The 1153433-nt window shown below is 37.2% G+C and overlaps 5 protein-coding genes and 6 pseudogenes across 11 annotated transcripts; 7 read left to right on the plus strand and 4 right to left on the minus strand.

Moving 5' to 3' along the window:
* Positions 1 to 273183: 273183 nt before the first annotated feature.
* Positions 273184 to 741013, plus strand: HMCN1 (hemicentin 1). The gene is made up of 107 exons (XM_028121561.2): positions 273184 to 273451; positions 381720 to 381790; positions 400637 to 400795; positions 402305 to 402427; positions 451478 to 451649; positions 453991 to 454097; positions 465982 to 466102; positions 467009 to 467272; positions 468511 to 468655; positions 472199 to 472320; positions 477764 to 478039; positions 499354 to 499495; positions 500880 to 501007; positions 503230 to 503343; positions 508375 to 508533; positions 515435 to 515629; positions 518209 to 518304; positions 519468 to 519595; positions 520909 to 521053; positions 524169 to 524281; positions 526218 to 526377; positions 526980 to 527148; positions 529913 to 530040; positions 531561 to 531833; positions 532397 to 532492; positions 535028 to 535222; positions 536276 to 536406; positions 536572 to 536719; positions 538683 to 538809; positions 541632 to 541786; positions 550799 to 551077; positions 551578 to 551859; positions 552805 to 552913; positions 553891 to 554060; positions 555251 to 555405; positions 563936 to 564059; positions 584823 to 584924; positions 585745 to 585921; positions 586625 to 586776; positions 587942 to 588065; positions 592336 to 592511; positions 601088 to 601184; positions 602902 to 603024; positions 604187 to 604348; positions 605766 to 606047; positions 609167 to 609334; positions 615660 to 615773; positions 616353 to 616439; positions 622204 to 622395; positions 623979 to 624152; positions 625429 to 625542; positions 626452 to 626597; positions 630878 to 631028; positions 632395 to 632589; positions 634303 to 634416; positions 639472 to 639659; positions 641587 to 641683; positions 647368 to 647529; positions 648231 to 648344; positions 648464 to 648666; positions 648965 to 649046; positions 649154 to 649285; positions 649826 to 649975; positions 652709 to 652868; positions 655732 to 655856; positions 656083 to 656266; positions 656876 to 656973; positions 658112 to 658390; positions 662719 to 662915; positions 666112 to 666193; positions 667568 to 667704; positions 672238 to 672379; positions 673411 to 673555; positions 673948 to 674075; positions 674376 to 674532; positions 675999 to 676120; positions 676315 to 676479; positions 678087 to 678194; positions 678607 to 678744; positions 678876 to 679010; positions 682539 to 682808; positions 685413 to 685603; positions 689627 to 689840; positions 691857 to 691991; positions 692390 to 692580; positions 694327 to 694408; positions 698576 to 698845; positions 699553 to 699723; positions 699857 to 700027; positions 705194 to 705364; positions 705522 to 705692; positions 706550 to 706720; positions 706892 to 707062; positions 710127 to 710276; positions 710569 to 710706; positions 711871 to 711992; positions 712976 to 713213; positions 718153 to 718215; positions 719259 to 719378; positions 721348 to 721482; positions 724105 to 724218; positions 724750 to 724875; positions 726729 to 726857; positions 728796 to 729146; positions 732751 to 732870; positions 738620 to 738746; positions 740463 to 741013. Exons 1-107 carry the CDS (start codon positions 273184 to 273186, stop codon positions 740827 to 740829), a joined length of 16908 nt encoding a protein of 5635 aa, XP_027977362.2. The 3' UTR covers positions 740830 to 741013.
* Positions 337160 to 337688, plus strand: LOC114222889 (histone H3.3A-like; annotated as a pseudogene).
* LOC148162803 (1-acyl-sn-glycerol-3-phosphate acyltransferase beta pseudogene) lies at positions 498020 to 498628 on the plus strand (annotated as a pseudogene).
* Positions 741014 to 847949: 106936 nt separating the features above from the next.
* On the plus strand, positions 847950 to 864150 carry PRG4 (proteoglycan 4). 3 transcript variants are annotated; one of them, XM_028121479.2, is made up of 13 exons: positions 847950 to 848257; positions 848850 to 848948; positions 851425 to 851547; positions 852757 to 852876; positions 855312 to 855461; positions 856018 to 856137; positions 857589 to 859751; positions 860405 to 860482; positions 861360 to 861496; positions 861772 to 861928; positions 862388 to 862585; positions 863063 to 863188; positions 863958 to 864150. In XM_028121479.2, exons 2-13 carry the CDS (start codon positions 848876 to 848878, stop codon positions 864053 to 864055), a joined length of 3543 nt encoding a protein of 1180 aa, XP_027977280.2. In that variant the 5' UTR covers positions 847950 to 848257; positions 848850 to 848875; the 3' UTR covers positions 864056 to 864150. The 3 variants fall into 3 exon arrangements, with proteins under 3 accessions (XP_027977280.2, XP_087872993.1, XP_087872994.1); XM_088016867.1 differs by lacking the exon at positions 851425 to 851547; XM_088016868.1 differs by lacking the exons at positions 855312 to 855461; positions 856018 to 856137.
* Positions 864151 to 864156: 6 nt separating this feature from the next.
* TPR (translocated promoter region, nuclear basket protein) lies at positions 864157 to 931795 on the minus strand. 3 transcript variants are annotated; one of them, XM_028121478.2, is made up of 51 exons: positions 931433 to 931795; positions 930035 to 930139; positions 927520 to 927593; positions 925739 to 925835; positions 924469 to 924572; positions 923961 to 924125; positions 923206 to 923298; positions 922723 to 922803; positions 922556 to 922643; positions 921619 to 921759; positions 921113 to 921204; positions 920654 to 920851; positions 917912 to 918019; positions 916722 to 916948; positions 915921 to 916084; positions 915137 to 915270; positions 914901 to 915049; positions 913510 to 913672; positions 912097 to 912231; positions 911244 to 911384; positions 910429 to 910594; positions 909053 to 909219; positions 907918 to 908070; positions 907421 to 907537; positions 901250 to 901453; positions 900962 to 901146; positions 900391 to 900538; positions 896753 to 896890; positions 896530 to 896661; positions 895386 to 895516; positions 893403 to 893613; positions 892261 to 892404; positions 891728 to 891926; positions 890396 to 890601; positions 890129 to 890190; positions 886096 to 886304; positions 885054 to 885326; positions 884168 to 884316; positions 883267 to 883350; positions 879703 to 879903; positions 878752 to 878883; positions 878445 to 878535; positions 874613 to 874797; positions 873373 to 873441; positions 873168 to 873262; positions 870486 to 870592; positions 869411 to 869506; positions 869129 to 869285; positions 867310 to 867428; positions 864916 to 865011; positions 864157 to 864303 (listed from the first exon to the last, which is right to left on the minus strand). In XM_028121478.2, the coding sequence occupies exons 1-51, from the start codon at positions 931581 to 931583 to the stop codon at positions 864248 to 864250; spliced, it is 7092 nt and encodes a 2363-aa protein (XP_027977279.1). In that variant the 5' UTR covers positions 931584 to 931795; the 3' UTR covers positions 864157 to 864247. The 3 variants fall into 3 exon arrangements, with proteins under 3 accessions (XP_027977279.1, XP_027977278.1, XP_027977276.1); XM_028121477.2 differs by having other exon boundaries at positions 869411 to 869518; XM_028121475.1 differs by having other exon boundaries at positions 869411 to 869518; positions 873168 to 873259; positions 931433 to 931666.
* LOC148162804 (protein SEC13 homolog pseudogene) lies at positions 876409 to 877353 on the plus strand (annotated as a pseudogene).
* Positions 887826 to 889186, plus strand: LOC114222821 (heterogeneous nuclear ribonucleoprotein A1-like; annotated as a pseudogene).
* A 516-nt stretch (positions 931796 to 932311) lies between the features above and the next one.
* On the plus strand, positions 932312 to 970134 carry ODR4 (odr-4 GPCR localization factor homolog). Of its 3 annotated transcripts, XM_088016870.1 has the most exons (14): positions 932312 to 932512; positions 935150 to 935270; positions 937870 to 938007; positions 941166 to 941261; positions 943422 to 943528; positions 944583 to 944619; positions 945367 to 945507; positions 946462 to 946557; positions 947401 to 947469; positions 952208 to 952336; positions 953049 to 953137; positions 957828 to 958015; positions 966045 to 966155; positions 967543 to 970134. In XM_088016870.1, exons 2-14 carry the CDS (start codon positions 935172 to 935174, stop codon positions 967608 to 967610), a joined length of 1368 nt encoding a protein of 455 aa, XP_087872996.1. In that variant the 5' UTR covers positions 932312 to 932512; positions 935150 to 935171; the 3' UTR covers positions 967611 to 970134. The 3 variants fall into 3 exon arrangements, with proteins under 3 accessions (XP_087872996.1, XP_087872997.1, XP_087872998.1); XM_088016871.1 differs by lacking the exon at positions 945367 to 945507; XM_088016872.1 differs by lacking the exon at positions 935150 to 935270.
* Positions 950593 to 950997, minus strand: LOC114222897 (mitochondrial import inner membrane translocase subunit Tim9 pseudogene; annotated as a pseudogene).
* A 29945-nt stretch (positions 970135 to 1000079) lies between the features above and the next one.
* On the minus strand, positions 1000080 to 1006776 carry PDC (phosducin). Its single transcript, XM_028121557.2, has 3 exons — positions 1006716 to 1006776; positions 1003638 to 1003789; positions 1000080 to 1000604 (listed from the first exon to the last, which is right to left on the minus strand). The coding sequence occupies exons 1-3, from the start codon at positions 1006774 to 1006776 to the stop codon at positions 1000080 to 1000082; spliced, it is 738 nt and encodes a 245-aa protein (XP_027977358.1).
* A 127009-nt stretch (positions 1006777 to 1133785) lies between these two features.
* On the minus strand, positions 1133786 to 1135549 carry LOC114222869 (optineurin pseudogene; annotated as a pseudogene).
* Between the last annotated feature and the right edge of the window lie 17884 nt (positions 1135550 to 1153433).

A 1153433-nucleotide genomic window follows, 5' to 3' on the forward strand; every position in this document is an offset into this window, starting at 1 on the left:
AGTACTTGCCACTAGACACATATGGCTAATGTGAATCAAATACATTCACGGAATGCAAGAGTAGAAGAAAGAAAGACTTCTAAATCAAAAGTTGTTTTATATAATGTTATTTTAAATATGTATGCTTGATTAATCAATTAAACATTTGAAATTAGATACATAACTGTCTCATTGATGTCCCTCCTCAAAGGCTTACATTCAAACTGGTCAAAACCATTAAAAAATTTTTTTTCTCTTTGGGAAAGTGACCTGATGTTAGGGTCACTTTCTATTCCTGTATACTTTTATAATAAGAGCAAAATCAAAAGCACAGAAGTTGTTATCCCTTCCAGGGACGCTTAAAATTTAATAGACATTTATGCTTTTATGTAAGTAATTAAACTTTAATGGCATCAGCCAGTGGATGGGGGAAGTACTTAGGGAGGCAGCTAGGTCTTTGTACCCTTAGAGGGCATCATCTTAAACCTGAGTGAGGCTGGCTTTTCAGGGCAAGTTATCATCGGGGAAAATTTCTTGGAGGAGTGACTTTGAAGTTCAGTCTACAAGAAGGTGGTAGACATATTAGGAAAAAAGGAATAAAAAAGCATGTGTTAGCATATCTACTGCTGCATTACAAACCACCCAAAACTTAAGGGGTTAAGATGTCACTTGTTTGTCACTGTTCTTTGGCTTGGCAATTTGGGCAGCGCTCAGCTAGGATGGCTCATTTCACTCTGCATTTGTTTGCAGTTGTTGGTGGGTCAACTGGCCAACTTTGCTCATAGTCTGGAGCCTCAGTAAAGGGTTCTGTAATGGCTGGACTGCTGGGCCTCTCCTTGTGGTCTCTCTCATCCTCACAGATGGGCTTGTTCTCATGACCGCAGTGTTCAAAGAGGGTGAAAGCAGAGGGTTCGGGGCTTCTGGAAGCCAAGGCTTGGAAATTGTAGGATGTCACTTCTGCCACATCCTGTTGGTCAAAGCAAGTGACAAAGTCAGCCCAGATTCAAGGCAGTAGGGAAATAGCTTCCACCTTTTTATGGGAATTGCTGTAAAAAAATCTGTGGCCATATTTAACTTCTTCCATGGTATTTCAGATAGGGAGGACAGCTTCTGGAAGGGAAGAGAGAAAAGAAAATGTAAACTCCATAGGAGGAATTTTAAAGAGTTCAACCTGATTAAAATAGAGAAGGCCTGTTGGTGAGCAACTGGAAATCAACCAGGGGGGCTGCCCGAGAGGCCCAAGGGTTGAAAGCCTAGAACCAGCACTTTGATGTGAGGGTTAGTAAACCTCGTGCATGTACCCTGGCCACCGCCTCAAAAAGTTCACTTTCATTCATTTTCATTATAATTTCTACTTTTTTAAAGGTGGTTTTGTTTTGTTTTTGAGAAAGAGAAAGGAAGAGAGACAGAGCACAAGCAGGAGGAGGGGCAGAGAGAAAATCTCAAGCAGACTTCCCCGCTGCGCATGGAGCCAGTCACAGGGCTCGATCTCATGACCTCGAGACCAGGACCTGAGCTGAAATCAAGAGTCAGGGGCTTAACCGACTGAACCACCCAGGCATCTCTCGTTTCTACTTGTTAAAGAGTTTTTCCTTTAAGGTCTTAGAAGACCCGGTATCATGAAACTGCCGATTCCAGAAATGGACGTTACCAAAGACCTTTGTGACTCTCAGAAGACAAGAAAGCACAGAGACAGTGAAGGACAGTGGTTAAGCACCTAAATTCTGGAGCCAGACAGACCTTAGTTTAAATCCTGTCTTCATCATTTGAAGCCATGTGACATCTGATCAGTCACTTAGCCTCTCTGGGCCTCAGTTTCCTCCAGTATCATATGGGGCTAAATTTGTACCTTCCTCACAAAATCAGGGTGAGGATTGGGTTATACACTTATAGATTTACCTTAGGGTCTTAAGCATTAAATACATAATGTCAATTAATATCAGTTATAATTATAGTCTTTGGATTTTAATTCTTCATCTGTAAAATGAAGTACTGCTGCTGAAATTCCAGCGTCTCATTTTTAAAATAGCTTATTTTTAAAATGGAGCATCAGGAAATTTGCAAATGAAAGGCCTACTCCCATTCCCAAGGATAGAATTCTGTCTTGTGATTTGTATCCAAGAAGGTCTTCTTCAAAGCTAATGGCTTCTCTTCTCTGAAAGGAAACTGACCCCTTGGCAAGCATATCTTACAAGCAGTTGATGCTTTGAAGAATAAATGCATTTATTCTCTATTTGAATGTATTATATAAGATAAGTCAGGGTGCTGAAAACTGTTCACTTTTAAACACATATTTTTTAGCTATTTAACACATACTGTGAATCTACTGTGTTAATAGATTCTATGCTAGGTATTGGAGACATAATGATGAGTGAAATCAACATTGTGACTCTCAACAGCTTCTTTTAATAGTCTGCACTAAATAAGGCCTAAGTAAAAATATCCATATTTTTTTTCCCAGGGAATGTTGACAAATAGATTGCCTAATTTTTTGTCCTTAGTCTCAGGCCATTATTCATATTAACTTAATAGAAATAATTTTATCTGTTTGGAAAAAAAAGTTATTTTGATAGATAATTCTAGAGCCAACCCTAAGTCAGATGGTTTATCTCTGGCAAGTAGAGTGAAAACCACATTGACTAATAGTGTAGGGCTTCCCTGAACCCCTCATCCAGAGAAAGAGGTTTTCCCAAGGCTGGTTGGACCCCTTTATTGAACTACATCAAGTAAAGGAAACCTTTAAACACAGTACATTCTTTTTTTTTTAAGATTTTATTCATTTATTTATTTGAGAGAGCGAGAATGAGAGAGAGAGAGAGAGAGCACATGAGAGGGAGGAGGGTCAGAGGGAGAAGCAGACTCTCCACCGAGCAGGGAGCCCGATGCGGGACTCGATCCCGGAACTCCAGGATCATGACCTGAGCCAAAGGCAGTTGCTCAACCAACTGAGCCACCCAGGCGCCCTAAACACAGTACACTCTAAAAAAAAAATTAATATGTTCTAATGTGGGGAGAATTAGTGCCTGCCAGACTATATTATTTTGGATTTCTACTTCGTTGTATTCACATTTTTCAGATCTCTACAAATGAATAACTCTTTTGACTCAGGAAATAGAATGCATCATTGTCATCTGTAAGGTGGCCCACTTTAGGTCTTAAGAGACTTCAGATTCAGGCTAAATGTAAATAAAACATAAACCATTTGATAGATTACGGAAGTAGGTTCAGCAGGAAAACATGCCATGTTCTGGCTTCATTTCTGTTCCAGGAAGTAGGAGATATGTAAGTGTAGGATGCATCTTGGCCCCACACAGGAGGTCACACCCAGAGAAAAGTGCCCCACATCTTTTAAATTATTCCATTCAGAGCATCCACTTGAGGCACAAGAAGGGTTCTGGCCTTCCCACTGTGTCCCACTCTTGTGTAACTTTCTAAGACCCTGTTTGGAAGAATAGATTTTCCACTCTGCATCTCTTTTTCCCACTCCTGATTCATACCTGTAATTTTCCCTTCAGCCATTTCCAGGAAATAGTTGAATCAGTCACATTGTCTTATATCATATGCTTTAATTACAATCCAAAAAGCAGGTAATGGAAAGTATTGGCACACAACTAATTATCAGACAAAAAAAAAAGCAATGTTTCTTCAAATGTGGTGAATAAAGTAGCATGTAACCTACTGTCAATTAACTATGAATGTGCCCGTCCCAGCACTTTTAAAGAGAATCCCTCAAGAAAACTGAGAAATACATTTTTAATGGAGCCACCTGTGCCTTCAGGCCTTGAGAACTTTAACAAGGATCAGTCCATGAAAAGAGTTGCTGTAAGCCTGTATAATAAATTAAACATGAATTTTAAATTATTCATTGAGTCTTCCTAAGAGATTGAGATGCTGTAGGGATAATGAAAATGCAATTTAATAAGCAATCCATAGTGATTTTAAAAGGGAGGTAAAAAAGAAGGGTCCATTAAAATTTCACCTTTGCTGAAGAATGAGCTAAAAGGGTAAGTTTAAATTAGTAGTACTAATTAATGTGAACTTGCAATGCAAGACGTTATTTTTAATTTTATTCTATTTTATTTTTTATTTTTATTTTTTTTAAAGATTTTATTTATTTGACAGAGAGAGACAAAGCAAGAGAAGGAGCACAAGCAGGGGAGTGGGAGAGGGAGAAGCAGGCTCCCTGCTGAGCAGGGAGCCCGATGCGGGGCTCCATCCCAGGACCCTAGGATCATGACCCGAGCCGAAGGCAGATGCTTAACGACTGAGCCACCCAGGCGCCTGAACTATTATTTTACTTTTAATTAAAATATATTTGCCATATAACATTGTATAAGGTTAAGGTCTACGACATGTTGATTTGATACATTTACATATTGCAGTATGATTGACACAGCTGACATTAGCTAATGCCTCTATTATGTCACACAGTTATTTCTTTCTTTGTGGTGGGAAAAATTAAGATCTCGTTTCTTAGCAAGTTTGATGGTAATAATACAATATTATTGTTTATAATCACTATACTGTGCATTAGATCTCTAGGACTTATTTATCTACTAATTGCAAGTTGTACCTTTTGACAATATCTTTCCTATTCCCCTACTTCCAGCCCCTGGAAACCCCCACTTACTACTTTATTTTGTATTTTAATGCCATTTTATCGGTTTATAGTATTACCAATTTAATCACAGAATAGAGCTGGGGGAGACAATAATAATTGTAATAATAAAAATGACGGATACTCTTTATGAGTTACTTCGATTGGACTTTTTCATAAGTTATTCCCAGGTCGTATAGGAGGTAACTGAGTATAGAGAAATTAGATAACTTGCCCATGGTCACAGAACTAGGATTTGAACACTGCCTTTTGTGAGGTTAACACCTGTATTACTCCACTATACTGTTCTAGTCAAACTGTATTTCTTCATGAAGATGGATCAATGAAGAGAAGTAGCTAAGAGCTCTGGAGTCAGAGCTCAGGTTCAAACACCAACTGTTCCTCTTACAAGCTGTGGCACCTTGAATAATTAATCTAACTCCTCTGTGCTTCAGTATCTTCTCATTAATAGTCCTCTTAATGGTTTTTCCCTTAATAGTTTCTTCTTATTAATGGAGATAATAATGTGAGAATTAAATGGGAAAATGTATAAAAAGCAATTAACCCAATGCCGGCTCTGCAGCAAAAGTTCAATACGTGGTATCGTTATTGCTAGTATTGTTGCTGTTACTGAAAGTAAAGAAAAGAAAAAAGAATGGTGTGGTTGTGTTAGATGACAAACAGCCCTAAGTAGTGCCATATGTTCTTGCTGGGTCAGATTACTCTTTCAAGTCATCAAACCTGGGTGATCCCAGTTGGTCTCATTCATGGTCTGCTGTCCAGAGCATCTAATGCAACCAGCTCAGTGGTGCTCCCCATCCTGTACCACCTGTTGATGACATAGGAGACCCCTCAGCTTCTTTTGGGTACTGTCATGGCAGGTTCATGGTCAAGTCGGTTTCTTTCCTTTGTGTATGTCCTCCTTGAGCTAACCTCAACAGGGAAATCTCTGACAGGTTTCTCCATTTTGAAACATGTCTTCCACACTTCAGATGCTAGGACCTTTTCTCTTCAAAGAAAACCTGATTTAACTTTTCTAGCTAAATCACAAAACAACAGTTTTACCCTTCTGTAGCTTTTGAAATTCCTTTCTGAAGATGGGAGGATAGTGTGATGGGTTGAATTGTGTCCTTCCAAAATGCATATGTTGAAGCCCTGACCCCTGGCACCTCAGGATGTCACTGTACTTAGATATAAGCCTTTAAGTAGATAATTAAGTTAAAATGAGGTCATATGAGTGAGCCCTAATGCAATATGACTGGTGTCCTTATAAGAAGAGGAGATTAGGACATAGGACCATGTGAGGACACAGTGAGAAGGCAGTCATCCCCTAAAAGGAGAGAGGCCTCAGAAGAAAACAAACCTGCCAAGACATTGATCTAGCCTCCAGAACAGTAGGACATTTCTGTTGTTTAAGCCACCCAGTCTGTACTGTTTGGTAATGGCAGCCCTAGCCAGCTACTGCAGGTAAAGTGGTCTTCAGGTGGTCTTGAAACAGAAGATACTGCACTCAAGACACTCTCTAGTTAAGCCTGGGTCAGAGGAAGAGCCCTCACTGACAGGTCCTGGGGGTTTCAGGTTTGTGAGGGTCAGTGGAAGGACAAAAGCTCTGGGTACTTTGAAGGCACCCTCTTGAACAGGTCTTCCATCTTAAATATCTTTCTCCACAGATCAGAAATCATATCATTAGCAATTTATAGGGAAGTATTGAAGCCTTTTTTTTTTTTTTAGTGTTGTCAACCTTTAAAAGAAAAAGGTAAGAGATTCAGCTGGGAAAATCGAGTTTATTTAGGAAGAGCAGAGGAACGTCTGGGATAAGCACACAATGGTGAACCACGGGTGAGTCCAGAGAACCATGGAGGAAAGGGGGTAGTTGGGAGGGGTTGTTTTGAGCAAAAGTTAATTGGAAGAAAATGAGTTTGAAGTGGTTGCGGCTTCTCTTGAGCTGCAGGCGAGGGAAGCTTGCTGTTGCTGGGTGGAGAAAGAATCTCCCTTCTTCATGCTAGACCGTGCAAGCTGTGTTGAGCAGGCATGTGAGAGCTCTCCCTTCATGGCTTTCCAACTCCAATTCTGAGTGAGGTTTCCTTAGCACATTTCCCCAGTGTTCAACATCTCATGGTAAAGTGAGACTGTAATAGGTCATGGAGATGCTGTTGGTAGACTGTGAGTGTGGGATGTGGGTTTTGAGAGATTCCAGGAAAGGGGCAGTGAAGGAGAGGATGGAAAGGCACAGATCATCAGATCCTTTCCCTCCCGGGTCTGCTCAACACTAGCCTGGAAAGAGCCTCTGACTGGTTTGCGGGAAGAAGGGTGGAGTGTTGTTTCTTCCTTGGTGGTGCCTCCTTCCCAGAATGGGAGCCTCTCTGGGCTTTGGGGGCATAGGGCTGTGGCGATTACTTCATGGTTCAATGGTTGAGATGGCTGTTCTTTGAGGCCCTTCTTTTGGCCTTTTAGGTGCTGCAACATTCTGATCAGAAATTTCTGCTTTAAGCGTAAGGGATGTGGTGCAATTGGGGAAGGAAGTTTGGAGAACAATTGAAACAAAACACCCTGGCCAGAGTTCAGTAAAACAGAACCCATTCCTGCCTCCTGCCCTCCACCGAAGTGTTTAACTTTTCCTGTTTTTCTTACTTCTGACTCCAGTGTGGTGTAGTTTACAACTTTCGTATTTTTATTTGTCATCATTTTATTTTAAACATGAACACAAAGGAGTCTTCAACAGCAGTAGAAAAACTGTGTAGCTTGTATAAATGCTTTTGTATTTGAAGTCAGATGCAATCTGTCCTCCAGTAAGATTTCTGCTCCTGCCTACCCTCTCTCTCTCCTTCCTTCCCTGGGCTCCTTCCCCCAAAACTGCAACCCGTCCCCACACCCTCAAGATGTGAGTAGTTTTAGGGAACAGGATTTACTCTCTTTTTTTGGTGAGATTGTTGAAGACTGAAAAGAAGCCTTTAAGATTCCCCAAAATGAATTTTCTAAGGATATAATTTCTGAGCAGTGGGGGGAGATTTTGTGAGGCAGAAGACCCTCTCAAAGTTTTTAGTAGGTTAGTCTCTATAATCAGTGAGGGTTCTGTGTATGAATGAAATAGAGAATGCTGGGAGGGAGGATCATGGTAATAGCATATGGATGAGTGGAACTAGATAAGAAACCTGCATCCCACTTTTTTCTGGGTCAAATAGAATGTTACATATTATAGGAAAGAAATTATCTAGGTAATTATTTTTTTCCATTTTACTTAAAGTTTCATTTGATTGGAATGATAATCATTTCTTTTTTTCTTCTTCTTCTTATTTCTAGACATGGGAGTGGAATGTATGTCAATGTATGGCCCCTAGATGGGGAGTGGTCACATAGAAGGGTGTGAAAAATGCCCATCTCAGCCTCAGTGTCTGTACTCATGGGTGGGAGAGAAATAGCCATTAATGATGTGGAAGAAAACAAATACCTTAACTAAATTGCATGTCATTTCTTCTGATGTTGCAATTCTCTTTAAATACATAACCTCAACACTTCCCCAAAGAAACTGAATGTATATCTGTGAAGGGTAATTAAGACTGTGGATCAAATACAAAAATAACACTTTGAAAGAAAATCTTTTTAGAATCTGCACAGTATTCTTTTTAGTCTCTGGCCCAAATGACAAAGATGAACTTTGTAAATGCATTTGTGTGGGCCTATGTATTGGCCATCAACTTGTTGGAGAGGCCACCTAAACTAGGTACAGTAAAAGAATTGCAAATAATCCCCTCATACAGGAGTATAAAGGAGAGTCTATAGGGAGCTCTGGTTAAGAAAAGTCCATTGCATATTTTTATTTGGATAGTTTCCTCTGTAGCACATTTTAGACACTATAATAAAGTAGATCAACAAGGAGTAGATTGTATTTTCTCTATAGAAACAAGATTAGAATTAAACTTTGAAACAAATAAGCCACTGATATGGTCAATAGTATGTTATAAAAGCAAACACATAGTATTCAAATAAGTAAGTGTATTTTTAAAATCCTAATAAAACAGATGTAAGTGTAGCATATATATTGATTACAGAAGGGGATATGATATAAAGATATACTTTTACTGTATCAAAAATTTATTTGGTAACTAGAATTAAACATTAAGGGCTGAATTGGTTATCTGGAAATTTACAAAGTCCCTTTTGGATTCCTTGAATCTTTTGAAAAATAACTTTAAGCAATTTTCTGCAGAAGATGACTTCTCCCACCTGCTTATTATACTCTCCATAGCAATCAAAATCATTCCACTGACGTTAGCATTACTCTTCAATGATACTGAAAACATGCCTGTTGTCAGGAAGGTTAGCGATGTTTTGTCTACCAAAGGTTTTTATTTTAAAGGTATATTACAAAACTAATACATATTCATAGAATGCAATTTAAAATAAGCAATAAGCAGAAAAAAGAAAAGTAATGCCTCATAATTTTACATGTCAGAGATAATCACTGTTTCCTAACGTGTATGTTCACAATCTTATAGCAACCAATCTTTTCATCTAAAAAAATATCTTATTGAATATTCATAGCATCATTTAAAATGGATGCATATTATTTCATTCTATATACCTTGCTTTATTTAACCAACCCCCATTTCTGGGCATTTCAGTTGCTTTCATTGGTTTTGCCATTATGCTTGTAGGACCCACACCAGTGGTTTCATGGGGGTGTTGGCTTCATTCAGGCAAAGGGGAAAAGCTTGAATGTGGTTTACAGATGGCTCTGCTGTCACCCATTGGACATGAACTGCCGAGGTGCCAGCAGAGCCATCTGCTCTGGAGGTTGGAAGGGGAGGGAAATCCTCCCAATGGGCAGCATTTTAAACAATCCACCTTGTGTTCCATTTTGCCTGGAAGGAGAGAAGACTTGAAGACTGATGGCAAGGAAGTTTGGGAAGAGTCCAGTAGGTGATTCTCTTGCACTGGGCGCTAGGATATGTCTTGTAAGAGTACTGGTCAAAGAGCATCTACTCCAGAGGTGACTCTCCACAAAAGGGTGTGCATGGTGAGCTGTTCTTTGGCTGTCACTCAGCCTCCTCCCCAGCAATGCTTGTGCTTGTCCAATGTTTTGTGAACAAAGGAAGAGTCAGGGCTGGAGGCTGTGTGTGCATTCAATAACAAAATTTTCCCTTACAAAGACTGGCTTGGCCATTAGCGTTTTTGAATGCCAAGTTTTCTAGGCAATGCCCAATCCTGGACATTTCATATGGCAACATACGCCAAGTGAGGTGTGGAGGGATGAGCCACTTGTTTGGACCTCTTCTGACCCAGCAGCACCAATTGTGGAATACTGAACTACCAGGATCTGTATCACTTTTTGGAAACAACAACGGGACTCAGTGAATGCGGTGAATTGTCTTTCTAGGAGAAGTTACCTGTTGCCCTGATTGATTCTGCTCCAAAGAAGCATTCACAAAGCACCTAGAGCACTTTGAAGAATCCATGGTGGGTTCCAATATCATTCTCTAGGTCTTCTGCACTAAGTGAACCTTGGTTAGTAAGTCTAAGAGATGAGTGTTCACCATCATCTCCTCTGGGTTTTTATTTACTCTTGTCCAGGTCCACCTGTTTGGGAGCAACCATGTGCTGCTATAGAGCATGGGTGACTAATTGTAGAGATGTCTTAGGCTATGCATATGCTTTTCTTCAAAGAATAGGCTTGGAGAGCAGATAACTAGTTGGTTTCTATGGAAGGCTTTGTTCTTTTCTAATATGCCATATACAGTGCTGGTTCCATTGCACAGTAATGACTTCTTAATCCAGGAGATGGTTACATATTCTGTGGCTTAAAATTGTTTTTTGTAGTAATATATATAAAACAAAAAATTATATTTTAACAATTTTTTAAGTGTACAGTTTTATGGTATTAAGTCTGTGGTTTTTGCCTCTAAACTTGAGCCCACCTTTATTTTCCACGGAAGCTCCATTTTTTTCTAATGCCATGACTGTATTTCCTTCAGGCCAAGATGCCATTAATTATAAAATAAACTACTATATTAATAGCAACATTTTATTTAAAAGGCTATTCCTGACAGATTTCCTTGGATGTCATTTATAAACCACATTCCTATTTCAGAAGTATTAATATGTAGAAAATGTGCGTCATAGAATTGAGGAAATATGTAGCTTCTCTGTGTCCTGTGGCAATGGCAGGAATTAAAATGTTCCTTTTTTAAAAAAATATTTTATTTTATTTATTTTTTAAAGTAGGCTCCATGCTCAATATGGGGCTCAAACTCACAACCCTGACATTAAGAGTCACATTCTCTACCAACTGAGCCAGCCAAGCCCCCATGAAATTGAGTTTCTGAAGGGAGAGTCACTTTCTGTGTGGTATCCACGATGACGAACATATAAACCCATACCTCATTGGACAGTCACAAAAGCTCATGACACTATCTGCGCAGGAGACTTCTGAAATAAATTGTATATATTTAGGAGAATAATGGTGTCATGACAATTTCAGAAAAAAATTTTGTTGAGGATTAAACAACTTCTGCCACAAGAAAGGTTTTAATATTTTTGAGCATCTACTATCTGCAGAGAACTTTATATACATTCTCACTTTAACCTCAGTACAGTCTTGGGAGGTAGGTTTGATCCACATTTTGCAGAGGAAGATAAGCAGGCTCAGAGTGTTGAAGTAATTGCCCAGATCTGATGCCTGGCAAGTAGCGGAATTGGGGTGTGATACTTGGTCTGTATGACTCCAATGTCTGCGTCCCTCTCCATCATACCAGTTACTCACTATGCTTTAGCCACACCATAACATGATAGAAACAACTGAATTCCCTAGTCTCCTAGCCTTGCTGTTTTAATCCGATTTCCTTCTCCTTAAATCTCAATGGTGGCCTTTGTCGATAGAATCATGTGTTGTCTACCCATGTACTACATTGTGATGGGTTTCTATTTTTACCCAATATTTAAAACTTTGTCATTCAATATTTTACATACTTATGTTCTTTCTCCTTAGTAGATTATAAGCCCTGAGAGGGTACTGACTTTGACTGCCTTATCTTTCACAGAAATTCATGGATCACTGATGTTCAATTACTACCTATTGATTTGATTTTAATGAGTGTTAGGGAGACATTTTCTGATAGAATTCATCTGAAATAGTCAAGATCATTTTAAAACATTAAGTACAGTTCATGGGACTTGACAATTCTTATACCCACCATGTCAGAAATTGAGGAAGTCTGATGAAGGAATAAATAGAATTTTAAAATTTGAGAACAGATTATTCACTAAGGATTTCTATAAAATATTTTTACTACTTTAAATATTTTCTGTTAAAATCCCTTTAGATTTCCATCATATTTCTCATTATGTTTATGTTTTGTCCTCAGAAAAACTTACCTTACCACACAAACTTATTGTTTATTCCTCTGAGCTTTATCTGTTTAAATATTTCAGACTAAAACTGAAAATTTTTTCATGCAGAAATATCCATCAACATCAAAAGGGGGCAGGAAAACAAAAGCTGATTTCATTCAGAAGATTCTCCTTTCTCCTGGCCATAGTGGTGGTTTCCTGCTCGAGTCACTTCCCCTGAGAGGGTAACACTGGACAGCAGCCTCAAGAGCCAGTGAGAATTGTCTCAATGAACAACAGAAGATATAAACATTGGGTTATATCTTTGCATTGGAAAGTATGTATAATTCAAACTACTATAATTCCATTTTTATGCCAAATGTAATCCTGGAGGAGGCTATTGCTGGCATGAGGTCTGGAGTTTGTACTGCATCAAAGCTAGTAGCTTGTTTTTCCATCTGTGCTAGGCACAGAGTTTGCAAGCTTTTTTTCTGAGTTACTCATTCTCTGGTAAATTCCAGTCCTAGGCTACTGTAGAACATATTCAAGGCTTTGCCCCAAGAGTTGGAAATGTAATATGGCCCTTGTTTGAAAGTGTTTTGCTACTGGAAGTACAACTAGTTCTACTGAGGTTTGTGTTGGCCACCTCAGGCTTGTGGGTTCAGTTCAAATTTTTTATTTAGTTCTACAGGTTTTATGGCTTGGCTACCTGAGAGACTGGCCCTCACACTATTCCTTCCTCTCAGCTGGGAATATCTCCTGGAGCACTTGGCTAAAGAATTCCAGATTTTACTTTGGAATAGTCATAATGATGGCTCAAGTGTTCTTGGAGGGTGTTCATATTTGGAACTTCCGTATCTGGTCTGACATGGCTCCGGTTGTTGGCTTTTCCTGATGGGGCAGTGTTGCAGGACTTGGTTTTAAGAATGTACTGAGTATTTGTTGTGCTGAATTGATTTATATAGGTTTTAAGTTTGGAGACTGTATTCGTTTTCTGTTGCTGTCACAACAAATCCCACAAATGTAAAACAAAGCAAATTTATTTTCCTGTATTCTGGAAATCAGAAGTCCAAAGGAAGTCTTAAGAGACTAACATCTAGGTGTCAACAGGGCTGGTTCTTTCTGGAGATTAGAGGGGAGAATCTGTTCCTTACCTCTTCCACTTCCAGAGTACCCCAGCAGTCCTTGGATGCATCACTCTGATCTCTGCTTTCTCCTCTACTGGAGTCAAAAGTTTTCTTCTTCCCTCCTACAAGGACTCTGTGATTAGATGTAGGGCCACCCAGATAATCCAGAATAATCTCCCTATCTCAAGATCCTTAATCACATCTGGTAAATCGATTTTGCCATATAAGGTAATATCCACAGGTTCTGGTGATGTGGTTATGGACATCTTGGGGGATCATTAGTCAGCATACCACAGAGCCTGAGGCATCTGAATTTGAATCCTGGCTCTAACATTGTTTTATACTTTCTAAGCCTTAGATTGCTCGTGTCTAAATGTTGATAATAATGCTTATCTCTCACTAGGTTGATGTAAGATTTTGATGAATAAAGTATGTAAAGCATCAAGGACCCCACAGGAGTTCAGTTAATGTTAGTTTTTCCCCCCTGCCTTCTCTTATAATATCTGACAAGTTAAAGATTTCAGTTTGAAAGCAAGTGAGCCTTTGAACTTTATAAATATTGTATTACAAATACAAAATACGAAAAACATTTCTGCTGAAGTGATTATCACACAGACAAAATACTGGTTAAGATCCAGTTAGGGATCAGTCAGTATGTAATGCAACAAAGATGTAATGTAATGCAAGAAAGAATGCATTATTGTGTTTAGAGATACAAGTATTGTAATATGAATGGAATTAGAGACTTTCCAAATTAAATATGATATTGAGGATTATCTGCTTTCATTATCTACTCTGATTTGTTTCAATAAATCAGGTCACTGTGTGTTTGGGGGAAAGCTTCCTGAGAGAGGAAGACATATCATTCTTCAAGTACCAGTATGGTTTTTATTTAAGCAGGGAATACATTAAAGCAATGACAATTTACAAATTAACAAATATTAGTTGAGCTTCTCTGACACATCAGATTGTGCCCAATATGTTGATAACATAAGGATAAAATGTCATGGTTCTTACCTTTAAATGGTTTATAATCTAATGGAGAGACAGAAAATAAGCAGATAATTACCAGAAATTAGGATAAGAATTATAATGTGTATAATGGACGCACAGGGGAATAAGTACTTAAGTCTTCAGGGAGAATTGGGTAAGATTGTGTGGAGAAGAGGTGGTCATTCTTGAGCCAACTTTTGAGGGAGGGGAAGTCATGTGGGGATAGGGTAATCCAGGAAGAGAAAGCTGTATCTGCAAATGTTTGAAGGACCACAATATTGTATGCTCACAGAACCATGACTTGCTTAATATGGAGGTGGCAGACAGACATAGAAATTTATCTTGAGAAACAAACATACCTGAGATTGAATTCAGGTTCATTTTGTATAAGGAACCCTGAATAACATAATCCCCCATTCATTTAAGCAACAAACACTTCTGGGACAGTTTTTACGTGCAGGAGAGAGTGCAAGGTTCTGGGCATACAAAGTTCAGAAGAGTCAGTTCTTGCCTTCCAAGTCCTTAGAGCCTAATACAAGAGCTTATTATCAATATGTTCAAACTCTAGAAATCTGAAGAGTTTGCAGTTAAATACAAGTGGATATTTCTTGTGCTGAACCTTTATGAAAGTTGAGGGCCATGAAAATTGGAGTTAAAACAGTACTTAAATCCCATTTATTTTATCCAATGCCATTATCCAATGGCAGTAGCACTGATGGGCTCTTCACCAAAGATTTGCACTTCTCTTCCATAGTGAGGAGTAGTTACTGGGCAGTGGCTTCTTGGCAGTGGCCAACGACTGCATTTCCCAATTCCCCTTATCTTTCAGTGGGGGTATATGACTAGCTTTCACTTTTGGAACCTGGCACACATAACTTGTTGCCTGAGGTGGTTAAGAAGCATCTTCTCATTATTATCTCATTTCTGGCTGGATTAAACAAACAAACAAACCTCCATGTTTCTGAGGATGGCGGAGGCACAAGGTAGAAGGAAACTGGGTCTTTGAATCACCACATGCAGGAAAGCTACCAGTCAAATAGAAACATCCTCATTGATTAATACAAGAGTGTGACATAATATTATATTGTTTAAAGCTACCAAAACTTTGGTATTTATTTCAGCAGCTTGTGCTACCTGAGTTATTACATAATGAGGATTCCACTATGCAGCATACATACCATGCTTCCTGGGATGTGTCTTCATTATACCATGAAGCACCAGTGCTTTTATTCACATGTCTAATTATTAGAACTATCTCCTTTTTAACAAGCCAAAATATGAAAAAATCCTATCAGTTTTAGCCATTGATCTCTGGAGCAAGAAAATGCTTGTTTGTGGTATGGAGGGGCTTCCTTATTATGGCATTGTAGAGAGAAGAAGGAAGTGTTTGAGGCCAGCTCAGTCTGGTTGGCATGTTACCTGGAAAGGAACTTAAGAAAATATCATGCTGAAGATAGTGTGGTTAGAGGCAGAGATGGTCTTGGGAGGGGTTATCTAGAAGTTCTAGGTGAGCCTACAAAGACCAAGAAGACTCTTGTGTGGTAACGACCATGGGGACGGGGAGTTCAACATCATTCCAATAATAGGCATGAGAGGCTAGATGTATCTTTCCATGAGTGGTGGTGGGAAGCTTGTTCCCTAGAGGAACCAGAGTAGATGAGACAGGAATAAGAGAAAATAATTTACCCCTCTCTTTGTGTCCTTCATGAATTTTATCTTCTCCAACCTAAATCAACCTTTCTTTTTCTTGTTTTTCTTAGTTCATAGACTTTATAGAATTCTTTTCACTTTCCTCTGGATTCATTTTAAATTGTGTAGAATTAAATACAGTGCTTCATATATGGCCAGTTTATTGCAGAGTTTGGTGAGGTGATTATTCTAATATCTGAAGGTTATACATAGAGTGTTAGGAGGTTGGGCTTTGAAATAAAGTAGATTGAGTTTGATTTTCTAGTTTGACTTACAAATCTACAAAATAGATTGAGTTTGATTTCCCAGTTTGATTTGGGGTACAAACTTTCAGTTATAAGATGAATAAATTCTGAGGATCTAATGTACGGTATGGTGACTATAGGTAATACTGTATTGTATATTTAAGAATTGGTAAGAGAGTAGATCTTAAATGTTCTCACCGATACACACACACATACACACACACACACAAATATGTGAGGTGATGGATATGTTAACTAACCTTTTTGTGCTAATCATTTCATAATGTATATGTAAATAAAATCATGTTATATACCTTAAACTTACACACTGTTATATGTCAAATATATTTCAATAAAGCTAGAAAAAAATAAAAAGTCGCTCAAATTTCCATTATCTAGAGTAAACTACTATTAATATATTGGTGTTTTCTCCTTCCTTCCTTTTTCCTTCCTTCCTCCTGTCTTCCCTTCTTTCTTTTCTTCCTTCCTTTTTTCCTCCCTCCCTCCTTTCCTTCCTTCTTTCCTCCCCTCCTTCCTTCCTTCCATCCCTCCATGCTTTCCTTCCTTAATGGAATGCTACCCATACTGTTTCATAGCTTTCTTTTTTACATCATCAATTCTTAAGGTGTTTTCATGTTATTAAATAACCTTCTGAAAAATAAATTGAATATTATTCTTCAACATCATTTTTGATGGTTGCATACAACTTTGTTGTATGAGTGTAACCTAATTTAATTTGCAATTCTCTATTTTGGGGCCCGAGTCAGAAATACCATTGTTTTGACTAGTGTGGCGTTTACCATGTACTTATCAGTGAAGCCAGAGGAACATTTTGATAGAATTTGTGTTTGCTCTAATCTCATCTTATTTTCTCCTGCATTTTCAACATCATTGTTTGGTTTTGTTTTTCAGTTGAGATAACCACTTCCTTCTCTTTGCTCTGAACCATATACTTTAGTGAACTCAGTGGTTATTACAAACTGACTAAATTTAGTTTTAAAAAAATCTAGCTGGGCCCACAGGTATTATTTTCTTTCATAACGGCCTTCATATCTTTATTATTTTAACTCAATAGCATTTGTAAGTGACGAGTTCTATCCATGAACTGGGTCATTGGATAGAAGTCATCAGATGGTTTTATATTGAACTCCAAAGCCCTAAAAATCTTTTTGTCTCTAGAGGCAGCATATAGGCAAATACTCTAGGAATACCTAAGCAAATCAGTTAGCAATTATGATATGATGGAGTCAGCCATTGATTTTCAATGTAAAATTTTTCAAGGGAAAGAAACTAACATTTACTGAGAACCAGATACTGTACCTACATTTATATCATTAAATCCAAACTACAGTTTTGTTAAGGTTACATGTTAGCACTCTGATATTTAGGAGATTTGAAGCTAAGGGATAAATCAATTTGCCTAAAGTCACATAGCTGGTACAAGGTAGAGCTGAGATTGAAATACAGGTCTGCCTGGCCCCAAAATGTTTAGGCCACTCAGAATCATTCCTGCCCTATTAATAATTCACTAATCAGTTGAACTCTTGGTTCAAAAATATACCTTAAATGCCAAGATGAAGTAACAAATGAATGTGCTATTAGATAATCTCTGAGCTATTAAATAATCTCTGAGCATTAAGGTAACCAACGTTGGAATACAGTTGCTTTGTGTTTCCTTCCTATGTACCAAGATTAATGATGGTCAGTAAGGCTCAGGAATCTGACTGCTTCAGTAATTCTTCTTATGGAGTGTCAAAATTTCTGATAAAAATAAATTAATACTTGCTAGCCATAGATTTATAGTCCTAGAAACACTGGTCTGAACAGGACACCTAATAATCCTACTGTTAATTTTTAACACACATGCCACACTAATGGGGAAAAATAGACCTTACCAGAATTCATTGCAAGACATAGTTCTTAGATGAGACAGTAATGAGGCAATGTCTGGTTCTTATTAAAGGTCATAAATAAATGATTCATAACCCAAACAAAAGTATAGACTTGGTCATAAACATCATTATTAACCAATGCATTGTCAGTGGAATATGCTTTGAGAAACATATCTTTCTTTATATCTTACTTTGCTTTAGTTGTCACTTGACTCTTTCCTGACAGTTTGCAATCCAACCAGTTTTAAAAATCTAGAGAAGGAGATACATTACTCACACTGGAAAGAGTTGCAGAAGAAATTTATCCAAGGATCACACCAGGAAGAGACCAAAGTATTGTTTTTTTAAGTAGATATATATGGTTTTGTCTCCATAGAAATTTGAATTTCATGCTCAAGATTAAAAGTAGTAAAGTGCCAGCAAACATTAGTGTCTTTGGAAAAACTATGTAAGATTTCAAATCTAGGGGCGCCTGCGTGGCTCAGTCGTTAAATGTCTGCCTTCGGCTCAGGTCATGATCCCAGGGTCCTGGGATCAAGCCTCGCATCGGGCTCCCTGCTCCGCAGAGAGCCTGCTTCTCCCTCTCCCACTCCCCCTGCTGTGTTCCCTCTCTCACTGTGTCTCTGTCAAATAAATAAATAAAACCTTAAAAAAAATTTCAAATCTAAACCTTGTGAACGTTACTCCTTTCTTCATTGTTTGACTTAATCTGTTTTCCTTTCCTATGGAAACTAGCTTTTGTTTTGAAATATGACATAGTAAATAGTTGCAAAGGAAAACAACAGAAAATATGTTATTTTTGATGTTTTTTATATGCATGAGTATAAAGTGTTTTTTTATTTTTAAGCTAAGCTTTTTGTCTTACTTGTTTGGAAAAATAAACTCTGTGCCACAGTGAATTGCCTGCTAGTATTTTATGGAGCCATATATATGGATGCTCAATTATTTTGGGGAGGTGGTGGCATGGATGAAGGATAACAATCTCATGCAAAAAATGTATACAGGGTAGCATAAAATGAAACTTCATTTTACTTGCCTATAACTAAGGAACTGAGGGGCAGCCTGACATGGTGGAAAAAATCCTGGGTGCAAAGTCAGAGGATCAGGGTAAATGAGAGATGGTTGTGTGGATTCATTCTGGAATATTCTGTGACAGGAAGTGGACTCAGGAGAGGAACAAGAGGAACTTCAGGAGCTTCAAAGCAAGACAGTGGAGGTAAAACAGAAAGGGTTTTTCTAGATAAGCCTAGATGCTCTCTCCTGGGGAAAGACTACCACCTGGGGAGAAGTGAGTATGTGACTGAACCTCAGGCTGTGACCTTGGAACCCTGTCTGGTTTTGGTGGGGAGTACACTTGGGTAAGTGCAACCTAATTTCTGTCTGGAATCATCCTTGCTTTTCTCTTTAAAGCCCGCGAAGCCTAGTCAGGGGCCTATACTCTGCTGCTGGTAGCAACTGGAACCCAAGCCTCAGGTGAGATCACCTGGGAAATAAATGTAGGTAGAGAAAAGGAGAGAATTCTAGACCACTTCAAAGTTCAGACTGGGTAGAAAAAGAGGAGCTTAAAAGTGAGGAGAAAAAAAAAAAAAAAAAGATAAAAGGGCCAGTGAGGTAAGAAGAAAACTAGGAGAGTAGATGACACTAAGGCCAAGAGAGGAAAGTGTTTCAGAAAGTAGGATGTTGCTAACTGGTTCAGTAGGATGAAGGCACATACGTTTCCATGGGATTAGGCAATATTAGGTTATTAGGGATCCTGACAAGAAAATGGAAGAATCAGAAGCTTGATTGGAGTGGTTGAGATGAGGTCACAGATGAGGTTGAAAGGATGGACATGGAACTGTGGGATCCAGACTGGAGGGAGACAGATGGATGAGTGATAGGGTCTGAGAGTTCAGAGAGTGGTTGACTAGAAAGGGAAACATGTATGAGAGGTTAGTCTTGATGGCCTCTTACAAGGTAAGAACAGTGGGATATAGTTACTCTTTTGAGGTTTTTGCTATACAAAGAGGAAAGAAATGGGTTGAAAACCACAGGCTACCGTGGGTAAAAGTGGGGAGGTGATTTTTATGGTCAAATATACTAGATCAGATGAGACCAATTCAGAAGAGTGGGAGAAATAGATGAGGTAGGAGAGAAGGGGCACAACTGCAAGGTAATAAGAGAACATGGATCAGGACATCCCAGTGGAGCAGGTGGGCCTTTTTAGAAGAAGGGACACAACTCCTTAGTATCTGTAGGAAAGAAGATAGAATTAATAGGTACAGAAGAAAGTAAATTTATAGAAAGATAAGGGCACTCCCTTTAAACTGCTTCTAATTTCTCAGGAAAATATAAGGTAAGGTCAAGGGCTGAGGTGAGACAGGGATGTTTGAGGGGAGAACAGAAAGTGTGGGATGGTTATCTAAGAGAGTGAGACAGCAAATGTTCTGGGGACATGTAAGTAGTTATCAGGAAATGTCAGACATCCATTTGTGACTCTGAGTTATGAATTTATTGTGGATCTAGTTAGGAGTATTAAATGGTTTTATCAAACTTCAGTTACTGGAATATGGCTAGAATTGAGTTTAATCTGGTTTGGAGATTTTCCAGGTAAGTAGGAAGGAGGGAGAGAGAAGGAAAGTAATTAAAGGAGTTTGCACATGAGTGATTTTCTGGGCATAGGAGGTAGTGAGGACATGAAGGGTGATAGGCTGAGAAAAAAGTCATCAGGAGGTTGACTTATGTGATTTATAAGCAGGTGGAAGTGAGTGAATTGTAGTCTGATGGTATGGGCTTCAAATACGCTGCATATTTTAAAGAAGGGAAGGCAAATAAAAGCCTTGAAAATCACACTGGAAGATAGGGGGACAATAATCAGGCTCTCAAGTTCATGAGCTATAAAGAAAAAAGCAACCTTTTCTTGTGTCCTTAGGAAGAACAAGGTGTCAGTTAGAGAAAGGGGGTTAAGGAATCATTCAGAGAAGGGTCAGACTGGAAGTTCTGTATGGCCCAGTAAGGAAGAGCGTGGGGAAGGATGAAAAGGATGGATGTAGGATTATGGGATTCAGACTGGAGGGAGACAGATGGACAAATGAAAGGGGGTTAATGGATGAATGAATGAGAGCAGTGGAGTAGAAGGGGATATAAGGCATGATAGCCTCGATGGCCTGTACATGAAAGGTCCAACAGTTCAGATCTCCATCTTGTAAAACAACTAGAAGGAATGGGGAACTGCAGACAGAAGGTGCTGGATGGGCTTCCTTGAGGTTTCTGGACTCTCTTCAGGTTCTTCTTGTCACTGATTAGCTGCATGTCCTTGGGCAAATTCTTGTCTGGCTCTCTCTTTCCTCATGTATAAAATAATTCACTTCCAGTGCTCATGTGCTGTTTTGGTTTTCTGAAATCCCTTGTCGGCCTGTTGAAATCCTAGTCATTCTTTAAGAATCTTCTCAGAAGCCATCTCTTAGGCTTTTCTTATTTCATCACCCAACCCAAGCAAGGGTGACCTTTTTTTTTTCTCAGAATCGCTGTAGCACTGAATCACCCTGGTGGCCATTATCAGTCTTCCAAGTGATACAGTTACTTGTGTTTATCTCTCATCTTTCTTAAAAAATCCATGAGAACAGGAAATGTGATACATCTTTTTGCTCAAGTAGATGCTCAGGAAGTGACTTGAATGAACAAGTAAATCATACTTCTGGAAGACAAAGTAGTAATGAAAGAATAGATAATATTAGAAAGAAAAGATGAAAAATGCCTTGTATTATATTTCAAATTTGCATGGGACATTTAGGTAAGTGGAAAATGTGATTTTATCAGGTCTAAGCATTGTTTGTATGGCTCTTGGTACAAACTTGAAGCAGTTACAGATGTAATAAAGGTATTAGTAGAAGCTTGATTGCTCCAAGGAAATAACTTTATGGAGTTTAAGAAATCCTGCTATCATGGGGCGCCTGGGTGGCTCAGTCGTTAAGCATCTGCCTTCGGCTCAGGTCATGGTCCCAGGGTCCTGGGATCGAGCCCCGCATCGGGCTCCCTGCTGAGCGGGAAGCCTGCTTCTCCCTCTGCCACTCCCCCTGCTTGTGTTCCCTCTCTCGCTGTGTCTCTCTCTGTCAAATAAATAAGTAAAATCTTAAAAAAAAAAAAGAAATCCTGCCATCTTGAATGGAAAATAGCAGAGGAAGAAGGGAAGATGTGAAAATGAATGTATCTGAATGAATATTGAAAATATAAGGAAAGCAAACTGAAAGAAATAATATAATTTCTAGGTTTTAAAAAATGCAAACAGAATTTGTCCTAACTATTCAAGGGGTAAAGAATTTATCTAAGCTAATAGTTGACTAAAAATGTATCTCTACTGGAAAGTGTATTCGTTATTGGGCTGTGGAAATTGCATGCCATGATTTGGAATGTGATGTTGCTTTGTCTGAAGTGGAGTATTTTAGTGGTTGTATTTTTTGAATCAAGCATTGAATGACATGATCTGACAAGAAAGAATGTGTTCGTTGTGATCAATAGGACAGAATATTGGAAGAGTATTGGAAAATTCCAGAAGTTTATGTTATGTAACAATACCAACACCACCATCACTGACAGAAAATATAGTAACAAAGACTTTCTGAGCCCTTACTCTGTGTCAGTCTCTAATCCACAGCTTTATAGATCATATCAGTTAGTGTTCAATCAGAGACACAGAACCAGTAGGAGATATATATCAAGAGGTTGATTGCAAGGAACTGGCATATGCAGTTGTGGGGCTCCAGAGGCTAGGTGGTTAAGAAGGACAAACTGGAGCTCTTGGCCATGAACTGAAGCTTTACTCTTAAGGCCTTTCAACTAACTGAATCAGGCCCATCCAGATTATTGAGAATAATTTCTCTGAAAATCAGTTGATTATGGACTTTAATGATATATATAAAATGCTTCCAAAGCAGCGCTTAGATTAATATTTGCTTAAATAGCTAAGAACCAAAACCTAGCCAAATTGACACATAAAACATGTATTATCTTGGGGCATCTGGGTGACATGCAGTCAGCTGAGTGTCCAACTCTTGGTTTTGGCTCAGGCCGTGATCTCAGGGTCCTGAGATCAAGCCCTGCATTGGGCTCTGTGCTCAGTGTGGAGTCTGCTTAGAACTCTCTCTCCCTCTCCCTCAGTCCCTTCCCCACTCTCTCTCTCTCAAATAAATAAAAATAAATCTTTAGAAAAAAAAAAAGAAAAAACATGTATTATCTCATTTAACTCTCAAAACAATCCCTGGGAAGCAATTCACACAAATGATAAATTTTGGAGCAGGGGTTTTAACAGAGGTGGTCTGAGGCTGGACCCAGGGATTGTGCACCATGCTGCAGAGCATTGTAGGAGAGAAATGAAAGCCATGCATAATTTCTCCTCTGAAACATCTCCTGGGATAGGCCTCTTGTATATCCTAGAGAAAAACCGGTCCTTTACAACCAGGATTGATGACTTCTCTCAGACTGTCACATGGAAGATACTATCTGGCACCCATGTTATGGTGATAAAAAAAAAAAAAACCTTAAAGTCATTAGGTTCCTAGAAAATTGCTAGTTTCCTTAGTTTCATTCAAAAGGAATAAGACAACAAAGCAGTTTGTTTTTGTCGTTCTGTTCACCCCTTCCCTCACCCCTCAGCACATTTTTTTAAAACCACAAATGGAATAATTGGTATTGAGGCACGTGTTAAGCTTAAGTTAAAACTTAGGTGATGACTACATTAATAAAAGAAAGGATAAGAACAATGATCCTTTTAATAGATGCAGAAAACACATTTGACGAAGTACAACATCCATTCATGATAAAAACCTTCAACAAGGGCACGTGGGTGGCTCAGTTGATTGGGCGACTGCCTTCGGCTCGGGTCGTGGTCCTGGAGTCCCGGGATCGAGTCCCGCATCGGGCTCCCTGCTCCGTGGGGAGTCTGCTTCTCCCTCTGACCCTCCCCCTCTCATGTGCGTGCACGCTCTCTCTCTCTCGGATAAATAAATAAAATCTTTAAAAAAAAAAAACCTTCAACAAAGTAGGGTCAGAGAGAACATCCCTCAATATAATAAGGACCATATACAAAAAACCCACAGCTAATATCATTCTCAATGGGAAAACACTGAGAACTTTTCCTCTATGATCAGGAACAAGACAAGGATGTCCACTCTCACCACTGTTATTTAACATAGTACTAGAAGTCCTAGCCACAGCAATTAGACAACATAAAGAAATAAAAGGCTTCCAAATCAGCAAGGAAGAAGTCAAACTTTCACTATCTGCAGATGACATGATACTCTATAGAGAAAACCTGAAAGACTCCACCAAAAAATTGCTAGAACTAATGCACGAATTCAGTAAAGTCACAGGATACAAAATCAATGTACAGAAATCTGTTGCATTTCTATACACCAATAATAAAGCAGCAGAAAGAGAAATCAAGGAATTGATCCCACTTACAATTGCACCAAAAACCATACGAGACTTAGGAATAAACCTAACAGGTAAAAGATCTGTACTCTGAGAACTATACAACACTAATGAAAGAAATGGAAGATAACACAAAGAAATGGAAAGACATTCCATGCTCATGGATTGGAAGAACAAATATTGTTAAAATGTCTATATTTATTACCCAAAGCAATCTGCATATTTAATGCAATACCTATCAAAATATCAATAGTATTTTTCACAGAGCTAGGACAAACAATCCTAAGATTTGTATAGAACCACAAAAGACCCCAAATAGCCAAAGCAATCTTGAAAAAGAAAAGCAAAGCTGGAGGCATCACAATTCCGGACTTCAAGTTCTATTACAAAGCTATAGTGATCTTTTTTTCTTTACCCATTAATCTGGGTTGAAGGGCATCTCGGTTCTTTCCACAATTTGGCTATTGTGGACATTGCTGCTACGAACATTGGGGTGCATATGGCCCTTCTTTTTTAAGATGTGGTCCATATATACAATGGAATATTACTCAGCCATCAGAAAGGATGAATACCCAAATTTTTCATCAACATGGATGGAACTGGAGGAGATTATGCTAAGTGAAATAAGCAGAGAAAGTCAATTATCATACGGTTTCACTTATTTGTGGAACATAAGGAATAACATGGAGAACATTAGGAGAAGGAAGGGAAAAATGAAGGGGGGGGATCGGAGGGGGAGATGAACCATGAGAGACTATGGACTCTGAGAAACAAACTGAGGATTTTGGAGGGGAGGGGTGGGGGGATGATTTAGCCCGGTGATGGGTATTAAGGAGGGCACGTATTGCATGGAGCACTGGGTATTATACACAAACAATGAATCATGGAGCACTATATCAAAAACTAATGATGTACTGTATGGTGACTAACATAACATAATAAAAAAAAAGAAAAAGAAAAGATAAATCTATTCCCAAAAAACAAACAAACAAACAAACAAAAACAAAGCTATAGTGATCAAGAGAGTATGGTACTGGCACAAAAATAGACAAATAAATCAGTAGAACAGAATAGAAAACCCAGAAATGAACCCACAACTCTATGGTTAATTAATCTTCGACAAAGCAGGAAGGAATATGCAATGGGAAAAAGGCAGTCTCTTCAACAAATAAACTGGACGGCTACATGCAGAAGAATGAGACTGGCCTACTTTCTTACACCATACACAAAAATAAATTCAAAATAGATTAATGACCTAAATGTGAGGCAGGAAACCATTAAAGTCATAGAGGAGAACACAGACAGTAACCTCTTTGACATCAGCTGTAGTGACTTCTCACTAAATATGTCTCCTGAAGCAAGAGAAACGAAAGCAAAAATAAATTATTGGGACTACATCAAAATAAAAAGCTTCTTCACAGTGAAGGAAACAATCAACAAAACTAAAAGGCAACCTACAGAATGGGAGAAGATATTTGAAAATGACATATCTGATAAGGAGTTAATATCCAAAATATATAAAGAACTTATAAAATTCAACACCCAAAAACCAAATAATCCAGTTAAAAGATGGGCAGAAGACATAAATAGACATTTCTCCAAAGAAGAAATATAGATGGCCAATAGACACATGAAAAGATGCTCAACATCACTCATCATCAGGGAAATTCAAATCAAAACTACAATGAGATATCACCTCACACTGTCAGAATGGCTAAAATTAACAACACAGGAAACAGCAGATATTGGTGAGAATGCAGAGAAAGGGGAACCCTTTTACACTGTTGGTGGGAAAGCAAAGTGATGCAGTCACTCTGGAAAACAGTATGGAGATTCCTCAAAAAGTTAAAAATAGAACTACCCTAAGATCCAGCAATTGCACTATTAGGTATTTACCCCCGAAATACAAAAACACTAATTCAAAGGTGTACATGCACCCTTATGTTCATAGCAGCATTATCAACAATAGTCAAATTATGGAAGGAGCCCAAATGTTCATCAACTGATGAATGGATAAAGAAGAGGTGCTGTGTATATGTACAATGGAATATTACTCAGCCATAAAAACAAATGAAATCTTGCCATTTGCAACAATGTGTATGGAGCTAGAGAGTATTATGCTAAGCAAAATAAGTCAGTCAGAGAAAGACAAATATCATATGATTTCACTCATATGTAGAATTTAAGAAACAAAACAAATGAACATAGGGGGGAAAAAAACCAGGAAACAGACTCTTAACTACAGAGAACAAACTAAGGGTTACCAAAGGGGAGGTGGGTGGGGGGATGGGTAAAATAAGTGATGGGGATGAAGGAGCGCACTTGCTATGATGAGCACCGGGTGTTGTATCTAATTGTTGAATCACTAAATTCTACACCTGAAACTAACATTAGACTGTATGTTAATAACTGGAATTTAAATAAAAACTTGGAAAAAAACCCTTAGGTGATGACTATAGAGGGTTTATTTTAATCTAAATCCTTCTGAGCTATAAGAGGAAAGAGTAGACCATCTGGTGGAAAGAGTAGAATGAGACAGACATGCAGAGTTGTGAAAGAAAGGGCATTCCAGTAACTAGAACTGGATGGGGACAGGGGAGTGTGTGGAGGTGTGTGACTGTCTCTGCTGGACCTTCTGACATGTGAGAGTCCTGGGGGTCCTGGTGGGAGGCTAAGATCTAACAAAAGCCATAAGTAGGCAAAAATAGTGTTAGCTCCTAGCCCAGTGTCCTGCTGAGCCTGGGTCCTGCCATCCCTGGGCTTCCTTTGCTGACCACACTGTTTCTCTCTTCCAGATCCCCTGCTGTTTGTATTTTACCTCAGTAAGTGCATTCTCCACCAGGATCTCAGGTACTCTGATGAACAAGGGCGAAAAAACCACACAGTCTTCACTCTTGTCCCATGACAGACTCTGTATCCCTTTGATCACAAGCTTTCTTGAACACGGCTGTCCAGAAAAGGGAAGATCCTCAGGGGTAAGCTGGACATTGGCCACCAAAGATATCAGATTCAGTCTCTGGAACCTGTGAATGTTACCATATATGGAAAAAGGGTCTTTGCAGATGTGATTAAGTAAAAGATTTGAAATGGGAGATTATGCTGGATTTTCTGGTTGCACCCCAAGAGAGAGGCTAAGGGAGATCTGACACAGACAGAAAAGGAGAAGGCCATGTGAACACAGAGACAGATTGGAATGATGTGGTCGCAAGCCAAAGAATGAATGCCAGCAGCCATCAGAAGCTGGAAGAGAGTAGAACTGATTCTCCTCTGGAACCTCTGGGGGCTCTCTATGGCAGATTTTTGCTCAGTGATACTGATTTTGGACTTCTGGCTTCCAGAACTGTGAGACAATAAATGCCTGTTGTTTTAACCTGCCAAGTCTGTGGGACTTTGTTACAGCAGCGACTGGAAACTAATACAGCCTCCCAACTGTTCCTTCAGATGACTCCTAATATCTTACCTCTATTAAGTACTCTGAGAATAAAGAGAGTTCCTAATAGCGTTTCCCCATATCATCCACTGCTCTATTTACTTGATCATCAGGACAAAACCCAAATGTTTATTGGTTTTCTGTATTACAGTTGCTTTTGGTTTGTTATAGGCTAAAAAGTAGAAGGGAATTGTTCAATTCACTCTGTGAAATACCCAACCTAATGCACTATAGATGCTGTTTGAATGGCAAAGAATATGGAAGACTTTAAAGGAGAAAGAATTATGAGAATAACAATTTCCACAAAGATCTCTCGTCTTTCATTAAGTATGAACTTGAGATTAGGATGCCTTCCTTTTTAATGTAAGTCAAAGTCGCAAATGGAAAGTAAGCAAGTTTATGTTTTTAATACAGGAAGGAGAAGAGAGAGATAATGTATTCTATCAATTCTGGTTCTATGACATTCAGAGTTTTTGATTATCAATACAATCTTTCTTGCAGATAAATGTACTTTATCATTTTATTATATTTAGGGTTTACTTAGATCCTTCTAATTATCAAGTTAGTCTTAAATTCTTGTCTACACTTTGGGATGCAGATCTTTGAAACAGCTGATTTGTATCCCGAAGATTTGGTTAGTCTTAATTCTTAGAGAAGATAGATGCATTTTCATTTCTAATTTAGGATATAATTTCATCTTAAAAAAACACTTTAATTGGTAAAATTGTAATAATTTGGCTTTTTTTGTACCCCTAAATCAATTTAGGAGAAAAGGGAAAGTCAAAGAATATGTATTCAAAATACAAGACAACTTTAAAGAAATCAGTTCATTTTAACAGCAACATTGAGAATTCATAGGATCAGCAAATGAGACGTGTTCTTTTTCTCAAATCCAGGTTTGATAAATGGCTTGACCACATCCATTACTCTGGGTGAACTCCTCCCAGCATGAATTCTAACTCTTACAGGAAGGGAGCCGTTGGTTTATTGTACATTTAGAGTGGCCTTACCACATATACAAGAAGTCTTGCATAAAAGAATGTTAACTTCGAGTGCTAGGAAACAGCCTGAGTGCCTATTAATAGGAACTGGTTAAATATATTATAAATTCATAAAATGGAACATTTCACATCCGTTAAATATTCAGTATCTATGCTTATGTAGAATGATCCTCAAGACATATTTTTGAGAAATGGAAGATGGAGAATGGTACATAAAGAATACTACCATTTGTGTTTTTAAATTAAAAAATTTTACTGTTAAAAAAAGATAGTAGGAAGGGAGAAATAAAGGGGGGGGAATCGGAGGGGGAGATGAACCATGAGAGACTATAGACTCTGAGAAACAAACTGAGGGTTTTAGAGGGGAGGGGGTTGGGGGGATGGGTTAGCCCCATGATGGGTATTAAGGAGGGCACGTATTGCATGGAGCATGGGGTGTTATAAGCAAACAATGAATCATGGAACACTACATCAAAAACTAATGATGTAATGCATGGTGACTAACATAATAAAATCAAATTAATAAAAAAATACAAAAAACATTTACTTTTCAGTTTGAAATAATTTATACTTACAAACAGTTGCAAAAATGGTACAAAAAAGTCCTGTTTACCTCCATTCAGTTCCTCCAAAAGTTAACACTTTACATAACTAGAGTATAATGATCAAAAGTAGGAAATTAACATCAATGCAATTCTACTAATTAATCTACATACTGTCTTCAAATTCTTTTTCAATTGTCCCACTAATGTCCTTGAACATACTTTAATCTGGGGCAGCTCCTCCAATTCGTTAGTCTTTGCCTTTTATGACCTTGACACTTTGAAGAGTATTCACTAGATATTTTATAGAATGTCCCTCAGCTGGGTCTTTCTAATGTTTCTTCATGATTAGATTCAGATTATATTTTTTTTTGGCAAGAATATCACAGAAATGCTGTTGTGCACTTCACAGTACATATCACGAGATACATGATGTCAATATGTCTCACTCCTGGAGACGTCAACTAAATCATGTGGTTAAGGTGGTGTCTGGGTTCTCTGTGGTCCTTATTATCTTTTCCTTTGATAATTAATAAGTATCTTGTGGGGAGTTAATTTGAGACTATATAAATATCTTGTTGACATCATGCTTTCTTGTCTACTAATTTGAGCATCCATTGATGATTTTTGCCTGAACTGTTATTACTGTGGTGTTTTCATTTGTGTCTCAAAAAGTGATACAGACACCTATGATGTCACTGTGTAGAATATCTTGGGGATGGTTTATCAGAAACTGGAAAAAGTGATTAGCTCTGGGGAAGGAAATCAGGGAAGGCAGCTGGACAGCCAAGCCAGGGAGATGTTTCACTATGTAAGCTTTTATGCAGTATAAATTTACCTGGTTCATATCTTATGATTTAGTGAGGGACAGTGGTGGGGTGAAATCTGTTGACTTAAAAAATAAAATAATCTTTTCAAATGACACAAGAAAAAATTTTCCCAAAAGAAATAAATTGATGATAAAAAAATATTGGGAGAGGAGAGAAGCTAACTTATACTGGACAAAAAGGATTTTGCTGTTTCTTTAAATACACATCAGGGACTATTTCATTATATTATCTGAAAGCACAACTACTTGGGTTTGTGATCCAGAACTGTAGCTAGCTGGTTCATTTTATCTTTAAAATATAATAAGTATTAAAGTTTTACTTGTAATTTATGATAGCTTTTCAAGCAAGGTCTGCATTTTATAATGTGTCTTTTGGCATAAACATTAAATTCTAAAGAAACATCAGGTCAGCAAGAGAGTATGGAACTCTTACTATTGAAAGAAACCATGTCAATCAAGTGTAGTAGAATTTTATTTGGAAACATTACATTACTTTTCACAACTAAGAAAAAATAGTTTCTTTAAAAATTTCAGGTCATACATGACTATGACTTCTGATCACAAGCATTATTCTAAGAGATGTTTTAGAACCATTCAGAATGTTTTCAAAGCACCGACTCTCCCTGAGCTGCACTTGTCAAACACAACATGTCTGTGCTACTCGTAGAGCGGATAGGATGCCATTCTTCCCAGCTTGTGAGCACAGTGGGTCCCATTTATATTTGTAACATGAAGGTCTATCCCTTTTGTTGTCAGAGGTTCCTTCCTTTAACATGGGAAAGTAAGTAGGAAGCTTAATCTTACACATCTCTGGAGTATCCACACGGACGTTTCTTCAGCGTCTTGTGGGATTTCCCACTGCTCCAAGTTTCTCCCTGAACCCCAGTGGTGATACTGTTGACCCTTGTTCTATTTCTCTGCTACCATCCATGGATGAGCTGATGCTCCCCTCATGAGAACCACTGGAGAGAAGGTGAGGGGGAAGTGTGTGTGTGTGTGTGTGTGTGTGTGTGTGTATGTGTGTGTAGCTTTAAAGTAGTTTCTTTAATTTTCGTGGGACTTGTGTAGGTTAAAATTGCTCTCAAATAGAACTTTCTGCAGTGAAGGAAGTGTTCTCTAGTTGGCACTATCCAGAAACACTAGCAGTCACTAGCTATCAGTGGCTATTGAACCTTTGAAATACGGCCAGTGCAACTGAGAAACTGCATTTTTAACATTATTGAATTTTAATAAAAATTTAAGTGGTCACATGTGGCGAGTGTTTACTGTATTGGACAGCACAGGTGGAAAGCATGGTTTTTGGAATCTGATTCTTGCCAGCTGTGTGATCTTGAGTAAGTCCCTTCATTGCACTGGGCCTAATTTTCTTCATCTGTGGGATGGAGATGATGATGTACCTACTTCATAGGCTTGGTGTGAGGAGGAGATGATGAACAGTAGTCCTCCCCTCAGCCACAATTCCAGTTCCCATTTCACTTTCTTTGTTTCAGTTACTAGCCATCAACTGTGGTGGGAAGCGGACATTCTCCTTCTGATGAATCCTCAGAAGGTCAATAGCAGCCTAATGCAGTGTTCCAAGGCTGGGTCATTCACCTCACTTCATTTCATCACATAGGCATTTCATCACCTCACATCATCACAAGAAGGCTGAGGACAGTACAATAAGAGATTTTGAGAGAGAGAGAAAGAGAATAACTTTTACTTTTTACTACAGTGTATTGTTAGAGTTCTATTTTATTAGTTATTATTGTTAATCTCTTACTGTGTCTAGTTCATAAATTAAACTTTTTATCATAGGTATGTGTGGGAAAAAACAGTACCTATAGGGTTTGGTACTATTTCAGGTATGCATTGGGGGTCTTGGAATGTATACCCCATGGATAAGGGGAAGACTACTATATATAGAATACAATGCTTATGAACCGTTTATTAGAAAGGCTGGGTGTTATACGCAAACAGTGAATCATGGAACACTACATCCAAAACTAATGATGTATGGTGATTAACATAACATAATAATAAAAAAATAAAAAAGAAAGGCTCAGTAACTCCTAGCTGCTATTTAGTATACAAATACATGGCTCCAATCCACTTTATTGGCAGGAAGGTCTTTTTTTTTTTTTTTTTTTTGAGACTACTGCTCTAAGTATTCTAAGGTTTCTTTTGATGCACATGGTGGCCATGAGTTAATGCTTTTTTTAAAGAAAGGTTTTTGTTTAAATTCCAGTTAACATACAGTGTAATATTAGTTTCAGGTGTATAATATAGTGATCCAGCACTATTATGTATTTACCCAAAGAATTAAAAAATACTCATCCCTGAATAACTTAGAACAAAATGGATGAGTGGGAAGAAGGTAGTATCTGAGGCCCAAATGCAAATGGCTGTATTGGGAAAAGATGGAGAGGCTTAGACTCCTCATATCCTCTAACACTTGACTTCTCCTAACTCTGGAAATCTTAGCCCCATTCTTTTGTGATGTGTTCCAGAAGCAATGAACTTTCCTAAACCAAATATGAAGGTATTGACCTCACAGTAAATTCTTCTTGATTTAAGGGTTTATTGATTCTAGAGAGAATATTTGTTCTAAAGGACAGTTGTGAAATATTGAGTATGAACCCACTATGTTAGTTCAGTGGCTGCCTATTCAGAAGAGAGAGGTGTACATGTTTAAACAATTTTTTTAAAAAGATTTTATTTATTTATTTGACAGAGAGAGACACAACAGAGAGAGAGAACACAAGCAAGGGGAGTGGTAGAGGGAGAAGCAAGCTTCCTGCTGAGCAGGGAGCCCAATGTGGGGATCCATCCCAGGACCTTGGGATCATGACCTGAGCCAAAGGCAGACGCTTAACAACTGAGCCACCCAGGCGCCCCTAAACAATTTTTTTAAAAAGTGATGTTTTGTGAGTTTCCACCAAATGTTTTCTGAGGCTTTTCCCTCCAAGTGCTTATTTGAACAAAGAAGTAATTAAGAGCTCTTACTTTGTATAGGAGGATAAGAAATTCAGTCCTTTCTGATACGTGATAGGGAGAAGCATTCTGAAACTGCACAGTATTGTCAATGCAATGAATATCTACTAAGAATGAATCACTGAATTAAAATCACATGAATTTAAACCTATGGGATATGTGTATATGCTTTAAACACTGCTTCAAGGGGCGCCTGGATGGCACAGTCGGTTGGGCATCCAACTCTTGGTTGCAGCTCAGGTCATGATCTCAGGGTTGTGGGATCCAGCCCTGTGGGGCTCCACGCTCAGTGCTCAGTCTGCTTGAGATTCTCTCTCCTTCTCCCTCTGCCCCTTCTGCTTGTGCTCTCTCTCTCTCTCTCAAATAATTAAGTCTTTAAAACAAAAAAACAAAACACCACTTCAACAATAAAATAAGAAATCAAAAAAAATTCTGCTTGCAGGGGCACCTGGGTGGCTCAGTCGTTAAGCGTCTGCCTTCGGCTCAGGTCATGATCCCAGGGTCCTGGAATCGAGCCCACATTGGGCTCCCTGCTCGGCGAAGAGCCTGCTTCTCCCTCTCCCACTTCCCCTGCTTGTGTTCCTTCTCTCACTGTGTCTCTCTCTGTCAAATAAATAAATAAAATCTTTAAAAAAAAAATTCTGCTTGCGAAATACCCCTAATACAAAAGTGAACTATACTGAAGGAACATTAATGATTCCTTAATTTTTGGCTTGACATTCTTTGGAAATTTTCTTTATGTATTTTGATGTTTTGATTTCATATGTAGTATTCACAATTCTTGAGTGTATGAGGAGGAAGATTTTATGAATATAAGTTAATATTGCTGTTTCAAGTGAGAAGAATCATTATTAAACTTTAAAAATATTGCTTAACCCAAAGTACCTTTAATTATAGAGGAATATATGGTCGAAGCTAGAATATGGATGGTAGAATATTTCCCATTATAAACCTGCTGATACCTGGTGATTATTAATTAATGGTGATTAGTTGACATAATGTTCAGAAAGTCATAGCCCGATATGTGACAACACTTGTATCACGAATACACTTGTCTTCATTGCCCTAGTGATAATCTGACTCAAAAGCAAAATTAGCAATATTAATTTTGTCTATTATTTTAATAAAATATATTGTTCCATGTGAGTGAATTTTCTAGATAAGAGAAGTTCACCACTTCAAGCACTGATACTGTCTTCAATAAGACTCTAAGTTTCATGAGGACAGGGACTAAGAGTTATTTACTATATTTAAAGTATACTTCCTAGTACAAGTACTATTAGGCACGGGCACTTAAAATACATCTTTTGACTTTTAAATAGTTTATTTTTCACAGCCTCATAAAAGCAGCAGGGTTGGATGGAAGAGGTCCCATATGCATACTCTGGTACAATGATTTGTTTATATGTTTTCATGCTTTTGTAGACACTTAACTTCTGTTTGGTTCACCTCTGCATCCTTGGCAACCATTGTGGCACCAGCTCAGTGGCTCTCACTAAATGTCAAATGGCTTGACCTGAATTGCTTTAGAGTTAGAATTTCTGGGTGTGTGTTTTCACTTTGCCAATTACTAGCTGGGTGACTTTTTGTCAGTTATTCTCCTTGAGTCTCAAATTCCTCATCTGTAATGCTGGGAAACTAATACAAAGTTGTTATGAGACTTGTATAAGGTGATTCATATGTGTGCACATAACCCAGTTTCTGGCATAAAATAGGCACCCAAGACAGGTCTCCTTCTTCCCTCATTTCTTTGCAGACCAGGTATTCTTGTTCCTTATTTTATAGATGAGGTAACTGAGGTATAGAAAAGTTACATGACTTACCAAAGTTCACTTTTACATTTTATTAAAAGCACCAGAATTAGACTCGTATTTCCTGACTTTTTTTTTTTTACCCATGCTTCTGCTATTAGATCATGCTGTCTCCTGTGTATTTATCAAAGTCCGTAGATAATTATTGGATTAGGGGGCTCAAGCCCAAATGAAGAAAGAGATAAGAGAATAAAATTCAGACTAAAAGGCAATGAGAAATTTATTAATTTATACAATAAATGTAAAAAGCACTGTTCTGTCTTATGTGAGGTTCAAAAACCTTATTTGAAGTTGTATGTGGTAAAGTCATTGCCTTAAAGAATCTGCCACTGGTAGAAATCAAAAGACATGAATCCAAAGGATGATAATCCAGTGCATTACATAATAAGAGCCTCATGAGTGGTATAAAGTGCTAAGGGAATTCTGAGAGGTGGGAGGGATTACATTTGAAGGTAGCATGTTTGGAGAGGTGTAACAATCCCTCCTCTACCATAGTGGTGTAGGGTTTAAGGGGACTTGAGTAGTGCTTATTCTCAGTTCTTCTGCCAATGTTACTTATTCCTTGTTTTAGGTACTGCCATCATAGGAAAACACCTAAATTTAGATTCAAAGACAAAGGTCCTTGTAAAACCAGTTGTGCAAGCATTTCTGCTGCATTGTCTCTATCTATAATAGCTGTTCTGGAAAGTATTGCACTTGCTTTCCACATTTAATTAGTCACTAATGACCAATATGGCCTATAAACCATTTCTTTGCTTATTGTTGATGATTCAGGTCAAATATGGCAGATGGTTCCTAATGCTGGATTCTCCAACATGCATTTATTATAAGATGGATGCATCAAGTTTAATAGAACAGCCCAGGGCAAACAGTTTGCAAATGGCCAGGTTCCTAGCACGGGAATATTTCACCACAGGATTCTTTATCACAAAGTTCAGAGTCTCTTTAGAAGCAGACCTTCCTGTCTCCTCTCTTCTAATTCCTTCCCTCCTCCCTGTCGCCTTCCTTCTTTTTTTTTTTCCTTTCCTTTTTATTTCTTGTGTTCCTACCCAAGGGGAGTATACAAAAGAAATAGAAAGTACAACTTCCTCCCAGGTGAAATTGACAATAAATTTTAGGAGATAAACCTGAAAACATAAAATGATATGTGGATATAGATAAGTGTAGGGTGTGACAGCTCAGCCTGTGTATTTAAGGGTGTAGAGAACTTACAGTAAGTGATCTGTTCAAGGTAGGGTTTGTCAGGAACATTTTTGGAGGCCAGTTTGCTTTTCTCTTCTGCTTGCACCAAAGCAAGTTTCTTCAGGTTCTAGTCCTTTGATTCCATATGGATGCTGTTCTTTATTTGCATTATCAGCACAGCTACTTTTTGAAAATCATCCAATCCAAGCTAACTGATGCCCAGGTTTCTGATCTCACTTCCCAATGTTTATATAGCATCCAAACTTAAGGCCAGTTTGTAATGAGCATGGCCTTTTTACCCTCCAAATACCCTTACGTTAATGTGACCACAGCTTCCAGTGGGATTGCAATAGTGATGTACAAGTAATGGTAATAATAAGAGAGTTTGTTTTGATCACAACTTAGTTCCATGCTCCAAATTAAAACTTCCCATTAGCCAAACATTGCCAGGGAAATCCTTGGGAGTATAAAGGAACAGAGTTAATATTTACTGAGCGCATGCTATGCTGGAGACTGTGCTACATATTTTGGACAAAGCCACTCAGTTGTTGCCCACAGTAACTTAGGTTACAAAATGAGGGAACTGAGGTTCATAGGGTTAAGTCCACTTGCTTAAAATCATATAACTGGTATATGGTGAAGCTAGGATTCAAACCTAGGTCTCTCACTCCCAAATCCATACCTGTTCCACCCTGCTAAAGAGCTTGCTTAATACAGGATTTGTAAAGGATTTCCAGATCTGGGAATGCAACAGAATCCCAGACATGCCACAGCCACCAAAACCACTGTCCCACATGGGAAGAACTGGAGTCAAGGGCCCCTGATGCTCTAGGAACTATTGTGGAAACCTGGTGATGTGTGTAAGGAGGGGGCTAGGGAAAAGGGGAAGGTGAATGTGTAAAAGATGTTCCTCTGTCATCAGTTTTGTGTTCAGCTGTGGACACTGCACTAGAGAAGGTCTGTGTTCCCAAAGTTACAGCTCAGTAGTAATATTGGTCTCTTAGCTTGCCTGCTTGTTCACAGCCACTTTGGGGAGAGTGCCAGTGCTGCTTCTATGGAGCCTAGTGGTGTCATTCACCTTGTGGATTCAGAACCGATAACCCCTCTGACCATCTTAGGGCAGGGACCAGCCATCTGGTGCAGTCTTACTTAAGTGTTAAGTTGTCTTTTCCCTTCAGGAATCTCACTGCCTTTTTGTCATCCAAGCTTGGACAAGGCCAGTTCAGTACATTCCATCAACTCTCACAACTTTAAATATTGGGGGAACTACATAGTAATCCTGGTTCCTTTCCCCGAGAAGGCTTTGGGCTCTATGGAAATTGCATGCTCATTTCCAGAAACCTTCCTACTTACTTCTCAGTGGTATGAGAGAGAGGGGACTTGCCCTCATCTGCTAAATCCTGGAGCCCAGTCTCTAAGTCACTCAAAAAGTGACCTCTGTCTAATCTCAGAACCAGAGTAACCAAATGCATTCCCCTTTCTAAACAAGATGGCAGTACTCTCTGGGCCTGGATACTGCTCGAGCTCAACCCTAATTTTGCATTTCCTAATTTGCCCATCTTGTTACCGTGCATGAACCAGAACCAACCAGCGGACAGTAGGCAATAGCAGGACATTTAGAACAAAATACAGACAAACAGGAGCTGAAAGAGGGGGTGCATGAAGAGGGATGGAAATGAAGGAGTGAATTTCCATTACCGAAGGGTTGATTTAAGGCAGCTTTTGCTTGTGCCAGGGGCAGAAAGACTAGTTGAAGTTAATGAAGCTTGAGCTTCAGTCTCCTCAATTGAATGGGACCCTTCTAAGGCCCTGGGAGAGACTACAAATTTTTATCTATAATTTTACACACTTTTTCTTAAAGGGGATTCTCCACCTGCAAATTGTATGAACTTCAGGCTCCACAAAACCGGAATCCATTATAGCCCTTTAAAAATGGTTCTTGCTAACACAGAGACCAATACTAGCTTGGCCAGTCAAGAATTAAGACTGAATTGGTAATTGGAAACCCCTGGCTGAAGGGGCTATTTATTGGAGAGAGGTAAGCAGTAACTTCTGGCAGCCGACTTTGTTTGGGCCAGGGATGCTAACTGATGTCAATCTCAATTACAGTCATGGTAGTGGCTGTGTTGAGAAGGATTCTGAAGCCAGGCCCAGGTTCACAAGAATCCAGAATCAGTGATGGCTGCCATGGATACCTACCCAATACTAGCCCTGATTTGGGTTTGGACTCCATGTTTCTGGCCTGACTGGGAAGCTGCAGTTCTACAGATGTAGACAGAAAACGTAAAGAGCAAAGGGATGACTTTTACTTTGGTAAATTTTCTTTCAGAAAACACAAAGCAATTCTTTTTTATCTGGCTTCATGAATTATGCAACAAGTTGGGACATATGACAAAGAAAGATTCTTCATAACATACTGAGCCTGGCTAACGGCTGTCCCCTGAATGCAGAGCTGTATGCTGAACAGAAACTGGGCAAGACTCCATTGCCTCTGAGCACTCTCTGCCTCTGCCATGGGTCTGATGGATCACACAAAGACCTACTGGTCATTCTCTACATGGGCAGTGAATAGTCAAATGCTATATTCTTAGCACATTCTCGGTGTTCAAAGAATCAAAAATCACGGTTCATTAAATAGTTAATAGGTGACGACAGATTTAAACTGTGTACTTTTCCTAAGTAGTGTATGTTATGGGCTGAATTGTGCCCCCAAAAACTTATTCAGTACCTCAGATTGTGACTATATTTGGTGATATGGTCTTTAAAGAGATAAATAAATTAAAATGAAGTCATTATGTAATTCAGTATGACTTGTGTCCTTATAAGAAGAGGAGATTAGACACAGACATTCATAGAGGGAGAATGGCATGTGAACATGAAGATGGCCTTCTACAAACCAGAAAGGGAGGCCTCAGAAGAAACCAAACCAGCTGACACCTCGATCTTTTATTTCTAGCTTCCTGAACTGTCAGAAATAAATTTCTGTTGTTTCAGCCACCCGGTCTGTGGCACTTTGTTATGGCAGCCCTAGAAAACTAATATAGTGGGTATGCAATACTCCTTTGGAATTTTGTTCTTATCCATATCTTGTGACATTTCACATATTTTCTGGTTTCTGTTTTATTCATAGTTATTGAAAAGTTCTCTCCTCATCTTTCCATTTTCCCCCTTTTACCATGTATGCTCTCGGCAGAACATTTAACAGTGGTGATTTTTGCCACAAGCCCATCTGTCTTGATGATATTTCTATTTAAACTGCCAGGAAGATTTATTGAGAAGCTGGTAAGAAAGGAGGACAGCTCAAATTAATTTCCCTGAAATGTACTGGAGGATGTAAATAACCCATGGCTTGAAAATCTGATTAACAGTGCTGTCAGTCCAGAAAAATGTTGCTGGAGAAAGGATAACAGGGAAGGCTATAAAAGTACAGGCTTATCATGGAAGAGGGTATTTTGAACTATATTTCAAATAATATGGTTGAGGTTAGTAATATGTTTATTTCAGGAACAAGATGATGAATTTCAGTAATTATTTGGTGTGTATCATAATCTGCTGTAGAGTCATCAAATGATGTGCTCTATAGCCCTCAAAGGCTGGGATCACAGGAAACCACGTCTTGATTAGCCATAATTCATTAGCCAGAGTTCATCTGCAATCTTCTCTTGGGAGAAAAAAGTGTGATAACAAAACACAAACACACAAGGCATTTGAAAAAATAATCAAATTTCTTAAGTGTACCCTGAATTCAGTATAAATTCAGGCCAATCTCATGTATCATTTACATCTATATCCAAATGTCCACTTAATATGAATTATTGGCAAGAATGAGGATACTGAACTAATGCAAATCTTCGATCATCAAAACATAAGTTAATTTTGTTCACTGTATAACATCTACTAAGTCAAGGACATGATCTGATTATATTAAGAAAGTATTTTCCATAGCAAGAGTAGAAACAAATGAGAATTCTTATTTGTCATCTAAGCAGAAACTCCGGTGAATAAACCTCAGCCCTTAAAAAGAGATATGGTCGTGGTTTGAGTTTCATTGGCAATAGCTCTTCATACCACTCTCCATGTGTAAATGTTGACTTACTGGCTTCCAAAACTTTCTGATACTTTTATTAAAGATAAATGAATATTTTAAAAAAAGTTCATATGACTGCCAACCCCTGATCCCCAGGCCAGAAATTGCTGGATGGGCAGCCATCTGCAGGGGGTCTTTTTTTTTTTTTTTTTTTACCATGGATGCCACAACCCCCTGACCTGAGCCTCCATCCTGTCTTGCCTGAAACACTGTAGTAGCTTCCAATAGAGGCTACTGGTTTCTCCCCTCGATCCTCTGTAGTCTGTGCTCAATGCAACAGCCAACACGAGAATTTAAAATACATCTGTCATTTCATGGTTCTCCGTAGTTCAAACCTCTCATGACTTCCTGTCTGTCTCAGAGTGAAAAACAAAATACTAACAATGGCTTCCAAGGCCTGAATGATCTGCCCTGCACCTCTGTCCCTTCTGTCATGGGCTTGACTCATCCCCCTATTCTGGCTGCGCTGGTCTTTGCTATTTCTCAGTGCTGCCCAGCCTGTTCCCTCTGTCTGGAATCCTCTTTCCTACAGTGGTTTGTATGACTCCTTCTCTGACACGTTGTACGTTTTGGTTCAAATGTCATTCTCTCATGGAGACCTTTCTTTCTTTGAAACTGCCACCCCACCTCAGCAGTCCTTCCTTTTCCCTTTCCCTGATTCGTTTTTCTTTATCACCCTTCCCACTATTTGACATAGTCTCTACTTACTTGTTTTATTATCCACTAGGATTGTAAACTCCACAATGGTAGGAATTTTAGTCTGTTTTTTTCACTGTTTTGAATCCTGTTTGGCCCATCAGAGAGCCAATTAATATTAGTTTAATGAATGAATGGCTGATGGGGACTTTTTCCAGTAACTTATTTACTTATTTGCAAAACAGCCAGCAAGAGAACTCAGAAGTAAATGAAATTCTAACAATGGGTTAGGGCTCTGAAAACAGAATGGAACCCAGGGAAATAGCCAAGCGTTCTAATGCCATCTTGCTTTCTGTGAGATTTGACAATAACACACAAAAGTCAAAAGAGATAGACTGATATTTCCATAGTAATGTCTCTTTCTATATATTTATGCCACAAAAGAAACAGCGAGGCAATATCAAGGTAATGATATTTCTTTCTTTCTTCATTTTCATTTTTTGTTTGTTTGCCTAATCATATACACTGTAAAAATGACAATCCATTTAGAGATAGGCCATTTTCTAGATGTTTGATGAGTAAAAATTTACAGATTCTCTTTTTGTTGTTGCTGTTGAACAGACTTTTTAAAAGATTTCCCTTGTTTATTTGAGAGAGAGAGTGGGGGAGGGGCAGAGGGAGAGGGAGAGAGGGAATCTCAAGCAGACTCCACACTGAGCATGGAGCCCGATGCAGAGCTCAATCTCACCACCCTGAGATCATGACCTGAATTGAAATCAAGAGTCAGCTGCTTAACTGACTGAGCCACCCAGGCACCCCTGTTGAACAGATTTTTAAATGAAGTTGTTTAATCACTTGAGTTGTCATTACAAGCATGTGCTGATTACAGCTATTCCTAGGAAGTAGATTAGAATATACATTTTTTCTCTTTCTCCTCAAATCAAAACGTGACATAAAAATAGCCATTGCTAATTTGAAGATGGTGATTTCAGCATTTCACTATTTTTGACTCCCAATTATTTAGACTTTCACCAAAGAGGACTTGTTTGTTCATTTAACCAGTGTAAAATGGTGGGGTAGAATCTACATCTGCTTTCAAAGGAGTAACCTATATTTTGGGTGAGGATGACGTTCATAATACTTGTTTATTTTGAAAATATATGATTCCTCCTTCAGATAGTGATATAGAATGCCTGAATTTCCTCACAGTGTATATTCTTTCTTTCCCCCTCTGTCAGCTGTAATGCCTTTCAAAATCCTGGCTCAGATAAGTAATATTTAAAGACAGGAAGGAGAAGGCAGTGAGTATTTGTGCATTAATAACTTTTTTCCCTAACACAGAGCACACTTTCTTACAAATTGTGTTTCCCTTTTTTGCTATGGCTGCCAGGAAGCTTCAAATCATGTTTATTAATAATTGTAGTAACCAAATTAGCACTTGAGGCTAGCATATTTGCTTCTTCTAGATATTCATGGCTTTACTCTTTTCCATTTCCATTTTGATTATTGTGTATTAACATTATTGTGTATGTCTATGGTGAACACCTTAACATCCTTTTGTAAAAGATATGGATTACAAAAAGATTAGAAACTTATTTCAGCCCTCATAGCTTCTTTATCCCCTTTTCTCCTTTTTTCCTATCCCAATTCCAGCAGCTTGATAAAATATGACATAAAATGAAAAATTGCAAAATTGCTTCGTTTGCAGTGCATTATGATGTAGGCCTATGTAACTAAGAGTTCTGACAATATTTAGAGGCCTTTTATTAACTGGATTATTGTATTGAATTACTGAATCATGAAGACAATTGAAACAACCAAATTGAAGTTTTTTCATTCTGGAGGGAATCACTACAGAAATAAAACATATCAGAAATTACACATCAGAAACTACAGAAATAAAGCAATATCAGCCAGTTGCAGTGTGACTATCATACTGTGTTCTCATGTTCATGAATCAGAAAATCAGATGCAGGGTGTGGGAGGGATGGGGTGGCTCGGTGACAGACATTGGGGAGGGTATGTGCTATGGTGAGTGCTGTGAATTGTGCAAGACTGATGAATCACAGATCTGTACCTCTGAAACAAATAATGCAATATATGTTAAGAAAAAAAAAAAGAAGAAGAAGATAGCAGGAGGGGAAGAATGAAGGGGAGTAAATTGGAGGGGGAGACGAACCATGAGAGACTATGGACTCTGAAAAACAAACTGAGGGTTCTAGTGGGGAAGGGGTGGGGGGATGGGTTAGCCTGGTGATGGGTATTAAAGAGGGCACGTTCTGCGTGGAGCACTGGGTGTTATGCACAAACAATGAATCATGGAACACTACATCCAAAACTAATGATGTAATGTATGGTGATTAACATAACAATAAAAAATTTAAAAAATTAAAAAAAAAAAGAAAATCAGATGCAGGAATGTGAGCTCAATGAGCTTGTTAAAGGGGTTCCTCTGTTTTGGTCAGTTTGTCCCCAGTGTCTGAAATATAGAGTAGTGTCAAGGCATATTTGTTGATGACTATTGATAAATGTAAATTACTATAGGTGGTGAGTATATAAATTGTCCATTTGGAATTAAGCCTTGTTCAGTTGTATTTCTCAGTGGGACATGGACTGAGTGGTGAGGGCAAGGAGGAAAAAATGGAGAAGTTTCTCTCTCGACCCCACATAGTTACCACTTTTGGTACTCTCATTCCTTTGATAGATCTAGATTTCCATTTGGTATTATTTTTCTTCTGCCTGAAGGATTTCCCTTAACATTTCTTACAGAGAAGGTTTGCTATTAATAAATTATTTCAGCTTTTGTATGCCTGAAAATGTCTTTCTTTCACCTTCATTTTTAAAAATTTTTTATTGTTATGTTAATCACCATACATTACATCACTAGTTTTGGATGTAGTGTTCCATGATTCATAACACCCAGTGCTCCACGCAGAACGTGCCCTCTTTAATACCCATCACCAGGCTAACCCATCCCCCCAGCCCCCTCCCCTCTAGAAACCTCAGTTTGTTTTTCAGAGTCCATCGTCTCTCATGGTTCGTCTCCCCCTCCGATTTCCCCCCCTTCATTCTTCCCCTCCTGCTATCATCTTCTTTTTTTTTTCTTAACATATATTGCATTATTTGTTTCAGAGGTACAGAACTGTGATTCAACAGTCTTGCACAATTCACAGCACTCGCCATAGCACATACCCTCCCCAATGTCTATCACCCAGCCACCCCATCCCTCCCACCCCCCCACCACTCCAGCAACCCTCAGTTTGTTCCCTGAGATTAAGAATTCCTCATATCAGTGAGGTCATATGATACATGTCTTTCTCTGATTGACTTATTTCACTCAGCATAACACCCTCCAGTTCCATCCATGTCGTTGCAAATGGCAAGATCTCATTCCTTTTGATGGCTGCATAATATTCCATTGTGTATATATACCACTTCTTCTTTATCCATTCATCTGTCGACAGACATCTTGGCTCTTTCCACAGTTTGGCTATTGTGGACACTGCTGCTATAAACATTGGGGTGCACGTACCCCTTCGGATCCCTACATTTATATCTTTGTGGTAAATACCCAGTAGTGCAATTGCTGGATCGTATGGTAACTTTATTTTCAACTGTTTGAGGAACCTCCATACTGTTTTCCAGAGTGGTTGCACCAACTTGCATTCCCACCAACAGCGTAGGAGGGTTCCCCTTTCTCCGCATCCCCGCCAACATCTGTCGTTTCCTGACTTGTTAATCTTAGCCATTCTGACTGGTGTGAAGTGGTATCTCATTGAGGTTTTGATTTGGATTTCCCTGATGCCGAGCGATGTTGAGCACTTTTTCATGTGTCTGTTGGCCATTTGGATGTCTTCTTTGGAAAAATGTCTGTTCATGTCTTCTGCCCATTTATTGATTGGATTATTTCTTCTTTGGGTGTTGAGTTGGATAAGTTCTTTACAGATTTTGGAGACTAGCCCTTTATCTGATATGTCATTTGCAAATATTTTCTCCCATTCTGTCGGTTGTCTTTTGTTTTGTGGACTGTTTCTTTTGCTGTGCAAAAGTTTTTTATCTTGATGAAATCCCAATAGTTCATTTTTGCCCTTGCTTCCCTTGCCTTTGGCGATGTTTCTAGGAAGACGTTGCTGCAGCTGAGGTCGAAGAGGTTGCTGCCTGTGTTCTCCTTTAGGATTTTGATGGACTCCTGTCTTACGTTTAGGTCTTTCAACCATTTGGAGTCTATTTTTGTGTGTGGTGTAAGGGAATGGTCCAGTTTCATTCTTCTGCATGTGGCTGTCCAATTTTCCCAACATCATTTGTTGGAGAGACTGTCTTTTTTCCACTGGACATTCTTTCCTGTTTTGTCAAAGATGAGTTGACCATCGAGTTGAGGGTCCATTTCTGGGCTCTCTATTCTGTTCCATTGATCTATGTGTCTGTTTTTGTGCCAGTACCATACTGTCTTGATGATGACAGCTTTGTAATAGAGCTGGAAGTCCGGAATTGTGATGCCGCCAGCTTTGCTTTTCTTTTTCAACATTCCTCTGGCTATTCGGGGTCTCTTCTGGTTCCATACAAATTTTAGGATTATTTGTTCCATTTCTTTGAAAAAAGTGGATGGTATTTTGATGGGGATTGCATTGAATGTGTAGATTGCTCTAAGTAGCATTGACATCTTCACAATGTTTGTTCTTCCAATCCATGAGCATGGAACGTTTTTCCATTTCTTTGTGTCTTCCTCAATTTCTTTCAGGAGTATTTTATAGTTTTCTGAGTACAGGTCCTTTGCCTCTTTGGTTAGATTTATTCCTAGGTATCTTATGGTTTTGGGTGCAATTGTAAATGGGATCGACTCCTTAATTAGTCTCTCTTCTGTCTTGTTGTTGGTGTATAGGAATGCCACTGATTTCTGTGCATTGGTTTTATATCCTGCCACTCTACCGAATTCCTGTATGAGTTGTAGCAGTTTTGGGGTGGAGTCTTTTGGGTTTTCCACATAAAGTATCATATCATCTGCAAAGAGTGAGAGTTTGACTTCCTCTTTGCCGATTTGGATGCCTTTGATTTCTTTTTGTTGTCTGATTGCTGTGGTTAGGACTTCTAATACTATGTTGAATAGCAGTGGTGATAGTGGACATCCCTGCCGCGTTCCTGAACTTAGGGGGAAAACTCTCAGCTTTTCCCTATTGAGAACGAAATTCACTGTGGGTTTTTCATAGATGGCTTTTATGATATTGAGGTATGTACTGTTTATCCCTATACTCTGAAGAGTTTTGATCAAGAAAGGATGCTGTACTTTGTCAAATGCTTTTTCTGCATCTATTGAGAGGATCATACGATGCTTTTTCTTTCTTTTGTTAATGTATTGTATCATGTTGATTGATTTGTGGATGTTGAACCAACCTTGCAGCCAGGGATAAATCCCACTTGGTTGTGGTGAATAATCCTTTTAATGTACTGTGGGATCCTATTGGCTAGTATTTTGGTGAGAATTTTTGCATCCATATTCATCAAGGATATTGGTCTGTAATTCTCCTTTTTGATGGGGTCTTTGTCTGGTTTGGGGATCAAGGTAATGGTGGCCTCATAAAACGAGTTTGGAAGTTTTCCTTCCATTTCTATTTTTTGGAAGAGTTTGAGGAGAATAGGTATTAATTCTTCTTGAAATGTTTGGTAGAATTCCCCTGGGAAGCCATCTGGCCCTGGGCTTTTGTTTCTTGGGAGATTTTTGATGACTGCTTCAATTTCCTTAGTGGCAATAGGTCTGTTCAGGTTTTCTATTTCTTCCTGGTTCAATTTTGGTAGTTGATACATCTCTAGGAATGCACCCATTTCTTCCAGGTTATCTAATTTGCTCATATATAGAGTTGCTCATAATATGTTCTTATAATTGTTTGTATTTCTTTGGTGTTGGTTGTGGTCTCTCCTCTTTCATTCATGATTTTGTTGATTTGGGTCATTTCTCTTTTCTTTTTGATAAGTCTGGCCAGGAATTTATCAATCTTGTTAATTCTTTCAAAGAACCAGCTCCTAGTTTCGTTGATCTGTTCTACTGTTCTTTTGGTTTCTAGTTCATTGATTTCTGCTCTGAACCTTATTATTTCTCTTCTCCTGCTGGGTTTAGGCTTTATTTGCTGTTTTTTCTCCAGCTCCTTTAGGTGTAGGGTTAGGTTGTGTATTTGAGACCTTTCTTGTTTCTTGAGAAAGGCTTGTATTGCTATAGACTTTCCTCTCAGGACTGCCTTTGCTGTATCCCAAAGATTTTGAACAGTTGTATTTTCATTTTCATTGATTTCCATGAACTTTTTAAATTCTTCTTTAATTTCCTGGTTGATCCATTCATTCTTTAGTAGGATGCCCTTTAGCCTCCAAGTATTTGCGTTCTTTCCTACTTTCTTCTTGTGACTGAGTCCTAGTTTCAAAGCATTGTGGTCTGAAAATATGCAGGGAATAATCCCAATCTTTTGGTACTGTTTGAGACCTGATTTGTGACCTAGGATGGGATCTATTCTGGAGAATGTTCCATGGGCACTAGAGAAGAATGTGTATTCCGTTGCTTTGGGATGGAATGTTCTGAATATGTCTGTGAAGTCCATTTGGTCCAATGTGTCATTTAAAATCTTTATTTCCTTGTTGATCTTTTGCTTAGATGATCTGTCCATTTCAGTGAGGGAGGTGTTAAAGTCCCCCACTATTATTGTATTGTTGTCAATGTGTTTCTTCGCTTTTGTTATTAATTGCCTTATATAATTGGCTGCTCCCATGTTAGGGGCATAGATATTTACAATTGTTAGATCTTCTTGTTGGATAGACCCTTTAAGTAGGATATAGTGTCCTTCCTCATCTCTTATTACAGTCTTTGTTTTAAAATCTAATTTGTCTGACATAAGGATTGCCACCCCAGCTTTCTTTTGTTGTCCATTAGCATGGTAAATGGTTTTCCACCCCCTCACTTTCAATCCGGGGGTGTCTTTGGGTCTAAAATGAGTCTCTTGCAGAGAGCATATCGATGGGTCTTGTTTTTTAATCCATTCTGTTAGCCTGTGTCTTTTGATTGGGGCATTTAGCCCATTTACATTCAGGGTAACTATTGAAAGATAGGAATTTAGTGCCATTGTATTGCCTGTAAGGTGACTGTGACTGTATATTGTCTGTGTTCCTTTCTGGTCTATGTTGCTTTTAGGCTCTCTCTTTGCTTAGAGGACCCCTTTCAATATTTCTTGGAGGGCTGGTTTCGTGTTTGCAAATTCCTTTAGTTTTTGTTTGTCCTGGAAGATTTTTATCTCTCCTTCTATTTTCAATGACAGCCTAGCTGGATATAGTATTCTTGGCTGCATATTTTTCTCGTTTAGTGCTCTGAAGATATCACGCCAGTCCTTTCTGGCCTGCCAGATCTTTGTGGATAAGTTTGTTGCCAATCTAATGTTTCTACCATTGTAGGTTACATATCTCTTCTCCTGAGCTGCTTTCAAGATTTTCTCTTTGTCTCTGAGACTCGTAAGTTTTACTATTAGATGTTGGGGTGTTGACCTATTTTTATTGATTTTGAGACGGGTTCTCTGTGCCTCCTGGATTTTGATGCCTGTTTCCTTCCCCACATTAGGGAAGTTCTCTGCTATAATTTGCTCCAATATACCTTCTGCCTCTCTCTCTCTTTCTTCTTCTTCTGGGATCCCAATGATTCTAATGTTGTTTCGTCTTATCGTATCACTTATCTCTCGAATTCTGCCCTCGTGATCCAGTAGTTGTTTATCTCTCTTTTTCTCAGCTTCTTTATTTTCCATCATTTGGTCTTCTATATCGCTGATTCTCTCTTCTGCCTCATTTATCCTAGCAGTTAGTGCCCCCATTTTTGATTGCACTTCATTAATAGCCTTTTTGATTTTGATCTGGTTAGATTTTAGTTCTTTTATTTCTCCAGGAAGGGTTTCTCTAATAACTTCCATGCTTTTTTCAAGCCCAGCTAGTATCTTTAAAATCATGATTCTGAACTCTAGATCCGACATCGTACTAATGTCCATATTGAGTAGGTCCCTGGCAGACGGTACTACCTCTTGTTCTTTTTGCTGAGGTGATTTTTTTCGTCTTGTCATTTTGTCCAGAGGAGAATAGATGAGTGAGAGAACAAAATGCTAACAGGTTAACAATGTCCCCAGCAAATATACTCTAGACAAATCAGAAAAGACCTGAAACCAGGGGAAAAGAAAGGGAAAGAAAGAAAAAAGAGAGGAAAAAAAAGAAAAAGATAAAAACAAACAAAAACAGAATATGATCAAATATGATCAGGCTAGTGCATAGATCAGTGCCACACACTAGATTTTGAGTGTATTTTGGTCTGTTAGAAGAAAGTGCCTCCTAAAATTTTAAAGAAAGACTTATATATGTACAAAATAAGGGTTGATACAATGAAGGGATGGAAGATGACTGTAAAGATGAAAATTATAAAAGATTTTATAAAAGGAATTGATAAGATAAGAAGTTGTTTGAAAAAAGAAAGAAGAAGATTTAAAAAAAAAAAAGAGAGAAAAAAAGGGAGAGAATGTGATCAGGCAGGAGACTAGAACAAAGCCATCCACTAGTGATTTAGGGTATATTTTGATCTGTTAGAAGAAACTGTATCTCAAAATTTTAAAGAGAGAACAACTTATAAATATATGCCAAAAATAAGTGTATCTACTATGAAAGGATAGAATATGACTCTAAAAATGAAAATAAAAAAACTTTTTTTCCAAAAAGGGATTGATAAGATGTTGGTTGAAAAAGGGAAAAAGAAAAATTAAAAAAAAAAACAGTTAAAAAAATTAACTTCGAAAAACTAATGAATCATGGTAAAAAAGCCATGAATTCTATGTGCGGTATTCCCCTAGCGCTGGAGTTCTCCCGTTGTCCTTGATCGGTAAACTTGGTCTTGGCTGGGTGTTCATGCTGATCTTCTGGGGGAGGGGCCTGTTGCCGTGGTTCCCAAATGTCTTTGCCGGAGGCAGAATTGCCCTGCCCTTGTTGGTCTGGGCTAAGCAATCTTCTCGGGTTTGCTCTCAAGAGCTTTTGTTTCCTGGAAACTCTCCGTACAGCTTTGGAGGACGAGAGTGAAAATGGTGGCCTCCCAATCTGCCTGGAGGAGCTGAGAACTTGGGGCCCCACTCCTCAGTGTGCCCCCAGAGAAAAGCAGTCAATCACTCCCGTCTCCCCAGTCTCCGGCCGCACTCTGTGCTCACCCGGCCTATGACTAAGCGTTTCTATCTCTGGCACCCGACTCGGTGTGGAGTCTCCAAACCCAGCAGATCCCTGCAGTGTGCTCCCGCGCTGCTCCTCCTGGGGGAGGAAGGGGAGTCTCCCCGGATCTGCCGCTTGTTGGGTCCCTGCTGGAGGAGCAGTGGCCCGACTGGGCCGCGGATCACAGTTTATGGCAACCTGGAGCTGAGAGCCCGCGCCTCGGCTCCGTCTCTGCAGCCGGCTTCCCCGCTCCGATACCTGGGAGCTCTGCCACGCTCAGGCACCCCCGGTCTTTCTGTGACCCCCAAGTGTCCTGAGACCACACTGTCCCGTGAGGGTTCCACCCCCCGCTTAGCCATTGGAGCGACGTCCCTCAGCGGAGCTGACTTCTCAAAGTTCTGATTTTGTGCTCCGCAGCTCTATCACTTGCCAGAAGCGGCCGCCGGAGGCCCCCTCCCCCGCCGTCTATCCTCCCAAATATCAACTCGGATTCGCTTCTCCGCACGTCCTACCTTCCAGAAAGTGGTTGCTTTTCTGTTCAGAGAGTTGTTGCTATTCTTCTCTTCAATCTCCTGTTGAGTTCATAGGTGTTCAGAATGGTTTGATCCCTATTCAGTTGAATTCCTGACACCAGACGAAATCCAGGTCTCCTACTCCTCCGCCATCTTGCTCCTGCACCTTTCACCTTCATTTTTGAAAGCTATTTTCACTGAGTTTAGAATTCAAGGTTGATGTCTGGAATTGTGATGCCACCAGCTTTGCTTTTCTTTTTCAACATTCTTCTGGCTATTCGGGTCTTTTCTGGTTCCATACAAATTTTAGGATTATTTGCTCCATTTCTTTGAAAAAAGTGGATGGTATTTTGATGGGGATTGCATTGAATGTGCAGATTGCTCTAGGTAGCATTGACATCTTCACAATATTCGTTCTTCCAATCCATGAGCATGGAACGTTTTTCCATTTCTTTCATGAGTATTTTATAGTTTTCTAAGTACAGATTCTTTGCCTCTTTGGTTAGATTTATTCCTAGGTATCTTATGGTTTGGGGTGCAATTATAAATGTGATCGACTCCTTAATTTCTCTCTCTTCTGTCTTGTTGTCGGTGTCTAAGAATGTCACTGATTTCTATGCATTGATTTTATAACCTGCCACTTTATTGAATTCCTGTATGAGTTGTAGCAGTTTTGGGGTGGAGTCTTTTGGGTTTTCCACATAAAGTATCATATCATCTGCAAAGAGTGAGAGTTTGACTTCTTCTTTGCTGATTTGGATGCCTTTGATTTCTTTTTGTTGTCTGATTGCTGTGGCTAAGACTTCTAATACTATGTTGAATAGCAGTGGTGATAGTGGACATCCCTGCCGCGTTCCTGAACTTAGGGGGAAAGCTCTCAGTTTTTCCCCATTGAGAATGATATTCGCTGTGGGTTTTTCGTAGATGGCTTTTATGATATTGAGGTATGTACCCTCTATCCATACACTGTGAAGAGTTTTAATCAAGTAAGGTTGCCGTACTTTGTCAAATGCTTTTTCTGCATCTATTGAGAAGATTATATGTTTCTTGTTCTTTCTTTTATTAATGTATTGTATCTCATTAATTGATTTGTGGATGTTGAACCAACCTTGCAGCCCAGGAATAAATCCCACTTGGTCGTGGTGAATAATCCTTTTAATGTACTGTGGGATCCTATTGGCTAGTATTTTGGTGAGAATTTTTGCATCCATGTTCATCAGGGATATAGATGTGTAATTCTCTTTTTTGATGGAGTCTTTGTCTGGTTTTGGGATCAAGGTAATGGTAGCCTCATAAAACGAGTTTGGAAGTTTTCCTTCCATTTCTATTTTTTGGAACAGTTTCAGAAGAATAGGTATTAATTCTTCTTGAAATGTTTGGTAGAATTCCCCTGGAAGCCATCTGGCCCTGGGCTCTTGTTTGTTGGGAGATTTTTGATTCCTGCTTCAATTTCCTTAGTGGTTATAGGTCTGTTCAGGTTTTCTATTTCTTCCTGGTTCAGTTTTGACAAGCTCTATTACAAAGCTGTAATCATCAAGACCGTATGGTACTGGCACAAAAACAGACACATAGATCAATGGAACAGAATAGAGAGCTCAGAAATGGACCCTCAACTCTATGGTCAACTCATCTTTGACAAAGCAGGAAAGAATGTCCAATGGAAAAAAGACAGTCTCTACAACAAATGGTGTTGGGAACATTGGACAGCCATATGCAGAAGAATGAAACTGGACCATTTCCTTACACCACACACAAAAATAGACTCCAAATGGTTGAAAGACCTAAACGTGAGACAGGAGTCCATCAAAATCCTAAGGGATAACACAGGCAGCAATCTCTTCGACCTCAGCTGCAGCAACTTCTTCCTAGAAACATCGCCAAAAGCAAGGGAAGCAAGGGCAAAAATGAAGTATCAGGACTTCATCAAGCTAAAAAGCTTTTGCACAGCAAAAGAAACAGTCCACAAAACCAAAAGACAATCGACAGAATGGGAGAAGATATTTGCAATTACATATCATATAAAGGGCTAATATCCAAAATCTGTAAAGAACTTACCAACTCAACACCCAAGGAACAAATAATCCAATCAAGAAATGGGCAGAAGACATGAACAGACATTTTTCCAAAGAAGACATCCAAATGGCCAACAGACACATGAAAAGTGCTCAACATCACTCGGCATCAGGTATCAATGAGATACCACTTCACACCAGTCAGAATGGTTAAATTAACAAGTCAGGAAATGACAGATGTTGGCAGGGATGCCGAGAAAGGGGAACCCTCCTACACTGTTCGTGGGAATGCAAGCTGGTGCAGCCACTCTGGAAAGCAGTATGGAGGTTCCTCAAACAGTTGAAAAAAAGAGCTACCTTATGACCCAGCAATTGCACTATGGGTATTTACCCCAAAGATACAAATGTAGTGATCTAAAGGGGTACGTTCACCCTGATGTTTATAGCAACAATGTCCACAGTAGCCAAACTATGGAAAGAGCCAAGATGTCCATCAACAGATGAATGGATAAAGAAGAAGTGGTATATATATACAATGGAATATTATGCAGCCATAAAAAGAATGAAATCTTGCCATTTGCAACGACATGGATGGAACTGGAGGGTGTTATGCTGAGTGAAATAAGTCAATCAGAGAAAGACATGTATCATATTATCTCACTGGTATGAGGAATTCTTAATCTCAGGAAACAAACTGAGGGTTGCTGGAGTGGTGGGGGGGTGGGAGGGATGGTGTGGCTGAGTGATAGACATTGGGGAGGGTATGTGCTATGGTGAGTGCTGTGAATTGTGTAAGGCTGATGAATCACAGACCTGTACCTCTGAAACAAATAATACATTATATGTTAAAAAAAAGAAGAAGATAGTAGGAAGGGTAAAATGAAGGGGGGAAATCTGAGGGGGAGACGAACCATGAGAGACTATGGACTCTGAGAAACAAACTGAGGGTTCTAGAGGGAACGGGGGGTGGGGGCATGGGTTAGCCTGGTGATGGGTATTAAAGAGGGCACATATTGAATGGAGCACTGGGTGTAATACACAAACAATGAATCATGGAACACTACATCAGAAAGTAATGATGAAATGTATGGTGATTAACATAACATAATAAAATTTTAAAAAAGAATTCAAGGTTGACATATTTTTTCTTTTCATAATTTAAAGATGTTGCTCCATTGTCTCTTGATTTTGTTCTTTGTGACAGGAAGTTTGCTATCATTCTTATCTTTGGTCTCTGTACTTCATGTGCCTTTTTTTCCACTGGCTTCTTTTTAAGAAGTTCTCTTTATCATTGGTCTCAAGCAGTTTGAAAACAACATGGCTCGCTGTAGTTTTATTCATGTTCCTCATACTTGGAGTTTGTGGAACTTCTTGGCTCTGTAGTTTTAGTTTTCATTATCTTTGGAAAATTGTAGCTATTATTTCCTCAAATAATTTTTCAGTTCCCTCACCCTTCCTTTGACACTCTATTTACCTAGATATAAGCTTCTTGAAGTCATCTCATAGCTCACTGATGTTCTGCTCATTTTCCCTCAGTCTTTTTCCTCTGAGTTTCATTTCTGATAACTTCTATTGCTATGTTTTCAAGTTTACTAATTATTACTGCAGTGTTTAATCTGTTATTATTTTTCATATCAGACACTATGTTTTTATATCTCTAGAAGTTTCACTTGAGTCCTTTTATGTCTTCCAAGTCTCTGTGAAACATCAATCATACCACTTTCCTCTAACATCTTGCTTGGACAAGTGGGATACAGTTTTAATAACTGTTCTAGGGTCTTTGTCAAGTTCTAATTCTTTTTAATTTATATTTTTGTTTTTGTTTTTGTGTTTTTAATTAATTTATTTTTTATTATTTATTTTTTTATTAGGTTCGGTTAGCCAACATATAGTACATCATTAGTTTTTGATGTGGTCAAATTCTAATTCTATGATCCACGTCATTTCAGTCGATTGATTTTTCACAACATGGGCCATATTTTCCTGTGTATTTGCATGCTTGGTGTAATGGGTTGAATTGTGTTCCTCTAGAAACTCATATGTTGAAGTCTTAATCTGTTGTATCTCAGAATGAACCTTATTTAGAGACAGGGCTAATACAGAGTTGATCAAGTTAAAATGAGTTCATTAAGAGAAACCCTAATCCAATGACTAGTGTCCTTATGAAAAAGAAAAATTTAGAGACAGACACACACACAGAATTTAGCCATGTGAAATGACACAAGGCCACCTACAAGCCAAGGAGGAAGGCCTGGAACAGACCCTTCCCTCACATCTCTCTATTCCTTGAAGGAACTAACCCTGCCACCATCTTGATCTCAGACTTCTACTCTCCAGAACTGTGATGCAACCAGTTTCTTTTAGGTCATGCAGTTTGTGGTATTTTGTTATAGCAGCCCTAGCAAACTTAATTACTTGGTAGGTTTTGATCGGATGCAGAAATGGTGAATTTTACCTTGTTGTGAACTAGATATTTTGTGTTTCTAGAAGTATTCTTGATATTGGTCCTGGGATCCAATTAAGTTACTTGGAAGCTGTTTGATCCTTTCAGTCTTGCCTTTATTGCTTGGTGGGAGCAGAGCAGTATTTTGTCTAGGGCAGACTTTGCCCCACTGCACAGGCCAAGCCCTTTTGCTCAGTCTGATGCCTTTTTATTACTTTTTCCACTCCAGCTGGTGGGAACAGGAACTATTCTAGCTTTTTGCGAGCTCTGAGAATTATTTTTTCTAATCCTTTTGAGTGGTTGTTTCTTAGACCATGGATGGTTTCCTCACACATGTGTGCTCTTACTTAGCTGAAGACTCAAGGGGGGCCCACTGCAGATCTCTAGAGCTCTTTGTTCTCTGGTATTTTTTCCTTGAAAATTCTAGCTGTTTTAGCCTTCCTGAATTCCCAGCTCCATCTTCTTAGCTCAGGGGAACAGCCAGTCCCCTGCTGGAAAGTTTTGACTTTCCTCCATGTATCTCCTACATTCACCCATCAGGCTAACCTGGGCATATTCTCATGGTTATGGCAAAGGGGCATGATTGGAAAGAAAGCAAGTTCATTGGTCAAAGAATATTACATGGATGAGCCCAGAAGGACTATTTCTGTGATTAATTTCCACAACCAGTTTTATGATCCTTGTTATATATTGTCAAATTATTCTTTAGAAAACATAAACAGTATTACCATAAATATGCTTATTTTTTTACATTATCTAGCCAGCTTTGGGTTTTACATCTTTTGTTTGTATTTTCAGTGCTTGGTTTTATACTTAGTTTTTCTTCTTGAGGAAATTGGTTCTGAGCCATCTGTAACATATTACTCTTCTCTGACTCTTGTTTCTGAATATATAGAGTATAATTTCTTTATTGATTATTTTCACGAATAATCATCTAGACTCCAGAAGTATTGATTACCGTATATTTTTTTCTCTCTCAATGAAATTATATTAATGAGTTAGGAGATATAAGCAGTACTAACCTTTATTTTAAAGATTTATTTTTTCATTTGAGAGAGAGAGCGCGTGTGAGTGGAGGGAGGGGCAGAGGGAAAGAATCCCAAGCAGGCTCCCTGTGGAGCCCTAATGGGGCTCAATTTCAGGACTCTGAGATCATGACCTGAGCTGAAATCAAGAGTTGGACGCTCAACTGACTGAGCCACTCAGGCGCCCCGAGTACTAGGCTTTTTTTTTTGACAGAGAGAGAGTTAGCGAGAGCAGGAACACAAGCAGGGGGAGTGGGAGAGGGAGAAGCAGGCTTCCTGCTGAGCAGGGAGCCCTATGCGGGGTACCCTGGGATCATGACCTGAGCTGAAGGCAGACGTTTAACAACTGAGCCACCCAGGTGCCCCGAAGTACCAGCCTTTATTTTAATAGGACATTTCCCAAAGTCAATTTCCTTAGAAACAAATGAGATTGAGAAAGAATATGGAGGTTAGAAGTGGACTTAAACGTAAAGACAGAACTACAAAGAAGTAAAGATAATCTGGTACAATGTGCTCTTTAAAGATATCTACAAATAAGAACACTAGGGCATAGAGCAAGTTAGTTACTTGGTAAAGTGAAAAACCTATCAGTGATGCAGAGTCTGGTATATAATAGGTATCTAGTAAGCATTCTTTGAATGAATAAATAAACATAGGACTGGAATTTAGGTCTCCTGATTGTGTTTGCCACTCTCAAAGGTATCAAATGTTTGTACGGAGGTATACTATTTCTAGGATTGAAAATAAGCTAAACTATAGGACAGAAACAAGCAAATTAGATCAATTTAAGGAAACACAAATTTGGGGGGTATTAAAAAATTCTTTAATAAGATGGCTTTCTGAAAACATACAAGTAGAAGAGATTATACCATTCTCCAGAGGTATGCAGATTAATAAGTGAAGATGGGAAGGAGGGAGAATATCACACCCTAATGTTAGTAAGGGTGATACGTTTCCTAAAGCCTTGGGGATGTGGAAACTTAGACTGGGTTAGGGGAAAATAGTCTAAGACAAGGGTGCAGTTCAGGCCCGATGAATTCATCTATGTAAATAATAAATTGAATGTAAAGAAAGTATATCCATTCCCACTGTGAGGATATAATTATCACTAATATGGAAAATGGTCTATTTTAAACTTTATCATGCTTTTTAAACCCAGGACATAGGCTTATCAGGAATGTCTAGCAAATCCTAGGACATAGGCTAGGAATGTCTAGTAAAGCTTTTTGTAAATTATCTCTTTATCAAGTTAAGTCTTAGAATTTTTACTAAATGACTTATCTGGTATGAGTTACCAGCCTGAGGTCTTAGGAGTATTTCAACATAAAGTGGTGAGAAAGATACTCCTCAGTTGTTAACGACTGGTGTCCCATAGGTTGAGAAAGTTATCACTTGACATAGCTATCAGGCTCCTGGGGACAGGATGAGATGGGGTGAGGAATTGGGCAAGATGGTGGTTATGCAGGAATGAATGGCCCAGCTCCCCAGGAACTGGACTAAATCTCCTGCAGCCTTATTCAGTAAGAATTTTATGGCTGACTGACTTGCAAAATCTGTTTTCTGTGGTCTGTTGGTGTTAATCATCAACAGGTATTACTAGGCAGCTGGCCCTGATAAGAGGGTTCAGAGAGAACCAAGACACAGTAGTCCTGGGAATTTGGCAACTGTGATGTTAAGAGGGATAGAAACTCATTTATGGATGTGATGTGCATTCTTTAGTCCACAACAATTTAAGGTTGACAGGATTTATGTATAAAGTTTATAAAGTCATGAAGAAGTACACAAAATGGTGAGCTGTTTAAGGGAAGGGGTTCCTTCATTTTTTTCCCACCTGAAGACTTTGCATTTTTATTTCCTCTTCCTGGAATGTGCATGCTTGCTTCAGGTCTTAGCTAAATGTTACCTCCTCAGAGAGGCCTTCCTTGATAACTCAATTTAAACTAATTTCCCCTATACCCACTTCACTCTTTCTCTCACATCATCCTGTCTGATTTTCTTCATGGCACTCATCACCGTCTGTAGTCAAGTGTTTGCTTATTGCCTATGTCCCATGCTGGCAGGAAGCACCCCCGAGAGAAAAAATGTCACCTACCTTGCTCACTGTGGTATTCCAGAGCTCAATAAATGCTTGTTGAATGATTGAATGGAGTAAACATGGCAGATTTGGTGAATCATAGAATAGAGTCAGAAGTACAGGAGACATCTTGACACTAAAAGTGAGTTTTCATGTTCATTAGAGGTATTATTAAAAATCTATAAGCCTTCTACCTTAAGAGCATTACTTGGTTCACAAGGGCATGAATGATCTATTAAAGTTTATTAAAAGGCAGTAAGGATTGTGGTTTGCAGTTGTCGATGTCTTTTACAAAATAACTTGTTTTTTTCCTGTCAGAAGGCAAAATGCTGCACAGAGTTGTTTGCAGTCTGATCCAGAGTAGTGTTTTGTTTTGGTCTTCTGTTTTCTGTATCACATCTTCATTGTTGACCTCAGAGAGAGGGCATGTCTCTCAGCTAGAGATGGGATAAGGCAGGAAGAGACTTTGGGATATGACATGGAGGCATCTACCCAGCCATGGGGACATCTTGGGGCTCTGATTTTATAAAAGCAACATTTATTTGACATCAGAAAGTGTAGAGAAGAAGAAAGAGGAGGAGAAAGTAGAGGAGAGGAGGGAGGAGGGGGACGGGGAGGGAAAAGGGGGACAAGGTGAGGGAGAAGGAAACAGGCAGTGATTTTGGAAGGATTTATTTCACCTGAACATAGACCTTTTATTATTATTATTATTTTTTTTTTTTTTTAAAGATTTTATTTATTTATTTGACAGAGAGAGACACAGCGAGAAAGGGAACACAAGCAGGGGGAGTGGGAGAGGGAGAAGCAGGCTTCCCGCCGAGCAGGGAGCCCGATGCGGGGCTCGATCCCAGGACCCTGGGACCATGACCTCAGCCGAAGGCAGACGCTTAATGACTGAGCCACCCAGGCACCCCTTATTATTATTTTTAAAGGTTTAATTAATTAATTTGAGAGAGAGAGTGTGAGGGGAGAAACAGAGGGAAAGGGACAAGCAGACTCTGCAATGAGCATGGAGCCTGATATGGGGCTTGATCTCATGACCCTGAGATCAAGACCTGAGCCTAAACCAAGGGTTGGATGCTCAACCGACTGAGCCACCCAGGCGCCCCCCACCTGAATATACTACTTGTATGAAACCAAAAATAGATGCCATGTATCCTGAGGTTTCAGTTTGAACAAGGAATTGTGGAAATTTAGTAAGTGTTGGCTGCTAGAACCACACACTGCTCAAGTTTGCATCCTGGCTCTACCACTTATAACCTTCTGAGCCTCAGTTTCCCCACCTGTAAAATGGGGATAGTAATAGGAGCTACCTCCTAATTTTGTTGTGAATGTTAAATGCGTTAATATATTTGAAGTGCTGAGGCTGGGATGGGGCCTGGCATATAAATGTTAGTTTTTGGTTTTTAAAGTGAGGTAGCCAAGGATATAGTAACTGGAGGTGGAGGAGTCAAGAGTTCAGTGCCTTAGAAAAGGGTATTAGGGAAGAGTTAAGGAGAAGGCAGAATAGGACTAATCTTACTGATCATGAAGCCCAAAGGAGGCTAACAGAGGAGGCTGACAAAAGGTCTGTTTCAGACTGTGAAACTACAGCCTTGGTTTGGGGGGTTCAGAAGACTTCGGGCATGAGGTTCTCATGGACCCAGGAAAGCCACATGGACCCGAGTCCTGGGAAGTGGGATTGTAGAATGCCTATTTAGCACTACACAGTGGTTTATGAGAGTTTATTTATCTAAAGAGCTTTTCCTCTCAAGCAGCTGTGTGCTTCCCTGTTTAGGAGACCATGTTGGAACTTGAGACTCGGGGAGTTAACAGCCCTGAGCCATGAGATCAGATAGGCATCGAACACTTGGATGCAGATAAAACATACCTTCTGGCAGTATGTAGATTATTTGCCTCAAAGCCAGATGAATTTATAAGCAGCTTTATAAATTACAGGGCAGGAAACTCTTTAGAAGTTTTCTAATGAGCATGGAATACTAAATGGAAAATACTACTACAGTAATCATAATTGCTCTTTTAAGAGGTTTAATGTCATCGATACTGTTTTCATTTAGCAAGCCAGGTTACGGTTTCATTCTATGAATTCAAAACAGGTCAGGTGGAATGCTGCCCTCAGTTTCCTAATCCTGCTTTCCCCATAATGTCTTAAGTTTCCTAACTGCAGATTTTCTTCCCCTTGAGGCTTTCAGAGACTGGGGAAGCACTGCTGTGTTATTATAGAGATGGATCCTAAGTGCGTAAGCTGAGAGCTTCTCGGCAGACATTTCAGTTGGGTTTTAAGAAAGGAAAGCATGTATTGTATACTAACTGGCTGCTTGACACCTAAGCATACCAGGAACTTTATACATATCTCAGTTTTTCCCTCACAAGAACACTAAATAGTGGGAATTATTTTCATTTTATAGGAGAAACAGGAGGTCATAGATACTAAGTGACTTAATAAGGTGATATCGTCAGGGTTTGAGTCAGAGATGTTGATTTCCAGAATCCTTGTTCTTCCTTCTACACCATCTTCTTTCAAATATTACTCTAACCGATGGGTATAATGAGAAGGGTGAGTGGAGAATTATGGTGCAAGAGGAAGAAAGGGGAGACCTAGAAACAGCATCTGACATAGAAGGAACAACTTGATAAAATAAAGAAGTAATAAAACTCATCCATTCACAAATCCAAGTGAGCTCTTATATACAACACTATATAAAAGTTGACTTTTATAGTCAACTATATACAAGTTGACTTGTGAGTTAGATACCAGTTGAGGAATGTTGAGTCTCTGGCTGGAGGATGACCCATGAAAGAATGGGAGATTAGGTAACTCTGGCCTGGAAAGGTAGGTGAGAAGGTCAACTTTGAGGGCTTTGGGAGTGCTGAGAACTCTAGCTGTGTCCTAGGTTGCTTTTGCGATTGATTTGGTCTTCTCTTGCTTTTCTGATCTTTTCTGGGGTAGTTTCAGGGAGTTTGAAACTTCTACACTCAAACTGAAGTTTACCTGGAGAGGTAGGTGGATTACCTGGAGATGGTGAGGTTTGTACTTCTCTCTCTCTTTTTAAATTTTTGGGTGTTATGACCGCTGAATGAGCCAATCATTATGTTTCCTGATAGAAAAATAAGTGTTTTTAAAATGTGTTTTTCAAGTAAGCAATTAAAGAATGTTTGCAGTGACCTCACTTTGTTGTTAGCACTGCTGATGCCTCTTCTAGCTGTCTACCATTCGCCGGAATGAATAGTATTCTTCGGTACTTTTCTTGAGCCCACTATTTTGTCCTCTCATGTTTATTATAGCCATCACCACTCTTTAGCAAAATTATCTGTTTTACAAGCTTATCTCCACCACTTCATTGTTAGTCCTGGATGGCAAGGGGAGTTTAGTCACCCCTGCCTCAACTCGATGCTGGGAACATAGGAGGTGCTTAATAAGTGTTCAGTGAGTTAATAATTTTTTTAACTCTCAGAGGCAGTGTATTAATAATAGTGAGTAGGGCAGGACCGTCTAAGCTTCCACTATACCTAAGTCTGCTTTAAGTCCTAAGTGGCAAAATCTGTACCTGGTTACATCAGGCAGGTGCTAATTACTACCTGCTGCCCTTGACCCTGCTAGATAATCCTCAGCTGTGGAAGTGCATCTGTGGCTTATCACTTCATCACTACTAGTATGCTGATATGGTAGAACCCTTGTTACGTTTAGTGGAATTTTCCATTTAATGAAAAGACACCTATGAGCCTTGGAGTGGATATTTTCACTACTGGGCAGGGCATCTCACATCGGGAACCGGAGCCTGTTTTGAGCTATATGTATCCACAACTTTGTAAACCAGTGAACTGACTAAATGCACAAAGTCCTTTGATGTTGGTTCTAGGAAAGTAATCTCTTTTTTAAAAAAAGATTTTATTTATTTATTAGAGTGAGCGAGAGGACAAGAGCGGGTTGAGGAGCAGAGAGAGAAGCAGACTCCCCACCTGGCAGGGAGCCCGATGCCGGGCTCGATCCTGGGACTCCAGGATCATGACCTTAGCGGAGGGCAGCCACCCAACTGACTGAACCACCCAGGCACCCCTCTAGGAGAATAATCTTCCTCAAAGTTCGAACTCGATTTATTTGTTTGTTTGGGTTTTATTTATTTATTTACTTATTTGGTCTCAAAAATCTTATTTAAGTTAGATGTATCCTTTTATTATGACTAGACATTTTGCTTCCAGTTTCTGGCCACCAGTCTTTCGGAAATTCACTGCCACAGGCCTCAAGTATGTCTCTTTTTTCAAGTGGTAATTGAAGAGACTCTTCTTATTCTCTGTAGAAATTTCAGAGATCCTGGAGATTGAGGTGTCAGCAGCATCTCAGCCAAGAGGATGAATATCCGACTGAAAGCCTGAATTATTCTTGACATAAAAATGGTTTTAATATCATGCTGACCTGACTGTTTGAACCCCTAAGTCCAAATTATTCATGTTTATTGAACAGAAAACACCTAGGTGATTTTTCATCAGAATAGATCCCTACAGGGGCACCTGGGTGGCTCAGTTGTTAAGTGTCTGCCTTCAGATCAGGTCACGATCCCAGGGTCCTGTGTCTCTCCTTGTCAAATAAATAATATCTTTTTTTTTTTTATTTGAGAGAGAGAATGAGATAGAGCATGAGAGGGGGTAGGGTCAGAGGGAGAAGCAGACTCCCCGCCGAGCAGGGAGCCCGATGCGGGACCCGATCCCAGGACTCCAGGATCATGACCTGAGCTGAAGGCAGTCGCTTAACCAACTGAGCCACCCAGGTGCCCCAAATAAATAAAATCTTAAAAAAAAAAATCCCTACATAGATCCACTGAAAGTGACACCAAGAAAATCTAGTGTTTTCCATTTCTCCCTTGGCAAGAGTCAGGAACCTTGATAACTAGGTAGTTTTGTTCTTTTTTGCTCACTTAAACCATGTAACTAAACAATTAATAAATAGCAAGCATTTGCTCTGGTAAAGTACTGTACTAGAAAGAAAGACACAGACACTTGGATGATCTTTTTTTTTTTTTTAAGATTTTATTTATTTATTTGACAGAGAGACAGCAAGAGAGGGAACAAAGCAGGGGGAGTGGGAGAGGGAGAAGCAGGCTTCCCGCAGAGCAGGGAGCCCGATGTAGGGATCGATCCCAGGACCCTAGGATCATGATCTGAGCCAAAAGCAGACACTTAACCAACTGAGCCACCCAGGAGCCCCTTGGATGCTCTTCTTAAGCAACTACTTACAATCTAGTTGAGGAGAAAGGACATTTGAAATGGTACAGATATCACAAGCATTGACAAGGGACATATGTGACAACTATTTGAAAGATGAAAAGATCCCATATAAATGTCAGATTTTGAGGCAAGTTGCGCCTTGAAAGAAGTGTAGGACAAAGGGCAAGTTGAGAAGGGTATTCCCATGTGGCCTCTGGTGAGGAGACAGAAAAGCACAATGTGACTGTTTAGAAAATGTTCAGTTTGCCTGATTTATATAAAGCAAAGGTCCTATCCAGAAAGATATCCTCTGAATTTTAACGCATCAGCTCAGGGCCTTCACACAGATAGTTACCTCTAATTTTGAACCATGTCCTTACCTATTCCCTACTTTTCCATCTGACCAACTCTTGCTCAGGTTCATATTCCATCTTAGACCTTCCTTTCTCTCACCAGCAGTCTTCTAACCACTTAAATTAAGCAGTTTTCTTGAACTCTTAACCAACATGAACTTCCTTTAAATTTCTTATGTCCTTTCTCCTCAATTGGATTAAGCTCTAATGGTAGGCCATATGTCTCCAGAGCCCCAAATATGTCTCTTTGTATTGGAATTGGCTGTTTCCTCATTTCTATTCCTGCAAAGACTCTAAATAGCCTGAAGATGGGACCAAGTATGTCTTCTTGATTTTTTTTTTCTTTTGCGTTTAGACTAAGCGCAGTGTCTGACACCTAGTGAGCTCAATAACTTGCTGTTGCGTGAATTAAGTGATGAATGAATAGCAGAACAGACTTGGTGGACTGAAGGTGTAAACATCACTAGGATAAAGAGAGTGGAGGCCCTTTGCCTCTCTGGAAACTGTAGCAAACATTTTAGGGGCCAGGGATTAGGGAAGCATGGGATGGAAGAATAGGGAGAGAAAAGATTAGAGGGTGAGAATGTGAGGAAAAGGAAAGAGGAAGGCTATTGCATCACACCCAGTTCCTAGTCGCTTACCTTCTTTTTTAATTTTTTTAATTTTTTTTATTCATTCATGAGAGTTAGAGAGAGAGAGAGAGAGAGAGAGGCAGAGGTAGAGGGAGAAGCAGGCTCCCCGCCTAGCAGGGAGCCTGATGCGGGGCTCGATCCCAGGACCCTGGGATCATGACCTGAGCCGAAGGCAGACGCTTAACCATCTGAGCCACCCAGGCGCCCCCCTACTTGCTTACCTTCTTAACAGTTTCACTGAGACCACAGCTGATTTTATGCCAGTCATCTCCTGAGGATCAGTTATTTGGATGCTGATTTTGAATTAAATTGTATTTAATGTCTAATACTCAAAGCATATTCATACCTTGCTAATTCTTGCAGTAGGATTCCCTTCCCTCTCTTCCTTTCACCCATGGATTCTCCTTCACTGGTTAACACATTTAATGAATATTTGAGGACCTATTGTATGCAAAGTTCATAAAAACTCTAGTAACAGTGTATGTCTTGTGAAACATCCTATTGGTTTTCCTAGCCAGGCATAAGGATTTAGATGGAAAGTCTTAGCTGTTGTGAATAGTTTAGCTATGGTAATTTGAGGAAGGCCCCTTAAATTTTTATTCATTTTTTTAATTTTTTTATTTTTTTTAAAGTTTTTATTTATTTATTTGACAGAGAGAGGGAACACAAGCAGGGGGACTGGGAGAGGGAGAAGCAGGCTCCCCACTGAGCAGGGAGCCCGATGTAGGGCTCGGTCCCAGGACCCTGGGATCATGACCTGAGCCGAAGGCAGACACTTAATGACTGAGCCACCCAGGTGCTCTGCCCTTTAAATTTTTATACTAGGTTACAGGGTGATTAAAAAAAAAATCTTGGTCAGATTCTCCCTTACCCCCACCTCCTTTACCTATTACCAGGAAGTAAATGGCTGAGAATTTAGAGTACCAAAGATTGTTTTCACATTGCACTAAACTCTAACAATGAAAAAAAAAAGATTTTATTTTTTTATTTGAGAGAGAGAGAATGGCAGAGAGAGAAAGAGAGAGCGAACATGAGCAGGGGGAGGGGCAGAGGGAGAAGGAGAAGCAGAATTTCTGCTGAGCACTGAGCAGGGAGCCCAAAGCGGGACTGATCCCAGGACTCTGGGATCATGACCTGAGTGCAAGGCAGATGCTTAACCAACTGAGCCACCCAAGTGCCCCATAATCTCTAACAATTTTTAAACAGGAAGAGGAAAGGCAAGGTGGAAAAAGGAACTTTCCTCCCCCTCATCATTTTCCAGTTCTATATTAGAGACAAACAAAGTGTTACTCTTACATTTAAGCCATTTCAGGTGCTCTCCTAGGCATTAAATGATGCTCAGTGAGTGCATGGATGCTGCGCAAAAGCCCGCTGTGGTCTGCTCAGGTGCTCCTGCGCTGTATGAGGTGGATCGTCCGGACCCAAATAAGCAGCTGGGGTGACGTCAGAGTTTGCTCTTTCCTCATTCACTGCTACACCTCAGTAACTGATGCTACCTGATATAATAGCAACGGACGTTGTTCTAGTAACGGTGGTATTATCTGGGACTCAGGAAGTCACTAGGAAGTCCAGTTAATGACTACTGAATGATGGCCAGTGTTTCAGATTATCAGACAAATCAAGTTGGCATCATTCAAAATAGTGGGTTACCTGTTAAGTATGAGTACACTGATGGAAAGATACCTTGGAAGAGATTTTAAAATGATTCTGAGGGGCACGTGGGTGGCTCAGTTGTTAAGCGTCTGCCTTCGGCTCAGGTCATGATCCCAGGGTCCTGGGATGGAGCCCTGCATGGGGCTCCCTGCTCAGCAGGGAGCCTGCTTCTTCCCCTCCCACTCCCCCTGCTTGTGTTCCCTCTCTCACTGTGTGTCTCTCTGTCAAATAAATAAATAAAAAATCTTTTAAAAAAATGATTCTGACATGCTTAAGATACTTCCCATGGTCATTCCTGATCTGGCCCTGGAGCACTCTCCCTCGTTCTCTTTTGGCACATTCTGCTATCACTAGGTCTTAGATAAACAAATTCTGCTGAGACATCTTTCCTGACTCTCTGCTGCTTCTTCTGCTTCCATCTATTGTAATTCATTTTTTTTGAGTGTCAATATCTTTATTGTATTTCAATACTTGAACAAATTTGTGAGACAATGATATTAGGATTATATTCTTTGGAGCTTTCAATCTTCCCATCATTGATGAAAATATGCATTTCAGTATTTGCTCTATTATAATTCTAATTTCATTGCATTGTTCTCTCCAGACTTCTCCCCTTTCCTCCCTTCCTTTCGTTCTCCTAGCTCCTTTTTTCATAAGTCAATAAAGCATAGATATACTATATCTTTAGATATAATATGAATGTATGTTAATCTAGTTTTCTTCTTTTCATTCCTTTTGGAACTAACCATCTAATGGCCAGGTAAAATGGCCTCTTTATATTTTCATCCTATTTGATCACTTGGTGGGAGTCCCTTGGTCTCAAGTTGGCCTTCCTATCTAATCTGCTTCCGTGGTTCTTTTATTAACTCGAAAAACACCTTTTTTGTTTTATTTGTTTACTTCATTGCCCCTCTTCTTTTTTTTTTTTTTCTTAAAGATGTTATTTATTTATTCATGAGAGACAGAGAGAGAGGCAGAGACAGAGGGAGCCTGCTTACCTCCCTGCTTAGCAGGGAGCCTGATGCGAGACTCGATCCCGGGACCCTGGGATCATGACCTGAGCTAAAGGCAGAGGCTTAACCAGCTGAGCCACTCAGGTGCCCCGCCCCTCTTTTGTCCACCCTTTGAATGCTCTATCAGCTAGAATTGTTTGTGGCTGTACATATAGAAAGCCTTATAATAGTGCTTAATGGATGGGGATTTATTCACATCAAGTTGACAAGAAGCCCTGTTGCAGTTCTTTTCCACCTAGCAAGGACATGCCTTAATTTTTTAACCCCTTCCCTCCCCCCAATATAATATATGTAAAGAAACACCCACAAAATACAAACATGCAGGTTATTGAATTATAAAATGAATACCTGTGTAATCATCATCCAAGTCAAGAAATAAAGTCTTGTCAATATCCCCCAGAGATATCCCATGTTACCCATTTCAATCCCTAAGCCCTTTCTTGATCCCAAAGATTAATACTCTCCCAATTTTTATGGTAATTGCTTCATTACATTTTCTTAAGTTTCTACCACCTCTGTCTTCTTTGAATTATACTAACTCTATTGAGTATACCAACTATAGTTGAGTTTTGCCCGTTTCTGACCCTTTTATATATAAATGTGAAGGTGTGTTTTGTGGGTTTAGTTTCTTTTGTTCAACGTTTATTTGTAAAATTCGTTTATATTATGTATGGTGTTCATTGCTATATGAATTCGATTGTATGAATATACCAAAATTTATTAATCTATTCTACTTTGGATGAACATTGGGGAGTTTCCAATTTTTGGATATTATGAATAAAACTGATAGGAACATTCTCATCTGTCTCCTGAAGTACATGTGCATACATTTCTGTGAATATGTACATAGGAGTGGAATTGTTAGGCTTCATGTTTTTATTTGGAAATTGTTGGGCTTCATATTTTTATTTGGGCTTCTCCAGTGGTGGCCAGAACCAGGAGGAGCACACCCAGCGCAACCCATAGAATCACATTCCAAAACTGATTCCATCTTGGAGCAGGAGAGCAAAAGTGAGGTTGACTTGCATGTGTGGAGGGGGTTGCAGTGGTCTGGCTCATTTGGCTATTGAGAAAAGTATCTGATCAGAGAGTGAGTTGGGGGGGTCAGTTAGATGCTAGTAGAGAAAGTCATCTATCTCTTGGGGATGCAAGGGATGGAAGGAGAGGTTTGGGCATGGCTCTATTTGGAGATCTCTTAGTCGTTTACCCATGACTAAATAGCATCAGTGGTCTTTTAGAATTAGAAATTTGGGCAGATTGTCATGGAAAACTTCTCTCAGAGGGTGACATTTGAAGAGAAACCTGAATCTTGAGAAAGAGTCCATCATTTTGGGGAAGAACATTCCAGTGAGGGAAGAGCATGTACAAATGAAGGTACATTTGGAGACATTAAGAAACCACAAAATGGCCAGTGAGGCTGCAGTGCTGTGGGCAGGAGGGAAGTGGGACATGATGCAAGGTGGGGAAGGTGGATTGGAGGCAGGGAGCGTTAGGGCTGGTGGCTCATGGTAGGGAGTCAGTGGACCTTAGTATAATGGAAGGAATGTTAAGTTAGGTAGTAAACTGATTTGGCTCATGTTTGAAAGGGATTGCTCTGACTGGATTGTGGTCGTAGCAAGAGTGGCAGCAGGGAGACCAGTGGAGGCTGTGCCTCTGGGGGAGATGACAGTGGCTGAATCATGGTGGAGAGATGATGGGACTGAATGTAGAAGAGAAGTTGACTACGTTATTGTGGCTCGAACAATCAAGTGGATGGCAGTATCATTAACTGAGACAGGAAAGGCAAGGGTAGAAATAATTTGGGGTAAAGGGAAGAGAAGGCAGCTGTGGAAAAAAGTTCTGGTTTGTCCATGTCAAGTTTGAGAAGCCTATTAGATATTTCAAGGAAGCATTCAGATATATGAATTTGGAACTGACAAGAGTGTTCTTTATAGACTGTGAGCAAATCTTTATATCTCTGGGCCCTATCACATGGCTTGGCACATAGAAAGTACTCAATACCTATCTGATGAATGAATTTATTCAACAAATATTTATTGAGGTCTTTTTTTTAGATGATGGTGTTTATTTTTTTTATTTTTAATTAAATTCAACTTAGTTAACATATACTGTATTATTAGTTTCAGGGGTAAAATTTAGCGATTCATCAGTTGCATATAACACCCAGTGCTCATTATATCAAGTGCCCTTCTTAATGCCCATCACCCAGTTACCTCATCCCCCCACCCACTGCCCTTCCAACAACCCTCAGTTTGTTTCCTATAGTTAAGAGTCTCTTATGGTTTGCCTCTGTCTCTGTTTTTATCTTATTTTAATTTTCCTTCTCTGGAGGTCTTACTCTATGCCAGGTACTGTTCTCGGAGCTGGGGATACAGCTATGAACAAAACAGATAAAAATTCCTGTTTTCCTAGAATTTAAAATGTAAGCATGCATGCATGAATGAAATGTGTATCCAGAACTAGATATTTAATAAAGGATTCCTTATTTTATTTTTTCTTCTATGTCTTTAAAAATCTTTGAAAATATTAATTAAAAATGGAACTCTCCAATGGGATTAATTATAAGAATAGTGTCTAATGAGACTTCATTATAATAACCCATTTTTCTTTTACTTGATTTTCATTATATTTATGTATAGCCTGAGACCTTTGTGTCAGTTGGTGGTACAGTAATTATGGTAGATGGGTGTTGTTTACAGGTGCTTTGAAGTTGATTTCTAATTTTCTCTTGAAAAATGTTATTTACAGGCACACTGTTTTCGCTAGCAGGTGTGAAATGGCTGTATGCCACATGGAGGAGGAGCGAAATGTCACTTCCGAGGTTTGTGACAAAATTTCCTGATAGATTTCTCAGGTGGAGTGAGAGGCCCTTCTTGGCACTGTAACACTCTGTGTTGCCAAGGCTGAGAAGCCGAAGGGAAAATCCGTGTGCTTTAGTGGGGAGTGCCTGTGGTCTCACCACTGTGCTAAATATAGTTCCGAGAAGTTTTGTGTTAGTTAATATTCTGTAAATGTAATTAGTGTCTTCTGAGATTTCAGGGAGTTTGTAACTTGGAACAACCTGCAGTGATTCTGTTTTGCCCAGAGAGTTACCTATTAAATAATACAAAAAACTAGTTTCACTGAATCATTCTTAGGCATTTAGATCCTTATGTATTAAATATCAATATTAATACCCAGAACCGATTATTCACTTTCTACACTGAGCCCTACTAGTCATGATGCTAAAAGATCTATTTTCTAGGGCACCGGGTGGCTCAGTTGGTATAAGTGTCCGACGCTTGATTTCAGCTCAGGGCATGATCTCAGGGTTGGGAGATTGAGCCCAATGTCAGGCTCTGTGCTTGAGCCCGAAGAGACTCTTCTGTGACACTTCCTTTTTTATCCAAAGGGTAACAAAGGCAATGTGTTTCAAGAACTTGACCGTGCTCCCCTAGCAGGTGAAACTGCCCTCATCTCCTGGTGGTGCCTTCACGGGCTCCCTGGGGAGGGTCTTAGGGGGCTTGGCCTGGTGCCTAAAGGTTTTGAATCTCTCCCAGGGTCAGCTGGCTCTTTTCTTGGGATGGAAAAGAAATGGAATTTTTGGTATATGAAATTCTTAAGCATGTCCATATCACTAGAGATTTGTCTTTTTATTTTAGGATTAAGTCTAATTTCAGTGTGAGTTTGTTGGGGGGCAGATGATATTTGAAAGTCAGATTTCTTCTCTAATTGATGCTTCAGGTAGGAAGGAAATTGGGTTGGGAATCTAGACAGCTAAGTTTTAAATGTACTCCATTACTAATTTAAATAAAAATTAAATAAAATTTTATAGCACATAATTTTATACTCATTTTTGCAGCTGATTTTATTTTAATAAAATAAATGTTTATATTTTAAAGTAAAATATTTATTTTATTATCAAATAATTCTTTGATTTCTCTTTTGATTTTAATATAGAGACCTATCTCAGAAAAATCTTCCCATCAAACTATCCACGTCCATCTATTTTTTTTCTCCCCACAATGTCCCTAGCTTGAATGTCTTCAAGCTTTTTTTGACCACCCTTTCTTAAAAATGGCTTGAGATTTCACCTCATACACTGAAAGAACTCTAGAGCTGTCTCACATCTCGGAGGGGCTAGTAGACTGGCAGTCTACATTGATGATTTAATGTAGGCTGCTACCAACAGATGTTAGAGCCAGGTCACCTGGGATTGAATCCTGATTCTGACACTTCTTGTGTGATCGTGGTCAAGTTACTTCTCTGTTCCATCTTAAAAATAGAATAGAATAGAATGTTATTGTTTGTGCCTTATAAACTTGTTTCGAAGATTAAATGAGTCAATAACTTAAAGGCTCATTAGGAGGATGGAGTAAATTAATATACATGAAATCCTTAGCACCGTGCCTGGCATTCAGTGAACATTATATAGATGTTCATTCTTTTTTCACAGCTCATTTTTCCATGATTCACTGGCTCCTACCCCCTACAGGCTAGCCTGCTGTTCCTACCATGCCCTGTTCTATACAGTTCTGCCTTGTGCCACACACCAGCCTTCTTTCTTTATTCTCCTGAAGGCATTGCACATATAAGGCTGTTGTGAGTGATAATAACCCTTCATAATAATAGCTAACATCTCCTGAGTGCTAACCCTGTGCCAGCACTCTTGTAAGTACTTAGTATCTATGAACTCGCTTAATTCTCGTAGCGGCTCTATGAGAGAAATATGATCAGCATCCTCATTTTACAGATGGAGAAACTGAGGCACAGATAGGTTAAATAACTCATCCAAGGTTACCCAGTTAATAAAGAGTGAAGCTAGGTTTTCAAGCATCGTGTACTTACCATTCCCCTGGTCCTTGGTTGTATAAGGGAGCATCTTTTTTTTTTCTTCCCGTGAATGATATCCTCCTATTATTCTTCTCATTTGGGACGTCAAATTCCTTATCACTGCTATTACTGCTAAAGGGGGTGGGGCACAGAAGGAGGGAGAAGGATTCTTAGTATGTAAGGAGAAGCCTAAGGAGATGTCTGGAGTAGACTGAGCCCCACTGGGTGCCGGCATTGTGTGAGGCCCTCCACGTATATTCTCTCTGGACTTCTCACACCCACACTTAATTACTATTATTGTCATTTTATAAGAGAAGAGGCCAAGTGTCAGGGAGGTAAGTACTTGACCTCAGGTTACACTGCCCATGAGATGTGAAGAAACAGTTTGCGACCAGGTCCATCTGGCCCCAGAATATTCTAGAGCATGCTCTTTTCACAATACCAGCTTGGCTTCCTCAGAGTCAAGCCTGACCCTTTATGCCCTCAGGCACTCCATGCTGTGAATTAGTTCAACCAGTGACTTTTCTTTTGGTCGTCCCCTTCTCCTTTTTAACCTCTCTGACTTAGCTTTTCTTTTAAACTGCTTCACATATATGAACAAATATTTGAGTGTCTATAATGTTAACGTTAGGTAGGAGTAGCTAATGGATTAAGGATTCTTACTGAAATATTTAACCTTATCATCCCAAGGGGCCATAAATGTGATGCCAGTATGTATCATTAAACTTTGTTCATCCCAAAACATCTTATAGTATTATTAGATGTTAAAGCATAGCCTTTAACACCTCGGTTTCGGAGGAGTGTGTGTGTGTGTGTGTGTGTGTGTGTGTGTGTGTGTGTGTGTGTGTTGCATGTAGGTCCCATTTCTCATGAAGTTCTCCATGAAGTAGGACTATGAGGACCCTGTCTAAGTCAACTCAAAGCAGCTACACTGTCGAGCTGCTGTACCTGCTCTCCCAGATTATTCTGGCAATGTATTTTAAGGGTTTGTATCCAGTAAGGATTTGTATCATACAATGAAGATAGTCTCTAAGCTTGAATTTTTTTTTTCACGGCTTATCAGCTTAATTGTAAGGCAGTTATTAGATTCACGTTCACATCGTTGGTGATGGGATGTTACTGGAGAACTCTGGACTGTCTGCCTTTAAGCCAAACACTTACCCGTTGGGTTTCCAGAACTCACTGGTTGGCAATGGTCAGCTTCCAGAAACTGATGGATTGTAGTCATTACTTTTACGTTAATATGCTCTAAAGGTGACTTTCTTTAAGCTTTTTGATTTCTATGTGGAAAAGAAAGTTTTGAGGCAAATGGCTGTGCACAAATTATCACAGATTTCATGGCTTAAAACAACCCCCATTCATTATCTCGCAATTCTGTAGTTAGGAGTCTGAGCACGCTTGACTGGATTCTGTGCTCAGGGTCTCACAAGGCGTGCTCGCTTCGGCAGCACATATACTAAAAATCAGGGTCTCAAAAGGCTAATAAAATCAAGGTTTCCTGAGAGATTGTACATGGGAAATATTTTCACCTCTCTAAGCTAGAGATTATATGACCATTTTAAGGACAATCCAAGATCACTTGATCTTCATATCGAAAAATGTAGCTACAGGGATTTGAGAGGATGAGCATTTTGATATTCCATTTAATTTAATTTAATACTATTGAGTTTCAGTATTTATTCACATGACATAATTTCTTCTTGTTGTCAGCCAGCAGGCTATCTTTTCCCAGACTAAAGTGCTGTACTGAGAGTGTACCTGAATTGGGTTTTCAGTTCTGCCACTTGAACAAATGATTTTTCCTTTTCTCCATTTCTCCTTCTAAAGATGATACTGATGCTACTTTTTTTTACTCTTTATGTATATTTCATTTTGCAAAACGCATGCTCAGCAGAGGCCCAGTGGATGGTATAGAGCTTTTGATCTCACTTTCTTTCTTCTGAAGCCAGTGTTCATATCAGATTTTCACACTAGAGAAATAAGCTCTTTGCAAGGTGCCTGTGCATTGCCTCATCTCTTCCTTCCATCAGTCCTTTGGATACCTGTAACATGTGACACGTGACATTTGCATTGCACGTTACAGTTTACAAAGGGAACATGACCCATTCAGTATCTGTAATGGACTGAAAGTTTATGCCCCCCCACCCCCACCCAATTTATGTGTTGAAATCCTAACCCCCCAAGTGATGCATTAGGAGGAGGGGGCCTTTGGAAAGTGATTAGGTTATGAGGGAGAGCGTTCATAAATGGAATTACCGTCTTTATAAAAGAGACCCGAGAGAGATCTCTTGCCCCTTCTGCTACGTATGGTTACCTTGGGGAGATGGCCGCCAATGAGGAAGCCGGTTCTCGCCAGACGTGAATCTGCCTGAGCCGTGATCTTGGACTTCCCAGCCTCCAGAACTGTGAGAAATAAATTTCTGTGGTTTATAAGCCACCCAGTCTCTGGGATTCTCTTATGGAATCCCAAGTAGATTAAGACAGTACCCTATTTGATTCTTTCTAAAATTCAGTGGGGTAGGGAGGTGCCTGGGTGGCTCAGTTGGTTAAGCGCCTGACTCTTGATCTTGACTCAGGTTTTGATCTCGGGGTCGTGAGTTCAAGCCCCATGCTGAGCTATACGCTGGGCGTGGAGCCTACTTAAAAAGGAAAGAAAAAAGAAAATTCTGTGAGGTGGATGTTGTTATTATTTCTCTTTTACTGATATGATGAGTAAGATTCAGGAATTAAATGATTTGTTCAATTTCACCTAAGAAACAGAGCCAGGACTGGCACTGAAGTTTCTGACTTCAAATGCAGTGCTAGTTCTACTTCATCTCAGCTAAGCAATGAGAGGACACAGAAGCATAGAAAGACCCCTCTGGAACGTAAAAACAATTTCAGACTATGAGGAATGGCTTCAGTTTGGGGTCATTGTCCTTCTTGTGCTGCTTGAGCTCTAAATTTTGGCCCTTTTGATTTTTCTTCTCACACGTGTTTTTCCAGAATCCAAATCAGCATGCTGGCATTGTCCTGCATGATTGTCAATATCTAGCCTGGGGCACAGCCATGCCTGGTGTGGAAGAAAGTGACTGATGCCAAGGGGCTATCTATAATGCTGCCTCCTTGCCAAAAGGCAGTTGTGCTATTTTCATATTGGCCTCACATGTTTATAATTCACATGTTTCAACTGAAGTGTGAAAAAGGAGGGGACAGGTCTACGGAGTTCTCTAAGATTTGTATCTTTGAGACTCTGTGGATCCCCTTACAGAATGATTAATGTAAGAGCTTACGCACAAAATTTTCTAAATAAATCCAGGAATGTACTCATCCTTAGCATTGTCTCCTAATCCCATACCTAATACTATTATTCATGTATCCATACATTCCAGAAATAGTAAATTGAGTAACACTGTAGAATAGTGGATAGGAGGTGGGACTCTGAATCCAGGCTGGCAGAGTTGAAATCCAGACCCTGCCACTTATTAGCTGGGTGACCTTGGCAAATAACTTAATTTCTCAGTACCTCATCTATAAAATGGGGATGATAATAGAGCCAACTTCTTAGGGTTGCTGTGAAGATTGATGAATTATTAAATGTAAAACCCTTGGAACAGTGTCTGTGGCCACTTCTCAAGTGGCCCTCAGAGATGTCCTGCCCTAATCCCCAGAACCTGTGGCTATGATGAGACATCACTCCCATGATCATGTTATGTAAGCATAGTTGACTTTAGATAAGGACGTTATCCAGTGGCCCTAAACTAATCACGCAGTTCCCTTCAAAAGCAGAGAGCTTTCTCCAGCTGATGGTGGAAAAGGAAGTCGGAGAGATTCCAAGTGTGAGAAAGACGTGATGTGCCATTGGTAGCTTTGACAATGGAGCAGGCCAGGTGAGAAGGAACATATTCAGCTTTAAGGAGCTAATAGAGACCCCTGGCTGACGGCCAGCAAGGAAACGGGGACCTCAGGCCTACAGCTGCAGGGATGAATTCGGCCAACAACGTGAAAGAGCTTAGAAGCCGATTCTTCCCAGAGCCTTCCAATAAGCTCATATGACTGATAGGACTTCAGCCTCATGAGACCCTGTGCAGAGAACTCAGTCAAGCAAGCCTAGACTTGTGAACTACAGAACTGTGAGACGATGGATGGGTGTTGTTTTTAGCCACTAAATTTGTGGCAATTGGTTATGCAGCAAGAGGAAACTAATACCGTTACCAAAGTGCATAATAAATATTAGCTCTCATTATTACATTTGGTTTTTTACCATGTTCAGTGAATGATGTACTGCATGCAGCACTGGGGAAACACTGCTGAATGAAATATGGGGCTGGCTCTCAAGGATTTAGAGTCAGGAAGATAAGCCATTTCGTATTTTTTCTGATGTCCAGGCTTTATAAATAACCGTTATTATCTTATATACATTTCTTCTTTTCTTCTTCAGGAGCTCTGGCTCCTGTCTTTTATTATAAATATTCATTTTTTTCATTTCTCTTATTTGTAGCCCGTGGCTAGATGATGTTTAGCCACCAACAGCAACTGTTTGCCAGGAGAGAGTTGGGACCAGGATTTATTGGTTGTCTCCTGTGCAGAACCGTTAGGAGCTGTGGGAATCTCCTAGCATTTGTGCTCGGATGTTGTAAGGCATACAATGGGGACGTCTGTTTCTAACAAAGGATCTGTATAATCCTTTATCTCTAGGATTCACCACCTGGTGTTCTCAACAGCCCTGGGCACAGAACAATTCCCAGTTTAATCAAACTGGAATATAAAAGGAGCAATGGGGGCTGCCGTGTGTGATCCCCTTGAAGTTGTTCCAAGGGAAAGGGACCCTTTGTTACAGAGACAGCTCATTTTAGAGTTCAGTGACCTGTGACGCTTCCCCAGCTGGCAACTCAGCGGGGACCTTCTGATACTTCCCTACACTCAAAAGCCATTTTTGGTGGGCAGAACAGTGAAACGGTCATTACGGGCTGTTTCGGTGGGAGGGTTGGGGGTGGGGGGAGGAGGACAACAATAAGTGAGCAGTGGTTTGAGTGAATGTGCCTGCAGTGATTTTATGATTTTTATTCAAATATGAGCTGTCTTCATTTTCCGAGCCTTTGCTTTAGGATGAGGTTGGGGGTGTTTGTATATATTTGCTAAGGACTGGGGTGATAATGTCACTGGATTTTTGTTTACATTCATTTTCAAGGCCCTTGGATTGGAGCTGGGGTGGGAAGGGGGAAGGAACCTAATCTGTTCATTGCCCATAATAATTTGGAAGCATCCAGTTCCCTTCCTGAACTAGAAACTAGTTTCTTCCTACTGAGATTTTTCAGAGGTAAGACATGAAAAATTCCAAAAGCCATTCGCCATTCCAATATCAAAATACATTTTATAGAAACCTAGAGTTATAAAGCTACAAAGCATCTCGGAGGCATCTGGTCTCACTCCACCAAACTGCCCATGTGGGCAGGAGTCTCATCCCCACACCCCCAGGGGAGATCGTCCAGCATTTGAACAGCGAGGCCCTTTAAAGAGCAGGAGCCTGGGGACAGACAGAGTTGTTTTTAGATCGTTATTCTATTACTTTCTGGCTATGTGATCTTGAGCAAATTATTTGTCTTCCCTAAGTCTCAGTTTCCGTACTGGATAATGGGGATAATGACATCTAACCTTTAGTCTAATTGTGAGGATTAAAACAAACAACCAATGTAAAGTGATGCCTAGCGATTTCCATCCGGTAATATTTTTTAAATTTCCTGAGGTATAAATTATTACAAGAAATGACTTGGGCGACTGTAGGTCTAGTCTGGAAAGGCTGGAGGATGGGGAAGAAGGAGGGGTGGCCAACTAAGTCCCTGAACTTCACACTCTATGTCCAACTGGTTACTTGGTATCCCTTCTCAGGTGTATGACAGGCATTTCAGACTTTACATATTCAAAACCAAGATCCTATTTTTTTTTCTTTATAAAGCAGCACCTAAGCTTTCCATGTCAGTTAATGACCATTCCATCCCTTCTTCCCATTGCAATGAGCAAAACTTTGATGTCATCCTTGACTCCTCTTTTTCTCTCACCCATTCAGCCTGTCAGGAAATTCTGTTTGCTCTATCTTCAGATTAAGTCTAGAGTCCAACCACTTTACACCATGGCTGCTATTTCTGACTTTGGTTCAAGTCATCAGCATTTTTCAATGCAAGAGTCGAGAGTAATCCTGTTCAAATATCTCAGGGCAGATAACTCTTTGGCTTAGAACTCTTTACTGGGCTCTCCATGTCCCTAACTAAAAGCCAGAGACCTTACAGCGGCTTACAGCAATGCTACTGAAGTATGGGACATAGACCTGAGTCTGTCTGCAAACTGTTTGTCACTAGTTCTTGGGGACATTAGGAGCTTGTGTCATAATGTAAATCAATGATGTCACGAAACATAGTGCATAATTTGCCTGTCATTTTGTTCTTACAAGACTTTCTCAATGAAGGAAGCAGGGCCCTGATTGACATTCTGGTGCAAACTCTTCACCTGCCCCTAGTGTTCTTTCTTTGACCTCATCTCCCAATCTCGAGACCCCCTTGTGTTTCTCTTCTTAGTCAGGCTGGCCTGCTTGTTGTTCTTTAAATACACCGCTGCACTCCTGCCTCTGCACAAGCCACTTTCTCTGCCTGAAATGCTTTTCCTCCCAGATGCCCAAGGCTTCTTCCCTGGTCACCTTCAGGTCTTTAGTCAAATGTCACTGCTTCAGTGAAGTCTTCCCGGATTACCCTGACATTCCCTCTCTCACCTTGCTGCTTTGTTTTTCTCCAAAACCCTTATCTCCTTTCAAATTGCTAATGTAATCTACTTATTCATTAGAAAATTTATCATCCTAGTTCTACTGCAACGTAGACTCCATGAAATGAGAGACTTTTTGAAACATCTTGGTTCCGTTTACCTCTGGCATCAAGAAAAATGCTGGTAAATAGTAAACACCTGGAAAATATTTAGGGGATTAATGAATGAATTTGAAAGTAAATAATGAAATGGCTTGACAGAAGCTACATTTTGGTTTGTTTTATGGGACCATATTTTTAAAGCTTTAAAAAAATTGTCCAAAGGTGGTAGGGTTTGAGCCAGGAGCATGTCCTGTCAGACTGGGATGGAACTTTAGATGTCCAGGAAGGCAATTAAAAGACTTATACAAATCAGGGGTGCCTGGCTGGCTCAGTTGGAAGGGCTTGCAACCCTTGATCTCAGGGTTGTGAGTTCGAGCCGCATGTTGGGTGTAGAGATTACTTTAAAAAAAAAAATCTTAAAAAAGAAAGACTTATGCAAATCAAAGACTTGGTCAAATAGGTAGTATTGACAGTGAAATTTATGAGTACTGTTTATTTTTTTTCTGGGTGCTCATTATTTGGTGCTATTTTGCTAACGGTTAGGCAAAATGATATTAGCTTATTGTTTTAATTTTTGCTAATGGTTAGGCCAAGTGATATTATCTTATTGTTTAAGTTGAATTTAATTAATTTTCTTTAATCACAAATAAGGAGTATTCGTTCCATATTTTTGTTCTTCTTAAAATCTTGTTTTGTGGAGTGTCAGCATTCATTTTTCTTTTATTTAATGATTGGTCTTCTAATATTTTAACAGTCTGTGTCAACTTATATAGAAGTTTCTCTCTCTAAAGATATTAAACAACCTAGGCTTTTGTATTTGTTCATATTTTTCTGTCAGACATTTGCTTTTTTATCTCTAAGGTTTGCACCATCAAAGTTTTGAAATTTTACTTAGTTAAATATGTTGATCTTTTACATTTTTAACATCTTCTCTATCACTTTTGGGTTTAGAATTCAGCCCTCCTCCAGACTTTTAATTTCCAATTTTTATGCTTTTATTTTGAAATGCTTTTTGATTTACACAAAAGTTTTAAATATAGCATAGAGAGTTCCTGTATACTCTTCATCCCGCTTCTCCAAATGTTAACATCCTGCCCAACTATAGCACAATTGTCAAAACTAAAGCATTAACATTGGTGAAATGCTGTTAATTCAATTTTTGACTCTATTTGCATTTCACCATTTTCTGGTAGTCTTCTGTTTCTGTTCCAGAATCGAATTTGGGATCCCACATTTCATCTCATTTAGCTGTCATGTCTCCTTAGCTGTTAACATTGTTCCTCAGTCTTTCCTTGTCTTTCATGATGTTGACACTTTTGAAGACCACTGGTCTGACTTTTATCATTCAGTTGGCTATTACGGACATTGCTGCTATGAACATTGGGGTGAACACTCATGAAAGAAATTGAAGAAGACACAAAAAGATGGAAAAATATTCCATGCCCATGGTCGAAAGAATAAACATTGTTAAAATGTCTATGCTACCCAGAGCAATCTATACTTTCAACACCATCCTGATCAAAATTCCAATGACATTTTTCAAAGTGCTGGAACAAACAATCCTAAAACTTGTATGGAATCAGAAAAGACCCCGAATCACCAAGGAAATGTTGAAAAAGAAAAACAAAGCTGGGAGCATCACGTTGCCCAATTTCAAGCTATATTACAAAGCTGTGATCAACAAGACAGCATGGTACTGGCACAAAAACAGACATATAGACCAATGGAACAGAATAGAGAACCCAGATATGGACCCTCAACTCAATGGTCAAATAATCTTTGACAAAGCAGGAAAACACATGCAATGGAAAAAAGACAGTTTCTTCAATAAATGGTGCTGGGAAAATTGGACAGCCACATGCGGAAGAATGAAACTCAACCATTCTCTAACACCATACACAAAGATAAACTCAAAATGGATGAAAGACCTCAATGTGAGACAAGAATCCATCAAAATCCTGGAGGAGAACATAGGCAGTAACCTCTTTGACATCGGCCACAGCAACTTCTTTCAATATACATCTCCAAAAGCTAGTGAAACAAAAGCAAAAATGAACTTTTGGGACTTCATCAAGATAAAAAGCTTCTGCACAGCAAAGCAAACAGTCAACAAAACAAAGAGGCAACCCACAGAATGGGAGAAGATATTTGCAAATGACACTACAGATAAAGGGTTGGTATCCAAGATCTATAAAGAACTTCTCAAACTCAACACCCAAAAAACAAATAAGTCAAAAAATGGGCAGAAGGCATGAAAGGCACTTCTCTGAAGAAGACATACAAATGGCTAACAGACGCATGAAAAAATGTTCATCATCATTAGCCATCAGGGAAATTCAAATCAAAACCACATTGAGATACCACCTTACACCAGCTAGAATGGCAAAAATGGACAGAGAAAGAAACAAATGTTGGAGAGGTTGTGGAGAAAGGGGAACCCTCTTACACTGTTGGTGGGAATGCAAGTTGGTACGGCCACTTTGGAAAACGGTGTGGAGGTTCCTCAAAAAATTAAAAATAGAGCTACCCTATGACCCAGCAATTGCACTCCTGAGTATTTACCCAAAGACACGGATGTAGTGAAAAGAAGGGCCATATGCACCCCAATGTCTTATTACTACTTATTACTATTGACGTTAACCGTGATCATTTGGTTAAGGTGGTATCTGCTGCATGTCTCTTCTGCAAAGTTACTATTTTCCTCTTTGTAATTAATAAATATCTTGGTGGGGGAGGATATTTTGAGACCTTGCAAATATCTTATTTCTCCTCAAACTTCTGCCCACTAATTTTAGGATCCATCTGTGGATCTTGCCTGTAATGATTATTACAGTGGTGTTCTAGGTGATTTTCTACTTCCCTTGTTTCTTCTACTTTCATTAAATGGAATTCTTCTGTAAGAAAGAGCTATCTCTTTGCCTGAATGTATGTATGTATGTATGTATGTATGTATGTATTTACTTATTCATTCATTCATTCATTCATGACAGTGTGGACTCATGGATATTTACTTGGTTCTTCTGAGTCATAATTCAATACTATTACTATTTGTTTTGTTGCTCAAACTGTTCTAGCTTAGTACCACTGGCTCATTTCTACATGTCTCCATCCTTTTTTTAAAAAAAAAATTATTTGAGTTCTTTTCCTTCCTGTAGTTTTACTTTAAAAGTATATCTGTTTTGGGGGCACCTGGATGGCTCAGTTGGTTAAGTGTGTGACTTTTGATTTTGGCTCAGGTCATGATCTCATGGTCATGAGTTTGAGCCCTGCATCCATGCTGGGCATGGAGCCTGCTTGAGATTCTCTGTCTCCCTTTCCCTCTGCCCCTCCCCTCCACTCTCTCTCTATCTGAAAAAAATAAATCAATTAATTAAAAAAAATATCGGTTTTTATTGGGGATATGAGGAGAAGTGGATGTAAGTTTGTAAGGTCTCATGGAGACTCAAGTGTCCTGTTGGGTCTTGTGGCTTTCCAAGACTCCCTTAGAGTAGAAGGATCCTTGGATAGAGGGAAGCTGAGTGCCCAGAGTCATACGGTTGTTGCTGTTTAAATCATTTGCTGTGAGTATGGTCTCAAATGTAGCCTTGATTCCACCTGTGGACAAGAGGCCTGACACCTGTCATCATAATGATTCTGAAATTAATACATGATAGCAGAGATAGAAATCCCAACTTCTTATTTCCAGCCCAGTATTATTTCTGTGTTCTTAAGAAAGCTTAAGGCTGACTCTGCCACTTCTGAGGATATGCCATCTGGTTGTCTCAGCTCTGTGGATTTTGAAACATGAGGAAAGATGAAGAGAGTGGTAGCTTCCGGGGCGTGTGTAAACTTTATTAAACTGATAATTTTCATTCCTATTTTCATGGGAGAAGGCAGTGATACTGCCAAGTTATGAGTGCTTGATGCCTCAGATAAAAATGGATGTTCACGTTAAGTAAGAATGTTGGTGTTGGATTGCCTTCTTGGCATCCTAGCACTCAGCTGCTTTCTTCTAGTGGTCACCTGATACATCTGGCTGAACAGTGTCTAATCCCTGTGCTCTTGTCCGTGACTGACCAGCGCTTCTCTTGCTGGATTAGTCTCTAGGGATCACAGGACAGCTTGGCTTCTTCCTTCCTGGAGCAATGTGCTGTTAATGCCAACTGTGGGGAACTGGGTGTAATGTAATACAGATACTTGGAATCGCTGAGTCACTTCACAGTGATGGTCATGCCCATGAATGTGAGTGAGTAGCATGGAAGTAAAACAGTCTTTAAAGACATTACTAAACTTTTCAGACACTCTCTTCTTTCCCACATTTGTGTTAAACGTTTGGCCATCTAATGAATTCAGGTTAAGTCAAGAAGAATTTTCTGACACTAAGGATTGAGATAAGTGAAAGAGATTACCCCTGAGATCATATTTGTGGAAGTGGCTTAGATCAAATGAATAGCTCTTTAATCCTTTATTGCCATATAGATTTTTTTCTTTATTATTTTCTGTTTTGGCAGCCTGTTCATAATTTGAAAACTACATCTACTTGTTCACCAGTTGTAGATTGATAAGCTATCAGTTTGAACCAGTGATAAACTGTCTCAGTTTGACAGTTTTGACCCTATCTCATAACTATAATATGTAAGGTCGAGAGACGCTCTGGTACGCATGGCATGTAGAAAACATGGGGGACTGGAGAGGTGAGCTGCTAAACTCCCTTATCTCAAGTTCTTTATCTTTGGTTCCTCTTTTTCTGCAAAGAAGAATCCTAGGCTTAAATCCCAATTGTCTAGAAAAACTTATTTTTTCAAACTGTATTCACTAAACTAGTTACTGTGTACCAGCCACTGTGCTAATATAGCTGGGAATACACTCATAAACAAGATGGCCTTGACCTCATGCACCTTAAGGTCTACAGCAGTGCTGCCCAATAGAAATACAACATGCATACATGTGACTTAAAATTTTCTGGTAGCTACATAAAAAAAAAGCAAACGGAAGCAGGTAAAATCAATTTTTAAAATATATTTCACCTAACATAATTAAAATATTATATATACTTAAAATATAAATATATAACCAATATAAAAATAATTAGTGAGATAGTTTACATTCTTTTTACTGCATTCAGTCTTCAAACTTTGGTATTTTACACTTCTAACACTTTTGATCTGCTGACTTTCCTTTCCCTTCTTATTTCTGCTTCCCACTCCATTCCGCCTCTCCCACCTTCCACCCCTGTGATTTAATCCTCCATTCCTTTTCTTCTTGGCCCCAAGACGTCATCACTATAGCAGTGCACATCTCAATTTGGATGAGCCACATGTTAAGTGCTCAACAGCCTTAGATGCCAGTGGCTACTGGACTGGGCGATGCAGGTTTGACTGACACCCTATACATAATCACACAAGTAAAAATATTCAGATTATAATGGTAATAAGTGTCATAGTGAGAGAGGAAATTCTGCTTACTCAGCATCTGGGAAGAGTCTGGGGTACTACGGGTGAGACCTGAAGGATGAGCTGGAGGGGACCAGGTGTGAAGGAAGGTATAAGAGTACTCCAGGCAGGGGCGCCTGGGTGGCTCAGTTGGTTAAGCGTCTGCCTTTGGCTCAGGTCATGATCCCAGGGTCCTGGGATCGAGCCCCGCATTGGGCTCCCTGCTCAGCAGAGAGCCTGCTTCTCCCTCTCTCTGCCTGCCGCTCTGCCCACCTGTGCACTCTCTCTATCTCTCTGTCAAGTAAATAAATACAATCTCAAAAAAAAAAAAAAAAAAGGTAAGAGTACTCCAGGCAAAGGGAACGGTGGCATGTGATGTCTTTGAGTTGAAAAAGGAGTAAAAAAAGGAAGCCAGTATGTGGAAATTTGTGATTGAGGGGGAAAATGATGGTACTAAGAACAGGAAAAGAGAAATCATCCAGACCAGAAGAAATCTAGAAGAAGGATACGTTTGATTTTAAAATGTTGACTTTCAGGAGCAAAAAAGCAGAGGTGTGGAACAGGCAACTGGGAGAATGGCAGGACTGGAGATTTAGCCAAAGGTCATGGTGGGGAGATTGAAGTGATGAAGTCTTGGGGCCAAGAGGAAAAGGAATGGAAGATTCAATCACAGGGGTGGAAGCTGGGAGAGGGGGAATGGAGTGGGAGGCAGAAATAAGAAGTGAAAGGAAAGTCAGCAGGTCAAAAATGTTTGGTGATTCTTTAGTTGGCTGCCTGTGGCATGGTGGATGGTGGGCGAGCCAGGTTTAAGGTGAAGGTGAAGGGATAACTATCATGTTACTAATATTTCTACAAACTGGTGGTTTCAGAGGAAATGACCCAGAGACTGAAGAGAGGCCCTGGAAAATGGGCTAATCCCTTTAAGAGGCAAAATACGATTGTAAGCCTGGACAGAAAGCTTCCTTGCTTGGGCACTGTGGGAAGCCTGCTCTGACTATTGCCTCCTATGCTCTTATAATCTGGCAAGTGAAGTGTCTGCTGTTCTCAGCAAATCTTAACGAGATGGTGGTGATGGAAAGTGGTATTTGTCTTTCAGATGGAGAGGTCTCTCCTCCACCCATCGCCAGGAGCTGGCAGGGCATTCCTAGATCACTAGGTCCCTGGTCAACCACCACTAACGTGAAAGCTTCAACTTCATGGTAAGTCACTTGGAGCTTGCTGTGTCCATGCAGAGATCACATGAAAAAGCTTGATTCCTAAGCTCCCAGAGTTTGTGTTGCAAACTTGCAACTGCAAACCGACTCTTGCACCTGGAGTACTGAATCAGCAGTGTTCTCTTGGCAGCTGTGAGAGAGAGAGAAGGTACCTGTTGGTAAGATGGGCAATGAGCCTGTGTGAAGACCCAGTTGTGAGCTGGGCACCGACTGCAAGGGCTGTCACTAAAAAAACAAACCAAACCATTTTGCAGACCAAGTCCCTTTCGGCAGGGAAAAAAGCTGTGCTGTGTTAGAATAAGGTGATGATGTTCTGCTGTGGTTTTCAAGGGCAGACGTTTTGCTCAATGATGTTTGTGGAAATGTTAATGTCTACTCTCTAGGTCTTAATTCTGACAATACCCTCCCCTCATAATCATAGACAGTTAAGAATGACAGGTGCATGAATAATAAGGGGTAACAATGTATGGGATAGAGTAATCATAAACCAAGAATGGAAGAGTAATTTTTAATCTAGGCTTGTCAAAATAACTGTGTGTCTACATTTATTGATGATGTTGCTTAAACAGTGATTAAGAGCTATGTTAAATTATTCTGGAACAGTGGAGACTTAAAAAGAATTTAGTAAATTAAGAAAATAGGATTAGGTCTTTACTATAAGCCAACCTCTTGGATGACAGTTCTTTCAGGGCTTTTGTGAATGGGAAGGGAGAGAGAAAAGGGAGATGGTAGAGGAGTTTGGAAGCTATAAAGGACCAGATTGTTCAGGGTTCGGAGGTCATCACAAGGAGTTTGCATTTTATTCTAGGAGTAATAAGAAGCTGGGGAAGTGTTTTACAGAGAGGAGTGTTCATAAGATCTGATTTGTGTTTTTAGAAGCTTACTCTGTCTGCCTTGGGGTCCAGCCATATTGGATCTAGAAGTTCCCATTCTAATTCTGGTCATGTGGCTGGTCAAAGGCCTGATTCCCAAGTGACAGTGGAAAGAAGCAGAAACAATGCACAGAGACAAGAAAGGAGTAGGGCAGATGGCACTGTAGCGGGAGGCTCCCACTGCCCACATTCCTTACCGGCTTGCCCATGCAGCCAGTGTCAAGGGAAATCCAGCATATAAAAGACATCTTTAAAGTTTTGTTTGACGAGAAGCCATGCTTAGGAACATGTTTGAAAAACTTGAAAACAGGATGATAAATGTCTAGTTGGCTATGCTCACGGGGGCTGGCCCACATCAGGTGTGCTGAACAGACTGCCCAGAGCAGGCCTCGCACAGAAGCTCCCCGGTGGGGTTGCTCAGTCCTGCTTCTCCCTGGATACTCACACCCTACAGAGGAGTCGGACAGAATTTGCCGCCAGAAAGACCATCTGAGATTTGAAGTCCACCTCCTTCACTCCCTATCGTGACAGACTTCTTCCACCTCTGGCCATTTGCCCTTCATCCCAGTGGACCAGCATCTGTTCTCCCCGTAGTGAGGCCCCTGTGAGGCCTGGGTGCACCCTGCCCTCTCACGGTTTACTGTGCCCAGGGGAGACAGAAAGCTCATCTCTGTCAGCTAATTTTAGTGCAAACGTTTCTTAATTAGTAAGAGGAAATTTCAGGGCATGGGTTGCAAGCAATCCTCTTTGCTTGGAGGCAGTTAACGATGAAGAAGTCCCTAATTTTGCCCCTCTGCCTTAGCTGAAGGAAGTCAGGGCACATTCTAGTAACCGCTCTGCATAAGGCTGCATACCTGAACCCTTCCTTTCTGTTCAGTCCTGTCTCCCAAACCTTCCAGAGCAGGATTGGACTGGTTCAGCTGACCTCTCTCTCTCTCTCAATCTCTCTGCCTTTGAGGTTTCTGGAGAGGCAAAGTCCATTTAGGTGTGGACTCAGACTTACCTCTTCAGCTGCAGGCTGGGGTGGTTTCTCTTGAAGCCGCACAAACCCCCAGGCGTTTAGCAGTCTCTGGATTTTGCCCTTGGACCTTGCCGGGCTTGGGCTCACTTTTTCTTTGCCATAGCCTTCGGCCCCCTGTCCTGCTCTGCTTGGTTGAGACCTCTGTGTCTGTCTGCAAAGCCTCGGCTTTCTGGTCTGCCTTTCTCTGTCGAACCTCATCTCTCTTGACAAGCCTTCACTACCTGCCCTTCCAGACATAGCCTAGGCCAGCCCCTCCTGTCATCTTTTCATGTGAAGCCAGCTCGCTCTCGTGTAAAATCCCAGGGCCCCTATGCTGGACATTTTAAAACTTTAATAGATTTTGAGAATGAAGCTAAGTCATTTTGTAAAGGTCATATCTGTGGAGTTTTATTAATCAGATTTCTTTTTCGAGGTTTTTCTAAAAGTTATTGGTTTTATTTAAAAATTTTTACACTCTATATACATTTTCTAAGTGTCTGAACCCCTGGATGTATTAGTATCTCTCTTTAAAGATCTACTGGTTTTGCTAAAGAATATTGTGGGCTCTCTCTCTCTCTTTCTCCATCTCTCTCTCTATATATATGTATATAAGGTTAAATGATTTTTATAAAAATCACTCAGAATAATTTTGAATGTACATTTTGAACTTTAAATTGAGATGTGTCAGGTCTTCTTATTTAAGTAATTACAGCTGAAAGTAGTTTTAGCTCTAATTTTTACAAGAGGTAAATTCTAATAATTATGTCCCTGTGTGCATTAGTAAAGATGGATATTTCTGTTATTATAAAACAAAGGTTCATTAGAATTGCCTTGTGCCAGGTTCTGGCTTCATTGCAGGTGCATGGAGGATTAAGGTAATGAGTAGGGAAGCGTCCATATGCTACGTGTTTCACAGGTGCAGGCTTAAGGGGCTGGGTAGGGGAGAAAACAGTATTTGCCTTCAATCTTGCTTGAATCAAACTTTGGGAACTATACTGACTTTTTAGAACTTAGGGAGGACACCCCACTGACCATTCTTGGATCTTTTTTTTTCCCCAGTTATAAATTCCCTTGAGGCTTAATTATATATGAAAATGTAAACATAGAAGGGTTATTAAGCAGCCTATAACAAGGCCAAAGTGCCTGTAGATTCTCCACCTGCCTTTTGTTGGATTACCAATTAGTGTTTCCTGGTAATGTACAATGAACTAGGCATTCAGAACCTTTCAGGACTCAAACAGAAAAGCGTTTGCAAAGAATTCAATATGATTGGCTTTGAAGTGGGCCCATATGGACATCTCCCGCCCCCCTTTTCTTCTCTGACTCCTGACTTAGGAAGGCAGGTGCCTCTACAGTGATTTTTGTCTTTGCCAGATTCCATGTCTGCACTCTTTGCTTCACCTTGATCGATGGCTTTTAACAAGTTATGCATCAGGGGGAGCCTGTTATGGCAGTCTTTTCTTTTTAAAAAATCAGGAACAAAGGGAATAGTTTAGAGATCATTTTTTTCCTTCTTTCTATTCATATGCCTCCCACTTGTCACTGTTTCCATCAAGATGATTTTAAAAAAGATTTATACAAGCACTCCACGTGCATTGTGGAAAAGTTAGAAAATATAGAATAGCTAAAGAAAAAAAAAGTGGCCCCCAAATTTCACCACACAGAGGCAACCAGTTTGGTTTATAACAATCTTCTCAGTGGGATCCACTGGCACATCAGTTTCTAAGAACTCTTCATGGGGCTCCTGTCTACTGTGGGTCTGTGTATAAAATTTACAGTTACTAGAACCACGGAGAGACAAACTCTTCCTGAAACTAAGTATAGCAGGATAATTAGAAAGCCGTACCCCCAGAGTGTAATGTACAATTTGCCCAGGGAAGATGGCACCAATTGCATGTTTGCCTTCCTGTGGAACCACTTGGCTTTATGACAACAGAGGAGGTCCCTGTCTGAGCAGTGAACAGTTTGGCTCACACAGACTGAACTGCAGCATGACAAACCAAACAGTGTGGGATGACTGTGGGCTCGCTTAGGGCTTTCTTCTTCTTCTTCTTCTTCTTCTTCTTCTTCTTCTTCTTCTTCTTCTTTCTTCTCCTTCTTCTTCTTCTTCTTCTTCTTCTTCTTCTTCTTCTTCTTCTTCTTCTTCTTCTTCTTCTTCTTCTTCTTCTTCTTCTTCTTCTTCTTCTTCTTCTTCTTCTTCTTCTTCTTCTTCTTCTTCTTCTTCTTCTTCTTTCTTCTTCTTCTTCTTCTTCTTCTTCTTCTTCTTCTTCTTCTTCTTCTTTCTTCTTCTTCTTCCTTCTTTCTTCTTCTTCTTCTTCTTCTTCTTCTTCTTCTTCTTCTTCTTCTTCTTCTTCTTCTTCTTCTTCTTCTTTTTTTTTCTTCTCCTTCTTCTTCTTCTTCAAAAAGTCTTTGAATTCTTTTCAGTGCCCGGCCTAACTTAAAATTAAAGAAATATTCATGAAAACACCTCTGAGCTCTACTATTACTTATTAAATTAATCAAAAGATGAGTCACAGTGGCAACATCCCAATGCTAGTAGAGGTGTGGGAGAATAGATACGTTCATTTGTTGTTGGTGACTTTCAAATTGCTCCAGTAATTCTGGAATGCATTTTGTCCAATTATAGTAAGAGCCATAAAACTGATTTTGTGCCCTTTTCCTCAGTTATCACTCACATTATGGGATATAGCTTGAGGAAATAATCCAAAAAAAGAAAGCGATTTATATAAAGATGGTTATAATTTAAATTATGGGTAATCAGGAAAGCTGTCATCAAGAGATTCCCCTTCTATTTTACCATCCTCAGAAATGTGTTTTATCCACTTAGGAGAGCTTTTCTAAGTAATGAAGACTTTGAATGTGACTGACACTGCAGACAAGAGAAGCCTCTCTTGTTGAAGTGGAAGGATTCAGTGGGTGAGTTTCCTTCCTCTCTTTCTCTTTTTTCCTTCTTTCTTTCTCTCGCTCTCTCTTTCTTTCTTTCTTTCAAGATTTTATTTATTTATTTGACACAGAGAGAGAGAGGGTGAGAGAGAGAGAGCACAAGCAGGGGGAGAGGCAGAGGGAGAGGGAGAAGCAGGCTCCCTGCTGAGCAGAGAGTCCGATGTGGGGCTCGATCCCAGGACCCTGGGATCATGGCCTGAGCTGAAGGCAGATGTTTAACTGACTGAGCCACCCAGGCACCCCAGTTGGTGACTTTCTGCACAGAATAAGCAGCTCATGGATTTTCTTTAGTCCTACCAAATTTTCCCAAGATAGACACGAATGTTGATTTAAAAAATACTAGAATACAGAATGAGCATAGAGGACATCTTCTTGAACTCACTAGCTGAGACTGGTACCTTCTCTCAGTATATGGGCAGATGTCTGGTCACTGCTTGATCAGCCTATTACCTCTTGGGACAATTTGTTGGCAGCTCTACTATTTAGAAAGCTCTTCTTTATATTAGAACAAAATCAGCCTACTTGCAACTTCCACCTATTAATTTCATTTCAGCCTTCTGAGGACATGTAGAAGAAATCCAGCTTTCCTATAAGTCTTTTCTTTTTCCTCCCCAGGCTAAAAAGCCTTAGCTCTTTTAGACTTTCCTCAGATGTTCAACATATGTTCAACATATGGTTATTTTTTTTTTGGAGTCATACCAATTGGTTGATGTGCTCCTTAAAGAATTCAGAAGAAAATGACCGCAATACCCTGAGTGTAGTCTAAACATTGCTGAGAAGACCTAGTAGGATTGTTCATTCTTACCCCACAATTTCAGGAATATCCAGACCTCATTAGCTTTTATGTATGCCATGTACCTAGATAGTGTGTGTATGCAGGTAAAACCCGCTAGTATTTTCATGTGCATGGCTTGGGTTCTTCTCTATCCTGTAAAATTGCTTATTTGAATCTAAGTGCAGTTTCTCATTTATTCTTATGTATGATGTTTTTGATGAGGAATAATTTAGATATAGTAACAAACACTAATCTAAAATTTTGTATATATAAATGCCCATCTAACCACCACTCAGGTCAGCATATAGAATTTTTCCAGAATTCTAGGAGGTTTTCTCATGTCCTCTCACAGCCAACAGCTCCCCAGTTGTAACCACTCTTCCGGCTTCTATTCCCATGAATTAATTTTGCCTGGTTAAACTTCATGTAAATGGAATTGTGGCCATGATGCTGAGTAGGAGATGGCTGCCACCTCTGCAGGAGGCGCCGAAGAAGAGAGAACGTTTTCAACTTCTTACTTGAAGCAGAAGTATGGTTTACAATGGTCTCCTTGTTTAATTTGATTGCTGTGTTAAACTGATTTTCTTTTTTATGAATGGAATCCTTACTTAAAGATTTTAAGATAGCTCATGAGCTGACAACTATACAATAAGTATTTTTGGGGGGAGGATGAGCATTAAGAAGTATTTTACAATGTAAGTAATCATTCACTAATTTATCTCTAAACCTGGATTTCTAATTACCTGATTTTCCTAGTCACACGGACACTAACAGTTTACTTTTGCAAATAGGCAGACTGATGAAAATCATCACTAGTGGGAAAGATTTAAAAAAAAAAGAAGAAACTAATTCAAAACTACAGACCACTGGAGATCATTTAATGAATTTAACTTGGTCTATTAAGTAGGAGCTCAATGGGTTTAAAAAGATAGTCAACTTTTAAAGTGTCTCAGGCATTAAGAGAATCTGGTTTAGCCTTGAGAAATCTAGAAGCAATAACAGAAATAACCAATCTATATGATAGGACTAGTTGCTGGTTATATTTCTTTGCGCTTTAAGCAGGAAAAGTAAACATTTCATGGAACATATCCAGTTGGCTAGAATAGCTGCCCTAATCGACTGAAGATTTTTAGGCCACCATAAACCCCAATTAGCCTTGTCTTTTATGCTTCTCATTATATTGTATAAATAATAAAATTGTTGAATTAAAGAGAAACTAGAGGTTATCCAGTTTAATCTTTAAAATTTACCTATAAGGAAACTAATACTCAAGGAAGCTAAATGATTTACTTAAGTTTTACCACCCAAGGACTGTTGAAGAAGCAGACAATGTTCCTGCTCTCATGAAGATCACATTTTAGTCAAAAGGGGATACAGAAGAAGCAAAGCACACATACTTGAAGAACAATGTAGATGGTGGTAAGTGTTAGAGAGAGTGGGATGCATTATATCAAGTGGCCAGATCCTTCCCAATTTAGTTCTCTTTCTGCTTTACCAAAGTGCTTTCTAAATGACTGTTTCAGAGAAATAGAGGGGTTAAATGACACAGGACTCTAGATATATTGAATGTCACAAATAAAATGTATTTTCTTTCAATCAACTCATCCCCATTTGTTTTTTAAGAAATCAAAATTCAGACAGTATTTCCAGAATAAAGATATATGTAAATGAAAAATATACTCAAGAAGATCAGAAAGTCCAGCAGTGTTGCCTAGGGCAAGTGAATCATATATTTTCATCTTCACCCAAAAGTATTTTTTCAGATATATTGATTAAAGAGAATTTTCTTTTCTTAGAGGAGTTTGATGAAATGATATGAGAATGTATGACTGATCTTGAGATTATTTCTGCAACTTTTCTAAGGAAGACTAGAAAGCTGTTCCTAGAGGCTTACTCCAATCCTAATTTTTGAGTTGAAGTTGTCGTGTGTAGACTTCATCTAATTTGGCTGTCCTTCAACTTTCCTGTCACCAAACAGGGAAAACATTTAGCACTCAGAAATGTATTAGACTTGAGGGAGATTAAAAAGAAAAAAAAAACAAAACATCTGAGAGAGGACCTTGACCCTCAGGAATGCCATACTCTAATTAAAGAGAAACGATAATAGAAACGATAATGGTAAGAGTGTTGAGCAATTGGTACAGATAAGAGGCTTGGTAGAGATCCAGGGGAGGGAGAAATGCCTTTCTGTGGGTGGAAGGTTTCTTTGAAGGAGTTAGAAGTTGAGCTGGACTCTGGAGAATGCATGCTTTGAAAAAGAGAGCTGTAATTATAGCAGTACTTGAGGAAGATTTTCCAAATAAAGCTTTTGCAGGGAGCAGGGGCAGAGGCAGAGGCTATTACAGTTCCCCAATGACATAGATAAAAAGTCTATTGATGACTGGCAAACCTGGGTGGCTGGATGATGTGAATGGGGTAGGGCAGAGCAAATGAGGAGGTGAAAGATGACTTCACAGTCTGAGTCTGGGTAATAGATGACTTCATTCATAGAACTGAGGAAGTCTGAAGGGAGAGCTGGTTTGGGGGTAAAGTGATAATTGATTGCAGGCATATCAAGAGGTTGGCAGCAAATCTGATTTAAAATGTCCATCAGATAGTACCAGCGGCTAAGACTAAGGTAATGGTAGAGTTAAAGACTCATATGTGTGAGCCCTGGTAAATGAAAGGAGAGGACGTGGGAACTCTAAAGTGAAACATTGACTAAGAATCACTGATTTTTTTCATTGGGACGTTTCTAATTGATCTCCTAGAGTTAAATGATTCCCTGGCTGCTGAAGGGAGCTGATAGTTATTGATCTGATACTTATCACACTCAACACTTGATGTTAATGACAGTAAATTGGATAATCTATATTTGTATCTACCTAGTCCCACTCCTGCTTATTGATAGTATTAAAATATATATGCTGTATGCTATCTATATTCTTTATCTATATAGATATAAAGATAAATATACAAACATATGTCTATATACTTATCTACATATCTATTTATCTATGTCATGTAGTTTATCATCCAGAGCAGGATATATTTGTGGGTGAAAGGAGGGTACAGTTAAATCATGCCAGGACAACATGTGTAAGCCAGGACTGATGCAGGGAAAGCAGTTAAGTATGGGCCTCCTATGTATCGAGAAAGTGTAACATGATGGTGAAAGGTATAAGGTAACAAAGAACAGCCTCTAACATTTTATTAGCTATGTGATCCTGAACAAACAACCTGTCTAAGCTTGGTTTTCTCAACTGTAAAATTTAAGATAATATCTTTGTTCCTTTCCAGCTCTTTTTAACACAACAACCAGAGTGATCCCTCCAGAACGCACTCGAGTTCTGAGTACATAGGTGAAAGCAGGGAGACCAGTCAGAAAACTGTACTTTGTCCAGACCAAAGGTGATTTTAGTTTGGACCAGAGTGGTAGTAATAAACGTTGTGAGAAAATGTTAGATTCTGGATATAATTTGAAGGTAGGGCCTGTAAGATTTTTTTGGTGAGAGAATGAGATGTTAAGGATAAATTTGAGTTTTTTGGGCTAAGTAACTGAAAGAATAAACCTGGTATTCCTCAGGTTGGGAAGATTATGAGTAGAACAGGTTTTGGAGGAAGATCAGGAGTTCCACTTTGGAAATGTTAAGTTTGAGATGTCTATTAAACACACAAATAGAGGTATTGAGTAAGATACTGAAGTCTGTAATTTAGGAGAGAGTTTGAACTGGAGAGGATGATCAACTATCTCATATACTTCTAATAGATCAAGTCCGATGAAGACTTGGAATTGATCATTGGGTTTAGCGACATGGAGTTCTTTGGGGGAGTGGCAGGTACAAAGTTTGAAATAGAAGGGTTTAAGAGAAGATGGGAGGAGAGAAATAGGTGATAGCAAACCTAGATAACTCTTAAGATTTTCTCTAACAGGGAAAAAAGAAGTGAAGTGATAGGTGGAAAGGAAAGTGAAATCCAGAGCATTTTTTCCCCAAGATGGACAATGATCAAGTAGAAAAGAAAAAAATAGAGAATATAGCAGTGAGAAATGAGATTTGTGGAGTAATGTCAAGAAGGAATAGAACTAGCACACACATTGGAGTGGGTGGTCTTTGCTTATAACTCAGGCAGTTCACCTATAATAATAAGAGCACATAGCAGTAGGTAGGTGGGGGGTAATGTGAAGAGAGGTCATAGTCTCTGGCTTGTTCTGAGTATGAGCCTGGTCATTCCTCAAGTGAGTTACCGTCCGCCCAGCGGTGTAGTAGCAGAGAGCCGCATGTCCACTATGGACCTTTTAATAAGACTTGCTAATGTCTAATATATTAGTGTGAGTTTGGTGCTTCCAGTGTGTGAGACATTGAACGTCTGGGGTTTTATCTCACTTTCATATAAATTTCCCAAAGTCAAGTTATTTCTCTAAATTTCAGTTTCTTCATCTGTTGAGGAGAAGAGAGAGAGAGAAAGTACTTAACTTAGTCTCATTGCTCTTTCTAGAGGTGACTACTGTTGTCAGCTTGGTATGTCTCTCCCTTTCCCAAAACTGGCCTCTGATGTTGTTTTTATCATGTTATCACTGTAAAAGGGAAAAGAAGAAGAAAAATCAACCATTTGTTATAGCACTATACAGAGATAGATATTTTAATGTATCTCCTACTAGTCCTTTATGCATATGTTTATAATAAACATATTTTACATAATTGTAATTTTAGTGCATGTGCAGTTGCCTGTCTTAAGAAAAATGTAACATTATATCATAGACATTTACCCGTGGTACTAATAATTTTTTAGAAACATCTTGTTTTTAACAACAGCATATTTCTTTAGTTAGGCCTGGTCCCATAATTTAGTTAACCATTTACTATAATCTTGCTGTGTTTGAGGGACCAGATAAGCCCAGAGTCCCCCTACTACTCTGCCATCTTGACTCCCTTGGGCAACCATTTACTATAATATTGGAAATTTCCAATGTTATTGCAATTATAAATAATGTTGGGATAAATTATCTCTTTTATAAGGTGAGAATATTTCTTTCTCTCTTAAATAATATGTATCTTCCTTTATTGACCCCACTGAGGTTTTTGTAGGGAGAGAGCCTAGGTACCATGTTAATTATTGAATCTGATCATCTGGGTAAGTGCCTCACATCGACTGAGCCATTTATATCAAAGGAATAATGGTGGGGACAATAATAATGAACATGCATCTTTGGTTACTTATTAATGCCATCTGCACGGTAAAACATTAATGAGCTTACACTTTTGACCTGTGAAAAGTGCTTTTAATTAAAGTTCTTTTCTTTGACTTTTTGCTGTTTGGTTCTACCAGACTGCTGAATCCTTTGAACATATTGTCCATTGTTTGGAGTACTAAATGAGCTCTTTGGTTTTGAACTGACTTAAACATGATGATAGAAAAACAATGATTAAAAACAAATACCCCTCTAAACTTTGGACATTGCACTGAATATAGGATGAGTGATATAGGGATTAAGAGTTCCTGCCGTCTATTTTATTAATAAAACAAAAATCACAAAACTTTTGAATAATAGAAAAATCACTCAGGATTAAAATGAAAACAAAAACATAAAAATGATCCACCTAAATAGTAATCAAATAAATAAAAATAACTACTAAAATTAGATAACCTTCAAATCTATGAAATTAACAAAGATTTTTAAAAATGAAATATCCAGTTTTGTCAAGAATATAGAAAAATAAATATTCAAAAAAGCTTATAGGCCAGTGGTCATGTAAACTGATTCCATTTGGTCAACTTGGAAATAAACATTAATGCCTTAAAGTCTGCTTTTCTTTAAGCCAGAATTTATACTTAGAGAAATGTATCCTAAATAAATAATTATTACTGTAGATTCTGGTAGAATTTAACAACAAAAATGTCCATTCAGCATTTTAATACTAAGAAATGAAAAGAAATAGTCTCAATATTAATTTATTCAACACATATTTATTGCATCCTATTATATGCCAAATTCCATCATTCCTCAGAATCTTTGGGTACAATGGTGAACAAAGTATGGTTTTTCCCATCAAATACCTATAGCCCAGGTGATACATCCATTCTGTGGAATTCTAGGCACACATTAAGAATGATGCTGTATACTTTGGAAAACAGTATGGAGGTTCCTCAAAAAGTTGAAAATAGAGCTACGTTATGACCCAGCAATTGCAGATTTACCCCAAAGCTACAGATGTGGTAATCCGAAGAGGCACGTGCACCCCCAATATTTATAGCAGCAATGTCCACAATAGCCAAACTATGGAAATAGCCAAGATGTCCATCGACAGATGAATGGATAAAGATGTGGTATATATATATATATACACAATGGAATATTATGCAGCCATCAAAAAATGAAATCTTGCCATTTGCAATGATGTGGATGGAACTAGAGGGTATTATGCTAAGCAAAATAAGTCAGTCAGAGAAAGACAAGTATCATATGATCTCACTGATATGTGGAATTTGAGAAACAAGGCAGAAGATCATAGGGGAAGAGAGGAAAAAAATGAAATAAGAAGAAACCAGAGAGGGAGACAAACCATAAGAGATTCTTAAGCTCAGGAAACAAACTGAGGGTTGCTGGAGGGGAGGGGGTGTGGGAGCGATGGGTGGCTGGGTGATGGACATTGGGAAGGGTATGTGCTATGGTGAGCACTGTGAATTGTGTAAGACTGATGAATCATAGACCTGTACCCCTGAAACAAATAATACATTATATGTTAATAATAAAAATAAAGAAAGAAAGAAAAGAAAAAAGAAAGGGGGGGGGGAAAAAGAATGATGCTGTAGACTTCTGCTTCAGCCAGGATGGAGTTACAGGGTTTGGATTTACTGTACTACGTTAACTGAAAAGTACCAGAGAAATTATACAAAGTGATGGTTTTCAGGCATTGGGCAATAGGCAGTGTAGGACTGACAGAAAGTAAATAAACTAGATGAGTACTAAGATTATACCAGGTTATTATCTAGAGGAAATGAGATGGGGGGTAGGTGGGGACAGGGGAAGTCTCTGCTAGTCTTGCTGAATTGAAGAGATAGAAATCAGAGTTTGGGGAAGTCAAGCCTGCCAGAAATTTTAGAGTGGAGTATTAAGGAGAAAGGACTCTAAAAAGAGAGAACTCCAGAGATCTCTAGAGGGATCCCCTTGAATCTTTGTGTATTGGTCTGTGCACACGTGAGAGGAAACTGAGGCCAGGGAAGTAACTGTAGAAGGATGAGTAGAACAAAATTCAGGGCATACAGGGTTGGTAAATATTCATTATTTCTACTAGCTAGAGCACAAAATTTCACAGAGCAGAATACTTAGAAAGTTACCACTTTAATAATGGAGATAAATTGGACTTGACTAAAGGCTGCTTTGGACCTTCTCTAACAAAGTTTAAAAGCAAGACTCAAAAGGTTGCCGCTGGTTGCAAATAATCGTACATCAGAACAAAAATCCAACGAGTGATGTAAAGTTTACTCTTCCTGGCAATCAATAAAAAATTATTGGTCATGCAAAGAAGTAGGAATATACAACCCACAGTAAGGAGAAAAACCAGCCAATAGAAAGAAATTCAGAAATGACAAAGTGCAGGAACCAGCAAAAAGAGGACATCAAAACAGCTATTATAACCATATTTGATATGTTCAAAGAGGTAAAGGAAAACATGATGATGAGAGAAACTTAAGATATAAGACAGACTTTTAGAGATGGGAAATAAAATATTAGAAATGACAAATTCATTGGATTAGATTAGCAGCAAATTAGATACTATAGAAGAAGAGAACAATTTGAAGATACAGCAATACAAACTATCCAAAATGAAGCAATGATAAAACAAATTTGTAAAGGATAAAAGCATCAGCGATGTGTGAGCCAAAAGAAGGCAGTCTAACACATGTGTTACTAGAAATATGGAATCCTAGGAAAAGGTAGGTAGAAAGAATAGAAAATAATTATTTTTGGAAATGGGCAAAAGTTCAGAAGTTGATTGCAAAGGAGAAAGTAACTTTTTTGATGATGGATTATATATCATGACTGAGGTGGTGGTTATACAACATTATTCATATGTCAAAGCTCATCAATTTATACTTAAAATTGGTAAATTTTACTGTAAATTTACTTCCATAAAAAGTAAAAGTATGGTGTCCTTCCAAAAAATGCTGTGGAGAAACATGAAATGGTGTTCAAGAGGTAGTATTTTTAAAAAATCTTATAAAATATACTGACATTAGGGTTCCGTTTTTGAAAAAAATGTAGAAAAAGACTGAAGTGATATATGACAAAATATTAGCAACACTAATTACTGCATAATAAAAAGTTAAAAAAGTAAATTATTGTTTGTTCTTTTTATCTTTATTTTTAATTTTTATTTAAGTTTTTCCCCATCAAGAACATGCATTATTGATGTACCAGAGAAAAAATTTGCAAACATTTTTTTTTTTTACTTCAAGAAATCTCAGAATTTGGGTGATGCTCAGCACAGGCACCCGCTAATGGTTCCTGAGAGAGAGGAAAATATCAATAGTGTCCCTCTGAAATGTAAGACACCAGCATCCTTGTAGTACCTCTGTTCCCCAAATTAGTTGAGTATGGTAATTCAACGTCATGGCTTGTGTAAAAGAGTATTTTTTGGTAATACATGTTGGAAAATCAATTCGATCAGTGAAATCTGAAAAGAGAATTTATTGGCTCCTGTAACTGAAAAATCTGGACTTCAGGTATAGCTGGAGCTAGAGTTTCAAGCATCGAGGTTTTCCTTCTATCTCCACAGTTTTCAGCTCTGTTTTTGTTTTTGATGACTTCATTCTTTAGTTGCCAGGTAGCCTTGATAAGTGTTAAGTTCATGTCATGGAGTCCATGTATAGTTTTCATTTCTGCCAACATCACCACATTGCTCCTCATGAGCTTAATCAGCAAACACTGGGGAGGCAGTGGGAAGACACGGCCTGTTGATCTTGTCCAGTTTCTTAGTGGGGTCTCTTGATGAACATTAATGTGGCCCGCAGATATTCTCACAATCTGAGTCCATTCAGATATTTACATACCTTTCTGTGAACTTCACCTTTAATCCTCCAGTCTCCAGATATGTGAATGTCTGTCCAAACTGTTAGCAGAACCCAATGCACCTGTATAGATCTAATCTCAGGCCATTGCTATTGACAAGAAAACTGGACAAGAGATCTCAAGTTTCTACTCATAGGGTGGTTTCCCTTCTTCACTGTCCGTTAGGGGCACCCCTAAATGGGTGTGAAACATTTCAGCAACTCTTTTAGCTGGTGCCTGAAAATCATGCAGAGCCTTCTCTAAACCCAGTTCTAGATTTTTCCTCTGTCGTCAGTCATTCACAGGCCACTCTCCAGAATCCTAACTATGAACTGAAGAGGGCTGGCATTAGGTCAGAGGTAGGCATGCTGGAAGTATGAACCACTTGCTCATGCAACTTATGCCTTTAGAATGTGTTTGTGCTTTGAAACCTGTAGAAAAACACTTCCACTTGATAATATGCTCCAGGGTGAACTCAATTTATGGTGAGGCAGATGAGATAACCCAGTCACAATGGTCATCTCGTGTCTTATGATTTGACCATTAGTCTCTGTCAGAGTTCAGTAGCAAGGTGTTTTTCTCAAGGGAAATAATAACTTGCAGAAAAGGGCATGACCTTCACCCAAATCCCTAGGGACCGCCACATGACTCTTGCATTGGGATTTGCCATTGGCTCTATTCAGCATCCTTATTTGCCTCATTTGATATTTTAAACACTTCGGATCTGATGAGTCATAAAGGCCAAGGAGCAGAGCTGCTTGAACTATATGGTTCATACCAGATAGAAAGCGCTCTACTGATTTGTGCCCCACTCAAAGTGAGCAGGTTTTAGGTCCAGTCAATGTGTCAGAGAAACACATTAATGGGAATGTTGCCTCCCAATTCCAGAAATCTTTTGCTTTTTTTTTTTTCTGTGAGAAGGGGTAACTTTACCTGCACTTTGGGGGTGCTATCTCAACCTTTCCCAAATCAGTGGACTCCCAGAAACTTTACTGAAGTTGCAGATCCTGATACCATCTTGTTTTCTTCATTCTTTTTATATACATTGTTTTACCAAGTGTAACATGCTTCTTTTTGTCATATGGAGGATCAGTGAGATATGAGATGGTGTTATTAAGGGATCCATTGACTAGGTTTTAGCACAGATTGAGGAAATTGGCCACCGAGGGAACATGAAGATAGGGATTTTGATGTCTGCATACTGAAGAATAGAAAAAAAAGAATTTTCTTGATTAATAGCTATATATCAGATCCTAAGGACCATGTTGATTTACTTAAGCAAAGTGACTACTTCCAGAAGAGCAGGTACAATTAGAGATGGTACTTGATTATGTTTATAATAATCCACTGTTTATTTTGTAAGACTCATCTTCCTGCTACAATGATCAAAAGGGTAAGGTAAATGGAAATGTGATAAGAATCATGACCCATGCATCTTTTATCTTTGATGGTGGAACTAGTTTTTATATTAGCAGTTGGGAGTTCAAAGAGTTTTTAATTGTCCATTTCTATCACTCCACAGTTCAGGGAACTAATGTGCAGATCCTGCCCACTTCTGGGTCTACCTATTCCAACCATACACTCAACTTGGAATATAATCACATGACGGCTTTATGGTTACACTGGGCCTATGAGTAGATGGGCTTCTCTGATAATATAATCCCTAACTATGAATGGTGTATCGCAGGATGGGTCTTTAGGAATTAGCACATAGCACATCAATAAAGATTCAAAGTAATGGATATTTCCCTTTTTGACAAGTTATCTTGTCAAATGGCATACTTCCCATATCTTCCATAGGAAATGCTAGAAGGAGGATGAATGATACTTGCTTTTCCAGGGTTGCAAGTTTTTTCCCCAAAGTTGCCTTTTTTTTTAAAAGATTTTATTTACTTATTTGACAGAGAGAGAGAGAGAGAGAGAGGAGTGCACACAAGCAGGAGGAGCAGCAGAGGGAGAGAGAGAAGCAGACTCTCTGCTGAGCAGGGAGCCCAATGCAGGGCTTGATCCCAGGACCCTGAGATCATGACCTGAGCTGAAGACAGATGCTTAACCGACTGAGCCACCCAGGCGCCCCAAAGGTGCCTTTCTTTTCTTTCTATGTCTATGAAATGATCAGAGAATTGGATGAGGAGAGTGGCTTCTTATTACAGTGGCTCGAATCAGCCTTTTGTTTGCCACACCATTAATACCTAGTGGATTTTTATTGTATTCAGCCACAGTCAGGTCAGATGATAGTTTCCAGATTGCCCCCATTTCCTTAAGCATCTGTCTCCTGTAAGCATACCTGATAGAGATATCTGTGTCATTTATATTCTGTGATAGGCAGAACAATGCCTCCAAAGATGTCCATATTTTAATCCCTGGAACTTGTGAATGTGTTGAGTTACATGGCAAAGAAAAATTAATGCAGTTGGAATGAAGGTTGCTAATCAGCTGACCTTAAAATAGGGAGAGCCTGGATTCTCCCTGTGGACCCAGTATAATCACAAGTGTTCTTAGAAGTGGGAGAGGAAGGTAGAAGGGAGGGAGTATCAGAGGAAGATGGGACAAGGGAAGAATAGTCAGAGAACTGCAATGTTACTGGCTTTAAAGATGGAAGAAAGAAGCCTCTAAAAGCTGAGAAAGGCAAGGAGATGGATTATTCTCTAGAGACTTCAGAAAGGAATGCAACCCTGCTGATACTTTAGGGCTTTTGACTTCCAGAAGCATAATAGAATTTTGTGTTGTCTTTTTGTTTTTAAAGGTTTATTTTATTTATTATTTTAGAGAGAGAGAGAGACAGAGAGCATGAGCTGGGGGAGGGGCAGAAGGAGAGAAAGAGTCCTCAAGTAGACTCCCTGCTGAGTGGGGAGCCTGACACAGATGATCCCAGGACCTGAGATCATGACCGGAGCCGGTCATGATTTTAGGGCTTTTGACTTCCAGAAGCATAATAGAATTTTGTGTTGTCTTTTTGTTTTTAAAGGTTTATTTTATTTATTATTTTAGAGAGAGAGAGAGAGAGAGAGAGCACATGAGCTGGGGAAGGGGCAGAAGGAGAGAAAGAGTCCTCAAGTAGACTCCCTGCTGAGTGGGGAGCCCGACACAGATGATCCCAGGACCTGAGATCATGACCGGAGCCGAAATCAAGAGTTGGCTGCTCAACTGACTGAGCCACCCAGGTGCCCCAGAATTGTGTGTTGTCTTAAGCCACAACGTTTGTGGTAACTAATTACAGCAGCAATAGAAAACTAAAGCAGATTCCTAGTTTTAAGCACAAGAAACTAAATGACTATTTTAAGTAGTAGAAACTTACTAGAAGAGATTTAACAAGTAGCTCACAGAACTTCCAGGAGGGCTGGAGGGCAAGTCCCGGAGGCTCCCTGTCAGAAGCCCTAACACAGTCTTCCTGCAGACATGCTTCGCCGACCTGGGGCAGCGCCCTGGCAGGCATCATATCGTTGACAGCAACACTGGACACCAAGCCTCAACTGCTGTTGCTAGAACTGCAGCCTCTCTGGAAATGGGATGTGGATGTTGCCATGTATCCTCCTCTCTAGAAATAGATTTGTGCAGTCTCCACTTCTTTAGGTCATTAACTTCTAATCAAAACCTGGAGTCTGTATGTCTGATTGCTCTGGCTTGGCGGTTATGCGGGCACCTTAGCTGCAAGGGAGGCTGGAAAAGTGAATATCTGGTACATTTGGCTTCTCTGATCTGCTGCCAAGGTAGTGGATTCCTCATATAAGAAGGTGATTCATATGCTGGTTACTAAAACAAATAAGTACCATCCACCAGAGCACCTACAATCCCGGAAAAGGAGAGATCATCTCTGTCTCCCAGAGTCTGTCTCAGTTTCTGAGAAGGATTTTGACTGGCCTGGCATGGGTCTTTTGCTGTCTCCTGTAACCAATTATTCTTTAAGGTGAGTAGAGGTTCACTCATCAGCTGGTTTTGGTGGGGATCCTTGTGGAAAGGTGCAGGTACCCAAAGGAAAAGTGGTTCTCTCATCCAAAGAAGGGGAAAAGGAAAAAAGCGATAGTATGGTGAAAAGAGCTTATGATTATAGCTAGGCCACCTGAATTGAATCCCAGCTGTGCTGCTTGCTAGTTTGCAAAGTCGTATTTACTCACACGTACCTGCAGTTTACCAGAGGAGTTAAGAGTCCTGACTCTGATATCAGGTTGCCTGCTCTGAGTCCAGGTCCTGTCACTTAATAGCTGTGTGATTCTGTGTTTCAATTTTCTCATTTGTCGAATGGGTATATGAATAGTACCTACTTCATAGAATAGTTGTCATTAACACATGAATTAATAACTGTAGTGAGCTTAGAATGGTGCCTGGTACGTAATGATAGCCATCATTAATTATCATTATTATTTTAATATAACTCAGACACACAAAGGGACTTAAAATTATTTTTATATAACTTATTTATCTAGCTTTCAAACTTTTATTTCTGCTAATGTGGTAGGGGTGTGGGTTGTGGGAGGGGAACTAAAAATTGCTAGTAAGGTAATTTAAATAGTGTCTTTTAGAAATAAATGCAATCAGTTTAAAATTGAAACTCCTTATGAAGCTGTCTCCTCTCTGTCATGGGGTCTCACTCCCTCCCCTCCTCTTTTCTTCCCCAGTATGACTGGATGTAGGGACAAATTGTAGATTATCATGGTGGCAGGATAGCACTTAGGCTGTCACTTGGGTCTTCTCTGATGCTCAGTGGGTGTGGCTGGTCATATCTTGTGCCCGGATGTCTTGAGGTGGTGGTCACAAAAGTATGGCTGGAATTGCCTGGTTTGGGGCATCAAACTATTATATCTTCCCCTGAAGAATTTGGGTCCTGCCACAGCCTCTAGACATGAAGTCCCTGCTCACTGTGGCCATTCATCCTAACCTCCAGGCTGCTTGGCTTCAATTTTCCTGGAACACCCCAGATTTCCATCTTCTTGCTCTCTACATAGTAGGGGTGAAATACCACCCTCACCATTCCTACACTATTAGCTCGGTGTCATGTGAAATGATGTAAAATGCTAATCTTCTTTAAGCAGTTTGCATTTTTAAAAAGTTATTCCTTTGAGAAATAAGGAATGAGTCCCTCCATGCTTGGATTCCTCTAGTCCTATTTGAGTGTTTCTATTCCCATTTGCATCCCTGCCTGGGGTTTTGACCCTTAGAGGACAGCCAGGATGCCTGAGTCTGAACTCCTTCATTTTTTCTCTCACTATCTCCTCTCATCCCCAGCTCCCGCAGGGACTAAAAGGTTTTTTTTCCTCCTTCCTTTGAATTGAGAGTTCTATCCTATCCTGAATTCTTTCTAGCTTCATCTCTCTGCATTATCTTTCAGGCTCTAGTTCTTAGTATTTCAAGGAAAGCCTTTGGAGTTGGCAAATTTCCATTCCTTCTTAACAAAACCTGGGGATCAAAATTAAAAATGGAACTAACAAATATAATTTGCCACTTGAAACCAAACAATAACTTCTTTGTTCTTTAAACAAAGAAAACGTGTTAAAGGCTCTTGATCTTACTGGGTGGGGAGCCATAAGGTAGGTATAACAGTATAATATTTTCAAAAAAGTATCCCCACTCCACCAGCTCTGGGTGGATACTTGAAGATAAGCTATTTTATTATTTAATGTAAATATACCTATTCAAATGAAACCAATAAGTAATGCTTAACTTTATGCATAAATAGTGGAGTTGCTCAGCAATATACTAGAGCCCTATACCATTCATTCATTCATCCATCCATTCATTCATTTGTTCATTCATTCAACAAATATATATTAATAGCCCACTCTATACTAGGACTAAATGTTCCATAACTTCTTTTTTTAGAGTTTAGGCAAAATAGGTGTTACTGCTTTTAATAGTGAAATTTTCTACAAAGCACCCCCCAGGTTCTTTAGTATCTAAGTTGGACATGGCTCCAAATTGATTAGGTATTACCAGATCTTCCCAATTAACGAAGAGTAATTTTTCAACGTAGTGTCCCAGTTCAATGAGGCTAAATCTCTTCCTCTGTCACACCTTCAGTATTAGCTAAGTATGGCACAAATGATCAAGTTGTTGCTGAGAGTGGTACCGCAAATCTTTCTGTTTGACCAAACCCAGCCCAGCGTGACCTGCCCATTCATGGATCTACTGGTTTCTTTTTCCTTTTTGTCCAACCCTGGCCACAAGCTCTGTCATTGGCCATGGCGGTGATAAGTTGTAGTGAATCCAAGAAGTGCCTCTTAGCTCACTGATTTGTGGAAGGGGAAGCCATTGGTAGGATTGGATTGGTGTCTGTTACTGAGGAGAAAAGGCATTATTCCAAGCAGCACAGTTCTGACCACATCTTTCTGACCCTCTGAATTCTATTTCTATGTAAATTATGATATGATTAGACTTTACATAGTGAGGTCATTGAGGAAGCAAGTGGTTATCCTATAGATCATATGTAGATCATATTACCAATAGCTAGTTAATAAGATAGTATGTTAGGCTTATATAAACTTATATAACTTAATTTTAACCAGTTCTCAGTAATAGATAAAAATATAACCAATTTTCCAGAGACCATATGACTTTTTTTTGTACGTGTGAGGGAGATTTTAAGTGTTTTGCTGTATGTGAAATGGCAATTTTTCATGTGCAAAATCAGCTTTTAGAAAGATAACAGTAGATATGTCAAGATAAAACTGAAGATGCTTGCCCATGCAGGAAAATGTCATATGTAGCTAGATTGATTTGTAAGTGCAAAAGCTTCTTACAGCTTTTTTAATCCCCCCAAACATGTGTTTTTCCTGTGTTTTCAGGGCACACACGTGGGTAGCTCACAGTTGTGACATGCCTACTATGAGGACTATTTCTATGGAAAATGAACTCAAGTTACCTGTACTTCTGGGACTATTAAGTCAAATGCCTGAGAGATTCTTTGGAACCAAGATGACTGAGATATCTCTATGCAGCATATATGTTCCTAGAAAGCTATTTTAAACTATGTATTTGCAAATCTCATCATTTTCAGTGTAGTAAAGGATCTTATTATTTAGAGGAACTCCCAAGCAAGTATCCAGAACAAAAATCATCTTGCATTCTGACTAATCATAATTTAGCTATTTTGTAATTTTTTTCTTAAAAGCAGGGCATACCTACTTTATATTTAACATAGATTAAGGTATTTGAAGATGCTAGATTTTTATTTGTTAATGTATAAAGTGCACAGATCTTAACTATACATTTTGATAGTTTTGACAATGTATCTACCAATGTGACCAACATCCCAATAAAGATTTAGAACCTTTCCACAACTTGTGAAATTGCTTTACGTGCCTTTGCAGTCAGTCTCCTCCCTCTCCTCCTCTCCCCCCAGAATTGTTCTGATCTCTGTTACCATAGTTTAGTCTATTCTTGAAACTTCTATAAATAGAATACCCTCTTGCATCTAGATTCTTTTCTCAACAAAATGTTTTTGAAATTTGAGATTCACATTGATACGGATATCAGCAGTTCATTCTTTTTTATTACCTTGCAGCTTTCCATTTTATGATTGTATCACAGTTTGACCATTCTTTTATTGATGGACATTTTAGTTTCCAGTTTTGGGTTACTATGAATAAAGCTGCAATGAACGTTCTTATAAAAAAAAGTATTTTTTTTGCCTAGGAGTAGAATTCTTGGGTCATAGAGTAGGGATATGTATCACTTATAAGGAACTAAAATTTTCTGGAGTGGTTGCTGCATTTTTCTCTCCTACCAGTAATATGAGATTTCCAATTGTTTCATATGTGTGCCAATATTCATATTTTAAGTTTTTAAACTTTAGTTATTTGAGTGGTATATAGTAGTATCTTGTGGCTTTAATTTGAATTTCCCTGATGACTAATGATGTTGAGCATTTTTTTAAATTTTGATTATAAATTGTTTTATTTATTTTATTTTTATTAAAAAATTTTTTTTTATTATGTTATGTTAGTCGCCATACAGTACATCATTAGTTTTTGAGTAATGTTCCATGATTCATCGTATATAATACCCAGTGCTCCATGCAATTCATGCCTTCCTTAATACCCATCACCAGGCTAACCCATCCCCCCCCTTCTAGAACCCTCAGTTTGTTTCCTGGAGTCCATAGTCTCTCATTGTTCATCTCCCCCTCTGATTTACCCCCCTTCATTTGAGCATTCTTCACTTGCTTCTTGGTCATTTATGTGCCTTCTGTTTTCTTTTTCTTTCTTTCTTTCTTCCTTCCTTCCTTCCTTCCTTTCTTTCTTTCTTTCTTTCTTTCTTTCTTTCTTTCTTTCTTTCTTTCTTTCTTTCTTTCTTTCTTTCTTTTTTAAAGATATTTCTTTATTAGAGAGAGAGAGAGAGCAAGAGTGAGCACAAGCAGGAGGAGCGGCAGAGGGAGAAGCAGGCTCCCCTCTGAACAGGGAGCCTGATGTGGGGCTCGATCCCAGGGCACTAGGATCATGACCCAAGCTGAAGGCAGACGCTTAACTGAGTCAACCAGGCGCCCTTTGTGTTTCTTTTTTTAAGTATATTTTCAAGTTTTGCCTATTTAAAAAATTGTATTGTATTTATTGTTGATTTATAGTAGTAGTTGATATATTCTGGATACCAGTCCTTTATCAGATATGTGTAACAAATATTTCTCAGTTTCTGGATTGTTTATTCATTTTCTTAAAGTATTGCTGATGAGCAAAAGTTTTTAATTTTGATGAAGTTCACTTGATTATTTTTCATTTATGATTAGCACTTTTCTTTTTGTCTTGTCTACAAAATCTTTGCCTATCCCAAGGTCATAAAGATAGTCTCTGAAATTTTCTTATGGGGCTTTATAGTTTTAAGTTTTATGCTCAATCTCTAACTTTTTGTATGGTGTAAGATAGAAGTTCAGACTGTTCTTTCCCATATGGATACACATCTTTTTCAGCACCATATGTTGAAAAGACATTTTCCTGCCCCACTCAATTGCATTAATACCTTTGTCAACAATCAATTTTCCATCTAGAATAGATCTATTTTTAGACTCTATTTTATTCCACCCATCTAGTGAATATTTGTACACTAATATTAAACCATCTTGGTTACTGTGGCTTATAGTAAACCTTGAAATCAAGTAGTATAAGTACTTTAATTTTGTTACATGGACCTTGTAAACTGAAACCTTGTAAAATCATCTATTTTTGTTTCTTTATAGCTTTCTTAGGATTTTCTATGTACAAAATCAAGTCATCAACAAATAAGGACAATTTAAAATTTTCTTTTAAATATTTATGTTGTTTTTTAAAAATTTTTTTTGCCTCATTTCACTGGCTAAGATTTCCAGTTCAAACTTAAATAGAAGAGACATTCTAGGAGAAATTGTTTCTAATCTTAGGAGAAATATGTTAGTCTTTCACTGCTAAGTATAATGTTGGCTGTGTTTTTTTATAGATGTCCTGGTAAGTAATAAGATGTATATTATTATATAATTTGCCACCAAATCCCCTCACAGAACTTTTAGAACCCTTGTAATCTCCTGAGTGATGGGGTTGCTAAGAGCATCTTGTGTTCTAATATTTGGTCTTTCTTAGTTCCTGACACTGAGTTCCTAAATCCCTTGGAATTTCTGGAGTGATAGGAGACTCTTTTGTTCTAATGAGGTGAGGATTGGTGGGCTCATTGTCATCTGGATAATTATCTAGATAACTTTAAGGATGGGGACTGGTCACCAGAAAGACCAAGCTATGATTAGTAGCTTGGAACTTTTAAGCCTCCTCTCCCATCCTCCAAGGAGGGGATAGGAGTTAGAGATTTAATTAATACTTCATTATGCCTACATGATGAAGCCTCCATAAAAATCTCTAAAGTCCAGCACTTGGAGAATCTCTGGGTTGGTGAGCACATCCATGTGGTAAGAGGGCGGTACATCTTAACTCCACAGGGACAGAAACTCCTTAAACTGAGGACACTTCTAGACCTCACCCTATGTACCTCTTCATCTGTATCCTTTATCATATCCTTTATTATATAAACTGGCAAATGTAAGTGTTTCCCTGAATTCTGTAAGTCATTCCAGAAAATTATTGATCCCGAGGAGAAGGTCATGGGAAACTTTAGCTTATAGCTGCTCGGTTATAGGGACGGGAGTTCCAGAGTTGCATCTGGCATTTGAAATGGGTAAAGTCTGTGAGACCTTTACTTGTGTGATTTAACACTAACTCCAAGTAGACAGTGTCAGAATTGAATTGTAGGACACTTAGCGGGTATCAGATGGGTTGGTGTGGGGGAAAACCCCATACATTTGGTGTCAGAAGTGTTGGTGAGAGCAGAGGAAAGAAAACCATAGTTTCTTTTATGATTTTTTAATTAGATTTAAGATATTCCCTTTCTATTCCCAGTTCTCCAAATTTATAGATTTGAATTTTGTCATATCTTATGCTTTTAATGAGAGACCATTATACTAAATTACACTGAATGGCTAATCTTGTATTCACAGGAAAGAGTCTATTGGTCATGATATGTTATATTCTTTATATAGTACTAGATTTGATTTACTAATATTTTGTCAAGAATTTTTGCATTTATATTCAGTAGAGTTATTGGTATGTACTTTTCTTGAAATGTTCTTGTCAGGTTTTACTATTGAGTTTATCCTGGCCTCATAAAATACATTGGGAAGTTTCCTTCTTTATTTTTTGAGTTTGCATAGAATTAGTATTAGTTCTGCCTTAAATGTTTGTTAGAAGTCACTAATGAAACTACCTAACCCTTGAGGTATCTTTGTGGGAAAGTTTAAACGTTCACATAAACAGGCACCTGGGTGGCTTAGTCGTTAAGCATCTGCCTTTAGCTCAGGTCATGATCCCAGGTGGGATTGAGCCCCGCATCAGGCTCCCTGCTCTGCAGGAAGCCTGCTTCTCCCTCTCCCACTCCCCCTGCTTGTGTTCTTTCTCTCACTGTGCATCTTTCTGTCAAATAAATAAATAAAATCTTTAAAAAAAAAAAGGTTCACATGAAGTTAAATATCTTTAACAGTTATAGGAATGTCCAGATTTTTTTTACTTCTTGTGTCAGTTTTCATATTTGTTTTCAATGGACTTTTCCCATTTCATCTAAGATGGAAAATTTATTGACATAAAGCTTTTCATGATCCTCCCTTATTTTCTTAAGGTCTATAATGTCTTTCTTCCATTCCTGATACTGGTAATTTGTGACTTTTCTTTCTTCTTCTTTTTTTTTTTCTTGATCAGTCTTGAAAGAGTTTATCACTAAAAAAATCTTTTCAAAGATTTAACTTTTGGCTTTTTTATCTATTGCCTTTTTTAAAAAAAATATTTTATTTATTTGAGAGAGAGTGAATGAGAGAGAGAGAGAGAGCGAGAGCATGAGTTGGGGAGGAGCAGAGGGAGAGGGAGAAGCAGACTCCCCGTTGAGCATGGAGCCTGATGTGCGACTTCATCCCATGACCCTGGAATCATGACCCCAGCCGAAGGCAGACGCTTAACCGACTGAGCCATTGTTTTCCATTTTTTAATGTTTTCTTTCTTTTAATTAATTTGAGTTTAATTAGTTCATCTTTTTCCAGCTTCTTCACGTAGAAGCGTAGGTCATTATTTTAAAACGTTTCTTGGGGCACCTGGGTGACTCAGTCGTTAAGCGTCTATCAGGGTCCTGGGATTGAGCCCCGCATCAGGCCCCCTGCTCCTCGGGAAGCCTGCTTCTCCCTCTCCCACTCCCCCTGTTTGTGTTCCCTCTCTTGCTGTGCCTCTCTGTCAAATAAATAAATAAAATCTTAAAAAAAAATAAAATGTTTCTTCTTTTTTAATATAGAGCTAGAAATTACCCTCAAAGCACAATTTTAGCTACATCCCACAAATTTTGACTTCTTTAGCATTTTGCTTGAGATATTTTCTAACTTACATTTAAATTGCTTTTTGACTTATGGATTATTTAGAAATAGGTTTGTTAATTTCCAGATGCTAGGGTTTTTTCATATATCTATTGATAACTGATTTATAATTTAATTCTGTTGGAGTCAGAGAAGTACCCTGTATAATTAAGTTCTTTGAAAAATTTTGAGATTTGATTTATGCCCTACCATGGTCCTTCTAGATATTTGTTCCATGTGCATTTGAAGAAAAAGTATTTTATGTAGTTTTTGGTTGTGCTTTATAAATATCAAGTACATCAACTTGGTTTTTAGTGTTGGTTAAATCACTATCCTTATTGATTTTTCTCTATTTGATACATTAATATAATGACTGAAAGGGAAAAAAATGTATATTCCATCTCTGTCTCTAGATTTGTCTCTTTTCCCCTTCAGTGTTTGCTTCACATATTTTGAAGCTCTGTCATTAGGTGCTTATGCATTTAAGATTACCATATATTCTTAATGAGTTGACTTTTTAACATTATGGAGTATCCCTCTTTATCTCTGGTAATATTTCTTGTCTTGAAGTCTATTTTGTCTGATATTAATATAATCGATAAGAAAATAGTAGACTTTAAAATGCTTTATGTTTCTTTCTTTTACCTGCTAACCTCCTGTCCCTCCTGCTGTCCTTTGCCATGTTAGTACACTAGTCAGGCACAAGGGATGTCAGGTACTGCTGGTCACTGCAGTTTTCTTAAAATTGGGCAGTACTGAGACCAGTGCAGGGAAGCAACCCAAGTAGTTTGTTGGTCTTAGGCTATATAAAAAGGAGGACTTGGCTTTCTCTACTTTTGGAAATGTTTTTGATTTTTGCTTCCATTAAGTTAGTAGAGCTATTATTTTGCCTGAGAGAGATTAAAACTGAAAAGTATTTTCAGGTGGTATCAGGTTGCTAAGAATGGTAGAGTTTGTTTTTCTTCAGTCTTTATTTTCAATATTTTTACATAGTAGAGAATCAAAATTCTATGAATCAAAATTCTATGGCATTTTGATTTGAAAAGTTTGAGATTCGCTGCACTGTAAGTTCTAGTCTGAGAGCCAGGAGAATGGTATTTTTGCTTGTTTAAAATTCCAAATGTATGACAAGGCAAGTCCTTTAAAATCTATCCCAACAAAAAACAAAGATAGTGATGTTTATCCTAACCTACAACTCATGGAATTTTATAATTGGATATGACCTTAGAGATTATCTGCTCCTACCTGGTAATTTTATGTGTAAGGAGACTGAGGCTTTGAAAAGCTCGATGATTTGCCTAAAGACATTAAGTTTGTTCATAGCCGACTGGAATTTGAACCCTGGATTCTTGTTACCAGTCTAATGTGATTTGTTTTTTAACTCAAATATGGTGAATTTAGAGAACATTTAGAAAAGACTGCAAGATTCCAAAATAATGAGTCTACACAAATCGTGACTAATATAATGTGCTAAGTGATATAAAACATTTAAAAAATGCTGTTCCATGAATTTCAAAAAGCAGTGTTTATTTTTACAGCTGAGTTTAAGCTCAAGCAAATAAGTTAGAAGAGCCCCATAAATTCTTGTCAAGTACCAAATAATCTGATTTAAAGAAAATATCACTTTCTTCTTTATTCTTGACATAAAACATCAATTTGTATAGCTTTCAAAGATTACAGATGTCTCATTTGATCCTCACAAACAGCACTATAAAAATAATTGCTAATATTAACTGTTTACTATGTGCCAGGAACTCTTCTAAGTGCTTTCTACCTATTAACTTCATCCTTGAAACAACCCTTATTACTATTAGAGTCCTTATTTTATAGATGGGGAAGCCAAGGCACAGAGACAAAGTAACTTGTTCTGCTTTGAGGCTAAGCCAGGACTGGCCCTAGAATGGATGGATGCCTTAGCCACTTTGCTACAGACCTTCTTAGGTGAGCAGAGCAAAGGTACAGGTTGTTCTTTATCTCTTTCCCATGGTTTGGTTTTGTTTTCCCAATGCTGTTATTTACATAGAACACTTTATCTAAGTACCCCTTCCAAGGCCATATGATGCATGATACAATTTGGCACTGGCCATGTTTAGGGCATTAGAATGTTTCTCAAGGTATTAAAAAATTATGATAATATTTCTTATAACTGAAATGAAATAAAATCCTTAGGTTTTTTTTTACTTTGTTATAGTTGAGCCTTCAATTACAGAGATTAAACCCTTAGAGAATATATCCTGTTTTCTGTTTCAACTTTATTATAAATAGGTCTTTCCTCTGTTACACTATTCAACTGGTAAAATTTATTTCAGAAAAAAATTGTAATTTCATATAATTATTTTTCTATATTCTAAAAAAAGAAGAAAATCAACAGAACGAGAAGACAATCACAGACTGGGAGAAAATATTTGTAAAAGACATGTTTGATAAAGAACTGTTATCCAAAATATACAAAGAACCCTTAAAGCTGAACAATAATAAAACACCCCATAAAAAATAAGCCAAAGATGATATACAGATGGCCAATGCATATGAAAAGATGCTCCATGTCACATGTCATCAGGGAAATACAAATTAAGGGAGCACTGAGGTACCCGTACACATCTATTAGAATGGCCAAAATCTAGAACACTGACAATACCCAGTGCTAAGGGGGGATGTGGAGCAACAGAAACTCTCCTTCATTGCTGGTACAACCACTTTGGAAGACAATTTGGACAGTTTCTTACAAATCTAAGCATACTCTTACTATATGGTCCACCAGTCACATTCCTTGGTATTTACTCAAAGGGGATGAAAACATGTCCACACCTGCACATGGATGGTGGTAGCACCTAAAACTTGGAAGTAACCAAGATGTCCTTCAATAGTAAATGGATAGATAAACTGTGGTACATCCAGACAATGGAATATTATTCAGCATGAAAGAGAAATGAGCTATCAGTCCACAAAAAGATATGGAGGAAACTTAAATGCATATTACTAAGGGAAAGATGACAATCTGAAAAGGCCACATACTGTATAAGTCCAACTTATGACATTCTGGAAAAGACAAAACTATGGAGACAGTAAAAAAGATCAAGGGTTCCTAGGGGAAGTGATAAATAGGTGAGGCACAGAGGGTTTTTAGGGCAGTGAAAATATTCTATATGATACTGTAATGATGGATACATGTCATTATACATTTGTTCAAACACAGAATGTACAGCAACAAGAGTGAACCCTAATGTAAACTATGGACTTGAGTGATTATGGTATGTCAATATAGGTTCACCAATTGTAACAAATGGACCTTTCTGGGATTGTCGATAATGGGGCAGGCTGTGCGTGTGTGGGTTCAGGGAGTATATGGGAAATCTCTATACTTCCCTCTTGATTTTGCTGAGCATCTAAAATTGATCTAGAAAAATAAAGGCCTTTTTTAAAAAGATTTTATTTATATATTTAATAGAGAGAACTTGAGAGAGCACAAGCAGGGGGAGTGGCAGAGGGAGAGGAAGAAGCAGGTTCCCTGTGGACCAAGGAGCCCATGGGGGTTCAAATCTCCATCCCAGGATCTGGGATCATGACCTGAGCTAAAGGCAGATGCTTAACCAACTGAGCCACCCAGGTACCCTGCAAAATAAAGTCTTTAAAAGAAAAAAAAGGGGCACTGGGGTGGCTCAGTTTGTTGAGCATCTGACTCTTGATTTTGGCTCAGGTCACTATCTCAGGGTCATGGGATTGAGGCCTGAGGTGGGTGCCATGCTCAGCAGGGAGTCTGCTTCTCTTCCTCTCTCTCTGCCCCTCTCCCCACCTCTCTCAAATAAATAAATAAATCTTAAAAAGAAAAAGAAGATAGAAGGACAGAAATGAATGGAACTAAGTGACCTATAGGATATAATAGACATGGAAAGAAACAAATTTAGGAGGATGGGACTGCGTGAGAGACACAGACTTGTAAGTGGAGATAATGAGTGCAGTTTTATATTTTATAATGCTTATTTATGGAGCATATTTTATAAATTCTCACAACCTAATGAAGTAGATGCCATATTGTTCCCATCCTATAGATGTGGGAACGGAAGCTTTGAGAAGGGTCAGCAACTGAAGTCTCATTACAAGCAATAAACAGAGCTGGGACCCAAATCCAGGTGGATCTGGCTCTAAGGAATGTGCTTGTAATCACCCTGCTATATGGCTTGCGAGATGCTTATGGGACTACCTTGTAGATATATCCACTAGACAGTTTAAAATAGAAGCCTGAAATCCAGGATTAACAATGAATGCATAGGTAACTATAGAATGGAAGTGGCCATTGAGGTGGAAATTAACTGAAGACAAAGGAGATGATTTGCCACTTTGCATGAGTTTAGGTGAGAAATAACTTCATGATAGAGAAGGCAAGGAAACGCTGAACGTGTTATTGGTGTACAGGCCTAGGAACATGTTAGTCATCCGTTATGGGTAAGTTTATTACGGTCAGGTCTAGAGTCAGGGGATTGATGAGATTGATTGGATTCACAATTTAGGCCTTTTAGAAAAATCGACATTAAGCAAATTATCAGCATCAACCATTGGTTAAGATTTATGACATGAAGTAATATTCAGAATACCCTTAATAAGCTACTCCATTGAAGAAAGCCAACTTTGAAAAGACTTACTTTCTAATCAGGTATTTATGACAACTGTCACAACAGAAAAAATGGCTTTATTTAGGAAGATTTCATCATACCCAATAAACTCAGACTGTACCTACAAATTTATCCATCTCCAATCAGATGACCCACTCAAAGGCAAATATAACAGATGGGATTGTTTTTCTTTTCTATTTATGGTTGTCCGTGCATTGCAGATTGAACCTATAGTGATCCTCCAAGCCATCTTCTCTCCTTTGGGGATAATGCTGTGGCAAAATACTGTGGATCCTGGACTTGGAAATGGACAAGCACTCACTATGCGCCCGTGCTGTGTAGAAGATACAACATCACGATCCTGCCCTATTGAAAGCTTAGTCTATATCCAGCTGAGATCAGGGCTCTGTAACCTTGATTTTAAGATGAATTAAAAATGAAGTGTGAAAATAATGTGTCTCTTACCTGGTTATGTTCTGCTACTTTAAAATTATTTAGTCTTGAAGCCCCACATTGTTTTTCATCCTCCTACCCCCCATTAAACTAACCTAAAGATAGTTTTCATTTTTCTATACTGTTGGCTTCTTATATAGAGATTTAAGACATTCATCAAAAGCAGTATCCAAATCACATTTTTTCATCTATTTTTTGCTCTCAAGAAAATGTTTATATCCAAAAGCATGTGAATTTTCTGTTTCTAAGAAACAATCTGAAAGGAAGACTTTGGCCTTCTTCGTTTTCCCTTTTCTTCTTGGGAAGAGCTGCCTCGGATCAGGGATTTCTAGATTTCATCGTAGTTGCATCAGGGACAGGCATTGTGACAATGGGCAAAGTATCCAGATACAATGATCCTCACTTTCCTCATTTGTGAAATGAGGATAACACCTAATGCTTTAGAATGTGAAGATGCAAAGAGATTTATCTTCCATCTCTAGCAAGTTTCTTGGTCTAAAGTAGGCATCGGATACAGACTTGTGTCTGTCTTGTCCTCTCTTCCTCCTTATCTTTCTAACTCATACTTCTTTCTTTTCCTTCGGCTGGAAGGGAGAGGACTGAGGGCAATAATTTTGTGTCTAGATAGGTCTTCAGTAGTGCATGGGAAAGATTTTCCTTTGATTCTGCCTCTTACACATTTTCTGTGCTCTCCATTGCAGCCTGCCCTGGCTAAGCATCCTGGTTTGAGGACTCTACTTTGCTACCCTGCCATTTGATATTTCTCTCAAAACAACATATAAAGACAGCTAAAACGGTGGGATAAAACTGCCCTTGAAACCCTCTACTGCAATTATGTGTGTGTCTAGAAACCGGGAAGTACACAGGTGTATCGTACAATATTTGCCTGGCAAAATAGTTGTATAGAATGGAGGTCTTCAACCTTCTTTGTACTGGGGTATACATCTGAATGACATTCTCCTGTTCAACATACATTTTTGGAGGCAGAGATAAGATGGGTTGTGGGTTATGGACAACTAGAGCCTCTAGCTGTATCCGTACCTTCTTCCTCCACTTCTCTCCTACCCAAGAAATGCAAGTGAATATGGGTGAGACGATTATGGGCACAGCCTTTAATCTATCCTTGTGTATAAGAAAAGTGAATAATTTTTACTACTTAGTGCTTTTTATTAGTAACAGTTTACTGCCCCTGGGCACCTGGGTAGCTCATTCCGTTAAATGTCTGACTCTTGATTTTAGCTCAGGTCTTGATCTCAGGGTTGGGACTTCAAGCCCTGCCTTGGGATCCACGCTGGGCATGGACCCTACTTTAAAAAAAATTAAAAATTAAAATAAAAAAAAGTAACAGTCTGCTCAGTCTTCACAACTGCTTGTCCCCTCAGTCTCAAAATTATAGTTGGCTGTAAAGTGCTGCTTTCAAAAGATCTGTTAATCCTCTATAAAGTAAGGCAGTTGGGTTTGGTGATTTTGAAGGTTACTTTGAGTTTTTAACATTCTAATTCCTCACATTGTGCCACAAGGTCCCAGATCATAGTGGTAATGGATGGCCAGGTTGCTTCTGTGATGTAATACATTTCTGCTGTTTTAAACCAGTTTGTGGTAATTTGTTATGGCAGCTCTAGGAAACTCATATACCTGGCAAACCTCAGCTTTAATTAATCCTGACCTATGTTTCAAGTTTTGTGTTCAGCTGTCCCTGTCATGTGCTCCGTTACAAGACATGTCTCTTCAGCAGGCATGTGCATTGAGAACCTGGACTGTGGGGCTTCTTTTCCTGCTTTCTTCCCACAGAAACCCTGCAGTCTTTCTGGCCTTTCTAAGGCGCTTGCTTTTTGGTTTACCTGGCAGTTGATTCCTATGGATTCTCTTGACCAGTTCCTACTGTGGTGCTTCCGTGGGAGTGACTTCAAGCCTAGACTGGAACTGAGAAGAGATTTTAAGAAAAACAATTCTTGACCTCTTTCTGCTGCTGTGATTTTAATTGATAATTTTCATGTCAAGGTGATCACCAGGACATTTTTTTTTTAAAGACATTATCCAACAATTTCACAAGAGTGTCATTTTATGTTGATGGGGTAATTTGTCCCCTTAGAAAGAGCTATTTCTTGAGTAATTATTTTGGGTACTAAGTGACAGGCTCAGACTATTTTAGGTCTCCGTGGCTTTTTCTCATGACATGCATTTACCTTGAGCATAATGCATGTGGCAGGTATTGCCTGTGACTCATTGCTCTTTCAAGAGCTCACTGCACAGTTCACATCTTCGGCAGACAACAGCATATGACAAGGATCGCTGGGAAGATTTGCTGCCAATGTGCTTCTTATGTAAGATCGGCCTAAAAGATTGTCCTTGTTCCTTACTAAGCATCGTTTCACTCCGAGTAGACTTTTTGGTGATGGCCCAAGATATTCAGTAGATGTGAGAAAATATGGGGTAGCCAAATATTACATTTTATAGGTTTATGTAAATCTTCTAATTTGAAGCTGTCTCACTTAAACTAATATGGGTTTCCATAAAGTTATGTTTATTTATGGTTCCTAAAATGCAGATTTATTAAGCCATATGTTAATTTGTACTAAAAGGCGTAAAGAGACATGGGCTGTTTAAATTAATTTGAAAATATTTAGGAAAAAAAAACCCTTCCAAAGTTTATAAAACACAATGTATTTTCAGGGTGAAGGCTTGTATTAAAATAACATTCAAATCTTTCAACTTCCATCTTGCCCCCAATTTTCCTTAATGTAACCAACATTAAGGGTCTGTTGTATGTCCCATCTTATATTTTCATGGCCAGGCCTGTAATTAGTTTTTACACAAATGCTCTGTTTCAAACCCATAGCTAAAATCTGAGTGCCAAAGTTTTCCAATGAGTAAGAGATAAAATGCTATCTCAATAATACTGCCTTTTAAATAACCGAAACTCTATGAAGACAAGGGTGAAATGTCCATTGCCTACCCTTGTCCAACAAGGGTGTGAATGTTCAGATTTACAAGATAATTCTTATTATCTCAATTTTATATATGAAGAAATTGAGATTCAGATAGGTTCGATTACCCGCTCCCAAATATATAAAACAGCAACAGAACAGGAAGATTGTTCCATTGATTTCATATCAAGACTTTGAGAATCTGCACTCACAAAAATATTTGGACAAAATCATAGAGTGTAATGCAATCTCACTACTTAATGGATTTTATTTAGTTTTGCCTATACACAATTTAATTACTATCCATTAGCTATAAACTTTTTAGCTCCTTAGTGGTTTTTAAAATATGAAGAAAACCTCAAGCCGAAGACCCTAAAGCAAAACACATAATTTTTTTTCCTGATGATGACATTTTTGCAGGTTTTTCCTGCAATCAGAGTGTGATAAAAGGCTTGGGTTTATAACTTGACCTAAGCCTTACCTGGGTCTTGCCCAGCAGAAATATGTGTTTCATTAAATTAACAACAGATCCCAAAGCAGAAAGAAAAATCAAGCTAATCCCCAGAGTCAGTATTTTGTCCCTGTAACCTGCAGGTATATGAGGACCACAGAAATCAGCTTAACATAATTTCCCATTTTTCTCTGTTCAACTTCTGAGATGGCAACTGTTGGTTTCAACAGTTGTCTGGGGATTTCATCTTACAGAGCTGTCAAGAATTCTAGTAGCTACAAGGAGAGAACCCTAAAGATAAAATTCATTGATTCATGACTACATTCATATAAAACAGGAATGGAATGTTGAATGGCAAGAAACATAAGTATTTTTTTACATTCCAAAAGTTAGAATTTCTGTATAATGAAAAATATAACACCTAATATTTGTATGGTACTTTTCAGTTCATAATATGCTTTCATTTAATTCCTATAATAATCCTATAAGGTAGTGGAGTTGTTGAGTTACTGTAGCACCCAACACACACACACACACACACACACACACACACACACACACACACACACACACACACACACACACACCTGTTCAGTTTTCTCTCATATAAAAAAATACCCCAAACACTACCATCTCCTCAAACTGTTATGTCTCACACTTTGTTAATTTTTAAAATTCTTGAAAGATAAAAGTGTTCCCATAGCTGTTAACTCTTTTTTTTTAAGATTTTATTTATTTATTTGACAGAGAGAGACTCAGTGAGAGAGGGAACACAAGCAGGGGCAGTGGGAGAGGGAGAAGCAGGCTTCCTGCGGAGCAGGGAGCCCCACGTGGGGCTCGATCCCAGGACTCTGGGATCGTGACCCAAGCTGAAGGCAGACGCTTAACAACTGAGCCACCCAGGCACCCCTGTCCTCAACTCTTCACTATTACTCCATGAAATTGGGTTTAATCTTTACCATTATAGAAAAGCTCTTTGTTATTAATAACTTTCTTTTTTTTTATTTTATTGTTAGTCACCATACATTACATCATTAGTTTTTGATGTAGTGATCCATGATTCATTGTTTGCATATAACACCCAGTGCTCCATGCAATACATGCCCTCCTTAATACCCATCACCAGGCTAACCCATCCCCCCACCTCCCTCCCATCTAAAACCCTCAGTTTGTTTCTCAGAGTCCATAGTCTCTCATGGTTCATCTCCGCCTCCAATTTAGAGGGTATTATGCTAAGTGAAATAAGTAAATCAGAGAAAGACAAGTATCATATGATCTCACTGATATGAGGAATTTGAGAAACAAGACAGAAGAGCATAGGGGAAGGGAGGAAAAAATGAAACAAAACAAAACCAGAGAGGGAGACAAACCATAAGAGACCCTTAATCTCAGGAAACAAACTGAGGGTTGCTGGAGTGGTGGGGGGTGGGAGGGATGGGGTGGCTGAGTGATGGACATTGTTGGGGGGTATGTGGTATGGTGAGAATTGTGCAAGACTGATGAATCACAGACCTGTACCTCTGAAACAAATAATACATTATATGTTAAAAAAAAAGAAGATAGTACTGATAACTTTCTTGTTGCCAAATCTAGTGGATTTTTCTATTTATCATCCAAAGCTCTTTGCAGTTTGGATTCTTTGGATCAACTCCATCTTTTCCCCATTTGGTCTTTCTTTTGAGTGTTCCTTACCATAGTTTCTACAGCAATAGAGTAGTTTTACTCCCACTACTATGTCCATTCTCTCTTGGACGTCTTTGTCGATACCTCCTTCCTTTCTTCTGGAAAACGTGTACATTCCCTATGATTGTATCTGTGATTCTTTTCTCTTTTCTTTCTGGCTCTCCTCTCTCAGTCAGGGCCTCAGGAGTCTGCCCCCTGCCCCAACTCCCCAGCAGTAATTTCACCTGTTTCTGTTCATCCCTCTCTTCTACTTTCTAGAATAGCCATCCATGTTCCTTCCTGGCCCCTTCCCTCCTGGCTGATGACTGTGCCCCTCCTGTATTGAGAAAGCAGGCTGTAGGGTGCGAGTGCCTTGGCTTTTTGTCCACAAGTTGACCTCTAAATGCTACTCACTGTGACCTCCTCTCCTCCAGTTTATGAGGGAAAAGTGTGACTTTTTCTGTTCAAGACCAATCCTTGTTTATGATCCTATTTCATTCTGTCCTTTCTGGAAATAGAACCTTATTATCGATTATTCCCTCCCTATATGATCCTTTCAACTTATCCCTCTTCATTGTTTGGAGCCTATACACATCCTCAGGTCTCTCCAATCCTTAAGAATGCCTGTCTCTACTTGGCGTTCTCTCTAGCTACCATCCTATCTTGCTCTTTCTCTGTAAGGCCAAGCTTCAATAAGGAAGAGGCTGTAGATGCTTTATTTCTTCTCCTTTAACTCTTCAGTTCAGGTTCTAATGTCAGCCTCCTCTCCTACTGAGGTTTCCAGGGACATTTAATTGCCTCCCATCACCAGTATTACTTAATTTCTCAGGAGCAATTGACACTGCCCACTTCACCCCCTTTCTCGAGACTTTGCTCCCTTGGTCTCCATTAAGCCACTCTCTTGGGTTTCCTGATCATTCTTTCTTTGTTTCCTTTGGGCTCTCCTCTTTTCTCGTTCCTCAAGTTGTTTTTCTTCCCTTCCTTCTCCACTCCCTCAATCCCCCTCTATTTCCTCCTCCTCCTCCTTTTTCCTCTTTCCACATTGATTCTTTCCTTTTGTCTACAAGTTTAAAACCATTTGTACAGCACAGGACAAATGGCAGATATTGTCCACAAGCCAGACACCTCCTACAGGATTGTCCACATTGCTGCCCTTACTGTCTTCTTTCCGGCCCATTCAGCAACATGTATTAAAAAGCAGGTGAGTGGGAATGGTTATTATAGAGATAGCTTTGAATCGGTTTAAGTTTCTGAAAAAAGTAAATAATTTGCAAACTTCAGTGCTTCAACCTTTATTAGTGACAGATTACTGGAGACACACCTCACGATTGATTGGAACACAATAATGTCATCATGGTAACATGATTGGGTAAAGGCTGATAGGTGAGGTGTTTAAATGATTGTTGAATTGATTTGAATTTAATGTTCGTAACTGTGGAGTTCCTGGAAAATTTAGAACCGAAGAAAGGTTTTTATTTTAATCTTCCAAAAGATTTGTTAATTTACATATTTATCTTACAAATTGGTAAAGGCCTTATTCTGTAAACATATTGGAATTGGAGGGCCCCTCTTCTTCGATTCTTGAAATTGAGCAATGAGACAAATCATTTGTTGGGTCTTAATGGTTTTAAGTACCCAAGAATCCTGTATTATGATGAACAGCCTCTAAGGGAACTATGATATTAACATTCAGGTATTAAAGAGAACTTTCAAGGCTAGAGTCCCCTGAAAAGTAAGTTTCTGGGAGCTGGAAATGATGAACTGAATGGAATACCACACATTAACTTGAATTGCTCTGTCAAGTTACAGTATCTTGAAACTTGGAAGGAATAGATGAGAGATTTATGTGACTCAGAGCAGCTTAGGTCTTGAAATACTACACCTCCTACAGCAAACACACCGATTTTCTTCAGCAACATTAGGTTAGAAGCTTTTTCAAAGGCAGGAACCAGGTCTTATTTTGTATTCCTCAAGGGCTTTGTACACAATTTACGTGTAATAAATAATTTTTAGAAGTTTTTGTTCCATCAGCAAGTAAAACATTTATAGGAAATAAAGATTTTTTTAAAGTAGTTCATTATCCTATTAACCAGAGATACTTACTATCAATAGTGTAGCATAAATCAGAGGTTGGCAAACTTTTTCTGTAAATCGACCAATAGTAAAGATTTGAGGCTTTTCTAGCCTTATGGTCTCTGTTGCGACCACTGAATTCTGCTGTTGTGGTGTGAAAGCAGTCATAGTCAAAGGAGACAAGACACTCTATAAACAATGTGTGTGGCTGTGTGCCAATAAAACTTTATTTACAAAAACAGTCAGTTTGGATTTGGCCTCCAGGCTATAGTTTGCTGACCCCTGTATAAAACTATCTTTTAAGCCAACATATATGTAATACGTATAATAATATACACATGTAACATATAATTTATATTATATATATAATGGTTTTTAAAAATGACATCACAAAGAGATTGCTAGATATCCTTTCAGGAATATTGGAGCCTCTGGGGTTTGTCTGTCCTATAGGGCATAGATTGTCAATCACCCAAAGGAGGCAAAAATTTGTTCTTTATGGATGGAAAAAAAATTCTTAGTTATTGGAATGGTTTGTGGCTTTCCAAAATTCAGCTTTACTAAACAAAATCTTGTTCTTTAGTATTTAATTTGGTGGTGGGGAGAGGCTGAGGTAAAAATATATAAAAAGTCTGCTTTGGAAAGTAATAATGAAAAGGGGACTGAGAAACACTACAGTAGGGATATGAACTTTGTCTTTGATTAGGCTCGTTTTCAACTCTATAGTTTGTAAATAAATGAAAAATTAGTTATGCAAATAATTCTTGTCTATAGACTTGGAAATGACATCTGCACAGTGAAAAGATACCCCTGCCCCAGACACCCATCACCAGGAAAAAGCCAGTTTTGTGTCCATTTGTAAATTTATTTCAACATTCATTTCTTCCATGTAAATTTGTGGTTCTTTAATTTCTTCTTTGAATTGGTTGAGATATTTGCCTCCTTCCCTCATTTAATAATTGATAATAAAATAAATAAAAATCTTTGACAAGTGTTTTTTTATATCAGTCATGATCTTACCTTTGCAAAAAAGATGTAATTTAATAGTTTTCATTGGTTTGTACAGTCCTTGACATATTAAAAATATTTTTATATCATTATATATTTTAAAGGTCATCAATGTTCTAAGAAATGAGTATATCATTTTTTTAAAAATGTACATCTTATTGTTGGGAAACAATTTTTTTAAAATTTTATTTTATTATGTTATGTTAGTCACCATACATTACATCACTAGTTTTTGATGTAGTGATCCATGATTCATTTTTGCGTATAACACCCAGTGCTCCATGCAATACGTGCCCTCCTTAATACCCATCACTGGGCTAACCCATACCCCCACCCCGCTCCCCTCTAAAACTCTCAGTTTGTTTCTCAGAGTCCATAGTCTCTCATGGTTCGTCAGTTGGGAAACAATTTTTTATGAATAAGCATTGATTTCTTTCTCAAAAACATGCTGAATGTTGAAAGTCATTAAGTGTGTCAAAAGTCCGTTACTGAATTTTTTTGGCACAGTGCTTGTTTACTTTTAGTTCCCCGCTGACTTTTTCGAGGACATAGGCCAGTGGATGTGAAGGCCAATGCTATTTTCATGGCTCTGTTGACAGAAAGTTGCATGTGTAGCCACTGTGAATCTACGATCATTTTGGGGAGAGCACTGGGCCCTGGCCTCACGAGAGGGACACACTGAGTGTGCTTTGACACTTGCCTTGGCTCAATGTGCCTGGTCAAGGTTCTGGTTTGGCTTGCGATTTATTTCAGGAGCATGGAAAGTCTACTGTTTGAGCTTTACATTTATATTGCCAGTTCCTCCTGCCCTTCTCTTTACCCTCTTAGTGCACTCACTCTAACTTCCTGCCCCTACATGAGTATTTTATATTCTTTAAAACTGCAAAATGGAAGCCAGAATTTTAGAAATGAATTTTCCCAGTTTATCCATCCTGAAAATGGTGTTTAACTCTTTTGTTAAGCCTTCCATCCCTTTGTTACTTCCTCTTGTCCTCTCCCTCAGCTTCTGTCTTTGCAGATGGTAAGTGAATTACTCTGGGTGACAAGTACCAATTCTCAGAATAATGTTTTTAACTTTCGTTCAGGAAACCAAATAAATGTTTCATGCACAGAGGGGAAGACAGAAGATAAAGTGAATTTTTCAAAGTGGATACTAGTTTCAGGATCAGAGTAATGAGATGGAAGTCACCTCACCTAATATCCTATAAAGCAAGCCCACTGTTATAAATCTGTGTATCCAATTTATCAATATTTCTCTTGTTCTGTTGCAAAAAAATATAAAAAGCAACACTTGCAAGATCAGCCAGCATTTTATAAAGTAATGCTAAATTAAATCCAGGGGCAAGAAGGATGATCTAGATCTCTGATTTTTAAACCACAGAGCATTCTAAATTTGAACTTTTGGTAAAATCTATTTAACAATTGGGGAAGTAATCCGTGATAAGTGTCTGCAATTCTTAAGTAATCTCTCTGCCTACAGCAGTGTCTAAATTAAGCAATTGCTTTTTAAAAAAAATATGATAATGGGTTTTATCTTTATTACATACATGCATTTGAAAATTAATAACAAAATGGCAATACCAATGTTAAAAGTGAGCAAAGAAACCCTAAAGTAAAAATGCAACCCTAAAGTCAATGTTACAAGCATAACCAACCTCACTAACAAAATAATTGCCATTAAAAGTGTGTGTGTGTGTATTTTAACATCTTAACCATTTTTAGGTGACAGTTCAGTGACATAAAATACCTTCACATTGTTGTGCAACCATCACCACCATCCATCTCCCAGAGCCCTTTTCATCTTCTCTCCATCCCCCAGCAATAAATGACTTTCTGTCTCCAGGAATTTGACTCCTCTAAGTACCTCATCTAAGTGAACTCATACAGTATTTGTGTTTCTGTGACTGGCTTATTTCACTTAGCATAAGGTCCTCAATGTCCATCCATGAAGTAGCATGAGTCAGAATTGCCCTCCTTTTTAAAGCGGAATAATATTCCATTGTGTGTATTTTGCTTATCCATTCATCTGTTGATGGATACCTGAGTAGCTTCCACTTTTTGGCTCTTTTGAATAATACTGCCATGAACCTGGGTCTACAAATACCTATTCAAGTTCCTGATTTTAATTATTTTGGGTAAGCTGCAAGTGGAATTGCTGGATCATATAGTAATTCTATTTTTAATTTTTTGAGGAACCGCTACACTGTTTTCTGTAGTGGCCATGCCATTTTACATTCCTGCTGAAAGCACACATGGGTTCCAGTTTCTCTACAACCTTGTCAACACTTGTTATTTTCCATGTTTTTTTTTTAAAGATTTTATTTATTTATTTGACAGAGAGAGACACAGCGAGAGAGGGAACACAAGCAGGGGGAGTGGGAGAGGGAGAAGCAGGCTCTTCGCCGAGCAGGGAGCCCGATGCAGGGCTCAATCCCAGGACCCTGGGATCATGATCTGTGCTGAAGGCAGACGCCTAATGACTGAGCTACTCAGGTGCCCCTATTTTTCATGTTTTTGATAGTATCTATCCAAAGCATTTCCCTAATGATTAATGATGTTGAACATCTTTCTTTGTGCTTATTGGCCATTTGTATCTTTTTTGGAGGAATGTCTATTCAGTCCTTTGCCCCTTTTAAAATTAAGTTTAATGAACTAATGGCCATAGGAATTTTTTTTCATACCATATCCAGATAAATCTTTGGGATAGTTTAGAGAATTATCCAGCTAAGGATTGGAACTCTCTTGAAAATATAAAAATAATGCATGCTTTTTGTCTGAAGGTAAGACTCATTTATTTCCAGTAAGGTCACCCATCCACAAAATTCCTCTGGCATCAACCAAAAGAAGATCAGCCACTTAAAAATATATAGACTAATTTATAACTAATGTTTGTGACTATGAATGGGTGATAGTTGACTAAAATAATTCTTTATCACATCAGGTAAGTATTACCAGTGTCAAATGAAGGGCAAGTTCTTGGTTGGTAAAGAGACGAGAACTCCTTTTCAGTTTAGATTTCAGCCAAGGGTCAATGGTTTGTTAGTGCACCACTGAAGAATGCTAAAAGTGCTAGCTTGTCCTCAAATCATGGGAAAAAAAGTTGAGGAATAGGTACTAGAAATCTGAGCAGCCTCCAAGGTGACCCTAACAGGCCAGATAGCTTTGCCTTTAACCACAGGAGCTTAAAACCTCTTCATCAAAGTCTGTCATATTCTGGTGTCACCTTGCTTACCCCACCTAATTTCTCATTCTCTTTCCAAATTATTCTCCTCAGCCGGGTTAGCCTGGTTCAGAATTCACCTACTCCTGTAGCAGGTGCATCTCAGAGCATGAGGTGTGCAATTAATGTGACAGTTTTTCTAATAGTTTCACTTCATTTCAAGCCATTATCCTGAGGGTTTATGAAAACAATTCAGTAAAATTGGAATTTTCTTGTATCCAGGTCCCAGAGGCTTAAGCTGAGCCAAGGCATCAAGTAGGAAGCCCATATTACCTTGGAGTCTTCTGTCCGCTTGGTCCTCACTTCCCTCTTTCCCCCAAACCTGGAGAATCATTTTCTAACTCCGGGATGGAAACAGTTTGCTTTCACTCACCCTAGTCCTTTTTTTCCATGGCAGGAGTCCTTCCTCTTCTATTAAGAGCCTAAACTTTTGAAAGTCAAAAAGCAGGAGACTTTTTTCTCTCTGTTGCTACATACATTTCCCATGGCAAGGCATGCAGACCAGCCTGCTGGCTGCACGAGGGAAACGGTGAAGGAGGGCTGGGGTGGAGTGTGTGTGGGGATGAAACAGTGCCAAAAAAAAAAAAAAATGATCAGTTAATATTAAAAAATGTATTTCACTCTACTAACTTCAACCCTTTTACATCTGATCAGGTTGTTCTTCCTCTTTTTTGCCTATTTTGCTCTACTTTCCCTTCAAGCTTTGGTTTAATTCCTTCCCTCCTCAATGTACTTGTTCATTTTCCTTTACTATAACCCTTATAATTTATATCACACATTTTGATGTTGAATGTCTTATAACTGCAGCAGGGCTGAAAGAAAAGTCGTCTTGCCCAAACTCTTGTTCTAGGCTAGCATTTCTAAGGCACCCCGCCAAGTGTTTGTTTAATCCAGTCGTTCTCAAAGTGATTCTCTGGACCAGCAGCATGAAGTGGGAACTTGTTAAAGTGCAAATTCTCAAATCTCTCTCTGGATCTACTGAGTCAGAAACTCCGCGGTAGAGTCTAGAATCTGTGCTTTAACAAGCCATCCAGGGGATACTGATGCACACTATTTGAGAACCACTGACTTAACCTACATTAGCCAGTGGAAGGAGAAGTTAGCTAATAGTAGTGATCCCAATGTTTGAATGCCTATTGTCTGTGCTTGAATACTTCTAAGTGACGGGGCACTCATAACCTTGGAGAGCAGCCCAGTCATCTTTGGAAAACATTGACCTATATTCGTCCGAAATCTATATTGGTCTGATATGTCTTATCAATAACTAATATTGTTTATATATATCTTCCTAGAGCCATAGGGAAGAAGTCAAATCTCCCATCCCCACGACAGACTAAAATATCTCAATATTCCCATCATTTCCCTCTCCCAGCTCTTCTCTTATCTAGGCTCAAAGTGGCATGAGTTTTGAGTCCCTCAAGCTGCCTTTCGGCACACTGCTGAACACAATCCCATTTGTTTATAATTCTCTTTAATGAGCTCTGCACAGAACTGAACGCTGTAGTTTAGGGTCTGACAAGCTAGAGTGGAGTGGTTATCAATTAATTGCTTCCAATACTATATTCCTAGTACAATAGGCTAATATGGTCTTAGTTGTTTTGTTTTATTTTTTGTTTTTTTGATGGCCACATTGTTAATTCATACAAAGCATATTATCAGCTGAAATTTTTTGCTGTTCTCTATCCTCATCTTGGTCTGTTTGACAGACACCAATGCTGTATCATATCTCCTCTATAATTTTATACCTGTAGGGGAAGTTCCTCAGATGCAAGTGTATAGTTATGTCTATTAATGTGTTTTCTGATTAGTTCTTTGATGATTAACTGACACAATTAACTTTTGGAGGAGATATGTATCTCCTATCCCTTGAAGTATGTCCCTGATGGCATAATAGGTACTCAGTAAATACTTTAGAAATGTGTAATTGATGTATTAATAGAAATTTTCAATGCAAAAGAAGGTCACATTTTCTTGAGTTTTATAAAAGGTATTCATTTAACACTAGGTTTATTGCTTCAGGACCTACAACTTATGACTACATATAAAGTAAAAACACCACTTGCTTTCAGTTGCAAACATCTAGAATTTATATATAGCAGTCTTTGAAGTGTCCTATTGGATGATTATATTATCAGTCAGGCTGTAATCTGTCAAGATAATTTTGTAGTTTTGTTTTTAGAATTGCTTCCAGAAGCTACTTTATGAACCACATAAGGAAAGTCATTTTATATTGAGTTTTTTAAAATTCAAGTTGGAGTTCTTCATATTGGTACCCACCTGAGCCTCTGGTATCATATTCCAAAACCTGTGTGTGTGTGTGTGTGTGTGTGTGTGTGTGTGTGTAAAGTTAGTACTTCACAGAAATTCCAATGAAGACTTTTCAAAAAGGTTTCCAACAATGGCTGGGAGGTGCAACTAACACTAAATTAGACATATACCCTTGTGTGTTTTCTTCTTACGGTGACTTTGCCTCACATATTTATTGCATCAAATGTCTCCACACTAACAGTAGAAACAAACAAACAAACAAAAAACAGATTTGGCCTCATAAAACGGAATTGAAAGATTTGTGGATCAAAGTATCCAGGCTCCCTAAAATACTAGCAAATAAAAATATATTCAGTAAATATTATAAAATGTACTCAACTTGATAAGACTAAGAACTCAGTCATCAAGTGAAAAAGACATGAGCTTGCTTATCCTTTATATATAATGTGTGGGAAGAGAACTAATATTTATTGGTTCTTGGAATATGCCAGTCATTTTATATTGAGTCCACATGAAGTGGAACCAATTATACCATTTCATAGTAGAGAAAACTGAGACTTTGAGAGGATAAGTTGCCCAAGGTCACAAATCAAGTAAGTAGCAAAATAGGTACCTGGACCCAGATCTTTCAGGCTCTAAATTCTGTTCCCTTTCTACTACATTATATGAGAAATACTAAAATGAAAGATATAGTTTCTGTCCCCATAGAGCTCAGGGAACTTTATGTAAAAATATATAAAGATATGGATTTTTTTCATTCTCTGTAAAATCAAAGAAAGCCAAGTTAAAATTAAATATTAATTGAACAAAAATAATTTTAAAATGGCAATGTTGAATTTTTATAAGAGTTGATTAAAATCAAGACTTTTTCTGTAATATGGTTATTGATTTTGAAAGAAATTTAGCAATATAAGTCAAGAACCATACAAATGTTTATACCCTTTTGTATATAGACTTTATCATTAATCTGTTTTTGGAACTTCAGCCTAAATTCTAAATTCAGAAAAATGAAGTAAATGTATTGCTGTCTGAGTTGGAAAAAAATCCTCCTGTGTTTCTCCTTTACTCCCACATTATTACTACACTCACAACTCTGCTGATACCAGATCTGTGGGTTTTCCACACATAAGTGATTCTGCATTATACCAGCTGCGCGTCCTATGATTCAATTCAATTCTGACACTGTCTACCTAGAGTTAGTGTCAGATTCCATAAGTTAAGTGCTCAGCCCCACAAGACTGCCCCCACTTCAGATGCAAATCACAAGTCCCGCATTGTCACCCAGGCTCCTGACCAGCCTGCTACAAATCAGGGTTCTTATAACCTCCTCCTTAGGTTTGAAAATTTGCTAGAATGGCTCACAAAACTCGGAGAAACAGTTTCCCAGTTTATTGTAGAGGATATAATAAAGGGTAGGAGTGAAGAACCAGATGAAGAGATATATAGGACAAGGTTCAGAAGGGTCCCCAGGTGAGGAATTCTGTCCCCATGGAGTTGAGTTACATTACCTCCTGGCATGTTGATATGTTCACCAACCTAGAAGTTCTCTGAACCCCATACTTTTGGGATTTTTATGGAAGATTCATCATGTAGGTGTGATGATCTTTAACTCAGTCTCCAGCCCCTCTCCTATTATTTGGAGAGGGTGTGGGGCTGTAAGTTCTGAGATTTTAACCATGGGTTGGTCTTTCTGGTGACCAGCCTCCATCTTGAAGCTATCCAGGAGACTACTAAGAGTTGTCTCAATAAAACAGAAGATACTCTTATCACCCAGGAAATTCCAAGGGATTTATGAGCTCTGTGTCAAGAACCAGCATCAAAGACAACTATTAAAACACCATGCTTCTTCTAGTGCTCTTGTCACTTAGACAATTACAAGGGTTTTAAGAGCTCTGTGCCAGGACCTGGGGTCAGAGACCAATAAATACATATTTTCTATTATTTTACACTAACAGTATTAAAAAACAGGAAATAATTAGAAACAACCTATAAATCCAATTTATTACTTAAATGGTTAGGTAAAAATTTGATGGGTCTATTATGTAACCATTAACATAATAATTATAAACTATGTAGCATTAAAAAAATGCTCATATTGTAATAAAGTCACATTTGAGTATATAACAAATCAATTACTTATGATTTATGTTGTAAGAAACAAAAATATAGTCTAATGATGATGTAAATATGAAATACTGATGTATTATGGTGATGGGATAGTTTTAAAAATTGCATTTTAAAAAATTTTTCTATTCATCTCTATCTATTAATCTCATAATGAAGGGAAAAATCTCCAAACTTTCCTAGTATTCTTTGCTGTTGCAAGACAAGTCACGCTCTTTGTTTTTCTAAACTTCCAATAAAACTAACTTTTTGGAAACCAGTTTTGCTTATGGGATAATTTTTAATCAAATATTTGTAGCTCAATCTTCAGTAGTTGTCAGTAAGGGGAAAATGACACATTTGACATTTAAATATAATTGTCACAGCCTCTCCATTCATTGTGAATCTGTACAATTAAAATTTTGAAACTTAAAATTATGGCTTCTAAGATTAGAGGTTGAAATTGGGATGCACGTTCAGTCTATAGATTTCCAAAGAAAGTACTTCCTTTTATTGACCCTCGGTGTAGACACAGGATTTAGAGAGCTTGGCTATTGAGATGCAAATTCTTTCTGGAGAAGGCTGTTGGGACTTTGTTACATATTTTTGAAAGAAGTATTTTGAAAGAGGAATGGTCCCTTAGCTCTGCTGGGACCTCAGCTTAGGACTTGGTGACTCTCTGGCTGTCACATAATGAGGTGGGGGAGCTGAACCAGCATGGATGGCTGGACAGTAGCAAGGAGCTCATGTCAGATGTGGGCAGGAATGAACTCAAGGCCTGGAGAAAGGATAAGTGGGATGTGGGTTTGGTGGGGGGTGGATGGGTTGGAGAGGGTTGGGTGCTAGACAGGGGACAGGGTAGAGTTGGGAACAAAGGCAAAGCCAGGGTAGAGCTCCATCAGGGATGGAGCTGGCTCAAAATAAAAGACATGCTCACAGAACCAAAGGGTGTGCACAGACTTGAGCATCAAGCCTCACCAAAGAAAGCAAAGGCAAGAAACAGGAGCCAGGGATGAAGCTGGGCTGAAGCCTGGGGGAAGACTGGTGCTGCAAATAGGAGCAAGGGAAGGGAGGTGCCCAGGTGGAATCGCAATTCTTTCCAAATCCAGCTGCCTGTTATTACTACTCACGCTCTCCAGGTGCAGAGGATCCTATGTTTGGAGTTCCCCAGAGGAACTCAATAGCTTCTGACTAAATGCCAGATGGCTTTCTGGATAAGGTATCTCAACCAACATCCTCCTTGAGGCACTACCACTGTTCCAGTGTCTGTGGCCTGCACTAAAAGTCCTCCTGAATTCTGGGAAGCTCCTTCTCCAAAGAACTATGGCCTACTTAGAAAAGAGGGATTCTTTCATAACTGCCCCGATAAGTGGTCCAGAGTTCAAGTAGTTTCAATGCTATACTTCGTAAAGCATTTCTCATTTCAAACAATCAGGGATAGATTCTCTGATCTTTACAAATGATTTTTGATCTCAGAGGATATATGTGTATACACATACATCTCATTCCTCATGTAGATATTTATAATATGTATATATCCATATAAATATTTAGATATGTATATTTATATAGACATACACACATACATATTGCTTATCTTGTTTTCGGTTTGAAAAAAGTATTTTATTTTTTAAATACTTTTTTTTGAAATATATTTGACATATAACATCATGCAAATTTAAGGTGTACATGTTATGATACGTTTTTATATTGTAATAATGATTACCGTTGTAGTGATAGTTAACACCTCTATCATGTCATATAATTATCTTTGTGTGTGTGTGTGTGTGTGTGTGTGTGTGTGTGTGTGTGTGTGGTGTAAGTAACTAAGATCTAGTCTCTTAGCAAGTTTGAATGATGTCTATATTCAGTGTACTGTGTATTAGCTCTCTAGAACTTATTTATCTACTAATTGCAAGTTTGTTCACTTAGATATCTCTTCTCCCACCCCCAGCTTCTGGCAACCACCATTCTACTCTTTGATTTTTATGAGTTCAGCTTGTTTAGATTCCATATATAAGTGATATCATATAGTATTTATCTCTTTCTGTCTGATTTATCTCACTAAGCATAATGTCCTCTGGATACATCCATGCTGTTGCAAATGGTAGGATTTCTTTCTGTGGATAGTATTCCATTACACCTAGATAGATAATAGATAGATAGAGGTATATAGCGATGTATATCTCCATTGCATCTCAATTAACATTTTTTGAAAAATGGCATAAAGAACTGAACTATTAAGATTATGAGGAATAAATGAAATAACACTTGCATATTAGGATGTTATAGAAACATAAATAATATTATTATCATTTTGGTGGAGTTACCCAATGAGAAGAAATGTTGGACTACTTTACAAGATTAACTGCTATTTACAAGTGTGTTTCTGGGGCGCCTGGGTGGCTCAGTTGGTTAAGTGACTGCCTTCAGCTCAGGTCATGATCGTGGAGTCCCGGGATCGAGTCCCACATCGGGCTCCCTGCTCAGCGGGGAGTCTGCTTCTCCCTCTGACCCTCCCCCGTCTCATGCTCTCTATCTCATTCTCTCTCTCAAATAAATAAATAAATAAAATCTTAAAAAAAAAAAAAAGAAGTGTGTTTCTGGTTTTGGAGATAACGGGTCAGCTTGGACCAGACTTTTTTTTTTTCCTGGGAAGAACCACTTGTTGGCTCCTCTCAGAAATGTGAATGTTTGTATAGTAACAACCATACCTGTTTATGTAGCAATATGGACATGCTTACATTGCAATCAACAAAAAGAATAACAATTGAATAGACGAGAGAGGCAAATATTTATGATTTGTGTTATAAGATACAGTATAAAGATGAAGGAAATGCATGAAATACAGATATATTATGGTGGTGGAATAGGATTCTATTTGGCTGAACTATGACCACGCCTCTTTGTGCTCTTGGTATTCAGTGGTTGCTGATTGGTGTATGTGGGGTGGGGAGAGTGAAAGCATATTTCTACAAGGTGCCAAGAAACTTTTAGGAATAAAAAGATGAGATCTTCCCTCTTCCCTTTTGAGGTTCAATATTGTTAGAACATCTCTGACCTCATGGGTTAAGGGGATTCCAACCAAAGTAATTAGTCAGGGAAGGAGACCAGATTTCTCCCACCAAGGAAGGAAATCCCTGTGAGAAGGGGAAGGTTCTAGGCTTGTGGTACATGTTATATACAAGGACTAAATGGCGATAGGGGAGGGCTGGTTGCGAGTTGCTCATCTAACCCTCACAAAAACTCTATAATATAGAACTTGGTGTCACCCTATTTTTCCCACTACAAAATTTAGGCTTAAAAGAGGGTAAGCAATTTGCTGCAAGTACGAGTGCTAGGAGGTGACTCAGGGTTGGGGCTGGAACCCCATCTGTCTCTAGGGTCCTCGCATCTCACTGCTGCACTCTCCCTGCTACTGGGATCTTTACATGGCTTTTCTCCTCCTTGGCTGGCAAAATAAAGAGATGCAAGTCAGGGTTAAGGATTAGGACAAATACTTCAGTGAGGAAGGTACTGGTAATTACAGAAAGGGAACCTAAAAGGGCTTTGAGGTTTCCTGGCCGCCTGCAGGAGGGTGATGATTATGTGATGTAATCCACATTCTTCCCTGACTTTTGGAAATAAAAACCAAGAATTTTCAGGATGATTGCCTAAGATTAAAGGTCATTCTGTGGCCACATAGAGATGTGTTTTTTTTCTATGCACACTTGGTCTTTCTGAACCTTAATGATCTCATCTATAAAATAAGAGAGTTGCACTAAGTCATTGTTAAGGTTCTTTTCATGCTGTAATGTTTGTGAGTCCAGGAATTTATAAGCTGTTTTTGGTATTTAACCTTTGCCCTTAGTGTCTTCAGCACTATGATCAAAACTAATGGACTCAATTTAAAGTTTATGTGACAGGTAAGGAAGCCAGGATAAAGGACTTAAGGAAGGTTACAAAGCAGGGACTATGGCAGCAAAAGGTTTTACAGCTATGAATTAAATGGAGTTGAAAGGATAGAATTTAGGATCTCAGAAACCAGTGGGTAAAGCAAAAAAGACTGAAGTTCAGACAAGTCTTTCAGAGGATTGATTACATGGAGAAATGGTTAAGATTCGGTCATGCCCTGATGTTCGCAGGCTCTAACTAGATTGGCCAGTTTGAGTTAGAAGAAAGGATGAGCCATCACATGGATATGTTGGCTGTCTGGTTCCCTGTCGCACGGCCCCAGCTCCATCTCTCTGGAGCTGGTGTAGTTTTGACACCGTCACCAACAGTTCTACTCCCAACTGCACAAAGCTCTCTTAGTCTTCATTCGGGTGAACCAGAGAATGGATATTAATTAAGGAAAAGAAGAGTTAAAAAAAAAAAACCCACAAAAACTTAGAGGGGAGCAAACTACAGAATAGAAATTTCTGATTCTTCTTTGAGAGAGTAACCACCTTCTTATTCTCTTCTTCCTTCCTTCTTCTCATTTTCCTTCTCTCTGGTTCCTTTCCCTCCCTCTTCATTCTTTCCTTCCACGCCGCCCCGCCCCCGGAACTTCCTGAATACCATGTTTCAAAGTCTGTGCTGGGCACTTTGACCAACACAAGATAAAGGAAACGCAGTTCCAGCTTCTCAGGTTGCTCTCTCGAGCAACAAGGAAGACAGACTCAGACGAGGCACTGTGGTAAACCAAACTTACACGAATCTACCTCCAGGTTTCTTTCCCTCACCTCCAGCCCCGTCCTGCTGCCCCACCTCACATCAGTCAGTCAGTTGGTGTTCTCTCCCCCTCCTCCCCTGCCTCCTGTCTGCTCTCAGGATTAGCTGCCTCGTGGCTAACGGGTTTCCCCTCAATTGCCCGGACATAACCTCCTAAATTTCACTGTGCCATATCAAGCAGATTCCAGATGTCTGCTCACTCAACAGCTGGGTCTTCCTCCTCTTTTTTTTTTTTTAAGATTTTATTTATTTATTTGACAGAGACAGTGAGAGAGGGAACACAAGCAGGGGGAGTGGGAGAGGGAGAAGCAGGCTTCTCGCTGAGCAGGGAGCCCGATGTGGGGCTCGATCCCGAGACCCTGGGATCATGACCTGAGCCGAAGACAGGTTAACGACTGAGCCACCCCGGCGCCCCTCTTCCTCCTCTTTTTATTAAGACGGTTTCACAGAGGGTTTTGAAAAATGACTTAGCATTTGCTCTTCTTATTGGTGTTTTTAGGACTTTATTGAGGGATTACTTTGTGTTAAGTACTTGTACGTTATTTCTAATCCTTGTATTATTACTCCTCCTACTATCATTTCATAAATGAGATAACTCAGAGAGGCTGAGTGACCAGTCAAAGGTGAAACAGCTAGAGATGGAATTTGAACATGGCTAACTCAAAAACCCAAGCTCTTTTCACTACCTCTATGTTTCAATGACAAAGGCAGGTTCTTTTTATTCCTCTCCAGAGGAATTCTACTTCCAAGCTTTTTTGTTTGTTTCAGTTGTTTTGTTTCTTCAACCTACCCACAATGTAGAGCATATGTTTAAATCTAGTCTATTAGCTTTAAGATACAAGTTGGACCCCTTCTAGCTTACACAATGAATATGGGATCTGTTTTTGCCATCAATTATAACCTCTACTATGATATTCAATTAAAAATTTAATAATTAGAAAAATTTCCTGAGTGGAATTATTTTTTTTTAATTTTTTTAAAGATTTATTTATTTATTTGAGTGAGAGAGAGAGAGAGCGTGCACAAGAGGGAGGAGTAGAGGGAGAGAGAATCTCAAGCAGATCCTGTGCTGAGTGTGGAGCCTGATGCAGGGCTTGATCTCACGACCCTGAGATCACGACCTGAGCTGAAACCAAGAGTGGGACACCTAACCGGAGAAGCCACACAGATGCCCCTGAGTGGAATAGTTTTTTAAAGTTAAGACCTTTTCCTCTTAAAAATGAATTAAAGCTTATTTATAAAAAGCACATATAGTCTTATATGCATTAAGGTTCATTTGCAAAACACATGTGGACTTACAGGCATTAACAAAAGCAAAAGGCAATTATAAATGTGCTCTTACTGATTGGTGTTATATACAAATCCAATGTACATTCACTAGACTTATAGAAGCTGCCAGAAAAAAAAATCTCACTTTAATATTGTAAAGCTTAAAAGTAACATTGTGAATTTTATAGCTGATTTGGTTCAAAAGACTGTAAGGGAAACCTAATGGATTATCAATTGTTTGTATCTCAGCACTGATTACATCATTCTTGCTGCATTAATATTAATTTGCCATAAGAATATTATGCCAATATACTTCTGTTGTTACACAATAATAATCAATAGGGGAAAATTTAGCATTGAATTGAGATGACTTTTAATAGATTGTGACATTAATTTGTGCTCATTCTGTCATAATGGGATTTTTATTGAATTGGTGATGCAGTTTGTGTCCATATTACAATAGAATCTCATGCCATGTCTGTATGGGGCACAGATATTCGCAGCAGTGTTCAAACATAAGGGGTTCCTTTAACCTCCCTGGGTGTCAACCTTTTTATCTGCAGGCACACATTATATTGTATCAAAAGAGTGCCCGGCACGTAACTTTTACTATTATAATTGATGAACCCCTTTTTAAAAGCAGGTGCATTATTAGTAATGTTGCCTGTAGCACCTGTGATTGAAGCTCAACCCACCAGGGTCAGAGATATTAAACCTGCTTAAATGTGGACCTCTGGTTTCTTACCTAATGTAGCTTACAATCCACGAGGGAGATTTGGAGAGGACTTTGGCAACATTTGAGGGATGGGATCTTTTAAGAGGGGAGATGTAGGAACAACATTTCAGATATCAGTCATCAATGAAGTTCTTAATTTTCTGTGATTTCGGTGCATGTTCATGCAGAAACGTCAGTCCTTCACCCCAACAAGCTTTAAAAACACTGCATAGCATAGCTTTCATCTTGGAGATTCAGTACTCATTTACACTGTAAAGGTCTAGGAGATGTCATGCAAAGAAGGAGCCTATTTTAACTTCATTTCACCCAACTTTTCTCAAACTTACTTGATGATGGAACCCCTTTATCATATATACCACCCTAAATAACCAGTATAATTAGTCTTCTGTGGAATACATGTAGAGAAATGCTGATTTGGAGAATATTTAAAACTAAGCTACTTTTTCCTTTTTAAAATTTGTGGGTTTAAAACAAATTGTGTTGATAAGTAGCCTCCCAAATTTACCTTTTCATACATATTTAGGTGTAACAAAAGCTTATCTAACATGTGGTAGGTAGTGAATTCATAAAACCCAGACAAGGAGCTCAGAAGCCATGTACAAGCCAGATATGTCTCTGTTCATTTATTTTTTATTTTTTAAAAAAGATTTTCTTTGAGAGAAAGAGAGAGAGAAAGCAAGCATAAATGCCAGGGAGGGGCAGAGGGATAGGGAGAAACAGGCTTGATCCCAGGACCCCGAGATCATGACCAGAGCCGAAGGCAGATGCTTAACCGACTGAGCCACCCAGGTGCCCCGATTGCTGAAAAAACATTTTAAGACTGTGTAACTGTGTTTATATTCCTATTCCAATTTCTTGAGGACCACAAAGATGAATTTGGGGGAAATTGCCATAGGAAAAAAAAATCATGTTATACCAGGATAAATTTGCATCCAATGATCCAGGCTTTGGTATTCCTAAGTTTTACTCAAATATTGTTTAGTGCTTTGTGCGAACAGTGCTAGGTTTGCTCTTGAAACACTTGATGGTCATGTGCTTTATAACTTAGATTTTAAAGCTCATTATTTTTCCGCATTATATTAGGTATCTAGTTCTGCACGACAAATTAATCCCAAATTTAGCCTCTTAAACAACAAACATTATTATCTTACACAAGGGGACCAGGCTGCAACCAAAGTGCTGACTAGGACTGCAGTTATCTAGTGATCTTGAGGTTGGATGAGGGGAGAATCTGCATCCAAGCTCACCAGTATAATTGTTGGTAGGATTTAGCTCCTTGTGAGCTGTGAGCTGTTGGATTGAGGGTCTCGGTTGTTCACTGACTGTTGGCTGGAGATCTCCCTCAGTTCCTTTCCACAGGGTGGCTTACAGCATGGCAGATGGCTTTCATCAGAGTAAGCAAGTGAGAGAACAGGAGAGAGTGAACAAGATAGAAGCCAGTCTTTTTGTAACTTCATCTCTGAAGTGACATCCCACCACTTTTGTCACATTCTGTTTGTTCCTGGACCTAGCCTACACTCAAGGGGAGGGGATTATACAAGGGTATGAAAACCAGGCAGTGGGGATCACTGGGGGCCATTTTAGAAGCTGCCTATCACACACATTAAAAATTGGTGGCATGAGGGGGGTGCCTGAGTGGCTCAGTCAGTTAAGCGGCCAACTCTTGGTTTTGGCTCACATCATGATCTGAGAGTCCTGGGATCAAGCTCCGTGTCAAGCTCCACACTCAGCAGGGAGTCAGCTTACAGTTCTCTCTCTCCCTCTTTTCCTCTGCTCCTCCCCTACTCACATACTCATTCTGTCTTTCAAATAAATAATCTTAAAAAAAAAGAACTTCTAATTCAGCAGTATTTATAATAAATAGTTCTTTTTTTAAAAAAAAGATTTTATTTATTTATTTGAGAGAGAGAGCACAAGCCGGGGGAGCAGCAGAGGGAGAGGGAGAAGCAGGCTTCCCGCTGAACAGGGAGCCCAATGTGGGGCTCGATCCTAGGACCCTGGAATCATGACCTGAGCCGAAAGCAGCTGCCCAACCGACTGAGCCACCCAGGCGCCCCTATAATAAATAGTTCTTAATAATTAAATGAATCAACATGATTTACAATATAGTATTTTAAAAGTCTAGATCCTCAAACTTTTACCTCAGTTCCAAAGCACCATTCTGTTACACTGTTTTACCACAGAGCACCTAAGACTCACTGCAAATAAACAGAGGTAGCAAACAAGCAAATACAAATCCCAAGCAGAATTTAGATTAATCTGCCATTTCACTACTTTACAGGAGTTCCTAGCCTGGAGGTTGGTCGTTGTGCCCTTTCTCTCAATTCCTAGGATGAAGCACCAAGGCAGAATGAATAAGAAATGATAATAAATGCTGAGTAACTCTGGTATTAAAACCCTTCCTTTCTTTTAGGGGTCAGACTGCTGCTGAATTCTTAGGTAGTCTTGAATTTGGGACACCTTCCCATATGGGGGAGTTCATATCTTGCACAGAGAGTTTCTTTTCTTCATCTGAGCACTTTGAAAACATCTCCTACCCCCAGAGGTCTGGAAATGTAGAGAGATGTTTCTGGTTATCACCATTGAACTAGGATTATTCTTGGCTTTTAGTGGTAATGTGCAGGATGGTCTCACCCCATAAATAATTGTCTGGCTCAAATGCCAGTAGAGTCTCCAGTGAGGAAGAATTTCTCCCTCCTTTCTTCAGTCCTGCCTCCAGTTTAGGTTGTAAGCTCTGGGAGAGAAGCGATATGGTGGACCTGTTTTCTACCCTAACCTCGCTGCCTAGAAGAGCACCTTATAAGTAGTGACTGCTCTGTAAATATTTGTTGAAGGAAGTGCTACTTAAAAAAAAGACAGTGATTGATTGGTGGACAATTAGATATAAAAACCTGCTGCCCGAAATTCAATTTCCTTAGGCCTTAAATTGAAATACCTGGTTTTGGGATCCTGGATACACATGTTTTTCAAGAAAAGTCTCATAGATTTTGTGTATGTCAACTTTGAATTTATCATTTTGGGGGTGCTCGCCCTGGACTGTGAAATTAATCTCAGAGAGCTGTGAGGAATCATGGGCTTAATTTTATTCTACATATTTGTATTTAGATGAAGTAAGATATAATATATTCTTTTTGGGTACCAGTTTAACACTGAATTTATAAAGATATTAACTTGAAAATATGGTTCCCTTGATTTCCTGGAAAAGTGTGGAAACCTTATAATGAAGCTCTGGGAAGTCATAGTCTATTTTCAGTTTGTGAAGTATGATATTCAAGGTTAAAGGGGTAACAACAGATTTGTAAGGCTATAGATGGATGTGATTCTTCTTTCAGTAAGATTTTCCAAAAAGCAAATCTTCTATAAATATGTTTCCTAAAATATACAAAAATACATCAATGATCAGAAATATTGTTTCAATGTAATTTGTATCTTATAGAAACTACATTAAAAGACTTTCTCCTCAATAGTTCAACGAAAAATTTTCATATTTACTTCATTCATCCTTTCTCTTCTTTCTTCTCAATGTTAATTTTATTATCATTTTTAAGCATATTATATGCAAATTGCTTTTTCGATTGGCATTTAAAAAGTCTGTTCTCTGGGGATGTCTTTGTTTTGCATTTCTAGTTATTTATACCATCAGAGAACAATCTTTAAAAACATTAGCTTGGGGGTGCCTGGGTGGCTCAGTCATTAGGCGTCTGCCTTCGGCTCAGGTCATGATCCCAGGGTCCTGGGATTGGCCCCGCATTGGGCTCCCTGCTCCATGGGGAGCCTGCTTCTCCCTCTCCCACTCCCACTGCTTATATTCCCTCTCTCGCTGTGTCTCTCTCTGTCAAATAAATAAATAAAATCTTAAAAAAATAAAAAATAAAAACATTAGTTTGATCACAAAACAAATATTTACAAATTATTTTTCTGATGGCATCAAGTGTGCATTTCACCTTTTCACCTCCTTCTGTATTTTATAGTATATTCACACATTGAGCATTTAATATTTTCTTTATGATTCCACAACTGAGCATCTTTCCCCCCAGACATCTAATTAGTGTTTTTGTCATAGCAGCATATTTTTTTGTGGCATAAAATTGTGCTTTTTTTTTTTTTTTTTTTTCCTGGAAGGGGGTGTTTTAACCAGGCGAGCTGACTGACTCTGGGGACCTATCTTCAAGGCTGGGTTCAAATTAGCCATTTCCATAATCGTCCCTGATCATTTCTGGCTTTTAATTTCTTTTTTAAATGTAGTACCAAGTCTCTTGGAAAATAATGGTCACCAAATAAAGAAAACCACTCCTCCTACAGAAGTACCACTTTCCTGGGAGTAATCACCATTATTTCTAGGCTGGTATTTGTCTGGTTAAGTTGCTTTTGCCAGTGCACACAGCAGTAAATCTCATCAGAATCTGTTCTCCCAGGCATTTCTTCTCTCCCTCGATATGCAGAATCATTTCCTTTTAGTAAATATTTGGATGTTCTGAAGCAAGCTCATTCAACTGTGCTCTATTTTTGAGCTTGCAACAGTTGAGCATTGTGTGTCTGTGTATGGTTAGGTTGTTCTGCCCTCTTCTTTCCTCTGAAACCACTTTTTGGAAAAAAAAAAAGCCAAAAAACTTTAAATACGGAGAAGATTTGGAGGAGGAAAATACACTTAGAGTGTCATTTCTGTTTTAACCAGAAAAAAGATTTCAAGGCAGAACCTGTGGTGGGAAAACAGAGGATGGTTCTGAGAAATGGCCACAGAAGAACCTGGAGTTGGGACATGTTCTTGCTGAGATGGCCATTGACATATCTGCCCAAGTCTCCATAAAGGATTTTTCTGATTTTATAGGAAAGAAAGGCACCGACCAAAATTAAAAATCTAGACTCTCGTCCCTTTGTATCACAAAGGCCTGAGAAATCGGAAATATGGGATTAGTTCTGCTTTTTTTTTTCCCTGAGCTAGAGTTATCTCAGAAACAAAGATTAGAGTGGAACGGGCTCTTTACTGCGCTCTAACTGAGGGGCTCTGGATGAGCCCCTGGGGGTGGGACGAATGACTCCTCTGTCTGAATGGCTTCCTCAGCCCCTTGGCCCCTATTTATTTCTTTGCCTGTTGGTCCTCATTGCTTCAGGATCAGAGCATCGCTTCATCAGGGGTTGAGGGGGGCTCATGGCAGGAGAATCATGAGCCTCCAGCCCTCACTGACTGGTCTAAGGGGCAAATCTTCTTCACAAGAAAGATCAAAATAAATGCTTCTTGGCTTGAATCAACCAGCCTAAGGGGGAAGGAAACAAGTTGAAGGACTAGGAATAAGCTGATAAAACATAAAAGCAGTAAGTCATAAAAGGTCTTTTATCTGATTTCGGCTTATGAGTTCAGTTGGGTTTCTTAACATTCCAGCAGCCCTGGGAAGTTCCTAAAACCGTCATGCAGTCTTTCATCTCTTTGGGTAGGAAGGAACAGAGCCTTAAGTCTCTTGCAGTATTGCATAAAAAAAAAAAAATCTTGGTCATACTAGCATTCTCACCCATTACTAAGGCCCTACTGACTATTGGGTGGCTTTCAAGAGGTTTCTCTTTGCCCTACACCAAGGAAGACACACTTCCCTATAGAAGTTTGGACCAAAGCTCTGCTTTTCAAATTGTGGCTTCCAGATAGGTGCTTCAGGGGTTCTGTAAACATTTGATTCAAATATTATTTCCATATTCACCATAACTGTTATATTAATAAGGGTAAATAATGCTGTCATGACAGAATGCCACCCTTAATTGCCTAACACAGTAAAAGTTTTCTTCTTGCCATTCTGAATCTATTGAGGATATTCCTGGTCTGCAGGTGGCCTTCTACATGGACCTTTGGGAACACGGGCTTCTTCCATCTTGTGGCCCTGTCCTCTTGTCTGGATCCTCAGAATCCTTTCCAAACCCCAGGCTGTTGAGGAAAGTGGGGGGGGGGCGGTGTGTGTGGCAGGTCTGCGAGTGGCACATGCCCCTTCTCACGTTTCATTGGCTAGATCTCAGACAAACGGCTACAAAGGAAGCTGGGTAAATTGTGGTAGAGTTTTGTACCAGACTGGAAAAGGAAAAAAAGAGCTGATTTTTTGTTAAGAACACAGCTGTCTTTAGCAGAATTTTTTGAAAAAGGATCTTTTAATTCTTTGGAGACCACAGTTTCTTAATATGTTGCCAATTTTAACTTGTTTCAGTGCAGACTTTGGAATTAAGCGTATTTTGCTCTATTTAATTAAATAGCCTAAAGTTGCAAGAAAAACTGTTACAAAAACATCTATCACCATGTGCAGTGATTTATCTGTAGGAATCACTGTCATCACCCTCAAAAGTAGTTGCAAAGAAAATACAAAACTAAATGAGATCCTAAAACTGATGTAAGTCTGCAAGTCATCTATAAATCCTGATCTCATTCATCCAAAAAAACTTCCTTGTCCTCAGTGACTGAGTTTAGAGCCTTTAACAGAAATGTGAACTTATAAAATAAATTTATATCGATAAAATATTTCTTTCATCTGTTCTAGCTCTCTTGGGATTGTGTATAAGATTTATCTTTAAAAAAAGATTTCTATTGCTTAAATTAAAAAGCAGTGATGTCTACAGTCTTTTCCAGCTCTAACATTTATAATGCTTTCTATTTTTATGTGTTATTGAAAGGAAGAGTAACTCTTGATTGCATATAAATGGTGCAATGCAAATTACTCAAGTTGTTTTTCTTAGTAAAAAAGTTAAGTTGCACTTCGGAAACTATTGCACAACGTGCTTCCCCAAATTGTCTTAAATCAATTATTTAAAAAATTCCTAGAGGCTTGAAATCTCCAGAGGTGCTTACCAACTGATAATCGATGCTAATAGTTTCCACAGTTTATGTGATGTTTTGCAAATGAAACACGCTTTTCCTTGCTCATCTCTCTCTCGGTAACTATAATGTCAAGTCAGGGGTCTGTTTAATTAAAGAACCACAGGCCTGCCAAAACCCAGCATTGATTCTCTTCTCCCTTGGATTTCTTCTTGATTAGGTTTGGACATTTGCTTTGGGACTTATGGGCTCCCCTGCTGTCCCTTTAATGGAGTAGCCCCCTGCCTAACTCACTCAGGGCTGCCTTGGCCTGAAATAGATAGCCAGGCAACTCAGCCATAAATTAGATGCTGCTGAGGCTCGAGGGGCTGTAGCTTTTGTTTTCAGGGTTGCAGTTTGAGGTGAAGGTCATAATTCCTGTTTTCATGACTGGTGGCAGCCGCTGCAGGGTTGCTAAGAGAGCAGAGTGGATGGGAGAAATGAAGTCTGGTGACCCCGCCTGCCTTGGCATAGATGAAGCCATATTGAGCTGGTCCTCCACTGGGGGAGTCCTTGCATAGGGCCAGGCTCCTAGATCTATCACTGCCCTCTACTGGATCAGCGTAGATGTCCTAGATGCAGAGCGCGGACTTTTTATGAACAATGTCAGCCTTATAGAACTGAGCTCTGAGGAAGTGGAGACCACAAAACTTATTTCTGATTCCACCTGCATGCCATCAGCCAGTGACTATGGTTTGCTTGGTTTGACATCTGCTTGTACAGAAACTAGTCACATCTGTAAGATCTGCTAGATGTGGATTCTATTTGATCTGGCACACTTCCAAAAAAAAAAAATACCGTTTAGGGTTTGAAAGCAGATGCATTTAGATCAGACACAGGGAAGATAAAATGGCTTCAGAATGCTGAAAAGAGCCAGGCACTTTAAAATAGTGTTTTCATTCAGGGCTGATTGTGTATGCCAAAGCTGACCCGGAGAAGTCCCTTTAAAAAATTCCCTTAGAAATTACTATTCTTTCTTTTTTTTGTAAAGATTTTTTTTTAATTTACTTATTTGACAGAGAGAGAGCGAGAGAGAGAGAGCACAAGTCAGGAGAGCGGCAGGCAGAGGGAGAAGGAGAAGCAGGCTCCCTGTGGAGCAGGGAGCCCAATGCAGGGCTCAATCCCATGACACTGGGATCATGACCTGAGCTGAAGGCAGACGCTTAACCGACTGAGCCACCCAAGCACCCCTACTATTATTTCTATTACTCTTAATCTTCCATACACAGAAGAGTGTGGAGCCCATTTTCTTTAGCTCCCAAGGTATATCCTATATATGGGAATATATGAGGGACCAATTACTCCTCATGATATTCTTTCCATAACTTCTCATTTTCCTGTTTATTTTCAGTCTTTTTTTTTTTTTTTGACCCACACCCCTGTTTTATCTTTCATCCAACCCACTGCAAAGACTGAAAAAAAAAGGAATGCCACAGGGGGAAAAATATCAAAGCTATGAAATACATGTTTGTTCTACGTGCTCCTTTCTGGAAAAAAAAAAATTCAGATAAGAAAAAAACGGAAATTAAATCAGCCTGCTCGTTCCTCTAGATACCACCCTTCTCTACCCTGTTTAGGGCCTGGGAGGCTGACTGGTACCTAAAGGCTGTCTTGCCTTCTGCCTTCCCCTTGAGTTCTGCCAGGGGGAGTGAGGTCAGGCTGTTTATTTCCCTAGCATCCTCCCTGTGAGGTTGCTGTCAACTGGTGACTCTGGACTGTAGGACACAGCTCCTGTCCAGCAGTCCTCTCCACCTAGTTTTCTCTCTACAGGTTCAGGAAACCACTCCCTGCCCCAACCCCTACTGGCCTTGGCTGGTAATGGGGTTTACCAAGCAACCTGTAACATCCTTCCCCTGTATCTTACAAATAGTCCCTTGATACACTCCCCTCAAATTACTCAGTTTAAGAGTTTCATCTCTTGCTGAAAATCCAGGTAATACAATTATCATTACTACTCAGAGATAAGCACTGATAAGCATTTTGGTGTATGTTGCATATCCTTCCCTGCCTTTATTTATGATGCCACATATTGGCAACAGAGTTAGAGTAATTTGTGTATATATCTTTATATCTTATATTTTCCCACTTATAATTACTTATGAGAGTGATCCCCTATCAGTAAAGTCTTCCATACCCCAAATCATGATTTTTATTGGCTACATTTTGTTCCACTGCATGGCTATAACTTAAATTTATTTTAGGATTCACGAGCAGCCTTATCATCTATCTACCTTCTTGTCATCTCCTCAAACGTAGTTGCTCCCTATTTCTTATGTGTGTTTATTTCACAGTTCTGCTTCTCAAGAGAGAAGATTTGACTGGGTCAGTATGTCACCACCCATGTGGGAGGACCCAGAGTGGGCACAATCTTAAGCCATGTTTCCTTATGGACCACGAGTCTCTTTATTGATCAGTCTTCACTCATGTCAGTGGTTGAGTGACTTCTCCAAGGTTTCATTCTAGTAAATTACAGAGGAGAAACTTGAACCCATGCCTACTGTCTCTAAATCTGGGGCTTACCTGCTCCAATGTTGTGTTTACTGATTTGCAAAACTCAAACTCTACCTCTAACCGTGGAAACCACTGTTATAAGTTAAGGAAAAATGTTAATTAAAAAATAACGTGTGGTTCTAAATAAATGAGCTATGAAGCCATGAAAAGACATGGAAGAAATTTAAATGCATATTACAAAGAGAAAGAAGCCAGTCTGAAAAGTCTACTGTATGATTTCAACTACATTACGTTCTGGGAAAAGACAAAAGTGTGGAAACAGTAAAAGTATCAGTGTTTACCAGGGGCTGGAGTGGGGGCAAATGGGTAGAAACTATTCCTGATGATATTACAGTGGTGGATACATATCACTGTACATTTGTCCAACCCATAGAATGTACAACACCAAGAATGAACCATAATGTAAACTATGGACTTTGGGTGATATTGTGTCAATGTAGGTTCATCAACTGTTAACAAGTGTATCATTCTGGTGTGAGATGATAGGAAAGATTAAACGGGTAGGGGCAGAAAGTATATGGGAACTCTCTCTTTTTCTTTAAAAACTTAAACCTACTCTAAAAAGTCAAGTCTATTTTAGAAAATACATTAAATAGGTATAGTATTACGTTTCAGTGCCAACAGACTTGCCGTGTCTGACTAGTTTTCCTTTAAGAAAAATGACCAGCTTTCCTCTTGTATCACAAATTATCTACATTAATTGACATTCCCATCTCTGGGGCTTTCTCAGTGGAAATTGATTTTCCTATTGTTATTTTAAAGCAGCATAGCATTGGTCTCCTATATTCAGATAGTGTGGACACATAATCAATTATAAGATTTATCTAGCTCTGAGGATGTTTTCCTGCTGGAGAGTTTTATACCCGAGTCTTATAGAGAAGATATAAGAGATAATTTTTATTTAAAGCTATGGAGATTTAGAGGAATAAACTAGAAGCTTAGTTTGAGACTTTCAAAATCCTAAAAATCTATCCAACCATCCATCATATAGGACAGAATGATTATATTACCTCCAGAATTAGATGCACAATGGTATGCATGCTGCTTTGAGTTAATCTGACTCTCAATTCTAATGTACACTATATATTTCTTTTCTTCAATATACCAAGTACAAAAAACTTAAAGGTCAGAGCTTTGAAATGCCAATGCATTAATTTCTTTTTGTTTAAACAGTATAAGGAAATATTTTTCAATAAGAAGGACCATAATGAGCATATGTGGATAGGTTGCCCTGTCAGTTGCTCAAAAACTAACAACTGAGACCAGAATGTAAACAAGTCTCCACACACACACATTTTCTGAGATTGGGGCATTTGAGAAATGTGTAAAGGATTAATGACTAATTAGTGTTGTGTGAGTCATTGTGTGTACTGACCATTCATGCTTCCAGAGTCTCCTTCCTGTTGGTCAGGGGTTATGGCAACGATGTTTTGGAAATCTGGTCACTGCCTAGTTTGTAAAATCTGGACACCCTGGACACAAGAGTTTTGTTTTTCCTTTTGAGTTCTGAGATAGATTCATAGGCAGCTCTTATTATTTATACTAAAGGGGGAAGAGAGAGCTGTAGATCTGATAAGCTTTGACCATACTAAAATCACTTCTATTTGGGTTTAGAATTCATTGTTTAATTTTAGATAGCAGATATACTTTCTTAATCTCATTTTCTTTAGGCCAATCTTAAAAATTATATGACTTGAACGTACAGTGATAAAAGGCAGCAGGGGCATTTCTGAGACATGCAGGGTGACAGGGGAAGGGAATAAGACTTAAATTTTACAATGGCTATAACCATGTGGTTCATCTACATGTAGATAACTTAGTTCTGTGATATTTCCTCACAATGTTGTCTCTTTAAAAGTTGTATACTAATTAAAGAATAAAATTAATAAGATTGTGATTCTGCCATCAATTTGTTATATGATCAGTGTGGGCTGGGAGTAGAGTGACCAACCATCCATCCCTTTTTGCCTAGGACTGAGGCATTCTCAGGGAAGTGAGATTTTTCAGTTTTAAAATCAGGATGAATTATTCATTTTAGCTCAGGGGAGTAGCTGTGTCCAGGGAAAGGGTGGGTTCTCCTGGCAACTTGGGCAAGGCATATATTACAAGGTATACAGCCCTGGGGACAGTGAGCAAAAATAGTGGATCAAGGAAAGGGCCAGAGCAGAGTTAAGTAGAGAGGCTGAAGATAATGGCCAAGTCAAAGTGTTAGGGAGTGAGTGGGTGTCCTTGTATGGAGCCAAATAAAATTAGAACAAGCTAGGTCCATTCTAGGTAGATAATGAAGAGTGGTTCCTCTAAGAGTTCCAGAAGAGCTGGCTGCTATTAGGGCCTTCTATTTAGTTTCTTCTGACACAAGGACAGGCTTGTGTGGGCACTTACAGAGCCCATAGAGGAAGCCAGCACTGTCAGATAGTGTGGACACATAATCAATTCTCCTGCTTCTGGCTTGTTCTATAAATTCAGGTATTTAGTACCTGAGTGCATCAAAATGTTTTGAAGTATTTTAGCAACTAAGCAATCCATGCAATGAGGAAGAGGTTCAAACAACTTGCTGTGGTTATGGTTGTCAGGGAAACCATGTCCTTATATAATGTTTGACAGTGGCTCTTTTTTAAAAATACCATAAAAACAAAGCTTGTCTAGTACTATTGGAGAAGAAAGTGTACAATAAAATGCACAAGCCAACTGAAAATTGCACAAGCTTGCATTAGATGCAAAATGCTAGCTATTAACTGATGTGTTATTTTATAATATAGAGGGTCAATATGTTGAAAGGTGTGGCAGGATGGGAATGGGAGTACAATTTACTTTTTGAAGCAAGTCCAAGCTCACACTATATTCTCAAAATATACTGTGTGCGCTGGGTTGGGGGGAGGGTGTCCAGAATTGTTTCATTAAACAAACAGACGACCTCATCTTTGCTATACACAAACTCATGGGATGGAATATTAAACAGATATGATATCACAATCAGTCAGAGGTTTGAATACATTATCCAATGATAAACTCCACTGCTAGAGGCTATAGGACCTGCAGGAAATGAAAAGCCTATCTTTTGGGTTTGTCCAGTTTATGCTTTAAGAGGGAAGGAGTGAGATGTGGTGCATGTTGATGCTAAAGCTCCCTATAGAGGAAAAAAGATCCTAAAATGTTGATAATGAATGAAGTCTTTCTTTTTTCTTATCTCTTTCTCAAGGTGTGTACATGTAGAACAAGACTTCAAGGAGGCGAAAAGGGTTCTAGAGGGGAGGGGGGTGGGGGGATGGGTTAGCCTGGTGATGGATATTAAAGAGGGCACGTCCTGCATGGGTGTCATGCACAAACAATGAATCATGGAACACTACATCAAAAACTAATGATGTAATGTATGGTGATTAACATAACAATAAAAAATTTAAAGAAAAAAAAGACTTCAAGGAGGGGAAAAATGATGTTTTGGACACGGTAGTATTTGATTCTGAAATTTCGGGTTTCCATTTATAAAATATGAGCTTAAAGTGTGACAAGATGAGGTGAAAGTTGCATTGCAAGGTGAATGATTTTACAGAGAAAAGGGGGAAAGTGAGCCCTTTTGAAGCTCTCCAACCTATGCAAAAGGACTATATTACTTAAGAGATACATGATTTGAGGGGCGTTTGGGTGGCTCAGTCAGTTAAGCATCTGCCTTCAGCTCAGGTCATGATCCCAGGGTCCTGGGATTGAGTCCTTCATTGGGCTCCCTGCTCAGCGGGGAGCCTGCTTCTCCCTCTTCCTCTGCTTTCTGCTCCTTCTGCTTGTGCTCTCTCTCTCTCTGTCAAATAAATAAAATCTTTTAAAAAAAGAGAGATAAATGATTTGAAATGTGGGAAATCAGATGAAAGTCCAACTGGAAGAGATGATTTCTGAATAGATCCTAATGTTTAGAAGAAATTGTTTCTTCCTTGATTGAGCAGTTTCTTTCCTTATTTTACAAATTATCAGACTAATTATTTATGTAACAAAAAATTGAGTTTTTACCTCTCCCTTCCTTTACCTTCAGTGTATATAAATAGCTGTAGGCAGATGACATAGTAAAATGTTCACATTTTTTTTTCTTTACAATTTGCTACAAAGGAAATGTTTGGAGGACTTAAGATGTCCAAAGATAGAGCCAGCTCATCATTGCCTCTGGCCTCACACTTAAGTATATTTTATTTCTAAAAGACTATGGAACACTTTTCTCATCCCACTGCCAATACACATTATTTTAATAAATATTTTAGTGCAGAAGAATAGGAATAGCAAAACAGAATTAATATATTTTAATAACAAGATGACTGACCTCACAAAAGAGAATGCTATATGAAAGTAAACAGGAAATGAACAGGAGGAGGCTAATAAGGCACTATAGAATTAAATGCAGATTCCTGTGGCATTTGAGCTTGTATAAAAGGGGACTGATATAGTTATTTTTTTAAAAAGTTTTATTTATTTTTTTTTTTTTTGAGAGAGAGAGAGAGGGAGAGAGCACAAGCAGGAGAGACAGAGGGAGAGAGAGAGAATCTCAAGCAGGGTCCACACTAAGCACAGAGTCCAACACGGGCCTCGATCTCATGATCCTGAGATCATGACCCCGATGAAATCACCCCGGAGCCAAAACCAGGAGTCAGACATTTAATCAACTGTACCACCCAGGCGCCCTGGGCCTGATTTAGTTCTTAACATGTAGGTGATTAATTTCTCCTCTTCCATTACCCACGCCCTACCCCCTAGTCCTGCCAACCATATTTTTTTAGATTTCTTATCCTTTAGGTTCTCTTAGAGTTTCCATTTTCCCATTAGTCAATCTAAAAGCATGAGAATGACAAAAATGGTGAAAAGTCTGGAAATCATATTGCATGAAGCTTGGTTAAAAGAAAAGGAGGGTATGCATTTGAAGGGCTGTCATACAGAAGAGGAATTTAACCTGTTCTGTGTGGTTTTCATAGATGGGACTAGGATCAATGGGAAGAAAATATGTCAAAGTAGACATCCAGTTTCTCAGAGATGCCAAAAATGGGTTAGGCTGCTTGAAGATGCAGAGAACTCATGATTATTGGAGGTGTACTTAGCTTATTACCTACCCTGTCCTGTACTTTAGGTCTCATTTTGGGGGGGGTCACCTCTAGGGTTTTCACTGCACCAGCTACCTCCTTTCTTTCAAATGGCCTTCCCTCTTAGACTAGATATTCTCAAGTCTATCCCTCTAATCTGAGCTCTTTTCCTTCTAATTTTCTTATCATCCATATATTCCATCTAAGTGATAATCAGGCACCAAGACCTATGGATTTGATCTCCCTGCTGTCCCTTGAGCCTGCCCTCTTCTTTCCACCCTGCTGCCATTCCATTGTAGTTCTTGTCTCCCCCTTGAGAGGTAAGTTTTGGAGGGCATGGGTTGCCTTTTATTTATTTATTTTATCCCAAGTTGGTTAGCACAATAGCTGAACATGCAGAAAATATATTTAGAATGAATACATGACCATCAACAATTTATTGTGAGGCTACTTTTGCTTTAAGTGGCAGGTTGATCAACTCATTCAATAAATATTTTTAAACATCTACTATGTGCACTGGGGATATCCAAATGAGTAAGACCACAGTGGTATTCCCCCAAAAGATCGTAGCCTAGTTCAGAGGAAAATATGTAAACAAAATTTGACTTTGCTTAGGCAATGTTATAAAAAGAAATACACCTGATAAACTTAACCAATCAGAATATCCAATTGCCAAATGAACTATTGGGACTTCATCAAGATAAAAAGCTTTTGCACAGCAAAAGAAACAGTCAACAAAACAAAAAGACAACTAACAGAATGGGAGAAAATATTTGCAAATGACATATCAGATAAAGGGCTAGTATCCAAAATCTATAAAGAACTTCTTAAACTCAACCCCCAAAGAACAAATGATCCAATCAAGAAATGGGCAGAAGACATGGACAGATATTTTTCCAAAGAAGACATCCAAACGGCCAACAGACACATGAAAAAGTGTTCAACATCGCTCGGCATCAGGGAAATCCAAATCAAAACCTCAATGAGACACCACCTCACACCAGTCAGAATGGCTAAAATTAACAAGTCAGGAAAGACAGATGTTGGCAGGGATGTGGAGAAAGGGGAACCCTCCTACACTGTTGGTGGGAATGCAAGCTGGTGCAGCCACTCTGGGAAACATTATGGAGGTTCCTCAAAAAGTTGAAAATAGAACTACCCTATGACCCAGCAATTGCACCATGGGTATTTACCCCAAAGATACAAATGTAGGGACCCAAAGGGTATGTGCACCCCAATGTTTATAGCAGCAATGTCCACAATAGCCAAACTGTGGAAAGAGCCAAGATGTCCATTGACAGATGAATGGATAAAGAAGATGTGGTATATATATATGTATATGTATATATATATATATATATATATATATATATATATATATATATAATGGAATATTATGCAGCCATCAAAAGGGATGAGATCTTGCCATTTGTAACAACGTGGATAGAACTGGAGAATGTTATGAGGAGCGAAATAAGTCAATCAGAGAAAGACATGTATCATATGACCTCACTGATATGAGGAATTCTTAATCTCAGGAAACAAACTGAGGGTGCTGGAGTGGTGGGGGGTGGGAGGGATGGGGTGGCTGGGTGATAGACATTGGGGAGGGTATGTGCTATGGTGAGCGCTGTGAATTGTGCAAGACTGTTGAATCACAGATCTGTACCTCTGAAACAAATAATGTAATATATGTTAAGAAAAAAAGAAGAAGAAGATGATAGCAGGAGAGGAAGAATGAAGGGGGGGAAATCGGAGGGGGAGATGAACCATGAGAGACAATGGACTCTGAAAAACAAACTGAGGGTTCTAGAGGGGAGGGGGTGGGGGGATGGGTTAGCCTGGTGATGGGTATTAAAGAGGGTACGTTCTGCGTGGAGCACTGGGTGTTATACACAAACAATGAATCATGGAACACTACATCAAAAACTAATGATGTAATGTATGGTGATTAACATAATAATAAAAATTTAAAAAAAGAATATCCGATTGCCACTACTCTGCAGGAGCCTGCCACCAGCTCTGGCAAGTATTCTTTGAGAAGTCGCTGACAGTTGTGGGTTTCACAGGGCTGAAGGTAGATCCCCCCAGAAGAAATAGAGGACACTAATATCTGAATGGGTGAACTAACAAGTTCAGGAGGGCAAGCCATGGGTCTGGTTCTGACGACCAGTCTTTCTTTGCTAGGAACTATCCTCCCTTAGTCTGGGGATTCTCATGTTTTAATTTTTCTACTTGGGCTTCATCTGTTTCCATATCACATCCATACTGGTTCACCATCAAACTGATCACTGCTTAGAATGAGAGTGTACATAGAGCTAGAGAGCTTTGATTTTTCAGTCTGCAGGTGTTTAAAGCTCAGACTTTCTGCTTGGCTTCACAAACATATTTAGCTGTTTTATGGTCACCCTGGTTATTTATTCTCCTGTTTTCACTTTTATGGATCTAAGCAAATGCATGAAATTTTAGACACAAGAAGCCCCTCCAAAGTTATATATTCTGTTAACCAGTTCATTGGAAATGCTTGTAAATGTCTATGTCCTTCCCTCCTTAGTTAAAATGTCTTCTGCAGCTTCAGTGAGAGTGGTTTTATAGAGCACCTAGATTTAAGAATGAAAAGAAAATTCTTGACTGAGTGTGGCCTGGAGGACTTTCCCTCATTACTCGCATGCATTTTTCCCTACTTATTTCTGGTCTCCAACTAATAAATGTCCCCAGGCTACAGTCTTTTTGCAACAAAATGTGATTTTGTTACTTTATCTGTTTCATACTCTTCCCACATAAGCAGCACTGGTTTTACAATTTTAATAAAGGAAGAAAATAAATACAGGAATGTGTGTGTATGTGCATGTGTATAAATATGTTTACATATGTGGGTATACAAGAAACAGATGAGTCAAGGGAGAAAGATCAAAAGAGGCAATAAGACAACTACAAGAAATAAAATTTGGTATTCTGTATTTGTGACCTCAAACTTTCCTTTCCTTTTTGGGGTGGGCTCAAATTTCCTCCCATTAATCTCTAATTGTTCTGACATTCAAAATGCCAGACATTTGAATGAGTTTTGTCTCCTGAATTCTGATTCCAAGCTCTGTAGTCCGACTGACCAACTCCATGTTGCAACCCATGACATACCTAAGTCATGTGATGCCATCACATCAAAGTCAAATGAGGAACAGGTGAAGTTTAAAGTGTATGAGTGGAATCATGAAAGATACCCTCAGGTTACTTTCCAAAAGAATTTGACTTTCTTAAAATGTCAATATTCTGATTTTATTATCTAACCAGTTGTTCGTTAACCAAAAATGTGTTATATGCCAGTGATGCAAAGCTTATTTACTTTATCAAGTTATTCCATTGCTGCCTTGTGATGATTGGGGGAGGGTGGGGTGGTAGGAGAAAACCAAAAATAACATGTTCAGTTCTTTCTAACTCATTTAAGTTCCAATTAGTCTAACAGGCATTTGTTTTTGGTTATTACTTTCTAACTCTTGAAATCTTCTATCCATATGCCTATACGATTTTGTGTTTCTCTTTCATCTTTTTCTTTTCAGTTAGAATTAGAGAATCAAGTGCTGCTATTATTTATTGATCATCCTCTGCATATCGAACTCAACATCTCTACTGGTTTCTGGAGTCACCGGAATGGAAGTGCCTTGGAAAAAAAATATCACCTTCAAACGTTTTGTTCATGGAAGTCTTAAATCCACAGCTTACTTAGACCTCTTGGGCTCAAGATTGCATAGGTCTTTTTTCCTCCGTAGTTCATTCCAGAATTGGATAATAAAGAATTGCATGTTTTAGACAATGTAATATACCCAACTCCAGACTAAGAAAAAGAAGATTTTGGCATGGATAATCTCAAACTTAAAATATGTCAACCATATAATGAAAATTAGACAGAACATTTAAGTCAAGCACGAACTAATCATCTTTCTAAACTTATCCAACGCTCTCTGCCAACTCCTGATTATGTGGGAGTTGCTGATCTGTTTTTCAGATTCTTTAAGGTCTCCTGAGGTCATGTTCTGTCCTAGGATTCAGGTTTCTATGCTTAAATAGAGGCCCAAATTCTAGGCTGCTGCTTCTAAAGAGGCGAGGGAAGAAATCCCCACCCACCCCCGCTTTCTGAATCTTGAGAACCTGGTGTAGGGGTAGGGCCAGCTCTGCTTTGGGTCAGATTAAAGGGCAGCTAAACTGCCTGACTTTGGGAATCTTCCCCAAAGTACCACCTTACCTTGGTCTGAAAAATCTCCTTTAGTGTGTTTTATGCAGAGACTATTGTTTCCAGAAGACCATTGTTAAAACAATTGAGGCAGGACCAGGGCTGGTCATTGTTATGTAGTATATATTGAGCAATGAATCAGAGCTTTTCTGTATTTGTCCAATGGATGGAGACTTTTTGTCGGGAGTGGGGGGGCAAAGAGAAGTCCTGATTTACTTGATCTGATCAGCTAAATTTGTTACTATGAATAGACAAAGATTGTGACCAGAGAGTATCACTGGAGGAAAACACTGATGAGAGGCAAATGGTAAGGGGAAATTTGCTGCACATCTGAATACAGAAGCTGAAAACCCTCTAGAAATACTGCATCAGATCTTTGGAGAGTTGGGCCCAGGAATATGTATTCCCCTCCACCCCAACCCCCCCTCCCTCCAAAATGCAGGAAATTTAGACAGAGCCATGGTTGGGAATTATTCCCACAAAAGGTTGTTTCCTAAAATGGGTTTGAACGTAGTGCTTCCTGGATACATGGAGACATAATAGATGCATATGAAACGCTTAATTGGTTGAATGAACCAGGGGCTGTGGAGAAGCTTAATTATGCTTATAGCTTTGCTACCTTGATTGCATCCAAGGCCCACTGCCAGCTTCTCGGCTATAATCCGAGGATACAGAGAAGACAGGAAAAGCAATGAGGAGACAAGCAAAAGAAGACGATTCAGATAATTTCTTGGGATGTTTTGGGTTATATCTGGTCTCCCTTGCTCCCCCAAAAAGAGACAGATTGACATCCCATCTCCTCTAGCAGGCTTATGGCATATGCATGATTGAAAGTAATTTACGGCACCTTTCCAGACTCAGCCTCCAAGCAGGAAAGCTGACATTAAAATGGTGCATGTGACAGAAATGTGGCCTTGTGGGAGCCCCAGAGGAGCTCCAAATCAGATCAGCTGTCCTTCATCAATCAAAAGTTGGCTGTAGCTCACTCCTCTATTTGGAACAAGTCTAGTCTTCCATCATTATGGCAGAATGGTGGGTTCATGAATAAGGTTTTAGCATGAAACTCAGTACACACTTGTTATTGTAATCTCAGCCTGTAAAACGAAATGTCTCAAGGATGAATCAGCCTCATCATCTGCAGTACCACATTTAGAATGTCTTTGTGCATTTTTTTTTCTTGGATTTCTCCCTCCTTCTTCCAGTGCAGACCTGTGGCCGGTGCTCAGTGAGGGTGTCCTTATGCATTCAGCTGGAATCTCCAACTGTAAGTAGGGACTAGGGGCAGTCTTCAACGAAGAAGCACTGGCTGGGGGGAAAACTTGATCTCTGTGCCATTTAGGTAAGCAATGTGGTAATCACCCTGCAGCACAAAGTCATTGTGACATGATATTATCTCCACTCCATGGATGAGGAAACAGAGATTCCACGAGGTTGAGAAATTTGCCTAAACTTATATATGTGATAATGTAGGCTGGTAGTCAGGAATGGAGGGTCAGACAGGAGAGGTGGAGGGAAAGGCACAAAAAAGAGAGGATGTGAAAGTTCCAGTCGTAAAGCAAGAGGAAGAGAAGATGTGGAAAGAAACGGGAAGAGGGGTCAAATGGGTGCACTGTTTTTTTGCCAAACGCTATTCACCTGGAGTTCAGTTATAAATCATTTGAAATATGATCAGTTATCTGTGCACTCACTGCTGGTCTAGAGTCTCTTTGCTAATAGCATAGCCAAAGAAGCCCAGTGGGGGAAATTCTTAGTGCAGAGCTGGCTAACAGGTCCAGTGCCAGATCAAGCACACTGGGGATTAGATTTGACCAGTGGAAATGGCATTCTCTACCACTGGTATCAAGTAAATGTGACCCAGTCGGCTAGAGCTCTTACCTGCCCCAGCTCTCCCCTCTTATATGGTCAGCGGGCACGAGGCATGCGTGTTCCAGGAAACAAGTGGTCTGTGTCCTCAGCTAGTCATTGTTCTGTGCCTCTCGCAGCTCAGTGGCAGCAAGTTGTACCCTGAGTCATATCACATCACATGATGCAGTCAGGAAATATGCTATCTGACAAACGTTCCCGCAACGCTCAGCATGCTCACCTATAGATAAAATAAATGTGACAGAAAAGTAGTTGAAATATTAATGGTATTTTTCTTCTTGGTGTTTTCTTGTACTCTTTGAACATTAAAGGCAACATTAAAATAGCTGCATTTCTTATACTCTTGGACTGAGAGTCACTACCTATTAAATGATCCTTAGCCCTTGAGCAGAACTTGGTGCAACACCTGTAAAATTTTAAAAAATGAACAAGTCTAATAATTTCAGAAGCCTGATAGTTATGCAAACATTAGAGAGGATTGTAGTGTGTTTGTGGTATCTTTACAACTCCCTGGAAAGTAAATATTAAATCCATGTTTTCCATGAGGAATCTTGTTTTCATTAACCCAGTCCTTGAAGAGATCATCAGGGATATCACTGTACATTTAATGAAAGTTTGGGAATTGCCATAGCTTGCACTTATAGAGAAATTTTTGTCATCTGGGAGCACAATAGTCACAAGAGACTAATATATGTTCTTAAGAACCAGGCACTTGAATCTACCTGCATTATGATTACTTTTCTTTTTCCCTTCCCTTCCCTTCCCTTTTCTCCTCTTCCTCCTCCTTCTTGTAACAGGGAAGACACATCAATAGCTCTTCTAGGAATGGGAGTTGGTACTTTTCTTTCTTTTCTTTTTTTAATGATTGAATTGTTGATCACAACAATGCTCTCTGCCTGTCTCCTCAAAGCTGCCATCAGTCCTGGAAACTATTTACTTTGATGAGAGCCAGTTAAGGCACAAACTGAGTCAGAATTCTGGGGGTTATGAAAAGCACAGCAAAAGCTGTGTAATGCAATACACCCTAAATAAAATGAGATTGGACTTCATCCTGTTGTGGGGTTTGGAGTGGGGAAGCCACATGATTAGATTTCTGTTTTACATGATTATCTTGGCCGCAGGATAGAGAGGAGGCAAGGCGGAAGAAGGGAGACCACTTGGTCATAGTAGTCTTGACAAAAGACAGAGGTAGCCTGGGCTGGTATAGCAAGAGAATGGAGATACACAAGGAGCAAAATAACACAGTATTTAGTGGCAGACTCTATGTGGGAGATCAAGGGACATGCTACATCCTTATTGATGATAAAGACAGATTCTCAGGGGGAAGGATGTACAGAGAATGAAGTGGGGGAGTTTTCTAGAGCTTGAAATTGATTGTTATTCTAACTCTATACGTGATCTTTTCCTTACTAGATGAGAAAGTCCAGGAGGATAGAATCACTCAGTGTAGTTTCTCTCTACCAGTTTGGTATCATGAAAGAACTCACAGAATAACTGGGGTTTAATACCAGCTCTGCAATTTAGTAACTTTGAAGTATTAGGCAAAAATACTTAATGTCTAATCAGAGCCCACTTCAGGCCCCAGGAAAATAGCAGTGAACAAAAATGAAAAATCTCTACCTTTATTAAGCTCTGTCTGGGAAGACAAACAACAAACAACTAAACAAAAAACTAGAGAATCACAAACTGTATTAACTGCTATGAAGGAAATAAAAAAGGATGATGAGATGTAGATAAAGAATGAAAATTGATCAGTTGCTCAAGAGCTGGGGGGAAAACATTACAGGCAGAAGGGACAGCAAGTGCAAAGCCTGCCCATGGGAAAGGGCCTGGTAGGTCAGGTAACACATGCTCCATAGAAGTAGACCTTGAAGGCTCTATGGAGATTGAATTTTATTCAAAGAGCAAGAGAAACCATAGATGAATTTTAAGCAAGGAAGTCAACATGCTCAGATTTACATTTATACAATGTCATTCTGGCTAATGAATGGAGAATCAGAGAGGGAGAAAGTGAAGAGAGATTAGCTAAGAGACAATTGCAGTTCTCCAGAAAGGATAAAGTGATTCAAATAATAATAATGCACATACAGCCTTACACTCTTGTAAGCATTTTTTTCATAATTTATACATTTATTTTGTCTAATCTTAAGACAAAAAACCCCACTGAAAATATATTACTCAATTTATAATTTTCCTTCATTTTATTATAAAAATCCAGAAAACTTTAAAAAGTTTTATACTATATGCCTACCCCCAAGATGCTAGAATTAACCTTTTCCTATTCTTGCTTTGTTGTATATGTATCCCCCTAATCATTCCTCTACCAGGCCATCTTATTTTTTGGATGCATTTCAAAGTACAGGTATCAGACACTTCACTCCTAAACACTACAGCACAAATATAATTAACTAAGAATCTATATTTTTTTAATTCCTTTTTTTGGTCTATGGAATGCATAAATTTAAATGACTATTTGATGAGTTTGCCAATTTCTTTCTTCTCTCCTTTTGGGACCCTGATGACATTTTATGAGACTTACTGATATTATTCCACAGGTCCTTAAGTCTGTAAATTTTTTTCAATCTTTTTCTGCTATTCAAGTTGGATAATCTGTTGATCTCTCTTCAAATTCACTTTCTTCTGTCATCTCCAGTCTGTTAATCTCAGTTCTATAACTTCTCTTGGTTCTTTGTTAAAGTTTATGTTTCTCTGCCAAATTTTCCTTTTTTTCATTATGTATATATTTTTCTTTGTGATATTGTGCATAGCTATAATATCTGCTTTAAATCCTTGTCTGCTCATTTGAACATCTGGATCATTTTAGGGTTAGCCTCCATTGACTGTCTTTTCTTTCTTTTCTTTTCTCTCTTTCTTCTCTTCCTTCCTTCCTTCCTTCCTTCCTTCCTTCCTTCCTTCCTTTCTTTCTTTCTTTCTTTCTTTCTTTCTTTCTTTCTTTCTTTCTTTCTTTCTTTCTTTCTTTCTTTCTTTCTTTCTTTTTTGAGGAGGGGAGGGACAGAGGGATAGGAGAACCAGGATCATGACCTGAGCTGAAACCAAAGTGGGATGCTTAACCAACTGAGCCACCCAGATGCCCTGGGAGAGAAAGAATCTTAAGCAGGCTCCACGATCAGTGCAGAACTCCACGTTCAGGCTCTATCTCATGACCCTGAGATCATGACCTGAGCTGAAATCAAGAGTCACAGCTTAACTGACTGCGCTGTCCAGGCGCCCCAATTGTTTTTTCTTTTGAATTTGGTTCATATTTTTCTGTTTCTTTGTGTATAAAGTAATTATGGGGGGTTGTATCCTGGACATGTGGATGATATTCTGTGTAGACTCTGGATTCTGTCAAGTTCTTCAGAAGAGTGTTGATTTTTTTCAACTTAAAATAAAACAACAGCTCTGATCATAACCTAAAAACTCCAGTTTCTGTTGTTAGTCATTTATATATGTTGACTGATTACTTTTCACAACCCTATCGATTTTATAAGGTAGACCATTTTATAGAAGAGGAAATTGAGGCACAAAGAAGTTAAGTAACTTGCCCAAGATCAGACAGCTAGTAAGTGGAGAATCTTCAGAGTCTGACCTTCAAACAGTTCTTGAAGTGGAGTGCTAACAGTGGGTATAGAAATAGGTGGACAAATCTGAAAATTATTAAGGACTTAAAATTTCTCTAAGACTTGGAGAGATATAAGCAGGTGGTGGGAAGGGAAGAATCTAAAAGTATTCTGGGGTTTTGGCTGGAGCATTGGGATGTGCTGATAAAATTTACTGATATAATGAAAACAAAAGAAATACCTAGATTTTGCTTGGTTGTTGTTGTTGTTTTTGTGGGGGGGAGTATCGTTTTAGGTTTGTTGAATTTGAAATCCTACTAGATATTCGAATGGAATTGTCCAGTGGGCACTTGGGAATATGAGTCTGGAGCTTGAAGGGTGGTTGGATTAGGGCTGGAGACACAACTTTGGTAGTCATCAGAGTATGGGTATCTTTTAAAAACCATTGGATTAGACAAGGTAGCTAAGGCAAAAGTATAGAGAAGGGCTGATGGCTTAGGAAAAATTCCCAAGGCACATAAGCACTAAGAATTTGGGTAGAATTTGGCAAAAGAAAAGAAGAAAAAGCAGCTAGTAATTGTGAAGGAGACCAAGGAGAACATAGTGCCATGGAAATCAAGAGAAGAGAAAGTTTTTAGGTGGTAGTAATGTATATGAAATGCTGTTGGAATGTTTAGAAGGATGAGGACAAAAGAGTCTCTGTTGGATTTAGCAAAGTGGAAGTCAATATAGTAATAAGGTTGGGATATGTACTGGAATGAAGAACCAATATTTGAATGAGGAAGTAGAAACAACAAGTTCTGAACCACTGGTTAATAAGGTCTATTGTGAGCGAAGAGCAGAGGAATAAAGAGAAATTTTTTATGCAGGTGGAGATGATACAGTAGAAAGGGAGACATTTATCAATATCAGCCATTAATCAAGTAGCTCATTTAGCCAATTCGTTGGATTGTTTTGAAAAATCAAATGATTTCTGCACAACTGCTCTGTAGACTATAAATTACTTTAAGAAGAATTTTAGGACTTTATTATTTCTAGGCTTTGTAATTTCTGTGGGTGTTTCTGTTTATCTTATACAGTAAGTACCTATTGATCAAGGCCCCCATTGGTTTTAAGTTCTTTTATGTTGTGTTAATAAAAGTTGATCTTTAAATGAGTGCTTTTTCTAAATTATCTCTTTTTGGAGTTTTGACTAGTTGTTTTACTCCTCTGGACTTCATTATTCTATTTAAAAAATGTATGGTAAATGATGAAACACTGTATTTATTGTTATAGAGAGAAGTCCAAACATATTGCTGAGTGGAAAAGAGGGGTGTTTGAAAACATATGGTGTATAATTTCATTTTTTGCAAAACTGTATACATCAATGTATTTATTTCATTCAATTCATTTATTTCATATGTCAACATCTGGACGTATTATTAACAGAATATCAAAATGGAACTGTTTATCAAAATTTAAAAATATGAAATAGTAAAACTAAAGAGAATAAAGAGGACAAAACCAGGCAAAAATAGATAATATTTTCTTTCCCAAGGTAGGTCAATTTTATCATATGCAAAGGGATAAGTCTCAAAATCAAGGTGGATTGCATGGAGAGAAAACCAGCTCGGTTTATGTGACCATGAGCCCACAGAAAAGGACCATGTTAATTTTGAACTTACTACTACTACTAAGTGGAAAAAAAAAATCACCCTGAATCCAGGTGTCTTTTGATCCTTATCCTTTCCCATTTTCTATAAGCCATTCCTTCAACAAAGCTCGCCTCCATCTATGCTTCGCTAACAACACCAGCTCCACTTCCTGACCCAGTTCTGTATGACTTCTTTGGGTTCTGGCTTTGAAGATTTTGTCGATTGAATCCTGCATCCTTCCTTTTATTCTTGGCTTTATCCAGAGAATGCTGAGTTCCAGCTCAGTGTCAATTTTGGAACACAGATTTCCTGCCTGGCTCTGCAGGACAAATGCTACTCTGCCAGGGTTTTTTTTTTGTTTTTTTTTTTTTTTTTTTTGTGGCTTTGTTCTACTCTATCTGCAGTGGCCAATAGTAGGCGTCATGTTCTGGTGCCCTCTGATGCAGTCTGCCACTTGGCCCGACTACACCTTGGCTTACCTCCCTGTGTGCCAGTGTTCTTTGTGATTGCCCTTTTTGAATTAGACACGCTTTATAAGAAATTGGTAATTGTGCTTATTTTTGGCTGCTGGGAAATGAGTCTTACCTTAAAAAAAATCTTATAATTTTTCCAATAGTTTTCTTTGCTTTGAAAAGTTATCTGGGGGCGCCTGGGTGGCTCAGTCAGTTAAGCGGCTGCCTTCGGCTCAGGTCATGATCCTGGGGTCCTGGGATCAAGCCCCGCGTCAGGCTCCCTGCTCAGCAGAGAGCCTGCTTCTCCCTCTCTGCCTGCCTCTCTGCTTACTTGTGCTCTCTATCTCTCTGTCAAATAAAATAAAATCTTTAAAAAAAAAAAAAAGAAAAGTTATCTGAAGGTGAAGGAGTTGAAGGACATATTCTTGGGCTGTTTACTCTGCCTTAGAGGCCCTTTTTTCTTCTTGCTCCTTATCTAGTACAGCCCTACCTTCAAGGTCCAGCTGAAATCCCAGGCACTCTGTGAAACCTTCTTCATCATTCCTGCTTTGGGGATCTGCCCTTTCTCTGTGTTTTGGTATCACAGAATATCTGCACTGTTTTGTTTGGTTTTCCTTTCCAACTTAACCTATGCTGCCTTACCTTTCCAGTTAACAATTTAGCTTTGTTCTTCCACTCACTCATTTATTCCAGGTATAGGCTCTGGAGTAAGAGTGCCTGGAATTCCAGCTCTGTCTCTGGTTAGCTGCACTATCTTGTTAAAGACACTTACCATTTCTAGCCTTAGGCTCCTTCTCTGTTCAGTGTGGTAATAATATAATAATATCCATATTTTGAGGCTATTGGGATAACATGGAACATGTTTAATACAGTGCCTGGCACTGGTATCCAATAATTTGTATCTTTTGTATTCTTATTGTTATTTAACTCCTCTGTAGTTAGAAGAACTGGAGAAATAGTTATAAAACAGACAATATTCTACAGATCTGCCTTGATAGAACTTACATTCTAGTCCTTAATAAGTAATTACTCAATTATTTCTTTTAAATTCTACTCTTTTAAGAAGTACAGGGTGCTATGAGCATGTCTTCTGACTTCCTCTGGAGGGTTTGAGAAGGTCCTCCTAAGGAAGCAATAAATGACTTTAAATTAGAGAAAGGGATAGATATGAATCAGGTTAATGTCAGGAAGAATATCAGGAATGAGAGAATCCAGAAGGCAAAGGGAACAGCATGCGTGGGAACTCTGAACCCAGGAAAACATGAAGCATCTGAGATACTGAAAGGCAACCAATGTGCCTGGAACTCAGTGATCAGATGAGGTGATAGTTCCTAGACAGCCACCCCCGGGTTTTATGTCTCATCATTTTCCTAATATCTTGTGCCTACATATTAAGGAGCCTAATTAATACTTGTTAATAATTAAGTCTACGTGGATAAAGCTGGTTCATCTGATTCCTTTAGGCACCAAAAGAAAATGGTTTTCTGAGTCAGTGATGTATAAGCAAGGGTCCAGCCAGGAAAACAGAAACATGTTGGGCATTTCAACCTCGAGGACTTAACGTGAGGAGGTAGTTACACTGGCATCAGAGAAATGAAAAACCAAAGCATGACACTGAAGTAACAAAGAAGGAGTAACTCCAGGAAGCCACCACTTCTCCAGACCAGAACCTCAAGCTTGTCTCCATTGCATCTCTTCCCTACATCCAGTCTTCTTGCAAAATCCTATCTTTATAGCCCAGAGGAGCTGGAACTCAGGACTGGTGTGGGGGTAGGAGGAGGCATGTGGGGGAAGGAAATGGTCTCTCTGGCTGCTACTCAGCAGGTGCTGGGAGGACTTTCCATGTAGTGTTGGTACCTGTATCTCTAAGAGTGAACCACTCAGGTTAGTTCTAAGAATACTGAAATAAAGCAGGAGACTGAGACCAATTGTCCATCCCAGGCTGGAGGGCCATTGCTAAGACAACAGTGATAGGAACAGGAAGAAAGCAGAAAGGATCCTGCCTTCCAGTCCTTCTCTAGTAGCCACGATTGGTGGAAACCAATAGGGAGTCAGAGTGCAAAGGGGACACATGATTTGCAGAGCCCTAGCACCAGCGTCACATAGCATAGCATAGAGGGGTGCATTGAAGTTTTTATCTCTATGATAGGTTTATAGAAAAGATACAGGGGTTGGGTGTTGACTCTTGGTTCGGATGTTTGTTTGTTTTTTATTAACATATAATGTATTATTTGTTTCAGGGGTACAGGTCTGTGATTCATCGGTCTTACAAAATTCACAGTGCTCACCATAGTATATACCTTCCCCAATGTCCATCGCACAGCCTCCCCATCCCTCCCACCTCCTTCCCAACCCCTCCATTCCAGCAACCCTCAGTTTGTTTCCTCAGCTTAAGAGTCTCATGGTTTATCTCCCTCTCTGGTTTCATCTTGTTTCATTTTTCCCTCCCTTCCCCTATGATCCTCTGTCTTGTTTCTCAAATTCCTCATATCAGTGAGCTCATGTGATACTTGTCTTTCTCTGATTGACTTATTTCACTTAGCATAATATGTTGTTGCAAATGGCAAGATTTAATTTTTTGATGGCTGCATAATATTCCATTGTATATATATACACCACATCTTCTTTATCCATTCATCTGTTGATGGACATCTCGGCTCTTTCCATAGTCTGGCTATTTTGGACATTGTTAATATAAACATTGGGGTGCACATGCCCCTTCGGATCACTACATTTGTATCTTTGGGGTAAATAGTGCGATTGCTGGGTCGTAGGGTAGCTCTATTTTCAACTTTTTGAGGAAACTCCATACTTTTTCCGGAGTGGCTGCACCAGCTTGCATTCCCACCAATAGTGTAAGAGGGTTCCTCTTTCTCCACACTGGCTGGGATCTTGATCTTGGGGTTGTGGGATCGAGCCCCTCGTCGCCCCCCTTCTGCTCAGTGTGGAGTTTGCTTGGGATTCTCACTCTACTTCTCCCCTCCCTGCTGCTCTCTCTCTCTAAAATAAATAAATAAGTCTCTAGATTAATAAAAAAGATACAGGGGATAGGAAGGTAAGAACAAAGGAGAAGGTAAGCATTGTTCATTGGATATCAAGGGTGACATAGTCTTGCTTTGGACAGCACCCGATTTTCTGATTTCTGATCTTTGACATATAATAAGTTACTTTTAAAAACTTTGCAGAAAGAAGATTCCATTGACCCTTTCTTTGGTGGTAATAAGATGAATTCCTCCACTAATGTAGAACCACAGTGAAAATGTCTATATAAGTTTATGCCCTCTCGTCTGAGTTGGAAATATATATGCATATGTATATATGTATCTATGTACGTGTATGTATCTATGCACATATATGTAAAAATATATAATACATACATGTACACACACATATATACACATCCATATTTAAGTATATAATGTCTATTTAAGTATATATTTTAAATGAAAAAGAACAAACTTTGCAAGTTCTCACTCTTGGGCTTAAAGCTGTTGAAAACTAGCACACATTTCATTAAAAGAAGACTGCTGGTTTTTACACAGGCCTAAAAGGGTCTTGTCATATACCATATCTGTTGCTTGTGCACTCCAGGGAAAACTCTGCTTCCCTGCTTTTTCCTTGCTGGTTGATTGTAGACTCCCTGGGATCTGGAGAATCATGTGTGCCTTTTCTCCCAGCTTATGGCCTAGGTTTCAACTACCTAGTGAAGCTAAACAGGCACCACCCAGAGACCTTTTTATTACTCCCCTTGCCCTGAGTCCCATGGTGTGGAAGATTTCATCACCTAAACCACAAATCATAGGTTACAAATCATTTCTCAATATTTATGAATAAAAATATTCTTAAAAGTTAGCCACTATTTCAACACTAAGTTGATTGAATTCCAATCACAAGCAAACGGATGTTTGGGCCGTCCCAAATATTTCCAACAAAGACAAAAATGTGATGTTAATTAGCTATTTTGGAATATTAAAAGTATCCCTAACACTACTTTTAAGTATCTAAGAGACACAGATTTAGGCATAATTAATTTTTTCCCAGGTGTACTGTATTAAAAGATGTGTTTGCCTGGAAGGTCTACTTAGTACAGAAGTGTGACTTGACCAATTCCTCAATATGACAATACTTGAATTAAATACTGTAGTTCCTTTATTTCAACTCAATTAGTGAAATAAGTACTTTGGTGTGGAAGGAACTGATGCTACAACATTTTCATATAAAAGGAGGTTTGAAAATGTTATTATATCATTCAAATTGACTCATCTGTCTCAAACATTCATTTCCTAGAAATAATCCAAATAATCCTTTGTAATAATTGAAACCTTCTTGTTTTATTTCACCTGCTTTTCTTGCTCTGATTTTCAACATTAGAAAGCAATAATAACCTTGGTAAAGATAATTCTTGTGGATCATTATAGCATGGCTAGTCCTAGCTGGCCATCAATCCCTCAGTAATGCCAAATACTTTTATTCTGTTAAGTCAACACAACCCAGAATTACTGACAGTCACAAACCAAGGTCTGATAATTCAGTGTTCAAATGTAAAACAAAATACAGTTTTTATCAGAAATACAAAATACGGTAAACAGATAAATATATTTTTCAAAAATATGGGCTTGTTACAGAGACCTAAATAATTACCCAGATATAAATTTTTAAAAATAAAGTATGCACTATTTATATGTTTGTTTTCCTGCTGGTAACAATATTTATGTGAGAAACGGAAAAAAATTCACAGTGCAAGCACGGCATAAATCTTTGATGGGGTTTAGAATTCTTGGCACCTTTAATCTGCATGATATTTGCTGCCTCTTCACAGGACCCATTATGGGTTTGAAAGACCAGTCATCAAAAGTTAGCTCATTTATTCCGGGTGCTTTGCTTGTCATTCAAATATGTTACCACAAAGTGCTGGGTAGTGCCTTGATTATGTTGTAGAGTTGCGTACTTTAACTTTAATGCATTAAAATGTAATCTTACTCACATGGTAAAGCGTAAACATTGGACAGAACTATGAAATACAATTATTATTTTTAAAGTAAATGACAAATTGAAAACAAGATTAAACCCAAAGACTGAGATACGTTTCTGTACCTTTGTTAATGACCCTTTGCTGTTGTCAGTCAAACCTCAGTTCCTGTCTCTTTCTACTCTGGAAAGAAACTGCTCATCCCCAACTTGGCCAAAGACCTTTTTTGGAGCTTTTCCACCACACTGAGATTTTTAATGGCTTCACTAGATAGTCGTTTACTATCCTCCTAAAGTCTTTTGTCTTTAGCTTCTTCACTTAGCACTACTTAGTTCTCTCACTACCTAAGTTCCAGGTCCCAGTCTTACTTTCCCCTAAATAGGGTAGAAAATTGTCCCTCTGATTCACAAGGCTGCTGTTGATGGAGAGAAATTACAGATATGATGTGCTTCTCCCAGGCAACAGCACACCTAACAATCACATTTTTCCCTTCAACTATACAAAGACTTTTTAGCTTCCTTTGCCTTTCTTTAAAAAAGCTACTCTGAGTTACTTTTCTCCTTTCTTGGCAAACTGCTTAGTTGAGTGCCTTTAAAATGAGATGTATATCACATCAATTCTATAGCAACCCTCATACCCAAGATCTAATATGTTTTCTTCCTGGTCTTATGGAGACCATATATGCTAAGTTAATAATCTAAGTAATATCAGAGTGTAACTTTGAAAACCACATTGAAATTCTTCCAGAGAGCAAACAAAAAGTACATAGTAGTTTTAAGACAAATTCAAATGTTAGGGAAAATAAAACTGTATGTAACGAAACTTGTTGTAGCTAAATTATAACAGCTCCCAATTATAATAGCTCTTGGTAGGCAGAGCCCATATTTGTGGAGGAGGGAGGAAAATTTGCCTAAGAGCCAAGGAGATTTTTGAGACTGAAGAATCAAGAACCTGACCCATCTCTTTTGAGTTTCAATGTTATTAGAATATCTTCAGTAGACAGAGTTGATACTAACTGAAGTCTGCTGGCAGGAAGGACTCCAGACTCTCCTAAGAAATGTGCAAAACTGGTACCTCAGTTTTGACGTCAAGGTTTGCATATTAGAACTACTTTTGGTCAAGCAAGAAACCTGCTTGGGTCATGTTTTAGATGGAGTGACTGAAGATTTGATCATGACCTAAAAGAAGTGTAGCAAGGACTAGCAAAGAAATCATTACAAGTGGACAAACATTCTTTGGAAAACATTCTTTGGACAGCCAATGCACAGTAGCTATGGGATGTGGCTACTATTGAGCAGTTATACTAGTGGTCTGGTTAGACTTCTTGGTTCTCTTCATTTGGAATCGGGAAGTAGGACTGATCACTCTGGATTGAATAAACCTGAAGAAACTTGTATAGTTCAAAGCAAGTATGGTTCCTAAAGGCAAATATAGGACTTCAGCTGATGAAGTAATTAGTGATATTATAAAGGAGTTACAATCACCTTTGTATTCTAAGCTTGACTTAAAAAGTAGTGTCAATAATGTAGGTTTGAAAATGTTAAGATACTCAAAATTTATTCTCAACTTCCAAAAAATTTGGAATAACATCATGTTTGTTACATTAAAAATTTTTTTGGAGGGGCGCCTGGGTGGCTCCATTGGTTAAGCATCTGACTCTTGATTTTGGCTCAGGTCATGATCTCAGGGTTGTGGGATCTGCCCTGTGACGGGCTCCATGCTCAGTGCAGAGTCTGCTTGAGATTCTCTCCCTTTCTCTCTGCTCCTCCCCCAGTTCACACTCTAAATAAATAAATAAATAAATAAAATCTTTAAAAAATATATTTTTGCAAAGGTCTTATCTCTCTCTCTAACTTTTGTTTATCGAAGGGCATGACTTTATCTTCATTCTTGCTTCACTTCCCATGGAGTACCTCAAAGTGCTCTACATAAAATAAGTGTTAAATTATCTAAATCAGTATTGAATTATGGAATGAAGGCATAAATTTGGAACATCCAGAATATTTCAAATACTGAAAGATACACACATTTTTAATGAGAAATATTTATTTTATTTGAGAAAATGATTTTTTTACAACCAAGATTGAAAATAGTGGCTATGGTGTTATGATGCTCAGAGAGCTGGGTTGAGAAGGTGAATTTAAGTAAAAAGAAGAATTAGCTCTCAGGTGTGCAGCCAGAAATTTTGATTTGTATTTGGAACTTGCTGTTACATATTTTTGGAAAGTCTTTTGATCTCAATTTTCTAATTTCTTTGTCAATCTTATTTGTCATTATATATTTTATATATTGTATTAAAGTGTGTTCCAGTGGGTTTATTCTCAATATTTAATTTTTAAAGGTTTACATCCTATTCTCGTAAAAAGTCCATATCTTGTTGGTAATGATTGTTTATGTGTCAGCTTGGCTGGTCCACAGTACCCAGATATGTGCTCAGACATTATCCTAGATCTTTCTGTGAGGGTGTTTTTGGATAAGATTAACATCTAAATTGGTGGACTTAGTAAAGTAGATTGCCCCCATATTGTGGCTGGGCCTCATCTAATCAGCTGAAGGCCTGAATAGAACAAAAGACTGACCTCCCCGGGCGCCTGGGTAGCTCAGATGGTTAAGCGTCTGCCTTCGGCTCAGGTCATGATCCCAGGGTCCTGGGATCGAGTCCCGCATCGGGCTCCCTGCTCCTTGGGAGCCTGCTTCTCCCTCTCTCTCTCTCCCTCTCTCTCTCTCCTCCTCTGTCTCTCATGAATAAATAAAAAAAAAAAAATCTAAAAAAAAAAAAAGAAACTATCCCAAAATTAAAAAAAAAAAAAAAAAAAGACTGACCTCCCCAAGGAAGAGGAAATTCTGCCAGCTGATGGCCTTCAGACTTGAATTGTGGCATCAGCTCTTCCTTGGTCCCTAGCCTGTTGGCCTACCCTTGCCAGGTGCCACAATCATGTGAGCCAATTTTTTAAAGTAAATCCATCCATCTATCTATTCTATGTACCTATGTACCTATGTATCTATCTATCTATGTATCTATCTATCTATGTATCTATCTATCTATCTATCTATCATCTATCTATCTCCTATCGGTATTGTTTCTCTGGAGAACCTTAACTAATAGAAAGTTAATGAAAGAAAAAAACACAGAAACCATGGTATAGCAGGATTGTCATATACAGCAGTTTCAAAATGAATTATCTGGTATTCTCTTTAATTTTGAGGAAATGTAGAGAAGACGAGAATATATTCAGTGACAGATGTAGGGAACAGAGTAAGGCATTAGACTGTGATACTATCACTAGTTACCCTCATATCAATTCTTCTTTAAGTGATAGGCTCCCCTTTCACATCTTCATTTGCAGCCATGTGTGGTCTTGTGTCTAAGCTCTGTCCAATGTTATATGCAATAGACTGGATGTTTATTGACCTCCCAAATTTGTATGTTGAAATTCTAAGCCACAGTGTGATGGTATTTGAATATAGGGCCTTTTGGAAATGACTAGGTCATGAGGGTTGAGCCCTCATGAAATAGATTAGTACTCTTATAAAAGACCCCGGACAGCTCCCTTGCCCCTTCTGTCATGTGAGCAACAGAGAGAAGATGATCATTTATGAACCATGAGGCAGACCCTCACAAGACACTGAATCAGCTGGTGATTTGATCTTGGACTTCCCAGTGAGAAATAAATATCTGTTGTTTATAAGCAACCCAGTCTAGGGTACTTTGTTATAGAAGTCTGAATGGACTGTGATAGAATGTAAATGAAAATGTCTTTCATTTGCAGCAAGTGTACCTAAAAAGAGGGGTCAGGTCCTTCTTCCTTTCTTTTTCTAACAATGGTTGGAACCATCTTGGACAAAGAACTGAATATGAGAATAGAAGCCTAGTTTTTGGCACTGCAAGTCTCCAAAGCAGCCCTGGCCTATCTACCTCTAGATTTTTTTTTTACATGAAGAAGAAATAAACTCTTAATTTGTTTAAGCTACTATTACATTGGATAGCCTATATTCAGAATGTAATCTCAATTGATATATAGTTATTAGGAATTTGGAGGTTGAAGCCCATATGTTGTCTCAAAATGATATTGTTAATTCTGTAATTTGGGACTCTCTTTTGTAGACCTCAACCTCCAGACAGGGATATAGTATTCTAGTGGACAGAACTGAAAATTTTTCACCTTGTTACTTAATATTCTTCATCCACACTGTAAGAGAAGAGTAGCAAATATAAAAATGATGATAATTATTTGACTTCTTATTTCTGAACAGAAGTCTCCATTCAAATTACATCTGTGCTCCATTCCATTTCAAACTGAAGAGTTTCTCAAGCTAATTTAGATTTTGTATTTTCTATGTCTTAGGAAGATATAATATTGGTTTTACTTGGATTCACTTAGAATTGAATTTAAATTCACTCTAACTAACATATTGCTTTGGGACCTTTTTTTTTTTTTTTCAAACCTCTACTTCAAACATCCATTAGCCTAGTAATCAACCAGTAAAGACTAGCTGTGGATGCCCCAAAGGTGCTTGAGCCAATTGCTTCAGCCTTTCTACTTGTTAACAGCATGCTTTGGTACAGAATGACCTCAAGTGTTGTTTTTATGGCTGTAACTTCAGCTTTAGCGCTGCTATTGGCCCTTTGGATTGGGTGTTCATAATTGGTTTTCATGGCATCTTATCACTGGTTTGCCTTAAATGACATTTAGCTTGTTTTTACTTTCTACCATTTACATCCTGAGTTAGCTTGACCAAAGTTTTCCCTTAATATCCTGGTTGTTGATGAGGCAGGAATAGTCATGCTGGGAAGTGGGAAAGGAGTTGGAAATATGGAGAAGGTTGGCCATTTTGTTACAAGATTCATTTTTTCTTTTGAGAGAATATTAATAGCTTCCATCAGATGGGGGACAGTGAAAGATTTTAGGTAAGGAGTGAGCTGATCAGATCTATATCTAAAAATATGATTTTGGTGGCCATATGGAGGGTGGCATCAGGAGATGATATCTAAGAGAGTAATAATGGTTAGGTGGTGATTGTAACAGTCTGGATGAAAGACAGTAAAGCCTAAATGTAAGCACATAGCAGTGATTATGGATAAAAGGGAAATTTAAAGACCTATTTAGGGAGTAGAGATCAAAGTATATAGAAATCAGATGTGTTATGGAAGGGAAGTCAAAAAAAAATCTAGAATGAGCCCTGTATGTTGCTTGAGAAACCACTTTGAGATTGGTCTGTTCCCAGAAATGGCAAAAGAGATAAACAAGGATATAATTTAGAAGGAAGACACTAAAGTCATCTTGGGTTATGCTCAGTTTGAGAGCCTCTGAGCCATTTTTTGGGCCTAGTTTGCATTTGAAAATACAAATCAGCAGGTCACAGGAGACATATGGATGGTAGAAATGGAAGTGGAAATCCCCAGCAGTTGAAGCCAGGGAAATGAACAAGTTACTGAGGGAGAACACAAGCTGAGAAGAGATGAGTTCTTGATTAAGGATAGAGTCACAGAGAATACCAAATCATGAGGTAAAAGAAGAGAATCTTCAAAAAAAAAAAAAAAGTGAGAGTGAGTAGTAAGAAAAATTATGAAGAAAAATTATGAAGGAAAAAAGAACTATGTTGAAATCTATCTTCATTTCAGGAAAACAGTTTAAGCAGCTGTGGCAGACACAAAGCTCTGTGTTCAATAATCTGTTTTGCTCTGGGCCAGGAAGACTGCATTTTCCAGTCCTCACCGCACCTCCATGGGACCGTGGGACTGAACACTGGCCAGTGGAAAGGAGGCAAATGTGGAAGTAATGTAGTATACTTCCAAACCCCGTCCCTAAAACATTGCAGGTGATCACGTGCATGCTCTCTCCTTCCCATCCATGGGACTGGATGGAGAGTCATGCAAGAGAGCTTTCTGATTAGAAATACCTATATCAGACTTCACTTGACTGAGAAATAGACCTTTACTGTGTTAACCTACTGAAATGTTGAGGTTATTTATTATAGCAGTTAACCACCTTGATGGATACAACAATTTAAAAAAGTATCTTCAAATGGAAGTAGGCAAAATAGGTTAAGGAGATTAAGAGGTATAAACTTCCAGTTATAAAATAAATAACTCATGGTGGTGAAAAGTACTGCATAGGGAGTATAGTCAATAATATTGAAAACAATAATGGGGATATGTAATTTTAAGTTGTACTTTTGGTATTGCTGACACACTTTAAAAACAGCCATCTTAACAATATGCATCTTTCAAGATACTTTATTTGCTGTCTTTTGAAGCAAGGATGTAAGTTTCGGGGTCATTGGAATGGCATCAAATCTTAAATTTATGTTTAAAACAGAGTAATAATAGATAGAGGAACAGAAAGTTAGTACACACATATACACTCAATGATTGTGTCCTGATGATGTTATAGCCTGTCAAGGACACTAGCAAGCCTTTTCTCAACCATTCTCCTTGGGGTCATCAAACCCTTACAGGGTAGGGTCTAACAACTAAAATTCCTGGTGTCAAGGGGTCATGACATTTGCATGTGATTTCCTTGAATGGAATGTCTAAGCAATGGTTTACTACTATGATGGAAACATCCTGGTCCCTGAATTATGAATCAAATATAATATAATATGTACCTGAGTGTAAGAAGTAACAAGGACACAGAAGGAGTTTTTCCCAAGTCAGTCTTTTAGACTAATAGAAAAGGCCTCAAAGGCAGCCTCAGGAATTATGAGTTCCTCAGGGGGGTATGTTCAAGAAAGTAAATTCAACCACATGAAAGAATTTAGGCAACAAAATTCATAACCTTGGGATTATAGTCCCAAATAAAAAATGGATCCAATACTCATTTAAATGATTAAATGGGGGAGAAAAGACAAATCTCCCATTAAAAAAAAATCCAAATAATTTAGGTTGATACTGCCCCTTCAAGGAGGTGTGGACTACACTTCGTGGCTTGCTTCCAAAGAACACAGGAAAAAAAAAAAAAGGAAGAAATAACTTTATAGTGGAGAAATCTGCTTTATGCTGCAAATGCTGCTTTAGCCAGGCCATCAAGGTTAACACCATCAACATATACCCTTGATATGACATGATAAGAATGACACTTCACCTCTGTGGTCTTCCTCTCCAAACCTATAATCTCAGTGAAATCATGAGGACAATATCAGACTGAAAAACCAAAGTGGGTGACATTCTATAAAATACCTGACCAATACTCCTCAAAACTGTTGAGGTCATCAAAAACAAAGAAAGTCTGAGAAATTATCACAGCTAAGAGGAGTCTAAGGAGACAATGACAACTAAGTGCAATGTATCCTGCATGGGATCCTGAAATAGGTGAAGACTATTCAGAAAAACTAGAGAAATTTTAACAAAGCATGGTTTAGTTAATAATAATGTATCAATATTGGTTCATTAGTTGTGACAAATGTATCACAGCAATCTAGGACGTTAACAGAAGAAACTGGGTGTGGGATATGTGCCAACTCTCTGTACTATTTTTGCAACTGTTCTAAAAATCTAAAACTATTTTAACATGAAAAAAATTTGTTTTTAAGAAAAAGAAATTCAGAAATAAAACATTCGCTTTTTTTCTTAAAGAATAAATCTAAGCATATAGTTCACAGCAAAATTGACCACAATCCCCTTTCTTTCTTTTCTGATTCTCTAGCTCTCTGAAACTCACTGGTGGACTCTCTCTCTCCCCAAATCCACATTGGTTGCTCATTTTCATCTGTCTCCCTGGTCACCTTGAGTATACGCTTCCCTAAGCTCCATCTTCCTCAATACGAGATGTTCCCCACCAGACATAGCCCAGTAGAAATTTAGTTTGTTCTCTGTGGTTACTGTTTTTCTTGGAGAGGTTAGGTGACCAGGCTCTTGTCCTCTGCACTCTTTCTCATCTTTGTTTCATTTATGGCAGAGGGCTGGGGTGAACTGTGGACCTGTTGATCATTCTCAGTCCCATTACATGCACAGATGATGATAAACTAGAAAATTAAGGGGGGGGTAAGCAAATCTCTTTATTTTAGAAAAGTTACTGCTAAATTAGCATAGGAGGAAGTAAAGGTAGGCCTTAACTACCATGCTGTTTATATTTACCCCCAAATGTCATATATTTAATTAAAATCATTGACTATGAAATTTGAAGGGAATTGAATGAATATCTAATTCTACATTCTCAAGTTACACATTAGGAAAATAAGAATCAGATGGTTTTTGTGACCAGCGCAACATAATGCAGTTAGTGATCAGAAGATCCATGACTATTCTCCTCCTCTTCATTTTTCGTGTTCTTCAAACACTGAATTCAAAATTTTGTCATGATTGAGGAGAGTTGACAGCTTTGATGTGGTAATTCTTCTTTCTTGTCAAGCAGGGAACATGGAAAGAAATGAAATAGGAAATGAATACACTAAAAGGATGAGACTGATCAAATACTGTTATATTCCTTTTGACTTAAAGACCTATCTAGAGATTTGCATCCTGTAAGAAGGCTTGCATGAGCAGCATGACAACCTGCTTGATGATACAGCCACTACTACTTTACGGTGCTTGGTCTCCAGAACTATGGGGCTTCTGAGCACCAACTTTCAAGTAGATTCCTCATTAAATAACTTGCAACCATTGTTTTTATTTAAGCCTTTGAAAGCATAAGAAAGCAAACATCTCTTTTAATTACTCCTGTCTTTATCACTTCATTCAGGTGGGTAGTCATTCACTCATCCGCTCAGGCATCCATTCATCCATCTCCAATGTGCCAGACACTGAGCTAGGTGCTAGAAACACAGACACAAGGAGGCACCATCCCTAAATTCAAGGTGCATACTGTCTACTAATTTAAGTGTTGGTGAAGAAAGCCTAACAGTATTTCATGTAAAATCTCTACAGAACTTCTACCTTAACTGTACTCATTAAATATTGAACCCTATTTCACAACCTATTAGATAAAGACTCAAATGGTATCTGTAGTAAATACAAGTGAAGAATTCTTAAAAACCACAGAATTCAAGAAAAATTTAAATTGTACATTGTGTCTTCGTTCTTTTTACGTGTAAATGTGTACACACACATACAAGTGTGACAGTTTCCATGTTGATCAACAAAAATTCAATATTGGAAAGACCAGGAACATTAGCCTACCAATAATTATTTTAAATACTTATAAATAAAATTGTATATATTTATCAAGTCCTCTGTTCCCCTAGGCCTCTGTGACTTCTGCGTTATCCAGTGATGATTTCAGTATCTGTATGTCCTGTGTGGGCCCATGGATGCCAGAGTTATCTCAAGGGCTAAATCCAGCCCAGACACTTTAGCTTCCCTTTACAATAGAAATCAAGAAATATTTTCTCACTCGGTTATGCATAAGGGAAGGGATTGAATACACAGCCCAGTTGTTGAGATGGATTTATTAAAGAAGTTATTTTACTAACTTAGACAACAAAGTATGACTACAATGTTTTGACACGTAGTGACAAGTCTCACAACACTTATTTCTTTTGTTCATTACATACTGACTTTTACCTATAAAGTTCAGTGTCATTGCATAAATTAGAAATAGTAGCTCTAGGGCGCCTGGGTGGCTCAGATGGTTAAGCATCTGCCTTCGGCTCAGGTCAGGATCCCAGGGTTCTGGGATCAAGTCCCGCATCAGGCTCCCTGATCCTTGGGAGCCTGCTTCTCTCTCTCTCATGAATAAATAAATAAAATCTTAAAAAAAAAAAAAGAAATAGTAGCTCTGTTTGGCACAGTCCCTGAGAATAAAGAATGTTATTGTCCCACTGAAGAAGAAAGACTTCAAAATTATATTACATCATTCCCACAGCTAATCAGTGTGTTCCCATGCCACACTCTGTTCATGGTTGCCTTTGAAAATTACAATTCCTTGCATAGTCTTTGGTGCCAGTCATGTTATTCAGTCAAGGTATAATGAAAACAAATTCGTCTATTGTCAGTTACTGTTCAAAGGCAAAGGCAGAAAAAAATTGCTGCAGAAACGTTCCAAACCAGCTAACTGCCTGAGTTTTAGGAGACATTCTAGGAGAAACTCTTCACAAGAATAAAAATAGCAATAGTGAAAGTAGCTAGCATTGTGACATTTCCTTTGCATGCATCATCTTATTTAAACCTCACAAAACCCCTATGAAGCAAGTGGAATTACTCTCCTTATTTTATAGATGAGGATATTGAAGGTCTGAGAGAGAACTTGCTGAAGCTCACACACCTTATAAACGGTGAAGTTGAAAAATTAAAACACAGAGCATGCTGTCCTTTTAACCATTAGTTTTTAAGGAATTTATATTTCAAAAAGAATTACCTAAACACTTTTTTAAAAGCTTCTGTTTAGTTTTGGAGGAAGATTGTATACTTTAACCATCTTGCAATTTTATTAGTCATTTATACCTCGATAAAGCTGAGGGAAAAAAGAAAGAAAAGAACCCTCCCTTGATTCTATGGCCTGCTCCAGTCGCTATTCTGTCATTCCTTTCTTGAAAGACAGTTACTATATAGGCTTTGATTAGTTATATACAGTCTATTTTAGGAGTGTTGATTTTGTTCCATCAAAATGTATATGTCTATTCTCAACACCAGTATCATACTTTCTTTATTATTATAGCTTTAGAGTAAGTCCTGAAGTCAGGTAGTGTAAATCCTCTAATTTTTCCTTTTCTGTGTAAAATTGCTTTGGCTAGAAAAAGAATACACTAAACCTGAGAATGTAGAGTATAGAAATAAAAAAATAAGAGCAGATAATAACTAATAGAAAACTAGATATAGAAGTGAGGAATAACAAATCAAAAGTTTGTTCTTCAAAAAGACCAATAAAATTGAAAAGCCTTTGAAGTCCTTGATCAAGAAAAGAAATAAAAACAGTATTAGGAACAAAAATGGGGACCTATTAGATACAACGTAAGTTATAAGAATATTAGAGAATATTAATGAGCATATGGAAAAACATTGAAAAGTTATTTGAGTTAGTTTCTTAGATAAAAACATAACTTTGAAACTAATTTAAGAAGAAATAAAAAAACTTGAATGGTTTAATAAATATCAAAGAAATGAAATTATACATACAAATAAGTTTAGGTCATTTTAAAACTGAATTATTCCAAACATTCAAAGAATTTCATAGTAAATTTTTAGCACATAAGTAAAAAAGAAAAAAAATCATAAAGGACAAAAAGGTATATTTTGGTAAGAGGAACAATAGATTAAGAAGATACGGAACCGAGAGAGATAGATACCAAACAACAAATACACTTAAAATATGGAAAGCAACAGCAACAGTAGCTCGAAGTAGGTAAATCACCAACTGTAATTAGAGATTTTATTATACTTACCTCAGAAATGGAAAATAAAGCACATAAAGGTAAGCAAAATGTAAATGATCTGATTAATATAGCCAAATATCTCAAACCAATTGATATATGAAGACCAACACAGCCATCCATTATGGTCCTGGATAGTGCATTAAGACAAAATAAAATGCATGTATAAAGATTAAATGGAAAAGTTGAAACTGCCATTGATTGCAGATGATATGCTCATCAATAGAGAAAGCCTAATAGTATCAATAGATAAACTATTGGGACTGATAAGAGTTCTGCAAGTTTTTTTTTTTTAAAGGTTTTATTTATTTGACAGAGAGAAAGACAGCCAGAGAGAGAACACAAGCAGGGGGAGTGGGAGAGGGAGAAGCAGGCTTCCCGCCGAGCAGGGAGCCTGATGCGGGGCTTGATCCCAGGACCCTGTGATCATGACCTGAGCTGAAGGCAGATGCTTAACGACAGCCCTCCAGGCACCCCAAGAGTTCTGCAAGTTTGATACAAGATCAAATTTAAAATTAAAATGTTCCTCTACAATAGAAATAATTAACTAGGTAATGTAAAAGCAAATATGATATATCAGCAAAAGATTTATAAAGTATCAAGGAGTTGATAAGATAAAGAATGCACAAGATCTTGGGGGAGCCTGGGTACCTCAGTGGATTAAGTAACCAACTCTTGATTCCGGCTCAGGTCATGATCTCAGAGTCATGAGATCGAGCCCCCTGTCCGGCTCGCGCTGAGTGTGGAGCCTGCTTAAGATTCTCTCTCTCCTCTCCCTTTACCTCTCCCCTCCATCCCCCCCCCCACTTGCTTGTGCATGCCCTCTCCCTCTTTCTCTTAAAAAAAAAAAAGAATGCACAAGATCTTTATGGAGAATATTTTAAAACTGTTTAAAGATACAAAAGAAGATAGTGCTAAATCGTAGAATACATCATATTCATCTATGAGGAGATACAAGATTTTAAAGATGCTAGCTGCCTTTAAATGAGGTATGTACTCAATGTATTTTTTTAAAGAAATCACACATTTTATTTCTCACTTCATACAAAATTTTCATATGTATTTTTAATAAATTATCTGTAAAGAGCTTTTGACTAATTCATTCAAAAATTATGTAGAAAGATAAAGGTACATGAAAAGATAAATTTATAAAAAAAGAAAAGGGGGATACATTATCCTACATGAGCAATCAATAACAAAAATGAGGTCTGTCACAGAAATATACACTATACCAATGAAAAAGAAAGGGAACTCAGAACATCTCCCTTATGAATGGGAAATTGGCATGATAGAGGTGGTATCTCAGAAATACGGAGAAGGGGATGGATTATTAGTAGATGGTATTAGGAAACTAAAGTCTCAGTAGGGGGAGAAAAATAAATTTGTATTCCTAACTCATACTATATATAAAAATAAAATTTGAACGGACTGAAGACCTAAAAAGTGAGAGATAATGCTCTAAAGCTTATAAGGAAAATATAGAAAGATATCTTTAGCTTGGGATATCTTATTCAACAAGATAAAAAGGGAAAAACATGAATTTGCCTATAGCACAATTAGAATTTCTGTTCCACAAAATTCAGATAGGTGGCTGGGGACAATGGCAATGTCTAACAATGACAAGGGATTACTACCGAGATTGTGTAAGAAATTACTGCAAACCAATGAGAAAGAGAACACACAATAGGAAACTGGGAAAAGGAGATGAATTAGCAAGTCACTGAAGAGGAAATCCCAATGGTTAACATGCATGAGAAGAGATGTCAAGGTCAGTAGTAATTAGGTAAATGAGAATTACAATTAAAAACTTCCTAATTTAGGGCGCCTGGGTGGCTCAGTTGGTTAAGCGATTGCCTTCGGCTCAGGTCATGATCCTGGAGTCCTGGGATCGAGTCCCACATCGGGCTCCCTGCTCAGCAGGGAGTCTGCTTCTCCCTCTGACCCTCTTCCCTCTTGTGCTCTCTATCTCTCATTCTCTCTCTCAAATAAATAAATAAAATCTTTAAAAAAAAAAACTTCCTAATTTATATAGATCAGACTGGCAAAAAGTAGAAGGTTGCATGGTAACAAATGCTGGCAAGAACAGAGGCTCTTAATACTCTCCAAGGAAGTGCATACTGGTGTAGCCATTTGAAAAAGCAATCTAGTAGCATGGAGGGAGATTTGATCTGTGTATACTATTTGAGTCAAAATGTATATGTCTATGTGTTTATAGAAACCTATTAGGGATCATGTATTAGAATATTGAAACCCGCCTATTTGTGGTAGCAGCAACCCAGAGTTTGTTACTAGAAAATAGATAAAGGATACATTGAAAGCATACATTGGAACACTGCACTGGTAGTCAGAAGTAATGACAGATATACATACAGCAACATGGATACATCTGCAGACTCAGTGTTGAGTGAAAAAAGAAACAGTTTAAACAGTGGTACACTTCCATTTATATAGATTAAAATGTATAGGTACACAAAATAATATGATGATTATATTTGTCAACTCAGACTGCCATAACAAAATACCACGGCCTGGATGGCTTAAATAACAGAAATGTATTTTCTCACAATTTTGGAGGCTGGAAGTCCAAGAACAGAGTGGTAGTATGGTTGGGTTCTGGTGTGAGCCTTCTTTCTGGCTGCAAATGTCTGCCTTCTTCCATGGGAGAGAGGGAGACAGAGATAGAGATTCTTCCTCTTATAAGACTATACTCCTATTGGATTAGGGCCCCACATTTATGACCTCATTCAACAGTAATTGCCTCCCAAAGACCCTGTCTCTAGGTACACTGGGGTTTAGGGCTTTAACATGTGAATTTTGGAGGGACACAATTCAGTCCATAGCATTTCAGCCCAAGCTCCCCAACCCAGATTCATGTCCTTATTACAGAAAAAATACATTTATTCCATCCCAATAGCCCCCCAAATCTTAACTCACTCTGGGATCAACTCTAAAGTCTACAGTCTGAAATCATATCTAAATATCATCTAAGTAAGATGGTTGAGACTTGAGGTATGACTCATCCTGAAGCAGAATTCCTCTCCAGCTGTGAACGGTGAAACCAGACATGTTATGTGCTTCATGGTAGATAGTCATAGGATATTTATTCCCATCCCAAAAAGGAGACATTAGATGGGAGGAAAGGATGACAGATTCCAAGGAGGTCTAATATCTAGCAAGGCAACTACTGAACTCATTTGGTTCAATATTTTGTAAGACCCCCACCCCCAAGGCACTGGGCAGGGGTCATGTTGGCCCCTGAAACTGGAAAGATGGTCCCACTCTTTGAAATGGTGGCAGAAACAGATTTGCCCCTGGGCCTGTGGTGGGAGTGACAGTGACACAGTTCAGTACTTGGCAATGATTTTTTAGAGATACGTGCACATCTGACACATATTAAACAAAACAGAGTGGGTACCTCTAGGAAAGGAGGAAAACGGGAATGTGAATGGTGATAAAGAGAAAACAAGTATTAAACAAGGACAAGACCTTGCATGAAGCTGTGATCATAGTATGCAATAAACAGAGAAGGAGGGTTAACTCACTAACTGCACTTGAGGTCCAAAGAGAAAAAAATGAATCTAGCTTCCCTGTCTTTAACCTTGCGCCTGAATAATTAGTTACAGCTCATAACAATTCTCCTTGTATGACCTTCTGCCATGGAAATTGAGAAAACAACTCCTATGATATGTTGATGTCTTGGCTAGATTTTGACTTTTCCAGATGAGCCTTAAGAAATAAGTGAATTTATTTATGGGGGAAAAAAAAAAGAACATATAAATGTTAATTAGTCCAAAAGGAAAAAGAGGCAAAGGGGAGATTCTATCTGCAGCTGAACTGATTTGGTTATTTGGCAGGAAGTGGGAAAGGCACTGGGGAAGGGAGAATAGGGTTTCCATTTGGTGACTGGTTCCTCAGGATTCACCTTGCTCTGCACTGGCTTGTGGGAGGCACGTTTCAGTTCTAGTTTGACGCCCAGGCCAGGGATGTCTCTCCTGCCTCAGAGTGCTGAGCTTGGGAATGTCCTTGAGTACCTTACTGAGCACGTGGCTAGGACTGACTGACCAGAGCAGTTTTCCAAGAAGCCTTGGCTCTGCCTGGAATTATGACAGGAGCAGCATCTGAGTGAGTGTGAGTGGCCTCTAAAATGTCAAAGACGAATTAAATACTCTATTTTCATAATAAAACACCATTTTAGTTGAATTCCAGCCTCACATTTAGAGCATGTACATTTTTCTAAAAACAGAGAAGGATATCGGTGTCTCTACTGGCTTCCAGCACACTAACAAATTTTTGTACTTTTTTTCAAATACAAGGTTCTAATCTTTTATTAATGCTCAGACTCAGCTATCTAGTCTAAGCTCACCATATTTGGGGGGTCAGTCTTTTCTATGGCTCTCCTTCAATTTGAAAATCTCTGCTTTGTTTGGTCTGAGGAAGAGTATCTTTGTTTCTCATTCTGAGATTAAGACATACTGATTTATTTCTGTGGTTCATGGGAGATTTGGTGTTTATTTCTTTCTTAATTGCATACACTGTTCATTAACTTCTAACAAGAAGCGCAAGGTAGAAGCATTAAACAAGAAATTTAATGGCATAATATTATTTAGCAACCATGCTTATTTGTGTTGGGGGGCATACAAATGAATATAAACATTATTTGCTAGGAAATAAACAGTGGTACAGGAAAAAATAATGAAATTTCTGGAATAGGTTCAGGATAAGCCACCTCCCCCCGCCCCCCGCCACTCAGTTATAAGTTTTCCATGCAATTTTCTTTGCAGGGAATTATGTGCCAGGATTTTAGATCTGTGATCTAACTCTCTCATCTTCTTACTTCTGAATAGGAGTTAGAAAATTATGTGGCAACCAAACCAAAGTTGGGGATACAACTTGAATTTCCAATTTCCTTGGACTTTAGAATTATAGCAAATTCAGAAAGTAAAAAATGGACACAATAGAACCTGTTTTCAGTAAGAATATGAAAAGTTTGATTTGGGGGCATGTGGAGCTTCAGCTGTCCATGGAATCTTTTAAGTGTCCCTGTGGTTAAGCTAGAGCAATTGGCTCAACAGGATGGAGTGTGGAATAGAAGTTCTATTTTGGGAGTCATTGGTGTGGTTTATTGAGCTATTATTATGTGTCAAACAGTATTGCACATATATTAATTCATTTTATAGATGGGAAACTCAGGCACAGGAAGGTTGAATAAATTGCCTGAGGTCCCAGAGCTAGTAAAAGGCAAGCTGGGATTCAAACCCAAATAGTTTGAGTTATCAAACTACAAGCTTTGTAGTTATCAATGAACTTGTGGGAACAACAACAACAACAAAAATCCTAAAGGGACAGAACATACAGAATTGAAATCTGTAGAATTGAAGTGACTGTTCTTTAGACCTACCAACCTCTACTTTCTATTTTGCTTGGTATTTACAATGGAAGGTGTTTCTTAAGCTTTGTGCCATGCTATGACATAGTTTAAGTTGATGTATTGTATTGATCTACTAAAAGGACAAATCAAATTTAGTTAAGAAATACAAGGGCTTGGGGTGTGGCTCAGTTGGTTAAGCTCCGCCTCTTGATCTCAGCTTAAGTCTTGGTCTCAGGGTCAAGAGTTCAAGCCCCACATTGGGCTCCACGCTCCTTAAATTTTTTTTGAACAGAAAGAACCTGGCATAATGTCCTAATACCAGACTAGATACATCTTACTAATAACACATTGGAGAAGTACGAGGGCTCCGGTATGAACTCCATATAGCAGTAGGTAATCTTGTCATGATTCATCAGAGAAATTTCCTAAATCAGACTGATGGGATGAAGAAGGTAATTCTGCAACGTGAATAATAATGCTTTTACCATGCTGTTGACAGTCTTTGTAAGGCAGTGCTGCTGAAAAATTCATCTTCCACAACCACATGAGTTCATCAAATTTGCTAGATTTAGGTGAATCGGTATTGGGGCCATACCAGCCCTTTGAATTTGCCTTGGATAAACGGATCCTTCCACCGTGACAGATCAACAAATGTAACTTTTCCCATTTCTAAACTTTGGTAGAAATGTTCTAAATACCTTGGAGCCTAATATCGCACTTCTACCTCTGTCTTAAAGACCTGCTTTTGCCCACACTAGGGATAGGAAGCAAACCTCTTTGTTCCTCAGACTTTTGTTATTGTTTTTATTTGCGTTCTTATTGGCACCCACACAAATGTATTACCAGGACAGGCTGTACAGTGTCAGTGAGAAACTGATAAGGACATATATTGAACCAATAAATTGTCAAAAGCACTACAGTCCCTATTTAGCATTCTCCATTCTAGTTTCCAGAGGAGGTATCTCTCATCGTATCAATCCTAGGCAGGAGGCTGGGGAATATTGGGCATTTCCATTCTAGACTAAATAGACTAAAGATCTATTTGGATACTAAATCTGTTTCAATTTTAGGAGGAGTTGTTACTAATTGCTTTTCAGTGGATTTTTAAGGTTCTTTTGCTGGCGATTATTACCTTTTGTTTACAGAAATCTTAATCATTTTTTTCCCAAGGATTTGAGAATGAATATGTGTTCTTAATAACTTTCTTAATTAAATAACACTTAAAAATCTAGATTAAATCACTGACACATAGAGTCCTAGAAACGAAGACCATCAAGATAATAACAGAAATCAAAAGGCACAAAATCCTCTGGCCTCCATAGTGGTACTAAAATAAATCCAGCTTAGTGGTTTTCATTGGATTCAGTTCTTCAGCTATATGATTTCCAATATTTCATTTTTTCAAGAGTCTGGTAACAAATATCTTAACAGAAGAAAATATAATTTTTCCCTTAAAGGACATTTAGGCTTCACAGAAAATTTTGTAACTTTGGAATCTCTATTAGCAGTTATGGATAGCACAGGAATGTGATAGTTATGGATAGCACAGGAATGTGATTTAAACAACAGCAGCAATAATATTTTTAATCTCCTACATTCTATCTTTCCAGAGAAGTATACATTTCCCCCACATTCTCCACTTTGTTATCAATTCTACTCTTCATCTCAGATTTGTGGTGGTGATATTTTCCCTTTGCTCCATAATTTTAACTTCATAGTCAAGTTAATAAAAGAAGAAAAATAAAATAATAAGTGTTTATTATTACTAATATGGGCTTAGTGCTGGGGATTGGTGATATGGTTAAGGCATGTCATCTAATTGGGGAGAAGAGATATACCTGTCTTTATTAGTTATGGCAGGCTATCACAAATGGATCAGAGTATCATGTCTCAAAAATGATAGAAGTTTATTTCTTCCTCAGGGAACTGTTTATTGTTGGTTGTTCTGTGATGGGGGAAGGCCTCTACTCCATGCAGTCATTCAGGAAACCACGTTGATGGAAGCTCTGCTATCTCCAACTAGTTGTTCTGGTCATCTTTGACACCACTCAACCTTTGGGAAGTGGGGATAGCATGGAAGGGCTCAGGAGGTTGTACCAGTCTAGCCCAGCAGTGGCATATATCATTTCCACCCTTTCTGGAAAGAACATAATCATTTAGCTACCTAACTTCGAATGCATCTAGGAATCATGGAGGAAAGGGAGAATGGATTTTAATGGACAATAACAGTCTCTGACATGAAATCTGGGAAAGGCAAGAGTGATAAAACAGCAGATGAGTATATGCCATGGTGGAGGGTGGCAATAATTTTTTTTTAAATTTAAATTTGTATTTAAATACAAATTTAAATTTGTATTTAGAAGCTCAAAGGAGGAAGATGTCAGTCTGGAACAAAGTCATTGGGAAGATATGGGACATGATGGAACAGAAGATAAACTGGATAAATGAAGACAAAGATGAGAAGGGGGGAGGGGATGTCTTTCCTTCATTTTTCCAATCTTCCTCCTTTTTAAGGAGAATCTCTCTTTTCCTTTACAATGTCTTTAATGACAATGTCATAAATCCTGTGACTGTGCTCTTTTTGATAACACTTTGATCATCCCACTCAGACTTTTCCTAATTTTCTCCTCTTTGTTTTTCTTCTGCACAGATTACTACACAGGCATGTACACACACACACACACACACACACACACACACACACACACACACACTCAATTACCTTGCAAAACTTGTCTTTGTTTTATGCACACCTCTGATCTCTACTTGACGATCTACTGCCTAATGATTAAAACAACTTCCCTTTCTTTACATGCCAGGTAGACACTGTGTTAGGGACTTTGGGTACAAAGATAAAGAAAATAGAGTTCTTGCCCTTGAGAAACATACAGCTGAGAAGCTAATCACCTAATTCTTTTTGTTGTTGTTGTTGTTGTTTTGGGGGTTTTTTAAAAAGATTTTTCTATTTATTTGTCAGAGAAAGAGAGCACAAGCAGGGGGAGTGGCAGGCAGTAGGAGAGGGAGAAGCAGGCTCCCTGCTGAGCAAGGAGCCTAATGTGGGACTCAGTCCCAGAACCCTGGGATTGTGACCTCTGAGCCGAAGGCAGTCACTTAACCAACTGAGACACCCAGGCGTCCTATAATCATCTAATTCTTGAACATGATCTAATTTGGATCCTTGTTCTAATTTCTGTGTCTGGTAAAGTAGATATTATTCTCATTTTGTTGATAAAGAATTTGGAAACCATCGTTTAGCTGACTTCCACAAAGTTAGGCATCTATACAGATAGTGATAGAACTTTTTCCCCCTATTGGATCCTACCCTGCTACTGTTCCAAATCACTCAACTTCCTCTTTATTCCTCTCTGTGTTGGTTCCTTGCTCATCTCTATCTATAATATATCCAGTAATTAAAATGATATAGTTCTTACAGTCGGCCCTTTATTTCTATAAATATACTCCATCCTTACATTTTCTTATAGTCTCAGCTGAAATATTTCTACATCAATTTTTAATTGAAGCAAAAGAATACATACAAAATAATAAGCATATTTTAAAAGTAAAATATGAAGAAGCAACTTCTGAAATGGAATCAATATTTATCAATTAAGAGCTTTGTGGGAAATTTAGGAGTTGGGAATTTAGTAGAGAAATGTACTGTATCCTTGCCAAAATTATGAAGTAGTGAAATGGACTCACTTATGTTCCCCCTCAGTTCCTCAAGAGAGGCATCCATCCATTTCTTTTCAACAACGCAGTTCTTGTAGGCCTACTATATGTAGCTACTGTTTGGGTGCTGAGAATACAAAGACACAGATTCTGCCCTGGAAGGGGAAGGCAACTGAACCAAAAATTACAGAACAGTATCCCTCTGCTGCCCAGAGTCTCCTGTTACAAGGTCAGATCCGAGTCTGACTCCCCAGAACAGTAAACCAGGCCCCGGATCTTTCACTGCCTATTTACTCTATCTGTAAATGACTTTTCTCTCATACGGAACATAGATCTCATAATCTGAAAAGGTGTCACAAGCTAAAACTAGAAACAAACAGCCTACCAAAAACAAAAGGGTTAAGATAAATTCATGTATGACATCCACAGTTGGTTCCAAATGGAGACTAAGACACCTCTAACTTCTGAAAGCGATGACAAGAACAGCCATGGCCTTCCATATTCCTTTTGAATCACTGCAACCAGGAAAATATTGTGTGGTATAGAAAGGGACAAAAGAAAAAAATAAGTGAGTTTGGAATACAGCTCAGCATGTTGGGCTTCCATACTGGGAAACTTAACTGACTTTTTTTTTCCTAGTTGTGATCTGAGGACACTTTGAAATTACCATGGAGATAAAATTATGCAAAAAAGAAAAGAATACTTTTGAGAAAAATTGCAAGATTGCTTAATTATCTGCACTATGAATAGACTTGAATAGTCTCTTTATTGGAGTATTTCCTCAAAGAAGGGAAGTAAAACCTGAACGGAAAGATGAAAAAAGGGACGTATTTGAACTGATAAATCTAAATGCAAATGATAACAACAACATAGCCTTAAAAAGATTGCTTCCTTGTAAGGCCTTAAGTTTTACAGTTGGTTGAATGTTTGTCCTGTTAGTGTACTCCCATGCTCTTCTTTCCCAGACACCCAGACCTCCCAGCGCCTGTGTCTACATTCCATTTGACTAGATTTAAAATGCTAATGGATAAAGCTTCTGGATTCTGGACCTGGCAGACTTTTTTTAATCTTTTCTGATAAAACACTGAAAAACACCGCCAAGGTCTTCCAAAATAGGACATGTGGTAAATGCATTCCATTTTCTACCACGCTGCAACTGCAGTATGACTAGCCATAACATTGTAGATCAGTTTTACATTATCCTATATTCTATCCAATGGTTTTTTTTAAAAAAATATTTATTTATTTATTTATTTGAGAGAGAGAGAGAGAGAGAGAGAGCATGAGCGGGGGGAGGGGCAGATAGAGGGAGAAAAACCCAAGCAGACACCCACTGAACATGGAACCGGACTTGGGGCTCAATCCCACAACCCATGAGATCATGATGTGAGCCAAAATCAAGAGTCAGATGCTTAACCAACTGAGCCACCCAGGCACCGCTTCAGTGTTTTTTGTTTGTTTGTTTTTAAATAAACTTTATGTCCAAAGAAATGTAAAATTCATGACATGACACCTGTGGATATGACGGTGAAGTCCTAGTGAACCAGGAGTCACCATGTAATTCCCAGGATTTGAGGAGTTAGCTCTTCCCTCTGTGGAATTTAACAGTAGAGTACAGTATTTAGGGGTATGGGCAAACTAATGGATTTGGCAGTTATTTTTCCCCTTGGGCAAGTTCTAAATGCAAATAAGAGGCCCCAAAGCAGTCTCGAGTTCCTGAGACACTGCATATGGCTTCATAGCCAACATAATAGCATATGTGTCGCCTAATAATGGAACAAACTATCCTGTTGCCAAATTCTATCTGGGTTGCTCAGATTTTGACCCCAAATACTGTTCATTTGGTTTTGATTCTCTCTGTACCAGATATATCAGGGAGAATGGGAGATTCAGATTGAAACAGACTTGCATTTCCGCCACGTAATGAATCAAGAATTTCTTTGGAAGCAAATTTTGAAGGCTATTGATTATAAGAAAGAGCAAGTAGGGGGACAATGATATGCCACTCATTATGCAGAGATTTTACCAAACTCATAAGGGGGGGTTCTCAGCCCAGTTTCTTCTTTCAGGCAAGGCCACCCTTTGAGCTTCATTAAACAGTGCTTAATCTCTGTCCTTGAAGTTCACAAATTAACTTGCTCTGTGATTTCCTCCCTGTGACAGCCTCTGGCTGTGTTTTTACTGCCTTAACAGCTACCGGCAGGCAGCTTGTCTCTCACATTCACTACAAAGTAAACAGGAATTTGGTCCCAGGGTAATTGGCCGCTCTCCAGCATAAGAATGTAAGTTATTCATGAGCATTGTGGACTGGCTTCTGCTTTACCCAGACTGTTTTCACTAGAGAGCACAAGGACAAAAAGAGTTGTGAAGGTTTTGAATCTTGAGGATTATTCCTTTCAAATCTGTGATAACCTGTGATTCTTCTCCCCAACTACTTGCTAATCTTTCCCCACCTCTTCTACCATCTTTCATTTCATGATGACTACTGGAAATTTACCAAGGAAGCTGCCATGAAATTATGTATTTTTTTTTCAGAAATACAACTCACTCAATAAACACATATGGGTGCACTGTATTTTGGAGAAAGAATATGTTTGCAAAGCTTTTATTTATTTATTTAAAAAGATTTTATTTATTTGAGAGAGAGAGTGAGTGAGAAAGAGAGAGAGGGAGAGAGAACAGAGCCAGATGAGGGGCAGAGAAGCAGACTCCCCACTGAGCAGAGAGCCTGACATGGGACTCAATCCCAAGACTCTGGGATCATGACCTGAACTGAAGGCAGACACTTAACCAACTGAGCCACTCAGGCGCCCTTTTTTTTTTTTTTTTAAAGGTTTTACTTATTTGAGAGAGAGAGAGAGAGAGAGAGAACAGTGCAAAGCTTTTAAAATTAAATCTTCATGAGACTGTGGGAGTAAATGCCAAAGGAATTTGTGAGTACCTAGTTTAAAGATAATCCAAAACAAACTTTAAGAAAACAATGGAGAAAAAGACTTGTGGTTTCAAGGATAAGAGTAAAATATCCTTTGAAATTTGAGTTGGTGAACACTAGATTTAGAGTTTATAAAAAATTAAAAGATTTAAACAAAATCAAAAAAGACAAAAAGAGTCACCCATTTATCATGGTTGGGAGAAAGTAAAAGTAAGAGTTTTAGGCCCCTCAAAGGTAGGACAGATAAAAGACTTTAGTCTTTTATTTTACTTGAAAGTTCATACTTTAACACTGAATACCATGTTTTCTAAATTCTGCCATGAAGGATGGCAGCTAACTACAAGACTCCAATATTTGATGTCATAGTCCTAAACTCTATTTAGCAGAGACACTAGCTTGTTTGAGATTTGAGAAAAAGAAAAATTTGTTAATTCCTTCAGTTCACTCAAAGCCATACAATGAATGGCTAAGGACAAAATATTTAATACGTTATGTGCTGTGATTTATTTAAATATTCATTATTGTTTACTGGAAACTTGAAAGGAAAGGTTTTATTTTTTGAGAATATAATTTATAAGTTGATCAATTCTTTCCCTTTTTTTCAATTCCCAATCAGTGTGTGGTACAATATCTCTTTCCTTGATTATGAGTCGACCTTTGGATTGGCACCTGCCAGTTGTGTCCAACCTTCTGAAATAGACACATGGAGACTTGGAAAGGTCTGTTTTTATTAGATGTGTGGAGTATCATATTAGTTAACTTTAGCATGCCCCCTGCAGCTTTGAAATTCAGTATGTTTCATAGATCAAACACTTGCGTTCCAGACACTGGAGCTCTAAAGTTGAATACTGTATGATTTTTGCCCTCAAGGAGTCCTCAGTCCAGTGGAGCATCTAGACACACAAACAAGCATTGAAGATAAAATCTAAGAGCAATAAAGAGGAATGTGGGAAACTGCCATTGAAACACTGATGAAAAAGCAATTTCTCCTGGAAGGGAGATCGGTGAAGGCCAGTCTTGGAGAGAAGGTAATACCTGAGCCGGGTCTTGAAGCATGTGTTGGAAGGAAGAGGGAGGGGTAGAGGAAGGTGTTTCAGGCAGAGGGGCAGTGTGGACAGAGGCATTGCGGTGTGAAGGCACATGGGACTTCTGCCCAGTGGTGAGGGGAAGATGGCTGGAGCAAGAGGTCTCCTGTGCAAAGGGCATCCGTGTACAATTTGTACAGTTTGGACTTTGTTCTGGAGACAGGAATCTTCAGAGAAAATGGCATAATCAGATCCAGGGGCTATCTGGGATTTTACATGTGGGGAATCCAAGCATTTGTTAAATGCTCATAAACCAACCTAAATGTAGAAATGGATACATATACTGATTTGTACATTTGGGTAATGGATTAGTACAAGCCAATTATTCCTTAGAGATTAAGAAAGTTCTTAGTAACTAAAACGCTTTGCCTTGGGATATGTGAAAAGCAGGTGAAACTAACCAGGGTTATCATGTGTCTTATGAATACCAGCTTGAGCCAGATTAGACCTGTCAGTGGTCAGACCTTGTCTCTTCAGAACAGCAACAATGGCATCAGAAGACCCAGGTGTGAGTTCCAGGGTCTCATCAGAGCCGCCCAGCCAGCTGTGCCATCTTTGGCAAGACACTCGACTTCTTTGAGTCTCAATTGTTTTACCTATAAAATGGGGGAGATAATTATATCTACTTATCTCAGAGGATTATGGAATTAAGGGAGCTAAATTAAACTAGTCAAATGAGCTAAATGTAAGCAGAATTTTTTGGAAATTGTAAAGTATCACATACAAAAAAGTTTGGGATTATGGCTATACTATAAAAAGTGGAAGTCCATTTGATGATCATACCAATAACGAAAATAATGTATTGAAAATTTGTTTTGTGGCAGCAACGTTCTAAGTTCTTCACATATGTGATCTCATCTAACCCCTCATAACAATCCTGTAAGGGAGGTTTTTACAGAGAAGGAAACTGAGGCATGGCAAGGTTTAGAATTCTTGAGCAATAATGCCAGAAGTCAGACCCATGCTTTCTGGACCACAAGCCTCAGCTCTTCACCACTCCTTCTCAATCAGTCTTTAAAAAAAAAAAATGCTTGCTTCTTGCTTTAAAGTCTGGGCAACTGACAAGAGATCATCAATACATGGCAAAATTACTAAAGCTAAAGCTTATGAGTGTTCCTTCTCACTTTCAGAACTAGGACTCCAGAGATGGGAATAGAAAATGGGACCTCTTGCCCTTTATTCCATCTAAGACAAGCTAGTATTGTTGACTACAAATATAATATGCTGTGAGTTTTTGTTGTCAAACTATGACTCAAGGAAGAATTTAATATGGATGTCATTTTTTCAAGGAGGCAAAACCCTACAGTCTTTCAAATTAAGTTTTCTATATTTTGTCCTTTAAAGACAACATAACTCAAGAATAAGGGAGCACAGAAAACCTGGAATGCTTGTTCCTAGTCCCCTTCTCCCATAGCTACAGGTCCAGCTTCTTTAAAGAGTGGGTAAAAAGAGGATTGTTTGTCTCTTTCAGGTCCATAAGATACTGAGGAAACTAAAAAAAAAAAAAAAAAAAAAGTACGGCTGTTTTTCCACCATGTTGCTGAGCATTCAAAGACATTATATAAATTGAATTTTTACTCTAGTAGTGTTGAAGCTTTTAAAAGGGTTGGGATACAAGTAATTATACTTAAGATATAGATATATTAGAAACCCTGGCTTGGTTTATTCACTGGGTTAAATTGAATCCAGTATCTGTTGTTTGTTAATGCAAGTCTTGTTGCATCTCCTAGGGATAATCTCAATGGCTTCTATCCCATCTTTCTCTAAATGGGTGTTGATGCTCTAGCAGTGACCCTGGGGACTGGAACAGATGGTCTCAACCAGCCATGGTTTCTGCGCCTAAGCAGCAGATGGCAGAATTGAGCTTGACTTTTGTCATTCTCACCTGTCTTCTTTGGTGAGGTTGAAGTACTCTCAAGCAACTCCTTAAAATAACTTTATTTTTTTAATCAAAAGTAATTTGATTTGTTTCTTTATTCTATTGGAATTTCATTATATTGCATACTGTATAATACTTTTAAAAAAAGCTTATGGTAACTCTAGGGCATTTCTACCTCTCGCTTGGAGGTTTTCTACCCTAAAAAGGGGCACCATCCTCATAATTTTTCTTCTGTCCAATGTCATTAAAATTTTCTATTTACCTTCTACTTCTTCGTGTAGTAAATCTAAAGATGAACACCAGAAGATTTTCTTTATGTCCTTCAAATCATTCAGAGAGCTCAACTGGTCTTAAGACTGTAATGAAAACTCCTGCCTCCAAAATAAGGTGAGAACTAAAGTATACTCTTGTCGAAGGAGAAAGGATCCTTTTTTTTTTTTTTTTAAAGATTTTATTTATTTATTTGACAGAGAGAGACACAGCGAGAGAGGGAACACAAGCAGGGGGAGTGGGAGAGGGAGAGGCAGGCCTCCCATGGAGCAGGGAGCTGATGCGGCCCGATCCCAGGACCCTGGGATCATGACCTGAGCCGAAGGCAGACGCTTAACGACTGAGCCACCCAGGCGCCCTGAAAGGATCCTTTTGATTTAAATGTGGTTTTGAGAAAGCTAGTGTTTTAAAGGACCTGCAACTTGAAGCCAAGGAGAGACCCTGAGGACAAACTATAGGAGTTGAGTGAGGAAGAGGAAATGGAACTTTGTTAAAACAGGAATCTGAAAGCCAGATATTTGGTAAGAGTACCACGGAAAAAGCCAGAAGTCAGTTGGCTCAGTTTTGTTAGGAAAGTCTGGAAAGCAGAAAATGGATATTTCAGAAAATCTTCCACTAGTGTAGGGGGCAATGACTGGGAGTTATATACCCCCCAAAAGCAAGAACCAGCTTAACCAGTTCTCCATGAGAACTTCTTGAGATCACAAGGGCTTAATAATCAATGTGTATTCTAGAGAGATTGTATAACCAAACACTTATTACTTTAGCAATTAGTAGAACTAACTGAAGACTCTTAAATCGGTTAGGGGTAGAGTAATGGGTAGAAATAAATTGCAAAAGATTGACACTGAGTGAAACAGAAACAAACTGTCAACTGGTTTACTTATCCATGAAATATAGACCCGATATTTCCGAGTGTCAGTAGAAAATATGTGCTTTGCAGCTTACTGACTGATGAAACATTTTATGAAAGACCCTAGGTTAGGAAGGATATTTGAGGAAACCAAAAGGTGGACGGCGCAGGTATCAAAGTGAGGATAGCCAAACAATTAGAGAATTTTTGTTAGACTACCCAAGACCGATTTCTTCAAAAGAATTTATATGATAAAATTCAAAATTAATAGTTGAATTATTCCACTGCCCACCTGTCACCTTCCTTCCTTCCTTTTTTTCTTTCTTTCTCTCTCTTTCTTCCTCTTCATCAATGTCTGTATACTTGCCAGTAGGGATACATGGAATATTAAAACTTAGTATATGCTCTTCACGTTTCCCTTTCCAACATGAGAAGTTATCTGTCACCAATCAAGCATGCTGCATATCTACACTAAATTACAGTTGAGAGAGACCCTTCATAGATGCTGCCCTCAGTCCTATTGAGGCAGGCAGTTGTTGGATCTCATTTTTCAGACAATGAAACTGAGGCTCAGGATTACAAGATGACTCATCGAAAGTTTCACAACTGATATATGGCTTGACTTCTTGCTTGAGCTCTATCTAGGTTCACATTCCTAACAGCCCACCGGTGTTTCGATTTGAATGTCTTGTCGACATCACAAACTTAATGTGTAAAACAGAAGTTTCATCTTTCTTTGTCGCCCTCCACAGTTTCTTCCTGCTTCCGTTTTTATCACTCAGTAAATTCCACACACTAAACAGTTGCTCAACCCATAAACCTAGGAGCATTCCCTGGCTATGCCTTTCTTTCTTTTTGCCTCCCAGACCCAACCTATCACTAAATCCTCTGGATTCTCTCTTTAAAATATATCTCCAATCCATCTTTACCGTGTTCACTCTAGTTGAACACCAGGTCCTTCTGCAGTTTTGTTTTTTTTTTTTAAGCCATTTACCTTTAATCCTGTTTCTGTATTCCCACCAGGGTGAGCATTCAGAAAAATAAGTGTCACCATTGTACTTAGAATCCTTTACTGCCTCGATAACTTACTTCCTAATGTGCCCACAAGTCTCTGTGCAATCTGGGCCTGTTTATATCTCTAACATCCACCCTCCTTTTGCCTGCCCTGTTCTAGCCCCATGAATCTCTCTATTGCTCAGACCTGCCAAGCTTGTTTCTGCTTTAAAGCCATCCCCCTGCTGTTTTCTCTGATTGAAATATTCTCCCCCGGCTCTTTGTTACTCAGGTGGCTGGCTAACTCACGCACAACCTTCAGTTTAAACATCCCTTCCTCTGCTGAGAAAGGGGAACCCTCCTACACTGTTGGTGGGAATGCAAGCTGGTACAGCCACTCTGGAAAACAGTATGGAGGTTCCTCAAAAAGTTGAAAATAGAGCTACCCTATGACCCAGCAATTGCGCTCCTGGGTATTTACCCCAAGGATACAAGTGTAGTGATCCGAAGGGGTACGTGCACCCCAATGTTTATAGCAGCAATGTCCACAATAGCCAAACTATGGAAAGAGCCAAGGTGTCCATCAACAGATGAATGGATAAAGAAGATGTGGTATATATATATATATATATATATATATATATATTCCTATATATATATATAGGAATATTATGCAGCCATCAAAAAATGAAATCTTGCCATGAGAGACTATGGACTCTGAGAAACAAACAAACAGAGGGTTCTAGAGGGGAGGGGCGTGGGGGGATGGGTTAGCCTGATAATGGGTATTAAAGGGGGCATGTATTGAATGGAGCACTGGATGTTATACGCAAGCAATGAATCATGGAACACTACATCAAAAACTAATGATGTAATGTATGGTGATTAACATAACATAATAAAATAAAATTTAAAAAATAAAAAATAAAAAAAATAAATGTCCCTTCCTCAAGAGCACTTTCCCTAAATGCTCCAATTTGGTGTACATCCCTTCTGCATTTTAAATTTATATCTTATTCTTTTCCTTATGGTACTTATTATAATTGCAATTAAATATGTATTTTTTCATGTTCTACTAGCTCCAAGAAGGCAATGATTATGTCTGTTTTGCCCACAACTATATCCATCCTATAGAGTTGGAAAAGGGTTTGGAAAAGGGTTTGGCAAAGGTAGGCACTCAATATATATTTTTTGAAAGAAAGAAAACAAACCAAATCCCAGAACCAAAGTTTCTAATTCTGAATTCAGGGACTTTTCCCTAATGCTATGCTGTCCCTTTGGGGAGCCATCTTCATATTTTTACTATTTCTTTTTCAGTTTCACCTTTGTAAGTTTAAATTTTTATTACCCAAATAAAACATTATTAACTCTTTTATCATTAATATCATTAATATTCTCAAGTGTTACATTAAAATTTTGAAATGAGGGGCACCTGGGTGGCTCAGCCATTAAGCATCTGCTTTCAGCTCTGGTCATGATCCCAGGGTCCTGGGATCGAGCCCCACATCAGGTTCCCTGCTCAGCAAGAAGTCTGCTTCTCCTTCTCACACTCCCCCTGCTTGTGTTCCCTCTCTTGCTGTCTCTCTCTCTCTGTCAAATAGATAAAAAATTCTTTTAAAAAAAATTGAAAATGACTGTGCCCTGAAGGATGGTTAAGTTAGTGAAGGGAATTTGAGGCTGTTATTCTTAAGGCATTAAATCCTCGTCAATATTAGATATTTTCACCCTCCACATCATCTTGTTAGCTAATTCTATATTTTCCTTTATTGCCTCATTCAAGTCTATACTTTTCAAAGACCTACCAGTTGGTCTTTCTACTAGCATCCACACAATTCAATTCTCTTCTTTTCAAATTACTTTTAATTTGAGGTTAAGAGAACCACTCTTTCCTTTAACCCATGTTGCATCACAAAATTTAGGAAAGAGTAGCTTCCCATATAGAGGAGGCATAAATAGAGGTACCATTTATTAAGGAGAGGCTATGTAACAAACACAAAGAATACACCATCTCAACCCTCACAGTACTTTTGGAATGGAGGTGTCATTGTTTCTACTTGTATTAGTTACCTACTGTTGTGTAACAAAGCCCCCCAAAACTTAGCAGCTTAAAACAACACACTTTATTTAACTCATAGTTTCTGTGGGTCAGAAATGCAGGCATGGCTTAGTTGGGTCCTGTTTCAGGGTCTCTCACATGCTGGACTCAAGGTGTTGGCCAACGATGCAGTCATCTCAAGGATCGTCTAGGGAAGGGTACACTTCCAAGCTTCTGGTAAATTGTGCTTCTGCCTCACATGGTGATTAGCAGGCCTCAGATCCTCACTGGCCATTGGTCATAGATAGGGAGAGAGGGAGAGGGAGAGAGAGACAGAGAGAGAGAGATGGAGGGAGAAAGAGAATGAATATGGGAGTTTTGTCCATAACCTAATCTTATAAGTGATATATCATGACTTTTGCCATATTCTATACTACTCATTGGAAGAAATACACTAGGTCCAACCAACCCATGAGAGGAGGAGACTTCCCAAAGGTCTGAATACCAGGACGTCATCACTGGTGGCTATTTTAGAGGCTGCCTACCGCACATTGTAGAGAGAGAGAGAGAGAGAGAGATAAGTTAATGGTGAGATTGGGAGTCAAACCCAAGTGTGTTTGACCCAAAACCCACATTCTTTCCACTGTGTTTTGAGGCTATATGATATCCAACAAATGATTGTTGATGAAGATGATTCTAACATCACAAATTGACGCTATAAAATAGAACCAGGTATTTCTCATACCCATAGACTAAACTACTAAACTTGGCTATTCATTTAACAATGGCCTACTTTTGTTCTGAAGAAATGTCTAGTTAGATCATCAATATAGTAGAAAATCATAAGTAACAATGCAAAGAACACAACCTAAGAGCAGGGACTATGACATGCAAGAAAGACATCTAATTATTACTGCAGAATCATAGGAAGGTTGATATGGCTTCTGTCCAGATAAATACTGTTGAGGAGGAGAAAATTTTTCTCTGCCCTTTAGATTCTTAGGCTGGGAAATCGATATAAGATAGATTGACAGAAGAAAAACACATTTAATTCCATACATATCAGAGCCCCATAAGAATATGATAGCCATAGGCAATCAGGCAATTGAGGTGTATATGCCATCCTAAGCTAAGGAGAAGGGGTAGGGGTCTGAAACTTCGAAGGGAAGGAAGACAATTTATAGGAAGATGGCAAGAGCAAATTTTTGGTAAACAAATGTTTGCCATGCCTTGCAGAGATAATGGAACACAGACAGAATTTGATCTCCAAGTTCTGCCAAGATTTCCCCCAGCTTACCACACTTAGCTTACACTCTGTGGTTATCTCTGCCAGTAGTTCTCTTCCTGGACCAGACCCTCTTCTAAAGTCTTTTAGCCAGTTAAAGGGAAGGTAAAAAAACTCATCCTGAGTCTTTTGGGTCTTGATTGACTTTGGCTCAAAGTAATCTACATGCCAAAGTGGCACATTTTGGGGAGGCTCATTTTGAACCCCTTCAGTGGTAAATTTAGTCAAACAGTTATTGCCCCAAGTATTCAAGTATCTAATAATTTCACAGATTCTTGCTTGGTTGAGAAATAAGTCTCCTAGACCTAAGAATATTTCCTTTATTCTTACTTTTCTGTTTAATTTTTGACTGCTGCCCATTGTACATTTTCTGTACCCCAGGTTTGGGGATAACTAATAAAGAAAAGTCACTCTCACATAATTCATTCTTGCCTTAAAAAAAAAAAAATCTTTGTTAGATTTGCTCAGGTAGACAAAGGGTTGATTTTAAAAAACTATCAGATACTGAGTACCAGAAGGGACAGGGAATGACAGGCAGCCTGATCACCCCTTATCTGCCTCTGATTTCTGTCTCTCTGCCTCTACTCCCAGCAGCTCTGGAGGGGGTAAACTGCCAAGCTCTTCTTCCCAGAAGTATTTATGGCTTGAATTCCAGACATGAAAAGACTCTAGATCCTAACTGTAAAGATTATTTTTCATATCATAAAGCTAGTCCAGAGCTGCACACTTATGTCTGGCTATAAGAAGGACTTGCTGAAATAAAATGGATGTGGCATTGTTTGATGTCAACTAGATGGTCACTGATTGTCATGTACATCTGGACATCTTGTTCTTTGGATTCTGGGGATGAAAATCCTAATAGATCAGCATTTTTTATTTCACAAACTTTCTCCTAACTCTTTTTTAGAACAAAAGTGACCAAAAAAAAAAGAGGGAAGACTGCATTTTTAAAATGAACAATATTCTTCTCTACAAATAAAAACATTTGGAAAAATATGCCATTTAGAATGTGTAGTAGATTCTGAAGCTTTTTGAAGCTTCTTTGAATTCATTACAGGTCACAGAATATAAGTCCTTCCCCATGAAACTTGGAGAACAGTTTGGTCCTCATAATAACCCTTCAAAGGTATCCTCTCAATGTCAAACTGCAAAGAAACTGCTCTTATCAGATCCACTGAAGGGTTTCAAGATTATAGAAATAGAAGAAAGGGCAAGGATTTCATGCTAATCTTCTATTTAAATCTCATCTGGAAGAGATAGCTTATGTGTATGTGAAAAGAAAATTAGTGCCTTTTTCTGATAAGTGCCAAGGTACATGAGCCCTTTGTTAGTAATAAAGACCAGAGAAACAGAATAACCACAGCCAGCGTGATGGCAGGTAACCAGCCCTGTGTAATTTGGCTTTCTTTGAATTTTCCTTTCACAAAACTGCTTTTAAAAAGCACCCCAGCAACTGTGCAGCTAAATTGCCAGGGCCTTTCTTTCTTGGACAAGAATGACTTCTGATTCATGTGACCGTCCTGAATAATAAGGGAACACACTACGCATACTTAACTCCCATGAAGGCACTTTACCACATAGCTTTACAGATCATGATTAAGTTGGGTCGAAGAACACCTTTTCTTTCTCTGCTCAGTGAACATTCAGTGGACCTTGTGTAATTCTCAGTGTTGGTCCTAATATAATTTATGTTGCCAAAAGTCCAGAACTCCCCTATTGACCAGAGTTCTTAAAAGACATAAGTCACACTGGAAAAACTGTGGTGTCTGATCCATCCATCTAGAAGGTACACATATATGTCTGTTATAAATACACACATACATATATCAAATGAGAAATACAGGTATTGCATTAACATAATGTTTACATGCCTCACTGAAACTGCCTTAATGAATTTTAAAACAGGGAGGGAGTGTGGACATACAGCCCAAAATGGTCATGTTTATGAGTACATTATCTAATTAATCCCAGAGTATTTAGGTGAGACTGTCAGTCTGCTAATTAGTGGTGGACCCCAGTTGGACTCAGCAGGCTTTTTAGTTATGGGCACAGAAGTGAACTTTGGATGATTTAGGCAGAAAAGAGATTTATTTAGAAGATACTGTTTAGCTCACAACACCTTCAGAAAGGTTGGAGAACCAGGATCAGAAAGGGGTTGGGAGCAGGTGACACTGGGCAGCAGATATCGTCACGTCTCCCAACCAGTCCTGCGAGGTGGCATCTGGACTCTGTGGGGTATATGAGGCTGGTGGTACCACTTCTCTTGGAAAACTGGATTCCAGTCTGGCCTCCCTCTGCCACCAATGTGGTAGAACCTCTGGGGTCTCTGCTTGTCACTGTCATAGTGTCCTAATTTGAAATGTGAGTGGGGAAACTGAGGTTACCAGGGGCTTGGGGAAGTATCTAGCTTAAGACAAAGAGGCATTCTTTAAATACACAAAGGGTTTAGATGATTGGAGACCAAAACATTGACAAACAACCACTGTACCAGGCATCCTGTGTTACAGTTTGCTAGAGCATATTAAAAGCCACTCCAAACTTTTATAATAGTTTACTCAACAAAATCTGTTGAGCCACTAGAGGACCCTGAGCATAAAACCATAACTTTGGTCATCTCTATCTTTCAGGATTTCTTTCTTTCTTTTTTTTTTTTTTAAGATTTTATTTATTTATTTGACAGAGAGAGAAACAGCAAGAGAGGGAACACAAGCAGGGGGAGTGGGAGAGGGAGAAGCAGGCCTCCCGCAGATCAGGGAGCCCAACACGGGGCTCAATCCCAGGACCCTGGGATCATGACCTGAACCGAAGGCAGGCACTTAATGACTGAGCCACCCAGGTGCCCTCCTATCTTTCAGGATTTCACAGGTTGTCAAAGCTGTACAGATATAAATTATAATAAAATAAGAAAAACGTAGTAACACAGTGTCTTAATCCATTTGGGCAGCTATAACAGAATACCACAGACTGTATGGCTTATGAAACAAATACTTATTTCCCACACTTCTGAAGGCTAGGCAGTTCAAGATCAAGGTGACTATGGTTCGGTGTCGGGTGAGGGCCACTTCCAAGTTCATAGACGGCATCTTTTCTTCATCTTGTATCCTCACAAGGCAGAAGGGGCCCAGGAGCTCCCTGGGGGTCTCTTTTATAAGGGCACTAATCTCATTCATGAATGCTCCAGCCTCATAACCTCATCATTTCTCAAAGGTCCCAACCCTCTAATGTCAATGTCATTGCATCGGGGGTTAGGATTTAACATATGATTTGGGGGTGGGGGCACAAACATCTGGTCGATAGCACACTGGTATGAACAAATGTCTCAAGAAATTTGTCTCTAACCCAGTAAATAAACTATATTCTTCCTGCTACCCAGGAAATTAAATAATTCTAGAATAATTTAATGGGTTAAAGTAAATTATTTAGTTATTTGTCTGCTTGGTGGTAGTTTAGAAGTTTTTCTAACGAAAGGAAAACAAAACTAGAGGGACAGATTATGTTGTATCCTTACTGGAAATGAACTCATTTTTGTCTCCAGTAAAATAAACTTCACTATTTTTTTTTCTTCTTGTCCAATGAACATTTAAAAAGCCAGAACACTGGCTTGTACTGAATTTAACTTGGTTTAAAAATACTACAAATTTGGACTTCGTTAATTCTCATTATGAAGTTCAATAATGAAGGTTAAAAGCAACTTTTATTTCCTTTTTTTCTGTACAAAAATATATGCACAATAAAGTTATCATCAGTTGTGGTCTTTGCCCAGACATACTTATTAGGAACAATTTAGAAATAAGATCAGACATGTTTTTAATACACTGAAAGAGCAAAAAACATTTTATTTACTTAAGACCGACCCATGGGAAAATTGTGCAGGGAAGTTTGCTTTCGGTGCCACTGCCCTCCCACCAGCCCTCACTTATAAAAGCTTTCTCTCCCACCAGGCGCCACTCGCCAGAGCCCTGTGTCGTGGGTCTGACCACAACAGCTCCAGGGGTCCCTCTCTTCTGTAGTGTTTGCTGCTGTTGCTACCATTATTTTTATTTAACCAATTCCGTATTTTCTTTTTAAAGATTTTATTTTACTTGAGAGAGAGAGCGAGCACAAGCAGGGGGAGAGGCAGAGGGAGAGGGAGAAGCAGACTCCCTGTGGAGCAGGGAGCCTGTTGCAGGGCTCGATCCCAGGACCTGGGATCATGACCTGAGCTGAAGGCAGATGCTTAACCGACTGAGCCACCCAGGAGCCCCCAATTCCATAATTTTCTCTCCTGGGTTGGGCGTAAAGTGGCATTTAGCTGAAATGATAAACATATTAATTTTATAATAAACACAAAGGGGGGGGAGGAGCTCCTTAAAGTAATTATGCCCAGTGCTCTTTCTTCTGTCTTCTGATAATAAGAGTTACCATTTCCTGAATGTTTTGACAGCTTGCAAAACCCTGTATGATTCTTACACCAATGTCTATGGAAAAGAATTATCACTGATGCTCCCATCATGCAGATTCACGAATATTACAGGACTTCTTTAAAATCACATAGATGGGGCGCCTGGGTGGCTCAGTTGGTTAAGCGACTGCCTTCGGCTCAGGTCATGATCCTGGAGTCCCTGGATCGAGTCCGCATCGGGCTCCCCGCTCAGCGGGGAGTCTGCTTCTCCCTCTGACCCTCCCCCCTCTCATGTGCTCTCTCTCTCTCATTCTCTCTGTCTCAAATAAATAAATAAAATCTTTAAAAAAAATAAAATAAAATAAAATCACATAGATGTTGGAGTGCCTGGGTGGCTCAGTCGCTAAGCTTCTGCCTCCGGCTCAGGTCATGATCCCAGGGTCCTGGGATCAAGCCCTGCATCGGGCTCCCTGCTCCGCGGGAAGCTTGCTTCTCCCTCCCCCACTCCCCCTGCTTGTATTCCCTCTCTCACTGTCTCTCTCTCTCTTTGTCAAATAAATAAATAAAATCTTTAAAAAATAAAATAAAATCACATAGATGTTGCTGGGTTTTAAATGTACATCAGGAGGATCACAAAGTCATGTATTTTCGTTAAGGAATAATTTCATTTCTGAGAACTTGGGTGCTTTTCCTCAAACGTAAGATTATTCATAATAAACTCTGTAAGTGTATATTCTTTTTTCTTTCCTTGATTTGTAAGTCTCTCCTTCCTTTTTTGCTTTCAGTAGATCTCTTTCCATTCACTTGCATCTTCTCTTATAATTCCTTTCCTTGGTATATATATAATGGTATATGATGAGCCAAATTTGGAGTAGCCATTGGCAAATCAATTTAGTTTTTATAAAGAGGCACTGCCCTGTATGTCCTGGATACAAAAAACAAAAAATAAATCAAACAAATAAAAACACAAAACAAAACAAAAACAACACACAACAAAAAATCCTAACATATGCAATAAGTACTAAGGAAAAGGATGTATATCAGCTTCCTGAGCCTGCTTTAACAAATTACAACAAACTGGAGGCTTAAAAACAACAGAAATTCTCACAGTTTTGGAGGTTAGAGGTTTGAAATCAAGGTGTCAGCAGGGCCATGCTCCCTCTGAAGGCTCTAGAGAAGAGTCTTTGCTTGCCTCTTCCTAGCAACTGGTGGTTGCTAGCAGTCCTTGGCATTCCTTGGCTTGTAGATGCATCACTGCAATCTTTGCCTGGGGTTGTCACATGGCCCTGTGCGTGTCTGTTCTGTATCTCTTCTCCTCTTCTTGTAAGGACACCAGTCATTCTGGATTAAGGGCCCACCCTACTCCAGGAAGACCTCAGTTTAACATAACTAATTATATCTGCAATTACATCTCTTTTCAAATAAGTTCTGGAGGTTAGGACTTCACCATGTCTTTTTTTGGGGGGGGACACAATTTAACCCATAACAAGCGGCTAACAACTTAGTTAACATTAATTTTCCTTCTTATTCTTTAGGGATTTGAGTTGGTTCTGCCATTACTTTTTAAAAAAATACACATGAAAAATAGCCATAAAATACAATGATCTCTATATTGGAAAAAAAAAAGTGGGTTCTTAAAAAATTAGTATCTACCTATGCCTGGAGCTGGGTATTGTGAAGGAAGATACAAAAGAAATAAAACTGCATCAACATCACCTGGCAACTGGTTAAAATGCAGATTCTTAGGATTCACCTGAAGAATCAAACTCTGCATTTTAGCAGGCACCCCAGGCTGCAGCAAAGATCAACCCCAACTCTCCCCCCGACCCCCCGCCGCCAGGGCAGTGATTCTTAAACTCTGTTGCACATTAGAATCACCTGGGGATCTTTGAGAAAATCCCAATTCTCAGGATGCACCCCATGCAAATTAAATAGAAATTTCTGGGACTAGGATCTAGACAACAGCATTAAAAACCCAAACAAGCCATTGTTATGCCAATGTACAGCTATCACATTGCTTCTCAAACTTTCAGGCACATACAGATCACCTGGGGCTCTTGCTAAAATGCAGATTCTGATTCAGAGTCTGGGGTAGAGCCCGAGAATCTGCATTTCCAACCAGTTCCCAGATGATGCTGGTGCAATTTTATGTCTCTCGCCTCCTGAGCAGTGCTTAGCTCCAGGTACAAGTATATGCTAATTAAAGAAATTAAATATTTTTTAAAGGCAAAATTGTCTAATTACAGAATTAGTAAATATTTCAGGTATGAAGGAAGAAATAGTCTCTAGCAATGTTTAATTTGTAAGTACTTCAAAGAGATTTTTTCCCCCCTTCAAACTTGAAGAAGACAAAAACACTTCAAACAAGATGTCTTTTGTTTTCTCAGGATTCTCTATGAGAAAATAGACTCAATAAAAGATAACAGCCTGGGTTGTTTTCCTGTTCCTCTTACACAGTTGCTTCAAGTTTCTTTATTAGGTTCCCTGGGTACAACACTCGGGGATCGTTCCCAGAGTGTATTAAGTTCCTGTGGAGTGATTATTTCATTACGACCCATGTACACAGACCAATGGTTTGATAAACAACAGATCACCTCAAACTCTTTATTAAGCTTCATGGCACTAATGCACTCTTTTCTGTTTCATTGGAAATACATCGCAGATTTGTGTGAGAGAAGCTGTTTGGGATAAGAGCTATATGATTTCTCAGTCCCTGATCAAAGTTTAAAGCATTTGAGTTGATTAAAAACAATACTTCTTTAAAATAAAATCCATTGCAGACAATCACAGACCTTGGTGGGGTATATTTGTTTTTAGACATTCTAGAAGTGAGAGCCTAAAACTATAAAACTCTCTGTGGCTGTGATTCATTCTTACTTCCCTCACTCTCACTGCTCCAAACCATCATGTCTCTTCCTGTTTCTTTTTCCGCCTGGTTTTATTCTTTTTTAATTTTTTATTTTTTTAATTTTATTTATTTATTTGTCAGAGCGAGTGAGAACACGTGAGCGTGCAAGCAGGGGGAACGGCAGGTAGAGGGAGAAGCAGGCTCCCCGCTGAGCAAGGAGCCTGATGCGGGACTCAATCCTGGGACCCTGGGATAGTGACTTGAACTGAAGGCAGACACTTAACCGATTGAGCCATCCAGGCGTCCGTTTTCCCCCGTTTTAAAGGTACTTCTGCTTTAAATCTGCCTTAAATCAAGGACTGTGTGATTCATACAGGTTTATAAGAGATCCAAACTTGATCTATTAATAATCTACTCAGCCCTGTGTGTTCAAATACAGCCTGTGCTTTGTACTCTGTTAGTTTTCCCCCTCCTCTGTTTCTCCCTCCATCCCTCAAGGCATTCCTCCAAATTATTCTGTTTGTCTAGGTACTGACATCTAGTATTCTATCTGCTGTAAGTACTGAGCACAGAGCCTAAGTACACTGTGATTAATAAAACACACATTCCCTGACACCTTTCTGAGTTTTCCTTTTTACTGAACTCCACATGTACTTTTAGTGAGTACGATGTCATTTAGGTTTAAGTTGCTCTTTAATTTTTTCCTGTGAGTTATTTTTGAAATGCTAAGTAGATCAAAGCCTTGTTGAAGATTTTGCATTGATGATATTCACACAGAAAATGCATCCCTGGACTGCTGAAGAGGCTCTGGAAAATGACAGGGCATACCTGTTCTAACTTTTAGGGTCATGGAAGGCTTATTGGAGAAGACAACATCTAAGGGAGTGGATGAGTGGGAGGTAGTCAGGTGAAGAATGGAATAGGGAAAGCATGGCAGAGTGTCAAGTCCTAGTTCATGTTCAAGAAGAGGTATCTGCAAAGAGAAGAGAAATCATGGCATGCCCCAAAAGTTGCACAAATAGTTCAGAATCACCAAAAATTAACTGCAAGAGGGTAGACTTGAAAAAGGAGGTATGCCATAAGGAACATACAGGGGACAATACGAGCAGAGCTTGAATGTCAAATCGTGCTATAGACACAAAATTCTATAAAGTAAAAGAGTTTGCTTGTTTTTCCAGCAACTTGCACAGCTAACAAAATGACATGAGATAGACCAGAGACCAGGGAGAGCTGGGTGTTGTTCATAGCAGAGATTGAATTGTGGGCTGATTTAGATAGCCGGAGAGGAGAACGACAGCACTTCTGGCCAGGAAGACAGCCTGAACAAAGGCCAGGGGTTTGTAATCACGTGGGCCTGCCTGGTACAGGGATTTCTGCTCAAAGGTAAATGACATGCAAATTTGCCTAATGATACATTGTCAGGGCTGAAGCAGGAACACTAAACCAGTGACTGCCCATTCAACTACCCATTTCCTAGAAGACAAAATTATTTATTATGCCTGGATGTCCGTTTTCTTGAGTCACTGAATACCTTTTCTTCGCCCTTTCATTATTTTTCATTAATAACCATATAGCGCTGACATCACTTATATCCAAGTTTGCAGCTTCATAGACCAAATACATTTTACCGCGACCAGTGAGTTATCTACTGAAATAACAATGATCCTTCTTCATCTATGTCATCACCTATTTGGGTCTCAAAATATTATCATCATGATCATTATTCTTACTCTTATGCTTTCTTTTTTTTAGATATTATTTTTAAAGATCTTTTTATGTTCAAATCCCTGTGGTAAGTGCTTTATAAGTTGTAAGAGATACAAAGCATTTCTATATGTCTAGCAACCCTTCTTCAGAAATAATCTGTCTCTCTTCTTGTGTGTGTGTGTGTGTGTGTGTGTGTGTGTGTGTGTTTGGGGGACCAGCCCTTCTTCATTTTAACTCCATGCAGTCCATTCTATGCATCCACACCACTGTCTTTCTTTCCCCGTAGGATATGCGGTGGCAGCAGCCATTGCCTGGATGAATCCACAGGTGGGCACATATCCCAAAATGGACTGAGCCATGCCAGGGCCTAGACTCTTGCTGGAGTGTTTGGAAAAGACATGCTTTCCTTTTGGTGGGCTCCTTGGGTGGGAAAGCCATTGAAATCTGAGGCTGACCAGACCAACTGGCTCCCATGGGAAGATCTACTTAACAGTGAAGTCAACACATAGGAAAGCAGGACCAAGAGAAGGAGACAGAGCAACACCATCCTCAAGACATTAAATCTGAAGCCAGCCATTTCTGAAGTGAGCATTCTGCTGGGCTTTTAGTTACGTGGCTCAAGAAATTCCTGTTGCGTTAGGCTTTTGTTCCTGGTAACAGAAATAGTCACAGACTTTTTTTTAACTAAAAAGCTCCTGTGTTTAACCACCAATATTTCCAAGGATGTGTCTTGGTGAAATGATGTGAGTCAATTTAAAATAGAATCACTCTCCACCAGCCCCCTGCTTCTGCCAGAATTCTTCCAGGACTCACAGGGGTGATCAGGGGTTTGAGGCACTCAATCCAAACCCCAACCAACACAGCGTCCTGGCTCTTTTCATTTGGAACTGGTGAGCAAACCCTTTCCACCACCAGGTGGGAAGCCTGCTGGTACCAAAAACAGTTTTGCTCAAGTCTATTCAGGGCTGAAATTGATGAAATGGCCCCCTCCGGTGGTGAGAGCAGCTACTATGTTCTCCTTGAAGAAGCTTCCTTAGATGGGGGACCTGAGATGAACCCACTGGACTCAGAGTCCACGGTGTCCTAATACTTACTGTGTTGATAAAAACTGTATGGCTGGAAGGCAATGACAGTGGTGGGACTCAGGTAGCACCATTCAAGAAATCCCGTTTGACTGACTTCTAAGTACGAGGACGGATTTCCTTATATCTTGGGAGAGTTAATTTCATCCTCCGTCACAAGGGGAAGCTCACCAAGTAAGGTTTTCAGGAGTATACATGAAACAAAACAATGCTAACACAGTAGACTAACCTCTGGTCAGTCTCTGTCCTGCAGAAGGGCAAGATTAAAATGGACGTACTATATCAGAAGAGCAAAAAAGTGCAGGCTCTTTGAAGTCCCTACACATTTGGCCTAAATGCTTCCTGGCTTGTTTTTCAATCAGCTGATGTGAATGACAAGTTATAAATAATCAGGCAACCAGCGTGCCTTGCACTAGAGGAGATGACCTTTATGTTTCCTGTACATCTATTCTAGTGGTCTCTAGGGAGGCTACCTGGAATTAGAAGAGAGTTTACCATGGATGTTAAAAATAACTCTCCTTCTTTTCCCTCTTAAATGTAATGGCACTTAGTGATGCTGTAGTTCTTGAGATAATTTTTTAAAAATATTTTCAGAAATAATATTAACTTTTCATTTTGTTTTCAGATGGGCAGGGCCCAACTCCTATAAAATTACTTATTTAGTTTGAAAAAGTGACTTTGTAGATGTCACTGCAGTGTGAGTTCTTGATCTTTTAATCCCCTTCTCGTTCTAAAATTTTGATGGACATGTATTGCTAATGGGAGAGATACAACTCACACCAAATAGGTACCATTCATCCTTCTCTTTTGGAAATGGTCCCCTGGCTTTGAGTTATCGGATTCTCCTGATATTTTCGTCTGCCCCCTGCTGGTCCTTCATCTTTAGCAAGCAGCTTAAACATTGCTCCCCCAGTGCCCTGTCCTGGACTGTCTCCTCAATACACACCCTCCCCCTGGTGATTCCATTCAACCTCACAGCTCTGCTTAACCATTCATACCGAGTCCTGACTTCCAGACCCGTCCATAAAACTGACTTCCAAACATCTACCCGAATGTCCCATGGAGACTCTTAATAGAGTAAAACTGAAATTAGTATGTTTCCTCCTACAACCTAGTTCCAGTTCATTTCTTATTATCAAAACCCGGGAAACAGACCAGAATCTTTCCTTTCCCACTCCTTCCTCAACCAACCAGTTGCTGTATGCTATGTTACCCGCTCCTCCCATGTGTCTGGTCTTTGTCTTCTTACCATCCTCACTGATGTTGCCCTCATTCAGGCATTTGTCATCTCTTACTTGAACTACTGCAAGAAATTCTGCTTTGAACTCAACCTACGTGTTGTGACTTTTCCAAAATGCAAATCAAATTATGTTCTCCTCTTAACACAAGGGGTTGTTCCGTTTCATACACATACACTTAAATTCCTTGGTGCATTATACAAGACCCTTCCCATCTGGCTAATGACCACCTCTCTGGATTATTGCCAAAATAACACTGTGTAACAAACAACCACAAAATCTCAGCGACGTATTTAGGAAACATTTATTGCTCTCTTGTCTGGAGTGGTCTGCTCGGTCAGTCTCTTTATCTTGGCTGGCCTTGGCTGGTCTAGGGCGTACTTCACTGGAATAATTGGGGCAGCTTGGCCATGCTCCCTGTGTCCCTTGTCCTCCAGCGGGCTAGCCTGGACGTGATTTATGGAGATGACAGAGGTGCAAGAGAGAGCACAAGCAGAAACATGCAAGGTTTCTTGAGGCCTAAGATTTGGCACACTATCATGTCTGTTGAATTTTATTTGGCAATGAATGTCATAGGACTGGCCCAGATTCCGAGTTCAGAAAACAGATTCTGCATATTTATTGGGAGGAACTGAGAGTGGGGATGGGGAACTGGTGCCTTCATTGTACTCCTCATCTTTGTCTTCACTGGCTGTACAGAATGGATAGGAGTCTCCTGAAAATGTCCAGCTCTTTGTACTTCTGTTTTATTTAGCTCCTGCTATACCATCTGCCCAGGATCCCCCTACCCCTGCCCCCAGGACTGGCCCCGGTACACGCCAGCTTATCCCTCATGATCTGGCTCTTTCCTGACCTCACTCTGCCTCCTTTGTGAGCTCTGTCTAACCCTCACTAAGGTCTACATAAGACCTTAACTGTTTTTTTGTCCTTAATTTTTTATATGCTTGTTTCCCCCTAGAGACTACAAATCTATTTCAAAGCAGAGACCTTTCTTAATTACTTTTTTAGCCTTACAGACTAGGATAGTCTTTGTCAAATATTAAACACTTTATAACTCTTGGTTGATTAGAAGTTGGAAGTGTAGCAAGTATGTGAGTTACAGGGTGCCTGGGTGGTTCGGTTGGTTAAGCATCCAACTCTTGATTTCAGCTCAGGTCATGATCTCAGGGTTGTGAGATAGAGCCGAGTCAGGCTCCACACTGGGCATGGAGCCTGCTTAAGATTCTCTCTCTCTCTCTGTCCCTCTGCCCCTTCCTCCTGTGTGTGTGCACTCTCTCTCTCTCTCAAAAAAAATGTGAGTTACAGAATCTATTCACTTGTGTTTGGATCCACTGAATTGCTAAAAAGAAGTAGCTCATGAAGATGATTGGTTTGGGAAACAACTTTTGGGTAAACATTTAAGAGAAAACTTTTTTGGGAAATAGTATATTTTTTAAGTAGAGAGGTGAAAATGAGAGGGCCGAGACATTTCCAGCCCCTCTTCTCTAAAAGTTCACCCCAAATAAGGAAAATAAGAAAGAAAAGCATACATACCATTTTGATGAAATGAGGTGATCCCAGAGACAGACAATGGTTGGAGAAATGACAAATAACTCATCATAGAGGAGGAAGATGAACCTAATAGTCCAGTACGTGTGTGCAAGTACATAAAAGTCTTTATAGGAATTACAGGTCTAAGATAGCATGGAAGGAAAAGTCTGGAAGATGAAAACGAGATTGTTAGGAAGTCTGGACAAGGAATAGAAAGGACTCCTGGCTTCCTGTCCTCACCCATCATAGTCAGATGACTACATATCTCCCATTCCCTCAGGAGAGGTTTGTTGTCTGGAGAAACTGAGCCAGAGAGGTTTAAGACTTGGGGCCCCGGAAGAAGAGCGGAATGCCAACCTGAAAACAGGAGTGTTGAACATCTGCACGTGGAATGGTGAGACTCAACCCCTTTCCCCCCCAGCGTAGAGCTCCAGAATGCCAATCAGGCTTATTGTTCTTTAGAAAGGCTGAGAATCCTTCACTGAAGAACCTAAATTTCCCCAGAGAAAACATCTTCAGATACAGACATTTGGCCTTTAATACACAATTGATTGAGTCCCCTACAACTCTCCCACACTCTGCACCTCTCTAAACCCCACCCATGCCCATGGAGCTTCCAGCAAGGTGAAGCTATGGAAAGCCCCAAGTGGAAAACCTGAGGAAGCACTTCCTCTAACTGTAATGAGCACAGTCCTGACATTGCATGTGTGCGGTTCTGAGTACATGTGTGCCCCCTTACATTTTGTGTCCCAGGCATTTTGCTTGCCTTACTAACTCCTGGCTCTGGTTTCCAGTCACTTTATAATGCCCCAATATTATGTACGCACGGACAACCAAGGATTGCCAGATATTTAAAGGAAGCTTCTAATATCCAAGAGAGACCCCATGACAAAGGGGAAAAAACCCTCGGGAAATGGAGCTAATGCAAGGAGAATGAAAACGCTTCACAGGAACTATAATTTTAACATCCTTGGAGAGAGAAGAAATGTTGCATCTATTTAAAAGAAAAAGAGAGTGGCACAATGAAAAAAGAACAATGAAGAGAATATAAACATGATCTTGGAAAGCAAAATAAAAATTGCTGGAAAAGCTGGAAGATAAAATTGAAGCCTATCCTGAAAAGGAGAACAAAAAGACAGAAAGAAAAAAAGGAACCATAGGGAAGAAATGATAAGGAAATCAGAGTCAACCCAGAATATTTGATATCTGATTAATAAGGGTTCCAAATAAGGAAAGGAAATGATCAAAAGCATAAGAAAAGGTAGATGCCCAGGGTTTATCACTAGGAGTTCTGATTCACAAGGTCAGTAGGTTGAATTAATGGATTAACTTTATATCTTCCCTGCAGCATCTTTAAAGCACACAGTATGAAACACAGACAAAGCAGGATTCCAGAACCGATGAACCGACATTTGATTTGAAATGTAGAGGTTGGTTGTGGGAAGAGGGGGTAAGGATGGGGATAGCTATATTTTAAACTTACTTTGAAAGTGGAAAACAGCTACACATCAGTGTTCAGTGATTACAGGAAGTGGAGACAATGCAGCTGCTAAATGAGTCCCTTAAATATTGACATGACTGATTCTAGTGTGGCTTGTTTAGTAGGAAGTGGGAGAGAAAGCAAAAATAGACCAAAGCAAACATTTGCCCAAGATAAATGAAGAGGAATACATCCTCTCCGTGCTCCTCCGCCCCTATGAAAACATGGCCATAAGCTCCTGACAAGTTTTTTGCCTCACATTTTTATTGTTATGGCCGCGGTTGTGACTTAGCACATTCTAACGACTTTTATTTGCGCTTATCTGTCTGACTAAATGCTAGAAAAATATTTTATGCTTACATTGTCACAGCTCTTCAGGGATGACGGTTAGTGCTCTCCTTCATCGGAGACTGGAAAGCAGTATTCAGCTGTAGAGTCTCATTAAGATTATTTTCAAAATGCAGTAGCAAGCGAGGGGTTCCATTCTAAAGGTTATGGAGCTCTATAGAGGTTACCACAAAGTTCGTGGGAGAAATTGAGGCAGCCATTTAAGTAATTAAAAAAGATGCCATTTTCCTGAAGTTTTAGATAATTGAATCAAAAGTCAGTCAAGTCTGAGGTAGTTGGATGGCTGCTTACTTCTCTACTGTGCCTTTTATGTGTAATGTGGGCAGCTGGGGAGTTTAAAATCTCCGTGGAGAAATCTCAAAGCAGGAATGGAGAGCACATGAAAGAAGTTTTCTTTTGTCTCCCTTTTAATAAGTGAGGAAAATGTGCCGTAACAACGAATTCACTCAAGCTACATGGAATGTTAGGTAAAAGATTTTTCTCTGTCAAGTAACATAATTCATGATATCCCATCTCTACTGACTTAGAAACTGTAGAGACACGTTAGGTAGAATTGTTGCAAGCACACTGAGAAAGGTCTACTCTTATTGTATTTGTCTATTTGTCACTGTGCTGAATAGATGTATTTAGAATTAGATTGGGTTTTTCTTAAAAATCAAAATTATAGGCATTCACTGAGTGAGTGAAATGATAAAAATTCATATTCTTTATTTGACTTTCTATTTCATTTTTATTTCGACTACACTTTCCTTTAAGATCATGTACTTAAAATGAACAATGTATTGGTGCTGTTGTTAATACTTCTACTGAAGTACACAGTGGTAAGCAGAAATATTCGGTAACAAATACATCCAGTCATAAATTCTGAGAATATATTGGAAGTACTCCTAATATGAAATCATGAAACTTAAGCAAACTTTTCAAGCAAGCAAGAGCTGCAAATAAAACAAAATATTACAGTCGACCCTTGAACAGGGGTTTAAGGGTGCACAGTTGACTCCATGCAGTCAAAAATCCATGTATATCTTGCCTATAAATCCCCAAAACTTAACTACTGATAGCCTATTGTTAACCAGAAGCCTTACCCACAACAGAAGCAGTTGGCCAACACATATTTTGTATGTTGTGTGTATTATATACTACATTCTTAAAGTAAGCTAGAGAATAGAAAATGTTATTAAGAAAATCTTAAGGAAGAGAAAATACATTTAAAGTATTGTACTGTATTTCTCAAAATAAATCTGCATGTAAATGGACCTGCACAGTTCAAACAGGTGCTGTTCAGGGTTAACTATAATTACCCGTGTCATAAAGTCCAACTCTGGGTCATCTGGAGACTTTCCGTAGGTTTATTCAGCCACATCTTACCATAGCTATTCAAATGTGAAAGAATTTGCTATGCTTTTCCAAAGATTCTCCTCATGTTTATTAACAATGACAGATGTGTGAGTCAAGCCGGGACTAATAATATGCCAATTACAGAAGGAGACTGGTGTACTTTAATGCTTATTTTATTGTTTTAGAGCCTATTTAAAATTTTTTAAAATGTGTGGTGAATACTGATTAACTTTGGCAAATCATAAGCTGCCATCCCTTTCTATATATATTTAATATGATACTCTTAGGCAATAAACTGGAGCAAAGCAAAAAGGAATAATTCTTTTGGATAACCAGAGACGTGTGTGTGTGTGTGTGTGTGTGTGTGTGTGTGTGTGTGTTTATTTACTGGATCTTTTTGGAAATCATCAAAGATAGGATAACCTTTCTCCCTAAACCTTACTTTCTTTCTCTAGGATACCTGGCACAAAAAGTAAGATAAAAAATAAAAATAGATGATATTTTATTCTGTGTAAACTTTAAGAATTGTGCTTTATTTTAAAGGGTCTGTGTTCTTCCTACCATCGCTGTACTTCCTTGCCTTTTCCTTCTGCTTTGCTATTGGCCAAAATTGCAATGAAAAAAAAAAACCCATCTCAATGAAAAATACCATCTCATGTATTGGAAGCCATGTGGCAACAGCAGAGAGGGACTGGGGTTTATTAATATATTAACAAATATACTGTCTATATATAGTTAGGCACTTTAAAAACATTGTCTGATTTAATCTTCAAAACCAACCTGTGAAGTAACAATTGATTCCTCCGTTTTACAGATGAGAAAACTGAGACTTGAAGAGTTTGCATAAATTTCCCCAAGATACATAGCAAGTAAGCAGCCGAATTGTCACGGGGAACCCAGACTGCATGATTCCAAAGTCCATGTTCTTTCTATTTTATCACCCAGACCTCGGGATCGTGAGGAAATATTGCCTAACCCGGTGGATGGGAGCAGTGCGGCACAAGGAACTAACTGTTCCTGACCATCTGCAGTGACAGAGAGTTTGCACCAGAGTATACTTCTGCACATGACTTTCTTTACTGAGAAGCTCTTGCCTTGAAAATAACTGTCAACTGCACTCAAAATAGCATGCAGGTAATTGATTTCTTTTCTGGAACAAGCCCCTTATCACAGACTCATTACAAATAGTTTGAGGAACGGCAGCGGTCCTCGGACCACACTTTGAGTAACACTGGACTCAAAGAAAAGACAGTAACTGCAGTGAACTAGTGGGGTCACCATTAGCCAACGAACGGTTCTGAGCCTCTTTGGAACTAGAATCAGTTCGATTGTATCCCCTGCCCCTGCCTAATTTGTAGCATCCTTATCCATTGCAGAAATCAAAGGACCTACTCTAAGGAAGCTCAGTATTTCCCACAAAAGGCGAGAGGAATGGTTCTGAAATGTAGACAGAATCCTGGCTTAAATCCTGGCACTTTCTGGAGCTCTGGTATGAAAGAAAAAGCAGGGTTTATGTTAGAATTGTGAGAGCTTTGGTAATTAGGATGGGCTGAGGAAGGAGTGCCATAATGAGGTTAATAGCATAGGCCTGAAACCTAGACCACGTTGGTTTGAATGTTAAAAGGCTCTACCTTAAGGGCTGTTGTGAATAATGTAAAGAGCTTAGCACAGCCTGGCAGCGGTGCTCAATAGATGGCACCTCTATTATTAGGATCAGCTTTACAAGGAAGCAGATCCATATGTAAAGGCGTTGGACGTTAACTGGTAGAGCATCTATTCACAGTACATGAAATGCCATCTTAAATTACAATTTCTTCACATCTTAAAGCCTTTACAATCTTCCAAAAGCCAATTTTAAAATGCAAATACTCCGGGTATCTTATCTTTGGTTAGTATAAATAGAGGTCAGTTCCATTTCCTACTGTGTCATTTGCAAGTTTTCAAAGTAATCACTTCATTCATAATTATAAAAGAAGTATCTACATTTCTGAAAAAGACACATCTGAGCTCAGCTCATTAGGAATTAGCTTATGTCACAGTGTTTCCCAAATTATGTTTCACTTTATCACAGTGTCTGTGACATATGCTCTATTTAAAAAAAGAAATCATATCAAATAAAGTTGGGATATACACATCCTAAGATTCATGAAGCACATCAACATATTAAAGACCTGAAACAATCTTACAGAAAAGAAACCTTTGTTTATCCTTGAATTTCCCAAACCAATTTGATCAGAGAGCACTTTTGGTAGGCAGCACCTATTCATTGCATGATTTAAGACCACCCGCTGCCATAAGAGATTATTTTAAAAACTTAATAGTTAACTCTGTTGGGACGGTACATAGATTAGGCACTTGGAACAAGGGGATATGAAGAGAGGTTCTTAAAAGGGGAGGCACGGGGATGATAGTGAACTCTGTCCTGCATGGAAAGAACAGAGAAGAGAGACTTGTGACCTTCTGCCCTTTTTTCAGTTTATTCACATACTAGCCACTGACCTGTGTTTGCCGCTACATCACTTAACCTCGCTAGACCTCAGTTTTTTCCCTCTATCGAATGGGGGGCTAATGCAAGATACTTTTTAGGGTCTCCTCTAGATCAGCTATCCTGGTCTTCAGTTTAATTTTGTTTTGGAAAAGAATGCATGCATGATATTTTTTACATTGATAGAAGTAGCGATGGTATAAATTTGTTTTACCTGTTTAGAGGTTTTAATTTTCTTTTAAGGATTCTAGGCTGTCCCAAAGGTCAATAAAAATGTTTGATATAAAGCATTTTAGTAATTTTTTGTAGTTTGAAGATTGTTACTTGTTATAGCTCAAAGTCTCTGTCTAGATATGACTTATTAAATAAACATTGAATTAACATTAAGGTTTTTTTTTTAAATAATGGGAGTTATTTTAGTGGCTAGATCAACTCATGATTTCATTGCCTCGTCTTTTATGTCTACTCAGCTTACTGACAAATTGAATGAATCTTTAAACAATGGGAGAACTAGAAGATGCCTCATGCTCAGTGGCTAACTGGAATAACTCCATAAACCAGCAATTGTATTTCACTAATGTGTTCACTGTTGACTCAGGTTATCACGGTCTTAGGGTGGGATTAATATATTTTCACAAAACAAGGCCTGCATGTCAGGTGGTCAACTTTTGTTATGAGATGAGCTGGAGAGGATTCAGAAGCTTTATGGACTTAATAGCCATAAAGTGAGTTGGCTGACAAAGGTAGACAATAAAAAGAGAGATCTAGAGGGCATTACTAGCCTCTGAATAATAGGTATGTGTATCCCTGGATTTTTAGAAGTAGCAGGTGGTCATGAGTCACTGTTTTTAAACTTGCTCACTTTTTTGTTACATAAGGGAGGTATTTTGGCAAAATACATGTTTATATTGCAAAATAATTATTCATCCATTATAGCAATTCCAATGATATTGCTTTCTTTGGCCATAAAGTATATATCAATATTGCCTGTCACTAAATTTAATACTGATACAACAACAATTATCTTTGCCCTCAACAACTTGGGGTTTTCCTTCCTTTTAATTCCTGGGGGAGAAAAACACTTCCTGTCAAATCAAAGTTTTTGTTTGTTTGCTTGTTTTATTCTTATGACAGTGTGATTATATAGAACATGAAGTCTCTTCTTTTACCAAGTAGGAAATACTTTGAACTTGTTGGATAATGACATGTCAGTGGTTATTTTTGATGAACTTCTCAAGAATACTAAATAGATTTGAATTCAAGTTCTTTACTAATTTTCATTTAATATTCATTCTTTAGAACTGCAGTCAGCCTGGAGAAATAAAGTCTTCACTCAAATAATCTTTCATCTTTGTAATTTAATTGATGTATATCTGTTATCTTCAGATCTCTAAGGGGATGATCATACCTGACCTTGGACAAAGGATATTGGGATTTGATACCTTGATGGTGGAGTTTAGAGAAGGTGGTGGTTATTATTCAGGGCTAACAGCTGTAGAGCTCACAGAGAATTCATTTCCCTATGATTTTCTAAGAAATACTGCTTATTTTAGTAAAATTGTCATTTTCCCAATTATACCTCTTTTCTTGTTAGGTGTTAAATTGTATTTGGACTTTTATGGCTAAATAAGGCAAGGATTTCAAGTGGCAAGGAGGTAAGTGATGAACATACATTTTAGTTAAATGAAAATAAAGGAGTTTAAAAAAGGAAAATCAAACTAGCTAAAATGAAATAAGGTCTGAGGAGGCTCTAAGGTTTAAGACACAAAGGAAATCTCCATCTTTTAAAAAAATTCCAGGGGCGCCTGGGTGGCTCAGTCGTTAAGCGTCTGCCTTCGGCTCAGGTCGTGATTCCAGGGTCCTGGGATCGAGCCCTGCATCAGGCTCCCTGCTCTGCAGGAAGCCTGCTTCTCCCTCTCCCATTCCCCTTGCTTGTGTTCCTTCTCTCGCTGTGTCTCTCTCTCTGTCAAATAAATAAAAATCTTTAAAAAAAAAAATAAATAAATAAATAAATTCCAAAGACTTGCTTTTATGCTAAGCTTTTGAGTTAAGAATAAAGTCCAAATGCAATGCAAAAACTGGAAAAAAAGGAACTTGTTTGGAAATGTTTAAGGAGATACATGGAGACATAGCCTTCAATCTTCATAGTAGTTTGGAATTTTAATACGAAACATGTATTCCTAAATGTGCAGTTTGGAAAGGGAGAATGTACAGTGGATTAGAATTTTCTGTAGCACAGCCTTGGACTTTGAGGAATGGAAGATCTCTATTGTGCCGTTTCTCCACCCATGAGTTTTGCCACCGTGTACAAATCACGTCATGTGAGTGGCCTTAGCGTCCCTCATCTGCAAAGTGACAGGACTATAGCGATGATTTCATTGATCTTTCAGGCCTCTTTCACCCCATTATTTAAAAACTTCATGATTTTTTATGGCCAGTTTTTTTTTTTTTTGGACACTATTTTTCTGATTATAGCTCATTTGAGATATAATATTTTTGTACTTAAATTATGGTATCCTTTCAATCGTCTGAAGAAATACATAAAGGTTTCCAGCAACTTTAGGAAGGCTCATTTTTAATATCCTCAAAACTTGAGGAATTGAATATTACTAGACACAGTCTAGGTCACGAAGTAGGGCTTTCTAACATTTAGCCATTTGGACAGTTTTATCACGAGAGCCTTTCTGTGAGGGTTTCAGGCAACAAGATTAAAATCCTTAGAGCCTAACAGAACTGAAAAGGGGTAAGAGAACTTCAAACCACCGCCATCAGCCTTGAGAAACACCTTACACTTCCCAGAAGTCCTCACGAACTGTTTCATAGATACAGGCCTTGATCTCATCATCATTCCAGGAAAAAACAAATGAAACGTGCGTGTCTGAAATAAGTTTGCGACTTCACCACGACTCCTGAGATAGTGCTTACGTTAGGGAAGCTCGAGTGCGAAAGAATGAGGATTTCCTTTTATTTGGCAGGACAAATCAGTTTATAGAGTAAATCCATTGATGAGGAAGCGAAAACAAGCCTCCTTGACCCTGACTGAACTTCCTCCTGCTATTCCCCCCCAGGGGTGAGGAGAATCGAGCTGACAGATTCCCAGCAACACAGCCAAGGACGCGGAGAAGGGAGCTCCAGGAGCCCAGCTGCCGGAAGGTCCACGTGCGCACGCACACCCACGCTTTGCAGGCAATGGGTGGGAAGACAGTACGTGCTGCAAAGCATCCAGTGGCTTTGCTCTCCCTGTAGGCTTCTTCCTCTATTACATAACATCCTAACTAGGCTTCACCAAGAACCCAGATGGCATTTCTTTAGCTGTGAACTGTAAGCCACTTGGGCGCTTTCTCAGGGGTAAAACGAAATGGGGGTTCGTGAATTTTTTTGCCACGCTCCCCCATCCAGACTCTAGGATTACATAGCCAAAGGAAAATCACCAATAGTGATTGTTTGTGCATCAAGTCTTTTGCTATCCCTTCCCCTTAAAAGTATCCGACTCTCTGGCTCAGCTTCATCCCCTTTCTGTTCTTTGGTTTCTAAAGATTCAAAAAGCTCGGGCGCCTGGGTGGCTCAGATGGTTGGGCGTCTGCCTTCGGCTCAGGTCATGATCCCAGAGTCCTGGGATCGAGTCCCACATCGGGCTCCCTGCTCCTTGGGAGCCTGCTTCTCCCTCTGCCTCTCTCTCTCTCTCTGTCTCTCATGAATAAATAAATAAAAATATTAAAAAAAAAAAAAAAGATTCAAAAAGCTCTTTATGTTCAGGGAGAGTCAGGAGGACCAGGAGGGAAAAGTAAGGTAGTGGAAAGAAGAAAAGGAACTAGATTATCTATAAACTGGGCAACCGGAGCAGAAGTTGACAAGAATGAATGGGTTAAGAAAGTACTCTTCATGGATCAGACTAATCAAATCACTTTTAAAAGCAGGACAGTCCTATTAAGTTACTCCACAAATATTTATTGACTGCTGCGTGCTTGCTACATACAGCCTGAAGGGGAACTTGAATCTAAGACCCCTTCCCTCATTTCTGAACAGGTTGAACACCTCACCTGCCCTCCCCTTGGGTTCAGCCACCACAAGGAACCCCCACCCCATAGGCTGCTACCTCTGCTGGTCTCGCCAGGCTGCTGTCCTGAGCTTCCCTGGCTCTTCTTATTACTGCCAGGTTCTTTGCTTCTGACCCTGGTTTGGGTCCCATTCTTGTCTTCTACCATTTCCTTAAACTTGATGAATAGATTAGCAACCCCTGAAATACGTTCTCCTTAAAACCTTGTTTCTCCCTTCTGTCACATTCTGTCACTTGTAAAGGATCTGCTCCACTGTCAATGTCAAAGCACTCTGGCCACTATGGACCTGTTCCCCCCCCCCCCCAATTCATATGTTGAAGCCCTAACTGCCAAGGGGTTGGTAGTTGGAGATGGGAGCTTTGGCAGATAAATGGGTTTAGATGAGATCATGAGGGTGGGGCCCCCATGGTGGAATTAGTGCCCATATAGAAAGAGATACCAGAGAGCTTGCTCTGGCTCTCTCCCCCTGCACACACTGAAGAGAGGCCCTGTGGAGGTCCAGTGAGAAGGTGCACATCTGCAAGCCAAGGAGGGAGCTCTGGCCAGACACCACCCTGCTGGCACTTTGATCTTGGACTTCAGGTCTCCAGGACTGGAAGAAATAAATGCCTGCTCTTTAAGCCACCCAGTCTATGGGATTTTGTTACGGCAGCTTGGGCTGACTAAGCCACTGGCACAGCACGTGGCCCATGTTAGGCACTTAATACATATTTATTGAATAAACGAATAAGAACTTGGGAGTCTCTGTGGCTCCGTCCACCCTCTTCTTGGGTCCTGAGCCATAGATTCAGTTACCCTCTACTCTCACCCCACAGCAACCAGCTCACCTACAGACTCTTTCGTATCCTTCAGCTTTGGAATCCCAGCTGAACCAAAGCCCTCATTTCCACTTACCTGGGAGAGGAGCTTAGACCACTGCACTCCCAATAGCTTAGCATTCATTTGGTGCATAAACAGAACATTCCAGATTGCCTTGACTTGGTTCTGTTAAACAGCTTAATATTCCCATGTACCATAACTCTCTCAGGTAAATGACCCACCCACGTTTGTGGCAATCTTTCTGGACCCTCTTCCTTTTACTAACTTGCTCTCATTTCTATTCTCTCCTCCATTTCCTACATCTTAGCTTTGTCTTCTAGGTACCATTTTAACCTGATCCCTTGATTCGAGGGCAGTTTCTGATCTCTGATTCCTGATTTATGGCTCCCTCTTGTGGATATTGGTTTGCCCCATCAGTCCTACCTAGCCTGAATTGGCTCTGATCCACCTTTCTTTTCTTTTTCTTTCTTTCTTTCTTTCTTTCTTTCTTTCTTTCTTTCTTTCTTTCTTTCTTTCTTTCTTTCTTTCTTTCTTTCTTTCTTTCTTTCTCTCTTTCTTTCTCTTTCTTTCTTTCTTTCTTTCTTTCAGATTTTATTTATTTGAGAGAGAGCACAAGCTGGGGAGAGAGGCAGAGGGAGAGGGAGAAGCATTCTCCCTGCTGAGCAGAGATCCTGACTCAGGGCTTGATCCCAGAACCCTTAACTGACTAAGCCACCCAGGTGCCCCATACCTAATCCACCCCATTCTTAAGGGAGGATAGGTTCAAATAATGAAAATATAAGAATATACTATACTAGAAATTTGACTGAAGTATATATGAGATGTTAGGAAGTTCTAAGTCAGCTTGGCAGAGTCAGGTGTGGCTCAGGTGTGAGGGAAAGTGGGAATTTCTCAGGCAGACAAGAGAAAATTAGGTAATAGCCAAAATGCACTTTTGTAATCAGGTAGATGAGGCTAGGAGAAAGGGAGAATCCAAAATAGAATTCAGGGCAGGTTTCTGGTGTTGGCAACTGGGTGCTGTCCCTCATACTAGAAAACATTGAAAGTCAGGAATAGGTAGGCACTTCTCTTGACTTAATAAAATATTTCTTTGTAGGTGAAACTTACTACTATAAATAAATATACATAAATATTTTAAACACATACTTGAATATTTAAAAATATTATTTATATTCAGATAATTGGTCAAAATATATTCAGATAATTGGCTATTATTAAAGGAATTTCTCTAAAATCTTTTATGAAGATATAATTTTTGACTTTAGTATATTCTTAGAATAATAACTAGATGTATGTGTATTCTTTTTTTATGTATGTGTATTCTTCTGTAACATGGACTTTTAATATATGACCCTGCTTCCTTAGTCCAAACTTATGAGATTCATTCACTTGTTCATTCAGTTAAAATGTGGTCAGCTTCTTTGAGGTGCATGCCCTGCGTGATCCTATGATGGTGTACGCCATGATAAGTTGGCTTAGTACAGCTGTATTAGAGAATTTGCAACAGTGATCCTGGTTTCTGTTTTGTAACACTCTGTGCACTATTAATAGCTTTTGCAAAGTATATTTTATCTCAGAATTGATGGAATTAATTGTATTAAGAAAATCTCTGGGGGCGCCTAGTGGCTCAGTCGGTTAAGCGACTGACTCTTGATTTGGGCTCAGGTCATGATCTCAGGGTTGTGAAACTGAGCCCCCCACCCTGAGTCCATGCTTAGCATAGAGCCTGCTTAAGATTCTCTCTCTTCCTCTCCCTCTGCTCCTCCCTCCCCTCCCCTCCTGCACTCTCTCTCTCTAAAAAAAATAAAACAAAATAAAAAATAAAAATTAAAAAAATTTTTTAAACATTTTTAAAAAAAAGCTGTCAGACTGTGCCATCATTGAGCAAGATGATCACAGGTTTTGAAATGTTGACACACCTCAAGCACTTAACAGAGTTAAGTACAAAGATATGGTAAAAGAGTAAAGCGGATTAGTTAAATGTATATTCTTTGAAAGTACTCTATTTGATGTGAATTTTTCTTGGCAGATGATGTAGTTTTACTCAAATTGAGGCAAGTAATCTCCCTAGAAGAGAGGAATATCTCAAAACTAGAGTGTATTATCCATACCACCTTATCACAACACTGATTTTATTATTTGTACTTAATTTGGAATTGGGAGAGGTTGGGTATCAGGGACTCTTAACCCTCCCTACTTACTGAAACCTGTAGGACTTAGCAAGCTTCATATTATTAGTAGAATAAATAATTTGCATATATATTTTATCTTTTAATTTTTTAGAAAGAAAATAAGTCTCGGAGGAAAAACCGAAGTTGTTTTTATTTTCGGCTTAGTTTTTATTGAAGAGGGCTAGCACCCATTTTAAATGACAAAGAATCTTATGTTGCTCATGAAAACAGTACAGAAAACAAGCAGAGATGCTAGACCCTGTTACAGGGATGCTAACTTTGTTGTTTGTTTGCTTGCTTCAACTAGATCCTGAAGGGACCAACAATGAGAAAACAACTCATTGTGTGTGTGTGTGTGCGCGCGCGCGCACATGTGCCTGGGCACAACTGCCTCTCCCTGCAGTCTTTCATGGATACTCCAAAGAAAAAAAGACAGTTGTTAACAGGGAGTATATGGTCCCCAGCTGCATTATCTTTCACACATTGGGGGGGACTCAAAAAATATATGTTGAGTGAATGGAATCACATCTGCCAGATCATTTTCCGTAGTACAGAAGACAGCTACCAAGTTTCTGTTCCCTTGAAACCAATGTCACCTTCATTAAAATCTGATTATTATAGCCTTTGGCTTTTCATTTGCAGAGATGATGCCCAGTGTCTATTTTTCTGCCAGGCATTATAGCTGGAGCTGATGAAAGAATGATTAGAAAGACACAGTCAGTCCCTGCCCTCAACTGGCTAACAGTCCCATGGGAATGATACATGAAGTGACAGTCATGAAATGGTGTGATGATAAGGGGAGCCAAGTGGCTAGGAGAGCAAAGGGGCCCTTGGCTTTCAGGAAATAGAGCTGGGATTGGAGCCCCAGGGAAGGCTTGTAGGGGGGGCAGGAAGCCCAATGGTTCTTTACTTTTTTTTCTTCCTTTTTAAAAACTTTGTGTGATGGAAAATTTCAAACATATACCAAAGTAGAGAGATGATTTAACAACTATTTACAAGTGGCAATTTTGTTTCATCCGTACTTTCCTCACTGCCCCCAAGCCCTCAATGGACTATTTTGAAACCAGTTCCAGACCTCATATTATTGTATCCAAAATTTTTTGGTATGTATCTCTAAAAGACAAAGATTCTTGTTTTTATTTAAAAAATCATAACTAGAATATAGTGTCTCACCTAAAAATCAATAATAATTTCTTAATATTTTCAAATATCCACTCAGATTCAAATTTCATCTGTCTCAAGATTTTTTTTTGAGATTCAGAAAGGTCCACACACTACATATCATCGATATTGGAGTATATTTTGAATGGCATGAAGAGTCACCCGAAGGAATGTGCAACCCAAGTAGGTAGCAGTTTTTTGTGTGTTGTGTTCACTGCTTTGTTATTGTTGTAGTTGTTGTTCACCATTTTGGTCACTCAGTGCCTAGAACAGTACTTAACACATAGTAGGTGCTCAACAGATACTTGTATGGGTGGATGAATGGGGTAGGGATGCATTTCAAGCTCAGGGAGCAGAAGCGAGTGTGAAAGTCTGAAGACCTATGAGATCACAATGTGTGTGTGCATGTGTTCACATCACCAAGTGATTCTCTGACACCAGCTGGGTGTCCTACGATTCAACTCAATTCTGACACTATCTACCCAGAGATAGCATCAGCTCCCACAGTTTAAGGACTCAGCCTCAAAGACTGCCTCATGACTTTGGCCACCAGTCACAAAGTCAGATTGTTCCCTGTGCTTCTGACCAACTGGCTAAAGATCAGACGCTCCCATAACCCCCTCCTAGGGTTTGATTCATTTGCTAAAGTGGCTCCCAGAACTCAGAGAAACATTCTGCTTACTAGATCACCAGTTTATTATAAAAGGATACAACTCAGGAACAGCCAGGTGGAAGAGATGCATAGGGCAAGGGATGTGGGAAGGTACACAGAACTCCTCTTCTTTCTAAGCAAGCAACTCACCCCACATTTCCAAATGCTCACCAGCCCAGAAACTCTCTGAAGCCCGTCCTTTTGGAAATTTGTGGAGGCTTCATTACATAGGCACAAATGATTAAATCATTGGCCATTGGTGATTGACTCAACCTTCAGCTCCTCTCCTCTCCCCAAAGGTGGAATTGAAAATTCCAACCCTCTATCCACAGGCAGCCAGCCCACCCACAAACTTAGGTTAATAAAAGTCATCTTATTAACATAACAAAAGACCTATTTACCTCCGTCAACACTTAGGAAACTTAAATGGTTTTAGGAGCTTTGTGCCAGCAACAAGAGAAAGACCAAATATGTATTTCTTATTATAAGTCACAATATTACAACAGTACATTTTGGGAACAATCCATTTTAATATGTGGCTGGAACATAGATTTTGGGTGATGGAAGGAGATGTGACTGAACCAAGGTAGGGGTCAGATCATGCAGTGCTAAGCAGAGTGATTAGAACTCTTTCTGAGGACCTTCAGGAGTGAAGTGACCCTCATCTTGGAAAGGTTGACTACTAGTTATACCTGCGGGACTAACAGAGGCCTTACAGATGGTGTCACACTCAAAACAATATCGACCAGGCAACGAAAGTTAATTAAAGAGAAACTACATATTGATTGCAATGTCCCCCAAAAAGTTCTGGGAGAGATCTCGTCCTTAGCATAGTGAACCTCTTCAAATTTTCTCTCCTAGGTCTCTCCTGCTAAAATCTGTGCCATGAACTCAGTTCGCACAGGCTCTCTTGAATCCTTCACCTTGTGTCCTTCCCTCATCTGTTTTGTTTTCCTGTCCTCTGTTATAAATCCAGATGGGCTCTGGGCTTTGCCAGTTTCTCTGAGCCTAGCAGGCCAGATGGAAGTCTCCTTAGCTCTCTGGGAGGCAGTTTTATAGTAACATCTTACCTCTGTCCCTCTCATGTGACACAAACTTCTCTAGATCCTGCAGCACCTCTTTGAGGGACGGTGAGATTCTGACTAATGCTTTTTTCCCAAGAGTGCAAATCCTAATTATTACACTTGAAATCAGTTCTCTTTCCTTTTCCACCAGAACGCAGCTCAGCCACATACTTGAAAATTCCATCACCAGTGCCTTGATGATGTGTGCAGTTGATTGGAATGTCACTGCTCCAGTCTCAGAATTTCGCCTGGGTGCCTCCACATGTGGTGAGCAGCAAGCACCCTGGGGCTCTTCTGGAACACAGGGGGGAAGACGCTAGGCAGGAGGGGAGCCAGGCTGGGGAGATGTTAAGCAGAAAGCGGAGAGAAGACTCCCAGGAAGCTGGTTCCTGGCAGGATTCAGGTTTTAGAAATGCATAAAAGTGTATCTACACAGGATTATACTTGATTTCTGGGGACTGGATTGTTTTAGATGAAATTTAGAGTAGTTAGTAGTAAGATAGTGTTACATGTTTTGGGCCAGTCACTTTATATCTGTGTGTTTTGTAGCCTACTAAGTTGTATTATTGTATCGAAACCTTGATACCTATTTTAGAATTTTATTTAAGCACCCTGGGCTTTTTCTTATAAGAAATCTTTATAGACCAATGATAAGGGCTTTTTTTTTTTTCCTTTTCTGAGCAGCCGCCACCATACTATCTTCGCTTTTGTTAGATTTCTTTTAAAAGCCTATTTAGAAACATACTCATTTTGAAAAACCTTTGGGAAAACTCGCATACTAAAAAATTCTTAATATCACTGTGAAAGACACCAAAAATATCCTCTGATGAATGGCTCTAAGGAGGGTTTCCTTAGATTTTAGAATTAGCATAAACTTGAATTGCTTCAGTGTGATATATTACCAAAACAATCTTTTTGCAACCGAATTGAAAGTTAAAGGATCATTCTCAAAGGAATGTTAAAGGAAACAGATGGGTAAAGTACTAAATTTGGAGTTTAAAAAACTTGTACATTGCAATAAAATCAATAAATGCATGAGTTTCACTGCTTGCCTTCCACTATCAGTAAGTCCTTTTAACACTTTAAAAAGATATCCGTATTCAAACTATTAGCAATTATTTCTTAAATTTATGTTAATCAATGACACAGTTTGGGAAAAAAAGAATAAGAGGTGAAACAGACCAGTCATAAGCCTTGCGGACGTGCCTAGCAATTCTGACGATAAAGTAGAAATTCAAGTGAATTGGTAAACTGTTAGACCACATGACTGATTTCAGCTGTCCCTTTGCTTCTCCCCCAGGTTCACAGATGACAAAAAGTAGCTTGAGCATGGTTGGCAGCAGAATGGACACTAGAACATCACCTCTACCATCTCTCAGAGCTGTGTTTTCTTTTTTAGATTACGACTCTACGTGCTTCTCTTTGCTTTGGAAACAGTTACTCCAAATATATACCAATTTGTGAGTTTTCAAAGGGTCAGATCTGGAAGGAAGTTTCAGGACATATAAAGAAACTCAGATTGTATCCTAAAGGTGATGGGGGATTATTGATGACCTTGGTATTGTAGAAAGGCTCTCTCTTCCAAACCTCAGTATTCTTTGTTTGGGTACTTTATGTCATCTCTCAGTCTCTACATCTCCTCATTTCAGTATTATCTCATGGTATAAATGATAGAATTGCTAATTGTATCATGTGGAAGTTGGTTCAGAGGTTCCTACATTTAGATTTTAGACATACTTGTAGCATATGTGTATACTTATGGCTTTGAAGTCCTTCCACTAAAAAGGAAATAAATTGCAGAATGGTATATGGCTTCTGGCAAGAATACCATTTCAACTGTGTTTTTTCAGCAACGCTCTTTTTTCCTGAGTCTGGTATGAATTATGATTTCTAACACTGGATTTATTTTTATAGAAAGCTCAATTTATCTTAGAAACTACTGTTAACAGCAGTGAAAGCTAAGGCCAAATATTGATGCACACTGTTTTAATGGCAAGCACTCTATTTTCTCAACTTTCAGTACAGTTCTGTAGCATCCACTGAACACTCTAATGTTGTTACTGAAGATGATGAGAAGATGATGGAGAAGTGTGGTCTAACAGAACTGGACTTTCTTGAGGTAATCAAAAGGGTTGACACAGACCTTGTAAGTTAACAATAGGTATATCAACCTTCTTCCATCTTTTTTAATTTAAATTCAATTAACCAACTTACAGTACATCATTAGTTTCCGATGTGGGGTTCAATAATTTATCAGTTTCGTATAACTCTCAGTTCTCATCACATCATGTGCCCTCCCTAATGCCTATCATCCAGTTACCCCATCCCCCAACCCACGTCCCCTCCAGCAACCCTCAGTTTGTTTCCTGTAGTGAAGTCTTCCATTGTTTTTTCACCCCGGATTGTGTTTGAATCAGAAAGCCCTAGGAAAAGGTAGTCTTATTTATTAATCCTCAACCACTCATTTTCATTGATTAAATAATAAAAGTCTGAAACTCCTAGAGCTACGTATAATAAGGCAAGCACTGCACTGAGCATTTTACGTACACTCTCTTCAATAACATGGAAATATATATACTCTTTTCAATGTATAGGACAAAGGAAGGATTCTATGGCAAATATCGAACATCTGCATTCAACATGACCTCTGCACAAAAATGGATGGGAATGGAGAAGTAGTGATTTCCTGAGCTGTGATGGACAGGAAGTCTATGTTCACAGACACAGCTCTCTGCCTTTACGGGGTTCATTTCCAATCAGGAAGGGTACAATAAGAAAATATGTGCTGGACTTTCTCCTCATTCCTGGTTGATGCTCTCTAGGGGGAGGGTATTGTGTAAAACCAACTGAAAATGGCAGCCTCCTTTCTGTAACAGCCTGCCATAGCTCCTTATTTATAAGGTTGGCCCCGGCAAACTTGAGAAAGGAGACAAGGTTTGTATTAGTGTCCTGTCCTCTCTCTGCCCCCTACTTCAACACTTTTTCCTCTCCTGTCATCTCCTAAGGACTACCAAGGAAGCCCTTCAGCCCTATTTTTCCAGAAGCTCATTTTCAGTTCATGTGTATCTAATCCTTACTGGTGGCTTAACCAGAAAGCAAATTAAATTTTTTCCTCTGGGAGGCATTGATTCCAAGGGGTTCCCGAAAAATTATAAGCCTTTACCACACAAAAGAGGAAATGCAAATGGTGACTTCAAGCACCGAGGTGATGGGTATTGGGCAATCTATCCAATAACTCTGAAATAAAACGAAGTGTCACTCATAAGTGACACTGGTCACTGGTCATATGACAGTGTGAGTTAGAACCACATTGAAGTCCTGTTAGGGTATTGAGGGCACTTGGAATGAGCATGTCGTCCCTCTGGAGGCTTGTAGACACATAGATACTTGGACTCCCTGGAGAAATGGCTTTTTTTTTCCTTCTTCACACAAATTTCCACAGAAGAATGTTACAAAGAATAACTATTCCATCACCACAAAGTCCAATCTACCATAATTTCTCTCCCACGTGGACTGTACCGGTAGTGTCCCAAACCACACTGACTCTTGCCACTACTACCCCTTTGCCACTGAGTCCCCCTTCCTCAGCCCCATGACCCCACATCTGGTAACCTATTTAACACCCTGAACCCCAAGTGATCTTCTGCAAATGCTAATTAGATTATGCCAATTCTGTGATTAAAACCGTTTTGGGGGCTTCCCACTGTTCCTAGGATGAAGACCTACTTGCCTGGCCTGCAAGACCCCTCATGGTCCTGGAGGAGTCTTAGCTCTCCCCTCCAGCCTCTCTGGTCTCCTTTCATACTTTCACATGTACCATCGTGCTCCTGTTACTTTACGACTTTGCACAGGCTCTGCGAGCTCCTGCAGGCTCTCATCTGTGCTGCCCCAAACCCATCATCACTGTACTGTTTAGACCGTATTTTTGGTCCATTACACCAATCACATCACTGTTTCTCTGTTTTATGTATTTGTGTGCTTATTTGATTAACATTTAAAGTATAACCTCTATGAGGTGAGCACCTGGGGGTCTCTTACTTATAAGTATATTCCCCACATCACAGAGAGACCACAGTAAGCTCACAATGAATATACACCTAATAAATGCATGAACCATTCCTTTTTATCTAACTTAGGGTTGAGCCCACTTTTAGTCATTGAAAGCAGTGGGGAGCTTCTGGCTCTCCCTTTGCTTTTGGATGTAATATACTATCACTTTGATCGAAGTGCAGATTCCTCATTAACATGGAAACTGGGCAGTATAAATTAATTTTAATGTCACTAGATTAGTTCATTAACATATGTTGTTAATTTTCTTCAATTTCCTCAATTTGTTAATTATCCCCTTGTGCTCAGACTCTGATTTGGTAACTGGAGAGTTAACTCCACTACATAGGAGTTTAGAGCCCCTAGAATTTTCCATATTGGAAAAAAGAATCTCTTCCTTCCTTCCTTCCTCCCTCCCTCCCTCCTTCCTTTCCTTCTTCCTTCCTTGCTTTCTTTTTCTTCCTTCCTTTCTTTCTTTCTTGCTTTCTTGCTTTCTTTCTTTGTATATAACAGCAGAGTAGAGAAATATATCAGCAAGAGACAGAATAAAGAAATAAATGTTAGAATGAGTTTAAGATGGCAATAAAGAAATAAGAATTAGTGATAGTTTTCAAGAAAGCATCAGGAAACTTATGAGAGATTTTTATCTTAAAGGAACAAGATTGTTCTTTAAACTGTACCAATTTCTTTTTATTGAATCTGAATCCAATATAAACCCATATTGTATCCTGACCAAAGTTTCTCCTGTGCTTTGATCTCAGAGATTATTGCCTGCATCTGAATGTATGTTTGTTTATTTATTAAGATTATCTGTAATTTTTTTAAATAAAAATAACCATTTATAGAATACCATGTGCCAGACACTTTACAGACAGTATCTCATTTGGTTCTCAGATACACACTATGATTATTTTCTCCATTTTACAGATAAGGAAAGTATGGTTCAGAGAGTTAGGTATTCCGCCAGGACTCACAGCTTTGGACAAGTCCAGATTCAAATCGCAAGTACAGCTGAATCAAAACCGTGTGCTCCTGTCTCACTTCCTCTTTAAAATGAAACCCCAACATTTGCTAAGGTTTAAGGATTTCCCCCATTTTCACAGGCAAATCACTCAAAGCAGTGGGTCTCCAGGTGTGATCCTCAGGTCAGCAGAATAAGCATTACCAGGTAAGGTGTTAGAATCACAAATTCTCTGACTCTACCCCAGACTTAGTGAATCAGAAACCGTGGTCTGGGTGGGATGGACCCAGTAATTTGCATCTTAACCAGCCCTTCATGCCTTTAAGCTGCACACAAAGTTTGAGAAACACTGCCTGGAGGAATTGAGAACTAAGCAAGCTTTATCTCCATCTAAGCTGGTAACTGATCATCTGGCTCACACATCATACTGGCTTCCCAGATGCCATTCCTAGAGAATGTTTTTCGCTCTTTTTCAAGATCCCCAGCAAAGCAACCAGTGCATGGTGACCTGAAAGTCTTCCACAGACTTTGTTTGGTTTCACATGGTGGCACATAAGCTTACACTGACTAGTTAAGTAAACAGGCAACATTTGAACAAAATTTAACCTGGACGTTGTGGTGGATTGCAAAAGGTCACTGTATTTTTTGGTTCACGTTTGTATGTGTGTCTACTTCTTCTTTCGTCCAGAACAGGAAGCGGAAGTTCTAAACTACCACGAAGCCGGCTCTTGGTATTTCCGGCCTTGCTGAGACCAGAAAGTAGCGGAAGAGACAAATCTTTCTTGTTAGAGTTCCAATTTGATTTCCAAATCAAGGTGCACAGGATCAAAGGTCTCTGGAGTACAGATCAGCATCCCAAACTTTGATGCTTATCTAAATAAACAGCTTGGAACTCTGCTCTACTAGTTGTAACATAGGCAGGTGACTGAGATAAAGAGATAAATCAGCTGCTAAGGAATGAGGGCAAATTCCCACCTGAGAGCTGAAAGCAACAATATTTGAGCATGTGATGGCCTTCCTTTTTAATTTTCTAAGGTATGGTGATCAACACCTTTAGTAAATTGAAGATTGAAGTTCTTAGAACTTGAGTAAACTAGGAGGAAAAACGATTTCCACAAATGGATTCTTTCATTATGATAAAAAATAGCAGAGGAACTTTAAGAAGTTACCCTGCCAGGAATTTTGGCTGCAGTTGAACTAGTTAATATACTTCTGTTATATGATCTCTAAAATAAGTTAAAACATATGGAAGTAGAGGAAACAGAGAGAAAAGATCATACCATGTTTTCTATTTATTATTTAGCTTAAATTTTTCTCTTTCAATTGTTTTCTGTTTCTATAGGAAGGAAAAATAATTATATTCACACTACAAGAAATCAAGGAAATTTAGATTATTTTTAAAATAGTGAAACTTCTAGGGCGCCTGGGTGGCTCAGTCGTTAAGCGTCTGCCTTCGGCTCAGGTCGTGAGCCCAGGGTCCTAGGATCGAAACCCGCATCGGGCTCCCTCCTTGGTGGGAAGCCTGCTCTCCCTCTCCCACTCCCGCTGCTTGTGTTCCTGCTCTCGCTGTCTCTGTCTCTGTCAAATAAATAAATAAAATCTTTAAAAAATAAAATAAGAAAATAAAATAGTGAAACTTCCAGATGAGTGAACCTGGAAAATAATCTGTGAGTCAAACAAGTGCATTTGGTGCATCATTGGGCAAACTGGTAAAACCCATTCATCTTAAAAGGAGATGAGGAATTTCTGCTATCACCAGGGCTTCACTTGGTAAGTTAGTCCCGCCACTGTGTACAAATGAAATGAAACTAGAGGAGTATTTTATTTCATTTTATTTTATTTTTTAAAAGATTTTTATTTATTTATTTGCAAGAGAGAGAATGAGAGAGAGCGAGAGCATGAGACGGGGGAGGGTCAGAGGGAGAAGCAGACTCCCCCCTGAGCAGGTAGCCCAGTGCCGGACTCAATCCTCAATCCGGGGACTCCAGGATCATGACCTGAGCGGAAGGCAGTTGCTTAACCAACTGAGCCACCCTGGCGCCCCTAGAGGAGTATTTTAATCATATTCATGGTTTAGAATCTTCAGAACCACCAGTCTGGTACTTCTGTCTGTTGAGTTTAAAGGGAATTAGTTTTCAGTACTAGCCTTCCAATATCTGGGCTAAAATAATCACATTAGCACTTGTTAAAATGTACTCACAATCAAGTGATAAAACAGTAGCATTCTCCCTACTTTATACCTAACGCTTGAAATTTCTAATCAATGTCTCTACTTTGCTGCATGCATGAGTGATAATGTGTTGCTTAGAGCTTCCTGAAATACTTGTGCACCATATATGTTTCTAATCTATATAAAAGAACACTGATACGTAAATGATGTCTTTTCCTTTAACTTAAAACAATAAGTAAATTTCTGCACAATCTGAGGACACAGACACTTCTAATCTTGGATGAGAAGCTCTGGATTCTAAATTGAGCTCTGTTAGGAAACTACTCTTTGCTTTAGATCTCCACCTTGTGGTTAGATGTTTAAAATGTAGATCCCTTTGGATTTTACCATCCTGGTTTATAGATTCTTTTAAAAGGAAGTCAGGATGGACATTTTCTGAAAATACCTTAGTTGAGATGATGTCTGAAAATAACTGAGACTTACAATTGGGTATTTAAAACTGTATCATTCAGATTAAGTTTATTTCCGGATGATTTTCCCTACTGAGCCACTTGTTTGCCATTATTTGTTAAGAAATTAGTTTTGGGCTTCTTAAGGATTGAAGAGACTTTCAGGGACCATCTGTTAAGTTAGTTCTGGTATTGAAGGAATCTCTAAGGGAAACCTCATTAGTAGTATCTTCCCACGCCTTCTGTAAACTCCAATGGGTGGTTAGAGATCACAACCCCAGAACACTGGGCAGAAACACAAGAAATACTCTAATACATGGTTTAACTTGGTTCAAGAAAACAGACAGGTGACAACTAGAACATCCTGTGATTTCATTTTCTGAGTTGCCTCCTCACAGCATGGAAAAGCTGTATGGCATCTGCTGGGTGTATGGAAGCTCTCTATGCAGCTTATAGACCATGTCAGTCCAGCACAAAGTCCTGCTAGGGCTAAGACTGATGTGCTGGGACCAGGACTAGAGCTCTTCGGATTTACATAAGGTGTGATTTACAGAATTTAGTTAACAAAATACAATTTATTTTGTTATACTGACTTGTTTACATGTTATCATTTTTTTCAAAGCTATCATATTCTCTTTTATTATGTTAGTCACTATACATTACATCATTAGTTTTTGATGTAGTGTTCATGATTCATTGTTTGCGTATAACACACAGTGCTCCATGCAATCTGTGCCCTCCTTAATACCCATCACCAGGCTAACCCATCCCCACAACCCCCTCCCCTCTAAAACCCTCAGTTTGTTTCTCAGAATCCATTGTCTCTCATGGTTCATCTCCCCCTCCAATTCCCCCCCTTCATTTCTCCCTTCCTACTATCTTCTTCTTCTTTTTTTAACATATAATGATAATTTATTATTTGTTTCAGAGGTACAGGTCTGTGATTCATCAGTCTTACACAATTCACAGCACTCACCATAGCACATATCCTTCCCAATGTCCATCAGTCAGCACCCCTATCCCTCCCACCCCCGACCACTCCAGCAACCCTCAGTTTGTTTCCTGAGCTTAAGAGTCTCTTATGGTTTGTCTCCCTCTCTGGTCTCATCTTGCTTCATTTTTTCCTCCTTTCCCCTATAATCCTCTGTCTTGTTTCCCAAATTCCTCATATCAGTGAGATCATATGATACTTGTCTTTCTCTGATTGACTTATTTCACTTAGCATAATACCTTCTAGTTCCATCCACGTTGTTGCAAATGGCAATATTTTGTGTTTTTGATGGCTGCATAATATTCCATTGTGTGTGTGTGTGTGTATGTGTGTGTGTGTGTGTGTGTGTGTGTACACCACATCTTCTTTATCCATTCGTCTGTTGATGGACATCTTGGCTCTTTCCATAGTTTGGCTATTGTGGACATTGCTGCTATAAACATCGGGGTGCATGTACCCTTTTGGATCTCTACATTTGTATCTTTGGGGTAAATACCCAGCAGTGCAAATGCTGGGTCGTAGGGTAGCTCTATTTTCAACTTTTTGAGGAACCTCCATACTGTTTTCCAGAGTGGCTGCACCAGCTTGCATTCCCACCAACAGCGTAGGAGGGTTCCCCTTTCTCCACATCCTCACCAACATCTGTCATTTCCTGACTTGTTAATTTTAGCCATTCTGACTGGTGTGAGGTGGTATCTCATTGAGGTTTTGATTTGGATTTCCCTGATGCCGAGCGATGTTGAGCACTTTTTCATGTGTCTGTTGGCCATTTGGATGTCTTCTTTGCAGAAATGTCTGTTCATGTCTTCTGCCCATTTCTTGATTGGATTATTTGTTCTCTGGGTGTTGAGTTTGATAAGTTCTTTATAGATATGGGATACTAGCCCTTTATCTGATATGTCATTTGCAAATAGCTTCTCCCGTTCTGTCGGTTGTCTTTTGGTTTTTTTGACTGTTTCCTTTGCTGTGCAAAAGCTTTTTATCTTGATGAAGTCCCAATAGTTCATTTTTGCCCTTGCTTCCCTTGCCTTTGGCGATGTGTCTAGGAAGAAGTTGCTGCGGCTGAGGTTGAAGAGGTTGCTGCCTGTGTTCTCCTCTAGGATTTTGATGGATTTCTGTCTCACATTTAGGTCTTTCATCCATTTTGAGTTTATTTTCATGTGCAGTGTAAGAAAATGGTCTAGTTTCATTCTTCTGCATATGGCTGTCCAATTTTCCCAACACCATTTGTTGAAGAGACTGTCTTTTTTCCACTGGATATTCTTTCCTGCTTTGTCGAAGATTAGTTGACCATAGAGTTGAGGGTCCATTTTTGGGCTCTCTATTCTGTTCCATTGATCTATGTGTCTGTTTTGTTTACGTGTTATCCTTAACTCCTGTTGGGTTTTTTTTTTTTCCACACCGTAAAGCAAATGGTGACTCTACCTTAAAATCATACCCAGAATGTGACAACTCCTCTTTCATTGTTCGTAGTGTTCAGAGTGAGCCTATCAGAACATAGTCAGATTCCCATCCCTCCTCTGCACAAAAACCTTCCATGACTCCCTTTTCACTTAGAGGAAAAGCCTTCAAGGCCCACTCTACCTGGTGGGTGTTACCTCTCCAACCTCATGGCCTCTGACTATCACCTGCCCTCCTTCTGCTGCAGCCACACAGTGGCCTCCTTGGGGGTCTTGGCATAGAAAAGCCTTTGGATTACTGCTCTGTCTGGCTGGGGTGCTCTCCTTTCTGACATTCAGAAGGTGTGCTCCAGGGTTACTCAAAATTCATGCTTCTTTCCTGGCCACCCTATTTAAAACTGCAATGCTCCCCTTATATTCCCAAACCCACTTCACTGCTTTTTTTTCCCTTAGCCTTTATCCCACATACTACACATTTTATTCATCTCGTGTATTATCCACTTCCTCCATTAGAATGTAAGGCTCCACGAGGAGGGAGTTTGCTTGTTTTGTCCTTTCCTAGTGCTCACAACAGTGCCTGGATCAAGGAGGGTAACAGTAGATACTTGCTGAAGGGACAACTTTCTCACCCATTTGTCTTTAAGTCCCTTAGGTTCGTGTCTTATTTGTTTGCATCCTGGGCACCTCACACAGTGCCCAGCGTTTAGGTTTTTAATAAATGTTTGGTGGATAAATGAAGGATTGTTGAAGTGCCTTCCTGAGAACTCTCAACCTATGGAGCATATACACATGGAACGATTGCATTTTTTCTTATTTCTAATTTCAAAAGTTCTCTGTTGAACTTGCCCTTAAACACATCTTGGTCATTCCTGTCAATGTGATTATCAGGACAGTCTTATTTGAGTATTTCAGACTGTTCATTTTAAAACTTCATCTAAAGCTTTCCTCCTCCCTTTTCCCTGACACCCTCTATCTGGTGACCTGAAAATTGAGTGTATGTGGACTTTCTTACACACTCTTTCTTCTTGCTTTTCCTTTTGGACCTTCCTTCTCATCTCTCCTCAAACCTCAGACTCCCATGGGTTCTCGCAGTGCTTACTGCTGCCAGCTCCGTGGGAACTGGTGACAGAGTCATGGTTTACAGCACTGTTTCTCAGACTTTTATGTACATGTGACTCTCCTACCAGTCTTGATAAAAAGCAGATTCTGATTCAGAAGGTTGAGGGTGGGACCTGAGACTCTGCATTGCTAATAAGTCCCAGGTGATGCCGATACTGCCTGGCAGAAGGTGACACTTGCATGGCAAGGGATCGAGGAGTCTTCTGCTCATTCAGATTTTACCTGTTTCTGTCTGATGCTGGTGGCCTCTGTCAGTATGGCGGTCTTTGCGTAGGGACGATTGGTGGCTTGTAGGGATCTCAGTTTAGCTTCATTTGGGGCCGTTCATTGCTGCCAGGAGTAAAAGCTCTAAACATTTATCCAGGTTGGGCTGCTTGGGCAGCTCCCAAGGCTCCTGCCCTTTGGCTAATCTCTGTGTAAACTTCTTATGGAGCCAAAGAATGAGACGGATGATAGTACATATCCTCTATGGACCACGGAGAACTGCGATTGGGAAGGGGTTGCCCCTGTCCTTCTCCTAGACACATCACAGAATGATCTCATTAAACCTTCAGATGTGGCCTCCTACTTCTGGAATCTCCTAATATGGGAACAAATGTTACACAACCCTTTATTCTTCCCCAGATTGGGGAAGAGACTGTAAAGGCAAATATGCCACAGGTCTCTTCTCTGCTAATGGCCTCCACCCTGAGAATGGTCTCACCAAGCTTGGCCTCTGTACTGGGATGAATATAGACCTCTGGACTCGGCAGCCCAGTGTGGATCTAGCTAAGAAGTGATGCCTGTTTCTGCAGGCACCCTCTCTCCTTTAGGGATTGTCTCAGGGCTTTCCTCACTTGCCTTTTGGAAGGAAAACTTCCCTCTATGCCCTCCCCAAGAAGGTGGGAGAATGGCCCCCTTCTCACATGCACTTGACCCTCAAACCATGAATGATGACCTCTTCTGTCATCTTCTTCTTATAGGGTCCAGTAGTGCCCCCATCTCATGGACTTTGCCTCCATTTTTGGTTCCTCCTTTTCTCCCTGTTTCCCTCAGGCTTCAGTGTGGACTCCGAATTTAAAACTTCGATGGTGGGTGGAGGTTTCAGGAAGCAAGGACCCAGGGGTGGGTAGGGGATGATGGTCCACCCCCCTTGGTCCCTGCCCCAAGGATGAAACAACAACTGAGCACCTCCTCCCTCACATATCAGTCTTTTCCTCCTTTCTGTCCATATCAGATAGTTGAGCTCTGCCCCTCTTTCTCTAACCCAGTCTCAACTGACAAGTGCCAGCACCCGCCCTGGCTCAAATTCAAATCTCCACCACCACTGCGACCATATATAATTACTTCTGCATCACCTCCCACCTGACTCCCCACCTATAGTCTCACCTTCAAGATTTTGCACAGGTTACAGCCAGTTATATTCTGTTCTGAAACTTTCAATAGCTTCTCCCCTTACCCAAATCTAAACGAAAGCCTAGACTTTAAACCTGTTCCTAAGGCTATGCACATCCCTGCCCCAGCCTGCCCTTTCTCCCTTTAAGGCCTTCATGCCACTCCATCAAGGCTCTGCTCAGGAGAAAGTTGAAGAAATGGATGGATTTTTAAAAAATTATGATGGCACAGGGAGCCTGGGGGCTCAGTCAGTTGAGTGTCTGACTCTTGCTTTCGGCTCAGGTCATGATCTCATGGTTGTGAGGTCAAGCCCCACTTTGGCTGTGCACCCAGCATGGAGTTTGCTTCAGATTCTCCCTCCTTTACCCTCCCCCTCTGTTCCTCTGCCAGCTCACATGTGAGCTCTCTCTCTCTCAAATAAATAAATGAAATCTTAAAAAATAAAAAAATAAAAGCTATGATGACAGCCTTCTCTCAGGCGTGGTGGTAGTAGGGCTGAACTTGAGTGCCAGCACTTCTGGTAGCTTGCAATGTGGAGGCATGAAGTGCCTTTTACACTCAGCTCTGGGTGTAAGACTTAAACAGTATAGTGGGATGATGGGGATGGGGTCACATTTCATATCTTGGCACAGCTGAATGAATGAACTGAAACAACCCAGCTCTCTCCCTTTTCATTTCTTCCTCCTTTCCCAGGAGTGAGCCAGTAGAGACAGCTTGTGATAGAGTAGGATGGTAGACTGGATATGAAGATGAGAGGCTCCAGAGCTTTATGTAACCTATTAATGACACAAACTTCCTTGACTCTGTTTCCTTGTCTGATAAATGGGGGAAGTGGTGCTTATCTTTTGTGGTTGTTAAACCATATATGTAAATATGAAGTTAAATGCTCATGTACTAATTATGGAAGAAGCCCAAGTGTCCATCAAAAGATGAATAGATAAAAAATGATGTGGCATATATATATAACAAAACAAATGAACAAAGAAAAAAGAGAAACCAAAACACAGACTCTTAACAATAGAGAACAAACTTATGGTTACCGGATGGGAAGGGGGGTAGAGAGATGGCTGAAAGAGTGATGGGGATTAAAGAACCCACTTATCATGATAAGCACTGGGTGATGTATGGAAGTGTTGAGTCACTATATTGTACACCTGAAACTAATATAACATGTTAACTATATTGGAATTAAAATTAAAAATAAATAAATGCTCGTGTACTTAATTTCAGACCCATAGTGAGTGCTCCATAAAAGGTAGATATTTGATAAATTATAGTATTATTATTCTCACTGTTTTTTTTATGACGTTGAAAGTTATATTTTATCTTCAAAATCTAAGTGTTCTTTAGATAGAATATATTGAAGAGAGATTTTTTTCCCCCTCAAAACAGTGATAAGTTCTATAATACTTGGAGTTAGGCATTAGAGAGTGATAAATTAGAGAGTGGTACCTGTTAAATGGAACTATCTATATAGTAACTAAGGCTGAAATGTTACCGATGTTAAGCTTAGAATTATTTACCCCTTTGGATGATAGTCACAACAAACTTATAAGTAAACCTGTAAAATTGGCAATTAGATGAATTTCATTTTCTTTCAGATCTTAGGTATGTTGCTTAAATTGTAAAAATTGAAACTCAAATTGACTTCTAAGAGTCCATACAACCCACAGTTTTTAGCACCTATAAGCAAAATTATACCATTTGAGTCAATATTAATACTGCCATTATAAAAAACATTTTAGGGATGCCTGGGTGCCTCAGTCTGTTAAGTGGCTGACTCTTGATTTCAGCTCAGGCATGATCTTAGGGTCCTGGGATTGAGCCCCGCAGGCTCCAGGCTCAGCGGGCAGTCTGCTTGAGGATTCTCTCTCTCCCTCGTCCTCTGCCCCTCCACCCATGCTCTCTCTTTCAAATAGATCAATAAATCTTAAAAAATGAAATAAAAACATTTTAGAGACTATTTCAGATGAAGAGGCTTTACAGTTTATTCGGGAAACTTTTTTAACAACTATAGTTCCATCTTAATCTCTAAGTGTCATCCTGTCTTAATGTCAGTGCAAATATTTTAACTTTAAAAAAAATATAATAAAATGCCTCGGACAGGTATGTAGTATCTTCTATTTGCAGGATAATAAAGGGTTGCAAATATTATATTGTTAATCGTTATATGTTCATTAGAGAATTATTGTGAAATCCAAAATTTAATCTCAGTTCTAGGTAGGATATCTTGAAGTTACAAGTGAGTTGCACTGGGTCAAAATGAGCATACACAGCTTTGAAGATAAGTTTTTAAAAATTATTATGCAGAAGTTTTCCTTGAGCTCCGAAGTCTTATCATACCATGGTTTCAACAGTAAAAACAACTGATACTTATTGAGTAAAACTGCATACTGGTTACTGTATCAGGCATTTTAAATATACTTAGCCATTTAACCTTCAAAATATATGCCATAAGTAGCATCCCTGTCCCCATTTTACAGATAATGACATTGAAGTTTTAGGAGTTTCAGTGTGACTTGCCCAAAGTCACACAGCTTGTGAGCATCAAACCTAGGATTCATGCCCCTGTTTGCAGTCTCAGTAAATGGAAAAATATAGGCTTGATCTAGCTACCCTCGCAACCAGCTAAATATCCATAAATTAGGTAGGTAATGAAAATTAGTGCTAGAAGAAAGGTCTGATCTGATTCCACTAGACTCACTCATTCATTCTTGGATAGGGAAGTTCTATCCAAGTGAGATGAATAGTTTTCTCTAAGGTCACACACCACTAGCAGCACCAAAGCCTTGCTCATTCTACCTCACTGCTTCAAACATTTGTATTGAGAAAGAGAGAAGAAGAAAAAGAAGTTTATAGTCCTAGGTGGTTTCACTCCTAAAATGTATTATGGTGAATTTTTTTTAACAAAGATTTTATTTATTCATTCGCAAGAGAGCAAGAGAGGAGAGAGAGAGAACACAAGCGGGTGGGGGGCAGAGGCAGAGGCAGAGGGAGAAGCAGGTTCCCCACTGAGCAGGGAGCCTGATGCTGGGCTCGATCCCAGGACCTTGAGATCATGACCTGAGCTGAAGGCAAATGCTTAACTGACTGAACCACCTAGGCGCCCCTGAATATTTTTCATAATGAAGAATCCTTCTATGAAGAGAATAATTTACCCCCATTTGTATCTTTTTGTTTTCCCTATTTTGAACCTAATAGATTCATCATATACTTCAATTATTTGTTCATGGAGATGAGGATCATTAGCCCGTGACTTATCCATGAAATTATACATTAAAATCTGGGTTGTCCAAACCTCTCTTTTTTCAAAACCTTGAGCATGTAAACCCATGATGATTCACATGGCTTAAAGTAGTTATGAATTAAGCAGAGATTTGGCTCCAAGTGTTGCCAAATGGTTTCTGGGTCAGTGAGCATTACATATTAACAAGGTGCAAATCAGGTTAAGCCAACAAGCCCACTCAGAGTCCAGCTTTGCTTATTCTCCCCTGTTGGCAAGAAAACTGGAGTGAAACTATTTCATATGTGTGAAGTAGCCAGCCATTGTGAGCATGTGGTAACATGAGCCTTATCTCTCAGACCATTTGGACTGGACCATTGCAGATTGGAATAAGTGAAGAAAAGGAAGCCAATGGCAACTGTTGCGGTGATTTTGAATTCATTGCAAATATAGTCGAATAAGAGATCTTAGAACTTCTGCCAACTTAACTTGCTGCAGCAGGTGCAGCAGTACTTGATCATGTCAGCGGCCTGAACACAAGAATGCCCAGCTCTAAGAAGACAGAAAAACTCTGAACTGACTTAACAGACGAATTAGAAAGTGATCATTCACATTGCCAAATAATTTTTCATTTTGTAAAAGATTATGGTAATTAAGTTCCTAATAAGCTATCTCCGGGCTGCTGACATATAATTTTTAGAAAATTAAAATTATGACTCAGCATGCAAATATAAAATGAACACATGTCAAAGATTTTATTCACTCTTTATGAGTGAGGGAATTGGGAAGATGTTAAGACTGGGTCAAAGATATTTGAAGACTTAAGATATTTATAGGCAACTTAATAAAGAAATGTTAGGAGAAGATTACTGAACTAGATACAAAAAAAACTAGTTAACATCCTACAGGGCAATAACCATAACCTTTGGGATTATCTGTTCCAGAAAACACCTTATTTGCATCTCTACTAGACAAAAATCGATACAGTTCATGGTAACATCATTAAATTTGGGACCTTTAATCAGCAGTAAATAGCATTTTTTTTAAAGATTTTATTTATTTATTTATTTATTTATTTATTTATTTATTTGTCAGAGAGAGAGAGAGCAGGGGGAGCGGCAGGCAGAGGGAGAAGCAGGTTCACTGATGAGCAAGGAGCCCGATTTGGGGCTCAATTCCAGGACCTCGGGATCATGACCTGAGCTGAAGGCAGAGGCTTAACTGACTGAGCCACCCAGGTGTCCCAGTAAATAGTGAGTTAAACAATGACATCTCCTAGATAATCCTTGGATGGGCCTTCAACCATATGATACTGACAGGACTTGCCATCTACTTTTTTTTTTCCTTTTTTCCAGTTTTGGATACTTTTCCTTCACAAGGCATTTAATTTTTAATAATTGTATGATTTTTTTGTAACATAGGCATAACATAAATACGTATGTAATGATATGGAAATGGAACTCAGATTATTAGATAAAATAAGAGTTGTGTATAGAAGAACGGAGAGTACTTAGAGGAAACCTTTGAGGTGAGGCAATGTGGTCTGAAGACCCCCTTGGATTTACTACTACTGTTTATCAAATGCTCCCTGTGTGCCAGGCATGACATTAGATGCTTTATAAGTACTATGTCTAATACTCATGTCGTGACTCTGAAAGTAACTCTTATGATAAGACAACTGATGATAAGGGAGCTAGACAACTTACCTGAGGTCATATAGCCAAGTAGATAGAAGAGCCATGGTCTAAACCCTTGATTGTTGGGCTCCAAACTTGTGCTTTATAGAGGTTACTCTATACTCTGCCACTGTCAGCATTTCATTATGGGGGAAAAGATCTTAACGTTTCCACATTTAATTTTTTTATCTTATTTTATTTAAATTCAATTAATTAACATATAATGTATCATCAGTTTCAGAGGTAGAGTTCAGTGATTCATCGGTTGCGTATAATACCCAGTGCTCATTTCATCAAGTGCTCTCCTTAATTCCCATCACCCAGTTACCCCACCCCCCTCCCCACCTCCCCTTCAGCAACCCTCAGTTTGTTTCCTCTGGTTAAGAGTCTCTTACGGTTTGTCTCCCTCTCTGGTTTGATCTTATTTTATTTTTCCCTCCCTTCCTCTATGATCCTCTGTTTGGTTTCTTAAATTCCACATAAGTGAAACCATATAATTGTCTTTCTCTGATTGATTTATTTTACTTGGCATATAACCTTCCCATTCCATCCACATTGTTGCAAATGGTAAGAGTCCATCCTTTTTAATGGCTGAGTAATATTCCATTGTGTATATACACCACATCTTCCTTATGTGTTCATCTGTCGATGGACATCTGGGCTCTTTCCATAGTTTGGCTATTGTGGACATTGCTGCTATAAACACTGGGGTTTTAAGCATAAATATTGACTCTCAATACTTGTCTCCATATGAAACCTGGAGCTGAAATTTAATGGAGATTTGCTGGTGGCCACTGTGCAATTGCCTTGTTCTCGTTGTCTTATTTAATCAACACAACAATTCCATGAGGGGGGATTGAAAAGCACCTTTAGTTTACAGGCAAAACACAATGATATTTAACTAGATCACTATTTGCTCTAATTTAGGAATCTCCAAATGTCTGGTAGCATAATGTATCTATAAAATAGAGTGTCTTCCCCTTTCAGAGTTTATAATCCATGAGAGACTGTGTAAATGTAAGAACATATTGACATTTATAAAACTATGCAAATATTGAACAGAAACATTAAACAGAGACGTGAATCATGTACCATTAATAGCTTTTCTAAAGCACTGTGAACATTTCATTGAAATAAATGTATCATTGGTAACTTCTAAATTTTGGAAAAAGCATTTGCTTGCTTTATTATTAGAATGGTGCAGAGACTAGCTCAATAAGTTAGACTTTCTGACTCCTAGCCCTCAATTAAAGAAGTGGTGTTATATAACCTGATGTCCGTCCTTCCTTCCTTTTCCTTCCTCCTTCCCTCCCTGCCCTTCTTCCTCACTCCCTTCCTTCTTCCCCTCCTTTGTTCTCTTCTCCATCTTTTCCTCTTCCTCTTCCTCCTTCTTAATCTCTAGGCAAGACAAAATACTCAAGAAACACGTTTTTCATATTCATATTTCATTTTCTACTTTTTTGTAGCTAATAATCCCAAATAGTTATCACATTAACCTATTACGATCCCCTTCCCACATCTTGCCAGAAGAGAATGTTGGAACTCATGGGTAGAGATATGTAGACACCTATGTTATTGTGGGAAGCTGAGCACATGTGATTTAAGATTTGTGAAGTTTAAATGAATACATGTGTTAGACATCTTGTCTGGTCTTTCTAACCCATTAATTGCAATCATATAGATTCTATTCTGCATATCTATTGGTGTGAGAATCTTACTGGATCAGTGCACTGGAGAATCACAGAATCAAGAAAGACCTTTAGAGATGATCATGTCCAAATTCTCTTTCAGGGAAGTTATCTCTTTCACAACATCCCTGCTGTACAGTTGTCCAGTCATCAGTAATTGTCTATGCCTCCTTGGACTCGTAATGACTAACAGTGTGTTAGTTTTTCTAGGACTGCCATAACAAATTACCACAAACTCGGTGGCTTAAAACAATAGAGATTTCTTCTCCCACAGTTCTGGAGACTAGAATACTGAAATTAAGGTGTTGGCAAAGCCATGCTCCCTGTGAAGCCTCTAGAGGAGGATTTTTCCTTCTTCTGGTTATATCTGGAGATATTCTTTAGTTGGTGGCAGCAAAACTCTGGTCTATGCTTCTGTTGGTGTTTCTCTTCCTATGGCTGTCTCCCTTTCTTGTAAGGATACCAGTCATATTGGATTAAAGGCCAACTCTAATGACCTCATCTTAATTTGGTTACATCTGCAAAGACTGTGTTTCCAAATATGGTCACATTATAGATACCAAGTGTTAGGACCTCAGCATATCTTTGGGGGGAGGGGGCTGGGTCACGATTCAATCCATAACACACAGTGTAACTGAAGGAGCTAAATGATTTGCCTGGGTATGTCCCATTGCTCATACTTCTGTTTTTGGCTTCTTGGCTAAGAATCCTTTACCTCTATCCAATCCTGAAGCCTAGCCCATCATTCTTTCATTGTGATCCCTCCCACCCCATTTGCCTGACCTGGTATTGCAGGGAGATCCCAGACCCAGTCTTACCCCAGACTTACCCCAGACAGCCTTAACAATTCCAAGAAGTTTGTTTTATTGTTGGATAGGTTAAATTGTTAAAAGTTCTTTTTTATCTTTGGTAGAAAAAATGAGCCTGTGTAACTTCCAGTCTTGGGTCCTAATTTTTTTTTTCTGTAGTAACACATAAAACCAATACATTTATTCTTACAAATAATGCCATATTTTTATATCACTATAGTTTACAAAGAGATTTCATATTGTCAAATTAAATCTCAACAAAAATGCTTGTAGATTAACTAAATGAATCGTCCATGGTCATATGAACTTTGAGCTGCAAAACTTGGATTCTTTGAAAGTCAGCTGACTTTAGGGCCAGTTCTTTATATTATGTCTTAATTGTAGTCCTCTTCCTTACCACATGCTTTTATTTATTTTTTAATTTAAAAACTTTTTAATTAAAAAAAGTTGTGGGTGTTTTTGTTTTGTTTTTTTTTAAGATTTTATTTATTTATTTATTTGAGAGAGCGAGAATGAGAGAGAGAGAGAAAGCACATGAGAGGGGTAGGGTCAGAGGGAGAAGCAGACTCCCCACGGAGCAGGGAGCCCAATGCAGGACTCGATCCCAGGACTCCAGGATCATGACCTGAGCCAAAGGCAGTCGCTTAACCGACTGAGCCACCCAGGTGCCCTGTCCCTTTGTTTTTGTTTTTTAAGAGAGAGACAGAGCATGAGCAAGGGGAGGGGCAGAGGGAGAGAGAGAAAAATCTCAAGCAGGTTCTACACTCAGTGTGGAGCCTGACAGGAGCTCGATCTCACGACCCTGAGATCATGACCTGAGCCGAAATCAAGGGTCAGTCGCTTAACCGACTGAGCCACCCAGGCACCCCATTACCACACTCTTTTAAGTATTTGACCAAACATTTACATATCCTAGTTTCTAGTAGTCTCATTCTTGGTTTTATTCCTAAGATCAACTTTTGTACAAATACTCTAAGAGATATATATGAGAATGTTCTTGGCAGCACTGTTCAAAAGAGCAAAAACCTAGGCAAACCTAAGAGCCCATTGACAGGAGAGTGGACATGAGAGTATTTTTATTCAGTGGAATATTATTTAGCAGTCAAAATTATTGAACAACAGCTTTTAGGATGGATAATATAAATATAATGTTAGAAGGAAAAGTTCCAAAAGCATACATTAAATATGACATCCTTTAAAAAGTACAAAATAAAATAAAATTAAAACTATACTCTTAGGCTTACTTGAAGATGAGATCTAATTATAAAAGATGAAAGGAAGGGATAGATAAACACAAGGTACAAGATGGTGGTTTAAATTAAGTGCAACAGGGAAATGCACGGTAATGACCACATACTAGTATCCAGTTACTATTGCTGTGTAACAAACCACCCAAAACTTAGTATCATAAAACAACCATTTAATAATGTTCACAGATTCTATGCATCAGAGATTGGGACAAGAAACAGTGGGGATATCTTGTGTTTGTTTCGTGATATCTGAGCCTCAACTGAGAAGACTGGAAGGATGGGCTGAGTGTTTGGTAGTTGGGAACTGGAATCATCTGGAGATTTCCAGCTGTTGATGTTGGCTAATGGCTGGAACACCTATCCGTGGCCTCTCCACATGGATTCTCAGTGTGGGCTAATTTGAGCTTCTTCGCAGCATGATGGCTGCATCCCAAGAGCAAGCATCCAATGGGAGAAGAGCAAAAGTGCATGTCATCTTTATGATCTAGTGTAGTTGTATAGTGTCACTTTTGCCAAACACTATTGGTCAAGGCAGTTACAATGGTCCAGTTTCAAGAGGAGGATACATAGACCTCACCACTGCACCGGTAGAATTTCAATATCATATTGTAAGAATGGGAGCTATTTTTGTGGCCATCTGCCAGAGATACCTTGTGGCCACTGCCAGAAGTAGAAGTAAGTTATTGCCAAGTTCTTATTTTCTTTTAGAGTGGTGGGTTCATGGGATCTTGCTACATCATTAAAAACAGACAAGCAAACAATCAAGCATAAAAATAAATAATTAAGAACATTTGAGGATCAGTGAAGAGAATGTGTCTTAAACGAAGTATTATGATTACTATACTTTTGTGTCCTTAAGTCCAATAAATAAATAAAAACAAACCTGAAGCTTATAGTCAACTCCCTCAACTTGGATGCCCCAAATTTCTTAAATGTTCCTCATCTGATGTGCTTTTAAAGCTTTTCACCATCTTGGTCATTCTCTTCTGAACATTCTCCAGTTAATCAACATTTGTGTTAAAGTGTCACAACAAGAGGGCAAAATGGACTCTGTCTAATGCAGAAGACAGTGGACTATTTACTCTTATAATCTGTATAGATTATTTCTATTAATACTAAGATTTACATTAACTTTTTTAGTAGCCATCTCACATCATTGGCTCATACTGAGCTGAGGTCTGTTGAAATCTTTGCATTGTTTTTTTTCATGCCATGCCATACCATACCATGTTTTTCACATCATTGAATCCAGATTTTCTCATCTTGAATTTTTAAATTGTTTTCATAAATCTGAAACAGTCATTTACATTTCTCTTTGTTAAATTTTAAATAGATTGCTTTCAGTTCATTTTTCAGAACTTTGAAACAAAGTAGAATCTCCATTGTATTATCTAGTGTATTAACTGTCCTCACCAATTTCTAACGTTCACACGTTTGATTGGTATGCTGATTATGTTTTGATCTAAGTTGATCAGAGCAGGGCAAAGAGTAAAACCCTGGTGGGTTTAGGATGTTGTGATTTGTTTTTAGTGAATCCAGGCTCTCTATCTTTCCTTAAAAAAAAAAAAAGATTTCATTTATTTTTTGAGAGAGAGAGAGTGAAAGAGCATGAGCAAGGGGGAGGAGTGGAGGGAGCAGGGAGCCCAACATGGGGCTCGATCCCAGAACACTGAGACCATGACCTAAGCTGAAGGCAGATACTTAACTGCTTAACTGACTGAGCCACCCAGGTGACCCCAGACTCTCTTTCTTTTTAAAGGGTAAACAATTCATTGACATATTTCTCATTTCAAGAGAAGGTGATTGTTTTATTTGCCAGTCTATGGTTTTCAGAATCTATTTGAATTGATTTCCTCATTCATTCATTCACTCTTTCATTCATTTTACAGACACTATACTACGTAAGATGCAATAAAAGTAAATAAGTAAAAAAAAAGCAAATAAGATGTAGCCTTTAACTTCAAAGACCTTGTATTTTGTTTCTCCTGCTCCCCACTCTTTTAGAAATCAGGGTTTTGGGTATCTTAGGTCTTCTGGCACAGCTCCATCATTTCCCTTAAAGTGTTTAAAATGGGATCAGATTTATGAATGTTATATTGGGAAGACAAGGATACGGTAAGAGTGCAGGAAACTGCCACCTCACTGAGCAAGTCTTTGTGGAGAAGATGGAATTTCAGGGAGTCTTAAAACATTTGATGAATTGTGTTTAAATCTTGACTGAATTTTGTTAGATTTGACATAATACAGAAATACAGTAGAACTTAGAACTAATTATTAACTTGGTCTGAAGCACATAGTAAGTGTAAACATTTTTACCGTTGTTGGAATAAATCTTAGAATGTGAGGACTAGCATGCATCTCTCACTAAAACTAGTTTTCTTAAAAAAGGAATTAGCCTTATTAAATTTCCCACTGAAAGTTTTATTTTGATATTCTGTATGTGTACGTAATAGTAGGCTTAAAAACTTCTGGAAACAGTGCCTCAGGCACTGAGGAAACAAAGTTTACACATTTTATTGTAGAACCCACTTTTTTCTTCAAAGCAGTAACTTTTTACTGCCTGGTTTTGCTCCATGATTTTGCTAATAAATCTATAGGGATAAGAAATTGAGATTTTTACTAGAAGTGAGCCAAGTGTAACTCTTTCCCAAAACTTAAGTGTTAGCATTGTCATTTCACTACTTAGATGGACTTCATTTTATCACTCAGTTATTCTTTACAACCCCAATTTTGCCCTTTATGCCAGGTATGTGTGTGTGGGCATTTTGCAACTGTTTTCTTACTTGTCTGCCCCTTCCCGGTGATCTAACAGTTTGTTCTTTCAAGAACAAAGTGGAAGGGGGTGAAAAATAGATTGCCATAGTTCCCTTTCCTTAGTTTTGTTGTTTCTCTTCTCATAGACTAGTATTGGCCAAATTGAAGGTGGTGAGAAGCATTGAATTTGGAATGGCTTTAGTGACAAAGTGGTTTTTCTTAGGGCTTCTTATAAGCAATCAGTCATTGAGAGATTCTTAAAGAGAAAGGAAACAAATAATATAAAGAAGGTGGACATGGGGAGGCTGTAGAAATTGTTGCCACATATTCAAGGATATTTCTTCAATTACTATGCTATTGAATAAAGTCCTGGGCTGATTTCTCTGCCTCCAAAGAAAGGCCACTCTTTTTTCTTTTTAAGATTTTATTTATTTATTAGAGAGAGATTGAGAGAGCACGAGCTGGGGAAGCAGCAGGCAGAGGGAGAAGCGGACTCCCTGCTGAGCAGGGAGCCCGATGTGAGACTTGATCCCAGGGCCCCGGGATCATGATCTGAGCTGAAGGCAGACACTTAACCGACTGAGCCACCCAGGCGCCCCAAAAGTCTACTCTTAATATTATTTCTTTTCTCTGTTTTTTGTGGGGAAAGAGGGTAAGGGGATGTGGGGACCAGAGGCAGGACCAGGAGGGATGTTGGAGAAGGAAAGGACAGCATGGAAGTAGGAGTAGGAAGGGGAGGTGGAGGTAGGATGCCTTGTATATCCGTAGGAACTGAAATGAGATTTCTTATTAAATTCCAGACTTGGGGGGGTGGGTGGGTGGCTCAGTCGTTAAGCGTCTGCCTTCAGCTCAGGTCATGATCCCAGGGTCCTGGGATCGAGCCCCGCATTGGGATCCCTGCTCGGCAGGGAGCCTGCTTCTCCCTCTCCCACTCCCCCTGCTTGTGTTCCCTCTCTCGCTGTCTCTCTCTGCCAAATAAATAAATAAAATCTTTAAAAAAAAATTCCAGACTTGGGGCGCCTGGGTGTCTCAGATGGTTAAGCATCTGCCTTCGGCTCAGGTTGCGATGTCCAGGTCCTAGGATCGAACCCTACGTTGGACACCCCACTCAGTGGGGAGTCTGCTTCTCCCTCTGCCTCTTCTCCTGCTCATGTGCGTTCTCTCTCTCTCTCTCTCTCTCTCTCAAATAAATAAATAAATAAAAAATCCTTAAAAAAATTCCAAACTTGAAGGCAATTTGGGGAATATATTGATGGCCAATACCATGTCACACATTATGGTGTTGGGTATTGTAAGGCAAATTCAGAACTTCTGAAATTCTCTCTATTCTACTATGATAGAGAAAGATGAACAATGGCTTTGAACAGGCTCCTTTACTTGGTCAGTGGGAAGATGAGCAGGGCATATTGGCAAGTTAAGATTCATTGATTTATAAATTATTTACTAAAATTAAATATATACTTCCTTTTTGGACATAGCATGAGCTCATAAGCTTGAAAGATGACATTTGCCTTTCAGAAAGCCTCTTATAGAAGTCGATACATACATTTATTGTTAATATATTGACTATGGTAAAATTATGGTAGTAAAGCTTCTTATAACCTACTCTTTTCAAGTGATTCATCATCTGTTGCCTGTTAGCAGATACACTGTTTATATTTAACTTTCCTATCCCATGTTTTTATCCTTTATTTAGTCTTTAACTTACGCTGAGAAGTCTCCCATTGTCGACTGAGGTTTTTAAGACAAGAAACAACTCCTATTATTTTTCCAAAGAAAATTAATAATAAAGGGGTAACTTATCTCGTCAATCTTTTTTACCCTTTTTCCGAATAATGGATCCATTTGAAAATCTGTTGAAAGTATGAGCCTTCTCTTCCTAAAATATATGTAGCCAATTTTGCATAAGTTTCAGGGGGGATAAAATTCCCTTAAAGGTGCAGGGGTCCCAGCTTAATACACTTTATTTGGGATGTGGGGCAGCAAGAGTGAGAGTGAATTATATTGTTAGGGACTAGACATAGAGATAGCTCTGGTACAGGAACAGCAGGAGACAGGTGTTGTACATCTTTGCACAGAATATTTCTTGATGGTGTGGGAGCTTCTTTAATTAAAATATCATGAGAACAACTGGCCGCCAGCTAGCACTGGCAACACAACAAGAATGTCAATAAATGCATCACAGAAGAAAACTTGCAGCCACAGCTGTTTCTAATGGAGACTCCGAGTCTGTAGCCCTACAGACAAGAGCTTCAACTTTTCCATTCTGCTCACACTTGCTGTAGCATCTTTAATGTTGAAAATAAACTGAGAACTTCCCCAGAATTGTTAAAAATACCACCAAGGGCATTTAGGCTTTGTAAAACGCTGGAAAAGTCGTTAATTCCAAACAACTCATCACATGTCTCATTGTGAGTCACTGAGCAAACAAAAAAATGAGCTCTAGGACTCATGACTTGGTTGTCTCCTTTAACTAGTAGACCCCAATCCCACTGGCAGCTTGCAAGGGCTTGGCTCCAGGAGGCAATGCCCAAAGTGGAGGGCAGGGAGCCCTGGCGAGCATGTAATGGCAGCTCCCGAGGCAAACACATGATGCGATGCATCCCAGATGGGTCAGGAATGATCCTGGGACAAGTCAGAACACGGGGCTTCTGGTTTTATTCCCCACATTTGGCAGTCACCCCTCTTTCTTCTCGGTTTCCTTAGCTTTAAAATGGGACTAAAGTGAGAGTGAAGCAAAAGAGTAGAGAGTGAAGTGTTTCGAAACCTGCAAATCATTAATCTAATGGAAGGCATTATAATTTCTCCACTTTCACATAATTGGAAAATGACGGTAAGTAAAATATATCCCCCAGTGCCTTTTCCAGTGTCGGTAACCTACTTTGAAGTCAGAGGAAGCTCTAAAGCAGGCACAATGTGGGAACTTACATACAGCAGTACCCTCTTATCCATGGATTTGCTTTCTGCTCTTTCCGCGGAGAGTGGTCAACTGCGGTTTGAATCAGGTAATCCTCCTTCTGAGGGATCCTCGGGTCCAACATGCCTGCGTCATTCCCCTCACTTCATCTCCTCACATAGTCACTTTATCACCCTACATCATCACAAGAAGGGTGAGTACAGTACAGTAAGATGCTTTGAGAGACAGAGAGCACATTCACATAACTTTTATTCCATATGTTGTTCTGTTTTATTATTAGTTATTGTTGTTAATCTCTTACTGTGCCTGATTTGTAAATTAAACTTTATCATGGGTAGCTCCGTATAGGAAAAAAACATATATTGGGCTTGATACTATCCACGGTTTCAGTCATCCACTGGGGGTCTTGGAACGGGTTCTCTGTGAATAAGGAGGGACTACTGTATACTTATTCCTATTCCTGGTGGGGAAAGAAGGGCATGAAAATGTAAACAGATCGTGTAACTACAACACGTCCCCTTTATTCTTTTCTCAAACTGGATCTGAATAATATTTCTTCTACAGTCTTGATTAAAAAGAAAGAAGTGAGCAATTCACCTGAACGGAAAGGGAAGAGAATGAAATTTTTGAAAGCTCATTCTGTGCCAGACACATTACATATTTTATCTCATATAATCCCTACAACCATACAGGAAGAAAGTAGTATGTTTCTTATTTTACAGAGAAAGCTGCAGCCTGGCGAGGTCAGGTGGCTTTCTTACCATTCAGCTGGGTATCAGATCTAGGGTTTAAATCCAGGCCTGTCCAACTCCAAAGCATATGTTCTTCCTACAAACATAGCATGGTCCACCCTGAGCATTTTATTGTGAAAAAAGGACAAATTTGATTAAACATAGTAAAAGGAATAGGCCAATTCATTTACCAATTCAATAAGCCTTTCTTAAATATGTATTATATATGGGACACTGGGCTAAGTACTAGAAATACAAAGATACAATAAGAGAGCACTTGTTCACAACAACAGCTTCTTGAATTCATCTACATTGATCAAAAAAGAGAGCTTCATTTAAAAAAAGATGGAAGCAACTCCCAAGCATGATTCAAATCTTTTTAACTAACAAGGAACTTTTATTTCTTTTTTTTAAAGATTTTATTTATTTATTTGAGAGAGAGAGAATAAGAGATAGAGAGCACGAGAGGGAAGAGGGTCAGAGGGAGAAGCAGACTCCCCACTGAGCAGGGAGCACGATGTGGGACTCGATCCCAGGACTCCAGGATCATAACCTGAGCCTAAGGCAGTCGCTTAACCAACTGAGCCACCCAGGCGCCCAAGGAGCTTTTATTTCATGAAGCCTCTCAATATATTGACATCTAAAACTAAGAATTTCTTCAAATATCTTGAGATCTCCATATCCAAACCTCATGCCACATCTGAAGTTTTAACTGGAGTGATTTCATACACCTTCATGGTCAAAAGAGAGTTGTCTATCATGTGGGCTGACAAAGACTACTCAACTGTCTACTTGGCAGGAGCCAGGAGAGTCTTGAATAATTAGATTCAGGTTCAGGAAATTAAGATTAAGATGTCCCTGAATTTTGAACCACTATGTTGTGAGACAATGTCTTATGTCAGTTGAGCTATATTTTAAAAAGTATTTCTTTTGGTTGGTGCTGACGGTGAGTATCATCACTGCCTAGACATTTTGGACTTTGTTTTAGAAGGAATTCCAAATATTACTTATAAGAAGCCAACTCTAATCTCTTAATGACAAAAAGTATCCCCAACCACTGAGAATGAAGTAAAATGGCAAAACAAACGCAATGCTTTTTACTTGAAGGATCTGCCAGCAGAGGGCAATATTAGTTTTCATACTTTTCCTAATACCTCTACTGATCCTAAACCATTAAGTATAAAATAGCTATTTTGGTAGAAACCTTAGGTTGTAATTTGTTGTTGTTGTTCTATGCAAATAAGACTAGTAACATAGTAAAAGCAAAGATAAGGCATAATGTTGATTATTAAAATTCCAACATCTCTGATAAGAATTAATGAAAACTCTAGAAAACTCACAAGAGGTCTAGATATTTATTGATTATAATGCAGGTGGGAGGTTATCAACTCTTTATGGTTATTTTCCTAGTGTTTAATATATAGAAGGTTCTCAGTGACTGTTCATTGAATGACTTATGAGTAAATTAATGTTGATCAAATATATACATATGTGGGTTGGGATGGAAGCTGAGGGTTGGATGAAAACTTCTCATACTTCCCTCCCATTAAGAATTCAATCATTTTTGCGCATGTTTTCTCTGAATGCTTCCGCTACCACCTTGGAAAGGAGTTTGGTCTTTCTGAAAATTTTAGGGCAATCATAAATCAATGAGCTTAATCTTCATAGCTTTGCATTAGTGGAAGATAAACGCTATTCCTTAATTTTCTGTAGGAGAGTTCTGAGGCTTTTATAAGATCAGCAAATATTGGATTTATGAAAAGTAAGTTTAGGAAAATTAAAATATTGTTGATTAATTGCTGGTTGAATTAAATGAGCCACTTGATAGAAATAAAGTCACAAAAACTGAAACTATGATTTTCTTAAGGCTGAATTCAGTTGAGAGATATAACACAAATTGTGAGTCAGTGTGCATCTGGATGTCTATGAATCTTATTTTGTCAATTCTGGTGTGCAGTTATTTTATTGTTTATTTTGTTCCTTACATAGGGTGATAGCAGCAATGTTGGGAGTTTGAATTAGTTGGCATAATGCCATTTTTTTCAACATCTGTTAAATATGATTCTAATTTTATACTCTGTTTCAGCATATAGCTAAATATTTAGCATTAAAAAATGTCCTTTGGGGATGACTGAATGAGTTTTGAGGCTTCCAAAAATTCATTGTGCATTTGTGTTTAGAAAATCAACTTTAAGGCATAAACTACAAGCCCAGTGGGAAGAAACCTTTTTCTGTGCACTCTTGATGTTTAGTTTTTTGGCCAGCCTCTAAGTCACAGCAAAAGAAATTTGTAAAGATGCTTTAAATGTAGTACAGAAAATCCTCTACTGAGAGACTTGGGATTAGATGCAGTGTGAGTAGAAGGATTTTGCTGAAATTTTGTCGATCGCATCTCGGCAAAGTTTTCCCACTCGAGTCATTTTTTTTTAAGATTTTATGTATTTATTTGACAGAGAGAGACACAGCGAGAGAGGGAACACAAGCAGGGGCAGTGGGAGAGGGAGAAGCAGGCCTCCCATGGAGCAGGGAGCCCGATGCGGGGCCCGATGCGGGGCCCGATCCCAGGACCCTGTGATCATGACCTGAGCCAAAGGCAGACGCTTAACGACTGAGCCACCCAGGTGCCCCTACTCAAGTCATTTTTAGGTTAAGGCAGCTCAGGTGCCATAAGAAAATAGCACACTTGATCTATCATCAATAAGATGTTATATGTAAGTAGTTTTTCTAGAGAAGGATTTAGGTATATGCTATCTAGGCACACTCTAATGGCTACAAGGCCACAAGCCGGTTTTGGGCTGGAGCTTGTCACCAATGCCATAGTCAAATGAAGTGAAACAGATGCTGATGACTCTGGTTTCATTAGCAGCCTGTTCTGATTGAGATAGCAGTTGCAATTTATTATAGATAGGGCTTTTTTTTTAAAATCACAAATCTCTTCTATCCTCAGTGTTTCAGTAATAGCCCTATACTTTCGAAGCTTTGCTTGAGCAGCAATGATTTGCCACATGGCAGTGAGCAACAGTAGCATTATTGCTTTAGGGTACATTTTCAATGTTTATTTATGCTATATAATGCCTTCAGGCTGATTTCCAATAGGCCCAGTAGAATTTCTTTCAGATGTTCAGTCTTTGAGGTTTAAGACATTACTCTGTTGGTAAAATATACTCATGAATTACCATGAATTATTTAATTCACTTCATTGTATGAATGACAAATGACTAATAAAAATTACTTGGATTTTCTTGATGCTATCACATTCATGACTCATAAAAATGGTTTGGGGGGCTACTTTTGCTATTTGTTTTATTTTATAAATAATCTTTTTATTTTACAATAATTTTAGACTTATAGAAAGATAATGCAGATAGAACAGAAAGAAAGTTCCTTTATACTCTATATCCAATTTCCCCTAGTGTTAACATCTTTCGTTGTTATGGTAGATTTATTAAAACTAGTGAACCAATATTAACTAAATACTAACTAAACTCCACCATACTTTACTCATATTTGCTCGGTTTTCACCTAGTACTCCTTTCCTGTTCCAGGATCCCGTGCAGGATAGCATTTGCACGTTAAGATTCTGTAGACTGTGACAAGAAATCTTGGGGGGGATTCTTAGACAGAAGGTGACAGATGCTATTCTCATCACATCATATCAAGAGTATGTGCTATCAACGTGCCTTTTCATTGTTGATGTTAATCTTGATCACCTGGTGGAGTTAGCATTGGCCATGTTTCTCCTTTGTAAAATTATTTCCCCCCTTTGTTTACTGTATTCTTGAGGGGTAAGTCACTACATGCAGCCCACATTTAAAGGATAGGTATTTATCTTCCATCTTTTTGACATGGGATTATGCATATATATTATTTGGAACTCTTCTGCATGGGAAAACAATCATTATTTATTTATTCAGTTATTTATTTGTATCCTAATTGACTCAAGGATATTTATTTCATACTGTGGGGTATAATCAATATTATGTTATGTTTTTGCTCAAATTGTTCCAACTTTGGCCGCTGGGAGTTCTTCTCAGTTGGTTTCTGTATCCCTTTGATATATCTCACCATTGTGTATGTGTGTTTGTGTATCTTTGTTTTGTTTTGCATTTCCTTCATTTATGGCCCTGTAAGATGCTCTAAGCTCATCTTGTATATTCCCTGTCCCAGAGTTAGAATCAGTCATTTCTCCAAGGAGCTCTGGTTTCTTTTATTGGAAATTGCCATTAGAAACAAAGGTTTGGGCACTAAGTGTACTCACTGCTATTGACATGCCATGTTACCTGTCATTGTTTCTAGGTTCTCTCAACTGACAGAGCAAGGAAATACATGTGTGTATATTAACCTGCATATATACACATCTCAGTAAGTATTTTTACATACATCTATAAGTATCTGTAATAAGCCAAACTTGGGTTCAATCTATTTTTTCTTTTGGCATTTTTTTTTTTTGGATGTTCTTTTCTTTATTTCTCAAAGTAGTAGGAAGGATGTTGAGTTCCATGGGTTATGGATAGTAAAGTTGTATGCTGTGTTGTGAGCTTCACTCAGATTGGCTTCTGTCATCTCCCCACCCCAGTTCTCTCTCAGGTAGAATTCAGTCCTCCTGTCCTTCCACCCATTCAGACACTTGACATTTGTCTGGTATTTCTGGAGGCTAGGAAGTCCAGATTGAGAGGCTGGCTGGCTGGCCGACTGGGTGTCTCCATGAAGATCACTTCCTGGTTCCTGTGTCCCAATGTGGTGAAAGCACCACAAACTTCAGTTCATTCTGAATGTCTCCAACTCTAACCTGTTATCACAGTTTCACACTAGCCTCCTTTTTACTTAAATTAAAAAAAAAAAAAGATTTTTAACTAAGTATAGGCTGAAAATAAAAAGGAAGGAAAGAAAGAAAGAAGATTGGTTTTCATGATATATTCCCTTATTTCTTTAAAGAAATTATTTATTATATGTTTGTGGGTTAATGTATTTTGAATATAACTAAGGTATTTAAATAAAAAATTAAAGGCAGAAAGCTGAATCCAGTTTATTATTGAAGCCAGCACCTTTCCCCTTTCATTAATTGGTATAGGAAAAAAAAAATGTGGAAGGTGGTGACCAGCTGTAGTTCTTCTGAAAACAGAAGAAAGAGGCTTAAATTATATTAGAAGAAATATAAGGAGGAAATATTCTGATAAAGAGAGTTGCTAAATGTTAGAATGTAAGATAAGAAGAGAAGTTAGAATTTTTCCTCTGTTTTTTAAAATTAGGACAGATTCCCAGCTGTCTAGAATAGTAGGTGTTTTCTGATTTTCAAAGCTCTTTTCCCTCCCTGAATTCTGACACTTTACATCTGTAATCAAAACCTTAGCCTAGGAAAGCCCCTACTCTGAAGATGTGGGAGGAAGGTGTGCAAAAAGAGAAGAAATATTTCACCCTTAAAAAAATCATACTTAGAATAAAGGTGAAAATAGAAAATGGATTATATCTACTACCTGAGCTATACTTCCATACTTTTTCATATTTTTCAGTATCAAGTAAATCCATTTTGGAACATCAATCTTCCTCTTTTTTATAGCCCCTGATGGCTAATAGAAACTGGTTACAGGTGCTAATGGATGTTTCCTTCTAATCCATAGGTAAATGGCTGGATATTCACAGCTTCATACCATTCCCTTTTTAGATTTAATTCCCTTTTTATTTATTTATTTATTTATTTAAAAAATTTTTTTCAAAAGCTGAGGGATAGCAGCATTATTGATTTTTATTATTTATTTGACAGAGAGAGAGAGAGAGAGACACAGTGAGAGAGGGAACACAAGCAGGGGGAGTGGGAGAGGGAGAAGCAGACTTCCCACGGAGCAGGGAGCCGGATGCGGGGTTCGATCCCAGGACCCTAGGATCATGACCTAAGCCGAAGGCAGATGCTTAATGACTGAGCCACCCAGGCACCCCTTAATTCCCTTTTTAAAGAGCCATTTTTTAAAACTTACTTCCTGCTAAATTGTCCTCACTTCTACAACTCTTTATCTATCTGGAGGTAAGTAAAGATAAGTTTCACATAAACAAAATGGTTTAAAACAAGATGGTTTAAACAATTATTTTGGCATTGTAATGATTAATTTTCTCTACAGAATATTTATTTTCATAAAGACGTCACATTCAGGCTAGTAATAAAATTCTTTTGCATGGTGACAATGTAGTGTATTGGAAAGAATCCTAAAAGACGTAGGTTTTACTCCTGGCTCTACAACATACTACTGATGTGATCTGGGGCAAGGTGTTTGATGTTCTGAGTTTAGTTTGCTTATCTCTGAAATAGTTAAGAAATACTTATCTTACAAGGTTATTTTGACTATTCATGTATATGAATTCACCCGTGTGCTAAGAACAGCGTCAAAGTACTCATGGGTACTTAATAGTGTACCCATAGATGGCTGTTACTATTATTATCATTATTATTAATCATTATACATTCAGCAGTTCATTAAACATTATTGAATTCCTACGGTGTGTTGGGCAGTATGTGCTTATAAAAATGAATTGAACACAGCCCTTATTCTCAAGGAATTCATAGCATTGTGGAAAAATGTAAAATTAGTTTGAATTGATAAATAATGAGGAAGAAAGCTCAGAAATAGGCTTAGGGGCAGGAAGAGCTCATTCAAAGCCAAAGAATGCTTGATGCACGAAGCAAAAGAAACCAAGGCTATAGTATCATTTCTTTTTTCCTGAAAAGGCCTATACAGTATTGGTCTTATTATATTAATGATGAGACTCTGAAATAGACTATAAAGCAATTATATATCTCGAAGTTTCATCATAAAATTTTCAATTTTATTGTAAAATAATAGGGAAAATGCAGACAGGAAGCAAAAGGAGGAGAATCAAAGTGAAGGGGAGTAAGATGTGAGAACCATGACAGATGATCTGACTTCTTTGTGTGAACTTCATCTTCAATTTCCTCTTCTGTGAAATGGGGATCATTCTTTTAGTGACCACAGAGTTTTGGGATAAGGATGAAAGGTTCATACATGTAAAGCCCTTAAAACAGTGCATGGGACATAGGAAGTACTAATCCATCAGGTCTGGTGGAAGAGGAAAGGTTATTTAGGTCCAAAATAGATGGCCAGTATGGCTTCAGAATTTTATGAGATCTTAGACCAGTCACTCTCTGAGCCTCAGTTTCTCTCTGCAAAATGAAGGCCATAGGGTAGAAAAATGATTTCTACAATCCTTTCCAGCTTTTGAATTGGGATAAAGTTGCAGAAAAGATGGGGTGGATATGGCCAAGGTCCTGACTTTATGGGGACAGAGACTCCCTGTGAGAGAGGATGGAGGCCTGAGAGGACATCTGGAGGGGGTCGTTCAGGATAGATTTTAATTTTTTCAACATTTTTTTCAGAAAGTGAAGTGGAGGTATTCTTCGTTCAGGCTCCTTCCATTAAGTGTTGAGCTAGGCTTTTAATGATTTTTTCCCAAGTAGCATGAGGACAGCTTGTAGGTCTCTTGGTCTTTATTTTGGGAGCGGGTGGATCCCTGAGATCCTTATAGAGAAGATCACAATTGAAACACAAACCAGAATCACGAGTCCTTGAGAACTAGGACACTGGCTGAAACAAAAGGGAGGCTCCCTTTGGACTAGCTACCAGACACATGGAACTTGTGTCTTCTCCCACTTGCTGAGAGTGTTTTCTCCTTGTTAGGCAGCTGACTTCTCATTCCATGATAGATGATGGGAATTTCAACTATGTAAGGAGTAGGAGACCAGGCCCCTGGTGATTTCCTCCTTCTGGGGCTGTCCCCCTTGCTGACCTCAGGCCTTGTGGTTCAAAAAAAGTAAAAGCAGAGTATTACATTCCCTGAAGTATGCCTTGACATAGTTATTCTGTGCTTTCTTCTCTTGACGTTAGTACCAAAAGAGAATAAGAATGTAAACATCTGTTTCATATAAGCTAATTCTAGACTTTTAACTTGATTAGTATAAGAGAATATTTGATGTGATTAATTTTCCAGTTACAACACAATGGCTTTCCATTCTTTTATTGCCTTCTTAAGGGAGACAAGAGAAGAAAAAAATAACCTTTCTTCTTCTTCTTTTTTTTTTTCATTTCATAACAGTGCTAAGTATAACCATTATGGTTGGTGTAAAACTAATCTACTTTTAATTCAGTTGTAATAACAAGTTACCTATCCTGTAGAAATGTGCTAAAAATAAACATAAAATAATGTTGGGCCTCATTACATAGAGCACCAGACATCCTGGGAAGGATCATTCACTGAGGATAACATCAAACCATCTAGTGATTTGCAGGAGGCAGTTAACAATAAAGCGGTGTATGTACATACGACTTTATAGCAATCTTCAGGACTCATTCTTCCTAAGTCAGTGTTTTTCTGAGCTACACTTTATCAGGCCTAGTGTGATGAATGCTTCCAATTAGGTGATCACTTGAAATACTTAACCAGGGAGCAGGATCTTATCTTCTCCAGAGAAGGAAGAAGAATTTCAAGAGAGAAATCTGAATCAGAGAGACGATTTTAGTATTGACTTTACTATAAATGAGCCACACTACTTTTATTTATTTATTTATTTAATTTGAGCCACACTACTTTTAAAAAGCTGTTACCTTTTCATACTCCCCGAATATACCTTCGTGATGAGAATATAACCTTCGTGATGAGAACCCATGTGAAGAGATTTTTGAGAGCTAATTTGCTGACTGTTAGCATAACACTAGAAATGTTCCACAATCTGCTACACATCTCCACAAAGTTGGCCATTGTTGTATGAATTGGCAGGCAGAGCTCATCTCTTCTCCACTCCCGTGTCCTACCTCCTCAGACCTTCTAGGACTTCCTGGGGGAATTTGGAGGTGTGGGGCTGGTCTAGGATAGATCTATGACAGGTTAGGTGAACCAAGCCAGCTCCAGGTAAACCAAAAATTCTTTCGCATTTTCCTCTTGTCCCTGTCTCTGACCCAGAGCCTTTAAAGAGTATTTTTGACTTGTGCCTGTTTGGTGCTACCTATGCAGATCTCTTCATAAAAAGCAACTGAACAATAATAATACTTTTGATATTGTTCTCACAGTCTCTCCTTGTCTGTCTTGCCCATTGCTATTATTTTTAGTTCATGCCCTCAAGATCTCCAACCTAAGGGCAGTATGGGAAAGCAGTGAGGAGCCCTGGCTTGGCAATCAGCAGCCTGGGTTCAAGCCCAGGTTCTACTGCTCAGTAATATTGACCTTTAGGCAATTGCTTAAACTCTCCAAGTTTCAGTTTCCTTAGGTGAAGAACATTGTTAATATTGTCAATGCAACCTACTCCTATTTTTGTCCTTTTCCCCAATTTGCTTCCCTTAGTCTATTTCTCACTCATTGTCTGAATGATTTTGCTGAAATATAACTAATTTTTTTCGATCTTCAGCTTCACTTCCTTCAGTATCTTTATATGCCCTCAGGATATGATCTAAGCTCCAATCAGCTTTCTGCAGATACAACCCCACAGTGTCTCACCTCAGGCATCCCCTGTGTGTTTCCTGTCTCTGTCCTGGGCTTTTCTATGGATGTCTTGGAGCAGGACACCCAAGAAATCAAATCTGCATCAGTGTATGTGGGACCCAAAAATGTGGGGTTGTTTGGGCCCCATGGGCTAGGTCATTGGCCAATGAGAATGGGAGGTGATGAGTAAGTACTTCCCTCTTTTACCACACCGGCTCCCCTTTCTCCTTCACAAGAGTCTTGAGACACCTAACCTCAGGGCTTTTAGTCAGTTCCATGGGACCCCAGTAACCGGTAGCATATAGCAGAGGCCAACTTCCTAATGTACCCTTACCCAGGCTCTCCCTTCTTCCCTACTTCATTCCTCCTATCCCTCATGCCTGCAGCCCTGGGAATGACACCCAGACCTTCATCTCAGACTCTGCTTTCTGGGGAACTTCTGCCAAGATGGTCAGATAATTTTACAGCTGAAATGAATTTTAGAAATTGTTGAGTATGATGGGTTTGTGAAGGACAGAACTGAAGTAATTAGTGGCTAAAGCAAAACTAGATTCACAGACCAGTGCTCCTTCCAACCTCATAGAGACTGTTTTTAATAACAAAAGCAGGAAACGGGCTAGGATATATTGTTATTTCTGGGCAATACTCTGATTTAAGCAGTACTGTCTTTTTTTTTTTTTCCCAACCCTTCCTACCTGTACCCTGGGCCATGCCCTCTTCCTAACCCAATAATTTCTCCCAATGTGTATTCTTAGTATTCTCGGCTGACTGCCTGCCAGTCTACTTTCAGGGACTCATTTATTTTAAAGTGTAAATAAGATTTCTGTCCACAGGCTACCTTGTCTCCAGAGAAATGCATTTCAACAGAGATCAAACTTTATTGAAAAGGAGTGGAAGAGCCCAGGTGTGTCTCTCCTGTGTCACAAATCATGTAGTCATCAATTACATGAGACTAAAGTGGAGACATGCATCTGGGATTATGGAAGATAAATGTATATTCTACCTCCATACATATATAAGTACAAATGCTTTCTGAGACACTTTCCTTTCTTAACCTTCTTTTCTTACCACAGTGCCCAGTGGACCTTAAGCATATTCTTAAGTGCTACCACCCACTTAGATATCAGGATGTTAGTGAAGCTATAAAAGACCCTCTGTAAACAAATAGATAAAAAAGCCCCTCCCCCCCAGTTCTCTGTTTCTTCCAAAGCATTGTGTCTCCAGTGCATATGCACAGAGGTTCAAACTTTCAAAACTGTATCCTCAAATATATATAATAGTAGGCATAATACTTAAGTTTTATTGTGAACTTGCTACATTGCTAGGCACTGGGCTAAATGTAGTATAATCATTCTTAGATTTTATTCTCAGGCAAAGAAAGACAATGATTCTAGAGGGATGGGAAACAAATGAGGCAAGTTTTCCCCGTTTACCACCTTCAGAGTTTCCAGGTCATGATGTATGGAAGTGGAATCAAGGTAGAACCTAGAAGGCTGCCTGGGTTGAGGAGATAGATGTAATTGCCCAGGAAGACTAAGAAGCTTGAGTTTGCAGGAGAGAGAACGAGAAGGAGCTATGTAGATAGAAAACTCCAGAGATCTGAATGGAGTCCCCCTTATATATTCAGCTGAGTACTGACCAGCATATGCATGTTAGAAAATTGCCTAAGGCTGAGGAAAGAACCACTTGAAATGAATAAAGGTAACTGTGTCTACACTCATATGGGGATGGGAATAGGTCTGTTCCCACCAGTCAGACTGGAAAACCTCATGATTCAGAGTTTTGGTAGAGTGACAGATGGGTCTTTGCTCAGTAATGGGGAAGAACTAGTTCTAGACTGAATACTTCTTTGGTCTGACCTAACAAGTTTTAACAGTAAGTCCCAAAAGGATCAAACTGTTTCCAAATAACTTAACTCTGCCCCAGAAAAAAGCTCAATAATATTTATAGGAATACAAAAATTTCCCATACCCCAAAGTAAAATTCAGTGTTTGACATCCAATCAAAGATTATGAGGCCCGAAAGGAAGCAAAACAATACAACCCATAACAAGCAGAAAAAATCCATTGAAAGTGATGGAGAACTGAAACAGATGTTAAAACTGCCAATCAAGAACATTAAAACAGTTACGTTAAGTGTATTCCACATATTCATACACTTAAAATGAGACATGGAAGATATAAAAAAATCTAAATCAGATTTCTAGAGATGAAAAATACACTGGATGGGACAGAATAGAATAGGCAGTGGAGAAGAAAAGATGAGTGAACTTGAAGAAATAGCTATGGAAACTATCAAAAAATGAAACCCAATGAGAAAAGAACATAGTAATTAAAAAAATGAACTGAGCATCAGTGAACTGTGCAACAACTTCAGGCAGCCTCATATATGTGAATTGGTGTCCTCACAGGAAAGGACATTATTTGAAGAGATAAAGGCCAAAAATTTCCAGTTTTGATGAAAACCATATACTTACAGACAGGAGAAGTTTGATAATCCCTACATGTAAGAAAAATGAGGGGAACCACACCAAGGCACAATCATAATCAAACTGATTAAAATCAGTGATAATAAGAAAACTCTTAAATGCATCAGAGAAAAAAATAGATATACTTATATAAGGTAACAAATGTAAATATGATAGAGATTTCTTACTGGGAACAAGGCAAGCAAGAAGACAGTGAAGTAATATCTTTAAAGTACTGAAAGAAAAATGAAAACCTGTCCATTTAGAATACTCTACCCAGAAAAAAAAAATCTTTCAGAAACAAAAGTAAATAAAGACTTTCAAATGCACAAAAGTGAAAGATTTTTTTTACCAGCAGAACACACTACAGGAAATATTAAGACAAGTCCTTCAGGGAGAAGGAAAATGATACCACATGTAAATCTGGATCTATACAAAGAAGTGAATAATACCAGAAATGGTGAGTAACTCAGTAAGTATATTAACTTTTTTCTTATTATTTAGATCTCTTTAAAAGGTAATTGTCTATTTTAACAACAACAAAAAATCAATGTAGTGTGGGGTTTAAAATATAGTAATGTAAAATAAAATGGATGACAATAACCAAAAAGTTGTGAGGGGAGTAATAGAAATATACAATTCTGAAGTTATTTTACTATACATGAAGTAGTGTTATTCTTTGAAGGAATATTGTGATTGAGTTTATATACTATCAACCCTGAAGCAAGCACTGAAATAAAGAGTTATAGCTAATAATCTAGCAATGGAGATACAAAGAATCATAAAAAATATTCAATATACCCAAAAGAAAGCATAAAGCAGGTAGAAAAGAACAAATAACAGAGGACACAAATAGAAAAGAAATCGAAGATGGTAGATTTAAGTCTAACCATATGCCTCATCACATTGAATGTAAATGGTCTAAATAGCCCAATTAAAAGGCAGAGATTATTCGATTGCATAAAAAAAGCGAGACTGAATTGTATGGTGACTACAAGAAACACACTTTCAGTACAAAGATACAAATAGGGTAAAAGTGACAGGATAGAAGAGGATATATCTTGCTAATACTAATTGAAAAAGCTGGCTATATTATTATCACCAGATATATTTCAGAACAAATAATATTACCAGGGATAATGAAGATAACTTCATAAGGATAAAGGTGTCAATTAGTTAAGAGAATATAATAACTCTAAATGTTTATGCATCTAATTATAGGGCTTCAAAATGCATGAAGCAAAAACTCCCAGAACTACAAGAAGAAATAGACAAATCCGAAATTATAGTCTGTGATTTTGACTGATGGAATAGGCAGAAACCAGTAAGGATATAGAAAACTGGAATAATGCTATCAAAAACTTGACTTAATTGACATTTATAGAACATTCCACCCAACAACAAACATTCTTTTTGAGTGCTCCTGGAGCATTCACCAAGATGGATCACTTAATCCTTATTAGGTAGGTACTATCATCCTTAGTATTTACAGTTACGTAACTGTAACTTAGTATTTACAAGTTAGGTAACTTTCAGGAGATACACAGTTATAAGGTGTCACTGCTGGGCTTTGAACCCAGGGTATCTGACCCAGAGCTCTTAAATCACTAGGCTCTGTGACCTTCCTTGAACACCTGAACAGCTCAGCTCTCAGTGAAAACTCTAGGACTTAGTATGCAATCCTTTTTAAATAAACAAAGGAGTAGGCTGCTCAAATAGCATTCTGTAAATACTACTTGGAAAGGAAGTACTTTCCCAGTCTCCTCTCATATTCCCACTCAGCCCAAATGGCCTGTCTGCTTCCTTTAAGTGACATGACTTATAGGTATCATAAACTCAGGTCCCACCGCTGCTGGGTCTAAAAAAGAAGACAGTTGCAGGCAATAAAATGCTGATGGGAGCTTGCTCTCCCTCAGGCTGCGTCTGTGTGTGAGAGATGGGTGGTCTAATACACAAACGAGGATGGATCAAGATGCACGTTTGCCCTTCTTTAGAATGCCAGGATCCAGACAGCAACTCCTTTTCCACCAAGGAAATACGTTTTTATTAAAATGAAGCAAAGACTCTCTAGCTTATGGTTGATTTTCTCTACCTTCTTATCTCTGTTATTAGTTCTAAAATGTATATAATAATTACAACATGGAAAAACTTTGTAATGTTTTCCAGGGCGAGGTTTCCTTACTTATCGGCAAGAAAATGCCGTGGAGGGGGAACACCTTTTTAATGGATCTTTGGCTGAGACTTGGCACATGGTTGTTCTATGGGAGGAAATGTGAAATGGGGATATTATTCTGCCTCACCATGCTAAGAGGAGGATTCAAACTGCTCAGGAGCATGAATTTTGATGATGGAATTAAAAAAAAAATCCGTTTTCTCTTCAATATGCACTCTTTCTCTCTCCTCATCCACTCCACTGGACCCCCCATCCAGTCTTCACATCCAGCCGCCTTCCCTTCTATCTTTCCTAACTACAGTCAGTGGCTCCCCAGTTCCTGCAGTCTCTCTCATTTCCCTCAACAGCCCCTTTCCTTTTCCTCCCGCGACTGGCCCCTCCAGCTCTCTCCTCCCTCCCTCCGCAGTCCCTGAGGAGATCAAAGAGTGACAATGAGGCTGCCTCCGGGAGAGACGTTTCCAGCTCCCCCTCCCGTCTGGGCTGAGTTGTGGGCTGCGAGACCGGAGGCTGGGCCGGGGCGTCTTGGCTTCGGGGTGGGGGGGGAGGGGATTAGGAAAGCGGTGTCTGCAGCAGCACTGCGTCCAGTAGAAAAGTAAAATTCCCTTTGTGCTAGTTAGCGTGGTGTCCCCTCAAGTTTGGGACTTAGCCACACATTCTTGAAAGCCATTGTTCGCACTGAGGTTCTTAGGTCAGGAGCAGCGCCGGCGGGAGCGGAGCTGACACTGGGAGCGCTTCCCTGGTACCGAACTGACCCTAGCGTCGGCGGAGAGAGAAGTCGCCCTCCGCCGGGGGGGGGGCCCTCCAGCGCCTAGGGTGAGGGGCCGCCGTGGCCAATCAGGAGGCGAGGCCGCGTCGGGCTTCCCCTCCGCGCTCCCGAGCGAGCGGCGCACAGTGGAAAGTTGGGAGCCTGAGTGGCTGGCCCCGGCGGAGAGCGGCGGCGGAGAGCGGCGGCGGCGACGGCGGCGGGACTCGGTGCGGCGCCGCAGGGCTTGGAGCGGCCCCCGGGGCATGGGCCGGGCGCGCTGCCCGCTCTCCGCTACACGCCGCACGCGGCCCGCGGGCACCTAGCCGGCCCGGAGGAAGCTGCGTCCAGACAAAAGCTGCCGCATCTCCGCCCGCTCAGCCAGTGCAGGGCTGCGGGGTTGGTGCCCGTCCCCCTCGGATTGTCGCCTCCAAACTTTTCGCTAGTTCAGAGAGCTTTCGAGAGCCTAATGAGCTGCTCTGAGAGGAAGCCCCCTGCGTGTTATTGAGGAGGGCTAACCACAGTGCTAAGGCGCCCAGGAGAAAAAAAAAAAGGGAAGGCAAGACAATGATTTCCTGGGACATTGTCCACACCGTATTCCTGTTTGCTCTTCTTTATTCTTCCCTAGCTCAAGATGCAAGCCCCCAGTCAGAGACAGGGGCTGAGGAAATTCCCGAGGGGGCCTCCACCTTGGCTTTTGTGTTTGATGTGACTGGTTCCATGTATGATGATTTAGTTCAGGTGATCGAAGGGGCTTCCAAAATCCTGGAGACGTCTTTGAAAAGACCTAAGAGACCACTTTTCAACTTCGCTTTGGTGCCTTTCCATGATCCAGGTAAGGGAAACATTTATTCTTTGTGTTTGTTATTTCTCATGATTCCCTTATGTCTTATGCTCCGAAATTATTTCAGTGTTAGGAAGTTTCCAAACCTGTTTTTTTTCCCCCCCTTTTAATGTGTAGCTGAAAACCATTGTAACAAAGACTTGCTCCTTGGCATCTGGCTTGGTTCCCCGGCTCCTCCTCAGGTCTTGTAGGTGCTTGGGCAGTGACCCCCAAACCTGGAAGTGTGGAATTACAGTAAAAACCAGACCCCAGAGTCCTGAGCAAGGACGTGGAAACTGGAGTTCATTGACTTTTTAATTTTAGAGCTAAAGAATGCTTAATTATGACGGCAGATTTGGACCTGGGTATCCAGCAGCGCTGCTCTGAGAGCTCCCATCCCGGTTGAGAGCACACTCAGGGTAACTCTCACACGAGAGGGGGAGGAAAAACCTGTTGTGTGAGACCCAAGGAAGCTTGTAATTACTGGTGGAACCGAAGGGATGAAAATAAGAGAGAGGCCATTCATTTCTTAACTGAATCTATTCATCTTTGCCCCAAGTCATCATTACTTCTGTTCTCAGATGGGTAGAAACATTCTGTCCAGTCTCATCCAATAGAAATGCATGTAATTTGGTTGTCGGCGCTCTTTTAAAGGTATTTGAAGCAAAATAACTGTACTTTTCCCCCCAAAGCCATGGGTTTCAGCTGCTCCGGGGTAATATGATCCTATTTACTTTTTTCAGTTGCTATTTCAAGTGGCACCTTTCCCTGAGGCTCATAGGAGCCCTCCTTGTCATTGCCAAGGGCAGCATTGCAGGGGGGGCCCTGGGGCTCGCTGTCTGACAGCCACCTGAGTTTCATTAGCACAAGTCCCTGCCTGGTTGAAGAAATACAGCAGTGGTTTCTTAAAAGTCCTCCCCCACTGTTCTCCCACATTTTTCCTGCTTTGAAAGTCTCCCTCTTCCCTTAGAAGACCTTGCTTGACACAACCTCTTCACAATGGGAACTTGATATTGAGAATCTCATATTCTTTCCTTGTGCATTTTGACAAACATATGAGTTCACATTATTGCTAGGTCTTAAATGTGACGGGTTCCAGCTTTCTAAAAAAAAAAAAAAAAGCATGGGGAGAAATTTAGAGGGAAATGGAACTTTCTGGGACTTTTTTGTTGTTGTTGTTGTTGTTCTTCAAATGATGAAAATAAGAACCTATCCCACTTTTCTGGGACATACTGAAGAGTAGGGTAGGTTTTTCTACATTGATTAAGCATGAAATGGTCTGCATATTTGAATAAAGAATTAAATGGTCCTTTACTGTTTTTACTGTCTTAGTAAGACACCTCATGTGTTATGTTTCGACTTATTAAATGTCAGGATGCCAGTTGTGATGCAGTTCAAGACTTTTGCTGTTTTGGAATAGCTTAAATGTGTTTTTTCTATGGGGCTATAGCTGAAGTTGGCTAAAAAATAAAGTAAAAATTGTTTTCTCTAATTAACATCACAATTTATTCTACTCCAAAAGACTCTTACGAAATGATGTTGGTGCAAACAACACAAAAATCACCTCAAGTCATAAGTGGAAACTGGATCACCATGATATTTTGATGTGATATGAAAAATTATTGGAATAAATTGTATTGTGGTGTGCTGCTTTCCAATTGTTACCAAATGGGAAGGTATGCTGTACTTGACTTTCCTGTAGGACTTGGCATGCTATAGCTTTTAGAAATAATATGAGAAAATGATTAAATTGGTTCCATAAAATTAATTGCATATATAATTCCGCAAAATTAGCTTTATTGTGATTCAAAGTAGAGAGAAGTGGCCAAGTGTTTATGTTATCTAAGAATATTTAAACTATTTTTGAAGATAAAGAGGGAGATAGAAATTAAAACATACTAATAACCTTTAATTTAGTTTGCTAATTCACTTTACTGGATTATGAATTATCTTTGTGTGAAAATTTGCGTGTTTGTGTGTGTATGGTATGTATAATCATTTAAGAGTTTTTGATTCTCTTGTTCTTTTGATTGGTGATCAGCCTGGAATGACAGAAAGAGCCTTGAATGGGGATTGGCTGTTTTACTAAGTGACATTAGAAAAGTCAATTTACTTGTTTCCTTGACTATAAAATGAGAGAATTGGATTTGAGCAGCTCTAAGTTCACTAATGACTATGACATTTTATGGCTGTCTGTTTTACTTGTGGTTGTTTTTCATAGCTCCTAACACATATCCTTACCTTTGGGTGCTACAACTGACATGGAGAGAAATAATGGGTGGACTTTAATACAATAATTATAACCTTGACTACTTATAGCTTTTCAAAGCTGGTTAAGATCCAAGATATACTCTAAGGCATTTGACAAAAATCTTTAGGCCTTTGTACATGATTGCTTTGGACTTCTGCATCACAGTTTGGCTCAAGGTGTGTGTTTGTGGGTGCGGGTAAAAATTAAAATACGGAAAACAGGGACGCCTGGGTGGCTCAGTCGGTTAAGTGGCTGCCTTCAGCCCGGGTCATGATCCCAGGGTCCTGGGATCGAGTCCCACATCGGGCTCCTTGCTCAGCAGGGAACCTGCTTCTCCCTCTCTCTCCCTCTGCTTGTGCTCTCTCTGTCAAATAAATTAAAAAAAAAATACAGGAAACACAGGCATACGTGAGGCAGAAGTGTAACAGTTTAACAAGGAAGTGATAAAAGTCATTCAGAAAATGTGCACATAAAGAAGCCGGTGTCAGGAGGACCCAAAACACACCCATGGTAGGAGGAAGTACCAGAGGGGGCGAGGATGGTGGAAAGTCAAGCCAACTTTTCGATGCTGACTGTGGTTAAGATAGGTTTTTCACTTCCGTAATAACATTTAGTGTATTAATTTTTAACAGCTTCACTGAGATATAATTCCCTTATTATATAATCATTCATTTAAAATGTATAATTCAATGGTTTTTAGTTTATTCACAGGTACATGCAGCCATCACTACAGTCTGGAACATCCTCATCACCTCAAAGAGAAACCCTGGCCCTTAGCTCCCTATCATCATCCTCCCAGTGCTAAGCAAGCACTAATTTACTTTCTGTCTGTAGATTTTCCTATTCTGGCCTTTCATCTGAATGCAATCATATAATATGTGGTCTTTTTTGACTGGCTTCTTTCACTTAAACATAATGTTTTCAAGGTTCCTTCATGTTATAGCATGTGTCAGGATTTTATTCCTTTTAATGGCTAAATAATATTCCATTGTGTGGGTATACCACATTTTGCTTATCTCTTAATCCATAATGGCTACTTAGGGTTTTGGCTATTATTATTATGAATAGTGCTTCTATCAACATTTATGTACTAGTTTCTGTGTGGATATATGTGATGTTGTAATTTATTAATAAATATATATTTGGTCTTCTTTCCCATTTCTTGCGTAGAGCTCCTAAAACCCTTGTAATATCCTAAGTGATGAGAGCCATAAAATTGCCTTTTGTTATATTAATGGAGTGACTTTTTGGATCCCACCTAAGGATAGAGGCTGGTTGCTAGGAGATTCAACCATGTGATTAGAGGGTTGGAATTTTCTGTCCCACCCCAGACTTCTGGGGAGGGGTGAGGGGGTGGAGGGTTAAATCACTTGCCAGTGGCCAGTGATTTAATCAGTCATGACTATGTAATGAAGCCTCCATAAAAACCCAATAGGACAGGGTTTGTATTGCTTTGGGGCCATTCACATGAGATTTGGGGAGAATGGCACTCTCAAAGAAGACATGGAAGCTTCACACCCCTTTCCACATACCTTTCCTCATGCATCTCTTCTATCTGGTTGTTTCTGAGTTATATCCTTTTATAAAAAACTGATAATCTAGTGATCAGTGGATTCTCTGAGTTTTTTGAGCCACTCTAGCAAATTCATCAAATTAAGAAGGGGGTCGTGGGAGCCTCTGATTTATAGCCAGTTGGTTGGAGGTACAGGTAACAACCTGGACTGGCAGCTGGCCTGGGGGTGGGTGGGCAGTCTTGCAGAACTGAACCCTTACCCTGTGGAATCTGGTGGTGTCTGAGAACAGCTTGTTGTGATGTGAGGAAACCTCCCTATCCCCACATTGACATTGAGTGCTCACAACACAGAAGAACGTCTGTTTTCATTTCTCTTGGGTATGTACCTAGGAGTGGAATTGCTGGATCATAGTAACTCTGTGTTGAATTGTTGGAGGAACTGCCAGACTGTTATCCAAAGCATTTATACCATGTTCCATTCCCACCAGCAGTGTGTAAGGATTCTGATTCCTTCACATCTCATCACCACTAGTTTATTATTGAACTTGTTGATTCTTACATTTTAATTTTTGCTGTGCTTTTTACGACACTCAAAATTTGTTTCTGTCTTTCTTAGCGCACAACTTTGAGGAGGGCTGATGGTCTTCCTCTAATAACAGCTCCTTTTATCATCAGTCTTCCAATTCTCTCTGTAAGACAGGTACTAGAGACAGGAAAGAGAATGGGACAGTGTGTATATATGAGTCTCTTCATATAAAGAAAAATTCTCTTCTCTTTCATTTATGCCTCTGGTTTTTCCCAGGATGTCTTTTATCTGTCCACATTAATTCATTCATTCATTCACTCACTCACCTATTATGTCTCAGGCTCATCGCTTCAGACACTGGACATACAATTGTCTGAATAAAACAGACAAATGCTTCTGCTCTCATAGAGCTTATATTCTACTGGCAGAGGCCACTGGCAATAAGGAAAATAATTAAAATATATATGATATTTTGTTGGTGGTAATTGGTCTGGAGAAAATAAAAAGCAGAAAAAGAGCATGAGGAGTTTGAAGTGAGTTGAGTGTGTTGATATTTTAAATGTGGTGGTCAGAGAAGCTCCCAATTGAAGAGGTCACATTTGAACAAAGACTTGAAGGAGACGAGGGAGGGAGCAATGAGGATATCTGAGGAAAGACTTTTGCAGGCAGAGGAACAATAAATGAAGTGTTCTGAACATGGCAAGAGCATCCTGACATGTTCAAGGAACCATGAAAAGACCAGTGTATCCAGAGCACAGTGGGGGACAGGGAGAAGTTAGGAGGTGAGATCAGAAACGTGGTGGGGCACACCGTGAAAGGGCTCATAAGCCACTGTGACTTTGGCTTTTCTCTAAGTGAGATGCAGAGCAATTTTAGAGTTTTGAACAGAGTAGTGACATGATGTGACTTATGCATAAACATAAATCATTCTACTGTTTGAAAATACTCTAAAGAAGAGCAAGGGCAGAAACAGGGAAGATAGGAGACTATTGTATCATTCAGGCACAAGAGGATGGTATATCGTGGGTGAATTTGGTAGCCGTGGAAATTTGGGGAGAGAGTTGGATTCTGTATATATTTTGAAGATTAAACCAGAAGAATTTAATGATGTGTGAGGAAAAGGAAGACAAGGCCGATGCTGAGGATTTGTCTTGAGTAAATGGAAGCGTAGCATAGCCATTTACTGAGATGGAGAAGAAAGAGCAAGAAGCAGGTTTGAGAAAATGTTTGGGAGGATGAGGCTTTAATTTTTGGATATGGTTAAGTTTGAGATGTTTTTTGGTACCCAAGTGGAGATATTAAGAAGGCAGTTGGATATATGAAATTAAGGTTCAAGAGAAGAGGTCTGGGTCAGAGATATAAATTTGGGATCCAAAGGTACACATATAGATGATATTTAGGGCTGTGAGTCTAGATGAGCCACTGAGGGACTGATTACTTGAAGAATAGTAAAGGTCTGAGGACCCAGCCCTGGGACAGCAATTGTTAGCAGTCAGAGATGAGGATGAACCAGCAAAGTAGCCTAAGAAATTGAAGTCAGAGAGGGACAAGAGTACATTATCCTAAAAGTCAAGAGAGGAAAGTATTTTCAGGAAGAAGCCCTAATTGGTTAATTAAGAGGAGGCTGGAGAATTGGCTAGTCAATTTAGCAATGTGGGAGTCATTGGTGACTCAGCAACCATAGTGAAATGTAGTGATGGGAGTGAAAGGCTGTTTGGAGAGAATTCAGAAGAGAATGGGAGAAAAATAATTGGAAATCTTTGGAATTGTTGTTTCCAACTACTGGAATGGTTGCTTTGTTCATGAAGCGAAAATTGAAATTAGTTTTGATAAATGATTCAACCAGTATTTTACAAAGTGCAAATTCAATGTATTAGAAAGAACATCCAATTTGGAACTGAAGATTTGTGTTCTTTTCCTTATTCTGTCATTTGAGCAAATTATTCAACCTCGCCAGACTTCTGTTTCTCTATTTATAAAATTAGTGCCTTGGTAGGTTATTATTAAAGTTTGTGATTTGTAACGACTGTAATATGGTGAAAGATAAGTGAGTGCAAAGGGATTCAGAGTAGCAAGGACTTGATTCATTGGGAGAAATATCAGCTTACTTTCTCTGTACTTAAAGAGTTTCATTGTAATAAAACCTGTGAGCCCTCAGTGACATTGTGTGTTTCTCTCTGCAAGACCTACAAGGTGTTAAGAAAGCACTCTAGGACTTTCATGAAAAGATTCTCTTAGAATATTTTTCTGAGCAATAGCAAAATCACTGGAAGCCATAATGAATAGAAAGATTTTTACAAAGAAAATATTGCACATTTAGACTTTGAAAACAAATTTATATGAACTAAACTTCAAATTGAAATGTTTTGAGTTCCAGTATATAGAGGAAAAAGAACTACAAAGCTATTAGTCTCCTTTTGCTTCCAGCATATTCTACAGGAAGAAGGATTTTCACGAGGAAAAGGATTGGTCTTTAAAGTCCAAGAGAAATCCAACCAAAGGCAATGAACTAACATTTAAGAATGAGAGATTTTGTTTGGACAATGATAACTCTTGTTTCCTAGGATGATGGAATATTTTAACCTGAGAGAGTAGAACTATGTCACTAGATGTTTTCTGAGGATATCTAGAGGTGTCTTTCTATGTACAATGAAAACTTTCTCCCAAAATATAAGGACCAAATTTTGATAAATCAAATATGTTAAATGTGTTAGGGATGTTTCTATTTAACCAAATCCTCTCTGACTCCCACAGAATGGTGGGGTTTTTGTTTTTGTTTTTGCTGTTGCTGTTAAGTTGAAGAGCACCCTTCTGATTGATTGTTGGTAAATCAGAATTTGGTTTTGCTTATGGTTTGTCTCTGACCAAAAGACAGTACACATTCTCAGTGGTCTTTGTAATTCTGCTTACGTACCTTTTTCTCTGACTAGACATTAGCCTCCTTGGGCAGGGACTGCCCCATTTATCTCACAGGCCTGGAACACAGTAGACACACAAAAAATGTTTCATGAGTGAATGAATAAATGAATGAATGAATGCTGGAAACAAGAACCAGTGATTTCTCTGGGCATTTTAATCTTTGCCTTTCATTTCTGTGACTTTACTTTTTATTTTTTAATGATTTTATTTATTTATGGAGATTCCTCAGAAAGTTAAAAATAGAGCTACCCTATGACCCAGCAATTGCACTACTAGGTATTTATCCAAAGGACACAAACATAGTGATTCAAAGGGGCATATGCACCCCAATGTTTATAGCAGCAATGTCCACAGTTGCTAAAATACAGAAAGAGACCAGATGCCCATTGACAGATGAGTGGATCAAGAAGATAAGAAGATGTGGTGTGTGTGTGTATATACACACATTTTATGTATATAAATAATGGAATTTTACTCAGCCATCAAAAAGAATGAGATCTTGCTATTTGCAATGATGTGGATGGAACTAGAAGGTATTATGCTAAATGAAATAAGTCCGTCAGAGAAAGACAAATATCATATGATTTCACTTATATGTGGAATTTAAGAAACAAAACAGATGAACATAGGGGAAGGGAAGGAAAAATAAAATAAGATGAAATCAGAGAGGGCGACAAACCATGAGACTCTTAACTATGGGAAACAAATTGAGGGTTGCTGGAGGGGACGTGGGTGGGGGGATGGGGTAACTGGATGATGGGCATTAAGGAGGGCACTTGATGTAATGAGCACTGGATGTTATATGCAACTGAGGAATCACTAAAATCTACCTCTGAAAATAATAAAACACTATATGTTATTAAAATGATTTTAAATTAAAAGATTTTATTTATTTGACACAGAGAGAGAGTGAGTGCATGAGCGGGGGGTGGGGCAGAGAGAGAGGGAGAAGCAGAATCCCTGCTGAGAAGGGAACCTGATGTGGGGCTTGATTCTAGGACCCCGGGATCATGACCTGAGCCGAAGGCAGACGCTTAACCAACTGAGCCACCTAGGCACCCCATGCAACTTTTCTTTTTAAATCATAACAATCAGAAGAACAAAAATAAACAACATAATGATTTACTAATTCGGCCTTTTTGGTGATACATATGTCCCATCTAAGATTGAATATGATTTGGAGGTATCATTGTGATCAGGTAATGCCTGAGTCTTTGAGTAGTCACTGAATGTTTGTATAGCAGGTAAATTTGGGGAAGGGTGGATTTCTATGCAGTCTGGAATGTCTCAGCTGAATTACCTTCTATTTTTTACTAAACTGGCTGAAAAAGAGTCACAACAAATAAATTAATTTCTAAGGATCACTGTAAATAGAAGATCCACATTATAGGTAGTTCTCAGAAGTCTACAGGGATTTTCACTCAACCTTGGTTTTATTTTTTCTGATAAATCTCCATGAGGATTCCCATCTCAATGGAGAATAGGAAAAATTTAAAACTGAACTTATGTCAAATGTAAGGTGAAATCATATGAACTTTCCCTACTTGAGTGATACTATGGTTAAATAAGACAATATATATGAAAATGCTTTATAAAGTAGTATAGAGTCAGTGGTGTTGCTTTTACTGAATGACTCACATTTGTCAATAAAGATTGAATGGGTGCTGCAGAGGAGCCAATTATTAAGAAAAATAGTAGAATATTTATACAATAAGACTAAAAAATTAAGTAGAAAAATATCCCCTTGATAATGTGGCTATTAACCTCTGGGCAAAAGGCAACTCAAACAAGTTAAAATGTAGTACCATTCTAATAACATTCACTGCCTGAGAAGCATGAGTTCTTTGCTGCACTGGTCCCTTGAGCCCTTGACCACTGCTTTATAATTGGGAAACCAGCAAGAGAATTTAAAAATCCAAAGATAAGTCATCATATTCATTGATTCATTCATTTATTCACTTACTCATCAGTCAATAATAGACTTCTTACTATTTGTCAAGTACTGTGGTAGGTACTTTTGATCCAAAAATAATGAGGCATAACTTAGAAGAAGTTAATAGTCTCTGGGGAGAAGAGCAAGAGAAATAGCAATATTATATACCACAATACATTTTATAGTGGAAAGAAACACAGGGGGCTGTGTGAGCCCAGAGCAGTGCCCCTGATTCAGAATTCAAAAGGTGATGGTCCCTAAAGTGTTTCTGGAAGTATAGCCTGGGCTAAAACCTGAACATAGTGCCTGAGTAAAAGTAGTTTAATCAAAATATTAAGGAGTTTGGATTTCATCCTCAAAGCTATCAGGCTTGGAAGGATTATAAGTGAGGAGTGACATAATTGGGTTTTCATTTTAGATCTCTATCTCTTGGATGGATTGGAGCAAGGCATCCTGAGAGCTGAGAGCTGAGAGCTGAAATCTGAGGCAATCACAGTAATTCAGGGAGGAAATATTGAGGTGACTTGGATTAAGAAAGAAGGTTATAGATTTCTGAGCTATTAGCAAAGTCCAACGGACTGGACTTGGCCCTTAGAATATGGGAAAAGGGGAAATATGAATTCCTGCTTAGGTTAAAATATGAAATTGCTAAACAATTGAAGAGAAAATGTATGTAAAGTTAGCTTTAAGAGATACCATTACTCTCAGGCCAGTAGCCTTGATAATAAGCTCCTTATACATTAAGTTGACTAAAATAAAGTATCAACCAAAAGTATGGGGGGGTCAACAATGAAAATGAGAGTCACAGAAACAGCTAAGTTATTGTACAACCAAGTTCTTTATTTTAATTGAGATATAATTGACATGTAACATTGAATTCAGGTGTACAACATAATTATTTGTTATTTGTGTATATTGTGAAATGATCACCACAATAAGTCTAGTGAACATCTGTCACCATACATAGTTATAAAAATTTGTTTTCTTGTGATGAGAACTTTTAAGATTTACTTCTCAGCAACTTTTAAATATGCAGTACAGTGTTGACTCTAGTCACCATGCTGTACACTATATTCTCATGATTGACTTATTTTATTACTGGAAGTTTGTACTTTTTGACCCCTTCACCCATTTGACACCCTCCGCAACCCCCATTTGGCAACCACCAATTTGTTTTCTATATCTCTGGGCTTGGTTTTGTTTTTAGATTCCACATATAAGTGAGATCTTACAGTATTTGTCTTTCTATGTCTGACTGATTTCACTTAACATCATACCCTCTAGGTCCATCCATGTTGTCACAACTGGCAAGATTTCCTTCTTTCTTATGGCTGAATAATGTTTCATTGTATGTATACCACATTATCTACTCATCCACTGATGGATATTTAGGTTGTACATATCTTGATTATTACAAATAATGCTGCAATGAACATGGGGGTCCATATATCTTTTTGAGGTAGTGTTTTTGTTTTCTTCAGATAGATACCCTTGTGGTATTGCCGAATATTATGGTTGCTCTATTTTTAATTTTTTGAGGAACCTCCATACTCTTTTCCTTAGGGGCTGCACCAATTTACATTCCTATCAACAGTGCGCAAGGGTTCCCTTTTCTTCACATCTTTGCCAACACTTGATATTTCTTGTCTTTTTGATAATAGCCATTCTAACAGGTGTGAGATGATATCTCATGTGGTTTTGGTTTGCCTTTTCTTGATTACTATGATGTTGAGCATATTTTCATATACCTGTTGGTCATCTGTATGTCTTCTTTGGAAAGATGTCTATTCAGATCCTCTGCCCAGCTTTTAATTGGATTGTTTGGATTTTTTGCTAAGTTCTATCTAGGGTTCAGAATGTTAGTTCATTCTACACTTAAATAACCAGTCCACCCATCAGTAACATTCTCACTGTGGCAATAGACTGTTTATCTTTATAAGTATGTAATGATGTCATTACATATTTGGATCATACTATTAACTCTCCTTGTTTTGATTGCATGCTCACTGAACAGCCTCCTGTTAATTTAACCTAATGCACTTTCCTTATGGGGAGAGAATTCTCTGATCAGACTTGCACATACATCAGATTCTCTAGACAATTGTATTCTTCGTTGGTAACTCATATTTTGGCATACCAGTTTTATGCATCAGTTTTTATTGTTTAAAATATTCTGACAGTGTCAAGTTCAAGTTTTTGAGTTTGTAAGTCTGAGGAGCCAGACCTTGGTTGGTAGTGAATTTAACAAAGTAAATGTCTCCCTGTGTGGGTCTGTTTGGGTGGCCTGTCTCCAGGTATCATTCCTCAAGCATCTCCAACTGTCACTGTTAGTATGAATAGTGCCAAGTAGCTGTTCTGTCCACTTGAAACTTATATAGATGACAGTTGAAGCCATTGGAATAAATGAGATCATCCAAGGAGAGTGTGTACACTGAGAAAAGAAAGAAGACAGGGTAGAACTATGGAGAACACAAACATTTAAAAGACAGAAGAAGGCAAGTTCATAAAGGATTCTGGAAAAGAGAGTCCAGGAAAATAGGAAGAGAAACTTGAGTGGGCAGCATTTGGAAATCTAAGAGGTAATTAGTTTTAAGCAGAAGTTGCTAATTCTGTCCACTTATAAGGTTACAGAAAATAAAGGCTAAACTGACAGGCTGAAGTGGACAGTTCATTGGGGTTATGGAGCCATGAGGCTGAAATGGGTAAGAAAATGGTGCTAGCAAATGCAGTCTATTTTGTGAAAACTAACGTTGTGGTTAAAAGCATGGGCTGTGGAATCTGATGCTTGGGTCGGAAGCCTGGCTCCATCAATTACTTGTTGTATGATTTTAACTTCTTTGTGCTTCAGTTTCAGTAACTAGGAATTGTGAGAATGTGAGGATTGAAATAATAGATGTCTCAAACTTAACACAACCCTTTGCACACAGTAAATTCTCAGTAAACATTAGTTATTGGGACTTAGTTTTGAGAAAGAACTTTTTTTTTTTTTTTTAGAGGGGAGAAAGGAGAGAATGCTTAAGTACTGCTGGAAAAGAGTCAGTAGAGTAGAAGAGATGGAAAATGCCAGAGAGTACAGGTAACTGATGACACCAGGACTTTGAGGAAGCAAGTGGAGATGGGATTCAAAGTAGCGGGATTGGTTGTTGGTAGGAGAAGACCTTCAGTTCTTTAGTGTGATAGAAGAGAAACAGATCACAGACAGGCATGGTCATGGATGAGCTGGTAGGTACAGATGCAGGATCTTAGGTCACTTCTTGTTCAATGGACTCTTTTCACTCAAAGAAATAGAACAGATAGTCATTTGATGAGAGGAGGGAAGTGGCAGAGGATAAATAAAGGATTTTAGAAGAATAATGGAATTTTGGAGGTAGAAGGTGACTATAGGGACATATAGATTGTTTCTCAGGATGAGTTGTGGTTCAGAAGATGAATTTATAATGCTTGAACACTGCCTAGCTATGTGATTTCTTTAGCAGCTCTCAGCAGTTTGGGCATAACTGCTGAGGTTGACCATTGGTTTGATCCAGGACTGGGATTTTGTTGAGCAGATGTGACTAAAGAAATAGGATATGGTTGAGAAGGATATTGATAAGAGAAAGACTGAAGTGACAGAGCATAGAGTCAGATCTGGATATATTGGACTGACAAAAGTTGAGATTATGCTGTGAAGGACAATATGACAAGGAAGCTGAGGTCATTGGTAAGAATAACCAGAGTGATTGATCATAGCTTGCATAGCAAAGGAAGTTTTGACTAGAATGAAGATTGTGGGACTGAGATCAAAGACCTTGAGTCTGCAGAGTTGAAGGTGGTTGTTAAAGTAACCCAGATAATAATAGCGCTTAAAATGGTGAGGATGATAGTAAGTCAGGCATCAAATTTTTATTTAATAAGAATTATTGAGTAGTCTCCAGGTGACCGTTGACAATGATGAGGAGGGTTAGAGGGTGTCATAGGTGACATGCACCCCAAAATGGCAGGTGTTTTCTCTGAAAGTAGAGAAATAGTGGACTGGGAATGGGTCTGCACCCACCTCCTGTCCGTGGTGTATCTGAGGTTTTGGAGAATGAGCAGACCCGGCTAGGGAGGACTGTCGGGAGGTGGTGCCATCCAAAGACAACCCTGTTTCAGCTAAAGTGGGAGGTAGATGGAGAGCTGTGTGGGAAGATGAGTTGGGAGGTTATGGGATTTGTGAGGGCATAGGATGGTGAAGGAATGGGTCAAGAGAGGAAACAGAGGAAGTGAGAAGAGGAATGGTTTGTATTTGGGGCAGCGACCACAGACAATTGTGACATAAAGCAGGGTGGATACCCTGGTTGCAAAGTCTAACCAAGGCTTGTATATAAATTTAAGATACCAGGTCAGGGTTGGGAGAGTCGGAGCCTAATGAAGTTAGCTGTTGGCAACTCTGAGGGCAGTGTGGCTGGTAGGGACTCCTGATGAAACATCTCATCTCACACGTCTTATTGACACAGGCATAGTAGCATAATTTTTATTTCTAATAAGAACAGCCACCATTTTACTTTTTTGAGTCATGACTATGGACCAGACACTGAACTAGATACATTCCATGCTTTTTCTCATTTAAGGCTCACAAAAACTCTTGAGTGATAGATGTTATCTTATTTTACATATAAGACAACTGAGGCTTATATGATATGAACTCTCACAAATGTACAAAATCTCCTGAAAAAGAATAGCTTTCTAAAAATTATTTTTTTGCCACCTTCTTTTATTTTGAGAAATGTATGAGATTGAGGGAGTTTGCCCAAGAAAGCGTGGCAAAGGGACCACTGTGTTCATCTGCTAAGGCTGCAATAACAAAGTACCACAAATTGGGTGGCTTAAACAACAGAAATTTATTGCCTCAAGGTTCTGGAGGCTGAAAGTCTGAAATCAAGGTGTTGGCAGGGTTGTTTCCTTCTGAGGGCTGTGAGAGAGAATCTGTTCCATGCCTCCCTAGGTTATGGTGCTTTGCTGGCAATCTTTGGTGTTCCTTGGCTTATAGATGCACTGATCTCTGCCTTCATGTTCACAGGGTGGTCTCCCTGTGTGAAATTTCCCTTTTTTATAAGGACATCATATTGGATTATTGGCCCACCCTACTCCTGTATGATCTCATCTTAACTAACTACATCTTTTATAACCTTATTTCCAAATAAGGTCACATTTTGAGGTGCTAGGGAATAGGACTTTAACATGAATTTTGCTGGGACACAATTCAACCCATACTGAGACCACTCAGTAATTAACATTAAGAAAACAAAAGTCCTTAACTCTTATGAGTCAGTTTGTTCTAGAAATTTCTTTTTTTTTTTAAGATTTATTTATTTATTTGAGAGAGCGAGAATGAGAGAGAGAGAGAGTACATGAGAGGAGGGAGGGTTAGAGGGAGAAGCAGGCTCCTCACTGAGCAGGGAGCCCGATGCGGGACTTGATCCAGGGACTCCAGGATCACGACCTGAGCCGAAGGCAGTCGCTTAACCAACTGAGCCACCCAGGCGCCCCTGTTCTAGAAATTTCTGATAACAGTGTTTGTATCAGGGAGTACCATGGACTCTAAGCTCTGATCTCTTTTTGGATAGGAATGGGGTTCTCATTGGGAATTATGGAGAGGGGCATTAATATGTTGGGGTGCTGTTTAATTCCTTAAAAAAATTTGAATTTTTTTTTAAAGTCTCTGCATTTTACTCTTAAATCATTTAATACTTGAGATAATTTACTCTGAAAACATTTAATTAAGCTTTATTGATTTTTTTTTGGAGATGTTGAGACATTTAATTTTGAAACGGGGAAAATTATATAGGAGCTAGGAATTCTGAGGATTATGTGTGGGTTCCAAAGTATTTTAAGTTTGTATACCTCTAGGTTTCTTTTCTTGGAAACTTCAAACGCACTAATTGGAGCAGTTTTTCCACAGCACCAGATCTCTAAGAGCTTACCTTTAAGCACTGTTTTATAGCAGGTGGGAGGAGTTCCTTGAAGTTCCCTGGCTGGAAGGAACTCTGATTACGACTGAAAATGCCTCAGGGCAGTGGTAGCTGTTCTTGCCAAGATCTGACCGGGGGAGGCTGGTTAAATGAGACTTATGGGTGATGGAAAGAAATAAATTTATGAGATGGCTCTTGTTCTTTAATTTTTTTTTTAACCAGGTAGAAGGTTGAGACAACACGTTATTTCATGAAGCAGTAGAGAACAAAATTCTAAAAAGATATTGTAGCACCTAGAATATCAATTTTTAAGATTCAAAGTGAAATCTGTTTTGTTTTTTGTTGAGTTCTTATTTTTACTTCAAAGCCCTTTGCCAGAGCACACAGAAAAACCTCATTTCTATTGTTTCGTATTCCCCAGAGGGTCTTCTCTGCTCTTCTTAGGTGAATGTGTTCAACACCCGCTGGATCAGATGATCACACTTTTGCCTTTAAGTTTTCTCCTAAGCCACACCCTATGTTGGAATGTCTCCCCGTGTGCCAAACATTTCCATTTGTCTAATTAAAAGATTTTTCAAAATTTTACCTCTTCCAAGGAATTTTCCTGGATTATTGGAAAAGTGTCATTCAATATTGACGTCCCCTTTTACATTTATTGTATGTTTTATGGACTTAATTTATGCCTTTGATAACTTCACTGCTTTTTTCTTCTACATTATAAAAGAAATTAACAGTTGACTTGATTTATCTTTTTTTTTTTTAAGATTTTATTTGACAGAGAGAGACACAGCGAGAGAGGGAACACAGCAGGGGGAGTGGGAGAGGGAGAAGCAGGCTTCCCGTAGACCAGGGAGCCCGATGCGGGGCTCGATCCTAGGACCCTGGGATCATGACCTGAGCCAAAGGCAGACGCTTAACGACTGGGCCACCCAGGCACCCCAACGATTGACTTGATTTATCTTGACAAAGTAAAATCTGGTCGAGTTAGACAGAATTTATAGATTTTGAGTGAATGGATTCTAAAATCAAATAGACCAGTGTTTGATTGTTAGTTAAGTTACTAAGTTCTCAAAGCCTTAGTCTCCTTACCATTAAAGTGAGAGTAACAGTCATACTTCCTTGTCGAGTTGTGAGAATTAGAGAGGAAAATGCACTAAAACATTTGATATGAAGCCTGACATAAAGTCAGGACTCAAGAGGAGTTTTCAAAGGAAGTAACACTTAACATAGAGTCAAAACACCTGGGTGCTGGCTTTGTAACTGGACAGGTCCTTTGACCTCTTAGAACTTGTTTCCTTCTGTCGAAAATAAGGATGTAATCACTAGTGTGCTGTTAAATGGTAAACCACTGGCTCTGGCGCTGGGGGTGGGGAGGGGTTCTTATTTGTGGCATTTGACAATTGCCATGGTGTAAATATTCTGCCAGGGCCAATTTCAAACTACTACACGATGTCATTGGATGTGGAGCTGTGAATAGATGTGCACGATTGTCTCACCCACCGTAACACAAAGGGGAATATTTATGTTTAAATGAGATGGTATTTGTGAAAGGACTTAGTAATAGGTATTCACCAAATGTTAGCTTAACTTTCCTTGGAAAAGTCCTTTAGATGGGTAGAATTATTGAGTGTAGAATTAATTCTATGACAGGAAACAGATTGAGCATTTTCTTTTCCATGACAATTTGAAAAATTGCAACAGTAAATACCCAGAGATTCCAGGCCGACAACACTAATGCAGAATTGGAACAGGAGGAACCTACCACCTCTTAAATGTTCACTGGGGCATCTCCCAGGGGTATCTCACATTTATGAGCACCCCCTTCCCACACCACATGCATCTTTTCCTGTGTTCCCCAACTCAGCAAGGGTACTACCATTTTCTCACAGCTGTTTCAGACAACACCCTTGGAGTCATTCTGGACTCATCTCTTTTAAACCCCACATCCAGTCACTCTGCAAATTCTTTTGGCTCTGTCTTCAAGTCTTAGTTTGACCGCTACTTATCCTATCTACCTCGAGTTGCTGGGAATGCCCAGCAATCCTTGTACCAATGGATGAAAGATGACTCCAGACTTTGCTGTGAAAGAGAGGAGAAGGCAAGGGAGTCAGCGCTCAGAGAGGAAGACCCTTTGCTGTTCTTTGCTCTCACCTTTATTGGTCCTTCAGGATAATCATAAATCTTGATTACTCTTTCTCAAGCATGTGATGTGTGACAAGGGGTCTTAGTGGAACTAGGAGGATCTGTTTATGGAAAAGATAGGATATGCTAATCTGCCTGTTCTACTGGCTGCTAAACATAGCCTAGGGGACAATGCATACATCTCTTAGATCACAGAGCGGTGGCTGTTTGGGCTAAGAAAGCTTTGGGGAAGGCAATTCCCCTGGCAGAGTGGTCTCGCAAGCCTCGGCATTCCAGGGACCTATGCCCTTCTCCAAAACCTTCCCTGCCCTCAGCGGCCTCTGTGTTACATTTTAGCAAGCCAGGTATTATGGATGATTTCATGCTCTACATTAACCCCAAACACTGAGTCACTGTAACTGGTCTCCTTGTTATTCTGTCCAGAGCTGCCAGAGGAGCTTTTAAAATGAAAGGCAGCTCATATTATTCTCTACTCCCCTTTCTGACCTCCTCCTTATTCACTTCATTTTTAGCATATTGGCATCTTTATTAATTCTTACAAGCCAGGCACACACCCTCTCCAGAACCATCGTTCTTGCTGTTCCTTCTTTCCCCAAAATCTTGATTGACTTATATCATCAATTCATAAAGCTCTTGGCTCAAGGTTACCCCCTCAGACAGGCCTTCCCTGTCCACCAATCTAACATAGCTCCCCATACGACTCTGTCCTGTCAACCTGCTTTATTTTTCTTTTTATAGACTTAGTCCTGCTTGACGTCAGAGATGACGTGAATCCATTTATTTGAGGTCTAGCTCCTCCACTCAGTATAAACTCCATGAGGCCAGACTTAATTTTCATGACTGAATTCCCCAGAGCCTAACAAAGAAGGCTCCCTGACATAAAAGGCACTTAATACATAGTTATTGAATGAAAGGGTGAATTTTTGTAAATGTTCCATGTGTACTTGAAATTCTTTAATTGTTGAGTGCAAACCTTCAATATTTGTCCATAAGATCAGACTTAATTATGTTATTCACAAATCCTGTCTCTTTATTAGTTCTTGCCCAATTGATCTATCAGTTTTTGAATGAGTTATATTAAAGTTTTCCATTGTGATTGTGGTTTTGTTAATTCTCCTTATAACTCCAGTTAGTTTTTTTTTTTTTTTTAAAGATTTTATTTATTCATTTGAGATAGAGAGAGCACACGTAGTGGGAGAGGCAGGGGGAGAGGGAGAGGGAGAGGGAGAAGCAGGCTTCCCGCGGGGAAGCAGGGAGCCTGACGTGGGGCTCGATCCCAGGACCCCGGGATCATGACCTGAGCCAAAGGCAGACGCTTAACGACTGAGCCACCCAGGTGCCCCTAGTTTTTGTTTTTAAGGACATGTTGTTAGGTGTGAACTGGCTCAGGATTGTTCTGTTCTTAGTGAATTGTCCATTTTAACATTAAATATATGGTCATCTTTATTTCTAATACTTTTGCCTGTAAATACATTTTGCTTGGTATTAATAATGCTGTTCCATATTTGGTTGTTATTTTTGATATATATCTTTTATACTTTTCTTATTTTCAAACTATTTTAATAGTCAAGTTTAATCCTGTACTTTTATTGTGATTATTTATATATTTGGACTTATTTTTATTATCTTATTTTGTGTTTTCCATTTACTGTGATTTTTGTTAATCCTGCCCCCCCTTTTCCTGCTATAAAATTGAATTATTATGCTATTAGTTTGGTAATTATAGATTATGTTTCTCTCTTTTCACCACTACTCTTAATTTGTTGACTTAATGAAGTTGATCAGTGTCTATGTTCCTGTTAATACAAAAGCCTTGAAATGTTTTATTCTGATCATCTTCTGCCTACCCTCCATAGTATTAACTGGTTTATTAGATCCATCCTGTTTTTAAACCCCAATGAGTCATTTTTGTTTATATAGTCAATGTCTATATAGGTTTGACTTGTTTACTAATTTCTTTATTCCTTGTTACTTCTAGCTTCCCACTCCATTTTGGATTCTTACATGTTTTTTTCCACTCTTTCTTACTTTCTTTACATTCTTCAGTAGGTTTCAGGAATTATATATATAAGTGGGTGTTGGTTTGCAGCCTCAGGAGTTTCCCGAGTAAAATTCTGAACTGGCTCCCATACACAGCAAGCAAGGAAAGACTAAAGAAAGAGGCAGGCTACTCCAGATTGGTAGGTGGCAGGTTTAATAAGCCAAGGGAGCTTATGACGCTTGTTTTGGGCAGCAGCATGATTAGTCCTCTACACCTGGCCCCCAGAATCTTAAGAGTTTATATAGAAGCCTTAATGGGGTTCAGTCATGTGTACAGTTTGGATGGTCTCAATAACACATTATTCTCTAAAGGCTTCATCTTTGTTACTTTTTTCTTAAGGTTTTATTTATTTATTTGAGAGAATGAGATAGAGAGCATGAGAGGGGGAGGGTCAGAGGGAGAAGCAGACTCCCTGCTGAGCAGGGAGCCCGATGTGGGACTCGATCCTGGGACTCCAGGATCATGACCTGAGCCAAAGACAGTCGCTTAACCAACTGAGCCACCCAGGCGCCCTAAAGGCTTCATCTTTGAAGTAGCTCTTCAAAGTGGGCCAAATGTACATTCCCAGGACAGGGAAAAGGTGAAAAGCCTCCACCTTGCATTTCAACCTGTAGTCACCTGCTCTCCATGACTTCCTTCAACAGTAGGAAATCCTTTCGGTCTTTTTTTTTTTTTTTTTTTAGAATTTATGTATAGCATCTTAATTTGTGATTACTAGTTCAGTTAGTATAGAATTTTGTATCTAACTTAGCCCATTGAAGATAATCTTTTATTGTTTCCTGACTTCTTTTGTTGTTGATGAGAAGTCTTCTGTCAATTTGTCATTCCTTTTTAATTAAGCTGTCTTTTCTTTCTGGTTATTTTAAGATGATCTCTTTGCTTTTCTGTTTCTGCAGTTCCTTATTTAGTGTCTAAGCATGGATTTGATTTTGTTTTTTCTGCCTGAAACCTGGTTTGCCTCTCTAACCTGAGGACTTAAGTTTGTATCCAATTTTGGATAATTCTTACCTTTCAAATATTTCCTCTCTTTATTCTGTAATGTCCTCTTTATAAAATCCTATTGAGTGTACTTTTGATCTTTTCATTCTATTCACCAAGCCTCTTTATCTTTCTTTCATATTTTCCATTTCTTTTTCTCTCTTTGGTGCATTCTTGGTGACTTCCTCAAATTTTGCGTACAGTTCACTTCAGCTCTATTTAATCCACTCTTGAAGTCATCCATTGAGTTTTCATTTTCAATAACCATAGTTTTTTATTTCCAGAAGTTTCATTTGGTTCTTTTTCAAATCTGTCTATTTTATTTTGTATCATATGCTCTTCAGTATTATAGTCTCTTTAATGTTGTATTATTTCTACCTCTTAGAGTGGCACAAATTCTCCCAAGTATTTGGTGTATTTGACTCTCCCTCATTGTGGTTTGTTTCCTTGTCTGGTTGCTAATTGTTGACTGTGAATGCATCTTTAGCAGGGAGTCTAGTGTACCCCGGATTGTGCACTACTGGTGTTTACAGAGAGGTTTTCATTTGCTTTTGTTGTGGTCCTAAAGTTAGTTTGTGGGCTAATTTTTTTTGGCTTTGGATTCTTGTACCATAGAGCTGGTACAACTCCTACTAGCCCTTGTATGTTTCTGGTTTAGGATTTCAGTTTCTCTCAGGAGATTTATTCCCCCCCATTAGAGACCTGGATAGATGGCAAGTTTTCTTGCCAATTTTCTAGATTAGTGGGAGGAATTTCCTGTTCTGTGTTTCACTGGTAGGGCTGAGCTTTAAGCAGGGTACTCTGTTGTAGATCTCTGATCCAAAAGAGGCTGATACCAAGAAAACTGTACCTATAGGACATTAAAATTTTAGCAGCCAAACCCTATATCAGGATCTGATACCCTCTTTTGCTGCCATGGTAACAACAGAAGTTTAATTTTGGTTTGAGTTTCCTTTTTATTTTAGGTTACTGGAAGATTTCTCATTATTTTTATCATTTGAGTTTGGCTCTTATATTAGAAAGGAAACTTTATATTTTATCCAGCATTCCTGTTTTGTAGGGGGAATGTCTTCCATGTCAGCTTAGTCTGCCACTTCTCATATCTTAATGCTTTTCCTTGCCTCTCTGTTTTTTCCCATGTCCAGATTTCTCCCACTTAAAAAAAAAATATTTTCTTCATAGTAAAATATTTGCCTACAAAGAAAACTCTAGGCCTAGATGATTTCTCAGGAGAGCTTTACTAACTATTCAAGGAAAAATAACAATTTTACAGAACTACTTTCTGGCAATAGGAAAAAAGGGAACATTTTTCATGAGGCTGGATAACCCTTGTACCAAATAACTAATATGGATAATATAAGAAAGAAAAATTTAGGTCAACTTCCCTCATAAGTCTAGATGCAAAAATTCCAAATGGATATTAACAAATCAATCTAGCAATATATAAAAAGAAACTTATGTAATGACCAGGTTGTTTTTAATGCCAAGATGAAAAAGATTAGTTTAACACTAGAAAGTAAATCATTATAACTTATTATATTAGTACATAAAAGAAGAATCATATGATCATCTCAATAGATTCATTTGATATATATCAAATGTTATATATGCATTCATTTTCAAACAAGGAAACATAGCTCTTAGAAAACTAGGATATACAATAATTTTTTTAATCTAAAAAAAACCTCATTAAAAAACCCTCTAAAATAATTATATTTGATGGTTAAGCTAATTTTTTCCATTGAAATTATAATCAAGATAAAGATGAAATAAAGTTTAACTACATTATACTGTATGTATACCAATGACTCAGTTTTCATTTCCAGTATTATTTACTTATGACTTCTCTTTTCCTCATGATCAGTTTAGATCAGTTTTTCTATTTCAAGGAAACAGGCTCTGGTTTTTTGATCATCTCCAATTTTTTTGTTTTTGTTTTGTTAATTTGTGGTCCTATCTTAATTACTTCTTAGCTTCTACTGGCCTTAGTTTTGTTCTGTTGTCCCTTTTAATTTCTAAACTTAAATGTTTATTTTTACCTCTCATTTATAATAGAGATATTTAAGGCTTTTAACTTGAATTCATACATCTGCTTCTTTTGTTGAAGATTAATTGACTGTGTAATCATGGATTTGTTTCTGGGCTTTCTATCCTATTCCATTGACCTGTGTTCTATTTTTGTACCAGTACTATGCTGTTTTGATTACTATAGCTTTGTAGTATAACTTGAAATCTGGAATTGTGATATCTCTAACTTTGTTTTGTTTCAAGACTGTTTTGGCTCTTTGGGGGTCTTTTGTAGTTCCCTGAAAATTTTAGGATTATTTGCTCTAATTCTGTGAAAAATGCTTTTGGTATTTTGATAGGGTTTGCATTAAATTTATAGAATGCTTTGGGTAGTATGGACATTTTAACAACATTTGTTCTTCTGGTTCATGAGCATGGAATGAATATCTTTCCATTTGTTTATGTCATCTCTAATTTCTTTTATCAGTGTTTTCTAGTTGTCAGAATACAGGTCTTTTACTTTCTTGGTTAAGTTTATTCCTAGGTATTTTATTGTTTTTGGTGCATAACCATCTCTTACTTAAGAGGGTGGTTTTTAGTTTTTCTGAACATATTTTTTTCCTTTTTTTTCTATTTAAAAAGTTGTTGAGACTTCTTTTGTGAAACTGGTCAGTTATTATATTTGAGTATGTTTGAAAATCAAGAGTATTCTCTGTTTTTTGGCTATATGATTTTTTAAAAAAGATTTCTATTTATTTTAGAGAGAGAGAGCTGGGCGAGGGAGAGGGAGAACCTCAAGCTGACTTCATGCTAAGCATGGAGCCTGATGCTGGGCTCTATCCCACAACTCTGAGATCATGACCTGAGCTGAAATCAAGAGTCGGTGCTCAACCGACTGAGCCACCCAGGCACCACATGGTGGATATGTGATTTTTTACATATATTTTAGATAAACTTATTGTTGCATAGAGAGGCAATATAACATGGTGGTTAGGATACAGATTCTGGAGTAGACTTCCTGGATTTCAGTCCTGCCTCTCCTACTTACTAGCTCTATGCAACTGGAGTAGACTTCCTGGATTTCAGTCCTGCCTCTGCTACTTACTAGCTCTATGCAACTGGGCTAATAGGGGTTGTGGTCAGGGTTAAATTGATTAATATATAAAATGTTTAGGACAGTGCCTGGCACATATTAAGTGCTATAGAATATGGCTAAAATGCTGTTGTTCAAATCTATATTTCCAATTACTTTTATGTGCTTGCCCTGTCCATTTAAGATAGAGGTATGTTGAAATCCCTCAGAGGATCTGTGTTTTTCTCCTGGTACTTTGACCAGTCTTTACTCTCTTTGTTGTAATGCTATGATGTGTGCATATAAAATTATTATAATATTTAATTGCTGGACTTACTAGTTTTTAGTATCCCTTTTAATGTAGGGCCCCTACCTAATCCACGTACCTTTGTGGAGAGTAGAAAATGGCACATCCCGTGCATCAGGCAGCTTGACCTAAGGCCAACTCAGGAGGTTGTTCAGGAGGAGTGTCTCTGCCAAACAGCATCACAACCGGCCAAAACCTGTCTCAGGCTGTATTTCATTGGTTTTCCACTGGAGGGTGCTGCCAAGCTTCAGGGTACAGTGCTGGGGTAAGAACTCAAGCTTTGCCACTGTGAGACCATCATGTGCTACTTGGACATTCCTGGATGAGGCCAGGAAACCTAGGGTGTAAAGCCACAAGTATTGCCTTATCAGCTGGCAGAGGAAATCACAGCTGCTCTGATGACCACACCTGGAGTTCAGGAATAGTCTGAGGACTGTGGCAGGCCAGGGTAGCCATACCTGATGAGAACTAGAGGAGATGGGGAACCCCATTATTCTCTGGGGCTGGTGGGGTTCCAGGGAGACAGGAATGGGAATGAAGGGGCTACCCATGAGCAAAGCAAACACAGACCAAAATTGTTATCTCCTGTTCAGCAGCCTCCGAAAGCACGGCACTTCTAGAATATCAGATCCATCAGCGGGACAGGAAATGCTGTCCAGATGAAGGTTTGTCAGTGGAAGTTAACAAGACAGTGTGAGTGGCTTTGGGTGATGGAGCCTGGAGAGATACTTTAAGCCAGGATTTTTGTAGGGCATCCAGTGGTGAAATTCTGGGAGAAGAGAGAATTGTGAAGGGCAATAGACATTTTAGTTTCTTACTATTCCCTTTTAAATGTTCATTCTTCAGTCAGAGACGTCCGGTTTCCTGTGCATACCTCTTCTGCCATTGTCTTTACTCCTGCCTTTCTCATAACCCTACAGAGATACTGGGTCATAAATGACACTTTTTTTTATCTCAGGAAAAAAAAAAAAGGAAGGTGTGATACCAATATTTACTTCTGCAATTGTGAGGATTCAATTTAAAAAATTAAGATTAAAGTACCTAGGCATAGCAGGGGACCAAGACATGTGAATTTCTTTCTACTTTTCTCTCTTTTCGTTGTCCTTTTTTGCTGCCAGTATTTGAAATGGTTAGGTGAAACAGTTTTATACACCCACACCCACCCACACACTTTTATTGAACATGTTTTATTCCGATTCCAAAATACAGTCTGGATCTGCCCGTTATAGTCACCACTACCAGCGTCCTCTCTCTCAACTTCTGCGGGAGATTTCTTGCTGCTGATCTTGCCTCTATCCACGCAATAGCCATGGTAATCTTTTAAAAATGGAAATAAGTAACATTAGAAAACTTTCTGCAGCTTCCCCTAGATTTTATTTTATTTCCCCTTTTCCCCCATAGATTTTAAATAAAATGTGAATTTCTTCCTGTCACCTTTGAGGCCCTATGCGATCTGGCCCCTGAGTATCTCTCTTTGCATTTTTCTCCTACCCTTCCCCTCTCCATTTATTCCAGCTTTTTATGAACCTTCTGTTATCCTCAGCTCATTCTCATTTCAAGGCTTTTGCGCTTCCTATTTTCTGTGCCAAGAATGTCTTCAGTTCTCAGCTCAAATGCTAGAACCAGAGGGGTCTTTCTTGCCTGCTTTATCTGAAGTTGCTTCTTCCTGTCCCAATTTGTCCTCCATCAGATTTCCCTATTTTAATTTGTTTGAAACCAATTGCCATTATCCAAAATTATCATATATGTCTACATGTGTATGCTTATTTGTTGTTTCCTTGTTCTAAGAGTGTACGTTTCATCTATCCTGATCATGGATATGTTTCTGAGTTCTTAAGTAGTATCTGGTATAAGGGAAAATGCCAAAGTACATTTGCTTAATGTATGAGTGAATGAATCAATATTATTTTCTTCATGAAGTCTTTTCAGAGTACTCCCACTGAAGTAATTCTTTTCTCCTTGGAGTCCCTATTGTATTTCATTTGCATTACTTACTATATGCATCACATTATTCTTTGCATTTGTTTACTTATGGATATTGTAATGTATCCTCTACTAGACTGTACAGTGCTGGAAGGCAGATTTGGAGGGTGAATGTTTAATAAATAGTTGAACTGATGAATCAGTTACAAACAGTAAAATCATCCTTATTTAAAACACTGATAGAAGAGGAATCCTGAATATGGCTATGGTCTGGCTCACTGTCACTTCTCAGCACCCTTTGATAGTTGTGGCTTTCGGACTGTAGCTAGGCTTGTTGGAAGATATATACATTCTCTAGGGATGCTGTCCACATACCACACTCTTTCTCAGCCCTGTTAGGTTTGTAAAATTAATTCATTCTTTATTCATTTATACATAGCATCTCAAGCAAATTACCAGTTCATAGCTTGATTTTATTCTTTGAATGTTAATAGCTGTTCTACTTTTGAAACCAGAGAGTTACAATTTCCATGCTTGACAACATTCATGATTTAAAAAACCTTTCCATTGTATTAATCTTCCTTCTTCTCCTTTTTTAAAAATTAATTTTTGACTCAGTAGAGAATAAAATTTGGTAGGCATCTTCATGTAGCTTTTTAAAAAGAATATTTACTTATTTGACAGAAAGAGAGAGCACCCACAAGCAGGGAGAGGGGCAGGCAGAGCAGGAGGGAGAAGCAGGCTCCCCGCTGAGCAAGGAGCCTGATGCGGGACTCGATCCCAGGACCCTGGGATCGTGACCTGAGCCGAAGGCTGTCGCTTAACCGACTGAGCCACCCAGGCACCCTTCATGTAGCTTTTTAAAAAAAAAATCCCTAGATCTGTGAAGTAGCTGTTATTTCTGCCATTTTGTAGATGAAGATCACAGCTTGTCCACTCCACAGATGGTGGAGGTGGGATTCAAACTCAGGTTTCCTGTTTCTAAAGCCACAACTCCAGACTAACCCAGAAGTGTTTTTTGGAACTGTATCAGTAGACAAAACAGCAGAGACATTACTGAGGGCCATGGTTAGAGATTTAGTAGCACAAATTACATCTGTTCCTTGTAGGCTATAGCTATATTGGAAGAAAAATGTAGACATGTAAGCATAACTTGACCAGAACCGTTTTTATTTGTACTGTCTATGTAGGATTATAAACACTTGAGAATCTTGTCCTTTCCCCTAGCTCCTTCTTGCCCTATGAATACACTTTCACTGTTTTAACCGTAGCAGTAATGTGAGTGCACTGTACAGATGAGGAGAATTGTGGAAGGATCGGTTCCGTGGATGTTGAACTTTGCTTTCCTTCCTTCCTTTCCTAGGATGTTTCCTGGAATGTTAAGACCAGGGTATTATAATAAATTGGTTATTATGTTAGACTCAATCCTGACCTAAAAATGAAGTGTCATGAGGAAAGAAAGTTCTTTTGAATATGTTGTATATATATTTAGGGAGATTTAACGAAAACAAGATACTTCAAAAGAGATGATTTGAACAGCTATCCTTCAAGTCATGACAGCACCATTTTTTGGGTGATGAGCAAAATTGGAAAACAATGGTTTTATTTCAAATGCTAAGGAATACTTTTACTGAAACTTAAATCCACTAACTTGTGAGCTTTTAAAGGCATGGAATATTCATCTTTATATATTTATCCTTTATTTTAAGACATGGAAATATAGTAGGAATTCAATGCATGTTTTTCAATGACCAGATGAAATAATACTGTTTTAGTACCCTTGATATGGACTTGTATATAACCCACCAGTATCATCCCATGATTTTGTTCGTATGAAACACTTTCTGTTATATGTCATGGGATTATGAATATAGAAGATTTTTAAACATTGCAAGTAATAAAACTCAGAGGAGTAGACTGATACTGAATGTATTTAATTAAAGCATTATTAATAAAACCAGTTGTCACTGTACCATAATAATGTGAAAGTAACAAATAATATAATTCTAGTTGATACAGAACAGATAATTCTTTTCTTTAGAGCTACCTAGTTGGTGAACAAAGTCATATTTTGAGGTGCTGTATTATCAATTTCCTCAGTTATAGGTGGGAATAAGATAGAGATTAGATGTGAGGAAATGGTTACCCATGGCAGATATTTTGTATGTACAGCTAGAATACAAAGTCTGATAAACAGTCTAGGAAACAAGCAAGTCCAGATATCCACTAAGTCTAAGAATTAAGTAGTTAAATCCAGGAGCAAGATCAGCAAGTTAGATAGAATATTCCAATAGCCAACTCAAGTCCAAAACCTGAAAGATAATACACAGTGGACCTGAGTGTGAGAGAAGCCAGGGAGTACTTCTAGACAGGGAAGCCCCTGAGTTGTTAGCAGAGGACTTGGGTTTCTAGGGATACAGTGACAATCCCCTAAAATGGAGGATGGTACTCATGGCTTGGAGGCAGATTCGTTTTCTGACAATAATTCACTTATTCATTGATCCATAAATGCTTGTTGAGTGAGTATTCTATGCCTTGTACAAATATGTGGTGCTTAGAATGCAACAGTTAACAAGCCAGACAAGATCCTTTTCCTTAGGGCGCCTGGGTGGCTCAGTTGGTTGGGTGACTGCCTTCGGCTCAGGTCATGATCCTGGAGTCCCGGGATCGAGTCCCGCATCGGGCTCCCTGCTCGGCGGGGAGTCTGCTTCTCCCTGTGACCCTCTTCCCTCTCGTGCTCTCTATCTCTCATTCTCTCTCTCTCAAATAAATAAATGGAATCTTAAAAAAAAAAAAAAAGATCCTTTTCCTTAAAGAGCTGATAACGTTTGGAGCGTCATGTTAAGAAAATAAGAATTATAGTATGACAATAATATAAAACATCATATAATAGTTTGTAGGAAATCCAGATTTTGTGGAAATATTACTAATAACTAATGCTAATTGAATAGTTACTGTGCATCACACACTATTTTTAGTGCTTTATATGCATTAACAGGTTTAATCCTCACAACAACTCTATAAAGTGTTAATATTATTTATATTTTATGTATGAGGAATTGGAGCTTCAGAAAGATGAAATTTTCCTGCTCAGGACCTCACAGCTAGTAAATGGTAGCTTTAAGTTTTTAAATCCATGTTTCATTTCCAGAATCCCTGGTCCTAGTCATTACATCCTCCCACTGCCCTACTGTCTATAAATTTATCAGGTCTTCAGTGGAAGGTGGGTGTGGGTCTGGGACAAGGAGCCAGGAAACATTTCCCCAAGTGGGGACATTGCGTTAAGACCTGGGTGAGGGAGGGGAGTAGTTGGGGAGAAAGGTAGGTAGCACAGGGCACAGGGGAAGGCGGGGAGAGAAAACATGTTCAAGACTCAAAGGTAAAAAGGAGATGGTAAAATTGGGGAGCAGTCAGGTAGGTAAGGTTGAGTGGTCGAGCTGTTTTTGTTGGCTGATATGTGAGTTTCAACATGAAGTTAGTAGGTTCATGGAGAGAGAGGCTTTTAACTGTAGACACATAAAAACTGAAGAACATGATCAGGAGAATGAAGTGGGCAGGTGGAGTCTTAGGAGAGAAATACTTTACTATTAATAAGATCATAAATCTTATATAATTAATCTCAAAAAAAGAATGCTCAATTTAAGTGTTTTAGCATGAGAGGAAGAATTAGCGGTAAATCTGAAGGCATGTCTTAAAATGGTTTCCACCTTTAAAATTGTGTGCAAAGGATAATTTCCTGGCCCCTTACCCTGTACAGACAGGCTGACAGCAGGCATTTCAGCTCTCCCAGCTGTATGGGACCAGAATTTCCATGTAGAATACTTTGTGTGATTTGTGCCCTAGGGAAAAAAGAGGGGAGGAGTATTTTACAATGATTTCCTCTGTTTCTAGGGGAAGACTTAAACTCTACCCAGTGTTTCAGTTCTGTCTGGAAAGGTATAACTGACACTATTAAAGGGTTTTTGTTTTTGTTTTTGTTTTTTTTCTGAGAAGTTTTAGATGTCTCTGCACTTAAAAGAAAAAAAAACTGCAGTAATTTGTTTTAATGACGTTCTAGTTTTAGCAGGAAAAGATTTGCAGATGTTATGCAAGACTTTCATTTAGAGACGCCTGAGTGTATATGGCATGTTTTGAGCGCACATCATCTGGGTCCTTGTAACTTGTGGCAAAGGTGCTTAGATTTTGTGTGGACACTGATGTAATTAAAGTGAATGAAATTTGTGCTTGTGTTTTTTTAATCCTCAAACTTTAGTTGTCATAGTTTTGGTTCCGAGTAAACAAAAAAAGTAGGGAAACTAGATGCTGCCATGCTATCAGTCTATCAGTAACTAATCAGAGGAAATGGAAATTTTACCCCTCCTAGTGATGAGTTCAGAGAGTCTAACAAGACAAGCCGAATAGATTTCAGCAATACTGACATAAGCATAAGATATTCCTTAAGTGAATCCATTTTAACACTGGTCTGGATAATACAAGTGTTAACAATATCCTAAAGGAAAAAATACACCAGGAGCCTGAATTGAAAGCTTTTAGTGTAGAAGAGATTTAGATGTTGGCTAAGACCACAAGATCCCAGATGTTCTAATACCTAGGATGTTTATGCAAAATGTTTTAGACTTTTAAAGTAATTTTGTTCTTTCCTCTAATGGTATTGTCCATCTCCTTCTTATCTTCAAATGATACAAGTTTCTCCCTTGGTTAACTTATCTCTTTATTTGCACGCACAGTATCATAACCCAAAGGTTAAGGAACAGAGTTAAAAGAACAGAGGAGATCTGTCCCCATGTGGGAGGTTGTTTGGTCAAAGGTCACCATTGAGTGAGGAGTACCTGGGCCCCCAAACCCAGGGATACTGGTAAATTGATCAGGCCTGGAGAGATTCCATTTTCTACAACAAAATGTGAGGGAGAGCTGCTACCAGATACGGTATCAGATGCCTGAGAACTAGCACTGGGGCCGCCAGAGATAGACTGATGACCCTAGAGATGAATATAGGGCGAAGGGAAAATTACAAGGGTGAAGTGTGGGGTCCAGAGCTGGCAGGATTTACAGAGGAACAAAGGCAGATTCCAAAAATTTAGTTGCTGAGAGAGAGAGACAGAAGGAGAGAGAGAAGAAAAAGCAAATAAGTAATAGGAAGCAAAATTGGACATATACAAAGAGCTAAAAGGAGAACAAATACTGAAATATGATTTATTTAAAATAGGTGAGTGACCAGGAATAACAATAATAGCTATTTCCAAGCACTTGCCAAATACTGGCACTATGCTAGGCATTCTACATCTTTTTATTTCATTTAATCTGCTCAACAAACTCTTTGAGGCAGGTGCTACCAGTTTACCTATTTTACAGGTAAGGAATCTGAGTCACTGAGCCAGGAAAGTGAGGTATGGGGAGGAAAGAGACCACGTCTAGCTTCACACATGTAGTAGATGGGGAGCTAGGATTGAGATGTCAGTGGTGAAACTCAGAGCCTTCGTTCTTCAGCAATGATGCAGTCCAGCAGTGGTTCTCAAAGGGTGGTCCAGAGACCCGCAGCGGCCCAGCACCTGGAAATTTGGTAGAAATGCACATTCACAGGCCCTACTTCACAAACTGCCGGTGGGAGGAGCATTCTGTTTCAGCAGTCCCCCAGGCGATTCTGATTCTCTCTGAAGTTTGAGAACCCCTGAGGTGGAGCATAGGCCCACAGTCTCCTATGGTTTTCCAGTTCTTCCTGTCTCTATGTGGCCCATCGTAAAAAGCTCCTCCTCTTTCTGTGGTTTGGATTGTTTAATTGCTTCTGGGTCCTGTGCACCCATACCCTTATAACTACCCTCAGTTATTTGAGGTAGCTTTAACTGTGTTTGTTACTTGCAATTAAAAGATAATTAAAGCAGACGCTTCATACACCTGGAACAAGTTTGCTTTAATGAGACTTATTAAAGCTGGGTTGGATTCTCTTTCTGGAAACATAGTGGGATAGGATACTCAGACCAGTCACGTCACTGAAAACAGCTAAAAAAACCTGAGATGAACACATATAGAATCTTAAAAGTGTCCAAAAAGCTACAAACTAATAAGGAAACCCCAGCCAAAATCTCAGAGGTAAAGGAGAACCCAGAAGGGTCGCTGGAGCATTGAAGGCATTCTGCTGGAGGGCATTGGCCAGGTATTATTCTAGGTTACAAAACCTGGTCATCTTGAGTTCAGGGCCCACCCATGGTTGGGAGTTTAAGAGGAAACATTCTCCCTGCATAAAACTGAGTCCCCAAGGGCTGTACCCTCAGGACAAGGGTGAAAACTCCCTGCCCTCCAATCCCAAGGGGACTGCAGGAGGACTCACTTTAGTGCTGGATAAAAGAGGGCACAAAAACCAAACCAAGATGAAATAAACAAATCATTGAGAAGTTATAGCCAAACACTGATGTTTTCAAGGCCGTGCTGCTTAAATACACCTCAGCGAGGCAGTTCAAAGAATGCTAGGTGTGAATTTGGTTTAAGGTGGTCAGGGACTGGTAGTGCCCCTGTGTGTGCCTAGTAAAAGCAAATGCAAATCCTAGGCCTCCAGGAATGCCCACAGTAGTTCCATAAGGAAAATAGGTTAATCACAGTAAAATTTAGCCAGGCACCAAGGACAAGAACCAGCAGAAACAACCATCTGCCGAAACAGACCCATAAAAAGGGTAAGGTTTTAGAAATGTCAGATCATAAAGCACAATCCTCTCTTTAAAGAAATAAGATGAGCTTGAAAATATTTTTTGAGGGAATAGGAAAATAAAATCCTAGCAGATTTGAGAAAAAAATAGAATTTAAAGAAAAGAAAAAAATAAACCAAGCGACTGATGATAAAACATGAATGTACACTATTTTCTACTCTGAATTTAACTTTCTGTATTTTTTTGTTAAGAGCACGTTTTGTGAGATAGATTTTATGCAATTAACTTTCAATTTAAATTTATTTGAAAATGAATAAATTGCATGCTTAGATTAATATTTAAATTCTAGGGGCACCTGGGTGGCTCAGTCGTTAAGCGTCTGCCTTCGGCTTAGGTCGTGATCCCAGGGTCTTGGGATCGAGTCCCACATCGGGCTCCCTGCTCAGCAGAGAGCCTGCTTCTCCCTCTCCCTCTGCCTGCTGCTCTGCCTACTTGTGCTCTCTCTCTGTCAAATAAATAAATAAAATCTTTAAAAAAAAATTTAAATTCTGAATTGTCCAAATGTAAAGATAATTTAAAGTGCATTATACTTACATTAAATCTGTGTTTCTATTTCCACATCCAGCTGACATATAAATATTGATAATAGATGTATGAGCAAGCGCTCCAGAAGATTAAGCAATGTCCTAATTATTGGTCTTGATTATCTGAATATATTGCAAATACTTGTGGATTTTGAAACTGACTATTTCTGTTAAATAGTGTTAGTTCTCGGGGCACCTGGGTGGCTCAGTCGGTTAAACGACTGCCTTTGGCTCAGGTCATGATTCTGGAATCCCAGGATCAAGTCCCGCAGGGGGGGGGGGGGGTCTCTGCTCAGCAGGGAGTCTGCTTCTCCCTCTGACCTTCCCCCCTCTCATGTACTCTCTCTCTCTCTCTCATTCTTGCTCTCTCAAATGAATAAATAAATAAAACTGTTTTATTTTATTATCCAACTTTTATTTTATTATCCAACTTTAAAGTGTTTTAAGGAGTATAAGTAACTTTGGAAGAAATGCAGAGATATAACCATAGAGTCAGTTTTATAAACTTGCAAATGGGAAGTTTCTGGGCTCCGCTAGCATGCTGGTCACTCATCAGTAACACAATCTGTGTTCCCCAGAGAATAATTTCAATTTTTAGGACTGGTAGAACTTACAGCTGAGGCTTACTGTGTGGAAAGGATTACTGTTTTCTAATTGTGAATAAATGTATCTGCAAACGTTGGATATGTAATATCCAATTCAGCCCTAGAGATGCTAATTATTCTTTAAGAATGTGGTAATGAGATGAAACATACTGTGTACCAGCAGGCAGAATAGATCATATTTCATATCATTCATTTAAATCATGGCATTCATTTTCATTACAAGAGAGAGTCAGCGATAGAAACGGAGGCAAACTATGGGGAAAGTAAAGTTTAGCAAGTACGGACAATAAGCCACACAATAGTTGGCTCTTGAAGTGCTGATCTCATTTACTTGCAGCCAGACTTGTTGAAAGATGGCTATCAGAAGAAAAACAAAAATCTCCTCTGTGGTGCAATATTAATGTTAATAGCCGTTAGCAAGGAAAAAACATAAAGTTCAAGTTAAAGGCCATAAAAGTTAATTCTTTTGAATGCAACATAAAGCCAGGGTGAGGGGGTGAGCTATGATTTCCACTTTTGTATTACTATTCCTCAACATTTATTTACTGAATAGCCATCATGTCAAAATATAAAGGAAGAAGCAGACCTTGTCCAGAAAGCTTACAATATGTGTAACCAAGGGCCAGGGGATGAATCTCCCAGGCAAGAGTAAATTGGCATCTTACTGTTAATGAATGTTTTCATGTCTTGATTTGCATTCCTTCTTCCTTCTCCTCTGTTTATTTCAGTCACAGATTAGAAGGCAGGCTGGGAAAAGTAAGAACTTTTTAGAGAAGATGGCTGATTTGTTCCACAGGAAGGCGCACATAGAAAGGAGTAGGAAAAAGTGGCATGGCCTATTGTCACAACCTCTGAGAAGAGGAAAAAAGCAGCAAAGTACACAGGTAAACCCTGAGATTTGGTGCTTAAGAGCATGGTGGAATCCAAAGAATGTGTATTTTTATGCTGCATCTGCCACTTGAATGAACAAGTAAACAAACTTAAGGATTTTGGTTTAAGTTCCGCAAGTTGATGTATACAAATGTTAGAATATCTAAGTCTTTTAAGAAATTAGGGCATTCGTCACATACTCTCAAAGTGAAAATAGCCAGTAGGATTTAATGGAAGAAGCATAGTCTCTGAAATGAAACATATGAAGAAATGAATTAACTTTTTTTTCTCATAGAAAAGATGAAAGGAGGGCCACCTGGCTGGTTCAATAGAGCATGTGACTCTTGATCTCAAAATTGTGAGTTCAAGCCCCATGTTGGGCGTGGAGCCTACTGGAAAAAAAAGATGAAAGGAGATATAATTTGTATAATACCTGGCACAGAGAAGATTATAATCCTAAAAGGAATAGAAAAAGATTTGAAAATTGTATGAATTAATATAATCTTAAATGCTTGATTCTTGAGGGAAATTTTATATTATACCTCCTTTGATATCACTGTGGCTAAGAACACCCTTTCCAGATACTTTGGGAATGAAGAAATTTTTTGCATTGAACTATAAGAATTTATAATATGTGTTTAGGTGAAAGAGTAATCTACCTGATGAGAAATATTTAGCCTATCATGTAAAAAGAAAAGTAGCAGGGTAGAGAAGAGACTTGATTGTTAAGGAATGTGTATGAGCCCCTATATTAGTTAGCTTTTGCTGTGTAGCAAATTATCCCAAAACTTAGTGGCATAAAACAACAACCATTTACTAAGGTTCACAGCTTTGTGGGTCAACAGTTTCGGCTGAGCTGGGCTGGTAGGTATTTTGATCTTGGCTGGTCTCACTGATGCTTCTGTGATAAGCTGCTAAGTCAGTGAGGGTCTGGCTATTCTACGATGACCTCAGCTGGAATGGCTTGCACTGCTAGTGGTGGTGTCCCATCATTCAGGATCTAGTTGAGGTTTCATCCAAGAGATATGAGGGGTTCCAAGAGAGTGAGGAGAAGTGTGCAAATCCTCTTGGAATTGGCATACTTTCACTTCCACTGACAACACTAATAGCACCAGTTCATATTCAAGGTGGGGAAGATAGATTCTGCTTCTTAGTGGGAGGCAAAGTCATATTGCAAAGGGCGTGCATATAGGTTGTTGTGGCCATTTTTGCAAACTGCTATAGCAGGGAAGTGAGTTCTAGTAGATTTTATGATGAGACAAAAGAATTTGGAAAGGAACGACAAGAGACTGAGTCCCAAACCTAACCATTTTCTGAACAGAGGTGGTTAGAAAGGCCTGTAAGGGTGATAGGAAGCTTGAGAGGAGCTGTGTTTGCGAAATATACTGAAGAGAGGAGCAAGCAGGGATCTAAATTTTTCAGAGAGATTATATATTAGAGTTATTCCACAGAAAGAAGAAAATTATTAAATTTTTATTTTCTTTTATTTTTTTAAAGATTTTATTTATTTATTTGACAGAGAGAAAGCACAAGTAGGCTGAGCGGCAGGCAGAGGGAGGAGAAGCAGGCTCTCTGCTGAGCATGGAGCCCGACTTGGGGCTCGATCCCAGGACCCTGGGATCGTGATCTGAGCCGAAGGCAGCCGCTTAACCGACTGAGCCACCCAGGTGCCCTGAAAATTATTAAATTTTAAAGAAAAAAACCCAAATTATTTAGCTTTAACCTATAAAGTAGAGAAAAATACATCATTTAGCTTTAAAGTTTAAATAAGATGAAAATTAGTCAAGTGGACTGTATAAATCTTAAAAGAGAGAGAGAGAGAGAAAAGGGCCACATAAAGAAAAAGAAATTCAGATCCTGTTGAGAAACATAAATATAATTTTTTTTTCCCCTGTAGAAATGTAGCGCTTTTGTTCAATAAGGCCTACATGCAAGCAGGACTTTCTGAGAAGTCTGATCTTTTGTACTCGTAAACAGGATGGGATGTGGGGGAGGAGTAGAGTCTTGCAGCCCTACAAAGCACCTCCAGTTCCGCAGTGTGGGAATACACTTTACCCTTTTTCAGATTTTATACTCTTTACATGCTCATAACTGATACTCATTTGCTTCCTCCGTAGAGCAGTCACTTAGCAGCAACTCTCATTCTATTCCAGCTGATTGAGCAGGAAATGAAAATAAAAGGGACATTTAAGTGCATGACCTTATTAAGGCCATATTTGTGGGCACCAGACTGTTAGTTAAAGGCAATAGAATCACGCCACACTCAGCTCAGCTCAGGCCCTCTGATTACCTCTTGCCCCTTTTCTTGGTGCCTCCAGCAGTTTTGGGTCATTAGAGATGAGAGCTAGATCCTGGGCTGTTCCTGGCAAATGGGGCTAGGTAGAAATCTAAGAGACAGAGGGGACAAGAGCCACATTATAACATTATTGTACAAATTTTGCTTTGGATATGAGATGTAGTAATGTGCTATTGGGGCACTAATTATATCTCTTTAAATAGGCGTAAGAGATTGATTTTATGTGTGCACAAAAAGAGGAAGTCGTTGGGACAGCCGCATTCCAGAATCGTGATTCCCTTGCACCATGGCCAATAGTCTAATGCTGTTAAGGTCCTTTATAAAGGACGGGAGGGGTCAGCAAGTTTTGGCAGATAACCATAGGTGCTTGTTCACCCTGACCAGACAAAGTGAATGTCCAGATATACGGTATAGTAATTTTTTAGAGGATTTACTATTATTAGAGATAATGTTAAGTAATGAAATTCAGCCAAGTAAATTTGAAGATCTAATTGGCTTTATTAAAGATTGATGAATTGAGCAGCATCCCATCTAGCAAGTAGAGAGGCACGCCACCGAGGAGTTGTATAGAATGGAAAGTTTTTATAGATGGAGGGTGGGGGCAAGAAAGTTATTAGCAAAAGAAAAGATTGTTCCAGACCATGCTGTTCACTAGGGCAAAAAGTAACTGTCTTATCATGCAGATTACCTCATCTTTCTTTGGGGGATGGAGAGGACACAGGTAACAGACTCACTGGTGCTGATGGAAAAAAAAAAAATCCTGACTGACTGGTTAAGGCCAAACTTCTGGGGGAGGCTGAAACTGCAGTTAGATTGGGTATTAAGCCCAGGTTTAGGAACTCAGTCTAAATGAGACCATTGGGGCCTGTGGTTTTATTTTTTTTTTAGCAATACTTTTAACTGAGTGATTAGACTTAGTCCCTGGGACTTAATAATAATTTTGGGTACATATACTGAAATCAGTTCAATTCCTTTATTTCAATAGCCCTTCATTTAGAGCTGTCCTGTTATGTTCTAAGCACTGTGCCAGAAACTGTTGATAAAGATAGATAATACCTCATCTTTAATAGCCCGTGATCTAGCCATGCAGACTGAATAAAGCTGTAATATGATACATTAAGGGCCTCAGTGAGAATTACATTTTTTTTCTTGGTGCTTTTTTTCTTATGCTATGTATTCCCATAGGAATACAGTTGGAGTAATTAATTTTCTCGTGAGGAGAATAGAAGTCACTAATAATGCCTGGGAAGTGGAAGGATTCAAAGTGACTGGTGTATCATATGGTGTGTCTGGTTTGAAGAACAGTAATGCTCTGGAGTAGCTAAAGAATAAGATGAGGGAAGGGGCTGGAGTTGAGGTTGCTGCAGCAGACAAGGGATAAATCAGTAAGGACCTTGAATGATGGCTGAAGATGTTCATTTCAGTTCTGTGGATGATGAGTCATCCAATGGTGTTAAGTTGGAGATTGATTTGATCAGATTTGTTATTTAAAAGATAACTCTCCAAATTTAGGAAAGCCGATGAGGCAGGAAACATAGTGAGGAGGTGACCATTGAGATATTTAGGTGACAGTGGAAATGAGAGAAGAGAACAGATCTATAAGATGCTTCAGCATCCATATTGATAGGAACTGTTGGCGACTGGACAGGGGCAATAAGGGAAGTATCAAGATAACTCCAAGCTTCTTAGTTTGGACCACCAAGTGTCTAGACAGTGATATGTTAATCAATAATGGAAATTCAAGAGAGGAAGTATATTTTGGAGGTGGGAAGTAGAAAACAAGTTTGGTTTTGGACATTGTATTCGTTACTATTGATTGCCTAGTCAACATTTATTTCCTACCTTCTTTCTTAGGAGAAGATAACCCTTATTTGTGTTTTAAGGATATATCATGGTTCATCTAACTCAACAGTTCTCAACCAGGGGTGATTTTGCCCCTGCAGGAGACATTTGGCAATGTCTGGAGACATTTTCAGTTGTTGTAAGTGGGAAATGCTACTGACATGTAGTAGGTGGAGGCCAGGAATGCTGCTGAACTTTCTCCAATGCATGGAACAGCCCTTTAGAGCACAGAATTATCCGACCCTGAATGTCAGTAGTTCCAAGGTTTAGAAACCTTGTTAATATCGTAATCTCATTCCATTTGCCAGTGATTGGTTTAGGAATAAGCATGGAACTCATTCAATGGGACTTCTATATAGTTTTTCTCTTAAGGAGGTGAAACACTTCTTTATGGATGATCTTATGTTTGAATTAACACCTAGGATTGTTGCATCCACCAGCTGCCAGCCTGAGGATGAAGCCCACATGCAGAAGAGGGCAGAGCCAAGAAAAATGCAGAAAAGAAGATCCAGAGTCTTGATGGACATCTAATAGTGCCTGTAGCTTGCTCTATCTCTTGTTTCATGAGGCTGTAAATTTACTTATCATCTAAGATAGAATAAGTAGAAGTTTCCTATTACTTGTAACTAAAAGCATCCTGACACCACCATGTTGAATTGCTTATGGATAACTCAAAATGGTAGTAATTAAAGTGTTGAAAATGTGATATTGGAGTTTTGCAAAAGGTTAAGTCTGGAGTTAGAGCAGGGAAGAGTTCAAATAGAGGGGATAGGTCCAGTCATGGAACTGATGCCTAAACCAAGCAGGTCTTAGAGAGCAAGAAAAAGACAATGAGAGTAGAATCTTAGAACACTGCTCTTAAATTGTGAGTCTGAGAAGAGGAAGATTAGTAAGACCTGTTGAAAGGAGTCAGAAAAGCTATGCAAGCACTGAAACTAGTGAGAGATGTGGTATGATAGAGACAACCTGCTGTCTACTGAGAAGTTGTGCTTTTTTGTTCCATGCTATGGAATCATCACTGGGATGCAGGTGCTCAACTAGAAACTACAATTCCCAGATTCCTGCTAACCCTTAGACAGTCTAATGGAAGAGAATTTGTTCTTTAAATTTTGGACAAGTTTTGAGCACATATCCCAAGCATAAGGGAAAAAAAGCTCTGGAATGGAAGAGAAACATTGATAAAAAGAAGGTGTGAGTGATAGATGGCTTTGGAAAAGATGTGGAGAGCTGCATTTGAATTCACTGAAGGATGGTATAGGTTTGGAAAAGAAGCAACATTAACATAGTTTGTCTACTACAGTGGGGCAAATGGAAACAATATAAATGAAGAAAAGGGCGGTTGAAGGAGTTCTTGGCTAAAGTCTATTTTTTTCCAGACAATTGTCTGCTGAGAAAGAGAAAGAAACTGGGAGTATAGTGCTTGCAGTGAGTGATAAAGGTTTGGAATACCTACTTTTCGGCAATGGAAAGGGAAGCAGAGGAGAAATAAATTAATGGATTGCTGAGCAGCTGGAGTTGAATCTCATAAATTTGTGATGACTCCAATTAGCATATTTATGTGATTCCCCAGGCAATGCTCAATGACCTTTGAAAGAAAATAGATAGTTATGCTAATCTAAGATTGAGGATTGGAGAGAGGAGTGGAATAGAAGGTAAACTGGCAAAGGAATGATTGAAAATGCTGGTAGAATTGTTGAAATTATTGAACGTCACATTGTCAATAGAAACACTTCCAGATAAATTCTGCAACTTAGGGTATTGAAGAAAACATTAGGAATGATGAATGGTTAGAATGGATCATTTAGCCATCAGTCTTTCAGGGATGAAGCTTATGGGGTGGGGATGGGGGGCTTGAACACTTACTTAAAATAAGAGTGGGATAAAGTGTAATTGAAAGTGAACAGATCACTTCTTGGATGTCCTCTGTTTCACAAATTAACAACATTTTGAAACATAATTCCGTTTCAAAATTCACTCAGTTTGTAGGTAAAGAGCTTCAGAGATGCCAAGGCCTGATACCCAAGGCAAGGTAGCTTTTAATGACTAAACTGAGATTATGACCTGGATATCTGTTCTCAGCTAAAAGGAGCAGTTCTGGAGTATATGAAAGAAAGATACATGACAAAGCCTATATGAAAAATACAAGAAAGGGAATAAGTAAGCTTCTTCAATTAAACAAATATTACAAATTCCTCATTTGTCCTAGGGAATTATTTTGAAAATATATTTTTTTAATCTGCCATATTATAGAAGTTCTGGTAGGCTAGTCACATCTATACAGGCTGGCTCCCATGGTCTGGGAGGGGCGTTCTTTGCAGGGAATCTGGATGAAAGCCAGGTGAGGCATTTGTTTAGGAGTCAAGTAACCGGGTGGCAAAAAGTCACTGGAGGGAAACAAAAGGGGATTTGATGTAACTAATTGATTGTGAATGTAGCCCGAAGCATGCGAATTGGGGGGACCTTCACAGTCCACTGGCTAAGTATGTGCTTTCTAATCAAGAGGTTAGTGTTCTTGTGAGTCCTGTTTCTCTTTTGAATGGGGCTTATTCATTGGGGGAATTATTGGGAACATGTGTTTATTAGGCTGGGATGGTGAAAGCTTTAACATTGTTGAAAGAGGTCAGCTGTGTTACTCAACTGCTGCTGTAGACTAGAGTAATTGACAATGGCGCTGATCGCAGTGGACTGTATAGAGAAGTTGTGTTTTTCCCTTCAGGTTTTATTGACTGTTCTATATGTTGAAATGTAATGCTGCGAAGTCTGGCTTTGTTTTTATATGTGAACCAAATCATGGCTCAGAGCATAGGGTTTACTAGGTGATAAGCCGTTGGTATTTCCTGTTTGTATTGATTAGTAGGTCGTTTATTGTTTTCATATTTAAATTACTTGTAAGCTCACTCTAGTTTTCTTCTTAGAGTTGTTTATGAACCTTTAAATTGTCTGTCTTGTGTATTTAATAGCTGGAGAGCAGAGCTGTCTTTCTGCATTCTGATTAGTTTGTTTTTGGGGGCCATGTGCTTTCTTCACTCTTTGGGTGGAACGTTGGTTGCTGTCATTGACTTTTCCCCTCCCGCACGGGCAAGTGATGAACATACCCTTCAGGTGGCGATTAACTTTCAGTATCAATAATTGTATAGGTTTTTTTTTTCTTTTTCTTTTTTCAGTCTTCACTCAATGAAAATAGCCATACAGTAATGTGGAGTAAATACAAGAAAATAAAAGTCTGTTTTTTAGCAACTATATTCTCATGTCTTTTTTTTTTTTTAAGATTTTATTTATTTATTTGACAGAGAGAGACACAGCAAGAGCAGGAACACAAGCAGGGGGAGTGGGAGAGGGAGAAGCAGGTCTCCCGCTGAGCAGGGAGCCTGATGTGGGACTCGATCCCAGGACCCTGGGATCGTGACCTGAGCTGAAGGCAGACGCTTAACGACTGAGCCACCCAGGCGCCCTCTCATGTCTTTATTTTTATGTAATTAAAAAAAAAAAATCTCCCTAAGGATGAAGCTTGATTCATTAGGCCTCTACTGGAGGTAAATTGTTTTGAAAGCTTGGTAAAATAAATAGGGTTATTAGGAGAGTGGAAAAAATATATAGGCTTTTACCATCAACAGATGCTGTACTTATTCTAAAATAACAGAAAGCATGAGTCCATAAAAATTGCATAATATAAATGGCACGTATTCTGGTTGCCTGTTTAGGATGTTGCTTTTCTTTTATCTCCTTCCTGGCAGAATATTCACTTTTTATAAGACTACAGATTTTCTTTCAATAATTGCTGTTTTTATTTGGTGAACTCCACTTTTTGTGTTACTGTTAAGAATAGGGTCTGCATTGCCTTTGAAAGTATGGTTTGCTCATAGCCAATTAAAAATCAGTGCGAGAGAGTATAGTCATGGAGCATGTCTTACTCTTTTGACTTACTCTTAAAGTATAAAAATGAAATCAGTAGATCAATATAGGAAAATATTATTACAGTCTTAATTTGCATAATATCCAATACTTGGAAGCTGCTGTAAGTTTCAGTGCTTTTTCCCATCCTTCATTTCTGCTTTTTCTGTTTGGCTGGTTGTCTGATAAATATAAGGACATAGAGAAGTGAGAATGAAGAGAAGAGTAGAGATGTAGATTTCTTGCTCTCTCGCCATCTCCCTCTGTTCAAAGACATTACTACAGAGCACTTCATCTTCTGATATCTCTATCAGGCATTTACTGGTTGCATTCAATAACTCACTCTCCATAATCTTACAGTTGTGTTACAAAAGGTTCTGCAATTTCAGATGTTTGACACAATGTTAAAGTAGGAGTTTTGGGATCCCACTATACACAATTCTGGTGCACCATGCCATTTCTTCACATCTTATTCATGTTAGGTGCAGGCAGCTTCATCACCTTCTGATATGTGATGTGGTCTTGATGAATTATCCTTGCCTTCACCCTATCTGAGGTTTATTTATCATGTCTTTAACTGCTCTTCCAGGATTGGATATACTGAGTCTTAAATAAGCTTTTCTTTGACCTGATAGTGGGCGGGGGTGGGGGGGAGTAAAATTTGAAAGGAACTGTGGCTGGGGATGATGATTGGTGGACCAATCTCTGTTTGCCTAAAGGCTATTGAGAACACAGAGGCTAGGGTTTCCTCTACTTCTTTGGGAACTTACTCATTCCTCTGGGTTTCTGATGCTTTCCCAGATTTAAGGTGAACTTTTGGAACCTTCACAGCACTCAAAGGTAATTAACCCTACATGTCCGCTTGCCTTGATTTGCCCCAGAGGCTCTTATTCCTTTCAGTCAGGGAAAGAGAAACTCTGGGTTTTGGTCACAGCCTGTTAGTTCACAGAGGTGTGGGGACTTCCATAGGGACCCTCTGTGTGTTCCTCTCTAAAGGGTCTCCAGTTCCTTCAGAAAATCATCTTATCTTCCCTTTTGTTTTTCCCCTTGGCAGATCCCTCTTTATTGCTGGAGATTTTGTGGTTGGTTTTCATAGTTCTGTTTTCTTACCCATCTTTCTTTCTAGGCAGGAAAAAATGAGTTGGTTGCTCAGTGGAAATTTCTGAGCCTGTGACACACTGTGGGGTAGGGAGTCCTTATTTGTGTGTGTGAGGGGGTTCCAGATCCTTTTCCTGGGCTGTCCATTTATCTCCTCAGCTGCTTCTTTTATTCATTTATTTTAGATTTAAAATAGTATAATTTACATGCAGTAAAATGAACAGATTTTAACTATATGGTTTGATGAATTTGACAAATGTATGTATGTTGCCATGTAATCCATAATGCAATCAAGACAGAGAACATTTCCATTTCCCCAGAATGTTCCCTTACGCCCCTTCTCTGCCATTCCTCCCACCATATAGGCAACCATTTTTTCTAATAACTGTCATTACAGATTAGGTTTGCATATAAGTGGAATCATAGAGTATAAACTCACTTGTGTCTGACTTCTTTCACTCAATTCAGTGTTTTGCATATACCAATTCTTTTTCATTATTAAGTAATATTCAGTTGTGTGAATATGCCACAATTTGTTTATCCATTATTCTGTTGATGGACATTTAAATTGCTTGTTGTTTTTGGCTATTATAAATATTCTTATACAAGTCCTTTTGTGGACATCTGTTTTCATTTCTTTTGAATAAATATCTGGAATTGCTTGGTCATAGAATCAATATATGTTACTCAGGCTACTTCTTTAAAAAAATAATTGGGAATATTAGTGGAAAACTTGGGAATGTTGTCCACTCACCTCTCTTCCTCATTGCTCTGGTGTACACAGGATGTGTTTTGGGATGACTGAGCCACTTTCTAGAATCTTCACTTTCTCTCTCCTCTGGCCAAATTTCTTAAAAAGAAAATGGCATTAAGATTGTGCCTCCTACTTAATTTGATTGCTATGGTATATTTCTCTGTCAGTTTTAATAATTTTCTTCTTTTCCTCATTTGTTAGGTTGATGGGGGAAGGAAGGTTCTGAGATCTGACTTTAAACTGCTAGTTTTCCTTGAAAGTCCAATTTATAGTAGAGGAAATATTGAAAATTACTCAACTCATTCAGAGTCCTTCTCCCTTTCATGTTATATATATTTTTCTCAAAGCAGATACATGTTTTGAAACCAAATTTGGCTTTATTCTGCCATCTTGCCCAGGAGTCCAATAATTCTGTTTTGAAGGCCGAATAGGGAAATTTTTCTGCAGCATGACAAATACCGTCATGTGTGTGGCTGATAGGAGACTCCCTATCCTTCAAAATCAAATACTTCATTAATATGAACAAATCCTAGGACAATTCTGAGAAAGATTCATCTTCTTTAGTGGGATGTTTTAAAAATACATGGATCATTCTCCTCACTTATGGGATTTTAAGTGATTCTACTGTGAATATACTTCACTTTAAAACATTGCCTACTGGATAAATGTCTATAATTATAAATTGGGTGACCTGGTGCCTAATCCCATCTGCACTTATCAGCTGTTGTTGGCAAGTCATTACTTTTTCTGTGATTGAAATCTTCAGTTGGAATAATGCTGCCCGTGTCCTCAGGGAATCCCACGTAGATTAACACAAAGATGTCTGGAAGACACTTTGAGATATTTTAGAAGAATGCGTTGTGATTTTATAACATCATGGTGATGTTGTTATTTATCTGGCTCCAAAGAGACCTCTTTTAGTTTCCAAATCGAAGGCCCAGAAATCATTTTCCCTAACATGAGGTTTTCCATGGAAATGCAGAAAACAGTGTTTGGAACTTTGCGTTTATGCATATTCTTCTATGTTTTCTCGTCATGCCCATTATTTTGTATTTAGCCTTATTTTTTTTTCCTATTAATGATCACCCTTTTCTTCTGTCATTTATTTCTTTGTGGAGGGCTATGTGGCCAGTAAGAAACAATCTTAATTTTGGTTTAGTATGAAATGCACATGGGCAAAGGGAGGCTGGGCTTTGTATTAAAAATGGCGTCTTGGCTCTCTTTGCCTCATCTGGGGTTCTCTTGTATCTTGGCTTTCTTTGACTTCCTTGGAAATCTGTTCTATGGCTCAGTCTGGTTCCAGCAGTTGCAATGTATCATTGTGCAAACCTTTGCTAGCTGCAAATACCCTCTTAAAAATGTATTTAGCCACAGATTTCAATCTGCAAATTATTAATGTTAAAACTATTTGAAGGACACATTTCCAGATACCAAGCCAACATGAAGCTTTTACATAAATCAAATATGGCAGAACCAAATTAATACTGTTGAGTTTTCCCAGCCTCTAGGTTTGGGCCATAGCATCATCATATCCTATACCATGTGTCACCCCAATGCTGCATTTGCCAACATTGCATGTGGAGCCTTTTCCCCTTCAGGCTTGTTAAAAGTTAAATGTGGGATGAAGGGATGTGCTTTTTTGACTTGCCTCTGGCAATGTGAGATGACTTTGTTTTTCAGTGCTTTCTTTTTCTCTTCCTCAGTTTCAGTGTAATGTCACAAGTTAAAATATGTTCCCTTAAATCTGAATCTATAAGGTATATATGTGCCTGTGTGTGGTAGAGTAGGAGAGAGAAAAGGGCATGGGAGGACCATATTAGATGTAAGTTTTCTTGATGAAAAATCAGCCTAAAAGGCCGATTGAAAAGATCTACCTTCTGGTACTCCCTCTGTCACATAGGAGAGGAATGAGGTGAAGACTGGGCTTGAAGCTGCTTTAAACTCCTGTGGCTGGGGAGAGTGGGAATCGGCAGGCGCATGACACACTGTGTTAGAGTCTGGAGAGATTGGCAGGAGCACACCCAGGGCCGAGGGATGCCACTTGACCAAAGCACATGGTGTGCTAACATTGCAGAATCAACTGCCGTGATTTTGAGAGCTCATGGGGAAGTGTGCTGGGGAGAGTCACCACTGTGGGTACGAGGAATACAGAAAACCCTAAGAATCCTCAACATGTCTGTTGTCATTTCTCAGATCTCCTTGGCAAGTCCTTATTCTTTCTGTGCCTAAAATCCTGTTGGCAAAATGCTAGAGTATGTTTTACCTGTGTATCTCAGGGTAGAAAGAACAAATGCTGGGAAAGAGGGAAGGAAATGAACATTCCTTGTGCTTATATGCATTTTCTCTTTTAATCCTGTGTGATAGTGTTTGTTTATACCACATTGCAGATAATAAAGTAAAGCTCTGAGAGGTCAGGTAACTTACAGAAGGCCAAACAGCAGCAAAGTGGAAGCTGGAATGCTGGTCCAAGTGTTGGGATTAATATATACTAAGCTTTTCTCTCCCATTCACTCTCCAATACTGATATCTAAAGTAGAGGTCTGTCTATATTGAAAATCACCTTAGCTTGCTCTTTTCTGCAAGCCATAACTCAGTGAATTACATTGAATTGATTTTAGGCTAATGGTTTAATGAGTTTGAAATGTATGATATTGTCTTCTATTTTGATTTTTGTTTTTAAAAGCCTCCAAGGCTTATTGCAAAGTTTTGACATTTCTCTAATGCCAACACGGCAGACAGAAAAAGAACATAGTTTCATCTATGCATGTGAGTGACGTTATAAAACACTCAATTCACATCTCTATACACATATGTAAGGCATCGTGCTCGGCCTTCCCCTCTCCTCACTCCTTCTCCAAAAAAAAAAAAAAAAGAGAGAGAGAGAAATAGTGGAAATTAATATTACATTAGAATACATGGTGGTTTCTTTTTATTTTTGTGGAATATGTAGAACCTGAAATAGAATTTACTGTTGACAGATAAATGCACAGATCAGCCTTTAAATAATAGATGTTTTAATCTGTACTAGAGGTTTGGTTGGAGTTTTGCCATATTGTTTAAATTAGCCCCACAGTTTAGAGGGGGCTTTTGTAGGAAGCCATTATAATTTTCATCCTTTAGAAACTGCTATTTTCATGTGCTGAAGTTAAGTGTCTCAAGGGATAGTAGAATATCACTAAAACATTTCCTGAGCTTGCTTGGGCCGTACATTGGTATGCCCAAATCTGCTCTTCGAAGAACAGAGCTTTTGTTTTGTTTTGGGGGGAAATGATCTTGCTCCCAAATGCAATTTTTTTTTAATGGAGATTTAAAAAAATGTATTCAGAATACATCGTTCAAGTAATTTATTCAGTAAAGATGTTTCATATCAGATCATGGGGATTTTATTATTTTTATTTGCCTTTTAATACCTATGTAATACAGCAACAAATTCAAAATATTTAGTTAACCCAAGGTTTTCTGAAAAATTATGAAATAAAACTTAATAGGCATTTTGAGATAGAGAAATAAAAATACTTTAACTACACTTGTTTTTGTTAGAAATTCAGAGCCTTCTAAGTTATTTTTATAAAATTAAAATTCACATATAATATTCTTTACAGTTTTCCACCAGTGATATCTATCAAGCAATAAAAAGCAGTCATAAACAGGGCACCTTACTGGATATTAATGTAACTTGACAGACATTTATTTTATGTTCCTAGCTTCGGCAGCTGGGTGAATGAGTTTTCTGTTAGTTAAGGGAAGGAACAGAGTGTGTGAGAAAATAGCCAGCTGTTTGGGTCTTGCTAATTTAGTAGTTTTTGTAATCAAACAAACTAGTAATCATAGAGACACTGGCAAATAGCCCTAGGGAGGTTTAGCATGATGTGGTGTTCAGACCTCAATATGTTTGGGTAACATTTTGAAATCATTATAATTTCACTATGATATAATAAAGAATGCTTGATTACATTAATTATATAGCATGTCATATACACTGATTACTTTGTGATTTTGTGAAATATCATTGTAATTATTACACAACAGAAATATCATTGTAACTTTTAACTGAATTATGCCACCAATTGCAGCAATTGGATGACATATGACATGGCTATTTTCTCTACTATGTTTCTAAGTGGTGGCCATGTCTGTGATTGTGGCCCTGTGATTACACTAGATGTACCTTGTGGTGACCTTTCAATCATTTTAGGGACCTACCCTGGCCATTGGCAGAGGCAAGTTTATTCGGTATCTCTTAGGTCCTGTGGGCTTAGGCAAAAAGCCTGTGTTCCAGGGTCAGAGACATTCTCTGAATTTGCTGCTTTACTGGTACAGTCATTAGCTCTATGCTTTTTTCTTCTTTTTTTTTTTTTTGGTCCCATTTCTGGGCTTTACCTGCTAAGAACTATGGCATCTGCCTGAGTCTTTCTGTTTTAAAGACCTTCAGTACTTGAATGTATGTCAGATCCTTAAAAATATCTGTTCTGGTTCCATTCCTTTCAGACACTCTTCTTCATTCAGTTTTGATTGGCTCTTCCAAACAGTTCCTCCTATCATTCATGAAACACACACACACACACACACACACACACACACACACACACACACACACACACACACACATACTAAATAGTCTCCTGATCAAAACAAAAACAACAAGAACAAAAACTTGCTGTTCCAACCTACCAGCTCCTTCAAACTGCTACTTTAATATGCATTCCTTCATTGTCAAATTTATTGAAAGCACATTTTAAACCAACTCGAAATTTCCACTTCCTAATCACCCCTTCCTGTATTCTTTGTAATAAAGCTACTCTTCTCCAGTGGTCGCCAACAACATGCTTGTTGCCAAAGCAAACAGTGATTTGGTCAGTTTCATTCTCCTTCCCTTTTTTGTAGACTGTGATGCTACTGACTCTTTCCAGAACACTGTCTTTATGCTTGATTTTCATACCATTGTTTTATCCTGCCTTGTGGAAGGAGCTTTGTGATCAGATAAATTTGGTGGGAATCTCAAACTCTCGGTGTGATCCTTATTGTCTGCAAATGGGCATCTTTTTTAATTGCTAGTCCTCTAGATCAGGAGGCACAGAAGGAAGAGTGGAGAGGAAGTGCTGTTTGATGTTTGATGACCTGATGAAGGCCTAGAGCAGTGCTTTTCAATGGGGCCTCATCAGCCATTGGGGTGGGACAGTTCTTCCTTGTGAGGGACTCTCCCAAGCAGTGTAGGATGTTTGGCATTCCTGACCTCCAGGCACCAATGCTGGTTGTACCCCCCCAGTGTGCCAATCAAAAAATACTCCACACATTGCCAAATGTCCTCTGCAGAGGTGACACTCTGCTGGGTGAGGGGAAGTGGGAGGTTATGGTCAACTTTTTCCTCTGAGAGTCCTTAGCATCCCATATAAACTCTTCCTCACTTCTTTTGAGAAGCTAATATGGAATGTAAGGTCCAGCATCATTTATTTCTGTTACCCCTGCCATAAAATGTACACCTCCCATATTATCCTATTCATACTCTATCCAAAAAAAATTTTTTTTAGTTCCAAGTCTCTGTTGATATGGAAATGTTGTGCTTGAGAAGCTCCTGCTCATATTTTGGATTTCACTTAGACTTAAACTCCTTGACCCCCAGATATAGGAGCTGCTCCTGTCAGCTCCCTTACCACCTGCGAGCATTTATCATATTGGAATCCACAATCCATTTTCATATCTGTCTCTCACTATGCTGAAGGACAGAGACTCCATTTGTTCATGCCTATTATAGTGTCTGGTGCATAGTAGGTCCTCAATAAATATTTGCTGTTAATGTGAATAAAACAAAAAGGAAGGAAAATATGATAAGAATCAGAAAAATGATTAGGTAGAAAGGAAGTGGAAAGAGCTTATCTTAACTGGCCACAGGTATTGGGGTGATGTGGGTTATGTTAAGTTGAAGTGTGGAGGGAAATTTCCCTGCTCTGTTACCTGGACAGAGCCAACAAGGAATAAATGGGTGATGAAGGAGCACATGGTCCCATATGAGCTTAGAAAGACAGTCTTGTAGTACATTTAACTTTTTAAAAAAAATTAATTTATTTATTTGAAAGAGTGAGAGTGAGCACGAGGGAGGGAGGGGCAGAAGGAGAGGGAGGGGCAGACTCCCCGCTGAGCAGGGAGCCCAGTGCAGGCTTCTATCCCAGGACCCCAGGATCACAACCTGAGCCAAAGGCAGACCCTTAACTGACTGAGCCAGGTGCCCCTAAACTTAACTTTTTATGCGAGTAATTTTCAAAAAACCCCAGAGCAAGACTGAAGAAAAGAAATGTAAAGTTGAAATCAGAAATATGGGGAAATTGTGATTCTTCAGAAAGATTTCCAAAGATTAGGATTGGGCAAGAAGGGAGAGTTAAGGTTTCTCTTAACAAAAGTAAGAAAAAAAAAAAAAAAAAAAGCAATGAGCTGTACGTCTTTAATGCAGAGATTTAGATGGATTTTGAGAATTTCATTTTTCATAGTCTCTGAACCCCTTACCTTTATCATATCTTTATATTTTAAAAATAAATCCTTATTTTAAAATTTAGCTTTTCTAGTTGCCAGATTACATTCTCAAAATTCTATTCCATTTTCTCTTATGAGCATGTCTTCAGTTCTCTAACCATTTACTTTTTGTAGCTATCACTAGTTGGCACAGCTGGTTTGTGTAGAAGCCTTTTTTCCCCTTAGCCCATAGATAGATATTAAGTGCTATTCAGTGCACACAGGCACATATGCTGGTATTTCTCTGGTCTTATCTTAACTTTATTGATGCCATGTAAGATTTTATGTGGCTCAAGAGACAGGATACCAGTTTGCTTTCCTCGTAGTATTCTAATTTTGTCAGTACAAACTTTGTTTTGTAGGTAATAAACCAACTCATTGTCCAAGGGTCTTTGTATTTTTCTTATTCTGTAGTCAGGAAAGCTAGAAAAGAGACCTTTGCCTTAGGACATTACAGTTAACTGTTCTTATACCTCTTGTTTGGAAATAAAAATTTAGTGAATGCCTAAAACCAGATGAATTCCTATTTTTTTCTGAATACTTTTTTTTGCCGATTTTATTCAGTAATTCATGAACCATTAACTGCCAGAGTATATTTATGCCTTTGTATAAGAAGAAAAAATTGGAGTACTCAGGACTAAATTATTCATGATTGGTTCATATATTCAGATTGAATGGTGTAATTTTTAACACATCATAAATGTGCAGAACAGTCCTAAATTCTCAAGCAAACCCATGTAAATCCTGAGCTTGCAACAGGTGATTTGCTGTCCTTTGCTCTGGGATATGCTACTCAGGGACAGGCCAAGATGAGATAGATGGATTGACTGAATAAACATTTATAAAATGTATTGTATAAAAAGGAATGTATGTTCCAGGCAATGAAGTGTAAAGATGAATAAATAGACATGAAAATATGTTAGTAATAACAATTCAAAACACATGCAGTAGAAATGTAGAGGTCATTTTATTTTATATATTTTTTAATTTTTTTTAAAGCTTTTATTTATTTGACAGAGAGAGAGAGACAGTGAGAGAGGGAACACAAGCAAGGGGAGTGGGAGAGCAGGGAGTCCTATGCGGGGCCCAATCCCAGGACCCTGGGATCATGACCTGAGCCAAAGGCAGACGCTTAACGACTGAGCCACCCAGGCACCCCTAGAGGTCATTTTAGAAGGACAACTCTGAAGATAGTGGTAGCATTTGTTGGCTCTCTTGGTAAGGGGCCATCACCATGCTAATAAGAGCAATTATTTGTGCTTGCATGGACCACGTAGTCTAAATCATTGAGAATTACTTAAACTAACATTTTAAATGCTGATTGATGTCAAAAGAAGACTGATATCAAATATTGAAACTAATAATTTTTTAAAGAGGGGAAAAGGAAACATTTTAAAAAATCATCCAGATTTTAGAGCGGCATTTTTCAAATATGTGCCTCCATGAAGATTCTGGTATATTCCAACAGGGGGTTAAGGGTTGCATTCCCTTTTCCTCCCATCAGTTGAGAATCACTGCTTGTAATGTGAGATATTACTAATTGTCATATTACTAATTGACATGTCTTGTGCAGATGGACCTAAACAATGGTTCAGAACTGGTAAGTTAAGTTTTGAGAACGATCAGAAGGTTGAGCCATAGGCCCATGTGTTTCAAATGCTAATAATTTTGGACTCCAATAGCATTAATTTACCACTGCCAGTGTTGTTTCTTGATTTCTGTAAAACTTCCTGATAAAATTCAGCAGTTCTGGGAAATGTTGTTATTTGCCTCAATTATCCCATGTTTTGTTTTTATTTGATATGTTCTATTGCCATTTTTGTCCCCCACCTCCCAAAAGGAGAAAACTTTTTCAAACACTTGTTGAAAATAGCATGGCACTCAAACAAGTCTGTAATGCAGCCACCTTCCCAGGCCCAAATGATGTATTTAGCCATGTCTTATTGGATGTATGTGGGACATTGATTTAAAAAAAGTGTTATAACGTTGCCAAAATATGACTTTTGTAAAGAAAATGAAAGCAATACCACTATATTTAGAATTCTTAGATTAAAACCTTAGTAGGAATTCTTAGATTAGAACCTTAACTTTTGGAATATTTGTATCAGTCTGACATTGTTTCCATTTCCCATTAAAGTCCACTCTGTATTTCTGGGAGCAGCTAGAAGTCTTGACTTTCTGTTGAAGGAACAATGTGTATATATGCTGCATTGGAAAGAGGTAAGCATACCTTAATGAGCATACTCCACATTGGACTTGATACAAAACATCCCACAACTGAGTGTCAAATAAATAGGCTTTGGAAGGTAGGAGTAGTCATAGTTGAGATTGTGAAGTTTCTTTCCCATAGTAATTGGCCACTATCTGACAGAAGCTCTAGAGCCTTTGACTTATAACTTTCTGTTGCCAACCCAAATATTTCAGTTTCCTCGGTGTCCAAGAAATATACATTTTTATCATGTTACTTCATATAATCATGGAATCCTAAAAAAATAGTCATTTCAGAATCTTTTCTCAAAAGAAAACTTTTTTTTCCCCGCAAGGAGCTGCATGTTGAGTTGGTTGTATTACAAATCATCAATTTCTTACTGTTGAAATGACCTTGTAGTAACATACTAAATTTGGTGCCCTCATGCCAAGGACGCAACTCAAGAAGTCATGAAGAGCATTTGGGTGCCAAATTCTACTTTACAGTTCCTCATAGGAATGTCTTGAGTGCGGGGATGTCTCCTCATTGCCTAAAGTTCTCAGAAAAAGATGTGATCTCTGTTTATATTGATAGGTCATAAAAAGGAGCATGTCCACCATATGAAACATAAGCATTTTCTCACCTCTGCAATCCTAGAGAAAGAACTAAGAACTACTTAAGATAAAGAACTACTTAAAGAACCAAGGTTTTGGGATTTCCCTTTTAAATTGCAACATTGATTTCTTCCTCTTACAGGTTTTAAAAACTACATTAAGTAGCTTCAGTGAAGGTCAAGGACTGTGTCTGTCTTGTTCCCTACTGTATTCCAACGTCTAACATATAATAAGTATTCATTAAATATTTGGTAATTGACTAAATGAATAATAATGAATGATGTTAGTGGTGCCTGCCATAGTTATGTCACCTTATTTTTAACTACATGTTGTAAATCATCCAGTCATCTGTTTAGTCTTTAACAGTTCCAAGCTTTGATTTCCTCCTCTGTAAGTATGACTAATTATATTATATTATATTATATTATATTATATTATATTATATATGTTGTTTTGAAGATTAGTGATAAGTACCTATTACATAGTATATACTTAAATGGTAGGAAATCTTATGAATAATTATAAATGGAACAATTACAATTTTAGTTACTTCATGTTTGTATTGTTTTACAAATGAATTAGATCTTTCATTATTTATTTATTTTTAAATATTTTATTTATTTGTTTGACAGAGAGATAGAGAGCACAAGCAGGGGGAATGGCAGGCAGAGGGAGAGGCTGAGCAAGGAGCCCGATGTGGGGCTCAATTCCAGGATCCTAGGATAATGTCCTGAGCTGAAGGCAGGCATTTAACTGACTGAGCCACCCAGGCGCCCCAAATTAGATCTTTTAGTAAAATTTTCTATGTGTCAAAGTATTTGAATTAACCATATCCAATTTGTGAAATGTTTTACTATTTACAAATGGTTTATGTTAAAGAGAAAGTGTCTACTACTGAAAATATGTTAGGCCATGAATGAGACATGAATATTTGAAAACATCTCTTCTATTTTATTTTTGTGGAAAACACAGCTTTTAAAAAAATATAGATTCATATGGCTGTGGAAAATAAACTACATTGCACAAAGCAAAAAATGAGCTGCTTTGGGAACATTTAAGAATAAAAGAACTACATCAAAACAAAAAGGCACAGAAGCATAACACCTGTTACAATACTTGGTACACAGGAGACAATATTTGTTTCAGTTGAATTGAGTAGAACGACTCCTTACTGAATGAAAATCATGTACTGCTACTATGAAAGACTTGCCTGGTTAGAGTTTGGTCACTAATTCAGAATGATTCGTGTTAGTGATGAGTGCCGAAACAGAAAAAGTCAATTGGCTAAGATATTATCACTTGCGTGCTAAGGAAAAAAAAAGTTCTAGAAAAATAACAGCCAAACGACTGGATACATTATTCTTCCATTTCTTAGTTGAATTTTCCAACAACTGCAGGTTGTTCTGATGGTTCAATGCTCTGAGTTTCTAGTTTGGTCATTTACTCTTTTATTCAACAAATATTGCTTCCATAATGTGCTAGGCACTCACTTGGCATGGGATGGTTGAAAAGCAAAAACGGATGCAGTCCCTTCCCCCTTTGGCTAACAGTCTTGTGGAATGACTGATATTGATTAAATAGTCAAATTAAACAGTTGAAAATGTAAAATGCAACTTAGAGTATGATGTAGTTGAGGGATTCAGGCAAGACTTTCCCAAGGTAGTGAAGACAGAATTAAATGCCAAGGAGGAATAGGACTTAACTTGGGAAGAGGGTAGAGGAAAAAACCCTTTAGAGTAAGAACACAAATGCAAGGTCCTGTGGAATAAAGGTGTGTAAGAGAAACTGAAAGGTATGGAGATAATAAGGGATTGCTGGAGAAGGTAGAAGCCAGACCATGCAGGGGAGGGGGGGAGGCATTGTATGTAGTCTGTGTTTAAGAGCTTCATCTTTACCCTAAGAACAGTAGGAAATCACTAGAAGGGTTAATTGGTAGATGATGTAATCAGACTTATGTTTCAGAAAAATAGTCTTGGCTCCCTGTGGGAGTGTATTTGAGAGGAGTTCATAGTGGTTGATGGAAGAACTGTGAGTAACTGTTGCCATAGTCTAGGTCCTCTAAGAGATACAAGATGGTAGAGCTAAGGACTAAGATTGTGGTTGATGAGATAGGGAAAAGTGATAAGATTCAAGAGCTGTTTTGTGGGCAAAATGGATAGTGTTTGGTGATGGTTTAGGTGATGGAAGAGTCAGGCTGGAGGGGCTGAAAAATAACCCCTAAGTTTTTGTGTTGTGCAATTGGCTGAATGTAGGTACTTCATAAGAGACAGTGGAAAAGAACCAGATTGGAGGGGAGAGGTAAAATCATAAATTTTTCTTTTATGAAAAGAACATATTGAACTCCATGTAACAGAGAATTTTAGTAAAAGTGTAGACGAGATGTACATTTCTGAGTCACCATTGCATAGGTTTGAACTGAAGTCATTGGCATGGATGAGATCAGCTAGGGAAAGTATAAATAAGGTGGTTTAGAGATGAGCCTTTAGGAATTGCAGAATCTTTACTGGCCAAGTAAGGAAGAATGAACATGCAAAGAGAGACCCAGAATCAGTGATAAAAGAGGAGGGAAAAAACCAGGACAATATTATGTCAAGGTCACCAGGGAGAGAGGGTGCTTCAAGATAGAGGGAGTCATGCCAAACACTCTTGAGAGATCTTGCAAGATGTAGACTGAGAAGTGCTTATTTGATTGATTGTGATGAAGGTCACTGGTGACTTGACCCAGAGCTGTTTTGGTGAAGTGTTGGAGGAAGAAGCCAGATTTGACTCAAGTTGAGGCTTCAAGCGGAGATGAGGGAATGGTGAGCATAGACAAATATTTTGACAAGTCTGTCTATGGAGGAGAAGAGAAAGATAGGATGGTGGTGGAAGAGAATAAGGGGAAAAGAGTCTTTGTTTAAACTGGAGAATTTGAAAGTTTAAAAGCTAATGGCCACTATAGTTAATAATACTGCATTGCATGTTTGAAAGTTGCTAGGAGAGTAGACCTTACAAGTTCTCATCATGAGAAAAAAAATTCTTTAACTATGTATGAGGATGGATGTTAACTAGACTTATTGTGGTGATCATTTCACGAAATATACAAATATTGAACCACTTTGTTGTACCCCTGAAACTAATATAATACTGTATGTCAATCATACCTCACTTAAAACAAAAACAAAAACAAAAGAGCAAGTAGCAGGAAATAAAAAGGTAATGGGAAGGATAGAGAACTTTTAGATATATATAGTAGAGAGACGGAATAATCCAGAAAATAAGGCTCCTACTACATGTTTGGAATGCAGTCTTTCTCTTTGGTTCCTAGAATCTGATTGCTTATTTGCAGCAACCTTTTGGGAGAGGAATGTGAGAATTCTCTGTGAACTTTTTAGCACCCCAAAGTGACCTTTACACAAAAGCAGTGTCCTTTATATTAAGTGCCTCCACTAAAATTAGCAGAACCAAGCAAATGAGGAGGAAATTATTTTGGGGAGTAAAAATGATAAGAAATAAAAGGAAAGATAAATTCCTATAAACGAATTTTAACTTTCATAAACCCCTTCAAATATGTATGTGTGTGTGTGTGTGTGTGTGTGTGTGTGTGTGTATAGATACATACATACATTTTTATAACTATATAGGAATTTCATTATAAACACTCACTATTGTAACTTAAGTCTATAGAAGCAAAGTTGAATATTTACCTGTGGAATTGAGGCAATATCTGGTCATTTAAGTGAAAGATCCATTATTTTTTTTCAATAGCAATTTTTTTTTCCAGTCAGATTTACCTTCCAAAAGAATCTGTGGTAGAAAAAAGAAAAGGAGTTGAAAAGCAAATTTCTGACAGCACATGTCCTCACAGCATTTAACGAATAAGGTAGAGAGGTGTACAGTGTAGGGAAAATAGTCGCAGTGTTGTATTACGCTGTTGTATGGCAACACGTGGTAGCTACACTTGTGGTGAACATGGCAAAACATACAGAGATGTCGAATCACTGTGTTCACACCTAAAACTCATGTAATATTGTGTGTCAACTACACTCAAAAATATTTAAAAAATAAAATGAATGAGTAAAAAGAATGAGACAGAGAAAGGATGAGGCAGAAAAGGTACTTTTGAATAGCCAATACCTACCTACTTAGAAAGAGGGAAGTAGAATTAAGTAGAATTCCAGTTGTTTTTAAATTTTCTTATACTACAGATACTGCTTTTTATGTCCATTTTTTTTCATTTATGTTGTAAGCTTCTTACCCTTTCCTATAATGCCCACTAGTTGTGAAAACTTAGGTAAATCTACCCTTCAGTTTTGTCATCTATTAAACAAAGGAATTGGAAGAGATGACACCCAAGTTTCCTTCTGATCCAAGGTTCCGGGATTCAGCAAACTTTAGTCATTGCTTCTTGGCTATCACTTAATTATTGTCCTCAGAATGAGTCTTCTTGGATCCTTAAGTTATCTGGCAACAAAAGTAAATATTTTGTCTTTATTTCTGAAATCTCTCTCTTAGAGCCCCAGATGTATGAATTGATACAGAGAAGAGAGTAATTTTTACTTATCTCTTCCCACACCTCCTAAATCAGCTGGGTCAAAATGAATTTGCAAGTCAATGTACTTTTTTTTTTTTTTTTGAGGGACAGAGAGAGAGAGAACGAGAGCGCATGTGCCCATGCTTCTGACAGTGCAGGGTGGGGTGAGGCAGAGGGAGAGGGAGAGAGAGAGAGAATCTCAAGTAGGCTCCATGCCCAGCTCCTGAGGCGGGGCTTGATCTCACGACCCGGAGAACATGACCTGAGCCAAAATCAAGAGTCAGCCACTTAACCGACTGAGCCACCAAGGTGCCTCTAGTCAGTGTATTTTTTATGTTCATTTGAAAACTAAATTGCTAAAGAATGCACATATCATATACTCTATGCTTTCAAAATCAATTTTTAGTAATCAGAGTATGATATTATGTTTTAGGTGGTAATTCCAAAAGTAAGACTAATTATTAGTTATTGAATATCAGAAAAATAGCACTAACACATCCTTATTTGGTATAATGTCTACTTACTGAACCATTGACATCTTTGTGCATTATAACTGCACTCACCACAATTCTGATGTTTATTGAGTTGTCCAGTTTGTTTGTTTGACAGTCTGCTGGAATAGTTATTACCTAAATTAAATGTCTAGATCTTTTTCTTCTAAATATCATGAGAAGGCTTCACCGACTAAAGACAAAAAAAGGCTGATTGACATAAAAGTCATGGTACATCTTCACCTCCTACAAGATTTCAGGAGTGGCCATGGAACCCCACAACCCAAGGTCCTTATGAAATTTTGTTATACTTGTAGATGTTTAAAAACACTTTTATGACTTTCAACTCAAAGCTTTCATGTGCTTGAAAATGGGTTATTTTAGCATCAAACAGACCTCCTACTCTCACTTTCACCCATTACCTCATTATTCATCTGTTAGTCTCACCTTTTGGACGTTTCTTGAATGTGTCCTGACTTTGACCTGATTCTGGGGAAATTCTTATTTATGTCTTAATTGTTTCCTGTCCTGTCTACAGCAGTTCCTCTTGTTATAATCTTCCTAAGTCTTTGCTCTCTAAACTTCAGAGGGGTCTTAAGAGTGTTATGGTGAGTGTACAGATTCCTGCTCTTGGAAAGAATGTGCATCATATTGAAGTAATGCCTATTGACCTAGTGGTTTTTTTTTTTAAGTATACTTTTTCCCTGTTGACTTGTTATGATCGATTAGAAACCCATAAGCCTAGCATTTGGAAAGAATAGTACATCTGACAGATTTAACTGGAAACTGTATCCTGAATCAATTAGATTTTCAGTGAGGAAAAATTTTTATGGTGGCAGATTTTCCTCAAGTTTATGGTAGACTTTTATTTGAGTTTCACTTACCTAGCTTTAGATTGAGGTGTGAGAAAAGTATGTGAAATGTAATCATATTTCTCTTATTCTAAAAATACTAAAATGCTTTTCATAGTTATGATTAGAGTAGGATTTATAATATTTTGTATATTTCCAAAGTATTTTTTAATTAGTAATCCAACCCCACCCCCAAATATACTTATAAAGTGAACAGCTAACAGTTTTGTACTCCCCATTCCATAGTTATCCAGTGGAGAGGCTCAAGTTCAAATATTTTACCTCTGCATTAGTAAAAATGTCATTGTTACCTAATAACATTTAGGTAGAACTGTCAATTTTTTTGCGTGTGAGTTGAAAGTAACTGATTATCAGATAAAATTTGATTGACACTTCCAAACTTTATGGGAAGTATTGTTGACTTTTTGTCACATCTCATTATTAATAACAAAAAAAGGAACGTGTATTTTATCCTTCAAAAAAATCTTTAGGGAGGGGGGCCTGGGTGGGTCAGTGGGTTAAGCATCTGCCTTCAGCTCACATCATGATCCCGGGGTCCTGGGATGGAGCCCTGCATAGGGCTCCCTGCTCAGGGGGGAGCCTGCTTCTCCCTCTGCTGCTCCCCCTGCTTGTGCTCTGTCGCTCTCTCTGTCAAATAAATAAATAAAGTCTTAAAAAAAAGTATTTAGGGAAACATCTTATTTTTGTGAGAAAAAATATTTTAACCATTTGGTCTTCTTGTGAATTTATTCTGACAAAACAGGATTTTGCCGTACCGTACATGCTATTTTTCTCTCTCTCTCACTCTGTCTCAATCTCTGTCTCTTTACACATGTCTAACTCTGACCCATGGCTAGAAGTTCAGAAAGTACCTCTGAAGATCGTGTGAGCAGCACAGCATGTCAGGCCTGTGTTCTTCCTGAGATACTCCAGTGTTAGTAGAGCCAAGAGTCGAGCCAGTCCTGGCGCAGGCAAAATAGGTACTTTAACCATTAGTGTTTAGTGCAACATTCGCGATTGTGGCATGACTCATTTTCTATTAAAAAAATGGGGCTAACAAAAGAGAATCTTGTCATTTTTATTTGTGGGAAAAATATTTCCCCATTGCAGAAGAGTTATTCTAGCTGAAGAAATTAAGAGCTGACTCTGGAGTGAATCCAAGCACAGCAAACTTGACGTCATCATCATCATCATCATGGGTAACTTTTATTGAGACTAATTGAGACTTGTTACATACCAGTCATCACTGTTTTAACTCATTTAAATGCACAATAACTTTACAATGTGGTTCTCTTATTTTGTAGATGAGGGAACTGGCAGTAAGAGGTGAAATGCTTGAACAGGGAGAGAAATGGGATTTGAATGCAGTCTTAACTCTGGAGAGCACATTCTTAACCAGTACACTTTCTGCCTCTGATATCTTGGGAGTGCTTTTCTCAGATTTACGCTGTGTTAAACCTTTAGCGGGTTGAACAAGAGAAGTTTCATTCAGCAGTGTTTACCAAATGTCTCTCACATATGTTGTCATTGTTTCTTGCTTCATTTATCTTTTACAAACCATCTTAGAAAGAGCTTTTTATGTTTCAGAGTTTGAAAATTAAATGTAACCCACAATGAAGATTTGTACTGATATAGTATTAGGAATACATACATAAAATGTCCACTGTGTTCTGGTTATATTTACCTTATTTGATGTGGCTAAATGTAGGCAATATATTGACAGAGTTGAATTAGTCTTGTTAGGAGAGACTTCTCATTCTTATTTTCTGTCTTTCGATTTTTTTCTTAACGTGTCATCAGTGAAACAGTCGGGTTTTTCCTCACTGATTGAAAATACTTAAAATTATGCATTGGATTACAATAGTAATTTGTGAAAGGATGCATGTTTAAGGTTTGTGCTGATTGGATGTTGAAGATTGTAATATAAATAAGATCAGTTTTCTGTTAGAAGAAAGTCGTTGTCCAGTCTACTTCAGAACATTCAAAAACCTTGAATACCGTGAAAATTTTTAACGCTTCAGTGTGATTGTTTCCTGTTGGAGATTACATAGTCCTTGCAAAATAGTTACATTTTGATACCAAAGAGTTAATATTCAGACTTTTTCATCCTGCCACTCTTCTACCCAATAGTTCCATGTAATATTTTGGCTCCATTTAGCTGTTATACATTCATACAGTTCACAAATAAGAAAATAGATTACTTCTTGGAACATGAAGAATAAATCTAATTGAGGAAAGTGAACTAGCACATTCATACATGTACTCACATGTACCCACGCAAAACACATTCATACACATGCACACATGCTCACGTACACTTACACAAATTCACACAAGTGCTCATACACACGCTAACCTACAAATACATATATGTGTGCATACACTTTATGTTTACACACATGCTCATACACATACATACACAGTAAAAAACAAATATACATGCGAGCACACGGATACATAAACACATGTGCACACATGCTTATACACCCATATATTTGAAAGTAAGACTAGTTTGGGCCAAAAGGCTATTCTTGGGTGACTTTGTTTTGGTGTTAGGATATTCAAAATCTCCTTTAAATAAGCCTTCCAATGTTATTTATAATTTGTGAGAATGAACCTTGCATTCCTGTCTTAAGATCACTTTTTTTTCATGTTTATGAGCTTTATATCTTTACATTAGGTCCTTTCTGCAAAAATTCTTTTATGACAAGAGGATTTTTTTTCCCCCTTGCAGTCTGAAAGATAAGAGATAACAAATTAAGTGTATAACTTCACTAGTTTCCTAAAAAGTAAATATCTTGGAAACATTATTATGTTCAGAAAAACAAGTGGCAAATTTTCTTCTTTAAAAACTTTTAAGGCATGGAACTTTCTGATCCGATTTTTGGATGTTGAGAGACAGTTCTGGTTTGTATTGAAATTTCCAAATAATTATAAAAATAATTGAAAAATCACTTAAAACCCAACAATTTATTTCTGTTTTTGTTATTTGTGTTATGGAAACTTATCAAATTTTTGAATTAGTTGTGGTGCTTCCTACAAAATTATTTTTGGGGGGAATAAAGCTACAGCTGTTCAATCTCTGTGACTTGATAAACGATGTGAAATGAGGGAATCCGTCAACATTTGACTTTCTCTTCAGGCATCTGAATGACATGAGAGTTTACTGTTACATTTTTCTTGGCGGATCAATATTTCTTTCTTTGACTCTTAAAGATGTGATGGCATCCAACATGGATCTTTGGGCAACTCTTACAAGAGTCAAAAGTATTCAGAAGGGAAATAGCAATAGGCAGTACGTAATGGCTTAGCTCTTTGGAATGGATAGTTATTAATTTATCCCAGACACTTGTTCAAGGTTACTTTACCCACCCTCCTTTTCTGTGATTCAGAGCCAGAGGATTCGAATGGGTAATTACCTTTTGTCAAATTATATTTGACTTACCTTATGATACCACTTGGTATAGAATTTTTCTCCCAAAGGACATATAAGCACTTTATTAACATCTCTTTCATTCCTAACATATGTCTAAGAATAAGATAGAGGCCAAGTATTTTCCTTCACCATAGTAAAAACCCCATTTTACAGACAGGGTTGGAGACTAAGGACATTTTCTGGGAAACAGATTTTGGCAGTTTTCCCCAAGAATTTTAATTTTGAAATAGTCTCTTTTATTAAGCTTTGTTAGTAAGAATCTTTAAGATACTCATGATTAATAAAATGTGTTCTCTTTCTTCTCTACTCCATTAACAATTATATATGTGTGTATGTATAATTATATACATACGTATATACATACGTATATACATTAATGAAATGTGTTCTCTTTCTTCTCTACTCCATTAACAATTATATATGTGTGTATGTATAATTATATACATACGTATATACATACGTATATACATACACACACGGGATTATGTATATCACTGGAAATTCATAGACATTATATATATGTATATGTCATAGTTTCAGGCATTCCTGAAATGTGTAGTATGCATTTTGTATTCAGTTGGGTGAAGATAGGAAGATAATGTTGCTAAAAAGGTGATTCTTAGCCTTGCACAGTTAGCATTTCTGGAAATAACATTAAGTAGGATCTTAACATACTTTCTGATATATGGATGTTGGGATTAGCCAGTGTTTAGATCTTGTCTACACTTACAAGATTTAGTAAATTACTTTCAGTCACTACTCACTACTCTGAAAGGTTTAAGATACTTTCTGAAGCACTTCAAACTCCTCCTGCTACCCACTAGAAACTTCAAAATATTTGTTGAGGAATTTAGGTCATCCTTATAGTATTCTTTTTCTGTTCTGTATCAATTTTTATTCTGTAATCTGGAATTCATTTGGCTTTACTTATTGTAAATCTTATCTAGTGAGGAGATTAAAGGTGAGGAAATGAACTCTTGAAAAGGTAAGCTCATCGGCTCGCCAACGCCAGCGCCGCCTCTAGCTCGCCGAGCTCCAGCCCAAGGAGAAGGGGGGTAAGTAAGGGAGTTTCTGTACCATGGCTCGTACAAAGCAGACTGCCCGCAAATCGACCGGTGGTAAGCACCGAGGAAGCAACTGGCTACAAAAGCCGCTCGCAAGAGTGCGCCCTCTACTGGAGGGGTGAAGAAACCTTATCGTTACAGGCCTGGTACTGTGGCACTCCGTGAAATTAGACGTTATCAGAAGTCCACCAAACATCTGATCCGCAAACTTCCTTTCCAGCGTCTGGTGCGAGAAATTGCTCAGGACTTCAAGACAGATCTGCGCTTCCAGAGCGCGGCTATTGGTGCTTTGCAGGAGGCAAGCGAGGCCTATCTGGTGGGCCTCTTTGAAGACACCAACCTGTGTGCTATCCATGCCAAACGTGTCACAATTATGCCAAAAGACATCCAGCTAGCGCGCTGCATACGTGGAGAACGTGCTTAAGAATCCACTATGATGGAAAACATTTCATTCTTTAAAAAAAAAAAAATTTCTCTTCCTGTTATTGGTAGTTCTGAACGTTAGATACTTTTTTTCCATGGGGTCAAAAGGTACCTAAGTATATGATTGCAAGGGGAAAAATAGGGGACAGAAATCAGGTATTGGCAGGTTTTCCATTGTCATTTGTGTCTGAATTTTTAATATAAATGCGGGGACGTAAAGCATTAATGCAAGTCAAAATGTTTCAGTGAACACGTTTCAGCAGTTCAACTTTATAACAATTATAAATAAACCTGTTAAATTTTTCTGGACAATGCCAGCATTTGGATTTTTTTAAAACAAATAAATTTCTTATTGATGGCAACTAAATGGTGTTTGTAGCATTTTTATCATACAGTAGATCCATCCATTCGCTGTACTTTCCTGAGTTGTCCTACATGCAAGTACATGTTTTTAATGTTGTCTGTCTTCTGTGCTGTTCCTGTAAGTTTGCTATTAAAATACATTAAACTATAAAAAAAAAAAAGAAAAGAAAAGGTAAGCTCATCATTGAAGCTCTTTTCAGGGATCATTAATAATTGAAAAATAATCTTTTGACACTTTGGTTGTAGCCCTGAAAACACAAGAGGATTAGACTCATTTGAGTCTTCATCACCCTGTTAAAGGGAATGAGGAGGAAGAGATAGTCTGCAGTTATATTTTCCAACCTGGTCCTCTTTCCTCTGTCAGTGTTTCCATTTAGCATCCATGAACTCTTAGTATGTTGATAGGGTAGCTGTGTTATAATTGAATTTAGAAAGTTGTCCTTATGAATTGAGACAATTCTGCATTCTGCACACAGAGTGTGGGACGAGATAGAAGTGAAACTTATCAAATATCAACAAACATTTTAAGTTTAAAAGGAAAAAAAAATATTTAGCCCAATAAAAAGATTCAGAGATAGCACAGTAATGACTGAAAGTGAAACTCAAATATAAGAAAACTTGCATCAATGTTTTACTTGTTGAATATTTTTTTCTGGTTTGACAGTGAATATTTAAATATGGGTAGTTCTGTACATTTCATAAATATGGATCCAAACTGCCGTATATAGTAAAATGAAATATTTCATCCCGTAATCTATTTATGGGCAACTTTAAATGTGTTCCTAGAGTGACAATTGAATAAATCCCAACTTAGTGTGTTTGTGTGTGTGTGTGTGTGTGTGTGTGCGCAAAATGGCAAGACCAGGAATTCTTCTCAAGATTATTAAAATGTATAAAGTACATGGAAAATAAGTTAAAAGTTGAACAAAGAAATATTGATCAGAAAATATCAAATATATAAACTCATGAACAGTAAACTAGTAAATTCCAGTTTTCAAAGTTCAGCTGGGTGGTGGTTTAAGAAAAAATATTCAGACATTTCAACATTGTTTGCTTATGGAAAACATTTGCAATTTTGTTAGCAAAGAACAGTGTCAAAAAACTAAACATTTTTCCCTCAACATCTGCATTTGCTTATTAAAAAATACCCCACACCCCCAATCTCTCAAACAAGTTGTTTGTCACGAAATGTTTTTCAAGTGTCATGAAATTCAGTCTCAATTTTTTTGTGAATCTATGAGTTTTAGTCTATTCGTTGATTTCATTTCTACATGTCCTTACATTTAGGACTTAAGATAGGAATAGTTTTTTTAAAGAATTTTGAAAAAAATGTTTTGGGTTCTCAATCTGAGCAGGGGCTTCTGGAGGGACAGAGTAGATTCTTTTCTTCAGGCTCCTCAAAGAAATATGTGTGTCCTGCCCTCAATGGGTGCTTTTTCTATTAAAATTCATATATCTATTTCAGGCTATGATATATGCCATTCTCCACATATCAGGCTGCTCGAAACAGGGAAATATGATTTGGTAGAAAAGTGTCATGGTCTGTTGGTGTAACCTGTTTTTCCCATGGATCTGGTGTTTGGGAGATCTATGAAGTGAAGTCTGTATACTAGAAAGAAAGGGCAATGTAATCTCTCTCCTGTTCTGAAAAGATAAATGTACATATAAACACATAAGCATAAACCTTCACTGGATTGTTTTAATAAAAAGATTGAATGATAATGCTGAACATACCAAACTAACCTAACTACAAGACCTTCCTTCATGGCATGATTTTTGCATGCCTTCTTGGCATGATTTTTCTTCCTAATACTTGTTAGATGTTTTAAGATTGTCTCAGTTAATGAGATGAACTAATTTCTAGGGCATTTCTGTACAAATTGTGATGTTAGAGAAAACTGGAGACAGATTTAATAATGTTCATGAAGGTCATTTATTTTCAATTTAAAGCAGACCCTATCAATTAGAGCTAGAGTACTCAGCTCTTAGTAACCCGATCAGCTAATATCTAGGTAGTATATAGTTGTTTCAGATAGTCAGCTTCAAAAAATTTACATCTGCTTAGTAATATATTATTATTTTTAGGGCAAGATACAAGTGATGATAATAAAGAAGGAAAGGAATGAGAGATTGGTGAATGAGCTGATTGCTGCTGTGTCCTGTCTAAATTACTTGGCTAATTTCCTCTCAATATATTTCTGCTGAAATATTAATTTTATTATATATTTGACATGTTTGAAAAACATTCACACACTCAAACCAATGGAAAACACACATAGAAGAGACTGGACCATCTTAAGAGCTAATTGACATGAAAAAATGAATATAATTTTGGCTTAATGGGATTGTTTCTTAAATAAAAGATGTGTTGCCATATGCAGTTCCAAGAAAAATTAAAGTGATTTCTTATTTGAAATGCCTTTTAGCTTTTTCACATTCTCTGCTTATCTATTGGTTATACAACACATAACATTTGAGATCTATGAAGTGAAGTCTGTATTAATGATCTGTTTCCCATTACAGAGCCCACTTTGTGAATTTTTAAAGGTAAATATTTAGGCAGATTTTAGACTTTTCAAACAGTTCATATATTTGTACATAAAGTAAGAATAATTGAATAATTAAAGGAAAGTATTGAAAATGTTTTTGGTGATTTAGTTATCCACTAGCTTTTAATTATCCCAATATTGACACTTGCTTGTAATATATGAATATATATTGAATATATAAATATATCATAGACCCATATACACTTATTCCTTCATTGATATGCATCATGCTCAGTGAGTTGGGAATGAGTGCTAACTCCTTTTTTATGTAATAAAGAAAATATATAGCATAAAATTTCCAAATTTATAATACTGTAGTTTCACAGAGGTAACTATTGTGAGTTTTCTTTACACAGTGTACTTGGGCACACTGTTCACATGATTTCCTCATGAAAGCATTTCCTGATGATTTCCTTACTGCATCTGATTGAAATGATAGTGATAATCTGAATAAGGATTTGTTTAATTATTGTGCCTCAGTGACACTCTAAGTCCATGTCTGCTTTGCTCAGTTCTGCTTCCTAGAAGAACTAGGGACTTGGGACTATAAAAGGTAGGAGCTTAATAATATTTGTGAATGAATGAATCAGTGAATAAATGGATATATACTTAATTATATAATTTTTGTTCATTTATTCAAATTGAAACATGGGTACATGGGAACAGGCTAAATTAATTACCAAGTTTTTATTTGACTGCCTAGTTAAAATGTGAAAATATGAGCCAGAATAGAAACTTAGTACCATAGCAGAATAATTTCTATTTAATTTTACTTTAGGGCAGGCACATTTTAAACAAGATCAAATTCTAATTACTCTTGTAGGATATATGTAGCTTTGGGTCAGCTTTAAGTAAGTGTAAATTTAGTAAGCCTAGCCTACAGAAGGTTTTTAACATGGATCTGCAATTACCAGTAGGTGGCGCTGTATTCCAGTGCTGAATAACAAATGGACTTCCAGAGGGTTGACTCGGGGTAGGGCCACAATCCTGGGGAATAATTTTGTAAGGAATTTTGTGTATTATGGTATGAAGCACACATCTTAAAAATCTGTATATAATAAATCCATAATTTGGAATTTAATAGAAAAAAATTTTATTCTTTTGCATTATTTTTGGATTTGGACCCTCAGTTTGATATTTGGTAAATTGTTGTAATTTTGCTATGTTACATTTGATTTACCTTGAATGTACGGTAACAAAATGCACACACCAGAAACTGAGACAGAAGTAGCTGCACAATCAAGCTTAGATGCAAACTGGTGAACTAGTGAAGAATTGATGAGTAGATGAATAGGATAAGGCGTTCACTCAAAATGATGGAGAAACCGTAGTGGAGTTTTAGATGTTGTAAGTTCATGTAAGCACGTTTGGCTCACATACGACTTCTCCATTTATAGCATTTTGCTCTTCATTGATGAAGATACTGAATATCGTTCTGAGTGATAAACTGGAATTCCAAAAAAGTAAAGAAAGAAATTTTAGGTGTGTATAATCAAGTTTCACCTCTGATTTGAAGAGAGATAGATGTAGAACCTGACAAATTGAAAATGGAAGAGACCTTCAGATTTGTGTCTTGTCTTCTCCCCTTAAATCAGTAATCAATATGGTACTCTTCTGCAACAACTGCTGATGACCATAGTTTCTGATTTAAATGGTTTATTCTCTTGCCCTCTATTATTTATTTATTTTTTTAGAGAGGGGAAGGTGGGAAGGGGTAGAGGAAGAGAGAATCATAAGCAGGCTCCATGCCCAGTGAGGAGCCCAACTCGGGGTTCAATCTCAAGACTCTGAGATCATGACCTGAGCTGAAATCAAGAGTTGGATGCTTAACCAACTGAGCCACCCAGGTGCCCCATTATTCTCTTGCCTTTTAAATAGATTATGTTTCTCTGAAACATCTATGTGCTATACAGTTGAAAATTAGTGCTAGAAACAGGGTGGGAGAAAAATTCCCAATATACTGGCTTTCCTAATACAATAAATATTAGTAATAGACAAACAATTGAAGCTGAGTTCTTTCGAGAAATCACTCCCAGTCCTTCCTAGATATAGTTGAAGTTCATGCTTCTTATTTAACAGTAATGTAATCTAGTTAGTAGAAGGCAAATTTGGTGTTTAGTGATAATCAGTTAGCCACTGAGGACTCACCTGGCAACAAATGCTTCTATTTTATCTTTTCTACTTATTATATCTTAGGAGGTTATCTTTTAATTATAGTGTTTTACTTAGTGTTTATTGAATATTATAAAACTTAGAGGGGTGCCTGGGCGGCTCAGTCATTAAGTGTCTGCCTTTGGCTCAGGTCATGATCCTGGGGTCCTGGGATCGAGCCCCAAGTCGAGTCGGGACTCCCTGCTCAGTGGGGAGTCAGCTTCTTCCTCTCCCACTCCCCCTGCTTGTGTTCCCTCTATCACTGTCTCTCTCTCTCTGTCAAATAAATAAAATCTTAAAAAAACTAGAATAATTTAGGGGTTGTGGAAGGTTAAAAAAAAAGAGGATTTCTTGCTAAACAAAGAGAAAGTGAACATTCTTATTGGTTAGACAAGAAAAAAACATGCTTGAAACCAATGGCAAATAAAAGACCTTTCTATCAGTAATTTTACATTTATCATGGTGGATGGATCACTCAAAAATGCTTACTAGATAATTTTGAAGAGCAGTATCCTAAGAATGGTCTAATTAATATTAACATATTGTTTGACATAGACAATGAGAAAATGGGGGATGAGAAATGACTTGTCAAGTCCTAAGTTTTGGGGTTTGTATTTAGTTATTTATTAAAAAAAATTTTTTTTTAATTTATTTGACAGAAAGAGACACAGTGAGAGAGGGAACACAAGCAGGGGGAGTGGGAGAGGGAGAAGCAGGCTACCTGCTCAGCAGTGAGCCCAATGCGGGGCTCGATCCCAGGATGCTGGGATCATGACCTGAGCCGAGGGCAGATGCTTAACGACTGAGCCACCCAGTTGCCCCAGTTTTGGGTTTTTAAATATAAAAAGTGGGTGTATCAATTGTTTACAGATTGAACAAGTTGTTCTTACCTTCTTTTTCTTGATAGGTAAGTGCCTACAGTCAGTATTCTTCTAAGTGGATACTATGTTTTATCATCCACACTACCTGGAACTATGCTCACTTGTAGAAGGGCACTCCAGGGAGATATGTAAATGAAGGAGTGAATTTATTTTGAATAGGAATTTTAAATCTCTAATTCCATTATTTAGATTATTTGCTGTGGGTGTAATTTTGCTGGTGTTAAAAGCATAAGAACAAGGGGTCTAGATCTTACTACCAGCTTTAACATGTTAGGTATGTGACTTAGGAAAAAAATAACTTTAGTGTGCCCAGTACAAGTCAGTGGCAGTGTTATGCAATTATTTGTTTTCTCATTCTATGTGTAGCACAAAGAGCTGTTTTGGCTCAGAGAAGCATGGGAGTTGGAAGGCAAATGAATCAGGCTTAAATACTTTTAGTCTCTTACAGCTACTATTTTCTTTCTGATGATGGTGATTTTACCTGTATTGTTTTCCCCTGTGAGTCTCCTGCATTTGGCTAAATCTAACTCTTCCTTCAAAATTCGGATCTTTTCTATCTCTTCTCCATTTCTGCAGGAACCTTCTTGTAACTTCCCCACCTCTGTGAGGAGGGTTTACCTCCGTCTGTACATCTCCTCTCTTCATATTTCTTTCACTGCACAGTAATTATCTTTGATTTCAGGAATTGATCAATCAATCCAGCATTCCAAGCCTTGAAGTTGATCATTTAAACTGCCCTTAAATACTTTGAATGACAGAATGTCTCATACCAGCTTTAATTATTAGAAAAAATCCTCATCATATTGAGCTAAGTCTATTTATCTGTTTCTTTTAGAGATCATTTTAAGTTCTTTTCCTTCTAAATGACATGAGTGTAAGTGTTTAGAGATGGTTATCTGTTTCTAAATATTCCTATGAAATGGTTTCCAGATTAAGATATCTTGCAACCTCTACTGGGTACTTACCCCAAAGATACAAATGTAGGGATCCGAAGGGGTACATGCACCCCAATGTTTATAGCAGCAATGTCCACAATAGCCAAACTATGGAAAGAGCCAAGATGTCCATCAACAGATGAATGGATAAAGAAGATGTGGTATATATACACAATGGAATATTATGCAGCCATCAAAAGGAATGAGATCTTGCCATTTGCAGCGAGGTGGATGGAACTGGAGGGTATTATGCTGAACGAAATAGGTCAATCAGAGAAAGACATATATCATATGACCTCACTGATGTGAGGAATTCTTAATCTCAGGAAACAAACTGAGGGTTGCTGGAGTGGTGGGGGTGGGTGGGAGGGATGGGGTGGCTGGCTGATAGACACTGGGGAGGCTATGTGCTATGGTGAGTGCTGTGAATTGTGTAAGACTGTTGGATCACAGACCTGTACCTCTGAAACAAAGAATACATTATATGTTAAAAAAAAAAAAAGAAGATAGCAGGAGGGGAAGAATGAAGGGGGGGATATCGGAGGGGGAGACGAACCATGAGAGACTATGGACTCTGAAAAATAAACTGAGGGTTCTAGAGGGGAGGGGGATGGGGATGGGTTAGCCTGGTGGTGGTTAATAAAGAGGGCACGTACTGCATAGAGCACTGGGTGTTATACGCAAACAATGAATCATGGAATACTACATCAAAAACTAATGATGTAATGTATGGTGATTAACATAACATAATAATAAAAAAAAGAAAAAAAGATATCTTGCAACCTGATAGCCCTTCTCTGGATACATTAATTGGTCACCTTCCTCCCTCTCTTAAAATGGGTAATTGTATACAGTTGTCCTGTTGTGAATCAAATAGAACTGAATATAGTTCTATTTACTTTCCTTGCTATAATACAATATTTTTGTTAACCCTAAGATTTTTAGCTTTTTTTGTTAGTGATCTCATATTATTGACTGATAAAAAGCTTGCAATTGGCTAAAGGCTAAATATATTTTTCATAAGAATTGAAATGGTATGTGCCCAATAACTATGATTTTAAGTCAGTAAATGAATGGCAGCAGTTTAACACCATTTTGTACTTTTGAAAACTTACACGTAGAATGTAAGACTTATCCTAACTAAATTCCATTTTTTTACAGATTTATTTATTTATTTTAGAGAGAGAGAGTGAGCATGAGTAGAGGAGAGGGGCAAAAGGAGAGGGAGAGAGAAAATCCTCAAGCAGACTCCCCTCTGCTTGAGGGGAGCATGGAGCCTGACTTGGGGCTTGATCCCAGGACCCTGAGATCATGACCTGAGCCAAAATCAAGAGGTGGCTGCTTAACCTACTGAGCCACCCAGGCACCCCCTACCTAAATTCCATTTTATTTTTTTTAAACATTTAATGTTTTTTTTTAAATTTTTTTATTATGTTATGTTAATCACCATACATTACATCATTAGTTTTTGATGTAGTGTTCCATGATTCATTGTTTGCGTATAACACCCAGTGTTCCATTCAGTACGTGCCCTCTTTAATACCCATCACCAGGCTAACCCATTGCCCCACTCCCTCCCCTCTAGAACCTGCAGTTTGTTTCTCAGAGTCCGTAGTCTCTCCTGGTTCATCTCCCCCACCGATTTCGCCCCCTTCATTTTTCCCTTCCTGCTATCTTCTTCTTCTTCTTCTTCTTTTTTTTAACATATAATGTATTATTTGTTTCAGAGGTACAGGTCTGTGATTCAACAGTCTTACACAATTCACAGCACTCACCATAGCACATAGCCTCCCCAATGTCTATCACCCAGCCACCCTATCCCTCCCACCCCCCACCACTCCAGCAACACTCAGTTTGTTTCCTGAGATGAAGAATTCCTCATATCAGTGAGATCATATGATACATGTCTTTCTCTGATTGACTTATTTTGCTCAGCATAATACCCTCCTGTTCCATCCACGTTGTTGCAAATGGCAAGATTTCATTCTTTTTGATGGCTGCATAATATTTCCGTGTGTGTGTGTGTGTGTGTGTGTGTGTGTGTGTGTGTGTGTGTGTATACATACCACATCTTCTTTATCCATTGATCTGTCGATGGACATCTTGGCTCTTTCCACAGTTTGGCTATTGTGGACATTGCTGCTATAAACATTGGGGTGCACGTACCCCTTCGGGTCCCTACATTTGTATCTTTGTGGTAAATACCCAGTAGTGCAATTGCTGGATCGAATGGTAGCTCTAATTTCAACTGTTTGAGGAACCTCCATACTGTTTTCCAGAGTGGTTGCAGCAGCTTGCATTCCCACCAACAGTGGAGGAGGGTTCCCCTTTCTCCACATCCCCGCCAACATCTGTCGTTCCCTGACTTGTTAATTTTAGCCATTCTGACGGGTGTGAGGTGGTATCTCATTGAGGTTTTGATTTGGATTTCCCTGATGCCGAGTGATGTTGAGCACTTTTTCATGTGCCTGTTGGCCATTTGGATGTCTTCTTTGGAAAAATGTCTGTTCATGTCTTCTGCCCATTTCTTGATTGGATTATTTGTTCTTTGGGTGTTGAGTTTGATAAGTTCTTTATAGATTTTGGATACTAGCCCTTTATCTGATAAGTCATTTGCAAATATTTTCTCCCATTCTGTCGGTTGTCTTTTGGTTTTGTGGACTCTTTCTTTTGCTGTGCAAAAGCTTTTTATCTTGATGAAATCCCAATAGTTCATTTTTGCCCTGGCTTCCCGTGCCTTTGGCGATGTGTCTAGGAAGAAGTTGCTGCGGCTGAGGTCGAAGAGGTTGCTACCTGTGTTCTCCTTTAGGATTTGGATGGACTCCTGTCTCACGTTTAGGTCTTTCAACCATTTGGAGTCTATTTTTGTGTGTGGTGTAAGGAAATGGTCCAGTTTCATTCTTCGGCATGTGGCTGTCCAATTTTCCCAACACCATTTGTTGAAGAGACTGTCTTTTTTCCATTGGACATTCTTTCCTGCTTTGTCAAAGATAAGTTGACCATAGAGTTGAGGGTCCATTTCTGGGCTCTCGATTCTGTTCCATTGATCTATGTGTCTGTTTTTGTGCCAGTACCATACTGTCTTGATGATGACAGCTTTGTAATAGAGCTGGAAGTCCAGAATTGTGATGCCGCCAGCTTTGCTTTTCTTTTTCAATATTCCTCTGGCTATTCGGGGTCTCTTCTGGTTCCATACAAATTTTAGGATTATTTGTTCCATTTCTTTGAAAAAAGTGGATGGTATTTTGATGGGGATTGCATTGAATGTGTAGATTGCTCTAGGTAGCATTGACATCTTCACAATGTTGGTTCTCCCAATCCATGAGCATGGAACGTTTTTCCATTTCTTTGTGTCTTCTTCAATTTCTTTCCTGAGTATTTTATAGTTTTCTGAGTACAGATCCTTTGCCTCTTTGGTTAAATTTATTCCTAGGTATCTAATGGTTTTGGGTGCAATTGTAAATGGGATCGACTCCTTGATTTGTCTCTCTTCTGTCTTGTTGTTGGTGTATAGGAATGCCACTGATTTCTGTGCATTGATTTTATATCCTGCTACTTTACTGAATTCCTGTATGAGTTCTAGCAGTTTTGGGGTGGAGTCTTTTGGGTTTTCCACATACAGTATCATATCAAAGAGTGAGAGTTTGACTTCCTCTTTGCCGATTTGGATGCCTTTTATTTCTTTTGTTGTCTGATTGCTGGGGCTAGGGCTTCTAATACTATGTTGAATAGCAGTGGTGATAGTGGGCATCCCTGCCATGTTCCTGACCTTAGGGGGAAAGCTCTCAGTTTTTCCCCATTGAGAATGATATTCGCTGTGCGTTTTTCATAGATGGCTTTCATGATATTGAGGTATGTCCCCTCTATCCCTATACTCTGAAGAGTTTTGATCAAGAAAGGATGCTGTACTTTGTCAAATGCTTTTTCTGCATCAATTGAGAGGTCCATATGGTTCTTGTTGTTTCTTTTATTAATGTATTGTATCACGTTGATTGATTTGTGGATGTTGAACCAACCTTGCAGCCCAGGGATAAATCCCACTTGGTTGTGGTGAATAATCCTTTTAATGTACTGTTGGATCCTATTGGCTAGTATTTTGATGAGAATTTTTGCATCCATATTCATCAAGGATATTGGTCTGTAATTCTCCTTTTTGATGGGGTCTTTGTCTGGTTTTGGGATCAAGGTAATGGTGGCCTCATAAAACGAGTTTGGAAGTTTTCCTTCCATTTCTATTCTTTGGAACAGTTTCAGAAGAATAAGTATTAATTCTTCTTTAAATGTTTGGTAGAATTCCCCTGGGAAGCCACCTGGCCCTGGGCTTTTGTTGGGAGATTTTTGATGACTGCGTCAATTTCCTTAGTGGTGATAGGTCTGTTCAGGTTTTCTATTTCTTCCTGGTTCAGTTTTGATAGTTGATACATCTCTAGGAATGCATCCATTTCTTCCAGATTATCTAATTTGCTGGCATAGAGTTGCTCATAATATGTTCTTATAATTGTTTGTATTTCTTTGGTGTTGGTTGTGATCTCTCCTCTTTCATTCATGATTTTGTTGATTTGGGTCATTTCTCTTTTCTTTTTGATAAGTCTGGTCAGGGGTTTATCAGTCTTGTTAATTCTTTCAAAGAACCAGCTCCTAGTTTCGTTGATCTGTTCTACTGTTCTTTTGGTTTCTATTTCATTGATTCTGCTCTAATTTTTATTATTTCTCTTCTCCTGCTGGGTTTAGGCTTTTTTTTGCTGTTCTTTCTCCATCTCCTTTAGGTGTCAGGTTAGGTTGTGTATTTGAGACCTTTCTGGTTTCTTGCGAAAGGCTTGTATTGCTATATACTTTCCTCTTAGGACTGTCTTTGCTGCAGCCCAAAGATTTTGAACAGTTGTGTTTTCATTTTCATTGGTTTTCATGAATTTTTTTAATTCTTTAATTTCCTGGTTGACCCATTCATTCTTTAGTAGGATGCTCTTAGCCTCCATGTATTTGAGTTCTTTCCGACTTTCCTCTTGTGATTGAGTTCTAGTTTCAAAGCATTGTGGTCTGAAAATATGCGGGGAATAATCCCAAATTTTGGTACTGGTTGAGACCTGATTTGTGACCTAGGATGTGATCTCTTCTGGAGAATGTTCCATGGGCACTAGAGAAGAATGTGTATTCCGTTGCTTTGGGATGGAATGTTCTGAATATGTCTGCGAAGTCCATTTGGTCCAGGGTGTCATTTAAAGTCTTTATTTCCTTGTTGATCTTTTGCTTAGATGATCTGTCCATTTCAGTGAGGGGGGTGTTAAAGTCCCCCACTATTATTGTATTGTTGTCAATGTGTTTCTTTACTTTTGTTATTAATTGCCTTATATAATTGGCTGCTCTCATGTTAGGGGCATAGATATTTACAATTGTTAGATCTTCTTGTTGGATAGACCCTTTAAGTAGGATATAGTGTCCTTCCTCATCTCTTATTACAGTCTTTGGTTTAAAATCTAATTTGTCTGATATAAGGAATGGCACCCCAGCTTTCTTTTGGTGTCCATTAGCATGGTAAATGGTTTTCCACCCCTCACTCTCAATCTGGGGGTGTCTTTGGATCTAAAACGAGTCTCTTGCGGACAGTGTATCGATGGGTCTTGTTTTTTTATCCAGTCTGATACCTTGTGTGTTTTGATTGGGGCATTTAGCCCATTTACATTCAGGGTAACTATTGAAAGATATGAATTTAGTGCCATTGTACTGCCTGAAAGGTGACTGTTAACTGTATATTGTCTGTGTTCCTTTCTGGTCTGTGTTACTTTTAGGCTCTCTCTTTGCTTGGAGGACCCCTTTCAATATTTCTTAGAGGGCTGGTTTTGTGTTTGCAAATTCCTTTAGTTTTTGTTTGTCCTGGAAGCTTTTTATCTCTCCTTCTATTTGCAGTGACGGCCTAGCTGGCTATAGTATTCTTGGCTGCATATTTTTCTCGTTTAGTGCTCTGAAGATATCATGCCAGTCCTTTCTGGCCTGCCAGGTCTCTGTGGATAGGTCTGTTGCCAATCTAATATTTCTACCACTGTAGGTTACAGATCTCTCTTCCCAAGCTGCTTTCAGGATTTTCTCTTTGTCTCTGAGACTCGTAAGTTTTACTGTTAGATGTTGGGGTGTTGACCTACTCTTATTGATTTTGAGAGGGGTTCTCTGTGCCTCCTGGATTTTGATGCCTGTTTCCTTCCCCAAATTAGGGAAGTTCTGTGCTATAATTTGCTCCAGTATACCTTCTGCCCCTCTCTCTCTTTCTTCTTCTTCTGAGATCCCAATTATTCTAATGTTGTTTCATCTTATGGTATCACTTATCTCTCGAATTCTCCCCTCGTGATCCAGTAGTTGTTTATCTCTCTTTTTCTCAGCTTATTTATTTTCCATCATTTGGTCTTCTATATCGCTGATTCTCTCTTCTGCCTCATTTATTCTAGCAATTAGAGCCTCCATTTTTGATTGCACCTCATTAATAGCCTTTTTGATTTCGACTTGGTTTGATTTTAGTTCTTTTATTTCCCAGAAAGGGTTTCTCTAATATCTTCCATGCTTTTTCAAGCCCAGCTAGTATCTTTAAAATCGTCATTCTGAACTCTAGTTCTGACATCTTACTAATGTCCATATTGATTAGGTCCCTGGCAGATGGTACTGCCTCTTGTTCTTTTTTCTGAGGTGATTTTTTTCCATATTGTCCAGAGGAGAATAGATGAATAAGAGAACAAAATGCTACCAGGTTAACAATCACCCCAGAAAAATATACACTAAACAAATCAGAAGAGACCTGAAACTGGGGGAAAAGAAAGGGAAACAAAGAAAAAAGAAAAAAAAAAGGAAAAAGAAAATGATTTAAAAAAAAAAAGAACATGATCAAATATGATCAGATTGGTGCATAGATCAATGCCACACACTAGATTTTGGGTGTATTTTGGTCTGTTAGAAGAAAATTCCTCCCAACATTTTAAAGAAAGAAAAACTTATATATTTACAAAATGAAGGGTAAATATGATGAGGGGATGGAATATGATTGTAAAGGTGAAAATTGTAAAAGATTTTATAAAAGGAATTGATTAGATAAGAGGTTGGTTGAAAAAAGAAAGAAGAGGAATTAATAAAAGGGAGAGAATATGATCAGGCAGGAGAATAGAACAAAGCCATACACTAGAGATTTAGGGTATATTTTGGTCTCTTAGAAGAAACTGTAACCCAAAATTTTAAAGAGAGAACAACATATATATATATACCAAAAATAAGGTTAACTACTATGAGGGGATAGAATATGAGTCTATAAATGAAAAATATTTTTTAAAAAAGGGATTGATAAGATGTTGATTGAAAAAAGGAAAAAAATTAGAAAAAAAGAAAATTAAAAAAATTAACTTCGAAAGACTAAAGAATCAGGGGGAAAAAGCCCCGAATTCTATGTGCAGTATTCCCCTAGTGCTGGAGTTATGCCGTTCTCATTGATTGGTAAACTTGGTCTTGGCTGGCTGTTCTTGCTGATCTTCTGGGGGAGGGGCCTGTTGCCGTGGTTTCCAGATGTCTTTGCCAATTGCCGCCCTTACCGGGTCCGGGCTAAGTAGTCTGCTCCCGTTTGCTCTTGGGAGTTTTTGTTCCCTGCAAGCTTTCCCTACAGCTTTGGAGGATGAGAGTAAAAATTGTGACCTCCCAATCTCCGCCCCGGAGGAGCCAAGAACTTGGGGCCCCACTCCTCAGTGTGCCCCCAGAGAAAAGCAATCAGTCACTCCCGTCTCCCCTGTCTCCGGCTGCACTCCGTGGTCACCTGGCCTGTGACCGAGCGTTTCTGTCTCTGGCACACGACCCCGTGTGGAGTCTCCAAACCCAGCAGATCCCTGCGGTGCGCTCCCGGGCCACTCCCCACGGGGGAGGAAGGGGAGTCTCCTCCTATCTGCTGCTTGTTGAATTCCTGCTGGAGAAGCAGTGGCCCCACTGTGCCGCGGATCACGGTTTATGGCAACCCTGAGCTAAGAGCCCGCTCCTCGGCTCCATCTCTGCAGCCGGCTTCCCCGCTCCGATACCTGGGAGCTCTGCCACACTCAGGCACCCCTGGTCTTTCTGTGACCCCGAGGATCCTGAGACCACACTGTCCCGCGAGGGTTCCACCATCCCCCACCACCCACCCCCAGCTTAGGCACTGGAGCGACGTCCCTCATCGGAGTGGACTTCTAAAAGTCCGATTTTGTGCTCTGCTGCTCTATCACTTGCTCAGCCGCATAGCGGCTGACGGAGATTCCCTCTCCCGCCATTATCTTCCGAGTATCACCTGGGAATCACTTCTTCGCATGTCTTACCTTCCAGAAAGTGGTCGCTTTTCTGTTCAGAGAGTTGCTGCTATTCTTTTCTTTGATCTCCTGTTGAGTTCCTTAAATCCCATGTAAAATTTTTATGTCATTGAATCTGAATAACTTAAGAAATGTTGCCAACTTTTTTCTGAAATCAAAGTATGTTATGCAGTTCCTTGATCTATCACCGTAGAAGCCATGTTTAAAAAAGGAAATGCTACTAGTTTGATATATTTTGTTTTTTTATTTGTATGTAACTACAGCTTTTTCTATGTATTCATGACCATTTTAGACATTTTCTTGAATTTATTTAATTTTCAATTTTTTTGACATTTTGTTGAATTTAAGATTAAGTTTACCAGTTTTTTTCTTTCTGGTATTTATCACTTTTTCCTTCTGTTATGAAAATAACATTTTTCTCTCTTTGACATTATCTATTACATTTTCTCATTGTCCATGAATTCTCAGATATTACATAAATCTGTATCCTTGGTTATGTTCTTTCAGAAACTAAAACAGTTTAGTCAGAAATTGGAGAAAAATATCTCATTTGAATTGATGGATTGTTTTTCCTGTCTTTCCAAAGATTTTGCACTGACTTCTCTGATTATAATTTTTTATAACTCCTTACAATCTTTTTAAATATTTTGCTTTAAAAGATACTCTTATTTTGTTTGGAAAGAATTGGGGAAAGAAGCAGTCATAAAAATTGCCCCAAATATTTAAAAACAAGCAAAATCCAAAACAAATGAAAGAATTATATTGAACCACTGGGTGTTTTCACAGTGGAAATAGTCAATAAAACAATTCAGTAATATGAACCCTAACCAAGACTGAAATGTAGTTTAATTTTCCTTTTAGCTAACAATTATTTTGCCATACAGCCTGTTTATCATGACCTATTAAAGGTGTCACAAGACACAGGAGAAGAAAATAAAAACCCGGAGAAGGAGCAGGAAGTAGATAAAGGAAGTAACAGAAAGGAAAAAAAACACAAGGAAGTGTGATAAAGGGGGCCAAAAGGTACTGGAACCCCTGCCAGTGGGCTGACAAATATGTACATGCTATTTGCTTTTGATTTGAAACTGTTAGCAGGGGAAAGTGTTGATGTCATCTCTGAGGTTACTTTGTTTTTATATTCCAAGAAACAAAATTATCTTGGGACAGGGATCCCAAGTGAGATTAGCCTTCTCTTTCATCTCACCTGGACCACCTCACTGGACAGTAGCTCCATTTTTATTACACAGGGGTAATTAAAGTTTTTGAGCCATGCAAGTAAGTATGTGGGATTGAATTTTACTGTATTCATTTTATTACCCAAGGCATTCTTCATTCATATCCTTTGAACTGGAATTTAAAATTATGAAGCTAGACAGCCCTCCAAAATAGATATACTTAGTTGGTAGAACAGATCATCAACAAATCCAGATCAAACTAGTCAGAAGAGAAAGCTAGATCAAATTCAAAATGACTTGAGTTTCAGAGTCACCTCTCTCTCTCTCTCTGAAATTGAAATTCTTTTCTTTAGCACAAATAGGGCTACAAATAGTCTATTCTAAACCATAGTCTGGGGGCACTTGGGTGACTCAAGTCAGTTAAGCTTCTGCCTTCAGCTCAGGTCATGATCTTGGAGTCCTGGCATCGGGCTTCCTGCTTGGCAAGGAGACTGCTTCTCCCTCTGATCCTCCCCCTTCTCGTGCTTTCTCTCTCTCTCTCACACTTTCTCTCTCAAATAAATGAGTAAAATCTTTAAAAAAAAATAAAACATGGTCTGTAAGTATATATTTAAGTTTGTGGTACATGTTTTTTGTGTATTTGGGATTTAGGGGATTAATACATTTAAACTCAAGCTGAAGGCCATTAGCCAAAAGCATCTGAAACAGAGAATATTTCATGGAAAATAGTATTGACAGAATATGTAGTATTTTCTGGCTGTGAAGTGCTTATAGTAAGATACATGTGAAATGGACCATTCACTGCCTTCAGCTGGGTAAAGTTACATGCTCAAGTAGATATCAGCACACTGATTTTTATATATGCAGTATTTATATAGATATTTTTCTTTGTCACTTCTGATAGTCAGACTTCAAACTTTTAAAATCAAACACTTATTGATAAAAATATTGAGTATATATCTGTAATATATATATTAACTTACAAGTCACATGTAAGGACCATTGTTCTAAAAAATTATGTTAACTATAAAACACAAAAACTTATACATGGTTGAGATAAACATATATATGAACAGAAATTTCTTACATATGCATGTTTTTGTTCACTTTGGAATATATGTACCTTACAATAGAGATCAACAATATAAAGGATTGTATTCTCTGCCATAATCTCACTAAAGGTATATATATTGAGAGGAATTCTGAAGAAGTTAGCTCCAAGTTTTGTTTTCTCTCTTTTTTAAATTCATAGTAACTCTAAGTCATTAGGTATTTGCCATATGTTTGATCTAAGGGAAATGAATTGTCTTATTGGTAGAAAGGTTTAGAAAACTCATATTCTGTCATATATTAGTAAAACTAATAATAACCAAGTTTAAGGGGACCATATTGGAATCCCTACTGAATTGCAGACAGCAGTAGACAATTTGATTCCCCGGAATTGATACATCTCTCTCTTGCAACCAAACCAACTTTCTAGAATATGGTTCATTTATAATATGTATGAGAGTTTGATGACAGTTGTACTCTGTGTGTTTGTGTGTATGCATGTGACGACTAGATTGCAGCCCTGGTTTGGCTCAGAATTTTCAGCCTTGCTGAGGTTGTGGGGTCAGTCTGATTGTATGTTACATTTTAAATTTTTTTTAAGATTTATTTATTTATTTGAAAGAGAGAGAGAGAACACGAGCACGCAGGCCTGAGTGCTCGGGGGAGGGACAGAGGGAGTCTTATGCAGATTCTGCACTGAGCACGGAGCCAGACACTGGGCTCTAGCTCACCTCCCTCCCATCCCTGAGATCACAACCTAAGCCAAAACCAAGAGTTGGTTGCCCAACTGACTACACCACCCAGGTGCCCCTGATTATATCTTACTTTTTGAGCTGAGGAAGATGCTTAACAGAAGGGCCCGTCTGTGGTCCCTTTCTGCCTGGCCAGCTTGAGGAGGGCTCAAGGAAAGCCAAGGAAAAGACTTGGCACTGGGGAAGTGCTGGGCAGGCAGCAGAGTGGATTCTGTACGGATGAGAGTGTGCCCTGCCCTGGGATGTGTAGCTCTTACCTGTTAATTGCTTTGCTGTATTTTAAGCTTTATGTTCTCCATGGTGCCAGGAGCCCCAAGCATATTAAAACTGGGTGTTCTAGCTCCTGCCTGCCTGGTCAATATTCTCATTAACCTGAAGGATTTGAAAAAATGTTCAGTGTAAATTAAACCCTTCCTCACACAGCTACATTAAGGTACTTAATTTCTGTTAGAATATCCAAGACTGTATTCTTGACTGCTAATAGAGTTTTAACTAAAGGGTCCAATTAAAAAAGAAATTTTACTTTAGGCTAGCCATTAGGGATTATTCTGTTGTTGAATCTGTTTCAGTGAGATTCAGTGGCCCCTTGGTTGCTTGAGAGGAGGTAATGCATCCAAAATAAATAATATTTTAGCTGAAGATATGGGCTTTCTCATTTATGATTTCATAGTTTTAAAAATTGGTCATGTTTTTCTTGATGGAAAACATCCGTGTAGTGGGCAGGAAGTATCCCATTTGACAGAGAATACTTCAGATTCAGATTTTTTGTTTGCTTTTGAAAGTAATTCATGTTTCTTATAGAAAACTTGGAAAATAAATATAAACAACAACAAAATCAGTAGAATTCTAACAATGTCACTGGTATAATTTGGTATATTTCATTTGTCAACTCTCTCTCTCCTCCTTTCACTGTTTTTGTTTCAGATGGAAGTTGTATGGGATATTTTATATTTTACCCCTCCGCCCAGCATTATATTGTATTTGCACAAGGAATTAACATTATTCTGAAGGATTTTTAAAAATATTACATACAGACCATCTTTTATTTCATTATTACCTATTGGACATTAAAGGGGATTTTTTTCCCCTCCAAAAGAGAATATTTGATTAGATATGATCGTTTCTTCAGAATAATGTGTTCTTATCTTGAGGCATATTATTTTATGGGAAAAGGTAGTTCATTTTTTTCCCCTTACAACAAAATTTTAAATCTTTATACTGACATTTTCACAGACTTCCTGTCATATCTAGGGCACATGGAAAACAAGTATGAAACAGTGGGCAACATATAAAATAATTGCTCTTAGGAATTTAAAGTGCAAATGATATTTAAGGGCAATTTCATAGCTATAAGTATCGATTGGTATTTTTTGTTGTTCTTGTTGCCTCAATCGAATACGAGTTTGATGTTGCCTGAAATAACTACGGATTTCTGGCAAAGATGCTTATTTTTAGGATGGAAGTTAGACATGGTCTTCCCAGGTGCCATCTCTTGGCTTTGTGGTTTCAGCAAAATCCAGGTCAGGTCTATTGAGCAGTTTGCGTGACTGAGTGCCAGAAAATAGGACCAAAGTAAAATACCCTATTCTGGAAAAATAAACCACCCAAAGGACCTGCTTCTCTTTCCTTATTTCTTTTTATTTCTAAATTAAGAACTAACATTTAAGCAGGAAACATTTTCAACTTAGAATTAAACAATCCAGACTTATAGAAACAAGTACTGAAATTTTCTAGATTCATAGTGCATTCCAGTGTGTTACTATATTTTTATTGCTTTACTAAAATGCTACTCTTTCCATTTTTTTTTCTTCCAAACGTATGTGGGCACTTTGGAACTAATAGCAAGCAGCTACTTGTTTGTTTGATCACCATCATCAATATTTTGTGGTGGGATTGACAGCATGTCTTTGATAGAGATGGGGGTGGATATGGAAATATACTCACTGTGAGGCTTAGTAGCAATATTATCATTAACTCACATATCGTGGGTGCTGGGCTTTACACTTTAATTCTTTTAACAACCCTGGGAAAGTCTATTCTAAAGATGAGGAATCTGAGGCTAAAGGAATTGTTAAGTGGGTTGCCCAAAGTATTGCAGTAAGTGGTTGAGCAGGTTTGGAGCACAGGCAGTCCCTTTCAAACTCCATGTGTTGTAACCACTACACATATTGTCCCAGATGAAAGAGATCTTGTCTCTTCCTGTCCAGTGGCTTTGTTCGCACCACACTTACCTCACGCAGTCTTGTTTGCACTTATTTGGCTCATTTTTATCTCCCTACTAAATTGTATGCTTTTGGGATCAGGGATTGAAAAAAATGGGCGTTCTCAAATTTGTAACCCAGTAAAATACACCCTGTCTGCAAGCTGTGCAATATCTTCTAATAGCAAAGTAATAAACACTTATGTATTAACACTTACTGTGGGCTGAGCTCTGGCTAGATCCTAGGGGTAAATGGACACATACATTAGGTGTAAGCATATTTGGAACTGTAAAGACTTCTGGAATTTTTCATAGGAGAAGAGCTCACTTTTATTGAATGCCTATTTCCTACATTGTTTTATATGCCTTATCCCGTTCAGTTCTAACCAATCTGTCAGAATCTTTCAGATAAAGAAACTGAGACTCTGAGATATTAAATAGCTTGTTACAGCTAGTAAGCAGCAAAGCCAGAATTGGTATTAATGTTTGTTTTATTCCACAGCCTACATTTTTTTCCAAACCTTTTAATTCATCAGAGCAATAGATCTATTTTGTTAAAAAAATCGTACAGAAAACTTTCTGAGTCCATGCCAAAGTTAGGTCTTGCTTCTACATTGTGGCCAAATATAGAGGAAGAAATAAGTGGAACATTAATATCTATTTAAAGCTAATTATTTTATTTTGTTTTATTTTATTTTATGTTTTTAGAGAGAAGAAGTGTGCACATATGTGCGGGCAGAGTGGAGGTGGGTGGGTGGTGGGGGGAGGGCAGAGGGAGAGGCAGAGAGAGAATCTTAAGCAGACTCCATGCCTAGCACAGAGCTTGAGGCAGGGCTGGATCTCACAACCCTCAGATCATAAAAATCAAGAGTCCGAGGCTTAACTGACTAAGCCACCCAGGTGCCCCTATTTAAAGTTAATTATAACAGTTGATATATCCTTGAGAAAAACTGAGTAGAGTTTTATTACTGATTATATTAGCTCTAAATGCAACAGAAGAGAGAAACAAGAACTTGTTCTTAATGTTATTCAGAATCAATAAATACTTACTAAGCATCTACTATGTGTTATGAACTATGCTAGCTGTTTACATAGGTGTTAACCACACAGAAACATTGAGGAAAGGTTATTTCCAAGTCTATTTTATGCACAAAGGTACTGAAGCTAGAGAATTGAATAACTTACCCAAATTCACACGACTAATAATGTAAGAACTGGCATAGAAACACAGGTCATCACTTGAAATACTGTGTTCTATTATTGTGATTCTTTTTAATGCCATCTTTAGAGGATATCCATTGAAAATTTTTAATAAAACTTTATTTTGAAAGAACAAAAGATTTATACAGTGCCTTGTTTTGAATGGCAAGAAAGATATGGTAGCAATTGTTAATTTCTGTCTGTAACTGTGTTTGAAATATTGGACCAGGAATTTTTATACATGTAGCAAGTTTAAGACATTCATGACATTATGTCAGTTCTGTCCAAAGTGAAACATTTGTAATCTCACTCTCAGATTGTCATCTGAATGTTCCTGTTTGTTATTTATGTTACGTTTATTGAAAGTTTATATCTTAGGTAGGAGGTGTATCAACATTCTTAATCTTTGTCAAATCCATTGGCAGGCACATGTATAGTAGTGTTTGGTCAGTTGCTTAGGGGACAAAACCAAACAGCATATTGGTTGTGTTATGTTGGGCTTTGTGGTTTTACAGTTTAGGAAGTCCAGTCCTCATTCTACAACATGCAACCATTTCTGCCCTAAAATTTTTCCTCCTATATGTAACTAGTGGTTTAAAAAAGCATTTGGAGGAAACTAAAGAAATTTAGATTCCAAAACAAAGAAATAATGCCATAATCTAGTCAAGCAGGAATTATTTGGTTTCCACAACAATTAAACATTTTAAAATTATCTTTGGAGAATAGAACTAGTTTGAGTGTGGTTTGGAGGAAAAAACATGGGCTATTATATCAGATAGATCCAGGTTGAAATCTCTGCTCTTTGTTTGTAAAACGGAGATAATAATACCTAGATGCAGGGCTGTTTGCAGGAGAGCACAAGAAAATAAATGTATGTGTATGAACAGTGCCAGACATAAAGCAGATGGCTATCATTATTTCTGAGTACTTCCAACTAAGTTCCTAAACATGTAAAACATGTGGATTTTGAGAATATTCAATATTTAAGACTAAAAACTAAAGAATTTAGAATAGGACTTCTGATTTGAATGTGGTGGTTTAAAGTCACATTATCTTATCTTCTTCATGGAAAGTATCCAAAACAACAAGGTGAATGAGAAACAAACATGTAACCTTTTTTTGTGAAACTAGGAGACTGTAAAACACCAGATCCGCCCCCCCCACCGACCCAGTGCAGTAGGCTGGAGAAATGGGCAAGAGTGGAGACAGAATGCAGCTGCTGCATTAAAGAGGGCTATTTTTGAAGATGAGGGACACACACTGAGGTTCAATGTCTGAGCTCCATTTTTGTACCAGGATTCATTGGTGCATTGGGTGTACCAGCAGAGGGTAGGGGCTTTCTCAGACCCAGTTTGGTTGTCAGCAGTCAAGTAAATGGGCTAAGCACATGAAAATATAGCCATAGTTTCTGCAAACAGCTCTTCTCCATTGCAGCAGAGAAGAGGATCACTGTTTAAGAAAACTGCCACAGCTACTATGTTCATTGGCTGAAGAAATGTAAAAGGCAAATAAATATACAAACTAAATCCTTTATCATGAGAAAAAGTGCTGTTATCCTGGAACATGTCCCTGGACCCCTCCCCTCCCCACATGAACCTCCAGCAAACTGTGGCATAGAAAAAAACATATCAGTTTCAGTACTACAATATAAAAGTAGAAGTAGCCCAAGATCTCTTTAAAAAAAAAAAATTACAGGGAAAAATATGAGGAAATGAAGGGAAAACCAAAAGCTAGGTAAGAAAAGTTTATGAGAAAAAATAAAACAATTTGGCTGTAAAAGAGACAAAAATTATTGAACTTTGTGCTATAAATTTAAAAATTAAACAAAACCTTAAAGAAATAAATGTCTCTGAAGGATTAGTGCAAATCAAAAATACAAGAACTCAGAAGGAGATGGTAGGTAACAATGGAGAGGCTCGAGAAAGAAATGGAAGACAAAAATAAAACCATCATAGAAGTAAAGTAAAGTTGGCAGGAAAATAAGAAAAAACAAACATTGCTGAAAACAGCAAAGATCTAGAGGATGGATGTGAAAAAATTGAGCAAAATGAAATAAATTTTAAAAGTTTAAAAGGATTAAAAATAGTAGCTATAGAAGAAAGGCAAAGAAAATCAAGCATGCACATTACTGGAGTCACTAAAAAAAACAACAAATTATGTGATGAAGGAAATATTGAAAGATACAAACTAAGTGCATTTCTATAAAGAAGGTTTGAGTTTACATGTTGAAAAAGCATATCAAGCCCGATGGAAATTGCCCCAAAGCCGTCAACATGGAAACATACCCAAGTTAAATGGCTTAACATCAGAGGTAGTGAAAGAATTCTTTGGGTGACTAAGAAAGAAGTCACATGTAGAAGAAAAAGATTAATGTGACTTTAAACTGCTCTGTAACATATTCAATGCTAGAAGATAGTGGAACAACATCTACAAAATCTCGAGGAAGAGGGTGACTTAAGAATTTTATAACCAGCAAAAATGTTAAAGTACAAAAGCAGTAGTAAACAATTTTGAACATGGATAACTTAGGGAATATTGTTCCCCTGAAACATCTTCAGGAATTTTTTAGAAGATGATCTGTAGTCCTCCGGGAGATGTATGAAAACACTACAGCAAGAGTACTAGCCATGAGCCCTGGATCCATGTAACTCTTTTACTAAGAGTAAAACAAATGTGGGCATGAGGGCAACAGAAGAGACTATAATGTTAGTTGTGCTGACAGTAGAAATAATAAAACTTACAAAACTGGGACAATAGAAGGCAAGAAAATGGCAGTTAAAATAAGTACATTTATTTCAAATGCACATTAAAAGCAAGCTAAAGTTGTGCTGCATGGCTTAGTTGGTTAAGCTTCTGACTCTTGGTTTCAACTCAGGTCATGGGTCGTGAGATTGAGCCTCATGTCAGGCTCTGCGCTGAGCATGGAGCCTGCTTAAGATTCTCTCTCTCCCTATCCCTCTGCCCCTTCCTCCCCCTCCTAAAAATATAAATAAATAAATAAATAAATAAATAAATAAATAAATAAATAAATTTTTAAAAAAGCAAGCTAAGGTCATGGTCTTGATGATAAAAGGCAGTATTTGTTATAAGTCAAATTAACTTTAAATGAGTCAAAAAGAACACTTTATAATGTTGATCAAGACAAAATAATACTTTATAAAGGATTGAAACATTCACAATGAAAATATAACAGAGAAATATATCTCCATACCACTGAGAGAACAAAAGGGTATTAGAAGAATTAATAGCCACTTAGCGTAAGGAATCTTAATTTTCTTCCATAGTTCTTAACAGATCAAGTAGACAAAAATATGTAAATCTGTAAGACCTAGACAACATAATTAATAAGGTGGATCTAATTGATATTCAAAACTGAAAACAGGGGCGCCTGGGTGGCTCAGTTGTTAAGCGTCTGCCTTCGGCTCTGGTCATGATCCCAGGGTCCTGGGATCGAGCCCTGCATCGGGCTCCCTGCTCAGCGGGAAGCCTGCTTCTCCCTCTCCTACTCTCCTGCTTGTGTTCCCTTGTCAAATAAATAAATAAAATCTTTAAAAAAAATAAAATAAAACTGAAAACAGAGAATACATCTTCTTAAGTGACCATGGAATGTTAACAGAAACCAAACATTCACAGTACCACAAAGAAAACTGCACTAATCACAATGCATCAAAACTAACTCAATAAAAATAATAAGAGAAGAAAATTTAAAACTATACTTCATCAAATTTAAAAATCTCTTAAAGTCATGTCTGAGAGGAAATCTAAACTAGAATGGTTACAATCAGAAAATAAATATAATGGAAACACAGCATACTAGAATCTGTAGTATGCCGATAAAACAAATCCCAGAAGAAAAAGTATAGATTTACTACTTTGAGTAGTATGTTGGGAAGTTAGAAAACAACAACAACAGCAAAATCAATCCATGGAAAGCAAAATGAAATAATCAATACACATGAAAGCAGAAATAAATGAATTAGATAAGAGATGAATAGAAGTACTTCTTTGGGAAAAGTAAAATGTCAGCTAATGAAACAAAAAATGTAGAGTGTACAAATATATAGAAAGGTTAATAGGGAAAATCACTTCAAAATGCTGGAAATTGAAGCCATGAGAGATTTTGTTTTCCAAACTCTAGGTGAATAATTTTTAAAAAGTGAATAAAGTAGTTGAATTTCTAGAGAGAGATAATTATCTAAAAGACTCTAAATGTACAGAAAACAAAACCAGACAAATTAACTGGGAATGGGGGTGGTTGGGGCAGAGAAATCTACTCCCCACACGCATCATCCACTGGCTCTGATGGTTTCACAGAAGAATTCTACCAGACCCTTAAAAACCCGATAATGTTAATGGTATTTAAAGTGTTCCAAAGAGCAGGAAAAGAAAACTTAACAATATTTAAAATGGTGCTAGCATGATATTGACGTCAAAATTAATACAGATTGTACTTAAAAGAAAACTTTAGATCATTCATATTCATGTTCATGCAAATCTCAGGGTTGTGAGATTGAGCCCTCCCTCCGCCTCAGTACTCATCCTGGAGTGGGCTTCAGATTCTCTCTCTTTCCCTCTCCTTTCTCCTCTGCTTCTCTCTGCTCTTTCTCTGTCTCTCTCTAAAATAAACAAACCTTTTTCTTAAAAAAATCATCCTGATTAAAGAGGTTTATTTCAGGGAGATAATGATTCAGTAAATAAAAGGAAATTTGATGTGGAGAATAAAGGCAAAAGAAAAAAAAAACTTTTTTACAACTTAAAGCCCGTTGACAAGTACTTGAGACAGGCAGAGTGACCTTCCTCGAGGAGTTTAGCTGCCTGAATGTTAATACTTAGCTAGAGGCAAAAGGCAACCTTAGCTAGACATTATCCCAACCTCCAGGATCCTGTAAAAATCCCTTTGGAAACTTCTTTATCGCTACCTCACCAACATATATGTTAGCAGTCATCCTCCAAGCATATGGCCTACTGATAAACACCTGAAGGGTCTGCTGACTCACGTTCTGCATTGACCATTTGCTCCTGAACCCCAACATTTCACATCAAATCTATTAACATTACATTTAAGGAGCAGAGCACATGTTTATATTCATACTTGTGAAAAGGCAACAAAACTTAATGTTCAGACTTAAGAAAAAGGAAAACCTCTAGTACAATTGGAAATCGGTATTTTTCTTTACCTGGTAAAATGTATCTATTTCAGTCCCAAATCCAGTATGATCCTTAATGGGGAAACATTAGAAATATTCTTGTTAATCTCAGAAATAGACAATGATGTCCATTATTACCACTATTATTTAACATTGTTCTGTTATATATAATTTAACATTATATTAACATTACTACTATTATTTAGCATTGTTCTGGAGTACTCACTAATACAATTAGATAGGAGAAAAAAATCAGAGATATAAAAATGAGAAAACATTTGCAGCTTATGTTTGTGTCCCTACAAAACCAAAAGAATCAGCTGAAAATTATTTTTTTATTTTTATTTTTCTAAAGATTTTATTTATCTGACAGAGAGACACAGCGAGAGAGGGAACACAAGAGGGGGAGTGGGAGAGGGAGAAGCAGGCTTCCCGCCGAGCAGGGAGCCCGATGCAGGGCTCGATCCCAGGAACCTGAGATCATGACCTGAGCCGAAGGCAGACACTTAACGACTGAGCCACCCAGGTGCCTCTCAGCTGAAAATTCTTACAAAGAGTTAAAAAATCCCAAACAGCAGTGAAAGAAAAAATTAATCACAAAATCAATGACTTCTATATATACAGAGTTACAGCCATTAGGAGACCCAATGAAAGAAAACTTGTATTCAACATAAAAATATATATAAAATAGCATTAAGCTTAACAAGAAATGTGCAACCTTCTATATAGAAAAAAGAAAAAAAACTTTTTAAAGGCTTCTAATGTTCCCAAAAGAATACTTTAATATTTAGAATAATATACCATGGGAAGCCTTAGAATCTTGTCAGTTTCTCCTGATTCATTTTATAAATTTTTTAAAAATTTTATTTTATTATGTTATGTTAGTCCTCATACATTACATCATTAATTTTTGATGTAGTGTTCTATGATTCACATTTTGCATATAACACCCAGTGCTCCATTCAATACATGCTCTCTTTAATACCCATCACCAGCCTAACCCATCCCCTCACCCCTCTCCCCTCTAAAACCTTCAGTTTGTTTCTCAGAGTCCATAGTCTCTCATGGTTCGTCTACCCCTCTGATTTCCCCGCTTCATTTTTCCCTTCCTACTTTTTTTTTTTTTTAACATATAATGTATTATTTGTTTCAGAGGTACAGGTCTGTGATTCATCAGTCTTACACAATTCACAGCACTCACCATAGCACATACCCTCCCCGGTGTCCATCACCCAGCCACCCCCTCCCTCTCACCCCCCACCATTCCAGCAACCCTCAGTTTGTTTCCTGAGATTAAGAATTCCTCATATCAGTCAGATCATATGATACTTATCTTTCTCCGATTGACTTATTTCGCTTAGCATAATACCCTCTAGTTCCATCCAATTTGATTTCGTGGGGTTTTTTTGATGGCTGCATAATATTCCGTGTGTGTGTGTGTGTGTGTGTGTGTGTGTGTGTGTGTGTGTGTGTGTGTATACATACCACATCTTCTTTATCCATTCATCGGTTGATGGACATCCTGGCTCTTTCCATACGTTGGCTATTGTGGACATTGCTGCCATAAACATTGGGGTGCATGTACCCCTTTGGATCACTACATTTTTATCCTTGGGGTAAATACCCAGGAGTGCAATTGCTGGGTGATAGGGTAGCTCTATTTTCAATTTTTTGAGGAACCTCCATGCTGTTTTCCAGAGTGGCTGCCCCAGCTTGCATTCCCACCAACAGTGTAGGAGGGTTTCCCTTTCTCGCATCCCCGCCAACATCTGTCGTTTCCTGACTTGTTAATTTTAGCCATTCTCACTGGTGTGGGGTGGTATCTCATTGAGGTTTTGATTTGGATTTCCCTGATGCCGAGTGATGTTGAGCACTTTTTCATGTGTCTTTTGGCCATTTGGATGTCTTCTTTGGAGAAATGTCTGTTCATGTCTTCTGTCCATTTCTTGATTGGATCATTTGTTCTTCGGGTGTTGAGTTTCATAAGTTCTTTATAGATTTTAGATACTGGCTCTTTATCTGATATGTCATTTGCAAATATCTTCTCCCATTCTGTCGGTTGTCTTTTGGTTTTGTGGACTGTTTCTTTTGCTGTGCAAAAGCTTTTTATCTTGATGAAGTCCCAATAGTTCATTTTTGCCCTTGCTTCCTTTGCCTTTGGCGATGTGTCTAGGAAGAAGTTCCTGTGGCTGAGGTCGAAGAGGTTGCTGCCTGTGTTCTCCTTTAGGACTTTGATGGACTCCTGTCTCACATTTAGATCTTTCAACCATTTTGAGTCTATTTTTGTGTGTGGTGTAAGGAAATGGTCCAGTTTCATTCTTCGGCATGTGGCTGTCCAATTTTCCCAACACCATTTGTTGAAGAGACTGTCTTTTTTCCGTTGGACATTCTTTCCTGCTTTGTCAAAGATTAGTTGACCATAGGGTTGAGGGTCCATTTCTGGGCTCTCTATTCTGTTCCATTGATCTATGTGTCTGTTTTTGTGCCAGTACCATACTGTCTTGATGATGACAGCTTTGTAATAGAGCTGGAAGTCTGGAGTTGTGATGCTGCCAGCTTTGCTTTTCTTTTTCAACATTCCTCTGTCTATTCGGGGTCTTTTCTGGTTCCATACAAATTTTAGGATTATTTGTTCCATTTCTTTGAAAAAAGTGGATGGTATTTTGATAGGGATTGCATTAAATGTGTAGATTGCTCTAGGTAGCACTGACATCTTCACAATATTTGCTCATTGTGCACGGAACATTTTTCCATTTCTTTGTGTCTTCCTCAATTTCTTTCATGAGTATTCTATAGTTTTCTGAGTACAGATTCTTTGCCTCTTTGGTTAGATTTATTCCTAGGTATTTTATGGTTTTGGGTGTTATTGTAAATGGGACCGACTCCTTAATTTCTCTTTCTTCTGTCTTGTTGTTGGTGTATAGAAATGCCACTGATTTGCATTGATTTTATATCCTGCCACTTTACTCATTTTATAAATTTATGTGACAATCACAAAAACACAGGATAGTTTGGAACCTAGATAGACTGATCTAGAGTTGATAATGGAAAAATATACAAGCACAAATAGCCAGAAAATTCAGCAAAAGGAGAGCAATGAATGGAATTAGCCCCACCAGAGATTAAAACTTATTAGACCTCAAGTATTAAGACAGTTTGGTTCTGGGCATGGGAAGGAGAAATCAATGGAAAAAATATAGAGTACATATGTGAATTGCAGTGCATATATCAATGGGGAAAAATAGATTTTTCAATAAATAATGATGAGCCAACAGGGTAGCCATCTGGAAAAAAATGGATCCATACCTCATAGCTTATACCAGAAGAAACTTCAAATGGTTTGTGGATGTAAATGTAAAAACATAAACCATAAAAGTAATAGAAGACATCATGGGAGAATTCTATATAACTTCAACATGAAAAAGCTTTCCCAACTATGATAAAAACCAGGAACCATAAGAAAAGGAGTAATAAATTTTACTTACTATATAAAAGAAAACTTTCTACGTGGTCAAAATTGCTTATAAGAAACATCAAACTAGAAAAAACATAATTTAATAACGTATAAAGAGTTCTACAGATTGACACAAAAATGCCAACAGCTCAATATAAAAATGGATGAAGTATATGGACATTTGTTTTATACAACGAAAATGAGAGTTCTTCCCTAGGTAATGTAATATTAAGCAGCTGCTCTCCCCATTTTTTGTCTCAGTACCTTGCTTATTTCCATCTTTGTACTTATTCCAACCTATTGCTATTTTTTTTGTTGGCTTGTTTGTTTTATTCTCCCTTTTCTCTCTAAGATTGTGAATTCCTTGGGGAAAGGAATCATGTCTGTCTCCTCCACAGTTGGTTCCCTTGTGCCAGGCACAGTGCTGCCAGATATTAGGTGCTTAATAATCCGTTCTGTTCGATTTCAGTCTGTTCTGTTTGTTCTTCAGAAAAACGCCTTCTACACATTCTTCCTTATGACCTGTGCCAAACATATTCAGCTGTTGTTTTTTTTTTTATAGTAGACTCAGTAGATGGGTTGAAATTTATAGAATTCAAAAGAAGTTACATAAATTCACCTAGTACAGCTACATATTAGGCTTTCAATGGTTAGTTTCAAGCACAGGGCATGGTTACCTAGTAGGGACTTAAAAATTATTTGTTGAGTTAAAAAATGTTAGAAGAAGAGTATTTGCCAGAAGAGATCTTAAATTTTTGTCAGGTTATTCTTTGGCAGACTGTATCTTTCATTAATAACTTCTTTAGAGTATAATTCAACTTCAGTTGCTTTGAATGTTCTTCAATTAATTCATCCCTTTGACATTATTGATTTCATTATGATGAGATTCATATACATCATTAGAGATAATGTATGTATGACTTCAGAGTTTTATTAATATTCACTATATCCCTAGTGTTTTTTTTTAGGACTAAGTGCCACAATTGTTTTATTTTAAGAGATTTTGTAATATTTAGTATTTTCTTTTTCTTACATATTTTTCAGATAGTCCATACTAATATTTTCCAATTTCTCTAGACATCACACTTCCTTTTCATTTGCTTTTATTACTTAATTACTTAAATAATAATTACTTAAATATTCACCCTTTCTAAAATTGGTCATTTCTATGATATCTGTGTGTTTCTGTTTGGAAATTTATTATAAACACATGTATACATACAAATGTTTATATTTTTTCTGTCTTGCACATTAAACTACAGATTCTTGAAGATAGACTAATTCCTCTATATTTGCTATAGTGACTATTTTAAGGTAATGATTTGTATATACTGTTCAAAATCGTTGTCTGTGTATTTCTGTAATATCACCATTATCAAACAGTGAGGGTCACCATTCAAGGGATGGAGATTCAAAATGTCACAGTCACTGTCATCAGAGCCATTATAATCTAGCTTGGGAGACAATATGCATTATTGTCTGTAGATATATACATTAATTAAATTAATGTAGCTATCTACTGCTGCACAGAAATTTATTCCAAAACTTAGTGTTGTAACAGAAACAACATTTTTTATATCATACTTTGTTGAGTTGGAATCCCAGCGCGCCTTAGCTAGGTCCTCTGACTTAGGGTCTCTTGCAAGTCTGCCGTTAAGGTACTGGTTTGTTTGTAGTCATTGCATGGCTTGACTGGAGAAGAGTCCACTTAGTTACTGACATGGTTTTTGGATTCAGTTTCTCATGAGCTTTTGGACAGAGAAGGCCTTCAGGTCCTTCATGGCTGTTGGCCAGAGACTGCCCTCAGTTCCTTGCCATGTGAGCCTCTCTCTGGGAAAATAGGGTAGTGCACATGGGTAATTTCCATCAAAGAGCAAGAGAGGGCATGCAAGACAGAAGCCATAGTCTCATTGTAACCTAATTTTAGTAGTGATAGCCCATCACTCTTGCACTATTCTCTTCATTAGAAGAAAGTCATTAGGTTCAGCCCATACTCAGAGAGGGGATTGATTACACAAGGGTATGAATATCAACTGGTGGGCATCATTGTAGGCCATTTTAGAAAATGCCTACCACATCTTGTAAGTAAGCAGTTAAGACATGTCATGAAAAGAATTCAGAGGAGGGTGCCTGGGTGGCTCAGTCGTTAAGTGTCTGCCTTCGGCTCAGGTCATGATCCCAAGGTCCTGGGATCGAGTCCCACATTGGGCTCCCTGCTCAGTGGGAAGCCTACTTCTCCCTCTCCCACTCCCCCTGCTTGTGTTCCTGCTCTCGCTGTGTCTCTCTGTCAAATAAATAAATAAAATCTTTAAAAAAAAAAAGAATTCAGAGGAATGATCTCTAAGGGTTCAGACATTGAAGAAGGTGTTTTTAAAAAAGTTGAGACCTGAGTTAAATCTTGAAGAAAAGTTTGACAAGGGGGGAAACAAACTTTTATATAGAAAAAATATAAAGTAAGGTATAGAGGTGGAAATTTTTCTAGATTACTTTGGGAACAGAGAATAGGTAGTATAACTTGACAGTAGTATTTTTATGTAAAACATTAGTGATCCTAAATCAGAAAACTATTTTCTCTTTTTGGTAAATGCTGCTTTTATCTCAACTTTGTTTGGGGTATTAATGGTTTTAAGTATCAGAGAAGTAGAAATTAAAGATTAAGCATATTTCTGAAATACTTTTTATCATGAAATTTTAAATTCTGAAATGTATTTAATGACAGATATGGGAAATGATGTGCTACTGTCTCCAAAGGCAAGAAAGTAGAGGTTTAGTCACCTAAAAACTCATTTAAATAAAAGTTTGACTTTTTCATCTTATGAAAAGGAAAAACAAAGTTTTGTAGGAGGCATGGCTTCGAATAAGAATGTACTTTACTGGGCGCCTGGGTGGCTCAGTCAGTTAAGCGTCTGCCTTCGGCTCAGGTCATGATCCCAGGGTCCTGGGCTCGAGTCCCACATCGGGCTCCCTGCTCTGTGGGGAGCCTGCTTCTCCCTCTCCCTCTGCCTGCTTCTCTGCCTACTTGTGTTCTCTATCTCTCTGTCAAATAAATAAATAAAATAAAAAAAAAAAGAATGTACTTTACTAAAAAAAAAATCTTAAAAAGAATGTACTTTACTTACTAATCTTTTTTTGAGATGGAAATGCAAATTCATTAAATCAGCTTAAAGTGATAGGCACAAGAAAAGTATCATTTTTTTTTTCTAAACTCCCAGATTGAAGTTGCTCTTTGCATTATAGTAGATGTTTACTTAACCAGGCATGGTCCTAGCATAATGTCTTTGATGTTGTCACAAAAGTTACTGGTAGTAGTGACAGTAGCAACAGCAGAGTTAGCCTGTTTAATCTATTCCAGGCATCACACCATGCATGCTGTCCTCATTAAACTCTCACGACAGCTCTGGTGTAAGTATGATTATTATTCTCATTTTATAGATGAGGAAACTGAAAGCCACTGAGATTAAGGAGCTTGACAAAAACCAGACCAAACCCGACCAAAAACAAATATATGGCAGAGCCTTGATTCTAACCCAACTAGTTTTGATTCTAGTGCTAGAACTCTTAACCAAAGCAGTAGACTGCCTCTTAAGACCAACATTTAGTAAATATGGGCCATGTAAATGAACAATTTCAAATCAAATGACACTTTCATCTGGTCTATGTAGACTTTCTGGTGGGATCTGGATCAGCACCAATCCAAGCACTATTAATCAGTGTGGTTGGGAACTTTAGTTGGACAAATCTCCCTTTCAGTGTCTCTGCTAATTGTTATTAATGGATGCCTGTAAAACACATGTTAATTATTGCATTTTGGTTTGAGTACAGACTGTACAACAAAGAAACAACCCCTGCCTTTTGGAGTTCAGGTTTTAAAGAGAAGGCTTGATATAATCAGTTAACAAGAATGCTCTTCAAAGTGAAGTAGAGAAGCATGGGAACTTGGAGCCCAGGTATTGAAACCCTGTGGTGATAAGAAAGGACTGATCACCATGATACCTGAAAAATGCAACAGAATGTCTCTTGCTCCTTGTCTGTAGTTTTTGGAAAGTACTGGATATGTGACACAGCCTTTTGGTATCTGTAGGGACACGTATGCCTGGCCTTGCAATTGCAGCAGTGTGTTGGTGACCTGGGAAGAGAGGGAGTGGAATGGCTGCTATGTAGATGCCTTCCCAATACCAAGCATGGGCACCGGGTGCAGGTTTGTTTTGGGTTGAAAATAACGTTTGGAGAAGATTCACACTGGAACAAAGTAATTAACTTCATCAACCTTAATGAGACTGTGGTAGCTTTCAAATAGGGGAAACTTTTAGCCACCAACTAAGGTAAACACTTTGAACTTCATATTAGGAGAGGTATTTACATTTAAAATGGATACTCACATTGATGATTCAGTTTCACATTCAACATTTACAGTTATACTGAATATTTTGTATTTTTGATATTTCTCCTCCTCTGAAGCAAAAAAGCAAGACAGATACACATCATTGCAAGAGTATGTAGAGAAAATAAAAATCAATAATAATAATAATAATAATAGAACCGAAATATGACTGTGGTTGAATTTCAGTGTTACAAGTTTGTAGAGTGTCTTATTTCATTCAATCAAAAGGAATTCTTTGTATATTCAATAAAGACTAACAGTAGGAAGATGACATTGCCAAGAGTCGTGCATTTAAAAGAAAGATGGAAGTTTGAAGTGAGAGAATTGAAAACGAATACTGGATCCAGACAATGACTGTTTTGATTATTCTAAATATTTTACCTTCTTCAAATATTTCACTTCACAACAGTAACAGATAATGTCCCAAATCAGTGCTTTCCTTGTTACCTTGCCTAATGCTGAGAAATATTTTTGTGCCTTTTTCCAGAGACCATTATAAACCAATTAAGATCCACAAATTCATGAATACAACCAAAATTCATGAGTAAAACCTCAAGCTTGTATGTGATGGAGTGAAATTTTTCTCTCTTTAAATAATGGGTACACTAATTTGAAAATTTTTTGATGAAAGAAAATAGTTCTCATTATTCCACTTACGCCGAATGTCAATTTTTACTCTGGTGTGACCTTTCAGAATTTGTCCTTATGCATAGCTGTTTCTATAGTTGCAATCCAAGTATATATATTTTTTGTTTTGCCTCTCTTTATTTAGTGTTACATGATAAGCTGTTACTTGTGTTTCTACATAGAACAATAGTTAATGGCTACCCGATATTTTTTAGAGATTTATATGTTTCTAAACATTTTTCTATTTTGACATTATTTGTCGATATCTTACTTAGGTCTGTGTCTTTTTATTCTCAGTGAATTACAACAAAAAGGGAAATGACTTTATCAGAAGATACTTTTAAGACTTATACCTAAAATGCATATAACTATAGTACATTTCACAAAAGTGGTAACCACTTATAATCTTACCAAAGGTATACATATTCCAGGTTATGTTACAGTTTGAGTGATAATCTTAAAAAAAAATCCTTCTCTTTCTTACAAGGTACTTTAAGTTGGTTCAAGTTTCTCTCTTTCACTATAACTAAATATGAACATTTGCTTCTGGTCTAATTTCTTTGTTTTTCTTCTCTTAATGAATTTCCTTTTTATGTAGTGATTGATGCTTTTTTTTGGTGCAAATTTGAATGATCTCTTTAGATAGTATAGGTTTTAATCTATTTTAATTGACGACATAAATGTTGCCAAATCTGGCTTTATTTATTTTTTTCAATTTTAATATTCATTTGATTTTTTTGTTTGTTTTTATTGAAGTATAATTGACACACAGCATATGTTAGTTTTGGATGTACATAGTGATTTGACCACTCTATATGTTATTCTGTGCTCACCGCAAATGTAATTAATTTTCATTTGATTTCTATATATTCATATCTGTCAGTATTTCCCCTTGTGATTTTTTTCTGTTCCTTTGAAAAGGAGAATGTTATTCTTCTGTATATCAGATTTATATTCTAATTTGGATTCAGTTAAAATAATTATAATGGTTATATTGAACCATTTAAGCCTATTGGAGTTTACTATATTCTATAAAATATGAATTAAAGTTAAATATTTTTTAAAATAATCCTATTTTATGTATCTTGTCTTCAGATACTAGCTTGTATGTAGATTATTAATTCTTTTCCAGTTACTATATATTCATTTATATACCAGCAGTTCTGTCTTCTTAGTTATTGATGCTTGTGATGTCCTTTATTTTCTTATCAGTTTTCATTAATATAATTGCCCATGTGCTGTTCAAAATAAATTTAAGAATATTGTTGCTAGGTATTCTAAAACACACATAAACAAAAAAACCTTTTTTGAGATTTTTTTAATGTATTAAATCCATAAATTGTCAGAATGCATATATTTAAACATGTAGCTTTCTTTTATATAACAATGGTCTTTTTTCATAAAAAAATCTTTTATATTCCTCAATAAGGAGTACTACTTAATTCAATGTCTTTTTCTTTTTAAAGATTTTATTTGTTTATTTGACAGAGAAAGACACAGCGAGAGAGGGAACACAAGCAGGGGGGGTGGGAGAGGGAGAAGCAGGCTCTCCGCTGAGCGGGGAGCCCGATGTGGGACTCGATCCCAGGACCCTAGGCCCATGACCTGAGCCTAAGGCAGACACTTAACGACTGAGCCACCCAGGCGCCCCACAGTGTCTTGATAAACCTGGAACACTTATACTCTTGCTGGGATTGTAAATGAATAGTTAGTTCCTCATTTAACCTTCCTAAGTCTGGCTTATGTGTGTCTCTTCTAGCCAGTTGGAGGCATCATTATACGAATTGTATAATTTGGTTGCGTCCATGCACAAGTTAAATGCTCTGGTATTTACATTTAAAACTGGCATTGTACAAAATAAGTATGGATGGTAAAATCCATGCTAATAGTTTAAACTAGAGTTCAGAGAATTGCAGGGAGGAGATGAAGATCCTTCAGGCATGCCGCCAGGAGGGAGCACCCGCAGGCACCAGGATACCTGTGAGCCAAGTGCAGACTCATGCTGGCCCTTAAGATCCTGCCTCAGGTGCCAAGCTGAGCTCAGCATCTGGCCAGATGGGCTGTGGGATTGCTCTTCCTGCCAGGTGTGGGAGGGACAAGCATTGTGCTTCAGCCTGGGGCGGGGTCTGGTCACCTGAACCCGACAGCTTTTCCTATGGCCCCAATCTTTGGCAGACAGGCGACCCCCAGGGATCTTTAAACCTTGGCACTGAGACATGCTTAGTACCTGTGTTGGGAGTGTATAGAAGGTTTGCCCCTGCTGAGACATGGCTTTTGGTGGCCAGGGCTCCCAACCCTCCCCATCCTCACATCCATGTCCCTGCTGGGGTGGATGGTGGACAGTGACAGCTGTAGAAGCAGGACCAGGGTAGGGCCTGCAGGGTTGAGAGGGGGCTGTGAACCTGTCCTCAGAAGTAGTGGCAAGCAGGACCACACATGAGCCAAGCCTCCAAGCGCAGACTGAATGTTCCATTGTCCCATTGAGCTTCACTTATGAAACACAAATTCAGAGATAAAATTATTTCAAGACAGTTGACTGCAAAGCATTCTCAACGGAGCAGGGGCCTCTGAGAGCAGGGCCATGTACAACTGCTCTGGTCTTAAGTCCATGCAGTCAGCCCTTTAATTTGAAAGACACACCCAGACATTTCGGATTCTGCTATGTCTCTCTCTCTCTCTCTCTCTTTTTTTAAATTTTTTAAAGATTTCATTTATTTATTTGTCAGAGAGAGAGCGCGAGCACACAAGCAGGGAGAGTGGCAGGCAGAGACAGAGGGAGAAGCAGGCTCCCCGCTGAGCAGGGGGCCCAATTCGGGGCTCAATGTGGGACTCGATCCCAGGACCCCAGGATCATGACCTGAGCTGAAGGCAGACGCTTAACCAACTGAGGCACCCAGGTGCCCCTCTGCTATGTCTCTTTAAATGTATTTGCTTGCTTGTGCTTTTTCCTGCAAATTTGAACTATTTGTTAAATGAATGAATGCAACTATTTAGGGGAAACCATATAAGTAATATCACATATATACAGACACATAAATGCATCTATCATATTTTTATCAATATCTCTGATTTCCATATTTTTGCCAATAAAGTGTTGCTTCATAAACATGATTTTGGATCTCTGAATTATATTTTCCCTGAAAACATGATCAAAGGACTGCATACATTTGTTTAGTTGTAGAAACAATCAGGGCTGAAATTAAGTCTCTTCTCTTAATGTGTGGAAATTTTCACAATATTAGTGATTCATTTCTAAGGACTAGTAAATGTATTGTTTCCTTCAACAACATTTTACTCCTTTTATAATTTTTCTTTATCCTTCACTGATGTCTAGATTTATTTGAAAGACCATTAATGCTAAAGAATTGTCTAAGAGAACAATTTGAAATGAATTCTAATTTTATCTTAAAATTAAAAACACATTTCCTTATAAGAATATCATTTTTTAAATTTTAAAATGTTATTGTACATAGTATTCATTTTCTTCTTGTTTGCTTTCAGAGTACCATGATCACACTGGAAAGCTTGTTAAATAAATTTTATTATTATATTAATTAAATTTTATTAAATAGCATGACAAAATATTATATGTTTTCTTATTTGAGTATACCTTATCAATGCATGGATGTATTTTGGGGTTAAAATGCCATTTTTTTAAATTTAGGATTTCAGGTAAAACTAAGAGTTTGAACTTTGTTGGCCATTAAAATTCCCACGGCTGTTTTTGTAAGAGTGCTTGCTGCAGCTCAGGCTAACGTCCAGTGTAAGCAATGATATCCTTCCTACTTAATATACCTCAAAGTCCTGTGTCAATTATTACAGCATTCTTCTTTGCTTCCTGTTCTAAAGAGCTGTGTAACATTGCTGAATTCATGTTCATGATTTTTTCTGTATCCTGTTCAGCAGCAGGCCAAGTGAAATGACCCTTGCATTTTACAAATATTATCTGCCATTTCGTTAAGTGCATACATTTAAGGTTATCGTACAACTCATTGTTAAAGGAATAATCTCTTTGGATAGTGGAGCAGAATGCTATTTAATCAACATGAGATAACATGCTAGGCATGAATTCACCATTGGCCTGGATTTTATAAAACACACCAAATACATCACTTCATGTCAAAACAATCATTAAGGGCCTTTAAGTGGTCTTGAAAATTACCTATTCTCATGTGAGTAGGAATGTACTCAATTAAATGAGTCCTGAAATATACTTGGCATTAGCTTAGTTCAAAGTCAGGAAACAGTTCTGTTTTCATGGATTAGATGCAGATCATTTAAAAATGGTGCTGGACAGCAACATTATAATTGAATGAGGATAGGGAAATCTGGAAAGAGTGTATTGTGGATTAAAGTGAAAACAGTAAAAGTAAATATAGTTATTAATCTGCTTTTCTGTAGCATCCCAAAGCAGGAAACAAAATTTATTAGTTTTCATTTAGATAACTTCAGTGCTTTGAATATGTCTGTTTGCTAGCAACTTTGCACATAGAAGACATCTTAATTGATTTGTGTTTAATTGACCAAGAGTAGAATTTTTAGAGCATGGAACATGTTGAGATTCAGTTCATGGAAGGGATTTTGAGCAGCCCATGTCCCAGTGCCTGGAATTTCTCTGCTCTAATGCCAGGCTCTGTTAATCTGGTGCTCTCTTCAAGTCCTAACTCCTTCCTCATCTCCTCCTTGATGCCTTCACTGTGTGTTTCCCTAGAGTTCAGGGGTCTCTTTTCTCTCTGGACATTGAGAAAGTTTGCTATCCCTTTCTGTATTACTTGGCTCTTTTCAGGCACTATATAGACTTTCTAATTTTTCATAGCTCGCTGTAGTTTTCAACAATTTCCATTGTGACAAGCCCTGTGATTTATATATATGTTTGATTCTTCTATAATGCTCTGCAAATATTGTTTAGTTTATAATGCAGCTAGGGGTTCTCATTTTAACTTTCCATGTATTTACGTGTAACTATAAATATAAAACCACGAACTATATATTTTTTAAAACCAAAGAAATTGTGAACACCATTATCAAATCATGCACAGACAGTGTTTAAATCCAAGCAAGCAGCACTTTCTATTCCTCGTATTATCAAGAAGCTCTTTGAGGAAAAAAAACTGTAAGGAGCAGAAATCTGTTAGTGGAAAGGAAAAAGGAAGTGAGAAACTGGATATCGATCTTGCCAAGTGAAGCAGTGAAAGAAAATATTACATTGTGAAGTTCTTTCCATTATTTTCTCAAATACAACCCAACAACTGAGATTAAGAGAACAATGGCTGAGATGCTGGAAATAAATCCAACCCATCTGATAAGTCCCTAGGAAACGAGAAATAACAAAATGAAAAGAGGAGACTGCCTTGGAGTTTTGGACACTTTTTTTTTTTTAAATCAAAAGTGGTCTTCTGAAGCATGACATATTTCTTATATTTGTAACAATACATGTTGCCCTAATGTTTCTCTTTTCTTAATATTTTATTTATTTATTTATTGAGAGAGGGAGTGCATGTGCAAGCAGGGGGAGGGGCAGAGGAAGAGGGAGAGAGAAAATCTCAAGCAGACTCTGTGCTGAGCATGGAGCCCGATGCAGGGCTGGATCAGGACCCTGAGATCATGTCCTGAGCTGAAACCGAGAGTCCAACGCTCAACTAACTGAGCCACCTAGACGCCCTGTGTCTTTCTTTTTTTTTTTAAGTTAAGCTGTATGTGGAAAATGTTACCTATTGATTATATATTAATAACTTAGTTGAAGTAACGAACAAAACATTTGGTTAATAGGGAAAACTGAAAACTTTCTTGGTTGGCTAATCAGCGTCATATTGATCATGTCACGTGGTGTTTAGCTATAGCATAGAGGCTCCATGATGTAATGAAAAGAGCAAGAAATAGAGGATCCAAAGGCTTGGGCTTAAACTTTAACCTTTATTCTTTTTTTTCTTTATTGTTCCTTGTTCTATTAAAGATAATATCCAGGCATGCAACAATAAAGAATTCTGGATGTTGTGTGCATCAGATTAGGCATTCGAACATAGCCTATCTTGCCTGTGGTCCAGAGGAAAGGAGGAGAAAGTCAGTAGTAATATAGTCATCAACAGACTGGAGATCTTGGAAAAGAAGAAGTATTAGTGAGCTGCACATGTTGCTCTGTGTAGAAAATGTTTTCAAATAGCTTGACTTTTTTTTTCCACCATCAAAGTTTTCAATTTCATCTTCACTGGACCTCAAGTTTTCTTGTCTGTGGGTAAAGAAATTGAACCAAATACCTTTAATGTCCTTCTAGCTCAGTGCTTCTATTTGGAGATTGATGGTTAATTGATTTTTTTTGTTGGGTTTTCTTTGTAAGCAATAAGATAAAATTAACTGAATAAGGTGGAGATGATCTCTGCATTCTATTGAATGCTGTTCATCTTCATTTTCCCCATGTCTTTATTGTACAAATATTATCAAAACGACATTAAAGCAAATTGGAGAAAAGTCAAAACATTCAAGGAGTAGGACTTAAGTCAGGCTAGGATGAGCAGCATATGGGCAAATGAAAGACAGTGGGGATGGCCATGGGGGTAGTGAGGAAGCACAGTAGCCTCATGCTAAGGGATGTTGACAAAGTTAGAAAACTGGATTAATAGAAGAGAGACTTGGAATGCCTTGGAGAGTTCTCATTTAATTCTGTAAGCAATAGAGGACCATGTTCAGGCCGGAAGAGAGGACAAAGTTGTACCTGCTGGATGTCATCAAAGGCTTGGCAGGGGATGAAACCAACATGAGCAAAAAGGAAGAGAAGAGGAAATTGCTCATAACACAACTGGCACAGGACTGTATTAAGTGAAGAGAAAGACTGGAATGGAAGCAAGTCCTGAAAGGGAGGAGGGTGATTTTGTCAAATAGTCATATCATTCAATTCAAAAGAATTGGAAAGGATGGTTGCAGCTGGAGGGATATGGCAGTTCAGCAAGCCCTCACCTCTCCTGCGTATTTCTCATAACTGATAAAAAGATTTATCTCAGCTGTCCAATGTAGTTTACAAAAATGCTTATTAATGAGCTTCAGGAGGGATTTCCTATCTTTGTTGAAAACAAATGGGTATTTGAGTCTATGGATATAAATGAAGTCTAATCAGTTCTCTTATTTTAATAGCAGTCCTTGATCTCCACTCTTGAAGAACAGGCATATATCCAGGGCTATTTTTAAAATTCTTATTATAGGGAATAGTCTTCTATGTGTGTCCTTTTTTGTCTTATGTAATTGCTTTCCTCTAGTATTCTTTGTATTTCTTTCTGATTCTTGAGCTTTGAATTATAGAGTTATTTCAGTATTATGCCATGTAGGAACATAGAAGTTTGGCTTGACAATGCTGCTGACAATTTATATGTCAGGGTGTAACTGTCTGGCATATTCTTTGCTATTTTGCATTCCTTTGCAAAGTATGCCTTTGTTTAGTCTTGAGGGAGTAGGCTTCTCTGATTTTCCATATACTTGGGACAAGACTTTCACATAACTAATAACTGTTCTGCTTGGTATGGAATGCAGATGTTTGCATTTTCACACGGTTCTTTCAGTTGCCTCTCCATTCCTTTTGCATACTGCAAGGTGTCTAATCTGTGATGAAGAATGCAGGCATAGTTTTCATGTGATTTTTAAGAAAAATTACATGGGTTGTGGCAGACAAATTGTGCTTCCTTTCCAATTTACCTCATTTATTTCTAAAATCCTACAGTCTGTTTTTGTATTATATTTAGCATGTTATAGAAGGCCTGACTAATTAATTATTATCCTTTGAAGTCATAAAGTCTTTTGTCTAGCAGTGCCTTTGAACCTAGAAAATGTCTTATAAAAACTCAGTATTAAATATTTTTATAATTTTGTATTGTAGTTGCATATTATCATTTTGAATGCTGCCTGTATCTTCATTAGATAAAGTAGAAAACTTTTCATCCACCCTGGGAATTTAGGACGATATGTCTGTGCATGTGATACTCTGATGAATTTTAATACTATATTCCTTAAATATATGAATGTTTCTTAAGGAAGTAATTGATTCCTGTAAAGGCCACTTTCTACTTGTCTATTTTAAACGTTGATGGTTTTTTTTTTAAGAAAATGATCTTTGTGGATTAAAATGTTTACCATAGACATACTGTATCCTATAAAAATAATATTGCCAAATTTACCCACCCTGGTATCTGGGCTCTTTCTCTTCACCTGACTTACTAAGGTCCTGATTTTCCAAGGAATGCAATGGCCCCACTTGTTCCCATTTGGAGTGGTGGTTTGTGCAGTACATCAGGATAGTCAGGTAATTATGGTGGTCAAAGTCAGCTAAGGAGAATGGTGATAGTGATGGACAGCAATCCCAGCTGGGAGAAGGAAGTGATAGGCAGACTATTTCCTGAACTTTTAATGTCCTCATTTCAGTGCTTCTGCAAGTTCTTAAAAACACTGTGGCATTAATGTTCATTCACTTTTATGTTGTTAAATGTTAAATTTTTTTTTCAACTAATTTGGACTTACAGAAAAGTTGCCAACAAATTTACAATGTATAGTTGAGAAAACAGAATTATAGGCTGGATAAGTGATTAATTTAGAGTCTAGCAACAAAGTAGGTATTCAATAAATATTCACTGACCAGTGAGAGTAAAAAGGGACCGAATCTGGGGTCTCCTGACTCTTTGTCTTATGACATTTTTGACTGCCCCTTTGCATTTCCCAAGGCTAAACATTCACTCTGCATAAGCATGATTTCCAGCAAATTTTAAGTTATTCTTTGGTAGCTATAAACTGAGAAACTGTTGTTTTGCTGGCTATATATTTCTTATTAGTAAATAACCATGTAGTGCCAAATGAAAAGACATTTGCAAACACAGTAAAGTCTTTAATGCTGTTGATTACAATTTATTCACCTGTGTCATTTTTATCTTCATAGAAATTGGCCCAGTGACAATTACCACAGATCCCAAGAAATTTCAGTATGAACTCAGAGAACTTTATGTTCAGGTAAGTGCTTGCTTTCAATTTTTCAATTTGTTTTAGGGGAAAGGAAAATCATGAACTTTTGTCTGATTTCCTTTATTTTTAAATCTGATAGAAATAATTGTTGGGTTTTAAATTCCAATACCACCTCTTTTTCTCACTTTTCACTTTCTCACTGCCACTTCTCTTGAGTGTTGAATAAATTGAACAATAGATATGGGAGTGGGGCAGTTTGGGTTCATCTTCATTTATGCATCATCTATGGTTGCTTTCATGTAACAATAGCAGATAAAAGTAGTTTTGACAGACTATTTGGCCCTCATAGCCTAAGATATTTCCTATATGACCCTCTACAGAAAAAGTTTACTGAACCCAGCTCTCGGTGAGTCCCTTCATTGAGAATCATAAGGAACAGTTAATTCTTTTCCCAAAACAGAAATGGTATCATTAAAATAATTTTGATATTCTATGCTATAAATCAACTGTATAAAATTTTTGACCATAAGTATAATTTGGTTATTAGAGAAGAAGAATAACATTGGTTTAACTGTTATTCTGAAAAACAGGACTTGGAGATAGGGTTAGTATGTACTTTCTCCTTAGTGCTGCTTTGAGATTATTATTGCTTAATCCATTCATTAAAACCAAAAAAACTTGCTCTTTGAGGCTGCTTCACTATGCTATCCTCCATAGATGGTCTCTGCTGTAGTCATTTCCAGAACTTTTGACCACTCCTCATCATTCAACTAAGCTATTGGTACCTGGATCTTTGGCTACCTTTCCCTTTCAGGGCTGCCACTATCCCAGGGACCTCAGTATTTATGGGAATGACCTGTCAGAACCTTCTCCCCTCAGTTCCTTGACCTGCTAGTCATCTTCAATAACCTGTTCTTTACTTTATCTCAGTCTTCCATTCCCACACACATCCTCTGGACCTTATCATCACCAATCCATTCTACCACTCAAATCACTAATTCAAGCATTTGAACCTTGAACAGCAACCGTCTGTCTACCAAGATTGTTGATGCAATTGCTTACAACTGCTCCTTCACCCTCATTAACCCCTGTCCTGTCTCCCAGGCAATCAGATCTCTCCTTTTTTTACTTCCCTCCAGTCTAGCCCAGAGTCCTATCATTTCAAAAACATAGCTTTTTTTTTCTTGTCCATTGCTTTTCTGTTCTGTTTCCTCTCTGACCCCAATTATCTGCATTATTCATGCCTATCCACCAGTGGTCAAGTGCTGTTGAAGTCTCACAACAGAGCAGGTTGATTCCACTGTAAATACAAACCCACCTATCTCCACTGGACTCTCAATACTCCCATGATCTTACTGTATTTCTTTGGTCAATTAAGTCTCCCATTTCAGGACACCTGGGTGCCTCAGTTCGTTAAGTGTCTGCCTTTGGCTCAGGTCATGATCCCAGGGTCCTGGGCTCCTTGCTCAGCAGGGAGCTGCTTCTTCCTCTGCCTCTGCCCTTCCCCCTGCTTATGATCGCTCTCTCTCTCTCTCTCTCTCTCTCTGTCAAAATAAATAAAATCTTTAAAAAAAAATAAATCTCCTATTTCTCACAATGACAATTATAGATCTTGTCTATTCTTTTTAAATCTCCATCCCCTCACCCTTTTACTACTGGTTATTTCAGTGAGTTATCTACTCTGAACAAGTGACCTCACTTACTGTTTCAAACACAGACACATAAAAATGGCAGCCCTCTTTTCCTCATACCTCAAATCCACTGACATCCAGTACCCATCCTATTCTCATTCTTTACTTGATCTAAACTCTTTGGCTTTCTCAGGAACCTAGCACTCTCAAGCCGTTCCTCTCAGCTGCTTAAAAGTTCCCATTTATTCTTAAATATGTCCTAGTCTCTCCAAAAAACAAACAAATCCCAATAAACCAAACCATAAAAAGCAAAACAAAATAAACAATAAATCTCTATTTTTCTCAACTCCTCTTATAAATAACAACTTTTATCCTTCTTAGTTCCTGCAATGTCAAGAAAGTTGTCTGTATTCACCACCATCATTTCCTCACACCCACCTCCCCTATTCACTCCTCCATCTATGTCACTCTAGTCCCCACAGCCCCACACCATCAAAGTAGCTCTAGCTGGTGACATGTGATCTCTGTCTTGTTAAATGCAGTGGAAACATTTCAGTCATCAGCATATTAGATGGACATCTTTGTTGTCTTTGACAAATACACTCTTCCCTACACTCTCATTTTCTTCCCACTTTTCCTCAGCTTCCTAGGCAGCTCATTTCTCTCCACATGCCCTTTCCATTGCTCCATCCTTGGTCCTAAATCCTTGCTCTTTGTCCTCTATTTGTTATCTTTGTGAATGATGCCTATAATATTTTGGTTATACTACCAAAAAATCTGAATCATCCTTAATATACTTCTCCCTTTCCCCCCAGCATCCAAACCATCAAGTCTTCGTTTTTAACTTTCTAAATATTTTTCATATCAATTGACTTCTCTCTATTTCTGTTGGTACTACCTTAGCTCCAATTACTATATCTTTAGTCTAAACAAATCAAAAAAGCTTCTAAGTGATTTTCCTGCATTTACTCTTGCTTTTATTTTCTAGGCTATTCTCTATTCTGCAAACAAAATGATCTCAAAATACATCTCTGAACATTTCCCCCTAATATCCTCTGCAGTCATCCCCACCTCATCAAATTCTTCCCAAGATTTTGAGTGATGTGAGATCTGTCTCTGTTTCAGCCCTGTATAGAGCCACTCTCTCCTCTGGGCTTGGGCTCTGTCTTAGGGCCTTACATAGAGCCTTCCCATATGTGTATCCTCACCCATCTCCTGGTGGCATTTTTGCACATGCTCTTCTCCTTGGATAGGAAGTTCCTGTCCTTCATCCTGTCTTCACTTCCATGTTCCCTTAACCTAGTTTGAAATCCGGTATTCAAAGTCTAATCTTAAATACCGTTTCCTCAGAGATCCTGCCCTGTCCTCCAGGCTTGGTCATATCTCACTACCTCTTTCCATCACAAAGTAGCTGGGATTTCACATTGAAGAATCATGTCTGGTTTAATTCATCATTGCCCTAGTAAAATGCATGGCAAATAAAACATGCTCACTCTTCGATGAATGAAAGAAAGACTAAATATACCACTATATACAAATCAACAGAGTCCAAATTAGAGTTGAAGATTAATACTTTGGTTTCACTGTTGGGCGAATGACTTGATTTGTAACTGTGCATAGTATGAGCATAATTGGGACATAGGGTGAAAAAGCCAAAGCTTGGCATTCCAAATATGTATTAAGTCATGATTCTTTTATTGTGCCTATCTCTATAGTTTTTAAATTATACACTAAAATAAACTATATTTCATGAGAAATCTAAATAGATTTATATAGTTATCCCTTGGCTATTTTTCTCTTTTACTAAGCTTATTCTGATGATTTTTTCTACTAATAGTCCTCTGTTTCCTTTCTCTTATACCATCTCATTCTTTTTTAGTCATTTCTTGATACTTACTGAGAATTTACTTTTCTGTCCCTCCATCTAGCAAATTCTTTGCCACTTTAGATGTCCAGATCCTCTGAAAAAAATCTTTTCCATAAAAATTTCTATCCTTTACATGGATCATAGGAATTAGAAATTGTATTGCCTTGGTTGTTAAAATTTTTATGTTGCCTTATTCTGCCATGCATGAGCTCCTGTGATCAAGAGTCTTGTAGCTCTCATTGAGCCTCTGATCCACCTGTGGGATGAACTGATATATGCACTAGAGTGGACTTAAATAGCTGTTGAATAAATGGATGTTATATGAGGGTAGCCTCTTTTAAAAATATATATTTAACAGTAAACTATATCAAATATAATTTAAGCTTTACTTGATTGTACAAAGGGTAACTTAAACCTAATTATCAGTTTTCATTACATAGAGATTCAGAAGGGCCAAGGAATGGAGATTTCTAGCTGATAGAATATTAAGAAAGGATTTACTGTATTCACTTTTTTTTTTTCTATGCAGAGGTACAGCTGAACTGTATTCTTTAATATCTGGCTAGAATGAAAATTCCTACATTCTCAATGAGACCTGGCACGGGCACTTCCTGATTTCCTGCCTCTCCCTTTCTTTTGTTCTGAAGGATCTTCAAGGAGTCTACTTATCCTCTATGCTCCATTTGCCTGTAGGGTGAAGGATCATGATTCCTGACTTAACACTCCTTTGATGCCCTCCCCAGAGCCCTGGTGCATCACCTTCTGGAATTGAGCCTGATACAGGCACTCCATAGGGTTGTATCATATCTCTGTTCAAGAAAATAATCTTTCTTTTCTTTTCTCCTGGAATGAAAGCTGTTGTACATTTCTCTGGAGGTTTTCTCTGGACTGGCTATATCTTATGGGGTTTATTTTTGCATCGTCTTGGGATCGAAGAGGATGCTTAAGTAGAACAGCCAGTTTGGGAAGAAACCAGATACTTACTTTTGCCCTTTATTCAACATTGGACATTGTTAAAGGCACTGGGGATACCATGGAAGGTTATTTTTTTTTTCCTATTTTCAAAGATTCGAAGTTTCTGGTGAATTATTTCTTTTTAAATGAATGGCAAAAAGTTTCTTTGAGTAAGGATCAAATATGAAAAGACTCTAGGCGACATCATCACTTAACACCTAATCTGAAGAATATATTTTGTTTTCTCTTCAGTGTTTGCTTAGAGAATATTGTATTATTTCATAAATCAGTCTAGAAACTAAATGTTACAAATTTCATAAAATTTTAGTATGAGATACTAAATTTTGTTTTGTATATAATTTCCAGACCCCTCTTCAGGTCCCCCGCTACCATTTTTAGTGCCTCCCCGCAAATCACTGGTATCATGAGCAACAAATTGCATCCTACTAAAACTAACTTAGCTTTTAAAAAATCTTTTTAAAGTTAATAATTTTTTGCATTTGTAATAATTTTGAAAATAAGAAAAGTAAATTTAGTTTTAAGTAAATTATTGACCGTTAACATTACACTAGGCTTAGCTATTTTTCTTATAGAGATATTGCTTAAAAAGCAATTTAAAATTTTCCAAGAAAAACTTAGAAAAAAAATCACTAAACTTAAATCATTAAATTTATAATATTAATTTCATTTTTCTTTATCATCTTTCATCTGGAATACAAGGAAGTAACTTGAAAAGTATCTGAGCTTTCTTTCTGGGGAAAAGAAGGGAAGACAAATGTCAACAAATGGTATTCAAATCACACAGAGCTTTGGGAATTAGTATCCTGTAAATATGCAGTGCAAAGTCCTATCTCAGGTCACATTCTTTATAGGAAACTATAAAACTTTTTGATTTTTAGAAAATGGTATAGCAGTGATATGCTTTTAAGCCTTTTATCTATATGTTCTTTTTTAAAAGATTTTATTTATTTATGAGAGAGAGAGGGTGTGAGCACGCAGGAGCAGTGTTGGGGGGAGGGGCATAGAGAGAGAGGGAGAAACAGACTCCCTACGGAGCAGGAAACCTGACCCCAGGACTTGATTCCAGGACCCTGGGGAATATGACTTGAGCCAAAGGCAGATGCTTCACCGACTGAGCCACCCAGGCGTCCCCTATCTATATGTTTTTGTTTTAAAGAACAAAAAGCAGTTAGTCAACCATTTGAAATGTAAAGAAAAAGGAAGTTTTACAATAATAGGATTATTGTAAAAAAATACATTTTTTTCATATAGATAGTTGGTCCCTAAAACTGAAAAGCTTTACACACAATTTAATTTCCCTTTGCAGGGGCGCCTGGGTGGCTCAGTCATTGAGCATCTGCCTTTGGCTCAGGTCATGATCCCGGGGTCCTGGGATCGAGCCCCACATCGGGCTTCCTGCTCCGCGGGAAGCCTGCTTCTCTCTCTCCCACTCACCCTGCTTGTGTTCCTTCTCTCACTGTGTCTCTCTCTGTCAAGTAAATAAATAAATAAACAAATAAAATCTTTAAATAAATAAATAAATAAATAAATAAATAAATAAAATCTTTAAAAAAAATTTCCCTTTGCAAAGTCTATTAGTAAAATTGACCTTAAAAAAAGCAGGAATAAGAGTAAAAATATTACAACAGCATCATCACATAGCAACAAGATAGTTATGAAGAAGATGGGGGTAAGATCCAATTATTGCAATTCTTTAACAGAAATAGAAGGGAAATAGGCAAACTGCTGCAGGCTGAGGGTAAGGGAAAAAAATGTTTTGCTGTAGTGTAGGAACAGCTGATGTGAAGGATTAACTGCCAAAGGGGAGAGTATGAGAAACCATGGCCAGACAGGCCAAGATTTAGAGGAGGACAAGATAGTGCTGATTTTTTTTTTGAAAGATTTTATTTACTTATTTGACAGAGAGAGACACAGCAAGAGCCAGGAACACAAGCAGGGGGAGTGGGAGAGGGAGAAGCAGTCTTCCCATCGAGGAGGGAGCCCCAAAGTGGGGCTCGATCCCAGGACCCTGGGATCATGACCTGAGCCGAAGGCAGACAGACGCTTAACGACTGAGCCACCCAGGCGCCCCAAGATAGTGCTGATTTTAGAAGAGCAATTTATGATGAAAATTTTCTATACACTTTATCTAATTTCTCATATTCTAAATCATGTTACTATGTAAAAGTATGTTTTTTATTTTTAGATTTATAAGACAATTTATATGCATTTTAAAAACCAAACTGATGTATAACAGAAAGAAATTAAGAAAAAGCAAAAAAAATAAAAGGACTAGAAAAGAAAAGGGAAGGGATTATACATAAAGTGCAGGTATAGACCCACTGAAACTATGAAAGATGTGATTTACATTTTTGGTATGGGACATGATTCAACTGAAGACAGCAGCTTTTATTTCCATTTAAGTTTTCTTTCTTACAAATGCATATATATAGAAGTGTATAAATTCACTTTTACAGGAGGAATGGCATATATTTAATTAAGGGAAGAAGGTGAGATACGGAGTCCATTACATGTAACTCATAATACATGTAAAAGCTTCAAGAATAGTAGAACCAGTGTTTGGCCCAAAGTAGGGGCTTGAGGAATGTTAGCTATTATTACTACCTGTAGTACCCCAGAGTGTTTTTAAGGGAAATAATCACCAAGTAATTCTGCCATAAATGATCAGCAATTGTGGAATACGTGCCTTGTGATTTTGCATGTACTTTAAAGTTATTCTCTCAATTCACACCCACACAAATATTAATATTCCTTTTTACAAATGAGGATACTCAAGCTTTGGAGTATTAGGTAACAAGACTTCATCAGGTCACCAAACTGGCAAGGAGCAAAGCTGGTCTCAAAACTGGAGGTTTTTTAATGCCAAAGCTGGTGTCCTTTTTATCAGTCTGCTACTTTCTTTCTAAATATTGATTTAAATAACCTAATTAATCTCATCAAATTAACATTTATTTATAGAATTTGTCTTTGTATTTTATTTCAAAGTAGGGGTGTAGAGAATTAAATACAGATATAGGTCTAGGGCTGGTCTCATCCTCAATGAAATGAATTTATTCCTTGAAAATTTTGGCTTTCACTGCTACCTCTGATCACTTTGAGTAATTGGCTCACCTAAATTTACTGAGTAGCAAATGACAAAGTTAATTATGAATAAAAATTGTTCCTATTGCTCTGCATATGTTCTCACTACTTACTCTGGTAAGCTTATTTAAGTATCACCTCACAAACACCTTGGAGAGATACAAGGACAAGATGCCCTTTAGGGGATTGAAAGGTAGTGTTCATACTGTAGTTGTATTTGTAGGTGATGTTTTCATTATTTTTATTGTTAGAGTTGAAACTTCTTGGAGTTTGAACGAAGCACCTTTTAAAACTTTTGATTTGCTGCTGGAGTTTTCTGCTAGACCATATGAATTCTCTGAGGGACAATTAATCCTAAGTCCTCAGGGAGTAAAGAGAATGGATGGCCCTGCATAGAAATGCTTGGTTCTTTTCTAGCTATCCACCCTGATACCCTATCCAGAAGCAAAAAGCTAGATGATTTCTTAACAATCTTTTATATGTGCACTTCAAAGGACAGAGAGTAGAGAAGAGTATTCTATTAGATTACTTTTTCAAAGCAGAATATAGACCAGAAAGAGGTGGGTATGGATTATGATGATAAAAGTCTTCATTTTCTTTTCAAAGTGTGCATGTGGGAATGTTCCAAAGGGTAAACACAGGAGTCATTGCAGGGTAAATAATGCAGTTACATGTGACAAAATAACATTTAAGAAGAGGAATTCACTGACCTGTGATGCCTGGATTCACCCCATACATGCTCATTACCCAACCAAAGGATAACTCTATTCCCCATAATAAATACTGCATCTGATTTTTGTCAGTTTTTAGGTGATGGTAAGGATGGAGGTCAAAATGTTTTCCTTGGGAGAATGTTTCTTGATCTAAAGCCAGGACTCCTAGAGAAAACTATCAACCTCACGTTGAGCAAAATGAATGTATGGGAAATCAAGAGTTTCTTCTCAATCCAAATTGATCAGGAGCAGTTCTCAAGAAGCTGTCTTTATTCTTAGGCCTTGAAAAAGTGTCAGAAGAATTGTGGAGTCTTGGTATTGGCATTAACTTTGTTATTTGTCCAATTATTCCATCAGATGTCAGAATCTGAAATGAACTAAGCCCAATTAGGGATTTGATAACACTGGTCTTCATCACCAGATTATACATGGGGCCCTCCTCCGGAGCGGTGTCCTGGAGCCTGTCTTGCTGTTTGAGGCTGATACCGGGCAGTCATATCATATTATTGAATTCAGGTGCAGTCACCAGCTCAGTAGGTCAGATTTCCTCATATCAACTTTAAACCAGGTCTCTATCCTTCTATATTCATGTTGATTTTTGAAAATCCTCATTTATCTAGTCTATTGATACATACAAGTCTCCTCCTGTGAGATAATCTAGATCTTAGTTCACTAGTTTTGTTTAATGACTCTTAGCTCTAAAACAACCCATAAAATTCATATATCTCAAACTTCCCTGTAAATTATAATGTTCATAAATTATAATGATTTTATTGGTAAAAAATGCATCGTGTTGATATTTTTTTTTGCCAAGACCTAAAATTACATAAGCAGTATAAATACATTTTTAACACATAAAATAAAACACACATTACACAATCACAACATTATAATCTCCTTCAAGTACCCAATAACAAAGATAATACGAAATGTGCTGGGGAGTATATAAAATCCATATGTGAATGTTAGAGTGGAAAGGAAGACAGAGATTTTAGTGGGCAGGCTGAATCTGAGGAGTACTAAAGGAAAGACAGAGAAGGGTCATAGCCCAAGGAAAACAACAGAAAGAAAGCCTGCCTAATCCTTGAATAAGCAGATGATAAGTGGCTGCAAGGGCCTCCTTAGGCCCACAACCCTGCCCTCTTCTGGCTCTTTCTCTTTGGGCAAACAAGGAAGCCATGTGTTAGGAGAGATCAGGAATCCCAACCAGGGACCAGGGCAATGCCTTTAATTTGGTGGGAAAAGAAAAGGTCACAATAAAGAGGTACAGAATCCTTGAAGGACAAAGGAAGGAATTCTCTAAGTAGTATGAAGGCATATCATTTTCTCATTTATTAATCAAGATATTGAGTGGCTGGTATATAGTGTATCCTTTATGATTATTTAAATTGAAGTAAACTAATCTCCTCCTAAGACCAAACATGAAAGTTCTAACAAATTGAAAGATCAGTTGTTGAAGAGTTAGACTCTTAACTACTGACAGGTGATAATCTGAAAGCCTGGAAATGGTTGTAATTGTTAGCTTTTAATGCATCTCTGAAAGCAAGGTCAACCGTTTTTTGATGCCTTGATTTGGATTCCACCTTCTCCAAACTAGTGAAGGGCAGCATGGTGGACTGCCTGGAATGTAATATCGTTTATTTTGATTAGAGAGATTTGAAGTTTGGGCTCTGAAATACTGTGATTGGGTACCTGGGCGGCTCAGCCGGATAAGCGTCTGCCTTCGGCTCAGGTCATGATCTCAGGGTCCTGGGATTCAGCCCTGCATCGGGCTCCCTACTCAGCAGGGAGCTTGCTTCTCCCTCTCCCTCTGCCCTTCCCCCTTACTTGTTCTCTCTCAGATAAATAAATAAAATTAAAAAAAAAAAAGAAATACTCCGATTATCCCTCAGTATATCCCTGCCATATTTTCTATAAGTGATGAAGACCAAATGTCACTAATGCATTAGGATTCTATAGCCATTCTGATTTATACTTGCTTGGATGCAACTTTATTTTAGGTTCAATGCAATGTAATGATTTCCACATGTACCTTCTGTTTTCTTGGTCATAGAATCACACAATTGTGTTTTAAGAAAGAGAACTGAGAGTTATAAACCTTTGTTCAGCTCAAGACTGAGTTTCATTCCTAAATTTTATAGGTAAAGGACGAATGACACAAATAAGACATTTGAACAGTGGGTGTTCACACTAAGGAAAAATACAGTCTGACTTTGAAGCAAGGCTTAGTAGGTTATAATTATGTTAGAATAAGGGTAAGTATTATAAGGCCACTAATACTTATATTGGACTTAGGCATGAGCCTACCAAAAAAGTTTCATTTTTTCATTGCTTGGAGTTAGGCTTATCTGGGAAACAACTGGGATAAACAGTAGTTCAGTGAAAATGGATGATGAGACTAGAAGAATTGTATGAATTGACTAGGAGAGAAATAATAAGGCATGGGTGAGGGCCTGCTCTGAGATTAGCCTTCGTAGTCCTCTGACCCCTTGTTTGATGAGCATTTTCCCATTAGGTTTTGGATAGGGACCTCATTTTTCTCCAACTCCTTTCAGGGTTTAAAGGTTCAGTTTATTTCACTGTCACTCCCACATTGTCTTGTATTTAGAAGAGACAGGATAATAATCTCTGTTTTATTACTCCCTTGACTGATAAGATTTCTGTTCATTCTTATTTTATCTTGCTTTTAAGGAATTTATTTTTTTAACACAATTATCACTGTAACTCTGAGGTTACAGTTTTTTTTTCTTTCTTTAATTCCAGGAGCGACATTTACTGTAAAAGTTCACATGCTTCTGTTTTTCCAGTACACATTTTTTTCTATCTGAAGTGTCTTTGGCAGCTTAGTAAATTGTAACCATCAGTCGAATTATAAAGATAAAGTGAATATCAAAATACTGAGCAAGAATTTGCCTACTGATATAAATAAGTTCTATTTCAGAATTCAAGTAAAAGCACAAAATTAAGTCAGGCCCTTCTCACTTTACATTTTCGTATGTGTGCCAGTTTATGTGGTTTTAGGAGATATATTTCCATAACCATGTTTGTTTTCTTTTATTAAATATTAAAGCTGACAGCATGCCAGGGTTGAGAGAGAGAGGGAGACCAAGAGATAAAGAGACAGGGAGAGGTACAGAGATATAAGAGCTGGAGGGAGTTAGTTTTATATACCACTAAGAATATACATATATAGGCACTTGTACTTTTAGGAGACTTAGCTCTGGAATTATATTACTTGAAAGGAGATGGGCTAGGCTTGAGTAAAGCTCAGGCTGAACACAGAAAGCATGCCTAGATTGTGTCAAGATTGCTTTGCACAGTCTCATTCACCCATTTACTCACCATCCATTCATTTATCCCTTCATTAATCGAACTACAATGGAACACTTAATGAGTTCCTCAAGGAACAAAGATCTAGTGGGAGGAAACAGATAAATTATAACACAACTCAACAAATGCTACAATAGAAAAATGAACAATATTTTGTGGACATCTTGAACTATGAGAACCTTTTTTCCTCTGACAAGCTACTTGCTTGCAGTCACCGAAGTTGATGAAGGTAATAAAATGCCTCGCTGGAGTTTGCATGAGCTCTCAGGCCAGGCAGAATTGAGTTTCAGTCTCTGCTCCTTCACTTAGTTGTCATGTGACCCTAGGAAAGTGGTTTTCATGATTTAATGCTCTGGCAATGTAATGTGCTAAAAACGATACCTACCTCCTCAACTGATGTAAAGAGTAGATAACAGTGTATGTGACAGTACTGTCTTAGTGCTTGACTTAGAGTAGATAGCCACTGAGTTAATACAAGTAAGGTGTCTTATTACCAATAAAAGTGTCAAATTAATGAGGCTTTTCATAGATTCAAGTCCATCAATTCTAAATGTCTCCATTATAGTCGTTTTATGGAATATTATTTTACCTTTTTTTTCCATTTGGTATTCAAGTCAAAACATAAAATGTTAAAACTTTTTTTTTAAAGGACTACTTTTTTAAAGTTTGGAACAATGGAAAATAGTTTGTTTTTAGTGTTTTGGTCAAAATCCCATTGCCCCCAATTTAAAAATCTGTGCATGAGTTTGACACAAATCAACCTAAAGTATCTGATTTTGTGAGGTTTGTTTATAAATATGGACATTCTGACAATGATTCTCTTTAGTCCTCTTCTGCCAAAACTAGTTTAAGAATCAGATGATCAGTCAGTGATTTGAGAAAGACTATTAGCAAACCTGTGGGACAAGTTTCTATATATATATCTCAGTATATTTATACAAATGTGCAAAAACTTTGTTTATAAACTTTGTGTATATATATATTTAAACAAAGTCAATAATTTATAGATTTTTAGAGTAGATTGTCATTTGATTCCTGATCCTTAGTAAATTAAAGCAACTTGAATTTTGTTTTTAATAACTTCTGCCAGGAAGCAAAGTTCATGGAAGACCTTTAGAATAAAGTAGCAATCTTACAAATAACAGTCTAGAATGAAGCCTACATAACTAAACCAAGTATCATTCTAAAGCAGAGCTGTCCAACAAAAATATGATGTGAGCCACGTATGTAATTTTTAAAAAGTTTGAAATTAATTTTAATATTTAATTCAGTTATGTCCAAAATATTATCATATCAACTTGTCATCAATATGAAAAATTATTACTTCTTTAGTTTTTCAATTTAAATTTTAATTCATTAAAGTAAAATAAAATATTTGGTTCCTTAGCTTCACTAGCCACATTTCAAATGCTCAGCAACTACTCAAGGCTTGTTAGTAGCCATTGTCTTAGTTCATATCTAATGTATTCCTTTTCTAGATAATTTTAGTGATTATTTATGATTTAAAATGATTAGAAATTCAAACTCAAGTATCACATAGAGAGCTTTTATAAAGACATAACATTATATGTTAACTTCTTTTGGAAAAAAGAAACATTTTTCTTTTCTAGAACATACATCCCCAATGAGATAGACAAACAGTTTCACTAAGATATAAGTTACTGGTCAATATTTATTTTTGATTTTCAGTTATCCACTAACCTAGCTAAGCAAAAAGGTAATAATTTAAAGATATTGTACTATTTTGGAAAGAGAAGAGTTGTTCCTGAGAACATCTAATCGCTATGTAGTCAATATGATTATAATGTAATCTGTTTGTTCAAATGTGAAATTCAGGGCAGTATAATCATTTTTATTGTAAAGAATACACTGATTTCCACAGCAGGAAAAAAATTAGCTACACAAATCACTCTTAAGGGATGTATAAGTACATCCAATATGGGTTTCTTACATACATGGATCAAAATGTTTCCTTTCGACTTGACATTCCCCAATTTTCTGGCTGCTTTGAGACTTTATGTTAATTTCTCCATAGAAGTTCAAAGACTTTGTTTTGAGAGTATTATATAAAAGAGTTCAAGAAATTAAAGGAATGCCTTTCATTTGCAATTATATTTGTGAAATTCTCTGGAGTTATAGCTATGTCAGCTCATCACACTCTTTCCTTTGGGTATTCTTAATTAAAAAAATTTTTTTATTATGTTAATTACCATACATTACATCATTAGTTTTTGATGCAGTGTTCCATGATTCATTGTTTGTGTATAACACCCAGTGCTCCATTCAGTACGTGCCCTCCTTAACACCCATCACCAGGCTAACCCATCCCCCCACCCCTGCCCCTCTAGAACCCTCAATTTCTTTCTCAGAGTCCATCATCTCTCATGGTTTGGCTCCCCCTCCGATTTACTCCTCTTCATTTTTCCCTTCCTGCTATCTTCATTTTTTTTTTAACATATAATGTATTATATGTTTCAGAGGTACAGGTCTGTAATTCAACAGTCTTACACAATTCACAGCGCTCACCATAGCACATACCCTCCCCCGTGTCTATCACCCAGCGCCCCCATCCCTCCCACTCCCTACCACTCCAGCAACCCTCAGTTTGTTTCCTGAGATTAAGAATTCCTCATATCAGTGAGGTCATATGATACATGTCTTTCTCTGATTGACTTATTTTGCTCAGCATAATACCCTCCAGTTCCATCCACGTTGTTACAATAGCCAAACTATGGAAAGAGCCAAGATGTCCATTGACAGATGAATGGCTAAAGATGTGGTATACACACACACACACACACACACACACACACACACACACACACACACACTGGAATATTATGCAGCCATCAAAAGGAATGAAATCTTGCCATTTCCTTTGGGTATTAACCAGTGTTAAGCTTACTATATATGAGGTTCTGTGTTTCACAGAGGTGCTGTTTTCAGGAGAATAAGGTGGTTCCAATATTTATAGAAAATGTTGTTGACCCTATAGGTTTTATTAAGATGTGGTCTTAAACTTCTCTATTCAAACTTATAGGGTGAAAAAGTACTTAATTAAAGGTTTAGAGGTTCCATTTCAACACATGAGTTTTTTAAAGCTATGTTCAAGTTTTAGTATGAGTCTGAAGATATGGAGGGATCTCATTGGGATGAATTCATTTGGAGTAACTTCCAAGGATTCTAATGGTCTCTAGAGTCTACTCCTGGGTAATGTTTTGATATACACTAAGGCATCCCTAGGTCTTCTTAGAGTTAATTTGAACACAAGTCAAGTGGCTCAAAGACTGTCCTTTACTAACTGGACAAGGTTTATCATTCTTGTCATTCCTAGTGTGTATCCCTGGAGATTTCTTAGCTGTTCTGATTTTTGGCCCATAGAAAGAAGACTTGTGGAATGGGTAAATTTTATATTGTGATTCACATTCAGGTGCATGATGTCAAGCACAGTTGAGGAATGTTTTTGTTTAAGCTTCTGAAAATACAATAGGAATCTAGTTTTTTGAGCAGTCCAGAATATTCATTACAGATGTGCAAAGTTGGCTTCAAGTAAGAATTATTCCTATGTAATATATTAAAGTTATTAATGTGCCCAGTAGCTGTTTCCCACCTTCCTAGCACATAAATGCTTATTTAAGGACATTTTTAGCACACGACAATCCCCCTAAATAACTATTATGCAGAGGAAAATGTGCTATATCATTGAAATGTAAAGCTTGTTGAAGTAAATCCGAAGAGTGAAGAAGTATTTTTGACTGGAAAAAAAGAGAAAATTTTAAAGAGGGGAAGGCATATCATCTCAACCGTAGAAGAAAAATAGTTCAATTTGTCGAATATTTACTCAGTGATTACTATATGCCAGCAAATGTTATGAACTCAGGACTTAAGGACTCGGCAAAGCATAGTTACTGCCATCAATGAGCTTATAGAAAATGGGAGAATTTAGCCATGCATACATTTTTTTTTTAGATTTTATTTATTAATTTGAGAGAAAGAGCATGAGCAATGGGAGGGGGAGAGGGAGAAGCAGACTCCTTGCAGAGCCGGGAGCCCAGTGCGGGTCTCTATCCCAGGATCATGACCTGAGCTGAAGGTAGAGGCTTAACCGACCGAGCCACCTGGGCACCCCTAGCCATGCATATATTGATGAGGAGTGTTGATGATGGAAATGGAGCAGTGGAAAGATGAATGAAAGTACTAAAGGTATTACAGTGTAAAGAAAGGGGCATATTTAAAGAACAGGAAGTAGTCTTACCTAAAGGAAGCAATTTATGAAGAGGGAGCAGTAGGAGATAAGAAACTAGAAAGAGAATTTGATCCAACACAAGTAGTGAAAGATTTTAAGTAGGAACATGTTACACACAGCTCTTACTGCAGGAAAAATAAAGTTTGGTGGTAGGCAGAGTGGAAGGTTAGATTGGAGGCTATACTTGTAACAAAATCAATGATAAGAAGAGTGAATTGTAGGAAGTAAGGAGGAAGGGAGGGGACTGATTCATGATGGAAATAGTTTGACCACTGATTAGGTGAAGGAAGAGGGAGGAGTCAAGATGACTTAGGTTTGAACCTGAATATGGAGGCAGGTAGTTCGATTAACAAAAATAGGGAAGACATGTTTGGGGAAAATATAATGAGTTCTATTTTAGACCCGTGGAATTGTGGAGACCCATAGAACATCTAGGAGATTTTTTTTGTTAAGATTTTATTTATTTGAGAGAGAGAGAGAGAGCACATGAGTAGGGGGAAAGGGGCAGAGGCAGAGGGAGAAGCAGACTCCCCATTGAGTAGGGAGCCCAACATGGGGCTCGATCCCAGAACCCTGGGATCATGACCTGAGCTGAAGGCAGACGCTTAACTGACTGAGCCACCCATGCATCCTAGCAGTAGATGTTTAACAAGCAATTGAAAATGTAAAATTGGGGGTGCCTGGGTGGCTCAGTCAGTTGAACATCTGGCTCTTGGTTTTGGCTCAGGTCATGATCTCATGGGTTGTGGGCTCAAGCCCCAAATGGGGCTCTGCACACTGCCCCCCCAAATAAATCTTTAAAAGATGTAAAATTAGAATTTGGAAGGTAAGTACAGTCTGAAGATACAAGTATACAAGTTTTTGAGAACAGTATTATCTGCTAAAGTAAATGTCATAAACATACACATAAGTAATGGTGGATAGGTGATAAGTTCTGCAAAGATAGAAAGGACTGTTAAGTGATTAAACTTTCTGGGAGTCTTCAGCTGACATCTTCTCAGAAGTGAAGATCAGGTTACTACAGTGTTCAGTCCCCCACCATTAAGAAAGTGACATAATATTTCATGGGTGTCTCAATTTTAGAAGCATTTTATAACAAACGGGGCTCTGTTCCAACTCATTTAATAAATGGTACTCCCAGCCTGTAAGTTTTGAGTGAGATCCAAAGCAAGAAAAGATTCTCCAGTTTGTCCAAACTGCAGTTCAAATGCCTGGCTCTTTTGACCCTGATTATATCTACGCTGTTCAGGATATTGTATCACAATCTGAGACTGTTTGAAGCCTGGGAAAAGCCCGAGTAGGAGAATCAAGTAGAATCTCCAGAGTTTAAAGAAAAAACCTTATCCCTTTCATCAAGTAATTACTTTCTTTTTAAAAAAGAGTTCTTACTTACTGAATTCTGGTGGACTATAGAACCATAAGGCCCCCCTATAACCCCAAGCTCTCTTGCTTTTTATTTGATTGTCTTTTCTAGACCATGAATTCCTTAAGGACAAGATACTTTAGCTTATTATTCATCTTTGTATGTCTAAATCCTAGCAGGGTGTTTAGTGGTTATTGATTGCTCAAAACATACTGGTTGAAAGTCCATTTCCTTGGCCCTGTAGTTATTGATATCTATGCTAAAGAAGTAATCAGACATTTTATATATACATATATAGAGATATAGATATATATATTTGTATTTATATATTTAATAATAGAGGAAAATTTGAAAGAGCATAATCAATAGTAGAGAAATGGTTAACTAAATTATGAGATATAGGCAGAATATTATGCAATCATTAGAACCTATGATTTTGAAGACCATTGATGACATGGAACAGAAGGAGGATATAATCCTAAATTTAAAATATATAAAACTGTAAATATAGCATACTTACACTTTTATCTATAAATCCATATAATTTTGAAAGAAACAAATGTGAGAAGAATTCTTCCTAGGATGCAGACTATTATTGTTTAGGAAAATATATCGAGCCTATTCAAGTAGGAAATAAAACACAGATATCATGTGTTAGTAGGAAAAATGAAGCAGAATGGAAAGAGTGACAGAGAGTGTGTATTTTATATAAGGTGGTCATGGGAGGCTTCTCTGATAGGTAACATTTGAGCAAAAATGAGGTTTGAGAGATATACCGGTATGTTTGTTTGCAGGTGGGAATGATCCAGTAAAAGAGGAATGTTGGCAATGGAGTAGAGAGAGGGAATAGCCACAGGAGCTGTGTTTTTGATTAGGTACATGTGAGTAGTTAGTCTTAGCTATGCCCAAATGATTCCTTCACTGTAAAGGCAGGGCATGTGGCTAGGTTAATAGATATCGTGGTGGGAGTTCATGGAAGTTCTCCTCTGATTGCACTCTCAGTACAGTAAAAACAAGGTCATCAAAAAAGGGTTAAGAAAAGAGGTATGTATGAAATAGTCATGTGAGGGAATGGGATAGTGAATCAACATTTAATTAGGTGAAAAGTATATAACAATTTCTATTATTTTGTGTATGTGGGGTGAATTTATAATTTATCCATAAATATACATTTTTCTTTTTTTAAATTTTATTTTATTATGTTATGTTAATCACCATACATTACATCATTAGTTTTTGATGTAGTGTTCCATGATTCACTGTTTGCATATAACACCCAGTGCTCCATGCAGAACGTGCCCTCTTTAATACTCATCACCAGGCTAACCCATCCCCTCACCCCCTCCCCTCTAGAACCCTCAGTTTGTTTCTCAGAGTCCATAGTCTCTCATGGTTCGTCTCCCCCTCCAATTCCCCCCCTTCATTTTTCCCTTCCTACCATCTTCTTTTTTTTTTTTTTTAACATATAATGTATTATTTGTTTCAGAGGTACAGGTCTGAATACACATTTTTCTATCTTCCATCTCCTGATAAGCAAAGTGATGAATTCAGTGGCAAACTGATAGAAAATAAATGTGAAGAGAACTTTTTTAGTTCTAGAGTTTCTAAAGCAACTTGTCATAACTAAAATATTCCTTTCTTTTCTGTTGATGAAATAATTGCATTCTTTTTTCTCTGCTCCTCAACAGGGTGGTGGTGATTGTCCAGAAATGAGTATTGGAGCTATAAAAATTGCCTTGGAAATTTCTCTTCCTGGCTCTTTCATCTATGTTTTCACTGATGCACGGTCCAAGGATTATCAGCTCACTCATGAGGTGCTCCAGCTTATCCAACAGAAACAGTCACAAGTAAGTAGGAATCAGCCCCCAGATTTTCCATCTGAATGCAGCTGGAAGGAATTTAGGCATACCTTGGAGATATTGTGGGTGCAGTTCTGACCACCACAATAAAGCAGATATCACAATAAAATCAAATGAATTTTTTGGCTTCCCAGTGTACATACAAGTTATGTTTACACTATATTGTACTCTCTTAAGGGTGAAGTATTATCATGTCTTACAAAACCAATATAGACACCTTACTTAAAAAATACTTTATTGCTGGGGCGCCTGGGTGGCTCAGATGGTTAAGTGTCTGCCTTTGGCTCCGGTCATGATCCCAGGGTCCTGGGATCGAGTCCCGCATCGGGCTCCCTGCTCCTAGGGAGCCTGCTTCTCCCTCTGCCTCTCTCCCTCTCTCTCTGTCTGTCTCTCATGAATAAATAAATAAAATCCTTAAAAAAAAAATACTTTATTGCTAAACAATGGTAACCATCATCTGAGCTTTCAGCAAGTCATTCTCACTGATCACGAATCACCATAGCAAAGATACGAATAATGAAAAAGTTTGAAATATTGCAGAAATTACCAGAATGTGACACAGAGACGTGAAGTGAGCAAATGCTGTTGGAAAAATGGTGCTGATAGATTTGCTCAACGCAGGGTTGCCACAAACCTCTAATTTGTAAAGAACACAGTATCTGTGAAGCACGATAAACAAAGTGCTATAAAACAAGGTATACCTATATGGCATGTGAGAGGTTGCCTCTCCTCTTTAACTATACTTTGTGTAGCAAATGTCAATAATTACAACTATTAATCTCTATATATGTATTCCAATATGTATGTGTCATTTAATTTAAACATTAAATCTATATGTAATATTTGTACATATTAATACCTTGTTTTTTAATACAGAGAGAAAATGATTGGGGTTTAATGAAGGTTCTTCTTACCATCTTATTTTTTTAACTGACAAAAACATAGACCTATGTCTCAAATGTCACCTCCTATGTGGAATCTTGTTTGAGTCAGAGTTATTTATTGTATCAGTTAGCTATTGCTATATAATAAACAGTTCTACCTCTCGATGGCTTAAAACAATAAGCATTTATTTCTCACATATTTACAGGACTCTGTTGATCTAGGTGAGACTTGCTCACTTGTGTGTCTGGGGAGAGTTTGGGTTTGACTTATCTAGGCTGATCTCTAGGGTGACTTGGCTCTGCCTTACAGGTTTCTCACCCTTTTTTGAGACCAGTAGGCTAGTTTAGACATGTTCTTTTCAAAATCTTTTGCAAAGTGCATGGATATAGGGAGAAATATATATATATATGTGTGTGTATATGTATATATATATATAATGTATGTATGGTATTATATACATTTATAAATGTATATGTGTATGTATATTATATATGTATGATGTATATATTCCACTTTACTAGTAGCATATTAACATGTAATAGGTACTCAATAAATACATATTGATTGCTGAAAACCCTTTAAATTGTCTTCCTTTTTTTAAAAAAATCATAGGTGGTATTTGTGCTCACTGGAGATTGTGATGACAGGGGCCATATTGGATATAAAGTCTATGAAGAAATTGCCTCTACAAGTTCTGGTCAAGTGTTCCACCTGGACAAAAAACAAGTTAATGAGGTCAGTTTGATAAAGTGGGTCTACTTTATTACTAACTACCTTACCAAGGTATTAGTTAGGCCAACCTAATTGTGACAGATTTGATTTCAAAAACAGTTTGCAAAGAGGTTTTGTTTTTGTTTTTTTTTCCTAGTCCACAGGTCAATAAAGGCATTAAAGCAATGTGGGGAAGCATAGATTTATATAGTATTAGTTTGTTAGTTTCTGGATTATATTACTCTATACTGACATGTTACTTAGATTTAAGCATAAATGTACTTAAAATTCATTCAGTGGGAATTGGAAATTTTTGTAGTTCTTGTTGTTTAGGAAGGTCAATTTGTATTTCTTTTTTTTTAATTTTATTTTATTATGTTATGTTAGTCACCATACAATACATCATTAGTTTTTTTTTCTTTAAAGATTTTTTTTTATTTATTTATTTGAGAGAGAGAGAGAGAGAGAAACAGCATGAGAGGGGAGAGGTTCAGAGGGAGAAGCAGGCTCCCCGCCAAGCCGGGAGCCTGACGTGGGGCTCGATCCCAGGACTCCGGGATCATGATCTGAGCCGAAGGCAGTCGCTCAACCGATTGAGCCACCCAGGCGCCCACATCATTAGTTTTTGATGTAGTGATCCACGATTCATTGTATTTCTGATGCACAACTTTTGGATAACTGGTAACACAAGGTGTAACGGTTCACTGAAGTAGAATATGAAGAAGTTATTGAGCAAAATTCTAATGACATTTGATATCTAAGATTAAAAGTAAAAAGCTGTGGGTGCCTGGGTGGCTCAGTCAGTTAAGCGTCTGCCTTTGGCTCAGGTCATGATGGGATCAAGCCCCACATCGGGCTCCCTGCTCGTGGGGAGTCTGCTTCTCTTTCTACCCCTCCTCCCACTAGTTCTCTTAATCAGTCTCTCTCTCTCTCTCTTTCTTTCTCTCTCAAATAAATAAATAATCTTTAAAAAAATGAAAGTAAAAGCTGTAACTATATAGTTAACTAAAAACTTTTATGGTAATAAAATCAATAACTTATATACTAAGAAAATATTGATATTTTCTAAAACAGTGTTTGAGACATGTCTGCCGCAGTTCTTTCTCCTTTTTGGTACTTTTATTTAGCTTAAGTAGAATTTAGCTTAAGTAGAATTTAGCTTAAGTAGACTAGGACTAGAGAGAAGCATTCCTGAAATTGTCCATTTTTAGAAATTGGAGTTCAATGCCAGCAGGAATGAGCTTTAATTTAGCTGTCAATTATGGCAATTCCAACCCCTTCACCATTTGGTTCAAGAAAGGTCATCTTTGGGCCACTGAGACTCAAGAGGAATTTAGCTAGGGGCATCTTGGAAGAATGCTCTTCTAGGTATTATCCTGTATTGATGTGAATCCCAGACCTGACGCAGCCAATCTTCTTACAGTTCTGAGGAGTAAATAAATATAAGGGGGATTTGGATTAAGTCAACACTCAAATCCCATCCTACTGCTAAGCCTCCAGAATTAAGGAAATGATGTTTTTGCCTACACCAGTTAGAGTTGAGCATTTAGTTACCTAAAGATAAATGCATCCTATCTGATAAGAATTCCTTTGTGACATGGTTTCTGTTAGCTCCAGTTTCCTAATTTGTAAAATGGGGATAATAGAATTATCCATTTTGGAAAGTCTTTAGAAGATTAAATGAGATAATGCATGTAAAATGTTTCAAGCGAGGTCTGGTACAGGGTAAGTGCCCAATAAATGTTAACTAGTATTTTTTAATCGTCATTATGATGTTATTTTGCTTTCAAAGTGGAGAAATTGTGCCACTATGTTGTTTGTTAGAAACCAGATGGCTAGCTGTTTCTAGGAAATAAATTTACTCAAATGGGAAAAGAATGGAGAGATGATTTTCTTGTTTCCTGTGTGAGAAAGGATATTTTAAGGGGTTACTGGAAACAGTATAAGCCAATGTTTCTCTTAAAGAAAGCCATGATGGTGGAAGATTTTATTAACAGAAACCAGAATGACAGTGTTAAAATTGGATTTGCAAAATTTTTAGCATATAGTTTAGCCATTTCTCTTTCCTCATTGCTCAAAATTCTCCTGTTATATAAACATTATAAACTCTAGGAAAAATAGATGCTATAATGAGAGCTACTTAACAGAGATGAGAACTGCAGGGAAGCCACACATAGCTGAGTCCTTTCATTTTACTCAAGAGTGATTTTTCTATTTTTAAAGGTAATTGCATTTTATCCTCTTAACCTAGTTCATCAGTTTCCTAGCGGGGTATATTTTGTATCAGCTCTCTCTTGAGATAACTTGAGGTTTCCTCTTTCTTCCCGCTTTTTAAAAAAATAATAATTAAATAGAGTATCTTTCATCTTTATTTAACATAAAAGAAACCAAAGTGAAGAAATTATTTGGCTGGGCATCAGTGGTCTATAAATCATTGTATGGTATTACATTTTGGGAACACAAGTTACGACACATCTCAAGGATGTACTTAATTCACCTTTGAAGTTGGAAAAGGAACTAAAAGCCTTACTCCTCCATTTCTTTGTAAACTGAGTTATTGTTAATGGAGCTAGTTAATGCTTCCTTAGGTATAAGAAAATTCCAACTTTGAAATCTCAAAGTTACCCGCAGATGTTGTATTTTTGCATCAAAGAAGCTAACACAAAAGATGCATTGTTAATTGGATAATTTACTTGTTCTGAGTTTCCCCATTCTTTCTCCCTACCTCTCCCAACTCATGTCTTCAAACAGTCCCCTTCCATCTCCCCTATTCCCCCCCAAAAAAACTTTCTACCTGGATATCCTAGCCCTATGGATTGGTGTTATTTCCCACTTGTAAGTAATGCTGCATAGTGGACTGTATTATATCAGAAGAAAGTTTTATTAAATAAAGGAATAATTGTCAAATAATTTCTATTTTTTTAAAGGAGGTAAGTGATGATATTTCGAAGTCTCTCAATAAATCTTTTTTTTTTAATTTTATTTATTTATTTGACTCAGAGAGAGAGAGAGAGAGCGCACAAGCATGGGGAGTGGCAGGCAGAGGGAGAGGGAGAAGCAGGCTCCCCTGCTCTGCTGAAGGCAGTTGCTTAGCCAACTGAGCCACCCAGGAACCCTCTCAATAAATATTAATGACTGTCTTATCATGTAACTTGCAAGTCTGTGGTGTAGGATGTTTTAATGCCAGTGTTCCTTATGAACACTTAGTGCTTTCTTTGGGAGCGGTCTCTGTGTTTCTCTGTTTGGCACAGGCACATTCTGTTCTACCCTCATTCTCTATTAAACATGGAAGGCTCCCACAATTCTTTCCTTCTCTCAGCAATCACCCTGTGATTAAGAAAATAATGCTAGTATCAACTTAGAATGATTGAGTGCTTAATATGGCCATTCGACAGGACTTTAATTTTGGGGCACCTGAGCGGCTCAGTTGGTTAAGCGACTGCCTTCCGCTCAGGTCATGGTCCCAGGGACCTGGGATCGAGCCCTGTGTTGGACTCCCTGCTCAGTGGGGAGCCCGCTTCTCCCTCTCCCTCTGCCTGCCACTCCCCTTGCTTGTGCTCACTCTTTCTCTCTCTCTCAAATAAATAAGTAAAATCTTTAAAAAAAAAGACTTTAATTTTATTTCATTTAATCTTTACCATAGCCTGTAAGGAAGACAGCATGATCATAAGCCCCATTTCACAGATTAGGGAACTGAAGCCTAGGAAGGCAGAGCATCTTGCTCGAGGTTAAATTGCTGCTAAGTGTTTGAATTTAGGGGACATATTCAGTCTTTCTCCTGAGATAGTCCTCTTAGCCACCATAAGTCCCTGCCTGTGATTTCCACTTCTGTTTTCATCAGAAGATGCATTTTTTAAAAATTAACATATTTAAATTAGCATACAATGTTATATTAGTTTCAGGTTACAACATAGTGATTTGACAATTCTATGCATTATTCAGTGCTCACCACGATGAGTATAGTTATCATCTATAACCATGCAGTATTATTACAGTATTATTGACTATATGCTCTATGCTGTGCTTTTCTTCTCTGTGACTTATTTATTTTATACCTGGAAGTTTGAACCTCTTAATTCCCTTTATCTATTTTACCCGTTCCCCCCACCCACCTCCCATCTGGCAACTACCAGTTTGTTCTCTGTGTTTAAGAGTCTGGTTTTGTTTGTTTTTTTAGATTCTATATATAAGTGAAATCATATGGTATTTGTTTTTCTCTGACTTACTTCACTTAGTATTATGCCCTCAAGATCCATCCATGCTGTTGCAAATGACAAGATCTCATTCTTTTTTTATGGCTGGGAAAATATATATGTATATTTTATACATATAAAAATATATAATATATATATATATGATAGACACCTGGGTTGTTTCTATACCTTGGCTTTTGTAAATAATGTTGCAATAAACATAGGGGTACATATAATTTTTTGAGTTAGTGTTTTTATTTTCTTTGGGTCCAGTAGTGAGATTACTGGATCATAGGGTATTTCTGTTTTTAATTTTTTGAGGAACCTCCATACTGTTTTCCAGAGTGGCTGCACCAGTTTGTATTCCCACCAACAGTGCACGAGGGTTCTTTTTTCTTCACATCCTTCCCAACACTTGCTATTTCTTGTCTTTGGGGTACTAGGCATTCTGACTGGTATGAAGTGATAACTCACTGTGGTTTTGATTTGCTTTTCCCTGTGATTAGTGATGTTGAGACTTTTTTATGTACCCCTTGGCCATCTGCATATCTTCTTTGGAAAATTTTCTGTTCTGGTCCTCTGCCCATTCTTTAATTAGATTAGTTGTTTTAGTGTTAAATTTTAGTGTTGAGTCATATAAGTTCTTCATATATTTTGGATATTAACCCTTTAAGAGGTTGTAGTTTTGTCAGGAAAGTTAGAAATTTCAGCCTCCTTAATTTGTTCAGTGAATATTTGCTGTATTTGACGCTAGTCACCACACTAATCAGTGGGGACAGCAAAGGCCAACAAGATGCTGTCTCTGTCTTCACGGAGCCTAGAGGTAGGAGAGGAGATATAATGACACTATAAGCTTAAGGAAGGCAACCCCAGCAACTCAAACAGCCAGAGACTTCACTCAAGGAGGACCAGGGGGCTCATTGGAAACCAGAACACACCTTCTGTTCCTCAGGATCCTAACTGCTGCCATGACTGGTGAGAGTAGACAGGGGGTGTCTAATGCCAGACTCTCTGAGTTTGAACACAGTTCTACCACTCACTAGATTCATGATCCTGGGTAAGTTATTTACCTCCTCTCTGCTTTAGTTTCTTCATTGATAAGACAGGATAAATAATAGCACAAACCACAGAAGATTAAGCAAATTGGGAAGTTTCAGTAGTACTACTAGCACATAATAAGACTTTGAAAAAATATTACCTGTTTGTTTTTTTAATGTATATTTTTTCAAGTAACAAAACTGCAGATCCCATTTCCCCCTGTCCTTTCTATCTCTTAGCAATAGACTTGGGCATTTGATGTAAATTTACTATCCTTGGGGCACCTGGGTGGCACCTGGGTTAGGCCTCTGACTCTTGGTTTTGCTCAGGTCATGATCTCGGGGTCATGAGTTTGAGCCCCATGTTGGGCTCTAAACTGGATGTGGAGCCTGCTTGGGATTTTCACTCTCCCTCTGCCCCTCCTCTCTTTCTTTCTCTCTAAAATATATACACATAAATCTTTTTTAAAATATAAATTTACTACCCTCTACTTTATCAGGGGCTGAAAAGACACTGAAATACCTTTTTCTTTCTTTGAATAAGTGGCAGAGAGGTAAAAGTCCAGGACATTAGGAACCTCGGGTCCAGACCCTCCTCCCTCCTGGGCAAAACTGTCCCAACAGCTGCTAAAGTCTGCACGCTCTGGGATCTTATTATCAATTTTCTTACAACATCAAAGGAAGAGGGGAGGTCATCCCAGAATTTTTACTCTAAGGAATGATACAAGAATGATGCCATCTATTACAGAGGCAGGGTGTCAGCAGTCATCTGGGCAGAAAATGGATAGATAGCTCACTCAACAGGGGCAAAGAGAGTTTAATGAATTACAGTTTAGCAAGATGTGGGCGGGGCTAAGGGCAGCCAACAGAGGATGCTGAAGCACCAAGAGTCCAGCAACAATGGAAGAGAGAGCTTGGGCCAACACCCAGGGAGACCAAGGGTGAGGGCTCATGAGTGGTGATGGTATGTGGTAGGCAGATTGCAGCCCTGGAGGGTTGGAGCCAGAGGAACAAATATCCATCCCCACTTTCTTCATCCCTTTCAATTCCTGATGGCTTTTCATTTCCAGGTGCCTTTTAATTTTCCTCAGTCTAACTGGAAGCTGAGAGACCAAGGAGCCTTATTGAAGTAGTTCATTAAAGTCAGTGTCCCAGGGCACAGAGCCTAACAGACAAGGGTAGAGAATGGATCTGGAGGGGCAAAATGAAACTATCCAGCACAAGCAGTATTGTGTGGTAGTTAAGGCTCTAGGCTTTAGGAACAAGGCTGATATCCCAGCCATGCAACCTTGACAAGTTACCTGGTTTTTCTGTCTCTGTTTCCTCATCTGTAAAATGGAAAGAGTGATAGTTACCTCAGATGGCTGTTGTGCTTAGAATATATCAATAAATATTAACTGCTAATATTTTTATTTACTGATACATGTTAGTCAAAATATTCCATCAGCCTCTTTTAGAATTTTCCCTAAAACAAAGAAATAGATATTAAGGGTCCATCTGTGACAAGATGGCCAAAGGCAGTATACTATAATGGGAAATTCTGGGGCTTTAGAAATAGGGAGACCAGGGTTTGAATGACCTCTCTGTCTTTAGCTTTATGTAGCTTTATATAAGTTCTCTGAGACTGTTTCTTCATGTGAAATCAGGCATATTAATTACTTCACAGGACTGTCATGAGGTTTAAATAAAATAAGGAATACCTATAGTATGCTGAATGGAGACCCAGGAGAATGGAAATCACCCAGCCTGGAGGTTCTTAGGAAAGGAATGGCTCCTTTGCCAAAGAGGGCACCTGTAGTTTTCCTTTGATTGTAGGTCCTGGGTGTACCCTTACCCTACAGAGTGCTCAGAAGGACAGAGGCATTTTGGTGAGCCCCAACTTTACAAATAAATGTCTGAAGGAGAATGGACTCAGGACTACTGTAGACTTTTGTATGATTCTCAGACTTTTACAATTTCCTTATATTTGTAATTTTTCTTATCTTCACATCACAATAAAATGTTAAAAGGTAAAGGGTTTAACTGCTTATTTTGTGAATATACTAACATCAATACTAATCTTAATAATATAGGTAGCCTTACAGAATGCTTATTATGTTCCAGGTGCTAGGCTGAGTGCATTTCTCTAAGCCTCACAGGCCTATGGGCAATAGATAATTTTTTAAACAATAAGTTAAGTATGTATTTTTTGTTTTAACTAAACAAATGGAAACATAAAGTACACATGGCTTCATTTAACCATATTAGTGACCAATAAAGCAGTACTATTACTGCTCTAATAAGCACTCTATGCAAAGGCCCAAAGAGAAAAAATTCTCTTCTCCTGCCAGTCATTCTAGAGTCAAATTGTGTAATTGCAGCTATAAAGAGGAGACAAAAGCAGGCAGTGTCCTTGGGTGACACTGGGTGACACTTTTTCCCTGCAGAGAAAAAGAAGGGAGGTGCTTTGAGTCTGAGAAGCATCCTAGAGCTGAGAAATAGTCAAGTCCTGGAAGTTCTTCTGGAGGAAAACAGAACACACAATCCTTTCTTCTGTCTGTAACAGTAATTGAGACTCTAAGATAAAACACCTTTATTCTTTTTCCACTAAGGAATTTCCAGTGAGAAGTAGGAGTCGAACTCACTAGATGGCTTCAGTAGAAGTAGGTAAAGCCCAGGAAAATGAAGTGACAGTTTATTTAAGTTTTGTTGAGGCATAATTGGCATAGAATACACTGAACTTGTTTAAAGCATACCCATCTGATAAGTTATGACATCTGTAATCATCACCACAGTCAAGGTAAGAACATATCTGTCACCCTCAAAGATTTTCTTGTATCTCTTGTCACTCCATCCTGCCCCTATTGTACCACCCATCCCTAGGCAACCACTGATCTTTTTATCACTATAGATTAGTTTGCATTTAAAAAAATGTTATATAAATGAAATCATACGGTATGTACCTCTTTTTGGTCTGGCTTACGCACTCAGAATAATTATTTTAAGGTTTGTCTATATTTTATTTTATTTTTAAAGATTTTATTTATTTATTTGTGAGAGAGAGAGCGAGCACATGAATTGGGGGGAGGGGTATAGGAAGAGGGACAAGCAGACTCCCCGCTGAGCAGGGAGCCCAATGCGGGGCTCAATCCCAGGACCCCAGAATCATGACCTGAGCCAAAGGCAGATGCGCAACTGACTGAGCCACCCAGGCACCCCAAGATTTATCTATATTTTAGTGTTCAACAGTTCATTCTTGTTATTGCTGGGTAGTATTCTACTGTATGGATATAGCAATGTTTGTTTATTCATTCACCCGGTAGTGGACATTTATATTGTTTCTAGCATTTGGTTATTACAAATAAAGCTGCTATAAATGTTCATGTACAAGTCTTTGCATGGACATATGCTTTCATTTCTTTTGTATAAATTCCACAGGGGAATGACTGGATCAGATAATAGTATGTGAAATAACAGTCTTACACCCAATCCCTAAAAAATTCTAACACCCTGGCAACAAAGAGCCTCATGGATGAGAGATTACTGGATATATTTCTCTTGCTAGTTTTATACTTATTTTCACTGGTTAATACTGATATTAGAAAGATTATAAACTTTGCTGGAATGTGAAAGCAAAGCCCTTTCCTGCTGCTTTGGCCAAAGACCCCTTGTGACTAGAATTCAGACAAAGAGCTTTGTGTATACAAGCTCAGTGATGAGACTCTGAAACCCAGAGTTTTGAACAATGAATACTCTGGAATGAAGTATCTGCCATTTTGTTTTTTCATCTTCTGAGTTTCACTCCAGACGTTATTTCAAAAACATAACCTTAGTGCTGACCTTGAAAATAAGTAGAAACGGGTGTTTCCTCTGAAATTTGAAAATGTATCAGAGACAAATATAACATTCTAGAAAGCTACAGGAAATGTTTGAAAACAATGCATAAACGTTTCCACTCATTCGTTCTTGGAATTCACCTAATTAAATGTTGAAAATGAAGTGGAGAACTCAGAGCTCAAACTTTAAAAAATGTGAAGTCTTTACATCCACAAACACATGAAAAAAGAAATATTTATCTTAGTTACAGTAGAATGCTTTCTTTCTTTATTATGCTAAGATTGATATGTTATCCTCATGAATGTATGCTGGCAACTCTAATATTCCCGTCACATAGTTTACCTGGCAGTCACTAATTAGATCACTGAAATGGTGAAATAGAACCATGTGTATTTTTTGTTTAGAATAAATAAAACAACATAATTTATTGTTTAAAAAATTATTTATCGCTCATAGACCTCTGAGCATTGAACAGTATTTTAAAATGTCATTTATAGTGTGGATAGTGTGTAATATTCTTTGCAAGTGGAGAAAAAAAGATCACTCTTCTCAATAGCATCTTATTTAGGGAGAAATTACTGAGAGTCAAGCAGAGCCCTCCTGTTGTTTGAAACAGTGGGGAATGGGAAGTGGCGAGGATAAGCCTGTAAAAAATGAGAATGGCCATCTTCCATTTCATGGTTTCATGTATTGGCTTGGGAAACTACTTGAAGGACTAATTACAAACTGTGGCAGTATATTCTATGAAGGCAGTGGGAGTCACATCTATAAAACAAAACTCATTGTCTATGTAGGTTTCAATGTAAGAGTGTTGTCCCACAGTCCTTCATAAGATAATCATAATATTTGACCCCTGGTATCACTTGTCTATAAAATTTAGGAAACAGAATGGGTATCACTTACTAAACCTCCCTAAAATACCAAAAAGGAGCAAGAGGCTTATATAAATGCCTGAAAGAATATTTCTGAAAAGTAAATAAAGAAATGTTATCTAAGGGCAAATGGTAGCCGTTAGGTTTCATTCATTAAATAGAACCAGAACATCAGAAAAAGAAATAAACCTGTTTTCTTAGCTAACTCTATTTTGATTAGAAGCTGAAAAAAGTTGATTTTGACTATGAGATGTCAGCTTTAATGGAGTCAGTCAATTACAAAAGTCTTAACTATCAAAACATTATAATGTCAATCTCAAAGTCTTTGAAAAATTTATTCAAATCCACACTGGCTTGAAATATGATTTATTCGAGCCATTTCGAGGGCTTGGTCTTTATTTTTACTGGAGTTATGGTAGAAATTAAAGATCTGAATTGAGAGGAAAATGACCCAGGTGTTTGATATTTAAAACTGAAACAACTTCATAGTCACTGAAGTCACTGATCGTAATCTCTTTAATAGTTCACCTGTTGAGATCCACAAAGGAGCACAAAGGAATGAAGAACATCTGCAATGTTGAAGCAAATAAAATGCTATTGAATTTTTATTTTCACAGAGCCTCATCAATTTGGATATTTCCTTTCATATTTTATCAATTTAAATTTTAAAGTTTTAAAACTTTTTAGAGAAGACGTGTCTATGGTGAAATAAGCATGCCTTCCTCTCTCTCTCTCTACAAACACACACTCCAGAGTATATTTGATTTTCTAGGAATTCAGAAAGAACAAGAGAACTAACACATTTAAGATGTTTTATACCTGTTGTTTCAAACAATATTGTATTTTCTAAAGATTTTATTTTATTTTATTAAAGATTTTATTTATTTATTTGACAGAGACACAGTGAGAGAGGGAACACAAGCAGGCAGTGGGAGAGGGAGAAGCAGGCCTCCTGCCAAGCAGGGAGCCCAATGTGGGGCTCAATCCCGGGACCCTGGGATCATGACCTGAGCCGAAGACAGATGCTTAACAGCTGAACCACCCAGATGCCCCAAGATTTTAAATCATTAAGAAAGCAATTATATTTCACTACCTAATCTAGAAATTATTAAAGACATATATAACAAGAATATTTGGTGTGTAAAAATCAAGTGAGATCATGTGTCCAAAGCATTTTTAAAGGGACCTAATTTTGAATCTTGGGAAGAAGAATTTTGGAATCATAGTTTCTTCTTTTCCCAAAGACTTCTAAACATCTAGGCTAACTGGTCTAGCTGACCAAGAGATTTGTGTACCCAGAAGACCAAAGGTAGTCTTTTGTCTATCACAGAATGGGGAAATATAAAAAGGTCTGACTACTACATCTTTACTCCAGGTCAAGAGGTCCCTACTACTAGTATTTTCATTTAATTATGATAATCTGGTTCAAGGTTAATTGGCTGTTGTTAATTTATAGACATAGAAGAGCTTATATAATTTTAAAATTTTCTTTTCTCAATTGCCTAGCCAGGAATTCTACTATATAATTACTATTATTCTGAAAGAAAAAGTCATATTTTTTGTACTAAACCCAGTAGATTCATATTATTTTAACATTGCAAGAGTGTACCTGGTTAATACCTTTGACAAAAATACTTATAACAATTAAACGTGGCTTAATACCTTTGGAGAACACATATGATTTACTTTTTGAAAAGCAGTATCATATGACCTCACTGATATGAGGAATTCTTTTTTTTTTAAAGATTTTATTTATTTATTTGAGAGAGAGAGAATGAGAGAGAGCACGAGAGGGAAGAGGGTCAGAGGGAGAAGCAGACTCCCCGCTGAGCAGGGAGCCCGATGCGGGACTCGATCTCGGGACTCCAGGATCATGACCTGAGCTGAAGGCAGTCGCTTAACCAACTGAGCCACCCAGGTGCCCTGATATGAGGAATTCTTAATGTCAGGAAACAAACAGGGTTGCTGGAGTGGTGGGGGGTGGGAGGGATGGGGTGGCAGGGTGATAGACATTGGTGATAGACTGGGTAATAGACATTGTGCTATGGTGAGCACTGTGAATTGTGTAAGACTGTTGAATCACAGACCTGTACCTCTGAAACAAATAATACATTATATGTTAAAAAAAAAAAAGAAGAAGATAGCAGGAAGGGAAGAATGAAGGGGGAGAAATCGGAGGGGGAGATGAACCATGAGAGACTATGGACTCTGAGAAACAAACTGAGGGTTCTAGAGGGGAAGGGGGTAGGGGGATGGGTTAGCCTGGTGTTGGGTATTAAAGAGAGCACGTACTGCATGGAGTACTGGGTGTTATACAAAAACAATGAATCATGGAACACTACATCAAAAACTAATGATGTAGGGGGAGGAGCAAGATTGTGGAGGAGTAGGAGACCTGGATTTCATCTGGTCCCGGGAATTTAGCTGGATAGGGATCAAACCATTCTGAACACCTACGAACTCAACAGGAGATCGAAGAAAAGAATAGCGACAACTCTTTGAACAGAAAAGCGACCACTTTCTGGAAGGTAGGACGTGTGGAGAAGTGAATCCAAGGTGATATTCGGGAGGATAGATGGCGGGGGAGGGGGCCTCCATCTGTTGCTTCTGGCAAGTGATAGAGCCGCAGAGCACAAAATCGGAACTTTTAGAAGTCGGCTCCGCTGAGGGACGTCGCTCCAGTGGCTAAGCGGGGGTGGAACCCTCATGGGACAGTGTGATCTTAGGACCCTTGGGGTCACAGAAAGACAGGGGGTGCCTGAGTGCAGCAGAGCTCCCAGGTATCAGAGCAGGGAAGCTGGCTGCAGAGATGGAGCCAAGGCGTGGGCTCTCAGCTCAGGGTTGCCATAAACTGTGATCTGCGGTGCAGTTGGGCCACTGCTCCTCCAGCAGGGACCCAACAAGCGGCAGGTCGGGGGAGACTCTCCTTCCTCCCCCAGGAGGAGCAATGCAGGAGTGCACTGCAGGGATCTGCTGGGTTTGGAGACTCCACAGGGGTCGTGTGCCAGAGATAGAAATGCTCAGTCGCAGGCCAGGTGAGCACGGAGTGTGGCCGACGGGAGTGACTGACTCCTTTTCTCTGGGGGCGCACTGAGGAGTGGGGCCCCGAGTTCTCTGCTTCTCTGGGAGCGGAGATTAGGAGGCCGCCATTTTCACTCTCGTCCTCCACAGCTGTACGGAAAGCTTGCAGGGAGCCAAAGCTCCGGAAAGCAAACCCGAGCCGATTACTTAGCCCAGACCCGGCAAGGGCGGGGCAATTCCGCCTCCCACAAAGACATTTGAGAACCATGGCAACAGGCCCCTCCCCCAGAAGATCAGCAAGAACAGCCCGCCAAGACCAAGTTTACCAATCAAGGAGAATGGCAGAACTCCAGCACTAGGGGAATACTGCACATAGAATTCATGGCTTTTTTTACCATGATTCCTTAGTCTTTCAAAGTTAATTTTTTTTACTGTCTTTTTTTTTAATCTTTCTTTTTTCCTTTTTCAACCGACATCTTATCAATCCCCTTTTTTAAAAAAACATTTTTTAGTTTTCATTTTTAGAATCATATTCTATCCCTTCATAGTAGTTAACCTTATTTTTGGCATATATATATATACATTGTTCTCTTTAAAATTTTGAGATACAGTTTCTTCTAACAGATCAAAATATACCTTAAATCTCTAGTGTATGGCTTTGTTCTAGTCTCCTGCCTGATCACATTCTCTCCCCTTTTTCTTTTTTTTCTTTCTTTTGTTTTAAATCCTCTTCTTTCTTTTTTCAAACAACTTCTTATCTTATCAATTCCTTTTATAAAATTTTTAAATAATTTTCATATTTACAGTCAGATTCCATCCCTTCATTGTATTAACCCTTATTTTTGTACATATATAAGTTTTTCTTTCTTTAAAATTTTGGGAGGCACTTTCTTCTAACAGACCAAAATACGCCCAGAATCTACTGTGTGGCACTGATCTATGCACCAGCCTGATCAGATTTGATCATATTCTGTTTTGTTTTGTTGGTTTATATCTTTTTCTTTTTTTTTTTTCTTTTTTCTTTCTTTCCCTTTCTTTCCTCCCAGTTTCAGGTCTCTTCTGATTTGTTTAGTGTATATTTTCTAGGGACGTTGTTACCCTGTTAGCATTTTGTTCTCTCATTCATCTCTTCTCCTATGGGACAAAATGACAAGACAGAAAAAATCACCTGAAAAAAAAGAACAAGTGGCAGTACCGACTGCCAGGGACCTAATCAATACGGATATTAGTAAGATGTCAGAACTAGAGTTCAGAATAATGATTTAAAGATACTAGCTGGGCTTGAAAAAAGCATGGGATTATTAGATTCTTATTAGAGAAACCCTTTCTGGAGAAACAAAAGAACTAAAATCTAACCAAGTTGAAATCAAAAAGGCTATTAATGAGGTGCAATCAAAAATGGAGGCTCTCACTGCTAGGATAAATGAGGCAGAAGAGAGAATTAGTGGTATAGAAGACCAAATGATGGAAAATAAAGAAGCTGAGAAAAAGAGAGATAAACTACTACTGGATCATGAGGGCAGAATTCGAGAGATAAACGATACCATAAGACAAAACACGTTAGAATAATTGAGATCGCAGAAGAAGAAGAAAGAGAGAGAGAGTGGCAGAAGGTATATTGGAGCAAATTATAACAGAGAACTTCCCTAATTTGGGGAAGAAACAGGCATCAAAATCCAGGAGGCACAGAGAACCCCCCTCAAAATCAATAAAAATAGGTCAACACCCCGACATCTAACAGTAAAACTTAGGAGTCTCAGAGACAAAGAGAAAATCCTGAAAGCAGCTGAGGACAAGAGATCTGTAACCTACAATGGTAGAAACATTAGATTGGCAACAGACCTATCCACAGAGACCTGGCAGGCCAGAAAGGACTGGCATGATCTATTCAGAGCACTAAATGAGAAAAATATGCAGCCAAGAATACTATAGCCAGCTAGGCCGTCACTGAAAATAGAAGGAGAGATAAAAAGCTTCCAGGACAAACAAAAACTAAAGGAATTTGCAAACACGAAACCAGCCCTCCAAGAAATATTGAAAGGGGTCCTCTAAGCAAAGAGAGAGTCTAAAAGTAACATAGACCAGAAAGGAACACAGACAATATACAGTAACAGTCACCTTTCAGGCAGTACAGTGGCACTAAATTCATATCTTTCAATAGTTACCCTGAATGTAAATGGGCTAAATGCCCCAATCAAAGACACAAGGTATCAGACTGGATAAAAAAACAAGACCCATCGATATGCTGTCTGCAAGAGACTCGTTTTAGATCCAAAGACACCCCCAGATTGAGAGTGAGGGGTGAAAAACCATTTACCATGCTAATGGACACCAAAAGAAAGCTGGGGTGGCATTCCTTATATCAGACAAATTAGATTTTAAACCAAAGACTGTAATAAGAGATGAGGAAGGACACTATATCCTGCTTAAAGGGTTTATCCAACAAGAAGATCTAACAATTGTAAATATCTATGCCCCTAACATGGGAACAGCCGATTATATAAGGCAATTATAACAAAAGTAAAGAAACACATCGACAACAATACAATAATAGTGGGGGACTTTAACACCCCCCTCACTGAAATGGACAGATCACCTAAGCAAAAGATCAACAAGGAAATAAAGACTTTAAATAACACCCTGGACCAAATGGACTTCACAGATATATTCAGAACATTTCATCCCAAAGCAACAGAATACACATTCTTCTCTGCTGCCTGTGGAACATTCTCCAGAATAGATCACATCCTAGGTCACAAATCAGGTCTCAACCAGTACCAAAAGATTGAGATTATTCCCCGCATATTTTCAGACCGCAGTGCTTTGAAACTAGAACTCAGTCACAAGAGGAAAGTCAGAAAGAACTAAAATATGTGGAGGCTAAGAGATCCTACTAAAGAATGAATGGGTCAACCAGGAAATTAAAGAAGAATTAAAAAAATTCATGGAAACCAATGAAAATGAAAACACAACTGTTCAAAATCTTTAGGATGCAGCAAAGGCAGTCCTTGTATATAGCAATAGAAGCCTTCTGCAAGAAACCAGAAAGGTCTCAAATACACAACCTAACCCTACACTAAAGGAGCTGGAGAAAGAACAGCCAATAAAGCCTAAACCTGGCAGGAGAAGAGAAATAATAAAGATCAGAGCAGAAATCAATGAAATAGAAACCAAAGAACAGTAGAACAGAGCAATGAAACTAGGAGCTGGTTCTTTGAAAGAATCAACAAGATTGATAAACCCCTGACTAGACTTATCAAAAAGAAAAGAGAAATTACCCAAATCAACAAAATCATGAATGAAAGTGGAGAGATCAGAATCAACACCAAAGAAATACAAACAATTATAGGAACATATTATGAGCAACTCTATGCCAGAAAATTAGATAATCTGGAAGAAATGGATGCATTCCTAGAGATGTATCAACTATCAAAACTGAACCAGGAAGAAATAGAAAACCTGAACAGACCTATAACCGCTAAAGAAATTGAAGCAGTCATCAAAAATCTCCCAACAAACAAAAGCCCAGGGCCAGATGGCTTCCCAGGGGAATTCTACCAAACATTTAAAGAAGAATTAATACCTATTCTTCTGAAACTATTCCAAAAAATAGAAATGGAAGGAAAACTTCCAAACTCGTTTTAGGAGGCCACCATTACCTTGATCCCCAAACCAGACAAAGACCCCATCAAAAAGGAGAATTACATACCAATGTCCTTGATCTACATGGATGCAAAAATTCTCACCAATATAGTAGCCAATAGGATCCAACAGTACATTAAAAGGATTATTCACCATGACCAATTGGGATTTATCCCTGGGCTGCAAGGTTGGTTCAACATCCGCAAATCAATCCATGTGATACTATACATTAATAAAAGAAAGAACAAGAATCATATGATCCTCTTAATCGATGCGGAAAAAGCATTTGACAAAGTACAGCATCCTTTCTTGATCAAAACTCTTCAGAGTATAGGGATAGAGGGTACATACCTCAATATCATAAAAGCCATCTATGAAAAACCCACAGCAAATATCATTCTCAATGGGAAAAACTGAGAGCTTTCCCCCTAAGGTCGGGAACATGGCAGGGATGTCCACTCTCTCCACTGCTATTCAACATAGTATTAGAAGTCCTAGCCACAGCAATCAGACAACAAAAAGAAATAAAAGGCATCCAAATCGGCAAAGAAGAAGTCAAACTCTCACCGTTTGCAGATGATATGATACTTTATGTGGAAAACCCAAAAGACGCTACCCCAAAACTGCTAGAACTCATACAGGAATTCAGTAAAGTGGCAAGATACAAAATCAAATCACAGAAATCAGTGGCATTCCTATACACCAACAACAACACAGAAGAAAGAGAAGTTAAGGAGTCGATCCATTTACAATTGCACCCCAAACCATAAGATACCTAGGAATAAATCTAACCAAAGAGGCAAAGAATGTGTACTCCGAAAATTATAAAATACTCATTAAAGAAATTGAGGAAGACACATAGAAATGGAAAAACGTTTCATGCTCATGGATTGGAACAACAAATATTGTGAAGATGTCAGTGCTACCTAGAGCAATCTACACATTCAATGCAATCCCCATCAAATACCATCCACTTTTTTCAAAGAAATGGAACAAATAATCCTAAAATTTGTATGGAACCAGAAAAGACCCCGAATAGACAGAGGAATGTTGAAAAAGAAAAGCAAAGCTGGCAGCATCACAATTCCGGACTTCTACCTCTATTAGAAAGCTGTCATCATCGAGACAGTATGGTACTGGCACAAAAACAGACACATAGATCAATGGAACAGAATAGAGAGCCCAGAAATGGACCCTCAACCTTATGGTCAACTAATCTTCGAGAAAGCAGGAAAGAATGTCCAACGGAAAAAAGACAGTCTCTTCAACGAATGGTGTTGGGAAAATTGGACAGTCACATGCAGAAGAATGAAACTGGACCATTTCCTTACACCACACACAAAAATAGACTCCAAATGGTTGAAAGACCTAAATGTGAGACAGGAGTCCATCAAAATCCTAAAGGAGAACACAGGCAGCAACCTCTTCGACCTCAGCCACAGCAACTTCTTCCTAGACACATCGCCAAAGGCAAGGGAAGCAAGGGCAAAAATGAACTACTGGGACTTCATCAAGACAGAAAGCTTTTGCACAGCAAAAGATACAGTCAACAAAACCAAAAGACAACCGATGGGAGAAGATATTTACAAATGCTATATCCTATAAAAGCCTAGTATCCAAAATCTATAAAGAACTTTTGAAGCTCAACACCCAAAGAACAAATGATCCAATCAAGAAATGGGCAGAAGACATGAACAGACAGTTTTCCAAAGAAGACATCCAGATGGCCAACAGACACATGAAAAAGTGCTCAACATCACTTGGCATCAGGGAAATCCAAATCAAAACCTCAATGAGATACCACCCCACACCAGTCGGAATGGCTAAAATTAACAAGTCAGGAAACGACAGATGTTGGCGGGGATGCGAGAAAGGGGAACCCTCCTACACTGTTGGTTGGAATGCAAGCTGGTGTAGCCACTCTGGAAAACAGTATGGAGGTTCCTCAAAAAGTTGAAAATAGAGGTACCCTACGACCCAGGAATTGTCCTACTGGGTATTTATCCCAAGAATACAAATGTAGTGATCGGAAGGGGTATGTGCACCCCAATGTTTATAGCAGCAATGTCCACAATAGCCAAACTATGGAAAGAACCAAGATGTCCGTCGACAGATGAATGGATAAAGAAGATGTGGTGTATATATACAATGGAATATTATGCAGCCACCAAAAGGGATGAGATCTTGCCATTTGCAACCACATGGATGGAACTGGAGGATATTATGCTGAGCAAAAGAAGTCAATCAGAGAAAGACATGTATCATATGACCTTACTGATATCAGGACTTCTTAATCTCAGGAAACAAACTGAGGGTTGCTGGAGTGGTTGGGGGTGGGAGGGAGGGGGTGGCGAGGTGATAGACACTGGGGTAGGTATGTGCTATGGCGAGCACTGTGAATTGTGCACGACTGTTGATTCGCAGATTTGTACCTCTGAAACAGATAATGCAATATATGTTAAAAAAAAAGAGAGAGAGAAGATGAAGATAGCAGGAGGGGAAGAATGAAGGGGTGAAATTGGAGGGGGAGATGAACCATGAGGTAGGATGGACTCTGAAAAACAAACTGAGGGTTCTAGAGGGGAGGGGGTTGGGCGGATGGGTTAGCCTGGTGATGGGTATTAAAGAGGGCACGTTCTGCATGGAGCACTGGCTATTATACTCCATGCAAACAATGAATCATGTAACACTACATCAAAAACCAATGATGTAATGTATGGTGATTAACATAATAAAAAATTAAAAGATACTAATGATGTAATGTACGGTGATTAACATAACATAATAATAGTAAAAAAAAAGAAAAGCAGTTTAAGGGATTTCATATACAAAGAATGAAGAAACCTCAAGACCTTATTTTTCAATATTTCTGTATAATACAAATCAACAGACAACTTTGAAAACAGTAGTCATATTTAATGAAGTCATAAGCAGTTACATGAAGACACTAGGTTGTAAATGCTAAATACATGTCATGATTTATCCTTATTTGTACTTGGTAAAAACATTTATTAGGGACAGCCTAACTTTTGGTTTTTATTCTGCAGTAGGAAAGAGGAGATGGAAGGTTTTAGAGTCAAAGTAAGGGAAGTTTTATTTAAGAAATTTGTGACCTAGGGTAAATACATGGAAATGAGTGTCCATGCTTCCTGTATTTTCCAGGTTTCCTTATGCATTCCTAAAATGAACCAACTGTAATAGGGTGATAAATGGAAAATCTTTTGATAGATGGTCTGAGCTACTTTTGAGAGCTCCCTTGTAACATTTTGGTCATGATTTGGCTTTGTGAGAAAAATTACAAATGTCTTTTCTCTTTCTTGCTAAAGGCCCCAGGGGAAAAAAGTGCCTTGAGGTCATTTGCCATATAATTTAAACAGTTTGGGTGTAAGTGAATGAATAAAGAAAACCTGGAGAAAAAAATCTTTCAAAATTCTTAATTATAATTTTAAATAAGCACGAATAATGTATTTACTTAAAAATATCATTGTTGGGTTATTTTATCACCATTTTAAATTATGAACTTTGAAAAAATGACACATGGTAGGGTTAAATCATTTAAAATTTGGGAATTAGTTTCTGTGAATAAGAAGAAAGTTCAGGAATTAGTGAACCCGTTTATGAAAATTTGGCCATTTTTCATTCAAATAATATTTATTAAATTAATAAATTAACTCAATAATATAATAAAGTTTAAATTAATAAAAGCAAATAAAATTATTACAAATGATGTTTATTAAAATTATGTATCTGGCAAGATATTTATTTACATATATATGCATATTTCTAGAAAAAAATGAAAGGTCATACCCAAATATGTTGATGGGAATCATTGGATAGTATAATTCTAGGTAATTTCAATATTTTTTCTTTTATGTGCTGTATTTTTAAAATAATGAGTATGTATTATTTTTAAAATAAAGGAAAAGATTGAGGGCATTTTCAATAAAAAAAGAAAATTTTATTTTGTTTCTTAAATTCCACATATGAGTGAAATTATACTGTATTTGTCTTTCTCTGACTGACTTGTTTTGCTTAGCATAATCTTTTCTAGCTCCATCCATGTCACTGCAAATGGCAAGATTTCATTGTTTTTTATAGCTGAGTAATATTCCGTTGTATATATGTATCACATCTTCTTTATCCATTCATCAGTCAGTGGTCACTTGGGCTGTTTCCATAATTTGGTTATTGTAGATAATGCTATTGTAAACAAATGAGCAAAGTGGGAAAAGAGAGAGAGAAAGGCAAACCAAGAAACAGACTCTTAACTATAGAGAACAATTGATGGTCTTTTCTTCCTTTCTCTGCTTGGATGCTTTTCTCAATTCACTGGGATGTCTAATTTAATGTCTTTTCCTCTGATAGCATTATTTAAATAACATTCCTCATTCTCTGTTCTGTTTTCCACTATCCTACTTCATTTCTGATAACATTTCTCTCTGCGTAATGTTATATTACATAGCTGTTGTTATGCCTAAAACTGTTTGACACATAATATGTACTCAATTAATAGTTATTAAATAAATGTTTGAATGAACTTCACTGATTTTCTTTTTACTCTGTGCAGATAATGTCCAAATCTCCAGTCCAGACTGCCTCCCCAACTTTTGTTCTATTTCCAGCTCTCCTAAGTCATCTTAACCTTTCTACATGGTCCATTTTAAGTCAGAATATTTCCACTAGATATGTTCATCTTTAGAGTTACCCTTTTCTCTTGATGTTACCACATTTGTTGCAGTCATCTTAGTTTAAATGGCCTGAGTCAGTCGTCTTTAACACCTTCCCTTCTTTTGGTGTTCACATTCAGGTGGCGCTTAAAATATTTTCCATTCTATTTTCATATTAGCCTCTCAGTGAACCTGTCGTTTCCTCACCTAATGTCTCATTTAGTCTTTGGCCATATAGCATTTTTACTTGTCTCTCCACCATTCTCTCATTTATTTATGTCTTTGTTTGTTGCCTTACTCACTCATTTATTCATTTAACAAACATTATTGAGGCCTACTTACTGTGTATTAGGCTTTAAGGATTCAATATTGAGTAAAAATAGATAAGGAGCATGTTTTCATGACGCAGAAGGTTTGTAGAGGGAGCAACTGAGTAAGGACTGGAGGACTTGGAGTTTGTGGTAAAAAAATGAGATGTCCAGAGCTGACCTAGTTGATGGCAATTTCCATAATGTGTCCATGGAAGGTTGTGACTGAAATGAAGCAATTATTAGGATTACAGGAGGTGAGAAGGTCAGGGTATTCAGAGGTTGGCAAATTGGATTAGTTGTCTGTGTGCATGTGAAAATCGCTGAGGAGACAATGAAACTTGGGATGGAGAGAAAGCTAGTGGCCTGGGGGCCATACGTAATCTTCAGTAAATAAGGAACAGCAGCAACATAGCAAAAAAGATGGATGCTACAAATCTCAGTGGAGCAGGGTTTTATTCAGGGTGGGGCAAGCAGTAGTGAGGAAAGAGAGGGCTGTCCCAGGTCCAATATCTAAGATATATGGGGTCAGGAGGATGGGCAGCTTTCATTAAAGAGAGTTGTTGAAGAGACTAGGTCACATGAGGGACATATTTCCTTTGAGGCTAGGAAGTACCTTGAATTTTTGGTGAAGACTGGGAGTAAGGGAGTCCAACAACAGAATGAAGATTTTAAGAATCACAGTGAAGAACTTTGGGCTAGAAAGATCAGTAAAAAATTAGGTTAATGGAGAGAAAGCACAGAACAGAATGGAGAAGAAAGTACAAAAAAGAGATTGATAAATCAGGTACTTTCATCCTAGAGGATCATCCAAGAGGATCATCCTAGAGTTTAATGTAGTTGTGAGTCATGATGAGTTCCGTTATAATGTACTTTTCTTAGTTTCTCTGGTGCATAGTGTTTTCTCCCCTGAGACTTTGGATTGGCTGTTCCTTCCTTCCCGAAAACTTTCCAGACTCTGCACCAGTAACCGACTACCAACCCTCATCTTCATTTATCTGGCTAATTTCCACTCATCCTTTAATGTCAGGTTAGATGTGATTTTCCTCAGGACCCTCTCTGAATCCCCAAATCTGTGCCTGCCTTTTGTCCTTTTCTCATTGTATTACCATGTTGTATTATAGTAAGAGTAGATCTACCACAATAAGCTGTAAACTTCATATGAGCAAGAACTGCTTTTGTTTTTATATCTCTGCTACCTACCGGAGTGCCAAGCTTACAGTAAATTAATAGATACTTAATATCTGTTGAATGAATGAATGAATGAATATTGAATATTAGAAAGAAGTTGAGATTTGGACTAGGAGAACTCAGCATTGATTTCCACATTCACATAAAATCTCAGGTCTGCTATTATTTGTTAATTATGGTAATCATAGAAAATTGAGAAAGAAAGGAATGGTCTTGCTAACAGTTTTACTATGCACAGGGAGGTCCTATATCAAAGTTTAGTGATGTCTTATATAACTTGGGATGCTGATTCTAAATCAGAGCATGACCTAGAATTCAGGTACCCTGACTCAGGGTCCAGGGCTCCTTCTATTATTTCTTTCTGCCAAGATCATGGAACTTTCTTTAATGGAATCTTGGGAGTGTGGGGAGGAAAAATAATATTTCCTCTATCCTTCTAAGTCTAGGCTGGGAACAGGCAGACAAACAAGAGAAAAACAAACAAGCATATGAACACGTATACCTTATGTATACATAAGAGATACCCAGAGGAAAAATTAGTAACTTAAGGGGTAGCTTAGAACTCAGGCTTAAATGCCATCTTTAGTTTAAGAAAAAGAAAGAAAGGTGTATATATAGGGGAGGCCAGTTTTGGAAAGGTGATCAGGAAAAGCAAGGTTACCAAGGGTAAAATTTGTTATGCAGATTTAAGTCAGAGCCTTCTTCATTAAAAAGATTCTCGCGGTTCTTCCTGGTACAAGGAAGGGAGATACCCTCATAAATGGAGATTTCCTTTATAAATATAAATTTCCCTTATGAAAAGGTAGCTTCTACTCTGTTTTCAGAGCCTGTCTTGTATCTGCTGTCACAAAATAATCAGTGCAAAATAATCCTTATGGCAAAGAAGCTTATTTGTGCAGGGGGAGCATATTCTCCCATTCTTCAGAAACCCTTCTGGACCCTTTCTTGATTCCTTTGAATTAGCCTGTTCATTGCCTGACATTGTCTTCTTTTTACATACACAGATTCAGTTGTTTGGATTGTTTTTGCCACGGAATATGCTTTTCCCTCTGTTTTGGTATTCTTTGTTTCCTAAAGACTAGTTTTTAAAAAAGTAAATATGCAGAGATATTATAATGCTATTAGAAATCTGTTAAATGGATTTAATTTATATGTAGGAATTTATATATAGCAAAGATGGAACTTTTGTAGTAATATCTACATTAGCATATCTACATTAGCATAGTCATATCTACATTAGCATACTACTACATAGCATAGTAATATCTACATAGCATAGTTGTAGTAGAGGAAGTCATTGGATCAACTAGGAATGTCTAATACTTTACTCTTTTATGAAATAATACTATCTTACACAATATATTTAAGTAAGCAAATAATGCCTAGGACCAATTTGATTTGCTAATAAATTTAATTCACTTTCATATCTTCTTTAGGAAATAAGTAACTTGCCCTGAATTTCAGGTATTTTATAGTAGTAAAATGTCACATGGATAGGTATTCTGATCCTGGCTTCTTGGATTTTTGATTTTTGTTTGTTTTACAATGTTTTCCATTTTTATTAGAAATGTAGAATAGGACATAGTGCTCAATACATGAATTTAGACAAATGTCATTTATGAATTCAGCCTACAGTATCAAACAGAATAATGTTTATTTGCAGATGAGGTTTCCAAAGTAAACACAATAGGAATAGCCAGGTTTTACAAAATAAAAACCAATTTGTACTTTCCCCCAAAACTTACCCTGAATATTTTTGCAGCTTCAAAAATATTTGGATAAGTCTTTTAGTATTTTTTCATTTCACTCACTCCTTATACTTCCTCTTTTAAATGAGGCCTGGAAGTTAAATTCAGAATTTCACAAGAGAACTGTTCTTTTAGAAAATTCTAGTCTTAACAGATGCAGAAAAGACTAGGAGCCTAATGGAAAACCATTTATTACATATATGAACGTTTGTCAGACTCAAGGACTTTTTACTGAGAAGTTTAAACTTATTTTTGTTTTAGAAGATTAGTATTTAAATGTTATTTTAAAGGGCACATAAATTTACTTGGCTAGCTATATTGAACATAGAAGACTTTCCAAATATACATTGATTTATGCAACTGTGGAATGAAGCAAAGCTTACTCCCACCTGGAGAGACCCTATGAGCCTAGCTTCATTGTAATAAACTAATGGAAAATTTACAGTTTATTATTCCCTACCTGAAAAAAACAATAAGCAACTAATGTATTGTCCTTGTGCCAAATTCAAAGAAATGAATCAGTTGTTTTTTGGTTATAATATTTTTTTGATTATGCAGCTAAGTGGCTTTAAACTGTGCCTCATGGAGCTCATTTGGGGTAGATCTTGGGGGCTCAGAGGAGGACTCCATTTCTACTACTTTCTTCCTGTTTTCTAAATTTATTTCTGCCTAAGATTTGATTTGACAGAAGTGTCCAGTTAAAAAAAAGACGTTTGAAGAACAATGATACGGGTTTTTATTTTCTAGTTTTACTGAGATGTAATTGACATAATATTGTATTATCTTATGGTATATGACATTATTGTTTGATAAATCTATACTGTAAAATGATCACCACAGTAAATTTACTGAACATCTATCACCTCACATAGTCACAATTTATTTTTCTTGTGATGAGAACTTTCCAGATCTCCTTTTTTAGCAACTTTCAAATATACAGTATGGCATTAACTATAATCAGTATGGTGTACATTATATTCCCAGAACTTAATTAATGATGTATGTTGTTAATTGCTGCTAAAAAATGAAATTGTTTGGGATGTATTTATGTAAAACCACAACTCTGGAAGTCACTACTTTCCCACTTCAGAAATTAGAGTATAAAGAATGATAAAAATAATATTTAGTTTTGGAGTTGAAATATTAACTGAAGTTTATTTTATGAATGTTTTATTTTTTTCTGATGCCAGTGCTAGCATCAGCTTGAGTCTTCAACCATAAGAAATAGTTATTTATAATGTCAACTCTTCAGAGGTTATCAGAAGAAAATCTGTGCCCATATTTGGCAAAAATCAGGGGCTTAAAAAAAGTATGCTCTATTTATAGCTGGTGAAGGAGAGCATTTACAAAGATGTCGAAAGGTTGAGTCCTCCTTCTGCATAGCTGCCTCTTGAATCCTTGGGCCCACTTGAATTAATTGTTCTTTCCTTGATTTGTTATTTTCCTGCTTCTCTGATCCTATTACATTGTTAGCCATGAGCTCTTAGGGGCAAGGGTTTTGTCTTAAACACTTAGCATCTTATCTTACTGTGATGTTCAATATGATTCTTTTTGAACAATGAATGAATGAGTGAATCACAGAGTATGTGTATATATATGTGTGTATACACACATTTATATACATATAAATGCATATATATTCACAACTTTACCCCATATGAACACAAAAAAGCATGCTTATGACATATTTTTTTTGTATTCTTAAGATACCAACCATATTTCTATACATATTATATACTCACATAATACTTTTTAACCAATATTGTTGATGTGGAGTTTGCATGAACTAAAATGCATCTATATTTAATGTATATTTTGATGAGTTTTTACAAATGTATGCACCTCCACAATCATGATCTAGAACATTTCCACCACCCTTAAGCCTTTCCTATGTCCTATCCCAGTCAGTTCTTTTCCTTGCCTTTTAGCCTGTCAAGTTTCCATCACTTGATTAGTCTAAAACTTCATATATATGGAAACTTTTGTGTCTAGCTTTTTTCACTCAATTTAATGTTTTTTAGATTCATCCATGTTATGTGTATCATTAGTTCATTCCATTTTGTTTAGTGCATTTGATTTTATGGCTATTCCACCATTTATTTAACCATTTCCCTGTTGTCAGGCAATTGGATATTTTCCAATGTTTGCTTTACTTTGGTTAGCGCTGCTTTGAACATTGCTTTATGGTTCTTTGTGCAGACATATGTTTTCATTTCAAATAGCTGGGTCATATGCAAGTATATATTTTACTTTATAAAAAACTACTAGGCTATTTTCCAAATGATTGTACCATTTCACATTTACACTAGCAATGCACAAGTTCCAATTGATCCCAATGTTGCTAACACTTGATATTGTCAATCTCTTTAATTTTAGCCATTTTAATAGTTGCATTTTTACCTCATTGTGGTTTTAATTTTCATTCCCCTAACTAATGATGTTGAATATTTTTTTCATGAGATTATTAGCCATTTGTATTTCTTCTTTTGTGACATGTCTGTTCAAATATGTTGCCTATAATTTATCAGGCTGTCTTCCTTATTGATTTTTTAAAATTTTGTTAAGGGTTTTTCTACTTCATAAGGGGTATTATTCTTGTAATTTTTTTTTTTTTGCTGACTTTGAAATTAGAGTCTCAAAAAATGAGTTAGGAAGTGCTTCCACTCCTATTTTCTTTCTTTTCTTTTTTTTAAGATTTTGTTTTTAAGCAATCTCTACACATAACATGGGGCTTGAACTTACAATCCCAAGATCAGTAGTTGCACTCTCCCCTGACTGAGCCAGTTGGGCGCTCCTCCACTCTTATTTTCTAAGAGTTTGTAAAAAAATTGATATATAGTTTTTTCTTTATTTAATAGTCATTATAACTGAAGCAAACTAGGCTTGGAGTTTTTGTGGGGGGAGTTTTTTTTTTTTTTAAGAGGGAGAGTGTGCGCATGAATGGGGGGGCAGAGGGGGAGAGAGAATGTTAAGCAGGTGCCACGCCCAGTGTGGAGCCTGTTGTGGGGCTCTATCTCATGACCCTGAGATCATGACCAGAGCCAAAATCAAGAGTCAGATGCTTAACCAGCTGAGCCATCCAGGCGTCCCATGATTTTTAATTATGAATCCAGTTTCTTTAATAGACATGGGCCTATTCAGAGTTTTCCTTTTTTCTTAAGAAAGTTTTGGTAATTATCTTTCAAAGACTATCCATTTCATCTTAGTTATTAAATTTATTGACAAAGTTTTTTTTATAATATTTCCTTATTATTCTTTTGTCTGGAGAATCAGTAAGGATGCCAAATCTTTTATTTCTGATATTGGTTATGTTTGTCTTCTCTCTTGTCTGATCAGTCTGGCAAAAGGCTATCAAATTTTAAAATTAATTTTAAGGAAACAGTTGTGGGTTTTATTGATATCTTTGTCTCTCTTTCTCCCTTTCTCTTTTGTCTGTTTTATTGTTTTGTGTTTAACTTACTCTTCAATTTTCTGAAGGTAGGAATCTAGATCATTATTTTGCTTTGAGACTTTTTAATTTTTTTTTAAGATTTTATTTATTTATTTGACAGAGAGAAACACAGCAAGTGAGGGAACACAAGCAGGGGGAGTGGGAGAGGGAGAAGCAGGCTTCCCGTGGAGCAGGGAGCCCAATGCGGGGCTCGATCCCAGGACTCTGGGATCATGACCTGAGCCGAAGGCAGATGCTTAACGACTGAGCCACCCAGGCGCCCCTCTTTTTAAGTTTTTTGACGTATGCATTTAATGCTATGAATTTTCCTGTAAGCACTGCTTTTGCTACACTTCAGGAATTAGAATCTATTGTGTTTTCATTTTTATTCAGTTTAAAATATTTTCTAATTTCTTTTGTGCTTTCCTCTTTGATCCATGAGGTATTTAGTATCATGTTGTTTCATTTCCAAATACTTGGAAATATACTTTTCTCTTATGAATATCTAATATAATTCCATTGTAGTCAAAGAACATGCTTTGTTTGACTTTACTTTAAAATTGCTGAGACTTGTTTTATGGCTAAGCATAGATCCACATGCACTTGAGAATGTGTGTTTTTCTTTTGTCAGTTGAAGTGTTCTACAAATGTCAGTAGGTCTAATTGTTTCATAGTATTTTTCAGGTTTATATGCTTACTAATTTTGTGTCTTTTTGTTCTAATCAAAAGAGAAATGCTAAAACTTAATTGTATGTAAATTTACCTACTATATTTTTAGTTATGTTATATCTTGCATCATGTATTTTGAGGTTCCATTATTGAGTGCATACATATATAGAATTGTTATGTGTTTTGTTGAATTGACCCTTTATCATTTTGAACTCTCTTTTTTATTTCTGGTAATATTCTTGTTCTGAAATCTAGTTTTTTTTAATCTTAATAAAACAAATCCAGGTCATTCTTTTGCTCATAGTCTGTCAACACCTTTATATTTAAAGTGTGTTTCTTGTAGAGAGCATATGATTGGGTCTTGCTTTTTGTATCCTGAGTAATACTCTCTTTTTAAAAAATTGGAGTATTTAGACCATAATGTTTAATGTAATTATCAATGCAAATGGGCTTAAATAGATTATCTTACTGTTTTTGTTCCATGTGTTCTTCGCTAAAATTTTTTCCTATTTTTCTGTTCACCTTTACATTAATTGAACATATTTTGTCTCTTCTTTAATTTCCACTTACCAACTATAGCTCAGTGTTTTATGTTTATAATGGTTGATTTAAGCCTTAATATCAATTTTAACTTATCACAATATACCTGCAGTAATATGACTTCACATATTATAAAAATAACTTTTACAACAGTATATTTTCATTTCCGTTTCATCCATTAAGCTATTGTCATCATTAATTTTTTCTGCATGTATTATGAAACTCACAGTACATTGCTATTCATGTATAATGTTTTAGGTGGTCAGTTATCTTTTAGATAAATTTTTAAAATAACATTTTATAATTATCCTTATGTTAAAATTCTAGTTGCTTCAGCCTCTCCAAATTCAGATATCTGTCTCCTCAGCTCAATTTGATGTCCAGGCTGGAAATTGCCTCCAGCTAGAAGTCCTGGGCTCCTCTCATTTGTTTGTAATATCTTAAGGCTCACAATCCTTTTATTATTGGATTATGTTTTTTAAGAAGCTATTTTCTCTATTGTTTTAGTTGTTTGGGGGACAGTAATTCCTATCTTGGTACTCCCTCATGAAGCAAAATTGATTTGAAAGTGTCTGAAACAGGTTACTAAGCCAATCAATTAAACATTGTGTCTGTTTTGGAAAGCAGGTAGTGCTTTGCAGAGAATGTTTTATAGAGGACCCATGGGAGACCAAATGGAGGAAACTGCCACGGCATGATACCTCAGAATCAGAGCTGTTTAACTTTATCATGTCATATAATGGTCATTCTGCAATGAACAGCATTCGTTATTTTAAAGGATTCAACAATACTGAGACAAATGCAAATCAGTATGTATGAAGTGGTAAAATAGGCTAGTTATAAATAACAGAAAACCTAAAATCTTAAAATGTTAATAAGTTGTATATTATGATTAAGAAGTAATATTACACTAATATGTCTTTAGAAATGGTTTATAATAATCAATGGAAAAATACTGTCCTTGGACAAGCCTTTATTTTCTATTTTGTCTGGTAGTCATCCTTGTTTGACACAAGAACTGTGAAAAATGAGGAATTGCAGAGGAGCAAAAGTTATTAAAGAAATTACCAATTCATTATGTTAGAAAAGATTTTTTTCATTATTCTTAAGAGTGAAGATATATTACTAAGTGACTTTATAAATATAGAGATATTATATAGAAAAGGACAACAAACTCCTTTGAGGAAGAATAAGAATTACCATCTTTTGCTTACATAATGACATAGACATAAAAACCGTGATTATATAGTTTTTGAAAACCATTTAACAGCATTTAACACCATCTCTGTTGAGTTATAGACATGATCAAAGCAGAAAACTAGGTAATCTGATTCCATCTTTTTCTGAAATTATTATGCTCTATAAGTAAACAGTAAGTTTTTCATTGCTAGCTATGTTAAAAACTACCTTTTTACTTTTAAATTGTGACCAGAGTTTTTCTTTTTTCTAAACTATCAGCATGATTAGACTACATGTCACTATATTAAAGGACTATGTTCCTATATTCAGTCCTCTAAATTAGGTCTCTTAAGGTACAGGTTTAGCTTCTGTTGCTCTGTTACTAAGATTTATAAACACAAGTATATGTCTATAACTAGATGAATCAGAAGATTTTGAATGAGTAACACATTATCCCCTTTAATTATATCTACTCTGAGTACAGGAAGGGCAACAGTTAATCTTCTGTTGTTGGGTATATTTATTTCTTAGTGTAACTCTTTTTTATTCATCTTTATTATTTGCACAAAATATATTTATAGATCAGACATGTTCAAGTTTCCAATATTAAGTCAAATGTTTCATAAAAAAAGAAGAGCATGCAGTTTCTTTTTAAGTAACTGTGCTCACTGTAACATCAATTTAATTTTACATATGGAATGCATCATAAAGTTACACTGTGGAAATTTTTATTTAATCCACTTTGTAACGTCAGCACTCCAGCCCAAGTCTTCATCACCTCACACCTGTATTACTGCAATAATTTCTTCTTTCTCTACTTCTAGTTTCCCCAATCCAGTCTAGTAAGATAAGCTTCCTCAAAACATCATTGCATTCACTTCTGGCTCATGTTCTAAAACCCAGCCCTTGCTGCCAGTTGAATGGTATCCAAATTGTTTTCATTGGAATCCCAACCCCTCTATAATCTGGTCTCACCTTGCCATCCAAATATGTCTCCAGATAGTTCTTAATACTCCATTCCCCACTCTAATTAGGCTATCTCCCTTCTGCCTCCACACAGGATAGAGTACTTTGCTGCGTCTGCACTTCTGCTTCGAAAGCTTCTTTAACTTGAAATAACTTGACCTTCTAGCTTTTAACTTCTTTCCTTTCCACCTTTAAAGGACCGTCTTCTATCCCACCTAACACATGAATCCTTCCTGGAGTACACCTGCCATGTGGATGCTTTCCTGTTCTGACCGTCTGTGATACTTACTATCTGTTTTGGCACCTTTCTCATCCATTATAAGAGGCACACACACAAAAAAGCAACTCAATATATTTTAAATGGAATTTGTTTTGCAATCAGTGGCATGTCAAAGATTGATTAGAAGTGTTTTTTTTATTTATAATTAGCACACAAAATAATAGTGAATCTTATATGGTATCTTAAGAGCTGAAAAAAGTCAGTGTATATATTATTACTTACTGTTCTTAATGGTTTCCTTTGTGTCCGGTGTGTTGCCCAGCATTATTATAAATTTTGCTACCATGGGAATCTTTTATTTATTTCTTTCCATCTTATGTCTTTTGAATACCCTATAATTCTAGGTATATAGTTGGGCTTCTTGAATTTAATTAGTGAAATTTTATTTCAGTTAAGGTTTATTTAGTAAATATAATGAATATCCTTTGTTAGGAAAGTGCTTTTATGAATAATTATTAATTTTTAATTTAAACTTTTTATTGAAGTATTATATACATACAGAAAAGTGACATAAGCATGCATTTTCACAAACTCAGTACACCCGGGATAACCAACACCCAGATTGAGAAACAAAACATTACCAGACCCCCAAGAAACCCTTCTTCAGCCCACCTTCCAGTTACAGGTGTTACCCTTATTCTGTCCTCAAAAAGCATAGGTTAGTTTGGCAAATTTTGTCCTTTATATAAATGCAGGCAAACAGCGTGTGCACTTTAGTGTCTGTCTTCTTTTGTTCAAAAGTGTATTTGTGAGATTCTGCACATCAGTGCCTGTAGATTATTTGTTCTCATTCATATACTGAATTCCATTTTATGAATATACCACAATCTATTTATCCTTTCCATTGTTGATACATAGTTGGATAATTTCCAGTTTTCATCTAACAGACATAGTACTGCTCTGAACATTCTAGGATGTATCATTTGTTGTACATATGTATTAATTTCTCTTGGTTAAATACCTAGGAGTGAGAATGCTGGGTTGCAGAATGTAAGTCCACCTTCAGTAGATGCCACCTGTTTCCATAGTTGATTCAGTTTATACCCAACCACAGTATATAAGAAAACAGTTGGTGTTTCTGTCTTTTTAATTTTAGCCATCTGGTAGATGTGTATGGTATCATTATTATTTTTTCATACCAATAAAAAAAGTGCTTTCAGCAAAATCTTTGGAGTTTCCTTCAGAAATACGGTGACAATTATTGAATATAAGCATGTTAGATTTAAATACAGGATTCACATGAAAACAATTACTGAAACTATAAACATTACTCATTTTGGATGTTTACCTATCATCCAATGTCTGTAAGACTAATAAACATCATTTGGGGCTGTTTCTGGTGATATATTTCTGACATTTAACTATAATTATCTTTGTCCTTGTGGAAGTTTCTTGACCATTTCATTTAGTCTCCAGAATTATCTGTTTGGTTCTCCTACCTTTTGAGTCAAGGATTACTTACTCTAATTCCTGGGCATTGGGGACAATTTAATTAACATTTTGTTGATTACCTCCTTGGATTAATATAATCTGTTTTTTTTTGTTTGTTTACAAATGTGTCTGATTAATACCAGCATTATTTATTGGGTAGATAAAGTTAGAAATAAAATGTTTGAGCTCCACTGATGCTATAACTGTTACTTATCATGAATATATGTTGCAAGTGAAAGCCACGGTTTGAAATCTGTGCGTTAAATTTCTAATGAATTAATACTTCTCATTGATTTTTCATCTGTTCCAAGGCATTTTATGTGCTTAAAGTATTAGATAATTACCCCGTAATTCCATTTCTCTACCCAATGATTGTTGAGAGAAACACTGTGGTCATTTTTCTTGCCGATATTCTTTCCTATTAATGTTCAGGCCAAGACATTCAGTTTCTTACTGATCATAAAGCTGTATTTTTTATTTGCACTAAAATCAAAGATGCTGACTTCAGTATATTTAACTCCAGAAGTTTGCAGATTGTGTGGCCAATTACCATAAAAATTAATTATGATTTAGGAATGAGAAAGGTGTACTCCCTCTATCACAATGTTCCATTTGTAAACCAAGGCCTTAGAAAATAACCTAGGAATCAATGCAATAGTTTTATGGAACCATGGTGAATTTCCAAGTATTTCTTTTTGTGGTGTGGAAACTCAAAGTGCTGAGTTCAACCAGTCCATGATGGATTACATGTCAAGAGCCTCTTACTAAAAGAGCACATATAAGACATTTCTTACATTGTCACTGAGTAACAAATATCTAGTCTTGGGATTTGCCTCTTTCCCTGGGAGGCTGGACATGGATTAATTCATTACCTATAAATTGCTGCATTTAGTTTGTCTCCTAACCCCAACCTTAAGTATTTATTATAATCTCATTTAATAATAAAAAAATCTGCTTCAGGACATGAAGTCTAATTTCTTTTGTATTTTCAAATGTCTATTAGATACATGAGTGTATAATAAGTTCTCATAATATATATTGAAATAAGTGTATAAAACTATATGGGGAGGGGCATGTGGGTGGCTCAGTCGTTAAGCATCTGCCTTGGGCTCAGGTCATGATCCCAGTGTCCTGGGATCGAACCCGTCATCGGGCTCCCTGCTCTGCGGGGAAGCCTGCTTCTCCCTCTCCCACTCCCCCTGCTTGTGTTCCCTCTTTTGCTGTGTCCCTCTCTGTCAAATAAATAAATAAAATCTTAAAAAAAACTGTATGTGGAGTATAATCCTAATTATGTAAATAATAAATAAGCCTATGTGTAAGTGCACGCACACACACATACATACAAATAGGGAAAGAAATACCAAAATACTGAGTCATTATTTGCAGGCAGTACAATAGTGGATGTTATTTATTTTCTTCTTATATGATTGACTCTTTTCCAATAGCATATGTTACTCTTATGATAAGAAAAAGTTTCAATATAAAACTTGAAAACAAGAATGTAATATAAAATTATTTATGTTAGATACAGAAACAGCAAGACTTTTAGAACTGATCCCTCAAGACTTTTGGTCAAATTGAATTTCAGTATTATGCAATTGATAGAGACCAGGTTTCTTCTAATTGTTTCAATACATAAATCACTTTAATAGTCATGAACAGAACAGTTTTATAGTCATTCTGTTCTAGTAAAGGGATCCAAAACTAATTAGCTTACCTACTCTTTGAATTGATAGGTACACTATAACTTAAGAGTTTTTTCTCATTCTTTATAATAAAAAATAGTCTTTTATAATTGGTATAACATTTTGTCTTTGTAGTAAATTTTAAATATACTTTCATGTTGTTTTAGTTTTCCTTTTTCCTCTTACTAGTTGAAGTATTCACCTTTTGATGTGATGCCTCTTGAACCATACTTTCCTTTAAAATTTCTGATTAAAGAGCATCATCATTCTTGTTTCTCAAGCCAGAAATCTGAGTCATTCCAGACCTTCCTTCTTTTTCATGTCTCACATTAAATTGCCACTTAGGTAATGTTGAACCTAAGTTATCTTTGGCACCTATTTCCTCTTCTTCCTTCCCACTATCTATTGGTTCCTCATTATTTTTTGACTAGTCTATTTTAACTGCCACATTGCTGATCCCTCTGTTTCCAGTCTTCCCTGACCCTCCTAATTCATACTCCATATTTTCCCAGTAAAATCTATCTTATATATAAACTTAATTGTGATCCTCTGGGGGCACCTGGGTGGCTCAGTCGTTAAGCGTCTGCCTTTGGCTCAGGTCATGATCCCAGGGTCCTGGGATCAAGCCCCACATTGGGCTCCTTGCTCCGCAGGAGGCCTTCTTCTCCCTCTCCCACTCCCCCTGCTTGTGTTCTCTCTCTCGCTTTGTCTCTCTCTGTCAAATAAATAAATAAAATCTTAAAAAAAAAATTGTGATCCTCCGTTCTAACTTCCTTCTGTGATTTCCACAGATCTTCAGGGTAAGTTCTGGCATCTAGCATGGCATGTAAGGACTTCTATGTTCTTCTCAGTCCTTCCCTGCTTTCTCTCTTACCACTTTGTATGCACACCAGCCACCACACACTTTTATATCTCTCAGATATGTCATGTTGTATCTTACCTCCGTGCCTTCAAACTTGTTTTTCCTTCTGTCCCGAATGCTCTCCTTCTGCTTGTTCATTTGATTCCTGCTCATCCTTCAAAACCCATCTCAAGTATGGGTGGCCACCTTTCCAGACAAACCCAGTTAATCATCTGTGTAATCATACCTGACATACACTTTTATTATTGTACCTCTTAGAGTCCTGTTATTATTTATTCATGTTTATTTTCTCCACTAGACTATGAATTCCCCCACCAAGAGTATATTCATTCTTTACCGCTGGTGACTCTCTATACTATGGGATCATGCTTCTGTTTTCTGCCTGGCTTTTAAAAGATAAGTTCCCCATTTTTATATTTAACTAATTTCCTCTCCTCCAAGGTATATACATTCACTTTTCCTTTTTATAGGTGTTGAAGATTGCAGGACAGTACTAATTCACCCTCCCTACCTACTCCTCAGTTAATTCTGTAACCTGGGAAAAATATACAGTTTTTGTTCAATAAGGATCATCATACTATTATTTATGGGAAAACTGAATGAGAAATGAGAGAAGAGCCTTCTGCTCATTTCATATTTACTCCACACCCAGTCACAGACCCGGTTGACTGGTCTTCAAGCAGAAAAAAATCTGACATTGATGATTGCCATTTGATTGGTGTAGTAAGTGGGCAGGGACATTGCAATTAATGCGTCCTTCAAAGAATGGGAGTGGAGGCAAGTTTACAGTGAAGGTAACAGAACTTAAGTCTAAGGGACTTGGTTTTGTATGAACCCTTTCCAAGGCTCTGGGAAATGAGCTGAAATGCATTCACAGAATTAAAATGGTGTGGGGAACAGAGTTGCAAAAATAAAATATTTAAACTGTGATTGGTTAAGACTGCCATATCCTTCAACTCTGACTTTCCCTTTGACACATATGCCCTTGTTTCCACTGACATTGGGGTGATCTTGACTATTTTTTTAGATTCATAGCTCTAGCAATGCTACAAGAACCAAGTGTGTCAGTGTATGAAGTTGAATTTTTAAAGCATGCCAGCTAAGAATTTAAAAATGCCTTTTGATAAACAGTGTTAGAGAAAAGATTGAATTATCATTCTGTTCTCTTTATAAAAAATATTATACATTTTTTTGTTATGGGACTAGACATTCAAAGAATATCAATCAAAAATGCAGGGGGAAAAGTATCGTAGACTCTTGTTAGTTAACAATAACAAAATTGTTATTAATTTCTAAATTTGTCAGGTTTTAATAATTTGGAATGTATATGTCTTATTTTTTATTGCAGGTAACTATTTTTGTTCCAACTTTTATAGTTGTGACTTTGTATTTTTTCTTTTTTTTTAAAGATTTTTATTTATTTATTTGAGAGAGAGAGAATGAGAGAGAGCACGAGAGGGAAGAGAGTCAGAGGGAGCAGCAGACCCTGCCGAGCAGGGAGCCCGATGTGGGACTCGATACCGGGACTCCAGGATCATGACCTGAGCCGAAGGCAGTCGCTCAACCAACTGAGCCACCCAGGCGCCCTGTATTTTTTTTTTTCTTAAGTAGGGCCCCCAGACTGAATAAGCTTTAGGCCAAATTTGGGTCAGTCCCTAAATAGGAGGTTTCTGGGGAAACATCAGTGTTCTGTTATCTTTTGTTGAAGAATCTTTCCATTGCTCCTCAGTCAGAAACTCAGAACTGTACCCCCTGCTCAAATGAATTTTTGAATTTTAAATTCACTCACATGAATTTGCTAGGGGTGAAACAGAGAGGGGTTACCCTAGTTTATGATAGCAAATGCCAAATACGTGTGTTCTCTAGCTGCTTAAACTCTGGCCTTGTAAAACATAGGCAGGAAGCATACTTTCACCCTTGTGTATCTAGTATAGAACTACTATTTGGTAGAATGACTGTACTTAAATGTTTATTGACTTAATTTAAAATCCCTTTTCAGGCCATAAGTCAGTTTTATTCTTTCTTCAGTTGTTAATATACTGTGATAATTAGGTTTAAAATAAACAAGAGATGGTATTTAGTCCAAAGACCCTAATAGCCTATGGGTTGGATGCTTTTCCTTTTTCCCTTTCTCCCCCTTCCCATTATTAGCTACCCACTCCCCAGAGTGTTGAAATTGTTCTCCTGCCTCTGTTTTGTCTTTACTCCTTTACTTTGTAATCTATTCTTTTCCAGACTAGAGTATCTGTTGGTATCCTGATGGGTCTTTCTCTGACTTAATCCATTGCTTTCATTTACTCCCCAAATTCGATTCTTGCTTTACTTTTCTCTTTTACCCTTAGGACCTCCTAAGATTTGTACAGTTGTTTCCAACGGCCATCTCTGGAGTGATGATTTGGTTGTAAGAGCTAATAAAGTTTTACTGTAATTTAAAAAGGAGACTGAAGATGTTTGGCAAGTGCTGAATATTCACCTATATTATTGCTAACGTTACCAGGAAAATCTAGGCTATCTTATAAATTGAAGGGTCCTTGCTAAAGATTAGAGGGAATCTGGAAGGAGTTAGTATTACTGAAGTTTTCATGCATGGTGCCAGATTTAAAAAGCTGTATAATGTTGAAATTTTACCACTTCTGTAAAGCATTTCCCAGTAATTTTAGTCCACATTGGTGGCTCCTCTTCCTGACTGCTTAAAGCACACATTGTTACTAGCATTTATGCCTTGTGAAACCTTTGAGTAATTGGACCTTTAAAATCCTCCAGTTTATCTCCTCATTGTATGTATGTAAAGCTCTACTATATGACATTTGAATGTATAAACTTCCTAAAGCTTTGTTTTTGAGTCTGTTATTAATCCTTAGGAGGGTGTTTGGGAATATGGAAAATATGATGAGATCTTGAGAACTTTACTTTAAAATCAACACATAAACAGAGCAGAGATAGGCAAAAGGCTTCTTTTAGTGACATATGGCCTGGGGTCAATGAAGCTTGCCTATAACTTGACTGAATGTTAAAATATCTAAATAATATATAAATCAGGATGGGTGCTAATCAACATGGCAGCATAGAGACAGTTAAGTCATTGAGGGAAATGTTTACAGTGTCCACCCAAGTTCTGTCAAAAAATGAGGGATCTTTAGCCAGCTGAGTTAGGATATATTTGGTCCAAAGTGGTTATGATTAGGGAAGAAAAGAACTGTAGTCTATGGCCTATAAGCTTTTTCCATCTCATTGAGAAGAGCATTGGTATTGTGAGATGAATCAGCCCAATGCTATTAAGTGTTTAATACATCTAAATCACTTACCCTGTCTTTTTCCCCAAACTCAACAAGCACATGACAGTATGGTGGATTTACAATTTAAGTGTGTGTGGAGGATGTCATTTTAAACCAGGGCATAATTTGAAAATTGCATAGAGTCAAAATTATGCTTGAAATCCATTCAGTCACTTCTAAATTACTAGGACATAGACCCTTAGAAGCTCAAAATCTAATTTATTTTTTTTCCTTCTCTCCCTCTCTCCCTACCTTCCTTTCCTTTTTCCTTCCTCCCTCCTCCTCTCTCTTTTCTTCCCTGGGTCATTTGGAATCTAAGATTTCTTTCAAAGGTAGGAATATGAGGGGGTGATGGGAACCTAGAGAACTTCACCCTATATTATAATCTTACATTGGTTAGTAGTATGAGATTTAGGGTTCTTTGCCTTTTTTTAGAATCTTATATCTTATATTTACTGGCAATGTGTTACATGGTATAAAATGTAAATATTTAGAGTTATGGAAAACATTTAATGAAGTAAAATTTGTAAAGTTCTTAGTATAGGGCTTAGCATGTAAGTGCTTTTTAAATGGTAGCCATCACAAAACACATACATACATGCTTACATACATACATACATAAAATGGTAGCCATCAAAACAACCATACAGGTATGATCTGGAGCGCAGAATAAGTCTGCCTCTAGAAGCCAATAGAGAAGTCATGTGGTCATAAAGTGTTCTGATTCCTCCTTGTAAATATGAGAGTTGGCATTATCAGTCTTGGGGGTTCAATATATGTATGTCTGCCCCAAAGAAGTATGTTCTCTACCCCAAATTGATTTAGTCTCAGTTGAAATTAGGTTCCTGAACTTAAGAAACAGATCTTAGATCCTAGTAAATTCTTCTTGGTAATGAATTCTATATTTTGAAGTTTTCTGGAAAAGATCTTGCTAATTTTCATTAGGTGTTTGTTGTAAGGGACTAATAGGATTTTTACATGTCAAGTAGAAACCAGACGATCTTGTATTTTAGCTTCCTTCCAGTAAAATGGAGGTGGGGGTAGATCAGGGCACGTAAATACCTACTGTTCTTAGTTGTTATAAATTAAAATTTGCTCTAGTACTTGGAAATACTTTAGCTCATCGTCTCTTCTCTTAGTTATTTAATGACTATTAAAATAAAACACTTGAAAAGAGCTTGTAGCCCATTTATGAAATACAGAATTTCTTTGTAGTGTGAATTATTTCATGCACTAATTTATCTCTTTTAAGTAAGATGTTCAGATACTTCAAAAAATTTTTTTGTTTAGTAATGTAAAAGACTGTTCTGTAGAAGAGACCGTACTTCTGTAAAGTTGTTTTTAAAACTCTCCTTCTATCTCCCTTTGAGAATCTGGTTAAATTATGAATCCTCCTCCCATGTATTATGTCCACATGCTTATATAATTCTGCATATCTATTCAAGTAAAATGCTAACTTTAATAGTACTCAAGTATCTCTTTAATTAGGGTGTTTGTGTTACTCAAAAAGAGCTTGGAGTAAGTTTGGACTTTTTCCTGCTTTGGTGGAGCCAGGAGTGAGACCACAACTAGTCTGTGTATATGTATATGTATTTAAATGTATATGTATATAGGCATATGTATATGTATATAGGCATACACACATTTATGTATGTCTGTACAGATACAGCATGTATGTCTCTACACAGAGGCATGTATTTATGTACTTATGTATTTTTATAATTTCTTTAGCTTTAATAACTAGGAAGAGTTTTAAAGAGAGACTTGAATTCACTGAGACTTTTCCATTCTAAAATAGATAGGTATTTAGTAGAGGAAAAAAATGAGACAAACAAACCAAAGACCCAGGCAAACATAAAAGGATTCAATGGGAGACATAATGAAAAAATCAATCTTTTATTTTTTTAGCTTTATTGGGGTATAATTGAGAAATAAAACTGTAGGATATGTAAAGTGTAAATTGTGATGACATGATATACATAAACATTGTGAAAAGACATTCATCAACTCACAAATTTATCTTTTTAAAAATTATTATTATTATTATATATTATTATTTGGTGAGAACATTTAAGTTCTACTCTTAGTAAATTTCAATTATATAATGTAGTGTTATCAGCATGGTATCAGTCCTATGTGGAATCTAAAAAAAAAAAAAGAAGAAAAGTCACACTCAGAGATAGAGAGTAGAAGAGTGGTTTCCAGAGCTGGAGAGTGTGGGAAATAGGGAGAGGTTGGTAAATGGATACACATCTTCAGCTAGAAGATGAATAAGGTCTGTGGATCTAATGTATAAAAGTCTATCTTTTGTATTTTTATTATTTTAAAGTGTATTTTCTGGCAAACTAAATTTCCTCAGTCATTTGTAACACATTGAAGTTGTGACAGATAAGAATTTTATGAAGATAAATTAATGAAATATACTTTGACACCTTAAAATAACCAGCAGGAATGATTTCACCCTTCAAAAATGTCTGAAGTGTGCTCTTATTTTTTCAGCTGTTGCACATTAGAGAACTTCCATCATGTTGAAGGTGTGGTAGTTTTACAAATACTTTTGGTGTTCATAGAGTTGAAAGTTGAGGGTTGCTTTTGTCATCAGTTCTCTGTAGTGTCCCCACTGAACCCAAACTTCCTAGTGCTGTTCCCATTTCGTACCCTTCCCCCAACCCATACTCTTTGTATGACTTGGGTAAAATTTTCATTCCAACAGAAAATCTTTTAAAAAAAAAACCAACCTTATAATACAAATTATTCCTTCTTTTGCATACCTTTAGCACAAGCATTGTAGAGACTTGTCCTATGAATCACTAATTACACCTGTTTTTGAGCCTTTACTGTTAGAAAAGCTCACTGTACAATTTTCCAAATTAAGTAAGTATTAGGTAAACAAAAAGTAATACAAGTGGATATTATCAACAAAAGACCGTTTCAGGAGAACTCAAAGTGTGACATCTCAAAGTGATTTGCTAAAATTTGCAAACTGAAATTGGGTTTGTCAGCACTCTGTGAGTGGACCCATCCTCAGGAAGAGACTCACATTAACCAAACTTACAGTGGTTTTGTATAAAATCAGAATGCCAACTCATTCATCTATGATGAGAAATCTAATTGCCATAAGTCTAGAACACTTGTATTGATGTGGCTAGTGTGTTCACTCCCTGCAGGCACATATACAAGGGGGACGGATTATCATCTGAAGGTTTCCTGGAATCAGAACAAGGGGAAATTTGTTCCAAGGCTCTATTCCAAGCCATTATGCATGGATATCTAAGCTTCTTATCACAGGATGATGTATTTCCTCCTTTGTTTAAGTTCTTGGTGGGAAGGAGCTGCAAGGGAAATGTCATGACTTTTTATCATAAATTCCATGGTATCTCCTATCTGGATCTCTCAAGTAAACTCCAATTCCATATATCTGACCACCTCCTTCATACTTCCACCTGGATAGCTAATAAATAGATGTCTTAAATTTAGCATGCCCAAGCTTAGAGCTTTCATCTCATGGTCATTCCACCACCCCATTAAATCAACTCTCTCTGCCGTCTTCTCAGTCTCAGTGTTCAGGAAACTTTGTCAAGCCTGACCTCAGTAAACATCCAGAACTGGTCACTTCTCATTGCCCCACTGCCCAAACCCTGGTCTGGGTCAGTCTGGGTCATCTCCCACCCAGATTATTGCAATGTTCATATCTGATCTCCTTGCTTCTGTCCTTGCATCCTCTAGAGTCTTATTTCAACACAGAGGCTGGAGAGATCTTTTTAACACATGTCCTATCACGTAACTCCTGAGCTATCAAGGCTTAGCTCAAATCTGCTGTCCAAACACAGGAATATGTAGGCTCTCAGTACTATATACTTACTCTTGAAATGAAAGTGAGCAGAATAGTTTACATGACCGCATACCTGTTGTATAATTGGGAGTTCTCTGAATTAATGTCTATGTAGAATACAACATTTCTTAAAGGGAAAGTAATAAAATGTGCTATTTTGAAGCTTATGTGTATTATTAATACTCAACAATAAGAAGGGCAGTTGTTTAGATTTCAGACCGACCAAGATTTTTTTCAAGGAGGAATCTTTGACATTGTTTACTATGATACAGAGATATTAAAAAAATAGACCAACTTTTAGTAAGTTTTATTATTGTTTTCTTACAGACAGTGCACCTCTTTATTGCCTGCATCCAGGGTGACTGCTGACATTGCCAGTCTTTAGTATACTCTTGGCTTGGGCTTTATCCTCGATGTAACTGGGAATCATTAAAACTCTTTGAGTAGACAAGTGCATCACAGTAAGAGCTAGTTAATTTGTTTTTAATGTCTGTCCCATTTCTCCAACTAGATTATCATGTCTTAGAAGGCAGGAAATGTGTTTCTATTTCTTTGGTATTCTTTATAATATCCTGTACTATCCTTTATATTCAGTAGGTGCTCAATAACTACTTGATGACTCTAAGAATATTCTGAATTATGGGCTTCATGCTTTACTGCAGAGTAGAAATGTACCTGGACTTTGGGGTGGGGGGGAGAGGCTCTCCTGGTTATCCAGAGGATCATCTCTCTCTTAGCCAGAGCAGAGCTGAATGAAACCTGCCTCTGCCATTACGTAGGGTCTACCACAAAAATATAGCAAGTCTTTCTCACATAAAATACAACATAGATTTAAAGACTTTACTATTTTGATATAATTTAATTCTTGATAATTTGTTGCCCAGTGGTGATAAAAACACACAGCTTATCAGATCACTGATTTGCTTGCCACTTCTCATTAAAAACACTTGCATTGATTTTTGTTTTTCACTAGCTTTATATATATATATATATTATATATTATATATATAAATATATATAATATATATATTCCATTAATTTACGACAAAGGAACCAAGAATTTACAATGGGGAAAAGATAGGCTCTTCAATAAATGATGTTGGGAAAACTAGATAGTCACATATAAAAGAATGAAACTGGACCACTATCTTATACCATACACAAAAACTAACTTAAAATGGAGTAAAAACTTAGATGTGAGACATGAAACCATACAACCCCTAGAAGAAAACATAGGTAGTATGCTCCTTGATATTGGCCTTGGTGATGATTTTTTGGATTTGACAGCCAAAACAAATGCAACAAAAGCAAAAAATAGGCCTCTGGGACTATATCAAAATAAAAAGCTTCTGCACAACAAAGGAAACCAACCGCAAAATGAAAACACAAACCTATGAAATGGGAAAAGATAGTTGCAAATCATATATCTGATAAGGGACTAATATCCAAAATATATAAATAACTAATGCAATTCAATTGAAAAAAACCAAACAACTTACTCAAAATGGGCACAGGATCTGAATAGACATTTTTCCAAAGAAAACATACAGATGGTCAACAGGTATATAGAAAGATGTTCAACATCACTAATCATCAGGAAAGTGCAAATCAAAACCACTATAAGATTCTATCTCACACCTGTTAGAATGACTCTTACCAAAAAGACAAGAAAGAACAAGTGTTGGCAATGATGTGGAGAAAAGGGAACCATTGTGCACTGTCGGCGGGGGGGAATGTAAATTGATGCAGCCCCTATGGAAAATAGTATGGAGGTTCCTCAAAAAATGCAAAATAGAACTATCATATGATCTATTGATTCCACTTCTAAGTTTTTGTCCAAAGAAATGAAAACAATAACTTGAAAAGATATATGCACCTCCATGTTCACTGCACTATTATTTGCAATAGCCAAGACATGGAAGTAACGTGAGTTTTCATTGACAGATGAATGAATAAAGAAGATGTGGTATAGATGTACTTGGGAATATTATTCAGCCATAAAAGAAGGAAATCTTGCCATTTGTGACAACATGGATAGACCTTGAGGGCCATATTTCATTATGCTAAGTGAAACAAGTCAGACAGAAGAAGACAAATACTGCATGATCTCATTTATATGAGAAATCTAAAACATAATCAACAACAAAACAAAAACTTAACTCATAGCTACAGAGAACAGATTGGTGGTTGCCAGATGTGGAGGGTGGTAGAGGGGTGAGAGACATGGGTGAAGGGGGTCAAAAGGTACAAACTTTTAGTTATAAAATAAGTAAATCTTGGGGATGTAAAGTACAGCATGGTAGCTATCATTAATAATACTGTAGTGTATATTTGAGAGTTGCTAAAACAGTAAATCTTAAAAGTTCTCATCACAAGAGAAAAAAATTGGGGCACCTGGGTGGCTCAGTTGGTTAAGCGTCTGCCTTCAGCTCAGGTCATGATCCGAGGGTCCTGGGATCAAGCCCTGCAACAGGTTCCCTGCTCAGCGGGGAGCCTGCTTCTCCCTCTCCCACTGCCCCTCCCCCTGCTTGTGCTCTCTCTCACTCATAAATAAATAAAATCTTAAAAAAAGAGAGAGAAAAAATTGTAACTGTGTGACAATGGATATTAACTAAACTTATTGTGATTATTTTGCAATGTATTTAAATAATGAATGAAACTAATATAGCATTATATGTCAGTTATATTTCAGTACAGAAGGAAAAAAATGTTCTTGCAAACAGCTAAACAAAGCTCTTCAAATTTTGTTCTTGAAGGCTATGCAAAATGATTTTACTTCCATTCTTGCTTAATACTATTATATTTCATAATACATAACAATGTATCCTGGTTTTGTGCCTTGAAACAATACTTGCATCTTATTCCAGAGTGGAATAGACATGAACTTACTTTTAAATACTGATCATTACATAGGATGCAAAATATTTAAAGTAAGAGAGTATCTTTAGGAATAGGGACTTATGTAAAATATAATTATTGAGCTAGAATCAGTCTGGTTAGTGTTTAAATGGTACAAGAACTCTTTCAAATATCAGTTTCCTCATATGTACAATAAAGGAGCTGTATTAGATGGTCTCAAACCCCCTTTGATATATAAACTGGGACAAATTGTTAGAGAAACATTTTTGCATTAAAATTTTTAATGTATAACTAATGGTTCCCTAGTGGTTTGAAACTGTTTTTATGTTAGTAAAAATGCACCAATGCAAAGATTCTCACATTATTCTAGTTCTGTTCCATTTGTCACTAAAACAGAAGATCATTTCCCATCTCAGGAGGACATTTCTCATGGTTAGACAAAGATTTGTTCTTATATATGACAATATAAGAGGCCAGAAACCTCACTAATGGTGATTCTGTAGCTTGCAGTGATCTACTTTTATTCATATGATGGTAAAATCTATATTTTCTAACAAAATGGATTGCATCTGTTTTCGATTTGATTTTTTCTTATAGGAGGATAAAAAAGTGACTTTTCAGAAGTCTGTACTGTATCTTTCACAAGTAATGTTATGATACATAGTAATCCCTTTGTGAAAGCCTCATAAATGTTGATGAATTGGAAATGGTATTGAGTAAACCCAAAAGTGCTTATATTCCATACCGTTTGAACACACTTGCCGTATGAAAATGCAACTCAATTAGAAAGTCTTCCATTTTTATAAGCATGCCTAAGACTTAGTGATTTCTATGCATACCTAATAGACAATGGATAGGTATCCAGTGATACATTATAACCTCTCTGCACTGAGTTTGAAGGAAAGATATATTTGAGGAGCCACCCAGAGATACACTATACATTTAAAGAAGGATGTGTAAAAAATTTCTTCCATTTCTTGCATTTCATAGTTGAACCTGAGGTACTATGCAATTCCTGTTTTCTAATTCTTTGTCTCCTTTTCAATGGAGAATTATTTACAGACACATTATGTGTCTTGCCCTTAAAACAAGTCTTCTGTTCATTTATCCAATTTTTTTCTTGCCCTCTTCCCTCTTCTGTCTCTATGCCAGACATTATCCTCAGAGTTGTTTATTATCAGTCAAATTTATCATTTGCTTTCTGAGACAATAAGCCAATCTTTTCCATTTCTTTGAGTTAGGCAGCCATGTTCTATGTATAAGAAATAAAAATGTCAACATTCTGATGATTAAAATGTGTTTTATTTGTGGTGAAATATTACTCACAAGTCTGATTTCTGTAGCCATATGGACAGATTTGATGAGCATTTCTCTTCAAGCATGAACAGTGAGAGCCCATTTTTCAAATACGACATCTGCTTCTTCAGACAATTTTGTTGATATATGCTTCATTTCATATGTAAAATTCCATGTACCTTATAAGGTTAAAATTTGAGGGAATATATAATTTCATTTTAGGGGTGATTAATTATAATGAATTTGGTTTTTCTATTCAATTTGTCTATAGCACCACTATAAGGTGTTTTTTGGTAAAATACCACTTCTGGTGTATTAGTCCTCTGCTTACATCCCTTCAGTAATTTTTCACTGGGGTGTTTAGGATAAAATCCAAAGATCATATCCTGACTTCGTGACAATACATGGTCTGCCCTTAACACAAGCTTCCAACTTCATCTTCTGCTTCTCCTTCTTCTGAACACTTAACTAGCTGCTTGGCTTCAATCATGTTCCCAACATATTTGGAATACTTCTGTCTTCGTGTATTTTTTCAGATCCTGTCTTCTATCTGGAATGACTTTGCCTTATTTTTTTCATTTAAAGAAATATTATTTGACTTTCATGCATGATTTTTTTTTCACTTGGCCTATGAAGCCATTTGTTGAAATATTCTTTCAGGGGAAGAGAAGGGAATTGAGATATGTGGGAAAGAAATATGAATATGTGCTATTTGGCAACTATATGATGGGCACTTTACATATGTTATTTCAACAGGGGTCCCTGTTTCATGAATTCCTATAATATTCTTTTATTTAAGAAGACATTATTATGATCATCATCATGACCAACTTCATACACATTAGTGCATATCCCAGTTTTATCATGTATAGGGCATTACACTTGGTATTGGGTATACCAAGATGAAAGAGTTGTGGATGGTTTTGACACTAAAGAAAAGACAGAAAGATTTATTAAAAATGAAATAATGTATAAAACATGCAAATAACTTCATGAATACTAGTTTAGAGAAGAAGAGTGTTTACTAAATATTGACTAAAATAGTTGCTCAGTACCTGGAAAAGTACCTTGAACCATAAACATTTGTTTTATGAATGAATATAATTGCCTTACCATTGTTACTTGTATGATAATATGTGTTAGCCACTTTCTTCATCCTTGGGAACAAACATCAAGGGATAGTTTTTATGGAGAGTGAAGTTATTGCACAGTATTTGTTGTTTGATTAATTGATTTGTAACTACCATTATTGTAATTTAAAAAATGTTTTTATTTTGAAAAGTTAGGCTGTAGCTTAATATTCAGGTCTGTTTAGTGTTTTATGAATAATTACAAGGGAAATTATTCATAATAGAATATAATCTTGAAAGATGTATCAGAGAAAGATCAGAGGTAGATTAAAGATTATCATGATTTTGAATTAATTGTAGTAAGTTCAATACAGACATGCACTGTTTGTTTAGTGAGAAATTGCATTTGCTGTTGCAGAACACTTCTGAGAATTGGAAGTCTTCTTTGTTCACCATGAGGCATTAACACATTTTTATAACCCAATTTCTTAATATTTTCCCAAAGAGTAGTTTTCAAAATACACTACTTAAATTGGTTCTAATCTGAAATATTTTTCTATGATTTAAAAAATGCAGTGGCCATTTTTTCCATTGTTTTTGGTACTTATTTATTTTATCATAAAAATGAATATTTTGCTGGCATTGCAATTATTTTTCAATATTTAATATACTACAATATATATTATAATATTCTATATATAATTACAATATACTATATTCCCAATAATTCAGAGACCCAATATATTGAAATTGGATTAGATAATTTGCTAATTATCTTTTAAAATTGGATATTGAAAGAAATCCAGAGAGAATGGAGGGAAAAGGGATCTAACAATATTGGCAATACCATGTTTTTTTATAGGTTTTTTTCATTTTTTTGGAAAAATATAAAGCTGTCTGTAATATCTCTGCATATTTCACTTAACTGGCTTTTGGACACCACAATCTGATTTTGAATATATTATTTCAAGTAGATAACTTGACATTTGAGCATGGGTTAAAGTAGCATTTTATTCTGAATCTACTACAATAGCTGGATGTAGGAAAAGGTTGCTCTTCACTGTGATGAAAATAAACCTCACACCAGTACAGGAAGTACCTGATTCATGTGATTCACCAAAGCGAAATACTGCATCTCGAAGTCGTGGCTGTATAAAACTATAAATGTGTCTGATATCACTCACACTTCTTCTTTTCTCTTATAGGTGTTAAAATGGGTAGAGGAGGCAGTGCAGTCCTCTAAAGTCCATCTCTTATCAACAGATCATTTGGAACAAGCTGTAAACACTTGGAAAATTCCTTTTGATCCCAGCCTAAAAGAGGTTACTGTGTCTCTCAGTGGCCCTTCTCCAGGGATTGAAATTCGCAATCCTTTAGGTGAGATATATCAAACATCATATAATAAAATACAAAAACCATGAAAGGTAAAAGGTTTTTGTACACTTATTTATGTCAGGTTAATGCTAACTTTATGAATAATTCAGTAAATTCAAAAGTGACTAGGAAAGATGTTTAAAAAAATAAAACTGTTTTAGTCATAATTATTAATTGAATTAACATGAGATTCAAAAAACTGAAACTCCTAATAATTTAAACAGATATTTAGTAACTTAATTGTAGCTAAACTACTCAAAAGAAAAAAATTTAATTTGAGCCTGAAATTATATTTTCCTAATTTATGTATGAGGAAATATTTCACAGTAACATAGTTTGTAAAATTCAGTATTTTATGTATTTTTAATGAATAATGTGAAAAGCCTCCTTTTAAAACAACTGCCTAGTTTTTTTTTTTAAGATTTTATTTATTTATTTGACAGAAAGAGAGAAAGCAAGCAAGATAGAAAGCACGAACAGGGGGAGGGGCAGAGGGAGAGGGAGAAGCAGGCTCCCTGGGGAGCCAGACATGGGGCTCAGACCCAGGACCCTGAGATCGTGACCTGAGCAGCCGCTTAACCCACTGAGCCACCCAGGCGCCCAAACTGCCTAGTTTTTTACCATATCATATTCTTGATAAGATTTAATTTTACAGAACACAGTTAAAGACCACATTCATGTTCTTATTAGAATAATGTTTTGGCGTGCCTGGGTGGCTCAGATGGTTAAGCATCCACCTTCGGTTCAGGTAATGATCTCCACATCCTGGGATGGAGCCCCACATCGGGCTCCCTGCTCGGCAGAGAGTCTGCTTCTTCCTCTTCCACTGCCTCTCCCCACTGTTCATGTTCTCTCTCTCTCTCTCAAATGAATAAAATCTTAAGAAAAAATAATGTTTTAATTTACTTTGTTTCCTTGGGGCACCTGGGTGGCTCAGTCGGTTAAGCGTCTGCCTTTGGCTCAGGTCATGATCCCAGGGTCCTGGGATAGAGCCCCGCATTGGGCTCTCAGCGCTCCTCCTGCTTGGTCTCTCTCTTTTTCTCTATCGGATAAATAAATAAAATCTTTAAAGAAATTTACTTTGTTTTCCCAATCATATGTTACAACCCTAAGAATTGGCCTGATTCCATTCCTAGTTGAGTATTATAAGACTTACATTGAAAAGTAATCTAGTAAAAACAGAAACCTCATTTTCCCTACTGTTTGCATTTAGAATTTTTTTTTTACCTGTTGATGTTTGCAAAATATTATTATTTCCATTGTGGCTTTAGTGTGTTTTTTTAACCTATTTGTGAGGATTTATAAATGGAAAGAGAGTAACTAGCTTTCTTATTTATTCAGTTTGAATCTTAGAGAATAGTTAATCCCTAAAAGAATATAGCATAGGAAATTGTCCTTGAAGGTCACATTCATACTACCAATTAAATTGAAATGTACAAAACAAGGAAAACCTCTTTTTCAAGACTCCTACAGATAAATGAATTTGTCCATTGAGGTAGCATTCCCTTCTAATACCTATGCTACCCAGGAAAGATTTGTAGTTTTCACCACCTGGTTAATTAAAAATACCCATATCCATTGCATGATGGTTCTACTACTTTAAAAAGTCATTGACAGTGACATCAGTATTTTAAAAGTTATTTACAGTGAGTGTAAATCTTTTGATGCAAACATGGGATTCTTATAATTGATTTGTTTTTTTAACTGCAGAAGTAGTCCATAGGAGAGCCAAGAGTGAAGTCAATAACTAAACTATGGCTTACTTCCAAATTTGCTTTTCTTATTCTCTAGGTTCCAACTGTTAGATACTTTAGATAAATCTCAGGTCAATAGGAGATGGTATCATGCTACTTCATTCCACTGCTTCCTTTAAATATGACCACAAAAGCCTCCTGTGCTTCATGGAAAACAGCTTAACATTTTGTGTCTTGTGCACAAATATGCCCAAGGCTCTCATGTTAGTAATACCTTGAGTGATCTCCAAAAAGGCATTTATTCCGGTTTACTGTTCTTGCCATCTATTAAATCTAAATGTCTCTAGTGACTGCACGGAACTTCTCAGTAGCCATAATAATTGTTATCTAGTTTGGCTTTGGATATATGATTACAGTCTGCCAGTTGTTATTCTTATTTTTAGACCAAATCCACATGGCAAATGGGAATCTGATAGTTCAGTTCCAATGTCCAGAAACCATAAAATTAAACCTATATTAGATATAAATAAAGTAATGTTTTCAGCTAAAGGTACAATAGTCCCTCAGGTAATTTATACTGGAAGTGTATACAGCTAATTCACATAGCTGAAATAAAGATTGTGCTTGTTACCTTTATGTCTGTCTTTTAGGGAAGCTGATAAAAAAGGGATTTGGCCTGAATGAGCTATTAAATATCCATAACTCTGCCAAGGTGGTAAATGTTAAAGAGCCAGAGGCTGGAATGTGGACAGTGAAGGTATGATTCTTTTACAAAGTCTGTGTATTTTACTTTGTTGTTGGCATGTTTTATAAAGTGTATACAGGTTTATTTGTATCTTCTCTTGCAATCATGGAGAATGCTTTTACCAAAAAGCAGTATATGTAGTGCATTTGTAAAGGTGTCTTGATCACGTGAATTTGATAGCATTAAGTTTTGGTGACTGAAAGGCATTGATGTCACCACAGAATACATTAAATTTCTCAGATAGTTTTCCAATAATCAAACCTGTAGGCTGATTTTATTATCCACTCCTGCCTCCAAAACTAGTCAGAGAGGAGCCTGTAGAGAATAATGGTTAGGGGCATAGGCTCTAGTATGGGGTGCCTGGGTTGGATTCTGAGCCCTGCCACTTAAAAGCCATATTTCCTTGAGACTGTAAGTTCTCTGTGCCTTGCTTTCCTCCTCACAATGTAGAGAAGGCAGTAATATTTCTTTACTTTGTAGAATTGTGCTGAGAATAAAATTAAGATGATACAAATGAAATACTTAACATAGTTCCTGTTACAAAGTGAGCACTCAAGTTCTGTTGGCTATTGTCATTTGGTGGATCTGCATTCATTGTTTAACACCAAATGGTATTTGGATCCTAGAATTATATTAAGTAGTGTATGTTCGCTCTAAGCATTGTGTTGTGATACAGAGGAGCGAACATACATCCAGAATTAAGGATACCATACATTGAAATCCAGTTCTACTGCATATTATATATGTGACCCCCTGTAGTGGATGTTCTGAGTGACTTGTCCATATTTCCCAGGGTTTTCAGAGTGCTCTGGCCTACTTCCAACTCCCGTATCTGCATTACTGTGCCCAAGAGGGTTTTTTTTCCTAGAACAGAAGAAGGCTGTTCTGCCAGAGAATGAAACCCCTTAGGGGCAGCTTTCAGCCTCTGTAGGAATAAGCTCCAGTTGTCCACATGGGAGCAAGATTAAAAGCACACACTTTGGGGGCTGCATTCCTTTTCCTGTATCACTTCCCCTCTTCCTATTAGCATCCTTTGTACCTCCCAAATAAACAACTTGCTCTAGAATCCTTCTGGGATAACTCAAATGAAGATACCCCTTGCATCATTTACTCTTGCTGTCTCAGCTTCTCTACATTAAAAAAAAAAAAAAATGGGATTCATGGGCTCCTGGTTGAAGGGGTAGAGCTGCTGTGAAAGTGCACGGAGGTGTTTTTACCATAGCAATTTGAGGCGCCATTTTGGAATGCCAGTTTTTGTTTTTTGTTTTTTGTTTTTCTTTTTAAAAGAATACCTATATTAACTCTCCCAGCTTAAAGAATGAAAGTTTCCATTGTAACTCCATTCAAGCTCTAGAATATCAGTTCTTTATTCTCAGAACTCTCAGCCTTGTAGAAAAAGTAGAAATTGTAATATGGATTTTTTTTTTTTTGAAGGTGGATAACATGGGATAAGGGTAGAGGTGAAAAGGCAGTGGGAAATGTAACAGTCCTGTCTGCCTGTTTGATTCACCCACTTCCCTGCCCATATTAGTTGCTCAGTATTTATTGGGTGCAGTAGATTGATAATGTTGAAGAGTTTTACTGCTATATTTTAAATAAATATGGCCAAATTTGGTGTTATAATTATTTTAACCAACTTGCCCAATATATGACTAGTGTTGAGTCTGACTTTCTGTGACCACACTAGGAAGGACTATAGGAGGTTCTGAGGCTCTTCTTTCCTCAAATACTTTAAGCAGGACCTAAGCCAGCGGTGTCTTGAGCTAGCAAGTTCACTGAGGCAATTTGTTCTTGCTTTCTGAATAAGACATTAGTTATTGATTGTGAAATATGTACAAGTGACGACATTTCTTTTGCATTATTAGCAACTTATTGTGAAGTATTTGAACCACTTCTACAGGTGATTTGGATTGCTACCAGTGGTATTTCCTTTAGTAAAACTCTTGCCTAGAAGAAGAGGAATATTGCATGGCTGTTGCTTTATCTCGTGCCTAACGCACCTACCTGTTCAGTCATCTATTCAATAAACATTTATGGAGTTTCTGCCCTTGGCCATATTCCCTGATACTTAATGGGCACTAAGCATGTTTTAATTGATAATTAAGAACAGAGGAGCACTGAGGATTACTCTGTGAGTGAGGAGGGAGACGCTAAGGGGATGAGGTGATGTGGACTCTGTTTAGACAAGTCTCTAAGCTCAGTCTCCTATAATTAAGAATACAATAAAAAGACACAGTATCTATTATCATATTATCTTAAATTTGTATCTAGTTCTCACCCAAAAAGCCTCTGGTTCTGCTAGTACACTGTTTCTGGAGTACAATTAGTGGCAACTAAACAAAGGACACACATTGCAATGCATTTTAAAGATAATAAACTTATTTTGCTCCTATGTGAAGTGCCAAAATAAAGTGTCAGGTTGATGCAAAGGAAATTGAGCCGAACCTGCTGACTTTGGATCTCCCTTTCAGATGGCTAATGAGTGATAATGTTTTACATGTGCACTTTCTCCCGAAGAAATATGTCTGAGATTAGATAGTATATCCCTGGTGCTATCTCTCATGCTCTCTGCTATCTGGAAAATGTCTGCTCTATCAGTAGAATTAATAATGGCTTTTTGAGTGTTTTCCATAGCAGTTTTTATCCCAAGTATGGAGAACAGCCAATCTATTATTTGACCTTAGCATGGTAGTCAAAGGCTACCAGCTGAGCCTCAACCAAGCCTTCTAGCTCTTGTCCCTCACTTGCCTTTATACTATAGTCAAATATAACTTTATACTGTCCCTCACCCCATCTCCTGTCACATTCTCTTGCCCCATATTTTCTCTTAAGTTGTTCCTTCTCCTAGAATGCCCTTGCTTTCTATCTGACTTATAATTTTCATGGCAAAAGATAACACTTTCATTAAGCTTTTTCTGATTTTTTTCTATCTAAAAGGCTCTCTTTTCCCTCTGGCTTTCTACTGCAGTTTTTCTGCACCTCCTTTTTTGATGATTTCCCCCTTATATGTTTTTTAAAGATTTATTTATTTATTTGAGAGAGAGAGAGAGCGCGCGCGTGCGTACCAGTGGGGGAGGGGCAGAGGGAGAGAATCTCAAGCAGACTCTGCGCTGAGCGTGGAGCCCAATGAGGTGCTCAACCCCATGACTCATGAGATCATGACCTGAGTGGAAATCACGAGTCAGACGCTTAACTGACTGAGTCACCCAGGTGCCCTGTGATTTTCCCCCTTATATTTATTTCTGTACAGATTTTCTCTTTCTGTTTTACTCTAGACCAGATTTTATCACTTGGCATATGCATATACAATGCCTGGGAAAGAACTGTATAAAAATTCATGAAAATTAATGCATTTATTCTGATAATACCCAAGGAAGCAGGCAGAGGAGTTGATTTAGTTAGCCTATAGTTGATGTGCTGGCGTGGAACACTTTAATTTGTCTATGATTTAAAATGCTATGAGAGTGGTAGTTTCTTTTCCTCTGTGGTTTTCCTCTAAAACCTTGGTAATTACTTTTCTGTAACTTATTAGGACACTCTTACCAAACAGACACAATGAGTCAACTCATCCATATAGTTCGTATAAATGACTCAAATGTTTTAGGCTGCCTCATATGCAGGTAAAAACATGTCAAAAAGAGATAAGTAAAAAGAATTTAAAGTTGTATTAAAAGCAAAAGAGAAGGTTGTTTTATGTACCTAAATTTCCATTGTAGGGAAACTACAAATCCTGGATCTTATTTCTGTGCAATACAAATTTTCCATTCAGGCAGCTATATCTATATATAGATAACCACAGAAACTCTCAGGCCAAATTTTGTCCTATGTTCCTTAAGGAAAACTTCCTACAAAGACATTAAATAATTGTCAGCAACCTTTGGGTTTTTACATGGCACAAACTGTTTCTATTAGTCTAGGATTATCAATGTGATCATGTAATCTAACGCACACTCTGAGGCACGTTTCCATTAAGTAAATTTGGATAAACTTTTCTTAGGTAATCTTCCAAATAGAGAAAGGAGTATATGCAACCACATGATCATATTGGGATTCTGAGACTAGTAGAAAATATTTTGGTTTTAGATAGCTATGCTGGTTGCCAGAGACTACTAATGGATTTTCTAAAGATAAGACTATTTAGAAATCATACTCAGGTGGCATAAACTTGTTTAGGAATCATAATTAAATAAACTTCAAACCTACGAAGGACCACACAAGAAGATTATTATGCTGGCCTCCAATTATTCTTGCCTGGTGACTCTTTTGAATAAGCCTGAAGACTATACCAGGTGTGTTATTTAAATGGATTAAGTGCAGCCTTATTCAGATGTTTTGGGTCAATGGAATGCTTTATAGTAGATTTTTCCTGGAAAATTTCCCAGTTGTTTTAGTGTGCTAATATCAGATTATCAACCAAATGGAATGTTTCCTTTAAAAAAGAAAAGATATCTATATACTTGTGTTATACATAAATGCATATGTATATCTATATATATGTATTTAAATAGAATTTATTATGTGCTTTGGGTACATTTCTCTCCTTGTATCACATTTCTCTAAACATACAATGCCTAATAAAATGATAGTATTTAAACCTAGCTAGGATTATTATGTCTTTGTGCCTGGCATGATACCTAGCCCATAGTAGGTTCTCAGTAAATATTTGAACCCACCATATTTCTTTTTTTAAAGATTTTATTTATTTATTTATTTGTCAGAGAGAGAGAGAGAGAGAGAGAGCACAAGCAGGGTGAGTGGTAGGCAGAGAATGCAGAGGGAGAAGCAGGCTCCCGGCTGAGCAGGGAGCCCGATGTGGGACTCGATCCCAGGACCCTGGGATCATGACCTGAGCTGAAGGCAGTCACTTAACCGACTGAGCCACCAGACATCCCATGAAACCACCAGATTTCTTTAATTTCTAAAGAATAATAGTATGTCATTCAGGAACAAATACTTTGAAAAGAGTTGGGTATCTTTTTTTTTTATATTATGTTAATCACCATACATTACATCATTAGTTTTTGATGTAGTGTTCCATGATTCATTGTTTGGAGGTGAACCATGAGAACTGGGTATCTTTTTTAATTCAAGATCCACTACTTAATATCTTTTTGACCTTAAAGAAATTACCTAATTTCATGAGTCTGAGAAAAATGGGGAAAATAATACCTACTTACTAACATATTAATGGTAAAATTAGTTTTTCTTCTACTCTTGAATATGTGTTAATTGAAAATTATCTCTATACTTTCTATTAATGCAAATTACACATGAAGTTTTTTTTTCTACTTTGGGCTGTTTTTTTTTTTAATAAAACATTGAAACTCTTTAGGAAAGAGGAATCAAGGCCAGCTCTATCAATCAGATTTTAATTCAACTTAGGACAGGTTTCACATTTAGTAGTAGTAGGAATTCTCACTGGCTTAATACAAGAAAGCTAATTCTTTACTAATGTTACATGCCCTTTCAGTGTTGACAAGATGTTCTACTTTACACAGACACTCAGGAACCCAAGCTGATGGAGGCTCCACCATAATTTAGAACTTTCAGCCTCTTCAGTTGTTATAGTGGGGGAAAAGACTGGAGGATGTGCATTGAATTTTTAGAAAAAGGAATTTGTATCACTTCCGGGATGACACAGACATCTCTGTGAGGGATAGACACACTGTATTCCCTATTATCATGGCCTAGTGGTATACTGGATCTAGCTCGTAATGGCTCATAGAGAGAAAATTACACACTTTCTCTTTCCACCTCTGTATTCAGTAACGTCATGTGAGGAGCTTGAAATCAGCTATGGTGGTAGTATTTATACCACAGAAATTGGCAAATGCCAAAAATTAAAGCTTTTTCTCCCCAGAAAGCAGTTTACTAACACTCCATTAACCTGACCTCTCCTAAATGAAAACATATTTAGAAATGTAACAGTGGTAAATGAATAGTTGAAGGGTATTATTGTCTACTACACCATAGTGTCCAGATCAACCCAGAGATTGTTATCCTAAAATGCTGTGCATAGACTTAGATCCTATGGAAAGAACACTGAACTTCAAATGGTTGCCATTGAACTTGCTATCTAAACCTAGGCAAGTAATCATTTATTTGAACATCAGTTTCTTTTTTTTTTCTTTTTTAAAATTTAAATTCAATCAGCCAACATATAATTTTTGATGTAGTGTTCAATGATTCATTAGTTGCATATAACACCCAGTGCTCATCGTATCACATGCCCTCCTTAATGCCCATCACACAGTTACCCCATCCCCCCACCCACCTCCCTTTCTGCAACCCTCAATTTCATTATGGTGCTATAAAATCATCTTTGGATGCAGTAGGATTATATGAAATAACATGTGAACGTACTTAGCACAGTGCTTCTAGAAAAATTCAATAGATTCTTGATGAACCTGGCATTCACTGGTTCTTAAGGAATCTAAGAAAAAGTACCATCATTAGGCATTTAGAATGCTTTAATATCATTTGTTAAACCTACACTTGTTAAGTACCTCTTGAGTAATATTTTGTAGATGATGAATATGATGTAGTTATTCCCTTAAGGGACTTTCCATAAAGAGAGGTATTTAATAGGCCTTCATGCTTAAACTAAGTAGATCCGTCTGCAATAGAGCTGACCAGGAAGATATCAGAAGAGTAACTCATTTTTCCTGGAGCTCTCCATGGTGCTTGTTTCACGGTACTTGAGTCTGTCTTCTTTGACTCCTCATAGACTCACTCCAGTTCAGAAACCTAGACTCTGGTCTACTCTGCTCCTTCTTTTCTCTTACTCCTTTGTGGATCAAGGTTACCTGTTGACCAATTTTAGGATGCCAGTAGATATCTAGTATAATTTTATCTTTGCCTCCGCCCTACTCACACTGCAGCAGCTTGTGTATCCCTGACTCAGACCCTTCCACAACTTAACGAACATGATGTTTGCAATTCAGAGTAATAATGAATTCAGAGTAATTTTGAAATCATGACATTGAATTCAGACAGTAATTCAGAATAAAGTTCATAACAAATTATTATGAACTTTAAAAAATTGCATGAATAAATATACTGTATGAAATACAGTTCTCAGAGTTTCTAGCCCATACAAATACCATGTAGTGTCTAGTGTCTAGAAATTTTCCTGTTATGGTTGGAGCTATCATGCTGCTGCTAGATTTCCCTCTTCTTAACTGCGGAAGCCATGAGGTTAGGGTGGCTCTGTGCAGAAATGATACTTCAAGATATTCTGTGGTGGGTAGATGCTTTTTGGAGTCAAATTCAAATAACCCACATGATATAAATCTACATGATATAAAGACCACATAGAAAAACACTAAATCAGTAATTATGGTCTTACTGATTTTATTATATATAAAGAAAAATGATACTAAAATAGCTAGACTAATTTGAAGGGGAAAAGAAAGGGAAGGAATATACAGCTGGACTACTTCTCTGACTCAACTGCAGAATTAGCTGAATATTCTTTGTCCCTCCAGGACCTTCATACGATTGGTTCTTCTCCAACCCCACTATGTCCATAACATATGAGAGTCCAGAGCCTTCTCCCAGCATTTCTGGAGTTTCCTGAAAGCTTACTTTTTTATGGTCTCCTTGTCTCCTGATTATTTGTGTGTTGATTATAACTTCTGTACTTTGATGCAGGGCAAAGCTCAGCCTCATCAAAAATATCACAGGAAATCCACTAATAATAAGACTTTTGTGCGTTTAGTAGATTTAACTATATGTAGGTTTGGTGTTATGTGTTGAAGCACCTTGTCCCCTTCTGCTCTCTCCTTACCCCCATCCTTCCTTTCCTCCCATTATGCCCCTGCTTCTCTCCTCTGAATAGTCTCAGAAGTTCCACATTACTCTCCTACTAGGTAGAGCAGTTCAGCCTATTTTAGTGTATTCCCTAAAACCAGCATAATCAAACCCACTGCAATAATCATGAGAAAGCATGGGGTGGCTATTGAAATTGGTTCCTGGAGCCTCACTGAGTTCATACCACAGCTCTGGCACCTGCTGTATCTGTGACTTTAAGCAAATTACTTAATCTCCCTGATCTGTGAAATTAGGATAATATACTCCCATACAGGGGCTTTTGTAAAGATCAAAAGTGATTATTTATATAAAAGATAGCCTTGTACAGCATGCATTTTGTATATGTTAATTTTCTTTCTTCCCCTTTGTCCATTTCCTGGTTCATTTTACCATCATTAATAGGACCTTTTTGTTCTTATTAACACTAATATTTGAAAAAGGGAGCTCAGCTAAGAAACAGACTAAAATAATAATTTACCTTAAGAAAATGGACTAAAATTATAAAGTAAACTATGGCACTTTCTTTTTTTTTAAGATTTGTTCATTTATTTTAGAGAAAGAGAGAGAGAAAACCTGTGATTCAGGGGAAGAGGCAGAGGCAGAGGGAGAGGGAAAGAAGCAGACTCTGCACTCAGCACAGTGCCCTGTGTGGGGCTGATCCCAAGACCCTGAGGTCACGACCTGAGCTGAAATCAAGAGTCGGCTGCTTAAGTAACTGAGCCACCCATGTGCCCCTATGGCACTTTCTTATAAAGACATTTTAATGTGATGTTTTGTGTTCCCAAAATATTATCCAAGTATTATTGTAATTCTTTTAAGAGAATGATTGAAGAATGATAAATGCATGCATGAGTGTCAGAGGCCATTTTTAACTAACAGTTTAAATTTCTTATTTTTATTATTTTTTTGAAACCATAATTTTGGTTTATTTGTGATGTTCTTTGCTCCCATTACCCTGATTAATACAGAGTTGGATATAATTTTGCATGAAAACTTACTCAGAAATATCTTTTATTTACAAACCCTTTTAAATTCTATGCAGATATTCCTACTGTTTATAATATAATATAGAAACATGAAGTTAAAATATTTTACCCTTCATATTTTTGGCATTGCTCGGAGAATAGGAAAACTACATCCTTATTTCAACATACTTTGTTAATTAGTATATTTTAAATATCAAAATTAATTTATTTTACAATAATTTTATAGAGGCTATAAGGAGCTCCCTATTCATCAACTCTGCTTTATTTTTAATGTATTGGTTAGTAATGGAAAATGCAATATTTTCAAGCATGGGTAATTTCTAATTTTCTCACTTAGATTTTTTTTTAAGATTTTATTATTTATTTGACAGAGAGAGCACAAGCAGAGGGAGAGAGAGGGAGAAGCAGGCTCCCTGCTGAGCAAGGAGCCCAATGTGGGACTCGATCCCAGGACCCTGGGATCATGACCTGGGCCGAAGGCAGCCGCTTAACCGACTGAGCCACCCAGGCGTCCCTCTCACTTAACTATAAAGCATCACTCTTAAAACAGACTCATTGTCAGTTGATATGTGCACAGAACATTTGCCAGATAATTAACACTTGATGGCAGTCATTTGGCAAATTATGGGTCATATGTACCCTTGGTAACCTCAACAGCCATTTTATCATAGGGGACTTTCTGAGCAGCAAGGCAAGTAATGATATATGATGTCAGTGAACAAATATAAATCAAGTCATCATAATATTGACCCTCCTGACTGTCTTCGCATGAAATCAATAGGCAATACTGTCTTCAATAAAGCACTATGTGATCTAAAACAGTTGAAATTAGACTTAGTAAGGTTTCATATAACCCTTAGGAAATCCTGATTTTAAAATTGGATCATGGGGGGCCCCTAGGTGGCTCATTTGGTTGAGCATTTGACTCTTGGTCTCAGCTCGGGTCTTGATCTCAGAGTTGTGAATTCAAGTCCCGCATTGGGCATGGAGCCTAGTTTAAAAAAAAAAAAAAAAAAAAAAGATAAAATTGGATCATGGTCCATATCCCCTCCCCATCCCTTTTTTTGCTTTATTATATGGAATTCATGACACATTTTTCTTTAGAAATAATAGAATAAGTGGTGGTACTGAGACCCCTACAATTGCACATACAGTCCTTTGTAACCCTTAGGAAAATGGGCTGCAGTAATAGCAGCATCCTTTACACTAAGAATACAACAAACCTATTTTTATGGAGATATGGGTCTTTTCTTTCCCTTCACTTTCCTTTTCCTTTTTTTTTTTCTTTTGGGGTTTTTGCATGTTCTGTTTAATGAGAAAAAAATATGGTAGCAAAAGGGACATATCTCTTCATCTTTCCTCTCCTCATTGCTAAATAATAAGGAACCACAGTGATTTCAGGAAAGCTGTGTAGTTTGCAGAACCCTGGAGGTGGCATGTTTTTAATCATGGTGTGGCTTAATCTGGCTGTTCACCAGATTAAAATTTTATGTATAATTATATATAATATAGGCACGTATATTCCCAATGCATTCTATTAATGCTACTATCATGTGGTCATTTTACTTTGAGAGAAAATCTTGGTGATAAATGTAATAAAATAATGGCGAACTCTTATTCATAAATGTTGGGTGGGTTTTTGAAATGTAGATTCCTAGACTCCACTCACCAAAGATTCTGATCCAATAAATCTGGGCTGGAGCTCAGAAGTCTACATTTTCAAGAGAAAACCTGAGTGATTTTGTGTAGCTGTAGATGTAGGTGCTCCTCAGGTTATATTTTGAAAGATACTGAGGTAGAGGCTAACTCTGACTTAACTATGACTTATCTTTTTTTTTTTTTAGAGATTTTATCTCTGTCAGAGGGAGAGAGAGAGAGAGCACAAGCAGGGGGAGCGGCAGGCAGAGGAAGCAGGCTCCCCACTGAGCAAGGAGCCTGATGCGGGACTCGATCCCAGGACCCTGGGATCCTGACCTGAACCAAAGGCAGATCCTTAACCAACTGAGCCACCCAGGCATTCCTAACTCTGACTTATCTTGCCCTTGAAAGACAATGTAGCACTGTGGTGAAGACCGTGGAGCCTGACCTTTCCATTATAAAACCCCACCTCTGTAGTTAAGAAGCCTCGTGAACTTGGGAAGCTACTTAATGACTCAGTGCCCCATCGCCTTATCTGTGCAATGGTGATAATGATGATATATATCTGATAGGATTGTAATGAGAATTAAATAAGCCAATATATTTAAAGAGTCTGGACATAGAGGAAGTGCCCAATAAACATTAGTGTTATTATTTTATCCTGTGGCCCTCATCCAAATTATTTATTATTTATGCACATGTGAGTCACTTCAGTGCTGAGTTATCATTCAATATTTAGTTCAGTCATCATCCTAGTAACTATAGGCTAGTCTGTTCCTTTTATGTATTTATATGTACCTTTTATGTATTTCTAATACTGCATAATATTAAAGATTTCTATTTCTCCATGTCTTCCTCACCAGCCATGAGCTCTTAGAGGAAAGGGACCATGTTTTATTCACATTTGTGTCTCGAGCACCCAGTGCCTTGGCAAGGACACTGCTGAGCTGGGGATGTTGGTTGGCTCAAATCTGGATAGTGGTCAGCTCTTGTGCTTGTCCTAGCTGTTTCTTCCCAGAGGCAAAAAAAAAAAGGAAATATTTTCCAGAATCAAACCTGGTTGGTGTTTAGGGGAGAAGATTTAGTCATTCATTCATTTCATCGATACTGCTAAACATCTACTGTGTAAATCACTATGAACAAAACAAAGATCTGTATCCTCACGGAGTTTTTACAGATTAACTTAAGGGCTATTCACTGGTGACTAAACACCTATATCTTTTAACATTGGCCTGCAGTGTATTACTGAATTTTATTTTAGGGCGGTCCCTTGGGAAAAGTATTATAAAACTTGCATTTAAGATGTAGAATCCCAGTTAAGTTTAGAACACCCAGATCAGAACTTCAATTATTGGACATCAGTCCTAATTAAACACTCTGTAGTTTCCCCTACTGGTTAGTGTTTATTGTGACTGGTAACCTGGATCAACTGATGGGATTTCTCTTTAAACATTTTTCAGACTTCTAGCAGTGGAAGGCACTCTGTTCGCATCACTGGCCTTAGTACCATTGATTTCCGAGCTGGTTTTTCTAGAAAGCCCACCCTGGACTTCAAAAAAACAGTCAGCAGACCGGTGCAAGGTTTGTATGTACATATTACCAAAATGGACATGGTAGATATCCAACTGCAAAATATTTCTCGAACTCTGTGATTTTATAATTTTGTAGTATTTAACAAAATTGGGAAACATAGCATCTTTACTTTAAACATGATTGTATTCTTGGCCTAGTCATTTTTTCTCAATGTCTAGTCCCAAGACCAGTGATATTGAAATTACTCAGAGAGCTTGTTAAAAATTAGAATTCCCAGGACCCACCCCAGATCTCCTGAATTAGAACTGAATTATGTTAGACCCAGGAATATGCACTGTAGCAAGCACCCCGGTTGATTCCTAAACTTACTGAACTTTTAAAACTACTGATCTAGATATTGAGGCTTTTTACTAACATCTATAAATTGCCTTGTTGTTAAAGTGAAAAATGTGGATTTTATGTGTGTAATAGCTAAAAAAATTGGACATCATGTAGTATTGTACATTCAAAGATAAAATTATTGCCACTTCTTATAGCTTGTTCTTATTTTATTCATGCAAGATTATAGTTTTATAGCTAAGAAATGCTTAATCTTAGTGTGACTCTTCAAATTTCTTTTTTTTTTTTTTTTTGGTTGTTCATTTATTTTATTGCTTCAGTTACTAGGAAGATACAAATAGTGAGTCTTTAAAAATGAAATATTCATGTTATTAAACATCATGTAACACAGTATTCACAATTCTAGTTTTTCCATGTATAAATACTGTTAAAATACCATAAAAATAATTATTAGGATTTCCAAAGTTTCTGTAAATGTTTAAGCCACAATTTGTAAGACAGTTTGTAGTACTCATACTTATGATACTTATCTATTATTATAATGCAAAAATTTATTTGATATATGACCTCAGTTGCATGTTACTTGTAAACAATAACAAAGCCTTTCTCCCGTAGGAATACCTACCTATGTGCTGCTGAATACTTCTGGAATTTCCGTCCCAGCCAGAGTAGATCGTCTTGAACTTCTAAGTATCTCAGGCAGTTCTCTTAAGACCATTCCTGTTAAATACTACCCAGACCGAAAACCTTATGGTTTGTGGAATATTTCTGACTTTATACCACCAAATGAAGCTTTCTTTCTCAAAGTAACAGGCTATGATAAGGATGATTATCTTTTCCAGAGGGTATCGAGTGTTTCCTTCTCTAATATCATCCCAGGTGAGACATCATTTTATTGAACGCTGGAGTATTGATAGTTTAAGGGAGTGATGTGGTCCTAAAATAATGAAATATAAAGTAAAAAAATAATATCTTAACATTATTACTGAGTTATTGAATTGATGGGCATTTATATTTAGGTAACACAATTTTTTTAATCATAAAAAGCACATTCAAAGTTTCATGTTAAGTCTCACTGATTGCAGATCTGAAAATTTTGATTGCTTCACTCAGTGTGAGAACTGGAGCTGGGAAATTCTGGTGCTCTTACTCCCCCACCCCCCCCAAAAAGCCTGGCACACATGTGTAATATTTGATCAAGCTATCTAAATGGGCCAAATGGGTTAAATATTTATATATGATTGTCAGAAACCTACTTCGTGAACAGTAATTCATTGTAAACAACTGGTGATGGTTCTATCTTTATGTGATAAGTTGGCAGTTAGTCAATTGGTAAGCTAGTTACTCATATATTTGCTATGATATAGAGATAAGATCACAGATTAGGGATTATTTAGAGACATGAGATAGCATTTCAATTTTTATATTTGTGCTATTTCTCAAGGCTAATGACAACTCTGATCAAAATTTAGAGCTATAGCTAGAGCTGTGGATACACAAATCTTTATGGTTTCTAATATTGTAGTACTGGATTGAGGGACAACAATTTATCATTTATACATAAGATTGTAATTTGGGAAATTCAGAAACAACTGTGTAGCTAGTCTTTAATCGTTGTCAAATGGTGAGAATAGAACTGTCAGTATTTCCTTATATACAGTATTCGAAGTTTAGTTGTCTTAGCCCCTAAACTGAATGCTGTAAAACCTATTGGATTCTTAAAAATCAACTTTTCCCATTATTTCCCATTCAATTCTAAGGCATGTGGGTTCTTTTCATATATTTACATTTTTGAAATAAAAATAGGTTCTACAATTGATGAAGTATGGTAACTAATTTGGTAGCTTTTTCTTTTCTATCTTGGTGGCCCCCAAAATAATGTGTCTTAAAAATAGAGTCTTAGATTTAATGAATACTTTAGCAAGGGGTCCATGGAGAGATCCAGAAATTAATAAGTTTGAACAAAGAAAGATAATTAAAGTGGGTTTTAGTGATTTAGATTAATTGAAATGCAGAGGATTTACTGGAATAATTAAAGTATGAAGCTTTTGAATGCATTAACAGGAAGGTACCCAATATCATTGTGATCTTGTTGCCCATGTTCTTTTTCTTCCTAGATGCTCCCAAAGTTACAATGCCCAAGAAAACCCCAGGATACTATCTGCAGCCAGGTCGAATTCCCTGCTCTGTTGAGAGTCTTTTACCCTTTACCCTGAGCTTTGTCAGAAATGGACTTACACTTGGAGTAGACCAGTATTTAAAGTGCGTACATGTTTTTATTACCAATTGTAGACAAAATTAAACATCTAAATACAAATAGATACTTATTTCAATGTGCTTTTTCATTGGAAATTCTCATTTGTTTCATAGTCTTAGAATATGGCAGTGAACAAAACAGACACTGTCTGTGCCCTTACGGAGCTTACATTGTAATGGAGAAAGACAGAAAACATATATAATATGTTAATTTAATAAATGCTAGAATTCATTCAAGGGTTGATTCAGGTTTTATAGAATCTGAATTGTATATAACTTGAGGGTCTCTTGTTTGTTTTTTAAAAAAATTTATTTGACAGAGAGTGTAAGCAAGGGGAGCAGTGGCAGTGGGAGAGGGAGAAGCAGACTCCCCGCTGAGCAGGGAGCCCGTGTAGGATTGATCCCAGGGCCCTGGGATCATGTTCTGAGCCAAAGGCAGACGTTTAACTGACTGAGCTACCCAGGTGCCCCTTGAGGATCTCTTGTTAAGATGAACAATACAAAATTATGAATATAAAGTTAAGTACCAAATCTTGGAAGGGTCCTTGCAAAAGAGAAAAGTTTAAGCTTTGTTGGTCTTGGGGCAAGCAAGTCTCTGAACATAATTTAAAGTGTTATGATAAGTGAATCCAATTAAGTGCTGTGGCAAAATGTAGAGCAGATTAATTGAGATGAGATTAATTCTGGTAGATGGGGTGCATGTGGTTTTGGCTTAGTTGCAATTTGAAAATTCAAATAAGGGATATTTGAGCAAAGACCTAAACATGGTGAGAGATGGTCATGCAGATATCTAGGGAAAAGCATTTGCACAACAGGAACAGTAAATGCAGATGCACAAAGGCTGGAGCTGACTGGCATGTGGGAAAGAAAGATAGGAAGGAAGCCAGCACTGCTGGAGGAGAAGGGAAGGGGAGGGGTTAAGGGAGGGGAGTGTGCTGGGGGAAACGGGTGGAGTGGGAGTATGTGTGGCTACTGCATTTAGCAATCAATGGGAGTGGACAAGAAGGCACTGACTTTCTTATGAAGATGGGTGATTGTTTTTAGATAAATATAATCTATGATAAAATTAAGTAGACCTTGAAAACTGGGAGATGATTTCTGGAAAATGTTTGTTTTTTTAACTTACTAATGAAACAAACTGCATTTGGCAAAAACTCTAGGAATTATTTTATAAAACTTATATGCTGTTAATTAATATAAATAACTTCCATAAGATGCTAAATATTTGACAGCATTAATCTCTTTATGGGTCATTTTAAACAAAAACTATGGCAGGAATCTTCAGTAAAGCTTTAGAAAAAAATTCCACTATTTAAAGATTGAACTGTATTATTTCCTGCTATTTTTTTTTTATATTGTATATCTTGATGATTCCCTTAGCTCCATGTTTAATAACCAGCAATGTAACTGACCAGGGTATCAAATGTTGAAGCTACATAACTTCCTGATGAAATCAAATCATTCTGCTTCATGTTTAAATAGTAACATATTTCAAAGACACTTGAGATTCTTTATAAACATTAATTCATTAATTCCACACAATTCCTGGGAGGTAAGCCACAAGAATTCTTTCTCTCATTTTTCCAGCTCTGTGGCTCAGAGATCTGACAAGCCTTGCTGACATATATTAAGCTCTTTGGTTGTGAGAGGCTAAAGACAGAATTTGGCATGGGTGGTGATGGATTGATACTCTCACCCCGATTCACTCACACGTCCCTGCCCTAGATTTCCTAACTTGGGACATGTGACTTAATCTTTGTTATGTGAGTCGCTATGGTCACTAGGGGATGTAAGAGAGAATTAGTTTGCATGAGCAACAGGACACATTTGTATTTGACATGTTCTTTCCTTATTCCAAAGGCCATGACTTCAAAACTTCTTATTGTGGCCGTATAATTTTAATGTTAACTGAGAAGACGATATGATACAAGAGAATTATTTCATGTAATATTTCATAAATAAGAGAGGAGCAAGTATCACTGTAAAGAATATTCTTCAAGCAATCCAACACTGGCCTTGTGCCTTTGAACAAATCACTTATCCTTCTTCCTGAATCTCAACTTAGTTGTTGCTAAAACAGAGGACTTGGGACTGGAAGAACTGCCACTATCTGTCTAAAATTTCCATGTGTCTAAGTTTTTGATGAATCCTAATACATGCTTGGCTGTGAAGTAGGCATTGCAGAAAACACAAATGACTGTATGTATTTCAAACTCCTGCCTTCCCGGAACTTACCAGTACCTCCTAGACAATGACAATTATAAACCTGGACTCAGCTTACTGCTATTAAGCACAAAAGATATAGCTTAGGTGATCACTAGGGGTTAGAGTCAACTGATAATCCCTTTCCTTCTGAATGTGACAGGACCACTGACATCTAATGCATACACAACTGAAAAGAAACTAACTAAGATGAATATTCTCAGTTACTAAAATATATGGAACAGTGACTTTGCTCATTCTCTCACTTTTCTGATGACAGGAACTTATGACTTCACTTTCTCTTACAAAGTCTAATGTGCTAAATACACATTAAGAGCGCAGTAAGTTCTTCATGGTTTTTGATGACAGTTATGGTTTGTCTGGATGGCAAGAGATCTGGAGTCATTACTGATATTATATCTCACACCACTTTCAGACTCCAGTGGAAGGTGTCTTGACTCTGCAATGGGCTTTTCATCTCATCTATGTCTTGAATGTTTAAGGTTATAAATAGCTATGGGTGAATGTAAGAAAAAAATTATGAAAATAGTTATGATTTTCAATTATATTTTAAAATAAGATAATGCCTGTTTTGTAGATTACTAGAATCTTATAACTATCTATTATCTATTAATTAGATATTAAATATCTATTAGGATTAAATATATCTATTACTAAGACACCTCCAGAGAATGAGAAACAATTTGAAGAGTGTTAAAGGACAAAGAATAGTATTTATTAAATGAATGGATAAATATTATAGCAAAGGGATTTTTTTAACCTAAACGACAGGTTTGATAATAAAACTGATAATTTTCTTTTCTTTTCTCAATGTATACACAGGTTGAACCAGATAGTTTCTATAACCTTATGTGGAGCTTACACATAAGAAAGTTAAAGAGAACTTATCTTTTTGGAATCCAAAAGTCTATTTTCTACTTTCAAACTTATGAATTACCTGGTTGACTTGCTTTGACTAAGAACCCCCACCGAACATGACCCCAAACTGGAAATAATATGGAAGGAGAGAGGATTTAAGGAGTGTTTCTCTGTTAACTCATTATCTTATATTTTGACGCAGCCAGAAAATGTTTCCCTAAAGAAATTCACAAACTCCATATCTTATTGCCTTTGTTGTGCCTTTTGCTCAGAAAGCTTAATGTTCTAATTAAAAGGTTTGTCCTTCTAAGCTATAAAGAACTCTGCAGTTTAATCCATTTATTTTTACATTGTTCTTCATGTTAATGTGTTAATAATGAATATTTCAGAAAAAAATAGTGGAGTCACCACTTTCAGCTTTGCCTTGTTTTTGTTATAACTGAAAAGATTTCTCTTTTGTTACCCCAGAGAATCTGCCAGTGTGAACTGGGAGATTGAAAATGTCACTTTGTCTGATGAAGGCGCCTACGAATGCATTGCTCTCAGCAGCGCAGGGACCGGACGGGCGCAGACATTTTTTGATGTGTCAGGTAATTATCACTAATTGCTTTGCCGTTGCCTGCATATTAACGCATCTATGGAAATGGGATGTTTGCTAATCCTGGTTTCACCACCTCTTAGCTGTGTGACCTTCTTGGGCCAATCACTGAAGGACTCAGGGCCTTGGGTTCCCAAACTGTTAAATGAGGATGTCTGTAACAGTCTCTATCTCATGGAGAAACTATGAGGATAAACGAGAGAGTATGTGTAAAGCACATAGAAGAGAGCCTGGCACATGGAAACACTTGATAGACCTTAGGTATTATTGTGGTGGTGGTTGTACTATTATCATTATTATTGTAGGGGCTCAATAAATATTTTTGGAAATGACCATATAGCATTTTTATTAAAATTTAAAGAAATTTAGAGAAAGGAAGGGATAGAATTTAAGAAAAGGAAGAGTTCTATTCTGAGAATAACAGAGTTAAAACTTTCCCTTTTCCTCCCCCATATTCATAATAAGCAGAGTGCTTTTATGAGTGGATTCTGACATTAAATTGAAGACAATAATGAAAGTGATCATGTTCAAGAAACACAGGGCCTTAGTGGCTACTATATTGGTATTTTTTTTTAAGATTTTATTTATTTGCTAGAGAAGAGAGCATAGGCGAGAGAGAGGGAGCGAGAGTACAAGCAGGGGGAGCTGCAGGCAGAGGGAGAAGCAGGCTCCCCGCTGAGCAGGGAGCCTGATGCGGAACTCGATCCCAGGACCCTGGGATCATGACCTGAGCTGAAGGCAGCCACTTAACCAACTGAGCCACCCAGGCGTCCCTACAATATTGGTATTAAGAAGAGTGGAAGAAATGCTAATTATTTTGCTTTTAGATAGTATGTTTCCAATGAATAAATGAGAGGCAAAACTCATTGCTTTATAAGGCAGAATATATTTTAGTGAAAAAAATCACTTTTTCCTCTAATCTCCCAGAATTCTCAGGACACAAAAAGACTGTCATTTTTAACCAATGATCATGATTTAAGCCGCTTACTCAGCATAAATCTAGAATTTATTGGAAAGTTTGTTTCAGTTGATTTATTTTCTACCTACCTTGTAGATTAGTGTTGCTGTGTGTTTAACAGTAACCCTATTCTGACCTAAATGTAGCTGCTCAGTTTTATAACAATATCTGTATCTGCTTTTAGTAATAGTGTGCATTTTCTTGAGCCAATTAAAGACAAAAGAAACTATAGAATTGTAGAACTGCTTAGAAGTCTAGGATTTATGTTTGTTATCAATAAGTCCAAGCTGAACTTTAAAACAGAGGCATGCAAGCATGTTCTTCTTGGAGTAAATTTATTTGTATTCTCTTATTCTTAGAAAAATAAAGTTTGTCTCCTGAAACAATTTTGTTGACATGCATCATAAACTATTCATTTTTTCATCTCCAGTAATTATGAAAGGCATTGGAATTGTGTCAACGTTCCTCAGCTTCTGGGAAAACAAACGAGCACTTGAGGTTTTTTTTTTTTATCCCCCCCCCAGCAATATTAATTAAGGGAAAGACAACAAGGAAAGAAATTTGAGTGAGTGGATTTAAACATCTTGCATAAACAACTGGGAAGTGCCAGTATGAATTTGTGAACTATTAAGAATTTGGCTCTGGGGTGTCAGTAACTTCCATATGCATGTTGTACACATGCCCCTCTACTATAATTTGTACCAGCCAGGCAGTGGTATCAGCAGGAAATTATACTGTGCTCAAGCCAGATTTCAGGAATTGTGTCCCATTCGGTCAATTAGGAAAGAAGGAGCGGAAACACTGATGGTAATGGCAATGATTATAACCACAGAAGTAACAAGCAAGTGCCCCTTTGGACTTGGAAGAGTAGATATTTATTTCTGGGCTTACCGTTGCCTGAAACCTCCACCCACTTCTGAATCTCTCTTAGCCTAGGCTGAGATCCCAGCAGTTACCTAACCAGCCCACTGGCATCAGGTGCAAATTCACAGGATAGTTAGATCTTATATTTTGGAAAGGAGTGTTAATAATGAAGGCATTATGGGATAGTGATGTTCTTGTGTCACTATGGACACTAATTTATTTTGTAAAGTCAAAAGGCACCCAAGAGCAGTCTAAAGAAAAGCTAAAGTTCTACTAATATGTTACCTCAATTTTTCCAGCATTTTCTTCTAGTTCACATGTTTAAGGATTTTTGGTTCATGTGAAATGTTGATTATTGAATGTTTTAAATGCAAAATGGGTGTAAAAAGCATTGTAATTTTAGTGAATATAAACACATAGAAACAAATGAATAGGGTTGCAGAAGCATGAAAACTCATTCTTTTCAAGTGACATTTAGTAATTTAGTTTAGTACTGTTACAAATTATATTAATTTACTGAATTTCTTTATTAATACAATGCCCCTCCCCCAATGCACACACGTAGAGTACTATAATTTTAGGTTTAAGTAAAATACCAAGAATAAAGAAGACTTGTCAGGGGCATGTCAGTGACAGGGAGTCTTAAATTATAATTATAGGATATTGTTTTAGGATAGGATAAGACTTGGAAATAATCTTGCACCACCTCATCATTTTGTAGGTAAAGAAACTGAAGCCCAGAGCAAGCAAGTGACCCATTATGGTTACAAGGATAGGGAGTGAGACGATCTCTGCACTCTCTTCCAGCAGTCTTTACCTGATGCCACAAGACCTATACTTGTCATTCTTCTTTCAGTTTTGAGGCTTTGAGATTCCATCGCTGGTTCCCTTATTCTAGCCTCAGTTGTTCTTTCACTTAGGAAGAGCTAACTTCCAGCACCAGGCTAGGTATTCCATTATCTTGGCCTCCCTCATCATTTCCTCCAACCTCGGCAAGTTTATTTATGCATGAATAAATATTTCCATGTGTATAATATTTATTATCTCTAGTTATTTATGCAGCAATGATATTGTATGTCATTTCAAATCTTACCGGTTATGTTATTAGAAAGTTGGCATTTTACGTATTTGAATTTATGTCTGCAGAGGGAATAGACTCTGAGGCAGGGTTTGTATACAAGAGGGTTACTGGGGAATTTTCTAGGAAAAAGCACCTATAAGGGAGTAACATAAGTGGAAGAAGTTAAATTGTTGTGTAGTCACTACTAGGACCTTAGCTGATCCCACAGGGAATTCCAGAGCTGTCATGGCCCTGAATTGAGGCAAGAGAGCTGGTCCTTTGCTTCCTCATGAAGTGGTCACTGGATGTGGGCTACCCTGGACAGGGGCTCTTACCCTGAGCAGGTTAACACCCTTGGCTATTAGCTTTATGTAGCCAACAAGCATAGCAGCTAGAGAAATGAGTGCCTTGGTCCTTAAGAGGGATCTAGGCATGTGCCCAGTATTCCCTACATACCTAATTGAGATTTCCCATTTTCTAAAAATCTCAAAAAAATACCTAGTCTAGTTGAAGAAGTTTGTTTCAAAAGAACAAAGAAAAGAAAGCCATACAAAATGTCATATGGCCCTCAGAAAATCTTGATAAGATGTGAACACAAGCATGTACTATCACTTTCAGGTCTTTGGTGGTCTGTGCCATCTTGTATATTAGAGTCATAAAACATTAGAACTAAAAAGGGTCTTTAAGATAACCTCATTTAATTGGGTGCCTGGGTGGCTCAGTTAGTTAAGCATCCAACTTTTGATTTTGGCTTAGGTCATGATCTCAGGGTTGTGAGACTAAGCCCCTCATCGAGCCCTGCATTGGGCTCTGCACTGGGTGTGGAGCCTGTTTAGGATTTTCTCTCTGCCCCATCCCCCACCCTGGCTCTCTTTCCCTCTGAAAAAAAAAAAAGATACCTAAGTTAATCGTCGACTTCTCTAAGGTCACACACCTAGGGATAGAACTAGGCAGCGTAGAGTTGCCAGATTCAGCAAATAAAAACATAGAATGCCCAGTTAAATTTGAATTTCATATAAGTGTGTCTGAGGTAATTTCATGAGACATATGTATACTGAAATATTATTTGATGTTTCTCTGAAATTCAAATTTAACAAAGCACCTTGTATTTTCTGTCAAGCCTAGCCAGACTCCAGAAATTTCTAACTTTGTCATGTACTCTTTCTACTTGATTCACTAGCCATTTTTATAAGAGATTTTAAAAAACAAAGTAAAATGATAAAATTTTGTTTTTTAAATAATTTAAAATAGCATCTATTCGTCTAAAAATGTTTGGAAAACTAGGATAAATATAAAGAAAAATATGGAAAATATACACATTTCTATCCCTTGGAGATTACCACTATGGTTTTGGCATATTGCTTCCAGGTTTTCTCTAGGCTTATGATTCATCTGCACTTACAAATGGTTTTGAATAAAGGAGAATAAAATTTGATCTTGAATATCTGATACTCTTTCGTATTTAAACTAAAACAGGCACATGGGTTTCTAGCTAGCATAACTCACCACAGTTTTTATTGCTGTACTATTGCTGAATAATGGCTTGCTACAGAAGATCATTTTAAAGCACTTGGGCAGAGTATACTTTAGAGGAGCATTTGTATTTATTCTCAAATTAACTAGAGTAATATGTGATTCTCTCTAGAATGTTGGCTAAATATTTAACAAGTAAGTGGCTTTTAACCACATCTGAAACGTGCATGCATTACTCAATACCTTTTGTGGGCATGGCTTTATATGTACAATTTTCTTAAAGGTCTATGCCTACTCTTAACCTTCTTAAATCAAAACATTCCTCATGCCTCTGGGGAATATTTGTCATACACTGCTCTTGTACTGTGTCTTAATGAGATTGTAACTCCTTAAAACTGATACTATCATACTTAGTATACTATTGTCTACCATACTTTGTGTCCTCTTTTCTTTTAAACACTAAATAAGTATTTTTAAATTAAAAAAATCCATAATTGCTACTTTTTTCAAAACTCAAATAAAAATTTGCTTCACTCCACAATCCTAAATTAGTCTAATCCTATCCTTTTGCCATGCCTTTTTGATTCTCACATCTATAATTTATAAATTTAGACTTGTGTATGCTTTGGTATATAAACAAGCACTACTATTTTTTTTTTTTTACATTGAGGATTAAAGGAACTAATCCTTTGCATGGTGTCTTCAGGTTACAAGTACCCTGTGCTATTATTCACTTTTACGGTAAGATGTTTTAAAATTTAATTTAAAATTTAAAATTTAAATTAGAGAACATTCAAATCTTCAATTAAAGACATACATTTAAAACTACAGAGTTTGGCAAATGTGATAAAAATTAGATGGATTTTTTTTTTTTTAGAATATACACTACTTTGTAAGAATCTTTTAATTAAATGATAATTTTCTTTGGGTCATAGACATATGTATTAATGAATAAGTTCTCTTGTGCTGCATCTTCCCTACAAGATTTTCAATACATACTCATTAAATATTTAAACCACATCAGTAAGTGAGCAAAATGGCTGTTAGGTCTCTTGATTTGAATATTTTCATTTTACACAGAGCCCCCTCCAGTCATCCAAGTGCCTGATAATGTTACAGTCACTCCTGGAGAAAGAGCAGTTTTGACATGTCTCGTCATCAGTGCCGTGGATTACAATCTAACCTGGCAGAGGAATGACCGAGATGCCAGACAGGCAGACCCAGCAAGAATGAGGATCTTGGCTAACCTGTCTCTGGAGCTAAGGAGTGTGAAGTTCAACGATGCTGGGGAGTATCACTGTGTGGTTTCCAATGAAGGAGGATCATCAGCTGCTTCAGTTTTCCTCACAGTGCAAGGTATGTGCATATGGTAACTTCAGAGTTATGATGTCTTCCTCTCTTCTTTCTTTGAACTTTATTCCCTTAAATTGGCTATCTGAGAATGAGAGTATCTACCCAAACAATTACTGTTTTGAATGATAAAGGCCTTATGGATCTTAAGTAGTCTAACGCTGACTAAACTGGAAACTAAAACATCACTAACAAATAGGTGGCTTTTTAAGATAAACACAGCTAGTCCTTTTAAGAGACTTTTATTTTGAGACTATAAATAGAAATTGTTTCTGGGTGATTTAATAGTTTTAAATTCTCCAGTCTATCATGTGGATTTTTTAAAAATTCTAATTGTTTTTTTTTATTTTATTATGTTATGTTAATCACCATACATTACATCATTAGTTTTTGGTGTAGTGTTCCATGATTCATTGTTTGTGTATAACACCCAGTGCTCCATTCAGTATGTGCCCTCTTTAATACCCATCACCAGGCTAACCCATCCCCCCACCGCCCTCCCCTCTAGAACCCTCAGTTTGTTTTAATAATTTGTTTAAAAAATTCTTCCCAATTTGAGTATTATATTATTTCCAATGTAACTAATTTACTTTTACTTATTTATTTGCTTAAAGATCTTATTTATTTTAGAGAGAGGGTGCCAGCAAGTGGGAGGAGGAGCAAAGGGAGAGAGAATCTTAAGCAGTCTCCTCACTGAGCACAGAACCTGATGCAAGGCTCAATTTCACAACCCTGAGATCATGACCCAAGGCAAAATCAAGAGTGGGACGCTTAACTGACTGAGTCACTCAGGCGCCCCCTACTTTTATTTTTTTAATTAAAGTTTAAGATGTTTTTCATCTTGGTGAAATTTTATTAAATTTTAGCAGGGTTGTTTTTATCTTTTTTATCTTATACACAAAAGTGCTTACTGACACTAAACTAATGGTAACCCAATCTTTAATTACGTCTTTATAGACTATGTCTAGATAGCCGCAAACAGTATGTTAACAATGTGGTTTACTGGCTACAAGTATATATATTCTTCAGGATGATTAAATGAAGATCAGAAAGTGTTCCAGAGTATCTCTTTCAGTAGAATCACATTTGGCTCCTAAATGTCTATAGACCAGCTGAGAGCCTTAATGTAATGAACAAATTACTCTTGGCAGTTTTAAGCTCTTAAGCTGAAAGATTCAGTTGCTGCCTCAACAGAATATTTCATTTCAAATCCTTGATGTGGGAGACTGATTGCATCAGGATTGTGTCTGGCTATTTGGTTATGGTATTAGAAACAATTTTATAACATGCCTGAAGTAACACTCTCAGATGATTTTTTAACAAGGTTGTCTAACAGAATGAGCATTGCATCTCAATGCTAGTGCTGAGATTGTTATTAATGGCAGAAAAGTGAAACTACCATGAGAATTAACAAAATGGTTGACATCTGATTCTAGTTTTCTCACTGGTAGTTGAGATATGTTCTGTAATCCGAACGTGTGTCTTTTGTTAGTTGATCTGGTGAATCCTCTAGGGAGACATTGCTTTTGTAAATGGCTAACTGCATTTCCACATGGTAAACTGCCTAGATAATTAGAGTCTATCCAGGTGGTAACTTGAGTTACCAGAATTTTGAGACTGTTTTTACAGATAGAATAAAATGCTAATGGACTTGTGATATTTGATCTTTGTTCTTTACTTGAAGTCCCTTAGAATGGGATTGTAAAATAAAATCAGAGTCTTCCTAGTTTCCCCAGGTTAACTTTTCAGTGCGTTAGTATTGAATTTAGTCAATTAGAGCAGTGATTCTCAAACTCTCAAACTTTTCCTGGATAAGGAATTATCCAAGGAACTTATTTTTTTAAAAAAGCAGATTTCCAACCCCATATCTAGAGATTCTGATTCCCTAGGCCTGTTGTTCTAGCCTGAGAATCTGCATTTACAAAAGACCTCTCGGGTAGTTTCATGGATAACATTTTTTTTTCTTCATACACTGCTATGTTTTTATCCCAAAATAGTAAGACAAATAGGATATGGATAAAATAATGACAATGTAGACTGGCCTAGGGGTTTGAAGGAGAACGTTAAACTCCCTAGAATTTTGCTAGCATCCCAAAGAACAGAAGCTCCAGGGGTACCACTTTGAATTTCTGGATCATTTCTGAAGTGGCCCCTCTACCTCATTTGGAAAATCCTGTGAGGATGGACTGAAAATATATATAGCTGTTTGATTAACCCAGTATGGAGCTATTTTAATGCATTTCCCCTCTTGAACAGAGAGATTGCATGCTCCGAAATAAAAGGAAAGCCCTGTTTATTCAGAGGTGGAGCAGGGAGAGACCTAAAAAATCTCCAGAAAGCCTTCAGCACTGTAACTAAATGTTAATGTTTAAAGATATACCTATATTTCAGGAAACCATTGGTAGTGCCACACGAAAGCTCATTCTAGTTTTATTTATTTATTTTTTTAAAAAATTTTATTTGTTTGTTTATTTTTTATTATTATGTTATGTTAATCACCCTACATTACATTAGTTTTGATGTAGTGTTCCATGATTCATTGTTTGTGCATAACACCCAGTGCTCCACTCAGAACGTGCCCTCTTTAATAACCATCACCAGGCTAACCCATCCCCCCACCCCCTCCCCTCTAGAACCCTCAGTTTGTTTCTCAGAGTCCATCATCTCTCGCGGTTCATCTCCCCCTCCGATTTACCCCCTTCATTCTTCGCCCCCTGCTATCTTCTTCTTCTTTTTTTTTTTTTTAACATATAATGTATTATTTGTTTCAGAGGTACAGGTCTGTGATTCAACAGTCTTACACAATTCACAGCGCTCACCATAGCACATACCCTCCCCAATGTCTATCACCCAGCCACCCCATCCCTCCCACCCCCACCACTCCAGCAACCCTCAGTTTGTTTCCTGAGATTAAGAATTCCTCATATCAGTGAGGTCATATGATACATGTCTTTCTCTGATTGACTTATTTTGCTCAGCATAATACCCTCCAGTTCCATCCATGTCGTTGCAAATGGCAAGATTTCATTCCTTTTGATGGCTTCATAATATTCCATTGTCTATATATACCACATCTTCTTTATAATGGATAACATTTTATGAAATAGCATTTGAATCTATTCTACAGAATGAACCCTATGATTTAGAAAGGTATATCTTTAAAAGAAGCCCTTGACTCTTTTCTTTCTGGCAAAATAGAGTCATTATTAGCCAATGATTTAAATAAGTGCTGAGGTAAGATATTTTTATGTATTTTGTGTATTCACAAAACATAAATACAAAAGACATACACTATTACCTGATTACTGGCTAGTATGTATCATCTCAAGTGGTATAAATCTGTTTAGAGTTGTTATTTTATGGCCTGTCTAGTTGGTCTTGAGTTTGAGGGATGAAATGTGATGAAAAAGGATATTTTAAAAATCTAACAAAACTATAGACTAGTATTAATGACACTTGTTTAATAAGAAATGAGAGCTCTAGCTAACTGTAGCCATCTGAATGCATTATTTTACTATTGAATGTACTATTGCAAAGCTATGGATATTTGATGAAATAAACTGTTGTACCCAGGGTTATAATTTATAAGAATAAAAGATGCTTGTCAATCAACTTCTGACATTGGATCTAAAATTATAAATTAATTTCATTTATATGCAGTAAAATGTTTTTAAAAGCAGAAATAGAAAACAGTTTCAGAAAACATAAAGGTATAATAGTTACTTGCTTTGAATACATACTTTACGAATAATATTCTTGCTTATATGGGAATCAATAGCTTAATTCATAGCCTCATTTACAGTTCTTTACCTCCACATGTCTGTTCGGAAACTGCTGCTATCGGGAATAATCTTAAGAGTTACACATACATACTTTACAAAGTTTGGGTAGTAGTTTTAAAAAAAATAATAAAATAAAATATATAACTAGCAAGAATATTTTGGTTTTAAATAGCATATCTGTAGCTGCTGCAACCTCTCCTCATCTAACAGTAAAATATCAATAAAGACCTCAAAAAGACAAAACTGAAGAATGCCCAAACCCGCTGGCAATGGATAGTAGCAAAAATTCTGGGAGGAATTTTATAGCTATTACGTATAAAGATTTTTATTTATATATATATATGTATATATAGTGTAAATATGTATATGTGATGTTCATATTTTAAGGTCAGTGGAATGAAAATCTCAACCAATGGTCCATCCTTTTTATGTTCACATGAAAGCTGGGAGGATGTCTCTTTGTCCTTCTCTTTCATACTTTGCTCCAAAAAGAAAATATTACAGCCATAATCCTGTCTCCTCATACATATTAATAGTGATAACCATCCAGTAAGGAAAATGTAGGACAAGAAGTAGACAGGCTAATTGAACAAAATAATTAAAATAAAATAAAATAAAATAAAATGTAAATACAGAGAGAGAGAGAGGAAAAAAAGTAGAAAGGTAAGCTGGGACCCACGTAGAGAATTGTAACTTGGATATATGTTTCTCTCCAAATGAAAATATTTGGAAACAGGAGAGACATTGATAGGGGTGTCAACTAGGGATTTTAGAGAGAGCTGGTAGCAGATGGGAGCATCCCAATCTCAGCCCGAAGAGCATCATAGATGAGAATTGTGCAAGGAGCTATGCACATCAGACTAACTCAGCTGCAGAGCTGCAAAGGCAGTTCAGCTAGAACAGAAGTAGCCAAATAATCAAGCTAGGTCTATCCAAACACTTTGTTGATAGACACTGGGTCTGGATTTGATGTCACCTAATTTGAGGATGAATAAACAGAAAATTATCAAAACAAAACAAAACAACAGGAAAAAAAAATAAAGCATTGGACCTAAGAAAAAGATACTGGGGAACAAAATAAGGGGGAATAGCCTTAGAAGAAATGGTTGCTTCTGAAGGCAGTTTATTCTGAAGACGAAAAAAATGTTTAGTGTCACCAATGTCTTTCTAAAAGACCTATCCTCCTTTCAGCAGGAGTATATATAGGTAAAGGAGGAACTGGCTGAGGTGATAGGACAACTACAGGTGTGATGGAATAAGAAAGGATTTGTTATTAAAATGGTATAATATAATGCAAATTTGAATTAGAGGCACTAAAAAGCAGGATTTATATTACATAAAAATAAAATCAGGGATGTGGTACATAAATTTGAGAAGTTCTTTCAGAACGTTGAGGAAAAGAATTAAGAGTGAATAATATATATATATATTTTAAGCAGAAATAAAAACCAGAGACAGGAACTTGGAACTTCAAGATTTCTAGGTATATGGCATATGTATGTATATAACAAAGACAAGTGAAACAAAAGAAATAGAAAAAGATACAGTGGAAGAAAATTATCCTAGGGAGGAAAACAAAAATAGTCCTGGGTGAGCAAATCAAGCAAGGTCAATGAAGAGAGAACTTCATCTAGACACATCCTGGCTGCAATTTCAAATTATTAGTATAAGAGAAAAAACTCCACAAGCATATGTTCAGACTAAACCAATATGTTGTAAGCTGAGGGATAAAATCAGACTGGTGTCAGACTTCTCAGCTATGTTAAAGGCTAGAACATAATTGCAATGAATATTTGTCGTATTTTGGTTCTTAGGGTCTGAATGTGTCCTCTAATTTAGGAAGAAATTCTCTATTTTCTTAGTGGGAAGCAGAAAGGCAGATGAAATCAGATAATTCCTTTCCCCATCCTAGAATCAGCCATTCCAATGCTCCCAGTGGAACTTTAACTCTTGCTTAGACCACGGGCACTTAAAAGCCTTCAATTTTGGCAGTATCATGAAATTTTGAGCACAGCAGTAGCAGAAGCAAGTGTCCTACTGGCCCTTTTCCATCATTCTCATTTCCCTTAGTGACATTAGACTCATTATCAATTTACCAGAAGAGCCTTGAGAAGAAACACTGGTCCTAGAAACTATGGCTGTTTGAATCAGTCACATAATGAGCATGAGAGAATGTGACCGGGTTGATGCTCTTCTTTCATTATGAGAATTCCTCACTGTGGAGATAATGGTATAATTAGACACAGGAAATTCTTTGGAAAGGGGATTCCCTCAAGCGGGGTTTACAAGACTCAGAAGTCCAGCTAGTCAAACATATAAACAAACAAATTGAAGCCACCCACAGTTAAGCCAGGAAGGGGGGAAAAAACCAATTAGATTGATATAGATGAAAATGTGAATATGAGATTGACCACTGCTTGTTTGGAGGCAATGGAATTATAAATGACCTACTTACTTCCTTTTTTCTGTACTTAAAAAAAGGTATTTAATAGGAATCTATTATTTTAAAACTTTGTGTAAATAGGATTTAAAAATTTTTGAGAGTGCTCACATTACTTTTATTGGGAGTTTGAATTATGTATGGGTAATGTATTTTCTTTCTTTGCTAAATTTTCCCTAAATTTTCTTTATCACTTTTATATTTAAAATATTAAGATATAATAAGAAAGTTAATATGAGTATAAAAATAAAGAATAATTAAAATAAATTAAGAAACAATGCCTCTCAAAGTGTCATGTTAGGACTTCTATCAATATGAAAATTCATATTTGAAAGCTTAAGGGTCTGGAATTTTATAGAACTATATTACAGAATAAGCTGTTTTAAATCCTTTCTGAAGCAGGGGCACCTGGGTGGCTCAGTGGGTTAAGCATCTGACTCGATTTCAGCTCAGGTCATGATCTCAGGATCGTGAGATCAAGCCCCGTGTCAGGCTTGGGGCTGGGTGTGGAGTCTGTCTCTCTCCCTCTGTCTGCTGCCCCCGCCCCCCTGTGCATGCACACATGCTCTCTCTCTCTCTCAAAAATAAAATAAAATAATCCTTTCTGAAGCAAAGTGAGGTCAAGCAAAAAGAATAAATGCAGAATTTCAGTTAATAATTACATTAGGTTTCCTATACTGAATAGTCCAGTAAAAGAGCCATGATGATCTCTTCAGTTTTTCCCTTTGCAAGATTTTCACAGAAGTAAATTGTGATTTATAGAAGTCTGTATCTATGTTGGAATAATGAAAACTGCTTTTTATTAGCTCATCTCTTTTCCTAAACGTTTTGATACATTGGAGTCTTGCTAGTCAAGCTTTTTGTTTTTGAAAGTTGACCTGAGACATGTATATGTCTGTTTTAAATACTAGTGCCATCTTTGTGTATTTCATTTAGATGAGATGAAACCATCTACTTAAAATGAAAACCCCCAAATCATTACTTGTTGTCAAAAGTGAATTGTATTCATTGCCTTGGTTGTTTGATGTCCCAGTATGAATCAGCACAAATGAACAAAATGCTTTGTTAAAATACTGCCTTCTAGGGCTCCTGGGTGGCTCAGTTGGTTAAGCATCTGGCTTCAGCTCAGGTCATGATCCCAGGGTCCTGGGCTCCCTGCTCAGCAGGGAGTCTGCTTCTCCCTCTGCCGCTGCGCCTCTCCCTGCTCATGCACTCTCTCTCTCTCTCTCTCTCTCTGTCAAATAAATAAATAAAATACTGCCTTCTGTAAATGGATCTAATAAGGAGTGAGTTGGAGGCCTTTAGATTTGATGAAGAATAATCTAGTGAAGTTTTGCCTCAAGTATTCACTGCAGTGGTATCCAAGGAATGTGCAGTTTTCCATAGAAATATTTGCTTTCCTACTTCTTCCTATGATGACTGTAAATTTTATGAAAAGTTTCATGTTTAATTACTTTATCTGATGAATGTATTCTAATGACTCCGTGGTTAGGGGCCAACTTCTGTTATAACGCAACCCAATTCTACTCAATAAAATATATAGATCTTCCTTGACTTATGATGGGGTTATTATGTAACCCCTACTGGCTTGCTCTAGGTTACAAAGCCAGCAAGAGACACAGCCCAGATCTGTGTCTTTCCATTGTTCTGCATTGTATTCAGAAATGCCTATGCATGCTATTAGCAGGCTTCAGGTGCAAGTGTAAAAAGATTAAATAAAGGGTTCTTGGTATGGATAGAAAAGTGAGAGTACTGATTTTTTTTTTTTTTAATAAGAAAGTTACAAATGTCTGTAGGTTTCTGTGGCATGGGTTAAAAATCTCTGGAAATCTCAGCATTGTGTGTAACGATGATTTAGAGAAATCACTGCTCGATTTTAATTCCCTAGCCCTCCCTTCTTACTCCCTCCTTCTCTGGTGCTTTATAGAGTAGACCAGGTAGATCACAACAGTTTGGTAAATCCTTTGACCTAAGTTCTGGTAGAGTAGCTGTTAAGGAGCAGTCTAGAGGAGAGAGAGAACAATAAATAGGCTCCAAAAGAAGCACACAGAGAAAATATGAGATGACTAGATAATAAGCTCCATGAAGGCAAGACCCAACTTTCTTTAGTTTTGTTTCTTTGGTGCCTGACACAATATTTAGCACATAGTATTGCATGCATGCCTATCTGTGGGAAGTTTGAATGACAAGTAGAGTATTTAGGCAAGGCAACTTTGGCCAAGTCTGAAAAATATTTATGTAATAGCACATACTAAGAAATGATTTGATTTATTTTTTTTAAAGATTTTTTTTTTTATTTATTTGACAGAGAGAGACACAGCGAGAGAGGGAATACAACCAGGGGGAGTGGGAGAGGGAGCAGGCTTCCCGCGGAGCACAGTGCCCCGGAATTATTTGATTTAAATTCCCCTGAACATTGTTTAATGTTTGAGTTATTATTTTATGAGTTAATTATCCAATTAAAAAATAAGTTCTGTTTCTACAGATTAGATTTTTAATACAGGGAAAATGTAGTAACTTGCTATTTTATAGGTGTGAGGAAAGGGCTATGATATTTGACTATTATGAATAAAAGTTGAATTAGCTCTTAGTCCTTAACTACTTCATCTGCAGAAAGGTTTAGCTTAGGAGCATTTGGTTGAGAGTGCAGAACTGATGAATAATCACTATGATGCTGGAATCTTCATTTATGCTACATCTTACAGCACTATCTATGTAATACTGCTTAGCCACAGGTATACTTTTCCCCATAATAATGAAACAAATACTGAAACACATGAAATGCCTTGACTAAACAGGTCTACCAAGTGTCCGGGCTGGTGTCTTGTTTGTTCATTTGTTTATACTTTTATTCATTCATTCATGTATTCACCAAAACTTTAAGTGTCAGATATTGTGCTCCTTGCTGAGGATATAAATGAGAATAAAATAGCATCCTTCCCTCAATAAGTTTATAATATCAGAAAGGAAATAAGTAGATTAAATGAATAAATATTTATAACACAGAGTGGTAAGAACTTCACCAGGGTACTACACCCAGGAGCATTTAATTCTGTGTCAGTGATGAGTAGATGTTGAGGAGGGCTTCACACAGGAGATGGTGCCTTTTTTTCCCCCAAGTCAAATAAGAATGGCCTTCCTCTCTTATTTGGAAATTCTGTGATTTTAGAAAATTGTTATAAAGAGATCCCAGTAAAGAAAAGGTAATGCTAGTCATCATTTAATTGAAGATTTTCTAAGTAAGAAAGAATAAGATTTTTAAAATTCTGTCATTCTTACCAATCTTGTCTACTGTCTTAATCTGTTTTGGCTAATCACCCAACGAAGCTCCTGAATTCATGAATTTTTGTTATTGTTATGGAAAGAAAAAATATTGTATGGAAACAATGTTAATGTGTAAATAATTTTATACTAGGAATTACTTCAAATGGATATCAAGGCAGCAAACATTTGCTACATATTCTTACATCTTATATTGGGAAAATAAAAATGATAAATTTTTAGGAAATCTTCATGCATATTTGCCAGTAGTATTTTCTCGCTAAAATAGAATTCAACCTAAATTTATCATTGTCTATGTCTGACATTATTGCCGTTCTTTTATTAACTGAATTTCCTAAGCATATTGGTTTGTAGGTGTGGGGTTTTTTACAAATCCAGCATATAACTCTCAAGATTTAGTCCTTGCCTGTGTGTTTTATTGCCAATGCACCACCTACTGGTAAATCAATGAATAAATGACCTCTCAGATTTAACAGAACTTGTCTAGTCCAGCACTGTCTAGTAGAAATTTCTACAATGATAGAAGTGTTGTATATCAGTGCTGTTCCATGTGTATGTGGCACTTGAGCACTTGAAATATGGCTAATGCTCCTAAAGGAACTTGTTTTGAAATTTGATCTAGTTTTAGGCAATTTAAATTTTAATTGAAATAGACATGTGGAGGGCGCCTGGGTGGCTCAGTCGGTTAAGTGTCCAACTCTTGATTTTGGCTTAGATCATGATCTCAGGGTCATGTGGAGTCTGCTTAAAATTCTCTCATTCCCACTCTCTCTGCCCCACCCCTCCCTCTCTAAAAAAAATAAAGTAAAAATAAAAATAAATAGACATATGGCTAGTGGCTACTCTATTGGACAGCACAACTCTAGTCTTTTCCAGAGAAAAAAGAAAAGCAGAAATATCAAGAGCAGAAGTCTTAGGAAACTTATTGCTGCTGCCATGTAGATTAACCACTATCATAATTCATTGGGATTATTGCCATTCAGGAATAATTCTGCTTTGGAAAAGTTGTAGCCAGTTCTTCATATTTCCACTGATGAGATATCATTTGGAAATATGCGTTTGATTCCAAATCTTTGGGATTTCAGTGGCCTATGCCTCTTTCTCCAGGCAGTTGATCTCTGTTTTTGTTGTTTTTGTTTGGTTGATTGGTTGACTTTTAGTTTTCATCCATTGCTCTTTGGAAGGAATCCCTGACCATTTTTATGTGAGCTTTCTAGTAGGCATGGAAAAGCTTTAAAAATGTTAAAATGTATTCCATTAACATTTCCACTCATTGAAAATTAAGGAAAAGTTAAATGAGCAAACACATCTGTCTATTGTAAATCATTCTTACATTCTTACATTCTTAGTGAAATTCTGTTAATCTCTTTGGGCAAGCCTCATGTTTAACAGTTGGTTACCACCAGAACTAGCTGGGGTCACCTCCCTAATCAGAAACGGAAGTAATGCATTTTCAAACAATGTCAGTATGTTTTAAATACACTGATTGAACTAAATCACTAGGTACACATCTTTTGGGATAGGACATGGCTACTAATTACAATTCTCAGCAGGCTCAATGATAGTCATTATGTAACTTTTTGACGTTAGCTTTTTCTACAGTAAACACAGATATTTAGAAGAGTCGGAGATCCTGTAAAATATGTTTTACAGTCTGCACAATTCAATAGAAATTAGGTTTGGTAATTAAAGACTAATTCTTTCCCAATTTCTCATGTAGCATTGCTTGATGTCAGATCATTCAATATCTTATCCACAATGACAAAAAAAAGTATTGGGAACAGTTGTAAACCTGTTCTGTTATGTTTTCAAAAATATGAATCAATTAAGTGGTTGGGCTGAATGTAGGTTTTTAACTATCCCCAAAACAAGGATATTTACTTAGATTTTATTGTAAGAACTGAAGTAAAAAAAAGAAACTTAATACTAAAAACTACTTACTGGAGTATCTTCTCATCAGGGTCTTAGTTCCTCGTTACACGAAATTATCACGAGGAACATTTAGAAGCTTGGGAATCTTCCATCACAGGGATCAATTGACAGCCCTGAAATACTTTTTTTTTTTTTTTCCAAAATGTAATTCAATGCGTTTTTAAACAACAACAATTGGCAATTGGTTGCTCCACTAGGTAACTTTTGGACACATACCCTTTTGGGGGAGGCTAAGAAAAGCTTCTAAAACTTTTTAACCCTATTTCTTTTGGACACTGAAAGTTACTGAGCTAAAAATCCTTTCTTGCCTGAGTCTGTTAATCTAATTGCTTTCTGGGGTAGTGAAAGCACTAGACCAGGAGTCAGGGTACTTGGGATCTGTTTTAAGGAATCATGCCTGACCTCTTTCTCTCTTTCACCCTTTGCCCTCCTTCCCCCAGACCACACAAACACAGTGTACCCATTTTTAAAATTGAATTTCAAATGCCTTTTTATTTATGGACATATTGGGACACATTTTCTATGGGAGGATGCTAGAATCAGTGGATGCTTGGGAATGCTGATTGGGATCGGTGTGAATGGGCTACTGTGAAATTTAGAGTTCAGATGGAATTATCCTAGGTATAGTGATATGTTTAGGCCTACGTACCTTCCACTTTCCCTATACATGGTTAGTTCAGTTTTCCCTGTTTTTAAATCGCTCCCTCTCTTACTTCCAGTGGTAACACCCTCACCCATCTCAAATGTCACATGCCTAAACTATTAAAATCCTCATTTTGTGGACTTCCTTCCTTTCAGTTTTGTTCCCTCACTTTAATCCATAGTATAACCAGGCAGACTTTCCCTAAATACTGCTTTAAATGTCCATGCATTCAGAACCTTTGTGTTGTTTCCTAATTACCCCAGAATAAAATTTACAAACCTCAGCCCTCCACAAACTGACTCCTACATAATACTTTTAACACTTTATCTTCAACATTTATCCCTCATAAAACACTGTAGGGTGCAAAAAAAATGTTTCCTTTCAATATATGGATACTATTTAAGGGAATTAGATATTCATATGTCTTTTCCCTTATTCCTATTTCTTTAATCTGGGTAACTAATATTTGAACTTGTTATTAAGGATTCATCTCTAATTATGAATTGAAAGTAGAGGAACTTTCAGATTTATTATTTCCTGCCATAAAATATTACTGATGCTGCCAGATTTTATATGTCAGAGCAGTATCAGGCAGATAATTTTTGGAGTCTGTGTATGAGTTTTGAATTTTCTTGGTATTGAATTTCTCAAAAGGATGGCTAGGTACTACTCTTGTCTCATCTGCAGTCTCCAGAACTGATTTTCTGGTGGCCACTGAATGTTTCCTCTGCCAGGCTCCATGTCTATTATACTTTCAGTGGATTCCTGTTTTCTACTGCTTTGGCCCCAGCCTCTGTTCTGTTACTTCCCTCTTTCCATGGTTCACCCAATTCCACTTCCCATTGCTTGAGTCACAGAGGCATCCCAACTAGTTTCAAATTATATCATTCTCATTCTGGTTCTATGACCTAGCTCACAGAGCTGTTTTGACTTTAATGTTTCCTATCTAAATCCTACCTGTGATGTGAATTTCCTCTCATAAACCACCTTCTTTCTCCCATCCAAGTAGTAATGAGGCCTGACCCTACTTTGCTTCTGAGATCAGATGAGATCAGGTGTGTTCAGGGAGATCTGGCCATAGACTAAATCACCTTTCTGAATATTGGTTGGTCTCTTTGTTCTGGTTTCTGTAGAACTTTTTTTTTTTTTTAATGCCACACAGTTTTGCACTTAATCACCGTCAATTCCATGTGTCTAGTTTTTCCCCAGTATTATTACTGAGGTACTTCTTGACTCCCCCTTTTTATCCATAGTATCTTGCACAAAGGGAAAAACACAATTGCACCCGATAGGTGTCTGTTCCTTAATTGCTAAATGGACCTCAAAGGAATAATAACACTACAGGGAAGATTTGGGTCACTAACCTTATGTTTCATGTTTCCATGTTAATTTCAATGGCTTATTTGGGTCACATCAATAATTTTATTTATTTATTTATTTTTTGCGAGAGAGAGAGCAAGAGTGAACACGGCAAGGGAGGGGCAAAAGGAGAGGAAGAGAGAGAATCCTAAGCAGGCTCCATGCTCTGCGCTGAGCTGGACGTGGGGCTTAACCCCCACGATTAAGGATCCCAGGATCCCCCTTGAGATCCTGACCTGAGCCGAAATCAAGAGTTGGATGCTTAACCAACTGAGCCACCCAGATGCCCCAACAATTTTAGATTTCATTATATAAGTACTTTCCTTTCCAGTTGTAACACCTGCCAGCATATTACTGCTTACATTTAAAACCATGTTTTATAACAGTCTGAGAATTATGAAAAATTTATAGAGTTTTTTTTAAGTATTGTTTAGTTTACCCTACTTAAAGATTATATCATGGGTGAGTTTGGCAAAATTTTTTGGCACAGTCTAAAGCAATATATCAATTTTAAGTTGGCAGTGGCTGATAAATTTCCAAATTCTTGTACTAGCCAGGCTTAGGAGTAGAAGTTAGGATAAGTGGGGTGATATTTATTACACAGTATGAGTTTAAAGTTTTGTTTAAAACATACTATCTTCCTGTTTATCTGGGGACAAGAAACAAATCTATTGATTTTATTAGCTGCTCCTTTATGAGGAAGACTTTTAAAGCTGAAGATGAATATGAATGTCCTGGTTAAATATTTTAGCATATTCCATGTATAACTGACATTCTCTCTGCAATTTCATGCTGCCGCATGGAAATCAAAGGGCCAGACAAGGTTTCCTTTTCTTTGCCATGTTATGTCTGTATCAACATAAGAAGTATTAATTTGTTTTCTATGGTGTCAGGAAAGGGTGGATGTCTGTCACTAATTAGTTCACGTCACCAGGGAGAGTATTGCAGTAAAAAAGGAAATCTTTTTCAAGATGATTGATGAAGTTAAGTCTCTAATGACCAGAATTACTTCACTAAGTATGAAATTGATATTATCATAACCATATGCTCATTACATCATCATAACTACTTTTTAACAAGTGCCAGGTGACATAGGTATTAGCATGTTTTTTTTTAATCAGTCAAATGTGGAAAAACTAAATTTATCTATTTTTATTGAAATTTCTGATAAATTTTGAATATCTAGAAACATCTCAAATTTCAGAAGAATCAAATAAGATATATTTAGTATTATTTATTAGTAGGATGTGTAATCTAAATATGCAAGTATGAGAACTGTGATCAAGTTTCATTTGTAAATGCCTAGATAATACATATATAGCTAATCTGCAATAACCCTGTGAGTTATCATCCCTATTAAGGTATAGACCAGACACCATCGATTATTTAACCATTTTAAGGCTTATTAAGTGCTTTCTCTGTAAAATGGCAGTGACACCTTCATAGAGCTTTTTGTGGGAAATAAATGATAGGTCTAGAGTTAGATACCTAGCATATAACAGGCACTCAATAATTTTACCTACCTTCCTATTTTAAGAACTAACTACCAGAAAGAGATTTAGTCCCTAATTGTACATAATTTGGTTTTGTATACAACATTCTTTGAGTTCTTTGTGGTTATAAAGTATCTGAAAATCTTAGGTACTCAATAAATGTTTGTTATGTGAAAGGATGAAAACACAAATTTGCCCGTGTACTCTAAATATACCAGTGGTGAAAAAATATTTTACATTTTTGCTTAGATAATTCAAAGCATTACCATTATCTGATTAATTTATTGATAATAATTAAATCATCCTGAAGAGCAAGTCCTATAGGTCTTTTTGAGAATGTCCTACCAGAGGCATAATAGCAACAAATCAGACCCAGCTGATGACTAACAGGAAATATGCCTGTGAGTATGAAGATGACATTTGCAAGATTTGCAAGAGTTAGGCAAGATTTTATCTTCTACAGTCTTTGCAGACAGAGCAACGGCTGTTTTCATAGCCACTTAAAATTCATTTTGCCAGCCTTACCATTCATAGTGTGTTAAGACACCTAAATTTTAAAGTAGTGTTTATTTTTTATTTTTAGTATCATAATCTATATGTAACTCTTTAAATCATTGGTGAGAAATTATAAAAACTCACATATTTTGCTTTTGTTATGATTAAAATATAAAGAATGAATTAATGCCTTGATACTAATGGAGTGCCATGTTTCCATTGCTTTGGTTAATGAAAAGCAATTGTTATTTATGATTATGATGATGGTTGATGATGGTGGTGGTGATGGTAATAATGGTGATGGGTCATGGTGGTGAAATGAGATTAAAAACCAAATAAGAATGGATTACTTCTCCCCAGATCCTAAAATTTGCCTCTAGACTTTGATGGAGTTGAACTAAGGTTTTTAAACTTGTTCTTGCTCCATTAAAACCACTTTATCAAAACAAAAGGAGCTTTTTTTTCTAGGAAATTAAAAATTCTAACCCTTGAGATAATTATAGTGAGGTCTATTGCATCCTTATTTAACCTAATCAAGTGAAGCCCGAATCATTCTGACCATCTTTATTCAACTGTTATTTGGCAGAAATCTAATTTTGCTTCCATATTTGTTCATGTCCTTTCTGATTTTCTTACTGTCAGTGGAAATATTCTTTCCAGAACAATGGCAAATTTCTCACCTTCTGTGAGATGATGTCATCCCATCTGTGTGTATGTACACAGACTGATTTCATGACCCTGAGCAGCACCCTATATCCAGGCTTTATCTGAGAAATGACCTCTTAGCTCTCTGCATCCTGGTTAGAGTAACTGCCATTTATTTTTACATTGATACGTAAACTACAGAGCCTACCAGTGGAATTATTGCTGGGCAAGATGCCAGGCCAATTCTGTCAGACTTCATTGGAAAGCACCATGTTTAGACAAAAAAATCCCAAGAACTGCTGAATCTTTGCAGCAATCCTGGGTTAAAATGAACTAGACATAAGAAACATTTTATTTTCAGAAAGTGGGACTGAATAAATGTGGGTATTCAATAAATTCCAAAGAGAAAAAGTGTTCCTTTTTTCCTCATCCCCTGAAGATTATCTGCACACTCCCACAGCATGTGTAGTCCTCTGGCATTTCAGAATTGATGGACTCCAGATGCAATCACATATTGAACTGTTGGCCATGGCCAGTCTGCCCTTGACCCCCTGCATTTCTGTAGCCCTATGTTCACCAAGAATCCATGGAATAATGAAACTATCAACCAAGTCCACAGGCAGGAAAAACCCTTTAAACATTAACTTCAAAGACAATCATAATTTGAAAAACACAATGTAAACAGGAAAAAAGGGGAGGTGATCGTAAGCTGCTAGCAATTAGGCATTAATTAGTTTTGTTCAGTTGTGTAGCTGCCCGGTCCAGCAGTACCACTTGTATCTCCTTCAAATGTATTAGGATTCCTCGGACTAATTTTTCTTAGTGAAATTAAGCCACAATTTGGAAACTAACATAGTAAAGATATATAATAAATATATACAGAACTAACTAACTGAATTTCTGGATTTCATTTGTATTAAAAACCCAGTTAGATGGAAAGTTGACACTATGTCTGTTTGGTTCATCATTGTATCCCTACAAGTTAGCACTGAGCCTGGAACATCATAATTGTGTAAGAACCACATTATTAAATTTACTTATTTTTGTTAATACTTATGACATCTATTTCAAACACTGTGGAAGTGAATTTATTTTCATTTCTTTTTGAGTGGGGAATATTTACACTAGGAAAATTATTTCTTTGATAGTACTTTCTTTGAAGATTAATACTCTGTAGTAATCTAGATGTAAAATGTGGAATTGATAAGACCAGATATATCAACATTCCAGTTACCCCAGCAAATTTTTGTATCCTTTTGGACAATACCTTCCTGATTTAATATTTCATTTTCAAAAGTCTATTTTTTTTTACCAAAGAAGTGAAATGCATGCAATAGGAACTTTGAATAATTGATATTTCCTGTTAAGTTGTGTTCTGTGAATCCATGGGCTGAGACAAATGATCAATATAGCAGGACCTTGAGTGGTGCCAGGATAAAAATTCTTAGAGCCAGGTTACAGTGTAGGAATGAACTGTATTCCATCAACAGTTTTAAGTGTCTATTATTTACAAGTCACTGTATAAAATGTAAGGGATGTTAAGTACTGTAGGAAGTAATGAATACAGAATAATATGAAAGACATTGTTTTTACCTCAACAAATTTATAATCTAAGAAAGAAAGGAAGAGAAAGAGAGAAAAAAGAAAAAAGAAAAGAAAGAAAAAGAAAAGAAAAGAAAGAGCAGTTCAAACAAAGCAGGCAGCAGTCAGGACAAGTTGTGGCTCCAAACCTGTGTTCATTATAAAGAAAGATGCAAAAGACCCTATCTAGAGACTTTTCTGGAAAACAGGTTTACACCGGAGTTCCAGCTTAGCAGACAGAAGCCAATGGTCAGCTGGTGGGAGCAAAATAGGAAGGGGTTACTTGGTAACCAGTGGAGCACAGAAACATGACATTGAGATCAAATTCATTTTATTCTCAAAGAGGAGTTACTTCCCCTGCTTTAACATTCCTTTGGATCCAAAGAAAACCAAAGTTGGTGGCATCACAATTCCAGACTTCAAGCTGTATTACAAAGCTGTAATCATCAAGACAGTATGGTACTAGCACAAAAACAGACACATAGATCAATGGAAGAGAATAGAGAACCCAGAGATGGACCCTCAACTCTATGGTCAACTAGTCTTTGACAAAGCAGGAAAGAATATCCAATGGAAAAAAGACAGTCTCTTCAACAAATGGTGTTGGGAAAATTGGACAGCCACATGCAGAAGAATGAAACTGGACCATCTTCTTACACCATATACAAAAATAGTCTTAAAATGGATGAAAGGTCTAAATGTGAGACAAGAATTCATCAAAATCCTAGAGGAGAACACAGGCAGCAACCTCTGTGATCTCAGCTGCAGCAACTTCTTGCTAGACACGTCTCCAAAGGCAAGAGTAACAAAGGCAAAAATGAACTATTGGGACTTCATCAAGATAAAAAGCTTTTGCACAGCAAAGGAAACAGTCGACAAAATCAAAAGACAGCTGACAGAATGGGAGAAGATATTTGCAAATGTCTTATCAGATAAAGGGTTAGTATCCAAACTCTATAAAGAACTTATCAAACTCAACACCCAAAGAACAAATAATCCAATCAAGAAATGGGCAGAAGACATGAACAGACATTTCTCCAAAGAAGACATCCAAATGGCCAACAGACACATGAAAAAATGCTCCATATTACTTGGCATCAGGGAAATCCAAATCAAAACCACAATGAGATACCACTGCACACCAGTCAGAATGGCTAAAATTAGCACGTCAAGAAATGACAGATGTTGGCGAGGATGCAGAGAAAGGGGAACCCTCCCACACTGTTGGTGGGAATGCAAGCTGGTACAGCCACTCTGGAAAACAGTATGGAGGTTCCTCAAAAAGTTGAAAATAGAGCTACCCTATGACCCAGCAATTTGCACTACTAGGTATTTACCCCAAAGATACAAATGTAGTGATCCAAAGGGGTACGTGCACCCCAATATTTATAGCAGCAATGTCCACAATAGCCAAACTATAGAAAGAACCCAGATGTCCATAGATGGATGGATAAAGAAGATGTTTTATGTATGTGTATATACATATACATATATATATATACACACACACACACAATGGAATATTACTTAGATAAAGTAGATGGATAAAGAAGATGTGACACACACACACACAATGGAATATTAGTCATCAAAAAATGAAATCTTGCCATTTGCAGCGAGGTGGATAGAACTAGAGAGTATGATGCTAAGTGAAATAAGTCAATCAGAGAAAGACAATTATCGTATGATATCATTCATATGTGGAATTTAAGAAACAAAACAGAGGAGCTTAGGGGAAGGGAAGGAAAAATAAAACAAGATGAAATCAGAGAGAGAGACAAACCATAAGAGACTCTTAATCATGGGAAATAAACTGAGGGTTGCTGGAGGGGATTGGGGTGGGGGGAAGGGGTAACTGGGTGGGGGACATTAAGGAGGGCACAGGATGTAATGAGCACTGGGTGTTATATAAGACTGATGAATCACTGAACTCTACCTCTGAAGCTAATAATACATGATATGTAATTAATTGAATTTAAATTAAAAATAAATAAAAATAAAATGCTAAAAAAATAAATAAAATTCCTTTGGTTCCTTCCCTGTACTAATTGGGCTAGATCCCCGATAACAGTCATCTAAAGAGCTCTTTCTGGGCCAGAGTCCAGGGAGGGGGCTTGAGGCCAGCACAGTTGGGTCTACCAGGGTACTTCTGCAGGTCTGTGGTCCTAGTGCTGCCCTGGCCATGGAGCTCTTGCTGTGATTGACCACCATGCTGCTGCTCATTTGGCTGAACTGCATGGCCAAGTTCTAAGCTAATATCACCTTGTACTGAGTGCTCTGTTTCACTGTCTCCACTAAGACCTATTGTAGCAACACACTCAGATGGTGGAGAACATGAATATTGTCAGTTGTTTTGTCCAGTGCTTCAAGTACATATGGGGCCTTCACTTTGAGACAGAGGGCCACCAGAAGCTGGAAGTGAACCATCCTTGTGTCATCATTTCTAACCACCAGAGCGTCCTGAACATGATGGGCCTCTTTACAAGCGCTGGGTGTAGATCACCAAGCAGGAGTTCTCTTCATGGGGTCTGTAGACCTGATCATGTGTCTTGGGGACATCTTTATCAACTGGCAGTGCTCCAGGACAAACTGTGACTGCGATGTCTGACATGGGCCAGCACATGGTCAGCGAGAACCTCAAAATGTGGATCTACCCTGAGGATTTGCAGAAGGACAGTTGGGACCTGCTACCTTTCAAGAAAGATGCTTTTACTTGGCAATTCAGGTCTAGGTGCCCATCATTTCTGTGGTGTACCCTACCTTCTTCTCTTTCTGTGACCCCAAAAGGGAGTTTTTCCTCTCAGGAACATTCAAAGTGGAGATGGTGGATGCCATCACCACCAGTGGCCTCACTATGACTGATGTCCCCAGGCCATGAGGACCACCTTCTTCCACATGTCCAAGACACCCCAGGAGAATGGAGTTACTGCAAGGCCAGTCTAGTAACCAAGGCCATGGGGCAGAGCAGGACTGGGGGGCTGGATGGCTGGGAGGCAGGACCTGGCTAGAGAATGGACAGAGGAAACCCCTTCCCCCATTCCCCTGCCCCAGCTGCCAAATACCACTGTGTCTTGCTCCTGTAGCTCCCCTGGCTTTCATTCAGGCCCCTCCTGGGACTGGCCTCAGATCCAGTCCCCTGATGTCCCCCAGAGGAGAGTTAGCCAGACCCTTCCCAAGCCCTGAGCGCAGGGCCTCATCCACTCTCATGCATCCAGGTTCTGGAAGTAGGAGTAGGCCTGGGGCTCAGATGGGCTGACAGGGCTGATCTGAGCTGCAAGGTATCAGGGTAAATGGCCAGAAGTTAAGGCCCTCCACCCTGAACCTGCAGGGTAGAGGCAGGCTCCTGGGTCCTGGCCACAGCATGCATCAGGCTCTCAGGGAAAAGAGGGGCTCTGGAGGGACCAAGACTCCCAGTCTTGTGCAGCCTGGGCCATAAGGAACAGGGGAGCAGAGTCTGCAACTCCTGTCAGCTTTGGGGAAGAAATCTCCTGAGCCGTACTGCAACTTGGTTGTTTTTATAAACGAATTCCTGGAAGTACAAAATAAAATAAAATAATAATAAAATAAAATAATGGTGTGGCAAGAAGCCTACAAATATGCTAATGCAGAAAGCTCCTAACATCAAGGTAAGTTGCCGCTTCACTATATATGTTTCTTTCTGTTTGCAGAACCACCCAAAGTCACTGTGATGCCCAAGAATCAGTCATTCACAGGAGGATATGAGGTCTCCATCAGGTGTTCTGCAACAGGTTATCCCAAACCAAAGATCACCTGGACCATTAATGATATGTTTATCATGGGTTCACACAGGTACTGGGTTTGTATCATGTTCTTTGTTTTTACTGAGTGAAGTATTGATGAAAAACCAATCAAAAGTTGGACAAAACTAATGTGACTAAATCCCTAAGGTTAAGGGAGCTTTGACCAAAATCCACAGCTTTAGATCTTCTAAATAGGGCAGGAAATGGCCATAAAATAATAAATGATGAATTGACAGAGTTTGATGTTCTTCAATCTTGCATTTAATAGCTGGGCCTAAGAGCTTCACAATACTTGGCGTCGCAAACCTGACACCACAACACTTGGTTTACCTTGAATAATTTAAATGAGGATAGCAAACTTTCTGTGGGGTAATGTGTAGTTTTCATGAATCTATTAAAAATATGGTCCTGGGATTTAACAGGAGAGAGAAGAGGCAAAGGACAGAACAGTAGCTCTAATTAAAATGTGTGCAGGCATTCTTTGCAATTCCTATTCACTTTTGCCATACTACATTGAGATGTATTTTATCTGCTGGATGACTTCAAAAGACAGTGAATCCTCTCATGCGCAAAGAGTGTAATGAACATGTGGAACACAAGTAAGGAAGTTTCCAGCTATTGAACTTCCATTTCTCTGGGTTTTGAGGAGGACGAGGGCTTAGGGCCAGATTCTATTCCTAGACTCACCACTGACTTTCTGCGTGACAGGAGGTATTGCCATCTCTCAGGTTTGCATTTGGAGGAACTATTTAGCATAACAATTCACACAGAGTGTGATTGCCTGGTTGCAAATTCCACTCCTTCCATTTACTAACTGCCTTTGGGCAAGTTATATAATCCCTTTGCTCATCCGTACAACAGAGATAATAATAGTATCTAACTCATTGGGTTGTTATGAGTATTTAAAATATGTAAAATTTCTGGGGCACCTGGGTGGCTCAGTTGGTTAAGCAACTGCCTTCAGCTCAGGTTATGAACCCAGGGTCCTGGGATCGAGCCCAGCATCGGGCTTCCTGCTCGGCGGGAAGCCTGCTTCTCCCTCTCCCACTCCCCCTGCTTGTGTTCCCTCTCTCGCTGTCTCTCCCTCTCTCTGTCAATTAAATAAATAAATAAATAATCTTAAAAAAAATAAAAATAAAATAAAATATGTAAAATTTCTGGAGCAGTCCTTGGCACAGAGCAAGTACTGGATACATGGGATCTATTATTACTACTACTACTACTATTACTATTATTATTACTACTACTACTATTACTATTATTACTACTGCTACTACTACTACCACTACTACATTTCTGTTTATAAATTGACAACATTAATAATTTCTACAGTCAGCACCAAAAATATGTCTAAGATATTTGTAAGGAAGATGCTATAGTTTCCTCATACTATTATTAGGGTATTTTCAATTTTATTTTCTTTTCATCCCTAGGTATAGGATGACCTCAGAAGGTACCTTAATTATCAAAAATGCAGTTCCCAAAGATGCAGGGATCTATGGTTGCCTGGCAAGTAATTCAGCTGGAACAGACAAACAGACTTCTACCCTCAAATACATTGGCAAGTATAATCAGTTTAAAAAGGCAATGAAAATAGGATGAGTATCATATCAAGCAATTTAAAAGTACTTTTCTGAAAATTAATATTAGGAATGAATTTTACCCAGTCTTATAATTTATTATTCATTTCACACATTGATTAAAGGAAATACCGTAACTAATTTAAGTTAAAAGTTCAGGGAGTAGATAGCTTCTTTAGTCAACAGAACTCCAGGAGGCTTACAGGTTGTGGTAGAGTCCCAGATGGTCCACAGAGTTCTATCCTTCCATGGTTTTTCTGTTGTTTGCAATATTTTGCTTACATATTAATAAATTCTATGTCCTTTCTAGTTTACCTCAACTTCCATTTTATATTTTTCACTTATATTCAAAACTTTATAATATTTCTATTATGATTAAATGTTTATAACATTTCTGTCACTTATCCTGTCTACATATTATTTTCACTTTTCATTTTTAGTTTTTCACCTCCAAACGTAAACATTTATTGAAGATGCATTTCATGATAATCATTCTATAATATTCCATAACATAATGATTGTAATATATTGTAAAATAGGATTGTAATCTATTTTAATATAATCATATATTCCAATATAATAGAATATTTCTTTTAATTTGTTTTTTTTTCTAAGCAAATAAAGGACAAGGGCATTACATGCTCAATGTTAGTTTGTAAATTGTGAATAATTAATGGCTAGCAATCCACCCTGCCATTCATGGTAAGGTAGTGAAACTGGAAGTGGAAGAAAGGAAGAAAGCTAAAATAAAAATTGAGAATTGTAGTTGGTGTGTACATATGAGGGAGGTAGCAAAAGTGTCATAAATATTGAATCTGAAAGCCTGGAAAGAAATGGTCTCATTGACAGAAGTGAAGGCACATGGCAAGTAAGTTTGGAAGATTGGAGAGGAAATAGGCAGTGGGAATGCAGAAAAGGGGGTGGAAAGAGATTCTGAATTGTAAAATGAATTTTGGTTCATCACAGGCCAAAATAGTTGACCCACTTATTTACCTTATTAATCCCCCAGAGTATCTAAAAATACTAAAGATTGTGGAATATAAAATAAAAAAATGTATGTTATGAAGTCCTTACTTTTTGAGAGCTTGTGTAATGGGAGTGGCTATACATAGAGAAATGTAAGACAGCAGACAGACAAGTACTACAGTGAGGGTTGGCAGAGAGGAAGATTAATTCTGACTGGGGAATTTGTAAAGATTTCTCAAAGGAGACCGGATTTAAACTCAATCTGGAGGAATGAGTGGGATTCGAAGAACTGGGGCAAAGGGCATTTTAGGCTTTTGCAAAAGCAGGAAGATAGGAGAGAGTAGGGGCTGTATAGAACTATCAGCATAGCTTCATACCTTGTGATAGGAAAGGAAACATTATGGAGGATAAGTTAAAAAAGAGAGCTCTGCACCAGTTTATGATTTCTGAAAGCCAAACTAGAGAATCATGAAATAAAATCACCAAAATTTTTCTAGCAGAGGATTAACATGATCTTTGAGAAGTTAACTCTTAGCTTTGTTTAAAACTACCTCAATTAAAATTGGAAAGTCCTAACATGCACAGTTCAGAGAAGAATGTATGTATGAGTGAATGAAGCATTAAGCAAGGGAGGAAAGAAACAGAGAATGTTTGTATTTAGCATCAAAGGGAAAAAGGGAATGGCGACTCTACTTTTTATAGATAAAACTTTTAGCCTTAGACTGCAACTCTCTCTGTAGTTAAACATGAATATCCTTAAAATCATGCAGAAAATGTTACAACAAATTAACCTGTAATTACATTATCCTCAAGTCTTAATCTAGCCAAATCAGTCTTACCATCATAGCTCTTTTGATATTTTTATTACTATCAGTCTTCTCTCTGTTCCTTTATATTACTTGTTACTTCTATAAGATGTGTTCAGATTTCTAAGATTTTTCTTTCTTTATCTTTTTTTATAAGGACCTTTCTGTTAATATCCTAAATTTTTACTCTTTTATCAGAATTATTTTTGCCTAATATATATATATTTGACCTTAATAAATGATCTTCTCATCACATACATCCATGTACACTTGCATTGTAAGAGTCTCTTTCTGTTTTTAAACACTGAAATAGCTACAAGCACATAAATACTGGTGGATTTTGTTAAACTGGTTCATTTAGTGTAATTATAAACAAGGTGCATGTCGCATTGGACCAGACATTAACCATTTGCTTGTTTGTTTTTTTTCAGAAGCCCCAAAGTTGATTGTAGTTCAGAGTGAGCTCTTGGTTGCTCTTGGGGATACAACAGTTATGGAATGTAAAACCTCTGGTATTCCTCCGCCCCAAGTTAAATGGTTCAAAGGTACATTTCTTAAGTATGTTCATGTCTGGTTCACTTAGTTTTGTTTTCTCTTTTAAAATGATGATTTGTTAAAATTTTGTTTTGATGTGTGACTTAGCAGCCCCATAAAATGTGTTTATGATCTCACTGGAGACAATAGTTCAAAATTCTGAACTCTAAATTTCAGGATTTGACATCTGGTGTGGATTATAGGACCATGAAAATCAAAGCAGGAAAAGTTCGCCTTTGCTAATCCAGCTGAACATTCTCTTTGTTAGTTTAGGATTGTTTCCTGTAGAAAAGGGTCCAAGAATACTCTGTTAATGTTTAAGATGACTTTCCTGATTTCGGTTCACTTTTCTTAGAGATAATGGCTGTCACTATTAGAAAGTTTTCTAGATTCTCAAGGACACTTTGTATAAAGTCCTCAAAAAAGATATAACATTAAAACTTACAGGTAAATGAAAGACAAATGTGTTGTGTGGTTGGCTTCATCGTGCATGGTAGATGCTTTTATCAAGCATGGAAATTGTCTGCCTGCATTTGTAACATAAAGATTACACCTATGTGATTCTATAATAAAATAACAGTAATTACTGTGCTATTTGTCTTAGTGAGAATACACTTGGGTCCTGGTCTAGGCTCAGATGCTGATAGTAGATATCTGTGTAAAACATCCCGCTTCTGTTTCTGTCTCAGTTCTTCCAATCTATGAGCAAGAAAAATTCCCGCAAACACTCTAAAAGGGAGGTTGCTAGGATTATTGAGATGCTGTTTGCAAAATACTTTTTAATCTTCAGATGAAAAATGCTAAACAGTACAAAGAACTATTGTTATGATTCTGTTTGTTAAATCACAGACATCCCCATAGCAACAGGTTGATGTCATAATCACAAAATTATGAATTCACCTCGGGTTCAAACTCTTGGGGAACATGAGGTGAAAAAGAAAGGCTTTATGTAGAAAACAAACACTTAAATAATACAAATCAAAAACAGGAAAACTAGGAGAGAATGCCATTTTCATGGTTTTCCATGTTAAATGATTTTGAGTCTTCATGTTTTCTGTGATAAGAAAAGCATTTCTGGATTTGCTTCTTAATTAGGTTTATTTCAGGTAACATACACTAATTTTACTTATTTAAAATACTTAAATCTTTGAATTACAAATGAAATAATCAATGTCAAACTCACATCATGAATAAATCCAGAAAAAATGTGTTTTAGAAGCAGTATTTCTCTTTTTTAAAAGTCAGTAGTTTATGTTAAAAATAAAAATTAAAAAAAGTAATATAACTTGCTGACTTCTCTGCCCATAGCTAGCAGAGTCACACAGAAAGTCTCTTATTTTTAAAACTGAGTCTGCTTTTCTGAATTAAATGTAGTCTTCATGTTAGCCTGGGTCTCATAAATGGCTTGGAAGGTAAGGAGGAGTTAGGGAGCCATGTAACCACCATATGGAAGATTCTAGAATTGACTACCTATTAGTTCTCTCAAACATAGATGTTGGGGTTCAACAGACCCAGTAAATAATATCCCATTTCTCTGTCCAAGTTATGAAGCCACAGAGCTAGAATGTAGGCATTAAACACCGACAGACCATATTGGAGGACATGCTCCAATGTTCATCAACAATATGCAGTCATAAACCCCACAATCAGGCCAACCTACTGCCCTACCTATCCCAGGCAAGCAATTTATTACATATGCAGAGTCTGGACCATCAAGAAGAGAACTAGAGGATAATCGCTTCTACATGCAGATTGGCTCCAGAAAGAAAGGGGGAGGAGGCAGCTGGTTTTTCCTTTTCCACCTCTGCTAGGGATGAGACGATAGGAAGGTTATGAAAATTCTACCTATGGAAACCAAGGGGTAAAGAAGAGACCTCACCTTAACCAGAAAAATAACTTTTTCCTCATACCCTTTTTTTTGACAATTCTGAGCCGAAGGCAGTCACTTAACCAACTGAGCCACCCAGGCGCCCTTTTTTGACAGTTCTGATTGAATGAAGTAGGTGGTGATTGATTCCTTGATTGATTGTAAGAACACATGGAATCTATCTTCTTAACAAATGTTTAAGTGTACAATACAGTATTGTTAACTATAGGCACTTTGTTGCACAGCAGATCTCTGGAATTTACTCATCTTGTGCAATTTAAACAACAGTTCCTCATTTCCTTTGCTCCAAACCCCAGGCAACCACTATCCATTAATAAATTGTATTCCGTTCAGACCATCAGAGAAAAGGAATTCCATAAGTACAAATACCCGTCAAAATTTTGGATTTTTCATTTTTAGAAATAAGCAACATACAGTGGGTTCAAAAAGAATTGGGGACACTATTAAAATGTTGCATAGAGGATATTTCTGGTAAAATAAATTGGATTTTTAAATTTAGATTGGTGTTTCTTAAAGTGTAGTCAGGAATCCCTGGGGGTTCTTCATAATTCTTTTCAGGGAATCTAAGAGATCAAAATTATTTTCCTAATTATACCAAGATATTATTTGTCTTTATCACATTCATTGTCACATGAGAATATAGTGGAGTTTTTGGAGGCTACATAATGTGGAAGCAAAGATGAGCACTCAGCTGTCTTCTATTAAGCTAGACATTCTAGAAATTTGCAAAAATGTGAAACGCCACTCTTCTCACTAAATTTCTCTTGTTTTTGGAAATATAATTATTTCCTCATAAAATATGTTATGTTAAAATATCATGAGTTTGTTATTATAAAATAAATGCATACATTTAAAATTTTTCAGTTTCATTTCTAAAATGCTAAATACAAATAAATATAGTTCATATAAACAAAACCTCATTAAAGTCCGCAGTAATTTCTAAAAGTATAAAAGGGTCTTGAGACAAACATTTTTGAGAACCACTAATTACCATCAGCTATTTGAAAGGATATCATGCCAGGGATAATGATCTCTCTGTTTGTTCATCTTACATCCACAGAGACCAGAATAGAATTTAAACTACAGCATAAAGAGAACCCTCTTTAGTGGTAATGATGTTAAATTCTAGCATAGATTGTCAGGAAAGTTTGTATATTTTACTATTTATACCATTCTTTTAATCTTATCTAATATTAAAACTAAATAATCCCTATTTCACTTCCATCTCAAAATTCTATATTTCTCTATGGTTTCTAAATAATTTGGTGACTAATTTTTCAGTCGAAATGAAGAAAGGAGAGATTATCAAAATGTGATCAGAATGCAAACTTGACTAAACCAGTGTTTCCCAATTTATATTTTGTTTCATTGCTGCTATTCTTTAAACATTTTTATTTTGAAAAAAGCTACTAGCTAAAAGGTTTTGATTTTATCCTCTTGTGTCCTTTGACATACACAAAAGAAATAGGAGAGAAGTAAATTCCAAAATTCTAAATGCATTTTAGTCCAAACATTCTAATACTTGATGAACAGCTAGGTCACATCGCATTCTCCCTTAGTGGGAGGAAAGTTTATGTCAACATCATCTGCTTTTATTTATGAAAATTTCCCAGAGGCACATAGACACAGCTTTGGTTGTTTCTCTTATTCTCACTTGGTATGTAGTAGCAAGCTTAAAAGGATGATTTGGGTTTTAAATATTGGAATACTGAAAAAATACTTTATTTTTGGCACTGACGGTTGCTAATGTAATTTTTTTTTGTTTTGTTTTCAAATTTATGGCTCCTTTGACCCCTTCTGCTCCCAAAAATTATAAAAACAAAAAGAGAATTGTCTGTTTGTTGCCCTGAGTCTGTTGATTGGTGATTTTTATAGTATACTAGAGAATTACTAGTTCTGGAGTTCTCTCTCTTTTTTTTTTTTTTTTTTTTTTTTGTTATAAGCTAAGAGAATTACCACTGTGGTCTTCAGGGCACATGGCTAGGCTAGTACATGACATTTTGGAGAGCAATTTTTTAAGACTTGACATCTGGGCATGCTATGAACCCCTAAAGAGCAATGACCTTCAAACTTCCAGGAAGATTTTAGGACCCCCCCACAAAAAGTTCAATATTACCCTTTAACAAAAACAAAAAAAGCTATGGACACTGGGTATTTTTTTATGAAATTGGCCATCATGGTTAATTTCATTCTTAAGAGAGGCGTCACCCTGAAGGAGGAGAAACATAAGGAGAGGCTAAGTGTAACTTACAGATTAGTTGAGGCATTGCCTGCCTTCAGAGAGAAATGGTCCCCAGGAGATTTGAGGTGCTGCGGGGACACACAGCGTACACAGGTAACTCAGACACTAATTTTTCTAGCATCATTCTAGCCTCACACTAAGGTCAAACTCAGTGCATGGTTTCATCCTCCACACATTTATTCCCTACCTGCCTCTTCCAGAAACTCATAACAACTTAAAGAACTTGGTTGAATAATACAGATTTAGTAAAGGTATCCTGAGAGATTGATATAAAACACTTCTCTCTGGCCATTGTCAAGAAATTTCTCATCCATTTTTCCCCTTCTACCAACAAGCTCTTCCCCATCCTCTCCAGATAGTTGCGGTTGCTTCTTCGCTAGACATCCTCAGAAGCCTCTCGGGTAGCCTGTACCTCTCCCAAGATACCATCTAACTGATAGCATTCAGCAAACCAAAACACTGGTCATTGACCGAACTAAGAACACCATAGTCTCCTAAAGCACTTCCTGGGTAACTGGAATTCATCCTGCCACAAAGATGGTAGAAACCTTTCTTCAACCTTCATCTTCCCATTCCTGTCTTACCTAACACAGCCATGGTGGCAGCTACCATCCTTTCCCAGAGCCCTGGTGCGTCTTTGAAGAGTTCATTCTTATTTAGGTACATATACGGTAGAAAATATTTGGGGCCAGATTTTTGGCCATCGGTCAGCCCATAGAATTATTCAGACTAATAAATCAGCTTAGTGCCAAGAAACACTTCATTCTTTCTTTGCATAAACATTGTTTAAGTGTCTGTGTTGTATTTTGAGAACTTCACAGTCCGTTTTCTTCAGCAGTTTTGAAATCAAACCAATACCAGAGTAAACTATGTAAATACTTTAGTTAATGCTCTCCCTTTGTTTTGACGTAGGGGATCTTGAGCTGAGGCCCTCAGCATTCCTCCTTATTGACCCTCTTTTGGGGCTTTTGAAGATTCAAGAAACTCAAGACCTGGATGCTGGTGATTATATGTGTGTAGCTGTCAATGATGCTGGAAGAGCTGCTGGCAAGATAACTCTGGATGTTGGCTGTAAGCATCCCAGCTCTGATAGACATGTTCATTTTTTTTCCATGCTAAGAACTTTGAAACAACTGAGTGGAAATATCTGTCAGAATGGACAAATTAGAGTTAGTGTTTCAGATTATTAATATAATAACGGTAGTATTTACCAAGCACTTTCTATGTGCCATGCACTGTGCTAAGACCTTGTATGTGCATTATCTCATTAAACCCTCAGAACAATCCTAAGAGGAAGGTATTATAATTATCTCCATTAGATAGATAAGGAAATGAAGGTGTAGCAAATCTAAGTAACTTGACCAGGATCACAGATCTATGGAAGGGCCGAGCCTGGATATTTGAACCCAGGTTATCTCACGTCAGAGACTATAGGCTTCACTGGTATATCATCTGTTGCCAAACACTTTCCTAACAGGAGTTGGATGACACAAAATTCCTAAGTATCAACATCTGGAGGCCAGAAATTAGACTTTGGCCCTAAACCATAATTTGGAGATGTTGATGATAGCAAAGGTAGCAGATTGTGCTTTTGCTTTAAAAAAAAAAAAAATTTACTAGCAATGATTCCTCAGTGTATAAAATAATGTACTAATTACAAATAAATGTCAATCATATCGTGAAGGATACAGCATATGCATGGCAACTATCATCAGATTACTCAAGAAGTTTGGTTCTCCCTCCTTTGTCTCTCCATCTCCTGTTTCTTAAAAAAAAAAAAAAAATATTTTTCTACATAGTGTGGTAACACATGATATAAAACAGAGCTTGCTTTGTATGAAAAGGAACCTGGCAGCTTAATTTTAACAGATAATTCAAACGTTTACATCAGTTAAACTTATAAAATACGACATTTTGTTAAATTGCATTTTCATTTATGTATGATGATTTTCATGCCTCAGCTGTTTTTTTAAACAAAAGTTAAGAACTATAAGAAAATGCATATTTTTTTTAGAATAAAGTAATACAAAACATTTTAGCTCTATCTTAATTCTTTAAATGAATATAATGGCCCTGTAAACTTAATATTTTGTTTCATATAAACTAATTTTTTTCCTCTTAGGATCTTTTTATGATCTCCTTGCCCCTGGGTTGTCTGAACACTGTGCATTCTTGGTGATTATGCCCTTGGGGTAGAATCGACAAAGCTAGAAATGGCCACAAAGACCACAGTAGAATCTGACTAGGGCAGAGCAAAATGTATTTGACCGTGACTAAGCTCTGAGGTTATTAAGAGAAGTGCCTTGGAAATAAGATTGGAATCTCTGGGTGGAGGATATCTGAATCTACCAGCAGAGTTAAAACACAAGGAAACCTTTTAGAAAAGTAGGGCCCAAATGAAGAGGATCACTTGATGCAGAATTCTTGTTTCTAAGAAATATACAAGTACAGTGTTTCAAATTCCCAACATTTTCTAGCTCTGCTTCTCCCTCTTCCCTGCCCAGATATTTTATATTTACCCAACATTCTTCTAGAGTTGTCTAGCTCTAGAGGAAGAACGAATTAGCCTGAGTAATTTTTCCCAGCAAAAGCGGAATGACACCCTCACCCCTCTCCAAGACTGTAGAAAATCTAAACAGTGTACACATTTCTTTGCTTATTTACTGCTTTCTTGATAATCTTTTTAGCTTCTGGATTTTCCAGGTTCTCTCTTTTGACTAGTGAAAAACCATGTAAAGGTTAGGGCTATCTGTCCTGGAGTGACTTGCATTGAAATAGGAAACATCCTAACAAATGTTTTGTATTTAATCCTTCATTCTTTGAACTGAATTTTGTGTTATCTTCACTCCTATTCAAGATCTTCACTCTCTATGACCTTTTCTAAAACAATGGCTCTCTCAACTTTTATCCTAGTCATCATTCTGATGGAGCCATTAACATAAACTCAATTGTTTCCTTACTATAACTTTGATCATTAAGTTGCCAAATAACTTAATACTGACATTAGTACCATGCATGCATCTGTTATGCCTTAACAATCTCCTTATTCACCATTAGAATTCTGATTACCTTAGCTCACGAAGTTTGGTTAGACCTTGTCTGTCCACATAAAACTATGGTTAAATATCCTAGCAGATACAGGGTGTCACTGCCAAGGCCTGTGCAAATCACAGTTGGAGTGATGGTTGTGGTTGTCACTATTAGAATTAAAAGCAAACAAACAAACAAAAAAAACCCAAAAGTTTCCTCAGAATTTACACAGTGGTTAAGAGAATGGCCTTTGGAGAGAGACTGGGTTTTCTGCCTGACTTTTAATAGTACCCACCTGATAAGTTAGTTGTAAAGATGAAATGAGACATCATTACCCACCCACATGCATGCAGCATGTCAGTGGTTGCTGCTGTCCCATCTGCCTCACGAATGGCACATGTATCAAATACATGAACTTCATAAATTGAATTGTCATTTTGATTCTTTGAGTCCTGAAAAATAATATAGAAATACACATATAATAATGGCATAGTATTTAAGATTAAGCATTGGGCTTTTAATATGAAAGTCACTGTTTCAAGTTGATTTTTTTTAAAAAGGGCCTGAGATAATTCAAGTGCTACTTTTAGTAGTAGTGCGTAAAATTAATCATTTGCGTTCCAAAACCATTGGGCATAAATTTAAGTAGCTTATGACTTAAAACGAAAAACATGCCTTTATCCCTATCATTGTAGCTGTGGGCGTATTACCTTACATCAATACTAGATCAAAAAAACAATGATAAAAAAGCTGTTCAATATTATTGTTGAGTTATAGCTTCTTGTAGTGAGTCTCCTCTTTCCTGTTTCTCATTATCATGGCTCTGAGTTATGGATATTTCAGGTCAGCAGGGAAAGTTACCAGTGCTTTTCATCCTTTTTTAAAAAGAGGTAGTGAATTGTGAAGTCATTTGGAAGAGAAGAAGATTGGCTACATTAAACAAAAAGTTGGCCTGGCAGCGATTTTATTTGCAGTATTCCACACCACTCAGGATTTGAGTCTTAGACTGTGGTTTTGTGTTTTGTGCTTTGGTAGAACCAAAACAGTGTGTTCAGCCATTTTAGGAAAGATAATCTCCGTTTGACTAATATAATGCAAGAGTTGCCTTAGTGGATATATATTTAATTATCACTAAAGGAACTAGAATAATTTTATGGAATAGCTTTTAGAGCAGAAAAGTTTGTAACTTTTCTATTTTCAAAGTGAAGATATCTGTCGGTGACCACAAAGCCATACCCTGAGTTCTTAAGGGATTTGCACACAAATATTTAGGGGATCCCAGTGAGCCCAGCATAATCCTGACAGACTGTATGCACAAACAAATTGAAATTAATAATAGATATATTAAATTTCGGAGCTAAGATTTAAAAAATTAACAATATTTATAACCAACGATAGTTAATATTTGGATGAATACTACATGCCTAAATGATTAATGAAGACTACCTCTTTTAACAATGCAAGATAAGAAATATTATTACCTCCTTTTTGTTCATGGAGAGATTTAGACTGGGGGAGGCAAAATAATTTTCCCATTTTACAGACTAAGAAATAATGGAACTGCCCTTCAAAACCACCTAATGGACTGTAATGTCTCTAAACAACACAGCCTCCCCTGTACAAGTCCCGTGTTTTGTACTACAATCACTGCTGCCCCTTCCCTGGTCCCTTTAATCTGTTTACCATCAACCCAATGTAATTCTCTTGGAGTCCGAACTGGCCACACTCAGGAGTAGGAAGTATTTAAAATGTTTCTTGGCCTGAGTTAGGAGTTGCTTCATGTTTGAGGTTTGCTTGTCATTGATGCTGCTTTGGCTGCTTACCTAGTGCCTGGTCCTCTCATTTGCTTTGTTTTCTGGTACCAGTATGTATATTCCCTAACCTTTTGCTTGTCTTGTGCCTGACGCTGTTCCCAAAGCTTCTTCACCACAGATGACTTCTTCTGTCTTAATTGAGTTTTATGGGCACAATCTGAACTCTGCTTATCCTTTTTTAGTCCAGTTTGTTCTTGGCTTTCTTACTTCTGAAAATTCTAATTTGTCTCCATTTTCACTGATGGCTATGTTCTGTTGTGTCGGTAAGCTTGGGTTCTTCCCAAGTACTTGGTCAATCCCAGGCTTCTGCATGTCTTTTTGTTCTTCTGGAATTTATTTTCTGCCCCATTTTCACATCCACCTGCCCACACTCTGCACCTAATACATCCTGAGACTTTTATACTTCACGTCTATTTTTCAGAAAAGCAACCGGCTCTGGAATAAATGATTACTAATCACTCTAGAGAAAAGTAACTAGTCCTTTACACCTAAGATAGGCAAACAATGAGCTGCTTTATAAATCATTTTCTAAATATACTTATTTTGCCTATTATTTTTATAAACCAAATTCCCATAGAGGTGGATTAAGAGAAATCTAAACACGGCCTCACTACTTCTTTTTAAAAACATGGTACTCAGGGCGCCTGGGTGGCTCAGATGGTTAAGCGTCTGCCTTCAGCTCAGGTCATGATCCCAGAGTCCTGGGATCGGGTCCCGCATCGGGCTCCCTGCTCCTTGGGAGCCTGCTTCTCCCTCTGCCTCTCTCTCTCTCTCTCTCTCTCTCTGTCTCTCATGAATAAATAAATAAAATCTTTAAAAAAAACAAAAACAAAAACAAAAAAAAAACATGGTACTCAATTGTGGGTTTAATTTAATTTCATTTAGGTTTAATAAACAAACAATAGGGCTTCTGAAATTGCCATGTTTTCTTCAAAAGTGCAAGTTCAAATGTGTGGGATCAAGGGTGTTATCATCACCATACACTTACACACATATACAAATGCACACACTAGATTATTGTTGAAATGTTACAATATTGATTCAATCATTCACAGATATATAGCCGCCTTGAATAATGCACAGAGTACTATGTTAGTTGCCAAAACAGATAAAATATGGTTGCAAACATGAACTCTCTGGGAAAATCAAACATTAGTCTAATAAAAGGCAGCATGTGGGCCATTGCCATGAGAGTGATAAAGAATGAGTTCTCAGAAACCTCACATAGGGAAGAAATCATGTCTATCTGGGAGGATGAGAGATAGTATTGAGGAGGGACCTTTTGAACTGGATTAAAGAATTGTCAGTATTTCAATAGCCAGAGATCAAGAGCCAACGTTGCATTTGAAAGGGATGGCAATAACATGCAGATACTGATATGAAAATGGTCAATCCTTGTTTGGAGAAGAATGAAGAGTTCGAATTGTCCAGAAAATAAGATTTTTGTGGGGGAATGGGAGATGAGGCTGCAAAGTTAGAGGATGTCCTTTAGCCAGGCTAATAAAGCACCAAGGCTGCTCGGGAGTCAACTGTACATCCGAGTCCCAGAATTCCCAATGAGAAGGAAAGAAGTGATCTCTGCACCCATTTTTATTAGCCTGCTAAACAACTTGACTTTGAGCAGTTGTAAGAACCTATAGAAAAAGGGAGGCTAATAAAATGACAAAGAATTGTTACCAGGATCAATCTAGTTTTCAATCCTACCTTCACCCTTCAATTCCATGTGACACTTAGCAAATTAACTATCTTGTCTCAGTTTCTTCATCTATGAAATTGGAGTAATGATAGTACTTACCCCATAGGGATATTGTGAAGATTAAATGAGAAAATTAGTGGAAAGCACTCAACAACAGTCCTTGTCTTTGTAAGTGATAGTTGAATTTCTAAGCAATATTTAACCTTGACATTATCAAGGAGCCCTCTCTTGACTCCTCCTCTTAGTATCCTATATAAGTAGGGAGCACCTGGGTAGCTCAGTTGGTTAAGCAACCAGCTCTTGGTTTTGGCTCAGGTCATGATATCGGGATTGTGAGATCAAGCCCCACACTCAGCCTGAGTCTGCTTGTCTCTCTCCCTCTGCTCCTCCCCTCACTCCCACACATGCTCTTTCTGTCTCTCTTTCTCTCTCAAATAAATAAATAAAATTTTTAAAAAAAGAATCCTACATGAGCAGGTTTCATGAATTACCTCTACTAGCATCCTATATATTTCTCCTTGTCTTATATCTCATACATCATTACTTTTAAGTTCTGGGTGATAGACATATTGAGAGCCTCATCTATTTGGTCTTGCTGACAGCTTTCTCCAGTGTTGCCTTCCCATGTTTTCCAAGTTGTGCCTATGACACATTTCTAATTCTTCCTCCTGGCTTCTGTGTTTATCTAAATTATGTGGATAACTGTAGCCTTTTGATCTATAATTTTGTAATTTCTGAATCAGATTTTAACTGTAAAATATTAAGGTCTCATTATTCTCTTTTATCAGATACTATATTCTGTTACTTAATTTATTATTGATTCTCAAGCTCATATTTGTTTAACTCAAAAATGTAACAAAAAAAGGTGAAAAGTATTGAGAAGCAAGAATGTGATCTAGAACAGGGATATAATTTAGGATTAAATACTCTTAGCTGGTTATACAGTGATCGATTAAAGAATGAGCTCTGGTATAAATTAAGTTCTTTAAAAATTTGACCAAAAGGAGTTAGGTTTTGGAAAGTGTAAAAAATATTTCATTGCAAGGCAAACTTATTTATAAGAAAGTTCAAAGATTTGAGCAGTATGACATAAACTGAAGTTGAAAACAAATTTCTAAAATGAAAGATTCTCTTTATTTAAAGTAATCTTGATTTAAATTCCCACTCTTAAATTCCATTCTCTTCATCATTTATCACTTTAAGGAAATAGTTGAACTACTTTGTGCCTCTATTCATTTATAAAGCAGAAAAGAAATACCTGCTATTTCAGTGGTAGCCAGGAATACTTAAAGGGTAAACTTACAATATTATGTGAATAATACCTTGATTCAGATTCAGTCTGCTGACAGTTTAATAATTAAGTTTATATTTAATGTGCCTATATACTACCCCAATGACCTTTTTTTGTTTGTTTGCTTTAAATATCTTCTAGCACCTCCAGTTTTCATACAAGAACCTGCTGATGTTTCTGTGGAAATTGGCTCAAATGTGACATTACCTTGCTATGTTCAGGGTTATCCAGAACCAAAGATTAAATGGCAGAGATCAGACAGCATGCCGATCTTCTCAAGACCCTTTTCAGTGAGTTCCATCAGCCAACTAAGAACAGGAGCTCTCTTTATTTCAAGTAGGTTAAAGGAAATATATTTTATACAAGTATGTACATATATACATTCATGTTCTATACATAGGGATTAGTCTGTTTAAAATTGTGAATTGATCTTGCCAACATTTTGTGTTTTTTGCATTTCCCTTTAAAAGAGTATTGAATTCTTATATTTTGGAATTGTCATAAATAAGTTATATTTTATTCAGATGTCATATGTCATATCATAAAGGCTTATGAAGCAATGTGACTTCTTCATATCTCACTGTTTCTTATTGCAAATAGAGTCACCTGGGCCTCTAGGTGGATAAGTGATCACATTTTATTGACTTTTGTACCAACTGCTGTATTGAAAGGTAAAATATTACTAGTAGTTAGTTAACTTTAATGAAATTTTTTTTTTGACCAACCATACATAACCATACGCATAGGGACTCTATATGGAAGCTCCTCGATTAAAAGTGATCTCTACCTGGAGCAGAAGATTGGGAAAAAAAGTCAAACACTCCAGCATCCAAAAATTTTGCCTGTAATCTATTAAGCATTCAGATATTTGTAAACACTTCGTACTTTTTAAAGATAATGTTTAGAATGTTTGAATAATGGCACTAGAGTGATAAAATCATTTAGCCGATTAACTGGTTTTTAAAGAGTAATTGCATCTTTGGGGTTATTTTGTAGCAAGTCTCCAATAACTGATTTCCATGTTTACTAAATATTAAACATCCATTAGCCACTTAAACTTCCAAATACAAATTAAAGTAATTATAAGTGCTTTAGCATTCAGCTCAGGGCCAGACTCTGTGGTGAAGACAGAAGTCATACGTGGGGTCCCTCACTCAGGCATTTTACAACCCACCATCTAAGAAGTGGCCACAAAGGTACCTGCTGGGTCAGATTGTGCAGGACTTGGAATATGCAGGTGAAGAAATGCTTTTGATGAGGTAGAAAATAACCCTCCAAGCGTCACTGCGGGGGAAAAGGCACATGAAATACTATTTCAGAATAACCCCTCTGCAAGATGGGAAGATGAGAAGGAAAATGGGGAGGCTCACAGAGTTATGCAGGTGGGGTGATAGTAGTGATGAGAAAAGCCCAACAGGAAACAAATTGGACCTGAAACAAATCAGATGTAAAAAGGGAAGAATAAAATGATGTATTGACAAGTGGTTGCCCAAGTGTCCGAATTAAACTCTCTAGAAGGAAAATAGTGATTAGAAACAGTTCTCTGTTGTGTTATGTACGTCTACACAAATTAGTCCAAGAGTTGATAATATGAAAAATATCTTGAGACAGTGTGTGCTTTATTAACCAGATGATTTGCTGAATTTTCCTTTGCAAGTGAGAGTTTGCTGTCGTTGAGAGCGGACACTGCCTGAGTTTACCAGATGCAGTCCTGCAGTTACATGCAAAAGGTTAACAGAGGAGTAGAAGCTTTGTCACTGCTCTTTATCTGAGAGAATATGGAACTGTTTAAAATGGAAAGCTACGTTTTTCTCTGTCAAATCTTGTCAGTAGATAACACTGTGCTTATTTAGTTAAGATATTTGCAAAGATTACAGTCATTTCCCTATTTAAAATCTTCTGTTGCCTCCCCTATTGCTCACAAGACAAGCCACACTCTTTGCAAGGCACCAGACTATGTCTTTAGCTTGTCTCCTGACTGTATCCACGCAACCTTTAACCTAGTAGTCTTCGTCCTGATCCCCCTAATGCCCTCCTTAATTAAAAATATTTTGTAATACCCTTTTTACTATCCTGAAACAAAGTCTATATTTTTGATCTACCTACATAGTAAAAACTATTTTAATACCTAAAATGTAGTACAAAGGAAAATAAAGTAATTTTTATTGAAACAACAGGTATTTCAATAGGCAAATACCCTGGCAATGTCTACATAATGTACATACATGTTTAGGTACATTACCATGAATTTGACAGCTCAAATGTGGACTGATAAATATAATTACCATGTAATTATAAACAAAGTCATCAAATCCATGAATTTCTAGTGGAGTCTTCAAAAGTCTTACTGGACTTGGGCTAATTGTTCCTTTCATGAATCTGCCCCCTGCATGGCCTCCCCAGTTTTTGCCCACTGAGTGCCGATATACTCCCCCAGTCATTGGGCCAACTAAAAAAAAAAAAAAAATCTCTCTTGCAAACCTTCAAAATGCCCCCAGGGGGTACTGCAAGATACATTGGTAGTGCAGCTTTCCATTCTTTGAACAGACCTTGATTTTTCAAGTTATGCTTTTGTCTTTGCAGCCTGTTGGGCTTGGACTGCCCTTCCCCTATTCTACCTGCTATTTAAGGTACAGCTTGTATCCTACCTGCTCTGCGACTCCTCCCCTAAGTCCTCTACATGCTGTCAGTCTCTTCTGTCTCTGTGCTCCCACAGCTTTGTTTGAAATGCATATTACAGCATTTATCACACTGTGGTATGATTGTTGGTTTTTACGTATGTCTCCTCCCATAGAATGGGAACTACCAGAAGACAGTACCCACTCATTTTCCACCCACAAATCTCAACACAGTGCCTGGAACGTAGTTAAGCTTCATCGATGGTATTAAATGAGTAAACGATCTCTTCTGTTTAGATTTATGGGCAAATGATAAAGGAACCTATATTTGTGAAGCTGAAAACCAGTTTGGAAAGATCCAGTCCCAGGCAACAATAACAGTGACAGGACTTGGTAAGATCAATTAGGTGCTTACATATCATGCTCTTCCAAGTCATCAGACTTCTTTTACTACATCATCTCTTGCCTTTGCCACTTTAAACAAAAAAACAACAGGTAAATATTTGACTACTAAATTAGCCTTCTGTCTCCCACCCTATTTCATATTTCATGGGATATTAGAACTGGAAATAACCTAACAGATCATCTGCTCTAAGTTCCTTATCTTCCATTTGAAGAAATGAAGGTCAACTTGAATAAATTGATTTAAATCTAAATCTAAATACATACATACACATATTAGAGTCATGGCACATGAAATTATTTTTGGATATAGTAAGAGGTAAGGATACAATATCATTTATTTCCAAGTGGTAGGACATATGTTTCAATATCTTTTATTGAATATTCTCTTCCCACTTATTAAAATACCCATTTGGTCACATGTTAAATTTATATTCCTATGTCTATTCCTTGGAATTCTATTTATGCATTAGTATTACATTGTCTGAATTATTACAGCATTTAATGTGATTTTTAGATCTGTCAGTGCCTGTTTCTCATTAATATGCATTTATAAAATTTTCTTTCTATATCTCCCTTTATTCATCTACATATATTTAAATTTTCCAAACCGGATATCTAGGGATTTTGCCTTGATTTGTGTTAAATTTATTAATTAATTCCTAGAAAAGAACATTTTTCCGTCTAAGAGAGTTCACCTCATTTTATTTGCTTGAGCTGTTCTGATAGCCTCCAAATTGATCTTATCCCTTCTGGTTTTTCCCTTCTCCAGTAAGTCTTAGTCACAGTTTCCAGATTAATATTTCCTGAGAATGGTTCTGATGATCCCACTTTTTTAATTGATAAGTGCTCTTAGTCCCTTTCCATTTGTCCATTGCATACATTGCACATCTCTTGGCTTGATATCTCTGGCCTTCCATGCCGTAGATGAATTCTTTTTTACTTTCTCTGCTCCAAACTATTATCTGCCCTCTTGCCATTCCCTCTGCTTAGAAGGGTCTTTTATCTCTGTCTTCCAATTCAAACCCATTTATATTTAAAAATCTTGTTCTTGAAAATTCAATTTTTTAAAGAGCATAATCTTGACCTATAAGGATGTTTGTCTTCCTTTTGGGGAAGATAGAGTTGATAATACCTGGTTCTCTCTGACTTAGTTGCTCCACTCATTGGAATCAGCCCTTCAGTGACCAGTGTCATTGAAGGACAGCAGCTTACTTTGCCTTGTGCTCTGTTGGCTGGAAATCCCATTCCAGAACGTCGGTGGCTTAAGAATTCAGCCATGGTAAGAACATTTTAAATCCATGCATTCACATTTCTAATTTTCTTGCATAAGAGGCAATTTATTCCAACCATTAAAATTTCAATTTAATAAATATACAAAAATACAAAAGAAAAACTTTTTTTCAGTATTAACATGTTTATGCTGTTTATATTATTTCAGAATTAATAAGATGGAGAAATAGGTGATTTTTATAGTTTTGCATTAAATTCAGTGCAACTAATAAACTCTTCAGAATATGTAAAAACTGAAGCAAATAGAAAATTATTTTTATAGCATTTAAATATTTTTATATCCTCTTTGTAGGATGTAATAAATATTATTTCATAAAATTCTTCCATTTATTAATCTTTATTATTAATTTCAAACATTGTATCTTTTATCATGAACTATTTAAAAATGTGGATCTATTTTGTGTCATTGTTTTTCAGTATATAACTTTGGATTATGAAAGGATGTGAAAAAATTTTCACAGTTCTATGGAATTTTTTGCAAACATGCTATCCCTGGCAATAAATTTTTATCTAGTTAAGAGCACTTTTCCTTCCATTTTCCAGGGTAGTTAGACTTGCTTTCTTTTTGAAGTGCCAATTAGAAGTGAATTGACTCCATGGAATAAAATGTAAAATTGTACATATTTGCATAAAATCCTGAGGAAAATTAGTAGACCTCACTCAATAATTAAATGCCCTTATAACAAAGGATGATACTGTTTGAGCACTAAGGTATTCTGTGATTGAACAAAATGCATAAATGGCACAATTAGAGTATCATTTTTAACAGAAAATATTGCCAACCTTCTCTGACACAGTTCCTATATCATATATTGCCTCTAATATTTGTATCTTTCACTGAAAAGGGTGAGTGTTGAGATGAATCACATTCTCTCAACTTGAATGAATGTCTATTTGCCAAAATAAAAATATCAAATAGCTTGCAAGTGGTAATATAGTCTTCTTGGAAAATAACAAATTAGTAACAAGTAAAAATGACTAGTGGAATTTGAGTCCTGAGTGATAACAAAAAGCACAGAGACACGAAACAGAGACATCACTTGACATGAAACATCCTTTTTCCAGCATGTGCATAACTCCAACAGATGTTAGTAGGTGTAATTTTTGGTGGTATATCAGGATGACATATAATTGATTCTACTCTTGGTAACATTTTGTGCTCATCATTTTTCCCTTAAGGTTGTTAAAATATTTTGTTATAAGACATTTAATAACCCAGTTGGGAAAAAAAAAAAAACAAATCTGGTTTTGGCTTAGGAAAGATTACCTTTTAAATTAAATATGACTTTTTTTTTCTTTAAGTTGGTCCAAAATCCTTACATCACTGTACGCAGTGATGGGAGTCTCCATATTGAAAGAGTTCGCCTTCAGGATGGAGGCAAATATACTTGTGTGGCCAGTAATGTTGCTGGAACCATTAACAAAACTACCACTCTGGATGTGCATGGTAAGAGACACACCCATTGTAATTCTTTCCAAACCATGTTCAAAGCTAGGTTTATGTCTCTAAATCAAATCACTCTGTCTTCTAGTTGTAAGAAATAGACTTTTTTCCTAATTGTTATTCTTAACAAAAAGCCTTATTTCTTGAACACTGTTTACATTGTTAAGGCTGTTTCCAGAATTCCCTTTCCTACATACATAAAAAGGCTTTATTGGGAGTCACCAGCTGAGTCTGGCCAAGGGCTTTTGTAAGTGATTTCTTAATTGATAAAAGTGAACTCAGTTCTCAAAGAGTTAGTTTTAAAAATACATTTTAATTTCAGGCAAGCTGAACTTATTATTCCATCCAAATTGCCTTTTCTTTTTGGATTGTGCAACAAGCATATTCTACTAATGACCCCTTTGTGTGTTAGCTAGAAATGACCTAAACTTTTCTAAAGGCCACCTCATGTGCTCCAAACAATCTTTTTGCATGTTAGATAACTTAAAAGGTCACAAATAAGAAAATCCAAAAGCTATCTTTTTCCATTCGTGACTAACAGTCACGAACTTTTTACATCTCAATAAACAAGTGACACCTTCATAGTTTAAGAAATTGTCACAAGTTTTTTTTGTATATTTTCTTTAAAGACTTTGCAACATTGTTTTAAGTGTGGTATTAAAAAATAGTTCTGTGTACAGAGATGAAAGTAACACAGAACATTTGTTTTTAGTAAATTCATCCTTTTTTTAGGACATGAGTTGGAGAATCCAGTAATTTCCACATTTTGCTTGGTCTGTTGAAATTGTCAGTGGTTGCAGACCATCTTCTTTTTTTTAATGTCTGTGTCTCATTGTAAATAGTCTCTTCTGCCTCTCTCAATCTTACACCAGCCCCACCAACATCGCATGAATATTCTTGAAGAAATACTATTTTAAAGATATATTAAAGTAATACTAAATTATTGCCTAAAAGAATAAATGCATAATGCCAGATTGAATACAGTTGTGTTTACTTTTAGAAAAAATCAGTCCATTGATTTCCTGGAGGGTGCTTATGGACTGGCTTGAGAATCTAGTATAGAAATATAATCATGTCACCTCCATAGAATATTGTGTTGAGAAAGTTTCTGAGGCTAATTTTTACTTGAGTGAAAGGGTGATGTGATTAGCTGGGATGTTAGCCAGATCAGAGGGGCGAGGAGATGAACTGGTGATGCGGTTTATCATGATGCACTAAATGTTGACAATTAAAAGCTAAAAAGACATCGTTTCATCCATCTTAGTCCAAAATGAGTAACTGATTTAGTTACTAAGGTTAAAAAAATCAACCCAGACGTTTGACAGGAACTAAATCGAGCAACCATTCAGCTGACAGATGAGTTTTTGAGTTGGATATGATATGATCCAGTATCACAGGTTTTCTGTACCTCCGTATGCACGTTAATTAGCGCTGCCATTGCTTCATGACTCTGCCTTGCCACTTTTTTTTTTTAAGATTTTATTTATTTGAGAGAGAGAGAGACACAGCAAGAGAGGGAATACAAGCAGGGGGAGTGGGAGAGGGAGAAGCAGGCCTCCCACGGAGCAGGGAGCCCAATGCGGGGATCGATCCCAGGACCCTGAGATCATGACCTGAGCCGAAGGCAGACGCTTAATGACTGAGCCCCCCCAGGGGCCCCCTGCCTCTCCACTTTTAAGGATACTCATTAAAAGCTCTCAATGACCAGTTTTTAAAAGGATGAATTAATGCATGCAAATAAAAATGTAAATTAAAATGGCAAACCACTCACTTGTCATCTTGATTTATGTAGGTGGACAATCTGGAAAGAAACAGCTTTTCCACAGACAGATGTCATCAGATTTGAAAATGCCTAAACTTGCCACTTTCCCGAATAGCTGTCAAACTCAATATGCATTTAAGAAAATGGCTTATTGAATGTAGCCACAAAATTACAGTAGAGTTGAGAGTTGACTCTTCCATGATGATTCTGGAAATTAAATATGTTGCTTTAGAGAGTAGCCTGATGTAGAGTATCTGGGATTTTTGGCCAATTTTTTTTTTTTAAGAAAAATTATCTAAAGAGTAAACCTAGCCTTAGGAAAATACCAGGGTATAGCAAAGCTAAGCTTTCCAGGGAAGCTTATAAATGGAAGTCTCTGGTATCTCTTGTTCTGGCAAACTTCTCCTCCCAGGTAGCTGTGATAATTCTAGAGAAATTTGTCTCCAAAGCAAGAGACTCAGTGAGTGCATGAACCCTAGGAAGCCATTCCAGTCATCTTTCCAGGGGAGGGAAAAGAAACGCCTGGTATATATCGGGCTTGTATTGTGTTCCTTGCACTATGTTAAGAACTTTCATGTTGGGAACTTTGTTAATCAAATTCATTATTTTGAGAACATTGAGTATTGATAATTTTTCATATGCTAGTTGCCTATGATTCATTGAGATATGCACAGAATGTAATCATTAAGTCTTCCTTTTCCTTTTGCTTCTGCTCATATAATGTTAATTCTTCAGTTGCTTTCTAAAGTCAAAAGGTATGTTATTCTTCTTAGTGAAAACTACTGACTTAGATTCTGGTATTTTAGTCTTTTAAATGTAAACACCTAAGGCCTTGCAAATTTTATTGTTGAATTTCTTTTAAGAAAACATATCCTTATTTCTAGGTTAAATTTAGTAACTTGTTAAGTAGTTCCTGTGAATAATAGGTAGATATTAAATGTGTAGCGGTTAAACAGTCCATTTCTGTGACAGTGGGCTTGCGTCAGCTCACTGCAGCTTAATGGGTAAGGGACAATGATGAAAGGTCTGGTTAAATGTGTAACTGTCAGGATGTAATTCTACCTCGAGTTTCCAGGAAAACATGGATTTTCTTCAGTCTTATTTTTGTTAGGAAAGTTAACTTGCTATGCATAATGTACTACTTAACTTAAAGTTTTATTAAATTCTTCAGATTATAGTTACTGTTTTTACTTTATTACAGTTACTTACATGTTACCCTACATTTCTATCAGAAAATATTGTCTTAGCTAGTTTTTACAAATACATAGTCTATCCTAAAAACGTGCAACTTTAAAACATACGAGGCTAAACGGAACAACAGATGCTCAGATTCTGAGTATTGCATCCTTTTTTCAGTTCTGCCAACCATTCAGCATGGGCAGCAGGTACTCAGCACAATTGAAGGCATTCCAGTAACTCTACCATGCAAAGCAAGTGGAATTCCCAAGCCATCTATTATCTGGTCCAAGGTAAATGACCTACCAAGTGGTGTTTGTTAATGTTACATGTTATCACAACAATGTTTGAATATTTTTAATCCTACATGGGACTTGTGACTATACCACAGAATTTTATAAAAAGGAAAACCCATGCAGTCATACCACGTGGAAGGGGCCTTAAAATGTCCCTAGTGCAGTCACCTACCTGATGCTGGAGTTAACATTAGCAACACAACAGTGAACACAACATAACACCTTCTGCACACCAGGAGCTTTTCTAAATACTTTGCATGTTTGTAGCAGATCCTTTTTTACCCTTGCCACATCCCTGCAGCCCTTGTGATTTCAGCGCAGCTCCGGTGGACAGCTCCATGCACTCTGCCAGAGTCCCTCCCACTTCATGTGTGTGCCTCCCGGGTTTTTTGGACTCAGGACTTTGTCTCCAAAGTCCCATAAGGCCACTCAGCCTGTTCTTGGGTAGCCAGGAAGTGTAGGGGCAGTAACGCCTGTGGGGGGCAGGTATCCTATGTAAATGACCTGCTTCTCATCCATCAGAAGAATATGTCTTTCTGAGTTGCTTCTACATGGTTTCTCAAAGGATCCTCAGCACATGGAAGCTCATCAGCCCAGCCACAGAGGAAACAAGAGCACTGAAATCCTTTTTAACTTTCCTTCCTTCTGTGCCTCACTCTCCCACCCACCTGCTTGAGCCTCTGGGGATTACTTTCCCCACTAAACTTCTTGCCCCCAAATCTTTGTCTAAGACCCTGTTCTCTTAGGAAGCCAAAATAAGACATACACAGAACTCATTTATTTCCCTCTGTGTCCCTATCGTGAAGTTGTCTGGCTTCTACTTGTATTCTTGCAGTGAGGAAAAACCCATTTCCTAAGGAAGTCCTTTTCATCTTTGAACAGTCATGAAAACAGCATATATTTTCTGTAAATTAATTTAAATCTGGCAGCTGTAAGTAATATGAAATGATGGCATAATAACAAAATATGGCATTTGTATAATTAGTACTACATCCCAAGTATGTATGGTAAATACATGTATGTATGTATGTATGGTAAATACCATTTAAGTTTATATATCTAAAAAGCTCTGAAATATAAAATTGGTCCTGACATCTGTAAGTTAAATAAAAAGGTTAAGATTTCTGCATTCTGGACACAAAAATCCAGTGCTGTAGCGTCTGGTACTGTATAGAAGTTTAATGCATTTCAGGAAAATGTAAAAATGAAAGGCCAGAGTGGCCTTTGTGCTGTGATAAAGCACAGAGGTTAAGAGTTTGGGGTCCAGGGCGCCTGGGTGGCTCAGTTGGTTAAGCGACTGCCTTCGGCTCAGGTCATGATCCTGGGGTCCCGGGATCGAGTCCCACGTCGGGCTCCCTGCTCAGCGGGGAGTCTGCTTCTCCCTCTGACCTCTCTTCCTCGTGCTCTCTATCTCTCATTCTCTCTCTCTCTCTCAAATAAATAAATAAAATCTTTAAAAAAAAAAAAAGAGTTTGGGGTCCAGAGCCTGACTGCCAGGGTTCAAGTCCCAGCTCTACCACAGACTGACTGTTACTCCACGTCATCCCCAAGCTTTAATATTTTCATCTATAAAATGGTGATTATGGTAGTTCCTACTCATATAATTGTTTTGAATGTGAAAATAGTTAATTCATGTGAAGTGCTCAAAACAACAGTGCGTGCCTAACATAATCAACTGTCCCATTCATTACTATTACCATTATTCCCTCCATTTTTAAGTAGCTCTGGAACAAAGGGGACATGGTTCAGTATGAAGAAATACCGCCTTTGCTTTATTTGCTTAATTTTTCGTGTAAATAACTTACTTCAAATTAGCATTTTTTTTAATCTCGTATGTTCCCCCCATGGAGATCTTTTTCTTCCTCTCTTCCTTTTCCAGACGTGAAGTCACTCCTTTATTATCTTAAAAAACACTCTTTGTTGTGTTTTGCAGAAAGGGGAGCTGATTTCCACCAGCAGTGCTAAGTTTTCCGCAGGGGCTGACGGAAGTTTGTATGTGGTGTCACCTGGGGGTGAAGAGAGCGGGGAGTATGTCTGCACTGCCACCAATGCAGCTGGCTACGCCAAAAGGAAAGTGCAGCTGACCGTCTACGGTGAGAGCCCCCGGAGGAATGTTTTTCTTTGACACTGTCTGCCAGCGCCAAAACTCACATTTCTCTCCCAAATCATATTACAAGGGGCTGTTCTCCTAATGTGAACTGCATTTTGCAAAAACGCCTTTTTACTGCCAACCAACATCTCCTCTACTGAGATTCTTATTTAAAGGGAGAGTAATTGTATAGCTATTCGGAAAAATTTTGTGGTGTTTTCCTGAGGAGTATACTTATTGCACCCAACCAGCTTCAGAAACACCAGTTAGTTAAAACCCCTAGCAAAGCCAAACCTCAGCTATGTCTTGGTGAGCACTCTGCCTTGAGGGGTTCCTTGTACAAATGGCAGACTCTGAAAGGGCATTTCAGCTGACCTCTTCATTATATTACAAAAGGAAGAACTAAAAAGGGAAACTTTCTGGTCATTTTCCTTTCAGCTCTCGCTATAAATGTATCAATGGAAAGTATTCGATATGCCCTGAAACTTTGGAATAGACAGCAGCATCTTTTTGTACATTTTTAAAGAATATTAATAGTCCACATTTGAATGTAAGTTAAGTGTTTTCAATGTACTATTTCCCTTCCAAAACATGTGTTTATTTTAGTAAAGCCCAGAGTGTTTGGAGATCAACGAGGACTGTCCCAGGATAAGCCTGTTGAGATCTCCGTCCTTGCAGGGGAAGAGGTGACACTCCCATGTGAAGTAAAGAGCTTACCCCCACCCATCATTACCTGGGCCAAAGAGACCCAGCTCATCTCTCCATTCTCTCCAAGGTAGGGGATCTGGGATGAACTGCAACATGCGAAAACAGAATCTCTTAGGGCAGGAGGGTGTACCTATTCAGGTTTTCAGATATTTCAAAAAATAACTTTTAAATTTGGGATAATTCACACATATATCTGAGCCTACAGAAAATATATGTATACTTTCTAAATCACTCTTTAATATCGGGAATGCCAACACCCAACTTTGACATAAATTCCCACGGGTGCATATACAAGGTAGTTATTGAAATGGAGCATATTTGTGTGTATAGGACACATAGAATCTCATTAATCCCACAGGAGCAGTAAAACACAGTAAGTACTCTAATGTCTAAGACTTGACTTCCGTTAGATGGTTTTGTAAAAATTTTCTTGATTAAACCCTTAGACTTCTAAAGGCCCACTGAGACAATACATTTGATAGGCTAAGTGACACAGAAAGCAGAATGCCAGAGCCTTTAAGGTACCACCTTTGTTGCCATGCAGGTACAAGGTTAAATTTACCTCCACCACTTAAAGCTTGCCTGAAACTTTTGGCAATTTTTTTCAGTGGCCCTCCAAACCTTAGATTTCTTGTTTATAAAATGGAGTTCATATTTGCGCAAAAGGATTATATAAGATAATGTATATTCCACACCCCCTGTCTCTAGTTCTCAAGGAATAGTAACAATTACTATTTTAACTCAATATCATGCCAGAAGTAAATGGTGGAATAAGAATTATAGTTTCCAGCTCTGTTAAACTTACTGATGTATAGTTATGAAGCTATATGTTCATGCTACTGTAGTGTCCCACCCCTGGTGAGGGTAAGAAAGACAATTAAGAACTACATAAGCTTACTATTTCTTTGAAAAATATTTGCTTTGGATATTTTGAATGAAAGAAATACCGTATTACAGATACAGTTGAAGTTTCCTTGTTTTCCTCCCCGTTCTCTTTTCTCCCTTCCCAGGGCCAAATACTGCCACAGAATTCATGTGCTTTCTATGCATCCATTCTAAAACTGTAGAGGGCTCTTGTTTTCTGTGTTTTTACTTTTGCTTTTTGTGTCTGTTTTCAATTTGCTGTGTAACATATTAAATATTCTTATTATTCTGCTTGTTTTTTTAAGTCCACATTTTTTCATTTATTCATTTTTAACTACCATATACATATTCTACATTTTGTGTGTACATTTCCCAGTGTATGGACATTCAGGGTTTTGTTTGTTTCTCTTTGGTTTGGTTTTGGATTTTTAGTTTTACAAACAAGGCTTTTTAGTGAATATCGTTATGTATGTCTCTCTATATACACATGCATGAATTTCTTTAGGACTGGTACCTAGAGCTACAGTTTCTGGTCAGGATGAATTCCTACTTTCAGCTTTGTAGAAAATGCTAAATTGCTGTCCAAAGAGGCACTACTGGTTTACCTTTCTCCCATTACAATATAGGTGTACCTACTTCCCCGTTATCATCAATGCATGATGTTGATGGACTTAAACATTTTTGTTGTTCAGATGGGTGTGAAATGGTATCTTGCAACTATCTGAGTTTTCATGTGACTGACTTCCAGGGAGCCCAGAATGCTTTTACTTGTTTGTTGGCATTTGTGTCATCTGTGACTTGCCTCTCTTTAAGCCTGCTGCACAGATTTCTGGTGACTTGCTTGTCTTTTTCTAGTTGAATATAGAAATTGGGTCTGTATTCTTAATAACAGTCTTTTGTTGTATGTGTTGAAAATATCTTTTCTCAGACCACTGCAAGGCTTTTAATGTGTGATGTCTGATTATACAGAATTTTACATTTTTTTTTGTAGCTCGGTGTATTAATCTGTTTTTAAAACTTGTACTTTATGAAAGATATTAACATGGCCACCAGTGTTCTATTCTACTATTTTAAGTTTGTTTTTCACATTACGGACCTTAATCCATCTGAATTTTTATGTTGTGTCTAGTATGGGTAGTGCTCTATTTTTAGTTATTTATTTATTTTTCCCATGTGGAGAACCTGTTGCCCAACATCATTTTTGGAATAATCACCCCTTTCCTTGCTCTTTGTAATATCACCTCTGTTATTGCGTATTATATGTTGGATTCTCCTATATGCTTATTTCTTTTGGGGGGAATTCTGTCCTTAACTATTTATTCATTTTTCTGTCTCAGGGCCAGTAGAACAACTTTCTTTTTCCTAGGCTTATAAGAAATCTCGATATTAAACAGGTCTCTCTGGCCCTCTCCGCCTTAAAGCTATTTCAATACAATTAACATAATAACATTTTTATATGTAGATCTGGCTCACTCAACTACATTATTGTCCTGTAGGAAGAATATATTCAATAAATTTTTGAGAATTACGTATGTACCTTCTTTTGCCTTTATTTTAACACACTAAATTTTTTAATGAAGCATTGCAAAAAAAGCAATACAGTATTCAAAATATGTTCAAAACTTACTAAAATATATATTTGCTTTGTGTAGTCACAACTTAACAAGGCAGAGAGATATATAATTTTTTGATAATTTCAGGTCATTAAGTTAGATCTAAAAGTAAAAGAAAACTGATTTTATAGTTGTCAGAACGTCATACAGAATATATACACAATACAAAATATATACAAATACACAATATAATTATGAAAATTCCTGACTTTTAAAGTGTATATAAATAATATAGATGGGAGAATGGTTTCAAAAACTGCTTGCAGAGTAGTAATTTCACACTGAAGTGCAGCTGCATTGGAGATATTTAAATTCTCATGTTCTATGGTCTACTATGTGGTTTCTTTCTTTTAGACACACATTCCTCCCTTCTGGTTCAATGAAGATCATTGAGACCCGCGTTTCAGATAGTGGGATGTATCTTTGCGTTGCCACAAATATAGCTGGGAACGTGACTCAGTCTGTTAAATTAAATGTCCATGGTGAGTTTTGAAATGAAGACATATGATATCTGTGTACTGGCCACAGGAAAATCCGTCATACCAGTTTCTTTGATAGTTAATCTCTAAATTGTATATAGAGTAATTAGAGAAAAATTTTCTAAAATTGGAGACTTGTGATTTTTCTTTCCTTTGCTCTGGAAAGTTTATTTGCCATCTGTAGACAACTTTTCCCCTTTTCCTCAAATGAACAGTATTAAAATTTTGGCTCTCCATTTTACTAAATGTCTACAGTCACTTATGACAACTATTGATACAATGTAAAAAAAAGAAAATATGTTTAGACTGATGGCTTTTTGTGGAAGTGAATGTGGGTTCTCAAAGAAGAATTTACTAGTATTTGAATGGTCATTTTCAATATTCAGAGAATTCAGCAACTGAAAACATTCTGCTTCCTGGAACTGTTTAACTTTTTTAAAAACTTTCTAGTTAATCTGTTTTATTCCCTCAATTTTACCATAGTCTGTCCAAATATTTATTTATTCAACACATGCTTAGTGAGTACATACTCTGTCAGGCATTGTGTAGGTGCCAGATATTCAAATTTCAGGAAAAGATTTTCTCAGATAACATTGACCTGATTTCACTCTCAGATCAATCACTATAATAGTGTCCTATTTACCATGGGATTTGGGATCCAGTGAGAATTCCATCATTTCCTAGCTCTAGGGTATCTTGGGCATATTACCTAATCTCTCTTACCTTTAGTTTTCTCTTTCATAAAATGATAATAACAATCCTCTCAAAATTATAAGGTTGTTACAACCTTTAGAATGTATTGGTTAAATATTAAGTTTTAAAAAATGGACAGAGGGATGGGGCTTTTTAGCAATGTAAGGTACATAAATTCTAATGATATCCTTATGAGTCAAATTGATTCTGTAGTGTTAAAGCATGTATGTGGAAACGAATAATACTTGCCAATGTTTTGATTAATTATCTCATTTAAATTTCTAAAGGAAGGTAGATAAAGAGAAGTAATAGAGACTTGATTTTGATTTTCTTCTCTGAAATTAGCAAAGGTTTTTATGAGAAACTTTTCTTACTGTCTGGCTAAACCTTCTACAAAGACCACAAAAACTAGGAGTACCTGAAGAGAAATGCTTTTTCTTTTACTCCCTTATATTATAGAAATCATTGCCTTTTAAGAGGGTTTTAAACTTTAAAATTATTTATAAATTAAAGGAAACCTAACATTTTTAAACACTTGCCTTTTCCTCAAGTTTGGCATGAGGGATTTTATATTTATTATTGCCCATAATCCTTGCAGTGTACTGATATTGAAGAGGTTATTTTTGCCTGGATTATCAAGGAAACAGGCCTCAGGAAATTTACTGACTTGCCCTAGATCACACAGCTAGTAAGTGGACCCCTGAGCCTGGGTCCAAATCCTGAGATTGTTCCACTTTCTCATGCTGCCTCTTGGTAAGGAGTTCGCATTAAAAGTGAGAAGAGAAAGGAATTTTTTAAATTGAATTATTAATACTCAAAATTGTGTCTAGTTCCTCCAAAGATACAGCGTGGCCCTAAACTTATGAAAGTCCAAGTTGGTCAAAGAGTGGACGTTCCGTGCAACACTCAAGGGACGCCTCTTCCTGTAATCACGTGGTTTAAGGGCGGAAGTGCCTTGCTGGTTGACGGAGTGCAGCATGTTAGCAATTTAGATGGAACATTAAGCATCGACCAAGCCATGCTCTCTGATGCCGGCCTATATACATGTGTCGCTACTAACATAGCCGGCAGTGATGAAACGGAAATAACACTACAAGTCCAAGGTGATTTTTGGCACAGAAAAATATGTGTATGGTGGGGGTATATTATACAACCTGCTGGCATAAGCTGTTCTACTTTGAGTAGGCAGAAAGTAAGCAGATAAGTAAGAAATACAGGTCATGAGAAATACTATGTAGAAAATTAAAATCGGGTAATGCTCCCTGCAGTTGTCTACTTCAAAGATTTTATTTACTTGAGAGAGAGAGAGAGAAGAGAGAGAGAGAATCCCAAACAGACTCTGAGCGGAGCACAGAGCCCAAGGCAGGGCTTGATCTCATGACCCTGAGATTATGACTTGAGCCCAAATCAAGAGTCGGTCTCTTAACTGACTGGGCCACCCAGGCACCCTATAACTTGTCTTTTCTAGCGAAATATTTGACCGGATATTTTTAGCAGTTTGATACATGTACTGCAGTAAAGTGTCTGGCAGCTATAAATATGTGTCATATTTAGGAGAAGAATCAGGAAAGATAGCAGTTCACCAGTGTAGCTGGTGGATGATGCTTCAAGAGAGTTTGATATTGCTTAAGGAAAGCCTATGATAATGCATTTATTTTTCTAATAGAACTACCTACACTAGAAGACCTAGAACCTCCATATAACACTCCATTCCAAGAAAGAGTGGCCAATGAACGCATTGCATTTCCATGTCCTGCAAAAGGTGTGTAGTCCTTGGACGTATGGGCATTAGCATAATGTTATATTATTCCAGAATTCTCTGTTGAACCCAAAGTATCTTTTTGAAAAGATCCACTTGTCAGTCCTTGTTATAACATTTGGGCATTAATCCTTCTTTTAAATAACAGCTCTTTGAATAGGTGTTTTTGCCTCACAGGTGTTTTATTTACTTCAGTGGAAAAGCCTTCTGTTCTTCCAAGCTTGCCCTATCTACTGTGTTTCCCAAGTCATTCAGGCTCCTTCCTGTCACTTCTTAGTTCATTCGGTTTTGATAGGATTTCTCTTTAAAATGTGATAGCTAGAGCTATTCAGAATTTTCTGCATTTATCTCACTCAGAGGTATGATTTAGGACTAACCCCCTGTTTGTTCTGGATACTGCTCTTCTAGAAACCCTTTTTCTTGGATTTACCCTCTACTGGTAATCCTAAAGCTCAGGTTCTAACTTGACACTCTGGGGCTTATCCAGACCCCTTTTACCTCCCTGAATTTCTGGGCTTTCTATCCCCCCATGTTTACGGGCAGGAAACTGTTACTATTTTCCCTCAGGGGGATGTGAAAGAGGCATTGTCACTATCAGCCTTACTCTGGATGCCAGAGTAAGTTCAGAAGTAAGTAGGTGGTTCAGAACGTCCTCTTTTTCATGTTTGCTTTCATCCACAGTGACTCAACAGGTCTACAGCAGTTCTGGCAAATTCCAGACAGTATTCTTTCCATCACCTCCATGCAGCTGGTACCATCAGTGCTCCCACAAAGGCCTCTTAGCGATTGTTCCTGGAGGCAGCAGCAGATGAAGGGTCTCATGGCTGTTCCTGCTTCTGTAGCAAGATTTTGCATCTCTCCACAGTGGCTCTCACCAATGGTTTTTTTCTACCAGCATTACAAGAGAACTTAAACAAGCTTTTCACGTATCAAGATAATTATCAGTAACTATCCCCATAGCAGTGAGGGGGGAGGCAAGGCCTGGAGAGGAGACCCTTCGAGGGTTTAAGTTCAGGTATTTGCAATGAGTATTCGATGCCTCTGGATCGCTACCAGTAGCACTGTTGCTCTTTGCTCTCTGTTGGATCCCAGACTCCAGCGCTGGCTTAGACTTCCCTTTTCCCAGCTGTTTTGACTTGCCTTTTACACTCTGAAAAACCACCTCTTAGGTTCTCCATTGTCACCTGGGTTATAATTCTTAGGTTCATTTAAAGTAGCTACATGCCTTTTCATTGTCTTGTGCAACAAATTTCATCTTGTACATGATGGTTCCACCATTTATAAGTTAAAGATAATACAACTTCTTTTGCTCACTTGTTTAATTTTTCATTTACTCACTCAACAAGCATTCATTGAGAAGTCTGATTGAAATGCATAAAGGAATGAGTGGCATGTGAAGAAATGAAGCAATGATTATACCCCTTTCTTTTCTTTGACAACATAGAAAACTGTAGTCCATCTGTTCACCTTCTCTTTCTCATCAGTCAGCTTTTTACTGTTAGCACAATGAAATAGGCCAATCTTTTTGTTTTATTTTTTTTCCTCATAAATACAACTTTCATAGTCACTTTGATAAGTCCTTAACTCAATTTCAGTTTAGCCTTAGCCACATGTTTTATATATTCTGCCATTCTTTTGTAATTGTCTTGGATTAAAGTACTTGGATGCCAGTACTTTAATATTTTTTATTGTCCTTTAATATAAGATTATTAACAATGTCAGGCAACCACATTAATTTGATATCCTTTCTTTTTATTTTTATAGGTATTAATTAAATTTTGAAAGTACTTAGACTAGTGCCTGACACATCGTTTGCTAAATAAATACATTCTTAATATAGAATTAATGTTTGTTTATTTCCAGTATGTGCTTTTGGCTCTATTACATACTTCAAGATGGTTTTATCACTTCCACTCATCAGCACATCATTTCCACTTATTCATAAATAAATCTAGGAAATCAGTCTTGCTCTCTGCTTTCCCAATTTTCTTTTCAGTATAAAAAGTCAAGAATTGTTCCTATTGTCCTTTGTTTAACAGCATGAGATCACCAAATGTGTTAGTAGTAAAATTTCCTCATCTCTACTATATAAAGCATCGCTTCTGCACTTATGACCCTACTTGGTTGGGCAATCTTTATGTTGTATTCCTGTGATAGCCTCTTGCTTTTTGTTCTTCATTTATTTTTACCCCCAAACTCTCTTCATTTTGATCAATATAGTTTTTTCCCCACTAATTACCATGAACTCACACAAGAAAATGCTTTGGTTTGCTTACTGTCTTCTGAAAGTCTTGATAAAGACAACTTGCTCGAAGTCTACAGTAGAGATCACAGGTCTCTTGAGACTGATCAGAAATTAGAGGCATTAAATACCATAATCTCTTTGAAATTTCATGCCAGGAGAAATATCTTGAGAGTAGCATAGTACCTTAGAGTACAAATTATAGTCATAACAAAGTTTTTGTTTCTTCTCAATGTATTTAATAATGATTACTAATTTTATTATAAAATACCACAAAACTCTGATTTCTTGTTTAGGGACCCCCAAACCAACCATCAAATGGATATGGAATGGTAGGGAGCTGACGGGCAGAGAGCCTGGTATTTCTGTTTTGGAAGATGGCACATTGTTGGTTATTGCTTCTGTTACACCCTCTGACAATGGGGACTACATCTGTGTGGCAGTCAATGAAGCTGGAACCACAGAAAAAAAATATAACCTCAAAGTCCATGGTAAACATAGATAAAATACCAAAATCATATACTTGAATATGTGACATTTTCTGTCTTAATATTTGTAAGTTATTCTTTCAATGTAGTATTATTTAATATTAATGTGAATAGAATGTTATCAAAAGGAAATTGATAATCTGATTGCATTGGTTAATTGATTGATTTAAAATTTCATGTAATTTTTTATTGTGACTTTATTTAAAATTCAGTAGTAGAATAGTCAAAAAGTTTTATGACCTAAGCTAAGCTATCTACTTACCCTCCCTAATGGCAAAGAAATTTAACTTTGTGTGTGTGTGTGTGTGTGTGTGTGTGTACGTGTATTTTCCCAGAGATATTTTATATGTAACAAGGAAATATGAATATATATTTTATCCTCTTTTTGTGTATAAAAAGGTACATATATATATAGAAGAACATTGTATCCATTACTCTACACCTTGTCTATTTTACTAAAATATCTATCTTGGGGATTATTCATTATTCCTAACTCTTATTTATACCTATATAGCATCCCACTGTATGGCTATGCCATGATTTCCTTAACCTTCATCTATTAATGGTGAACATTTAGATGTTACCAATTATTTGTTATTATAAGTAACACTTTAATGAAATATTTGTACATTGGTCATTTTGCATCAGTCACAGGTTATGTTCATTTTAAAATTTCATGGTTATTGACTTCCATAGACACTGGTCAATATGCACTTCCATCAGCAAAGTAGTGAGTCCCTCTCGTGACTTCATTAAGACCCTAGCAGTTTACATTTTGAGTGGTATGCAGAATAACTAGTTTCTCCCTTAAATTTATCCTAAGTTTTATCCTCACTTCAAAACTCTGAACTGTTAATTAAAGTAAAACTTTAATAAGAGTTATTTATACATATATTGGTCAAGATTTTTCCTTTTATGTTAAGGCATGTGCTTAAATATGACCAGCCTTTCTAGCTATCAGATATCTTAGAATTTGCTTTCTAAAGGCCTGTGTAAAGAAACGTCATAAGTAACATTTATTACAAAATTATCTAGCCATGACTCCTCTTTTTGCAGTTCCTCCAGTAATTAAAGATAAAGAACAAATAACAAACGTATCTGTGTTGGTCAATCAGCTGACCAATCTCTTTTGTGAAGTTGAAGGTACTCCTTCTCCCATCATTATGTGGTACAAAGATGACATCCAGGTAAATGAAGACATCAGAATATGTATAATTCCTTGCCTCTGCCTCTGAAATAAATCATTCAAATGTGACTTTCTTATTAATAATGATATAAAACTTCTGCGTCAATTCCTAATTGTGCATTTGTATTGGGATTGGAAATAACACTGACCATTTTGGCCTTTGAAGGTGACTGAAAGCAGCACTACTCAGATTGTGAACAATGGGAAGATATTAAAGCTCTTCAAAGTCACTCCAGAGGATGCAGGAAGATATTCCTGCAAAGCAGTTAATATTGCAGGCACTTCTCAGAAGTATTTTAACATCGATGTGTTAGGTAAGGGAAACAGTCTTTTAAAAATGCTACAATTTTCAGATGCGTTTCTTATAATAGGATGGAGCTGACAGTTATGAAAGAGCAAAGAGATTAAAAAATTGAAAAGAGAAATATCATTTGTTTCACTCTTTCATTATTTTTGTCTTTAATATTGGTTAACCGGAATCATATGTTATAGAATATTTTAAGTTTTTTATTATTTATCATAGAGATGTCTGTGGATATTTGGTACTATCTTATGCATAAAATAATAAATTACTACTCTTGTTGATTTCTCCCATTAGGTAGGCAGGAAATTCTCTGGGAAGTAATTATACAGGATGATGCAGAGTAAAACTCATTAATGCTCTTGACACATGAAGCTGCTAGATTGTAACTTGAACTGGAGAAAAGTAGCAAATGCACCTTTCCCTGCAATTCTAATTAACTCATAACTAAATCACCTCTGCCCTGATCCTAATTAAGAGGGGAAAATTCTGAGTGTGGGTAGAGGAATTGAGATATAAGACATTTAGAAAATTTTAATAGTACTCATAAATTTAAAATTTTATAATTTTAGTTTATGAAATTATATTTGCCAATTAAAGTTTACTTTGTGATAAAATGACTTCCACCCTTTTCAATATTTTGTTCATCCATATGGGCATATGTTTCTAAGTCTGGGAATGATGCTGCATTCAAATAACCATTTTTAAGCTGCTTCAGCATAAAAATAATCCCTCTCATTAGTCTTCTCAGAGCCTGAAATACTTTGCATTTCCTCTACCAAAATTATTCTTATAATATTTAAGTACAGGCTATAAAAAACAAACTAAGTAATCTTTTTCTATCATTAGTCACACTGGCATTATTTCTCTTGGCATTCATTTACTTTGAATTCTGTGTGCTGATGACTCCCAAATTTTTATTTCCAGCTCAGACTTCTTCCCTGAGCTCTAAGAATATATATCTCATCTTTTCCACAGTGTCTTAACTCAATGTCTTCGGGGCATATCAAACAGAAAGGTCTCAGTGAACATCTGTTCATCTGGGGTCATCTTCAGTGATCCCCATCACAGTGCAAAACATGTCCATCCACCCACTTGCTTCTGCTAGAACCTAGCACTCATTCTTTCCATCTACCTCTCCCCAACTCCTTAAATGTATCTACATCCTGTCAAGTCTACTTCCTAATCCAATGTTGAACTATCTACTTCCTTTCATTTCTAACTGTGAAAGTATCATCATTTATAAGCCAAATTAATGTAGTAACCTCTGAACTGCTCCCCTTCATCCACTCTTTGCCACTCAAATCCATTCTTCATCCCCCAGCCAATGTGGTCTTAAAACAAAAATCTGATCACACCCCTCCTCTACTGAGGGAGCTACTTTGGTTGTTGGTCATTGCCCTGAAGATGAAGGCCAAACATCTTAACATGATATGAAGGGAGAGGATTTCAAAGTCAGGGAAGCGTACAAGAATTCTTCAATATTTTAGTAATTCTGAGAAGAAAAACTAGCATAGTCATTTCCACAGGTCTTCTATCCAATTGTAGCATAGAGGCCCTTTAAAAGAAATAAGGGTAATATACTTCAAACAGCACTATGTTATAATATGTAGAATTTGAACATTATAAAATTAATGTTGATGCCATTTGTTATCTAAAATGTATAACAGTAATAAATTGCATTATATGAGCTTCACTGCTCATTTATATTCTCAACTCCTTTTGCACTCCTCAAAATGAGTTAGTTTTTGCAGGTAATTGTCCTGCTAGTGAATCTTTCATGAATGTGTTCCTATATTTAAATTTAGCATTTGGGTGGGTCCACAGATGCAATATGAAAAGTATTGTTGTGTGTTATTTTATTTGTAATATTAAAATCTTATTGAAATACTGTAGAAGTCAATAATAATCTGCTCTTCCTACCCCCCACTTTTTTGTGAAGTCATAGATTTTCATGATAAAATGTTTTGTTCAAGTCCCACCCACCATAATAGGTGCCAGCTCCCCAAATGAAGTCTCTGTTGTCCTCAACCATGACATCACCCTCGAATGCCAAGTCAAAGGCACCCCTTTCCCCATTATTCACTGGTTCAAAGATGGCAAGTGAGTACCCTTTCTCTATTTGTTGCAAGGGTCCAACTGATAGGAAATACATGTGTAAATGCTTATGGATTTTCTCCCTTTCAATTATTTTAAACACAAATATTATTAAATGAACATGAAGGAAAAACAATATTATTCAAAAACTTGTCTCAAAGTCTTGTAATACCTTTTATTCTTATGAATTATAAGAACTTTATAAATGCCAGAAACTTATTTTAGAAACATAGAGGCACTCAAATTTACTGTACACTAAATACTCTGCCCAAAGGCTTGGAATAAAAAATGAAAAATGTAAGCTTCAAATGCAGATAATTTTGCCTTTACATGGAACTATTTGACTTACGAAAAAAGAAAATTTTTATGACAAGATGAATACTTAAGCTAGTTCTATAAATGTAGAAAAAGGAACAGTCACAGAAGAGCAATAGATACTTCCCAGACTTCATGTTCAAGGGCTACTGAGGTTTGCCCACACTGATACAGCTGCAGTGATTCATATTGTTCTTGAGAGCTTATTTTTCACAGCATGGTCACAGTTCAAGTATTATTATGGTTTTTGAGAGCAGGTGTCTAAGACTTAAGAGTAAAGATTTGCATTGTATAGAATAAAGTATGCAACTATGTATAAGTAAAGTATGCAAACTTCTTTATAAATCAATAAAAAAGACAAGAGAAAAATGAATGGAGGATATAAACTGGCAATTTAAAAATTTGTAGTTAAGCAATAAATGTATTAAAAGATGCTCTAGAGAGTATTATGCTAATGAAATAAGTCAGTCAGAGAAAGACAAATACTATATGATTTCACTCATATGTAGAACTTAGGAAACAAAACTGATGAACATAGAGGGGGAAGAAAGAGAGGCTAACAATAAAGCTGACTCTTAACTATAGAGAACAAACAAGGTTGCTGGAGGGGAGGTGGGCCAGGAGATGGGTTAAATGGATGATGGGTATTAAGGGGGACACTTGTTATAATGAGGACTGGGTGTTGTATGTAAGTGATGAATCACTTAATCTTACATGTGACACAAATATTACACTGTATGTTAACTAACTGGGATTTAAATAAAACTTGGAAGAAAAAAGAAAAAGAGGCTCACTCTCAATAATTTGGAGAATATAAACAAAAATCAGGTCAGATTGGCAAATAAATAAGTGTATAAATAAATATATAAAGGTTTGAACAATGTCAAGGGTTGGCTAGAGTGTGGGAAATCAGGATGTAATACTATGTTGCAGAGAATGTAAATTAGTACTCTGTAAGGCTATTTGTTGATATCTATTAAAATTTGAATGCCCTTATGCTGTAATGCAGCAAATACACTTTCAGGATTTAGGAGAGAGAAGTAAGAATTCACGCGGATCCACAGGAGGGCTTGTACCACAGTAGGTAATATTCCTAAAACACTGTGGTGGCAGAAAAGTGAAAACTGCCTAATACCCAACATTAGGAGATGGGTAGAAAACTTACAGCATAGTCATATTGTGAAATACTGTGCAGCAATTAAAAAGAGTAAGATCAAGCTGTAGGTACCAAAAATATCTCTACAGCTATTGCTAAGTGAAAAGAGAAGTAGAAGAAAGCAATACCATTTACAAACTAGATTCTTTTGGGAAGACGTTTAAGAGTGAAAATGTTTAGAAAAAAACATGTTGAAGAATACAAACCAAACTTACAATGGTGAGATGTCTAGATAGAAGACTCACATTAGGGGTAATAAATCAAGAGGACCTTTTCTTATTATAATACTTTTTTGTTTAAATTTTTATGTTACTTGCATAATTAACAATCAATACAAGTTTTAAAGTTACTTAAATTTGAGTAACATTATCAAGTATTCACTTCCTTTAAACAGTTAAGATGCATTAAACTAAGGTACTTTATTCTCTTAGCTTTTGAGAACTTCCTACAAAGTGTCATACCAAGAAATAGTGAAGGGTGCTTCTGTAGATGATTAAATGTGCTTCCATTTAATCGTGTAGTCTGACTCATGGCTTTTAATAGACCAGTGCATCTAATTATTTATCATGGCTAAGTCACTGCAAATTTTTAAAAACTAGCTATGGGTCTTCCTGAAAGAAGATCAGTGGATTTTAAAGGTATGAACCATAGGATATTGTAGACTTTAATAACCATGTTTCAAGTATCACATAAAGCTGCTGCCAGTTATGTAAAGTGAGTCAATAAATGACTCTACATAGTAGAAAAAGACTTCCTTGACAACTAGAGAGGAGCTGCTTCTGGCATAAATATCTTTGAGTATTTATGATTATATATGAAAGCATTTATATTTGTTACAATATCTGCTTTTTAGAAAAGTTGGCATGATCATTGCCTTTAGGAAGTAGTAACTATTCATTCTATTGTGAATACTTTTCCAGGTACATGATGATATTGGCTTAACAATAATATTGCTTTGCCTCAAGCTCCTATACTCTTAGTTTTACTTTACTAACTGATGATAGAAATTTTAGCTATGCAAACAAAAAAGAAGGAAAATACGGAGAAGGAAGACTGAAACAAATAATGACACTACCAGGTTTCTATTAATATTCAACAATTAAGTTTGACATGAAGGGAATTTTCATCTCAAAGTAATAATTATCTAACTTTCGTTAGTAAAGTGCTTTAATAATTCCATTTTTCTAAATAGGAGTACTAATCACATCATTGCATTTCTTTTAGATTCATACAGAAAAAAACAACTTTGATTCATATTTTTAAACTCCTATGATTAACGATTTTTGTTGTGCCCAATAAGAGAGGAAACATAGGAAAATAAAAATGGAACCACAGAATAAAATTTATTTTTTTCTAGGCCTTTATTTTTAGAGGATCCTAACATTGAACTTCTAGACAGGGGACAAGTTTTGCATTTAAAGGATGCACGAAGAAGTGACAAGGGGCGCTACCAGTGTGCTGTGTCCAATGCAGTTGGCAAACAAGCCAAGGACATAAAACTGACTATCTACAGTAAGTGTGATTTTCTTATGCTTTTTGTTATTATCAATCCTCACTATAAATTGAAAAGAAGGAGCTCCTGGATGGCTCAGTCGCTTAAGCGTCTGATTCTTGATTTCAGCTCAGATCATGATCTCAGGTTTGTGAGATTGTATGTACGCATGTGCTCTCTCGATCCCTAAAAAAAAAAAAAAAAAAAAACTTGAAAAGAAGGGTTTAATATTAACTGTTCTTTTATTCAATACTGAATAATTTGGAATGCTACTTATTTTATTTAATTATTTATTTTTAAAGATTTTATTTATTTATTTGACAGAGAGAGACACAGTGAGAGAAGGAACACAAACAAGGGGAGGTGGGAGAGGGAGAAACAGGCTTCTCGCTGAGCAGGGAGCCCGATGCGGGGCTTGATCCCAAGACCCTGGGATCATGACATGAGCCGAAGACAGATGCTTTACGACTGAGCCACCCAGGAGCCCCTGGAATGCTACTTATTTTAGAAGCAAGAGCCTATCTTATGTGTTTTAGAGTAGGACATTGCATCCAGTTTTAATGCATTTTGTCATGAAGTAAGGATTTCTTTGAGAATTGTAGTGATTTTCAGTTGATGTCACTCAAGAGGGCTGGTATTTCCTATTTGATTACTATATAATAAACCAAATGTTTATCTCCTTAAAAGGGTTAAAAAAAAAAACCCTCTAAAAAGAGTTGAAATGCATGAATTGAATGAAGTCAGTGGCATGCAGACCTTTCAATTGTTCTCTTTTCATACCATCTTGGCCTTTATTCTGACCACATGGTGATATTTTATTTTTTATTTATTTATTTATTTAAGATTTTATTTATTTATTTGACAGCGAGAGACAAAGCGACAGAGGGAACACAAGCAGGGGGAGTGGGAGAGGGAGAAGCAGGCTTCCCGTGGAGCAGGGAACCCAATGTGGGGCTCGATCCCAGGACCCCGGGATCATGACATGAGCCGAAGGCAGACACTTAACGACTGAACCACCCAGGTGCCCCTGCATGGTGATATTTTAAATGCCTTATATTTGTGACGCCCTTCCCTTCCAGTTAAGTTCCCACCACAGGAGTTAGCCCTCATTTCACTAAAAGTCTCAATACCACCTGAGGAAGGTGAATTCCAAAGTCATTTTTTTTTAGTACTCAGAGTCATAGGAAGGCACATGAACATTATGTGCAGGCACAAAGAATTACCCAATAGAAAGGAACAGAACTCAATAGGCCAGTCATGCTTATTGTGGTTTTACTTACTGCACTAATTTCGGTCCCTCCACTGTGTATGATACTCAAGAAATTTTAGTTACTTCAGGAATATCACCTTTTGACAGGATCTTCCCAATCCAAGCAGTCAGTCACCCAGTCATAACACATATCACTGTCTGATAAGTTACTGCTCAGTTATGGGTTTATTTACCTATTTGCTGTTTGTCTCCAAGGAAGCTAAACTTCACAAGAGCAGGGCCTTATTTTGCTGGTTCCCTACTTTGATACACGGTAGCTCTCAAGAAATGTTTGCTAAATGAATGAATGAATGGTCTAGTGATACACTGTCCAGTACTGTAACCACTAGCCACAGGAGGCTGTTGAGCACTGGAAATGTGGCTAGTCCACATTGACACAAGCTGTAAGTATAAAATATAGACCAGATATCAAAGACTTAATATGAAAATATATCTAATTAATAATTTTACATTGAATAAAACTGGAAATGATGGTATTTTGTATATAATGGGCTAAATAAAATATATTATGAAAACTTATTTCCTCTGTTTATTTTCAAATTTTTTAGCATGGCTACTCGAAAAATTTGTATTATATATATGGTTAGCATTGTGTTTCTATTGGACAGCACTGGTCTAGTCAGTAATAAGAACTTGTGCTTCTGAGACAGGTAGATGAGTTGAGATCCAGCTTTTGCCACTCACTAGCTTTATGACTTTGGACACGTTTCACAACCCTTTGATCTTCAGTTTCCTCATCTGTAAAATGGGGATAATAATAGCACCTACTTAATAGTGTTATTGTGATGGGCACCTGGGTGGCTCAGATGGTTAAGCATCTCCCTTCGGCTCAGGTCATGATGCCAGGGTCCCGGGATCGAGCCCCACATCGGGCTCCCTGCTCCACGGGAAGCCTGCTTCTCCCTCTCCCTCTGCCTTTCCCCCTGCTCATGTGCTCTCTCTCTCTCTCTCTCTGTCTCAAATAAATAAATAAAAAATCTTTTAAAAAAATAGTGTCATTGTGAGGATCAAAAGCTAGATACTTACTGGGTTACCTGGCTTAAAGTAAGAGTTTAATAAATGTTACTCGTTTTTCATTATTTACTTGGTCATTGCATTGTCTTACTAGCCTGATTTCTATATAACTTCATTGGATTTGAAATTTCCCTTTTTTAATGTTAGTGTCTTTATATAAAATTTGAATAGCTCTCTTGAATCAAAGAGATTTTATTTAATGCATGCTTTTAAATCATTTCTATCTATAAATAGAAGCCTTGGAAGAATTCAGTCATAAAAAGACACACCCTCCAAAAAAGAGTAACATTACTGAAAGATTGGCAATCATGAATCCAAGTTAAACAGTGTTATTGCTACCATTGGCCTCCTACCAGAACCAGACATTTAAATAATAGGTGCAAATTTTCCCCTAAGCTTTTGAGTAGTCTTCTCTACATTGTTGTATTGTTGCCAGGGTCTATGATGAATACATTTTGGTGATTCAGTAAGACACTTATTTCCATAGAACTTGGGTTCTTTTATTTCAGATCCTCTTGTTCACTCTGTATGATGCCCTAAGGCACCCAGAAGAAAGGTATCTATAGTGATTAAATTTTCTAGGATTGTCTGAGTTGAAAGACATTACAACATTGTGAGGTTTTGAGTATTATAATTCAGGAAATAGTGCATTTCCTTTCTAGCAAGCTTGTCTGTGCTTCTTTTTTTTTAGTAATCTTAAGTGGGTAATCTTAAGCTTATTTTATTTCACTTATGAAAAAGCTTTTATTCCTAAGAATGAATGAAACAGATGCCATATTTGGGCTAACTGTGAGGAATATTTATGTAGATTTCAGATTGATAATGTGTTTCACACCACAGTTGATTCATTTGTTTTCCTTATTTACGTACTAACACGAGGACAAAACAGGTGATGCCCTCGAAAGGCAGAAATGCATGTTGTACCTGAATAAGGAAAGAAATGGAGATGAACTAAGAGTGAAAAAATAAGAGGTGGGGGAAGAGGGAGGGGAAAGATGTGAAAGAAGGAAGGAAATAAAAGAGCTTTTAATATCCTATGGGGAGATCGTGTAAACTGACAGCTATTAGTTCAGAGGCAAAGATTTTTAACCTGAGGTTTGTGTTTGAGTTTAGGAAGTCTGAGAGCCTGCCCAGAGTGTACAAAAGTCTTTGAGTATATATGTGCGGTGCATATTAATGTGCAGTGTGTTCATAACCTTTATCCGTAACAACCTCCCTCAAATAGAAGGTCTCAAAAAAGTATATATGAATTAAACTGAAATAGGAAGTGACATTTATTTATTGGCAAATTTAAGCAGTAGATGTCAATCAGAAATGTTCTTTGAGTAATTTTTGTCAAATTCATAAATGCAAAATTTTTAAATAGCTCCTTTTCAGTGCAAATGATATGCCTTTGTAAAACATTCATGAAGAATAAGGATTTATTTGAACCTATGTTCTTGCTTTCATTAATGTATCATCTAACTAATTGCCAGCTGATTTAGGCAATTTGAACCAGAAGTTTGATATGCATTTATAGATTAACATATGACATAAATAGCCTTAAAACAAAATTAAAATTTTAAATCTGAATTAAATGCTCTTCCTTAAGATTTCAAAATGGTAGCTTAAATTTGTATTAATTACTTATCTTGGACTTGGCAAACCTTTTTTTATAAAGGGCAAGATAGTAAATATTTTGGATTTTGCAGACCATGAGACAAAATCAAGGCTATTATGTAGGTACTTATATATCAAAGTAGAAATAAATTTCTACCAATTGTCTATTGATGAAATTCCTTTTTCTAGTAATTTTAAAAATTATAAGTTTTTTTATAATTACAAATCTACTAATGAGAAGAATGGAATTCTTTTGGGGGGATAAAATTTTATTAATTGAAGGTCAAAGTTAGTGATCCCTCTCACCAAAATTGATTGCAAATGTTCATCTGTTAATGTTGACCTATAATGAGATCTTATGTATTTCCTCTTGGAAAATGTCTTTTCATGCAGATATGTACTGTCAAATACCAATATCAGTTTGTGAACATGTTACTTTAATTGACCATATTCATTGCTTAGAAAGCATTTATAGAATTCCCTTATATTCTTTTGATAAATTGACTTTTAGCATGCCATACCACAGATTAAACAATTCCAATTGAAAGTTGGTTGGAAGGTCCTCATTCTCAGAGATAACTGAACTTCGAATGTAGAAATTTCCTTTGTATTTGTATCAAGGTCTGACAAACATTGCTGAAACTGAAATTTGAGCTCAGAAAATATATCCACAGCAAATCTGTAGGGAATGGAGATCTCAATTTTGTTTGACAGCATGGGAAATTTATGAAGCAGTTTGACATTAATTGTGATTCAAACAAAATGACTACCATAGTATAAGTTTTGCATTTAAGTGCTGTTTTGGTCTGGTAATTTTAGGTTGAATTCATTAAGAAACATTATCAAGCTTATAGCAAAACTAGTTTCCAAAATCACTCAATGGTATTCAGTAATAGTGTTTGAGGACAATTCTTTTCATTCAGAAAAAATAGTCTCAGCCCTGAGCTCAAAAAATTAAAAAATACAACTTTACCACCATTAAAGCACTGAACTGCTCTATGGTAGGACAAGTCTTTATATTCAGTTTCTACACGTAGCAAAAATTCATGAAATTGATGATTTTCAAGTCCATAAGGGCAGATAAAAGATACCATGGACACTTCTGGTTGTTAACATATGAATATTTTACACGGAGGGCTTGCTGACAAATAATGCAAGGAATATAGACTTTTAAACCTTACATTTTAATAAGCTTTATGAATTTGTCTAAGCCTTTTCCTGCCCCACATATATTTTTATCACCATCACTTGCACTGTATCTTAGCAGATTCCACTTCAGGTTGTAATGAATTCGTGTTTTTGTTTGTTTGTTTGTTTTTTAACTTCTTTGAAAATATTTTTGTCTCTAGTCGTTCCATGCAGACTATTCTTAGAGGCTAATTCTTCAGTTTCTTCAAATTTGGCATTGATTCCTCAAACAAAAAGCAGTATCAGTAACATCTGTTAATTTGTCAGGGGCCAAGAATACTATTCAGAAAAGTTGCCTTTAAAAAAAAAAAATTAACTGGGGGCGCCTGGATGGCTTAGTCGTTAAGCATCTTCCTTCGGCTCAGGTCGTGATCTCAGGGTCCTGGGATCGAGCCCCACATCGGGCTCCCTGCTCGGCGGGAAGCCTGGTTCCCCCACTCCCACTCCCCCTGCTTGTGTTCTCTCTCTTGCTGTGTCTCTCTCTCTGTCAAATAAATAAATAAAATCTTTAAAAAAAAATTAACTGGGCGCCTGGGTGGCTCAGTCATTAGGCGTCTGCCTTCGGCTCAGGTCATGGTCCCAGGGTTCTGGGATCGAGTCCCACATCGGGCTCCCTCCTTGGCAGGAAGCCTGCTCTCCCTCTCTCTGTCCCCCTGCTTGTGTTCCTGCTCTTGCTATCTCTGTCTCTGTCAAATAAATAAATAAAATCTTTAAAAAATAAAAAAATAAAAAAAATTAACTATTAATGTTGCTCCCAGTGTTCCCTACTCTTCAAGCAATTGTTCTCATGGAAAGGCTCATAATCTTAAACAAAGATTTAAAATTTCTCTGGACACATTTCTGTGACTACAGACTAATCATCCCTGATTTTAATTAAATTACTGTTGGTAAATGGCTTTTCTTGCTTGGCGAACATATGACCACTGAGAAACTTATTTTGATTGTAGCCTCATTTTGACTTTTTATTTTTGTGAAGAAGTTCTGTTATGAGTCAGTCCATTTTACATTTTCTAATTTTTCCAACTGTTGTTTTGAATTGGAAGTAATGTGACAAGTGCTTAGTCTAGTAGTATTAGTGTATATTGTAATCTTTCAGAACAGCTATAGAATGATTTAAAAAAAAAACAATGCTTTGCCATTTGATTTATAACAAAATAATCCACACTGCGTTATGCTTTAAAAATGTGAATTTTAAAGTCTTCTTTTCTTTTCTTCTTTTGATGTGAGAGGTACTTACTGATAATAAAAATAAAATAAAATATCATGGTATGGTGATATGCATGGCAACTTGAAATGCTATTGAGTTATAATTGTGTCACTTAAATTTATGGTGAGCTGAGCAGCAGTGAGAAGCAATGAGAATACATATTTGCTATTTTTGTAACTACCTAATTCAGTTATTAGAGAGAGAAAGTAACCATAGACAATATGTAAACAAATGGGTGTGACTATATCCCAATAAAATTTTACGGACACCCACGTTTGAATTTCATATAATTTTTACACGTCACAAAATATTGTTAGTATTATTTTGATTTTTTTCCACCCATTTAAAAATGTAAAAACTATTCTTAACTCAGCATCTCCATGCCTGGCCTGTGAACCATAGTTGGTTTCCCTGAGCTATATATTAAACCACTTGATAAGAAAATTACTCTACCACCACATTTACCTCACAGTGTAGTAGATCTTTCCTTAAATTATGTGTGACAAAAAAATGTGTAGGTGAATGTTTGTCGCTGTGAGCTGGTTCTAAGAATGATTATTAGAAAATATTAAGGTACTCTATTCAGCACCCAGCTCTTGTTTTCTAAAATCCTTTTCCACTAAAAGAAGACAGAACTTTCCTAGAGAAATGGTTAATTCTAAGACTGGGGCAGGGAGTATATAAGATGAGCCTGCAGCATGTAGTAGAGCCAGAAAATAAGAAAGTATCAAGATAGTAAAATGACATGGATATGTCAAAGAAACATAGGAACCAAATGAAATAGCTTCCAGTGGTCAAAACTGGAAAAATTTGAACAACAAATTAAATACTATAGTATTAGATTATAACCCAAAGTATAAAAGAAGTTTCCATGAATTCATACTGATAAAAATAAGTTGTTAAATAAGTGAACAAACTGGGGAGGAGAAACAAAATTATAGAGAATAATTCCAAATAGATTATGTAGGTATTCTTCTCTCAAGAAGTCGAACATAGGGGCACCTGGGTGGCTCAGTTGTTAAGCGTCTGCCTTCGGCTCATGTCATGATCCCAGTGTCCTGGGATCAAGCCCCCCACGGGCTCCCTGCTCGGCAGGAAGCCTGCTTCTCCCTCTCCCACTCTCCCTGCTTGTGTTCCCTCTTCTGCTGTGTCTCTCTCTGTCAAATAAATAAAAATTAAAATCTTAAAAAAAAAAAAGTCGAACATAACTCCCCACCCCGTATGTATGGGCTGGAAAGAGTGATTCCTTTCCCAAAAAAGGGGAAAAGGAGAGCAACTTTACAGTGGAGAAACCTAGGAAAAGCTACTGTAACCAGATTATTGAGGTTAACATGATCATGATAAGTCATGCTGATAATTTGTACCTTTGATATGATCTGGTGAGAAAGTTATTTTACCTCTGGGATCTTCCTCCTAAAACAAATAATCCTAGTCCAGCCATAAGAAAAACATTCTATAACATATCCTATTCTAAAATAAAAGTTTAATGAAATAATATTAAGGCACTCCCAGTTCAGGCACATGCCATTTGATTTCTTTTAACTTGTTGCAGTTATAGCACAATCCTGGAATGACCACAGTCAAAGGATGTAGCAGGGATTGAGCCACTTGAGTTGTTTTTCCAACACCAGAGTTCTCATGTGGTGTGAGTGGCCAGGAATGTGGTTGCTGAATTATGGAAGATACACATGTAGCCAATTAGATGAGTAAAGTTAAGTATTCTGAATAAACTCTTGGCAGCTAAAACAAATAAACCAACAAACAAACCCCCCCCCCCAAAACCCAAAAACAACGAAACAAAAACCAGTAAGAAGCAGAAGTTAAAGCTTCCACGGCTATTTCCAGTAGCTGGTTCTTTTTTTCTTTTCTTTTCTTTTTTCTTTTTTTTTTTTTTTTTTTGACAGAGAGAGAGACAGCGAGAGGGAATACAATACAAGCAGGGGGAGTGGAAGAGGGAGAAGGAGGCTTCCAGGCGAGCAGGGAGCCCAATGTGGGCCTCGATCCCAGTACCCTGGGATCATGACCGGAGCTGAAGGCAAATGCTTAATGACTGAGCCACCCAGGCGCCCCCCAGTAGCTGGTTCTGAAGGCACTTAGACCTTTAGTATTTTGCGGGGAGAGGGCATGCAGTTGTACCTGTACATCTGTACAAATGTACATCTGTACAAATGTACATCTGACATTTTTGTTCCCTTGGCCTGCTGTCAAATGTATTCTATCTACTTTAAGTGGGCTTTTATTTTGTTTTGCTTTGTTTGTTAAACATAACTTTCTTAGTTACTGTAATATGATCTATTGGACTTAAATGAACCCCTGAAACTGAAACTGTGACTTTTTGCTTTTACTGAAATCTGAAACCCAAGAAGAGGGTGATAAAGATTGAAAAGACAGGCAATTTATAATCAGTAGATAAATCATAGACTTCCTAATTGTCTTTAATTCCTAAATCCTTTATTTTTTTTAAAGGTTTTATTTATTTATTTGACAGAGAGAGACAGCGAGAGAGGGAACACAAGCAGGGGGAAGTGGGAGAGGGAGAAGCAGGCTTCCCGCTGAGCAGGGAGCCTGATGTGGGGCTTGATCCCAGGACCCTGGGATCATGACCTGAGCCAAAGGCAGACGCTTAATGACTGACCCACCCAGGCGCCCCTCCTAAATACTTTAAATGCATTATTTAAACATCTACAACATTTAAGAATTTGATGCAGATGCTAAAGCTTAGAAAACTTGTTTCTGTTCTGAAATCCTTTATAGTTCCACCTACTATTAAAGGAGGGAATGTCACCACAGAAGTATCAGCATTGATCAAGAGCATAATTAAACTGGAATGTGAAACAAGGGGACTGCCGATGCCTGCTATTACTTGGTATAAGGATGGCCAACCAGTCATATCCAGCTCACAAGCACTTTATATTAATAAAGGACAATTTCTTCATATCCCTCGAGCACAGGTTTCTGATTCAGCAACATATACGTGTCATGCAACCAATGTTGCTGGAACTGCTGAAAAGTCATTTCATGTGGACGTCTATGGTAAGGAAAAAATACGTGCTTTAATCACATACCTTTCTGTCTATTCTTTTTTAATATGCCGACATCTAATTCATTCACTAATAAATTCCTGGTGGGTTTGATCATTTTCAAAATGCATGGATAGGAACTGACAGAATTGTCCCGTGATTTAAAAAAACATTTTTAAAAGCTACAGTTGGGAAAAGTGGTCCATTCATTTGCCCAACCATTTGCCCGTTTCACATGGGGCATCTAGACTATTCGGTTTTTATGGAGAAGGTAAAGTAGTTGTTAGGACTAAGATCATTCTCTACTATTTACCCTTTATAAACGAGACACAGTACAAAGTATCCCACAATATTTAGGATAGCTGTGGATCAGCTAACCCAAGAAATTCTTTCCTTAATAGCTTAGAAAGAGACAGACATGTAGGTAGTTTCTATGGTCAAACTATGTGAAAACAAAATCCTTATTTCAATAGAATTTCAAAGATGCCTGAAATACTACTTTTTTCTGCCTAGTTCCTCCAATGATTGAAGGTGACTTGGCCGTCCCTCTGAATAAGCAAGTGGTTATTGCTCATTCGCTGACACTAGAGTGTAAAGCTACTGGCAACCCTCCTCCAGTTCTCACCTGGTTAAAAGATGGTGTACCTGTGAAAGCCAATGACAACATCCGTACAGAAGCTGGTGGGAAGAAACTAGAAATCATGAGTGCCCTAGAAGTTGATCGGGGACAGTATGTATGTGTGGCTACCAGTGTGGCTGGAGAAAAGGAAATCAAATACGAAGTTGATGTCTTAGGTAAATAAGGATGCCACCATCTGGATTCCAGATTCATAGCAAAACCTGACCATTTTATGAAATGCTTTTTTGGTCATAGAACAATAAAACAATTTTATTTTATTTTATTTTATTTTAAGATTTTATTTATTTATTTGACAGAGAGAGAGATAGCGAGAGCAGGAACACAAGCAGGGGGAGTGGGAGAGGGAGAAGCAGGCTTCCTGCCAAGCAGGAAGCCTGATGTGGGATTCGATCCCAGGACCCTGGGATCATGACCTGAGCCGAAGGCAGACGCTTAACGACTGAGCCACCCAGGCGCCCCAATAAAACAATTTTAGAGAAGGTTCAGTTATCTGTTCAGCTCTGGACCGCACATGACTAAGTGGTGGCTTTATTACCAGAGTCCCAAGATCTAAGAACCCACATAAATCTTCCACTGATTTTGATAGGTACACTGTATTTGTAAGTGCATTGATGCATTTTACATCTATGACAATATCTGATTGCAGTGAGTGATATCATGGTCCTCTGTCATGAGCACTATGCTATGTCTAGTGCAGGAAACAGTCTCTGGGCCTTGGAAAGTCATCTTGCAATGTTTTTGGTCTCTGTTTCTCTATAAATTGAAGGCTTTTTGAGCAGAGGTCCAATTTTTGAGGTTTCCTTCTCTTATTATTATGAAAATAAGCGACATAAAATATGAACCAGCTTTATATTCATATGGCATCAGCAGCACCAGAGGGCTCGATTAATTGAGAAAAATCCACAGCATGTCAAAAATACATTTATTGATCCTATCAAGTGTGTATGATAAAATATATTTTACATTTCAAATCCCCTTCAAGTATCAAATGTCTATGATACTTGTCAGCCTTCTGAATTGCAACTTAGTAGTGCTTAAAATGGTGGTGTATTTTTTCTGGTGTACATTTCTTTGTATGTTACATCTCTGTTGTTTTCTAGTGCCACCAGCTATAGAAGGAGGAGATGAAACATCTTACTTCATTGTGATGGTTAATAACTTACTGGAGCTAGATTGTCAAGTGACAGGCTCTCCCACGCCAACTATCATGTAAGGGTTTTGGTATGTCTTCTAAATACCTCCCACTTCTTTATTTGAGTGTTTTAAGGCTATCTTGAAAAAATTTCTGTGTCATTAAAAGGTGGCCATGTAAAATTATATTCTTTGTGTTCCTCTTTTAAAAGACATACTCTATATACAAGGCAACTTTTGCTTAATAATCACATGGCCCTTAAATCTGTTCAATTAGAGGAATTCCATTTATGCTCCTAGAAATGACATTTTCAGTTCAGAGAGACAGACTAGTAAGCAGTATCTGTCACATCTTCTTGAGGCACTGAACTGTTTAATGAATAACTAAATAAAAAGAAATGTACTGGACATATTAGGGAAATAGTTACCGTGCAAATATGTTTACCAATTCTTTTTTCTCATTCCTTCATTCACAAAGCATTTCGTGAATACTTAACCTTCATTTCCAAGGTGCAGGATATGCAAAGGAACAGTTAGTCAATTAAGAAAATAAAATATGTTCACATATGATTACAAAGTAAAATGGAAAATGATAACTCATAAGAAATGAAAAAATATAATGCAATATCAGGGTTTTATTTTACAGATATTTTAGGAATGTATTCACTTTGCTTTGTTATTTAAACATTTGTTATTCACTTTGTTATTTAAACATTTGAAGTGAATACTATTTAGGGGCACTTGCGTCTTTGTTTCCTCAACATAAAGAGAATGAAGAAACCGTATAGCTACTGGGGTTCCAACACTATGCCAACTTCTGTGTTGGGCCAGGTTTGCTTTTTTTCTTTTACCCATTATAGTTCATTTTACAGATTGGGCAAATAGGGAATTAGGCAAATACGCAATTGAGAATTTACATATGTATGTATGTGTAGAAACATTCAATATATAGATAAATCTAGTTCCTCTAAGATATATATACACACACACATATATTTTAGGAACTAAGTTACTTCAAATACATCTCCAGGCTTCTTTTTGCCTTGTTCCTATAGGTGGCTAAAGGATGGCCAGCTAATTGATGAAAGGGATGGATTCAAGATTTTACTAAATGGACGCAAATTGATTATTGCTCAAGCTCAAGTGTCAGATACAGGCCTTTATCGCTGTGTGGCAACAAATATTGCTGGTGACCACGAGAAGGAATTTGAAGTTACTGTTCATGGTAAGCTGAACTTCTTCAGCTTATTTAATATAATTTATCATTATATTTAAAATTAATTTATGCATTGTGTCATTATTTAATTCAGATGGTAGCTCAGTAATCTGGATAAATCTTGAGTTGTGGAAAGTAATATAAAGGATGTGAATTTGAGTTAAAAAATGGCAGATTAATCTTAAGGCACTTTACTAACACAGAGACTTAACCAAGAGGCCTATGTAAATTAATATAAACACTTCAGATGTTAGGAAGTGTATTCTACATAGAATGCCAGGGCCTGAGGAATGAGATCAAATAAGACAGAAAAGGCAGGCAGCAAATTCCAAGTAAAGAGGTTGTGTCAGCTCTTCAGGGTTTAGCCAGAACAGGAGGGAGTGTGAATAAAGTCATTTCCAGAAATGGAGGCTAAGGATATTATGCAGAATCCAGGGTAGATAGAGGTATTCACAGAACTAGCGCAGAAGAATCAGAACCATTAGTGTAATGACAGAGACAACCCTTGGCCAGGGTATTATTTGTCTCACTTGCCTGCCAACCTTGGGAAGTGAGGGACTGCAATGAGAATCTGGGGAACCATTTAGAAGCTCTAGTGGAGGTTTCTGTGAACATCAACATTTTTCCATCTGTCCATGCAGACTTTTTCCCCCTGCTTTTTCAATCCTGTGATGAAATATAGCTAACCCTGTTTCTCAGTCTCAATTCCAACTCCTGAGGGAGGGAATCTGGCAGGCCCAGCTTAAATCAAGTTCCCATTCTGTATTCAGTCAGTCTTGCTGGGGTCAGAGTCATGCAGTATAAATACAGGTAGAGGAAACCCACCCTGATTTAACGAGATTGTTCTAGAGAAAGGGAGGATCATAATAGATTGGGAAAACATACCAACAGGTGTAAGCCAAACATGTGGATTGTAGTTGCTATAAATACATCTTATTCTTTGGAGAACTAGAGATCCATACTTAAGAAATAAGTCATCTAAAATTGCTGAAAACCATAAATTAAACGCATGGGATAAAATTATTTCATTATTTCTTAAAATAGGAATTTTCCCTTTTCTAAATTTTAAAGTTTCAGATTCTTACATCCAGATTTTTAAGTACTTGACCCCACTGATTATGGTTTGTGTTCCCTCCCTCCCTCACTCTGTCCTTCCATCTCTTCCTGCTTTCCTTCCTTCCTTCCTTTCTTAAATCTAGTTCCTCCAACAATCAAATCCTCAGGCCTTTCTGAGAGAGCCATAGTGAAGCACAAGCCTATCACCTTGCAGTGCATTGCCAATGGCATTCCAAATCCATCTATTACATGGTTAAAAGATGGCCAACCTGTAAATACTGCCCAAGGAAACCTTAAAGTAAGTATAAATATTGCTGAGCCCCAAATGTGAAATCTACATTGATCTTCCCAGAGCTATCATGTTCTTCTTTCCTAATTGTAGATTTTCCTGTTGGACAGATTTTACAGAAAATTTATCAAAATAATATGTGTTTTCCTTAGAGTTTTTGGAATTTATCTTAATATTTGATTTGAAGAATAGAATTAATTAAAGACTAATAACCTTAACAATGATAATTTTAACGTATTGGTTGGTATTTTTATTATTTCGATTTATACCTGTTTTAACTATTGAAAAACTGGTGTCTCATGGATGAATGAATGGTGTTCATCATTACTGACTCACAGTAGCCCCAATATACCATAGACTAAGATTAAGGTAAAATCATATCTACATAAACCTAAGTACAATAAGTCTTGAAAAAACTATTTTAACTAGTTTATAAGCTTCAAGATGGCAGAGACTCAGTCTGAATAAATTCACTTCTATATCCTTCAATCTGAGTATAATCCCTGGCATATAAATGTACCTCATTAGGTATTTCTGGATAGATAGATTGATTGATTGATTGATTTCGAACTTAGATAATCTAAATGATTCATTTAAAAATCTGAATCAATAGATTTTGTTACTAGGATCAAGTTAGTTGACTACTATGGGCTTGAACTTTGCTTGTATTAAGTTTTCAGTAATGAAGGATGTATTGAGTTCTTTTCCCAGTACAAATGATGGGTATCTGCTCATTTATTATTCCTATTCCAAATCCAATGGAACTAATCTTATACATTTATGCTACTGAGAGGTTCATTATGAAGCCTTAAAACATACTGCAGGGAGATAGGCATTTATCACATAATCATATAAAAGTTTAATTGTAAACTGTAATGAGTAACTTTAAGAGACAATATGGAGAAGTATAAGAACAGATAATGTGGAAAGGTTTTAGGCATTAGGTAATTCATAGAGAAAGCCTTTGAGCAGAGATATGAAGAATACATAGGAGTTAAATGAGTGAATTAATGGAAGAGAACAGAGTAGAGTATTTCAGAGAAGATGTGTGTGGGCAAACAACTTAAAGTAAAGGCACATGACACCTCCTGAGGACCTGATAGCAAGCCAGTAGACTGAAGAACACAGAGCAAGATGAGGTGTTATTGGAGGAGACCAGGGAGTAGAAGGCATTTAAGTAATATTAATGATTTCATTTTTACTTTAACTCGATGGGAGATCTTTGAAGAGTTTTAAGAGAGTAGTGACATAATCAGATTTTCATTTTAAATAGTTACTGGCCCCTATAAGATAATGAATTGAAGGAGTTTAAAATAAATATGTGGGCAGAGGTGGTCCAAAACAGTAGTATAGGAAGATCCTGAACTCACCTCCCCCCACAGACACACCAAATCTACTGCCACATACAGAACAGTTCTACAACAAAGGATAAAAGGGCAACATCAAGATGGGTAGGAGAGGCAGAGACACAATCTTGCCAAAACCATAGCATACCAACTCACAATAGGGAGGGATCTCACAAGTCTGCAGCTTCTCCCTGAGGAGTATGGGATTTGTGCCCTATATTGGGCATTCCAACCCTTGGGACCTGTACTGAAGAGACAAGCCATAAAATGTCTGGCTTTGAAAACCAATGAAGCTTACATCCAAGAGACCCAAAGGACTGTAGAAATAAGTCAAAGGGATTTGAGATACTTCTTTTAAATGACTCACATGCAGACTTACTTGCCCTGGGGCCTAGTGCAAAAATTTGAAAAGTGCCTAGACTAAACTATATGTGAAGGAGATTCATTTGCTAATTTTAAAGCATCTGCCGGAGGGACAGGGACCTGTAGGGACTTTCTCCAGGGACAGAGCTGCTGTCAGGCACCAGTTTTGCACTCTCCCTCCACCTTGCTAGTAAAAGCAGATGTGTGCAGACACAGCAATCTCCCACTGCCTTGCTGAAGTGGAGGTGGGGAGGGGGGTGCTCTGTCCCCCAGCACTCTTCACCTGCCTTGCTAAAGCTGCAGGCTTGCCCCACCCCAAGTACTCTCCCACTGCCCCATTAAGGCTGAAGGGCAAGCACAGTCCACACAAAGGACACCCCTTGAATGCCTGGACCCAGTGGTCAGAGGGGCTTGTGTTCCAGGGCCCTATGGGACTATAACAATAATCAGAAAAGCCATTCTTGGCAGGCTACCACACCCAAGCCACTGCACACAGTAAACTGGAATACACTCCTGGTCTGCTGGTGAAAAAGGCCCACCCACTGGTCCTGGAGCTTCAACGTGAGGGACAGGCTTCAGGTTTGCCACACATGTAGAGGCTATGAAGGCACTCTCAGGGAACATAGGCAGGGAGACACCACCTTTGTGTTCTCCCTTGGCCTTGCTATAGCTCCTGGTGCCTCCCAGCAAGGAGTATATACACACACCTGAAGCCCTGATTTTTGCAACTGTCACCCAGGGGACACTTCCAGATCCCCTGGTCTGAAGGCCAGCAGGGTTTACAACTGCAGTCCTATGGGACTGTATATAGTTGTGTACTTTAAAACTGCTGCCTAAGGATTTGGCTTCTAGTCAGCCTGAAACCAGGTGCTGACTGAGATCCCTCTCTTTGGAACACTGATAGGTCTTGGAATACCCTTAATAACTGGGACCTATCAAGAATAAATCAGGCTACTGAGGCAGTCACAAGGTCTGAGAGACAACCAAGAACCAGGGCAGGGTTGAACAATGAGGTTAATCTATACAAGGCCACTCCTGTAAGACTGGGAAGATAGCTATTTTGCCTAATACTTAGAAACAAACAAAATGTTTCAAATGGAAGAACAGAACAAAACCTCAGAAAATGGCCTTCATGAAATAGAAATAAGTAATCTACCTGATAAAGAGTTCAAAGTAATGGTCATAAAGATGCTCACTAAACTCAGGAAAAGAATGGATGAACATAGTGAGAACTGCAACAAAAGATAGAAAATATAAGAAGATACCAAACAGAAGTCACAGAGCTGAAGAATACAATAATTAAACTGAAAAATACACTAGGGGGTTCAACAGCTGATTAGATGAAGCAGAAAGATCAGTAACCTGGAAGACAGCAGTGGAATTCACCCAAACAGAACAGCAAAAAGAAAAAAGAATTTTTAAGAAATGAAGATAGCTTAAGGGACCTTTGGGGCAACCTGAAGTGGAATAGCTTTCATATTATATGGATTCCAGAAGGGGAAGAGAGAGAGAAAGGGGCAGAAAACACATTTCAAGAAATAATGGGTGAAAACCTCCTTAAAGTGGGGAAGGAAACAGACATCCAGGTCCAGGAAGCACAGAGAATTCTAAATAAGATGAACCCAAAGAGATCCACAGGAAGAGACATTATAATTAAAATGTAAAAAGTTAAAGATAAGAAGAAAATCTTAAAAGCAGCAAGAGAAAAGCCATTTGTTAGGTGCAAGGGAAGCCTGCCCCCATAAGATTGTCAGGTGATTTTTCAGCAGAAATCTTGAAAGCCAGAAGTGGCATGGTTTATTTGAAGTGCTGAAAGGAAAATAAAACTTCCAACCAAGAATACACTACCCAGCAAGGTTATTATTCAGAATTGAAGGAGAATAAAGAGATTTTTAGACAAACAAAAGGTAGAAGAATTCATCACTAAACTGGCCCTACAAGAAATGTTAAAGGGACTTCTTTAAGCTGGAAAAAAAGGCACTAACTAGTAACAAGAAAATATATGAAAGTAAAAATGTCACTAGTAAAGGTAAATATATAGTAAAGGTAGTGGGTTAATTACTTATAAAGCTAGTATGAAGATAAAAATCAAAAGTAGTAAAATTAACTATAACCACAATAAACAGTTAAGGGAAACACAAAATAAAAGAATGTAAAATGTGACATCAAAAACATAAAACATTGTGGGGGAGTAAAAATGTAGAGTTTTAGAATGCATCCAAACTTAAGTTGCTATCAACATTAAAATGATCATCCACCATGATTAAGTGGAATTTACTCCAGGGATGTAAGCATGTTTCAACATTCACAAATCAACTAACGTAATACACCACATTAATGAAATGAAGGATAAAAATTATATGATCATCTCAATGGAAAAAGCATTTGACAAAAGTCAACATCCATTTATGGTAAAAACCCTCAACAAAATGGATATAGAGGAAACATACCTCAACATAATTAAGGCCATATATGACAAGCCCACAGCTAACATCATACTCAGTGGTGAAAAGCTGAAAGTTTTTTCTCTGAGATCAAGTGCAAGACAAGTGTTCCCACTCTCACCACTTTTATTGAACATAGTATTGGAAGTCCTATCAAGAGCAACTAGGTAAGAAAAAGAAATAAAAGGCATCCAAATTGAAAAATATATATTAAAAAATCCTAAGACTTCACCAAAAAAGTGTTAGAACTAATAAACGAAGTCAGCAAAGTTGCAGGGTACAAAATCGATATACAAAAATTGGTTTCATTTCTATACACTAACAGACTATCAGAAAGAGAAACTAAGAAAACAGCCCCATTTAAAATTGCATAATAAAGAATAAAAAGAAATTTAACCAAGGAGGTGAAAGGAAGTGAATGTCCTGTGCACTAGAAAATACAAGACAGTGATGAAAGAAACTGAAGACACAAATAAATGGAAAGGTATCCCATGCCCATGGATTGGAAGAATTAATCTTGTTATAATGTTCCTACTACCCAAAGCAATCTATAGATTCAGTGCAATTCCTATCAAAATTCCAATGGCATTTTCCACAGAAATAGAACAAACAATCCTAAAATGTGTATGGAACCACAAAAGACCCCAACTAGCCAAAATGATCTTGAGAAAGAAAAACAAATCTGGAGGCATCCTGCTGTTTTTAAACTATACTACAAAGCTGTAGTAATCAAAAACAGTTTGGTATTGGCACAAAAACCAACACATGGATCAACAGAACAGAATAGAGAGCCAAGAAATAAACCTACACATATATGGTTGGTTAATTTATGACAAAGAAGTCAAGAATATACAATGAGGAAACGATGTTCTCTTCAATAAATGATGTTGGAAATATTTGACAGTCACATGCAAAAGAATGAAACCAGAATGCTATCTTAAACCATACACAAAAATCAGCTCCAAATGGATTAAAGACTTGAATGTAGAACCTGAAAACACAAAACTCCTAGAAGAAAACATAGGTAGTAAGTTTCCTGACATTGAATTTTTAGATCTGACTCCCAAATCAAAGGCAACAAAGGCAAAAATAAACAAGTGGGACTACATCAATCCAAAAAGCTTCTGCATGGTTGGAGATACTGGAATATAAATTAAATGAGGGAAAAATTGTAAGTCATATATCCAATAACGGGTTAATGCCCAAAGTATATAAAGAGCTCAACTAAATAGCAAAAAAACAAGCAATGTGATTAAAAAATGGGCACAATATATAACTAGACATTTTCCAAAGTCATATAGATGTCCAACAGGCACATGGAAAAATGTTTAACATCAATAATTATCAGGGATATGCATATCAAAACCATGAGGTATCACATCACACCTGTTTCAAGGCTATTACCAAAAAGACAAGAAATAAACGTTGTTGAGGATGTGGAGAAAAGGGAACCCTTGTGCATTGTTGGTGGGAATGTACACTATTGCAACCACTATGGAAAACAATATGGAGATGCCTCAAAAAATAAAAATCAGAGCCACCATATGATTCAGCAATTCCATTTCTGGGTATTTATCCAAAGAATACGAAAACCCTAACTTGAAAAGATATATGCACCCACATGCTCACTACAGCATTATTTATAATAGTCAGGACATGGAAACAACCAAAGTGTTCATCAGTAGATGAATGGATAAAGAAGATGTGATACACACACACACGCACACACACACACACACACACAATGGAATACTATTCAATTATAAAAAAGAAGAATGAAGTCTTGCATTTGTGACAAAATAGATGGACCTTCAGGGCATTATGCTAATTGATATAAGTCAGACAGAGAAAGATAAATACCATGTGATTTCACTTATATATAGAATCTATAAAATAAAAGAAACAAAACTCATAGATACACATAGAACAGTTTGGTGGTTGCCAGAGGTGAAGGGGGTTGAGAGGTGGGCAAAATAGGTGAAGGTGGTCAAGAGGTACAAACTCCCAGATATTAAGTAAATAAGTCATGGGGATGTAAGTACAGCATAGTGACTATACTCAATAATGTTGTATTACATACTTGAAAGTTAACAGGAGAGTAAATCTTAAAAGTTCTCATCACAAGAAAAAAATCTGTAACTTTGTATGAAGACTAGACTTGTGATGATCCACTTTGCAGTGTGTACAGAAATTGAATTATTATGTTGCATACTTGAAACTAATATAATATATGCCAATTTTACCTCCAAAAATAAATTGAAAAAGACAAAGAGTAGACATGTGGAAATCAATTAGGACTTATTCATCTAGGAGAGAGAGAAGATTGAAATTTGAACTCATATTCTGGCCATGAAGATGAGGATATATGGATATATTTGAGAATTGTTTCAATCATTAGGACTCAGTGATAAATTGCATATGAAAGTTGAGGGAGCAGGAAATATCAAGGAAAACTTGGGGAATTTAACCTACACAGATGCGTATCTTATGATGCCATCCAGTAAGACAGGAGACTTTGGAGGACAACCCATTTAGGGGCAAAAAACTGGATGTAAGTTTTATATTTGGGGAGGTTAAGTTGACTTTGAAATAAAGTGGAGATCAGGTAGACCATGGAATATATGCTCCTGAAGCTCAAAGAGTTCTGGCTGGAGATACTGACACATAGATGATATTTGAAAGCATAGAATGAATGAGTTAATCTAAGGGAGAGTAAAGAGTATGAAAAAATAGAAGAGAGAACTGACCTCGTTCAGAGTCTTAAAAAATTATGGCATTTAAAGGCCATGTGAATGTCTAGAAGTGAATTTAATGTATGAATGTGCTGCTTAATGAGTTTAGTACAGTCTGGCTGAAGAATAAGTCAAGTGGGAGTTTACTTGGGAGTGTATGGAGAGCAGATCATTTGGGATCAGAATAATGTAAGCCTGGAGGGCTATACTGAGTTCAGATTTCATTCTGGGCAAAGTGGGGAGCTGAGTGAGCTTTGAAGGGGAACTGGTAAAAGGATCAAATTTGTACTTTAGACAAATTATTCTGGCAATGGTATATAAGATAGATTAACAGTTTGGGAGGTTGGAGACACTGGAATATAAATAAGAAAGTATTATAATCCCACAGTGGTTGTGAGAATGGAAAGTAGAGATCGGAAAAACATAGTTGTATAACTAGTAGGAGAGTCAGAGTGGGTTCTGAAATCAGGATGACTTGGAGAATAGTAGTGCCATTAAACAAGATTGGAAACATGCAATGAAAAGTAGGTCTGGAGATACAAGGAAACAGTTATAAGCTTTGTTTTATAAGCTTTGTTTTGGATGTGTTAAATTTCATGTGCTAACCCATCCAGCAGATTAGCTGGAACAGCAAGCGTGGAGCTCAGGAGAGAAATTGAGGCCAGTACTATAAATTTCAGAGTCTGCACAGAATTCTTTGCTAAAGCCATGAATTTGGGTGAAAACTATCAGAAAGCTGAGCTTTATGTTTATGAGACAGGAGGAAGAAGCAGATTCTGTAATCTAAGAAAGTCAGAGATTGAGAACTGAGGACATTTTTGTATCTTCAACACCCAGAGAGTAGAGTGATTCAGGAGTAGGTGGTCAGTAATGCGAAATACTGTAGATGGTAAAAGAGAATATGAGTTTACTATGTAAGCTGCTGGATATTGTGATTAGAAGTTACTGATAACCTCCTTAACACTGCATGGAGCACTGGGTGTTATACGAAAACAATGAATCGTGGATCACTACATCAAAAACTAATGATGTATTATATGGTGACTAACATAATAAAAAAAATTAAAAAAGGAAAAAAAGAGAAGTTACTGATAACCTCTGAATGATAAGTTTCAAAGAATAACCACTGAATCACTAGTTCCAAAATGGTGGAGGCTAGTTGCAATAGGTTTAACAGAGAAATGAGGAAAAACAGGAAGAAATTTATCTGCATTTCCATTACTCATATTTTATAATTTTTATTGTTTTTCTGGCCCCCATGACCATTTAATCAAAAAAGATTGTTGTCTTAAAAGTATTTATGAAGTATTAAATAAATGTGACTGTATTTTTTTTAAGTAGCTTAAATTTTCATCATATACCTCATCGTTCAGTGCTAAAGTCTTTTGTTCAGTGAGGTTTTATGACTGTACCAGCAGGCCTTAGGTTATTTTATTTTGTGTTTTCCAATGAATAAGGAAAGTTTTTCAATCAAATCAGTTTTTTTGTGTGTGATGAAGTGAGATCTGGTTCTAATCTATGAAGAGATAATTAAGATATTGGCATAAAACTAAATTAAATAGCATAAATTTAAATGAGTTTGTCTATCTCAGCAAATGCTTTCAAGTCCCAGTGTAAAGTACAAAGTGCTGCCATGCTTTCTGCTCCCAATTAGATACAGTCTTCTGGTCGAGTTTTACAAATTGCCAAAGCCCTGATGGAAGATGCCGGCAAATACACATGTGTGGCGACCAATGCAGCTGGAGAAACCCAGCAGCACCTTCAGCTACATGTGCATGGTAATGTCATTCCCCTGTCTTAACAAAAGAACATTTCTGTGGCCTTTTTTGAACATGATGACTCATTTTTATTCAATTACAGTGTAAAAGAAACAAGTGTTTATTTTTGTCTATATGAAAAAAACTAGTTTTTTTTTACGTTATTTGTAATTATAATTGCTCATATTAAGGTATTGGTTTGTCAAGATATCCGTTAAGATATTTAGGTTGTCAAATAGGATGTGCTAGAGCTCATAAATAAATAAACATACTACCCTATGTTTTTAATTATTTGAATTCTGTTAACTAATAACTTTGTACAGATAACTTTTGTTGTCAAGACAGAGTTGCAGGATTGTTCCTTAACATTTTCTGTGATGTTCTTTGCTGGCTATAAGAGGGATTTTGTAAGTAGAAGCTATCCTTGACTCAGGATCTTCTCTCATGTGCTTTAATAGTCTGGGTGGCCATGGAATAGCTCATGAATATTACAGCTTCACAAAAAACTTAAAAGAAGATTTGACCTTGAATGTGAGACTTCAGATCTCTGGAGTCTCATCAGAAAGGGTCAAGAATGGTAGGCTTGGCCTTTCCTGATTCAGCCAAATATATTTGCGGAGAGCTCTCCAAGATTTCCATGTGATACCTTCTTCATTTTCTCTAATCCTTGTGATTGCTTGTTAAACCCTTTATTCATTTACTTCATTTATTCTTCATTCATTAATTCATATATTCACTCTACATTTACTGAGCAATTTAACCTAGAAAGATGCTCCAGCATCTAGCTTGATTCCAGTTACATTATCAAAAGGCAATCAATAAGTATGAACAAATGAAAAAGTAAATAGTAAGTGAATGAAAATATTTGAATTGGACATTGAATTCTTCTCATCTGCTTCTTTACATATTTTATTTTATTTAAATCAACTAGTTAAAAGATTCATATTATCAGTTCCCTAAATGTTTTCAATAAAATAATTTATTTTCCCCCTTTCCCCAAATATGTACACCTAATTTATGGATGTCATACACACAGACCATGTTCCTTAAGAGGACTTTTACTTTTTCATTTAGTAATTAACTTAAAGACCAATATCTGATTATAATGATCTTGAAAGTGACTTGATTGCCTTGAATTTACCTAGTGCTCTTTGGCAGCTGTCTCCAGCACATACTGAGATCTCCACATCCATTTAAGAGTGTGCTGTGGGTGGTGCTTGCTCTCCTTTCCCCCTTTCCCTACACTGAGGCTCCTTTTCTCCTCATTGTACAGGCTATTTATCTTTTCCTTTACAATAATTTCAGTCCTTATCTAGTCTCCATTGTTGTCTAAAAGGAAACAGTTAAGTGGGATAGTATGATATGCTGCAATCATCTCAGGCACCAGAGTCAGATCAATTGTGGTTTAAATTCTATGCTAACCACCATCTATGTAACCTTGACCAAACTATTTAATTTCTTTGAGTATCTGACTTGCAGAGTGCTTTTGAGGTTTTGAGGTATTAGATGTAAAATATCTCCCACTTTTACTCTCTCAGGTCTTATCAAAAAGAAGGGTGTTTTTGTTCTCTAGACTGGATTAAAATATTAAATGAAGATTGTATCTTGAAGAACAGAGTGTATGTCTCTAGAGCTGGGAAGAACCAAACTTCAGTGTCTGGGGCTCCCAGACTTCAGTGTTCATAAAAATCATATGTATTAAACATGTTAAAAATACAGCTTCCTGGGCCAGTTCCAAATCTCCTGAAACAGTTTCTCTGATGCAAATGGTCTGTATGTCATTACTCAGAGGAACATTGGCCCAGACTCTAAAACCTGGCTTAGAGACTTACTAATGTAGTCAAGAATGATTGAAAACCAGAGTTCATGAAAGAAATTAAGGATCCCATCAAATACAAAGCAACAAAGCAACAACAGAAACAAACAAACAAAAAAACAGAGTCAAGACCTAAGAAAACATAAGTCTATAAACCTACAATCTGAACATGGTAACAAAATATATGTTAGCAGGGATTGAATTAGGGTACACACCTACACAGAAAATCATCAGAGAGTGGGGCAACAAGCTGGAAGACATCTGAGTTAATGTAAAAAGAAAGAAACAGAAGGTTAGTCATTGTGAGGATTTATTAAATGCTACCAAATTGGCTGGGGAATATAAAACAATCTTCTTGATACAAATCACAAATACAGTAGAGGTAAAATACATTATAGTACCTGAAAATGTTTTACTAATATGACCTTGTCTTGTCCAGATAACAGTTCATCAGACTGAAAGGAGGATAAATGATGAAGTGAACTTCTAATCTAATTATGATCAACCTGAAAGGAAGTGATTGGCTACTGTACAGGAATCTAGACAGAAAGTACTCTTGACAAGCGATGTCACATTGGATGTAAATGGCTCCCAACTTGATTCTGTCTCCTTCAATATTTGTATTAATAACTTCAGTGAGAATTGGAGATGTTAACAAAAAGTGTAGGAATTTCTAAGGGATTAGTTGACCATAGATTTCAAAAAGACATCAGAAGTTAAAATGACAGGTTAACCTGCTGTGAAACACTATGTAAGAATAGGGTTGGAGAAGAGTGACGTAAAGACACCACACATTGAAATACTGGAGATATCAATGGCTTTCTGCAATTATATAGATACAATCATTCAATTTCATAATAAAGCTAATTAGCCTTAGAAGTCAGTAATAGAAACTTACAGTATAAACAACAAGAAAGGAATTAGCCCTGTTATAGTCTCACTCTCTGAATTCCTCTGAAGTATTATATCCAATCCTGGTGCTATATATTAAGAGGGACATTGAAAAATCTATAGAGAAGCAACTATCATTTAATTTAGTTTTTTTATTAATTTATTTAGCCACTCTTATAGTTGCTTTCTGAGGGTTTAATCCCAGTCTTTATTGATGGGGTAACACATTCGGCAAATGAGCATTTACTATAATTGGCATCCAATGTATTCAATCCTAAGAAATTCAGCTTTCCAATTGTTTGATATTTTCCTTTCTTATAAAAAAGATTGTAGATGCTTCCATTCTTCTCAAGTGTGGAAAAAAAGTGTTTTCAAAAGGCTAAGTAAGGGTGGATTGTTTCTCCTGGAAGACATAGAAGACTAAGTCATGATCATGAGGAGAGGAACATTCTTGTGATCCCCTAGGTTTCTTAGGGGGAGTTCTGTCCATTATAGAAGGCAGGGACTCTCAGTAGGTGGTCCTTTTTGATCATCAAAGTTTCATAATTCTGAAAGTTCTGATTCTCTAGACCAAACTATGAAATTTTATCTAAACCTCGGATATTTGCCAAGTAAGACAGATGTTTCCACAAACAGATGATTACTTGGGGTCTAATGGCTCAAGCATTCATTACATCTGCTCTTAATTATATCCTAGGAAAGATTAACCAAGGTGAAGCGCCCAGAAGTGGCATGTTGTGGTTAAAAGCATGGGCTTTGAATTTGTGTCCCTATACTGCCAAGTTATAGCATGAGGACAATAGTTTTTAAATCTGTTTTTTCATCTGTAAAATGGGAAAATAATGATAATATAATCAGAAGGTTTTTGTGAGGATTGATTGAAAGACTACGTGTGCTTACAACTATAAGCTTAGCCTGATGCCTAGGTTCTAGTTATCATCTGTAAATGGTAGCTTGACAACTGTTTTGGCCAAATGCATATTTGGCTTTTGGCCCTTCTCACAGCACCAACATTTTAACAAATATATCTGAAGTTCTGGTGCCTTTACTGTTGGCTAGGAACCGTCTTGGGTCTGTATTAGTTGTCTGGTGAAAACATTAGTAGAGCACCCCTTAATTTAATTTTATTATTCTGAAGTATTTGCTTGGCTAACATCTGCTAACACCCACTTAAAAAAGGTTCCTCTATCATTTCTGTGTTTTGCTTAATAGCTCACTTGTGACCTAAAGGAGACTTGGGAATGTTGTGGGGAAATTTTTTTTTTTTAATGGATAACTTCAGTTCAGGACTCTAATATTGTTTTAGTATAAATAAATTTATTACTCATTATGTCATAGTTTTGGTGGTTGGGTGGGATTAACTCACTTTTAGATCAGTTATATATTTAATTGAATTTAACCAGGATTTGAAAAAGTCAACTTACGCCTGTGAATAATTAAATTCATAGGTAAAGTCTAGCCCATGTTATGTTCAGAAGCAGGTACTGTGGTTTTGGCATGGTAATGCTCATGCAGCTTTTGGAAGAAGGAGAATAAAGAAAAAAACCAACAAGTTGAATGGAATCCAGTCTCCTTGGAGTATGTAGACATTTATGGTTAACATAAGATATTGTTACCTTACTAATGTTTCTGTCTAAAACAGTGCTCATCTAAATTCAAAATTGCAAGATGATTCTTTTAAATGCTAGAAGGGAATATATATGTATATCACAACTTCTTTATCCACTCATCTGTTGTTGGACACTTAGATTGTTTCCATATCTTGGCTATTGTGAATAATGCTCTAGTGAACATGGGAGTAGATATGTCTCTTTGAGATACTCTTTCATTTCCTTCAATTATATGCCCAGAAGTGGGATTGCTGGATCGTATGGTAGTTCTATTTGTAATTTTTTGAAAAGCCTCCATACTGTTTTCCATATGGCTATACCAATTTACATTCCCACCAACAGTGTACAAGGGATCCTTTTTCTCCACATCCTCACCAACACTCATTGTCTCTTGTGTTTTTTTATAATAATCATTCTAACACATGTGAGATGATATCTTATTGTGGGTTTGATTTGCATTTCTCTGATGATAAGTGATGTTAAGCACCTTTTCATGAATCTGTTGGTCACTTCTTAGTCTTTTTTATAAAAATGCCTATTCACGTCCTTTGCCCATTATTTATTTGTTTTTTTACTATTGAGTTTGTAAGTTTCTTAAGTATTTCCAATATATGGTTTGCAAATTTTTCTTCCATTTAGTACATTGCCATTTTCATTTTGTCTATTTTTTTCTTTGCTATAAAGAAGGTTTTTAGTTTGCTATAGTCCCACTTGTTTATTTTGCTTTTGTTGTTTGTGCCTTTGGTGACATAGCCCAGAAATCATTGCTAAAACTAATGTTAAATACCTTTCCCCCTATGTTTTCTTCTAGGAGTTTTGTGGTTTCAGGTCTTACATTTAAGGCTTTAATCCATTTCAAGTTAATTTTTGAGTATCACACTCTCTTGATTACACTGATTGATTCTCATATGTTAAACCAACCCTGCTTTCCTAGGATTAGACCCTCTTGGTCATGGTGCTTAATTTGTTTTATATGTTGCTGGATTCACCTTATTAGAATTTTCTTGATTATTTTTGTATCTGTCCTCATAAGGGATATTGGACTATAGTGTCCTTTTATTGGCTGTCTCTATCTGGTTTTATTATCATGGTAAAACTAGCCTCTTAGAGTGCTGCTCTATTTTGAAAGAGGTTTGTGAAGGATTCACATTAATTTTTCTTTAATGTTTTATAGCATTCCCAGTAAAGCCATTTGAGCCTCGGATTTTCTTTGTGGGATGTTTTTTATTACTAATGTAATTTTAAAATTTGCATACAACTATTCAGACTTTCCATTTTTTCTTGAGTCAGTTTTAGTAATTTATGACTTTCTAGAAATTGTCTATTTCATCTAGATTATCTAATTTATTGGCACACACTTGTTTATAATATTCCCTCATAGCCCTTTTTAATTCTGTAAGGTTGATAGTAATGACTGCTCTTTCATTTCTAATTGTAGTAATTTGGTCTTCTCTCTTTTGTTTTGTCTTGGTCTGCTTATCTAAAATTTTGTCCATTTTGTTGATCTTTTCAAAATATCAGGTTTTGGTCTTATTGATTTTCTCTTTCATTTTTCTATTGTCTGTTTAATTTATTTATGCTCTAATGTTTATTATTTCCTTCCTTCTGCTTGTCTTGGATTTACTTTACTCTTTTCTGGCTTCTTAAGGTGGAATGTTAGATTACTGATTCGAGATTTATTTTTAATATAGTTGTTTATAGTTACACATTTTACTCTAATCATTGCTTTATGTGTATTCCATAAGTTTTGGTATGTTGTCTTTTTATTTTAATTTATCTCAGAGTATTATCTAATATCTCATGTGATTTCTCTGACCACATAGTTACTTAAGAGTGTGTTACTTAATTTCCACATATTTGTGAATTTCCCAAATCTTCTCTTGTCATTGATTCATAATTTTATTCCACTGTGGTTAGAGAACACATTGTGTATCCTTTTAAATATATTGAGACTTGTTTTATGCCTTATTGTCTGTCCTTGAGAATGTTACATGTACATTTGAGAAGAATGTGTATTCTACTGTTCTTAGATGGAGTGTTTTATGTGTACGTGTGGTTTATACTGTTGTTCAAGTCTTCTGTTTTCTTGATGATTTTCTGTTTAGTTGTTCTGCCCTTTATTGAAACTGGAATATTGATGTCTTCAGCTATTATTGTTGAATTATCCTTTTCTCCTTTTGATTCTGTCAGTTTTTATTCCATGCATCTTGAGACTCCGATATTATGTAAATGTATGATTATAGTTGTTATATCTTTTATGTGTTGAGAGTATCATTTAAAATTGCCCTACTTTGTTGCTAGTAATTTTTGTTTTAAAGTCTATCTTATTTGGTATTGGTGTAGCCTCTCTGGTTTTTGTTTGGTTACTATTTTTATGGTATATCTTCTTATAACCTTTCACTTTCAACCTATTTTTGTCTTTGACTCTGGAGTGTGTCTCTTGTAGACAACATATAATTGGGTCATGTTTTTATTTTTTATTTTTTAAATCTATTTGCTAGTCTGTGCCTTTGAGTAGTGTTTAATCCATTTACATTTAATGTAATTACTGACATGATAGAGTTTATGGTCTACCGTGCTATGTTTTTTTAATTTAAAAAAAATTTTTGATATGTATTATGTCATTTTGGTTTTTATGTTTCTCCATTACTGCCTTTTTATATTAAATAGCTATTTTCTTGTATACCATTTTATTTCTCTTGTTTCTTTTACTATATTTTTTTAGTTTATTTTTTGTGGTTGCCTTGAGGATCACAATTAGCATCTAATAATGTTATACTTTGGATTAATTTAATTTCAATAGTATAAAGAGCTTTGTTCCTTTACAACTCTCTTCTCTTTTCCTTTCTTTGTCCTATTATTGCCATACAAATTACACCTTTATTCATCATGATCCCATCAGTATAGACTTGTAATTACTGATTTATGCTGTTGTCTTTTAAATCAGAGAGGAGAAAAAAAGTTATGCCTGAAATATAGTTTTACTGTCTCTACTATTAGTTACTTCTACTAGTGCTCTTTATTCCTTCATGTGTATTAGAGTTACTATTTTTTTTGCAGCCTGGAGGACCTTTAGTATTATGTGTAAGGCTGGAGGCTAACAATGAATTTTCTGGGTTTTTTAAATTTTATTTTCCATGAATGTTTTAATTTCTCCTTCTAAAGGATAGTTTTGCTAGAGATAGAATTCTTTGTTGATAGTCTTTTTCTTTCAGCACTCTTAATAAGTCTCCCAATGCCTTGTGGCCTCCATGGTTTTTGATGAAAAATCAACTATTAGACTTATTGAGGATTCCTGTACATGATAAGTCCCTTCTTTTCCTTGCTGCTTTTAAGATTCTCTCTTTTTCATGATATATCTAGGTGTGGGTTCCTTTGAGTTTACCCAAGTTGGATTTGTTAAACTTCTTAAATGTGTGCATTAATGTTTTCCCTCATCTTTGGGAAGCTTTCATTCATATATCTTCAAGTATTCTCTCTACACTTTTCTCTCTCTCCTCTCCTTTGGAACTTTCATTATGCATAATGCTTGATGGTGTCCCACAAGCCTCAGAGTCTCTGTTCTGTTAATTTTTCTTTGTTCTTTTTTCTTTCTGCTCCTAAACTTGGATCATTTCTAGTAACCTATCTTTAAATTACTGATTCTTTCTTCTTCCAACTCAAATATTGCACTTTTAAATTTCAGACTTTCTATTTGGTTCTTTCTGCAATTTCCAGTTCTTGATCAATACTCTATTTAGTGAAACATCATTCTCCTACTTTCCTTTAGATCTTTAAACATGGTTTCTTTTAACTCTTGGAATGTAATAAAATAGCTGATTTATTTTATTTTATTTTTTAAATTTTTTAAAAGATTTTTATTTATTTATTTGACACAGAGAGAGAGAGAGAGCACAAGTAGGCAGAGCAGCAGGCAGAGAGAGAGGGAGGAGCAGGCTCTCTGCTGAGCAGGGAGTCTAATGTGGCACTCGATCCCAGGATCCTAGGATCATGACCTGAGCCAAAGGCAGACGCTTAACCGACTGAGCCACCCAGGCGCCCTGATTGTTTTATTTTATTTTATTTTTAGAGACAGAGGGGGAGAGAGAGAGAGAATATCTTAAGCAGGCTCCACACCCAGCAGGGAGCCTGACAGGAGGCTCAGTCTCACAACCCTGAGGTCATGACCTGAGCTGAAATCAAGAGTTAGACACTTAACTGACTGAGACACCCAAGCATCCCTTAAAATAGCTGATTTAAAGTCTTTGTCTAATAAGTTCAATATCTTGGTTTCCTCCTGGACATTTTCTCTTGACTGTTTCTTTTCCTGTGCATGGACCATGCTTTCTTATTTCTTTGCATGTCTCATAACTTTTGTTGAAAAGTAGATATTTTAAATAATATAATATGGCATGAAATGATGCTCAACATCAAGAATCAGCAGAGGATTGCAAATCGAAACTACAAGGAGATATCACCTCACACATGTCAGAATGGCTAAAATGAAAAACACAAGAAACAACAAATATTGGCAAAGATGTGGGGGAAAAGGAACACTCGTGCACTGTTGGTGGGAATGCAAAGTGGTGCAACCACTGTGGAAAACAGTATAGAGCTTCCTCAAAAAAATAAAAATAGAATTACCTTATGATACAGTAATTCCACTATTGGGTATTTACCCAAAGAATACAAAAACACTAATTCGAAAAGATATATGCACCCCTATATTTATTGCGGCATTACTTATAATAGCCAAATTATGGAAGCAACCCAAGTGTCCATCAATAGATGAGTGGATAAAGATGTGATATTGTGAGATAGATAGATGATAGATATAGATAGATAGATAGATATAATGGGATATTACTTAGCCATAAAAAAGAATGAAGTCTTTCCATCTGCAACAACATGGCTGCATCTTGAGAGTATAATGCTAAGTGAAATAAGTCAGTCAGAGAAAGACAAATATCATGATTTCACTCACATGTGGAATTTAAGAAACAAAACAAAAGAACAAAGAAAAAGAGACAAGCCAAAAAACCAGACTCTTAGCTATGGAGAACAAACTGATGGTTACCACCAGAAGGGAGGTGGTTGAGGGGATGGATGAAATAGGTGAAGGAGATTAAGAGCACACTTACCATGATGACCACTGAGTGAGGTATATAATTGTTGAATCGCTATATTTTACACCTGAAACTGATATAACACTGTAACTATACTAGAATTAAAAAATAAAAATTCAAAAATAATAATATAATGTGGCCATTCTGGAAACCATATTCTCTTCTTTCCATTGTTATTGTTGTGGTAGTGGTCACTACTATTGATGGGGTTTTTGGTTTTTGTCTTCTGTGTATTTATTTAATGAGTAGGTAGAATACTGTTCCTCCCCAAAATGTTCACATCCTACTTCTAGAATCTGTGAATATATTAGATTACATGTCAAAGAGGAATTAAGAATACAGACGGAATTAAGGTTGTTAATCAACTGACCTTAACATACGGAGATTACCCAGCATTATCCAGGTAGACCCAGTGTAATCATAGGGACATTAAAAGTGGAAGAAGGATGCAGGACTTCAGAGTGATTGGATGTGAGAAGGTCTTATGAGTCCTCCACACATCTCCATTACTGGTTTTGAAGGCGGAGGAAGGGAGGCCACAAGCTAAGAAATATAAGTGACCCCTGTAAATTGGAAAAGGCAAGGAAATAGATTCTCCTCTGCAGCCTACAGAAAGGAACTGAGCCCTTCTGAGACATTTATTTTAACCCAGTGAGACTGTGTTGGACTTCTTACCCATAAAACTGTAAGATAATAAATTTGTATTGTTTAAACTGTCAAGTTTGAGGCAATTTGTTGCAAAAGCAAGAGGAAACTAATATGGTGAGGTTTCTGAACAATTTCTGTGAAGTCTGTTTTTACAGATTTTTTAACATGCCCCTGGGGAAAAGGCTGTTTGCACTAAGCAAACTCTGAAGCCGATTAAATAAAGACAAGTCTTTTGAGTGTGGATTTCCAGGGAAGGGCCAGACAGGTCAAATAGTGACAGTTTTCTAGGAATGATGCTCTTAGGTAGCTCCAAACCCATTCTGCTTCTTTCAGTATCTGCTAGGCTGCTTTTTTCACTGTGGTTGCTAGGCTATCTGTTTTCAAGGTTACTGCTGATCTGTGGAGAGACTGGTGGGAATAGAGGGAGATAAAATGCCATAAAACTCACTGTTCTTAATGAGATTTAGCTGTTTTTCTTGAATAAGCACTTCTTGGATTGTTGCAAGTCTTTGGTTAATTTCCAGAGTTCTGAAAAAGTTGATTTTGACAAATTTTCCCGTGTTCTTGTTTCTTTTATGGAGGAATGGATTTTTGGAGTACTTACTCTGCCATTCTTGCTGACGTCTAATCTTTTTTCTTTAAGTTCTCTAGAGGAGTGAAAAATAGCGAACCCACTCCATAGCTCTTGCATTTCTTATTCTTACCATAATATTTTATTGCAGCAGTTACATAGTCTGTCAAAGCCTTCAGTGATCACTTCAGTCCAGAAGGCTTCAAGTGAGTATTTAAATAACTTTTTAGAAGGAATGTGCCATGGACATTTTTCCTTTTCAGTTGAAAACGTCAGATAGCCATATTTAAAGGTCTTTTGTGTTTAAATGCCATATCATTCATCTGAATTCAGTGCAGAAAACAGAAACATTCTAGTCTTTTCAAGCAGGAAGGGTTAACACACTGAATTAAATGGACACAGATATGAAGGAGGATTAGGTTCTAGGCTTTGTGTTCAGGACAACCTCCAGACATACAGAGATCTGACCCACAAAGACATTTACCCTGCGGACAGATTTTAATTTTAAACTTGTTGAAAACCAGCTTTGAGTTTCATTGCCTTTTGTTGTTGTTTATGCTTGTTTGTTTTCTTTGGTATTGTCTTCTGCTTTTGTTTTTATTATTTCTTTATTCCTAACTTCTTTTGGTTTATTTTATTGTTCTTTTTCTGGATGCTGAGTTGAATGCTTAGAACACTTATTCTCATTGTTTCTAGTTTTTAATATGTTAATTAGGGCTCTACGATTTCCTTTGAGTACTATACTATACAACTATGTGACATACTATATGTTTTAATTTTAATCAATCTCTATTTTATTTTTTTCTTTATACTTTTATCTTGATTTCCTCTTTAATGTTTTCCCCTTGTAAAGAGCTTTATATTTTTGTTTTTGATTTCTACTCATTTTTATTATAGTTTTATTAAATTGTGGCTATAAATGATTTTGTGGCCTAATATATAGTCAGTTTTGAACATATTCTATTGGCATTTGCAAAAATGTATATTCCTTGTTAACTATAAGTGTACATACACACTCACAGTCTGGATGGGTAATTTTATCTTTCAAATTCTTTAAAACCTAATTTTTGTTTCACTATAATCAATTCCTGAGAAAGGTGCACTAAAATATACTACTTTTAGATTTTTCAAAATTTTCCTGCTCTTTAACAATTTTGCTTTATTATTCAATGCATAAAACATTTATAATGGATTTTTCATGAATCGTGACATTTTAGGCAATAGAAAGCACGTTGCTTTGGCATGTTTAATGATTTTTGCTTAGTATACCAGTGTGTCAGAAATTGATGTCACCCTGTTGTCCTGGCATATCTTTGCCCAGCTCTTTATTGTCAGTATTTTTGTGAGTTTTTTAATTTATGCTCTATATCCACTTGGACTTTTTTATTAAATAAAATAGTGTTGGGGGCACCTGAGTGTCTCAGTTGGTTAAGCATCTGCTTTTAGCTCAGGTCCTGATCCCAGGGTCCTGGGATCGAGCCTTACTTCTGGCTCCCTACTCAGTGGGGAGCCTGCTTCTCCCTCTCCCTCAATCTCCCAGCTTGTGCTCTTACTCTCACTCTCCCTCTATCTCAAAATAAATAGATAAAATCTTTAAAAAAATAGTGTTGGGGTGCCTGGGTGGCTCAGTCAGTTGAGCGTCTGACTCTTGATTTCAGTTCAGGTCATGGTCTCTGGGTCAAGGGATAGAGCCTGCATTGGGGTCTTTGCTTAGCAGGGAGTCTGCTTAGGATTCTCTCTCTCCCTCTGCCCCTCCCCCCAATAAATAAATCGTTAAAAATAAAAAATAAAGAAAATAGTGTTAACGCACAGATATGTTGGCTCTTTGTCTATTGAGTAAAAAACTAAGCTCATTCACATTTATGCTCTTGATTTACATAGTTGATTTTATTTCTTATTTAGTTCTCCTTTCTCCTTTCCTCGTCTGTTTTTACTAGATTAATGAATAGATTGATTGCTTGATTGTATATGGGTTGGGGTTGAAGGGCTCCACTGCATTAAATGAGTCAAATTTAAAATGTAGTTTTTCTATAAACTTCAAATACTAACTTACATCTACAGCATCTTCTCACAGTATGATAAGGCCTCTAGGTTACTTGTGAGTTTTTCATCCTGGCATTCTTCCTATACTCCTTGAGATAGTGTTAGAAACATAGCGCATTGCTATTCTATGTTGTTATTCCTTTTATTCCTGTATGCCTCTCAGACTTTCCAAATTCCTACTTTATTATATGCACATTAAATAAATTTAATTTATTTAAAATTATTTAATAAATTTATTTAAAATAATTTCTATTTTATTTTACTAACAATTTAATTATAACTTTTATATCAAAAGAAAAAACTGCTACTAAACAAAAAAAAAGATTCTAATTTTTCTGAAATGGTTTAAGATAGTACTATCTGATGAACAAACAATGAATCATGGAACACTACACCAAAACAAATTATGTAATATATGGTGATTAACATAACAATAAAAATTTAAAAAAAGAAAAAAAAAGATAGTACTATCTGAAGATAAAGTCAGATATTATGAGAAATATTGATTTCTCTTTTACTGGAAGAGTTCAAATGGGATAGCTTATTTCTTTTCTTTTTTATATTTTTTGTTATGTTAATCACCATACATTACATCATTAGTTTTTGATGTAGTGTTCCATGATTCATTGTTTGTGCCTAACACCCAGTGCTCCGCGCAGAACATGCCCTCTTTAATACTCATCACCAGGCTAACCCATCCTCCCACCCTCTCCCCTCTAGAACCCTCAGTTTGTTTTTCAGAGTCCATCGTCTCTCATGGTTCGTCTCCCCCTCTGACTTACTCCCCTTCATTCTTCTCCTCCTGCTATCTTCTTCTTTTTCTTCTTTCTTAACATATGTTGCATTATTTGTTTCAGAGGTACAGATCTGTGATTCAACAGTATTGCACAATTCACAGCGCTCACCATAGCACATACCCTCCCCAATGCCTATCACCCAGCCAACCCATCCCTCCCACCCCCCACCACTCCAGCAACCCTCAGTTTGTTTCCTGAGATTAAGAATTCCTCATATCAGTGAGGTCATATGATACATGTCTTTCTCTGATTGACTTATTTCACTCAGCATAACAGCCTCCAGTTCTATCCACATCGTTGCAAATGGCAAGATCTCATTCCTTTTGATGGCTGCATAATATTCCATTGTGTATATATACCACTTCTTCTTTATCCATTCATCTGTCGTTGGACATCTTGGCTCTTTCCACAGTTTGGCTATTGTGGACATTGCTGCTATAAACATCAGGGTGCACGTACCCCTTTGGATCCCTACATTTGTATCTTTGGGGTAAATACCCAGTAGTGCAATTCCTGGATCGTATGGTAGCTCTATTTTCAACTTTTTGAGGAACCTCCATACTGTTTTCCAGAGTGGCTGCACCAGCTTGCATTCCCACCAACCGTGGAGGAGGGTTCCCCTTTCTCCACATCCCCACCAACATCTGTCGTTTCCTAACTTGTTAATTTTAGCCGTTCTGACTGGTGTGAGGTGATATCTCGTTCAGGTTTTGATTTGGATTTCCCTGATGCCGAGCGATGTTGAGCACTTTTTCATGTGTCTGTTGGCCATTTGGATGTCTTCTTTGGAAAAATGTCTGTTCATGTCTTCTGCCCATTTCTTGATTGGATTATTTGTTCTTTGGGTGTTGAGTTTGATACGTTCTTTATAGATTTTGGATCCTAGCCCCTTTTTTTTTTTAAAGATTTTATTTATTTATTTGAGAGAGAGGGAATAAGAGATAGAGAGCACAAGAGGGAAGAGGGTCAGAGGGAGAAGCAGACTCCCTGCTGAGCAGGGAGCCTGATGCGGGACTCGATCCCGGGACCCCAGGATAATGACCTGAGCCGAAGGCAGTCGCCCAACCAACTGAGCCACCCAGGCACCCTGGATACTAGCCCTTTATCTAATATGTCATTTGCAAATATCTTCTCCCATTCTGTCGGTTGTCTTTTGGTTTTGTGGACTGTTTCTTTTGCTGTGCAAAAGCTTTTTATCTTCATGAAATTCCAATAGTTCATTTTTGCCCTTGCTTCCCTTGCCTTTGGCGATGTTTCTAGGAAGACGTTGCTGCAGCTGAGGTCGAAGAGGTTGCTACCTGTGTTCTCCTTTAGGATTTTGATGGACTCCTGTCTCACGTTTAGGTCTTTCAACCATTTCAAGTCTATTTTTGTGTGTGGTGTAAGGAAACGATCCAGTTTCATTCTTCTGCATGTGGCTGTCCAATTTTCCCAACACCATTTGTTGAAGAGACTGTCTTTTTCCATTGGACATTCTTTCCTGCTTTGTCAAAGATGAGTTGACCATAGAGTTGAGGGTCCATTTCTGGGCTCTCTATTCTGTTCCATTGATCTATGTGTCTGTTTTTGTGCCAGTACCATTCTGTCTTGATGATGACAGGTTTGTAATAGAGCTGGAAGTCCGGAATTGTGATGCCGCCAGCTTTGCTTTTCTTTTTCAATATTCCTCTGGCTATTCGGGGTCTCTTCTGGTTCCATACAAATTTTAGGATTATTTGTTCCATTTCTTTGAAAAAAGTGGATGGTATTTTGATGGGGATTGCATTGAATGTGTAGATTGCTCTAGGTAGCATTGACATCTTCACAATGTTTGTTCTTCCAATCCATGAGCATGGAATGTTTTTCCATTTCTTTGTGTCTTCTTCAATTTCTTTCAGGAGTATTTTATACTTTTCTGAGTACAGATCCTTTGCCTCTTTGGTTAAATTTATTCCTAGGTATCTTATGGTTTTGGGTGCAATTGTAAATGGGATCGACTCCTTGATTTGTCTCTCTTCTGTCTTGTTGTTGGTGTATAGGAATGCCACTGATTTCTGTGCATTGATTTTATATCCTGCTACTTTACTGAATTCCGGTATGAGTTCTAGCAGTTTTGGGGTGGAGTCTTTTGGGTTTTCCACATAAAGTATCATATCATCTGCAAAGAGTGAGAGTTTGACTTCCTCTTTGCCGATTTGGATGCCTTTGATTTCTTTTTGTTGTCTGATTGCTGTGGCTAGGACTTCTAATACTATGTTGAATAGCAGTGGTGATAGTGGGCATCCCTGCCGCAATCCCGACCTTAGGGGAAAAGTTCTCACCTTTTCCCCATTGAGAATGATATTCGCTGTAGGTTTCTCATAGATGGTTTTTATGATATTGAGGTATATACCCTCCCTTTTTGATGGGGTCTTTGTCTGGTTTGGGGATCAAGGTAAAGGTGGCCTCATAAAACGAGTTTGGAAGTTTTCCTTCCATTTCTATTTTTTGGAACAGTTTCAGGAGAATAGGTATTAATTCTTCTTTAAATGTCTGATAGAATTCCCCTGGGAAGCCATCTGGCCCTGGGCTTTGGTTTGTTGGGAGATTTTTGATGACTGCTTCAATTTCCTTAGGGGTTATAGGTCTGTTCAGGTTTTCTATTTCTTCCTGGTTCAATTTTGGTAGTTGATACATCTCTAGGAATGCATCCATTTCTTCCAGGTTATCTAATTTGCTGTCATAGAGTTGCTCATAATATGTTCTTACAATTGTTTGTATTTCTTTGGTGTTGGTTGTGATCTCTCTTCTTTCATTCATGATTTTGTTGATTTGGGTCATTTCTCTTTTCTTTTTGATCAGTCTGGCCAGGGGTTTATCAATCTTGTTAATTCTTTCAAAGAACCAGCTCCTAGTTTCGTTGATCTGTTCTACTGTTCTTTTGGTTTCTATTTCATTGATTTCTGCTCCAATCTTTATTATTTCTCTTCTCCTGCTGGGTTTAGGCTTTATTTGCTGTTCTTTCTCCAGCTCCTTTAGGTGTAGGGTTAGGTTGTGTATTTGAGACCTTTTTTGTTTCTTGAGAAAGGCTTGTATTAGGACTGGCTTTGCTGTATCCCAAAGATTTTGAACAGTTGTGTTTTCATTTTCATTTGTTTCCATGAATTTTTTTAATTCTTCTTTAATTTCCTGGTTGACCCATTCATTCTTTAGTAGGATGCTCTTTAGCCTCCACGTATTTGAGTTCTTTCCGACTTTCCTCTTGTGATTGAGTTCTAGTTTCAAAGCATTGTGGTCTGAAAATATGCAGGGAATAATCCAGTCTTTTGGTACCAATTGAGACCTGATTTGTGACCTAGGATGTGATCAATTCTGGAGAATGTTCTATGGGCCCTAGAGAAGAATGTGTATTCCGTTGCTTTGGGATGGAATGTTCTGAATATGTCTGTGAAGTCCATTTGGTCCAGTGTGTCATTTAAAGTCTTTATTTCCTTGTTGATGTTTTGCTTAGATGATCTGTCCATTTCAGTGAGGGGGGTGTTAAAGTCCCCCACTATTATTGTACTGTTGTCAATGTGTTTCTTTGCTTTTGTTGTTAATTGCCTTATATAATTGGCTGCTCCCATGTTAGGGGCATAGATATTTACAATTGTTAGATCTTCTTGTTGGATAGACCCTTTAAGTAGGCTATAGTGTCCTTCTTCATCTCTTATTACAGTCTTTGTTTTAAAATCTAATTTGTCTAATATAAGGATTGCCACCCCAGCTTTCTTTTGGTGTCCATTACATGATAAATGGTTTTCCACCCCCTCACTTTCAATCTGGGGGTGTCTTTGGATCTAAAATGAGTCTCTTGCAGACAACATATCGATGGGTCTTGTTTTTTAATCCAATCTGATAGCCTGTATCTTTTGATTGGGGCATTTAGCCCATTTACATTCAGGGTAACTATTGAAAGATATGAATTTAGAGCCATTGTATTGCCTGTAAGGTGACTGTTACTGTAGATTGTCTGTGTTCCTTTCTGATCTATGCTGCTTTTAGTCTCTCTCTTTGCTTAGAGGACCCCTTTCAATATTTCTTAGAGGGCTGGTTTCGTGTTTGCAAATTCCTTTAGTTTTTGTTTGTCCTGGAAGCTTTTTATCTCTCCTTCTATTTTCAATGACAGCCTAGCTGGATATAGTATTCTTGGCTGCATATTTTTCTCGTTTAGTGCTCTGAAGATATCACGCCAGTCCTTTCTGGCCTGCCAGGTCTCTGTGGATAGGTCTGTTGCCAATCTAATATTTCTACCATTGTAGGTTACATATCTTCTTCTCCGGAGCTGCTTTCAGGATTTTCTCTTTGTCTCTGAGACTCGTAAGTTTTACCATTAGATGTCGGGGTGTTGACCTATTATTATTGATTTTGAGAAGGGTTCTCTGTGCCTCCTGGATTTTAATGCCTGTTTCCTTCCTCACATTAGGGAAGTTCTCTGCTATTATTTGCTCCAATATACCTTCTGCCCCTCTCTCTCTTTCTTCTTCTTCTGGGATCCCAATTATTCTAATATTGTTTCGTCTTATCATATCGCTTATCTCTCGAATTCTGCCCTCGTGATCCTGTAGTTGTTTCTCTCTTTTTCTCAGCCTCTTTATTTTCCATCATTTGGTGTTCTATATCGCTGATTCTCTCTTCTGCCTCATTTATCCTACCAGTTAGTGCCCCCATTTTTGATTGCACCTCAGTAATAGCCTTTTTGATTTCGACTTGGTTAGATTTTAGTTCTTTTATTTCTCCAGAAAGGGTTTCTCTAATAACTTCCATGCTTTTTTCAAGCCCAGCTAGTATCTTTAAATTCATAATTCTGAACTCTAGGTCCAACATCGTACTAATATCCGTATTGAGTAGGTCCCTAGCAGATGGTACTACCTCTTGTTCTTTTTGCTGAGGTGATTTTTTTCGTCTTGTCATTTTGTCCAGAGGAGAATAGATGAATGAAAGAACAAAATGCTAACAGGTTAACAATGTCCCCATGAAATATACTCTATACAAATCAGAAAAGACCTGAAACCAGGGGAAAAGAAAGGGAAAGAAAGAAAAAAGAAAGAGGAAAAAAAAAAACAAAAAGAAAAAGATAAAAACAAAAACAGAACAATACAAAAAAAAACCAGAATATGATCAAATATGATCAGGCTAGTGCATAGATCAGTGCCACACACTAGATTTTGGGCGTATTTTGGTCTGTCAGAAAAAAGTTCCTCCTAAAATTTTAAAGGAAGAAAGACATATGTACAAAATAAGGGTTGATAGAATGAAGGGATGGAAGATGACTGTAAAGATGAAAATTATAAAAAATTTTATAAAAGGAATTGATAAGATAAGAAGTTGTTTGAAAAAAGAAAGAAGATTAAAAAAAAAAGATGAAAAAGAGAAGGCAGAGAATGTGATCAGGCAGGAGACTAGAACAAAGCCATACACTAGTGATTTAGGGTATATTTTGATCTGTTTTAGGGTATATTTTGATCTATTAGGAGAAACTGTATCTCAAAATTTTAAAGAGAGAACAACTTATATATATATATATGCCAAAAATAAGGGTAACTATAATGAAGGGATAAAATATGACTCTAAAAATGAAAAATAAAAAATGTTTTTTTTAAAAAGGGATTGATAAGATGTTGGTTGAAAAAGGGAAAAAGAAAATTAAAAAAAAGTTAAAAAAATTAACTTTGAAAAACTAATGAATCATGGTTAAAAAAAAAAAGCCATGAATTCTCTGTGCAGTATTCCCCTAGCGCTGGAGTTCTCCCATTCTCCTTGATCGGTAAACTTGGTCTTGGCTTGTGGCTGTTCGTGCTGATCTTCTGGGGGAGGGGCCTGTTGCTGTGGTTCCCAAATGTCTTTGCCCCGCCCTTGTCGGTCCGGGCTAAGCAAGCTGCTCAGTTTTGCTCTCAGGAGCTTTTGTTCCCTGCAAGCTCTCAGTACAGTTTTAGAGGACCAGGGTGAAAATGGTGGCCTCCCAATCTCCATCCGGAGGAGCTGAGAACTCGGGGCCCCGCTCCTCAGTGCGCCCCCAGAGAAAAGCAATCACTCCCGTCTCCCTGGTCTCTGGCCACAGTCCGTGCTCACCCGGCCTGTGACCGAGCATTTCTCTCTGGCCCCCGACCCCGTGTGGAGTCTCCAAACCCAGCAGATCCCTGCAGTGCGCTCCCGCGCCACTCCTCCCCAGGGAGGAAGGGGAGTCTCTCCAGTTCTGCCGCTTGTTGGGTCCCTGCTGGAGGAGCAATGGCCCGACTTGGCCGCGGCTCACAGTTTATGGCAACCCCGAGCTGAGAGCCCGCGCCTCGGCTTTGTCTCTGCAGCCAGCTTCCCCGCTCCGAAACCTGGGAGCTCTGCTGCACTCAGGCACCCCCGGTTTTTCTGTGACCCCGAGGGTCCAGAGACCACACTGTCCCGCGAGGGTTCCATTCCCCGCTTAGCCACTGGAGCGATGTCCCTCAGCAGAGCCGACTTTTAAAAGTTCCGATTTTGTGCTCCGTGGCTCTATCACTTGCCAGAAGTGGCCGACGGAGGCCCCCTCCCCCGCCATCTATCCTCCCGAATATCGCCTCGGATTCACTTCTCCGCACGTCCTGCCTTCCAGTAAGTGGTCACTTCTCTGTTCAGAGTTGTTGCTACTCTCTTCTTCGATCTCCTGTTGAGTTCGTAGGTGTTCAGAATGGTTTGATCCCTATTCAGCTGAATTCCTGAGACCAGACAAAACCCAGGTCTTCTAGTCCTCTGCCATCTTGCTCCGCCCGCCGGGATAGCTTACTTCTTGTTAAAGGCAATTCATCATCAGACCAATCAGATTAATTGGAATAAAAAAATAGTCCTTTAACTTTCTTACCATCCTGCTAATCTATAATTCTGAGGATTTTCCTACTGGGGACAAAAGAATGAATGATCCTGAAAACTTATTAAGATCTTTTTAAAGATAAACTTATATGTATTTATTCTATTTTTTAAGAGATTTTATTTATTTATTTGTGTGAGAGAGAATGAGCCGTGGGGTATGGGCAGAAGAAGAGAGAGAGAAGAAGTAGATTCCCCGCTAAGCAGGAAACCCAATGCAGGGCTCAATCCCAGGACCCAGAGATCATGACCTGAGCCAAAGGCAGATTCCCAACAGACTGAGTCACCCAGGTGCCCCAAGATCTTTTTTTAATCCTGTTCTTCCGTTCTACTTAATAGAATACTTTTGTTCCAAGTATATCAGTGTAGATATGTGAAAGACAGAAAGGAACGATAATTTCCACTGAGCATATAGTATCAGTTTAAATATCCTACTTATGTGAATTAATTATGTTTGGGCCTCTTGTAGAACCACCTAGTCTGGAGGATGCAGGAAAGATGCTGAATGAGACTGTGGTGGTGAACAACCCCATTCAGTTGGAGTGTAAGGCAGCTGGAAATCCCTTACCCGGTAGGTTTACTTGTGGACTCCCTAACTTGGTGACGTTTTAAGATTTCTGGGAAAAGCTAAATCTGTTTATGAGCACAATATAATAATTACTAATAAAGGAAGGATTATGGAATACATTCCAAGGGTAAAGCAGTGATAAGGAGGATATAATTAGATGGATGATATTTTTGAATTTTCATTGCTTCTAGCTGCATGAAATAATTTACCCATTTAAACAAGGTAGAAATACGTGGATAACTAATTGTCTTATGGTCCTTACTGTGGCCACAGAACCCACAATGGTAGTTTTTTATACGTTTATGTTGAAAAACATTTTTTTCTCTAGTTCAAATTGATTATCTTTATAAATCAGTCATTTAATGAGAATATTATTCTTTTTGTTGATTCTCGTCACTGGTAAGTTATTAATATGAATCAATAACAATATAATTTTTTAGGCTAATAGTGTGTATAGTCTTTGGTCTTGATCAAATGCATAGACAAAATTTTTATAGTTAACAGGAATATATACAACAAAAAGAAATAGAATTGGTTAAAAGTTTGCAGTCAAACAATATTGATACATTAGAGATAATATAAAGAATATTTGCTTTATAATTTCATTTTCAGGACTGTTATATTGGCTTGGCTTTTCATGTTTTTCTTAAGCTTACCTCCTCCTCAAAACCAATCCTAAAGAGGTATTTAAACTGATTAAGCTTGAATGATAAGCCTAAGAATAAAGCAGTTCTTATTATTCTAGTTAACCTCCAATTTGGAGGCATTGAGCTTTAAAAGAAAAAATTTAAATAGTTGGACTTCTTTCTTCTTCCCCCTGCAGTTATTACATGGTACAAAGATAATCGTGCACTCTCAGGTTCCACCGGTGTGACTTTCTTGAACAGAGGACAGATCATTGATATAGAGAGTGCCCAGATCACGGATGCTGGTATATATAAATGTGTAGCCATCAACTCAGCTGGAGCTACGGAGTTATTTTATAGTCTGCAGGTCCATGGTTAGTGGCACTTCTCCTAGATTCATCCTGGGGTAAAAATGCATTCAAAATGATTAAGTGCTTCTATAAAATTTTAGTTGTGAATAGTGTTTTGTCATCTTTATTTAAAGGTGCAGTGTTCTAAAACTGATGACTGTTTTTATTTCCTGATTCCTATTAAAATGCTCTAGTTTCCCATGCTGTTGAACTTCAATTTGCTTTAGATGAACTGTTGAAATAGTTATCAACAATCTTATCAGTTAATGACAATAACCCTCTTTGCAAATATTATCTATCAAAATCATAGATTTTGGTCAAACAAAGATTTTAAGTTATTACCTCTAATAATGCTTTTAAGCCAATGTAGTTGTCAGGGATACAGTGGAGGAAGACACACACACACACACACACACACACACACACACACGCACAAACACACCTGGAAATCAAGAAATAAAAATGCACTCTGGCATTAAAAACTGGATTTCCTAAACAAAGTAGCAGAACCTCCTTTTCCTCATCTGTAAAATGGAAATTATTGATAATTGGATAGCTGTGATTAGAATCTCAAATAAATGATGTGAAAGAACTCAAAACAAAACCATGAAAAACCCACATGTGGAAACACAATTGTAGACGTTATATATACTATTCATTATTTTGAGTGAAATATTCTGTGATATTAATATATCTTACTTTTATTTACTTTTTTATTTCTTTTCAGTGCCCCCATCGATTTCTGGCAGCAATAACATGGTGGCAGTGGTGGTTAATAACCTGGTGAGGTTAGAATGTGAAGCCAGAGGAATCCCTGCCCCAAGTCTGACCTGGTTGAAGGATGGGAGCCCTGTCTCTAGTTTTGCTAATGGGTTACAGGTACTCTCTGTTGTGTCTTAAGGGTAATCTACCACCTGATTATTAAATACAGTATGAACAGGTAAAGCTGTTAACAAGATTTGGAGAATAAGAATTAGCAAAGTTTATCCAAAAACATACACATTTATATCCATAATTACCATAGCCACACAATTAGGATTTCTAAACAATTCTTTAAAAGCTCAGTACATCTAAGAAATCTTTTATTTCATATGTAGATACTATATTTTGACCATTTGTTTTACTTTCTACCTTCCTCCCCATCCCCATTCCCTGCCACCAACACAAAAGATACCTTGCACAAAGAAGTGTTCATCAACAACAAAAACAGGAATTTCCTCCTAAAATTTATATTAAAATGTTTGGAAACATTCGTGAATTAGAGAACCATATAGGGTATATTTAATTTTACAAAAACATCAAGTAATAAAGTAAGAAAAATTAGAAAGGCGACATTATAGAAATGAAATTTGAATCTGAGAAGGCTGTTTAAGTGCTTCACATTGACTCAAAATTAAAATTATAGAAGCACACATATCTCCTTTAAAGTGTACTTTAATTTTATTTTGCCTAGTAGAGAACTTAGTTTTCCCACCATTCTACTTTAGCTTTTCTCAAAAATCCACTGCTTGCAGAATTTGGGACCCTATAGAAGATCCAGAGTTAATGTCAGTATTTTAGAAGTACAACTAGACCATTGGGATAAAAGAGCCATGAATGTGACTAATTAATTTATTTGGCTGCTACTTTGCTATTAATTATAGCTTCTTATTTATCCTGACCAAGAAAATTAGAAGGAAGATTAGCTGCTCTTATTCCCACTTCTTCTCATCTTTCTCCCCTGGTGGGCTTTTTCTCTCTCTGCAGTAAGGATGGATGAGATTGGACCTTCACTTGATTTTGTACATAGGGACTTGTTTTCAGTGGTTGTTTCCAAGTTTGGTTCTAGCTTTTCACAGGCTTCTTTCAAAGAGAGGATAAGAAGTAGATTATACAAAGCTTGCCCATTTTAAAATATCCAAGTGGTAAAATAAATAAAATAAAACGTCCAAGTGGAAATCTTTCTGGAGGCAAATGTCAACTGATTAACCTCAGAAAATAGGAGAAAAAAAAGGCTGTTTCTCAGAGGGGCATGTTGGCTATTTATCTTTCTTATCATTGAAAGGTTCTGTCTGGAGGCCGCATCCTAGCACTGACCAGCGCTCAAATCAGTGATACTGGGAGATATACCTGCGTGGCAGTGAATGCTGCTGGAGAGAAACAAAGGGACATTGACCTCAGAGTATATGGTGAAATATTTTAATAATTATTTCTGTTCTAATATAGATGTGTTTAATTCCTAAAATCATTGAAGAAGTTAAAGGAAGTTGTTGACAATAAAGAACCATGAGCAATAGAAATGATTTTATAGTATCAATTCAAATCACATTCTAACTTTCTGCTTTATATTTGACTTTGTCTGATTTTCCCTTTCTCAAAGTTCTGAGAAATTAAAATGCTAGGTGTTTAGAGTACTCTAAAGAGCATGACTATGGAGAGCAGCTTAGCAATTTGGAAGATGTAATCTTCTCACTAAAGGGAGCATCTGTTCAAGTAATTCTCATGATCTGTTCTACTCAAAGCCTTGATTTTATTACTTTTATATTTATAATCAGCATATTTTGTAGTCAATATGATGTCTATGAATTAAAGGCTATTTGAGAAGCAAAAGTTAAGCATAAATTTAGAGAAAATTCAGGTTTTTTCCTACCTATGATGCCACCGTAAGTACAAAAGGAAATGTCTAATTCTATCACAGCAGAAGTCCTCCTCAACAAAGTTCAGTCCTAAATGACCTCCATTCATAGGATGTGTTTTTCATTACACATTTTAGTTTACCTTTGCATTTAGGGCTGTTTTAGGCTTTTTTCAATGTCTTATTTGCATTATATTCCTTGGTCCTGGAATAATGGAATTGTTTCTCCATGGCCCCTCAAAGAGTATCTGGGTTTTTTCTATTTTAATTCCAGTATAATTAACATACAGTGTTATGTTAGCTTCATTCAGGTATACAGTCCTCTCTAAGCCCCACCTCACTTCCAAGTAGTTCACTCCTATTCAAAATATATCTTTTTTTTTTTTTACCTCCAGACCATGTCCGTTGACTCCTCTTTATAAGTTTGCCAAAAGTAAATGTAACAATCACAAGTAACTTATAAATCATAGTTTTTTAATTAAAAAAAGAAACCTTGTTACAACATGGCTAAATTACATATCTAATGGATCTTGGAAGTCCCAATTGACATTAGTAAACTACCAAAGGGCTCTCTATGCTCCCTCTTTTCTATTGCTTCTGCAGTAGACATGGGTCTGCATCCAGCCTCCAGCTTTGCTGGTGCTCTGTGTCACAGATAACAGATGGGACTAAAATGTCCAACCCCAGGGAATCTACTCCTTCCCTTAAATCTAACTGGGTCATTTTTATGTTTTATGGAGAATTGGAATGCTCACAATGTGAAATATCCTTAGAGAATGATTCATCAGTCAATCTAAGTATGTGATACAAAAGCTCCTTCAATAATTAGCAAGCAAGCAGAGAGGTGACATGAGTATTTGCTGGGTTTTAGTTAGGACTGAAAATCTGGGATTGGCTCCTTCTGTTTCTACGTGGGTTGGTGTCAAAAGTATACCAGAGAGGTGACAGAGAGTTGATATTTTCCAGGAGTCATAAAAACTCACTATTTTTTGTCATTTGCCAAGCCATTTCCATACAACCCTTTTGGTCTGAAAACTGGGATCTTTCCTCTGTTATAAAAGTCAGATGGTTAGCTAACATTTACATATGCTTAGCATTTGAATATAGGTGCACAGCAAGCAGTTAAAGAAATGTAAAATTTCAGACTCTTAATCTGAAATTAGTTTCCAATCTGTGCTCCCCTATTAGTATTATTTCCATATATTATATTCCTATATTTGTAGGAATAACCTTGACAATCTCGTGTCTCATTGTAGCCTAATGAATGTTCATCTCCAGTGACCAATCTCTTTAGATTTACATTGTAGAGTATGGGGGTGATAAGAGGAGTAGACAGTGGATAAAATAGCTTTCCTTACAATTGCAAGAGTAGTTCATTAAAATATTTCCCCTTGGTATGAATTCAGGGTATATTTTACTATATATTCTGAGGTGCTAAAACAAGAGAATTGGGTTTTTAAATGATTGAGATTCCTGTACCTTTACTTAAACCTAAGCTCAGAGAACTTTGTTAGAGATCACACGTGCTCCAGCATCTCAACAAGTGTAACCCTACAGCCGTGCTGATTTTGATAATTAAATTTAACAAGGATAATGCATAGGATGAGAAACAGACATGATACCCTCCTTCCTAAGCAATATAACCACAAAGCTAAGTAAGGATAACATCTAAGGAAGCCGAGATCTAAAGCGTAGAGACTTGTTCTCTTCTCAGACTAAACAAAAAGTTGAAAATGAAAGGACAGAAAACATAGAGGCACTTCAGTAATATATATCCTCAGCTATAATTAGATTTGCTTTTATTTATGTTCCTTAAGAAACAAATACTCTATTGTTTTTGCATTTTTCCTCTCAATTTAAAAAAAAAGTCTGGTTTCTTTTTGAACTTGATTCAACTCATTTAGCCATAAAGAAAAATAATTGGAGGAAAAATATTTAGAAATAAATTAACATTCTGCTTTCTTGAATTATTTCTGACTTTTACTTCTACAAGTAGTTGTAAAGAATTCATGCTTTTTTGTAAATTCTATAAATACTCTAAGATAAACATATTTTTATGCAGTTCTGGTACTTTTTTGTCCACTGAGACCAGACTTTACCTGAAATTACTTTCAAGCTTTTGAATTGGCTATTTTATTTAGGGCTTCCTGTGCTAAGACTGGTGAATGTATCTGTTTTCATAATATCTTAGAAAATGGCACTAATTGTGCTGATTTTGCTAATATTATAGCAGCTTTAATCTCAGACAATTTGTATATCTTTTATCTAATGTCTCACATATTAAAACAATTCCACTATTTTCTAGTCCCCATAGATTACTTTAAGCTTATTGTGAGAGCCAGATGTCTATGTGCTATTAAACTGAGCAGAATCAGGAATCTCTGCACAAAAGCTCTATTAGTCTATTCCAACTATTGTGCATGGCATTTCTTTGCATCATGACATCAGTTCCTTTGGATTTAGCACAGATCCTGCATCCAGAAACAGTACAAGAAAATGGCCTTTAGTTTATATGCCTTTCCCTCTGAGGAGACATGGTAGCAGAGAAAACTCATGGTTACAGAACTGCAGTGTTACTCATCAAAAGCTATTGCATTCATTGTCATTTTGCCACATGCTTCAGGATCCAGCCTGAAACAATGGCTAATGAACTATAATAACAATCCTTACCACAAAAATCTTATTTATATCAAAGCATTTGGAAAGTCCCTTAGGATTCATTTCAGTGCAGCTTAACCTTTCTTATTAAAAGAAAAAAAAAATACTACAAATATGGTACATGTCCTACAATCCTGAATAGGATTTAGTGAGAAATGGCCAAGGAAATTCCTCTCTGTGTTTTTTCAGTGGCCCTTTTATAACAGGCCTGATTTCATCGTTAGTTTGTGTTTTTTGAATTATTATAAATACAGTCCTGAAAGAGTCCTTGAGAGGTTATGGAGCCCACCCTCTCATTCTTGGCAGGACTGTACCTAAACCATCTGAGACAAATGATTGTTTACTCTATATTTTAATACACCCAAAGGAAGGAGATTCCTTAGACTTCTCCAAGAACACATTTCAACATCTGACAAGCTTGATAGCCAGGGGGTTCTAATTTTAATCTCATTAAAATTTCAACTTATTTCCTCTTTTTATGTAATTATATGTTGTACAGCTGGTCACTGCTTTCATTTTGTTCTTTACTGTGTCATTTATCCCACATGGTCTTTATTCCATAGAAAACTGACAAGGCATCATGGAAAACCAAAAAGAGCTCTAAACTGCAATAAGAAGACTTGACTCCTAGCTTTGCCACAGATTAGTCACGTTATTTCAAATAAGTTATTGTCTGTCACCTACTTCATGTTTTACATACCATGAGGTGGAACTAGGTGGTCTCTTTCGACTCTATTTTTTAATTTTGCCTCTGTGTCTATAAAACTTATTTTCTTTTGCAAAAGATATAAAGAAATATCAAAAGTATATATGCTTTTAATTATTGTTATTTATTTCCAAAATGCTTCATGAGTAATTTATTACTTTGGAAATCTTAAGCAGTAACATCTAGTTCAAAAAGTTTCTGAAATAGGCACTTGGTGAGAACTTCCAGTTCTAAAACTTCTTAAAGTGAAAAGTATTTCTGTTCAATAGGAACATATTAATCAGTGATTTCTTAGTATTTGATTCTGAACCAAATGATGCAACGAGGATATGTTAGAATTATTGTGATCCTACATCTTAAAAGAACTAATAAAGTTATTTGGTATATGTCCTGATGCTTAAAAAAGATAAGCAGTGTGTTGGCCTGTTCTATCCTGAGGGAAAACCCTTCTTTCACTTAGTTCCACCAAATATCATGGGAGAAGAACAGAACATCTCTGTCCTCATTAACCAAGCTGTGGAGTTACTCTGTCAGAGTGACGCTATCCCCCCACCTACTTTGACTTGGTTAAAGGATGGCCGCCCGTTGCTGAAGAAACCAGGCCTCAGTACCTCTGAAAATGGAACTGTGTTAAAGGTAAGCCTAGAGATTCATTTACTTCTTCTTATTTTATTCCTAAGCTCATGGCTTTGGTTGTAAACATGCCTGTCTACAAATGTTCTACTAATTTCATCTTGTAAAATTATAGGTACCCTTTTATTAATGAGGTTTGTAATATTTTAAAACTTTATGCTTAGTAAGATTTAGATATTTGTCTATCCATATTTGTAGCCAGAAGCCATCCAAAAATGCTTCTGGGAAAATACAGAACCATTCTAACGAGTGCTTCATTTTTAGTCATTCAACCACTCAGCAAATAAATACCCATTCTAGATGCTCTGCATACGATGTGAAAAATAGACACATTTCCTACCCTCAGTTTCTTCCAAGTTTGCATAAATATATGAAAATTAACGGTTCCAAGGGGCGCCTGGGTGGCTCAGATGGTTGAGCGTCTGCCTTTGGCTCGGGTCATGATCCCAGGGTCCTGGGATCGAGTTCCGCATTGGGCTCCCTGCTCCTTGGGAGCCTGCTTCTCCCTCTGCCTCTATCTCTCTGTCTCTCATGAATAAATAAATAAAATCTTTAAAAAAAGAAAGAAAATTAACAGTTCCATTGAAAATGCAGTAAGAACTGTAAGTGTGAGTTAATTACTATTTGGATGGTACAGGTAATACATTTTGGGAGGATAGTGAAAGGTGAGGCTGTGATTGCCTGGAAATCTTGGAAGGCTACTTGGCTTTTTATGCATAGATGGGACAAAAGGCCTGATTAAAGAAAGCAAGTAAGCTAGTGTGCCTGAAACAGAGAATTTAAACCAAGTGAATATTTGGAAATAATATTGACAACATTGATTTGAGTGAAATAAGAGCTAACACTGAAAATCAATTTAAGGAACTGGGATTCAGGAGACATGAGACATCTGGGTGGCTCAGTAGGTTAAGCATCTGCATTCGGCTCAGGTCTTGATCTCAGGGTTCTGGGATCAAGCCCTGAGTCAGGCTCCCTGCTCAGCGGTGAGTCTGCTGCTTCTTCCCCTGCTCTTGTGTTCTCGCTTTCTCTCTCTCTCTCTCTCTCTCTCTCCCTCCCTCTCAAATAAATAAATAGATAATCTTAAAAAAATACAAAGGAATTAGTATTCAGGAAGTAATAAGCCATTGGAATGTTTATAAAGTCCTCATAATAACCCTATTGAGAAACTGAAAGAATGGCTAAGTAATCTGCCCACAGTTACTAAGTGTCAGAAATGGGATTTGAATACAGGGAGTATAGCTTTAAAACTCATGCTACTAACCACTATACCACATAGCCTCTTGGTAAAGGAAGGTTATTGCTGGCAAACAAAGGGAGCCTTGAGAAATGGATGATGGGATCAGCACATTCTCAGGAAACTGAGAAGCTTATATAAGGAGAGCAGAAACATGGGAGAGAATGGGAGGGAGTATGAAGTTCTGTGTTAGAGGCAACCAAGTAGAGATTTTAGGAATTATGATCTGTAATAGTGGAGCTGGGTAAAGAAGGAAAAGCTGGAATAACTGGTGGAGGAAGGTAGGATAGGTCAATTGAGCTATATAGGGGAGAAAAGAAAAAAGCACTGGCCATGCTCAGAGGCAGACCCAGAGCTCTAGAAATCAGCTGGTAGTATTCTCAAACCCCTGCTCTGACCAAATGACAGAGGGAGACAGTTGTATGAAGACAAGTCCCAGCACTGGGCGGGGAGAGCTATGTGTGATTAGAAATGTCTTGGCAAATTTCAGAATATAGACGTTGATTTCTTCGGGGCACAGATCTCAATAAGTTTGGGAAGCCAAAAGAAAGGTGAGGGTGAAGAAATCCTGGGATCTATTGAATCCCTACCACAGAGGCTGGCCAGGCACCCTGAAATGTGCAGGTCCCACTGAGGGGTGTACAGAGAGGACCTCATGGAAATAAAAGCTACTACAGAACTCAAACAAAATTGGTCGGTTAAGACTATCGAACCTGTGTATTTCCCAAAACAATTCATGCACATCCCCAACCAGGTAAAGTAATAGATTCTTACCATGTTATTTTGCCTGGAACACACTAGGAAATCAGTATATCTTTTTTATTAAGTTTGTATTTTAATTCCAGTATAGTTAACATACAGTGTTTTATTAGTTTCAGGTGTACAAAATAGTGATTCATCATTTACATACAACACCCAGTGCTCATCACAACAAGTGCCCTCCTTAATCCCCTTCACCTATTTCACCCATCCCTCCACCCACCTCTCCTCTGGTGACCATCAGTTTGATCTCTATAGTTAAGAATCTTTTTTCCTGGTTTGTTTCTCTTTCTCTCCTTTTCCCTTTGTTCATTTGTTTTGTTTTAAAATTTCACATGTAAGTGAAATCATTTGGTATTTGTCTTTCTCTGATGGACTTATTTAATTTAATGTTACACCCTCTAGCTACATCCATGTTGTTATAAATGGCCAGATTTCATTCTTGTTTATGGCTGAATAACATTCCATTCCTACCTATATATGATATGTGATCACATATGTGAGATATATATATATCTCATATATATATTATATGTGTATGTGTATATATATATATACATATATATATATAATCTCCTTTATCCATTTATCAGTGGACACTTGGACTGCTTCCATAATTTGGCTATTATAAATAATGCTGCTATAAACATAGGGGTGCATGTGTCACTTTGAATTAGTGTTTCTGTATTTTGGGGGTAGGTATCCAGTAGTGTGATGATTGGATCATAGGGTAGTTCTATTTTTAACTTTCTGAGGAAGCTCCATACTGTTTTCCAGAATAGCTGCACCAGCTTGCATTCCCATCAACAGTACAAGAGTTTTGCTTTTTCCACAACCTTGCCAACACTTGTTCTTTGTGTTTTTTATTTTAGCCATTCTGACAGGTGTGAGGTGATACCTCATTGTAGTTTTGATTTGTATTTCTTTGATGATGAATGAGTCATGTGTCTGTTGGCCGTCTGTATGTCTTCTTTGGAGAAATGTCTGTTCATGTCTTCTGCCCATTTTTTAACTGGATTATTTATTTTTTGGGTGTTGAGTTGTATCAGTTCTTTATATATTTTGGATACTAATGCTTTATCATATATGTCATTTGCAAATATCTTTTCCCATTCTGTAGGTTGCCTTTTAGTTTTGTTTATTGTTTCTTTTGCTGTGCAGAGCTTTTTATCTTGATGAAGGCCCACCAGTTTATTTTTGCTTTTATTTCCCTTGCCTCAGGAGACATATCTAGAAAAACATTGCTATGGCCAAGACTTATCAAAAAGAAAAGAGAAAGTCCCCAAGTAAATAAAATCACTAATGAAAGAGGAGAGAACACAACCAACACCACAGAAATACAAGTAATCATAAGAGAATATTATGAAAAATTATATGCCAACAAATTGGGCAATCTGGAAGAAATGGATAAATTCCTAGATTCCTAGATTGTAAACATACAAACTACCAAAACTGAAACAGGACAAAACAGAAAATTTGAACAGACCCATAACCAGCAAAGAAAATTGAATCAGTATTCAAAAATCTTCCAACAAACAAAAGTCCAAAGCCAGATGGCTTCCCCAGGGAATTCTACCAGACATTTAAAGAAAAGTTAATACCTATCCTTCTCAAACTGTTTCAAAAAATAGAAATGGAAGGAAAACTTCCAAACTCCCTCAATGCGGCCAGCATTACTTTGATTCCAAAACTAGACAAAAATCCTACTAAAAAGGAGAATTGCATGCTAGACACATCTCCAAAGGCAAGGGAAACAAAACCAAAAATGAACTATTGGGACTTCTCAAGTTAAAAAGCTTTTGTGCAGCCAGCAAAGGAAACAGTCGACAAAACCAAAAGACAACCCACAGAATGGGAGAAGATATTTGCAAATGACATATCAGATAAAGGGCTAGTATCCTATATCTATAAAGAACTTATCAAACTCAACACCCAAACAACAAATAATCTAATGAAGAAATGGGCAGAAGACACGAACAGACATTTCTCCAAAGAAGACATCCAAATGGCCAACAGACACATGAAAAAATGCTCAACATTACTCAGCATCAGGGAAATACAAATCAAAACCACAATGAGATACCACCTCACACCAGTTAGAATGGCTAAAATTAACAAGTCAGGTAACGAAAGATGGCAAGGATGCAGAGAAAGGGGAATCTGCTTATACTGTTGGTGGGAATGCAAGCTGGTGCAGCCACTCTGGAAAACAGTATGGAAGTTCCTCAAAAATTGAAAATAGAGCTATCCTACAGCCCAGCAATTGCACTACTAAGTATTTACCCCCAAGATATAAATGTAATGATCCAAAGGGGCACATGCATCCCAGTATTTATAGCAGCAATGTCCACAATAGCCAAACTATGGAAAGAGCCCAGATGTCCATTGACAGATGAATGGATAAAGATGTGTGTGTGTGTGTGTGTGTGTGTGTGTGTGTGTGTGTGTGTGTGTGTGTGTAATGGAATATTACGCAGCCATCAAAAATGAAATCTTGCCATTTGCAATGACATGGCTGGAACTAGAGGGTATTATGCTAAGCAAAATGAATCAATCAGAGAAAGGTAAGTATCCTATGATCTCACTGATATATGGAATTTAAGAAAGAAGGTAGAGGATCATAGGGGAAGAGAGAAAAAAATGAAACAAGATGAAACCAGAGAGGGAGACAAACCATGAGAGACTCCTAATCATAGGAAACAAACTGAGGGTTGCTGGAGGGGTGGGGGATGGAGGGATGGTGTACCTGGGTGATGGATATTGGGGAGGGTATATGTTGTAATAAGCACTGGGTATTATATAAGACTGATGAATCACAGACCTGTACCCCTGAAACAAATAATATATGTTAAGTAATTGAATTTAAACTTTTTAAAAAAGGAGATTTACAGGCCAATATCCCTGATGAACATAAATGCAAAAATTCTTGATAAAATACTAGCAAATGGAATTCAACAGTACTTTAAAAGAATTATTCACCATGACCAAGTGGGATTTATTTCTGGGCTTCAGAGGTGGTTCAGTATTCACAAATCAATGAAAAGAATTGATGAATGAATGAATTGATGAATGAATGAATCACAAATGAAATGAAATGAAATGAATCAATGAAAAGAATCACAAATCAATGTGATTTACCACATCAATAAAAGAAAGGATAATATCCTGTCAATAGATACAGAAAAAGCATTTGATAAAATACAGCATTCTTTTTTTTTTTATATTATCTATTTATTTGACAGAGAGAGACACAGCAAGAGAGGGAACAGAAGCAGGAGGAGTGGGAGAGGAAGAAGCAGGCTTCCCACAGAGCAGAGAGCCCGATGCAGGGCTCGATCCCAGGACCCTGGGATCATGACCTGAGCCAAAGGCAGACACTTAACGACTGAGCCACCCAGGCGCCCCAGCATTCTTTCTTGATTAAAAAAAAAAAAAACCCTCAACAAAGTGGGGCTAGATAAAACACCTTAACATCGTAGAGGCCATATATAAAAGACCCACAGCTAATATCATCCTCAATGGGAAAAACTGAGAACATTTCCCCTATGGTCAAGAACAAGACAAGGATGTCCACTCTTGCCATTACTACTTAACATAGTACTGGAATTTTTAGCCTCAATCAAACAACAAAAAGAAATAAAAGACATCCAAATAGGCAAGGAAGAAGTCAAACTTTCACTATTTACAGATGATGTGATATACTCTATGTAGAAAACCTGAAAGACTCCACGAAAAAATTGCTAGAACTAATGCATGAATTCAACAAAGTTACAAGATATAAAATCAATGTGCAGAAATCTGTTGCGTTTCTATACATCAATAATGAAACAGCACAAAAAGCAATCAGGGAATCAGTCGCATTTGCAATTGCACCAAAAATCATAAGATACCTAGGAATAAACCTAATCAAAGAGGTAAAAGATCTGTACTCTGAAAAGTATAGAACACTTATGAAGGAAATTGAAGAGGACAGAAAGAAAATGCTCATGCTCCATTCTTGGAGCATTGGATTTGTTCTTCCAATCCATTCCTTGCTCATTGATTGGAAGAACAACCATTGTTAAAATGTCTCTACTACCCAAAGCTATCTACACATTTAATGCAATCCCTATCAAAATACCACCAGCATTTTTCACAGAGCTTGAATAAACAATCCTAAAATTTGTATGGAACCACAAAAGACCCTGAGTAACCAAAGTCCTGAAAAAGAAAAGCAAAGCTGGAGGCATCACAATTCTGGACTTCAAGCTGTATTACAAATCTGTAGTCATCAAGACTTATGGTGCTGGCACAGAAACAGACACAGAGATCAATGGAACAGAATAGAAAACCCAGAAATGGACCCAGAACTATATGATCAACTAATCTTCAACAAAACAGGACAGAATACTCAATGGAAAAAAGACAATCTCTTCAACAAATGGTGTTGGGAAACTGGACAGCAACATGAAGAATGAGACTGGGACCATTTTCTTACATCATACACCCAAGTAAATTCAAAATGGATGAAAGACCTAAGTGTGAGACAGAAAACCATCAAAATCTTGAGGAGAACACAGGCAGCAACCTCTGTGACCTCGGCCATAGCAACTTCTTTTTTTTTTTTTTCAAGATTTATATTTATTTGAGGTGTGGGGAGAGCAGCAGAGGAAGATGGACAGGGAGAGGATCCCAAGCAGACTCCCCACTGAGCACAAAACCCGATGTGGGGCTCAATCCCATGACCCTGATATCATGACATGAGCTGAAACCAAGAGTCAGACACTCAACCAACTGAGCCACCCAGGTGCCCCCATAGCAACTTCTTACTATACAAGTCACTGGAGGCAGGGGAAACAAAAGCAAAAATGAACTATTGGGACTTCTTCAAGATAAAAAGCTTCTGCACAGCAAAGGAAACCATCGACAAAATTAAAAGGTAGCTTATGGAATGGGAGAAGATATTTGCAAATGACATATCTGATAAAGGGTTAGTATCCAAAGTACATAAAGAACTGTTATAACTCAACACCCAGGGATGTCTGGGCGCCTCAGTCGGTTAAATGTATGCCTTCAGCTCAGGTCATGATCCCAGGGTCCTGGGATCAAGTCCCACATCGCGCTCTCTACTCAGCAGGGACCCTGCTTCTCCCTCTGCCTGCCGTTCCCCCTGCTTGTGCTTTCTCTGTCTCTGACAGATAAAAAAAATCTTTAAAAAAATAACTCAACACCCAAAAAACAAGTAATCCAGTTAAGATATGGGCAGAAGACATGAATAGACATTTTTCCAAAGAAGACATCCAGATGGCTAACAGACACATGAAAAAAATGCTCAATATCACTCATCATCAAGGAAATACAAATCAAAACTACAGTGAGGTATCACCTCATGCCTGTGAGAATGGCTAAAATTAACAACACAGGAAACAAAAAGTATTGGCAAGGATGTGGAGAAAGGGGAACCCTCTTATACTGTAGGTGGGAATGCAAACTGATGCAGCCACTCTGGAAAACAGTATGGAGGTTCCCCAAAAAGTTAAAAATAGAACCACCCTATAATCCAGCAATTACACTACTAGGTATTTACCCAAAGGATACAAAAATATAGATTCAAGGGGGTACATGCACTCCGCTGTTTATAGCAGCACTATCAACAAGACCTAGACTGTGGAGAGAGCCCAAATGTCCATCGACTGATGAATGGATAAGGAAGATGTAGTATATATATATATATATATATATATATATACACACACAATGGTATATTACTCAGCCATCAAAAAGAATGCAGTCTTGCCATTCACAGCAATGTGGCTGGAGCTAGAATGTATTATGCTAAGTGAAACAAGTCAGTCAGAGAAAGACAAATATCATTATTTCGCTCATATGTAGAATTTAAGAAACAAAATAGATGAACATATGAGAGGGGGAAAAAGAGAGAGAAAGAAACCACAAGAGACTCTGAAAGATAGAGAATAAACTGAGTGTTGATGGAGGGAAGTGAGTGGGGAATGGGCTAGATGGGTGATGGGTGTTAAGGAGGGCACTTGTTATAATGAGCACTGGGTGTTGTATGTAGGTGATAAATCACTGAATTCTACTCCTAAAACCAATATTGCACTGTACATTAACTAGAATTTAAATAAAAATTTTAAAAAAAGAAGCTTACAAACCCAGTATAGGGAGAAGACATGTAATAAACCAATAATAAAGGTGGTATTTTACTGAACGATAGCCTAGATATATAAAGGTTATCTATATTAAAGGCCTAAATAACTTATTCAGAAATTGTGTTTTGTTATTTTATCTGAATTTTATTTAATTATATTTAAAAGGTCTTTCTAGACCTTCAGTCACTATTAATTAGATTAAAACAAAGTATGATATAGATGAAAATTGTTGAATTTTAATTTAATTGTTGAATTTTGATTTAAGTGTTGAATGTGGGTGATGGGCATATAGTCATATGCTCTACTATTCTCTTTCCTTTCTATATGTTTGAAAACCTTTAGAATACTCATGAAAAATAAGAAGTCACAAATAACATTAATAGAAAAACTCCAATTATGAAATAGAAACAGGTTTCAAAGCATGGTTTTATTTTTAGATTGAAGAGGCTCAAGTTCAAGACACTGGTCGTTACACTTGTGAGGCAACAAATGTTGCTGGAAAAACTGAGAAAAACTATAATGTCAACATTTGGGGTAAGTGTGATTATATGTAATTAACTGAAGATCAATTATAGATAGGTTACTGTTAAAGGGATTTAAAGAAGGACTGGGATGTTCAGATCTGTATTTGGGGAATAAAACAGATAAACTCTAGTAGTATTTAAGAAACTGAATTAACAGGATTAATTGATTACATGGGTAGGTGTGAAAAGAAGAAGAGTAGAGGATGGATGTTGTTGTGGGTTGGCCAGCTGGGCCATGTGGACAGCAGTGTCCTTCCCTCAGAAAAGGAACAAAGGTGTCTGGGTTCAGTTGTGGGCAAGTCAAATTTGAAAGTGTCTCTGATATATCCAGGTTGAGATGTTTAGTAGTCAGACAAAAATCTAGACCTCAGATGGGGTCTGCATTACAGATACAGATTTGCAAGTATTTGTGTCAATGGAAGCCATGGGAATAGAGGAGGGTGGAATTGAGGTTGGAGATGGTGTACTTATAGTAATGGCAATCTATGTAATTGTCATTTTCTTCGGCAGAACTTTCCATCTGTGGTATGGGAGATGACAGAGTAAACTAACTGTAGGATTCATCCAGAAGAAGAGTGTTGCAAAACAGGAAGGGCAAGAGTGCAAGGCAGTTGAGATTATTGGCAAAGGAGTAGTTGAAATTATTGATCATGAAATCTAAGCTGGATAGAAAAGTCAGTAAACAAGAGTAGGCAGCTGGATTGGGAAGTTTCTGAGAGATGAAAAGACTTGAGATTCAATTGGGTCGATGAAGTGAGAATTGGGAATAATTGAGTGAAAGCTATAAGGATGGAGCAGTATGAGAAATGTTCTAGATGATGAACATGGTGGAGAAAGAAATGAGCAGATCAAGGAAGTGAGTAGCCACGGTGGTCAGACTGGATGTTGCAGATGTTGTGTTCATACAGAAGAATGCCAGGTCTCCATGTGAAGGAGAAAGATAAAAACAAATACCAAATTGTTCAATGAATAGAAAAAGAATGGCAGGTTCACAGATGATGGTGAGGTAGAAAGAGAAGTAAATTGGTGGCATGAGCCTCAAAGAAGGAGGTTTTCACATGGGGGCAGTTGAAGTTGAACAATGACTGGAAGCTACATTGAGAGGGGAGGATTTTCCCATTCCTCAACTCCCAGGAGCTTGGAAGAGCAAGCATCTGCCACCTGATAATATTGCAGCCAGAGAAGCATCTTGAGAGGAGAGTTCAGCCAGCAAAGGCAGGCTTGGCCTTCTTGAGAGGAGCGTGGGTAGTCAGGGTTCACTTAAATGTTCCAAAGAGAAACTAGAGAACAGTGGGGAGGCAGGCTGTGCATTCTAATAACATATCCATTTCTTGGATCAAACCCCTGTGTCTGTCCTTTACCATAATGTTGTAAGCCTGTTTTCCAGTTCTGTTCAGGAGCTAAGACATCAAAACTGTCTGAGCAGAAAAGACAATTAAGTGTAAATTTGGTAGGTGCTTTAGTTTTCTGATGCAAAAAGTCTAATTATCTACAATACATTAGCTTCTGAATATTTTGTTAATTAAGTTTCTATCTGTGAAAACGAGAAGTCTGCTAATAGGTATTTTTCTGTCTTATAGTTGACTTTTAATGTGGTATCAATATGTCAACCTCAAGGGCTAATTTTTTCCTTATGTCATTTGAGTGGGAACCTTTTTTTAAAATGTAAAATATTAAGGAAATTTAATGTAAAGTTAATGTAAATATAATAATTTTTCATCTTTCAGTGCCACCAAATATTTATGGTTCTGATGAACTTGCTCAACTTACAGTCATTGAAGGGAATCTCATTAGTTTATTGTGTGAATCAAGTGGTATTCCACCCCCAAATCTCATTTGGAAGAAAAAAGGTCAGTTTTCATCCTCAACATTTATAAGATTAAAATAAATGTTAAATGAATCTATATTTTGTTTGACAAACATATCATTTTATTAACAAACTTTCCTGGGGTTTTCATACAGAAATACTAGATAGTATGATTGCTTTATATTAAATGTGTAGCATTTGATAACTTCTACACTATATAGCTGAAAATCTTTAATTTGGAACTGTTCTCCAGAAAAAAATTAACTTTCTGTATTAGTTGATTACTTTATAATCTAATGCATTATAGGGTGGCTATAATGGTCAAGAATCCGCCATTCAAAGAATTCTTTTATCTTCTTTAATGTAAGCTTTAAAAAATATTTTCTATAACATTTTTGCTGTATTTGTTACAGTTTTACAATGTATGCTGAGTTAAACAAATTTTCAATTTATTCATTAATATTTATTTGTATCCATTAAGTATCAGACAGATAATCTATATTTTTAGTTGATTTTTTTTAAGATTTTATTTATTTATTTGAGAGCGAGAGCAAGAGAGATGGGAGAGGGAGAGGGAGAATGAGACTCGCCGCTGAGCAGGGACCCCGACTCGGGGCTCCATCCCAGGACACTGGGATCATGACCTGAGGCAAAGGCAGACCTTTAATCCACTGACCCACCCAGGTGCCCAATATTTTTAGTTGATTTTTAAAATCATTTTGTTTTATTGTTTTAAGATTTTACTTTATTTTTCTAAGTATGCTTTCAAATGTAATACTGATTGAAAAAAATTTACAGAAGATAATCTTTTTTTTTTTTAAAGATTTTATTTATTTATTTGACAGAGAGACAGCAAGAGAGGGAACACAAGCAGGAGGAGTGGGAGAGGGAGAAGCAGGCTTCCCACTGAGCAGGGACCCCAATGTGGGACTCAATCCCAGGACCCTGGGATCATGACCTGAGCCAAAGGCAGACACTTGACTGAGCCACCCAGGCGCCCTGCAGAAGATAATCTTGATAAATGTCTCTTCCTCCTGCCTCTCCTCTCCTGCCTTCTCCTCCTTCTTTTTGCATAGGATTATTTTACAGTGTCATCTGCCTTTTAGGTTCTTGAACTAAGTTGTAAATAAACGTACTTATCAAAGTATGTACACAAAATGTTATATATTTTTGCTTCACATTCTGGCATTTTGTTTTCTTTGTAGGCTCCCCAGTGCTGGCTGATGCTGCAGGGCGAGTCAGAACTTTATCTGGAGGCAGACAGTTACAGATCTCAGTTGCGGAAAAATCTGATGCAGGGCTATATACGTGTGTAGCATCAAATGTTGCTGGAACTGCAAAGAAAGACTACAGTCTGCAAGTTTATAGTAAGTTATTGATTAGCCAGACTTTCTTTTAATCTGTCTCTCCTTTTTGCTTTTTCTTTATATCTTTTAAGATACATTCAAGGTAGTATGGTTATAATATACCTATCATAAGACTCACAAATTTAAACTGTGCTGACATAAACAAAGAGCAATTGCTTATTTCTGCCTGTTATTCATTTAGCAATACAGCTGTGCACTCTACATCAGCATGCTAATAGAAGACACATCAATGTGGTTGTAATGTATTGGGGGCAGGATAGTGGCTATGTGGAATGGGGAGAGATGGTGTTGTATCATAGGGTATATTTGCAAAATGGAAAAATATCTTAAAGAATATTTAATTTGTATAAGATTTGAAACTGTTTTAAATATTCACATTATCTCATTTAACCTTTACATGAACTATGATATGAAACAAAATTATTGCCTCCATTTTGCATATGTAGTCATCTAAGTTCAGAGAGGTTTCCATGACTGACCAAGGTCACCTGAATTGATTGTAGTAGAACTGGCACTAAAACCCAAGATTACTAATGCTGGCCCATGTTTCTTCCCCCACACACCTATGTATTAGAATTGGTCTAATTTTTTTTTCTTAGAATAAGTATCAATTAGGTAAATTCAGCTACAAAACTACAGAATAACTAGTAATCAGTGGCTTAACCAATTAGAGACTTATTTTCTCACATAATGAGAAGCCTGAGGTTGGCAGTCCCTGGAGTTGGTCAGAACCTTATTCATATAAACCAGGAGAGCTAGGATTCTCCTGCTCCTACCTATGTGGTCTCAAGATCATTGCTTCAACTGTGGTATCAAGTCTACATTGAAGGCAAAAATAAGGGTAAGGAGTGGTATGTTTTCCTTTCTTTGGGACAGCAAAAAAATTCCCAACCCATTCCCCTCATCTCCCATACCCACCAGGCAGACCTTTATTTAGATTTTATAGGCCTGAATTGATTCATGTGGCCACCTCAATTTTCAGAGAATGAAAAACAGTCTCAGCTTTCCAACTCCTGAAGTGGAATGTAGAAGGAAGAAAGGAATTGATTGTGAGCGAGGCTACTGTTATCTATTTTAATGTTAGTAGTAGGAAAGCTTCTGTAAATTAGGGCTATGAAAGATAAGTTCAAGTATTTGTATAACTTGTTAAAAATCAGGGAAATTAACACAGAATTCTTTTCTTACTGTGTTTAAAGCTTTATTCTAAGCATGAACACATTTAGAAACATTGGAGAGGAATTCTACCTCTCAATATAGCAATGCTTTGTCTGTTAGCCCTGGGTCTTTTATTTAGTAGTTAATATTTTGACATCAAAAATGAGTTTAACTTTGGCTGATACGAATTCTTATGCAAGACTTGAAGCAGACATTTCCTACTTTACTATTTTCTCTTTCTTTCTTTTTTTTTTTTTTCCAGTTCGACCAACTATATCCAATAGTGGCAGCCACCCTACTGAAATCACTGTTACTCGAGGGAAGAGTATTTCCTTGGAGTGTGAGGTGCAGGGTATTCCTCAACCAAAAGTGACCTGGATGAAAGATGGCCGCCCTTTGACCAAGGGAAGGGGAATGGAAATATTGGATGAAGGTCGCATCCTTCAGCTGAAGAACATTCATGTATCTGACACAGGCCGTTATGTGTGTGTTGCTGTAAATGTAGCGGGAATGACTGACAGAAAATATGACTTAAGTGTACATAGTAAGTATAAAGAAGCTCAGTAAGTCTATTCACTGGCCATTATAATCTATAGCATCCTGGATGGGAAACATAAGCCTTAAGTGTTGCGTCTAACAGGCATATATTGGAAATTCTCTTAGAAAAGCACATAGTAAAGTAGATCTAATTCTCTGTCTTCTTCAAGTACTTTTGAACCAATGCTATCCTAAGTAATATTCCTTGATCCTCTGTTTTCCAGATTTGCTGTTTTGGTTAGTATAAGGCTTGGTTCCTTAGAATTTACTGACTAAACATCAGTTGCTCATGAGTTGTTCTGAAGTTAGCTTTAATATCCTAATTAATGAGTCATAAATGTCAATAGGAGTAGACCAAGCATACATGTACTCAGGGACAGTTATTTGTATGCATATAAGTTAAATTGCAATTTTAATTTTTTCTTTTTTTTCAGTTTATTTAAACTAAAAACAAAAATAGTTTGCCCCTCCCCCGACTGTTCTCTGTACCTATGAACTTGGTATATTTGTTTTTTTTTAATTTTTTAAAATTTTTTTGTTTTTTTGAAGCTATTATCAGTATTTTTTTATTATGTTCAATTAGCCAACATATAGTACATTATTAGTTTTTGATGTAGTGTTCAAGGATTCATTAGTTGTGTATAACACCCAGTGCTTATCACAAGTGCCCTCAATACCTATTTTTAGATTCCACATCTAAGAGAGATCATACAGTATCTATCTTTTTGTCTGACTTATTTCACTTAGCATAATGCTTTGAGGTACTTCCATGTTGTTAGAATGGCAAGATTTTGTTCTTTTTTATGGCTGAAAATAACCCATTGTATAGATATCCTTTAATTTCTTTATCTATTCATCCATCAATGGACATGGGTTGTTTCCATTGCTTGGCTGTTGTAAATAATGCTGCAATGAACATGGGGGTGCATGAGTCTTTTCAAGGTAGTGTTTTCATTTTCTTCATATAAATACCTAGAAGTAAAATTGCTGAATCATATGGTGGTTCTAATTTTAATTTTTTGAGGAACCTCAAAAAACCTGTTCACCCCCATGGCTGCATGAATTTACAGTTCCACCAACAGGGTGATTCTCTTTTCTCTTCATCCTCTCTTTGTTATTTTTTATCTTTTTGATAATAGCCATTCTAACAGGTGTGAGGTGTTATCACATTGTGCTTTTGATTTGCATTCCCTGTTGATTAATAATGTTGAGTACCTTTTCATTGCACCTTTTAACCATCTGTATGTCTTTTTTGGAAAAATCGTTATTCATATCCTTTGCCCATGTTTAATTGATTGTTTTGGGCTGTTGAATTGTATGGATACTTTATATATTTTTGATATTAGCCCCCTATCAGATATATGATTTACAAGTATTTTCTCCCATTCAGTAGATTGCCTTTTCATTTTGTTGATTGTTTCCTTTGCTGTGCAGAAGCTTTTTACTTTGATGTAGTCCCAGTGGTTTATTTTTGTTTTTGTTGCTTTTTGTTTTTGGTGTCACACTCGAAAAACCATCTCCAAGACCTGTGTCAAGAGGTTTATGTTTTCTTCTAGGAGTTTTATGGTTTCAGGTCTTATGTTCAAGTGTTTAATCCATTTGAGTTCATTTTTATGTATGGTGTAAGATAGTGGTCCAGTTTCATTCTTTTGCATTTGGCTATCCAATTTTTCCCAGCACCATTCAATGAAGAGACTGTCTTTTCCCCCATCAGATATTCCTGGCTCCTTTGTTGTAAAATGATTGACAATATATGAGTGGGTTTATTTCTGGGCTCTCCATTCTGTACCATTGATTTATGTGTCTGTTTTTATGTCAATACCATACTGTTTTAATTACTAGAGCTTTGTAGAATAGTTTGAAATTAGGGAGTGTGATGCCTCCAGCTCTGTTCTTTCTCAAGATTGCTTTGATATTTGGGGTCCTTTGTGGTTCCATATAAATTTTAGGATTGTTTATTCTATTTCTGTGGAAAATGCCATTGGAATTTTAATAGAGATTGCATTACTTTGGGTAGTATGGACATTTTGACAATATTATTCCTCAGTCCTTTTATCTGTGCCTTGTTCAGTTTCTTTCATTTTTGTAGTATTCAACACACAGGTCTTTTTCTTCTATGGTTAATTTATTCCATGTATTTTATTCTTTTTGATGGAATTGTAAATAGGATTGTTTTCTTACTTTCACTTTATATATTTCATTATTAATGTATAAAAATGCAGTAGATTTTATGTATTGATTTTGTATCCTGCAACTTTAATGAATTCATTCATTAGTTCTAACAGTTTTTGGATAGAGTCTCTAGGAATTGCATTTTTTTTTTTTAACCCACAGGGGCTTGAACTCACAACCCTGAGATCAAGACCTGAGCTGAAATCAAGAGTCAGATGCTTAACTGACTGAACCACCCAGGTGCCCTTGCAATTTTTAAATCTACAGAAACAATGATAAATTTATAAGACACAATCTTACAACTTCAATTAGGACATACACAAAGTCCAGTATTAATATCCTGTAGTTTGCAGCAAATATGTGAGCCAAAACGAACATAATCAGAATGTAAAAGAGAAGAAGTTTCAATATTAAGCATCTTTTTTGTTAGAATATTTTAATTTTTAGGATTAGATTTATTTGTTAGAAAATTCTGCCTATAAGAAGGTCATGAATTGGGCACCTGGGTGGCTCAGATGGTTGGGCATCTGCCTTCGGCTCGGGTCATGATCCCAGGGTCCTGGGATCAAGTCCCACATCGGGCTCCCTGCTCCTTGGGAGCCTGCTTCTCCCTCTGCTTCTCTCTCTCTCTCTGTCCCTCTCTCTCTCCCTCTGTCTCTCATGAATAAATAAATAAAATATTAAAAAAAAAAAAAGAAAATCATTCACCACCAATAGAGTAATAATGTGAAAATCATTTACTGCTATGAGTGGGGAAGAAGCGACGTTTTTACTTCCGGGAATGTCACATTAAAATATTGCTACTTCTAATAAGCTTATTGTTATAATTGCTTATTTTGCTTATTGTTGACCAGGAAATGGAGGTCATCTTATTAACCATAGGCTGTTGAGGATTTGGTGTTTGATATATATTAGCTAATTTCTTTTCCTTTTCTTATTTGTTCTACCATACAGCCCCTCCAAGCATCATAGGAAACCATGGGATACCTGAAAATATCAGTGTCGTGGAAAAGAACTCGGTGTCTCTGACTTGTGAAGCTTCAGGAATCCCCCTGCCTTCGATTACCTGGCTTAAAGATGGCTGGCCTGTCAACCTTAGCAGTTCTGTGAGAATTCTCTCAGGTATTAGAAATTTTCATACACTGATAATCTGGTTAGCCTCATATGGCCACAGTTCCCCCTTAATTTCTCTGTATTTTATTTTTTTCCTTTTGATCTAGTTGCTTACTATAATGCTGATCACGTTAAGAAAAAAATATTTAGAAAGGTATGAAAAGCTACATGAAAAGGAGCGGGGGATCTCGAGATACCTCTAGATCCTCTTTAAAAAGAAATCTTGGCACTTGCTTATTACTTAAATCATGGGGATGTCAGAGCATTCATGCTGCAATGAGTACCAACCCATTTGAAAAGTGAGGATGAAAAGAAGTGCTGAAATTAAAGCCAGGGTCTAGAATGAATCATGTTATGTAACAAATCACCATTAACCAAGTATTTCATCTGAGTGAGTTTTGTATTTCCAGGATGGGTTAGTTTCCTGTGAGCTAGGACTTTATCATTATTGTAAAAAGGATATTCAGCTTATTCCTCATCTGATTAGGTAAGAAAATCTATTAGCTTGTCAGTTATGGACCAGTGCAAGCATGAAGAGAGGGATCTTGGGGCCATGCCACAGGAGTCTGTGATTTGCCCCTTTAGTAATGATTTGGATACAGACCGAGAAAACAATCTTGCCAAGCTGTGGTTAACAAAAGGCTTGGACACTTAGAAGAATATCTAATGTGTTAAGTGAAGGCATCTGAATTCAGACACACCTCACCCTGGAACGTTTGAGTTAAACCTAACAAAATGAAAGTTAAATAAACTACTGCACTTACATTTAAAAAAAAAATGATGAGGGGTGCCTGGGTGGCTCAGTGGGCTAAGCCTCCCACTCTTGATTTCCTCTCAGGTCATGATCTCATTGTTGTGAGATCGAGTCCTGCATCGGGCTAGCGCTGAGCAGGGTGTCTGCTTCTCTCCCACTCTGTCTCCCTCTGCCCCTCCCCCTGCTTGCACTCTCTCTCTTTCTCTCTCTAAAATAAATAAATCTTAAAAAAATGATGAAAATTTGGGCAACTTATAGCTTCAGAATTCTTCATATAAGAAGATCTCGGAATTGTGTTTGTTATTCAGTATGCATTAACAGTGTAATGTGGTTATCAAGAAAATAAATGCAATATTTCACCACATTAATAAAATATATTTTCATGAATAAAAAAAGGAAGAGACCAATTGAGACCAACTTACTCATTAGGAAGACTAGAGGAAGGATTTATTGACAATATTTTCAAAGAAGGATAACCATGATGGTAAATTATTGCAAAATAATTTACATTTCTGATTATATTTAACCTGGAAAAATAAACTCTATGTAACCTTATGGTTACATAGTGAAAATTAAATTTAAATACTTGAAGAACCAGGGCACAGAAAAGTATTACATTGGTTCTGTCTTGTTCCAGAGGTTAAAAAATGCCAGTGTATGAAAGATTCTAGGGACAGATTTGGGTCTCAATATAAGCAACTTAAAAAATATTTATACTGTTTAAAGTCAAGATGAACTATTTTTAAGAGTAAGTGACCTCCCTCTAAAATTGTTCAAAGTTTAAATTCCCACTTTTGAAGGCTTTTTCTGAAAAGATCCTTTCCTCATGTTTGAATTAGGTCTAAATATCGTAAAGTCCCTCTCTTTTTTCAAGATGTTCGTCTATAAATGATAAGAGCTCGATGAAGAATATATATTGCTATAATTGTTATACTTATTTCCTATAATTCTCACTAGAGTCATGATCTCAAGCAAGTTACTTAACTTTGCTAACTTCCATCTCTTCACTTATAAAGTGAAGGTATTAATAGTATTTGCCTCTTAGGGTTTTTGTAAAGATGAAATGGGTCCATGTATGTATGTAAAGCAGTTAATACAGCACCTGCTTATATGGTAAGCAAACAATACATGTTTGCCATTGCCGGGTAAAAGGTTTAGGTGTCCCTGTCCTGGGAAATTTTCCTATTTCCTTACTACATTGTTTTCCTTTGTGCAGGTGTCCCAGTCTCCGATGATCTTAGGAAATGAATATAATGGCAAAAGTTTTATTACAATTCGGTTACCAAAGACCTGAACCCATTATCTTCCTGTCTTGAAATTATCCTCATTATTTTTGGCTTTTTTTTTTTATTTTTAATCGCTGAAAAAGTAGGACTCTTTTTAAATATAATAGCTACATCAGGGCTCCTGGAAACGAAAAAGGCAAGATAGTTGTGATGTACCACTATCACAAAGAGTGATGAACTCTGGCTTATTATACATTTGTGGGAGTGGTGTGTTGGTTTTATTTAGTTTTGTTTTGCTTGACTAGCAGCTGGAGATCCCTGAGTGAACACATTAAAAGTATTTGACCTTGTGATGCTGCCAGAGGACTCATTCAGTTTTACAGTCTGAACATGTGTATTGTGCAATAGATGAATGAGAATCAGATGAATGGCATATGACTTGCTTGGTCATTGGTCTGCTGCACACTTCTGTTCCATTAAGATTAGTTCTCCAGAGACTTTAAGTACAGATTTTCTGAAAGCAGTATTTTTGTGAAGGCCCTGTCATTGTTATAAAGTTATCTGCCAAGAACAGATAGCTGCTGTAAGGATTTAATAGATACAAGATACATCTCCATTTAAGTATCACTTACTGTCAGATCTTTTTTTTTTTTGCAGTTTCTTTTTTTTTATTAACATATAATGTATTATTTGTTTCAGGGGTACAGGTCTGTGATTCATCAGTCTTACACAATTCACAGCGCTCACCATAGCACATACCCTCCCCAGTGTCCATCACCCAACTAACCCATCCCCCTACCCCCCCTCCCCTCCAGCAACCTTCAGTTTGTTTCCTGAGCTTAGGAGTCTCTTAATGGTTTGTCTCCCTCTCTGGTTTCATCTTGTTTCATTTTTCCCTCCCTTTCCCTATGCTCCTCTGTCTTGTTTCTCAAATTCCTCATATCAGTGAGATCATATAATACTTGACTTATTTCGCTTAGCATAATACCCTCTAGTTCCATCCACGTTGTCACAAATGGCAAGATTTCATTTTTTTGATGGCTGCATAATATTCCATTGTGTATATATGTATACACACACACACACGCACACACACACACACACCACATCTTCTTTATCCATTCACTGTTGATGGACATCTAGGCTCTTTCCATAGTTTGGCTATTGTGGACATTGCTGCTATAAACATTGTGATGCGTGTGCCCCTTTGGATCACTACATTTATATCTTTAGGGTAAATACCTAGTAGTGCATTTGCTGGGTCGTAGGGTAGCTCTATTTTCAACTTTTTGAGGAACTTCCATACTGTTTTCCAGAGTGACTGCACCAGCTTGCATTCCTACCATCAGTGTAGGAGGGTTCCCCTTTCTCCACATCCTTGCCAACATCTGTCATTTCCTGGCTTGTTAATTTTAGCCATTCTGACTGGTGTGAGGTGGTATCTCATTGAGGTTTTTTTTTTCTTTAAATTTTTTATTGTTATGTTAATCACCATACATTACATCATTAGTTTTTGATGTAGTGTTCCATGATTCATTGTTTGTGCATGACACCCAGTGCTCCACGCAGAACGTGCCCTCTTTAATACCCATCACCAGGCTAACCCATCCCCCCACCCCCTCCCCTCTAGAACCCTCAGTTTGTTTTTCAGAGTCCATCGTCTCTCATGGTTCGTCTCCCCCCTCCGATTTACTCCCCTTCATTCTTCCCCTCCTGCTGTCTTCCTCTTCTTTTTTTTTTTCTTAACTTATATTGCATTATTTGTTTCAGAGGTACAGATCTGTGATTCAGCAGCCTTGCACAATTCACAGCACTCACCATAGCACATACCCTCCCCAATGTCTATCACCCAGCCACCCCATCCCTCCCACCCCCCCACCACTCCAGCAACCCTCAGTTTGTTTCCTGAGATTAAGAATTCCTCATATCAGTGAGGTCATATGATACATGTCTTCCTCTGATTGACTTATTTCACTCAGCATAACAGCCTCCAGTTCCATCCACATCATTGCAAATGGCAAGATCTCATTCCTTTTGATGGCTGCATAATATTCCATTGTGTATATATACCACCTCTTCTTTATCCATTCATCTGTCGATGGACATCTTGGCTCTTGCCACAGTTTGACTATCGTGGACATTGCTGCTATAAACATTGGGGTGCACGTACCCATTTGGGTCCCTACATTTGTATCTTTGTGGTAAATATCCAGGAGTGCAATTCCTGGATCGTATGGTAGCTCTATTTTCAACTTTTTGAGGAACCTCTATACTGTTTTCCAGAGTGGTTGCACCAGCTTGCATTCCCACCAACAGTGTAGGAGGGTTCCCCTTTCTCCGCATCCCCGCCAACATCTGTCTTTCCTGACTTGTTAATTTTAGCCATTCTGACTGGTGTGAGGTGGTATCTCATTGAGGTTTTGATTTGGATTTCCCTGATGCCGAGTGATGTTGAGCACTTTTTCATGTGTCTGTTGGCCATTTGGATGCCTTCTTTCTTTTTGTTGTTGTTTTTCACTGGATTAAGTGAGAGGACCAGGAAACACGAGAAAGATCATGAGGCAGGAGGCTGAGGTTTGCAGGGCTAACAGTAACTCATAACAGCTGTACTGATCTAATATCTCTCAACTGGAATCATAGTATGGTCTCACTAACCTGAAGTAGCAGTGAGTGCTTGAATCCTTGCCTAATCAACATGAGGTTTTTGACATGTTTAGATAATTTCTGTATTTAACTTCCCTTATTTAAATTCAGCTCTGGGGAAAAAAGATTGAATTCTGGTCATCAGCCTTGTTTATGTAAATAAGTTACTACTAAGTTTACCTTTCAACCAGTTGAAGATGGGGAGGTTGCTTCTAGGAAAAGCTCAGTGACAGCTTGTTGTGTTTATAAAAACAGAAAACGGATGGACACTCCTGACGAATCCAGAGCCAGGTGAATATTCACATGAAAATTTCATGTTTAACCATTTCAGTTGTTTTAGTTCCAAATTCAGGGTACCAAGCAAAAATACACCAGGTAGAAAAGTATTATGAAATCTAAGACGTGATTTCCTTTTTTTTTTTCCCTGAAAATTTACTTCTCAAATGGTTTCAAGGAGTCTCCTCTCTCAGTGGCTGTTCGTCTCTGCAGGCTTTGTTTCAGTCCCATTTGCTGGCTCCTCTTCCTTTGTCGTTCAGTGGAGTCTCTTTCCAAATCCTACCCTTTCGTATATCAGAGTTGCCCTCTCAGTCTACAAGCATTTCTTGGATGAAGAAGTGTAAACTTTATTACATAGAAGTTCAAAATATAAAAAGTAAAAAGGCAGAGTTGCACGAGCAAATCAAGGGACCCCCCCCATAGACTTTGATCGAAGTAATTCTAGCATTCCATGATACTCCATTGAAAACCAGTAGTCAGTCTTCAGGGTTTCTCCCATTCCTTCTAGTAGAGAAGGTGTCATCCCAATCCGGGTTGCTGGTGTAGACCTCTTTCTCACATTCCCATTTCACAAACCCAGTGGCAAACTGGGAATCTTTTCCTAAACATCCTGTCACAGTTGTCTTTCTAAAGCACAAATCTCCTTTTTTTGTTTGTTTGTTTTTTGTTTACACACTTCCATAGGTTTAAGTGAACACAATAAAGTCCAGGTTCCTTAGCATAGCATTCAAGGGCCCACAGAATCTGGCCATCTGCCAGCCATTACTCCAGCTAGCCTCATCTCTCTCTGTTTGCTCCACCTGCTCTCCTTTAAGTACCAAACTCACATCTACTTTCTACTCCATATCCACGTTCATACTCTACCTATAATGGTGTCTCTCAGCTCTTCTCTGTATTAAAATAAACTTGCCTTTGGGGCACCTGGGTGGAGCAGTCGGTTAAGCATCGGACTCTTAGTTTTGGCCCAGGTCGTGATCTCAGGGTCATGAGATCAAGCCTCATGTCAGGCTCTGCGCTGAGTGCGAAGTCTACTTGAGATTCTCTCTCTCCCCCTGCCCCTTCTGCTCATGTGCTCTCTCTCTCTCTCTTTCAAATAAATAGATAAATCTTTATACATGCTTGCCTCTTAAGATTATGTTCAAACATCATGTCTCTAAAACTCCATTTCTTGCTTGTTGTCACCTAGCATTGTATTTACTTTTTTAGCCATTGGACCATAAAATTCTTCTGAATTATCTTTTCTGCTTCATATAGGCTTAAAGCATATGATTTTTTTAAAATTAAAAAAATTTTTAAAAAATTTAAAAATTGATATTCATGAATGTTAAAGGCCTTTGAAGCATATTGACCGAATTTTACCTAAATTGAGCATTACTTGGCCAACTTGCAAAGTTGCAGATTTCTTTTTGAGTCATCTGGTGGTTTGCTTCCCCAGGAGGCAGGACTCTGCGGTTGATGCAGACCAGAATAGAAGATGCTGTCCAGTATACTTGCGTTGTAAGGAATGCAGCTGGTGAAGAAAGAAAAATCTTTGGGCTTTCAGTATTAGGTATTTTTATAATTTTCAATATCTAGATAAATAATCTAATTGGCTTAATATATTCTGAATGTAGTTAAAATTTATCTACGGCTTGATCTCACATTTATGTATTCTTTGGCCTCTGGACTGACACTCTTGGCAATAATTCAATGTTAGAATAATTTGGATGTAATCAGTTGGATTAAAATGGCTGAAATGCTGTGTCTTTTCAGGTCACAATTGTTCAGACTCTGATAACTTGTTTAACATGAATGCTTATCAGAGTTACAGTGGAAGAAATAAATGTGTAATAAATGTTCTTATTAACTTGTTGACATTTTTATCCAGACTTTATAACTTCTGTTATAATAAAATTCATTAAAATTGAATCCATGACATATAACTTTATATCTTAAAATTAAAATTGATCAAAATAATTTTATGACATTATTCTAGTAAACAAATAATGATATTTTGGGAGGTTTGTTTTAAAGGTTATATAGCTTAATAAAAATGTAAACATAGATGCCTTTGGCATAACAACCCTGCTGTGAGAATTGTTGCTTCCTTTTTCTGTTTTTTTCTTCATTTAATTTTTTTTTTCTTTAGTGCCACCTCGCATTGTGGGTGAAAATACATTGGAAGATGTGAAGGTAAAAGAGAAACAGAGTGTTACACTGACTTGTGAAGTGACAGGTAAGGGACTTAGCTCTTGAGCTTCTGCTGTCCTCCACTCACTGATTATTTATTGCCTCCACTATGTATCTTAATTAGTTGAGAAAAAGTCAAACTACTATAATAAGCATTTGAAATTGAACTGTAGTTGAGGAGAGCCAGCGGAAGTATAGAAGGAAACTTCTCCGATTCTGTGGAAATAAGAATACTCCTACACTGACAAATTTTACCGTCCTTACCAGTGAGGCAGTGTGTTATTGTAACGAAAGTAAATAAATCTCTAAGAGGACATTTTCAAGTCTGTTTGGCTTTTTTTTTTTTAGTTTTTTTATTTGTTTGTTTTTAGTAAAGATGGTCTTGGAGTTTTAAAATAACACTGGGAGTAGCACATAACATCTTATAGAAAGCCAGTGTTTTAGGGAAGATTTGATTAGTTTCTTATTTCATAGTTTACATGCCTTGCATGAGCAATAAATTTAAGTAAGCAAGGAAATGTTTCTATTTTAAGCAAGGCAGATATAAAGAATGTGCTATATACTATTACTTAGCCTGCTATTTTTTTCCCCTAGAAATGATATGGTACGTAACAACTGTTGCATACGGACCAGCTGCCTACATTTTATAGCATCCTCTCCTTGAGGCTTCCAGTTTGTTTGTTTGTTTGTTTTTAACATTGGCATTTGGTTTGCAGTTACTCTTTATTTTTTCTCTTAGTTTTCTTGAGATATAATTGACATACAACATTGTGTAAGTCTAAGGTGTACAACATATATATTATATATATAAGTATATAAACTTCAAAATGAGCACCACAATAAGTTTAAACATTCATCATCTCACATAGTTACAATTTTTTTTCCTTGCGATGAGAACTTTTAAGATCGATTCTCTTAGCAGCTTTCAAATATATAATACTGTATTGTTAGCTGTAGTAACCATGCTGTGCATTACAGCCCCAGAGCTTATCTTGTGACTGGAAGTTTGTACCTTCTGAGCACCTTCAACTATTCCCCCCACCCCTCTTCTCTCTCTGGCAAGCACCAGTCTTTTCTTGGTTGCTATGAGTTTTGATTTTATCAAGTCACACATATAAGTGAGATCATACAGTATTTGTTTTCTCTGCCTGACTTTTTCACTTAGCTTAATGCCCTCAAGATCCATCCTTGCCATTGCAAATGGCAGAATCTCCTTCTTCTTTATGGCTGAATGACATTCCATTCTGTATGTATATATGTGTGTGTATACACAAACACACACACACATGCATACACACACTGCATTTTCTTTATCCATTTACTTGTCAATGGACACTTAGGTTGCTTTCATATTTAAATTATTGTGAATAATGCAAGATAGTGATTTCAGTATTTTCAAATATATGCCCAGAAGGGGAATCACTGGATCATGTGGTAATTCTATTTTTAAGTTTTTGAGATCTCCATACTGTTTTCCATAGGAGCTATGTTAATTTACATTTCCACTAACTGTGTACAAGTGTTCCCTTTTCTCCAGATTTTCACCAATACTTATCATCTCGTCTTTTTGAGAATAGCCATTCTTAACAAGGGTGAGGTGATATCTCATTGTAGTTTTTATTTGAATTTCCCAATGATTAGTGATGTTGAGCATCTTTTCCTGTACCTGTTTGCCATCTGTATGTATGTCTTCTTTGGAAAAATGTCTATTCTGGTCCTTTGCCAATTTTTAAATTATATTATTTGATTTTTTGCTATTAAGTTCCTTATATATTTTGGATATTAATCCTTTATCAGATATGTGGTATGCAAATAGTTTCTTCCCTGCCGTAGGTTGCCTTTTTATTTTGTCAATGATTTCTTTTGCTAGGCAGAAGCTTTTTAGTTTCGTGTACTCCCACTTGTTTATTTTTACTATTTTTGCTTGTGCTTTTAGTCACATCCAAGAAATCATTTCTCAGGCTGATGTCAAAGAGTTTTGTCACTATGCTTTCTTCTAGGAGCTTTATGATTCCAGTCTTATGTTTAAGTCTTTACTCCATTTCAAGTTAATTTTTGTGGGTGGTGTAAGACAGGAGTCTAGTTTTATTCTTTTGCATATGAATATCTAATTTTTCCAATGCCATTAATTGAAGAGACTACCTTTTTCCATCGACTATTCTTAAATCCCTTATCCAAATATTAGTTGACCATATATGCCTGGGTTTATTTCTTTGCTCATAGTTCTTGATTTGTTTCTTTTTTTAATGCCAATGCCATACTGTTTGGATTACCTTAGCTTTGTAATATAGTTTGGAATCAGGACGTTTGATGCCTCCAGCTTTGTTCTTTCTCAGAATTGCTTTGGCTGTTTGGGTCTTTTGGGGACAAATGAATTTTAGGACTGTTTTTTCTATTTCTATAAAAAAGCCATTGGAATCTTCATAGTAAGTGCATTGAATCTATAAATGGCTTTGAGTGGTATGGACATTTTAGCAATACTAGTTCCTCCAATCTGAATATAGGATATATTTGCATTTATTCATGTCTTTTTCAGCTTCTTTCATCAGTGTCTTACAGTTTTCAGTGTAGATAACTTTTCACCTCCTTGGTTAGATTTATTCCTAATAGATTCTTGTCTGGATGATTTTTCCATTGTTGGGAGTGGGTTTTAAGGTCCCCAGCTGCTATTGTATTGCTGTTTATTTCTCCCTTTAGTTCTATTAGTATTTGTTTTATGTATTTAGTTGCTCCAATGTTGGGTGCATAAATATTTACATTTATTATCTTCTTGAGAATTGACCCTTTTAAAATTGCATAATGACCTTCTTTGTCTCTTATGACCATTTTTAGCTTAAAGTTTATTTTATCTGAAATAAATGCAGCTATTCCTGCTTTTTTGGGGGTGCCATTTGCTTGAAATATCTTTTTACATCCCTTCACTCTCAGTCTATGTGTATCTTTGAAGCTAAAGTGAGTCTCTTATAGGCCCCATTTTAGTGAATCTTGTTTTTTTAAATGCATTCAGTCATTCTCTGTCTTTTGATTGTAGAATTTAATACATTTATGTTAAAGTAAGTATTGATAAGTAAGGACTTACTATTGACATTTGTTCATTGTTTTCTAATTGTTTTGTTGACTCCTTTATCATCATCTTTTGTGCAACTAGTATAGGTTTTTCTTTACCGTGGGGCTTACATAAAATATGTTTTATTTTAGGCTGATAACAACTTTATTTTGATAATATACATAACCTTTATTCTTTTACTTCTCTACCCCTCACATTTTAGGTCATTGATGTGGCAGTTTTTATATTTTTTACATGTATCTAGTAACAAATTATTGCAGTTATGGTTATTTTAAATACATTCATTTTCTAACTTTTAGAGTTGTAAGTGAATTACACACCACCATTACAGTCATAGAGAATATGACTTTAACTACATATTTACCATTACCAGTGAGTTTTATACACACATTCATATGTTTTACAACATTAATTATCATCCTTGTATTTCCACTTGAGAATGTCCTTAGCATTTCTTTTTTTTTTTTTTTAAGATTTTTATTTATTTATTTGAGAGAGAGAGAATGAGAGAAAGAGAGCACATGAGATGGGGGGAGGGTCAGAGGGAGAAGCAGACTCCCTGCCAAGCAGGGAGCCTGATGCGGGACTCAATCCAGGGACTCCAGGATCATGACCTGAGCCGAAGGCAGTCACTTAACCAACTGAGCCACTCAGGCGCCCTGTCCTTAGCACTTCTTATAAGGCAGGTCTAGTGAGGATGAACTCCCTCAGCTTTTGTTTGTTTAGGAAAATCTTTATCTTTCCCTCCTATTTGCCAGCTGTAGTATTCCTGATTGACAGGTCCCTTTTCTTTTAATATTTTGAATATATTATCCTGTTCTTTCCTGGCATACAAAGTAGTCCTTATTTTTGAAAAATCAGCCTAAAATCTTAGGGGGTTTCCCTTGTATGTAATATACTTTTGCTGCTTTCAAATTCTGTCTTTGTCTTTGACTTTTGAAAATATGATTATAATGTGTCTCAGTGTAGCCCTTTTCAAGTTCAACCAATTTGGGGTCCTTTGGGCCTCATGAATCTGGATGTCCATTTCTCTCCCTATGTTTGGGAAGTTTTCAGCCATTATTACTATAAATATACTTTCTGTCCTTTTCCCTATCTCTTGTCCTTCTGGGATTCCCATAACGTGTATGTATATTGTTTCTGTTGATAGTCTTCCATAAGTCTTATAGGCTTTCTTCACTGTTTTTTTTCTTTTTCTTTTTTCCCTTCTCTTCTCTTCACTTCACTTTTCTTTTCTTTTCTTTTCTTTTCTTTCTTTCTTTCTTTCTTTCTTTCTTTCTTTCTTTCTTTCTTTCTTTCTTTCCTTCTTTTTTTCTTTCTCTTCTGACTGGATAATTTTAATGACCTATCCTCTAGTTCACTAATTCTTTTTTCTTCTTGGTTGAGTCTGGTATTAAAGCTCTCTATTGAATTCTTTAGGTCAGTCACTGTATTCTTCAGCTCTAGGAATTCTGTTTGTTTGTTTTGATTGTTTCTATTTCTTTGTTCATGCACCATTTTCTTAATTTTGTTTAGTTGTCTGTGTTCTTGTAGTTCACTAAATTTCTTTGAGAGGATTATTCTGAATTCTTTGTCAGACAGTTAGTTCACAGATTTCCATTTCTTTAAGGTCATTATTGGGATTTAAGTAGTTTCCTTTGATGGTGTCTTTTTTACCTGATTCCTTGCATTGGTATCTGCACATTGGAGTAAGGGATGTCCTCTTCTAGTCTTTATAGGTTCACTTTAGCAAAAACAGTCATTCACCAGTAATCGCAGCCTGGTGTTCTTCATGGGTCATCTGGTAGCATCCTTGCAGATAGGGCTTGCTCCTAGGGTCTCTGTTTGGTTAAGGCCACTGCCTGAGCTCTGAGGTTAGAAGGTAGGGATTAATGTTGACTAGAAACAGTTGGAAAGTACTGCTCATTGGGTTTCTTGACTGAGTGCAGCTATGGGATAGGCTCTGTGGTTGCCTGGATTCTCTGGTTAGGCTTCCTCATCAGGGACTGGGTGCTATATTTCAGCAGTTGGGCAGGCCTGCAAATTTGCTTCCCTGCCTGGGTAGGGCTATAGAACAGACTCCATGGTTGGTATGGGCAAGCCTTCCAATTTTAATATATTATGCTAGCACTTTTTCCTAACAGAACTTGCTTTTATGGTTTTAAATTTTTTTAATTATTTGAGCAACTTAAAAATTAATATTTAACATAAGTCTCATGTTAAAATAAAAGATCTTCTCCATAGGTGAATTATTCCATTAAAGGAATAATTAATATATTTATATCTCTATCTACTTACTATGTATGTGTGCTAGAATCCTGGTATAAACTGAAAATATCTGTTTATTGAATTATTTCATGCAAGGTTTTTCTTTTTTTTTGTAGCTTGCTTTCAAAAAATATAAAACCTTTAAAAATTTAATATGAATGAAAAAGTATTTGTGATAACAATTTTAATAAAAATGCATGTCCCATTTTTTTAAAGTATATTTTACTATTTAAACACAAAGACTAATTTGGAATTATTTCACTTATAGATCAAACTAATCTTCTTTTGAAAATGGCTTGTAATCTGTAAATTTTAAAAATTATGACATGATTGTTATTATAAATTATGTTTACAAATTTATTTTAAAATGAATGATTACTGCATTGTTTATAAGTGTGATATTTAAAAGGAAAATGAGTGAAAAATGCCTTCTTTTCATTGTCAGTTGTAGGCATGTACTTATTACCCATCTCTCAGAAATGGCTTTTTGTTACAGGGAATCCAGTGCCAGAAATTACATGGCACAAAGATGGACAGCCCCTCCAAGAAGATGATACCCATCACATTATGTCTGGTGGCCGTTTTCTTAAAATTACCAATGCCCAAGTGTCACATACTGGAAGATATGCATGTGTGGCTTCTAATACAGCTGGTGACAAGAGCAAAAGTTTCAGTCTTAATGTGTTGGGTAGGTACAAGCATTGCCTCAAATCTTGAAGAGTCAGACATGACTGTCTGCTGAATTACCTTCTTTTCTTTTTCTTTTTAATGTTTCTGCCATAGAATTTCATTATTTAAGGAGGACTAGTGCTTATGTACATTTGCTGTTTTTCTTTAATTAATACATTTATTTATAAATTTATTTGTTACATTTGGAATACCACCTACATTCCAGGAACTGTGTTTAGTGCTAGAGACACAACTGTGAATAAGACAGATGTTAAAAACACAGTAGTAAAAGGTAAATGTGTGCTGGTCAAAGAGAAACAGGTCAACAGTACAAGGGGTTCAATCTGGTGCATTTTATCCTTTCTTTATGGGACAGTTATTGGTAATAGTCCATATTATAGTCTTTGTGGACTAGGAATTATGAAATAACTGTACATTCAGTTCTTGCAGCATCAAAGTTATGCTTATGTCTCAGCCATGACATTAAAATAGATTTTTAATTTCTGCTCATGTCTTGAAATTTAAAATGCACCATCTAAATGTATTATATTTGATTACTAATATCAAAATACTTTTCTCCCTCCTTTATGGACTTCTCTGTAACCCATCTCTCAAACATTAGGTACCTTAACATTTGTCCTTACTTCACTGCTCATTTTACTCTAGATATTATCTTCAAATAATAAGCTTAATTCCCAGAGTTTAATTATTATCTTCTGTAGACTGGTTTCTTTTTAAATCCATACCTGCAACCCAGATCTTTCTCCCAAGTTTGGATTTCTATATACAATTGCTTGTTGGACATTTCTCACTGGAAACCTCATGAGCACTTTAAATTCAAGATATTCAGAACTGAATGAATCATCTTCCCTCCAAAATGAGCAAATCTTTCCATATTTCCTATTTATATTGTTTCACTGCAGTTTACCTACATTCCCAAGCAAGAAAGCTAGGAGTCATCTTTGACTTTGGTTTTATTTAGCCCTCAAATTCTATCATCAAGTGCCACCAATTGACTTTCTAAATTTTTCTGTAGTCACTCCTTCCACTTTATGCCTTCCTTTAGTTCAGTCCCTCATTATCTTATGTGGAAACAAATGGACCTGTCTCCATTACCCTCACTTCCAACACTGACCCCCTTGAATCTACCCTCAATATATTCCCTGCTTGCCCCTCATTGTTTATACTATTCTGCACCCAATATGCTCCTTCTTCGTACTTCCTACTTCTCCCTTCTTTCACTTACTAACCACCACTAATCCTTTAAGGCTCACTTTGAAATCTTTTCCTTTAGGAGGCCTTCCCTGATGAGAGTCCTCACACCACACACCTCAGATTGGATTGAATGCTATGCTTCCATATATCCTGCACCAGAATTCTCATTTTTGCCCTACTATGCTGCATTATAATTCCTTTTTGTGTGTTGTCTCCTCCATTACTTCCATTTTGAAGTTCTCATTCCTTTTATGTAGAATAAGAACCAATTATTTCTGGAATTGTTAGGAAATAGAATTACACAAATAAGCATAGTGAAATTTAGAAATTCACAAATAAGGAAATTTCTAAACATATTTCTTTAATCACATTTTAAATCTATTTCAGTATCTCCTACAATTGCTGGCGTTGATAGTGATGGGGGCCCTGAAGATGTCACCGTTATCCTTAACAGCCCCACATCTTTGGTCTGTGAAGCCTATTCATATCCTCCAGCCACCATCACCTGGTTTAAGGATGGAACACCTTTAGAATCCAACCGAAATATTCGTATTCTTCCAGGTAACTAGTTTACTTTAAATGCACAAGATACATTTGTGCCATCTACTATTGTAGAAAAAGAATCATTGGTTATTTTTTATAAAAGTACTTATGTCTTAGTTATGTTGTTCTACTGCCATTTTAATTTTTTAATTATTTATATATATATCTTATAATCTAAAGTAAAATTACTTTTTTGAAAGACCAATAAAATATCTAAATAAAAGGCAAATTAATAAATATCACAATGCTATTAATTGATAAAATACAATGTGGAATACCAAAAATAGTAGAAATTCATTTCTTGAATTGAACCATAAGAGAATTGGTATTTAGATTGAGAGAGCGTATTTATTTCTCTTTAATACTTGGAAAAATGTATGAAAACAGAAAGAATTAAAAAGTATTATCCCTGGCTTTAAGAAATTTACAGTTTTATTTGGAAAGGAAATAATATGTGTAAAAGTTAATTAACAATATGAATTAGGACTAGTCATGGCATTTGGTAAATGAGATAGGGACAATTTTTATAAAAATTCAAAAGATGGAATGACCACTGTGTGCTGAAGTGGTCAGGAAATGCTTTGTTGCAGTTGAAACTTGAACCAGCCCTTAAAGAAAGGTATTGAATTTTGTTGGTTGGAAATGAGTGATTTCAGATCCATCAGGATAACTAGTGTGGGAAAGGTACAAAGTGAGAAAGGCACATAGATGTACAAAGGCCTATCTAGTTGCAAGTAATAATATGTAGACCTCCCAGTTGAGTGTGTGTGTGTGTGTGAATGGCAGAGAGGGAGGTAGGTGGGAGAAAAGATCAGGAAGGAACATTGGAATCATATTTTGAATGCCTGGACTAAAGAGTTTTAGCTTTATATTTTATTCAATTGAGAACCAATGAAGGTTTTTAAGGAGAAATGTACCATAATACAAACTGAGTTTTAGCGAGATCAATCTCTACTGATAGCCCAAGTAGATGAAAATAAGATGACTAAGGCAGAAGATCTATTTATGAAGAGAGTGAAATAAAAACCTGAGCCAGAGTGTGTACAGAGGTATGGGAGGGTCACGATGAGCATGAAAGTCATTATCATAGAGGATCATCGAGGACTTACTGACTCCTTGCCCACCATGCAGTGCCCATCTATATTATAGTTTGTCTTGTGTCAAATGTCTATTATAGAATTGGCACATAGAAAAAGAAATATGTTAATAGTGAGAACTAAAAACCCTGGTGTTTTTTGCATACTCTGTTGCCACTGTGACTTCAGAGATTCTTTGGTGTTCCATGATTTTTCAGGAGGTAGGACTCTGCAGATCCTAAATGCACAGGAGGACAATGCTGGAAGATACTCTTGTATAGCCACTAATGAGGCGGGGGAAATGATAAAGCACTATGAAGTAAAGGTCTACAGTAAGTCCTAAAAGAACACTACATTTCATATTTTCCTCAAGTTTTCTAACTTTTTCAATCTTGTTTTTTCTTATAGGTTCATAATTATTTATACTCATCATTTAAGTTTTTTTAAATTTAATTTGATTTTATTATGTTATGTTAGTCACCATACAATACATCATTTAAGTTTGTTGTTTATGTAGCTTGCTTCATTAAGATGGAAGTCATATTAAGCATTGTACCTATGTCTTCAATTGCTTAAAGATGTGAAGAGCCCATTCAATCTGCTCAGTAACCTCTTATTGGAGAACTTGTCAGTGGCATTTCCTTACTTTTCTCTGTTTTTCCTTCTGGAAACTCCCTGGGCTGAGTTAAAATACTTCCATGCACAAAATTGTTATTTAAGTATATATGTTCTACTGAACAGCCTAAGATGGATTCATCAGTGACTTTGAGCTGATCCACTGTACATTGACCTATAGATAAAAAGCAAGTGAATACTATCATTAATAGGACCTATATTTCAGGATTTTCATTTTGGCTTTGTTTTTAAAAAGGAAGAGCATCCTTCTGATTATCTTTTGTTCTTTGAATCAGTTCCTTTAATGACTGAGAAAATGCATTTTATAGGTCATGCTTGGACTGTTTCTGAGGACCTGGAAAAATGAAAGTAGCTGATCTGTGAAGGACAAAGCCTCACTGGCAGTATTAAAATGATGAAGGGAGAAAGCTGTTTTCCTTCACATTCTGTATCAGAACATTACCATTTCACAAGATGCTAACTTCGGTCCATGGTGAAAGGGGAGCATAGCAAACACCTCAGTTATTTCCTTGTTTTCTTAAGTAATCCTTAGTGTGATTTCCATGATATTCCATGTATTGAAAAGAACCAATGTTTAACTCTACAAATATTTTTTTTTTATGCAGTTCCACCCATCATCAATAAAGGGGACCTACTAGGGCCAGGTCTTTCCCCTAAAGAAGTGAAGATCAAAGTCAACAATACTCTGACTTTGGAATGTGAAGCTTATGCCATTCCTTCTGCCTCTCTCAGCTGGTACAAGGATGGACAGGCCAGTCACACATTTTCTCCTTTGCTAATAGTTTCTGAAAAACAAGCATAGTCAATAAATTAAAAAAAGAAAGAAAAAACACACAAGTAACTCAGAGAATCAATGTCTCCTTATAACTAGCACAAAACCATGCTCCTAGAATAGAAAACTGCAAAGAAACTTGAACGATGTTCAACAATCTTAGCATTATTCCATCACTGTAAAGTTTGAAGGATTGTTTTTGTGGACATTAGCAATCATGTATGAAAATCCAGCCACCTTCCCCCTTGGGGAACAGTTTTTGCATTCTGTGGCTTTATAGAGTAAGCAAACTTTGTAGAGAAGAAACACAAAACAGTGCTAAGCCAGATTAAAATGGTAGGTATAACATGGGTACTGAGTTTATTCAGAATCTTCTCTAAACACCTTTAATTCTTTTATAAAAGGTAACATGTTTTATATTCCAAGAGGAAGAAAAATAGCTAAATGTGGTAATTAAGTGCCCAATTCAATTAACTGGGGGCAACAAGAAACTTTAAATAAAAGGCACATCCTTCAATTATGTGATCTGAATTTCAGACCATACATCCTTATTTCTCATCTCAACTTATTTTCTTCCATTCATATTTTAAAGATATATGTGCTGGTGTTTTTATACCAAAATAAGCTTTTTTTTTTTTTTTTTGGCTGCTGTTAACACTGTGCTTGATACAGACGTGGCATAACTAAGCTGCTATTTTTCCTGTTATACACATAATCAACCAAATGGCTAGTTAAATTCCAGCTGTAGAAGTTCAGGTCAGAGTTATGATTTCAGATGCAGAAAGATATAGCTTTATTTTTTCAGATCATAGAGATTTTGCAACACTGGCAGCTAGAAAAAAAAATCATCTCTTATAAAGTAAGCAAGTTTCATCTGGAAGCCATTGCAAAAGGAAAAATACAGAACTCCCACCATGTTCTGTTTATAGTTTCTTTTCTGACTACAAGTACACTTCACTGTACAGTATCAATTCTATATGGGTTTGCTTGGAAACAGCTAATTCTGTTCTTTTCTGAAATCTTATTATTTTATTTTTAACTACCTAGAACCTATTTTATTCCTTTTAGTTACTACACATCTACACACATACACACATACACACAAACACATACACACATAAAAATTGGCTAAAGACTAGAATTGTGCTAGGAATGAGACAGTTTAGTTTTTTAAATATCATAATGAATGGTTATATTACAGTTTCAAATCCAGACTCTGAAATCAATCCAATTATAATGCTTTAGTTAAACTACTAAATTTTTCAGGGTTTAGGATTGGTTCTCTAAAATGAGTACCAAAAAAAAGAAAAAACAAACTAGTTTTGGTTTATTTTCCATATCCTTTCTTCTGTTATTTCATTCTTCAGATAAGCAGCACTACTCCAGAGAAACAGTGTTTTTTGAGAAAATCCACCAAACATATTGGTCATGTTAGCCACAATAAGTTTTAATGGAATCTTTGAGTTTTATTTATTCATGCATGCCCTGAAGTTTTTCTTTTAGCATAGAATATTTATATTATTTTATATGTGATATAATGTTAATAATGATTTATTAATTACCAAGTTATTTATTAAGCACATACTATTTGCTGGACACTATTTTAGGTGCAGGGGATACAGCCGTGAAGGAAACAGACAAGTATCTCTCCTTGTGTGAAGTTTGGGGAGACAAAAACTAAACAAACCAGTGGAACATATAATGTGCCAGATGGGGTAAATGTTATGGAGAAAACTTGGGAAGAAGAATAGTAAGCATGGGAGTATGATCTCTTTTTTATGTAGGGAAGGCCTCACTGATAAGGTGATATCTGAGCAGAAACTCAAACAAAATGAAGAAAGCAGACACAGAATACCTGAGGGGAAGATATTCCAAAGTAGAGAGTATAGCAAGGACAAAGGCTCCAAGGCACTTTGGCTGGTGATCCATGGAACACAGAAGTTGTGAGCAAAAGCTTAGTGAGGAGGCAGATCACACTGCCTTGTAGACCAATTGGCCTTTATTCTGATAGGAAGCTACTGGAAATTTTTGAACACAAGAGTGATATGATCTGACTTAGGATTTTAAAAGGATTCCATTAGCTTCTGTATTGAGAGAAGTTAGAGAGGGTCCAGATATGAATTTATTTCAGTGGTCTGGAAAAGAGATGGTAGTTGCTTGGACAAAGGTGGTAGCAGGATGTGAGGGAAAACTGTGAGACAAAGATGAGTCCAAGATTTTGCATGAGAGCAATAGGAGCGTGAGTTTAGATAAAAAGACAAGAGGTCTGAGGATTAAGCCCTGGGGGACTCCTACATTTAGAGGTTGTGGGGCAGAGAGTGAAGTGTCCCAAAAGATAGGGGGGAAAGTTTTTCAAAATGAAGACAAGTTAAACTGTGTTTAATGCCACTGATCAAGAAAATAAAAACTGAGAATTGACCAGTAAATATAGCAACATGGATATCGTTGGTGTCTTTGACAGTGGCATTTGGTCAAGTAGAGATGGTAAAAGTCTTTTTGGAGTAGATTCAAGAAAAAAAATGGAAGAAAACAGAAACAGCAAATGTAGCAAATATTTTAAAGCCATCAGCTATAAAGGAAAGTAGAAAAATATGGAGGTAGTCTGCATTCTAAAGAGTTTTCTTTTTAATGGGGAAAATTATAGTATGTTGTATGCGGATTGAAATCATCCAGTGGAAAGAAATCAACTGATGATGATACAGGTGTAAGAGGACATAGTTGCTGGAAGGATGTCCTTGAATAGACCAGAAGATGCTCAGAATGGACAGACTGGTATTAACCAGGGTGGGAGTTTTGCCAGAAGAATAAAATAAAGGGAAAGAGGGCAAGAGGAGTTGAGGGTTTATGCAAGGAGCAATTGTCATAATAGACCTCTGGGTTAGGAGGAGAGTGAGTGGCGGTGAACAGATTGCAGGGTCTGTGGATTATGGGTCCTTCCACAGGACCAAAAAATTACTGGAATTGGGTTGCTAGAGGAAGTGTTAGAGAGTTAGGAGGTGATAGTCAGAGAGTGAGAACCTGAAAGTGAGATTATAAAGAGATGTAGTTCTTGGTAATTATAAAGCCTAGGATGACTGGTTTAGTGGCTGATTGAGGACTGGGGACAAAAAATTAGAAGAGATGAGGTCAAGGAACTGAGAGCATACAGCATCGGATGAATGTCTGTGTGGGTGTTGAAATCACCAAGAATTATGAGAAAAGTATCATTAGAAGGAATGACAGTGAGCCAGGAGCTAAAATCTTCAAGGAATAAGAGGGAACTTAGTGTAAACGGAAATGTTTAGAAGATGAGAAATGCCCTATTAAGTGAAGGTGATATTATTAATAAAACATCATAATACAAATATCCATAAGTTAATGTGCCATTAAGTATAGTAATACTATAAATCAAACATTGTAATATGAATTAATATAAATATAAATATAGGTTAAAATTTTCCATTTATGAAGTAATGATATTTCTGAATGAACAATAGTGATATTTAGATCAAATCAGACTGTTAATGCCCTCAGTCTTTCATTAAGAAACTCTAGTATTTTCTACAGAATGATAGTACACAATGGGATCAGAGGAAAATAATTTTTTCCAACATGGATAAATAGATATGGTACCTAAGAATGTTTTTTATCATAAAATATGCATTTACATATTTGGTATATAAATGTACCACCCAGAAGTACCTGGCACAGATGTAAAGTATATGAGCAATATTTTCTTTTTCTTTATTTTTTATTGTTATGTTAATCACCATACATTACATCATTAGTTTTTGATGTAGTGTTCCATGATTCATTGTTTGTGCATAACACCCAGTGCTCCACGCAGAATGTGCCCTCTTTAATACCCATCACCAGGCTAACCCATCCCCCCACCCCCTCCCCTCTAGAACCCTCAGTTTGTTTTTCACAGTCCATCCTCTCTCAGGGTTCGTCTCCCTCTCCGACTTACTCCCCTTCATTCTTCCCCTCCTGCTATCTTCTTCTTTTTTTTTTCTTAACATAAATTGCATTATTTGTTTCAGAAGTACAGATCTGTGGTTCAACAGTCTTGCACAATTCACAGCTGAGCAATATTTTCAATAAATAAAAATGATTACTCAAAAAAGTTTAATCAAAGTAAATTAATTCAATTAATGTTGTCTTGAGTATTTCAAATATAATTTTTTATTTATTAAAAAATCCTAAAAAGTATAAACTGTATGATGTTTTAGAGGATTTATTAGTGTACTTCAAGGTAACATTATTTAATTGAATCACAGCCCCTTAAATCAGATGATCATGTCAATATTGCTGCAAGTGGACATACACTTCGAATAAAGGAGGCTCAGATATCAGATACTGGACGGTATACTTGTGTAGCATCTAATATTGCAGGTGAAGATGAGCTGGATTTTGATGTGAATATACAAGGTAAAGTAATATGCTTATTGTGTGTAATTCAGCATATATTATCTATCAAAACAATAAAAAAGAGATTTGGTTTATTTTAAATACCTTTTTTTCTGTTGACAATAATAAAAATTCATTATTGAAAACTTGGGTTTAAGAAATTCACAAGGAAGAAAATAATCCATCATTCAGGGTTACTTCTGCTATTTTTGTTTCCTTCTGATATATTTTTGTAAAGTGTACTTCATTTACAAGTTGGGTTCACATGATACAGACTTTTCTATTACATTAGCTTTCCCCTAACATTTTATCACGAAGATTCTTTTGATATTGTTTACCTGGAAGGCAAAAAGTATAGTAATGTACAGAATTTAAAGTGGTCAGACTTGAAATTAAATGATGATTTAGCTCCTACAAACTTTTTGAATTGGACAAGTTACCTAAATATTTTAACCCTTGGTTTCCTTGCTTTTAAAATTAATGCCTTATAAAATTGTGGTAAGTACTAAATAACATAAAGTATGTAAAACTCTTAGCAAACTTTTTAAGAAGTGGTACCTGGTATTAATATTGTTGATACTGTTGCTTTCATGCTTTTATATATGCTTTTTAAAACATGCTTTTTGATAACTGTATTTGTTTTATCAATTGAGTATTAAAAGATATATTTAACTAGACTCCTATTGTTGAATGTCTAGGTTGTTTCCAAATTTTCACTACTCCTGTAATGCTTCATTGAACATCTTTATATATAAAATTTTCACACATCTGTGGTTTTTCATAACTTGCTAATAGTGGAAATTTTAGGTCAAGTGTCATACTTTTTTAATGTTTTTGATGTGCAGGAAAATTGCCTTCTTGGAAGTTCATGTTTGTCCCTTAGAAATGTTTGAGAATGTCCTATTATTTTTGCAAATGGACTTATTAATCCTGATTGCATAACTTCTTTAGCCTTCTTAGAGGCTCAAGACAAATCTTTGGCAGATGCTTTCTGTTGAGCCCGATTTTTTGAAAGGTTCCTCAAAATTTAGTTTTTCCTGCTATGATCATATTTCTTAGCCACGCATATTAGAGTAGGTTCATCCCTGAGAATAGACCCCTTTATCTTATAAGTGCTAGAGACCTTTAACAGGGAGAGCAAAGCATGAACATGGCATTTTGAGCCCCATATTTCTTGTTCTTCTATATGAAAACCAATGCTGACTTCTGTCTACTACATTGTTTGGCTCAGGGCTAGAGTTAGTAGGTATATAAGTACTTGAAAATATTTTCACAGTATCTAATTTATTACATTTACTAATCATTCTTGTGAAAATACAGCCAAGATCTTTGTTTAATTAATCCTAGCATTTACATGTGTCTAAAACGTCGTGTCTTTCCTCCATAGTTCCTCCAAGTTTTCAGAAACTCTGGGAAATGGGAAACATGCTGGATACTGGCAGGAGTGGTGAAGCTAAGGATGTGATCATCAACAATCCCATTTCTCTTTACTGTGAAACAAACGCTGCACCTCCTCCTACCCTGACATGGTACAAAGATGGCCGTCCTCTGACCTCCAGTGATAGGGTGTTGATTCTGCCAGGTAAAGATCGCTATGAACAGCATGAAAATCAGAGTCTCTGCCAAATGTGTTTCTCCTCATTTATTAGACGAGTTGAATTGATCAGTTTTCTGGCCATGTAATTTAACTGACACAGGCTGCCAAATGCCACTGGTATCTGTGTAGCTTCGAGCCAGAAGAGTTTAGGTTGAGAATTTGACAATAGGCTGGAATACCTTAGGTAATTTTCAGTTCTACTACAGGATCATTCTGTCAGCTTAAGAAGCCCCTTGGCTGGGTGACTGGATGGCTCAGTCGGTTAAGCGTCTGCCTTCAGCTCAGCTCATGATCCCTGAGTCCCAGGATCGAGTCCCACATCGGGTTCCCCTAGCGGGGAGCCTGCTTCTCCCTCAGACCCTCTCCCCTCTCATGCTCTCTCTCAAATAAATAAATAAAATCTTAAAAAAAAAAAGAAGTCCTTTGGCTTCCATGAGGCTCCATTTCTCTAATAGTGTGATGAGATCATCAGTTTGGTTTTTACACATTATTGATAGATTCTAAAATATATTTGCAAATAGTTACTATTCACTTTATTAAATACATTTATCATAAATCAATAGTTATGATTATTGGTTTCAAATATTTTAGTTGTCACATGGTTTATTGGTAGAAAAGGAGATGTTTAAATTATTGTGGAATCATAATCTTTTCAAGGCTTCTATTTAATTTGAACAAATATAAAATGGGCTTGTCAAAATTTACCAAGTTCTACACACCTAAGGTCAGCATATTTCATGGTGTGTAAATTTGATTTCAATTAAATACAAGATATCTTGAAAAAAAATTTTTTAAAGTGACTAAATACAAATGACAGCTAAATGTTGTGATATGTGATCCAAAATTGGATCTAGGCTTGGGGGAAAATATTTATAAAAGATTGTGACAATAATGAAATTTGAATATGGACTATGAATTCATTAGTAATTTTGTGTTGATTTTAAATTTCCTGATTTTGATCACTGTACTATAGTTATATAAGGGATTATTTTTGTCCTTATATAATTACAGATTTATGAATATTTAGGAGTAAAGGGGCACTGTGTTTCAACTTACTCTCAAATAGTTCAGAAAAAGATTTTATATATAAATAAATAAATATGTAAATTTATATATGAGGTAAAACAAGTGAATATATATATAAGAGATAAAACAAGTGGAGTGAAATATAAACAATTGGTAAACATAGGTGAAAATTTTTTATACAGTTATTGAAACTTTTCTTTGAGTTTGAAATTATATCAACATGAAAAGTTTTAAAAATATTCAGTTATTCTTTTAAAAGTATATGTATAATAATATACTTTATACCTTTTGCATCCCTGGCTATTGCTTTCTCAAACCTATACCTGCATCAAACATTGTAAGCTTCTTTTACATGTATTCAAAACTGTAAAATCAAGAAGTCACTGCATAATAACATTTCCCTGTGGAATATGATGAAGGGCATGGAGCAACCTTACCCTCTTGTGAAAAATCTACATGAGCTACTTATCTCTCAGGAGATCTGATTCATATATTGGATCATTTCAATAATGCAGTGTTTGTTATACAAATGGTTTGTGGGATTAAAACTGAACCGTTAGATGAAAAAGAACCCTGAAAGAAAATGTAAGGAAATCATTAGACCTGAAAAATTCATCTCTGTTTATGACCAGTAGGATTTAGAGAAGTGAACATATGGGGCTATGTTTTCAGGAGGGCGAGTGTTGCAGATTCCCCGGGCCAAAGTAGAAGATGCGGGGAGATACACGTGTGTGGCTGTGAATGAAGCAGGAGAAGATGCTCTTCAGTATGACCTTCGTGTACTCTGTGAGTTCTTATTTTGTTTGTCATGCATTTTTTCACTCAAAAAAATTTTTTTGAGGAACTAATGTTTGCAAGATGTTGCATCAAGGACTTTAAAGGCTATAAGGATAATCAGAAAGTGATAGTTCTACTGAGGAATTAATCATCTTATGCAAATTGAGAACTCATGACTTAGGACTCTTGAAATATCAGATAACAAACTGGCTTAAACTTAAAAAAAAGAGAATCCATTGACTCATGAACCTGAAGAGTCCCAGGGTAGAGCTGGCTACAGTCATACCTGACTTCTGTGGCTCAAAGAGGCCAAGCAGACTTAACCTTCCTCTTTCTCTTGTTTTTTTCTCTGTTATTAGCATCACTCTCAGGTGGGGGATCCCCTTGAATGACAAGTTGGCCCCCAGCGGCTCTAGTCTTACATCCTTATAATTTCATATCCAAATGAAAGCTTTTCTTAGTGTTTACAACTGAAGTCCTAGAATTGGATTTTCATGGCTTTAATTGGCCAAGCATGAACCACAGTTCTATCCCTGAACCAATTATAGAAGCTAAGTGGCCTGTTTAAGGCCTAATTTCTGTGCCTACACTTAGACCACATTGTTCTCCACCTGAATGCATGGACTGAGAGTGGAAGAAGTATTGTACCTTGAAGGGCAAAGAGAGGTGATGTTGCTGGAAGTTGAAACAAATAGTTGCCTCCATTAAAAGAGATTGATCTAGAGAAGTAGCAGTGGGAATGTATAGGAAGCAGTCAGCATGAAAGAGTTTCCAGAGGAAGTTATGAAGTAATATGAACTATTAGGCACTTGTCTCAGAGCATGAGATGACACTGAGATTTTTTTTCTGAGTGATTAAGAAAATAGTGGCAAGAATAATAAAAATAGAAGACCTAGGAAAACATTATTTGGGAAAAAAGAAGTCAGTTTTGTTCCGGACATGTTGAATTCAGCATGTTACAAGATACTTAGGTATAATATTGGAGGGGCCATGGAAAATCAGGAACTTCAACACAGGAGAGAGGCTGAACTAAGAATGTAGATTTGAGAGTTATCCACAAATAGGTGATATTCAAGGGCATGAGATTTCCAACAGCAAGGATTATAGATAAAGTAGGACAAAAGTTCATGGTGGGATTGTTAACAAGTAGGAGAAAGGAAAAGAAAAGAGTTAGAAGAGAAACAATCTGAGAGGTTCATGAGAAGCAGTAAACTACATACTATTATATGTCACAGAATCCAAAGCATGGAAAAGGCTATCAAGAAGTGGTTCTAAAGACTGATGAATCACAGACCTGTACCTCTGAAACAAATAATACATTATATGTTAAAAAAAAGAAGAAGATAGCAGGAGGGGAAGGATGGGGGGGGAAATCGGAGGGGGAGATGAACCATAAGAGATGATGGACTCTGAGAAACAAACTGAGGGTTCTTGAGGGGAGGGCGCTGGGGGGAGGGGTTAGAAAAAAGTCATTTTTGGAGTTTAATAATTCCTAAAAACCATCACTACACCTAATTCATTCATCAAACTAAGTTCTTGATATATGCTAGACACTGCATGAATACTAATTTTTTGCTAAAATGCTGTTGAGATACTATTTAGGCAAGTATAGGGGAGAAAAAAGCCATTGGATGTCTACCACACATGATGAGTTTTAGTTTTGTGACACACATCTGTTTTGAGAATATTAAATTGGAAATGGTGAACAATCATTATAAAAGATTTCCTTTACATGTGGGATACACATACAAAATTCTAGCTCATTTTGGAAATAGCTGAGGGGAGGGGACTGGGGGGAGGGGTTAGCCTGGTGATGGGTATTAAGGAGGGCACGTTCTGCGTGGAGCACTGGGTGTTATGCGCAAACAATGAATCATGGAACACTACATCCAAAACGAATGATATAATGTATGGTGATTAACATAACAAAAAATTGAAAAAAAACTAATGATGTAATGTATGGTGATTAACATAACATCATAAAATTTAAAAAAATTAATTTATTGCTGAAGGAGAAGCAATAAAATATTAGCATTTCTTTAAAAAAATAAAAGAAGTGGACCTAGTATTGGATGCTAAAGGAAATTTAAGAAAATAAAAACTGAAAAAGTCCATTGGCTTTAAACTGAGAAATCATTGGTAAAATTCAGAAGCTCAGTTTAGATACTGTGGTGTGGCACAAAGCCACAGGACAAAAGGATAAATCTGGAGCAACTAATCAGGAAGAAAAGGAAACTCTTAAGATATTTTGCAGAGGACAGAAGAGATGGAGTAGAGTTTTAGGATAGACAGCTTGAGGAAACATATTTAAGAAAGATTTGAGCTTGCTTACAGACCAAAGAAAATGATCCAACAGAAGGGGACAGATTAAATTTTCAAGCGGGGAGGAGGGAAACAGGGGAGGTACAGGAATTCATGGATCAAGGTCCTAGAACAGGTGAAAAATGCAATCAAGGAACCAAGAGGGGTAATTAGCTTTTCATGGTAATGAATTGCCATTCATCAAAATGGTTAGGAGGGAAATGTGGAAATGTATATCAAATGTATCTAGTCCTTTTCATTAAGTATAAGAGCAAGACAAACGGTGATAGGGGTGGTTGGGCCTGTGGAAAACAGAAAAGTTTAGTGATTACCACCATGGAGGATGTGATAAACAGTCAGCTGTTGAAGTTGGAGCCATTTGGCTCAGTTACTCCTTTCTGAAGCCACCCTTCCTTCTACAGCATTCCCAGTAACCAGGAGGCAGAGGTAGAAAAAATAGTGTGCTCTATCTGGGTGGGGTGGGGGTAGTGCCACAAGGTAACCAGGTATATATTGTGGAAGCGCTGGAGGGTGAAAGACCATAGAATGTGCAGCAAGAAAGAGCATCACCAAAATGACCCCTGTGAGGTTTGGGCAGGGCAAGAGGAAAAATGATGAAAGGAGGCTGATGGGCTGATTGTAAGTGGGGAAGGAGTAGAAGGGCTAGAGTTTTCAGTGCAAACAAAGAGCAGCTTATGAAGGAAACCTGAAAAGAGGTAAAAGAGAGAAAACAGTAGAGTTCAAAAATCATATATTTGACATATATCTATTGATTACTAAACTATATGCAGGAACTTGTGCTAGGCACTGAGGGGGATACAGCAGCGAATACAGTGTAAACATCAGTCCTTCTTCAGGGAGCTTATAACTTCCAGAAGAAAGAGGTGTTAATATTGAATGGTTGAATGGTCCAATGGTCCAAGGTCCAAAGGTCCCTGTCTAGGGCTGACTGACATGGAGTAGAGATGAAACTAAAATTAGAGTGGGATGGATCATCAACATAGATTTTAAAGTCTATAAGATAGTGATAAGGAAAAGAAAAAGGGAAGAGAAGATGATTAATTAAAATCAGTGCTATCATCACCAACAACATCCTAGACCGCATGACTTAATTTGACTTATTTAGTTTAGGACAGAGTAGAAGGATCTGATAAAGAAGCAAGATAATATGGTTTGGGAAGGACTGGGAGTCAATTAAATTGAAATGGAACTTAAGGATCGGGTAGTTAAAGGCAGATGTTCATCCCTTCAGGCTGTGTTAATTAAGAGGAAGTTGGAAAGCATGTTGGAGATGAGTTTAGAGAGTTGGAACAAAACAAGAAAAATGAACTGGACCCAGAAATCTGTCTACATTAGGGATGTTTCACAGTGTTTGATGCTCACCTCCTATGTGCCACTCCATGGTTCTGTACTGAGAATAATTCTGAGTGGTGTAAGCTAGCTGATGGGGCATGACAGCTGGAGGGCAGGTCAGACCAAAGAGCTTTGGTAGAGGTCTGTACAGGTCAAACCTTGGACCTGTAGACCACCTGTAGACCACCTCTTGGTCCCTCCTAATGGTTCAGCTCCAGGCAGAAGTTGAGGAAAACATCAAATCTTTATGTCCAAACATTTCATCTTTAATTAGTTTTCATGGTATTGAGGTTAGTGATGGGCTCATTTAGTCCGAAGTTCAAGTTTATTATTTACTAATCTGCAGTTCAAGTTATATTTTGTGTTACCTAGAGTATAGTAAAAAATCATATAACTTTGTGAAAATTTGCATCCAAAATAACATTGAAATTCTATTATGTACCTTGTAGCCTTGATTATTTTCTTTACAGAATTCCAGTTTAGTTTTTGAAAGACCCAAATACCACAGGACTACATCTACATTAAATATATAATCTTTGCTGATTGCTAAAGATATGGTACATTTTAAGAGAGTGAAACAGAATAGCTAAGCTTTCCAAATAAAGTAAAATGATTATTTACTTTGAAAATGAATTTCTACATTTATAACAGCAGCCAACACATGTTTCTAGTTTATATAACATTTCCATTTTAAAAAATTTTATGGGTAACGTGATTTTTTCGTAACTGACTAGTCTAACATAAGATAGATATGTACCTGGATTCTATGGTATCATTTTAAATGAAAGTGAATATATGTAGGAAAATCTAGAATGTGACTCCTCAAACTTTAGTGTACATAAGGATCACTTGTTAAAACACAAATTTCTTGGGCCCTCTAGAGATGCCCACTGAGGAGATCCAAATGGGACCCAAAATTTGCATCTCTAACCAAGCTCCCAGGTGATGCTGATACCACTGATACTGGGGCTGGGGAAACACATTTAAGTAGCCCAGACAATTCCCTTGCAAATGAGACCAAATCTGCCCATCCAAATATACTTTAAAGATGTAATTTTTCCGGCTTCTCTAGATGACCAAATAGACAAATATTCATGCATGCAGATGCTACTTACATGTATGCTTGAAAACCCAGAAGGCATAGTTCAAACCATGAGAGAGAAGCGAGGTCAGATAAATTGGGGAAGGTTTGAGATTGTGGAAGGGGTGAGTCCAGGGAAGGTAAACCCAAGTTCACACAATTTTTATCACCACCCTAATTTATTAGTGTAAAATGTTATTCAACAATCTTGGTTTCTCCTTCAACTTTTCTATTATCATCCCATGCTTTTTAAAGCTGTCAGAAAACTAGAGTAACTGAGAAAATACCTCATTTCCTGTCATTATCTCTTTGTTGCAATCATCTATTAGTGCCTCCAGTTATTAAGGGAGCAAATAGTGATCTCCCTGAAGAGGTCACCGTGCTGGTGAATAAGAGCACACTGATGGAGTGTTTATCCAGTGGCAGCCCAGCACCAAGGAATTCCTGGCAGAAGGATGGGCAGCCTTTGCTAGAAGATGGACATCATAAGTTTCTATCTAATGGAAGAATTATGCAGGTAAAAGTAAAAAATCGTATTTTCAAATAGCTATTTGACTTTGTATTTCCTAAGTCTTTTTTACTTTTGAAAGTAATTTTTATTGGTTTATAATTATTATATTTGTAAAAATAACTAACCATAAGAAAAATAGAAAATAAAATTCTTTATTCTATACCCCCTACCAGAGGTGACCACTGTTTTTTTTTTTAAGTTTTTATTTAAGTTTTTTTTTTTTAAGTTTTTATTTAAATTCCGGTTGGTTAACAGTGTTATATTAGTTTTGGGCGTACAATATAGTGATTCAAAACTTCCATACATCACCCAGTGCTCATCACAAGTGCACGCATCCCCATGATCTGTTTCACCCATCCCCCCACCACCCTTCCTTCTGGTAACCATCAGTTTGTTCTCTATAGTTAGTTAAGAGTCTGTTTCTTGGTTTGCCTGTCTTTTTTTCCTCTGTGACCATTTGTTTTGTTTCTTAAATTCTATATATGAGTGAAATCATATGGTATTTGTCTTTCAGAGGTGACCACTACTAGCACTTTTGTGTGAATTCTTACAAAAATTATACATTCAACACATGCACACTCCTAAATTTGCTACAAGATGGCCTTTGTGATAAAAGCCACATTATAATTAGTATGATCCTTGCCACTGCATATTTCTGATGGTAAACTCCTAGGTGGTATTAAGTTCTCTGTAGATTAAAATGTCCCCTGTATTAGTAAAGAATTGATAATAAACAATGGAAAGCACATAAATATCCCAAATTGTTGTTCACTAATGGCCATGTCTATATTTTTCTTTTCAGTTGTCTTAAAAGAAAGTTACGTATTTATAGAAATAACACCAATTCTTTTGTTAGGATACAACTTAATAACATTTTTGACCACATAAATGATATTCTATGGGCCCAAGAATCTAAGCATAACTATCAATGTTTCCAACACAGGACATATCTTATGGAGTTCTTGTCTTTAAACACACACACACACACAGACACACACACACACACACGAACCAGATCCAGTGCCTGGAAATGCCCTTGAATTCTCAAATTATCTTCTAAACATTGTGACTGTATCTTATTTGATGTCCTACAACCTCTATCAAAATATTTAAGTGTTTCTCTGTCTCAGGCCAAAAGATATATAGATGGATAGAAATTTCATTATTATGAAATGAAATTATGTTATTATGCCTAATAACATAAGTATAAATGCTATTATTAGCTAATTATTGCCGCATAAAACAAAGTACTCCAAAACAATAAGCATTTATTTAGTTCATAAGCCTTCTAGCTGGTTGGGTAATTCTTCCAGTCTCAAGTGTCTGGATGCTGTGAACTGAGTAAGTGGTCTGCTGGTCTTGGCTGGGCTCTTAGCACAAATCCAGGGCCTCAGTTGTAATAACTGATTCTGACCCCCTGTGATTATCTTACCCTCCAGCAGGCTAGTCCTGGCTTTCTCACATAGTGGTAGCCTAGTTCCGAAAGAGTGGGGAAAGGCACTGGATCTCTCTAGGCCTAGGTTTGAAATGGCACATTGTCACTTTTCATCACACTGTGTTGGTCAAATCTATTCACAAGGCCAACATAAATTCCGCATCTTACTCCACCTGTTAATGACAGGAACTTCAAAGTTACATTGCCAGGGGTGTGATAGGGAAGAGAAATAATAATTGGGGGAATTTTTGTAGTCAGCATATAACAACTATGTTTAAAATTGCCTTTTCTGATTGGAAATCTTTATAAATAAATATTTGATTAACGCGACTAAAAAAAGCTAGCATCAGCACTATTATATACAAAAATTTATTTGTCTTGTGTTCATCTGGTATTAACCAGAAAGAATATGTGTTGTTTATTCTGAAATACAATGATCATTATGAAAAGTGCTTTATTAAAAATTTCAGTTGGAATGTCTTCATTTTTTTCCCTTAGATTCTAAACACTCAAATAACAGATATCGGCAGATATGTGTGTATTGCTGAGAACACAGCTGGAAGTGCCAAAAAATATTTTAACCTCAACGTTCATGGTAAGAGCTCAGTTCCAATAACATTTCTTAGGGTATGCTTGAAAAAGCAGGAAAACTGTGTTTTAGATTATGTAGACTTATTTTGTACTTTTAACTTGAACAATGTGTGGAGACTGCATTTTTTTCAATCTCCTGTCTTTCTTCCCATCACAAAGTAGGATTATAAAGTACAAATCTTCTAGGAAGCCTGTTTTTATATTATTTCAGTTCCTCAGGAGAAAGTACTTAACTGCTACATATTTGAAAGTGAAAAAAAATCAAAATTCTAAATCCCCAAAATTATGTTTATATACAGTTAGAACCAAATATAGCTCTTTTACTCATAAAAATTTACCCAGTAATCTTGATTGGAACCAGTTTCTGTCCTCAGAGGTAGAATTCATGTTGAGTTACATCCTCCAGTACCATTAGGTATACTCCCTGAAGAAGAAAAAGTCATTTTTGGAGTTTAATAATTCCTAAAAACCATCACTACACCTAATTCATTCATCAGACTAAGTTCTTGATATATGCTAGACACTGCATGAATACTAATTTTTTGCTAAAATGCTGTTGAGATACTATTTAGGCAAGTATAGGAGAGAAAAAAGCCATTGGATGTCTACCACACATGATGAGTTTTAGTTTTGTGACACACATCTGTTTTGAGAATATTAAATTGGAAATGGTGAACAATCATTATAAAAGATTTCCTTTACATGTGAGATACACATACAAAATTTTAGCTCATTTTGGAAATAGCTGAAATTTGACATTTCATGAAAAATTTCTCCCTTCAAGACTTTTATTTAGATCATGAATATCCTTTTTTGGTGTGATATGTAAGGAGTATTGGCGTCCAGCAAAGTTTGGTGTTTGTGGAACAGACATTTGAAACGTTTTTATCTTTGTATTCCTAGTGCTTAGCACAATGAGTAACATGTGATAGTAAAAGAGATTTTGCCTTTTTGATGTTTTGCTTTTGTTTTTGATGTTTTAAGACCTCAGTCTTAATATAATTGAGTGTTATATTAATTGCATTCATTAGTTCATGTCTCACTATCATCATTGGCCTGAACAAGACCCATCTTTACTTTTATTTATTAAAATATTCATTCATGTATTCATTCATTTTTATGCCCATTTCTTGCTCCTGTTTCCCCTCGCCTTTCGTAGGAAACCATTCAAATGGTACATCTTAAAGTTTTTTTTAACGAGTAAGTCTGACCAAAACAGAAACAGTGTTTTATGAATTCTCAGGAAGAAATAAACGAGTATGATGATGGTGAGAGCACACAATCTAATCTGTAAAGTGCAGTAAAATAAATGTTGAAAATAAAAGTGTTGATTATTTTTTCTGATTCCCAAGGCAGACTTAATTTTTTCTCCTTTATGTGATCAAAAGCCCCAATTATAGCAAGTCCGTAAGTTGTCTTGTATTAGTTATCTTTATATGTCTCTCTCTTCACCCCATCCTATAAATTTATTATAGATGTTGTAGGGAAACAGTCATTTCTTATAGATCTTGGTCTCCCTGGACCCATCTATAGTCATGGTAGTCACTAAATAAAATTTGGTGCTTTTTCATCAGTTGCTTCTTCCTAATGCACAGCAAAAATACCTCTACCTCTCAAGGTAGAAGCAGCAACCACTAGAGTTTACCCTTAAGGACTGGAGTTCAGAAAGGTGTTTCCTCATTCACAGGTTAATGATACCTTGAACTCCCAATTGTGGTCAGGAACCCATACTTAGATATTAGAAAATTCATTTTGGGGAGAAATAATTTAAATTGTTTTCACTTTAAAACCATACTGTTTGTTATCTCCCACTACAACAGTGCCTGCTTCTTTTGGACTTTGACCTTCATTCTGCCGGCCTGTGGGTTTTCAGCTCTCTTGTCTTCACTCTCCTTCACATCCAGCTTAACTTCTCGTGGAACAACATTTCAATCACCTCTCTTAGTCTTCTTACTGCTCTTGCTCAGTAAAAGCTCAACTGCATCTAACGACACAACGTATTGTCCACTTGATACCCTAACCCTAGTAGGCATCAAGTTTTTACGTATGCAATTTCACTTAATTATCTCAATAACCCCAGGTGTTGGTACCACTTGATACCTCTTTTACAGATGAAAAGGCTGAGGCCTAGTGAGATTAATTTGCATGCCCACAGTTACAGATCTCGCAAATACATACCAGGATTATAACTTAGGTAGTCTGATTCTAGAGGTTTTGAACTTAGCTGTTTTGCTGTATTCCTTCTCACTAAATTCCATTTCTGACCATACCTGCACCTAGGTGGCTAACCATGCCTGGAGGAACTCATGGAGTCAGGAACATCAGTATCATTATAAATTCATAGGTACCATCTTGAACTGGGCTCTCCATACTGCCTGGGGTTCCTCCTCTTGTCTCTGTTCCCTAGTGACTCTTTTACACCTTCATCCCTCTCCTCAGATGTCAGATGACCCTTGGCTTAGTGGGCTCAGGCTGCCATAACAAAATGCCAGAGGGTGCATGACTTAAGCAACAGAAATGTATTTTTTCACTGTCTGGAGGCTGGAAAGTCCAAAATCAAGGTTCCAGCAGGGTCTGGTTTCTGGTGAAGGCTCCTGCTGGCTTGTATTCCAGCTACTTTGTCCTCATAAGGCCTCACTGAGCACACCTGGCCAGAAAAGCAAGGATGCTCTCTTGTATCTCTTCTTACAAGGACAATGATCCTATAAGATCAGGGCCCTACCCTTACAACCTCATTGAGCCTTAATTACTTCCTTAAGGGTGCCATCTCCAATATAGCCACAGTGTGGGTCAGGGCTTTGGTATACAAATTGGGGAGGGGGACAAGGAGGGATATTCAGTCCATCACAGCCACCTCTCACTTTCACTTCCTTCCCATTGTTACAACAGAGGATGGAAGCATTCTTCTACCTTCCAAAGGCCAATAATTTGACTCTAGATCCCTGCTCACTGCCTCCTCAAAAATGTCTTATAATCTCCTCTCTTCCCTTTATATATTTAATATCTGATTTCTTCACTCCCACTCACTCCTTCTGCCACTGTGTTCCAAATTTCACCTCCACAACACCAATGAAACTACTCACTGAATTCACCAAATGGCATCTTTATGAAGTCCAAGAGGCACTTTCTAGGCTTTATCTTTCTTACTTCTGTGCATTTGACATCTTGGCCATGATAATTTTTAAAAATTCTCTTCCTTTGGCTTTTGTGACACCCACACCCCTTATTTATATCTTGCCTTCCTGGTCTCTCACTCCTGGTTGACTTTGCTGGTTCCTCCTTCTCTACTTGATTATTACATTTTAGTTTTTCAAGCTCTAGGCTTTGTTCTGTTCCCATGCACATCTTAGGTGATCTTATGCATTTCCAAATCTCAGATACTATCTATGTACAAATAGTTTCCAAGTTTTTATTTTTAGTCAGGGCCCCCCATCAAGAACTCCAGGCCCTTCTATCCAAGTATCTACTTCTTGCTGACACAAATGTCTAGCAGTCACTCTATGACAATGTGTATATAACTGAGTTCATTATCTTTTCCCAAAAATGTCTTCCTCCTCCAATAATCTCTATCTCAGTAAAAGGAATCACCATCTACCTGTTGTTCAAGTCAGAAAAAATGGATGTCATCCCTGATTCCTTCTCCTCCTCCTTAAGTTTTACCCCCAAAACATCAAGTCCTAAAGATTCTATCTCCAAAATGTCCTGGGATCCATTTACTTGATCCTTTTTGACACCATCCCAGGCAGAGTTACCATAATCTGTTATACAGATTACAGCAGTTGTCTCCCTGGACTTTCTGAATCCCTTCTAACCTTCTAATTAGTTCTCTCCACTGTAGCCAGATTGAGATCTCTGAAATTAATTTTTGATTAAACCACTCTTCAGCTTGAGGCCATATTTCAGCATTCTTAATGAATGGGTCCCAGAGACCTTATAAGATCTTACCTTTGCTGGTCCTTTAATTCTCTGTCCATCTCTCCTAACCTTGTTCTTCAAATTCTAGTCATGCAGGCCTTTTAGCTACTATGTTCTTTCTCCATTTGGGACTTTGTATATGTTATGCCTTCTTTTTGGAAGGACACCCATTTTCTGTCTTCCACTTAACTTATTCCTGCTCATATTTCAGTATCTTCTTCAACGTCACTTCCTCCTCCTGATCCCCAGTTAGGTTGGTTCCCTGTTGATTGACACTCATCATACTTGTAATTATGAGGCAGTATAGAACAGTAGCAAGAATAAGGGCTCTAGAGCCAGACAACAGTTTTGGGTCTCTTCTTTCAGTAACTACTTGTGAAACCTTAGGCAAGATGCCAACTTTTCTATGTCTCAGCTTCCTCATCTATAATATGAGAATAAGAACTGTATTTAACACATGAGGTTGTACGGGGATTCAATAGTATATGTGAAGTGTATGTGTGATAGTATATGCAAAGTGTTCAGAACATTGCCTGGCACAACATACCCATTCAAAAAAATGTTAACTGTTATTTTTGGTTCAATGTCTGTCATTACTGTCAAACTATTAACTCTATGTCTATTACATTTTCACACTGTATCAGCACTTAGCACAATGTCCAGAATACAGTAAATAATAAATGTTTGATAAATGAATGAATATTAAAATTAATTAGTGGGTGAAAAATAACCATGTGATAGTAAAAGAAATTTTGCCTTTTTGAAGTTTTGCTTTTGTTTTTGATGTTGTTTTAAGACCTCAGTCTTAATATAATAGAATGTTATATTAATTGCATTCCTTAGTTCATGTCTCACTGTCATCTTTGGCCTGAACAAACCCCATCTTTACTTTTATTTGTTAAAATATTCATTTGTTCATTTTTATGCCCATTTCTTGCTCCCATTTCCCCTCTCCTTTCATAGGAAACCATTCAGTTGTGTATGATATTATACCTTCTATGTCTATGTGTTCTTATAAAAATCTGTTGTTCCACATGCATATGTTTTAATATGCATAAATGGCATTGCATTGTTAATCTCTTTCTTACTCCACTTTTTCTCTGTACTGCTTTTGCTTTTGGAATTCTTTTTTGTTTTCAACAGTAAGCCATAGCATTGTTTATTTCTTAAATTTTCTGCTCATCTTGAATATTATTTTTTTACATTGTCAAAATAACCTGTATAATTTGTTGCTAGACAGATACCCTAAAATTAAATTTCTATTTTACTGTTGCTATAAGCAGTAAGATAAAACCTTAAATAAAGATATAATGTTAAATACAAGAATATTCAAATGTACTATTAACTCTTTAATTTTTGATTGGACCACTCTTCAGCTGAGGCCATATTTTAGCATTCTTAATGAATGGGTCCCAGAGACCTTATAAGATCTTACCTTTGCTGGTCCTTGAATTCTCTGTCCATCTCTCCTAACCTTGTGCTATTAAGTCTTTCTTTATACATTGACAAAACCATCTTAAGAATTGCCAGCTACATTATACAAATAAAATGCACAATAATTCTGTCTTTGAAAATTCTAGTATTCTCTTTCAAGGGAAAAAAACTGATGGAAATGAGTTTGATGAAGGCATTAGGGAATTCTAAGAAGGACAGCTAAATAATTATCATTAACTCAGTGCTTTAGCAGACTATGGTGGTCAGGTTTATATTAACAAATTGGAATATGTATTACTGATAATATCAGATTTTCTTTTAATATATTTGCTATTATAGTTCCTCCAAGTGTCATTGGTCCTAACCCTGAAAATCTCACTGTTGTGGTGAACAATTTCATCTCTTTGACCTGTGAGGTCTCTGGTTTTCCACCTCCGGATCTCAGCTGGCTCAAGAATGAACAGCCTATCAAGCTAAATACAAATGCTCTTATTGTGCCTGGTAAGGAATTTATTGCTCTTAACTGGTGGGCAAAACTTTCCCACTTTTCTCAATACAAATGGCATCAACTTAACTCTCTTTCCAAACTTTTGTCTTGCTCCTTTTATTTGTTCACATTAAATGCCTCTCTTTATCTGTTTGGGGCCATTAGGATAAGATTGTATAGATTTATTTCAGTGGGAATGTACAGTAACAAGGTCTACTTTCAAGAAATTATGACATTTAGGAACAAACTTCTTAGTAATTCCTTGGGGGTGATAGACTAGCCAACAGTGCTTTCATTGGATAAAATCACTGGTTGTTTTTAATTAATCCTAAAGCTCCTTGAGGATAGATAAATAGACCAATAATCATTTCTACACGGTGGGAGATTTAAACCCAGAAAATACTTATTAACATATTTTGACTACAGTACAATTACTGTTTGCTCACTAGAACCTGTATCAAACAGTTCTACTGTCTACGTTTGGTTACCGGAGAGAAAAATTTTATGAACTTCTTCCTTTTAAGGAGGTAGAATTAATACTGAGATCAAAGGAAAAGGAAGGATCAAAGACACTCAATTTAATTCAGTTCTTTCATTTTGAATAGGAAATTTTACTGTAAGAGAAAGGATACATTTTGCTATTTATCTTATTGATAAAAAAGTTATTAAAACAACCTCTATGCCACTCTTCAATTTGCATTGTATTTGCCCACAGGTGGTCGAACTCTACAAATTATTCGGGCAAAGGTATCTGATGGTGGAGAATACACTTGTATAGCTATCAGCCAAGCTGGTGAAAGCAAGAAAAAAGTTTTCCTGACTGTTTATGGTTTGTCTTCACTCTCCTCATAAAATTCTTTCCTTTTTAAATTGGTATCTAATACTTTCTATCTGAGCATCTTAATGAAGAAAAAAATAAATCCTTTTGTTCTTGTTTCTCTCCCTCAGTGCCCCCAAGCATTAAAGATCGTGGCAGTGAATCTCTTTCTGTAGTTAATGTAAGAGAGGGGACCTCAGTGTCATTGGAGTGTGAGTCAAATGCTGTCCCCCCTCCAGTCATCACCTGGTATAAGAATGGGCAGATGATAACAGAGTCTACTCATTTGGAGATTTTAGCAGATGGACAAATGCTGCACATCAAGAAAGCTGAGGTGCATCTTTTATTCTTGTTTGTGTGTCATGACTTGTTGGTGGGATGATGGAAGAAAGAATTGGTAGTTGCATATTCTCTTTACTACAGTGAGAAACGAGTTTTATTTAAAAACGGCATCATCAATGCTATTGACCTTATTTTTATTTTTTATATTAAAAAAAAGGCAGGATTGTAGAAGGCAATTAGAATGGGGCATTGGAGCATAAAGATGACTGATGATTTAATCTACACTGGAACAGTGTGATTGGTCATCTGTAACTTAATGGAGCACATACAATAGTATCTTTTTCTTTTAGGTATCTGACACAGGCCAGTATGTATGTAGAGCTATAAATGTAGCAGGACGGGATGATAAAAATTTCCACCTCAATGTATATGGTGAGCATCTGCCTCTAATACAACTCTTTTTCCCCCAGATATGCAAATGAAAAAGTGTCCTGGATTAGCTTAATGAGGACACATGATTTTCTTCTGTCTTTTCACAGTACTACCCGGTATCGAAGGGCCTGAAAATGAAGTGGTTGTTGAGACAATCAGCAATCCTGTGACCTTAACATGCGATGCCACTGGAATCCCACCTCCCACAATAGCATGGTTAAAAAACCACAAGCCCATAGGTAATATAGTTGTGCATTTTTCATTTTTGTTTTCTTTTGCTCTTAACTCACTAGATTAATAAACTAGCACATTTTTAGTATTATGCTTATAGCTGTGTTTAATCCAAAAAGCCTAATGGACTGAAATATAAACTTACAGAATAGACATGTAAGATGGTTATTCATTACATAGAGATTTTTCTTATTTCCTTTTTCAAAGAAAGCTCTCATTTAAAATGAAAGTACAAAGGACAAACTTTTAAGAAACATATTTATGACATAAAATAAGATGTATTAGGGCACCTGGGTGGCTCAGTTGATTGAGTGGCTGACCCTTGATTTAAGCTAAGGTCACGATCTCAGGGTCCTGAGATTGAGCCCCATGTGGGGCTCCCTGCTCAGCTCTCCCTCATCGTCTGCCCCTCCCCCCACTCACCAGTGCATGCTCTCTCTCTCTCAGATAAATGAATCTTTAAAAAAATAATATATATTATGGTGAATTATAGAGATATTAAAAATAAAAGCTTTTTATGTTTTGTTTTGCTTTGTTTTCACCTCTAGAAAATTCTGACTCGCTTGAAGTACATATTTTGTCTGGAGGTAGCAAACTCCAAATTGCTCGGTCTCAGCATTCAGACAGTGGAAACTATACATGCATTGCATCAAATACAGAGGGAAAAGCACAGAAAAATTACATTCTTTCAATTCAAGGTAAGTGAGGTATGGGGTAGGCCTGGCTGGCTAATCCAGTAAAGCATGTATGACTCTTGATATCAGGGTCATGAGTTCAGCCCCACAATGGGCATAGATTTACTTAAAAAAAAATTATTTTATTTTATTTTTTTATTATGTTCAGTTAACCAATATATAGTACATCATTAGTTTTTAATATAGTGTTCAATGATTCATTAGTTTTTTAAAACGCAACAAGGTATGTGGGGTACACTCTGACCTACCTTCAGTTCTTTATTATATACTATCTATAGTACAAAATAAAGCTACATCTAAAGAGATCATTTATAGGGGCACCTGGGTGGCTCAGTCAGTTAGGCATCTGCCTTCAACTCCAGTCATGATCCCAGGGTCCAGGGACCCAGCCCCGTGTCCCTGAGCAGGGAGCCTGCTTCTCTCTCTGCCCCTCTCCCCTGCTCTGCTCTCTCTCGCTATTACTGTCTCTCTCAAATGAATAAATAAAATCTTAGGGAAAAAAAGGAGATCATTTATAATTGATTCAAAATACCTTAGTTTCATATTTTTTGGATATTTTATTTTTTCCAGTTTTGTTGAGATACAAACACTGTCTAAGCTTAAGGTATACAGCCTAATGATGTGACTTACAAAATACCTTTAGATTCACAAAAAATATTGTCAATTTCCTGTCCTACATTTATCAGTAGATTTGTATTTTCGTGAAAATGGTCATAACTGTGGAAAAAAGAATAATAGAAATTTCATAATCTATTTTTTCATGTCTACTGAAATTACTTTTAATAGTATTTATTCTATTGAATTACTTATTTATTTTAATCTGGTATAACTTATTTTGAGCTAAGCCTATAAATCTCTTCATGTTTATGTAGGTAAGTAAGATTTAACTCATGAAGAGATTGTAGTGTGTTCTAACTACAAGTCAGGGATTGGGTAAATTTCAAGTAAGCATGAATCTTATACTATTTTGGGGTAAGAGTAAGGAGCATTAGTTCATCCAACACTTAATTAACTTAATTAACACCTACTATGTTCCAGCATTATATTGAGCACTGGAGGGAGAACTTGCATACTTTTGATTTTCAGTAAAACTCTGATTATTACTTTTCTCCTAATGTTTAAATTGAAATGGAAGTCTAACTTGAAACTAAGTTGAATGCTAGTTTTTTTCTCGTTAAGTTTTTTGCTAGTTTTTTCCTGTTATTACAGGTACTATGAAAAGAATTTCTCATATATTATAGAAGTAACTGTGAATATTTATTATCTCCCTGTTGTACTCTGCTAAAGTTAAATTCAAAGATATTAATTTTTTTAGTTTTATCGAGATGTAATTGACATATAACATTGTATAAGTTTAAGGTGCATAATGTAATGATTTGATAAATGCATGTATTGCAAAATAAGATTAAAATCCATCACCTAAAAATTAAAATTAAAGAAAAATTGAAATAAATTTGAGTATTGGTGTTTTCTCTGATTAGTGATACTTTGAGATTTCAAAAGCAAAAAAGGAAAAAATAACTATTCAGAGATTCAGCATCAGAAATTATGTTTAATTTTGTTTAATACATTAATAAAATAATAAGTACTAGTCATGGAGAATGTGGTATGACCAAACATCTTACATGACTGTATATTTTATCATGTCTCAGGACTAGAGAGATGTGTATAGGGCCTAGTCCAGCACTTGTCCTATATTAGATACTTATTACAGCATGGCTCATTAAAACTCTCATTGATTTGACTAATTTAGTAACTCTAAATTCTACAGATTTGGTACAGTTATTATTGTCTTCTGGACAACTAAAATGAGATTTGGAGAGGCTATAAAGTGATGTGCTGGTAAATATTTAACAACTGACTCTGCAGACAAAAAGGTCCTGATTTGTAGCCAATCATTTGCCAGTTTCTATGGTGTAAATATCCCCACTGTGGCCCACTTCAAGTTCCCAACATGATGTCAGTGAACAAGAGGAGCAGGGAAGATGTGTAAAATTTGCTTTTGTGAGCTGGTGTGAGCTACCTCCAGCACACTACCATAATTATTTATAAGAGGAATTCAAATGTGTTTCTGCTTGAAACGATTGTCAATATTTTTATAATACATTACCTCTCAATCATATAATTAAAGTGAAAAGCAAAGATGGCCAGAAAGAGTATAGAAATGATTGGATTTTGAAATGTACAACAAGCCTATCCATTGTTTAGAATAATTTTTATTTTATGATGTTATATTAATCACCATACATTATATCATTAGTTTTTGATGTAGTGTTCCATGATTCATTGTTTGCCTATAACACCCAGTGCTCCATTCAGTATGATTTTTAAATTGCATTATGAAGAGAGAAACAACCAACTTAGATACTTTTCTCAGACATTGATGGCAAGCTTTTGTAAAACGTTCTCCTGAACTATACTAATTCTGAACTATATTGAGGATTTAATCTAAAAGTGATTCATTTGTCCAGGAAGGACACCCATGAGGTAGATTTGTCACTAGCCCATATGACTAAATAATTGTATCAACTTAGAAATATATAACAAGAATATTGAAACGATTCCTTGACCTATTCCTCATTTAGAAGTAATTTATGAGGACAATAATAGTTGGATCTTGAACCACAATCTAGGAAAAACATGAAAAAATGGCATATTGTTCTATGATTCTGTTGTATTTGTTAGAATTTATAACCTTGTGCCTTGTTAATGAAAATTTTTATCATTTCCCCAAAGTTCCTCCAAGTATTGCTGGTGCTGAAATTCCAAGTGGAGTCAACATTCTTCAGGGGCAAAACATTGAGCTGGCCTGCAATGCAAATGGTATTCCCACCCCACTTATTCAGTGGCTTAAAGATGGAAAGCCCATAAATAACAGTGAAACAGAAAGAATCCGGTATGTTTTAAAAGAATCTTTGCATCATTAATTATAAGGTATTCTACAATGCTTTATGTTTCAAATTTCACATGAATAATACCAAATTCAGTCTTAATGGGAACTTGGCTATCATTTTGTATTCAGAAAGAAAAAAGATAACATTTTAAAGAGCTGGACACAGAAATTCTCCTTAGACAATTGCTCAAAAGTGTGTGTGTGTGTGTGTGTGTGTGCTGCATGCATGTGTGTAAGTTTTCCGTATCCATCAACATCAATGAGTGAAGGAGTGCTTGGCTCATTTTGAAAAAAGAGACAATATCATCGTAACCTCGTTCATTCCTTGTAGTGATTTGTCCAAATCCCATTTTCTGCTGATACTTGTTACCCATACAACAAATTACATAGAGATGAATAACAATATGGTAAGGGCTTCCTGTTACTTTCAACAATAAATGCCTTTAGAAGAACAGTCCAGAATTCTACTCTCTGCTAGATTACTTCATCACAAAGCCCCATTGTATACACATATCAGAGTAATTATATTATTTGAAGAACCATACATGCATATGTAGGCATTAATTAAATGTATTACAAGCTTTATCATTTTAAACCAATATTTTAAATTTAGGGTTTGGACTGTTTTCTAGTCAATGAATTGAATATACATAATTTAAAGAAAGATAAGTAAATGTTATTTTCTTTGAAGTCATTTTATATTAAAATTTAGATATTTGTTCCCATTAGAAGATTGGGTAAATTGCCAAATAATATTTTAGAGATGTTTTAAGTTTTATTTCTTTGGTGTGCACATATTTCAATAGTTAACAAATATTTAATTATTTTTATTAAATCAGATGGTATCAACCATATTGCAAGCCAAGTACTAGATAGGTGGTGGGACCTAAAGATCTTATAGGATAATACTGATACCCAGGAATTTATGATCTGTCATTCCTCTCTTACAATAAGGTCCCAAATGCACTTTTTTTAAAATTTTTTATTGTTATGTTAATCACCATATATTACATCATTTGTTTTGGTGTAGTGTTCCATGATTCGTTGTTTGTTCATAACACCCAGTGCTCCATGCAGAATGTGCCCTCTTTAATACCCATCACCAGGCTAACCCATCCCCCTACCCTCCTCCCCTCTAGAACCCTCAGTTTGTTTTTCAGAGTCCATCATCTCTCCTGGTTCGTCTCTCCCTCTGACTTACTCCCCTTCATTCTTCCTCTCCTGCTATCTTCTTCTTTTTCTTTTTTCTTAAAATATATTGCGTTATTTGTTTTAGAAGTATAGATCTGTGATTCAACAGTCTTACACAATTCGCAGCGCTCACCGTAGCACATACCCTCCCCAACGTCTATCACCCAGCCACCCCATCCTTCCCACCCCCGACCACTCCAGCAACCCTCAGTTTGTTCCTGAGATTAAGAATTCCTCATATCAGTGAGGTCATATGATACATGTCTTTCTCTGATTGACTTATTTCACTAAGCATAACACCTTCCAGTTCCATCCACGTCGTTGCAAATGGCAAGATCTCATTCCTTTTGATGGCTGCATAATATTCCATTGTGTATATATACCACATCTTCTTTATCCATTCATCTGTCGATGGACATCTTGGCTCTTTCCACAGTTTGGCTATTGTGGACATTGCTGCTATAAACATTGGGGTGCACGTACCCCTTCGGGTCCCTACATTTGTATCTTTGGGGTAAATACCCAGTAGTGCAATTGCTGGATCAAATGGTAGCTCTAATTTCAACTGTTTGAGGAACTTCCATACTGTTTTCCAGAGGGGTTGCACCAGCTCCAAATGCACTTTTTCTATATCTCACTTACTGATTATTTGTTCACATCCCCGCAATATGTATAGGTTTGCAAATGGAACAATTTGCCAATCAACTTACTACTTTCCTTTGGTTATGGCAACCTCCTTTTTTGTTTATTCATATGATTAAACCCATGGAATTTTAAAATTCATATTTTGAAAATGAAAAAATATCATAGATTCATAATAATGTAATTTTCTTTTTTTGTAATTTTCAATAATCATATTTAATAACATTATATGGTAGAAATGGAGTGTTTACTTTTGACATTGGAAGATTCTAATAAAATCACTGTTGTAGGAATAACTATAGAAAGCCATTTAATCTCTTTCTAAAACAGGAAATTTGTTTGATAATTAATGGCTTGTGAAGGGAATCAGTAATGCAATAATATTAACTTAAATATCTTTGATCATCTAACCGTACAGTTATTTACTATTATGTAATTCAAGGGTAAAACTCTAGCAATTTGTGGAAAAATTTTTGCAAAATATACATATACATAATACTGAGTTGTTGTCACAGTTTAAATAAGTTATCTTATTCTCATTAAAAATATTACTAAGTCATTTATAGTTAGTTTTCAGTATATCATTTCTTTTAGTTTCTTATTATAACATTCTTCAGATTTCATACCAGAATTTTTGATAATTTTCATTTAATCCAAACCTTATTTTAGTAACTAAGGAAAAAGTATTCTAACTCTGAGGAAAACACGTCTTTGATTTGGATAGAGAAGTTCCCAACCTGATTTCATTCAGTTCCCATTTTTCTCATAAGGAAGTGGTGGATGGAAGACATGAATTTTATCTGGTTCTGTAGAATTTTAGTTGATTGCATGAAATCCCCATCAGTTTTACTAGCTCTGACTTTCATAGACTTCCATGTACTTCGTGAAAAAGATATGAACCATTATATATCTAAGATGAAGATGCATTTTATGGTGGTATTTCTTTAAAGAACACAATAACCCAGAGTGAGTTTTCCAGCTCTTAGCTTCACATGAATCATCTCAGTGCCTTTACCGTGATATTTCCTTATAGGGTGACTGCAGATGGCAGTACATTAAACATTTATGGAGCTCTCCCATCTGACGTGGGGAAATACACATGTGTCGCTTCTAACCCTGCTGGAGAAGAAGACCGAATTTTTAACTTGAATGTCTATGGTAAATATGAAATTTCACTCTCTTTTGACTCTGCTACCTTCGGAATCTATCAGTAGAAATGAAGGTCCAGCAGTAGGTGCCTGAAGCATCTAGTTTTAAAATCTGATCATTGCCGTTTCCTTTTGGGATAAAAAGCAGCAGCATGGGCAATTGTAGTTGAACTGATTTGAACTAGTAATGCACACCCCACCCTTTCTCTCTCTCTCTCATTTTCCGCATGACATAGTTCCACCTGCAATTAGGGGTAATAAAGAAGAAGCAGAGAAACTAATGACTTTGGTGGATACTTCAATAAATATTGAATGCAGAGCCACAGGGACACCCCCACCACAGATAAACTGGCTAAAGAATGGACTTCCTCTGCCTCTCTCCTCCCATATCCGGTTGCTATCAGGAGGGCAGGTTATCAGGTCAGCTTTTATTATGTGTAATTTGCTAGACGGGTAAAGTCACTACGATGGTAGGCTTTAACTTTATCTAAATGGTGTTTAAGAAATTTTTTTCCTAAATTTTTACTATTGTTTGTTTATTTTTCCCTTTCAGTATCTTTTTAGAAGAGGGAGGATAAACAACTATAAAATTAAAATGTTTTTATTCTTATTTAAATGCTCATGTTTTAGTAAATTTGTATAAAATAGCTCTTTCGTAGACAGACGTTATCTATCGCATATGTATTTCCAAGAACTGCTATTGTAGAGAAAACTTTCTGTGGCAAAATAATAGAAAGATGTGTACTACAATCTTGTGATTTTCATGTTAGCATTGTTCTTTCTTAATGTATATTAGAAAAATATTCACTCTTAAATTATGTTATATTTTTAATGGCTTACTGTCAGTGCCTAATCAACTTTGTGGAACAAATTGCATTTGAGGCATCTGTATTTTGTGGTGGATCGTTATAAGCTTCCTAACTAACATTTCCCAACATTAGTCATAATCTGTGTATAAATCAGAAATATTTTCTCTGTGTACATTGAATGGGATTAAATTATGAATTATTGGGTCAAATTGTTTTTCAGGATTGTGAGAGCTCAGGTGTCTGATGTTGCTGTGTACACGTGTGTGGCTTCCAACAGAGCTGGGGTGGATAATAAACATTATAGTCTTCGAGTTCTTGGTATGTCTCAGAGATGACCCTAGTACTTTACAATATTAAGCAACAAGCTTATATTTAGATATTGACATGTCAGAAAGAATTGGTAAAATAGGATCTTGCTAACTAGGAAAGAATGTGTTTTCTCCCAAGGGGTCCATATGTATTGGAACATAATGTATTTGACATAACTGTCAAATTACTCTTCTAGGGGCACCTGGGTGGCTCGGTCGGTTAAGTGTCTGCCTTCAGCTCAGATCATGATCCCATGGGATCGAGCCCCACATCGGGCTCCCTGCTCGGCAGGAAGCCTGCTTCTCCCCCTTCCACTCCCCCTGCTTGTGTTCCCTCTCTCGCTGTGTCTCTCTCTGTCAGATAAATAAATAAAATCTTTAAAAAAAAAAAATACTCTTCTAATCTGGGATTTTGCCTTAAGTCAAATCTAAATTTTTAAAAATAGCATTTCAATCCAGACACAAGGACCCATCTTTTCATACAAAGAGAAAGTTCAGACTGTTTTCTAATAATATTAGTGGCTCATTTTGAGTATTTAAAATATGAATGAGTATGTGCAGATATATGTCTTCGTGAGTGTGTGTGTGTGTGTGTGTGTGTGTGTGTGTGTGTGTGTGTGTGTAGACAGAGAGAGAACTGCAAATATTCCATTTCTGAAATACTAAGGTTTACTGGTCCAAATTTCTAAATCCCCAAGAACATCTCAGAACAGTTAAGTAACTATTTACTATAGCCTACAAATTAATTTTGTTGGATTATATAAAATTTACTCTAGAAACTGGTATTATTTTATTTATTCCCATACAGCAGTTCAAAATATACTTCTGAAACTATAATATACATCGTAACAAGTTAAAGAGACAAACCTAAGATGTTAAAAAATGGCCAAAACTTAAAGCACATTTAAATTTTGTGTGTTCTACAAGAAAACAATCCTGAAGTTTCATTGCTAATATCTTGGAAGGTTAACAATTAGCCTAATACCTGTTTTTATAATAGCATTATTTATATGCTCTCTTAAATTCTATATTTTAATAGATCATAGAAACACTGCAGAACTAACTGAACCATTAAAAAAAATTTTTATCTAAGTTGGTCTCAAATTATAATAGATGTGTAAATTTTACCTGTTTTGTTTTCTGTATAGTGCCACCAAATCTGGACAATCCAATGGGAACAGAGGAGATCACAATAGTCAAGGGTAGTTCTACCTCCATGACATGCTTTACAGATGGAACCCCAACCCCCAGGATGTCCTGGCTTAGAGATGGCCAGCCTCTGGGTCCTAATACCCGTCTAACAGTAAGCACTCAAGGAATGGTTCTTCAGCTCAACAAAGCAGAGACTGAAGATTCGGGAAGGTACATCTGCATTGCCTCAAATGAAGCTGGAGAAGTCAGCAAACACTTTATCCTGAAGGTCCTGGGTACGTAAACATTCAATATTTGGGAAATAAGTGACAATACAGATTTAGTAAGTAAGTGTAATTCTTAGAATCACTTGCTATCGGGACAAAACTTGTGAAAACTTCATTGTATTTCATATTTCTGTTTTGTAATTTACCTAGGTTTACTCTTACCTGAAGAATGTTAAATTTAAATTATTTTGTTTCTTATTTGTCTAAAAGATGAAAACTCCTACTTATAAAACATTATTCATTAACAAAATCATACAACCATTTGATAAGTAGATTTTTAAGCTTTTTCAAGAATTAAAGCTATTGATAAGTACTAATTTAATAAAAAAGCATGATATTTGTACTATTTTATGTTATTTCAAACAATCTTTTCAAATGATCCAATCTCTAGATTGTAGTTATAATAGTAATTTCAAATAGTCTAGTTCCATTTACTATTGTGTACATTAAAGCAAATATTTGAAATGTGTATTACAATGTTCTATATGCAGACAAATAATATAAAGAGAAAACACATCTTTTACTTGAAGTAAAAAATTTTGACTTTGGGAGAGAAATGAAGATGAATGAGATTAACTATTTCCATAATTATTTTGGGGGAGTTTTGTTTGTTTTTTCACTACAACGTAAGTAAAACCTCAGGCTCTTCCAGAACAAAATATACCTCACAAGGAACAATTAAGAATAATTTTGGCCAAAAAAAAAAGAATAATTTTGGCATGAGGTTAGCATGTTTTCAGAATGCTCTGTAATCTTCCTCATAGTACCTATACCAATTTAATCATTTATGTAACTTTAAAAGTCTGCTTCATTCTTAGCTAAGCTCTGTGATAGGCAGTACCCATCTTACCTATTGATGTATTCCCAGGATTTAGCATGGCATTTGACACATGATATTTACCCATTGGATTAAATTGAATGGAATTAGAATTTGCTAGCTGGATTAAAGGGAGTTTTAACTGTAGAGTGAGATAGAATGCTATCTAAATAAACAAAGAAGAGACTGTGGTATAGATGAGTGTTCCTTAGAATGAAGGGTGGTAGTGGAGGAGGTACTCCAGGGTAGTTAGAGACAAAAGACAGAAGAAAGTGTGTGTTGATAAGGAAGGCTGGAATAATAAATTCCTGTACACCAATTCACAGAGTCTCAGGAATAACAGGAGATGACACAAATGTGCTCTTGTACATTATTCACATATTAAGTATTAACTATTGGCTATACATTATGGGCCAGGCATGTTTCCAGTCATCATGTAACAAATAATTCCTGTACACCTACAATGTATGTGACATATGGCTTGGTCCAACATGTGGCAGTGGGAAAGGGAGAAAGCATGCTCCTCTAGGAATTCAAGAACCCAGCAGCAGAATCACAGCCCAGAGCATTTCTGGATGTAGAAAAGTGAGCCAGAAAATAACAACGATATTGTTAGTGTCATGTACAAAGAACAGCCTTCCTAGTTACAGGGTTTATAAGGATAATTTTTTCTTAAAACAGATTTGAAAACTGGCTCAGCAGAAAGATGAGAAGATTCAGCATTTCAGCATCTGTTGAAAGCTAATTCCGTTAAAACCTGAAAAAGTCTTCACTTGGATCAATGCTACATTCCAAATGTGAAAGTAACCATCCTAACCTGGGGAACTGCTATTCTTAGCAGTTGGTCAGTGATCATGCATTGTCTGGTCACCCCCAGCATCACTAGATGCAACAACAGAGCAGGAAAAAGAGGAAAGGTGAAGAGTTGCCCCTCTAGGGACTTTCTTAAAAGCCATACAGAACCACTTCCATTTACATCTCATTGATCAGAATCTTCACATACCACTCCATCTACCATCTACGGCAGAGGCTAGGAAATGGAGTTTTTAGCACACTGACAGCCCCAACAAAATTGGGGTCTGTTAATGTGAAAGAAACAAATAGATAATACTGGTTGGGTACCTAAAGGCAGGAAATAAGTGATGTTAGTCCAAGTAAATAGTATTGTAGCTCAGATTAGTAATGGAGGTGAGAGGAAAAAATGTATTTAGAAATAATTGCAGGTAGAAGTGTTAGGACTTACTTGAGGATTTGGATATAGGAAAGTGATGAAGAAGATACCAAGGATGACTCCGAGTATCTGGTTTATATGACTGGATGATTGGTAAATCCATCTCATAAATGCAGAAAATGATGGAAAAAGACCAGGTTTTGAGGAATAAGGTTCTGTCTGAGTACATGTTTAATTGAAGTAGTGTCCAAATATTCCACTGGAGATGTTTATCTGATAACTGGATTTGTGGCTCTTAAGCTCAGAAGAGAGATATAAGTTAAAAACATAAGTTCTGGAGTCATCAGAGTATGTATACCTCCTACTCTGTCCAAAGTATAAGACATATGGGCAAAACACAGAATAAAATAGTTCATAGTCACTTAACATCTATCTGTAAGATCTGATGACTAGGGGTTTGAATCAGGGGGGAATATGCTGTTTCTATTATTGTTGATGTTGTTTTAAATCTAGTGACTATAAGCTTTGAAGATAAAGGCCATGCCTAATTAATCTTTGTATCCACAGTGACTGAAGCATAGTAAATAACTAATAAATGAAAGGAATAAAGAATTGACTGTAGTCAAATAGAGAATCAGATAAGTGCTTTTGAGTAATATAAATAACATGCTTTGGAAATTTAAAGGGAGAGAAATTTTATTGTTGGTGTTAGAATCAAGAAAGGATTTATGGTTTTTACAAATGAATTTAATTACATTAATGTGACCCTGATAGTATTTGAACATGCTCAGTTAGTGGATGGGACTATTGGAGGATGTAACAGTAGAAGGAATAGCATTAGTAAAGTCACAGAGCAAGAAAAGACTGGATTTGTTGAGAGAAAAAAGTAGTCAAATTTGAAGCCTAGGTTACATTTAAGTATATTAAAAGTACATAATTTTATAAAGATAAAGACCTATTGCAGAAGCTTTGGAAGCCATGATGAAGTGTTTTTATTTAATTCAGTAAGCAACACGGAAACACTGAAATCCTTAAGCATTCTGAAATCTTGGATCATTCTAAAATTCACTTAAGAAAATGGATTTTGACAGCAATACATAAGATGAATGAAAGTAAAAAAAGAAGTCATGTGGGTCAGTGGTTAAGAAACTCTTGACTTCTTAATTGTAGTCTGAAAAGGTATATAGATTTAATATATTGTCTTTCTCCACAAAGGAAAACAAGGACCATGGGTGGATTTTTTTTTTTTTTTTAGTAAACAGGTTTTAATAATAATACCAACAGCTGTAGTAGACATTGTAGTAGCAATAATTTTTTAAAAACCTTTAATTATAAAATAAAACATACTCAGAAACACAAAAGAAATGTGTAGTTTATAGATTATCTCATTGGACGCTCACAATGATCCTACTAGTTAAATAATAGTGCTATTCTTATTTTAGAGGTTTGCCCAAATCCACTAAGCTAATAATTATTGGAGCCAGGATTCAAACTCAGGCTCTTTGACTCCAGATGCTCTTCTGTGAACCTCTGTTCTAAACTATGTGCCTGATTAAAAAAAAAAAAAAAAAGTCTAATCCTTGGAGCTGTCCAACAGCTATTTTGGCTGCCTTGTGAAATAGTAAGCCGGAAACGTTCATAAAAAACTTGAATGATCATTCTATGTAAAGACTGCTTTAAAGGGATTCCTAAACTTGAGAATAGTTGGACTAAGGAACCTTAATGTTTCTTCCAAGTGTTTAGATTTTTAACATCCTCTTGAGAAAGGTAATTTAGAAATATAAATAACAAAAAAGGAAATTATTTCTGCCCAGACATAACAAATGTGTTCTATGCAGAAATAGTCTCCAAATGTAACTATTTTTTTCTTCTGCTTAGTCATTGTTTCCTCTTAAAGTTCTGTAGGGAAAAGATGAGAGCAGAATTCCACTGCATTTGCCTGTTACTTTTGTAGAAACAATAGCTATTTAGAAGGTACGAAAACACACTACTCTGTGGAAGTACCTCTCTTTAAAAAATGGTATGAGGTGAGTTTCGTTTTTATGGTTCTCCAGTCTTCTCAGTTAGGTGAGATTGCTCTATGTATCTGAATCCCAGTTGCTGAGCTGTCTTGACTTGGACAGGCTTGCCATTTACTTCATGATCTCTGATAGACATGAGCCATCCCTTTTAAAATAGTGCCAGTGACAAATGGTAATAACATGTAGGAATTATCATTTTGGTATTTAACCAATTTGTAGTATATGAACATAAATTTGAGATGAATTTCCTTTTAAAGTTTTTCTAATCAGCAATATTTTATCAAACAGCAAGTTTATTTTGTTGTTCTTTTTAATTCCCTTTAAATAGAACCACCTCATATCAATGGATCAGAAGAACCTGTAGAAATATCAGTGATTGTTAATAATCCGCTTGAACTTACCTGCTTTGCTTCTGGAATCCCAACTCCTAAAATTACCTGGATGAAGGATGGACGGCCCCTCCCACAGACAGGTCAGGTACAAACTCTTGGAGGTGGAGAGATCCTTCGAATATCTAGTGCTCAGGTAAGTGTCAAAGTCAAAAAAGTTATTTTATCCTGGACTGTACTTCTCACTTGCTAATATAGGCAAAATGGAGAAATTATTGTTTTTGCATCCAAATGGATCACAGATCCCTCTCAGTAACCTTCACAAAGGTAGATTGGTTCTATGGTATGCATGCTTGGGTAGACACAGGGTAACATGACTAAAAAAGAGCAGTAGAAGTATCATATTAAACTTGGAAGAAAGCAAGATACTTTAATTTTTCATGTTTGTTCACAGTGCTGTAAGTGAGTATTACACAGAGCTCTTAACTTGTGCCATGTAGCCCTTTACAGATCTGGCAAAAAGTAGTTCAACATATATACATATGAGGCCTCAAAGAGCAATTTTGGTCTCCCAGATGAACTAGCAGACATAAAAATCTGAAGAGACACAATTTTTCAAACAACCAATTCAGTAAAATTGTTCTTTTAGTTTGTGTTTAAGGAAATTCATCAGAAACATAAATATATTAAAGAGAAGTATGTCTGGGATGCCTTACCATAACAGTCTTCTGTTTTACTAACAAAGACAAACCTTATATTACAGATATTCTCTATCTGTGCCCTAATACCCCCGTCCATAACATTGGGATAAAAATAGTAATGATACCTAACTCCTACACTTGAGGATTTAAAAGATCACCTAACATGCTTAGCCTAGTGCCACAGGCATGTAGTAATGTTAAATAGAGTTAGAATTGTTTTTCCTGCTGCTATTGTTGTGATAATCATCATCCCTTTAAACGTGGAATAACAAATTATTTAATTATATTCTGCGTACATTTTTACTGAGGAAAGAGGAAGGAAAGGGAGCTGGAGAAAGAGAGCAAAGGGCTACGAATTGTCTACTGTGTCAGTCCTGAGTTCAGCTCTGGGCTCAATCACACCGGTGACTATCATAACAACTCTGTGAGCCAGTCTTTATCTCCATTCTACACCACCAGAAACAGGCACAAAGAGATCAAGTACTTGCCTGCCAAGTACTCAACACTGTTCAGTGATAGAGCTGGGTCTCAATCCTATATCCGCTTCAAAAGCCTACCCAGTGGAACTCAGCACATTCCTTGTTTCTAATATCAAGGAAAACACGCCTTCCATCCCCCTCTTTTCTCTCCATCAAACATTGCAATAACTCAGAGAAAACTCGAGTTAAACTTTCAAACCACTTACTGAATGAAAATCCTTGAATGATATAATTTCAACAGATAAAAAAGGAGCCAAAAGAATTTTGTAACATAAGGAGACAGGGAACTGTGTGGAATAAAATTATAAATACAAAGGAATAATGATAAAGCTTATAAGGAAGATTAAGGCCACATCACAGTAGGTCATAAATGGAAACATTATAGAGTTTGGTTTAACAAAAGGAGACAGAGGTCCCATTGAGTATTAGTTGGGACCCACATGAGCTAGCTATTGTGGAGAATACAAACATAATACATAAAACCTGTCTCAGCCTTCAAGAAGTTTCCAGTTGTCTAGGGGATATAAAACTACACACATGATAAAATTAGGAAAAGAAACAATAAGAAAACCATTCAAGATATTTTAGAAGTAGAAAATTAAATATTATCAACTCCCAAGACTGATCTTGGTTCCTCTGCTCCTCTGTGTTTTCAGAGCATTTTGTACATTATATATTATATTTCAGCTATCACATTATATTTCACTTATCTGAATTTTGTCTTTTCGTGTATGTATCTGTAACACAGTTATGCCTGATACATATTGGAAGCTTTGCAAATTCCAAATTGTGTGGTAAAGACAGGAGTTTCCTAAAATATCTTCCATCAAACACTAGTTCTGTGAATTATTCCAATGGAGGAAATTCTGAGACCAAATAGAATTGGAAAACTTTATATACTATACCTTCCTCTCCTTTGTGAGCCATAGTGCATGTCAACAATCCTGAAAAATACTACTCTAGAGAAATATGATTAACTGTCACGTTTCTGACACCCTATAAACAGAACACAGTTTAGAAAATATAGCTACAAATGATGACTGTAGGCATCCAGAAGGGCACAAACTGTCAGGAAATATTTATTGGAGGAGGTAAGATTTAGGAGTAGACATGAGTGATGGTTCAAGTTTGGGTAAGTCAAAACAAGTGGAGAGGGCCACTATTAATTGGGAATAAAGTGAGTTGATAGAGAAAAGTTGAGTTTTAAACGACTTTCAACATATGATGGGAAATGCGAAGTTATTCTCTAGGCCTCGGTACGTCATTTTAAATTCTTAATTGAAGGACTGTGTGAGTGCTGTTCTTCTTAAAGTTGTATTTAAGTATTTTTGCAAACAGACTAGTCTTAAATTTTTTTCGAAGGAGTTTCTGCGGCCTACCAAAAAGTTTTTCCATAACCTATACAGTCAGTTTTGAATGCAAGAATTTAAAAATTCACAATATTCTAGGAATGTTCAAGTAGTAAAATAAATGAAAACAGGATTTTTCTGCTTTTCCAAAATACATTTTTCACAGAAATAAGATAGTCTGTTTTACAGAGTGTATTTTATGCGTACGTAAGCATGGGCTGTGTCTACACAATGTCAAACATATGAAGGAAGACTAACACTTCCAGTGGAAACTATGCACGGGGTTTTTAAAGAAATGTTTCTGGTTTTAGTCAGATAATAGTAGATTATGTTGTCAGTCTGACACTGTTTGCAGCCAGATTATATAATATAGCTCTTTTGTTTCACCATGTTTACCAAAGGTACATTCAAAATGTGGAATTAATGTACTTTATTTAAAGAACCTGATACCTTATTTGTTTACCTAATAAACTGTATTGCATTTTCTTCAGGAAGATGCCAATTGAACTTTTAAATCTACCATTTAAGTCCATAAATATTTGTTCAATAAATATTGTGTGTCTCGTCTGTGACCTCTGGTGCTAGGTCCTATATATATCTGCCTTCTCTGAGATCACTAAATATACCTAACGTGCAAACATGTTGAGATCAGATATTGAAAACCTCTTAAAACATAGTTTTACAGAGAGCTATGTTACAGAGATCTAATATTAAAACAGTTTATTAAATTTTATTTGTTGTGCTATCTTAATGATATCTTGTTTTGTGTGAGACTTTATATTCATTCTAGTGAATGAATGCTTATTCTCATCACGAAAACTGACATGTTAACATTGTGTAATTCACTTATTTGGATTTTGCAGGTGGAGGATACAGGAAGATATACGTGTCTGGCATCCAGTACTGCAGGAGATGATGATAAAGAATATTTAGTGAGAGTGCATGGTAAATTTGGCAAAATGTCCTGCAATCTGTCATATACTAATACCTAATTAGAAGCCGTAATTCATGGAACATGGAGCAACTCTGTAGCACATCATAAGATATGTTTATGTATAAGGAAATATGTATTTTGCAAATCTGATTCTTATATTTGGCTGATCAAGTGCTTTTTAGAAATACTTCAGTGGACTTTTTGACTCATTCATTTTGTTTCTGCACAAATAATTCATAGTTCTTTATTTAAAATCATAGACTATAAATTACAATAAAAAAGAAAATATCATCCAGTCTCATTACACAAAGGCTTTTCTGCATACAGATGTTTTGTCACAGAAATGTACCCTACAACATACAGTATCCAACTTGTTTTTCATATCTTCTAATGGTTTGATGAACATGTTTTCATGTCAAAAAACATATTTTTATAACAGTTTGTAGTGATGGCATAGTGTCCCATTTTATGAATACACTGTCATTTATTTAACAAATTAATAATTTAATTCCCTATTTTTGGATTTTTAAGCTGTTCTTGAATTTTCATCAGTATAAGGAATACTGTTATAGATATCTTTGTGCACACATATTAGCCTGTTTCCTTAATTCTTTTATTTTGATAAATTTCTGTAAGTACACTTGCTTGATTACACATACACACGTACACATTTAAAGCTCTGAAATTTATTGCCAAATTACCTTCTAGAAAAGTTGGGCCATTTAGACTCAGGTCAATATTATTTCAACATAGAGATAAGAATTACTCTTTTTGGAAAGGAACATTTAAAAAACCAAACAGAAGATACCTATTTCATTGTCTTAGTCGAGATGACTAGGCAGTGCAAATTATCCGTAATTTAGGTGCCCCCCCACCAGCCCTACACACAAATTAGACCTGCCGTTAATTGACATGTAAGTTCTGCATATAAAAGTCACATTAAAAAATATATTTCTGAATATTATGAAAGTGTATACATTTCTCTATATTATGATGGAACAGACCCTGAGTTAGTTTGGAAATCTGATGTTGAGAGAAAATTCTTACCAAGTGTGAGACCTGGACAAGAAATCCTTTCATTGTGCCTTAGTTTCTTTACCTGTTAAATGGTGATAATATTGTGATTATATTACTTATCCTGTCATTCATGTGACTTTTGGAAGAATTTCATTACTTTATATATGTGAAAGTACAGAGTAAGACTTAAAAAAAAAAAAGTCCACTACAGGTAGTCATTTGTACCACAAATTGAATGAGTAATGTTTTAAGTTTATGCCTCTTATTTTATATAACAGAAGCAAAATTTATTGAAAACCTAATATAATTCAGATCATTTTTATATCTTGTTTACTGAAAGCCTCTGACATGTTTGTTCTCACACCCAGTACCCCCTAATATTGCTGGAACTGAGGAGTCCCAGGATTTCACTGTGTTACGGAACAGACAAGTGACATTGGAATGCAAATCAGATGCAGTGCCTCCCCCTGTAATCACTTGGCTTAAAAATGGAGAACGGTTACAGGTAAATCTTGCTAAGTTCCACAAATCCATTTTGAGGAAAAAAAAAATCAGCTGTAGCGTCTTTGGTAGGTAGACAAAACCAAACAACATCAGGCTACTATTATTTGACATTGGAGGTGTGGGCACAGGATCTTTTAATCAGCCTTCTTTTCTCAACCTGTGCTTGGGTAGCTATTAACTAGTTATGGATCAAAAGACAGGTATTTTGTTTCAGACACTCTGTAAATTGGTGCAAGTATGTATCTCCTGGAGCCCGGGAATTAAAATTGGATTTGAAACACTCAGCTATTTCTTTACTTGAGAGGTAAGAAGTCATCCAAGTCTCAAAGGAGCTGACCTGTCCTGCCAAGTGTCATGGGCAAATTTCTTACTGAATTTTTCTGGAATAAACTGGGACCTGAGGAGGGCCCTTCCTTGGATACCAGGAACACAGGACTGGAATCCTTGAAGAACACACTTACTGGCTCTCTAAAGCTTCCCATGCTCACGTGATATCTGTCTGCTCTCAGAGTGTCACAGCCCAGGATCCTAAATAGCCTTTTAGGTTGGTGCAAAGCCTTGACTTTGAATGCTCTAATTGTTCTTATCCTAGTAGTTACTTCTGCTTTTTTTTCCTCCTTTTGTTTCCACTCATCCTTTTAATATAACCTACTGTGTTACATTGTGCCTAATTATAAAAGATGAAGTCCCCTAACACTTAAGGCAGAAAGACTTCTTCCACCACCAAACCAAAGGACCAAAACCAGACTGGATACTGAGAGTTACTTACATGCTAAATTATTGTGGGTATCACTTAACCTTCCTGTGTCTCAGTTTCTCTATTTATTGTGCTCCTGCTATAACGGTGGGCACTGTAATTGCTACTGAGAGTAGTCGTGACCCCCAAGGAGCTCACAGACTACTTGAAAAGACGTAGAATTAAATCAAAGATTACATACAGCATGGACATGACTCATATGTTAGGGTGATGTATGTAGCATTTAATGAAAACAGAGAAGAAGCAAGTAACTCAGACTGCAGCGTAAGGAGCAGCTCAGGGGAGGCTCTTGGAAAGGGCGAGTTCAGTTTTAAATGATGGGTAGATCCTGGGTGAAAAAGAAGAAAGGTATTCTAATCACAGGTAATGACATCTACAAAGCCATTACAGGGAAAGGAATGCTGCTCTTGCAGGAATTGCAAAGTAACTTGGTGTAGCTGAAGGAGGCCTTGATTAAAATCCTTTGATGATTCCCCACAGATTTCAGGATTCAGGTTAAACTACCCCAGTTAGCTCACAAGACCTTTCACATTCTGACTTTTTCTCCACAGTTTTATCTCCAGTGTGTGCATTTCACTCAGTTTTGAGTGAAAATAGTGAGGCACCTGCGTGGCATAGTCAGTTAAGCATCTGGCTCTTGGTTTTGGCTCAGGTCATGATCTAAGGGTCATGAGACTGAGCCCCGTGATGGGCTGCGCACTCATTGCGGAGTCTGCTTAAGGTTATCTCTCTCTGCCCCTCTCCCCGTTCCCGACCCCCACTCTTTCTTAAAAAACAAACAAACAAACAAACAACAGCTATTAGGTGTTCAGATAGAGACTGAGTGAATGTTGATGATGGAGAAGTTTAGGCTAATCCCTGCTATGATCAAGTGATGTTAGTACTGGGACAGGGTGAGTTCAACAGTTATGAAAAAAGAGATGATTCAGTTTCAGATATTTTGAGTTTGAATTACCAATATATTATCCAAGTGGAAATTCTTAAAAGTACTAAGAAATATGGGTCCCTATTTCATCAAAAACATCTTTGACTTGGTAGTCCTCCATGGTATGACCAGTTGTTAAAGCCATGGGTTTGTATGAAGTTGACCAGAGAGAATACAGTGTGAGATAACCTGTAAATGAGAATAGAGTGTAAGGCAACACTAATAATTATAAGGTGAACAAAGAAAGAAGAAAAGAAGATCAGAACAGAGAAGGAGGACTCAGAGAGATAGGATTAAGTATAGGATACATTGGTGTACTAAAAGCCAAGGAAAAGAGAGGGAGTGGTTGACAGAGTCCATTAAGATACAAATTAAATTGCATGCATGGTTTTGGCAATAACACAGAAGTGATTAAAGATCAGAACAATGTTTCTTCAATAAAGTGATCAAAGGAAAAGATAGGTTACAATTGTTGGGAGAGTTAAGGAAGAAGAGGAAATGGAAATAATTATGGCCTATTCTTGAAATATAAAAGAGATTTTATGTGTTTATTTACTGAAAGAAAGAGACTAAAGGGGCACCTGGGCTCAGTCGTTAAGCATCTGCCTTTGGCTCAGGTCATGATCCCAGGGTCCTGGGATTGAGCCCCACATTGGGCTCCCTGCTCCACCGAAGGCCTGCTTCTCCCTCTCCCACTCCCCCTGCTTGTGTTCCCTCTCTTGCTGTGTCTCTCTCTGTCAAATAAATAAATAAAATCTTAAAAAAAAAGAAAGAGACTAAAGATATAGGAGAGAGAAAGAGAAGTTTATAGGATGACATGTGTTGAACAGAGAAGGAATGGGACCCTGTTCACAGGTGAGGAGATTAGCCTTGGACAAAAGGACTGACCTTTTTCCACAGAGATGGAAAGATAGGAAGGTTGCATTCACATGTAAGGTGCGAGGAGGAGAGAACTGCAGGCACAGGACTTTGGTTTTCTGCATGGAGTAGGAAGGAAGAGCATCAGTTGAGAATGAGATTCTATCTGAAGAAAGAAGTCAGATTTGGAAGAATCACTGGTGGCCAGTGGGTAGAGAACCAGAGAAAACTGTAGTGAGACTTGATGACTTAGCAGAACTTACTGATGTTCATGGAACAAAAACATAAGAATCAACTCTGAAATTTTTTATTAGCCTACAACCCTGCGATTCCCACATAAAAAAAATACAAATATATGTTTTATAGAACTTAACATATATATTTAAGAAATCACTTATTCTCATCAGAGGTAATAAGATTTTTTCACTAATAGCCCCTATAGCAATGAAAGGCCGAGAGAGGAGCGCCTAAGTAGCTCAGTTGGTTAAGCATCTGTCTTAGGCTCAGGTCATGATCCTGGGGTCCTGGGATCGGGCCCCACATCAGGCTCCCTGCTTGGCAGGGGGCCTGCTTCTCCCTCTCCCTCTGCCCTTCCTCCTGCTTGTACACTCTCTCTCTCAAATAAATAAACAAAATCTTAAAAAAAAAAAGAAAGCCTAGAGAAAATACATGATCTCATAAAATAAATTGAGCTGAACTGCATATTTTAGTATGAACAACTTTTTTCATTAGAAATAGACAGTTGGCGCTTGAATAACATGGAGGTTAGAGGCACTGACCCCCCCACACACACACAGACAGTCAGAAGTCTACATATAACTTTGGACTCCCCAAAATTTTACTAATAATCTATTGTTGACCCAAAGCTTCACCAGTAACATAAACAGTCTATCAACACATATTTTGTATGTTATATATATTATATACTCTATTTTTACAATAAAGTAAGCTAGAGAAAAGAAAATATTATTAACAGAATCATAAGGAAGAGAAAATACATTACAAGCTGCAAAGATCCACATATAAGTGGACCCATACAGTTCGAAGGTCAACTATATACCTATCTGGGAAAGAGCCCATATGGCAGAAAAATCTTATTTAGGCTCTTCCTGAAGTAGTTCCTTCTTTGGTTCAACCAGAAAATATCAGTCTTTGATGCTACCTGGCATTTTTTAATGATTATGAACATCATGCATCTTGATTTGTACAAAACTACTTGTTTACACCTATTTTCCCAATTGGACTTAATAGCAAAGGTTAGGTTTCATTGTCTCTGTATTTTCATAATTCTTGGTCCCATGCCTGGGCACGAAATAAATGCTTAACAAATATTTGTAGACTAAAATCATTTATTTACTTATTTTTAAAATGCTAAAGGATCATTATTTCCTATAAACAAAGTTAATTTATTAGTCATGGAGCTTTCAGTTGTAAGTGACAGAATTCAAACTCAAACCAACTTAAATTTTTTTTAAAGGCATTTATTACCTATAGTGATTGGTGAACTTAGGTTTTAGGTATTACTAGATCCAGAGGTTCTCCTCATGTAATCAAGCATCTATGTTTTTTTTCTCTGAGTCGCAACTCTGCTTGCTTTGTTTTAGATTTAGAGCTGTCCACACATGGAGAGACTGCCACCAGGCTATGTCATCCTTACTACCAGACACCAATAAAAAAAGACTGTCATTCCCCAACACTTCCAACAAAGTCCTGCAGAGGACTCTCAGGGGCCCAGCTTGAGTCACCTGCTCATGCTTGAGTATCCAGATCATTGTGGCCAGGAGAACTGGGAATATTGATTGTGTCTTTGCCTTAAGCACTCATAGAAATAGTTCCTGAGGGGTTTTGATCCCAGGATAATGGTAGGGGGAGCAGACAAAGCATACTAGAAGACAGGCAATCCATAGCTCACTATAGTTATTTTTGATGTTATAAATAGTATTTTATTCTCTTTTCCTGACATCTCAATGGTAAATTTTACTTGCTGAATCTAGGCAACACCTCGAGTACGAATTCTATCTGGAGGAAGATACTTGCAAATTAATAATGCAGATCTAAGTGATACAGCCAATTATACTTGTGTGGCCAGCAACATTGCAGGAAAGACTACAAGAGAATTTATTCTCACTGTAAATGGTAAGAAAAATTAATAATTTTTTGTGACATTTTAAAAATTTAGCCAAGGGCATTCAAAGAAATGATAAATTTTTTGTTTCTTATGGGCACACTCAATGAATTCTTGTGGTTATCTTATTTTTTGAAAAAGACAACATGTAGTATTTGTATTATGGCTATATTCAAACCATATTTCAAAAAAAATAATTAAAGATACATTATCTTAGAGGATAATGTATGTCCAGTTGTTATTAACATATCCTGACATTTTGTGTCATTCAGATCAGAACTGTTGAGAAAGGCACACTAAGGCTTTGGATGACATGCGGTTCATTATTTAGTTCACCTTTATTCATGTTGGTGTTTGAGTATATATGTACTAGACCGAGACTGCCATAGGACTGTGATTCTCTCAAATCTAAAATCTAAACATTAAAATTTGTCAATATTTGGGAAGATAATACAGACTTCTCCCCATCACAGTCTCTTTGGTTTTTTAATATATGAAATTTTACACGATATTGGGTGACCCACACAACTAATATCTCTAAGAGTAAAATTAAAATTCAAGTTTTCTATTCCCATATGAACTCAATGATTAATAAAATACATGCTCTGAGACTTGCATGATTAATCACAGATGTGCTTTTCATTAGAGCAGCCCACTTTCTGTTCTTTATTTAAAGTGAAGTTGTTCCAGTGTTAACATTCTCAGACCATTATTTGGCCAAAGAGAAATAAGAAATATCATCTTTAATTTGCATCAGACCAGAGCTGATTTTTATTCAAGTGTCTCCTAAAAAGCCAGATTTCACACACTGTATCAGGGATTTAAAAACCTCCTTCCCCCATCTGTGCTTTATTTTTAAACACTAAGTATCTTGAGTAAGACTTTAGGAATTAAACCCCAATTCTGTTCATACTAACCTGAATTAGCTGTAGACAAAGCTATACATTTGACTCAAAGCTAACCTTGTATTACCTCTTCAGAGTCTTAGTTCAGGCTATATTATTGATATGAATGAGGTTTTCCATGTGCATCTCTTGTGCAGTTCCTCCAAACATAAAGACTGGCCCCCAGAGTCTTATCATTCACTTAAATACGTCAACTGTATTGGAATGCCTTGCTGAGGGTGTGCCAACCCCAAGGATAACATGGAGAAAGGATGGTGCTGTTCTAACTGCAAGTCATGCAAGGTAACAGTTCTGGAAAAGAATGAAAAATACTGCAAGAACTGAAGGATAATTCCCTAAATTTTTTTTTCCAATGTATTATTTTGGTCTTGTTTGTTAAACTAATATTTAATATTAGTTCTTCATCTTAATATGAGAATCGAAATATATTATTTTAAAAGCATAATCCTAAGGCTTATGGCCAAAACATAATGATTATAATTCATCCAAGATCACAAGTTCATCTGCTATGCACCACTGTGGAATATCTTTTTTTTTCCACCAAGGGTATTACAAATTTCTATAGCAGGAAAAAGACTAAAAATGTAACTAAGTCTTGTAGAATACTCTCAGTCAAAATGTAAATAATCAGAAAACACTGATTCCGGGGACTTCACTTGTGATCTTTCTTGTAGATACTCCATCTTGGAAAATGGATTCCTTCATATTCAGTCAGCACATGTCACAGATACTGGGCGATATTTGTGTATGGCTACCAATGCTGCTGGAACAGACCGCAGGCGAATAGATTTACAAGTCCATGGTAAATATGAACAGCATCTAATGTTTGGGTTAAATGTTCTCTGATAGCCTAAACCTGTGAGATCATAAAGACCTTGATAACTGGGGCTATGTGAAAGTACCACACTCTGTTGTGAACAGTTAAGACCCGTGTTTTCTCCTCATTGTGGCTAGCACCATCACAACACTAAATTCACAGAGCCTTCTGGTGTTTTAACTATGGAACAAGTTACCAATGATTAATTTCAGTCTGGCAGAAATACTTCAGATGGCATACTGTTTGCTGAATGTGTTTCCCTCTTACTTGCTGACTTTGTTTTAGTTCCTCCATCCATTGCTCTGGGTCCTACCAACATAACTGTAACAGTAAACGTTCAAACTACTCTGGCTTGTGAGGCTGCTGGGATACCAAAACCATCAATCAGGTGGAGGAAAAATGGGCATCTTCTTAGTGTGGATCAAAATCAGAATTCATATAGGTAAGTAATAATTTAACTGAAAAACCCCACCTACTATTTAGAAACTAATTTTAAAAAGAATTAACATTTCATCTCTATCAATGGGGACAGCATATATATAAAGTATGAAGAATTAGCTAGTATGTAGAGAATATGTACTTTTCTTAATGTGGAATTAGTTTTTCAACCTAAAAGCTTTTTCTGAATTATAGGTTCAACTTTTCTATCCATAAGCCCTGTGGATGATGATTAGAGAGATCTACAAGATTAGATTCCTATTCTGCTTTATTTTTCTTAGCACCTTTTGGAATTTTATAAAAACAAAGAATGAAAATATTTGGCATAAGGGAAAAACGATTCTGTAAAAATAATACCACCTTTAGCTATAGAATAAAAATAGAATTCTGAACCTTGAAATACAACTTAGGTATTTGGTAGCATGTGTAGGGAGGAAAAACATGTTTTTGAAAAGCTAACCTTTTGATTACTAGGAATTTCTGATGTTGTAAATGAGCATCATTTCTTGTATCTCAATTAAGTTAACAGATAGGTATCTTGTCAAAGGAATTGCTATAATACTAAAACAAATGTTCTTGTAGATCTACTTTGACAATGATCAATTCTTATACATTAGGAAATATGAAACGAGGAGTGTTTCACTTGAAATTCTGTTTTTTCTCTCTTTCTCACCCTTTTAATCTTTGGGTACTGGGAGTCTAGTGATTTGAAGATATATACTATGTAGAAAATGTGCAATACCATCGAATAAAAAAGCATGTCAAACGTATTCCCATTGAATCCAATCACTTTTATTCTATCAGTGCACACTTTGAAATAAGAAAATAGATATTTTATTTAGATTTACTTTGAATAACGTATGTATATTTACTAGACCTCTTAAACATTTGAAGTGATCCAGGTCGCTTTAGTTTTGAATTGGTTAAAAGTTAGGGAAAAGACTTATTGATATATGTACTATGCATCGCAAAAGTGTCCAACACATGTAAGGAGACATGTGAACTAGGGCAACACGTAAGACAGACAAACTTGTAATTACCCGTCTGTCAATGGAAATAATCAAATACCAGTCTGCAAAGTTATTGTGAGATTTAGAGGTAGTTTATGTGAAGCAGTTGAGAAAGTACCAGAATGTATTCAGTGCTCTATAAACAGTGGCTGTCATCAGCCACTGTATTTCAGTTAGGAGAGCATGGTTGATCATGATATAAGCAATCGGAAAATGCAAGATTCCCTCTTCAAACAATCCTTCTACCCAATTGCTTCATCTAAATCTCCAAGTTGAGTCTCTATTAACCCATTGCCCATATAAAAAAAAAAAGTCTGATACTTGAAGTATCAGAGGGATTCCTCATTTTAATACAAGGAAAGAATTCCATTTCCCTCAATTCACAACATCGTGCCATGCTGAACCAGCATTTATGAAAACTGACCTACAGTACATCATTGCTTTGAAATCTTTCTTCTAGGCTCCTTTCTTCAGGTTCACTAGTAATTATTTCCCCTTCTGTGGATGACACTGCAACCTATGAGTGCACTGTGACAAATGATGCCGGGGAGGATAAGAGAACTGTGGATCTCACTGTCCAAGGTAGAACTGGCTTAGTACATGGATTAATAGTTATTATAATGATATGTTTCATTATCACACTACTTCACAAGAGGGCTTCCTTTTCCACTTACTAACATTCACTTTCTGTGTAGAAAGAGAAAGATGTATGATAAGGCTTTGGAAACCTGTAAGGGTTTGAAATGTGTACTTTCTTATTGTTGTTACTGTTTTAGTCCCACCTTCCATAGCTGATGAGCCTACGGACTTTCTAGTAACCAAACGTGCCCCAGCGGTTATTACCTGCACTGCTTCAGGAGTTCCCTTTCCCTCAATTCACTGGACAAAAAATGGGATAAGACTACTTCCCAGGGGAGACGGTTATAGAATTCTGTCCTCAGGTAAGACCAAGCTCAGTAATTACACACCTAAGATTAGACTAATGATTAATGGATGGCCTTACCTGGCCTTTTGTTGCACGAAAATAAAAAAATAAAATACATTTTCATTCCTAGACTTATGCATCTGGAAATAAAAAATTCAGTTGGGCAGGGTAACTCGGCAAAGGGAGAGAAAAAAATCTGGAAACAAAATCACAGTAACTGAATATAAAGAGCATGATCACTGGATTTTATGTGCATATTTACTAACCCTGAAGCTTCACAAATTCACTGGTTGCCTTTGAGTGAACCACACTCTCTCCATTAGCCAAAAAGAATCTCCATTCATTTAACAAAGATTTAGTGCCTAAAATAAGTTATAATACTCCACTGAGTTTCTGAGGATATAAAACTAGGAGGGTTCTTGTTTTCAAGGTTTTTATAACTGAGCAGGGAAGGCTGGGTATAAGTGCTGCACGGATAATTTTTGAGAGTAGTAGTAGCCATCATTTATAAAATTTATGTATTGAAAGAGAAAAAAATAATTCACCACCTAAATGAAAATATTGGTAATTCACACTGGTGTTTTGTATTGTGAAGGTACACTAGAGATAAACTAAAGTAGCAACTAACATCCTGGGGCTTTCTGCATTTGTGCATGTTATTCTAAGGTAATTTGTTCATTTTTTCAAAGAAGGGAAATGATGGAAGATTGTTCTCAGGGTAAAACTTGACTTTCAAAGCCAAGTATTTTGGCTGCGTCTAAAATGTGTATAGATTGGTAACAATTAAAATCATAAAATAGAAATTAACTGCCCTTCAGCACAAGGTATTGTATTAAGAGAACAGTTTGGAACTTTCTCAAAATATTAAACAAGAGTTACCATATGACCCAGCAGCTCCATTCCTAGGCATCTATCCAGAAAAATGAAAACATATGTCTACACAAGGACTTGTATGCAAATGTTCATACACCATTATTCACAATAGAGAAAGTAGAAGCAATCCAAATGTCCATCAACTGATGAAAGAATAAATAAAATGTGGATAATCCACACAATGAAATTCTGTCAATAAAATGGAACAAAAATATTGGCACATGCTACAACAGATGAAACTCAAAAACTGTGCTCACAGTGAAAGAAATCAGACACAAAGGACAGCTGTATGATTGCATGTGCATGAAATGTTCAGAAAAGGCAAATATACGAAGAATAAGAAGAAATTAGTAATTGCATGGGGCTGGGGCTGGGAATGAGAGGTGACTGTAAATGGAATGAGATTTCTTTCTTTTTTTGGAGGGGGGATGAGATTTCTTTTTAGGGTAATAGAAATGTCCTCAAAATTAGATTGTAAGAGTTGCACAACTCTGTAAAGATAGTAAAAATCATAAAATTGTACATTTAAATGGGTGAATTTTATGGCATGTAAATTTTGCCTAAATAAAGCTATTAATAATGATTAAAAGGCACTGTGCTAGACCCTTCAGGGAATACAAGTATGAGTATAAGCCAAGCACCACTGTGCTATGGGGATGAAAACACAAAATCAGAGAGAGAGTTTATTGAACCAGAAGAATGGTTGCAGAAAAATGGACGCCCTATGCATAAAAACTTTTTCCTTTTTAGGAGCAATTGAAATATTTGCCACTCAGTTAAACCATGCTGGAAGATACACTTGTGTCGCCAGGAACGCAGCTGGTTCTGCACATCGACACGTGACCCTTTATGTCCAGGGTATGGAAGCTCATTTAACTCATTAAAACCTTGTTTTTTCTTCAAGCCATGTTTATTCTTGAAAGGATGTACTGTCTAGAAATACCTTGGGGGTATGAAAGACTGACATATTTTTCAATAAACTAAGAAAAACATACAAATGAAAAATCACACAGAACAACCCCAAATTCTTTTTTTTCTTGAGTTTCTATAATCTGTTCCTGCTTCTAGTCTTCTAACGGAGTTCTAATGGAAACTGCCTACAGTAGCAAGACTCAAAAAAAATGGAATATGGCCAATATTCTCTTTTCCCCTGGACAATCAAATCACTAATAATGTGGAACTATGAATCCAGGCATGTTTAACCTCATGGCTACTTTTAGACATTTCTGCCACTAACTGGTGCCATTGCTTTTTCTGTTGGTTCTTATAGAGCCTCCAGTCATTCAGCCTCAGCCAAGTGAACTAGATGTCATTGTGAACAATCCCATTTTATTACCATGTGAAGCAACAGGGACACCCAGTCCTTTCATTACTTGGCAAAAAGAAGGCATCAATGTCATGACTGCAGGTACCTACCACTGTTTCTATCAAGAAAATTACAGCAAATCAGTGTTTCATAATTCAGAAGTCAGTATGATTTTTTTAATGAAAAAAATTTTAATAAAAATTCTTCCCACTGTGCTTTCATAACCGATGTAGGCAAAAGCCATGCAGTTCTTCCTAGTGGCGGCTTGCAGATCTCCAGAGCTGTCAGAGAAGATGCTGGTACTTACATGTGCGTGGCTCAGAATCCAGCTGGTACAGCCTTAGGCAAAATCAAGTTAAATGTTCAAGGTACCTAAAGAGTAAATTTCTATGTCTTCATTGCAAAGATGCTTGTAACAATGTATACCAAAGTTCATCTGTCTAAAATAACCAGGCTGCCATAGCTCTGAACATTCGTAGTTTACGTTATACAATGCGTGTTTCTCTTACCCTTATGAAGAAGAAAATTTAATGGTTGGGGTGTTTTTGGTCATTGTTTATATAAGAAAACTAAGGCATCTCACGATATCTTGGATTTCTATGAACTTCCATATGGTACTCTATTTCATTGTAGCACATATTTAAGGTAAATTTTAAAACCCTCCTCCCCATAATACCACATTGGATACATTATGAAACACTAGATTCTAATATCCACTTAAAAAACAAAGCATATATTTTTTAAAATCATAAATAAAAAATCATAAAACAAAAAATGTAATTGCAGTTAACCAACTTGATGGGAAAAAATTATTCTGTAGACAAAGCAGGGTCTTTTCACATTTAACTCTTATTTTCTTGACATAATATTCATATCTTGCATGCATTGTTTTTGTGACCTGGAAGTAGATTCTGAGCTTCTGAATTCGCATTAGCTGATTTTGAATTTCCTTATAGGGTGTTTTCCTGTGGTAAATTACTGACTATAGTAAAGCTTACTTAACTATGCATTATAAATCTCTTTATATTGTTACTATTTTTCTCAACAAATATTTATTGCAATAATAAGTGGAAATACATTGAACATTACAGACATGATCCTTCCCTTATGGTGTACAGAAGGAAAAAAACTAAACTACCAAATAAATGAAATAATTATAAATTCTGACATATGCTAAGCAGAAAAAAAGGCTGAGATGGGGAATAATGGGGAAATGTGGGCACCACTTCACATTAGTGGTTAAAGTAGGTTTTAAGAAGTAGGCTTCTCTAAAGGAGTACCATTTAGGCTTAGACCTGAATGATAAGCTAGGATGAGCCATGCAAAAGTGGCAGAGTATCCAAGGGAGAGAGGATAGCACGTGCAGTGGCCCCACGGCAGGAAAGAAGCATGGCAGTGTGGTAGAGAGTGGTGGAGAAGAAGAAGGCTGGCACAATGTGAAGGAAATCAGAAAAGAAGGTGGGCCAATGCATGGAGGGTCAGAAGGACCACACAAAGGTTATAGTTTCTTCTCTATGCAGTGGGAGACCTTTTAAGGGTTTAACCAAGATGCTTATTTGGTTTTAGGAAGATCTCATTTGCTGCTATGTAGATAATGGTTTAGAGAAGGTGCAAGACTATAGCTGGAGGAACTATTCAGGTCCTCTAAGGAGGGTGTTACAGCCTGGCTGGAAGTGAGAGTGGCTGTGTAAGTTGCAGGGGTAAATGGAAAAAGTGATGGATTTAAGATACTTCTGGAGGTGTAACTTCCAGGATGACTGATGAATCAGATTTGGGAGGTTAGGAAAAAAGGGGAATTAATGATGTTTCCTGGGCTTTGGGCTTGAGCTAGTGAATGGATGATAGTGCCATGGAGGGGATGATAGTGCAAGGGGGAGGAACTGGCTTTGGAGGAAAGAAAACATAACTTCCGATTGATCCTATGAGATGTGGGAAACTATTAGAAATCCTAGTGGAGATATCAAATTGAGTTGAATATGGATTCAGAGCTCAAGGGAGAAGTATAGTGTAAGATATAAATTTGGAAGTAATCAGCGTATTTCAGTCCACAAGACTGGATCAGAATTTGGACAGAAAAAGAGCTAAGGACAAAGACCCAGAACTCTGCATTGTTTAAAGGCCTGAGAAAAGAGAGGATGCTGGAGAAGAATACGAAGGAGCAGGCAGACATGTTAGAGGAAAGCCAATGGAGGCTAGGAGAGGAGAGTGTTTCAAGAAGAAGGGAGTGGACGATTTGTTGAATGCAAGTGAGAGATCAGTTGGGTAAGGACCAATAAATATTCATTGGCTTTGGCAACATGGAGGTCATGGAAAGAACACTTCCATTTAGGAGGGGTTTTTCCTTCGCTAATTGATTAAAATTATTGGTATGGGCAATTCTGGGACAAAGAAACACATTAAATGATTAATGGCATTTCAAGATTCCAAAAGCAACCAGAGATAATTGCATGCTCTAGAGGCATGAAGATTCTGAACCAAATCTCTCTCCTTGCAGAAACAGTATGTAATGGAAAGCACAAACCCAACCAAATAATGTTGGCTGATATAAGTAATTTTCACATGATTATTCATATTTTTTCACAACTTGATTTTATTTTACTTATCACTATTAGTGTACTTTAAATTTGGTCTCGGGGTGCCTGGGTGGCTCAGTGAGTTAAGCATCTGACTTCAGCTCAGGGTCCTGGGATCAAGCCCCTTGTCTGTTTCTCCCTCTCCCCCTTCCCCCACTCTTGCACGTGCGCATGCTTTCTCTCTCTCTCTCAAATAAATAAAATCTTTGAAAATAAATAATAAAATAAATAAAATAAAATAAAATTTGGTCTCCATGTGGTTGACCATTTCTCCATATCCTCTGGAGATGTGGCAGTTAAATCTAGGTCCCCAGGACTTGCTATGCACAGGGCATTACATGGATCAGTGGAACTCTCAGAGCTCTCATTTCTGATTCCATTTCTCAGTTTGCATGTGTGATAACAATGTGAAAACAACATTTGCCTTGTTTCTTAAGCTTTCTTGAGTGGGTGGTAGTTTTTTTGTTTTTTGTGGGTTTTGCCGGCACATATTTAAAGGGATTATTTTTACTGTCACTGTTGTCCTCTGCACCTTGTCACTGTCTCTGGACTTGCATTGACACAGGTGGATCATCCTCTCGTTTCTTTCCCGTGTGCTTGTGGTCAGTTGTTCCTTGTTTGTCCTTGGTTCTTCTCTGATAATTATTTAATATTTCTTTGAAGCTCAATAAAATATCCAGGCCAATACCTAAGTGGTAATCAACCTACTGAAAACAATAGGAAGAGAATGCCTTATCGTAAGCCCTTCCACAGCTTTCGGAAGAAGTGGGAAGAGTTTTACATATATAATTCTTTTCCATGATCTATTCATTTATTTACTTAGTCATTCAAACAATACTGTGTTAAATATGGCCACTGTATTTGAGACACTAAGCACTGTAGGAAACACTTGAGTAAAAGTATAAAATAGAAAGATTTTATTAAGATAGAGCAGTTGAATAATTTCGAAACCTTGAAGGGGTCTCTTCTGAAAGTTTAAGTAGCTGAAATGAATCACATAACACAGTATGTTAAAGAAAATGCCTCTGTTGACACAACCTAAATTTTCTAGACATGCAGTACCTCAGGAATATATGTTTATGCCCTCATTTAAAATTGAATAGCATTTACATTTGTTAACTATGCAGAGAATAATTTTCTGAAAATAGCTCAAAGAATTTTCTTTTCCAGTGAAAACAAAGTATAGTGATACTTTGATGATAATATGGTAAAGTCAGGATTTCATTTCTTTTCTGTGTGACTTCCCTTTGCTAGAGTGATACTGTGGTGTGTACATGATACATTTATGCTTTTAAGATGAAGTTTACACTTTGTATCTTTCAGTTCCTCCAGGCATTAGCCCCCATCCAAAGGAATATATTACTGCTGTGGATAAGCCCATCTCCCTACCGTGTGAGGCAGATGGCTTCCCACCACCTGACATTACCTGGCATAAAGATGGGCATGCAATTGTGGAATCAATCCGCCAGCGCATCCTCAGCTCTGGGGCTCTGCAAATAGCATTTGCTCAGCCTGATGATGCTGGCCAGTACACGTGCATGGCAACTAACGTGGCAGGATCAAGCAGCATGAGCACCAAGCTCAATGTCCATGGTAGGTTATTTAACACTAATTGTTTCAATCTGCTACATTGCCATGGCAAAGAGAAAAGACCACTGAGAAAAAATATGATGAAAATCAAAGTCATGCAAAACCAGCAATCCAAAGTGGGATGTGTGTGTGTGTGGTGTGTAGGTATACTTACCCTTCTAATATGTAGGCTCTGATTATTTGTGTGGGCAAAAGTAAGGTTATGATTATGCATGTGTGAGAAAGAAAGAGAGATTTTATTAAGATAGCCAAAATACCTAATGTGTTTCCAATAATCCCCTCATATTGTGATTATTAGTATTTATACTTTGGCTATAGATCCCATTTATGGGATCCATTTGTGTTTTGTGACTATTCTGCTTATTTCTCAACTTGCAAATGATCTTCACTCAAAACTAATCTCTATATGAGCTACATTATATAGTGTGAACCTAATGAGAGTTGGGAATCTATTCGATTCATTATTTTAAAGTAGCAAAATATTTACAAGTATATTTTTATAACAGAAAAAAAATCTTTTTTTCTTTGTATTCAAACAACTAACAAAATATCTAAGGATCAACACTGAAATATTTTCATTGTTAATGTGTATTTTAAATATAAAATACCCATTAATATCAGTGTGAGGACACAATAAGTAAATTAAACTCTTTCCAACTACTGTTTTCAGAGGTAACTCTTGTAAAGATGAGTCTCTGCTTTTTCGCTTTCTAAAAAATTTGTGAAAGCCATTTTTTATCCTCCAGGTATGTTTGAATTTCCTATGGCTTCATAGTTAAAGTGATGATTTCAAGCAGACACAATTTTAATTGAATAAAGAAATAATAATCCAAATTTTAAATCACCATTTATGAGTTTTTTAAATACTTTCCCTGGTTTATACCTGCTTTTAGTTCATATAATTGAATTAATCAACACACATTAGTTCTTTAGCTTCAAATAAATAATACTCCTCTTTCTCAAATTTGTATAAAGTTTACCAAAATTAACCATATACTAAACAAAAAAATAATCATTAATACGATTTTAAAATAAGGCCACAGTTCCTGCCCACAATGCAATAAAGCTTGAAACATGTAATAAACTTTTAATGCCAAAACCCCAACCCCAGGCAAATTTAAAAATACCATCTAGTTAACAAGTAGGTCAAAGAATATGTTTTCATTTTCATACTATTTAGAAAATAATAAAAATAACGACACTACATATCAAAATGTATGGTGTGTGGGCCAGTGTTAAAATCAAATGTAAAGTCATAACCTTAAAATTTTCATCTTGAAAATAAGGAAGCAAATGTACTAATGTTACAAATTTGTCACCCTGGTAAAATTGAAATATCAACCCCAAAGATAAAGAAAATGATAAAAATACAGTATAAATTAATTAAAAATGAATCAAATATTTACAGTGTACCATTCAACAAAATAGATTTTTGTGTTTTCCCTATTATCTATGTTTGTGTGTATAATCATTCGTAAATGGTTTATGTATTTACTCATATAATCAAAAAAATATTTTTTGCTGAATACAGCTTTTGTCCTGTCACTTTTCAGAACGTCATTAAAATTGTTCTGTTTCTTACTGGTATGTTTGAATAATTCCAAAAGTCATAGTTTTTGGAGGGGAGTATATTTTTACTTTTTAAGCCAAGTATTCTTAATGCTTTTCAAGCCTTTCCTTTAGAAGTAAATAGCTTAGTTCCAATCCACTAAGGTATTTGTTAGTATATTAAAATAGTCAGTTGATCTTTCTATATTGCCTAAATTCCAGTCCAAAAAAATTTGAGGCATAGGAAGTATTTGCAGTGTTCTGAAATCACTATAAAAATTTCTTCTGCAGCAGTATAAAAGCTGAATTAAATGTCTTGACCTGGTTTTACTTGCATTTGTTGTAACACGTGAAATACTGCAATAAATTTTTTTTCCATAACACTTTGTGACATTCAATATGGGGTAAGTGTTTTACAGTGTTTTAAACTGGTGACTTTTATTAGTTTGTTCTCACAGTATATCTGTGATACAAATCCAGTGATTATAAAACCACAGAAGCATTTTTGGATTTTGTTGCTCTAGTTTGTTTGTTTTACTTCACTGCAATAAGCATAAGAAACTTAAGTAAAAGAAAGTTAGGAAGGGTGGCTCAGTCGGGTAAGTGTCTGCCTTCAGCTCCGGTCATGATCCCAGGGTCCTAGGATCAAGCCCTGCGTCAGGGTCCCTGCTCAGTGGGGAGCCTGCTTCTCCTTCTCCCTCTCCCTGCTGCTCTCCCTGCTTGTGCTTTCTCTCTCTGTGTCAAATAAATAAATTTTAAAAATATTTTTAAAAAAAGAGAGAGAAAGTTAGGAAGCCAAATAAAATCTAAGGATTTCTAATCTAGTTCTATGTCATTTGCTTAGAAACTGATTGTGAATATATTCAACAAGTTGAAATCCATTGAGGTTCTTGCTATAGGCATCTTTCATGGTAACAAACAAATCAATATCTTAATACATTTTATTTTACTATTTCCAGCAAAATTATCCTTAGAAGAGTCTTTTGTGTGTCAATATTCTGTGTGAATAAGGATATTATTAAACATCCTGAATGACTATCTTTTTTAAACTTTTCTTAGTACCTCCTAGAATCCGAAGTACAGAAATACACTACACGGTCAATGAGAATTCACAAGCCATTTTTCCATGCATGGCTGATGGAATCCCCACACCAGCAATTAACTGGAAAAAAGACAATGTTCTTTTAGCTAACTTGATAGGAAAATATACTATTGAACCCTATGGAGAACTTATTCTGGAAAATGTTGTGGTAAGTTTAATAGATGTGAATAGATGCTTTAAACCAGATTGGTAATTCACCCTTTTACTTTTAGTAACTTAGCCTGGAAATATATTCTTTAATAATGAAAGAAAAATAGTCTTATAAATTCAGGCCAAAAAATGAATTTCACACATATTTCATTTTATGGCCCAGGTCTAAGAATAATATTTAATGGATAGTAGGAACTCATAAATGGCCTCCTTCTAAAATTATTTTATTTTTGTGGAAATCTCTTTATCAGGAAAAATTCTAAGTACCTCTGTTATATTCCATGCATGTAACCATATATGGGAATGATTAGAAGAGTGGAGATAGAAGAATGTAAGAAGAAGAAGATAGCAGGAGGGGAAGAATGAAGGGGGGGAAACTGGAGGAGGAGATGAACCATGAGAGACGATGGACTCTGAAAAACAAACTGAGGGTTCTAGAGGGGAGGGGGGTGGGGGGGATGGGTTAGCCTGGTGATGGGTATTAAAGAGGGCACGTTCTGCATGGAGCACTGGGTGTTATGCAAAAACAATTAATCATGGAACACTACATCAAAAACTAATGATGTAATGTATGGTGATTAACATAACAATAAAAAATTTTAAAAAACTAATGATGTAATGTATGGTGATTAACATAACAACAAAAAAATTTAAAAACTAATGATGTAATGTATGGTGATTAACATAACAATAAAAAATTTAAGGAGAAAAATAAATAAATAAAATCTTAAAAAAAGATACATTAAAAAAAAAAAAAACCCTCTAAGTTTGATATGACACCTAGCTAAAAAGGGTAGAGTTGACTCTTCATGTGCATATGTTTGGCAGGAAAATTGGGTGAATTAAATGTATTATCATCTGGTAAAAGTCAATAAATTGTGCAAAGAAAAAAAATAATGATGTGATGTATGGTAATTAACATAACAATAAAAACTTAAAGGAAAAATAACTGGGAAAAAAAAGAACGATGCATTATTAAGCAGATATGAAAAGCAGTTTTTCTGTTCTTTTCAGGATTTTGAATAACCCTTTCTAATCATTGACAAGGAAACTAAAGTCTTAGGGATCTATACAAGCTAAGGTTTTTTAATATTCTTAGGTGGTACTTACCGAGTCTACAGAATAGTAGCTATCAGAAGCATCTCAGGTTTTCAGTGGTAGCCCACTTGAAGAAGAATCAATATATATGCATACTACATGACTTTTAAAAAAATTTACTGTGTGGTTGGAGAGTATCAATACTTGGCCCCGAATATGAAACATGATTAAAATGTGAATCACTTTCTGAGCTTTTGTGCAAATATCTTATTCCTATTCCTTGCCCTTCAAAATACCTAAACTTCATTACAAAATTTTTGTGGAATTAAATTTGTACAGATTAAAATAATAAAATTGATTACATTCACTTTGTAGTATAATTTTGGCCATTAGCTAGACTCCTGAGATTATCAGGTAAATAACCCTAGTGATTGGCTGTGTCACTGGGACCCTAACTCAACCACATGTGCCAACAAATATCGTATTTATTCAAATCAGTTGTAAAATGTGCCATTATTTTATGTACCACTAAGAAAGAGAAAGTACAGTTAAGTAAAGTAGAGAAGGCCATCAATTTTTAAGTTGTATTGAGGTTCATGGATATTAAAAGTTAAAAATATGAATTTTAGAATTGATAAAATAAGGATAAATTTGTTTGTTTAATCTAGTAAATATCTTTAGGGGGATTACCCCCAGGCTCAGGAATGTTGAATTTGGGCCCTCTATTACACTTATAGACCAGAAGGAATTAAATGAGCAAGAAAAGTTTAGACTTTTAGCAGGACAGTGACTCAGATATGTTTAAAAAAATAACAATAAAGTAGTTTATAAATACTAGATGAAGGACTCAAATGATGAGTAGAAATCTACTTGTGAATAGTATGTACAATCCAGATTTTTAAGTGCTTCACTTTCATAAAATCCTTGATTTTAAGCTTGAATTGTTATAACCTGAGAATTTTAAGTACAGCTAAGTGATATGGAGGTGGGGAGACGTTTACAGAGAATATGATTTATTCCTGTTTCCCCTTTTAAAAAAAGTATGCAGCCAACCAAATTTAGATTGTATCTACTGTTAGTGATTACAAGTTTTATGCTACATTTCCAAGCAACTCTTTAATGTTTCAATGCAAAAAAAAAAATATTCTTAAACTTTTTAAAGTGAAGGAAAAGTAATGCACTCAGAAGCATTCAATCATTAATTCAACAAATATTTATTGAATACTTTCTGTGTGACCAGCGCTGATTTATGCAGTAGTAATACATGAGGTAACAAAGAACTCAAAGATCCTTGCCTTCATGCAGTTTATTTCTAGAGGAGGGAGATAGACAATAAAAAAATAATAATAAATAATGTATACAATAAGTCAGAAGAAAATAAGTAGTATGAAAAATAACAGAGTAAAAAGGATTGGAATTTGGAGGGGTGCCAGTTACATTTTTTAATAGGATAGTCAGGGTAAGTCTCCTTTGGGAAGGGGACATTTGAGTAAAATTTAAAGGACGTGAGTTAGCCAAGCAAATATCTGGGGGAAGAGCATGATAGGCAGGTAAAGCTGGGATGTTCCTCTCTCAGATATCTAGAGGAAAGAACTTAAGGTGGGATCATGCCTAATATATTGGAAGAACAGGGGCCCAGAAGAAAAAAAAAACAAAAACAAAGAAGAAAGAAAAGAAAATGAAGGCCAGATCATGTAGTGTCTTGTAGATTATAACAATTTTGCTTTTTACTCTAAAAAAAATTAGAATGCATTGCAGGTTTTGAGCCTGGGATCAATGTTATCTGTCTTACGTTTTTGCAGTACTACATTGACCATTGTAATGAGCAGAGGCAAGGGTAGAAGCAGAAAGACCTGTTGTGAAGATGATTTGGAGTCTGAGGAGAGATTATGTTAACAGAGAAGGGGTGGGAAGTGGCTGGATTCTGCATATACTCTGAAGCTAGGATTTCCTAGCTAGATTGCCACTGCAGTATGAAAAAGAAAAGAGTACAGATGACTCAGATGCCTGAGAACAAAAGGCATTAATAACTGGAAGGACAAAATAGCCATCAACTGATATGGTGAAGGCTACCGATGAAACAGGATGGTGAAAGGGAAATTGGGGGTTCAGTTATGGACATGAGTTTGAGATGTCTTTTGGGCATACAAGCAGAGAGGTGAAATGGGAAGTTCAGTGTAATTGGAGTGTGGAAGAAAGATCTGGGCTGCAAATACTGGTATTTTCAGATAGTATTTGCTATCTATATGCTGATGATAGTATATGAGACTGGATGACATCACTAAGGAACCAAGTCAGATAGAGAAGAGGACCGAAGACTGAGCCCTCTCACATGCCAACATCAAGATGTTAATATTGAAGGGAAGCCAGGAAAAAGAGGTGGAAATGGAGCAACCAGTGAGGTAGGAAGGAAACTAAGAGAAGGGGGCATAGCCTGGAAGCCAAGTGAAGACATGGTTTCACAGAGACAGGGTGTCAAATGATGCCATTCCAGTACATCTAGTAAGATGAGTGCCAAGACTGGCTGTTGCATTTAGCAAGTGAAACTTAAGAATTGCAGGTAGTGTTGCCCATACCCTTTCCATCTCCTTTGATAATTTCTCTTTGGTGCCACATTACCAAGAAAGCCAGCTACCAGCTAAGATGCTACCAAACTTTGAAATTATGTGTTCTTTATCTGTACATTGTAGAGCTGCAGTACACTTGATGTTTAGTAAACTTGAGAACTTTTGTAGAGTTTCCTGAGATCTTATTACTATAAATTGCTATAGTTCTGTAGGATATGGGCTTTTGTTTCAACTCCTATACATTTTAAATTATGTTATGCAAAAGCTAGCCAGATAGTTCAGACCACAAGGTGGAAATTTAAACTATCTTTAAATAAGAGTGCTCCTTTGGGAACCAAGCTATGCAATTTTATGTGTTTTATGGAATATGATCTAAGACTATGTAATTTTAACACTATAATTTTTCTTTATTTAAGCCAGAGGATTCTGGCACGTATACCTGTGTTGCTAACAACGCTGCAGGTGAAGACACACATATGGTCAGCCTGACTGTACATGTTCTCCCCACTTTTACTGAACTTCCCGGAGATGTGTCATTAAATAAAGGAGAACAGCTACGATTAAGCTGTAAAGCCACTGGGATTCCATTGCCCAAGTTAACATGGACCTTCAACAACAATATTATCCCAGGTTGGTCATTTAATTCTTAAGTAAATAAATACACCCATAAAGAACTCTAAACCAATCTCCATTTCCTTTAGCTGCGGGAATTGATTGAAAAGTTACATGAAGAGATGGGGCACCTGGGTGGCTCATCAGTTGAGCATCTGACTGTTGGTTTCAGCTCAGGACATGATCTCAGGGTGTAAGATCGAGCCCCACCTCCGGGCTCTGGGCACAGCAAGAAGTCTTTGAGAGATTCTCTCTCTCCCTCTCCCTCCCCCTCAGCCCCTCCCCCTGTGCTTTCTCTCTCTCTCTCAAATAAATAAATAAATAAAACCTAAAAATAAAAAGTTACATGAAGAGTTGATTGCTTTAACTTCTATAAAATATATACCTTTGCCTGGATTTTACCTTATACCCAGTATATATGTTCTTTTTTTCATTCTTTCGAAGGATAAGTTAATCACAGGACCATATATGACAGGATATTAGTAGATGTTTTTACCTAAAAATAAACTCCCTTGGGGCACCTGGGTGGCTCAGTCGTTAAGTGTCTGCCTTCGACTCAGGTCATGATTCCAGGTCCTGGGATCGAGCCCCGCATCGGGCTCCCTGCTCCGCGGGAAGCCTGCTTCTCCCTCTCCCACTCCCACTGCTTGTGTTCCCTCTCTCGCTGTGTCTCTCTCTGTCAAATAAATAAATGAAATCTTTGAAAAAATATAAAAAATAATCTCCCTCCCCCAGGAGAAGACAATATTGTATACACAGGTACCTAAACTTATCCTCCCTGATAAATGGATTAAGGTGGCTACTGTTGGAGTCCTGAAGATTCGCCTAATTTGACAGAGGAGAGCTCTGTTCTCACTGCATGAATTAACATCAATTAACCTCTCTTATAATGTAAATCAATTATATAGAAAATTTTTGGTCACTATGTGCACTACAAGTTAAAGTAGTGCCTGGAACCCAGAAGCACTCATCTCTGGGAGGACACGTATCTCCTTATTTGTCAGACCATGTCATCAGCGCAAAGATGTTATCAGTTAATAAGAAGTTTTCATACCCAAAATTGAGTTCTGAAATACTGCACTATTGCATTTAATAAATGTCTTCCTAGAAAAGAAGTAATAAGCTTAAATTCTTTTGTTCTAAAGATTTATGTTAATGACTGAAATTCATCGACTGTGTTACCTTAATAATGATAGTATACCTCATTAAGGAAAAATAGTCTAAAAAAATCTAAGCAGTACTGTTTTCTGACAGTATAATACTAATTCAGCTATTTAAATTTTTAAAGCTTGACTTTCCACTTCATATTCAGCAGTATGAAATCTTTTGAAATAATTTGAATGGGGGAAAGCATGCAAGGTAAACATACCAACATAATTAGATATTTGCTGGTCTAATCAGAATCTTATTTAGTATATGTTGTTTGAGGATTAGCATGTTTACCTTATTCTCTATTCCACATATTATAACTACCTTTATAAATATTTATATCAGCAATCATTTATGGAGAAGTTTAAATTATTACAAATTTAATCATGTCATTATTACCTAACTAGCATATGTTTTCATGATTTCCCCTCTGACCTGCCAAGTCCGTTGAATTACAGCTGGAAAGGTTTTCATGTTTTTGATGTAAATTGTTTGGGAGGAAAAGGGGTGGTGAGATAAATAAAGTGGAAAATGTCATAGGTCTGAATGAAAGATTTTTGAAACCCAGAGAGACTAGGAGCCAGATTTAGGCAACACTTAAAAGGTGTACTTTAAATCTAAAATAATTTTAAAAGATGTTTATTTTCATTCTCTTTTCCTGTTCCTTCTGCTGTTTTTCATCCTTCAAACAAGTGTCTAGAGACATAGCAAATAGCTCAGGGGAAGAAATTTGTGGAAAAGGCTCTCTTCTCCAATGTCATGATGAGATCTCTAGTTCAATTTCAGACCAACTCATAAATCCAACCTGCAAAATATTGAGCTGTTGTGATTATTTTCTTAGGTTACTGAGAAGCATTTAGTAGTTTCCTGACTTGTTTCTTTCAGCCCACTTTGACAGTGTTAATGGACATAGTGAACTTGTTATTAAAAGAGTGTCAAAAGAGGATTCAGGTACTTACGTGTGCACCGCAGAGAACAGCGTTGGTTTTGTGAAGGCAATTGGATTTGTTTATGTGAAAGGTAGGTAAACATGCTCTATTTTTAATTTATCATTTATTTATAATGAATAATTTGCATTTTGCTTCCTTATTATGTAGTAATACACTATAACTTCAGTTTATTAATCCATCTAGTCCTGTTTCACAGATGTGCAAATTCATAAGAAATAATACATTATCAACGTTCAACTCAAAAGTAGGTAAGCAAAGAGATCATTTGGTACAAAATGGAATCATCTGCTTAGATTATTGAAACTAACCAAATTATCCGGTTGATTAGCATGAGCAGTGATTCTGAAAATTCATGGGGTTCAAAAGTGGCTTCTCCCTTCTTCACTAAATTATCTCTAAATAGGTCAAAATCACAAAGAAATGATCAGAGCTTCCTTTTACTTACAATTATCTGTTGTTATTTCCCAGAACCTCCAGTCTTCAAAGGTGATTACCCTTCTAACTGGATTGAACCACTTGGTGGTAATGCAGTCTTGAATTGTGAAGTCAAAGGAGATCCTGCCCCAACCATCCATTGGAACAGAAAGGGGGTGGATGTTGAAATTAACCACAGAATCCGTCAACTGGTCAATGGCTCTCTGGCCATTTATGGCACTGTAGTAAGTCACACTGAAATTGTTGATGGGCACTTTAACCGCCACAATTAATGCCTCTCTATAGGTGCCATGAATTGGAAAATTTCTCTTGCATTTCTAATTAAATCATAAAATCTTAATCAATGGACTTTTATAAAAAACTGAAACAGTGGTTCAAATTGATTATTTTTAGCCTTTTCAAAGAAATACAAGCAACAAAATAATTCTGCTGCTTTGTTCCCAATCATTGATCTATTATTATTTAGCATCATTAGATAACTTCCTCAAATCTGTATTAGAGCAAGGAAATTGAAGTTTTACAAACAAAATGACAAATAAATTATAGGGTAACTTTCATCACTAAGCTGATAACTATTTTAGGCTTTCCAAAAGCTTCAGTAATTCAGAAAATGAGTGTTGCTTTAAGTTATTCTAATTTTGGGGTCAAGTGAGTGAGCTATTTTATCTAAAAATTTCTCAACTAGACTACATATGGGTAATTTTCTATCACATTGTTGAATTAATTGAAATAATAATTAAAATATAATATTTAATGACCTAATCCAATGAACCACTCTTCGTCTCTCATTCTCCTGGGTTTTATTTCAACATCGGATGTTGTTCCTTGTCCTTTCAATTTTGAGATGATTTCTACCTTTAGCTGCTATAACACTAGTGAGACTTAGATTTCTTCATTACCACATTCCCCCTTTTCCTCTACACAAGTATTACTACTTCTGAAGTCCTTGGTACTTCTTCTAATACTACCAATGTTAATACTGATACTAATTATTTTTACCATACAATTTCAGATTTTTAAATATTTATCTCCAACCTTGCAACTCTTCCAAGTTCCATTCCAAGTTTCTTATTGAAAATTTCTATTTGGATAATACATTGACACCCCCAATTAAACATCTGTCTTCCTTCTCCCAACCTCCTCTACTTCCTGCAATTCAGTTCTCCTTTATTGACTTTCTATTAACAAATTCTCCTATTCACAAGACTTTTAGCAAAATCTGTGACTCTAATTAGTCACCAAACCTAAATTCATGGAGTACTTATTTTGTATACCATATATCTATAAATTTGTGAATTATATTCTGTGATTTATCATTATCAGTAAATTAGTTTTTCCTTTCTCTCCTGAAGTTCATGCTCTCTAGATAGAGACCACCCTTAATTTTTAAATAACCCCCATTAGAAAGGTCTCAATATTTGTTAATTTGTCCTCATTACTTTAATGCTTTTTAAGGTATCTGGAACAAGAGGGGCACCTGGGTGGCTCAGTCAGTTAAGCATCCGACTCTTGAGATCGAGCCCCGCGTTGGGCTCCATGTTGAGCATGGAATCTGCTTAAGATTCTCTCTCTCCCTCTGCTCCTCCTTCTCTTTCTCTCTCTCTCCCTAAAAAAAAAAGGAAAAAGAAAGAAAAAAAGATATATGGAAAGATAGTATAGGCATTTTTCTTCAGTGAGATAATTTTGTATAGGAGATTATAAAAAATATTATTTTTGCCTCAGTTTCCTAGCAATTATTATTCCCAGAGAGCAATAATCAGCTGTTTTGAAACCATTTAGGCTGGGAATTTTTTTCTCCTTCTTTTTCTCATTTTTAAATCTATTTATGAAGGTAAATATATGTAGTTTTGTCTACTTCCATGAAAAATCCCTTCTCAAAAATGAAATTTTATAGTAGCCTCATGGTGAAAAAAGTTATTTGTCCTGCTCTGTAGGCTCACATTTTTGTAAAGCACTGCTTATTTCCGTAGAATGAAGATGCTGGTGATTATACATGCGTAGCTACCAATGACGCTGGGGTGGTGGAGCGCAGCATGAGTCTGACTCTGCAGAGTAAGCTGCTTTATTCAACTCTACATGAACACCTGATTGGAGGAATGTTGCCTAATAAAGAATGTTCCTGTTTTTAAAGTTTATAGCAAGTATATTATCAGTAGCTTTCAGAGCATGTGTAATTTAGTTTGCTGCTGCTGATGGAGCAATTTGTTATCAAGCATAAGATTGATACAGTTTTGAATAGATACTTTTTCTATTTTATCTAACACCTGCAGTTCAAGACTGTGGTTGCTGAGCAGCAGAGCTTTCTTTTGGTTTGCAATATATTCAGCCAGGTACCCTTCATGTAGTTTACCATGGTTCTGATAATGTGCTTACAAAAATGTCATTTTGTGGCACTTTAAAATGTGTATTAAAAGTATGGTGATTAACATAACATAATAAAAAAATTTGAAAAAAGTAAAGACTAATATAAATGAATTCAAAAGTGCTCTAGGTTGACTGCTATCAATCTTCCATGAAATAATTATATATTCTGGGCAGGACTATCGTGCTCATCATGAAGCTCTTCAGTATAAGCCATCAGAAGGACAGTCTCCAGAACCACTTCAGGATTGACCTGAGGATAGCATCACTGGGTTGAGAATTTAAGTGAACAAACTTATTTTGTGAATAGGCTCAGTATTTAATGGGATAAATTTATGTTTTCTTCATTCACTTTTGAGAGATGCTGTAGGCTAGCATTTACTAAAAGTTATTTGCTAAACTACTATTATCTAAGACTTTAACTTTTTAAAATCATTTTCAGAATTTAGCATTTAATAATAGATATTTAGTAAATATCTAAGACAGTGTTTTCTCCCCAGCTTTATTGAGGTATAATTAATAAATAAAACTGTATATAATTAAACTGTACAAAGTGAAAATTTTATATATATATATATATATATTTTTTTTTTTTTACATACACTGTGAAATGATTGCACCAGTCAAGTTTATTAACACATCCATCACTTCACGGTTACCATTTTTTGGTTTTGATTGTTTTGGTGAGAACACTTAAGGTCTACTCACTTTACAAATTTCAAGGATACCGTGCAGTATTATTTACAGTCACCATGCTATACCTTAGATCTTTAGAACTTATTCATCTTACAAGTGAAAGTTTGTATCCTTTGACCAACATCACCCATTTACCCCAATCTACTCTGTTTCTATGAATTCAACTTTTTTTTCTTTTTTAGATTCCACATACAAGTGATATATCATACACTATATATCTCTGTCTAACTTAATTAGTTTACTATCTTGCCCTCCAGGTCCATCCATGTAGTTGCAAATGGCAGGATTTCCTTCTTTTTATTGCTAGACAACATTCCATTATACATATGTATACTCATTTTCTTTATCCATTCATCCATCACCAGACATTTAAGCTGTTTCCATATCTTGCTAAGACAATGTTTTATTAAAGTACATATTTATCAAACAATAGCCTTGTGGGATGTTATTAGGAAAAAACTAGAGTTCCATGGTCAAACAAGGCTGAGAGAAAATCGATTAAATAAAGTTCATTCATTTATCAAACATATAAAGAGCCCCTACTACATGCCAAGCCCTGCTTAGTTGCCAGGTTTCTTTACTGCAGATCTTTCCTGAAATGTTAATATGTTGATGTGTTATAACAGCAAGAGAAAGGTATAATATGCCATGTTTCCCAAATAAATGTTATTTCCACGAAACCTTCCTCCCCTCTTTGTTGGGTGAATGTGGGTAGGGTGTCACAATGATTAATCTCTCCTGGAAGAGTGTTCCACTGATCAGTTTATGAAAGCAAGCATTAGATTAGCTTATTTATGTGTACTGACAATAAGTTGATTTAAGTAAATGAGGCATATAGAAACCAAAATATAATTTGTTTAAAATTAAAGTACCAGAAGGAATGTTTTCATTTAGATGAAGTACTCATATTTAACTGATCATTATGTGACTGGTAGAATTAATTCAACCATGAAAGATGTACATATGGAATTTTATTGTTGAGTTAATTTATAGGCTTATAGGAAATTGGAAATGTTCAAATATGGTATTGAAATTAAGATTCTGAGCTTTATTTGACACTTTCTTTGACCATAGTAGAAGGAGCACATGAGCTCATTTAGTCATAATGTTATCATTTAGTGTTGAATGATTAATCTGAGGCATTTAATTTATTCAGCAGCAGTTTATTGAACACATAATGTAATCTGAACACTGGGAGAGAAATAGAAGCCCCAGCCCTGAAAGCTCCTTGAATAAAGTTAATATAAACATCAAGTAAGAAGGTATTGTGTAGGATGATGTGGACATATACATGAATAATGCATTAATGATACTGAGAGATTCAAACCTCATGTGAAATAATTACTTTTGTAAAAGACAACATGTCAGTAATACCTTTACATAAAATCCTGGCATATTAATGTCACAATAAAACACATTTTACTTCTACTTTTGTTTTATGTTCTATTATTCCAGATATACTTCTCCATCTAAAATAAAGCCATGACCCTGAATTATCTGATATTCATTACTTCTCATTGAGCAAATCATTCCACCATTCAGTTCAAGCCCACTACATCACAGCTTTCACCTTTCAAGAATACACAGGCTCCTCTTTGCTTACCTATTTAAATGTGAACCCTTCTGATTAAATAAATGTTTAAAACCTTGTATGCTGCTGCTGTCTGAAGTGAATCATCCTTTCAAAGCTAAATCCATCTCCATGCTATTTCCTTCTCTCCAAGTAGACTCCCCTCTTTTATGTATAATCTTACCTCTTTTTGAAAATCCAGTTCAAGCTTCTTCTTTTCCATGAAATCTTGTATTCTTTCTTGACACTGTAGACCAGTATAAACATTCTGCCAGTAGCTATATACAGCTACTTTGACATTTTTTTCTGACTTCACTTGATCTACTAGAGATACTGTCAACCTCTCCCCCCTTCTTAGAGCTCCTTCCTTTGATTGCCAGGATACCATTCTCTCTTGATTTTCTTCCTACCTCAGTGATCAGTTCTTAGGATCATTGTATGGGCTTGTCTTCTGTTCATCTCTTAAATAATAATGTTGTAATAGTTTCTGTCTTTGGCCCTCTCCCTCACATTTTAGAATCACTTCCAAAACAATCTTATCCACTCGTGAATGACTCACAGATCTGTATTTCTAGCCCGTATCTCTTCTGAGCTGCAGATAGGAATATTCTCTCATCATCTAGACATCGCTGCGTGAATGTCCCCACAGATACCTCAAGCTCAGTAGTTCCAAATGGATACAAATCATCATTCCTTACAACCTCCAAACAAATATGTTCTTCCTCCTATGTTCTACTGAACTGCCCAAACCACACTATATTGTCCATGTCAAATCCTGTAGTTGTCAGTTCCTCTCAATTCAATGACAAAATTCTGTTATTTCTTTCTTAATAGTTCTTGAATATCTTCCTTTCCTCTCCGTTTTCAGTGAATGCCTCTGATCGATTAAGTCACTATAGTTATGCTTCTGTATTACCACATATTTACTTATTCTGTACTAAATATTATTCTACCTATTCCATTAGTAAATTCTGTAGCTGTGTTATAGAACAACTAAATAATTAGAGCCACTCACCTGTCTTATCAGTGGCCTGTGAACTCCTTGAGACTAGAAGTTATAACTGTTATCTCTGTACCCTGAGCACCTAACACAGTGCCTGGCAAATAGTAGGCTCTCGGTACGTGTTTATTGAATACATGAATGGTGACCAGTTATGAAAGAAAAAGTTAATGATGACTCTCCCTCAAAAAGTTATGTAAGGGAAAGACATGAATGTTCACTATGTAAAACACAAAAACAATGATAACAACAATAGTACTAATAATATTATGTGCTTCCCCTGTCAAAGAGCTAGGCTTACATCATCTTAGTGGAGCCTTAACAAGAATTCTCTGAAGGATACAAAGGCTCAAAGGCTCAGAGAGGTCCTAAGGAACAGAAGCAGAGTTGGAGCCCAGAAAGTATGACTGTAGAGCCCATGCTATAGGCAAATATGCCAATGGCCATTGCAACCTTAGTAGTTGAGAAACTACAGTGTGTTTTACAAACAAATCAGCCTATTTTTTTTCAAATGATGTTACTCTATAATATTAATAAAAATGTTAATATTACTTTACAAAAACTAAGAAGCACTATGTTCTTTTTTCTGTAGGTCCTCCTATTATCACTCTTGAGCCAGTAGAAACTGTTATTAATGCTGGTGACAAAGTCATGTTGAATTGTCAGGCAACTGGAGAGCCTCATCCAACCATTACATGGTCCCGTCAAGGGCACTCTGTCCCCTGGGATGACCGAGTTAATGTGTTGTCAAACAACTCATTACATATTGCTGCTGCTCAGAAAGAAGATACGTCTGAATATGAATGTGTTGCTCGAAACTTGATGGGTTCTGTCCTTGTCAGAGTGCCGGTCACAGTCCAGGGTGAGTGTGATCAGAGGGATATTTACATAAAATAGCACCAGGAGGTACTGTTACCCTGGCTGGCTCAGTTGGAAGAGCATGCAACTTTTGATTTCAGGGCTGTGAGTTTGAGCCCTGTGTTGGGTGTAGAGATTATTTAAAAAAATAAATAAACTTTAAAAATAAATAAATATATAGCACCTGGGGCAATCCAAATCATAAAAATTATTAAGCATCTTAGTCTAAGTCTCCTTTTACCCTTAAGATACTTCTAGATTGTGGTGCTAGAACAAAAATCACATAATTTCTAGATTGGAGGGAATAAAACAATGCAGATTAGAGTAGTAAAATACCAAGCTCTAATAATTCAAAATCCCAAACTGAAGTTTTGATTCAAAACTAAGTCAAATTTCTTCTCAGAAATCCATGCATTTATTTTTCTTTAAAGAATGACATAACCAAAAGGTAAACAGTATTTGAACTTCTTGGTCTCTCACTCTTTTGGCAGCCATGTCTTCATGAGTCAGTATTAGAGCTGGGAACAAACTCTAGTTAACTGTTTGAAATTCTTCTTTCCCATATAGATTTTATTTTACCATCAAGGACAGCACCCATAAGCAGTTGCTCAGCAATTATAGATTCAGCTCTAGACCCAGTGCATAAATGAAATTCAATTTATGTTTTGTTGTTTACAAACACAGAGACAAAGTACAATGTTTTATTTGCAGTTCATGGTGGATATTCCCAGTGGTCTACTTGGAGAGCCTGCAGTGTCACCTGCGGAAAAGGCATCCAAAAGAGAAGTCGTCTTTGCAACAACCCCTTTCCAGCCAATGGTGGGAAGCCTTGCCAAGGGTCAGATTCAGAAATGCGAAACTGTCAACGTAAACTGTGTCCAGGTACATCTCTTTATTCAACGGATAGGCACATGTTTAATAGATACTCATCTCTGTTCCCTAACTATGGATTATCTCAGTGTTAATGCTTTAAATTGCAAATTATCTGACAGTGTAATGTTTCACCTTTGTATAGTGGATGGTAGCTGGTCAGAATGGAACCCTTGGGAAGAATGCACAAGGAGTTGTGGACGTGGCAACCGAACCAGGACCAGAACTTGCAATAATCCATCAGCTCAATATGGTGGGAGGCCATGTGAAGGAAATGCAGTAGAAATAATCATGTGCAACATTAGGCCCTGCCCAGGTGAGAATCCACTGATGAGCAAAACTTGGCTATTTTTAACTCCAGTAAAGGGGTTATAATGACCTTTTCTCCTTTGTTCTAAAAAGATGTTATAGCCTCTACCCTGGAATATATTTATTCTCTGTGTTATTAATTCTGTCTCATTAATAAAGTTATGAAAGGTATGACATTAATCAATGTTAAGTAAAATCCCTGATTTAATTGAATACCTTTATGTTCCACCAACTGTGGTGTATTTTTAATCATGTAGAGAAAACATAGTATTTACAAAATCATAGAATTTAAAAGTAATTAGGACCTTAACATCTAATGCAGCCATTCATTTTCAGGTAAGAAAAATGAAGTCTAGGGTATTTAAAGACTTTCCCAGAAACACACAATTAGAGAGGGTTGAGATAATAATAGCAACCATTCACTAAACACCTGTCATGTTCTAGGAACCATGCTAGGTGCTTTATGTACATGTTGTTTTTTACTTTATAAAACAACCCTAGTATTTTAGGGTTCTTTCAGATTAAAGCGACAGAAACCAAACCTAAATAAGCTTAAGTAGAGGATTCTACTTTCAGGTATGATTGAATTCAAGGATTTGGCCAGTGTTTTTACTAGCATGTTTTCCATCTCTCGTCTCTGCTTTCCTCTCTGGCTTTATTGTCCATTAAACTCTTTCCAAGCAGTGGAAAAAATGACTGCTGGCAGCTCCTGGCTCACAGGGGCCTTATAATGTAAGGCCTCAGAAAAAAAAAGAGTCTTGCTCTCTCTCTCAGAATTCCTATCAACCTCTGAAAAGGAGCCCTGTTTGATTTTGTTTGGGTCTCATGCTCACCTCTGAACTCAGCTAAGTCCAGATACTTGGATAACCAGCTTGAGCTGCCTACCTAGCATGTGTCAGGAGGGTCAGGCTCCTGGTTTGACAGCCAGAAAGAAATCATATGGGATAGAAGTGTATGGTCATTCATTTATTCATTCATTATTCATTCATTTATCCAACAAATATTTATTGAGCACCCACTCTGTGCTCAAGGCATTGTTTTCACTGCTCCAGTTAGAATGGTAAATAGATAATATCATTCAGATATTTATAAGCCTACCGAACAAATGCCAAGAGTTGCAGGGAGAAAGCAAACCTGGAGAGACACCTTAGCTGAGATGATTTAAATGAAGGAAGTGGCGGGATGAGGACAACCAAAATGTAATAGATGCTGACTACACTGGGTATTGCGTCCTATTGTATAAATGAGGAAACCAAAATTCAGAAAATAGATGATAATTCACTGACGTTACATAGCTAGTAAAAAGTGAATCCAGGATTTGAATCCAGGTCTGTCTGATTCCTAAGCCTTTGTGCTTAGATCCTGGGTATCTGGATTTGCAGCTCAGAACTTACATTGCACTAGTAAATATAAGTAAAATACTGTCATGAAATCTTAAAAAAAAATAAGCCAAAGCCAAAACTGTTCTTTTAATCTTAAAGAATTAGAAAGCTGATTATAATAGCATAATATATCAAAGTCAAAAGAGCCAGAACACCTGATTAGAGCAGTCTTTGTACAGATTGTCAGTTATGATACTGATACAATGAAAAGCAAAATATTTGTAGATGTCTGAAAATAAAAGTCAGGTTTTTTTCTCTTCATGTTGAGTAACTATCGGTTTACTGATATTTGCTCACTGTTCTACTGGCTTACTATTTTTGAGACTTTCTCTGGTTATTCCCCAGTCCCTAAATTAATTGAATTTAACTATTGTTTTGGCAAAATATCAGTGGTATCCTGAGACCAGCAAATGAAAACATGTATCTCTTTCCAGTTGAAAGTTTAGTGACATCATATTACTAGCTGGGCACAGACCATAGTGGGAGCATTCACACCTTTGGAAGCATTTACACCATGATGCTACAAATCAGTTTCTCTATTTCCTGAGAGGTGGTTATTAAATTTATCATCATACCATTGCAAACTGAGCAGGTAGCCTAAGAAAACCCTTTTCATCTGGGGGTTTGTCAGATTCTTAGGGATAGAAGGGATTTTCTTTTTATACATTGTTGTAATCAACTTGCTAATATTTCGTTGAGGATTTTTTCATCTATGTTCATGAGAGAAATTGACGCATAGTTTTCTTTTCTTGTAATGTCTTTGTCTGGTTTTGGTATTAGGGCAATGCTGGCCTCATAGAATAAGTTAGAATGTAATCCTTCTGCTTCTGTCCTCTGGAAGAGATAGTAAAGAATTGGTATAATTTCTTCCTTAAATGTTTGGGAAAATTCAGGTTGAACCCATTGGCACAGTGCTTTCTGTTTTGGAAAGTTATTAATTTTGATTCAATTTCTTTAGTAGATATAGGCTTATTCAGATGTCTGTTTCTTCTTGTGCAGGTTTTGGCAAATTGTGTCTTTCAAGAAATTGGTCCATTTCATGTAGGTTGTCAAATTTAAGTATAGTCATAGTATCACTTTATTAACCTTTTAATGTTCATAGGATCCATAGTAATGCCCCTCTTTCATTTCTGATACTAGTAATTTGTGTCCCAATCTCTCTTTTTCTTCCTCTGGCTAGATGCTTATTGACTTTATTGATAATTTCAAATATCCAGCATTTGGTTTCATTGATTTTATCTATTGATTTCCTTTTGTCAGTTTCACTGATTTCTGCTCTAATTTTTTTTTCTTCTGCCTACTTTGGAATTAACTTTCTCTTCTTCTAATTTCCTGAGGTGGAAACTTAGATGATTGATTTAGATCTTTCTTTTCTATCATATGCATTCAATGCTATAAATTTCCCTCCTAGCACTGCTTTTGCTGCATCCCACAAATTTTGATAAGTTGTGCTTTCATCTCCATTTAGTTCAAAATATTTTTAACTTCTGTTGAGATTTCTTCTTTGAACTATGTATCATTTTGAAGTGTGTTGTTTAATCTCCACATATATGAGGGTTTTCCAGTTATCTTTCTGTTATTGATTCTCTTAATTCTACTGTGGTCTGACAGCAGATATTATATGATTTCTATTCTTTTATTAAATTTTTTAAAGATGTGTTCTATACCCAGAATGTGTTGTGTCTGGGTGAATGTTGCTGGTGAGCTTGAGAAGAATGTGTATTCTGCTGTTGTTGGATGGTATAGCCTGTAAATGTTTAATTATGTCCATTTGATCAATGGTAATGTTGAATTCAGCAATTTCCTTACTGGTTTTCTGCCTGCTACATCTGTGCATTTGTGATAGAGGGGTGTCATAGTCTCCAACTATGATAGTGGTTTCATCTGGGTTTGTTGGGGTTTTTTTGTAATTCTGTTAATTTTTGCTTCACAGAGTTTGACTCTTTTTAGTAAGAACTTATTCTTAATACTGTCAAAATTACAGAAACTTGCAAGAATAGTACAGTACAATAGTAAGATTCTTGCTTAGGTCCAGAGTCCTTGCACCTAAGCACCATGCTCTATTGCTTTTCCAGAATCAGAACTGCGACCTAGTGTAGCACAAATTCATCTATTACAATTCGGATTTTTCTTACATACTAATTCCTCCATAGCTGCTTTCTTTTGTATTATTTATATACCACAGTGTTTTATACTTTATCTGGTTTATATTATCATTCTAAATTTTTTCTTTTCATTTCATTCATATAAAAGAAACATTTTAACTCTGCCACATATTATGTCATTAAATTAAATTCTGGTTGGGGTGTTCTGTACTGATTTAAAAAAATAAAAGTTCTTCAGACAAACACCTCTACTTATATGTAATAGAAACTTCACAGATAATAAATGAATAAGCATCACCCAATTGTAATCCTCCAATTTAAAAAAATGCATCAGTGGCTTTTTGTTAACCAACAGCCTTGAAAATTGAACATATTAAAATAATTGGAATAGCTGACTTTTTTCAATCACACAGTCCATACATCAGTAATCCAAATTAATAAAGAAGTAGTTTTGAGTAATATCTGCCTTATATTTAAAGGCTTTGTTCTTTCTCTTTTTCTTTTCTTTTCTTTCCTTTTTTTTTTTAGGGTTAATCAAATACTTTTTAGTCCAGATTCTCATTGGCTAAAACACATGTGTATGACTATGCTTGTCTGTGTCTACTAAGTACACGGATATGTAATAAACACAACTAGAAAATAGTTAATTGAAAGAAAATCTAAGGTGTGTTTTAAACTATTTTCTAAACAAAGCAGGCAGATGATAATTTAATGTCATTACTTGGTTTTCAACTAATTCTTTTGGTGTCTGATAGGTTGTGTTAAGAGAATATTTAGACACTGACCTTAAGGCCCTATTTTGGTTCATATCTTGGTTCAATTGGGTGACCACAAAAACATATTTTATGAGCCCCATTTCTAGAAAATACCCTTAAAGCAAAAATATCACTTGATACTGACTTATACATGAGAGAAACCATAATGTTGATTCTTAGCCCATGCACCTGGTAGGAAACACGAGGTTGTTTCAGTCTTGCGGTTACATGGTACAATATGTTAGTTACCAAAAGGAAGGCCTTAATATCACTCGTGGAAACTACTGGTCAAATTTTTGGTGTTTAGGAAGCAGGTGAGTATGTTATTCAGAATTTTTAATTCATGAACATTATGTAATGGAGACAATTTTTTAAGGAGCTACAACTGTGCAAATCATCATGTTGTTGAACGATCTAAGTGTATTTTTAAACATGAAGATGAATCAGGCTTAAAGATGTGGTCTTGAGTCTAGAGTCCAAGTTATCATTATGGAAATGATTGTATTGTTTATAATTGCATCTAGATCTGTTATACAGCCTTGCTCCTAAGCTTCTGGTTCCTTCCACTTTTCCCAGAGCATAAAGCACAAACAAATGCTTATCTAGGATTTTTTAAACTTAGATTGGGTTTACATATGGTAGTTTGGTTACATTCTATTTTAATAAAATAGTCCCTTTGGATAATTGTAAGCATTCATTTTGGCATTAGGTAGCCTTCTGAATTTTCCTATAAACACTAATTCCCATGAAAATCTAACCAGAAGGAGAAAGGAGAACATTATTTATGTTTCCTTTGGTTCAATTTCAGTTATTTTAGATTCCAGGCTAATTTAACTCATTACTGAGTTAATTTACTTGTATAATTTTGTTTATTTAACAAATGTGGTTCTGTGCCTTGCAACTTGCAACTTGTCTCATGGGATATTTGTAGTTCATGGAGCATGGGGCACTTGGCAGCCTTGGAGCGCATGCAGTGAAAGTTGTGGTAAAGGTGCCCAGATAAGGACCAGACTGTGCAATAATCCACCACCATCATTTGATGGATCCTATTGTGATGGGGCAGAAACACAGATGCAAGTTTGTAATGAAAGACACTGTCCAGGTAAGAGAAATACAGTGTTTTTACCCATAATAAATTGACATCTACCTCTTATTTGAGTAGCATGTCAGTAAGAATCAATGTCAATAAGAACATCACCCAACGTAACAATGCTCAGGGTATTGTAGTAACAGAGCACATATGTTTTTCCTTAACCCAGTTGATGGCAAGTGGGCAGCTTGGACCAGTTGGAATACCTGTACTGTGTCCTGTGGAGGAGGTGCCAGACAGAGAACAAGGGAGTGCTCTGATCCTGTCCCCCAGTATGGAGGAAGCAGATGTGAAGGGAGTGATGTCCAGAGCGATTTTTGCAATAATGACCCTTGTCCAAGTGAGTGTTGGAAATAGTGAGTCAACATTATACTTTCTTAAAGTTTTGTTATGGCCTTAAGTCCTTAAAGTTATAATATACTGGCACAGCTGGGTGGCTCAGTTGGTTAAGCATCTGCCTTCAGCTCAGGTCATGATCCCAAGGTCCTGGGATCAAGTCCCGATGGCACTCCCTGCTCAGTGGGGAGTCTGCTTCTCCCTCTCCCTCTGCCCCTCCCCTACGCTCATATGCTCTCTCTCTCAAATAAATAAAATCTTTAAAAATAAAAAAAAATAAGAATTTTTAAAAAGTCATAATATACTGTTACTTGATGCATCTACCTTTGGTGTAGAATATCCAAGTGTTGTATAGTCGCTGCTGTGCCTGTGTAATACCATAGGTGTAACTTATTTATATATAGGCAAGGGCTGTGTCCTATGTCATTGCCTCTCTAGGACCGGCTGCAGAATGCAAGGACAAGGCCACTCTTACGGTGTTGATGATATCTTTACAGAGGCGAGCGGTGGCTCTTTTCCTTAATTCAGTCCACCCAGCTAGATTTTAAGACCCTAACCGCATCTGAATCCACTGTATCTGGATTTTATAGTCTTGACTCATCAAGAGCAGAGCTCTTGTCTCGTTCATATCCTTCATCTCCTGGAATACTGTAAGACTCAGTAAGTGTATATTAAATGGAATTTCTCAATGATGGGAATGTATACCCAGTTTCTAGTCAGAATAACAGCTAAACCATCTGCCTTTGGAAGTTTCCTATTCATCGATTCGTATATTTCTTTTCAGTTCCTGGGGAGAGTCTTACCATACTTTTTGGATGAATGTCACTGTTTAGCACCTGTTCCAATGGTTCTCTGTTGTAGTTCATGGTAACTGGAGTCCTTGGAGCGGCTGGGGAATGTGCAGCCGGACGTGCAATGGGGGGCAGATGCGGCGGTACCGCACATGTGATAACCCTCATCCCTCCAACGGTGGAAGAGCTTGTGGGGGGCCAGACTCCCAGATCCAGAGGTGCAACACTGACATGTGTCCTGGTGAGCCCCCCGACTCCTGGCAGTAGAATAAGTAAAGCATTTCACTTAGTGCTCATTGTAGCTAGCCCCATCATTTCAGATCTTAAAATGAGAGTTGTATAGGTAGGGTCACCTGAACTGTAGATTTTAAAACCCATGGGTTAATATTGGCCATTCTATTCTTGTTCACAGTGGATGGAAGTTGGGGAAACTGGCATAATTGGGGCCAGTGCTCTGCCTCTTGCGGAGGAGGTGAAAAGATTCGAAAACGGCTGTGCAACAATCCAGTGCCATCTAAAAGCGGGCGCCCCTGTCCAGGAGATGCTACTCAGGTGTCCAGATGCAATATGCAAGCATGTCCAGGTAAGCAACTAAGTTAGACTTTGGTGGAACCATTGCTAATTTATCTACAGCCTTCTTGCAGATTAGAAAAGGATATCCCTCTGAGCCCACAAATTGCAAAATGGTGCCAACTTCAGAAGGAAGAATTAGGAAAAATGTATTTTTTCCCCCTTCAAGTTGGTCTACACCAAATCTTACGGCTGGATTTTAGCTGCTGCTCACCCCCATCCAGGCCCTCTTGTAAAAGGATATGGTCTGCACAGCTATAAATAGTAGTCCTAGGCTTGAGGAATACAAGGGTTTGGAACACTAGAGAAAGCCAGGCTGAGATTCCAGGCTGAAAATGAGAGTGAAACAGAAACTGAATACTTAACAGAAATACACAGTTGGGGGCTATTTTTTCATGGAAGGAAATATGGAGAACATGAATGTGGAAAGTAAAATAGGGACCAGTTCAGTTCTAGGAAAAAACGTAGGGGGAGCTCAGGTATGATAACCCAAGTCATACAACATGGCTGGATATTGTAAATGATGTAAAATTTCAGAAGGTGGGGCACCTGGGTGGCTCAGTTGGTTAAGCGTCCAACTGTTGATTTTGTCATGATCTCAGGGTTGTGAGATGGAGCCCCCATTGGGCTCTGCGCTCAGTATGGAGTCTGCTTGAGATTCTTTCTCCCTCTCCATCTATCCCTACCCCCGCTGGTGTACACTTTCTCTCTTAAATAAATAAATAATCTTTAAAAAAAATTCAGAAAGAATGAAGCCAGAATTCTAAACCTATGGACCTTAGAAAGTTTGTTGGAGTCCCAAGAAATGGTGGATAATGTTAAGGTTGCTTGTCTCAGAGGACTTTCTAAGGACTATAAGAAAATTAAAAAGAACAGTTTCACATTGTTAAAGTGCTAAGATACCACTGAACTTTCCAAAGCCTTAAGGGTGCTTTAGAAATAAAATGTCCCTGAAAATCAGAAAGGCTCATTTGGCAGAGTGAGAGAGAGGAGTTACATGAAGAGATTTCTAAGAACTAGACAAGCTAAAAGGACAAGTGTCTCATCAGTCAACTGTTCAACATATCTTGTCAACATATCAACTGATTACCAAGGATTTTGAGGTTCTGACATGTAGGCATGGTGACAGTTCTAGTTTTAATTGAGGCATTTTGTAGCTCCTGAGCCTTGTTACAGGTCACTGTCAAGGGGTATTGTTCATCTAAGGGTTATTATTCTGTCATGGATACAAGAACCCCAGGAGCAGAAGGAAGTCCAAACAGGTGAACAATTTGGATTACTGAGTCTGGCAGAGAGTTTCAACGATCCCAATTAGCTACCCGGACCTAGGAGATAATCTGTTGAGTGCTGGGACACAAGATCCTCTGGAGACTAGAGAACCAAGGTCAAAATGGTCAAATGACCCAGATCAAATGACCCAGAGAACTAAATGAATTAGTGATCCTTCTACCCCTCTCTCCTGCTTAAGACTGAAGATAAGAACCAAAATGGCCTCCAAGGTCCTGATTGGCCCTACTGTCTACTTTCCTGTATCATCTTGCAGTATGGTTCCCACGACTCTCCCACCACTCTCCACCCTTTGCTCCTTTTGGTTTCTCAGATATGGCAAGCCACCACCTCCCAAAAGGGTGACACATGCTATTTGCTCTACCCAGAAAGCCCTTGTCCTGCCGTTTCTGGCCTAGTTAAGACCTAACTTTCTTCAGACCTCCACTCTATTTTTACTTTCTTCTCAGACTTCCCTAGGTAGTAGATATCTCATACATTAGTACATTTCAATTTTACATTTGTTTGTGGAATTCTAATTAATGTCTGTCTCCCTCTTTCAGATATAAGTTCTATGAAGGCAGGCCTCATGCCTTTTTCTTTCTTATTATTATATCCTGTATATTGCCTATGTATAAATGAACAAATGAATGTAATCCAGAACATGAAGGCTGAACCAATGTGAAAAAAAATGTATTCTGTCACAAATAATCAAAGTAATGCAAATTAAAATGGTAAAATACTATACTTACTGATTTTTCTGAAATTAAATACAATTGTATTTCTCCCTGGTATATAATATATAACAATATCTGAAAAACCTAGTGACTTTTTAAAAATATATTCAGTTAAAAGTCATCAAGTAATGAATATTTATGAACTTTTCTATCAGCTTCTTCCCAGTATGTTTCCTGCTCTTGCTAAAGCATGCAGTTCACTTAAAAAGCATTCATTAACCACCTATTCTGTGTCAGTAACTAATAATTTTGTTGAACAATGGAAAGAAGGCATAAAATTACTGTAGAGATGCTTTTTTAAAAGTGTGTAGTTGTTTTCAACCTAATTGTATGAATTTTGCAGCACTGTTAAAAGTAAAACACCCTTCTCAATTTTTTCTCAAGTTAACTATTTTCCAGTATATATAGGTATTAAAGAAAACTTGGTAAGCCTTCCATCTGAAACCCAAGACTGAATAATACCTATTAAATGCTCCACACCTATGTTGACAGTGACCTGTAACGAGGCTCAGGAACTGTTTTGAGGTGATCCTCCTCACAAAGGTGGCAGTAGATAAAGGAACATGGGTTTTGATGCCAAGCACATCTGTGTTCAGATCTTCATTCCACCACTTATGTCTCTGAACTTTATTTTCCTAGTCCGTAAACTGTGGACATTTAAAATGACTTTATAGGATTTTTGACTGGATTAAAAGAGTTACCTCATACTAAGTGCTTAGTATAGTGCATGACATGCTCAATAAACTCTCATTATTATCATCATTTCATCACCATCAACAAACACCTTTATTTTGGCTTTGGGACTGGGTACTGATTGTATTCTTTGGATTGTGAAATAATGCCATGATATACATAGATTGGAAGGACCCTAGATTTATGTGGGAGGATGAGTGTTACATGAAAGTAGAATGTTTTGAAAGCTTATTTATTTCACTCCTAAATTCAGATGTCATATGATATTTTAAATGTTTGAAAGAAGATTTGTAGCATCTTTGAATACTGGCCTTCTTTTCTCCCCTGTAACATTGATGAAATTGTTTCCTTATCCAAGACTGTTTTTTCTTCCCCCAATAGGTGGGCCCCAGCGAGCCAGAGGAAGTGTTATTGGAAATATTAATGATGTTGAATTTGGAATTGCTTTCCTTAATGCCACAGTAACAGATAGTCCTACCTCTGACACTAGAATAATACACGCCAAAATTACCAACATACCTCGCAGCCTTGGTAAGTCTCTTTGCTTATAAAAGTTGTTAATAGCCTCTTTTTTTAAATTTATATGTTATTCTTCACTTATTTCTGCTTAAAACGTCTAGACAATGCTACTACTCAATGATCTCTATAATAGTCCTTAGTTCTATCCCAATGGCAAATTCTTAAAGACAGGTGAGATCCTGATGCTTACTTTGCTATTATTCATTATTTAGGATTCATCCTTGTAAGTAACAGGTCCTGAAGATAATAATAACAATGGATTGTATATCTTTCTTTGTCACCTTATTTATCCTTTCTTCTTTAGGTCCAGCAATGAGAAAAATAGTTTCTATTCTAAATCCCATTTATTGGACAACAGCAAAGGAAATAGGAGAAGCAGTCAATGGCTTTACCCTCACCAATGCAGTCTTCAAGAGAGAAACCCAGGTGGAATTTGCAACTGGTTAGTGTCAGCTGAACTGAATATTTTATTACTATAAAAAAATACGATTGCTTTAAAAGTTGCTGTTTAAGAAAAATAGTTTATATATATATTCCCCCAGAGAATAATTTTAAAGTTTTTGATGTAGTCTTATCACAAGTGATATAAAAGCAATTTCATATTTCTCTGTAAACTTTTACTTACTTGGATCTATAAGAGGCCATGTGTTTTCAAACAGTATAGTGATTTTTTTATACCCCAAAAGTTTTTTTCTCATCTTTTCTGCATCTTTTCTCTTTAAATCCTCAGAGAGGGTTTTAAAGGCCAAAACAGAGCAGGAAAATGAGTCATTGCTATTAAGTAAAGACTTTTATTTATGAACCTGAGGTTCAATTAGGATACTCTATAGGGATTTTTTATCAAAAAGGTGGAAGTAAAAATAAGCAAATCTATGGGCTTTTCACTTTACTCTTAGTCTTAATGAATATGGATGAGCTATTCATGGCACTTTCCAAGTGCATACATATTTTTATAGACTCCATTACAAGCCTCTTCAAAGGTGAACAGCCTCTATGGTAGTGCTCTGTAAGGAAGAAGGGCTGAGGAAGGAGCTTTAATCAGCCCGGAAGACAAGTGGGTCTTTTCATGGTCATCCGCTTACTAAGATGCCCCTTTGCTACTTCTTGAAGCATTGGAAAGAACAAAGCCCTATAGCCAGACTTGTGGTCATTGCCAGTCCACCTGGTGAAGCTGTCTGTCTCTTCTCATACCCTATTTTTGCAGAACTATCTTGCTATTGCTTATGAATTTAAAGTGTGGACTCTGGGTCACCTGGCTGGCTCAATCAGTAGAGCATGTGACTCTTGATCTCAGAGTCATGAGTTTAAGCCCCATATTGAACATAGAGCCCACCTAACAAATAAAATAATAATAAAATAAAAGTATAGAACCTTCACATAACTATATGCCACGTTCTTGCCACAGAAAAAGAAGGTTTAGAACCTACCACTCAATAAGCCTACCTCATTCATTCAGGGACTAAGTGTGAATTTAATCCTTTATGGTCTATGCTTATTCAAGTTTGAAGGAAAATAACAGCTGAACTGATATGTAAGGTAAATCTGCTCTGTGCTTATACAAACCATATATTTTTTGCTGTTAAAACGAATGAATTGTAATTCCCAGGGGAAATCTTGCGGATGACTCATATTGCCCGGGGCTTGGATTCTGATGGTGCTTTGCTCCTAGATATTGTTGTGAGTGGCTATGTCCTGCAGCTTCAGTCACCTGCTGAAGTCACTGTAAAGGTAAAATGCCAGGATAACTTGCCTTCACTGTTTTTTTGGAGTAATGGTAAGAGTAGGAATCAAAGATTCATAGAAAGAGCACAGAGACCTTTTGTAATTTCCCTTGTTTGCTCAGGGGAATAAATAAACCACTAAGGTTAGAAATGCCTAGCCTGTCTTTGTATAGAAATCTTCAGGAATAAGTCTTTACACACTCTTACTGGTTTTATTACCAGTAATACTTACTGGTTTATTACTGGTCCTGTTTACCAGGACCAGAATCACTGCTATGTGGATTTAAGTCATTTGTTTAATATTCTGCAGATAAAAAGAATACTAACTTATATAAAAGGTTTTGTATATTACCCATAAAGTAATTCAGAAACTAAAGAATGATAATCACCCTTTCACATCCTTTCTTTACTCTTTACCTACAACTTTGAGTCCCTTGATTAAACTATAATTTATGACAATAAAATGATGAAATCAGTGTAGTTACAATTAAAAGCTTCAAACTTTTTATTTCCTGAGCACAACTGTATGATTACTATTTTATTTAGAGCTATAGTTGACCCTTGAACAACATGGGGATGGGGTGCCAACTCCCCTGGGCCTTCAAAAAATCACATATGACTTTTGACTCCAAAAACTTAACTACTAATAGCCTACTGTTGACTAGAAGTCTTACCAATAACATAAACAGTCAACACATATTTTGTATGTTATATGTATTATGTACTGTATCCTTACAATAAAGTAAGCTAGGGAAAAGAAAATGTTAATAAGAAAATCATAAGGAAGAGAAAATACACTTACAGTACTGTACTGTATAAAAAAAATCATATACAATGATCCACACAGCTCGAATCATGTTGATCAAGGATCAACTGTATATATGTTTAGCCCCTTAGCCTTTATTTTTCTCATTCTGGATCTCACCGTACCCTCAGAAAAAATAATAAGATGAGCCATGCTGATCCTCAAATCTATACTGTCTTCCTTAGGATTACACAGAGGACTACATTCAGACAGGTCCCGGGCAGCTGTATGCCTACTCAACCCGCCTGTTCACCATTGATGGCGTCAGCATCCCATACACATGGAACCACACCGTTTTCTATGATGAGGCACAGGGAAGAATGCCTTTCTTGGTAGAAACACTTCATGCTTCCTCTGTGGAATCTGACTACAACCAGTTAGAAGAGACACTGGGTTTTAAAATCCATGCTTCAATTTCCAAAGGTACCTTGGGTAAAGGAAAGTCCAGATCATTTTTCCATCCAGTCCTTTCTAAAAGGGTAAAAGAGGAGTGCCTGGCTGGCTCAGTAGGTACAGCCTATGGCTCTTGATCTCAGGGTTGTGAGTTCAAGCCCCACATTGGATGTAGTGATTACTTAAAAACAAAACATAGGGGGGGAAAAGTATTTAGTTCCTAAAGAAAGGGGGGGTGTGTGAAAGAATTGCATCAATGTCATTCAGAATAAGGATATTAGGGCACAGACTAAACCTAATGATATCAGGTTTTCATGTATGTTGTCTCTGTTTTGTGGGAGGTAAAGCCCTGTGATAAACCCAGTCCCATGGGAGTTCTAGTACATTTGGATTACTAATTAATATGCTTCTCTATATAGCATGGTGGAGTTATTGTTCTATTCTAGATATGCAGAAAGGTTTAAAAAATATATCCTTGTCAGAATGATGTTTTTTTTCAGGTGCTCGAGCCCATTGTTCTTGTTCTGACTCATATTTGTCAAGGAATTTTTTTTAATTCCTGAAATATAATGTAAAGGTATATCTCAACCTAAATTAGTAAACAAGAAAAAAAAGAAAAGAAAAGAAAAAGTTTCCATATTTTAAAAGCAGCTTTTAAAAATTATGCAGCAATAATCAGGATTCCATCTGTCATTTCTTACTCCTGGACATTACAATTTTTCAACTGCTTTTCATTTTCTAAGTATAGGTTTTTTTTCTAAAGATTTTATTTATTTATTTGAAAGAGAGAGAGACAGTGAGAGAGGGAACACAAGCAGGGGGAGTGGGAGAGGGAGAAGCAGGCTTCCCGCTGAGCAGGGAGCCCGATGCAGGGCTCAATCGCAAGACCCTGGGATCATGACCTGAGCCGAAGGCAGACGCTTAATGACTGAGCCACCCAGGCACCCCTCTAAGCATAGTTCTATGACCTTTGATATCAGTGGTCTTCCTACGCTGTCTAGTTCTTTGATGTGTCTATGCACTGAGATCTCTTTCTGGTCATAATAGGCACCCAAACAATCAGCATCCCATGTTTCATGAAGTTTTGATGCTAGGAGATACTTGCATGTGGTTATGTTATAGACACTAAGTATTTAAATGACTTTAACTCTGAACTCTCTGCTCCTATGAGTACAGTTAAAATGATTCATATTGGCCTTTGCTATGAGCTGGCTTTCCTAAAATAGATCCAGGTAGATTTTAAATATCATTTTGTTTTATCGTGCTCAACAGATACACTAAACACTCATTTTCTCAATTTACTCTTATTTTCATCACTTGTGCACGTGACTGTTTTCTTCATCAACACCTATCAACTGTGTCATTGAATTTGAGATCATAGTAATCTAGGAGAACATGTTCACATTTTTTTGAGATGATCACAGATTCATGAAGCCTCAGAGGCAGTGAAGCCCCTAGCCCCCCACCACCTCCACTCCCATGTTGCCACCACCACCTCATTTTACTGTTGTCATGCATGTTCAGGTCACTGGGACAAAGGAAAAGAGCCACTGGAATGAAGAGTTATGTTTCTCTTCCTCAGTAATGCCCACTTTTCAGGTATAACTTCTGTTTCTACTTTTTCCACTACTCCATATAATTAAAAGAAGACAACTTTGCATGAGACTTTGGTTAAAAATGAATTTACAGCATCTGGGACAAGAAGAATTAAAATTATTTTTAAAAGTCATGTATACTTTTTACTCAATCATGTAAATTCTCTAAGCCTGAACTGCTTGAAGATCTGTAACGGTGTAGTTGGAGAATCTGGATCTCACAATAGAATAAAACACACTATAGGACATTTATAACCCCTTACTATTCTTAGATACTATGATTTTATGAATTACATCTGATATCTGTGCACATTTGTTTGTTGAGGTTCCTGTGAATTACAAGAATTGGGTACTTAAAATTTCTTTTTAAGTAACCACCAGGGGGCAAGCTTGCATTCTTGGTTGCTTAACCACCTTGTTTTTTCCTCTATATTGGGTCTAGACTAGAGCTATGATTACAATGCAGTTAGAATCACCTGAAGAGCTTGATGAAAGTTCATATTTCTAGGCACAGAGGCTTTGGCTTAGCTAGTCTAAGGTAGGGCCTGGAAGTCTGTATTTTTAACACAACCCCTAAATGATTCTAATGTATCTGATCTGCACACTGGCATTTGGAAACTGCTGGTCAAGTCAACTCACAAACATAAACCAATATAATTTTTTAAATTTTATATCTTTAAAATAAAATGGATTTATTTTTTAAATATAATTATAAAATATATTTATATTTTACAAATTAATCAGAAGGCATCAGAAACAATGAAGAAAAGATAAATTTAACTACAAATAAGTTTTTTAAGTTTTTGATGGGAGAAAATGACAAAATTGAGAAGCTAAAATATACACCAAGAAAGAATATCTGCTTTACATATTATAGACAACTATGATTAACTTTAATATGTACAAGTCTCTTAAAAACCAATAAGAAAAGGCACCTGGCTAGCTCAGTCAGTAGAGCATGTGACTCTTGATCTTGGGGTCATAAGTTCAAGCCCCACATGGGTGTAGATCCTGCTTTAAAAAAAATTAAAATAAAAAGCACTGTAAAAAATTAATAAGAAAAAGACAACACCCCAATAAAAAATACATAAAGGCTGTGAACAGGAAATTCACAAAGGAAGAAATAATAATGACAAATGAATGTGAAAAACTGTCTAACCTCACCAATAAGCAAAGAAATACAAACTAAAACAATGAGGTACCATTTTCCAATTAGCATTGTTAGAGATTTGAAAATAAGATAACCACTCAGCATTGTATTTCAATATGAAAATCTTTAGACATTACTATACTAGAAGATATAAGAGAAGTATTCATAATGGCTGAAACTATATATAGATCGCTGATGTGATTTTTTTTTAACATTTAATAATTCTTGGTAATGTATTGAATAAAACAGTGTACAGTCAACCATCAATTTATAGGATAGTTGCATTCCTGGAAAATTCATTGTATATTTTAATCACACAAAAAATGTTTAATATGTGGAAGATACGTTCTAGTCTTCAAAAATTACATACAACTTTCTCACTTCCATGAAAATCTTTCAAGGCAAGGGACAAATCTTCATCTTGCATCATTATCTCAAACATTGCAGTATTATAAAACTTGCCCCAGGGTCTGCCCCACTCACTAAATTTTAATAGGCCTCTCTATCATCAAAACAACCAAAGAATCTCCACAAAACATCCCAAATGTTACCTAATAGAAGATATCTCCCCCATTGAAAACCTAAAATCTAAAGCTACTATCAGATAATAACTTATATGACACATCTTTTCTACAATTATAACCTCCAACACAGTGCCCCACACAATATACTGGTTGTAGTAAGGAATTTATGAATCGGTGAATAAATAAAAATGAAGCATGAATTACAATGACCACCTGGTTGTATTCTTGAGTTCAGTGGTTGAAACAGACTTACATCTGAATCCTTGCTCTTGTTTATATTAGCTCTTTGACTTTAGGCAATTTACATGATCTCTGTCTCAAATTCCTCATCTGAGTTGTAAGGTTTGAATGAAATAAAGTGCAGGAAGCTCACAGCACTGTGTGACACACAGCAACCATTTAATAACCAGATAGCGAGATGCGCTGGACATTTCTGTCTCATCCATCTTCTTCCCATTTTCCTCCAGATACAGGAAAATAGTTGCTGTCAGGGTCGTTTTTATACTCACGGTAGAAATGGATCAGGAACCTCTGCTTTCTTATCAAGGTTTTAAGCAGTTTGGTTACCTAGAAATAGCAAATTGGACTCTCCTTTTTAGTCAAAGAAATTTTCATTGGAGTAGTGTTTCTTACACTCTCCAGATACATAGATATATAGAACAGTTTTGAACAGCAAAGCTCAAACAATATTGTTATCAGAAACTCTCCAAAGTAAAATGAATTTGAAAAATTAATGCCTGGACTCCCTTTATGAAAAGTACCTAAAACAATAATAAAAACAAGCACGGTTTTATGCATTTAGAATTGAAAGAAGATCAAAGATAATTTCTAAGAGCTTGAAAATGAACTGAATATACGATGTGATTTAAATAAAATTTCCTTCAAAAGAAATTTATAATTTTAATGATTATCTTTTAGTTTGTGTGTGTGCGCTCATATGCACACACATATTACTTTGGTAACTCAAAAGGTGTTTTATTTAAGTTTCTACAGGTCAATAATGTTTGAAAAATATTAGCTAAATTGCTTAAACCAGTCAAGGCAGAATTACTTTCTAAGGAAAGAGATTCCTATATAGCTTATTTATTCTTGTTAATATGTTTGTTTCTGACATCTACCTTAAACCTGTTCTATCACAATATACCTATTTCCCTTTCTTGGACTACATGGGAAAGGAAAACACTTGGTCACACATAGGGGACTTTGACCCAGATGCTTCACATTGGAAATGGAGAAGATCCACAAAAGGAGAGGTTTTCTTCATTAGAGCTTCTGGTTTTCACTGGTATAAATTATTTTAAGTGACTTAAAAATAGTGCTCCTAATTCTAAAACAGACAGAGTAAGTAATGGCTAGAGGAATAGGACTTTACCTGTGGTTATGCCTGGCATACACGTTGATCTTGGATCCTTTTCATTATCAGAAAATTGTTTTATTTCATTTTTTTATTAGTGTAAACAAACAGAAAATCTGTTTCCAATGGCTGCTTGCCAACAATCTCTGGACTATGATTCATTTAGTCCTTGGTTGGGGAACAGGAAAAGTTTTCCATTCCTGCTTGTTTTCAACTATTGCATTTGTTGTGTGAAGTATTCCATCTTTGGCATATGTTCCCAGGGAAGAGTGTCCTGGAAAGAAACAAGGTGCTAACATTCTACATTCTAACAAGCCGGTTAATTTGGCTTTTCTCTCTGTGGTAGGAGATCGCAGTAATCAATGCCCCTTGGGATTTGCCTTAGACTCAGTTGGACCCTTTTGTGCTGGTAAGAACGGGAATAATACATTTTTATTTTTATAAAAAATATTAGTAATGGAATCCATTTAATGGACATCTATTGCCATTTTGCTAGACATTTAATTATCACAACAGTGTTGTAAGTGTCCCATTTTACAGGCAAGGAAGTTGAGATGTGAAGTTAAGGGGGGTGCCTAAGATCACTCAGCTATCAAGTGTCAGAGCTAGATTTGAATTTAAGGTAGCTGCAAACCTGTACTCTTTCAATTTGACCACAATCAAGTGTGTCAGGGATCATGATCAAGTACAGAGGTGGAGTGAGCATAGGGACAAAACACTGGACGCTGTCTGGTTATTTGATTGCCTTGGATGTGAAACATAATAATAATCCAACTCTAAGTCACCTAATCCTAGACTTGCTTAGAGGATAGGGCAGGACTGTGCAGGACCACTGACTAAGCCAGGCTCATCCAATCCAAGTTCTAGTACAAGAGGGTCACAGATAAGTAAACAGCTGTGTAAATGGCTGGAGTAGCTCAAGTTTGCATGCACTGTGCCTTTCTCTCACCGGTAGGCAATATAGTATAGTAGATAGTGGTAGAAAAGTGGTCTTTAGAAACTACACTGTCCAGGTTCAAATTTCAGCTCTGCCAATAATGACCTGTGTGACCTTGGGCAATTTACTTAACCTCCTTGTCCCTCAACTGTATCATGCAAAATGAGGAGAGTAATAAAAATATCTGTCTCCTAGGAATGTTATGAGGAATGAGTTAAGGTAGGTAAAAAAACATTTAGGTCACAGGAAATGGTCATTGTATCTTAGCTGTCTTCTTGTTGTTTTAGAATTAATCTAAACATCTAGTCACTGTCAAAGATAATTTGGGGACCCAAAGTTAATTTTTATGTAGCGTTTCTATTTTGTGGCTCTTAGAGAATTTTCTGTTACATTTGATTCAATGCATTGTCCTCTGTAAGCAACTGTTTAATGAACAACTATTTTCATGGACTTTAATAACTCCTAGAAAGCAGGGGGTTTACATATGAACTGGACCTTTTTGTTTCTTGTTTCAGATGAAGACGAATGTGCAGCTGGGAGTCCCTGCTCCCAGATCTGCCACAATACTGTGGGAACCTATTATTGCTCCTGCTCAAAAGGCCTCACCATAGCTGCAGATGGAAGGACTTGTCAAGGTAGTCACAAAGCTAAGTCTAATAGACACAGTCAAGCAAAGGTCACAGAAAGCTCTGGCCTGGGAAAAGGGTGGTAGAGCAATGCTCTTTCCTACTCTTTCTGCCCCCATGTTCACAATAAACAGAGATCTCCAGACAGGTTGAGAAAGGAACAGGGAACACTGCTCCCACACTGCCTTCACGTGGGGCGCTGCACAGGCAAGGAAACTGTAGCCTCTCACTTCCTCCCCACAACACGAGGAGAGACAGGAAGGACTAGTATTGTGTTCATTTTACAGTGACAAAACTAAGAAATAAAGACGTTATAAAGAACTTAAATAAAGTGCACAATCCTGGTAGCACTCTGGGAACATTAAAAAAATGCTTTATTTTTGAATATAGTTGACACACAATGTTACGTTATTTTCAGGTGTACAACTTAGGGATTTGACAAATTTATACACTGTGCTGTGTTCACCACAAGTACAGCTACCATCTGTCCCAAGTCACCACTATTACAGTATCATTGATTGTGTTCCTCATGCTGTACCTCTTATTCCCATGACTTATTCATTCCATAACTGAAAGTCTGTACCTCCCACTCCATTTCAGCCATTTTGCCCATTCCCTCACCCCAAAAAACAGTTTTTATCAGACTCTACATATAGTTCAAAATTAGAATTGTGTGAGAATCTGGTTTATAAGGAAATTTTAAAATGATGAAAAGAGGAAAGGATTTCTCCTCTACGTCCGAGGAGACATCCTTCCAAATGCAAAAGAGAGACAGAGAGTAAGGGTTTAGGAGGGGAGAGGAATAACGTTCATGGAATTTCCAGTATGGATTGAGCACCATATATACATTATTTCCTTTAATTTTCAAAGCAATGCCAAGAGACAGATATTATCCTCACTTTACAGATGAGAAAACTGAGATGTCAGATAGGAGAAGTAGCTTTTTTAAAGCCACGTAATTTGGCAGCCAGGCCGGACGTGCACGTGGCGCCGTATTGGGAGAGTTCTTGCATCCCTGTGAAGATGACATAGTTTGTAAATGTCCTACAGAGGAAAATAAGGTGCCTTATTTCAATGCTCCAGTTTATTTAGAGAACAAAGAACCAATTGGTAAAGTGGATGAAATATTTGGACGAAGAGATTTTTATTTTTCTGTTAAATTGTCCGAAAATATGAAGGCATCTTCCTTTAAAAAACTGCAGAAGTTTTATATAGACCCATATAAACTGCTACCATTGCAGAGGTTTTTACCTCGACCTCCAGGTGAGAAGGGACCTCCAAGAGGTGGTGGCAGGGGAGGTCAAGGAGGAGGAAGAGGCGGAGGTGGCCGAGGTGGTAGAGGTGGTGGTTTCACAGGTAGAAGAGGAGGTGGAGGTGGAGGGTTCAGAGGAGGAAGGGGTGGTGGTGGTTTCAGAGAGAGAGAGGACATTAAGTGTAACAGTTGACAGAGAAACTTCCTGCATGATCTACTTCTGTGGAACAGAAACTTGTTTCTTGAGGAAGTGTTGAAGAACTGGTCATTTTCTGACAGTGGGACTAAAATGTCAACGCCATGCAAAAATGAGTGCAACAAAATAGGCAATTTTGCTCTAAAAGAGTATGAACAAATGTTTTAATGTTTTGTACAATGCTTGGAACTTTGTGGGTGCTTAATAAATGGGCAGTTTTCATTTGAAGCATACTTGGAATTTTTAAAATAAAATGTTTTATTTCTTTAAGTTATAAAAAAAATAAAAATAAAGCCACGTAATCTGTCAGTGGTTTAATGGATGGGTTAGTCTGCAAAGATACCACACTATGCTCCTATGAGCTTGTCATCAACTTAACCCACCTGAAATGACTCAACCAAATTGTTCAGCATTCTTGCTCTCATATATTTTCAAGTATCATTTATTGCTTTTCTTATCCCCATTTCATAGCAGGTTCTTGGGTTGGTTTTCGTCAACCTGCCTTAGTTTAATGACTCATTTTGTTGCAGATATTGATGAGTGTGCTTTAGGTGGACACACCTGCCATGCTGGTCAGGACTGTGACAATACCATTGGATCCTATCGCTGTGTGGTCCGTTGTGGAATTGGCTTTCGAAGAACTGCCGATGGGCTTAGTTGCCAAGGTATAAAAATAGAGTTCCTTGCTTTATCTTCATTATACTAAGAATTAAAACCCTCTGCCTTTTGAATCATTTAATGTAAACTCCATTTTATAGATTGAGTTCCTTGATAAGGTTTTCAGATGTAATATTCCATGGCTATTTTATATGGATTTATAGCACAGTGGTTTTGAATGATTACATTTGCCTATTATATTTGAGAGAAGAGATTATATAGCACGATCTTAATAGATTCTATTTCATAAAACTTCATTGCATAAGACTACCAGATATTTATTGCAGGATTTTTTTAAAGATTTTATTTATTCATTTGAGAGAGAGGCCGAGCACGAGTGGCAGGGAGAGGCAGAGGGAGAGGGAGAAGCAGACTCCCTGCTGAGCCGGGAACCCAATATGGGGCTCCATCCCAAGACCCAGAGATCAGGACCTGAGCCACCCAGGTGCCCTATTGCAGGATTTTTAATAGACTTTATTTTTTAGAGAAGTTTTAGGTTCACAGCAAAACGGAGTGGAAGGTAAAGAAATTTCTCATGTACTCTCTGACCCAAATCCTGCATAGCATCTCCTACTATCAACATCCTGACCCAGAGTGGCAAAATTCTTACCAAAGATGAACCCACACTGATACATCATTATCACCCAAAGTTCATCATTTATATTAGGATGCACTCTTGGTGTTGTACACTCTATGGATTTTGACAAATAATAACATGTATCCTATATTATAGTATCATAAAGAATAGTTTCCCTACCCTAAAAATCCTCTGTGCTTTGCCTATTCATCCCTCACTTCCCTCAACCTCTGGCAACCATTGAGCTTTTTATTGTTTCCGTAGTTTTACTTTTTCCAGAATGTCATATAGCATGTAGCCTATTCAGATTGTCTTTTTTTACTTAATAATATGCATTTAAGTTTCCTCCATGTCTTTTCATGGGTTGATAGCTCTTTTCTTTTCAGTGTTGAATAATATTCCATTGTATTAATGTACTATAGTTTATTAATCCATTCAGCTACTGAAGGATATCCTGGTGCTTCCAGGTTTTAACTTTAATTCTGAATAAAGCTGCTATCAGGGTTTTTTCATGGAGGCAGAAATAGTGGATACAAAATGGAATGCCTATCAATAGTAGAAAGAGTGAATGAATTATGGTACATCCACACCATGAGTCATTGTGCAGCCATTATAAAGAATGAAATGCAGCTCAACTGTTTCCATGTTGAGTTGTTGAGTGAGAACACCAAAATGTAGAAAAGTATACGTAACTTGTATAGAAAAGATTATGTGCCTAGAAAACAAACAATAACCAAAGATAAAGGAAATGGATTTATATATTTACATAGAGATATATATGTGTACACAGAAGAGATATGTTATTATTTATACTAGATTGTCAGTGCAGATTGGCTTTAGTGGACAAGAAGGTAAAAAGGGATAAAGGAAGCCAAGAAAAAAGAAGAAGAAAAAACTACACCAAGAAAATATTTTTGAAGCACATGATCATATTTATGCATTTATATTAACATGCAGATTTTGAAAGAGTAAAAGAGCTCATACACCTGAAACTAATATTATGCAGTTTGTTAACTAACTGGAATTTAAATAAAAACTTTAAGAATTTTTCCAAAATAAAAAAATAAATAAAAGCGCTCAAATAGAAAACAAGTACAAAATAAGACACAGGCAACCTTGAGTTTGAGAATGTAAGATGGGGACATAAAGAGCTTAAGTATGGCTATTGTTCCTTTGAAGGATTTGGAATAGAACAGTAGAGAAGTAGAAGGAACTTGAGATGAGTACAGTCCTGAGAGAGGGACTGTTAGGGTAGAAAAGATTTTATTATGTCCGTAGGGTTATGGGAAAGATGACCATAAGGAGGAAGAACTTTAAAAATGCACACAAGGAGTGAATGATCAATGGACCACAGTCCTCATCTTGGTGAGGAAGGAGGAGATGGGCTATAGAGCTCAAACACTCAAACACTCTTTTCTTCTGGAACTAGAAGAAGAGTTTTGGAAAAGGTACATAAAACAGGCAAATGCACATGAATTGGGGGAATTCATGCCTGCATTTTTTATTATACCATGCCCCACATGGTGTTGGGAAGATTAATTTGGCAATGACTGTAGACGAGGAAAAATGCTAAAGTTGCTGCCGTCAGGCACAAGGTGGTCAAGATCTGCATCAGGCTAACAGCAGCGAAAATGGGAAAGAAAGGCCAATTGCAAAAGATACTGCAGAAGACCTTGGCTTTACCCCCCCCACCCCCACCCCCACCCCCACCCCCACCCCCACCCCCATCTTCAGTCTGTCAGCAACATTCCAGGGCTGAAACTTCCTAGAAACAGACATGGGAGCCATCTGGTAGGGTAGTTAAAGTAGAGGAGTCTTGCATCCAAATAGTTCCAAATCACTGGGAAATGTCTACCTTTGAAGAGAGATATGGCCTCCAGCAATTAATCCAGTCAATTATCTGGCAGATCATATGAGAGCAATTTTATTGGATTCATTTTAGGAAAGATCTTAAACATGATAATGATAAAAGATCATTAAAATGTTAGACATCTGAAATAAATTAACTCAGTTTCCTAACAGCATATAATGAAAGTTTTGTTTTATTTAACAGACATTAATGAATGTCAAGAATCAAGCCCCTGTCACCACCGCTGTTTCAATGCCATAGGAAGTTTTCACTGTGGATGTGAACCTGGGTATCAGCTCAAAGGTAGAAAATGCATAGGTAAGAAAATGTCTTTAAATTCAAAGCAATGACATCTTTGTAATTTCTAGGTATTCAATCTAATCCATATTCTGTGTCCTGGGCTGGATTCATACGTAGGATACCTCTTTCCATCATGTATGGAATCCATGCAAAAACAAAGTGGAAGCAAATGCTATCCTTTACAGGTTTCATTTTCTAATTACATAACAATTTTTTTTAGCATTTCCCTATTGGATTTACTAAATTTTTTTCACAAAAGCATAATATATATGGTTACATATATAAAGTTATATATATATATATATTATTTGTTTATTTTTCTAAGAGGAGGTAGTGGTTGGTATGGCTACCAAGTATGTGGACTAATTATTTTTTTAATTTTTATCCTTCTGTTTTAAAATAGTGTTACTTACCTTGATGGATTTAAACACTTTACCCTTAAACAATAATTATATAATTAACATCTTTATCCTTAAAATCCGAAGGTATGATTTCCGAAGTAGAAGAAATCATTTTCTCAATCTTCATTACCTTTGTTCTTTTATCAAGACGTGAATGAATGTCGACAGAATGTATGCAGACCAGATCAACACTGCAAGAACACCCGTGGGGGCTATAAGTGCATTGATCTTTGTCCCAACGGAATGACCAAGGCCGAAAATGGAACCTGCATTGGTGAGTGTATGGCTATTTCAATGACTGAGATCCACCTGCCATTGACACCCCAAGTAAGGCATCTGTTTGTAAGACTAATGATTAAAGTAAATTTAATCTCACAAGGAAATTTTTATTTTATCACAGGTTTTTTACTCCCACTTCTAGTATGTTTGAACTGTGGGGTCCCAGGCTCATGGCTATACCAAGAAATGGAAGCTCACCATGGAAGCTTATTACCATTTTGAGCTCCCATCAATTACACGTTTGCTTTACACAGTTTAATGTCTACACAAATTAATATTATTTCACATTATGTCTATGAAATTCAGTGTTTGTATGTTTAGAATTTCACAGGTGGTTAAGAAAAGCTTATACAGATTTATTAAAAGTTCATAATATTTTATTTTAGAACTGAATATTCTTTCAGTGTCAAATGAATGACCAGACAAATAAATTATATTCTCCCCCTAAGTTCGTTCTTTCTGTGCCAGTCTGCCTTAATTAACACAACTATAAAATAAAAATGAAACAGATAGCATTCCTCCTCTCATGCCCCTACAATCTACTGGAATAGATTGGCTAATTCCACTTTCCTCACCAAAAGAAAAAAAATACTGTAGTACAAGGGAGAATGAAATGCCATAGAAGAGGTACAAATAAAATTGTACGAGAGTACTTGAAAGACATTGGGGAGGGTATGTGCTACGGTGAGCACTGTGAATTGTGCAAGACTGTTGAATCACAGATCTGTACTTCTGAAACAAATAATGCAACATATTTTAAGAAAAAAGAAAAAGAAGAAGATAGCAGGAGAGGAAGAATGAAGGGGAGTAAGTCAGAGGGGGAGACGAACCATGAGAGATGATGGACTCTGAAAAACAAACTGAGGGTTCTAGAGGGGAGGAGGGTGGGGGGGGATGGGTTAGCCTGGTGATGGGTATTAAAGAGGGCACATTCTGCATGGAGCACTGGGTGTTATGAACAAACAATGAATCATGGAACACTACATCAAAAACAAATGATATAATATATGGTGATTAACATAACAATAAAAAATTTTAAAAAAATAAAACAAACATCAAAAAAAAAAGAGTGATCTATCTAATAGATGTCATGGCAGTGATCACATTTAAATATCGCCTTGAATGGAAGGGTAATAATAGGTGGACGTGGTGGAAAAAGGAAGGAGAGTCCCATAGAAGGGGAAAAGGGCTGGGCTTGGAGAAAACAGGTTAAAATTCATCCTTCTTGGGTGCTTGGGTGGCTCAGTGGGTTAAGTGTTTGTCTTTGGCTCAGGTCATGATCCCAGGGCCCCAGGATCAAGCCTTGCATTGGGCTCCCTGCTCAGCAAGGAGTCTGCTTCTGTCTGTCTCTCCCTCTCCCTCTCCCTGCTCGTTCTTTCTCTTTCTTTCTCTCTCTTTCTCGCTCTGCACTCTCTTTCTCAAATAAATAAATAAAAATCTTAAAAAAAAAAGACACTGAGGACATGTGGGGTTTGAGTACTGGTAAAAGATGGACATGGAGAGGACCAGCCAGCAGCTAGAAATACGGGGTTGTAGATAAGACACAGTGTGGTACTATTGCCGTAAGTCTCCATCAACAAGCTTACTAGAGTCACTGGTATAAACAAGACAGCCGAAGGTGGAGGGGGTGGAGAGAAGAGGGCTACAAAGCTCAGAACCACAATCGGCAGCAAGAGAAGGAAAAGGAGCCAATTAATAAGTGTCAGAGCTTGAACTTGAACCCAGGTCTCAGCCACGTGGTGAGAAATGCGACCGTTGACAATTCTAAAGAGTTTTCGTTTTAAATATAATGACTTTAGGCTTTCAAAGAGGAAGTGTTATTACTTTTTATTGCCTCTGTGTCTGTAGATATTGATGAATGTAAGGATGGGACCCATCAGTGCAGATATAACCAGATATGTGAGAATACGAGAGGCAGCTATCGCTGTGTGTGTCCCAGAGGTTTCCGGTCTCAAGGAGTTGGAAGACCCTGTATGGGTAAGTTCCCAGGAACTCTTACTGAGTAATAAAGCTCCTAACATAATTTCTTAGCCTTACCAACTTGATCAGGACCACTCTCTAATCTCAAATGTTTTCTTGGGACAATTGGAAAATGTGTTAAGTTGGTGTAAGTAATTTATAACATAATTTGAATTACTTCTTAAAGATTTTTCATTGAGTTCAGTTTGCACTGACATTTAAAGTGATAATAATCGCCATTTACAGAGTGCTTACTATACACTACACGTAACAGAGTGAGGTTCCAATATAGTTACCATGGCGACTTAATTATGAAGGTTATCTCATTGATGATCTTTCTATGCACATGGCGTAAATATTTGCACAGATGCATTCTAGTTGAATATGAAGCATAATTGAGTGTAATACGAAGGTTTAAGCATGAGGGATTAAAATGTGAATACACAGTTTTAAGTAAGTTGATAATTATTACTTTACCATATATTTAGTGCTTACTGTGTGCCATTTCCTGTGCTAAGAATCTCACTCAATTCTCCCAATTGCCTATTTATTTCTATCTTAGTTATAACTGAATGTAAATAAGTCAGGTAACAGACAGTAGAAGAGATCTGTAAGAAGGTAACCATATGCTTCTTTTTAATTAATGTACTTATAATCAAAAACTGAAAACTGACCTATGAAATTATATTCCTCCCGGAATATTTAAGTACAGCAAAAAAAAAAAAAAAAAGGTGTGGGCTTTAAATACTGGCTTCTGGTTTGCATACTATGCTTTTAAAATTGGTTGCCTTGGTTGTCTACTTAACAATGATTTATAGCAAATTCTTTCATAAAGACTTAGTTCTGTCTTTATGCAATCCTAGCCTGGTACTTTGCACAGAGCAAATGTTGAAAGTAATACAATTAATAGAAACACTTTTAAAATAAACATTCTCTAATAGCAGAAGTACATAACATATCATTTTAGTCTTCTGTTTAGATATTGTAATTTATATATAACTTAACAACTTGATTAGTCATAGCAGTGACCTAGCAGAATGAAATATGTTTATTTGTTCACTAATTTGACCTGAACTTGAATGTCAGGCCTTGGACTGGGAAATAAATCAATGAAGAAGGCAGAGCCATTGCCTTAAAGAGATTTAAAATGTTAATTTTAACTTTTGCCTACCAAAATAATTTTTAAAGCAAAATTTACTACTTTTATTCTGCTTATTCATGTTGCTGTCTTTCATGCCGCTGTGGTAATGAATTAAAGAATTTGGTTTTGTTCTCTGGTTTTCATTTGCTTTTCCAATTTACAGGAAAAGTTGGGAGTGCATACTATATGGTGACCTAGGAAGGAAGAAAAATAACCTTTTTTTAATTTTATGTACTTTGTGAGTTTATATCTTAGTAAGAAATAATTCTGTCTTAATTCCTTTCTTTTTAAATTTTTGTAAAAAATGTGATTGGCTTGATTATTAAATAATATTTATTGATTCAAAAGAAATAAAAGAAAAAATGTTAGTAGTTGTACCAATATTATCACATCTGAAGCTTGTAATTGCATGGAAGATTGGAAGTACCAGTGAGAATGTTATAATAAAAAGCAAACTAGAAATGTGATTGAGTCCTTCCCTCCACCAACAGAATTAAGATCTGCATTAGCTTTGAACTCTAGTTTTTCTGGATTCAAGACCACATTTTCCCATATGACCCTTTATGTTTCTACTGTACACATGAAGCAATCTTTAGGAGAAGTCCTAGAACGCTTCAGTGTATTCATAAGTGAATGATTAAAGCTTTCTCTAAAGTTCACAACAATTGAGAAATTACTGTATCCGTAGCTTTGGAGGGTAACATAATGTCTTCAGTTTGTTCCAGAGACTGATTCTTGATTCCTGTGTTTTGTGTGTGTGTATGTGTTTGTTTGTTTTTTTTTTCTCTTTTTTATGTATCATGGCACACGAGCAGACATTAATGAATGTGAACAGGTGCTTAAGCCTTGTGCATATCAGTGCTCCAACACCCCCGGCAGCTTCAAGTGTATCTGTCCACCAGGACAACATTTATTAGGGGACGGGAAATCTTGCGCTGGATTGGAGAGGCTGCCTCATTATGGCACTCAGTACAGTAGCTATAACCTTGCACGGTTCTCCCCTGTGAGAAACAACTATCAACCTCAACAGCATTACAGACAGTACTCACATCTCTACAGCTCCTACTCAGAGTATAGAAACAGCAGAACATCTCTCTCCAGGACTAGAAGGACTATTAGGAAAACTTGCCCTGAAGGCTCCGAGGCGAGCCGTGACACATGTGTAGGTAAATGTCGGCCATATTACATTTCCTTTCGGTGGGCTCACTTATGGGCCAGAGTCTAAACATATGCACAGCACCGGTGGTCATTTGGGTGCAGTGAACTACATCTGATCTCAACTCTGGGATGACTCAAAGTTCCAAGACATTTCCTCTGGCACCTAAAACTACTACAAAATTTATTCAAGTAAATGATGTATTTACATGTGTACATTCTGATAATTAATTGTTCTATATTGACAGTTTCTCTCTTTGACCACTCCTGAAAGTGTAATTAAATTTAATGCTATGTAGAAATAAATTTCAGTGGCATTCAGAATACATTTTTTTAAAGAGAATATGAGTATTGCCACAAATATAATACCATCAGATTATGGATGTACCTGGTCAATGCCAAAGCAGTGGGTTAAAAGTGAAACTTTCAACGACTCAGTCAACTGCTTGTTCTATATGACAACCAAAACGGTGTTGACTGTTGACCCACACTCCCCGTGGAATTTGTCAGTTTGACGTTTTGTATATATGTAAATCACTGAAAAGATAATGTGAGCCAGGACAAAATTAGGTTGCTTTCATTGCTCTAAAATATGTGCTTTCAGTATCTTTATCTAAACTCATCTACAATTTAATTTGTTTACAAAAGTGAAGTGTAATTTCCAACTCAATAATTGAGACTTTGTTTTCAGTTAGGTTGCAAACATTACCATCTGTCATTCATTTAATTCAATTTTCTGTGAGTATCCACAGTTTGCATGCCATTGAGCTATGTGCCAAGAGAAATTAGCAAACACCAATTAGCCCCACTCTCAGTTAGATGACAGAAGAAAGCAAGGAAGCTAGAGAGGAAGGCTGGAAGAAAGAAATTTTGTTTAAATTTAAAGACCCCCCCATGCCAACTTCATTTTCTTGCACTTATTCTTAAGTATTCTACACTTCACTTATTCTTGCCTAAATATCCTTTCTGTTACACATTTCTTATAAACATTTTTAAAATATCTTTTTCTGACTTCAGTTTTCATCATTTTTTTCCTACCCTTCACCCCAAGCCCTGTTCCTGCATCATTATCTTCTCAGACATGCTTCCTTAATCACTCTTCTGTGGACCCAGCCTCCCATATCACCTCTATCAGCTGGACCCCCGACCCACTGGATACTTAAACTTTAAACTTTTCTCTTTAAGTCTATATTTTCCCAGAACTTTTCTGTCTAGATGTCTTGATGGACCTGAAGGTTAATATGATGCACATGAAACCTTCTCCCTGTGATCAGTGTCTTAAACTGTCGACAATGCTAGTTCTTTTTACTCTTTGAACTTCAAACATTAATGCGTTCATTACCAGTTCTCTCCCTTTAGTCCATATGGTCAAATGCTACTTAATTCCTAACCGTGTGGACTCCACAATCCTTGTGAGGATGTCAAACACCACTCTCAACCTGCTCCAAACCATTCTGAGCATTGGTAATTTTTCATGTCCACGATTTTGACCTGACTCTTTGTTAGTTAAAACTTTTCACCATTTTTTAATTGATAGAATTAAAATTTGACATGTTGTCTTTCAAAGTTTCTTCCAAATAGTCATTCCCACTAAGGGGTTTCATCTCCAGTTATCCTCCCACTCTCTGACTTCATCGTAGACAAGCTCTTCTCTTCTGCATATACCCTCCTGCCCCAAACCCTTGTCTAGGCTGTGACACATGAATTAAACCATATTCCCCACACCGTACACCATCCAGCTGATTTCTTTTAAATCATCTGAATGTCCCAGTCATTTTAAGAAAGCATCCCTGATTAATAACCCCCTTCTCTATTTCTTCATCACTATCTAAACTCTGCAGTTTCACAGTAGAGTCTCATAAATGTTTTCTGTGTCTTTGTGTTTATATTACACTAATACTATGTTTATAAGAATTATCTTCCCAAACCATTGGCTGAGGCAGCTACTATTTCAGAGGACCAGTCTTGGAAAATCTGAAGTAAACTTCCATATCGAATCAATTACTGTATGTTTGAGTTTTATTTGGGGGCAGTTAATAGACATTTAGAAATATTTCTTAAAATATGGTGACTATTTTATAGTGTACATACTAATAAAGAAATTTACACTAAGACTGCAGGCGGCTTTGGAATTATGTAACAAGCAACTTGAAATAAACACCAAATGCCTTTAATTAACCATCTGGGATAGACACCTCACAAAAGATACAGATTAACACTATGCAATCTTGTTAGACTCAGGCTAAAATTTAGCTTTTTAAGGAAATGATTCCAATGCTTAACAGGAGAAATGAACATTGTGTTGCCTCTGAATGCAGAAATCACATTTGGGGCCACTTTGAAATTCATACTCTGGGAAGAGTCAACTGACTTCTTGGAGTTCCACATCATTGACATTTCTGTGATGATTTTGGGTGGAAGCAGATTGTAAAGGGAAAAAGTAAAAATAACACACAAGTTGTGGAATAAATGCTTTGGTTCACAGTGGGGCAAAAACAGTAACAAATATTTGATGAGATTTCATCATGAACAGATTTTGAACCTTTGCAATTATGTTCTGAGCATATGCAAAACATGTACGTTGAACACATCCCTTTGCTCTGAGTCACCCACCAATTTTCACCTTGTCTTCTCTCTGCTTCCACCCTACAGCACTCCTGCTCCCACTTCACATCATGTTCTCTCTTCATTCTTCCACTGGTCGGTGGGACTCTGAACAAATTCTAACATTGGTCTGAGCAAAACACAACTGGGATAAGAAATCTGAGGCACCCCAAATTACCTCCCTTATCCTGAAAGCAAATAGCAATGAATTTTTAATCATCACCCATTCCCCTCTCCTTGTTATTGCTACTTTCCTGGCTTTGTTTAATAATAGCAGATAGATAGCTCTTTATTATAAGATGCTTCCCCATATATTATGATATATGAACCTTCAAACAATTCTGTGCAGTAGAGAGATCGTATCAGTGAGTCCTTTTGACAAAAGAAATGACTGAGATCTTGAGAAATAAAGCGGCCTGCCCAACTATAGATATGTTGTTGCCATTCGTACTTTACAGTTGTATGAAGTTTAATGAATATTCTTATCACAAAATTAAAAACACCTCCACTTGGTATCTCTTTATGGGAAAGTAATGCATGGATGGTGGGAGCACGTGCAGGGAGAGAGAGAGGTGGCTAAAGTTTAAATAAAATAAAATTCCTTGTTCCAATTAACCTCAATAGAAACTGTCTTTTCGATAAGTTCTACTATTCTGTCAAGAGTTTAGTACTTTGGTGGTTTAGGATCTTGTACAAATCTGTTTCATCTGCCATCCCAGCCTTGCTTAACTAATATAGAAATTGGCCAGTTCCCAAACTGGCCAATTCCCTCAGCTCATATACAATTCTACACAGAAGAGATATTCCTATTTTATGAAATAGTACAGTTGACACTGGATTCCATTAAAAACAGATTCTGATATAAAACAGCTCTGAGCATGTTTAAACACATGAGTGTAAAATCACCAAGAAGTTTTTCTATTGTCTATCAACAACTTGCGTGTAATTGGTTCTGTCGTAGTTTCTGCCTTTGCTTTGCACGGTTATACACTCTGCTTTCTTTCTGCACAGATATTGATGAATGTGAAAATAGAGACATTTGCCAGCACGAGTGTAAAAATACCTTTGGGAGCTATCACTGTATCTGTCCGCCTGGCTATCAACTCATGCTCAATGGAAAGACTTGTCAAGGTGAGAAAATGTTGGGATGTTTATTGCTGCTACTTGACTTAAAACCAACATAGGAGAGTGTGAGAAATTAAATGTCTTCTTTTTTTTTTTTTGAATAATTATTCTCCTGGTTGCTTTCTCTTCCTTCTCATTCCATTGGTCATATTTATCATTGCTTTTGTAAGTAGGAGAACTGGAGAGAAAGCAGTTAGGTAGAGGAAAATAGTTGAGAATCATTTTTGGTGTAGTCTTATAGAAGGAGCAAGAATTTCTAAACCAGTTCATGTTGTATATACATATTTTTTACTATGTTTTTTATTATGTTATGTTAATCACCATACATTACATCATTAGTTTTTGATATGTTATATATTTTTAAAACTAAGTGGGAATAGACCTCTTCAAATGTCTTTTCAAAAGTTCAACCAAGATGAAAGAAGAAATAGAAAGAGAGCTCAGTAAATTTACTCCAGTATTAAGCATTATTTTTTTGTCTTGGCCAACCGTGGGTAATTGATTAAATGATCTATTCTTTGAGTCTGCAAATGATGTGGAACAGTCATGAGCTAGCATTGCAGAATGCAAAAGGTTTAAACAAATGAATAATATAGTCTCTTCCCTTTGATATCTTAGTCCAGTGGAAACAGACATGTAAATAAAAGCGGTAATATACAGGGTTGTAGGTACTACAACAGAGTTTGGGACAATGTGTAGTGACGGTAGAAAGAAAAAAACTATCAATCTCAATATTACCCTCTTTACACAAAAATGTGAAAAGGACATTTTGCTTTGATAAGGTATATTATGTTGCAATGCATACTCAGATCAAAAAGAAATAAAAACTTATATAAATCTTAAAAATCTTCTAAGAAATCCCTTCAATTTTGTGGTCAAAATCAAAAGTATTATATAAGTATTAACAAGCCTCTGAATTTTATTAATTTCTGTCACTTACAACCTATATCCTTTTCTAAAGCATATCAAATAAAATCTCCAAAAGAGTGCATTATCAGTAGCAATCGAATTTAGATTAAATTTGCCCTCTCTGGAAGATTCACAGAAGACTTGCTAGGATGCAGGTCATGGAAAGGGTGCTCCAGGAAGCAAGACCCTGGAAGGGCAAGAGGGTCACCTGAGTTCCATGAGCTTCCACCAATCTCACACCCCTTTGCCCATTCCCTCCCTGAGAGCCCCCACTGGACCATGTGGACTGGAGAAGTAAAGTAAACACCATAATAACCTTTGCTCCCAGCCATCTGTCACAAATGCTTGTTAAGAACTTACCCTATGCAGAACTTTCTACTGAGACTTGAAGTATGAGAATCACACATTGATATTAAAGTCATGTTTTCCCAAAGCAATTATTAACTCACTTTAATCAACAGTACGGCTATGTCAAGGGCAATAATTTGTACCCATCCTCCAGATAATAAAACTAATTCTCAGAGTGATGATGTGAGCATGAATGTTCTAGAATAATCAAGCACAAGGGTAGGACTTGATCACAGATTTCATAATGTCTAGAGTGGTCCTTTGTCTCTCCTGTCATGCTATGAACACCAGGGTCATTTTACTGTGGCAGCAGGGTGAGGTGAGAGCATTTACACTGTCCATGCTTTATAACTTTCCCCAGATTGTCATGCCAAGAATCCTCTGAAGAGGTGGCAATACCCAACATTAACACTACACTTCCTGTGAGTGCACCAGGCACCAAGGAAGGAAGCATTTGGAACAACCAACCAAACTACAAAACCCCTTGGCCAGATTTTTAAATGCTATATTATGTCATATCCTCATTAAAGGATTTTTTTTTCTAAATTATGCCAGTTTGTTCCTTAATTGTCCTAGCTGCTCATTCGGTTCAAAACATTTTTCAGCTTTCAGTTGTGCTTCAGAGAGTGGAAAATAATGTGAACAAATCAGAAACAGGTGTCACTTGAAATGTTTGCGATTTAAATGGGTTACATATTTTTGTGGTTTTTAGAAAAAACTTGAGAGAAAACAATTACATCTTTTAAAGCAGTCTTTAATCTGAAGAATAACTTGGAGTCTTTTTATAGCTTTAGGAAGTGTTTTGGGCATTTATGAGAGGGAAAAAAAGTTGATTTTCATTTACATGTGCATTTTTGAAGCTTTGTACATTAGTGATTAAAATGTCAGTGACAAAAAGGAAATTAAAGTGAATTTGACATTGAACAAGGACAGAAACTCTAGTCAAAAGTGGAAGTCAGCAGACTACAAAATGAAAAACAAAAAACATGATTGATCATGATTTGCCCAAGAAGCGGAGAGGAGAAACAAAAGATCTTTCTGTTAATTTTAAGCCCCACTAATCAAATTCTGAACATTTAGAAACACTTTATTGGCCTTGCATTTGAAATGAGTGTTCTAATCTATCCAAGTTTTTAAAAAGTAATCCATAATGTTATCAAGAATCCAAATTATTCTTTCTATAAGACAAATGTTTCAAGTCTGTTTATCCTGAATTGTTGTTTAATGTATCCAGAAGCACTTGGTTAAATACATTCATATGTTCTAAAACTATTAATATAAAAGTTTTTTCAGCTCATCTTGGTAATCTTTTCTTATATAATATTTAGATTATAAAATGCCTGTCCTTTAATTTCTACCGTAGTAATTTTCTCATAATATTTAATAAAAACTAGACATCCTCACATTGTCAGCTAACAGAAGACAGCATGATTTCTACATCTTTTCTGGCTTCTCTTTTTAGGACCAGGCAGTAGACTAAATGAGTAGAGTGAATGCTTATAGGGTGCTTAAGCCTGAGGAGATAGCTGTAGACAGAAGACAAAGAAATCCACCTTCCAGAAGTTCAAATACTTAAGAAAGTTTTTCAATGGGAAGTGTTCATTGTTATGGAGCTAAAGGCAAACACTTTGAATATTAGATTTTGATATCTTTTTGTAGATTCATATTCAACCATTGGAAATCTGTGATAAGATAGCTACTCTTACTGTGCATACGGGCATGTGTCCAGATTCTGGTCTCCGCGCCACCATTTCCATGGGCCCCTGCAGCTCACCGGCTTCCATGTGCCTGCAGGAATTCACCATAAAAATTAGAGCTAAAATGAAATTTGGTGGATAAGTGTGAAGGGAATGTTTTTTAAGAGAAAAAAAGAAGATAAGGCTAATTAAATTTCTTTCACATTTTCCTAAAGGGCTTTTCACTTCATTCTGAGACAGTCTCATTTTGCCAAGGAGATAATGCCCTTCTGACAGATAAAATCATAATTAGAACTTTGTTCACAGAGACCATAGGCAAGATTTAACTGAAATATAAATTTCACACTGTGTTGTATTCCTGTAGGATAATTAGTCCTAATATAAAATTAGTCATAGAAAGCACATTATGTTATTATCAGCACATCTAAGTAACTAAAAAGTCAAGTAAGTGACTTACTCCATATCACTCTAGCTCAATGTCTTTTTACTTTATGCAAACTACTAGCAAGTTTAAAGTAAATCATCACACTGTCTGTCATTTCCTTAGGAAACAATATATTTGGAACCAAATCTAAAATTCTCACTTTTGAGACAGAAATGGTAAATAATTCAGAAATAAAATTTAACATTTATTGTCCATAATTAATATACTGTCTCTTGGAACTGCTTCTCTCCTTTCTATTTTTTTGATAGCAAGATTTCAAGTTATTAAGAATTCACAAAAGAACTTACAACTTTAACCCAACCCAACATACATACCATTATGCAGATACCAAGTCACCTACTACTATGAAATGATAACAATAGTTTCACATGCCCATTTGTCTTGGCACTGATTCCATGATGAAAGTGCATTTGACCTTTAGTTCCTACCTCTGCAGAGAACTGCTTTGGGCCCAATTAATTGTAATTGTTCCCTCCCGTACATCAGAATCTATGTTTATTAAAATACTAAAAGAGGAGTATTATAAGTGCCTGTATGCAGCCAATTGACTTAAGACTTTAAAATAAGTAGTCTTCAATTTTTTGCTTGCCTACTCCAAAAAAATTTGAAACCTTATACTTCATTCATACGTTTTAAAACTGACTTCTAAAGTTTCTTATCATTTAAATTGTTGTATAGGATGTGAATTCTGGCTTTGATGTACATGTGCTTTAAATATATTTTCATCAATACTTTGGAGCTATAGATAACCCTGTTAATGGGGAATGATCACTATATAATTTAAAAGCCTGTAGTCTTTGTTAAACCAACCAGCTTGACTGTCAGAAAAAGTCTAAGGTCATTTTTCTGTTCAAGTAAAAGTGCTAGTAGGTGTTCCCATGACAACCAGCTCACTTCTGAAATCTAATTTAAAATAGAGAGCTAAGACCACTGGTTTGTAGCCATGATAAAATAAGGCCTGCCACCATCAATACAAATAACCAGTTTTCTCACCCTCCATATGTGCCTTGAAGCATTTTACACCCGGGTATCATAAAGAGACTAGGGATTAGTGGAAAGCTTTCCACTAAAGCTTTCCACTAAAGCAGAAGGATATAAAATGGGAATGGGGACAGGAGAATTCCAGGCCACAGGAAGTTCTCAGGTAGAGTGCTTTTAGAAAGTAGAACTTAGGGAAATAAGTTTCTGGATGAAAATGATTGCCTGAAATATTTGCCTGCTCTCCTACTGCTGGAAAGCTTCCATGCACCACCAGGGGAATGCAGGTACCACCGTTGGAAATGATTGCTGTAAAATATGGTTCTTAACATTAGGATCTCAAAATCCCTTAAAAATTTTGTAGAACTCTATGGACCCTCTTCCCAGAAAATCCATCAGTCGCAATGTTGTGCTCTCTGTCTCTCCATCTGTCTTTGTCCCTGTCTCTCGCTCTCTCTCACACGCACACACTCATATACCCACACACAAAAAGATTTTCATTCACAAATCCCCTGATGCTCGAATATGGACCCTAAGTTAAAAATCATGGCTCCAAAACATTCATTTTCAGAAAGCTCAGAAAAAGTTTCCTTTAGCTCCATCTTGATGTTTCTTTAATTATAGTGATTTAAGTGTGTTTTTATTTAACAACTTTGTATAGAAAACAACAAAATAAACAGCATTTCATTTGCATTTTTCCCCACTACCCAAGGGGGAGCTATTACCTTAGAGAGCTTATCCCATGCCCATAACCCCTGAGGATGGATTCTCCACAGTTCAGATTTGATTAAACTTGGATTATGGTTCTTGGGTCATTCATTTGATCCTGGGTTTCTTTTTTTTTTTTTTTTTCTAGATTCTCTCTGTCCACAAGAAATGACTGACTTGAGTTTATAACTTGACTCCTTTAATTTCCACTACCCTACCTCCCACTCAACAATTTGAACTTATAAAACAAAATATCAGGAAGGATCACTCACATTTTAAAGAGGTTCTTCACTTTACAGAAAGGTTCACAAGCGTCCTTTAAATTTTTAGCTTGTTTCTCATGAATTTAAAGTATTATTTGCTTTCCAAAACTCAAATGCACTCTATTTTCCAAATACAAAAAACACCAGAGTTCTTAATAGCTTCCCTTCTACTTTTATAGCTTTTATTTTTCGATGTCCTTTCACAAATGTTAAAAATTATACTCAAAGCAATATGGGAAATAGCACACCAGGTATCCGGATCCCATTTTGTGGTTGAAGAAGCTTAGGTATGGCTACCAGATTCACTCATGGAGATTTGCCATTACCGTCAAATATCCACACCGCCTGCTCTCATGGCCTGCTCTGACCCGAGTTGCTGACGCTTGTGTTCCTCGTACTGTTGCTAGATGTTGATGAGTGTCTGGAGCAGAGTGTGCGCTGTGGGCCAAATCGCATGTGCTTCAACATGAGAGGAAGCTACCAGTGCATCGATACCCCCTGTCCACCCAACTACCAACGGGATCCTGTTTCAGGGTATGTCTTGGCTTCTCTTCTCAGAAATACTTTTGAAAAGCGTTCTCTCCTCAACCAACATACACTGTCTGTAGTCACATGTAACTCACAGGAAGTCAATAACCCCAGGGGTATATGGAGTCAATGAATGGGTATGAAATGAGCTCATCCTGAAGCAGCTACTGTAACCTAAACTATCACTGTTGGCTGCCAGTGTTTTCCCGGAGCATCTCCCCAGTAGGTAATCCGCCATGCCACATCTAGAATTCTGCCTCAGCAGCGAGCATTTTGTGGGGTGATAGAACCTGACCTCCTTTGAAATTTCCTAGTTTCCATTTGTGTTGCCTCAGGGTTTTAAGGGCTCTCAGCACTTAGAGCATTCCAAGAAGTAACCTTGGCGGTAATCATGATGACTCACCATGACTCCATGAGAGAATGGAGATGAGCAAGGATGAGTCAACAGTCTGCCCGCTCATAGATGGTCTTGCTTACATTCCCTGCTGTCTGAAACACTATCTTTTCTGGGTTCTGAATAAACTACTCTTCTATTTTCTCCCTCCTCTTACAGAAATGTCATACTCTGTTCAGGTACCAAGTCAATGAGGTGCTTGAAAACAGAGATAATGATCATCATGAATAGGACCTGCTAATAAGAAGGTGGTTCTGAAACCAAGTGCTGGTTGGAGCTCACACTTTGCTTTTCCTCTCAGCAGTGACTACCAAGTTACTGTAACATGATCAAGTGTGGACTGCCCCAGATCCAGCAAAAACCTATTCATAATTGCTTTAGGGGGAATAGGAAGGGGAGGGAGAAAATTAAAAATATTGACTTAAGAAACATCCAAAAATACTATGACTGAAGAATCCATATCTGCAGAAAATGGTCCTTTGTGCATTTTTTTAAAAATTTTACTCTCCATTACCAGTGATTTCTGGCAATTTAAAAGTCATGATGCCTCAAAAACAGGCAGTGTGGGCTCTGAAAAAAGAAAATATAGTATTTTTAATCTAAAATAATGTGGAAAACAAATACAAAAGGAACAGCTTCCCCCCCCCCCCAGGAATCTTAGTTGACCTTTTATTATTTTTAGGAAAACAAACCAAATATCAATAAATTCTACTTCAGCTTTCAGTCTCAGGACAGATGTTACAATTTAAAAATAGCTTGTATTCCTCTCTTTTAAAACTACTTGTTTCCAGTATATGTACAGATCCCTCTATTTCCAAAACTAATTTTTCATTTTAGAGACACTCTTTTGGTACTCATACTTACTTAAGTGGTTCAAAAACTTCTGGGGTGCCTGGCTGGCTCAGTCGGTTAAGTGTCTGCCTTCGGCTCAGGTCATGATCCCGGGGTCCTGGGATCAAGTCCCACATTGGGCTCCCTGCTCAGCAGAAAGCCTGCTTCTCCCTCTCCCACTCCCCCTGCTTGTGTTCCCTCTTTCTCTGTCTCTCTGTCAAATAAATAAAATCTTTAAAAAAGAAAAAAAAAACTTCTGATTTTACTGAAACTGAGAGGTAGATATTTGACTCTAGACCAGCATTCTCTCATAGGCATCTGGCATCTGGTTTGAGTTAGTGGCATAGCACATGGGGTGGGCCTATTGCTCTCGCAGTCAGACTGTCTACAGCCTTTAATGCCTAAAAGTTGTCATGGATCATGGTCACCTGCCGCATGCCCTCTCCTGCTTCCAAGCCGGATAACAATATGCACTCTGTGCGTTTTTTTGTCCTTAGGTTCTGCCTCAAGAACTGTCCACCCAATGATTTGGAATGTGCCTTGAGCCCATATGCCTTGGAATACAAACTTGTCTCCCTCCCATTTGGAATAGCTGCCAATCAAGATTTAATCCGGCTGGTAGCATACACGCAGGATGGAGTGATGCATCCCAGGACAACTTTCCTCATGGTAGATGAGGAACAGACTGTTCCTTTTGCCTTAAGGGATGAAAACCTGAAAGGAGTGGTGTACACAACACGACCATTGCGAGAACCAGAGACCTACCGCATGAGGGTTCGAGCCTCTTCCTACAGTGCCAATGGGACCATTGAGTATCAGACCACATTCATAGTATATATAGCTGTGTCTGCCTATCCATACTAAGAAGCTCTCCAGAGCCTAATCCACATCCTTAAACTGCATTAATTATGGGAATCCAGTCCCCTTCCAGATTACCATCTCCTGCACAGTTGCAATCTTGGCAACTTGAAAATGGTGCTATGCTCTCTTTTGTGTGCCTTCTTTGGTACTGGTGAGGTATTTTCATGATCCCACCATGGTCATATCTTTTGGCAAGGTCTAGAAAGGTCCCTCGTTATTTTTCTTTATTTATTACACTGGAGCAGTTATTTTCCAAAGATTATTCTGAACATCTCACAGGAGGACCTAACAGTGATGTTTTAGAGTAGCATAGTAGCTAAGATCATTTTCCTTAAAAGAAAGAAAAAAGAAAACAAAAATAACTCACTCGAAGCCAAGTGAATTTTTGAGCATTTGGCCATTTTTAGAATAATAAAACTGGTTTCTATGTGTTTTGATCAAAGCTTATAAAGTAACTTATAAAGATGCTTTTTTTTTTTTAAGTATTGATACTTTATAATGGGACTTCTACACCTATTTTCACCTTAAGGGAAAAAAGAAACACCACTCATTTTAGAAATACAGTACAGCTTCTAGAATGTTTCTTTGATACCAAATAGTGTTCACATGGACTGAGCATCCAAAATAAGGATATTATTTTCAGTGATTTTGTGAAATGAGCTGAACCATGATAATAGAAAATAGAAATAGATAATAGAAAAAAAAATATTGCTTCATCCTCAGATAATTGTTCATGCATGGATCTTTGATGTAACCTTCCTTCCAGTTAGTTCCATAACTTGTACATTCCAGTATTTTATTTTCCAGTCAAGTGGAAACAACTTTTACAAATACCAATGGGACAGTTTTCTTTGTTTTTCTTAAAAATCTTATATGTTCAAATTAGCATAAATGTTGAACGTCAATACACTGTACATGGTGGTAACAGACTCTGGAAGCAATTGCCAAGATGTATTCTATTTTTATGAAATGTATATATATTACCTTGGTGTATTTTCTATATAGTATCTTGATGGACTCTTTTATAAAATTATTTTATAAAACAAAAAACAATGTTACAGTCAAACCAGCCTGAATAAAATTTTCACATCCCTTTTCTTAACCTTTTTGAAAGCTTAAAATTTGTTTCCTTATAGGTATCCTAGGTGTTAAGGTTTATAGTCACACAAACACACACCTATCTGTGTATATCATACATAGCCTGACTGAAACAGATTTTAAATGGATTCTCTGAACTGGATCTGAGTTAACTTTAATTGGTTCTGTGATACAGTCACATTTAATGGAATTAATAACCTGTCTCAAATGGTAAAGTGAACTCTGATTGTTCATGGGATACAGTGCCAAAATAGTGCTTAAATTCTCACCAGTAGGCATTTCTAATCAAGAAACGGTTGCTTGCTTGTAAGTACACTAAAGAACATGGAGAAAGAAAAAAATGAGTTGAGGGCTTTAAATTCTCAACTGAAGTTCTGCAAAAAGGATATACAGTGAATGATGATCTGAAGGAAACCCTTATTTCCTAGAACTGCAGCGCCAAGTTTTCTGAAAACCAAACCAAAGGTCTGTCTAATTCCAACAGTGACTGAATTACAATACAAATTTAGTTCCTAATCTCACAGATTCTCTGGTGTTAAAGTTAGAGCACTGATTGATAAGGAAGTATGATGGGGTGCCTTGGTGGCTCAGTCAATTAATCGTCTGCCTTCGGCTCAGGTCATGATCCTGGAGTCCCAGAATCGAGTCCCGCATCGGGCTCCCTGCTCAGCAGGAGTCTGCTTCTCCCTCTACCCCTCCCCCGTGTTTGTGATCTCTCTCTCTCTGCCAAATAAATAAATAAAATCTTAAAAAAAAAAAGAAAAAGAAAAGGAAGTATGACCCCGCAACTTGGGATAGAGACATAGGAGCAGATTTTGATGAAGCTGGAAACCTTCAACTCCAAATGATATGTTTTCTCTGCCAACAGAAACAGCCCTTCCTCTCTGTCTGAGGAAGTTAGTCTTGTCTAAACAACCTGTAACGGCCTCTTTTGAAGCCCTCGCAGGAGATTTTGAGACTTCTCAGGACCAACCCTTCTTACTTTTAATTGCTTCTATACCTATAACCAGATTTATGTCTTTAGAATTCAAATAACAAAACAAAAAAATGAAGATTGTAATTTGGGTTTTTTTTAATAATTCATATTTTCTATATTTTTTAAAGTAACCATCTACAACAGATTTTTTTTACATCTAGTCCTTTACCACAGTAGTTTGAGAAACACTGCAAGATACCAAGAACAAAAATTATAACCTACTGTTTACAGAGAAGAATGTTGAAGTTCAAAGAAATTAAATAACTTGCTGCAAAGTCAATCACTGGTGGGGAATGGAGAGCTGTGTTTGGATCCAGGTCCACTAACTACAAAGCCATACCACTAGTCAATATTTTCAATAAGGAAACTCCCCTCAGCTTCTTCAGAAACATCGGCTTACATCCAAGCATTATCATTGCAGCGTGAACATGAACCACAACTCCCTGGGTTGCTGCTTTGACAAAGTATCTTCACATCTACCACTAAACTGGGATCTCATCTCTGGACATCAGTGTACCTGCAGTTATCATTCATCCTTGAAAATCATCAATGGGAATACAGCTATTAGCATTCCAGGGTTCTGACTTGACATTTAAGTAATACCAGTTGGCCTCCCCCCATGAACCAGGAAGATGAGATTTAATGCCACTTTAAGAATTTAGCACTCTACGTTTCCTGCCCTGGAGACTGAGGTTTTAAAATCATGATTAGGTCAACTAAAATCAAAAAGACTGAAAATTCAACTGGTTATTTATCTGAAAGTTCTCAAGAACCGAAATATTTTTGTTCTCACAATATACAAGGATGACTGACAGATTGGCTAAATTTATATAAAATAGGCCCAAGGTTTATAATTAAATTCAAAACTGTCCATTCATTCATATATTTATTTATTCATTCAAAAGGTATATGTTGCTGGGGCGCCTGGGTGGCTCGTCAGTTAAGCGTCTGCCTTTGGCCCAGGTCATGATCCCAGGGCCTGGGATCAAGTCCCGCATTGGGCTCCCTGCTCAGCGGGAGCCTGCGTCTCCCTCTGCCCCTCCCCTGCTCATGCTCTCTCTCTCAAATAAATAAATAAAGTCTTAAAAAAAAAACCCAAAAGGTATATGTCAAATGCTTGTTATGTACTGGGCTTGCTGATAAACATGAGGAATACAAAAAATTCGAAGATACATATAGCCCAGTGAGAATTCATATGCAAAAATGAACTATAATTCAGGGCACCTGGGTGGCTCAGTCGTTAAGCGTCTGCCTTCTGCTCAGGTCATGATCCCAGGGTCCTGGGATCAAGACCTGCATCGTGCTCCCTGCTCACTGGGAAGCCTGCTTCTCCCTCTCCCACTCCCCCTGCTTGTGTTCCCTCTCTCACTGTGTCTCTCTCTGTCAAATAAATAAATAAAATCTTTAAAAAAAAGAACTATAATTCAATATGATAAGTATAATAAAATTCTGTTCAAAGTGCAATTGGCCCTAGACAACCATTTATTTTCTGTCTCTATAGACTTACCTTTTCTAGATTGTTCATATAAATGGAATTATATAATATGTGGTCTTTTACATTTGGCTCTTTCCACTTAGCATAATCTTCTTGAAGTTCATACATATTACCAGTATTTCATTCCTCTCTATTGCTGAATAGTATTCCATTGTGTGAATGCACCACTTTTATTTATCTATTCCTCAGTTTCCAGTTCGAGACTATTATGAATCATAATGCTGTGAGAATTTACATGTACGCCTTTGTGTGGACATAGGTTTGCATTTCCCTTGCATAGATACCTTGGATTCCCAAGAACCTAGTAATTTTACACCTGGGGGTCTATCCAAGAGATATCCACATAAGACTTAGATGTAAATTTATGTTTAAATTTGAAAGAAATTGTCAGGCTATTTTTCAAAGTGATTGTACTATTTATATTCTCATTAGTAATATATGAGGATTCTAATTTCTCCATCTCCTCACCAACACACATTATTATCTATTCTAGTGAGCATTCTAATTTGCATTTCCCTACTGACTAATGATGTTGAGCGTTTTGTTTTTTCATGAGCTCATTGGCCATCTGGATATCATTTTTGGCAAGATATCTATTCAAATATGTTACCCATTTTGAATTGGGTTATTTGCCTTCTTATTGTTGTGTTGTATGAGTTTTTTATATGTTCTAGATACAAGTTCTTTGTCAGATAGCTTATTTCCAAATATTCTTCCCAGTCTGTGGCTTATCTTTTCATTTTCTTAATAGTTTCTTTTGAAATACAAAAATTTTGGTTTTTACTAAGTCCAGTTTATCGATTTTTTAATGGATTATGCATTTGATGTTGTAGCTAAGAAGTCTTTGTCTACTTTAAGGTCACAAAAATTTTCTCCTATATTCTTCTAAAAGCTTTAGAGTTTTAGCTCTTCTATTTAGATTTATGATACATTGATTTAATTTTTGTGTATGATAGGAGATAAAGGTCTAAATTCATTGTGTTGCCTATGGATATCAAGTTGTCCTAGCACCATTTTTGAAAAGGCTAACCTTCTCATCGAATTGTCTTGGCATCATTACCAAATATCAGTTGACTAAAAAGTGATTACTACAACTTTATAGTAAGTTTTGTAAACTAGGAATAGAAGTCCTCTATTTCTTTTTTGCTTTTCAAGATTATTTTGACTATGTTGGGTTTCTTACATTTCCACATAAATTCCAGGATCCGTTTGTCAATTTCTGCAAAAGAGCCTTGAGATTTCAATGGAGATTGTACTTGAATCTGTAGATCAAGTGGGGGGGGGTTAAAAACTATTCCTGAATCGTAGAAAAATCATTGCAAACATAGATTCTGGAGTCAGATGAACAGTTTCATTTCCTACATCATAATCTTGGACAAGTTAATCTTTAAACCTCAGTTTCCCTATCTTTAAAATAGGGATATTAACTATACCTCCTTCTATTTCTTCAGAACCAAAAGATACATTTTTCTCTGGAACCCTTAGCACAGTGCTTCTTGTTAGCTGTTGTTACCATATTGTCATTTCTTATTTTGCCAGGAACTATGTAGGCACTAGAGATAAAGAGTTATAAGTTGAAGAAGTCTCTGAAAGAGTGGGATTACCCTGGGTTCTGTGTTTTTGTTGCTTTGGGTGGATGGGGGATAAGAAGATAGCATTGGTGTTGATGGGGAACAGGGAGGATGACTCTTACAAGGAAGATGTGTGAAAGGGAAAAAAAATATTAGCTCCACCAGCAGCCTTTAAAAAAGAAAAATGGTTTTACAGTCCCATGGTTTTACATTCATTCAACCAACACAAACCCCTACTTACTATGCACCATGAAAAATTGATAAAGCCTTATTCTTTTATCTTCCTCTCCTGTTGAGCTCTGTTTTTCTCTTCCAAGCTTATGTCCATTTTTAATTGATTTCACAGAGTAATGTGCCCATAGGTGTGTGTGTGTGTGTGTGTGTGTGTGTGTGTGTGTGTGTGTGTGTGTGTGTTAGGGGGACAAGTATTATTTGACTCAAGCCCAGGGAGAAGTCCTGTGTTCTAGCTACCCTAAGAATGTTCCTAATGACAATAATGCACTCTGACCCAATGGGACAAACAAAGTCTTTAGTTGTTACATGATTTTTCTGGCACTAAGAGGTTGTCCTTGTGCACTGAGCCACATTGTTGTTGTCCTTCTGGTTTTCAGGTTCCCAGCATGTCTGATTCTCAGACTTGTAATCCACATTGTCCTGATGTTTCCAGTTTCCTCCACCTCTGAGTCAGACAGCAGGGTAGAGACCAGTTCATCATGCTCTGGCCCAGGCTCCCAAATAAAGTGGTTCCATGTGTGGAAGCAGTGCCTGACATGTCCCGTTGGCCACAGGTTGTTCCAGCTCCGTAGGGAGACTGAAAGAATGTATCAACAGACTTGCCCAGGTATCTAAAACACATTTTCAAAATGTCAAGTGACCCTTGATGACCGGTCTGCTGATTAACTGCAGTGTCCCAGGGGTCCTCGGAGGGGACAAGCTGAGGCCAAGTTTTCAGTATGTAATCACTTCTCTCTGCACTGAGTCAGAAAGCTCACCGCCAAGCTGGAGCAGCAGTAGAACATGTAACTGGTCAGAAAGATCGTAGTTTCCCAATCTTCGTCCTCTGCCAAGATTCTGTTTCAAATTCTCTACTCTCAGAGGAACCGCCTGGGAATTTGGAAGTTCCTCACAGTGGTTTCTGGATGAGCTCTTCCCTCCCCATTTGTACCACCTCGACCCTCATGCTGGCCATGACGCATCTCGGTTGCATCACCTCCCATCCTTGTCAGTTCTCCCTCATTTCATGTCCACCTGCACTCCTGAGCAGACTCACGTTCTATCAGGATTTGTCTCTATCTTGGGACCTACAGTAATACTCGCAAGTGAAGTAGAGATGATATTAAGCCAGCAACCAAGATCCTCAACCAACCGTCTGCCACCCAATCACAATTTGTTTGCATAGATAGAGAAACAAAGTTAAGACAACAATACAGGCTGGTTTGAGCTGGGACACCTTTGGCTTGCACTATGAGTAGGGCCAAGGACCTCACCAAAATCAGACGAAGGGACATTTTTGGCTTCTTTTTCCTGGGACTTCCATAGTTGCATGAGAGATGGATTATAGAATTCAGGAGAGACTGTGGAACTCAAGGAAGGAAGCTTAAAGAAAGAGGAAACACCAAATAGAATCCCCAGCTTTTAACCCTTCTGTTCATTCCATTAACGGCTTCATGTCTTAGCACCAACGGGAGGTTCAGAATGAGTGACAGTAAGATTGCTGCTTGCCATCAGGCAAAAGAATTGTCTTTGCAATAAAGAATTTCCACAATGACGAATGAGAAATTGTACATGAAACAACTTTAATAAACGTTCTGTAAAAAAAATGAAATATCGAAAATTTAGATGGACACTTGTATCTCTTAATGTGTCTTGGTCAGCTTCTCCACAAACCTACCGAGTTGTTTATATACTTTATACTTATTACAGTATACATTTTTTAATGTTAAAAAATTAACATCTTAACTTCTTCACATGGTCATGCTTCTTGGGCACACATGGCCTTGGTGTCCCTTTGTGTGTCCAAAATTCCTCTTCTTACAAGAATACCAATCAGATCAGAGTAAGGCCTGCCCTAATGACCTCATTTCAACTTAAACACTTTTTAAAGGCCATCTCTCCAAATCCAGTCATATTCTGAGGTATTAGGGGCTAGTGCTTCAATAGATGAGCTATGGGAAGGGACACAATTCAGCCATAATAACAGGATGTGGTAATTATCTGTTTATATGATTCTTTTTCTAAGTCCATACCAATGCATTTGTTAATAAGCTATCTTCTGCACTTAGCACAGTGCCCAGCATACAGTGGGATTGAATGAATGTTTGATTAATGTATGGGTGACTATACATATGCCTAACATAGTTGTGGTTGATGGGGAGAGTTTTATGGACGTACCTCACTTTAGGTGGAAGGAAAAAGCCTCCTCTGTTGAGTATTAACTTCAAGGCCCTTGAAAGTTTCTCAGAAGCTCTTCTTGGTGGCATCTTTGTCTCTAACATAAAGATCCCTGACGTTATGGCTAATGAGATTTTAAAAGTGCAATTTTCTGCCATGCTGTGTTGTCTTCAGGCAATGCTCAGGCTCACCTGCCTGTGGACCATGGTATCCGAACTGTTAAAGGAGTTAACAGTTAAGCGGAACACAGGCGAAAGCTTGGCAGTACAGGATAAGACCAAATGAAAAATTTAGTGAGAGGCCGAGAAGAGTGGTTACTAAATGGATCAGCTGTTTTGATGTCGAGACAAAAGGAGATTAAAGAAATTGGGGGCAATACATAGAAACATCTGGACGGCAAATGAAAAATTCAGTCCATTTTCCCTGATGTTTGGTCCACACATTCCCCAATATCTGAAAGCATTCAGAAGAGTGGCTCAGTGCTTCATCTTCCCCCTGAGATTCTCTTATGTGTTCAGGCAGTCAAGTTTCTCCTACTCTTGACTCCCAGTATGTTCGGGGCCTAAAACACAGCAATTTACTAGCACCTAATGATCATAGCTGGGCAAGATTTTGTGTGTATCCTCTGGCATTCCAGGATGTGGGCAATAGTATTAGAAGCAGTAGTAAAAGATGTGTGGTGGACATTTGTGCCCATCTGGGCACTGCATACATCTGAATATTTACTACCATGCGTGAGGTCGAGCTGGAAGACAGAGGTAGTATTCCGCTGTAACGTACTCCGCAAGGCCTCCTCCTCTCAGGACAGACAAACATGGTAGAAAGAATATGTAATGTGCCCAAGGAGGGAAACAGCTTTCCAGACTCACTGTCCTGAATTAGCATGTGAAAAGAAGTTCTGTGGGTCCAGTAGGGAAAGGAGGGATGGTTCACAGACATGGTTTTCATCTTCTCCGCTTTTGAAAACTAAACTTTCTCATGTGGTATCTTTGAGGGTCATTGGCTTGGGAATTTAAGGGGCATTCTTTAAGTGACTTGAATATTCAATATAGGAGAGAGTGAAAAAAGACAAAGTCTAATCACTGTGTGGTGACAGTATTAAATACCTATAAACAAGGCTGTGGTGGCTCATCTTGGTGTAGACTTCTTTCCGGTGTTACAACACTGCGTGGTAAGTGATATGATAAGGACAAGCACAAGGTACAATTAGGGCACAGGTAGGGTCCCTAAACCAGCACAAAGGGGTCCCCAAGGAATGTCACAGCTAAACTAAAATCTGAATCACAATAATCTTAGTTAACCCTTATTAAGCCAGAAACAGCTCTACACACTTTACATGTATTACCTAAATTCGTTAATGAACACTTCAACAATCCCCTGAGGGAGACACCTTAATTTATCCCTAGCTTATAGTGAAGAAACAAAGGCATAAAAAGTGAGGTAACCTGCCCAAACCTAATGAAGTTAATAAGTGGCAGAGCGAGGATGTAAAACCAGGCAATCTTTGGCTTCTCTGTGCTTCACCGTGCAAGGGATGACCAAGAGTTCCCCAGGTAGCAAGGAAAGAGAAGGGCAGGGACAAAGAATCAGTAGATAAAAGCCGTTCTCTAAAGAGGTCATCGGTTTTATAGAAGCCAGAGGTGAGTTAGTAGTTCAGTGCAGCTGAGAGGCTGGAGAAGCAAGCCAATGCCAAAGTATGAAGTGTCCCATAAATCCTTTTAAGGAGTTTCGGCTTTATCTCCAGAATAATGTGAAACAGAATTTGTTTTGAGAGACCCAGAAGGGCTAGGCTTCATGAGAACAACTCTGGGAAGTTGGTCCTCATCCCAAACTGAGGAATGTTATAGGAAATTTAGGAATGGATTGTTTTGTAGTTTGCTAACGTTCGTTTATCTTTTATAAAGCAAAATGAGTGAAGGCTCTTATTCTAGGTGGTGAAGTCAAATGAGTTTTAGTCTCATCTGTCTTAAATAAGAATGTACCAGACAGTTGGCAAAGAGTCCAGGAATTTAGAGGTGGACTTCCTGGCACCAGAAAACCAGGACTATCTGTCTCAGAAATGTGACTGCCTCAAAAATTTGAAGTTGCCAACCGTTGATTCTCCCACAAAGCCCAAGTCTCCATTAAAAGGCAAACAGCACCCTTACTGCAGCTGATACATGGGGTGTTTTGTCTTTGTGTTAATTTTTATTCCTGGGCTGAGGGCAAAGTTACCAATAATCATAGAAGAATTGCAGAAGGAAATAGAGCACCTAGCAGCATTTGCAAAGCCATTACAATAGGCGGTAAAATTCCTAACTACTTGTTATCAGGCAAGAGTAAATGCAAGGATGAAATTTACTAAACTGACCTCATCAAGCCATCTTGTTTGCAATTTTGTATTTCCCTTTGAAAGAAACACCACAGTTCAAATTATCTGATTGCACTCTAGGAAAATGTTCCTTAAGAGAAGAAATATATATTTATACATTATATATAAAGGAAATATATACATATATAGACACACACAAAGAGAAAGAGAACACATGAGCTTTTCCCCAGGTAGCAACACCAAAACTAGCTTTCATTCAAAGCAGATGAGAATGAATAAGATATAATGCCCCTATCCATCCTTCAGCTTCCTGTCTTCAGAGTACTATCCCACAGACTAAAGGTTAAAAAAAAAAAATGGAGACACTTTAATCTTTCTCACACCTCGGGTGCTTCATTCCCATAAACTGATTTTTGAATCCCCGTTGCTACATCTGGATTCCAAACAAATGAAACTGAGTTCTCTTCCCCTCCAGTTAGAACAGACACATGCATCTGTCCTCAATTGACACACACCCAGCTCAAATGCTGCAGCATTGGCTGGCCTTTTGTCATTGCTCTCTTGACAGTAAAATAACTATCATCTGGCTCAGCTGGATCAAAGAAGGACATGCATTTGATGTAGGGCTGTTCCTTTACAGCATAACACTTCGTCATGATTACCTCTTTGGCAACATGGTACGGAGATGAAAAATAGGCATCCTTTGATATGCAACAAACAATGACCAGACCTACAGATTGAACCTGACTGTTGGCCTGGTAGGCTCTTTCAAACTGCGGCTTCCAGAGTTCCTCTGTTCTTTAGAGGTTTTTTCAGATGCTGGGTTGGAGGAAACCTTGAAGTGTGAGCCAAACTCAGAGAGAGAGAGAGAGAGAGAGAGAGATTGTTGGTATGTCTGCTCCAATAGAGAATTGAGGACGCACCACAGTTTATCTGGAGACCCCAGTGTGCCAAACAGTAGGGTTGTTTTAGGCTGTCTTAATCTCTGCCCCTAATCAAAGACCTCTGTTTCAGAAATGCTAGTTTGTTCACACATATTATTAATTTTCAGGCTGAGAAGTTGAAGGTCATTTTACCCATGAGGAAGCTGAGATCCAGAAAGGACGAATGGTGTAAGTAAGGTCAAATCAAGTGTTTGGGTCCCACCTCAGGCTGATGCCACTCAGTAGTGCATTTCACAATCTCTTCCTTTTTCATCATACTTATAAATTTCAAATTTTACCTTGGTCACCTGAGTATGGATAATGGAAATAATCCCAATGAAATAAGTATAGGAAAGAATTTGGAGGTGGTGAGAGTGGTGGATGTGGACATTACGGTATAGAGTGGAATAAGGAATAGACTATAGAATACGAAACAGAGTAAGATAATGAAAGGATAAAGAAAAAGAAGAGAGTATTAGTTATAGATAGACTTTTGTCCCCCAAAAGATGTGTTGAAGTCCTAACCCCTAGTAGCTGTGGAAATGACCTTATTTGGAAATAGGGTCTTTCCAAGCACAACGAAGTTAAGATGAGGTCATTAGAGTGGGTCAGGTTTTTACCTAAGATACACCTCTCTGCCTACATGGTGGGGCATTGTGCACTGTGTGTCGTACTGCTGGGCCTCACAGTGCCTTATCTAGTCGCCCCCACCCACAACAAAGCAAAGAGAACTCACCTTTTAACATCCTCCTGCCTGCGACTCTGCATGTGGCACAAGTGATACAAAGCAACCCAAAGAGGAAGGGATGCTTGGAGTATTCAAGGCAACTCTGTACTTATGCGCTGTCAACTGCCACGTCCTGGCCACATTGTTTTGCTTAAGGGGTGATTACTTCTTTCTTCTTATTTTTCTTCAACATAAATAGTTGTTTATTGTACATACTTCTAAAGTACATCTTTGGGGCGCCTGGGTGGCTCAGTTGTTAAGCGTCTGCCTTCGGCTCTGGTCATGATCCCAGGGTCCTGGAATCGAGCCCCACATCGGGCTCCTTGCTCCGCGGGAGGCCTGCTTCTCCCTCTCCCAGTCCCCCTGCTTGTGTTCCCTCTCTCGCTGTGTCTGTCAAATAAACAAATAAAAAAATTTTTTTTTTTAAAAAGTACATCTTTGTCACTTAAGAATTATTTCTAGGGGTGCCTGGGTGACTCGGCTCAGCGGCCAACTCTTGATTTCCACTCGGGTCATGATCTCAGGGTCCTGGGATTAAGCCCCTTGTTGTATCCCCTCTCAGTGGGGAGTCTGCTTGAGGATTCTCTCCCTGTTCCTCTGCCCCTCCTCCCGCTTGCACTTGCTCATCAGCTCTCTCGCAAATAAATAAGTAAAAAAAAAAAAAGATTTCTAGAAACAGAATTCCTGGGTCAAAAATTATGATAACTCCTGACATTTCTGAGACAGATCTCTAAATTCCTCTGACAACAGGTTGTATCAATTTGCACTCCCAAGTAGAAAACACTTGATTTTGTCAAGTTCACACTACACTGTACTCTTATAAAATTACAAAATATGCTCATTTTATAGTAAACTTAACTATTTGCAAATCTACCTATAAAGTATAGATCTGTTAAGGATCATTTTGAAGGTGACATGTTTCTTTAATCTTTATTAGAGTCCTGTTTTAAAAACTTATGTTTTTTTTAAGATTTTTATTTATTTATCTGAGAGAGAGAGAGCAGAGTGAGAGAGAGAGCGGGGGGAAGAAGGTGGTGCATAGAGAAAGGGAGAAGCAGGCTCCCGGCTGAGCAGGGAGCCTGATGCGGGGCTCGATCCCAGGACCCCGGGATCGTGACCTGAGCCGAAGTCAGACACTTAACCGACTGAGCCACCCAGGCGCCCCTAAAAATTTATGCTTTTTTATTTGTCAGTATACCCCAGCACCTGTTAACAAACAACAGATAGGTAATGCATAATAAAAATGTAAATGAATGAATATGAATTAATGTCCAAATGAGAAACCAATTTGAATAGAAATCAATAACAGGGAACATTATCAGGGTTTTTTTTTTTTTCAAAATAGAAATTTCTTTTTTTTTTTAAGATTTTATTTATTTATTTGAGAGAGAGAGAGAATGAGAGATAGAGAGCATGAGAGGGAAGAGGGTCAGAGGTAGAAGCAGACTCCCTGCTGAGCAGGGAGCCCAATACGGGACTCGATCCCGAGACTCCAGGATCATGACCTGAGCCGAAGGCAGTCACTTAACCAATTGAGCCACCCAGGCACCCCTCAAAATAGAAATTTCTTTAGTCAGTAATAAGACAAACAATTCCGAGAGGACACTACCAAGATTTTGCCAAATATTATTACTCTTTCATCTTTATTAACAAAGTACAAACAAAACCACAAACATCAGATACAAAAATGAAAAGTAAATCTCTTTCCCATTTCTGTGCCTGAATTGCCTACTTTCCTTCCAAGAGGCAACTACCATTACAGCCAAACATTTTTAAACGATATCAATTCACTAAGAAGCATTCCCCAAATTCCATCAATCAATGAACACCATTCCTATAGATAAAAGCATGCGTCGCAGAACATTCCACAATTCCTCTTTCTACCCTTGGATGAAGATTCAGCTTGCAGGGCTCCATGATGATGGATGACATCTGGAGACCAACATCACCTCCCACACTCAGGAGAAAGAAACAAACGTTTATCTGTGGAGCATCTGTCTTGCCTTTCCAAAGAGGGCCCGAGAGCACATTTGTGTGTTCCAAGGGTGACATCCACTGGTGCGTGATCAAAACTGCATGTGTCAGGCCTACGATCTGCAAACGGGAAATCCTTAACTTAGATGTTAAACCAGGCGTCGTGATTGTCAGACATCCACCCATGCAATACTCCTGAATTTCTAAACATAGTGACCAGTCTCACCTACTTTGAACCTTAGAGAAGAAGACCTAATAAACACCAGGTCTAGTTATGCTGCCTCTACAAAGAGATGTGCCTCTGGGTATGCATTCACTTGTAGCACAAATAAGATCAAGCGTGAACTACACACCCGTTCTCGAGTGCCTCACACAGTACTAGGAACAGTGAGCACTGGGTGTTATACGTAACTAATGAATCATTGAACACTACATCACAAACTAATGATGTACTACATGGTGGCTAACTGAACGTAATGAAAAAAATAAATTAAAAAATTAAGAAAGAAAGAAAAGAAAAAGTCACAGTCATGCCTCAAGGATATTTTCAAGTAAAAAAAGAGATGAGAGGGGCGCCTGGGTGGCTCAGTGGGTTAAGCGTCCAACTCTTGATTTCAGCTCAGGTCTTGATCTCGGGGTTGTGAGATCAGCCCCACATCAGGCTCCGGGCTCATTGGGAAGTCTGCTTGAGATTCTTTCCCTCTGCCCCTCCCCCTGCTAATGCGCTCACTTGCTGTCTCACTCTCCCTCTCTCCAAAATAAATAAATCTTTAAAAAAGAGAGAGATGAGACATGTACACGGATAATAGGACATGGCAAATCCTGCTGTCATCTGTGCACTTGCTTGGACTTGATACATTATTTCCTTTAGCTCTCACGACAATTCCAGAATAAGCAGAATGTTACATATAGCAAACCTAAGGCTCTGAGAGGTCAAGCGACCTGCTCCAGTTGCACAACAATAAATGTTTAATTATAATCCGGCTTGATTCCGAAGTCCAAGCTTCCAACACCACCCAATTCAATCCTTCAGTTTCACTCGTAGATCAAAGTTGATGCATGTTGTTCTCTAGCCTGTGTCTTGTGTTTGAAAAGGATATACCTATCACAGATTCAGTCAAGAATTTCCATTCCTACAGAATCATTCCCCTATGAACCGACTAGCAGACATAGCAAGATTGTAAATATATAGAAAAAGAAATCTTGAAAGTCATCAAAATTGGTAAACCATGTTCTTCTTTATATTCATCTTCTTTTTCTTAAAGATTTTATTTATTTATTCATGAAAGACAGAGAGAGAGAGAGAGAGAGAGAGAGAGAGGCAGAGGGAGAAGCAGGCTCCCAAGGAGCAGGGAGCCCAACGCGGGAATCTTGTGAAATTTCCTACCAGCTTCCCTATTAGCAGACTTGTCGCAACAATATAGTTTCTTGTTTGTAACTTCTTGTGACCTAAACTTTCCTAGGAAAAGAAATTCTGCCTTGCACACTCGTGGTCACCAAAACAAACCCCAACTTTGTCCTAGTTTGATCAGACAAGCAAAACCACTGGGACGTTATGCATATAATCGGAAATTATTGGAGAGATTTGACCTTACTACTATGGGCATTGGGCAAACTTTCTGCTGTTATTCCACAGCTCTTGCTGGATCTGTGGTCAGCAGGACAGACAGACAGCAAGGAAAGAGAATTGTAAAGTGAGGGAGAGGGAGAACACTGACACATCAGAACCCATAGGAAGAGCTGGGACCCATGTTGATCTTTTCCAGGTGTAAAGCCACCAACTTCAATGATGCGAGTGACCCTATAGAAGGAGCCGGCACTCTTCCCTACGGAGTTAAACATGCACTTGGTCCAGGAGTAGACGCTAAAGGATGAGTCTGAGCATGAGTCTGGCAGGAAGTGGAGATGTCCTCGGTGGTCCCATGCAGAGAAAACAGCCGGCAGATCCAGGAACATGGGTGGAAGCTGCACCAATCATCTGAGCGTAACAATAATACACTGTTGTTATTTCCATCTTCCGAATCATGTGCAACGTGTCTCTGCGACCCACACTAGCCTGGAACCACGCAGTGAAGGAAATTCTGGGAAACACAGTTCCAGCTTAGATATGTTGACATAAGATAAAGCAAAATATGGTACACGAGCAGAATTACTTTGCACGATGTTTTATTTAAATATGCGTTATTTATCTCTCTCTAAATCATTGCTAAGGCCAATCTGTGGCTTATTTAGCTGAATTCATGTCAATTCTGACCCAAGGGCCAGATAATACCTAAGAGAATAGGCTCCCCCTCATGAGGAAGAAACAGAATGAACACTTGGTTTCACCTAATGAAGGTGTCTTGTAGGGAATAAGGGAAATAGGAAATGGACACAAAAGCCATATGCCTTCTGAGAAAACCAAAAATTCTTCAATAATCTCAAATCCACCTGACAGGCACCTGAGTGGTTCAGTTGGTTGAGTGTCCAACTCCTGATTTTGGCTCAGGTCATGATCTCAGGGTCGGGAGATCAAGCCCCGCGCCTCCTCTGAGTTCAGTGGAGTCTGCTTCTCTTTCTCTCCCTCTCCTTCTGCCCCTCCCTCCATGCCCATGTTCTCTCTCTTTCTCTCTCTCTCTCAAATGAATAAATAAATCTTTAATAATAATAATAATAATCACAAATCCACCTCACTTCCTTCTATGTGCTCATCCCAGGAAACATGTATTATTTAAGTTAGGCCGGCTGGATGCCTAGGCTTTTTGAACACAACCATTTACATCATGAGATTCCATCTGCTCATGACCTTATGAAGCTGGAATCCAAGGCTACACCATCCCATTATGCATAGCATGATTCTGTACACACAGTGGCCACACACAGGCCTTCCCTCCCAACCCTCTTTGGCATTACTGAAGTAGCAACCAGAGCGAGTAATCCTGGAGGCTTCCGAAGTTCTTCAAGGAGACACTCCTCCACAACATTTCATTTAGGCCAGGACCCCAACAGCAGTGGAATGGATTCTTTCACATTCAACTATTTCTAAAAGCTTTTCATAGATGTGGTGGATTGAACGGCAACTCATAATTGATCCAAAGCAGTTTAGTTATTTTTTAAAAAATATTTTAAATATTTCTATCTTTTATTTATTTATTTATTTATTTCTGCATTTGGACAGGGAGGGAGAATCTCAAGCAGACTCCCCACTGAGTGCGGAGCCTGACACGGGGCTCGATTTCACGACCCTGAGATCATGACTTGAGCTGAAATCAAGAGTCGGACACTTGACCAACTGAGCCACCCAGGTGCCCCCAAAAGCAGCTTAATTCTTATGAAAATAATCCACGTACAACTTGAATGTCATGTTAGCATAGAATTAACTACTAGTTAGTTTTCTGGTCTCTCAGTAGACTTTAAAAATCTGGGTTTGCTTAATTCTAGTCTATTCTCTCAATTATATTCCATTTGTAATATCACCTTTCAGAATAAAGCACATGACAGATCAAAAAATACTGTCTCCATGTGACTATTTAAGGCAGCCAGATATCATACTCTTCAGTAGTCTATACTTAAGTGGATAGGAGACCTATGAGCAGCCATGGAAAAGCTTTACTAAATTTCATCATATATATTAAAACCTGCCCTATGTTGGTGAATCATCATGATTTAATTAGGCTGAGGGTATAGTTGCCTTTTGCATACTCCAAGTTGAGACACTCTGGACATTCAACACTTATGAGCTAATCATGATTACTTTGGGATCTGATCAAAGCACTGACTTTAAATTATTTTTAGACTACAAGTATAGAATATACACACAATGTATGAGATTAAATAAATCAATATTTTGCATTCCATATTGAAAACCACTACTGGTAGAAAATGAATTCTTAAAAGTAAAATCATTATATAGCATAAGAAGTTGAGTATGAAGGGATTATTAAATACCAAAACGCTGAGCACAAAAATACAAGGCATTGCTGCATTTGGCCAACAGAAATTTCTGTGCAGCCAGTCTGTGCTTGCATGACAAACAAATAGAGCAGCCTTCCAATTGAAATCAGAATAAAAAGAAACCATATTGCATGAATAATGCTAAAGCATCACTCAAAACTCATGCCTCCATGTCTAAAAGGCATTAAAAATGCCGGAATTTAGAGAATAATAAAGGCTTAACACAAATGGGCACCCAATCCCAAAGACTGGGTGATATGAGAGAGAAACTGTGGGAGATTCCACATCAAGAAGAGTCAATGCATGGATGGTGCAGGTGTCCTTGTGGATTCATTTAACTGGTGGGTGTCTTCATCCCCACTTGAAAGACCGAATGCAAAATTGCTCGTAGATGACACAGATCTAATAAGGCCTTACCACTTTTCTCTGCTAAGAAAGATTTATACCAACAGCACTTTCCTCTGATATGCTCAGTGGAACACAGTCATGTTCACATTGATTTAAACCACATTTTATATTCTTGAGAGAGGAATAGAAATTCATATTTATTATGTGCCTAGTCTATGCCACACACTAAGTTGTGTATTTTTCTGATAAATCTCCTATAACAATATTACTTTCTTTTTTACCATGATTTCTATTTACCTGTGAAGAAGTTGAAGTTCATAGAGGCGAAATAATATTTTAGAGGTGATACGTGGAAGAGCTTCCCTGGAATCCAAGTCGTTCTGACTCCAGATCCATATACTCCTTGCAGGGCACCATTTTGTTCTTGACAGTAACGCCTCACCATCCACTGGCCTTGGCTTTGCTCAGGTACTCCTTTGGCATGAGCCCTTGGGCACCAGCTCTCTGCTGTAGAGCCCAGCTCAGGTACCCTGGGGATTTTGGAATCCCTAAACTTCTATCACCTCTTCCAGGGCCTTTTCTTTTCTGGAGAGTGAGAGAGAGAGCAGAGCAAGAGAGGGAACACAAGCAGGGGGAGTGGGAGAGGGAGAAGCAGGCTCTCCGCTGAGTAGGAGCCTGATGCGGGGCTCGATCCCAGGACCCTGGGATCATGACCTGAGCCGAAGGCAGACGCTTAACCGACTGAGCCACCCAGGCACCCCACTTCTAGAGTCTTTTATTATATATTCCTTTGTCCAAGGTGGGAGTGGGAGGGGATCCTTCACCAAGTTTTCCTCACAGACACTCCCTCTGTCCTCAGAGCTGCCAGAATATGTCACAGGATCTCTTCTATGGGAGTTTGGAAAAACAAAAACAAAAATACAGGGAGCCATGCCACAAACATCTCCTTAAGCCAAGAAGCCCAGTGTTACCTCTTTCTTCAAATGGAGAAAAGGAAAAAATTCTAAGGGGAAAAACATCTAAATTATACTCACAAAAATTTATACTGCCCCATAGTACTGAGTACAGTACAGTGACCTGCTCGGATTTGCCGTTTAGGACAGTTGCTCTCAGGGCAGCCTGCGGACTAGAGTGGGGCAAAAACACACGTGAGGGGGTTGGGGAGCAGAGTAACGCGGACTAGAGCAGCGGCTGCAGAGACGAGGGGTAGTGAACATACTCCAAAGGTCAAATCCAAGGACGTCATTATGGACTGGGCGGGGGGGCGGGGGGGCGGGGGGGCGGGGGGGGGTCAGAGAAGGAAAGTGTCAATGATGCTCCTTGCTTAGATCTTGAATTGTCACAGCAACCCTGGGATATAGAGACTATTAAAATAACTAAAGAATCTCAGGGCACCTGGGTGGCTCACTTGGTTAAGCGCTCGACTTGATTTTGGCTCAGGACATGATCCCGGGGTCCTGGGATCGAGTCCCATGTGCAGCTCCCTCCTCAGCAGGGAGTCTGCTTCAGGATTCTCTCTCCCTCTCTCCCACCCCCTGCTCGCTTTCTCTCTCAAATAAATAAATAAATCTTGAAAAAAAGTAAAAATGGTCTGGTGTGGAGACTGGTGGAAGCTGGTATTTAAAAAAAAAAAAGTAGCTAAAGAATCTAAAGTGTAGGAGCGGTGTCATAATAAGGCACTGTATTGTCTGAGCTAATTTGTGTTTGACCCAAGCCCTTCTCCCCATAACCCAGTATCAAAAAACAATATTTTTATTCTTCTGTTAAATAACGACAAATCCAGATTCAGTAAGGAGAGACTTCATTCAGAAAGGATTATTGCCGGGGAGGGGGGCGGCACTCTTCCCGAGGGGGAAGGGGAGAATATTGCAATAAGGAGAGCCCTGTGATCCTGAGACCTGTGGAAGTCTCAGGAACAAGGCTGAGGGGGGCTTACTACAGAGAGTCAGGAACAGGGCTGGAGAGAACCGAATGTGGGAACATGGGATGAAAGGGTAGCAGGATCTAATAGCAGGTCACAGAAAGTTTTTCCCAGAGCCCAGCTGATTCTCGGAAGGATACAATGAGGGACAAAGCTCAGGCACTTGGGGAAAGGAGAGAAGCACACGATCAAAGTAATAAGCATTTTGTGTCTATTGATCGATGGGGACCAGCTGTTCAGCTAATTATTTATGAGGTCAAGAATGGGAATTTGAAGGGACTGTGTCTGGCCTTGTCATGGGTAAACTGGGGGACATCCGTGAGTCTTATCTAAGTCACATGAGGAAGGATGGTTTTTGCGGTAAGCCATTTTCCAGAACACGAAGGGAAGGGAGATTTCTGAACCTTCACTGTTTTCTAGGGTCAGTTAAAATTCAAATTGTCATCTTGTATCATGTTTCCTAAGCCATTAGCTGGTGCGTAAAGACAAGGGTTAATACCCCTGTTCAAAAATGTCTATTTGGCACCGGCTCTGATCTCTAGCATTTAACAGTCATCCTACGGGGTTATGACATTTGACATTGCCTCTTAGACACCCCCTTTGAAATGCACATATGCCTGGAAAACTGCTGAATTAATAACTCTTGCTACTCTTTAATGGGACAGCAGACTGGAAAGAGCTAGTATTTTCACAAGATCTACTTGGAGTTAAACATGTTCATTTTACTCATTCATTTGTTCATTCATGCAACAATTTTTAATGATGTCTCCCCTGTGCCAGGCGCTCTCTTATGCCAGGGGGATTCAGCCATGAACAACAACTGCAGAAACAACAAAAAACACCCTACCCCTTGGAGGTTCCAGCTAATGGAAGAGCTAGCCAAGTTAAGTATATAAATACATAAATTATATAAATTTCTTTTCATGATGACAGTTATGAAGAAAATGAAATTAAGCTAAAGAAAGAGACAGTGGTGAGTGAATGATTCCTATTTTAGATAGTAAACTCCAAGCAGACTACTCCAAGGAGAAATTTTAAAAGAGAACTGCCTGGTGGGAAGGAGGAAGCCATGCAAACATACAGAGAAGAATATTTCATGCAAAGTAACAGGCATGTGTAAAGGCCCTGTGGCACCAATGGGCTGAGCAATTTGAGGAAGAGCAGGAAGACCAGTGTGGGCTGGAGCAGGGGGGGAGGGAATGGGGAAAGAGGGGTCAGTAGAACAAAAGCTTTTCTTTTCTCTTTTCTTTTTTTGTATTTGTGCCTTATTTGTTTGTTTGTTTTGAGAGAGAAAGCACGTGCATACAAGCGGGGGTGGAGGGGGGCAAAGGGAGAGAGAGAAGCCCAGCACAGGGCTCGATCTCACGACCCTGAGATCATGACCTGAACTGAAATTAAGAGCCAGACCCTTAACCGACTGAGCCACCCAGGCGCCCCTCTGCCTTATTTCTTTTAATCCTCACAATTACCCACTTTATGTGGGGGAAGAAACCTGAGATTCAGAAAGGTTTAGCATATTTCTTAGGGTGACACAGCTTCTGATTGCAAGTCAGTGTTATCAGCACCAGTTAGAAGGAACCCAGAAAGTCACAAAGAGCCTGCTTAAGTGCCAACCTCATGTTCTTGCCCAAAGCAGACTGGTGTCAGTCTTGTAAATTCTCAGGGTAACCAGCATGCCTTGACATTTAACTCTGACTTGGGCTCTTGGTCTCCATTTTTAGGTTCTAAGCCTATTTTAAGGGGCTCAACACTTTATAAAAGAACTTCCCGCTCCCAAACCCTTAGTGCTTGGCAGGACTCAGTTCCCGTAGATTGGGAAGGCTCGTCTGACTTACTTGAGGCACAAAGGTGAATGAAAGCTCATCTGACTCGCCTGAGGCACAAAGGTGAAAGGAAGAACCTCTCCCCACCTTTTTGAAAAGTTCTTCCCACCCCTAGCAGGCCTGATCCTTACCCTCTGGGTATCCAAACTTGCAACTCCCGCGAGTCCGTTCTCTGACCAATTGCAGCAGAGGTTCAATCATACCTACTCATCAGCTATAGTGTTTGCTAAATGGTGTGAGAAAATAAAGAACTACAGTACTGGCATTTACCTTCCGAAAGGAAACTCATAAAGACAGAATATCCAAAATAGTGTTTCTCTATCCTGTCTCTAAAAGAAGGTCCTTTAAGAATTTCTGACTGCAATCTGACCAATTTCTCCACCAAGATTTATATAGAATGTGTGTTATTAGTAATCACTCTTCTGGCTTTGTGTTCCCCTGCTCCCTCCCCCGTTCTGGCACCAACCTGGGCATGAGTCCCCCACAATTTGCCACTTTATCGCCGCGTGACTATGGATAAATCACTCAAGGTGTCAGCCCAGGTCCCCGGAGCAGCAGATACCACCAAAGAACTCAATAAGCAAAGATTAAATCATGGAAACTTCTGCAAGAGAAGGTGGGGAAGACTGGAAGAGCCATTAGACCACAAGGCAAACCCGACCCTCAGTGACCGATAGACGGAGGGAAGGGTGACAGAGAATGTAAGGAAAGTTCCGCAAGGCCACCAAGCCTCCTCAAGGGAAAGCCGGCTGCCAGAGGAGCCTTGTGTCCCCCAGGAATGGGTCTGCCCAATGACCCCTGCGGCGCTCGGTCCCAGCTGGGAGCAGCTGCTGCGAAGCCCGGCCTCGGTGCTAGCAAAGGCAGAAGCGGGTTTTAAAGCAAAGCTGGAGTTGGTTGGAGTTCGACCAGACATATTCTTAGGGCTCCCACCTTGAACCTCAATCTCAGTCCTTCATCCTTAACATGGGGCTAAGGTACTACTGAAATCACACGCAGGTGAAATGCCCAGATAGCCGCCTTGCCTCTTGAAGATAATTCTACCATAATCACCATTGAGTTTTCACTTGTATAATTTTGCAAGGAAAAAAAAAATTTTTTCCTAAACCCGAGAGAATATGACACCCTTTTACACAGGTTAAGTGTGAGAAAATCAGTTGTTATTACAAAATTCGTAAGTAAAGTCAGGGTTCTCTAACAATGAATATAATTTCTTAATTAGAATGAGCATCATAGACTCGAAGGTCAGGATTATTACAGTTAGAGCAGATGATTCCTACCGGGAGCTTCTTATAAATAAGCCACCTAATTTTATAATGACGAGATACAGGATGAGTATAGATTTGATAAGAGATTTTTTTCCGTCTCTTCAGGCCCTGTGTTTATATATTTAAACTACCTGATTGGTCGATATTCTTGTTTTCTTTTTTATGTTTATCATATGAAAATAAAAGAAGGTAAGATTTTTAGCGCTCTGTATTCTCAAATCCCTGGGTTAACAGCTCCGATGTTCTAACACATTGGCTCCAGTTCCCTTCTGTTGGAGCCTGTGCCCTATGGGTGCATATTAATTTCAATCAAGAGGGGGCGGAGCAAGATGGCAGAGGAGTAGGAGACCTAGATTTCGTCTGGTCTCAGGAATTCAGCTGAATAGGGATCAAACCATTCTGAACACCTACGAACTCAACAGGAGATCGAACAGGAGAGTAGCAACAACTCTCTGAACAGAGAAGCGAGCACTTTCTGGAAGGTAGGGCGTGCGGAGAAGTGAATTCGAGGCGATATTCGGGAGGATAGACGGCGGGGGAGGGGTCTCCGCCGGCCACTTCTGGCAAGTGATAGAGCCGCGGAGCACAAAATCGGACCTTTTAGAAGTTGGCTCGGCGGAGGGACGTCGCCGCAGTGGCTAAGCGGGGGGTGGAATCCTCCCGGGACAGTGTGGTCTCAGGACCCTTGGGGTCACAGAGAGACCGGGGGTTCCTGAGTGCGCTAGAGCTCCCAGGTATCAGAGCCGGGAAGCCGGCTGCAGAGACGGAGCCGAGGCGCGGGCTCTCAGCTCGGAGTTGCCATAAATTGTGATCTGCGGCCCAGTCGGGGCACGGCTCCCCCAGCAGGGACCCAACAAGCAGCAGATCCGGGGAGACTCCCCTTCCTTCCCGGGGAGGAGCGGTGCGGGAGTGCACTGCAGGGATCTGCTGGGTTTGGAGACTCTGTGCGGGGTCGGGTGCCAGAGATAGCAACGCTCGGTCACAGGCCGAGTGAGCACGGAGTGCGGCCGGAGACCGGGGACATGGAAGTGACTGCTTTTCTCTGGGGGCGCACTGAGGAGCGGGGCCCCGAGTTCTCAGCTCCTCCGAGTGGAGATTGGGAGGCCACCATTTCTGCCCTGGTCCTCCAAAGCTGCACTGAGAGCTTGCAAGGAACAAAAGCTCCTGAGAGCAAACCGGAGCAGCTTCCTTAGCCCGGACAGACAAGGGCGGGGCAATTCCGCCTCCTGCAAAGACATTTGGAAACCACAGCAACAGGCCCCTCCCCCAGAAGATCAGCACGAACAGCCAGCAAGCCAAGACCAAGTTGATCGATCAAGGAGAATGGGAGAGCTCCAGCGCTAGGGGAATACTGCACATAGATTCATGGCTTTTTTTTTTTTTTTACCATGATTCATTATTTCATCAAAGTTAATTTTTGTTGACTGTTTTTTTTATTTTTCTTTTTCCCTTTTTCAACCAACATCTTATCAATCCCTTTAAAAAAAAAAAAAAAACATTTTCTATTTTTCATTTTTAGAGTCATATTTTATCCCTTCATAGTAGTTACCCTTATTTTTGGCATATATATATAAGTTGTTCTCTCTTTAAAATTTTGAGGTACAGTTTCTTCTAACAGATCAAAATATACCCTAAATCACTAGTGTATGGCTTTGTTCTAGTCTCCTGCCTGATCACATTCTCTCCCTTTTTCCTTTTTTTTTCCTTTTTTTTCTTAAATCTTCTTTCTTTTTTCAAACAACTTATCTTACCAAGTCCTTTTATAAAATCTTTTATAATTTTCATCTTTACAGTCATCTTCCATCCCTTCATTGTATCAAACCTTATTTTGTACATATATGTCTTTCTTCCTTTAAAATTTTAGGAGGCACTTTTTTCTAACAGACCAAAATACGCCCAAAAACTAGTGTGTGGCACTGATCTATGCACTAGCCTGATCATATCTGATCATATTCTGCTTTTTTTGTATTGTTTTGTTTTTGTTTTTATCTTTTTTTCTTTTTTTTTCTTTTTCTCTTTCTTTTTTCTTTCTTTCCCTTTCTTTCCCCCTGGTTTCAGGTCTTTTCTGATTTGTATACAGTATATTTGCTGGGGACGTTATAAACCTGTTAGCATTTTGTTCTCTCATTCATCTATTCTCCTCCGGACAAAATGACAAGACGAAAGAAATCACCTCAGCAAAAAGAACAAGAGGTAGTACCGTCAGCCAGGGACCTACTCAATATGGACATTAGTACGATGTTGGACCGGGAGTTCAGAATCATGACTTTAAAGATACTAGCTGGGCTTGAAAAAAGCGTGGAAGTTATTAGAGAAACCCTTTCTGGACAAATAAAAGAACTAAAATCTAACCAAATTGAAATCAAAAAGGCTATTGATGAGGTGCAATCAAAAATGGGGGCACTAAATGCTAGGATAAATGAGGCAGAAGAGAGAATCAGCGATATAGAAGACCAAATGATGGAAAATAAAGAGGCTGAGAAAAAGAGAGATAAACAACTACAGGATCACGAGGGCAGAATTCGAGAGATAAGTGATACGATAAGACGAAACAACATTAGAATAATTGGGATCCCAGAAGAAGAAGAGAGAGAGAGAGAGGGGCAGAAGGTATATTGGAGCAAATTATAGCAAAGAACTTCCCTAATGTGAGGAAGGAAACAGGCATTAAAATCCAGGAGGCACAGAGAACCCCCCTCAAAATCAATAATAATAGGTCAACACCCCGACATCTAATAGTAAAACTTACGAGTCTCAGAGACAAAGAGAAAATCCTGAAAGCAGCTCGGGAGAAGAGATATGTAACCTACAATGGTAGAAACATTAGAATGGCAACAGACCTATCCACAGAGACCTGGCAGGCCAGAAAGGACTGGCAAGATATCTTCAGAGCACTAAACGAGAAAAATATGCAGCCAAGAATACTATATCCAGCTAGGCTATCACTGAAAATAGAAGGAGAGATAAAAAGCTTCCAGAACAAACAAAAACTAAAGGAATTTGCAAACACGAAACCAGCCCTCCAAGAAATATTGAGAGGGGTCCTCTAAGCAAACAGAGAACCTAAAAGCAGCAAAGAGCAGAAACGAACACAGACAACAGACAGTTAACAGTCACCTTACAGGTAATACAATGGCACTAAATTCATACCTTTCAATAGTTACCCTGAATGTAAATGGGCTAAATGCCCGAATCAAAAGACACAGGCTATCAGATTGGATTAAAAAACAAGACCCATCGATATGCTGTCTGCAAGAGACTCATTTTAGACCCAAAGACACCCCCAGATTGAAAGTGAGGGGGTGGAAAACCATTTACCATGCTAATGGACACCAAAAGAAAGCTGGGGTGGCAATCCTTATATCAGACAAACTAGATTTTAAAACAAAGACTGTAATAAGAGATGAGGAATGACACTATATCCTACTTAAAGGGTCTATCCAACAAGAAGATCTAACAATTGTAAATATCTATGCCCCGAACATGGGAGCAGCCAATTATATAAGGCAATTAATAACAAAAGCAAAGAAACACATTGACAACAATACAATAATAGTGGGGGACTTTAACACCCCCCCTGACTGAAATGGACAGATCATCTAAGCAAAAGATCAACAAGGAAATAAAGACTTTAAATGACACACTGGACCAAATGGACTTCACAGACATATTCAGAACATTCCATCCCAAAGCAACGGAATACACATTCTTCTCTAGTGCCCATGGAACATTCTCCAGAATTGATCACATCCTAGGTCACAAATCAGGTCTCAATCAGTACCAAAAGATTGGGATCATTCCCTGCATATTTTCAGACCACAATGCTTTGAAACTAGAACTCAACCACAAGAGGAAAGTCGGAAAGAACTCAAATACATGGAGGCTAAAGAGCACCCTACTAAAGAATGAATGGGTCAACCAAGAAATTAAAGAAGAATTAAAAAAATTCATGGAAACCAATGAAAATGAAAACACAACTGTTCAAAATCTTTGGGATACAGCAAAGGCAGTCCTGAGAGGAAAGTATATAGCAATACAAGCCTTTCTCAAGAAACAAGAAAGGTCTCAAATACACAACCTAACCCTACACCTAAAGGAGCTGGAGAAAGAACAGCAAATAAAGCCTAAACCCAGCAGGAGAAGAGAAATCATAAAGATCAGAGCAGAAATCAATGAACTAGAAACCAAAAGAACAGTAGAACAGATCAACGAAACTAGGAGCTGGTTCTTTGAAAGAATTAACAAGATTGATAAACCCCTGGCCAGACTGATCAAAAAGAAAAGAGAAATGACCCAAATCAACAAAATCATGAATGAAAGAGGAGAGATCACAACCAACACCAAAGAAATACAAACAATTATAAGAACATATTATGAGCAACTCTATGCCAGCAAATTAGATAACCTGGAAGAAATGGATGCATTCCTAGAGATGTATCAACTACCAAAATTGAACCAGGAAGAAATAGAAAACCTGAACAGACCTATAACCACTAAGGAAATTGAAACAGTCATCAAAAATCTCCCAAGAAACAAAAGCCCAGGGCCAGATGGCTTCCCAGGGGAATTCTATCAGACATTTCAAGAAGAATTAATACCTATTCTCCTGAAACTGTTCCAAAAAATAGAAACGGAAGGGAAACTTCCAAACTCATTTTATGAGGCCAGCATTACCTTGATCCCAAAACCAGACAAAGACCCCATCAAAAAAGAGAATTACAGACCAATATCCTTGATGAACATGGATGCAAAAATTCTCACCAAAATACTAGCCAATAGGATCCAACAGTACATTAAAAGGATTATTCACCATGACCAAGTGGGATTTATTCCTGGGCTGCAAGGCTGGTTCAACATCCGCAAATCAATCAACGTGATACAATACATTAACAAAAGAAAGAGCAAGAATCATATGATCCTCTCAATAGATGCAGAAAAAGCATTTGACAAAATACAACATCCTTTCTTGATCAAAACTCTTCAGAGTATAGGGATAGAGGGTACATACCTCAATATCATAAAAGCCATCTATGAAAAACCTACAGCGAATATCATTCTCAATGGGGAAAGGCTGAGAGCTTTTCCCCTAAGGTCAGGAACACGGCAGGGATGTCCACTCTCACCACTGCTATTCAACATAGTATTAGAAGTCCTAGCCACAGCAATCAGACAACAAAAAGAAATCAAAGGCATCCAAATCGGCAAAGAGGAAATCAAACTCTCACTCTTTGCAGATGATATGATACTGTATGTGGAAAACCCAAAAGACTCCACCCCAAAACTGCTAGAACTCATACAGGAATTCAGTAAAGTAGCAGGATATAAAATCAATGCACAGAAATCAGTGGCATTCCTATACACCAACAACAAGACAGAAGAGAGACAAATCAAGGAGTCTATCCCATTTACAATTGCACCCAAAACCATTAGATACCTAGGAATAAATCTAACCAAAGAGGCAAAGATCTGTACTCAGAAAACTATAAAATACTCAGGAAAGAAATTGAAGAAGACACAAAGAAATGGAAAAACGTTCCATGCTCATGGATTGGGAGAACCAACATTGTGAAGATGTCAATGCTACCTAGAGCAATCTACACATTCAATGCAATCCCCATCAAAATACCATCCACTTTTTTCAAAGAAATGGAACAAATAATCCTAAAATTTGTATGGAACCAGAAGAGACCCAGAATAGCCAGAGGAATACTGAAAAAGAAAAGCAAAGCTGGCGGCATCACAATTCCGGACTTCCAGCTCTGTTACAAAGCTGTCATCATCAAGACAGTATGGTACTGGCACAAAAACAGACACATAGATCAATGGAACAGAATCGAGAGCCCAGAAATGGACCCTCAACTCTATGGTCAACTTATTTTTGACAAAGCAGGAAAGAATGTCCAATGGCAAAAAGACAGTCTCTTCAACAAATGGTGTTGGGAAAATTGGACAGCCACATGCAGAAGAATGAAACTGGACCATTTCCTTACACCACACACAAAAATAGACTCCAAATGGTTGAAAGACCTAAACGTGAGACAGGAGTCCATCCAAATCCTAAAGGAAAACACAGGTAGCAACCTTTTCGACCTTAGCCGCAGCAACTTCTTCCTAGAAACATCGCCAAAGGCACGGGAAGCCAGGGCAAAAATGAACTATTGGGATTTCATCAAGATAAAAAGCTTTTGCACAGCAAAAGAAACAGTCCACAAAACCAAAAGACAACCGACAGAATGGGAGAAAATATTTGCAAATGACATATCAGATAAAGGGCTAGTATCCAAAATCTATAAAGAACTTATCAAACTCAACACCCAAAGAACAAATAGTCCAATCAAGAAATGGGCAGAGGACATGAGCAGACATTTCTCCAAAGAAGACATCCAAATGGCCAACAGGCACATGAAAAAGTGCTCAACATCGCTCGGCATCAGGGAAATCCAAATCAAAACCTCAATGAGATGCCACTTCACACCCGTCAGAATGGCTAAAATTAACAAGTCAGGGAACGACAGATGTTGGCGGGGATGTGGAGAAGGGGGAACCCTCCTGCACTGTTGGTGGGAGTGCAGGCTGGTGCGGCCACTCTGGAAAACAGTATGGAGGTTCCTCAAACAGTTGAAATTAGAGCTACCGTTCGATCCAGCAGTTGCACTACTGGGTATTTACCACAAAGATACAAATGTAGGGACCCGAAGGGGTACATGTACCCCAATGTTTATGGCGGCGATGTCCACAATAGCCAAACTGTGGAAAGAGCCAAGATGCCCATCAACAGATGAATGGATAAAGAAGAAGTGGTATATATACACAATGGAATATTATGCAGCCATCAAAAGGAATGAGATCTTGCCATTTGCAACGACATGGATGGGACTGGAGGGTGTTGTGCTGCGTGAAATGGGTCAATCAGAGAAAGACATGTATCACATGACCTCACTGATATGAGGAATTCTTAATCTCAGGAAACAAACTGAGTGTTACTGGAGTGGTTGGTGGTGGGAGGGATGGGGTGGCTGGGTGATAGACATTGGGGAGGGTATGTGCTACGGTGAGCACTGTGAATTGTGCAAGACTGTTGAATCACAGATCTGTACTTCTGAAACAAATAACGCAACATATTTTAAGAAAAAAGAAAAAGAAGAAGATAACAGGAGAGGAAGAAAAGGGGAGTATGTCAGAGGGGGAGACGAACCATGAGAGATGATGGACTCTGAAAAACAAACTGAGGGTTCTAGAGGGGAGGGGGGTAGGGGGATGGGTTAGCCTGGTGATGGGTATTGAGGAGGGCACGTTCTGCATGGAGCACTGGGTGTTATGAACAAACAATGAATCATGGAACACTGCACCAAAAACTAATGATGTAATATATGGTGATTAACATAACAATAAAAATTAAAAAAAATTTCAATCAAGATGGAAACAAAGATATTTTGAGCCTATAAACATTTATCACCACAGTTCGTTTTCATAATGAAATGAAATCATCCATGTAATGCACTTAGAATCGCTCTGTCTGATGCATAGTGAGTGCTAGATTGCTAGTAGTTGGTATGTCACTGTGATTGTGTTAGCCTCTTCATTCAGCATGCATCTGCTTTTACTGATTCCTTTCCTGGATATCATTAGGCTTCTTTTCTACAAATTCAAGTGCCACTTAATGGGGCATCTGGGTGGCTCAGTCAGTTAAGCATCTGCCTTAGCTCAGGTTGTGATCCCATGGTCCTGGGATTGAGTCTCGCATCGGGCTCCCTGCTCAGCGGGAAGCCTGCTTCTCCCTCTGCCTCTCTGTGCTCTCTCTCAAATGAATAAATAAAATATTTTTTTACTGCCACTTAAGATCAGCACAAACACTGCGGCCTGTATAAAGCCCTTCCCTCTCTCTCTCCCGTACTTGAGCAGATTCTTATATTACATGGTTTTTTCCCTCCCTTATATTACAGTTCTATGTCTTGTACCTTCTCTTGAGCAGTAAGCAGTAAGTGATTTGAAGAGAGGGATTTCATTCCTATTTATTTTTATATTCTCTGCAATACCTGGCTGAGCGGTTGGGGCATAGGAGTTCAAGGAACGTTTGTGAATTCCTCGTGATCAAGAGGGAAAAAATCTGGTGGACAGCAAACAGGATCAGCATGGGCAAAGCAAGGCAGAGAAAGTGAAGAGTTCAGTGATTGCTTGGGAGGAAGAAGGCTCTTTGAGGAAGAGAAAGAAGCTTCAGTCACTCTAGGCATCGTCTTCCTTCTTCCCTTCTTTCCTTCCTTACGTCCAAAATTGATTAAAAGGCCAACTACATGGGGCGCCTGGGTGGCTCAGTTGGTTAAGCTACTGCCTTCGGCTCAGGTCATGATCCTGGAGTCCCGGGATCGAGTCCGCATCGGGCTCCCTGCTCAGCGGGGAGTCTGCTTCTCCCTCTGACCCTCTTCCCTCTTGTGCTCTCTGTCTCTCATTCTCTCTCTCTCAAATAAATAAATAAATAATCTTTCAAAAATAAATAAATAAATAAATAAAAGGCCAACTACGTTCTAGGTGCTGAGGAGGAAAAAGGAAAACAAATGAGTAGCTACTGCTATATATTTTGCGTGCCTAGGGTGCCGAGGTTCAACCTGCGATCCCTCGCTGCCTGCAGATGATGCAGCTACTTAGAAAAGAAAACTGAAAGTCAAGAATGGAAATCACTGAGTTTGTTTCTTTTTTTCTTAAGACTTTATTTTTATTTATTTGAGAGAGGGGGATAGCAAGAGAGAGCACAAGCCGGGGGGAAGGGCAGGCGAGGATGGGGAGAGGGAGAAGCAGACTCCCCAATGAGCAGGGAGCCCGACTCAGGGCTCAATCTCAGGACCCCAGGATCACGGCCTGAGCTGAAGGCAGACGCTTAACCGACTGAGCCACCTAGGCACTGAGTTTCTTCTGAAACACTTCATGTTATTTCTGGGTCATTTGCGTCTAAAAGATCCTTCATGTGCCAAACTAGGAGAGCATGGTACCTGGTTCTCCTTCTCTGGATTCTTCAAGAGAAACCAATGACTTTGAAAATCTTTAACAAATAGAATGTCCAAGAATGATCTTGAGACCCATCGCCTCTTGATATTCTGTTAGAAGGAAGAACACTGTCCCCAAGAGGAGTCTCTGGGAATCGTTTAGACTGGGTTCGTTTCTCTGTAATAGCTTGTTTTTTTGACAAAGCAGATGTTAGGGAGCTCAGAGAAGATGAAAATCTTTGGGATTTGGGTGTGTTCAGAAAAACATATTTGCAGCAGAGAGAGATTGTCTCAGTTGATGTCATTGGGTTGGGTCTGACCATGGGCCAACGCCTTTCATGGCTCACTGGCATTCGGGATTTCCAAACCCTGAGTGCCTCAGGACAGTGAAATCCTAGTGGAAAAAAAAGAAAGCTCCCCTGGAGCTTCACTGTACAAAGAACAAAAGAGAAACATGAAGGAGATCCAGGAATTCATGTCTCTTCCAGAGAAAACCGAAATATGCCTTAACATTTACAATGTATTTCTTCAGTATAATCTTCTTGTGAAACAGATATCAAGCTACATGGGGAAAAGAGAGGATGGGCTACGAAGAAAACGGAAAACAAGGTGCTTACCCTTCTAGAAAGGGACATAATTATTCTTGTTAAGTAAATGCTATGTGGCTGTTTTCATGTAGCTTAAAGAAATTGGTAAGTGACCAAGGGGACTTTCTCCCAGTTACAACACCCCTAATTGGTGTTTCTTTGTTCCTTTTTTTTTTTTTTAATTGGAGAGAGCAAGAAAGAGAGAGAATGAGTTGGGGGTGGTGGGAGGGCAGAGGGAGAGGGACAAGCAGACTCCCCGCTGAAGCAGGGAGCCCAACACAGGGCTCAACCCAAGACTCTGGGATCATGACCTGAGCCAGAGGCAGACGCTTAATCAACTGAGCCACCAAGGCGCCCCCTTCTTTGCTCCTTTTAACAGCTCTTAAACAATGTGTGACAACATCCCAGAAACATGACACAGTGGATAAAAGTGGCTTGGGGTATGAACATACCAGCGGCTAAATCTGACTCTGACATTAAGCTTGTTAGCACCCTGGACAAGCAGGCTAATCTCTCTGCTCCTCAGCATCTGCTTAACTGGTGAATGTACTATCTACCTTGAAAGACAGTTATGACAACTAGAAAATAATGTAGGTGAAATTTATCTGGCGTAATACCTATCATATCACAGGGATTTAATAGAACCAGTATGTGGTCATAATCAACGATAAAGCAAGAGCAAATAACTATTTTTTTTCTTTTTCTATCTATCTGACACCAGATGATGTTGGACATATTTTCAGCTAGCTGGGGAAACTGTCCAGTTGGTTAAAGTGATCAGATTCCTCCGTTACTTTGGCATCCTTCTGCCACAGCTGCGATGGTTTGGATATCAGTGTCCCACCCCACCCCACCCAAATTCTTCTGTTGAAATCTTGGTCCCCAGTGTGATGGTATTAGGAGATGGGGCCCATGGGAGGTGAGTAGGTTGTAAGATTGGAGCCCTCATGAATGGGATTAGTGCCTTATAAAAGGGACCTCCCTCCCACCACCACCGAGCCCTAGCCCCTCCCACCATGTGAGGACACAGTGAGAAGTCTGACACCTAGAAAAGGACCCTCACTCAGTCAAGGTGGCACCCTGACCTTGGACTTCTAGCCTCCTGAACAGTGAGAACTAAATGTCTGTTGTTTATAAGCCCACCAGTCTGGTATTTTGTTATAGCAGTCCACATGGACTAAGTCACCAGCCTTTTAGTTACTTTATCCACATTCTTCTTTGATACTTCTTTAAAGAAAAGGTTAAGCAAAACCAAGAGAATTAGTCATCAAAATTCCTTCCAGTAACAACCCTCTGCCTTCTAATGTCATAGCTTTGGCAACATCCAAAAGGGAGCTCCAGGGCATCTTTAAAATAATGTGTTCTCCGTCAACCCCACCCCTCATCTCATCCCCTCCATTATAACTCAAGACCATCCTCTACCCTAGCAGAGTTGGATTTGCTCACACTCAGCCCAGGAGGAATTGAAGTATGTTACCGCTGTGCTTGCTACTTTATAGACTCCTATCCTAGAGCTGGCAGACAAAACCAATGAAAAATCTCAGAAAACTGGAGATGGCATATCACACAGGATATAAAAAGTTATCCCATTGTAGAATTGACATCCATGAGTCTAATATTTTTGGAAAGCTGCTGTTTTAGGCAGAATAATAGCCCTAACGACGCCCATGTCCTAATCCCTGGAATTTGTGAAAATATTGACTTATATGGCAAAAGGAACTTTGCAGATGCAATTAATTTAAGGATCACAAAATGGGGAGATGATCCTGGATTATCCAAGTGGGTTTACTGTAAACACAGAGTCTTTATAAAAGAAAGGCAGAAAAGTCAGAAATAGAGATGGGAACATGAGACATTGATGATTTTGAAGATGGAGGAAGGGCCTGAAAGCCAAAGAAGGTAGGAAGCTTCTAGAAGCTTGAAAAGACAAGGGAATGAATTCTCCCTTAGCCTCCAGAACCACTGTAAGCCTGAAGACACCTTGATTTTAGACCAGTGAAACCCATTTCATAAATCTGACTTCCAGAACTGTAAGATAATAAATTTGTGTTGTTGTAAGCACTACAAATTATGGCAATTTGTTACAGCACCAATAGGAAGCTAATACAGCTACTAGATTTTCTTCTTGTTTTTTTTTTTAAGATTTTATTTATTCATTCGAGACACAGATACAGAGAGAGAGCACGAGTAGGGGGAGAAGCAGAGGGAGAAGCAGGCTCCCCGCCAAGCCAGGAGCCGGACGTGGGGTTCGATCCCAGGACCCCGGGATCATGACCCAAGCCGAAGGCAGACGCTTAACCATCTGAGCCACCCAGGTGCCCCTAGATTTTGTATTTTCATAATAAAATGAATGCCTATTATAGGGTTGCCAAATTTAGCAAATAAAAATAGAGAACACACCATTAAATTTAAATTTCAGATCAACCACATGTAATTTTTTAATGTTAAGTATGTCCTGTGCAATATTTGGGACATACTAAAGACATTCATATATTTTTTTAATATCTGAAATTCACTTAACATCCTGTATTTTATCTTTGCAACCCTAGGTCTATAAATTGACTATCTCTGAGGGCAAGAATACTTTTGTGTTTTCATCTTAAGCCTACTTTTTGCAATTTTTGAGGTCTCAGTTCCCCTAGAACTATCATATGGAATTTTGATTAGAGAGTCAAATTTCACCTCATCTAGTTTCATTAAAATACTCTAGGTTTGGGCTATCAGTTTTTCCATATTTTCATAATGAAGTTCCAATTATGTTCACATGGAAAATTCTGGGTGCCTAACACCTGATCTTTTTGTCATGGCCTGTCTCTAGACCCCCTCAGAAAAGCACATATTTTTGGTATGAGGTGCATATGGGAGAAGGCAACTAGAATTGAAATATGCCAAGTGTGGCTGTGGTTTTATAACACACGGGAATAACGCACTCTCTTATGTTCTTGTTACTGGGGCTGACACCCCTTGGATGTCTCCTAGGTACCTCGAATAGGTCAACACCCAAGCTCATCATCTGTATCTCCTTTTCTCCCTATTTTGGGTGAATGTCATCACCATCCACCCATTTACCCAAGCGATTCTGGAGCCTTCTCTATCCTTCCATCTCATTGGCACATGTTGGTTACACTGTCTTCCTCATATTCCTCAGATGTGCACCTTCCATTCCAGTCCCATCATTGCCCTGGGGTAGGCCTTCATGTACAATTTCCTAACTGGGCCTTTTACTGCCAGTCCCCCTCTAGAGCGTGAGAGGTCTAGCCTGATCCATTATCCACAGTCTTTCCTGAGTGACCTTTCGGAAACCAGATCTGATCACTTTACTCGCTGATATAAAGCTTTAAATGGTTCCCCAGTACTTTCCTTATAAATTCCAAGCCCTAAACATGGGAGGAACGATCTTTCTTGCTCTGACCCCTTCCCTCTTTCCAGCTCTCTCCACCATTTCATTTGCATATATTTGAGTTAAACAGAACTACCTTAGTGACCCCGCAGGTTCCCTCCACCACATCTTCCCTTCTTCACATATTTTATCACCCCTGCAGAGAATGCGCTTGCTCTATGTATTTCTTTAGCTAACTGCTGTTCATCCTCAACGTTCATTCAGGTTTCATCCCTTCCTACTAGCCTTTTCTGAGTCTTCTCTCAATTTTGAGTTTAAAACTTCTTTACTCAAAAGTTTAAGATTTCTTCTAAGTCACCCTTGATAAAAGCACCTGGGCAGCTCAGTCGGTTGAGCCTCTGACTCTTGATTTCAGCTCAGGTCATGATCTCAGGGTTGAGACTGAGCCCCAAGTGGGGCTCCATGCTGGGCGTGGAGCCTGCTTAAGATTCTCCGTCTCCCTCTGCTCTTCACCCTGCTTGTGCACACACGCTCTCTCTCCCCCTCTCTCTCTAAAATGAATAAATACATGTTTTTTAAAAATAAATGAATCACCCTTGATAATCGGTAGTCAGGCATCTCATCAGTGACACTGTTTCCATAGTTTGTGCTCATGATCTCTACTTTACCAGTATATTTAGGGATGACAGTATAAATTTATTTTATTTTTTTATTTTATTTATTTATTCATGAGAGACAGAGAGAGAGAGAGGCAGAGGGAGAAGCAGGCTCCCAAGGAGCAGGGAGCCCGATGTGGGACTCGATCCTAGGACCCTGAGATCATGACCTGAGCTGAAGGCAGATGCTTAACCATCTGAGCCACCCAGGCGCCCGACAGTATAAATTTAAGGCTTATCAAAGAACATGCTGTTATGTGCATTTCCTACTGGCTAAATTCATAATTTTCTCTTTTTTTAATGAATTAAATATCACATGAATTTAAAAATTCCTATTGAAAGTAAGTTGGAAGATTTCGACAAATATGAGCACTAAAGGATGGTTCTTCACTATACTATCAGTGGGTCACACCAAATCTTCCTAATTTCGTATAATCCGTAATATATTCTGGGAGATTTGGCAGTTCCCTCTTTCAATAATTAAATATTTTGATATATACTTTCTTATCTTAATATTCATCATAGGTAAGGTTTTTTTTTTTTATTTCAAGTAAAAAACCGGATTTAAATTAAAATTCACGGGGCACCTGGGTGGCTCAGTCAGTTAAGTGTCTGCCTTTGGCTCGGGTCGTGATCCCAGGGTCCTGAGATCAAGCCCCACATCAGGCTCCTTGCTCAGCAGGGAGCCTGCTTCTTCCTCGCCCTCTGCCTGCCACTCCCCTTGCTTGTGCTCTCTTTCTCTCTGTCAAATAAATAAAAAAAAATCTTTTTAAAAATGGTTTAAAAATTAAAATTCAAACCACAGATTGTGCTAGCAATATAAACAATTTGGCCAAGATTACAATGCAGTAAACTGATAGCTTTGATAAAAAGCTACATATACATGCACAACATCATACCTTATTGCTTAATGCCTAGAAAGTTGCATTGATATCAATTATAAGATGCTTCCATATTTTTAGAAACATTAAAATGTGAAAAAAGATTCATATTACAGACTGAAGAAACACAGTTTTATTTATATTTCTCTCTCTCCCATTAAACTATATTTTCCTACAGTACAGTTTCTATGCCTTTATATTTTCAGATGTCTGATGAATGTTTCGAAAAGGAATGAATGGATGAGAATGTCCAGAAAAGCCATAACCTTTTAATCTCGGCTACATCCAACATTTCCCTTTGAGGAAATCATCCAAGGACAATTCTTTATACAGACTGTTGTATATCCTGTTAACTGGCAGGGTTTGTGATAGGAGCTTATATCCAAGGAAGTTCAATAAGTCATGAAATGGATGAGGAGGAGACACCGCCTACGTGGCCAATACTGGATGGCAACAATATTGACGACTCAGAGAGACCCTTTCTTTCAGGGCATTCAGAGAAAGCACCACGGACAACAGACACGCGCTCATCAGGAGAACAGAAGAGGCCCATTCAGTAGACACGCCATTTTATCTTGAATGGCCATGGGCCATTGTTCCAGGTCTTCCTGAGGCGCACTGTCTATTCCATCCTTATTGTGAAGAAAGAGACACCAAAAGTTTGTGCTGCTTCTTGTGTGGGTTCCCAGTCTTTCTCACTTGATTTTCCCTTAAGTAGTAGATATAATCTTAACTCCAGATAATATACAAACTTTACTTCATTTCTCTGTCATAGATTAAGTTATTAATAAGTAGGTTGTCACTCTTTCCTTTCCCCATCTCCATGGGTGGAGTATATTTCCTTACTCGGTGCATGTTGAGACTGGTCCTATGACTTGCTGTGACCAATGAAATATGAGGGAAATATGAGAGAAGTGACAGTGGGCCAGTTTTGAATTTAGGACTTAAGCAGAATCCTGAGTTTCTGTTTGTTTCTCCTTTTGCATTTCTGCCTTTTTCCATGAGGAAAACATGCTGCCGGTCCAAGTACAATGAGAGACACATGGAGCAGACCTGTGCACAACCCGCAGCATAGGGCTGAGCCCAGCTTAAATCAGATACATTTCAGCCCACCCACCAATGTGTAGTAGAAAAGGCTAGTTGCAGTAAGCCACTGACATTCTGTGGTTGTTTGCTATGAAGCCATAGCTAAAACATCCTTTGAATGAGATTTAATCTTCCTTCTCAGGGCGTCCAGGTGGCTCAGTCGTTAAACATCTGCCTTCGGCTCAGGTCATGATCCCAGGGTCCTGGGATTGAGCCCCACATGCAGCCCTGCATCGGGCTCCCTGCTCGGCGGGAAGCCTGCTTCTCCCTCTCCCACTCCCCCTGCTTGTGTTCCTTCTCTCGCAGCGTCTCTCTCTGTCAAATAAATAAATAAATAAAATCTTTAAAAAACATATATTCTTCCTTCTCCCTGAATAGAGGAAAAGTCAAACAATTCATTATTGATGTTACTTTCATGAAGATCACATAAGGCACAGAGCATTAAGGGAACGCCTCTGGTTATTAGTCCACACAAGCCACTGCTAGTAAATAATTGTCCATGAAAGCATGGTCCCCCAAAGGGAGGTGATTTCTCTGCTCCAATGCCATATTTATGCACTGGGATTTTTTTTCTTTAAATTTTTTATTGTTATGTTAATCACCATACATTACATCGTTAGTTTTTGATGTAGTGTTCCATGATTCATTGTTTGTGCATAACACCCAGTACTCCATGCGGAATGTGCCCTCCTTAATACCCATCACCAGGCTAACCCATCCCCCCGCCCCCCTCCCCCCTAGAACCCTCAGTTTGTTTTTCAGAGTCCATAGTCTCTCATGGTTCATCTCCCCCTCCAATTTCCCCCCCCACTTCATTCTTCCCCTCCTGCTATCTTCTTCTCTTTTTTTTTTCTTAACATATGTTGCATTATTTGTTTCAGAGGTACAGATCTGTGATTCAACAGTCTTGCACAATTCACAGCGCTCACCATAGCACATACCCTCCCCAGTGTCTATCACCCAGCCACTGCATCCCTCCCAACCCACCCCCACTCCAGCAACCCTCAGTTTGTTTCCTGAGATTAAGAATTCCTCATATCAGTGAGGTCATATGATACATGTCTTTCTCTGATTGACTTATTTCACTCGTATGCACTGGGATTTTTATCAAGGTTGAAACCCTGGCTCCTGGGGTCCAGCCTCCTTAGACAAAGATTGGCTAGCTGTTCTTTTTTTTTGTCCTGGGAACAACGAATAGATTATTTTCCTCCTGACCCTGTTAAAATAGCCGTATGACCACATCACAGCTAAGTGGAAGTAATATAGATCACCTTCAGGAGACCACATCATAGCTAAGTGGAAGTAATATAGATCACCTTCAGGATTCGCTGATGCAACCCATCTCCACATTACCCTCCACGTTCTTTCCCCTCATACTGGCCAGATGTGGATGGCTAGGCTACCTTAGAAGCCACATTTTGAAGACAGCAGAGCCAAGGGATGGAAGGACCCTGGAACCCCAAATCTAAGCTTTATGAGGCAAAACTAGGAAGGGAAAGAAGAGTTAACTTCCTGAAGTGTAGCAACTGCTGCATTTTATCCTAAAATGGCTAAGTTTACTTTCTTGGGAGAGACAGTGAGGAGAACACCATCAGGAAAAACTAACAGACAAAAAAAATTTACAGTGAATTCTCCTACCTCACTGACATCAACCTCCATCACCCAGATTAATTTTACCATGTCTTTTCCTTAAAACCTGAAAGAACCCAAGTACAAGAGAGACTTGGCAGTTTTCCTTTAAAATATATTTGAGTAGCTTACTTTCACTAGTCTAAAATAGACATCTTTTCATTTTTCTCTCACTGCATTATCTTGAGTTTTGTCCACATTAATTCCACTTTCTACTTTTTATCTAATTATATAATTATATGTCTGTAGCATTTTCCTACCGTTTGTCTCTACAACTCAGTACTTAGTAATGCAGAAAAAAGAAAAACACCTTGGTTGAGCTCAGAATCTATAGATTTCATGTTACACGTACTGATTTGTAATATATACAATCTCCTATATGCCCCCAATACTAAGCAACCTAATCTACTTACTCTGTGTAACATCCAGAAACATTCTTAATGATCTCTGCCTTTTGTTTCGTTTCATTCCTGTGTTAAAAGAAGAACAGCTATGTCTAATAATAATATCACAGCACCTCGATAATATTCTCTGTCCTTTGGCATGATACTTATAAGAATCCACAACGATGCGTATATTGTGTAAGTACCTCACAATAAGCTTTTGGACTAGAGTGTAAATGCCTGACATTTAAGTTTTTTATTGTAATGTGAGTGCCTGACATTCAGCTCTTGACTGCTGAGGCACCCATTTCAAAGAAATCCATCTGGAATAACGTATTACCAGCTACTTGACATAGCAGCTAGTAAAACAAAGAAATAAAGAGCCAGGCTGCCCCCACCCAGGAAGTTCTCCTTTTGGAAAGGGTCACCACTTGAGTGACCCTGTTTTTCCCTCCCCACACCCTAATTCCTGCTCTTATGCTTTATCATTCCCCAAAAAGGGTGAACCCGTGAGACCCAAGGCACCCCACCCTCAATTCAAATAAAGGCAGAGCCTCAAGTCAAAGCTCCCTCCCTTTCTTTCTATCCATTGTTCCGCCCTGTACCTTCCGGGACTGGTAAGTAATAAATCTTGTTCTTCAAAGTTCCTGACGGTTTTGCTGAGGTGCATCCTGCAATCAGAATAAGAACCACAGTGGCCAGTCCAGCCACAACATTGGCCCCAGTGAATGCCTCAGGCATTCCTAGCTGAGGACATCACTATCAGTAGGCTGAGACCAACACGACAATGCACTGTTTTTTAAAAAATAAATCTTTTATCTTGGGGCGTCTGGGTGGCCCAGTTGGTTAAGCGTCTGATTTCAGCTCAGGTCATGATCCCAGGGTCCTGATCTTAACAGTGCCATATACATATATAGTTATTTTTTTAAAGCATCAAAGGGATTATAATAAGAAACAGTTGTCCCCGGTCCTACCTTCCCTACCCTTTGTACATCTCCCATTTGAAATACTTTTAACTCTTGACTAAATGTACAGTAACTAATTCATATAGCTAAATGATAAGCCTATCTGGCTTTATCCTGATTAATCAATTTAGATACTATCTGTACACTCTTTCTGTTATGATAAGATGAGGAGATAACCCTTTTTACATCAAACCCAACGTCCTCTTGACACTTATTCTAATGTAATATCATCACTGAAATTATCGATGTTTATATTATCAGTGTATGTTTATATTATCGACATGTGGTCCATCTAAGAACCAAGAAGCATCTTATGATCACATTTATTTTTTATACAACTTTTTTTTTGAGCTGTTCATTGTCTTATTTTCCTTGTAATATGTTCCTCAGAGTAATCTTCAATTCTTTCAAAAGTTCCATCATCTGCGGTATTCTGTTCTGATCCTTTTTCTGAGAGACACCTTCCCAGGGGCATTCCATCTTCCTGTTCTGGTCTGGGTTGAAGGACTAAAGTCTACCCCTTGGCTGGAAACTGTCGCACATGTCCCCAGAACAGGCTCCCTGACCTTTCTGATGGGGTACCCTCGACAAGTGGAAAGCTACATTATGCTGAATTTCTTCTCTGCCAATCACTGGGTCAGAACACTACTGCCTAATACAGACTGATTAAAAAAAATTATTTCTGATGGGGCAGACTCAATAAAAGAAACAGAAAAATAAAAGTTTAAATGGGAATAAAGAGAATTCTTAAGATCATCCAAGCAAATATTTAAAGGAATGATCAGAGAAAACAATAGCTTTGGAGGAAATATATTATATGTTACCACATGACTGGCTGAGATCTATACACATACTTACATACTCATCACAACCTAGGTATGCTGACGTGCCAGAGACTGCCAGTTGATCGCTAAATAAGATCTTTCTGGAAACAGATAGACTCCATTTCCCAGTTGCCCTTATAGTTAGGTATTGCCGCATGACTGAGTCTTGCCAATGGGATGAGAGCAGAAGATAGGTATGCCACTTCCGGAAATGGCTCACAAAGCTCCCATGGCATCTTCCATGTTCTTTCCCTTTTCTGGCTGGATGGGAATGGAGATAGCACTCAGGGCAACCTTGGCAGTCAAGTGATGAAGATACAGAAGCCATAACGTGAAAGAAGCCCAGGAACCCTGATCACCCCTTTCAGGAAGAGCTGGTCACCAGTAGGGTGACCAACTTGTTCTGGTTTGCTCAGAACTTGCCCAGTTTTAAGGCTTTCACTTTGATACCAACATGTCAGGATGGTTGGTGGTGTTCTGTATTTAGTAATTTGGAAAAAAGTGAGGACAAAGACATGTAAAATCCTTATAACTGCTTGGTATGTCTACAATTTAGCTCCACTTTTTGTTTTTTTACTAAATCATGATACTGATATGTCTATACAAGATGATTTATGAGTTATAGTTTAACTAGTAGTTTGAATTTATCTGCAGGACAGATAGCCATCCTGTATTTATAGAAAAGAAATCATATATACACTTTTTAACTTCATCTAGTATTATTTTCCCAGTGATATATATTAATAGCCAAGGTACACATTCCCCTTCCCTCCCCCACCTTATGCATAAATACATACACAGCTACATACATACGTGTGGCTGTAAACATATGATATCTGGGGTGTCTGTTCGTACTAGCTTCTCCTTATATACTCCCAAAATGCCATTACTAGGGCCTGAGGCAATAACAGATTATCTAGAAGTCAAGCCTATCATCCTCTAGTCTCCTACCCCCAGAGATTCTCCTTATGCTTCAAAGGGTCTGGAAAAGAGAGACCAGTCCATCCCAGACCTCTCTTGAATTGTGAAATTATGGCAGATAGTCTCTGCTTCTGATTAGAAATTAGCCTTAGCAAATCATGTCTTAAAGTTTAGAAAGTTATACACAAGCCCCAATCCTGATAAAAGTCACAGCCAGCAGAAGAGCATAGTTCTCTATACAAGCCAATCTGTTTATGGTAGGCTACCCACACCCCAGTGCTATGCTCAATGGAGGACCACCCAGCCAAGATGGCCAGGTTCCCAATGATGGAAGTTTGCTGGTGTGACATTGTGGAAATTTGGGCTGTGGTAGAACCAGGCTACATAACAGTAGTGAAGCCACTTTGGCAGAACACAAGGTAATCCAGAATGAGTCTCAGGATGGAAGATGGTGGGAAGAAAAACATTCTACATGCCCAGACGGCCATTCACACTTTGGATCTAGATCTTAGGGGTAAAGACAAAATCCTCTGCTACAGTTGCTCCTATGGGTACCAACAATGCTTTAGAAAAAGATAATCTCTAATGGGCACCTGGGTGGCACAGTCAGTCGAGCATTGGACTCTTGGTTTCCGCTCAGGTCATGATCTCAAGGTCGTGAGATCGAGCGCCACATCGGGCTCCATGCTGGGTGTGGAGTCTGCTTAAGACTCTCTCTCTCCCTCTGCCCCCCCCCACTCTTTCTCTCTCTCCTTCTCTCTCTCTAAAAATAAATAAATCTTTAAAAAAAAGACAATCTCTAGTATCACAGACTGTCTCTCTATACTGGATCTGAATACCAACTATTGATATAGCCCCTATCGATATGTTTACTTAGACAGCTCACCTACACAGCCATCTCCCCGAACACTTCACTCCAGCAGAACTGCTCGGCATTACGTCTAATGTCTGCTACTTTCAGAGTTGAACTACTAATTTTTTAAGCCCTCATAGTACAACAGGGTTAATTCTGCCCTGTCCTCAGAATGAAGAGGGCTATCCTCAACCATTCCAAGGTGAGTTCCGTCCTGCCCTATTCTAGTGGTAGAGATCTCTCTGGTGCCCAGAACCTGCTGCTACACTTAGAGAAATAGAAACATGTACACAGGGGCGCCTGGTTGGCTCAGTCCGCTAAGCGGCTGCCTTTGGCTCAGGTCATGATCCTGGGGTCTTGTGATCGAGCCCCACATCCAGCTCCCTGCTCAGCAGAGAGTCTGTTTCTCCCTCTCCATCTGCCTGCCACTCTGCCTACTTGTGCTCTCTCTCTGTCAAATAAATAAATAAAATCTTTAAAAAAAAAAAAAAGAAACACGTACACAGATCTGCCTGGGCTGAAAGCGTGTGGTGAGTGCATGGATAATCCATGACAATTATAAGGAAGGGCATGTTTGCTGTATATGTGTGTTATTGGTTTGTAAAAAGTACCTCAGCACTTCATGGAAGCGAATTAAAGAAGATTCAAGGTGGCCAAACCGTTCTATTGGAAGAAGACAGCCACCCATTTTTGAGTCACCTGAAAGGACAACAGAGCTGAGTCACTCCTGGTGACTCAGGTGGAGAAACAGGGTTGATGATGAGCAGGCAGACGTGGACAAGAGGAGCTCAGAGGGAGAGGGGGGTGTGACTCACTGGGGAGACATCACATCTCTGATCTCTGACAAACTCTCACTTTAGGGTTGGCTGGGCCATCCCTAATGAGGAGATCCACAGGGATCTTCAGGGAAACAACTCCTCAGGCCAGAGGTACACACAAGAGCAGAAGAATGTATGGATGCTTATTGCCAACAGAAAACCAGGTCCTCATTAAGGGACACTGATGACCTGCAAATGATTTGGAGGATTTCCCAAGGAAGGCAAACAGATGAAAAGGCAGAAATGGGCTATTCTCATCTCAGTTGCACAAAACAGCCGGTAACCTGTGATATTGAAATTGTTTAATTATTTGAGCTGAGTCTGTAAGTGAAAGTCATACTAATTCAAGGGAATGAATTAGAAGTATGAGTTCCAGTGCCATATAGCCTGAGTTACCTCCTGAGTTGTGCTGGGCAAGTTACTTGCACTCCATGGGTCTCAATTCCCTGATCTGTAAAATGGGAATAATCATAGTTCCTAAGGTCATAAGACCAATAGTGAGATCTAAACATTGGTACATCTAAATCACTTCATAGAATACCTGACACAAAGTCCTCATTAGCAATCAGTTAATTATCATCATTTTTTTAAAGATTTTATTTATTTGACAGAGAAAGAGAGAGACAATGAGAGAGGAATACAAGCAGGGGGAGTGGGGGGGAGAGAAGCAGACTCCCCACTGAGCAGGGAGCCTGATGTGGGGGCTCGATCCCAGGACCCTGGGATCATGACCTAAGCCGAAGGCAGACGCTTAATAACTGAGCCACCCAGGCGCTCCCATCATCATCATTAATGAGCGTCTCTGTGCCATGTTAATCTATCTTCCAGGTTTCTGGGTCAGGGAGCCCAAATGGCTTAAGAAGAAATCAGAAGGGGGCCCCTGGGTGGTGCAATCAGTTAAGCATCTGACTCTTGATTTTGGCTCAAGTCATAATCTTGGGGTCCATGGGATCGAGCCCTGTGTCGTGCTCTGTGCTCAGCGTGGAGTCTGCTAAAGTTTCCCTCTCCCTCTCCCACTGCCTCTGTGCACACTTGCTCTCTCTCTCTCTCTCTAAAATAAATAAACAAATTTAAAGAAAAAGAAGAAATCAGAGGAACTGATTAATTCCTAGAAGACGGGGATGTGCTCAGGTGTCGTTAGCGTGGACTGCACAATCCCAGCCAGAGGAGGATGTGGACACCAGATGAATGAACAGAAGCCCCCCAACCCTGATTCACATTGAAAGGCTCAGGTGGGTCAATATGTGTGATGGATCGAACAATAAGTGGGTTGCCATCCACATGGAGAAGGTAAAAAGGAGGCACACAAGAAGTAGAAAAGAATACACATAGAAAATCAGTCGGGCTCTTGACTAAACTATGACATTCCACTTACATTTTTAACGTCTTCCTCCTCCACATCCCCTCCACATTAGTTATGTGTGCATAACTAATTTGTTGCACACTGATCCCAAATACAGGGCCAGTCAGTAATTCTATTCATTCCTTGTGCAGTGTACGCATTTTAATGGGGAATTCTATTAAAGGACTGAACCTCCTCCGTGACCCAGGCACTTCCCTTGCACCCCTCAATCACACCACGTTCTATGGGCTCCTGCAGGGTTCTCGCTGTTTGGCAAAAGACATCACAGGGTACAAGTTCATGTGTAATCTTTAAATCATCTTCCTCCTCAGTAATAAAGTATAAGATGTGCCAAATTCTGCTGGATGACTCTACAGATCAGAGAGGGAGTGAGGGGAGGGATCCTGAATTTTCACAAAACAAGCCATTAAAATTCCAATCTTTAAACTAAGAAACCATATATGAATAAGAAAACCCTTGGTGATCAAAGTCTCCATTCCAAATAGTCAATAAAATCCTGACTTTATATTCCCTATGCTTCGTGAAAGAAAAATAGAGAGAAAGAGAAGAGAAAGAAGAGAAGAGGGAAAAGAAGCATACGGTTTCAAGAATGGGTCAGTAAAGCAACCAAGTATGGGCCAGGGAAATGGCCTTTTCCTTTACGTTCACTTTACCTCCACGAACAGGGGGCTGCATGTTTTTTTTATCATCATCCTTTAAGAAGTTAGTTAAGTACATCACTGAGATGTTGCCCTAAAAGAAAAGCAACCTCTAAGTCTAAGACCAAAGACACTAACAGTTTTCACCACCACCACCAACCCAGCCACTGATTTATGTAATATAGTTAAGGCTTCAGTCATCCCATAAGAGCCAAAGAACATTTTCTTTCCTCTAAAAGGCTTCCTCTGTGACCTCAAGAATTCCATCCCCCCCACCCAGAAATAGGTCTTCTCTCCATCTCAAAACCTCTTAAAAGAAGATGTGGCTCATGTTTTCAAGATCTGGCCATCTGAGAATACCCTTCCAAACATAAACCAGTGAAACCATGATTTTTCTAGTGAAACAGATTTCCATTCATGTAAGGAAGGGGTGATTTTAATATTCTCAAGTGATATAGGGGCACAAATAAAAATTTCAAAACCTCAAGACATCTGTTTTTAAAATAAAGAAAAATGAATGTTTCTGTATTATAATATATTTCTGAGGGTTCGCAGCTGACAAGCTTTCTTCAAGAGCATATTTAGCTGCGACTTCTAATTCGGGACATTTGATTAAAATATGTCAAATTAAATTACTCACCATAATTTTCAAGCTAATGTGAATTCCCTCCAGACACATTTTTATAATTGTCTACATTTGTTTCATATTTTTCCCCTCAGAAAGATTTGCTGTGCACAGTCTCCCTGTTTTACACTTCTTCATAAGTGAGGGAGGTATAGTTTATGCCCCCTTCTTTAATTTTGTGTCCTGTGTAGCAGAATTACTACAACCTGATTATCATCTTCAGGAATGTGAGTCTCTTCAAAATCAACACTCTTTAAAGTATTTTTTTGCCATTCAGCAGGTGAATAATCGGAGTAAATTATTATATATTGTATAAAGTACAGTGTTTACCTTCATATCCAGCACTATACAGTGTTTGATCTGATCTGCACTGTAAATGCTTTACCTTTATTAGCTCAGTTGATCCTGAAAACGTCCCTCTTGAAAAAGGTAGGGTAATAATCTCCACTTTAGGGTGCCTGGGTGGCTCAGTCATAGTGTCTGCCTTCGGCTCAGGTCATGACCCCAGGGTCCTGGGATCAAGCCCCGCATCAGGCTCCCTGCTCCGCGGGGAGCCTGCTTCTCCCTCTCCCGCTCCCCCTTCTTGTGTTCCCTCTCTCGCTGTGTCTCTCTCTGTCAAATAAATAAATAAAACTTTATAAATAAATAAATAAATAAATAAATAAATAAAATAATCTCCACTTTACAGATGAGGGGTCTGGAGCAGAGAGAGGCTGAGTAACTGCCCCAGTCACCAGCTCATCGCAGCAGAGCTGAATTTCAATCACAAAAGTAGTTTATTTTTTTAAAGATTTTATTTATTTATTTGAGAGAGAGAGCGTGGGAGAAAGCACAAACAGGGGGCAGGGGCAAAGGGAGAGGGAGAAGCAGACTTCCTGTGTGGGACTCGATCCCAAGACCCTGGGATCATGACCTGAGCCGAGGGCAGATGCTTAACCGACTGAGCCACCCAGGCGCCCCTCAAGCATGAAAATAGCTTAGCATTTGGGTTTTTTTTTTCTTTACCACCACACCAGGCTGCCTCTCTAAACTTGTATCACTTGACACCACTGTAAAAATTTCAAATATACAGACATGATCTTGACATTTCTCTGTTGACGAACCTCGGATATGTCCCCACTGATCCAAATGTCCGTGTGTTATACATTTACCACCTTCAGCTCCCCGTATGGCATTTACACTTGTGTAACTCTCACTTAAAAATCACAGATTCTCAAGGACAAAAACCACAGTTGATTACTATTTAACTTTTTGCCCCCATTTCTAACAGCCTTCCTTGACTGTGCTAGGACTTGTGAAATGCAGGGGAAGAAGAGGCCGGCACTGCGGAGCCCCACGGCAGGGGGTGGTGGGGGTGAACAGTTGGGTGCAAACCATCTAAGAGCATAGGGAGTTCAATTAGGTTCCAGTGAGGAACAAGTACATTTATTCCAAAGGCCAAAAGGATTGTATGGTTGGAAAAACAAATAGTTAAGAAAATGCAAGAAATATATGAGACTGGGCGTATCACATACTCAACGGCACCAGTCCTCTCCTACCCCACTGAAGCTGGAAAGAATGTTAGAAATTCAATAACTTAAACTCACCTTTGACAGATGTAGAAACCTTGGCCCATTGAAGTGAAGAGACTTGTCTAGTTTCACCAACTGGCTAGTGATAAAACCAGGTGTAGAAACCAACCCCCCTGACCTCCCACTAGGGCCTTCCTGTTATATCACAAAGCTACTTTCCAGTCTACTTTGCCTACGTGAAACCAGGCAGCTCCTGGTTTCCTGTTTAACGTAGATTAAAGATTTCATTATTTTATCTTGTCACCAATCTACTGCCACCCAGACCATTGAAACTGGAATCTTGAGTAGGATCAGTTATTGGTATTTGTTTTTATACTTTTTTTTTTTTCAAGAGCCGAAAGGTCTCACATTTATTACTGAACCAACCTACTGGTGCAGAGGCATAGTCACAGAGAAAAATCATTTCCATGATAAGACAAGTCAATGGCCAGGTAGGAAGGATGTTTACAGAATGATAGAACACATGATCTTCACGCAGCTTAATTAAATATGTATGCCAATTAAGTGTGTCATCTCATGATGTGTGACGCATTATAGACCCAGCTTGGTTCTTCTCCAGTGCCTCCTCTTGGAGTTGTACCTGATCTTAATACCAGTTTTCATCCGAACCCACTGGAGAATGGGACGATTCTGCTTTTGTTTCTTGGCCAGGAATCACTTGATTCTGAAAGTCTTGAGAGAAGACATGGCGAGAAGCAGTCAGCCACGCAGAGCAGGATGGCGGTGAAAAAGAGTTGCTTTTATATATTTTTAAAGAACACGTCAAGCATATACGAAAGTGGAATCTAGTTTAATAGAAGAAAATCACCCAGTTTCATTAATTAGCCATCTTGCTTCATCTGTATGTGAGCTCCCTTCTTCCACACCCTCTGGTTGGCTTTGAAGCAAATTCCACACATCATGTTATTTCAACCATAAATATTACAGGATGTATCTAAGGACTCTTAAAAAGCTAAACCACAATATCATTATCACATCTAAAAATATTAACCCTAATTCCTCAATACTGGCAGATACCCAGTCATAGTTAAAATTTTCCTGATTATTTCACTAATGTTTTAAACAGGATCCAGGGGCTCCTGGGTGGCTCAGTCAGTTAAGTGGGGACTCCTGGTTTGGCTTTGGTCATGATCTCAGAGTTGTGACATAGAGCGCCTACTGGGTTCCCCGCTGGTTCATGGTCTGCTTTGGATTCTTTCCTTCTCTCTCTCCCTCCTCCTCTGCCCCTCCCTCCACTTGCACATGCTTTCTCTCTCAAATAAATAAATAAATAAATAAATAAATAAATAAATAAAATCTTTAAACAGGATCCAAACAAAATCTATATCTTGTGATTAGTGAACATAATTTTTTAGCCACTCCTAATTTACCGGTTCTTCCTCCATCAATCTCTTCTTTTCATTCTTTATTTGAAGAACCAGGTTGTTTTTTGGTAGATTTTCCCATAGTCTGTATTTTGCTGATTTCATTCCTATAATATCCTCTACCACATCTCTCTGTCCTTTGCATTTTCTCTTCATCAGAAATTAGATAAATCATTTTATTTGGCCCCAGCTTCAATTTTTTGCAAGGATGCTTCATAGGGAGTGATGCATATATAATGTTTGGATGTCTGGTTTGTTTGTTTTTGTTTTTTAAGATTTTATGTATTTATTTGAGAGAGAGTGAGAGCTAGAGAGATCACAGAGGAAGAGGCAGAGGGAGAAGCAGTCTCCCCGCCGAGCAGGAGCCCAATGCAGGGCTCGACCCCAGGACCCCGGGATCATGACCTGAGCCGAAGGCAGATGCTTAACGATCTGAGCCACCCAGGCGCTCCTGGTTGTCTCTTTTTGTGATGCTAGTTACTAACACCCATTGCTTAGACCCGTTAATTCACTTGGGGTTGCAAAATGGTGGTATGTAATCTTATCATTCCCTCCATGATCATTAGCAGAAGTACTTTCATAAAGAAAATTTCCCTTCATTAGCTCTGTAGTGACCTTAAGGAATATTTCATACAGGAAAAGCAAGAAAATGCTTCTTTCCCTTTATTTTCTTCCTTCAAAATAAAAAGTTGTTTCACCAACAACTTCCTAAGGTGACCATTAAGAGTTTTATTTTGGGGACGCCTGGGTGGCTCAGTTGGTTAAGTGTCTGCCTTCGGCTCAGGTCATGATCCCGGGGTCCTGGGGTCGAGCCCCGCATCGGGCTCCCTGCTCCGCGGGGAGCCTACTTCTCCCTCTGCCTCTGCCTCTCTCTCTGTCTCTCATGAATAAATAAATAAAATCTTAAAAAAAAAGAGTTTTGTTTTGTGTTGTCTTTTGGCATCATTATTAGCCTGTGGTGTAAACATATTTGATGTGCTTGAATACATTACAAATATTATCCTTGTTGAGAAACTGTACCATCTACGGGTTGGTTCATGCTTTTTTTTTTTAATTTTTTCATGAATAGTGTTATCTTGCTTTTTACAGTAAGAATAGGACAGTCTCATTTTGTACAGTTTCTGCCCACGATTTGGAATCAGCCATTTTTATCAAGAAGCCTTGGTAACTTTTATAGGGACATTAGAAGACTTTTGACACTGTGGGCATTCAATACTACTGGGCTGGCCTTTGTTTCAGAACTAGATAACACTTCTTTTTAAGGTAAAACACACAATGAATTCATACCTCTAACTCCATTTCAAATTAGAACTATATGGTATTTATTCAACTTCATCAACCTTAATTTATATCTTCTTTCCCTTATGAAAAAAAATCCTTATTCTAAGCAACACCAACATAAATAACCCATTAGGTTTATCCCATAGCAATACCAACACAGCCAATAATAGTATGATTATTGAATACATTTTAAAATATTTTTACAATTCTTTTTGTTACTAGGATACATTACACTAGGGATCCCCAGACACATTGCTGTATTACAAACTCATCTGAAATAGTCCTTCCTTGTTGGTTAGACCACTAACTCAATACTTAACACTCAATTTTTTCCTTTGTTTTTATATTAGAGATTGATATTTTAATTTATGTTTACAAGTATATCAAATATTTACGTGGTTCCAGGGGGTAAATCTACACAGAAAAATATATTAAGCCTAAATATCATAAGCCTAGATTTTATTTCTCTTCCATCCACCCTATTCCCTCCAGCTCCTTATTGGTAACTACATTTTTTTTAATTTTTTTTATTTATTTTTTTTAAACTTTTTATTTATTTATTCATGAGAGACAGAGAGAGAGAGAGAGAGGCAGAGGGAGAAGCAGGCTCCCAAGGAGCAGGGAGCCTGATGCAGGACTCGATCCCAGGACCCTGGGATCATGACCTGAGCCGAAGGCAGACGCTTACCCATCTGAGCCACCCACGCGCCCACTACATTTTTTTTAAATGTAATGGTTTATCCTACCATATATATAACATTAGCAAATATATATACATACATTTGTATTTCTTCTCTTTCTTGAATAAAAGAAGCAAATATGAAAAGCACAAGTAAAGGGCGCCTGGGTGGCTCAGTCAGTTAAGTGTTTGCCTTCAGCTCAGGTCATGATCTCAGGGTCCTGGGATCGAGCCCTGCGCCCGGCTCCCTACTCAGCGGGAAGGCTGCTTCTCCCTCTCCTCTTGCTTGTGCTCTCTTTCTCTGTCAAATAATCTTTAAAAAAAAAAGAAGAAGAAGAAGAAGAAAGCACAAGTAAAAGTAGCTTGAACAAGATACAAAACTGATTTCTCTCTCTCATATAAAAGTACATTAATGATTCGGCACAGTGGCTCTGCTCCAACAGAGTCCTCAGAAATCCAGTTCCTTCCAGCTCATTCCTCTCACATCATGAAGGGGCAGCCTTCATTCTCATGGTCCAAAATGGTATTATCTATGTTCCAAGCAGCAAGGTGGAGGAAAGAGGCAAAGGGTGCACATCAACTATCTCCTTATTTTTTTATGTTTTTCATGGTTATTTCATATTTTATTGGACTGATGTACATCTCACCATTTCTGAGATGTAAAGCTAACATAGGACCAAGAATGTAGAATAGGGGGTGCCTGAGTGGCTCAGTTGGTTAAGCGACTGCCTTCGGCTCAGGTCATAATCCTGGAGTCCTTGGATTGAGTCCCACATCGGGCTCCCTGCTCGGCAGGGAGTCTGCTTCGCCCTCTGACCCTCCCCCTTCTCATGTGCTCTCTCTCTCTCATTCTCTCTCTCTCAAATAAATAAATAAAATCTTAAAAAAAAAAGAATGTAGAATAGGAAAGGGGGAGAAGTCATCCACAAATTTGAGTCGACTAGAAAGGTACATAATTCTTTGGGTTGGAATCAAGGGAAAACCCTGTTCAGAGCTGAAGGGAGGTCCTTGGTTTCTCACAAGAATCTCCTAAAGTCTCTACCAATACAAGCATCAGTTTATGGAAAAACTCCGTATTGCACAAAACCCCATTAGGCAGGAGAAATGGGCAGGATAGAAGGACGTGGGCTGAGGGGGCAGCCAGTCTGCAGCTGGACTGGCGGCCACATCTCAGGCCCAGGACCTATAGGTAGGAGGAGGCTGGAAGAAGTCTAGAGGCAGAGGTTATATGCTCACCCAAAGCCCTGGCTTTCCAGTCGGTCTCTAGGTTGCGGACGCTTTCTTCAAAGTCAACTATCTCTTTAAAAAGATTCCCATGGAAGTGCTACATGACGCTTCAACTTCCATCTTATTGGTCAGAACAAAGTAAGATAGCCACCTCTATTTCGAGTGGCCGTGTACCCCAGCTAAAGAAAAAGGAAGAAAGGGAGAGAGGATTTTAGAAAGCAAGTAGCAATTTCCGTTACACCTTCTCCTCCTGCCTCAATTGGTTGTTATGTGATTCAAATAACCAGCAAAATGAAGGTTATTCATAAACTATAAGGTGTTAAATGTGAAATATTAATAACATTAGCTATACTCCGCTTCTAATAAACACTAATAAGTTTAGGGAAACTAAAATTAAATAAAGGCTTCCTATAATTTCAATAAAGTTCTTCTTGAAAGTATGCCTTTAAAAGAATGACTCCATTGATGAGAATTTCCTAGATTTTGGAATACAGAGGAATTTTCTAAAACCTATAAAGTATATCTATACAAAAAGAAAACTATGATAAATATAATATTCAGTGGTGAAACATTAAAGTCATTCCCTTCAAATTCAGAAGTATGGTAAGAATGCAACTATCACCAATTATGCTTAACATTGTCCTGTAAGTCCTAACTAGCTCAATTAGACAAGAAAAAGCAAAACAAACAAACAAAACAAAACAAAAACAAAAAACCAAACTAAGGATTCTAAAGAAGAAAACAAAGGGTCATTATTCACAAGTAATATAATAGTCAACATAGAAAACCAGAAGAATATACAGAGAAATTAGAATTAATAAGGGAGCTTATCAAAGTTTCCAAGTATACCAATAGGCAAAAATTCATGGCAATTCTATGTACCGATAATAATGAGAAAATTCTATATAAAAGTTGTCAAATATAGTATCAATAGACAAAAATTCAAGATAATGTTATGTAGCAGTTATAATGAGATTATTCTTTTTAAAAAAATACTGTTTTATAGTATGCCTCATCTACCCTTCCTTGTCTTTGTTATTCTAGATCTGAATCCTGTAAACTTTCTCCCTTGCCAACTGGCACAGTGTTAGGATTTGTCAATAGGGGGCACTAGTGGGACACTATAAGACACCTGAAGAAGAGTGTATCTTCCTGGTTTTGGTGTAGCTTCCTTGTTTCTCTACAGTTTGGACATTAGTGGTATGCAAAAGACCCAGTTATGCCCACATTTCAACATGTTCTGCTGGTACTCAAGGGAGCGACTTTTTGTGAGAGCTGTGTGGGAGAAGCAGTTTAACACACCCACCAACTGGTTTCTTTGGCACCTCAACAGATAGATTCCTCTTTGCCAGGCACTAGCACCCTAATGGCCTGCTCACCTAGCTCAGTCTTTAGCTTCTCTTTGAACTTCTCCACCATTCAGCGAGCCACAGACTCTCCCTCCAATGAGATCTAATCTCAGCCTTGGGAGGAGAGCTCTTCTGAATGTATTCTTCCTTTTGAAGATTTCCCTAAGTGCTAAAGGTAATAACTGCTACCTATATTTGCTATTTTTGTATTGTTTAGAGTTCTCTTTTGCCATTTTTAGAAGTTAATCACCTTTTACTAGTTAATAAATCTTTATATTAAATTTTCTTTTTTTACTTACAGTTCTGATTTCTATCTTCAGCATGAATCCTGACTGATACAGATGGCAACACAAATAAAATAAAATCCAGCAACTAATTCAATAAAAGATGTGTAAGATCTTTCTGGAAGGGAAAGAAAAACAACTTTATTCAAAGACAATAAGACCAAAAAAATAAATGAAGAGAGACATACCATGCTCATGGATATAAAGATTCAGTATATCACCAATTTTTCCCAAATAATCTATGGATTCAATATAATTACAGGCAATACAATTAATTAAGTGCAATAGATAAATATAATTACATAAATATATATAATTAACTACAATAAGTAAATATAATTTAAATAAATAAATATTCATGAATACATACTATCCATAATTACATGATTGAATAAACAGATAAATGGAGGAAACGAGACAAATTTTTCATTCAGAATAAGTTCAAAATAATTTACATGGATACACCCCCCTCAAGAAGGTGGAATATAACTTCTCACCCCTTTAGCGCAGGTTCTGCTTAGTGACTTATTTCCATAGAGTATGGAAAAGAAGAAAAAAGTAACTCTACAGTGGAGCAACTTGGCAAACACTACCTTTAGCCGGATGATCAAGGTTGATATTATCAATGATAAGTCATGTTGATAGCCTATACTATTTTTTTTAATATTTTATTTATTTATTTGTCAGAGAGAGAGAGAGAGACAGAGCACAAGCAGGGGGAAGGGCAGAGGAAGAGGGAGAAGCAGGCTCCCTGCAAAGCAAGGAACCTGATGCAGGGCTCGATCCCAGGAGGAGCCAAAGGCAGACACTTAACCAACTGAGCCACCCAGGCGTCCTGATAGCATATACTCTTGATATGATTTCACCTCTGTGATTTTCCTCCCCAAACCAATAACCTCAGTCGAAACATGAGAAAAATATCAAACAAAGCTAAATTAAGAACCTTCTACAAAATGCCTGACCAATGCTCTCCAAAACTATCTAGGTCATCAAAATAAGGAAACTTTGAGAAAATGTCATAGTTAAACCCACAGAGGAATCTAAAACAGATTACTAGGGATGCCTGGGTGGCTCAGTCAGTTAAGTGTCTGTCTTCGGCTCAGGTCATGATATGGGGTCCTGGGATAGAGCCCCACATCCGGCTCCCTGCTCAGTGGGGAGTCTGCTTCTCCATCTCCTTCTGCCCCTCCCCCCACTTGTGCACGCACTCTCTCTCTCTCTCTCTCTCTCTCAAATAAATAAATAAAATCTTAAACAAACAAACAAACAAACATGATGATTAAATGTAAAGTATCCTGGAAGGGATCCCACATCAGAAAAAGGATATTAGGAAAAAACTAATAGAATCTGAATAAAATATGGAGTTTACTTAACACTGTATCAATACTGATTCATTAGTTATGACACAGTAATACAAAATGTTATCAATAAAGGAAACAAGGTATAAGATATATGGGAGCTATTCCCTACTTCCTTTTTTTGTGGCTTTTAAAATTCAATTTATTTGGGGCACCTGGGTGGCTCAGTCGGTTAAGCATCTGCCTTCAGTTCAGGTCATGATCCCAGGATCCCGGGATCAACCCCCACATCAGGGGTTCTCCATCTGCCTGCCACTCCCCTTGCTTGTGCTCTACCTCTCTCTCTGTCAAATAAATAAAATCTTTAAAAATTATTATAAATTCTAATATAAATTCTAACAGGTGTGAAATGATATCTCATTATGGTTTTGATTTGCTCTTGCCTGATGATTAATGATGTAAAGAATCTTTTAGTGTACCTTTTAGCCACCTGTATGTCTTCTTTGGAGAAATGTATTCAGATCTTCTGCCCATTTTTTAATTGGAATTTTTGGGGGGTTTTGCTGAGTTGTATGAATTCTTTATATGTTTTGGATATTAGCCCCTTATCAGATATATGATTCACAAATATTTTCCTTCATTCAATAGGTTGCCTTTCCATTTTGCTGATGGTTTTCTTTGCTGTCCAGAAGTTTTTTAGTTTGATGAAGTCCCACTGGTTGATTTTTACTTCTATTGCTTTTGCTTTTGGTGTCAGATTAAAAAAATCATTGCCAAAACCGATTATTTTTCTCTGATATTTTAATTCATCTTTTAGGCATCTATTGCAAAGTGACTGAAAATATTTACTCTTAGATTCTTGGAGGGAATATGTTTGAATAATAATAGTTATTACTTCTGGATACAAAATTACAAGGGCTCCTGTTTTATTCTTTACACTCTTTTGTACCTTTCAAAAAATCTCACCTAAGAGAATACGTATCTTATACAAAAAGATGTTATTAATGTTTTTATTAATTCATTCAATAAATATGCATTTAATATCTGCTCTGTCTAGACACTGATGATTTGTTTATGAACAGGACTGACACTATCCCTATTGCCTCAGAGCTTACATTCAAGGAGAGGAGACAGAAAATAAACACGAAAGAAAACCCTGCTGGCTTGGATGTGGGGTGGGACTGGAAGAGAGGAGTCAAGATGGTCTGAACAACTGAGACCATGGTGTCATTTATGAAGAGGGGAAGAAAATGTTTCAAGCGTGTCAACTCATTGAGAGGTTATTAATCAAGTAATAAATGTGAAATATACACATGAAAGACAAGTGTCATTGGGATTGATACTTGGCTGAGGACATTAAAATATTATTTAATTCCCTATATCTCTCCACATCATGAAAAAATATGTTTTTATTATAAAAATTTCAGTCTAGGGGTACCTGGGTGGCTCAGTCAGGTAAGTGTCTGCCTTTGGCTCAGGTCACCATCTTGGAGTCCTGGGATCGAGCCCCATGTCAGGCTCCCTGCTCAGCAGGGAATCTGCATCTCCCTTTCCCTCCACCCCTTCCCCTGCTCCTGCTCTTGGTCTCTCTCTTCTCTCAAATAAAATAAAAATTTTTCAGTCTAATGAGTTAAGCACTATTTATCAGAGGAAAAAATTTTGAAAACTAAAGGATTTCTAAATTCTATAGTTCTTTGCAGCTTTAAATTTTTTAACTTGCCTGAGATGTTGAGAGAATTGGGTGTGGAAGCTTTTGAGAGGCATTTTATATAGCGTCCCTTAACCAAACTCATTTTACTACCTAAATTTTTTCAAAAGTTCCAAGCTTCCTCTAATTACAATTATTCTCTGCACCTCAATGATGCAGATTAATCAATCTCCTTTTTGTTTCAAAAGCAAGGGAGTACTTCAATCTAAGAATTATGAGATCATCCCCAAACGTTTTAATATCACACACACCTCATACCTTGTCAATTACTAGTAGATTCATAGGACATTATTAAATGGTAACATAGGTGACTATGGCTTATTAAGCATCAAATGATCAAATCATTTTTACACATGGTCACACCTGAGGAAATAACCTGCACTCCTTACATTCAAATAGAGAAAATTTTTATATCATTTTATGTGACAACTAAAGTCACAGGAGTGTCTCTACAATTTCATCCACAACATGGTCTCCCTTCATCCCTTCCCCGTCCCCATCTGGTCTATAGCTGTTACTCTTTGTATTGTTACTCCACTTTCATATACATTTTAGGGGATCCCCTCACCTACTGGCCTTTGTTAACCCCTTTCCTCCCTGATTCAGTCAGGTGCTGCCTTATCCCTAAGTGCTCTCTTTTTCTTCATCTCTCTCCTAGCTACATCAAACTTGTTTACCTCTCTGCAACGATTACTGATTACCAAAGTCCAAGGCACTGCTAGGGGCTACAGATACAGCCATAAAGAAAATAGTCCCTATGTACAAAACTCTTAAGGAAAGAAAGCTTTTATAGTTCATACTCACTGTTTTTTAATTACATGAATAAATAAATTAATTTGGAAATGAAAAAAATCACTGCCATCACAGAGTTGGTCATAAAAAATTTACTTTGGTAAGTGTAATTATCCTCCATGACTAGGTCAGCAAAGCATGAAGAAGGCTCCAAAAGTTGAGAAAATTTCCACGTCCATTGACCTAGAATCTTGAAGAAATTAACCACATTTTCAATCAAAAGAAACAAAAAGCAATCAGAATATAAGAAAATGAGATTTTCATAAAAATTGTGCTTTTCAAAGCACAGAAATAGTCCTTTTTTCAGGCCATAAGTGTGTTTTGTTTTGTTTTCTTTTCACTTTTTTGTGTTTATGTGTGTGTGCAATGCTTTTAAAGTCAGTGCCATATGGTATAAAAAACTTGTAACTAAGAAACCAAAAACAGGTTTTAGCGTAGTCACCATCATTTCAGACCCTTGAGTGAGGCTCTTAATATCTCCTGGTTTAAGTTCCCTTATGCAGCAAATGGGTTAAAGATATTTGTCCTTTTGTCTGAAAAGAATGTGATGAAGTTTGGTTGACCAAAAATAGGTATAGAAATCCATCAAAACTTAAAATTGACTAAAGAAACATACTTTGCTGGAGATAGAGTTCTATCATTGTTATCTGTGGTAGGCAGAATAATGGGCTCCCAAAGATGTACAAGTCTTAATTCCCAGAACCTGAGAATATGTTATCTTCCAGGGCAAAAGGATTTTTGCAGATCTGATTAAGTTACGGATCTTGAGATAGAGAGATTGTCCAGGTGGTGACAAGGATTTTCTTGATCAAACTCTAGCTAGTTTCCTGTGAGCCCTCTTCCCAACTAGGCCTCAACCATGGTCTTTAAAAACTTGAACAAATGTTAACATAGTTTCTAACAGCTTGAGGGAACATCCCTAGGATGCCTCTAGCCCCCATTTAAAGTGCCTACCTGAGAAAACTCAAGTCTGTCAAAAGAATTTATTGTTGGTTCCAGCCAACTCTTGAAGATAGAGCCCCCTGTCTCCCAGTCTCGGTGGGAGGGGAGAAGCCTAACTTTGCAGAGTGCCAGGTAACAAACCCAGATAGATTCACTTAGACCAACCCCCACGTCCTGCTTCTTATAATTTTCATTTCCCTGACTGTGCCTAAGCCATTCCCCAACTCTCCTCCCTCATTCTCCCTTGAAAACCCCCAACCATCTCTGCACAGATTGAAATGGAACTCGGCTCTTTCTCCTACCATCAGTAGTCACTGAATAAAATCTGGTTTCACTGCTTTAACTAATGTCTGACTGCTTTTATCTTTGACAGTGGGCCCAATATAAAATCACAAGGGTCCTTATAAGAAGAAGGTGAGAAGATCAGAGATCAGAAGATGAGGCAACCTAACCAGAGGTGATGATGCAGCCGTGAACCAAGGAGTGTACTCAGTCTCTACAAACTGGAAAAAGCCAGGAAAGATTTTTTCCCCAAGGCCTTGAGAAGGAATACAACCCTGATGACAGCTCGATTTTAGCCCCATAAGACCCTTCTCAGACCTCTGACCTCCAAAACTGTAAGATAACAAATTTGTATTATTTTAAGACACTAAGTTTGTGGTGATTTATTATGTTAACAGCAATAGGAAACTAACAAGCCATCCATGCTATAAGATCAGCCCAACAAAAGTGTGTTAATATCATATAACCACCAGAGATAGTATTAAAACAGCCACCTGTATGGATTTTTGTGACCATGGACCATCATGAACTTGTAGCAGGCTGACATCAATACATTTCTAAGGAATATATCTTCAAGTAGGTCTGTGATTCAAAATTGTGTATCTTTCTTCGGGGACATGCAATACATACTGGATACCAGAGAACTTGCATAAGACCGAGTGCAACTTCTTGCCAAACATACAAGCGTTAAGCCATGATCATTTTCTTCAGCACTTTTAACAAGGCTGATTCATTTTTTTTAAAAGATTTATTTGTTTATTTATTTGAGAGAGAGAGTGCAAAAATAAGGGAAGGGGCAGAGGGAAAGAATCTTCAAGCAGATTCCCCACTGAGCACAGAGCCTGACATGGGGCTTGATCCCACAATCCATGAGATCATGACCTGAGCTGAAACCAGGCACCCCAAGGCTGATTCATCTTTACGGAAACTGATCACTTCACAATTGCTAAGGAAAATTCTAATGTATAATGCACTCTTAATTAGCTTGGCTCTTAGGTGTAATATAATAAAATGATACACTGTCGACCCAACACCAGCCTTCTTATAGAATCTTTAAAGGGCTGCTTGTGTTTGCTTGGTGTGCTGGCCTATAGAAGAGAAAGAATAATGGACTCTTCTCCCAGACGGCATAGAGAGACCAGGCAGGCAACAACCAACCAGGAATTGCGTGTTGCCTCAATGCTGGAGGCCAGATGTGATTTCAATTTGGTAAGTCATTTTCCCTCTCTCAAGTTTATTTTTCCTATTTATTTTTTTTTAAGATTTTTAAATTTATTTATTTGAGAGAGAGCACAAGCAGCAGGGAGGGGCAGAAGGCTCCCCGCTGAGCAGGGATTCCGATGTGGGGCCCAATCCCAGGATCCTGGGATCATGACCTGAGCCAAAGGCAGATGCTTAATTGACTGAGCCACCCGGGTGCCCCCCTCTCTTGAGTTTAGAGTGATTAAACTTTTGTTGTATTTTGAGGTGTTTTTGTTTGTGGTTAATCCTGAGAGGCAACTACATTACCAAATGCCAATATCAGTTCCTTTTCTGTTTTCTACTCGCTGATCTGATACATTTCCATAGTGAATGTCTTTCTTAGTTAATATTATTCAGAATAAATATCTGGCCTAAGTTCGCCCAGTCTTTCAAATGGCCATTCACATTCCCATTGATATCATATTTCTCTAATACTCTTAAATGTATACTTTACAATCTCTAATACTTCTGGCCTCTCACAAAGCAATTTTCCCAAGATACACTTATAATACAGATTGTGCCCATTTCTATTCTGCTCCACTCTTGCCAGCCATATCTAGGGGAAAATCACTTAAAAATCACTTATTTTCCTGACTCTTCCTGGTATTAGTCTAAGTTCAGGGATATTAACAATTCAAACTGGATGAACGCTTGCGGGAAGGGAAATGGAAATTATATTTTTCTGGGAACTTCTATGTTGTCACCATTAAATCATACCGTGAAATGGTTTCAGATTGGAAAGAATCCATCTCCGCCACATCGGCCCTGTGGCTCCAACTGCACATTTTCCTTCAAACTATAAACTTTCTTTAGCTTATTTTACATTTCAATTAACTTCAGCAAGCAAGTGAGTAAAGAAAAATATTATGTTTAAGCTGTAAGTTTGGAAGGGATTCTGTTGTTGTGTCCCTTTGAGAATTTTGTAATGGCAAAATTGCATTGACTGCAAACAACCCTTCTTTTAACAGATGTGCATGATACACATGGTTTAGGAAGGAAACCAATTATAGTCTGCAATCCATTTGTAATGAAGTAATGTCTCTAAAATTACCATTGACATTCTACCTTCTTTGGTGGCAAGTTTTGCAAAAGCAACAGCTAAATGAATAAATCAGTTACTTCAACTTGTGCAAGGTTTATAACAGGTACTTCCCCTCATGAGTGCCTTAATGTTTCTTTAATTAAGGGCTGCATTCTAAATTAATTAAAGAGGACCCTGTAGGAGAAACATCGAGCTGGCGAACTTAATTATGAAGGCTTGAGATGTAACAAGTCTCTAAAAGTAAAATTTCATAAAACTGTCTCTGCCTTTAAATAAATGCAAACTCCCCTTCTAGAAAGTCAAGTTAATTCAGTTACCCACCATGTTTGGGAGAGTGAAGCACTGGATAAAACTTATTCTTGCTAAGAAAGAGTTTGTAAATATGTCAGAGCTAGTTTGCTAATTTTCTGAAAGAACTTTAAGGATAATAAAATATAGTTAATTTTTTAAAATTATATGATATGGACTTGTGTTTCTAGAAATGACAGACAAAGACTTCCACCAAAGACAATTAGAAAATCTGGACAAAATCTTCTTGTAAAAATGACTTGATGGAATCTCAAAGTTAATAAAATAGTGAAGAGTTACTGAGCCAAAACTGGGAGCTGAAGTTTGGGGTCACTCTGCCCCTGGGGATGTTTGCCAATCCTGGAGGGCTCATTTACCAATCCTAGAGAAGGAGGCTGAGGTTGAATGGTACATTTCACAGCCTCACAGGGCTGGGGAAACAGAGAGAGGTCCAGAGTCCACCAGAAGTGTTGTATGAACTTCTTTCTTCGTTTTTAGAATGAAAGAGTTGCTCCCTAAGATTGGGGTGAACCAGAAGTAAATGGCCCTTAGAGAAACTGAAGTTCAACTTTGAATTATCTCAATGCCTAAAGTTGGAATAATACGAAGGAACCAGACAGAAGCAATGTAAATCTATCCTGGAGGAATATTACATCTTCCTAGGACTCTTATTATTTCAAGAACTTTGCAGATGCAAAGTCTGGCATCATCAAAAGTAACCAGACACATAAAGACTCATGAAATGAATAAAACTAGAAGCAAAACAAACAAACCAATGGGATCTTCACATAGTGGAGTTAACAGATGTGAACTCCTAAATGCTGGGGAAAAAAGAAGGACAGGTTTTCATCTCTGCGTTATTCAGGTGAGAAAGGGAAAGGATTTCTGAAATACCAAATTGTTTTTGGTTTTTGGTTTTTGATTTTTTAAAGATTTTATTTATTTATTTGAGAAACAGACAGACACAAGCAGAGGAGCGGCAGGCAGAGGGAGAAACAGGCTCCCTGCTGAGCAAGGAGCCCGATGTGGGACTCAATCCCAAGACCCCAAGATCATGACCTGAGCTGAAGGCAGATGCTTCACTGACTGAGCCACCCAGGTGTCCCTTGAAACACCGAATTGTTAATGCATCTTTGCTTCCAGATTAGCCAATCCAGAACATGTCCCCTCAACCCTAATCCCTCCTCAGAACAAGTCAACACAAGCCCAAACCTATGGGAAACTCCTCTCTACTCCTTGCTGGTATACCCTGTGGTTCCTTCCAAGTCATTCTCCTTGCTGCTGAACTAAATAAATAAACCTAACTTTAAAAGTGTATTTCTTGTCATCTTTGGCTGGTGGCTTTGACAGAATTCAGCAAAAGAGTTAGGATCATCTCCATATATGATGAGAAAGTTGAGATGGTTTTCCAGCAATTGTAGACACAATAACTTAAGAATAAGAACATGACATCTGATTTTTTTGAGAAGTGTGGGTCATCTAAATGATCCAGGAAAGTTCTGGAAACATTGGGCCTACTTATATATCTGAATAAGCTAAAAATAACTGTATAATTCAGGGATTCTTTTTTTAAAGAGTTATTTATTTATTTTAGAGAGAGAGAGAGAGAGAGAGAGCATGAGCCAGCGGGGGGAGGGGCAAAGAGAGAGAGAATCCTGAAGCAGACTCCCCACCAAGTGGGGAGCCCAGCACAGGGCTCAATTCCACAACCCTGAGATCATGACCTGAGCAGAAATCAAGAGTCAGCTGCTTAACCAACTGAGCCACCCAGGCGCCCCTATAATTCAGGGATTCTTAAAGCTGTATATGGCAATCAGGTCATGGAAAGAATCAAAATAATATGACATAGACATCATGATCTTAGTGCATCTAACTCAAATGGTGCAGTCCTTCAAATTATATATAAATCTTTTTTACTTCATGTTTTTAAGTTGTAATTTATCAACTGTAGGTTAAGATAAGTTTTGCCTTGATCATCAGCTTATAGTTGTTTACCTATATGAATGCTGAAAGGTAATATTATTTGATTTCCATTTATTTAACTTTTGGGGGCTCGTCCAGTTGAACGCCAGAGATAACATTCTCATCAGTGCTTGCACCAATGAAAAAATCTCTGGCGTGATTTTAAAGTTCTAGGTGATTTTAAGTTCATCTAGGATTGAGAATCACTAGTTTACATGTCTATAACCTAAAACAAAAATAGAAAACCTTGTTTAGGAAAATGAAGAACATTTTTTTCAGGTTAAATTATCCTGCTGTGTGAATTAACCAAATAACTGAAGCAAGGTTTAAGTCACAATGACAATAAAAGTCCTTTTCATAACCAAGAGAAAGGTGCCATGTAGGTCAGACTTTCCACTATTTTTGTTTTCATTCAACAAAGATTTATTGTGTGCCTACTGTAAGCCAGGCCTTGTGCCATGGAAATAAGAGTAAACAAAATAGACATGTTCTCTCAAGGACCTTATGATTTAGAGGAAGAGCCAGACATTAACCAAATAGTCATACACATAAGTATTTAAGAGTGATCTGTGACAAATGCTATAAGGAAACAGTACAGAGTACTTTGAGGAAACACCTAGGGGGTACTTGTTCTGGGCTGAAATTTCAGGGAAGTTTGAGTTTGAGTTAAAATGTTTGAGTTGGAGGATTAATAAGGTGGGCAAGAGTCTCCCAGGAAAAGGAAAAAGCGTGTGCGATGTCCCTAAGAAGAGTGTAGGGTAATGTTTCTCAAACTTGAATATGCATATGAATTGTCTGGGGCTTCTTATTAAAAGATAATGGGTCTGAAGTGCAGCCTGGTGTTTTTATCCCTCACAGGTGCACAGGTGATACTGATGCCGCTGGTCCACAGTCCACACTTCAAGTGTCAAGAGATGGGCATTCGAGAAGCTGAGTTACCTTTGGGGTGACTGGACCACAGAGACTCAGGGAGAAAAGAGGCTGGTGTCACATCATAGTGCAGGGCCACAAATCTCACTGACTTCTAACAGTTTGCCATTCAATTCCCTTGGTTTTTTTTTAAAGATTCTTTATTTTTTATTTATTTGACAGAGAGAGACACAGCGAGAGAGGGAACACCAGTAGGGGGAGTGGGAGAGGGAGAAGCAGGCCCCCCCATGGAGCACCGAGCCCGATGCGGGGCTCAATCCCAGGACCCTGGGATCATGACCTGAGCCGAAGGCAGATGCTTAATGACTGAGCCACCCAGGTGCCCCCTCCCTTGGTTTTTCTATACTGATGATCACTGTCTAGAATTAGCAGGTGTTTTTCTCTTCTTTTCCAATCTTTCCAATATAATTTATTTTATTGCATTTCTTACGACCTCCAGTGCAATGTTAGTTGAAAAAAGAGTGCCATTCTTTTCTTCTCCTCGATTTTAATGGGGGTGCTTCTAAAATTTCACCAGTAAGTATGTTTGCTTAGTCCTTATTTTATACACTTTTTCAAGGTAAGGCAAATTCCTTCTTTTCCTTGTCTTTTAAATGTGTGTGTGTGCTTACTTGTGAATAGGTGTTGGATTTTATTGAACGATTTTCAACATCTATTAAGATAGCAAATGGTCTTCCCCTCTCAATCTAATTTAATAAATTAGAATGATAATTTTTCTAGAACCATCTTTACATTTCTGAGAAAAATCTAAGTAGGCCATAAAATACTATTCATTTAACTCACCGCAGTATTCAAGTTACTCGTGCTTTATCTGAATTTGTGTTTATAGATAAAATTGGCTTAAAGTTTTAATGTGCCATTCTTGTTCAGTTTGAGGACTAACTTTATCCTAGCTTCACAAAATGAATTGAGTAGCTTCCTATCTTTACCTAGATTCTGAGGCACTTCTAGAAATGAGAATTATTTATTTCTGGAAGATGGGCAAATCTTGCCCATAGTACTGTTGGGATCAGGTCCTTTAGGGTTGCATCTTTTACTACCATAGATGTTTCTTATATGAATCTTGGTCTGTTCCAGTTTTTTACTACTTGACAAACTGATGTTAGTAATTCATATCTCATAAAACTGTTGGCATAATGTTATGTATAATATTCTCATATTTTTTAAAAAATCTATTGAGTACCCAAGGTAAGTCCCATGTACCATTATTCAGTTCTTTCTTGATGTTACTTATTTGTGGCTTCTTTTGATTTAATTATCTTGAAACTATTTTCTACTTTTCTGGTCTTCTACTTTTCTGGTCTTAATATTAGGTTTGGTTGTATTGAGAAACTCTTCTTCTTTCTTTAGTTTTTGTTTCCTATTTAATTAATTTTTTTCATTTCTTGCTTTCTGCTTTCTTTGGATTTGTTTGTTTTACTCTCATTTCTTGAGTTGAAAGATTTTGGTCTTCACTGTTTGCAAATAAATGCTCTATACTACATATTTCCTCTAAACATTACTTTAGCCATATTCCACGGGTTTTATTATGTAGTGCTTTTTTTTTTTTCAATGTATTCATTCAACAAATATTCATTGAGCACCTACAGCATTCCAAGGACTGTTCTCACTGCTGGGAATACGACAGTAAGTGAAGCAGATAGTTAGTTCTTTCCCTCTTGGCGCTTCCATTCAACTCTTATTGGAGATAAGCTGAACAGCAAATGCCCCTCTCAGGAGGTAAAGTTGAACAAGAATGAGGAAAATAGCCTCATTCTTTTTTTTTTTCTTTTTTTAATCTGGAAGGAGGGGCGTCTGGGTGGCTCAGTTGGTTACACAACTGCCTTTGGCTCGGATCATGATCCCAGGGTTCTGGGATCGAGTCCTACATGGGGCTTCCCCTGCTCGGCGGGGAGTCTGCTTCTCCCTCTCCCTCTGCCTGCAGCTCCCCCCACTTGTGCTCGCTCTCTCTCTCTGTCAAATAAATAAGTAAATAAATAATCTTTAAAAAAAAACTGGAAGGAAATCATAGTAAGCACAGAGAACAGTGAGTACAAAGACCTTGAGGTAAAAACTTGCTTGACTTGTTTTGTAACAGGGGAGGCGAGTGTGGAAGCAGTGAGTGAAGAGGAAGGACAAAGGAGAGGGAGGACCTGGAAGGCCATGGTTAAAATTTTGACGTTTTATTCTAATAGTGACATGGTTTGAACAGGGAAGTGACAGGATCCCTGACTCATGTTTTTAAAGTACCTCTCTGGTTACTGTCCGAATAATGGGCTATACTGAACAAGAGTCTTCCAGTCCTGAGGTATTTTTAATTTACACTCTGGATATTTTCAGCATCAAAGTTGTTTAGCAAATTGTTTCTACTTTCTAAATGTATTCTTTTTTTTTAACCTGACAATTTCAATATTTATTGCATTGAGAGAAATGAATATAGTGCACATCTTTATGTTATCTTTATGTTATGGAGGTTGAGATCGAATTCATGTTCAAATTATTTAATCAGATTCCATAACCTTTTTACTCAAATCGCAGTATCTTTTATATGCTTTGTCTACCTGACTTGAGATTTCTGCGAAAAGTGTGTAAAATTTTCCCTGTGTGACTTGTCAGTATTTCGTTATATTTCTGCTAGTTCTCATTTAACATATTTTGAGGTGATGTTGTGATTTATAACATCCTTGGTAGATTATTCCATCTCCTGTTAAGATTCCCTCCCATTATCCCGTCTTTACCGTACTTATGTTTCGTTTCCTCTTTAATCCGCCATCATGTTGCTATTATTTTCCTCTTACGCTCTCCCTCATTCTCCCTCACCCTTACCCTCTCTTCTCTTTTTTCAGGCTTCCTGTCATTTTTCTTAAGGAACCAGGCTACATACAGAACATTTATTGCTACATCTTAGCACACTGAATAATGTGAAGAATATTTAGGGAAGACAACAAGGATTGCAAAACAACAAATACTCCATGCTGGCCAAACATGAAAGTCCCACTACCATTTTGTTTTAGGAGAATCTTTATTTAGCACAGAGAGGGATTGGGCTTGTCTTTTGCTTTTGTTTTTTAACAGTCATCTGGAATCTGTTTTGTAACTGGTGAATGTCATCCATTTATAGCCACTGTTTTTACTGAAGTAATTGGATTTACTCTTGACATTTTAATTTTTGGCTTTCTACTGATTGTATTTTTTCCACTTTTTTCTGTTTTTCTATTTTTTGTCATTTGTTGAATTGTTCAAATTTTTCTTATTCCATTTTTTTTAAATGGCTTAGCAATTATACATTCTATTCTGATTTCTCCATGAGTCACCTTTAAATTCTAATGCAAATATTTATTTTTTTTAAGATTTTATTTATTTCTCAGAAAGAGAGAGAAAAAGCACAAGTGGGGGGAGGCAGAGGGAGAAGTGGGCTCCCCGCTGAGCAAGGAGCGCAGTGCGGGACTCGCTCCCAGGACCCTGGGATCATGACCTGAGCCGAAGGCAGAAGCTTAACAGACTGAGCCACCCAGGTGTTCCTCTAACGCAAATATTTAAAGCTATTGTATTAGTTTCATATTATAACAAACTACAAAAAACAAAAAACAAAATTTACTTGCTTAAAACAACACAGAGTTATTATCTTACAGTTCTGTAAGCCAGAAGTCCAAATGGGTTGGCAGAGCTATGTTACTTCTGGAGGTTCTTGGGAAAAATTTATTTCCTCACCTTTTTCAACTTCCCAAAGCCTTTCTTACAGTTCTTGGTTCAAGGCCCCACGTCACTCTAAACTCTGCTTCTGTTGGCACGTCTCCCTCTCTCTTCCTGATCCTCCTCAATCCCTCTTATATGGACCTTGTGATTACATTTTGCCCCACTGGATCATCTAAAATAATCTATGTCAAGATTCTCAACTTAATCAGGTGCCTGGGTGGCTCAGTTGGTTGGACAACTGCCTTCGGCTCAGGTCATGATCCTGGAGTCCCGGGATGGAGTCCCGCATCGGGCTCACTGCTGAGCAGGGAGTCTGCTTCTCTCTCTGACCCTCCCCCATCTCATGCTCTCTCTATCTCATTATCTCTCTCAAATAAGTAAATAAATAAAATATTTTTTAAAAAAAGATTCTCAACTTAATCACATCTGCAAAATTCTTCTTGCCATGTAACGTCACATATTTATAGATTGGGGGGATTTGATGCAGATGTCTTTATTGATGGGGCCATTATTCAGTTGGAAATTAATATCTAAAGGTAACTATATTCACATCTTGCCCTGAAGCAGCTTAAGAACCTTATGAGTCTCCTTCATTCACTTCCACTTAAAGCCACAAACCTCCCATATTGATACTTCCATTTCCCCCATATTCTTTAAATTTTTACTTATATAATTTGTTTAGAACTAATGTTCTGTTTCCTGATTTCTTCGCTTATGTTGTTCTTCATATCTCACATATTCTTCTGGAATTTTTGTTATTACTGCATATCCAAGTAGTAATTGATTTAGAGACGATCTCTGAGATATAAAATGTCTAAGTCTTAGCTTAAATGAAAACCTCTTTATTTTGCACTCACAGTTGTTGGATAACTGGCTAAGGTATAGAATCTTATGTTCAAAGGTCTTTTTCTACAAAATTTTGAGATTATCTATTGTGATCTTAGATATTGCTATTTTAACCTTCTTCATTTCTTTATTGATGATGCAGAATGACTGGGTCCGAGGACCCAGAGGGGGTTCCCGCAGGCCCAACCAAGAAGGTCTTGGCTTCATACAAGATAGAAATCAAATGTGAGCTGAGAGGAAGTGAGAGCAGAGTTTATTAAAGACACAGAGAGAGTGTAGGTCCAGACAGAGCATCCGGGAGACTTGGAAAGGAAAGGAGAGTGAGTCTTGTCTTTTGTTGGGGCCTGGGGCCTTTATTGAGGACAGTGGTCTGGTGCACCGTCTTCTCAGTAACCCAGGAACAAAGGCAAGTGTTTAGGGGTTTTCCATAAATCACTTATGCCCTGGAGCCCGGGGTCTTGATGAATTAGTGGTCTTGGAAAACATCTACCTGGTTACTCCTCAGGTGTTATCTGTTGTGCTAGAAGACTCCAAAGAAATCATTAAATCCTTGACCTTTACAAAGAGGACATTCATGGGGCGCCTGGGTGGCTCAGTCGTTAAGCGTCTACCTTCTGCTCGGGTCATGATCCCAGGGTCCTGGGATCGAGTCCTGCATCAGGCTCCCTGCCCCTTGGGAGCCTGCTTCTCCCTCTCCCACTCCCCCTGCTTGTGTTCCCTCTCTTGCTCTGTCTCTCTCTGTCAAATAAATAAAATCTTTTTTTAAAAAAAACAGCCAAAAAACAAAGAAGACATTCATTATCTCCTCTATAAGGCTGTGTGTAAGGCAGGGGTGCAGGTCCTAGCAAGAACAGAAGCAGGAAAAAAGCAAACAAACAAACAAAAAGCAGTTTTTCATGGGATCCCTTTAGTTTCCCTGTCTCATTGGGAATCTCTCAAAAACTTTCAGTAAACTTTTTTTTCCATATTGTTATGTAAGAGATTTTAATTAATGGACTCTGCTTAGCAGTTAATGGGTCCTTTTAATGAGATAAATCATGTTTTTCTTAAATACTGGAATGTTTTTCCCATTATTTAAGAATTATGTCCACTTCAGGGGCACCTGGATGGCTCAGTCGGTTAGCATCTGACTCAGGTCATGATCTCAGGGTTGTGAGGAGTTGGGCTCTGCACTCAGCAAGGAGTCTGCTTCCTCTCCCTCTCCCATTGCCCCTCCCCACCCGCACACTCTCTAAAATAAATAAATAAGTCTTCAAAAAAAAAAAAGAATTATGTCCACTTCATTATATCTTTTCTTCCCTGTATATTTTTCTGTCTCTGTAGACAATGGAAATTTTGTCTTTCATGATCCTTGCTTTTATATGGTCTATATTTTGTCCTTTTGTATTGTAGTTTAGAGAAATCCTTCATATAAATTATAAACATGACAATTTTTTTTCTACTGGGTCCAAAGATGCCACTAATTGACCTTTAGTTTTACCGATCAGATCTTTATTTGTATGAACTCAAGCTGATTCATTTTTAGAAAAACTACATAACTCCAAAGACATCATTAATTGTATTGTTCTAAATTCTGTTCTAATTGCCTTATTAACTTCTTTATTCAAGTATACATTCTGCCATTTTTTTTTCATGGTGTGGTTTTTTTATAAGCAGAAAGAGCCAGGGGTCCCCTGAAAAAGAAAAAGAAAGAGGAGACAAAGATTTCAAGACACAGAAGTCATTTTAGGCCCCCAGCTATTTTTGTGATCTATGCCCAAACACAGTACTTGCAGAAGTTCCTAAGAGGGGTTGGGAATTACAAAGGAATGTAAAAACCTCAGTACTAAAGGATTTTTAAGGAAACAAAAAAAATTGCAAAACCTAACAGTCTATAGGCCAGGAACTAGCCTAACTGTATCAGACTGTAAATCAGTGGTAAAACTCCCAGTGCTTTTTCTTTCTTTCTTTCTTTCTTTTTTTTAATAGTAAAGATTGACTTAACACACATTCTTGAGTCGTTCTGCAGGATTTAAACCCCGTGAGTACTCCAAGACAGGACTGACGGGAGCCAGAGAATTGATGATACTGACCTTCGCTGGCCTTTGTGACTTTGATCAACTAGGACATGTACTCTGTCAGCTTAGAACGACTTTTGCCCCATTTCTGTCCGGAGGTGTCTTTGCCAAGCCCCTTCGTGAATATGCATGCACCCTTAGCTTAAAACTTCCCCAATTTTGTTGGCTGGGCAGTCACAGCTTTGGAAGTTATTCCTTGTGATCTCCTTAATTTGCTGCAAATAAAAATTACTTTGTGTGACCAGTCCCCTTGGGATAGTCTCTATCTGTAACTCACGGAGGAGCAAACTCAAATTAGTCTGATTACATTTTCTCAAATATTTAATGATACATGTGCTCTTCTTTGCATTTGAAAATCTTTCCTAGACTGTTTGTTGTATCTCCGTGGGCAGCCTGCTTAGGAAGAAGTGTGGTTTGCACTCACTTTGCTGGCAGTCCCATCCGTCTTGCGACCACAGCGGGGTGGATTTACAATTACATTTCAGATTTTTCCTTTCTCGGTCATTCTTCACACTTTCTGATTCACCCTTCCCCTTTTCATTTTTGAGTTTAGTTATCTATTAATAATTTATTTGTCATTCTCAGAGATTTTGATAAGAGGGAGATGTACCATATATTCCATCTATGACCTTTAAACCAACTTCATAATTAATTATTTGACATTAACATTTTATTTTTGTGTTTCTTAAACAGGGTAACAATACACTATGTAGAAAAAGTGGTTACTCATCACATGGTACATGGATAAGAATAGATGTATAGACAGATGGAATGGAATTGACAATCCAAAAATAGACATATATATTTATAAACAATTGATTTTTGACAAGGGTTCCAAGATCATTTAATAGGAAAAGAACAGCACAACCTATAGTGCTGAGGCAACTGGATAACCACATGAAAAAAAATGAAGTTAGAACCCTACTTTACAGGCGCCTGGGTGGCTCAGTTGGTTAAGCGACTGCCTTCGGCTCAGGTCATGATCCTGGAGTCCCGGAATCGAGTCCCACATCGGGCTCCCCAGTCAGCAGGGAGTCTGCTTCTCTCTCTGACCCTCTTCCCTCTCGTGCTCTCTATCTCTCATTCTCTCTCTCTCTCAAATAAATAAATAAAATCTTAAAAAAGAAAAGAACCGTACTTTACACAACATACAAAAATTAACTCAAAGTGGATCAGTGACCTAAATATAAGGGCTAAAATCATAAAATTCTTAGAAGAAAATGCAGGAGTAAATCTTAATTAAATTGGACTTAGCTATGGATTTATAGATATGACACCTAAAGCATGAGCAACAAAATAAGAAATAGATAAATTAGACTTCACCAAAATGGAAGATTTTTGTGCACCAGAAGTCACTATCAAGGAAGTAAAAAGACAATCTTGCACAATGGGAACAATATTTGCAAATCATGTATCTTATTATCCAGACTTTATAAAGAACTCCTATAACTCAACAAGAGAAAGATAAATAACTCAGTTTAAAAATGGACAAAAGACTTGACTGGTTATTTCTCCATAGAAGATGTACAAATTGTGGCATGTTCTGATCAGGTGTAGGCTGGAGGTGCAGGCAATGAAAGAATTCACTCAAGGCAAAACAAAAGACATAGATGTTTACTGAATACACTGCAAGGGAGCAGTGAGCAGGACAGCAGAGGAGACACTGTCTGCCAGGAGTCAGTGATGGGGGGCTAGCTTTAAAGGAGGAAATGTGGAGGTACCAGGAAGTATGGAATTTTCCTTTTTTGGTAACTGTGCCTGGCTATAATAGCCCATTGGTCAGCTAGGGCCCATGGCTATTTTTTTTTTAAGATTTTATTTATTTATTTGAGAGAGAAGACTGAAATGGCAAGAGAGAGCAGAAGCCAGGAGGAGAGGGAGAAACAAGCTCCTTACTGAGCAGGGAGCCTGACGTGGGGCTCAATCCCAGGACCCTGGGATCATGACCTGAGCTGAAGGCAAATGTTTAACCAACTGAGCCACCCAGGCGCCCCAATTTATTTTTTTAAATTAATTAATTATGATTTTTTTTCTTTTAGAGAGAGAGAGAGAGAGCATGCAAGCAGAGGAGAGGAGTGCAGAAGGAGAGGGAGAGAGAGAATCTTAAGCAGACTCCATGCCCAGCTCCATCTCACAACCCTGAGATCATGACTTGAGCCAAAACCAAGAGTCAGACCCTTAATCGACTAAGCCACCAAGGTGCCCCAGGAAGTTTTATTTTGGACAAATGGGAATGTTTTGAAATTATATAGAAGTGGTAGTTATACAACATTGTGACGATACTAAATAAATGTCACTGAATTTTTCACTTTCAAATGGTTGATTTATGTTAAGTGAAATACACCTCAACAAATAACATTTTTAAAGCAGTGACTGATTTTCCACTTCCATTTCTGGACTAGATGGAGTAGACATACATTGTCCATTCCTCCCACTAAATGCAGTTAAAACCCCTGGATGTTATATAGAAAACAAATATAATGAGACTCTGAAAGGTACAGAGAAAATGCCAGACCATGCAGGGAACTCTGGATTTCAGAAGCAACATAGCAGTATGGTCCTTGAGTTTTCTTTTTCTTCATATATTTTAAACTAAGCAATGGAGAAGCCAGAAACTTGGAAATCCCAACAGAACAGACAAAAAACCCCAACCAACCAACCAACCAAACAAAGAAAAGTCTCCTCTTTCCAGCCAAAGGACCAAGAAAGGGGAGCTTGGATTTCCACCTTCCAGAGAAGCTCCTCCCCCTCTGTTGAGTGGTGTCAGAGGAGGTCTAATGGAGAGTCAGGACTGTCTCTACTGTGTGGCGGTAACATGGTCACCCCCCGCAGCGTCAGTAGGTCATGTGGGGAACAGGAATGAGACACTCCTGCCCTTCCCAGGCAAGGTGAGATCAGTTTAAGTCCGGAGTAGCAGGAACACCCATCCACACCCAGCTGTAAAGCAGAGCACTTCCTCACCCTGTACAGCAATGGAATCTGGACCTCCACATCCACTTAGCAGTAGTGGAGCTGCACCCTCTTCCCTCACCAGAGTGGTGTCAAAGAAAACCTGCTGAAACAGAAGATGTAAGTAAGATTCAGAGTCTCATAACAGAATCAAAATGTCCAGATTCAAACAAAGATCCCTTGTTATACTAAGAACCAGAAAAATCTCAACTCAAGAATCAACAGACACCAAAACCAAGATGACAGAGATGTTAGAATTCTCTGAAGGGATAGTAAGGCAATTTTAGAACTGAAAAAATACAGTAACTTCAATAAAAAACCTAATGGATATGCTCAACAACAGAATCAAGGGGCAGAGGAAAGATTCAGCAAATGTGAAGATAGAACAATAGAAATTATCCAATATGACAACAGAGAAAACAGGTTGACAAAAAGGGAAGAGGGCCTTAGGGGCCTGTGTGATATAAACTACAAAAGATCTAACATTCATGTCATCACAGTCCCAGAGGGAGAATACAAAGAGAAGGCATTTGAAGAAATACTGGCTGAAAATTCCCCAAATTTGGCAAAAAAACCCAGAAACCTACAGTTTCAAGAAACTGAGGGGACCCCGAACAAGATAAAAGAAAACATAGTAGAATATCTTCCGGGTATAGGCTTGGTAAAGAGTTATTAGACATGATACCAAAAGCATAATCTATAAAAGAAATGATTAATAAATTGAATTTCATCAAAATTTAAAATATTCGCTCAGTGAAAGATCCTGTTAAGAGGATAAAAAGGCAAGCTAACCACTGAGAGAAAATATCTGCAAACCACATATACTACAAAAGACATATCTAGAATGTATAAAAAACTCTCAAAATACAACAGTAAAAAAAAAAAAGCAATCCATTAGAAAATGGACAAAAGACATGATGACAATACTGACTCCGTCTTTGGCCTTCCATCTTGTTCATGTTCACTCAGTGACTTCTCTCAGGGCTATTTGTTCTGGGCCTCTGGGAGATTAATACACATGCCTTAGAAATGCCCACAGGTAGGGATGGGGTAAGATTGGCCTCCCATGAATCTGTTAGAGATAGCATAGATTTTTCCCTTCCTGATGCAGAGCAGATCTAATTAAAGGCTAGTCATCAGTTAGGCGCAGCCAACCCTTCCATGTCACTGCAGTCCCCCTTCTTCTCCACCCCTTGCTCTATAAAATCTGTGGACTAGACTTTGTGGAAAATAGCTATACAGCTACATAAGTTACTCTGAATAAAACACTGTGTAAGCTGAATGGAGTCTCCTGCTTTGTTTTCTGGTCTCAAAATGCCTTCTAAGTTTGGGGGATACTTTTTTGTCCCTCCCCCACCTTCTAACACATAAAACAATATTTTGTTAAAAAGAATGTACATATGGCAAGTAAGCACATGGAAAGATGTCCAATATCATTAGATATTAAAAAAATACAAATTATAGGGTCCCTGGGTGGCTCAGTCTGTTAAGTGTCTACCTTTGGCTCAGGTCATGATCCCAGGGTCCTGGGATTGAGTCCCAAATCAGGCTCCTTGCTCAACGGGAAGCCCGCTTCTCCCTCTCCACCACGTGTGCTCTCTCTCGTGCTCTCTCTCTCTCTCTCTCAAATAAATAAACTCTTTTAAAAAAACGTAACCATAAGGGTCACCAGATGTAAAATACACTGTTCTCTCTGTATAATCTTTGCAACTTCCTCTGAATCTATAATTATTTTTTAAAAAATGGTGACTGTAACTTGACAGCCATTTAATTTGGGGGAGCTTTGCTTAGTCATGTTATCTAACAATTTAGCATAGCCCTCTGGGACATTTGTGAAATTTGAATGAATTACCACTAGATGACACCATAGGTTGCATAACCAAACCATCAGAATCTTCCCTAAGGTTTGAAATTTATTTAAGCTCCTATTATTTTTAACTATATAATTATTTTAGAATTTAAAATATGGGATTCATAATCAGACAAAATTTTACTCTCTGTTAATCTTTTTTTTTTAAGATTTTATTTTTAAGTCATCTCCACACCCAACACAGGGCTTAAACTAACAACCCTGAGATCAAGAGTCCCATGTTCTACTAAGCCAGCCAGATGCCTCTTCTCTGTTGATCTTAAATCGCACTTTAATTATGTATTGAACTTTATAAATTTTTTCTGTTTTTAGATTTTTGGTCCAACCAAAAAATGTTTTTAGTAATAATAATAAAATGTTTATGCACTTCCTTGGAGGTGCTAGTTACTCTGTGGCTATAATTAAAGATGAGGGATGGCAAAATACCACTAAAGAACTCCGAGAGATGTGAATCCTGTGAGTTAAGTTACAAAACAGCCTTAGATCCAAGGGATCTGCATGGGTCTCCTCAATTTGCTCTAAGAGTCTAGAAGTACTGCCAGGACAAGTAACTCCATACCCACCTTTTTCTTGAAGGTACATCTGTTTTCCCTGGTCTTGAAGTACAAGAGGTATTATGTGAGGTGACAAATACATTCCAACCCCAGAACTTTGTTCTTGCTACCTTTTTCTCGAATGATCTCTTTTTTTTAAAAAGATTTTATTTATTTATTTGACAGAGAGAGACACAGCGAGAGAGGGAACACAAGCAGGGGGAGTGGGAGAGGGGGAAGCAGGCTTCCCACCGAGCAGGGAGCCCGACGTGGGGTTCGATCCCAGGACCCTGGGATCGTGACCTGAGCCGAAGGCAGACACTTAATGAATGAGCCACCCAGGTGTCCCTGGAATGATCTCTCACCAGATGTCCCATATGGTCCACCTCTTCACTTTACACAAGTCTTTAAAATATCACCTACCTCAGAGATGTCTTCCCCGAGGCACCCTATCATATATAACATGCCCCCCTCACACACGTGCACCATATTTCTCTACCCATGCTATCTGAGTTTTTTAGTTACTAGTACTAATACTTTGGCATACTTTTTTCCCAGCGTAGGAATTTTGTCTATTTTATTCACCACTCCCATCTACCTAGATCAGTATAAGCACATGTTAATGAGATAAATGGTAAATTAAGGGAGATACATGTGATACGGGTACATAGTACACACTGAATAAATACTAGTTTACATTCCCAGTAAGCCTGTTCCTGCCATCTTTTTCTGACATTTAAATATCTATCAGCAGGGCCACCTGGATAGCTCAGTCGGTTGACTGTCCAACTCTTGGTTTCGACTCAGGTCATTATCTCAGGGTTATGGGATCAAACCCCATGTCGGGCTTCATGCTCAGTGGGGAGTCTGCTTGAGATTCTTTCCCTCTGTCCCTTCCCTTCTCGTGTGCAGACACTCGTGCACACATGCTTTCTTTCAAATAAATAAATCTTTTAAAAAATAATAAAATAAAAATCTATCAGCAAAACATGGCTTTTGAAATTCTTAATAGCTTAGTATTTAAAATCAGGCTTTTCAGTGAGTATAATTAAGCCATATTTTTAAAGGGCAAAGAATATCAAAACAGAGTAACTAGGTGTCAGTGAGACTTGTAAATTTATAAAAGAGTTACAACTTTAATTAAATTTTTATATTGAATTTCTGCCAGTAAAAACTTTAATTAAATTTTTATATTGACTTTCTGCCAGTAAAAACCAAAACAGTTGGGTTTGTCTTGTTCTTATGAAAAACATACAAGTCTTTCTTAATATAAAATAGGTATAAATCAGCACTAATATTGCTCTTTTCTTCTCACACAGGTAATATTATCACAATGATACTCCATAAATATCGACATAAAAATTTAATACTCATGCTTAACTACCACTGCTTCATCAATATTTTCTTACTATATGCGGAGAAAATTATATTTTCTTTTTTTTTTAAGATTTATTTATTTATTTATTTGGCAGAAAGAGAGACAGGGAAAGAGAGAACACAAGAAGGGGGAATGGGAGAGGGAGAAACAGGCTTCCCACTTGAGCAGGGAGCCCAATGCAGGGCTCGATCCCAGCACCCTGGGATCATGACCTGAGCTGAAGGCTTAACCACTGAGCCACCCAGGTGCCCCGAGAAAATTATATTTTCAATCATACAATTTTGTTATCTCTTTTAGTCAAGTCGTATGTACACTGAAAAAGTGAGTTAGCTAAAAAAAAAAAAGTGGGGGGAAGGAGAGCATGATTTATATTATTAGACAAACCTTACTCACAATTCTACAATTCAAGAAAGTTCTGAAAACACCATGCTAAATTACAGAAGGCAGACACAAAAGGCCACATGTTGTATAACTGCAATTATATCAAGTGTCCAGAATAGACAAATCCATAGAGATAGAAAGTAGATTTATGGTTGCCCGGGGCAGGGGGAGGGAGAAATGGGGAATAATGGATAAATTCTAAAATCAGATAGTGGTGATGGTTGCACGCCTCTGTGAATACAGTTGACCCTTGAACAACTCCGGTTTGAACTGCATGGGCCCACTTGCAGATTGTTTCAATGACTACAGTAAGTATTTTCTCTTCCTTATGACTTTATTTTTTTTTAAAGATTTTATTTATTTATTTGTCAGAGAGAGAGCACAAACAGGGGGGAGAGGGAGAATAGGCCCCCCACTGAGTGGAGAGCCTGATGTGGGGTTCGATCCCAGAACCCTGAGATCATGACCTGAGCTGAAGGCAGACGCTTAACCAACTGAGCCACCCAGGCTCCCCTTCCTTATGACTTTAATGACATCTTCATTTTTGTCACTTAGTATGACTATTTATACATTTTCCTGCAGAAATATTAATGTGCTTCTTTATCAGATGCTGTCTGGGACCCTGCTAGAGGTGTTACCCGTTACAAAATGTGGTCACTGTTGACCATTCTAAGGTGCTAGAAATTCTGAACTCTTAATCTGAAATGCATCAGGTTTCTGAAGTTTTTGAAGAGCAACATGAACCTGGATAATGACTGATAATCGTTCGCATAATGATAAATACTGAACTTCAAATGCGGTTCCCTTCCAGCAGCTCAGGACCAGGGCAGAGATGTGTGTTTTATAAAGAGGTTAAGATGGCGTTACCTGGCCTGAAAGCACTCTAGACACCCAGAACCAAAAGGGACTAATGGATGATCTATGCAGTTACCTTTATCTACAGTTGGTTTGTGGGACGCCTGTATGGCTCCTTTGTTTAAGCGTCTGCCTTCGGCTCAGGTCATGATCTCAGAGTCCTGGGATCGAGTCCGGCACCAGGCTCCCCTGCTCAGCGGGGAGCCTGCTTCTCCCTCTCCCTTTGCCTGCTTGTGCATTCTCTCTCTCGTTGTGACAAATAAATAAATAAAATATTTAAAATTAAATAAATAAATCAATAAATAAAGTTGGTTTGTAAACTAAGTTTGGTGCTTTATTCACAGGAATCACAGCTCCCGGCTGACACTTCTGCCAACTCCCATCTTTAATCATGACCACAGAGAAACTTTTTTGCCTCCAAGAAGTGCTTAGATGTGCTATTTTTTCCTAAGCATTTTTTTAATGGGATCAAAATTTAAAAGAAAAACAAAAATAAACAAACCCAAATACACACGTGTACAATGAGTATTTTTTGATGCCAAAATCTCCACCATTGCTTGTAAAAAGCCTAAGGTTTCTCTTAATGAGAAACCAGTGGGATGAAACCTGAAATAATGGGATATCATCATCAAGTCAATATTTTTTTTCCTGTTAGAAAACAGACATTGTCATATTATTCATATCAATGCTATCATAAAACAAACCATGGGCCTCTGGAGACTCTCAAGAGAGTCTTAGTAGCTCTTTGTCTTCAATTTTTAAAAATACTACATTGAGGGAAAAAAAACCAAAACACTAGATTAAAGTTTAATGAAAATAACAAAAATTTCAACGAGGTGAGACCTATTTTTTAGTTTGCCTCTTATTGGGAGTTGAAAGATACAAAGGACCCCTGAAAATATATTTAAACCAAAATGGTTTGGGTACCATATACTAAGGCCAGTGGTCCCCCGAATGGTCCCTGGACCAGAAGCATCAGCATCACATGCACGCTTGTTAGAAATGCAAATTCTTGGGCCCCACCGTAGTCTTACTGAATCAGAAGCTCCACTCAGGGTCGGGGAGCATTATGTTTTAAGAAGCCATTCAGGCAATTCTGATGCATGCTGAAGTTTGAAAACTATTGGCCTGTGCAACTGTCCCAGCATATTCCAAGATACACTGGGAAAATGCTTTTTATAACATTCCCCTTTTAGAAAATCAGGTTGCACATTAACTGCATATTAAAGGTTCTGAGTAGGCCTGCAGTAAATGAAACAAGCACAAGAACCCAGAGGACTAAAGCAAGGCATTACAGTGCCCTCAGGGGCAGTTTGTTGCTTTCCTGGAGATATAACTTCAATGTGCAGAGACTAAATCTGTTTTTCCTTTAAGCACTGTAGTAAAAATTATTTTTAATGATAATTTGTGTTCTTTTCTTGCCTTGCTGGGCAGTTACTGGCCTTTACGTAGGGCACATCTGCCTGCCTGCCCTGTAATGGGGTATGGTAAACTGCTCTGGTCCCGAGGGACCCCACATGGCTTGGCAACCTCTTCCTATGGGAAGGCTTGATTTTAGACTGCTATTTTCCATAAAAGAAAAGCAGGGATATGAGTCCAACCGGAGACAAGGTGCAAAGACTCAGAAGCTGGTACAGATGGGGTTCATTAGCAATATTCAAAAGACATCAAAGAAAGCCAAGAGTGGAACATTCTCCCTCTTGTTCACTCATTCTTTGTATGATATTCTTTTGTGGTATCTCAAATTCACCTGTTGCCCTTTAAACATCTGTTTACAATTAAGGAAGCAATTTATTATTGAAGAATCTGGTAGTCATGCTGCCGTCTCTAAAACAAAACCAAAAAACCCCTATTACTTCACACTTAGGCTTGAAACCTCAGTTTCAAACTGATGTTGAAAAAGTAAACTATCCCGGCTTCACAAATGTAACCCTGACTGTGTTCTATTAAGCAAAAAAGTTACTTTCCATTCTTAGTGAATGTAGAGAACAAGTTATACATTTGTGCTTTAGCCTCTTTCTTTTCTTTTATTATTTTTTAAAGATTTTATTTATTTGTCAGAGAGAAAGAGAACAAGCAGGGGGAGCAGCAGGCTGCCCGCTGAGCAAGGAGCCAATGCGACACTCAATCCCAGGACCTTGGGATCATGACTTGAGCCAAAGGCTGACACTTAACAGACTGAGCCACCCAGACATCCTGCCCTAACCCCTTTCTTATCTCCAGTGTTTACTCTTACCTTAGCTGTTTCTTTGCACTGACATTCTCTCTTCTAACTTATATTATACTTATCATGTGTTTTTACCACGTTGCTTCAAATTTCTAGAAATAATCCATAAGGTTAATTTATATTCTCTTCTTCATTCTTATAGATAAAGAATAACCAAGTTCTGTTTTTTCTTTCAACATCCTTTATACCTTAGCAAATATTTTATTGATTGCTTGATTGAGAGAGAGAGAGAGAGAGAGCACAAGCAGGAGGGGCGGAAGGAGAGAGAATCTCACACGGAGCCCAATGTGGGGCTCGACCTGACGACCCCGAGATCATGACTTGAGCTGAAACCAAGAATCAGTCGCTTAACCACCCGGGCGCCCCGTAGTTTTGAGAATCCACTGTATCTGCCTTGTGGCAGGCATCCGAGATATACAAAATTATATCACTTTTATCCTAAGTACTAATAGAACAATTAGACAGATAAACTATGCAATTATGGAAAAATTAAAATAAGTAAAACAATGGTGATATGAAGAAAAGAATGTGATGAACGACATTATCGAAATGATTTGCAATCAGATTTCATAGACAAAGACAAAGTTTTCATAGAAAGCTGCCTACATTGTTTCTTCTTGACTTAAGATATAAATTGGAAGCAAAATGAAAGATGGAGAGATGCTTTGTTTAAATTTAATATTTAGTGGCTCAAAATTAGTGCCACCCATATAAAGATGTAGTATTTATAATATGTAAGTAGCACTTTAAAATTCAAGGAGAAAAGAATAAAAAACCTGATTGAAAAAAAATTTTAAATACATGAACACATAATTCACACACACACATACGCAAAGATATAATAATGGCTTTAAACATAGGGAATGATGTTCAACCTTACTTATAATTAGAGAAATGCAAATTAAAACTACACTTAAATACTATCTGTCTTCTATATACTGGCAAAAAATTGAAAAGCATGGCAATATATTCTGGTGGCGGGCAGTGAGGAAATAAGCTTTCATATATTGTTGGTGGAATGTTTTGAGGGAAATGTGGCAAATTCTAACAAAACAACATAAGCACTTAATTTTTTTAATTTAATTTTTATTTTTTTGAGTAGGCTCCACAGCCAGCCTGGGGCTTCAACTCACCATCTTGAGATCAAGAGTCTCATGCTCTACCAACGAGCCTGCCAGGTGTCTCAAGCACTTAATTTTTTATCTAGTAATTTGATCTAGTTAATCCCAATTCTGGCAACTTACCCTGAAAATATACATCCAACAATACAAAAGAATTATTCATAAGGTTATTCACGGCAGCATTGCCCATACTTGAGAAATGCTTATCTAGAGAACAGTGGTTGGATAAGTGATGGTACACCTGTACAATGGAGTATTACCCAACTATAAGAATAAGAAGTAAGATCTCTATGAACATTCCAGACTATTTTCCAAAATAATTGTTAAATAAAAAATCAAAGCGCAGGGACACCTGGGTGGCTCAGTCAGTTGAAGGTCTGCCATCTGCTCAGGTCATGATCTCAGGGTCCTGGGATCGTGTCCCACATCGGGTTCCCTGCTCAGCAGGGAATCTGCTTCTCCTTCTGCCTCTGCCTGCCACTCCCCCTGCTCATGCTCTCTCTCCTTCTCTAAATAAATAAATAAATAAATAAATAAATAAATAAAATCTAAAAAAAATCAAAGTGTAAATAAGTATTTGTAATATGAAGGGAGGAGAAATAAGAAAATACATGTTTGTGCTGCATTGTGCAAATAAACAAAAACATAAGAGGGATAACTCTGAAACTCCCAAGATTGGTTGCCTGTAAGGAACAAAGATAAACATGGTGGGAAAGGGAAAGGGATGAGGGAAATGACATAAGGAAAAGCAGAACCCCACTGAAGTGGGATGAAAAACAAACCAAAGTAACCTAATAACTTTGGATAATAGTATATTTAAAGAATATATTCCAGGGTGTCTGGGTGGCTCAGTTGGTTAAGCGTCTGCCTTTGCCTCAGGTCATGATCCCAGGGTCCTGGGATTGTCCTGCTTTAGGCTCCCTGCTCAGCGGGGAGTCTGCTTCTCCCTCTGCTTTTGACTCTTTCTCTCTCTCAAGTAAATAAATAAAAATCTTTAAAAAAGAAATAGAGAATATGCTCCAAAGTTAAAGACAAAAAGAACTACACAGAAACATAGCATTCAGAGGGGAAGTGCTCACCCACATCCTTTTTTGTAAGGATGTGGGTGAGCACTTCAAACTACTTTATGTGTATTCTAGGAGTAAGCTAATAAGCAAATATATTGTGGATAACGAGAGACAAGAGTCTACTGTTGGAGAGAGGGGTGACAAATAAAGAGAGGGTAAAGAATAGAACGAACAGTGTGGTGGTGGATTGAAGTTGAAGGTATCAGCATGATCTCTTTTTTTAAATTTTTTTATTGTTATGTTAATCACCATACATTACATCATTAGTTTTTGATGTAGGGTTCCATGATTCATTGTTTGTGCATAACACCCAGTGCTCCACTCAGAACGTGCCCTCTTTAATACCCATCACCAGGCTAACCCATCCCCCCACCCTCCTCCCCTCTAGAACCCTCAGTTTGTTTTTCAGAGTCCATCGTCTCTCATGGTTCGTCTGCCCCTCCGACTTGGTTGTAACATAATGCAGATGGATAGATAGAAAAAGAGACTTCATGTGTGAGTGTGTGTGCTTTTTTTCTCTGGTTCTGTCCTCTGAGAGGGCCTAGGAGCAAGGACATCCCAGCACCAAGAGCACACCCAGTGCTCAGACTTTGGTTTCTAAACAACACTCTCCAAAAAAAAAAAAAAAAAAAAAAAAAAAAGGAGGGCGCCTGGGTGGCTCAGTTGGTTAAGCGACTGCCTTCAGCTCAGGTCATGATCCTGGAGTCTCGGGATCGAGTCCTGCGTCAGGCTCCCTGCTGAGCCAGGGAGTCTGCTTCTCCCTCTGACCTTCCCCCTCTCATGCTCTCTCTATCTCATTCTCTCTCTCAAATAAATAAATAAAATCTTAAAAAAAAAAGGAGGAAAAAGAAGAGATGAGAAAAGAAACCAAGTCTCCTTAAAGAAGTGGTTGATTTCAAGCCTGCAGGAAAAATACAATACTGAAACATCTTGTAATGCCAGAAAGTAGGAAGTAATCAAAGAAATGATGGGGATAGGTCTAAAGGACATGGGGACCAACTTGGAAGGACCCCCAATGGCCAAATCTGGAATGATTTGAACAATTATATAATGATGTAATAGATTATAACCCATTTAATCAAATAAGAATCCATGAGTCCATCCTGAATAAATAGGAAAACTCCTCCTTTCAGTAGAATCTCAACTAATAAATGTAGAAGGAATAAAGAAATTGAGCATTACTATTTGCTGAGCACCCCTATAATAATTGTTTTAGGCAGAGATCACCAATGGATGCTAACACAGGTGAATGACAGTCTAACGAAAAACACAACATGTGGTCTTAAATTATTTCCTCATGAGATATTTATTAATTGCAAAGCTTTTTTTAAAAAAAGAATTTTACACTGGAGAAATCTGGCCTTAACCAAATACCCCTTGGTCTGATTAATGGAGAAGACTATATTACTTCTGTGGTATTCTTGACAAAAATGCATAATCTGAACATAATCATGAGAAAAAAATCAAACTGACTCAAATCTAGAGGAATTCAACAAGATAACTGACCAGTACTCTTCAAAATTGTCAATGTCACTATATTAAAAAAAATTGAGGAACTTTTCCAAAGCAAAGGAGAATATGGATACATGATACCTAAATGCAATGTATGACACTTGGGTGCCTGGGTGACACAGTGGTTGGGCATCCCACTTGGCTTCCGATCCGGTCTGATCTCAGAATCATGAGATTGGAACCCCCGTGGGGTCTCTGCTGAGTGCAGAGTCTGCTAAAGTTTCTCTCACCCTCTGCCCCTCCCTGCCTTGCTCTCATGCACTCGCTCTCTCTCTCTCAGATAGATAGATGATAGGTAGATAGATAGATAGATAGATAGATAGATAGATAGATAGATAGACAGATAGATAAATGCAATGTATGATGCTAGATTGGATCCTGGGCCAGAAAAAGGACATTAGTGGAACAATGAAATAAGCAGAAATAAATCTGTAAGTTAGATAACAATACAAAATAATAATATTTCTTAATTTTGAAATTGTAGTGGTATAAGATGTTTACATTTAGGAAATCTGGAGTGAAAGATATATGGGAAATCTTTGTATTATTTTGCACCTTTTTTTTATAGGTCTGAAATTATTTCCCATGAAAAGTTAAAAATATTTTCAGAGTAGTGTTTTTTTATTGATAATTTTCTTTCAATAATATGTTGGAGTTATATCAATATACACTTTTTTCTTCAAAAAAGCTTTTTATTTTATTTTATTTTTCAGAGAGAGAGAGAGCGGGTTGGGTGGAGCAGAGGGAGAGGGAGAGGGAATCTTAAGCAGACTCCATATCCAGTATGGAGCCCGACATGGGGCTCCATCTCACAACCCTGAGATCATGACCTGAGCTGAAATCAAGAGTCAGATGTTTAACTGACTGAGCCACCCAGGCACCCCTAAAGCCTTTTGTAAAAATAAAATGCAAAATGCAAAAATGCAAATCATAACCATTTTAATTTTTCCTAATTGCCCACATTGAAAGAAAAGAAAGAAAGAAAGAAAAAGAGAAAGAAAGAAAGAAAGTTTGTATTGTTAAAGACAATGAGTAATAAATGTAAAGGCCCACAGGCCAGAAGAGAATTCTGTGGATAAAATACAGCATATATTTCTTTTTCCTTAATGTATTTTAACACAGAAGATATAAATGTTAAGTGATTGTCAATGACAGTCTGAAAGAGAAAAGAAGCCACAAAAAAAGTAAGATGTAGCTTGGTGTAGGAAAAGTAGAAGGGTGGGGCCGTTTCAGCTATTTATTTTGGTGATCGTGGTTTGTGCATTCACCTAATCATTCAACAAATTTCTAGGCACTGAGGCCTAGGAGAGAACCAGGATAGACTAGACATGAGCACTGTTTTCAAGAAGCTCACACATGCGTGGGCACAGGTGTGCGGGGGTGTTGGGTGTTGTTGGGAGAGGGGGTAAAGAAGGAGGGAAATGCAGTCACTAAAAGAGGTTGGCATACACAGGGCTATTGGAGGACACAACTAGCCAAATGTCCTGCAGGTGGAAAGGACATCTAAGTGGAAACTATAAAGGTCAGAATTCCTAACCTTATTTGAATCTTCTCCGCTTGTCATTTCCTTCATGGTGACCAGTTGCCTCCCTGAGTCTCTGTTCCGCTTACCAGTCATGGTGAAGGTAGGATAAATCTTTACCAGCCCTGAGAAGGGAAATAACATATCCAAGGAAAAATGGAATTGAGTGAGAACACGGACAATCATAGAAAACAGGAAAGGCTCGGTATGGCCGGTGCAGACTCATAGGAGTGAGTGGGAAGGGATAAGGCTGTAAGGTGAAGAGATGCTAGAACACGAAGGACCTTACGTTCCATACTGAGCTGTTGGACATTATTCTGAGGACACAGGGGAATGGCTCTTTACAGAGAATTATTTTATTTCAATGTATAAGTCTTCAGTAGTTTGCAGTTTGGTTCATGGACCCTCTCTCTGTCAGAGCAACTTCCTTCTGACAAATGCTGCCTGCCCTCCCCCACCCCACCCATAACAGCGATCCTCCCAATTTGCTGGGCCTTCTGGAAAACTATGATGATTAGATGATATAATCAAACATGAAGACCAAAGGTGATTGTCTTGGCTAAGGAGGATTCTTCCACTTAGAACACCAGCACTCAAAGACTCTCCCCAGGCTTCTTTCCTTCTGTGTTAGAAACTGGCTCTACCTCTGAATCCAGAGATAAAATAGATAGCAAAGTAAGCAGAGAACGGGAAATTTGAAGAAAGAACCAAAAAGAAATGCTTAGAGATCGAAAACACTGTAACAGAAATGAAGAATGCCTTGGATGGGCTTATTAGTAGACTGGACATTGCTGAGGAAAGACTCTTTTATATATTAATATACATATATTGGGGATATCAATAGAATCCTTCAAAATTGTAAAGCAGAGAACAAAGACTGAAAAAAATACAGAATATCCAGAAGTATTGAGTAAGGGACAGGTGGGGCTAGGTAGGGAAAGATAAGTAGGGGCTACATGATTAGATTCACCAAAAATCCCAGAAATGTTGAGGCATAATGAAACCAGAGATAAGGGAACACAACCAAACCACCTCGTGTTTGTCTTATTCAAAGGAGAAGTAATCATGATGCTATCAGAGGCGACATCAAGAAGATTTAAGCCCCTGGTCAGTTTTCTATAAAAGACTGCTCCTAAAGCCCTCAGTGGCAACCCATTTGGGATCCCTCTCACTTTAGAGAGATTTCTTTCTGTTCTCACCTTGACTTAATAAATTATCACTTCACCCTTTTGTAACTGCAAGAATCATTCTTCGACTCTGAGAGACAAGAACCCTGCTAACTTGCACCATTTTGGGGCAACAACAAAAGATATAATATTCCTATAATAGGAACAGGAAGAGAAGAAAGGGAGAAAGGAACAGAAAAAATATTTTAGATAACAATGTTTGAGAATTACTCCAAATTAACGTCAGAAACTAAATTGCAGATCCAGGAAGCTCAGAGAATACCAAGAAAGGATAAAGGTCAAAACAAAACAAAACAAACTCACTACACCTAGGCATATTGTATTTTAAAAAATCCTGAGAGAAGCCAGAGAAGCAGAAAACCTTACCTACAGAGGAACAAAGATAAGAATTCTGTCTGACTTCTTAGGAACGACGCAAACAAGAGAGTGGAATGAAAGCGTTTTCGAGGGTGGAGAGACAACAATGTAATGCACTGTGGAATGGTGTAATTTAAACTCCTCACCGTCATATTTCAAGGTTTCCAAACTGGTGAAGTTCAGGATCAATTCTGAGCGGCTGAACTGAAAAGGCATAACACTTCTCACAGCTTGATGCAAGGGGTCTTTCCATTCAGTCTTTTTATCAGTTGCCACAGATACCTCATAAAATTACTCACCAGAGCTGAGAGTGGTTTTCAATTTTATCTCAAGGGTGTGCTCCACTTCACTGGAAGAAAAATCCGTTTACATTTTACCTACCAGTGGTGTAACAGTAGTCGGGCTATGCTAACTGCTAGTCAACCACCATCACAACCTCCCAAATCTCTGTCACACAATTAAAGTGTTTCTCTTGTTAATTGCACAATCAGATGCAGAGACTAGGAGAGGAGCCTCCAATCCATACACATTCAGGGATTCGGGCTTCTTCCATGTGGTGGCTTGCCATCACCAAGGGCTTTGGAGCCCTCTGCTTTGAAGGGCCAAATGAAAGGGTTATGTATTACTTCGGCCCATGATCCATTACAGTCATGTGGACGCACCTAATGGTAAAGAATGCTAGTGAAGGCAATCCAGCTGTATGCCCAGTATCTCTTCCTTAATTTCCATGTGAAGACTTGCCTTAACTGGCCCCACATTTCTGATTTATTCCAGTAATGCTTTCATGAGATGTTGTGAGAGTCTTTCCTTCCCGGTTCTGGTTGTATGTTATCATTTGGATATTGACTGGACATTGTCATGACTTTTACATTCATATCATAAACATTTTAATATATTTGCTTTCTCATAAAGTCTTTACTGCTTATATTATTTTGATATGGTGGACAAGGAAATGAGTGGTGTCTATTAAAACCTTTCAAAGATATCTCCTGTCTTTTTTATTTCTTAGCAAAGAATTAATTTTACTGATTTGTTGAAGTGTTTGAGTTACATGCTACTTTATAAGAATACTTAATGTGACTCAAAATACTATTGATATTGTTAAGCCATAAATTTAGCCTTAAACTTTCTAGCAACCAATATGAGTAGTTAAATGTTATTTGATCATATACAGATCCTAATTATTTATCATCAAAATCATTTTTCAAATGGCTATGGAAAATGGAGGAGAGAACTAGTGAGTTGGCAGGAGTTACTGAACACAAAGGAATCTCTTTTCTACTTCTTGGGAAATTGTCCCAAAAGTGCACAACTTATACAAATGTTGTATGTACTGATTACATTTTTTTGTGAAAAAAAAATGAAGGAGAGGAGCTTCATATTAAAATTTGACCCAGGTGAGGATTGGATGGGGTTCAGGAGTGGAGAGAAGCCCAGTGAGATTCTAAGATGAAAATGTACAAAGTACCAGTGAACTCTTCTGATTCCAACCTACATTTTTCCTTCTTTTCTTGAAACTCATTTTCTATTGGAAAATGTCATCCTTTTTCACATGATCATCTGTTAAATCTCTGAAGACAGTCTTTTTTACTATGGAATTTGGTATCGCATCAAGTAACTCTTAAAAGTCATGCAATAAAAACAACAGTGATAATGAGAAGTAACTTTCCCTGGGTGTTCACTATCTGACTAGTATTGTTCAAATGTTCCATATGGATCACTACAACATCCTTCTAAAATAAGTACTATTGGCACAGAGAAGTTAAAAAAAATTTACCCAAGTTCACACAGCGAGTGATTGCCAGAGTCTAGATTTTGAGTTACTTTTTTATAGGAATTTTCATATAATATTCTTCCTATCCACGCGGGCAGTTTTCAACAGCTTTTCAAAAAGTTTATTATAGAGCACCAATTAGATTACAAATTGACATTTCCCTGTTAGTTCACAGTGTAACAGAATACCTTTTTAAAACATATGTGGAACAAAACAAGTACCTATTTTACCTCGTCTCTGTGTTATCATTTTGCTTACCCAATTCCTACTAACTATGCCTACCTATTAGGTACAGTGTCGTATATTTAAATTTATTTAAATTTATTTAAATTTACAAAGTGTTCTATCTGGATTTGCCTCCAAACTTCCATTCCTGTGCCCTATTTTATGATTATACAAGTTAACATTCCTAATAGTCAGAAACTTTACTTGTGTCTGCTCCTAACTTCCTGCTTGATGTTGAATTGGGCACAAGCGAGCCAGGTTCCTTTTCCCATAGTTTAAAACTGAGGTGTGAAGCCTAGCTTATTTAAATTCATGTAGGCGGAGGCTGACGCTGTAATTGCAGTTATGAGTTTCCATGCTTTTTTAAAAAAAATAGGGTTTTCTTTACTTGAATTAGACATTTCTTAACATCTGAAAAAGAGAGTTAAGGAAAACTGTGAAAAAATACTCAGGTTAAAATATGAGAAAGAAAATAGTCCTAGTCCTGAGCTGGGCAGAAGTTTATGATCTAATGTGATGAGCCACTTCTTCCGAGAAATAAATTGGAAGTGTACTTGATAAATTTTAATGAGTTGAAGAGCCACTTCTGTGAACCCCACCCCTTGTCTCTCAGCCCTGAGAGAAACCTAATAACCTGTAATCTTTAGTTCCTCAAAGAGTCTAATGAGTTTAGGCTAATCTAATCTAACTCTGAGTTTAACCTCACTGCTTTCCTATTAAACAGCTCTACCAGGAGATGCATCATTCAGTTTTCTCAGGGAACATTTTCCTGGCAGCAAGCTTGAAATAAAATTTTGACTCCTTAGAATGACTTTGTCTGGGATGTTGCTTTGGAGATATTTTTAATGGGACTTTGTGGTTTTTATTAAAATTCAAGTTGAGGGGCGCCTGGGTGGCTCGGTCATTAAGCGTCTGCCTTCAGCTCAGGTCATGATCCCAGAGTCCTGGGATCTCTCTCTCTGTGTCTCTCTCTTCAAATAAATAAATAAATAAAATCTTAAAAAAAAATTCAAGTTGAAATGACGGAGGTAACACTTAAATTTTATTAGCTGCATTGTTGAATTTACTCCTTTCCTTTCCAAAGACTAGCTTTTGATAAGATGGCTTTGATTAGGAGACCAGAGCCTCAGGGTATTGATGTCTGAGGGGAGGAAAAGGGGGGGGTGCCTAAGGGAAGAAAGTATTAGATTCGAAAGTCAGCATAATTAGGAAACCAAGAGACATGGAACACAGTTTGATATGAAGTAGCTCTCTCCAACTATGACTATAAACCCTAAAAGTCAAGGGTGAGTTATGGAAGGTTCCAGTTTATGGAAGATTACTTATTTAATGCAACTTAACTTAAAAAAAAAAAAAAAACCTAGATTTTCCTGTGCATCATTTATTTCAGGATATTATTTGCTAACTCCCTATGTACTGTACGAGAACTAAGAAGAATGATTTAACTCTAACGTTGGCTCTCTGAATGACTGGAATAGAGTTGCCCTAATCTATCTTGACATGAACTATAAAATGTATATTTTTGAAAATACATAGATTTTATTTTTTTATTTTTATTTTTTTTAAGATTTTGTTTATTTATTTGACAGAGAGAGACACAGCAAGAGAGGGAACACAAGCAGGGGGAGTGGGAGAGGGAGAAGCAGGCTTCCCGCTGAGCAGGGAGCCCGATGTGGGGCTCAATCCCAGGACCCGGGGATCATGACCTGAGCCGAAGGCAGACACTTAACAACTCAGCCACCCAGGCACCGCTACATAGATTTTTTTTAAATACAAGAAAACTCATTGTCACAAAAATGTATTAATTATAATTATTTCATTATAAATTATTATATTTATATTTATATTTATTATAATTATAAGCTATTAATTATAACAATCCTTTGAAGCACTGTCAGTCAAATAGCTTTGATTCAAAAAGTAGTAAGTAAAAAAAAAAATCTCTCCTGACTTCCTGGTTTTCCAAACACAAGCATTTTGTCTGTAGAGAAAGGCTGTATGTGATATATTATTTCCAGAGGGGTGTGGTCAAATGTCCACCAGATGGCACTGCACCTAGTCAGGTCTGCAAGTGTCCTTACCTCCTTCCCTTGCTCCTGTCCCATTTCTACCCCAAGACTGCTACCACATCTAAAATGTCCACTCACTACTCTTGTTCGTGGACTATCAAAGGGGTTGGTTGGCCCCCCACCTCCAACCTGCCACCATGGAGAGATCCAAGTGTCAGAGGGTGACTCATTTTTTCCTTCCTTAACCCCCAGCCCTGATCATTACTTTTTAACACATTCTACAATTCCCTGCTGGTACTTTCTCACTTACTCCAGCAGTTCTGGAGTTGACTGCTGTAAAGCAAAATATACTTTTCTCCTGAGATTTCTTTTTTGAGATTTCTCTTAGGATTCCCCCCATATAACTTTTATATTCTGACTGCTGTTGGTTTTCAAAAGACTCAGTCAATAACTCTGTATGTGCTGGACAGTCTTGTCAGACTGTGAGCTCTTTGGTTGTCATAGAAAGCTCAGCAACAGCTGCAAATAATTAACACTAGCAGGAGTGAATGATTTGGTGTGTTGCCAATGGCAGGAACTCTGTACTATTGACTAAGTCAACCCATTAAGCCTTTGATTCATATATTTGCTTTCTGTTAGAGGCTTTAAAAAATTAGAGTTACATTTTATGAGGCCAGCATTACCTTGATACTAAAACCAGACAAGGTCTCCCCTCAAAAAGAAAATTACATGAACATTAATGCAAAAACACCCAACAAAATATTAGCAAATCAATTTCACCAGTACATTAAAAGGATCATGTACCTTGATCAAGTGGGACTTACTCCAGGGATGCAAGGATCGTTCAACCTTGGCAAATCTATTAATGTGATATACCACATCAACAAAATGAAGAATTAAAGTCATGTGATTATCTCAATAAATAAAGAAAAAGCATTTGGCAAAATTCAGCATCCATTTATGATAAAAGCTCTCAAAAAAGTGGGTAAGAAGGGAATGTACCTAAACATAATAAAGGCCGTATATGACAAACCTACAGTTAACATCATTCCTAATGGTAAAAAGCTGAAAGCTTTTCCTCTAAGATCAGGAACAAGACAAGGATGCCCACTCTCACCACTTTTATTCACAAACTACTGGAAGTCCTAGTCAGAGTAATTAGGCAGAAAAAAAAAGACATCTAAATTGGAAAGGAAGACATAAAACGGTCATTAATGGCAGATGACATGATACTATATATAGAAAACCCAAAAACTTCACACACACAAAAATAACCCGTTAGAACTAATAAATGAATTCAGTAAAGTAGTAGGGTACAAAATCAATAGTTAGAAATCTGTGGTGCTTCTATACACTAAGAATGAATTACCAGAAAGAGAAATAAGAAAACAATCCATTTATAACTTTATCAAAAAAAATAAAATATCTAGGAATAAATTTAACCAAGGAGGTGAAAGACCTGTACATTGAAAACTGAGACACCAATGAAAGAAATTGAAGAAGACACAAATAAATGGAAAGATATTTCATGCTCACAGATTAAAAGAATTAATATTGTCAAAATGTTCATATGATGCAAAGCAATCTACAGATTCAAGGCAATCCTTATCAGAATCCCAGTGGTATTTTTCACAGAACAAATAATCCTAAAAATTTGTATGGAACCACAAAAGATCCTGAATAGTCAAAGCAATTCTGAGAAAGAAGAACAAAACTGGAGGTATCACACTCCTTGATTTCAAACTATACTACAAAGCTATGATAATCAAGCCAGTATAGTATTGGCATAAAAACAGACACACAGATCAATGGAACAGAACTGACAGCCCTGAATAAGCCCACACACATATGGACAACTGATTTACAACAAAAGAGCCAAGAACATACAATTAAAAAAAAAAAACTCTTTAGTAAGTGTTATATGAAATGTGGGCAACCACAGGCAAAAGAATGAAACTAGACCACACCATATACAAAAATTAACCCCAAATAGATTAAAGATTTGAATGTAAGACCTGAAATCATAAAATTCCTAGAAGAAAACATAGGTGGTAAGCTCCTCAGCATCAGTCTTAGGGATACTTCTGTAGATCCAACTCCAAAGGCAAGGGAAACAAAAGCAAAAAATAAACAAGATCACACCAAACTAAAAAGCCCTTGTACAATGAAAGAAACCATTGTTAAAACAAAAATGCAACCTACTGAATGGGAGATTTTCACAACTCATATATCCAACAAAGGATTAATATCTAAAATCTGTAAAGAACTCCTACAATTCAACAACAAAAAACCCAATTAAAAAATGAGCAGAGGATCTGAATTGACAATTCTCCAAAGAAGACGTATAGATGGGTAACAGGCACATGAAAAGATGTTCAACATCACAAACGATTAGGGAAATGCAAATCAAAACCACAATGAGATACCACCTCACACCAGTTAGAAGGACTACTATCAAAAAGACAAGAAATAACAAATGTTGGAGAGAATGTGGAGAAAAGATAATGCTTGTGCACTATTGGTAAGAATATAAATTAGTGCAGCTGCTATGGAAAACAAGCTGGAGATTCTTCAAAAAAACTAGGACTGGAACAATAATATGATCCAGCAATTCCACTTCTGGGTATTTATCTGAAGCATACAAAAACACTGATTTGAAAAGATAAATGCACCTTTGTGTTCATTACAGCAATATTTAGAATAGCCAAAAAATGAAAACAGCTTAAATGTCCATCAGTGGATGAGTGGATAAAAAAGATGTATCTATAATGGAATACTACTCAGCCACAAAAAGGAATGAAATCTTGCCATTTGCAACAACATGGATGGACCCTGAAGGCATTATGCTGTGAAGTAAGGTAGATAAAGACAAATGCCATATGATTTTACTCATAAAAAACAAAACGATCTCAGGACCCCTGAGTGGGTCCTCAGTTAAGTGTCTGCCTTTGGCTCAGGTCATGATTCCAGGGTATTTTACATTCATCCTGGGATGGAGTCCCGCATTGGGTTCCTTGCTCAGCAGGGAGCCTGCTTTTCCTTCTGCTGCTCCCCCTGTTTGTGCTCTCTCTCTCTTTCTCTCTGACAAATAAATAAATAAAACCTTTAAAAAAAGATCTAAAACCAGAGAAAAACAAATAAAATACATAGACACAGAGAACAGATTGGTGGTTATCAGAGAGGAAAGCGGGATGGGGGGAAGGTGAAATGGGTGAAGGGGGTCAATTGTATGGTGATGGATGGTAATTTTTAGTGGTGATCTCTTTGTAGTGCATACAGATGCTGAATTACAATGTTGTACACCTGAAACTTACATAAGGTCATATACCAATTTTATCTTAATAAAAAAAATGCAAGTTGAACCCAACTTTCCTTGATACAATGAAACAGAAAAGGGATGTTCAGGTGAAATTCCAAGAGCAAAGGGAGAGGCATAGTAGCTTCAGCCAGATGATATAAAGTGACCTATTACCCAAAAGTTGCTGTAGTTTGTCGACCAATTTCTCATTATCCCTTTGGTGAGTCACTCTGGCTGTCCGACTTCATTCCGGTTTGTAACAGTGCATCACTTATAAGAATCACCATCAAGAAAGAAGGAACTGGCCATAATCCATGAACAACAAACAGCCATTCTTACTTTTTCCTTTATATTTCAAAATTTTCACTTGTTAGAATTGTTTTCTTTATATCATGATTAATTATTGTTTTGTTCAATGATAAATAAAGTATAAACAACAACAAAAAAACCCACACTGTTATCTCTCCAGTCCTTAGATACCTCAACCCGGGACTCTGGGTTGTAATGTCATCTCATTATTCAGCTTCCTTAGAAGTAAAGTATTAGAGGGACACCTGCGTGGCTCAGTTAGTTAAGCATCTGCCTTTGGCTCAGGTCATGATCCCAAGGTCCTGGGATCGAGTCCTGAGTTGGACTCCCTGCTCAGTGGGGAGCCTGCTTCTCCCTCTGCCCCTGCTTGTGCTCTCTCTCTCACTCACTCTCTCTCTCAAATAAATAAAATCTTTACTAAAAAAAGTGAAGTATTAAGTAGTCCGTATGCAGCTTCTGGTTTTGCTGAGAGCCAACCTTGACCATACACACACACACACACACACACACACACACACACACACACACACATACGGTTGACCTTCAAACAATGCAAGGGTTTAGGGCACTGACCCCTAGTACAGTCAAAAATCAATGTATAACTTTTAGTCCCCAGACCTTAACTACTAATAGCCTAGTGTTGACCAGAAGCCATACCGATAACATAAAGTTGATTAGTGCATATTTTGTATATTATATGTGTCATATACTATATTCTTACAATAAAGTAAGCTAGTGAAAAGAAAATGTTATAAAGAAAATCATGAGGAAGAGAAAATACATTTATAGTCTTGAAAAAAGTCTGCAAATAAGTGGATCTGCACAGTTCAAGCCCATGTTGTTCAAGGGCTATATATGTATAATATATATATATATATGATTTTTAAAAAATCTGCTTAACAAATTCATTGATATCGAAAGTTTTTGTGGACATAGCAGGATTTATTACAGTTTATGTAAGGAACAGGGAAAAGAGGAGTTGCAATGCACATGCATAGCACCCGACTTAATAAATCTCCATTAGCCAATTGCTGTTTATCTCAATACCGCCCTCCGCCCCACCTTCATCCCATCAGAGGTCTCTTCTCTCTCCCTCTTCCCTCCAACACAGTGCTCATTCCCTCTGCTTCCTTCCTTCCTTCCTTCCTTTATTTATTTATTTATTTATTTATTTATTTATTTATTTTTATGCAGAGTACCTGAGTGCTGGCCAGCTTTTACTTTGCTAAGGGCCTATTCAATCTTTTTTTTTTTTTTTTAAGATTTTATTTATTTGTTAGAGAGAGAGCACAAGAAAGGGGAGCATCAGGCAGAGGGAGAAGCAGACTCCCCACTGAGCAGGGAGCTTGATGCAGGACCCGATCCCAGGACCCCGGGAACATGACCTGAGCCGAAGGCAGACGCTTAACCTACTGAGCCACCCAGCGCCTATTAAGTCTTATTTCAACAAACCAGTCTCTCTCAGGAAGGCAAGAAGGGGGATGCAAAATGAGTCATTGCATAAAAAAATAGTAACTTTTCCAGATAATTATATTGCACACTAGCTTCTTTACTTTCCCATGTGAAACTAATTATTTAGATCCCAAAACAGAACCATAAAATAGTTCAATTGGTTTTGCAAAAGTTTTCAGCAATTCCAATTTTAGTTTTACTGGCATTCGTATGGATTACTGGGCTCTTTTCTGCTCTGGTATGCCTACCTGCCACCCCCCAGAGGTGAGATAGATGATTCTGTGCAAGACTATGTCATCTATTTACATCAAGACTTATCTGTTTTTGGCCTTTCACTTTTTTTCACCGTAAGTCCCCCACATTCCTCTTCTACAAGAAGCATGAAAGAGATAAAGGGTGGCGGACAAGAAATTAGTTTTTGGCTACTTGCCTCAGCTTGACTTTCTGTGTTCATCTGCTCACTGCATATCTAGCTATAAACTCTGTAAGAAAAAAAAAAAAAGGAGAACCAAAGCAGACAGCAGTGTTTGTTTCAATGCTAAGGAGGCTGATTGTTTTTTGAGTTCTGGGGTCATTTGATGGAAGGTTCCTTCAGAAGTCACCTGTTTCCCAGCACTGTTCCTTACCTTATTGGGTTTTTACAACCTGCTTTCCAAGGCCGGGGATCATACCCATCAGTTAAGTCTCTTTTCTACAAATGCATACTGCAGAATAAACGAGTAGTGTGTGTCTAAGTACTAACTCATTTCCAATGTTGGGATAGGAAAAAAAAAAAGAATTTAAAAACTGTCTGTTCTAATAACGACAATTTTACATTTTCATTAAATTCAACTTGATATTTTATCAAACACTTCTCGTGTGCAAGGTCTATGCTAGGTGCTGGGGATACAAATGCATATGAGACAATTTCTTTGCCTTTGATGAATTTGTGATACAGACAGCCAGATAATTCGCCAATAATCATCAAGAGTCATAAAGATGTTCCCACAGCCATTTATTTTAAAGGTAAAATTCAGTAGAAACTGCATGGAAAAAAGGACTCTATTGTAGCATTAATCATGAGCAAAAGAACTGGAACCATTTGTATAGAAGTCAATAGTAGACTATAGTTAAATAAAGATTGAAATGAAATATCATTTAAAATAATAATTGTGAAGACAAAATAGAAAGATTGACCCTAAGGATATTCTACTGATATTTACTAAATTCAATTTCATTATGAAAGCATGCTCAATCTCATTTGTAGAGTTAATCAGACAGATTTAAGGACAAATACACCCGAAGAAGTGTAGTATATACAACTATATAGAGCCACCGAGTGTATAGAAATTAGGAGAAGGAGAAGTTGTTTCTTTTAAACAGACTGGAATTACACACTGGCCATCAAGACAGGAGACTCCATAATGTAATACACAAAGTTTTGGGGGAACAGCTAATTACAAGCTGCATGATATAAAAATTTTCTTTGGAACCCAAAGTTTAAATTTATGCAGCTGAAGCTCAGACTGTTTCTATGACTTCCTCTTCTAAACTCCAAAAATACAAAAAAGTACAAGTGACCTATATTTTCTGCATAGAGCCCCCAATTTTCTTTAATGGAGAAAAAAGCTAAATGCACATTTTTATTAAAAAACAGCCAAAAAATAGTCTTACAAAGACAAACAGCTGAATGAAATTAAATTATGGTATATAGAGTATTACACAAGAATTAACAGGATAATTCTGTAAGTATGTTTGCTAATTTGATAAGTAAAAAAATAATTAAAACTATAAATTATTGATCTTGAACATATTTATTTATAAGATTTTAGTTGCATAGGGACAAATTCAAGAAGAGTACATAGGAATGTAAATAGTTGTGTTAAGGTAGAAAATTATAGCTAAAGTTTTTTTCTTTCATCAATTAACATATTTTTATAATTAGATAAAAAAGAAAACTAGGGGCTTAGAGTACTTGTCATATTCTGCTGAATTCATTATGACAGCCCATCTATGAAGGAGGAAGACACCTCTATCTTATAAGGGGGGAAATGTTTTAAAGATCCAGAGTCATGCAGTGTTAGAACTTGGAATGTAATATTAAAAGAAATCTACTTCTGGGGCGCCTGGGTGGCTCAGTTGGTTAAGCGACTGCCTTCGGCTCAGGTCATGATCCTGGAGTCCCGGGATCGAGTCCCACATCAGGCTCCCTGCTCAGCGGGGAGTCTGCTTCTCCCTCAGACCCTCCCCCCTCTCATGCTCTCTCTCTCTATCTCATTCTCTCTCTCAAATAAATAAATAAAATCTTAAAAAAAAAAGAAATCTACTTCTGTAGATTGTGTAAATTGCTCCCACCATTTCCACAGGAAAAGTTAGCAAACTGTCTTTATTTATAAAGAGAATAATTATAAAACCTACTTTGCTATTTTGTCTGGTTTTGTTTTTATTTATGTTTGTTTAGCTCTAATGAAACTAAGTGCCTGGTACCTAGTCAATACTCAATAAATGTGCACGGTTTGGTGGGAGTGTTGTCCAAAGCCTGATAAGAGTCTTGGGGGGGGTGCACAGCTGTGGCCTTGAGTTCACCTCCATAAAGGACACAGCTCTTCACTACCCTACTTCAAGGAGGATTTGGGGAAACAGAAGATCTGGTCTCCATCGATGCCCCTGCCATAAATGTTTCCTTTGGAGAAAGAGCAGAGTACAGATGAAAGGACAAGTAAATAACCATGTGTTTCACCTCCTTTCTCTATCCCTTTACTCTTGAGTTCTAATTGACACACAAAGAACCCTGGGGTTTGTAAAATACCAAAGCCTCCCTTCGTAGTCCTGCGGAAAGGCAGAACAAGGGCTAACATTACAAGTCGCATGTATTCATTAATTCATTCAGCCAACATCTCTGGAGCCCCCAGAGGTGTAAAGATCCTCCAGTGTCAAAGTTCATAAGGGATTAGCAAAAAGGATCAAGAGAGGGGAGACATGTTGTCTTATTTTAAGTTTCTGATTGGGTTTTCCAATCAGGTTTAATAAAGTTTCAATGGAGCAAGTCATTGCAAATATCCTGCTTCTTAATCCTTTTGACAGAAACTAGCCACCAGGGCAGGGAAAGGGATTTTACAAGGATGATTATGCAATGTTGTATGGATCGGCCAAAACTGCGTGATATTCAATATCTTTGAAGAGCCTGGTGTTCCTGCTTTGGAATGACTCACGAAATGTCCTCCACATGGTCTCTTGGGAGACTTCCCTCCTGTCCCACCTCTCTGTGGTTCTTCAACCACACCCAGACATTGCTTCCACTCTCCGAATTTCCCAATTCTCGAGTATATTTGTCACCCTGAGTTATTATAGCACCCCAATTCACTTTCACACACTTAAATAGTTATGGGAAAATTAGTCATGTTGTTAGCTATTGGAAAATAAATTTGTAATGATTTTGTCTGAACTATCACAGAGTATGCTGCCTTGAATCCCGGAATGCAGGTAAGGTAGACTGGAATGATCAAAATGCTATAGTGATAAGAGCTAGAAAACAGAAAGGAGGGCAAAGTGGCCATGAGAAGAAAAATGGTAAACTGAAGTTGATTTGAACAAGCGGATATAGATACAAATCATGTACAAAAAGAAGCTATACCACCTGTGAAAAAGGCTACAAAATGAATAAGATGTAAGCCCTCTGGAACCTGAAGAAGTTTATGACCTAGTGAGAAAGATGGATATTAAGTGTGAAATGCCCATTGAGAAATACAAATATAGTTAGGTAGAGGCACAAAGAAAAGACTGATTAACCCTGCATATTATAGCATGTGGGGCATGGAACTGGTTAAAGTCATGGGCTTTGTAGTCAGACAGGCCTGAGTTAAAATCCTTACTTTACCATCTATTGGTTGTCTAGTTTTGTGATCTTATGCAAATTACTATCTCAAAAGTAGAATGGGTTTAATACTAATAATTATCTCATAAGAACACTGTGAGACTCAATACACTCACACATATGCACCATGTAACACTGTAAATTCTCCACACATTCTCTATTGTTAGTAAGTTACTAAAATGGTCCATTGGAAAAAGCCTATATTAGGATGATTATATGGTCATTGTTTTATCTTCTACAGTTCAGTTCCATGCAATAAGTCAGATTACCACGGGCTAAAAAGCAAAATAGGCAAGAAGAATGAAAAAGAGAAGCTATATCATTTTGCGTACTGTTACCGTCTTTGTCTACTGCCCCTGGTCCCAGACATAGGAGCCTTCAGACTCCAGATTACATGTCATCCTTCTGTGAAGAATTCCTTGGGTGGAGTTAACACTTGCTCATCCAGGTTTCCATAGCAGTTGGGGTACAGCTCTTGAATCATAACCAGAACCACAATCATAATACCTACAATTTATTGAGCACATGTCACTACTGTTCAGTGTAATTCTCTCTTATCTCTGATGCATCTCTGCAATGCCAAATAATAACGGGAATGATTGCTCCCACTTTGCAGATAAGGAAACCAAGGACTAGATAAGTCAAGAGAGTTGTATAAGCCCACCTGCAGAAGATGAAGCTAAGATTTGAACAATGGTCTGACTGATGCCAAAGCCCAATTTTAGCTGTTCGCCACATTGCCTCCTCATTTCCATATATTATTTAAACAATTGGTTTAAATGTCTGGCTCCCTGACCAAAATCTCTTAGGGACCAGGCGCTCTACCTTGCACATCGATGTAATCTATGTATCTCCAGCAATTTACATAGAGCCGATATGTAGTGAGCACTTCTTGCTCATCAAAAGCATTGGATGAATGAACAAATAAATGAACTCCTATTCCCAAAACATTCAGTAGAGGCAGTGTATCTAAGTTCATGCATGGCTCAACATTCATCTTCTATCCTGTGATCTTGCTAAATTCATTAATTTTTACAGCTTTTTGTGGATTCCTTAGGATTTTCTGCATACACAATTATGTCATCTGCAAGTAAAAAGAGTTCACCTCTCTTTCCCATACCAATAGTTTATTACCAGTAGTTCATTCTTTACATTGTTGTACAGTATCCAAATCAACTTTTAGAATACACTCCCTTAAATATTTGGGAATTTCATAAGATTTCTATGTTAGGGTAATATCTAAATTGGTGTAATGAAAAGACCCCAAATTAGAGTTGTCCAAATAAAATGGAGATTTATTTCCTTGTATACAACTCTCTCTCTCTTTTTTTTTTAAGATTCTATTTATTTATTTGTCAGAGAGGGAGACTGCACAAGTAGGGGGAGCTGCAGGCAGAGGTAGAAACAGGCTCCCCACCAAGCAGGGAGCCCGATGCGGGACTCGATCCCTAGACCCTGGGATCATGACCTGAGCCGAAGGCAGACACTTAACTGACTGAGCCACTCAGGTGTCCCTGAAACTTTCTTGACTAGTCCCAGGAAAGGGAGTGCCTGTGTGTTCCATAAATGGTACTATTCCCTAGGCTACCATCCTCGTCTGCATGATCAAGTCTGGTCTCTGAAGTCTGCCTTCCAGTCTGGGAAGAACCGAGGAAAACAGGAAGTCCAGAGGAAGCGATTTTCTGTTAGGAAAGTAGGAGGGGAAGTTGCACCTATCTCTTCTAGTCACTTTTCATAGGAGAAAATGCAGTCACCGGGCCACACATCACTGAAAAGGAAGATGGGTCATGTAATCTCTGGCTGGGCAGGTAGAAAAGGCTAGAAAAAATCAGAAGCAATTATCAGACGGCTGCACTCTTCAAGAGCAAATGCAATAATACTTTTCTTATCTAATGTCAGACTTTGGATCAACATCCAGAAAGAAAGCCACACCCCTTCCCAGTATGTGACAATGCCATAAGCAGAACAGACAGAATGAGTCTCCAAATCCTGGGGACTATTCCATAGGAGAGGAGAACCAGGTATTCCACTTCCAGAGTGCTCTAACAGCATTGTGAACAAAATTAGGGCAATAAAGAGCAAGCTTGCATCTGTGGTTTGCCCCTGGCATGCTTCAGTTTTTCCTAGGCTGCTGCTGGAAGGAAATGAAACACCTAAAAAAGTGGAAAGATGGAGAGAAGCCATTAGGAACAGAAGCACTGGCTACAGGGCGAAGTGACAGCTAACGGCAGGGATGGAGACAGAACACAGCAAGGAGAAGGCATAACAGTCTGGGATCATTTAATGCCGAGCAAATACCCCTAAGCACCCTTGAGTGTTTCCTGAAGGCCTCGCTGTGTGGCTGCCAGGTACCGAAACTGATGTTTGTGAGGACGAACTGTGTGGAGGTACTCTCTAGAAGATGAGTATGGGATCCAGTATTACTTAAGTCCTCTCCATCTCTCTGTCCTCACCTCTCCCCAACTCCCCCTACCAGAAAACAATCCTAGGATAATTTTTGTCTCAGTTAAATGAGGTTTAAGTGAATGCTAAACAAACAAACAAACAAACAAAAAAAACCTTCAATGAGAAAAGAAATCTCAAAGGGGGTACCTATAACCTAATGGAATGATTGTTATGTGATTAGTAAGGAAGGTTAAATGGCTCAATATTCACAGAAGGATGCATTTAGTACAGTTTATGAAGATATAGTTAGGAGATAAAATTAAAATGCTTCCATGCCCTAAGGGCAAACTTTACTTCCTCAGATAGCCTCATTACCCAATAGAATTATGCAAACCAGATATTGATAAATTAAACCTCAGGAATTTGGCATTTAATGAGGGTTTTCTTTCTTTTCCATGCTTTATTATGCAGAGAAAACGTAGTTGATGAAAATGAGAATGTGTTAACGGATATGTTTAGAGTTATGATTGGTCATCATTGTGCGTGTGTGGTTTGCTTTATTTGTCAGTTTTCAACTTTAGAATAAAACCTGGGCTTAAGAACAAGTGTTTCTGGAGTAGATTTTTCGGTCAAGTTAAGAATGTCGTTTGCCATCATTACAAGAATTTGTCCAAAGAAGAAAAGTGATAGTGCAGATAGCTCTAAAAGGCAATAATCAGAAAGCAATTTATATTTTAAGAATATGTGTCTGTGTGTATATGTATTGCTGATATTCATAGCATCCCCAGCATTTTGAACAAATAACAAGGGAACTCTGTAAAGGTCTGACTTGAAAAAGTTACAAAGCTAGCTTCCCCCTCTTGGCCTCAGGAAAGCTAAGAATGAATAGAATTTGGTTCAGTTCCATCCAACAGGATCTTTTGTACCTCTTCTCTGTATTGATTAGTGATTTTAAGTAGCAGAAAGCATCTTTAGCCAGCTTCAGCCTCAAAGGGGGAGTCTGCTGTAACAATACAGAGCAAGGAGGCATCTTGTCATGTCTGAATCACAATTCCAAAATTTCTGTAGGAAAACATATTGGCCCAATTTATTTGAGGTTTCTATCCCTAATCCTATCAGCTATGGTGGGTGTGGCGAAATCACACGTGTTCGAATGGCTACAAGGGAAATTCCCCTAATGATGGAGGGGTGGTTCCCAGAGGAAGGAGATTATTTAGAGGTGAGCAGACAGTCTCTAAACTTTTCCTATTACATGATAGATTTAGCCCAGAATAAGCACTGTGGTAACAAAAGAGATGCTTATGTTATAATCCGTCTTAACAAAGGTCACAATCTCATAAACCCACATATACACATAAAGGAGTAAAAGTTAGTACTATGATTAAGGACTAAGTAATGGCTTTGACCAGAAGGAGCTGGATATAGCAGAGACATGAGGTGACTTTATTTATTTATTTATTTATTTAAATTCGATTTAATTAACATATACTATTAGTTTCAGAGATAGAATTCAGTGATTCATCAGTTGCATACAACACCCAGTGCCCTCCTTACTGCCCATCACCCAGTTACCCCATCCTCCCACCCACCTCCCCTCAAGCAACCCTCAGTTTGTAGAAACATGGGAGAACTTGAAATGAAAAGACACGGGTTCAAATCTTGGCTCTGGCCCCTACTCCTTATGTATCCTCAATGGGTCAAGAGATTTTTTTATTTGTGGGTTTTCATTTTATTTGTAAAATGTGGAGGATTATATATAACTTAAAGGTATTTTGTGCTACTTAAACGCAGTACCTACCAAATACCTACTACACCATGGAATACGACCATTTGGTTGGACGAGCACGCAGTAAACGCACAACCTCAGTAAACCACTGGACTACATGTTGGCAACAGAAGGAAGGAACAGGTATTGGTTGTCCTTGGGGAAACCACAGTCTGTGGCCTGGGGGAGTGGGCAGGAGACAGATAAACAGATAATTGCCGTAAAAGGCAGTTCCTTTGTTGACTGTGATTCTGGATGTGGCTGGGGTTGATCTGGGAAGGTTTCAGGGAGGTAGCAGGACACAAGCTAGGCCTTACGCAGGTAGATAGGATTTTTTTTTTTCTTTAAAGATTCATTTATTTATTCTAGAGAGAGAGCACATGCATGAGAGGCAGAGGGCAAAGAGAGAGAATCTCAAGTAGACTCCATACTGAGCGCAGAGCCTGATTAGGGGCCCTATACCATGACACTGAGATCATAACCTGAGCCAAATCCATGGTCAGGGCCCCGGGAGATAGGATTTTAACAGGAACATTTCATATCAAACTGAGGTAAAACCTTGAGCAGAGCTGACGTAGCTCTGCAAGATGACAGTTCACATTTTCTGGGGTAACGAAGCTGAATTAGTAATTTAAAAGACCATTCCCAAACACTGCTGTGCTTAAATAAAGGGACTAAGGGAGAAATCTACACTTTCAAAGCAAGGTTTTACCGGGTAAAGGAAGCTAGAAAATACACAGTGTAGACCGTCCACCCTGTGCCAATGTAGAGCATTTTTTCTGTGCTCAGTGAAAATGCACTCAAGAAATGGACATTTGATTTAATTGTGTAAGTTAAGAAAATTTACGCCACAAACTGACAGTAGATAAGTTTCAAAATCACTTTTTGCTAGATTTAGCTGGTGGGGGGAAATAAAAGCAGGAAGTGATACCAACATTTGACTGTTTGGACACTGCTGCTTTGATATGCTTGTCAAGACTTGTCAGAACTATTTACCATCTCAGAACAATTTGTTCACTTCACTCAGAAATTAGAAGTGTGTTTTGGCTAATAATCCTAAATTTATTTTGTAGTAGTCATTTTTCTTAATGGAAGTGTTTTCCAGATGTTGCCTAAGACTAGCTGTCTGGGCCCTCTTCCAACAAATGAGGAAAGTTTGATTTCATAGGTTGTCACTGTTGATTCTGTCTAACCTTTGGACTAATTGGTTCATCCCAATATATTTGCACTGATATATAAGGCTTCCAGGACACTGGAAAAACTCATTATTGCTTTTACGGGTAAGTGTCAAAGTTAACTTGCTTCGTGGAATTAAATGTGTTTTCAATTCAATAGGGATATGCTTTAGTCAAGGAGTTTGAAAAAGATTTATAAGGATAGTAGTAGGAAAGTTTTGAGAAGGACCACAGCTATGCATTACACCTGTTGGAAGCTCACAAATTTATACGGAGAGTTAAGGGAAAGTGGGAATGGTCACTTCTGTGTTTGTTAAACTACATTTTACTGAAGTTGGTTATTTATTTATTTTTTTTCCCCAAGCTGGAATTTAAACCTTACCCTGTAAGTATATGCTATAATTTAAATAGTGTTGAGATAAGGTTGTTTTCCTTTTGGGGGGAATTCAAAAGTATTAAAATGAACAGTAACATGATTGAGATGGTGACTTGATGATTTCTTCTGCATAAGATTAAATCTAATGGTGAAATATTTATGATAGAATTAAGGCTGATTATCTTTAAAAGTCTTGTTTCAAGAGTGGGGTGGTTTTATCATTAAATCGCCTTTTAAAAGTTACTGAAACATGGTAAGTGACACAGTCATAAACTAGTGAGACTAAAGAGCAGTTTTTTGATACTTTTCTTTTCTTTGCAGTGAGGGCTCAGTACCTGGAAACAGCCATGGAGTGGGAAATACTTCCCACATACTTACTGCTACTTTCTGTTTTCTTGATTCAGCAAGTTTCTTCTCAAGGTATCTTAACCGTCCAAAAGACTTTTATTTAACAGCTGTTGCTAATCATTCTGTGTTGACTATTACTACAACAAAAGAAAGAGATTTCTAAAGACATATATTTGTTTGAGTTTAATGTGTAATTTTAAAGTTACGTGAAGCAGATATGGCATATTTATAAGCATTTTGGAATTCTCACATTTTTCTCATGTCTTATGAAATCTTTCAAGTTATGAGTTTTTCTATAGAATAATTTTTGTTCTCCTTATTTTTATGGTTCTTCAAAAGTTCAACAAAATACAGACACGGGATAAAACTATGCTAGTGTGATGGAGCATCATCAGACAAACTGAAAAGAACAATGTTGAAATAACATGTAATTTTTGCTTCCATGTTTACAATAAGTTTAACTAGTCTTTTACATCACATACATTATTGAGGACTTATTTTGCCATCATGGAGAACTAGGTATCATATTACAATGAACATTTACAAAATTTCAAACGGCCTTGTGTTAATCTTGAAATTTCTGTCTTTCTTACAAGGACTAGTCATCCAGATATGACTTACATTTGCACACATGTCATATATTATGATAATGAACTATTCCAGTTTTCCAAAAACAGGCAGTCCTGAATGAACGGTTCTTGTTATTCATTTTAGAGAATGTTAAGATACATTCAATGCAATCACCTTATCCGAGGTCTCTAGCATGCGATCAAGGTTGATGAGTGACAATAATACCAAGTGTTGGATTTTCGTTTCCTTTTTTGTTTCTTTGACAAGCAAAACTGGAGAGAAGAAAAATCTAAGTGCATGATTGTTATGGTGAAATTATATTTATAAAATAGACACTTCCAGGAAAATAGTTAAAATTCTCACCAGCCTAGCATGAGAGATAACTGCCTGCCATGGACATAGTTTCAGAATCACTTAGATAAGATGGAAAAACACGTGAAAGCAAATGTGAATATTTAATAAGGAATGATGGCCACCACACCATCTCTAGACTCCTCTGCTCTCTGGTGAGAGTATTATAAGGCTCACAACACTGAGAGCATTTCCTAAGCTACCTTTCCTCTGTAATAAGATCAGTTGTTCTCTAAAAAGGTTTTACTTTCCTTTAAATGAATGAATTTAAAATTAGTTGTTAAAATTAACAGCAATAAGAGGAGGACAGCCATTTAATCTATGAAAATAATTGCTCTTCCTATAAAGATAACTGATTTCCTATTTCAGAAATCTGCTAACTAGAAAAGAATAGCCTTTAATGTTGTGTTGTCTGCTTGTCTTGCCTTCTCAACTTCTTCTCATTCTTTTTCCTTTATATATAATATATGTATTTATATACATACACTATATATGCATTTTTGTGTGTATTGTGCACATATGTACGCAAAGGTTGTGAAGATTGTCCTAATATTTACTCTTTTCTTTGCACATGAAGACTTTCACTTTCCCGGACTCATTATTTTGAGATTTTTCCAATGTGTTTCAACTTCCCTGTTTGGCTTTAGGACACTGCACCTGACAGTTTCTATTCCAGAGACGTATTCCACTGTTACATTTTTGTGGTTATTCTCTGAGGAAGGTGTTTTCCAAGTGATTCTTCAAAATACATTTGAGGATCATCCCACTTTTGTTTGTATTTTTGTTTTGTTTTACCCAGAATAACTCTGACCTTTATATTCATGCCCAGATGCTATTTGAACAGTTACCTATTGGGTTCACCGTAACTGTGGTTGCAAGCATCTGACTTCCTCAACATTTAAAGAACGCGGTTATCCTCATGAATAAAAAGAAGAGGAAGCCGAGGGAAGTTTTTGCTGGCATAACCAGCTTGCTTTAAACTCAACATGAGAGATGAGACGCAGTGTGATTGGGTGGGAAAAGTGTGGGCTTTAGAATCAGAGATTTCAGAGTGACCATATAATATATTATGCAAATCAGGACACTTCTGAGGGTGAAAGAGGTCAGTATGAATAATTAATAGGTACTAATTGACCTGTAATACATATATCCTGGAACTATTCACTGGGTGTCCCTAAAGTCTCTGTGTTTCAGCTTCCTCCTCTCTCAAAAGGGGCTACTGATACTCTCCTGGCAACATTTTCATAAACATTAGAGATAACGTATGACTCAGTGCCCAGCAGAGACGCTGAAGAAATGTCAGCTGGTCCTCATTAGCAGCAGCCTCAGGAGAGCCCTAGCTACTACCCTTCCCCCAGGAATGTTACCGGCTTTTTGCAAAGCCCTTAACTTTGCCTGATTTTCAAAAGTGTATTTGTCTTCTCAGTCTAGTGAAGAATAAAGTGGCACGATCAAGGTCACATACGCCATCAGGCTAAGTTCAGCAGGACCCATTGCTACCCATCATTCCCGACCTTTTCCGATTGATAAAATTCTCCCTCGCCAAGTGGCTTTATCCTTCTCATTAGATCTCTTCCTTTCCGTGAAGCGGTTTGGCCCTGTTTACGACAGTATTGTATAATTTTAGATTTACCAAGCTGTGCAGGGAGATGTGGGGAAGGGTATTCTAGAGATGCCACCTGCAACTGTGATTATAACTGTCAACACTACATGGAGTGCTGCCCTGATTTCAAGAAAGCCTGCACCATAGGTAAGTCCTGACAGCTAGTGTCTCCCCTGTCCCGCGACACTGTTCTGTGGGTCCCCTTGCACCTGTTTCCACTCTTGCTTTTCTCTTTGCTCAAGTGCCTTCCCTTCCTCGCATACGTGTTGCAGTGTGCTGTACCTAAGGATGGTGTCAGAACTCGGGCCTGGCGGGGTGGGGGGAGGAGGGTGGGGAGGGGAGCCTGGAGATCTGTCAGGTGCACAAGGTGGGTGACTAGTCCCAAGTAAAATGTAGAGAATACTGTGACTCGGGAGTCATTAAGTAAATCAGAGATGTAATTGCTTAGTGTTGGGGTCCTTCAATAGTTTCATCAAAAGAATCCATGGATATAAAATAATCTTATCGACTGTTGGACTTTTGGATATGTTTCTAAAGTACCCAAAAAAAGGCAATTTAAATATGAAGCATTAGTGTTTCATGAGGAATTTCAGTTAAAACCCAAAGGGTCTGAATTTCAAATTATGAGTGGTATTTCCCTTGAACACTTTTGGATCATTTTCTTAACACAGGGACATTTCAATCTCCAACTTTTGAAAATTATAATTCAAAGTGGTTCAGAGTTATGCTCACTTTAGAATTTGTAGGTGAAGTTGATAAATATATTGCTGTACAGTTATGTGTCGTACAAGGTGATCATTTCAAATAGGCCTTGGTAAGTTACTGTGCCTCTAGCCGAGGCTGGTTTTGACATGAGCAGGCATAATCCAGGCTATGGGATTAGGCTGAAATCTTCCAACTCTACACCTTGCTCAGTTCGTCATAATAAAAGTCTCTGCATTATAAGTGATTTTTGAGCCTAAACAGGGACCCATCTATATTAAGCCAGCTCTTTGGAATATTGTTGTGAGGTCTGAACGTTCATTTAATAAACATCAATTACAAAACAGTGGGTGCAAGGTGAAGAGGATGGAGGATTTCATATGAAGGGTTCCCACCTTTCCACTGTACATATGTGAAACGACTCAGCACTGGGGTGTCTCTTGGAGCCTCGAAGGGCAAGAAAACCTTCTCTGAGTCATCATATTTCTTTCTTGACTTCTCCACTTGGAAAACCACCTATTTTCCAAATCCCAAATGAAAGACTCAGAAATGAACTTATGGAACTCCAGTCAGTATCAGGTGGGAAATGGCTATCAGTACATGGGTGTGACTGCATAATCAATAATCTGTAATGTTTTGTTTTGCTCTGGGTAGAGCTTTCCTGTAAAGGCCGCTGCTTCGAGTCCTTTGCAAGAGGGAGGGCGTGTGACTGTGACTCAGATTGTAAGAAGTATGGCAAGTGCTGTCCTGATTATGAGAATTTTTGTGGAAAAGGTAAGCATCACGATGCCAATCAGCACCTCTCAAGTGCGGCCAGACCTGCGCACCTACCTCAGCTTCGCTGATAATGTCTAATATGCATCTAGGGACTTGATTTTACTAACACAAGCCACTTTGTATTAATTTTGCTTCACCAAGAATGAATTAAAGAAGGAAAGCCTCTTCCAACAGGACTGACGGGCTCCGCCAGGCTCCAGGAGTATCAGTGATTGCTGGTTGAGGAACAGAGAGGATAGGGGCTAAGTGTATGTGCTTTTTCCTCAGGTGTGGTTCAATTTCAGGTGAAGTCAACAGTAACCAGCTCACTCAGGGATTTCTTGTCTCATCCTAATGGTGCTGACCCCACAAAGTCGGTGGTCCTTTGGGCTAGCTGTGTTTTTGGCTTCAGTGTTTTTGATTGTATATTGAAGGAGAGAATGACACTTTCAGCTTCTCTAAACTAGTCAACTTAGGACTTAAAGACATTACATTTATAGGCAAACCTACCAAGAAGTTGTTAACCGTCTGTTGTATGTCTCTTCCCATCTCTGCAGTCCATGGTCATCTCTATCTAAATCCCTGTGTGTGATAGAATCGATAAAAAGGGATATTGTCCCATTTTAAAATCCTCTTCTCTGGTTATAGGTCCTGAAGTAGTACTCTGAGAGTACAATAAAACTCTTCAGATTTTCCAAAAAAAAAAAAAATTAAAAAATAACGAATTCCTTTCTTTTACCAAATGTTTCCTCTTAAATTCTACTTTTAAAACAACAATATTTGTGGAGGTAAAGGTGAAAATAAGCATTGCTTGCATAATCTTATCATTTCATTTAAACAAGGCTGTACGTCCCCTGCTTCTTTGGAACAGTGGAGAAATAGGGTAAAAAACTGTTAATCAGCATAGTTGAGGGCTATTTCTTAACTGTTCAATGTTTTCATTGGACAGCATTCCAGAAATGATGGAGACAACACCCATATAATCAAAAACTCTGCCGAGTTCCTGCAGCTCTCAGAAGGATGTCAGGATGAAGGATACATATTTATTCAGTGCCCTGATAATTGTTTTGGCTGTGAGACAAAAATTAAGACTTTATTTTGGGCAGAGGATGGGTGGGGAGGGAGGATAGTTAGAGAGTGATGAAGCATTGCAAGAACATGTTAATAAAGACAATGCTTTATGCTACTAGGTGGTAGGTCAGATTACCTGAGGCTTATGCTAAATGAAAAAAATTGATGAAGGTCATGCTTCATTTACAGAATTCACAAGGACAGTTGGGGTTTCCACTGAAAAGAATGGAACCACCCAGAGCTTCACTACTTCATTTTTAAAAAATAACCACCAAACTATCTTACCAGTCACCTCTTAGGTTGTTTCGGGATTGACGTATAGATACTGTTGTAAGCATCTATGTATCTCAAAATTATAACATTTCGAGAACTGAAGAAATGTGGGTGAGAAAACAGTCCAGGAGGTTGTTTGGCTCAAGATCACTAGCTAGTATGGCAGAACTGTTTCTCAAATTGAGCTATTTGGTGGGAGATACAGAGGAAGGAGTGTGGTCGTCAGCTCATGGAGACTGTGCTGGCCAGAGTTCCTAGGGGGTGTGCGGTGAGAGCAGCAGGATTTATCACAACTCTCTCTACTCAAAGCCTCCCCACTGTTCTCTGCTTTCTTATCTTTCAGAAGTCCCTCTCCTTTTCTTCTGGTTCCTAATGATCAAAACATGTCCCATGCCTTCCCTTCTAGACATAGAAAGGGTAGGACAGAAAAGGTTTCAAAGATACACACCAAACCATTAACAGTTGTTTAACCTGGGGAAGGGCCACACATTTTCAGAAAAGCATAACGTGAAGGTGTGAACTTTTTATAAGAGTAAATATTCATGCAGAAATTTTGTAATTTAAAAAAAAGGTGAATTGGCATCATTTGATTTAAATGAATATAAAAACAGGACAAATGTAATTATTATATTTCTCTTCCTGAGAGCACAAATACCTTTCGCTCACATGCAGTAATTATTTCTATCATCACAGAAGATTGGCATAAGGGACGGAGCTGATAGAGGCAAGTATGGTTTAGGCCAGGAAATACCTTCAGAAATCATCTAGAATAAACATCTCAATTTGCAGACAAGAAAACAAAGTTCAAGACAGGGTTAGCTCATTTGCTCAAGGTCACAAGGATAGCACCTTGCAGGTCAAGGACTGGAATTCAGGTTTTCTGATCCCTGAGCCTTTGCCCCTTGTCATAACTTATAACAATCTCAGAACCAATATTTTATAGCAATGCATCTTTAGAATTGGAGTAACTAGTGTTAGGCTAAGAGCATGCCTACGCTGGTTTTCACCAGCATCGATTCTTGAAGCCAGATGCATCCATGCCTTTCACAGTTAAGAGTTGCTGATGAATGTCAACAAGATGTTAATCCACCTGTCTTGCTTGGCCTCAGTGCATAATCCCACATCACCACCATCTTCAAAGACTGCACCTCCACCTCCAGGAGCATCTCAAACCATCAAATCAACAACCAAACGTTCACCCAAAGCACCAAACAAGAAGATGACTAAGAAAGTGATAGAATCAGAGGAAATAACAGAAGGTAGGAAGATGACAGATGTAATAAAAGGTTTTGAGAGGGACTAAGCTGTAGGTGGACTACTTTTGTAAGACTCTTCATAGAGTAGGGGAATCATGTGAGTCTTGAAAGGCTCATTACACTTTTTAAAATGTGTTTAAAGTCAAAGTTTAAGCCAAATTATAAACCCTCAGCTGTTATTTTTCTTTAGCCAAATTATAAACCATCAGCTATTTGTTTTTCTTATAACTGAACCCAGCATGGGTGTAGGTTAAAATAATCAGAAGAAACACATCTCATTGGAAAAAAAAAATCTCAGGTGATTTTCTGCAGAATAATTAGATTCTGTGAGAGAGGGGAAAGTTGAGAGAAAGTAATATATTGCTAGTACCTGTGAGAAGCTTAGCTACCTTACTTTTAACTGACAAATTAAAAGAACAGTTGATCATATTACTGATAAAATAAAAGCAAAACACAGACATCTGTACCTCAGTAAACATTATTTCTTGTTGCATTTGGACTGGTGGTTTTTTGCTTTAAATTACAGTTGATGTGATCAACCTTTTTATTTGATTTATAGAACATTCTGTTTCTGAAAATCAAGAGTCTTCTTCCTCTTCCTCTTCCTCTTCAACTATTCGGAAAATCAAGTCTTCCAAAAATTCAGCTGCTAATAAAGAATTAAAGAAGAAACCCAAAGGTTTGAGCATTGATAAAGATCAAAGACTGTATCAATGCCATATTAATAATAATTGTCTGAAAGCAATGCGTGTTGGTAGAATGATTTGAGGACATTTCAGTACTTGGGGCGTGTATAGATTTGTAAAAATTATTGTGGAAGATACTAGCTTCCCATAGGAAACTAGTGCAAAGCAGCTAAGAAACCATTCTTTAAAGCAAAGGATAAGAAGATGCTAGAGCAGCAGCTCTGGAACCACAGGACGACACGAGATGCTCATTTATGGTTTTCAAGTTTAATTCCTGTCCACCTGATACATTTTTTTCTTCTCCTTTAGGTTCCTTGTGTTATTTTTCTTTTAATTTTTACTTATTTTATTTTGCAAACACTTATGTGCTGCTTTAAGTGCTTTAAAATGTTAATCCATTAAAGTCTCATACACATCTCTGGGAAAGGTGGTATTATTACCCACACTTTACAGCTCCTTTTTACTATTTTTCTAATAAATTCTATGTCATATCTGGCTGATTTTTTTTTTTTTTTTTTGTAGTAGAGAATGCACTACAGATCATGCTTTTACTTTCTGAAAAGAGATTCCCTTTGTTCTGCTTTTATTTCCTGAAATTCTAAAATATATTCTCTTTCTCCAGGAAATACTGAATTTTGGATACTGGAGTTTTGAAGAACTCTATTTCCGGGGTGGTTGTTATTTCCCCTGAAGGCTTTTCTCTGGCTGAATAGCCAAATACATAGTCTTTGATTCATCCAAAGAGTCTTGCACACCATAGAAGTGCAGTACATGTTTACTAAATGGAACTCATCTCAGTGATGAGCTCTTGATATGCTCTTTGGGCTCTGAAATTCACCTATGGGGTAGCTGCTATGAGAAATCCTGTTGAACAGGGTCTTTTGCTGCCATGGCATCCTAATCTCTGTATCGCCGGGGCTGCTGAGTTTAGGTGCACCGAGGAAAGAGAGCAGCTAACAGCCATGTGTATGGAAACAGAGCTCAGTAGGGACCATTGGGGTGACTGGACAGATTTCTGGGGTTGTAGTTGTAGAGGTCTCTGAGGCAACTGGTGCAGTGAATCTACAAGATGTTGGAACTAGGTTTCCAGAGGGGATGACGGGTCACTGAGCAATGTGAAATAAGAGGAAGGGAGAGAGTGAGGGCCAAAGAGCATTCACATAGAGATGAATTAGTGTTGTTGATCATGTTGGTCATTTCAAAGCTGCCACTTGTTTCTATACATTAATTGTATAGACTTTAACTTGTGCTTTTCACCCCTTCTCATTAATTCCCTAAAATAGGCCAATCAGATAAGTTCAGTATTTACCATTTTATAACAAGTTAATAGACATATCACAGGTTAGCAATTTGCTTGGGATACATAGCTAGTTGATAAGGATGGGATCTTTAGGTCACTATTGAAAACTACTCAAAAATAAAAGAGGTGTGTATTTTTTTCTAGTAACAGATAACAAGGAAAGAACACCCAAAAAGAAACCTACTCCAGAACCACCAGTTGTAGATGAAGCTGGAAGTGGACTGGACAATGGTGACATCAAGCTGACCCCAACTCCTGACATTCCTACTACCCAACGCAATAAAGTTACCACATCTCCCAAGATTACAACCGGCAAACCAATAAATCCTAAACCCAGTCTTCCACCTAATTCTGATATATCCAAAGAGACACCTTCAACACCTAATAAGGAGGCAACAGTTGAAACTAAAGAGACTTCTTTAACAAACAAAGAGACTTCAAGTGGAACAAAAGAGAAGACTACTTCAACTAAAGAGACAAGAAATGCAGAGAAAAAACCTCCTAAAGATTTTTTACCCACATCCAAAGCTCCTGTTAAATCTACACCCGAAGCTGAAACTACAACCAAATCCCCTGCTTCCACCACCACCAAGGAGACCACTCCCACCACCCTCAAGCCTGTTCCTACTACGCCCAAGAAGCCTACACCCACCACTCCCAAGGAGCCTGTACCCACCACCCCCAAGAAGCCTGCACCTACCACTCCCAAGGAGCCTGCACCCACCACCCCAAAGGATCCTACACCCACCACCCCAAAGGAACCTACACCCACCACCCCAAAGGAGCCTACACCCACCACCCCCAAGGAGCCTACACCCACCATCCCCAAGGAGCCTGCACCCACAGTCCCCAAGGAGCCTGCACCCACTATGACCAAAGAACCTGCACCCACAGTCCCCAAGGAGCCTACACCTACCACCCCCAAGGAGTCTGTACCCACCACCCCCAAGGAGCCTACACCCACCACTCCCAAGGAGCCTGAACCCACCACTCCCAAAGAGCCTGCACCCACCACCCCCAAGGAGCTTGAACCCACCACTCCCAAAGAGCCCGCACCCACCACCCCTAAGAAGCCTGCTCCCACCACCCCCAAGGAGCTTGAACCCACCACTCCCAAAGAGCCTGCACCCACCACCCCTAGGAAGCCTGCTCCTACCACTCCTAGGGAGCCTATACCCACTACCACCAAAAAGCCTGCCCCCACAACCCCCAAGGAGCCTACACCCACCACTCCCAAGGAGCCTACACCCACCACTCCCAAGGAGCCTGAACCCACCACTCCCAAAGAGCCTGCACCCACCACCCCCAAGGAGCTTGAACCCACCACTCCCAAAGAGCCCGCACCCACCACCCCTAAGAAGCCTGCTCCCACCACCCCCAAGGAGCTTGAACCCACCACTCCCAAAGAGCCTGCACCCACCACCCCTAGGAAGCCTGCTCCTACCACTCCTAGGGAGCCTATACCCACTACCACCAAAAAGCCTGCCCCCACAACCCCCAAGGAGCCTACACCCACCACTCCCAAGGAGCCTACACCCACCACTCCCAAGGAGCCTGAACCCACCACTCCCAAAGAGCCTGCACCCACCACCCCCAAGGAGCTTGAACCCACCACTCCCAAAGAGCCCACACCCACCACCCCTAAGAAGCCTGCTCCCACCACCCCCAAGGAGCCTGTACCCACAGCCCCCAAGGAGCCTGCACCCACTGCCCCCAAGGAGCCTGCACTCACTGCTCCCAAAGACCCCACCCCGAAGGTCCCCAAGGAGCCTGCTCCAGCTTCTCTTGAGACACCTGCTCCAACCATCTCAGAGGCCTCTATTACAACTACCACCATGGAGCCTCCCACTACTCCCAAGAACCCTGCTGAATCAATTCCTGAGTTTCCTGCAGAACCCACGCCAAAGGCTGTGAATAAACCCAAAGAAACCACAGCTGTGCCAAAAGATACAACCACGAATCCTAAAGTGTCAACTTCTAAACCCCGAAAGCCAACCAAAGCACCAAAAAGGCCCACTTCTACCAAAAAGCCAAACACAATACCTAAAGTGAGAAAACCAAAGACTACAGCAACTCCCCCAAAGATGACTACATCGACAATGCCAAAATTACACCCTACCTCTTCGGCGGAAGCCATGCCCCAAACTACCACCAGCCCCAGCCAAAGACTTAACTCAGAAAAAGTTGAAGTAAATCCAAATAAAGATGCAGATATTGCTGGAGAAAAACCTCACATGATCCCCAGGCCCCCTGATATATTGGTGAGAGGATCCAATCAAGACCTCGCCATCAATCCCATGCTTTCAGGTAATAAGCATGTTACTTCCAGTTTTAAAATTGGTAATGTTAACTTAAATTTATCTGAGCCAGAATGTCCTGAGTTAGTATCACACTATTGATATATTATCTAGAACCCTGAACTTGTTAACTTGTGGGGTTTTACAGCTTCTCCGTAGGGAAGCAGACGAGTAATCACAGTAAGATTATTTGGTCTTCGGAAAATCGAATAATAAGGAATTTAGTGCATTTGTGTCTATATGCAGAGATGGTGTACAGAATGTCAAAAAAATTTAGTTGGGAGTGTATCCTTACAAGAGTACAATGCAAAGCAAAAATCTGCAATATTATTCTCTTTTCCAAACCAATTTCAAAGGGCAATCAGAACTGAAAAATGGACTTTTGTGTTGGGATCAAACATCCAATAATTATCTAATTTACATGAAGATCAGGTAACCTGGCCCATTCCAAATTTTATAGATTACCTTTTGAAAAATATCACCTTTAAGTAAAACAATTAGGAAATATAGCTCTTCTTTTTCATTTCTGAAATATGCATACATCCCACTAGCCCCTTCAAGAGCTTAGGAAAAGGTGAACAGAGGAAACAGCCCTGTGGGAGGATTTGAAAACATGAACACTTTTCTCATTTTCTTTTGTATCGGCTTAATTTTTTGTTTTAGATGAGACTAATTTATGCAACGGTAAGCCAGTAGATGGACTGACTACTTTGCGCAATGGAACACTGGTTGCATTTCGAGGTGAGCTATGCACATATTTCTTCTGCCCATCATTTTATTCTTGGCATTTATGAGAACCAAAGGAGAGTGGAAGTTTGGGTTGAGCTTTCCGAAGGGGAGCCTGACTGAACTTTCTTCACACAATATTATGGGAACCTGAAAGTAATTACCAAAATACAGGATTAACAGAATTAAACACATTAGAGTAACAAATAAAACAGAGAGCTTATGTGGTGACTAACATAATAAAATAAAATTTAAAAAAAAAAGAGAGAGCTTGAACTGATACTAAATTTTTTCTTTCCATTAGTAATTAAAAGGTAGTTCAAATTTTAATTTCCTATCAAATGATATGACACCCAGATTTGTATTTGTATTCCCTGCTCTATTTTACGTGAAAATAACATCTTGATTGCAATGCATTCAACAGTGTTACATCCCGTGGTAACCTAACAGGAGAACAGCAGTTACTTCATGTTACTTCTCTGCTGTACCATCTGCTGGTCCAGTCCTCTTATATTTAGATTAAATCTGAAAGGAAACAAATCATACACTACCATGGTAGAGGCTAAAGAGATATTAGCAGTCACTGAATTATAAGTCCTTAATTTTAAAAGATAAAGAAACGGAGGTAAGTGCCCTGCTGTAAGTCACAGAGCCAGAAGGATCTTTCTAGAGAAACTGGAAAACTAAAATATTTCAAAGGCTATGCTGAACTTCAGACCTGAGAAATACCTACTCTCAGAAATATTCAAATACTAACTTCTGTACTAATCCTCACAGTGTTGACTAAACTTGTCATGTAATGTGTGTTAACATATTTTTCATTTTGGTTTCTTTTGGAGTAAGTTATAGTATTCATTCAGTTTGGAGGCTGATCTATCACTTTCAATTTTAGGTCATTATTTCTGGATGCTGAGTCCATTCAATCCACCATCTCCACCTCGTAAAATTACTGAAGTTTGGGGTATTCCCTCCCCCATTGATACTGTTTTTACTAGATGCAACTGTGAAGGAAAAACTTTCTTCTTTAAGGTAAGAAAAATATCTTTCTGAGAGAAATCAGCAACTAGCTATTCTTGATCCTAAGAGCATAAATCAGCTTACCCTCCACTTCAGAAGGGTCTCTATATTTTATTAAACTATTCTATCATCAAAATTTAATAAAAAGCTAACAATTTGGTAACATTAAAGGCCAATTTATTCACTTAACAAAGTTAAAACCTTCTCCCTATATATACATCTAGGAATGAATCCCAAACTTTTTTATTCCGAAGCTGTTAACACCATTTCCTCTGTTAAATCATCAGGATTCCCAGTACTGGCGTTTCACCAATGATATAAAAGATCCAGGGTACCCCAAACAAATTGTAAAAGGATTTGGAGGACTAAATGGAAAAATAGTGGCAGCTCTCTCAATAGCCAAATACAAGAACAGACCTGAATCTGTGTATTTTTTCAAGAGAGGTATGTGTTACAATAATTGATAAATTACAAAACTTCTAAGAACTGATCTGCCTAATTTTATTTAATATTTTCATTTATTACTGGGTTTACTGTCAAAGATGTTTAATGGCTGGAGTGAAATTATTTTTAATGAAAAAACTGAGGACAGTAAAAAGTATTTAGAGCTCTCAGCATGCAAATTACAATTTCACCTGAATTTTCAGGTCATTAATATAGAGGTCATTTAATTTCAAACAAAGTTAAATATATAACTAGGCAATTTGTTGGTTTTATTCATTCAACATGTATTTCAGCACTTGGCCATTATTTTATAATACCCTTGACTAATAGCCATTATTAATGTCTGGACATATATGAGAAACACTGATCTTTTCCTCTACCTTGTAAAAGCTCTTTTCCACCTTTCTGGGGGTTTACGCTTAATTTTCTTATCACATGTGATTTTCTAATACATAATAGGTGGCGGCATTCAGCAGTATATTTATAAACAGGAACCCATCAAAAAGTGCCCTGGAAGAAGGCCTGCTATCAATTATTCAGTGTACAGAGAAACAACACAGGTTAGGAGACGTCGCTTTGAACATGCCATAGGACCTTCTCAAACACACACCATCAGAATTCACTACTCACCCGTCAGAGTCTCTTACCAAGACAAAGGTAATATTTCTTACTGTGTTAAAAATTCTTACACATGAAGTAGATGTAATACAGTTTATCTTACAGAATGAAGCTTATTGAATATAGTGACTAAATAGCCCCAATAACTTAAAGCTCTTTGATTCAAAACATCAATTTGCCTCAGTGAATGACCAGATCTATCTATATAGTTTTTTTTTTTTGTGAGTAAAGAATGCAATTTATTCAGGTTTGTTATTTGGAATAAATACCATTTATCAAGTACCTCTTACCAAGAACATTACACACAAATCTATAAACCTCAGCAGAGTCCTAACAGGTAGGTATTTGCACCATGTCAGAGGGGGGCAAAAACTGAGGCACCTAAGTTAATAGCTCACCCACCATAACAGAGCTACTCAGTGACCAAACTGGGATTCAAACCCAGGTCCGTCAGACTCTAGCGGCTGCTCTTCCCTACAGTACTTTGCTTTCAGGCTGGTATCTTTAAATCTACAGGTTTCCTCCATAATGAAGTTAAAATGAGTTTACAGTGGAGAGGATTTCCAAGTGTGGTGACTTCAGCTATCGCACTGCCCAACATCAGAAAACCGGAAGGCTATGATTACTACGCCTTTTCTAGGAGTAAGTTATTAAGCAACTTCTTAGCTTCTTACGGATGTGCTCTAATCTCTAAAATATGAATATAATCAGAGCAAAAACCAGTGTTCAGTGGTGACTAAAGGTGTGAAGTTAAACTCTAATACTTAATTCTAATTGCTCTGAAGAAGAGAAAGTTTAGATTTTCACTTTACTTTCAATTAAACTGAATAGGCTACAATTCTATTCTGCACTATCCTTCATGAGGTTAAAGACTTATGATAAATTATCCAATTACTTGAGTAAAACTGCTACTAAGAACAATATTCTACATTACCTGTGGCATTTAACGGAGGTCTTGGGTGACACAAAATATTACTGATTTGCATCATTACACAAGTCCCAAAGGCCACAAAGAGGTTCTTGAGAAATTAATTATTTTTAATTAATAAAAATTAAATTATGTTACCTGGGACACTTTGAAAAATACAGAAATCTAAATTATTCTACCTATAAAAATGATGTCAAAAAGATTTTTAAAGGGTAAAACTGAAGTGAATTATTATTTTTTAAACTTAGGTTTTCCTCAAACTCTTACTCTGAAAAAGGAGAGTCAAACCTAATTTTACAGAAAGCTGGTGAAAGGTCAATCTCTCGAGGCAACTGTTTTTGTCATAAAGTTCAAATTAATACAAACATTTCTGATATTAAAATGATAAATACTATCTTTGAGTATAATAGTCAACACAAACTATTTTTAAGTTGAGGTATTTTGTTTTCTTTTTAATTAAAAAATGATTTCTCTTCTATTTAGATCAATACTATAATGTCGATGAACCCAGCAGAACAGCAAGAGTCATTACTACTCGTTCTGGGCGGAGCTTATCCAATGTCTGGTACAACTGTCCTTAGACCCACGGGCAAAGGAAGAGTCAACTAATTAAATGAAGAATGAAAAATTTTGACACTGAAATAAATTTTATTAATAAAGAATGTTGAGAGAAGCATACCAATTTAAATACAAAAATGTTTTTAATCTCGACAATCATTACACTAAAACAGGCTTGAGAATCTTATTCACAATTATTACAGTTTACAGGACATTTAATTAATATTGCCTCTATTTATTCCTCCTCTCCCTCCCATTGCATGGCTCACACCTATAAGAGAAAAAAATAACCAAACTGAATGCATCTTTTAAGAAGTTAGCTCAAAAGTGGAGTATTCACTTACCCTAGGTCACTATAAAATTGCTTTCAATATCAAATATCTAGGTATATAGATATAAAACTGTTAGACATTTCACACATCTTCAGTTGAAAATTATTACAATTAGATTAATGTTTTCATGGCATGAATACAATCTCTAAGGGTTACATTAGAAAACACAGATATTAAAATTCTTAATTTTTTTAACTAAAGTCACAAAGCTTGATTCTGTTGTGTAAAAAGTATAACAACAGGAAGAGATGTAACAAATGACTATCTAGTACTGTAACACTTTGGCTTCCTCAAATCTAATTTTGAATTCAAGGAAGAAATGAATACATATGAAATATAAGCACATATTCATTATATACCTATAGTTTACAAATCTTTCTACAAGAAGCTTACAGATTAGTAAACATTACATGCTCAATGTGTAATTATTTAATCAATCCTAGGAACATTAAAAAAAACTAGATACAAGTTAGAAGCTTAAGAATTAGAAAACTTGTTCCATTTATTACTATCCTACATCCTATCATGTAATCAATATGTCAGAAATTTACCTCTCTGTCTGTTAAACTGACGACCACGGACACCTTGTCTCAATGTTGTCTGAAGTCTTACTCGTCTGAAAGGCTTTGGTTGACTACTGCTAGTATCTAAGGAAAAAAACCCCAAACATTAAAATATAAGAAAGCAAATTAAAAAATAAGAAAAGCATTTATAATGGTAAAATCTAGTCACTAAATGATGCATGGATAAAATGCAGAGGTGTCCATTTGCTTTCAATATTTAAAAGTGGTTTGATTTTTAACAAGGGACATTTAACAAACAAAAAAAGGGTAGGAAGTAAAAAAAAATTTTCTTATTAAAAAAAGTGCACAGTTCTTTTTCACTCACTCACTCCACTCATAAAATATATATTCACTTGGTGCCTATCCATGTATCACTGTGCTAGGGGGTGGGGACTACAATAAAAAACCACGTATCAGCTCCCTCAGGAAACAACAGATCCCGACATACAATGTGAGTCAAATCTGAATCCTCTTTTCCAGACACCCCAAATTCAATCATTAGCAAATCCTGCCAGCTCGAATTTAAATACATATCCCCAAATCTGACCTCTTCTCACAAACTTCACTCTACCATTCTGTCTGAAACATCCTTGTCTTTACCTTGAATTTACAATATCCTCTGAAATTTCTCGTTTCTGCCCATTACACATTTTCAGTCTCTTGTTTACAGAGCAACCAAACTGATACTGTTAAATCTTTAAGTCAGAACTTATCACCACTCTGTTGGAAGCCCTCTAAAAGCTTCCTAAATCCACAAAAGCCAAAGCAATTACAATGATCTACTGGGCTTCTCTTCCCTACCCTCCTACCTCCTGCTAGCCTCCCTCTGGCCTTACGGTGCTCTAACCATACTGGCCCCTTTGTTGATCTTGAATATGCCACACTGCTGCCTTATAGATCTCATCTGGAACACTCCTTCCCCCCAAAACTGCACAGCTTTGCTCCCTTGCCCTTTCCAGGTCTTTACTTAAAAGTCATTTTCTTAGTAATGCTTTCTATCAAATCGCCTGGCACATGGTAGGCACTCAAATATTTACTGACCAAATAAACTGCTCAGATGAGGAGGCTTACTGTTTTATATTACCAAATAAACTTAAAGACACCCTAATTTTATAGTATATTGTAAAAGGGAACAAAAACCGTATTTTCTTGTGCAAGCCCTGATAAGATAAAAGTGCCCATTCTCCTGTCAAAGATCATTTTCATAGGATATCAGAAATATAAACGGGAGAAGAGCTCTTCAGCAACTGTATTATTAATAACTATGATAATGATAATTTTTGAGTCTTGCTGAGTGTTATGCATTGAGTTATGTAATTTACATAATTATTTCTAATCTTGACTGCAAGATTAGTTATGATTATCCAGATTTCATAATAAAATATTTGCGCAGACATTTAAAGTTACTAGCTGTTCCAAGGGAGATGTGGGATCTGAACCTAGGGATGTTGGCTTACAGGCTGCTGTGTCAGGGAAAAGCAGATAGGCAGGAGAGATCTTGAGATAGCAGTCCCATGACTGAAAAAAGATAACCGAGCAGGTCTTCCATAGAATGTGAAGGTTCCATGGCAGAATTTGAGAATTACTGCTATAAACAATTCAAAATAAAAATAATCTTTGTGGATGACTGGGTACTGTATTTCTTCAATTTTAATAAAAGTAATTCCCTACCTAAACATTTTGAGACAGATAAGTTAGTATAGTGTATTGTTTAAGAGTGGAGTCTCTGAAGCCAAACTTCTTGAGTCTGTACCCTGGCCTGCCCATTATTTATTAGTTATGTACTTTGGAAAAGTTATTCAACATTTCTGTGACTCAGTTTCCATATGGGTGATTACCACATTGGGTTGATGTGAGAATTAAGTAAGGTAATATATGTAAAGGGCTTAGAATGCTATCTGACACACAGTAAGTGCTCAATAAATGTTAATTATTTTTTTGTAAGTACCACAGAAATAATTTTTATTGCAGGAAAAATACATAAAATAACTTCAAAGACTTGAAAGCCAAACTTTGAAACTGTTTACATCAGTAAATTTCAAGTATTTTTTGAGTAACAGACCTCCTACCTTTCAACTCTCCAAATCAAATCACATGTAAGAATCTTAATATGTAGAACAAGTAACAAGAAGCTCCTTTGGTTTAAAGAGGCAGGAGACTGAAGTACCGATCCTTAGCAGCGCTCCCAGTGACCCATCCCTCACAGCCCTGTGGCACCTCTAGTCTTAAAACTACATTTCCTTTAATAAAATACAATTTCCCTTTTAAATAAACCATTTTTAATTAAGGGGGAAAAATAATGATCTATTTGTTACAATAAAATCATCTTTTGCAAACAAGTTTGGTGTATCAGTTGTGTTGTACTCAAGAGCAGGAACTTACCTACAGAAGAGCTGGATGGAGGATCCTGGCTGGTAGAAGGAAGATCTGACTCATCAGATGCCTGAACAGGTTCTTCTTCCTGCTGGCTATCAATTTCTAGGCCTGCTTCTGAACTAATACTAAGAAAGGAAAACAAAAATTGATAAGAAAATGCAAAACTGGTCCTTGAGGTATCCTAAATTGTTCCCAAACTCTTTCTGACATAGTTTATCACTTCAATAACCCCGCACTTCCCTCTAACTCAAAACTGTAGACTCTTGATATTGGTAACTGTGTATTTTTTTTAAAGGAGCTGGGGGAAAGACAGCTCAAGTTGCTTTTTCCTTATTCCTCTTCTCACATGTTCCAACTTTAGTTTTTATTTCCCCTCTGTTATTTTTTTTTCTTTTCTGCAAAGGATGTTCACATTCTTGAAAACATTTGTAAGAGATATACTATACAGATTTTGAAATCTCAAAACACTTTTCTAGGAAGGCAGAGTACTAAAATAATTCACAAGTCCCAACTAAACAATGTACCACTAACTCACCATGAGCTCTAGCCCAGATGAGACACGCTGCGGGTACGTGAATTCCCTGGCTCAATGGCTGTAACTCCAACACTCTCTCTCCCATTCAATAAAGCACATCAAAACACAATTAAGGGAGAAAACAGCCCAAAAATAAGTTGAATCTGCTCCAGTTTTATCATCTGCAAACTTCAGTGCAGTCATTAGTAACAATGTATCTGAAAGATCTCTCTCATGACTACCTGCCCAAGTAGAGAAGTACTAGTGAAGGGTAAAGTGTATGGGGCTCAAGTCACAGGTCAAATCCAGTCTAAGCCAGTTACCAGTGGCCTAAGCAAGTTACTTTAACATGTTCTGAGTCTCAGCTTTCTCACTGTAAAATGGAGAAAATAGTAGAGATTTTGTGTGGGTTAGAAATGACATATCTAAAGTGACTTGCATACATGATATGAAATTAATGGCAGCTAGTATTCTCAGCAGGATCTGTTATCTCCCCCAAATTAAGCAGCACTGTGTTAGAGCATAATAGTAGGCTTGCTTTTTTCCTCATATACTAGAATTGGTCTATAATTACACTAAGAAAATATTGCTCAATACAACAAAATCTTTGAGCTCCACCTAGGAAATCTGTGTTCTACTTCTAGCTATGCTTCTTTGAAGTAGTCCAACTTTTTTATTTTGTAAAGAATTAGGTTCTGCCTTGAAAGCTAAACACTTCTCCAAGACCACTGTCCAGGGGTTCTTTGCATTAAATTACTCCTTTGACATAAAAAAAAAAAAAAATCCAGATGCTGTGTCATATTTCTTTTGTTAAACTTTGTTTATAACTGATGTGTTAAAATGTAGCTAGGTCTTAAAAACTGCTACAAAATTTCTAATTTTTAAGAAGTCAGTATTTCAGACATCAAGTTCTAAATGCACATAAAGAATAAATGAAGTTCACTTGAGAGCCCACTACAAAATGGAAAGTGAGTCATTTCCTAATTTTCACAGAATGACTTCTTTCTTAGGGAAAGTTCAAGCAACTACATGAATTGAAAGCTATCAGTAATTTTAAATAAATCATTTTTCTAGAATACATCATATAATTTTCAGGGAGATAAACATTTAAGAAATTACTTGTCTGCTATAATAATATCCAAATTCTAAGATATATTACTATGTGCAAAAGTTAGTCTTCCAAAATGTATGGCTTGTTTTATTTTTGTAATGGGATGCTACTAAAAATACAGCTCAACAAACTATTTCCTGGCTAAAGGAAAACAAGTGTAAAAGTCTAAAGCAAGCAGAAATTATAAAGTAAATATTTACCCTTCAGATTCTGCCTCCACAAATACTTCATCTCCATCATCACCTGCTGCTGTTTCATTTGTTGTGGATAAAGTGCCAGTGGATGTTGTTACCATTGGAACAGATTGAGAGGCATGCTCTGAAGCATCAGAGGTGGTACTCTCAGTAAACACGGTCACTTCAAAATAAAAGAAATGAAAACTTTAACTTGGTGGTTTACCTAATTTTTAGCCAGAAGATGTCACACAGTTTTCCATTTTACCAATAAAGCACATAATCTATTAGTCTGCCTGTGATACCTACCCGGGGCTGCTACTTGTAGAGGGGTAGTGGGAACACTTCGGCCACCTGACTCTTCTTCATGAGCTAGGAAGAGGGGTGTTTCATACATTCCTAAACCTAAAGACAATTCTAAATATTAATGGATGATGGAAAGAACACAGAACTGTCAATATGCCAGGTATCTGAAAGAAAAACATGAATCAGTAGAGATACACAACTTTGCTGAAGCCCACTAATTAGCCCATCAGGCAAAAATCAATTGTTCAAAAATATAAATATAATTGAAACACATACTTTAAGTTCACAAACATTCAGTATCCTCTGAAAAAATATCTAAAATGCTGCTCTTATGGTTTGATATAAGCCAACTTTATTGAGTACCCAACTATGAACCAGGTACTATGGTAGAATCTACTCACCAAAACTACAAGATACTACTCTTCCCCTTTTTGCTAAAGAAATAGAATTTCTACGGGGTTAATTTTCCCAAAGTTACAAAGCTAGTAAATGGTAGCATTCCAATTTAAGCCTAGATCTGTCTTGCAAGCCTAAACTGTCCTATAAAATAAAAAATCATATAAAAATTTAAATTTATATAAAAGGTATATTATATGACTTATATGAGGGCTGCAGATTAATCTTTTATTTTGAGCTTATTATAAAAGTAGTATGCTTTCCTTACTCACAAAATGTCATACAGCCTCTCACAAACTTAGTTATATGGATGCTGACTGGGGATTAAAAGGTAATTAATTCCACAAAGAGCACAATTCATGTTCAACAACCAACTACTATTACTTAATTTAGGGGTCATTTTATTCCACATACTTTAAATATTTTATCTTTCTTAATTTTAATGTTAGTGGAAAGTATCTAACTAGTTTATTTACTAGGAATGTTATCAAACTAAACATAAAGGTTAAGATTTATATGTAAAGCAATGTTTAACATAGCTTTTCCCATAAATTTGCACAGGAATTAGATATCAACTTAAAAATATTTGTATTTGCTCACTTAAAAAAAAAATCACATCAGAATAGCTTATTACTGAACATGTGTGAACCCAGGAGATCTAAGCATTTATTTATCTATTTACCTCCTTGAGAAGCAAGCTGGCCAAGATCAGAGTGACTTGAACTTGTTTGTGGCATATCTTCAGGCGGCCCAAACCGGAATCTAGGAACACCAGCAACCTGTGGGGAACTAAACAGACAAAAATGAACTTAAGATAAATTTTAAAGTTACCTTGTTTAAACCACAATGATGGAAAACAATACAGGAGAAGGAAGAATAATCACAAAGCAAGAAAAAAACCAGATTGGAAGTTAAGTTGATACAGAAATCCTTATAATAATATTCTCAAAATATCAGCTGTGAATGAATTTAATATTATACATGACTCATACATACACAATTTACATGTAACTTTCAGGTCTCCTGAACTATGCCTCACATTTCCTGAATATGCTGGATATCTATCTCCATGCAAATACACTAAAAACAACACAAATCTAAAATGAGATGTAACAAAATAAGAGAATGAAGTCACAAGACAAAATTTTGTCTTAGTTTTTACTGCTGAGTCAGATAAATCAAGTCACCTCTAGCCCATTTCCTATCTGAAAGAGCTCACTAAGATGGCTCCCAAGGTCTAGAACAATTCTAGTATTAGATGGCTAAACACTTGTTTTCCCCTTGTTCTAGTAACACTATCATCCATCTTCCAGGATATAAAACAGCATTATCTCTCTTTGCCCACTCCTGACCCTACCTTCCTTCACTAGCCAGCCATTGATGTTTACAGATTTTATGTCTATAAAACTCTTCATTTTCTTTTCCACATCAACATTATTACTTTAGTTAAGGACATTCTCTTTCGGGTGGATTTTAAAATTTATTTTCATACAATTACTCTACTACAGAAGAATCTTACATTCTGAGCTATGCAAGAATCTGTTGACTGGCTGTCATTCAGAACCTGTTTATTGGAGTCTGTTTCTGACAGGCTGACTTCCAGAAGGGAGACACAGACAGTGATTAGTTGGCTTATAAAACTGTGTTAATCAAGATGAGTTATGGTTAACTGCACAAGTTTAAAACAGGTCTTGATAGGGGCGCCTGGGTGGCTGTCAGTTGAGTGTCAGCCTCTTGGTTTTGGCTCAGGTCGTGACCTCAGGGTCGTGGGATTGAGCTTTGCCTCAGGCTCTGTTCTCAGTTCTCAGCATGGAGTCTGCTTGTTCTTCTCCCTTCTCCTCTGCCCTTTCCCTGCTCCCCCTGCTTCTACATGCGCACATGCAAGTGCTCTCTCTCTCTCTCTCTCAAATCAATTAATCAATAAATAATCTTAAAAAAAAGGTTTTGACTGCTGGCTATATCTTACCACATGCTACAGAACAGTCAATGTTTTTCCAAGTTTGTGGAAACTTTTTCATTCTGATATTCAATTACATCCTGCTATGCAGCTAATACTTCAGCCACAATTAAATGTATACTTCACACGGAAATCTTTTTTGTCCTTTAAGAGTAGTGGTATAGCACAAGTTAACATAGGTTCTAGAGCCAGACTGTTTAGAAACCAAAAACTGCCACTTTCTGGCTGTCTGATGTTGACAAATATGTTAACATCTCTGTGCTTATCTGTAAAATAGGAACAATAATGGTGTCTTCTCTCATAGCTAGAAAGATCAAATAAACTGATTCATAGAAATGTTAAGTGTCAGGTGTTCTTTTCCAAGACTCAATTCAATGCTGTCTCCATTAAGCTGTCTCAGATTCTTTCCCCCTAACTGCTGGAATAAATCACTTCTTTTGTATTAAGCCTACTGCTTATGCTTTTATTCTTCTAGATTGTTTAGGTGACAATTAGTTCCTCATATACTTGGCTTTCGAAATAATACCATCCCATCACGATCACTGTCATTACCAACACTTTAACATCTGCAAGCATTTACTATGTGCCAGGCAATATTCTAAACACGTTAGCATAAATTCAGTTCACTTAATTCTCACAACTTATATGGTAGGAATTATTTTACTATTCCCATTAGTAAAATGAGGATACTCAGGAATAGAAACCTAAATAACCTGAAATACTAGTAAGCAGTACAGCTAGATTTCAAACCTGGGCATTCTGACTCTGAAGTCTTTGTATTTCTTTCTTTTTAAAGACTATTTATTTAAGATAGAGAGAGAGAGAGAGAGAGAAAGAGAGTGCAAGCATGGGGGGAGGGGCAGAGGGAGAAGCAGACTAGCCAGGGAGCCCAATGTGGGGCTCGACCTGAGCTGAAGGCAGACACTCAACCGACTAAGCCACCCAGTCTGTGTTCTTCACCATCGTTATTTTGCCTTTAAGATCTCAAATTCCTGATGGAAGCAACTATATTTCATATATTTCATTCACTTTTTTTAAGAGAGAGAAAGAGTGCACAGTGTGTGATTTGGGGGGGGAAGGGGAAAGGTGGAGGGGCAGAAGGAGAGGGAGAGAGAATCTTAAGGAGGCTCCATGCTGAGCTTGGAGCCTGACACGGGGCTCAATCTCACGACCCTGAGATCATAACCAACAAGAGTTGGACATTTAACGCACTAAGCCACCCAGGCGCCACCCCCTTCATTCACCTTTATATAATTTTCCCCAAACTATATCCTCAACCCTATCACAAGTGCTTAGTACATAACAGAGGACTCAACAAGTAATGAATCCACCAAATGTAAACAAACTGACAGGGAAAGAGGAAGAAAATGATTAGTCACAAAATAAGTTTCTCTTTCATTAACTTACTGAATTGCTTCAGCAAATCCATCAGTACGATGTGGCACCACAAGAGTTGGAGTACTTGGAACTGTTCTATCCTCATCATCAAAAAAATGCTGCTGCTAAAACAAAGAAAATGGGGAATAAACAGGTATGACAGAAACATACATATGGACTATATACATATTTGCTGAACAAATGAGTCACTTCTACATAATGGGTAGATAGTTACCATGCCACCGATTCCTGGAGTCAACTGAAGCCCCCGTCCAACAGACTGCCTCCGAGTCATCTGAATTCTCTGTGTCAAGAAAGGAATTACATTTGTTTTCAAGAATCAGGCAATCAAACAAGAACTAAGTACCAATAGATATAGCTTATTACAATGGTAACAAGATAACTGAAATGTTAGCAGATAATACAACCATCAGGATATCTTCTCAGGAAAATTTGCCATATTGCACTAAAAAATTCCATTTTAAATAGTGATAAATTTTTAATTGTATAGATTATATTAACCAGCAAATATTTTATTAACCAATAGATAAAATATTAACCAATATTTAAAACCAATCTCTGATCCTATTTTATTTGTATGTAACTAATGTAGTTTCTATTTCCTTAACCTAAAACATTAGTAAGTATGCCTTTGGATCTTAAAGCTTAATTCTCTTTTGGAGTTCAAACAGCAATATGTCTTCATATAAATTGTTTCCCAATTTAGACAATTCTAAATTGGTAGATTTGATGTATTTTGCAGAATCCATTAAGACTTTATATTTTTATAGAATGAGGTTATTTTCATCTGTTGTATTTTTAGTAGAATCTCACTTGGCAGTTTTCAGTACACTATATTATAGGGTAAGACTCAAGCTAGATTACTAAGAGCATTTGATGTTTTCCTGCTCTGCAAGAGTTTCTGATTAAGAGATGTCCAACTCTATTACAAAGAGTGCTACATGTTAAGGGTCATGCATCCTTTCATTAATTATAAAAGTGGAAATTAAGATGTATTATTGAAAAAAAAGTCTCTTAAGCAGAACAGAAATTTCTTCTTGAAAAAAAAAAAAAAAAACCAACACCACCACACACAGATGCACCTTAGAGAAGGAAACCTTTAAAATACATGGTGGTGGTGGTGGTTAGCTGCTAAAATAAAATTTACTTTAATTAAAATCCAAGACACTTTTTTTTAATCTGTAGAAAAAGTGATCTTTATTTGCTAGAATTGTAACCATTTCAATTTATACACAACTTTTAGTAAGCCTTGCCTTTCCAAAGTTCACTTTATTTATGAAGTAAACTACTGCCATATTTCAAGGAAAAGAAAGAGATTCATTTCAGTTCAAAAAACTTTATAAAAATAGGCTAAAACATTAAAAAGTTCACTTAATTTCTGGAAAAAGTAGTATCTAATGGAGAGAAGGAGAGATAAAGCCAAGAGTTTTCAGACTGACCAGTACTTTTACTACCTGAACAGGTGGTCCCAATTCTTGAGGTGGAGCATGAATGGTCAGTCGTGGGGGAAGAGGGTGTGGGGGGCGTCTTGGAGACTGAGGCGCTCGAGGAGTCTGTCTTTCAGATGCTGATGATGGCTGCTGTTCTCTAGAAATGTCCTGGGAGAAAGAGGACTCTGCAGTAGCTGTACTACCTTCACCTATAGGAAGAGAAAAGCTGATTTTTAACTATTAAATTTACCAGAGAATAACTGGGACAATTTCCTAGAGGTATAAATCTCACCACTAGGAATGTTCACCTCACCAATACTTTCAGAAGGAAAGAAGTGAGGTGTGGAGAATGGGAGTGCGATTATCAGCTGTGTGGCCTAAGACAAGTCCCCTAACCTCTTTGAGTCTATTTCTTAGGTTGGTTAATGGAACCAACTAAAAGATACTTTTATATTTCGGATTTCTTAAACTTTGAATTTCAATGGTTCTTCACCTGTCTAGGTCTTCTACATACATGGTAGAAACAACAGAAGCTGTCTCTCCCTGTGAAAGTAGGCTATCAGAATTTAGCGGTTTTACAACTCTGAGGTCTGGGGAAAAAAAAGTCTGAGTTCTGGAATCGGATTCTAGCTATAACATTTAATAGCTATGTGACCTTTTTTTTTTTTTTAGATTACTTATTTATTTATTTATTTATGTATTTGAGAGAGAGAATGAGATAGAGCATGAGAGGGGGGAGGGTCAGAGGGAGAAGCAGACTCTCCGCTGAGCAGGGAGCCCAATGCGGGACTCGATCCTGGGACTCCAGGATCATGACCTAAGCTGAAGGCAGTCGCTTAACCAACTGAGCCACCCAGGCATCCTTTTTTTTTTTTTTTTTTTTTAAGCAAACTCTACGCCCAACACAGGGCTTAAATTCAAGACTTGGAGATCAAGAGTCACGTGCTCTACTGAATGAGCCAGCCAGGCACCCCCTCTCAGATTAGATATTAACTGGTACCTAAACTGATAAGCTTGTTGTAAGTTTTGAACAGCACAGGTTCACTTTCAGGAGATTTTTTACAATGTAGCACTATAAATGTATTTTTTCCTCCTTATGATTGTCTTAATAATATTTTCTTTTCTCTAGCTTCCTTTATTGTAAAATTACAGTACAATACACTACAAAAACATGTTAATCGACTGTTTTATGGTATCAGTAAGGCTTCTGGGTCAATAGTTGGCTATTAGTAGTCAAGTTTTTGGGAAGTCAAAAGTTTTATGTAAATTTTTGACTATGCAGGGGGTTTGACATCCCTAACCCTGGCACTGCTCAAGGGTCAACTGTAATTTAATACAAGTACAGTTGCTCAGGAAAAGCATTCTTTTTGTAATTTTCTGGCAATATACCAAATCTATCCGCTAACTTAATTATATCCAGATCACTAGGCCTATTTTTGCTTGACTGTAAAAAACAAAGTCTCCAATGAGCATCTATTGTATACTTTGTATCTGGGAAAAATGGCTATGAACGTTAGCCCTAAAGAGGCAAAAAATACTTTCTCCTGTATCCCAACTATATGACACACACAAGATGTTTCTTAAATCTACAAAATGTTTTATAAAATGTACATTATGGACCAAAGTATCATTAATCTCTCTCCTTATGTCCCTTAGGAGGTAGTACTATTTTTTAGTATATGGATTATTATTTTTTCTTAAAAAATTTAAAAGTTGAGGGGGCTGCCGCCGGAGCTGCTGCATCCAGGACTGGGAGCTGCTGCCATCGCAGCCATGGTGTCAGTGGGTTGGGGGGACCTGTGGACACCTCCCATGAGGACATGATTCACAATGCCCAGACGGACTATTATGGCACCTGCCTAGCAACCTGTTCATCAGACAGCTCTGCCAAAATCTTCAATGTGTGAAATGGAGGACAGATCCTCATTGCCGACCTCAGGGGTCATGAGGGTCCTGTGTGGCAAGTGGCCTGGGCCCACCCCATGTATGGCAACATCCTGGCATCCTGCTTCTATGACTGGAAAGTCATTACCTGGAAGGAGGAGAATGGCACCCGGGAGAAGACGCACGAGCACATAGGACACAACTCCTCAGTAAACTCTGTGTGCTGGGCCCCCCATGACTATGGCCTAATACTGGCCTGTGGGAGCTCGGATGGGGCCATCTTCCTGCTGACACACAACGGACAGGGCCAATGGGAAGTGAAGAAGATCAACAATGCTCACACTATTGGCTGCAATGCTGTCAGTTGGGCCCCTGCTATTGTACCTGGAAGCCTCATAGACCAGCCATCGGGGCAGAAGCCCAACTACATCAAGAAGTTTGCATTGGGCGTCTGTGACAACCTCATCAAACTGTGGAAGGAGGAGGAGGACGGCCAGTGGAAGGAGGAACAGAAGCTAGAAGCGCACAGTGACCGGGTTCGAGATGTGGCCTGGGCCCCCTCCATCGGCCTGCCCACCAGCACCAACGCCAGTTGCTCCCAAGGCGGTTGTGTGTTCATCTGGACTTGTGATGACACCTCAGGCAATACGTGGTCACCCAAACTATTGCACAAGTTCAATGATGTTGTGTGGCATGTGAGCTGGTCCATCACAGCCAACATCCTGGCTGTCTCAGGCGGAGACAGTAAGGTGACCCTGTGGAAGGAGTCCGTTGATGGGCAGTGGGTGTGCATCAGTGATGTCAACAAGGGCCAGGGTTCTGTGTCTGCTTCTGTCACAAAGGGCCAGCAGAACGAGCAGTGACAAGACAGGCAAGGCCCAGCTCCCCACCTGCTGACTCCAGGACTGCCCTTTCCTGGACCAACTGACCAAATAGCTGGGAGAAACAGCTTCAACACGATTACTTTCCCAGGAATAGTACAAATGCAACCAGACTGATCATCTGTCATAACATGATTTGATATGGTTTTTAATTTACTGTCCTGATGAAAGCATTCATGTTATGAGGAAAAAGCTACAAATGATCTTCAAATCTATTATTTTAAAATATTTTTGGCCATTTTTATGTACCTTTTGGATTCAGGCATTATTTGGGGGGTTTTGTTTCCAAAAAAATAAATTCATATTGCTTATAAAAAAAAATCTAAAAGTTGAAAGGTTGCTTATGCCCTTGCTTTATCTTAATTCAAATGAGCATATACATTGCATTTTTAAATACACAGGCTTATATGGAAACTCAGACACACTGTTTTCCCAATAGTCTAACTACATAAGGTTTTACTATATTACCATTTACGATTTTCGCTCAGTATTATCTGTAAAATCAGAATAATATATCAGATGATCACCAATTCCTTAAAACGCATTTAAAAAGGATTCTAAAATAAAATTATTTTCTATATTTCCATAATCCTTTAATACCTTCATTTCAGTGAGGTCTGGACTCAGCTTTTCAAATATTTAACAAAAAGTATGCCAGAATGACCAAAATATCTTTTATTCAATGGAAAACCAGTCAACCAGTAAAGCTCCAATACCCACAAACCTTCAAATGTGGGGCTTGATTTAGACAACCTCTTGTGGCTGTGAACTGCTAAGACTGCTGTTAGAGGTCCCTGACTTAACTTTTCCACTTAATAAAAATAGCAGCAACACATTGTATTTGTAATACTTTACAGATTTCAGAATGCTGGAATCTTAAAGAAGCCTGGTGTATTAGAAAAGACAGTATGACTTTAGAGTGATAAATATAGTAGACTTTATAAGAGAATAGTAACAAAGCTAGAAAGAAGCCAATCTCCTGCTTGCCAATTCACTAAAGTTTTATTTCCTACATGATAATTAAATGCAATCCTAGTTTAGAAGATATTACTAAAAGTACTGAATTAAAAAGAGACGAAGGAAGGTCTCACCACTGTTTTGAGAATCAGCAGCTCTCTGATTACTTTCACCTCCACCCATACTTTCTTCTGTTTCTGTACCTGGATCAGTCCCATCACCACCCTATAAACAAAATATGATGACTAAGAGCAAATAAACCAAACAATTATCTTAAAACATAATAACCAAACTAAATCACAGTAACAACAAACAAAAAACCCCAATGGTATAAAAAGTTTCAGTATTCTGAGAATACAGGCCTGTGAATATCCTTGGAAAACAGTATGTTTTCTAGCAAGTTCTTGAAGAAAGTGGATGGTCAAAATTCTAGCCAGTTACCTCAGCATCATCAGCTTCATATCCATCATTGCCATCGGCGCTACCAGTGCCTTCGTTACTGTCCTCACCCTCATCTCCCATCCCTGTGTCATCTTCATCATCGTCATCATCTTCCTCATCTTCCTCATAATCCTAGTAGACAAGTGCCCAAGTAAAAACAAAGATCTAAGGTGCAGCACACATATTCTGCACTTCTTGATAGCATATTTAAACATTTCAATGACACACCACTGATCAGGACATAGGAGCTGTCCTGAGAGTTGTACGGAATTAGTTCAGTGGCAGCAAATATCAAAATTGTGAGGCTTACTGGAATGAGTAAACAATAATCAGTTCTGTATTCTAACTGTTCATATGAGATCAGTTCAAAGATCAAAGCTCCTAGATGTCCATAAGGTGTCAGAAGCCACTTTATTTCTAAATTTAAAGGGTGGCATTGAAGAAAACAAATCATGAGATTATACTACACTATGAGCTTTTAAAAAACACTGATTAATGAAAGGATCTAAAATGAGTGGTTGTCTATATAGGATTAATTCCCAAAATAAAATATAGTTTCACTTAAAATATGCTTCAATTAGCAAAAAACCTCTACTATTTTTGAAAAAAATTATGGGACTATACAAGAAAAAAATAAATACCCTACTTTCTTATCTCCAGAAATGACAGAGCTTATAATTAAATCCAGTCTCTTATCAATAAGATTTAAAATTAAGTTTAATTAACAAATTTAGCAAGTCCTAAAGGGCTTAGCAATAAAAAAAGATGGATTTTTCATTACCTGTTCTATGCTCAATTTCATTATAAAATGTTAATTTCAGAACTATTCAGATAAAAAAAGCAAAATAATCTAGTTAAACTGACAGGGAAGCAGATGTTACTGGTTGATGAATTAGCAGTCATAAGGATTCGAGCATTTCATTCAGCAGTTTCAAACAATGGATGATTTACCTCATGTTCTCCATCATTTTCATCATCATCCTCTTCTTCATCATCACTGTCAATCACAATGACATCATCTCCTTTGCCCTGACCATCTTGGGATGAAGTTGTTGTCTGCTGATCTGACTGAAGGGGTCCAAGGTCTATTTGTAGAGACTGAGAGGTTTCCTCACTGTCTTCCATTGGAGTATAATCTCCCTGGGTAACTCCCTTTAAGAGTAAAAAAATGAAAACTTAAAAAATTTAGAATGTCAAATATACCTAAAACTATCAGTAAGATACTGTATACCTAATACAAAAAAATACTTGTGGACTAGTAGCATTTTATTTTTAAAATATGGTTATTAAAAGCAGCATTAGGGTGCCTGGGTGGCTCAGTCGATTGAGTGTCTTTGGCTCAGCTCATGGTCCCGGTGTCCTGGGACTGAGCCCCACGTTGGGCTCCCTGCTCAGAGGTGGTCTGTTTCTCTCTCTCTCTGCCCCTCCCCCCACTCATGCTCTCTCTCTGAAGTAAATAAAGTCTTTTAAAAAAATAAAAAAAAAAGAATGATAGAATTAATTTGAGGCACCTGGGTGGCTCAGTTGGTTAAGCGGTCAACTCTTGATTTCAGCTCAGGTCATAATCTCAGGGTCATGAGATTGACCCAGCATCAAGCCCCACCTTGGGCTCCACACTCAGCATAGAGTCAGCTTGAGATTCCTTCCCCCTCTCCCTCGACCCTCCCCTCACTCACATGCTCTTTCTAAAAACAAATAAATAAAAAATCTTTTTTTTTTTTTAAGATTTTATTTATTTATTTGAGAGAGAGAGAGAATGAGAGATAGAGAGCACGAGAAGGAAGAGGGTCAGAGGGAGAAGCAGACTCCCCACCAAGCAGGGAGCCTGATGTGGGACTCGATCCCGGGACTCCAGGATCATGACCTGGGCCAAAAGCAGTTGCTTAACCAACTGAGCCACCCAGGCTCCCTAAATAAAAAATCTTAAAAAAAAAAAGAGCAGAATTAATTTGAAGCACATGCTAAAGAAAATATATCATTGGGTTTCTTTACTGTCTTCCTATAGAAGAATTATTAAAAACCTCATTGGCTAATATTCCACTAAAAAAGAAAAAAATGCACATATATAAATACATGTATATTCAAAACTACCAGTGTGATATTGTAGATCAGTGTTGTTCAAGAGAAATATATTGTTATCCACAATGTCAGTCACATACATAATTTTAATTTTTCTAGTAGTCACTTAAAATTAAAAAAAGGAAACAAGTAAAATTAGCTTAATGATATTAATATATATAAAATATTTCAATAAGTTATCAAACTAAGAATTACTAATCAGAAATTCTACCTTTTAAAATTTGTAATAAGTCTTTAAAGCCCAATGTATATTTTATACTCACAGCTATCTCAATTCAGACTAGCTATATTTGAAGTGTTCAACAGCCAATGTGGTGAACAGTGTAGTTGCAAACAAAGTCAGAAAAAAGAATATTACTATTATAATATTAATAATACTATTATTAAAAAAGTTTACTCCCCAAACCAGAAATAGTCTAGGAAACACCCTAAACAAAATAAGCTATTATTATTGTCATTTTACAAAGGCACCTCTCCTCCTAGAAACTCATTATTCTAAGCCTTCAAACCACATTAAAGACATCAGAAACAAAAATAATTCTTTGCTTAATTCATCCTCACAATTCCATCTTGTTAGCTACTGAACTAAACTGTAATTTAAAACTTTACTTTTGTTACTCTAAGAAAATTAAATGTCTACTTTTTAGTTAAGCACGTGGCAATCTACTTTTTATACAAGCCTGAAAAAATGTCTTGTGAACTCATTCATAAAGATTATATTTGCTGTAATGGAAAAAAATGAGTAATTCATGATATAATTAAAAATGGGCTTCCAAGTGACATGCTTATTTCAAGAAAAGCAAACACTTATAAAGAACATCTGCTTCATCGTCAGAAAATCAGAAAAACGAACTGTTACAGTAGGATAGTGCTAAAAGTGGACTGGAAACCAAATGGTACTTCTGAGTCATAGACAATTTTGCAAATCTCAAGAAAAAGCTTTGCACAGAAGATTTTAGTATAAGTTAACCAAGTCTGGCAATAATTTAGAAATTCACATATTGTTTCAAAACTGTTACTACGCTCTTCAGAGATGACACTGAAAGATACATGAAATAGAGATCATTTAGAATACTATGCATTCATCTTTAACATTTAGTTTTCTGTTATTAGTCAAGGAAAATAGGGAAAATTAAAAATTAACGCATCTAAGAAACCAAAATTCACCTGCAATCTATGGTTGCTTTTAATTAGCTTGAGATAATTACTTAATTTTATATAGATAATTTTAGAATAAATGATCCTGAAAATTTATTCAGACAAAAACTCTTTCAAGCTGAAGAGTATAACTGGAAACTAGACAGCCTGAGTTCAAGTCCCAGCTCCAACGCTATCAGAACTTGGGTATGTTACTTAATCTGACTATCAGTTTCTTCACCCATACAATAGGGCCGTTAAGGATTAAGTTTGTTAATAAATGCTAACTTCTTAGAACACTTGACATACATAGTAATGAATTGTGTTTATTAGTAGTAAATTATTAATATTACTATACTATGAATTCTCAATTAGCATGGCAGAGCAGATGGAAGAAAAGTAAATAATATTTTGAGTACCTAATGTGTGGCAGGTACTATTTTAGGTACTTTACAATACTAAAAATCATGTTATATTATTCCAACAGATGAGAAGACCAAAGCTTAGAGAGAATTAATGACTTTCCATAGTCACATAGCTTCTAAGTGGTATAGTCAGGAAGGAACCTAATGGTTTGTAGCTTCACAGTCTACACATTTCCCCTAGTGAGGCTGCCTCTGGAGAAGCCTCACTTAGAGTTCAGAAAATGAAAAAAAATACACAAATGCATTTCCTTTCATAGGTTATTTTAATTCAATAAGAGAAGCAAGAGAGGGGAGAGCACCAGAGGACCACCAAAGGGGCACTATGGATTAACTCAAGATTCAGCCAGCACTCATACTTCCAAATAATAAACAATCTTTATCCATGACAACTTTTGCTTGCAAAAATCTGTGCGAAGTATGAACAAAAAAAAATTTTTTTTTTTTTTTTTTTTTAAGATTCTATTTATTTACTTACTAGAGAGACACTGTGTGTGCACATGCATGCATGGGGTGGGGGGGGGTTGGGGGTGTGAGACACAGGGAGAGGGACAAGCCGACTCCATGCTGAGCACAGAGTCTGACCCAGGGCTCAATTCTCATGACCCTGAGGATCATGCCCTGAGCCGAAATCAAGAGTCAGATGCCTAACCGACTGAATGACCCAGGCACCCCATAGAAACATTTCTTTAACAAAATTTATAAGGCAGTATACTAATTAGGAGTAAAGCAAAGCAGAAATTAACAATGGTAATTCTAATATTTCATTAAATATAAAAGCATCAAGTTAAAAAGAAGTCCAAATAATGTTTCATTTGTCAAAGCCAATTTCACTCACTAAAAGCAATAATTTGCTACTTTAAATGTTTAAACTTACTTCTCCAATGGAATCTTGAGAATCTTGGTTGTACACTTGAGTTTCTACCTCTCCGTCAGTACTTTCTTCTGCCATAACTTCTTCCTGAATCATAACACACAAGTGTGTTAACCAGATCAATTCACTAGATGAAGAATCACCTGCTCAGCTAATTCTCTCAAATAAAATAAAGCTTAAATCTATAATTTTATGAAGCAGTACAATATAAATATTCTTACATTTATATGATATAAATCACATTCCTCTTCAGTATAAGTAAGACTTACAAACACTAATACATGCTAATTAAATTAACTGAGTAGTCTTAATGTTTCAGAGTAAAAATTCAATACAATTTTAGCTTCAATGAAAGAAAATAAAGGAATATAGTTTTGGTTAATCTGAGAAAAAGATGGCAGACAACAGTTTACAATGTCCATGAAACTTAAACTCTTTATTCTTTGAATTAAAAAAACACCTGACTTTGAAATGGAATACAACTTAAGTTTTTGTAACTGTGCGTTTCTTTTGTTGTTGTTGTTGTTTTTTAAGAGAGAGAGAGACGGGGGTCGGGGAGAAGGGACAGAGGGAGAGAGGGAGAGCAGCAGGCTCTGCGCTCAGCACAGAGCCCAAAGCAGGGCTCGATTTCACGACCCTGAGATCATGACCTGAGCTGAATCAAGAGTCGGATGCTTAACCGACTGAGCCACCCAGGTGCTCCATAACTGTTTTTTACTGAAATGACAAATAATTCAATCAAAGATATACTAAGAATTAGAAAAAAATGTTTGCAGCAGCAACAATACCTGAGCTGTCAGTTGAAACTTTGTAGTAAGTTCAACAAGAGTTTTTTAGGCAATGGATTCTGGCCCCAACAGGTCCATTCACCTAATCATGTTGTCTAACTGCAAGATTATCTTACCTCAGTTCCTACAGGGGTAACACTTTTCAGCTTCTTTGGAAGAGGCATTTCCACTGTGTCATCAGAGACTTGGTCTGATGCTTCTATGGTGCTATCCTCTTCCTCTTCACGTGTCCGCTTAGGCAAAGAAGAACTTGGGGTAGCTGACACTTTGAAATGACATAATTTAAATCTTTAATCAGAGGATGATAATGAACTCAATGAAATAAAGTTAATTTTTTTTTAAATGAAGTTAATTTTTGAAATATTTTGGCCATTTAACTAAAGAAAGACATAGGAAACATTTAACTGAACAGTTCAACATAATTTATTCCTGCTAATATCTATAAACAAAGGGCAACCTATGCTCTAAATCAATGGTCTTATGGTATAAATCTCACCTGTGGTTAATAAACCCCATCAACTTTTACAGCAATGCATTCAATTCACTGTGTAGTGATACAGAATTGAGAAGTTTACATAAGGCCTTCTATAGTTATAAAACCCAGGACTCCTATGGTAACAAAATTTATACTGTATGTTTAGATTTGAAAATCCTTATATGGTCTTCTCTTACATGTCTTTTTTCTCAAGACCTGTATTAAGTTACATATAATGTTATGGGGTTGTATCACTTTTAAAATCAGTCAAAATAACTGGAGGAGAAGAAAGTTCTGAATGACAAAAACGAGTGATCTAGTAGTAAACATGAAATCAAGTGTTAGGAATCCATTCGTCCTTTCTAACACCTGTTAGAAAACAAGTATGTACAAAGAATACTCAAAATGTGTATTTTATATCCAAGAAACTACAAATGTACAGGTCTACTCTAACTTCATTTTAAAATTAAGCATACCAAAAAATAAAAATTAAAAAATTAAAAATAAATCAATAAAATCAAGCTTACCAGTGCCAAATACTGCCGTGGAAGTAGAAGGCCGCTCAACTGGCGAACTCTGTACAACTTCTACTATGTTGGGGGACAGCTCTTGATTTGCAGGCTCAATCTGAGGAAGACTCTGTTGGGTGGGCTGCACAAAAGCTGTAGCCTGTGTTTGTTGCTGAACAGTTAAAATGGGTTGAGGGATAGTCGGCTGAATATTAGGACTAGTAGAACGGACAGAACCACTTGTGCTTCCAAAAACTGGAACATGTTCCACAGGCCCTTCTGACTGCATAGCTGAAAAATAATTACAAATACTTAATATATTAAGTCTTTTATTCTTAGCAAAGCTGGATTTTCCCTCCCTACTGTGCTACTGGTAATGTTCTGCATAGTTATTTGTGTACATCTCTTACCACCACCAAGCAAAAACAGTATGGGTAAATGTAATGTATTATACATTTTTTGGTGATGCCTATGTGACTGCTATGGTAGTCTGTAGTACGGTGGCATAATTAAATAAATATCTAAAACTCTTTCTATCTACGATTTTATTAAAATTACAACCAAATAAGATAAATGAACCGAGGAAGCTCAAAGACAAATTATAAATTTTTATTAAGCATCAGTAATAAGAAGCTACCCAGGGGAACAAAGTGGATAAAGTAATGAAAAAGACAGTTTCAGTGAATAAGTGGTGTCAGATTGAACCAGTGATTTAGTATGGTTTTCCAAGGTGGATTTCATATCATCTTCCTAGCCACCAAAAGTAAAAATGTTGGCCTTAAAAAACATGCTACATACTTATAGGTGTGTTATTTTCCTCCTTCTTCAGCTTCAAAACAAAACAAAGCAGAAAGGAAGGGAATGGAAGGAGGGAGGAAATGCGCTGCATTAATGAGTATCCTAGGAGGCATACCCTTGAAAATATTAACTGCCCATTTCTATTATATGTTTGACTTTAGCTTTAGGGGAAGCCTCATTTATCCTTGAAGTTACTGTAATCTTGTCATAATAAATCTAAATAAACCGTCAGTCCAGTCAGATCTGTTACTATTTTACTTACCTTCCTGTGATTCTACTTGTGTAGTGGGCATCACTGTAGCTGTTGGGGTAGTAGTAGGATTTGTAACCGTTGCGGGTGTGACCATTGGGCGTATACTAGCCCTGGGTGTTGACTTATTCCCAGCCATAGCTGCAGCTGTCACTTTACTTGGAGTAGACACAACAGGAGTTGGCTTGATATTGGCTGTTGGTGGGTCTGATGTGCTGGCACTTACAGAGGGGAAAATGCAAGAATAACGATTCATAAAAAATTACTATAAATATCCCTTATAAAGTACATATACTCTATCAAAAAAAAAGCACCACATAATCTTAAAAAAGAATAAAATTGGAGGTATTGCAATCCCAGATTTCAAGATATACTATAGTAATCAAAACAGTACGGTACTAGCACACAAATAGACACAAGATCAATGGAACAGAATAGAGAGCCCAGAAATAGACCCATGATTACATGGTCAATTAATCTGTAACAAAAGAAGCAAGAATAAACAATGGGAAGTTTCTTCAGTAAATGGTGTTGGGAAAACTGGACAGCTACATGCAAAAGAATGAAAGTGGACCACATTCTTACCATACACAAAAATAAACTCAAAATGGATTAAAGACCTAAATATGAGACCTGGAACCAGAAAAAGCCTAGAAGAAGAGCACAGGCGGTAATTTCTCTGACACTGGCTATAGCAACATTTTTCTAGATTACGTCTCCTGAGGCAAGGAAAACAAAAGTAAACAATTGGGACTATAGCAAAATAAAAAGCTTCTACACAGCAAAGGAAACAAGCAACAAAAGAAAAAGACGCCATACTGAATGGGAGAAGATATTAGTAAATGATGTATCTGATGAGTTAACATACAAATTATATAAAGAATTCATGCAAAAAAAAAAAAATTCACACAATTCAACACCAAAAAACCCCAAATAATCTAACTAAAAAATGGGCAGAAGACATGAAGAGACTTTTCTCCAAAAAAAAAAAAAAATACAGATGGTTAACAGACACATGAAAAAATGCTCAACATCACTAATCACCAGGGAAATGGAAATCAAAACCACAATGAGATATCACCACATATGATTCTGAGGGCTAGTATTAAAAAGGCAAAAAATAACAAGTGTTGGCAAGGATGTGGAGAAAAGGGAGCCTTGTGCACTGTGGATGGGAACGTAAATTCATGCAGCCACTCTGGAAAATAGTATGGAGGGTCCTTAAAAAATTAAAAATAGAATTAACATATGATCCAGTAATTCCACTACTGGGTATTTACACAAAGAATACAAAAACACTAATTTGAAAGAATATATGCACCCTTGTGTTTACTGCAGCATTACTGACATTAGCCAAACAATGGAAGCAGCCCAAGTGTCCATCAATAGATGAATGGATAAAGAAAATATGGTATATATACACAATGGAATATTAGTCATAAAAAGACTGAAATCTTACCATTTGCAACATGGATGGATTTAGAGGGTAAGGGAAATAAGTCAGAGAAAGATAAATACCGTATGATTTCACTTATATGTGGAATTTAAGGAACAAAACAGAAAAAAAAGACAAAAAACAGACTCTGAAATATAGAGAACAAACTGGTGGTTACCACAGGGGAGGTGGGGGAAGGGGATGAAACAGCTGAAGGAGATTAAGAGTACACTAATTGTAATTGTGCCTTTCTGCCTATGGACGCGGCCGAGTAAGCATCGTTAAAGTCTCCCCTCCCACTGCTGTCATGTCTAAGTCGGAGTCTCCCAAAGAGCCTAAACAGCTGTGGAAGCTCTTCATTGGAGGTCTGAGCTTTGGAAACAACCGATGAGCGTCTGAGGAGCCATTCTGAGCAATGGGGAACGCTTGCGGACTGTGTGGTAATGAGAGATCCAAACACCAAGTGCTCCAGAGGCTTTGGGTTTGTCACGTATGCCACTGTGGAGGAGGTGGATGCAGCATGAATGCAAGGCCACACAAGGTGGATGGTGGATGGAAGAGTTGTGGAACCAAAGAGGGCGGGGGGCGCCTGGGTGGCTCAGTCGTTAGAAGTCTGCCTTCAGCACAGGTCATGATCCCAGGATCCTGGGATCAAGCCCCGCATCGGGCTCCCTGCTCTGCGGGAAGCCTGCTGCTCCTTCTCCCACTCCCCCTGCTTGTGTTCCCTCTCTCACTATCTCTCTGTCAAATGAATAAATAAAATCTTAAAAAAAAAAATAAAAGAACGAAGAGGGCTGTCTCAAGAGAAGATTCTCAAAGACCTGGTGCCCACTTAACTGTGAAAAAGATTTTTGTTGGTGTGCATTAAAGAAGACACTGAAGAACATCATCTAAAAGATTATTTTGAACAATATGGGAAAACTGAAGTGATCGAGATCATGACTGATGGAGGCAGTGGCAAAAAGAGAGGTTTTGCTTTTGCAACATTTGATGACCATGACTCTGTAGACAAGACTGTCATTCAAAAATACCATACTGTGAATGGCCACAACTGTGAAGTAAGGAAAGCCCTATCTAAGCAAGAGATGGCTAGTGCTTCATCCAGCCAAAGAGGTCAAAGTTGTTCTGGAAACTTTGGTGGTGGTCATGGAGGTGGTTTTGGTGGGAATGACAACTTTGGTCGTGGAGGGAACTTCAGTCGTCAAGGTGGCTTTGGTGGCAGTCGAGGTGGTGGTGGATATGGTGGATTTGGTAATGATGGAAGCAACTTTGGAGGTGGCAGAAGCTATAATGATGTTGGCAATTACAACAATCAATCCTCAAATTTTGGACCCATGAAAGGAGGAAATTTTGGAGGCAGAAGCTCTGGCCCCTATGGTGGTAGGCACCAATACTTTGCCAAACCACAAAACCAAGGTGGCTATGGTGGCTCCAGCAGCAGCAGTAGCTACGGCAGCGGCAGAAGGTTTTAATTACTGCCAGGCAACAAGGCTTAGCAGGAGGGGAGAGCCAGAGAAGTGACAGGGAAGCTACAGGTTACAAAAGATTTGTGAACTCGGCCAAGCACAGTGGTGGCAGGGCCTAGCTGCTACAAAGAAGACATGTTTTAGACAATACTCATGTGTATGGGCAAAAAACTCGAGGACTGTATTTGTGACTAGTTGTATAACAGGTTATTTTAGTTTCTATTCTGTGGAAAGTGTAAAGCATTCCAACAAAGAGTTTTGATGTAGATTTTTTTTTTTTTTTGCACCCATGCTGTTGATTGCTGAATGTAATAGTTTGATCATGACGCTGAATAAGTCTTAAAAAAAAAAGGTACACTAATTGTGATGAGCAACTAAGTAACATATAGTATCACTGAATCACTATATTGTACACCTAAAACATTTTAATATGATGCTGTATTTTAATTATACTGGAATTAAAAAAATAAATAAAAAAACCCAAAAACAGTGAGTTGTACTCTTTAAGTAGGTGAATTGTGGGGGTTATTAATTTATCTCAATAAAACTTAAAAAAAACGTACCACGTGTTTCTTCAATAAGTGTTCAGCAAGTATGATCGACTTATGAACTCAGACCCTATTAATTCTATTTTTCCAAACGCTGCTTTGGGCACTTTAGACAAAGTAAAAAAAAAAAATTATATAGTTTTTTATTTTTCGTTCACTAAATATTTTAAAACTCTTATTGAAGAAGTTTTGAATTTAAGCATTAAAAACTACGTAAGAAATGCTCTGTAATGGTTCTTCCTGACAATGTAAAATGTATTCAACTGTTGATCACTGAACTCAAGTCTTAGCCTAGCCTCTCAAATTTGTTATCACATAATATCACAGAGAAAATCAGTAGCCTCTTAGAAGTCGAAAAGATGAAAGATACCTTGTTTTTTGTCATAAAGCTCTACCTGATAGGACTGAAAGTATGCTAGAAACAAGAGTTCTGGAAAAAAGGGTTGGCAACTACATGGTGAAGCTTTGCACAGATAAACAGCTCTTTAGTACATATTTTTATAATATAGATTTGTTTTCTCCCCAAAGATCACTAACTCTTGCCTGACTTTAAAAGAAAAAATAGATTAATAAACTGTAAAAGAACTAAAACTCACATTCCTCTTTCACCAGAAGCTGGAGTTGTTTTCAATGTGATCTGTCTCTGCTGTTCTGGGACCTGTAAAAAGAAAACTATGGATTACTTTGCCTGCCCTACAAAAGTCACTAAACAATGCTATCAAAATATTTTACTTTTATTAATTCTCTCTGTATACTGTGTTTAGCCAATTCACTGACAAAGGCTTCTAAGTCACCAGATACCTTCAAGTAATATGTACAAGGACAGAATGATTTGTTATCTACACACAGAATTAGCTGACCACCTTATTAGTAGGTTCTTGAGGCTCATCTCTCTGCTCAAGGTGTCTCTCTTGATGCTCTCGGAGTTCTCTTTCCAAGCGACTAATTCGACCTTCATACTGGGATTTAAGAGCAGTCATTCGAACATCCAATTCATCTTTCTGCTGATCTAAGGCTCCATTCCTTTGTTTAAGCTCCTCATTTTCTTTAGTTAGCTGATCTTTTACACCTAAAGAAGTAACCATGTGATTCTATTAATATTATAATCAAACACTGGAATGTAAAGAACATTTGTGCATTTCAATAGGTACACTAAGGTCGTTATCAGATTCTATTCCTGAGCTTTAATATCTACAATTAATCCTGATACACAATATATCTGAATAAGCAAAATTCTAAATATATCTGTATTACTCCAATATAAAATGTACTTATTACTACAACATAAAAATATGTAAATTTCTCTAAGATTTCATAAAGGACATCCATAAACTGCAGTCCGAAGTCCTTTTACATGGCCTTTAGTATTTCAATATATTATTAAAAATACAAAGATATTATAAATTGCCAAAACTGCCAAATTTTCATTCCATATAATCTAAAGCACATACTAAAAAATAATTAGGTAACTTTTTTTTTAATGAAATTGCTGAAACACTGTATTACAGATCATTAAAAATTGCTTACAATAAAACCTAGCTGATTGGGCATTTTATCTACCTACTCACTAAGCAGAACAGCAAGCAAGGTGCAGTAAGGTCCAGAACATTGCAGCTCTGGGCCCTTAACAAACTGGGCATGATATTCTCCCTGAAGGGCTTGAGGGCCCCTCAGAGAATTGAGGCAAATAAAAATCACTGGGCTGGTAATATCCAATGATATGCAGGAGTTTACAGTAGGCCTCTGAACAACACACTGTAGACCCAAAGGATCACCAACAGAAGGTACTAACAGTTATACAACAAAGCAGGGCAGCAGTACTTCCTATTACTAACCAACAATTAGGAAAGACTTCATAAATAGATGAGAGACATCCTCATCATTTGAAAATTCAGACTGCTTTAATTTTGTGTCTAATTAAATAAGCCTTATATATATATTTTAAGTAGGGTCCACGCCCAGTGTGGAGCCCAATACAGGGCTTGAACTCACAATTGTGAGATCAAGAGCTGAGCCGAGATCAAGAGTTGCTCAACCAACTAAGCCACCCAGGCATCCCACCCTAATATTTAAAGCACACACACAGAAATCACTTTACAGTATTTACTTATTTCTTTCCCATTTAATTTTAAGCCTGCATCAAATAGCCAACTTTCACTATCAAAGTTCAAACTTTAGCATATACAGAAATTTACCAGCTAAATGTGCAATCTTTGACTTTGCTGCTACTATGGCCTTTCTTGTTTTTTCTTCCTTTTCAGTTATCTGCTGTCGGAGCTGCTCCTCTTGTGTGGTTCTATCTTGAAGATCCTGACGAAGTCGTGAAAGCTCAGACTGAAGCTGCACAGTTTGTTCCTGCAGATTTCTGGTTTCTGCCTCTTTTTCAGATAATGTCTTTTAAAGAAAAGCAAAGTATTCACCATGTAATTCAATCCAATCAATATAAACTGTATGTCAGACAGAATTAAAATGTAACTTATTAATTTATTTAGATTAAATGGAAGTATAAATGTAAAATGGTGGTCAAACCACCATTAAAGTGGATACTTGATGATTGGATACTACTTATATACATGAGTCATTCATGTATAAAGGATAAATATACATAAAAAAGATTATATATTTCCATATGACAAGAGAAAGAGTTAGTGTTTAACATATACTTCTTCAAGTATTTGACAAGCAAGGAATTAGGGACATACAGTCTTCACTACTCTCACACTTATACCTTCTGCAGATTTTCTACTTGATTCTCTAGTGATTTTGCCTTTGTTTCAGCTTGATTGAGGGTTTCTTTGAGCTCCTGCATTTCCTGGACTGAGACATGCTGTTCCTGGTGGTCTCCAGAAGACTGAGCGGAGGTCTCCATGACCTAAGATGACAAGCAGTAATAATGTACTTTCACATTTATACTTAGTAATTCCACATCTAAAAGTTCATCTAAGGAAATAATTACAACTATGCGAAGAAATTTATCTTAAAGGGTATTCATAAATCAATTTTCTATGGAGTAACTCTACTGCCTGAAGGTAAGGTATTAGTTAAATAAGTCAGGGTTTTCCATACAATTGGATATTAACCATCTAATCAAAATGATGCTGCATTGTAGATGGATGTTTGACATAGTAATTATTTTCACAGTAATGAGTAAGGTGAAAAAGCAGGATACAAAAATACACAAATGATCTTATTTCTTTGGAAAAACACATTACACATATGTTAAGAAAAGCATACTATTAGCACTAATGAAGTGCTAATAGCAGTAAACACCAAGGGGTAAGAATTTTGGATTTTTAAAATATATTTTCTAATCTAACACGTGCTAAATATGTAAAATTAAGTCAACATACAAGCTTTTTACTTCTGGGAATTTATTCAGATTCAAAATGTAGTAAGAACTAAAAAATTCTCTTTGATAGGTGGTTAACGTACACTATTGATGTAACACTATAAATAAAGCCTGATTATAAAGAACTATCATTTTTTGATATACACAATTTTAATCAGCAGTGAGTTCCAAGAACAGGTTTGAAAAGGGACAATATCTAAGACTGGAAAACTGAACTAAAAATACCTAGCATTTACTAAATTTCTTTATGAACTTAGAGTGTAATTTGAGGCATATTAAAGAGAAAATCTTTAAAACCAAATAAAGATATCAATGTAAGCTTACACTCATGTTCACATTTTAAAGACCAATAATAAAAATTATAAAGAAATAAGACTTTGAGGAATCATTATATATGTTTATAAATATGTATATAAATGTTTATGTATATAAAACAAAATTTTGTATGCCAAAAATTACATATATATATACACATATATGAACATATATATAGAGAGAGAGGGAAAATTACTTCAAAATACCTTATCCTGTTGTGCTTTAAGTTCTTCATATTGAGTCTTGTATCTACGCCCAATCTTCTTGACTTGAGTAATGGTTTTTACTTTCTCTTGGATATCAATTATTTTGGCATCTAAGTCTTTTTGAATGTTTTCCTTTTCAGTTCTTACTTTATTTAAGTCTTCCTTTAGACTCTGGATTAAGTTCTGGTTGTTGGTCAAAGATGCATTTGATCTAAACAAACAAAAAATGGGGTAAAAGAGAAAGATAAATGAGACTTTTTAAAATTTTAAAATCCTTTATATTACTGTATGCTTTAGTATGTTTGGTATTTTATTTTTTATTTATTTATTATTTTTTAAAGATTTTATTTATTTGACAGAGAGAGACACAGCAAGAGAGGGAACACAAGCAGGGGGAGTGGGAAAGGGAGAAGCAGGCTTCCCGTGGAGCAGCGAGCCCGATGCGGGGCTCTATCCCAGGACCCTGGGATCATGACCTGAGCCGAAGGCAGATGCTTAACCGACTGAGCCACCCAGGCGCCCCTATGTTTGGTGTTTTGAAATCCTAAAACACACACTCCAAAAGATAATTCCTTAAATTATGAATCTGTGGTCCTTTAGAAAACTTTATTTGCTTATTATAAAGGCATACATGCCCATTTTAGAGAAGAGAAAACCTGAGCTACCAGTGGCTAAGTGACATGCACAACTTTACACAGTAATCAAATGTTAGTACACAGATTTTAATCTACTTCTGCCTGATATCAAAATCTACACTCTTTCTACCATACTGGGTGTTGAGTAAGTTAAGTGAGGCTTTGTAGTCCACATGTAGTCTTTATCACATGTTCTTCCTTTTTTTACAATGTTCTTCCTTTTTTGCAATTTAAAAATGTGAAAATATTTCTTAGTTTACAGGCTGTGCAAAAACAGGCATGTAGGTTATAGTCTGCCAACCCCTGTATTTTATCATAAACTGAATTTGAGGTCAGATGACCTGAATTAAGAGTATGGGTTTAACATCTACTAACTGTGACCTTGGGTACCTTTCTGAATCTTAGTTTCCTCATCTTTGAAATTAGGTATTATCTCTCCTACTCAAAATGCCAGACTGTTATAAAAAAAAAGAGAATATAGATGAGAAAAATCTGTAAGCTGTCAAGCTTTATAGAAGTAGGGACGGACATAAACAAATGACATAAAAACTTTAAGAAGGTAAATCAGAAACATTAATTTTAATATTAAATTTCTTAACTTTATTTTTTAAAGCAAGCAGACTCCTGGCTGAGTGTGGAGCCCGATGCAGGGCTCAATCTCATGACCCTGGGACCATGACCCTGAGATTGTGACCTGAGCTGAAATCAAGAGTCAGATGCTTAACCAACTGAGCCATCCAGGCACCCCTAAATTTCTTAACTCTCAAAGGGTAAGAGTTCACTGTAAGTTCATTTAAAGAAATTCCTTTTTTTTTTTTAAGATATTTATTTATTTGAGAGAGAGAGAGAGAGAGAGAGAGAGAGAGCAGGGAGGAGGGGCAAGAGGGGAAGTAGACTCCCGGCTGAGTAGGTAAGCAGGGAGCCTGATGAGGGGCTTGATCCCAGGACCCTGAGATCATGACCTGAGGCAAAGGCAGACACCCTGACCGAGCCACCCAGACGCCCCCATTTAAAAAAATTTCTAATTTAAAAACCTCTGTTAAACACTTTCAAAATACTCATAAATATACACTAACCAAAAGAAGAGAAACCTACTTGCAAAAGTTATTTTGACTTAGAAACAGTTTAAAACCAAAGGTATAGATTTTTAAAAAGTAATAATCATATATAAAGGCATAAAATTAAATTGGGAAAGCCACATAAAATTAAATTGGGAAAGGGCTCCAGCATGTTTCATTCTTTCTAAACTCAGGAAGCACTCCTTGGAGAGTCAATACGTAAAGAGTAGAAATAAACTTGCTTAAGAATTCCTATACTAATATACAATTTAAGGCTTCTTTCCATTTACCTTGCAATTTCAGCTTTAAGCCTCCCAATTTCTTCAGTCAACTGTTGAATTCGCTTAGTATGAACTTCCTTTTCAGAAAGGAGCTTCCGATATTCTTCTGTATCTGGATCTTTCTGTTGACTTACTAGATGCTAGAGTAGCAAAAATGCATAATATGGTTTTATAGGTTTTATGAAACTAATGTGCTATAAAACTAATGTGCTAATAAAACAACACCATTATCTAATTACGTTTACATAAAATGTCTTATATGCATGGTGATCAAGCACCAAACTACAAAATAAGATTGAAGCTTTGGTTTGTTTAGCTAAAAAGCCTAGCCAAAATGGAAAAGGGAAATAAAGTAAATGTCATTATGCATTATTTTTTCACAACTGCAAACAAATATTTCAAAATAGTTACAAAGGAGCCAAATAAAAGAATCCAAAGAAATTATAAGCTTTTAATATTAAATATCTTTCATTAAAGTGACATTTATAAGGAAAAAAATGCCTATAAATAATTACAATTGAAACAAAAATATGAAGATAATTCTAAATGTAACAGTTCCATTAGCCAGGAAAGAGAGCAGCAAAATTTAGGAAATATATCTAGATTTGGGAAGATCACCCTACTTTCTTGATTTTTCAGATTGCCTATGTAACAAAAATAGGAATAAATGGGCTCTAAAATTCGACAATCCTATACAGATAATAACAGTTACCATTCTAGACCATTTTCTAGATGCCAGGTGACTGTTTTACATTAAATTTTTTTGTAAAATGAAAAGTGGCATTATGTCTTCATTTTTACAAATGAGAAAAATAGGTTCAGAAAGATTAAGGAGCTCTCACAAATCATGTAACTAACAGCTGGCAAGGCAGATTTCCAAGCTTTTGTTTCAAACTAGAGCTGGAGTTTTTAACCATGTTAAATGGTTTTGTCTCCCCAAAGTTTCCAGTGAACAAGTCTTTTTAAAGTGCTTCAACAGACTAGACAAATCCATTTTATTATGCACAAAAATATTTTAGAAATAAAGGAAAAGCACAAATTTGGAATTTAAGGAAATTAGCCATTTCTTAAAAAAAAATCAAATATTTTTATCTTCTTAAATGTTGCCCTATTATTTAATAATCAAGGTTTCCATGTTTAATTGCATTTATACCTGGTTCCGTGCTTTCCAGCGTTTGACATCTTCTTCTAGTAACTTCTTCTCTGCTTGCAACATACCACTTTTCTCACTCAGCTCAGCATTTGCTTCTTGTAAGGGTAAAATATCTAACTCCAGTTTCCTTACCTGAAAATAGTGTCAGTATTTTTTTAACATCTGATGTAAAAACTCTATTATTATTAAATATGACTCTATTCTTGATTAGTAAGTTCCAAACCTTTGCTTGCATCTGCTGTAGATCCTGTTCCAGCCTCTCTTTCTCTTCTCTTAGCATCTTATTGGTCTCCATCACTACATTCATTGTTTCAGTTTTCTTCATCAGTTCTTCATGCTGGGCCATTGTTTTTGCAGTTACCTAAAGATTTCAAACACATGTGTACACCAACATCCAACATTAGGTGAAGACCTATCTTTTCCTACCAGTCCTAATCTTCCCTACAAAAAGTAAAAAGGATTTGAATGTCAGCTTTTAAAATGGAAATTTTTGGAAGTTTTACATGTTTCTTTTTCTATGATGCAAGCTAACTACAAAGAGTTTAAACAAATCCAAGAAATTATAGAGATGAAAGTGAAAAGATACTACAAATCCCACCAACAAATAATCAGTACTAACACTTGGTAAAAACATTAATCCAGATCTCTATTAATCTTTATCTATTCTTTTTCTTGGTATACTGAATTAATAGTTTTAAAATGATGTTATTTTGTCCTCGGTCCCCTCCCCCCTTGTTCAGAAATTCTTCATTTCATTCAGTTGTTTCATCACTTTGGTTGTGAGCAATTTTACTGAATATTTGTTCAATTGTGAGGAACTTCTTTTCTGTTCTCACTGGGTGTAATTATCCATTGTTTACACATTACTTTATTCCCTCACCCTTTTCAAAGCTATGGCTCAGGCCAAAGTTACAGCAATGAATCAAAAAAAGAAACCAAAGGCCCTCCTCACCATTCGACTGAAGCAGTCTTCATTTTCCACAGTAGTAAATTTTCTAGGTAAGTCTTGTAGACCTCAAAGTACTAGAAAGGAAGTTCCCATTCAAAGGCAATTTAACTTAAGATACTGTAAATAATATTAATTTTTTGTCCATTTGAAATATATGCTATGCTGTAACAAATCACCCTGTCAAGTGTAACCACTGTCCACAAAGCCAAATTTCTGGGATCAGGAAAGTATATTTAAATTGAGTCCCATCATAACCAGTGGGGCACATCTAACTCAACTGTGAAAAGACACATGGCACAATCACCTTGCTGCTGATTATACGGCCTAGGGTCTCTGCCTCGTTCCCTCTTCCTTCCCTTGCTTCCCTGCCTCTCTCTCTCCCTACAATAGCCTTCTAGCTTGGGGTGGCTTGCCAGGGTAGGTATGAAGGTTTCAGGTCACAGACTGTGGGACTACTGCTGGGTGTGTGTGCGTGATTTCTTTTTTTAGGTCTTAAATAATGCCCTCCCCCACAACGCCACTGTCCTTTCTTCACTTTCCACTACCACCCTTGGCCGAAGCATAGATTGTAAACCCCTCTGAAATTAGCCTTTGGTGAGGAATTCAGGACTTTGCCTATATCTTCTCCCCCCACCTTGATCGAGGGGTGCTGCTTTTTCCTTCCTCCTCCTCAAATGCCTTTGTGTGCCATCACTACTCAACACTTTCCATGACACTTCCTTGCTTTGGCCAGAAGCCATCAGGTAAGGTAGGAAAGTCTCTGACTTCCCTTGTTTAGTTTTAGAACCACATTTACTCCCTCTCCACCAGCCTGGGAATGAATAATAGGTTCTCAGCCCTGCCACCCTCTGCTGTCATCGTCAGCTGATGTGGTTCTTTAGCTCAAACTTTTGATAAAGTGGTTTTTTAGCTTCACTTTTGATAAAGTGAAAAGAACAGTCACCAGGGGTACTCAGACCTGCCAGCTTTCAAAGTTCTTGGTGGTTAAACTTGGAAAAAGGCCACAGAAGAAACCTGTAAGCACACATGTGCCCTCTGAATGAACCGTTTTCTTTTCCTATAATTGCTTTTGCTTTTAAAAATTGAAGTTTTTAACAGAGTCAGAGTTCTCATTTGGTCATCCTTGTAATCCATTTGAATCTAGTTTGGAATCTGACAATTAGAACAAAAAGAACCTTGAGTTTGGTGCATACTTTGGTTTTGGTGCTGCTGCTTCTCATGGTCCTCAGCAGGGATTAAGAAAGAACTCAGTGCACACAGCACATCCCTAAAATTGGTGGGCCTGGCAAATTGGTGCTTTTTTCCATTTTTCTGTTCAGGACAAGTAAATGCCGAGATGAGGATGCATACTGAAATAAAAGTGATTCATTGTGTTCTAAGGTTTTTTTTTTTCTTTTTAACTTAATGTTTATTAAGACCACCTTTTAAAGCAGCAACTATCAAGTCTGAAAAGCAATCGATGTTTCCATTAATCTTTTTCTTTTCCATTAATCTTTTCCATTAATCTTAGAACCTTAGTTCTAAGGATTTAACATCCTGTAAGTAAAGCTGAACATAACAGAATTGCATAAGCAGCCTTTTTATTGACAGACTACTGCCTTTTAATGTAATAATAAAAAAAAAGTATGTGTTAAAAAAAGTTATGGCTCAGCATTGCCAATCTACACTGTTCATGCTTAGGTATTATGTTTTTTTTTTTTCCAAAGATTTTTAGAGATAAAGAGCATGCATGTGTAAGTGGCGGGAGGGGTGGGAGGGGGAGGGAGAGAGAGAAGCAGACTCCCCACTGAGCCTGACATAGGGCTCGATCCCAGGACCCTGAGATCATGACCTGAGCTGAAATCAAGAGTGGGTCACTTAACTGACTGAACCACCCAGGCACCTTTTGCTTGGGTATTACTTTTGATATAATGTGTGTTACTTTTTGCCTCTTCTGATTTTAGGTAGGAGTTGGTTTTCCCCTCTGACTTTGTCAGTTGGGCATTTTCTATAAAGTATTATTTGCCTGAAGGAACATTGAGAGAATATGCAATCTTTTTAAAAATGGAGATTCTGCTCTTTTTCTTCCAAATGTTAATGGCACAGAATTGGAGGGTCTGTTTATTTCCATGATGAGATGTTTGAATTGGATTATTTTCTCAAGATGTAATTCTGAAACTTTTCATTTCTGTATGAAACATAAATCCCATAAATCTACTCACTTTCCCCTGGGTTTCAATGGTTTTTCTCTAGCAGCCATTCCAACTACCTATCAGTTAAAAGACGATAAATGATTCAAGTCTTAATTTCCTTCCTTCCAGATGTTAAGTTATATTACTGCAGAGCCTCAGAATGAGGGCATTGCAATTATAAGCTTTTGGGTGGTGTGTGGGTTAAGGAGTTGAGCTTGTGCTGTGACCATCCATTCATTAGAGCATCTTCTTTTCCTTTTCTGGTTGATAGTTTTGACTATTTTTTACCCCCTTGCTGAGGAAGAAGTATTCTGTAGCAGTTTCTATCTATAACTCTATCCAAGAATAACTACTCAAACGTATATGTGACAACTATAATAATAAAGATAACTGAAATTTATTAAGTACTCACTATGCACCAGACAGTTTCTAAATGCTTCATGTACTTTAACTCACTTAATCCTTATTATTATCATCCCAGTATTACAGATGAGGAAATTTAAGAGCAGGGAAATTAATATACCCAAGACACACATCTAATGGTATGAAGCTAGAATTTAAAACCAGGCAGTCTGATTACCACTAGTCTTTTACCATTATGCTATATCACTGCTATAATAATAATGTTTTAATAGTTTATGAGTTTAGGAAAAATGCTTATTTCAAATTAAACTTTATGTCCTAAGAAACAAAAATGAGCTCTCTTTTAACAACTTCTTTCTTAAAGTTTAGGATACATACCTGGACTTTCTCTCTTTCAGCATTTAGACTATCCTGCAGTTCCTGCAGCTCTCTTTCTAAAAGTTCAACTCTTTGTCGGTAACGCAGACTCTCAACCTGAGCCACCTCAAACCTGGTTTCAGCAATTTCTTTTTCTCGTCGTATAAATCTACAAGAATATGTAAGATTTTATTTGAATAAAAAAAATGCCAACATAACATTTCAAAACTTGGATATTTTTAAGATGACAAAAACCACTGACTTCAATAACTTCTTTATCTTTTAATTAATAAATAATAATGAGGCTTTTTAAGATTATAAACAGTGGCTTTAAAAATGCACATCTTTAAAATAATCAAAAGGCATTTAGTTTTTCAAAGAATCTACTCAAGTTCTTACCATCAGATTCAACTTAGTCATTTCTTTAACTTGGCATATGTCTCAATGTCAAAAGTGACCACTAAGGGATGGAATGAGCTTTATAAGTAAATAGCACATAACCCCCACTTCCCTAATTTATGCGTTTATAGTTGCCTTACACAGTTGTTGGTATACCACAGAAATGAAGCATTAAGAATATTATTGGATTTACCTGAGAATTTCTAAAATTTGTTCTTGAGATTTTCCTTCCTCACTGAGAGATACATTCAAGGGACCTTGTACACCTTCCTTTACAGAGGCAACAACCTTGTCACTTAATTTTTCAATCTGATCATGAAGTAATCTGTTTTGTTTCTCTAGATCTTCACAGCGAGACATACACTTGGAAACTTCATCCTGTAAACAACAATCTATCATAATAGCAGACTTTCCAATGTACATTTAAAAACCCCAAACCTTTAAATTCTCTAGAACATTCTATCATGATGTACAATAATACCTTTAACATTCTCTCTCTTTCCTCCCAAGATGCTTTACACTCCAATAACTGTGATTCTGCTTTCTGGGTTGTTTCTTCCAAATGCTGACGGACTGATGCCATTTTGGAAACCTGTTCCTTGGCAGCTTGTAGAGCTTCAACATCAGCAGCATGTAGCATCAATTCTCTCTCATACTTATTCTGAGCTTCCACAGCTATTTTAGCCTGTAAGAAATTATTCCCCCATTGATACAAGATTAAAAACTCATAAGGCTAGTCAGTATTTTCTGAAAAGATGCACGTTATATTATTTATAACAAAAGACAACCTAAATGTACCAAAATAGGAGAATAATTACAAGTTATGTTGTATCTATTTAACAAAATATATGCTGCTTACAAGAGACCCATTTTAGACCTAAAAACACCTGCAGATTAAAGGGAGGGGATGGAGAAACATTTATCATGCACATGGAAGTCAAAAGAAAACCGAAGTAGCAATACTTATATCAGACAAAATAGATTTTAAAACAAAGACTATAGCAAGAGATAAAGATGGGCACTCGGGGTGCCTGGGTGGCTCAGTTGGTTAAGCGACTGCCTTAGGCTCAGGTCATGATCCTGGAGTCCCGGGATCGAGTCCCATATTGGGCTCCCTGCTCAGCGGGGAGTCTGCTTCTCCCTCTGACCCTCTTCCCTTTTGTGCTCTGTCTCTCATTCTCTCTCTCTTAAATAAATAAATAAATTCTTTAAAAAAAAAAAAGATGGGCACTGTATCATAATAAAGGGGATTATCCAACAAGAAAATCTAACAATTGTAAATATTTATGCCCCAACATGGGAGCACCCAAATATATAAAACAATAACAAACATAAAGGAACACATTGATGATAATGCAATAATAGTAGGGAACTTTAACACCCCACTTTCATCAATGGACAGATCATCGAAGCAGAAAATCAGTAAGGAAACAATGGTTTCGAAAAAAACACTGGACCAGATGACTTAACAGATATATTCGGAACATTTCATTCTACAGCAGCAGAATACACATTCTTTTTGAGTGCACATGGGACATTCTACAGAACAGATCACATGCTAGGTCACAAGTCAGGCCTAGACAAGTACAAATAGACTGAAATCATACCATGCATATTTTCCGACCACAACACTATGAAACTTGAAATTTACCACCAGAAAAAATGAGGAAAGACCACAAATACATAGAGGTTAAAGAGCATACTACTAAAGAATGAATGGGTCAACCAGGAAATTAAAGAAATTTAAAAATACATGGAAACAAGTAAAAATGAAAATACGATGGTCCAAAACCTTTGGGAGGCCACAAAAGCGGTCCTAAAAGGGAAGTATATAGCAATACAGACCTACCTCAAGAAGCAAGAAAAATCTCAAATATGCAATCTAATCTTATACCTAAAGGAGCTAGAAAAAGAACAACAAATGAAGCCTAAAGCCAGCAGAAGGGAAATAATAAAGATTAGAGCAGAAATAAATCACATAAAAACAAAAAAACCCCAGTAGAACAGATCAATGGAACCAAGAACTGGTTCTTTAAAAAAATTAATAAAATTAATAAACCCCTAGCCAGATTTATCAAAAAGAAAAGAGAAAGGACCCAAATAAATAAAATCATGAATGTGAGAGGAGAGATCATAACCTACACCACAGAAATACAAACTGTAAGAGAATATTATGAAAAATTATATGCCAACAAACTGGGTAATGAGGAAGAAATGGATGCATTCCTAGAGACATATAAACTACCAAAACTGAAAATAGGAAGAAATAGAAGAGTTGAACAGACCGATAACCACCAAAGAAATTGAATGAGTAATCAAAAATCTCTGAACAAACAAAAGTCCAGGGCCAGATGGCTTCCAGGAGAATTCTACCACACATTTAAAGAAGAGTGAATACCTATTCTCAAACTATTCCAAAAAAAAAAAAAAAAAAAGAAATGGAAGGAAAACATCCAAATTCATTCTATGAGGCCAGCATTACCCTCATTCCAAAACCAAAGATCCCACTAAAAAGGAGAATTACAGGCCAACACCCTGATGAACATGGATGCAAAAATTCTCAACAAAATCTTAGCAAATTGAATCCAACAGTACATTAAAAGAGCTATTCACTCTTAATCTCAGGAAACAAACTGAGGGTTGCTGGGGTGGTGGGGGGTGGGAGGGATGGGGTGGCTGGGTGATAGACATTGGGGAGGGTATGTGCTATGGTGAACGCTGTGAATTATCTAAGATTGTTGAATCACAGACCTGTACCTCTAAAACAAAGAGTACATTGTATGTAAAAAAAAAAAAAAAAGTAGGAAGGGAAAACCGAAGGGGGGGAAATTGCATGGGGAGACGAACCATGCATATTTTCCGACCACAACACTATGAAACTTGAAGTTTACCACCAGAAAAAATGAGGAAAGACCACAAATACATAGAGAGGAGGGCGGTGGGGGGATGGGTTACCCTGATGATGGGTATTAAAGAGGGCACGTACTGAATGGAGCACTGGGTGTTATACGCAAACAATGAATCATGGAACACTACATCAAAAATTAATGATGTAATGTACGGTGATTAACATAATAAAATAAAACTTAACAATAACAACAAAAAGAACCATTCACCACGATCAAGTGGGATTTATTCCTGGGCGGCAGTGGTGGTTCAATTTTGCAAATCAATCAACATGATACACACAATAAAAGAAAGGATAAGAACCATATGAACCTCTCAATAGATGTGGAAAAAACATTTGATAAAGTACGACATCCATTCATAAAAACCCTCAACAAAGTAGGGATGGAGGGAACATACCTCAATATAATAAAGGCCATATATGAAAAACCAACAGCTAATATCATCCTCAATAGGAAAAACTGACAGCTTTTCCTCTATGATCAGGAACAAGACAAGGATGTCCACTCTCACCACTGTTATTTAACACAGTACTGGAAGTCCTAGCCTCAGCAATTAGACAACAAAAAGGAATAAAAGGCATCCAAAGAGGCAAAGAAGTCAAAATTTCAACTATTTGCAGATGACATGATACTTTTTTTTTAAGATTTTATTTATTTATTTGAGAGAGAGAGAATGAGAGAGAGCACGAGAGGGAAGAGGGTCAGAGGGAGAAGCAGATTCCCCGCTGAGCAGGGAGCCCAATGCGGGACTCGATCCCGGGACTCCAGGATCATGACCTGAGCCGAAGGCAGTCGCTTAACCAACTGAGCCACCCAGGCGCCCCTGCAGATGACATGATACTTAACAGAAAACCCAAAAGACTCCATCAAGAAATTGCTAGAAATGATACATGAATTCAGTAAAGTCACAGGACACAAAATCAATGTACAGAAATCTGTTGCATTTCTATACACCAACAATGAAGCAACAGAAAGAGAAATCAAGGAATCAATCTCATTTACAACTGCACCAAAAACCGTAAGACACCTAGGAATAAACCTAACCAATGAGGTAAAAGATCTGTACTCTAAAAACTATACAATACTGATGAAAGAAATTAAAGATGACACAAAAAAATAGGAAGACATTTCATGCTCATGGATTGGAAGAACAAATACTGTTAAAATGTCTATCCTACCCAAAGCAATGTACCCATTTAATGCAATCCCTATTTTACAGAGAGCTAGAACCATTTTTCAGAGAGCTAGAACAACCAACCCTAAAATTTGTATGGAACCACAAAAGATCCCGAATAGCCAAAGCAATCTTGAAAAAGAAAAGCAAAGCTAGATGCATCACAATTCCAGATTTCAAGTTATATTACAAGTTGTAGTCACCAAGACAGTATGATACTGGCATAAAAACAGACACATAGGTCAATGAAACAGAACAGAGAACCCAGGCATGAACCCACAACTACTATATGGTCAATTAATCTTCAACAAAGCAGGAAAGAATATGTTATGGAAAAAGTCTTTTTAACAAATGATTTTGGGAAAATTGGACAGCCACACACGCAGAAGAATGCAACTGGACCACTTTCCTACACCATACACAAAAATAAACTCAAAATGGTTTAAAGACCTAAATATGAGACAGGAGCCATCAAAATCCTCAAGGAGAACATAGGCAGTAACCTCTCTGACATTGGCTGTAGCAACTTCTTACTAGATACGTCCCCTGAGACAACAGAAACAAAAGCAAAAATAAACTTTTGTGACTTTATCAAAATAAAAAGCTTCTGCACAGAAAAACAAACAACAAAACTAAAAGGCAATCTACGGAATGGGAAAAGATATTTGCAAATGACGTATCTGATAAAGATTAGCATACAAAATATGTAAAGAACATACCAAATTCAACACCCCAAAACCAATTAATCCAGTTAAAAATGGGCTTAAGACATAACAGATATTTTTCCAAGACATACAGATGGCTAACAGACACATGAAAAGATTCTCAACCTCACTCATTATCAGGGAAATACAAATCAAAATTACAACGAAGATATCACCTCACTCTTGTCAGAATGGCTAAAACGAACAATACATGAAAGAACAGATGTTGGCAAGGATGTGGAGAAAGGGGAACCCTCTTATACTGTTGGTGGGAATGCAAGCTGGTGCACCTACTCTGGAAAACAGTATGGAGGTTCCTGAAAAAGTTAAAAATAGAGGGGCGCCTGGGTGGCTCAGTGGTTAAGCATCCACCTTCGGCTCAGGTCATGATCCCAGGGTCCTGGGATCAAGCCCAGCATCGGGCTCCCTGCTCAGCAGGAAGCCTGCTTCTCCTTCTCCCACTCCCCCTTGCTTGTGTTCCCTCTCTTGCTGTCTCTCTCTGTCAAATAAGTAAATAAAATTAAAAAAAAAAAAAAAAGGTTAAAAATAGAACTACCCTACCATCCAGCAATTGTACTACTAGGTATTTATCCAAAAGATAAAAAAATACTGATTCAAAGGGACACTTGCACCCCAATGTTTATAGCAACATTATCAATAATACCCAAATTATGGAAAGAGCCCAAATGTCCACTGACTGATGAAGGGATAAAGAAGGTGTTGTGTATATATACAATGGAATATTACTCAGCCATAAAAAAGAAGGAGATCTCACTATTTGCAATGACGTGGATGGAGCTACAAAGTATTGTGCTAAGCAAAACAAGTCAGAGAAAAGACAAATACCATATGATCTCACTCATGCGTGGAATTTAAGGAAGAAACAAATGAACATGGGGCAAAAGAGAGAGGCAAACCAAGAAACAGACTCTTAACTATAGAGAACAAACTGAGGGTTACTGGAGGGAAGGTGGGTGGGGGGATAGGTTAAATAGGTGATGGGGTTGAAGGAGGGCACTTGTGAAGAGCACTGGGTGTTGTATATAAATGATAAACCACTAAATTCTACACCTGAAAATAGTATTACATTGTATGTTAACTAACAAATTTTAAAAAAATTGGAGAAAAACAACCCTCAATCCCAAAACAAAGAAGAAATATTAAAGAACTATTCAAAATGAAACTTATGAAGACTATAGCAATTTGGAGGAGGCTTTATGAAATAAAGGCTAAGTATAACTCAGGTATGCTAAAATATATGTGTACACATGCATACAAACTTAAAGTCAACAAAAGGAAATGAGAATAATTTATTTTAATATTGTATTATGGATATATTCATTTTAATTCCCAATATTATATTTGGCAATATGCCAAGGATAATTCATTTTTGTCTAATTACTTTGAAGTACCTTCTCCTGTATTCAATTTTTAAAGTAATCTCCGTACACATACGTACTATGTACAAGTAATCAATAAATGTCGGGACCACCATTTTGCACCAAAAAAAAAAAAAAAAACTGTCACGAAATGGTTATTCATATATTACCCAACTTAAAAATGAAAACATTATTAATCTACTTACTTGTATTCCTTTTCCATTCTACTTCAGTTTTATTCTCACTGGTATTTTTGTATTTTTTCCCCCATTTGTGAAGATTGATTTGTAAATGGTTATCGCACTATTTACTTTTAGCCTTCACATACACTTTTCAGCTGATCTTAGTCCAAGATCCACAATAGCTCAAATAACTTTGCATTTCTCTAAGGTTCACCCATCCCCCAAAAATATTAATATACTCCAAGAACTGTTCCCTAGGATCAAATCTCATTTCTTAATAACTGGCTACAAGATCAACACTTACCTGTTCCTGACAGTCACGTCTGGCTTGCTGTTCATTACTCAAAGCTGTGCTTGCTCTCTGAAGAGCTTCTTGTACTTCATTCTGAACGCTGTTGAGTGTTTTCTTTAACTCAGATAACTAAACCAGAAGAACAACATTAAAACCAGAGTTAATTGCAAACTTATTTTATAGTAAAGACAGATTTTAAATATCCAACTAGCCCAAAGGGACTTCTTACTAATTTAAAAGATAACTTGATGTTATCTGCCCACACTTTGAAGGTCTATATTCACTAAAATACCAGTCAATGCTCGGGCAGAGGCTTCTAAAAAGCAGCACTGATACCTACTACCATAAAGTAGTCTAAAATTCTCAAAAGAAAACATCTACAGACCTAAAGAGCAGAGTAACACACGAAACTATGTTAAATTTGTGTTCAAGCAGTATCTGCTGATATTAATGAGCTATTCAAATCTTTACACACACAGAAGACTGATAAGGTTAATAAACCAATTTACCTGTTGTTCCATGCTCTCTATGGCTTTTCTCTTGTCATCCTGAAGTTCCTGTTTTTCCTTCTCTACTTCCATCAACTTCTTTTCCAACTGTGTCTGAAACTCAGCTGACTCTTTTAAACGAACTTCAATATTCTTACGTACTTCTTCTGTGACCTTTACCATCATCCAAATAATAGGATATAAAAATTATATACATTTAAAATTATAGAATTAGTTTCTCTAGGTCTAAACTAAATTTGAGAAGTAATAAAAAATTAACATTTGCCTGTATTAAAAAAAAATCCATCAATGCTGATCAAAGAGTTTAAAAACATTGAAAATCTTAAGCTACCTCCTAACTTGGCTACTAGCCATTTTTCTTATGAAGTGAAATTTCCAGTTCCCCATTTCTCTCTCAATCCTCATATTTACTTGCTGCCAAATCTGTCCATTCTATCACTGAAAGGTTTTTCCCCCACATATCTTGATTTTCATGACGCCAAGCACAAAAAAATCTTTTAAAACTGTGGCCCTAGACTATTGCTATAGTCACTAAAAAAGACTCTATCCTCCAATCTACTACACTTTAATCTAATTAAAACAAATTCTGATTATAACATGTTGGAAAAAAATCAAGAGCTCTCTAATAATCTAACAGAATATAATTTAATATAGACATTTAAAAACCTTTCACATTTGGTTCTTGGTACATTTGTAATTCTATTTCTCATTATTTCATTTCACAAAGTCAATACATTAGCCAACCTGTTCTCATCTGAAGTCTTTTTTTACTTGGCTGAGGGTTCTTACTATATGGAATAACCTTCTACCTTTGACTATCCAAATGATACTTTTCTTCGAAGACTGTGAAAAAATGCCATCTCTCTCGTGAAGTCATGCAGGAGATAAATAACCTTACTTCCTTCCCATTCACACCAACATTTGATCTGTACCTTTCTTACAGCAATTATACTCTCCTTTGTTTTATGAATTTTATGGGTTTTATCTGGCTTATTAGACTTAAGTACTTTTAAGGTGTAAGAGGTAAACACAATGATGTCACTTGAACTCACAATTACTAGAGTGCTTACACACATCAAGCTCCTAATTAAAAAAAAGTTAAGTGCCTTCAGATTGAATTTAAAATTGTATATACCTGTTTTTCCTTGTTAAGAGATTCTTCTAAACTAGTAACCATTGCTCGATACTGTTCCACATTACTAGTACTTGTTTTGAGTCTCTCCTTCAAATCATTAACCTGCTCTTCTGCCTGCCTTAGCTGACTCAGAAGATCATCCACATCTTCTTTGTTGGTAGGCTGACCTAAAAGATTTAAAAGCTTTCTTAAAATTAACATTTTAAATGACATTAGAGATAACTGTTATCTAAGAATTTGTGAAATAAGGATTAAGGTAGAAGTTCTTACCTAAAAAGTATATTTCATCCCATGCTAAATGACAAATTAAAAACAGGTATTTTGCCAGATATTGTTATTTCTTCAAAATATCAAATATTTGAAATCTGCTATTACAAATATTACAAAGATCTCTAAAAGAGAAGAATACTAAATATTTGCACTAAACTGAAGGAGCTACTTGAAGATACTACCAGGTTCTTAATTTATTATTTAAACACTGCTTACTCTAAAACACTAAATCTTAAATCATTCAATTCAATTTTCAGCCTAAAATCCATGGGAAAGGAAGAAATTGCATATTGAAAAGGATGTCTTCTTATCATATATCTGTATGAAAGCACTATTGACTATTGAAAAACTATATATCCAGTATATCTTTATGTATCATATACACATATACACATAGCCACATACATACCTATTTTACCATTTTTTTAAAGATTATCTGGACTGAAGGCTTTGCATTTGAAATGGCGTATTCATAGAGAAGCATAATGAAACAAATCTTTTACCTAAGGCTATCAATGAACAATGATTACGAATACTACTCTAAAAGAGACCAAACAAATCAATTATTTCCGTAAGTGAGCAGAGTTGTACCAAGGGAGAGTTGAAAATTCAAGTATTAACTCTCCTCAAAGGAAACATTTTAAAGTATCAATAAGTGGTTTCAACAACTGGAAAACTAGAGCATACCTTGGTCAGGTGCCGTACAGAACTATTCTGAATCTTCTGAGTCTGCAAATTTATTAATTTAAGCCTAAAACTAAGCTTTACTATATGAAGAATAAAAAGTTTTTCTCTTTTGCTATTATCCACAAAGAACAGGCTATTTATTTACAAGATATGTTATCAGCCTAAAGAAGTAATTTACTGGGGCACCTGGGTAGCTATCGGTTGAGCGTCTCCTTTGGCTCAGGTCATGATCCCAGGGTCCTGGGATGAAGCCCCGAGTCATGCTCCCTGCTCAACAGTCTGCTTCTCCCTCTCCCTCTCCCCCCTGCTCATGCTTGCTTGCTCGCTCTCTAACTTGCTCTCTCTCAAATAAATAAAATCTTAAAAAAAAAAAAGGAAAATAAGTACTTTACTATCAGTCTACTTAATTACTGATTTACCTTTACCAGTTCTCTGTGAGGACTGAGAAGCAAGCTGGACTTCCATGTTACTGAGGTGCTGTTTCAATGTACCAATTTCCTTTTGAGCATTTTTTAGTAGTTCTTTTGTGTTAAGATGGAGATTTGTCTCAGTATCCAGCTGTCTCTTTGTATCTAAAAGTTGAACCTAAAAAGAAAAATACATTAATCCTGCAAAGGCTATCTTTAGGTTCTTAAGTAGAGGTTCACATTATCTTTTTATAATACTTTAAACTCTGGCCCAGATAGAGTAACGGAAACCAGATCTGAAATAACTGAAAAAAAAAAAAAAAGTCATCAGTGCATACATGTGACATTACCCTAGGCAGGGTTAAGAATCATCCAAAGAGACTGGAGTGAAGCATCTGGTGCTCACAGAGAGTCAGGAATAATGCCCAGCAGCCAGACTGAAAACACAATTCATTGGACACTGCGATTAGTATTCAGGAAGGTCTCATCTTAATAGTGGGGAATAATTAAGTTATAGACTGAGCATTGTTTTGGGAAGCTAATAAATCATAAAAAGCAAGAAAATCGAACTATTTTCAATTATTGCATCCCAGAACAAAACCCAGGATTTACAGGAATATAAAAATAGCACCTAATAGGATAAAATTCACAATGTATGGTACCCAACCCAAAATTACTAGGCACACAAAGAGGCAAGAAAAACTTAACAGCTTGAAAGAAGTCTCTTCAAAACCATGCTTCAACAGGAGAAGGCGGTGTACCTACATACCAGCTTCATTTCTGGAAATAAACAATTTACAGAAATTCATAATACTAAGCAGACTCACATCTAGATTTCTAGTGAGTGTATGCCTTTGTTCCACCTCATTTTCCAGCTTCTTCTTTAGATGAGATATCTCATGTTCCAGTTTTTCTATCTGGCTACTAAGCCTTTGTCTGGTTTCTGTTTCAGATCGCTCTAATATTCCCTAAGGTAAAAAAAGATTTTTGGTTATGCTTAAGAAAAAAGTTAAAAAAGCAATACAAAAAAAATTAAAGGCTACAGAGGATTATAAGATTACAACCTACTTCTACATAAAGAAGTCAAAATCTAGAATATTTACCAAGAGTCTTTTGACATTTTTTGTATTACAATATCTATTTAGGGGTCCTGGGTGGTTCAGTCAGTTAAGCATCTGCCTTCGGCTCAGGTCATGATCCCAGAGTCCTGGGATTGAGCCCCGCACTGGACTCCCTGCTCAGGAGGAAGTCTGCTTCTCCCTCTGCTCCTCACCCTGCTCTTGTGCTCCCCCACTCTCTCTCTCTCAAATAAATAAATAAAATCTTTAAAAATATATATCTATTTAATAAACAAAAAGAAACATATTACAATAGTCATTCAAATTTCCTGAAATTTTAAAAGAATTAATCTTATAAACAATTAAACTGCACAGGACTCTGTAAATATAGATCTGAGGATGAAAACTGCCAAATGCACAGTTTCAATCATTTCTGTTTCAAGGTTTTATTTAGAATACTGACATGTCCTAAAATAAACCTCAAAACTCAATTATCATCATAATGTGTGACAAAAGTGACAGAAAAATTTTCTAATTAAGAACCCAAGAGGATACAATGTTAAAATTTAAATTTACTTAAATTTAACTTCGAAAATTTTTTTCTACAGGTGTTTTTGTTTACCTGAATTGTCTGCAGATTAGTCAGCAGCAAGTTTTGCCCTCTTTGTTCAGCTAATAAAGACTCTCTTTGCTGAGAAAGACGGACTTCTGACAATTTAAGCATTTCCTTTTCCTTTTTCAAGTTTTCTGCTCTTACCTTGAGGCAAATACAAGTAAAAGAAAAAAATGCAGCAAACTAATGTGTCAAATGCAGTAATACCATTATAAAATTAAAATGACACTTCATTACTATGTATTTCTTAATGCTTATTAGAGACGAGGACATCTCTTCATCATACAAGGATTTAGAACTCTTTGAAGTTTCATGTGTTGAAATATGAAGCAAAAGTTATTGGAAGTATCAACAGATCAAAGGAAAAAATCTTGCAATTACCACATTTGTGATTTCTCTGCTCTTAACAAATCAGATTTTAGAACAAGCAAAAATAAAAAATCTAAAACATCAGAGTAAAAGAAACAAAACTTTTGTTTTGGGAAGCAAAATTTTGTTTTGGGAAGCAAAATTTTGCTACAGTCATACCTCCTTACTACTAAATTACACAAGTTTTAGAATCCAAGCTTGGTTTCCAAGTATCTGAGAGTGCCGAATGATTTATCTCAACTTTTTTTTTTCCTCATAAAGAGTACAATCTGATCCTCAGATTTGGGAGGCTGCTCTGAAAATCAGTATCCTCAAAGTATTCACATTTATATAATAAATCATAAATAAGCAATCATAAAACTTACTCCCAGTTTGAAAAACATGATGCCTCCATTCCCCACAAATGAGTGCGAGTATGTAACAATGAAAGAATGTAGCCAATAGAATTAGAAAACCTAGGTTTAAGTCCCAACCAACCAAATCTTTCATGACTATCCTAAACAGGAAATCACTTAACTTTTGAGTGTTTCTCCAAGATAAAATGGGGGACAACTGCACCTTGTTCACAAGTAATGATCAAAAAGTTGTAACTTTATAAAAAAGTAAAACATTATATAAAATTCATCAAGAATCCAGTATTTAATTGAAAGTACTGTCAATTTCTAACAGGCATTTGTATTCATGTTGAAATTCAGAAATACAATTTAATGCTAAATTTTTATACTTTTTTCAGAAATGAGCAAGAATGAATGAAATATTCATTTGTCTTTGTTGTAACTGGAGAAACAGTGACTTACAAATTTAATATGAAATGGAAGACTTGTAAGGAAATCTTAATCCAAAAAAAACAAACTTTTCCCAGTTTAGTTTGGACAGAAACCACCACTCGATTGATGCACAACTGGATATTTGGAAACTATGTAATAAGGACTTCAAATCCACAAACCTCTCAAACATCTGTATCATGTCAACCAGTAAAATCAAAGTAATAACTAAAAAACCAATGTCAAATGCAATTTATAATGCAAGTCAGAGGAAGGAAATTGGTCTCACTTCCGCAACAGCTAGCTTTTCATTTGCTCCTCTCAAATCCTGCGTCATTGTATTGATGATCTGTTCCTGCTTTTGAGTTGTTGCAGTGAGTTTCTGATTTCTCTCATGTAGGGATGTGATTTCTCGACGATATCCTTCAACATTATCTTGTAACATTTCATAACTTACAAGAGAAAAATAATTCTATAAGCAACTGAAATACTATATTCTAGGTCAGTGCCTTAAGGAACTTCACAACAGCTTAATTTCACATGAATAATAATATGAGGAGCGCCTGTGTGGCTCAGTCTGTTAAGCGTCTGCCTTCGGCTCAGGTCATGATCCCAGGGTCCTGGGATTAAGCCCCACATAGGGCTCCCTCCTCAGCAGGGAGTCTGCTTTTCCCTCTCCCTTCATCCCTCTCCCTCCATTCATGCTTGGTCTCTCACTTTCTCTAATAAATAAAATCTTTAAAGAAAAAATTTTTAAAAAGCCAATGTGAAAAAAAGTTTGTATAATAATGTAAAATCTTCAACTCCAAATTTAATAGTTAAATTTAAATTCTAAATAAGCTTTAAATTCTACTTTCATGTTGAATTAACTTTTTAAGCTAATTCATTTATAAGAACTTTAATCACATTCAAAACAATGCCAATATAATGTTGATATATCAAACATCCACCATGATATGGTATGCAATTTAAGGTATTTATGCATGGTTAGAGAGGGAGTTTTCCAGATCCTTTAGCCTCTATAATTCTTCCTAATTTCTTATGTGCTTGAAAGCTTACAAAATGGTTGGCTACAGCTATCAGCATAGGGAAAAAAAAAAGTGCTTTTACGTGGGGTATCAAATTGTTGGACTGTATGGAGGAAAACTACCTGCCATATCCTTATAAAAACAGTTTTTTATCACATACTATACACAGGAATAAATTTTGTCCCAACCTGCTAAACTAACAAGTATTCAATGGATTTACTCATAACTATAAAATGAGATTTACTGTTATTCCTTTATAAATGACCAAGAAAGTGAATTTTCCCAAAATAATCTAGCACTTGCTTCTCTTCTAGAGAAGGCTGAATGAAATTTGTTCATATACCTCTCATTCTCTGATGCATTTATAAATAATTAAGTCCTACATAAACAACACATCCTTCAATCTCAGGAAGGAAAACTAGCAACATTCCTCACATCAACTTCAACTTTCTAAATAAATATCTGGATTCCTCAGGAATGCCCAAGAGAATCATAAACCAGTATTAAAAAAATGAACCCTCACAGCTTCTCACCCTAGAGTACTGACCACAAATAAGTAACACTCTTGCAAATTAATCCTTGAATTTGATTCATTTGAATACTGAAGTTTAGACTATTTAGACTATTAATTTTTGAACAACAGAAAATTTACCGTTTAGAAGCAAAGTCTAGTTGTGTAGAAATTTTGGTGTTTTGTGATCGCAAATCTGTAATTTGATCCTGAAGTTTCTCAAGCTGCTCATTTTGTATTTTTTCATTATCTGCCTTTTCTTTTTTGTAATTCTCAAAAATTTCCTGCAACTAAATATTGGAGAAATTATTAAAAGATGACAACCTGTGTTCTCAAAGAACCTAACCCAAGATAAAGGTGTAATGATGTGGTTTCACCTGTTTAAGGGCAGCCTTGGCTTCTATGGCCTCTGCAGACTCAATTACAGGTACTGGAGCAGGAGTGGAAGCAGTCTGGGATGTACTTGAACGTTTTGGAGTTGACGCAAGAGAAATATCATCTAAGCTTGAAGCTTCAGAAATGTAAAAAGAATGATATAACATTTCTTATCACAAGTATCACTACCAAAATAAACAAGTTAGACTTATTTAAATGAAATGATAAGATTATAGCGATTATATGAGAAGAAATCTACTAAATAACCTATTAAAATTATTTTTGGTTTCTGGTTAGAGACAATATTTGCATATGAAATGTTAAAACAAAACTTAACTAAAAGGTCATGGAGATATATGTACAGCATGGGAGCATGATCAGTGATACTGTGATAACTCTGTATGGTGACAGAGGGCAACCAGACCTATCGTGGGAGTCATTTCATATTGTATGGAAATGTCAAATCGTTATGACATACACCTGAAACTAATAGCATACTGTATGTCAATTATACTTAAAAATACACAAATACAGTAATTCATGGACTCTAAGATACACATTTTTCAACAATGGCTAGCATTTCTTCTTTCTTAGTCATACCTAAATAACTATATATTTTAGAATTGGTGATGTTACAATCAATCATATATGGTAATTAAATTGGTAGTTACCATTCATTGGAGTGGACAGTGCTTATGATGTTGCAAAATCTACTCTATAATATACATTTAAAAAATATTTCCCAAAATTATTTAACATTTTTTAGGATAATATATAAAAACCTACCTTGTAAAGGAATGGCAACTCCTGTTGTTTGTGACAACAAAATGCGGTACATGTCACGCTGACGAACTATGGAATCAACGAGCTGCATTTGATGTTGTCGTGACTCACGGAGTTGTTCTAATTCAGTGAGGGCATTCTCAAGTTTTAGCTGAAGCTCAGCAATTCTGCAGAAAAAGAAATCAGTCTATTGCACATGACTGAGATTGAGAGGCAGTTATAATTTCAAACTATAAACTAATAAGCATTTTACCATCTATCATATTAAGCATAATATTTTTGTCTCTCTTACCCTTTCTTTCTTCTGCTGGCATTTTAAGAACCACTTTTAAAACCTTCACCATACAGGACTCAGGTACTCACCAAAGTCATCCGAGAAACCTATTTGCAAAAATCAAACCAGTTCCACTCAGTCCAAACCCCAAACTTCTTACTTTTATAGCCATTGCTCTTTCTTTAGCACCAAACGCTTTTTCGGAAAAAATTCGTTACTCTGCTTGAAAAATTCTACATTCTCTTCTCCACAAAGCCTGGTCTGTTCCCTTAAACCCAGGCTAGGTCCTCATCTCTACACTCCCAATGATAGGCTTCTATCCATTACAGCACTAATCACACTGAACTAAAATTATCTACTTATCTATTTTACTCTTATGATCAATCTCATTCATAAACTGAGATCCCGGAGAATAAAAATTTTTTTTTGGACTGTCACTCAATTTTTCTTAAATATACAGCACGATTAGGGACACATAAGAAATTTTCAATAAACATTTGCTAAACAAACCAAGGTAGTTAATTGCTTACTTGGATGAAGTTGTTTCTTGTTCCTCTCTTTCTCTGGTTTCCCCAAGTTCTCTAAGGGCCACTAAGAGACGTTGATTTTGCTGTTGAAGTTCTTCAATATTTCTATAAGATACTAGATGCTGTGATATTACTTCAGATGAACTACTTATATCAGCAGAGCTTACTTCCTCATCACGAATTACATGATTACCCCTTGCTTCTTCAAGTTCCATCAAAAGCACTCTAATCTAAAAACAAAGTTTTAGTTTGTTACCAAATAGTATTGACTTTGATTCTGGAAATGTTTAGAATAGAAATCTGCAAGTAAAAGTATTACTTTATGAACACCATCAGTTAGTATCAAATTATTTTAAAAATATTAAGATTATTGTTTAGATATTAACACTTACAAAAATTTTAATGGGAAAAATTATTTTTCATTTCTATAAAAGTATGTAATGAAGGCTAGTATTTTTTTAAAAACTACCAATTCTTGATTCTACAAGTATGGCTCCATTTTTGTAAAAACAATGACCAAATAAAACAAAGAAATATATACCTGTGTGGGCATATGCTTGCACTTGCATGCTTATGTATATAGCATATGAGGGGGCAGAAGGACAAAATGAGAAATAGATTTTAATTCCACTCACATGAAGTTTTTATGTGTTTATATATGTGTAAATCCACACACAAAAATGAGGATAAAATATATGAACAAAATAGTTCTACATTTCCTTACTTGTTCAGTTGAAGAAAAAAAAAGTGGCAATCTATATGCATGTTTTTATTTCAGTAAAAACAAAGGATGCTTACATATGTTCGTGAATGCTTACGTGTGTGTGTGTGTGTGTGTGTGTGTGTGTGTATACACACACACGTGAAGAAAGACATGAGAGAATATACACCAGTCTGTTAACACTGGTTATACTCTGGGACTTGGGCAGGGGACAGAAGACTTATTTATCCTTGAATTATTCCATTTATTACAACCAGTAGTTACAATCTGAAAGTTTATCACTTAAAAAAAAAAAAGGAAGGGCTATGAAAAAGCAAAAAACAATGACTAGGCTACAATTCTGCTAGAGTCATATTCCTAACTGATGAGAATTTCATATGCAGTAGTCCTATCTTAGATACCTGCAAACAGATTTAAACATTATTGGGCAGTCTGTTTAGAAAAAAAAATAGGAAAAGAAAAAAATCCTAACCTGTTGTGAAAGATCTTTTATTTGTATTTCCATCCTTTGATTGTCTCTTTCAAGCACAGATGAATGTTTGTTAGCTTTATCAGTGTCCTCCTGCAATCGCTGAATCTCCTTTAAAATGTAAATTAAAGTGAAAATTCTGCATGACCTTCTAAGATCTTTACAAATGAAGCAGTTATATGAATAACAAAAATATACAGTGCTCAAATACCATAGTCAACTGATAAACTAAAAACATTCTATTTATGATATAGTAGTTATTAAAGAATAATTCTCTACAAATATGAACACATATATTTCTTAATATCTCAAGTACTGCTCATCATGTTTATAACTATGTGCAAACTGGAGAATCTGCCACTTCCCTCCCAATTAACTGTAAACTACCATCTTACAGCCACACCAAATTAATACTGTATATCAAATGAGGTCACAGACATATTCTCAAAAGCTGTGTTGTTAGGAAAATAAAGGACTATATTACAATGCCAATCATTTCTACACTATTTACAGAGAAATAAACATCAAACGAAGTAAAAATGTTGAGTAAGATGTGTAAGACTTGCTTGTATAAAAAAGGCATCAGAAATTACTTCTAAAGCAGCAGCCAATGGTACAAGGCTGTTAAAAAGACCCATTATATGCAGTGCTTTGTTAATTGAGTTCTGCATCCCAGTATCACTAAGGATTTAGGAGCACAGTTTTAAGAAGCCTGATAAAAAGCACAAAATATGTTTGAAATCTTATGTTTTATTTCAAATTCATACAAATTTTGCTTCTTAATGAGCGGCTTTTACATTATAATGTCTTAAATACTATCCAAGTGAAAGATGGCTCATATTTATGCTGGTGTTTCAAGTACTTGAGTACATTGCCCTAAAGGTATGCATACGCCAATTTCAGTAGAAACAAGTATGTGACAAAATGAAGGAGGCAAATATTCATGAGAGATGGCAATTATACAAATCTGCTGAGTTCAAAATGGGATTCACTGAACTGCTAAGGAAGAAATAACTTGGTTATAAAACTCTAAGTATCTAACAAATGCACATCAAAGAATCTAGACTAGAGGACACACGATGTATGTTATGGACAGAAAATTCTGTTATAAAGAAGTTACAGAAATTATCTTTAAATTCTTTGCTAGTTTTGGGTGCCTGGGGGGCTCAGATAGCTAAGCGTCTGCCTTTGGCTCAGGTCATGATCCTAGGTTGCTGGGATCGAGTCCCGCATCGGGCTCCCACTCCTTGGGAGCCTGCTTCTCCCTCTGCCTCTCTCTCTCTCTGTCTCTCATGAATAAATAAATAAAACCTTTGAGACAAAAAAAAAAATAAATTCTTTGCTGGTTTTGAAAAAAGTATGTAAGGGATTTTTTTTTTTTGTAAGGGATTTTTATTATTATACCCATACATTAGTGAAAAAGGAACAAATAGGTTTTTTCCAGAATGAACATCTGCTATTATTTGAGCCTGAAAGCCCTTGTACCTCACTATTCTCTTCAGACAATAAGCTCCAGGAAAAACACTCTCAACACTGAGAAACTTGAGAAGATCTAATTATACTCAAGGGACTTCTTTTCAAACCACGGTGGGGTGGTGCAGCTATTAAAAAGCCGATAGTCTGTTAGATGTCATATGACTCAGGAGAAAAAGAACATTAGATATACCCAGATTTAAACTGACATCTAAATTGTAATAGCAACAGCAACAAAATTTTAAGTTTGAATTAAGGATACAACTTATTTATACTATTTTTTCCCAAGGGAAATAAAATTTATCAGTTTAGGATAGATACAAAAGGTTACTGAATTTTCTCAATAAAATTTGTTTAATAAATCTTGAGTTCTTCTCAGTAGTATTAAGCTGTACCCTAAAAGCAAAATTATGTCAATATATTCTTTTTTAATTATCTAGTAAAAAGGAATCTTAAAAGATAAGATATTTATGAATTTCCTTGGTACTTCAAATTTGCAAAGGAAGAGTAACAAAACAATGTATATAAAAGTTTGCCAAGTTGTAAAATGTTATAAAAAAGGAGTTCTTCCCTATGGTCAACCAACATTACCATTTCTAGACAGAATATCAGAACTGACAAAGAATGACTATAACAAATTTACAACAGTTCTATTACAAAGAGAGATTATTATTTTAATAAATTTATTAAATATTTATTTAATAAATAAGATTATTTTAATTATTATTTTAATTTTAAATTTAAAAATATTAAATATTTTTAATAATTAAAAATATAATTTAAATTCAGGCTATTCATCATCCACTACAGATTCCTACAGAAAACATCTCTAATGTTTTAAAAAAATAGAAGAGGCTCCCATAATTTTAGCTGAATAAGAACATTTCATGATTATAGGTGTTTAATAATGTAGAATTACCCTATCACTGAAAAGCATAATTAGCCTTTTCTGACTCAAAATACTTTATTTTTTAAGAGACAGAGAAGAGAGAGAGAGAAGGTGAGACAGAGAGGGAGAGCAAGCAGGTAAAAGCAGGGGGAGGGAGATAGGGAGAAAGAGAATCTTAAGCAGGCTCCACACCAGCTGGAGCCCAATGCAGGACTCGATCTCACAACTCTGGGACCATGACCTCAGATAAAATCAAGAGTTTGGACATTTAACTGAGCCACCCAGGCGCCCCATTAAATACCTTAATTCTAAGAAAGAATTACCTCTTAAATCATTTCTCATATATATTTTTCCCACAGTTAAAATTTAAGAACGGAACCAACCTTCATAGCTTGTTCAAGCTTAACAGATAAACTTGCCACAGCCTTCTGTGCACGCTCATACTCCTCACGCTGGCGTTTCAAAATTGGTGCTTTGGCTTCAACTTCTTTCACTATTTCATCTAGATACTTATTAATTCTTTTATTCTCTAGTTTCTCCAAAAGCAATTGATCCTGAGTTTCCACATAAGCATTATACAGCTGAAAGGAGAAAAAGGCTTGTTTCAAATCTAAGCATAATAACAGAAGTGTAGAATCAATCTAGCTTCATAATAAATATGCATTAGCACTTACATAAAATGGAAATGCTTCCTACATGTTGCAAGAATCAGGAACCAAGAAAGCTTTTCTTAGAATGATCCACTACGTATTAGATGATTTTAAGAATAATTTTCCCAAGCATTAAAGTTTACCAAATTTCCTTTTGCTGAAGGAGAAAGTAAGATTTAATACCATTCTTACCTCAGTTAATTTCATGCCGGGTTTCACTATCTTAGCTACAGCTGCTGCAGTAGGAGACATAGCTGCAAGCTCTTCTTCAGATAATATGGCTCCTGTGCCAACACACAGAAATCTAGTGTATTTCTGTAATATTTCACACTAAAGGCAGCAATATTTTTTCCAAGACGAGTAAATGTGACACCTACTAAATATTACAAATTCCTATGCAGATTTTTAAATATGACATCGAATTGTCACATAACATAATCCAACTCTAAAAATCATGTAGTAAGAATAGTTAAAAATGTTCTGGAAATTGACACACAATTATGTGTGCTCAAATGGTACTTATATTTGGCAATATAATAAAGATACAAATAGGTATTAATTTTATACTAAAAAAACGTCATGGAGTTTCCTACATCACAACAAGATAGAGAAATAACTATTAGTGGAAATTAGTGAGAACTATATAGGAAGTCCTAATATTTCATTCAAGTCATTAATAAGCATCTATTAATCCATACCTTTACGCTTTGTGGCTGAAAGCAGGTCATTTGCATTCTCTAATTCCTTCTCCAATTTTCCTATTTTCTCAAGCATTTCTTTTTCCATTTGATCTTTAGATTCCTCCACTTCTAAAAGATGATCTTGTATTGCTTTATTGGCTAAAAACATTTTTAAAGACAGCATATCCAAACATAAAATTAAAATCTTAGAGTTTATAAAATGTAACAGCATAGTCGTTACTTTTCCCTTCAGCAGACATTAAAGTCTAGACAGGCTATGGTTGCCAATTATCCTCTGAAAGCTCTTGCTCTACTTTTAATTCCTGAAATGTCCTGGCCTGCTGAATCTACTTCTCCTTTTGATATCTCTTATCTGTGGGGAAAATAAGGGAACTCAAAGTAAAAAAGTGGCTCTAAGTATCTCCTTGGTTTTAATCAGATCTTTAGTCTAGGACACAGAAAATAACTAGAAAAGATCATATAAATAACTTATATTACATTAGCAAAAAAAACCCCCAAAAACCAAAACCAAAACCAAAAACTTGCATTTAAAAAGCAAGAATACATGAAAATCAGACTTTAAAATATACAGTTTTTAACCTAAAAAGTGAGGCTTATTTATGGATTAAGAGAATACCCAAACTATAAACCCATATGTACTTATCAAAGTAAATGTTTCATAAACGGAAGAAAAATTTCCTGTTAGAAACCAGACCGTATATAAGATTTAAGATGAAAAAACTCAGAAAAATAGTAGCTTTCTGTATTTTCAAATATCTTATCTGTTGAAAATATAATTCAAAGTTTCTTACTCCAAGATTCTTTCTTCTATACCAAATTTTGTCTCTAATAAGATTAATGTAACTTCTAAATCCAATAATCTACACAAAGGTAAAGAAAAAAAATACCTTTTATCTAAAAACAAAATAATCTTCCCATAATTAAAAAATCTTACCTTCTCCAGCTTCTTTCAAAAGTTTGTGTAGTTCATCCACTGCTCGGGTCAGTTCACTGCTCTTTGCCTCTGAGTCATCAGCAGCACTCTAAAATTTAATCTTAAAAAGTTACTGAACACCCAAAAATGCAACATTAGGACACTAAAATGTGTGGTTGGGCATTTACCTTGTATAGATTGGAGAGCTTTATGTGAGCATTTAATTCACTGTGGAATTTCTCTTCCATACTGGCCTGCTGTTCCTTGGCCTACAAAAAAGACCCAATTATAGCAGTCTCGTTTGAACTGAATTTAGAATGCTTATCGAACGTTAAGATAAAAAAAAAAAATTTGTAAAGAGATAAAAATTAACATCAGTTTCAGGATAAAGGTCAATTAAAGATAAAATACTGCTGATATTTTTATCTTAAAGTGTAATACTTCAATGATATTAAAATTAACCATACTCATTTTCAGACAGTACTTTGGATATAGCGTGTGATTGCCATTTTTGAATCCAGCTATTTCAGCTTAGCTACAGCATATGAAAGTGTCCTGGCCATTTTATGGTATCATAAACAGTTTAAAACATGAAATTATGTAAAAAGTAATAGCCTCGTAAGTGCTTTAATATTTTTGGAAAAGAGAAATTTTAAAGTGGTCATCTCCACCTCTTTCAGTTTGGTCAACAGCTCTTCTACATGTTTTTGGAGATTTTCATTTGATGTTTTCAGGCCATTCATCTGTTCTTCCATTCTAGAAACCTAGAAATAGAAGAGTTGCGTAGAGAGAGAATGTTGCGTTAACTAAAATTAATTTGATATGAAGTTCACCTGCCAAGTGAAAGCAAAATAATGCCCTACACCCAAAAAAGGGCTTCACACAAAACATGTCTATTTAAGAAAATGAAAAATAATAGTTCACGGAACAACACATTTGGATTTAGCTCACAAAATTTACCACCACTTCTAAATGTAACTTAAAGATACATCAAAAGAGAGTATAGTATCAAAATTCATCAAAGAATATCTTAAAGTATTTATTTAAATGCAACTGGTTCATTTCCTAGGCCAAATGTTTATGAATTATGTCTTCCACGTTACTAATATTACAATATTTACTTTGGTACACCATGGAGTACATTTTTTTTTTTAAAGATTTTTATTTACTTATTTGAGAGAGAGAGAGAGCATGAGCTGGGGGAGGGGCAGAGGGAAAGAGAGAGGGACAAGCAAACTCCCCTCTGAGCAGCGCAGAGCCTGACTTGAGGCTCGATCCCAGGACCCCGAGATCATGACCTGAGCTGAACTCAGATGCTTAACTGACTGAGCCACCCAGGTACCCCTCACCATGGAATACATTTGTAATAAGCTGGCACACAAATATAAGTTTTAACCAAAATGAAAATAAAATTTTACTAACTTACCTCCTCTTTTTTGTTTTCAAGATTACATTTAAGCTCTAGAATCTCATTTCCTTTTTCTCTGCCAAGAGCCAGAAGTTCATCAGTTTTAGTTTTTAACTCTGTATTCAGCCATGTATTCTGATTATGTAACAACTCCTTTTCTTGCTCCAAGCGTTTTTCTCGATACTAAAGATATCCAAGAAAATAACATTTACAGTTAAAGACAATATATGGCTAGTTAAAAGATTTTGTCTGTAGCTAAAGAACACAAGCAGAATCTTAACAAAAAAAATAAGTATTTGCATGCATTCTTAACAGAAAAAGATGGTCAGATAAGAACTATTAAGAAACTTAAATATCACATAAACAAATAGTTCAATTAAAATTGTCCTAATGTTTAATTCTTTTCCTGACATTAAACAAAAACACAGCTTTTAATCACGTTACAGATCACTTGCTTATACTTAAAATTTAAGTACATTTTAAGCAAAAATTGTATTTTGTGCATTAGAAATTATTTGTTACTTGCTTTAACAGAAACATCAGAAGCTTGAAGTTCATCCAGTTTTAACTGCAGATCACCCTTTGTGGCATTGCTTTCTTTAAGTTTTTCATTTAGACGTTTAAAATCCTCTAGAAAGGTAAGAAGAGAATTTGAAAATAATGACTAATTAATGCTCAGAGGAAACAAACATCGAAGATGCATCTCCAGAAATACAAGCATTTAACGCAAGATACGTAGTTCTCAACTCCTTAATTTGTTTTTGTCATACTTAGTTACAAATTTAATTTTCACAAATGATAAGCCAAATTTGTGCACCTAACCCAACATGTAAATTATACTGGTTATTTTATTTTTAAATGCAGTATCTTAAGCTAAATATACAAATTCACATTAATTTTCCTGATATATACCTGTAGATCTACTAAAATTTCGTAAATAACCATTTGTTAAGTTAAAAAAGCAGTAATACATATCAAAATCTACTCAAAACAGCCAGAATAATACATGCTTAATTTTCTTTAGATTCCTTACACCAAAGTTCTTATTAAAAAAAATTCTTTTAATTTTATCTAATCACTTAGCTGATCAACATCACCAGTAAATACTCTGAAGTAACTTAACTGAGACTGGAAAAGTATAGTTACCTAATTGAATATTATTGTAAAGCAAAATAACAATTGAAAATTCTATTAATAAAAATAAAAATCTTAAAAAATTTTATAAAAGGAACCAAAGGGAACTTGATACTATTATACTGCTTAAGAGTCAGGTTTACCTTAATATATCAACTACATCATATACTATATTCTATGTATCTATCTTACTTATATGTATTACTTAGCTTATATTCCTGCCTAACTCCTTCAGTCCATATTTTTAAATATAAAATTTCCTTTCAGGTTCCTCCTATACATATTGAATGTTTATGGACAGGTTATACACCAGCAAGTATGTCTGTGTTAGAAGAAGGAGTCCAGCCTCTACAACTGAACACTTAAACTGCTTCCAATTTGATATTATAGATAACACTGAAGGAAGTATCTTAGCATGTAAACCTTGGTCCAAATTACAACTGCTTAGATGTTTTTCATTTGTGTATACTTTTCCAGACGCTTCTTTAAAACCTTGATAATGATCTAGAGATAAATGAGTGGGAGAAACAGCAGGCTATTAATTGAACTATATTCTGAGCTACGACAAACACCAGCAACAGAAATGGACTGAGGATTAATTCCTAGCACTATTAGAAGAGAGAGGAGAGAGTGGAGTTAGAGGTTAAAGTATTTCTTCATACCTGTTAAATATTCAAGTTCCTGAGATAGTCTCTCATTGGTTCTAACTAGGTCTCTTTTCTCAGCTTCTAATTCTTCTTTCGTCCTTGTAAACTGGCTCTATCATATAAAGGAGAAGCAGAATATGTTTAAATTAAAAAACTGTGTTCAAGTTCCAACTCAGAAATGTCACTTTAACATTAGCTGTAGTTTAAGAATGGTTGGTTTTCTCTTATAACTTAATACGTCAAAAGTTTAAAAATTACCTAATCTCAACACTGTATTTTACTTTTTTTTTTTAAAGATTTTATTTATTTATTCATAAGAGACGGGGGCAGGGAGAGAGAGAGAGAGAGAGAGAAGCAGAGGGAGAAGCAGGCTCCCAAGGAGCAGGGAGCCCAATGCGGGACTCGATCCCAGGACCCTGGGATCATGACCTGAGCCAAAGGCAGACGCTTAACCATCTGAGCCACCCAGGCGCCCTGTATTTTACATTTTTAAAAATTATTTTTCATAGGCTTATGAAAAAATTTCCGTCACCATCACTTGGAAGTGTCCTTGTTACTTAAACATGCCTTTGTAGAAAAGACATTTAATTTACTTCTAATTTTTTGCTGCCATAAAATGCAATTTTGATGGGTCACTGCATTTACAGGTTGGTTCAAATTATTTTTCAAGAAAGAGCCCTAGAAATGGAATTATTTAAAACCTTTAATATATTTTCTCAAACTGCTTTGCAGCAAGACAATGGCAATCGATATGTTTTGATTCATAAGTGCCAATTTCAAGTCACTCATGTCAGGACTGAAGATCATTCTTAAAAAAGAGAAAGAAATCAGTAACATGGGGAGATCAAAAATAATTACCTTATTGTTTTATCTACATTTTTCTGATCACAAGTGAAGTAGAGCAACATTTCATATTGCCACCGACCATTTGTGCAGCTTCCTGTTTTTTTTAATTCCTTTGCCCATTTCCCCCTTGAATGATTTTTCTTAAAGTATGAAAGTAGTCATATATTAAGGATCCAAATAGTCATATTTTAATTGAAAAAATACTCATTAGTGCTTTATTTGTGTTTTAGTTATTTTTATGCAGAGAATTTTAAATTTCTATTGGATTAAGTCTACCACTTTCCCATTATAAGTACCTTTTATACACCAAGTACCTTTTAATCCCAAATCAAACACAAGATTTTTTGGTTTTGTTTTTCTAAACACAAGTTTTTAAAAAGCAATGGCAAGAGTCTGAAGTTCTATCCAGTTAGAGAATCACTGATTATGACCACTTTATTAAACCAATGGGTAAACATTCCTTGTGATCATATTCAATCTGTTACTCTTATCACTACTCTAAGGAAATGATTTCTGATAATGGATTCACCCATAGCCCCAAATGTATCACAATAGTTGAAATAATGCCTGAGCAACAGTAAGTATTAAATACAGAATTTCTAAAAGGAAAGAAGAATGATAGGTAAGTGGGTGAGTGGGGGACAAATAAATGAATCTATGAATATTTCTCCTCCTTACAGTTCTATAACACTTTACTTTTTTTAAAAAATTACAACCTTAAGAACTATGGCATTATAAGCAAGTTTCCTTTTATATTATCAATATATTCTGATGAGTAAAAGAATCAATAAAACATATGAAGGTCCAATTAAGGAATTTATGCATGTGCATTTCTTTCAGTAGTTTCTCCTAATAGAACATGTTTCACCTTCCCATTAAGTAACACAAAAGAGAATACTTCCTCAAGTATCATGTTTATAGTTAGCTTTATTCACAGGAATAACTTGTACCTGAATGGCAATATTGCGATCCTGAGCAACTTCAAGTTCTTTATTTTTCTCAGTTAGCGCCTTCAGTTGATTGTCTGGATAAAAGGAATTTTATGAACATACACACATAAACTTAAAAACTGCAATGACAGTTTTCATCCATCTGCCACCCATATACACTCTTTAAAATGAAGAAACTAAGTCTCAGAAAGGCTGAATTATAGAACACAGCATTCCAAATTCATGAATACCCCAAATTTACTCTACTTCTAAACCAAACTTTTTTTTTTTTTTAAAGATTTTATTTGAGAGAGAGCAAGCACGCACGCCAAAGCAGGGAGAGCAGCAGAGGACGAGGGAGAAGCAGGCTCCCTGCTGAGCTGGGAGACCGATGCGGGGTTTGATCCCAGGACCCTGGGATCATGACTGAGCTGAAGGCAGACGCTTAACCGACTGAGCCACCCAGGCCCACCCCCCTTTTTTTAACTAGGCATCACGCCCAGTGTGGAGCCCAACACGGGGATAGAACTCAAGACCCTGAGATCAAGCCCTGAACTGAAACCAAGAGTCAGACACCCAACCGACTGAGCCACCCAAGTGCCCCAAGACCAAATTTTTAAATATGCTATCCTGTCTCCAAAATCTTATTTGTGATCATTCTAACCAACATTTATAGGAAAAAGTATATATAATCATCACTTTAACCATTTTTCAGTGACTCTTCTAAGTCAATCATAACAATGAATTAAACTTACAAATCAGAAAATTTGAGTTAAAAAAACAAGATCAAGAAAATAAATAACATTTAAACTATATAAAACGTACACAGAGTAAATAACAACTATGGATAATTATGATTCAGCTTGTTCATCACTCTAAAAAGAGCCTTCAACATGGAGGAAACGAAATTATGCTTGAAACTGAATTATCAATCCCAACAATCTCCACTTAAAATGGTCTAGCTCCCCTCGTATAGTTTCTTCTCTAAAAGCATGCAGATAACTAGGAAGAATACACTTTCTGAAACTTTCTTCCGCTAAAACACATCTACATTATGTGCTAGCAATTTAATAAATAAATACATTATTACTACTTCCAATCTTTAGTTCTATTTAAACTGGCTTATTATAGGGGAAAACCCTGTTAAATTAACCTGAATTTTCTATTTTGCATTAATATTACTTACTGTTTTCCAAACTTACAGATATGGAATGATAAACCAAAAAAACACAAACTTAACTGTATATACCCCAGAGAGGCATACTAGATGTGTGTCTAGGTTTATCCTGATATTCTCCTCCTCCTCCCACTTCCAGATCATATAAAAGAAGCTATAATCACAGTAATTTTCCTGAAATTCTTTAGCACCTCAGCTCTACAGACCTAGTTACTACACCAAGGCAGAACCATATACAGATGATGAACCAGATCTAGCTACTCGATAAATTTAAATTTTATGCCCTCATTACATGTGTATAAATACCACTGTACATATATGCCACATATTTTAAAAATTAAGTGCTTCAAAATTAGCTAGAAAAAAATTATGACCTAAATAGTTGATAGGTACAGACCTGGTTAAGAAAAAAGGCTTAGGTGTTAACCATTCTCTTATTAGCTTCCTGTGTTCCCAAATTGAAAATCCAGCTATATCTAATAACATATGATGCCCCCATTCTATAAAGATCTTTTCTGACATTTGCTTTCTCCTATTATAAGCATAGCACAGAATATACATCATTTTCCCAAGAAATACCAGGACCTTTAACTAAGATCTTGTGTACCTTCTAGAACTTAATGATATATGTAAACTTATTAAAAAGTAAATTATGTGGGGCACCTGAGTAGAACAGTCTGTTAAGTGTCTGACTCTTGGTTTCAGCTCAGGTCATGATCTCAGGGTCATGAGATCGAGCCCCATGTGGGGGTCCATGCTCAGCGCAGAGTCTGCTTAAGATCCTCTCCCCCACCCTTTGTACTTTCTCTCTAAAAATAAATACAACTTAAAAAAAAAAAAAAAGGAAATTACTCATCTTTTCCAAGAAACAGGTCTTAAAGAGGAAATATCCTGGGATTCATAAACACTTACAAGAAATGTAACAGTTAAAATATAATAATGAAACCAATAAACTTTAATCTTCAACAAATTAAAAATAATTCTCTCTCCTTAATTATGTTTTCAATTGCATAGTGCTTTATGACTTTAAAAAATGCTTTCGAAAATCTCTCATTTGATCTGTACAGTTATGTAAGCAGATGGACAGGTGGTTCTAGCCATTTTATATGTTATGATTTACATAAGGCAAAAGAGTTTTTAATAGCAGTCAGAATTAGAACCCAGGTCTCCTGACCATTAATTATGCCTTATATTCTCAGTGAAGTCTACCATCAAGTGAAAACTCAAAATACCACCATAAATGGAAACAATGACAATCAGTATTTTCGTAAACAGTAAGTCAATGTTTCAAGAGCATACAAAAGAGTGCCTAAAGATCTCCATACTACAAGAATAAAATAAGGATGTAAAAATACTTACTCAGCTTCTCTAGGTCAAGCCTCAAGCTTTGGCACTCTCGGGTTTCATTCACAAGTCTCTCCTGACTGTGGGACAGCCTCTTCTCTATCTCAAAGTACTGTTGTTCTTCAGAAGCAGAGAAAAAAATTAAAATCAAACACACATGTATACACACTGTCAATACTACTTATTTTTAACAATGTTGATTTTAATATTTAAGACATAGTATTCGAACTGCACTCCAAATAACAGAATTTGAGTAAAGATAATTAGATCACTGAAAGGACTTTAACATTTCCAACTTCCAAATGACAAAAGAAAGTAAGACCTACAGGGGGTTTTCCAATTTCTGTCTATTCCACATGACTGAAATTCTTCAAGGTAGGCAACACGTCTTACTTATCTTAGTACCTTCCCCACACATTAGTAGACATTTTAGTATAAAGCAGACACCACGTACAAAAAAATTAAAAACTGCTTTGTTTTAAAAGGTTGTGTTAAAAGTGTGTACTGTTCAGCACAGTATCAAGCACACAGAAGACTAATCGATACTTATGTGTAAATTAATGAACAGACGCAGTGTATTTTCAGAGTTGGGATTCAGAGAATTACTTTTCGACACCAATTCTGCTGGATAATTACATTTTTTGAAGTGATAATGTATTCAGAATTTTCAATTTAGCAAAAACAGCACGTACCCCCCACGCCCCCAAGTAAACCAGGACAAATAACAGTTTGTATTTCACTAACGGTAATTACTACGGTCTCAATCTTTCTTCACGGATATTCAACTTACTATTACCGGTAACTTATTTGAGGGTCTACTGTAAGTAACTATAAACAGGTCTTTAAACTCCAACTTTTAGAGAGAAATCCGATATATCAAACTTATTTACGTTCGTTGTGTTTCCAACGCTGTCTTATGCACCTACTCATTTATGCGACCAACTAGTTCGTTACCTGACCAGCGCGAAAGACTAAAAAACAGAAGCACGAAGTAGTCAATTAGACAAAGACCTCTGAATCCAGGTGACCAGAATCGTGAGAGGAAATTACTAGCAAAGCAACATAAAGAAAGGGTACTCTAAGCTTAGAGATAGGGGTCGCAGACTCTCGCTAGGCCGGAGTAAACATGTCCCGATCTTCACAATTTCTGTGCGCCGAACATTAAGTGTCCCTACGTGAGACCACACTAATTACAAGGACGGAACGAAGTGTAAATTCAGTTTAAAACAAACAAAAGAGCTCCATTTCAAACTGTGGGAACGGGTTAGAGAAGGCCTAGTGGGGTGTAAGGAGCCGGGGAAGCGATGCCACCAGTGAAGCCGTAGACAGAAAGCGAGCTTGCAAGGGGAGAAGACCAGCCATAGCTACGGAGTCGGGCCCAGAATCAAGGGCGGGAAGAGCGTCACCACTTACCACTCTCCACCTTAAATTTCTCATGCCGCCCCTTCAGGCCATCGATCTCGGATTGCTGGTCAGCAAGGAACTTTTCGAGTTTGTTCTGGACGGACTTAGGCAGCTTGTTCAGCTCCGTGCGCTCCAGGACTTGCTGCAACACCGCCGCCATGTCGATCGGGCCGGAGGCGGCGGGGCCAGCAGCCGGTGGAGCAGAAACCGAGAAGAAAGGCGAAGACCAGGAGGACCCACAAGCCTGGGCGGCCGCCTCGGCCACCTCGCTCCGTGGCTCGCGTGCGCCTGCCCGCCGGAGACTCCCGCGGCGGGACCCTGGGAAATAGAGTCCTGCCTTAGGGCCGGCACCAGACGCGCCACAGCGCTCGCGCCCGAAGTGCGCGCGCAGCCGCCGGAAGCTGGGCACCCTGGGAATCCGAGTTCGGCCGCGGCCTCTGACCCTGTCTGATTTCCGGCTTCCCAGTCCACCCGCCTCAAGCCGCGCGGGCCTGTGGGAAACGTAGTGTTTTCCTCAATCCCTTCGGTGAGCCTGACTGCGCACCGCCCATTCCGCTTCCTTTTTTTTCTCCCCGCCCCCCGGCTCTCCTTCCCCCGGCAGCATGACCGCTGTCCGCGAGGTGGCGCCACAGAGTATTCAACTTACGTCCCACCCTGAAAAGCAAGGCGACCTTACCGTCAAAGCTCCGGGATGCCATGGGTCGTCCTCTTTGGCGGCTTCTAGACACTGAGCCACTAGAGGGCATCGGTCCGGGCGGGCTGGACGGCAGGCGCCGGGCTACCGCCACGCTCTCAATGGCGCCCGGAAGGGGGCGGGGTGGCGACCGCAGTCGCTTTGGCTGAGGCGCTGCGGTGAAGGAAGGGGGGCAGCGTGCGTCATCAGACCGCGTCACCTGACTCCAGAGACCCTCGGTTTGCAGTGGGAAGTGAGGTGTGGGAAGTCTGTCGCTTTCTGATGAATTCATTGGCTGTGGAATTTGGACCCGAGGGGAATCTGGCCCTCGGAGGCTTAAACTTGCACCTTAAAGCTCCTTCTCAGGAGGACTGACAGTTCGACAGATTTGTCAGGCGGGCACATTCTGAGTGCAGGTGAGTCAGCCTACGGGTGTAATACTTCTGTGTGAGGGTTGAGTGTGTGCATTCGGGCTCAGAGAGCCTCCTTCTGAAGGAAGATGGAAAGGGACCGAGTGTAGGAAACGTATGGGCAGACACTCCGGTACCACACTCAAGTCCATTTATGACAAAATTTACTTTTTTTTTAAAAGATTTTATTTATTTATTCATGAGAGACAGAGAGAGAAGCAGGCTCCCCGCAGGGAGCCCGATGTGGGACTCGATCCCAGGACCCTGGGACCATGACCTGAGCCGAAGGCAGATGCTTAACTATCTGAGCCACCCAGGCGCCCTATGACAAAATTTACTTTAAGATGGAGTACTTAATGCCTTTTGTGTGTATGTGGCGGGGTGGGTAACAACGAGCCAACAGGAATTTAGGGAGCCCGTTTCATTTTTCAGGAAGAGGATTTAAAGTAAAGCAGGAGGACTTTGAGTGTAGCCTTTGTTTTTATTTTAAGGTAATATTGTAGAAAGTGCTACCATATGTTTGTGTTTTTAAGATGGAAAAACTGTTAGAACAAAAGTTTTAAAACACGTTCTTAAAAACCGCTTATCACCTTGCCTCCATAATAGAACTACTTGTTTCCAGATTGTAATTCTGTGATTTCTATGCTGAATCCGTAGATTATTTCATGTTTAATTATTCTTCCGAAAGAACTTCTTAGCTTCTTCATTGAAAATAAAGCATTCCCAATTCATTCCCCCCCTCAGTTCCCACAGCAGCAGCCCTTTTGTGAATATTATTAAGGATAAATTAATTTTCCCCCAAAATATTTTATATAAGCACTTTAATTAAGGTTGCTGGTATGCGTAGTACTGTGCTATGCCCTTGGCTCACTATTAATGATCTACTATTTGGAAAATGCAGATATTCTGTACTCGGAATCACAATCCTAAAACTAGATAGATCTTCAGAGTTGCCTGATCCAAATTCTTTATTTTATAAACTAGGAAACCAGCATCCAAAGAGATTGAATTGTCTCAAGTCACAGTGCTTGGACAACTTGCATAGCTTGTGTTGTCACACAACACTTCAGGATAAATTGAACTGTTTTAGGCAAGATCTATGTTTTTAGTAATGTACCTTTAGTAAGGTATGGTCAACTATATTTTGAAGTTTTGAAGAAGCATTAAAGTAATATGATTGCTGGGTCACACCTTGGAAAAAATAAGATTGGGAAGTTACATGTAACTTTGGAGTCACTGTCACTGCTTTTTCTTGCAATAATTGAGAATTATTAAGATAGCATGATGAGGAAGAGGAAAGTTTAATACATTAAGGCACTATTAAAAGTGGAAAGCCTTTAAATTTATAGCAGTATTAATGATTTAGATGGGCAGTTCTAGACTTAGTCTAAAAATAACTCTTGTGCAAACCCAATTTACTTGCACAGTTGTTGGAAAAGAGTTGGGGAGAAATTTAATGCATTTTGAGACAAAACTGAACAGGCTCTTTGAAAAAAACAGCATCCAGTAGGCAATTTCAAACTGGAATCAATTCTTTGGGCTTTACTTTTAGAGTAATGCAAAGTCATTGTGATTGGCAGTTTACTTTGCTGATGGCAGATATACCACCCCAGCTCATCTGCAGTTGCTTTGACTTTGTTGTACTAAATAAGATTGAAACTTTTTACACAGCTCAAGTGACTGTTATTTCTATTCAAAATGCTGCAACTGTCCTTTACAAACTGGAGAGAGAGTGAGAGAGCGCACAGAACAGGAACCACCCTTTGTAAAGGTTTAATTGAGAGACGAGGTATGATTCCACAGTATGAACATAGCATTTAAGGGCATGGATTCTAGGGCTAGACTGCCTGAGTTTAAATCCCACCTTTGCCATTTACCAGCTTTGTTGCTTGGGGAAGTTACATTTCTTTTCTTCCTTTTGGTTTCTTAATCTATAAAACAAGGGTTATAATAATAGTACCTATCTCCTGGAGTTTTTGTGAATATTACAGATGTTACCATATATAAAGTACTTAGAATAATGCCTTATACAAAATCGAAACTATGTAGATGTTCATTATTATTGCATTGCTACTTAATGAATTCCATAATTCTAATTATACTATGAGTTACTCAAGGGCATAGGTCAAGTATTCTTCATCTTTGTGCCATCCCACTTGGCATAATTTCTAGCGCATAGTAATTCTTCATAGTATGCTTATTGAGTAAGTGAATTTGGTTCTCTCTACCTCCTAAGAGCAGCTCAGAAATTGTCCTCTTTCCTGTTTTAGAAATGAGCACATTGAGGTTCAGCAAGAGGCTATCAAAGATGATACAACTAAGGAGTAGCAAATTAAATAAAAAATCAGGTGTGTTGACTAGTAGGTTAGTGTTCTCTCCCCTATCTTAGATATGGAAGTGGGTTTTTATCTTTTATGTCAACTCTAGGTGACTGGTAGTCATTTCCAGCAGTACTGTGTTGAGAATTTTGAAGCTAAATTTGAACTTTGCAGGAAAGAATACCCTACTTAAGAAGCAATCTCTGTAAGGCATGGGATAGTGTCAAGATGGTACCACTTCTGTCTCTATACAACCCCATGACAAAAACATAGCAAATTATATTTTTACCTAAAAATGGTGTATATTTTTTTTCTTGTAATTTAGGAGAGTGAATTAGTTCCTAATAATGGGAAGAACCTACATTGTAGAAGAGACTGTTGGCCAGTATCTTTCAAACATAAATCTTCAAGGAAAGGCTTTTGTCTCTGGTCTTTTAATTGGGCAGGTATGTATCTTTTAGTGCATTTATTGATAAAACAAATTACCTCTTTATTTAAAGTTAAAATGTGCCATTTAACGGTAAGCTCAAGGTTAGGGAATGGAGGAATGGAATGTAGAAGAACTTAAAATGGTCTTTGAGGAAAAATGTGGAGAAGCAGGACAAACCTAGCCCAGGTTTGCTTAAGTCAGAACGCATTCCCTTTTGACAATGTAAAAGTAACTCATAATGTAGAAACTCTAAAATTAGAATTTCACTAATCAAATTATACGTATTTTATTGTCTTTCCAGGTGTTTTTTACTCTCTTCTAATCTTTATTAATTCCTGGTTGTCTAATTCTTTGCAAAAGTAGCTTCTGACAACTTTATTCCCATTGTTTGTTTTATCTCAGTCTTATGGCAATAGTGGTCATGTCTTTTGTTACATGCTATGGTACTCATCTTACTGAATTTTTTTTTAACGTTGATTCAGTGGAGAGAGGGAAAGGGAATAGGAGAAATTTGCAAATAAGACAAATTTTATTTCCCTTTTGGAGTTAAGCCTTAAAAATCAACACAAAATGGAACAGAGATTTGGGCAGTTACTTTAAAAAGCATAAGCATCTGCTGATTTATTATAATTGAAGAAAAAATATGTTAATCAGCAGGGAGGACAGGCCAGCAGTAGAAAGCAACAAAAAAAGGAGAGTCAGGGACAAACTGGCTACTCTACCTAAACACTATTTAGGGGAGAGTGCACTGTGGCCCAAGGACTTGATTTTGATACCTAGAAGCAAAAAGAGTTTTATTGTGACAATTTTCTTTCTGAATATTTTATCATAATGCCTTAAAACCTTCAAATTGCATAATTAACTTCTCTTTTTCCGATTCTATCCAGATTTTGAAGCTACTTCCTCCTGTAATTTGAGCCCCATGTTATCTACTTACAAAGACTGTACTGTCAAGAAGAGTAATGTGTTCACACTCCTTCATGGTATTCTTGTTTTTAGCATCATTCTGAATGAGCTTAGTTAATGTCAGTCTAGCCCTGAGAGACCAGGTCATTCTCAGCTTTTTCACAAATCTGATTTCTTAACTTGTAAGACAGAGAGTAGACCTTGTACTATTCACCCAGGTAACACTACCCTATGAGGCCTCTCCTTAGACAACCAAACTACCCTTCTTGGTAATAATCTGAACTACTTTTTTTTTTAAGTTTTTTTTTATTTATTTGAGAGAGAGAGAGAGACAGACAGAGCACAAGCGGGGAGGGGGAGAGGAGAAGAGGGAGAGGGAGAAGGAAACTCCCTGCTGAGGAAGTAGCCCAATGCGGGACTTGATCCCAGGACCCCCGAGATCATGACCTGAGCCGAAGGCAGCCATCCAACTGACTGAGCCACTTGGGCTCAGCACTGAATACTTTTTGATTGAGGTTACTTGCATCCAGTATGGGGCTCTTTTTGTTAGGAACTTTTTATTTAAGATTTTCTACTTCCCTATATTTAAGAAAGTTTAAGGGAATAAGAGTCTCAGAGAAAGGCATCCTCAGTAGAGATAAAAGGTCAGGGAGAAATAATCCTCTTCCAAACTTGCCTTACATAGGCTGTTTCTAGAGAGCTTGGCAAAACCACCATCTTACAAATAAGTCTCCCACAGTTTAGGATTTTCCTTCCCATCTTTCCTTATGCTGTCTTTTCATCCTTTCCAGTATGTTTCTTTTTCTTTATTCCAGGGCTCATCACTTTTTTCTTCTTTCCCTCAAGCTTGCCTGTTTCCTACTCTCTGGGTCAGTTTCTTTTTCTTTTTAAAGTCATGCTTTCTTAATCAGCACCTACCTTTTCCTTTGTGCATTTGAATGTAACTTTCAGGAAATAACTTTTGTAGAAATAATTTCTCTTCCTTTATTTTCTATTCCAGGATGATACTCATAATGGCAGTTTCAGGTCATGTATAAGAATGACACCATGCTAACTGGTTTTATCTGCCTTATTTTTACTTTTTCTTTACAGCAAACTTTCACTGTAGTGAGACTGAGCTATTAAAACTTCCCTGAATTTATCTTCAGATATCCCACCTTGGTTTACCATTTAAGTGCTCTTAAAACTGAGGAACACAAATCTGATACAGCTTCAATTATGTATCCCACATCCCCTTTGCTTTTCTGTGGATACACATCTACAAGTTCCCTACTATCACTGTTTCAGTGGAAGTAAGAAAGACAAGGTCATTTGTTGCTTTATTTTACTGAGTTTTTATATCTGCTGAACCATTCCATCTGTTCAGATTATTTAGAAGATAAATGTAATAACTAGAAAATTGATCAAGCATATTTAAGTTAAAGTACAGTATATTCACTCATCCAGTAAGCTGTTTTTAAAGACCATTATATGATTCACATTCAGAATGCCCAAACAAATAAGAGGCTGATATTAAGTATATAAATAAATGATGTGTGAGGGAAACACTGTAAGGCTATTCATGAAAATTGGTTTCCCCATATCTTCCATTATAATGTAAGTATTAACAGTTTAAGCTGCTATGAATATTACTGTTTTTGCATGTCACAAGAGCTTTATATTCTTCAATCAGATGTCACTCTAATAAGCTTTTCTAATTTGTTTTTAAGTGTTCTTCACAAAAGGATTATGTCATTCTTGCCACTAGAACACCACCCAAAGAGGAACAAAACGAGAACCTCACACATCAACAAAAAGCTAAGTTGAATAACTTGGATGAAGAATGGGCCACAGAACATGCCAACCAGGTCATCATATTTGTCTTTTTATATAGTTAAGTTGTGCTTATTGACTAACAAAATAAAAGCACTTCATCCTCAGGTTACTAGACTAGGATTTCAGAGTGCTCATTTTTAAGTTTTCAAAACTTGTATAGTATATCAATGATAGAAGTATTTTCTGTTCTGTTTCATCCATGATTAATGATTGTATTTTTCATTTTTTGATTACTTGTGTCGAATTTTAAAAAGTATTTTTTACTTAAGTTTAAATAACCCACTCAAGATTACAATAATAAGTGATGGAACTGGGATTTGAACCCAGGCAGTCTGATTTGGAAGCCTTTGACTTTATATACTGTGCTTTTAGATTGTTAACCTTTATGCACTGTTTTTTAACTTCTCTTTGTTATTGGTCCTTTAGCTTATTTCCAAGTATTCTTTAAAATAATACTAGTTATTGATAATAAAGTTGCTGGTCAGATTGTTTTAAAGACTTAACATAGGTACTGAGAGAATAAAATGATGGTTTAGTTAGCTTCTTTTTAATGTCCTTAGAATGTATGTTGTAACCAAAGTGAAAGACATTATTACCACAAGAGAAATGGGATAAAAGTAGAAAAGTGCTATAAGAATATAGAATGGTGAATAATTAAATACTTGCCCATGGCTTCACAGAAGGTTCTGAACTTGTAAGATGAATAGGACTGCCAGTAGAAGTCGGAGAACACATTGAACACACAAAGGACTGTATGAATACATGACCCAAAGGCATGAAAGTTAAAGGCAGGGGAAGAGGTAGGGGTGGAGCAAACAATTGGGTATAACTGAAACATGGGTATTTAAAAGAATGTATTTAGACAGAAGGTTGGAAGGGGCCAGTTTATAGATGGTTTTGGAGTGCCATCTTAAGAAGGAGTTTGTTTGATAGATAGTAGCTCTGTGGTAAACTTTCAGAGCTCCCTATCTTGAGAAGGAGTTGATATGATTGATCAGTAATTTAGAAAATAATTTCAATACCTTGATATAGTGTAAATGGAGGGTAGAAAGACTGAACATCAGTTAGTGTCATAGTTGAAAAAAAGATGATGTGAGCCCATTCTAGACTAAGCTTTGTGAAGACGGATCACATCTGTTTTGTTTATGGTATATCCTCAATGCTAAGCATAGTATTTCCATGGTTTACAAGAACTCCAAAATATTGAATAGATGAATGCATGAATTAACTAATGCAGTGAGCTAAAACTTCACTGCCAAAACACTCCAGTCACAGAGCTAGTAGCAAGATGATATAGTGACCAAGTAGACTGGGAATGAAGAGCATTTGAGAAAGTAGCTAAAGATGACAGAAATTTCTAACCTGGATGTTTAGGAAGATGGTGTTGCAATTTCATAGAAGGAAACAGATTTGGGAGTGGGTGAGAGGGAATGGTGAGTAAATACACTTGAAAGTAGTCATTGAATGGATTATGTCAACTAATAGGAAATTTTAGAGTAAGGTAAAAGTAATCATTTCCATCTCCCATCAACTTTAAAATTTTCAGAGATGCACATTTATCTGTATGTGTGCATGTGTTTGTGATGGGGGCTGTGTGTAGTAAAAGAATCTAAGAAATTTTTAATATCATCTAATGAAAATATTAAATATTTTAAACTTAAATTCCCAATGGTTTCTAAATAATTTTAGACTCCAATTTTGTTTTTGGTTTCTTGTAAAATTATATACTTATCCATATGTATATAGCACATACCTACCTATATATAGAGAGAGATGTGTATCATATACATACGCATACAAACATAAAATTTTGATAGCAAAATAAGTTAACCTTTTTGCCTCTAGGAAGAAACAGCTACTTTTATGTGTTCGTGATTTTGAAAATATGCATATTTCCATGCCAAATATGAAAACTTTTTTTTTATTTATATGTCAGGCTTGCGCTACTATAATGAATAGAATTTATGAAATCATAGGGAACCACCAGCAGACACAATGTAAATATATTCAGGAATACACTATGCTATCTAAGAAGATTGAACTTTCTGATCAGTTTTCTTATGTACTGAGTACACATTAAAAAAGCACTTTGATCTCTGAGTTTAGATGGTAGAAAGAAGTCCATGTGTATTAAGAACTAGCCACAATCACGTGAAGGGAAATAACATATTATGGAGAACAAATTGGTAGTGTGGATCAGAAACCTTAAAAATATGCATAACTTCATAAACTAGTAATCCACTTCAAGAAATTTATTCTAAGCAAATAATTCATGAACACAGAAAGCCTTGCTAGAATTTTTACAATATTATTTTTAAAGAAAAATTGGAAATAACATTCATATGCAATATAATAAAGAGATGTAAAAAATAGGAAACAATGGATTTTCAAGTCAGATTCCCTCTCTTCAAATCCCAAACTTTAGTAATCTTCTGAATATTAATAGGTATACAGAGTTAGTTGAGAATCACTTCTTCCCTTAAAGAACTTCCAGACCATTGAATACAAGTAATTATAACACAGCCTTGTCTGATAAGTTCCATGGGAAAACTACACCAAAGTCTTGTGGGAGTTGGGAGATCAAAGTATCAGGGAAGGCAGCTTCCTCAAGCTGACTTTGAAGTATTCAGTAGAGTTCAGACACATAGAAGGTAAGGGAAAGTCAGTTTAGGCTGAGGGAGCAGTCTGAATGAAGGTATAGAGTTAGCCAGATATATGTATGGTATTTCAGGGAAAGTATTATCAAGTGAGGCTCTGAATATCAGATTACCTAGATTTTAAAGGGTCTGAAATACCAGTAGTAGATAAATTTATATATTATTTAGGTGACAGTAGAAGCCATTGAAAAAATTTTAGAAGGTATTTCAGTCTGTGATCTTGTGAGAAAGGGGTTTGCTAATTGATGTAGCTAAAGGGTGTCATTACTAATGGTATTAAATAGCTTTAGTTATAAAGGCAAAAAAGTAAGGACACTCTAGGAAGATGGTGTATATAACGACGGCCCATTCGTCATGGTTACCAAATATTTCTCAATATTTTAACCCATTTTTTCAAAGCTCCCACCTCAATGCTATGCATATAGTTGGTACTCAAGAGTATTTGGCTGATTTAATATTTAGCTTATCAAACACAAAAGATTGCATATAAGGGCAAATGCTTATGTTAACTAATACTATATTTTTATTTTTAGGTGTCCAGAATGCTACCAGGGGGACTTTTAGTTCTTGGAGTATTTATCATTACAACTTTAGAAATGGGAAATGATTTTCAGAATGCCCTGCATAGAGTAAGTCTGAAATACCAAAATTCTTAATATGATCAAAGTTACTTTTTTTTTTTTTTAAGCAAGCTCCACACCCAGCATGGAGTCCAACATGGGGCTTGAACTCAGAACCTTAAGATTAAGATCTGAGCTGAGATTAGGAGTCAGATGCTTAACCAACTGCATCACCCAGGCGCCCCAAAGTTATGTCATATTTTAATTGATTATACTTATAAATAATGATCCTAGGCATATTTAGATTAGCATTCCATAATTCTTTATGCTGGGATTATGTTGAAACCGCTTTTTCCATCCAACTGCTTGGTATTTTGAGTGTAAAAAAAAAATGTCAATATTTCTATTTTCAATCAAAGCTATATATTTTTAAATAGCTTTAAGTTTAAAGATAATTTTTTACTATTATGAGACAAATTATAATGGTTTAAGAATTTTTCTTATACAATAGCAATATTCTGCTAGAGCTTCCTTTTAGTTCCAAGTGATTGCTATAATGTGAAGTTGATAGATTTTGTGATTCTTCACCTGTTCAATATTCTCAACATCCTGAGAGTAAAACATAATCAGATTCTTTATTCCTGGACAGAGTATCTATCATTAGTCCTCTCCTTTTTTTATTCCCATATCAGTAAATTGGGTAACATAGTCTATAAATAAATACGAAGGTCTTACAAGCTGTTTCCCCTTAAGCCCAAATCTAAAGCAAATTTTGTGCAGGCAGCTTTCAAAAAGTTCTTTCCCACCCCAAGAGAGGGGGGGCCCTTATAATCCTGAGACGTGCAAAACCCCACAGAATCTCCAAAAAACATTTTCTAGTAAAAAAGCGTGCAGCTAGTAAGAATCACAGTTGGTACAGATTCTTCCAGTTTTGTAACCTTTCCTGTCTAATGTCCCACATTAAATCTTTGCAATTTTACCTAAGGGAGAAAGGGAAGAAAATGGAGATATTCCTCCCCCCTGGAAAGTTACTCAACTTTCTGCTGTTTTTTCCCTTTTAAATAAATGTATACCTTTCACAGTTGTTCATCCTCTTGACATTTTGAAATGTAATCTAAATGTATGTGTTTTTAATCGCATTGGTTGTGCATCCTTTTCTGGTTGGCACTGGATTGCATAGGGTGAATGTGGGCTCGGTGCTAGAGAGAAATAGTTGGTCCTCTTTCTTTTTTTTTTTTAAGATTTTTTATTTATTTGACAGAGAGAGAGACACAGTGAGAGAAGGAACACAAGCAGGGGGAGTGGGAGAGGGAGAAGCAGGCCTCCCACGGAGCAGGGGGCCCGACGTGGGGCTCGATCCCAGGACCCCGGGATCATGACCTGAGCCAAAGGCAGACGCCTAACAACTGAGCCACCCAGGCGCCCCAAGTTTCCATTTTCTGACTTTACTTCCATTGCCTGTAGTGAGGAACTCTGTAAGAAGTAACCTTATAAAACTAGTGTCTCCCATCAGGTCATTGTTGAGAACTTTGTTTTATTACATACTATCACCTTTGAAAAAATTTCTTTTGGTATCATTATTAAGAAAGTTGTGCCTCTTCTCATCAATTGTGTTCAGTTTATGGACCATGTGAATTAGGTAACAGATTAGGTTTGTCTGTGCATATTATTATTAGGAGGTTTAGAGTCAAATTTATGACCCCTTTGCTCATATCAGGTATGCATTTTTATAATTCTTATTTCTGGCATAAATGTATGTCACTATTTCTGATTTTCTTTCACTTTAGTTTGTTACCACTCTATTTTATGTGTTCTTGTATAGTGCCTTACATCTTTTGTGATATTTAGGAAGAAATCCCAAAAGGGTGACCTGCTTCATTTTTGTAGTTTAAAAGTCACTTGTCATTTCTCATTTTAATTAAAATAGTCTTTATTCTATACTTCTAAACTTAAATCCTAATTACCCAGAATTAATTTCTTATGTCCAGTTGATTAATGACTGTGATTTATATTTTTACATTTAGAATCCAAATTTTATAGATCCCTGAAAATGGAATCCAAAAAGTTAATAATCAGTTTTACTCTTTCTTTTGAAAAAATAAAATTTAATGATAGAATCATGGAATTTTAAAGCTAATTAGGAGCTTAGAGACATTATAATTATCTTTTTTCTGCACTCACTTTTGTTCTCTTACTTTGCATTAAGTTGTGTGTTTTGCTCTCTTTCAGCTAGTATTTGCTATGGAAAAATCTATGAATAAAAGGAGATTGTGGAATTTCACAGAAGAGGAGATCTCAGAACGAGTGACACTTCACATTTGTTCTTCTACAAAAAAGTATCTTTTATTTAGGTGTTTATATTAAAGTATATGATATCAAAATAATGTTCCTGCAGTTTTTTCCCGAAACATTTATTTAAATTGTATTTTAAAAACAGGCATAATTTGGAAGTTTTTCCTTCAAATAACACATAATTAGGACTGCCAGTAATAATAATAGAGATAATGGTTGTTAATCATGTCTTAGGATTGTTAAAGAGTTTAAGAAAGGTGGCAAGGGCTGGGGATTCTGAGCTCTTTACCAGCCAACTACCCCATTTTTTGATGCTCAGTAGGTCCTCTACAAGAGAGGTCGATGCCCATCTGACAGCTTAGGCAAAGTAATGGCTTGTATCATGTTAAATTTTCACCTCCAATTCAAAATGTCCAATTCAGAGCACAGATTTTACTGAGCTGGACAGTGTAGGACATCCAGGAAATGTTTATCTCTTTAGCCAAGATCAAGTGACACTAAAAGCCTCCTTAGGGCCTCCTTAGCTTCTTTCCTCTACATCTTGCCAGGGCAAGAGTAGCAGAGGCAGCCACACCAAGGGAGCGAAGCACTGCAGGGGACCAGTAAATTAAGACTTGGAAAAGACAAAATTCAAAAACTCATCATTACTGCAGAAGCTGAGCTTGTAACTCATTTACAGACCCTTTGACCCAATAAACATTTTCAGACTTGACTCCATTCAAAACAGCACTCCTATTTGTTATAGAGGGTATGTATTTGAGGAAAATTCTGCAAGTGCTTCCATTCTATTCATTGTGATTAGCAGGATTTTAAGCAATAGGGAATAGTTTAAAGCACCACAAGTATTATAGTCAGAACAGTTTTTGTGTACATATATATTAGTTTATACAAAATATGAATATGTATATGTTTATTTACAAGTTATATATGTATTTGTGCAAACATACATATAAGTATATATGTCTATATATCTTTATATGAAGTGGTATGATTTTATAAAAACTCTTGGATGCATGTACTTTATTTTTATTTTTTGATAGTTTATTTTCTTTTGATTATCAGGAATTCTCTTTTTATTTCTATCCTTAATCAGTAAAGAATATTTTGTCGAACTTATGATATCCATGATCCAAAGGTAAGAAAAATTGCTTTTTAAAGATTTTTGTATTACAAAGTATTTTTAAAATAAAATTCAATTATTTAGTTTTAATAATTTTCAGTGCTTTCACTTCTTATCGATGTCCACAACCACCTGCACTTTTTGTTTTGAAATACGATTAATTTCATTACAAGCAAGTAAAAAAATTTTTTTGTTGTTCAGATATTTTTCTTAAGCTCCCCCTACCTATTTATGCATTCAGTATTATATTTGAGAGGTTGGTAGTAAAAGCATCTGGGCTTTTGGTAGTTACGTTGCCTAGTAAGCAAGCTACCGACTAGCAGAATCCAGACTGACATTTTGCTAAGGTGTCTAAAAGCAATATGAAAAAGTAACTTCGCAGTATTGTGTTGAGAGAAGATAGGACAGAAAGGAGAACATCTGGCACCTGATAGTCATTCAGTGATTATTTGCTCCACACAGAAGCTTCTGAATTGACACTGTTGAAGTTACATTTGAGAACCAGAGAACTGATTCTTTTTAACCTAGCACTGGGGGATGGAGTTGCCAAGGCTGTCTGGAATGTATTGAAGGACAGTGGATTTAATGCATGCTTTATTTCTATTTAGGTTTAACCTGTTGCCCTTTAATGAAAGAAGTTGGCCAAATATGTTAGCTATCAGCTTGTATGATCTATTAGGTTGTACATTTTATATTTTATTGATCCATGTATTTTACCTAAATCACATATTTTATGTTTTTCCACCTTCACCACTGCTAAAGAGTTCAGCAAAACCAGCAGATTGGAAGTATCAAAATGGACTATCAACTTCATGGCTTTCATTAGAGTGCACAGTTCATATTAATATTCACATCCCACTGTCTACCACTTCTGTCAGCTATACTCTGGAGAAAAATACAAAGGTATCAGGGCAAAATGAATTTTCTTTAGTGATTGCTGAACAGATAATCTGCTTTTATTTTGGTTGTCTATGCCATTCATTTTGTAATCCTCAAAAATTACATGCTAATTATGATAGTATTGTTATGGGTGACTAATTTATTACTCCAGCCACATTAAAAATTTAGAGATAGGACAGCATTATAATACTAATGTATTTAGCATAATAGGTGCTCTATAAATATTTCTTGATTAACATACAGTTAAGTACATTGTAAAATATAGTTACATAAAATATAATTATATAAAAAGGTATACAGTCCTCTTTTGTATTTCTGTACCATTCTTTTGTTCTTATCTCAGTTCTCTTCTTTTTTCCTATTGAAGGAAGCAAATGGAGCTTGCTTATTTTTTCCTCTTTAGTACGGCTTTATATATTTGTTCTTGAGGTTCTTTCTCTTTTCTCACTTTTAATATAATGGGAATTATTGAATTTTATGACTGTGATCATGTAGTTATTAAGCCTCCTAACTGTGTGATATGAATGTTAGTTTGGGATAAAGATTAGAAAAACTATTATTAAATATGGCTAAGTTGCCAAAATTTGGGGATATACTTTTTTTTGTTGTTTATGAGACTGAATAAAAGCAAGCATAGGGAATATAGTCAGTGATATTGTAATAGTGTTGTGTGGTGACAGATGGGAGCTACACTTGTGAGCATAGCATAAGTATAAATAAATTGGGTCACTATGTTGTATACCTGAAACTAATGTAGTATTGTGTGTCAACTATATGCAAAAATTTTTTAAAAATATATGAAGAAAAAAATGGCAAAATGTTAACTCAAAAAATAAAATACCATGACTGATTACCACATTAATATTTCAGTATATTAGGTGGAAAAAAAGTGGGCCCTAGGGAGTTTAATTGAGGTGACATATATCTGAAAGATATCCATGTTGTGTTCCTTTTAAGAATGGACTTGCACGCTGGGCTAAGCAAATAGAAAATGGCATTTATTTGATTAATGGACAAGTTAAAGATGAAGATTGTGATCTATTAGAAGGACAGGTGAGTTGAGAGAAAATCATCTTACTTATGAAATTATTTGTGCTTAAGGAAAAATAAAAGATGACTTTTCTTTAGTTCTTGCCTTCCTGAAAACAGTTTCCATCTACTTATTTCTAAGGTTTTTTTTTTTTTTTATTTCTAAGGTCTTTTAAAGTAAAGGGCAAATAAATGTTTTTTTCAGAAAATGATTGAGATTATTTCTGAATTAATTGGAATTCTGAAATCTGAAGAAGGGAGTGTCATCTAAATTCTATCTAATTTCCCAATTGTAAACTGCTTGCTTAAAACTAAAGGTACATGTTCTACTTTGATAGCAGTTTAAAAGACTGTTTGACCATTTTATAGAAGGAATCTATACAGGTTTCTAAAATAGCTTGGATCTATCTGAAGAGGAACTTTGTTAATCTCTCCCTTTAGTGCAAGGGTCAGTGAACTTTATGTAAAAAACCAAATAGTAAATATTTTAGACTTGGTGGGCCACATGGTCTCTGGCAACTATTCAACAAGCAGCCACAGATAACATGTACATGAATGATTTTGATTGTGTTCTGTAAAACTTTATTTACAAAGACTAGAAGTGGTCTGGATTTGACCTATAGCCATAGTTTGCCAATCCTTACTTTAGAGGAATAAAAGTAGGGAAGTAATGGTTTTTAAGAGTATACACTGATTGATAGACAATACACAAAGTAACATATTTATAGGAAAAGCCAATATAAAACAAATAATAAGACTTTCTTTTCCTCTAAGTTACCTAATAATATGTAGGATAGTTCCTAAATTGTCTTTTGTATTCCACTCCAGTCTCAGTAATCTAGTTTTTTAACTTTTGTGTTTTTTCAGAAAAAATCTTCTAGAGGAAATGTTCAAGCAACTAGTCATTCTTTTGATGTCAAAGTGCTAACACAGTTGGTAAATATTTTAAAATACTACTTACCTAAAATACTTTATTTTTTAGAGTAATCATAATGAAATTGTTTTGGTTTTTATATTTATAATTAGAGAGTCAAAGAATTTTAGAGATGTGAAGTGTAAAAAGTGTCTAGTTCTAGGAAATTTATTTCCAAGAAGCATTATTTTAATAAAACCTATTTTGGTCTTTTGCCTCAAGGCTATTAAAATTTTAGCATCAAGTAGAGAGCAATTTAAAAATATATATTTTTTATATATATAACATATATAAATAACATATACGTACATACGTGTGTGTATGTGTGATATTTTGGGTTGTAGGTTTTTATGAGCAAAGTTGTAGTTCTTAACAACTTAAGATGTGTGCACAGATGTGCCAAGAGTTGTCATATACTTAATTTTGAAGTTTATTTATACCTCCTCTGATTTGGTAAAAATCACACATTATTAGCAATTTTTATATTTTTATATAGTTGTTTTAAATTACACATCTCTTCAGAATTGAAAGTCAGATATCTTGAAGAATAAAAAGTTAAAGCCACTAATTATTCCTAAAAGAACACATGCAGAACAGGATATTTTTATTGTATATTTTGTACAAATACAAATATTGTATTTTTTTTTTTTGGCTGAGTAAAATAGACTTAAAAGTAATTTGCATAGGAGGACGTTTTAATTTCTTTTCTTCCTTCTCTGTATTTGGCAATAGAGTATTTACTAAATTGTCATTGGACTTAATGGCACTCAACATGAGTTCTCAATTTCTCTTCTTGGTACTTTTGAGTGTCCTTAGTACTTTTAGATGTGTCCTTTATTTTAAAGCTATTCCTGTACCTATATGCTTTTTACTAGATATGCTTACATGACCTTTTGGTTTTTTAAATAATTTACTTAAAATTATTTTAGTGATAAAATTGGAGTTGGTAGATGTGTAGACTATGGGAAAACAGAAAGGAGAGAGAATATTATGAGATAATTTATTATAATATTTATTATTATACAGTATAATATCTTTTTATCAATCATTCCACTGGTCAGCCAGCTTGAAACTTTAGAATGACTAATATGTAATAAGTAGTCAATAAATACTTGATGTCACTTTCCTCCTACTTAACCTCCATCAAGTCTTGTTGATTTTTCCTTTGCAGTGTTAAGTTCATCTTCTATTTTCCTTATGGTCTTAACTGCCACCAGTCTTACAATGTTATTAATTTACCTATATTATTACATATAACTCTTAACTGGTCTCTATTCATTCTTGTCCAGAGTGATTCTTTTTCTGAAAATCCTGATACCTTTGTTTGTACGTCTCTTGGAGTATCTTCTATATTTCCAGTCTATCCTACATATAAACCTCAGATTATCCTATCTGAATCACAGTTTGCATTCATTCACTTGTTATTTACTTATTAGTTTTTTTAGAAAGTATTTGTTGAGTATGTATAAGGGTTAGGCACTGATTGTGTTAATCTCCTTGTTTAAAATTCCTTAGGTGCTCTACACTGACTACTTAGAAAAGTCTAATTCAAGCCTCAGCATACCTATTCATTAATTTCATACTTACCGTTTCAGAGCTTTGCTTTCTATGCCTTTAAAATCATATTTATTTTCTGAGCCATGTGTCTTGCCAGTACCATCTTTTCTCTGTCATTCAGACAATCAGAATCCTGTCTGTACTTTAAGATCTACCCCAAATGCTACCACTTATGTAAAGTTTCTTTTGGTCATCATAACCAGAGGAATCTTTTCTTTTCCAAAATACCATATCATTGTCACAGAAATTCTTCCACTTATGACCAAGTTAGGTTCCCATAGTCTCTTTGTAAGCTACTCTGTTCCTAAGTCCAAAGAAACCAGGAGGAGTTGACATTTGTAGAATGCAAGTACATTTCTACTGGAAAGGAGTGAGTTAATCCTTACATCTTTTAAAAAATTCTCCATGTGTGTATGTAGTGTGTAATATATAGTCTAGTCCTTTTTGGAAAATAGTGCCCTAATTTATAAGGGCACTATTATATGTCATAGAATATTAGATAGTGTTAGATTTATTATGTTATATATTATTATAAGTGTGTCATATACTATAAAGCATATGTTAGATATTAGATATATAAAATAGGGCATTATGTTCCAGAATGGAATAGTTTCATCAATAGTAAAGTTCCACATAGTGGATAAGGGAAGCCCAGTACTCTCCCTCCATCCTCACCTTATTGATATATTGATGATCTCTACGAGTCTCATAGGAAACTTATTCCAGATACAATATGAGCATTATCACCCTGCTGTTTGGTCTGATGAAAGACATTTTTTTAAACAGACTTGAAACCTTTTAAACTATTAAGTCTGTGACAAATTTCTTACCAATAAGAACCTGACTGTGTTTAAGTTTAAATTCTTTTTTTTTTTTTTAACTTCAGTTCACTTTTTATTGCACTGATCACACGTCATGGATGAGAATACACTGTATAATGTTGGACTGAGAATCATTCATGTTGGACTCAGCTTTTGAACAAAACACAAAACACAGTCTCCACTAGAGCGTACTAGTCAACTCTTACACATTCACAAGGTAGTCTCAGATGGGATGTTTCCTGTAGACATATGAAAAATATGGCTAGTATACGAATGTATAATGGCCACCCTGACACAAGAAGGGAGGCAAGAAACGATCGTGCATTGAAATGATTAGCAAGTAACTATTTTATGTATTTACCAACAATTTGAGGCAGACATGAATGAACAGGAATACTTGGAGGATGATCGCGATTGAAAAACATTTCAGCATATCCACAGTCCAGTCAGAATACTATGGTACTATATATATATAGTATAAACAACTGCTCAGTGATATTTCCATTTATTTTACTTTTAGTAATAAAAAGTTCTTTCTATCTCATACATGATTGAACACATATTTTGCTTTAAAATTAACAGTCACAATTGAAGAAACAATGGTTTATTTTTCTAATGAAATTACCAAGCTGCTAAATCTTAAGGCCTCAACAAATGTTGCATCTTAATATTTTCATTCAACAATAAGACCTTCTATTTTGATTATTCTCGGTAAATAGCAATTTTGTTTCTCCGTTGTTTCCATTTGCCAAAGTTAGGACAGACAGTTTAATATGGTGGCTACTGCTTTCAGGGGATTCTATCAGATGAATCCTCATTTCCATCACAATCGCTGCTGGCAATCTTTCATCAAAAGTCCATCCATTAGGACTTCTCTATCGTGGTTGGCCAAGAAGTCCTGCTTTGGTTGCCAGGGCTTCATTCTGCTGAATATGATATTCCTGAAATCTCATGGATATTCTTTGTGTCATTTTTAAATATTTCTGTAAGCAATGTTCGGAACAGGTGGTCTCTTCAGGTTTTACTTCTCTTGTTGTGAAGTCTTTAAGGCAATCCAAAAAGCAGGTTTCTGTAAGTTTATTGTATGTTCCAAGAAATTCCTTAAACTGTTTTATCTGATCAGATTCTGGTATTTGTGCAGCCATATTCTTATTGGTATGTTTATTAGTCACCTTTTCTGATGCATGAGTTTCCTTTTGTTCCAGAAAATTAGTTGTCCAACCTTTGCTTGAATGTTTCTAATGACTGATTTCTTACTTAAGCACAGGCTCTCGCATCTGACACCAGTGCGAGGCTGGGGAGCTGCTAAGTTTGAATTCTTAAAAAAAAAAAAAAAAAAAAAAAAACACAAAAAACAAACTAGCTTTGCTTGAATTACATTAGACATTGACTGTTCAGTAGCTACATATTGTCTTTCATTTTCTTCACCATTTTTCCTCCTCAATTCCTGATTAATTCTTTTTGCAGAGGCACATACAGCACTATTCATAAGTTGCATGATTTGTTTTTGTTCTTCAGAATTGACCCTATTTATTCTAGGTATACTTAGAATTTTTATTTTTACCATGTCTCATTTATGGGGTATCCTTTTTTAAAATCACAATTTTTGTTTCCATTGTGATTTATAGGCTTCCAGATGTATTTTCACTGTTTTAATGTTCTCCTTGTTTTGGCATTTATTAAAATAATAAGGTTAAAAATATCTGTGAAACATCTTAAAACCAAGCATGAATTAACACTCCTTAGATTACAGAAGAATGAGCTTGTAAATGGAAGTGACTGCTTACAACCACTCATGTCATTTTCTGGTGACAACCGCAGTTGACTTGCCTTTTTGCTGCTGGGGAGCATGTAGCATTACTTTTAGTCTATGGAAGTTAAGTCAAAATGTATAAATAAGTGTCTTTACACTGCTTATCATTTTACCAAATTTATCACAACCTCTGTTATTCCAGTTATTTTTGTGCAAATCTTATATGGCATACCTTATATCTCCTACTACATAGATGATATACTAAATATATATATATATATGTCATCTTTACACATCTTTTCATCTTAACAGTATTTAACCGAGTAATCTGCCAATAATATATTTTTAGTGAATATGTTAAATAAATAATGGTATTTTTAGATGGTCATGTTAGTAAGAAAAAATTTAGATGTAGTTGTGTTTAACATTAGAGTACATTTAAAAAACTCAGAAAATAATATATCACTTAGTAAGGAGGAATATGAAGGCCTTTTAATTATGGGAAATATTTTCAAACACTTGGTTCACTCAAAAATTCTATCTTGCTGCATGAAATGGCTTATATAATGTTTAAGTGTTTCATATAGTTAATTGCTGGCTATTAGAACTTAAAGAGATTTTGTCTTTCAGCTTCTGAATTCGGACCGCAGATCCACAGCCACAGTCCAGATCTGCAGTGGCTCTGTAAACCTTAAGGGTGCTGTGAAATGCAGAGCCTATATTCATAGCAATAAACCCAAGGTTAAAGATGCTGTGCAGGTACAAAAGGAATAACTGGTATATGAAAAACAGAAGCATGTTGACATAACTATTCAAAAATCCTAAAATTTTTCTCATTCTCAGATTTCATAATATGAATTTGATTTTAACTGATAATCAAGTCCCAATCTATTGGCTAGTCCAAGTATACCATGTAATTGGTCCTAAGATTTCTATATGTAGGATGTCTGTTTCAAAATGCCTTTTTTGAACTGATGATTATACAAATTTATTCAGTGCTCCACAGTTGTGATATATTAGTGCATTTGAAATCATTTCTTTGGAGGGAAATTAAACTTTTTAATAATTAATAATTTAATTTTAATACTTCATTGGAAGTGTTATTAGGTAATATTCTGTAATCCGTAAAATTTCTATTGAGAAATTTTAAAAATGATGACTGGCACTTTGTCATAGTTATACATTTCCTAATTTGGAACACTAGCATTATTTCTTTAGATGGAAAATTTCATTCATTTATTTGGTTTTAATTATTTAAATGATGATTAGGCAAATTTGCTATTAAACTGTTAATGTGTTAATAAGCATGTTAAATAAATGGACATTAAAAAATGGAATGATGTACCAGTTATTTTAGTGGACATGATTATATAGGAAAGTCAATTATGTTGGGGGAGGGTGGTAATAAAATAGTGCAAATCTAAAGTAATGGGTTTTATTTCTTACTGTAATTTGTTTTGTTTTTTCATAGGCAATGAAGAGAGATATATTGAATACAGTTGCAGATCGTTGTGAAATGCTATTTGAAGATCTGCTTTTGAATGAAATTCCAGAAAAAAAAGTTATGAGTATAAAATTAAGAACATTTTTTGTGTGTGTTCAATTGATACCATAATAGGATGTCAAAATGTAATAGATCATCTTTTGTAACTACCCAGATCTATCTTTTATAACAATATGGCATCTTCTACTTTTCTTAGTGAATGACAGTTTTTCAGTTGCCACCCAAAAAAAGATGTTTGGAACACCTTATAATAACAAATCTGTCAACTTTTAACAGTCTCAGGGAGGATTTTTAAAAAAAATTCTGCATGAATTTCTGCCAGAATGGATAAACTGTATTAACTTTATTTTATTTTATTTTATTTTATTTTTAAGATTTTATTTGAGAGAGAGAGCACAAGTGGGAAAGCAGCAGAGGGAGAGAAACAGGCTCCCCACTGAGCATGGAGCCTGACGTGAGGCTTGATCTCAGGACCTTGAGATCATGACCTGAGCTGAAGGCAGCCACTTAACAAACTGAGCCACCCAGGTGCCCTTTTGTTAACATTTTAAAGCTAATGTTTTTAAATTAAATCTGAGATTAAAAAAAAATTATTCAAAATAAAAATATTAGTGTTAAATATTATATAATAAATTTTAATAGGTATTTATGGCATATATGCAATTGATCTATTAATACTAAATTTTTTTGAATACCAATTTATATACTCATTATTACTCTAACACTTTATTAGATTTTAAAAAGCCTGGGTCATGGTGTCTTAACCTTTTATATTATTCCGTTTTGAGAATTATAAACTATGCCATTTCCATAATTTGTGTTAATAATAATATTTTTACTCCAAAAGAAAATTATAATACTGAGTATGCTTTTTGAAGTTACACATTTTTCTCTACCTTCCTACCATTCAGGTGCAATTGCACTTGCAATTCACAGTTGCGTATGTACATAATTGAAACATATACATTAGCTAGTTAAGGGAATATTTTTATGTTAATAGGAAAAACTATGTAATTATATAATAAACTTCTTGTAGTACTACTGATAGGTAGTATATTAGGTTTGGTGGACTAGTCATAATCTTTTTTATATTCCTGATATGATAGATTAGCAGAATTGCCAGATTTAACATTTGTCCTTCCTATACTCACAAATAACCCTGAAGCTCCATTTACTAATAATGTATAGTTTTTCTGAGACATGAATTTGAATATTACATGCAGCAATTGGATTGAGATTTTTGTTTTGGAAAGTATGTAAAACCTGATCAGTCAGTCACCCAGTCAGCCTATCAGCCTCGTGTTAGGGTGGCCTTGTTTTTACTACTTTGTGTATGTGATAACTCTCGTGGTGCTAAACATTACTTCACTTTTTGAGCAACAGAATGTGCTACAACTGAACTGTGAATTTTAGGATTTTCAGGGACATGGGGATGCATTCACCATTAGTGCCAAAATCTACCCTATTATACACATTAGTTCAATACTCTATTCCATTTAACAGTGCTTTGTAGACTGGTATTATATGACTGCCTTGGTATTATTTTATATTGAGTGAGCTAGTATTTTTAAATTTTTGCTGATGTTTAAGCAGCACAATTACTTCCCACAGCAGTTGTGATATTTATACATTAAATTTGATGTATTAGAAGTTAACGTTATCATCTAATGTTGTCTCTTCCTAAATTTTTTAAAAATAAAAATTTTCACTGGTAGTTGAGTGGCCTTTGAGGCCTGTGTGAAGAGAATGGTCACTGTAGTTTGTTGGAAAAAAAGCAGTGACTAACATATTTGGTTGGGTTCTGTGTCTACTCTACCACTAGCTGAGTCACTTTGGACCAATGATTTAGTCTCTATACAAGCGTCCATTGTCTTATCTAGAAAACAGTAGTAGATAATTTTTGAGGTTGTGAGATTAAAAAAGATGATGTTTGTAAAGCCCCTAATACAAATTGGTAAACTATATGTTCAGTAACTGGTAGTTACTATTATATTGGAGATGATAAAGAGAATTACTTAATAATTGTCTTTAAAATTTCCTAACTTTAATTTTTGGGAAGTGTATCATTATATTTCAAAAAGAAAGCAAGTATAAATATATATATTTTTAAACTTTAGTAACAGAATTATTTCAGCAACATGTTAGTTGATCTTAAGATACCACAATAGAAGAATAACTTGCAAGTATAATAATACAAACAAAAGTAAAATTTGAAGTTGAACATATATACACCAAATTGTTAGATTTTAGATTTAGTCTTCATTTTACTTAGCTTATCTTTCTTCTCTACTGGTAAGATTTTATGTATTTGTAATTTGGTAAAATGTAGAATGTATGCTGTGAAATTAACCTGAACTAGACGGTTTTTTTGCATGCTTAAGGAAGTCTGCAAAGGGCATATTAGCTTTACATGCCTGATCTTTAAAATAAACATAGTCTCTGAATTCTGGCTATCCAGATGAAAGAACTGGTTGTAGTTGAATGACAATAAAAAATATAAGTCCAATCATTCCTTTAACTTATTATGGTCTTCCCCTTCTCAGATTCCCCTTAAGAATTCCAGAGCTTCTCTCAGCCTACATTCAGTCTTGCCCAACTTACTCTCAGTAGATGACCTACTCATTGTGAAAATTGAAGACTCTTACCTTCTTCCATTCCTATATTCACATCCATCCATATCACTTGTCCTCTGAGAACATATTTGTATTCCTCTTTGCCTTTGGTCGTGGTTTTGCTCTCTAGATGGCACTTCTCTTTGCTTCATACAGATGTCTACTTATCCTTCAAGAATCAACTCAGATCTCAACTATTCTACACAATTTTCTATAATACTCTAGTATGAGTTAGGATTCTGTTCTTAACCAGTAAAAAACCAATTCTTATATTGCCTTGAATTTTTTTCTCTATTTTGAACTTACTTCAAATAACGTTTAACTAGATGCTCTGCTGTGGGAATATTCCTAAAGGATTCTTAGAATACTTGGTGAGAAATGTTTTTTTAAAAGATCATCCCATTTTTAACCTCAGACCAACCAGAAAGCTTTGTTTTATTTAGATACTAAATGGCTAATTTAACTTTTTTTTTCAAGATTTTTATTTATTTAACAGAGATAGAGAGCACAAGTAGGCAGAGCAGCAGACAGAGGGAGAGGGAGAAGCAGGCTCTCCGCTGAGCAGGGAGCCCTATGTGGGGCTTGATCCCAGGACCCTGGGATCATGACCTGAGCCGAAGGCAGCCGCTTAACCGACTGAGCCACTCAGGCGCCCCTAATTTAACTTTTTAATTTGAAAATTATAAGTTCTTTTTTAAATGAGTAATTTAAAATTATCACAACTACTGCTTTCACATTTGATTTTACATCAAAGAAATTTATTTCTTTTTCAGGAAAACTAGTATTAATGCACCTTGAAATAGTTTTAAAATTTTGCATGCCAATTACACATATATATTGTAGCCGTCTTTGAAAGTTTTGAACTTAACCTGTTTTAAGAAACTGTAGCCCAAAATAAAATAATGCATTCCTAATTTCAGTGTGGACAATATATATGCTACAGTAAGAATTGCAGTAATATAATTTTACAGCTAGGAGGCAGTCTGGTCAAAGAGTTAAAATTCTTCTCCCAGTTCTCATAGGACAACAATATAAGCAGAATCTGCAGGAACACATAATTTAAGTCATAGCATTTTCTGTGACACTTAAGGCATTCTTCATCATCTTTTGATTGTAATTGTATAAAGCTACCACTAGTTTCTTGATAAGGAAATGTAGATTGCTTTTAAAGTGAACCCTAGTTTTCTACTTGATCTGTACATTGGCTGCTTAATCATATCCATTGCTGAAAGAGGTGATTCTTTACACAAAATCTCTATCTTTGTTAATAGTTCAATAGAATGATGGTGTTGAACCAAACAGTAATTATGTGTTCATGTAGAACAGTGACAATGTTAGAAATTGGGGGAAATACTGTATTTTACTTTGTGAGGATTCAAAGAATGAAACATTTATTATTTAGATCCAGATTATTTTTTCTAAAGATAATTTAAAGCTCTTTACAAAAAGGTATTACAATTTAACAAGATAAAAATGATTAGCAATAAGAATGAGGCAAGAGGAAAATGAAAAAGCAGGATGGAGTTGGTAGTAAGAGTAGTATACATAACATAATTAAAAAAAATTAGTATACAAAGCATGTATCTTGATGTCCTACACATGTTGGGTATAGGGGGCTGGATCTGGTAAGATGACGTCAGTGGTAAGATTAGTGCAAAATGAATGCTATTCAATTTTCCTATACATTTGATGTAGGTGGGCCATTAATTTGACTCTAAACTTGCATGAAGAAGAGAAATATTCATAAAATGCGGTGCTTGTATGGTTAAACAAGAAAAACAATTTCTGAGACCAGGGACAAAATTCTCCTGGGTATTCCTTCATAGGACAGTGGATAATACAAGAATATATAACTTAAAAAAAAAAGAAAGAATGTGTGACTAACATTATCTTCACATTTGAAGGCAGTGGTTAAGTTTACATTTCATAGGAGTATCATTTAGTCCCTTGCAGAGGCCAGGGGTATTGAGGTGAAGCAGAATTCAATAAGAGCAATTCTGTGTCGGATCAATTAAGACATGAAAAGCCTTTTAGATTTTATTTTTATTAGCGTATATTTCATATACTCATACAAATATATCACTGATGCTAGTGACAGACCAATCTAAATATTGATAATGTTCTATCTCCTTTTAGATTCTGAAAAAGAGTTTCATATCCTCCCTCACCGAGTTTTCGTCCCCATTCCGGGATCCACTGTAATGTTATGTGATTATAAATTTGGTGATGAGTCAGCTGAAGAAATAAGAGACCATTTTATAGAGATGTTAGATCATATGATTCAAATAGAAGATTTGGAAATTGCAGAGGAAATAAACACAGGTAATTATATGATGTTACTTAAGAACCTGATTAGACTTTTGCTAAGATGACCTATAAGGCATCTGGTTTAAGTATGTCTTTAGATTTCTTTAACAGTAGTTCTGTTTGATATTTTTGAGGCATTTAAAAATGTGTCTGTTTAATTTCTACAGATAGAAACATGCAGTCAGTGTTTTCCTGGAAAATTCTACCAAAATTTAAGTTACTTAAGGTTTTTCTAAGCCTAGCAAGTAGATCTTCATAAAACAAGTTCAGCTTTAAATAAGTGGAAATACATAGCTTTTAGGTGTTTCTTTTATTATAAGAAAAGTTTTCTTAAAATTCACTTATTTGGTTAAGCATTTTTTTAATTTTTTATTTATTTTTTTAAAAGATTTTTTTTTTTTTTTTGTACACAGAGACCAGCGAGAGAGGGAACACAAGCAGGGGGAGTGGGAGAGGGAGAAGCAGGCTCTCCTCTGAGCAGGGAGCTCAATGCGGGGATTGATCCCAGGACCCTGGGATCATGACCTGAGCCGAAGGCAGACGCTTAACGACTGAGCCACCCAGGTGCCCTGGTTAAGCATTTTTAAACAGTTTATTATACATGTTTTCAATACTAGTGGGCTTTATTTTCTTACCCCTTTATGTAATTGGGATACTAAGGTAAAATGGGCAGTTCCAAACATTAGATCAAGATTATTTTTATGGAACATAGATTTGCCATACTATCGAATTATCTATCAGTTTCTCCTCCTAAATGTCCCTTTCACATTTGACCTTACATTCTTTTTGTTGTTGTTGTTTGTTTTTTTTAATATTGCACAGTTAATTCTTGTCCCAATTTTTATCACAAAACACTGATTCCATCAAAATATATTTTTATTGACATTAGGGCCAACTTGCAAAACACTTGAAGCACAGATGTTTCAAGGTGCCATTTTGTGATCTGACTTCCCTTTTCCACTTCTTTAATTAATCTCCTTTTTGGGTCTCTGGCTGTTGAGTTTAGGTGGGTAACGTTCAGTCACAATGAAAGTAAGGTGAGGAACTGGTCTCTGGTGTGCTTGTTACCTTTGTGGTCTTTGATAACTACACTTGAGTCATTTTTTTTTTTAATTCTTAATTGTGACTTTTTAAAAAATTTTATTTCATTATTTTATGTTAATCACCATACGTTACATCATTGGTTTTTGATGTAGTGTTCCATGATTCATTGTTTGCGTATAACACCCAGTGCTCCATTCAGTACGTGCCCTCTTTAACCCATCCCCCCACTCCCCTCCCCTCTAGAACTCTCAGTTTGTTTCTCAGAGTCCATCGTCTCTCATGGTTCGTCTCCCCCCCTCCGATTTTCTCCCCTTCATTTTTCCCTTCCTACTATCTTCTTTTTTTTAACATACAATATATTATTTATCTAGAAGGCTGTTTTGTTTTGCTTTGCTTTGCTTTGCTTTTGTTTTGTGTCTAGTGAGAGAAAGATATGAAAACATATCGATAAATAGTGTATAAGTTTATGACAGGCTTCCTGAAACATTTAAAAATATGTGATAAGGGCTCCTGGGTGGCTCGGTTGGTTGGGCGACTTCCTTCGGCTCAGGTCATGATCCTGGAGTCCTGGGATCGAGTCCCGCATCGGGCTCCCTGCTTGGCGGGGAGTCTGCTTCTCCCTCTGACCCTCCCCCCCTCTCATGCTCTCTCTCTCTCTCATTCTCTCTCTCAAATAAATAAGTAAAATCTTTAAAAAAAAATAAAAATAAAAAATATGTGATAAAAGTAATTATTTGCAAATATCAATAAATATTGAGTATGTAGCTATTTATCAAACTTCAAATTTCTGATATAATAGTAGAAAGTCTTTAGGTTACTTTTGAATGTGGATGTTTATAAAATTTGAATATAACAATTTTTAAGTCTTTTTTCTAATTCTAACTTCTTAATTATTTTTCTGTGACTTAACTAATTCCTGCCCCCACCGTAAGAGTATTTGATTCAGAGTACTCTTGTTACAATGATGAGTCAAGTAAGTATTTCATTGGTGAATATCAAATCTGTCAGTAAAGTTTTAGATTAGTTGGAGACCAGTGAGTTTGTTGTTTTGTTTTCTTTTTTTTTTCTCAACAACTCCAGGTTAGTATTAATTATGATCTGGAACAGTAAGCTTGTTCTAAAGAAAAAAAATACTTCAAATTGCTCAGTATCTGATCCTTTGAAAACTATTATTTTTTAAGGGATAGCTATAGTATATTCCCTAACTGATGGGTACTTTGAAAGTAAACTGGTAAACATGTTTGCTGCTTTCTGAAATATGTTTTCCCAGATTAGTGGCTGCACTATCTCTGCCAACCAGATTTAGAGTCATCAGGGTAGGGATTTTTGATTGTTTTGTTCACTTTTGTTTCTATTGCCTGACAGTAGTTCTTGACCCATTCTGTTGTTGATAATCTGAATGAATTTTATGTGGGATCACTAGAGTTGACCTAGTTTACCCTCTTTCTTTTAATATTGAAATTTATATTCCTAGGAGATGGGGATTTAGACTGTATTCTTCCTTATTCCAAATACCACTCTGTCTTCCTATAACTAACACCTTATTCAGTAATCTGGAGCAGTAAAACATGAGTACTTTTTTACTGAGGCCATGCTTTTAAATTTGAAGTCAACTATCATGCTCTAAGTATGTTGAAGCCAAATATTTGCACAGTCCTTTAACTGGTCTCTTTATTATAGTTTCCAGATCTCATTCTTTCTTACCACCTTGTTTGTCTTTTTATAGATTAGGAATTTTTAACCTGTGGTACCCATAACCTTTGGGGTCATAGCTGGCTTTCAGGAGGTCCACAAACCACTTAAAAGTAATTGTATAATTTTTTTCTGGAAAAAGATCTATTAAAGAGTTGGTGACCTAAGAAAGATTAAAAACTACTTCTTTAAATATACTTTGGTTTGCCTTTCTTTAAATAAATTACCCTGAATTCAACCTAATATTCTAATAATATTATTAGCTATTACTTATATAGAACCTACTATGTATGGGCACTGTTTTAAGAGCCTTACAAATACTAAATCATTTAATTCTTACAATAGCCCTATGATGTAGATACTATTCTTAGTCCCATTTTCCAGATGAGAGAATTGAAGCTCAGAGGTCAGATAATTTTTCCAGGGTTACACAACTAGTAAATGGTGGAGCTAGAATTTAAACTTAAGCAATTTGGTTCTGGAGTCTGTGCTTTTTTCTAACAATTCCTTTCCATGGGACCTAACCAACACAGACTCTAGAACTACTACTTTCCATGGTCTAGATTCTTATTTTAGCATGGCCATCTTCATTGAATCATTCAAAAATTTTTTTGACTTAAATGAATGATGTTACATTATTCTGGTTTAATTTCATCTTCTGTCAGTATCATTTCTCACTTGTTGGCTAGAATCTTGGATCTGTTATAGTAGATGGTTTTCATATTCTTTTTGAATTACTTGTCACACTTTTAGTGTGTATTACATTCATGAAAGATTAAAGGGTAGCACTGTATGCAAAATTTGACCCAATCACAACTTACTTTATTATTTTTTTATTTTTTGACTAATTATTTTTACAACTTACTTTAAAAATCAGATATAAAAGCTTAGGGAGAGAGAGATTTCATTTAGATTATTTTTTTAAAGATTTTATTTATTTATTTGAGAGAAAGAGACAGAAATAGTGACAGAGATAGCAAGAGAGAGCAGGAGTGGGGGGAGAAGCAGGCTCCCTGTTGAGCAGGGAGCTCAATGCAGGGCTCCATCTCAGGACCCTGTGACCATTACCTGAGCTGAAGGCAGACGCTTAACTGCCCGAGCCACTCAGGTGCCCCAACTGTCAGATTTTTGAGAGTAAGTACCTAGAATGTTTCTCTGTGTACTGAGCTCTATGCCTCAAACATGATAGGTATTCCTAAATATTTGTTAATAACTGACTGATATATACTATATAGGCCATTTTTTGGAAATTATTGCACATCTTTTTTTCACTTATTTTATGCTTGAAAAATTGTAAAGTTTACATCTAGCCAGATACAAGGTTTTTAAGGTTTGTGTAGGGCACTTACAACTGAACATGAACATTTAAAAAGGGTATGATAGTCATAGCTCTATGGTGATATAATTCAGAACATTTTAAGGGGTATAGAACATTTAAAACATATGACATTATGTAGCACTAGACATTTTAATTCTAGTTTACAGCATTTAGTATGTCTAATTATCAGATATTTATTAAGCATTTGCTCTGTTCAAGGCAGTGTGATAGATAAAACATCAAAGACGAGATTCCTTTCCTTAAAAAGCCTGATTTGGAAGATATAATATGTGTGCACTGTTAATTATGCAGAACATGTAGTAAGGTCATAAGAGTAAGAACTTACCATTAATGATTAAAATTTTAGAGTTTCCAGTGATTTTGTTATTCAATGAGAAGAAAATATTTTGACTGTAGGTTAGCGATAACAATATACAGTAACCAAGTTTTGACATTAGTATTTTCGATTTTAGTAAACTGTTTCCATTTTTTCATTGTTTATTATTACTGCTTTATGTTTCACTTTAATTAAAAGCATACATCTATTGTATAAATTGATGCTCTATAGTATTCAGTGGATAATCCCAAATATATTAAAAGCTCCCTAGTTTTGAATGATTCTTAGAATTCTTTGAAATATCCTTGCAAATAATTAAAAGACTTATTTATAGCATCAAGATAATATACTTCTTAGCTATTTATCAAATTTAAATGCTATTCGCTAATGAATTGTTTTTATCATTTATATGTATACTAAATATATTTTAATCCTGTTTTTGAACTTTCCTTCGGTAAGCTTTATCATTAGCACTGTACCATGTTAAATATTAGTATGAGCTAGTACTGAAGTATTTAAAAATCCACTTTTTAATCTTAGATGATATATAAATGTTCATTAGTCTTGTGGATTTTGATTTTTTATAAGCTTTTAATATTGGTACTTAGTTGTATATTTCACACTGTATTTTAAAATTATTTTCTGTCTATATTTTTTTATGCTGGTAATCTAGTATAGAGATAGATAAACTGAATAGGAAGAGTTTAATATTACACAAAGGAAACAAAACAGCAATTTCTGGAAAGTTAGGTGTATATACTTGAATGTATGCTGTATCAAACTCATGATCTCTAGATTATATATTTTTCTAATATAATGCATTGAAGATACTGCTTCATTATGTTAAATATGGTTCTTTAAGGACTCTTCCCTGTTTTTGAAACTTATATAAATCCCAACTGAGTGATTGATTGACTACTCTATTTTAAGCATTAGGGTTCTAGAGATCAAATATACAGTCCTGACTCTGAAGAAGTTCATAGTCTAGAGGGAAATACAGAGAAATGGATTACTCTGAATAAGGTGATTAGTTCTATAATAGAAGGATGAACAGAATTATCAGAACATTTAGCACAGGGGTTATCCTTTTATGGGGTTAGAGAAAGCTTCTGAAAGCAAGTGACATTTGAGTTCATTTTGAAGGATGAATGTGATAAAAGTAACCCTAGGCTTTTCAGGAATTGAACACTGGCATCAGATGTATTGTGACCAAGAATATGACTTGTCTAGAATTATATTAGTTTTGTTGTTTCAAATATTTGTTGAATTAGAAGAAATTATTTGGTAATTAGCATATTTTTAATAGCAAAATAACATATTCCCAAATTATAGGTTAGGGTAAAAACATAAACATTTTAATAGAAAAATTAAGTGATTTTTCATAACATCCTATTCATTTAGAATTATATTCACTTACTCATTTACTCCCTAACTCATTCATTAATTACTCAAAAATATATTGTTTTATTAATAATAAAAATAATGGATTATTAATATTTATTCATTAATTTACTAAAAATATTAGATGCATAATTTTATGAAGATAGTATTTTAACTGAGTCCAGGTATGCCACTTACATCTGTGTAACTTTAAATAATCCCCCTCTGAATCCCAGATTCTCTTGGTGTTAAGAGAATTTAGTACAAACATTAGGGAAAATACTTTCTAAACAAAAAGAGATACATAACTGTAAGGTGATATTAACTAGTATTATAAGACATTTAAATCATGAGCTTTCTGAATTATAATAAAGAATATTAACATTAAAGTATAAAAGTAATATTTTGTAGTATGTATAAATTTTCCTATATATTTGAAATTAGAGTTTTCATATATAATAAACCATAAAAGGTGAGTTTAAATGTTAAAGTTCAAAAATTGAGGGGCACCTGGGTGGCTCAGTCATTAAGTATCTGCCTTCAACTCAGGTCATGATCCCAGGGTCCTGGGATCGAGCCCCACATCGGGCTCCCTGCTTAGCGGGAAGCCTGCTTCTCCCTCTCCCACTCCCCCTGCTTGTGTTCCCTCTCGCTGTCTCACTCTCAGTCAAATAAGATATTAAAAAAAAAAAAATGAAATCAATTACTATAGGGGTGTTAAACTTGTTATAAGAATCTGGCTTTATTTTCTAACTATTAGAAAATATTAATTATTTTTATTCTATAATATACTTGCCAAGTAGTTGCTATGTTTGAAATACATATTTTGCCAGGTAAATACCTTAAAATAACATACTTTTAAATGACTTAAGGGTTGAAGAACAATTTGTTTGTCAAAATGATTCATTTAAGGTGAGGGATAACTATGGCTTTAAAATTTCTTAGGTGCATTAGTCATCTACTAGATATTAAGTTAGTAATTCAGATGCACTTTATCTACAGTATCAGCTAAAAATGTGAAGCCACACCTTTAAAATCTGGTGAAACTCATCTTTGCCAATTCTGTCTTGATATCAGAACTAATTAATTTTTGTTGTTTGGTTAAACATTGATAATTTAATTATAAAGGAAAGAGAAATAATAATGAACATGTGTTTTTATGACTAAATCACTGAGTATAGTGAAACCTCATTACTTCAGTATTCGGAGATGTGGAAGAAGACAACTAAGGAGTTTAAGTTGTAACATTTTATTTTAAGCATCAAAATAGTCCTGCCTAACTATCAACAGCTTGGAATGAAATTGAACACATTTACAACTTAGCATGCATTCATTACTGACCTTGTTTTCTCTTTTGTTGACAGTTGCTCAAAAAGATTCTTACATGATTAATTTGGGGCTTATCTGAAGTTAAAATTACCTGATTTTAAGGAATGCTTAAGATCTAATTTCCTATCGAATCATGTTATTTGCATTTAAATTTCAGATACTAGTAAAAACATAGTGTCTGAGATTTGAATTAAAATCCCAGAAGCTCCCACCAAAAACAAACATAAATAAATTGTTATGACAACATCTTACTCATCCTTGAAAAATACTCTGCTTCAGTAAAATTATCTCAGATTTGTATCAAATCAGTATGATTTTGTATGATAGATTAAAAATGAAAATAGAGCAATGAAATTTTTTTTATAGAAGTAAATTACTTGTGCAGAAGATTTGACATACTAGAGCATGACTTTAGCATATAACAATTCAATATTAAATGTATAAGTAATATATCATGAAAAACCATTTTTATGCTCTTTAATTTTTTTATTAATGTATAATGTATTATTTGTTAATTCTTGTACTCTTTAAATGCACGTACTCAAGTAAAAAAAAATCCTATAGCAAATAAGTGTAATTCATCCTTCATCCATTATTTTTATTTGTATTTGTTATCTGAAATAAGGACTTTAGTGGCCCCCCAAAAAAAGTTTTTTAGTACTGATATTTACTAATAGAAAAACCAAAATTGTTTGTGTTAACATGAATAAAACTGTACTATTCATTCAACTTTTTGATCTATAGATGAAGTTAGGGGAAAAATGAAGTTGGTAGGCTAATGTAATCTAGAACTGAGGTGTTATAGTCCTTGAGAAAACTAGAAACTTATAGAAGACTGAATTTTTTTTTTGATAATGTGTTCCTTATAATGTTCTTTAAAACTCATTTTAAAATGGGAATTATTCCCATTTTATTTAGGATTGATTGTTATTATCCTCTTGCAGCTTGTATGAGTTACTTTATGAATACTGAAGCTTCATTGGACAACACAGATGATGAACAACCAAAGCAACCAATTAAAACTACAGTAATATTGAAAATTCAGCAAAACATAGGTATATAATTTCTTTTATAACATTGAAAAGATGGTATTTTGGATTTGAGTTTTCTCATTATTTTAAAATTGTTTCCATTGCATTTTGCTTTCTTAGAGGTGCTAGATTAAGCCTGTATTTATTGAGTATTATGGAAAGTGCTAGACCCTGGAGATGGAAGAGATGGAAAGATTTATAAATAATGCATTATCGCAATTGCTCTCAAACGTGACACTTTCTATTAATTTTTTTGGCCTGTTTGTTTTGTTTTTAGAAGGGGTGGGAGAGGCAGACAGAGAGAGAGAAAATCTTAAGCAGGCTCCACACCCGGTGCAGAGCCTGATGTGGAGCTCGATCTCACAACCTTGAGATTATGACCTCAGCTGAAATCAAGATTTGGATGCTTAATGACTTAACCACCCAGGCACCCCACTTTCTGTGTTTTTACAAGAAAAACTTGTTGAGTTTCGGGAATCAGTTATTATAGTTGGGCCAATGCTTTTCAGACTGGTGTTCTTTGAAAAACTGCTATTGTAGAAGATTTTGATACCTGTTCTATGAAAAAAGTCAAATTCAAGTCTGGAAATTCGTAATGAACTTTAGAATTTTAAAGGCTCCAAGAAGAGTGGCATTCACTTCAACATTGTTCAGACGTATTGATTAAAGACCATGTAGACTGTTGTTAAGTGGAATGCCGATTTGAAAAATGCTTTATAAGCATTAAGACTTTTGACTGTTAGAAGCCAGAAGATTTTTCTAGGCACTTACTCATTAGATAATTACCTAAATTCTTTGTACCGAAGTGTGTGTGTATGTGTGTTTCTGTGTCTAGACTGCTCTGGTCGGTTTTGTTTTGGTTAACTTACAGTTATCAGGAAAAAATAAGTAAAACTAAAAGTTGCCAAGACAAACTTACTAATTCTTAGATTTTATAATGGTAGAATCTTGAGTTTTTTAGTTTGAATAGTTACACAGATGACTTTGCCTTGTCATGTTTGAGACCCACTGCCCATTGGAGCTGTCTTTTGGTTTAAGCTAGGTACCATAAGATGGCTGGAATGTCAGTGTGCATATTTATAGAAACTTTTTTAAAGTATATGTGAGTTTTTCTCTCAAATGTGTGTGAGTGCACATGTGTGTAAGAGAGACACTGTTTTGTTTTTTTTTTGAAGGTTTTGCTAAGTGGTGAAGTACACAATTACCAGTCCAGCCTTTGCCATCTATTCAACTTATTGCTGTGTTTTCCTCCTAAGACTTGGCTGGCTTTTAATACATATACATGTGTGTGTAAGCATATATGTTTGTGCAGGTGCATCTTGTCGTTGCCTACATTTCAGAGCCTAGGACCAGTTAAGCCTTTCTTTCACTCATTCCATTTCCATTTGTTTTGTGTTTATTTTACTTGTAGGTGTGATTGCAGCAGTTGCGGTTGCAGTCCTTGCTGCGGGTATCTCCTTTCATTACTTCAGTGATTAGGGTGAGACACAGCTTCCTGATCTTCCAGAGAACACTGAGCAACCATTATGAATAAAAGACGCAAACAGTCCATCTGCATTTAAGACCAGAGCAGCCATCTCTGCTGCCATTATGCCTATTATGTTTCTGACTAAAATGAAATCACCGGCTGCCTTGTTTAGCCTTGCTTATGTTATAGATGGCTCAGGCTTCCAAAAATAAAGTTGTGTATGTAGATGGAAGTTGCATGTAACAAATCCTTATTATCTATTTTTAAAAATGTTCAAAATGATGGTTTATTTTCATAGATTTTAGTCCTGTTGATCTGGATCACATATTGATCAGGATATTGAAAATTTGAATAGTCAGAGTTGACAATATCTTAGTAATAGAATAACTGGAGAAATTTCTACAAGGTGGGGCAACAGTCTGTTGGGTAAGTTCATACTCTAGGACCTTTCTTTATATTTTTGATGGCACAACAAGAAGTTTTATTCTATTGATAGAAAAAAAATAACCTGCAATTAATAGTTCTACCACAGCAATTAACAGCATGTAAAAAGAAATGTCTCTTTTAAAACATTAGAAGGAAAAATGCTCTGCATTTTTTTAAATTTTATTTTATTATTTTATGTTAATCACAGTACATTACATCATTAGTTTTTGTTGTAATGTTCCATGATTCATTGTTTGCGTATAACACCCAGTGCTCCATTCAATATGTGCCCTCTTTAATACCCATCACCAGGCTAACCCATTCCCTCACCCCCCTCCCCTCTAGAACCCTCAATTTGTTTCTCAGAGTCCATAGGTGTCTCATGGTTCGTCTCCCCCTCCAAATCCCCCCCTTCATTTTTCCCTTCCTACCATCTTTTTTTTTACATATAATGTATTATTTGTTTCAGAGGTACAGATCTGTGACTCATCAGTCTTACACAATTCACAGCACTCACCATAACACATACCCTCCCCAGTGTCCTATCACCCAGCCACCCCATTTCTCCCACCCCCCCACCACTCCAGCAACCCTCAGTTTGTTTCCTGAGATTAGGACCTTTCTAATGTATACTCAGTTCCAAAATACTGACCAAGTTCTGGTCAAGGGGTAGGAAACCTTTCCAGAAAGGTTTGAATTATTAAGGATTGCCATAAATCATGTGCTTTCTTGGGTTAGTATATTATACCTGCTTTAATATATTTAGTAAGACTTTTACTTCTAACAGTACGTTAGACTGGGTACTGCAAAACAACTAAATCCTGAATAAAATCTATTTTTGAATGCATTAATCGGCTCAAAGAAAGTAGGGGAAGTTTCTGTGAATCATACCTCTATTTTTACTTGCCCACAGATGAACACATTTTGAGTTGGGAATTGCGAATACTGTATTAAGCGTGCAAGTGGGCAGTGGTTGCACAGATAGCAAATACCAAGTGCAACATAGCCATATACAGTTTGCCTTGGACTAGAAACAAGGAGATGAATCTGAATCTGAGATGTTGTCCTAGCCAGGACAGTTGAAGTGGCTACTTAGTTTGTAGTATCCTGTAACTCCTGGCAGAAGCAAGATACAGGCTCAAGATTTCCATAGATTAAGATAAAAAAAATATGACTAGAGATTACCAGGTGCAAACTGAAACTAGCTAGCATGAGAAAAAACTATAGAAATAAGAAACTTTGGATTCAATTCTCCATGGTCTCATCACTGACATCTATGAAAGATGGAACCGCAAGCAGATCTAAAAAAGAAAACAATGCTAAAAATGAAAAATATGTTACTTGAAATTAAAAAAAAAACCTCAGACATGTTGAATATCATATTAGACTCAACTGAAGAGACAGTAAAGTGGAAGTGAGATCTAAAGGAATTACCCAGTGCGCAGCGAAGAGAAACAAGGAGCTAGAAAATACAAATATTAAAGAAAAGTATAGAGATATGAAGGGAAGATGGTTACAAAGACTAGAAGTATTAGGAGGGAGGAATAGAGAGGGTGGAGGAGTACAGTATTTGAAGATAACTATTTTCTTTTTTTGTTGTTGGAGAAACATGAATTCATAATTTGAGGAAGCACAGCACAATATATCCCAAGCATACATGGATCAAATCCATGCCTAAACCCAAAGTAGTGTAACTACAAGATACCAAACACAAGATTTTAAAAGCATTCAAAAGAACAAAAAGATCAATGAAGGCAACATACATACTAACATACTTAGTAGGCTTCTCAATAGCAACAATGTACCCAAAAGATGGTGGAATAATGCCTTCAAAATTCTGAGAAAAACTATTATCAACTTAGAATTTGTGCCAAGCAAAACTGAAATGTTCAGATGAAAAACAGATTTTTACCATCAACGGCACTTCAATAAAGAAACTGCCAAAGGTTGATCTTCAGAAGGAAAACGTTTCCACAAGGATGATCTGAAATTGAAGATCTGGTGAGCAAATATAATGATAAACATGTAAATCAAAAGTGTTGCTAATATAAAACAGTCGTAATTGAAGAAGTGTTTATAAGAAGTAAAATTGTAAACAATTGTAAAACTAAATAAACATTCTGTGCAACATGAATGTGGACTTCTAAAATAGGATATAATTAAAAAACTGAATGATATTTAAGATGGGAGGAGGGTGATTAGAATTAAAGTGTTCTGAGGTGCTTTCATTATTCAGAAAGTGGGTTAAGATACTGCTAAAATAATAGATATAGAATGAATCATTGCAAAGGAAAAGAAGTTTAAAATAGTGGGCGCCTGGGAGGCTCAATTGGTTAAGCAATTGCCTTAGGCTCAGGTCATGATCCTGGAGTCCCAGGATCGAGTCCCACATCGGGCTCCCTGCTTGGCAGGGAGTCTGCTTCTCCCTCTGACCCTCTTCCCTCTCGTGCTCTCTATCTCATTCTCTCTCTCTTAAATAAATAAATAAATAAATAATCTTAAAAAAAAAGTTTAAAATAGTGAAACAGGAAGACAATGACTTAGCCCAAAAGGAACAAATTAGGGGTGGGGGAGGAACAAAATTAGTAAGATAATAATAAGTGAAGTAATACTAATTAAAATAGACATGAATAAACTAAACCCAGTTCAACAACAGATTGATTAGGTTTTTTAAAATCCAGCTATATATAGGCTGGATTTTTTTAAAAGATGAAAACGCAGAGGGAAATAAAATTTGTGTAGCTTTAGTGATACTAAATCAAAATTAGTTTTATGGTAGTAGTATTAAATGGAGAAGGCCACTAATAATGATAAAAGGATCAATTCACTAGAAATATGTAACAATTTTAAATATGTACATACTTCATTAGATGGCCTCGAAATGTGTAGGACTAAACCAAAAAACTGAACAACATAGAGATTTCTTTTTTTTTTTTTTAAGATTTTATTTATTTATTTGACGGAGACACAGCGAAAGAAGGAACACAAGCAGGGGGAGTGGGAGAGGGAGAAGCAGGCTTCCCGCGGAGCAGGGAGCCCGATGTGGGGCTCGATCCCAGGACCCTGGGATCAGGACCTGAGCCGAAGGCAGACGCTTAACAACTGAGCCACCCAGGTGCCCCCAACATAGAGATTTCAACAGCTCTCAGTTATTGATAAATAGACCAAGCCAAACAATGAATGAAAACACAGATTTGGATAATGCAATTAACATTGATTTCAATTGACAAATTTAAAATAATCAGCAATTAGAATATTCTTAAGCATTTTATATTAGCAAAAACTGACCATGTACTAGGTATGAAATAAATCACAATAAAGTTTTAAAAATCAGTGTTAAATGTATAATCAGAAATAAGAGTTTAGTAATAAAGGTTAAAATTTTTAAAATCATACATTTACAAGTTTTAAAACTTGTAGATGAAAGAAGAAAACAAATACTTAGAACCTAATTATAAGTATCACATTTGGAAAAATTGGGTGATGCAGCAGAAACAGTACTAAAGGAAATTAAATGCATAAATTAAAAAGCCTAAGTATATAACTTAAGAGCAACAGAACAAACAATATTGAAGCAAGGAGATACAGGCGAGGGAAGAAATCAATGAATTAGAAAAAAAGTCACAATGTCAAAGTGGTTTTCATGACAACAATAAAATTGGCATAATTAAACAAGAAAACAGGGCATAAGTAGATGAAATAAAGATTGAAAAGGAGTCCTAACCCACAGATATAGCAGAGATGAAAATAGTGAGCATCTTAATATATTTGAAAACTTAGACAAAATAGATCAAGGTCTAGAAAAATGCAATTTCCTTAAATGGTCCAGAGAAGAAATAGACAAGCTACATAGACTTATTCAATAGTGTTGAATAGTAGATAATTTTTTTTGACAGAACATCTAGTCCACATCTACAGATGTTTCTCTTTCAAGGACCATACTTTTTTCAACATTTCATATAAACTCTCCCAAGGATTAGGTCATTGTCAGCTCTAATGAAGCCAGTATAACTTCTGATACTAGAATCAGACACATTGAGTAAGTTAAAGACTCATCACACATATTAACAGATGTGAAAACCAAAAACACTATTGATAAGCTAAATTCAACATTATATAAAAAAGGATAATGCAGCATGACTAAGTTGTATATATACATTAAAAATCAGAAACTCAATAAGGATGCATATTTTATCACCACTTCTATTCATCGTTGTACTGTAGAAATAAGCGAAAGACAAATCAGGTATTTTAAGAGAAAGTGACTGAGCATACAAAAAGATGTTTAATCTCATAAATGATCAACTAAGACCACAGTGAATATCATTTTACATCCAATAGATCGAAAAATTAAGAAATATGACTATCAATTAAGATGTGCATCGAGAAGACATTTACAGGTGGGGTTGTAAATTGATACACAGTTTGCCATAGAAAGCAATTTGGCATTATCTTGTGAAGTTAACCATTTACATTAATACCTGACCATTCTGCTTCTACATACATACCTTAGAGAAATTTTTCTATAGGTGCCCAAGAGCACATCTATGAGAATGTTCAAAGCAGCCCTGTTTGTAACCACCCAAATGTTCATTGTCAAGAGAATGACAAATTGCGGGTTTTGTACTTTTATTTAATAGGGAGAATGACCTGAGAAAGCAAGTCTCAGAAGCTCACATGCAGTTTGATAGTAAGTTTAAAAACAAGCACATCTAAACTATATTACACGGGAACACATTTATGATAAAACTTTTAATGTGAAGGAGTGATACCCAAATTCAGAATGGTATTACCATTTCTGGTGGGACTGATGGCAGAGCAGGAAGGCAAGAAGGAACAAATGAATAGATGAAACATTATTAGGGATGTTTTAGTTCTTAAGTTGAAATGGGTTACTTGATCTTCATTTTATTTACTTAATGGTATCAACATATATATTATTTTGGTTGTCTACTACTAACAAACCACCCCAAACTTAATTGACTTAAAACAACAACATTTAGGGTGTCTGGGTGGCTCAGTCAGTTAAGCGTCTGCCTTCAGCTCAGGTCATGATCCCAGGGTACTGGGATCGAGTCCCGCATTGGGCTCCCTGCTCAGCTGGGAGTCTACTTCTCCCCTACCCTCTACTCGTGCTGTCTGTCTCTCACGTGCTCTCCGTCTCAAAATAAATAAGTAAAATCTTAAAAAAAAAAAGGCAACCATTTAATTTTTTCCCCCCACAATTCTGAATTGACAGGAATCAGTTGTCTTGTTCTCCACATGGTGTTGGCTACAGCTACAATTTTCTAAGAGCTTGACTGGGTTTGAAACCTCCAAAATAGCTCATTCACAAGGTTGGCAGTGGATGCTGTCAGCTGGGAACCTGGCTATCACACCTCAATTCTCCTCTATGTGGCCTCTCCATGTGGCTTGGGGTTCTTCCATCAGGGTGGCTGGGCTTCTTCCTGTCATGATAATGGGGATTCAAGAAGTAACATCCCAAGTGTGAGCATTCCAAGAAGAGAGAAATAGGAACTTTGAGTCCTCTTGAGGCCCTGGCTTAGAAATCTCAGAACATCACTACATTGTATTGGTCAAAGTAATCTATAGGACCAGCCTAGATTAAAGATGAAGGGGAAAAAAGCCTTTACCTCTCAATGGGTATGCATATATGAGAAGGAAAGGGCTTGATGGCAACCATCTTTGGAGATTATCATTATACCCTCTGCAAATAGCAATTCATGTTTTTGACGTGTGGAAAATGCATTCACCACCTCAAGAGACACCTTAAAGTTGCATCTAAATATGTCATCAGATTCAGGTTCAAGGCCCATAATCTCATCATTTAAATCAGTTTCAGGTATATATGAGCCACCTTTACTGCAGTTCTAAATATGAAGATGCGTGAACTAAAGAAACAAGTTTTCTTCCCCATACTCATCTAGAATACAATGGCAAGACAGGCAATAGATTTCTTGTTTGAAAAGGGAAAATGGGAAATGCAAAACAGGAAATGGTCCACAGCAATTCCAACTGGGCACGTGTCTCTCATGCATCATGATTCTGGGAGCAGGGAGTTTATGATAATTAGGGCCTAATTCTTAGCCCTTGGACCTTCCCTATGAGATTTTGACTCAACTCTGAGTTGTTCTTTTCCATGAGAATGGCTTGTTTCAAGTTGAATAGCTTTCTCCGCTTGCTTCCTAATTTTCGAAGGTTGAAGGTCCAGGAGCCTTTTTTTATTTTTGAACTGTCTCTTCCTTTTAGACCAAACTTATGTAATTCCTTTAAAAATACTGCATATTTTGGGGGCACTTGGGTGGCTCAGTTGTTAAACGTCTGCCTTCGGCTCAGGTCATGATCCCAGGGTCCTGGGATAGAGCCCTGTATCAGGCTCCCTGCTCGTCGGGAAGCCTGCTTCTCCCTCTCACTCCCCCTTGTGTTCCTTCTCTCGCTGTTTCTCTCTGTCAAATAAATAAAATCTTAATAAATAAATAAATAAATAAATAAATAATAAAAATATTGCATATTTTCTATGAATCAAATTATAATCCACTCCATTCAATAAAAGACACACCCACAAATCTGAGACCGGCCTCTCCCTCTACTTTGAGCTAAATGTCAGGGTGCTGAAGGACCACATCCTTAAGAATCTTAGGTACTAATTGCCTTGCTGAGTGGATGGACTATCATACATGCTGATAAGATTCTTAGAAGTCTTTTTTGTCAGCTGAGAGATCTATGAGGCACGGGCTTAAATATTTCCGAAGTCTTAAAGGTTATTATTACAGCTGGAACTTGATCATAACTTACCCTGATGTTATATGTTTTACTTGCCGTTCTCTGGAGTTGACCATTGCCCAGAGGTCATTTCCTCCTTGAGAATTTCTTGTTGGCTGGAAAAAGGTGTTCAAGGCCTTCATATTTCTCACAGCATTTCCTCCAAAACTGAACAGTTTCCTTTTTAGTTCATCTCTCTTTTTCTGTATTTGATCATTGCCAGCTAAAAGTCACTTGGCATTTTCAGTATTCTGCCTGGAAATATCCTTGGCCAGATACACAGGTTTATTCAGTTACTTCTTCCCCTTAGTGATTTCCATGAGTTCATTAGTTCTACCTTTCACATTAATGCAAGGTGAAAGTGTCTTTCATAACAAGGGTTGCCTTTCAATAACGATTTCCTCATTGTTCTAGCCACCCCTGTTTCCTGAAGTCCCTAAAGCCTTCATCTCCTTCTCAGTTCCAAAGTTAAGGCTACATGTTTTGATTTTGGCCCAGTACTACTCTTATTTCTATGTACCAGTTTCTATTTTGGTTATCTGTTCATAACAATCTCAAAACATATTGGCATTAACCATTTTATTAATGGTTCCATTAATCATTTATTAATCATTTATTTATTTATGATTCTGTGGATAGACTGGGATCAGCTGAAAGCTGATGTTGGCTGGGGCTTCAATTACCTAAGGGCTGTGACATCCAAGATAGTTCATCCACATGGTTGGCAATTTATCTGCTGCTTCTCCATATAACCTCTCCATAGGACTTCGGCTTCTCAAAGCATGGTGGTTGAATTCAAAAAGGAAGAGCCCCAAGAATCAGTGTTCAAAAAGGAAGGAAGTGGGAAATTGTTACTCCTTAAAGGACTGGGCTCAGAAATCCCAGAATGTCATTCCTCTGTATTCTATTGGTCAAAGCAAACAGGCCTAGAGTAGATCCTATAGGAGAAGGAAAAGAGGCTCACCTCTCAATGGCATATGCATACAGGGAGGGAAAGAATTAATGGCATTCACCACAGGAGACTTATTACACATATATTCTTTAGTATATGTCAAATCTTAAATACATGAGAAAGGAGAGAATTAAAGAAGTTCCCTAGGGAGATAGTTAACTATTATTACTCTAAAAATGTGATTCATATATTATCTTACCACAATCTGCCTTTCCAATAGCACCCCTGTCTCCCTCTTTTCTGTTTTGACATTTTTGTGGGTAAATAAATGTCTTTCCCTTTTACCTACTCCTATAATTTTCCAAGATCAATAGGCTCAAAACCATCTTACCCAAATAGTTGGGAACAATCAAGCTCTATTACAATGCATATTTGTTTTTTGGCTTTTACCTTAGATATTTGCCTAAGTATAAACTAGCCAATGTACAATAAATATCTAGTAAATTATTCTTGATTTCTGACTTTAACCTAATAATTATATTGGAAATATGAAGTATGTTAATGAATAGTAACTAAAGGTAGTCAGTGAGTTCTCATATACTTCATAACCTATTGAAAGTTAAATTAATACTTTAATAGGTTTTGATTTATTGGTTAAGGACAAGTGATAAAAGCAGAGTTAGAAATGATACTTGTTTGTCTCTGCTTTTGCCTTTTCTAATGTGTTTTCACATACATTATCTCAGTGGATTTTTACAACACTCTTGTGTGTAAACAGGTTAGAGATTTGTTTAATGGACCCAAATTTGGTGGATATAAATGAAGTGCACATTATTATTTATTGTATCCAATGACACATAGGAAGAATAGACATTTGAGTAAGTAACTATTACCTGTCTCAATATCAGAAATAGATTATTCCTTCTTTTTTCATCTTTGTAAAAATATTCTGTAAATATTTTACATACTTAGCACCATCAAATGAAGCTAGACTTTATGCCGTTCTGTGGAATTTATGAAATTCTGATCCTGAAGAGCCCTGTAGAAAAAGCATTGTTCTTTAAAGAAAAGATCTTTCACTCAATTTGTTCAGTTTGTTAAGGAGACCCTTTGTTTATTATAGAATTGTGAAGAGGAACTTAATGGAATGGATGAAGGTAGTTTAATCAGCTCTTAGGTTCTATTTTAGTGAAATCCAATTTAGTTGTAGATACATCAAATGCCTGGCCCCGTGATTAAAATTCTGAATGTCAGTAAGCTAAGACACTGGACTGCAATATTTATATCTAAACAAAAATAACAACATTTAAAAAATAATAATCCTATGCTTTCAAGTTAGCACTATTGAAAACATTTTCTAAATTTTAATTCTAAATTATAACTGAAATAATAGCTAATGATTATGGAGAGTTGACTTGTATGCCTAGATCTTCTAATTAAGAAACAACACCTTGGGAAGTCACTTAATCCCTTTGACCTTTAGGTTGGAATAAATTGTAACATTAAATTAACTCTCATAGGGCGCCTGGGTGGCTCAGTTGGTTGGGTGACTGCCTTCGGCTCAGGTCATGATCCTGGAGTCCCGGGATCGAGTCCCACATCCCACTCCCTGCTCAGCGGGGAGTCTGCTTCTCCCTCTGACCCTCTTCCCTCTCGTGCACTCTATCTCTCATTCTCTCTCTCTCTCTCAAATAAATAAATAAAATCTTTAAAAAAAATAAAAATAAATAAATTAACTCTCATATAGTGTTTTACAATTTAAACAATATTTTCATTTTAACAATTCAGAGACTGAGGTGAGGTTCAGGAAAGTGACATGCTAAACCTAGTAGTTAGTGGGGCATATACAAATTATGGGGGAAGATATTAATGAAAGGAAGTGATTGAGTATGTAGAAGCAAGAGGATGATTGTACAGAAGGAAGAAAACAAGGTTAAGATTCCTGAGGATAGTCTCTAAAGCATAGGTAGCTATTAGCCTTGAGAGAAGGAACATTAATATAATAGCTCAGAAAATGAAGAAAATTGGTGCAAGTGCATATGAGCTTATAGGTTTGGTAGTGGAAAGTTGAAGATGATCTTATTTGATGCCTTCATATTTCTATGAAGTTGGAAAGGTCATCTGCTGAGAGGAAAGAAAGAGAATAAAGATTTCAAAGAATTGTTGTCAAGAGTGGGAGAGTGAGTTGACCAAAGAAACAGTGGGATTACCAGGCAGTGTTACCAGTACAGCCTCATTTGAGATTAGTAATAATAAATGAATGAAATTGTGTGATTTTCCCTCAGTACTCTCTCAGATTTAAAAAAAAAAAAAGCGAATTGTAGGTCTTGTCTAAAAGATAAGTTGAAACCAAAGAAGGACTAGAAAATTTAGGATTGGCAAGAATATTATTTAAAAATATTATTTAAATTATGAACCATGAAATCTAAGCTGAATATAAAAGTGAAGAGATGGAAATGGGGAGTTGGGGTGGGGAGAGAACGAGAATGCTTTAATGAGTTAGAAATGTAATGGAAAGAGAGAGAGAATGCTTTGATGATTTGGAAATGTAATGTAAAAAGACCAATGGAGTAGAGATCTAGAAGAAATCAAAGACCCAAATTTTTACAGTAGTTTACAAGTAAATAAGGAGACATGATTGTGATCGTAAGTAAGAATGCCTGGAATAGTGATCTGGGAAGAAATAACACATAGATGATAGCAAATGACATGAGTGGCTGAGGTGAAGTATTATTGAAGGTCAAGAGAAGAGGAAGTCAATGAAAAGAGAGTCCAGATTATGGGAGGATGGTCTGCTAAAATAATGATAACACCCAACATGATAAAATTTGAAGCATAAAGGAAGGCTGTGTGAGTAGAATATCTAATTTTTGATAAATGAGGGAGAATGATTAGGTCAGTTGACATTTATAAGAGTGGAGGAAAAGTGATAGCATGGGGCTTTAAAAATACCTGATTTTTTACAGAAGCAACTAGTCATAATGATCTGGAGTAAAGGAGAGTGTTGAGAATGATATTTGGATTTTTGAAAGAATAATCACTTGAAAGTGATAAAGGGAAGGTATGTCTTCTTTAAAGAATGAGGTTTTTAGTTATGGAAGATATGGAAAGAACGTCTGGGAAGAAGTAAAGGGAAGTATGTTGCTTTTAGAGAGGAATGGGAAGGGAAGTGGGTGCAGTAGAGTATTATGACAATGGCAAGTTGGGAGTGGGCAGGTACTAGTGAGGCGGCAGAGGTGTGGGGCGCTCCCCCTTTAGATGTTGCTTGTAATGAATGTACGGTTAAGTATCCTTTAAGATTTAATCTCAGTGATTTTGAGGAGGTTGGATTCTGGGTCCATTGATGAGAGGACTCACTCAGACTAAGTGAGTAGTTATTGCTGCTGCAACAAATTTTGGTAGCTGCACCTATATGGCTCAGAGGTGGGAAGCAGCCCAGACAGTGATGTGAGCAACTAAAGACAGCAAGGCCAGGATAGGAGCATAGTCTACAGTTATGAACTTTAAACATTCAGCCTGACATCCCAGGGATAAATACAACTTGGTCATATTTTATCTTTTACATACACTGTTGGATTCAATTTGCTAATGCCTTATTTAGAATTTTTGCATCCAAATGAATAAGTGACATTAGCTTATGACTTCCCTTTCTCATTTATTGTTTTTCTAATTTTGGAAGATTACACTATCAAGATTACCTTAGTTTAATAAAATCAGTTGATGATTATTCTCTCTGTTTCTGCTGTCTAGAAAAGCCTATATAAAATGATCTGTTTCTTGTCAGTTTGATAGGGTTAACTTATAAATACATCTGGATCTGGCTAATATTTTGTAACTACTTCTCTGGTTTCTTTGCTTCTGCAGGATTATTCAGACTTCTGTTTTTCTTTTTTTTTTTTTAAAGATTTTATTTATTTATCTGAGAGAGAGAGAATGAAAGAGAGAGAGCACGAGAGGGAAGAGGGTCAGAGGGAGAAGCAGACTCCCCGCCGAGCAGGGAGCCCAATGCGGGACTCAATCCTGGGACTCTAGGATCATGACCTGAGCCGAAGGCCGTCGCTCAACCAACTGAGCCACCCAGGCACCCCAGACTTCTGTTTTTCTTAAGTCAATTCTGGTAAGTTATATTTTTCTAGAAAATTTCACATTTTGTGCGTTTTCACATTGGTTGGCATTAATTGTTCATAATGTTTCATATCTTTTTAACCTCAGTTATCTGTATATGTCTATCATTTTACTTCTAACTTTTCTGTGTCCTTACACTTTAAATGTATCCATTCTGAACAACAAGTACCTGGGTTTTTTAAAAGTCTAAATTGATAATATGTGCCTTTTAATTAGTGAACTTAAATCATTTATGTTTCTTGTTACTATTGCTTTATTTGGAACTATTTCTACTTTAAATTTTCACTGTGGAACTGAGGACAGTAGTAAAATAACTCTAGTTTCAAATGGATAGCAATTCAGTGCTATTTCTCCTTAGGAAAAGACAGATGATGGTTTAAAAGTTTTCTCCATTCCCCCACCAAAGTGAAAACAACAAAATAAAATTTGTAAATCCCTTTTCTCTTTAAATGCTCAAAGTATGAAAAATGATGGGCAAAATGACATCTGCATTTATTTTTAATAAATGTAAATGTACAGCCCTGATTTTCTGCTTCTAAACTTCTGTAGGTCTTACACAATTTATTAGTATTACGTCTCTGTAATTCAAGTTACCTAGCTTCTATTTCATGTGTTATTATCATTGCCTGTTGAAAGTACATTGATTTGTTAGAACAGGAACCCTGTAGAGGAGATAATTATGTCTTGTCAGCAATGAATAAATGTCAGCCTTAAAAATGAATTATTGTTTTTAAGATAGCATGATTAAATCAAGCTAGTGTGTGCTCAGGGATTGGAGTGGCGAGTGGACATTCTGAGAAATAAAATAGCCTAGGGTAAAACACTTGGTTTTATGAAAATGATTTTTTAGAAGCATTGTCTTATATACTATGAAAAAAAAAAGCCCTGAAAGATTAAGAAAAAAGACTTTGATACTTGTTATAGTTGAGAACCTCAAGTAAAGATAAAATTTAATGTTTTCTTTAAATACTATTGCCCAAATAAGGAAAATCCATAATTGAAAATTGAGTTTATGTACTATATGCTTAGACCTGTTCTCTCTACCAGAACCATGGCCACTATATTAATTTTGGAGTTGTGAGACTTACTGAAGCTTTATCTGGATGCCAGGTAATTTTTTTCTTCTGAAGAATTAACATATGGACATGAAATATGTTAAGACAGATCTTCTAATTTTGGAGAATCCAAAATTTGGTTGCTAATGTATTCTTTGTATTGGTGACTGGTAAGTAAGACATATAATATGATGAGAAGAGCATAGGCACTAGGATTGGGAGGCCCAAGGCTAGGTTCTGACTCTACATCTTACTAACTATGTGAACCTGGACAAGTCAACTAACCATAAACACCTTAATTTCTCCATCTAGGTTAATTAACTCATTTAGTGTATTTGTCGGGGGGGGCAAATCCTTTCATGATATATATGTATATCCAGTCATCATGTTGTATACCTTAGACATCTTACAATTTTGTCAGTTACATTTCAATAAAGCTGAAAAAAAATTGTCTCCCTCTTGAACATGACATATTTAAACCATTGCTCTGGCTACCTCATAGAGCAACTGTGAGAATCAAATGAGATAATGTATATTATACAACACTATACTATATATAATATAAACCATGAAAATGGACAAAGTGTTAAAGAGGTTGGGTTGAAAAACTGGAAGTCTTCAGAGTAAAGGATTGAGAGAGCTGGAAGGGTAGATGGCTACCCTTCATCAGAGAATGGTTTATTGAGATTGAAGATTTCAAAAAGGGAGTTGGTAGTGAAAGTAAGAGGAAGAACTGAACAGAGATGACAGTGTGTGTTAGCTAACTAGAGGGGCATGAATGGATAATAATTTCTTCACTGAAATCCAGTATCAGCTGGGTTCCAGAATATAAGACCTCAAACAGTAATAAATAAACAAAATAAAAATAAGTCCCCAGGTCTTTCAACTTCAGGAATGTGTGCTCTCCTAGATTGTAAATCTTTTGAGAAGAAAGAATGACTGTATCTTACTCATTTTTATCACCCTCTATTATCTAACATACAATTCCTTGTATGTATTAGACACTCAAAACTTGTAGAAAACAAATGTACCAAAAGAAAACAAAGAGAAATCAAATTTTCATCATGAGATAAAAGTTTACTAGATATATTTGAACAGCTAAGTATATGATCATGATTATATTGTACAAAACAATTCAGTATAAAAGTCCTCAAAATTCTGTAGATTTCTTTCTCATTTTTGTGTTAATGTTTATTTCACACATCTGTTTTTAGAACTGATTTAATTTATATTTATTGTGATATCTACAGTCAATCTGAAATGACAGTTTTTTGGGATCTCTTTCATTCAATTCAAATATATATAATTTTTAATAAGGTCCTTATATCCAGGAATGTGAGTGGTGTATTTGGGGTAGATGAATTGCATCCCACCTTCTTCATAAATTAGCTTCTGTTTACAGGAGCATGTCTTTAAGATCTTGTATCGGTGGGGTGCCTGGGTGGCTCAGTCTTTAAGCATCTGCCTTTGGCTTAGGTCATGATCCCAGGGTCCTGGGATCGAGCCCCGCATCGGGCTCCCTGCTCAGAGGGAAGCCTGCTTCTCCCTCTCCCACTCCCCCTGCTCGTATTCCCTCTCTTGCTGTGTCTCTCTCTGTCAAATAAATAAATAAAATCTTAAAAAAAAAGATCTTGTATCTGTGTACTGTATGCACCATTTTACTTAATAAGTACCTACTAGTAATAATAACAATAATAACTAACATTTGAGTAATACTTATAGGATAGACACTGTTCTAAGTAGTTTACATGATTTACTCATTTTTTCCTCATAGCCCTATGAGAATGTGCTATTATTATCCTTATTTAACAGATGAGGAAACAGGTATAGAAATGTGAACTAACTTACCCAAGATCACAAAATTAACCCCAGAAGTCTGGTACCAGTGCTCAGGATACTAACCACCACTACTAATGTAGACATGAATATAGATATAAACATAGATGCAGGTATTATCTATTGCTTGTTTAGATGTCTGTTTTCTTTAGCTTAAGCTCCTTAAGGTCAAGAACATTATATGGCACATTGCAGCTTATCCATAAATATTTCAGGAACAAATGAATGAACGAGCTTCGCATTTATCAAGATAATTTTACTGTTCCCTAAAATTTTCCTATTATTTTAATATTACTTTACAACTGACACTGTTGTCTTCTTTCAAGTCTATTCCAGTTATTATTTGGGTGGTTTGTTATGAGACATGTTATGACATTTTAGACCTTTACATTTAAAACTTCATTCTTTTGCCCAGACAAAAATGATCTCTTCCTCTCCTCCTGCCAAATATAATAGCAGAATGAGTGTTTACATGAGGGGAGTTTGTAATCCAGGATTTCTGCAGCAGCGGGTTTCAAATATTCTAGTCAAATCCTGCCTTTTGTCCGACTCTCCTGATGAGTGTTACCATCAAAGCTCCATTCTGGCATCCATTAGTCACCAAGTGCTTATTTTGAGAATGGTTGCTATCATCACTTGCTCTCTACACAGGTGCCACCTAGTTACTTTTGTTTTGGCAATTATGGGTTAAATACATTCCTGGGATTAGTCCTGCTTAAGCTTGCTAGCTCTCTATTTTAAATTAATGCATGGTTAATATAAGAGTAAAGCTTTCATTGAAGGAATCTTTCAAAGCACTCATTTTTATTCTTCTTTTCCATAGGTGAATCTTCTTTCACTGGTTAGTTATGCTTTTCTACCCCTGTCCTACAAAGCTGTACTACCTTATAGTTAATAATGACTTTTGATTGAGAAGAACTTATATTTTATTCTTAAAATATTGTTCTCTTTAGAGATACCCATTTCACTATCACCCCTCACTGTCTTGCCCTCAACTTTAAAGTATTTACTTCCAGCTCATGGAATTAATATCAATCTAAAGAGTCGTTCCACTAGGGAGTGTTTTCATTATAAATATCTCATATAAGGATCCTGTTTTTTTGCTAAGACTTTTGGAGTCCAGTAATTCCTTAACAGAGAACTCTGTAAAGGATTAATACATTTATTAGCAATTGTTTGATAGGAGAAAACATGTTGAACTGTTTTTAAAGTTTCTTATTTTATATATAATTACCCTGCATAATTCTCTCCTAGCACTTTTCCTCCTTGTGATATGTCTAGAATTTATCAACTTAGAAATAGGCCATAGGGTATTTAAAATATCTTTCCCAATTTATAAAGTGGAAGAGAAGATGGAATTTTAGGTTCATTAAAAGAAACAATACCTATTGTAATGACTGTATGTTAGGGACTGGTCAGTGTAAGCTGGCCATAGTTAGGAATTCTATATTACTCATCTTTGTATCATCAATATATACTACAATTACAGAAAACTTTTTCTTTCCCATTCTTTTCCTCCTCTATTCCCTTTCTCCAGTTGAGACACAGAATTTTGCAGTCTAAGAGAGAGGTGAAAATAGAAATGTAAATTTGAAAGTGATCTGAATGTAAGTGTTAAGATTATGAACAGAAGGCTGTTACCTAGAATGAATGTTTAGAGAAGATTATTTCTACTTTGAAGAAATTGTCAGTATGATAGAAGGTAAACAAGCAGAGTGTGTTTTCGAAGAAGCCAAAAGAAGTGACTCAAAAAGAGCAGAGGTGGTCAGTTCTGACATATGCTTATAGAAGATAGAATAAAATAATGAATAAGAATTGGCCACTAAGTTTAACAAGATGACTACAACTGTAATTAGAGTGCTTGAGACAAAAGCCTGATTGGAGTCAGCTGAAAAAAAAAATAGGAATGAAGAATAAAGATGGTGACTTTAGATAGTTCTTTTGAGAGACATGATTGTATAGGAAACCAGAGAGGTGAGTGATAGCTGGAAATTTTAAATTATACTTGGGCATTTTTTAAAAAATTTTTTATTGTTATGTTAATCATCATACATTACATCATTAGTTTTTGATGTAGTGTTCCATGATTCATTGTTTGTGCATAACACCCAGTGCTCTACGCAAAATGTGCCCTCTTTAATACTCATCGCCAGGCTAACCCATCCCCCCACCCCTCCCCTCTAGAACCCTCAGTTTGTTTTTCAGAGTCCATCGTCTCTCATGGTTCGTCTCCCCCTCCAACTTACTCCCCTTCATTCTTGCCCTCCTGCTATCTTCTTCTTCTTTTTATTTCTTAACATATATTGCATTATTTGTTTCAGAAGTACAGATCTGTGATTCAACAGTCTTGCACAATTCACAGTGCTCACCATAGCACATACCCTCCCCAGTGTCTATCACCCAGCCACCCCATCCCTCCCACCCCCCACCACTCCAGCAACCCTCAGTTTGTTTCCTGAGATTAAGAATTCCTCATATCAGTGAGGTCATATGATACATGTCTTTCTCTGATTGACTTATTTTACTCAACATAACACCCTCCAGTTCCATCCACGTCGTTGCAAATAGTAAGATCTCATTCCTTTTGATGGCTGCATAATATTCCATTGTGTATATATACCACCTCTTCTTTATCCATTCATCTGTTGATGGACATCTTGGCTCCTTCCACAGTTTGGCTATTGTGGACATTGCTGCTATAAACATTGGGGTGCACGTACCCCTTTGGATCCCTACATTTGTATCTTTGGGGTAAATACCCAGTAGTGCAATTGCTGGATTGTATGGTAGCTCTATTTTCAACTTTTTGAGGAACCTCCATACTGTTTTCCAGAGTGGTTTCACCAGCTTGCATTCCCACCAACAGTGTAGGAGGGTTCCCCTTTCTCCGCATCCCTGCCAACATCTGTCGTTTCCTGACTTGTTAATTTTCGCCATTCTGACTGGTGTGAGGTGGTATCTCATTGAGGTTTTGATTTGGATTTCCCTGATGCCGAGTGATGTTCAGCACTTTTTCATCTGTCTGTTGGCCATTTGGATGTCTTCTTTGGAAAAATGTCTGTTCATGTCTTCTGCCCATTTCTTGATTGGATTATTTGTTCTTTGGGTGTTGAGTTTGAGAAGTTCTCTATAGATTTTGGGTACTAGCCCTTTATCTGATATGTCATTTGCAAATATTTTCTCCCATTCTGTCGGTTGTCTTTTGGTTTTGTGGACTGTTTCTTTTGCTGTGCAAAAGCTTTTTATCTTGATGAAATCCCAATAGTTCATTTTTGCCCTTGCTTCCGTTGCCTTTGGCAGTGTTTCTAGGAAGAAGTTGCTGTGGCTGAGGTCGAAGAGGTTGCTACCTGTGTTCTCCTTTAGGATTTTGATGGACTCCTGTCTCACGTTTAGGTCTTTCAACCATTTGGAGTCTATTTTTGTGTGTGGTGTAAGGAAATGGTCCAGTTTCATTCTTCTGCATGTGGCTGTCCAATTTTCTCAACACCATTTGTTGACGAGACTGTCTTTTTTCCATTGGACATTCTTTCCTGCTTTGTCAAAGATGAGTTGACCATAGAGTTGAGGGTCCATTTCTGGGCTCTCTATTCTGTTTCATTGATCGATGTGTCTGTTTTTGTGCCAGTACCATACTGTCTTGATGATGACAGCTTTGTAATAGAGCTGGAAGTCCGGAATTGTGATGCCGCCAGCTTTGCTTTTCTTTTTCAATATTCCTCTGGCTATTCGGAGTCTCTTCTGGTTCCATACAAATTTTAGGATTATTTGTTCCATTTCTTTGAAAAAAGTGGATGGTATTTTGATGGGGATTGCATTGAATGTGTAGATTGCTCTAGGTAGCATTGACATCTTCACAATGTTTGTTCTTCCAATCCATAAGCATGGAACGTTTCTCCATTTCTTTGTGTCTTCTTCAATTTCTTTCATGAGTATTTTATACTTTTCTGAGTACAGATCTTTTGCCTCTTTGGTTAAATTTATTCCTAGGTATCTTATGGTTTTGGGTGCAATTGTAAATGCGATTGACTCCTTGATTTGTCTCTCTTCTGTCTTGTTGTTGGTGTATAGGAATGACACTGATTTCTGTGCATTGATTTTATATCCTGCCACTTTACTGAATTCCTGTATGAGTTCTAGCAGTTTTGGGGTGGAGTCTTTTGGGTTTTCCACATAAAGCATCATATCATCTGCAAAGAGTGAGAGTTTGACTTCCTCTTTGGCGATTTGGATGCCTTTGATTTCTTTTTGTTGTCTGATTGCTGTGGCTAGGACTTCTAATACTATGTTGAATAGCAGTGGTGATAGTGGGACATCCCTGCTGCGTTCCTGACCTTAGGGGGAAAGCTCTCAGCTTTTCCCCATTGAGAAAGATATTCGCTGTAGGTTTTTCATAAATGGCTTTTATGATATTGAGGTATGTACCCTCTATCCCTATACTCTGAAGAGTTTTGATCAAGAAAGGATGCTGTACTTTGTCAAATGCTTTTTCTGCATCTATTGAGAGGATCATAGGATTCTTGTTCTTTCTTTTGTTAATGTATTGTATCACATTGGTTGATTTGCAGATGTTGAACCAACCTTGCAGCCCAGGGATCAATCCCACTTGGTCATGGTGAATAATCCTTTTAATGTACTGTTGGATCCTATTGGCTAGTACTTTGGTAAGAATTTTTGCATCCATGTTCATCAAGGATATTGGTCTGTAATTCTCCTTTTTGATGGGTCTTTGTCTGGCTTTGGGATCAAGGTAATGGTGGCCTCATAAAATGAGTTTGGAAGTTTTCCTTCCATTTCTATTTTTTGGAATAGTTTCAGGAGAATAGGTATTAATTCTTCTTTAAATGTTTGGTGGAATTCCCCTCGGAAGCCATCTGGCCCTGGGCTTTTGTTTGTTGGGAGATTTTTGATGACTGCTTCAATTTTCTTAGGGGTTATAGGTCTGTTCGGGTTTTCTATTTCCTCCTGGTTCAATTTTGGTAGTTGATACATCTCTAGGAATGCACCCATTTCTTTCAGGTTATCTAAATTGCTGGCATAGAGTTGCTCATAATATGTTCTTACAATTGTTTGTATTTCTTTCGTGTTGGTTGTGATCTCTCCTCTTTCATTCATGATTTCGTTGATTTGGGTCATTTCTCTTTTCTTTTTGATAAGTCTGGCCAGGGGTTTATCAATCCTTTAATTCTTTCAAAGAACCAGCTCCTAGTTTCGTTGATCTGTTCTACTGTTCTTTTGGTTTCTATTTCATTGATTTCTGCCCTGATCTTTATGATTTCTCTTCTCCTGCTGGGTTTAGGCTTTATTTGCTGTTCTTTCTCCAGCTTCTTTAGGTTAGGTTGTGTATTTGAGACCTTTCTTGTTTCTTGAGAAAGGCTTGTATTGCTATATACTTTCCTCTCAGGACTGCCTTTGCTGTATCCCAAAGATTTTGAACAGTTGTTTTTCAGTTTCATTGGTTTCCATGAACTTTTTAAATTCTTCTTTAATTTCCTGGTTGACCCATTCATTCTTTAGTAGGATGCTCTTTAGCCTCCATGTATTTGAGTTCTTTCCGACTTTCCTCTTGTGATTGAGTTCTAGTTTCAAAGCATTGTGGTCTGAAAAGATGCAGGGAATAATCCCAATCTTTTGGTACCGGTTGAGATCTGATTTGTGACCTAGGATGTGATCAATTCTGGAGAATGTTCCATGGGCACTAGAGAAGAATGTGTATTCCGTTGCTTTGGGATGGAATGTTCTGAATATGTCTGTGAAGTCCATTTGGTCCAGTGTGTCATTTAAAGTCTTTATTTCCTTGTTGATCTTTTGCTTAGATGATCTGTCCATTTCAGTCAGGGGGGGTGTTAAAGTCCCCCACTATTATTGTATTGTTGATGTGTTTCTTTGCTTTTGTTATTAATTGGCTTATATGATTGGCTGCTCCCATGTTCGGGGCATAGATATTTACAATTGTTAGATCTTGTTGTTGGATAGACCCTTTAAGTAGGATAGAGTGTCCTTCCTCATCTCTTATTACAGTCTTTGTTTTAAAATCTAATTTGTCTGATATAAGGACACCCCAGCTTTCTTTTGGTGTCCATTAGCATGGTAAATGGTTTTCTACCCCCTCACTTTCAATCTGGGTCTTTGAAATCTGTCTTTGGGTCTAAAATGAGTCTCTTGCAGAGAGCATATTGATGGGTCTTGTTTTTTAATCCAATCTGATAACCTGTGTCTTTTGACTGGGGCATTGAGCCCATTTACATTCAGGGTAACTATTGAAAGATATGAATTTAGTGCCATTGTACTGCCTGTAAGGTGACTGTTACTGTATATTGTCTGTGTTCCTTTCTGATCTATGCTGCTTTTAGGCTCTCTCTTTGCTTAGAGGACCGCTTTCAATATTTCTTGGAGGGCTGGTTTTGTGTTTGCAAATTCCTTTAGTTTTTGTTTGTCATGGAAGCTTTTTATCTCTCCTTCAATTTTCAATGACAGCCTAGCTGGATATAGTATTCTTGGCTGCATATTTGTCTAGTTTAGTGCTCTGAAGATATCATGCCAGTCCTTTCTGGCCTGCCAGGTCTCTGTGGATAGGTCTGTTGCTAATCTAATGTTTCTACCATTGTAGGTTACATATCTCTTCTCCCGAGCTGCTTTCAGGATTTTCGCTTTGTCTCTGAGACTCGTAAGTTTTACTATTAGATGTCGGGTTGTTGACCTATTTTTATTGATTTTGAGAGGGATTCTCTGTGCCTCCTGGATTTTGATGCCTGTTTCCTTCCCCACATTGGGGAAGTTCTCTGCTATCATTTGCTCCAATATACCTTCTGCCCCTCTCTCTCTTTCTTCTTCTTCTGGGATCCCAATTATTCTAATGTTGTTTTGTCTTACCGTATCGCTTATCTCTCGAATTCTGCCCTCGTGATCCTGTAGTTGTTTATCTTTCTTTTTCTCAGCCTCTTTATTTTCCGTCATTTGGTCTTCTATATCACTGATTCTCTCTTCTGCCTCAATTACCCTAGCAGGTAGTGTCCCGATTTTTGATTGCACCTCATTAATAGCCTTTTTGATTTTGACTTGGTTAGATTTTAGTTCTTTTATTTCTCCAGAAAGGGTTTCTCTAATAACTTCCACCCTTTTTTCAAGCCCAGCTAGTATCTTTAAAGTCATGATTCTGAACTCTAGGTCCGACATCGTACTAATGTCCATATTGAGTAGGTCCCTGGCAGACGGTACTACCTCTTGTTCTTTTTGTTGAGGTGATTTTTTTCGTCTTGTCATTTTGTCCAGAGGAGAATAGATGAATGAGAGAACAAAATGCTAACAGGTTAACAATGTTCCCAACAAATATACTCTATACAAATCATAAAAGACCTGAAACCAGGGGAAAAGAAAGAGAAAGAAAGAAAAAAGAAAGAGAAAAAAAAGAAAAAGAAAAAGATAAAAACAAACAAAAACAGAACAAAACAAAAAAAAACAGAATATGATCAAATGTGATCAGGCTAGTGCATAGATCAGTGCCACACACTAGATTTTGGGCGTATTTTGGTCTGTTAGAAGAAAGTGCCTCCTAAAATTTTAAAGGAAGAAAGACTTATATATGTACAAAATAAGGGTTGATACAATGAAGTGATGGAAGATGACTGTAAAGATGAAAATTATAAAAGATTTTATAAAAGGAATTGATAAGATAAGGAGTTGTTTGAAAAAAGAAAGAAGAAGATTTAAAAAAAAGAAAAGAAAAAAAAAGGGAGAGAATGTGATCAGGCAGGAGACTAGAACAAAGCCGTATACTAGTGATTTAGGGTATATTTTGATCCGTTAGTAGAAACTGTATCTCAAAATTTTAAAGAGAGAACAACTTATATATATATATGCCAAAAATAAGGGTAACTACCATGAAGGGATAAAGTATGACTCTAAAAATGAAAAATAAAAAATATTTTTTTAAAAAAAGGGATTGATAAGATGTTGGTTGAAAAAGGGGAAAAGAAAAATTCAAAAAAAAGATAAAAAATATTAACTTTGAAAAACTAATGAATCATGGTAAAAAAGCCATGAATTCTATGTACAGTATTCTCCTAGCGCTGGAGTTCTCCCATTCTCATTGATTGGTAAACTTGGTCTTGGCTTGCTGGCTGTTCGTGCTGATCTTCTGGGGGAGGGACCTGTTGCCATGGTTCCCAAATGTCTTTGCCGGAGGCGGAATTGCCCCGCCCTTTTTTGTCCGGGCTAAGCAAGCTGCTTGGGTTTGCTCTCAGGAGCTTTTGTTCCCTGCAAGCTCTCGGTACAGCTTTGGAGGACTAGAGTGAAAGTGGTGGCCTCCCAATCTCCGCCCGGAGGAGCCGAGAACTTGGGGCCCCGCTCCTCAATACACCCCCAGAGAAAAGCAGTCACTCCCGTCTCCCCGGTCTCTGGCCGCACTCCGTGCTCACCCGGCCTGTGACAAAGTGTTTCTATCTCTGGCACCCAACCGCGTGTGGAGTCTCCAAACCCAGCAGATCCCTGTGGTGCGCTCCCGCGCCGCTCCTCCAGGGGGAGGAAGGGGAGTCTCCCCGGATCTGCCACTTGTTGGGTCCCTGCTGGAGGAGCAGTGGCCCAACTGGGCTGTGGATCACAGTTTATGGCAACCCCGAGCTGAAAGCCCGCGCCTCGGCTCCGCCTCTGCAGCCAGATTCCCTTCTCCGATACCTGGGAGCTCTGTCGCACTCAGGCACCCCCGGTCTTTCTGTGACCCCAAGGGTCCTGAGACCACACTGTCCCGCGAGGGTTCCACCCTCAGCTTAGCCACTGGAGCGACGTCCCTCAGCGGAGCCAGCTTCTAAAAGTTCCAATTTTGTGCTCTGCGGCTCTATCACTTGCCAGAAGCAGCCGACGGAGGCCCCCTCCCCCACCATCTATCCTCCCAAATATCACCTCAGATTCACTTCTCCACACGTCCTACCTTCCAGTAAGTGGTCGCTTTTCTGTTCAGAGAGTTGTTGCTATTCTTGTCTTCGATCTCCTGTTGAGTTCGTAGGTGTTCAGAATGGTTTGATCCCTATTCAGCTGAATTCCTGAAACCAGACGAAATCCAGGTCTCCCACTCCTCTGCCATCTTACTCCGCCCCCCTACTTGGGCATTTTTTAAAAGTGGACAATTTTAAAACTCATTTATAAGCCAATATGAATAGTATGACATAGAGGAAGGGAGAAACATGATGCAGAAGAGGGAAAATAATTGCAGGAGAAAAATGACTGTGGGTGAGAGGGTTAGCTCTACTGCACAGTTTGGTCATGGCTCATAGCTGCATGGATGCTTCGTTCATCATAGTGTCAGTAGAAACAGTGTTTACGTGCAGGTACACATTTTATTTTATTTTTTTAATTTTTATTTAAAATCAATTGATTAACATATATTATTAGTTTCAGAAGTAGAGGTCAGTGATTCATCAGTGTTATATAACACCCAGTGCTAATTATATCATGTGCCCTCCTTAATATCCCTCACCCAGTTACCCCATCCCCCACCCCTTTCCCCTCCAGCAACCCTCAGTTTATTGCCTATGATTAAGAGCCTTTTATGGTTTGTTTCCCTCTCTGATTTTGTCTTGTTTTATTTTTTCCTCTCTTCCCCTATGATCCTCTGTTTTGTTTCCTAAATTCGACATGTGAATGAGAACATATGATAATATTGTCTTTCTCTAATTGACTTATTTTGCTTAGCATAATACCCTGGAGTTCCATCAGTGTTGTTGCAAATGGCAAGATTTCATTTTTGTGATGGCTAGTAGTATTCCATTGTGTGTGTGTGTGTGTGTGTGTGTGTGTGTGTGTGTGTGTGTATGTATCTTTTTTTATCCATTTATCTGTCAATGGACATCTGGGCTCTTCCCATAGTTTGGCTATTCTGGACATTGCTGCTATAAACATTGGAGTGTAGGTGCCCCTTTGGATCACTATATTTGTATCTTTGGGGTAAATATCCAGTAGTGCAATTGCTGGGTCATAGGGAAGCTTTATTTTCAACATTTTAAGGAACATCCATACTGTTTTCTAGAGTGGCTGCACCAGCTTGCATTCCTACCAACAGTGTAAGAGAGTTCCCCTTTCTCCACATCCTCGCCAACATCTGTCTTTCCTGACTTACTAATTTTAGCCATTCTGACTGGTGTGAGGTTGTCTGGTTTCATTCTTCTACATGTGGCTGTCCAATTTTCCCAGCACCATTTATTGAAGAGACTGTCCTTTTTCCACTGGATATTCTTTCCTGTTTTATTGAAGATTAGTTGATCATAGAGTCGAAGGTCCATTCCTGGGTTCTCCATTCTGTTCCATTGATCTCTGTGCCTGTTTTTATGCCAGTATCATACTGTCTTGATGATTAAAGCTTTGTAATAGAGCTTGAAGTCTGGAATTATGATGCCACCAGCTTTGATTTTCTTTTTCAACATTCCTTTGGCTATTCGGGGTCTTTTCTGGTTCCATACAAATTTTAGGATTTTATTCATTTTTTATTCAATTTTATTCATTCCAACTCTGTGAAAAAAGTTAGTGGTATTTTGATAGGGATTGCATTGAATGTGTAGTTTGCTACAGGTAGCATAAACACTTTAACAATATTTGTTCTTCCAATCCATGAGCATGGAATGCTTTTCCATTTCCTTGTGTCTTCCTCAATTTCTTTTATGAGTGTTCTATAGTTTTCTGAGTACAGATCCTTTACCTCTTTGGTTAGGTTTATTCCTAGGTATCCTTTGGTTTTTGGTGCAATCGTAAATGGGATTACTCCTTAATTTCTGTCTCTCTCTCTCTCTTTTTTTTTTTTTTTGGTCTCATTGTTAGTGTATAGAAATGCAACTGATTTCTGTGCATTGATTTTATATCCTGCCACTTTGCTGAATTCCTGTATGAGTTCTAATAATTTTGGGATGAAGTCTTTGGGTTTTCCACATAAAGTATCATGTCTTCTGCAAAGAGTGAGAGTTTGACTTCTTCTTTGCTGATTTAGATGCCTTTTATTTCTTTTTGTTGTCTGATTGCTGAAGCTAGGACTTCTAGTACTATGTTGAACAACAGTGGTGAGATTGGGCATCCCTGTCGTGTTCCTGACCACAGGGGAAAAGTTCTCTGAGAATACTCACTGTGGGCTTTTCATAGAGGGCTTTTTATGATTTTGAAGTGTGTTCCCTGTATCCCTATACTGTGAAGAGTTTTAATCAAGAAAGGATGCTGTACTATGTCAAATGCTTTTTCTGCATCTATTGAGAGGGTCATATGGTTCTTGTCCTTTCTTTTATTAATGTAGTGTATCACACTGATTGACTTGCAGATGTTGAACCACTCTTGCAGCCCAGGAATAAATCCCACTTGGTCCTGGTGAATAATCCTTTTAATGTACTGTTGGATCCTATTGGCTTGTATCTTGGTGAGAATTTTGACATCCATGTACATCAGGGATTTTGGTCTATAATTCTCCTTTTTGGTGGGGTCTTTGTCTAGTTTTGGGATCAAGGTAATCCTGGCCTCATAGAAAGAGTTTGGAAGTTTTTCTTCCCTTTCTAGTTTTTGAAATAGCTTCAGAAGAATGGGTATTAGTTCTTCTTTAAATGCTTGGTAGAATTACCTTGGGAAACCATTCAGCCCTAGACTCTTACTTGTTGGGAGATTTTTGATTACTGCTTCAATTTCCTTGGTGGTTATGGGTCTGTTCAGGCTTTCCATTTTTCCTGAATCAGTTTTGGTAGTTTATATGTCTCTACGAATGCATCTATTTCTTCTAGATTGCCTAATTTCTTGGCATATAGTTGCTCAAAATATGTTCTTATAATTGTTTGCTTTTCTTTGGTGTTGGCTGTGATCTCTCCTCTTTCATTCATGATTTTACTTATTTGGGTCCTTTCTCTTTTCTTTTTGATAAGTCTGGCCAGGGTTTTGTCAATCTTATTGTCCATTCAAAAAACAAGCTCCTAGTTTCATTGATCTGTTCTACTGTTCTTTTGGTTTCTATTTCATTGATTTCTGCTCTAATCTTTATTAATTCTCTTCTCCTGCTGGGTTTAGGCTCTATTTGTCATTCTTTCTCCAGCTCCTTTAGGTGAAGGGTTAGGTTGTGTATTTGAGACCCTTCTTGTTGTTTTGAGAAAGGCTTGTAATGTTATATACTTCCCTCTTAGGACTGTCTTTGCTTCATCCCAAAGGTTTGAACGGTTGTGTTTTCATTTTCATTTGTTTCCATGAATTTTTTAAATTATTCTTTAATTTCCTGATTGACCCATTCATTGTTTAGTGAGATGCTCTATAGCCTTCATGGAGTTGAGTTCTTTCCAAATTTCCTCTTGTGATTGAGTTCCAGTTTCAAAGCATTGTGATCTGAAAATATACAGGGAATTATCCCAATCTTTTGGTACTGGTTGAGACATGATTTGTGACCCAGTACATGATCTATTCTGGAGAACGTTCCATGTGCACTCCAGAAGAATGTGTATTTTGTTGCTTTAGGATGGAATGCTCTGAATATATCTTTGAAGTCCATCTGGTACGGTGTGTCATTCGGAGCCCTTGCTTCCTTGTTGATCTTCTGCTTAGATGATCTGTCCGTTGCTGTGAATGAGGTGTTAAAGTCCCATACTATTATTGTGTTATTATCAATGTGTTTCTTTAATTTTGTTATTAATTGGTTTATATAATTGGCTGCTCCCATGTTAGGAGCATAAATATTTATAATTGTTAGATCTTCTTTTTGGAAAGACCCTTTAAGTATGATATAGTGTCCTTCCTCATCTCTTATTACAGTCTTTGGTTTAACATCTAATTTGTGTGATATAAGGATTGACACCCCAGTTTTCTTTTGGCGTCCATTAGCATGATAAATGGTTCTCCACCCCCTCACTTTAAATCTGGAGGTGTCTTTGGGTCTAAAATGAATCTCTTGCCAACAGCATATTGATGGGTCTTCCTTTTTTATCCAACCTGATACCCTGTGTCTTTTGATTGGAGATTTTAGCCCATTTACATTCAGAGTAACTATTGAAAGATATGAATTTAATGCTATTGTATTACCCGTAAAGTCACTGTTTCTGTTTATTGTTTCTGTTCCTTTCTGGTCTGTGTTACTTTTGGGCTCTGTCTTCGCTTAAAAGATCCCTTTTAATATTTCTTGCCGGGCTGGTTTAGTGATCATAATTTCTTTTAGTTTCTGTTTGTCCTGGAAGGTTTTTATCTCTCCTATTTTGAATGACATCCTAGCTGGGTAAAGTATTTTGGCTGCACATTTTTCTCATTTAGCACCTGAATATATCATTCCAGTCCTTTCTGGCCTGCCAGGTCTCTGTGGCTAGGTCTTCTGCCAGTTTAATGTTTCTACCATCGTAGGTTATGGACCTCTTGTCCTGAATTGCTTTCAGGATTTTCTCTTTGTCTCTGAGATTTGCAAGTTTCACCATTATATGATGGGCTGTTGACCTATTTTTATTGATTTTGAGGGGGGTTCTCTGTGCCTCCTGGACTTGAATGCCTGTTTCCTTCTCCAGATTAGGGATGTTCTGTGTTATAATTTGTTCCAATATACCTTCTCCCCTCTTTCTCTTTTCTCTTCTTCTGGGATCCCAAATATTCCAATATTGTTTCACTTTATGGTATCACTTATCTCTTCAATTCTCCCCTTGTGATCCAGTAGTTGCTTATCTCTCTTTTTCTCAGTTTCTTTATTCTCCATCATTTGGTCTTTTATATCATTAATTCTTTCTTCTGCCTCATTTATCCTAGCAGTTAGAGCCTCCATTTTTTTTATTGCATCTCATTAATAGCCTTTTTGATTTCAACTTGATTAGGTTTTAGTTCTTTTATTTCTCCAGAAAGGGATTCTTTAGTGTCTTCTATGCTTTTTTCAAGTCCAGCTAGTATCTTTATAATTGTTATTTTGAACTCCAGTTCTGACACCTTACTCATATCCATACTGGTTAGGTCCCTGGCAGTCAGTACTACCTCTTGTTCTCTTTTTTGAGGTGAGTTTTTCTGTCTTGTCATTCTGTCTGGAGAAGAATAGATGAAAAAGAGAACAAAACACTAAAAGGATAACAATGACCCCAGAGAAATATAACTAAAGAAATCAGAAGAGACCCGAAACTGAAAAAAAATTCTTTTTAAAGTTAGAATATAATCAGACAGGTGAACAGAACAGAGCAATGCACTTGATTCTGTGTGTATTTTGGTCTGTTTGTTAGAAAATTAGATCCCAAAATTGTAAAGATAGAAAAACATATATGTACAAAAATAAAATTAAATACAATGAAAGGATAGAATGTAACTATAAAAGTGAAAATTAAAAGACAGGAAGAAAGAAAGAAAGAAAGAAAGAAAGAAAGAAAGAAAGAAAGAAAGAAAGAAAGAAAGAAAGAAAGAAAGAGAAAGAAAGAAAAGGAATATAAAGAGATAGGTGAACAGAACAGAACAATACACTATATCCTGAGTGTATTGTGGTCTGTTTATTAGAAGAAACTGCATCTCAAATTTGTAAAGAAAGAAAAACTTACATATATACAAAAATAAAATTAAATATTGAAAGGATAGATTGTAATTGTAAAGATGAAAATTTAAAAAGACTTTAACAACAAAAAAGAAGAAGAAAAAAAGAGAAAATATGATCAGACAAGTAAAGAGAAGAGAGCCATACACTAGATTCTGTTTGTTAGAAGAAATTGCATCCCAAAATTATAAAGAAAGAAAAACTCATACATACACAAAAATAAAATTAAATAGAAAGGATAGAATGTAACTGTAAAAATGAAAATTAAGAGATTTTTAAAAAAGAGCTGATGAAATAAGAAAATGGTTGAAAAAGGAAAGAGAAAAAAATAATTAAAATTGAAAGACTAAAGAATCGTGGGGAAAAAAACATGAATTCTATATACTATTTTTCCCTGTTGCTGGAGTTTTGCAGTTGTCTATGATTGGTAAACTTGGTCTTAGCTGGATGTTCTTGCTGATCTTCTGGGGGAGGGGCCTGTTGCATTGATTCTCAAGTGTCTTTACCTGGATGGAATTGCACCACCTTTGCCAGGAGGCCAGGCTAAGTAAGCAGCTCTGGATTGCTCTATGTGGCCTTTGTTCCCTGAAGGCTTTTGGTGCCACTTTAGAGGATGAGAATGAAAATGGTGGCCTCCCAATCTCCAGACCCAGAGCCCAGAGCTTGGGGCCCCACTCCTCAATGCACCCACAGAGAAAAGCAGTCAGTCACTCCTGTCTCCTTTGCCTCCGTCCACACTCTGCATTCACCCAACCTGTGATGAGGCATTTCTATCTCAGGCACACAACTGCATTTCAAGTCTCCAAACCCTGCAGACTCCTGAGGTGCACACCCACACCTCTCCTCCCAGGGAGGTATGGGGGTGGGCGTCTTACTGCTGTTCTGCTGCTCCCTGGGCCCCTGCTTGGAAAGCAGTCACCCAACTGTGCCCTAATTTGCATTATATGGCAACCCTAAGCTGAGATCCCACTCCTGGGCTTGCTGATTGCAGCCAGCTTTCCTGCTTCAATGCCTGGGAACTCTGCCTCAGGGATCCTGAGACCACACCATCCCACCTAGGATTATGCCTGCTTTGCCACCTGAGCACCTTTCAGGCAGGGACGTCCCTCATCAGAGCAGACTTCTAAAAGTTCTGATTTTGTGCTCTGCTGCTCTATCACTTTCTGGTGCCAGCTTTTGGAGGCTCCCTCTCCCCATGGTTTATCTTCTGATGATATATCACCTTGAATTCACTTCTCCACGCTTCTTACCTTGGGCGCTTATCTATTTGTAGAATTGCAGCAATTCTTTTCTTAGATCTCCAGTTGAGTTCACGGGTGTCAAAATGATTTGACAACTATCTAGCTGAATTCCTGAGACCAGACAAAACTAAGGTCTCCTACTCCTCTGCCATCTTGGACTATGCTGGTGCACATTTTAGACTGGTGATGGAAAGGTGAGGTAGGGCCTGTTTGATAACTTCTATTTTCTCAATTAAGTATGAGGAAGGTGAAGTGCTTGGACTGGGGGAAAAGGGTATGAAAGATTTAAGGAAAGAGAAGATACAAAATCTTCATTTAGGATAGTGGAGACTAGAACTTGTGAAAAATGTCTGATTTAAACATTCGTCTCCCAGGGGGAAAATGAAAAAATCTGTTGTTGTGTTTTTTAAAAGATTTTATTTATTTATTGAAAAAGAGAGTGAGGGAGAGGGGGAATGAGCAGAGGGAGAGGAGAAGCAGACTCCCCTGCTGAGCAGGGAGCCTGATGCAGGACTCAATCCAGGACTCCGGGATCATCACCTGAGCTGAAAGCAGTCGCTTAACTAACTGAGCCACCCAGACACCCCAAGAAAGTCTGTTTTAAGCAGACTTCCCACAGGGAGCCAGTATTGGGGGATTTATCAAGCACCATGTCTTCAAATATAGGCCATGGTGCTTCAGCTCTCACTCACCATTATCTCTTACTCTGATTCAGATCCCTAAAAGTTTCTTTTATCTTGCTCTACAGCTCATTTGTGAGGCATTTAAAAACATTTTTCAAATTATATTTTGTTTTGCATTTCCATTTGTTTGTGTAGGAGGAAAATTTTCCCAGTGTTTTCAAGGGAAATAGAAATAGAACTTCTATGAATTTCAGTTTCATCATTTATAAAGTGCTATCCACTTGTGGATATCTACTTGTGGAACTGTGGTTAAAAATTACACATTATATGTATAAAATGCAGGCCCATAATTGGTAATTAAAAAATGATTGTTGTAATTATTATCACTATTAAATATTTTGTCCATAGAATAAAATTTTTTTCCTAAATAAGGTTAGCTTCTGAGGTTGTATTTTAAAAAAAAGCTACCTTTTTTTAAAATCTTTAATGTGACACAAGGTTTCTAAGTTTCTTATAAGATATATATATATATATATATATATAATGTAAGATATCTTACTGAATGATTTTTTTTTGTATTTTGGGTTATGTAATGTTTTTAGGGCCTTGATAATGTAGTACTTGAGAAAAAATAGATTTCAAATAGCAAACTTATTTCCTCATGAGACTTTATTCTTATCACACAAGCAAAATTATGATTGATAATGTAATTTGAAAAGTCCAAATAATACCACTGAGGAAAAAACAAGGAGTAAGAAAGCCAACACATAACCTGAAAGGAATTTTTGAAAACTGTCACAATATTATTCATAGCCTCTTTGTCTACTAACATGTTGCTAAAGACTACAATATTTTGTAGTAAAGCCTTCTATTCATTTAAGTAATGCTAATCAAATAATTTTAGCATCAATCTTTTTTTCTCACAAATTAAAATAGCCATGGCCATACTTGGTGTTCTCTAAAGGAATATGGATACTACCAAAATCAATATTCAACTTGTAAAGGAGAAATATGAAATGTTGACATAATGACTGTTTATTCAGTATCTTCTTCCATGTTGGTCTGATCTAGGGCATGTGTCTCTCTTTCAGGTAGTAACCCATATTCATTTAGGAAAGACTCCACATCCCCAGCAAAAAATTCTTCGGCAAACTGTTCTGTAACACTAATAAAATTGCTTATGAGTTCCCCACCTTTGTAGACGAGCAGTGTGGGGAGTACATCTGAGGAAAAGCGGTCCCCCGCACCTGTATTAGAAGCTTTTATTTTACAAAACTTGACTATAGGGTATTCAGCTGCAAGGCATGTAAAGCTACTGTTTAGAGCATCACAACCCTTAATGCCATCTTCATAAATATGAACAACAATTGTGGTGATTTTCTGCTCCTTTTCAATGGTTTCCAGGAATTGCTCCCCAGTTTCCAGCTCATACACAAACCCATATCTAGGCCCAAAACTCAGCTTCTGGTGCATATCCTGCATGCATTGTCTACGGTATTTACGAAGGGAATTTTCATCTTCTTTATCTTGGTGAATTAATTCATATTCTTGAATGCTCATCTAGAAATAAACAAAAGAAATGGTAGCGATAATTTGGTCAGAAATTTATATTTTTTTAAAAATTTTTTTAAAGATTTTATTTATTTATTTGAGAGAGGGAGCACACACATGCACAAGCAGGGAGGAGGGGCAGAGGGAGAGGGAGAAGCAGGTTTTCCACTGAGCAGGAGTCCTATGCAGGACTCCATCCCAGGACCCTGGGATGATGACCTGAGCTGAAGGCAGATGCTTAACCACCTGAGCCACCTAGGCACCCCCAGTAATTTATAATCTTTAGACATACCAAACCTATTGTCAACTCAAAAAGTTTGCATTTACTGTTTTCTCCCCACCATCCTACATCACTCCTGATGTGAAGACCTTTTCCTTCTTCACCACATTCAAGCCTTTGTTCAAGTGTTACCTTCTTCAATTATACTACCTAAAAGAATCCCCATACCATGCTTTCTATTCCTTATATTGGTTTATTTTTCTTCATAACAACAAACACTACTGACATTGTGTTATATATTTATTTATTTTGTAATAGTTTTTATAACTGATATGCCCCATGGGGCAGGAATTTTGTATCATTCATCTCTCTTCACTATCTGCTGTAGTATCTGGCATAAAATGGGAGCTCAGTAATTATTGCATGATTAAATGCATGCCTAAATATTGTTGAATATAGGTGAGCCACGAGATGGTCACAATCTCAGTAAAAAATGTGCCACTTAGCTACCCATCACATTGGGTGAAAAAAATCCCAGCAGGGTCTACTCTGGAGTGGCTTTCCTAAAAAATAAAAAGGGTATACACACATAATTTAAATGTGTCCCCAATAAATGCCTTTAAATATTAGTGTCTCCTCCACAAAAGTTCTTTAAAAGATTATATCTTTAAAAAGAAAAAAAAAGATTATATCTTATCACTTACTGACTTTTTGGAATATATGAGATAGAATTCAAGCAAGACAGCTTTTACTATTATTTGCTGTTCATAAGATCATTCAGGAGGTTAATGCTGGGTCAGCAGCAACAGCAGCACCTGAGAAATTCTGGGAAAGGCAAATTTTGGAGCACCACTCCAGATCTACTGAATTAGAACTTGTATGTGTGAGGCTGAGTGAGCCATCTTCAAATGAGCCCTTCAGGTGATTGTTAGCTACTGGTTTAGGCTAAAGTTAGAAAAGACTTACTTCCATCTTCCAAGACAGCTACTTTCCACTGCAGCTAGAGTATAAAAGTACCTACAGAGCCTTTTTTAATAGCTACACCATTATTAACTTATTCCATAGAATGCTAAACACTCTCCTCCTCCACCAAAATACATATATACGTATGTATGTATATATACATGTGTATGTACATATATATGAAGGAACAATGTGGGACATAGTATGATTGAGAGACGTGGAGCCACCCAGAATCCCAGAAGTTGGATTCGCTGCTGCTTTGCCATCAAGTAGCCTCTCAAACAGCAACTGCTAATAATTTTTAAAGTGGAGGAGAATTAAGAAGGCAAGAAACTAGTACTTATGGAAAATCTATTATGTCTTAGGCACTTTGCATAGATTATTTTACTGAATCCTCACAATAAACCTATGAGGTAGGTATTATTACTCTCATTTTACAGATGATACTAAGATTCAGGTTAAGTAGAAATATCTGGTGCTTTCATTTATTTTATTTGTTTTGCATATATTTGTTATATTTGTTTTTCTAATGTCTTCATTCTTTTTCCTGTCATATTACTTTTTTGCTTTAAGATAATTTCAATTTTATTTGTTTTAACCCTAAAAAATGTTAAATGTTTTCTATAATTTTTAAATTGCTAGCATAGTTCTGTTAACTTAACAGACTGAACCATACAAATATTGTATCAATATTATATTATTGATTTACATATGCATTTGTGAGAATTTGTTCCATTCATATATTCAGGCATTTAGGCATTCAGATACACTTCTCAAGCTTAACCTGTGCAACACCTTTAATAATCATAATGTCTCTCATTTGTATGGCAGTTTACATGTTTCAAACATTTTTACATTTATTTTCTCTTCACATCTCTTTAAAACAAAGAGAGGATGTGTTGTTGCAATTCTTCAGGTGGGAAAACTTAATTGTCTCATCTATATCACATAGTGTCTCAGTGAAGGAACCCAAATCTGGAAACAAGATCTTAGACTTGACGTTTCTGATGTAGTCTGTCTGTCGAGAATCAATATACAACTCATATGCATTGGTTTGGAGATAAATAACCCACTAAAGTGATTTACTCCACAATGGAAGTCACTTAATGGGTTTTAAATTAATATGATTGTTGTTGTTATTATTGTTATATAAATAATGCATGCTAATTATAAAGATTCAAAAATGAGTTAAAAGCTAAAGGGAGAAAGTAATAAATAGTGAAATTTCACCACTCTAATACTCTGAGATAATCTCCATTAACATATTTTGACATAGCACATGGACATATGCATTATATAACAAGTAAATAAGTGACTTTTTTTAAAATTCTGCTTTAAAAAAATCATGATACCTTTAAAAATATGTGGCTTATTCTACTTACCTTCTTTTTCCTATTTGGAAAAAGGAAATTGAGATCTCTCAATCAATCCCACCCTTCTAAATAACAAATATTGTGAAGTTGGTGAGTGTCTTTCCAAACTTCTACATATTGTTCATATAATTATATAAGTGTAAAAACATATACAGTGATGTGTATTTTTTTTCCCTTTGCTCTAGAGAATGGGGTCATCATATAACTTAAAATACTCCGTATCTTGCTTTCTCACTTTACGGAACTGCCCTTAAGTCAGCTCATGTATTTATAACTCATTCTTTTAATAGCTGCTATACATTTTTTAACATGGAATACCTTCACAGGTATTTACTTCATTTCCTGGGGTTTTTTTTTTTGCCAACATAAACAATATTATAATAAATATTTTTGAAATATATCTATTTTATATCTCTAAAGTGATTCTTTAGAGTCCTGTAGACTAAAAACACATTGTAAGTTATTTACTATTGATTTTTTCCTTACCTTTCTGCTGAATCTTTCTTTTGAGTCTTTGTCATCTCTACTCTGAGGAGAAGACATCTGTCTGAGAATCTCCTTCTTTCTAGGTGGAACTGAATCATCATCTTCACTCTCTAATTTAAACTTTCTCCAATCATTTATTACTCCTTTGGGTCCTGGAATAAAAGAAAAAACAAATCATTTCCCTCTCTATTTTCAAAACAACTATTTATACAATTGAGGTTTGCATAAGTATCATTGCTGGAATAGACTTGCCATCTCTGTATCATAAAAAAAATCTTGTTTGGGCTAGAAATGTCTGACTGCCCTGCTCATAAAAATATTTTCCCACACTAATCTTGTTAAATGGGTTTTGGCTAAGGATTTCTCTGAAACATCTACATTAATGAAAATACAAATTACAAAGAGGGGAACTAGAATTTTAGAAAAATAGCACTTTTATTAAATAAGAAGGAAGCTTCAGCAATAATCTAGAATTGGTACCACACTATTAACAGGGACACTAGGATTATTGGGGAAACAAATTGAAGTGATATCAAGATCCAGAAAACAACAATATCACATACAAGACAACCAGTTAGAGAAGACCTGACCTCAAATAACAGAACTAAAATGGCTTTAAGAAAATTATTACATAATCATCCAATTCCTTTTAAGAATCTTTGGGATGCCTGGGTGGCTCAGTTGTTAAGCATCTGTCTTTGGCTCAGGTCATGATCCCAAGGTCCTGGGATCCAGTCCCGCGTCAGACTCCCTGCTTGGTGGGAAGCCTGCTTCTCCCTCTCCCACTCCCCCTGCTTGTGTTCCTTCTCTTGCTGTCTCTCTCTGTCAAAAAAAAAAAAAAAAGATTCTAAGAACCTTTTACAAATGGAGAGAGGATGGGATTTGCAGATTAGGAAAAACGAATTAAGTCAAGGATGATCCAACTGGAATTCAGATGTTCAGTTGTCCTGATAAATAATAAAAGTGCTTGGAAGGCCTAAATCCTTGGAAATATGGAGTTTTAAATATCCTTCACTAAAGATTAGCCATATCTATACCTTTAATGTTATATGTGTGGATGTATTCTCTTTCTCCCACATATTTCTTAATAATTTCTTAATTTATCTAATATCTAATATATACTTTTTAATATAAATTTACTTATATTAAAATTATATTCATTGTTTTCTGTTTACTTGTATTGTCTTCATCTTCCAGATATGTTTTCTGTTTTTACAAAATATGCATGTGTATTGCATGTGTTTATATGTGTAGAAAAGAGAATCTTTTTTCTCCTGTTTTTTTTACAAGTTTTTTTTTACGCTTTTTCTCACCTTGCTTTTCTTAATTCATAATATATCTCAGAGATTTTTTTCATATACATGCATAAAGAGTTTCTTCCTTTTTAAAAAAAATGGAGGCATGGCATTACATTGTGTAGATATTCATTTACTTAAAAAAATTTCTTGTTGATGTATATTGTTGCTTCCTCATTTTTTCTATAATATATAATCCTGAGTGAAGAACCTTGCACATACATTTTTTTCTATCCATGCAGGTCTATCTATATGTTATTGTATTAGAATCGCTTGGTCAAAAAGCATATATATTTCTAATTTTGATATTGCTAAACTACTCTTAAGGAGGTTGTACTAGTTTACACTCCTACCAGTAATGTATGAGTATGCCTCTTTTCAAAGTGTCTTATTAAACTTTTTACTTTTACAAACAGTGTGAAAAAAAGGTATCTCACAATAGTACTAACTTCATAAGTGCTATTTTTTTCTGACCTATCTTTTGCTCATTTCTCCATTTGATTGTTGTTGTTTTTCTAATTGATTTGTAGGAACTTTCAGTATTTATTAGGACATTAACCCTTTGTCAATTGAATTGCAGCTGGTTTCCTCCAGTTTGTCAAATGTTTTTTGAAATTTGCTACTGATGACCTATCAACAGACATTTCTTTCCTTCCTTCCCTCCGTCCCTCATTTTTATAGCTGAATTTATCAATCTTCCTCTATGGTTTCTTGGTTCTGTCATACTTAGAAAGGTACTCTTCACACTGTTGTTATAAAATGAATTCCTGGGGCACCTGGGTGGCTCAGTTGGTTAAGCATCAGGTCATGATCTTCAGGTCCTGGAATCAAGCTCAGGTGGGGCTCCCTGCTCAGCGGGAAATCTGCTTGTCCCTCTCCCTCTGCCCCTACCCCTGCTCGTGTTTGTTCTCTCTCTTGAATAGAATAGAATAGAATAGAATAGAATAGAATAGAATAGATTAGAATAATAAAATGAATTCCCATGCATTTTGTCTAGTACTCATGTGAATTCATTCAACTCTCTGGCTAAATTTAAAGAGTTCATTTTGTATTATTAAAAGAGAGGGGGAAATATTAGTTTAATAAGATTCAATAGAGTTAAAAACCCTAAACTGTTATTTTTATTTATTTTTTTAATGTTATTTATTTTTTAACTAAAGTATAGTTGATATACAATATTATTCTAGTTGCAGGTATACAAAATAAGTGAAGAAGCTTAAGAGGTACAAACTAAACTTTTAAACTGACATACTATTTGATTTTTAAACTCTTAGTAGTGGCATATATACAGTCCCATACAATTTAACAGATTAGGAAAACAGGCTCTGGATGAAATGAATTGCAGTCTTAGGGTTTCTAGAGGAATATTGAAATCCATTTGAGTTAAGAATGGTTTATCATTTATTTTCTTCAGATTCAAAAAATTAAAATTAAAAACTATTTACCTTTTGGTCTACTATTGTTTACAATTTCAAGGAAAGTTCATAGTGGGGGAAATTAGAGAGGAAAGAGCTTAACTATAGTGTAGAAGAGGGCTTATGATAGTTGGGTATTAAGAATTTCTCAATAATTAGTGTTTTTCTCATTCTTTGACATCTAAATAAAACTACTTTAAGAGTATTTGATTTCACATTACTTTTCCCACTCAAATATTTCTTAGATGATTCCATCAAACCATTCAAAGATATTACTTAAATTTCACACTGAATAATGGCAGTAAGAACATTAGAGATATCCACATTTAATTTTAACTTAATAATTTTTTTTCTTTGGATTTGCTTACCTGTATGTGTGGCCTGTCCTTCAAAGTCTTCCTCCAAACTTTGGCTTTTGGCTTCTTCCATTTTAGGTTTAGATCTGATATAATCTATAGCATAAACGAAGAAGTAATGATGAATGCTAGAATATATATAATTATATCCTATTATTCTCTTGCTGCCAAGTTCCATGCTAGGCTAAGAGTTCTCACTAAATGATGAAATGTTTAGGATGTTTCTGCCTCCTCATAAAAGGATATTACTTTAATGTTTGTGTATACAATATTTTGTATAACATAATTTTAAAAATTAATAATAATTATATACTTACTGTTAATACTTACTTTGTACCAGACATTGTTCCAATTACTTTATGTGTCAAAAATCATTTAATTCTCACATAGCCATATTGGCAGGGACAATTGTTAATGCCATTTTACAATTGAGGAAGCTGAAGGACAGAGTTTAAGTTATCTATCCATGATCACATAGTAAGTGGTAGAGCAAGGATTTGAGCCTAGATGAAAGTTAACATACTGTAATAGAGTCATTTTTGTCAGTAAGGTTTGACAAATCCTACTTCTGAATTGGCATTAAAGAATAATGATCTAAGGAACAATGCTATTCAAAAACTAACACCAGAACATCTCTCCATACCATAAAGCAAGTTTTGATGATGTTACCCACCAAGGAAATGATAACAATTAGTAACTATGCCTATAGAATTTTGACTAAAATATGTCACAATATCTACCAAAAGCACATGGAATTTTATTCATAGGAAGTTCCTTGAAGCCATGATATAGAACCTATTTATTCTTCATTCACATAAATCTAACTTGTTTACTTAATTATCTTTCCATCATCTGGAAAACTCTATTATTATACATACTATATACTTGTGATTTTTTTTTTTAAATTTTTAAATTTCCGAGTCAGGGAGGCTATACTAACAGAGATATACCATCTTTTTATTCTTTCTTCCTCTACCTTCTCCCCTTTGCCTCTTTCTTTCAAAGTCAGTTTTAGGTAATGATGTCATCCAACTATGCTTTTAGTCCCATCTTAGTTTTTGATTGATTTGTGCTTGGACTTGGTTTGTCTGGTGATTTCCCAAGGCATGAAATGGTAGACCAGAATTCTCTGTCTTGATTCCTTTTTTGCTTTGACATCTGCTCCCAGCATAATTTTATGGTCTCATAATTTTATTGTTTCCATCATATAGTCTCTACTCAGAATCACTGGTTGTCAAAGATCTTTGGCAATTTGATTTTACCCACTTGAACAAGAAAAGGCTTTTTTGTTTGTTTATTATGTTATGTTAATCACCATATATTACATCATTAGTTTTTGATGTAGTGTTCCATGATTCATTGTTTGCATATAATATCCAGTGCTCCATTCAGTATGTGCCCTCTTTAATACCCATCACCAGGCTAACCCATCTCCCCAGCCCCCTCCCCTCTAGAACCCTCAGTTTGTTTCTCAGAGTCCATAGTCTCTCATGGTTCGTCTCCCCCTCTGATTTCCCCCGCTTCATTTTTCCCCTCCTACTAGCTTCTTTTTTATCCCTTTTTTTAACATATAATGTATTATTTGTTTCAGAGGTACAGATCTCTGATTCAATAGTCTTACACAATTCACAGCACTCACCATAGCACATACCCTCCCGAATGTCTATCACCCAGCCACCCCATCCCTCCCACCCCCCCACCACTCCAGCTACACTCAGTTTGTTTTCTGACATTAAGAATTCCTCATATCAGTGAGATCATATGATACATGTCTTTCTCTGATTGACTTATTTTGCTTAGGATAATACCCTCCAGTTCTATCCACATCATTGCAAATGGCAAGATTTCATTCCTTTGATGGCTGCATAATATTCCATTGTGTGTGTGTGTGTGTGTGTGTGTGTGTGTGTGTGTGTGTGTGTACCACATCTTCTTTATCCACTCATCTGTCAATGGACATCTTGGCTCTTTCCATAGTTTGGCTATTGTGGACATTGCTGCTATAAACATCGGGGTGCACCTACCCCTTCAGATCCCTACATTTGTATCTTTGGGATAAATACCCAGTAGTGCAATTGCTGGGTTGTATGGTAGCTCTATTTTCAACTTTTTGAGGAACACCCATATTGTTTTCCAGAGTGACTGCACCAGCTTGCATTCCCACCAAACGTGTAGGAGGGTTCCCCTTTCTCCGCGTCCCCGCCAACGGGGGGGGACGTTTCCCCCTGTCATTTCCTGATTTCTTAATTTTAGCCATTCTGACTGGTGTGAGGTGGTATCTCATTGAGGTTTTGATTTGAATTTCCCTGATGCCAAGAGATGTTGAGCACTTTTTCATGTGTCTGTTGGCCATTTGGCTATCTTCTTTGGAAAAATGTCTGTTCATGTCTTCTGCCCATTTCTTGATTGGATTATTTGTTCTTTGGGTGTTGAGTTTGATAAGTTCTTTATAGATTTTGGATACTAGCCCTTTATCTGATATGTTATTTGCAAATACCTTCTCCCATTCTGTCGGTTGTCTTTTGGTTTTGTTGATTATTTCTTTTGCTGTGGAAAAATGTCTGTTCATGTCTTCTGCCCATTTCTTGATTGGATTATTTGTTCTTTGGGTGTTGAGTTTGAGAAGTTCTTTATAGATTTTGGATACTAGCCCTTTATCTGATATGTCATTTGCAAATACCTTCTCCCATTCTGTCGGTTGTCTTTTGGTTTTGTGGATTATTTCTTTTGCTGTGCAAAAGCTTTTTATCTTGATGGAGTCCCAATAGTTCATTTGTGCCCTTGCTTCCCTTGCCTTTGGTGATGTTTCTAGGAAGAATTTGCTGCAGCTGAGGTCGAAGAGGTTGCTGCCTGTGTTCTCCTTTAGGATTTTGATGGACTCCTGTCTCACATTGAGGTCTTTCACCCATGTTGAATCTATTTTTGTGTGTGGTATAAGGAAATGGTCCAGTTTCATTCTTCTGCATGTGGCTGTCCAATTTTCCCAACACCATTTGTTGAAGAGACTGTCTTTTTTCCATTGGACATTCTTTCCTGCTTTGTCAAAGATGAGTTGACCATAGAGTTGAGGGTCCATTTCTGGGCTCTCTATTCTGTTCCATTGATCTATGTGTCTATTTTTGTGCCAGTACCATACTGTCTTGATGATGACAGCTTTGTAATAGAGCTTGAAGTCCGGAATTGTGATGCCACCAGCTTTGCTTTTCTTTTTCAATATCCCTCTGGCTATTCGGGATCTTTTCTTGTTCCATACAATTTTTAGGATTATTTGTTCCATTTCTTTGAAAAAAGTGGATGGTATTTTGATAAGGATTGCATTAAATGTGTAGATTGCTCTAGGTAGCATTGACATTTTCATAATATTTGTTCCTCCAATCCATGAGTATGGAATGTTTCTCCATTTCTTTGTGTCTTCTTCAATTTCTTTCATGAGTATTCTATAGTTTTCTGAGTACAGATACTTTGCCTCTTTGGTTAGATTTATTCCTAGGTATCTTATGGTTTTGAGTGCAATTGTAAATGGGATCGACTCCTTAATTTCTCTTTCTTCTGTCTTCTTGTTGGTGTATAGGAATGCCACTGATTTCTGGGAATTGATTTCATATCCTGCCACTTGACTGAATTCCTGTATGAGTTCTAGCAGTTTTGGGGTGGAGTCTTTTGGGTTTTCCACATAAAGCATCATATCATCTGCAAAGAGTGAGAGTTTAACTTCTTTACCGATTCAGATGCCTTTTATTTCTTTTTGTTGTCTAATTGCTGTGGCTAGGACTTCTTTTTTTTTTTTAAAGAATTTATTTATTTATTAGAGAGAGAGAGAGAATGAGAGATAGAGAGCACGAGAGGGAAGAGGGTCAGAGGGAGAAGCAGACTCCCCGCTGAGCAGGGAGCCCAATGCGGGACTCGATCCCGGGACTCCAGGATCATGACCTGAGCCGAAGGCAGTTGCTTAACCAACTGAGCCACCCTGGTGCCCGTGTGGCTAGGACTTCTAATACTATGTTGTATAGCAGTGGTCATAGTGGACATGCCTGCCGTGTTCCTGACCTTAGGGGAAAGCTCTCAGTTTTTCCCCATGGAGAATGATATTCGCTGTGAGTTTTTTTTAGATAGCTTTTATGATATTGAGATATGTACCCTCTATCCCTATACTCTGAAGAGTTTTGATCAAGAAAGGATGCTGTACTTTGTCAGATGCTTTTTCTGTATCGATTGAGAGGATTATATGGTTCTTGTTCTTTCTTTTATTAATGTATTGTATCACATTGATTGATTTGCGGATGTTGAACCAACCTTGCAGCCCAGGAATAAATTCCACTTTGTCGTGGTGAATAATCCTTTTAACGTACTGTTGCATCCTATTGGCTAGTATTTTGGTGAGAATTATTGCATCCATGTTCATCAAGGATATTGATTGATCTGTAATTCTCCTTTTTGATGGGTCTTTGTCTGGTTTTGGGATCAAGGTAATGGTGGCCTTATAAAATGAGTTTGGAAGTTTTCCTTCCATTTCTATTTTTTGGAACAGTTTCAGAAGAATAGGTGTTAATTCTTCTTGAAATGTTTGGTAGAATTCCCCTGGGAAGCCATCTGGCCCTGGGCTTTTGTTTGTTGGGAGATCTTTTTTTTTTTTTTTTTAAGATTTTATTTATTTATTTATTTGAGAGCGAGAATGAGAGAGAGCGAGCGAGCATGAGAGGGGGGAGGGTCAAAGGGAGAAGCAGACTCTCTGCTGAGCAGGAAGCCCGATGCGGGACTCGATCCCGGGACTCCAGGATCATGACCTGAGTTGAAGGCAGTCGCTTAACCAACTGAGCCACCCAGGCGCCCTGTTGGGAGATCTTTGATGACTGCTTCAATTTCCTTAGTGGTTATAGGTCTGTTCAGGTTTTCTATTTCCTCCTGGTTCAGTTTTGGTAGTTGATAAATCTTAGGAATGCATCCATTTTTTCCAGATTATCTAATTTGCTGGCATATAGTTGCTCAAAATATGTTCTTATAATTGTTTGCATTTCTTTGGTGTTGGCTGTGATCTCTCCTCTTTCATTCATAATTTTATTAATTTGGGTCTTTTCTCTTTTCTTTTTGATAAGTCTGGCCAGGGGTTTATCAATCTTATTATCCATTCAAAGAACCAGCTCCTAGTTTCATTGATCTGTTCTACTGTTCTTTTGGTTTCTATTTCATTGATTTCTGCTCTGATTTTTATTATTTCTCTTCTCCTGCGGGTTTAGGCTTTCTGTGTTGCTCTTTCTCCAGCTCCTTTAGGTGTAGGGTTAGGTTGTGTATTTGAGACCTTTCTTGTTTCTTGAGAAAGACTTGTATTGCTATATACTTTCTTCTTAGGATGACCTTTGCTGCATCCCAAAGGTTTTGAACAGTTGTGTTTTCATTTTCATTTGTTTCCATGAATTTTTTAAATTCTTCTTTAATTTCCTGGTTGACCCATTCATTCTTTAGTTGGATGCTCTTTAGCCTCCATGTATTTGAGTTCTTTCTGACTTTCCTCTTGTGACTGAGTTCCAGTTTCAAAGCATTGTCGTCTGAAAATATGTAGGGAATGATCCCAATCTTTTGGTACCTGTTGAGACCTGATTTGTGACCTAGGATGGGATCTATTCTGGAGAATGTTCCATGGGCACTAGAGAAGAATGTGTATTCTGTTGCTTTGGGATGGAATGTTCTGAATATATCTGTGAAGTCCATTTGGTTCAGTGTTTCATTTAAAATCTTTATTTCCTTGTTGATCTTTTGCTTAGATGATCTGTCCATTTCGGTGAGGGAGGTGTTAAATTCCCCTACTATTATTGTATTGTTGTCGATGTGTTTTATTTTTAAAGATTTTATTTATTTATTTATTTGAGAGAGAGAATGAGGTAGAGAGAGCATGAGAGGGGAGAGGGTCAGAGGGAGAAGCAGACTCCCTGCTGAGCAGGGAGCCTGATGTGGGACTCGATCCTGGGACTCCAGGATCATGACCTGAGCCGAAGACAGTCGCTCAACCAACTGAGCCACCCAGGTGCCCTGTCGATGTGTTTCTTTGCTTTTGTTATTAATTGGCTTATATAATTGGCTGCTCCCATGTTAGGGGCAGAGATATTTACAATTGTTAGATCTTCTTGTTGGATAGACCCTTTAAGTGGGATATAGTGTCCTTCCTCATCTCTTATTATAGTCTTTGGTTTAAAATCTAATTTATGTGATATAAGGATTGCCACCCCAGCTTTCTTTTGGTGTCCATTAGCATGGTAAATTGTTTTACACCCCCTCACTTTCAATCTTGGGGTATCTTTGGTTCTAAAACGTGTCTGTTGCAGACAGCATATCGATGGGTCTTGTGTTTTTTATCCAATCTGATACCCTGTGTCTTTTGATTGGGGCATTTAGCTCATTTACATTCAGAGTAACTATTGAAAGATATGAATTTAGTGCTGTTATTTAGTGCGAGGTTACTGTTACTGTATATTGTCTGTGTTCCTTTCTGGTCTCTGTTACTTTTAGGCTCTCTCTTTGCTTAGAGGACCCCTTTCAATATTTCTTGGAGGGCTGATTTCGTGATTGCAAATTCCTTTAGTTTTTGTTTGTCCTGGAAGCTTTTTATCTCTCCTTCAATTTTCAATGTCAGCCTAGCTGGATATAGTATTCTTGGCTGCATCTTTTTCTCATTTAGTGCTCTGAATATATCATGCCAGTCCCTTCTGGCCTGCCAGGTCTCTGTGGATAGGTCTGTTGCCAATCTAATGTTTCTACCATTGTAGGTTACAGATCTCTTGTCCCAAGCTGCTTTCAGGATTTTCTCTTTGTCTCTTAGACTCATAAGTTTTACTATTAGATCTCGGGGTGTTGACCTATTTTTATTGATTTTGAGCGGGTTTCTCTGTGCCTCCAGGATTTTGATGCCTTCCCCAAATTAGGGAAGTTCTCTGCTATAATTTGCTCCAATATACCTTCTGCCCCTCTCTCTTTTCTTCTTCTGGGATCCCAATTATTCTAATATTGTTTCATCTTATGGTATCATTTATCTCTCGAATTCTGCCCTCGTGATCCAGTAGTTGTTTATCTCTCTTTTTCTTAGCTTCTTTATTTTCCATCATTTTGTCTTCTATATCACTGATTCTCGCTTCTGCCTCATTTATCCTAGCAGTTAGAGCCTCCATTTTTGATCGCACCTCAATAGCCTTTTTGATTTCGACTTGGTTAGATTTTAGTTCTTTTATTTCTCCAGAAAGGGTTTCTCTAATATCTTCCATGCTTTTATCAAGCCCAGCTAATATCTTTAAAATCGTCATTCTGAACTCTAGTTCCGACATCTTACTAATGTCTGTATTGATTAGGTCCCTGGCAGTCGGTATTGCCTCTTGTTCTTTGTTTTGAGGTGATTTTTTTCTGTCTTGTCATTTTGTCCAGAGGAGAATAGATGAATGAGAGAACAAAATGCTAACAGGGTAACAATGACCCTGAAAAATATACACTAAAGAAATCAGAAGAGACCTGAAACTGGGGGAAAAGAAAGGGAAAGAAAGAAAAAAGAAAAAGATAAAAAAGAAAGAAACAAGCAAACAAAACAGAATATGATCAAATATGATCAGGCTGGTGCATAGATCAGTGCCACACACTAGATTTTGGGCATATTTTGGTCTGTTAGAAGAAAGTGCTTCCCAAAAGTTTAAAGAAAGAAAAGCTTATATATATACAAAAATAAGGGTAAATATGATGAAGGGATGGAATATGACTTAAAGATGAAAATTATAAAAGATTTTATAAAAGGAATTGATAAGATAAGAAGTTGGTTGAAAAAAGAAAGAAAAGGATTTAAAAAAAAGAAAAAGGGAGAGAATGTGATCAGGCAGGAGACTAGAACAAAGCCATACACTGGAGATTTAGGGTATATTTTGGTCTGTTAGAAAAAACTGTATCCTAAAATTTTAAAGAGAGAACTTATATATATATATATATATATATATATATATATATATATATATATATATATACCAAAAATAAGGTTAACTACTGTGAAGGGATAGGATATGACTCTAAAAATGAAAAATAAAAAAGATTTTTTAAAAAAGGGATTGATAAGATATTGGTTGAAAAAGGGAAAAAGAAAAATTCAAAAAAAAAGAAAAAAGAAAATTAAAAAAATTAACTTTAAAAGACTAAAGAATTGTGGGAAAAAAGCCATGAATTCTATGTGCAGTATTCTCCTAGTGCTGGCGTTCTGCCATTATCATTGATTGGTAAACTTGGTCTTGGCTGGCTGTTCTTGCTGATCTTCTGGGGGAGTTGGGGAAGGGCCTGTCACAGTGATTCTCAAAAGTCTTTGCCAGAAGTGGAATTGCCCTGCCCTTGCCAGGTCCGGGCTAAGTAATATGCTCAGGTTTGCTCTCAGGAGCTTTTGTTCCCTGCAAGCTTTCTGTACAGCTTTGGAGGATGAAAGTGAAAATGGAGGCCTCTCAATCTCCGCCCCAGAGAAGCCAAGAAGCGGGGCCCCACTCTTCAGTGAGCCCCCAGAAAGAAGCAGTAAATCACTCCCATCTCCCTGGTCTCCAGCCTCACTTCATGCTCACCCGGCCTGTGACTGAGCATTTCTAACTCTGGCACATGACCCCGTGTGGAGTCTCCAAACCCAGCAGATTCCTGCGGTGTGCTCCCACGCTGCTCCTCCTGGGGGAGGAAGGGGAGTCTCCCTGGATCTGCTGCCTGTTGGGTCCCTGCTGGAGGAGCAGTGGCCTGACTGTGCCGCAGATCAGTTTATGGCAACCCTGAGCAGAGAGCCCACTCCCCAGCTCCTTCTCTGCAGCCAGCTTCCCTGCTCTGATACCTGGGAGCTCTGCTGCACTCAGGCACCCCCGGCCTTTCTGTGACCCCGAGGGTCCTGAGACCACACTGTCCCAGCAAGGGTCCCTCTCCTCCCCCACCCCCCCTGCGCTTAGCCACTGGAGCGACGTCCCTCAGCAGAACCGACTTCTTAAAAGTTCCAATTTTGTGCTCTGCTGCTCTATCACTTGCCGGTAGCGGCTGATGGACGCCCCCTCCCCCGCCATCTATCTTCCCGAATATCACCTCAGATTCACTTCTCCACACGTCCTACCTTCCAGAAAGTGGTCACTTTTCTGTTCAGAGTTGCTGTGATTCTTTTCTTCAATCTCCTGTTGAGTTTGTAGGTGTTCAGAATTGTTTGATCCCTATTTAGCTGAATTCCTGGGACCAGATGAAATTTAGGTCTCTTACTCTTCTGCCATCTTGCTCCTCCCCCCCTCAAGAAAAAGCTTTAAAGAAAAGACTGTCAAGAGCTCTTGGAGACTGTAGATATAGATTTTAAATCATGTATCTTTCTCATGTTCATGTAAAAGAAGGAATATAAACAAAATAAATGGTTTGAGCCATTTAAAAAAAGCTGTCAAGGGAGTACCAATTTATTACACAATATTTATGTAACTATAAATGTAATAAAGAATATTAAAGTTGAATGGATTTAGTAATGAAAAAGAATAAAGGAAAATGAAAATAAAGGAAAATAGAAATAAGTAAATGTTGGTTAAAACAAGCTACTTAAGGGTCACCTGGGTGGCACAGGCAGTTGGGCATCTGCCTTCAGCTCAGATCATGGTCCCAGGGCTCTGGGATCCAGCCCTGTGTTGAGCTCCCTGCTCAGCAAGGAGTCTGCTTCTCCCTCTCCCTCTGACTCTCCAAATGCTCATGCTCTCTCTCGCTCTCTCTCTCACGCACTCTCTCTCTCAAATAAATAAAATCTTTAAAAAAAATCTACTTAAGGGGTGCCTGCCTGGCTCAGTCAGTAGAACATGCAACTTTCTCTTTTTAGGGGGGTGGGGGAAGGGGAAGAAGGAAAGGGAGAGAGAATCTTAAGCAGACTCTTCAATGAGCATGAGCCCAACGTGGGGCTTGATCTCATGACCCTGAAATCAGACCTGGATTGAAACCAAGAGTCAGACACTTAACCAACTCTGCCACCCAGGTGCCTCAAGCATGTGACTCTTGATCTCAGGGTCATGAGTTCAAGCCCCACACTGGGTATAGAGCTTACTTTAAAATAAATAAACAAACATTATATTTTTAAAAAAGCTACTTAATTAATTATTGTAATTACTTAAAAATAATTTTTGTATCTAAGAAAAATGAATATTATTAGTTTGCTCCAAAAGAACACTACAGAAAAAAGTAATGGAAACTTTCTGGTAACTTTGGTAGCTGTTTAGTCCCCAGAAAAGTAGAGACACAAGCCAGTCTTTTTTCTCTTTTTGTAAGAGTAGAGAGTTAATTTGGAGTAGCTACTATTCACAATAAATATAATAAATACACAATAAGTACATTAAGAATATCTAATTTTATTTTAAATGTTGAAGAAAAAGAAGCATAGCTTGCTTCTTGCCACCCTAGTTAGCAATCTAGTAGAAAAAAATTCCTGGGTGGCTCAGTTGGTTAAGCAACTGCCTTCGGCTCAGGTCATGATCCTGGAGTCCCAGGATCGAGTCCCACATCGGGCTCCCTGCTCAGCAGGGAGTCTGCTTCTCCCTCTGACGCTCTTCCCTCTCGTGCTCTCTGGCTCTCATTCTCTCTCTCTCAAATTAAAAAAAAATTCCATTTTTCAAAAAGAGTTTTGCTAATTTCAAAGAATCCCTTTACAGAAAAGACATTCCCATTACTTGGGAAAAACCTGATTCATTGATTCAATTAATATATCTTAAGTATTTACCCCAAACACACAGATGTAGTGAAAAGAAGAGCCATATGCACCCCAAATGTACATAGCAGCAATGTCCGCAATAGCCAAACTGTGGAAAGAGCTGAGATGCCCTTCAACAGATGAATGGATAAAGAAGTTGTGGTCCATATATACAATGGAATATTAATCAGCCATCAGAAAGGATGAATACCCAACTTTTACATCAACATGGATGGGACTAGAGGAGATTATGCTAAGTGAAATAAGTCAAGCAGAGAAAGTCAATTATATGGTTTCACTTATTTGTGGAACATAAGCATGGAGGACATTAGGAGAAGGAAGGGAAAAATGAAGGGGAGTGAAATCGGAGGGGGACATGAGCCATGAGAGACTATCGACTCTGAGAAACAGACTGAGGGTTTTGGAGGGAAGGGAGGTGGGGGGATGGGCTGGCCCAGTGGTGGGCATTAAGGAGGGCACGTACTGCATGGAGCACTGGGTGTTATACGAAAACAAGGAATCATGGGTCATCCCATTAAAAACTAATGAAGTATTGTATGGTGACTAACATAACATAATAAAATTAAATTAAATTAAAAAAATAATTTAAATAAATTATAAATAGAATAAAATAAATTAAAAAAAGATTTAGACTATGTGCCAAGTATTTTCCTGGGCTATGAATTACATGAAGAACAAAACTCTTCTAGTATGGCACTTACGAATACTAAGACTTAAGTCAGCTGGGTTGTCTATTTAGTGAAAAACAAAATCCATTTTTACCTAATGCCTTCATTTGAGTTAGAGTAAAAAGACTGGTGAAATTTACTACTGTTTACTACTAGAGGAACCAGTCAACAGAAAAACAAATTGGAAGATACACATTGAAACATATTTGCTGGCACTGCTTGAAGATTCTGCTGAGGAAGACACAACTTGAGTGTAATTAGCTATTGGTGTTTTTGATGTTAATATCCCGTCATCACCTCACTTTGGTGTTTTTGGATTTTCTCAAATCTTTTATCTTTTAAAAAATTAGCATTAGTATCCTAAAATTAATTGAATCAGTATTTGGAAGGTGCTTAGATCCAGACACATGGTAAATGCTATGTTGAGTCTAAAATAAAATAAAAAATATATCTTTTATGTTTGTACATATAGTGTTAACAGTCATTTAAAAAATATGATCAACATTTGGTTTGCAATGGTATTATTAGTGGTTAAAAAATTCCATGTCTGCTTTAGGTTAAAGGATTTAAAATAACAATAAGATTATTAAAGACTTTGGGTGATAGTAAACATATCTGTGTGTGCTTAAAAATTGGTGATAAAGAAGGACAAGAAGACAGAAAACTCCACCTAAGATTTACTGTGGTTCAGCAGTTATTGCATTTTCCATCTTATATATTATAAAAATCAGTGTTGTTGCCCCTTCTTGATTTTAGACAGTTATAATACTGTTTCAGTTAATAAGATCTGTGTTAAGTAAAAATTATATTTAGATGATTTTGACAGAATATCATTCATTTAAAAGGTTACTAAAAAACTCTTTTAAAAGCAAAAAAGTTACTCTTGATGAGACATATAGTTTAAAAAATTAAAAAATAATAAAATAAAACATAATTCTACTAGGTTAGGGTTTTATTTTCCTCTTAATGTTGGGTTTTAATAGTAATTTAAAATAATGGCTGATATGGGATAACATTCCTCAAACTTTGCCCTTAAAACTCTAACACCTCCCAACCATGGTTTTTACTTACTAAGAAATAAAATGAGACAATTTTAAATGATCCTACTTGTAGTTTCTGTTTCAAACATAATAGTGATGATCTAGAATAGGAAGTGAGTAAAATTCTTAAACACTGGTTTAACGTTAGTTATAACAAAACCATTAGTTAACTACATTAACAACATTAGTTAACTACATTAACATTAGACTAATTCTTAAACATTAGTTTTTTAAAATACTCTTTAAAAACCTCAAGTCTGGGGTGCCTGGGTGGCTCAGTCATTAAGCATCTGCCTTTGACTCAAGTCATGATCCTGGGGTCCTGGGATCGAGCCCTGCATCGCATCCTGCTCCCTGCTCAGTGGGAAGACTGCCTCTCCCTCTCCCACTCCCCCTGCTTGTGTTCCCTCTCTTGCTGTGTCTTTCTCTGTCAGGTAAATAAAATCTTAAAAACAACAACAACAAAAAAAAACCAATCCACCCCTAGAATATTTCATTATCACTATTATCCTTGTTCACATGATACTGTGATGATGACGTCTGTTAATCATCTTAAATATGTTGATCTGATCTAATCAGAATATCTAGTTTAAAATGGACTTGTACATTCTCAGTGCTCTGAAGAAGAGCTTTGCTTTCAATACTAACTGTTGTAGTTTACTGGTAGTTTTGCAAAGACTGGGGTCATCTCATCACTGTGCCTTAGACTAACTTTTCTCCTAGCATCCACAACAATTTTATAGGACTTATTTTTACATTCCTTTTTCCCCACTACTGTAAGTTTTTCTGAGGCAGAAACAAGTTTTTACTTATCATTGTCTTCTTATAATTATTTCACATGTTGTAACTACTCCATAAATGACAGCAGCCATTTTTAAAGAACTTACTGTGTGCTAGGTACTTTATACATACTATTTATAATTCTCACAAAATTAGTATCTTCATTTTTCAGACATGGATTCTTAGGCTTCAGGAGATTCAGTGACTTGCCAAAGCTCACAGAACTACTATGGAGTAGATAGAGCCAGGGTTTAAATCTGGATTTCTCTGACTCTCAGATCTCAAAAATTCTTATTTTTTTCTACTCTGTCATCACCTCAATAAAATGTGTAATGAATGAATAAAGTAACCAAATAAACCAACCTAATTTTTTGTATAAGCATTAAAACCAAGAAGAGAATATGAAAAATAACAGATCAATAAGGTACCATGTCCCCAAAGTCCTTGACATAATAATTATTTGAATGATAAATTTCTCTTGTTTTGGATTAAACCCCATTAGTTTATACTGAATGTAATAGAAGAGTCTGTTTATTTCTAGTTATCTGAATAGATTCTAAATGACTGATAATGACTCTGGAAAGTTGATACAAAAGACAAAATGGATTTGTCTACTGTTAATTCTTGACAGTCATACATGTGGATTGAGAAATTATCATCAGTCCTATGTCTCTGCATTATTTATATGCAATAATGTGTCAATTATGTATCAAACTGAAACTAAAAATGCAAAATTATGGAAACATTTTACTTAGTTTTGTATGGAGATTTGTGCAGCAAAGTAAGATATTTCACTCATAGACTCATAGCAACCACTTAAAAATTAATTATAGGGGCACCTGAGTGGCTCAGTCATTAGATGTCTGCCTTTGGCTCAGGTCGTGGTCCCAGGATCCTGGGATTGAGCCCCGTGGCTCAGGTCTTGGTCCCAGGGTCCTGGGATTGAGCCCTGCATTGGGCTCCATGCTCAGCGGGAGGCCTGCTTCTCCCTTTCCCACCCCCCCCCCGCTTGTGTTCCCTCTCTCGCTGTGTCTCTCTGTCAAATACGTAAATAGAAAAAACATAATAATTATATACTTCAAAGAATGGTATTTGAATTTTTAAATGGAATTGAAGCAACAGTTCTATGGTTTCAGCAATCTTTAAGATCAATTTCTAAAATTAAGTCTGTTTGCTTCTTAGTGCTATTATTATGTAGCCCAAGTTTTGTATAAAAATCTTTTCAATGTGTGGCATGTATTTGAAAACTAACACTTCAGTCTTTCAAACTGTCTGCCATTTTTCTATTTGTCAAAAATCACGTGTAAACATAGCTTCCTGGTATCTTAGTCTTCTCAGGCTCTTTTAACAAAATACTATGGACTTTTGAGGCAGAAATTTATTTTCTGGAGCGCCTGGGTGGCTCAGTCAGTTAAGCATCTGACTCTTGATTGCGACTCAGGTCAGGATCTCAAGGTTGTGAGATCGAGCCCCTTAGTGGGCTCTGCACTGGGCGTGGAACCTGCTGAAGAGTTCTCTCTCTCTCTCTCTCTTTGCCCCCCCATCCTCTGCGTGCGTGCACATCCTCTCTCTCTCAAAAAAAAAAAAAAAAACTTAAAAAAAATAAAAAGAGTTCATCTCTTGGTTTGCCTATTTCTTTTTTCCCCCATGATTGTTTATTTTGTTTCTTAAATTCCACATATGAGTGAAATCATATGTTATTTTTCTCTTTCTAACTGACTTTGATAGAAACCAAGATTCTGTATCTTGATCTGTGCTTTATTAAGGGTATCACACTGTATGCTGCTCAACCTTGCAGGGCTTCATGTCCTACCCTTTTCTACCTCTAACCATACATCTCCCTAGGTCTGTGCTCTCCTGTGCTTTCCAAGGTGACTATGAACAAATCTGACCAGCTAAGCCAGGCTAATGTTCTCACCAGTGCTAATATATTGATGTCAGATGTTTTAACCCTTGCCATGACTGTCTTCCCAATGTCATATTGGACTCCTGGAAAAGCAGTTCTGCTTTTCCCTTATTATTAAAAAAAAGTGGTGGGAATTTCACATCAAATAGGTCTGACAGACCCATGTCAGATCATAGGAGTTATTACTAGGTTTGTGGAGACCTCTATTACCTCTCAAATCATAAAGACATCTCCAATGATTTCACCAAAACATAATTTCTTCTTTCTCTATCCCACTCCTTTATTTTATTTATTGATTTTGAGAGCTGGAGATTTTTACTAAGAGTGACATATGATCTTAGGTTCAACATCAATGTAGAGGGAATTTTATACCTCATACTAGATCAGTTAATTTCTTGAATTACTCTCCAGTTGATTTTTTATATATGTCTTCTCCTCCAAGGAGTAGCTGAGCATCTGGTGGGCAGGAACCATGCATTACAATGCTTCCAAGTGACATTATAGCACAATGATTAACACATAAACACTTGGCTTCAAATCTTGCTCTGCCATTTATTGGCTGTGTGACCTTGAGCAAATCACAAAACTCTCTGTGCTTTAGTTTTCTTATTTGTAAAATTGGAGTAATAATAGTGTCTACTTCAAAAGACTGTGTGAGAATTAAGTGATATGAAATGTATTATGTAAAATGTATAGTATTTAGTTGTAGGAACTTAATAGATGTTGAGCAAAAATGATAATTAGTAAATAATTAAAAATTTAAAATACTGGAATAAAATATTTAAAATTAATAATAGATGCAGTCAAATTAATATAAGTTTTATTTAGGAATCCATGCTTATATGCACTGCTTATGCCTAATTATCTCTTCCACAGAAAGAATATCTATGTGTGTATGTATGGGTGTGTGTACATGGTCACACATATATTGTACATTTATCTCAAAATTGTTTTATATTTTCCTATCTTATTACTGACTAAGGTCCTTTATCATAATACTTCGATTTGCTTCTAGTAAGGTCTGTTTGCCACAAGACATTTAAGAATGGGGAGATTTATTACTAAAGGGGAAATTAATTTGGAGTTATGAAATACAGGCTAATAAAATGTACATGAAATTGCTTGAAAACAATAGTAAGAAGGTTTTCTGAAAATATGTGCATAAGTGGGAAATGGCAGGTGGTGATTTAAATTTGATTTTCCATTTAGTATTTATGTCATAGTGGTTTATATATATTTTCTGAATCTCAGTTGTTTAATTTTACAGAGATAGTTACAAAATTCGGGATTTCTGTTGCCACCTTTAGTTATTAATTTTGGGTTAGGTCAATTTTTACATTTTTTTTATCATCATGAGAATTTTCTTTAAAAGTAAATCCCCAGAATTATGAATGAATTATAGGACACACCATCCTCAGAATGGCTGTAACAAATTAATGCAGAGCAAGTGGTTGACATTAAGCAAATGTTAGTTTTCTTTCCTTTACATATAAAACACACCCCTTGATACTGTTGAAAACATCCCTTTATTACCTTTACCCTCCCTAGTATCTAAAGTTCATAACAACTTGTATAGAAGAACTGTGATAGAAACCTTGATATAAGACACTGCAGAGCATATAGAATGTTTTCTTGGCTCCTACTCTTCTCAAGTAGTTTTGCTTTTTTCAACAAATGAGACTGGACAGGTGGAAGATGTTAGGAGCCTTTTAAATGATTTGTATATCAGGAATGCATAACAGATAGCAGTCTTCTATTTGTCTACCAGTATCATCAGTTACAAATATTCTGGGAAAAGATAAGCTACCAAAGTATAACTGAATCCTTGTTCCTAATAAAAGAAAAAGACAGGAAGCCTGGGTGGCTCAGTTGGTTAAGCGACTGCCTTCGGCTCAGGTCATGATCCTGGAGTCCCAGGATCAAGTCCCACATCAGGCTCCCTGCTCAGCAGGGAGTCTGCTTCTCCCTCTGACCCTCTTCCCTCTCGTGCTCTCTATCTCTCATTCTCTCTCTCTCAAATAAATAAATAAAATCTTTTAAAAAAAGAAAAGAAAAAGACATTAACCTATTCAGGTTTACTCTTACTACATACAGACATTTTCTTAATTGTTTTGAAGCAAATAGAAATGTCAGAATCTTGCTGGAAATTCAGAGCAGATATCTTATTTTGAATATCTCTGTATCTTCTAAATACACTTATTTTAGCAACTATTGTTATAATTTCATTATAGACATTTTCATGAATGGCTCATACATATTTTGGCAACTTATATAATGTCAAATGCAGTTTATAAACAGAATATTTAGGCAAAATATTGCCATGATTAATTAGGTGATCTCTCAGATTTTTTCTAGCTTTAATGTTAGGTGATTCTAAGTAGGATGTATAATGGCCAAAAATATATATAATTTAAAATGAATGCTGTAGTTAAAAGCTATTTTTGCAGTTAATAAAAATATTCATGGCAAAATAGTGGGAAAATTTTACTTCATTCATTTTCATGATGCAAACTGTAAAGTTTATTAGTAATCATAATCACCTCCACAGGAAGGCAAAAATAGAAGAAATATAAAATCAATCAAAAGAAAATTTTCATTTAATTTATTAAATATCAACAAACTCCCTGTACTTTTCTTTTAAAAATATTATTTCTGTGCCATTAAATTTTTGAAGTAACCTGAAACAGACATTATTATCCCCACTTTTAAAATAAAAAAAAACACCAAAAAAAAAGTAATATTAAATAAAAAAACAAGAACACACAACTGGTTAAGTGCCTGGTTCCAAGTCTGAGAGTGCTTTAGCACTGAATGTAGTACTCGGAGTCAAATCTTCAAATACAAAGTGCAAGGACTCATCCTTTCTTTCCTTCAATTCTCTCTTCACTCAAAGGGAGGACTGGAGAATTTTAAATTTCACAATTAATTCCCTATTCACGGTTTTATTTTAATTGTCTAGAATATCAGACTCAAAATGATGTTTTTACTCTGAATTTACATTATTGAAGATGACTAGTGCAAATCTCTTTAAGAGGAAAAGATACCCAGAATTTGTCCTTATAGTTAGATAAGTCATTACTTAATGTTACTTTGAAATATTTCAAAAGAACACACCATATACATGAACAGTGAAATTATTCTTTCCCCTAAGGTAAAATTTTAAAAATTACATCAAGAAGACTACGTGCAGACTCACAGTTTGGTTCTCTGTGTCTGGTATCCTTGATTATGTTCAGTGGAGGAGAAGCCTGTTTACTGAAATCCACTTGAACTTGGATAGGTTTAAGGTCAGATTTAAGATCCTTGAATATTGATGACCCTCGCAGAAATAGCTCTAACCAAGTAATAGGATTGACATAAGAGAATTACGAAGCCTGTTCATTAATAGTAAGGCAAAGACAAACTAAAACAACAAAGAACTTCAAGTCCTGTGGTAAATACAACCTTTGTCCACCTAGTTTATGTTATTTGAGGAAAAAAAAAAAAAAACACACATTACCTCTTTCCAGCATGGACTGATATTTGTTCTCAGAAATTCACTTGTCATTTTCTGAAAGAAAAAATTAGTTTTTCTCATCAATAATTGCCTTATTTATTGCAAAATAAAAATGTCTCATGACTTTTTTTATGTGTAACATATTTAAATTGATCTCATACACCAGAATTCAGATCATGAATGACTGACAGAATATTTATTTTGGACAGTCCTGATTCAAATAAGATTGGCTTGTGGTTAAATGAATATGATCGGCTTTTTGAACTTTGATAGTAATTCTGCTTCAGCAAGTGCTGTCACTGTTTTCCCCTTCTAAAAATATGATTGGAATTGATTAGTAATGTTCAGCTTTTCACAGAGATGGTAAATGCCATCTCTAAACTTATGGAGATTGGTTTTATATTTAGATTTATATAACTGGTTATATTAATATATTTAAATACTGAAGAAATCCCTTCACTGTCTCAGAACCGGCAAGACTTAGCTGTATTTCAAGTTGTGTTTGTTAGCCTGTTGAAGGCAAGAGTTGAAGATAAGCTGGCAGTGTCCACTTTATCTTTTTGGTCTTAAGTATGCCAATTTAATTAAAATTCCCTGCATCTAAAATGTTGCCTTTTGCTTAATGAAAGGCATTTTACTGTGGTTTATGTTTAATCTTAAATAAAGAATATTTAACACTTCTCACATTTTATAGATGATCTGTAAAGTCAGATGCTTTTAAAATTCAGTGTGACAACATATAGCAGCAGACTTGGCTTGTGAATTCTCTACTAAGTCAGACTAAGTTATAATTCAGGATTTGTCTTCCAAACAGCTATTCAAAGACACAGCTGTGGAAATACCATATGTGAATAATTGGTAGGGGTGCTTTTGCCAACTCGTTTGAAGGGTTAAAATAAGGAGATCTATCATCAGCACAAATTTGTAAATTATGTGATAAGGCTTAAGATAATTAAAAACAAAATTACAGATAAAAAAAAGTTTTCTTGATCCAACTGTAGGAACTATCCTTCTCAACAATTGCATTTGGCATGGTCCATTTTCCTCTTAAATTCACTAAACAACTATTTTCTTCTAAATTTTAGTGCCCTGAAATGCCTTGTGTATTAGAATCTTTACTATTCTTTCCTTATTTGGTTCCTTTTGGCAAAAAAAAAAAAAAAATCCTGGAGAAGTTTTAATACAGTCTTTATAATGTTAATGAGTTCTACCTTATTATATCTCCCCTCTACTTTATTGTATCTTTCCTAGTTCTTCTTTGTTTTATTATGTTGGTTATTTTACTTTTCTTCCATGTGTTATTCAAAACAAGGAACTTTCAGGCACCTGGGTGGCTTAGTTGAGTGTCCAACTCTTGATTTCAGCTCAGGTCATGATCTCAGGATGGTGAGACTGAGCCCTGCATCAGACTCTGTGCTAGGCATAGAGCCTGCTTATTACTTTCTCTCCCTTTCCCTTTACCACCCCCCCAAACAAAACAAAACAGAACAAGGAACTTTCATTCAACAACAACTTATAGACTGCCTACCTTTTGTTAAGGGATGCTCATCAGAAGTGTTATTGAAGTCTTTGGAAATTAGACTTTTGCAGTGAAACTATTGGTTCATATCTACCCCCTCGAATGTATATTCTATGATCTAAGAGTAGTTAGCCTATAGTTTACAAGATACATTAATGGGCAAGAGGCAATAATTACATGAATATTTATTTATTACAATTAAATGAGTATGTATTTATCAGTCCCATAAATATGTATTAAGCACCTACTTTGTGTCAACTAGCAATGACTAGACACTGAGGATACAAAGAAAATTAAACCATATTCCCTATGTCATGGGGCTCATGGTTCAGTAAAGGAGATATGAAAATAAAAATCACAACAAGATGCTATAATTACTACAAAATTGGGAGTATACAAGAAATATTCTATGATACAAATAGAATTGGTTTTCAACTTTTTCTACAGGTTTTTAATAAAACATCAGGTTGGCTAAATAATTTCTGGGTCTATTTCCTTTCTGCATTTTAAAGTTTGAATGGTGTTTTTTTTTACTTTTCATTTTCCCCATTATTGCTGGTTTTTACCATTACAAATCCTGTCCTGCTATTTTTAATGGAATATAAGTACATGGGGAAAGTAGACAGATGTGTTCAATTTGCCTTTTCCTAACATCTTTCATCCTCATGGTCAAATTGCTCATCCAACATTACCAAAGTAGGGAATTTAACTTATTTCAAGCTTAACACTGGAAATTTGTAATTAGCAAGAGGACAAATATATGAGGCAATTAAAATGAAAACATCTAAATTAATTAATTATAAGGTTTAATTGTATGTAGCTTTATCTAATAAATGGATCTTTGTGCAATTTTAACAGTGATAGTGTCTAAACACTCTTGAATATTTATATCTTATTATTCTAAATTAATTTAGCATTTATGTACTCTTTGTAGCAGGATGAAAATAACACATTTCAGAACTTTGTTAATTTGTGTATTTCATGTAGGCTGTATATTGACCTCCATATATAGATTTTCAACAGTTTTTCAGGACAATTCACATTCAGTTGTATGAACTAAGTGTTTTCTCTCTAGCTAAAGAATCTAGAATATAATCATATGCAACACCAATGTATATTTAAAATATGCCTTCTGATGGAAAGTGTACAGAAATTTTGTTTCAGTTTGATAAAAATGTCATAATTAATAGCTCTTACATTCAGAGTAGATGTTTAAGTTTCTGTCAGATATAACTAGGAACACTTATATTCAAATATGTAACATTTGCACAATTATAGAGGCATGTGGTAAAAAAATCACTACAGTAATTCCTATTCCCACCTGCCAAACACATATATTTCCATAATTTTCTTTCTACTTTGTGCTAATTCTGGCATTTGTTTACTGGCGGGATTTTGGAAGCTTAATGGATATCAAATAGTTGTTCCAATTTTGAGACATTCAGTTCAATTGCACCAATCATAGATTGAGCTAGATCATGAAAACTTGTCAAAAAGAGTCAAAGCTTGGGGGACCTGGGTGACTCAGACAGTTAAGTGTCCAACTCTTGGTTTCAGTTCATGTTGTAATCTCAGGGTCATGAGACTGAGCCCCACGTTGAGCTCCCCATCAAGCTCCCCACTGAGCTCCCCATCAGGCTCTCCACCAGGGTCACTATTGGGTTCCACATCAAGCCCCACATCAGGCTCCATGATCAGCTTAAGACTTTCTCTCCCTCTCCCTTTGCCCCTCCCCCCAAATAAATAAAATAAAATCTTTTATTTAAGATTTTATTTATTTGACAGAGAGAGAGACAGCGAGAGAGGGAACACAAGCAGGGGCAGTGAGAGAGGGAGAAGCAGGCTTCCCACTGAGCAGGGAGCCCAATGTGGGGCTTGATCCCAGGACCCTGTGATCATGACCTGAGCTGAATGCAGACACTTAACCACTGAGCCACCAGGTGCCCTCAAATAAATAAAATAAATCTTAAAAAAAAAAAGAGTCAAAGCTCACAAGGTTCATTATTTCACATATATGATTCCTGATTTATGTAGAAATATTTAAAAGTAGTGGAATTATATGATGAGATTTTATATCCAATTTTAAGTATACTGAAATACTGTCAATTTACAAAGGAAAAACATTATAAACTAGCTGAAAATGTCTTATAAAACAGGAAAAATATTAATAGTTAGCATATTCTCTGAGTATTCACCTTGCCAGCTGAGGTATTAAACATTTATTTCATTTAATCTTCACAACAGTCCTCTGAAGTAGGTGAAGTATAATTTTACAGATGAAGAAACAGGCTTAAGTAGGTTTTGTAACTTACTCAATTTCATGAATTTATTCCCAGGTATTTGTGGAATGCCTACTATTTGATAAACACTCTTCTGTGGACAAGGTATACAATAGCAAAGAGAACAAAGTTTTTGTGTTCAAAACATTAACAGTATGTCTATGAAGAATCCAGGTTTGGAATTCAGATATGACTTAATTCCAGGGCTCACACTATTAACCAGTAAACTCTCTTGCCTAGGGCAGATTAAACATCCTTTAAAAAGAGGAAAATATAGGATCCCTTTTAAATCCTAAACAGTCTCCATTGAAAAGTTTTCTGGTTCCAGAGCTGTCATGCATATCTACCTCCCTCATTTTTTTGAGGATGAGTTTTACTGAAAAAATTTAAAAAGCTAACATCATATTCAATAGGGAAAAACTGAGAGCTTTCCCGTAAGGTCAGGAACAAGGCAAGGATTTTCACTCTCACCACTTTTATTCAACATAATACTGGAAATCCTAGCCACAGCAATCAAATGACAAAAAGAAATAAAAGGTATCCAAATTAGTTAGGAAAAAGTAAAACTTTCTCTATTTGCAGATGACATGATATCATATATTGAAAACCATTAAAGACTCCACCAAAAAACTAGTAGAACTGATAAATGAATTGAGTAAGTTTGCAGGATACAAAAATCAATGTACAGAAATATGTTGCAATTCTATACACTAATAATGAAGCAACAGAAAGAGAAATTAAGAAAACAATCCCACTTACAATTGCACTGAAAACCATAAGATACCTAAGAGTAAACCTAACCAAAGAGGTAAAAATCTGTACTCTGAAAACTATAGAACACTGATGAAAGAAATTGAAGCTGACACAAAGAAATGGAAAAGACATTCTATGTTCATGGATTGAAAGAAAATATTGTTAAAATGTCTACACTACCCAAAGCAATCTACACATTTAATGAAATCCCTATCAAAATAACAACAGCATTTTTCACAGAACTAGGACAACTATAAAATTTATATGGAACCACAAAAGACCCTGAATAGCCATAGCAATCTTGAAAAAGAAAAAGCTGGAAATATCACAATTCCAGATTTCAAGATATACTACAAAGCTGTAGTAATCAAAACAGTACGGAACTGGAACAAAAATAGACACATAAATCAATGGAACAGAATAGAAAGTCCAGAAATAAACCCTCAATTATATGGTCAATTAATCTTTGACAAAGGAAGAATGAATATGCAATGGAAAAAAGTCTCTTCAACAAATAGTGTTGGGAAAACTGGACAGCTACCTGTGAAAGAATGAAACTGGACCACATTCTTACACCATACACAAAAATAAACTAAAAATGGATTAAGGATCTAAATATGAGACTTGAAACCATAAAAACCTAGAAGAGAGCACAGGCAGTAATTTCTCTGACATTGGTCATAGCAACATCTTTCTAGATATGTATCCTGAGGCAAGGAAAGCAAAAGCAAAAATAAACTATTAGGACTATATCAAAATAAAAAGTTTCTGCACAACAAAAGAAACAACCAACAAAACTAAAAGACAACCTACTGAATGGAAGGAGATATTTGCAAGTGACATCCCTGATAAAGGGTTAGTATCAAAAATATATAAAGAACTTATACAACTCATCACCAAAAAACCCACAAATAATCCATTTAAGAAATGGGCAGAAGAAATGAACAGACATTTCTCCTAAGAGGACATACAGATGGCCAACAAACACATGGAAAGATGCTCAACATCACTCATCAGGGAAATGAAAATCAAAACTACAATGAGATATCACCTCACACCTGTCAGAATGACGAAAATCAAAAACTTAAGAAACAACAAGTTTGGTGAAGATATGGGAAAAAGAAACCCTCTTGCACTGTTGGTGGGAATACAAATTGGTGTAACCAATGTGAAAAACAGTATGGAGTTTCCTCAAAAAATTAAAAATAGAACTACTTTACAATCCAGTAATTACACCACTGGGTATTTGCCCAAAAGATAAGAAAACTCTAATTCGAAGGGATACATGCACTGCTATGTTTATTGCAACATTATTTAAAATAGCTAAACTATGGAACTATGGAAACAGCCCAAGTATCCATCAATAGATGAATGGATAAAGAAGGTGTGGTATATATATATATATATATAAAATGAATATTATTCAGCCATAAAAAAGAATGAAATGTTGCCATTTGCAGCAACATGGATGGATCTAGAGGGTATAATGCTAAGCAAAATAAGCCAGTCATAGAAAGACAAATATCATATGATTTTACAAATATGTGGCATTTAAGAAATAAAACAAAATTAACAAGGAAAAAAGAGAGAGAGAGACAAACCAAAAAAAAAAAATACTCTTAACTATAGAGAACAAACTGATGGGTCACCAGAGAGTAGGTGGGTGGGAGGATGGGTGAAATAGGTAAAGGGGATTAAGAGTACACTTATCATGATGAGCACTGAGTAATGTATAGAATTGTTGAATCACTATATTGTATACCTGAAACTAATGTAATACTGTATGTTAACTATACTGGAATTAAAAAAAAAAGAATTTAAAAAGTATGGATTCCTTAGGAAATTAAGGGTAGCTATATATATCCTGGCCCGGGGAGAATGGAATGGTTGTTCAGAAGATTGGGGGTTTCAATTCTTCTCTAAACACCTTCGCAGCCAAGGTCTACTGATATTCTGCTGATATTGTTCAGTTTGCCATGACTCCCTCATGGCCTTGATTCTACTTCCAAACTCCTGTCCATAACAATTCTTTAAGTTTTAACACCTATTGATATAACCAATAACCTCCTGGTTGTTTTGGTGCTTCTAAAATAATATTATGAGGTATTCTGATTGGCTTAGCTCAAACCATTTTGCTTCAAGTCACTTTATTGTTCAAAAGACAGTATCTTCAAAAAATGGTGTTTCAAAAATTGGATATTCACATGCAAAAGAAGGAAACCAGACCCCTATCTTACACGACCCACAAAAATTAATTCAAAATGGATTAAAAACATATGTAAGACCCAAAACCATAAAACCGCTAAAAGAAAAAATAGGGAAAAAGCTTCTTGTCATGGGTCTTGGCAATGATTTTTTGGATATGACATCTGAAGCACAAGTAACAAAATAAAAAATAAAAAAATGGGACTGCATCAAACTATAAATCTTCTGCAAAGCAAAGGAAATTATCAAAAAAATGAAAAGGCAACCTATGGAGTGGGAGAAAATATTTACAAATCACCCATCTGATAAGAGGTTAGTATCCAAAATATGTAAGGAATTATATAACTCAATAACAAAAGAACAAAATAATCTGATTTAAAAAATGGACAAAGGGCCTGAATACAGATTTTTCCCAAGAAGACATACAGATAGCCAATAGACATACAAAAAGATGCTCAGCATCAGTAATCATCAGGGAAATGCAAATCAAAACTACAATGAAAAAAAAAAAACAAACTACAATGAGATATCACTTCATACAAGTCAAAGGACTGGTACTAAAAAGACTAGAAATAACAAGTGTTGGCAATGATATAGAGAAAAGGGAGCCCTTGTGCACTGCTGGTGGGAATGTAAATTGATATAGCCACTCTAGAAAACAGTATGGAGTTTCCTCATAAAATTAAAAATAAAAATACCATACAATCCAGTAATTTCACCTCTGGGTATTTAGCCAAAGAAAATGAAAACACCAATTTGAAAAGATATATGCACTCCTATGTTTATGGCATCATTGTTTGTAATAGCCAAGATATGGAAACAACATAGGTATCTATTGATAGATACATGAATGGGTAGGGAAAATGTGGTGGTATATATAGAATGGAATATTACTCAGTTATTAAAAAGGATGAGATTTGCCTTTTGGGACAACATGAATAGACCTAGAGGGTATTATGCTAACTGAAATAAGTGAGAGGATAACAAATACCATATGATTTCACTTATATGTGGAATCTAAAAACAATTTTTTAAAATGAAATCAAAACAGGAACAAAATAATAAATACAGAGAACAAATTGGTGATCCTTCAAATCTAGTCATTCTGAACACCTATGAATTCAACCTGAGATGTAAGAGAAGAATTGCTGGAATTCTACAAATAGAAAAGTGACCACTTTTTGCAAGGTAGGAGGTGAGGAAAAGTGAATCAGAGGGGATAGATCTGAAGATAAATGGTGGGCAGAGGTAGCCTCTGTAAGCCAGCTACTGGAAAGTGATACAGCCCTGGAGCACAAATATGAACTTCTAGAAGTCTGTTCCAATGAGAGACATCCCTACCTGAAAGGTGCTCAGGTGACGAAGTGGGGCAGAACACTAGGTGGGACAATGTGGTCACAGGATCCTCAGGGTCACAGAAAGAATGTCGATGCCTGAGCTATCAGAGTTCCCAAGCATTGGAACGGAAAAATCAGCCATGGTCAGTGAGCCTGAGAATGGGCTGTCAGTTCAATTTGCCATAAATCACAAACCGCAGCATGATCAGGTCACCACTGTCCAGGCGGGGACCCTGCAAAGAGCAGAAACATGGTGACCCTCTGCCTTCTTCCAGGAGGGGCAACGTGGGTGCGTGCACAATCAGGGATCGCTTTCTGTGCGGGGACCCTGCAAGTGGTAGACCTGTGGTGACACTTCCTCTGATCCCTGACAGGATCAATGCAGTGCACATATAGGAGTCCGCAGGGTTTGGTGCACACAAAAGTGAAGAATGCTTTTCCCTAGGGGTTTACTGAAGAGAGGGAGCCATGATCTTTCAGCTCTGGGGCTGGAGATCCACTGCGGCCATTTTTATTTTCATCCTCTAAAGTGGTGCGGAAAGTCTTCAGGGAATAAAAGCCACATAGAAGAACCCAAAGCAGATTACACTGAGCCTGGCCCCCCTGACAAAGGGCAACTCTGCCCAGGGAAAGACACCTAAAAATCAGCACAGTAGGCCCCTCCCCCAGAAGACGAGCTGTAACATCAAGGGAATACCGAGTTTACCAAGCACACAGAACTGCAAAAACTCTGCTCTAGCCCTAGGGGAAAATACTATATAGAATTCAAGGTTTTTTCTCATGATTCTTTTATCTTTCAGTTTAAAATTTTCCTTCTCTTTTTTCTTTTTTTCCTTTTCAACTAGTTTCTTATTTTATCAACTCTTTGTTTTTGTCTTTTTTTTAACTTTGATTTTTACATTTATATTTTATAGATGTGTAGAGTATAGACGTATTCTTCATTTTTGGTTTCTTTTACTGTATTCAATTTTATTTATATATATATATGTTTTGCTTTCTTTACAATTTTGGGATTTAATGTCTTCTAACAAACAGACCAAAATACACCCAGGATTAAAGGTATCACCCAGTTTTGTCCACCTGGGAGATTATATTCTCTCTTCTTTACCTTTTAATTTTATTTTTTGATTTCTGACCTCTTAAGATTTGCCTAGAGTGTATTTCACTTGGGTCATGGTTGATATTTTTGATCTTGTTCTTGTTCATCCATTCTTCTATGGACAAAATGACTAGAAGGAGGAATTCACAACAAAGGAAAGAACCAGAGGAAATACTTTCCGCCAAAGATCTAATCAATATGGATATAAGTAAAATATCAGAGCTGGAATTCTGGACAATGATTATAAAGTTACTAGCTGGCCATGAAAAAAGCATAAAAGACACTAGAGAATCTCGTAGTGCAGAAATAAAATCTAATCAGGCCAGATTAAAAATGCTTTAACTGAAATGCAGTCTAAATTGGTTGCTCTAACAGCTAGGGTAAATGAGACAGAAGAGAGAGTCAGTGACATAGAAGACAAGATGATGGAAAGGAAAGAAGCTGAGGAAAAGAGAGAAAACCAAATAACAGACCATGAGGGGAGGCTTCGAGAAATCAGCGATACCATAAAGTGAAATAATAGAATTATTGGGGTCCCAGAGGAAGATGAAAGAGAAAGAGAGGGACAGAACATATATTTGAGCAAATTATAACTGAGAACTTCCCTAATCTGTGGAAGGAAACAGGTATTCAAGTCCAAGAGGTAGAGAGAACCCTCTCAATAAAAATAGGCCAACACCCCAACATATAATAGTGAAGCTTACAAATTTCAGAGATAAAGAGAAAATCCTGAAAGTGGATCAAGGCAAGAGCTCCTTAACCCGCAATGGTGGAAACATTAGACTGGCAGCACCTATCCACAGAGATGTGGCAGGCCAGAAAGGGCTGGCATTATATATTTGGGGTACAAAATGAGAAAAACAGGCAGCCAAGAATAGTTTATCCAGCTAGGATGTCATTCAGAATGGAAGGAGAGATAAAGAGCTTCCAGGACAAACAGAAACTAAAAGAACTTGTGATCACTAAATCAGCCCTGCAAGAAATATTAAAGGGTATCCTGTAAACAAAGAGAGAGCCCAAAAGTAACATAGGCCAGAAAGGAAGAGAGTCAATCTATAGAAACAGGAACTCTACAGGTATAACAGTAGCACTAAATCATATGTTTCAATAGTTACTCAATGTAAATGGGTGAAACACTCCAAGCAAAAGACACAGGTGATCAGAGTGGATAAAAAAGCAAGGCTCATCAGTATACTGAATGCAAGAGACTCATTTTAGACCTAAAGACACCTCCAGATTGAAAGTGAGGGGGTGGAGAACCATTTATCATACCAACGGACCTCAAAAGAAAGCTGGTGTAGCAGTTCTTATATCAGACAAATTAGATTTTAAACCAAAGACTGTAGTAAGGGATGAAGGACACTGTATCATACTTAAAGGGTCTATCCAATAAGAGTATCTAACAATTATAAATATTTATGCTCCTAACATTGGAGCAACCAATTATAAAAACCAATTAATAACAAAATTAAGGAAACACATTGATAATAATACAATAATAGTAAGGACTTCAACACCCCACTCACGGAAATGGATAGATCATCTAAGCAGAAGATCAACAAGGAAGCAAGGGCTCTGAATGATACACTGAACCAGATGGACTTCACAGATATATTCAGAGCATTCCATCCCAAAGCAACAGAACACACTTTCTTCTCGAGGCACATGGAACATTCTCCAGAATAGATCACATTGGTTCACAAATCATGTCTCAACCAGTACCAAAAGATTGGGATTATTCCCTGTATATTTTCAGACCACAGTGCTTTGAAACTGGAACTCAATCACAAGAGGAAATTTGGAAAGAACTCAACTCCATGGAGGCTAAAGAGCATCCCACTAAACAATGAATGGGTCAACCAGGAAATTAAAGAATAATTTAAAAAATTCATGGAAACAAATGAAAATGAAAACACAACTGTTCAAACCTTTGGGATGAAGCAAAGGCAGTCCTAAGAGGGAAGAATATAGCACTACAAGCCTTTCTCAAAAAAAAACAAGGAAGGTCTCAAATACTAACCTTACACCTAAAGGAGCTGGAGAAAGAACAACAAATAAAGCCTAAACCCAGCAGGAAAAGAGAATTAATAAATATTAGAGCAGAAATCAATGAAATAGAAACCAAAAGAACAGTAGAACAGATCAATGAAACTAGGAGCTGGTTCTTTGAATGGATAATAAGATTGATAAACCCCGGGCGCCTGGGTGGCTCAGTCGGTTAAGCAAATGCCTTCGGCTCAGGTCATGATCCTGGAGTCCCAGGATTGAGTCCCGCATCAGGCTCCCTGCTCAGCGAGGGGCCTGCTTCTCCCTCTAACCCTCCCCCTTCTCATGTACTCTCTCTCTCTCTCATTCTCACTCTCTCAAAATAAATAAATAAATCTTAAAAAAAAAAAAAAGATTGATAAACCCCTGGCCAGACTTATCAAAAAGAAAAGAGAAAGGACCCAAATAAGTAAAATTATGAATGAAAGAGGAGAGATCACAACCAAGACCAAAGAAATGCAAACAATTATAAGAACATATTATGAGCAACTATACGCCTAGAAATTAGGCAATCTAGAAGAAATAGATGCATTCGTAGAGACATATAAACTACCAAAACTGATTCAGGAAAAAATGGAAAGCCTGAACAGACCCATAACCACCAAGGAAATTGAAGCAGTAATCAAAAATCTCCCAACAAATAAGAGTCTAGGGCTGAATGGTTTCCCAGGGGAATTCTACCAAGCATTTAAAGAAGAACTAATACCTATTCTGAAGCTGTTTCAAAAACTGAAAAGGGACGGAAAACTTCCAAACTCTTTCTATGAGGCCAGCATCATCTTGATTCCAAAACCAGACTAAGACCCCACCAAAAAGGAGAATTATAGATGAATATCCCTGATGAACATGGATGCCAAAATTCTCACCAAGATACAAGCCAATAGGACCCAATAGTACATTAAAAGGATTATTCACCAGGACCAAGTGGGATTTATTCCTGGGCTGCAAGAGTGGTTCAACATCTGCAAGTCAATCAGTGTGATACACTACATTAATAAAAGGAAGGACAAGAACCATATGACTCTCTTAATAGATGCAGAAAAAGCATTTGACATAGTACAGCATCTTTTCTCGATTAAAACTCTTCACAGTGTAGAGATAGAGGGAACATACTTTAATATAATAAAAGCCATCTGTGAAAAGCCCACAGCGAATATCATTCTCAATGGGGAAAAACTGAGAGCTTTTCCCCTGTGGTCAGGAACACGACAGGGATGCCCACTCTCACCACTATTGTTCAACATACTACTAGAAGTCCTAGCTTCAGCAATCAGACAACAAAAAGAAATAAAGGCACCTGAATTGGCAAAGAAGAAGTCAAACTCTCACTCTTCACAGAGGACATGATACTTTATGTGGAAAACCCAAAAGACTATCCCCAAATTGGTAGAACTCATACAGGAATTCAGCAAAGTGAGAGGATATAAAATCAATGCATACAAATTGGTAGCATTTCTGTACATTAACAATGAGACAGAAAGAGAAATTAAGGAATTGATCCCATTTACAATTGCACCCCAAACCATAAGATACCTAGGAGTACACCTAACCAAAGAGGCAAAGGATCTGTACTCAGAAAACAATAGAACACTCATGAAAGAAATTGAGGAAAACACAAAGAAATGGAAAAATATTCCATGCTCATGGATTAGAAGAACAAATATTGTTAAAATGTCTATGCTACCCAGAACAATCTACAAGTTCAATGTAATCTCTATCAAAATAACATTGGCATTTTTCACAGAGCTGGAACGAATAATCCTAAAATTTGTATGGAACCAGAAAAGACCCCAAATAGCCAAAGGAATGTTGAAAAAGAAAACCAAAGTTGGTGGCATCACAATCTTGGACTTCAAGCTCAATTATTACAAAGCTGTAATCATCAAGACAGTATGGTACTGGCACAAAAACAGACACAGAGATCAATGGAACAGAATAGAGAACTCAGAAATGGACCCTCAACTCTGGTCAACTAATCTTCGACAAAGCAGGAAAGAATATCCAATGGAAAAAGGATAGTCTTTTCAATAAATGGTGCTGGGAAAATTGGATAGCCACATGTAGAAGAATGAAACTGGACCATTTCCTTACACCATACACAAAAATAGACTCAAAATGGATGAAAGACCTCAATGTGAGACAGGAAGCCATCAAAATCCTAGAGGAGAACGCAGGAAGCAACCTCTTCGACCTTGGCCACAACAACTGCTTGCTAACCATGTCTCCAAAGGCAAGAAGAAACAAAGGCAAAAATGAACTATTGAGACTTCATCAAGATAAAAAGCTTTTGCACAGCAAAGGAAACAGCTGACAAAACCAAAAGACAACCGACAGGATGGAAGAGGATATTTGCAAATGTTTTATCAGATAAAGGGCTAGCAACCAAAATCTATAAAGAACTTATCAAACTCAACACCCAAAGAACAAATAATCCAATCAAGAAATGGGCAGAAGACATGAACAGACATTTCTCCAAGGAAGACATTCAAATGGCTGACACATGGAAAAATGCTCCACATCACTTGGCATCAGGGAAATACAAATCAAAACCACAATGGGATACCACCTCACACCAGTCAGAATAGCTAAAATTAACAAAACAGGGAACAACAAATGTTGACAAGGATGTGGAGAAAGGGGAACTCTCTTACACTGTTGGTGGGAATACAAGCTGGTGCAGCCACTCTGGAAAACAATATGGAGGTTCCTCAAGAAGTTAAAAATAGAGCTACTCTATGACCCAGAACTTCACTACTGGGTATTTACCCCAAAGATACAAATGTAGTGATCTGATAGGTCATTTGCACCCCAATGTTCATATCAGCAATGTCAACAGTAGCCAAACTGTGGAAAGAGCCAAGCTGTCCATCAACAGATGAATGGATAAAGAAGATGTGGTTCATATAGTCAATGGAATATTACTCAGCCATCAGAAATGATAAATACTTACCATTTACATTGATGTGGATGGAACTGGAAGATATGCTGAGTGGAAAAAGGTCAATCAGAGAGAGGCAATTATCTTATGGTTTCACTCATATGTGAAATATAAGAAACAGCACAAAGATCATAGGGGAAGGGAGGGAAAACTGAATGGAAACTCATCAGAGAGGGAGAAAAATCATGGGAGACTCTTAACTATAGAAAACAAACTGAGGGTTGCTGAAGAGGAGGTGAGTAGGGGGATGGGGTAATTAGGTGTGATGGGCATTAAGGAGTGCACGTGATACTTTGAGCACTGGGTATTATATGAAACTGATGAATTATTGAACACTGTATCTGAAACTAGTGACGTACTATATGTTGGCTATTGAATTTAAATAAAAATCAACAACAACAACAACAAAGTGGTGGTTGCCAGAGGTGGGGGGACAGGGGAAATAGAAGGGGATTAAGAAGTACAAACTTCCAGTTGTAAAATAACAAGTCATGAAGATGAAAAATACAGCATTGAGAATATAGTCAATAATAAATATTGTAATAACTTTGTATGTTTTGATTTGTTGACATTCTTTTAAAGTTATTATTAATATGATAAGAACACTTAACATGAGACCTATCCTCTTATCAAATGTTTAAGTGTATAATACAGTATAGTTAACTATAGGCACTATAGCGCCAGACGGTAACTACACAACAATGGTGAGCATTTTGTAATGTATGTAATTGTCAAGTCACTATGTTGTATGCCTGAAACTAATATACATCAATTATACCTCAATTAAAAAACAAAAACAGAAAACAAAACAAAACACAAAAGGAAACAAAAACTATCACATTGGTAAAAGACAGATATACAGACCAATGGAACAGAATGTAGAGTCTAGAAATAAAGCCTTGTGTATGTGGTCAACTAAAGTTCAACAAGGGTGCCATGAATACATTATATTCATTATATACATTATATAGGGAAAATATAGTCTCATCAACAAATCATGCTGGGAAAACTGAACATCCACTTGCAAAAGGTCTAATGATAATAGACCTTTAGCTCACATCATACACAAAAACGAACTCAAAAGTAGACCTGAGACTGTAAAACTCCTAGAAGAAAAGATAGGCGAAAATCTTCATGGCATTGTCCTGATGATTTCATGGCTATGCCTTTGAAAACATAGGCAACAAAAGCAAAAATAGCCAAGTGGGACTACATCAAACTAAAACATTTCTGCAGAGCAAAGGAAAAAATTAATGGAGTTAAAAGACAACATGTGGAATGGGGGAAATATTTGCAATCCATGTATCTGTTAAAGTGTTAATATCTAAGACAGAAGGAATTCCTTCAACTTAATAGCAAAAAGGAAATAGCTCGATTTTTAAAATGGGCAAATAACTTGAATAGATATTTTTCCAAAGAAGACAGAAATGGTCAACAGGTGAATGAAAAGATGTTAATGTCACTAATCATAAGGGCACTGCAAATTCAAACCATAATGAGATATTACCTCACACTTGTTAGGATGGATATTACTTAAAAATAACAACATCAACAACAAAAGATAAGTGTTATTGAGGTTATAGAGAAATTGGAACCCTTGTGCACTGTTGGTGGGAATGTTGAATGGTGCAGCTGCTGTGGAACACAGGATGGAGGTTCCTCAAAATATTGAAAATGGAAATACCTTATGATCTAGCAATCCCATTTGTGGGTATCTATACAAAAGAATTGAAGTCAGAATCTCAAAGAATTATTTGTACTCTCATGTTCATTGCAGCATTATTTACAATAAGAGATGTGAAAACAACCTAAAAGTCCCTCAGTGAACGAATGGATAAGAAAATGTATATACACACAATGGAATATCAGCCTTATAAAAAGGAAATTCTGTAATATATGACAACATGAGTGAATCTTGAGGACATTGTGCTAAGTGAAATTAGCCAGCAACAGAAGGACAAATACTTCATGATTCCACTTATAGGAAGTGTCAAAATAATCAAATGCATAGAAGCAGAATGGTGGTTGTTGGGGGCTGGGGAAGGGAGAAATAGGGGGCTGCTATTCACAGGATGTAAAGTTTCAGTTATGCAAAATGATTAAGTTCTGGAGATCTGTTGTATAACATTGTGTCTATAGTTAACAACACTGTATTATACACTTAAACATTTGTTAAGAGGATATAGCTCATGTTAAGTGTTCTTACCATATTAACAGTAACTTTAAAAGAATGTCAACAAATCAAAAGATAAGATATGATCTCCTAAGGACTACTTTTTTCTCCTAAAGCTCTGTATTCAGTCTTGTTAAGGGAAGTCGCCTGTTTGTCCTCTAAGGTATTAAACATAAAATTTAGGAGCAAAGAGGAGAAAAATTAATGACAAACTTTTTCTCACTGTCATTTCTCATCTTTTGTTCTTGCTTTATTCCATTTGCTTGTTTCTGGGCATTCATTTTCTTAGAGGGTACCAAAAAAGTGATTCCTGAATATTTTTTAAAAAGTAACTTGAAATGGGCCATTTTTTGTGGTCTCATTCCTGAAATAGGTCATAATATTTTTAATGGCAACTTTAAAATTTTATCAAAGTATATAATATTTATATTCTTTTTTACTATTTCTTCTATTTACTTTTTCTGTAAGATGATTCTAAAGTATTTTTTGGTAGTACTCAACCCTTGTTGAGTATGGAATTACCCATGGAGAGTTTGGAAATACTCATTGCTGGCCCTTTTGGAGATTCTGATTCAGTGAGTCCTGCGTAGGACCCAGACACCTGCATTTATAAAAGAATTTCCCAGGTGATTCTAAATTACTTCCAAGTTTAAGGACCACTATTATAATATCTAAAAGAGACTATTTTTGCATCTCTTCATCTCAAGTATTAGTAAAATAGAAAGTTTGTTGAACTGGCCAATAGATAGATGTTAAAGTACTAAGCCAATGACAGTCTCTTGCCTTGTTTCTGACCACTATATGGAATACATATTTTCTGCATTATTTTAGTAAAAATGTATTGAAATGAATTTATTTAAAAAAAAAAGCTTTTGCCAAAAGGGACTTTAATTGTTTCAGAGAGTTTTTTCTTTATTTGATAAGTTTGATAGACTATGACACTGTCAGTCTGGTCATCTAAATCTGCATCTCAGTTCTAATGATGCCATGTGCTTAACCCCTTGGGCTGTATCTCATATCTCAATTTGTACTGAAATACTCTAGCTTTATGGTATCTATAAGTCAATCTTTTTCATGTTCAAACATAGGGGATTTTTAAAAATTTATCTCTGTGTTGCTTTGAGTCAGAGGATGTAGTCTTTACGATAAAATTTTAAAATCTGTTGAGACTCGGCTTATGATCTGGTAAATGTTTTCCCTATGCTGGAAAACACTATTTCCTGTAACTGTTGATTGCTACATTTCATATATGAGATCAAGTTTGTTTGTTTTTTTCTAGTTGTTCATATTTCCTATATACTTTATGTCAGTTTAATCTTTTATTATCACAACTGTAATTACAAGTGTAATATTTTATCTCTATACTTCAATCAATATTATTTTGAGTCTTCATTTTTTAGGTGTACATAAATTTAAAATTGTTAAATCTTCCCATTCAGTTGTCATTTATCATATGTAGTAACAATCTTAAATATAACAACTCTTTTCTGTCTTAACATCTATCGGTTGTTTTTGCCTGAGATGTCTTTTCTCGTATTTTTTACTATTAATATCCTCATGCTTTATGCATGTCTTTTGTAAACAGGATAAAAGTATACACTATCTTTTGATCCAATTTACTTATGCTTCTTTTTTGATTAGAGAATTCATGCACGTTTACTGTGATTACTGATATATTTAATACTTATCATCTTCATGCTTTTCATGTGTTTTGCTTTTTAATGACATTTTTGTAATACTTATTTGCCTTTCTCACCCATTTCCAAACTTCCTTTCAGTTGATTGTTTTCTCTAAACCACTATAATTCCGTATTCTATATATATATATGACATTCATTATTAAAAATATCTTTTACTTGGGCACCTGGGTGGCTCAGATGGTTAAGCATCTGCCTTTGGCTCACGGTATGATCTCCATGGGTCCTGGAATTGAGCCCCACTTCAAGCCCCACATCAGGCTCCTGGCTCAGCAGGGAGTCTTCTTCTCCCTCTCCCTCTGCCTCTCCCCCGACCTCTCCCCCTGCTCATGTGCTCTTTCTCTCTCTGTATCTTTCTGTCTCAAATGAATAAATAAAATCTTTAAAAAAATATCTTTTACTGAAATATAATTAAAAGGCACACATATCATAAGCTCAGTGAATTTTCCACATTTTGCCAATAGTCACCACTTGCCCTTCTCCAAGAGTAACCATTATCCTGACTTCCAACACGTAGATTTTATATTTATAATATATAGGTATATTATGTATATAAAAGATATACATATATAAATGTCTCTTAAACATAAAAAGAATGTTCACTTTACTCATAATATGAGAAATTAAAATTACAGTAAGATACCATTTCTTACTTATCAGATAAGCAGAAATTTTAAAAGCTTGGCAACATATTCTATGGGAGTTACAGGAACTTTTATACATTACTGATAGGAATGCAAATTGGTATAAAACTTACAAGAGGCATATTTGGCGATACATAACAAAACTACATAAACTGTGATCTTTTGACTTAGAAATTCCACTTCTAGGTATTTACCCTGAAAATATATCTCTATATGAAAATTAATATGCAAAAATTTATTCATTGAAGAATTTTTTTTAGCTGCACAATATTGTAAACAATATGTGTCCATCTACAGGAGATTGGTTAAACAAACTATGGCATATTTATACAACGAAGTTCTTTGGAAGTTTATAAGAGAAAGATCTCTGAGGCTGCTATGGAGTGATTTGCAGGATATATTTTTTAGTGAGAAAAGCAAATTAAAAGTTGCATGTAGCATATAGTATGCTGTCTTGTGTAAGAAAGGAGATACAAGAAAATATACAAGCATCTGTTTATTTTTGCAAAAACAAAACAAAACAAAAAACACAGAACACAGAAAGGAAAAGCTCAGAAACCAGTAAGATTGGCTATCTACTGGGAATTAGTAGAAATGAAGAATTAGGTATGAGGGAGTGAATCCTCTCTAATTTTTCATACAGTTTTGAGTTTCCTAATCATATTGATACTTTACATACTCAAATTAAATCCACAAAGTAAAGATAGGTGTAAGAATGAGGGGAATCTAAAATGGAATACAAATATAAACAAGTGAAACTAAGTATTTCAAATGAAAAACTACAGCCATGTTGAAGGTGGGAAGCAATGAGACCAAGTAATTTTAGATACAATATTCTGAAAATTTAACCTTAGAATAAAGACTGAAAGAACTGTACACAAATATTGAACTCTAGTCAGTAGGATTGTTTACTGCAGTGTTGCAGGTTAGCAGTCTGTTACTACTTTATGTGTGTTTAAGGATTGGGCAAATAAGTACAGATCTTTCTTGGCTTACATAACCCCAGATCAGGGTTATGTCCTGATAAGCCCATTGTTAAGTTGAAAATATTGTAAGTAAAAAATGTATTTAATACATTTAACCTACCCAGCGTTATAGGTTAGCTTAGCTAACTCAAACATGCTCAGAACACTTATATTAGCCTGCCATTGGGCAAAATCATCCAACACAAAGCCTCATGTAACTTATTGAATAGTTTACTGAAAATGAAAAAGCAGAAAGTTGTACAGGCACAGAATGGTTGTTAATGTGATTGTGATTCTGTTGCTGTGAAAATGGGATGAATCACCTTGTGATTCTGTTGCTGACTGGGAACTGTAGCTGGCTGCCACTGCCCAGCATCATGAGAGAGTATCACACAGCATATCTATAGCCCAGGAAAAGATCAAAATTCAAATTTAAAGTACAGTTTCTACTGAATGCATATTACTTTTGGAACATTATAAAGTGAAAAAAATATTGTTAAGTTGAGCCGTCATGAGTTAGGGATCATTTATATATGTATGTATGTATGTATGTATGTATGTATGTGTGTGTGTATCTATCATCTATCATCTATCATTTATCTATCTATAATCTATATAAGTGTATGTGTGTATACATAAATGCACATACATACATTTCCTAGCTGTGTGTACTGAAGACATAGAAATGGCACTCTAGTAGCAGTGAGTACACTTAGTACCCAAATCTTGGTTACTTATTTTTTTCTTTTTTTGTGTTTTTATTTAATTTCAATTCAATTAGCCAACATATAATACATCATTAGTTTTTGATGTAATTTTCTTTTTTTCTCTTTAAATTTTTTATTGTTATGTTAATCACCATACATTACATCATTAGTTTTTGATGTAGTGTTCCATGATTCATTGTTTGTGCATAACACCCAGTGCTCCATGCAGAACGTGCCCTCTTTAATACCCATCACCAGGCTAACCCATCCCCCCACCCCCACTCCCCTCCAGAACCCCCAGTCTGTTTCTCAGAGTCCAACATCTTACATGGTTCATCTCCCCCTCCAATTTACCCCCCTTCATTCTTCATCTCCTGCTATCCTCTTCTTTTTTTTTTCTTAATATATATTTCATTATTTGTTTCAGAGGTACAGATCTGTGATTCAACAGTCTTGCACAATTCACAGGGCTCACCATAGCACATACCCTCCCCAATGTCTATCACCCAGCCACCCCCTCCCTCCCAACCCCCGCCATTCCAGCAAACCTCAGTTTGTTTCCTGAGATTAAGAATTCCTCATATCAGTGAGGTCATATGATACATGTCTTTCTCTGATTGACTTATTTCACTCAGCATAACACCCTCCAGTTCCATCCACGTCATTGCAAATGGCAAGATCTCATTCCTTTTGATGGCTGCATAATATTCCATTGTGTATATATACCACCTCTTCTTTATCCATTCATCTGTCGATGGACATCTTGGCTCTTGCCACAGTTTGGCTATTGTGGACATTGCTGCTATAAACATTGGGGTGCACGTACCCCTTCGGATCCCTACATTTGTATCTTTGGGGTAAATACCCAGTAGTGCAATTGCTGGATCGTATGGTAGCTCTATTTTCAACTGTTTGAGGAACCTCCATACTGTTTTCCAGAGTGGTCGCACCAGCTTGCATTCCCACCAACAGTGTAGGAGGGTTCCCCTTTCTCCACATCCCCGCCAACATCTGTCATTTCCTGACTTGTTAATTTTAGCCATTCTGACTGGTGTGGGGTGGTATCTCATTGAGGTTTTGATTTGGATTTCCCTGATGCCGAGTGATGTTGAGTACTTTTTCATGTGTCTGTTGGCCATTTGGATTTCTTCTTTGGAAAAATGTCTGTTCATGTCTTCTGCCCATTTCTTGATTGGATTATTTGTTCTTTGGGTGTTGAGTTTGAGAAGTTCTCTATAGATTTTAGATACTAGCCCTTTATCTGATATGTCATTTGCAAATATTTTCTCCTATTCTGTCGGTTGTCTTTTGGTTTTGTGGACTGTTTCTTTTGCTGTGCAAAAGCTTTTTATCTTGATGAAATCCCAATAGTTCATTTTTGCCCTTGCTTCCCTTGCCTTTGGCAGTGTTTCTAGGAAGAAGTTGCTGTGGCTGAGGTCGAAGAGGTTGCTACCTGTGTTCTCCTTTAGGATTTTGATGGACTCCTGTCTCACGTTTAGGTCTTTCAACCATTTGGAGTCTATTTTTGTGTGTGGTGTAAGGAAATGGTCCAGTTTCATTCTTCTGCATGTGGCTGTCCAATTTTCTCAACACCATTTGTTGACGAGACTGTCTTTTTTCCATTGGACATTATTTCCTGCTTTGTCAAAGATGAGTTGACCATAGAGTTGAGGGTCCATTTCTGGGCTCTCTATTCTGTTCCATTGATCTATGTGTCTGTTTTTGTGCCAGTGTCATACTGTATTGATGATGACAGCTTTGTAATAGAGCTGGAAGTCCGGAATTGTGATGCCACCAGCTTTGCTTTTCTTTTTCAACATTCCTCTGGCTATTCGGGGTCTCTTCTGGTTCCATACAAATTTTAGGATTATTTGTTCCATTTCTTTGAAAAAAGTGGATGGTATTTTGATGGGGATTGCTTTGAATGTGTAGATTACTCTAGGTAGAATTGACATCTTCACAATATTTTTTCTTCCAATCCATGAGCATGGAACGTTTCTCCATTTCTTTGTGTCTTCGTCAATTTCTTTCATGAGTATTCTATAGTTTTCTGAGTACAGATCCTTTGCCTCTTTGGTTAGATTTATTCCTAGATATCTTATGGTTTTGGGTGAATTGTAAATAGGATCCACTCCTTAATTTCTCTCTCTTCTGTCTTGTTGGTGTATAGGAATGCCACTGATTTCTGGGAATTGATTTTATATCCTGCCACTTTACTGAATTCCTGTATGAGTTCTAGCAGTTTTGGGGTGGAGTCTTTTGGTTTTCCACATAAAGTATCATATCATCTGCAAAGAGTGAGAGTTTGACTTCCTCCTTGCTGATTTGGATGCCTTTGATTTGTTTTTGTTGTCTGATTGCTGTGGCTAGGACTTCTAATACTATGTTGAATAGCAGTGGTGATAGTGGACATTCCTGCCACGTTCCTGACCTTAGGGGGGAAAGCTCTCAGTTTTTCCCCATTGAGAATGATAATCGCTGTATATTTTTCATAGATGGCTTTTATGATATTGAGGTATGTACCCTCTATCCCTATACTCTGAAGAGTTTTAATCAAGAAAGGATGCTGTACTTTGTCAAATGCTTTCTCTGCATCTATTGAGAGGATCATAGGATTCTTGTTCGTTCTTTTGTTAATATATTGTATCACATTGATTGATTTGTGGTTATTGAACCAACCTTGCAGCCCAGGGATAAATCCCACTTGGTCATGGTGAATAATCCTTTTAATGTACTGTTGGACCCTATTGGCTAGTATTTTGGTCAGAATTTTTTCATCCATGTTCATCAAGGATATTGGTCTGTTATTCTCCTTTGTGATGGGGTCTTTGGTTTGGGGGTCAAGTTAATGGTGGCCTCATAAAATGAGTTTGGAAGTTTTCCTTCCATTTCTATTTTTTGGAACAGTTTCAGGAGAATAGGTATTAATTCTTCTTTAAATGTTTGGTAGAATTCCCCTGGGAAGCCATCTGGCCCTGGGCTTTTGATTGTTGGGAGATTTTTGATGACTGCTTCAATTTCTTTAGTGGTTATAGGTCTGTTCAGGTTTTCTATTTCCTCCTGGTTCAATTTTGGTAGTTGATACATCTCTAGGAATGCATCCGTTTCTTCCAGGTTATCTAATTTGCTGGCATAGAGTTGCTCATAATATGTTCTTATAATTCTTTGTATTTCTTTGGTATTGGTTGTGATCTCTCCTCTTTCATTCATGATTTCGTTGATTTGGGTCATTTCTCTTTTCTTTGTGATAAGTATGGCCAGGGGTTTTTCAATCTTGTTAATTCTTTCAAAGAACCAGCTCCTACTTTCATTGATCTGTTCTACTGTTCTTTTGGTTTCTATTTCATTGATTTCTGCTCTGATTTTTATTATTTCTCTTCTCCTGCTGGGTTTAGGCTTTATTTGCTGTTTTTTCTCTAGCTCCTTTAGGTGTAGGGTTAGGTTGTGTATTTGAGACCTTTCTTGTTTCTTGAGAAAGGCTTGTATTGCTATATACTTTCCTCTTAGGACTGCCTTTGCTGCATCCCAAAGATTTTGAACAGTTGTGTTTTCATTTTCATTGATTTCCATGAACTTTTAAAATTTTTCTTTAATTTCCTGGTTGACCCATTCATTCTTTAGTAGGATGCTCTTTAGCCTCCATGTATTTGAGTTCTTTCTGACTTTCCTCTTGTGATTGAGTTCTAGTTTCAAAGCATTGTGGTCTGAAAAGATGCAGGGAATAATCCCAATCTTTTGGTACCAGTTGAGACCTGATTTGTGAGCTAGGATGTGATCTCTTCTGGAGAATGTTCCATGGGCACTAGAGAAGAATGTGTATTCCGTTGCTTTGGGATGGAATGTTCTGAATATGTCTGTGAAGTCCATTTGGTCCAGTGTGTCATTTAAAGTCTTTATTTCCTTGTTGATGTTTTGCTTAGATGATCTGTCCATTTCAGTCAGGGGGGTGTTAAAGTCCCCCACTATTATTGTATCATTGATGTGTTTCTTTGCTTTTGTTATTAATTGGCTTGTATGATTGGCTGCTCCCTTGTTCGGGGCATAGATATTTACAATTGTTAGATCTTGTTGTTGGATAGACCCTTTAAGTAGGATAGAGTGTCCTTCCTCATCTCTTATTACAGTCTTTGTTTTAAAATCTAATTTGTCTGATATAAGGATTGCCACCCCAGCTTTCTTTTGGTGTCCATTAGCATGGTAAATGGTTTTCTATTCCTTCACTTTCAATGTGGGGGTATCTTTGGGTCTTAAATGAGTCTCTTGCTGACAGCATATTGATGGGTCTTGTTTTTTAATCCAATCTGATAGCCTGTGTCTTTTGATTGGGACATTTAGCCCATTTACATTCAGGGTAACTATTGAAAGATATGAAGTTAGTGCCATTTTATTGCCTGTAAGGTGACTTTTACTGTATATTGTCTGTATTCCTTTCTGGTCTATGCCACTTTTAGGCTCTCTCTTTGCTTAGAGGACCCCTTTCAATATTTCTTGGAGGGCTGGTTTCGTGTTTGCAAATTCCTTTAGTTTTTGTTTGTCCTGGAAGCTTTTTATCTCTCCTTCTATTTTCAATGACAGCCTAGCTGGATATAGTATTCTTGGCTGCATATTTGTCTAGTTTAGTGCTCTGAAGATATCATGCCAGTCCTTTCTGGCCTGCCAGGTCTCTGTGGATAGGTCTGTTGCTAATTTAATGTTTCTACCATTATAGGTTACATATCTCTTCTCCCAAGCTGCTTTCAGGATTTTCTCTTTGTCTCTGAGACTCGTAAGTTTTACTATTAGATGTCAGGGTGTTGACCTATTTTTATTGATTTTGAGAGGGATTCTCTGTGCCTCCTGGATTTTGATGCCTGTTTCCTTCCCCACATTAGGGAAGTTCTCTGCTATAATTTGCTCCAATATACCTTCTGCCCCCCTCTCTGTTTCTTCTTCTTCTGGGATCCCAATTATTCTAATGTTGTTTCATCTTATTGTATCACTTATCTGTCAAATTCTGCCCTCGTGATCCAGTAGTTGTTTATCTCTTTTTTTCTCAGCTTCTTTAATTTCCATCATTTGGTCTTCTATATTGCTGACTCTCTCTTCTGCCTCATTTATCCTAGCAGGTAGTGCCCCCATTTTTGATTGCACCTCATTAATAGTCTTTTTGATTTCGACTTGGTTAGATTTTAGTTATTTTATTTCTCCAGGAGGGGTTTCTCTAATAATTTCCATGCTTTTTTCAAGCCCAGCCAGTATCTTTAAAGTCATGATTCTGAACTCTAGGTCTGACATCGCACTAATGTCCGTATTGAGTCGGTCCCTGGCAGACGGTACTACCTCTTGTTCTTTTTGCTGAGGTGATTTTTTTTGTCTTGTCATTTTGTCCAGAGGAGAATAGATGAATGAGAGAACAAAATGCTAATAGGTTAACAATGTCCCCAGAAAATATACTCTGATCAAATCAGAAAAGACCTGAAACCAGGGGAAAAGAAAGGGAAAGAAACAAAAAAGAAAGAGAAAAATTAAAGAAAAACATAAAAACAAACAAAAACAGAACAGCAAGAACAACAAAAAAAACAGAATATGATCAAATATGATCAGGCTGGTACATAGATCAGTGCCACACACTAGATTTTGGGTGTATTTTGTCTGTTAGAAGAAAGTGCCCACTAAAGTTTTAAAAAAAGAAAGACATGTATGTATAAAATAAGGTTTGAGACGATGAAGGGATGGAATATGACTGTAAAGATGAAAATAAAAAATTTTAAAAAAGGAATTGATAAGAAGATGTTTGAAAAAAGAAAGAAGAGGATTAAAAAAAAGGAAAGAAAGAAAGAGAAAAAAAGGAGGAGAGAATGTGATCAGGCAGGAGACTAGAACAAAGCCATACACTAGAGATTTAGGGTAATATTTTGATATGTTAGATGAAACTGTATCTCAAAATTTTAAAGAGAGAACAACTTATATATATATATATGCCAAAAATAAGGGTAACTACTATGAAGGGATAGAATATGACTCTAAAAATGAAAAATAAAAATGTTTTTTTAAAAAAAGGGATTGATAAGATGTCGGTTGAAAAAGGGAAAAAGAAAAATAAAAAAAAAAAAACAGTTAAAAAAATTAACTTTGAAAGACTAATGAATCATGGTAAAAAAAAGCCATGAATTCTATGTGCAGTATTCCCCTAGCGCTGGAGTTCTGCCATTCTCATTGATCGGTAAACTTGGTCTTGGCTGGCTGTTCGTGCTGATCTTCTGGGGGAGGGGTCTGTTGCCGTGGTTGCCAAATGTCTTTGCCGGAGGTGGAATTGCCCCGCCTTTGTTGGATCCTGGCTAAGCAATCTGCTCGGGTTTGCTCTCAGGAGGTTTTGTTCCCTGCAAACTTTCCGTACAGTGTTGGAGGATGACAGTGAAAATGGCGGCCTCCCAATCTCCACCCCAGAGGAGCCAAGAACTCGGGGCCCGCTCCTCATTGCGCCCCCAGAGAAAAGCAGTCAGTCACTCCCGTCTCCCCGGTCTCCGGCCGCACTCCATGCTCACCCTGCCTGTGACTGAGCATTTCTATCTCTGGCACCCGACCCCATGTGGAGTCTCCAAACCCAGCAGATCCCTGCGGTGCGCTCCTGCACCGCTCCTCTCGGGGAAGGAAGGGGAGTCTCCCCGATCTGCTGCTTGTTGGGTCCCTGCTGGAGGAGTAGTGGCCCAACTGTGTCGCTGATCACAGTTTATGGCAACCCCGAGGTGAGAGCCCTGCCTCAGCTCCGTCTCTGCAGCCGGCTTCCCCACTCCGATACCTGGGAGCTCTGCTGCACTCAGGCACCCCCGGTCTTTCTGTGACCCTGAGGGTCCTGAGACCACACTGTCCCGCGAGGGTTCCACCGCCCGCTTAGCCACTGGAGCGACGTCCCTCAGCGGAGCCAACTTCTAAAGGTTCCGATTTTGTGCTCTGCGGCTCTATCACTTACTTGCCAGAGCGGCCGACGGAGGCCCCCTCCCCCGCCGTCTATCCTCCGGAATATCGCCTCGGATTCGCTTCCCCGCACGTCCTACCTTCCAGAAAATGGTCGCTTTTTTGTTCGGAGAGTTGTTGCTATTCTTGTCTTCGATCTCCTGTTGAGTTCCTAGGTGTTCAGAATGCTTTGATCCCTATCCAGCTGAATTCCTGAGACCAGATGAAATCCAGGTCTCCTATTTCTCTGCCATCTTGCTCCACCCGGCCAGTTTTTGATGTAATTTTCAATAATGATTCATTAGTTGTGTATAACACCCAGTGCTCATCACATCACGTGCCCTCAATGCCATCACCCTGTTACCTCTACCCCCATGCACTTCCCTTTCTGCAACCCTCAGTTTGTTTCCCAGTGTCCAGGGTCTCTCATTGTCTCCCTCTCTAATGACTTTCCATTCAGTTTTCCCTCTGTTTCACTATGATCCTCTGGACTATTCCTTGTATTCCACACATGAGTGAAGCCATATGATAATTGTCTTTCTTTGATTGACTTATTTCACTTAGCATAATACCCACCAGTTCCATCCATACTGATGTAAATGGGAGGTATTCATCCTTTCAGAGGGCTAAGTTATATTCCATTGTATATATGAACCACATCTTCTTTATCCATTCATCTGTTGATGGGCATCTCAGCTCCTTCCACAGTTCAGCTATTGCGGAATTTGCTGCTATGAACATTGGGATGCAGGTGTCCCTTCGGATCACTACATCTGTATCTTTGGGGTAAATACCCAGTAGTAAAGTTGCTGGGTCATAGGGTAGCTCTATTTTTAACTTCTTGAGGAACCCTCATACTGTTTTCCAGAGTGGCTGTACCAGCTTGCATTCCCACCAACAGTGTAAGAGAGTTCCCCTTTCTCCACATCCTTGCCAACATTTGTTGTTCCCTGTTTTGTTAATTTGAGCCATTCTGACTGGTGTGAGGTGGTATCCCATTGTGGTTTTGATTTGTATTTCCCTGATGCCAAGTGATGTGGAGCATTTTTCCATGTGTCAGCCATTTGGATGTCTTCCTTGGAGAAATGTCTGCTCATGTCTTCTGCCCATTTCTTGATTGGATTATTTGTTCTTTGGGTGTTGAGTTTGATAAGTTCTTTATAGATTTTGAATACTAGCCCTTTATCTGATAAAACATTCGCGAATATCTTCTCCCATTCTGTCGGTTGTCTTTTGGTTTTGTCAGCTGTTTCCTTTGCTGTGCAAAAGCTTTTTATCTTGATGAAGTCTCAATAGTTCATTTTTGCCTTTGTTTCTTCTTGCCTTTGGAGACATGGTTAGCAAGCAGTTGTTGTGGCCAAGGTTGAAGAGATTGCTGCCTGTGTTCTCCTCTAGGATTTTGATGGCTTCCTGTCTCACATTGAGGTCTTTCATCCATTTTGAGTCTATTTTTGTGTATGGTGTAAGGAAATGGTCCAGTTTCATTCTTCTGCATGTGGCTGTCTAATTTTCCCAACTCCATTTGTTGAAGAGGCTATCTTTTTTCCATTCGATTTTCTTCCCTGCTTTGTTGAAGATTAGTTGACCATAGAGCTGAGGTTCTCTTTTCTATTCTATTTCTGGGTTCTCTATTCTGTTCCATTGATCTCTGTGTCTGTTTTTGTGCTAGTACCATACCGTTTTGATGATTACAGCTTTGTAATAAAACTTGAAGTCCAAGATTGTGATGCCACCAACTTTGGTTTTCTTTTTCAACATTCCTTTGGCTATTTGGGGTCTTTTCTGGTTCCATACAAATTTTAGGATTATTCATTCCAACTCTGTGAAAAAAAGTTGGTGGTATTTTGATAGGAATTGCACTGAATGTGTAGATTTCTCTGGGTAACATTTTAACAATATTTGTTTTTCCAATCCGTGAACATGGAATGTTTTTCCATTTCTTTGTGTCTTCCTCGATTTCTTTTGTGAGTGTTCTATAGTTTTCTGAGTACAGATCCTTTGCCTCTTTGGTTAGGTTTATTCCTAGGTATCTTATGGTTTTGGGCGCAGTTGTAAATGGGATTGACTCCTTAATTTCCCTTTCTTCAGTCACATTGTCAGTGTATAGAAATGCAACTGAGGGGCGCCTGGGTGGCTCAGTTGGTTAAGTGACTGGCTTCGGCTCAGGTCATGATCCTGGAATCCCTGGATCCAGTCCCACATCAGGCTCCCTGCTCGGCAGGGAGTCTGCTTCTCCCTCTGACTTTTCCCCCTCTCATGTGCTCTCTCTCTCAAATAAATAAATAAAAATCTTGAAAAAAAAAAGAAATGCAACTGATTTCTGTACACTGATTTTATATCCCGCCACATTGCTGAGTTGCTATATGAGTTCTAGATAACATCTTCGCTAAAAGGAACCAGTGCTCCTTGGAAAATAAACACAGGCTGGATGAGAGAAACTACAAAATGAGCCTGGGATATCATTTTATGCCCAAAATTTTGAATGCTCAGAATCATGGGAACATGCCAAAAGGAGACAGGAACAAGTGAAAGGGGCCCATTGATCAAATTTGGGATAATTTAAGCATCAAAATAAATAATGATAATAATATAATCTATAGAATAAAATAAGGTTCTTGAGTTTATATAAATAAGTGTATAATAATGGAGAAGGAAAAACCCCTATTTACAGTAGAGTGTCAATCAATATGTAAGGAAGGAAGGAGTTAAAAATCACTAGTAACCATCACTGTAATTTTTTAAACTGCTATAAAATGACCAACATTTATTATGCTCATGATTCTGTAGGTCAGAAATTCATGTGAGGTATAACAGGGATGGTTCATTTCTACTCCACCATGGCTGGGGCCTCAGCTAAGGTAGCTCAAAAGGATGAGGATGGCTGGGGTGGCTTGACTGAGGATATACGTATGGGATGTTTGTTCTTATGTCCATGGTATCTGCTGGGACTATAATTCCCCAAATGGCAGCTTCACTCACATGTCATATGTTGCCTGGGTTAGAATAGCCAGAGCTGGGTGAATCTTCCTCCTTCTGCACATGACATTCTCAGGACAATCAGATTTCATACATAGCAGATGATATTCTCCCAGTGCAAGACTTGCAATAACAAGTTCCAAGAAACCCAGGAGGAAGATGTAGAGCTTTTCCTTTTTTTAAAATTTAAATTCAACTTAATTAACATAGTGTATTATTAGTTTCAGAGGTAGAATTTAGTGATTCATCAGTTGCATATAACACCCAATGCTCATTCCATCAAGTGCCCTCCTTAATGCCCATCACCTAGTTATGATGGGGTAACTACCCACCTCCCCTCCAGCAATCCTCAGTTTGTTTCCTATCATTAAGAGTCTCTTATGGTTTGTCTCCCTCTCTGTTTTTGCTTTATTTTTCCTTCCCTTCCCCTATGGTCATCTGTCTTGTTTCTTAAATTCCACATGTGAGTGAAATCATATATTTGTCTTTCTCTGACTGACTTATTTTGCTAGCCTAATACCCTCTAGTTCCATCCATGCTGTTGCAAATGGCAAGATTTCATTCTCTTTGATGGCTGAGTCATATCCCATTGTGTATATATATATATACCACATCTTCTTTATCCATTCATCTGTTGATGGACATCTGGGTTCTTTCCATATTTTGGCTATTGTGGACATTGCTGCTATAAACATTGGGGTGCATGTACCCCTATGTATCACTATGTTTGTATCCTTTGGATGAAAGCTGAAGAGTTTTTTACAACCTAACCTCAGAATTTCCAGAATCTCTTCTGCCACATTTTATTGATCAAAAAAATAATTAAGACTAGGTCAGATTCAAAGACATGGCAGGAATAGGCTCAGCTAATGACATGTGCATACAGAGGGAAGGAATTAATGGTGCCATGTTGGAGACAGGTTACCACAATGAATAGTGTTCTTTAGATTTTTTTCACTCAGCGATAAGTCTCGAGAGCTCTCTAAATTAGTTCATATAGATCTACCTCATTTCTTCTTATTGTTGCATAATATCTACTAAGATTATACCACAATTTATTTAGACAATTGTGCCTTTAGGGACATATAGGTGATTTCTGTTTTTTCTATTTTAAAGTCATTCTTGAATATGCTTATTTTTGTTTATATCCTAGTATTTCTAAAGTTAATGCTAAGAAGTGAATTTTTTACCATCATGGGATATGAACATATTTAATAGACATTATCAACTTGCTCTCTAAACTGACTCATGTAGTTTATATTTCTCCATGAATGCATTAGAGTGCGAGTTTCCCTGCAAATTACTTGATACTATCAAACTTTTTAAATGCATGCCATTTTGGTGAAAAATAGTATCTTACTCTTTTATTAATTTCTATTTCACTGATGATATGAATGCTTACTCATCCTTGGATTTGTTCTTTTGTGAATTACCTGTTCCTGTCATTTGCCCATTTTTCCAGTTATTATGTTTCTATTTATTTGTAGAAATTATTGGTCTGTGCTGGATTCTAATCCTCTTTCTCTTAACTATTCAGAGCAGGTTTTGATGAAAGCCAGGATCCTGGCTACATGACTGGAGCTCAAATGAAGAGGGAGGTTCAGAGGTGATCTGGAGTCCTTGCACTGACCTCATTGTATTTCAGCATGAACCAGAGTCCCAAAGATTCCTCAGGTAAAACCCCATCCTTGAAGTTGCCAGTTATACCATTGACAGTGTTTCTAAAAGTGTGGTTCTTGATCAGTGGCTTCAGAATCACCTGGGTGCTTATAAAAAACACAGGTTCCTGAGCAGTGTCCCAAGTCTACTGTAAGAGAATTTTATAGGTTTTGTCTAGGAACCCACATTGCTAACTAGCTATTTATGACTTACCACTAAAGTATGAAAATCACTACCCTTAGCATAGGCCAGAAATTTATATTAAGAGTGGAGGAGAGGGGCACCTGGGTGGCTCAGTTGGTTAAGTGTCTGCCTTCGGCCCAGGTCATGATCTCGAGGTCCTGGAATCAAGCCTTGAATTGGGCCCCCTGCTCAATAGGGAGTCTGCTTCTCTCTCTCCCTCTCCACCCACCTTGTGTTCTCTCTCCCTTTCTCAAATAAATAAATAAAATCTTAAAAAAACAGAGTGGAGGAGAATGAAAGTTGGAATAATATACCCCACCCTCTGTTCTGCTATGGGAAGGAGAAATAGAACCCCATAATCAGGGGTGCCGGGGTGGCTCAGTCAGCTGGACATCTGCCTTCAGCTCAGGTTGTGATTCCAGGCTCCTAGGATCGAGCCCCACATTAGGCTCCCGGCTCAGCAGGGAGCCTGTTTCTCCCTCTCCCTCTGCTCCTCTCTCCCATGAGTGCTCAATGTATCTCCCCACAAATTATTCATTACAAAGGGAAAAATAAATTACAGTGCAGAAACCTGATAGGAACCACCTAAAAAAGTGATCAGTCACCATCACCAGCAATGAGACAAACTGACATCATGTACTTTCTGAGGCTGATAAGACACAGCATCAACTCCTGTAGAATTCTAACGAAAAATGCATAGTATGAATCTAGTCATGGGGAAATGGCAGACAAAGGCAAAATTGAAGGACATTTTATAAAGTAAATGGCTTGTCATGAGAAGGTTGTGAAAGACAAAGATGAAGAACTGTTTCAGATTAAAGGAGATTAGAGATGTGGCAGCTAAATCTAATATGTGATCCTGGATTCTAGAATCCTGGATTATTATGATACTTCTTGGCTCTATTCTTGGACATCATTAAGACAACTGGTGAAGTTTGAATAAGGTCTGGAGATTTGATAATATTATTGTATCAATATTAGTTCTCTGATTTTGACAACTATATTGTGATTATGAAAGAAAATGTTCTTGTTCTTAGGAAAAATACATTGAAGTATGTTAATGTAACAGGACATCATGTGTGTAAACTTACTCCCTAATGATTCTAAGGGAAAAAAAATATGTGTAAAAATACATACTCTTTTAATTTTTTGTGATTAAATTTGAAAACCTTCCACACATCCTTAAAAGTTGCAAATATAGTACAAGGAACTCTAGTATATTCTTTTCCCAGACTCTCTAGTTCTTAACTTTTTTCCTCCAAGTTTTCATTTAAATTAAATAGTTTCAGTTGTAGAATTTAGTGATTTGTCCCTTACATACAACACCCGGTGCTCATCCCAACACTCTCTTTAGTCCCCATCACCTATTTCTCCCATCCCTCCACCCACCTCCCCTCTGGTAACCAGCAGTTTGTTCTCTGTGGTTAAGAGTCTGTTTCTTATTTTGCCTCTCTTTTTTCTCCCTTGATCCCCGAACTAGATCCAGGGACTCTGGGATCATGACCCAAGCCAAAGGCAGGCGCTTAAACAACTGAGCCACCCAGGCGCCCCTCTTTCTTCTTTTAAACTAAATTATACGACAGCTGTTTAATCAAAACAACTATTGGTAGTGGGCAATTGATAAAGAAAATGTTAGATAAGAAAATAAAAGTTTATTTTTGAACCCCACCAAAAATGATAAAACTTAGGAAAACATACATTTGATGTTGTTTTATGATATTTAAACTCAGTGAATAAAGAAAGCATTTACTTGGAAATGATTTATCTGACATTCTCTTTATTATACTTATTATTACTAGATTATACTAGATTATTAAATATTCCATGGCCAACTCTGTACTTCAATAATGCCTTGTACATAGCAGGATCTTCATATGTATTTGGTAAATCAATACATGTTAGAGAAAATAATCTCAATTATATTTTATTATAATGAAGAACTTGGAACTAATGATTATTTCTTAAATCATTGGCCAATGACTTGCTTATAATCCTCACAATCAATAAATTATTGAATAACAGCAGGAATGGTTTCAAAAATGAAACAAAGCACATTATTTTGCTGTTGTATAATACCATTAATATACCCATATTGGAAGCACTGGATTAAGTTAAAGAAAAGTAATAATAAAGCTGGAAGACTTCCAGATGATAATTAATATCAAGGTGATTGGAAATACTCATATAAAAATATATTTTTTCATATAAAAATTTTTGAATAGAATCTTAAGAATTGGGAAAGTAGGAGGAGGGGGGAAAAGATGGTGGAGGAGTAGGGGACCCTATTCCAACTGGTCCCTGGAATTGAGCTGGATATCTACCAGAACACTCTGAACACCCACAAAATCAGCCTGAGATGTAAAAAGATAGATCTGGATCTCTAAAAACAGAATATCACAGTTTGGTTTCAAGGTATGAAATGGGGAGCTGTACCTCTGTGGGCAGATATCGGAGGATAAATGGAAGGGGGAGGGAGCCATCGGGATCCTGCACCACCAGTGAGTGATAGCCTCCCGTGCTGGGGATCAGGAACAGACTCGCAGACTGGTAGCAGTGGGGAAAGGACTTTAGGGCAGCCCCCTAGATGGAAACCTGGAGCAGTGCTGCACATGTGAATTGCGGACAGCTGTCGGTTTGAGAAGCACAAAGTGCAGAGATGTGCCCCGACCAGGAGGCAAGGACTGGGAACCCTGCTGAGGGGCGCACAACCCAGGACACTGCAGTTTATAGCAGCACAAACAGAAATGGAGATAGCGTGGCCTGGAGAGCTCACTGAAGAACAGACTGTGATCTCTCTGCTCTGAGGCAGAGGGTTGGAAACAATCTCTTCTGCTCTGACTCTCGGAAGAGATGCGGAAACCACCAGGGAAAGCCGCCAGAGAACAAAAGTCCCCCAAAACCGGTTTTCACTGAGCCCATTCCCCCCCACAGGGGGCAGGGCAATGCTGCCCAAACAGGGTTGCCTGAGTAACAGCAAGGCAGTCCCCTTCCCCAGAAGACAAGCTGAGAAAGAAAGAGGCCAACAACACTAAGGTCCCTATAAAACAGGTGCATCTTGCTTGGGTTGTGGTCAATAATTTGGACTCTGTACATTCCCTCAACCACCCCTCAATGGAATGACTAGGAGGAGGAACCCCCATAGTAGGAAAGACTCAGAAACTATGACTTATGCCACAGATTTACAAATGGATACAGATATAACCAAGATGTCCGAAATGGAATTCAGCGTAGTAATTGTGAAGAAAATAGCTAAAATGGAGAAATCAATTAATGGCAACATAGAGTCTCTAAGGGCAGAAATGAAAGCTGAATTGGCAGAACTTAAAAATGCTATCAATGAGATCCAGTCTAATCTAGATAATCTAACAGCTAGGGTAAGGGAGGCAGAAGAACGAATTAGTAATCTAGAAGATCAATTGATAGAAAAGAAGGAAAAAGAGGAGGCCAGGGAAAAACAACTCAGAATCGATGTTGAAAATAGAATCAGAGAAATAAGTGACACCATAAAATGTTCCAATGTCAGAATTATTGGAATCCCTGAGGGGGTGGAGAGAGAGAGAGGACTAGAAGATGTATTTGAGCAAATCATAGCTGAGAACTTCCCTAATCTGGGAAATGAAACAAACATTCGTGTCCTAGAGGCAGAGAGGACCCCTCCCAAGATCAAGGAAAACAGGCCAACACCCCAGCATGTAATAGTAAAACTTGCAAATCTTAGAACAAAGGAAACCATCTTAAGGGCAGTTAGGGGGAAGAGATTCCTTACGTACAGAGGGAAGAACATTAGAATAACATCAGACCTATCCACAGAGACCTGGCAAGCCAGAGAAGCCTGGCAAGACATATTCAGGGTACTAAACGAGAAGAACATGCAGCCAAGAATACTTTATCTGGCAAGGCTGTCATTTAGAATGGATGGAGAGATGCAGAGCTTCCAAGACTGGCAGAAACTGAAAGAATATGTGACCACTAAGCCGGCCCTGCAAGAAATATTAAGGAGGGTTCTATAAAAGGAGAAAGACCCCAAGAGTGATACAGAACAGAAATTTACAGAGACAATCTATAGAAACAAGGTCTTCACAGGCAATATGATGACAATAAATTCATATCTTTCAATAATCACTCTCAACGTGAACGGCCTAAACGCTCCCATAAAATGGCACAGGGTTGCAGATTGGATAAAAAGACAGGACCCATCCATATGCTGTCTACAAGAGACTCATTTTGAACCTAAAGATACATCCAGACTGCAAGTGAAGGGATGGAGATCCATCTTCCATGCCAATGGATCTCAAAAGAAAGCTGGGGTAGCAATTCTTATATCAGACAAATTAGATTTTAAGCTAAAGACTGTAGTTAGAGACACAGAAGGACACTCTATCTTTCTTAAAGGATCTATCCAACAAGAAGATCTAATAATTGTAAATATCTACACCCCCAACATGGGAGCAGCCAGCTACATAAGCCAACTGTTAAGCAACATAAAGAGTCATAGTGGTAAAAATACTTTAATTGTAGGAGACCTCAATATTCCACTCTGAGCAATAGACAGATCATCGAAGCAGAAAATCAACAAAGAAACAAGAGCTTTGAATGACACACTGTACCAGATGGACCTCATAGATATATACAGAACATTCCACCCTAAAACAACAGAATACTCATTCTTCTCGAGAGCACATGGAACTTTCTCCAGAATAGACCACATACTGGGTCACAAATCAGGTCTCAACTGACACCAAAAGACTCAGATTTTTCCCTGCATATTCTCAGACCATAATGCTTTAAAACTGGAACTCAATCACAAGAAAAAAATGTGGAAGAAATTCAAACACTTGGAAGCTAAAGACCACTCTGCTCAAGAATGTTTGGGTCTGGGGCGCCTGGGTGGCTCAGCTGGTTTAGCGTTTGCCTTTGGCTCAGGTCACGATCCCAGCGTTCTGGGATTGAGCCCCACGTCAGGCTCCCTGCTCAGTGGAGAGCCTGCTTCTCCCTCTCCCTCTGCCTGCCTCTCTGCCTACTTGTGCTCTCTATCTCTCTGTCAAATAAATAAATAAAATCTTAAAAAAAATGTTTGGGTCAACCAGGAAAACAAAGAAGAACTTAAACAATTCATGGAAACCAATGAGAATGAAAATAGATTGGTCCAAAACCTATGGGATACTGCAAAGGCAGTCCTAAGGGGGAAATACATAGCCATCCAAGCCTCACTCAAAAAAATGGAAAAATCCCCAATTCACCAACTAACTCTACACCTTAAAGAACTAGAGAAAAAGCAACAAATGATGCCTAAGTCACACATTAGAAGAGAAATAATTAAGATTAGAGCAGAGATCAATGAATTAGAAACCAGAAACACAGTAGATCAGGTCAATGAAACTAGAAGCTGGTTCTTTGAAAGAATTAATAAGATCGATAAACCACTGGCCAGACTTATCCAAAAGAAAAGAGAAAGGACCCAAATTAATAAAATTATGAATGAAAGGGGAGAGATCATTAACACCAAGGAAATAGAAACAATTATTAGAAATTACTATCAACAACTATATGCCAATAAATTAAGCAACCTGGAAGAAATGGATGCCTTCCAGAAACCTATAAACTGCCAAGACTGAAACAGGAAGAAACTGACAACTTGAATAGGCCAATAATCAGTAACGAGATTGAAGCAGTGATCAAAAACCTCCCAAAAAACAAGAGTCCAGGGCCTGATGGATTCCCTGGAGAATTCTACCAAACATTCAAAGAAGAAATATTACCTATTCTCCTGAAGCTGTTTCAAATAATAGAAACAGAAGGAAAGCTTCCAGACTCATTCTATGAGGCCAGCATTACCTTAATCCCCAAACCAGGCAAAGACCCCATCAAAAAGGAGAATTTCAGACCGATATCCCTGATGAATATGGATTCCAAAATTCTCAACAAAATCCTAGCTAATAGGATCCAACAGTACATTAAAAGGATCATCCACCACGACCAAGCAGGATTTGTCCCTGGGATGCAAGGGTGGTTCAACATTCGCAAGCCAATCAATGTGATAGAACACATTAATAAGAGGAGAGAGAAGAACCATATGGTCCTCTCAGTTGATGCAGAAAAAGCATTTGACAAAATAAAGCATCCTTTCCCAATTAAAATTCTTCAGAGTATAGTGATAGAGGGAACATTCCTCAAGTTCATAAAATCCATTTATGAAAAGTGACAGCAAATATCATCCTCAATGGGGAAAAGATGAGACCTTTCCCTTAAGATCAGGAACACATCAAGGATGCTCACTCTTGCCACTATTGTTCAACATAGTACTAGAAGTCCTGGCAACAGCAATCAGGCAACAAAAAGAAATAAAATGTATTCAAATAGGCAAAGAAGAAGTCAAACTCTCTCTCTTCACAGATGACATGATACTTTTGTGGAAAATCCAAAAGACTCCACCCCCAAATTACTAGAATTCATACAGCAGTTCAGTAATGTGGCAGGATACAAAATCAATGCACAGAAATCAGTTGCTTTCTTATACACTAACAACGCAACTGTAGAAAGAGAAATTAGAGAAACGATTCCATTTACAATAGCACCAAAAGCCATAAGATACCTCAGAATAAACCTAACCAAAGAAGTAAAGGATCTATACTCTAGGAACTACACAACACTCATGAAAGAAATTGAAGAAGACACAAAAAGATGGAAAAACATTCCATGCTCATGGATCAGAAGAATAAACATTGTTAAAATGTCTATGCTACACAGAGCAATCTATACCTTCAATGCCATCCAGATCAAAATTCCAATGACATTTTTCAAAGTGCAGGAACAAACAATCCTAAAATTTGTATGGAATCAGAAAAGACCCTGAATCGCCAAGGTAATGTTGAAAAAGAAAAACAAAGCTTGGGGGCATCACATTGCCAGATTTCAAGCTATATTGCAAAGCAGTGATCACCAAGACAGCATGGTACTGGCACAAAAACAGACATACAGACCAACGGAACAGAATAGAGAGCCCAGATACGGACCCTCAACTCTATGGTCAAATAATCTTCGACAAAGCAGGAAAAAATATGCAATGGAAAAAAGTCTCTTCAATAAATGGTGCTGAGAAAATTGGACAGCCACATGCAGAAGAATGAAACTTGACCATTCTCTAACACCATACACAAAGATAAACTCAAAATGGATGAAAGACCTCAATGTGAGACAGGAATCCATCAAAATCCTAGAGGAGAACATAGGCAGTAACCTCTTTGACATCGGCCATAGCAACTTCTTTCAAGATACATCTCCAAAGGCTAGTGAAACAAAAGCAAAAATGAACTTTTGGGACTTAATCAAGATAAAAAGCTTCTGCACAGCAAAGCAAACAGTCAACAAAACAGAGGCAACCCACAGAATGGGAGAAGATATTTGTAAAGGACACTACAGATAAAGGGCTGGTATCCAAGATCTATAAAGAACTTCTCAAACTCAACACCCAAAGACAAATAATCAAGTCAAAAAATGAGCAGAAGACATGAACAGACACTTCTCCAAAGAAGACATACAAATGGCTAACAGACACATGAAAAAATGTTTATCATCATTAGCCATCAGGGAAATTAAAATCAAAACCACATTGAGATACCACCTTACATCAGTTAGAATGGCAAAAATTGACGAGGCAAGGAACAACAAATGTTGACAAGGATGTGGAGAAAGGGAACTCCCTTACACCCTTGGTGGGAATGCAAGCTGGTACAGCCACTTTGGAAAACACTGTGGAGGTGACTCAAAAAATTAAAAAGAGAGCTACCCTATGACCCAGCAATTGCACTACTGGGTATTTACCCCAAAGACACAGATGTAGTGAAAAGAAGGGCCATATGCACCCCAGTGTTCATAGCAGCAATGTCCTCAATAGCCAAACTGTAGAAAGAGCCGAGATGCCCTTCAACAGATGAATGGATAAAGAAGATGTGGTCCATATATACAATGGAATATTACTCAGCCATCAGAAAGGATGAATACCCAACTTTTACATCAACATGGTTGGGACAGGAGGAGATTATGCTAAGTGAAATAAGTCAAGCAGAGAAAGTCAATTATCATATGGTATCACTTATTTGTGGACCATAAGGAATATCATGGAGGACATTAGGAGAAGGAAGGGAAGAATGAAGGGGGGGATATCAGAGGGAGAGATGAACCATGAGAGACGATGGACTCTGAGAAACAAATAGGGTTCTAGAGGGGAGGGGGGTGGGGGGATGGGTTAGCCCGGTGAAGGGTATTAAGGAGGGCATGTACTGCATGGAGCACTGGGTGTTATATGAAAACAATGAATCGTGGATCACTACATCAAAAACAAATGATGTATTGTATGGTGACTAATATAACATCATAAAATAAAATAAATAAAAAAGAATTGGGAAAGTATTAGCTTAGAATAGATATATTTGTCATTTACAAAATCTTGAAGGCTGTAGGCCTAATGAATATGGACTTACTCAACATAACGCCCTATGCTTGAAAGAAATAAATATAAGCAAATCAATGCAAGGAATTTCCTTTACATTGAAATTAAAAATTTTATGGGATTTGACATCGGGAGATAATTAAAGGGGATAATTATCTGGTTTAAAGACTTTCAAATAAAATCATTTTTATTTGAAAAATCATAACAAATTTGGATTAGAGGTGTTTAAAAGGTGTAATTTTATCTTTTGTAAAGCTAAATAATGATAGACATTTGAATTGGTACTTCAAACTGGAAGCTCAGAAAATAGCCAGTTTATATGTCCTAGGGAGGAAAACAACGCAGTTCCATTTTAGAGTTCACTGAGGATAGCCTAGTGCTTGGCAGACCCTGGAGCCAGCTTGTCTGGGTTCACCACTTGTGTTGCCTTGACTGAATTGCTTAACATTTCTGTGTTTCTAAAATGGGAATAGTTGTGTTAATCCACTTAAATGGGTTAACCCACATACACAAATTTACATATGGCAAGTGGACAATAAGTTGATATTGTTATTTTCTCTGATATTTATGCGTTGTGTTACCGAGAGGAAACGTCTTTTTCTGTGTGGGCATCGATTTCATTTCCACCAGCAACATCTCTTCTGATTACCCTCTGAGTTGTAGCTCAGTTGTCAGTTAAGCTTCTGCAATATTTTGTGGCTTCTAATCCAAGAAACAGTCTTAAAGATTGAAATAGGAATAGCTTATGATTCTTGGGTATTCTTTTCTCATATTTTGTTTGTATTTGATTTTATTCACATAGTTTTGTTTGAAAAACATACTTTATGCCTTATATAAAATAAGTATTGTTTTAATTTTTCTGAATGCCTTACCTCATTTCTTTTCTCAACACTTTAAATATTTCACTCCACTGACTTCTTGCTTGCATGGTTTCCGAGGAGTTGGATGCAAATCTTATCTTTGTTCCTCTGTAGGTAAGGTGTTTTTCTCTTTGGCTTCTTTCAGGATTGTTTCTTTAACTTTGATTTTCTACATTTTGACTAGGTCTAGTTTTCAGGCATTTATCTTACATTTGTCCCACTGTTCTTGAATATTCTATTCTGGTTTACTCCTCACACCTCAGTGTTTTTTCTCTTTGCTTTTCAGTTTTGGAAGTTTCTATTGACATATCCTTAGATTCTTTCAACTAACGAGCCCACCAAAGGCTTTCTTCATTTATGTTACAGTGTTTTTGATCTCTAGCATTTCTTTTTGAGTCGTTTTTAGAATTTCCATCTCCCTACTTACATTATCCATCTATTTTTGCATGTTGTCTATTTTTTCCATTAGACCCATTAGCGTATTCATCATAGTTGTTTTAAATTCTTATTTCAATAATTCCAACATCCCTGCCATATCTAAGGCTAGTTCTGATGCTTGTGTTGTCTCTTCAAACTATGTTTTTTGCCTTTAAGAATGCCTTGTAATTTTTTTTTTGAAAGTTAGATATGATGTACTGGGTGAAAGGAATTCTCACAAACAGGCCTATAGTGATGTGTTGTTAAGGTGTAGGGGAGGGGAAGTGTACTATAGCCCTATGATTAGGGCTAAGTTTTTTAGTGAGCCTATGTCTCTGAGCTGTGAACTTCACAAGTGCTTCTCAGTCATCCATTCCCACATTTTAGGTGGGTCAGATCAGGGCAGGGAGTGGAGTTGAATATTTCCCTTCCCCCACATGGAAGACCAGAGGGGGTCAGTTAGGCTCTGATAAAACCCTAATGGGTTGGCGCTGGCAAATAATTTCACTTGAGCAGAGGCCTTGTTAAGAACAGCATGCTCTGGCATATTTCAAAATGGTTACTTTTCCTCTCTCCCTGCCAGAAACCCAAGGGGAGTTTTGTCTGATATTCCCTGGGAAAACCTGATCAAAGAGCTCCAAGAAGTAAAACTCCCAAAAGTGGGGGGCCACCCTGGAATTTCACTCAGATTTGTCTAAATTGAGCCTTCAGCAATTTGTTGATTGAGGTTCATATTTTCCTATTGGGGCACTGGTTCCTGGAGGTTTCTGCTGGTGGGTTTCTGCCCTGGTAAATTGTGATTCTCTCTGTTCGCTGGTCTGTTTCTCCAATTCTGGTGGCAGTGGTTTGCCCTGTGACCTCACTTCTGTTAATAAAATGAAGCCATAGTATGTACAAGGCTGTTTCAGTTTCCTATTGCTGCTATAAAAAATCACCACAAACTTTCTGGTTTAAAACAACAGAAATTTGCTCTCTTACAGATGTAGAGATCAGAAGTCTGAAATGAGTTTTATGGGGCTAAAATGTATCAGTGGGAATGGTTCCTTCTAGAAGCTTCCAGCAAGAATTGCATTTCTTGCTTCTTCTGGTTTCTAGAGGCTGCTGACATGTCTTGGTTTCTGGCCACATCACTCTGATCTCTTCTTCAGTAATACATGGCCTTCTTCCCTTCTGTAGTCAAGTCACCCTCTGCCTTCCTCTTAAAAGGATAATTCTAATTGCACTTAAGGCTTGCCTGCCTGCATTATCCAGGGAAATCTTCCCATCTCAAAATTCTTAACTATATCTGCAAAATTCCTTTTGTCATATATGGTAATATTCCCAGATTCCAGGGATGAGGACCTGGATATATTTGGTGGCCCTTATTTAGTCTACCACCAATATGTTTAGAAGAGTGTTATCTCTTCTGATTATTAAATGTAACTTGAGCAACTTTTATTAATTGATGGCACTGGATTTCATTGCAGGACAGAATAAATAGTAGTGAAGAACTGTACAAGAATAACTTCACAGGTGCTACATATGTTATTTTTTTGACTGACCAAAATGATGGTTTAAATTAAAGCCTCAATTCTAACAGCAACAAAATAATTGATATGTGCATATTTTTTAAAAAGATTATTTAATTTAGAAAGAGAAAGTGCAAGCAGGGGGAAGGGCAAAAGAAAAGGGAGAGAGAGATAATCTCAAGCAGACTCCACACTGAGCACAGAGCCAACACAGGGCTCAATCTCACGACCTTGAGATCATAACCTGAGCCGAAACCAAGAGTCAGACACTTAACCGACTGAACCACACAGGCACCCTGTGTAGATTCGGATAGACGTTTGGTTAGGAGAAATTTGTATTTCTCCACCATATAAAAAAAAGATTGGTGAGGAGCTCCTATGTGTATATAACCAGAAGGCAGCACGTCTGATTTTCAATGAGGATTGCCCCTTTTCTCTTCCATATACACCCTTCTGGACTGTGTTGCCACTTTGGAATTTTCCAATTTAAATTTTAATTTAAATATCTTACCCAAATAAAGAATTTTAGGGCAGAAGATGTGAAAGGAGCATGTAGACTGATTTGTTTAGGATCTTATCTCCCTTTGGAATAGCCTTAGGCCTTAAAGACTCTGGGGCTGGTCAAAGAATCAGAAATACAAAGCTGGAAATGATGAAAGCGCAGTGCACAATAACATAACATTTCAAAGTATTTAAAAAGAAAAGTATCTTTTAGTGGGTATCTCTGGAGTTTCAGGATAATCACTGAAAAACAGCCTTTGAAATGTCTGACAAAACAATGAAAATAACTTCAAACTTTATGAATAGTTGAAAGTTAGGTTTAAATGAAAGCTTTGTCTCAACTTCAAAATACTGAATTTGGCAGCAGGAGTCTGTAATTACTACCATCAGATGCTGGGGTCATGTTAAATTAAACCCTCTGAATTCTGTGTTCATCGTTCTGTTTCTTTATGTGGTGGAAAAAGGAGAGTTCAGATAGTTATGGCAAAGACTGGGTGATTGCCTTCATTGTTCACATTTTTATTTCAGTGGGCATGTCCAACATAAATATTTTAAACTTATATTCTCCTATAGGAGACAGAATTTTCAAGCAGGGCATTTTTTTACAGGGGCATTTTTTAAAGTGAGAGCCCAGACCATAACTAGAAGGCGATGGTAGGTATCAAATTAGAAAAGAGAGAATTGCCATAAAAACAGCAATGAAAATATAGAGGTGTAAAGACCGGACACTGTTCCCGACTTGGAAAAAGCTGAATTTTTAAAAATACCTTATTTGATGTATTACCCTTATGACCTTTTAAAAAAGCAAGATAAAAGCATACTCAGAACACATCACCATATTGTCATATGGTATGAAGTTAGTCTACCCCTCAATGATGTCATTGCTGGTTTCAGACATTCTAGGAAAAGACTATGTGGATAGATAAATGTACATTGTGCCCTCTGGTTTTATGGTATTGGAATTCAGACTACATAAATTGTAATTTGTCTGCTCTTTGTGTTAAATTAAAAGAAGTTGGATTGCTTAGACAATGAGTATTTGGCTTGAATGAGTTTTTAAAAGCAGCTAGTATTTATAATGTAATGAATCACACTAAAAATTTCCCTTCATTAAAAAAAAATCCAAAGCAACAGTAGATTACAGATTGACTAAAAACAGACTGAGTGATTAAGAGGTTGGGCTCCAGAGTCAGACAGACATACACTGAAAACTGGCTATGTCACTCACAGCAGTGTAACTTGGGGTAAGGTACCTAAACTCTTCACACACCAATTTCTTCGTTTGTATAATAACAGCACAACAGCTGTCATAATAATAGCAGCATGGATTTCATTGGTGTTTTATGAAAAGTGCTGATACATATGAACTGCATAATTATTTAGTGAATAGTAGTAGATGGTATGATTATTGTTGCTGGATAAACTTCACGGTCCAGGTTCCACAGACTCCAGTTAGGTTTAATCCAAATCTCCAAATCTTTTTGATGTCATCCAAGGGACCATCATTCATAGCTTTTGCTAAACTATCGTTGATGTGTTTTTTATTTTCTATCTGTAGCAGATATATATATTTGAGAGAGAGGGAGAGTGCACAGGGAGGGGCAGAGGGAGAGGGAGAGAGAAACTTTAGCAGACTCCAAGTTCAACGAGGAGCGCTATGTGGGGCTCTCATGACCCTGAGATCATGACCTGAGCTGAAACTAAGAGTCCGATGCTTAACTGACTACACCACCCACGGGCCCATATAGCAGATATATTTAAAACAACATTTCCTTTTATCTGACATTCAGCCATTATGAATGTAAAGCATGTCTCCTTGCCCTATGATTTTATGATGTGGGGAACAAGTTTGAATATATTTTCTATACTATTCCCAACTGAAAAAAAGAACAATCTTGTTTGAACCTTACTGTGTTCTAGGTACTGTGCTAGGCATTTTATGTACTTCATTTCAATTAGTCTTCAAAATAGCCTTATAAAAAAAAAATAGCCTTATAAGATAGGAAATGTTATTCTTTAAAGAGAGAGTTTGAATTTATGGATTCTAATCATATTACCTCTTAGGCACCAATGTTCTCAATGTTTTCAGTCAGTATTCATATAATAGTCTTTTTATCTACTATAGTTTTTTGTGGTTACCTATCCGTTAAAGGCTGTGTAGCTAATTGGTTGAGGGCAAGCTGTGAATTCTGAGAGATCTTGGTTCAACCCTGACCCCAGACTAGTGTAGACCTTGGGTAAGCTGCTTAACTTTTTTGGGTATTTGTTACTTCACTTATAAAATAGGACTAATGTTACCTATGTCACAGATTTATTTTGAGGATTAAATGTCCTAATTCATATAGTGAAAATGTTAGAGTAGAGCCTGGCACATAATAAGCTCCCATTTAATCACAGTCACTATTGTTATTTTTTTAATTGAAATATAATTGACACACAATGTTACATTAGTGTCAGGTGTACAACATAGTGACTAGAAAACTATAGATTGTGCTGTGCTCATCACAGTATAGCTGCCAGGACATCATGCACAGTATTACAATCATAGTCATTAGTTTTTATAAACGTGCAATGAGCTATTGATGCATACACACACACAATGATAGAGACCATAGGAAACATTAAGCTAAAAATGACATGCTTATGGTATTTGGATTTACAATTTGGTGAGAAAACAACATGCATATGTGAAAGAAGTGCTTTTTTTTTTTTTTTAGAAATACAACAGAACTTTTTAAGAGTATAGGAAATAGTGGTAAATTCTTGGTGTCGGGATATAGCTCAAATGAGAGGAGGTGGAGAAAATAGTTTTGAAAAAGATATATGTTACTGTTTGGAGAAGGGAGGAAAGAACTTTTTAGATTCAAGGAACAGCATGAGTAAAACCCCTGGACAATGGAATACAGTACTCAAGAAATAGTAACTATACGGTGTGTGGTGTGACCAGAGTACAGTTTATGGAGCCATCAACTTAGAAATAAGTCTGAGAGGCAGATATGAAATAGATTGTTAAATGTTTTGCTAAGGACACTTAATCTTACTGCTTTGTTGTTTAAAAGCCTCCTCCATTAGGAATTCGGAAAGTACATTTGGAAAAGTGAGGCAGTCAGTGAGAACAGTTAAGACATTGTACAGATGATTTAGCTGAAATTTGATAAATCCCTGGACAAGGGTAGTGACAGTAGGAATAGAAGAGAGGAATGAATGAATATAAAAGACATTTCATAGAAGTTTCACAGATAGAAGCCAAAGGTATTCATTAATTGATGGCTGTGGTGGGAACAGGGATGAGGAAGGGGTCAAAGATGGTGTAAAGTTTTAAACAGGTGGCTAGAATGATAGTGATAATATTCGTTGAGCCCAAACACTCATGAAAGGAGGTTTGGGGACAGACTGTGTATAAAGTCCTTTGGGTAGGTAGTCCAAGTAGATTTGTCCTAAATGTACATGGAAATTTGGACCTGGATATTAAGTAAAGAGTCCAAGTTTGGATGTAGAATAATATTGTTACAATTGGCAAAGAAATATAATTTACTTTGAGATGCCCTTGAAAATACCAGGCAGCCTTTTGAATTTCTTAGTATAATCTCTCAAATCTAGGGTGTATAAAACACACATATTCTCTGCATCATCTACAGTGTATTTTAGCTGGAATACATCTATTTAATACCAGACTCTTTTTTTGTTGTTGTTCTTAGCTGGAGGATGTAATTTTTTGGATTAAGACTAGGGTGTGGGAGGGTTAGTGATTCTGGAATTCACTTCTACTAATGCTTTGACAGAACCTGTTTTATCAGCTCACATTCATCCCACCTGCTGGGGCTTTTGCTTGATTGACAGTCTTGTAATCCTCTTGTGAGAATTAACCGGGAGGCTTTAACTATAAATAACAATCATTTTCAAGTCTGAGATACAAAGATGTAGTCATGGTGAGGAGAGACTGTCTAGCCTATTGCTTTTTTTAAATCCAGGGTTAGTCCCTAAAGCATTTGTCAAGCTTTTACATTCTTGTCACATTTCTAATATCTTAAGGCTTTGTTCATGAAGAAAGCAACTTTTCTTGGAGGAAAATCTTAGGATTTAGTTTATTATTATTATTAATATCATTATTCTAATGCTTAATTAGGTAACACTGAACCACTTTTAATTATTTACAAAACGCTTTCTCTGACGTAGTTTCATTTTGAAGTTCTCAATAATCCAAGTGGAGGGAGAGTTTTTACCACTTAATAGATGAAGAAACAGACCTAAGAGAGGTTGAGCATCCTGCTCAGGATCCCAGAGTCAGGAAGAGTTGGACCCGGGACTTAGACAGTAACTTGACTCCAGATGGGTTTTTAATTCATAGAGACATATGTCTCTACTTTTACTAGTAATATTTATAATCTAATATTTAGTATTCCTCCTATTAGATAGTCATCTTAGATGAATAGACTGTAATATATTGCTTTTTACCTTAAAAACTGTTTCAGTATGGTAAATGTGCTATTAAAATGTGATCAGCACCTTAGGGAAAATTGTGTGCATTTACTCACCATGTTGATAGTGTCAGGGTTGTAGATTCTTGCTTGACTTCCTCCCTTCCCCTCTTCCTTCCTTCCTTCTTTCCTTCTTTCCTTCCTTCCTTCCTTCCTTCCTTCCTTCCTTCCTTCCTTCCTTCCTTCCTTCCTTCCTTCCTTCCTTCCTTCTCTTTCTTCATGTTTTATGTAACTGTGTGACTATGTTAAACTTAACTAAGTTATAAGCAATTTTTCAGCTATAATTGTAAACAACACATATTTTGATTTTATTTTCAAAACTCAGATATTATTTTAAGTGATGGTGTTTAAATTGCATTAAAATTGAAAACTTCCAAATGAAATGTAGAACTGAGATTGAACAGGAGGTGTAGGAAACAATAAGGTAGCCAAATACCTGTTGTTTACATTCAGAATCTGTCCTGATTGGCCAGTGTGCCACCTTCGGTTTTTTAAAGAAAATCTTTTGAATATCATCCTTAGGGATTAGAAATAGAAAATTTAAGCTTTACTTAAAGTATGTTGTCTTTTAAATAGGGAGAAGGGCAGAGACTAAAAGAGAACCCAGCTTAGGACACTGTGCTGCCCTTTATTGGAAAGAGCAGCAGAGCCAGACGGGCCTGTTTTCTTTGCTGTACTTTGGATGCTAGAGCCAGGCTTCACCAGATAAGCACAGATACTGTATCAATATTTCCTGTGGAAAGAACTATTATGATGCAAGTAAGTGTAATCTGGACAAGGAGGTTGCCAGAAAAGGACCAACTAACAATTGCTTTCTCAGATATGCAGACAAATAAAACTTATCTACATTATCACTTATTTGGCATCTACTACTCATTTTGGCATCTGTACTCATACTACAGTTGGGGAGGATTAAAATTAGATTTTAAAAGTCATGACAATTCCTTTACTTGGCATATTTTGATTATATGTTTCTTCTCTTCCTTTTTTTAACATTTATTTAGTTTATTCTAAACATTTCAAGACATAAAGTAAATAGGACCTTTAGAAATATATTTTGTCCTTTCCTTATCCTGGCCGAGAAGGGATGGAACAATCTGTTCAATATTTAGCCAAGGCTTCAGCTTTTCAATATCATTTGGTATTTCTAAATGCAGAATGTTTTATCTGGAGAAAGTGAGAATTTATTTGTGGTAAAGTCATCAGTTTTAAAGTCTTGTAAAACAAATGTGATTATTCTACCCTTTGTTTGCTTTGTTTAATCTGTAAACTCTGATAAAAAAAATTTTCCCCTTCTTATTGGACAATCTCTATATTTTAGTTTTGGTCAACAAGGCCAGTCCCACATAAAATTCTCAAGTAGTCCAGGTTTTGTGTTCAGCTTTTTCCTCCTTTCCCTTTCAATGTTTGGCTTCTTTTGCCTACATGATCTTCCTTTGCTCCCACTTCTACAGCCCACACTGGCAGCTCTTCCTCAGCGGTCCCATATGCTTGGGAATATTCTTCTATCCTCCTGTCCATTAAACACTACCTGCATCTTCCCCATCTTCCCCTCAAGGTATTATTTCCTGCTTTCCTTTTGACAAACTGATAAACTAATCCGTGCTGAAGAATTTGTGAGTTATGTGTCTAATCTCTCTAGATAATGTTGTATTTTGATATTTCAAAATTGGGCTACCAGAGAAACTACTGGAGAAATCATATTGTAAGTAGGAAAAAAAAATGTATCTATGGCAGGAATCCTAGGCTCTGGGGCAGACCAGTTTGAGAAATAATTTTGAGGCCTTTTGCTGGCTTCAGATTTACAGTTCCTATACCAAAAAGGGTAGAATTTTGTTGCTCTGTTTCTAGTTTTTAACTCTATTCAATGAGACTATTATGTGAAATTATTACCAATGAGGAATTTTAGCCACTGCCTTTGCAAGCCAACAGATTGTTTATCAAGGAGAGAAAGAGAACCCTTTTGGAGACCCACACTGGGTTTTGTTGTGGGGCAAGGTCTCTACTGTTATAGTTAGTCAATGAGGGCTGTTTCCATATTTATAATTATGAATAGAGGACTTAAGTTTAATATTCTAGGGGCACCTGGGTGGCTCAGTCGGTTAAGCGTCTGCCTTCGGCTCAGGTCATGATCCCAGGGTCCTGGGATTGAGCCCCAGGCCGGGCTCTCTGTTCAGCGGGAAGCCTGCTTCTCCCTTTCCCACTCCCCTTGTTTGTGTTCCCTCTCTCGCTGTGTCTCTGTCTGTCAAATAAATAAAATCTTAAAAAAAAGTTAAATGTTCTAAATTCCATGTTCCAAGATTAATATTAAAGAGATTTAAAAATGGCAAGCCTTGTCCAGTTGTATAATTAAATAGGTAAATTACATACACCCCAGGAGAATTTCAAGAATTTTCCAGTTTTTAAAAATATAATATTCAATGTAACATACCAGTTTTATTAGTACGTTGAGTTCACAGGGAGAATGTTTTTGACATTTCCTGTTATCAAATTGTAAATGCACGTAATACCTATAAATACATAGTGTTATAAATACTTGCAGTAATTGAATAGTCTCCCACTTGGTATGTTTCTTCTATGAAATAAGCTAAGGACATATGAAAAGTTCACTGGCTTTTCAAGGTCACAGGTAAAGTGGCTTTGAAAGTGTTCAGTGAACTCTTGGGTAGATACTCTCAGCTCCTCTGAGTTGGACTTCATAGTCTCGGCGAATCTATTCTACTTGCAGTTCCCAATGTCTGTCAGATGAGGGCAGCACAATCATATACAGGCCAGCTGTCTGGTTTGCCCTTAGATCAGAGAACTGATTACAAAGGATGCCAAACAGCTCAAGAACTTGTAAATAGTCTTCTTTTTTTTCCACACACACTGCTCAACTGATTGAAACACAAGATAAAAACATTAGAACAAATATAATTAAAAATATTTTTCTATTACTGAATATCCTCATCAAAAGGATATGTGGAGACGCTTGGGTGACTCAGTCTACGTACCTTCGGCTCAGGTCATGATCCCAGGGTCCCGGGACGGAGTCCCACATCGGGCTCCTTGCTTAGGAGCTTCTCTCTCTGCCTGCCCACCACCCCGCCCGCCCCCCGCCGCTTGTGCACGCACGCGCTCTCTCTCTCTGACAAATAAATACAATCTTAAAAAAAAAAAAAGGATATGTGATTTACATTAGAAAAATAATTTGTAATTATGAATTTAAAATTTAAAGTTTAAAAAAGAATACTAGAGAGAGACAGAGAACAATCTCTTTCCTATTTGTAGATGGAACCATACAGAGTAGTTAAGTGTTGGGCACTAGTGTCAGACTGCTTTGTCTTAACCCACCATAATATTTTGGGCAAGTTACTTAACATTTCTATGCCTTAGTTTCCTCAAATACAAAAGGGAAGGAATCATAGTATGCATTCACAGAGTTGTTCAGGATTAAATGAGATAATACAGGTAGACCAGTTTGAATATACTCTACACATAATTGCACTGTAAATGTTAGTTTCCATTATATTCAGGAAGTAAATGCTAAAGTTTCAATTTAAAAGACCTTGAAGTATCAGAGTCTAATGCACAAGAAAGAATTTGAGTGAGATACCTACTCTGTATTTTATGCTATTTGGTCACAGGGATCCTGGGAAAAAATATGTTTATAGGAGCTGTTTAAGAGGAGGGGAAAATATGAAAGAAAGTTTAAGATCTATTGAGAATTAGGGGAGAGATGTCATATGTGCTGATACAAAGGGGAAATTTTTCTTCTCAAAGATTTGAACCCTTACTTTTTGGTTGGTAACAAAGTAGTGACTCTTTCCTACTTAGGAACTTACCCATTATCTATGAAAGCAATATCATAGTAAGTAAGACGCTGAAAAGTTCTTTTGAAAAGAAGAAAATTCAGATTGAAGAAAGTCAATCTGGTTAAGTTTTAAATCCATATTCAGTAAGCACTTACCAACAACTTAGAGAGCTTAAAAGAGCTTGACTTTCTGGAGACAGACCTATACCCAGGAAAGTGAAACTATAGACGTGCGGGGCACCTGGGCGGCTCAGTTGGTTAAGCGTCAGACTCTCGATTTCAGCTCTAGTCATGATCTCAGGTTCTGAGATGAGCTTAGAGTGGAGCCTGCTTAAGATTCTCTCTCTCCTTCTCCCTCTGCCCCCCCAACTCATGTGTGCATGCATGCACTAGGTCTTTAAAAGAGAGAGAGGCGGGCGCCTGGGTGGCTCAGTTGGTTAAGCGACTGCCTTCGGCTCAGGTCATGATCCTGGAGTCCTGGGATCGAGTCCCACATCGGGCTCCCTGCTCAGCGGGGGGTCTGCTTCTCCCTCTGACCCTCTTCCCTCTCATGCTCTCTGTCTCTCATTCTCTCTCTCACAAATAAATAAATAAAAATCTTTAAAAGAGAGAGAGAGAGAGAGGGAGAGAAAGGAAAGAAACTATCCAAGTGCCAAAGTGCATAAGGTCAGAGCTTAGAGGAAGAGATAGAGTAAACTTTAATTACATAGTAGGATTGAAAGTAGAATTTGAATGTGTCCTTAAATATTGGTTGAGATTTGGAGAGGAAGAGGAAGGAGAAAACTTAGGTGGGTGTTATGGACTGAATTATATCCCTCAGCCCTCCAATTCATATGTTAAAGTCCTAACCCCTAGTACCTCAGAATGTGACTATACTTGGAGACAGGGACTTTAAAGGGATAAAGTTAAAATGAGGCCATTAGCTGGGCCCTAATTCAATATGACCGATGTCCTTTTAAGAACAGGAGATGCTAGGCTCTAGAAATGCAAGAACTTATATTTCTGTTGTTTAAGCCACTCGTTTTGTGTAACTTTGTTGTGGTAGTCCTAGTAAACAAACACAGTGGGGGAAATTATAACCAAAGATGTGGAAGCAGAAATATGTATTTCTTTGGAGGAGAACTAATAAGAAAATAGTGGTTTGGTATTGAATTTAGTTGGCTTCTTAGAGAAGCAATGTGATGTGATACTGTCCTGAAAAAGGTGGCACTTAACCCAGCAAGGTCTGGTCAGAGGTTTGGAGCAGAGGTGGAATTATGAATACCCTGTCTTCAGAAGTTGAATCTGACAGTTATGTGAGAGCTTCCATCGAAGAAACACTGAAAGCAAAGCCATATATGCAGTGAAAGGGATCTGGCCTTTGCAAATGGGGGGTGGGTTTACATGTAAGTTATAATCGCATGTATGAATGGACAGTACTTGATAACAAAGAAAGGAACACCTGAGTGCATTAAAGTGGTTTCAAGCCAGGTGGACCAGTGTAATAGTGGTACCATTGATAATGCAAATGTTCTGAAACCAGACCTTGTCCCACAGGAGGTAATGAGACAAGCTGGAGTTCAAGCTAAGACTGTAATGTGTTGATGCTAGAGGGAAAAGAATGGGTGAAATCTATGTAAGTGTGTTTAAAAGGGCAGAGGACCAAACAGGATGGCTAAGGGACTTTTAAAAACAAGGGTGTATACTATATAATTTTACAAAGATGCTTACTATATAATTTTAAGTCATTTGCATTCCGACTCTGTAAGCATCCTCTGTTGCCCCCCAAACTACAGTAAGGTTTGGTGCAACCACAAATGCCTTATGTGATTGGTTTTGGGAAAATGTAGGACAAAGGTCTGCATTTCATGTTTGAGTTAGTGCTAAAGACAGAAGAGAAAGAGAACATCCACAGATGATAATCAAGTAAAACAGAATGTTTACTGAAAACATAAGCTCTGAGCCAGAGGTAACCAGGACAAAAAGTCTTTAACTCCCCTCCCTATTTAAAAAGCCCTGAAGACAGCTGAAGGAGGCACACTTTAACATATAGGGATTGGAGTTCAAGACAAGTCAAATTATATTTAGATCTTGAAAGACAGACTGCTTACATTTGGGTTATACTCCAGTCTCAGCATCATACAGTGTTGGCTTCTGAATTTTCCCTGTCTTTGGATAGGATAGATATTTGATGTGTGAAAATGTGTTGAAAGAGAAGACTTGGGAAGAATAAAGAAGCTGTCTTCAAGTATCTGAAGGAATTTTCTGTGGAAGGCAGATTGGATTGGGTTTGTGTTGCTTCAGAAGGAAAGCTGTATGGAAGTAACAGAATTTCAGTTCACTATGAAAACTAAAATCTTCTAGTTAGCTTCTGCTAGTGACTTCTTTACCACATCATCATCCCCCTCAGTCTCAGGCAAAATTCAAAATTCAGATCTTTCCATCATGACCATTCCGTTCTTAAAATGTACAAACAAATAACCTGGCTACCTAGATAGCCTTTTTTTTTTTTAATGGGTAGATCAAATGAAAATAATTATCTTCATATCACCTTGTATAACAATTTATGTCCTTGGCAAACTCTTCGCTATGTGCTTACAGTTTTGATACTTGTTGTATGTGACAGACATATTAAAGGACCCTCAAGAATCAGAAAGCAAAAAAAAGACCAGTATGGCAGTGATTTCTTGAAACACCTTTCTTTTCCAAGGAAATCACTTGTTTCATAAGAATATTGCTAATGAATTCTATTCAACTGTTGACTTTAATTCAGAGTTGTTTCTTTTTCCCCCACATCTCCTATTCCTACCACTCCTGGCTCCTGGGGGTTGTGAATTCCTGGTATTAGAAATAACAAGCCAAATCTTCAAACTTTAAATAGAAGGAGAATTACATGATTGATCAGAGGCCAAAAATCATAGCCTCTTTGTTTGTTTTTATTCTTAGTAGAATGGCCAGACAATGGACATCGGCAATATGGGTTACTAGAAATATTACCCAAACATTTTAGCTGGAAAAACAATGGAATAATTGGTTTCTTTTTCCCACTTCAGAAATTATTATCTATGAGAGGAGTATTAAAATAAAGGTCCTGGAAAAGTTTAAAAAAAGAGTTTAGAAAGAGAAAGTAACATAAGTCATGAGTCTTTTGACTTAGAAAGCTATTTAATAGTTTCGTCAAAGAACACAGGCAAATTACAAAAGAAGGAGGAGGAGAAGGAGGAGAAGAAGAAGAAGAAGGAGAAGGAGAAGGAGAAGGAGAAGGAGAAGGAGAAGGAGAAGGAAGAAGAAGAAGAAGAAGAAGAAGAAGAAGAAGAAGAAGAAGAAGAAGAAGAAAGTATCAGCAGTGAATATGAACATGATTTCCCAAAAATGCTTTGAAGTAGGTCACAATCAAATGAAACCTGAATCATGGAAGGTCCAACCTGTGAAGAAGTCATTGTGGGTTGATCCAAGAAAACCTCATGAAAGGGGTGGTAGCTTAGTTGGGCCTCAAAATATGGGTTCTCTGAAAGTTGTACATATTCTATTGTTTAGGACAGGGTGACAGGGTGTTTCAACCATAGCATTATTGGCATTTTGGATTGGATAATTCTTTGTTTTGGGGGCCTATCTTGTGCATTAATGTTTAGCAGCATCCCTGGCCCATGTCAGCTAGACGCTAGTGGCAACCCTCCCCTCCACCCTAAGTTGTGACAACCAAAAATGTCTTCAGACATTGCCAATGTAACCATGGCCGGGGGTGGGGGTGGAGGGCAAAACTGTCCCTGGTTGAGTATCACTGATTTAGCACATAAAGGATAGTCATGCATAATTAGAGAAATTTTCTTCATTTTGGTATTTTCACAAGCAAGCAAGGGAATAATAGTGCAATGTTAGCATATTTAAAGAAAATTGCCCAGTTCTTTGGAAGACCTGACTTGGTTCATTCTCCAGGTGATGTTGATCAGTCCTAAAAGAGCTACACCAAAAAATGCTGATGGTGGGGTTGCTTTGGCTCTCACAGAAGAGGTGTCATAAAATCTTATACCTGTTTTCCTGAGGGCCCAGTGATGACTGTACTTTTCCTGAGATTCCCTGAATAGTACATACAGACACAATAATTTCTGATGATTCATTAAAATTACAGTTTAGGAAATATGAAGCACATTAAAAATACATTTTAAAGCCGACTCATGTTTTACTTTCCCACTTCAAATACCAAGTGAATTTATACTTTTTCCATTTCCATCGATTTCAATAAACTTGTTAGACATAGCTTTAGTCATATGCCCAGCCAAACAGTAGAGGGTATGACTGGCTTAGATTGACGAGGTAGCTCTGGATAGCTTTTATAGCTTATACTCGAATGATGAGGGTAAAAATGGAGACTTAACTAAGGGCAAATAGTTACCTTGAGAGAATTAAAATAAAATAGAAGGAGGGTCAGGACAGCATAAATATTTGTAGATATGCGTGAGATGCATGGTATACATCCCCACTTTTATATCTGATTACACAGACACTACCAGAATTTCATAAAGGAAATCACTTACGGCTTATTTCTTTAAATCATATCATTCAGACTTTGGGTGGATTTTGCCAAGTTTAGCTAAAATAACATATCAAAACAGGAACTCTGGTCCTTATAAATTTGTTTACCAAACATCTCTTAAGTACTTACCATGAGTCAGGCACTGTGATGGAAACTAGATACCAATGAGAATAGGGATTAGCCACACTGGGTGGTTATCCTCAAAATCCTTGCATGCCAGCCAGAAGGAGAGTTACACATGAAGAGCACATGAAAAATGAAATGTTACAGGTAGTATACAATGGGGCTGCAAAGGGGAGATCAGTTACACCAGGTACATAACAGGAAAAATGGGGAATTATGTCATATTCCTGCCAGTCGTATGTACTATCTCGCTGCACCCTTGCCAGCAAGAAGGATTATTTTTTAGAATATTTTGTTCATTTGGTAAGCAAACCTGATATCTGATTTTAACTTGCGTTTATATGCTGTAGAGGTCAATTTTTATATATAACATGTTTTCCATTTGTATTTTCTTTCCGTGCCCTTTAACCTCATTCATTTTTAAATTTAGTGCCCTCAGCTTCTACCTTCCCACCCCCACAAGTTCACATGCACACATACACAGATACACGCTGAAACTGCTCAGGCAAATGTCACTCCAAAGAAACTCACTTCTATATCCAATCAATTAGTTTTATGTCTCACCTTACTGGACATCTAGTTGACCCTTTTTCTTCTTTAAAAACTCCATACAGGGCTTCCTCTTCAGCTGTTTTGTTCCTTAATTTACATCTCTAGCCATTTTTGCTCAGCCTTTATTCCTGGGCCCCTCTTGCTTTGTACATCCCTTAACTAATGTTGTTTTTGAGGGCATTGTCTTTTTTTTTGTTTCTGCATCATGTTCCTACTTCTTTCTTCATGACCACTTTTACCAACTTCATGCCTTCTCATGGCTTTAACTATCACCTTTGTATTGGTGGTGCTCAAATTCTCATCTCCATCCAAGAACTCTTTCTTGCTTTCTACTTTCATGTATCCCACTGATTACTGGACAGTTCCATAAGGATATCTCACATGCATCACACTTAACAAGTGTGAAATCAAAGCCATTCTTACTCATGTGTCACAATTCAGCTGATGTACCCCAAATCTAAGAAGAATTGACTGCTCTTATCTATGTCTCTATAGTATCTTGTATACTCTTTAAAAATATTCATCATACCTTCTCTCTGTCCTTTACTAGACTATAGATTCCTTAAGGAAAAATTTGTATCTTATCTTTGTGTCCCCAGTGCATGGCACAGAGTAAGTTCTCAATAAATATATGCATCTTTGGTTGTCTAAAGAGTATTCAGATCACAGTAAGTGATCATCCTATTATATTAAGATACACATGGAATTTTATGTTCAATTAGGAGCTCAAAAACTTGATGCTTTTAAAAGGACATGAATGAACAGTAGTATATCAGAAGGAGAGTGACCACGGATGCTAGAAATCAGGGCGTGTGTAATACTATCTGTAATGCACCCAGAGAGTACCACTGTACACTTTGAGAAATTTACCTGTAGTGTTCTTTTCTGTGCACACAGTTTTTTCATAGAATCTATTGTTTTATGTCCTGCTTTTTTACTTAACATTATATCATTACCATTTTCCCATGTTATTTATTATTCTTTGAAAATATGATTTTTAGTGAGTATATAATGTTCATAATGTTCTATTACATGGATTTGTTTAGAATCCATTTTTTATCTCTTAGAAGTTAGTACCAATTTGTGGTGCTTGGGTGGCTCAGTCGGTTAAGCGTCTGCCTTCAGCTCAGGTCATGATCCCAGGGTCCTGGGATGGAGCCCCATGTCAGGCTTCCCGCTCAGTGGGGAGTCTGCTTCTTCCTCTCCTTCTGCCTCTCCTCCTGCTTGTGTATTCTCTCTCTCTCTTAAATAAATAAATAAAATCTTTTAAAAAAAAAAGTACCATTTTATCTTGTACACCTTTATACTTTTTTCTGAAGTTTTCATGCACAGGAACATGTATCTCTAATGGTTAATAGATATTGGAGCTTCATATATAGTAGTTATGGTGCTAATCACATTACAATCATTATTTCATGTGGTATCCATAAAAACCCTGGAACGTAGATGTGATTCATCCCCATTTACAAAGAGAGAAACAGGCTTAAAGAAATTATGTAACTTGTCCAAAGTGATACAACTGTCAAGTAACAGAATAGGGTTATAAAGAAGGGCTTTATGCTTCTAAGGTATGTATTCTGTCTACAATGTCATGCTCCACCACCTTACTAACTGCTCCTATAGCAGCTCTGTGGTATCTAAGTGGTAAATCAAGTTCTATAACTGAAGAATGTCTAGTCATTTAATGAAGACACTTTTTAAAAAAAGATTTATTTATTTTGAGAGAGAGAGAGCGAGCTCAGGCAGGAGGGAGAGAATCCCAAGCAGACTCCCCGCTGAGCACGGAGCCCTACATGAGGCTTGATCTCACCATCGTGAGATCACGACCTGAGCTGAACCTAAGAGTCTGAAGCTTAATCGAGTGGGCCACCCAGACATCCCCTTAAGACACATTTTAACACACTACTCACAAAATATATACTCTTTTACTTCTCTGTTCTCTCTGAAATGGGGTTCTAATACAGTATTTTCTATGAATAATTATTTTCTCTTCTGATCTTCTTTAGCCTCTCAAACCAAAAACTGTTCTTTTTCTAGAAGTGAGGATTGGTTTTCAGTGGCCAACTGAAACTTATTATCTGTACATTTTAAGATGTTCCTAACTTTTGCAAAATGTACTCTCATAAATGGAAGTGACCTTTCCAAATGTGTTCATGGGAAGATTTTGTAACTTACTTAAATGTTCATTATGCTTAATTTGTACCCAAGGCTTATTACAGACACTAGTTTAAAAATTAAATTGCATTTTGTGTTTAAAGGATATTTTTTAAATGTTATTTTATTATATTATGTTAGTTACCATACAATACATCATTAGTTTTTGATGTAGTGTTCCATGATTCATTGTTTTCATATAACACCCCAGTGCTCCATGCAGTACATGCCCTCCTTAATACCCATCACCAGGCTAATCCATCCCCCCACCCCCCTCCTCTCTAAAACCCTCAGTTTGTTTCTCAGAGTCCATAGTCTCTCATGGTTTGTCTCCCCCTCTGATCCCCCCCTTCATTTTTCCCTTCCTTCTCCTAATGTCCTCCATGCTATTCCTTATGTTCCACAAATAAGTGAAAACATATGATAATTGTCTTTCTGTACTTGACTTATTTCACTTAGCATAATCCCCTCCAGTCCCAACTATGTTGTTGTAAAAGTTGGGTATTCATCCTTTCTGATGGCTGATTAATATTCCATTGTATATATGGACCACATCTTCCTTATCCATTCATCTGTTGAAGGGCATCTCGGTTCTTCCCACAGTTTGGCTATTGCAGACATTGCTGCCAAGAACATTGAGGTGCATGTGGCCCTTCTTTTCACTACATCTGTGTCTTTAGGGTAAATACCCAGTAGTGCAATTGCTGGGTCAAAGGGTAGCTCTATTTTAACTTCTTGAGGCCGCTCCACACTGTTTTCCAAAGTGGTTGTACCAACTTGCATTCCCACCAACAGTGTAAGAGGGTTCCCCTTTCTCCACAACCTCTCCAACATTTGTTGTTTCTTGCCTTGTCAATTTTTGCCATTCTAACTGGTGTAAGGGGGTATATCGGTGTGGTTTTGATTTGAATTTCCCTGATGGCTAATGATGATGAATATTTTTTCATGCGTCTGTTAGCCATTTGTATGTCTTCTTTGGAGAAGTGTCTGTTCATGTCTTCTGCACATTTTTTGACTTGATTATTTGTTTTTGGGGTGTTTTTAAAAAGCCCTTGGAAGATAAATTAAGGCAAGCATGAAAGGTAACTAATCAATATGATAATTTGACTATCAAAGTCTAAAAGACAAATAAATAGACAGATAAGTCAAATTGATTTGGAATTTGTGATAATTCAGACAGGATTTGGACCTGGTTTCTTTGTAGAAAGAATTTACAAAAAACTTAATAAATAATGTTTATTATTGTACTCTCATTTACCTAAAAAAGGTTATATATGTTCACTATTAGCATTTCACACTTAAAATTAGATATCATGTATATTACTGAGAATAATATTTTATAAAAGCCTTAATGGGATTAATCTTTTTATCAATTAGCCTAATTTAGCCAGGTTTTTACTATTAATTCCATATTTTCAATATGCTGTAATTAAATCTTTGGCATGTACTTAAAAAGAATTATAGTGGGAAAAGTGGTAGGTGAGACTCTAGAATCCTCAATTTTGCTGTTGTCAATTTAAATCATAGGACAGATGGTAAAGCAGTAATGGTTTATTAATACAACCAAATAGTTGATATTTTTACAGTAAAAAGAAATAAGCAAGATAATTCCCTTGCATTTCTTAAGTTGCATTCTGTGGTTTAGGTTGTAAATGTGATCTGAATGCTGTGTTCTTTTCTAATATCAAATAGAAATGAAAAAGACTAAAATATTTATACATTTAAGTCTTAACCAGACACTGCTGATAACTGAGGCCTTATTCACTCAATGTTCTTTGTTGAACAAAGAACTTTGAGAAAGATTATTCTTAGTAACTGTAATGCCCATGAAAATTGTCTCTTGTAAAGAAAAGGTCAAGGAACATTTTACATGCTGTAAGTTTATTTTCCAAAGGTGGTTGGATGCTTAAACAGTGTTTGAGATGCTTGTGAGCTTAACTCACTCCTTAAGGAACAAATGACTTTATTACTACGGTCATAACTGTAAATAGACCTTACTGGTCTGCCTTTTCAGTAGGAATGTTAAGGATTAGAGTAGTGGTTTACAAATTATGGTATTATATCAGTCACTTGGAAAACTTATGAAATATGTAGTTTTCTGGGATTCACTTGTAAAGATTCCTCTTTGGTAGGTCTGAAGTGGGACCTAGAAATCTAAAAGTTTGGCAAATATTCCAGAAACTCTGATATGTATGCCTCCAGGATCAAATTTTGTGAAATGCTAGGCAGTGCCATGAATCTCTGGTTTTGGGATGGGCAGTTATGTAGCTCATTGCTGGTAGAGAGTAGAATTTTTACCTCTACTGAAGACTGCATAATAGAAGGGACCATTCATGTGGAAAGCTCTCATGGAATCTTGAAATCAAAGTTAAAGGGGAGTTTAAAACTTGATTTGGCTCTTCTAAATTTTTGCCTCGTTTATTTTTGGACATTTCCAGGAATGATTTATCCAATCCCCACAGCTAGGCAAACTCACTTTGTTCTAAACATTATAGCATTCATTCATAGAGTAAGATGAAATTTGTGCTCCTGGCATAACAGTTCATTTTTTCTAAAACATGTAAATATTTGTTAGATTTTTAAAGTTACTATTAAAAAAAGAAGAGAGAGAAGTAAAATATCACTTTTATTTTTTCTTTTTAAAGCTATTGAAATTTTTAAAAATATTTTTATTATGTTCAGTTAGCCAACATATAGTACAGCATTAGTTTTTGATGTAGTGTTCAACGACTCATTAGTTGCATATCACACCCAGTGCTTTCAAATCAAAAGGCATACTCCAAAGTAAGGTTGTATCAATGCTGTAAGCTTTCCCAAGTTAAGGTTGTGTCAATGCTATAAGTTTAGTGACATTTATGAGTTTAGACTTACATGTTGCCAATACTGATTTCATTTAAAATTTAGAATTCATAACCAAAAGTTCTACTTAGAATCAAAATTCTATTCTGTATTTTCCTTCACCATCAAATCAAAGAAGATTATAAATAAATAAACATCCTCTTCCAGAATTTGTTTTATTCTAGAACTGCTATATGCTTGTCAAAAATATAAAATGAAGATTGCCTAAAACTTAATGAATTCTCTTTCCATGTCTTATTGTTCATTCCATTTCCTTTACCTGGAATGCACTTCCTTTCCTTCAGGAAGCTTTCTCATATTCATTTCATACCATTTTGATTATTCTTTACCCCCTTTCCCACAGCATGTTTTATTCAGCACAATGTTATCATTCTTATTTCTCTAATTATCCTTGAGTTCTTTCATATTTATATATATGGATATATATTTTTTTCTCCTCTATATGTAGAGTCCTCAAGGAAGAGAGTCAAATCTTTAGTTTCTTTTATTCTATTTATTCAGTGAGAACAACATAGTTTTATTGATTGGACAGCAGGTCATTTCCAGCAATGCATGCCCATTCATAAAGAATTGTGTGCTGTGATGGGAGCCTGTGGAATCAGAAGGGAAAGGATCTACTGAATAACTTCTCATGTTCTGAAACTTGTAGAAGTAAAATCAAGCATTGCTAGCCTTGTTGCCAAAAAAGCAACTGATTTTCAAGGAGGCAGTGTTGGCTGAGTGATCCAGGATCTAGGATCATGATGACCACAGGAAGGAGAGCTGTGAGAGCAGGTTGGGGGTTGGAACGCCTGCATGTTGAGACAGACTGGTTCAGAGAATACTCATTTCTGTCCTCCCTGAACTCAAGGTGGTTGTTTTTCCAATATTTGCAGAACCCGAGCAGGGGTCCACAAGGTTTCTTTGATGGCTACTTCCCTTGTTAACTTCGTAGGTGTGTTCATGTTCCTGGCATAGGTATTTTTTTAAAGCAGTCTCCAAAGCCATGAGTTAAGTATGTCGGAATGTCTAGCTTTAGTGAAACTTTGTGAACCAAGGCTTCATAGGGCTGCTACCAAAATTGGAATTTCCACTTCCCAGAAAATGTTTTGAACTTCCTGAAGCTTTACTCTCTTACACTATTTTTCTTTCTCTCACAGCAGTTGGTATATAGTAGATGCTAAGTACTTGAGTTAAATAGAAGTTTGCCTCTTTTGAATTTGCTATACTCCAAATTAATCCAAAATCTTTTTTGTAAAATATTCCCTTAATAGTCTGAATTGAAAATGAGATGGTTAAGGTGATAATCAGATTTATAATCTGGACATTGTAGTCCAATATTAGCATTATGCATTTTTCTTTGTACTGCTTCCAAAACATTGTAGAGTTATCCAGATCAAGGGTATTTTCTTGGACTTTGGCCATTCTCTACTTTCCTGAATCTAATCTTTTGGTCTGTGAGTGATATTTGCAAAGCTTAAAAGATTTTTGTGAAGTAATAAGCTTAGATAACAAGTGCTTTGGAGAAACATATGGTGCTGTTCTTCAGAATTTCTTAGACTCGAGCCTTTTGGTTTTGTACTTGATTAATTCAACAATTTACATATTAAGCTTGCTTATTTAAAAGGAATATATACAACTGAGAAAAAGTGAAAGTTGTGTGGCAAAGCACAGACACAAAAACTGTTAAAACAATTAAACTGGTAAATCTCATCAGGTTTCAAGTACTGTGAGGAACCAGTGCATCAGTTTCCGGAAGAAGCCACAAGCCAAGGGAGAAGATGCAAAATTCATTAGTTACTTGGAGCAGGAGCAACTTTTCCCCTTAGGGCAGCCAACATCTCCCATATGAAAGGTTTTCCCTACTCCCATACATCTGGAAAGGAGGGGAGGAAAAGAGGAAGTAAAGAAATGGCAAGGAGAAGGTGAAAGGAGGAAGATGGACTTGGTTCAGATTCAGTCTGTTTCCCACCTGTAAGGGAGAAACTCAATTCTGCAACTGCCTTGTATGTCCCTGGGAGACCTTAGCATAGCACCTAGACCTACAGTAATGAGATGATGAGGTCTAAGTTTTCTTTGTAATATTATAAATATCATGACTAGAAATGTTTACCTCACACACACCTATACCTAAACCTACACTTACACACACATACACATGCATACATAGCTACCCACATACCATGTGCACACACATAATACACCCACGAACATAAAGACACATCCCCTACATCTACACAGACACAAACACACCTGTACATGTACATGTATATACACTCGTGTATGTATTTTTATCACCTAACCCCCAACCCTTGCCCACAAAGAGTCTAGCCCTTGCTTAGCTAAAACACTTGTCCATTTGCAAGAGAAAGGGTTCTTTCTATCTTATAAATGTGTGTGATATATATTATACTTTACATCAGCACCATTTTTACTAGCTGTTCTATTGATCTCAAGGCCCTGATTTTATAATGTTGAATTGTAATATTAACATTTCCAAGTTTGCTTCCCTCTTAAATTTAACAGCTATATTTCCTTGGACTTAGAATGATGATGTAATAACTTGTAGGACGGGGTCTGCCTGTTTACTGATGGTACCTTGGCTTCACATTGACTCTTAACACTCTTGACATTTTTGTAGGTTAAAAGTGATCAAATAATAATTTTGTATAATTAAATCTAAATATTACATTAGTTTTCACTTGGTTATATTATTTTCATCACTTATTAAATTCTTCAGATATTCTCTTTTCTTTAACCATTTTTCCCCAAAAAAAGGCTTGGGTTTTGGGGGATCATCTATTGTTGATGAGGGCACTATGTACAGATGAAATGGGAAATTTATTTCTTAGTTTCTTCTTTCTTGGACAGAGTCTGGATGATCTTTCCCTTCTTGGCCTGTAGCTGCTCTTCATAACACAGATAGCTTCAGCATGGGCATTCAAAAGACTCTTGGGGACCCTGTCTGTCTTCATCCTGGGGATGTGTTTCATGAGAATCCGGATTTTGAATATTTATTCATCTCCAGGTACGTGCCATGTTACATATGGCCATTAGTCTTCTTGTGTTCATTCTAGCATCTGAGAATTCCTTGCATAAATCTTATCTTTCTTATCTATGTCATCCTCATGCATTTGAATTTTGGAAGTAAACATTTTGGCTATCTGTGTCCATATGCCTGCCTTATAGTGGGGCAAAGTACTATTCTGGCATTGTTCAAGGAGTGGACAGTCACAAGCTTGCAGATGATCAGCTCATTTTTGATCAGGTTCAAGATTTGTTGATAGGAGTTGGTGTTGGTGAAGGTTATCATTTTGGAGGAGGGGAGGGTTGAGTCTGATTATGCTTTTTTCTTGCTGCAGCAGAGGACTCCCTGGGGGTGAGTCTCTTCTAAAATTTGAGTACTTAGCCTCTGGGTTCTACTGTTTTGTGGCTTACATCTGCCATTTCCATCATTCCTACATGCCCAGTCTCAGACATCCCTTGCTCAATGGGTTTTAACAGTCTTAAAAAGTGCTTTACTGAGTGCAGAAAAAGAAGGAAGACTATTTTCCTGAATAGCATCTCTCAGGGTATGATGGTTAATTTTATAGGTCAACTTGGCAGGACTACAGTGCCCATATATGTGTATCATACATTATTCTGGATGTTTATGTGAGGATGTTTTTGGATGAGATTAACATTTAAACTGGTGGACTTTGAGTAAAGCATATTGTTCTCCATAATGTGGGTGTGCCTCCCCCACTCAGTTGAAGGCCTGAATACAACAAAAGACTGACCTCTTCCGACCAAAAGGGAATTCTGCATTAGATGGCCTTCATGCTTGAACTGCAACACATCTGCTTCTTTCTGAGTCTTCAGCTTGATGGCTTTCAGACTTGAATCACAGTATTGGCTCTTCTCTGGGTTTCTAGCATGCTGGCCCACCCTGAAGATTTTGGACTTGCCAGCTTCCATAACTGCACGTTCCTTTAAATAATTACCAATTTCTTAAAATAAGTCTCTTTCTCTTTGTATATACATATCCTATTGGTTCTTTTCTCTAAAGAACCCTGACCAATACACAGGGGATGGAAACTAATGTTTATTTAGTGCAGGGTGTGTGTCTATACATATTAGCTCAGAATCCTCAGGCAACTCTAAGAGGTAACAGAGATTCAAAGATATTAAGGAACTTGCCCCAAAATGTCTAGTAAATGACAGGCTCTGGTTTCAGTTAAGGTTTGTATCATTCCAAAGTGGCTTCAGCTACATGATCCTGTAAGAAAAAAAAATGCATTTGGTAAGTGAAGACTTCCTGAGTTCCTACAGTAACCTAACACGATAAAGTCATAAAACTTTCTTTCATTACAGACCATATCATCCTCTCCTTTTTCTCATTTCTCTAGGCACAACTATCTTTTTAGGTATTGTTGCCTGGTATCCATTCTTTTCCCTAGTAGAACCTGATTTCTTTGAGGATTTACCTCCTTCCCCTGTGTATAATCATGGTGGGAGGGAATTTCAGGCCTATGCCTCTAATAATGAAACTTGAAAGGCCAGACCATTCCTCTCCCACTCCCTGGAACTGCTGGTGGGTGAGCTTGTGATCTAAGTTCTGCTAATTGGAAACTTTCTTCCAAGACTTTGAAGTCTGAGAAAGTGGTGTAAGGACAAAGGGAATAGCCAGACATCTTTCAGGGCAGAAACAGCTATTCCAGCTTTAGGATAATTCCTTCCTCATGATTTTTCATTCCTTGTTTTCTAGACCTCCCTTGGTTTCTTTCCCATGCCAAGTTTGGTCCCTAACTTCCTGTCTTATCTGCATGACCCCAATAGCCTTCCAATAAATTTCCTTTTTAAAAGTTAGCCAGAGTCAGTATCTGCTGCTTTCAACCAAGAAATACAAGTGATGAGAAATCTCAGGACATAGATCCTCAAGGGTGAGATATCAAGTATGGTGTCCTTTGATGAAACAGCTATGTAACTTATGACCTATGGTCATTGGGAAAAACAAATCTCAATAAAAGATAAAGTTTGGGGGCTTGGAATAGTTTCATGGAGCAACATAAAGAGTGTGAGGAATTCAAGGATTGCACAGTAGGGAGGCTCTTGATGGAATTGGATAAATAATGACAAAGGAATTATAGACTCAAAATGTTAAAGTACCTGCTTGAAAAAGTGGATGTAAACTCAGGGACTTTATATGAATATGTTGAAAGAATCACCTGTATCTTGTACCTATTGGATTGAGATAGCCAAGAATCAAATTCAGTGTTTAATTACCAGTTGAATTCAGAGTTGAATTCAGAGTCAGGATAGACTAGGTTATGATAACAAAACAACTCCACAGCTTCAATGGCTTAAAACAATAAGGATCACTTGTACTAGGAATCCATTTCAGGCTTAGTTGGCAATAGTGCTGTGCATCCCTCTCACTCCGCAGGACCTGGCTGATGCAAGAGCCACTATCTGAACCACTGCTGGTGATTGTGGCAGAGGGAAGGAAAGGAAGTTTGACAAATTGTGAAGTGGCTCTTAAAGCTTTTGGAAGGGAAGTGGGAGACATCATTTCTGCTCATATATATTTGGTCAAAGAGAGTCATATGGCCTTTCATAACTTCGAGGAGGGAACAAAGTACAGTTTTTCCTAGTATAAGAACTAGAAATAATTGGTGGAGAGCACTAATGACAGCATCAGAACTTTGCTAAGTTTCTTACATGAAAGTTAGGGTATCCATCAGGGAAAAAATGATCTAGAGGCATCAGAGTAATTTGAACCTCCAAAGTTTTTTTTGATAGAGAAGTGATTCTTCTCTGTCTATCTGAAAAGCTGTTTTCTTTCATGCTCGAAGATACCTGCAAACCTTCATCTGAGAGAGTTCACATTGAAAAAGAAGTTAACAGTCTTCCTTATGCCCCACATCTTTTCATCCACAGACCATTAATTAGAATAATACCCTGGCATGCCCCAGAGTCCAAAATCAATATTGGAAAGTAAAATGTTATACAACAAAATAATGGCAGGCAGGAATATGCCAATGTATGTTAACCCTAAAGTGGGAAATATATGTGAGAATAGATTTTTTAGATGTTTGACTAAGGAGAAAGCAGCATAATTTTAGTTTTACTGAATTTATCAGTATGGTTCATATGCCAGAGATTCTATATGAACTAGACTAGCTAAGTTGATTGTAACATTTTTTTTTTGGTCTTGGTTAACACACATACACAAACATGTTCAATAGAGGCACCTGGGTGGCTCAGTTGGTTAAGTGGCTGCCTTCAGCTCCAGTCATGATCCCACGGTCCTGGGATTAAGCCCCACATCAGGCTCCCAGCTCAGCAGGGAGTCTGCTTCTCTCTCTCCCTCTGCCTGCCTCTCTGCCTACTTGTGCTCTCTATCTCTCTGTCAAATAATAAACAAAATCTTTTAAAAAATAAAAAATAAAATAAAATAATGTTTTCAATAGAGAAAGTTGGATGTTAAGTGTTAGAAATATTTTATTTTAGAAATTATAGGAATGGCCAGGGGGCGGAGCAAGATGGCGGAGGAGTAGGAGACCTAGATTTCGTCTGGTCTCAGGAATTCAGCTGAATAGAGATCAAACCATTCTGAACACCTACAAACCCAACAGGAGATCAAAGAGGAGAGTAGCAACAACTAACTGAACAGAGAAGCGACCACTTACTGGAAGGTAGGACGTGCAGAGAAGTGAATCCGAGGCGATATTCGGGAGGATAGACGGCGGGGGAGGGGCCTCCGCCGGCCGCTTCTGGCAAGCGTTAGAGTCGCGGAGCACAAAATCGGAACTGTTAGAAGTCGGCTCCGCTGAGGGACGTCGCTCCAGTGGCTAAGCGGGGGGTGGAATCCTCCTGGGACAGTGTGGTCTCAGGACCCTTGGGGTCACAGAAAGACCGGGGGAGCCTGAATGCGCCAGAGCTCCCAGGTATCGGAGCGGGGAAGCCGGCTGCAGAGACGGAGCCGAGGCGCGGGCTCTCAGCTTGGGGTTGCCATAAACTGTGATCCGCGGCCCAGTCGGGCCACTGCTCCTCCAGCAGGGACCCAACAGGCGGCAGATCCGGGGAGACTCCCCTTCCTTCCCGGGGAGGAGCGGCGCGGGAACGCACCGCAGGGATCTGCTGGGGTTGGAGACTCCACATGGGGTCAGGTGCCACAGATAGCAATGCTCGGTCACAGGCCGGGTGAGCACGGAGAGCGGCCGGAGACCGGGGACAAGGGAGTGACTGCTTTTCTCTGTGGGCGCACTGAGGAGCGGGGCCCCGAGTTCTCAGCTCCTCCGGGTGGAGATTGGGAGGCCCCATTTTTGCCCTGGTCCTCCAAGGCTGTACGGAGAGCTTGCAGGGAACAAAAGCTCCTGAGATCAAACCCGAGCAACTTGCTTAGCCCGGACCGACAAGGGCGGGGCAATTCAGCCTCCGGCAAAGACATTTGGAAACCACAGCAACAGGCCCCTCCCCCAGAAGATCAGCCCGAACAGCCAGCAAGCCAAGACCAAGTTTATCGATCAAGGAGAAGGGAGAACTCCAGCGCTAGGGGAATACTGCACATAGAATTCATGGCTTTTTTTTTTTTACCATGATTCATTAGTTCATCAAAGTTAATTTTTGTTAACTGTTTTTTTTTTCTTTTTCCCTTTTTCAACCAACATCTTATCAATCTCTTTTAAAAAAAAAAACATTTTTTATTTTTCATTTTTAGAGTCATATTTTATCCCTTCATAGTAGTTACCCTTATTTTTGGCATATATATATAAGTTGTACTCTCTTTAAAATTTTGAGATACAGTTTCTTCTAACAGATCAAAATATACCCTAAATCACTAGTGTATGGCTCTGTTCTAGTCTCCTGCCTGATCACATTCTCTCCCTTTTTTCTTTTTTTTTTTAATCTTCTTTCTTTTTTCAAACAACTTCTTATCTTATCAAGTCCTTTTATAAAATCTTTTATAATTTTCATCTTTACAGTCATCTTCTATCCCTTCATTATATCAACCCTTATTTTGTACATATATGTCTTTCTTCCTTTAAAATTTTAGGAGGCACTTTCTTCTAACAGACCAAAATACGCCCAAAATCTAGTGTGTGGCACTGATCTATGCACTAGCCTGATCATATTTGATCACATTCTGCTTTTTTTGTATTGTTCTGTTTTTGTTTTTATCTTTTTTTTTCTTTTTTCTCTTTCTTTTTTCTTTCTTTCCCTTTCTTTTCCCCTGGTTTTGGGTCTTTTCTGATTTGTATACAGTATATTTGCTGGGGACGTTGTAAACCTGTTAGCATTTTGTTCTCTCATTCATCTATTCTCCTCTGGACAAAATGACAAGACGAAAAAAATCACCTCAGCAAAAAGAACAAGAGGTAGTACCGTCAGCCAGGGACCTACTCAATACGGACATTAGTACGATGTCGGACCTAGAGTTCAGAATCATGACTTTAAAGATACTAGCTGGGCTTGAAAAAAGCGTGGAAGTTATTAGAGAAACCCTTTCTGGAGAAATAAAAGAACTAAAATCTAACCAAGTCGAAATCAAAAAGGCTATTGATGAGGTGCAATCAAAAATGGGGCACTAACTGCTAGGATAAATGAGGCAGAAGAGAGAATCAGCGATATAGAAGACCAAATGATGGAAAATAAAGAGGCTGAGAAAAAGAGGGAGAAACAACTACAGGATCACGAGGGCAGAATTCGAGAGATAAGTGATACGATAAGACGAAACAACATTAGAATAATTGGGATCCCAGAAGAAGAAGAAAGAGAGAGAGGGGCAGAAGGTATATTGGAGCAAATAATAGCAGAGAACTTCCCTAATGTGAGGAAGGAAACAGGCATCAAAATCCAGGAGGCACAGAGAACCCCTCTCAAAATCAATAATAATAGGTCAACACCCCGACATCTAATAGTAAAACTTATAAGTCTCAGAGACAAAGAGAAAATCCTGAAAGCAGCTCGGGAGAAGAGATATGTAACCTACAATGGTAAAAATATTAGATTGGCAACAGACCTATCCACAGAGACCTGGCAGGCCAGAAGGACTGGCATGATATCTTCAGAGCACTAAACGAGAAAAATATGCAGCCAAGAGTACTATATCCAGCTAGGCTGTCATTGAAAATAGAAGGAGAGATAAAAAACTTCCAGAACAAACAAAAACTAAAGGAATTTGCAAACACGAAACCAGCCCTCCAAGAAATATTGAAAGGGGTCCTCTAAGCAAAGAGAGAGCCTAAAAGCAGCAAAGATCAGAAAGGAACACAGACAACATACAGTAACAGTCACCTTACAGGCAACACAATGGCACTAAATTCCTACCTTTCAATAGTTACCCTGAATGTAAATGGGCTAAATGCCCCAATCAAAAGACACAGGCTATCAGATTGGATTAAAAAACAAGACCCATCAATATGCTGTCCGCAAGAGACTCATTTTAGACCCAAAGACACCCCCAGATTGAAAGTGAGGGGGTGGAAAACCATTTACCATGCTAATGGACACCAAAAGAAAGCTGGGATGGCAATCCTTATATCAGACAAACTAGATTTTAAAACAAAGACTGTAATAAGAGATGAGGAAGGACACTATATCCTACTTAAAGGGTCTATCCAACAAGAAGATCTAACAATTGTAAATATCTATGCTCCGAACATGGGAGCAGCCAATTATATAAGGCAATTAATAACAAAAGCAAAGAAACACATTGACAACAATACAATAATAGTGGGGGACTTTAACACCCCCTGACTGAAATGGACAGATCATCTAAGCAAAACATCAACAAGGAAATAAAGACTTTAAATGACACACTGGACCAAATGGACTTCACAGACATATTCAGAACATTCCATCCCAAACCAACGGAATACACATTCTTCTCTAGTGCCCCTGGAACATTCTCCAGAATTGATCACATCCTAGGTCACAAATCAGGTCTCAACTGGTACCAAAAGATTGGGATCATTCCCTGCATATTTTCAGACCACAATGCTTTGAAACTAGAACTCAATCACAAGAGGAAAGTTGGAAAGAACTCAAATACATGGAGGCTAAAGAGCATCCTACTAAAGAATGAATGGGTCAACCAGGAAATTAAAGAAGAATTAAAAAAATTCATGGAAACCAATGAAAATGAAAACACAACTGTCCAAAATCTTTGGGATGCAGCAAAGGCAGTCCTGAGAGGAAAGTATATAGCAATACAAGCCTTTCTCAAGAAACAAGAAAGGTCTCAAATACACAACCTAACCCTACACCTAAAGGAGCTGGAGAAAGAACAGCAAATAAAGCCTAAACCCAGCAGGAGAAGAGAAATCATAAAGATCAGAGCAGAAATCAATGAAATAGAAACCAAAAGAACAGTAGAACAGATCAACGAAACTAGGAGCTGGTTCTTTGAAAGAATTAACAAGATTGATAAACGCCTGGCCAGACTGATCCAAAAGAAAAGAGAAATGACCCAAATCAACAAAATCATGAATGAAAGAGGAGAGATCACAACCAACACCAAAGAAATACAAACAATTATAAGAACATATTATGAGCAACTCTATGCCAGCAAATTAGATAACCTGGAAGAAATGGGTGCATTCCTAGAGATGTATCAACTACCAAAACTGAAGCAGAAAGAAATAGAAAACCTGAACAGACCTATAACCACTAAGGAAATTGAAGCAGTCATCAAAAATCTCCCAAGAAACAAAAGCCCAGGGCCAGATGGCTTCCCAGGGGAATTCTATCAGACATTTAAAGAAGAATTAATACCTATTCTCCTGAAACTGTTCCAAAAAATAGAAATGGAAGGAAAACTTCCAAATTCATTTTATGAGGCCACCATTACCTTGATCCCAAAACCAGACAAAGACCCCATCAAAAAGGAGAATTACAGACCAATATCCTTGATGAACATGGATGCAAAAGTTCTCATCAAAATACTAGCCAATAGGATCCAACAGTACATTAAAAGGATTCTTCACCACGACCAAGTGGGATTTATCCCGGGGCTGCAAGGCTGGTTCAACATCCGCAAATCAATCAACGTGATACAATACATTAACAAAAGAAAGAACAAGAATCCTATGATCCTCTCAATAGATGCAGAAAAAGCATTTGACAAAGTACAGCATCCTTTCTTGATCAAAACTCTTCAGAGTATAGGGATAGAGGGTACATACCTCAATATCATAAAAGCCATCTACGAAAAACCTACAGCGAATATCATTCTCAATGGGGAAAAGCTGAGAGCTTTTCCCCTAAGGTCAGGAAAGTAGCAGGGATGTCCACTCTCACCACTGCTATTCAACATAGTATCGGAAGTCCTAGCCACAGCAATCAGACAACAAAAAGAAATCAAAGGCATCCAAATCGGCAAAGAGGAAGTCAATCTCTCACTCTTTGCAGATGATATGATACTTTATGTGGAAAACCCAAAAGACTTCACCCCAAAACTGCTAGAACTCATACAGAAATTCAGTCAAGTAGCAGGCTATAAAATCAATGCACAGAAATCAGTGGCATTCCTATACACCAACAACAAGACAGAAGAGAGACAAATCAAGGAGTCGATCCCATTCACAACTGCACCCAAAACCATAAGATACCTAGGAATAAATTTAACCAAAGAGGCAAAGGATCTGTACTCAGAAAACTATAAAATACTCAGGAAAGAAATTGAAGAAGACACAAAGAAATGGAAAAACATTCCATGCTCATGGATTGGGAGAACCAACATTGTGAAGATGTCAATGCTACCTAGAGCAATCTACACATTCAATGCAATCCCCATCAAAATACCATCCACTTTTTTCAAAGAAATGGAACAAATAATCCTAAAATTTGTATGGAACCAGAAGAGACCCCGAATAGCCAGAGGAATATTGAAAAAGAAAAGCAAAGCTGGCGGCATCACAATTCCGGACTTCCAGCTCTATTACAAAGCTGTCATCATCAAAAACCGGCACAAAAACAGACACATAGATCAATGGAACAGAATCGAGAGCCCAGAAATGGACCCTCAACTCTATGGTCAACTGATCTTTGACAAAGCAGGAAAGAATGTCCAATGGCAAAAAGACAGTCTCTTCAACAAATGGTGTTGGGAAAATTGGACAGCCACATGCAGAAGAATGAAACTGGACCATTTCCTTACACCACACACAAAAATAGACTCCAAATGGTTGAAAGACCTAAACGTGAGACAGGAGTCCATCAAAATCCTAAAGGAGAACACAGGTAGCAACCTCTTCGACCTCAGCCGCAGCAACTTCTTCCTAGAAACATCACCAAAGGCACAGGAAGCCAGGGCAAAAATGAACTATTGGGATTTCATCAAGATAAAAAGCTTTTGCACAGCAAAAGAAACAGTCCACAAAACCAAAAGACAACCGACAGAATGGAAGAAAATATTTGCAAATGACATATCAGATAAAGGGCTAGTATCCAAAATCTATAAAGAACGTATCAAACTCAACACCCAAAGAACAAATAATCCAATCAAGAAATGGGCAGCAAATATGAACAGACATTTTTCCAAAGAAGACATCCAAATGGCCAACAGGCACATGAAAAAGTGCTCAACATCGCTCGGCATCAGGGAAATCCAAATCAAAACCTCAATGAGATACCACCTCACACCAGTCAGAATGGCTAAAATTAACAAGTCAGGGAACGACAGATGTTGGCGGGGATGTGGAGAAAGGGGAACCCTCCTACACTGTTGGTGGGAATGCAAGCTGGTGCAACCCCTCTGGAAAACAGTATGGAGGTTCCTCAAACAGGTGAAATTAGAGCTACCATTCGATCCAGCAATTGCACTACTGGGTATTTACCCCAAAGATACAAATGTAGGGACCCGAAGGGGTACGTGCACCCCAATGTTTATAGCAGCAATGTCCACAATAGCCAAACTGTGGAAAGAGCCAAGATGTCCAACGACAGATGAATGGATAAAGAAGAGGTGGTATATATACACAATGGAATATTATGCAGCCATCAAAAGGAATGAGATCTTGCCATTTGCAATGACGTGGATGGAACTGGAGGGTGTTATGCTTAGTGAAATAAGTCAATCAGAGAAAGACATGTATCATATGACCTCACTGATATGAGGAATTCTGAATCTCAGGAACAGAGTGTTACTGGAGTGGTTGGGGGTGGGAGGGATGGGGTGGCTGGGTGATAGACATTGGGGAGGGTATGTGCTATGGTGAGCGCTGTGAATTGTGCAAGACTGTTGAATCACAGATCTGTACTTCTGAAACAAATAACGCAACATATTTTAAGAAAAAAGAAAAAGAAGAAGATAGCAGGAGAGGAAGAATGAAGGGGAGTAAGTCAGATGGGGAGACGAACAAGGAGAGATGATGGACTCTGAAAAACAAACTGAGGGTTCTAGAGGGGAGGAGGGTAGGGGGATGGGTTAGCCTGGTGATGGGTATTAAAGAGGGCACATTCTGCATGGAGCACTGGGTGTTATGAACAAACAATGAATCATGGAACACTACACCAAAACAAATGATGTAATATATGGTGATTAACATAACAATAAAAATTTTAAAAAAATTATAGGAATGGCCAGATCTAGAGGGTCTAGATAATAATCTCTTCAACAAACACCTGAAATATATATTGAAGAAAGTATGAGTATCTTTAAAAGATCTGTCTTTAAACATCTGTTTAAAATAGCCATTCTCTGTAGGCCAGAAAAGCTGCTATGAAATATTACACTGGAAATGAGCAGCAGCATGGGGGTGGCAAAGACAAGGCAAGACCATTATAGGCAGTGGGACTGGCACAATCATCAGACTGGCCTGTCTGGAGGAGCTATCTGGCTATGACTACTTGATTATGAATGAGTTCCCTAGGAAAAAATTGGGAGTGAAACAATCACATAATATAAAACGAAACAAAAACCCTTGGTCCAGTAAACAGAGGTCTTACTTAAGCCATGAAAAGAAAAAGTCATGATCACATCTCTTAGCCAATCACCTAACCTAATTGTTTACACTATCAGATCCCCTTGGAAAAGGAAAGACCAGACAACCTTGATGTCAGATACTCCTGTAACACTAAAAGTGCCATCTGGGAGATGCCAAGATATTCCCACCCAGGGAAAAACAACTTTGACCCTGTACCACTAAGAAAGAGGCCTACTAATTGGCATGCCTTGGAAGATGCATGAACCCACTCTGTGTATCCTGCTTTGGCCATTTACCAGGTGACCTGAAAAGCTGCCATGTGTGATTGAGGCCCACAGCAAAAATGCCCTAAGCAAAAAGGGTAAAATGCTATCGAATTATTACTAACCTATGTTCATGGCTGAACAGAGCTGAGTTTGAAAGGAGGGAATGAATGGTTATAAAATGTAAGAGAGTAGGAGCAATCACACATGCATATAATTTTTCTGGAAACATTGGCAGAAGGCTCCCTATTTTGGAGTACATGTTATCTAATTTGAGAATTCAAAACAACAGCAATCTTAAATCCTGAAATTTTTCTGATGAATGGAGAATTAGAGCCATTTGTTTACTATACAAAGTAGAAATAGCCATTAAAAGCAGAGGCTGAATATCCTGGTTTGAATCCTTGATAGTCTCACAGTTGCATGAAAGTTTCACATAGAAACTGAGGACCCCGAATTGTTCTAGCTTGGCCTATAGTCTCTTTCCAGCCACTACATTTTCTTACTAACTATGAATTTTCAGGAACATAAATTAATTCATCTTGGGGTGATATAATCTTAGCATCAGATTAGGTCACCAGGGGGATATGTATAAATGCCTCTAGCTTAATATGTCACTATTCTTAACTGTCTGTTTTATTTGTTGCTTTAGTTATATTTGAGATTTTATTGAGCTTATTTGTATTTTTCTGATGTATCATTGTTGATTTAGGGGTCTTAGAAGTATGATTTATTGATTCATAGAATATAGCTTTGGTTCATTTAGGCATCTATTTTTGTACTTCTTTTTTGTCCTAATTTGAAATTGAATTATTCCTTTTATATTTTGAAAAAGTTACTTATGACATCTTATTACCTAGGGTAATTATGTAATGTTTTTCTTACTAAATATTCATTATACTTACATTAAGAGAAAAATGAAGATTTTTTTGGTCTCAATATATAGTGATGCTATTTTCTCCATACTAAATGACAACATTGAGTTTTAGCATGCTGTATAACAGAAATACTTCTGGGGAAAAAATGATGGGATTTCTAAGACATATTATTGCAAGAAAAGCTAATCTGAACTTTTCATTTTGCTTTTAAGAGACAATGAAGGAATAAGAGCCCATTGTTGGGTGTTTTGTGAACATGCTTCACTTGGATTCTCTGTTTCGTTTCACTTCTTGCAATTCTTCTATTCATTTACGAGAAGAATGAATTTTTAAGAGCTATTGCCAGAAAGGCAATGTAAGGGTGTAGAATGAGTCAAAGGTAGTGTGACATGCTTGGCATATATATAATCTCAATGGCTTTTTTTATTAGAGTAGTCGTCTTAACCGAAAAGAGAAAGAGAGTCTGAAGGTAGTGCCTGTCACGTTGACTTGAAGAATAAAGAAACTTTTTGACCCTGCATGAAGTTCCACTCCTACTCTGATTATTTATCTCAAATAATATTTCTTATTTTACAGCCTACTTTATCTTTTATTAATATGACTATCTCATTTCTCTTGTGATTAACATTTGCCTCTGTACATTTTTTATCCTTTCACTTTTTCTTATATACAGCATAGAACTACATTTTAAAATTTTTGTTGTTAGTCCAATCTTACCATGTCTGTCTTTTTTTTAAGATTTTATTTATTTATTTGACACAGAGAGAGAGAGAGAGAGAGCACAAGCCAGGGAGGAGAGGTGGCAGGCAGAAGGAGAAGCAGGCTCCCTGCTGAACAAGGAGGCCAAATTTGGCAGGACTTGATCCGAGGACCCTGGGCTCATGACTTGAGCTAAAGGTAGAAGCTTAACCACCTGAGCCACCCAGGCGTCCCATCATGTCTACCTTTTAACTGATGATACCCATGTAAGTTCCTTTATGTTTATTTTGATTGTCATATATTTGGGCCTAATTTTACTATCTTACTTATTTTTAAAAATTCTACTTGTCTTGGGATGCCTGGGTGGCTCAGTTGGTTAAGTGTCTGCCTTCAGCTCAGGTCATGATCCCAGAGTCCTGGGATCAAGTCCCGCATCATGATCTCTGGGAGTCTGCTTCTCCCTCTGCCTGCCACTTCCCCTGCTTGTGTACTCTCTTTCTCTCTCTCTCTCTGACAAATAAATAAAATCTTTAAAAAAATCCATTTGTCTTGTTTTCTCTCTGCTTCTTTCTTCAGCATTCTTATCTTTTCATTTTTGACTGATTTATTTTTTTAAAAGATTTCATTTATTTATTTGAGAGAGAGAGCACTAAAGAGACAGAGCAAGTATGAACTTGTATGATATTTTTTTAAAGATTTATTTATTTATTTAAGATTTATTTATTTATTTATTTATTTATTTATTTATTTATTTATTTATATGAGTTAGGGGGAGGACAGAGGGCAGAGGAAGAGAGGAAATCTGCAGCCGACTCCCCACTGAGCATGAAGCCTGATGGGGGGCTTGATCTCATGAGCTGAGCCAAAATCAAGATTTAGCTGCACAACGGACTGAGCCACCCAGATGCCCCTGTACAGTATTTTCTTAAACTCAGTTTGAAGGTATGAAGTGTAACACATATGGAAATGTGTAAAAATTATAGGTACTATTTAATAAATGGTTACAAAACAAATACCTGTGCATAACTCAGATTAAAAACCATAAGAAACACCCCCAGAAACTTCTTGTCTATTTCATTCCAATTATAAATTCCTTCCTCTTATTTATAAGTAATCCTTATCCTTAATTTATAATAATAATTTCCTTGCTTTAGTTGTATATACATCCAAAACAAATAGGGTTTAGTTTTACTTTTTGAATTTTATATAAATTCAACCATACTGCATGTTTTTATCTTCTGGCTTGCCTCTTTCCCTCAACTTTGTTTCTGAAATCCATTCATATTTTTTAATGCAGTTCCAACTATATGGTTAGTTGGTTGATTTTCTTTCTTGTATAGTATTCCATTGTATGATTAGCTCACAATTTGTTTATATACTCAACTATTCAAGTCCATTTGGGCTAGTTCCAGTTTTTGAAATCTGTGAATAATGTGACTAAGGACATTATTGCATGTATATGCTAATGTACTATATCCTTGAATTTCTGTCTAAGAATGGAATTATTACACCCAAGGCAACTGTAATGGATAATGGAAAACAATTTTCCAAACTAGTTGATCTAATTTATACTATCATCTGTTGTGTATTAGAGTTCCTATGACTTTACTATAATATTATTAGGGGGCACTTGGGTCGCTCAGTCGGTTAAGCGTCTGCCTTCAGCTCAGGTCATGATCCCAGGGTCCTGGGATCCAGTCCTGCATCTGGGTCTCTGCTCAGCAGAGAACCTGCTTCTCCTTCTCCCTCCACTGCTCCCCTTACTTGTGCTCACTCTCTCTCAAATAAATAAATAAAATCTTAAAAAACAAAAAACAAAAAACAAAAACCATAGTATTATTAGTACCTTGAAATTTTTGCCAGTTTTGGGATTGTATAGTGGTATCTCATTGTGGTTTTAAAATGCTGATTGCTATACATAAATTAAGCATGTTTTCCTATGTTTATTGGTCATTTAAATTCCCTCTTTAGCTAAATGTATATTCTGTTCTTTTACCCACTTTACTGTTGGGTTGTCTACCTTGTTCTCATTGATTTGTGGAAGGAGTTCTTATATATTCTGAAATTAGGTATTTTGATAATTAAGTGTTTTAATGCTGTTGAAAGTTGTATCTATTTAAAATTTAATTTTGCAATAGTTGGTTCCTGCTACATAAAAGCTCAAATTATTTTATGTATAGATTTGTATCTCATTGCCTTGCTAGATTCTCTTATTCTCATGATTTTTCTATGAATTCTTTTTTTTTAAGATGATTTATTTTAGAGAGAGAAAGAACATCTCACAACTGATGAGATCATGACCTGAGCTGAAAGCAAGAGTCAGACACTTAACTGACTGAGCCACCCAGGTGCTCTTCCACAAATTCTTTCAGATTTTCTACATGAGGGCACCTGGGTGGTTTAGTCAGTTAAGAGTCTGCCTTCGGATCGGGTCATGATCCCCGGGTCCTGGGATCAAGTCCTGTGTCAGGCTCCCAGCTCAGTGGGGAGTCTGCTTTTCCCTCTGCTCCTTCCCCTCACCCCCGCTTGTGTGCTCTCTCTTGCAAAAATAAATTTAAAAAATCTTAAAAAGGTTATATTTTTTAAAAAAGATGTTTTACATGAGCAACAAAAATACCTGTAAATAATAAGTTTTTTCTTTCTTTTTAATCCTTATAACTTTCGTTTCTTTTTCATGTTTATTGCACTGACTATGATTTCCAGTATAATGTTGAATAGAAATGGTGGTAAGGGTAATCCTTGTCTTATTCAAGATTGCAAGAATAAACCTTTAAACTTTCATAATTGATTATAGATTGTCTTCATCAGTCATTGGACCAAAAAGCTAACAATTAGAAAAAAGATTAACAAATTAAACTCTAAGGTGGTAAAAGGAAGGAAAAATAAATGTCAGTAAAAAACTAATGAAACAGGGTGCGTGGGTGGCTCAGTCAGTTAAGCGACTGCCTTTGGCTCAGGTCATGATCCTGGAGTCCCGAGATCGAGTTCCGCGTTGGCCTACCTGCTCGGCGGGGTATCTGCTTCTCCCTCTGACCCTCCCCCTTCTCGTGCTCTCTCTTTCATTCTCTCTCTCTCTCAAATAAATAAATAAAATCTTTAAAAAAATTAATGAAACAGAAAACAAATATACAATTGTGATTAACCAAACCAATAGTTAGTCCCTTGAAAAGACTAATAAATTGGCAAACATCTCTTAGGATTGATTATATTAAAAAAAAAAAGCCCCCAAAAAGAATCATTAGGAGTAAGAGGTCATCACTATAAATGTTGCAGGTATCGACAGATAATAAAATTATGAGGAAATTGGGTCATTAGTCAAAACACTTGGCCACAGAGAAAATTTTAGACCCCGATGGCTTTTTTGGGTGAGTCCTACCTCTGCTAAACATTCAAGGAAGAAATAGTTGCCAATGTTATACAAACTCTTCCAGAAAATACAAAAAGTGGGTCTATACTCCAACTCATGTTAGGATATGTCAAAGAAAAATTACACCAGCCCAGTTAAACAGGCAAGGAAGAAGACTTTATTCAAGATTATTGCAATACGGGCGCCTGGGTGGCTCAGTCGTTAAGTGTCTGCCTTCGGCTCAGGTCATGATCCCAGGGTCCTGGGATCAAGGCCCGCATCGGGCTCCCTGCTCTGCGGGGAGTCTGCTTCTCCCTCTCCCACTCCCCCTGCTTGTGTTCCCTCTATCACTATGTCTCTCTCTGTCAAATAAATAAAATCTTTAAAAAAAAAGATTATTGCAATAGATGGGAGTGCTTGAACTCAACTCTACTGAAAATAAAAATTGGGAAGACTGGGATGAGCTAATAGAAAGATACTGGAGAATGTTACCTGGAAGATAGATCAATGTGATTAGGCTACCTGTTCTTGCTAAACTCTCACAGAGACTGGAAGGAAGGGGCTCCATCTTTCTTGAAGATTACATTTCAAAAGGCTAACTCCCAGGTTCTAGAGAAAGATGTTCCTGGGTTGTAGAAAATTTGTATTTCCAAGGAACAAAGAAAAGCTTTATAAGTTTTCTAAAGTAAATGCCCTAGGAAAAGGAAGGTCAGGAGCTTGTAGTTAGGAAGAAGCCTGTCAAAAATTTTGTCAAATTGAGAGGTACATTAAGGCCATCTTAGAGGTGAACATAATCTTGATTCTAAAACCTGATAGACGGGGTGTCTGGGTGACTCAGTCAGTTAAGCATCTGACTCTTGATTTTGGCTCAGATCATGATCTCAGGGTCGTGAGATCCAGCCCTGTGTCAGGCTCTGTGCTGGGTGTGGAGCCTGCTTAAGATTCTCTTGCTCCCAGGCGCCTGGGTGGCTCAGATGGTTAAGCGTCTGCCTTTGGCTCAGGTCATGATCCCAGGGTCCTGGGATCCAGTCCCGCATCAGGCTCCCATCTAGGCAGGGAACCTGCTTCTCCCTCTGCCACTCTCTCTCTCTCTGGCTCTCATGAATAAATAAGTAAAACTTAAAAAAAAAAATTCTCTTGCTCCCTCTCCCTCTCTGCTCCTCCCGCCCTGTGCGTGCATATGCACTCTCTCCCACTCTCTCAAAAACAAACAAACCAACAAACAAAAAATCACCTCAATAAAATAAAATGAAATAAATCTGATAGAAACAATATGAGAAAGGAAAGAATAATTCCACTCATATAAATAGAAACAAAATTTCTTTTTTTTAAGATTTATTTATTTATTTGAGAAAGAGAGAGAGAGCGGCGGGGGTGGGGGGAGAGGCAGAGGGAGAGGGAAAGAGAGTCCCAAGCAGACTCTGCGTGAAGTACGGAGCCTGACACGGGGCTAGATTTCATGACCCTGAGATCATGATCTGAGCTGAAACCAAGAGTTATTCACTTAACTGACTGAGGTACCCAGGCACCTCTAGAAACAAGATTTCTAAACAAAATTTTAGCAAATCAAATTCAGTAACATACAAAGGAACAAACATTATTGCCAACTTGGTTATATCCCAAGATATCCAAGAATGCAGGATTGGAAAAATGAGTTGCTATAACTTACCACATTAATAGATTATAGGAGAAATATCATATGACCTTTATAATCTATGCAAATAAAAACATTTGTTAAAATTCAACATCCAGTCATGAATAATTAAAACAATTAAAAGTATGAGTATAAGGAAACTTCTTTAACTTAATAAAAAGTACTTACAAAAACATCTCACAGTCGACAGTGACATTTTTTAAAAGACTTCCCATTTGGGGCGCCTGTGTGGCTCAGTCGTTAAGCGTCTGCCTTCGGCTTGGGTCATGATCCCAGGGTCCCGGGATCAAGCCCCACATCGGGATCCCTGCTTGTCAGAAAGCCTGCTTCTCCCTCTCCCACTCCCCCTGCTTGTGTTTCCTCTATTGCTGTGTCTCTCTCTGTCAAATACATAAATAAAATCTTTAAAAAAAATAAAAAATAAAAGACTTCCCATTTTTGACCCACAATCAGACAAGAATGTTTGCTATCACCATTTCCATAAAACTCTACTAGATACTTTAGTTAGGTCACATAGACAGAAAAACAAACAAAAGCCATAAGGATTAGAAAGGACAAATAAAAATGATATTATTTATAGATGACATATTTTGAGACCACATTATTTGTGCATACAATATTAGAATTGTTATAGGTTCTTTAAACCTTTTCTCATTTTGACTTTCTTTTTCTAATGTTTTGACTTAAAGTTAATTTTTAAAAATATTTGTGTACCTAGACTAGCTTTCTTTTAGTTAGAATTTGTATAGTATATCTTTTGATCCTGTAACTTTTAATTTTTTCTATAAATTTATAGTTAGTTATTTTCTTAACATTATATAGTTGGGGTTTTTTTTGTTATCCATTTGTCCAGCTTTATCCTTAAGGCATTTAGTTTATGTCCATTAAATGTAATTACTGATAACATTTTTGTCTTGTATGTTCTGTTTTTTACTTGTCCCAAATGCTTGTATTTCTTTTCTTTATTTTTTTAATTTGTCAAATTGGTTTTTGTACTTTTATTATTTTTCTCACCACTAGTTTGGAAATGGTTAACATAGACATCAAGTTCTTCAATTAATACTTTAATGACCTAACCTCCACCTAATATATTATGGTCTTGAATTTTAATTTTTTTAAATTATTTTATTTTATTTTATTTTTAAGATTTTATTTATTTATTTGCCAGAGAGACAGTGAGAGAGGGAAAATAAGCAGGGGAAGTGGGAGAGGGAGAAGCAGGCTTCCCACTGAGCATGGAGCCCGATGTGGGGCTCGATCCCAGAACCCTGGATCATGATCTGAGCCGAAGGCAGACGCTTAACGACTGAGCCACCAAGGCGCCCCCATCTGAGATCACTTTCTTTGTGCTTCAATTTCATTCCTTAGAATTTCATTTAGGGAAAGCCTTCTGGTGACAACTCTCTCTCACCTTCATTTTTCCTGTAGAAGTCTTGATTGATGGTATTTTCTCCATTACTTTGGAAATAAATTATATCTTCTTACTTTTATTGTTGCTGATGAGAAGTCAGCTTCAGAGTAATGGTGGTTCCTTTGAAGGTAATTTTTTTCTGACTGATTTTTTTAAATCTTATTGTTTTTGAGTTTTGATATTTCATTATGATGTATTTAAGCATGTATTTCAAAAAACTATCTTTTGGGATTTGTTGGGCTCAAATCCCAAAAGATAATTTGAATTTGTGGTTATCTCTCCTCAGATCAGTAAAATTCTTAGCCTTTATCTTTTGAAATCTTAAACCACTTTCACTTTTGCTTTCCCCTTCTGATGGTTCTCCAACCAAACAGAAGGACATTTTCATTGTCTTCTTCACACCTATATCTTCACTTTTGCTTTATTCCATTTTTTTTTTTCATTTCTCTGTCCTGTGTTCTGGATAATTTCTTCTAATTCCTCTTGTAGTTCACCAGTTGGTTATTTCTTATATTGTATCCAATCATTGCCAGCTCCATCCTTTGGGGTCTTTTTACATGTAAAGAAAAATTTAGGCTCCCTGCTCCTTGGCAGCCTGCTTCTCCCTCTGCCTCTCTCTCTCTCTCTGTCTCTCATGAATAAATAAATAAAATCTTTAAAAAAAAAAGCTAATTCTCTCTTCTACCTTCTCCTTCCTCTATTACCAAATTGAAGCAATCAATGTTAAGAGTTTGGTGTGTATCCTTCCATATCTTTTTCTGTACCAGGCAAATATATATAGATACATAGGGTCTTTAAAAAAAATAATAAATGAAGACTTTTTTTTTAAGAGCAGCTTTACATTTACAATCACATGAGAGGCAGGTAGAACAATTTTCCATATACTCCCTGCTCACACACATGCATAACCTCCCCCAGTATGAACATCACTCATTAGAATGATACATTTTTTACCAAGGATGAACCTACACTGACACATCATAATCACTCAAAGTCTATAGTTTACCTTAAGGTTCACTCTTGGTGTACATTCTATGGGTTTGCACAAATACATAATGACATATATCCATCATTACGATATTATACAGAGTATATTCACTGCCCTAAAAACCCTCTACTCTGCCTATTCATGTCTCCCTCCTCTTGCCCCTCCCCCAACCACCACACCTAGCAACCATGGATCTTTTTATTGTGTCTGTAGTTTTGCCTTTTCCAGGATGTCATATAGTTGGAATCATATAATACATAGCCTTTCCAGATTGGCTTCTTTCACTTACTAATATGTATTTAAGATTTCTCCACATCTTTTTGTAGCGTGATAGCTCATTTTTTAAGCAATGAATAATGTTCTATTATCTGAATATACCATAGTTTATTTATCCATTCACCTACTGAAGGAAATTATGAATATGCTGTAAAAGCTGTTTTCAACTCCTTTGGGTAAATAACTATCCACTATTGCCTGATGATATGGTAAAAGTTTAGTTTTGTAAGAAACTGCCAGTCTGTCTTCAAAAGTAGCTGTTCTATTTTGCATTCCCACCAGCAGTGTGCAGGAGTCCCTGTTACTTCATATCTTTGTCAGCATTTGGTGTTGTCATTGTTTCATATTTTAGCCATTCTCATAGATGTGTAGTAGTATCTCGTTTTTCTTTTTATTTACATTTCCCTGATGGTTTTGATGTGGAGAATCTTTTTGTATGCTTGTTTGCCATTTTCATTGCTTTTTAAAATTTCTCTTATTTTATTTTTCACCCTTAGATGTTCTGTTTGGTTCTTTCTCTCATCTGCTGTGTCATTTTTCATGATTTCCTGTTTCCCATACATACTTGTAAGTTTGTGAGTTATTTCCTTAAACATGTCAAGTGTAATTGCCTTAAAATCTGTGATTGAGTCTTCCAGTATCTGAAGGCTTTCATATCTGTTCTCTTCTCACTTGTTTCTGCAACTCCTAGAATAGTGCTTAACACCTAGTGTGCCTCCTCTTGTAGCTTCATGATAAATATTTGTTGAATGAGAAAATTAATGCCCATTTCTTGCCTTTGTATCTTATTTTCTTGTCTACCCCTCCTGTTTTATTTTTTGTTGTATTTACCACATGTGAGTTTATAGCTTTTGTAGCTTTGGGGATCTAATGCTTTCTTTACCTCTCTAATTAGAGACTTTCTTCCAAAAACTAGCCAGTGAACTTCCCAATGTCTTTTAAGATATTCAACGCCTTAAAAGTGTTGTTTTAGTTATAAAATTTGTTGAGTAATTTTCATTATTTTTAGCAGGAATGTTATATGAACCTAGCAAATCATTATCAGAAATCAGAATTAAGGAGTGCCTGGGTAGCTCAGTTGGTTAAGCATCTGACTTGATCTCGGCTTAGGTCTCAATCTCATGGTCATGAATTCAAGCCCCATGTTGGACTACATTCTAGGCATGGAGCCTACTTAAAAAAAAAAAAGAAATCAGAATTAATTAATATCTTAACCCCTCCCCAGATATAAAAACCTCAAAACACTTTAACTCTATTCCTCCCTACTATGCTAATTTTCTCCAGAATTTTATTCTTATCCTTTCTTTAACCTCATAAATTCAACATTGCTCTTTCTAAATTATATAGTCAATATTTGCTTTGATTTCACACATACATATTTATTGCTTTATTTTCTTTAGTGTAGATTTCTCAATAATAAAGTTTCTCAGTTTTGGTTAATCTAGGCATGTTTTTATTTTACACATTCTTGAAAGATAGTTTTGTCTCTCAACAATTTGCAGAAATTATCCCATTTCTCTGACTTCCTTTGTTGCCATTGCTTTCATTCCAGTCGTCATTCCTTTGTATGTGATCTTATGTTTTCAGGGTTTCTTTTTAATTTAGTTGACTTGGAATATATTGTGTTTCTACAGAGATTTATGCTTTTATTATATCTTAAGAATTGCAACTACTGTGTTTAAATTTTGCCTCTCCTTTCTGTTCTCTTATTCTGGAACTCTGTCTAGGTCTGTGTTAACCCTCTCTTTCTGTCCTCCACATGTCTTTCATATCTCCTGTATCCTTGTCTCTTTGTGATGCATTCTGTGTAATTTCTCAAGCTATAGCATCATTAATTCTCTCTGCTGATGTGTTTGCTGCTTAACTGTTGATTGAGTTTTTTAAAATTTCAACAGCTGTATTTTCCTTCTTTCTTTTTTTAAGATTTTATTTATTTACTTATTTGTTAGAGAGGGAGAAAGAGAGAGAGCAGAGCAGGCGGAGTGGCAGGCAGAGGGAGAAGCAGGCTCCCCACTGAGCAAGGAGCCCGATATGGGACTCGATCCCAGGCCCCTAGGATCATGACCTGAGCCAAAGGCAGACGCCCAACTGACTGAGCCACCCAGGCATCCCTCAACAGCTGTATTTTCATTTTTAGATGTTTCACTTCCCCTCAAATATATGGGTTCATAGCTTTTAATTGGTTATCTTTGCGATGGAATCCTTTATTTCTTTAAACATTTCACATACGTTTATAAGTCTGTACAGGAAGGCTTAGGGGTCTAAATCTGTTCTTTATTGTTTTTACTGACTGTAATAATGTTAACTGCTGTTTTCTTTGTAACCCTTAATTTTAATCAAATTGCCTTATTTTACCATGTGTCCTTTCTTTGGGTCTAAATTAGGCAGCAGTTCCAACAGAGAGGATTTGCATTGTGCTTCTGCTGATACCCATGGGGTTCCCACAGCTAAGGATCATTTTAGTTCCCTCTAAGGATCCTGGATCACCTGAGAGTTAAGGCTCAGTTCAATACTTCCTTGCTGGCCTAAGGCTCAGTATCCCAATAGCAGGAGTGCTGCCAGCATTTGTCCTCAGATTCTCAGGGCAAGCCAGCCCCTCTTGGCTGCCTACTACTCCTAGCTCCCAGCTCTGGCCACAGCTAACTCTATCCACAACCACTCCTCCTGCCAGAAAGACACTAAGAGAACTTCCAAAACTTCTGTAAGACTCACAATACCTCAAGCACCTGTCCTGTCCACAGCTTGTAATTCTGTAAGAGAGAGACCCCACAAAACATTTATTCCACATGAGAACTAGAAACAAAAATTGTAAAGTCAATGCTTAGTCTAGATTTGTAGGCAGAGAGGTGTCTGCACTGCTATCAACAACCTTCTCTATCAGGGACATTGGGATAAAACTACTCTCAAAATTTGCTTCATTCATTAAGAAAGTCAACATATATTTTTGGAGTGCCTCCTAAGTTCCAAGCTCTGTGCTTGTTAGGCACTCAATAAATACCAGGTAGTTTGACTTTATAAATAACATTTTATTTTTCTATTTTCCAGTCTATCTAGTTCTTGTTGCCATTTCTAACTTCTCTACCTTGGACCATGGTTTTATTCTATATTCCTAATCAAATAACAAATATAGGAAATTTAGAAGCAGTCAGTGATGAAAGGAAGAGATGATTATGTAAAAATACATTCACTTCTAAAAGAACAAATGGATAAAATGGATCAAAATCCCAAATTATTAACAAACTATTCCAAAAGTAAATTTGAAAGTTTAGCCTTCAAACAGATCCATGGAAACCTATTTAACCTGTAATGTGGCAGATTACTCATGTGCTCATTCATTCAATAAATGATTACCAGTGCCTTTTGTTTGCCAGGCACTGTAATAGGTGCTGGGAACACAATAGTAATAAAAATAAAATAGTTCCTGTTCCGGCAGAGCTTACAGTTTAGCCAGAGATACAAACTATACAAACAATAGCAATGCAACTGACCATGAACACAAGGAAGTACAGGGAGATATAGAAGCACACAAAACATGGATAGGCTAGTCTGACAAAGGAGAAGGGACAGTGAGAAGTGTGGGAGAAAAGATGTGCAAACACCAGTAGGCAGGAAAAAAATATATTACCTTAGCAAAACAAAGAGAAGTTACAACTAATGGAATGGAAGAGAATGTAGGGCCATGTTTGGGACAGATGATGAAAGATGAGTCTGGAAAGATAAATGAAGGCTAGGTAATTGAAAGCAATGTTGAGAATTTTTTATTTATTCTAAGAGCAATGGAAAGTCACTGAAGGACTTTGAGCATGGAAATAAGTGGATTAGGTTTGCATTTTGCAAAGATTCTTTAGCTAGAGCCTGAAAAATGAAATGGAATTGCGGAGGCAGGGAAGTCTGGGAAACCAGGTAACACATTTTCAATGATTCAGGTGAGAGATAGATTTTCTTTTATAAAATTAATGAGGATGAATACGGAGGGAAATGGATGGACTCAACAACAATTTAAATGTGCTGCTTGTATGGAAGTGAGAGGGTTAAGGAGAAGAACAGTTCAAGAGATGACTCTCTAGATTTGGCTTAATCCACTGTCTCTAGGGGACAATAGTTGCAGCTGGGATATTTGGTTCTTAGGAACACATAGTCCTTGCTGCCAGCCAAGCTTCCATAAGTATACTCGTGCAGAGAAGGTTTCCTCTGTTTCTTGTTTCTGACTCAGTGAAGAGAAAGGATTCTTTATTTGCTCATTCTCAGCTGAAGAAGGAATGCTATCTCCAAAAGGGCAGTAAGTAGAAGCAAAAAATCAAGTTGTCAATTGGACTTGATGGAGATGAAGGAAGGACAAAGGAAGATCTGTGGGTGGCTATTACCCTGGAGTTGGGGAAAGTAGGGATCCCAGCTTGAACCTAAGTTGGGGCCACTGCTATGTAGCTACATCTGGCGGGACTTGTAGACTGATAGGATAGGTCCATGAGGAGCCTAGAAGACGTCCAGAAAAGAGCACATCCAATGCAATGCTAAACATTACAGAAAAAAGGTGAATCGGAGTACAGCAGAATGTTTGTAAAAAAGAGGTTGGAAGTATGGACTCTAGAGCTAGAGTGTGGTGGTCAATAGCAAGGGTTCCAGATGACTTTACCACTATATAACCCAGTTTCCTTATTTGTAAAAAGGATAACTTCCCTACTTATCTGATAGGGTGGTTGTGAGGATTAAATCAATTGCTATGGGGGCACCGGGGTGGCTTAGATGTTTAAGTGTCTGCCATCAGCTCGGGTCATGATCTCCAGGTCCTGGGATTGAGCCCCACTTCGGGCTCCTAGCTCAGCAGGGAGTCTGCTTCTCCCTCTCCCTCTGCTTGTCCCCCTGCTTGTGCTCTCTCTCTCTCTCAAATGAATAAATAAAAACTTCTAAAAAAATTTAAAAAATGAATTGGTATGACAAAGCACTTAGAACATTCTCAGGTACATAATGACTCAAAAAATATTAGTTATTATTATTAATTATTATTGCTTTACTTCAGCAATTCATAGACTTCTGACGAGCCTTGAGGTGGAGATGAGGGTGAGAAGGAGTAGGTGAGAATATAATAACGAAATAATGGTTTTGACTAAAATCTTGCTAATATATTAGAGCACAAGAATTACCAACAAAGGAGTGTGTGTCATACTGTCAGATGTGGCATGGTACCCACTGGTGCAGGCTGCATCTGGGAGGTGATGGCTTACACTGAAAACCAGACGCAGGTTCCACATAGATTCCAGGCAGTGGATCTCACTGAAGAAGACCTGGTGCCCAAAATGTAGGTCAAGGTCATGCCTAGATCATGTTCCCTTGCTGTTTTAACTTCCACTGTTTGTCATATGATATTTAGTCTCAGAGAGGCATATTACCAATAAAAAAATAGTATGACTTATTTTTGAATTAGCAAATAAGGTATTTGGAAGCATTCTCAGTAAACTCTCAATTGTGTTCCTGCTGAAGTACGTGAAGTACATGCCACTCGCTCAGTAAGAAAGACTTCTGGCAGACTGACAAAATGAATCATTGCTGAAATGTATTCAAATAAAATTCGAGAGCAGAACAAGGGATAGACTCTAACAGGAAATAAACCCCATGGGTCATTCTGAGTTATAACTTTTTCAGTGTGTCTGTATGAGTTTATTTGAATAATACTAGGATGTACTTTATTGAGTAAGGGGAAGACCTTTCTGTAACATACGGGAAAGTTTTCTTTTATCACTCAGGTTTTATCATCTGGTTTTTCACTTTTTATGCAAGTTTTTTTTCCCCTTCATGTTAGAATAATTTTGGTCAATGTTTTTTTCAAGATATGACTAACTTTTATTGTCTTTAGAAAAAGCTAGGGAGTCACAATGACTTTTTTTTTATCAGAATAGAACCAGTCTGCACAAAATTTGAAATTCATCCTCTGTTTTCATCTGAAACTTGACAAAATAATCCAAGTTGATACTTTCTAGTCTTCAGGTTTCAAGGCACTTTTACAATCCCTTTTTCACTCTGCATACAGAGAACTTTTTTAAAAACTCCAATATGGGCATGTAATTTCCCTGCTCAAGCCCCTTCAGTGTTTGTTTGTTGTTTTAAAGATGTTATTTATTTATTTGAAAGAGAGAGAGAGATAGAGAGCGCACCAGTTGGGGGAGGGGCAGAGGGAGAGGGAGAAGCAGACTCCCCCCTCCCCCCCCCCCCCCCCCCCCGCTAAGCAGAGAGCCCGATGTGAGGCTCCATCCCAGGACCCTGAGATATGACCTAAGCTGAAGTTTGATGCTTAACCCACTAAGCCACCCAGGTGCCCCAGGACTCCAGTTTTATCCATTGACCATACCAGGCCTGCTCCAATCTGGCACAACCTTAACACTGCCACTTCAGGCTCCCAATCTAATTCCTCTTTGTCTCTGCACTCCAGGTACACAGGACTTACTTCTGCTCTTCAAATGTACAGTCTCATTTCCAGATCAGATACTGAAAACCCAAATATAGGCAGAGGCAGATTAATGTAAAATAGGTCAGCTGTAAGAGAGTAAGTAGGGTGGTCTCTATGACGAATTGGAGGGCACGTACTTAAATGAAAGTAGATGCTCCTGGATTCAGCTGGTTGCTACCATGTGTGAGATCCTCATTTTTCAAGAAATCTGGAAATTTCTTTTTTTTTTTCTGTAATCTTGAAGTTCTTAAACGTTGGCAACTAATTTGTTTAAATACTCTGAAAGTCAACAAATCGTGTTCTGCTTTCTGTTTTTATTCCTGTAAGTAGCCCGATTGTTAACTCATAAAGACTCCAGTTCTTTTTATTATTCCCTCTCCCTGGCCTTAGGCTCTCATCTCCTCAAGAAATTCCCTCCATCAGTTAATTCCCTTGCTCTCCAGTTTGCCCAGCAGCCCTGACAGTTCCTTTTGTAACATTCATCATTCTTTTTTGAGTCACCATTCTTATTAGACTCTTATGAATTCCATGAAGTTGGGACCATGCAATCTTTTTTATTGTATCTTTACATCTAGATATGACAGCCTGCTCAGTAAATATTTGTGAATCTAATTGAAATAAATTTTTCAATGTTATCTTCATTATATTCATGTAAGGTATATCTATCCTATATTATTCCCATTTTATAAATTGAGAAATTATAACAGTGTGGACTTAAAATGATCCCTTTGAGGCCATTCAACCCTTAGTAATAAAATCAACTTCTGACTCAGAGATCATAGCTCTTTTCACTGGCCCATGCTACCTTTCTTAGTAATCCTTAGATTTTTGTAATATTGCAAGTCTGAAATCTTTGACCACTAAATTCCTTAGAACTAATTCTGAATATATATTTGAGTATTTGTTATACAAACAGAGTGAGGTCAAAAGGAAATCTAGGAAAGCAAAAATAAATAGCATTGCAAATGTGTCTAATTTTATAAAATGTTACTTTTTATTTTTTTCTGGATTCAGTACTTTCACCTACAGTTAACATTTGATTAGAGTATAATAATGATTGTCTGATCCATCTGTTCATTATTCTAAATCTCTTTTCTCCATTATAGGAGGTAAGAGTAAGTCTTGATCATCTAAAAAGCCTATTTTTTGTTTAACCCCATACTCATTGGTGTCTGTGAATATGCTCAAGAGATGAAAGAAAGAGAAAAATAAAAGAAAATGTGGGAAGTACAATAAACAAAACAAGGTAGAGAGCTGCTAATATAACTGAATTGTAAGAAAATAATAGGCAATAACTGGTCATTTTCTGGGTCTGTTTTAAAATTACAATCAGAAAAGTCCAAAGATTTCAAGAGGGCAATTCTTGTTATACTTCAAGACCATAAAAAATGTTTATATATTTTGAATCAATAATGCTATTTCTAGTAATCACTCGTAAGACAATAAATACATTCAAAATAGGTTGATGGTTTTATAAATTATGTCATATCCCAACAATAGGATAACACAAAGGTATTAATGACATTTTTGAAAATATTCCATGATAGAAGTAAATGATCATTACATAGGATTATGTAAGTACAAAAAGATCCAAATATTTTTATAATATATAATCTCACTTTATTTTTTTTAAATATTTTATTTATTTATTTGAGAGAGAGAGAAAGAGAGCACAAGCAGGGGGGAAGGGAGAGGCAGAGGGAGAAGCAGACTTTCCTTTGAGCAGGCAGCCTGACATGGGGCTTGATCCCAGGACCCTGAGATCATGACCTGAGCCAAAGGCAGACACTTAACCGACTGAGCCACCCAGGTACCCCTATAATCTCACTGTTTAAAAAAAGTGAAAATAAAAAGCTAAAAATAAATTCTCCCAAATTTGTTATGTTTGGGTAGTAAAATTATGGATAATTTTTTTTCTTTAAAAATTTTTCTATATATATTTCTGTTTTTAGCTATGGCCTTTTATAGATGTTAAATCAAGAAGGAAATCAAATTGTGAAATACATCCTTAAAGGCAAATTATAAATACTAAATAAAATATGTGATGAAGAAAGGCAATTTTCCCCCTAACTCTGAACTTCTTTCACTTCAGTTGTGTATATTCCTCCCTTTCTCTTTTTTGGGTCTTGAAAAATATGTAGAATTAAAGTAAATCAAGTATAGTACACAAGTCCTTATAGTAGGCCTTTAAAAGATGTCCACATCCTAATTCTCTACCTTATATGGCAAAATGGACTTCACAGATGTGATTAAGTTAAGGATCTTGAGACAGGAAGCTTATTTTGGATTATTTGGATGGGCCCAAAATAATCACAAAAGTTAGAAGAGGGAGACAGTAAGGTCTTAATCATAAAAGGAGATGAGAGAGGAGAGAGAGAAAAGAAGGAGAGAACAAGACGGAGAGACAGAGAGAGAGAAAGAGACAAACAGAGGTGGGTAGATATTTGAAGATGCTATACTGCTGACCTTGAAGATGGAAAGAGACCATAAACAAAGGAATGCAGGTGGCCTCCAGAAACTATAAAAAGTAAGGAAATGGTTCTTTTCTAGAGCTTCCAAAAGAAATACATCCTTGCTGACTTGCAGACTTCTTGATTTTAGGACTTCAGATCTCAAAACTGTAAGATGATAGGCTTGTGTTGTCTTAAGCTGCTAAATTTGTGGTGATCTTTTATAGCACTAATAAGAAACTAATAGAATCCCAGAAGTTATTTTCTGGTAAGAGAATAGAGTTATTGATGCTAGATTTTAAAAATATTTTATTTAGATTTTTTAAATCATGCACAAAATTTTCAATCATATAGAAATAATAGTTTGGTGAATTCCTTAGTATGGGTCATTTAGCTCCAGCAATTAACATTTTAACAATCTTCCTTCACCTGTCCTACACCTTTATTTTCTTTTTGCTGGAGTAGACAGTATTTTATGGCTAATCATAGACATTATGTCATTTCACTTATAAATCTTTCAATATGAATCTTTAATGATAAAGACCCTTTTGTGTGTGTGTATTTTATTTTTTAATTTTTCAAAAAAATATTTATTTACATAATCTCTACACCCAAAGTGGGACTCAAACTCACAACCCTGAGATCAAGAGTTGCATGCTCCCCTGACCAAGCCAACCAGGCGCCCTCATAAAGACCTTTTTTTTTTTTTTTTGAGAGCAAGAGAGAGAGAGAGAGGGAGAGAGTGGGGAATAGGGCAGAGGGAGAGGTTGAAAGAGATCCCAAGTGGTCTCCATGCTGGGCATGATGCCACAATCCTGAAATCACAACCTGAGCTGAAATCAGGAGTCAGACCTCCAACCAACTGAGCCACCCAGGTGCCCCTAAAGACTTTTTTATTTATTTATTTTTAAATGTTTTATTTATTTATTCATGAGAGTCAGAGAGAGAGAGGGAGAGGCAGAGGCAGAGGGAGAAACAGGCTCCCCACTGCGCAGGGAGCCTGATGCAGGGCTCGATCCCAGGACCCCAGGATGACGATCTGAACCGAAGGCAGACGCTCAACCATCTGAACCACCCACGCACCCCGCTAAAGACTTTTTTAAAAATTCAGTTCCCTTGGGGCGCCTGGGTGGCTCAGTCATTAAGTGTCTGCCTTCGGTTCAGGTCATGTCCCAGGGTCCTGGGATGGAGCCCCACATTGGGCTCCCTGCTCAGCGGGAAGCCTGCTTCTCCCTCTCCATTCCCCCTGCTTGTATTCCCTCTCTCACTGTCTCTCTTTCTGTTAAATAAATAAATAAAATCTTAAAAATAAAATGAAATAAAATAAAATAAATTCAATCCCTTGTGACTATCATAACAAAATTAATTATAATTCCTTAATAACATCTAATACCCAGTTCACATTCATATTTTCCATATTATCTTCCAAATGAGCTTTTACAGTTGGTTTATTATAGTCAGGATCCAAACAAAGCCCACACATTACATTTGGTTTTGTCTCTTATTCTGTAACTGTGTCCTTCACCCACCCACTCCCACCAAACTCCTATTTTTTTCCTCCCATTGAGTTACTGAAGAAAATGAGTATTTGTCCTATCAAATAGCCTATATTCTAGATATGGGTGGTTACTACTTAAATTTTTCGTTTTTTCCCCAAATTTCCCGTAAACTAATAATTAGACCTAGATGCTTGATTAGTTTGACTAGATCTATTCTTAGTCTGGTTGTCATAACAAAATACCATATACAGGGTAGCTTAAACAATAGACATTTACTTTTCTCAAAGTTCTGGAGGCTTGGAAGTCCAAGAAATTGCTGGAAAGAGGTTTCAACCTGAGACTGCTTCTCTTGGTTTATAGGTGGCCACCATCCCTCTGTGTGCGCACATGACCTCTTCTTTGTGGACACAAAGAGAGAGAGGTAGAATAAGTTCTCTGGTGTCTCATTAAAACAGCACTAATCCCATTATAAGCCCCCACCATTGAAATGAATTTACCTCCCAAAGGCTACACCTCCAAATATCACACTGGGGATTAGTGTTTCACCATGTGAACTTGGAGGGACAGAGTTCAGTCCATAAGAATACAATTCAGTAGCTTGGTTTATCAGTAATAGTATTGCACAGGTGAAATTGTGTGCCTTACATTTCATCACACCACAAGAATATGTCTGGTTGACTTACATTTAGTGAGGCTAAGATCAGATGATGTCCACTTGATCTGTAAAATTTCCCATGAACATTTTTAACCACTGATAAATCTATTACTTTATTGGAGACATCTAACTTGAACAAGTTAAGGATGCAACAATAAAGGAGTAAAAACAAAATTTTCAAACTAGTAGAAGAAAAAAAATGGAATGATAAAAAACACTCAGTAATCTGCTCCTTCATCCAAAAAAGGCAAGAAAGAGAGATAGGGGGAAAAAAAAACAGGTAACAAATAGAAATCACAAAACAAGGTGGCGATTTAAATTTAAATCTATCATTTATTACATTAAGTATAAATGGACTAAATGCCAGTTAAAAGACAATGATTATCAGATTGCTTTAAAACCTATCTATATGCTATTTAAAATAGACATGTAAAACATAAGGATACAGAAAATTTGAAAAGGATGGAAAATTAAATAGCACAGAAGCACTACTAAAAGAAAGCTGGTATAACTATAGTTATATCAGATAAAATAGGCTTTAATAAAAAAATAAATTACAATGACTAGAATTATATGCAGCAATGTGCATGAATCATGTAGAAATACTGTTGAACTAAAGGAGTGAGACATAATGCATACATCTTTATTATACTAAAAATATCAGGCAAAACTAAAGTATATTTTTTGTATACATTCATGGCATGTAAAAATATAAAGAAAAACAAGGAATAGTATGACATAAATATCAAGAGAGTAGTTACATTTAGTACAAAGGGGATATATTGGAGAAAGGACATATGGCAGGGGAAGAGAGGGCAGCTAAGGGCCTGGAAGTGTTTTATTTTTTGATGATGGTTGCATGGGTATTAACTTTTAATTATTTTTATATTATGCTGTGCTTGTTTACTAATGCTACTTTAACAATTACCAGAAACATAGTGACTTAAAACAACACAAATTTATGGGGTGCCTGGGTGGCTCAGTCAGTTAAGCATCTGACTCTTTATTTCAGCCCAGGTCATGATCTCAAGGTCATAATCTCAGGGCCGTGAGATTTAGCCCTGCAACAAGCCCCACATCAGGCTCCACATTCAGTGCAGTCTGCTTGAGATTCTCTTGCTCCCTTTCCCTCTAACCCTTCCCCTGCTAGCATGTGCTCTCTAAATAAATAAATAAAATCTTTAAAAAAAAACCCCAAACCACCACATATTTATTTTCTTATAGTTCTGTGGCTTAGAAGTCCAACATAGGTCTCACTAAGCAAAAATTGAGGAGTCAACAGTGCTATGTTACTTTTTGAAGGCTCTAGGGGAAGATTTGTTTCTTCCCCTTTCCGGCTTCTAGAGGCCACTGGCATTCCTTGGCTCCTAGTTCATTTACTCCATCTTCAAAGCAGCAGCACCTTCTCACATATCATTCTGACTTCCTCTCCTTCCTTCCTCTTTCACTTTACTCACCTTTTTGGTTTGCAACCTCCTAGGGAGCTTCCTCGGTATAATCTGAAATTGGTCCCCATAATCAAAGAGCAGGGAAAGACTAAGGAAAGAAGCAGGCCACTTCAGATTGGTAGGTGGCAGTTTTAATAAGCATGGGAACTTACATACAATTCTTGACTTTGGTGGCCATAAGACAAGTAGATTTCCATATCTGCCCATTGAATCTTAAAAGTTTATATACGGGCCTTAACTGGGTTCACTCATATATGCTATCCAGATGTTCTCAACACCATATCACTATCTCAAAGCTGTCCTTGGGGCAACTTCTGGGAGCAGGGAAGGCAAGCAGAATGCACATTCCAAGGACAGATGAGGGAGTGAGGAGCCTCTGATTGCTGGATTCCTTTTCACAGGTCAAGGGGCAGTCACATCCTCTCTATGACCAACTGTAATAACCCTTCTGGATATATTGAGCCAATTCGGTAATCCAGAATTAAATCCACATATTGAGCTTCTTTTCAGAGAAAGAGAGCATGAGTGGAGGGATGGAGGGGCAGAGGGAGAGAGAGAGAGAATCTTAACTAGGCTCCATGCTCAGTGTGGAACCCTATGTGGGGCTTGATCTCATGACTTTGAGATATCATGACCTGAGCCAAAATCAAGAGTCAAAGGCTTAACCAACTGAGCCACCCAACTGCCCCAGATTTTTTTTTTTTTTTGAGAGAGAGAGAGAGTGTGTATATGAGTGGGGGTTGGGGAGAGGGGCAGGGGAAGAGGAGAGAGAGAATCTCAAGTAGGCTCCATGCTCATCAAGGAGCTGGACTCAGGGCTCCATCTCATGACCACAACATTATGACCTGAACCAAAACCAAGGTTTGGACACTTAACTGACTGAGCCACCCAGGCGCCACTCAGGATCATTAATCACATCTATATTTTTTCCATGTAAGATAATATATTTAAAGGTCTTGGTGATTAGGACATGGATGTCTTTGGAGCCATTATATTGCCCACCATAGATGCCTATATATGTTTTATTCACTTTTAGGTGTGTATATTATATTTCAAAATAAAATATTGAGAGAAAAAAGAGAAGAAAAAGGAGAAGAGGAAAGAACAGCAGCAAGAGCTCAGTATTTTAAAAACTGAAATATTGAAGTATGTGGTAACTTAGTAGACCCAAGAAATCTGAATCTGAAACAAACAATGAGAGATTCAGGAAGAAATTTTTTTTTTCCACTGTAGATCCCTATAGGCTCAGAAGTTATTGGCACCAGATACTTAATGAAAGTGGGGGTGAGAAGTTAAACAATAAAAAATTCTGTTATTAAAAACAATATTTCTCATATGAAGAAAACTGAAAAGTCCCCAAACCCACTCAGGAGTCATTTTAAAGTATTTTCAGTGATTTTAAAAAAGATTAAAATCTGTCAACTTTAGATAAAATTTACAAAAGAATAGAATTTACCTAGCTTCACACTATTAAAAAAAACGAATAAGAAGCATATACAGTATGCTAGGCTTTTATTCAGATTGTTAATACTGGTATAACTAGGGTAATGTTGGAAACTCTAAAATGGTGAAGGTTACTAGCTGCTTTTTTTACTTTATTCTTGATTATTGTAAAACTAATGAAAGCCATATAACTTATGATTTGCACTGTAACTTTAAATGAGATCTATTTCAATTTCTTGTGTCAACTCTGTGATATTCATCCACCTTATGTATCATCTTGGAAAAAATTCCCCAAATTATTAACATATTCAAATCACATTCCAAGTAGACTGAGCAATGACCACATAACAGATTACATCAAGTTTTGGTATTTTTACACAGAAATGATAAAAACTTTAATTTAGGAAACTAACTTTGAGGTAAAGGTAGTTTATTTAGTGTAAGATTATTATTTAGTTCAGGCTATGAATCTTTCAATGCCTCACCTCTAGGAATTTATTTATTGTCTTCCTATTGGGCAGACTAGGCTTAAACACATTAGACAACTGGAGGAAAATATAAGTACATGAAATCCAATGTTAAAACATTGATAAAGGTTAGTAATTAACTTTTTTTAGAGAGACTATTTAAGAAGAGTATACTGAACACTGAGTGCTACAGGCAAAGGGGAGTAAATGGTTAATTCTATCTGAGTAAGAAAATCAAATCACACAGGAAGTGATATTTGCAGTGGGCTTGAAGAATCAGAAGTTATTTGAGAATAGAAGAACAAATTTCCAGGCCCAGTGAAATGAATAATCAAAAATACCCTGTTGTGAAAGAGCATGGCATATTCAGGTGAGGATGTATTCATGGTTTATCCAGAGATAGGAGCATAGAGGTGGGTCATATGAGGCTCAGGATATCAGTGGGGATCAATTGTGGATTCTGATGCCAATGAGTGCCACTTTTGTTTTGAAGGCAACAGGGATCCAACCAAAGATAAAAATTAGAAAGTTATCAGATACGGCAGTGTGGATATTAGATAAGAATGGGAAAATTTTGTTTAGCAGGAGACCAATTAAAGGCTATTCTTATTATCTTGGTGACAGATTATGAGAGGCCTAAAGTAAGGTAGTAGGCCAGAAGGTACAGCACAGGAAATCTTTCTAGGTTAGAAACAACAGGATTCCCTTCCTTTTTTCTTGCTTAGTTGAAGATGGAGTGAGGAGGAGATTGTTTTAAAGGCCTAAATCTTGGGCAAGAAAAGAAGACTGGAAATGGAAATTTAGAATCACTTACTAAAGTGAGAGTTGATATAATGTGATGATTGAGAATGGGAGATGTGGCTGGGGACAAGGAAGAACCCAAGAAATTAGAGTGGGTACATAGAAAAGAAGAAATACTATATTTTTCCAAACAGTACCTTTACATTGCATTTCAGATTTTAAATAAACATCAACTGTATTTTCAGATTTTTTTTTTATTTGTAAGCAATCTCTACACCCAACATGGGGCTTGAATCCACAACCCCAAGATCAAGACTCGCACACTCTACTGGCTGAGCCAGCCAGGCACCCCATGACTGTATTTTTTTTCATATAAGCTCTTTTTTTAAAATTTAATTTAATTTTATTATGTTGTGTTAGTCACCATACAACACATCATTAGTTTTTGATGTAGTGATCCACGATTTATTGTTTTCGTATAACACCCAGTGCTCCATGACTGTATTTTTAAATGGCCAACTATTCTGTTACATTCATATGCCAAATATGAGACATTCTCAGATAATGTGTTAAAATCAATGCTGCCTTTAAACAGATGCTCTACAATAATTTTATGACAAGATGGGAAAATACTTCATTAGAAGTGCAAACAAAACCAGATATATTTTAAGGGAAAGTTTGTACTAACTAATCACAAATGTTTTCTCTGTGAATGGCTTTTCTAACTTTCCTATTAGCACCAGAACTTCTTAGTTTCTTGGCTCTGCATCTGTGTTCTTAGAAGTAAAAACATGTTTTGAGTAGGTTGGCTATTTTTAAGATGATTTTGAAATGGATCCTCTGCATTAAGGCACTGCAACATAGTACTGTATATAAACAAGATATTGTGTTTATAGGTGATTTCCATTAATCAGGTATCTTCTGTCCTTCTGATTAGAGTAAAAGTAGTTTATGAAAATTCTTGACTTATTCTTTTGAAAATTTAATGTTTTAAATGGAAGTGGGAAGAGAAACTCTCTGGGTTTAATTAAGACAAGGAAGAACTAGTTGAGAAATCTATGAATAATGTGAAGCTTGGGAGACTTTATGGTGTCTTGAGGTTCATAATCAATGGAGAATTGAAAAATGATGCTAAACAAAAATTTTTTTTCTTTTTTTTATTCCTTGCCTCCCTCCTCTCCTTCTCCTCCTTCCTTCTTTTTCTTTCCTTTCCTCTTCTCTTCTTTCTCTTCTCTTCTTCTCCTCTCTCTTCTCTTTACCTATCTTCCATCCTAGATTTTCAGAATAATAAGAATTAGGCAGAGAGGCCCATTATTTAGGAATGGGGAACTAAAATCAACAAGTCACAAAAAGAAAACTTTTTTCCTTTCCTAACCTATAACTAATAACTTTAATCTGTGTTCAAACTACAGGTCCAGGTTGTAACCTGTTTTCTGAAAGTACTTGGGTACATGAACATAAAGCTGTCCATTGGTTGTCTTTGAAAAATTGTGTAAAGATGGCAGAAGGCCAAAGGAAAGTTGTTCTGATAGTTTTAAAAAAGAAGAAAATGATAGAGCTCAGGGATTTCTAGCTAGTAAACTTTGCATCAATCCTTGGGAAATTTTTCTAGAATATATTATTAAATGGATAGCTTAGGAAAACTTGAGTCATGTAGTTTCCAGTGAGAATCCAGCATGAGTTCCAAAAAACAAATCAGGCTAAACAAATCAGTTTTATTTCTGCTAGGGTTACTAGGTTGATAGATAAGGGGAACGCTATAAACACCATGTGACTCCAATGGCCTAAGATATTTGACAAAGAGACGGTTGTAAGCTGCTTATGACCAATGATTATCGAGAGAGAAGGCTTCACCCCAAAACAACCACCCATTCTTTACGGATTTTTTTTTTAAATGGATGTTTTTTTATTTTTTTATTTTATTTTATTTTTTTTAAAGATTTTATTTATTTATTTCAGAGAGAGAGAGAAGGAGAGATAGAAAGCACGAGAGGGAAGAGGGTCAGAGGGAGAAGCAGACTCCCTGCCGAGCAGGAAGCCCGATGCAGGACTTCATCCCGGGACTCCAGGATCATGACCTGAGCCGAAGGCAGCCGCCTAACCAACTGAGCCACCCAGGTGCCCAAATGGATGTTTTTTTAAAGGTAAGTCTAGGCCACTACATCCGTCGTTATAATAATTTCATCTTGCTGATTTGCGATATCCGTTCTTTTACCTGCTAAGTTCATTTGAAGTTTTATTAGCTTTCACTTCCAGCTTTGTGCCTGCCACCTACATATTCAATAATAAGACTCCTCTTTGGGGTGCCTGGGTGGCTCAGTCGTTAAGCATCTGCCTTCAGCTCAGGACATGATCCCAGGATTCTGGGATTAAGTCCCGCATTGGGCTCCCTGCTCAGCGGGGAGCTGCTTCTCCCTCTGCCTGCTGCGCCCCCTGCTTGCGCAAGCTTTCACTTTAAGAAAAAAAAAAAAAAACTTCCTTTAGTGGAACACAAAGACCCGGATGATCCCTTCTGTCTTCTGTCTTATGACTATTTGATGGATGAGGTACTAATTGCCTTTTTTCGTAGAAAGAACACGATTTGTTTCTTGCAAGCTATGTGACTTTGGGTAAGTTCCCGACTTCTCCAAACTCAGTTTTCTCATTCATAAAATAGGAATAAAGGTATCATCTCAGAGTTCTTTTGGGGGGAGGATAATTTATTGGCATACTACATGCATAGTATATTATAGGAATTTAGTAGATAGGATAGTATTATTAGGCAGGATATAAAGATAGAGACAAGTGGCTCCACATGCATTAGGATAGAGAATCAGAATAGTGAGAAATTATTATATCAGTTAATATTTTGGCTCTGTTAACTATTCAAAATATTCATAGAAACCTAGGAAAGTTAAAAAAAAAAAACACAATCTTAGACTTAGTATCTACCCCCAAGCTAACCCTAAAGAATATTACCATCTACAAAGCAAAAATAAAAATACCCTTTACATGGACACCTGGGTGGCTCAGTCCCTTAAGCGGCTGTCTTCAGCTCAGGTCACGATCCCAGGGTCCTGTGATTGAGTCCTGCATAGGGCTCCCTGCTCAGCGGGGAGCCTGCTTCTCCCTCTGCTTGTGCTCTGTCTCTCTCCCTGACAAATAAATAAATAAGAAATCTTAAAAAAAAAATACCCATTACAGTCTTCCATTCTAGGCTCCAGGGGAATTCTATTATGGTCATGACTTAATTTTTTAATGTAAAAATCTCTTTTCTATAGAGGAAATATAGACATTCTATCCATGGCTAGATCAATTCTTAAAATTATATTGTTTTCTGGAGTATCTGAGGAAATGAACCATACCATACATCATGGTCATTCTTAATCATATCAGGGACCTTAATTATTAATATCATATATAATTGTTATGGCTTTCATTAATGTCCTTGTTCTTGGAATCAAGACTTCTAACTGAAGTTAGACTTCTAACTGAAGTCTTGTAAACTTTTAAGTAAATATATATGAAAATTAATATTAAAACTACATTTAGATTCAAAGGCAAACATTGTGTTTGCTTCAACCGAAGAGATGGGGAAAAAGAAAAGTCAAAATTCATGATTGTAAGTTACAGATTTTGCCTTCAGTAATTAGTTTTCACATTTACCAAAATGATGTATTCAAGTAGTGATTGGTATAAATAAAAGTATGTTTGGACATAAAGATAGGGACTATAGATTATTCTGTCAGATCATGGTGAGGTGCATTCACTTTGCACCATTTCTCTGAATTCTTTATGTATTACAGAACACTTAATCATCCAAACAAGGTTTTTGGCTTGGCTCACCCAGTTCTACAGCTTCCGTGTTCATCATCCTGTCTGTTAGAGAAGGCGGTTCAGGCAGAAGTGCTTGCCCCGAGGCCAAGGAGGTTGTGTGGGCTCAAGTACCTGCACGTTCACCCTCAGTGAAAACACCTTGCTTCTGAAGAAGTTTATAATTAGTAACAATTTGAAAGATCTCACTCTACATGGAGAGAAACCAATTAGGGATTAGGCTGGGTATGTGTAAGAAACAAGGAAGTGATGAAAGAGGTTTGGTGTGAAGCTCTGTTACAGGAACCTAATATAATATTCTTTACCTACAAGAAATGTTCTCCTCTTTTTGGTCCTTCCTTTTTCAATGATGAAAGTGACCCATCCTTTTGGAATGAGAAGTTTCTGGAGGGAGATTGGCTTATGAGAAAAGCAGGTTTGGTGTATGAGATCATATCCTGTACCCAGTAAATGTGAGTTTACCTTCACACTCCTTTATTACATACCAAAACAATAGTTTTCACAAAACATTATACTTTGCCCTTTCTCGGATTTTTAGCTCTTTCTTTGTATATTCAAGGATGGATATAATATGATCTTGTAAGAATTAACTTCTATGAATTGCCATTAGCTTAAAAACCCAAGAAAATATTTGTAATAAAATTTGTACTCTTGGAGCGCCTGGGTGGCTCAGTTGGTTAAGTGTCGACTCTTGATTTTGGCTCAGGTCATGATCTCAGGGTTGTGAGATGGAGCCCAGCATGGAGCCTGCTTAAGATTCTTTCTCTCCTTCTTCCCCTTCTTCTAGTGCACACTCTCTCTCTCTCTTAAAAAAAAAATTCATACTCTTGATCACTCTATTAAGTCAGTAGTTCTCAGTTGGACAATTTTACTTCCAAGGGAATATTTATCAATTCCTAGACACATTTTATTGTCACACATTGGGGGAAGGGGTTATGTTACCAGCATCTAATGAGTAGAGGCCAAGGATGCTGCTAAATATTATACATTGTACAGGACAGCCCTCTACAATGAAGATGTATCTGTCCCAAAATACCAATAGTGCTGAGCTTGAGAAATTGCATTAAATAAAAGTGTTTTCAAGATAGATGGTGGGCTGTTTATGAGCACACTCAGTCTGATAACAAACTCATAGAGCAGCAAAAAACATGAACGCCTTTCCTTTTAGGTGTTCAGTCTCCTAGGGGAGCAAACTAATCATTAAAGCAATGTGATACAGGCTTTGATAAACGTGTACAAAAGAAATTTACACCAAGAAAAAAAAAATACTTCAACTAAGATATTAGGAAGGCCAGTTGTTAGTGAAATTGTTTATATGATAAAATGTGGTGTAATATTTAGCTGCTCTCAGTTGCAAGTAGCAGAAAAATCTGTGAATAAAAGAGATTCACATAACTGGAAAGTCTAGAGGTAAAGTTAGCTTCAATGTTGGTTTGTTTCAGCCGCTTAGTGATGTCATTAAGGGAAGACCTGACATAATCCTTTCTTTCCTCTGCCTTCCTGAATGTCAAGCTTCAGTTTAAGATCCATTTTCCTTCATGTTCTTAAAATGGCTTACTAACTACACATCAATTGCAAGAGAAGAATTCCAGAATCCCCTGAGAAGAGTCAGGAAATATTTTTCACATAAACCTCACTTTATGTCTTACTGTCTCTACTTGGGTCATCTGAACCAGAAACTCTGAAACCAGAGTGTAAAATCATGATGATTGGCTAGAGCTGAGAGCTCAAACCATAGTACCAGAGAAGTTGGATATGTAAACAAAGTGGGGGTAGCTATTGAAAGAAACAAAACAGATGATAGCAAGGCAACTACAGTGTCTACTGTATGTGGGATGAACTTTCAAGGCAGAAGAGGAAAGAAAGAGTGCAGCCTATTCAAACTGGATCTCTAAAGCAGTCGATATGGCTGGAATCCAGGGTATATGGTAAGAAGTAGGAAGAAATGAAGCTGGAAAGGAAGACAGTGGCCAGGTTATAAAAGCATCTCAATATCATGGTAAGGACGTTATTCTGTAACCAATTCTGAACTGTTAAAGGATTTTATGCAGAAGAAAGACATGATGGGAATCATGCTTTTATAAAAAAATGTCTTTGGTGGTATTGAGAAGAATGGAAAGAAATTAAAAGGAATTTGAAAATGGAAGCAAAGAGAACTCTAAGTTGAGACAACTGGCTTAAATCTCCTGTTTTATTTGTAATATAATAACAATTATATGTTCTTGTTATGAGGATTAAAGTAAATATGGAAAATGTGTAACACATAGCAGGTAATCAAAATGTTAGTGATCATTTGTTCACATACTTGTGACCACTAGTTTGGCATTTCATCTGTACTACTTACTGTGTGAACTTGGTCAAATTAATTACCTTAAATGAATCCATTTCCTCTCTAGTCCACCTTACATGATTATTAGCAGCACTGAGTGAGATTATGTTTGTAAAAAGTATAGTGTAACTGAAGGAGACCATAATAAGTCACTATAATTGATTATTTGTAATAAAGGAGATGAAGAGGGCACCTGGCTGGCTCATTCAGTAGAGCACGGGATTCCTGATCTTGGGGTTAAAAATTCAAGCCCCATGTTAGGTGTAGAGATTACTTAAAAATAAAGGAGATGAAGAGAGGTACCTAGAGATTACTTAAAATAAGTAACCTAGAGGTTACTTAAAAATAAAGGAGATGAAGACATACTTTAGAGAAAAAATCAACAGGGTTTGCTCTTTGACTTGATATAGCAAGAAACCAGGTATGACTCCTAGAGTTTTTGGTGTGAGAAACTGGGTAGATTGTGAGAACCGCATTTTATTTCATGGTTTGAATGTTTTAAATTTGAAATGCTAAGATATGTAAGTTGAGATGTCAGGGAAGAAGTTGAATGCACAACTCTAGAGCTTAGAGCTTAGTGGTGATGTCTGCACCAGAAATATAGATATTAGAGTTGACAAAACATCTGTAGTAGTTACACCAAGTGAACTATGAGATAAGTTAGGGAGAGTACAGAAAGGGAGGACATCAGGAAGAGTGAAAAATCTGAAGAAGTCTACTAGGGGTTGGTAAGAATGGAGGAATCAGCAAAAGAGACTGAGAAGTAAAAGCCAATGAGTTAAGGAAAAAATATTAAGAGCACATAAGTTTCTAAGGAGGAAGGAGTGATCAGCTGTGTCAAGCTCTGATGAGAGGCTGATTAAGGTGAACCCCAAATCCATTGAATTTATCAGTATCTGGTCTCTGGTACCCTTGACAAAAGCAGTGCCAGTGGACTTCTGGAGGTGGAATCCAGGCAGAAGTGGGCTGAGATGTGAATGAGAAGAAAGGAATTGGATGCAGCTAAGTAAACAATTCTTTAAAAAAATACTGGAAAGATTGAGAAATAGTGAGAAAGGTGAGAAAGTAATATCTCTTATTTTTAAAAAATGACAACAAAGGAAAATTCTCAAGTAAGCTGAGAAATGAGGATCTAAGACAGAATGTACATAACAGGAGGATTTTATTGTTGCTTTAGGATAAGAATTCTAGAACATAATTGCCTGTTGATGGAAATGATACAGCTGGAGGGAAAGGGACTAACTGAAGGAGAAAAGACCTTAAGCAGATGTGAGTTCTCAGACCAGGGTACAAGTGAGAGGTAAGTTTTTGGGGAATGGTTGCATTCTCCTTTGGAACCAGATGGGAAGAAGGAAAAGATGGCACAGAGGCAGGAAGGCTTACAGGTTTAGAGGGGAAAATAAAGGAGGGCTTGTCATCACTTAGGTATGGGTTTTTTTTTTTTTTTGGAGGAAAAAAATCTGATATTTACCAACAGTTTGGGGGGAAGTGAGATGCGAACACTTAAATGATGCAGTCCATAATATGGATCTGGAGTGTGTCTATGTCGGGCAGAACTTCTCCACATTTGGGGCAAGAATGAATTGGAATATTCCACTGTTGCTGCTGCCACCAGTTTCTGTCCTCAGCTCCTCTCTGAATGAGGTAGGCCTGCTGGTCGGGGTCACTGGTTCTCGCCCCATGATGGCTCTGCATCTCCATCAAGGACTGCCTGCCTCCATCTTCAAAAGCATTATTCTCTTTCAGCAGGATTGCCAGCTGCAGGGCCAGTTGCTCCTTTTCTTCATGTATCTTCTCTTTTGCTGCTTTTTCAGCATGAAAGTCCAAACAGTAAACCTCCATCTGAGCCCGAAGAACAGTCATGGTTTCCAGGTCCTCCTCCTGCTTGGCGATGGTCTGCTTCATCTCATCCATCTGAAGCTGCTTGGAAGCCAGGGCCTTCTCTGCCAGTTCCAGCTTTTCACTTAGTTCTTGCACTACCACCTTATCCACTTTTTCTGACTCTTTCCTTTTCAGTTCCTCGAGTGTTTTCAATGAATTATTGTATTCTTGAAGAAGCTTGTTTTGTGTCAACTGGAGAGTGGCTAACTTGGACTTTTCCTCTTCAGTTTTAGCTTCCTCCATTTTGATTTCTGATCACATGCTTTCCACTTGTAGCTCCAACTTTTTGTTGTTATAAACAAGCTCTTGCTTTTCATTCGGCTCTGATGGAGCTGCAGAATTTTTCCTTTCAAGAGCCTGACATTTCTCCTGAAGTCTCTTCTTCATCAGCTCAGCCTCACTGAGTTTTGTATGAGCCTCTTGAAGCTCCTTAAATAGAGTTGTCACCTGAAGGTTCAACGTCTCCACTTCCAGCAGTTTCTGGGCCTTTCTCCTCTTCTTTCTCCTTTTCTGTGCTACCCTCCGTCTGGGTCTCAACCTCAAAACCATCACTGGCTTTCTTTTCAAAACAGGAAACTCTTTCGTTGGCTTCCTTGAGTGCAGTTTCAAGCTTCTCTGCCTTCTGGCTTTCTTCCCTTAGACAAAGAAGGAGCTGGCTCACAGTTAATTTCTAAAATTCCAAATAATTCCTGAAGCTTTCTGTAGATTTGTTCTTGTCAATGGAATCAATTCTTGCGGGCCCAGGACTCGTCCTGATTTCTCTCACCGCCACATCTGCTTCTCCTTCAGCTATCCTGATTTCAACAAAGGAGTCTTCAGAGGGGCCGCCTGAGTTCAGCTTGAGCTGGAGTTCTGACACAATCCCCAGCAGATCTGCCTTTTCAGCTTGGAGATAGGCCACCTGGGTCTTCAGCTGTTCCAGTTCCTGGTCTGCTTCTGCCCTGGGGACTTTGGGGTCCCCAATGGGGTCCTGGAACTCAAGGGACTTTTCTGTTTTCCCTTTTAGTTTTTCAAGTTCTTCCTTCAATTTTTCATTTTCATAACTCAAAGCCATGAGGCGCTCCTTGGCTTCTTGGCTCTGTATCTCAAAAAAAGGCGTTCTTCCTTCTGTTTCTCTGTCCAGGCTGAAAGCTCTTCAAATCGCCCTTTCATCGCCTGATTATTTAGCTTCATGGCTTCTTTGAGCTGATGGTTCTCAATCAAGAGCTCCTTCATCTGCTGCAGCAGTTCCTCTGGAGTGAATGTGTCCAGGTTTGGGTGAGCCAGGTTGGGGGTTCCATTTCCTGTGGTTTAGTTGGGTCTGTCCCCCTTTTCAGTCAGGCAGCTAAGCGGTTGGTGGGACATGGCAGCAGGACCCCGCGCCCACGCTCCGGACTCTCTCGGGGTCACTGCTTCCTCCGCATCGTGCCCACTGGAGGAGGGCTCCGGACCCAGATGCAGACGCTGACCAGGGGACCGGCCGAGGGCAGCTGCGCGGGCTCGGGGAGCCTCTGGCTGACTTGCGGCCTCACGACCCCGCCCAGCGCCGCTCAGCTTAGGTATGGGTTTTTCTTCATTCACCTTCCTTGGCACTTTGAGCCTGTTCAAAGTGAAAACTTGTTTTCTTTTTTAAGACAGTTTTTTAAACAGTTTTAGGTTTATAACAAAATTGAAAGTAAAGGTTTCCCATAGATCCCCTTCCCAGACAAATGCATAGCCTCCCTCCCATTATCAACATCATTCACCAAAGTGCTACTTTTTTTTCTACCAAGGATGAACCTACACTGACACATCATAATCACTCAATGTCTATAGTTTATCTTAGGATTCACTGTTTGTGTTATACATTCTATGGGTTTGGACAAAATATATAATAACATATATCCATCATTATAACATACAGCGTATTTTCACTATCCTAAAAATCCTCTGTGCTCTGCCTATTCATCTCTCCCCACTATTCATTTCCCCACTGCTACCCCTGGCAACCACTGATCTTTTTACTGTGTTCATAGTTTTGTCTTTTTCACAATATCATACAGTAGGAATGGTACAGTGTGTAACCTTTCAGACTGGCTTCTCTCACTTACTAATATGCACTTAAGTTTCCTTCATGAATTTCCATGGCTTGATAGCTCATTTCTTTTTAGTACTGAATAATCTTACATTGTCTGGATGTACTACTGAAGGACATCTTAATTGCTTCCAAGTTTTGGCAAGTATGAATAAAGTTGCTGTAAATGTACATGTGCAGGTTTTTGTATGGACGTAAGTTTTCAGCTCCTTTGGATAAATTCCAAGGAATAAGATTGCTGGATCATTCAATAAAAGTATAGTTTGGTTTTGTAAGAAACTGCCAAACTTTCTTCAAAAGTGGCTGTACGTTTTTGCATTCCCAACAGCAATGTATGAGAATTCCTATTGGTTCACATCCTTGCCAGCATGTGCTATTGTTAAAGTGTTATAGATTTTGACCATTCTAATAAGTGTGTACTGGTATCTTGTTGTTTTAATTTGTGTTGTTCTTATGACATGATGTGGACCATCTTTTCATATGCTTTTTTGTGTATATATGTAGTATATTGTACATATTTTTATGTGTATATATACACACAATTTGCATATTGTACATATTATATATGTCTTCTTTGGTGGGGTTTCAGTTCAAAAGTCTTTGGCCCATTTTTTAATTGGGTTGTTTTCTTATTGTTGAATTTTGAAAGTTCTTTGCATATTTTGGATAAGAGTTCTTTATCAGATGTCTTTTGCAAACTTTCTCCCAGTCTGTGGCTTATCTTCCAATGCAGAGCAGAAGTTTTTAATTTTAATGAAGTCCAGCTTATTAAATATTTCTTTCATGGATTATGTCTTTGGTATTGCATCTGAAAAGGTATCACCATACCCAAGGTCATCTAGGTTTTTTTCCTATTATCTTCTAGAGTTTTATAGTTTTGTGTTTTACTTCACTCCATTGTTTTCTATGTGATCTTGAATGGCTCACTTAACCTCTCTGGACTTAAACTGTATATTCTGTAAAGCAGAAATCACAGTGTCTGTCTTGGACAGTAATTGTAAGTATTAGCAATAAAGCACTAGCCTGGTAAATTCATGGAAAACTCAGAGTAAATAGTAACTATTACAATTAACACTACTATTATTGTTAATCCTACTACTACTTCTATTAACTGGCAATTTGGGATATTTTGGTTAAAATGCATATTAAAGGACTTTCCATGTTGACAATGACCATGAGCATATTTCTAGATGTTACTTACCCATGACAAAGACTTGTCATTTTGTTTTCTTTCTAACTCATTTGATAAACTGTAAGCAAAAAGCTAAATAATCTGTCTTTGTAGCTAAAAACCGTCTTAAAAGTAGTGATTCTGTGTTTCTGCTTCCCAGTTCCCCACAATTATTGTTATACACTCTAATGATATGTAATATGGTACAAAGCATGGGTATTTGTTCTTTTTTTTAAAGATCATATGATCTAAAAAGATCTATTCATTTATTTTAGAGAGAGAAGAGCACACAGAGGGGCAGAGGGGGAGTCAGAGGGACAAGCAGATACCACACTAAGTATGAAGCCTGACACAGTACTTGATCTCACGACCCTGATATCATGACTCTGAGATCATGACCCTGAGCAGAAATTTAGAATCAGATACTTAACCAACTGAGCCACCCAAGCTCCCTGGGTCTTTATTCTTTTAAATGAGCTTCTGGTTCAAATGCTTTAAGTGAGAGAACACTGAAAAGCCAATGCTGTTTCTTGTTCTCTTTTAATATTTATATCTCACCATTTAGAGTCAGTGATGGTTGCTTAGTAGATTATATTGCCATTTAATGTAAATGCATAAAATATGACTAATAAACTGACTAGACTCTAGTGAAAACCTAAGCAGTAGTTTGAGCTAGTTAAAACACTTTCCTCCCAGGATTCGTAACACTTATTATTTAAGCAATGAGTCTTTAATTTATTTTTCCTCCTATCTGGAAGATTTTCCTCTGTACCTAGTTAACCTCTGTTTCTCTTTAAGATCTCAGCTCAGATGCCACTCCTTAAGGAAGACTTTGCTGACCCTCCCCAGGCTAAGACAGGTCCCTTGTTAGGCTTTCTCATAATAATGCTTGTCTTTTCTAAGACACTTTGCAATTATTTGATTACTTGATTGATATTTGTCTCTTCACTAGAACAAAGGCTCCTTCCAGGCAGAGATCACCTTTCTTAGCAAACAGTAGATGATAAATAATTTTTAAAAATATATAAATGGCATTTGACCTTTAGACTGAAGCCAGGTATCTCTAATAAAACTGTAGTGTCAATCTTGGCCTCCAGAAAGATCTTCTTACTCATGACAGTTTTTTTTAAAGATTTATTTATTTATTTTAGAGAGAGTGAGAGTGAGCACGAGTGGGAAGGGCAGAGGGAGAGGGAGAAAGAATCTCAAGCAGACTCCACACTGAGGGTGAAGCCCAATGCAGGGCTCCATCTCACAACCCTGAGATCATGACCTGAGCTGAACCCAAGAGTCAGACACCTAACCGACTGAGCCATCCAGGTGCCCCTCATGACAGTTATGTTAAAATGTGTCCCATTACCAGGCATCTGGGTGGCTCAGTCAATTAAGTGTCTGACTCTTGGTTTCAACTCAGATCGTGATCTCAGGTCTTGAGATTGAGTTCTGCATCGGGCTCAAGCTGAGTGTGGAACCTGCTTGAGATTCTTTCTTTCCCTCTCCCTTTGCCCCTTTCCCCTGCACCCCCTGTCTCCCTCTAATGCTCTCTCTCTTTCTAAGAAAAAAAAAAAATGTATCTCTTTACATTAGAACGCATAGGACCAATCCTTGGCAAGCAGAAATATAAGAATCCTCTTGGTGGTTAGGAATTATACTTTGAATTCAGAATCAATGAATGTGTATTGCCCACTTCATCCCACGCTAAGCATAACTTCTAAAGCCACACCAGATATGAAGTAAGGGGGAGAACACCTCAGAAAAAATATTTTTCTGACATATCCATATAAAATACACTCTAATATTTGGGCCCTTAGTAATTTTTGTTGTCATTGTTGAGGTTGTGTTATTTGTCACTGTGATGCTTAGTAACAGAACTAAAAGAAAAGTGTCCCATCACCAAGAATTCCTATATTTCTGCTTGCCAAGGATTTGGTCCTGTGTCTTCTAACATAGTGAGACAAATTTTAAAATAAAAAAGTGCTATGAGTAACAATTTCTCATTAACCCCTTCTAGGTTAAAGAAGAAAAAATGAATCAAAACAGGTAAATAAACAAATCATTGTAGAACCACAAGAATAATTATTATATAAATATTAAAATGATGTTGTCAAAGAATATTAATTGACATGAAAAATTACCAAAAATATAATGTTACATGAAAATAATTAGGTTGTAAAATTTCATATCCTATAAAATTTCAATTTTGTCAAATATATATTACAGTAATTAAGAAAGACTGGAAAGTAATGTTATTATGGGTTATTATTATTTTCTTCTTTGTACCTTTCTATAGTTGCCAAATTTATTAAAATTAACATCTGCATTTTGAAGCAGGTATAAAATAATGAATAATATTAACCCCTATTTCATAACCCCTGTTTCAGAAAGCCTTCTTCAGCTCATCTCAACATAATAAAAATGAATTAGCTTCTTAAACCTTTTTACCTCCTTATCCCACAACCACTTCCTCCGTGTAGATTGCTCCTTATTCATGATCTATAAAATTAATCATTTCAAAATGTAAACTACTAACTTTCCAAATTATATCCTTTAAAATAATAGCCATACTTAACTTCATAACTAAGATCTCCTCATCTCTTTAGCAATGACATAGAGTATGGAAGATAAATGTTAGACTTCATGATGAAAAAATCTTCCACGAAATGATTCATAATCTTTTTACGTGTTATCTGACATCTTGAAATATTTATGATTTAGTCTTGTGATGTTAACCACTGAGTCTAACCAGGAAGTTCAATAGTTTACCATTGCATTTCCAATAAAATGCAAACTCCTTACAAAAACCTGTCTCTGCTTTCCTCGAAGGCTCATTTCATACCTCTTTCCTTTTTGCTCTTGGTACTAGTTACCCTGGTCTCTCTTCTCTTCCTAAAATAGACTCAAATTCTTTTGCTTCTTGAGGTCTTAGCATTTGCTGTTCCCTATAAATAGTACCCTTTTATGCAGGATTTTTCACATGGCTGGAGCTGTGCCTCAATTCAAACATCACCTCTTACAGAGATTGCATGTATTACATCTCTTATTTGTTTCTTTCTTAGTTCATCATCTTGCTTAAATTTGGTGCTGGTTTACATGTTTAACTGCTTGGTTTCCTCAGTGGAAAGTGAGCTCTGAGAAAAGGGAACTTGCCCCTCTTGTTCATCTCTATTTCCATAGTGTCAAGAATATTGACTGGTAGAGAGTAAGGTAGAGACCCCCAAAAATATGTTTGTATTTGAATATATAAATAAAAGTAAATTGTTTTCTCATTCATTCCCTTACCCTCTAGCACACAGATTATAAAGAATTTGAATATAAAAAGTTGCTGGATTCAGATGTAGATGAAGTTTAAATTAATTCCTGAAGTTAAGCCAAAGGATTTTCAGTTTCAAAAAGAATAAAGCTGGATCAAAGTTGTCATAAAATAAATAGAGGAAATAGATAAAACCTAACCGTTACAGCATTATTTCTGAATGTGTTAGGACATCACAGGACTCCATAGGAACCCTAATATCTATTGTAAAACACTTTTTTGCAATTAATTTTATACTTTTTTATTACAGAGCCACATATATCGATTAGAGCAAAAGTCTTTTTTCTTTATTGATTGCAAATATATTCATATTTAGAAATACTTCCCTGGGGGCACCTGGGTGGCTCAGTCAGTTAAGCGTCTGCCTTCAGCTCAGGGCATGATCCCAGGGTTCTGGGATGGAGCCCTGGGTCTGGCTCCCTGCTCAGCAGGGAGTCTGCTTCTCCCTCTTAGCTCATGCTCTCTCTCTGTCTCTCTCAAATAAATAAATAAAATCTTAAAAAAAGAAAAGAGAAACTTCCCTGCATTCTTACATGGATTTCTTTGTCTTACAATATCTATATGGGCATGATTTATACCTGTGCTGATGACTTATTTGTAACTCCTGTTTGGATATATCCTTTATTTATTTTTCAGCTACACGGATTTTTCCATCACAATGGAAGCATTTGGTATTTTCCAATCTTTAATCTTCAAATATTTCCCTTTAACTTTCTCATGATGACATAATTACCTTGTGGGATGGTCCCATGATTCCATTTTATTAATGACACATTAGACAACACCTGACAAGGAGTATTCTCAGGGTCACTAAGATCCTTCTTTATACTTGTTGACTCACAAGTAACATTTTAGACCTAAACACCAGTAAAGGAGAAGCTACCCAACTTAACTATAAAACTGTCTCGCAACTACATCTGTCTTGGCTAAATTCCGTTTTCCTTTTTATGCAAAATACATTAATTCTTAGTTTCCTATGACACTAGAGGCTTTGTGTCAGCGTGCTTTATAACACAATGACTTAGTATATGTTGAAATACACCTTATGCCTAATTCTTTAACAGAGATCAACTTCCATGTTAACTATTCAAAAAGTTATTAAAAATAAAGCTTTTTAGGGAAGGTATAGACTTGGAAATTCCCATCAGAATTGGGAGTTTAATGAGAAAGCAAAAGGTAGCAAATGATTCTTTTGCCCCTGACTTGCCCTATAAAAATTAATTTATGCCATGAATTTCTTTCTGTTCATTAGAAGAAATCAACATAATAAAGATTTAATAAAGTTTCAAAGTTTGGACAATAAACTCTTTGTCCAAAACAGAAGTAAACTTAGCATTCTTACAAACAAATCTATCAAGATACATTTTTAACCCTTAAACCTGAAAACTAGTTTAATATTCTTTTGTTAAATTACATCACACTTCTCCAAAATCATAGTTGCTCAGAAATAAGACAAAGATCAGAAAGTACCCAGAACTTTAAATAAGGTAGGATTTATTAAAGAGTCTGACAACAAGTTGATTAGACATGATGACACTGACCTTGCCCCTGAGTGAACACATTAAACCTGTTGGAAATTGCCTAGTGAACCCAAACCTCCTACCCATCCTAAGTTTGGGGAATATCCAGAGACTGAAGAGCATAAAAGGACTTGTGGCTCAACAGAAATAGTTATAAAGATAACATAAAGTGGTAGCTAGAAAAACAGTAAGTTCAAAAATCATTAGAAAGGAATAAGTTTAGAATGTGAACAATTTCCTGGTGTTGATAGAGAATTATTTCTCTAAAGCCCTTGGAACATAAATATGTATTGTGTTTCTCCAGGAGAGGGCTGTAGTAAACTGATTTTTTAAAACGTAATTGACCATGGAACAATTTTGCCCTGGGACATTTCATGGGACTAGTGCTTCAAAGCATGCCGTTTAGTAAATTCTGCTGTAACTATCAACTTTTGCTTATTTAGGTACTGATTGGCCAAATTTAAGATATCCTGTCTCTTTGGTCATCGTCTATTTCATATTGCTAATCATGCCAACAAGTCATTTCAACTAAATCATAGTTAGGGAAAGGAAGAGAAAAAATATGAAGCAGCTCATTTTGCTACTTATTTGTAGCTCTAGCTTTGTTCCTTTTTGGTTTTAACTTGGTGAATAGAGCACTTACTTGCATGGCTGATTAGAAACTGCCCTGCTTTTTCTAGCAATTTTTCATTCTCTCTCTCTCTCTCCGTTTTGTTTTTGGTTTGGTTTGGTTTTTGTTTGTTTGTTTGTTTGTTTTAAGAATTGCCTCTCCCTTCTCCACTACAGCATGGGAGCTATGCTGTTTCTACAGTAAGCTCCTGCTTCCTGGCCATAGTTGTTAGATTGTAGGTAGCCACTTGACCCAAGTTGGGTCAAAAAGAATATGAGACTGTAGGAAAAAGAGAAAAGTTACTTACTGAATGACTGAATCCCTAAACTTCAACCTTGGGCTCTGTTGACAATGGTGTTTTCTGTCACGCAGACTTAGAAACAGGAAAAGTTGAGGGAGGGAAAACAAGGAAGGAGGGAGGGAAAGAGGAAGGGGAGTAGGCAAGAGGAAAAGAGGGAGAACAATGAAGCAGTTTCACAGAGCTGAGCAAAGGTGAAAGTTGCAGGGAGACTCCTGACTGGGTTAATTCCCGTTTCTGTGCTTGTGGTAGCTATAGCCTGTCCTCGTGTTCAGTAAGAAAACCGGTTACTAATAATGCAGTTCCCTTTTGCTTATTAACTAACCAGAGTCAGTTTCAGTTACTTATAACCAAAAAAATTATAATTACTTCATCTAGGCATAAACAGTTCCATTATTGAGTAAAATCAGAGGCTTTACATCTAACTTATGGCAATCCTACTATCCATAGAAAATTCATATTTTACTTTTTAAACTGGAATTTAATATTTAAATCCAGGTCTTTTTAATGGGCAAGATTTATATAAAATCCTAGCTAAGCTTTAATTTTGAGGAAACTAATATTTTTAATCAGTTGACAAAAATATTGAGCATATACTTTTATTACAAAACCCTCAGTCTTCTGTTTAGTCTGCTTTTGCTCTCTTGCTTTTTTCCCCTTCTCCTCTTCTGGATGTGCCAGGCATTAATAATAAGATGCTGTTATATTCTAGATAAAGATAATGAAATAACAATATGTAAGCCTGAATTGGTGCAACAAGTAGCATAGATCTTTGAAAACATGGGATTTGTGAGGCACAATGGAAGAAGACTTTGTAAAGAAGGTGGAATTTGAATAGAAACTTGAAGGATGTATAGTAGAAAAGGGGAAGGAGACATTCCAGGAGAGTTGCCAGCACAAAGAAAGGTAGAAAGGTATACAAGTGAATAGTATGTTCAGGAAATGATGAATGGACTCTTTGACAAGAATGTAAGAAATTGGAATGATATGACTGTGGAAAGATTGGTTGAAAACAGATTGCAAATGGCCATTGGCAATGGAAATTTGTAATGGTTTTTAACCAATAGAGGGACACAAATGATGCATTTTTAGAAAGATAACTTTGGGGTTACTGTGAAGGATATCTGCAAATGAGAAGATACTGAACAAAAAGTCTTATTGTTGATTAAGACATGATGAGTAACCAAACTAGGGCTACAACAGTAGAATTCACAAGAAGAATGTATTTCAGAGGCACTTTGGAAATATAATCAGCATAGTGTAATAACTGATGTTGAGAATTTGATGCTGGGAGTGAGAGAGAGAGAAGGTGAAGTTGTCTGAGGTCCTTAAACAGAGAAGTATATGGATGATGATATTAATACAAAAACATAATACAGAATTGAATGAAGAAGGAAATAGAAGTTTGTTTTGAACATCAGATTGTGATGCTTTGGAGGACCCAGGTTTACATCTACAATAGGCAGCCAGATGTATAGTAATAAATATTCTCCTTGTTATAAAAATGGTCAAGATAAGAAGTAGAAACATGGAAATCATCACCCTCAACTGAGGAACGAAGCAGAAAGAAAACAAGAGAGAATGACTTTGACAAAGACTAGGGAAAACAAAATTTCAATGAGATGGGGTCAGGTATACAACAATGAGGTCAAGCAAGATGAAAACTGAAATTGTGCAGTGGTTGGGAAAGACACAGTAGACATCCTATGCTAGCATTAGGGCATTCTATAGATAATTTTCCCATTCCTGTGAAGCAAAAAATCTTAGTTTGTGGAGCCTATCTCCTGGGTTCCCAATAGGATCCCAAGAATCCCATACTTGGGTTGTCTGTAAGACTGGTTTGAAAATACCCAAAGGAGTCTATTTGCATAGGTGATTAAGGGACCATCAGAAGCAGAACTCATTCTCAGAGAAGGGTGAGTTGGTCCCAAGTCAGAGGGTCAGTGTCATAATGGAAAGGTAATTCTGCATAAAGCTAGAGATGTGCTGCTGAGCTTGTCCTTTTATTTTACCCTTGTCCCCAGAGACTTGTGCCAGAGCCCTAAAAGAAGAGATGATAAAAATAAGTGATATATTTAAGAAATTGAGGGGCCAAGAAACATTTCTTTGCATCCTATGGAAAAACGTGTAGCTTTCGTAGCTATGGAATAAGGGAAATTTCTCCACTCAGGATTGCTTTTGGAACAGGTTGACTTACGGACCAGGCACAATACCTGGAAAGGAGAAGATGCAGGAGAGAATGTAAACACTCAGAGACAACAGAAACCAAGGAGTAGAGGAAGAAGAAGCTTTGTGTTGTCTGTGCTAATAGTGAAACACAAATGTGACAAACTCGGATGCTTCCAAGCACGAATTGAGAGAATCTGGAGCCCCTGCATTTGTGGCTGAGAGACAAAGGCAGAGAAATACCATTTCATTACTATTTTTATGGCCTTTCCTCTTTGTTTAATCTGGGGAAATGCTACACTTGCTCTATTTTTAAAACCTAAGTGTATAATTATCTTCATAGAATCAACTTAAGAACAAAAAATGGAGAATTTTACCACTTCCCTTTCTCCCGAGTCAGGAGAGACTCATACAGTTGATATATTCTCTGAAAATTCTAAGGAAATTACACTCTGATAAAAAAAAAAATACTATTACTCATGTTGATGTACTTTATTTCAGTGTTGCACCTACTGCAAGTTTTATCTTCTCATTTAGCAGGTCCTTCAAAGCCTTTAGTGTTCAATCACATTGTCCCTTAGGTGTCCCTCTGGATAGTATTCTGGAAACAAATACTCAGTTCACATATTAAGAATTCCTGATGTCTCAGTAACTTTTAAAGAGCTTTACACATATTGTCTGATTAATTCCTTCAGCAACTCTGAAAAGAACACATTGTTACATACATGTTAGAGATTGAGGATTAGAAGGTGAACATTTACCCAGGGCCATGCAGTTAATAAATAGCAGAGCAGGAATTTAAGCCAAGTTCATCTAGCCCTCCATGGCTTTGCTATACTGCAGTCAGACAAGCCATTAAATGTGTCTCAAGTATGTCAAAATTCCAATGTTGCTACACATTTTACTTTTCCGCCACTCTGAAATAAGACGCTTGATCATTCCTGTTTACTGGAAGTAATGGATTCTCCACATCATTCAAGGGCACTGCTTGGGAGACACTTCCACCATTAAACTAAAAATGTGTCCCTTTCACTCTGCCCTGTTTCTTTATAGCCAGAAGTTCATCCTGTAATATCTGCATCTAAGCATTATTCACTGGGAGGTTTTCCTGACAAAATCCTGAACTATGAATATTTTTATGAGTTTTCTTATTTCCTTTAATGTTGCTTTTCAATGAGTTAGAGATAACATTATAATAATCAGTCATTGCAGGGCTCTGGATAAATATTACGGCTATTATACCAACACCACACAAATAATACATTTAAATAATATAATGCCTTTTTATTTTTGTGAAAAGTGAATTTTACTCTTCACAGTATTCTATTTCTTTCCATTTTATGTGGACCTAGCGAAAGGCAAAGGTTTCAAAAGAGCAAATTGTTGGACTTTAATAGTAGAAGCTACCCTTACTTACATGACTCAGTTGGGGAAGTGTTTGGTATTACACCAAACCCTGAAGGTTAATAAATCCAGGCTAGGTTAGACTGGTGGAGAGGAGATGAATTCCAGAGTGAAGCAAGGAAATAAAGAAAGAATGACACGAGGAATATTATCATCAGATTAGAAAATAATCTCTTCTTGCTTTCCAAAGAGGAATAGGGACTAAAAGGAGTATATGAACGGTGCAATAAAGAATAAAAAGCAGGACATATAAGTAGTATCTTAGAAACCACATTAACTTTGCACAAAATAGGGAAAAATCAACAAATAAGGAAATAGAGAAATTGGGTGGAGAAATAATGGATGAACATACCAATTTTATTGTTAAAAGGTAATTTGATTTCAGCAGTTTATTTTATTGTATTTTATTTTTTTAATTACTTAATTAATTAATTAATTTAATGCTACTGGATTCCCTAGCATTAGTTACAGAATTTCCCGAGTACTCTGAATATAATGAAAACTACTGAATTCTTAGCATTTTAAAAAGATTTTATTTATTTTAGAGAGGGAGAGAGAGAGCACGTGTGATTAGGAGGTAGGGTAGAAGGGGAGGGAGAGGGAGAGAATCTCAAGCAGACTCTGCACTGAGCATAGAGCCCCAGGTGGCACTGGATCTCATGACCCTGAGATTAATGCCTGAGCTGAAACCAAGAGTCTGATGCTTAACCGACTGAACCACCAGGCACCTCAGAATTTTTTTTAAGGTTTTATTTATTTATTCATTTGAGAGAGTACGTGTGTGAGCATGGGGCAGCATGGAGGAGGAGTAGAGGGTGTGAGAATGGGACAAGCCGACTCCACCTGAGTGCAGAGCCCAACTTGGGGCAACTTGGAGCTCGATTCCACAACCCTGAGATCATGATCTGGCCAAAATCAAAGGTTGGACACTTAACTGACTGAGCCACCCAGATGTCCTAGCATTTTTTAGATATGACGAATATTTATTATTTTTGGATGCCTGATACCTTGTTCTATTTCTAACAAGAGATTCGCTTTTAGAGAATTACCCTTTTTCCCCTTGGATATAATATGACTGGATAGTAATCAGCTTTACTGTGCCTAACAAAGGTTGAGCATCTTTTGAACATTGAACAAGTACTTGGAGAGGATTTCACTCTGTGCGCTGTGTTCTAGATGCTGGGATTTTTAGAATTTTACCCTTAACAACAGGCATTTCACAAAAATTGTGCCAATTAGATGCTTACCTTGTAATTTGATCTTGAACAAAGTGACAGAGTTGGACCTTTTTCATTCTGAAAAAAATGAATTTTCATTCATTCAACATTGCTGATGCCTTAATGTTCTAACCAGAATTTTCTATATTTCCTAGCTTTTAGCCCTCAAAAATTTGCTTTGGTTTCCAAGTTTTCCTTAGCTTTCCTATAGATTTTGTGATCTCCCACTGGCCTTACAATACATTTCATTGCTTAGTTTAAAACCCTGCTAATTAGCCATAGGACTTTGACCCTCTTTCCTTATTTTAAACCCAGAGTCTTGATTCCTCACCGTCTCCTCAGAGATGGTTTCTATACTTAGCAACAAAGAACTCCAGCTGATATATACAGTATAGTTTTCCTGACATCATGATGGTTAAAGTTTGTAACTTTCTGGGAAGATTTAGAAACGAAGAATGTGAAAAAAGAATGCATTGAGAATGACAGAGATGAGTGAAGATTCTGGGAATATAATAAAGAAAGAGGATAAAGTTTGCATGACACATTAGCAAATTTCTTTAAAAATAAAAGGAACAATGTATATAGATTCTGATAAAAATAATTATGTATTTGTGTATCTTTTTCCCAGATATGCTCCAACTTTTTCCTTCTGATATGATTGCCTTAATTCATGTTCTTATTACTAAATGCCTTATTTATTAGCTTCTTCTAGTCCAATGACATCATTAATCTATAACCAGTCCTCTCTCCACTACTCCTAGCTCAACGCTCACACCACACTCTTTCCAGGATTCTTTCTACTGTAACATTCATATTAAGTTACCTGATCAAGATTTTTCAGTAGTTCTTCATTGCCTTTATAATATATGTCTGGATAAAAAAAAAACAATAATAATATATCTACCTTCTTATTCCAGTTTCATACCTTGACACTTTCCCCAATACACTTACATTCTATCCCTTCAAAACTAATTGAAGTTGCTTGATTTCATCTCATTTTCTCTGGCTTCCTAGCCCCCCTCAACTCTCTATCTTTGGGTTGAGAGTGAGATTCAGTTAATCTTATCACTACCATATTGTAGTATCCATACTATAGGCCAGATGGATAAAGAAAAAAGAGAGAGAGACAAAAAGAGGGAGAGAACAGAGAATCTAAATTCTACTACATTGAGGGGATAGAACTCCAAAGTAACGTATGTAGATGTTGAATTTGCCCCATCCAAGTTCAACATTCAATTCTAGAATTAGCTATTGCTATATTTACTAGATAGAGTTACAAACCTATAAACTAAGTTTTGTGTGAAACAGTCCTCACTTAGTGCAATCATCTATATCATGACTCCAAATTCTGTAATAAATTTCATCAACATCTATTGAATATCATAGAAAATTTGGACAGTATAAAATTATATTGACCATCAATTTATTTTCAGATTACCAACCTTCAAATCAAACTTAGTAAGTATGCTCTTCTTCAATAGAGTATCAAAATTGGTCAAGTTTATATGATTACTTTCCAATATACAACCAAACTAATCAGACAACTGAAAAGTCAACTAGTAAAAATTTCAGTAGATACTACACTATGGGCAATCAAAATTCTTCACAGTTATAATTAATTGGTCAAAATAAATTTTCTAGAATTTCTCCACAGCACATAGAATGGTGGTTGTATGGATTTTACAGCTAGACTACTTGGATTTAAATCACATCCTAATCCTACTAAGAAATTACTTAAAACTTTGGGACCTGGTTTCCTCTTTTTTAAAATGGAATAATAGTAGGGTCTACATTATATAGTTATTGTAAAGTTTAACTGAATGAAGACATGGAAGGTACTTGGAAAAGTCCTCCTGCTTGTGCTCTCTCTGTCTCTCTTTCAAATAAATAAATAAAATCTTTTAAATAAATAAACAAACAAAATAAATATCATTTAGAGTTTCTGGATATTTTCATTAACAGGATACTACTTTAAAAACATAAATAAAATGTCCAGTTAAACCCAAAGAAATGGGAAATATCAATAGTTATCACAGGAATAATGGATAAAAATGCATTTGAAGAGCTACTGTCTTTTAGTCTCAAGACTGAATGTAAGAAGGCAAAGAATCTCGTTAGGTATGTAAATACTAAAGCTTATCTTGAAACTTTATTTGAATAGAAGATGAAACAGTTCTAAATCAATACATTTGAATAAAATTCAGATAGTCTTGGAATGACCATAGATAGGTCATTTTGTCAATAAAAATAAGTTCCACATCCTTGATCTCTGGTACATCTGCCCCAACCCCACTCCTTGAATTAGATGACTCCTAAGATCCTATAGAGTTCTCTGACTTCCATTTCATTATATCTTGTCATACTTTTCAAAAATTCCTTTTGTTTCTGGATTGTGGGATAATTTCTTGAGAATAATTTATCACTTTAATTTTTGACACAGCAATCCATTATTCACTGTCTTTGGTATTATCTTAACACATTTAAAAATATTTTGAGTATAGTTGACAAACAATATTACATTAGTTTCAGGTGTTCAATACAGTGATTCAACTTCTCTACATTAAATGGCATGTTTTAGAAAAATACTTTCTCTTTTAATCCTCATTTCAGCTCATTCCCATCTCTGGACTGCATACAGAAACACTATCATGTTGAATCTTGCTGAGAATATAAATCTGAAATATTCTGAAATGTTTTTCTTTTTCTTCCAATAGGTCCATTTTAAAAGTTAGCTGTTCTGGTTTTTTCCTGAGTTATCTCTTTCTAACTGGTTTTCTCTGGTTCTGTAATATCAGTGAAGGCTTGGAAAGAAAGTTGTTTCATGACACGCCACAGCTTTCCCTCTCCAGCCTGTTTCTAACAAACACACTTTAACCAATACACTTACATACAGGATTTAACAAAAGTTATGTTGAAATGAAGTTCAAGATTCTTCATTGTGTTTTGAGAGTATTTCTGCCATAAGCACCATTTATTTTTACTTAGAACTTAATTGACCTACAAAGGAAAACCGATGGTTTTGCCAAACTCCAAAAGAATTTGACCAGATTTTATACTTTTTAAAGTTAGTTATAATAAGATCAGAGAAATCATAGTTGGGAGGGTAAATAAAGCTCAGTACCATGAGTAAATATGATTTTCTTTTAGAAATTAAACATATGTGTTTAGGGTCTCATAATTAAAGTTATATAGTAACTAACATTCTCAAAAGAATTTCATGTGAGCAGACTACTCAATTTTATGATAATCAGGATACGTATAATTTTGTAAGAAAGGACTTTCACCTCTAAACTGGCTAATGTTTATATTCTTAGGTTTTCAAAGTATCAGTCATATATCTTTTACCCTTATTTATATGACAAGATATCACAGCTAGTTCAATGCAGTATAATTTTAATTTTAAAGTTTTATTTTCTAGTATTTCAATATGACAAAGTTCATATTATTAAAATTTGTGTTCTCTGATTAATTTAATTAAGACCACATGGAAAACTGTAGGCTTATGATTTCAAAAAGGTTTCTGTGAGAAGTCAGTAATGTAAGTCTTGGCACAAATGCTGATACCTAACAAGTGTCCAATAAATATTAGCTAATATTATTTTTATTGTTGTTATTTTCTTAACCTTACAGAAGATGGACTAAATATAAGTTGAATAGTTTCTCCTTCCAGGTAAATATTTTTCTGGTCTAGACTAAATGAAGAAGGAAAAATGTTATTCACAGTAAATAGACATAATATTAGACACAAAGCTTTTTTTTCTTCCAAATTTTCATTTAAATTCTAATTAGTTAACATATAGTGTAATATTGATTTCAGGAGTAGAATTTAGTGATTCATCACTTACATACAATACCCAGTGCTCCTCATAGCAAGTGCCCTCCTTAATACCCATCACCCATCTAGCCTCCTTAACACCCATCCCCCAGCTCCCTCCCTCCATCACCCCTCAATTTGTTCTCTATTGTTAAGAGTCTCTTATGCTTTGCCTCCCCCTCTCTCCTCTCTCTTTGTTTTCCCATCCCACATGTTCATCTGTTTTGTTTCATAAATTCTACATATGAGTAAAATCATATGGTATTTTTCTTTCTCTGACTGACTTGTTTCACTTAGCATTATACACTCTAGCTCCATCCATGTTGTTGCAAATGGCAAAATTTCATTCTTTTTTATGGCTGAATAATATTCCATATATTCCATATATATTCCATTATATATATATTCCATATATATATTCTATTATATATATAAATATACATATAAATTTATATATATATATAAATCACATCTTCTTTATCCATTCATCAGTCAATGGACAAATGGACACTTGGGCTCTTTCCATAGTTTGGCTATTATTGATAATGCTGCTATAAACATCAGGTGCATGTACCCCTTTGAATCTGTATTTTTGTACCCTTTGGGTAAATACCTAGTAGTGCAATTGCTGGATCATAGGGTAGTTCTATTTTTAACTTTTTGAGGAACCTCCATACTATCTTCCAGAGTAGCTGCACCAGTTTGCATTCCCACCAATAGTATAAGAGGGTTCCCCTTTCTTGGCATCCTTGCCAACACCTGTTGTTTCCTGTGTTAATTTTAGCCTTTCTGACAGGTGTGAGGTGGTATCTCATTGTGGCTTTGATTTGTCTTTCCTTGATGATGGGTGATGTTGAGCACCTTTTCATGCATCTGTTAGCCATTTGGATGTCTTCTTTGGAAAAATGTCTATTTATGTCTTCTACCAATTTTTTAATTGGATTGTTTGGGTTTTGGGTGTTGAGTTTGATAAGTTCTTTATATTTTGTATACTAACCCTTTATCAGAGATGTCATTTGCAAATATCTTCTCCCATTCCATAGGTTGCCTTTTAGTTTTGCTGATTGTTTCCTTGCTGTGCAGAAGGTTTTTATCTTGAGGAAGTCCCACTAGTTCATTTTTGCTTTTGTTTCCCTTTGCCTCCAGCGATGTGTTTAGTAAGAAGTTGCTACAGCAAAGGTGAAAAAGGTTACTGCCTGTTAGATACAAAACTTTTTTTTAAAGATTTATTTATTTTAGAGAGAGAGAGAGCACACACAACTGAGAGAGTGCAGGGGGAGGGAGAGTAAGAGGGGAAGGGAGAGGGACAAGAACGTTCCTCATTGAGTGCGGAGTCCAATGAGGGCTGGATCTCATGACCCTGAGATCATGACCTGAGCTGAAATCATGAGTTGGACGCTCAACAGACTGAGCCACCCAGGCACCCCCATAAAAAGCTTTTTAACTTTGGCCATTTGCACCAGGCGTAAGTCTTGGTATCAACTGGTTTTCTGCTTGCCCTATCCATGGTGCCAGGCACAGATCTCATTATTCCGAGATCAGCTGATGTGATCCAAAAGCTGATTTAGAGAAGCAAACAAATATAAAAATTAGTAGTCTCTCCTTATCTTTGACAAAAAATATGCTGTGGGGTGCCTGGATGGTGCAGTTGGTTGAGCCTCTGACTCTTGATTTCAGCTC

The sequence above is a fragment of the Eumetopias jubatus genome, unplaced genomic scaffold (assembly GCF_037043125.1).
Source record: "Eumetopias jubatus isolate StellerSeaLion01/CBP00866 unplaced genomic scaffold, mEumJub1_p1.0 scaffold_12, whole genome shotgun sequence".
Taxonomy (NCBI): domain Eukaryota; kingdom Metazoa; phylum Chordata; class Mammalia; order Carnivora; family Otariidae; genus Eumetopias; species Eumetopias jubatus.

Excerpts from the sequence above, each read along its gene's own strand:
- HMCN1 (XM_028121561.2), top strand. The coding sequence starts at position 273,184 with ATGATTTCCTGGGACATTGTCCACACCGTATTCCTGTTTGCTCTTCTT. Across the intron at positions 682,809-685,412 it reads CACCAAGCTCAATGTCCATG|TACCTCCTAGAATCCGAAGT; the intron begins GTAGGTTATTTA and ends AACTTTTCTTAG. Across the intron at positions 729,147-732,750 it reads GAGCCGTGACACATGTGTAG|ATATTGATGAATGTGAAAAT; the intron begins GTAAATGTCGGC and ends CTTTCTGCACAG.
- PRG4 (XM_028121479.2), top strand. The coding sequence starts at position 848,876 with ATGGAGTGGGAAATACTTCCCACATACTTACTGCTACTTTCTGTTTTC. Across the intron at positions 855,462-856,017 it reads ATCAGAGGAAATAACAGAAG|AACATTCTGTTTCTGAAAAT; the intron begins GTAGGAAGATGA and ends TTTGATTTATAG. Across the intron at positions 862,586-863,062 it reads AGTCTCTTACCAAGACAAAG|GTTTCCTCCATAATGAAGTT; the intron begins GTAATATTTCTT and ends TTAAATCTACAG.
- TPR (XM_028121477.2), bottom strand. The coding sequence starts at position 931,583 with ATGGCGGCGGTGTTGCAGCAAGTCCTGGAGCGCACGGAGCTGAACAAG. Across the intron at positions 901,454-907,420 it reads GACGTGACTGTCAGGAACAG|GCTAAAATAGCTGTGGAAGC; the intron begins GTAAGTGTTGAT and ends AATTTCTTACAG. Across the intron at positions 892,405-893,402 it reads TTAAAGCACAACAGGATAAG|GTCATGGAGACCTCCGCTCA; the intron begins GTATTTTGAAGT and ends TTGTCATCTTAG.
- ODR4 (XM_088016870.1), top strand. The coding sequence starts at position 935,172 with ATGGGAAGAACCTACATTGTAGAAGAGACTGTTGGCCAGTATCTTTCA. Across the intron at positions 946,558-947,400 it reads GTGATCTATTAGAAGGACAG|AAAAAATCTTCTAGAGGAAA; the intron begins GTGAGTTGAGAG and ends GTGTTTTTTCAG. Across the intron at positions 966,156-967,542 it reads GAAAATTCAGCAAAACATAG|GTGTGATTGCAGCAGTTGCG; the intron begins GTATATAATTTC and ends TTTTACTTGTAG.
- PDC (XM_028121557.2), bottom strand. The coding sequence starts at position 1,006,776 with ATGGAAGAAGCCAAAAGCCAAAGTTTGGAGGAAGACTTTGAAGGACAG. Across the intron at positions 1,003,790-1,006,715 it reads AGGACAGGCCACACATACAG|GACCCAAAGGAGTAATAAAT; the intron begins GTAAGCAAATCC and ends CTTTTATTCCAG. Across the intron at positions 1,000,605-1,003,637 it reads AAGAAAGATTCAGCAGAAAG|ATGAGCATTCAAGAATATGA; the intron begins GTAAGGAAAAAA and ends GTTTATTTCTAG.